Source organism: Acinonyx jubatus, chromosome B3, assembly GCF_027475565.1.
Source record: "Acinonyx jubatus isolate Ajub_Pintada_27869175 chromosome B3, VMU_Ajub_asm_v1.0, whole genome shotgun sequence".
Lineage (NCBI taxonomy): Eukaryota > Metazoa > Chordata > Mammalia > Carnivora > Felidae > Acinonyx > Acinonyx jubatus.
This window is the reverse complement of record NC_069386.1, coordinates 26,562,513-27,588,362: the sequence shown is the minus strand read 5'-3', so window position 1 is coordinate 27,588,362 and position 1,025,850 is coordinate 26,562,513. Positions and strand designations below refer to the sequence as shown.

The 1,025,850-nt window shown below is 38.9% G+C and overlaps 3 protein-coding genes, 1 non-coding gene and 2 pseudogenes across 17 annotated transcripts; 2 read left to right on the top strand and 4 right to left on the bottom strand.

Moving 5' to 3' along the window:
• Positions 1 to 3,452: 3,452 nt before the first annotated feature.
• On the bottom strand, positions 3,453 to 93,979 carry NIPA1 (NIPA magnesium transporter 1). Of its 5 annotated transcripts, XR_008299027.1 has the most exons (7): positions 93,750 to 93,979; positions 59,932 to 59,979; positions 58,862 to 58,952; positions 13,623 to 13,783; positions 5,511 to 10,793; positions 4,798 to 4,927; positions 3,453 to 3,637 (listed from the first exon to the last, which is right to left on the bottom strand). XR_008299027.1 is itself a non-coding variant. In XM_027067858.2 (5 exons), the coding sequence occupies exons 1-5, from the start codon at positions 93,910 to 93,912 to the stop codon at positions 10,282 to 10,284; spliced, it is 975 nt and encodes a 324-aa protein (XP_026923659.1). In that variant the 5' UTR covers positions 93,913 to 93,979; the 3' UTR covers positions 5,031 to 10,281. The 5 variants fall into 5 exon arrangements, 3 of the variants coding, with proteins under 3 accessions (XP_026923659.1, XP_014940511.1, XP_026923660.1); XR_008299028.1 differs by lacking the exon at positions 4,798 to 4,927 and having other exon boundaries at positions 3,459 to 3,637; XM_027067858.2 differs by lacking the exons at positions 3,453 to 3,637; positions 4,798 to 4,927 and having other exon boundaries at positions 5,031 to 10,793.
• Positions 93,980 to 121,944: 27,965 nt separating this feature from the next.
• On the top strand, positions 121,945 to 386,626 carry HERC2 (HECT and RLD domain containing E3 ubiquitin protein ligase 2). Of its 8 annotated transcripts, XM_053223672.1 has the most exons (94): positions 121,982 to 122,086; positions 122,280 to 122,319; positions 122,722 to 122,824; positions 134,407 to 134,521; positions 157,570 to 157,707; positions 180,605 to 180,824; positions 184,649 to 184,749; positions 185,262 to 185,418; positions 187,252 to 187,362; positions 188,137 to 188,308; positions 190,197 to 190,370; positions 191,945 to 192,133; positions 192,733 to 192,884; positions 194,899 to 195,056; positions 195,146 to 195,259; positions 201,752 to 202,003; positions 206,988 to 207,181; positions 212,966 to 213,166; positions 218,566 to 218,794; positions 218,891 to 219,015; positions 223,004 to 223,182; positions 228,951 to 229,135; positions 230,371 to 230,526; positions 231,197 to 231,382; positions 237,622 to 237,792; positions 238,182 to 238,285; positions 239,580 to 239,757; positions 241,889 to 242,103; positions 242,567 to 242,699; positions 242,799 to 242,926; positions 243,015 to 243,210; positions 245,675 to 245,808; positions 246,359 to 246,532; positions 246,611 to 246,747; positions 247,116 to 247,267; positions 248,213 to 248,404; positions 265,720 to 265,907; positions 267,001 to 267,193; positions 268,609 to 268,791; positions 270,964 to 271,145; positions 271,713 to 271,860; positions 271,939 to 272,135; positions 272,369 to 272,599; positions 273,464 to 273,602; positions 274,286 to 274,429; positions 277,473 to 277,615; positions 287,265 to 287,532; positions 287,679 to 287,815; positions 288,302 to 288,400; positions 290,012 to 290,180; positions 290,281 to 290,406; positions 294,154 to 294,262; positions 294,378 to 294,517; positions 302,866 to 303,056; positions 303,985 to 304,090; positions 304,180 to 304,271; positions 307,641 to 307,816; positions 315,791 to 315,902; positions 317,336 to 317,417; positions 317,524 to 317,667; positions 319,161 to 319,251; positions 319,550 to 319,727; positions 319,914 to 319,995; positions 320,079 to 320,250; positions 321,011 to 321,155; positions 321,857 to 322,082; positions 328,879 to 329,050; positions 329,920 to 330,109; positions 330,651 to 330,791; positions 335,098 to 335,289; positions 338,017 to 338,170; positions 350,251 to 350,358; positions 351,157 to 351,288; positions 351,727 to 351,885; positions 351,971 to 352,089; positions 352,908 to 353,033; positions 354,811 to 354,966; positions 355,365 to 355,480; positions 355,580 to 355,778; positions 359,658 to 359,872; positions 365,199 to 365,376; positions 365,993 to 366,154; positions 368,738 to 368,829; positions 369,034 to 369,173; positions 373,101 to 373,288; positions 373,797 to 373,994; positions 376,541 to 376,624; positions 380,763 to 380,904; positions 381,069 to 381,263; positions 382,154 to 382,266; positions 382,879 to 383,069; positions 383,993 to 384,098; positions 384,491 to 384,703; positions 385,804 to 386,626. In XM_053223672.1, exons 3-94 carry the CDS (start codon positions 122,753 to 122,755, stop codon positions 386,074 to 386,076), a joined length of 14,541 nt encoding a protein of 4,846 aa, XP_053079647.1. In that variant the 5' UTR covers positions 121,982 to 122,086; positions 122,280 to 122,319; positions 122,722 to 122,752; the 3' UTR covers positions 386,077 to 386,626. The 8 variants fall into 8 exon arrangements, 7 of the variants coding, with proteins under 7 accessions (XP_053079648.1, XP_053079651.1, XP_053079650.1 ...); XM_053223673.1 differs by lacking the exon at positions 122,280 to 122,319 and having other exon boundaries at positions 121,945 to 122,086; XM_053223676.1 differs by having other exon boundaries at positions 121,977 to 122,319; positions 239,607 to 239,757.
• A 9,366-nt stretch (positions 386,627 to 395,992) lies between these two features.
• OCA2 (OCA2 melanosomal transmembrane protein) lies at positions 395,993 to 888,342 on the top strand. Of its 3 annotated transcripts, none has more exons than XM_053223671.1 (24): positions 395,993 to 396,270; positions 425,462 to 425,753; positions 493,654 to 493,752; positions 496,738 to 496,926; positions 503,811 to 503,868; positions 505,903 to 505,975; positions 514,339 to 514,499; positions 516,664 to 516,746; positions 518,018 to 518,171; positions 563,435 to 563,506; positions 565,403 to 565,468; positions 567,865 to 567,921; positions 569,015 to 569,139; positions 572,321 to 572,459; positions 580,709 to 580,841; positions 597,668 to 597,815; positions 599,770 to 599,827; positions 602,355 to 602,463; positions 645,709 to 645,836; positions 689,327 to 689,386; positions 689,997 to 690,101; positions 716,399 to 716,492; positions 729,472 to 729,565; positions 748,783 to 751,386. In XM_053223671.1, the coding sequence occupies exons 2-24, from the start codon at positions 425,506 to 425,508 to the stop codon at positions 748,799 to 748,801; spliced, it is 2,472 nt and encodes an 823-aa protein (XP_053079646.1). In that variant the 5' UTR covers positions 395,993 to 396,270; positions 425,462 to 425,505; the 3' UTR covers positions 748,802 to 751,386. The 3 variants fall into 3 exon arrangements, with proteins under 3 accessions (XP_053079646.1, XP_026923662.1, XP_053079645.1); XM_027067861.2 differs by lacking the exon at positions 748,783 to 751,386 and adding an exon at positions 887,623 to 888,342 and having other exon boundaries at positions 395,996 to 396,270; XM_053223670.1 differs by lacking the exons at positions 395,993 to 396,270; positions 748,783 to 751,386 and adding exons at positions 424,399 to 424,945; positions 887,623 to 888,342.
• On the bottom strand, positions 501,408 to 502,368 carry LOC106989402 (high mobility group protein B1-like; annotated as a pseudogene).
• On the bottom strand, positions 546,889 to 549,582 carry LOC106967791 (aryl hydrocarbon receptor nuclear translocator-like; annotated as a pseudogene).
• On the bottom strand, positions 748,868 to 748,974 carry LOC113602147 (U6 spliceosomal RNA). The gene has a single exon (XR_003423509.1). It is a non-coding gene; the product is annotated as a U6 spliceosomal RNA (small nuclear RNA).
• Positions 888,343 to 1,025,850: the final 137,508 nt, after the last annotated feature.

Here is a 1,025,850-nt window from a genome sequence, read left to right as displayed (position 1 = left end):
GATGTATTTCTCATGAGATACATAGGCAACCCACTGTTAGACTATCCCGCCTTGGCTTTCTTAGAACCCACAATCATGGTTTTCTATAAAATGGACAAAGACAGAGGGCTCCTTTATAAGAGGAGGGGGCGGGATGGGGTGCGACTAGCCAGGTCGGGTTATAGGTGCCAAGGTCCTCTGGGTATGTTGTTCCTGTTTCTGAATAGATTAAAAAAAAACAAAACAACTAGTATTTGAAATGTTAATCATGTAGAATGGGATTTTTTCTTTAAGTTTATTTTGAAAGAGAGACCACGAGCTGTGGAGGGGTGGGAAGAGAGAGAGAGAGAGATCGATCGCAAGCAGGCTCTGCACTGTCAGTGCAGAGCCTGAGGTGGACTTGAACCCATGAACCATGGGATCAAGACCTGAGCTGAAATCAAGGGTCCCATGACCACCAAACTGACCCACCCAGGTGGAGGCGGGGGGGGGGGGGGGATGTTTTTTAAGTGAGTGCTTGTTGAACCAGAAAATGCCAAATATAATTTGCTCTTTTCAGACTAGTCTAATTGGACTACACAGCCCCTACACTCTGGTTTTGTTATAAGTGACTATGCAGCCACTAATTTAAAAGTTTTTAATCTTTTGTGAGCTTGGTAACCAGCTAATCGTGCCATTTTAGAACTGACTCAGAGGGCCTTTTTTGCTTATGTCTTTGGTCTCAGCCAAATTCTAGCTGGATTACATAGCCAAATAAGGAATTACATTACATATTGAAAGATGGTTGGCATGTTCGTCTCTGACGATGTGATAGATTGATGAAAAATGGCGGCAATTCTCTGCTTATAAATGTACCCAAACATTTTGCAGAGTGACTTTGCAGCTCCACCCCATCCCCTGATTCTGCCTTGGCCTTGGGACTGGGGATAGTTTTTGGCCAAGAAAATGTGGTGGTTCCCAGCCTAAATTTTGCTAAGAAACTGGACTAGCTTGCTGGAGAAGGAGACCATGTGGAACAGAGCAACTTGCAAAGCTACCCAGATGAACCATACTATGTCCAGACTCCAGAGACTGAGCCAACAGACTGATCCAATTGGTTGAATGCACTGTTGATCCACAGACCTATGAAAAAGACTAAATGATTGTTGCTTTAAGCCACCAATTTTGATGTGGATTGGTATGTAGCAATAACTAACAAATGCCAACAGATACCTATAGGAGGCAGATGATTATAATGAAAGTAGTGGTTTGCATGAATACTTAGAAATTATGTTAATTTAACTTAAGGAATTTGTTTGCAGGTCTTCTCTGCCAGTATTCTAATCATTCCAGCAAAGCCCTGCTTCATCTATTCAGCTTTCTCTCTTTGTTGTAGTCCACAGACTCCTCTCACATTTATCTGGTCCTCCCATCTGACACTTAACAGTCACATTATACAATGCATTGTTTCATAAGTGTACATAACATACCTTGCTAACATTATGCAGGCTTCTTAAATGCCCAGATCACTCTCTAGCACGTGATGTTGCATTTCTTTTTTTTTTTTTAATTTTTTTTTTAACATTTATTTATTTTTGAGACAGAGAGAGAGCATGAACAGGGGAGGGTCAGAGAAAGAGGGAGACACAGAATCCGAAACAGGCTCCAGGCTCTGAGCTGTCAGCACCGAGCCGGACGCGGGGCTCGAATCCACGGACCACAAGATCGTGACCTGAGTCGAAGTCGGAAGCTTAACCGACTGAGCCACCCAGGCGCCCCAGCATTTCTATATATAATGTGAATGCTCAAGCATTGATCATAAGACATTTTTAAATTTTTAAAAATCCACTTCCTTTTCAAACACTGCTGGTGGGATTATAAAATAGTGCAACTTCCTCGGAAAACAGTTTGGCAGTTCCTTAGAGAGTTAAACATATATCAACCATATGACCCAGATGTTCTATTCCTAGGTATTTATCCAAAAGAAATGAAAGCATATATCCACTAAAAGACTTGTAATTGAACATTCAATAGCAGCTTTATTTGTAATGGCCAAAAAAATGTAAACAACTCAAATGTCCAACAACAAAGCAACTGTGGATGAGCAACTGTGGTGTATCCATATAATAGAATACCACTGAACAATAAAAGGGAATGAACTACTGATACATGTTTTAACATGGCTAATTCTCAAAATAATTTTGGTAAGTGAAAGAAGCCAGACCAAAGGAGTATATAATAAACAATTGTAATATATAGCAACAAAGTGGGTGGTTGACTGGGAGTGGAGGGAACAAGAAAGGCAGAGAGGGATCATAGTGGGTGGGGCAAAAAGAAACTTTGGGGTGATGTATATGTTTGCTGTTTTGCTCATGGTGATGCGATCAATCTATAACATCATATCACATACATCAAAACCTACCAAATGTATATTTTATATATGTGCAGTTTACAGTATGTCAATTATACCTCAATAAAGCTGTAAAATTTTTTGTCAGTTATAGAAACAAGCTATATAAGCAAGACTTCTCTACTAAACAGTATTTTTGAAAATCATGTATTAGTAAATCAAATAGTTTTCTCATGTCTAAATTGTTCTTAAGTTGCTCTTCTGTGTTTTGGTTTTGTTACCACAGAGGCCAGCCAAGAGCCCAAGAACAGCATTTCAGGTGTACAATATAGTGATTCATCACTTGCATACAACACCGTGTGCTCATCTCAACAAGTGCATCACCTATTTAACCCTAATCCCCATCACTTATTTAAACCATCCCCCCACCCATCTCTCCTCTGGTATCTCTAGCATTTTAAAGGTATTATATAAATGTTTTCCAATTAATATTATTAAGTTTACTCAAGACCATAGACTTAAAAATGTAGTAGGGCATATTCTAAAAACATTTGTTGGAGGGAGAGAGGAGAGCTGTCTGGAAAAGATAGTAATAACTTGAAGTAAATTTAGGTAGAACACTAGGATGTTCATTAAAAGCCAGGAATTGGCTTTTAATAATTACCTCATTTGATGAAATGGGGAGTGGATATGGTAGGCAGAATAAAGCCCCCTTCCCCAAAGATTTCCACAGTTCTAACCCATAGAACCTGTTACTATGTTATGTTAGAGGCAAAAGGGACTTTACACCTGTGATTGAATTAAGGGTCTTGAGATGGGGAGATAATCCTGGATTGTCCAAGTGGGTACAAAATAATTACACGGGTTTTTGTAAGAAGGCAGGGGCGCCTGCAGGCTCAGTCAGTTAAGTGTCTGACTTGATTGCAGCTCAGGTCACGATCTCCTGGTTCATGGGATTAAGCCCTGCGTCAGGCTCCACACTAAGAGCATGGAGCCTGCTTGGGATTCTCTCTCCCCGCCCCCACCCCTCCCCGTTTCTCTGCCTCTCCCCCATGCGCACATGTTCTCCCTCTTAAAAAACAAAAAACAAAACAAAGGCATAAGTGTCAGAGACAGAGAATGAGATATGACAACGGAAGAAGGATCAGGGAGGTGCAACATTGCTAGCTTTAAAGTTGCAGAAAGGGGAATGAGCCAAAAAATGTGCAAGGCCTCTGGTGAAAAAGGCAGGGAACAGATTCTCACCTAGAGCCTCCAGGAAGAATATAATCCTGATAACACCTTGATTTTAGCCCAGTTAAATTCATGTTGGATTTCTGTCCTCCAGAACTGTAAGATAATAAATTTGTGTTGTTTTAAGCCAAAAAGTTTGTAGTAATTTGTTAGAGCAGCAATAAGCACACCAAATTAGGGTAAGGAGGACACTAAGATCCCCCTAACATCATCACCAAAAGTAAAAGGATTTCATTTTATAGACAGGCAACCACACTTTGACTTCTCCATCTTCCATCCCTTTATTTCAGTTATTTTATATGGATTTGTTGTGTTTGTTACTTGATTAGCATCCCTCCTACCCTGCTTGCCATGGTGCAATTCAAATCCCAACTTTCAAATTTCCTCAGCTGGAATCCTTCTTTTCTGAACTGCTAGTACAGATAGAAGTATCTTTGTTTTTGTTTCCTGACTGCCTTAGCTCTCAAACTCAAAAAAACTTTTTGAAACGACCATGTGAGGTTTGAAATATGGTGTACCAGGTGATAAACATTAAAACAAAGATGCCAACAATGCCATGAGTCATCAGAGAGGCACATGACTCAGGAACAGAGAAAATAGAGCATAAGCTCTTTGGAGGGCAGGGGGCATGCCTGATTTTATACAACCCTCAGAACTAGGTGCAGTACTACTAGCTACTACTGTGCTTGGCTAGAAGCTGAAACTTACAGTTCTATACTAGTAACGAACCAGGACAAGTTTTTGTAGAATTTGGCACTTACACGCTTCACAACCTCAAAAACCTGTGTGGAAAGGGGTATCCATAGAAACATTTGGTGGTTTTTAAAAATGTCTGTTCCTGATTTCTAAATATATATAGTTTGATCAAAATGTGAGTAATTAGGGGCACCTGGCTGGCTCAGTCAGTGGAGCATGTGATTCTTGATTTGGGGGTTGTAAGTTCAAGACCCACTTTGAGTGTAGAGATTGCTTACAAGTAATCTTTTTAAAAATGATTTTAAAAATCTTTTTAAAAATGTAATTAAATCCTTTTGGACAGAGCCTAAAAAATACATATTTTTTCTCAAATAAAATATTTTTCTGTTTAACAAAGTGACTTACAGGACACTAAAAAGATTAATAATAAGATTTCTGATGATACTTGTAGTTTTAAGATGTGTTATAATTCTCTAAAGTTTTATGTGCTTAAAATATAATAAAATGTTATGTTATATACTCCCCAAACATGTAAAAGATATTAATATATTAAAATATACCTGGTTTTCTTTAATTGTGTCAGAAGGTAATCACTAGATGGTAAATTCCTTCACACATCATGGTTTTGCTCCCTAAGATATTCACAGGCACATATTTTTTATATCATGATGGGAACTGGGCTATTTGTTTCTGTAAAGAAAATGGGAAACATTTAATAGAGGAATTAGGATGATATGGAACCTGGGACTACATGGGTGTTTCAAGTAGTGGGTAAAAAAAAAAGCAACAAATGTTCAGCTAGAAATAAGTTATTTTATTTTAAAACACATACAGATTAATAAATATTATTGGAAAACTTAATAAATAGCCTTTTTTATTTACATAAGGCAATTACAACATGCTATGACTATTTCTATAAAGCAAAAGATAAGCAAGTCTTAGCCATTGACAAATGTGTGTATGTATGCTAATTGGAAGCTCCCCTGATACATTTACAGGAAAAAACTTATGCAGTCAATCAACATTTTACATTTTTTATCTAGTCTTCTTCTGTTTCACGATTATATTCCATTTTACAAGAAAGTAATAGTTGTCATTTAAAAAGGCAACAACACTCAGGAATGCTACTGGAAAACAGTACCTTTAAATTATTCCAAAGTGCAAAAACACTGACATAGAGGTGGGGGGAGGGAATTAGTACATTCTGACAAAGAAAAGAAACTTTTCAACGTGACCTTTTGGCACTAGTGGTTTGGGAACTCCTGACATTTACCTGGTGTCAGGTAATTCATGGTCAGGGTTGAGCTGCTTGGAAGCAGGAAGTTCAGCATCATTCCTAACAAATTTAACACAACAGAATCAATCTGGTTCACAGGTCATTGAATCTTCTGCAGAACATAAACATATGCAGAATGTCAGAAAATCTTATCACATCATCAGAATGTGATCTTTCAGTGCAGCTTTTAAAAGTCCCTGTTTAACCTTCACGTTTTATAATAGAATATATAAAAGCCTTCCTTAAAAAAAAAAAAAGAAAAAAGAAAAATTAAAGCTTCATGGAATCGTGCAAACTTTACACCCAGCACTTCCTTTGCTTACTCAGTGCTTGAAGCTGCATGTCTAAAGCACAGTCCTGAGCATACAGGATGCCCAGTGCAAGCTGAGTTTCCACTTCACCACTCCAGAGCAATCCTACACATAACACTCTTGTCTGAGGCTACCAGCACACGCTAAAAGTGTGAGTGCTCTAAAACAGGTGATTTGGAGAACCATCTCACCCCTTTAGAGGTAGAGAAACTGAGGCACAGAAAGGTTAAGTGACTCACCTATAGTTGCACAATTCAAGGAAAAATAGAGAAAAGAACAAATAAATCTTTCTCCCTGGCTCATGCTCTGGGGTCCTAGACAATGCTTTTTATCACATTGGGTACATCTGAAATAGATTTATTTACATGATCATTGTTCTACTGAGTATCAACTTTTTACTACACAATAATTTTTGATGTAACATAAAGTTACATTTCTTAAAATATAATTCTCTTGTTGCATTTCACAGCATGTGAGAAATGTATATGAAAATAAACAAGTAGTGATACTGAGCCAAATTCTCATTCTCATTCCTATAATTCTTAATCTTTTCAAGTATATGATGGAGGTATAAGAATCTGGCCAGATGTGAAAAATCACCAATAAACTAAAGGACAGACCCTTAAAATTCATCACCAGTACAACTGTGAGGTGGAAGTGAGGAATACAGAAAATTGAGGTATTTTATATGATAAACTGTTTTATGGTGTGACTGGTGTGCAACTTGATCTTTTCTCTTTCCAACTCAAGTTAACAGGCTTCTAGCTATGACTATGAGTAAAACATATGAAAAACTAACATGGACATGTCCTTGGGAAGAAGGTCAATACTAAGTTGTTAATGTTACATTTTTGGTCCCTGAGAAGGCGGAACACCAAGATTCCATCTAATCCTGCTTGATGGGTGAACTACTTCCTTGGTTTCAAACACAGTGAGAAGGATAACTCCTTCAGACCACTGGAACCAATCAGACAGTCATGAACAGATCTAAATTGAAGCATTTTTCTCTTTCCAGTTTCCTACTCGGTCATAAGAGGTCTAAGTCAGGATCACGTAGGCATCAAAAAAGAGCAATGGCCATGGCTCTGTAGACAATTGGAGCACTTTCTCCACTATTCTAGATTAGTTGAGCAGCTTGGAAAAGAGAGGTACCATCTCCCAATAAGAACTATGCAGCCATCAATACCTTTGGTCTCCATGGACCAAAGTGCTTGTCTACACCTGGAAGACACTGCATATCAGTGCTTTACAAATGTCTAGGAACTAGCTTCTAGAAGTGAGCACAGTATTTACAAAGAGTGAAGCTGTCAAGGAAGAAGGAAGATGAGGGGTGACTGTACACGTTAATAGTGTTCTGACAGACATGAAACCCAAAGAAAAAGAACAAAGACCAACCTACTACAGCTGGAATGAACTTCTGGAAATAATATTGAGTATAACAAACTGACTTGAAAAGTAGGAATTGAAAGAATATTTCTTATTGCTGAACCAAGAGCAGCAAAGTGTATTTCACTAACAATCTAATGTGAAAATACTATAGTGACATCTGACTGAAGAACGAGTTATGAGCAGTTCTTATTCCATGTGTGGCAAGAAGCAGACCGCCCTTCCTCTCGAGGACCTTCTCTACAGAGATGGAATAGTCCCCTAGAAGAACAAAATGCCCAGGGTGGTCTCAGAATCCTTAATAGGCCCTACACTTGATCAATTAGCAAAACAGAAAGCAATCTTTTCAAATGCAAAGATTCAGATGAAAAAACAAAGCATTGTCCAAGTAGTAGAGGAGAGAAACAGCTTATTTAAGTATCCAGAGTAAATCTGCAAATTGTGATCAGAAATATAAGATTTTAGAGAGGCTTGAAAACAAGTAGGCGGTAGGTAAATTTCTTCTTAGTTTATCAGAGATAAAGCCCAAGAAATAGTATAATCATGAAAATGTTTCATATGTATTTACTTTTGGAGAGACCAATGAGACCCATTCCCATTCTAGCTCCTCCCAAACTCTCACTTTGAGGCCTTTTTTTTCTTTGCAATTCCAAATGAATTATGAAAACATGAATGTATAAAAAATACATATATATTATTAAATCAGAAGTTATATGCTCTATGTCAAACTTGAAAATTGGGCTCTTTAGACTGCTGGTCATGTCCATTTGAGGCTAGAGTCACACACTTGAAATACAATCCTAAGAACTTTGTCCCACTGGAAGGAAAGCTGTGCATCCCACCAAAATAATCTGCTAAACCTGGGAGAGTCCAACTGTTCCAGAACAAGTCATCCTTAAGAGGAGATCAGCTATTACTACTTTCAGATTTTGTTTTGCTATAAACAAAACAAAACAAAACAGGGATGATCATCCAGAAAATACCACTGCTGAGTATCCATGGTGTAACCATGAACTAAAATATAATGAGGAACACTAATAGATGAATTTAAACTAAGCTTCAACTGTAAGCTGTAACAAAATAAACAAGATAATTTCCTTAAGACACATGAACTTTCTCAGTATACTTTTGTTCACCACATGTATTCTTTTAATGTCTCAAACTCCTTATGTAGGAAACTATTATACTGACACTGCTACATGATATTTTCAGAAAGTTCAGTTCAATAAATTAAGGCTTGCATTCCTAAAAATACCTGATAATAAAAAAACCAAATCTTTAGGAGCTGATAAAAAAAAAAGTGAGGGACTTTTTGAGTATTTATTAACTGTCAGTTAATGTAAGATTAAAAATTTTTTAAACAATTTTGTTGCTGCTCTTAGTTCACTAATCACTGACAACTCATGCCATCATATGTACTTTTAATTCATAAAGGTGTTCTTCACTGTATGTTAAACTATCCTCATTTTATTTAGCCTCTTTTATTTAGCCTTTTATTTAGCCTCCCCACACTTTAGGGAACAATTTCTTTGGTATTTAGAAATGCTCTTTTTGCCTGAAAAAATATTTTTTTCCTTAGTGAGTAACTTTAATTGGGTATTATTAAATGTGATATTCTAGTTCACTAATTCTGCCTTACCCAATCCCATTTTCCAACTTGGCACAGTTCCCTATTAGATAAAACATTGCATATGAAGTACATGATATCTTGATGAAACAACTTGCATCACTTTGTGCTTTGCTCCCACTTACTATACATAGGAGGTTACTATAAACAGACAAATGATCTCTTTGATCCAAATATTGGCATATTTAGTGGCTATTTTGCATTTCAGAAGATTAATGAGAGGTTGGGTGAGGAATTGTAGGGTGCTCTGCCATCTCAAACAACAGGGAGATGGCTAAATTAATTGTTTTCATTTTAGTAGAAATTCTTTTGAAAACTTACTTTGTATGTTCCAATTTTCAGAAACTTGCCTGAGCTTGACTGTGTCTTTTAACCTGTTCCTGTATTATAGGGAACCTGATATATGTGCTATTGAACAGTTACTCTCTCATCTAACAACCTTATTATCAAGTTGAATAATTTATTTCTTTGGAATGGCCACAATGGTCACTGAAAGAGAATGTGGATATATTTGATACTGGGTCCCAGTTACATAGATTAAATACAAATAAAATACCTTATGCTACTTAAGTCAACTGTCTTTAATTGGACAATAAATACATGCTAAAAAGGTCAATTTGCTCTTATGTGTCTTTCACTGTGACTTTCTTCCAACAAATGAATATACTGTTATTTCTAACTGCTGTATACATTTATATTTTGAATAGTGAAATATTAAAGTATAATCAAAGAGTTATTCTAAGAGAACATACACATAGTAATAGTCAAATTAAGTGAAGAGTTCAAGTGATAAAGGCACTGAAATTGATTTGAGCTATTGAAAGTCATCCTATAAATGGAACTCTGCATCATGTCCACTCATTCTCTCTCTATGTTCAATTAAAATGTCTTGGAGTAGGAGGTGGGAGAGTCAGCTCATTAGCAGATTAAAAACAATTAAATGTATATACTTCTTATTTGGATGAGGTACCTGAATGTTATACATGCTTAATGCAAAATAACACAACTACAGACACATTTACTGTATAGTCAGACTGTAAGACAACAATTTTCCCCATTTCCAAAGTAATCTTCTAAGTAACAATATCTGCTCCCCTGCAAAGACTAACCGGAAAGAGCCCAACTTTATCTTCTATTAAATAATGTTAAAATATTGTTAAAGGAAATAGTATTCATGAAAGCTTCCAGGTTAATGGCAATGAACATGAGATTCCTCTCATCAGAGAGAGATGATGCCCAGACAACCATTTAGCAACTTTAGACTGCAGAGGGCTGGGCCCCTACTTGGATGCTGAGCGATGCTCCCTACTGTCCACCAGACCACCCATTAATATGCAAGCAACTTTAATACCAGTGATTAAGGTCTCTTCTACTTCACATCAAATTAGGACCAGAAACCACATCCATTTCCTATTCCTTGAGCCACCCACCCCCCTGTTGCATCCTAGTCTGTTTTCATATTAGATTTGTTCATCTCCCCAAGGTTGAAATTGAACTCTTTGAACACCTGTATAAGGACAATCCCAACAGAGACAGTAGTGAACCCACAGGCCATACCCAAGAAGTCCACCAGGCCCACATTGCTCCATTCCCGAAAGAGGATGGCCGAGGCTAACAGGACGAGGGTGGTGAATACGACGTAATAGATGGCCCCGAACACAGAGGAGTCGAAGCACTCAAGTGCCTTGTTGATGTACCTGAACTGGACAATGATGCTGCAACCAAGCACGGCGAGGAGCACCAGGCACAGGCAGAGTGCCCGTTGACTGGATGGGTTGTTGTGGAAGATGTCTTGGGCTGCCAGCCCGATGCCCTTGGTGGAAGGCACGGTGAAACTCCCCAGCAAAGAGCAGATACTAATGTAGACCATGATGTTGGTAGGCCCATGGGCTGGTGCAATCCAAAAGATGAGCAGTAGCAGCATAAGGAGCACGATACACAAATAGCCCACAAACACTGGAAAACAGACAATTTTCTTACTTTAGAGTCAATTCAACAAACCCTAGGCAGAATGTGGTCCTGTGTGTGTGGCCAGAGTGGGAGGGTTCTTCAGGAACATGTGAGAAAGCTGTGGGGTAGTTGTGGCTGTTGCAGTGATTTAAGGGCTACATATAGTGGGCCAAGGCCAGGGGCCCTGAGATGTGGAGACAGTACCACACAAAAATCTCATTCTTCTCACAACTTCTGAGGGTCTCCTTGGACTTGTAAGTGACAAATGTGCTTATAATTATCAGAGCCTAGAACCCAGTTATATATAAAACAAAGTAATTTTTGCATATATTTAATATGCACTTAATGAACTTCATTAAGAACTTCATCCCATTGCTGACAACAATATCCCCTGAATGTTTGAGTTAATAGCACGACACTCCACATGAGTCTTTATTTACAGTTCCCAGGCTCTCAGCAACTCCACAAGGCATAGGGTCTATTGGTATGTCTTCTATAGTTGTACCTGAGCATTCTATTTTATTATAAAATACTATCGGGCTATTTCTCCTTCATATTACATTTAAGGCTTTATTTGCTTTGAAGTTATGTGTACAAAAGGAGGTTGTAATTTCTAATTCAATCTGAGATTATAAAGGAGGTGTTAGAAGCTGGGCCTGACAGGGCTAGGAACAGCCTGGACATGCACTAGGCAGGCTGTGACTCTTCCTCAAATGTAAGAAGAAAAAAGAACTACGGAGCCCTGTTCTGAGGGAAGATTCAGGAAGATGACCTTAAAATTTCTTCTGAGGCAATTCTTTGACAAAAAAATTCATAATGTTTTTTTAACCTTTAGAAAAAAAATTTAAAAACTTAGAAGCCTCTTGGGGTGCCTAGGTGACCCAGTTGGTTAACCATTCAACTCTTAATTTCAGCTCAGGTCATAATCTCACAATTCGTGAGATCAAGCTCCACATTGGGCTCTGCACTGGCAGCATGGAGCTTGCTTGAGATTCTCTTTGTCCTGAGCATGTAAGCAAGTGAGCTCTCTCTCTCAAAATAAATAAACATTAAAAAAAAAACTTAGAAACCTCTTTAATTTATAAGTGGCTAGAATAGGGGCACTTGGGTGGCTCAGTCAGTTAAGCGTCTGATTTCAGTTCAGGTCATGATCTCGCAGTCCGTGGGTTCAAGCCCCACGACGGGTTCTGTGCTGACAGCTCAGAGCCTGGAACCTGTTTCAGACTCTGTGTCTCCCTCTCTCTGTTCCTCCCCTACTTGCACTCTGTCTCTCAAAAATAAAATAAACATTAAAAAAAATTTATAAGTGGCTAGAATAACATCATTTTATATTCCAGGTTAAAACACGTTATTCATGTTAAAAAGAAAAATCTTTTAGGGGCACCTGGGTGGCTCAGTCAGCTAAGTGTCCAACTCTTGATTTCAGCACAGGTCATCATCTCACAGTAGTGAGATTGAGCACTGCATCGGGATCTGTGCTGACAGTGCAGAGCCTGCCTGGGATTCTCTCTCTCCCCCTCTCTCTGCCCCTCCCTGCTTGAGCATGTGGCTCTTTCTCTCTCAAAATAAATAAATAAACTATAATTTAAAAAAAAATATTTTTGCTACCATCATATTTTCATACCAAATTATTATGGCAGTATTCAAATTAGATATGTTTTTTGTAAAAGTTAAGACCTGAATATACTGGTATCATCCACATTTATCAGAAAGTAAAAGGCCTTTGGATATACTTTTCTGAAAATTACATAAAGTAAATTCTTCAGGATATTCATATCCATTTTTCTGATTTTTTTCATGTTTTTGTACTTTCATTTCTCACAGTTTTGGAAATATTTTGGCTTTTACAGGAGGAAGTAAATATAACAATGCTAAATGTTTAGGGATAAAAAATTACAGGAAAATACAGTCTTGGTTAATTTCATTATGAATCCCTTTTGAAATTTTACAGATATTTCCACTGCAATGTCATTCACTGCCAATTAAAAGCTATAAAAGAGTGGTGAGGTATTTGTGGCTTAGAGATGTCTGTATTTGGGATATTGGTGTGGATGCAGTTTTGTGCTGGCACCTGTCTAAAATTGTTGGTAAGCAATATAAGATGGTCTGCTGGGAGTAATTTAGAAGAATCTATACTTTAGGCCAGTACAATTATGTAGACTGTTGTTTTTTATAGCATTTGTCATGTCAAAAACATGTAGAAAACTATACAGAGATCTCTATGGGAAATCCAAAGATAAATCAAATTGGGTCTCAGCTCTCAGTTTCACATTACAGGGAAGTGTAGAGGCTTGGGCACAACAGTGGTCCTGAGGGGAACATGGTCCAGAGCAGATCCCAGGAGGACTGACACAAAAGAGAAGAGACAGTAGGAATGCAGGAAAGGAGGTAGGGTGGGAGTACTGGGAGGTGGCAAGAGGTGACAGGAGGAGGCGTGTGGGGGGTGGTCATAGGAGGTAGGGGAATGGGAAGGCCATGGTAAGTGGGAGGTGGGTGCTCATGGGATTGAGGCCTGAGGGGATGAGGCCGCGTTGAGGGGGCCAGGTGATAAAGACACCCATGCGCAAGATCCCAGAGGTCTGGAAGAAAGAAGAAGCAGTACTGAACTCCAGGGAGCAGGGATGCAAGGTCCAGAACCACCAGACCTCTTCCCACTCCTGGGGTAGCAGGAGAGCAGGAGATGCTATAAAGTGTAGGGCACAGCAATGGCCACTCATATGCAAAGTCAAACACAGGGTCTGTGAAAACAGACCATAGGTAGGCCAACCCAAGCCCAGGCTTGGATCACACTGGAGACAGGCAAGCTCTCTGGCACCTTTGCTAGAAAGGAGTTACCTGGGTTAGTCAGCTTCTCTTCCAGCTCAGCCTGAGTGGTCACACTCTCAGATTTCGGGGAGTGGATAATCAGTACAACAGAACCTGCACAGCTTAGCAGACATCCCAACTTGCCCAAGATGTTGAGCTTTTCCTTCAGAAGATAAGAAGCTAAAATGGACCTTTGTTTAAAAAAAGAGAGAGAGAAATCGTTAAAATTTAATACTATCTGACCTGTTTCTACTAACTGTAGTTATTTTAGAAAAGCCATATTTTCTTGATAGCCATATTCATTTTTAACTTAGTTTTTAAGAGTAAAAAAGATTAGGAATTTATTGAAATTATTAAATACAAAGGATTTTCATACCAATACCATGCAGTCAATACATAGTTAATGACTCTTAACTCATACTGCTATACATTATTTCAGTAGATATGAAATAGATCAGAATAGAAAAATAAGTCATCATTCATAAAATGAGGTTTTATGGTTAAATAAAAATATTCTTTCCTTATTTCTTTATTTTTGTTTATTTATTTATTTTGAGAGCGAGAGAAAGAGTACGTGTAAAGGGGCAGAGAGAAAGGGAGAGAGAATCCTCGCTGACAGTGCAGAGCCTGATGTGGGACTCAATCACACAAACTGCAAGATCATGACCTGAACTGAAACCAAGAGTCAGATGCCTAACTGACTGAGCCACCCAGGTGCCCTGTTTCCTTATTTTTAAAAGCAAACAATCAAAGAAACTATGTTAAGTGGGAAAGTAGGATATGAAAACTGTTAAAATAATTATAAGTCATTCACGATCAAAACACGTCAGTTAAAATAAATTAAGAAAATGCACAAACAAGAAAAAAACCAAAATGCTAACAGTAATTACATTATGGTAGGAGTATGGGTGATTGGTTATTTTTCTCTTCTATAATACCTCAAATATTTAAAATGTGGTCACATTATTTTTTAATGCAAAAAAAAATCATCTTAAAACATCTATAATTTTTTTAAAAAGTTTTTGTTTTGTTTTGTTTTTTAATTAAATAGGCTCCACGTCCAACATGGGGTTTGAACTCATGACCCAGATACAAGAGTCACATGCTCTACCTACTGATTGATCCAGCCAGGCACCCCAAAATCTCTATAATCTTAAGGTTGGTAATATGTTTCCTTTTTTTTTTTTTTAATTTACATCCAAGTTAGTTAGCATATAGTACAATAATGATTTCAGGAGTAGAATCCAGTGATTCATCCCCTACATATAACACCCAGTGCTCATCCCAATAAGTGTCTTCCTTAATGCCCCTTGCCCATTTATCCCATCCCTATATTTCTCCATATTTAAGTCTCTTATGTTTTGTCTCCCTCCCTGTTTTTATACTATTTTTGCTTCCCTTCCCTTATGTTAATCTGTTTTGTATCTTAAATTCCACAGGAGTGAAGTCCTTTGATATCTGCCTTTCTCTGACTAATTTCGCTCAGCAGAATACCCTCTAGTTTCATCCACATTGCTGCAAATGGCAGGATTTCATTCTTTTTGGTTGCTGAGTAATACTCCATTGTGTATATATATACACACACACACCAAATCTTCTTTATTCACCGGTTGATGGACATTTGAACTCTTTCCATACTTTGGCTATTATTGATAGTGCTGCTATAAACATTGGGATGCATGTGCCCCTTTGAAACCGCGTACCTGTATCCCTTGGATAAATACCTAGTAGTGCAATTGCTCGGTTGTAGGATAGTTCTATTTTTAATTTTTTGAGGAACCTCCATACTGTTTTCCAGAAGGCTGCACCAGTTTGCATTCCCACCAGCAATGCAAAAGCATTCCTCTTTCTCTGCATCCTCGCCAGCATTTATTGTTGCCTGAGTTGTTAATTTTAGCCATTCTGACAGGTTTGAGGTGGTATCTCATTGTGGATTGGATTTGTATTTCTCTGATGTTGAGCATTTTTTCCATGTCTGTTAGCCATCTGGCTATAGATGGCTATCTTTATTTTTTTTTTCAATATATGAAATTTATTGTCAAGTTGGTTTCCATGCAACACCCAGTGCTCATCCCAAAAGGTGCCCTCCTCAATACCCATCACCCACCCTCCCCTCCCTCCCACCCACCATCAACCCTCGTTTGTTCTCAGTTTTCAAGAGTCTCTTATGCTTTGGCTCTCTCCCACTCTAACCTCTTTTTTTTTTTTTTTTCTTTTTCCTTCCCCTCCTGCATGGGTTTCTGTTAAGTTTCTCAGGATCCACATATGAGTGAAAACATATGGTATCTGTCTTTCTCTGCCTGACTTATTTCACTTAGCATAACACTCTCCAGTTCCATCCACGTTGCTACAAAAGGCCATATTTCATTCTTTCTCATTGCCATGTAGTACTCCATTGTGTATATAAACCACAATTTCTTTATCCATTCATCAGTTGATGGACATTTAGGCTCTTTCCACAATTTGGCTATTGTTGAGAGTGCTGCTATAAACATTGGGGTACAAGTGCCCTGAGGCATCAGTACTCCTGTATGCCTTGGGTAAATTCCTAGCAGTGCAATTGCTGGGTCATAGGGTAGGTCTATTTTTAATTTTCTGAGGAACCTCCACACTGCTTTCCAGAGCGGTTGCACCACTTTGCATTCCCACCAACAGTGCAAGAGGGTTCCTGTTTCTCCACATCCTCTCCAGCATCTATAGTCTCCTGATTTGTTCATTTTGGCCACTCTGACTGGCGTGAGGTGATATCTGAGTGTGGTTTTGATTTGTATTTCCCTGATTAGGAGCGACGTTGAGCATCTTTTCACGTGCCTGTTGGCCATCCGGATGTCTTCTTTAGAGAAGTGTCTATTCATGTTTTCTGCCCATTTCTTCACTGGGTTATTTGTTTTTCTGGTGTGGAGTTTGCTGAGCTCTTTATAGATTTTGGACACTAGTCCTTTGTCCGATATGTCATTTGCAAATATCTTTTCCCATTCCGTTGGTTGCCTTTTAGTTTTGTTGGTTGTTTCCTTTGCTGTGCAGAAGCTTTTTATCTTCATAAGGTCCCAGTAATTCATTTTTGCTTTTATTTCCCTTGCCTTTGGGGATGTGTCGAGTAAGAGATTGCTACGGCTGAGGTCAGAGAGGTCTTTTCCTGCTCTGTCCTCTAGGGTTTTGATGGTTTCTTGTCTCACATTCAGGTCCTTTATCCATTTTGAGGTTATTTTTGTGAATGGTGTGAGAAAGTGGTCTAGTTTCAACCCTCTGCATGTTGCTGTCCAGTTCTCCCAGTACCATTTGTTAAAGAGACTGTCTTTTTTCCATTGGATGTTCTTTCCTGCTTTGTCAAAGATGAGTTGGCCATACGTTTGTGGGTCTAATTCTGGGGTTTCTATTCTATTCCATTGGTCTATGTGTCTGTTTTTGTGCCAATACCATGCTGTCTTGATGATGACAGCTTTGTAGTAGAGGCTAAAGTCTGGGATTGTGATGCCTCCTGCTTTGGTCTTCTTCAAAATTACTTTGGCTATTTGGGATCTTTTGTGGTTCCATATGAATTTTAGGATTGCTTGTTCTAGTTTCGAGAAGAATGCTGGTGCAATTTTGATTGGGATTGCATTGAATGTGTAGATAGCTTTGGGTAGTATTGACATTTTGACAATATTTATTCTTCCAATCCATGAGCAGGGAATGTCTTTCCACTTCTTTATATCTTCTTCAATTACCTTCATAAGCTTTCTATAGTTTTCAGCATACAGATCTGTAACATCTTTGGTTAGATTTATTCCTAGGTATTTTATGCTTCTTGGTGCAATTGTGAATGGGATCAGTTTCTTTATTTGTCTTTCTGTTGCTTCATTATTAGTGTATATGAATGCAACTGATTTCTGTACATTGATTTTGTATCCTGCAACTTTGCTGAATTCATGATTCAGTTCTAGCAGACTTTTGGTGGAGTCTGTCGGATTTTCCATGTATAATAGCATGTCATCTGCAAAAAGCGAAAGCGTGACTTCATCTTTGCCAATTTTGATGCCTTTGATTTCCTTTTGTTGTCTGATTGCTGATGCTAGCACTTCCAACACTATATTAAACAACAGCGGTCAGAGTGGGCATCCCTGTCGTGTTCCTGATCTCAGGGAAAAAGCTCTCAGTTTTTCCCCATTGAGGATGATGTTAGCTGTGGGCTTTTCATAGATGGCTTTTATGATGTTTAAGTATGTTCCTTCTATCCTGACTTTCTCAAGGGTTTTTATTAAGAAAGGGTGCTGGATTTTGTCAAAGGCCTTTTCTGCATCGATTGACAGGATCATATGGTTCTTATCTTTTCTTTTATTAATATGATGTATCACGTTGATTGATTTGCGAATGTTGAACCAGCCCTGCATCCCAGGAATGAATCCCACTTGATCATGGTGAATAATTCTTTTTAAATGCTGTTGAATTCGATTTGATAGTATCTTATTGAGAATTTTTGCATCCATATTCATCAGGGATATTGGCCTGTAGTTCTCTTTTTTTACTGGGTCTCTGTTTGGTTTAGGAATCAAAGTAATACTGGCTTCATAGAATGAGTCTGGAAGTTTTCCTTCCCTTTCTATTTCTTGGAATAGCTTGAGAAGGATAGGTATTATCTCTGCTTTAAACGTCTGGTAGAACTCCCCTGGGAAGCCATCTGGTCCTGGACTCTTATTTGTTGGGAGATTTTTGATAACCAATTCAATTTCTTCGCTGGTTATGGGTCTGTTCAAGCTTTCTATTTCCTCCTGATTGAGTTTTGGAAGCGTGTGGGTGTTTAGGAATTTGTCCATTTCTTCCAGGTTGTCCAATTTGTTGGCATATAATTTTTCATAGTATTCCCTGATAATTGTTTGTATCTCTGAGGGATTGGTTGTAATAATCCCATTTTCATTCATGATTTTATCTATTTGGATCATCTCCCTTTTCTTTTTGAGAAGCCTGGCTAGAGGTTTGTCAATTTTGTTTATTTTTTCAAAAAACCAGCTCTTGGTTTCGTTGATCTGCTCTACAGTTTTTTTAGATTCTATATTGTTTATTTCTGCTCTGATCTTTATTATTTCTCTTCTTCTGCTGGGTTTGGGGTGTCTTTGCTGTTCTGCTTCTATTTCCTTTAGGTGTGCTGTTAGATTTTGTATTTGGGATTTTTCTTGTTTCTTGAGATAGGCCTGGATTGCAATGTATTTTCCTCTCAGGACTGCCTTCGCTGCATCCCAAAGCGTTTGGATTGCTGTATTTTCATTTTCGTTTGTGTCCATATATTTTTTAATTTCTTCTCTAATTGCCTGGTTGACCCACTCATTCTTTAGTAAGGTGTTCTTTAACCTCCATGCTTTTGGAGGTTTTCCAGACTTTTTCCTGTGGTTGATTTCAAGCTTCATAGCATTGTGGTCTGAAAGTATCCATGGTATAATTTCAATGCTTGTGAACTTATGAAGGGCTGTTTTGTGACCCAGTATATGATCTATCTTGGACAATGTTCCATGTGCACTCGAGAAGAAAGTATATTCTGTTGCTTTGGGATGCAGAGTTTTAAATATATCTGTCAAGTCCATCTGATCCAATGTATCATTCAGGGCCCTTGTTTCTTTATTGACCGTGTGTCTAGATGATCTATCCATTTCTGTTAGTGGAGTGTTAAAGTCCCCTGCAATTACCAATTGATTCTTATCAATAAGGTTGCTTATGTTTATGAGTAATTGTTTTATATATTTGGGGGCTCCGGTATTCGGTGCACAGACATTTATAATTGTTAGCTCTTCCTGATGGATAGACCTGTAATTATTATACAATGCCCTTCTTCATCTCTTGTTACAGCCTTTAATTTAAAGTCTAGTTTGTCTGATATAAGTATGGCTACTCCAGCTTTCTTTTGGCTTCCAGTAGCATGATAAATAGTTCTCCATCCCCTCGCTCTCAATCTAAAGGTGTCCTCAGATCTAAAATGAGTCTCTTGTAGACAGCAAATAGATGGGTCTTGTTTTTTTATCCATTCTGATACCCTATGTCTTTTGGTTGGCGCATTTAATCCATTTACATTCAGTGTTATTATAGAAAGATACGGGGTTAGAGTCATTGTGATGTCTGTATGTTTTATGCTTGTAGTGATGTCTCTGGTACTTTGTCTCACAGGATCCCCCTTAGGATCTCTTGTAGGGCTGGTTTAGTGGTGACGAATTCCTTCAGTTTTTGTTTGTTTGGGAAGACCTTTATCTCTCCTTCTATTCTAAATGACAGACTTGCTGGATAAAGGATTCTCGGCTGCATATTTTTTCTGTTTAGCACACTGAAGATATCGTGCCAATTCTTTCTGGCCTGCCAAGTTTCAAAAGAGAGATCAGTCACGAGTCTTATAGGTCTCCCTTTATATGTGAGGGTTCGTTTATCCCTTGCTGCTTTCAGAATTTTCTCTTTATCCTTGTATTGTGCCAGTTTCACTATGATATGTCGTGCAGAAGATCGATTCAAGTTACGTCTGAAGGGAGGTCTCTGTGCCTCTTGGATTTCAATGCCTTTTTCCTTCCCCAGTTCAGGGAAGTTCTCAGCTATTATTTCTTCAAGTACACCTTCAGCACGTTTCCCTCTCTTCCTCCTCTGCGATACCAATTATGCGTATATTATTTCTTTTTAGTGTATCACTTAGTTCTCTAATTTTCTCCTCATAGTCCTGGATTTTTTTTATCTCTCTTTTCCTCAGCTTCCTCTTTTTCCATAACTTTATCTTCTAGTTCACCTATTCTCTCCTCTGCCTCTTCAATCCGAGCCGTTGTGGTTTCCATTTTGTTTTGCATTTCGTTTAAAGCGTTTTTTAGCTCCTCGTGACTGTTCCTTATTCCCTTGATCTCTGTAGCAAGAGATTCTCTGCTGTCCTCTATACTGTTTTCAAGCCCAGCGATTAATTTTATGACTATTATTCTAAATTCACTTTCTGTTATATTATTTAAATCCTTTTTGATCAGTTCATTAGCTGTTGTTATTTCCTGGAGATTCTTCTGAGGGGAATTCTTCCGTTTGGTCATTTTGGATAGTCCCTGGCATGGTGAGGACCTGCAGGGCGCTTCCCCTGTGCTGTGGTGTATAACTGGAGTTGGTGGGCGGGGCCGCAGTCCGACCTGATGTCTGCCCCCAGCCCACCACTGGGGCCACAGTCAGACTGGTGTGTGCCTTCTCTTCCCCTCTCCTAGGGGCGGGATTCACTGTGGGGTGGCGTGGCCCGTCTAGGCTACTTGCACACTGCCAGGCTTGTCCTGCTGGGGATCTGGTGTATTAGCTGGGGTGGGTAGGCAAGGTGCCCGGGGGCAGGAGGGGCAGGCTTAGCTCGCTTCTCCCTAGGTGATCCACTTCGGGAGGGGCCCTGTGGCAGCGGGAGGGAGTCAGATCCGCTGCCGGAGGTTTGGCTCCACAGAAGCACAGAGTTGGGTGTTTGCGCGGAGCCAGCAAGTTCCCTGGCAGGAACTGGTTCCCTTTGGGATTTTGGCTGGGGGATGGGTGGGGGAGATGGCGCTGGCGAGCGCCTTTGTTCCCCACCAAACTGTGCTCTGTCGTCTGGGGGCTCAGCAGCTCTCCCTCCCTTTGTCCTCCAGCCTTCCCGCTTTCCGAGCAGAGCTGTTAACTTATGACTTCCCAGACGCTAAGTCACGCTTGCTGTCGGAACACAGTCCGTCCGGCCCCTCCGCTTTTGCCAGCCAGACTCGGGGCTCTGCTTGGCCGGCGGGCCGCCCCTCTGCCCCGGCTCCCTCCTGCCAGTCCATGGAGCGCGCACCACCTCGCCGCCCTTCCTACCCTCTTCTGTGGTCCTCTCGTCTGCGCTTGGCTCCAGAGACTCCGTTCTGCTAATCCTCTGGCGGTTTTCTGGGTTATTTAGGCAGGTATAGATGGAATCTAAGTGATCAGCAGGACGCGCGGTGAGCCCAGCGTCCTCCTACGCCGCCATCTTCTAGAATTATTTCTAGATGGCTATCTTTAGAAAAGTGTCTATTCACAGGGGCACCTGGGTGGTTCAGTCAGTTGAGTGTTGGACTTCGGCTCAGGTCATGATCTTGAGGTTCGTGAGTTGGAGCCCCGCATCGGGCTCTGCACTAACAGCTTGGGGCCTGGAGCCTGCTTCAGATTCTGTGTCTCCCTCTCTCTCTGCCCCTCCCCCACTCACACTCTGTCTCTCTCAAATATAAATAAATATTTTTTAAAAAGTGTCTATTCATGTCTTTTGCCCTTTTTTTCACTGGATTATGGTTTTTGGGTGTTGAGTTTGATCAGTTTTTTTAATAGATTTTGGATACTAGCCCTTTATTTGATATGTCATTTGCAAATATCTTCTCCCATTCAGTCGGTTGCCTTTTAGTTTTGCTGATTGTTTCCTTCGCTGTGCAGAAGCTTTATATCTTGATTAGGTACCAATAGTAGTTCATTTTTGCTTTTGTTTCCCTTGCCTCTGGAGACGTGTTCAGTAAGAAGTTGCTGTGGCCAAGATCAAAGAGGTTTTTGCCTGCTTTGTCCTGGAGGATTTTGATGGCTTCCTGTCTTAAGCTTAGGTCTTTCAACCGTTTTGATTTTATTTTTGTGTATGGTGTAAGAAAGTAGTCCAGATTCATTCTTCTGCATGTTGCTGTCCAGTTTTCCCAACACCATTTGCTGAAGAGACTGTCTTTTTTTCCATTGGATACTCTTTCCTGCTTTGTCAAAGATTAGTTGGCCACACACTTGTGGGTCCATTTCTGGGATCTCTATTCTGTTCCATTGATCTGAGTGTCTGTTCTTGTGCCAGTACGATACTGTCTTGATGATTACAGCTTTGTAGTACATCTTGAAGTCTGGAATTGTGATACCTCCAGCTTTGGTTTTCTTTTTCAAGATTGCTTTGGCTATTTGGGGCCTTTTCTGGTTCCATACAAAGTTTAGGATCATTTGTTCTAGCTCTGTGAAGAATGCTGGTATTACTTTGATACGAATTCACTGAATATGTAGATTGCCTTGGGTAGTATTGACATTTTAAGAATATTTGTTCTTCCAACCCATGAGCATTGGAATATTTTTCCATTTTCTTGTGTCTTCTTCAATTTCTTTCATAAGCTTTCTATAGTTTTCAGTGTATAGGTTTTTCCCTCTTTGATTAGGTTTATTCCTAGGTATTTTATGGGTTTTGTTGGATAATATATTTCTTATTTCTCTGTATAACATCAGTATACACTTTGAATTGGAAAACCAAGACTTTTAGTTATCATGGGACTGTAATTGTCACTTTGTTGTTGTCTATGCCAAATGCACTCAGAGAACATGAATATCCATGAGGAAGGCACACCAGACCCAGATATACTGGATTATTTCCTTTTTAATCCTTGTTTACAGATAAAAAAGCTGAGCCTCAGAAAGGATTATTACTGAACCCAAGGCCACAGAAAGCTAACAAGAGGTGAAATCATGGTGATGACATACACATAAAGCCAAAGCTCCAACTTTTTCCATATACCACTTTGTGTCTTTACCCCTACACAGCCTGGTCCTCAAGGAAACCTTGGCAATGTACTTGGGGAAATAAATAACATCACTAAAAGAACCAACAAATGATGTTAGAATACACAACTGGGTGTTAAATTGAGGGGCTCCTCATAGCTGCACACAGAAGTGGAAACCAGAGGACTGGGAAGCTCTCAGTGCAAGAGATGAGCCTGGGATGATAAGCAGGCTATGCCACAGTGCAAGGTGGCTGCCATGCATGAAAGCAGAGAGGCAGCTATGAGCCTGAACCACAAGGCCAACTCATCTCTTGGTCCACTGCAAAATACCAGAGTACAAATTAAATAGTACTGCAAAATAGTTTATTACTCAGTTTCCAAGATGAGGGGTCATAGCAACCACTATACAATACACTATGTGGAGCCACACAGGGAACCACCAGGGTTGGTCATGAGATGGGGGAAAGGAAGAACCTATTGTGGTTTCTGTGAGAAGGAATGGGGAGGAAGGGTAAGCCCAGGTTTAGAATTGGCTAATGCGATTAATTTCAAGACTCTGGGGCATGGGCGCTCTCCCTAGTTGTCTCATACCTGGCCCTGGGGAGATTAGGCTCTGGATTAGTTGGTTTACATTTGAAAAGAATGCCTCCCCCACCTAAGGGGTGATAAATGGGGGAGAAGGCCAAGGCAAGGTGACTTGGGCTTATTATTGGATTGTCCAGAACTAGGTGTGGTTAGCACATGCATGTAGGGCAGATGTTAAAACATCAAGTTTAGAGAAGTTAGAAACATAGTATAGTACTGTGTCATTTAAGGACACACGAAGAAAGGATTTGGGCAACTACTTACCTCTGAGTCTATCCCTCATTAAGAATTAGTCCTTGCCCTCCCCTCTGTGGCTAGGAATGAACAACCCCATGGTGGCTGCAATGGAGGCGGAGTATCTACCTAACAGGCCTCCCCAGCACGAAATCACCAACTATTCAATTCAAAACCTTTCTCTTATTGCTTTCCCTGGGCTGCAATCATTAGAGCCTATTGGCTTCTGAGCTGAGATTAGATGAAAGGCAATCACGAATCAACAAACTGTCTCATAGGCCCAACCCAGACTCCTATCTGCTTTTGTAATTAATGTCTTACTGTGCCGCAGTCATGTCCACGTGTTTTGTCTGGTCCATGGCTACCTTCCACTACAACACTAGAGTTGAGCAGTTGCAACAGAGCCCATACGGCCCACAAAGCGTAAGATATTTGCCATCTAGCCCTTGAGAGAAAACGTCTGCCACTCTCTAAGTTAAATGGTTAAATGGTCAGTGAAACTGATGGCATAGCTACCTGGAGAGCTGGTCTGAGATGTAGCTACAAGTTACATGTTGGCATCAGGGCCACAAAACAGAGAAGCAGTGTCTGCACTGGTGAGGGTGGGGGTGGGAAGGTGAAGTGGGGAACAGTGTGATAAAGAAAAGGCAAGAGAAAGAGGAAGAAAGAAACTTAATGCCAAGAGTCAATAAATTATCTCAATAAACATATAGCAATAGGAAACAAACAAAATGTGCTATTCACAATAGCTAAAACATGGAAGCAACCAAGTGTCCACTGATGGATGAAAGGATAGGCAAAATGTTGTCTATATCGGGGCACCTGGGTGGCTCAGTCGGGTAAGTGTCTGAACTTCAGCTCAGGTCATGATCTCATGGTTTGTGAGTTTGAGCCCCGCATTGGGCTCTGTGCTGACAGCTCAGAGCCTGGAGCCTGCTTCAGATTCTGTGTCTCCCTCTCTCTCTGCCCCTCCCCCACTCACACTCTGTCTGTCTGTTTCTCTCACAAGTAAATAAACATTAAAAATTTTTTAATAAAAAATAAAAAAAATAAAAATGGGCAAGATGGTAAATTTTATGTCTATTCTGCCACAATAAAAAAAAAATTTCTTTAAGTGTTCAGAGAGCAGGAGAGTGCTCATGTTCCCATGAGGGTGGCCATTCAGAGAAAATTTAGGTTATGAGAAGGAAACATATACCATGGGAAGAATCACTTACACACACATAAAAATGCTGTGGAATTAGGAGTATGAGTTTAGGAAAACTCAAGGATTTACTAGATTGACTAGATATTTTATTATTTATTATATTTACTATAATCTACCTATCTATATTATTAAAATAAAATCAAATGAACTTTTTAAGAGAGCAACTTATGACAAGTTTATTTGGCAAAGTAGATAAAAGTCAGACTTTTTTTTTTACTTGAGAGTGCATGTAAATATATTATTAGTGATATAGACAACAACCTTTTCATAGTATGTTCTCTTTTTACTTACCTACTGAAAAAAAAATTTTTAAGTTTGAGAGAGACAGAGATAGCACAAGTGGGAGAGGAGCAGAAAGAGAGGGAGACAGAGAATCTCAAGCAGGCTACATGCTGCCAGCACAGGGCCTGATGTGGGGCTTGAACTCATGAAACTGCAAGATCATGACTTGAGCCAAAATCCAGTCAGATGCCTAACCTACTAAGCCACCCAGGAGCCCCTACTTACTTATTTACTTGGGGCAAGAAATGAATCTATGTATCTATATGATTCAAATAGTATTTTCTAAAACAAATGTTGGAAGAAATTTATGCTGCATTTCTAAGACAGTGGTAGCTACAAACATTTTTCAAATGACAGCATTAATAAACACTTAGTGGATATGTTATTAGGAGGTTGCTAAAAAAAATGAAGGTTAACTTTTTCAAATGATTTGTCTTTCTTCTTCTAACAGTATCTTGTGTCATACTGAAATGAGTACCAAATTATTTGCCCCAATTTTATTATAAACAATGTTACAACATAAAAGGCAATTTAAAAACTTAAAAATGACAAAATCTCTCCATGCTGTCAAACACTTCTTTACTTTCTAACACTCTCCTCAGTTCTATCCATATCCACATATTTTTCCTTGAACTCACAATGGGCTCCATCATGCTGTTTGTTCCCCCTCATCCACTGCTTCTCTAGGAAATTTACTTGTGAAAATACTTAGGACAGTTTAGGGAACATGAAGCACAATAAATGTGGTTCTCTTTCATTTATAAAACCATTTACGTATGTTATAAAACTGAAATTGTCTTTGAATATTCAATATCATTTGACATTTATATTGGTACGTATACATATATCAAATATTTCCCCCTAATCATTTTCTAAGATTCTGTTCCTCAAAACTGGACTCTTGCTTAAAGATCAAAAACACTTGGATGACTCTGGATATCCACTGCCATTATGCCTTCTGAAAGTCTATATTAGTTTAAATTGGATAGACAGTTTGTCTATTTTCTTTCTTTTTCACAGTTTTACTGAGATACAATTAACATAATACAAAATTCACCCATTTAAAGTGTATATGTAAAGTGTATGGAATAGAATTACACATCAATCACCACAATCAATTTTAGAACAAACTTTAGTATGCCAAAAGCAACTCTTTAGGACTCCTTAGCCATAACTCACCACGCTCCCTCATGCATACATCCCTAAGCAACCACAAATCCACTTTTTGTTTATATATATTTCCCAATTCAGGACATTTCATATACATGAAATCACATAATGTATAAATGGCTTATTTCACCTAGAATAAAGCTTTCAAGGTTTATCTATCTTATAATGTATATAAGCAATTCATGTATTTTATAATAATATCCCATTGTATGAACACACCATCTATTATATATCCTTTAAATTTTTTTGAATGTTTACTTATTTTTGAGAGAGAGCGCACATGAGCAGGGGAGGGGCAGACAGGGAGATACAAAATTCGAAGCAGGGTGTAGACTCCAACCTGTCAGCACAGAGCCTGATGTGGGGCTCAAGTTCACAGACAGCGAGATCATGACCTGAGGTGAAGTTGGATGCTTAACCAACTGAGCCACCCAGGCACCCCTATTATATATCCTTTGTCACTTGATGGACATTTGAGTTGGTTCCACTTTTTGTCTGTAATGAATAATTCTACTATGGACATTTGCATACAAATATTTCTATAGACATATATTTCATTTCTCTTGGGAATTTACTTAGCTGTGGATTTGCTAGATCATATGGTAACTCTATGTTTAACTGTTTGAGGAATTGCCAGGCAATTTTCCTAAGTAGCTGCAACAGTTTGCATTCCCACCAGCATTGTAAAAGGTTTCCATTTACTACAAGTTCTAGCCAACACTTGTTAATATCCTTCTTTATGAATACAGCCTTCCTAGCAGAGGTAATATCTCATTATGGTTGATCTGCATTTCCCTGTTGGCTAATGATGTGTATTACTTAATAGGTTTATGAGCCATTTCTAGATCTTTGGAGAAAGGTACACTCAGATCTTCTGCCCATTTTTAATTTGAGTTATTTGTCTTTTTATCAATGACTTGTTATGTAGTCTAAATACGAGTTCCCTATTAGATATATAACTTCAAAACTTTTCTAATATTCTGTCAGTTGACTTTTCACTTTCTTTCTTTTCCAGCTTTATTTATATACAATTGACAACAGTATGTAAGTTTACAACATACAATGTGTTGATTCAATACACTTATACATTGCAAAATGATTGCCACCAGTGTTAGCTAATACCTCCATCATGTCACATAATTTCCACTTTTTTTTATCTGTATGTGTGAGAGCATCTAAGAACTCTTCTCTTAGTAACATTCAAGTATATAATACAGTATTAACTATAATGACCATGCTGTACACTGAATCCCAGAATTTTTCATTTTCTAACTAGAAGTTAGTATACTTTGACCAACACATCCCATTTCCCCCACATCCCACCTCTCATACCCACCAGTCTATTTTTTCTTTTTTTTTTTAAGTTAAAATCCAGTTAGTTAACATACAGTGTAATTCATGTGTACAGTGTACTGATTCCACACTTCCATACAACACCACTTGCTCATCACAACAAGTGCACTCCTTAATCCCCATCACCTATTTAATACATCCCCCTACCTACCTCCCCTCTGGTAACCATGTTTGTTCTCTACAGTTAAAAGCCTTTTTCTTGGTTTGCCTCTCTATCTCTTTTCCCCCCTGTTGCTCATTTGTTTTCTTTTTTTTAATGTTTATTTATTTTTGAGAGAGACAGAGACAATGTGAGTGGGTTAGGGGCAGAGAGAGAGGGAGACACAGAATCCAAAGCAGGCCCCAGGCTCTGAGCTGTCAGCACAGAGCCCTACGCAGGGCTCAAACTCACAAGCTGTGAGATCATGACCTGAGCCGAAGTTGGATGCTCAGCCGACTGAGCCACCCAGGCGCCCCTCATTTGTTTTGTTTCTTAAGTTCCATATATGAGTGAAAGTCATATGGTATTTGACTTTCTGTGATTTACTTATTTTGCTTGGCATAATAAGATTTGGCTGCTCCATCCACATCTTGCAAACGGCAAGATTTCATTCTTTTTATGGCTAAGTGGTACATATACCATTGTATACATATATACCACATCTTCTTCATCCATTGATCAGTCAATAGACACATGGGCTGTTTCCATAATTTGGCTATTGTAGATAATCTTGTTATAAACATTGGGGTGCATGCATCCCTCTGTATCCTTTGGGTAAATACCTAGTAGAGCAATTGCTGGATTATAGGCTAGTTCTATTTTCAACTTTCTGAGGAACCTCCATACTATTTTCCATAGTGGTTGCACCAGTTTGCATCCCCACCAATAGTGCACAAGTGTTCCTTTTTCTTCACAACTTCGCCATGTGTTATTTCTTGTGTTGTTAATTTTAGCCATTCTGACAGGTGTGAGGTCTCATTGTAGTTTTGATTTGTATTTCCCTGATGATGAATGATGTTGAGCATCTTTTTCACTAGTTGGCTGGCCAGCTGTATATCTTCTTTAAAAAAATGTCTATTCATGTCATCTGCCTATTTCTTAACTGGGTTATTTGTTTTTTGGGTGTTGAGTTTTATAAGTTGTTTATATATTTTGGATTCTAACCCTTTATCAGATATATAATTTGTAGATATCTTCTTTGATCCCATAGGTTGCCTTTTAGATTTGTGGATTGTTTCCTTCACTGTGCAGAAGCATTTTATTTTAATGAAGTCCCAATAGTTTATTTTTGGTTTTGTTTCCCTTGCCTCAGGAGACATATCTAGGAAGAAACTGCTACAGTTGATGGCAAACAGGTTACTACCTGTGTTTTCTTCTAGTATTTTTATGGTTTCATGTTTCACATTTAGGTCTTTATTCAGAATTCCATTTTGAATTTATTTGTGTATGGAATAAGAAAGTGGTTGAGTTTCATTCTTTTGCATCATGATGTCCAGTTTTCCCAACACTATTTCATTAAGAGACTGTCTTTTCCCCACTGGCTATTCTTTCCTGTTTTGCCAAAGATTTCCTGCTTTGTCAAAGACTAATTAACAACAATTAGTTGACTAGTTATGGGTCCTGGGTTCTCTATTCTGGGTATTCTATTCTGTTCTATTGATCTATGTGTCTGTTTTTGTGCCAGTAACATACTATTTTGGTTACTACAAGCTTTGTATTGTAATGTGAAGTCTGGAATTGTGATGTCTCCAGCTTTGCTTTTTCTTTTTCAAGATTTCTTTGGCTATTCAGGATCTCTTGTGGTTCCATACAAATTTCAGGATTGTCTGTTCTAGATCTGTGAAAAATGCTGGTGGTATTTTGATGGGGATTGCACTGAATGTGTAGATTGCTTTAAGTAGTATAGACATTTTAACACTATTCTTCTAGTGCATGAGCATGGAATGTTTTCCATTTCTTTGTGTCACCTTCAATTTCGTTCATCAGTGTTTCACAGTTTTCAGAGAACATGTCTTTCACCTCTTTGGTTAGATTTATTTGTAGGTATCTTATGGTTTTTGGTACAATTGTAAACGGGAATGATTCCTTAATTGCTTTTTCTACTCTTTCATTATAGTTGCACAGAAACACATGAGATTTCTGTATGTTGATTTTTTATTCTGCAACCTTACTGAATGTGTGTATTGGTTGTAGCAACTTTTTGATGGTGCTTCAAGTTTTCTATATACAGTACCATGTCATCTTCAAATAGTGCAAGTTTGACTTCTTCCTTGCTGATTTGGATGCCTTTTATTTGTTTTTGTTGACTGATGGCTGTGGCTCGGACTTCCAGTACTATATTAAATAACAGTGGTGAGAGCAGACATACCTGTCTTGTTCCACACAATAAAGGAAACCTCTCAGTTTTTCTCCATTGAAAATGATATTAACTGTTGGTTTTTCATAGATGGCCCTTATTATGCTGAGGTACATTCCCTTTACACCTACTTTATTGAAGGTTTTTCTCATAAATGGATGTTGTACTTTGTCAAATGATTTTTCTGCATCTATTGAGAGGATCATATGGTTCTTATTCTTTCTTTTATTAATGAGGTGTATCACATTGATTGATTTGCAAATATTGAACGAAACGTGCAGCCTAGTCATAAATCCCACTTAATCGTGTTCAGTGATTCTTTTAATGTATGGTTGGATTTGGTTTGCTAGTATTTTAAGCAGAAACTTTACAAACCTGTTCATTAGGAATACTAGCCTATAGTTATCTTTTTTAGTGGAATCTTTATCTGGTTTTGGTATCAGGGTAATGTTGGACTCATAGAATGAGTGTGGAAGTTTTCCTTCCATTTCTATGTTTTGAAATAGTTTGAGAAGAATAGGTATTAACTCTTTAAATGTTTGGTAGAATTCTCCTGTGAAGCCATCAGGCCCTGGAGTTCTGTTTGTTGGGAGTTTTCTGGTTACTGATTCAATTTCTTTGCTGGTTAGTAGTCTATTCAAGTTTTCTATTTCTTCCTGTTTCAGTTTTGGTAGTTTATGTGTTTCCAGGAATTTAACCATTTCTTTTAGTTTGTCCAATTTGTTGGCATATTAATTTTTTTCAATTTTTAAATTCCAGTTAGTTAACATAGAGTGCAATACTGATTTCAGTAGTAACACTGTGATTCATCACTTACAACACCCAGTACTCATCACAAGTGCCATTTTTAATACCCATCTCCCACCCAAATCCCTACATCAACACTCAGTTTGTTTTCTATTTTTAAGAAATAAAAATAAAACATCGTTTGTTCCCTCTCTATTTTTGCCCCTCCCATATGCTCATCTATTGTATTTCTTCAATTACACGAGTGAAATCATATATTTGTCTTTCTTTGGCTGACTTATTTCCCCTAGCAAAATACACTCTAGCTCCATCCACATCATTGTACATGTAAAGATTTCATTCTTTTTAATGGCTAAGTAATACAAAATTGTATGTGTGAGCATGTATGTTTGTGTGTGTGTGTGTGTATATGCATACATACATACATATATATATATATATATATATGTATGTATGTATGCATATATATACATAAACACCACTTCTTCTTTACCCATTCATCAGTCAAAGGACATTTGGGCTCTCTCCATAGTTTGGCTATGGTTGATAATGCTGTTATAAATATTGGGGTGCACGTGCCCCTTCAAATCTGTATTTTTGTATCCTCTGGGTATGTACCTAACAGTGCAATTGTGGGATCATAGAGTAGTTCTTATTTACTTTTCTGAGGAACCTCCATACAGTTCTCCAGAGTGGCTTCACCAGTTTGCATTCCAACCAACAGTGCAAAAGTATTCTCCTTTTTTCATATCCTAACCAACACCTGTTGTTTCTTGTGTTGTTAATTTTAGTGATTCTTTCAGGTATGAGGTGGTATCTCATTGTTGTTTTGATTTGTATTTCCCAGGTGATGAGTGATGTGGAGCATCTTTTCATGTGTCTGTTAGCCATCTGGATGTCTACTTTGGAAAAGTGTCTATTCATGTCTTTTGCCCATTTCTTAACTGAGTTGTTTCTTTTTGGGGTGTTGAGTTTGCTAAGTTTTTTATAGATTTTGTATACTAACCCTTTATCAGATCTGTCATTTGCAAATATCTTCTCCCATTCGGTAGGCTGCCTTCTAGTTTTGTTGATTGTTTCCTTCACTATGTAGAAGCTTGTTATCTTAATGAAGTCCCAAGAATTCATTTTTGCTTTTGTTTCCCTGGCCTCTGGTAATGTGTCTAGTAAGAAGTTGCTCTGGCCGAGGTCAAAGAGGATGCTGCCTGTGTTCTCCTCTAGGATTTTGGTGGCTTCTTGTCTCACATTTAGGTCTTTCATCCATTTTGAATTTATATTTGTGTATGGTGTAAGAAAGTGGTCCAGATTCATTCTTCTGCATATTGCTGTCCAGTTTTCCCAACACCATTTGTTGAAGAGACTGTCTTTTTTCCATTGGATATTCCTTCCTGCTTTGTTGAACAGTTGACCATGTAGTTGTGGGTCCATTTTGGGTTTTCTATTCTTTTCTTCTGATCGATATGTCTGTTTTTGTGCCAGTACCATGCTGTCTTGATGACTACAGCTTTGTAATACAGCTTGAAGTCTGGAATTGTGATGCCTCCAGCTTTGGTTTTGTTTTTCAGGATTGCTTTGCCTATTTGGGGTCTTCTGTGGTTCCATACAAATTTTAGGATTGTGTGCTCCAGCTCTGTGAAAAATGCTGGTAGTATTTTGATGGGGATTGTGTAGATTGTTTAGAGTAGTATAGACATTTTTTTTCAATATATGAAATTTATTGTCAAATTGGTTTCCATACAACACCCAGTGCTCATCCCAAAAGGTGCCCTCCTCAAGAGTAGTATAGACATTTTAAGAATGTTTGCTCTTCGGATTTTGATCATGGCCATTTCCAAAGCGTTTGAACTGGAATTCATTACCACCGGGTTGCACCACCCATGTGAACTTGCACATCCCTCTCAGGGAGACCTGGCCTCAGGAGATGACAGCATTCAGTCCTGGGAGGAGCCTGCAATTAGTCATCACTTGCAGTTGGTGCCGTCCCTAGGAACCCAGAACTGTAAAGAGCTAAACGAAACCTGCTGTCTGAATGGGTGAACCTGCATGCTGGGGTCCTTCTGTGCCTGCCCCCCTCCTTCTATGGCTGGAACTGTGAGCATGATTCACACTAAGAGAACTGTGAGTCTGGTGCCCCACGGCACCTGGCTGCCCAAGAGATGGTCCATGTATAAATGCTGGCACTGCCAGGTTTCACTGTTTTCTTCCAACATTTCTACTGAGGTGTGATGGCCATGTGACGGATGAGCACTTCCTGGTTTCCAGGACTCCAGAATTAACACTGTGTTCAGGCACCATTTTTTGCTAGCTGGCATCTGCCTTGCTATACAAGATACTATTAATGGACACTTGCATATGCAATATTTGCTATGCAAATTCTGTAACCTGTAAAGACTGTCACTCTAATGTCCTAACTGGAAGGTGACCATTTGCCTTGAAATAGTGGACAGATTTTCATCATGGTTCCTAACATTTTCTTCTTTTTTTTTTTTTAAATTTTTTTTTCAACGTTTATTTATTTTTGGGACAGAGAGAGACAGAGCATGAACGGGGGAGGGGCAGAGAGAGAGGGAGACACAGAATCGGAAACAGGCTCCAGGCTCTGAGCCATCAGCCCAGAGCCTGACGCGGGGCTCAAACTCACAGACCGCGAGATCGTGACCTGGCTGAAGTCGGACGCTTAACCGACTGCGCCACCCAGGCGCCCCTCTTCTTTTCTTTAAGTATGTGATAATTTATTTATTGTTTTTTTTTAATTTTAATTTTAATTTTAATTTACATCCAAATTAGTTAGCATATAGTGGAACAATGATTTCAGGAGTAGATTCCTTAATGCCCCTTACCCATTTAGCCCACCCCCCTCCCACAACCCCTCCAGTAACCCTCAGTTTGTTCTCCATATTTATGAGTCTCTTCTGTTTTGTCCCCCTCCCTGTTTTTATATTATTTTTGTTTCCCTTCCCTTATGTTCATCTGTTTTGTCTCTTAAAGTCCTCATATGAATGAAGTCATGATTTTTGTCTTTCTCTAATTTCACTTAGCATAATACCCTCCAGTTCCATCCACATAGTTGCAAATGGCAAGATTTCATTCTTTTTGATTACTAATACTCCATTGTATATATATATACCACATCTTCTTTATCCATTCATCCATCAATGGACATTTGGGTTCTTTCCATACTTTCACTATTGTTGGTAGTGCTGCTATAAACATGGAGGTGCATGTGTCCCTTTGAAACAGCACACCTGTATCCCTTGGATAAATGCCCAGTAGTGCAATTGCTGGGTCATAGGGTAGTTCTATTTTTTATTTTTTGAGGAACCTCTTTTCTGTTTTTCAGAGTGGCTACACCAGCTTGCATTCCCACCAACAATGCAAAAGATCCTCTTTCTCTGCATCCTTGCCAACATCTGTTGTTGCCTGAGTTGTTAATGTTAGCCATTCTGACAGGTGTAAGGTGATATCTCATTGTGGTTTTGATTTGTATTTCCCTGATGAGGAGTGATGTTGAACATTTTTTCATGTGTCGGTTGGCCATCTGGACGTCTTCTTTGGAGGAGTGTCTATTCATGTCTTTTGCCCATTTCTTCACTGGATTATTTGTTTTTGGGTATTGAGCTTGATAAGTTCTTTATAGATTTTGACTACTAACCCTTTATCTGATATGTCATTTGCAAATATCTTCTCCCATTCTTTCAGTTGCCTTTTAGTTTTGCTGACTGTTTCCTTTGCTGTGTGGTCCCTAACATTTTCTTAAAGTCCCAACTACTTTCCTCTGCCCTCTCCTCTCCAAAAAACTTGTTTAAAAAAAGCCAGCCATATTTACATTGTGGCCAAGTTCCAAGTGTTTCTTATTATTTCCCTTTAAACAATTGAATTCTATCTTCATATTATTAAAGACTACTCCTAATGTGGAACTGAGGCTAAAGCTTGGAGTAGAGTTGATCAAAATCAATAAAGACCTCATCTTTAGGGGCGTCTGGGTGGCTCAGTCGACTGAGCATGCAACTTCAGCTCAGGTCATCATCTCATAGTTCATGGGTTTGAGACCTGCATCAGGCTCTTTGCTGGATAGCTCAGAGCCCGGAGCCTGCTTCAGATTCTGTGTCTTCCTCTCTCTCTGTCCCTTCCTTGCTCATGCTCTGCCTCTCTGTCTCTCTCAAAAATAAACATTTTTTTAATTAAAAAAAAAAGAATGTAAAAAAGACCTCATTTTTAAAAGGAAAGGAAGCCTCCGTAAATGCTAGAGAAGACAAGGGCAGCCCTTTTTTCTCAAGTCTCCTTGGAAAAAAATTCTACCTAAATTTCCCCAACATGGGGCACCTGGGTAGTTCAGTCAGCTAGGCGTCCAACTTCGGCTCAGGTCATGATCTCAGGGCTTGTGAGTTCGAACCCCATGTCAGGTTCTGTGCTGACAGCTCAGAGCCTGGAGCCTGCTTCAGATTCTGTGTCACCCTTTCTCTCTGCCCCTCCCCCACCCACGTTCTCTCTCTCTCTCTCTCTCTCTCTCTCTCTCTCAAAAATAAACATTTAAAAATAATAAACTGCTTTCTCCATACAAGTATTTTAACTGTTGTAAAAAAGAAAATGTTCACAATATATGCATTTAGTTGTAAACCAGGTGATAAAACTATGTACTGTAAAACTCATTTTTAAAATACATTGTGTGTATGAGCATGCTCAGTAAAAATGGGAAATCTATGGACCAAAAAAAAAAAAAGTTTGCTCTTTCAATCCATGAACATGGAATGTTTTTCCATTTATTTGTGTCCTCCTTAACTTATTTCATAAGTTTTCTACAGTTTTCAGAGTATAGATCTTTTACCTCTTTTGTTAGGTTTATTCCTAGGTATCTAATTATTTTTGGTGTAATTGCAGATAGGATCGATTCCTTGATTTCTCTTTCTGCTGCCTTGTAATTAGTATACAGAAATGCAACCAATTTCTGTATGTTGACTTTATATATCATGAGACTTAGCTAAATTCATGCATTAGTGTTTGCAATTTTTTGGTAGAGTCTTTTTGGGTTTTTTACATAGAATATCATGTCACCTGCAAATAGTAAAACTTTGACTTCTTCCTTGCTGATTTGGATTCATTTCTTTTTATTGTCTGATTGCTGAGGGTAAGACTTCCAGTACTATGTTAAATAGTAATGGTGAGAGTAGACATCCTTGTCTTGTTCCTGACCATAGGGGAAAGGATCTCAGTTCTTCCTCATTGAGAATATTAGCTATGGGTCTTTCACACATGGCCTTTATAATATTGAGATATGTTCTATATATCCCTATTTGTCGAGGGTTTTTATCAAGAATGGATGCTGTGACATGGTGCCTGGGTGGCAAAGTTGACCATCTAACTGTTGGTTCAACTCAGATCATGGTCTCATGGTTGGTTTGTGGGATTAGGCCCCACATCAGATACTTCATGGACAGCCCCAAGCCTGCTTGAGATTCTCTCCCTCCCTCTTTCTCTGCCTCTCCCCACTCACACACACACACACTCTCTCAAATAAATACACATAAAAAAAAAGAATGGATGTTGTATTTTGTGAAATGCTTTCTTCTGCATCTACTGACTTGATCATATGGTTTTTATTCGTTTTATTAATGTGGTATATCATGTTGATTGATTTGAGAATATTGAACCAGCTCTGCAGCCCTGGAATAAATCCCACTTGATCATGATGAATAATTCTTTTAATGTACTAGTGGATTCAGTTTGCTAGTATCTTGTTGAGAATTTTTACATCCATGTTCTTCAGTGGGGTCTTTCTGGTTTTGAAATCAAGGTGATGATTATAGACTCATTATAGAATGAGTCTCGAAGTTTTCCTTCCATTCCTATTTTTGGAACATTTTGAGAAGAACAGGTAGTAACTCTCCGTTAAATGTCTGGTAGAATTCCCCCGGGAAGCCATCAAGTCCTGGGTTTTTGTTTCTTGGCAGATTAAAAAAAAATTTTTTTTTAATGTTTATTCATTTTTGAGAGAGAGAGACAGAGCATGAGCAGGGAAGGGGCAGATAGAAAGGGAGACACAGAATCTGAAGCAGACCCCAGGCTCTGAGTTGACAGCAGAGGGCCTTACGTGGGGCTGAAACTCATGAACCATAAGATCATGACCTGAGCCAAAGTCAGAAGCTTAACCAACTGAGTCACCAAGGCACCCCTCTTGGGAGATTTCTGATTAGTGTTTCAATTTCCTTGCTGGTTATGGGTGTTCCAATTTTCTATTTTTTCTTGTTTCAGTTTTGGGAGTTTGTATGTTTCTAGCAATTTATCCATTTATTCCAGGTTGTTGGCATATAATTTTTCATAATATTCTAATTGTTTGCAGTTCTGAGGTATTGGTTGTGATCTCTCCCTTTTTATTTGTGATTTTAATTTCTTGGGGTCCTATCTCTTTTCTTTTTGATAAGTCTGGCTAGAGGTTTGTCAATTTTATTAATTCATTTGAAGACCCAGATCTTACTTTCATTGATCTGTTCTGGTTTTATTTCTTGTTTCTACAGTGTTTATTTCTACTCTAGTCTTTATTATTACCCTTCTTCTGCTGCCTTTAGCCTTATTTTCTGTTCCTTTTCTAGCTCCTTTAAGTGTAAGGTTAAGTTGTGTATTTGAGACCTTTCTTTCTTCTTGAGGTAGGCCTGTATTGCAATATACTTCCCTCTTATGACCACCTTTGCTGCAATCCCAAAAGTTTTTGACTGTCATGATTTCATCTGCTTCCATGTAATTTTTTATTAGGTCTTTAATTTCCTGGTTAACCCATTCATTCATTAGTAGGATTTTCTTTAACTTCCATGTATTTGTGGTCTTTCTGAATTTTTTCTTGTGGGTGACTCCAAATTTCATAGCGTTGTGGTCTGCATATATGCACAGTATGATCTCAGTCCTTTTGTACTTGTGGGGGGTTGATTTTATCTTTTTTAAAAAGTAGGCTTCATGCCCAATGCAGGGCTTGAACCCACAACACTGAGATCAAGACCTGAGCTGAGATCAAGATTGGATGCTTAACTGAATAAACCACCCAGGATCCCCATGTGGAGGGTTGATTTATGAACCAGTATGTGATCTATTCTGGATATTGTTCCATGTGTACTCAGAGAATGTGTATTCTGCTGCTTAAGGATGGACTGTTCTGAATATATTTGTTGAGTCCATCTGGTCCAATGGATCATTGAAAGCCATTGTTTCCTTGCTGATTTTCTGCTTAGATGATCTGTCCATTGCCGTAAGTGGGATGTTAAAGTCCCTTACTATTATTGTGTCATCATCAGTGAATTTTTTGTTATTAATTGATTTATATATTTGGGTTCTTTCAAGTTGGGGGAATAAATATTTACAATTGTTAGGTGTTCTTGAAGGACAGACCCCCTTAATTATGATATAATGCCCTTCCTCGTCTCAAGTTGAGTCTTTGGTTTAAAATCTAGTTAAAATTGGGTATAAGTATGGCTACTCTGGCTTTCTTTTGCCATACATAAGCATGATAGATGGTGCTCCATCCCCTCCCTTTCAATCTGCAGGTGTTTTTATGTCTAAAATGAGTCGTCTAGGCTTCTGTGAAGATGGTGGCATAGGAGGACGCTGGGCTCACCGCGTCCTGCAGATCGCTTATATTCCACCCACACCTGCCTAAATAACCCAGAAAACCGCCAGAAGACTAGCAGAACGGATTCTCCAGAGCCAAGTGTAGACGAGAGGCCCACGGAAGAGGGTAGGAAGGGCAGAGAGGCGGTGAGTGCTACACGGACTGGTGGGAGGGAGCCGGGGCGGAGGGCAGCCCGCCGGCAAAGCAGAGCCCGAGTCTGGCTTACAAAAACGGAGGGGCCGGATGGAGTGCGTTCTGATAGCAAGTGGGACTTAACATCCGGAAGGTTATAAGTTAACAGATCGGCTCAGAGAACGGGAGGGCTGGAGGACAACAGGAGGGAGAGTTGTTGAGCCCCGGACAACAGAGCGCAGCTTGGCGAGGAACAAAGGTGCTGGCCAGCGCCATCTCCCTCGCCCATCCCCCAGCCAAAATACCAAAGGGAACCAGTTCCTGTCAGGGAACTTGCGTGCACCACGTAAACACCCAACGCTATGCTTCTGGGATCCATCCCTCTGGCAGGTCTGACTCTCTCCCGGTGCTGCAGGGCTCCTCCAGAAGCGGATTTTTGAAGGAAAAGCGAGCTGAGCCTACCCCTCCTGCCCCTGTGCACCTTGCCAATCCACCCCAGCTAATACGCCAGATTCCCAGCACCACCAGCCTGGCAGTGTGCAAGTAGCAAAGACGGGCCATGCCAACCCACAGGAATCCCGCCCCTTGAAGTGGGGAAGAGAAGGTACACACCAGTCTGACTGTGGCCCCAGCGGTGGGCTTGGGGCAGACATCAGGTCTGACTGTGGCCCCGCCCACCAATGCAAGTTATTCAAGACAGCACAGGGGAAGTGCCCCGCAGTTCCGCACCACTCCAAGGACTATCCAAAATAATGAAACAGAAGAATTCCCCTCAAAAGAATCTCCAGGAAATAATGACAGCTAACGAACTGATCAAAAAGGATTTAAACAATATAACAGAAAGTGAATTTAGAATAATAGTCATAAAATTAATCGCTGGGCTTGAAAACAGTATAGAGGACAGCAGAGAATCTCTTGCTACAGAGATCAAGGGACTAAGGAACAGCCAAGAGGAGCTAAAAAATGCTATAAATAAGCTGCAAAATAAAATGGAGACGACCACAGCTCGGATTGAAGAGGCAGAGGAGAGAATAGGTGAACTGGAAGATAAAATTATGGAAAAAGAGGAAGCTGAGGAAAAGAGAGATAAGAAAATCCAGGAGTATGAGGAGAAAATTAGAGAACTAAGTGATGCACTAAAGAGAAATAATCTATGCATAATTGGTATTCCAGAGGAGGAAGAGAGAGGGAAAGGTGCTGAAGGTGTACTTGAAGAAATAATAGCTGAGAACTTCCCTGAACTGGGGAAGGAAAAAGGCATTGACATCCAAGAGGCACAGAGAACTCCCTTCAGACGTAACTTGAATCAATCTTCTGCATGACATATCATAGTGAAACTGGCACAATACAAGGATAAAGAGAAAATTCTGAAAGCAGCTAGGGATAAACGTGCTCTAACATATAAAGGGAGACCAATAAGACTAGTGACGGATCTCTCTACTGAAACTTGGCAGGCCAGAAAGGAATGGGAGGAAATGTTCAATGTGATGAACAGAAAAAATATGCAGCCGAGAATCCTTTATCCAGCAAATCTGTCATTTAGAATAGAAGGAGAGATAAAGGACTTCCCAAACAAACAAAAACTGAAGGAATTCATCACCACTAAACCAGCTCTACAAGAGATCCTAAGGGGGATCCTGTGAGACAAAGTACCAGAGACATCACTACAAGCATGAAACCTACAGACATCACAATGACTATAAACCCATATCTTTCTATAATAACACTGAATATAAATGGACTAAATGCGCCAACCAAAAGACATAGGGTATCAGAATGGATAAAAAAACAAGACCCATCTATTTGCTGTCTACAAGAGACTCATTTTAGAACTGAGGACACTTTCAGACTGAAAGTGAGGGGATGGAGAACTATCTTTCACGCTACTGGAAGTCAAAAGAAAGCTGGAGTAGCCATACTTATATCAGACAAACTAGACTTTAAAGGCTGTAACAAGAGATGAAGAAGGGCATTATATAATAATTATAGGGTCTAGCCATCAAGAAGAACTAACAATTATAAATGTCTATGCACCGAATACCGGAGCCCCCAAATATATAAAACAATTTACTCACAAACATAAGCAACCTTATTGACAAGAATGTGGTAATTGCAGGGGACTTTAATGCCCCACTTACAACAATGGATAGATCATCTAGACCATGGTCAATAAAGAAACAAGGGCCCTGAATGATACTTTGGATCAGATGGACTTGACAGATATATTTAGAACTCTCCATCCCAAAGCAACAGAATATACTTTCTTCTCGAGTGCACATAGAACATTCTCCAAGATAGATCACATACTGGGTCACAAAACAGTCCTTCATAAGTATACAAGAATTGAGATCATACCATGCATACTTTCAGACCACAATGCTATGAAGCTTGAAATCAACCACAGGAAAAAGTCTGGAAAACCTCCAAAAGCATGGAGGTTAAAAAACAGCCTACTAAAGAATGAATGGATCAACCAGACAATTAGAAAAGAAATTTAAAACTATATGGAAACAAATCAAACTGAAAATACAACAGTCCAAACGCTTTGGGATGCAGCAAAGGCAGTCCTGAGAGGAAGATACATTGCAATCCAGGCCTATCTCAAGAAACAAGAAAAATCCCAAATACAAAATCTAACAGCACACCTAAAGGAAATAGAAGCAGAACAGCAAAGACACCCCAAACCCAGCAGAAGAAGAGAAATAATAAAGATCAGAGCAGAAATAAACAATACAGAATCTAAAAAAACTGTAGAGCAGATCAATGAAACCAAGAGTTGTTTTTTTGAAAAAATCAACAAAATTGAAGCCAGGCTTCTCACAAAGAAAAGGGAGATGACCCAAACAGATGAAATCATGAATGAAAATGGAATTATTACAACCAATCCTTCAGAAATACAAGCAATTATCAGGGAATACTATGAAAAATTATATGCCAACAAACTGGACAACCTGGAAGAAATGGACAAATTCCTAAACACCCACACACTTCCAAAACTCAAACAGGAGGAAATAGAAAACTTGAACAGACCCATACCCAGTGAAGAAATTGAATCAGTTATCAAAAATCTCCCAACAAATAAGAGTCCAGGACCAGATGGCTTCCCAGGGGAGTTCTACCAGACGTTTAAAGCAGAGATAATACCTATCCTTCTCAAGCTATTCCAAAAAATAGAAAGGGAAGGAAAACTTCCAGACTCATTCTATGAAGCCAGTATTACTTTGATTCCTAAACCAGACAGAGACCCAATAGAAAAAGAGAACTACAGGCCAATATCCCTGACGAATATGGATGCAAAAATTCTCAATAAGATACTAGCAAATTGAATTCAACAGCTTATAAAAATAATTTTTCACCATGATCAACTGGGATTCATTCCTGGGATGCAGGGCTGGATCAACATTCACAAATCAATCAACGTGATACATCACATTAATAAAAAAAGATAAGAACCATATGATCCTGTCAATCGATGCAGAAAAAGCATTTGACAAAATTCAGCATCTCTTCTTAATAAAAACCCTTGAGAAAGTCAGGATAGAAGGAACATACTTAAACATCATAAAAACCATGTATGAAAAGCTCACAGCTACTATCATCCTCAATGGGGAAAAACTGACAGCTTTCCCCCTGAGATCAGGAACACGAAAGGGATGTCCACTCTCACCGCTGCTGTTTCACATAGAGTTGGAAGTACTAGCATCAGCAATCAGACAACAAAAGGAAATCAAAGGCATCAAAATTGGCAAAGATGAAGTCAAGCTTTCACTTTTTGCAGATGACATGATATTATACATGGAAAATCCGACAGACTCCACCAACAGTCTGCTAGAACTGATACATGAATTCAGCAAAGTTGCAGGATACAAAATCAGTGTACAGAAGTCAGTTGCATTCTTATACACTAATAATGAAGCAACAGAAAGACAAATAAAAAAACTGATCCCATTCACAATTGCACCAAGAAGCATAAAATACCTAGATTTAAATCTAACCAAAGATGTAAAAGATCTGTGTGCTGAAAACTATAGAAAGCTTAAGAAGGAAATTGAAGAAGCTACAAAGAAATGGAAAAACATTCCGTGCTCATGGATTGGAAGAATAAATATTGTTAAAATGTCAATACTACCCAAATCTATCTACACATTCAATGCAATCCCAATCAAAATTGCACCAGCATTCTTCTCGAAGCTAGAACAAGCAATCCTAAAATTCATACGGAACCATAAAAGGCCCCAAATAGCCAAAGTAATTTCGAAGAAGACCAAAGTGGAGGCATCACAATCTCAGACTTAGGCCTCTACTACAAAGCTGTAATCATCAAGACAGCATGGTATTGGCACGAAAACAGACACATAGACCAATGGAATAGATAGCAAGCTGAGAACTAGACCCACAAAAGTATGGCCAACTAATCTTTGACAAAGCAGGAAAGAATATGCAATGGAAAAAAGACAGTCTCTTTAACAAATGGCGCTGGGAGAACTGGACAGCAACATGCAGAAGAATGAAACTAGACCACTTTCTTACACCATTCACAAAAATAAACTCAAAATGGATAAAGGACCTGAATGTGAGACAGGAAACTATCAAAACCCTAGAGAAGAAAGCAGGAAAAGATCTCTCTGACCTCAGCCACAGCAATTTCTTACTTGACACATCCCCAAAGGCAAGGGAATTAAAAGCAAAAATGAGGGTGCCTGGGTGGCTCAGTCGGTTGGGCGTCCGACTTCGGCTCAGGTCATGATCTCGCAGTCCGTGAGTTCAAGCCCCGCGTCAGGCTCTGTGCTGACAGCTCAGAGCCTGGAGCCTATTACAGATTCTGTGTCTCCCTCTCTCTCTGACCTTCCCCCATTCATGCTCTGTCTCTCTCTGTCTCAAAAATGAATAAACATTAAAAAAATTTTTTTTAAAAAGCAAAAATGAACTATTGGGGCCTCATGAAAATAAAAAGTGTCTGCACAGTAAAGGAAATAATCAACAAAACTAAAAGGCAACCAACGGAATGGGAAAAGATATTTGCAAATGACATATCAGACAAAGGGCTAGTATCCAAAATCTATAAAGAGCTCACCAAACTCCACACCAGAAAAACAAATAATCCAGTGAAGAAATGGGCAGAAAACATGAAGAGACACTTCTCTAAAGAAGACATCCAGATGGCCAACAGGCAGATGAAAAGATGCTCAGCATCACTCATCAGGGAAATACAAATCAAAACCACACTCAGATATCACCTCATGCCAGTCAGAGTGGCCAAAATGAACAAATCAGGAGACTATAGATGCTGGAGAGGATGTGGAGAAATGGGAACCCTCTTGCACTGTTGGTGGGAATGCAAAGTGGTGCATCCACTCTGGAAAACAGTGTGGAGGCTCCTCAAAAAATTAAAAATAGACCTACCCTATGACCCAGCAGTAGCACTGTTAGGAATTTACCCAAGGGATACAGGAATACTGATGCATAGGGGCACTTGTACCCCAATGTTTATAGCAGCACTCTCAACAATAGCCAAATTGTGGAAAAAGACTAAGTGTCCATCAACTGATGAATGGATAAAGAAATTGTGGTTTATATACACAATGGAGTACTACGTGGCAATGAGAAAGAATGAAATATGGCCCTTTGTAGCAACGTGGATGGAATTGGAGAGTGTGCTGCTAAGTGAAATAAGCCATACAGAGAAAGACAGCTACCATATGTTTTCACTCTTATGTGGATCCTGAGAAACTTAACAGAAACCTATGGGGGAGGGGAAGGAAAAAAAAAGAGGTTAGAGTGGGAGAGAGCCAAAGCATAAGAGACTCTTAAATAAAACTGAGAACAAACTGAGGGTTGATGGGGGTGGGAGGGCGGGGAGGGTAGGTGATGGGCATTGAAGAGGGCATCTTTTGGGATGAGCACTGGGTATTGAATGGAAACCAATTTGACAATAAATTTCATATATTAAAAAAAAATAAAATAAAATGTGTCTTCTATAGGCATCGTGTAGATGGGTCTTGTTTTTTTGTTTGTTTTGTTGTTTTAATCCATTCTGATACCCTATGTCTTTTTATTGGAGCATTTAGTCCATTTACATCCAGGATGATTACTGAAAGATAGAAGTTTTGCCATTGGGTTACCTGTAAAGTTGGTGTTTCTATTGATGTTCTCTGTTCCTTTCTAGTCTTTGTTGCTTTTGGTCTCCCCCTCTTGCCCCCCGCCCCACTCAAAGAGTCCCCTTTAAAATTTCTTCCCTGATTGGTTTAGTGGTCACAAACTCCTTTAGTTTTTACTTGTCTGGGAACTCTTTATCTCTCCTTCTATTCTCAATGACAGCCTTGCTGGATAAAGTATTCTTTTTTTTTTTTTAATTTTTTTAATGCTTTTATTTATTTTTGAGACAGAGACAGAGCATGAGCAGGGGAGGGGCAAAGAGAGGGGGAGACACAGAATCTGAAGCAGGGTCGACTCTGAACTGGCAGCACAGAGCCCGACGTGGGGCCCGAACTCACGGACCATGAGATCATGACCCGAGCTGAAGTCAGACGCTTAACTGACTGAGCCACCCAGGCGCCCCATAAAGTATTATTTTTTTTTAATCAAAAGGAATAACAAGCGAATTTATTATTTACTTATTACTGTATTTGTCGCTTGATAGATATCACGTAACCATTACTTTTATTAATATGTAATACTTAAATATAAATGGCACAAAAAATGAATAAAACATAAATGTGACTATACATATATTTCCAAAGTTTATATCCATTAAAGAACCTCAGAATTAATCAACAGATTAGTACTCTATTCCTGTTTTGATAGTTGAATATATTTTTCTTTTTAGTCTGCTATCTTAAGAGGCTGTTAAATTATAAAGTAGGTATCATCGTAAAGACAGTAATTTTGTGATCAAGAAAAAATATTTAAAGAATTTTGAGTGGGGGGCACCTGGGTGGCTCAGTTGATTGAGCCTCTGATTCTTGATTTCAGCTCAGGTCATGATCACATGGTTCATGATATACAGCCCTGCACTGGGGACTGCCTGTGATTCTCTCTCTTCCTCTCTGCTCCACCTTGCTCATGCTTGCTCGCTCTCTCTCTCTCTCTCTCAAAATAAATAAACAGGGAGGAGCTGTTGGATAAATAATTTTTATGTGTTGGAATGTTAAATCTTGATTTAAACCCTGCTTGTTCCATGTTCTCAATCCTTGCCGAGAACCACCTGAGCCATGCAGGAAGATCAGCAAGGCGCTGTGTGCTGGGAACACCATGCAACGCTGCAACCGAATTGAATCCAATGCAGCCGCCATTGCTGCCGCCCAAGGAGTTTCGTTTGGATAAAGTATTCTTGATTGCATATTTTTCCTTTTCAGCATGTTGAATATATCCTGCCACTCCTTCTTGGCCAGCCAAGTTTCTGTGGACATATCTGCTGTGAACCTGATCTGTCTTCCCTTGTAGGTTAAGGATTTTTTTTTTCTGTTGATGCTTTCAGGATTCTTTCCTTGATGTATTTTGTGAATTTGTCCATGATATACTTTGGCGATGGCCAGTTTTTGTTGAATTTAATGGGAGGTCTCTGCATTTCTTGGATTTTGATGTCTATGCTCTTCCCCAGATTAGGGAAGTTTTCAGCTGTAATTTGCTGACATAAACCTTCCGCCCCTTTTTTCTCTCTTCATCTTCTGAGAGACTCTTATGATACAAAAGTCACAGAGTTCCGTAAGTCTGTCTTCGTGATCCATTACCTTTGTTTCCATCTTCTTTTCAGAATCATTATTTTCCATAATTTTATCTTTTATATCACTAATTCCTTTCTCTGCTTCATGCGTCCTTGCTGTTATGCAATACATTTGGGTCTGCATCTTAGTTATAGCGTTTTTATTTTTGGCCTAAATTTAATCTCTTATCTCTGCAGTAAGGGATTCTCGAGTCTTCTATGATTTTTTAAATCCTACCTCAGATATCTTAATTATATCTGTATTAATTGAATCCCTGGCTGTCATTTCTTCATGTTGTTTCTTTTGGGGCAAATTCCTCTGTCTTGTCATTTTGGAGGAAAAAACATAATAATAAAATAAAATAAAAATTAGAAAAAAAAAGGATGCTAGATCCTAGGTGTGTTTTGGTCTGCTTGTTAAGAGAAGCTTGAGAGAAAAAAAGTAAATTTTTTTAAAAAAATCTGCCTTTTCTATATTCAAGAAAAAAAAAAAAAAAAAACGAAAACAAAAAGAAAAAACAAAAAGCCAGATCCGGTTTCCCCTAGAGCTGACACTTTGCAGCACTCTGTGATCAGCAGACTTAGTGCATGAGAGGGGGTTGTGTTGGTCTTCTGGGAGAGTGGCCTGCTGCTCTCATTCTGAGGTATATTTGCCCTAGTGGAGATGTGCCTGGAGGATCCGGGGCGGGGGGGGGGGGGTGAGCTTGGTGTAATGTGTCTGTTCTCTTCTTGGTGGTGCTGTTTAGTTCACTGAGGTTGATTAGTGGTAGTGGGCTATGGATAAAAATGGTTTCATCCCCTTCTCTAGTCTCTGAAGCAGAAAGTTCCAGCCCTCACAGACACACAAATGATCCCCTCTGCTCTGTCCCTGGTGTCCTTGACCAGGCTATCCGCTTGCCTAGGCGCGGCAATCTTGTGTTTTATACCTCAGGTGCAGCTGTGTTTCAAAACCTCACACTTCAGACAATGCACTGCTTGAACCCACTGCCTGATCCTGAGGGAGGTTCTTGACACACCGTGGCTGGTACCAGCTTTTTACAGAAAACAGAACTGTGCAGCAGAAGTGGCCTGAAGTTTATGGTAAACCACAAAACACAAGGGGCACTAGGGTATGCTGCCCTCAGCTGACACCTTTGTTCCTATACTGGTGAACAGGGCCACCCCACAAGGTCTTTTATGCATGAAGAGGCCCTATCACTGCTTCCAAATGCACTCCAAGCAGGGGAGCCACTTCTCCCCGTGCAATGAAGGGGATCCTCAGACCATGCTGCCTGCGCCTTGGGCTCTGCCCTGCTTCCTTACCAGAGTACCACCAGGCACTGAATTCCAAAGTTTCAGATTCTGTGCTGTTTATTTATTTTTAATTTTTTTTTAATTTTTAGAAAGAGAGAGCACACACACACAAGCCAGGGAGAGGAGCAGAGAGAGAGAGAAAGAATCTTAAGCAGGCTCCACTCTAAGTGCACAGCCAACTTGGGGCTTAATCCCACAACCCTGGGAATATGATCTGAGCCGAAATCAATGGTCAGATGCTCAACTGACTGAGCCACCCAGGTGTCCTTGCACTCTGCCATTTATAAAAACCTGGTGGTATGGAAACCCTCTTCTTTTTCCGTGTCAACAGTTTTGGGGAACAGTTTCATTTGCAATCCCCTGCACATTTTTATGCCCCCCCCCAACTTACCTCTCTGCAATCAGGGCTCCCTCCCCGCATCAGCAGAGCCTCTTTTCTCCCAAAAGTCAACTCTCTGCAGTTCCTACCTCCATGGGTTGTTTGTTCTGCTTGTAGATGAGAAGCTTTGTTTTCTAAGACTTTTGACTGATTTCTTGGATGTTCAGAATGATTTGATATTTATCTAGCTGTTTGCAGGAGGAAGCAAGCATAAGGCTGCCCTACTCCTCTGCCATCTTAACCAGCATATAGTTTTTCATAATATTCTCTTATGATTGTTTGTATTTCTGTGGTGTTGGTTGTTTCTCCTCTCCCATTTGTGATTTTCTTTATTTGGGTCCTTTCTCTTTACTCTTTGATGACTGGCTAGGGGCTTACCAATTGTAATTTTTTAAATTATTTTTTATTTAATTTATTTTTTAAATTTACATCCAAGTTAGATAGTATATAGTGCAACAATGATTTCAGGAGTAGATTCCTTAATGCCCCTTACCCATTTAGCCCATCCCCCCTCCCACACCGCCTCCAGTAACCCTCTGTTTGTTCTCCATATTTATGAATCTCTTATGTTTCATCCCAATCCCTGTTTTTATATTGTTTTTGTTTCCCTTCCCTTCCTTTCTGTTTTGTATCTTAAAGTCGTTATATGAGTGAAGTGATATTTGTCTTTCTCTAATTTCGCTTAGCATAATACCCTCTAGTTCCATCCACATAGTTGCAAATGGCAAGATTTCATTCATTTTTATTGCAAAGTAATACTCCATTGTATATATATACTACATCTTCTTTATCCATTCATCCATTGATGGACATTTGGGCTCTTTCCATACTTTGCCTATGTTGATAGTGCTGCTATAAAGGGGGTGCATGTGTCCCTTCAAAACAGCATACCTGTACCCCTTGGATAAATACCTAGCAGTGCAACTGCTAGGTCATAAGGTAGTTCTATTTTTAATTTTTTGAGGAACCTCCATAATGTTTTCTGGAGTGGCTGCACCAGCTTGCATTCCCACCAGCAGTGTAAAGAGATCCTCTTTCTCTGCATCCTTGCCAACATCTGTTGTTGTTGGGATTGTTAATGTTATCCATTCTGACAGGTGTGATGTGGTATCTCATTGTGGTTTTGATTTGTATTTCCCTGATGATGAGTGATGAGCATTTTTCATGTGTCAGTTAACCATCTGGATGTCTTCTTTGGAGAAGTGTCTATTCATGTCTTTTGCCCATTTCTTCACTGGATTGTTTGTTTTTTGGGTGTTGAGTTTTATAAATTCTTTATAGATCTTGGATACTAACCCTTTATCTGATATGTTGTTTGCAAATATCTTCTCCCATTCTGTCAGTTGCCCTTCAGTTTTGCTGATTGTTTCCTTCGCTGTGCAGAAGCTTTATATCTTGATAAGGTCCCTATAGTAGTTCATTTTTGCTTTTGTTTCCCTTGCTTCTGGAGACGTGTTGAGTAAGAAGTTGATGCGGCCAAGATCAAAGAGGTTTTTGCCTGCTTTCTCCTTGAGGATTTTGATGGCTTCCTGTCTTACGTTTCGGTCTTTCATCCATTTTGAGTTTATTTTTGTGTATGGTGTAAGAAAGTGGTTCAGGTTCATTCTTCTGGATGTCACTGACCCGTATTACCAGCACCACTTGCTGAACAGACTGTCTTTATTCCATCGGATATTCTTTCCTGCTTTGTCAAAGATTAGTTGGCCATACATCTGTGGGTCTATTTCTGGGTTCTCTATTCTGTTCCATTGATCTGAGCTTCTGTTTTTCTGCCAGTACCATACTGTCTTGATGATTACAGCTTTGTAATACAGCTTGAAGTCCAGGATTGTGATGCCTCCCGTTTTGGTTTCTTTTTCAAGATGGCTTTGGCTATTCAGGGTCTTTTCTGGTTCCATACAAATTTTAGGATTATTTGTTCTAGCTCTGTGAAGAATGCTGGTGTTATTTTGATAGGTATTGGATTGAATATGTAGATTGCTTTGGGTAGTATTGACATTTTAGCAATATTTGTTCTTCCTATCAAGGAGCATGGAATATTTTTCCATTTCTTTGTGTCTTCTTCAATGTCTTTCATAAGCTTTGTATAGTTTTCACTGGACAGATCTTTCACTTCTTTGGTTAGATTTATTCCTAGGTATTTTATGGTTTTGGTGTGTAATTTTTTCAAAGAAAAAGCTGGTTTCACTGATCTGTTCTGATCGGTTTTTTTTTTTTTTCAACATTTATTTATTTTTGGGACAGAGAGAGACAGAGCATGAACGGGGGAGGGGCAGAGAGAGAGAGGGAGACACAGAATCGGAAACAGGCTCCAGGCTCTGAGCCATCAGCCCAGAGCCTGACGCGGGGCTCGAACTCACGGACCGCGAGATCGTGACCTGGCTGAAGTCGGATGCTTAACCGACTGCGCTACCCAGGCGCCCCTCGTTTTTTAGTTTTTATATCATTTATTTCTGCTGTATCTTTATTATTTCCTTCCTTCTGATGGCTTTAGGCCTAATTTGTTGTTCTTTTTCTAGCTCCTTTAGGTGTAAGGTTAGGTTTTTTATTTGGGATTTTTTTTTTTTTTTTTTTTTTTTTTTTTTTGCTTCTTGAGGTTGGCCTGTATTGCTACCTACCTACCTCTTAGGACCACTTTTGCTGCATCCCAAAAGTTTTGCGCCATTGTGTTGTAACTTTCATTTGTTTCCATGTAGTACTGTTTTATTTCTTCCTTGATTTCCTGGTTGACCCATTGATTGTTTATCTACCTTCTGTTTCCATGAGTTCAGTTTTTTTTTAGATTCCACATATCAATGATATCTATAGTATTAGTCTTCCACTAACTTATTTCACTTAGCATAATGCCCTGAAGTACATTCATGGTTTTATAAATAGCAGAATTTTCTTATAGTGATTTTCCTTTTTCAATAATATATCACGTCTTTTTTTTATCCATTCATTCATTGATGGACATTTAGTTTGTTTGCTTACCTCACTATTGTGAACAATGCTGCAATGAACATGGCAGTGCAGACAGCTCTTTGAGATCTTGTTTTCATTTCCTTTGGATATATACCCAGCAGTGGGGCTGCTGCATCATGTGCTAGTTCTATTGCTAGTTTTTTGAGGAACCTCCACACTGTTTTCCATAGTGGCTATACCAATTGACATTACCGCCAATAAACCACCAGTGTTCCCTTTTTTTAATGCCCTTCCTAATACTTGTTACCTCGTAGTTTTTTGTTTGTTTGTTTGTTTTTGATAATAGTATTTCTAACAGGAGGGAGGGGATATCTTACTATTGATTTGATTTACATTTCCCTAGTGTTAGTTCTGTCAAGCACTTTCTTGTAACCGTTGGCCATTTGTACATATTCCTTGGAAAAATGTCTATTCATATTCTCTGCAAATTTTTAAATCATATTGTTTGTGTTTGCTATTGAGTTACAGTTCTTTATACTTTTTGGATATTAACCCCTTATTAGATACACGATTTGCAATATATATTCTCCCAATCTGTTGGCTGTCTTTTCATTTTGTTTCTTTTGCTGTGCAGAAGCTTTTTAGTTTCATGTAGTCCCACTTATTAATTTTTGCTTTTGTTGTGTTTTAGTTTGTATCCAAAAAATCATTGCTAAGACCAATGTCAAGGAGCTTCCCCCCTATGTTTACTTCTAGAAATTTTATGGTTTCAGGTCTTATGTTTAAGTCCTGAATATGTTTTAAATTTTGTGAGTGTTGTAAGAAAGCTGTCCAATTTCACACTTGTGCATGTGATTATCCTATTTTCTGAACACGATTAATGGAAGAAACTATCCTTTTCCCTCTCCACTTGGTTCCCTTGTCAATGTTAGTTGACCATATATGTAAGGGCTTATTTTGGGGCTCTCATTGCTGTTCAACTGGTCTGTGGAATGGCCAATACCATACTGTCATGATTACTATTTTCATGCCAATAACATACTGTTGTGATTACTAGCTTTATATTCTAGTTTGCAGTCTGAAAGTGTGATGCCTCCAAATTTTTCTTTCATTCTCAAGGTTGCTTTGGCTTTTGCAGACCTTTTTAGTTCCATATACATTTTAGGATTATATTTCTGTATCTGTGAAAAAAGCCATTAAAATTCTGATAAGGACTGCACTTAATCTATAGATGGTTTTGCATATTATCAACATTTAAACAATATTAATTATTCCAGCCCATGAATATGAGATTTCTTTCCATTTGTACGTGTCTTCAATTTCTTTCATCAAAATCTTGTAGTTTTCAGAGGGTTCAAGATGGTAACATAGAAAGACCCTGAACTCACATCCTTCCAGGGACACAGCAAATCTACACCTATATACAAAGCAATTCCTCCTGAAGAACTGAGGGTTGACTGAATAGCTTCTGCACTACAAAGGATAGAGGGACCACACAGCAACTGGCAAAAGAGACAGAGGCATGGTAAACATAGAAACCCCACCGCTGATGCTACAACTATAGTGGGAAGGAACAGCACTAGGGGACCTACCTGCATGCATATTCACCTGCCCTAGGACACAGAAAAAAAAGCTATGGCTTAAAGGGAAACTAGAATTGAAGTGAAATAAGCCTGTAGCACTTGCCAAGTAGTAGAGAAACTGCTGGAATTCTCTCCAGGTTCAGAGGTACTTGTCAGCACCACTGTTTATGTTCACCTTCCACCTTGAAACCACAGATCGGAGTAGGGTGCAGGTGCCTGAGCTGGCATGTCACCTCAATGAGCACCAGGCCTCTAGCTCACACCAACCCCAGCATATGCCCCAAGGCAGTCCCTAGAATGATGCCTATAAGGGCTCTGTCTCCACAAGGAGGCCCCCATACTGATTCCTGCTCAAGCTCCAGCCATCCCACTAACACCACCCCAGTATGGTGGACACTGGGACTCCCCTGAAGTGCTCCCACTACAACTCTAGCCATCTCACCAAGGCAGCACAGGTACAAAGCTCCCAGAAAACCCCCAGCATGCATCTACTTCAGCTCTAGGTAGCCCTGATGCGGAACCCCCTGGATCACCAACCATCAGCCACATCAACTCAAGCTGACCCACAAAGGCACACCCTGCATCAACACCCCAGGACAGCCAGGCCTGTGCCCACTTCTGCACTAACTGTCCTACATTGTATGTTAACTAACTTGAGGATAAATAAATTTAAAAAAATATAAACAAACAAATAAATAACGACCAGGAGACATACTGTTTCACCTAATTCATAGAAACAAACACAGAAAGCCAAACAAAATGAGGAGACATATAAATACGCTCCAAACAAAGGAATAAGAAAAACCTCATGAAAATAATTAAATGAAATGGAGATAAACAATCTACCTGATAAGGAATTCAAAGTGGTGGTCATGATGATGCTCAATGGACTTGAAAGAAAAATGGATGGGGGCACCTGGGTGGCTCAGTTGGTTAAGCGTCTGACTTCAGTTCAGGTCATGATCTCACAAGCAGTGGGTCTGGGCCCTGTGCATCAGGCTCTGTGCTAATAGCTCAGATTCTCCCTCTCTCTCTGCCCTCTCTTACTTGTACTCTGTCTCTCTTTCTCTCAAAAAAAAAAAGCGAAAAAAATTTTTTTAATAAAAATAAAAATGTATTCTTAAGTATTTGTTTGTTTTGGTACTATTTTATAACTGATTGTTTCCTTAATTTTCATTTTTGGCTTGCCCACTGCTACTATATACAGATACAATTAATTTTTTATATTGAGCATATATATAGCAACCTTGTTGAACTTGTTTATTAGTTCTAACAGTTTCTTAGCAGGTCCTTAGGATTTTCCATACATAAGATCATGTCCTCTGCTAACAGAGATAGTTTGACACCTTCCTTTCCAATCCAGGTGTCTTTTAATTCATTTTTGTTCATTCAATTTGCTTGCCCAGCTACAGTGGCTAGAACCTTTAGTACAATGCTGAATATAAGTGGCAAAAGTAGATGGCTTTTTCCTGATCTAAGGGGGAAATCATCCAGTCTTTAACCATTAAATATGATGTTAGCTGAGGGTGGGGGGTGAGGGAGGGGGATTCACAGAGGTCCTTCGCCAGGTTAGGAAGTTACCCTCTATTTCTAGCATATTGATTGTTTTCATCATGAAGGGGTACTGAATTTTATAAAAGGATTTTGCTATGTCTATTGACATGTATTTATTCTATTGATGAGGCGTATTAACTAATTTACACTGATGCTAAATCTATCTTGCATTCTTGAGATAAATCCCACTTGGTCATACTGTATAATCCTTTTTATATATTGCTGAATTTAAATTAGCTGGTGTTTTGTTGAGGATATCTGCATATACGTTAATAAGAGAATGGTTTACAGTTTTCTTTGGTTTTCTTACCAGGGTAATATTGCCTTATAGACTGAGTTGGGAAGGGTTCCCATCTCCCCTATTTTTGGGAAAAGTTTATAAAGAATTCTATTAATTCTTCTCTAAATGCTTGAAAGTACTCACCTCAAGTGAAACCACCACTACTTGAATTTTTGTTGGAAGTTTTTATATTACTAATTCAATCTCTTTACTTGTTGTAAGTCTATTCAGATTTTCTATTCTTAAAACATTTTCAGTAGTTTGAGTCTTTCTAGAAATGTGACCAATTCATCTAAGTTATCTAATTTGTTGACATACTGTTGTTTATTTGCTTACAATTTTTCTATTTCTGTAGAGCTGGTGGCAATATCCCTCTTTTGTTTCTGATTTTAGTAATTTCAGTCTTTGTCAATCTAGCTGAAGGGTTTTGTTGATCTTTTTAAAGAACAACCTTTGGGTTTTGCTGCTTTTCACTGTTGTATTTCTGTTCTCTATTTCATTTATTTCGGTGATTTTGCTTTCTGATTTCATTCTATTGCAATCAGAGAAAGTATTTTGTATGGTTTCAATACTTTCACATTTATTGATGATAATTTTTATTGCCTAGCATATGGTCTATGCCAGAAAATGTTCCATATATACTTGGGAAAATGTGAATTCTACTGTTGGGTGGAGTGTTCCCTCTGCCCTTCCCCCACTCACGCTCTCTCTCTCTCTCTCTCAAAAATAAACATTAAAATTTTTTTCAAAAAATCCCTTATATCATAGCTTTAATTACTGACATATTTAACTTAAATCTTTTTCCATTTTATTTTTTATTGTAGTAAGTTAAACTTTTCATTTTTATTACTTCAAACTTTAGACACTTCTTATCCTTTCAACATCTGAAAGATACTCTTTTTTTCAAGTTGTAAAAATAAAATCTTTCTTATCTATGGGCCATAAACCATGGAAATATAGCTAACTTTTTTTCCCCTCCTCTTTTACAGATTAAACCTCCATCACACATACTATGGGTTGTGCTAAAGTAAAGATGCAAACTTATTCAGTAAAAATCAGAGACAGAAAATGTCTACAGCTATATGTAATGGATTACTGGGTACATTAACTCATTGGATTTGCCACAGCTTTACACCGAACGCTGAACTCTGCACTACTGAGCAGGATGACATACTTCAATATATCACATAATTCACATGAGTCATGCACTCCAATAGTATCAACAAACCATTCAATGTTGTATTTGCCTCTATTTCCACACTTGATGGCTATCCAGCATATAATGCTTTATTCACTTATTTTGATGGTTCTATGATTTAAATTGATGTTCCTACAAATTGCTTACCAGTTTTCCCAATATAATTTAAAGGAAAAAAAAACCCTCTCTCTTTTAGACTAGAGACATGACTGTTAAATGCAGTTTCCAATACTAGACTAGATCCTGTGCTAGGAGGAAAAATGATGGCACAAATGAAAAACAATGGTATAAAAATAATGGTATAAATGGTAAAAATAAAGGTATAAAGAATAATAGTATAAAATAAGGGTATAAGGGGACAATTAACAAAATTGGAATATGGAAGGCAGATTACACACATGTATTACAATGTTAAATTTATTGAAATTGACCATTGTACTATAGTTATTAGAGAATATTTGTGGGGTGCCTGGGTGGCTCAGTCAGTTAAGGTTCTGACTCTTGGTTTTGGCTCAGGTCATGATCTCATGGTTTCGTGAGTTCAAGCCCCACATTGGGCTCCATGCTCCCAGTGTAGAGCCTGCTTGGGATTCTCTGTCTCCCTACCTGCCCCTCATCCACTCACGCTGTCTCTGTCTCTCTCAAAATAAATAAATAAAGTTACTTGTCATGTTAGGAAAGAATATTTGTCATGTTAAGAAATACAAACTGATGTGTTTAAAGATGAAGAATCATGATAGAATACATAGTATTCTAGCGGATCAAAAAGACCTCACAAAACAAACAAATAAAAAACCAAAGAAACACCACATTCATATAGAACAATGGTTCTCAACTAGGGATGATCTGCTTCCTCCCCAAGGACATTTGCAGTGTCTGGATATATTTGGCGGGGGGAGGGGTACTACTGGCATCTGATCAGTGGAGTCCACAATGCTACTAATAAGCGCCCTACAATGTACAAATCAGCCCTCACAACGAATGATCTGGTCTCAAATGCCAACAATATTGAGGTTGAGAAACCTTGATGCAGAGAAAGCAACTGGTAGAGCAAAAGGGATAAAATAGCAACAATAGCTGTGTCTAGGTGAGCGTTATGAGTATTGTTTTGATTATTCTTTTGTTTTAAAGTTTTTATTTAAATTCCAGTTAACATACAGTGTAGTATTAGTTTCAGGTGTACAATACAGTGTCTCAACCACTTACAGACTCCACCTGGTGCTCATCAAAAGGGCACACTTTAATCCCCATCACTTATTTAACCCATCACCTGTTTTGATTATTCTTTTTTTTTTTTCTTAAGTAGGCTCCACACCCAGCGTGGAGCCCAGCATGGAGCCCAGGGCAGGGCTTAGACTCACAACCCTGAGATAAAGACCTGAGCTTAGATCAAGAGTCAGACACTCAGCCAACCAGACACCCCCCTACCCTGAATTTTAATTATTCTTAATCTTGTAACTTTTATGTAATTTGGAAATTATTTCCAAATAAAAAGTGTTTTTAAACTTCTTTTATAATTTTTTTAATGTTTATTTATTTTGAGAGAGAGAGAGAGAGAGAGAGAGAGAGAACGCACGCATGTGAGTCGGGGAGGGGCACAGAGAGAGGGAGACAGAGAATCTGAAGCAGGCTCCAGGCTCTGAGCTGTCAGCACAGAGCCCGACACAGAGCTTGAACTCACAAGCTGTGAGATCATGACCTGAGCCCAAGTTGAACTCTTAACTGACTGAGAGCCCCAGGCACCCTAAACTTCTTTTAAAAGTACTATGTTGTTATGATTATCATACACTGAGTCATTACAGAGAAAAGTGGACCTATTTTGGGGCTCTGTATTCTATTTCTAGTCTATCTCCTGAATATTTGGAGAAGTGAACATTTCTGGTGAGGTGACTTAATAACTGCTAAAGTCCACAGAAACAGTTCTTTGGGTCTTAACTAAGCAAGGTATTTTAATATATGCATATTAAATGTGCAATGTGCAAAGATTCCAGGGTCAGATTATTTGCTTGATTTTTTTTTTTCAGGAGAACAAATCAGAGTGAGGTTGGGCTCTAGGAAGTTGGAGCAGTGATTCCCCAAAGTGAGCACCACTCATGCAATCCAAGCTCTTAAGGGCCATCCAGACACAAAGCAACATCAAGCCACATGCGATATTAGCCTTTTGGGATAAGAGCAACATCCTACAAACACATTTCCAAAGTTAACCTCTAGAAAACACGTTTGTGCTTTCAGCCTACAGAATTTTAAAGCCTAATTAACTTTAAAGTACAATTTAAATGTAATCATAAGACACCCTTCTCTGAGAGTCTGTCTGGAATGCAGCAGAATACCAATAAATAAATGAGTTAGAAACTTGGATTTTATTTCTCTTCTATTATATCTCTGTTTATTAATAACTTCTCCAAAGGTAAAACAGAATATAAATAGGTTCACAGGAGGATATGTATTAAGCTATTTAATAAATGTTTCATAAAATCATTTTTTTAGGTATGCCAAATGTAATAAAAAGACTCTACTTGTAATGCATGCTGGCTGGCAGCCTTCGAGCCCCCAGTCCTACCTTTTTCCCTTTGCCCCACATCTGGGCAACCTGATTAAGAAAGCCTGCTCATACCCTTAGACCTTTGGTGTCCTCAGTCCCTGGCACTGGCAGAAATTTCAAACCACACAAGCCCCACCTGAGTGTGGGAACCTCCGTCCCACTCACTTTCTAACAATAAAAACCCAAAGTCCCACCTCCCTCATATCCCTCTGGACCAAAGAGAAACCCTTCTCCCAGGTGTGGGGATCCATGTGCTATAGATTGTTATGAGTCATGAACTCTATTTTATACCCATTGGTGCCCATGTGTCATTTGTCCCAACTCCATAATTTTCCAGGGTGGAGTGGGAGAATTGTGCAGTGTCTGGTAGAGGATTCTAGCTACCCAGATAAAACAGTAACTGACTAGTTTTGCTTAATGATTTCTCAGAATCACTTGTCAAGGCAGCAGGAAGACTCTAGTCTCTAAGTCTTCCAGGGCAAAGACCAGAAGAATGATAGGATCATACTTATTGATGTCCACACATAAGTTAGGGTCTGAAATATACCAAAGCAAATTTCTATGAGAAAGGTTAATAATTCACAAAACAAAATTGAAAGGATAAAATTAAACCATACAGAGTAGAATACTGAAGTTACAATTAGTTACAATTTTGCTTTTACTATTATAGAGACAATTAAAATGGAAAGTTTTTTTTTTAAACTACATGTTAAAAACAAAAACACAGACTCCCAGCTCTCACCCAAACGGCACTCCAAGGGCACCCAGTGGAGTCACCAGGACTGTGGGGACCGCCGTGTAAGCCAGGAAGTTTCCAATCTGGCCAACAGCCACTGTCAAGAGAATCACAAGGATACCACTTGCAATTACAGCTCTCTTTCAGCAATGATCAGAGTTTAATTGGGCAAGGAGCTGTTCTGAAAGGGCTATTTCTTCTCTATTACTTGTAAGGAAGCAAATGTGGAGCATTATTGCATAATTAAGGGTCCTGAAGGCAGGGGAGAGCAGGCCCCAGAGTGTCACTGACCCAAACTGGAAGACTAGTTTCCTCTGTGGAATTTCCCAAACTAAATGGCAATGATTGACAGTAGGCGCAACAGAGTATATTTCCACTTTCCCCTTAACACATCCTTGTTTTACAACTAATCGCATAGAATTTCTTGAGCCCCTTCAATGGCCTGGGACTTAACTCCAGTATAGACCACTGGGCCACAGTGACACATTGCTGATATACCAGGTAGAAACACAACTGCCTGCATAGGACTGCATTCAGGGCTATACTAAGAGAGCTTAAAGATGAGCTCCTCAATAAAAGGAAATAATATCTGCTAGATAACATCTTGCCTGAAAGGCAATGTGTGACAAATAAACCTCATAATATTGTTGAATTTTATAGTATAATTTTTCTTTATATATTTAGGGTTCTGAACTCTAATCCTATTAATTTTTATATGATAGCACATAACCTCTGCATGCGACCTCTTTTATCAGTCTGATTGAAGAAACTCTCCTTTGTAAAACCAATTACGTTTGACAAAACAAGAAATTTCACCAAGTGCCAACAGCCTGACTACAGATGAGTAAGCAGGAGCTATTTTAATTTCTTTGGAACCAGGACAGTCTGACCTGGACTAAATTCAGGGCTTATTGCAGGAAATAGGACCCTCTACCTCCTCCCAACCGTGACTCCCACCCTGGTCCACAGTCCAAAGAATGCAGCCACACTCATTCCAACCTCTGCAGTCCTGCTAGAGGAATGACTGATCTTAAGAAAGAAAGCACATCAAACTGTTCACCACACTGGGTACTTACTTGCAATTGTGCCTGCCCACCACACAATGTCTGTTAAATAGGAAGTACCTATGAAAGAGTGAGATAAAAAGGTCAGAAAAGTACAAAGCAAGAGGTTTACAAACTATATACTTTAAAAAGGAACTTTTGCTTGAAAATAAAATTGAAAAGAATATTGAATGCCATACTGCTTAGTCACCATTTTAAGAATCTTTAAGTTAGTCTATAAATAGCAGCATGAAAAACCACTAAAAGTGGCAAATACAGGTATTTTTTTGCAATGAACACAAGCTGACCCAAACAAGTCAAGCCTTTATTAAAGAAACATTTTTGAGCTCATCATGTGACCCAGAGTCACAAATATTCTTTGGCATGAAGTTTTATGTTGAAGTCCAGTTCTCTCATGCATTTACTGTAAGCCATTTATATGATAATTTTATTAGTATAGGCTTCAATGACTTGGTGCTTAAACAGGTTAGTCAATTTTCAAAGTTTACCTTTCTCATATGGCTCTCTTTTCAACCATTTGGGCAGCAGACCTTTTCTCTCACTCAGTGATTTGACATTTTACACAGTTTCTTGTACTCTCTTAGGTTACCCTCATATACCCCATGTATAGTCAGACAGAACCATGAGCAGGTGCCCAGGCCTCTCCATCACATGGGTCCCTCCTTCCTGTATGAGGAACCTGCAGCAAGATGGTCTCCCAACCGTTGAGACACAGATTTGTCCCACTTCAGATATGTCAAAATGTTTGTCTGACAGGTTTCTTCACTTCAGGTTAAAGTACCTAATTCTAGAGTTTAGCCATTCTAATAGGTGTGAGATAATATCTTATTGTGGTTTTGATTTGCATTTCCCTGATGAGTGATGTTGAGCATCTTTCCATGTGTCTGTTGGCCACTTGTATGTCTTCTTAGGAAAAATGTCTATTCAGATCTTGTGTCCATTTTTCAACTATGTTGGGGTTTTTTTTGGTGTTGAGTTGTGTAAGTTCTATAAAGATAACTTATATCTTAATATTTTGGATATTAACCCTTATCAGATATATCATTTGCAAATATATTCTCTCATTCAGTAGTAAATGATGTTACAATAGGGATGTAATGGGACAGATGGTAGCTATACTTACAGTGAACACAGCATAATGTATAAACTTGTCAAATCACTAAGTTGCACATCTGAAACGAATGTAACATGTTACCAGCTATACTCATTTAAAAGTAACTCTGTAGTTACCTTTATAGGGAAATTACTTTTTAAAAAATAAAGTACCTAATTCTAACTGGACGTTCTAATTCTTAATAATTTAGTATAATGAACACAGGAAGTCAGCGATTCATGGAGGAACAGAATTACAGGTATTACAATATGTACTTGAAAACAGTGAAATGGGGCTAATAAGTAATGACAGAGTAGGAAGAATGGATGAGTTAAAATATCATCATTTGGCAACATCACAATAAAAACCAATTTAGCAAGAATCATTAATGGATACTAAAGCAAGTGGATAAAAGTTTGTTGAGGAATATAACATTGCCACATAGTCTCCCTTAATCACCTCCATCAGTTTTTCATTAATTATTAAGAGAAAAGCTTACCTTTACAGTACTCTATAGACCCTGACAGACATCACCTAACCAAGTGGCTCAAGTTATCATCAGCAATGGGACAAATCAATATTACATGCTTCCTGAGCAGATGCACTGAGAAGGATACAACATTATATCTGGTATTCCCGCCAAAGTGCATCACTTGAATTTAAATATGAGGAAACTGTGAAATAGACTATGAATTTGCTGGTTTGCACTCTAAAAAAGGCAAGGTCCTGGGGCACCTGGTTGGCTCAGTCAGTTAAGAGTCCGACTTCGGCTCAGGTCATGATCTCACAGTTAGTGAGTTCAAGCCCCACGTCGGGCTCTGTGCTGACAGCTCAGGCTGACAGCCTGCTTCAGATTCTGTGTCTCCCTCTTTCTTGCCTCTCCCCTGCTTGTGCTCTGTCTCTCTGTCTCTGTCTCTCTCAAAAAATAAATAAGCATTAAAAAAATGTTTTAAAAGACAAGGTTCTAAAGACAAAGAAAGGCTAAAGAACTGTTGCAGATAAAAGAAAACTAAGACATGGTAACTCAACACATAAGATGCTAAATGAAAAAAAAAACGTTGCTATAAAGGACAGTATTAGGGCAATTGGCAAAATCTAAATATGGACCGTTGTCAAGAAAAGACTTATAAAACCCATTTTCTTTCTACATGAGAATGTGACTCAAGGTTCACTTTCTGGTTCTAGGAAGCTGACAGCCATGTGGCCAGAGAATAACACTTAGAAATGACCTCTGATGGACAAATAGCACCTGACTGGAGGTCGGTGAACACCTGGTAGAGATCCTATTACTTGGACTCCTGAGTGCAATGCCTCTGGGAACAAGTATGTCTCCTGTGGGGCTTGGGAGCTCTGCCTCTGTGACTTTACCCTAGGGGGCACAAGGCTCATAAGGCAGGGCTGCTGTGGCATTGCCTACTGCAGCTCTGCCTCCAGGCCCCTGAGCCATGCTTTGCCTCTGCTGCCAACCTTCAGCAGGAGAGGGCACAGCACTAGCTATGGCTCCTGTCCTGTGTCCCTGAGTGTGTCTGAGGCAAATGTGGACCATACAGCTGAGCCCAAGAAAGCCCCTCCTAGTAAGCACTGTAGACTAGTTACCAGATATTAGTGCAAAATCCATGTTGAATTTCCTGAATGTGTTAATCACACTGTGTCTACTTAAAAGAATGCCCCAGTACCCCCCAAATACATGCTATATTTAAGAAAAAAATTGTTTTAGTTTTTATTTTAAGTAGGCTCCACGCCCGATGTGGGGCTTGACTCATGACAATCAAGAGTCACATGCTCTACCAACTAAGCCAGCCAGGCACCCCTGCATGCTGAATTTAAAGAATGAAAGTTCATGAAGTCCACTTCCAGAATGCTGGTGTGAGGAACCCTGTGGACCAGTTTCCCACTGAAACAACAACTGCCAAATAAAGTATTAAAATTGTTTTTCAAGTCTCTGAAATTGCCCTAAAAGCATATAGCAAATAAAGAAACACGTACTCAAGAAAAATCTACTAAATCACAGTGAGAACAGTGTAAGCCCTTAGCACATGAGCTAAGACCTATTTGTTCTCTCCCTCACTGCAATTCAGCTTCACAGAAGCTCCACTCCAGGCTGGTAACCAACCAAATGAGGTCCCCTCTCCCTTTAGCTCTCCATCACCAGGAAGAGCAGTTCTTCAGCATTTCTTATCCCCTTCAAGTTGAATAGGCTAAATATCTGATCAGTGTATCCAAGAGTTTAGGGACTTCTTTCCCCAACCCAGCCCCTACCCAGAGACTCTATCCCTGGTACAACAGACCCTGATCATCCTATCCTGTTTTAAACCTGAAGGTAGGGTGCAAGTCTCATGCTTAGAGAGGCAAGCAGAGATCAGAGGCTACCAACTACTCCCAATAACTAGTCTCAACAAATATACCTGCCTTAAATTAACTGGACAAGACTATGAAGCAACTAAAAGCTAGATGTGATACCCAATGAGGCAGACAAGAGAAAAATTAGGTAAAGAAACAGTCAAAGCCCAGCTAGTCATCTCAAGTAAAGGTGCACATACCCAAGACTATAACCTCTGAGGTGTGTGTCATTACAGGCTTCACAGGGGAAACAGACTTTACCAAAATACTCCACTAAACAAATTTAGGTCACTAAACAAATAAACAAGCAAACAATCCACCGAGATAAGGAGGTCAATCAAATTCCAGAGTTGCTATCATACATTACCTAAAATGTCCAGATATCAACACAATTCATGACAAAACAACAACAAAACAACCCAATTCAAAAATGGCCAAAAGACTTGAATAGACATTTCTCCAAAAAGATACACAAATGGCTAATAAGCACATGAACAGATGCTCAACATTGCTAAACATTAGGGAAACACAAATCAAACCCATATCACTTCACATCCACTAAAGTGACTACTATTCACAAAAACAAAACAAGTGTTGGTAAGGATGTGGATAAACTGGAAACCATGTGCACTGCTGGTGAAAATGGAAAATGGTGCAGCCACAGTGGAAAAGGGAATGGCAGTTCCTCAAGAGGTTACATATAGGATCACCATATGATCCAGCAATTCCCCTTCAGGGTATATACCCAAAAGAACTGAAAGTGGGGACTTAAACACATATTTATTTGTACATCGTGTTCATACCAGCATTATTCACAATAGACAAAAGGAGGAAACAAGTGTTCTACAGCAGATGAATGAACAAATGGACAGACAAAATACAATGGCCATGGTCCTTTCTGCTATACACGAAAAAGCAGCAAACGGTACAAGAAAGATTGTTATTCAACCTTAAAGAGGAATGAAATTCTGACACATGCTACAGCACAGATGAACCTGAGAGACAGTATGTTAAGTGAAACAGCAAGTCAAAAAATAACAAATATTTTATAAGTGAACTTAACATGAGGTACTGAGAGTAGTCACTTCCATAGAAACAGAATGTGATAGGCGCTGGGAGTGAGAACGGGGGGTTCCTGTTAAATGGGTACAGTGTTTCCGAAGGAGATTATGAAAAAGTTCTAGAGATGAATATTGGTGATGTCTAACACAACATGAATGCCTTTAACACAGCCAAACTATACAATTGAAAATGGTTAAAATAGTAAATTTTATGGCATGCATATTTTACAACAATAAAAAAATAACTGGAGCAACAGAGGCCTGAAAATGTTAAGCCCATGACTCCCTATCATCTTGAGATATAAACTAAGTCAAGAGCTTCCAGCATTATGAATCATAAACCAGAACGCCCATGGTAGGAGTGCCTGGAGCCTCCACAATATCTGCAGTCCATCCTACAATGACACTATTGCCATCTAGTGGTCCTTGAGCCCTAGACCTTTGGGGTCTCCTGTAACCTAGGTGCTATTCAACTTCAGGAGGAGATGCTGGGTCAAGTTACTCTCCAGGCAGTGCTTCTTGATGGGAAAACTGTTATTTCTGTCTTTTTTTTTGGTGTTCAAATGTACTAAGAAGATGGGTATAGGGACCATTCTACAGAGATTCTGTGCCTTTTTGCTCTTGATAGTTTGTCTTCATCTTTTTCCTTGCAGGTCTCTTAGGGGTTAAGTAGTATCAAGAGGAAGCAAGGCAAAGTTTTCCTGTTTATTCTGCATGCTGGGAATGAGGAACATTTTAGGTTCATGAATAACTTATTGTATATTTGTATTATAATTAAAGATAAAATATTCTTGCTCCATTTGTTACACATGAAACAGAAGCAAAGAACACAAGGTAAACTATAAGTAAGTGCTTGAATGATGTTGGTTTCTATTAGGTGTAAAAGTTCAAAGAAAAAAAATGCTGTGTGATGGCATGATCATGTAATAATAAAAATAAGAACCCCCGCTCCCTAAATACAAGACATGCAAAAAAGCCAGGAGAATGTGACCTACATTACATACACTATACAAACAGGGAAAATGCAGGCAACTAAAACCGCCTGTAAGAGGGCCTAATTTCAGACTTCACAAAAATCTCAAACCATCCATTAAAAATATGTTCAAGTCACTAACTGGAATTAAGATAAAAACTTAAAAAAATATCTTCAAATAAGTAAAGAAACCATGCTTAAAGAGTAAAGAAGGTATGTGTAAATACAACTTCTCATCAAATAGAGAGTATTAATGAAGAGATAGAAATGACTTAAAAAAAAAAAAAACCCAAACTGAAATTCTGGAATTAAAAAGTACAATACTGGAATGAAAAAAGAAATCAATAGCAAATTTGAATATTCTCGGCAAAAGAAAGATTTAGTGAATTTGAACATAGATTGATAAAGACTGTACATTCTGAAGGGGGGAAAAGCATAAAGAAAAATAAACAGAACCTTAGAAAAATGTGAAACAACATTAAGTACATCAACACAGTCATAATGTTACTACCAGAAGGAGAGAAGAGAGGAAGTAGAAGAAAAAACATTCAAGGAAAAAAAGGCTGAAATTTACGAAACATGATGAAAATTCAAGAAGCTCAACAAACTCCAAGAGTTCCACACACAAGTCACATTGGTAAAAATGCTCAAAGATGAAGAAAAATTTTAAGAGAAGCAATAGAAAAATGAATGATAATACGCAAGACAATCTCAGTAAATTAACAACTGATTTCTTAGCAAATTTTAATTACAATTTTTAAAAAATGTTTAATTACAAAACACAAATTTGTTTCCCTTTCTCACCTAAACTGATTTGAAAAGCTATGGGACATATGTGCACAGAACTGTTGTTGGATTTATAATACATAGAATTGTAATATATTTAACAATAACAGCATAAAGGATGTGGGTGTGATCAAAGTTTTACTGAGTAAGGACATGGTAACTTAATAACTTGAATGCCGTAAGAACAAATAAAGAGAACAAAGAATGGTAAATAAAAAGGTTAACATATCGATGGGGTGCCTTGGTGGCTCAGTTGGTTGAGTGTCTGACTCTTGATTTCAGCACAGGTCATGAGCTTGGAGCTTAAGATTCTCTCTCTGTCTCCCTCTTTCCCTCTCCCCCAGCGCTCTCTCTCTCTCTCTCTCTCTTTAATAATAAAAATAAAAATAATTAAAAAATTTTTTAAATGGTTAACATATTAAACTCTATAAATCTATATTTGCTTTTCTTTATTTTAGAAACTTCTTTAAGGACATAAAATTATATAAAGCTTGCATTACTTTAATTATGTATTGCAACAATATATTGTTGGGTTTGTAACATAAAAACAATAACACAAATAAAAGAAGCAGCAATATACAAGCAAGGCTTCTATATCTAATTAGAATTAAATTAGCATAAGTCTAAAGTACATTTCTTAAAAAAATTTTTTTCTAATGTTCGTTTATTTTTGAGAGAGAGAGACAAAGCATGAGCAGGAGGGGCAGAGAGAGAGGGAGACACAGAATCAGAAGCAGGCTCTTGGCTCTGAGCTGTCAGCACAGAGCCCAACTCAGGGCTGAAACTCACAAACCATGAGACCATAACCCGAGCCAAAGTCAGCCACTTAACTGACTGAGCCACCCAGGGGCCCCTAAAGTAGATTTTCTAAGTTAAGATGTATATGGTAAGTTTAGAGCAACCACTAAAAATATAATGCAAAAATACATTGACAGGGAAAATATCAGGAGGGTGAGATTCAAGTGGTAAAACAGGAGGATCCTGAGCTCCCCTCCTCCCATGCACACCAAAACTACAGCTACCTATAGAACAACTCTCTAGGAGAACTACCTTAAGACTAACAGAATAGTTATTCTGCAACTAAAAATATAATGAAAAAGCCATATAGAGATGGGTAAGAGGGGCAGAGAGTCTAGTAGGAACTCATGCCCCCAGAGTAACAAACCAAAAGCAGAGGGATATCACAAAATGGAGGTTATCTCTCGGGAGCAAGGGGATCAAGCCCCACATCCGGCATCCCTACCCTGAGGACCTGCACTGAGTAGATGAGCCCATATAAAATCTGACTTTGAAAATCAGCCCAGCTTAACTCGAGAAGAACCAAAGGGCTACAGGATATTAAGACTCCAATCTTAAAGAGCCAGAGCACTATACCACTCACTCCATGACTCAGCATAGAGCCAGAAGTTTGAAAAGTAATTGGACCATGCATGAAGGAGATTATTTGACTAATTTTAGGGTATCTGCTAGAGGGGCTGGGATCTATAAGAACTTTCTCCAGGAACAGAAGTGGTGGTACAATTTTTATTATTCTCCTTCTAACTAGCTGACCTGGTGCTGGTGGGTACCATTTCTGGTAACTTCCATGCACCTTGCTAGCACCACTCTCCCCACCCTGGGGACTCACCCCACCCAAGCAGGCACACTTCCCAAGTGGCTTCCACCTAACTCCCATCCCCACAGCACCTGGTGGGAAGCATCAGCTGAAACCACACCCTCCTCTAGGGACTCCCACAGGGCAGAAGGGAAGGAGGAGAATCCTTGCCCACCAGCACACTCACAACAGTAGTGGCCTGGTTTCACAGTCAACCACACCAGGGGCCAGTCAAGCCCACCAGTGTGCCCACAGCAGTCACGGCTCAGCCATGATAGGAGGACATATGAAACCCACAGAGGCGACATCCCTGGAGCATGTAGTTCTGATAACCAGGGGGGATGGTGCTTCTGGGCCCCAAAGGAGACCCTGTATATAAGGCCCCTCTTTCAGGAACAGAAGACATAGTTGATCTACTTAATGCAAAGAAATAAACACAGAGAGTTAGACAAAATGAGGAGACAGAGGAACATGGTCCAAATGAAAGAATAAGACAAAACCTCAAAAAAGAACTAAATGAAATGTAGATAAGCAAGCTACCTGACAAATGGTTCAAAATAATAGTCATAAAGATGCTCACCAAATTTGGGAGAAGAGTGAATGATCTCAGGGACAACTTCAACAAAAGAGAAAATATTAAAAAGTTCAATCAGAGCTAAAGAATACAATAACAAATAAAAGACATACTAAACAGAATCAACACCAGATTACATAATACAGAAGAACAAATCAGGAATCTGGAAGAGAGGGTAGAGGAATTCAGCCAAGCAGAACAGCAAAAAGGAAGGAAGGATGGATTTTAAAAGATACTTTAGGGAACCCCTGGGAAAGCATCAAACACACTAACAATTGCATTACAAAGGTCCAAGAAGAAGAAGAGAGAGAAAAAAAGGCAAAAAAGTTATTTGAATGAAAACATAGCTGAAAACATTCCTAATCTGGGAAAAGAAACAAACATCCAGGTCAAGGAAGTAAAGAGAGTCCCAAAAAAGATGAGCCCAAAGATGTTCATATAAAGACACATAATAATTAGAATATAAGAAATTAAAGACAAACTCTTAAAAGCAGCAAGGAAAAAGCAATTAGTTACATGCAAGGGAACCACTGTAAGTCTGTCAGCTGATTTTCAGCAGAAACATTGCAGACCATAAAGGAGTACAATGAAATATTCAAAGTGCTTAAAAAAAAAAAAAAAAAAAAAAAACTATTGAGAATACCCTACCTGGCAAGGTTATCATTCAGAATTGAGGGAGAAATACAGAGTTTTGGAATCAAAAGTTAAAGAAGTTCATTACCACTAAATCAGCCTTATAAGAAATGTTGAAGTAAATTCTTTAAGTGAGAAAGAAAAGGCCAAAACTAGAAGAAAATTATGAATGAAAAAATTTCACTAAGAAAAGGAAACATATAGTAAAAGTGGTAGATCAACCACTTATAAAGCTATTATCAAGGTTAAAAGTCAACATTAGTAAAATCAACTATGTCTAAAATAATTAGTAAGAGATCCACAAAATTTAAAAATGTAAAATATGACATCAAAAAATTAAAATGTGAAGGGGAAGTAAAAGTGTAGCATTTTTACATAGTGTTTGAACTTAAGTAACCATCAACTTAAAATAGACTGCTATATGTACAGAATGTTATATATGAACCTCAGAGTAACCTCAAACCATAAAACTATAATATACAAAAAATAAAAAGGAATCCAACAGTAACACTAGATAAAATCATTGATTCACAAAGAAAGAGAGCAAGAGAAAAAAAAAAAAGAACAGAGAACTACAAGAACAAACAGAAAACACTGAACAAAATGACAATGTGTACATGTCTACCAATAATTACTTGAAACATAATTGGATGAATGCTCCAGTCAAAAGACAATGGGTGGCTTAATGGATTAAAAAAACAAAAAACAAAAAAAACACCAAGATCCAACCATATGCTGCTTACAAGAGACTCACTTCAGACCAAAAGACATGTACATATTGAAAATGAAAGGATGGAAAACAATAACCCATGCAAATAGAAATAAAAAGAAAACTGGCATAGCAATACTTATATCAGACAAAATAGACTTTAAAATAGACTACAACAACAGACAAAGAAAGGTATTATATAATGATAAAGGGATAAATCCACAAGAAGATATAGGGATTTTAGGTATCTATGCACCCAATATAGGAGCATCTATGTATATAAAGCAAATATTAACAGATTTAAGAAAGAAATTTACAGTAATGTATTAAGAGTAAATGGTTTTAATACCCAACTTACATCAACAGATAGGTCATCCAGATAGACAGTGGACAAAGAAACAGTGGACATAAATGACACATTAGACCAGATGGACCACATGGACTTAACAGATGTACACAAAACCTTCCAACCAAAAACAGCAAAATACACATTCTTTTCAAGTGCACATGAACATTCTCCAGGATAGATCACATATTGAACCACAAAACAAGTCACAATAAATTCAAGAATACTGAAATCATATCAAGCATCTTTTGACAATTACAGTATGAAACTAGAAATCAACTGCAAGAAAAAAACTGAAAAAAAAAAACCCACAAACAAGTGGAGGCTAAAAACAGCATACTACTAAACAACTAAGGGGCCAATGTAAAAATCAAACAGGAAATTTAAAAATACCTTAAGACAGGTGCACCTGGGTGGCTCAGTTGGTTAAGCATCTGACTTTGGCTTAGGTCATGATCTCACAGTTTATGAGTTTGAGCCCTGCATTGGGCTCTCTGCTGTCAATGTGGAGCCCACTTCGGATCCTCTGTCCGCCCCCCCCTCTCTGAACGTCCCTTATTCATGATCTCTCCTTCTCAAAAATAAACATTAAAAAAATAAAAATAAAAATAAAATACCTTAAGACAAAACAAAAACAAACACAATACTCCAAAATCTATGGGATGCAGCAAAAGCAGTTTCTAAGAGAGATGTTTATGTCAATACAGGCTTACCTCAAGAAACAAGAACTATCTCAAACCACCTATCTTTACACATAAAGGAAGTGGAAAAAGAACAAAAAACCCCCAAATTAATAGAAGGAAGAAAATAGTAAAGATCAGAAACTAAAAGAAACAACAGAAAACATCAATGAAACCAAAAGCTGGTTCTTTGAAAAAATAAACAAAATTGATAAGCCCTTAGCCACACTCATCAAGAAAAAGAGAGTGACCCAAAATAAATAAAATCAAAAATAAAGAAGAGAACTTACAACTGATAGCACAGAAATACAAATGACTTCTATGAACAATTATATGTAAATAAATAGGACAACCTAGAAAAATGGATAAATTCATATAAGCACACAATCTTCCCAGGCTGAATCAGAAAAAAATAAAAATTTGAACAAATCTACTACTAGTAATGAAACTGAGTCAATAATTAAAAAAAAAAAATCCAAACTCTTTCTATGAAGCCAGAATTACCTTTGATTCCAAAACCAGACAAAGACCCCACTAAAAAGGATAATTACAGTCCAATATCCCTGATGAGCCCGGATGCAAAAATGCTCAAAGGATACTAGCAAATCAAACTCAACAATACATTAAAGAATTATTCACCATGATCAAATGTGACTTACTCCTGGGCTGCAGACTGATTCAACATTCACAAATCAATGTGATACACTATGTTAATAAAAGAAATAAAATAATAAGAACCATACAATCCTGTCAATCAATGTAGAAAAAGCATCTACAAAATACAGCATCCTTTCTTGATTAAAAACCCTCAAGAAAGGAGGGATAGAAGGAACATACCTCAAAATCATAAAGGCTATATATAAAAGACCCATAGCTAATGTCATCCTCAATGGGGAAAAGCTGAGAGCCTTTCCCCTACTGTCAGGAACAAGACAAGGATGCTGGTACTATTTAACATAGTACCGGAAGTCTTAGCCTCAGCAATTAGGTAACAAAAAGAAATAAAAGGCATCCAAATCAGCAAGGAGGAAGTCAAACTTACACTCTGCAGATAACATGACACTCTATATAGAAAACCAGAAAGATTTCACCAAAAAATTACTACAACTAATACATGAATTCATCTAAGACACAGAATATAAAATCAATGTACAGATATCAGTTGTATTCGTATACACCAATAATGAAGCAGCAGAAAGAGAAATCAAGGAATAGATCCTACCTGCAATTGCATCAAAAACAATTAGATACCTAGGAATAAACCAAACCAAAGAGGTAAAAGATCTGTACTCTGAAAATTATAGAAAACTTAAGAAAGAAATTGAAGAGGACACAAAGAAACAAAAACATTCCATGCTAATGGATTGGAAGACTGTTGTTATAATGTCTATACTACTCAAAGCAATCTACACATTTAGTGCAATCCCCATCAAAACACCACAAGCATTTTTCACAGAGCTAGAACAAACAATCCTAAAATTTGTACGGAACCACAAAAGACCCTGAATAGGCAAAACAATCCTGAAAAAGAAAAACAAAACTGGAGGCATCATAATTCCAGAATTCAGCTGTATTATAAAGCTGTAGTCAAAATAGTATGGTACTGGCACAAAAACAATAAATCAATGGAACAGCATAGAAAATCCAGAAACGGACCCACAAGTGTATGGCCAATTTATCTTTGACAGAGCAAGAAAGAATATCCAATGGAAAAAGTTTCTTCAACAAATGATGTTGGGAAAACTGGATAGCAACATGCAGAAGAATGAAACTGGACCACTTTCTTAAACCATATACAAAAATAAACTCAAAATGGATGAAAGACCTAAATGTGAGACAGGAAACCATCAAAATCCTAGAGGAGAACACAGGCAGCAACCTCTTCGACATCAGCCACAACAACTTCTTGCATATACATCATCAGAGGCAAGGGAAACAAAAGCAACAAAAAAAACTTTGGGACTTCATCAAAATTAAAAGCTTCTGCACACTGAATGAAAGAATCAACAAAACTAAAAGGTAGCTTAGGGAAGGGACCAGATATTTGCAAATGACATATCTGATAAAGGGTTACTATCCAAAATCTATGAAGTTAGCAAACTCAACACCCAAAAAACAAGTAATCCAGTTAAGAAATAAGCAGAAGATATGAATAGACACTTGTCCAAAGAAGACATCCAGATGGCTAACAGACACATGAAAAAATGCTCTACATCACTCATGATCAGGGAAATACAAATCAAAACCATGATGAGATACCACCTCACACCTGTCTGAATCCCTAAAATTAACAACAGAAAAAAAAAACAACAACAGGTGTTGGCAAAGATGTGGTAATGAAAACTGGTGCGCCACTCTGGAGAACAACATGAAGCCTCCTCAAAAAGTCCAAAATAGAACTACCCTACCATCTAGCAATTGTACTACAAGGTATTTACCTAAAGGATACAAAACTACAGATTTGAAGGAGGACATGCCCCCAATGTTTAAAGCAGCATTATTTTTTTTTAACATTTAATTATTTTTGAGACAGAGCATGAACGGGGGAGGGGCAGAGAGAGAGGGAGACACAGAATCAGAAGCAGGCTCCAGGCTCTGAGCCATCAGCCCAGAGCCCGACGCGGGGCTCGAACTCACGGACCGCGAGATCATGACCTGAGCGGAAGTCGGACGCTTAACCGACTAAGCCTCCCAGGCGCCCCTCAAAGCAGCATTATTAACAACGGCCAAGCTATGGATAGAGCCAAATGTCCATCGACTGATGAATAAAGAAGATGTGATATATTTATATAGGAATGTTACTCAGCCATCAAAAAGAATGAAAACTTGCCATTTGCAATGATGTGGATGGAATTAAGCAAAATCAGAGAAAGATAAATACCATATGATTTCATTCATATGTACAATTTAAGATACAAAACAGGGGCGCATGGGTGGCTCAGTCGGTTAAGCCTGCGACTTCAGCTCAGGTCACGATCTCACGGTCCGTGAGGTGAGTTCGAGCCCCGCGTCGGGCTCTGGGCTGATGGCTCAGAGCCTGGAGCCTGCTTCTGATTCTGTGTCTCCCTCTCTCTCTGCCCCTCCCCCGTTCATGCTCTGTCTCTCTCTGTCTCAAAAATAAATAAACGTTAAAAAAAAATTAAAAAAAAAAAGATACAAAACAGATGAACAGATGGAGGGGGGAGAAGAGAGAAGGAAACAAAGCACAAGAGACTCTTAATGATAGAGAACAAACTGAGGGTTGCTGGAGGGAGATGGCTGGGAGATGGGCTAGATGAATGATGGGTATTAAGGAGGGCACTTGTAGTGAGTACTGCGTGTTGTATGTAAGTGATGAATTGCTGAATTCTACTCCTGAAACCAATACTGTACTATATGTTAACTAAAATTTATATTAAAAAAAATTAAATAATAATAATAATAAATTCCCAACAAACAAAAGCCTAGGAATAGACACTTCACAGGTAAATTCTACCAAACATTTCATGAAGAGTTAATACCTATCCTTCCCCAACTACTCCAAAACAGGCCTCCTTGCTGAGCTGGCTGCCTCAGGTTCCTTCCTCTTTTTATAGCTATGAGCTCCCGGATGCCTGCATTCCATAACAGCTCTCAGCCTCTGTCATAAATAGAAATTTTTCTCTTATTCTAAAACCAGTTGGTTTCTTCACAGTTTCATCTTCAAACATCACTGTACCTAAAGATTTTAAAGTCACTCACCTTACATCAGGAGGAACTCATTCAAGCTTATGCCCACATTCTGTTTCCCAGCTGCTTCCCAGGACACTTCAAGTCCTCTGGGATCAGCAAGAACAGAGAGCCACAGAATTGTAGAACACTGAGGATTTTTTGTTTGTTTGGCTACGCTCACATGTCCTCTCCTCCACTCCTACGTATGGGCTGCAGTGATCCTAATAGTTAAGTTGTAGGGGTATTTGTCTCACATTGGAACCCCTGGGTGCTGAGAGTTGAATGACTGTTTATAACAGCAGAACTATAAAACAAAGAAATGTTGTGCGAATACAAAAAAGACTTGTCAGGATGATAACATCAATTGGCAGTGATGCTGTCCAACCATGGACTTGTAGCTTTTGAAATCTTCCATTAAGTTATGTAAGTGCATCAGAAATATCCTTAAATATGACTTTCTAACACAAAAATAGTCATCTAGTTTATTTAGCTTTTGGATTATACCATGGAAAAATGGCTTCCTTTCATGCATGCTCCTAGAGCAACAATAGAAGTTGCTGCAAACAGCAAAAATAGAGTGCATCACTATGTCCTTTACTAATTAATTAATGCTTCAACTTTAAAAAAATGTGCAATGGGGCGCCTGGGTGGCGCAGTCGGTTAAGCGTCCGACTTCAGCCAGGTCACGATCTCGCGGTCCGTGAGTTCGAGCCCCGCGTCGGGCTCTGGGCTGATGGCTCAGAGCCTGGAGCCTGTTTCCGATTCTGTGTCTCCCTCTCTCTCTGCCCCTCCCCCGTTCATGCTCTGTCTCTCTCTGTCCCAAAAATAAATGAAAAAGAGGAACAAAGTTGTAGGGCTTATACTATCTGATTGTAAATTTTACTATAAAACTACATAATCAAGACAGTGTGGCACTGGCATAAGGATAGACATATACAATGAAACACAACACAGTTCAGAAATAGAACCATACATGTACAGTCAAATCATGGGCTGAAGTGGCAGTATAATTCAATGAGGAAGTCACTTTAATAAATGGTGCTGCATCAACTAGATATCAGTAGGGAAAATATTGAACCTTGATTCATGCCTCAGCTATACCCAAAAGTTAACTCAATAGCTTACAGACCTAAAGGTAAAAGCTAAATCTACAAACTACTAGAAGAAAACACAGGACAAAGGCATCATGACCTGAGGAGAAATGAAGATTTCTTAGGCAGAAATCAAATAAAAAAGCACCAATCATATAGAACAAAAGAAGTTACAGAGGTTGGAAGATGGTGGCAGAGTAGGAGGACCATAAGTTCCCCTTGTCGCATGAATACAACTAGATAACTATCACATTATTCTAAATACCCCCATAAATTGACCTAAAGACTGGCAGAACAACTGCACAGCTAACAGTAGAGGAGAGGTCACATCAAAATAGTGCAGAGCTGTGGTTCGGGAGGGAAACAGGTTGTGGCCATTGTGATGGGAAGGGAGCTGTGGCTGCAGAGATGGATGAAAGACAGACTAGCACACAGGAGAATATGCAGGGAAAACAAATCCCTATAGCAATTGCCTTAGAAGGTGAGAGGGGTTGAATTTCATGAGTTCTGGCAATGAGCCAGACTTAAAGCCTAGACTTTTAAAGGTCAGTGGGCTAGGATGGGATAGAGACTGGAGGGTATCATGCTGCTCTTGGAACAGAGGCAGGCAACAACTCACAGACATACAATGTGGAAACAGCAATCTGAAGAGCGCCAGGGATACACAATGGGAAGGCTATTCATTCATTTCAGAGTGCACTCTAGAGAGACAGTGTTCACAGAAAACCCCTCCAAGAACAAAGGAACTGGATAGTGCCATTACCTTCCCCTATCTCTCAAAACCACAGGACCACCTGCAGGTGGCACTACTTAATTACACCAAACCCTACCCCATCCCACACACACTCGGGTGGAACTACTCCTCCAATTCATCCTTGCCTCCGTCCACATGCAGTAGGCCCCACCCCTAGAAGACCTGCTCACACTGTACTTCCCCAAGGGTTTTGCAGAGCCTGGATTCAGGTGGTGGTGGTGACAGGTCTCATTTCACAAAGGACCAGAGTACACCTAGTAAAAATATGTCACATTCAGGCTAGGAATCCAAAACTGCCCACAACAGACAAAGTGAGCCTTTGCAGACAACTGGCCTGAGGGATAAAGCAGCCCGGAGAAAACAGAAGAGCCCATGCAGCACACAGCGGAGATACACCTGGAAGTCCCAGGCCCTGGGCACTGAAGGATACTATACTGCAGTGCACTACGTGACCTATTCTTCATAAGGCCAATACCCTTAAGAACAGGAGACACAGCTGATGTTCCTGACACAGAGAAAGAGGCACAGACTTAGACAAAATGACAAGACAGAGAAATTTATTCCAAATGAAAGAGCAGGACAAGGTCATGGCCAGTGATCTAAGCAAAACAGATACAAGTAATATGCCTGATAGAGAATATAAAATAATGACCACAAGGATACTCATTGGACTTGAGAAAGGAATGGGAGACATGAGTGAGACCCTTAACACAGAAATAAGGAATAGTAGAGACAAAGGGTTCAATAAATAAAATGAGAAACAAGCTTGATGGAATGATCAGCACGCTGGAAGAAGCAGAGGAACAAATTAATGACCTAGAAGATAGAGTAATGGAAAGTCATTAAACTTAAGAAAAGAGAGATAAAGGAATTATGCATGATGAGAAAAGACTTAGGGAAATCAGTGACTCCATCAAATGTAACAACATTCATATTATCTGAATCCCAGAAGAAGAGAAAAGGGAGGAGGAAAATGTAATTGAAGAAAAAAATAGATGAAACCTTCCCTAATCTGGGGAGAGGAAACAGATATCCAGATCCAGGAGGCAGAGAGAAACCCCAACAAAATCAACAAAAGCAGAACCACACCAAGAAATACTGTAATTAAGTTGACAAAACATACTGAAAAATATAAAATTTTAAAGTGTAAAGTAAAAAAAAAGATAATAACTTACATGGGAAAACACATAAGGCTAGCAGGGGATTTTCAGCAGAAACTTTGCAAAGCAGAAGAGAGCAGCATGATACATTCAAAGTACTGAATACGAAAAGTCTGCAGCCAAGAATATTCTATCCAGCCAGGCTATCATTCACAGTAAGGAGAGACGTAGAGTTTCCCAGACAAACAAAAACTAAAGGAGCTTGTGACCACTAAGCCAACTCTACAAGAAATATTAAAGGGGGCACTTTGGAAAGGAGAGCCCAAAAGTGAGTATAGAGGTAGGAAACACAAATGCATTAAAAATGACTATTTCTATAAAAAATCAGTCAAGGAACTCACACACAAAAAAGTATATAAAATACAATAACACATAGCTAAAATGTGAGGAGAGAAGAGTAAAGAATGGGTTCAAACTTAAACGACAATCAACTTAATATGGTATATGTCATATATATATATACATATATGTATATATATATATATATGCCTCTTCATATATATATATGCCTCTCTCTGCCTCTCCCTGCCTCTCCCTTGCTTATGCTGTCTCTGTCTCTCTCAAAAAATAAGTAAATAAACTTAAAAAAAAAAGTGAAGGAATGGAGAATCATCTGTCATGCAAATGGATGTCAAAAGAAAGTGTGTGAAGCAATACCATTATCAGACAAAATAGACTTAAAAACAAAAAGTGTAACAAGAGACAAGAAAGGACACTATATAATAACAAAGAAGACAGCTGAGGAGAGAGTTAAGATGGTGGAGTAGGAGGGGGATCCTGGGCTTGCCTCGTCCCTCAAACACAGCTAGATTAACAACAAATCATTCTGAACACCTAGGAAATCGATCTGAGGGTGAAAAGAACAATATGCACAATTAGAGGGAGAGACTGTGGTAGGTACAAGGTGCAGAGACATAAATTAGGGGAGAGAAAAGCCGCCACAGAGGAAAGAGAGCCTTTTTGCAAAGAGATGAGAGAGAGACAAAGAGAGAGGGGGAGAGATAGCAATGTGTTGGGTTTGTGTAAGAAAAACACTTCCCCAAAACCACTGACTGGGGATCAGGAGGATGGATCACAAGTTTTTACAAGCAGCAGAGCTCAAATTCTGAGCTTTTAGAAGTCTACACCATTCAGCAGAGTCGAGATGGTGAGTGCAGTGGAGTTCCTGGGGAGAAGGAGGGCAGAGGCCTTGGAGCAAAGAGCATGGTGTAGGGAATCCCTGGGCTGCACTGGGAGAGAACATTCCCCTTCCTGGAGTACATTTGGAACAGGGTATACTGCCTCTCCAAGGACAAAAGACTGATGGTCGCCATTGAGTAACTGTTCAACAGCAAGGGACAGAAGCTCACACAGAGTAGATAACCTGGTTGCTGCTTTTCACTGTTTCACAATAAACTCTAAGCACGAGTGCAGCCATACAACTGCTTTGCTGGGACAAAACAGCACCAGATGCACCATGGCAAGTCTCTCCTCTGTGGGAGGGAAGCAGTTCCACACCCTGCAAGGGTCCTTTAAGATTTGGATTTCTGAATCCCAGTCACAGGCCAGAGACAAAATACAGGAGAACTGTGGCCCTAGGCATGCCAACAGCCTTGTCACAGACAGGGTGAGAGCAGGAATCTGACAGAAGCCAGGAACACAAGAGGGAAATTCTTCAATCTGTGAGAGATTCCTGTTAGTAGGTGCCAGGTCTCCACTCCGGAGACCAGAGAGCAGGGTGATGCCACTTTCTCACTACAAACCAGCATGGACAGACTTCAGTGAGCAACACAGCACCCACAGTGGAGGCTGGAGCCACTTACCCCAAACCCTTACTCTGCCACTCCACACCGCCCCCCCCCCCCCCCGCCATGCCCTGCAGATACATCTTTACTAGGGCAGGTGTGACTGTGACCCAGTGTAGTGGGCCTCTCCCCCAGGGGACCAACCATCACAGGCTACCTGCAGTCACAACTCTATTGATCACAGAGTGCTCCAAAATGTCAGCTTCAGATCAGGTGGAAATAGGACTAGGCTTTTTTTCCTCCCCGCTTTGGAAGTAGGCTTATAGTTGTTTGTTTTTTCATTTCCTTTTCTCTTTTTTTGGCCCAGGCTTTTTGTTTTTTCTGTTTCTTTGAAATCAGGCTTATGGGGTTGTTTGCTTTTTTTCTTTTTCTTTTCTCTTTTTCTCATTCAGACGTATTATTATTATTCAGGTTTATTTTAACAAACAAACAAAGCACACCTAATTAAAGGTCCAAACACTCCCCACTGCAAGCAAGGAGAAACTCTCCAGAGGACTGACCTGTGGGAAAGAGCAGCCAAAACACAACAGCAAAGTGCACACAGCATACACCAGAAACACTTCTGAAGTACCTGGCCCTGGACAGTGCATGACCTCTTCTTAATATAGCATTACTCTCAGGAGCAGGAAACATACAAGCTTTCATAATATGTAAAAGACAGAAACATAGCCAAAATGACAAGATGGAAGAATTCTCCCCAAAAGAAATACCAAGAAGAAGTCACAGCCAGGGATTTACTCAAAACTGATATAAGCAAGATATCTGAACAAGAATTTAGAACAATAGTCATAAGAATACCAGCTGGGTAGTGAAAACCAGAGAAACCCTTCCTGCACAGATCAAAGACTGAAAAACTAATTAGGCTGAAATTAAAAATGTTATAACTGAGACACAACTGGATACAGTCACAATAAGGATTGAAGAAGCAGAGGAGAGAGTAAATGACATAGAAGATAAAAATTAAAGGGGTACCTGGGTGGCTCAGTCAGGTAAGCATCCAACTATTGATTTCAGCTCAGGTCATAATCTCACAGTTTGTGCTTGAGCCCTGCATCAGGTTCAGTGCACAGTGTGGATGGAGCCTGCTTGGGATTTTCTGTCTCCCTCTCTCTTCCCCTCTCTGCTCATGCTCTCTCTCTTTCTCTCTCAAAAGTAAATGAGCATTAAAAAATGAATGAATGAATGAATGAATGAATAAATAGAAAATTATGGAAAATAATGAAGCTGAAAAGAAAAAAGAAGAAAACTATCAGATCATGAAGGTAGATTTAGGGAACTCAATGACAAAATAAAGTGCAATAATATCAGTATCTTAGGAGTTCCAAAAGAAGAAGAGCAGGAAAAAGGGACAGAAGGTTTATTTGAACAAATTATAGCTGAGAACTTCCCTAACCTGGGAAAGGAAACAGGCATTCAAGTCCAAGAGGTATTCAATGTGCTAAATGGGAAAAATATGCACCCAGGAATCCTTTATCCAGCAAGGCTGTCATTCAGAATAGGAGAGATAAAGAGTTGCCAAGATAAACAAAAAAGGAGTTCAGGAATACTAAACTAGCTCTGTAAGAAATATTAAAGGAGACCCTTCCAATGGGAAAGAGAAACCAAAAACAACAAACACTAGAAAAAAACAGAGACAATCTACAGGAACATTGACTTTACAGGTAATACAATAGCACTATATTCATATTTATCGATAATTATTCTGAATGTAAATGGACTAAATGCTCCAATAAAAAGATAATGGGCATCAGAATGGATTTTTAAAAAAGCTCCATCAATGTGCTTCTTACAAGAGACATATTTTAGACCCAAAGAAACCTCCAGATTGAAAGTGAGGGGATGGAGAATGATTAATCATGCTAACAGACATTAAAATAAAACTGGAACAGCCATACTTAGACAAACTAGATTTTAAAACAAAGAATGTAATGAGAGATGAAGGGTACTGCAAAATAAAAGGGTCTATCAAAAAAGATTTAACAATAAGTATTTATGCCCTCAACTTAGATAATCCAAATATATAAATCAATTAATCACAACCATAAAAAAACTCATTGATAATATAATAATAGTAGGGGGCTTTAACACCACACCTACAGCAATGGACAGACCATCTAAGCAAAAGATCAAGGAAACAATGGCTTTAAACGACATACTAAAGCAGATGGACTTAACAGATACATACAGAGCATTTCATCCTAAAGCAGCAGAATATACATTCTTTTTGAACAGATACACCACAGATATACCAGCAATTATAAGAGAATGTTACAAAAAACTATATGCCAACATATTGGACAACCTGGAAGAAATGGATAAACTGTGAGAAACATTATTAAACTACCAACTAAAACAGGAACAGAAAATTTGAGCAGACTGATAACCAGCAAAGAAACTGAATCAGTAATCAAAAAACTCTCAACAAACAAAAGTCCTAGACCAGAAAGCTTCACAGGCAAATTCTACCAAACATTGAAAGAAAAGTTAATACCAATTCTTCTCAAACTATTCCAAGAAAAAAAAAAAAAGGAAGGAAAACTTCCAAACTCATTCTATGAGTCCAGCATTACCCTAATACCAAATAAAGGCACCACTGAAAAAGAGACCAACATCCTGGATGTTCACATGATGCAAAAATCCCCAACAAAATTCTAGCAAACCAAATCCAACAACACATTAAAAGAATCCTTCAAAAAAAAAAAAAAAAAAAAAAAGAAAAGAAAAGAAAAAAAAGAATCCTTCAACACAATCAAGTGGGATTTATTCCTGGGCTGCAAAGGTGGTTCAATACTTGCAAATCAATCAATGTGATACATCACATTAATAAAAGAAAGGATAAGAACCATATGATCCTTTCAGAAGATGAGGAAAAGCATTTGACAAAGCATAACATCCATTCATGAGAAAAACTCTCAACAAAGTAGGTTTAGAGGGAACACATCTCAACATAATAAAGGCCATCTATGAAAAACCAACAGCTAATATCATCCTTAATGGGGAAAAATTGAGAGTTTTCCCTCTACGGTCAGAATAAGAGGGGATGTCCACTCTCACCACTATTATTTAACATAGTATTGGAAGTCCTAGCCATAGCAATAAGAGTAGGAAATAAAGAGATCCAAATTATCAAGGAAGAAGTGAAACTTGCACTATTTGAAGATGACATGATACTCTATATAGAAAACCTGAAAGACTCCACCAAAAAAATTGTTAGTAATGACACACAAATTCAGTAAAGTTGTGGGATACAAAATCAACATACAGAAATCTGTTGCATTTCTATACAGCAATAATGAAGTAGCAGAAAGAAAAATTAAGGAACAATCCCATTTACAACTGCACCAAAAACAGAAGATACCTAGGCATAAACCTAATGAAAGAGGTTACAGACTTGTATTCTGAAAACTATAAAATACTGATGAAAGAAATTAAAGACGACACAAAGAAATGGAAAGACATTCCATGCTCATGGATTAGAAGAAGAAATATTGTTAAAATGTCTATACTACCCAAAGCAATCTATACATTTCATGCAATCCCTATCAAAATATCACTAGCATTTTTCACAGAGCTGGAAGAAACAATCCTAAAATTTGTATGGAACCACAAAAGACCCCAAACAGCCAAAGCAATCTTGAAAAGGAAAAGCAAATTGAAAGGTATCACAATTCCAGATTTCAAGTTACATTACAAAGCTGTAATATAATCAAAACAGTATGGTACTGGCAGTAAGACAGACATATAGATCAAGAGAATATTATAGAAAACCCAGAAATGAACCCACAAATGTATGGTCGATCAGTCGTACTGGAAGTAAGATAGACACATAGGTCAAGAGAACAGAATAGAAAACCCAGAAATAAACCTACAAATATACGGTCACTTAATCTTAAAAAAATTTTTTTAAACGTTTATTCATTTTTGAGAGACAGAGAGAGACAGAGTGCAAACAGGGGTGGGGCAGAGAGAGAGGTAGACACAGAATCCAAAGCAGGCTCCAGGCTCTGAGATGTCAGCACAGAGCCCAACACGGGGCTCGAACTCACAAACTGTGAGATCATGACCTGAGCCAAAGTCAGAGGCTTACCTGAGCCACCCAGGTGCCCCTATGGTCAATTAATCTTAAAGCATGAAGGAATATCTAATGAAAAGACAGTCTTATCAACAAATGATGATGGGAAAACTGGACACTTCATGCAAAAGAATGAAACTAGACCATTTTCTTACACCATACACAAAAACAAATTCAAAATGTATTAAAGATCTAAATGTGAGACCTGAAACCATAAAAATCCTAGTAGAGAACATAAAAATCTGAGAAGAGAACCTTGGATTGAAGTATCCTCTTTGACATGGACCATCGTAACTTCTTTCTAGACATGTCTTCTGTGGAAAGGGAAGCAAAAGCAAAAATAAACTATTGGGACTACATCAAAATAAAGTTTCCACACAGCAAAGGAACCAATCAACAAAACTAAAAGGCAATCTATGGAATGAGAAAAGATATTTGCAAATGACATATCTGATAAAGGGTTATCCAAAATATATAAAGAACTTATAAAACTCTGGGCACCTGGCTGGCTCAGTCAGACCATGCGACTCTCGATTTTGGGGTTTTGGGTTTGAGCCCCATATTGGGTGTAGAGATTACTTAAAAATAAAATCTTTTTTTTCTTTTTTTTTTTTTTTAACGTTTATTCATTTTTGAGACAGAGAGAGACAGAGCATGAATGGGGGAAGGTCAGAGAGAGAGGGAGACACAGAATCCGAAACAGGCTCCAGGCTCTGAGCTGTCAGCACAGAGTCCGACGCGGGGCTTGAACTCATGGACCACGAGATCATGACCTGAGCCGAAGTCGGCCGCTTAACCGACTGAGCCACCCAGGCGCCCCAGAAATAAAATCTTTTTTAAAAAAGTACTTATAAAACTCAACACCCAGAAAGCAAACAATCCAATTTAAAAATTGGCAGAAGACATGAACAGACATTTCTCCAAAGACATACAGATTGCCAACAGACACATGAAAAGATGTTAATCATCATTTACCTACCATCAGGGAAATGCAAGTCAAATCCATAATAAGATATTACCTTACACCCATCGGATGGCTAAAATCAACAACACAAGAAACAACAGGGTTTGGTGAGGATGTGGAGAAAAAGGAACACTTGTGCACTATTGGTGACAATGCAAACAAGTGCAGCTACTGTAGAAAACAGTATGAAGGTTCCTCAAAAAGTCAGAACTGCTCTATGATCCAGCAATCACACTACCAGGTATTTACCCAAAGAATACAAAAACACTAATTCAAAGGGGTATATGCACCCCTATGTTTATAGCAGCACTATTTACAATAGCCAATATATGGAAAAAGCCCATGTGTCAATCAATAGATGAATGGATAAAGAAGATGTCATATATATATATACACATATACAATGGAGTCTTATTCAGCCATCAAAAGGAATGAAATCTTGCCATTTGCAACAACATGAATGGAGCAAAAGAGTATAATGCTAAGTGAAATAAGCCAGTCAGAGAAAGACAAATACCATATGATTTCACTCAGATGTGGAATTAAAGAAACAAAACAAACAAGCAAAGTGGAAAAAAAAGAGAAAGACAAAACAAGAAACAGACTCCTCTTAAAAAAAAATTTTGATGTTTGTTTTTAAGAGAGGCAGAGCACGAGCAGGGTAGGGGCAGAGAAAGAGGGAGACACAGAATCCAAAGCAGGCTCCAGGCTCTGAGCTGTCAGCACAGAGACCGACCCAGGGCTTGAACTCACGAACCATGAGATCAAGTCGGACGCACAACCAACTGAGCTATCCAGGTGCCCCAAGAAATAGACTCTTAATTATAGAGACCATACTGATGCTTATTGGAGAGGAGGCAGGTGGGGGATGGGTGAATAGTTGATGGGGATTGAAGAATCCACTTGTGATGAGTACCAAGTGATGTATGAAATTGTTGAATTACTGTATTGTACACCTGAAACTAATATAACAGTGTAGGTTCAGTTACTGAAATTAAAATTAAAACAGAACACACACACACACACAATTAAACTTCATCAAAACTAAAATTTTCTGTCCTTCCAAAGGCACCCTTAAGAAAATGAAAAGGCAAGCCACAGAGAAAGATTTGCAATTCCTTTATCTGACAAAGGACTTGTATCCAGAATATACGTACAAACTAACAATCAATAACAAAAAGACACAATCCAATAAAACATAGGCAAAGCTCTTTAAAAGACACCTCATTAAAAAACATATACAAATGGACAATAAACTCATTAAAAGAAACTACCATAAGGTATCAAGAAAAAGAGAATGAAAATCACAGGATACCACTGTACACTTACCAGAAAGGTTAAAATTTAAATATATGACAACACTAAATGTTGAAGATAATATGGAACACCTAAAACCCTCATATATTGCTAATGAGAATGTAAAATGGTACAATTAGAGTGGGAAAAATGTTTAGTAATGTCTTAAATTTACTTATATACCTACTATATGATCCAGCACTATTATTCCAAGGTATTTACACGAAAGAAATGAAAACATTATGTTTTAAAAAGAATTATATGAGACTTGTCATTGCACCTTTATTCAAACTGCAAAACTTTGGAAACAACCAAAATGTTCATCAACAAGAGAATGAATGAGCAAATTATGGTATATTCAAACAATGGAACACTATTCAGCAATATAATAAATGTACTATTGATAATAGCATAATGAATCTTCAACCATGCTGAGCCAAAAAAAAAAAAAATAGACGTAAGAAAGTACATACTATATAATTCCACTTACATGAAGTTCAAAAATAGGCAAAACTAATTCATTCTATGCAGATAGGTATCAGAAGATTGGGTACTCTGCTGTGGTGTGGGGAGCACAGAATATAAAAAAGACATGAGGGAACATTCTAGGGCTACAGCAATAATCAATTTCTTTACTAGGGTGTTAGATACACACGTATATTTATTTGTCAAATAACCCTAACCTAACCCTAACCCTAAACTCATCAAACTGTACCTTTAAGATTTGTGCAGCTTATTCTATGTAATTATACTCTAATGTTTTTAAAAAAGAAACAGTTTATAAGCAATACATAAACTTCTAGGTTAGCCCACACAATGGTGACCATAATGCCATAACTGCTATGGTAGTTTCTCAGTTTCTTCAGGAAATGACATTGTGTTTCAAGAGGAAAATGAATCTGGTATATATTAACACATTCTCCTTCCTCATCATACTACCCCAGAAAGCTCAATGCAATACTTGTATTCTATTTTCTTACTGTGTCCATCTATCAAGTATTTACTAGAATCATCATGTAAACAATCCTTAGTGAATACGAAGACTTAAAAAGTCTCCCAAAGGATGGTTTCTGCCCTGAAAGAGCATCCACTTCCTCCTTGCTGTAACTGCAGAGCTTTCTCTCCCATTTTTTTCCTCACAGAGATGGAGGCTGCCCCCAACCCACCCTGAGGGCAGAGAAGCCAAGGTGACTGATTCTTGCTTTCATGACAGGTAGATGCCAGATATTTATAGCTGTACTAGTGTGCTCTGTTTATGTGAACAGAACAATCTATGATAATGAGCTCTCAGTCATGACTAGTAGAATGCAACTATAGCAGAGAGAAGCCAAAATTGTGGAAAACAAATTTTGGGAATATATATTTATATTTCCTCTACATTTAAATATGAGCATGGAAATCGATATGATATTCCTAGAAATCTTTTTGGCTATATATATACGTATGTATAATACATACTTGTGTATGTATACAGTTTATAAAAACATCACTTTTAGGGGCACCTGGGTGACTCAGTCAGTTAAGTGACCAACTCTTGATTTTGGCTCAGGTCATGATCTCATACATCACCCAGTGCTCATCACAACAAGTGTACTCCTTAATCCCCATTACCTATTTAATGTGAAAAGTGATCTTTTCTAGTCCATCATGGTTAAAAAAGGTTTTTTTTTTAATGTTTACTTATTTATTTTGAGACCTCACACATACGTGCAAGCAGGGCAGGGGCAGAGGGAAAGGGAGAGAGAGAATCCCAAGCAGGGTTTGTGCTGTCAGCATGGAGCCAGATATGGGGCTCAATCTCATGAACTGTGAGATCATGGCCTGAGGCAAAATCAAGAGTAAGATGCTCAAATGACTGAGCCATCCAGGCACCCTCCCCCCAACTTTTTTTAAAGTTTATTTATTTTGAGAGAGAGAGAGAGCATGCGCAAGAGCAAGGAGGGGAGGAGCAGAGAGAGAGGGAGAGAAAAAGAATCCCAAGCAGGTTCTGCACAGTTAGCATGGAGCCCCATGCAGGGCTTGAACTCATGAACCGTGAGATCATGACCTGAGCTGAAATCAAGAGTCAGATGCTTAACTGACTGAGCCACTCATGCACCCCCAAAATTTTTTAAATGACTGTTTACTCATTACGGACTTAATTGGACTGAAAATATAAATAACATTTTATACTATACAAATATTTTTGAGGAAAAAATATATTCTGTTCAACAGCAATCCAATTAAGACCAAGGGTTATTTCACTTACATTGTATGAAAATGAGAATAAATTTTTATTTGCCTTAAAGTCTTTGGGTATTATTCACAGTTATAATAACACAGTATCAGATTACAAAGTAAATTTCACACTTAAGCCTTATCTGTAGGTAAATCTATCTTCCCTCTTACCTTCCCTACAGGGACCAGGGCAAAATAGATGATCTTCATAATGAGCATGAGCTGGGTTAAAATCCTGATACCAGCAGTTCCACATCAGGTGCATGCCTCAGGGGATCTATGCCCTTATGCATTCCCCTCCCACACTGAACCTGGGTTGGCCCTGAGTAAGCCAATAAAATGTGGCAGAAGTGGCACTGCAAAACTTCTGAGATCAGGCCACAAATATCCACACAGCTCCCACCATCATCCTTGGAAGATCTGGTCTAAGGGAAGCTACCCACCATGTAAGGGATCTGACTTACCCATGAGACCATGGAGTAAGGAAGCCCAAGGTAGCCACATGTGAAGAGACTATATGGAGAGATGGAGAAAGGGAGGGAAGGAGGAAAGCAGAAAAGGAGGGAGGAAAAGACAGAAGAGAGGGGGGCTCAGCAAACTGATAGATACATGAGTCTGGGACACCATGGGTTTTCTATTAGTAGCCTCCTTTATCTTCTCTTCTTATGGAAACAGTATCAGTTAAACCAGGTACAGGCTTCAGAGCTATTCTCACCATGTTCCTTATCAACAATGATCTCTCTTCAGGACTAGACAGAGATCAGATAGGTGTAGATGTTCAGATGTAGCAGTAACTCTGGCTTCATTTACTTAGTAGAGGCCACAGGTAAATGACGTGAGCTTTAAGTACCTTGAAGAAAGCTCTGAAGTCTTTTCATAAAATATAAGGTCCAGTTTTACCTTCCTCACTCAAGTTATACGTGGCCAGTTAGCATTACTGAGTATCCATCACATGCCTCCCAAGTGGACAGGAGCTGTGCCCTGCCTTGATAAGCCGAGATCCAGGGGAACAGACAAGTAAACAGGCCATCATCCCATGGGTTTCAGAGGCAGAAGGGGGTTGAGGACCAGCGCCAAGGAAATGCATGGGGGAGGAAACTGACCCCATCTGTCAGGGTCTGGAGGGTTCACAGAAACAGCAGAAACTAATCGCAGACCACTGCAGGGATGAAGACAATGTGTATCTGTCTTCTCTGTGGATGTGGAGGCACCTAAGTGTGCCTGGAGATGGCAGGAGAAGCAACGAGAAAGAACACATACATCCCACAGCCAGGGAATGCACGTGCTTCAGAAACAATGTACAGAAGGCTTGGGACAGCAGGCAGAATGCCTGAATCCCAGGTTCCATGCTCACAACACAACTCACTCACCTTTCCAGTGTCTTAACAGTATGACTACAGTTTTAGACTATACTCCTCAGGAAAGAGACTATGAAACCTGGAAAGGATTTTTATTATGGTAAAATAAACATAAAATTTATCATTTTAAACACTTTTAAGTGTACAATTCTATGACATTAAGTACATTCACATTGTTGTACACCTATTACCACCACTGATCTCCAGAACCTTTTTATCTTCTCAAACAAACACTGTACTCGTTAAACACTAACTCTCCATTCCCTGCTTCTTGCAGTCCCTGCAACCACCATCCTACTTTCCGTGTCTGTGAATTTGACGAAGTACCACATATGAGTGAAATTATACAGTGTTCATCTTTTTTTAACAGGCTTATTTCACTTAGCATACTGTTCTCAAGGTTCATCCATGTTGTAGCATGTGTTAGAATTACCATCATAAGAGGCTAAAAAGGCTAAATAACATTCCATTAAATGTATATACCACAATTTGCTTATGTGTTCATCTGTCAATGGATATTTGGATTGCTCCCACCTTTTGTTTATGCTATGTCCTTTTGTTCTTGCTATAAACATGGGTGTACAAATATTTGTTTGAGACCCTTCTTTCACTTCTTTTGGGTATATACCCAGAAGTGGAATTGATGGGTCATATGGTTAAGTCTGTGTTTAATTTTTTGAAGACTCGCCATACTGTTTTTCAAAGCAGGTGCATCATTTTACATTCCCATCAAAAATGCACAAGAGTTCCAATTTCTCCACACCTTCACCAATACCTGTTATTTTATGTCTTGTTTTTTGTTTCTTTTATTTTTATAATAGCCATCCTAATGTGTGTAAGGTGGTATCTCCTGGTTTTGAAGAAAGGGATTTTAAAAAGATCTGCTGGTTCATCCTGGTCTAGGGCGTTCTATATAAAGTAACTTACTATGCAATTTTCCAAAGCTTCCAGCAAATTCAACCACATGACTTTCCTGAGACTGTTTCCACAAAGCCTGTCCCAGGGCAGGATACCACCCCCAGGCTATCAACCTCCCTAGCCATCATTGCCTACGTGTGCCAGAATTCTGAAGTTGTAACTGGCTTTCCACAAATGCTTTCACACCCCACAATTACCTTGTTTTTCTCACTTAAATCTTTCTTTAACTGGACTCTGACACTAGACATACTATAAATGATCTGTGGCCCCTTGTGCCCCCTGCCCTCTTCTCATACAGAGTCCTTCAGAGGTGCCCCAGGAGTCAGGTAGTCCACCATGAGCTTGTGTTATGGAAAGTGCTCCTGGACTATCCGGTTACTCTGTTTATTGGGAAGGTCCCTTCAAGAGTGAGTGAAAGCCTGTAACAGAGGAAACTTGGCCCCAAAATCCCCAGTAGAAGGGCTGTGACCAAAACTTGCCTCTCCTGAAGCTAAAACTCAATGCTCTCATGTGGCACTTTGTTTAAAGTTGAAACTGCCCATTTCTTCACTGGATTGTTTTCTGGGTGTTGAGTTTGGTAAGTTCTTTATAGATTTTGGATAGACACTTCCAAAGACGACAACAGATGGCCAACAGACACGTGAAAAGATGCTCAACATCGCTCATCATCAGGGAAATACAAATCAAAACTACACTGAGATACCACCTCACATCAGTCTGAGTGGCTAAAATTAACAACTCAGGAAACAACATACGTTGGCAAGGATGTGGAGAAATGGGAACCCTCTTGCACTGTTGGTGGGAATGCAAATTGGTGCAGCCATTCTCGAAAACAGTGTGGAGGTTCCTCAAAAAATTAAAAATAGAATTACCCTACCACCCAGCAATAGCACTACTAGGAATTTATCCAAAGGATACAGGAGTGCTGATCCACAGGGGGATATGTACCCCAAAGTTTATAGCAGCGCTATCAACGATAGCCAAATTATGGGAAAAAACCCGAATGTCCATCAACAGATGAATGGATAAAGAAATTGTGGTTTATATATACAATGAAATACTACTTGGCAATGAGAAAGAATGAAATCTTGCCATTTGCAACAACGTGGATGGACTGGAGGGTATTAAGCTAAGTAAACTAAGTCAGTCAGAGAAAGACAGATATCATATGTTTTCACTCACATGGAATTTGAGAAACTTGACAGAAGACCATGGGGGAAGGAAAGGGGAAAAGTTGTTTCAAACAGAGAGGGAGGCAAACCATAAGAGACTCTTAAATAGAGAGAACTGAGGGTTGATGGAGGGGCGGGGGAGAGGGGAAAATGGGTGATGGGCATTGAGAAGGGCACTTGTTGGGATGAACACTGGGTGTTACATGTAAGCAATGAATCATGGGAATCTACTCCTGAAGCCAAGAGCACAGTGTATACACTGTATGTTAGCTAATTTGACAATAAATTATATTAAAAATAATAATAATAAAGTTGAAACTTTCACTGAGACAGTTTTTTACAGTGTAAGAAACTGACTGGTCTCCCTTAATGCAAGACCTTGACTTCCTAGTTCTTAGCTACCTCCTCTTTCCTCCTATCTCTCCCATATCAGTCATTTCATAATGGTCAACTCTACTGCTTGTTAGCAGAGGTGGGAAAAGATTTTAAGGAGAGTAGATTCTGAAACTGCATATCCTCATAATAAAAGTTTCAAGAATATCTGTTGAACAAATCAAAACTACATTTATCAAAACAAGACTATATGTCTGTCTTCCATCACGGTGAGCAACCCAGCTAACCTGAATCTGCAGCAATGGGTTGTAAGTGGGAAAGTATGAACTTAGCAAATAGCACATTTTCACTTTATTAATTTAAAGGCATAGTACATAGTTATAAATAACAGCATCAATTATGGGTGGGTTTTTTTCTGGTTGTGTTTTTTTTAATTTTCTTATTCACTAATATCCTCAAACACATAAGCTGAGCTAAAAAAACACATTTTAGTTTTACTCAATAATTGTTTGTTTTTATTAACTAAAGTCCGTATTCAGGTTTCCTTAGATTTTACCTAATATCATTATGTGTCCTTAGACGACTCCTGTCTGTGATAGTCTCTCAGACTTTACAACCTTGGCAGAGGACTGGTCATATATTTTGCAGGATATTCCTCAATGTTTGTGAGATGTTTTTCTTATGGTGAGACTGGGGTTGTAGGTTTTTGGAAGGACACTACAGAGGAGGAGTGCCCTTCTCATATATCTTATCAATGGGCACATGTGTTATGTTTAAGTTACAGTGAACACTTCACACACCCCTGAAACCTGTCAAATTGATAGGTGCTTCCAGAAAAATAGGCCAATGCCAGATGTGTCTTAGAGACATGTCTGCATCCCAAGGAAAGCATACTTGGTTTTATTCAGATTTTATGTAAAGTTCCGTGTTTTCACTTCTAAGTTGAATTCTTTAAACAAATATCCATGATTTTATATTTTCATTTGAGATTGCAGTCTTTCTGAAGGGATTTTTGGCTCTCCATCCAGGAAACTCTGAGAAAGTTTCACCTGTGTTCTGGAATCAGCACTATTAAATAAGTTTACTTATTCTCAAACCCTTGACCTGGTGGTCTCATTTTCCTGAGAACTCTTAATACTATTTTTGTGAAAATAACAGCTAACAACCCACAAGATTCTCTGTCCTCCTGAGAGCAGCATTTCTTGTGTCTCACAGCATGCTACATCTTGCATTCAGTAAATCGTCCCAGGGTTCTCTTAACACAGACGCTGTCAACGAACTGTGCTACATCTCTCACTTTCCACATTACTAAGGAGTGGGGTCTGGTGGCTTATCCACCAGGGGAATACTCAGTTGACCCATTTTTTGCTTTTTCAGAAAAATCTGCCTTCAGTTTTCTCCACACTGAAGATCACTTGTAGCCAGATGGCTCAAGTCTAAACCAGAGTATCTCAATCAAGGACCCCAGGAACAGAAGCTACAAAGAAGCACAGACCTCTTGCTTGACCCTGCGAGTGAGAGCCTTCTTGGCCCACCTGTTCCCCGCTCCACCCCCCGCGGCCCTGCCTAGTTCTTTCTTCTGCACTGGCGTGGTCACTGCAGGGGGTTAGGGGAGGCAAATTAGCGGGCCTTGCTCTCCCCTAGGCCGAGGCCACAGTCTAGGCGAGAGGTTGCTCCTTCTGGGCAAGCACTGCACTCCGACCACTTTGGGATACTATAAACCGGAAGGTTTCCCTAGCAGCGAATGGGTGCGGGTGACAGGGTCGCCTAGGCTCCAACCGGAGGGCAGGTTGGTAGGCTGCGCGGCTGCAGAGGGAGTGGGAGGGTCTGGGAAGGAAGAAAGAAGTCAGCTGGTGAAACCCTGTAAAATTGAACAAAGCCTCTCTAGACGCTAGGAAAAGAGAAAAAGGGTGGGGGAGACACAACTACCACGGCTCAGGGTGCATCGGTTGATTCTCGGACAGCTTCGGGAACTGCGAGAGGACAAGACGCGGCAGCGGCTGTTACGCTTCTAGGGCGCAGGGCCGCGGCAGTGCCTGCGCTTCAGGTGGGCGAGGAGACTCCCGCCCGAGCAGCTTGCCCTCCGAGGTGCTCCGCCTTGGCCCTAGGCCGGGTCTAAGCAGCGACCCAAACACCCCCAACTTGCGGCCGCTCCCCTGCTCATCTCCCGGCGGCTGCTCCCTCCATCCTCACCCCCTTAACCCAAAGCGCAGCTCTTGCGGCCCGCCCTACCTCGTCGCTTGGCGCGCACGATGCCCTTTTTTTGCAGCACGAACGTGGACCCATTCACCAGGCTCGACACGACGGCCACGCCCAGGCCAAGCGACACCGCGGCGGGGCTCGGGCTGCGCGCCCCCTCCCCGGCCGCCGCCGCTGCCGCCGCTGCAGTCCCCATTCCGCCCGCGCCCGCCCTCCGCGCCTGCGCCTGCGCGCCGCGCGCGCTGGGGCTGGAGGGGGTGGACCCGGGGATCTGCTGGGCCTGGACGGAGTGGAGGGTTGGGTTCGGACCGGGTGTGGGTGTGGGGAGAATTCCGAGTTCCGCGGAGGCGGGAAAGGGGAGGAGGAGAACTTGGTCTGCGTGAAGAGGTTGCAGTGGGGGACCCTGGGGCTCGTCCAGTGGGGGTGGAGCCCTGGTTCCGCGGAGCCGGGTGATGGAGTAGAGAGGAGGGGAGTGACAATGAGGAAGGAGAGTGAGGAGAGGTAAGAGGGGGCGGTGTGAAAGGGATAAAGTGGTAGATGGGTGGGTGGAGGTAGGGTTCCCAGATTTGGTAAATGAAAATACCGGAAGCCCACTTAAGTTTTTATTCGAGATAAATAATTTTTTAGTGTCCCATGCATTATTTGGGACCAGAAGGAGGTCGGCACGACACCGCCTTTGCTGGGATCACGATCCCAAAGCTTCTAGTCGGAGGCCGTCAGGGAATCTCAAGTGGGTCCTAAAACCTGGACGCCTCAGCTGTAGACACTCAAATGGGACTGCTGAATCGGGTGAAGTCAAGCTGCCTCCACAGTGGAGCAGGGAGCCTGTAACCATACTGTCTAATTTCCTAATTTATTTTCAATAAAATATATCAAAATTATGGAAAGCATGGAAAACAGGAAATAGTTATTTTGACATTCCACAATCCCAAAACACTATAGCCTAATTATTATTTATTTTCCCTTAGTATATACATTATTTTACGTATTTCCAGTTACAATATACAAAATATCCTTTTTATTTAAAGTTATAATCAGTTTCTTTGTTGCTACATAATTATGATTATTTTAATGACAGTATAATTTCCCATAAAGTTAATTACCATAGTTTGTCCAACCATTTAGCAGTTGTTGGTTGTATGGTAGTTTTGACTACCAGTTTTTTTCTATTATAAATGATGCTGTAATAAACATCTTCATAAATTTTGAAAATACTAGGTGAGAGTATAAAACCTATGCCGACAACATTACTAGTTTGTGGAGCAGTATGAAATAATATACTATTCTGAACGAAAACTTTAATACTGAATGAATCTAGCCCATTGTTTATTCTTTTGTATTGTGGTAACATACAGTTGACCCTTGAACAACAGGGGTTTGAACTGCTTGGGTCCACTCACACTTGGATTTTTTTTACAATATAGTACTGTGAATGTGTTTTTTCTTCTTTATGATTTTCTTGATGTTCTCTTTTCTGTAGCTTACTTTATTGTAAGACTACAGTATATAATACATATGTAAAACGTGTTTTAATCTACTCTTTATGTTATTGGTAAGGCTTAGGTCAACAGTAGGGTAGTAGTAGTAGTAGTTAAGTTTTTAGGGAATCGAAAGTTATTTGTGGATTTTTCTGTGCGGGGGGGGGGGGCGGTCAATGCCCCTAAACCCCAGATTGTTCAAGGGTCAGTTGTATATAACATAAAACTTGTCATTTTAACCATTTTTAAATGTACTATTGCTATTAATTATGTTGGCAATGTTGCAACCCTCTCTACTATTTATTTCTAAAAATTTTCCATCATCTGAAACAGAAACTCTGTAGCCATTAAGCAGTCATCCCCATTTCTTCTTCCCCCTACTTCCAATCTTCTAATCTACTTGCAGTCTCTATGAATTCACCTATTCTAGATATTTCATGTAAATGGAATTATATAATATCTGTCCTTCTGTGACTGGCTTATTTCACTTAGCTTGGTTTTCATTTGGTTTTAAGGTTCATCCATGTTGTAGCATGTATCAGAACTTGATTCCTTTTTATAGCTGAGTAATATTCCAGTGTGTGTGTGTGTGTGTGTGTGTGTGTATACACAACATTTATATATATATATATACACACAACATTTTATTTATCTGTTCATCTGTTGATGCACACTTGGGGTGTTTCTGCCTTTTGGCTTTTGTGAATAATGTTGCAATGATCACCACATGAAAGTATCTGTTTCAGTCCCTGATTTAAAAATGTTTTGGATACACTGTACCTAAGAATGGAATTGCTGAGTCATGGTAATTCTATGTTTAGTTTTTTGAAGAACTGCCAAACTTTTCCATAGTCTCTGCACCATTTTACATTCCCACCAGCAATACACAAGGATTCCAATTTCTCTACATTCTCACCAATACTTGTAATTTTCCAGTTGTCTTTTCTTTAATAGCCATTGTAGTAAGTGTGAAGTGGTTGCTTATTCTTTTTAAATATACTTGTGAACATCAGTGGTATTTCCTGAAATAAGCAATAAGTCCCATTATAACTCTTAGAGGCAAGTGAAAGCAGTAGCAGCAGCAGCAGCAGCAGCATTGCCAAAATAGTCATAATCATTTACTTCTCTAATAATGCCAGTATGTATATGTAAATATATAAATATGTACATAAACATATACATAAACACACACACACATGCCTTCAGTGCTTTTGGCAAAAAGAGTAATGCTCATTAAAAAAAAAATCAGTGAATTCAGTAAATGCCAGAGAATATAAAGCCTCACCCCAAATTCCATCACCCTAAAGTAACTATTATTACCATTAAGAACTCCACTACAAACTTTTTTCCAGATGAGTAAATGGGTAAAAGGATAGACATTTATCACATGGGAAGGCACATATGGTATTTTAATTCTAAGCTAAAACTATATTACATGGATTTAACATTTAAAAAGCTGAAATAAAAATGGAGTGACTACTGAAGCTGAGGTAAAATGCTATTCTACCACAAGAGATATTAGTTCCTAAAAGATGCTTCTAAAATTAAAGTCAGTGAAAAACATTAAGAGGTGGGAGTAACTATGTTTCATTTAACTCTTAACTTTTAGACAGTATAAATTGACTCCTTGCAATAACAAATGAGGAAATCAGCTCACTTTCCAAATCCTTGCAATTTTTTTTTGTATCTGCCAAGGCTTATAACATTTAGAAACTACCATGTATTCATAATTCTATACTTGTATAATCTTAAATATATATTTTACTGTGTTCATTATTCACATCACTCTTTTACCAATTTTCTATATTTCAGTTCACTAGAAAATTTTCAATGAACAGACACTGAAAATAAACCATAGGTGCTATAATCTTTAAGGTTTTTAAATGTTATGGAATGTTTACATGAACCACAAAATGGACAGATTTATTTATTTATTTATTAATGTTTATTTATTTTTGAGACAGAGAGAGACAGAGCATGAACAGGGGAGGGGCAGAGAGAGAGGGAGACACAGAATCTGAAACAGGCTCCAGGCTCTGAGCTGTCAGCACAGAGCCCGACGCCGGGCTTGAACTCACAGACCGCAAGATCATGACCTGAGCCGAAGTCGGCCGCTTAACCGACTGAGCCACCCAGGCGCCCCCAGAAATTTGCTTTTTAAAACGTTATAAGGTTGGGGTGCCTGGATGGCTCAGTTGGTTAAGCATCAAACTATTTTTTTTGTTTCTTTTTTTTTTTTTAATTTTTTTTTAACGTTTATTTATTTTTGAGACAGAGAGAGAAAGAGCATGAACAGGGGAGGGGCAGAGAGAGAGGGAGACACAGAATCTGAAACAGGCTCCAGGCTCTGAGCTGTCAGCACATAGCCCGATGCGGGGCTCGAACTCACGGACCGCGAGATCATGACCTGAGCCGATGTTGGCCGCTTAACCGACTGAGCCACCCAGGTGCCCCAAGCATCCAACTCTTGATTTCAGCTCAGGTCATGATCTCATGGGTCATGAGATTGACCCTTGTGTTGGGCTTTGCAGTGACACTGCGGAGCCTGCTTGGGATTCTTTCTCTCCCTCTATCTCTGCCCCTCCCTGGCTCAGGAGCACATGGTTTCTCTTTCTTGCTCTTTCAAAATAAATAAATAAGTAAACTTTAAAAAAATTAAAATAAAATTTCATAAGTAAATAAGATGAGTGTGTAAGCATATGTGTAAATGGATTTATCAAGCGACACCTGTTACCATCTCCAGGCAAGGAAAAGTCCTACTGCATGGAAGATAGCACAGTAGGGAATGGATACCTGCCACCAAGAGCAGCAGTCACAGGATTTCTACTCATTCCATGGTATACAAATGTCAGGGTCACCAAGAGAGATAAGACTCCCATAGGCACTGGATAGCACAAGCCTTTACTCTCACACAGAAGAGACAGAATAAGACCAGCTTCAGCAGTAGGTTTCAGTCTCTCGTGGTCAACAGGTCGCAGCCTGCAGCCAATGTGGGCAATGGCCTGCATGCACCCCTCTTTTGCTGCAAGCAAAGGACCCCATTCCCACCCCTCTGGGAATGGATATAGTAGTGGGGTTGGCTAAGGGCCATATGATGTGCCTGCTTAAGCAGAACAAAGGAGTACACAGAATCTGAAACAGGGAAAGAGATTGTCACTCAAGGTGATAAACCCAGAACAGGCTGCCAAGGCTCTTTACTTCTTGATAAAGAAGTATTCTGTGCCCTACACACATTCTCATGCAACCAGGTAGGGATCAGAAGACTGCACACAAGTGATTGCCTTTCCCACCAAGTTTAAAAAAGTAAAAACAGGGGCACCTGTGTGGCTCAGTCAGTTAAGTGTATGACTCTTGATTTCAGCGCAGGTCATGATCTCACGATTCGTGAGTTCAAACCCATGTGGAGCCTGCTTGGGAGTCTCTGCTTGGGTAATGTGTAACGTATATGAGGATTGCATGCTATTCTCTATGTGTTTGAAAACATTCTCTTTTTAAAGTTTATTTATTTATTTTAAGAGAGAGAGAGAGAGAGAGAGAGAGCGTGCGCATGCAAGCAAGGGAGGGGCAGTGAGAGAGGGAGAGAGAGAATCCCAAGCAGGCTCCATGCTGTCACTGCACAGCCCAACACAGGGCTTGATCCCACAAACCTGGAGATCATGACCTGAGCTGAAATCAAGAGTCAGATGCTTAACTGACTGAGCCACCCAGGTGCCCTGAAACCATTCTTAATAAAAGTATTTATGGTTTTTTTTTTTAACTCTGAAGACTGCCTGATTTTTAAAAAAATATATATTTTTATTTCTACACTTGAGAAGAGTTTAAATACAAACAAGTAATCAGGAAAGATTGAAAAATCTTTTTTTTACTTTATTATAAAATATTTCAAATATATATGGAAGTGTAGAGAACATTTTTAAAAATCCATGTACCCATCCCTCCAAATCTGTCTAATCATAATAGACAGATTATGCAAAGTCCTCTTTTATTATAATACAATAGCAAAGTCCTCTTTTATTCCATCTCTCTTACTTCTGCCCAGAATCTGCAGAATTATTCTCCTTGAAGCTCAATAACTCAATCAGGATATAACAGTACTGATCAATCTATACCATTTCTCCTAGTACATAGCATATTCTTTCTTTTGTAAATTGTTTTTCCTTCTTTCAGCAAATTTCTATCACTGTGTTTTTATTTTGTATCTTTTTTTTAAAGTTTATTTTGAGAGAGAGAAAGAGAGAGAGAGTGAACAGGGAAGGGAGAGAGAGGGAGAGAGAGAGAGAGAGAGAGAGAGAGAGAGAGAGAGAGAGAGAGAGAATCCCAAGCAGACTCTGTGCTGTCATCGCAGAGCCCAACATGGGGCTGGATCTCACGAACCAAAGCGATCATGACCTGAGCAGAGATCAAGAGTCAGACACTTAACCAACTGAGCTACCCAGGTTCTCACCACTGTGTTTTTAAACATCCCCAAGCTACCCCTCCCCATCTTACGTTCTATCAGGTGAGTTCTCTATTTTAAGGACACCAATTATTCTTATGTTGGATATTCTTTTATTATGTTATGTTTTTTTTTCTTCTGAATTATCTTGATATTTATCTTCTATGTCTATAACCACAATAGGATAATGGTGATATTCTATTTACTTCATTAGCTCTGAAATTTTGTTTTCTTCAAATCTGTTGTTTGTTATATAGTCCTTGAGTTCTTCTTTTACTTATTTTATGTTCTTATTAAGTATCTGTGTCAGGACTTCCCGGGACCACCCAGAAGGTAGATGATTCACTTAGGTAGACTCACAGGACTTAGCTTATAGTCATATGAATGACTATGATTACAATGAAAGGATGCAAAGAAAAATCAGCAAAGGGAAAAAGTCCATGCGATGAGGTCTGGAAGAAACAAGGAGCTTCCAAGAGTTCTCTTCAAAAGAAGTAACACACATGTGCTTAATTCCCCCAACAGGTTATGATGATATGTCTGAAACACTATCTACCAGGTAAACTTGCCTAGGAGTGCAGGGATTTTATCAATCCAAGAGTCTCTAAAGGAAAGCAGTTGTTCAGCATAAACCATATTGCTTGTACAAACAATGTAGGCACAGTGAGCCACTCTAATCAGTTAGGGAAATGGATAATAATTTAGTGGTAAGAGGACTCTCCAAATTCAGATTCCCAGATACCAGCCCAAGGCAAACTTTGAAAGCAGACCTAAAGGCAGTAGTCTCACATATCCTATGCTATCTTCAGAACAGCATCCTGGAGTAAAATTCTTATCATGGAGTTTACTCTAATTCCTTGGTAATGTTGTCTTCCAGACTGTTTTCTTCATCTATTTATGTATATCTATGTATCTATCTGCATGTCTTTCTTTTTCTTTTCTTGTCTTTTTTTTTCTTTTTTTTTTCATTTTTAAAAATTTTTTATTTTTTTCCATATATGAAATTTATTGTCAAATTGGTTTCCATACAACACCCAGTGCTCATCCCAAAAGGTGCCCTCCTCAATACCCATCACCCACCCTCCCCTCCCTCTCACCCCCCATCAACCCTCAGTTTGTTCTCAGTTTTTAAGAGTCTCTTATGCTTTGGCTCTCTTCCACTCTAACCTCTTTTTTTTTTTTCCTTCCCCTCCCCCATGGGTTTCTGTTAAGTTTCTCAGGATCCACATAAGAGTGAACATATGGTATCTGTCTTTCTCTGTTTGGCTTATTTCACTTAGCATCACACTCTCCAGTTCCATCCATGTTACTACAAAGGGCCATATTTCATTCTTTCTCATTGCAACGTAGTACTCCATTGTGTATATAAACCACAATTTCTTTATCCGTTCATCAGTTGATGGACATTTAGGCTCTTTCCCTAATTTGGCTATTGTTGAGAGTGCTGCTATAAACATTGAGGTACAAGTGCCCCGAGGCATCAGTACTCCTGTATGCCTTGGGTAAATTCCTAGCAGTGCTATTGCTGGGTCATAGGGTAGGTCTATTTTTAATTTTCTGAGGAACCTCCACACTGTTTTCCAGAGTGGCTGCACCACTTTGCATTCCCACCAACAGTGCAAGAGGGTTCCCATTTCTCCACATCCTTGCCAGCATCTATAGTCTCCTGATTTGTTCATTTTGGCCACTCTGACTGGTGTGAGGTGATATCTGAGTGTGGTTTTGATTTGTATTTCCCTGATGAGGAGCGACATTGAGCATCTTTTCATGTGCCTGTTGGCCATCTGGATGTCTTCTTTAGAGAAGTGTCTATTCATGTTTTCTGCCCATTTCTTCACTGGGTTGTTTGTTTTTCGGGTGTGGAGTTTGGTGAGCTCTTTATAGATTTTGGATACTAGCCCTTTGATATGTCATTTGCAAATATCTTTTCCCATTCCGTTGGATGCCTTTTAGTTTTGTTGGTTGTTTCCTTTGCTGTGCAGAAGCTTTTTATCTTCATAAGGTCCCAGTAATTCATTTTTGTTTTAATTCCCTTGCCTTTGGGGATGTGTCAAGTAAGAAATTGCTGTGGCTGAGGTCAGAGAGGTCTTTTCCTGCTTTCTTCTCTAGGGTTTTGATGGTTTCCTGTCTCACATTCAGGTCCTTTATCCATTTTGAGTTTATTTTTGTGAATGGTGTGAGAAAGTGGTCTAGTTTCAATCTTCTGCATGTTGCTGTCCAGTTCTCCCAGCACCATTTGTTAAAGAGACTGTCTTTTTCCATTGGATATTCTTTCCTGCTTTGTCAAAGATTAGTTGGCCATACGTTTGTGGGTCTAGTTCTGGGGTTTCTATTCTATTCCATTGGTCTATGTGTCTGTTTTTGTTTGTAGCTGGTTTCTTTCACTCAACAATATGTGAGATTCACCCATGTTGTTGAATGTTCCAGTACTTCATTCTTTGTGTGTGTGTGGGGGGGGGGGTGGTTAGTAGTATTCCGTTAGGTAAATATAACACAATTTATCCTTTCTCTTTTTGATAGACATTTAGGTTGTATCCAGTTGGAGACTATCATGAATAAAAATGGCTCTGAACATTCTTATACAAGTCTCTCTGTGGACATATGCACTCATTTCTTTTGTGTACATACCTAGGAGTGGAATTTCAGAAGGTAGGCATAAGTTAAGCCTTAACAGAAAACACCAAACAGTTTTCCAATGTGATTATACCATTCTATACTCCCATCAGAATTGTTTGACAGTTCAGGTACCACCACACCTTTCTGATACTCACATTTAATCTGTTAACTTTTAGCAGAGATAAAATAATGGAAAGACCCAAAGTAAATAGGCATGTTCCTAAGAACCCTCAGTAAAGCATTGTTCACCCAATTCTGGTACTTAAACTATGATGTGGCCAGACCTAAGAAAGAAGCCTGGCAGAACCCTCTGGGTGAAGTGCATGTCCCTTCGGTGAGCTATGTATCCCATATACTCAAGTCCCAGGAGGAAGAGAAGAGATAAAGAAGGTTCCTTCTGGGCATGCTAATCTCTTCTGGACTTTTTCACCCTTGGGTCTCTACAACAGAATGAGAGACAGAGAGCACAAGTGAGAGAGAGAGAGAGACAGAGAGAGAGCGAGCTCTGACAGTGTCAGAGAGTAGTGTCTCTTGCCTCACTCTCCATGAGAGGCCAGCCTCTTGGCTCCTCTTTCAGGAATTCTGAAATCCACAGTTCCTTGGTATGCTCATTTATTAAACATGGTTTATTGTTTTTCATTATGAAAAATTTAAATCCAAGTTAGTTAACATATAGTGTAATAATCATTTCAGGATTAGAATCTAGTGATTCATCACTTCCATGTAACACCCAGTGCTCATCCCAACAAGGGCCCTCCTTAATGCCCATCACCCATTTAGCCCATTCCCCTACCCAACACCCCACCAGGAACCCTCAGTTTGTTCTCTGTATTTAAGAGTCTCTTATGGGTTGTCTTCCTCTCTGTTTTTATCTTATTTTTGTTTCCCTTCCCTTATGTTCATCTGTTTTTTTCTTAAATTCCACAAATGACTGAAATTATATGATATTTGTCTTTCCCCGACTGACTTATTTCACTTAGCATAATACCCTCTAGTTCCATCCATGTTGTTGCAAACGGTAAGATTTCATTCTTTTTGATTGCAAGGTAATCCATTGTATATATATGGATGCCAAGTCCATTGTATATATATACCACCTCTTCTTTATCCATTCATCAGTTGATGGACATTTGGGCTCTTTCCATACTTTGGCTATTGTTGATAGTGCTGCTCTAAACAGTGGGGTGCATGTATCCCTTAGAATCAGCATTTTTTTATCCTTTGGATAAATACCTAGTAGTGCAATGCTGGGTCATAGGGTAGTTCTATCCTTAATTTTTAAAAGCTTATTTATTTATTTATTTATTTATTTATTTATTTATTTATTTATTTAGAGAACCAGTGGGGGAGGGACATAGAGAAGGGGGGGAAGAGAGGAGCCGGAGTAGGCTCTGTGCTTACAGCAGAGAGCCCAATGTGGGGCTTGAACCCATGAACCAAAAGATCACAACCTGAACTGAAGCTGGATGCTTAACTGACTGAGGTGCCCCTATTTTTAACTTTTCGAGGAACTATTAAACATGGTTTTTAAAAAAATTTTTTAATGTCTATTTATTTTTGAGAGAGAGAGAGAGAGAGAGAGAGCCAGCCAGGGAGGGGCAGAGAGAGAGGGAGACACAGAATCTGAAGCAGGCTCCAGGCTCTGAGTTGTCAGCGCAGAGACTGATATGGGACTTGAACCCATGGATGTGAGATCATGACCTGACCGGAAGTCGGACAGTTAACCGACTGAGCCACCCAGACGCCCCTATTAAACATGTTTTAAAGCAAAGTCTCCCAGCTCTGTTGGATGGGTCCTCATGAGGGGAGCGAGGGCCAACAAGGGGTCCTTTCCTAAAGGTCCTTTTCTTTTTTTTTTAATTTTAAATGTTTATTTATTTTTGAGAGACAGAGAAAGAGAGAGAAAGAGTGGGGGGAGGGGCAAAGAGAGATGGAGACACAGAATCTGAAGCAGGCTCCAGGCTGTCAGCACAGAGCCTGACGCGGGGCTTGAACTCAGGAACTGTAAGATCATGACTTGAGCCGAAGTCAGACATTCAAACAACTGAGCCACCCAAGTGCCCTGAAGGTCCTTTTTTGAAGGCAGCACTCTGGTTAGAGTCTTCGGACCTCCAGGTCTTGTAATTACGGTGAGACTCCCCAGAAAAAGCCTTCCAGGCATGTGGTAGAGCCAAATGGCTTTGAGAAGGCAGTATTTGTCCCCATCCTAAAGAACACTCATGCCCGTTTGATAGGAGGGCTTGGGGGTGTGCAACTCTGGGCTGAGTCAACTATCTATGAGCAGGACTCAATGGAGCAGAGGGAGACCCAGCAGGTCTGACCTTGAAAGAAATAAAGCCTTTCCAGGTGCAGGTCTAGTCAGTCTTGGGCACCTACTCTATAATTTCCAACCACACTCAGAAATACTGGCGCAGAAACCAACTAGTGAATAGATTTCTAGAGCTAAAAAGGGCCTTAGGAATATCTATTCTAAATCAACACATGCATTATGCATTTTATACAAACTGGAGGCTCCATAAATGTTAGCAACTGCCTGTTTGGAGGTCACGGCAAGCAGATTAGATTTTAAGTGCAATGTGAGTGATGGGGGATGGGCTTTAAGGTTTTAAGAACAGAAAGAAATATATTTTGAGTGAAATGGGTAAATTGAAAATGAGGTTTTAAGTTAGAACCATTTAAATTTTTTTTTAGAAAAATCTCTCACCACCAAAATTATCAGCATTTCTACAGAGGTAACTAAGTGAGAAGAAGAAAGAATTCTTAGTGGGGAATGAAATTTAAATGTCTTTGTGCATAGCTATCAGGGTTTTTTGTTTTGTTTTTATATTTTGTTTATTGTGAAATACAACACATTTGGAAAAGTACATAAAACAAATGCACAGTGGAACAACATGTTATAAAGTCAATTCCCAGGTAAACACAAACCAGTTCAAGACCTACCTCCATGGTTGGCAAAAGCCCACAAGAACCTGCCTGCTCCTGTCTCACAGGCACCTCCTCCCACACTAGTGGAACTACTCTTTTGCTTTCTTGCTTTTCTTTAGAGTTTTATATCCCAGGGGTAGTGAAAGCATTGGAAAACTACAGCCTACAAGCCAAATCTGGCACCCACTCTGTTTTCAAATAAAGTTTTGATGGAATATAATCATACCCATTACTTTATGTACTATACTGTTTACAACTACTTTCAGACTACAAGAGTAGAGTTGAGTAGTTGTTGCAGAGACCCAGATGGCCAGCTAAGTCTAAAATATTTCTTGACTCTCCAGAAAAAATTTGGTGCTTCCAGGTGTATTGTATGATTTACCAAACTTGTAGTTTGCTGCCCCCTGGTGTAGTGAAGGCGCTACCAATTTCCCACAGCTGTTGGGAGGATTGGCTGCACAACTGCCTACTTCTGGCAGTTCTGGGGAGGAAACCAGGCCAGAGTGTGTCTTGGTGCAACCCTCAGTCAACTGATGATATTATAAATGTAATTGTCTTTTAATTTCACTTTTGAATTCTTTACAACTAATTTATAGAAATGCAAATGGTTACCAATATTGGTCTTGTGTCCTGCAACCTCAGTGAACTTGTTTCTTACCTCTAATAAATTTTTAGTAGACTCCTTAAGGTTTTCTACATAAAGCTCATTTCATCTACAAAAAAGTTTTACTTCTTCCTTTTTCATCAAGTTGCCTTTCATTCCTTTTTCATGCCTAATTGCCCTACCTAGAACCTCATGTTGAATTTTTTGAACAGTTATAGCAAGAGCAGACATTCTTATCTTATTCTTGATCCTAGGTGGAAAGCTTTCAGTCTTCCAATTAACTCTGTGGTGAATTTTTTTGTAGATGCCATATGTCAGATTGAGGAAGTTCCCTTATATTTCTAACTTGTTGGGAGATTTAAAAAAATCATGAATGGGTGTTAGGTTTTATCAAATTCTTTTTCTGACTACTGAGATGATATGCATTTCCTTCTTTTCCTATTAATATGATTTTTACGTGGATTGAATATCATATGTTGAAACAACCTTGAATAGCTGGGATAAATCCCACTTGGTCACAATGTATAGTCCTTTTTGTATAGCTGCATTTGGTTTGCTGGTATTTTGCTGAGAATTTTTGCGTCTATATTGATAACAGATACTGGTTTATAGTTTTCTTATGATGTCTTTGTCTGGTTTTGGTATTAGAGTAATACTGAACTCATAGAATGAATTTGGAAATGTTCTCTTCTATTTTGTGAAAGAATTTGTGAAGAGTTGGTGTTAATTTTTCAAATATTTGGTAGCATTCACCAATGAAGCCATCTGGTTTGGATCTTATCTCTGTGGGAAGGTTTTTGAATATTGATCAATCTTCTTTACTTTTTATAGACTTATTCAGATTTTCTATTTCCTCTTGAGTCAATTTTGATATTTTTGTCTTTCTCGGAATTTCTCCATTCCATCTAGTTTATCTAATTTGTTGATAAGTAATTATTCATAGTATTCCCATATAATCCCTTTTATTTCTGTAAGGTTGGCAAATTAACATCCCCAGATATATTCCTGATTTTAGTAGGTTGAGTCCTATCTCTTCTTTTGTTGGTCTAACAAAAGGCTTGCCAATTTTGTTAATCCTTTCAAAGACCAAACTTTTAGTTTTGTGATTTTTTCTATTGATTTTTTATCCTCTATTTAACTTATTTCCACAATAATCTTTATTATTCATTCCTTCTGCTTGCTTTGGGTTTAGTTTAGTCTCCTTTAGTTTGTTCTTTTTCTAGTTTTTAAGTTGAAAGTTTACATTATTTGAGGTCTTTCTTCTTATTTATTTATTTATTTATTTATTTATTTTTTAATGTTTATTTTTGAGAGAGAGACAAAATTCAAGTGGGGAGGGGCAGAGAAAGAGGGAGAGCCACAGAATTTGAAGCAGGCTCCAGGCTCTGAGCTGTCAGCACAGAGCCCAATGTGTGGCTCGAACTCACGAACAGTGAGATCATGCTCTAAGCCAAAGTCAGGCGCTTAACTGACTGAGCCACCCAGGTGTCCCTCTTCTTTTTTAAATGTAGGCGTTCACAGCAGTAAATTTCCCTATAATCATTGCCTTTTCTGAGTGCCATAAATTTTGGTATTTTGTGTTTTCATTTTCATCTAAAATATTTTATAATTTTCCTTCTAATTTCTTCTTTGACTCGTTTATTTAGAGTGTGTTTTAAATTTCCACCTATTTTTGACTTACCAAATTTCCTTCTATTATTTTATAATTTCAATAGAATTGAAATTACTTTGTTTAATTTCAATCCTTCTCACTTTATTGGTGCTTGTTTAATGACCTAACATATGGTGTATCCAGAGGAATGTGTCATGTACACCACGGAAGAATATTTGTGTTGCTGTTGTTGTTGGATGGAATGTTCAATAGATGACTGTTAAGTCTATTTGTTTTTTTAAGTCTATTTGTTTATAGTGCTGTCAAGTCTCCTATTTCCTTGTTGATCTTCTGCCTAGTTGTTTTAACCATTATTTAAAGGGTGTATTGAAGTCTCCAACAATTATTTTGAATTGTCTATTTTTCCCTTCAATTCTGTTCATTTTTGCTTCATATATTTTAATGATCTGTTATTAGGTACATAATGTTTATAACTATGTTATATCTTTTTACCATATTGAACATTTTATTAGTATGTAAGTTTCTTTATCTCTTAGAAACTTTTTTAAAAAATATTTTTAATGTTTATTTATTTTGAGAGAGAGAGAGAGGGAGAGCACATGAGCAAAGGGGGGAGGGGCAGAAAGAGGGAGAGAGAATTTCAAGAAGACTCTGTGCTGTTAGCGCAGAGTCCAACGTGGGGCTTGAACCCATGAAACCGCGAGATTGTGACCTGAGCCAAGATGAAGAGTCAGATGCTTAACCAACTGAGCCACCCACACGCCCCAAGAAACTTTTTGATTTAGTTTATTTTGTCTGATATTGTACAGTCACTTCAGCTCTTTTTGGTTCCTATTTGCATGGTATATCTTTTTACTTTCAACCTATTTTTGTTTTTGAATCTAAAGTGGGTCTCTTACAGATAGTATATTGCTGGATCATGTGGGCTTTTTTCCCCCTTTTAAATCCATTCAGCCAGTGTTTAACTTTAAATTGAAGAGTTTAATTGGCTTATAGTTAGTGTAATTATTGATAAGGTAGGAGTTATGTCTTTGATTTTTCTATTTTTGACATGTCTTATGTCCTTTTTGTTATTATATTCCTCAATTATTGGCATTTTGTGTTAAATAAATATTTTCTAGTGTGCCATTATAATTTCCTTGTCATTTCTTTCACCATATAATTTTCAGTTAATTTTTAGTTGATTCTTGAGGGTCACAGTTAAGCTTGTGCTATTTCAACCCTCTAGATTTCAGTAAGGGCAATTACTCCCATGACATAAAGGCCTTGTTTCCTCTGTTGAATTTCAAGTTATAGGTTCTGAGTATAAACAAGTATTCCTAGGGTACCAAGTGTTGTCTCCTTTGCTTGTTATTTCTCTGGTGTCTGGGATCTGACTATTGGCAACTCTTCACTGGAAAATAAGGCCTTGTCAACTTTTTTTGTTAGATTCAATGTTTCCAAGGTTCTAAGGAAAAGCAATCTGTCATAGCAGCATGGCCTTGTTGCCTTTGCTTCTTGGATCAAAAATCTGTAGGTTCTGAATATGAGCAACAACAGTGTCTTAGTTTGTTTGGGTTGTTGTAACAAAAATTCTCTGCTTGTATAAACTGTATGGCTTATAGACAATGGAAATTTATTTCTCATAGTCTAGAAGCTAGAAGTTGAAGAACAAGGTACTGTCAGATTCAATGTCTGGTGAGGGCCCATTTCCTCATGGTTGGCTGCCTTTTCACTGTGTCCTCACATGGTGGAAGGGGCTAGGGAGCTCTTTGGGGTCTCTTTTATTAGAGTACTAATCCCATTCATGAGGGCTCCAACCTTACAGTCTAAGCAACTCCCAAAGGTCCCATGTCCCAATACCATCACATTTGGTAGTGGGAATACTTGGCTCATACTCAGAACCTGTAACTTGACTCAGCACACAGAGAAAACAGGGCCTTTATATTCTTGGAGTAATTGCTCTTACCAAAAACCTAGAGATTGAATTAATTTCAACATATGGATTTTGAGGGGACATCAACATTTAGTCTATACTTAACATGGATGGCTTCTTTTACTCTTTCACTCTTCTTGCAAATCTCTGCATCTAGGATCTAATTCTGGACATGTATTCTTTAGGCAAGAAAGCCTTATCTCCTCTTTGTGTTAGATTCAGAATTTCTAGGTTCTGAGGTTGGGCAACTATACCCAGGACATCCAGTCATTAAATCCTCTGTTTGGTAGAAAACAAATACAGTATTTATATTGTGATAATGGACAACTACTTCTTCTGGCCTTTTCCTCACTGCTTCCTCACTCAAAGATCCCCAGAACACGAATAAGTGGAACTACTCTTGGGGGCAATAGGCCTTACCCTCTTTACTTTTTATATCTCAGATCCCCAGGTTCCAAGCATGAGCAACAACTCCCACTACAATTAGGCGTTGTTCTCCCTTTGTTGGCTCATACATCTCTAGGTTCTGAATATGTGCACCTGGGGGCACCTGGGTGGCTCAGTTGGTTGAGCATCTGACTTTGGCTCAGGTCATGATCTCATGGTTCTTGGTTTGAGCCCTGCATCAGGCTCTGTGCTGACAGCTCAGAGCCTGGAGCCTGCTTCGGATTCTGTGTCTCCCTCTCTCTCTGCCCCTCCCCTGTTCACACTCTGTCTCTCTCTCAAAAATAAATAAACATTAAACAAAATTAAAAAAAATGAATATGTGCACCTGTTTCAAGAGTTCCAAAGCCATGTCTTCAGTTTGTTAGATCCCAAATTGGTAGGATTTGATTTATGGGTACTAATACTTCAGGGCACTAAGACCTCATTTCCTATAACTGTTAGATACAAGGGAGGCTAACTACTTTCAGGGCAACAAGGCTTTGTCCCTTCTGCTTGTTATACAACATTCTTTGTATTACAAGTATGTCCAACTTATTGTCTCCTCTGCTTGTTGGATCCCAGGTCTTGGTTCCAAATATGGGAAATGACTTCCAGGTCAGCAAGGCCACTGCTTGTTGGATCAAACACCTCTAGGTTTCCAAGCCTCTATTTCCTGGGCTTTAAAACTTGTTCCCACTGCTTGTTAGGTCCAAGATGTGTAGTGTAAGTGCCTGACAAATAACTTTCTTTTTTTAACTGTAAGTGCCTGACATTAAGATTTTGACTGCTGAGGCATCCATTTCAAAACATATTGCTAGCTGTGTGATATAGTACGAGCTACACAACTAGATCAAGAGCTAGGCTGCTCTATTCATGAAGTTCCCCCTTTTAAAAAGCTCATGGTGACCTAGATAACTGACTAAGTGACCCTGCTTTTCCTTTCCCATGCTTTAATTCCTGCTCTTTGTTTTAAATTCACCAGCAAAGAATGAACTTGTGAAACACTAGGCACCCTACCCTTGATCCCTGTAAAGTCAGAACCCCAGGTCTATGCATACTCTCACTCTCTCTCTCTCTCTACCTGTGAACTCACTATAAAGCCCTGGGCATGTAGTGTACCCTCTAGGACCTATGAATAATAACATAACTTTTTTTTTTTAACAAAGTTACCTGATTGTTGTTGCTGAAGCATGTTTTGCAATCACAATAAACACCACAAGGGTCTATCCAGCTACAACATTGGCTGCAGTTGGAGAAATGTCTGTGGGGGCTACCACAAGTAATATGGGCATGGGTGAGAGCCCCAAGTATTCCTAGCTGACAGTATTACTATACATAGGCTGAGACCAACACAAAACAAAATGTCTAGGATTCAAGTGTGAGTGCATACTTTCTAGGCACCTAGACCTTGTACTATATACTTGTTGGATCCAAAGTCTCTAGGTTCAAAGTATAGAGAACTATTCACAGGTTATCCAGGGCTGGGCTGACCTCCTGTCTTGTTGGTACCAAAATCTAGGTTCACAGTAGAGGTACAAACCCCAGTGTGCAAAGACCTGGTCTCTTCTGCTTGTTGGATCTTAGGCTTCTGGGTTACAAATATTGGCCATAATTTGACTCTAAGGCCTTGTGTGTTTTTGTTTAGCAAGACTTTAGGTTCCTAATGTGGGCTACTACTCTCAGCTTAACAAGGCCTATTCTGTTTTGCTTGTTGGATATCTAATGTCTAGGAACCAATTTGAGCAACAAGGCCTTGTGTCCTTTGCGTAGTATCCCAGGTCTCTATTCAAGTTTGAGAAAATACTCCCAGAAAACCAAGACCTGGTCAAATTTCTTTAGTAAAAATGAGCCTCTAGTTTCTGAGTATGAGCCACTAATCTCCAAACATTAAAACTTAAAAAAAATCTGCTTATTGGATGCAAAGTCTCCAGAGTTTGAGTAAGAGAAACCATGTCCAAGGCATGAAAGTGTGTTTTATTCTCCTTGCTGGATCTCAGGTCTCTAGGTTCTGGGTATAGGCAGTGACTTTGAGGACATCATGCCTATTCTCTTCAGTTTATTGGATCCCAGGTAACTACATCTTGAATCTGGACAACTACACTCAGGACATTAGGAACTCATCTCCTTTCTTGATGGATTCTGGATATTTATGTTCGGAGTATGGGCATATATTCTCAGGTTACCACATCTCCTCTGCTTGTTGGAATCCTGGTCTCTAAGTTCAGATTTTGAAGAACTATTCCCAGAGCACCAGAAAGGTGTTTCCTTTGCTATTTGTTTTCCAGGTCTCTAAGTCTTGAGTACATATACCTTCTAAGGCAGAGAACCTTGTCTCCTTGCTTGATGGTTCCTAGTTTTCCAGGAAGCGGCCAAGGAACTACTCCCAAGGCACAAAAGTCTTGTGTCCCCCACTTATTGAATTCTAGGTATCTATGTTTTGGGTTGGGGCAACTTCTTCCCAGGAAAAAGGTATCACATATTTTCCTTTTGGGACTCCAGGTCTCTAGATTCCAAAAATTGTTACATGCTTTCAGGGCACTAGATCGATTTTCCTCTGCTTGTTGGGTATCATGTCTTTAAATTCTAATTATGGGCAAATAATCTCCAGGCACAGAGGCATAGGTTACTTTGCTTGTTGGGGTCTAAGTCTCCAGGATCTTAGAATGAGCAATAACACCAAGGGCACCCATGACTTTGTCTTTTTTCCTTAATAGACTTTCAATCTCAGAGATCTGAGCATAAGCAACTGTTTCCAGGGCACAAAGCCCCTGGCTACTCTGCTTGAAGGAATTCAGGCCTCCAGGTTCAGATTATGAGCAATGATTCCCAGGGCACCAAAGACTGTATCCTCTATGTGTTCTCTAATTTCTTCTAAGAATGAGAACCTACTCCTAGGGTATCAAAGCCTTGTCTCGTCTCCTTGATGGATCTCACTTCTATGATTCAGAAAACTCTTGCAAGGGCATCAGGTGGTCTCCTTTTTTTGTCACATTGTGGATCTCTGAGCTGAGCATGGACAACAATTACCAGGGTACCAAGGTCTTGTGTCCGCCCCTTGTTGTGTTCCAGGTTTGTATATTTTCAATATTTCTTCCCCAAGCAAGAAAGTCTCATATATTCTGTTTCGTGGATTCAAGGTCTCTAGAATCTGAGAGTTGGTAAGTACACTTAGGGCACAAAGTTCTCTGCTTGTTAGATCTTAGGTTCTGATCATGGGAAAATATCCTGGCAGAGGTATAGACCCCTCTGACTTTTGGATTCCCAGTATATATTCTGGGGCTTGACCACTACTCTTAGGGCTCTGAATCATTGTCTCCACTGTTTGATTTTATGAGCTGAGTTTCCAAATATAGGCACCTATTTTCAGGGCACTGAGACCTTGTCTCCTCTGGTTGTTGGAAATCAGTCTGCAGGTTCTGAGTATGGTCTACTATCTCTAGGCACAAAGGCCATGTCTCCTATCTTGGTTGGATCTCAGGTTCCTGTTCCAAGTAGGGATAACGATTACCAGGTCATTAAAGCTGTCTACACTACTTGTCTGAATCTAGTTATTCAGCTTCAGATGATGAGAATCCCATGTGTTCCACATAGGGTTAACTACCCCCAGGGTGTCAAGGTCCTGTCTCTTCTGTTTGTTGCATCTTGGCCTCTGTGTTCTGGCAATGAGTCTCTACTCCATGGGCAACAAGGCCACGTTTCTTGGTAGATCTCAGACATCTAGGTGCTGAGTATGGCTGACTTCTTTAGGATTCACAGCCTTGTCTGCTTGTTGGGCTAGACTTAGGCTCCCAGCATAAGCAATTATTCTCTGTTGCAGGGAGTATGGCCGGAGTCGCAAAGATGAGTCTGCAAACAAAGTGCAGTTAAGTGAAGGTCCTCATACTCAAGTCAGAATAAGGCCCCAAAACCAGAATGAAGCTTCTTTTAATTAGGATAATTGCTAAAGACTATGTGCATAAAGTCAGCTAAGCAAGCGTCTTAATCTAATGGTTTAGCTTTTCAAGGTTGAATTTTGAATTAATTGGTTTCTATAACACTAGGAAGGGTCAGGTGTGAAGGAGGATCCAGCCCTGGACAATGTTAATGGCTCTAGGTGTTCCTGCTAGCTGCAGCCACGTTCAGCTTGTAAACATGTCCTAAGGCCTTGCACCTTCTCCAGCCCTTCCCTTTTGAAGTCTTTCCCTTTGATGCTTCTCTCCTGCATCTTCCACAATTCTCTGTGCTCCAAGTCTTGTCTCTCAGCTTTGGATTCCCAGGTGTCTAAATTTCAAATATGGGCAACTACTTTCATGTCATAAACACTTTGTCACTCTATCATTGCTTTAGCTCTCATTTCTAAATATTCTTGAGATTTCTCAACTTGGCTATATTAAAAATTTTTTTTAACGTTTATTTATTTTTGAGACAGAGAGAGACAGCATGAACGGGGGAGGGTCAGAGAGAGAGAGAGGGAGACACAGAATCTGAAACAGGCTCCAGGCTCTGAGCTGTCAGCACAGAGCCTGACGCGGGGCTCGAACTCACGAACCGCGAGATCATGACCTGAGCCGAAGTTGGGTGCTTAACCAACTGAGCCACCCAGGTGCCCCTCAACTTGGCTATATTTAAAATGTAATATCATTTCCATTATGTCTAGGTGTTTTTAATGGTAGGGTTTTTTTTTCCTCAGAAAATCTATTCCATCATATTTTCAGTAATCAATTTTGCTAGTTAACTAAAATAAATGTTTACACTCCAATTTTTGTTCTGAAGTTTTATTAATTTTTAAGAATATAATTTTATGTTTGTATGTTTAGAAAATTAGAAAATACAGACAAGCATAACTAAGGGAATAATAATATCATTTTCCACTGTGCAAAGTTTATCATTATTAATCCCTGAGAATTACATTTCCAGATCTTTTCCTATGCATGCACACACATATACAGATACTCTTTTGCTAAAATGTTTCCATCCTATACATTATTTTGCAATTTGTTTTTTCTGCATCAGTGATATCCACCTATTCAATGTCAGTATTTATTCACTTTATTTATTTATTTATTTATTTATTATATTTTAAAAAATGTTTTTTTTAATTTTGAGAGAGAGAGAGAGAGAGCGAGCACGAGATGGGGAGGGGCAGAGAGACAGGGAGACAGAGAATCCCAAGCAGCCTCTGAGCTCCCAGTGCATAGCCTGATGGGAGGCTCAAACTCAAGAACAGTGAGATATGACCTGAGCCCAAATCAAGAGTCAGAGGCCTAACCAACTGAGCCACCCAGGTGCCCCTCATATAATTTAAAATCCAGATTTTATTCAGATTTCTCCCATTGTCCTTCAAACAGCCTTGTCATACAAATTGTCAAAAATATCCCAAGCCAAGACTCTGCTTTTATATTTGGTCTCTTAAATTGCTTAACTAGCTCTTAATTCTCTTTTCATCTAACTGAGACCATTTCTTCACAGCATTGACTTGTAGATGAGACTAATTCAAATTATTTTCTTTTGATGTCTTTAGCAAGTTTCTCTATTTCCTGTGTTTCTGATAGCTCAAAGGTTATAAGATCCCAAAGATGTGGTTTAATGAAAACTTAAAAAAAAAACTATAATGTATCATAGTGATATTGTGCATTTAATATTGTGTCAGAAGACTCAAAATATCTAGTTGACCCTTCATAAGTGGTGCTAAGAGTGGCCACTGAATTAGGATGATGTCAGTAGTAATGCCCTGTTCCTCATTAACCATTCACAAAATGGTTTAGCAGGAGTTGCCTGAGTCAATGTAATTAGGATTTATAAAACACTGATTCCTTAAGTATGCCATTACTTCTACATTTATTACCTGGCTTATTCTGGGAAGTATATAATAAGAATAGATGGGGATATGCTGCAGGAGCAAACAACTCTTGAATCCTGATGACTAAAAAAAATGTTTGCTTCTTGGTCAAGCTATATGTCAAATATTGTTTAGTAGTGAGACCTCTGCTTTCACAATCACTGAGGGACTCAGGTTGATGGAGGCTCAAATTCAACACCTGCTCCCATTATTGTCATGACGAAGAGAATGCTAGAATGTCTCACATTAGCAACTTACTGCTCCAGGCTGGAAGTGACACACGTTACTTCTATCCATGATCCACTGGCACTACCTCACTTCAAGGAGAAATACAATCTTCTGATGTCCTTGGAAAAAGGCGGACTACTGCTGGCACTAACACTGGTTATTGAACACTTACTCTTTGCCTGCCACCTAGTGTCTCCAACTGGCTGTACATTCCAGGAGATAAGTAGTTATATCCCTACTCCATAGACAAAGAAAGTGAGGTTAAAGATTTCTACAAGGTCTAGAAAGTATCAAAGTCATAATTCAAATCTAGGTCTTTGTGACTCTACAGCTCATGGAGGGATCTTTTGGTGGGGTAGTGGGATGAAAGTATCTTCGTTTCTTTTGTCTTGGAGTTTGGGGTCTTCTTAGGCTCTGGTCGACCCTAAGGATAACTGGAGTTAGGGTGAGACCAAGGAAAATGATGATGAAGATGATGACAATGATGGTGATGATGATGATGGTGATGATGATTATGACATATATTGAGATGTTACCAGGCATTTATTAAGTGTGTTGCATCCAGAACTTCAATCTTCGAAGTAGCTCTATGAGGTAAATACTTTTATTATCTTCATTTTAGAATGAGGCTAAATAACTTGCCAAAACTCACATAGCTGGTAAGTAGCAGAAGTGAGACTTGACACAGGCAATCTGACTGTGAAGTTTTTCCTCTTGATGACTACAAACCTAATCAGTCAGGCCTGGTCTTGCCTTAGACTTTATTAAGAGAGATAAAGAAATTTTGACAGCTGTGTTATAAGTGCTTACCCAGTTCATACATTTTATTTGAAAATGTATCAATCCTATAGCTTCTGCAAAAGGACTGGGTCCAAGTAGGTATTTTTCACTACATGACTCACCTCCTAGCTCTGGTGACTGACACTAAGGATGGAGACTTTCCTCAAGAAAGAGGGACCCTCCATAGCCTGGCAATAGCCAAGGAGATTTTTTTCTCTTGGGAATCAGGAGTTGGGGCATGGAGTCAGGTAGATAGTGGTGGGACTTTGAGCCATGTACAAACAAATGAAAGCCAGACAGATTTCTGAGGAAATATCATTTTAAGTAGAGAGAATGGCAAGTGCAAAGGTTCTGAGACAGAAACATGTTAGGCATGTTGGAGAAGTAGCAAGAAGACCAATGTATTTGGAATGAAGTGGGTGAAGAGGGAAGCGGAAGTAACTAAGAACAGAGAAGGAGCCAGGAATAGATCAGGCAAAACCTGTAGTAATGGCCTTGGATATTATTTAACATATGATGAGAAGACATTAGAGAATTTTGGTCATGGAGAGAGATAATCTGAAACATATTTGAAAAGTATCATATTGGTTACTGGGTGAAGAATGGATGATAGAGCACAATAATGGAATCAGGGGGTGCAGTTAGAAGGCTCTTACATAGATGCAGGTGAGAGATGAAGGTGTTTTGGTTCACATTATTGTAGAGGTGATGGGAAGTGGTCTAATACAAGATAGAGCCATAGAGTTTGTTCTTGGATTGGATGCTGGATGTAAGACAAAGAAAGGAGTCAAGGATGATTGCGAAGGTTTTGGCCTGAGTAATTGGGTGCATGGTGATCTATTCATGGAGAGGAATAGAGTATGTGGAAGGGAGATCCTACATTCAGCTTTGGACATGTCAAATTTGAGGTACATATTATTCTTCCAAGTTGGATGTGAGACTATGGAATTTAGAACTGGAGATCTATATATTTTATGTCCTCAACTCTGAGATACACATTTTCTGTATATTATTATCTCTGAAACCAGGATACATCCCATTATCATTGGCTGTCAGACAAGTGGTATTTGTGATTTAGCTATGACATCTTCTTTTGACACCTGTTAGTAAGATCAAGAAAATAACGGCATCAATACATCTTTGATTTAATGAAAGATGTCAAACCTGGGGGTATTGGTGTATTGAAAGCCATGAGATTAGCTGACACTATTCAGGAAGTGTTGATAAAAAAGAGAGCTGAGGAATAAGCTTGGGTCATTCCATTATAGCAAAGTCAGGAAAATAAGGAGCCCGATGAGGGATTTCCAGTCACATAGAGGAAACTGGGAAAATGTGAAGAAAAGATATCAATTATGAAGTCATGAGCAAATGTGAACAAACTACTAGGAGCTTACATATGGTGAGGATTGATTACATGAGATTTAGCCAAGTGAATATCATTGGTAACCTCTGTAAGAATATTCTGGTGGAGTGGTAGGAACAAAGCCTGACTGTTGTGGTTTAAGTAAGAGTGAGGTGAAGTAGAAGTATAAACTAGGGACCATTTGAAAAGGAATTTTGCTATTAAAAAAAAACAACAGAAAAAGGAGATATATTCTGGAAGGATATGTGGAATTGAAAGGAAGGTCTTTATTTTTTGAGATGAGAGGAGGGCAACGGGGAGAGGGAGAGAATCTTAAGCAGGCTCCATACCCAATGTGAAGTCCAACATGGGGCTCTACCTCACGACTCTGAGATCATGACCTGAGCTGAAATCAAGAGTTGGATGCTTAACTGAGCCACCCAGGCACCCACAAAGGAAGGTCTTTAAAGCTAGGATCCCATGCATATTTATCAGTTGATAGGACAGATGCAGCAGTGAAGGAGACATTCAGTGAAGAGTGAAGGTGAGGTGAGGCAGCGACTAATACCTGAGTGGAGTCATTGATATGTGAGGGGGTGGACCAAGAGTACTAGTAGGGGGATTGTGTACCCACAAGATATGGAAGCTTTATCCACAGTAATAGAATGAAAAGGAAAAACTACATAGTTATGGTGAAAATTTTCATGATAAGAACAGTTTTCTCAGGGTGCTTCTGGCTTTAATAATATCTGCTTGTTAATTATTTCTAATTTTAATAAGTCTGGAGGTGGATGGACACAAGACTGGGTTAATCAATGGTGCATATATGATTTCCAGGACCTCCTTTTATCCTTCCACTCTGTTGTCCCCAGCTGGCTGGCTTTTCTTCCTTAGGCCTGTTGTATCCTTGGTACCAGATGGTTGTGTGGCACTAGGGAAAGGGAAAGGTCTGTAGAGTAGATATTCAATTGTGTGCCTCAGGAGTTCAGGCACATAGTAACTACATGAAGCAGATTCACCTAGCATTCAGGTTTGCCAGGCAAGTACAATGGAGAGAAAGAGGAATAGAAATTATGGACAAGCAATATCATGGACTGCAAAACTGAACTTGGCTAAAAAGAAAAGTGAGGATGTGAGTCAAGACTTCTAGAGGGGTTGAAGATTGTTTGCATAATTACTAGAGGAAATGAACTGGAAAGATAAGATGCAGTGATCAAAGAGTCAGAGGCTCACAACTGTGATCTTCTAAATGATTTCATGAATGGAACAGATCATGGTGGTGAGTAGCTCAGGAGAAGCAGGAAACAGGATGGTTAAAAGTAAGGCCATGAGGAAGTAGAGGCAGGAACACTGAGTGGGTGACTCCTGTGCTAGGAAAAGCCCTGACAATGGAGCCAGTGATAGCAGTGGTAAAAAGGTCATGAGTGGAGTGGTTTAAATCTTCAATGAACATGAAAAGTGATGGATAGTACCATGGATTGTTGCAATCAGGAGGGTGGTATAATCCGGTATCAAGTGTTTCAAAGAAGTTCAGTTTTGTCTTGTTTTTAAGTGAAGCAGGAGGAATAATGGTCTAAAAGTGTCAGGGATCTACTTCTTGCCCTAAGATGTATGAATGTGGAAGAATAAAAAGCCACTGTTTTCCACAAGGACTATAGGTTTTTCATTAGAACAGGACTATGATGAGAATATGCCTGCAAGTTCCACAGGGTTCAGGGGTAGGGGTGTGGGAATAGATGAGAAATAGGTACCTAAAGATAAGACTATGGAAAGAAATGAGATTAGGAATATACAAAGCTTTAAATTTACTCATCTTTTTTTTGGGTTGTCATCTGTGCTTTTGGTGCCATAATTAAGAAATCATTGCTAAATTCAATGTCATAAAACTTTCCCTCTATGTATTCTTCTAAGAGTTTTATACTTGTAGGTCTTACATTTAAGTTTGATTCATTTTGAGTCAATTTTTATATATGGTGTAAGGTAAGGGTCCAACTTCATTCTTTTGCATGTGGAAATCCAGTTTCCCCAGCACCGTTTATTGAAAAGACCAACCTTTCACCATCGAATCATCTTAGCACCCTTGTTAGAAATCAATTAACCAGATATGTGAGTGTTTATTTCTGGGTTCTGTGTTTTATTCAATTGATTTACGTGTCTATCCTTGTGGAAGTACCACGCTATTTTGTTTACTGTAGTTTTGTAGTAAGTTTTGTTATCAGGAAATATGAGTCCTCCAACTTTGTTCTTTTCAAGATTGTTTTGGTTTGTATATAGGTTTTCATAGGTGTTCATTAGCAGGTTGAGGAGTTCCCTTCTCTTCCTAGTTTGCTCAGAGTTTTTATGAGATGTTAATTTTTGTCAAAAGCATTTTCTGCATCTATTGGGATGATCTCATGATGAATTGCACTTAGCTCTGAATGTTAAACCAACCTTGAATTCATGGGATAAATCCCAGTTATGCTGTATTATCCTTTCTAATGTTGCTGGAATCCATTTACAAAAACCTTGGCTAAGAATTATTATACCTAATGTTCATGAAGGATTTTGGTTTTAAGTTTTCTTCCAATGTCTTTTTCTGGTTTTGTTATCAGGGTAATACTGTGGGTATCGAATGAAAATTTTTCCTCCTCTTCAATTTTTTGGGAGAGTTTATGTAGAACTGTTTCTACTTCTTTATTAAATATCTAGTAGAAGCATAATCTATCAATGAAACAATCGGGGCCTGGAGATTTCTATTTTGGAAGGTTTTAAAACTGTGAATTCAATGTTGAAAATAGGTATAGTCCTGTTCCGGTTATCTATTTTGTTTTGGCAGCGTATAACTTTCGTGGAATTAGTCCATTTCATATAAATTGTCAAACTTGTATGTATAGAATTTTCCTAGTATTTTCTTACTTTCATTTTTGAAGATTTTATTTTTAAGTAATCTCTACACTCAGCATGGGGCTCGAACTTACAACTCCAAGATCAAGAGTCACATGTTCTACTGACTGAGCCAACTAGGTACCCCTACCTTACTATCCTGTTGAAGTCTGTGGGGTCTTTACTGGTATCTTCTCTTGTATTCCTGATATTGGTAACCTGTATGTTTTCTCTCTCTTTCTCTCTCTCTCTCTCTCTTTATTGGCAGTCTTATAGATATTTATCTTTTATCTTTTCAAAGGAACAACTTTTAGTTTCAATTACTTTCTCTGTTGTTTTTCTATTTTCAATTTAATTTATTTCTACTCCTGTATTATTTCCTCCTTCCTCCTGTTTTGGATGTATATTGCTTTTCTTTTCCTAGTTTCTTGAAGTGTAAGTTTAGATCCTTGAGTTTAGACCTTTCTTCTTTTCTAAGAAAAGCAGCTAATGTTATAAATTTCACATTCATCACTGTTTTAGCTACATCCCACAAATTGTGACGTTATATTTTAATTTTTATTCAATTCAAACAGTTCTATTTCCCTTGAGATTTCTTCTTTGACCTGTGGATTACTTAGAAGTATATTGTTTAATTCCCAAGTGTTTGGAGATCTTCATGTTATCTGTCACCGACTTGTAGTTTAATTCTATTATGGTTAGAGAACATACTTTGTAGGAATTCAATTATTTAAAAAAAGTTTAAAGATATGTTTTTTGGCCACTGGTTCAGTGGTACTGATTCCCTTCTCCGATTCCCCTGCTCCTTGAATTCTGCCTAGGATTTTAGTTGCTTTCAGTGGGACAGCAGGAGGCTCTTACAGACTCAAGACAGCCTCCCGCGCTGTGTTCTCACCTGTACAGGTGCCCACGGCACACACCCTTGTAGCTCGGTGCAACCCAATCTCCGTAAGTCCTACCCCGCCCACAGGTGGTTCGTAACGCAGGGCTGAGCCGGGGACAGGAGTGTGTGCGTGCAGCGGAAATCCCGCCCCCCGGCGCTTGCGGTTGGCCCGGACCGCAAGGGGTGAACCCCTAGGAGGAAGATGAACAGGGTTGAAGGAAGCAGGAGAGATGGGAGGAAGGGCGAGTGGGCTCCTGTTTTCCATTGGCTGGGCCTGCCTCGTAGACTCTCTGTGATTGGCTGGGCGCGGGGGCGGTAGTCCCGTGTCGGCCCGCCCCTCCGGTCGAAAGAGGCATAGGGATCACCAGCGCCGGCGGAGCCAGCGGCTTCTTGGAGGCTGTGTCCGCACGCCGCCGAAGTGTGGCGGCAGGGCCTTAGCGCGTCAGGTCCTCGTCCCCTGGGGCGGCGCGGGCGGCGAGCCGCTGGGGCGGCGCGGGTCGGGACCCACGGCACGGTCGAGCTAGGGCGCGGCGGGCGTTGGCGCGGCTGCCGGACCTGGGCCTGCGCGGATCGCCCGCGGCGCGCGTCTTGGGCTGTCTTTCCATTTCAAAGTGATTATTCTTTTGGATTTTTCTGCAGACGTGACTTTTGATTAATTTGTTTCACGCACCACTTACTGGTACGGAATAAAGAGGCAGATGCATGCTACTGTCATTTGTCGTTGAAATGTGGGCTTCCTGTCTTTCCTGTGTTTACCTTTTGGATTTAAGGGAAGGGGATGACATTGTGATTTGGTCTCCTGTGACCGTCCATTCTCAATGTCTTGACGACGTAGTACAGAAACCAGGCGAATTCCGTGTGTGGCTTTTACCTATATTGGAAGTAGGCTTTTTCGTTCCTCCTCCTCCTTCCTGTCTCTCCATCTTTCTCTTCCTTTCTCTTCCTTTCCTTCCCCTCCCCCAACTGTTCTCTTCTCCCATCTTTCTGTGTTTTTTTTTCCCCCCGCATTAAAACTTGTGGGAGGGTCTTTGTACAATTCTGAAAAGCTTTAGGTGTTCCAACATTTTTATTTTACTTGCAGGACTAACAACTGGGAGGAAGCTGGAGGAAAGATGCCCTCTGATTCTTTCTGTTTGGCTGCCCAGACTCGACTTGACTCCAAATGGTTGAAAACAGATATACAGGTGGGGTTTCCACATGCCTTTTTCTTAGTGTGTTTCTGCCTCCATATTTAATTTTCTTTTTAAAGCTTTATATGGGACAAGTAAGAGGATGCAGATCAGATCTCGCCATGGTAGAGAAGCAGGTTTATTTCCTATAATTTAAAATGTACCTTTATTGTATCAGTTTTTATAGACTGTGGCTACATTTTAATTGAAGTTATGTGTAAGTGCAAGAAACTTGAGATCTGATTATGCAAACATTTTTCCTATTACTATTTTTAAGAGGTCTGTGTTATTAAGTATACCTTGGTGATATTTAGTGATAGTTTTTGAGATGTTCAGATAGGAGGCATGTAGTAATTTATTATGTCCTGCAGAGACTCACAGGACCCTGTGTTTGTGTTCCTGGAGAGACAAGAGTTCATTTGAGCTGTTTGTTTAGTATTTGTGACTGGTCGTATTAATAGGAAGTGCTCAGGTTTTCACATAAAGAATGTGTGGAAACAAAATGTTGGCCTTAGACTTTCTAATGTTTTGATTTAATAATGTAATTGCAAGCTTGTCCAGACATTGTCAAATAAATAATAGCAGTAATGTTTCTGTAGACTTTTTTTTTTTTTTTTGCCACAAGTTAGTTTTCTTTGTAAATGGTTTGTAAAAACTACTTTTGTTAACTCCATATCAACAGGAAAAAGAAGTGTCTGAAATATTTTGTAGTATATATGGGTTTTCTTTCTCTTTCCTGAGGTTAACTGTTTTAACTATTTATCAAGTAATCTACCTTTTTCAGTATGATCTTGTACAGTTTATCAAGAGTCATATATTCTGTAAGCACTTGATCATAGATACTTGAAGTATTATTGCCCTTCCTTTTTTTTTTTTTCTTTTAAAATTTTTATTTAAATTCTAGTTAGTTAACATACAGTGCAGCATAGGTTTCAGGAGTAGAATTCAGTGATTCATCACTTACATACAACATCCAGTGCACATCATAACAAATGTCTTCCTTAGTACCCATCACCCATCTAGCCCATCCCCCACCGACTCCCTCCCCTCAGTTCTCTATCTTTAACAGTGTTTAATGGTTTGTTTCTCTTTTTCTCTCTTTATTCCCCCTTCCCATATGTTCATCTGTTTTGTTTTTTAAACTCCACATGAGTGAAATCATATGGTATTTGTTTTTCTCTGACTTATTTTGCTTAACATAATAACACTCTACCTCGATCCACGTCACTGTGCAAGATTTCTTTCTTTATGATGGCTTAGTAATATTCCATTGTGTATTATGTATTTGTGTGTGTGTATATATACACACACACATATAACATAGATGTATACATACATATATATACACTACCACATTTTCTTTATCTATTCTGTATTCATCAGTCAGGGACATTAGGGTTGTCTCCATAATGTGACTATTGTTGATAATGCTGCTATAAACAGTGGATTGCATGTACCCCTTTGAATCTGTTTTTGTATACTTTGGGTAAATACCTATTAGTGCAAATGCTGGATTGTAGGATAGTTCTATTTTTAACATTTTGAGAAATCTCCATGCTATTTTCCAGAGTGGCTGCACCAGTTTGCATTCCCACCAACAGTTATTGCCCTTTCTTAATTTTTTTTTTTCTTAAGTGTTGAGTCTCAAGTCATGATCTCATGGTTTGTGGGATTGAGCCTTGTGTTGGGCTCTGTGCTGGCAGCACAGAGGCTGCTTGGGGTTCTTTCCCTCTCTCTCTTCCCTTTTCCCGCTCACATATGCACGTGCTCTCTTCTCTCTCAAGAATAAATAAATAAACATTAAAAAAAAAGTGTTGAGGCCTAGTAGGTATGAGAGCCAGGTGCTTAGAACTATGTTGTGGATTTTGGGATTGTTATTAATGGTATAATGTTAGATTAAAGCACAAAGAATTGGGTTATGAATTGGCATAGTAGTGACTCTTTTGGTTTGTTATTGTTTAAACGTTGCCTTTTATTTGGCAATTACTGTTCATTTTCTTTTGTTATTTTTTTAAAAAGTGGGGTTGTGGGAGGTAAGATGAGTAATTTCTTATTTCTGAAATCTTGAGATTCAGGGAAACTGATTTTAAGGCTTGTTTTTTAAATTACTGTTTTTGTATTTTGCAAAACTTGTTGAAGTAAAGAACTTTATCTCATGAAGTTTTTCTTTTCTTTTTAATCACTATTGAATAACTGCTTAATGTGAGTTTTAACATCTTGATCTAAAACCAGTTTAATGCTGAGTTTAGTGCCTATGATGATTCAGGCAGATATGCTTAAAAAGAAACACTGCTTATGCTTTAGAGTGCTTACTATTTTCCTTTTGATTTAATGTAACATACGGTGCTTGGCCCTTCATAGACATTTCAAATATTAGTCAAAGTCATCCAAACTTATCCCAGGAGTAAGTGAAGAGATCTATGTTTTGGAGAGTGCACCAGAGGGAAAATGTGTTTTAGGTATTGAAGCCACTTAATATCATGAAAAAGGTGATCATGGACCTTGGTTATATATAGTTTCTCAAGCATTGCTTATTATATGTGAGGAATAAATGTCGTTTTACACTAAGAAATGACTTAGACATAGTTTCACTCTTTGGAATCCTTCCTGCAGACACACATTGCAGATGCAAGCCTTGTACCGATAGGTTTTACCCTCTCTACCAACTGGAGTGGGAAGTGCCCCATTTCTTAGGTAGAGCTTTTGTATTGGGAACAAAATTGATAACTGGTTAATTAATATTATGTGGGGTAGAAACATGTTTCTTAACCATAGGATTTAGCAAATCTATTTTCTACAGCTATTTTTGTTTGAAATGTCCTTGAGGTTTTTAGCAACTTTAGAAAAGAAAAATTTTTAAAGGCTATGAAAACTTTTAATATGTGTATATTATGAAAAGCATGGACACTGATCCTAGACTTTCTTGTTAAATGTGTCAGGCCTAGGATGTTGCAACGAGCTGCCCCTAATGGAGTGACAATTGTATGGCAGGCGTATATCTGGCTTTTACATATATAATGCCTTTTGCGTTTTCTTTAAAATTTTTTTTTAATGTTTATTTATTTTTGAGAGAGAGACACACACAGAGTGTGAGCAGGGGAGGGGCAGAGAGAGAGGGAGACATAGAATGTGAAGCAGGCTCCAGGCTCTGAGCTGTCAGCACAGAGCCGGACATAGGCCCAAACTCACTAACCACGAGATCATGACCTGAGCCGAAGTCGGACACTTAACTGACTGAGCCACCAGGCACTCCTGCTTTTTATGTTTTTGATACTCTTCTTTTTTTTTCTTTTAGAATTAAAAAAATTTTTTTTTAACATTTTATTTATTTTTGAGAGACAGAGCCCAAGTAGGGGAGGGGCAGAGAGAGAGAGACACACACAAAATCTGAAGCAGGCTCCAGGCTCTAAGCTGTCAGTACAGAGCCTGATGCAGAGCTTGAACCCACAAACCACGAGATCATGACCTGAGCTGAAGTTGGATGCTTAACCAACTGAGCTAGCCAGGTGCCCCTTCAATACTCTTTTCTGATTGTTGTGTGGAGTACTTTGAATCGGCAGTTCTTCACAACTCTCTTGAAGAGTCAATGAAATACAGAGCTAAGAGATGTTATCTACATAATCACTACCGTTACCATTTTTTATATTTAAAGTAAAAGTCCTGTTTGATGTGATTGGTAGTTTCTGAGTGAACTGAAAAGTCAATTAAGCAAAGGAACTATAAAAAATAGTTTTTTTTAAAGGTATATACCTTAAAACCTTTTTATTCTTTTTTTTTTCTTAAATTTGATTCAAGAGATAGCAAAAGGGGGAGGGGTAGAGAAAGCAAGAGGGAGAGAGAGAATCTCAAGCAGGCTCTGCACTGTCAGTGCAGAGCCCTATGCAGGGCTCCATCCTGTGAACCCGGAGATGATGACCTGAGCTGATATCAAGAGTTGGATGCCTAACTGACTGAGACACCCAGGTGCTCCAAGAGCTTTTTATTCTTAAATCATATATGCACATTTATTTGCTAGTCTTGATGTAAGGCTAAGGGTATGTCTTTGAGCATGGTCCAAGAATGGTATTATCCTTTTCTTGCATAATCTGTACTCAGATTAATCTCCTTACAGTTTCTATTTTTGGGTTCTTTGAAGTAGAGCATGAAATTAGATATGTATGATGCAATTTTTTTTTAACTTTTTATTTTGAAGTAATTATAGACTCATAGGAAGTTGCAAAGAAAGTGGAGACATCACTGTATACTCTTCACCCAGACTCCCCCAGTGGTTACATCTTATATAACTATAGTACAGTATCAAAACCAGGAAATTGACATTGGTACAATGTGTATATAGTTCTTTGCCAATCATGTAATTATACCACAAAGATCTGCCTCTTGCTCCTGTATAGTCACACCCTCCTTACCCCACCATCTCTGACCCCTGGCAATCACTAGTCCATTTTCTATCTTTTTAATTTTGTCATTTTGAGAATGTCATATGGTAATGTGACCTTTTGAGATTGGTTTTGTTCATGGTGTAATGCCCTTGAGGTCCATCAAAGTTGTTGAGTATATTAATAACTAAACTCGAATCATTTGTCTCTTCTAATCATCAATTTAAAATGAGTAAAGATAAGTTAAATATTAAACATAAAATTATTACATGTATATACTGTCACTTTATGCTTGGAAATATCAGTACCTTAAAGAACATAAAAGTGATCATCTTGGTAAATTCTATTCTCAGGTTTTCCAGTTGACAGATGAGATGTAGAAATAAAAGAATTTTGTAAATACAGGTAACTTAATATTCATAATGGTATCTTTTGATTAATTTCTTGTCTGTAGGATAGGTAGCGTACCTCACTTTTTTTTATTGATGAATTTGGTTATTTGTCTTTTTCTCTGTATTTTGGATTAATTTTATCAGAGCTTTATACATATTGTTAGTCTTTTAAAAAAAAAAATAACTGTTCTTAGAAAAGACTAATAATGTTTATAAGGAGAATATAATGTTACCATCACACATTGACCACAAGACTTTTTTGCAGAAGAAGATTGAGTAACACATATGGCACCCTCTAAGAAAAGAAAATGTGAGCCAAGGATGTTATGTTCTAGTAAAACTGACTTTTCAGCTAAAAAAGGCACAACTTTATCAATGAACGAATATTGTTCCCATGAGCTCTTCCTGAGGAAGCTAGTAGAGAAGGATCTTTAGATGACTTAATGACTATAGACAGGCATGAAGACTCTTGGTTATGTGTGGAGCCTGGAATAAATGAGTTTTAAAAGGGAGAGAGCATATTATGTAATTGCTGTAAGCTTAGACATGGTACATTATAGTATAACTGTTCTGCCAGTATCTAATCTATTAATGATACGCATCGAAAATTTCACTTTAGGTGTTGTATTTCATCTGGGGTTCCATTCAGGTCCTTTTTATATCTTCCATTTCACTTGTCATCAGGTTCATATTTTCATATTTGTGAGCCTATGGACATATCTATATAATAATGCTTTTAACGTTCTTGTCTGCTAATTCTATTATCTCTATCACATCTAGCTTTATTTCTATTGATTGCTTCTGTTGTTTCCATTGATTGATTACTTTGATTATGGAGCATTTTGTATGCCAGGACATTATAAGTATTATGTTATTCTGTGCTGGCTTTTGTTTTATTTATTTTTTTTATTGAATGCTGGACATTATAAATATTGTATTATTCTGTGCTGAATTTTTTTTTTTTTTTTTTTTTTTAAGAGCATTAGTTTGTCTGGCATGCATGTAGGTTAGTTGGGATCAACTTAACTTTTTTAAAGCTTGATTCTCAGGTTTGTTCAGGCTGATGTAGCACAGCCTCTAGTCATGTGCTAATTTATCTGCCTTACTAAGGCAATACCCTCCTTAGGACTCTTCCTAATGCTCGGTGTGTTGGGTGTTTTTTTCATTCTGTTTGGTAGAAACATAGGCTTTTCCCAGACTGGAAATCATGGGAATTCTGCCCACTTCTTTCTAGAGCTTCTTTCCCTAGCCTTGATAATTTTTTCAACTATTGGTATTCAGCCCAAGACTCAAAGTGTCCCCTCTGCCCATCTCTAGGGATCATTCTCTGCAGCTCCCCCTTCACCTGTATTCTTGTCATTTTAACCTACTTATAGCTGAACTGTCTCCTCAATTCAGCAAGACCTCTGGGCTCTATTTGGATTCCCCTTTCCTGTGCTGCATCCTGGAAGCTGCTTCTAGGCAGTAAGCTTGGGCACTTGTAGGGCTTCATTTGTTGCCCTTCTCAGGGGTCATAGCCCTGGGCTGTTGTTGTCCAGTGTTTGAAAACAGCTGTTTGATGTATTTTGTCTGGTTTTGTAGTTGATTACAGCAGAGAGGTAATTCCTAAACAAGTTAATCCTTCAGCGGCAGAAGCAGCATAGGCCTTCCTAATCTGCTTTTAATCTCATTCAGAGTTCTTAATTATCGATAATGTATTTTTTTGATTCTAGAATTTCCATGTTTTTGTTTAAATGGATTTTATTGAGTGCAGTTATATTTAGTAAGGTACATCTATTTTAAATGTTTAGTTTCAAGTGTTTTGGCATTTTTTTCCCTTCCTTTATAGTTTCTTTGCGTCTTCCCTTCCCTCTGGGCTGGCACCCCAGCATACCCATGGGCTGCCCTTCTCCTGCAGTCTTGGATATAATGTCACCAATAGCATGTGGGTTATGGCTTCCCAACTGCCTACCATGGAGCCAGTGACACAGCCTACAAGGTGGTGGGAGAGCAGGATCTAGCTCCCCATGGACTGAACATTCATCTCTTGACAAGGAGAGATAAAGGAACTAGTATTTTAATTTATTTCTTTTTTCTTCCCTCCTTGGATTGTTGATGGTTTCTTTTTGCAAACCTAGTAGAAGAGCCCCACATGCCTAGTGAATGTGCCTAGTCAACAACCTGCTGTATCTGCTATTCACTGTGGAGTAGGGCCTTTTTCTGTAAAGGGCTAGATGGTAAATATTTCTGTGAGCCGTGTGTTCTTTGTAACAACTACTTACCTCTGCCATTGTCATGCCACACATAATATATAACAAGTATGTCTGGGTTCCATTAAAGCTTTATTGATACTGAAGTTTGTCATAATTTTCATGTGTCACAAAATATTTTCCTTGACTATTTTTCAGCCATTGAAAAATGTAAGAACCATTTTTGGTTTGTGGGCCATATGAAATCAGGTAGTGGGCCAGATTTGGCCTGTGGGTTAGGCCTTAGTTTGCTTACCCCTGTGGTAACGTGCTGTGTCTTATGCTTCATGTATTCCCTTGTCCCCCTTTCCCCTGCCTCTCACTGCCCTGGACTGACATTTGCCAAGTAAAGTGTCAGGACTTAATCTATTGCTCAGGCTCTCCTTTTTAGGACAGTCTGTGTCCATATTTCTGTCTTTTGCATCTGCTCTTGGTCTGTTTCTATTGTCTTGTATACATTTTTTTTCCCATTTTTCTGTCACATTATCTTGCCTTATCCATTATTATTTTTGTTTGAGTTCCAGATAACTGTGTATGAAAAACTATTGTGATGATTTGAGGCTCTGGCTCTGGGTGACAGTTTCCTCCTCTGGGGGGGAATCTATCAGTCCAGTTGCACTAGCAGTCCCAGGTCACTGCAGGGAAGTTGAGAACTGAGATGAATCAAAACTGGGCTTCTTCCCTAGGAATGCCATCTGCTCCCACTTCACCCCTGTTTCTCGTGTGTGTGGGCCTTCGAGGTTTTGCTCAGAGCAAGGTTTATTTACTAGGCCTTTACCCCATGAGGACCCTGGCTGCAGCCTGTCCCCCAGCAGCTCTGCTCAGCTCTTGGCTTAGTCCTGCTCACAGAATTGGCAAGTGCCTTTTGGGGAAGCAGACTTAGGTTCTTTGGGCTGTACTTCTCTCTTGGGTCTCAGGCCTCCTATTCCTGGCTGCCTGATGTCTTAAAACAGATGTACTTTATGTTTCTATGTGACCTTCCTTGGCTTACTTTTTAAGTGCATTCTCTCTCTGTCTCTCTCTCTGTCTGTCTCTCTTTTTTTTTTTTCTTGGTATCTCTAAGCTCTAAACACCAATGTTATTCAACTGGGACTGCATCCAAAGACATTGATGCAGTCACCTGGTGGGTAATCCCAGTGTGCAGTTGGGGTTGAGGATGTTGGTTACTCTCTCTCCTTGGGCGTTGGCATTTCCTCCAGGTCCTGATTCTATATCCCACTTGCTGATGACTCTCAAATTTGGATCTCTAGTCCTGAACACTCTGTTAACATCTGGATTTGTATTTGCAGTGTGTGTGTGTGTGTGTGTGTGTGTGTGTGTCTGTGTGTCTGTGAGTGTGCATATAAGTATATGCATGTGTGCATGGAGAGAGGATCTCGGTGTTCATGTTCATAGTTAGTGCAAATCTCAGTGGTTAACACTGAGTTAGTTCTCTCTTGTTCTGATTCTATCCCTGCCTTTTTTTCCATTTGTCTCATCTGTCTTATTTGATCTGAAATGTCTTAAGTACTTTACTTTCCTTGTCTTGGCTTAGGCTGTCATCCTTTTTTGGGGTGACTCTTGGCAAAAGGCTCCAAAGTTATTTTCTTTGTTTCTAGTTTCTTCTTCTGTCTCTATCCATTGCACTGATAGTGAGTTACGCCTTAAATGATGATCATTTATTCCCTGGACCACCTAAAGATGCCGTGTAACTGCTGGAGGCACACATGAGGCTGGTTAATCTGGCTCCTGTTTGCGTCCCAGGCTTATGTGGCTGTGTGGAAGCTGGACTGAACCCCGGCAGTGTTAGCTGCCCTCCTCTTACCTAAACGAGTAGATGGGCCAGGCTTTTCCCTTCCCTTATGAAAACAACAGGGGCGCTGAATGTTTGTGGCTCACTCTTTAAAAAGGAGTTTCCTTTTCTCCTTGCCAGTTGATACTTTTATCTTTTTTTCTTCTTTTAATTTTTGTAAATGTTTATTTATTTTTTTTGAGAGAGAGATACAGTGTGAGCAGGGGAGGAGCAGAGAGAGAGGGAGACACAGAATGTGAAGCAGCTCCAGGCTCTGGACTGTCAGCACAGAGCCTGATTCAGGGCTCGAACTCACCGCGAGATCATGACCTGAGTTGAAGTTGGAAGCTTAACCGACTAAGCCATCCAGGCGTCCCAAGAGTCATATATTTTCATTCTAAGTGTGTTTATGGCAGTTATCTTGTTAGTGAGGTGAACAAATAAAATATGAGGGCTGAAAGAAAGCTGTTGCTTCTATGAAAACTAAGTTGGATGCTGAATTGGTTTTCTCTTGCTGTATAACAAGTCACTGGCCACAAATTTAGCACCTTAAAACAACTCATGTTTATTCTCTCTCTGAGTTTCTGTGGGTTAGGAGTCTGGCCACAGCTTAGTTGGGCCCTCAGCTTTGGGTCTAATAGGCTGCATGAAATCAGGGTGTGGGCCATGGTGTGCTCTCATTGGTGTCCTCTTTGTCAGAATTTAGTCCGTTGCAGTTGGGGGACTGAGTCATGGGCTCCTAGATGCTGCCCATCTGCATGGCAGCTCATGGCAGTTTGCCTCTTCATGGCTGTAGAGAATGTCTCTTCTGGATGGCCCCACACTCCTCAGGGCTTACACCTGATCAAGTAGGGCCTCTAGGGTAATCTTCTTTTTTATTAACTAGAAATCAACAGTTGTGGGACTTTAATTATATGTGAGAAGTTCCTTCATGTTTGCCATAGATGGAAACAAAACCTGGTCACAGGTGTGATGCCCCATCTTATTCATGGGTACCCACCCAAACTCAGAGGGGATTACACAGGGTATGTATGTACTAGGGGAAGAGGATCTTGAGGGCTTAGACTTTTGCTTACCACACATGCTTTGGGTAAAAGTGAGATGCTGAAAATATTATTTGTACAGGTTAGGTAAAAGAGAACTCTAAAGGATTGGGGAAAAGGTCTTGAAAATCTGGAAGAATTCTAATCTGAGATTGCTCACAAAGTGCCCTTTAATTCTTGCTCCATTTAAAGAATTGGAGACTGGAAATAGTGGATGCTTCATGAGGGTGGTGCATGCTGGAATGATGACAAGGAATGAGTTAGTGGACTTGTAAAAAAAAAAAAAAAAAGGCCCTGGCTTTTCTTTAAAAGATGGCCAAACAGGGACGCCTGGGTGGCTCAGTCAGTTAAGCATCTGACTTCGGCTCAGGTCCTGATCTCACAGCTTGTGAATTGGAGCCCTGCATCAGTCTCTGTGCTGACAGCTTGGAGCTTGGGGCCTGCTTCAGAGTCTGTGTCTCCCTCTCTCTCTCTTTGCCCCTACCCTGCTCACACTGTCTCTCTCTTTCAAAAAATAAATAAACATTAAAAATAATAATAATAAAAAAAGATGGCCAAACAGATGTGTCTGTTTTAGTGTAAAGTGTCTTGTGTGTATGATATGAGGGCTTCTGTTTTCAATGGGTGCCTTCTCTGGGTGTCCACCCCTGTCCCTCATTGGCTGCTTGCTCTGGGAAGCCTTTTCTGACTCCTAAGTACTGACAAGTGAGAGTTATTTTTGTTTTTTTTTCTTTGAATATTACCATGGACTCATGTGTTTTTATTTACTTTTGCAGTCCACTGCAGTTATGTATTTTGATGCTCAAAATTGTTTTAAATTTGGTCAGTAGATTCCCCATAAGTCCTTAACCAGCTTTTTTGGTGCAAACACAAAATATTCCAGGCTCATCTTGTTGCCCTGACCCTTGAATTTTTCCTAAGAGCCCAGATTTTGTTCAGTGGGAAGTGAGATTTAAAAACTGATACGTGCGTTCTGGGAGTACTTATTGCTCTCAGAGTATCATTGATTCTAGGTCCTTTCCAAAACGAAGCACATATATTCAAATATAAATTCATATTGAGATTTCCAGTTCAGTTTGTTCTTAAAAATGTCCTTGATTTTATTTCTTTTATACTTAAAACATTCATATCTAGTAACACTAACATAACTGCTGTAAACATGTTTTATTATGTTAACACTGCTGTATCATACAATATATATGAGGTAGTTTTAAGATTTTAATTAAAGTCAATATTATGATTATTGATAAGACCAATGAGTAAAGTTTAAGATATTTTTTCCCTTAGAGTGTATTTGACTAATGATGTATAATTGAAAAGGCCCCTGAGATGCTTTTCTTTGTGATAAACGTAGGTTAATTTGCTTGTTACCAGTTGTAGATTTTGCCTTTTTATGTTGAATTTTAATTTTTGAAGATCAAAATCATTGCTCTGTTTTAGAAGTAAAAATATATAAAGTTTATTCAAAGTCTTTCATTCATCTCTACTGCCCATGTTCCTCTCCTTGTCTCCCTGTAGATAATTATTATTATTTGTTTCTGGTTTATCTTTCCAGAGTGCGTATGTATGTGTCTTTTTTCTTGTGTCTTATGCAAAAGTTAGCATGGTATGTATACTGTTATGCACTGTGCCTTTTTCACTTAACTATATTTTTTGGGATGATTTTTATTAAATGTTGATGATTGAATAAAAAAGAGGAAATGAAAATTTTTAAAAAATCATCTAATTCTTTAAGAATTGCATTGTGAGTATGATCATTCTGTAAGTTTATTATTTATCGTTACCAGCTTGCTTTCACACGAGATGGGCTCTGTGGCCTGTGGAATGAAATGGTTAAAGATGGAGAAATTGTATATACTGGGACAGAATTAAACCAGAATGGAGAGCTTCCTTCTAGAAAAGGTAAGGACCTTTCACTAGTAGTTTTCATTTTGTAAAGACCTTTATAAATTGTAGTTTATAGAAATTTTGGAATGTGCAATGGGAATATGAGTACCTGAACATAACTCTGAAATTTTGTTTTCTCTTTGGTGATTGTTGTCTAAATTACAGTTAATTATGAGCTACCTGGATTTCATTGTTCTTTGTAAATGAAGGTCTTTTCATTGCAAAGCTACCTTGCTCTGCTGTCCTTCCCCAGTTAATATTTCTTCTTTTAAGTTTTACAATATATCTTGCCTTGTCAAACTATAAATAGTAATTATTATAAGAGTGAGGAGATACAATTACTCCTGAAATTTTTCCTATCTGACTCTTCTATAGGAATATATAAAATACTTTTTGTAAGCCTTTGGCCTGTGGACTGGACTTGGCCCCTTATTTCATTGTATCTTGTATTTTTTGCAGAGAAATACCAGCAAACACTCTTGTTTAGGCCTGTTGTTATGAAAAGTAAACAAGACTCCGTCATTTAGTTGTTCTCGACCTTGGCTATGGCTCAGAAACTTTTGAGTCTTTAAAAAGAAATAGATGCCTGTACCCACCCCAGACCTGTAGAATCTCAAAAACCCACTTGAGATCTACTGCTGAAGTTGCTGAAGTTTTTTAGTCCCATTATTTGAAAGCCATCAAGGTGGATAAAAATATTACTTTGGAAAGTAGTTCTTACCCTCTTTGTAGAATGAATTGAGATAGTGTTGATTTGAAAATACACTGGAAAACATTGGTATATTTTTTTGGTTACAACAGCTAGAATTTTCTTTTTTTCCTGGCATTTCATTGTGAAAATTTCCATACACCCAGAACAACTGACATATCTACATAGTGAGCAGTTGCAAACCCCACAGATCCTACCACAAGTGTTTCTCTTCACTTGTTTATCTCAGGGGTCCGTGGATCTCCATTCTTCTGTCCATTGGTGCATCTTACCTGACTCCCTTACTTCATGCATATCATTTACTTGATTGAGTTCAGTTTAGCTTTATCTTTCAGTAAAATATATGCATAATGAAATGCATATGTTTTATTATTCCACAAGTTTTGACAAATGTAACTTGTGTAACCTAAACCTCTCTCAACATTACTTCCCACTTAGAAAATTCCCTTGTGCCCCTTCCTGGCCCCTCCCAGACCCCACTTTCTAGGTGCAGACATGGGTCTGATCTTTCTTTCTGGTGATTAGTTTTGCCTGTTCTAGAACTTCATGTAAATGGAATGATGTAGTAGTTTGTTCTTTTGTGTCTGTCCTCTTTCACTCTGTAATTTATTAATAGTTTCAGTGGTTCATTACGTTTAAAAAAAAGTTTCCCATCTCTTCTTCCCACCCCTCCAGTATTTGTTAATGAATTAAACAGTATTTCCCCCAATTTTTTTTTATGAAACACTCATTCTAAAAGATGCTCTGAGAAAAACTACTTACTTGGAAAAATTCAAAGTATATTTCTGATTATATTTGATGAATATGTTTTCTTCTTTTGAAAGTCATATGGTTAGAAAGCAAAGCATAATTTTTTTTTAATGTAGGTCCCAATTGAATAGTTTTTTGGGGGATCATTTTTTTGGTATTCAGTAAAAGTTTCTATTTTAGGTGTGGCCTGATGTGTGCTTTTTATTGTTAGAAAATACTTTTTTCACGGATAGGTTTATATCTATACCAAATTCCATTTAGAAGACTATGTATGGGGCACCTGGGTGGCTCAGTCGGTTGAGCGTCTGACTTCGGCTCAGGTCATGATCTCGCGGTCTGTGGGTTTGAGCCCCGCATCGGGCTCTGTGCTGGCAGCTCAGAGCCTGGAGCCTGCTTTCGATTCTGTGTCTCCCTCTCTCTCTACCCCTCCCCTGCTCATGCTCTGTCTCTTTCTCTGTCAAAAATAAATAAACATTAAAAAAATTGAAAAAAAAATAAAAGACTATGTATGTTGATGGTATTGTAGCTGATTATGAGGAAAATACAGATTAGAGTAGAAGTTCTTTAGATACACAGTATTCCTTGTTGTATTTTCAAAGATTACTTTCTTTGGGAAAGGATCAGTTTCTTTCTTCCACAAACAGCCATGCTAGGATAGGTTTTTATTGTTGTCAAGTTTGATTCTTTCATGACTTATTTCTGGGAAATAGTGGCTTCTAATAATTTCTATTTTCCCTGGAATAAACTTTATTACTTTCTTTTGCAATCAGATGTAGAACTTGCTAGTCCTACTGTTGAGGAAAGAAAGCTGCCTCCCATATAGTACAATTTTTTTGTTAATTTTTGGGGATATTCCCCCACAAAAGACAGGCTGGATTATGGTCTCATACTTTTTCAAGTGAATGTTTCTAATTAACACCCTATGTGGGGTTGTTTGTATTTATTATTTTGAGGGAAAGTAGAGGAGGGAATAGGATATTAAAACAAGAAAGTTAAGAGGCTACTAAAAGATATGTAAGCTTATTTTTTATATTTGCTTAGGGCTGGCCTTGTATGAAGAATTTAAGCATGAGCTCTTTAATTTATTGTAAACCTTTTTCGTCTATGCAGGTAGGAGAAATATTAACCAGTACTTTGCTTAGCTGCTATATTTTTTCTTGAAAGTATTTTCTCATTATTTCCTTTTATCTTCAACTTTACCAACAAACGGAAGCCACAGTTTGCACAAATAACAGGGGAAGAGCTGGAAATTGAAGCGAGGCCTCTTGAGAAAGTTTCGCTATTTCTTTTATACTACAGGTATTATTTATTGACACCAGGATCAACTTCTTGTAGTTCCATGGAGCTGATGAGTTCATGTTGTGTATAAGTGTGATAATTGTTTTGAGTGTGTGTATGTGGGTGTCTAGTCAGTACTCTTTATGTGTTTTTAAGAGCTCAGAGATTATTTACTTGAACCTGAATGTTTCCATTATATCCTATGCTGATTGGCAGCTTTCCTGCTGTTTTATAACTTTTCTTTGGAGTTGTAAAACATTAAATGTGGGCTTTCTCCCACAATAATTCATGATTATTTGGGCAAAAAAAGGGTGTGAGCAGTTCAGGGGTAGTGTTGGCTGAAGTTTGAGCAACAGTTATGGAGACCTGGTCTGGGTTTGAGGGATGGTGGTATGTGAGGTTATGTAGGAGAAGTGGGCACTGGCCTCCAGGTGGAGGACTGTGGAAAGCAGGACTGGCAGTGGATGTGCAGGGGCGACAGGGAGCAGTGAGCAGGAAGCAGCAGAAGTGTGTTGTGCCACACTGTAGTGAAATGTACTCTTTTAGGTGCCCTGCTGCATCTAAATACTGGGAAGTATGCTTGTTGATGCAGTGGACACATTCCCTGGGTGACATGTTTATACTTTGAAGTTTGAAAGCCACTGCACAGAGGGCCATGAATATTAGGAAAATTAAAGAAGACTCTGTCCTCCTGCGGTGGGAACTCAAAGAATTAAATCCTGATTCCCTAGCCCAAGGAGTCTCAACCTCTGTTGCTCATTAGAATAACCTGGAGGGCTTGGTTAGACACCCATGGCTGGCCCTTCCTCCAGAGTCTCGAATTTCTTAGAGTTGGGATGGGGCCTGGGAATTTGCATTGCTAACATGTTTCCAAAGTCCCAAGGATGATGCTTGCTTTTCAAAGAATATGTCATGTTTGCTTTTAAGGCACAGTCTATTGCTTTGGGAGTTAGAGACACAGAGGTAAGGAAAAGAACCTCCTCACGTGCTGCTTAGGAAATAAGAATATTAAAGAAAACCAACCATATTCCAAAGCAAATGACCACAATTAGATTTCCCTCATAAACTTACTCTGTTCTCCATAATTAGTTCTTGTTGCTTTGGATCTCGAGTCCTTTATGGAAAGCGTAACCCACCTCTGGGAGTCTGCCTGGTGTCTACTGGCAGGGGTGATGTCAGCTTCTGCTGGAGTCTGTTCCCTACAGGATTAGTAGTTCCACTGAGGCTCTGTGTTCTTGTTTATTGAAGAACCATTTCTGGCCTTCACCTTTGGAAGGAAGCAGATAAGACATAAAGCTCTGGTTAATTGATTATACTTAGCAACAGTATCAGAATGGACAGGAGTAAAATTCTTGGCGTGATGGGCTTCGTGGCTGTGTGTGAGGATTTGTTTGTTGTCCACCCTGGGGGTTAGAACATAGCAAGGGCAGCGAGGCATGGATGCATCTCTAGGGTCTCTCACTGTCCTGGGAACTACAGAGTGTTTGTTCATATAACATGCTACTTGTATGAAATTAGGCACCTTAATTTTCTCTTTTTGATTTGCTAGCTCTTCCCATATTGTGGGCCTAGAGCACAGGGAAACTCTAATGATAGTAGTGAGCTAATAAAGAAATAAGGAACATCCCAACTCTACTTAATTTTATGTTCGGCCTTTCTTTTGCTTGTGAGCATTTCATCATGAATTCTGTGATGTGGGAGCCCATGTTTGTTATTCTGGTCATCTGGAAAGTGCCAAAGACCATTGGGATGTAAAAACACCTTGACAATTTTTAGTTCAGAATTTTGAGTCTGATCCTGCGAAGATGGTATCAAACAGTTTCCACAGGAATCTGACCTGGGCTCTAGAGGGGAATGTCTATGCTCTGACTTTTCCCAGCTGGCATGGAGAAGTGGTTACAGAGAGGAAACCCAGTCTAGTAGTAAAGGGCTCACACTTTTGTTTCTTGATCAACTTGGTAAATTCTGACACATTTTTATAGATTTTGTAAACCAAGGCAGATAATATGTGAATTTGAATTCTATGTGGAAAAGTGCTACTTATTTAGTAGTAGAGATTTTTTTCTTTGGGACAACCAATACAAAACAGAGGGGTAGCAGAAAGCAAACATATGACGAAAATGTAATAGGGTGGTTCAAGAAGCTTCCAGGGAGGGTCCCTGAGATCAGGTGCCAAGGCCTTATGCCTTGTTCACATCCCCTCACCCTGCTATGCCTTCACATTTACATTCCTCACCCTGCCTGTATAACAACTCTATAATGGCTATGACCCGTGGGGACAAGCTCTGTTTTTTCACCATGGTATGTACCCCCACCACCAAGCAGAGTGCTGGCACACAGGAGGGATCCCATAAATAAGTAATCTGTGTTGTGAATTAGTGAGTACTTTCAGCTTCAGGCCAAAGAGGGGTGTACAAATTCCCCTAAGAAGGATGGGACACAGAAGATAAGTGACCTTTTATGTATCATTCAAGTGAATGCTTTGAGCTTTTTCACTCTGCTATCCATCCTTCTGAGTATTCTTCCTTAATTTTATTTCTCCATCTTTTAAAATCCAGTTATTGCTTTGATCATTTTTTTTACTGGAGAATGAAATTTTCCTGTTAAATGGACATAGGTATCTTTTTATTTATTCTGAACTCTTTAATTGTAAGGGTGCCATGTTACATGTATTACATTACTAATAATGAGCTAGACATAAGAGATAGTTGCACTGTATCTTTATAATGCAAAAGAATATTGGGGCACCTGGGTGGCTCAGTCAGTTGAGTGTCCGGCTTTGGCTTGGATCATGATCTCATGGTTTGTGCGTTCGAGCCCCTTGTCGGGCTCTGTGCTGACAGCTTAGAGCCTGGAGCCTGTTTCAGATTCTGTGTCTCCCTCTCTCTCTGCTCCTCCCCCGCTCGTGCTCTTGTCTCTCTCTCTCTCAAAAATAAATAAACATTAAAAATTTTTTTTAATAATGCAAAAGAATATCAAGGGAAATTTGAATGACCACTTCTGTGTTTGTGTTCTATTTATTTATTTATTTATTTATTTATTTATTTATTTATTTATTTTTAATTTACATCCAAGTTAGTTAGCATACAGTGCTGTAATGATTTCAGGAGTAGATTCCAGTGATTCATCCCCTGTGTATAACATCCAATGCTCATCCCAGCAAGTGTCTTCCTTAATGCCCCTTACCCATTTAGCCCATTCCCCCCACCCAGAGCCCCTCCATGTGTTTATGTTCTATTAGAAAGTTGTCACGTCTAATCTCTCTTAAAACTGTACTTCTTTGTAAGAAGAAAAAAATTTCAGTGTCATACAAATACATAATACAGTATCTTTTTTTAACTAGTATTTGATTAGTTGGGACCCTTAGTGTGATGGTTAAATTATGTATCAACCTTGCTGGGCCATGTTGCCCAGATGTTTGGTCAAATACTATTCTGGATATTTCTGTGAAAGTGTTTTTTGGATGAGATTCATATGTAAATTGATGGACTTTGAGTAAAGCAGATTACCCTATAATGTGGGTGGGCTTTATCCCAAGCAGTTGAAGAGCATGAATAGAAAAAAGACTGACCTTCAGCAAGAATGAATTCTGCCTCCACATTTCCTTTGGATACAAACTAACATAACTGGTTCCTGTGTCTCCAGTCTGCCAGCCTGCCCTGCAGATTTGGGGCTTGCACTTCTATAATTGTATGAGCCATTTCCTTAAAATAAATAGCTTCTGCCTCCCTCTTTCCCTTTCTCTCTCTCTCCTATACATTCTTTTGGTTCTCTTTCTGTGGAGAACCCTCACTAATGTGCTTAGTTACCCATTGTTTTCTCCTACAGTCAATCAGTCTGTCTGTCTATCTATCTATCTATAGTTTATTTTTTGAGAGAGAGAGAACGGGAGAGGGGCAGAGACAGACGGAGACAGAATCCCAAGCAGGCACCAGTCTGTCAGCGCAGAGACTGTTGTGGGGCTTGATCTCATGAACCATGAGATCTCATTACCTGTGTGGAAATCAAGAGTCGGATGCTTAACTGACTGAGCCACCCAGGCGCCCCTCCTGCAATCTATTTTTCAGAAGCAATTGATAGTGAACAAGATTTCTTAAAGTTAGTGATTAAGGTAAAAACAAAACCCAAGTGAACCTTCTCGGATGGTGAAATGCTGATTTTCCTGATGGTGGCCCAAGACTGTTACAGGTATACCCCTCCTGCTGTGTCCCCCACAGAAGTGCTTTCTGACTCTAGGCTGCTGCTGCCCCTGGGTGCCAAGCCTTCACACCTTGGCACTCATCCTTCTGTAGGTCCTGGATATAGCAACTTGAATGGAAATCACTTTGGATGGTTTGTAAAAACTTCCTCACTGTAACTGGACAGGAATGTCTTAAAGTCCTGAGGTCATCCAGTCCTAGTTCCACTTTCTTTTTTTTTTTTTTTTTTACTCTTTTAAAAAAATCTTTTTTTTTTTTTTTTTTTTTTGAGAGAGAGAGCACACACGTGAGCAGGGGAGGGGCAGAGAGAGAGGGAGACACAGAATCCACAGAAGTTCTGAGTGGTCAGCACATAGCTGACCCCACTGACCATGAGATCATGACCTGAGCCGAAGTCAGACGCTTAACCAACTGAGCCACCCAGGCACTCCCCTAATTCCATTTTCAGGGACCAGGTGGCAGAGGTCTCCCCCGTCAGTGGCCTCTAAGGTATATGGTCTTGGAAAGTCAGCTTCTCCAATTTCTCCTTCTTCCCAGCTTTCCATGATTTGTGATGTGTTTGGGCAGTTTGTGTTCTGTTTATTTTCTCTCTATAAACTTTTAACCCTGCATCCATAAAAAGGAGAGCAGACAAATACTGAAGGGAATGTGATGTTGTCTCTGAACTGGTCATGCTAATTCTTATTGTTTCAATTATTCTTCTCTGTTGTTTTCTTAACCTCTAGTGACTTCATTCTGCCTTTGCTGTTGTAAATGTTCTCATTTATGCCCCTGAGAATAAAACTTGAGGTATGCTTAGTGATACTTCTTGTCTGCTTCCTGGTGACTGTCAAAGCTTTTCATCCTGGACAAGAGATTATATGACCAGTATACCCAGTTTAAAATGATCATTTTGTATTCTTATTTGTAAAATTTGTAGAATGGTATAGGTCACACGTTGGCAAATTTTCTGTAAAGGGTCAGATAGTAAATATTTTAAGCCTTGTGGACCATAACTATGAGGTAAGTATGAGACCCTGCAGGTGTTGTACCAAAGCAGCCAAAGGCAAAACTAAGCAAATGGATGTGGCTATGTGCTAATAAAACTTTATTAACAGACCAAAATGTGAAGTTCATATAATGTTAATATCACAAAATATTATTATTCTTTTGATTATTTTTCAGTCATTTAAAAACATAAAATCATGGGGTGCCTAGGTGGCTTAGTCAGTTGAGTGTCTGACTCTTGGTTTTGGCTCAGATCATGATTCCAGGGTCATGGGATCGAGCCCTGTGTTACCCTGAGCATGGAGCCTGCTTGAGATTCTCTCTCTCTCTCTCTCTCTCTCTCTCTCTCTCACCTCTGGCCCTCTCCCCTACCCTCTTTCTTTCTCTAAAAACAAAAAGTAAAATCTTTTCTTAGCCTTTGGGTCAAACACAAATTGGACTTGGGCTAGAGTTGGCCCCTGGCTCTGTCAGTGGACCCCACAGTGGAAACCCAGGGCCTAGCAGTTAGAGCCAACACTGTGTTCTAGCCCCAGCTCTGTTTCCCTGGCTAGGACCTACTCTGGGAAGCACAGTTTCTACATATGTGAATGAGAGACAACAAGGCCTGTCTCCATGAAAGGTCGTTTGTAAAGCTTCAAAAGGATAATATTGTTTGGCTAGATGCCAAACTATGTAGTATACATTGGTTTATTTTCATTTTTCATTAGCTGTTCCCCCCCCCCCCTTAATATCCTGCTTTTTGGGGTATCATTTCTAAAATTAAATGTATCTTGTTTCTTAAGATACTACTTTGTTCTCATACTTCCCGTGTTATTAGGTTAAAATAAGGGGCTAAATAAATCACTTATTTAAATTAGTGTTTAGTTTCTCAGGTCAAGATAGAGGGTTATCTGCTGCAGATGCAAACTGTTTTCCCCCTATCCTTAATACATTTCCTCATGTCTTAACTGGCCCAAGGCCATGTCCTGCTCCAGCTTTCAGGACCTAGCTCATTGCCTGAAAATGCTTCTTCCAGACTCTCTTCCAGCTGTCTTCCCTGGTCCTTGATAAGTCACTCAGGACCTTGCCAAAGCCTGATTTGTATTGATTAGTTATGTATGTGATATATATTTTCTAGAAGTTTTTTAGGGCTATAGAAGGTATCTTTTACTTTTGTATAAAAGTGTTTACCATGGTACTTTGATGTGCTGGGTGGTAAATACATGTTTGTTGAACTTAATTGAAATTTTACTGTAATTTTAGGGAAAACCATTTAAACAATTTTTATTTTTAAAAGTACTATGGTGCAATTTATTCCTTTTAGATGTTCAGTTCAATAAGTTTTAAAGACATATATAGATTCATGTAACCATCATTGTGATTACGATTCAGAACAGTTTCATTGTCCTTAGAAAAACTCCCTTGTGTTGTTCCCTTGTGTCACACATTTCCCCAACCCCTAATCCCTGGCAACCACTCATCTGTTGTCCATCACTGTAGTTTTGCCTTTTTGAGAATTGTCATATAAATGGAATTATATGTAATATAACATTTTGAAATTGGCTTTATTTACTCACTAGTTATATCTTTAAGATTCATCCAAAGTGTGTGCCAATAGTTCTTTGTATTAGAGTAATATTCCATGGTTTGTGCCACGGTGTTTATTCATTTTGGTTGTTTTTATTATTTTTTTTTGGTAATTATAATCTGCTATGAACATTTCTGTACAAATTTTGCATGAATATAGTTTCCATTTCTCTAGGATAAATACCTAGAGATGTATGACTGTTGGGCTATATACTAAGTGTATGTTTCACTTCATGCAAAACTGCCAAATTTTTTTTCACAGTGGCTTTATTATTTTGCCTTCCCTCCAGCACTGTGTGTTAGTGCCTGTTGTTCTGTATCCTTGTCAGCACTTGGTATTACCAGAACTTTTAATTTTAACTATTCTTATAATTATGTAGTAGGAGCTCATCTTGGTTTTATTTTGCATTTCCTTAATGGCACGTAATGTTAAATACCCTTTCATGTCATCCTTACATCCTGTTTGATGAAGTTTCTGTTTATAATTTTTGTTAATTGGTTAATTAGGTTGTTTTCTTTTTGTTTAGTTTTGAGAATTTTTTTATGGTTTGTATTCTCATTACGGGTCCTTTCTCAGATACATGATTTGTAAATATTTTCTCTCAGTCTGTACCTTGGTTTTTTATTCTCTTAATAGTGTATTTTATAATTTTTTCTTTTATGGATTGTGCTTTTGATCTCATGTCTAAGAATTTTTTTGCCTGTTGTCTGGTAATGAAGATTTTCTCCTATGTTTTCTTCTAAGAGTTTTATAGTTTTTCATTGTATTATTAGACCATTAGTCCATTTTGAGTAAATTTTTGTATAAAGTACAAGGTTTGGGTTGAAGTTATTTTTTATTTTTGCACATGGACATCCAGTTTTTCTAATACTATTTTTTCCTATTGAATTGCTTTTGTACTTTGTAAAAAATGAATTGACTTAATTTGTATGTGATTATTCCTGGACTTTCCAGTCGTTGCATTGATATGTGTCTATCCCTTTGCTAATGCCGCACTGTTTGCTTACTGTGGCTTTATAGTATTAGAATTGGTTTTAAGACAGTGGCTAAGTACTGAGTATTAAAATTGACTCTTCCAACTTTATTGTTCCTTTTCATAATTGTTTTATTTATCCTAGTTTTTTTGCTTTATATGTAAATTTTAGAATCAGCTTCTCTAATACGTACAAAAAACTTGCTGGGCTTTTGATTGGTATTCTGTTAAATCTATAGATCAGTTTGGGGAGAATTAACGTCATTACTATATTTTGTCTTTCAATTCATGAACATAGTATATCTCCATTTATTTAGGTAGTGTTTTATTTCTTTCATCAGGATTGTGTACTTTTCTGCATACATTTCCTATACATATTTTGTTAGTTTGTACCTAAGTATTTACTTCTTCTGGAGCTATTGTAAATGTTTAAAATTTTTTTTGCTTTCCAACTGTATGTTGATATTATATAGTATGTCTTCTACATTATGTCTGTTATGTAGAAAATATGTAGATGATACTATATATTACATTTTTGCGTGTTGGCTTTGTCTCCTGTGACCTTGCTAAATTCACTAGGCAGTGCTTGTAGAATGTTTCTTGGGATTTTCATGAAGGCAGTCATGTTGTTTTTGAATAGGAACAGTTTTTTTTTTCCCAATATTTCTTGCCTTATTGCATTAACTAGGACTTCTAGTACAGTATCAAATACGGGTGAAGAGAGTGGATATCATTGCCTATACATCAATTGATAGTATCAAGTGATTCTTATTTCTATTGGGGGGTTACATTGATTGATTTACAAATATTGAACCAGCATTGTATTCCTGGGATAAACTCCTCTTGGTTTTGGTGTATTATTCTTTATATGTATTGCTGGATTCAGTTTACTAATATTCTATTGAGAATTTTACATCTATGTTCATGAGGGATATTCATTTATAGCTGTTATTTTTTGTATGATTGACCCTTGAACAACATGGGTTTGAACTGTGTGAGTCTGCTTCTATGCAGATAGTTTACAGCATTGTACTGTAAATGCATTTTCTCTTCCTTATCATTTTCCTAATATTTTTTTTTTCTGTAGCTTACTTTATTGTAAGGATGTAGTATATGATACATATAACATACAAAACATGTGTTAATTGACTATATTATCAGTAAAGCTTCTGGTCAACAGTAGGCTATCTACTAATAGAAGTTATTAGTAGATGATTTTTTTGAGGAGTCAAAAAGTTATATGCAAATTTTCAACTGGCAGGGAGTTGGCACCCCTGCCCCCTGTGTTGTTCAAGGGTCAACTGTACTTTTGTTTGTCCGGTTTTGGTAAATGAGCTGGGAAATGTTCCTCCTCCCATTTTCTGGAAGAGATTGTAGAATTGGTATAAATTTCTTCTGTAAATATTTAGTTGAATTCTCCGTCGAAACCTTCTAGGTCTTGACATTTCTAGTTTGGAAGGCTTTAAACTCTGAACTAAATTTCTTGAATAGTTATCACACTATTTAGCTTACCCAGTTCTTCTTGGGTGAATTTTGGTAGTTTGTGGTCTTTGAGGAACTGGTGTATATCCTCTAAGTTGTTGAATTTGTGTATTTAGAGTTGATGTAGTATTCCCTTATCCTTTTAATATCTGTACTGGCTCTAGAGATACCCTTCTTTCATTCCTGATACTTGTAATTACTGTCTTTTTCTGTTTTTCTTTTCTCAACAGTCTTGTGCATAGTTTATCAATTTTATTTATCTTTTCAACAAATCAACTCTTAGTTTCATTGATTTATTTTTCTGTTTTTCTTTTTTCAGTTTTATTGATTTCTGCTCTTCATTTTTCACCTCTTTCTGCTTGCCTTGGGTTTATTTTGCTTTTCTCTTTCTAGTTTCTTAAGGTGGAAGTTTAGATTGTTGACTTCAGACCTTGTTTTTTTTTTTTTTTTTTGTAAACATAAGCATTTAATATTATAAATTTCCCTGTAAGGACTGTTTTAACTGCACCCCACAAATTTCGATGTGTTTTCATTTGATTCAAAATATTTTTAAATTTCCCTGGAGACTATCTTAACCTGTGCATTACTTTGAAATGTGTTAATTTCCCAGTCTTTTGACATTGTCTTGTTATCTTTCTGTTAATTGATTTCTGATTTTATGCCATATAGACAGGCCATATATACTTAGTATCATTGATTTCAGCTCATTTAAATTTGTTAAGATTTGTTTTATGACCCAAGATGTGGTCTATCTTGGTGACTATTCAATGTATACTTTAAAAAGAATGACTTCTGCTGTAGTTGGTGATCAATGTGTAAAATGTTGATTTCGTACTTTTGGTTGAGGTCATGATCTTCAGTACTTTATTATTGCTGGTTTTCTTTCTACTAGTTCTATTACTGAGAGGGTAGTTTAGATATCTCTAATATAATTGTAAGTTGGTCCATTTTACCTTGCAGTTCTCATTTTGTGTTTTGATGGCTTATTGTTAACTTCATATGCATGTAAGATTGTTATGTTTTCTTGAAAATTTACCCCTTTATTATTATTGCTCTTCATCTCTGGTAATTTTCTTTGCTGTGGAATCTGTTTTGTCTCATATTAATAAAGTCATTTCACCTTTCTTTTGATTAGTGTTTCTTGGTATATATTTTTTCCACCCATTTGCTTTTTTTTTTAAGTTTATTTATTTATTTTGAGAGAGAGAGAGAGAGAGCGCGCAAGCATGCAAGCAGAGGAGGGGCAGAGAGAGAAGGAGAGAGAGAATCCCAAGCAGGCTCCATGCTGTCAGAACAGAGCCTGATGCAGGACTCGAACTCATGAACCACGAGATCATGATCCAAGTGGAAATCAAGAGATGGACGCTTAAGTGACTGAGCCATGCAGGCATCCCTCCACTCATTTACTTTTAGTTGCCTTGTATCATTACATATTAAATGAATTTTTAGAGATGGCATATAACTGAGTCATTTAAAAAAATCCATTCTGACACTTTGTCTTTTAATTTGCGTTTAGACTATTTATATGTAGTATAATTAATGATATGTTTTGGTTTAAGAATATCATTTTATTGTTTGTTTTTTTACTTGTTTTCTGCTTTTTTTTCCTGTTTACCTTACCTGCCTCTTTTAGGGTATTTGAACATTTTTTTAGTATTCCATTTCAGTTTATTTATTGTGATTTTTGAGTGTATTTGTTTATAGTTTTTTTAATGGTTGCTATAAGGGATTACAAAATGTGTACTTAAACATTTCGGTTTATTTAAATCAGTATTTTACCACTTTAATTGAATGTAGAAACTTTACCACCTATAGGTATCTTTACTCTTCTCCCTTTATGTTATAATTGTATTATTTATATATTACTTCCACATGCTTTGAAAATCTTATTAGACAATGTTGAAATTTTTGCTTTCAGTCTTCAAGTGAACGTAAAGAAACCTAAGAGAAGAATAATTTATTTACTGTTATATATATCACTGCTATTGCTCATTTTTTATTCCAGATGTTCCAAATTCCCCTCTACTATTGTTTCCTTTGTTCTTAAGATCTTTTTAGCAATTCTATTAAAATAGGTGCCGATGACAAATTCTCTTAGTTTTTCTTCATTTGAGAATGATAGATCTATTTGCTACATGTAGAATTCTAGTTAATAGTTGTTTTGTTTCAGCACTTTAACATGTAGAACCCTAATTTTAGTCCTTATACCATAATTGGCCTTTTGATGCCATGACATCAGTTTAAACCTTGGTGATGACTGAGACTTTTAGGGGGAAAAGTGCTTCCTAGGAAGTGAGTTGGTACTTGACCGGGAAGGAGAGGACCATATGGTGAGGTGGACATCAAAAACGTGAACTTTACAAGTATCCTTTGTTATGGAAATATAGTTCATCAAGTGACCCTTGTGGTATTGGTGTGGGGAGTATGTGCCCCCAGGGGGCGTTCATTTAAGGTTAATCATTACCTGTGGCAATGGTGACAAAAATTCCATTTGCCAATTGTGAGTAATTTAAATAGAAAATCTCTGAGGAGTCTATTGTGCTTCTCAAGTAAACTCGATGACTCCTCTTCTAGGGGAGGTGGAAGTGTCATTGAATGCTTTCCTAAAGAGCCCAGCATAGTGTATTCTGAGAAGTGGAATGAATTATTTGGTCAACTCCAGAGGGGTGTAAGGAGTAATGGTCCTTGTCCTTACAAGGATAAGACAAGTGAGGCCTCATATTGGGGCCTTAGTATACATAGGGATGTATCACCTTGATTTATATTTTCAAGTTTTCTTTCTTTTTTAATCTTTATTTTTGAGAGACAAGAGAGAGAGAGAGAGACGGAGTGCAAGCGGAGGAGGAAGAGAGAGGGAGACACAGAATCCGAAGCAGGCTCCAGGCTCTGAGCTGTCAGTACAGAGCCCAGTGCAGGGCTTGAACTCACTAACTTCGAGTTCATGACCTGAGCCAAAGTTGGACACTTAACTGACTGAGCCACCCAGGTGCCCCACCTTGATTTATAGTTTCGATGTCTGTGAGGCAAGAGATTCTTGGAGTTCTTTACCCCCAAAAGATCAACACTAAGGCTATGGCTCAAAGGTTTGTAAAAATGTGCATATGGGGCCATTTGTTGGTTAGAAAGTCCAGTGCTAAAACAGCTGTCAGAGGTTTTGCTAATTGTACTGGCCTTTGGGTCCCATCCTTTCTTAGGGACACCCTCACAAAGGGATGAAAGCAGCAGTATTCCATTGAGCTCCATCACATATGATGGTAGAGATGCTGTCCATAAAGTGTGTGAACTCCAAGTTCTGTTCATTCAGTTGATCTAAGGGGCTCCCCCAGTAGCCATGGAGAGGGGTGACTTTCAGCATTGTGGCATTAGAAAAGGGACTGAGAACAGGGGAGTCCACCCCCTTGTACAAGTGGGCAAAGGGGCCCAGGTTTGGTTCCATGTTATAGCTGTGTCAAGCTTGTAGGGAGGTTGCTTCCATGACCCAAAGCATAGTGGGGAGCTGAGTGTGGACGGTCATAGGCTCAGGTTCTTTGGGAGCCTCTGTTTCCAGGAAAACTCAGTATATGGCCAGCAGTTTCCACTCTGATGATGCATAGTGTAGGGCTGGTAAGAGCCCTTACATCTGAAGCCCCCGGGCAATATGTTGTCATTACAGGTGGTTTGGAGACTCCAGGGGGCTTGCAAGTAAGGAAGTAAGTTTAGGAAGTAAGTTCCTAAAGCCTCTTTAGTGAAAAAGTCTCTGAGGGTGTGAAAAGGAGTATTTGTTATTAATTTCCTAGGCCTGCTGTAACAGAATACTACAAATTAGGAAGCTTAAACAACAGAAACGTATTGTCTCACAGTTCTTCAGTCTACAAGTCTGAAATCAAGGTGTCAACTGGGTTGTATCCTTTTGAGGGCTAAGAGAGAAGGGTCTTCCAAGCCTCTCTCCTTGGCTTCTAGATGACATTGTCTCCCTGTGTTTTCACATTGTCTTTCTTCTGTGTATATCTGTGTTCTGTGTTCAAATTTCCTCTTTTTGTGAGGATACTAGTTATACTGGATTAGGGCCCACCCTAATGATTTCATCATTAAAACCTTTTTTTTAAATGTTCATTTGTTTATTTTGAGAGAGAGAGAGAGAGAGAGTGAGCAAGGAAGGGGCAGAGAGAGGGGGAGAGAGAGAATCCTAAAAGACTCTGCACTGCCAGTGCAGAGCCTGCTGTGGGGCTTGAACCCACAAACAGTGAGATCATGACCTCAGCCTAAATCAAGAGGCATACACACAGACAACTGAGCCACCCAGGTGCCCTCCTGATGGCTTCATCTTAACTTGGTCATCTGCAAAGACCATTTTTGCAAATAAGGTCACATTCATAGGTACTGGGGATTAGAACTAAAACATCTTTTTGGAGGACAAAGTTCATTGTATAACAGGTCCCATATTTGTTAAGCCAATTTATAATGGCTAAATACTTAATTTTAATTAATTATTCATTGTGTCAGAGCATCTAGGCCTACGATGGGATATTTTAGGGCAGTAGTTGCTATGACCAGGGGAAATTTAGGCAAGGCAATAGTTCTGATGGTTAAAATAAGGCATACCTGTTGTCCTATAGATTATATGTAGTAATTTTCCTAAGATTATAGGGGGTACTTTGTTTACATTTAGTGGGATCTCCAGGCATAAATGTAATCTGAGCCCCACTATTGATTAAAATCCCTGGAGGTTTGCCAATTGGTGCATTTTAGCAGATACTAAGTTAATTCAGAACCTGTAACATATATAAAAATTTTCAACAAGATACTAGCAAATAGAATTCAACAGTACATGAAAAGAATTATTTATTATGATCAAGTGGGATTTATTCCTGGGATGCAAGGCTGGTTATTTCTACACCACATTCCTAAAATAAAGGATAAGAACCATATGATCCTCTCAGTAGATGCAGAAAAAGCATTTGATGAAATACATTCTGGATAAAAACTCTCAACAAAGTAGGGATAGATAAAACAACCTCAACATCATAAAGGCCATATGTGAAAGACCCACAGCTAATATCATCCTCAGTAGGGAGAAAGTGAGAGCCTTTCCCCTACGGTCAGGAACAAGACAAGGATGCCCACTCTCACCTTTACTATTTAACATAGTATTGGAAGACCAAGCAATCAGACAACAAAAGGAAATAAAGGGCATACAGATCAGCAAGTAAGAAGTCAAACTTTCACTATTTGCGGACAACATGATACTCTATGTAGAAAACCTGAAAGACTCCACCAAACAATTGCTAGAGCTAATCCTTGAATTCAGCAAAGTTGTAGGATATAAAATCAACGTGCAGAAATCTGTTGCATTTCTGTACACCGATAATGAAGCAGTAGAAAAAGAAATTAAGGAATCAGTCCCATTTATAATTGCACCAAAACCAATAAGATACCTAGGAATAAACCTAACTAAAGAGGTAAAAGATCTGTGCTCTGAAAACTATAGAAGACTTAAGAAAGAATTGAAGAAGATGCAAAGAAATGGAAAAGCATTCCATGCTCATGGATTGGAAGAACAAACATTCTTAAAATATCCATACTACCCAAAACAGTCTGCGCATTTAATGCAGTCCCCATGAAAACACCACCAGCATTCTTCACAGAGCTAAAACAAACAACCCAAAAAAATTTGTGTGGAACCACAGAAGACTGGAATAGCCAAAGCAGTTCTGAAAAAGAAAAAACTGGCGGCATCATGATTCTGGATTTCAAGCTATATTATAAAGCTGTAGTCATCAAGACAGTATGGTACCAGCACAAACACAGACACATAGATCAGTGGAACAGAATAGAAAACCCAGAAATGGACCCACAACTATATTGGTCAACTCATCTTCGACAAAACAGGAAAGAATAGCCGATGGAAAAAAGACCGTCTCTTCAACAATGGGTGTTGGGAAAACTGGATGGCGAAATGCAGAAGAATGAACCTGGACCACTTTCTTACACCTTACACAAAAATAAACTCAAAAGGGATGAAAGGCCTAAATGTGAGACAGGAAATCATCAAAATCCTAGAGGAGAACACAGTCAGCAACCTCTTTGAGCTTGACCAGAGCAACTTCTTACTAGATATGTCACCAGAGTCAAGGGAAACAGAAGCAAACGTGAACTACTGGGACTTCATCAAGATAAAAAGCTTCTGCACAGTGAAGGAAATAATCAACAAAATTAAAAGGCAGCCTAACAGAATGTGAGAAGATATTTGCAAATGACATATCTGATAATGGGTTAGTACCCAAAATCTATAAAGAATTTTCCAAACTCAGCACCCAAAAAACAAACAACTTAGTTAAGAAATGGGCAGAAGAATGAATAGACACTTTTCCAAAGAAGACATCCTGATGGCTAACAGATGCGTGAAAAGATGCTCAACATCACTCATGTTCAGGGAAATACAAATCAAAACCATGATGAGATATAACCTCACATCTGTCAGAATGGCTAAAATTACCAACACAAGAAACAACAGGTGTTGGCAAGGATACAGAGAAAGGGGAGCCCTCTTGCATTGTTGGTGGGAATGCAAACTGGTGCAGCTACTTTGGAGAACAGTATGGAGGTTCTTCATGAAACTAAAAAATAGAACTGCCCTACAATCTAGCAATTGAATATTTGGTATTTACCCAAAGGATACAAAAATAAAGATTCGAAAGGGTACATGCATCCCAGTGTTTATAGCAGCATTATCAACAATAGCCAAACTGTGGAAAGAGCCCAAATGTACGTTGACTGATGAATGGATAGGGAAGATGGAGTGTGTTTCATCAAGAGAATGAAATCTTGCTATTTGAAACGATGTGGATGGAGCTAGAATGTATTATGCTAAGTGAAATAAGTTAATTAGAGAAAGACAAATACCATATGATTTCATTCATGTGGAATTTAAGAAACGAAACATGAACACATGGGAAGTGGTGGGAAAAAGAGAAGAGAGGGAAACAAACCACAGAGAATCTTAGCGATAGAAACAAACTTAGGGTTGTTGGAGGGAAGTGGGTGGGAGATGTGCTTGGTGGGTGATGGGTGTTAAAAGAGAGCCCTTGTTGTGATGAGCACTGGGTGTTGTATGTAAGTGATAAATCACTGAATTCTCCTGAAACCAATATTGCATTGTATGTTAACTAAAATTTAAATTAAAAACATGAAAAGTAGGTTTACATATTTTTAATAATTTTTTAAAAAGTTTTATTAGAGAGAGTGTGTGCGCACAAGCAGGGGAGGGGCAGAGAGAGAGGAGAGAGAGAATTCCAAGCAGACTTCATGCTGTCCGTGCAGAGACGGACATGGGGCTCGACCTCATATATTGTGAGATCATTGCCTGAGCTGAGATCAAGAGTCAGATGCTTAACTGACTGAGCCACACAGGCGCCCCTAAACATTTTTAAATTAATGGAATGATAATGTTCATTGTAAACAAGTTTAATCAACACAGCCGAGTATGAATAAAAAGAACCCTGTATTATAGAGTCATGAAAGCTCATTTATCTTTTTGTTGTATAAGTTCTTTCAGTAAACTTTGGGGTTCAAGTTGGGTCAAATTGTGGACCTTTGTTTCAATTTAATTTTTTTTTTCCTCCTAAGAGCTTTAAGTCAGTATTGTCAGGGCTAGGAGCCTCCCTCATGGCACTGGTTGCTTTATAGGATTTAAGGACCCTGGTGTACACTGGCCTTGAATTAACCCCTTTGCTGTGCCCACTGTTGCCGTGGATGTTTTCTCTACAGACTTGGGGATCAGGATCTTTGTTGTGACAGAGGCATGGACAATGGAGTGATGGGTGCAGTGGACCAGTACAGGGCCCACAACCCAGAGGGTAATGCTTTGAAACCATTCTCTGCTTTAACCTTGCCTTTTCTTTCTGTGCTAGCCTTTGATTCTCTGTCTTTGTCTCTCTTTCCTCCCCTTCTCCCTTCCCTCTCTCCCTCTCCAAATTTTCTCAGTATTCTGGCATTTTCTGTTTTGTGCAGTAACTCATAGTGATGATCTGCTGAGTTGTTACAGGAAAGATTTGGGGTTCTGGTGACCTGCCTCTTCCTCTACAGAATGCCAGTCAGTCTCCAGGAGGTTGGGGTCTAGATATCTAGTAAGGTTATTTGTGTCTAGTGAGGAGCAAATGGGATGACACATGCGAGCTGGGGCCAAGTCCTCCATGCAGATGCTGGTGTTCCTCTGTCATATAGCAGGTTGGAGGTGGGCTTCTGAGCTTTCACTGATGGCAGAACTGAAGGTTAGAGATGTTGACTGATCTTATGCCTAACTGCTTGTAAAAGATTGAATTTGGAGAATCAGGTTTTCATTCCAGGACACTTCTCTCACACTTGTGCAAAAACCCCAAAATTTTGCAAACCCCTGTTCTTAATTAAAAAACTCAGTAACAATTCTTTCATTATTTAGTTTTTAGCAAAAAGACAGTAACTTGTTAAAAACACAAGTGCCATAGTTATTTGGCCTCTCCTCTCACTTGTCTTACTTTAAAAAAAAAAGTTTTATTCTGTGTGACCTTAGTTTGTTACATTAAGAGAGGTTGTGGTATCTAAAACACTACCATTGTTACTTGAAAAACAAATAATCCAGTGAAGAAATGGGCAGAAGACATGAATAGACACTTTTCCAAAGAAGACATCCAGATGGCCAGAGACACATGAAAAGATGCTCAGTGTCACTCATCATCAGGGAAATACAAATCAAAACCACACTGAGATACCACCTCACACTGGTCAGAGTCGCTAAAATGAACAACTCAAGAAACAACAGATACTGGTGAGGATGTGGAGAAATGGGAACCTTCTTGCACTGTTTGTGGGAATGCAAACTGGTGCAGCCGCTCTGGAAAACAGTATGGAGGTTCCTCAAAAAATTAAAAATAGAACTACCCTACAACCCAGCAATAGCACTACTAGGAATTTATCAAAGGATACAGGAGTACTGATTCATAGGGGCACATGTACCCCAATGTTTATAGCAGTGCTTTCAACAATAGCCAAATTATGGAAAAAGCCTAAATGCCTATCAACTGATGAATGGATAAAGAAGATGTGGTTAGTATATACAATGGAATACTACTTGGCAATGAGAAAGAATGAAATCATGCCATTTGCAGCAGTGTGGATGGAACTGGAAGGTATTATGCTGAGTGAAATAAGTCAGTCAGAGAAAGACAGATATCATGTTTCACTCATGTGAATCTTAAGAAACTGAACAGAAGACCATGGGGGAAGGGAAGGGGAAAAAACAGTTACAGAGAGGGAGGGAGGCAAACCATAAGAGACTCTTAAATACAGAGAACAAACTGAGGTTTGATGACGGGGTGGAGGAGAGGGAAAGATGGCTGATGGGCATTGAGGAGGGCCCTTGTTGGGATGAGCACTGGGTGTTGTATGTAAGCGATGAGCCATGGGAATCTACCCCCCAAACCAAGAACACACTGTACATACTGTATGTTAGCCAATTTGACAATAAATTGTATTAAAAAAAAAACAAAAAAAATCTACCATGTTGTTTGGTCAGTTGCATTTACACTGAGTTAGTAAAATTATATCTTCTGTGCTAGTGATCCTTAATACTGGCTGAATATTAGAAATACTTAGCAACTTAAAAAAGGTAGTGCCCAGGTCCTGTCCCAGAGCAACTCAACCAGAATCTCAGGTGACAGAACTCAGGCATGGTATCAAAGATATGTGTGCGCATGTGTATAGAAGTGTGTATATGCATACCCCTCACCCAGTGCTTCTGAGGGCTGAGAACCTCATTCCAGGTCTTTTTCTATGACTTAAGCAAACATTAGTGCTTAATTTAGAGATGCTGTGTGATTTTATATTTGCAATGTATAAAAATGTACATATTTCAAAAAACATCTGTCTACCCTTTGGCCACCTGTGCCTCTAGCCCCACATTTCCACTGACACTTCATGTTACTTAATTATCCAACAGATCATTGAAGGCTTACTTCTTGGCATGCATTGTTCTAGGTACTTGGGATAACCAAGTACCAGATGAAGAGGGGGAAAAAATCCTGTCTTGGAGCTTATATTTTAGTTTACGAATGATTGCCAATTTGGTGAATGTAATGTATTATTTTATTGTTTTAGTTTATATTTTTATAAACATGAGTTTGAGTAACTCTTCATAGCATTAGTCGTTTGGGATTTCTCCTGTTTGATATCTGATAATTTTCTTACAGAATACGGGAGTTTCTTGAGTACTTGTCACTTGTTGGTTTTAGTTATTTTTAGATACTCCTGTTTGTAATATGATATCTCTTTCACAGATTTATATGTGTATTTCTAATTATGTAGAAAATAATTCATTTAGTATTGGCCTTCTAGGATAGGACATGTTTATACTTCAAGGTTTAGGTGAGCTATGTCTTTATTTGCTCTGTAAGGAGTTTCATGACATTTGTTCTTGACTGAAACCTAAATTGTCAGTGGTCTAAAGTCATGGTTTTCAACTTTTGGGTCCCAAAACTCCTGAATTATACTCTGTCAATGGTGGTGGTCCTGTGTAGCAGTGGTTCTTGGTGGAGTAGGGCAATACATAGAGTTAAAAATGATTTTTGAATCATGCTCCCATTACACATCCTCCCTTCTTTTGGACGCACTTGGGGGTCACTGGATAAAAGCAGTTCACATGAAATTCAATTAGGTGATATCAAAGCTAAGTTTCTGGGGGGCACCTGGCTGGCTCAGTGGGTAGAACACATGACTGTTGATCTTGGGGTCATGAGTTTGAGCCCCAAGTTGGGTGTTGAGATTATTTAAGGAAATTAAAAAAAAAAAAGACTAAGTTTCTTAGTTGTGAAATGTAGTAAGGAATTGATGGAATATTTTAGAAGACATGCTTCAAAGAAGAGTTTGAATGATATATTGATTTCTTTATTAAAAGGTTACTGGGCCATTCATTACTTCATAAATCACACTGTACCTTTTATGGTGATGATTCATATAATTTTCTTTTAATCCTCAAATTTTCAGCTAATGTTGAGTATTGTAATGAACTTTCCATTTTTGGGAGGGACATTTGCAAAGAGACTGACAAGTGGATGCTACATTTTGAAAAGGAATTTATAGATATTTTTTTGATTTTTAATTTTTTAGATGATGGAGTTGATACTCAAAGTGGAACAAAGAAAGAAGATCTGAATGACAAAGAGAAAAGAGATGAAGAAGAAACTCCTGCACCTGCATGTAGGGCCAGATCAATCCTAGAGAGCTGGGTATGGGGCAAACAACCAGGTATGTATTCTGAACTTCTGAGATTCTGGTACTTTGGAAAGTATCAGATGGACCAGATGGACATTTGTTTTTTGGTAGTGGAATTCTTTTTTTAAAATTTATTTTAGAGAGAGAGTGTGAGGGAGAGGAGCAGAGGGGAAGCGAGAGAGAATCTTAAGCTGGTTTAATGCTTAGCACACAGCCCAACGTGGGGCTTGAACCCATGACCCTGGGATCATGGCCTGAGTCGGAATCAAGAGTTGGATGCTAAGCCGACTGAGCCATCCAGATGTCACAGTTATGGAATTCTTTAAAAAATTTTTTTTAATGTTTCTTTATTTTTGAGAGAGAGAGAGACAGGGCGCAAGTGGGGAAGGGGAAGAAAGAGAGGGAGACACAGAATCTGAAGCAGGCTCCAGGCTCTGAGCTGTTAGCACAGAGCCCGATATGGGGCTTGAACTCATGGACTGCAAGATCATGACCTGAACCAAAGTCAGACACTTAACTGACTGAGCCACTCAGGCACCCCCAGTTATGGAACTCTTAAAAATTTAACTTAAAAATTTTTTTATATTATGGTAAATTCTACATAACATACAATTGACTGGTTCAACCACTTTTAAGTATACAATTCAGTGACATTAAACATATTCACAATGTTTTGTAATCATCACCACCATCCATTTACAGAACCTTTTCATATTCCCAAACTGAAGGAAACTTTATACTTATTAAATGGTAACTCATGTTTCTTCCCTACCCTCAGCCCCTGGAAACACAATTCTACTTTCTGTCTTTAGGATTTTGACTAGTTGGTTACCTTGTGTAAGTGGAATCATAAAGTATTTGTCCTTTTATGTCTGGCTTATTTCATTATTTAGCATAATGTCTTCAAGGTTCATCTATGTTGTAGTATGTGTGAGAATTTCCTTCCTTTTAAAGGTTGAATAATAGTCCATTATGTGTATAGATCACATTTTGTTTATCCTTTCATCCATGGATAGGCATGTATGTTGCTGTTATCTTTTAGCTGTTGTGAATAATGCTGCTATGAGTGTAAGTATACATAAGTTCTGCTTTCAGTTATTTGTGTATATACCCAGGAATGGAATTGCTGCATCATGTAGTAATTCTGTGTTTAATTTTTTGAGGACCTGGCAAACTTTTCCACAGTGGCTACACCATTTCATTTCCAGCAGCGTATGAGTGATCCTGTTTCTCTGTGTCCTCACCATCATTTGGTGTTGTCACTTTTTTTTTTATTATTAGGTGTGTGGTGTGGTATCTCATTATGGTTTTAACTTGCAGAATCCTGTGGCAGTTTACCATCTGTGTATCTTCTTCAGTAGAATACCTATTCATGTTAGATTTTTCTTTTTCTTTCTATCATGGTGTTTTTACACTTCTGTATATATTCCAGATACTAGTCCTTTGTCTTATATATGGTTTGCAAATAATTTCTCTCAGTTCATAGCTCATCTTTTCACCCTCTCAACAGTGTCTTTAGCGCAGCAAAAGTTTCAAAATTTTGATAAAGTTCAGTATAGATTTTGTTTTCTTTTTCTTCCTCCTCCTCCTCTTCCTTCTCTTCTTTGCCTAGACCTTGAGCCTGAAGATTTTCCTCTGTTTTTTCTCTAAAAGTTTTGTAGTTTTATGTTTTTCATGTATGCTCCTGTTTCATTTGAGTTAAATTTTGTGTGCAATGTGAGGTTTAAGTCAAGTGGTTTTTTTTTTTATTTTTTATTTTATTATTATTATTTTGCTTATAAATAATTGCTCCACCATTTTTTGAAAAAGGCTACCTTTTTTCCATTGAATTGGTTTTGCACGTTTGTCAAGAATTATTTGGGTATCCTTGTGTGGTCTATTTCTGGTTTCTCTATTCTGTTCTAATCCATATGTGTATCTCTCTGCCCACAGCATGCTCTTCATTACTATAACTAAGAGTAAGTTTTGAAATAAGATAGACTGGTTCTTCCCACTTTATTATTATTTTTTCATATTGTTCTAGCTGTTCTGGTTCCTTTGCCTTTCCTTACAAATTGTTAAATAACTTTTGGATAATTTAATATCCATGTGTTCATTGCTAGTGGATAATTTAATATCCATGTATTCATTGCTAGTATATAGAAATACAATTTATTTCTATATGTTTATCTTGTATCCTGCAACCTTATTACTCTAGGAGGCTTTCTTGAATTTTCTATGTAGACAATCAGTTTTATTTCTCCCTTTCCAATCTATGTGTTTTCTATTACATTTTTTTGCCTTATTGTTCTGGCTAGAACTTCTTTACTATGTTTTATAAAAGTGGTGAGAGCAGCCTTACTTTATTCCTGATCTTAAGGGGAAAACATTTAGTCTTTTCATTGTTAACTATAATGTTAGCATAAATTTTATAGATGCTTTTTATAAAGGTGAAGAAGTTCCTGTCTATTCCAGTTTCCTGAGAGTTTTTATTGTGAATGAGTGTCGAATTTTATCCAATGCTTTTTCTACATTGCTTGATTTGTCATGTGATTTTTTCCCCCCTTTAGTTTGTTAATATGAAGGATCTGATTTTTGACTATTGAACCAGCTTTGCATTCTTGGAATAAACACCACTTGGTGATGATGTTCTTTTTATTAATTCTAGAATTAAGTTAATTTTACTTACTAATATTTTGTTAAAGATTTTTGTGCCCAAATTCACGAGAACAATATTCTGTAATTTTTTTTTTTTGGTACTGTTTTGGGTTTTGATATCATGCTAATACTAGCTTCTTAAAATGTATTGGGAGTATTCCCTTTTCTGTATTACAGAAGAGATTGTTTAGAATCTGTCAATTATGTTTTAATATTTGGTAACATTCTTCAGTGAAGCAATCTGAATCTTGTGATTTCCTTTTTGAGATTCTTAAATTATGAATTCAGTTTTCTTAATAGTTGTATGGCAGTTTCTTTTTCTTTTTAAATATTTTTTTAATTTTTAATTTTAATTTAATTTAATTTAATTTTTTATTATTTTTTTAATGTTTATTTATTTTTGAGAGGCAGAGAGAGACAGAGTGTGTGTGGGGGAGGGGCAGAGAGAGAGGGAGACACAGAATCTGAAGCAGGCTCCAGGCTCTGAGCTGTCAGCACAGAACCCAATGTGGGGCCCGAACTCATGAACCGTGAGATCATGACCTGAGCCGAAGTCGGATGCTCAACTGACAGCCACCCAGGCGCCCCTAAAAAGTTTTTTTTTTTAATGTTTATTCATTTTTGAGAGAGAGAGAGAGAGAGTGAGCATGAGTTGGGGAGCAGCAGCAGGAGAGGGAGACACAGAATCCAAAGCAGGCTCCAGGCTCTGAGCTGTCAGCACAGAGCCCAATGTGGGGCTTGAACCCATGAACTGTGAGATCATGACCTGAGCCAAAGTCAAAGCAACTGACCCGCCCAGGTGCCCCAGTTGTATGGCAATTTAAATGATCTGTTTTGTATTTGCTGAGTTGGGGTAGTTTGTATTTTTTGAGGAATCTGCCCATTTTGTCTAAGTTGTCTAATTTATATGTGTAGAATTGTTCCCTAATAGCTCCTAATTATCTGTAGAGCCCATTTCTTTCTTTCTTTTTTTTAAGTTTATTTTGGGAGAGTAGGAGTGTGAATGGGGGAGGATCAGAGAAAGAGGGAGCGCGAGAGAGAATCTCAAGCAGGCTCCGTGCTGTCATTGTAGAGCCCGACATGGGGCTTGATCTCATGAACCCTGAGATAATGACCTGAGCCAAAATCAAGAGTTGGACGCTTAACTGACTGAGCCACCCAGGAGCCCTGAGCCAGTTTCTTTCTTGATAATTGTAATTCATGTCTGTTCTCTTTTTGTTTTTTGTCAGTCCTGTTTATGGGTGTGTCAGTTTTTGTGATCTTTTGAAAGAACCAGTTCTCTGTTTTATTGATTTTTCTCTACTGTTTTTTCCATTTTCAATCTTACTGTTTTTGCTCTTAGTTATTTCCATTTTTTTTGCTTACTTTTTGATTTATCTTGCTATTTTTTTCCTAAGTTGCTGAGATGGGAGCTTATATTTATTGATTTGAAAGTTTCCCACTTTTCAGATGATGTATTTAGTATTGTACATTTCTTTTTTTGTTTGTTTTTTAAAGTTTATTTATTTATTTTGAGAGAGAGTGAGCAAGCAAACACAAACAAGGAAGTGGTATAGAGAGAAGGGATAGAGAGAATCCCAAGCAGGCTCTGCAGTGTCAGTGCATAGCCTGATGCGGGGCTTGATCTCATGACCCATCAGATCATGACCTGAGCTGAAATCAAGAGTGGGACACTCAAGCAACTGAACCACCAGGCGCGCCAGTACTGTACATTTCTCTCATGACTGCTTTAACTCCCCCCATGCCCCCCATTTTGCTGTGTTCTATTTACAACTTAATTCAAGTCAGTGTATTTTTGATATCCCTTCCTCTTTGACCCATGGATTATTTAAGAGTGTGTTTTTTTGTTCCCAGGAGTATGGCGATTTTCCCATTATTTTTCTGTAACTGAATTTTTCGGTTTCTAGTTTGTTTCCATTGTTTTGGAGAACATACTCTGTGATTTCACTTCTTTTAAATTTGTTGAGGTTTGTTTTGTGGCTCAGGATATGACTGTTTTGATATTTGTTGTGAATGATTGTGTATTCTACTATTTGCTGGAGTGTTTGAAACATGTTGATTAGATTGTGTTGGTTGTTCCAATCCAAGATCCTGTGGGTAGATCCAGTGGTGTTGTTGCATTCTTTTGTGTCTTGTTGTGTCAGTTGTTGAGAGAAATGTTGAGGTCTTCAACTGTAAGGGTATGTAAATGTCCTTTTCTCTTTTCAGTTTTTTTTGTTGTTGTTGTTGTTCACATATTTTGTGGTTTGGTGCATACACATTTAGAATTATTATGTTTTAATGGTGGATTGACAATTATCTCATTAAAAAAATTTTTTTTTAAGATCTACCCTATGACCCAGCAATAGCACTGTTAGGAATTTACCCAAGGGATACAGGAGTACTGATGCATAGGGGCACTTGTACCCCAATGTTTATAGCAGCACTCTCAACAATACCCAAATTATGGAAAGAGCCTAAATGTCCACCAACTGATGAATGGATAAAGAAATTGTGGCAGTCAACAGCAATGAGAAAGAATGAAATATGGCCCTTTGTAGCAACGTGGATGGAACTGGAGAGTGTTATGCTAAGTGAAATAAGCCATACAGAGAAAGACAGATACCATATGTTTTCACTCTTATGTGGATACTGAGAAACTTAACAGAAACCCATGGGGGAGGGGAAGGAAAAAAAGAAAAAAAGAGGTTAGAGTGGGAGAGAGAGCCAAAGCATAAGAGACTCTTAAAAACTGAGAACAAACTGAGGGTTGATGGGGGGTGGGAGGGGGAGGAGGGTGGGTGATGGGTATTGAGGAGGGCACCTTTTGGGATGAGCACTGGGTGTTGTATGGAAACCAATTTGACAATAAATTTCATATATTGAAAAAAAAATTTTGTTTTTTAATCTTATTTTTGAGGGAGAGGGAGACAGAGTACAAGTGGGGAGGAACAGAGAGAGAGGGAGACGCAGAATCCAAAGCAGGCTCCAGGCTCTGAGCTGTCAGCACAGAGTCTGATTGGGGGCTTGAAGTCATGAACTGTGAGTTCATGACCTGAGCCTAAGTCAAACACTTTACTGACTGAGCCACCCAGGCACCTCTTCTCATTTTTTAATGTTGCTCTGTGTTTCTAGTAATTATCTTTGCTCTGACGTTTATTTGACACTAATATACCCGTTCTTGCTTTCTGTTTGCATGCTTTTTGTTTTTTCTGTCCATTTACTTTTGCCCATTTGAAGTTACTTTCTTGTATATGGCTTATAGGTGGGTTCTGTTATTTAGTCTACTCTGCCAATATCTGTCTTTTAATTGGTGTCTTCATTTAGACTGCATTGAATTTCATGTAATTATTGATAAATTGTTGCTTAAATTAAGACTTCTGTTTTACATTTTCTCTTTGCTCTGTTTTATTCATTTTTGTTTTGTTCATACTGCCTCTCTTGACCATTTTTAGAATTCCATTTTGATTTATCTATAGTGTTTTTGAGTTTATTTTTTTGTGTATCCTTTTTAGTAGTTTGTGTGGTTAATACATTATATATGTATAACTAAGGACAGTTTCCTGGTTGTGTCATTTAACCAGTTTGATTGATGTACAGAAACCTTCCGTTTATCCTTTTCTGTTTATATGATTGCCTTAAATATTTTGTTGCTTGTATTTATAACCACATTTGGTAATACTATAATTTTTGGGTGAAGGTTCAGACATGTTAGAAAAGTCAAGAGATGAAGAAAATACTATTGTATTTACCCATGTATTACTTACAGTGTTCTTCCTTCCTGAGTGCCAAGGTTTTCCTTTTATTGTTTCCATTCTGTTTAGAGAACTTCCGTTAGCCATTCTTTTAGTGTGGGTCTGCTGATGACATATATTCTTAGTTTTCCTTCATCTGAGAATGTTTTATTTTCCTTTCATTCCTGAAGGAGGTTTTTGTTGTATTTAGGATTCTGTGTTAATGATTCCTTTTTTTCCCCCCATCACTTTAAAAATATTTTGTTGCTTTCAGCTGGCCTCTGTGGTTTCTGATGAAAAATTGGCTGTTACACGAATTGTTATTCCACCATAGTTAAGGTGTTTTTCTTTGGCTGCTTTTACAATATTTTCTTTGCCTTTAGTTTAATTATGATGTGTCTTAGTGTGGATTTCTTTGGGTACATCCTGTTTGGAATTTGCTCACCTTCTTAGGTTTGTAGATATACATCTTGCTGATGTGGGAAGTTTTCAGCTTTACTTCTTAGAATACTTTTTCAATCCCACCCCCTTCTTTAACCACCCGAAGTTCAATGAGAAAAGTGTTAGATCTTTTATTATATTCCCATAGGTCCTGTGGCTGCTCATTTTTTTTTCTTTTTTTAAGATGAGGTATAATATGTATGAGATATATAATAAGTATGAGATATAATGATATATGTAATATGTTAGTTTCAGGTGTACAGTATCTTGATTTGGTATTTACATATATAAGAATGATCACCATAGTAGTCCAGTTACCATAGTCACCATATATAATTAAAAAATTTTCTGTCATGAGAACCTTTAAGACCCACTCTCCTAGCAACTTTCAAACATGCAGTACAGTATTAGCTATAGTCACTGTTGAACACTACACCCACATGACTTACTCATGTTATAACTGAAAATGTGTATCTTTAGATCCCCTTATCTGTTTTGCCTGCTCCCTCAACCACCCTACCCCAGTGACTCAAACAACCACTAATCTGTTCTCTGTATCCTTGAGCTTGGTTTTATTTGTTTGATTTTGTTTTGTTTTGTTTTTACATTCCACATACAAGTGAGATCATCTAGTATTTACCTTTTTATATCTGATTTATTTCACTTAGCATAATGCCTTCAAAATCCATCTTTTTACGTCTGACTTATTTCATTTAGCATAATACTTTCATCGTCCATCTATGTTGTTACAAATGGCAGTATTTCCTTTATGTCTGAATAATATTACAATGTGTATATACACCATATTTTCTTTACTCATCTATCCATCAGTGGACATTTAGTTTGTTCCTATTTCTTGGCTATTGTAAATAATGCTGAAAATGGGGGTACATATATCTTTTCAAATTAGTGTTTTTGTTTTCTTCACATGAATGCCAAGAAGTGGAATTACTGAATCATATGGTAATTCTGTTTTTGATTTTTTGGAGAAACCTCCTTACTGTTTTCCATAGTAGCTGCACCAATTTACATTCCCAAAAATAGTGTAAGAGTGTTGCCTTTTTTCTACATCTTAACCAGGACTCATTATTTCTTGTTTTTTTTTTTTTTTTTTATTCTAACCATTCTAATAGAGGTGAGGTTATATTGATTTATAGTTGTTATTTACATTTACTTGATAAATGTTGTTGAGTACCTTTTCATATAGCTGTTGTCCATCTGTATGTCTTCTTTGGAAAACTGTATATTCAAATCCTCTTCTCATTTTTAATTACATTTTTTTTTGCAATTGAGTTGTATGAGTTTTTTAAAATATATTTTGGATATTAACACCTTATCCCTTATCAGATACATCATTTGCAAATATTTTCACCCAGTTGGTAGGTTGCCTTTTCATTTTGTTGATAGTTTCCTTTGCTATGCAGAAGCTTTTTAGTTTGCTATAGTCCCATTTGATTATTTTTGCTTTTGGTGTCAGATTGAAAAAATCATTGCCAAGGTCTGTGTCAGGGAGCTTATCACAAATGTTGAATTCTAGGATTTTTATGGTTTCAGGTCTTACATTCAAGTTTTTTATCCATTTTGAGTTAATTTTTGTGTGTGGTGTAACATAGTGGTCCAGTTTCATTCTTTTGTGTATGCCTGTCCAGTTTACCCAACACCATTTATTGAAGAAACTGTCCTTTCTCCATTGAATATTCTTGGCTCCTTTGTTGTAAATTAATTGACCATATATGCATAGGTTTATTTCTGGGCTCCAATCTGTTCCATTGATCTGTGTGTCTGTTTTTATGTCGATACCATATTGTTTTGATTAGTATAACATAGTAATATAGTTTGAAATTAGGGAGTGTGGTGCCTCTGGCTTTGTTCTTTGTCTCAAGATTGCTTTGGCTATCTGGTCTTTTGTGGTTCCATACAACTATTAGGATCATTCTGTTTCTATGAAAAATGCCATTGAAATTTTGACAGGGATTTTAAATCTGTAGATTGCTTTAAGTACTATGGACATTTTAACGATATTAATTCTTCCAGTTCAGGAATATGTATTATCTTTCCATTTATTTGTGTCATCTTCAGTTTCTTTCATCTATATCTTCTATTTTTCAGTGTACAGGTCTTGGCCTCCTTTGTTAAAGTTATTCTTAGGTATTCTTCTTGATGCAGTTATAAGTGGGATTGTTTTCTTGATTTCTCTGATAGTTCATTATTTATAGAAATGCGTCAGATTTTTGTGTATTGAGTTTTGTATTTTACTGTACTAAATTTGCTTATTAGCTCTGACAGTTTTTTTTTTTTTTTTTTTTTTTTTTTTTGGTGGTCTTCAGAGTTTTCTCTGTAGAATACCATGTCATCTACAAATAGTGACAGTTTTATTTTTTCCTCTCCAATTTGGATGCCTGTATTTCTTTTTCTTGCCTGAATGCTCTAGCTAGGATTTCTTATACTATGTTGAATGAAGTGGCATCCTTGTCTTGTTCCTGATTTTTGAAGAAAAGCTTCCAGGTTTTCACTGTTAAGTCATTGTTAGCTGTAGGCTTGTCATACATGGCTTTTATTATCTTGAGTTACATTCTGTCTATACCTGCTTTGTTGAGAGCTTTTATCTTAACTGGATGGTGAATTTTTTCAAATGCTTTTTCTGTATCTATTGAGATTATCATATGATTTTTATTTTTCATTTTGTTAATGTATACACCACATTGATTGGTTTGTGGATGTTTATCATCCTTGCATCTCTGGGAATAAATCCCATATGTTCATGGTGTATGTATTGTCCTTTTAATGTATTTATGAATTCAGTGTGGTAATATTTTGTTACGGATTTTGGTGTGTATGTTCATTAGGGAAATTGGCCTGTAATTTTTTTTTTTCTTGTGATGTCCATATCTGGCCTTGGTATTAATAATTCTGGCCTTATAAAATGAGTTAGGAAGTGTTCTCTCCTCTTCAATTTTTTTGGAAGAGTTAAGAGAAGGGTTGGTGTTAATTCTTTTTTGAATGTTTGACAGAATTTACCAGTGAAGCCATCAGGTTCTGGACATTTTTTTGTTAGGAGGTTTTTGATTGTTGATTAAATTTTCTTACATAGTAGTAAGTACATAGTAGTTTCTTAATGAACTTTTGTATTTCTGTATTGTCAGCCTAACATCTCTTTCATTTCTGATTTTGAGTCCTCTCTTTTTTTCTTGGTGACTTTAGCTAAATGTTTGTCAATTTTGTTTAAATTATCAAAGAACCAGCTCTTGGTTTCATTGATGTTTTCTTTTGCTTTTTATTACTTATTTCATTATTTCATCTCTGATCTTTGTTTTTTCCTTCCTTCTATCAACTTTATCCCTCATTTGTTCTTCTTTTGGTAGTTCCTTGAGGTGTAAAATTAGATTGTTTACTTGAGATGTATCTTGTTTCTTGATGTAGGCGTTTATTGCCTATCTCTTTTAGAACTGCTTTTGCTGCATCCCATGAGTTTTGGTATGCTCTATTTTTATTTTCATTTGTCTCCAGGTATTTTTTGATTTCTCTTGATTTCTTGGTTGAAGCATTGGTTGCCAAGTAGTGTGCTGCTTAATCTCCACATATTTGTGAATTTTCCAATTTTCTTTTTGTAATTAATTGATTTCTAGTTTCATACCATTGTGGTTGGAAAAGATGCTTGATGTGATTTCAGTCTTCTTAAATTTATTAAGACTTTTCTTGTGGTTTAATATCCTGGAGAATTTCCACGTTGACTTGAGAAGACTATATATTCTGTTGTTTTGCCGTATATATTTGCTATGTCCATCTGGTCTAATGTGTAAATTAAGGTGATATTTCCTTACTGATTTTATGACTGGATAATCTATCCATTGATGAAAGGAGAATATCAAAGTCCCATGCTGGTTTATTGAGATTTGCTTTAAATATTTATATGGTCTTATGTTGGGTGCATAAATATTGTAAATGTTATATCCTCCTGTTGGATTGACTTTTTAAAAAAATGTTTATTTATTTATTTTGGTGGGGGAGGTCAGAGAGGGGGGAAAGAGAATCTGTGCTGAAGGTGTGGAGCCCAGCATGGGGCTCAGTCCCACCAACTGTGAGATCATGACCTGAGCTGAAATCAAGAGTCAGGTGCTCAACTGACTGAGCCACCCAGGTGCCCCTGCATTGGCTTTTTTAAATCATTATGTAATGCTTTTCTTTGGTTCTTATACAGTCTTTATTTTAAAGTCTGTTTTGTCTGATATAAGTGTATCTATGCCCACTCTGCTTTGGTTGTCATTTGCACAGAATATCTTTTTTAATCTCTTCACTTTCTCTTTGTGTCCTTATGTCTGAAGGTGAATCTCTTGTAGGAAGCATATAGTTAGATCTTGTTCTTTTATCCATTCAGCCACTCCATATCTTTTGATTGGAGAACTTTCTGTACTTATATGTAAACTGATTATTGGTAAGTATGTGCTTACTGCCATTTTGTTAATTGTTTTCTGGCTGATTTGTAGTTCCTCTGTTCTTTTGTTTTCTTTGTGGTTTGATGGCTTTCTTTATTGTTATGCTTAGATTTCTTTCTCATTATCTTTTGTGTACCTGCTGTAGGTTTTTGTATTATGGTTAGCATGAGGTTTGCATATTTATAAGTCTATTTTAAGTTGGTAACAGCATACGTTTGAAAACATTCTAAAGCTCAGACTTTTTACTCTCACCCCCATGCTTTATATTTTTATGTCATAATTTATATCTTTTTGTACTGTGTATCTCTTAATTATTGTAGTATATAATGTATTTTTACTAATTTTGTCTTTTAACCTTTATACCGTGTTTATAAGTGATTAATCTTCTACCATTACTATATATTTCTCTTTCCTGTGAGAGTTGTACTTTCATATATTTTCTTGTTACTAATTGGTTACCTTTCTTTTCAGCTTAAGGAAGTCCCTTTAACGTTTTTTGTAAGGGGTTAGTAGTGCTGAATTCCTTTAGCTTTTGCTTGTCTAGAAAATTATCTCTTTTTCAGTTCTGTATAACTTTGTTGGGTACAGTATTCTTGGTTGGAAGTTATTTTCTTTCAGCACTTTGAATATATCATGCCAGTCTTTTCTGGCCAGCAAAATTTCTGCTGGAATATCTTCTGAGGGTTCCTTCTATGCAACAAGTTGTTTTTTTCTTGCTGCTTTTAAGATTCTTTTTGTTTTTAATTTAGGCATTTTAATTTAGTTACAATGTGATTTTAGTGTGGGTTTCTTTGAGTTGTCTTATTTGGAACTCTCTGGGCTTCCTGGATCTTGATGTCTTTTCCTTTGTTAGATTAGGGAAATATTCGGATGTTATTTTTTCAAAGAAGTTTTCTGTCCCCTTCTCTTTCTCTTTCTTCTGGGACTCCTATATTGTCAATGTTAGTTTACTGGATGTTGTCCCAGAGGCCAACAGAGAAATTTAGTAGGAATGTGGCTGTTGGCTCCCAGGATCTGAAGCTGCCAGGCTGATGAAGGTAGTGGCCTCATGGCTAATAATCATCAGAGACAACATACACAGGATACTCCTGCTCTTGCCAACACTGGAAGCTTTACTGGTGTAGGGAATTTGCAGAAGGGAACTTAATTTACTGCTCAGCTTAAGGCAGTGTTATGTTTAGTTGGGAGATCAGAATCCTTTGAATTATTTTCATTCATGCAGTTGTCTTCTAGGTACTTAAAAAAAAGCTCCTTAATTGTGGAAAATTCAGACATACATAATATAATAGAGCAGTATAATGGAAATACCACTTACCTATCACACATTTTACTACAGTTAGTCTTTGAACAATGTGAGGATTGGAGCACTAATCCCCATCCAGTCAGAAATCTTCATATAGCTTTTGATTTCCCCAAAACTTCACTATTAATAGCCTATTGTGGACTGGAACTGGAAACATAAGCAGTCAATTAACGTGTATTTTTTTTATATGTATCATATACTGTATTTTTATGGTAAAGTAAGGTAGCGAAAAGAGAATGTTAGGAAAATCATAAGAAAAAGAAAAAAAACATTTATAGGACTGTAGTGTATTGATGCAGTAAGTTTACATGGTCTGTTTTCAAGATGAATTGTCAATAATATTTCGATATTGTCTTATATGATATGCACTGGATATACATATTATAAATGCTGGATAGTAAAAATGAAAAGATACTGTGAAAAAGAAATTCCTATTTATTTACAGGTATAATGATTCATGAATCCATAACAAAGAAGCAGCAATGTGATTGCTTTATGGTAGCCTAGTGTAATTGATACAATTGCTTCATGGTAGCCTCACCTATACGCTAATGAATGGATTGTTATAAGATTTTTATAGCATACTGTATTACAGTCATATTTGTAATGCAGTATTGGAAACATTGTTAAAAGTTTTTAGAAAACCATTTACCTGTGATGATAGGCTGATATACATTTTGTCCAGTTATGAGAGTGAGAGACAGAGGGGTGCATACTGTACAGTAATGTAATTCTTTGAAAGGAAAGTTATAAAACAGCAAGGAAACTAACACATTATTAATTTTATATTAAATATCACTTTATGCCTCTATAAGGGTAGGCTATCTACTTCCATATAAGTCTTGCACACGACGTTCTAAATGTTGAATACTAATGACGATGATGATGATGATGACAACATAAAAGTGTCTTTTACAGTTCTTGCTGTACAGTTATTAGATTTTCACACAACGGCACTCACATATACATCAGATAACTTTATTAACTTTATGGCATGATTATTCATTAATTGGAGGTGAATTATCATAAAGGTATTCATTATTGTCCTAATGTTGTGTAGGCTGAGGAGGAGGAAGAAGAGGAGGGGTTGGTCTGTCTGCCTCAGGGGTGGTGGAGGCAGAAGAATTGGAGGAGGTAGAAGGGGAGGCAGGAGAGGCAGGCACATTCAATGTAACTTTATGGGAATACATTGTAATTTCAGACTTTTTTGCCTTTTCATTTCTCTGAAAATGTTTCTGTATGTGCCAACCCTTCTTCTACTGTTTGCTTTAGTTTCATTGCCCATATCATAAAAGGGTCCACATTGTAAAAGAAGTCAAAACTGTTTTTGAATAATTGGAACCCTTCTGTGAAGTTGTGTAATGTCACTTTTTTTTCTGGCATTGCTTCTACATCTTCTTCATTGTCTTGCTTGCACTGATTGGGAATCACTTATCTTCATTACATTATCTTCTGTTAATTCCTCTGGTGTGGTGTCTGTTACCTCTTGAATTTCTCCAGGATCCATATCTTGAAACCCTTTACTCCTCACCCTTTTGCCTTATCCATAGCCTCTTTCTTGATTTCTTTGATTGTCTCTGTCATAAATCCCATGAAGTCATGCACAAAATCTGGACACAGTTTTCTCCAACAGGAGATTTGTTTCAGGCTTGATGGTGTTTATAGCTTTTTCTGTAACAGCAATGGCATCTTCAGTGGTGTAATCCTTCCAGACTTTCATGATGTCCTATCAGGATTCTCTTCCACAGTGTTAGTGATCCCTTCCACAGAGTACTGTGTGTAATGAGCCTTAAAGGTCCTTATGACTCCCTGATCTAGAGGCTGAATTAGAGACGTTGTGTTTGGAGGCAAGAACACCACTTTGATGACACCTTCAGTGTTAAACTCAAGGGGTTCTACATGGCCAGGGGCATTGTTCAATATCAAAAGAACTTTAGAGGGGAACAGGAAGATGATGGCGTAGGAAGATGTTGGGCTCACCTCGTCCTGCTGATCACTTAGAATCCACCCACATCTGCCTAAATAGCCAAGAAAACCACCAGAAGACTAGCAGAACGGACTCTACAGAGCCAAGCGTAGACAAGAGGCCCACGGAAGAGGGTAGGAAGGACAGAGAGGTGGTGGGAGCCGGGCAGTGGAGGGGCAGCCCGCCAGGCAAGGCAGAGTCCCCGAAGTCTGGCTTGCAAAAGCGGAGGGGCCAGACTCTCTGAGTTCTGGCAACCAGCGGGACTTAACATCTGGAATGTTAAAAGTCAACAGCTCTGCTCTCTGAGAGCTGGGAGGGTGAGAGGACGACGGGAGGGAGGGTTGTTGAGCCCTGGAAGGACAGAGCTCTGTGGGGGAAAAAAGGCGCTGGCACACGCCATTTCTCTCTCCCATCCCCCAGCCAAAATTCCAATGGGAACCCATTCCCGTCGCTGAACTTGCTGGCACTGCGCAAATGCCCAAAGCTGTGCTTCTGTGGATCCATCCCTCCAGTGGGCCTGCCTCCCTCCCAGTGCTGCAGGGCTCTTCCCTCAGGGGACCACCAAGGACAAAGCTAGCTAAGCCTGCCCCTCCTGCCTCTGTGCACCTTGCGGATCCACCCTGGCTAATATGCCCTTGGCCAGATCCCATCCAAGCAGCACCACAAGCCTGGCAGTATGCAAGCAGCCCAGACAGGGGCCACACCACTCCACAGTGAGTCCTGCCCCTGGGAGAAGGGAAGATAAGGTACATACCAGTCTGACTGTGGCCCCAGTGGTGGGCTGGGGGCAGACATCAGGTCTGACTGCGACCCTGCCCACCAACACACGTTTCTCCAGACAGCACAGGGGAAGTGCCCTGCAGTTTGGAGCTACCACTGGGACTACCCAAAATGATGAAATGGAATTCTCCTCAAAGGAAACTCCAGGAAGTAGTGACAGCTAACGAATTGATCAAACTGATTTAAGCAATATAACTGAACAAGAATTTAGAATAATGGTCATAAAATTACTTGCTGGGCTTGGAAAAAGCATAGAGGACAGCAGAGAATCTATTGCTACAGAGATCAAGGGACTAAGAAATAGTCATGAGGAACTAAAAAATGTTATAAATGAGGTGCAAAATAAAATGGAGGTGACCACAGCTCAGATTGAAGAGGCAGAGGAGAGAATAGGTGAATTAGAAGATAAAATTATGGAAAAAGAGGAAGCTGAGAAAAAGAGAGATAAAAAAAATCCAGGAGTATGAGGGCAGAATTAGAGAATCAAGTGATGCAGTCAAATAGAACAATATCTGTATCATAGGAATTCTAGAAGAAGAAGAGAGAGAGAAGGGGGCTGAAGGTGTACTTGAGCAAATCGTAGCTGAGAACTTCCCTGATATGGGGAAGGAAAAAGGCATTGAAATCCAAGAGGCACAGAGAACTCCCTTCAGACGTGATTTGAATCGATCTTCTGCACCACATATCATAGTGAAACTGGCAAAATACAAGGATAGAGAATTCTGAAAGCAGGTAGGGATAAACAGGCCCTAAGACAAAGGTAGACAGATAAGGGTAGTAGCAGACCTATCTACTGAAACTTGGCAGGCCAGAAAGGAATGGCAGGAAGTCTTCAATGTGAAGAACAGAAAAAAATATGCAGCCAGGAATCCTTTATCCAGCAAGTCTGTCATTCAGAATAGAAGGACAGATAAAGGTTTTCCCAAACAAACAAAAACTGAAGGAATTCATCACCACTAAACCAGCCCTACAAGAGATCCTAAGGGGGATTCTGTGAGTGAAATGTTGCAAAGACCACAAAGTACCAGAGACATCACTGCAAGCATGAAACCCACACACATCACAATGACTCTAAACCCGTATCTTTCAATAACAACACTGAATGTAAATGGACTAAATGCTCCAACCAAGAGACATAGGGTATCAGAATGGATAATGAAACAAGACCCATCTATTCTCTGTCTACAAGAGACTCATTTTAGACCTGAGGACACCTTCAGATTGAAAGTGAGGGGATGGGGAATTATCTATCATGCTACTGGAAGTCAAAAGAAAGCTGGAGTAGCCATACTTATATCAGACAAACTAGACTTTAAATTAAAGGCTGTAACAAGAGATGAAGAAGGGCATTATGTAATAATTACAGGGTCTATCCATCAGGAAGAACTAACGATTATAAATGTCTATGCGCCGAATACGGGAGCCCCCAAATATATAAAACAGTTAATCACAAACATAAGCAACCTTATTGATAAGAATGTGGTAATTGCAGGGGACTTTAATACCCCACTTACAGGAATGGAGAGATCATGTAGACACAGGATCAATAAAGAAACAAGGGCCCTGAATGATACATTGGATCAGATGGACTTGACAGATATATTTAGAACTCTGCATCCCAAAGCAACAGAATATACTTTCTTCTCGAGTGCGCATGGAACATTCTCCAAGATAGATCACATACTGACTGGGTCACAAAACAGCCCTTCATAAGTATAAAGGAAGTGAGATCATACCATGCACACTTTCAGACCACAGTGCTATGAAAGTTGAAATCAACCACAGGAAAAAGCCTGGAAAACCTCCAAAAGCATGGAGGTTAAAGAACACCCGACTAAAGAATGAATGGGTCAACCAGGCACTTAGAGAAGAAATTTTAAAATATATGGAAACAAATCAAAATGAAAATACAACAGTCCAAACGCTTTGGGATGCAGCAAAGGCAGTCCTGAGAGGAAGATACATTGCAATCCAGGCCTATCTCAAGAAACAAGAAAAATCCCAAATACAAAATCTAACAGCACACCTAAAGGAAATAGAAGCAGAACAGCAAAGACACCCCAAACCCAGCAGAAGAAGAGAAATAATAAAGATCAGAGCAGAAATAAACAATATAGAATCTAAAAAAAAACTGTAGAGCAGATCAATGAAACCACGAGTTGTTTTTTTGAAAACATAAACAAAATTGATAAACCTGTAGCCAGGCTTCTCACAAAGAAAAGGGACAGGACCCAAATAGATAAAGTCATGAATGCAAATGGAATTAGTACAACCAATCCCTCAGAAATACAAGCAATTATCAGGGAATACTATGAAAAATTATATGCCAACAAACTGGACAACCTGGAAGAAATGGACACATTCCTAAGCACCCACACACTTCCAAAACTCAAACAGGAAGAAATAGAAAACTTGAACAGACCCATAACCAGCGAAAAAATTGAATCAGTTATCAAAAACCTCCCAACAAATAAGAGCCCAGGACCAGATGGCTTCCCAGGGGAATTCTACCAAACATTTACAGCAGAGGTAATACCTATCCTTCTCAAGCTGTTCCAAAAAATAGAAAGGGAAGGAAAACTTCCAGACTCATTCTGTGAAGCCAGCATTACTTTGATTCCCAAACCAGACAGAGACCCAGCAAAAAAAGAGAACTACAGGCCAATATCCCTGATGAATATGGACACAAAAATTCTCAATCAGATACTAGCAAATCGAATTCAACAGCATATAAAAAGAATTATACACCATGATCAAGTGGGATTCATTCCTGGGCTGCAGGGCTGGTTCAACACTCACAAATCAATCAACGTGATACATCACATTAATAAAAGAAAAGATAAGAACCATACGATCCTGTCAATCGATGCAGAAAAAGCATTTGACCGAATTCAGCATCCTCATCCTTTCTTAATAAAAACCCTCGAGAAAGTCGGGATAGAAGGAACATACTTAAACATCATAAAAGCCATTTATGAAAAGCCCACAGCTAATATCATCCTCAATGGGGAAAAACTGACAGCTTTCCCCCTGAGACCAGGAACACGACAGGGATGTCCACTCTCACCGCTGCTGTTTCACATAGTGTTGGAAGTGCTAGCATCAGCAATCAGACAACAAAAGGAAACCAAAGGCATCAAAATTGGCAAAGATGAAGTCAAGCTTTCACTTTTTGCAGATGACATGATATTATACATGGAAAACCCGACAGACTCCACCAAAAGTCTCCTAGAACTGATACATGAATTCAGCAAAGTCACAGGATGCAAAATTAATGGACAGAAATCAGCTGCATTCTTATACACTAATAATGAAGCAACAGAAAGCCAAAGAAACTGACCCCATTCACAATTGCGCCAAGAATCATAAAATACCTAGGAATAAACCTAACCAAAGATGTAAAAGATCTGTGTGCTGAAAACTATAGAAAGCCTTATGAAGGAAATCGAAGAAGATACAAGGAAATGGAAAAACATTCCGTGCTCATGGATTGGAAGAATAAATATTGCTAAAATGTCAATACTACCCAAAGCTATCTACACATTCAATGCAATCCCAGTCAAAATTGCACCAGCATTCTTCTTGAAGCTAGAACAAGCAATCCTAAAATTTGTATGGAACCACAAAAGACCCCGAATAGCCAAAGTAATATTGAAGAAGACGACCACCAAAGCGGGAGGCATCACAATCCCAAACTTTAGCCTCTACTACAAAGCTGCAGTCATCAAGACAGCATGGTATTGGCACAAAAACAGACACACAGACCAATGGAATAGAATAGAGACTCCAGAATTGGATCCACAAAAGTGTGGCCAACTAATCTTTGACAAAGCAGGGAAGAACATCCAATCAAAAAAAGACAGTCTCTTTAACAAATGGTGCTGGGAGAACTGGACAGCAACATGCCGAAGAATGAAACCAGACCACTTTCTTACACCATTCTCAAAAATAAACTCAAAATAGATGAAGGACCTGAATGTGAGATAGGAAACCATCAAAACCCTAGAGGAGAAAGCAGGAAAATACCTCTCTGACCTCAGCCACGGCAATTTCTTACTTGACACATCTCCAAAGGCAAGGGAATTAAAAGCAAATATGAACTATTGGGACCTCATGAAGATAAAAAGCTTCTGCACTGCAAAGGAAACAATCAACAAAACTAAAAGGCAACTGACGGAATGGGAAAAGATATTTGCAAATGACATATCAGACAAAGGGCTAGTATCCAAAATCTGTAAAGAACTCACTAAACTCCACACCCAAAAAACAAATAATCCAGTGAAGAAATGGGCAGAAAACATGAAGAGACACTTTTCTGAAGAAGACATCCAGATGGCCAACAGGCACATGAAAAGATGCTCAATGTCACTCCTCATCAGGGAAATGCAAATCAAAACCACACTCAGATACCGCCTCACGCCAGTCAGAGTAGCTAAAAGGAACAAATCAGGAGACTATAGATGCTGGCGAGGATGTGGAGAAATAAGAACCCTCTTGCACTGTCGGTGGGACTGCAAACTGGTGCAGCCGCTCTGGAAAACAGTGTGGAGGTTCCTCAGAAAATTAAAAATAGATCTACCCTATGACCCAGGAACAGCGCTGCTAGGAATTTACCCACGGGATACAGGAGTGCTGATGCGTAGGGGCACTTGTATCCCAATGTTTATAGCAGCACTTTCTATAATAGCCAAATTATGGAAAGAGCCTAAATGTCCATCAACTGATGAATGGATAAAGAATTTGTGGTTTATATACACAATGGAATACCACTTGGCAATGAGAAAGAATGAAATCTGGCCTTTTGTAGCAACATGGATGGAACTGGAGAGTGTTATGCTAAGTGAAAAAAGTCATACAGAAAGACAGATACCGTATGTTTTCACTCTTTTGTGGATCCTGAGAAACTTAACAGAAGACTATGGGGGAAGGGAAGGAAAAAAAACAGAGAGGGAAGGAGGCAAACCATAAGACTCTTAAAAACTGAGAATAAACTGAGGGTTGATGGGGGGTGGGAGGGAGGGGAAAGTGGTATGGGCATTGAGGAGGGCACCTGTTGGGATGAGCACTGGGTGTTGTTTGGAAACCAATTTGACAATAAATTTCATATTTAAAAAAAAAAGAACTTTAAAGGGTAGTCCCTGTTTGATAAGGTACTTCCTGACATCAGGGACAAAGCATTGATGGAACCCATCCAGAAAAAGGGTTCTTGTCCAGCCCTTCTTGTTGGACAACCAGAAGACTGGCAGCTGGTGTTTATATTTGCGTTTCAAGACTTGGGTATTAGCAGTTTTATAGATAACGGCAGTCCTGATCATAAGCCTGACTGTATTTGTCTATCCCTGCCTGCCCTAAATCCTGGTGCTCAGTTCTCTTCCTTAGTAATAAATGCTGTTTGTGGTATTTTCTTTTTTTCCAGAATAGAGCACTTGCATCTGCATTAAAAACGTGTTCAGGCAGATTTTCTCTCTCCTCAGTGACACTCTGAATGGCATCTGGAAACTTGTATGCTTCCTCTTGGTTAGCAGAAGCTGCTTCTCCTGTTATCTTGACGTTTTTTAAGCTAAACTTCTTTCTAAAATTCCCAAGCTGTCATTTACTGGCATTAAATTCTCCAGATGTTGATCTTTACCTTCTTTTTGCTTTAAGTTGTCATATAATGACTTTGCTTTTTCTCAAATCACTTTAATGTCTCTATAGGTATGCCTTTCTATAGCAATCCTGCATCCATATAAAAGCTGCCTTTTTAGTACTAGATAAAAGGTATTTTGCATAAAGTGCAATGTTTTTGTGTTTGCTAGTAGTGTAGCTGCTGTGTCAGCTTTATGAATTTCCTTTTCTTTTTTTCACATTGGTTTTTATACTTGATTCATTTATCTTGAAATGGCAGGCAACCACAGCTGCAGTCTCAACCTATGGTCCATATCAAACAGTTCAACCTTTTCTAGTAATGTCATGACTTTTCTCTGCTTCTTGGGAGCACTTCCAGCATCATAAGTGGCACTATTTATGGGTCCCATGGTGTTATTCAAGGTTTACGGTATTGCACTAAACACAATGAAAGTATGCAAGAGAACTACTAGAGATCACTTTTTACTGCAGTATGCAATTTAGTAGAGAGATGAACTGCTCATGTGGAGATGATTAGCATCTTTTTGGCATTTTAAGTGGATATTCGGAACACTTGAGCTCACTGCAGTAGCAACAGGAGGTGGTTATGAAATTATTACAGTAGACATTACAGTAGGTCTGTACTATTGTTAATTTTATGCTGTTATGATTTAATACTGAATCTTTAGATTTGTTTACATTTCTTTTGACTGTGAATGGCACCATGTAGGGACTGTATTTTTGTGTGTAAGTGTTGATAAATTTTAACTTTATAATAGATTTGTGTGTATTTTATAGTAATAAATGATAAAATAAACTAGTAGCTACATACATTTTATGCATTCATGACAAACTTATATTTATTTTTTCATATTTGAAATTTGAATATTAATTGAGATTTTTCCTATTTGTGATTTGTCTGTAAGTTTTTAAAAAAATTGTTGCAAATCTCCATAAAATTTTCCAATATATTTATTGAAAAAAATGTGTGTATAAGTGGACCCGTGTAGTTTAAAACTGTGTTCTGTAAGGGTCAACTGTAATTACTTTATTTTTCCCTGAAATATTCCAATAAATATATTACCTTTCATGAGTCATATATGCTATGCAGTTTTCTTCCTTCCTTTCTTTTCCTTTCCTTTCCTTTCCTTTCCTTTCCTTTCCTTTCCTTTCCTTTCCTTTCCTTTCCTTTCCTTTCTTTTCTTTTTTTCTTTTCTTTGAGAGAGTGAGAGCATGAGTGGAGGAGGGAAGAAGAAGAGGGAGAGAGAGAATCTTAAGCAGGCTTCATGCCCAGTGCAGAGCCTCCTGCAGGGCTCAAGCTCATGATGGTGATATCATGACCTGAGCCGAAATGATGAGTTAGACACTGGGGCACCTGAGTGAGTCAGTCGGTTAAGCATCCTAGGTCATGATTTTACAGTTCGTGGGTTCAAGCCCCATGTGGGGCTCTGTGCTGACAGCTCAGAGCCTAGTGCCTGCTTCGGATTCTGTGTCTCCCTCTCTCTCTGCTCCTTCCCCATTCATGCTCTCTCTCTGTCTCTCAAAAATAAATAAAAGTTAAAAAAAAAATAAGAGTCAGATGGTTAACTGGCTGAGCCACCCAGGTGCCCCTATGCTGGGCAATTTTATTGAAACATGTATATTTTGAATTTGGTTATACAGCATGAATATAATGGATAGATTTTTTCTCTGTAGGAAATATGCTGTTAAGTACTGACTTTATAATTTTATGTTAAAAACTTTTATATAGTGTTTCAGAGAGGCAGCATACCATGGTGGCTAGGAATGGTCTGTCTCATATGCTGTAATCCTTTGGGTCACCTTGCACAAATTCTCTGTGCCTCAGTTTCCTCCTCCTTAAAATACATGTACAATACTACCTCTTGATGGTGACTGAGAGGTACTTAATAGGTGTAAGGTGCTTAAAACCATTTTGGCACATACTAAGTATTCAAGTGTTACATATTATTGTTACCATTCACTTTATCATCTTTATAACAAACTATGAGCAAGATATTGAGAGGCTGGGTATTTTCTTCTTGTTTTCTAGATGTGAATGAATTGAAGGAATGTCTTTCTGTGTTGGTTAAAGAGCAGCAAGCTCTGGCCATCCAGTCAGCCACTACCACCCTTTCAGCCCTGAGACTCAAGCAGAGGCTGGTCATCTTGGAACGATATTTCATTGCCTTGAATAGAACTGTTTTCCAAGAGAATGTCAAAGTTAAGTGGAAAAGCAGCAGTATTTCCTTGCCTCCTGTGGACAAAAAAAGGTAATAATATAATGAAGAAGGAATCCTGATACCAGCTACATATAAAATGCAGGCTGTTTGGTTGAGGAAGTTTAAGTACAAGTTTCAATATAGTCCCTTCCATTCTTGCTTTCCCTTTTTGTATGTTTCATATAATCTGGAGAATGGCTTTGCTAATTTGCTGAGAGTAACAGACTCTGCTTCTTATTCTGTGCCATTATTTAATTTATTTATTTAAAAAAATTTTTTTAATGTTTATTTGTTTTGAGAGAGAGAGAGACAGAGCATGAGCAGGGGAGGAGCAGAGAGAGAGGGAGATGCAGAATTTGAAACAGGCTCCAGGCTCTGGGCTGTCAGCACAGAGGCCAATGAGTGGCTTGAACTTGTGAACTGTGAGATCATGACCTGAACCAAAGTTGGGCATTTAACCAGCTGAGCCACCCAGGAGCCCCTGTGCCATTATTTTAAAATGCTTTTCTGTCAGTAACTGTGGAAGCCAGTGAAGGTGTAGATAAGCATATCTAGATTTTTGAAAATGGGGCCTGAACATTATATTGTTTTTGTTTTGTTTTATTTTGCTTTTGGATAGGGAATACTCAGATCATAATATTTAGTGCCTAGCTAGTTTAGATGCTTCAGTTTTTTCTTCCTAATGTGATTTTCTTATTCTTTAACTCTTCAAAATTTTTTTTAATGTTTATTTATTTTTGAGAGAGGGAAAGAGAGAGAGAGAGTGAGCACAAGCAGGGAGGGGGAGACCCAGAATCCGAAGCAGGCTCCAGGCTCTGAGCTGTCACCACAGAACCCGACGCAGGGCTCCAACTTGTGAAACACGAGATCATGACCTGAGCCAAAGTCGGTTGCTTAACTGACTGAACCACCCAGGTGCCCCATCTTATTCTTTTATTATAAGAGATGTTTCAGATGTATGATTTTTAATATACTGGTGTACATCAGATTGTTCTCAGATGTAACTAGAATGCTTAAGGCTTGTGTAGAGTTTTCTTTTCCCAAAATGTAGCTTTCTACCACACTTTTGTTCTCAGAAGCATCGACTAAAAGATTTCCAGATTTAACTCATATTTTATGTAGTAAAAAGAATTGGTTTTATTTGATTGTAATACTGATTTTTATTCCCTAGAGAGCACATGGAATGTACAGGGGCAGAAAGAAGCAGGGGGGAAACCTTATTTTGCTACCGGGAGACAAGAATTGCTAAATGTATCATGTTTCATGTATTTTTCCTTTTAAATCTAGTTCAAACCACATTACATGTCCTATATTTGATAGTAGTTTTAAGATAAATTAAACCAAGTGACAGAGGAGGATTCCTGCCCATGTGATGATAACCAGCAGCACAGTTCTTTGTTTCTTGGCTGGAGAGTGAGTGGTCTTTGTAGTGATCATTGATCAGGGAGGGGTTCTGCATATGGGGATGATAGATTCTAAGCCTTTTAAGTGTTCCTGTGTGTTTGTTGAATGAAAATGAATTCTCTAAGATGCAGAAGTGTCTTAGACCCCAACTGATTTTTCTTTGTGCTTTTTCCTTTGTGGTGACATAAGAGTTGGTGGGTTAATTGAAATCTGTCTTTCACTGAAGCAAGCAAATTCCTAAAATTAAAAAAAATACATATTTTGAGATAATTATGGGTTCACATGGAGTTGTAAGAAATAGTACAGATTCCTTATACCCTTCATCTACTTCCCCCCAGTGGTAGCCACTTGCAAAACTGCGGTATACTATCACAATGAGGATATTGACTTTGGTACAGTTTACTTCTCTTACTCATATTTCCTCAGTTTTACATGTTTTCAACTCAGTTTTTTACATGTTCTCAGTGCATGCATGTGTCCATTGTGTTTCCATACAATTTTATCACAGGTTTGGATTTCTCTTACTATTGCCACAGTTAGAGTACAGGACAAGGAGCCTTTTTATAGCCACATTCACCTCCTTTTCCCTCCCCTTTGCCTTATCCTCTTCAGCCACTAATGTGTTCTTCATGTCTATTATGTAACCTTGGCTTTTTTCAATCAGGGTTACCTCCTTGAGATTCTTTCAAGTAATTGTATGTATCATCATTGCATAGTAAAATTCTGTGACATGGATGTGCCTCATTTGGTTTAACCATCCAGTGAAGGACATAAGTTATTTACAGTTTTTGAGTTTTATGAATTAAAGCTGCTGTGAATATTTGTGGACAGGTTTTTGTGTGAACCTCAGTTTCATTTTTTTGGAATAAATGCCCTGGAGTCAATTGTTGGGTCTTATGTTTAGGTTTGTAGGTCATTGCTGAGCTCTTTCCAAAATAGCTGTGTAATTGTATAGTCTCATCAACTATTTATGAATGATTTAGTTTCTCCATAGCCTTGTCAGCGTTTGAATTTGTTGCTGCTTTGTTTTAGCCAGTCTGTTAGATGTGTCATGATATCTTCTAAATTTTTGTAGATTTCCTCATTTCTCAATTTACTGAATAGTGGTGGATTTCACCTTTTTTTGTGGAATTAGCAATGGGTTGGATTGTTGACTGGTGTGGATGGGAGTGGGTCTAAGCTATTTGCTTTTTTTTTCCTTGAGTATCTGTAAAATAGAGAGTGACTTATTGAAGATTTAGCAGTTTTTAAACTGTGCAGATTGAGGACCGTTGGGCACTTTCTCAGGGGCCATTATGATTACCTGAGGGGAGCCCCAGTTTCATGCTTTTCCTGGAGCAATTTTCTCCCAGAGGGAGAATAGACTTAGCATGTGTACTTCCCGTTTTAAAGACCACGTGTATTATTATACATATGTATCTTGTAATATTTATATTTCTCATTCAGAAATAAAGTTTAAATCTCCTTAATCCTGTCTCCTAGGCACCCAGTCCCCTCATTAGAGGCAGCCACTAATTACAGTTTCTTGTGTCTCCTCATGAGCTTCCATCATAGAGCTCAGGATTCACAGAATGTGCATACTAGCTGCCTCTCTGGGATCCACACGTTCTTCACTGCTAATTTTACTTGACATTGTATCTTGGGAAGGTCATTCCATGTCATTACCTATTTTTCATAGCATTTCCCCCTGATTGTGAAAGAATATTATAGTAAGTTTGAAAAATATAATACATAGTAGAAATATTCAGCCGTATAAAGTTGCATGATTGAGTTTAGATTGTACACTTTTTTTGTATTCTAGTTTTTTTTTTTTTAGAATATCATGGTATACTATTTGTATAACTTTAAAAAATATGCATATCTTGTTAAATTTACATACAGAAGTAGTAAAAAGCTTAAAAAAGACATGTGAGAATGATAAGCACTAAATTCAGGAGAGGATAAACTCAGCAAGATGAGGGTGAAAGAGAATAGGACAGGTACATGGAGTCTCTACTCCTGGTTAGCACATAGACCTAAAAGGGGCCAAAGCAAATACAGATTCCATAGCCCTAGGTGCAGTCCCGGGAATTTGTCATATTGTTCTCTCAACGCCCTCACCTGCCTTTTCTTTGCTACATGAGCTTTAATCTCTCCATTTATGTATTTATATGTTGATTTTCTGTTTACCATGTGTGTCTCCCTGACTAATAATATCAGCTCTCTGAGATTATTTTGTGAGAATTTCTGCAAGTCATTTAAAATTCTCTGTAAATGCCTTTTTTTTTCCTTCCTTAAAGAGAAAACTTCCTTTACAAAGGACATTTGGTAAAAGTTTTTAAATATGAAACTAAAAGTCACTTGTGATCCTGCTGTCTAAAGAAATTCAGTGATCACATTTTGGTACAAATCCTTCCATATTATTTATTTTATTTTAGTATTTGCACAGTCCTCTGACCAGTTATCACAACTCCCATGTGTGTTGTCCGCAGTTCCCGACCCACAGGCAAAGGAGTGGAAGGACTTGCGAGAGTCGGATCCCGAGCAGCTCTCTCCTTTGCCTTTGCCTTTTTACGCAGGGCGTGGCGATCAGGTATGTGGGCCCAGAGTGTCCGTTCGGTTTCCTCACCACATCAGGAGACTTGGGTTCTCTTCTCAGTTCTGCCACCACATGCCCTTGGGCTGATCCCATATAGTCTGTGTGCCTCATTTTTCTTGTTTGTAGAATGAGAGGCTTCAGTCTATTTGACTTTTCAGGTCTGTTCTTTAAAAAAAAAAAAAATAAGAAAAAGCGTGTATGTGTTTATATCGCAGGTAAACCACTGTTAGTACATCAGTGCTGATTTATTTTCTAGGAGAACAAGAAGTTAGAATTGCTCATGAGAGAGTCATAACATAAAGAACTGACTTTGGGGCACCTGTATTAAGTTTTAATCTCTTGAATTCTTGGAGTATCTCATTGAGAGGAAAGTGAGGGATTGAAAATGTGACAGTGGTATCTTCTCACACAGAGGGGTTGGAGGACCATCTGGGAGAGTGGGGAGGGCTTTACTTGTCAGTGCTGCCTGAGGAGTGGATGGCCTCCTCTGATGCATGTGTGCCCAGGTGAAGATGCGGATCTATGCAGCGAGCTATTGCAGGAGTCCCTGGATGCCCTGAGAGCCCTGCCTGAGGCCTCGCTCTTTGATGAGAGCACAGTGTCCTCTGTGTGGCTGGAGGTGGTAGAGAGAGCAGCCAAGTTCCTTAGATCCGTCGTGACAGGGTGAGTTCTTTCTTTTCACATCTTAACTCTGAATGGTTCTAACATGTTTCAGTCTTGTCTCACCTTCTCTTTAGAGCAGGTTTGTGTGTATGTCTCCAGCCTGCCCTCAGCTCTGTTATTCTGGATCTTGGTTTTCAGCTTTTCAAATGTTTGCTTTTGATATTCTGATTAGACCCTGGAAGCTATCATATTGAATCAGATGGAAAAATGAAAAATATTTTTGTAATGTATTTTTTTTCAGGTATTTATGATTTGGGTATCAGTCATTCATTAAGTGAGCATCTATTGGGTGCCTTTCACTGAGAATATGGATGCTACCATTCTGAGTGATGGGTGTTGTCTTAATAGGCAACATGGTACTAAACAGCTACTCAAGATCAAAATGTTTAAACCTCAATCTATTCTTTTTAGTGTAAAAAATTTTTGAATGTGAATCATTTTCTATAAGGAAAACCCTGAACTCTGGTCTTGGGTGTTATATATTTTTGTTAACTTTAAATTTTTAGGTTTTTAAAAAGAAAAAGTATATATACTTAATACGTAATTCAACGCCAAAGACATAATTAGAGGAGAAGTGAGTCTTTTCTCATTTGCTTTGTCAAAAGAGGTCACTGCTCTGCCCCTTCCAATGTGCAAGGACACCTGTGGTCTCTGTGCTAACAGACTGTGAGTTTGGCTCCCTAGAGAGCTGATATAGGCATTGTGACAAGGTTTTGGGCTGGGGGCCCTGAAAATAGGCTTTGAATTACAGTTGATCCTTGAACAATGTAGGGGGTAGAGGTGCCAGCCATTCACGCAGTTAAAAATCCACATACAACATTTTACTTCCCCAAACTAAACTAATAGCATGTTGACTAGAAGCCTGACCGATAACATGAACAGTGGATCAATGCATATTTTATGTTGTATGTATTATTTACTGTATTTTTATAATAATACCCTTTTCTTAAATTTTTTGGTATTTCTAAGCTACATGGTTCATCTGTGAGTTTTTTCAAATTGTTGCAAATCTCCAAAAAATTTTCCAGTATCTGTATTGAAAAAAAATCTGCATATAAGTGAATTTGTGCAGTTCAAACTCGTGTTGTTCAGGGTTCAACTGTAATTTCAAATATTCAGCTATAATGTTGATGTCAGAAAGCCCTCAGTTCTCCATCTTGGGTTCAGAAGAATTGTCATTTATTATTGGGGAAAGTTAAAATATTTATTTGATAAAAGATGAAAATAAGCATAGACATTTTGTCTAGAGTCTCAGGTGCTTTTAGAAGTTGATTTTTCTCCATTTTCATAGAGGGATGTTGATACTCTAATAGCCTTAGATTTCACTGAAAGTGGAAACATATCTAAACATGTTTCTACTCATGATTTGAATATTGATATAAATAATTTTATGCTGTGGAAACTGGAATATGTGTTTTCTAATGTAGTCATCTTTTGTATCAGAAGTCTTTTAATAAAAACATATCTTTTTAAGTTAATTGTATACTTTATTTTTTATTAAAATTTTTTTAATGTCTATTTATATTTAAGAGAGAGAGAGACTGCATGAGTGGGGGAGGGCAGAGGGAGACAGAGACAGAAGCTGAAGCAGGCTCCAGGCTCTGAGCTGTCAGCACAGAGCCTGATGCGGGGTTTGAACTCACAAGCCAGGAGATCATGACCTGAGCTGAAGTCAGATGCTTAACTCAGTCACCTTGTTAATTGTATACTTTAAAATCTCTGATTAAATTTGAGTAGTAAGTCTCAGAAACTTGATTCTAAATATTAAAAATATACATGCTGTCTTTAAGTTCTCATGTTACTTTGGTCTTGCATCCACTGCTGTCATTTCAGAGATGTTCATGGAACGCCTGGTACCAAAGGGCCAGGAAGCATCCCCCTGCAGGACCAGCACCTGGCCCTGGCCATTCTGTTAGAGCTGGCTGTGCAGAGAGGCACACTGAGGTAAGGGGTGCTGCCGGCTGGGAGCATTTCATGGAACACCTCTGTATCTGAACATCTGTTTCACTTTATGGCATTTCATTGAATCATTTGTGTTTATAAAAATGTGTGGTGTTCTATAATCAAAGAACCGTATCCCAGGACTTTCTCTTCTTTCAAGCCTGGGTACACTTAGGTTTTCTTCACTTCCCCCCCCTTTTTTTTTTTTTTAAAGTTTGTTTATTTATTTTTTTAGAGAGCAAGCAGGGGAAGAGTAGAGAGAGAGGGGGAGAGAGAATTTCAAGCAAGCTCTGCACCGTTAGTCCAGAGCCCGATGTAGTGCTCAAACCCATAAATTGTGAGATCGTGACCTGAGCCAAAAATCAAGAGTTGGCACCTTAACTGACTGAGCCACCCAGGTGCTCCTCTTCACTTCATGTTTTATGTTCAACTTTTGTAGTCTAAGACTTGTTCCTTTTTTTTTCTTTTTAATTTTCTTCAAATGATTTTTATTCCATTAGTTTAAGGTCCTAGAAATTCTCTTTAGAAAGTGCTGTTGGAACTTCTTAACTGGTTTTATATTTCTTATCCTCAGAAGGTGGATATGTTGTGCTAAAATCTTGGCATTGATTAAGTGATTTTACTGCCAAGAATTGTTTTCATGGCGTTATTTTAGTTTCCTTTTCAATCTAAAGTATTTTTTCTATTTTATTTAGCTGTCTGCTTTTATTTTTGACAGTCCATGGCAATAAAAGCTAATATGTTTTTACTAGATAATAAAGATATTTTCTCTTTCAGCCAAATGTTATCTGCCATCCTGTTGTTGCTTCAATTGTGGGACAGTGGGACGCAGGAAACTGACAATGAGCGGTCTGCCCAGGGTACCAGTGCTCCTCTTCTCCCTTTACTGCAAAGATTCCAGAGTATCATCTGCAGTAAAGATGCCCCTCATACAGAAGGTGACGCTCACGTAAGTACCATAAAAAACCGCTGCCTTTAAGTAGCTTTCTTAATTCAGTTATCCTAAAAGAGTTAGACTTTTATAAACAAAACCAGAGTGCATGTCTGTGGCAGTAGTTGTCTCTAGGGGAAAGTGTGTATTTGGTGATGACAATAGTGAGTCAGATGTAGGACAGGTGTGGGATATCATGGGGTGAGTTTCATTTGATGCGGTGGAATATCACTTGAGCATATGGCATCTGTGTGTGTGTGTGTTCTGGATTGTGTATACTTAGTAGGGAGAATGTATTTCTTGACATGTATCAACTTGTACTTTTAGAGAGATTCCTCTACTGCTTTTTGACCATGTAGTTTTCTTTCTGCTGGATTAGAGCCATTTAGCCCTTTGTGTTTGTGGGTTTATTATTACCTGTGTGTCCCCAGTAACCAGTCATGTTGTGCTTTGGCTGTGATGGAGAGTGAGTTTAAGATGCTGTGGAAGATATAAAGAAGGCATGCTCACTTCCATGAAAGAATTAGTAGAGGCATGAAAATGGGTAAAAATTCTGACAATATTTCAAGAACAAAGTGAGAGAGTCAAGCAGGTCCTTATGGGCACTTGCAGTAATAACATGGGGAGGCGGCACAAGTTGCTGAAGCTGAGCTGGTGTGGGATGGAGTGTGTGTTCGGTTCTGAGGATGTGCTCCACCGTGAGGTCGTGTAGTTGCCTAGTGGTTAATGTTTATTTGTTTTGACCTGCCTTGAGAAGTCTGGTAGTCCTTCTCTCCCATGTTACTCCATATACTGTTTATGGAGAAGACAGTTCAACGAGCACCAGCTGTACTGCAGCACAGAGCTAAGTCTGACATACCCACTTTTAAATACATATTACAAAAAGAGCATTGAAAATAGTGGCTTACTTTTTGGCCCTTTCTTTGTGCAGGGCACTGCATGGAGTGTGTCACCTAAGTCATCACTGTGTTTGTCCTAGGAAAACAAGGCTGGTAGCAGAGGAGGGCCTGTCTGGGTCCTGGGTCTGAACCCCTGGGACTGCTTCTTTTTAGAAATACAAGTTTGATCTTGTAGGTCTTTTTTGGGGGGGGAAGACAGCCATTCCATTATAAAGTTAATTTTCTATCACTTGGCAGTCTTTAATTGTAATAAGGCTTTCTGCCTTTAGAAGAATTAGATTTGGGGTGCTTGAGTGACTCAGTTGGTTAAGTGTCCTGACTCTTGATTTTCGCTCAGGTCATGATCTCACAGTTCATGGGATTGAGCCCTGTTTTGGGCTCTGCGCTGACAGCTGAGGCCTGCTTGGGATTCTCTCTCCACCCCCCCTCCCTCCCCCCCCCCCATTTTCTCCCCCTCACCCTCTCCCTCTGCCCTTCTTCCCCTCTCATTCTCTCTTTTTCTCAAAATAAATAAATAAACAATTTTTAAAAAAGAAGAATTAGATTTACTTAATGTTAATGTCCGAGTAACATTAGGTTTCCTTCAGAGTGGGTGGCATTAGGCTTTGGTTTTCAGTTTGTAAAGCCAGGTTGAGGTGTAGTGCTGTGTTCCTAGGAAGCTTCCTCTGCATTCTGAGGGCTATTGGCCGGGCCAGGGGGGTGGGGGGTGGGGGAGTGGGGTGGGGAGCCTGCAGGATGTCTGGACCATGTCATTGACCTGTGTAGAGTATGCACATGCGTGATGGATGTGCAAATGTGCAGGCACTGCTGTGTGCAGTTTTACAGCAGGTGTGTATATATGTAGATGTGTAGGGTCAGCGCATCAGCAGTACTTCTCATCTGATGGCTAAAAGGAGTAGATGATGCACAACTGTGAATACCAAAATATAAAGAGTTGTTAATGGCTAATTGTGTTACTTGAATTTTTTCCAGCATTTTGAAGATGCTTGTTTACTTTTCTTCTCTAGCTTTTGTCTGGTCCTCTGAGCCCTAACGAGAGTTTTCTGAGATACCTTACTCTTCCACAAGATAATGAGCTCGCCATTGACTTACAACAAACTGCAGTTGTTGTCATGGCCCATTTAGACCGCCTGGCTACTCCTTGTATGCCACCTCTGTGTAGCTCGCCAACATCTCATAAGGTACCTGCGCTAGCAGTGTTTATTCTTTGTATCTTTGTGTGTACTACAGTCATTAGCACCTGTAGGTTCTCATTCTGTGCCACTTTCTCTGGTATTGGGGGTGGAGCTGGCTTACAGCCTTTTTTTTTTTTGGAAGTAGGGTCCACGTCCAATGTGGATCTTTAACTCACAACCCTGGGATCAAGAGTTGGATGCTCCACTAACTGAGCCAGCCAGACACTCTGCTGGTGTACAAGTGTAAACATGTATACATTTTAAGGTATTGTCAGTGGTCAGAGTGAGTGGTGAGCAAGCTGAGGTGTACATGGGTTGAGGACCCAATTCAGTGTTGCAGGTTCCAGATTCAGGAGGTATAGCTCCAGAGAACTCTCCTTTATCCAAACAACCACATGCTGTCCTGCCTTCCTCAGGGAGATTCCAGCGTATTTTTTTGTACATTAGGAGCTCAGAACATGGGCTGTCTGTAATGCTGCTCAGAGCACTGATGACACTAATCTACATGTGTGTAGAGCCTGCCAGTGTGGGCCACCTGAGGACTTCACATTCACAGTTGCATCTGACCATCACAACACTACCCCACTGTATTGATGAGAAAACTGCCATTTGGAGTGGCAGTGAATTTTGGCAGGGTCACACAGAATAATCCTGGATTTGAATCCAGTTTCTTCTAACTTTTATTTTTAGCAGGATGTGTATTTATCTCATTTTATAGTCATTTGTTTTTTTCCAAATAATTATATTCACATGGTTCAAAAATCAAAATTAAATGCAGAGACAATGTTATTTCCCTGTCCCCCCACCCACCTGGTTTTGCACCTGCTACTTTTCATTTTTCTAGTCTCTTATATATCCTTCAGTATTCTCTGAAATGAATATATTAGTGGTAGCATGTTGTAGCTTATTTTTGTCACTACACAGTTTGTACAAAGGAGTTTATCAATAAACAAAGCCTCTCTCTTTATTTTAATGCAACTCAGTATTCCATGTATGGTTGTATCATGATTTTTTTGTTGGAATCTGTGTGGTCAGAAGTGTACTATTCCAGTAGTGCTGCAATGACCAACCTCGTACATTTGTTCTTGTTCGTGCAAATGCATGCACCAGTGGTGATGTACCTGATGTGGGTGGACACTAGCCGATTATCACAAAATTGTTCACACACAGCTTGATCCTTCTCATCCCCACCAACAGTTGGATACTTGTCTGCCAGCCTTGTGCTTAGGCTTTTAGGTTTCTGCCTGCTATGGTAAAAATGGTAACCTGATATGGTTTGAGCATTTGTTTAAGGTTTACTTGTATTACTTTTTTTTTTTTTTTTTTTACTTGTATTACTTTTTAATGGGCTCTGTTAAGATGAAGTGCTGTGGAAAAATATGCTTGATCTTACCTGTTAACTGAGGTAATATGGGATGTTTTGAGTTATTTTGATGTTTTGGATCATCTCCTTTCTTTACTTGCTTTGTTTTTATCCCACAGTATCTCAGTGTTACTCTTAGCATAAATTATTCTTTTTTTGACTAAGAAAGAAATTTTCTTGCCACTCTAAACAAAATGTTTACTTTGTTATCTTACAGGGATCATTGCAAGAGGTCATAGGATGGGGGTTAATAGGATGGAAATACTATGCCAATGTGATTGGTCCAATTCAGTGTGAAGGACTTGCCAATCTGGGAGTCACGCAAATTGCCTGTGCTGAGAAGCGCTTCCTGATCTTGTCAAGGAATGGCCGTGTGTACACGCAGGCCTACAACAGTGACACACTGGTGGGTGTTCTGGGCCCAGATTGCTTTCCTTGGTGGGTGGTTTTCTACTACAGGAGCTACAGAGGTGTCTAGTCTTTAAGTCATTTGATTTCTGAAGATTTGGAAACCTCTGTTCAGTGTATTTTATTAGTTTTATTTAATAATCTCAATCATAATTGTTGCCAAAATCTTGGGGCAGAATTTCTTAATTGTTAAGATCAGGAGCTCCTTATAGTAACACTTATTGCCCATTATGAATCCCATTTTTAAACTAACTTTCCATGTGTAAACTCAATTGACTTTGGGGGTGAGGCAGTATCAGATAATCTGAGGAAATTGGGCCTTGTCAGATAGTACATGTTCCTATTAAAGAAAGGTGCTTACATTGTTGAGTTTTCATTGTGTGGAGGTGGCCTAGTAATGTCACAGAGCTCTTGGAGGCTGCCCACTCTTCTGTTGGTAGTGGGCAGGGCATCTAGACAGTTGGCTGGCAGTCTCCATAGGCTCATGTTCTTTCAGTTCTAGGAGCGTTTGTTAAAATAAGATGCATGAGAAGAGTCATGCTGTTTTCATTGTCCTTGGACTGCTTACTAATTTTCTTCCTATTTTTACCCTTTTAGGCCCCACAGCTGGTCCAGGGTCTTGCCTCCAGAAACATTGTAAAGATTGCTGCCCATTCTGATGGTCACCACTACCTGGCTCTGGCAGCCACCGGAGAGGTGTACTCCTGGGGCTGTGGGGATGGAGGACGGTTGGGCCATGGGGACACTGTGTATGTATGGCCCATTCTTGTAATTGACTTGCTCTTGTTTTGAGTTACTGTATCCAAAATAGGGTGGAAAAGGAGTGTGAATGGGTGTTCCAGTTGCTCTGACATTTAGGGCTAGGGTGGAGAAAGCAATCAAGATGTGTCAGCCCCTGGGTGATGCTATGGGAGTTCTGCCCACAGCACAGAAGATGACATCAGTTGGCCTTCGTGTTCTTCTCTCTCAGATGGAATGCTTCCAGCTTTTGTTACTCCTGTTTTAACTATACATGGCACACCTCACACTGTGGAATTTTCTAAAGCAAATCCCACGCTACTTGTTTCTTCATTCACAAACACTTCAACATGTCTCTATCAGATAAGATCCTCCTTTCCTTGAGCCATTTCATTTTCATAGGTACAAAAATATTTCTTAATGTCCTATTTTGTAGAAGCTTTTGATTATTGTGAGAGACCAGGAATAAAACAAAATGATTGTTCTAAATGCATTGTTGTGAAAATGGAGAGTACCCATAGCTGCCACAGAGTGGTGGGAACACTTTTATATATTTTTGGTTTGAGTGGAGCCTAGTGGAGCAAAACTTGGGCATTTGATTAAAACTGAAGATGCACTTGAAGGGGGTCAGAGGCATGAACAGCACTGTTGAGAGGAGTCTGGCCTGTTCTCACTGCAATGGGATGGAGTTGGACATCCCTGGGTAGAATCCCAAGCCATGAAAAAAGCTGAGCAATGTGTATTGAGTGTTAGCATTCAGCAGAAATATTCCAAACTTGGCAGTATTGTCAGTATTCAGACAAGTGTGGTAAAACGATGGTGAGAAACAAAGGAATGATAACTACAGAATTTAGAATTGTTATTCTCGAACTGAAAGGGATGAGATGGGCAGGGCTCATAGGATTTGAAAGGATGGAGATACAGGGTGGAGGCATTAGTTTTTACTTCCAGTATGCTAGTTGTAATTTGTACTAAATTACAAAAAAAAAACTACCTTGTAATAAAATAATACTCAGTTGAGGTTAAGTGCTAGATGCTAGGAGTTGGAGAGAAACTTTGGGAGATTGAAACTTGAGCTGAACAGGAGGGAGAAATGGTATCAGAATAGGGTTGTTCAGCTCTCCCTGTGCCTGTATGTGCCCCTGCCTCTGTGTGTATTTATTTATTTTGCAGAATAGTGGGTCACAAAGTTAGTATACCATGTTTTTGGAGAGGCTAGAGTAGGTGTTAACAATCACAGTGAACATGTTATGGATTGAAAGCATAAGGTATTTTTCTAGTTTTGAAAGTGAAGAGCCAACTAGTAAGGCCTCTATCTGCTGAATTCTTACTGCCTCCTACTTTTCAGTTGTAAAATATAATTTGGAGTGTGATTAGTAAACCTTGCTCCTTCATTCCCTCCTCATTTATTTAACAAATGTGTAAATTTTAGCCATCTGTATGAGGTTTACAAATCCATCAATTTTAAGAGAACAGTTTAATGAATTTCAGCAAATGCACCATAACTGAGACACAAATTATTTCCATTGCCCCTGCTATTTTCTTTGGATCCTTTGCAGTCAACTCCTGCTCTCTACCTCCAGTTCCTGTCAACCACTGGTCTGCCCTCTGTCACTATATGGTATTTTGTTTCTGGCCCCTTCACTTAGCAGAGTTCCTAAGCTTCAGCCAAGTTGTTGGGCGTGTCAGTACTTGCTTTGTCCCTGTTGCTGAGTGATCTGTTTATGGATGGGCCACTGTTTTGGACCATTGTGAACAAAGCTGCTCTGGACTTGATTGTATGAGTCTTTAACACTGTTTTGATATTACTGCTGGATGTCATGCTTGGCATTGGGTACCCAATTAACACACAATCATGGAAATGTTACGTGTTTGAATTCTGTGTTCCTTAATTATTTCATAAGACAGCTGAAAGGCCAAACTGTCTTGGCACTCTGATAGTTTATTCTGATAGTTATTTTCTTTGCTAACACTAACAGGACATGCTTAGAAGGACATTCATATTTGTTCCCATTCTCTTCACAGGCCTTTGGAAGAGCCTAAGGTGATCTCTGCTTTCTCTGGAAAGCAGGCTGGGAAGCATGTGGTGCACATCGCATGTGGAAGCACATATAGTGCAGCCATCACTGCCGAGGGGGAGCTGTACACCTGGGGCCGAGGGAACTACGGCCGACTAGGCCATGGTACATTTGTTGTGAGCTGGCTCGAGCATGTGGTGGGAGGTTTTCTCTTTGGAGGGACTTACATTAATGATAGTCCTATCTGTTTGAAGGCTCCAGTGAAGACGAGGCCATCCCAGTGCTGGTAGCTGGGCTTAAAGGATTGAAGGTCATTGATGTGGCATGCGGGAGCGGGGACGCTCAAACCCTGGCCGTGACAGAGAATGGTATGCAGTACTCATGCTGCCCTGGGCAGGTTCTCAGGATGAGGAGTGCCGCTTTCCTAGAGGGAGTAAGCTTTGGAGTAGAGTGCACCTCATATGGTTGCCCCTTTGTCCATTTTTAAGTGGTATGCACCTCTGGGTCCTTTGCAGAGGTCCATAAGTTATAAGACTTTTAATTTCTGTTGCCCAGAACTGCTAATTAGCAGCTACATCCTGACTATTTGGGCATTTTATTTATTTATTTTTTTATTAAAAAAATTTTTTTTTTAATATGAAATTTATTGTCAAATTGGTTTCCAAACAACACCCAGTGCTCATCTCAACAGGTGCCCTCCTCAATGCCCATACCACTTTCCCCTCCCTCCCACCCCCCATCAACCCTCAGTTTATTCTCAGTTTTTAAGAGTCTTATGGTTTGCCTCCTTCCCTCTCTGTTTTTTTTCCTTCCCTTCCCCCATAGTCTTCTGTTAAGTTTCTCAGGATCCACAAAAGAGTGAAAACATACGGTATCTGTCTTTCTGTATGACTTTTTTCACTTAGCATAACACTCTCCAGTTCCATCCATGTTGCTACAAAAGGCCAGATTTCATTCTTTCTCATTGCCAAGTGGTATTCCATTGTGTATATAAACCACAAATTCTTTATCCATTCATCAGTTGATGGACATTTAGGCTCTTTCCATAATTTGGCTATTATAGAAAGTGCTGCTATAAACATTGGGATACAAGTGCCCCTACGCATCAGCACTCCTGTATCCCGTGGGTAAATTCCTAGCAGCGCTGTTCCTGGGTCATAGGGTAGATCTATTTTTAATTTTCTGAGGAACCTCCACACTGTTTTCCAGAGCGGCTGCACCAGTTTGCAGTCCCACCGACAGTGCAAGAGGGTTCTTATTTCTCCACATCCTCGCCAGCATCTATAGTCTCCTGATTTGTTCCTTTTAGCTACTCTGACTGGCGTGAGGCGGTATCTGAGTGTGGTTTTGATTTGCATTTCCCTGATGAGGAGTGACATTGAGCATCTTTTCATGTGCCTGTTGGCCATCTGGATGTCTTCTTCAGAAAAGTGTCTCTTCATGTTTTCTGCCCATTTCTTCACTGGATTATTTGTTTTTTGGGTGTGGAGTTTAGTGAGTTCTTTACAGATTTTGGATACTAGCCCTTTGTCTGATATGTCATTTGCAAATATCTTTTCCCATTCCGTCAGTTGCCTTTTAGTTTTGTTGATTGTTTCCTTTGCAGTGCAGAAGCTTTTTATCTTCATGAGGTCCCAATAGTTCATATTTGCTTTTAATTCCCTTGCCTTTGGAGATGTGTCAAGTAAGAAATTGCCGTGGCTGAGGTCAGAGAGGTATTTTCCTGCTTTCTCCTCTAGGGTTTTGATGGTTTCCTATCTCACATTCAGGTCCTTCATCTATTTTGAGTTTATTTTTGAGAATGGTGTAAGAAAGTGGTCTGGTTTCATTCTTCGGCATGTTGCTGTCCAGTTCTCCCAGCACCATTTGTTAAAGAGACTGTCTTTTTTTGATTGGATGTTCTTCCCTGCTTTGTCAAAGATTAGTTGGCCACACTTTTGTGGATCCAATTCTGGAGTCTCTATTCTATTCCATTGGTCTGTGTGTCTGTTTTTGTGCCAATACCATGCTGTCTTGATGACTGCAGCTTTGTAGTAGAGGCTAAAGTTTGGGATTGTGATGCCTCCCGCTTTGGTGGTCGTCTTCTTCAATATTACTTTGGCTATTCGGGGTCTTTTGTGGTTCCATACAAATTTTAGGATTGCTTGTTCTAGCTTCAAGAAGAATGCTGGTGCAATTTTGACTGGGATTGCATTGAATGTGTAGATAGCTTTGGGTAGTATTGACATTTTAGCAATATTTATTCTTCCAATCCATGAGCACGGAATGTTTTTCCATTTCCTTGTATCTTCTTCGATTTCCTTCATAAGGCTTTCTATAGTTTTCAGCACACAGATCTTTTACATCTTTGGTTAGGTTTATTCCTAGGTATTTTATGATTCTTGGCGCAATTGTGAATGGGGTCAGTTTCTTTGGCTTTCTGTTGCTTCATTATTAGTGTATAAGAATGCAGCTGATTTCTGTCCATTAATTTTGCATCCTGTGACTTTGCTGAATTCATGTATCAGTTCTAGGAGACTTTTGGTGGAGTCTGTCGGGTTTTCCATGTATAATATCATGTCATCTGCAAAAAGTGAAAGCTTGACTTCATCTTTGCCAATTTTGATGCCTTTGGTTTCCTTTTGTTGTCTGATTGCTGATGCTAGCACTTCCAACACTATGTGAAACAGCAGCGGTGAGAGTGGACATCCCTGTCGTGTTCCTGGTCTCAGGGGGAAAGCTGTCAGTTTTTCCCCATTGAGGATGATATTAGCTGTGGGCTTTTCATAAATGGCTTTTATGATGTTTAAGTATGTTCCTTCTATCCCGACTTTCTCGAGGGTTTTTATTAAGAAAGGATGAGGATGCTGAATTCGGTCAAATGCTTTTTCTGCATCGATTGACAGGATCGTATGGTTCTTATCTTTTCTTTTATTAATGTGATGTATCACGTTGATTGATTTGTGAGTGTTGAACCAGCCCTGCAGCCCAGGAATGAATCCCACTTGATCATGGTGTATAATTCTTTTTATATGCTGTTGAATTCGATTTGCTAGTATCTGATTGAGAATTTTTGTGTCCATATTCATCAGGGATATTGGCCTGTAGTTCTCTTTTTTTGCTGGGTCTCTGTCTGGTTTGGGAATCAAAGTAATGCTGGCTTCACAGAATGAGTCTGGAAGTTTTCCTTCCCTTTCTATTTTTTGGAACAGCTTGAGAAGGATAGGTATTACCTCTGCTGTAAATGTTTGGTAGAATTCCCCTGGGAAGCCATCTGGTCCTGGGCTCTTATTTGTTGGGAGGTTTTTGATAACTGATTCAATTTTTTCGCTGGTTATGGGTCTGTTCAAGTTTTCTATTTCTTCCTGTTTGAGTTTTGGAAGCGTGTGGGTGCTTAGGAATGTGTCCATTTCTTCCAGGTTGTCCAGTTTGTTGGCATATAATTTTTCATAGTATTCCCTGATAATTGCTTGTATTTCTGAGGGATTGGTTGTACTAATTCCATTTGCATTCATGACTTTATCTATTTGGGTCCTGTCCCTTTTCTTTGTGAGAAGCCTGGCTACAGGTTTATCAATTTTGTTTATGTTTTCAAAAAAACAACTCGTGGTTTCATTGATCTGCTCTACAGTTTTTTTTTAGATTCTATATTGTTTATTTCTGCTCTGATCTTTATTATTTCTCTTCTTCTGCTGGGTTTGGGGTGTCTTTGCTGTTCTGCTTCTATTTCCTTTAGGTGTGCTGTTAGATTTTGTATTTGGGATTTTTCTTGTTTCTTGAGATAGGCCTGGATTGCAATGTATCTTCCTCTCAGGACTGCCTTTGCTGCATCCCAAAGCGTTTGGACTGTTGTATTTTCATTTTGATTTGTTTCCATATATTTTAAAATTTCTTCTCTAAGTGCCTGGTTGACCCATTCATTCTTTAGTCGGGTGTTCTTTAACCTCCATGCTTTTGGAGGTTTTCCAGGCTTTTTCCTGTGGTTGATTTCAACTTTCATAGCACTGTGGTCTGAAAGTGTGCATGGTATGATCTCACTTCCTTTATACTTATGAAGGGCTGTTTTGTGACCCAGTCAGTATGTGATCTATCTTGGAGAATGTTCCATGCGCACTCGAGAAGAAAGTATATTCTGTTGCTTTGGGATGCAGAGTTCTAAATATATCTGTCAAGTCCATCTGATCCAATGTATCATTCAGGGCCCTTGTTTCTTTATTGATCCTGTGTCTACATGATCTCTCCATTCCTGTAAGTGGGGTATTAAAGTCCCCTGCAATTACCACATTCTTATCAATAAGGTTGCTTATGTTTGTGATTAACTGTTTTATATATTTGGGGGCTCCCGTATTCGGCGCATAGACATTTATAATCGTTAGTTCTTCCTGATGGATAGACCCTGTAATTATTACATAATGCCCTTCTTCATCTCTTGTTACAGCCTTTAATTTAAAGTCTAGTTTGTCTGATATAAGTATGGCTACTCCAGCTTTCTTTTGACTTCCAGTAGCATGATAGATAATTCCCCATCCCCTCACTTTCAATCTGAAGGTGTCCTCAGGTCTAAAATGAGTCTCTTGTAGACAGAGAATAGATGGGTCTTGTTTCATTATCCATTCTGATACCCTATGTCTCTTGGTTGGAGCATTTAGTCCATTTACATTCAGTGTTGTTATTGAAAGATACGGGTTTAGAGTCATTGTGATGTGTGTGGGTTTCATGCTTGCAGTGATGTCTCTGGTACTTTGTGGTCTTTGCAACATTTCACTCACAGAATCCCCCTTAGGATCTCTTGTAGGGCTGGTTTAGTGGTGATGAATTCCTTCAGTTTTTGTTTGTTTGGGAAAACCTTATTTATTTCTGAGAGACAGAGAAAGGCAGACCATGAGTAGAGGCGGGGGAGAGAGAGAGAAAGAGAGAGAGATACAGATTTTCAAGCAGGCTCCAGGCTCTGAGCTGTTAGCCCAGAGCCTGATGTGGCGCTCGAACTCACGAACTGGGAGAATGTGACCTAAGGTGAAGTCGTATGCTCAACTGGCTAAGGTACCCGGGCACCCCTGGGGATTTTATTTTTTTAATATAAAATGAGAGTTACAGTAGAATAATTGACATTATGAATTGTTTCTGGTTATTATGTTTCTTAATGTCTAGCTATCTTTGATTCCCTGTGGTGAATCCTGCTTTTGTCTGTGTGGATTCAGAATACGAAGCTACATTGTTGGCTTGTTTTTGATTTTACTTTTGTATTTGTCTTCATTAGTGAGACTGTACTCATTTTGCTTTTTTTGAGCATATATTTATTAGGTTTAACGGTTAGAATTAGATTGATATTTTAAACTGGTATTTGTTAATGTTGTGAGGGTCTGTCCTCAGAATCGTGGTGATCTGTCAAAATCAGCTGGGGAGCCTGTCTGCCCTCTCCTGCAGAAGTTGAATGGCAGATTGGGAATTGACTTACTTCTGGGAAGTAAAGGCATGTAGTATATGCACATTCTTTGATAATTGTGTATGGGTCTGCTGAGTTGAACATTGCTATGTTTCTTTCACTGACCACCTGCTAGTGTATCATATACAGTTTTAGATCAGGGATTGACTGTTTTTGCAAATAGACCGATATTGGAATGCCACCTTGCTTATGTATTATCTGTGGCTGCTTTCCTATGACAGGGGAACAGTTAGATAATTGTAACAGAGACCACATTGCCCACAAAGCCTAAAAATACTTACCTTCTGAGCTCTAACAAAAAGTTTGCTGGGGCGCCTAGGTTGTTCAGCTAGTTAAGCATTCGACTCTTGATTTTGGCTTAGGTCATGATTTCACGGTTTGTGGGATTGAGCCCTGCATCGAGCTCTGTGCTGGCAGTGTGGAGTCTGCTTGGGATTCTCTCTCTCCCTCTCTCTGCCCCTCCCCTGCTCTCTCTCTCAAAATAAATAAATAACATTAAAAAATATTTTTAAAAATTTGCTGATCTTTAGATTATTTAAAACAGAATGGAGGAGTGTCTGGGTGGCTCAGTCGGTTGATTGTCCGACTCTTGATTTTGGTTCAGGTCACAATCTCATGGTTGTGAAATTGAGCTCTGCACTGAGTGTGGAGCCTGCTTAAGATTCTGTGTCTCTCTCTCTCTCTGTGTCTCTCTTCCCCTCATCCTCTACTACCTCTCTTCCTGCTCGTGTGCTCTCTCTTTAAAAAAAAAAAGAAAAAAAAACTTAGTCACTTACGGAGCGATGTAATTTCTTCTTTTATATTTCTTCTCATTTCTTTTCTACAGTTTTCACCTGCACCTCATTTAGCAGGTTTCTTTTTTAATAATTCATATTTATTGACTTTTTGCAAATTATCAGAGTAAATATAAAACAAACACATTTTTGTAATTTATTGCTTTATATAATATTTAATTAGATTATACTCACAAACATTATTAGAAAGAAATGCTGTCCTGCAGTTGACTTGTGGTCAGCATGACAGGAACAGTGTGCAGGCAGACTTGAGAGAGAGTGGTCAGGGAACTACAGCTATGTTCAATGGGTCCAGTTATAGTATTTTATAGAGGCAGTGGGTCTTTTGTTCTGTTTTCACTACTTGGTTGAACTGAACCCAGTCATTGAGCACAAACTAGGAAGAGTCAGGACTTTATTATTCTTTTAGCTAAAAACAAAAACAAAAACCACACCCAGCTTTCCTTTTCCTATTGCTTCTATATCAACCTGAAGTATAAACTAGATTTCATTTGGTAAGCGGTCACCTGGTTATTGTTATTATAGTTAATATACTATATATATGTCTAGATTTATGTTATTGGTTATATTGAGTATTTTCAGCCACTTAGAAGTTGCATTAAGATGTACAGTTATTTTTACCTAAATATATTTGTATTTTTTAGGTCAGGTGTGGTCTTGGGGAGATGGTGACTATGGAAAATTGGGCAGAGGTGGTAGTGACGGCTGCAAAACACCAAAGCTTATTGAAAAGCTTCAAGACTTGGATGTTGTGAAAGTCCGATGTGGAAGTCAGTTTTCTATCGCTTTGACGAAAGATGGCCAGGTTTATTCATGGGGAAAAGGTGATAATCAGAGACTAGGGCATGGAACAGAGGAACATGTTCGTTATCCCAAACTCTTGGAAGGCTTGCAAGGTAAGTGCAAAATGAAAACTTTTAAAACCTTTTGAAGCTTTTTCTTTAGTAATCTTTTAAAGTTTGTAGGTCTTTCCTTTATTTACCTACTATTTCACGAATTAACTCATCATTAGAAGGCTTTTACCCACATTTTTATAGGTATAGATTATAAATGGAAAATGGTTTTGTTTCTATTTAAAAATGGTGTAGAATTATTCTTACCAGATTTATTTTGAAATTCGTTCAGTTTTACAAATACTGGTGCCAGTCATCTATTCATCACTATGTAAGCTGGCCTTAGTGAGATTAACTTCTGTTGGTGAGGTCACCTGTAGTTATACTGTAGACATTGCTAAGATGACGGGTGTATATAGTGCTGTGGGGGCACAGTGGGAGGAGATAGGATTGGTGTGCCTAGAGTGATCTCATTTGAAATTATCCTTGATAGGTGAATCCTGCTTATTTGGTTTCAAGGGCATCTAGCATGCATTCTAGATAGAATGGGAGCCCAGGCATGTAGGTGTGCTTTGCAGGTGCCTTCTGAAGTGTGGGAGAGGTTGGTGATAGGTTTATCAGGTGGGGCTTGTAGTGCTTTATCTAAGGGGTGAGCAGACTGTTTTCCTAAAGGAACTAGACCATAAGTATTTTAGCTTTGAGTACCAAACACTGTATGTCTCAACTACTCTTTTTCTGCTTTTGTACCCCAAAAGTAGCCATGGACAATATGTAAACAAATGGTCCTGGCTATGTTAACGGCTTTATTCATAGAAACAACCCTTGGCCTGTGTTTGGCATGAGGGATGAAGTTTGTTGGATCTCTGTGCTGGATCCTACTTTATGTTTTTGCTTTTTTGTCAAGGGAGTTTAAAGGGAGACTTTTACATAGGACTTGCTAGTTTCTTTCCTGATGACAAGGTTTTATGGTGTCTATTATTTTCTAAGTTTCTGAGATAAGTTGTAGGGTAATACAGTTGGTTTATATTATGGAGCTATGTTTAAATTTTGTTAGCCTTTCTTGTTTATATTTTTTTCATTTAGCTAAGGAAATATGCTTCCTCAGCAACATTTATTAGATACAGAGAGAGCTTATCATGAAAATATTTAAATAATTTTTGGTACATTTTGGTTGTTGTCAACTTATCATAGGCTCTTAGAATTGTTCTCCTTACTCTAGTAGAATTTTGCAGCTGAATTATTTTTTATGTTGACATTTCTGAAGACATTACTTGTGCTGGTCATGTTAGACTTACTATTAAGCAAAAATATAATACTTGGATAACACTGTTTAAATAGGAAAAATGTATTATTTGACTTTAGAAAAAAGAGATTTTTGTCTTAGAAAACTTCCTTAATGAAGAGGGTACTTTGATATTCATCAGGATAGCCCACAATGTGGGCTATAAAACACCCCTTAACATATTTAAAAGAAGGGAGATCAAACAATGTCTGCTGTCAGACTACAATATAATTAAACTAAAAATCAATAAAAGATAGCTGAAATATCCCCAAGTACATGGAGATAAACTTCCAGGGTGCCGGGGTTGCTAAGTCAGTTAAGCATCTGACTGGCTCAGGTCATGATCTCATGGTTTGTGGGCTCCAGCCCCACATTGGGCTGTCTGTTGTCAGCTCAGAGCCCATTTGGGATTCTCTGTCTTCCTCTCTCTCTCCTGCTTGTGCATACTCACACACTGTTTCTCTCAAAAATAGATAAACATTAAACAAATATTAAAAAATAAACACTAAACTTCCAAATAACACATGGTCAAACAAAAAACTCTCAAGAGAAATTTTAAAATATTTTGAACTAAATGAAAATGAAAACAACTTACCAAAATTTGTGGGATGCTGTGAAAGCAGTGCTTAGAAAGATATTTATAGCACTGAATTCATGTATTATAAAAGAAGAAAGATCTAAAGTTAGTAATCTTTGTGTTCAGGAAAGGAAACCATCAACAAAATGAAAAGGCAACCTACAGAATGGGGGAAATATTTGTAAATCATATATGGGATAAAGGATTAATATCCAAAATATATAAAGGACTCATACAATTCAATAGCAACAAAACAAAACAAAACCTGCTCCAAAACCAATTTGTTGAAAAATTGGGCAGAGGATCTGAGTAGACATTTTTCCAAAGGTGGCTTATAGATAGCCATCAGGTATATGAAAGAGTACTCAATGTCAGTAATCTTCAGGGTAAATGCAGATCAAAACCACAGTGAGATATCACCTCATACCTGTTTGAATGGCTATTATCAAAAAGATAAGAAATAACTAGTGTTGGTGAGGATGTGGAGGAAAAGAAACTCTTGTGCACTGTTGATGGGAATGTAAATTGGTACAGCCACTGTGGAAAACAGTAAGGAGGCTTTTCAAAAATTAAACAAACAAAAAAACCAACTACCATGTGATCCACCTGTTCCACTTCTGAGTATTTATCTGAAGGAAATAAATATGCTAACTCAAAAAGCTTTCTGCATCCTCCTGTTCATTGCAGCATTATTCATAGTAACTAAGATATGGAAACAACCTAAGTGTCCATTGATAGATGAGTGGATAAAGAAAATGCAGTATAATGGAATATTATTCAACCACAGAAAAGAAGGTAATTCTTCCATTTGTGTTAACATGGATGGACCTTGAGGGCATTATGCTAAGTAAATAGGTCAGACAGAGAAAGGCAAACACTGTATGATGAGAAATGAGAGAGAAGACATACTACAGATCCTTTGAACTTTATAAAGATGATAAAGGAATACTAAGAACAACTCTATGCCCCCATATTTTGTAATGTAGATGAAATGAACCAATTCTTTAAAAGACACAATTTGCCAAAACTCATACAAGAAGAAATAGACAAACTGAATCGGCCTATATCTATTAAATTGAGTCAATAATTGATAACTTTCAGAAAGCGTGAGGCCCAGATGGGTTTACTGGTGAATTCTACCAAACATTTAAGGAAGAAGGGAGAAATTACACCAATTCTCTATAATCTCTGTTTCAGAGGAGAGAAGCAAAGGGAATACTTATTAACTCATTCTGTGAGGCCAGCACCACCCTAATATCAAAGCCAGACAAAGACATTATAAAAAAATTACAGACCAACATCTCTCATGAATATAGATGCAAAAATCTTCAATGAAATATTAACAAATCAAATTCAACAATGTATAGAAAGAATTATATATCACCACTAAGTTGAGTTTATTCTGCATATGCAAGATTGGCTAATTCAGCATCCAAAAGTCAATGTAATCCATCAAATCAAGAGAGGGATAAGAAAAATCACATGATCATATCAATAGATGCAGAAAAAAACATTTGATAAAATTCAATGCCTATTCCTACTAAAAACTCTCAATAAACCAGGAATGAAGAGAACTTCCTTAACTTAATAAAGAATATCTATAAAAATCCTACAGCTAACATTATACTTAATGGTAAGAAACTTGAATCCTTCCCACTAAGATCAGGTACAAGGAAAAGATGTCTCATCTCACCATCATCTCTTTTCAGAACCATGCTGGAAGTTCTAGCTAATGCAGTAAGACAATGAAAGGATAGTAAAGGAATGCAGATTGAGAAGGAAGAAATAAAACTGTTCACAGATGACATAAAAGTCTATGTAGAATATCTGAAAGAATTAAAAAAGCTGGAAGTAATAAATGGTTATAGCAGAGTTGTAGGATACAAAGTTAATATACCAAAGTCTTGTTTTTTTATATGTCTACAATTAAGAAGTGGAATTTGAAATAAATACATAATATCATTCACATTAGTAGTAAGGAAATGAAATAAATAGGTATAACTCTGACAAAGTAAGCACAAGAGCCATATGAGGAAAACTATGTAACTGATGAATGAAATCAAAGGAGAACTAATAAATTGAGAGATATTCTTTGTTCATGGATAGGAAGACTGAATATTGTCAGTTCTTTCCGGCTTGATCTATAGATTTAATGCAATCTCCATCAAAATCTGAGCAAGTTATTGTATTGGTATTGACAGACTGATTCTAAGTTTTATGTGGAGAGGCAACAGATCTAGAATAGCTAACACCGTATTGAAGGACAAGAACAGGTTGGAGGACTGACACTATGCAGCTTCAAAACTCAATATAAAGCTACAGTAATCAGGACAGTATGACATTGATTACAGTATAGACAAATTGATCATTGAAATAAAGTAGAGAGCTCAGAAATAGACCCACATAAATATAGTTAATTGATCTTTGAGAAGGGAGCCAGGGCAATACAATGAAGCAAAGGTGAGTTTTTCAACAAATGGTGTTGGAAGAATTAAACATTCACATGCAAATAAAAGTGAATACTTGATAATAGGGGAGGCTATACATGGGGTGGAGAGTATATGGGAAATCTCTGCATTTTTCCTCAATTTTGCTGTGATCCTAACATGTTCTAAAAATAGAAAGGAAAAAAGATATACTTTGCATGATTATATCTTGGGACAGGAGAATATGATTTAATGATTAATTAAAAATACACTTATCTCTTTCTGAATGAAAAACTGAATATGGAGAAAAAAAATAACAGCTCTGGGGTGCCTGGGTGGCTCAGTCAGTTGAGTGTCCGACTGTGGCTCAGGTCAGGATCTCGCAGTTTGTGTGTTTGAGCCCTGTGTTGGGCTCTGTGCTGATAGCTCAGAGCCTAGAGCCTGCTTTGGATTCTGTGTCTCCCTCTCTCTGCCCCTCTGCCACTCAGGCCCTTTCTCTCTCAAAAATAAATAAACATTAAAAAAAAAAAAAGGTAACATCCTTTTCATACCTTAACATTGTTTAATTTTCAGGCTGCAGGTCTTAATAAATTATAGCTAGTAAACCATAACAAGGGTTTTAATAACATACATGAAGCAGATGAATTATGCATAGTATTAAAGCAATGAATTATCCTTTAGAAGTTGACATTAAATATCTTCTGACCTGAATGATCTACAACAGAAGTCAGGTGTGAAGCTGTGTTGTATCTTTCCTCTTAGGTAAGAAGGTAATTGATGTGGCTGCAGGCTCCACCCACTGCCTGGCTCTGACTGAGGACAGTGAGGTCCATAGCTGGGGCAGCAACGACCAGTGTCAGCACTTTGACACCTTGCGTGTGACCAAACCAGAACCTGCTGCACTTCCAGGACTGGATACCAAACACATAGTTGGAATTGCCTGTGGACCTGCTCAGGTACTGAGTAGATAGTTTGGTTAGATATTTTGTAGAATTTTGGTTGCCCATCCCTCATTGCTAGGATGTTGAAATACCATTGACTTGTGTGTGTTGTTCTTATATCCTGTAGTTGTACTAAACTCACTTATTAGTTCTAGGAGTTTTGTGTCAATTCCCTGGAGTTTTCTTCAGAAACATAGACACAGTTTTATTTCATCTTTTTTCTGTATTTCTTTCCCTTGCCTTATTGCACTGGCCAAGACTTCCAATATGATGTTGAAGAGTGGTAAGAGGGCACATCCTTATTCCTGTTTGTAGCGGGAAAGCATTTAGTCTTTCACTATTAGCTAGGATGTTAACTGTAGGATTTTTTTTTTAGTAGATGCCTTGTGTCAGATTAAGGAAGTTTCCTTTAACTCCTACTTTTTTGAGAGTTTTTTTTTCTTTAATACTGAATAGATGCTGAATTTTGTCAGATACATTTTTCTTCTCAAATGATATGATCATTTAGTTTTCCTTCTTTAGTCTGTTTATATGGTAGACTATGTTAATTGATTTTCAAATATTAAGCAAACCTTGCATTTCTGAGATAAACCCCACTTGGTTATGGTGTATTATTCTTTCTTATATATTGCTTTATTTGATTTGCTAATGTATTGTTGAGGATTTTTCTGCTGATGGTCATCAGAGATAATTGGTTTGTGGTTTTATACTGTGTGTCTTTTTATCAGGGTAAAACTGGTCTCATAAAAAGTGTTGGAAAGTGTTCCTTTCTCTTCTGTTTTCTAGAAGGGATTGTGTAGAGTTAGTGTTATTTCTTTTTTAAATTTTTTTTCTTTGGTGAATCCATCTGAGCCAGGAAATTTCTTTCTCAAAAGATTTTTATGTAAAAATTGTTTCTCTAATAGATACAGAACTATTCAGAGTGTTTCTTCTTGAGTAGGTTTAACTGATTTGTGGCACTCAAGGAGTTGTTCCATTTCATCTAAGATGTCTGAGTTTTGTGTGTAAAGATTTCCTTAGTATTCTTTTACTAACCTTTTGAAGTCTTTGGGGTCTGTAGTAATATATTCTCTTTCATTACAGATATTAGTAATTTGTGTGTGTGTGTGTGTGTGTGTGTGTGTTTCTTTGTCAGTTTTGCCTAGATATTTATCCATTTTATTGATCTTTTTAAAGAACTTTTAGTTTCAAAAAACTTCCCTTTGTTTTTTGCTTTCAGTTTCATTGGCTTCTTCTCTTTGTTATTTTTTTTCCCCTTCAGCTTGCTTTGGGTTCACACTTCTCTATTTTTAGTTTCTTCAAGAAAAAGCCTAGGTTAATTTTAGACCTTTCTTCTTTTGTAATATTTAAGCAGTTGATGCTGTAATTTCCCTCTAAGTAGTGCGAATTTGCACTCATACATTTTGATGTATTTTGTTTTTGTTCAGTTCAAAATACTCTCTAATTTCTTTTGAGAATTGCTCTGTGACCTATGTATTATTGTGTCATTTAATTTTAAAGTGTTTGGAGATTGTACTATTATCATTCTCTTACTGTTCCTAGTTTAATTTTATTGTGGTTAGGGAACAAACTATATGATTTCAATTCTTCTAGGTTTGTTAAGATTTGTGTCTCAGGATATGTTCTCTTAAGTGAATGTTGTGTGTGTGTGCTTAAAAAGGGTTATGTATTTTGTTTTACATGTATTTTGCTGTTGGGTGAAGTGTTCTATAAATGTCCATTAAATCCAGTTCATTGATGGTATTCAATTGTTGTATATCCTTGCTGATTTTCTGTCTGCTTCTATCTCTTTCTAGGAGGATAGTGTTGGTATTTCCAAGTATAATTATGGATTTCTCCATTTCTTTTGGCTCTATCAGTTTTATTTTTTTTTAATATCAGTGCTTTTGGTCATTAAAAAAATTGTGGTTGACTATACAGTGGCATTAAGTATATTCATGAGACTGTGTAACCATCATTGTTATCCATCTCCAGAACTTTGTCATCCTAAACAAAAATTCTGTACCCATTAAACATTAGTCTCCTTTTCTCTTCCCTTTGGCCCCTAGTAACTTCAAATTTACTTTCTGTTTCTGTGACTTTGCCTATTCAAGATACCTCATATAAGTATAATCATATAATATTTGACCTTTTGTGTCTGGCTTATTCCACTTAGCATAAGTTTTTTAATTTTTAATTAAAATTTTTTTAAGCATAAGGTTTTTAAGCTTGTTCCATGTTGGAGGATGTTTCAAGATTTTGTTCCTTTTAAAGGCTTAATAATATTCCATTATATATATATCCCACATTTTGTTCATTTATTTCTCCTTTTTTGTACCTTTGGCTATTGTGGTTGTGTTGCTCTGAGTGTCTGGGTCCACGCTTTCATTTTTTTGTTTTTGTTTGTTTGAGTATATATCTAGGAGTGGAATTGCTGGATCATATGGTAATTATGAGGAATTTGAGGAACTGTCAAACTGTTTTCCACAGCAGCTGCATGATTTTTACATTCCCACCAGATATGCACAAGGGTTTCAGTTTCTCCACTTTTTTTTTGGCCAACCCTGGTTATTTTCTGGTTTTCTTTCTTTGATTGTTTAAAGCCATCCTTGTGTGTATGAAGTGGTATCACACTGTGGTTTTGATTTGCACTTCCCTAATAGAAAAGATGTTGAACATTTTTTTATGTGTGTATTGACCATTTGTATATCTTCTTTGAGGAAATGTTGATTAAGTCCTTTGCCCCTTTTTGAATTTTTTCTTGAATTGTAGGAGTTCTTGATGTATTGTGGATATTAATCCCTTATCAGGTATATGATTTACAGCTATTTTTTTCCCCATTCTGTGCTTGTCTTTTCATTTTGTTGATAGTGTCCTTTGATGCACACAAGTTTTTAATTTTGAGTAAGTCTACTTTATCTATTTTTTCTTATGTTGCCTATGCTTTTGGTGTTACATATATCCAAGAAATCTGTTGTTATGTAGATTTCACCCAGTGTTTTCTTCTGAAAGTTTTATAGTTTTAGCTTTTATGTTTTGGTCTTTGATCCACTCTAAGTTAATTTTTGTATATGGTATAAGGTAATGATCCAATTTGATTGCTTTGCAGTTTTCCCAGCACCATTTGTAGAAAAGATTGTTCTTTCCCCATTGAATGGTGTTGGCACTTATCAAAACTCATTTTACTGTATAGGTAATGGCTTATTTTTTGGCTCTCCATTCTGTTTCATTGGTCTGTATGCCAGTATTTCATTGGTACTTTATGCCAGGACCATGCTGTTGTGATTACTGTAGCTTTGTAGTGTAGTAGGCTTTGAATTAGGAATTGTGAGTTTTCCAGTTTTGTTCTCTGTTTCAAGATTATTTTGTTTATTTGGGGTCACTTGAGATTCCATATACATTTTAGGATGGGTTTGTCAGTTCTTGTTTTATAGATTTTGAAGCTCTTTTTTTTTTCTTTTTTTTTAAGATATGTGCACATTTAGGTTTGCTTTGTCATCTTGATGAATTGGCCAAGGGCATTATACAGTATGCCCCCTTTATCCTTCCTTTTCTTTGCTCTGAAGTCTTTTTGTCTGATTTTAATGTAGGTGCTTCATTTTTCATTTATTTTGTAAAAATTTTATTAGGTTTATTTTGGGAGAGCACACATATGAATGGGGGGAAGGGCAGAGAGAGAGGGAGAGAGAGTATCTTATGCAGACTCCGCGCCTAGCACAGAGCCCAATGCGGGGCTTGATTCCATGAACTTTGAGTTCAGACTCAAGAGCCAAAATCAAGAGTCAGACTAAGTGTTAAGTACTGACTGAGCCACCCAGGGGCTCCTTGCTTTTTATTTAATAGTGTTTGCATACTGTAACTTTTCCATTCTTTTAATTGAAAAAAAATTAAAAATTGAAATAATTATTGTAGGAATTTGCCAATGTCATGGGTTTTGTTTATTGAGGTTATATAAGAAGTCAATATTCTAGTTCCTTTCCCTTGCCATATAAAATTTAGAATAGTCTTGTCTATGTCAGCAAAAACATCTTGCTTGGACTTTAATAGGAATTGTATTCAACCTGTCATCAATTTTTGGAGAATTGGCAGTTTTGCTATATTTAGTCTTCCAATCAATGAAAATGGTATGTCTAGATATTTATTTACATTTTCTTTGATTTCATTTATTAGCATTTTCAGTATATAAGTCTTTGACATGTTTTGTTAGATTTATATCTTTTACTTTTAACCCACATGTCTCATTATGTGTATAGTGAGTTTCTTGGGTACCGTGTATAGGTGCATTTAAAAAAAAAATGCTTGGGTCAACCTGACTTTTAATTGATATATTTAGATCATTTATGTTTACTCCAATTTTTGACGTACATAGATTTGAGTCTTCCATTTTCTTGTTGGCTTTTGTTTGTTCTATTATTCCTCTATTGTGCTTTTCCTGCCTTTTTTGGGAGTATATGAACATTTTTTAATATTCCACTTAACTTTATTTATTTTGAATTTGACTTTATTTCTTTATATAATTTCTTTTTAGTGGCTGCTGTAGGTTTTACCATAAACATACTTAATTCTTTGCAGGCTACTTTAGAATCAAAATGTAACCATTTTTAATTGGAATGTAGAAACCTGTTTAGTTTTCAAATGCTTAAGAGATTTTTCTAGTTATTTACATCTAGGTTACTCTTATTGGCTTCTAGTTTCTGTTGGTTTCTAAGAAGCTTAATTTGATTATGTTCAGAGGACATATTCTATGATTTCAATTCTTTTATATAGGTAAGCAATATTTTATGATTAAATATTTTAAATATGACTGTATTCTGTTGTGGTTTTCTAGTAAGTGTCAGTTTGATCTAGTTCATTGATGGTTTTATTAGTTTCTTTTAAAGTTTTACTTTTTTTAATATCTCTTTGTTCTATGTTATTAGGAGGATAATTTTGCTGTCTTCAACTATATTTTTGGATTTATCTATTTCTTTCATTTCTGCCAGTTTTTACTGCCGTGTGTTTTCTGGTTCTGTTGTTAGGTACATATCATTCAACATTGTTCTGTCTTCTTGTGAATTGACCCTTTTATCATTGTATAATGTCTCTGTTTAGCCCTGGTAATTTCCTGCCTCTGAAGTTTGCTTTGTTTGATATTAATATAACCATTTTCTATTCCTTTACTTAAACTTTTTTAATCTTTATATTTAAGGTAGATTTCTTGTTGATACCATATAGTTAGATTTTGGTTTTCATACCTCCTGACAATTTCTACTTTTTGTTAGTATGTTTAGACCATTTACATTTAATTTAATTATTTATAAGTTAGATTTATTTCTACCATTGTGAGGTTTTGTTTGCTCTCTTTTTTTATTCCTTTATATTTTCCTGACTTCTTTTAGGTTGTTTGAATAATTTTTAGTACTCCATTTTAACTTACTGAGTTGTCTCTTTGTGTAGTTTTTTAGTGGTTGCTTTAGAGATTAAATATACCTAATCTTTCATTATTTACTTACAGTTATTTGTAACTGTTCAAGTAGATTATGATCCTCACTGTTATCTATTAGTGTGCATTAATAATTTTGAGAGTGAAAAGATTATAAACGTTGTATCTTTTTATTTGTGGCACAATGAGATTGGGTCCTAAAATGAGAGAGAAGATTGGAAGCTGATAGTGTATAAGCTAGACAACCATGAAAGTACATTTGTATTGGGGACAATTAGAGGTATGAATAAGTAATAATTTAAGGCATCTTCATAATTCATAATGGTGAATCTTTTCTGTGAAACAGTCCAAGAACTGAATGTGTGAATTCATTTTGGGTTCTTTTGTTTCTTCAATAGAGTTTTGCTTGGTCGTCTTGTTCTGAGTGGTCCATTGGCCTCCGTGTCCCTTTTGTGGTAGATATCTGCTCAATGACTTTTGAGCAGCTGGACCTCCTACTACGGCAAGTGAGTGAGGGGATGGACGGCACTGCTGACTGGCCTCCACCTCAAGAGAAAGAATGTATGGCTGTGGCAACACTGAATCTTCTACGACTTCAGGTATTAATGATTTCCTTTCCTCTCCCTCCCTTTGTAAGTGTCTTAGGTATTTGTAATAATGTTTATGTACATTGAAGGGTATGCATTTTAGCCTGTTAATTGAACTGCTAATGAAAAATGTAAAGTATTTAAAGTGTTTAGATTATTTAGATTAGATTATTTAGGCTTAAAAAAATCAGTCTAGGGGCGCCTGGGTGGCTCAGTCGGTTAAGCGTCCGACTTCAGCTCAGGTCACGATCTCGTGGTCAGCGAGTTCAAGCCCCGCGTCGGGCTCTGGGCTGATGGCTCAGAGCCTGGAGCCTGCTTCTGATTCTGTGTCTCCCTCTCGCTCTGCCCCTTCCCCGTTCATGCTGTGTGTCTCTCTGTTTCAAAAATAAATAAACATTAGAAAAAAATTAAAAAAAAAATCAGTCTAGTTATATTTGTTCTGGAAGTCAGTCTTGGCATGCAGGGTGAGAGTATATATGGATTGTTTTATTTCTGTAATAATCAGCTTGTTTGCATTCATCATGGAATCAATCTTGAATTTACTGTTGTATGTGGAGAAACAACTGAGTGAGATAGTGGATAACTGAGAGACCAGTGGATGTGTTAGCCAGTCTCTCTGGAGTATGAAAGCTCAACTCTGTAAGCTTGTCTCCCTCCACTTTGTCACAGGGAAGGTTAAGGTGAAAGGTCAAAATATGAAAACCTACAAACATATTTTTCTTCCTTTTTTTTTTTTTCTTTTTTTTTGTTTGTTTGCTTCTTTGTTTCTTTTTTAAAGAAAAACTATAGCTGAAATCTTTGGTCATCATATTTCTCTTGGCAATAAAATCCTATGACTAAATGTCAAGAAAGTAGTTTTTCTCAACAAAATAATTTTTCCCTTTATAATACAAGGATTCTATGTAACCCATCATGTCCCCCTCTTCTTCTGTCCCCTTTTTGCCTTGGTTCTAAAAGGCACACAGCTTATGGTAAGTGATGAATCATGGGAATCTAGTCCCGAAGCCAAGAGTACACTGTATACACTGTATGTTAGCTAACTTGACAATAAATTATTAAAAAAAATAAAATAAAAAATAAAAAGCACACAGCTGAATTTAGTGTTTAGTTGCATTAATCAAATTAGCAGAAGTTTGGAGAGTACTTCTCTTTCCCAAAAATCTTCTAGAGGAGCTCATTTATTAGGGCCTCTGTGGTTCCCTTCCATGATTCCACCCAGTTGTTGCTTCCCATGGTTTGTAGCAATGTTGCTATTCTGGTCATTGCTATGGGGAAAGACCTCATGTTGTTTTAGGTTCAATTCCTTTTGGCCTACATTTACCTGGTGACATATGTTTTTCTGTTGCTTTATTCTGTTTTTTTAGGTCCTTATGTTTTAATTGCATCATTTTAAAAATTCACTTACAAAGCTTGATTCTTATTTTTTTTATTTTTAAAACTTTTTATTTTATTTTATTTTTTTTAACATTTGTTTATTTTTGAGACAGAGAGAGACAGAGCATGAACGGGGGAGGGTCAGAGAGAGGGAGACACAGAATCTGAAACAGGCTCCAGGTTCTGAGCTGTCAGCACAGAGCCCGATGCAGGGCTCGAACTCACGGACCGCAAGATCATGACCTGAGCCGAAGTCGGCTGCTTAACCGGCTGAGCCACCCAGGCGCCCCAAAGCTTGATTCTTAAAAAGAATCCAATTTGAGGATCTTTATTCATTAGGTGAATTTAATTTTTTTTATAGTTTTTGTGATTGCTAATGTATTTGAATTTAGGTCTTCTGATAAGTTTTATGTAAGTTTATTCTTCATTTTATTATTTCTCTCTTCTTTTAAATGTTTGTGTACTTTTGAGAGAGACAGAATGTGAGCAGGGGAGGGGACAGAGAGAGAGGGAGACACAGAATCCAAAGTAGGCTCTAGGCTCTGAGCTGCCAGCACAGAGCCCGATGTGGGGTTTGAACTCACAAGCCGCATGGTCATGACCTGAGCCAAAGTCAGACACTTAACTGAGCCACCCGGGCACCCCTATTATTTATCTCTTGATCAAGTTTCGAAAACAATTTTTTTAAGTTTATTTATTTATTTTGAGAGCAAGACCAAGAGGGGAAGAGGCAGAGAGAGAGGGAGAGAGAGAATTCCAAGCAGGCTCTTTGCTGTCAGTGTGGAGCCCCATACAGGGATTGAACCCATGAACTATGAGATCATGACCTGAGCTGAAACCAAGAGTTGGATGTTCAACTGACTGAGCCATCCAGGCACCCCTCCAAAACAGTTTTTTCTTTCATGATACCTTTAATTGTTCCTAAATTTTTAAATCTGATTTCTGGACATTAATCATGTCACAAAAAAATTAAATATTTGTTAATTCCACAAAATGTTAAGTAACTAGTCCTTCTCTTCCTGAAAAATATAGGGGCTATAGGATGAAAATTACCCTAAGCTCCCCGTTCCACCTTTTGTGTTTTAATTGTCAGGTAGTCTATTATTACATTGGATCCAATGCACACTTTTTTGTGTATGTGCCCCTAAAAGAAATGTGCCCCTAAAAGAAAAATGCTCCCAATTGTGATGTGTAAGATACATTTCTGATTTAAGACATGAAAAGAAATGCCTGTTAGGATTGGTGAAATAATTATTTTTATATTGTTACAAAAATAATAATCATTTTTCGCTTTTCTTTGAATTATTATAGTCATAACTGTCATTTTAATTTTTTTATTAAAATTCTTTTTAAGTTTATTTATTTTGAGAGAGACAGAAACAGCACAAAATGGGGGAGACTGCCAGCAGAGAGAGAGGGAGAGAGAGAATCCCAAGTAGCCTCCATGCTGTCAACACAGAGCATGATGTGGGGCTTGACCCCATGAAACTGTGAGATCATGACCTGAACTGAAATCAAGAATCAGGCACTTAACGGACTGCGCCACCCAGGCGCCCCATTATAATCGTCATTTTTAAAGAGACCATGCTTACTTTGATGTAGCCTTTTTTTCTTTTTTTTTTTAACCAATTTGTTTTGTCATTGTTGCTTATATCTTCTCCCTCCTGGGTACCTCCTTCAGTAAGTTTCTTCATCAAGGTCTGTGAGTTGTAAAGTCTGAAAACTGTTTGCTTGAATGTTTCTTAAGGTAGTTTAACAGGGCTTAGCTTTCGGTTACATGTTATTTTATCAACAGTTTGAAGATGTTTTGTCTTCCAATCTTTATTTTTGCTGATGAAAACTGTTTTATTGATGTAATTGTTTCTTTGTAGTTAAGGTGTCTTTCTTTTTGGTAGCCTTTCAGATGTTCTTTTGTTTTGTAATTTTAATACATTATGTCTAGGTGAGGATTTATTTTTGTATATATAACTTGAGGTTATGATTCTCATTCTCATGTTTTGTTAAGTTTTGAAAAATAGTCACCATTTACCATTGAAATTAACTCTTTTTTTTATCTACCTTTTTTTTAATCTACTTCTCAGTGTATGTTGAACTTCTCTTGTCTTCCTAAGTATCACAATGTCTTTGATATTTTAAAAATCTTTTTATCTTTTATGATGTTCATTTTCTGTCTTTTCCATTCTGCCTTCTGGTTTTTCATTCAGTGCTCTCTTTCAGTTCCCAAATCCTTTCTTTACGAATGTTCCATATTTTTGAATTGTCCATTATAAAATAAATACTTGTATGATCATTGCATTCCATGCATTAACTCATTAAATCAGTGTGCCACCCATCTGAGAGTTAGGACCTGTGATGTATATTGCATAAATGAGGACACAGAGAGAGGTTCAGGAATGTGGCCCAGATCAGGTACCCATGGCCTCAAGGTTTAGGGCTGGAACCTGGGCCCAGGCTTTTCACACTTCTGCCTTGAGGTTTTTATTCTTGTAGCTGTTTTTTTCATTTTTAGAATTTATATTTGGGTCTTTTTCAAAGCTTTCATTTTGTTCATTATATTCTTCTGGGTTCTGTTCCTTCCTTGATCTCTAAGAACATTTTCTTTTTTTATGGATTCATTCCGTTGTTTTATTGCTGCCTTGGGGTGTGAGTTTTGCCTTGGAAAGAACTTGGAAGAACTCTTATGAGCTCTGTTTTTTGATTCTACCTTGTGGTGACCTAGTATGGCTTGTCCTTTCTGACTGCAACACCGCTTTCAGGGGAGGGTTTGCTAGGGGTATCCCCTTGCCTTTGGCTATGATGATGTCCCCAGATGACAGTTTTGTATTTGTGTCTCTTAAGTGTCATGAGTTTCTCAGGCTCCAGATGAGTTTTGGTTTTCAGTTCTTGACTTGTGATATGTGTACCTAGATGGTTGGTGTAAACTTGATTTTACATCTGTTCACAGGACAGATTTTACATCTGTCAGGTCTCTGATTTATTGTGGGGTCTCTTTCTACCAAAAGCTTTTATGGACAGTGTTGTTTTCAGGCCCTGGCTGGCAATAGATTGGTGATCTTCAGTGGCTCCCAAACTTCTGCAGGAAGCTCAGGTTCAGTGGGCTGTCATGGGCAGCTGGGATCTCATGCCCCAAGGCCTTGATCTATTCTTAGAGTCCAGAACCTCTTGGCTCCTGCTGTGTGTATCTCTCTGAGTTCTGGTTTGGCCCTTGAGGAACTTCCTTGTATACTCTCAGCTTGGCTATATAATCTTTTTTTTTAAAACATTTTTTAAATGTTTATTTATTTTTGAGAGAGAGCATGAGAAGGGCAGAGAGAGAAGGGAACAGAGGATATAAAGCAGGCTCTGCATTGACAGCAGTGAGCCCAATGTGGGGCTTGAGCTCACAAGCTGCAATACCATGACCTGAGCTGAAGTCAGATGCTCAACTGACTGAGCCACCCAGGCACCCCTATATTTTTTTAACAGCTTTCGGGTTGTATTATATTCGCTATTTCTCTGTGTTTGGTGCAGATGACTGGTGGTGGGGTGGAGGTTGCTGTTTCCACTTGATTTTATTTCTTTTAATGTTTATTTATTTTTGAAAGAGAGAGAGAGATAGAACATAAGTGGGAGAGGGGCAGAGAGAGAGGGATACACAGAATCCGAAGCAGGCTCCAGACTGAGCTGTCAGCACAGAGCCCGATGTGGAGCTCGAACTCACAAATCGTGAGATCATGACCTGAGCCAGTCGAGTGTGTAACCGACTGAGCCACCCAGGTGCGCCTGTTTCCACATGATTTAACCTCTCCATTGGTCTTGACCTCTTCCATATATGTATTTATAGTGGGTTTAAAAAATTCCTCTTAAAAATACCTTACTGTGGACTCTCACCTAGTATGAGTAAAAGTTTTTATTCTAGTTAAAAAAATTCGTATAGCAGAGCTTTTTTCTTTATTATTTGAATAAAACTCAGTTTGAGGCATTATTTAATCTTTAACAAGATTTGAAATACACTTGTTTTTAGGACTTCTAAATTAAAATTCTTTTTCTCCTTTCAGTTGCATGCTGCCATTAGTCACCAGGTTGACCCAGAATTCCTTGGTTTAGGTCTGGGCAGCGTCCTCCTCAACAGCCTGAAACAGACTGTGGTGTCTCTGGCCAGCAGTGCAGGTGTGCTGAGCACCGTGCAGGCAGCTGCCCAGGCTGTGCTGCAGAGTGGGTGGTCCGTGCTTCTGCCCACTGCTGAGGAAAGAGCCCGGGCGCTCTCTGCTCTCCTGCCCTGTGCAGGTGGGTTTGGGGATGGGGTGGAGTGGTGGGTGCACAAGAGGGTGCCAAGGGGCATTGGCATTTACCTCACATTGTCAAAAACACTTTCCTTTCCAGTTTCAGGCAATGAAGTAAACATAAGTCCAGGTCGTCGATTCATGATTGATCTTCTGGTGGGCAGCTTGATGGCCGATGGAGGCTTAGAGTCGGCCTTAAATGCAGCCATTACTGCAGAAATCCAGGTATGGTTCTAGGAGTATGTATGTGAGCTGACAGAGGCAAGTTTTACCTGTCAGTGAGCTGAGATTGAAACACTGTACTCAGGTGAAGAAATAACAACATTTTGCAAGAATTATTGAAAAACTGAAACATAAAATGGTTAGTAACATCCAAATATTTTCTGTAATTAAAGCTTTTTTATCTAACTAGTTAAAAAAACTTGAGATATTAAGTATGATAAAATATACCCACTTTTATCTACTTCAATGAATATGACAGATACCCTGATCATATTATGAATCATTTCCATCACCCTAGAAAGTGTCATTGTGCCTCTTTGCACTCCAGGACTCCCATCCTCCCTCAGATTAAATTAATGTTGCCAGTTCTGATTGCCACATAAATGGAATCATATAGTATGTACTATTTTATGTCTGCTTTATTTTACATTGATAATTTTCAGACTCATCTGTTGTTTTTACCATTGAATATTTCATTGTATGATTATGGCACTGTTTGTTTATTCATTGTCCTGTTGATAGACATTTGATTAAAATTTTTGATTCTGTAAAGCTGCTTTGATCATGCTGTATACAAGTCCTTTAGTGAACATGTGTTTTTCTCTTGCGTAAATACTTGGAAGTAGAATTTGCTAGGTCTTTTGGTGACTGTGTTTTTACAGTTTCCCAAAGTGGCTGTGGCATTTAATTTGAACCAGCCAATATGAGTTCTAGTTCTAGCTCTTCTTGACCTCACCGACATGAGGCATGTCATTCTTCATAAATTTAGCTATTCTGGGTGAGGGAAGTGTGGTTTTAATTTGCATTTGTATGTACTTATTGGTCATTCATAGCTTCTTTTGTTGCTTTTATTGTTGCAATAGTTTTTTATCTAAAAACTAACACTGATAAAATTAGATGAAGTAAATACATTGAAAATATCTTTGAAAGCATACTTAAGAAGTACTTTGATTAAATTGAAAAAAAAAATAGGGGCGCCTGGGTGGCTCAGTCAGTTACGTGTCCGACTTCAGCTCAGGTCACGATCTCATGGTTCGTGAGTTCAAGTCCCGTGCCAGGCTCTGTGCTGACAGCTCAGAGCCTGGAGCCTGCTTCTAATTCTACTTCTCCCTCTCTCGCTGTCCCTCCACTGTTCACGCTTTGTCTCTCAAAAATAAATAAAAACATTAAAAAAAATTTAAATTGAAAAAAATAGAAGAAATCGTATAAATAACATTAGGAACAACTACAGTTCTTTGTATAGCTATTATTTTCCAGGTACTATGCTGTGTACTTTATTTTGATTTTCTCTTTTAACTTTGTCAACGGTGTTGAGTGGAAAAAGTGGTTTAAAATTCCATTTTATAGATGTGGACATATGTACCACAAAAGTGTAGTGATTTGCTTAGGTGTTAGGACTAGTGAGTGGTAGGTTTGCTGATTCCAAGCCTCTTCCTTTTCTTCCTCTTCCCCACACAGCTCTGTGTGACAGCTTACCTGATGGGAGCTGTGACAGAGAACAGACAGAGGAAGTCCACGAGTGGGCCAGATATGACCCAAGCAGTATTTTTAGAACCTATTAATTTAGTTAGCAAATGTTTATTCCTCACTTCCTGCTGGACAGAGGGAGGGACCTTTAAGGAGGTATTGGAGGCAGGGTATTGCAGAGGTAGAGAGGCTACAGAGATACATAGATTGTGATCTATATAATCATTAAGCCTAAAAAAAGGCCATTCATTTTAAAACAAAATTGTTATAAAGCTACAGAAAGACGTAAACAAAAACCTCATATTTAAGAATTATTAGTATGCCAATATTGTTAATATTTTTGCTTTATTGTCTGACTTTTGAGGATGCAAATGTTTACTAATGATGTGATTATGAGGCTAGGATTAATTTCAGTGGTGTGTTAATTTGCATCTTTTTTACTCATCAGGTTGCCATGTTTTCTGTTGTATATTTTACTGTCCATTTGTTCTGTTGTTTTGGAGAAGTCTGTCATATGAAAAGGGAATTCCTTCATATTCCTTTTTATTTTTTATAAATAATCTATTTACCATTTAGGTTTTAGATATTTTTACTACAATTATTAATTATATTCTTTTTAAAAATGTAATTTATTTTGATAGTGTGCATGAGTGGGGGAAAGGGCAGAGAGAGAGGAGAGAGAAAATCCCAAGCAGGCTCCAAGCTGTTAGTGCAGAACCCAGTGCTGGGCTTGATTCCATGAACTGTGAGATCATGACCTGAGCCAAAATCAGAAGTTGGATGGTTAACTGACTAAGCCACCCGGGCGCCTCTAAGTATATTCTTATGGATTATAAGTCATTGAATAGAGTATAAGAATGATTATTAGGAATGAGTTTTAGAATTGAAATTGTTCTGGGTTAAAAGGATGCACATTATTCATTTTTCTGATTTATGTTGCTCTCTTATCCTTAACAGTGGGTAGCCACTGAGGCTGAGTCTTCATCCCTATACCCCTCAAGGATTGGGATGGATTGTTGTTGGTGTTTAGACTGTTGTGGTTTTTGCCATTAGAAAATGCTCAGAAGGAAAGAAATTTTTTGCTTTTTCACCATAAATTTGGTTACTAGAACAATGCTTGGTATATAGTAAGTCCTCAGGAATATTGGTTGTGTTTGGCAAAGATATCTTCTATTTTTGTTTTTTGCCTTTTTGTTTCTTTTTTTTTAAATAATAGCTTTATTGAGATCTAATTCACATACTATAAAATTCACTCTTTTACAGTGTATAATTCAGTGCAACCATCATCACCAGTGATTTCAGAACCTTTTCATTACTTCAAAAAGAAACTCTGTGTCCCTTAACAGTCACACCCCCTATTCCCTACTTGTCTCAACCATTGACAACTGCTAATCTCCTTTCTGTCTCCTGAAGAATTTCTAGCCCTTATTGTCTCAACCGTTGACAATTGCTAATCTACTTTCTGTCTCCTGAAGAATTTCTAGCTCTGGACATTTCATATAAATGGATTTATACAATACGTGACCTTTTGTGTCTGGCTTTTCACTTAGCCTAGTGTTTTCAGAGTTTATTCATGTCATACTTAATTTTTTAAAATTGCTAAATAATATTCCATTGTATGGCAAAGCACATTTTGTTTATACATTCATCAGCCAATGGACATTTAGTTGTTTCTATTTTTAAGTTATGAATAATGCTGTTACGAACATTTGTGTATAGGTTTTTGTTTGGACAGGCTTTTTTTTTTCTTATGGGTGTATGCCTAGGAGTGGATTTGTTTTGTTTTATAGTATCTCTGTGTTTATGTTTTGAAGAATGGCCAGATTTTTTTCTTAAGTGGCTGTGCCACTTTATATTCCCAGTAGCAATGTATGAGGGTTCTGATTTCTCTACATCCTTGTCAATGCTTGCTACTGTCCAACTTTTCTTTTATAGCTATCCTAACAGATGTGAATTTCCCTGATGACTAATGATGTCTAACATCTTTTCATATGCTTATGAGCCACTTATATATCATCTTTGAAGATACTTCTATTCAAATCCTTTGCTTATTTTTAAGTTGGTTATTTATTTTTTAATTGTTGAGTTGTAAGAATTCTTTTTGTATTCTGAACACATGTTTCTTATCAGATACATGACTTGGGAATATATCCTCTTATTCTTGAGTTCTTGCTTCATATTTGCAAAATAGATAGACTGTGTGTGTATGGGGCAGATCACATTAAGTATTTCTTAGATCCAGTAGCAGGAGAAAAGATTTTAGGGACTTTACAGAAGGAACCTGGAGAACGTCAGCAATGGCAGCCTGGGTAATAGATTTATAGGACAAATAGTCTGTTTAGAAACTGAGCACCTGAGCAGTGGGGTTTCCGACAGTGGATGTGGGCCAGTGTCACCAGGTGGTTTTGTGAGTTAGTGCACAGAAGCTGGGACATCTAGGCTGTGAGATCAGGGCTCAGCTCAGGGTGCATTCACACTTGGTACTAAGATAACTAGTAACCAGTTTCTGTTTTATGAATTACAGGATATGGAAGCCAAAAAAGAAGCACAGAAGGAAAAAGAAATTGATGAACAGGAAGCCAGTGCCTCGACATTTCATAGAAGTAGGACTCCATTGGATAAAGATCTTATTAATACTGGGATCTATGAATCTTCTGGAAAACAGTGTTTGCCTCTGGTTCAGCTCATACAACAGCTTCTTAGGTAAATAGTATTAGATATATTTTAACAGCAGGATTATTGGTTTTCATAGTAAGATAGTGAGATCTACCTAGCACTAGGGTCTGAAAATGTTTTGGCTGTTGAGGTATACTCTGAAAATTATGTAGAATAGGTTTTGGGGTAAAGAGCAGACTCTTAAGTTTTTATTTTAATTCTAGTTAGTAAACACACAGTGTTATATTAGCTTTAGGTATACAATATAGTAATTGAACAGTTTCATGTATCACCCTGTGCTCATTTTAAGTGCACTCCTTAATTTCTGTTGCCTAGTTAAGCCATCCTCCCACCCCCCTCCCATCTGGTAATCATCAGTTTGTTCTCTGTAATTAAGAGTCTGTTTCTTTGGTTTGTCTGTCTTTTTCCCCCCTTTACTCATTTGTTTTATTTCTTAAATTCCACATATGAGTGACATCATATGGTATTTGTCTTTCTCTGCTGACTTCTCTTAAGTACTTAGTATTATACTTTCTAGCTCTATCCATGTCATTGCAAATGACATGGTTTCATTTTTTATGGATGAATCATATTTCATTGTGTATACACACCACATCTTCTTTATCCATTCATCTATTGAGGGACACTCGGGCAGCTTCCCTTTGAATGAGTGTTTTTGTATTTGGGTAATACCCAGTAGGATGATTCCCGCATCATAAGGTAGTTCTGTTTTTAACTTTGAGGAACCTCCACACTGTTTTAAGAGCAGACATTAAATATAGATGAGGGGAGAGTTTGGAGTGTGTGAGGTAGAACTGGAGATTCTAAAGATTTTCAAACAAGAGAAAATTGGAGTGTACGATAAACAGGAAAAGATTCTTAGCCTCATTAGTAAGCAGTAGATGCAAACGAAAATCATTGTGGTAGAACTTTTTTTTTTTAAATTGGTTGTATCATTGCCTCATTGCATATGTCATAGAATTATATGTATTACTAAGACAACTTTTATTTTTTTATCTTTTTAATTAATTATTTAATATAATTTATTGTCAAGTTAGCTAACATACAGTATGTACACTGTGCTCTTGGCTTCAGGAGTAGATTCCCATGATTCATAGCTTACATACAACACCCAATGCTCATCCCAACAAGTGCCTTCCTTAGTGCCCATCACCCATTTTCCCCTCTCCCCCCACCCCCAATCAACCCTCAGTTCTCTGTATTTAAGAGTCTCTTATGGTTTGCCTTCCTTTCTGTTTGAAACAATTTTTTTCCCCTTCCTTCTCCCATGGTCTTCTGTTAAGTTTCTCAAATTCCATGTGAGTGAAAACATATGATATCTGTCTTTCTCTGACTGATTTATTTCACTTAGCATAATACCCTTGCAGTTCCATCCACGTTGTTACAAATGGCAAGATTTCATTGTTTCTCATTGCCAAGTAGTATTCCATTATATATATAAACCACATCTTCCTTATCCATTCATCTGTTGATGGACATTTGGGCTCTACCCACAATTTGGCTATTGTTGATAGTGCTGCTATAAACGTTGGGGTACCTGTGTCCCTATGAATCAGCCCTCCTGTATCCTTTGGATAAATTCCTAGTAGTGCTATTTCTGGGTAGTAGGGTAATTCTGTTTTTAATTTTTTGAGGAACCTCCACACTGTTTTCCAGAGTGGCTGCACTAGTTTGCATTCTTACCAACAATTGCAAGAGGGTTCCCTTTTCTCTGCATCTGTTGTTTCCTGAGTTAATTTTAATCATTCTGACTGGTGTGAAGTGGTATCTTGATGTGGTTTTGATTTGTATTTCCCTGATGATGAGCGATGTTGAGCATCTTTTCATGTCTCTGTTGGTCATCTGGATGCCTAAGACAACTTTTAATTAAAATATTTTTTTTTAAATCTTTTTATTTATTTTTGAGACAGAGAGAGACAGAGCATGAGTGGGGGAGGGACAGAGAGAGAGGGAGACACAGAATCCAAAGCAGGCTCCAGACTCTGAGCTGTCAGTACAGAGCCTGACATGGGGCTCGAACTTGTCAACCACGAGATCATGACCTGAGCCGAAGTTGGATTCTCAACCGACTAAGCCGCCTAGGCGCCCTGACAACTGTTAATTTAAATGCTGAAGTAAATAAAAGAATGGTGAGCATTATTTCTGAAGGCCCTATCTGGAGGAGGTAAGAATCAGTCAGAGTCAGAATATAAACAGGAACCTTGGGCTGAAGTGATCAGACACTGTTCCTGAAAAATGTCAGCCAACATTTCATTGTCATTCAAAAAGACCAAAAAAGCAAGGTGATTTTTGAAAGGTATTTGTTAGACAATGGAAAACTCTTGGCTCTTCTATTTAACAAAATTCTTTCCTGTGTAAACTTGGCTCCTGTTTTGTTTCATTTTCTATACATAGAGAAAGTATTCTAGAGTGTTGGCTCAGGTAGTAGCCAAGTTCAGAGAACAGGGGGCTCTGCATGTGTGTCCAGAAGAGTGGTGGGTGGTGTGCTGCTGGTGTGGGGGCAGCCTGCTGTCCATACCTGAAGCACCAGAATTTACTGGACACATTGGGAACTTTTAAGAGGAAGTTTTAGAGCTAGTTCTTTAAATAGATTATAGTAAATGCTAATTAAAAAAATTTTCCTATTTTTTTTTTAATCTGATGATTGTTTCTTTTGATCAGTATCTCATACATTCTGATCTTTAGTACAACAGATTGAAAGTGAATTAACTCAGTGTAGTTGGTGGTAGTGGAAAGACGCTGGGATTTATTCCTAGAAGATTTCACTTGTGACTGCTTGTATAAAATTGGCAAGTGAAACTCTCCCCAGTGTGGTAACTGGAAGAGTAATAACAGGAGCAGTGTTTATAGAGTTAAGGATCAAATGAGAAAATGGATGCTGAGTGCTTTGTAATTAAAAAATGAAGTTCTATGCAGAAGTTTTAAAGCATAAAGCATGTATTTTCTGAAACAATATTGAGTTCTTGAATGCCCTACCCTTTGCTGAGGAGGCTGTGTCAGGACTCCTGGTGTTTGTCAGAGAGTGAGTGTGTGTTCCCTGATCTCGGCCTATGGTAGGTTGCCCGGCCTGTTTATTCCCTTGGTGTGGAGAGACTTGTCTGTTTTACCCATCAATGCCTGTTACTGTACAGTCTGGAAGTCTCTTGCCATGTTTGACTGATTAGCACTTGGAATGTGTCCAGTGTAGCTGAGACACTAAAGTTTTATTTTTTATTAATTAAAATTCAGTTATTTTAATTGAATTATTAATTATTTATTAAAATTCATATTTAAAACCTTGGACTTGATTCAGTTGTTAGAAAACTTTTAAGTGTGTTTTTGAGTTTAAGTTTTATGTTGAAATAGTATTTTCAATATATTGGGATACTTTATTAATACTGGCTTTACATTTCTTTTTTTCTTTATTAATGTGACTGGCAGAACATTAAACATTTTTTTAAGTTTATTTGTTTATTTTGACAGAGTGAAAAAGAGCACAATCAGGCAAGGGGCAGAGAGAGAGGGAGAGAGAGGATACCAAGCAGGCTCCTCACTGTCAGCATAGAGCCCAATGCGGGGCTCAGTCTCACAAACTGTGAGATCATGACCTGAGTCGAAATCAAGGGTTCAGTGCTTAACTGACTGAGCTAGCCAGGTGCCCCAGTGACTGGCAGAACATTTTAAATGACATATGTGGCTTCCTGGCATTATGTTACTATTGGACAGCACTTTTTAGACCATCTCATAGGTTGTCTTCTGAACCTTTGGTAACACGGGGGAGCTGTCTCCACAGCAGTTTTATAATAATTATATACCTGCTTAAAAAACACAAAAACTGAACCCTGGAAGTAAACAACACTTCACAAAAGTTTTAGAATATAGAGAAAGGAAAATGTATCAACACCTTTCTCACTAACAAAGTGCCTACGATCCAGACTCTTTTCATAAATGTGGAAAGTGTACTTCTCTCATGTAGAGAGAGACTTTGATATTTAATTTTCTTACCTTAAGTGTGATTGAAGGTAGCTCAATGTGTTGACTTAGCTGATACAGTTGTTGAAAAATAGTCTAAAGATGGAAGAGATTGTAGGGATGTTTTGTATACTTTATTCCTTGGAAAACAGGTTAAAGTAATTGCAGTTTGCCAAGAATAAGTTGTGAAACAGATTTCAGAGTAATGCTTTAGTCTTACACTGGCAAGAAGCCACAGAAAAATATTTATATAAAATCAAGAGCTATGAAGATTTTTTAATTAGTGAACTCTACCAGAATTATACATTTTGATTATGGTTCAGGATTTTTTATTAAGGAAATAAGTTAACATTTATATTAGTGTCCTTTGCTCCTTCTTGTATAGCATGAAACCCAGATTTTTTCTACTGTCAAGGCAGGGTATCAGGTAGTAGAATAGAAAGGTGAGGTTGACTAGAGGCAAGACCCTGTGAGCACCTACCTTCATTTTGTGTGGATGGAGTATCCCTGTGCAGTAGCCAAGGGCTTCTTGCTGTTCTTTCTTAGCAACTTTTGGATGTGTGTTGGAGTTGTGCTGGAACTCCTCAAATGTTTCCTGCTCCTCTTCTTCCTCACAGTGCTGTTAGTTCCAGGAATGAATCATGGGGGCAAGTGCAACTGACAGGTTTTCCACAAACCTACTGTCAACGTTAGAAATCAAAGGAGTGGAATAGAATTCCTGTCTGTGGCCTGGTGTTATGCAGAGTTCCCAGACTTACCTGCTCAGTGGCAATGCCAGGTGTTGGCTGGCTGGCCCTCATCCGCCCTGAGATGGAGCTACTTTGACAGCAGCCCAGAGCAAGGCTCTGTTTTAGCTCTTTTCTTCCCCTGATTTATTCCTCTGTTCTTAGTACGGGGATCAGGCCTTGTTTGACTGGTGGTGGGACTGTCCCTGGGTGGCAGGGTCTTATCTGGTAGTCTATGTCTCCTCTAATCTACGTTCACACTCATACTGAACTTAATTTCCTCAAACATAAACAGAACATACTCTCCTTTTGAAGCTTCAGGGGCTGACTCAGCATTGCAGAATCTAGTACCAGCAGCCGGGCACTCTATCACCTACAGTGTCCATTCCTCTTCATTCTCTTGTCTTGACTTGACTCCCTGCCCTTGTTCCTTTGCAAGTTTCTTGTGGAGCCAGAACATTTTACTACTGTTCTAATTTTACTTTTGGGACCCATGTTTTTTTTTTTTTTTTCTTTTTCACCCTATTAACTGATGGTTTGTGGCTCAAGTTAGATCCCACTGCTCCTTTCTTTGCTGCTGTATTGTTTGAGCACCTGTTACTCTGACCTGGTCTGTTTGCACCCGCTTTGGTCTTCCTTCCTGTGCTTTCTGAGCCCTGTGTGCCCCCTGCATTGCCCACCTAGGTACTTAACTTGAGTAGGTCTCAAGGCAGATTTGTGAGGCAGATGCAGAAAGGCGAGTAAATCTTGTATTTAAGAATAGTGTCACATCTATATTTGAAATACAGCTTTGGACAAAAATAACGATACAGTTGTTTTTTTCCCCAAAGGTCTGTTTTCTATCATTTTGGATCATTCCACACAGCTCTTTAGAGCACATTTGTAAAGCAAAGGGCATCATTATATCTTTTACAACTTCTGTGCTTCTTTTCTCAGTTTTGACTGAGGTTGTGTTTACTGCCGACACACCTGACTCATATTTGGGGAAGGAAGCCCGCTACAGGTCACCTGGATGCATGATTATATTTCTGAGTTTAGTTTTTGTCGTGCTTTCTTAATACTTTTTTTTTTTAATAGACATAGCTTGTTAAATTTTGCAATCTTCTTTCCTCTGCATAGAAACATTGCTTCTCAGACAGTAGCCAGATTGAAAGATGTTGCCCGTCGGATTTCATCATGTCTAGACTTCGAGCAACATAGTCGTGAAAGAACTGCTTCATTGGATTTGTTGCTGCGCTTTCAGCGCCTACTTATCAGTAAACTTTATCCAGGAGAAAGTATTGGTCAGACCTCAGATATATGTAGTAAGTTGCTTAAAATTAAAATGTCTTATGTGTATTTTGGGCTTTTTAATTTAGGCCTATTCTACACTCCCAGATGAGTAGTTCTTATATTATTAAATGTGCCAATTTGGGGGGACTTCATTTTGTATCCACTTTTTTTGGGGACAAATATTAGACTCATCAATATTTTTTGTTTCCTCGTCTTAATATTTAAGTTCTTTGGACATCAAAAATAGTTTCCTTTATGTTCAAGTTAGTCTTAACAGACAATTTATCAGACTTACTCTACGTGTCTGTTATGGAGTGTTGGATACTAACATAATGTGGGAACAAAGTAGTGACATAGCATTTGTTGATTGCACTGGAAAACCAGGTGGGGAGTAATGCAAGGAATGAATCATCATTGGAGGAAGGCTGGGTCTCAGTTATAGCACTGGTTTATTAGCCGCTAGACATGGGACTAAGTCTGAGATTTACCAGGGGGCTGTAGGTTGCTCACCTGCGGAGCTGGGATAACATCTGAGGGTGCCTATGAGGATTAAAATAGGATGATATTTAAGCACTTAGTTCTGTGCATGACATAGATTAGAGTACTTTCCACAAGCTCAAAAGGTGGCTCTGTGTAAATTGGCTTTCTCTGTCAAGGATGGAAACGTCTGCTGCTGTTAATATTTTTATAGATGTTATATTCTAAAATATCTTAGTTGCTGAAAACTGAAAAGATTTATATATATTCTAAAATATCTTAGTTGCTGAAAAAATTAGGCATTTGTAGATAGAAAATTTCAGGTTGAAATAGGTGAACTTATAGTTCGAAAGAGACCTCTCAAAGACAAAATCATGAGGACTGAAAAGCTATTAAGAGCCTTGTAGGAAGAAAAGTTAAAGATTTTAGGAGATTGAAAAATGCCTAACTTTGTTTATTGGAAGTAATTTGCAAGTGTTAAGACTTGAAATTTGATAACATTTGTGTGTATTAGGTGTAAGGTTTTAAAACTCTATAAATTATGACTTTAGTATTTACATTAAGAAAATTTTCTAGGTATTATATAGTGCAGTGTATGAAAATTTACATAACCAAATTCACTGTTTCTCAAATTCTGTGACATAAAAACAACCAGGGAATATGGGTTAATTTTCTCCTTTGAGAAAATTGTTATACATAAAAGATGTATAGATGAGTGTGGAATCAATGCGATTTATTTATGAAGTAAATTTTAATGGTAAAAATGAAATTTTCTAAATCTTTCTTCAAGGTCCTGAGCTTATGGGTGTTGGTTCCTTGCTGAAGAAGTACACAGCCCTTTTGTGCACACACATTGGAGATATACTGCCTGTGGCAGCCAGCATTGCTTCCACCAGCTGGCGGCACTTTGCAGAGGTGGCCTGCATTGTGGAAGGGGACTTCACTGGTACCTTTTTTATATCCTACCTTCAGACATTTATTTATTTTCAGAGATAGATAAGACTTAAAATTTATCACTTCCTGATAAACCTGCATGCCTTTGCCCCATACATTTTCTAGTCATGTTGGCTTTTCTCCTTTTCTTTTTTTACTTGCTTGACAATTCTGTTGGTGTAGGAGTTGTGTCACTGTAAATGTAATTAGTGATTTAGAGTCATACAGCCATTATTAACATTTCAATAATGAGGTCATTGGGAATTGTCTAATTTTATTTCAGCCCCATAAAAATTAGTTGCGCCTTTCAGGACCTTAATAATTTCCAGTATTTCTTAATATGTTTTCAAGTTAGTTCTGTGACACTAGAGCATTCTTATTAAGTGCTTTTTTACTGAAAGTAAACTTAGTTGTAAACACTTAAGTTTTCTGAATAAAAGACAAGTTCACAGAAGTGTTGAAACACAGTGGTTTTGAAAAGTATTCTTGTAACTCAGAGGGTTCTGTTTGATACCTTTGTTTGTCTCTTTCAAAATGAAAGATAAAATAATCCTGTAGAAATATGCTTTCCTTATTTTGTGATTTATCAGAATTTGAACATAGAACAAGCTTAGAAAGTAGTTTTATAGGATATATGGTTTTATTTAAATCTTAATGCTGTTTTTTTTTCTTTTAAAATTTAGGTGTTCTCCTTCCAGAACTAGTAGTTTCTGTAGTGCTTCTGCTCAGTAAAAATGCTGGTCTCATGCAGGAGGCTGGAGCTGTCCCTCTGCTGGGTGGCCTGTTAGAACACCTGGATCGGTTCAATCACCTTGCACCGGGAAAGGAAAGGGACGATAATGAAGAGTTAGCCTGGCCTGGCATCATGGGTATGACATCTTAACTTCTAGAACTTCTGCTGAGGAAAGTTTGTCCTGATCTAACCTATTCTTGCCTTTTTATCCGAAAGGATACTTCACAAAGAGAAACCAATATTTGCCATTTTCACTGATGGGAGTATAAGTGGAGAATCAAGATAATCCAAATCAGAAGAGATTTAGATTATATATAAGAAAGGATTTTTCTGTTAATTGTTGTTACTTTCTGAATTGGACTATTTTAGAAAGTTCTGTAGAACCCTTTCTTGGGTGTTGTCTCCAGAAGGTACTGTTGCGGCGATTAGATATAGTCCAGCTTTGGAGGCTGACATCAATATGGGATGACTTTTTAAACTCATTTCTAACTGATGTTACTAAGTTGTGGAATTCCGATATTTAGCTGAGCACTTCCCTATATGTACTGTCTATAGTGCTTACCAAATTGGGATGGAACTTGTCTTCTCAAAGTTTTCAGCTTTGACATTTTTTAAGTGTATGTTACCGTACTGTGTATGGTTCTGACTTCCTGGACTCATAGAATTAAATTGAAGTTGTGGTCATTTGTATTTTGTAGGAAAGCTCAGGCAAGCTGGGCTTTTTTCCCCTTCCATTGTAGACTGTCATCTTCTAACATAGGAGTTTCAAATAAGAAGTAACAACTATCCTGAAGAAAATAACAATAGGATATGGAGCATAGTTTTTAATTTTTTTATATCACTAGTATTTTTAGCACCATTCATTGTATTTATGAAGTTAAACGTTATTTTTGTCTCTATAGTTAGTATGGTTGAAGGCATTTAATCTGATTAAGCAGTTCAAACTTACTCATTTAAAATCTTTTTTTATTATGAAATATAGCACATACTCAAAAGTACAGAAAACAGCTCTGTGACTGATCATAGAGAAAATCATTTGGGGCGCCTGGCTGGCTCTGTTGGTTAAGCGTCCGACTTCGCCTCAGGTCATGATTTCACGGTCCGTGAGTTTGAACCCTGCGTCCGGCTCTGTGCTGACAGCTCAGAGCCTGGAGTCTTCTTCAGATACTGTGTCTCCCTCTCTCTCTGCCCCTCCACCACTCTCTCTCAAAAATAAATAAACATTAAAAAAATTAAAAAAAAAAAAAGAAAATAACATCCATCCAGATTAAGAAATGGAATGGTGGCAGGAACATCCTAAACACTGCTTCTTGTCTCCTGAAAGATACCTCTCTCTGGTCTTGTGTGGTTGCTGCTCCTCTACTTCTCTTTATCATTTTATCAGACAGGCTTGTGCTCCTTAATAGTTTGTTTAAATATTCTTATGTCTGTTTCTTTTTTTAAATTTTTTTTAAAATTTATTTTGAGAGAGAGCAAGAGTGAGGGGGGAGTAGAGAGAGAGGGAGACCAAGAATCCCGAGCCCCAAGGGGGGCTCAGTCTCATGAGTTGTGAGATCATGACCTGAGTCAAAACCAGGAGTTGTGTGCTTAACCAACTGTGCCACCCAGGTGCTCCTCTTATGTCTGTTTCTTGCTGGAATTAATTATGCCTATTTCTTGTTGGTTTGTAGGGTATGCTTTAGTACAGAATGCCAGGTTTCCATAGTGGTTTTGCTGATTTTCATCTCCGTAGAGTGTGAGAGTTCTCACCATTCCACCCCTGTGCCAAGAGGTCACGTGTCATTTTTTCCCTAGGCATTTTGTCCATAGGATCATTGTACCAGCACTCTTGGGTGAAAGGAGTGTCCTTGGTCACTCTTCAGGAGTACCACTTTTGTCAAAATCAGTTGACTGTCTCTGCCTGTGTCTGTTTCTCATCTTGCAGCTTCCCTTTGTGACTTCTGCACTTGTTAGCACCTTCTGGTGCATTGTTGAATACAAATGGTGATACTGGGCAGCCTTGTCTTGTTTAGGAGCAAAAGAAAAGCTTTCCAAATTTCACACATGAAATATGAGGTTTGTTAAGGGATTTCTTTGTAGAAACCTTTTTTAAAAAAATTTTTTTAAGTTTATTTATTTTTTGAGAGACAGAGAGAGACAGAACATGAGCGGGGGAGGGGCAGAGAGAGAGGGAGACACAGAATCGGAAACAGGCTCCAGGCTCTGACCTGGCAGCACAGAGCCCGACGTGGGGCTGGAACTCGTGAACCGTGAGATCATGACCTGAGCCAAAGTTGGACGCTTAACCGACTGAGCCACCCAGGCGCCCTCTTTGTGGAAGCCTTTACATATTAAGGAAGTTTCCTTCTATTCTGCTTTGCAATTAAGTTTTAATTAATCTCAGTGATCATATAATTTTTCTTTTTTCTATTAATGTGTTAATTATTGATTTTTCAAAAGTTAAATCAGCCTTCTGCATCTGGAATAAAACTATCTTGATCGTATTATATTGGTCATATTAATATGTGTTGCTGGTCTTGATGTGTTTTGCTTTTTTCCAACAATTTTGCATCTGTGCTTGTGAATTGTAGTTTTCTTTTAATGCCCTATAAGTTGCTGATTATCACCCCTCCACTAACAAAGAGGCTGTAATTTAGGAACATGACAGCTTCCCATGCAATCTCTGTTAATCTTCTTTTTACAGTCTGTCAGCTGAGAATATTAGCTTGTTGGTAGAAACTATCTGAGGGATCCAGTAGTACAAAAACATAACAAGACATTTAAAGTTTTAGTAAGACAGGCTGTGCTAGTCTCTTAGAGTTACTTAGAGAATGTTCTTTCCTCTTCTTTTTTTTTTCCTCCCCAGAAGGGTATGTATAAGATTGGTAGAATTTGCCAGATAATCATCTTGATCTGTAGTGTTGTGAACAGTTTTTTTTTTTTTTGTTTTGTTTTGTTTTGTTTTTTTTGGTTTTGGGGGTGGTAAGGTAGAGTGGAAACCCAACTTTTTTTTTTTTTAACTATGGTGAAGTATACATAACATAAAATTTTCATTTTAACCATATTTAAGTTTTCCATTCTGTGGCATTAAGTACATTCACGTTATTGTCCAACCAACACCACCATCCAGTTTCAAAACCTTTCATCTCTCCTGAATTGAAACTCTGTACCCATTAAACATTAACTCTCCATTCTCCACTCCCTCTCACCCTTGACAACCACCATTCAACTTTCTGTTTCTGTGAATTTGACTACTCGAGGTAGGTCATGTAAGTGGAAGCATACAGTATTTGTTCTTTGGTAATTGTCTTACTCTATTTAGCATATCTTCAGGGTTCATCCATGTTATAGCATGTGTCAGAATTTCCTTCCTTTTTAAGGCTGAATAATGTTTAATAATATTGCAAACAAAATGGTTTATCCAGTCATCTCTTGATATACACTTTGGTGGTTTCCACCTTTTGGCTGATGTGACTAACGCTGTCATGAACATGGGTGTGCAAATGTCTGTTTGAAGCCCTGCTTTCACTTCCTTTGGGTTAGAGGCTAAAAGTGGGATTGCTGAGTCATATGGTAATTCTGTGTTTAACTTCCCACCATAATGTTTTCCATAGTGGCTGTTCCATTTTACATTCCCATAGGCAGAGTACAAGGAAGGGTTCTATTTTTTCACATCCTTGCCAACACTTGTTTTTTTCTGTTTTATTGATAACAGCCATCCTAATGGGACAGAGTGGTATTATAATGTAGTTTTGATTTGGTTTTCCTTAATGGTTAGTGATAATGTATGTCTGTTCTTGTGCTTATTGGCCATTTGCATATCTTTGGAGAAGTGTCTATTCAAGTGTTTTTCCTATTTTTGAATCAGGTTTTGTTATTGTTGCTATTGTTGAATTGTAGGAATTTGTTATGTATTCTGGATGTATATGATTTAGTTATATTTTCTCCTTATGTGTGGATTGCCTTTTCATTTTGTTGGTAGTGTCCAGCGATGTTTAATTTTGATTAAGTTCAACTTAACCTAGTTTTTCTTTTGTTGCCTATGCTTTTGGTGTCCTGTTCAAGAAATCATTGCCAAATTATATGTCATGAAGGATTCCTCCTGTTCTTTTCTAAGAGTTTGATATTTTATAGTTTTAGCTCTTCAAATCTTTGATCTGTTTTAAGTTTTGTATATGGTGTATAAGGTAAGGGTCCAACTTGATTTGTTTGCGATTGGATATTCAGTTTTCCTAGCACCACTTGTGGAAAAGATTGTCCTTCCCCCATTGAATGGTTGTGACACTCTGTCCAAAACATTTGACCATATATATGAGGATTTATTTCTGAGTTCTGTATTCTATTCCATTGATCCAGTTGTCTGTCTTTATGCTGGTGCTACTCTGGTCTTTATTATTTCTTTTCTTCTTTCTTAGGGTTTAATCTGATATTTTTTTAGCTTTTAAAGAAATGATGTTTGTTCATTGTGAAAACACAGATAAAAGTAGGGGAGAATAGGATAATGAACCTGGATTTACAAGTATTCACATTTCAGCTTCTCTTCCACTTAACTTAGTGATTGAATGATTGAATCATTTTAAAGCAGGTCTCTTTAAGACATTTTGACACACATTACCTGTTAATGATTAGAACTTTTTTTGGTAATAAAACCTTAATATCATTATTCTGTCTAAGATTAATAGTGATTCCTTAATGTTACATGCAGTCTATGTTCCATTTTCCTGGATTATCTAAAAAGGTCTTTTTATTAGTGGTTATTTTGAATCAGCATCTAAATACGTTTTGCATGTTATAGTTGGTTGGTATGCTTCCAGTCTCTTTTTCATTTAACAGTGTATCTCTAGGCCCTCCTCTTTGTCTCTGTGGTCATACACTTTATTTGTCAAAGAAGCAGGGAATTTGTTCTGGAGAATTTCATATTTTCTGAATTTGGTTGATTGCCCTCTCTTTTAGTCTAATATCTCTGTTACACTTTCTCTAAACAGTTGGTTATATGTATAGGGGTGATGAGGCTCGGATGCAGATTTGGATTCAGTTTTTGATAGAGTGTGTCTGAGGTCATGCTGTGTGTTTCTTGTTTCATTGGCTCTGAGGCCTGTGATTCTGTGTGACACCCACCTTCAGTTCTGTTCAGATGGACCAGGGAGTTCATATACAGTCTGTCTTCTATAAAATCCCCTAGCAACCTTGCCTTCATTTGTTTGGGTAGTACAAAGTACAATTTGTACAGGTAAGGACATGATCCTAGCTTGACTCCCCTCTTCAATCACCTCCCTATATCATTTTTCAGTGATACTGAGTTAATGTCCTAGCACTTTGAAAGGTGACCAGTGAGGCATTCTTCCTTCATCTTCCCCTTCATTCCTCCCCTCCTCCTCTGTTTTTATTTTATTTATTTATTTTTTATTTACTTATTGTTTTTGAGAGAGAGTGAGCCTGGGAGGGGCAGAAGGGGATGGAGAGTGAGAATTTAAGCAGGCTTCATGCCCAAAACAGACCCTGACTCAGGGCTCAGTCTTCTGATTGTGAGATCATGAGCTGAGCCGAAATCAAGAGTTGGACACTTAACTGACTGAGCCACCTAGGTGCCCCTTTTTAAAATTTTTGACTATCGTGAACTCTTAGAATTTTATTGATTTAATGTTTATTAACTTATTTACTTTTTTGCTTTTTTTCCCCCTACTATATATATTTAAAGGTATAAATGCCCTTAAACACATATTTAGCTCTAGAAGTGTGGATCTATAGTATTTTCATTACCATTCATTGTATTTTTTCTATAGACATTTTTTTCTGGGAAGTCAAATATGAATTTTTATTTTATTTTTGTTACCTATTTGTAATTTAACTGCATTGTAGTCAGTGCATATGCTCTGTAACTTTATTTCTTTGAAATTTTTGGGATTTGCTTTATTGCCTTATACATAGATTTGCTATTCATGCTGCTCATGTGATATTGTTTTTGTTTTGTTTTATAATCATTGCATGTTCTTTGTGCATTTATTTATTTTTTAATGTTTTTATTTATTTTTGAGACAGAGAGAGACAGAGCATGAGCAGGGGAGGGGCAGAGAGAGAGGGAGACACAGAATCTGAAGCAGGCTGCAGGCTCTGTGCTGTCAGCTCAGAGCCCGACGCGGGGGTCGAACTCACAGACTGTGAGATCATGACCTGAGCTGAAGTCGGACGCTCAACCAACTGTGCCAGCCAGGCGCCCCAAATCATTGCATATTCTTAGTGAATTTTTGTTTGTGGTATTAGTTACAACGAGAGATATGTTAATCTCCTATTGTGATTATGGATTTGTCTATTTCCCTTTATAGTTTTTGCATGATTTGTTCTATTGCTTTATCTCTTGATCTATTGATTGATTGATTTTGGTTTCTGTATATGCAGAATCATTTTTTACAGGTCAGAACTGTAGAAATAATGAGGAGGTGACACAGATACGCAAAGCTGATTTGGAGAACCACAATAAAGATGGAGGCTTCTGGACTGTGATTGATGGGAAAGTATATGATATAAAGGACTTCCAGACACAGTCATTAACAGGAAATAGTATTCTTGGTAAGGCCTCACTTTCTACTTCATGGTGAAAAGTTACAGCATGTGCCATTTTGAGCAGAGTATTTGGCTTTTAAGCGATCAGTTGAGTATATTGCTCCACCCCCCATGTTTTAATCTACTGGTGACTTTGGTGTGCGGCCTATCAGCGAATTCAAACAGGTTTGAAGAATTCCTTATCATTTTGTATTTGTTTCAACACCTGTTGAAACTTGTTTCAAATCCTGAGTTGGCGCAGGCAGCTCTGGGAGGGGATGAAAGATCATTATTATACTTTGGTAACCCTCACACTGGAGTCACCTGCCTGATCTATTTCCTACTTGACATTTCTACTATTGGTGTGTAAGCAAATTGTATTGGAATAATGTTGCTTTTGTTTTTTTTTATTTTAGCTCAGTTTGCAGGGGAAGACCCAGTGGTAGCTTTGGAAGCTGCTTTGCAGTTTGAAGACACCCGGGAATCAATGCATGCCTTCTGTGTTGGCCAGTATCTGGAGGTGAGGCTGTGTGCGTGGGCATCATGGTGAACGTCAGGGGAGACCTCCTCTGTATATTTGTGATAGGTGGTTTTTACCTTGAAGTATTATTGATAATGGGGCCTTTCGGTGGAGGTGCGTGTCATTAAGTGATACATATGAAGATCCTTTAGAAGTTTTTTCATAAATGAATTTATTTACACTTATTCGTGTTAAGATTTATGAAGTATTGGTCTTGAAAAATTATTGTAAAAGTTGTTAATTTGTAACACATGTAGACATTTTTCCACACACAAAAAGGGGTTAACCTTTGGCCTTTACAGTTTTATTGTAAGCTTATGTAGAAATTTGAAGTGGCTTACTATCTTGAGATATATATTTTTGGGGGAAGAATTATCTAGTAGCATAATTCTTTAGAATAGAAGTATGTCCTACCTATGCATGAGCTTTGGAGTTTATATGTTGGGATTGGTTTTCCAGGTATAGATCCATAAGTAATAAAATTTATTAAATGCCACATAGGTAAGACTTAAAGCATTGCATAGGGAGAGATTGACTTTGCTTGTAAATTATCTAATAAGACTGGCAAAGTTTTTTTTCATTTGATCTCTTTTCTAACTGGTTTCTTTTTGTTAACATAAATTTATACCTCCACATATTGTGGTCCTAGTTCACTACTCACAGCAGTCCTTTCATATTTTTGGGTTTTTGGGGGTGTTATTTATGCATGTAACAATTCAGTATATTTTCTGAAGTATACAGTCAATCTGTAAACTTCTATTTGATTCTTTAAGGAATTATCTAGTTTACCTGTTGTTTTTTAAATTTTTTAAAAAGTTTAGTGTGTGTGTGTGTGTGTGTGTGTGTGTGTGTGTGTATGTGTGTGTGAGAGAGAGGAAGGGGGAGAGAGAGAGAGAGAGAAACAAGGGAGGAACAGAGAGAAAGGGAGAGAGAGGATCCCAAACAGGCTCTGCACTGTCTGTGCAGAGACCCAGGTAGGGCTCGAACTCACAAACCGCGAGATCTTGACCCAAGCCGAATCAAGAGTTGGACACCCAACTGATTGAGCTACCCAAGAGCCCTTCTAGTTTACCTGTTTATCTGAGCTTTGGTTTTACCACCAGTAGATCTGTGTGTTTACCGTTTGCTCTGTAGGGTGTGCCTACAGCACACAGCATGTATAGCAGCATAATAGGATGTAGGAAAAGGGTATCCAGAGCATCTGCTTCTCTTCCTCATGGAACTTTGTCTTGTTTAGGGACATAAGCTGTTGCTCTTTTGGTTTTTATGTTTTCAATTAACCCTGTTTTCTCAGACTGATGATGAAATTTATCTTTCCAAGCCTGACCAAGAAGTTGTTACCATACCAGATCTGGGAAGTCTCTCTTCACCTCTGATAGACACAGAAAGGAATCTGGGCCTACTTCTCGGATTACATGCTTCCTATTTAGCTATGAGCACACCACTGTCTCCGGTTGAGATCGAATGTGCCAGTAAGAAAAATTTGCTTTCTGCTAACAGATTAGAAGGTTATTTTAGCTGAGTCTTACGTGCTATTTAGAATAGGAGAAGAATCAACACAGTTGTTGGTGAGTAAAAATAAGGATCGTGGGACTATGACACTAAACCAACGAAATAGAAATAGTTGTGAATGGCTTTCATTTGCTCTCATGACCTGTGGCAGCAGAGGAAGCTAACAGGTGCATGGAAATATCAGTCCTATGCGTGCTCTCACTTTTGCTTCCTGTAACAGATGGGTTCAACTTGGCTGTCGTCTCCATGTGACATGGATTGGCTGTTCCTATTGGGGATAATATTCTTTTTGAGGATTGTGTTTTTACTAGACCCAAATACCTTTTGGGATTGCGACCTTTTTAATGACCTAAAGTAATAAAATTTCACTATATTCCATAAGATGGATTTAAAGTTTTGTTTACATATTCCTACATTTCTCTGTCTGCCAACCATCCAGCAAGCATTTACTGAGTAAATACTCAGTATGAGTTACCATGCTAGGTGCTCAATGCATTAAGTGTGCATTAGACACTTTTCTGCTTTTAGGTGCTTTTTGTGTGATGATGAGCCAGACATTATAATAGAGCAGTACACAGGGTAGAAGAGCATGAAATGGAGACATTTGTAATTTGTTCTGATGGGGAAGAAACCCCATCAGAGGTGAAGGAGTAAGGACATTGGAGTCCCAGAAAAGTGAGTGTGTGAATCTTCTGGGCAGAAATACAGGTGTGTGAGGAGCATTTGTTAAGAAAGGTAGGGCTTCCTGTTGCTTGTGTATGTGTACTGTCAGGAGAGAATGCTAGTGGGCAAGGATGGTCAATGTACTTGGTCAGCCCAGCCTTCTGGAACAAGCCTTTGGTGTGCATGCTGGGCATTTTGCTGCCTACAGAGCCTCTCAGGGGGATGGACTCATCCTTTCCCTCAAATATTTGTAGTATAGGGAAGATACATTTCTTCTAAATCAGCAAAGAGGGTGGGAAATGAGAAGAGTCAGAGTAGAATTGATCAGAAAGTACTATGGGCCCTGGTGGGTGGGGCCTAAGCCATCAGAAACCACCTTTAGAGCAGTATCTTTGAGAGTTCTAAATGTAGAGACCTAGGGAAGGTCATGATCATATTTGTGTTTTAGAATTAATGTAGCACTTAGGAGAATGCTCCTGGATCTTCTAAAATCTAAATTTTCAGTAAAAGAACATGGAGTACACCCAGATTTGATTGCTTGGGTTTTGGAGGACTATTTTGATAACAGAAGTCATTGAAAAAAATTTGTAGCAATGAACAAACTGATTCTTCATTTTTTTTGGTGAATCTCACTCCAGTTATCTTAGCAATTAGAATGAGCATCCACATTGGCACTGATGCATATTCTTGTGTGTCTAGCCATGCCTCACGCAGGTCTCCTTTGTGAGACACACATAGTCTACTGGGTCTCCAGTCTCCAAGGATCTGTCTCTTACTAAGGTCCCATGTTATATGATTAGTAGTCTCTTATTTTTATTATTAGATTAATGCTCTAGGGAAATATGTCCTGCCCTGAGCATGTTTTTTCTTTGTAGTCCCCTTCTCATGTGCTGCTTTCCTACCTGGATGCTCAGTGTTTTTATCTTTATCCAGATCTCCTCTCAGTTGTCACTTCCACAGAAAATCCTTTACCGACTCTTGCAGTAGTGGAGGTCTATACTCTTGTACCAACTGTAGTACTTTGTAGCATACAGTTATCCTAATTGAAATTGAGTGATTGCTTGTGTAAGTGTTGCCTCCATGCTGCTCTCCCTAGTAAAATGCAATGCCCCAGTGTTCCCACAGTATCAGTAGAATCAGTCAGCTCCATGTTTTACTGAGTATCTAGAAAAGTTGTACTGGAACTATTATACTGAGTTCTGATACCATGCTTAAGATGTAGTGAATAGCCAGAAGTGTTAACCTATTTTCATGCAGACATAGGAATTATAAGCCAGTCTATATAAATGTTAGATGTGACTCTTTAATATGAATGATGCTGAATTTTTCCTCTTAAATCAAATATTCACTTCTTATCTTTTATATCAATGTTTATTTCTGAATAGTACACTCAAGTTTCTCTTTAATGTTTGCATATGCACTTTCTAGAGTGGCTTCAGTCATCCATCTTCTCTGGAGGCCTACAGACCAGCCAGATCCACTATAGCTACAATGAGGAGAAAGACGAGGACCATTGTAGCTCTCCTGGAGGCACTCCTGCTAGCAAGTCCCGACTCTGCTCCCACAGACGGGCCTTAGGAGACCATTCCCAGGCATTCCTGCAAGCCATTGCTGACAATAACATACAGGATCACAATGTGAAGGTGAGCGAGGCCTTCCCACACTTAGTATCCTTGGTTTACCGTAAAACTTTGATATGTGAACACTTTCATGTTCTCTGATTTGCTTAGCACAGACTTTAGTTACATATTATTTGTAGGGCTGGTTTTGAGGTAAGAGGCTGGTTCAGTTCTTCTGGGTGCCTGACTCTTGACTTCAGGTCAGGTCATGATCTCGAGGTCATGAGATAGAGCCCTGTGTTAGGCTGTGCACTGGGCATGAAGCCCGCTTAAGGTTCTCTCTCTCCCTTTGCTTCCTCCCCTGTGTGCATGCGCGCTGTCTTTAAAAAAAAAAAAAAAAAAGAAAGGCTGATTCAATTCAATATGTCAGTGATGTTTTAGAAGCATTGCTGATTGCAAGTACATTAGAAATTGTGGCATGTAGTTTGGAATTTATGAGGGTGTGTTAGGTGGCTCTGAAGTTACCCTCCAGCTGTTTCTGTTACAGGACTTTCTGTGTCAAATAGAAAGGTACTGTAGGCAGTGCCATTTGACCACACCAATCACTTTTCCTCCTGAGCACCCTGTGGAAGAGGTTGGCCGCTTACTATTATGTTGCCTTTTAAAGCATGAAGATTTAGGTATGAATCTTGACATTTTAGCTATACTATACATTTTTCAACTGACATGCAATGTGCATTCATTCTTACACTGCCCCTTTTTAAAAATGTCTTTTACAGGTCACGTGGCATTATCTTTAGTTCACGCAGGAACCCTTGGTATTGAGCAAGTAAAGCACAGAACATTGCCTAAATCAGTAGTGGATGTTTGTAGAGTTGTTTACCAAGCAAAATGCTCACTCATTAAGGTAAATACATTTTTATTCTTTTTTTTTGTGCTTTGCAGATAGTTGGTAAAATATTTGTTAAGTTGTCTTTTCATATTTAACTTTGTAGACGCATCAAGAACAGGGTCGTTCTTACAAGGAAGTCTGCGCTCCAGTCATTGAACGTTTGAGATTCCTCTTTAATGAACTAAGACCTGCAGTTTGTAATGATCTCTCTATAATGTCCAAGTTTAAACTGTTAAGTTCTTTGCCCCGTTGGAGGAGGATAGTTCAGAAGATAATTCGAGAACGAAGGAAAAAGAGAGGTAAAAGATGGGAAGATGCTGTCAAAGTGTGTGCTTTTCCCCAGTATATTTGAGTCTGTGATTTGAGTGAAGCTGTTTGCTACTGCTTAGTACATGTGGATTTCCACAACTGCCATGATATTTGTTATGTGTATTTATGATTAAATAGACAAATCCTGCTTATTTTTCCTAGACATCAGATAATGATACAACTTTGCTATTGAGTATGTTATGATTTGGTAATTACTAAATTGATGCTGTACAAGGTAAATACTATAAACTTTATTAAATTGATGGGGAAGAGGAAGTGTTTTTTTTTTTTAATCACTTGTCCTGGTAAATGAGATATATGAGAATGTTTATTCTTTTAGTTAATCTTGCCATTATTGTAAGGAAATGTTTTCCTTTGGAAATATTGAGTATTCTGATACATGGAGAATTGTTATAAAAGGAACTAAAAGAATTACTAATATTTTCAGGAAGCAACTGTTTAGGGATGTGGAGAATTTTTATATTAAATGAGCAAAATTTGAGTACAAGTACATGAATTTGGAATTTGGTTAATTATGATTATAAAAATTTTTATATTAAATGAGAAAAATTTGAGTATAAGTACATGAATTTGGAATTTGGTTAATTATGATTATAAAAACGTTTTGCAGAAATTTCTGATTATATTCTTATGAATTATACCAATTTATTCACAGATAAGCTTATTAAACTATTATTTACTGAGTTTTTGATGGACATTATGAACAATGATGTCATAAAAGACTAACTTTGTGTTAGAAGCCATCCTGAATTGATTGTTCTTGAGAAAACTCTTAACCACAACAATTTGCCTGAATCCTAGAGATGCTCTGAATCAGGAAATCATGGTAGGAATGCTTCTGAGATCCCTTTAACCTAGGTAGTGAGGAAATTCATAGTAGAGGCACAGGCCTGGGAGACCACCATCTCAGCTTGAGGAACAATGATGCCCTCACCACCTGACCATCGCCTCCATGGATTCTGAGGCCATGTTGTCACCTCTTAAAGTTTCTTGTTGTGGGTTTAAATATTTAGTTGTGTAAGTTTGAAGCTGTTTTTGTTTTTATTTTAAGAAAATCAAATAACTTATAAATGATTATTACTGGTGCTGTGTTAGGCTTACCAAAAGCACCCTTAAATTTGATGATTCACTGGACTCAGAAGAGCTGTTATACTCACAGTTACAGTTTATTACTGTGAAAGGATACAGATTAAAATCAGCAAAAGGAAAGGCACATTGAAGGAAATCCAAAGAAAACTAGGCCTAAGCTTCCGGTTCCCTCCCAGTGGAGCTGCATAGGGCCGTGCTTAGTTCTCTCAGCAGTGATGTGTGACAGCATGTGTGAAGGGTTGTCAGCAAGGATGCTCACCTGAGCCTTGGCATCCAAGATTATTATTGTGGGTCAGTCACATAGACATATGGGGCCTGCATGGTTACTCTCAGTTATTTAGACTCTAGCTTCCACAGTAGAAACAGGTGATAACTGTAAGTCACATTCTTAGCATAAACTGTCTGTTCAAACTGGAAAACATGGCCTTAGACCTCAGGCATACAGAAACAATTTTCTCAGGCAGAACATGTCAAGGACTTGGATCTCAGTTCACAGGGGATGGCCAAGTGCTGAAAGGACAGTGTTTCTTGGGAATTTGCAGAGTTTGGGCAACCCAGACCTGCTGTGTTAGTGTTTACTGCTCATGTGTATTATTAATTATATTCCTTATTATATTACTTGCTGAGAAGAAATAAACTAAAAGTCTTGAAAGGGAGCAAAAATATGAAAGCAACACCACATATCATATTGAAAATTCAATAGAAATTTCCCAAATTAAAGAGACTAACATAGTAAAAGGTATCCAGTTAATTCAGTTCAGTTGCATAGTGGTGACAGATTCATTGCATTGGTCCAGAGTGGGCAAGCTGGGGACAAATGCAGCCTGCTGCTTGCTGTGTGTTGCCCATGAGCTAAGATTGGGTTTTGAATTTTAAAGTTACTTTTTAAAAAACCAAAAGAAGAATAATATGTTTGACACATGGAAATTATATGAAGTTTAAATTCAAGCATCTGTAAATAAAGTTAGCTGCTTTTCAGCTTGCAACAGCAGAATCCAGTATTTGCAATAGACTGACTGGCCTGCAAAGACTAAAATATTCACCATCTATCTGGCCCTTTAAGAAAAAGTTTGCTGACTACTGGGCTTCTCTTTCTGTATGACCATCATAGCACCTTCTCCATCTTTCTGTACATGATGTGGAGTAGCAGAGTGTTATTATTGAATGTCATGTGAAAATAATCATGATAGTTTTTACTTTTGTAGTTTGAGCATTTCAGTTGACAGTGGTATTTACATGTTTGAGTAAAATAGGTCCTTTACCTTCATGCATGTTTAATACTCCTTAATTTAAAATTGTATATAAATAAATGAATTTTATAATGAAAGATGTTTTTAATCATAGTTCCTAAGAAGCCAGAATCTACAGATGATGAAGAAAAAATTGGAAATGAAGAGAGTGATTTAGAAGAAGCTTGCATTTTGCCACATAGTCCTATAAATGTGGATAAAAGACCCATTACAATTAAATCACCTAAGGTGAAGTATTTTCTGTGATTCTGAGGCTGGCTGAATAGAAACACAGCACATAGCAAGGGAACCCATAAGTATTGTCACTTTGTCCTTGAGCGTCTATAAGATAGAGAGTGTAGTGGGTTATTATACATATGGGTGACCGCCCCAGTCATGCCTAACACACTTGATTTATGGTGTCCTGGTTAGATTGATAGCTGGAAAAGTGTTCCCTTTTACTTTTAGTAGTACATTATATCATTATTCATTTGCCATTCATTCACTGAATGTATACTTTGCTCTAGAAACTGTCCTGGTCACATAGGCTGTTGAAACCTATGATAATTTAACTTTGTATACCATGTTAGTCTGTTCCAAAGTATGTAAGTATAGAGATTATAAATTCATTTATAAACCTATTTATGGCATAGTTATTTTTGCCATAAATTAGTTACTTAATTTAAACTATTTTACCAATTTAAATGTACTTGCATTTATTTATAATTTATTTGAGTAACTGTTTCAGAGCCCATGTTAATAAGGTAAACTAATGGTGAAAATGGCTTTCCTTTGTCAGGATAAATGGCAACCACTGTTGAGTACCGTTACAGGTGTTCACAAATACAAGTGGTTGAAGCAGAATGTTCAGGGTCTCTATCCACAGTCTGCGCTCCTCAGTACAATTGCTGAATTTGCCCTTAAGGAAGAGCCAGTGGATGTGGAAAAAATGAGAAAGTGCCTACTAAAACAGGTAAAATTTGCTAAAAACATTCTTCTCTGCATGGGATAATATACACAACATTTAACTGTATGCATTCATATTTTGCAGTTGGAGAGAGCAGAAGTTCGTTTGGAAGGGATAGATACAATTTTAAAACTGGCAACCAAAAATTTCTTACTTCCATCTGTGCAGTATGCTATGTTCTGTGGATGGCAAAGACTTATTCCTGAGGGGATTGATATAGGGTAAAACTTTATTATAACATTTTTTCTTAATAAGGGAAATTCTGGCAACAAGACATTATTTTATTGAAATTAAAAGTCTGGCAATATTCTGATTTTTTTTTTAATGTTTATTTATTTTTGAGAGAGAGAGAGCGCAAGTGGGGTGGTGGGGGGTGGGGGGAGTGGGCAGAGAGAGAGAGAGAGAGAGAGACAGAATCTGAAGCAGGCTCCAGGCTCTGAGCTGTCAGCACAGAGCTCGACATGGGGCTTGAACTCATGGACTGTGAAATCATGACCTGAGCCAAAGTCGGACGCTCAACTGACTAAGCCACTCAGGCGCCCCCTTTCTGGCAATGTGCCAAGTAAAATTCTTTATCTTTGTTTGAAAGGGAACCTCTTACGGATTGCCTAAAGGATGTTGATTTGATCCCACCTTTTAATCGGATGCTGCTGGAAGTAACTTTTGGCAAGCTATATGCTTGGGCTGTTCAGAATATTCGAAATGTTTTGATAGATGCAAATGCAAAATTTAAAGAGCTTGGTGAGTTAAAAAAAAAAATCTGATGTTTAAAAGGCTGTATTAAGATTGCTGTTGAAGTATTGCCCATAATCATGTTAGCATTATCTTATAGTTTGGCTCTTAATTATATGTTGTGGAAACTTACAAATGCTAATTTTTTGCTCTTTGAGAAGACTTTAATAACTTTGTACATTAGAATGATAATCTTTTAAAAATTTTTTATTTTTATATTTATAGATATATAAATATATTTATATTTTATTTTTATTTTTTGAAAGTGTGCACACACGTTCCTATGTGTGGGGTCAGGGGCAGAGGGAGAGGGAGAGAGAGAATCTTAAGCAGGCTCCCATGCCTAGTGTGGAGCCCCAACTCAGGGCTTGATCTCATGACTGTGAGATCATGATCTGAGCTGAAATCAAGAGTTGGACACTTAACTGACTGTGCCACCCAGGTGCCCCTAGACTGATACTCTAAGCTGCTTTAAGGTTTCTCAAATTTTAAATGGAACTTTCAAAATTCAGCAGAAGACACAATTTTGTAGTGTCCTAATAGTAAGCTTTTACATTTTAACATTTTCATGTGTATCACTAACACCATATACCCTAAAGTGTATATCCTTTATTAATACTTAATTTATTGAATAGTTTGAGCACCTGCAGAGAAATGCTAGGATTGGTTTTGTGGAAGAGAAGTGAAATATGACTCTTGTATATGAAATAAAATGAGTAAGCCACCAGGGATATTTAGTGGAGCTGCATGTTAAGTTTTGCAGACAAATGGAAATAGGTATATGTGGATTGATGGTGGTAGGATTATTGCAAAGCAATGAACAGCTGCCTGATGTCCACACTCTTTGGAAACCCATTGAAAAACATAGTTTTTAAAAAATTGCTATTGTTTTCCTCATCTGTATGTTCTTATATCCACATGCAAGAAATTTATGTGGGTGCTAATGCCATTTAGGTATCCAGCCTGTCCCTCTACAAACCATTACCAATGAGAACCCGTCAGGACCAAGCCTGGGGACGACCCCACAAGCTCGCTTTCTCCTGGTGATGCTCAGCATGCTCACCCTGCAACATGGTGCAAACAACCTGAACCTCCTGCTGAACTCTGGCATGCTTGCCCTGACACAGACAGCACTTCGGCTGATTGGTAGGTTGACAGTAGTCATTTATGAAAATGCCAAGGTTTTTCCTTCATCTTTTCTTTCTCTTTATAAATTTTTTTTATTGTGGTAAAATGAAAATAACATAAAATGTATCATTTTTTTTACAATTATTTTATTTATTTTATTTTTTTTCAATATATGAAATTTATTGTCAAATTGGTTTCCATACAACACCCCGTGCTCATCCCAAAAGGTGCCCTCCTCAATACCCATCACCCACCCTCCCCTCCCTCCCACCCCCACCAACCCTCAGTTTGTTCTCAGTTTTTAAGAGTCTCTTATGCTTTGGCTCTCTCCCACTCTAACCTCTTTTTTTTTTTTTTTTCCTTCCCCTCCCCCATGGGTTGCTGTTAAGTTTCTCAGAATCCACCTAAGAGTGAAACCATATGGTATCTGTCTTTCTCTGTATGGCTTATTTCACTTAGCATAACATTCTCCAGTTCCATCCACGTTGCTACAAAGGGCCATATTTCATTCTTTCTCATGAGGGTACAAAAAAGTTATGTAACTAGATACTGGTAATGCTTGTACAACACTGTGGATATGCTTAATGCTAATCAATTATAAAATTGTTTAAAATGATACATTTTACTCCTGTATCCCTTGGTAGTAAAATGTATTATTTTAAACAACTTTATAATTGATTAGCATTAAGCATATCCACAGTGTTGTACAAGCATTACCAGTATCTAGTTACATAACTTTTTTGTACCCTCATGAGAAAGCCATACCCATTTAGTGGCAGCTCCTGATTTCCCACTCCCCCAGCTTTTGGCAACAACAAATCTGTTTTAAGCTCTGTAGATTTTCCTAATCTGAATATTTCATATAAATATAATTTTTATATTTCATATAATTTTTAGCCTTCTGTATATGGCTTATTTCACTTAGCATGTTTCAGTACTTCATCTCTTTTTATGGTTAAAATATATGAATATACTACATTTTATTTATCCTTTTATCCATGGTTGGACATTTGGCTTGTTTCTACTTTTTGGCCATTGTGAGTAATGCTGCTAGGAACATTTGTGTACAAGTTTTTGTTTGAACACCTGTTTCCATTTCTTCTGTTATATACCAAGGAGTGGAAGTGCAGGGTCATAAGGTTATCCTATGTTTAACATGCTAAGGAACCTCCAGTCTTTTCCCTAGCACTGCACCATTTTCCATTCCCCCTCAGCAATGGACTGGCTTCTAGTTTCTCCACATCTTCACCAACAGTAGTTTTTCTCTGGATGGATCAAGGCCATCCCAGTTGCTATGAAGTGGTATCTCATTGTGGTTTGATTTACATTTTGCTAATGTAAGGACATTGAGCATCGTTACACATGTTTGTTGGTCATTTGTATATCTTCTTGGAGAAATTTCTTTTTTTTTTTTTTTCTGGTGTGTCAGTTCTGCTTTAGTTTTTTTTTTTAATTAAAAAAATTTTTTTTAATGTTTATTTATTTTTTAGAGAGAGAGACAGAGTGTGAGCAGGGGAGGGTCTGAGCAGACTCCAGGCTCTGAACTGTTTTCACAGAGCCTGATGTGGGACTTGAACTCGCAAACTGCGAGATCATGACCTGAGCTGAAGTTAGATGCTTAACCAACTGAGCCACCCAGGCGCCCCCTTTTTTTTAATTAAAAAAAATTTTTTTTTGTATTTTAATTTCCATCCAAGTTAGTTGGCATATATTGCAATTATGGTTTCAGGAGTAGAATCCAGTGATTGATTCATCCCCTATGTATATAACACCCAGTGCTCATCCCAAGTGTCTTCCTTAATGCCCCTTATTTAGCCCATTCCCCCCACCCACAACCTCTCCAGCAACCCTCAGTTTGTTCTCTGTATTTAAGGGTCTCTTATGTTTTGTCCCTCTCCTTGTTTTTATATTATTTTTGCTTCCTTTCCCTTATGTTCATCTGTTTTGTATCTTAAATTCCACATATGAGTGAAGTCATATGATATTTGTCTTTCTCTGACTAATTTCACTTAGCATAATACATTCTAGGTCCATCCAAGTAGTTGCAAATAGCAATATTTCATTCTTTTTGATTGGTGAGTAATACTCCATTGTGTGTGTGTGTGTGTGTGTGTGTGTGTGTGTGTGTGTGTGTGTGTACATTTTGATACGTTGGCTATTGTCAATAGTGCTGCTATAAACATTGGGGTGCATGTGCCCCTTCAAAACAGCACGCCTGTATCCCTTGGATAAATACCTAGTAGTGCAATTGCTGGGTTGTAGGGTAGTCCTTTTGTGATTTTTTGAGGAACCTCCATACTGTTTTCCAGAGTGGCTGCACCAGTTTGCATTCCCACCAGCAGCGCGAAAGAGATCCTCTTTCTCTGCATCCTCACAAACATCTGTTCTGGCCTGAGTTGTTAATGTTAACCATTCTGACAGTTGTGAGGTGGTATCTCATAGTGGTTTTGATATGTATTTCCCTGATGATGAGTGATGTTGAGCATTTTTTCATGTGTCTATTAGCCATCTGGATGTCTTCTTTGGAGAAGTGTCTATTCATGTCTTTTGCCCATTTCTTCACTGGATTCTTTGTTTTTTTGTGTGTTGAGTTTGATAAGTTCCTTTATAGATTTTGGATACTAACCCTTTATTTGATATGTCATTTGCAGATATCTACTCCCATTCCGTTGATTGCCTTTTAGTTTTGTTGATTGTTTTCTTTGCCCTGCAGAAGATTTTTATCTTGATGAGGTCCCAATAGTTCATTTTTGCTTCTGTTTCCCTTGCCTCCGGAGATGTGTTAAGAAGTTGCTGTGGCCAAGATCAAAGAGGTTTTTGCCTGCTTTCTCCTCGAGGATTTTGATGGCTTTCTGTCTCACATTTAGGTCTTCCATCCATTTTGAGTTTGTTTTTGTGTATGATGTAAGAAAGCGGTCCAGGTTCATTTTTCTGCATGTCGCTATCCAGTTTTCCCAGCACCAGTTGCTGAAGAGACTGTCTTTATTCCATTGGATAGTCTTTCCTGCTTTGTCAAAGATTAGTTGGCCATACGTTTGTGGATCCATTTCTGGGTTCTTTATTCTGTTCCATTGATCTGAGTGTCTTTTTTTCTGTCACTACCATACTGTCTTGATGATTACAGCTTTATAGTACATCTTGAAGTCTGGGATTGTGAAACCTCCAGCTTTGGTTTTCTTTTTCAGGACCATGTTGGCTATTTGGGGCCTTTTTTGGTTCCATCCAAATTTTAGGATTGTTTGTTCTAGCTCTGTGAAGAATGCTGGTGTTATTTTGATAGGGACTGCATTGAATATGTTGATTGCTTTGCGTAGTATTGACATTTTAATATTTTTTCTTCCAATCCAGGAGCATGGAATATTTTTCCTTTTTTTGTGTGTCTTCTTCTATTTCTTTCATAAGCTTTCTATAGTTTTCAGTGTATAGATTTTTCACCTTTTTGTTTAGGTTTATTCCTAGGTATTTAATGTTTGGTGCAAATATAAATGGGATTGATTCCTTGATTTCTTTTTCTGTTGCTTCATTATTGGTGTATAGAAATGCAGCCAATTTCTGTGCATTGACTTTATATCCTATGGCTTTGCTGAACTCATGGATCAGTTCTAGTAGTTTTTTGGTGGAATCTTTTGGGTTTTCCATATAGAGTATCATGTTGTCTGTGAAGAGTGAAAGTCTGACTTCCTCCTTGCTGATTTGGATGCCTTTTATTCCTTTGTGTTGTCTGATTACTGAGGCTAGGACATCCACTACTATGTTGAATAACTGTGTTGAGAGTAGACATCCTTGTCATATTCCTGACCTTAGGGGAAAGGCTCTAAGTTTTTCCCCATTGAGGATATTAGTGGTGGGTCTTTCATATATGGCTTTTATGATCTTGAGGTGTGATCCTTCTATCCCTACTTTCTTGAGGGTTGTTACCAAGAAAACATGCTATATTTTGTCAAATGCTTTCTCTGCATCTATTGAGAGGATCACGTGGTTCTCGTCCTGTCTTTTATTGATGTAATGTATTACATTGATTATTTTGCAGATATTGAAGTAGTCCTGCATCCCAGGTATAAATCCCACTTTGTCGTGGTAAATAATTCTTTTAATGTATTGTTGGATCCAGTTGACTACAGGGAAATTGGTCTGTAGTTCTTCTTTTTAGTCAGGCTTTGGGTTTGGAATGGAAGCTTTCCTTACATTTCTACTTTTTGGAATAGCTTCAAAAGAATAGGTGTTAACTCTTCTTTAAACTTTTGGTAGAATTCCCCTGGAAAGCCATCCGGCTCTGGGCTCTTGTTTCTTGGGGATATTTTTGATTACTAATTTGATTTATTTACTGGTTATGGGTCTGTTCAAATTTTCTATTTATTCTTGTTTCAGTTTGGTAGTGTATATCTTTCTAGGAATTTGTCCAATTCTTCAGATTGCCCCGTTTATTGGCATATAATTGTTCATAATATTCTTTTATTATTGTTTGTATTTCTGCAGTGTTGGTTGTGATATCTCCTCTTTCATTCTTGATTTTATTTGGGTCCTTTCCTGTTTCTTTTTGATCAAACTGGCTAGGGGTGTATCAACTTTGTTAATTCTTTCAAAGAATCAGTTCCTGGTTTCATTGATTTGTTCTGTTTTGTTGTTGTTTTTTTTTTTTTCCAATAGCATTGATTTCTGCCCTCATCTTTATTATTTCCTGTCTTCTGCTGGTTTTGGGTTTTATCTGCTGTTCTTTTTCCAGATCTTTAAGGTATAAGGTACGTTGTGTATCTGATCTTTCTTCCTTCTTTAGAAGGTCTGGATTGCTATTTACTTCCCTCTTATGACTGTCTTTGCTGTGTTCCAGAGGTTTTGCGATGTGGTGTTACCATTTTCATCGACTTCCATGTACTTTTTAATTTCCTCTTTAACTTGTTGGTTAACCCGTTCATTCTTTAGCAGGATATTCTTTAGTCCAAGTATTTGTTGTCTTTCCAAATTTCTTCTTGTGGTTGATTTCAAGTTTCATGGTGTTGTGGTCTGAAAGTATGCATGGTATGATCTCAATTTTTTGTACTTGTTGAGGGCTGATTTGTGTCCTAGTATGTTATCTGTTCTGGAGATGTGCAGAGATCCATGGAGATCCATGTGCACTTGAGGAGAATGTGTATTCTACTGCTTTAGGATGAAATGTTCTGAATATATCTGTTAAGTCCATCTGGTCCAGTGTGTCATTTAAAGCCATTGTTTGCTGGTTGATTTTCTGTTTAGATGATCTGTCCATTGTTGTAAATGGGATATTGAAGTTCCCTACTATTATGGTATTATTGTCAATGAGTTTTTATGGTATTATTGTCAATGAGTTTCTGTATGTTTGTGATTAATTGATTTATATATTTGGGTGCTCTCACGTTTGGCGCATAAATGTTTACAGTTGTTAGGTCCTCTTTGTAGATAGAACACTTAATTATTATATGATGCCCTTCTTCATCTCTTGATACAGTCTTTATTTTAAAATCTAGTTTGTGTGATATAAGTATGGCTACTCTGGCTTTCTTTTGTTGACCATTAGCATGATAGATGGTTCTCTATCCCCTTATTTTCAATCTGAAGGTGTCTTTAGGTCTAAAATGGGTCTCTTGTAAACAGCATGTAGATGGATCTTGTTTTCTGATCCATTCTGTTACCCAGTGTCTTTTGATTGGAGCATTTAGTCCATTGACTAATATTTTCAGGAAGCAACTGTTTAGGGATATGGAGAAATTTTTATATTAAATGAGAAAAATTTGAGTACAAGTACATGAAATACTTTGGAATTTGGTTAATTGTGATTATAAACACGTTTTGCAGAAATTTCTGATTATATTCTTATGAATTATACCAATTTATTCACAGATAAGCTTATTAAACTATTATTTACTGAGTTTTTGGTGGACATTATGAACAATGATGTCATAAAAGACTAACTTTGTGTTAGAAGCCATCCTGAATTGATTGTTCTTGAGAAAACTCTTAACCACAACAATTTGCCTGAATCCTAGAGATGCTCTGAATCAGGAAATCATTGTAGGAATGCTTCTGAGATCCCCTAACCTAACCTAGGTAGTGAGGAAATTCATAGTAGAGACACAGGCTTAGGAGACCACCATCTCAGCTTGAGGAACAATGATGCCCTCACCACCTGGCCATCGCCTCCATGGATTCTGAGGCCATGTTGTTACCTCTTAAAGTTTCTTGTTGTGGGTTTATTTAGTTGTGTGATGTTTGAAGCTGTTTTTGTTCTTATTTTAAGAAAATCGAATAACTTATAAATGATTATTATTACTGGTGCTGTGTTAGGCTCGCTTATTTGCTGCTCTGCTTCATCCCTGCTTGCCGTCGTGGCAGCCATTTGAGATTGCATCTCAACTATAGCATCTTTAACTTTGCCCTGACTAGATTTTATATAGTTTACCTCTGCTGAAATGGATTCTATGCTTTTTTCAACCCCAGCTGGTATTCTTATTATTGTGATTCTAAATTCTGGTTTAGACATCCAGCTGGTGTCTGTGTTGATTAAGTCCCTGGCTGTCATTTCTTCCTGTCCGTTCTTTTGGGGTGAATTCCTTAGTTTCATCATTTTGGAGGAAGAAAAAGATTTAATAAAATAAAAAGTAAAAATTGAAAAAATTACCAACAACACAAAAAATCAAATAAAGGATGTTAGATGCTAAGTGCGTTTTGGTCTGGTTGTTGACAGAAGCATGACAGAATAGAGAAAAAAGGGAAAAAAATAGGAAAACGTTTGGAAATTAAAAAAAATACAATAAAATAGAATAAAATGAAAGGATGAAAGTAAATGGAATAAAAAAATTACAAAAAATTACAGTAGAAAAAAATTGAAAATCTTTTTTTTTCAATATATGAAATTTATTGTCAAATTGGTTTCCATACAACACCCAGTGCTCATCCCAAAAGGTGCCCTCCTCAATACCCATCACCCACCCTTCCCTCCCTCCCACCCCCCATCAACCCTCAGTTTGTTCTCAGTTTTTAAGAGTCTCTTATGCTTTGGCTCTCTTCCACTCTAATCTCTTTTTTTTTTTTTTTTTTTTCTTTTTCCTTCCCCTCCTCCATGGGTTTCTGTTAAGTTTCTCAGGATCCACATATGAGTGAAAACATATGGTATCTGTCTTTCTCTGCCTGACTTATTTCACTTAGCATAACACTCTCCAGTTCCATCCATGTTGCTACAAAGGGCCATATTTTGTTCTTTCTCATTGCCATGTAGTACTCCATTGTGTATATAAACCACAATTTCTTTATCCATTCATCAGTTGATGGACATTTAGGCTCTTTCCATAATTTGGCTATTGTTGAGAGTGCTGCTATAAACATTGGGGTACAAGTGCCCCTATGCATCAGTACTCCTGTATCCCTTGGGTAAATTCCTAGCAGTGCTATTGCTGGGTCATAGGGTAGGTCTATTTTTAATTTTCTGAGGAACCTCCACACTGTTTTCCAGAGTGGCTGCACCAATTTGCATTCCCACCAACAGTGCAAGAGGGTTCCTGTTTCTCCGCATCCTCTCCAGCATCTATAGTCTCCTGATTTGTTCATTTTAGCCACTCTGACTGGCGTGAGGTGATATCTGAGTGTGGTTTTGATTTGTATTTTCCTGATAAGGAGTGACGTTGAACATCTTTTCATGTGCCTGTTGGCCATCCGGATGTCTTCTTTAGAGAAGTGTCTATTCATGTTTTCTGCCCATTTCTTCACTGGGTTATTTGTTTTTTGGGTGTGGAGTTTGGTGAGCTCTTTATAGATTTTGGATACTAGTCCTTTGTCCGATATGTCATTTGCAAATATCTTTTCCCATTCCGTTGGTTGCCTTTTCGTTTTGTTGGTTGTTTCCTTTGCTGTGCAGAAGCTTTTTATCTTCATAAGGTCCCAGTAATTCATTTTTGCTTTTAATTCCCTTGCCTTTGGGGATGTGTCGAGTAAGAGATTGCTACAGCTGAGGTCAGAGAGGTCATTTCCTGCTTTCTCCTCTAGGGTTTTGATGGTTTCCTGTCTCACATTCAGGTCCTTTATCCATTTTGAGTTTATTTTTGTGAATGGTGTGAGAAAGTGGTCTATTTTCAACCTTCTGCATGTTGCTGTCCAGTTCTCCTAGCACCATTTGTTAAAGAGACTGTCTTTTTTTGATTGGATGTTCTTTCCTGCTTTGTCAAAGATTAGTTGGCCATACGTTTGTGGGTCTATTTCTGGGGTTTCTATTCTGTTCCACTGGTCTATGTGTCTGTTTTTGTGCCAATACCATGCTGTCTTGATAATTACAGCTTTGTAGTAGAGGCTAAAGTCTGGGCTTGTGATGCCTCCTGCTTTGGTCTTCTTCTTCAAAATTACTTTGGCTATTTGGGATCTTTTGTGGTTCCATATGAATTTTAGAATTGCTTGTTGTAGTTTCGAGAAGAATGCTGGTGCATTGATTTTGATTGGGATTGTATTGAATGTGTAGATAGCTTTGGGTAGTATTGACATTTTGACAATATTTATTCTTCCAATCCATGAGCAGGAAATGTCTTTCCACTTCTTTATATCTTCTTCAATTACCTTCATAAGCTTTGTATAGTTTTCAGCATACAGATCTTTTACATCTTTGGTTAGATGTATTCCTAGGTATTTTATGCTTCTTGGTGCAATTGTGAATGGGATCAGTTTCTTTATTTGTCTTTCTGTTGCTTCATTGTTAGTGTATAAGAATGCAACTGATTTCTGTACATTGATTTTGTATCCTGCAACTTTGCTGAATTCATATATCAGTTCTAGCAGACTTTTGGTGAGTCTATCGGATTTTCCATGTATAATATCATGTTATCTGCAAAAAGTGAAAGCTTGACTTCATCTTTGCCAATTTTAATGCCTTTGATTTCCTTTTGTTGTCTGATTGCTGATGCTAGAACTTCCAACACTATGTTAAACAACACTGGTGAGAGTGGGCATCCCTGTCGTGTTCCTGATCTCAGGGAAAAAGCTCTCATTTTTTCCCCATTGAGGATGATGTTAGCTATGGGCTTTTCATAGATGGCTTTTATGATGTTTAAGTATGTTCCTTCTATCCCGACTTTCTCAAGGGTTTTTATTAAGAAAGGGTGCTGGATTTTGTCAAAGGCCTTTTCTGCATCGATTGACAGGATCATATGGTTCTTCTCTTTTTTTTTGTTAATGTGATGTATCATGTTGATTGATTTGCGAATGTTGAACCAGCCCTGCATCCCAGGAATGAATCCCACTTGATCATGGTGAATAATTCTTTTTAAAATGTGTTGAATTCGATTTGCTAGTATCTTATTGTGGATTTTTGCATCCATATTCATCAGGGATATTGGCCTGTAGTTCTATTTTTTTACTGGGTCTCTGGTTTAGGAATCAAGGTAATACTGGCTTCATAGAATGAGTCTGGAAGTTTTCCTTTCCTTTCTATTTCTTGGAATAGCTTGAGAAGGATAGGTATTATCTCTGCTTTAAACGTCTGGTAGAACTCTCCTGGGAAGCCATCTGGTCCTGGACTCTTATTTGTTGGGAGATTTTTGATAACCAATTTAATTTCTTCGCTGGTTATGGGTCTGTTCAAGCTTTCTATTTCCTCCTGATTGAGTTTTGGAAGAGTGTGGGTGTTTAGGAATTTGTCCATTTCTTCCAGGTTGTCCAATTTGTTGGCATATAATTTTTCATAGTATTCCCTGATAATTGTTTGTATCTCTGAGGGATTGGTTGTAATAATTCCATTTTCATTCATGATTTTATCTACTTGGGTCATCTCCCTTTTCTTTTTGAGAAGCCTGGCTAGAGGTTTGTCAATTTTGTTTATTTTTTTAAAAAACCAACTCTTGGTTTCAAAAATCTTTTTTATAAAAACATAATTTCTGTTTTCACAAATAAGAAAAAAAAAATTGAATAGACGGACCAGCTAACAGAATGAAATATGAATGAAATTACATCCTGTTTCCTCTAGCAGTCAAGCTATGAAGCACTTTATAGTCCTTCAACTAAGCAGGCAGAGAGCCTTGTGGTGGTCATCTAGAGCTTGGCTGGCACAGTTGGACATGGTTTTGTGTAATGGCTCCATTCTCCACTGGATGGTGCTTCTTAGCTTACTGGGGTGGATCGTTGTGGTGCATGAACATGTGTATGCGCATGCGTATGATAGGTGAAAATGGTGTCACCCAGGTCCCCAGTCTCTAGTATCAGAACTCCGTGCTCTCATGTACCAGCAATCAATCACCCTTTCTTTGTCTCCGGCTTCCATCCACTCCCTGCTTTTATACTGTATGGGACCACGCTGTCAGTGTGCAAGGTTGCACCTCCCTGTTGAATTTCATTTCAGATGAGGCTGTGTTTCCAAATCCCTTCTGAGGGCCCTGTAGCTTTGACCTGCTCAGACCCTCTTGGGGAGGGTCTCACTGAGCAATGGCCAGTTGCCAGCCTGCCCTCAGGAATGTTCGCATGATGGTACTGTTGCAGATGCCTAGATACTGTGGCCTAGATATCTGTGGGTGCCAGCCAGCCCCAGAAAAAGTTGGTGTGATTGTGTAGCAGCAGTGTTTCAGGGATTATGGTAAATCACAATACATATCTGGTGCCAGGCTTCACAGCCCCCTAACATCATGTTCCAACACCAGCAAATATGGCTGTTCTGTGGGTTCCATTGGGACCTTTGCCTGTGGGGAGGCTGCATAGCCTCTACCAAATGTCCTCTCAGCAGGGGAGCTGCCTTTCCTTATGTGGCCAGAGGACCCCCTCAGACCTTGCTGTTTACTCCTGGGGATTCGCCCATCTCACCAGAGCTCTGCCACATATCGAGAGTTTCAACTCTGTATCTCCCTTTTATAGAGTCCTAATGGTATTTACAACCTTCCCCTTTCTCCTTCCTCCCTTTCTTGTTCAGTCCCTTATGGGTGTTCCCACTCTCTTTCTCTCAGTTACTTTCAGTTGGAGTGCTTTTCCCCTACTCTTCCCTCTGTCTCTGTCCTCTCTCTGCAAGCAAAAATAGCTCCCTACCCTCCGTGGCTTTTCTCTTTCCCAGTTCTCCTCTCCATGCTGCATCCCTGCTAAGTTCTGTGGCTTACGTTATGCAGATTGTTGTGTTGATCCTCATATCAGTTTTCTGGGTGTACAAAATGGTTTGGTGCTTATCTAGCTACATTTCCGGAAGGAGAGAAGCAGAAAACTTTCAGCTGCTCTGCCATCTTGGCCTCTCTTCTCTTTCTTGGAGAACTTGCTATTCAAAACTTTTGCCCAGTTTTAAATTGAGGTATTTGTCTTTGTATTGTTGAGTTGTAGGAGTCCTTTACATAGTCTGGATACTAGACCATTATCAGTTATATGATATGAAGATATTTCCTCCCACTCTGTGGGTTGTGTTTTACGCTGATGCACAGAAATTTTAAATTTTGGTGAAGTCCAATTTGTCTGTTTTTCTTTTGTTTCTTGTGCTTTTGATGTCACGTTCAATAAACCATTGCCAAATCCCAGTTAATGGGGATGGCTCACTGTGTTTTCTTTTTTTAAGTTTATAGTTTTAGTTTTTATAGTTAAGTCTTTAGTTCATTTGTAGGCAATTCTTACTACGGTGTGAGGTAAGAACTCCTTTTACTTCTTTTTGTTATCCAGTTGTCCTAGTACTGTTTGTTGAAAAGACTTCTTTTCCCAAGGTCTTGGCCCCCTTGTGAAATCATTTGACTATAGTTATTACAGTTTATTTCTAGACTCTCTATTTTGTTGGTCTGTATGTCTGTCATTATGTCAGTACCACATTGTTGTGAACACTAGCTTTGTGGTAAGTTCTGAAATAAAAAAGTAGTTTTCCAACTTTATTTTTCTTTCTCAAGATTATTTTAGCTATTTTGGGTCCTTAGCATTTCAGGAATTCAGGTCCATAGGAATTTCAGGCCTGGCTTTTCCATGTCTGGAAAAAAATAGCTATTGAGATTTTCTAGAGGTTGTATTGAATCTGTAGATTGTGTTAGGGAGTATTGGTATCTTAACAAATATTAAGTCTTTCTTTCCATGATCATGGGATGGCTTTATATTTATTTAGGTCTTCTTTCATTTCTTTGAACGGTATTTTATAGTTGTATTGTTACAGGGTATTGCTGAGCTCAGAGTGAGTTAGGATTTGTTGCATTCTATTCTATTTTTGGAGAGTTAGAGAATTGGTATTAAGTCTTCTTTAAAAGTTTGTTAGAATTCACCAGTTATGCCATCTGGCTCTGGGTTTTTCTTTGTTGAGAGGTTTTGATTACTGATTCAGTCTCTTTACTTATTCTAGGTCTACTCACATTTTCTATTTATTCTTAACTCAGTTCAGATCATTTGGGTGTTTCTAGGAATTTATCCATTTCGTCTAGGTTAGCTAATTTGTTGTTGTATAGTTGTTCATATACTCTCTTACCGTTCTTTTTATTTCTGTAGAATCAGTAGTAATGTCCTCACTTTCATTTCTGGTTTTAGTTATTTGCATCTTGTCTCTTTTTTCTTAATCTACCTAAATGTTTGTAATTTTTTTGATATTTTCCAAAAAACTGACTTTTATTGATTCTATTGTTTTTTAATTATCTCTAGTTTTTATTCTTTCTTTCTACTATGGGTATATTATTGTGTTCTTATTTTTCTAGTTCCTCCAGGTGTAGAGTTAAGTTACTGATTTGAGATTCTTCTTCATTTTTGTTAAGTTTATTTATTTTGAGAGAGAGAGTGTGTGTATGCAAGTAGGGGAGAGGCAGAGAGAGAGAGAGAGAGAGAGAGAATTCTAAGCAGGCTGTGCACTGTCAGCGCAGAGCCCAGCGTGGGGGTCAAACTCACGAACCATGAAATTATGACTGGAGCTGAAATCAAGAGTTGGACTTTTAACCCACTGAACCACCCAGGCACCCTCTTCTTTTTTCAATGTATGCCTTTGTAGATAACAATTTCCCCAATAGCACTGCTTTTTCTGCATCCTATAAGTTTTGGTATGTTGTGTTTTTGTTTTCATTCATCTCAAAGTATTTTTTTTTAATTTAAATTTTAGTTAATTAACATACAGTGCAATATTGGTTTCAAGAGTAGAATTCAGTGATCATTACTTATGTACAACACCTAGTGCTCATCACAAGTGCCCTCCTTAATACCCATCACCCGTCTAACCCATCTCTGACCCACCTCCCTCCATTAACTCTTAGTTTGTTCTCTATCATTAAGAGTCTCTTGTGGTTTGTTTCTCTCTTTCTTCTTTCCCTCCCTTCCCATATGTTCATCTGTTTTGTGTCTTAAATTCCACATATGAGTGAAATCATATGGTATTTGTTTCTCTCTCATAGACTTATTTTGCTTAGCGTAATATATTTTAGCTCCATCACATTGCTGCAAATGGCAAGATTTCATTCTTTTTGATGGCTGAGTAATATTTCAGTGTGTGTGTGTGTCTGTGTGTGTGTGTGTGTGTGTGAGAGAGAGAGAGAGAGAGAGAGAGAGAGAGTGAGAGAGAGAGAGAGTGTTTTTGTGTGTGTGTATACTACAGCTTCTTTATCCATTCATCAGTTGATGGACATTTGGGCTCTCTCCATAGTTTGGCTATTGTTGATAATGCTGTAAACATTGGGGTGCATGTACCCCTTCAAATCTGTATTTTTGTATTCTTTGGGTAAATAACGGTGCAGTTGCTGGATTAGTAGGGTACTTCTATTTTTAGCTTTTTGAGGAACCTCCATACTGTTCTCCAGAGTGGCTGCACAAGTTTACATTCCCACCAGTAGTGTAGGAGGGTTCCCTTTTCTCTGCATCCTTACCCACGCCTCTTGTTTAGCCATTCTGATAGGTGTGAAGTGGTATCTCATTGTTTTGATTTGTATTTCCCTGATGATGAGTAATGGTGAGCATTTTTTTCATGTGTTTGTTAGCCATCTGGATGTTTTTGGAAAAGTGTCTATTCACGTCTTCTGCCCATTTCTTAACTGGACTGTGTTTTGTGTGTTGAGTTTGATAAATTCTTTATAGATTTTGGGTACTAACAAAATTTCTCTCATGATTTTTTTTTACTTTGGGTGGTTAAGTGTTTGTGATTTAATTTCCATATACTTGTAGAATTTGTAGTATTCTTTTGTTATTTCCAGTTTCATTCTGTAGTTGTTGGAGAAGGTAATTGGTATGATTATAGTATATTTCAGTTTATTGAGACTTGTGGTCTAGTATACGGGCTATCCTGGAGAATGTTCCATGTACCCTTGAGAAGATTGTGTATCCTGCTTTTTTTCAGTTCTGTATATATGTGTGTCTATTAGATCTGATTGGTTTCTAATGTTTTTTGTGTGAACTTTGAAATACTGCAGCGTCAGTCTTCTAAGTCCAAGTGAAAAAGCAAGGCTTTCTTAAGCTCTTTGGTCTTCTCAATCTTTGTGTCCACATGACCCATTCAAAAATGTGCATCAGTCTAGAAAACAGTCAGCCTCTATGAGTCATGCATCTGATTTCGTAAGACCTCATGAGTAATTAAAAAATGCTTTTAAAAAGTCTCAAACTTGTATTTCCATCTAGAAATTGCCTCTCTTTTTATATCATCTCCCTTTTTTCCAGAGGATCCAAATAGGTAAAAGTCATAGCACAAATTATTAATTATGGGGGCCTTTGTTAGGAGTTTAAATTTCAACCTTCCTCCTGGCTACAGAAAGCAAGGGAATTGTGTCCCATGAATACATATCTGTATTTACCGCTTTCCTTGATCAGGATTATTTTTCTTTAATATAAGATATTATAAGCAGGGTACTTGGGTGGCTCAGTCAGTTGAATGTCCGACTTCAGCTCAGGTCATGATCTCATGGTTCATGGGTTCAAGCCCTGCAACAGGCTGTGTGCTGACAGCTCAGAGCCTGGAACCTGCTTCGGATTCTTTGTCTTCCTCTCTCTCTGCCCTTCTCCTGCTCATGCTCTATCTCTCCCTCTCCCTCAAAAATAAATAAAAACATTAAGAAAAAAATTATAAGCATGTAATACTTTATATTAACTTCATGTATGCATCAGATATCACAGCCACAAAATACAAAAGCACTTAAAAAAAGGTCCCCCTTTTTTTCTTATTGCAAATGTATTCAAATCCTTTGCAGTAAATTTGGCATTTATAGCATTAGCATTATATCTGCCAGGGGAGCTCCTAGCTAGAATGTAACAGATGCCCTTTTTGAGGTCTCACTGAGGCACCATTGAGCTGGGCTGAAGAAAAGAATATTTTTTTTCCTAGTAAAACTGGGGAAAAGCTTTACTTTATCTAAAGCTTTACTCCAGCCCTAAGAATTGAACAACCGTTTTTTTTAAAATCCCTTTTGGAGGAGAGAGGATCACAGACTATGTACATTTTTTACCCACCCAAGCCCACCTTTGGGAATGTTTGGGCACCTTTTCCTCCCACTTGGAGGAGAGAACAAAGACTGAAGGAGTTACCAGGACTGTACTTTCCCCCCACCTCAAGTTAGCCAACAAGATCAAAAGCAGCCAGGGGATCCAGCACGCTCATTCCTGGGGTTAAATTCACTATTTTAAAATCCATTTGTAAATTTTACTTCTTGTAGCTGATGGTTCAGCTTCTGTTTTTTTTTTTTTTTTTAATTTTTTTTTTTTAACGTTTATTTATTTTTGAGACAGAGAGAGACAGAGCATGAACGGGGGAGGGTCAGAGAGAGGGAGACACAGAATCCGAAACAGGCTCCGGGCTCTGAGCTGTCAGCACAGAGCCCGACGCGGGGCTCGAACTCACGGACTGCGAGATCATGACCTGAGCCGAAGTCGGCTGCTTAACCTACTGAGCCACCCAGGCGCCCCGCTTCTGTTTTATATTATGGATGATTTCATTGCCATCAAGGACCAAATATTCATCATACTCCACCCCTTCATTCTTCCTTTTACCAAATAATACTTACGCAATATTTCAGCTAGTCAAGGTTGTTCTAGAGATTCCTACTGCTGCCATCCCTGTGTCACACTCCCTAAGACCACGCCCAGATTCAGTGCTTTGTGAGAAGACCTTATCAGACTCCGGGTATAGTCACACTGAGGGCTAAGATTTACTACAGTGAAAGACTAGGAAGGAAAATCAGTGAAGGGTAGAGGCACATGGGAAAAGTCCGGGAGAAACTGACACGAGTCCTGTCTTAGTGGAGTCACACAGGATGAAGTTCATTCTCAGCAAAGAGTTGTTGATTGTACATGTGAAATGTTGTCTACCTGGGAAGCTCATGAGAGACTCAGCACCTAGGATTTGCACAGGGGCAGGTCATGTAGGCACCTCCTGGCATATACCCAAATTCTAGACCCCTAGAAGGAAGCAGGTTTAAGCAGAGACCACATTGTACAAATAGTTTAGGCACTGTGAGGCCTCTTATCAGGGAAGGGTGGGAGCCCTCCTGAGATCCAGGTTCCCAGAGGCCAGCTGAGGGCTACCTTGCAAGCCAGCCCTTTCTAAGGACAGTGGTATCAGGCCTGCTGTTCTTAGCTCTTTTCTGCATAGTATCATAATTAAAGTTTGTTAATTTCTCATTGTTAGACATTTAGGTGGTTATCCTTTGCTTTACTATTCTAATAAAACATGTGATGAGTATTTTTCTAACTTAATCATTTGCTTGTTTTGGAAGAGGGGGCGTAATTCCTAGAAGTAGAATAAATGTCTCTGTTGATCATTCTATATCTTTTATATCTTCTGATACTTTTCTTTAATTAAACATTTTTTTTAAAGTTTATTTATTTTGAGAGAGAGAGAGAGGGAGGGGCAGGGAAGGGCAGAGAGGGAGAAAGAGAGAATCCAAGCAGGCTCCACACTGTGGAGAGCCCCGATGTGGGGCTCGAACTCACGAACTATGAGACCATGACCTCAGCCAAAAACAGGAGTTGACTTCTTAACCAGCTGAACCACCCAGGTGCCCCTCTTCTGATATATATTTATATATTTGGTTCTCCTTTTATCTTTTTAAATTCTCATCAATAAATCTTTCATGGTACTTATTATATTGATAATACACTATACACTATAGATTCTTTAAAATTATTTTCATCAGTCCTTACTAATTTTTGAAAAAAGTGTATTAAGGGGTGCCTGGGTGGTTCAGTGGGTTAAGCACCTGACTTCAGCTCACGTCATGATCTCATGGTTCATGGGTTTGAGCCCTGCATCGGGCTCTATGTTGACAGCTCAGAGCCTGGAGCCTGCTTCAGTTTCTGTGTCTCCCTCTCTCTCTGCCCCTCCCCCATACTCTGTTTCTCTCTCTCAAAAATAAATAAACATTAAAAAAAATTAAAAAAGTGTATTAAGATTAGGATATTGTAACTACTTGTTGGCTCACCTGCTGTTTTTGATGCTCTGATAGGTCCTAGTTGTGATAATGTTGAAGAGGATATGAATGCTTCTGCCCGAGGAGCTTCTGCTACAGTTTTGGAAGAGACAAGAAAGGAAACGGCTCCTGTACAGCTGCCAGTTTCAGGGCCAGAACTGGCTGCCATGATGAAGATTGGAACCAGGGTCATGAGAGGTGTTGATTGGAAATGGGGTGATCAGGTACTCAGATTTGATTTTAAACACATTAGCCACACATTAGTCACCATCTTTACTTGCTTGCTCTTAGTGGGTGGAATTGGAATATATAACTATGTTAACTCAGGGCCTATGCAATTGACAGATGACGTAGTTGTGGATTCCTGGGCAGGTGAATAGAGTCAAAACAAGTAGAGAGTATCAGTGGCTGTAGGGGCACCTCAAGCAGGATCATGTATTTAAGGAGTCATGGCTGTTTTTAGAAAACTTACTGGCATGGACTCAGTTTGAGGGGGAGCCTAGAGTAGGAGCAGGAGTAAGCAGGAAAGAGTAGACTTCATCTTATTAATAGTGTTCTAAAAGCTGTGAGGCAGAAAAACCCAGGTGCTGAGAGGTGGTGGCCATGTGCACAATTAAGTGCCCCAACCTAGCAGTTTCAGGTGTGCCAGCTGGGTGGTGGCCACCTCTCTGTTTCTCCTTGTGGCATATCACTCCCAAGCTTCTGTGAGGTCTCACAAGGAGAGATTGTGGGGACTGGTGTCTGTGTTATTACCGTAGTCACTAGCTAAGGATAGTGCTCACCTTCCTACAGTGTGGTAGCATTCTTGGCACCTCTAGGTTTTCTCAACCTCACTGTTAAGCATGGGTCTTACCAGAATCATTTCAGAAGTGTCCTAAAACAGGTAGCAGCATCCTAAAAACAGCTTTCACTCATAGACATGAGAGACGGAGTCTCCACTCTAGGTTCCAGAGAGAAAACTGAAGAACAAGAGGAAAACAGGAGATGCTGGTGCTTGTTTCAGGTTTCTGGTATTTTGAAGCCCAATGGAGGGATTGAGCCAAGGAATAGGGCATCAGGACTAGGCTGGAAAGCCTCATCTCTAATTGGTTTAGGGAGGATGCTGATTGATGCAATTCTTTTCCTACTTACCTCTTTGGTAAAGGAGCATAAGCCAGTTATTTCCTGATGTTTGATTTAAGGTGATGATGTGAGCTGTGCATGGTGCAGGTGGGTTTGGAGCAGTCTGTGGGCACAGTGACACAGCAGTCCTTACAGGCTTTGTGTGACAGAACAGGCGTGGGCCCTCTTAACTGATCTTTGTTTTGGCTTCCTCAGGATGGACCTCCTCCTGGTCTTGGGCGTGTGATTGGTGAACTTGGAGAGGACGGATGGATCAGGGTCCAGTGGGACACAGGCAGCACCAACTCCTACAGGATGGGGAAAGAAGGGAAGTATGACCTCAAGTTGGCGGAGCTACCAGCCTCAACACAGCCCTCAGCAGAGGACTCGGACACAGAGGATGACTCTGGTGGGTGCCTTGGGGCTGTTTAGTCTGGGGCAGCTTGGCAAGCTGTGTGCTAATGCTAGCTGGCTGTCCTTTTCATCTGGAAGTGAGAACAGTGTATCAGAACTCACCTGCAGACAGTGCTCTGTAGTTTTGGACTTGCCCCTAAAGGTTCAGTTTAAATAAGCCCCAGGTAATTCTGATATAGGAGTTAAAAGCATGGCTCTGGTAACTGGCAGCCTAGCTGGATTTGACTCCCTTGCTCCCTTTGGGGACAGTCCAGTAAAGTTTGGCACTGTAGGACTTGCTTGCTATGTCTTTACCTCTAGTGGACCTTCTCATTTGGCTCTGAGTCTCCTGTGTGAGGTAGTGAGTCAGTGCCTGGTGGACTAGGAATAATGTGGAATTAGTCAGTACAGTATTACCTTAAGGAAACCACAAATAGAAATTTGGAGTGAACCTGGAAAGTTAAATCCTATCTAAGTAAATCCAAGGTTGTGGGAGGAGGACTTCATGACATTTTCCAATGTGTCCAAAAGACTTTGGGATGTATGAATGAAACTTCCCATGGCTGGTCTTGGTGAGACTGTCCAGGAGGCCTGGGCTGATTCCTGGGGCTCAGGTGCTAGCTGTATGCACTGCATGGTCAGGCTTTGGAAGTCACTTGTATGGTCAGGAGAGGAAACCTAAGAGGCTGAGCTCAGTAGAAGATGGGTGGTATGGAGAGTGGAAAAGGCTCTGCTCCATCCATGTCACTTGTGGGGGCCCACGCCCCCTCAGATGTAAACAGATGATGCCTTGTGGAGCTGTTGGGAGTAACATATGTGAAACTTGGAGTCGTGCTTAGTTGGTCAGGGCTGGTTTTGTTATCACTGTGTCTGAGCACACGATGTCTAGGCCACTTGTCCCTCCTCCCAGTTCTCTGTCTGGGGTCTTCACTCAGAGAAGTCAGAACCTGAGCAGAGCTGGCTAAGTGACAGAACTATAGCTTGGCTGTCATGTGCCCCCTTGTCAGAAAGTCAGTGGCTTTGACACATGAGCCTCTGCTTCCCCTCCATGGAGCAGGCACTTCTATCTTCATCCAGGGCATAGCTAGCTCATCAGCAAGCAGTTTTTGACATTTGATAAGTTGTCTTTCTAAAAGAATAAATCCTTGTAATTGTTTTAGTGCTTCTGAGCCATATGTGGAGATAGCTTTAAAAAATTAAACTGTAATTTGGAAGGCTTATTTTCTTTGAGGAAGGTGGGGACAGAGATGATTACGGTGTTTAGTGTATTTTGAATTCTTTTCTTGTAAAGAGCTACTTCCCTTTCCACAGTAAAAATTGTGGTATTAAATTCCTTAAAAAACTGTGTTATGAAATCCCTAAGTTACATGCAGGGATATTTTCCAGTTCTATTTGGGAATATAGCTTCTTATTTTGATACTTTTTTTCCAGAAGCTGAACAAATTGAAAGGAACATTCATCCCACTGCAATGATGCTTACCAGTACTGTTAATTTACTACAAACTCTTTGTCTCTCTGCTGGAGTCCATGCTGAAATCATGCAGAGTGAAGCCACCAAGACCCTGTGTGGACTGCTGCGAATGTTAGTGGAAAGTGGAACGACGGACAAGACATGTATGCAATGAATAGTTGTGGCCTACAGAGTACTGGGGCTATGAATGTGGTGTGTGTGTCAGTGAGTGTGAGCATGTGGGTGAGTGTGCATGTGTATTAGTGTCCTAGGGCCGCTGTAACAATTTACTGCAAACTTGGTTAGTTTGTTTGGGCTGCCACATCAAAGTACCATACACTTGGGTGGCCTAAATAATAGAAATTTTTTTCTCCGTGTTCTAGAGGCTAGAAGTTCAAGGTGTCAGCAGAGCTGGTTCTTTCTGAGGGCTGTGAGGGAAGGATCTGTTCTAGGCCTCTCCCCTACCTCCTGTAGTTTGCTGGCAATCTTTGACATTCTTTAGTTTGTAGATTACTGACCGCATATTTACCTGTGTGTGTTTGTCTCCAAATCTCACCTTTTTATAAGGTTACCAGTCATAATTGGATTAGGGACCCACCTTAACCTAGTTTAAGTTCTCCCAAACAAATTATATCTCCCCTGGACCCATTTCCAAATAAGGTCACATTCTAAGTTATTAGGGGTTAGGACTTCAACATACTGATTTTGGGAGGCAGGTAGGACACAGTTCACCCCATAATGGAGTTATGGAGACCACATTTTCCAACATCAAGGATTTTTGGAGACCAGAAGTCTAACATCAAGGTGTCAGCAGGGCTGTGTTCCCTGCAAAGACTTTAGAAGAGGATCCTTTCTGTCTCTTCCAGCTCTGGTACCTCCAGGGTATCTTAGCTTGAGGCCACAGCACTCCAGGCTCTGCCTCATTTTCACACAAAGGACTGCCCTGTGTCTCTTTATGTCCTTTTCTGCTTCTTTATAAGGACTTTCATTGGATTTAAGGTCCACTCTGATCCAATACAGTATTATATCAATCCTTACTTTAAGGAAGTACATCTGCAAAGAGTTTATTTTCAAATAAGGCCACATTCTGAGGTTTTGGTTGAACATGAATTTTGGGGGATACAGTTCAACCCACTGAAATGTTTGCATGAATTTGTGAATATGTCTAAGTGTGGAGAGAAGGAGTTGATGGAGTGGGAGGAGTGAGTGTGTGTGTATGTGTGAGAGTGCTTGTGAGTATGGGAGAGTTTGTCTCTGAGTGAGACTGAGTATGTGAGTGGCTACAGGTGTGAGTGTGAAGTGGGGAAGGGAATGTGTGTGAGTAGCTGGGTGTGTTTGTGAGTGTGTGTGGTAATTATGAGTGATTGTGTGTCAGTATATCAGTGACTATGAAAATGAGTATGTGGGATTGTGGTAGGGTGTGACTGTGAAAGTTGATGTGTGTGTGTGTCTGTGTGTGTGAGTGTGTGTGAGTGTAACTGAGTGCAGGCATGAACTTGTGTCTGATGGCGGTGCCTCTGGAAGCCTAGAGAGCAGGAGGGCTGGGCCCTCGCAGGCGGGCCTCTGACAGGAAAGAGTGGAAGCCCCTGGGTACCCATGAGTGGAGACCTGGAAGCCAGGAGGAGCAGACAGGGTCAGTTGCGTCCGTCAAATTGGATAAACCTCATGAAAGCCTCCTAGTCTTGTTCTATTACTGCAGACTTATTAAACTTGGATTGGAAATTTATGGTGCAGATTAAGTATAAACAAGATCATGGGAGATATTTATTATTATTATTTTTAAAGTGTATTTATTTTTGAGAGAGAGAGAGAGAGAGCACATGTGTGCGCACATGTGTGCGCGTGAGCCAGGGAGGGGCAGAGAGAGAATCCCAAGCAGGCTCCGTGCTGTCAGCAAAGAGCCCTTTGTGGGCTCAAACTCATGAATTGTGAAATCATGACCTGAGCTGAAATCAGGAGTCAAACACTTCATCCACTGAGCCACCCAAGTGCCCTGATGATATATAACACGTGAGGTTTTAAAATATACAAGATGCACTCTAATAACTGCTGTTTGAATTGTGAATCATTTTCTTACTGCCTATAAATAATAAGTACATGAAACTCCTTAATTGGTTTGAGCTACTCATGTACTTTGAAGGTTTTAAAAGTGTTGTAAAATGTTCCTTTAGTAGGGTTTTCTCTCACTCCTCTCATTTTGAATTAGTGAAATTGTAGTATATTTGTAAAGTAGGCTATTATCGAACATAACACAGTAAGTACATTAAAAGTGTAGATTGTGCTGAGTATTTATTTCTAGAAATTTGGTGCCAAGCTGGTTTGTTTCACTGTGGCAGCTTCCCCAAACAGGCTGGTCTGCCGGGAGCAGCACCGGAGCTGGTGCACGTTGGGCTTTGTGCGGAGCATTGCACTCACGCCACACATGTGTGCTGCCCTCAGCTCCCCACAGTGGATTGCCCTGCTCATGAAGGTTGTGGAGGGACATGCACCTTTCACTGCTGCCTCACTGCAGCGACAGGTAATTGTGCTGCTGGGCTGATGCTGTTCAGTGTGAATTTTGAAACTGTGCAATCCCCTTAAGAGGTGGCATCAAAATACCAATTCTCCCAGTCATTATAATTAGGTGCCTGTACTCAATGAGTGCAGAAAAGAACTGGAACTAACCCAAAGTAGATTTTTTAGTGCAAGGGGCTGAAGTCCTTGATTATTTTAAATTGATTTTAAGTTGCTAAACTGTAGTTGACTTGCTTTTCTTTGAAGTGATAAATCCCACCAGCTTCTCTTATCTGCTTCATAGGAGTTGTAGTATAATTGTCTTCAGAAGAATTAAGCTGAAAAGAATTATTTTTTAATTAAGTGAATATCTGCATCTGTAGTGTAGCTTTTTCCAACTCCTGATAATCTATATCATTAATCAACTTGGGTGTAATTATCTGGTTGTAAAATAATGGATATCTGAATTTTCACATGATTAATTGCATTAGAGGGACAAAAAAAAAGAAAATAAAAATCTGTTATCTCTTAACATAAAACCACAGATTATGGTTTTCTTTAATGTTTGCCGTTTTAAATTGCCTTTTGTCAGATCTTAGCTGTGCATTTACTGCAAGCAGTGCTTCCGTCATGGGACAAGATCGAAAGGGCAAGGGACATGAAATGCCTTGTGGAAAAGCTGTTTGGTTTCTTGGGCAGCTTGCTCACCACCTGTTCTTCAGATATCCCGTTCCTCAGAGGTGGGCCTCTCTCCTTACTTGTGTCCTGGTTCAGTGAGCAGGGCACCATGTAGCTCCTCTCTCACATGTCTCTTTCAGAATCTACTCTGAGGCGGCGGAGGGCACGCCCACAGGCCTCTCTGACTGCCACTCATAGCAGCACCTTGGCAGAAGAGGTGGTGGCACTGCTCCGCACACTCCACTCCCTGGGTCAGTGGAACGGCCTCATAAACAAGTACATCAACTCTCAGCTCCACTCTGTCACCCGCAGCTGCACAGGAAAGCCACCAGAGGGGGTGGGTGCCGCGTTTTCATATCTGTTAGTTTTTCTTTGTAGAATGTTGATTTCACTCTTAAATTATCTTTTGAAATGACATGTATTTTGTTTAAAGATATTTTAAACCATATTGTAGTGGAAATAACTATTGAAGAAACTAGTATAAAAATGAACTTGGCTTAGTTATAAATGTGTAAGAAACAGGCAGCACCCTTGGCTGTCTTCTTCAAACTAGCTGTCTGTCTGCATTAGGCCCTGTTAGAGGATTACTTTCCTGACTCCGAAAACCCAGAGGTGGGGGGCCTCATGGCAGTCCTAGCTGTGATCGGAGGCATCGATGGTCGCCTGCGCCTGGGGGGACAAGTCATGCATGATGAGTTTGGAGAAGGCACGGTGACTCGCATCACCCCAAAGGGCAGGATCACTGTACAGTTCTCAGACATGCGGATGTGTCGCGTTTGCCCATTGAATCAGCTCAAACCAGTAGGTGAACTTGTATTCAGTTACTTGGTAATAAGGCAGAGGAGTTTTATGCTGGAACTGAGTGCTAACATTAGTGCTAGAATGAACTTGATTCTTGTAGTTCATGCACGCTGTCTAGGAAACTATGCAACCTGAGGAAAGCCATATGTCTATCTTCCCTTGTTTGCTTTGTGTCTGTGATAAATAGGGCCTGGTCTCATGGTGTTACACAAATTACTAGTTCATGTCTTATTTTAGCCCCCAAAGACATAAAAGGGTGTTAGCAACATAGAAGGTACTGGTAATTATGTTTGTTAGTTTTAATTATCTTAAAATGTAAATTTATGAAATCTGACTTTTATTGAACAACTCAACTTTTAAAGAAACCTAAAAGTGATTCCTTAAAAAAATGACCTTTCTTCGTAAATGCTTATTTATTGTGTTGAGTGACATGATTTATGTAGCAGCTGCTGTCATCTTAAATCTGTGAATTAAGGATGTATAGGGAAAGAGAGTCATTTATATTATTTTGATGTAATCTAAGTATAACCTGACTATATTTCTATAAAATACTGTTTTTGATTTATAAATGAATACATGCATGTTGTAGAAAATTTGGAATGCATAGAAAATGCCTAAAGAGATAATCATCACCAGCCTGACATAATTATTATTGATAAGTTGTTAAAAAATTAATTTAGGTTATGTTTACTATACATATAAATCTCTATTTTATCTTTAATGGAATATTTTAAAATTATTTTCAGATATAAAAAGACGATATGTATATTTTAGAATTAAGATTCATGGTTTGATAATTTTTAGAACGTTTCATTTGCTCATTTCATTGGATGGACTTTGAAGGTTTCTATCTTCTTGCTTTAGCTCCCTGCTGTGGCATTCAGTGTCACCAACCTCCCCTTCACAGAGCCTATGCTATCTGTCTGGGCTCAATTGGTAAACCTTGCTGGAAGCAAACTGGAAAAACACAAAGTAAAGAAGTCACCTAAACCGGGTTTTGCAGGTCAGTACATGGTACTTCTTGGTGAAACAACTACAATCTTAACTGGTATTGCTTGGACAATGTCATTTTGTGAGAGCAAGTTCCTGTGACTGTCAAAGTCTTTGGGTTTCAATGGATTGACTATTTGTTGAGTTATAGTGGACATGAAAGCTTGAATGTCCTCAGTTGGCTGTCAGGCACCACTGCAGTCATTTGTTTAGATAAGACTCCAGGGAGTGCCATGATATTGTTGAGTTAGGGAACTGTATGTTGTGACTGTCAGACAAAATCATCCTGGAGGAGTGTTGGCAAGAAAAGGTGAAGATATTTTGTTTGTGACATAGATATCTGGTTGAAATTTTAGCAATATGGGAAACATTGATTATACTAATAATAACTGACATGGATCTAACTTTGTTAAACCATTTAATTCTCACCCTAATCCATCAAGGTAGCTGCGTGGGCAGCAGGAAAAGGGGAAGACCCAGGGGAGGTAGAGGATACTTATCCAGAAAGGCAAGTCCTTCATTATTGACAGTATTTGGCATGTCCAGCTAATTCCTACAGGGCAGGGCATTGGTTGTGCCACTTTACAGGCATGGCACTGTGGTGCAGGAGGCAGAGCACTTTCCCTAAGGCCACACAGCTGGTGAGGAGAAGAGCCCAAGCAAGGTGTGCCGTTCCTGAGTCCTTTTCTCCCACAGGACAAGTAGACCTGGAGCTCCTGAGGTGCCAGCAGTTAAAACTGTACATCCTGAAGGCGGGCCGTGCGCTGCTTTCACACCAGGACCAGCTTAGGCAGATCTTGTCTCAGCCGGCTGTTCAGGAGGTCACAGCTGCTCATACAGGTATCTTTTTAAGGAAGCTGTTATAGATATGTAAGGAATGCAGGTACTCCCATAAAAAACAGGCAAAAGACATGAGCAAGTAGTCCATAAAAAAGGAAATAGAGATGGTTTTTAAATGCATGAGAAAGATGTGTAACCTGGCCAGAAATTGATGAAGTGCAAATGACAGTGTCATAATCTTATAAGACAAAAGATCCATCGTTCCATCTTTTATGCCTACCCCCAGAAGACACCTTACCACTTGACACAAAAGCAATTCTCTCACCTCCATGGCCTTCCTTTTTCAAATACACTTATACTTCTCTAGTAGACTTATCATCCTGAATATCAGACCTTACCATACAGGTCCCTGCCACAGCTCTAAGTCAGTCTTAAGTTTCACCCTGGTATTCAAGGCATTCTATCACATTCAAGGATCTGATGGGAAGGGAGGGAAAACAGTAAAACAGTGGTGTCCTGCTTTGTTAAAGTGTGGCTCATGGACCAGTAGCACTGATGGCACGTAGGAGCATGTTAGACACGTAGATTCTCAGGCTACACCCCAGACCTAAGAAATCAGAGTTTGCATTTTAATAAGGCCGTAAGGTGGTTCATACATATCTAAAGTAGCACTGCTTTAACACATTGCTTGTGGGAATTTAAGTTGGTACAACCAACATTGAAGAAATGTTACACTTTAAAATACATGTGTATTAGGGGTGCTGGGGTGGCTCAGTCGGTTGAGTGTCTGACGTCGGCTCAGGTCATGATCTCGCGGTTCGTGAGTTCGAGCCCCGCGTTGGGCTCTGTGCTGACAGCTCAGAGCCTGGAGCCTGCTTCAGATTCTGTGTCTCCCTCTCTCTCTGCCCCTTCCCTGCTCATACTGTGTCTCTCAAAAATGAATAAACTTTAAAAAAAAATTTTAAATACGTGTGTACACACGCACACACATCTGTATCTGCATCTCTGTATCTAGCTCTGTATCTCTCCATTGACCTGGGAGTCATCTTGTGGGAATTTATCACACGAAAAGGCATGAAGATATGTGTTTACGGATGCCTATTATGGCTTCTTTGTTGGTATTGTTTTTAGGTTGAAAACTGGAGACACTTTTATGCCCATTATTAGGTGGTGTATCCATACACTGGAATACCAGCTGACTTTATTTTCTTTAGGCTTTTCTATATTTTTTCAATTTTCTGGAATAAGCTTATATTGCTTTGAATAGAAAAAAAAAGCTATAAAATATTTTTTGATTATCTACTCTTAACAAAGATGTGCTAAAGTATTATAGGGAACAAGATAGTCCTTGTTTATGACCCCAAACTCTCTGGGGTCAGAGTGAAAAGAGAAAATGAATGCAGATGGCTCTGTACAGGTTATGATGCCAGTGCACTGTGAAATGTGTAATTGTAGTTCCACAAGTGTCTTGGGGATACAGGTGGCTGAGGGCTGGGGAGGGCAGCTTCTGAGGGGTGTGGCAGACTTGAGGTGCAGCATGATGAAGAAGCTCTATTTTGGTGGAAGAGACAATAGGAGCACAGATGTATCAGTGAATATATAGGAGAATGTTGAAGTGCTTCACTTTGCAAGGAGCTCAGGATTTATTGATGAATGTGGGGCAAGAGCTGGAGAGGTCAGCTGAATTCATGCGATAGAATGCCTTGAATACCAGGGTGAAACATAAGACTGACTTAGAGCTGTGGCAGGGACCTGTATGGTAAGGACTGATATTCAGGATGATAAGTCTACTAGAGAGGTATAAGTGTATTTGAAAAAGGAAGGCCATGGAGGTGAGAGAATTGCTTTTGTGTCAAGTGATAAGGTGTTTTCTGGGGGAAGACATAAAAGATGGAAAGGTGGTTCTAGTAGATCATAACCTGGTGGTTTTGATAATAACCTCATGGGAAACCAGTGAAAAGTCAAAGATGGCTGATGTTTCAAGCTTGAGCTACCGGGAGGACAGGAGGGAGTACCTCTGATGAAGACTAGAAAGCCTAGTGTAGTGTGCAGTTTTTTGTTTCTTAATCTTAAGAGGGTATTGTGAATTTAATTTTAATGTGCTGAGTATAAGGTAAATCTAATGAAAGTGCAGATTTATTCTGTATTAGACAGTAGGGACCTTGGAAACTATCCATAATTATAGAAGATCAGGAAACCAGAGACCAGGGAATTGGACTGACTGCTCTCTGGTCACCCTGATGAGTAGCTCTGTAGGAACTGAGTCAGGGTTACTATCTCACAGTTGGGACAGAGTAGGGGCTTCAGATAGCTCTGTAGAGTAGGGCTTGACAAATTATCATGGTTACCTGTTTTTGTAAAGTTTATGGGAACACAGCCGCACCTACTTATTTACACGTCATCTTAGGCGGCTTTTACCCTTCAGTGGCAGAATTGAGTAGCTGTGACAGACCATGCAGCTGATAAGCTTGAACTGTTTACTCTCTGTCACTTCAAGAGAATGATTTTCCAACCCCTGGTCTAGAGAATTAGTTGAAGTTGTCACCAAACCAACCAGCGAACTCAAATGGTGAGTGGGCTCCAGGCAGTGGGACTCAGTGGGCCTGTGGCAAACAGGAAGTGCTAAATGCCTCACTCAAAGGTGCTCAGAGATTAAAACTGACAAAAAGATGTTACCCTGACCACACAACATATCTGGAATTGGTGTCAGTTTATGGTCTGAACAAGGGTTAGCAGGAAAAGCCAAGGCTAAAAATAAAAAGGGAGTGTTCATAGAAGAGGTTTCTGAAGCAATGAGTGTGCACCAAGAAAGAGAAGGTATAAGAACTGGACAAAAGGCAGAAATCTGGGAGGTAGCTTTTTTTTTTTTTTTTGGCTCTGAGGAGATAGATGAACCAATAAAGGACAGATGCCAAAAAGCAGGGAATGGAAAAATTTTTAGACTAATTTTTGATATCTGAGCCTTGAAGATTTTGATCGTCTAGTGCTTGAAGAGGTAGAGATCATACTCACTTTAACATGTTCAGTACAACATCTTTAATAGTAAAGGGATGTTAGGAGTTGAAAATGTGATGTCGTGCATATTTTTTTTTTTAATATTCAGATGATGGAGCAGCTGCATCCCCTGACCTTGGGGACATGTCTCCTGAAGGGCCACAGCCTCCAATGATCCTCTTGCAGCAGTTACTGGCCTCGGCCACCCAGCCATCTCCAGTGAAGGCCATATTTGACAAACAGGAGCTAGAGGTACGGTAGCAGCCTCTGCAATTTTAATCTGGTACACTAAATTTGGAACAGTTTTTTTCCTAGATGTGTATTTTCTTAAGGATATATTCTGAATTTTAAATAATATGCTAAAATAATTCTTATGACTAGTTAGGCTTTAACCATGTTTGTCATAGAGCATTATAATACTAGTTAGAGGGGGAATGAGTTGAAGTTTAACCTTATTTTGAATATATGTGAATTCTTTGAAAAAGTTAATGAGATTCAACATGGGTCAGATGCTCAAATATTCATGGCATGATCTTTTTCTAGGAAATAATTGTTATTGAAGGAGCCCATTAGACCTTGGAATATTGCACTGGCATGTTTTTTCCACTCACTGCAAAGGCTTTTTTGGGCATGCACTGTTGCTGCCAGGCTCTTGGTCCTTGCCCTGTCGCAGAGCACCTGTGCTGCACAGTGTAGCTTAGGGATCAGGCTGTGGGCATGTTCCCATAGAAAAGACAACATGTGATCAGGTCTAAAAGTGATGGGGACTTTCATGGCCTGCAACATGAGGGACTAGATGTTTCTAAAAATCCTTCTTTCTATGTAATATGTAAAAAACTTTGGATAAAATATCAAAGACAAAAACCAAACCTAGAGTACTCAAGTTGCCAGGCAGAATATACCCTAATAGAAATTCTTTGAGACCAGGACTGCAGGGAGTTGGATCCGAAGTGAGGAAGCAGCTGTATCAGGTTGATGGGAGGGCTGACAGTAGTCCAAGAGTGAGGTAGGAAGAAGTAGGTAGCAAGAAAGTAAGAACTGAGGTAGGAAGAAGGTGGGGTGCAAAGGGAGAAGGCAAGAAGTATTGAGCATGAGAATAGGGAGCAGTACAGTGCCTTCTTTGAACTGGCCTGAATGCCAACTACTTGCTAGGTCTAAAAACCGCTAAGATGAGGGTCAGGTTGAAGTGGCCATAGAACAGCAGGGTTTCTAGTCACTTCTAAAGATAAAAAGAGGGCATTGAAAGCAGTTGAAGAGCAAATTGGGCAGAATGCAACCTGGAATCACACTGGGAGGTACCCAGTGTTAAGAGGAAAGATGTGTAAGGAGACAAGGAAACTTAGAGTTATCCTTTAAGAATTGGGAAGGACTACCAAAGAGAGATCTTTCATTGTTTTATCTCCATTGATTTAGATGAAAATTCAACCATCATTGTTATTCTGTTTGAAGTGCCTTTTTGTCATAGACTCTGGGTCTAAAGTTCTTTCTTGTCTAGCAAGAAAGCAGGACTCAGGATTAAATTCGAGAGATGGTTAATGTCCAGGAAAAGACAAGAGCCCTGAATAAGGGTCCTTGCCCTGTTTTTATTAGGATCAGAAGGCTTACAAACATGGTGATGGATGTGCACAAAGAGACAATGAAATTATGAACATTAACTCATGGATGTAAGGGAAAGGGGGTCTTGAAGATATTAGGGGTTTGGGTTAATACAAAACAAAATCCTGGCTCTGGAGGCGGCCAAAGGTTGTTTACAGCAGGCATGAGGCACCAACTCTGTTTATCTTAGCTAGCCTAGGGGATTAGACTGATGGAGCAAGTAACCTCAAGGTTAACAAGGCACCTTTTCTTTTGCTAATCAGTTCTCCTCTGGGCAGCTTTACCTGCAGCCCGGTGGTCTGTAGCCCTATTTACTTGTTTACCTAATTTGGTCCTTCCTTCCTGTGAAAGCAGCTTTCTGCTATAATACTAAATAGGGGGGAACTTTTGCCCTGAATCTCTAGTCTTGTTTACCTCATATACCTTTGTATTGCGGGCCTTTGCACCCCCTCTCTATTCTGGGGGCCTTAGCCTCCCTTCTCTATCCTTATTCACCTAATCTTGTTTACCCAAACTTGGGTGTGAGCATCCTATGGCTTTGTAATTCTTTATGCTTGTTAACTCATTGGTGCAAGCCCAGGGAATTTCTAAGCTTTTTCCTCACAACTTTTTTCTCCCATTCTGGCTGCATTTAATATTTTGTGATTTGTTTGTTTTTTGTTTTGTTTTCTACAGTTTGACTAAGGCATGCCAATGTATGTATGTATTTTTTCTCCCCCATCCTCTTGGGATGTGCTCAAGTTACTTGCATCTCTGGCTTGATATCCCCCCCACCCCCCGCACCAAATTTGGAAACTTGTTAACTATATTTTCCTGTCCTGTTCTTTGCTAAGACTACCATTACACATCTTTGAGATTATTAATTTGTTTCTGTGTATTTTGTAGGTCTTTTTCTCTTCATTAATAAACTTGGCTAATTTTCTGGATCTGTTTTTAGGGTCAGGCTGTTCTGCTTTGTTGGGTCTAAATCTGCTGTAAGCCATCTAAGAGAGTCTTTATATTTTCAGATCTCACGTTTCCATTTGGTTCTTATTTTATAGCTCTATAGTTCTGACAGTTCTTATCTCTTCACTCTCTATTTCTTTACTGTATATGTATGTAAAACATATTCCTGATAGTTGTGTTAAATTTCTTTTTAACACGTGGGCCAGCTGTCAGTCTGCTACTATTGGCAGTTTTTTTTTCTCTTGATTATAATCAGTTATTGGTTCTGCTTCTTCACCTATATGTAGTTGTTAGTATATTCTGGATGTTTTAGTTCTTTTTTAAATGTTTACTTATTTTAGAGAGAGAGTGCATGCATGTGAGTGGGGGAGGGGCAGAGAAAGAAGGGGGGACAGAAGATTGAAGTTGGCTCCACATTGACAACAGAGAGCCTGATGTGGGGCTCAGACTCATGAACTGTGAGATCATGACATTAGCCGAAGTTGGCATCTTAACCAAATGAGCCACCCAGGCACCCTGTATGTTTTAGATATTACACTGTATCTGCTCAGTGTTCTGTCAACATCTTCTGGAGAACGTGAATTTTGTTCTCATAGGTGGTTTAGTACCTGGCAGTTCTCCCCAATCCTGTGGAGACTTGGTTCTAGACTTTTTATTTATTTATGTATTTTATTTATTTATTTTTAATACGAAATTTATTGTCCCATTGGTTTCCATAAAGCACCCAGTGCTCATCTCAACAGGTGCCCTCCTCAATGCCTATCACCCACGTTCCCCTCCCTCCCAACCTCCATCAACTCTCAGTTTATTCTCAGTTTTTAAGAGTCTCTTATGGTTTGGCTCCCTCCCTCTCTAACTTTTTTTTTCCCCTTCCCCTCCCCCATGGTCTTCTGTTAAGTTTCTCAGGATCCACATAAGAGTGAAAACATATGTTATCTGTCTTTCTCTGTATGGCTTATTTCACTTAGCATAACACTCTCCAGTTCCATCCACGTTGCTACAAATGGCCAGATTTCACTCTTTCTCATTGCCGAGTAGTACATTGTATATGTAAACCACAAATTCTGTATCCATTCATCGGTTGATGAACATTTAGGCTCTTTCCATAATTTGGCTATTATTGAAAGTGCTGCTATTAGATACTGCTGCTGTTGGGGTATTAGATAGTGCTGCTATTGGGGTACAGGTGCCCCAGTGTCTCAGCACTCCTGTATCCCTTGGATAAATTCCTAGCAGTGCTATTGCTGGGTCATAGGGTAGATCTATTTTTCATTTTATTAAAAGTTTATTTTATTTTATAAAATAAACCTCCACACTGTTTTCCAGAGCGGCTGCACCAGTTTGCCTTCCCACCAACAGTGCAAGAGGGTTCCCGTTTCTCCACATCCTCGCCAGCATCTATAGTCTCCTGATTTGTTCCTTTTAGCCACTCTGACTGGCATGAGGTGGTATCTGAGTGTGGTTTTGATTTGCATTTCCCTGATGAGGAGTGATGTTGAGCATCTTTCATGTATCAGTTGGCTATCTGGATGTCTTCTTCAGAAAAGTGTCTCTTCATGTCTTCTGCCCATTTCTTCACTGGATTATTTGTTTTTTGGTGTGGAGTTTGGTGAATTCTTTATAGATTTTGGATACTAGCCCTTTGTCTGATATGTCATTTGCAAATATCTTTTCCCATTCTGTCGGTTGCCTTTTAGTTTTGTTGATTGTTTCCTTTGCAGTGCAGAAGTTTTTATCTTCATGAGGTCCCAATAGTTCATATTTGCTTTTAATTCCCTTGCCTTTGGAGATGTGTCAAGTAAGGAATTGCTGTGGCTGAGGTCAGAGAGGTATTTTCCTGCTTTCTCCTCTAGGGTTTTGATGCTTTCCTGTCTCACATTCAGGTCCTTCATCTATTTTGAGTTTATTTTTGAGAATGGTGTAAGAAAGTGGTCTACTTTCATCCTTCTGCATGCTGCTGTCCAGTTCTCCCAGCACCATTTGTTAAAGAGACTGTCTTTTTTCAATTGGATGTTCTTTCCTGCTTTGTCAAAGATTAGTTGGCCATACTTTTGTGGGTCCAATTCTGGAGTCTCTATTCTATTCCATTGGTCTATGTGTCTGTTTTTGTGCCAATACCATGCTGTCTTGATGACTGCAGCTTTGTAGTAGAAAGTCTGGGATTGTGATGCCTCCTGCTTTGGTCTTCTTGAAAATTACTTTGGCTATTCGGGGTCTTTTGTGGTTCCATACAAATTTTAGGATTGCTTGTTCCAGCTTCAAGAAGAATGCTGGTGCAATTTTGATTGGGATTGCATTGAATGTGTAGATAGCTTTGGGTAGTATTGACATTTTAGCAATATTTATTCTTCCAATCCATGAGCACGGAATGTTTTTCCATTTCTTTGTATCTTCTTCAATTTCCTTCATAAGCTTTCTATAGTTGTCAGCATACAGATCTTTTACATCTTTGGTTAGGCTTATTTCTAGGTATTTTATGACTCTTGGTGCAATTGTGAATGGGGTCAGTTTCTTTATTTGTCTTTCTGTTGCTTCATTATTAGTGTATAAGAATGCAGCTGATTTCTGTACATTAATTTTGCATCCTGTGACTTTGCTGAATTCATGTATCAGTTCTAGTAGACTTTTGGTGGAGTCTATCGGATTTTCCATGTATAATATCATGTCATCTGCAAAAAGTGAAAGCTTGACTTCATCTTTGCCAATTTTGATGCCTTTGATTTCCTTTTGTTGTCTGATTGCTGATGCTAGGACTTCCAACACTGTGAAACGGCAGCGGTGAGAGTGGACATCCCTGTCGTGTTCCTGATCTCAGGGGGAAAGCTGTCAGTTTTTCCCCATTGAGGATGATATTAGCTGTGGGCTTTTCATAAAGTCTAGTTTGTCTGATATAAGTATGGCCACTCCAGCTTTCTTTTGACTTCCAGTAGCATGATAGATAATTCCCCATTCCCTCACTTTCAATCTGAAGGTGTCCTCAGGTCTAAAATGAGTCTCTTGTAGACAGAAAATAGATGGGTCTTGTTTCATTATCCATTCTGATACCCTATGTCTTTTGGTTGGCGCATTTAGTCCATTTACATTCAGTGTTATTATTGAAAGATACGGGTTTAGAGTCAATGTGATGTGTGTAGGTTTCATGCTTGCAGTGATGTCTCTGGTACTTTGCGGTCCTTGCAACATTTCACTCATAGAATCCCCCTTAGGATCTCTTGTAGGGCTGGTTTAGTGGTGATGAATTCCTTCAGTTTGTTTGTTTGGGAAAACCTTTATCTGTCCTTCTATTCTGAATGACAGACTTGCTGGATAAAGGATTCTTGGCTGCATATTTTTTCTGTTCATCACATTGAAGACTTCCTGCCATTCCTTTCTGGCCTGCCAAGTTTCAGTAGATAGGTCTGCTACTACCCTTATCTGTCTACCTTTGTCTTAGGGCCTGTTTATCCCTACCTGCTTTCAGAATTCTCTCTTTATCCTTGTATTTTGCCAGTTTCACTATGATATGTGGTGCAGAAGATCGATTCAAATCACGTCTGAAGGGAGTTCTCTGTGCCTCTTGGATTTCAATGCCTTTTTCCTTCCCCATATCAGGGAAGTTCTCAGCTACGATTTGCTCAAGTACACCTTCAGCCCCCTTCTCTCTCTCTTCTTCTTCTAGAATTCCTATGATACGGATATTGTTCTTTTTGATTGTATCACTTAGTTCTCTAATTCTGCCCTCATACTCCTGGATTTTTTTATCTCTTTTTCTCAGCTTCCTCTTTTTCCATAATTTTATCTTCTAATTTGCCTATTCTCTCCTCTGCCTCTTGAATCTGTGCTCTGGCCGCCTCTGTTTTATTTTGCATCTCATTTATAGCATGTTTTAGTTCCTCATGACTATTTCTTAGTCCCTTGATCTCTGTAGCAATAGATTCTCTGCTGTCCTCTATGGTTTTTTTTCAAGTCCAGTGAGTAATTTTATGACTATTATTCTAAATTTTTGTTCACTTATGTTGCTTAAATTCGTTTTGATCAATTCATTATTTGTCGCTACTTCCTGGAATTTCTTTTGAGGAAAATTCTTCTGTTTTGTCATTTTTGGTAGTTTTCTGTCCCTTATGTATTTTAAAGCTTGTGTGTTCTGCACCTGAGAGCACTGCTGTATTAAAGGAGGGTCATACACTGTCCAGGGCCTGGCCCTTCAGGAGGTGCTTTTTTGGAGATTGTTACTTGCTCTGTGTTGTTGTGACTTTGGTTATATTATTACTATGAGTAAATATTTACGAGTAAAAAAACCTTCCACCAGGTGTGCTTTGAATTTTTCCTTGGAGTAACCCTGTAAAGGAAAACAGACAAACTGGAGACAAAAACATGCAAACACACAAACAAATAAAAGCAAAAACCTAAAGTCTAAAAACAAAAAACCCCAAAACACCTACCACAAGTAAAGAAGAAGGTGAAAGCGGTGATGATGGAAGAGCACATACAAAGAGAGAAATGACTGGAGCTGGAGAGGGGGCCAGAGAAAAAATAAACATTGATAGGCAGAGAGACTAAAAGGCCTAATCCAGAGAGAGAGAAAGGAAATAAAGAAGACGGCAGAGAAAATTAATGAAGATAAAATTACCCAGACAGAGAAACTATATGGCTTGATTATTCCAGGGAGAGAGAAAGGAGTGTGAAGAAGGAGCTGTAGAACTTGTATCAAGACAATGGATTCAATATGTCTTTTTAGACAGACCAATAGCCAGAGTAACCAGCCTAGGGGAAGGAAGAGATAAGGAGGAGAAATGGGGCAGGGGGGGAGGATATATCTACATATCCAGAATTGACCTTTAGTTAATCCTGGCAATGCTGCCATCGCTTGTAGGTAGTAGTTATCTTCAGGGTCTGTGCCACTCCGGTGGATATGCAGTCACCCAGTGCAAGGGGGCATGGTTTGGCGTTTTTCTGGACCAACTTCCACTATGGACCTGGGAGTGATCTCTGAGGCGCCGCCTTGGTGGTGGCAGTGGTGGTGGTGGTGGTGGTGGGATGGAGGGGCGGGGGGCAGAGGGTGGGGTGGGGGGGGAATGGTGATTCCCCAGTCTCTTCTTCACGGAGCTGGAGCTAGACCTGGTGGACTCAGTTTGAGTCATCCTCACTGTGCCGTGGGCACAGATGGGGCGGGCCTTCTCTCTCTGCCAACTCCCCTGACCCTGCGCTTGGCTAGGATTCAAAGTCTCGCTCCGTGGTTCTGATGCTGGGGAAGCGCCTTTCAGTGCAGGATATGTGGTCCCGGCTGGCTTTGTCTGTGCCACAGCACTTCAGGGAGGATCTCCTTCTCCTACAGAGGAGCTCCTGGGGTGGCACACGAAGGCAGGCTTTGTTTTTTCCCACAGCACTCCAGGGGAACAGTGGGCTTACCCTCCTGTAGACTGAGCCCTCCACCCAGCCACCGTACCCGGAGGTGGCTGACACAGGCAGGTTCTGTGCTATTGCACAGCCCTCCAAGGAGGGAACCTCTTTCTCCAGCTGCAGACTGAGTCTCTGACCTACCACCGCACCCAGGCCTGGCTCCTCTCCTCCCCAGGTGTGCGAACAGGGAGCTGGCCCAGTCCAAAGAAAGCCCCCCAGTTAGAGATCAGATGCCTCTCAGTCTCATTCCAAGGTCTTTCTCTTGTCCAGATACAGTCCTGCACTTCCCTTGCCACTCTTTCTCTTCCCTTTGTCTCTCGCAGAAGGGAGTGTCTCCCCTCCATGCCCATGTGGCCTTTTTTATCTCTCCCAGTCCACCTTTTTTCCAGTTTTCCCATTTTCTTCCTAGTAGATTCAGTCTCTTTTCTTCCCAGGCTCTGGTGTTCAAAGTCTTTGGCTTCTACACTTCTTTGTTTGAGAGATGCAGGACGTATGGATTCCCCCTACTTCTCCACCATGTTGGCCACCCATCTGGTGGCTAATGGCCAACCACCAGTGGTGGTTGATTTTTGTTTTGCTCTTAGTCTTGGTTTCTGTATTTGAATTCTGCAGGATTTAGAATCATTTCCGAGGCTTCAGTGGAAACCTTTACAGCTTGACCAACTCCATCTAACTTGGTTGGACTGGGACCTCAGACTGTCTCCCTAATATTGCATAGGTATAGAATCCCTCTAGCCTTCCAGCAGTTCCTTTATGCTGGGTTCTTCAGAGTCTCACAAATGCTCAGTTTTGGAATCAGCCAAGAATTTGGGATAGTTTGTATGCACATTTTGTGATTTCTTCCTCACTTCTGACTGCTTTGGCAGGACTGAATTCCAGTTTCTGACTGCAGTCTAATAACACTGCCTGGTCAGCTTGCCTTCTGGCTTCCCTTGTGGTCAAGGGTTGTATCTGTTTCAGTTTTGATTGCTTTGGCTGTTCTCCAGAACCTTCAAACTGTTTTTAAAAATATTTTGTTCAGGGTTCATAGTTATTATCGGTAGAGGTTTAGCCCAGTTCACCCTAACTCCTCATTATCAGAACCAGAACTCTAAACTCAGTCTGGTTCTGAATTGTAAGCTTTTAGGATGAAGACCATCACTTGTGAGTTATTCACACTTCACAGCAAAACCCTAGGTTTTTGACACTACCTAGGCACTGGAAGGCTTAATGGAGTCCTCTTTATTTCTTCCACCCTGTTTCTTCTTATTCCTTCCTCAGATGCTCAGTTCAAAAACAATAGCAAGTCTTAGACCATATGAAAGTAATTGGAGATGAAGAACAGAGTGTTGCAAGTAGTTCAGTGAAAGGATTGTGTGTACTGGGAGTAGGGATTCCTAATGATAACCTCAATAATGCATATATTCGTTGATTGTAATTTATTTCCCAATATTTTTTATTTCCTTTATTTTTTTTATACCATATTTAACTTGCAGAGTGGTTCTTTTACCCTTGAATCACTGAGAGTTGATTTGATGGTACATGAGAGAATTCCATGTCGTCTCTGACTTGTTTTACAGAAGAAGAGAGCAGGAGACTGGACCCTGCCTCCTGGGGCATGGGGAGGGGGTGAGGGACTCCTTCTTTCTCATCTGTCCCCTCTCAGTCTGCATTTAACTTGCTCAACTTGTTTCCTACTCAGAGCGGCTATGAAGTTTTCTTTAATGGGCACTGATAACTGGCTAATTTCCTGGGCTCTGTGTGTGTTGCAGCAGGAGTTGTTTGACCATCACATCTTTCCTCTGCATTAAACTATGAAAGTTGTCTTTGTTGTTTGTTGTTAACATGTTTTATCCATTCATTTAAAAATAACACATGTAAATCTGAATTTTCTGTTCTTCTGTACTGCATTTCATAGTAGAAGTTTGTAATTTCCATTTTCATAGACTGCTTAAGTCTTTTGACTTTTCTAAACCTCCCAGCTTCACTCTCATTTGTCCAGGCTGCAGCACTGGCCGTATGTCAGTGTTTGGCTGTGGAGTCCACTCACCCGTCAAGCCCTGTGTTTGAAGACTGCAGCTCCAGTGAGGCCACAACACCTGTCCCTGTACAGCATGTTCGCCCTGTCAGAGCAAAGAAGCGCAAACAGTCACCTGCTCCTGCTCTGCCTATTGTGGTTCAACTCATGGAAATGGGATTTCCTAGAAGGAACATAGAGTTTGCACTGAAGTCACTCACTGGTGCCTCAGGGAATGCTGCTGGCTTGCCAGGTATTTTGTTTTCCTTGTGGGTGTTTCACTTAATTTGCCCACACATTTGTTTGTGGGTTTATCTTGAGATGCTAACATCAGATGCCTATGGGCAGGTGGGTGCTGTGGATCCTCACTCAGGGTGCACTGTGTGTACTTGCTTGTAGGTGTGGAGGCCTTGGTTGGGTGGCTGCTGGACCATGCTGATGTGCAGGTCACAGATCTTTCGGATGCAGACACAGGGTCTGAGGAGTGTTCAGATGAGGAGGTGGTGGAAGATATGGACGATGCAGCCTACGCTGTGGTTAGTGCCTCCTGTGTGGTTGCCCATCTGCCTGTGTCTACCTGTCCTGTGCTTTGGGTTTCCTGTATGCTGTTCCATGAGGTCTCTCTGCAGTTTTGCCAGGCACACAGTAAAGCTAAGTGCTAATTGTTTTTTTGTGCCTTAATTACTTGAGCTGTAAAACAGACCCTTGTTCAACATCTAATGGTATTGGGTAGCCAACACCCATTTTTGTGTCATATAAAAAGCATGTTTTATATGACACAGTGACTTCTGATTTCAGTAAATTGTTTCATGAGATTAATTTGGAAATGTCTCAGAAATTTTCTATACTTTTAGCTTTTGATATTCATTCTGTTTACCATATTGTGTCTTTTAGAATGAAGAATTTTATAGTGAAAATACATATAATATTTCATATTTTATTTTTTGATATTAAAGATTTCACATACTTCAAGTAGGCTTATCTGGCTCACAATTTTTAAAAAATGTATTTATCTTTTGTAGTCTACTGGTGCTGTTGTAACAGAGAGCCAGACGTACAAAAAACGAGCTGATTTCTTGAGTAATGATGATTATGCTGTCTATGTGAGAGAGAATATTCAGGTGAGTAAATGTCTTAGGCTGGAACCTTGTTCAGATTTTCAGTGAGCAGAGGCCTGGCGAAGGAGGGTACAGAACCCAGCAGGGAGGCTGTTGTGACTGGAGCAGAGGACAGAGGAAGAGAAGATGAGCAAGGGGTGCCAAAGCTAGAGAGCCATGGCACAAAGACCTGTGCTTCTCAATTATTCCCATTTTGGACATTTTAAAAAACCTATTTCTGCTTGTTTTCTTATATCATTCTTACTCCCATCTAATTTTTAAAATCTAGTTAGGCTTTTTATGTAGTCCTTTATGTATCTTAAATCTTTTCTTTAGTTGTTTTAATTCTTTTGTTCTAGTTAGTATACTTTAGAGAAAATCCCAGAAATCATCTCATTTAATCTGTAAATCTGTTAATATGCATTCCTAACACAAAAAAGATTTTGTTTTTGTTTTTGTTTTGTTTGGGTGAGCTCTACACCCAGCATGGGGCTTGAACTCACGACCCTGAGATAAAGAATTCCATGCTCTACTAACTGAGCCAGCCAGGTGTCCCGATAAAGGATTTGTTTATAACAACAACATTACTGTTACCTAACATTAGCTAAGAAAATAAGCAATAATTCTATAATATCATCTCATATCCAGTGCTTACTCAGATTTTCCCACTTTTCTCAGAAATTGCTTTTTGAAACAGTAACATTTTTGAATTTGGATACAAACAGGGTCATACACCTGACATTTGGATGATGTCTCTCTGAAGTGTCTTTTAACCTGGAACAGTTTTCCCCTCCCATTTTTTTTTCTCCTTTCCATGTCATTTATTTGTAGCTTCTTCCTCCCTCTTCTGCATCTCCTGTTAAATCAGAATAAGGCTGGTGGGGTCGGGGAGCTGTTGGACTCAGGCAGTGTCTTAGGCACGAATGCATCATCTGGACCAAAATGCAGTGTTGCTGGTTAGGTCTTGTTAGTCTATTCCATCTGCTAAGAAGTTCTCTATTGTTCACTTTTGCACTTTGATATCCATTTGTGTTACCACCTAGACTTTTTATGAGGGGTTGCATAATAGTGATTTTCTAACTGTGTCATGCCTTTCAAATTTATTAGCTGGAGTTTATTCTTTGAAGAATGCTTTTTAAATCAATTCTAGTTACTCTTTATAATATAGTTATATAGGAAAGTAAGAATAAGTGCTTGCTTTTTTTTTTGTTTTTAGTTTTTTGTTTTTGTTTTTGTTTTTGCTTTATCAATTTTCAGAATGGTGAATTGGTGCCATGGAACTTACACAGGTGACCAAAAGAACCTTTGCTTATTATCATTGTGATAAATTTATTGACTGATATGGATTTGATGTGTTTCAACCATTATTCCTATTGATTAAATTGTTCTTTTGAGTGAACACATTAATCTTTGAGCACTCCCTTGTTTTATGGCACAAGTTGATCCATGCTCATCTTGTGTATTTCCTGCTCCAGACATTGAGCCAGCAAGTTTTCTAAAGAGCCCTGGTTCCACTTAGTGTAAAATGATTTTGAGAGTACACTCAGTGCTAGAAGAAATCCTTTCTTAGATAATGCTACGTATAATTGTTCATCTATACATTGGACTGAATTTTTAATTTAATTTTAATCTTAGGTGGGAATGATGGTTAGATGCTGTCGAACATATGAAGAAGTGTGTGAAGGAGACGTGGGCAAAGTTATCAAATTGGATAGAGATGGATTACATGACCTTAATGTGCAGTGTGATTGGCAGCAGAAAGGAGGCACTTACTGGGTTAGGTATATTCATGTGGAACTTATAGGTGAGCACATTTTTAAGTGAGTTGTTACACTTTTTTCTTAATTAGTGACAGAGTTCCCAGGAATGAATACTAATTATAGTTCACTTATTGTAATTTCTAGGCTATCCTCCACCAAGTTCTCCTTCTCACATAAAGATTGGTGATAAAGTTCGTGTCAAAGCCTCAGTCACCACACCAAAATACAAGTGGGGATCTGTGACTCATCAAAGTGTGGGGGTTGTAAAAGGTAATATTATCCAGGCAACAAAATTCCAGATGTTAGCTTTTCATCAGCTAATATGATAAAGTCATTTTTTTTTTTCATTCAGGGGCAAGAAAAACAAGTATGAAGATAGCTTATAGTGTTTTTTTGCTTGTCAGTGTTCTCTAGACCAGGAACTCACATATAGTTGAACAGAGTCAGGTTTATTAACTCATTGCCACTTGTGAAGATGCATACCCCAGAAAATGGGGTGTCTCCATCGGTGGGTATAGCAAAGGATTAATGGGGTTTGTGTTGGATACTTTGGGAAAAGTTTAAAGGAGTAGGGTTATTCTAAGAATGGGTGTCTTAATAATTATTATCTATATGTCAGAAAGAATGGAGCTAGGATGAAGTTAATGATTGGCAAAGAAGCAGTTGTTCATATTAACCAGGATTGGAGGTTAGGGGAGGGTGTCTGGTTGTGTTTGTGGTTTGGGTTAGATTTGAACTTGATCAGACATGATTAAAGAGCAGTTTTGGTTTTGTCTTGATTCATCACAGTCACAGGGTAATCTTATTTGATGTTGGTGTTCTGTAAACTTGTTCTGTCATTCTGCCAAATGGCCTATATGTGAATGTTTGGCCAACCCCCTCAATTGGGGACTGTTTCTGTCTCTCTCTCTCTGCTATATAAAAATTTAGGACTAAATTTAAGAAAAGGAAAAGTGCAAATGATGGGATTTAGGAACTGGAAATAAAAAATTCTTTTCAGTTTATGTTTAAATGTGATATAGAGATTTCAAACTAATCAGTGTACTTTAAAAGGTATACTATGTCCATTTGAACAATTACATGAGAAGTAGTTAAAAATGCATGTGGTTTTATTTTATCTTTAAACTCTTCTAATGGCATAAAGAGATCCTGTTTTGTTTTGTTTGAACCTTCTATAATACTCACTGTCAAATACCTTAGATTAGAAATGGCCATAATGGTGGTACTTGTCTAGTGCATGGGAGTGTTAGAATGTTTCAGGTTACATGAGAACAAATGGTTTATTTAACATTTTACTTTAGTTTAACATTTTTCTTCAGTTAACAGGTTCTTAAAAGCTTTATGAATCAAAACAGATTTATTAACATAAGTTTTTATTATTACAGCATATTTGACATATGATGTTATATTAGTTTCAGGTGCACAACATAGTGATTCAACAATTCATTATATTATACAGTGCTCATCACAATGAATGTAGTTACCACCTATCACCATACAATGTTATCACAATATTACTGACTATATTCCCTATGTTTCATCTCTGTAACTTTTTTATTTTGTAAGTGGAGGTCTGTACTTCTATTTTAATTTAATTTATGTTTTAAATTTACATCCAAGTTAGTTAGCATGTAGTGCAGCAATGATTTCAGGAGTAGATTCTTTAATGCCCCTTACCCATTTAGCCCATCACCCCTCCCACAATCCTTCCAGTAACCCTCTGTTTGTTCTCCATATTTAAGAGTCTCTTATGTTTTTGTCCCCCTCCCTGTTTTTATATTTTGCTTCCCTTCCCTTGTGTTCATCTGTTCTGTGTCTTAAAGTCTTCATATGAGTGAAGTCATATGATATTTGTCTTTCTCTGACTAATTTTGCTTAGCATGATACCCTCTAGTTCCATCCACGTAGTTGCAGATGGCAAGATTTCATTCTTTTTGATTGTCAAGTAATGCTCCATTGTATATATATACCACATCTTATCCATCGTTGGTCATTTGGGCTCTTTCCATACTTTGGCTGTTGTGGATAGTGCTGCTATAAATATTGGGGTGCATGCGCCCCTTTGAAACAGCATACCTCTATCCCTTGGATAAATACCTAGTAGTGCAATTGCTGGGTTGTAAGGTGGTTCTATTTTTAATTTTTTGAGGAACCTCCGTACTGTTTCCCAGAGTGGCTGCACCAGTTTGCATTCCCACCAGCAGTGCAAAAGAGATCCTCCTTCTCCGCATCCTTGCCAACATCTGTTGTTGCCTGAGTTGTTAATGTTAGCCATTCTGACAGGTGTGAGGTGGTATCTCATTGTGGTTTTGATTTGTATTTCCCTGATGATGAGTGATGTTGAGCATTTTTTCATGTGTCATTTGGCCATCTGGATGTCTTTGGAGAAGTGTCTATTCATGCCTTTTGCCCATTTCTTCACTGGATTGTTTTCTGGGTGTTGAGTTTGGTAAGTTCTTTTATAGATTTTGGATACTAACCCTTTATCTGATACGTTGTTTGCAAATATCTTCTCCCATTGTCAGTTGCTTTTAGTTTTGCTGATTGTTTCCTTTGCTGTGCAGAAGCTTTTTATTTTGACTCATCAGAATAGTTCCCAATAGACTTCCAATAGTTCATTTTTGCTTTTGTTTCCCTTGTCTCCGGAGACTTGTTGAATAAGAAGTTGTTGCGGCCAAGGTTAGAGAGTTTTTTGCGTGCTTTCTCCTCGAGGATTTTGATGGCTTTCTGTCTTACGTTTAGGTCTTTCATCCATTTTGAGTTTATTTTTGTGTATGGTGTAGGAAAGTGGTCCAGGTTCATTCTTCTGCATGTTGCTGTCCAGTTTACCCAGCACCAGTTGCTGAAGAGACTGTCTGTCTTTTTTTCCTGCTTTGTCAAAGATTAGTTGGCCATACGTTTGTGGGTCCATTTCTGGGTTCTCTATTCTGTTCCACTGATCTGAGTGTCTGTTCTTGTGCCATGTACTTCTTTTTTAAAATTTATTATTATTTTTTAAAATTTTATTGAAATCCAAATTCTAACATAATAATGTAATAATGATTTTAATAGTAGAATTTAGTGATTCATCACTTACATATAGCACTCATTGCTCATGGCAACAAGTACCTTAATGCCCATCACCCATTTACTCCATCTTCCCCACCCAGTACCTCTCCAGCAACCCTCAGTTTGTTCTCTGTATTTAAGAGTCTCTTATGACTTGCCTCCTTTCTGTTTTTATCTTATTTTTGCTTCCCTTCCCTTATGTTCATCTGTTTTGTGTCTTAAATTCCACATATGAGTGAAATCATATAATTTTAATGTTTATTTTTGAGAGAGAGACAGAACGTGAGTGGGCAAGGAGCAGAGAGAGAGAGAGAGAGAGAGAGAGACAGACAGACAGACAGACAGAATCAGAAGCAGGCTCCATGCTCTGAGCTGTCAGCACAGAGCCTGATGAGGGGCTCTAACTCACAAACTGTGAGATCATGACCTGAGCCAAAGTTGGATGCTTAACTGGCTAAGTCACCCAGGTGCTCCTCATGATAAATTTTGAAAATAAGAACTTGGTTCAGAAGTTAATGTTTTGTAGCAGAGTGCTCTCACCCAAGGTCAAGAGATCTCTTAACATTATTATTAGTTTTATTTCCTAAGATACTAAATGGAGTTTTTGACTTGATGTAATTAAAAACAAAGTAACCATATGTGGAAAATTTCAAACGTATACAAGTAGAGAATATAGTGTAATGAGCCTCCGTGTGCCCATCACTTGGCTTCAACAGTTGTCAGCCCCTGGTCAAAGTTGTTTCATCCATGATCCCCGCCCTTGGTTATTTTAAAGCTAATCCCTTATGGACACCATGTGTTAGTTCGTCCATAAGTATCTTAGTATGTCTCTCTAAAAGAGAAATACTCTTGGTAAAACATAAATAACTATAATGTAATTATCACATGAGTAGTTAGGTATAGTTTTAATTTTAATTTTAGGTTTTTATTGGTGACTGAGATGTTTCAGCAATTTCTATTTTGTCCTAGCTTTCAGTGCAAATGGAAAAGATGTCATTGTCGACTTCCCTCAGCAGTCTCACTGGACCGGGCTGTTATCAGAAATGGAGTTGGTGCCTAGTGTTCATCCTGGGGTTACGTGAGTTAATTTTTATATCACTAGATTTGTTTTGGGGGAATGTTTTTCTTTGTAATTAAATTTAATAAACGGCCTTATATTTTTCTTATCAACTCAATGGTTTTTTAAAAAATAGGTGTGATGGCTGTCAGATGTTTCCTATCAATGGATCTAGATTCAAATGCAGAAACTGTGATGACTTTGATTTTTGTGAAACATGTTTTAAGACCAGAAAACACAACACCAGGCATACATTTGGCAGAATAAATGAACCAGGTATGATAGAATGGTTGTTTTTTTTTAATAAAATATTATTAATGAAATCATTGTGCACACATATGTATTTAGTTTACTCTTTAAAGGTCATGTTTATATGGTGAGCACTGCATAGTGTACACAGTAAAACAGGAAACATGATCTTACACACTTGGTAACTTGGTATCTTTTTTTTTCAAGCAGTGAGGCACTGTGAGAATTGAATAACAGGATTTCTTTGCTTGTATTTTCATAAAGAACATTAAAAAGATCTTAAGAAACTAAGAAGTGTTTTATTCGATGGGGTGTGGAATTGGATAGATGGAGAGTGAGACTTTTTATTTGTGTATCTTTTATTATAATTTTTTGTTGTGGCAGAATACAACATAAAATTTGCCATATTACTCACTTTGAAGTGTAACAGTTCAGAGAATGTTGTACAACTATCACCACTATTTATTTCCGAAACTTTTTCACTGCTCCAAAAAGAAACTCTGTACCATTAAGCAATAATTCTCCATTCTCCTCTCCCCCAGCCCCTGGCAACCTTTAATCTGCTTTCTGTCTCCATAAATTTGATAACCACATGTACCTCATATACGTGGAACCAAAATTTGCCTGTTTGTGTCTGGCTTATTTTACTTAGGATTATTTTTCCAAGGTTTATCCATGTTGTAGCATGTGGATACTTCTTTTTATAGCTGAATAATATGTCATTGTACGTACATACTACATGTTGTTTATACATTCATCCATTAATGAACATTTGGGTTGTTTCTGCCTTTCAGCTATTGTGAATAATGTTACTGTGAATATTGGTGTACAAATCTGTTTGAGTCCTTGTTTTTTAAATTGGTAGTGGAATTGCAGGGTCATATGGTAGTTCTTTAACTTTTTGAGAAAATGCCAAAATTGGCTGCACCATTTTATATTCCCACTAGTAATATATAAGGGTTCTAATTTCTCCATCTCCTTACCAACATTTGTTATTTATTATCATTATTTTTTTTAATTACAGCCATCTGATTTTAAGTTTCCCTAATGACAAATGACATTGAGCCTCTTTCCTTGTCATTTTGGCCATATCTTTTTTTGGAATATATCTATTTAAGTCCTTTGTGCATTAAAAAACATTTTTTTTTTAATTTTTATTTTTGAGAGAGAAAGACAGAGTGCAAATGGGAGATGAACAGAGAGGGAGACAGATTCCAAAGCAGGCTCTGAGTTGTCAGCACAGAGCCTGAGGCGGGACTCAAACTCATGAACTGCAAGATCATGACCTGAGCTGAAGTCGGATGCTTAACTGACTGAGCCACCAGACGCCCCTTTTTAATTTTTTTAATGTTTATTTATTTTTTGTGTTTTACCCCTTTTTAAACTTTTGATGTTGAGTTATAGAAATTCTTAAAATATTCTGCACATCAAACTCTAGGAGATAGGTGATTTGCAAATATTTCATCTCCTTCTTTGGGTTGTCTTTTCACTTTCTTGATAGGCTTCTATGATACATAAGTTTTTAATGTTAATGAAATCCATTTTATCTATTATTTCTTTAGTTGTCTGTATATTTGGTGTCATATTTGCTTTCGGTGTCAATAAATCCAAAGTCATGAATGAAGATTAATACCTATTTTTCTTTCTAATAGGTTATGTAGTTTTAGCTCTTAAACTTAGGTTTTGATCCATTTTGAGTTAATTTTTGTACATGGTATAGTGTAAGAGTTCAGTTTCATTCACTGCACATGTGTGCAGTCTAGTTTCCCGAAACTGTTGAAAAGACTATCTTTTCACCATTGAATGGTCTTGGTACCCTTTTTGAAAATCAATTGAACATAGATGTGAGAGTTTATTTTTGGGCTCCCAGTTCTGTTTTATTGTTTATTTGCTTATCCTTATGCCAGTAGCAAACCATACATTGTGATGATGGTAACTTTGTAGTAAGTTTTTGAAATTGGGAAGTGTGAATCCTCCAAAGTTGTTCTTTTTCAAGATTGTTTTGAATATTTGGTATCCCTTAAAATTCAATATGAATTTGGGGATGAATATTTCTGTTTTTATAAGCATTATTTGTATAGGAATTGCATTGAATTTCCTTATTGCTTTGGGCAGAATTGTCATTTTAATCATATTAAGTCTTCCAATCTATGAATGAGGGATATCTTTTCCATTTATTTACTAGACCTTCTTTCAGCAGTTTTTCTTTCAGCAATATTTTGTGATATTTCAGCTTATAAGTCTGTGCCTTCTTGATTAAATTTATTCCTAAGTATTTTTATGCCATATTAAATGGAATTCTTAGTTTCCTTTTTGGAATATTTTTTGTTAGTATATAGAAATATACACTACACTTTCAACACATTTTGTGTGTTGAGTTAGTATCCAGCATCTTTGCTGAATTTATTTATTGTCTCCTACAGTTTTTTTTTTTTTTTTTGGTGTTTTTTAAAAATTTTTTTCTACATGTAAGCATAGTATCTATGCACCAAGATCATTTTACTTCTTCCTTTCTGATTTGAATGCCTTATATTTCTTTTTCCTGCTTTAGCTAGTTCTTCCAGTACTAAGTTGAATGGAAGTGGCAAAGTTGGGCATCCTTTTCCTACTCCTGATCTTAGGGGGAAAGCTTTCAGTGTGTTAACATTGAGCATGTTAGCTGTGGGTTTTTCATAAATAGCCTTTATCATGTTGAGGAAATTGTTGTCTAATTCTAACTTTTTTTTTTTTAATTTATTTTTTTTCCAACGTTTATTTATTTTTGGGACAGAGAGAGACAGAGCATGAACAGGGGAGGGGCAGATAGATAGAGAGGGAGACACAGAATCGGAAACAGGCTCCAGGCTCTGAGCCATCAGCCCAGAGCCTGACGCGGGGCTCAAACTCCCGGACCGCGAGATCGTGACCTGGCTGAAGTCGGACGCTTAACCGACTGCGCCACCCAGGCGCCCCTAATTCTAACTTTTATTATTTTCTTATCTTTATGTAGATTGTAAAATGTAGAGTTATCTCCTTTTCAAGGCTAACTTAGAATACTTTCCTTTTTTTCTTATTCAGCCTGCCATAGGTTTTTCAATTTAATTATTCTCTCTCTCTCTCTGTCTCGCTTCTTTTTTTAAGTTTTTTCAGAGAGACAAATTTTGGCTTGGTTTGTTGTTTTTCATATCTTTTTCTTTCTTTTTCCTATGTAATTTGGATTTAGGTTGATTCCCCCCCACCCCCCCTCCATCTTGAGGTTAATGTTTATCTCATTTTCTTGCTCTGTCTTTTTTAATATATGAACTTAAAAATTTAAATTTATCTTTAAGCAAGGCTTAAGCTGTTTTCTGCAATACTGCTGTGTAGTAGTAGTATTTTTAAAATTCCATTTAGGATTATTTTTTTGTATTCATTGGTTGTTAAATTTTCAAACACATCAACATTTTTACTTGTTTCTGCATTGCATTCAGAGTGTGTATTCTGATTGATCTTTGACATTTTCTGAAACTTGCATGTGATCATATGACTTAGTATATGATTGGATTTTATAAATGTTTAATGTATGCCTAAAAGAATGTCTCCTGCAGTTCTGTGGTAAAGTTAGTGTTTGCTTGGTGTATCTTTTTTAGCCTTTTACCCTCAGTCTTTCTGTATTCTTATATTTTCAATATATTTCTTATAAGTTGTAAGTAGTTTTTTAAAATTCCAATATGATTATTTGGATCCTTTAGGTATTTACAAGGCAGTTTATGATGTATTTTTATTTAAAGTGATCAAATTCTCAGTGGTTTTTATTTGTCCCTCCTGTTCTCTGTTCCCCTTTCTGCATTACATCTGTGTTTGGTCTGATAATGTTTTTTATTATTTAACACCGAAGCCCCCACACCCTGCCCCCCCCCCTTAGTGGCTAAGAAGTTACATACATTTTAGTGTATATTTATATATTATATGGGTAGTGTGTATGTTATACACATTTTTAGTATAAGTCATTAAGATAGTAAAACATTCATCTTTGACTTATCAAAATCTAATTATTATTTAGTATTTTTACTCTCTTCTAAGCAATGCAAAGATCTTAGGTCCCTTTAACTTTATTTACTCTTATTTTGATTTAAATTATCATGTTTTATTGTGTTTTATAATTTTACACACATTTTCAACCATATAAGACATATTATTGGTATTGTATATAGCCATTATTTATTTAGATTTTTTCACATACTTAACATTAAAAAATTTTTTTTAAGTATTTATTTTGAGAAAGAGAGAGCACGCATGTGTGCGTGAGTAGGAGAGAGGCAAAGGGAGAGAGAGAATCCCAAGCAGTCTCCGCACTGCCAGCACAGAGCGCAACATGGAGCTGGATCACATGAACTGTAAGATCATGACCTGAGCAGAGATGAACAGCCAGACACCCAACTAACTGAGCCACCCAGGAACCCCTCTGTTCTTCTCTATATCTTGCCTTTTTATCTGTCATTATTCTTCCACCTGAGGAATAGCCCTTAATTTTCCTTAATGGGTCTCCTTCTGTAATGCTAATAAATTACTTTTTTGTGTTTCTGAAAATACCTTATTTCTCCTTCATTTTAGAAACATATTTTTTAAAGAATTTCCTTTAAAATACTATTCCTAAAAAAAAAAAAAATACTATTCCTTTGGGGCGCCTGGGTGGCTCAGTCGGTTAAGCCTCTGACTTTGGCTCAGGTCATGATCTCATGGTTTGTGAGTTCGAGCCCTGCCTCAGGCTCTGTGCTGACAGCTCAGAGCCTGGAGCCTGCTTCGTATTCTGTGTCTCCCTCTCTCTCTCTGCCCCTCCCATGCTCATTCTCTGTCTCTCTCTTTCTCTCTTTCTCAAAATAAATAAATATCAAAAAAATAAAAAATAATTAAAAAATGCTTTTCCTTTGTAATTTGGTTTATATTATTTCTTGAAGTCACTTCTATTAAAGCTGATCATCTTTGCATTTCCTCTTAGTCTGTTTTTGAGTTACTTTTTTGTTTTTATCTTGCACAAATTTTTAAAATTTTTTAAATTTTTTTAATTTTTTGAATTTATATCCAAGTTAGTTAGCATGTAGTGCAGCAATGATTTCAGGAGTAGATTCTTTAATGCCCCTTACCCATTTAGCCCATCACCCCTCCCACAGCCTCTCCAGTAACCCTCTGTTCTCCGTATTTAAGAGTTTCTTATGTTTTGTCCCCCTCCCTGTTTTTATATTATTTTGCTTCCCTTCCCTTGTGTTCATCTGTTCTGTGTCTTAAAGTCCTCATATGAGTGAAATCATATGATATTTGTCTTTCTCTGACTAATTTTGCTTAGCATGATACCCTCTAGTTCCATCCACGTAGTTGCAGATGGCAAGATTTCATTCTTTTTGATTGTCAAGTAATGCTCCATTGTATATATACCACATCTTATCCATCGTTGGTCATTTGGGCTCTTTCCATACTTTGGCTGTTGTGGATAGTGCTGCTATAAATATTGGGGTGCATGCGCCCCTTTGAAACAGCATACCTCTATCCCTTGGATAAATACCTAGTAGTGCAATTGCTGGGTTGTAAGGTGGTTCTATTTTTAATTTTTTGAGGAACCTCCGTACTGTTTCCCAGAGTGGCTGCACCAGTTTGCATTCCCACCAGCAGTGCAAAAGAGATCCTCCTTCTCCGCATCCTTGCCAACATCTGTTGTTGCCTGAGTTGTTAATGTTAGCCATTCTGACAGGTGTGAGGTGGTATCTCATTGTGGTTTTGATTTGTATTTCCCTGATGATGAGTGATGTTGAGCATTTTTTCATGTGTCATTTGGCCATCTGGATGTCTTTGGAGAAGTGTCTATTCATGCCTTTTGCCCATTTCTTCACTGGATTGTTTTCTGGGTGTTGAGTTTGGTAAGTTCTTTTATAGATTTTGGATACTAACCCTTTATCTGATACGTTGTTTGCAAATATCTTCTCCCATTGTCAGTTGCTTTTAGTTTTGCTGATTGTTTCCTTTGCTGTGCAGAAGCTTTTTATTTTGACTCATCAGAATAGTTCCCAATAGACTTCCAATAGTTCATTTTTGCTTTTGTTTCCCTTGTCTCCGGAGACTTGTTGAGTAAGAAGTTGTTGCGGCCAAAGTTAGAGAGTTTTTTGCGTGCTTTCTCCTCGAGGATTTTGATGGCTTTCTGTCTTACGTTTAGGTCTTTCATCCATTTTGAGTTTATTTTTGTGTATGGTGTAGGAAAGTGGTCCAGGTTCATTCTTCTGCATGTTGCTGTCCAGTTTACCCAGCACCAGTTGCTGAAGAGACTGTCTGTCTTTTTTTCCTGCTTTGTCAAAGATTAGTTGGCCATACGTTTGTGGGTCCATTTCTGGGTTCTCTATTCTGTTCCACTGATCTGAATGTCTGTTTTTGTGCCATTGCACATATTTTATATGCCCATAGAAATGTATTTCTTTTTATTTATATTCTTTGGGGTTAGCAGGATTCTTTATTTTTATTTTCTTTTTTTCCCCTTAGCTGTATTTAGGAAATAAATTGACATATAACATTGTGTAAGTTTAAGATGTACAGTGTGACGATTTGGTACATGTATATATTGCAAAATGATTACCACAGTGGGGTTAGTTGGTTAGTTGACAAATCCATCACTTCACATAATTACTTTTGTGTTTGTGTGGTGAGGGTAAGAACACTTAAGATCTTCCTCAGCAACTTTCAAAGCAGGGCTTTTTAAATCTCTAGCTTGATATCTTTTGCCAGTTCTAGAGATTTTTCAGTCAGTAATATCTTCAAATATTGTCTGTGTCCTATTGTCTCTTCTGTTTTTGGGATTCCTATTTCATCAGTGTCAGAGCTTCTTTCTATTCTCTTTCACCTGCTCTTTTATGTTTTCTAAGCTTTTGCTCCTCAGGACTTCTTTCTAGATATTGTTTAGTAATTCTCTTTTCACCTGAGTCTCGTGTGCTACTAAACCTATTCATTGAGTTCTTAATTTCAATTACTACATTTAATAATTTTTTTTAACGTTTATTTTTGAGAGTGAGAGCGTGTGTACTAGTGGGGGAGGGGCAGAAAGAGGGAGACAGAGGATCCCAAGCAGGCTTCTTGCTGTCAGTGCAGAGCCCAATGTGGGGCCTGAACTCACAAACTCATGAGATCATGACCTGAGCCAAAATCAAGAGTTGGCCACTCAACTGACTGAGCCACCCAGGTGCCCCTAACAACTTTAATTTTTCTGTTTTTTAATATAGTTTTCAATTCTCTGCTGAAATATTCAATGTTCTTATCTTTTCAGACATAAGTAAGTATGGTTATTTTAAAAACTGTCTTATAACTCCAATATCTAGAGACTCTGTGGGTCTGTTTTTATTGTCTGTTATTTCTGATAGTTTTTTTAGTCATGTCTTAGTCTAGTCTCCTCATATGCCATTATGTACTGGACATTATATTCAAAAAAAATGTTTCTTGAATCAGTTTGAGGCCCAAGATATTATCATTCTTCAGAGACTGAGGGGAAAGAGGGTTGGTCTTCCAGGTAATTGGGGTAAGTAACTATCTGAGTTCACCTCAGTCCAGTTTCAGCAACTGAGATGATTTCATGCTGAGCTTTAATAAAATAAACAGCACTGCACAGTTCACTCTTCCTCTTGGGATTTTTCCTGTTGAGATCCCAACCCAAAGTGTGGGTTTTTCTGTGGCTATCTTCTTCTCTCCTGGTGGGCTCTGGACTCCAGTTCTTGGTCCCCACCTCTCCCCTGCCCAAGGCTGTCCAAAGTAGTGTGGTTTTTTTGGAGGCTCTCCTTACTGACAATTATGATCAGGGACAAGTAGCTTCTGATCCATGGTGTTGCTCATCTGGACATCTCTTTTCATCTCAGCTTTTCTTAGATTCTGGTCCCATAATTCTTTACCATCTTGTTATTTCTGATACTTTTAAGATTTTTTCATCTTTAAATGTTTTATCTGCCTTTTCTAGTTGTCCTCAATGGGGGTGGGGGGCCTAGATGAATTTCCAGATGTGCCATTCATGGATGTAGAGACTCTTTACAGGTTTGGTTTTGCTTTGCATTTGTAACAGCAATTTTAATCAGAATGGCTTTTGTTAGAACTGTTGCTGAACTCCCTCCCTCCCCCAGCTTGTATGTATTCTTTCATCTGGAAATATGTCACTCTGTTGTTACTTGACAGTCAAGTAGAATAAGCCATAGCATTATATAAACTTCATTTCATAAATTGGTATAAAATACACTGACTAAGCTTTTGAAGCTATTTTAGGTATTCCGTCCTTTTAAGTTGAAAACTTACTATTTTCTTGAAGTAAGAACTTCTCACTGTGTAGTATTCTTTATTTCTTGGTTGTGAAGGTTCTTCCATACACATCTTAACACTGTTTGATCACCATTAAATAGGACAGTCTGCAATATTTTGTGGCCGTTCTGGAAAACAGCTGAAGCGTTGTCACAGCAGTCAGCCAGGAATGCTGCTGGACAGCTGGTCCCGGATGGTAAAGAGCCTAAATGTGTCATCCTCTGTGAACCAGGCTTCTCGTCTTATTGATGGCAGTGAGCCCTGCTGGCAGTCATCTGGCTCACAAGGAAAGGTAGTGTGCCATGTGGCACTTCTAGAAATGCTTTTATTTAGATGGCTTTACCATTTTAAACTTCAAAATGAACTTTGAAAAACCTGCTAAGTTACACTGTGTTGATACCTGCCAGTACTGATTTTATATTTTAGTTCAAAATTATTTTTAAAGCTATGAGTAATACACCATCCAATATGTATTATCAGATTTTTTTTTCTTTTACCATTTTTTATTTGTTTTTGAGAGACAGAGACTAAGCATGAGCAGGGAGGGGCAGAAAGAGGGAGACACAGAATCTGAAACAGGCTCCAGGCTGTCAGCACAGAGCCCGATGTAGGGCCGAAATACATGAACTATGAGATCATGACCTGAGTCAAAGTGAGATGCTTAACCGACTGAGCCACTCAGGTGCCCCTATTGTCAGAGATTTTAAGCAATATATGTACCATATTATCTAACTGACCAATTGATAGAAGAGGGTAATTGCTGTTGTTTTTGTTAACTCTCCCACATAAAATGTATGAGTTCAGATTCTGCTTCTGGTGAGCACTTTTTCTAATATATCTGAACAAATATGTGTTGCTCTTTGGAATGTTATCATGATTGCGCTCACGTGTGGGTGTACATCTTTTGAACTCATGGTCAGTCTTGGAGAAAAGGGTTTTTTTTTTTTTTTTCCTATCATGATTCTAGTATTTTTTATAGTCCACTCCTTGATGGGTATAAAGAGGCCACTGAAGATCAGGAGTCTCTAAACACATAGTTTCTGGGGTTCAGAGTGAGACTTTCTTGTAATGAACAATTAAGTAGTAGAGTAGAATAGTCCTCTCTCTCAGGTCATATCATATATTTAGAAAATCACATGTAGATTCAGTCTTCAGTGATACTATTTTAATAGCTAAAATATGGCTGAGTTTTACTAATTGAGAGTACATTTTTTTTAAAGCATTGGATTCGTTTGGAGATTTTCCCAGATGTTCTTGTTCATAGATTAAAAATGATAGTTGATCCTGCTGACAGTAGCTACATGCCTTCCCTGGTTGTGGTGTCAGGTAATTGAATTAGTTTACTCAAAGAATATCTTCTCTCATATGATAAAAACTCCTTTGTCTGATTCCTGTACTCTCTTTTTCCCCACTAGGTGGAAATTCCCTAAATAACCTAATTGAACTAAAGACAATCAACATTAATCCCACTGACACCACAGTGTCCCTTCTGAATGACTGCACAGAGGTATGATATCGTTTTTGATGGTTTGCAAAGGACAGTGGAGGTGACTTTTTTGATTGTCTCTAAACTAACATTGAGCCTGCTTTCCCCCCTGAATTAGATTAAACAGGTATATAATTTGAATTTGCTGCTTATCAGATCAGCTTGAAGAGGAAACAAAATAAATTTCATTCTCACTATCTTAAGTAAGAAGTGAGGGTAAAGCTCCTAGCAAAAGTTGTTACCGGGCACATCATACTGGTTTTTGTATCCAGCACAGGATTGTTTTTATTAAGTATCTATTAAGATGTGATGGTTTTTTTTCTACCTGCACATGTGACACCTAAATTGCTTTTTTGTTTTCATTCTTGTGGCATCAAGTATGGAACATGTCCTGAAATACTGAGCTATTGATTTGATTGGTTATAAAGTAATTTTTAAAATGAATACAATTTATTATAAATATTGAAAATGCTGTCAAGTTTCTTTTACATAGTCCCTCTATTACAGAGCAGTGAGACTGTCTCATATCTTTCAGTAAATCTTTTCACACAGGTGTCAATACAATTTTAATAAATTAAATATATTAAAAATAATACAAAATAAGATAGTTTTTAATACCACCTATATATTATTGTTTCATGAGGACTTATTTAATTGGTACAATGATAGTAGGTAAAGATATCAAATAATTGACATTTATTCATCTAAAATTTATAAGTGAGTTTAAAAAAATAAAAAAAAAGTGTTTTTAATGTTTATTTATTTTTGAGAGCGAGAAAGAGACAAAGTGAACAGGGGAGGGGCATAGAGGGAGGCACAGAATCTGAAGCAGACTCAAGGCTCCGATCTGCAGCACAGAATTTTTGAACTCACAAACCATGAGATCCTGACCTGAACCGAAGTTGGATACTTAACCCACTGAGCCATCCAGGTGCCCCATAAGTGAGTTTATTTTTAAATTATTAAATTCAGTTCAGCATTTATTATTACTATTATTGTCATTGGTCTACCCACATAAGAGCAGACAAGTTCAAGGTGGTCCTAGTGTGTTATTTAAAAGAAGCTGATACATAGCCATCGAGTTAATTTGTTCATGGGTGAAAAGTTGGTAACTTGTATCTAGTCTATGGGAATGTACCAGCTTCTTTTCCCAGGTCTAAGAGGTGATGATCCGGCCTTAATTTTCAAACTTCAATAAATAGAATTATGGGAAACCATTCATTCCTGAATGTCATTATTTTGGGATATACCAATTAATTAATTGATAATTAGTACCAGTGGTGGTAATAAATGAATAAAGTCATAAATTATTGAAAGGAAAGATAATACTGAATTTTTCTGAAAAAAGGTAATACCGAGTTTTAGTACATTTTACTGTTAACTCATTGCTAGATAACTGAAAGCAGCTTGTCTAATGTCTTAATTATACTTCTCAATATTGTTGTACTTTAAATCAAGTAGAGTTAATTAAATCAGTAACTAACAGATGATTCATAAAAGGTGTATTAATTGTAATACAATAAATTTTCAACTTAGAACAATTTATTACATAATATTTGGTAAGTATAGAGTAGTGTACATGACATGTGAGAAATATGAAGCATTGTGAGTAGTTGGAAAACTCATGACCCACTCTCTATTCCTCCAACCAGCTTAAGAACGAGAATATTATCATTCCTGGGAAGCCATTGGACATTCTAGCATTGCCTTTCCTATAAAAATGGCTTGTTGTGGTAATTTTCTAACATAACCAAAAATAAAAAGTATACTGATTCCCTCACAAACCTTTGACACGTCTTCAACAATTATCAACATTTTTGCCATTCATGTTTCACTGTCTCCTATATCTTCCCCCTTTTTTTAAATTCCTAGAGTGTTTAAAAGCAAGTCCTAGATATGACCTTATTCCATATTATGTACTTCAATATTAACCTCTAAAAAATAAACATAAAAAATTAAATTAAAAAAACGAATAAATAAGAAATATAAAAGGGATGCCTGGGTAGCTCAGTCAGTTATACGTCTAACTTTTGATTTTGGCTCAGGTGATGATCTCATGGTTGTGAGATCGAGCCCCAAGATCTACACCCAGCGTGGAGCCTGCTTAGGATTCTCTCTCTCCCTTTCTCACTCTGCCCTCTCTCTGCTCGCTTGCTCTCTTTCTCCCTCTCTGTAAATAAATAAACAAACCTCCAACAAGGACTTTAAAAACGTAATCACAATGCCATGATCACACCTAATAGTTATTCTTTAATATCATACAATATCCAGTCAGTGTTTACATTTTTTGGAGTTATCCCATAAATATCTTTTTGCAGTTGGTTTGTGTGCCTTTACTTTGCACTTCATTTAAGTCTTGATTCTCTTGGTTTTGTTTTGCCAAAGAAAGAAATTGGTTTTCATTTCCTGTAGAATTTTTCATTTTTTCATTTGTTTTTTTGCATTCCAGTGGTTTTGTTCCATCTGTGTTTCCTGAGACATCTTAGGTAGTAGATCTTGTGGTTTGATCAGGTCCATTTGGGGCAATAAGAAGTCAGTGGAAGTGTGTGTGCTTCATGCTGCCTCATCACTCTTTGTTCACAGGAAATATAGGCATAGAGGAATACTGTAGATGCCAGATACAGGATGTGGGGCACTCTGCACGACAAAGAACCAACTTTAACAAATGGATGTCAAAGGCATAACAGAGAGAGGTTGCATCCTGTTTGGATCCTGATTTGGACAAGCCAAGAATAGAAAAATGTTTATGAGATGATCAGAAATGTTGATTACTGGTAGCGTATTAGATGATAGAAAGAATTATTGTTTTAGGTATGACCATAGTAATGTGGATGCATTTTTTAAATGCCTGTACTTCAGTGACACACTGAAGTTTGAAACAACATGGTCCCTGGAATTTTCTTATGATAATCCATATATGAACAAAATTGCTCATAATGTTGATAACTTGGAACTAGGTGATAGGGTTGTGGGGCTTTTTGTGTGATTTTCTCTAATTTATATATATTCAAGTATTCTTTATTCTAAAAATTAAGAATGCTCTGAACTACCTGACGTTTAATCTCTTTCCAAATAATTCTTGGTTCTATAATGCTTTAAGACAGAAAAGCTTGTAGTCATTCAGTAAGGCTATTATACTGCTTCATTTTAGTAAGAAAATGAGTATGAGTCCCATGCCTTGGATATACATACGTGGTGATTAATGACTTTTTAAAACTGTACTCAAATGTAGCTGTATTAATATTGCCTAACTTGCTTGAAATTTCCAGAACTAAAGTGAAAGAGCTGTAACTTTCCACGCATTCCATGTCTCAAATGTGTTGCTGTCCAGTTTAAGTATCTCATGTATTTGAGTTTAAAAAGTCTGTAGCTTACCGTTTTTGTGTCTAGTATCACAGGTATATTGAAATTGCAATAAAGCAGTGCAGGAGCTCAGGAATTGATTGTAAAATTCATGGTCTCATCCTGCTGGGGCGGATCCGTGCAGAGGAGGAAGATTTAGCTGCAGTTCCTTTCTTAGCCTCTGATAATGAAGAGGAAGAAGATGAAAAAGGAAACAGTGGGAGGTGAGAGCCATTTGTTATTGGTGGTGCTCATTCCAAAATTCTCACCCTTAAAAGCAAATATTTAATTGGAGTGTATTTAATAATGAGAGTAATTTTATGCACTCAGGAATGTTTGGAAAGTTTTAGTTGTTTTAAAAAATTTTAACTTAATTTTTGAAAAATGTTTAATGTAGAAACACATTGGGGTGCCTGGGTGGCTCAGTTGGTTGAGCGTCTGACTTCAGCTCAGGTCATGATCTCATGGTTCGAGAGTTCGAGCCCCGCGTTGGGCTCTGTGCTGACAGCTCAGAGCCTGGAGCCTGCTTCAGATTCTGTGTCTCCCTCTCTCTGCCCCTCCCCCATGCACACACATGTGTGTACTCTCTGTCTCTCAAAACTAAATATTAAAAATATCATTAAAAAGAAGAAATAAAAATATTTAATTTTCTACCTGAAATATCACAATTAATATTTTGATATATATCCTTTTAGTTTTCTTTTTTATCTGTCCCTAATTGTGTTTTTCCAAGAGATGGTGTGATATGATATACATTTTATAAACTTTTTGCTAAATATTTTGTTAACTTTTAAAATATTGTGTAAAATATATATAATAAAATTTATCCTCAACTATTTTTATTGTTTTAGTAAAAAAAATTTTTAATGTTTATTTATTTTTGAGAGAGAGAGAGAGAGAGAGAGAGAGGAAGACAGACAGACAGAGAGACAGAGCATGAGAGGCAGAGGGGCAGAGAGAGAGGGAGACACAGAATCTGAAGCAGGCTCCAGGCTCTGAGCTGTCACCACAGAGCCCGATGTGGGGCTCGAACTCACAGAGTGCAAGATCATGACCTGAGCTGAAGTCAGAGGCTTAACTGACTGAGCCACCCAGGCGCCCCAGCCTCTTAACTGTTTTTATTTTTTGATCAAGTGGGATTCATTCCTGGGCTTCACGGCTGGTTCAACACTCGCAAATCAATCAACGTGATACATCACGTTAATAAAAGAAAAGATAAGAACCATATGATCCTGTCAATCGATGCAGAAAAAGCATTTGACAAAATTCAGCATCCTTTCTTAATAAAAACCCTCGAGGGGCGCCTGGGTGGCTCAGTCGGTTGAGCTTCCGACTGCGCTCAGGTCATGATCTCACAGTTCGTGGGTTCAAGCCCCGCGTCAGGCTCTGTGCTGACGGCTCAGAGCCTGGAGCTTGTTTCAGATTCTGTGTCTCCCTCTCTCTCTGACCCTCCCCCACTCATGCTCTGTCTCTCTCTGTCTCAAAAATAAATAAACATTAAAAAAAAAAAACCCTCGAGAAAGTCAGGATAGAAGGAACATACTTAAACATCATAAAAGCCATTTATGAAAAGCCCACAGCTAATATCATCCTCAGTGGGGAAAAACTGAGAGCTTTCTCCCTGAGATCAGGAACATGACAGGGATGTCCACTCTCACCACTGCTGTTTCACATAGTGTTGGAAGACCTAGCATCAGCAATCAGACAACAAAAGGAAATCAAAGGCATTAAAATTGGCAAAGATGAAGTCAAGCTTTCACTTTTTGCAGATGACATGACGTTATACATGGAAAACCCGATAGACTCCACCAAAAGTCTACTAGAACTGATATATCAATTTAGCAGTCTTAGGATACAAAATCAATGTACAGAAATCAGTTGCATTCTTACTAATAATAAAGCAACAGAAAGACAAATAAAGAAACTGATCCCATTCACAGTTGCACCAAGAATCATAAAATACCTAGAAATAAACCTAACCAAAGATGGAAAAGGTCTGTATGCTGAAAACTATAGAAAGCTTACGAAGGAAATTGAAGAAGATATAAAGAAATGGAAAAACATTCTGTGCTCATGGATTGGAAGAATAAATATTGCTGAAATGTCAATACTACCCAAAGCAATCTACACATTCAATGCAATCCCAATCAAAATTGCATCAGCATTCTTCTCGAAGCTGGAACAAGCAATCCTAAATTTGTATGGTACCACAAAAGGCCCCGAATAGCCAAAGTAATTTTCAAGAAGAAGACCAAAGCAGGAGGCATCACAATCCCAGACTTTAGCCTCTACTACAAAGCTGCAGTCATCAAGACAGCATGGTATTGGCACAAAAACAGACACACAGACCAATGGAATAGAATAGAGACTCCAGAATTGGACCCACAAAAGTATGGCCAACTAATCTTTGACAAAGCAGGAAAGAACATCCAATGGAAAAAAGACAGTCTCTTTAACAAATGGTGCTGGGAGAACTGGACAGCAACATGCCGAAGGATGAAAGTAGACCACTTTCTTACACCATTCACAAAAATAAACTCAAAATGGATGAAGGACCTAAATGTGAGACAGGAAAGCATCAAAACCCTAGAGGAGAAAGCAGGAAAAAACCACTCCAACCTCAGCCATAGCAATTTCTTACTCGACACATCTCCAAAGGCAAGGGAATTAAAAGCAAAAATGAACTATTGGGACCTCATGTAGATAAAAAGCTTCTGCACTACAAAGGAAACAATCAACAAAACTAAAAGGCAACTGACGGAATGGGAAAAGATATTTGCAAATGACATATCAGACAAAGGGCTAGTATCCAAAATCTGTAAAGAACTCACCAAACTCCACACCCGAAAAACAAGCAACCCTGTGAAGAAATGGGCAGAAAACATGAATAGACGCTTCTCTAAAGAAGACATCTGGATAGCCAACAGGCACATGAAAAGATGCTCAACGTCACTCCTTATCAGGGAAATACAAATCAAAACCACACTCATATACCGCCTCATGCCAGTCAGAGTGGCTAAAAGGAACAAATCAGGAGACTATAGATGCTGGCGAGGATGTGGGGAAATAACCCTCTTGCACTGTTGGTGGGAATGCAAACTCGTGCAGCCGCTCTGGAAAACAGTGTGGAGGTTCCTCAAAAGGTTAAAAATAGATCTACCCTATGACCCAGCAATAGCACTGCTAGGAATTTACGCAAGGGATACGGGAGTGCTGATGCCTCGGGGCACTTGTACCCCGATGTTTATAGCAGCACTTTCAACAGTAGCCAAATTATGGAAAGAGCCTAAATGTCCATCAACTAATGAATGGATAAAGAAATTGTGGTTTATATACACAAGGAATACTATTGGGCAATGAGAAAGAATGAAATCTGGCCATTTGTAGCAACGTGGATGGAACTGGAGAGTGTTATTCTAAGTGAAACAAGTCACACAGAGAAAGACAGATACCATATGTTTTCACTCTTATGTGGATCCTGAGAAACTTAACAGAAGACCATGGAGGAGGGGAAGGAAAAAAAAAGTTAGGGAGGGAACCAAACCGTAGGAGACTCTTAAAAACTGAGAATAAACTGAGGGTTGATGGGGGTGGGAGGGAGGGGAGGGTGGGTGATGAGTATTGAGGAGGGCACCTGTTGGGATGAGCACAGGGTGTTGTATAGAAACCAGTTTGACAATAGATTTCATATTAAAAAAAAACCTTTTTAAATGTATGTAGTTCCTTGGCATTAAGTACATTCATATTATTGTGTAATTATGGGCAGTATTTATCCCTCAAATATCCATACCATTAAATAGCCTTTTGTTAGGGCGCCTGGGTGGCTCAGTCGGTTAAGTGACCGCCTTCAGCTCAGGTCATGATCTCAAAGTCTGTGGGTTTGAGCCCCACATCGGGCTCTTGGTGACAACTTGAAGTCTAGAGCTGGCTTCAGATTCTGTGTCTCCCTCTGTCTCTGCCCCTCCCCTGCTCACACTCTGTCTCTCTCAAAAATAAAATCAAAACCAAAAAAAAATTAACAAAAAAATAGTGTTCTGTCATGTACTTTTATTGAGTGCAGTATTTCATCTTATGACAATGTTCTCATTTGCTTACTCAATTAGATATTTTGCATGAATATTATAGTGATGAATATTAGTGTACTCATTCACCATACCTCTATTGAATACCTGTTATTAGCTAAATCCTGTTTCTGTCCTGTGAATGCTGTGGTGAATATGCAAATTAAGACAAACACACACATTAGAATTCATCATCAGAGTGGCCTTACGGCTGTGGAAAGTACATGAAGGAGAAATGCATGGTGCTTTGAGAGTCAAACAAAAGACCGTTGATCTACAAAAGAGCATTGATCTGTCAGGAGAACAAGAAAAACTCTCTCCAAAGGCATACTTTCAGGAAAAGTCAGAGTTTTCAAAACAAAGTGGGCAGAAAAAGGTGTTTCGGGCAGGGGAATAACATATACCAAGGGTTAAGAAGGACATCTGCCAGGTTTCTGCACATTCACTTTTTTAATTCTTTTTTTCCCCTTACATTGATTGATTGATTGATTGATTGATTGACCTAGAGAGACAGAGCACAAGTTAAGGAGGGGCAGAGAGAGAAGGAGACACAGAATCTGAAGCAGGCTCCAAGCTCTTAGCTGTCAGCACAGAGCCCAATGCGGGGCTCGAACTCACAAACTGAGATCATGACCTGAGCTGAACTTGGACGCTTAACCGACTGAGCCACCCAGGTGCCCCAGAAAACAGTGCATTTTCAAGTGTTGTGTGTGGGTTATATTTAAATGGCTCTGTTTCTTAAGGCATAAGTAAGAAATTTTCATAAAATACAAAAATTCATACAAATAGTAAAACCAATATCTATCTTGTACAGAAAAAAATTTAAATATATATAAAAATCCAAGATGGCTTTTAGACTGAAATCTAACTACTTCTGAAATATATCTAGATTATAGGTTCTTTCTTTCTGTCTTTCTTTCTTTTTTAATTTTATTGTTTATTTTTTAAAATTTACATCCAAATTAGCATATAGTGAAACAATGATTTCAGGAGTAGATTCCTTAATGCCCCTTACCCATTTAGCCCATCCCCCCTCCCACAACCCCTCTAGTAACCTCAGTTCTCCATATTTATGAGTCTCTTCTGTTTTGTCCCCCTCCCTGTTTTTATGTTATTTTTGTTTCCCTTCCCTTATGTTCATCTGTTTTGTCTCTTAGTCCTTATATGAGTGAAGTCATATGATTTTTGTCTTTCTCTGACTGACTAATTTCACTTAGTATAATACCCTCCAGTTCCATCCACGTAGTTGCAGATGGCAAGATTTCATTGTTTTCGATTGCCAAGTAATACTCCATTGTATATATATACCACATTATCCATTCATCCATCGATGAACATTTGGACTCTTTCCATACTTTGGCTATTGTTGATAGTGCTGCTATAAACATGGGGGTACATGTGTCCCTTTGAAACAGCACACCTGTATCCCATGGATAAATTCCTAGTAGTGCAATTGCTGGGTTGTAGGGTAGTTCTATTTTTAGTTTTTTGAGGACCCTCCATACTGTTTTCCAGAGTGGCTGCAACTGCTTGCATTCCCATCGCTTTTTTAATTCTAAGATGTTTATGGAGGACTGGAGTGTGTAGGCAGATGTTTGAGCTCTGTTCACGTCCCAGTAGAAAACAACGTAGATAAATCACTTCCCTCAGATAAGTTGTATTTCCCTAGAGAAATTGCTAAAAGTACATTGCTAAATCAAATGATATACAAAGTCAGTTGATACGTGTTACTGTCGTCCTGCTAGTGTAACCTGTTCCTTGCGGATACTAGAAGGAGGCATGTACCCTAGTGCTGGCTGAGTTCTTCTGCACTGCCCTTTTCACTAAGTGTTTTTTAGTTTTTTAGACAATGTAAGCTGTCTTTCTTTTAGAAACAGAGGAGCTCTGCCTCTCACTGTTATTAAAACACATTCTCTTAGTTGTGAATGGGTGGCAACTGTGGTAATAAATCAGGTTATTCTGGGGTTCTGTGATCTTGGGTTTGGATTCTGTCATGTATTATTTTGGAACCTTTGCACTGAAACTGAAAAGAAAATAGTATATATGATACTACCTCATCTAGAATATATATCATATTGTATGTTATGGTTCAAACTGGTGGTATCTATATACGTTAATTAAGGAAGGAAAATTCCAGTTTCCTTGAATGAATCATTGAGATTTTTAAGAGGAAGATCTATAGATTTGCATATTCTTATTCAGTAGCTATGAAAATGAATTGGGCATATATGTAAATACATGTACTGTATATATGAGATAACCAAAAATGTTTGAGCTGTACTCATTGATGAAATTTTTACATAATTGAATACATTAACAAAATAATTCTAGGTATTTGAATGTAATGTTTTTTCCTGTCAGATCTTAATTAGCTAACGATTTCAGGGTGAATGAGTAGTCCAGACAGTCTCCCCTTGCCCACACTAACTACCCACTGACCTCCATTCCTGCTGGTTGATAATTACATGGTACCAGTTGTTTCATATCTTGCATATCACTCTTGGTGTCCCATACATATTTTTGACTAAAATGTGTTGTAAGTATGTCAAAGATACATGGTCCCTGATTTACAGTAGTTTGACTTGTAAGTTTTCAACTGTACGATAGTGCAAAAGTGATACACATTCAGTAGAAGCCATATTCGAATTTTGAATTTTGATCTTTTCCCAAGTTAGCAATATGTGGTACAATCCTCTCTTTTAATACTGGATGGCAGCAGCAAGCCTTAGCTCCCAGCCATGTGATCACAAGGGTAAATAACCAATATACTTATTATAGCCATTCTGTTCCTATACCATTCTGTTTTTCATTTTCAGTACAGTATTCAAGAAATTACATGAGATACTCAACACTTTATTATAAAATAGGCTTTGTCTATTTTGTCCAACTGTAGACTAAGTGTTCTCTGCATGTTCAAGGTAGGGTAGGCTAAGCTATGATTTTTGAATAGGTTAGGTGCAGTTTTAAAATGCATTCAACTTATGGTATTTTCTATTTATGATGAATTTATTGGGGTATAACACCATTGTAAGTGGAGGAAGATCTGTACTTACAATATACATTACTTGTTCTCTTTTGCCTGGTATCAGATGAAAGAATTTTCCTACATTTTTATTCCCAACCCATAATATTTTGATCCCTGAAAGTAAATATTCATTAGTATATAATGTATTAAAAAAATCTTACTTATCTGGAATCTAGTCTCGAGCCTTCACTTTTCCATCCTCACTTATAAAAATAGAACAAAAGCAAACAAAAAGGCAAACACCTTAAACACAGAAGAAGCAGTTCCTTAGTAGCTGGCATTACCTGACAACGAAGAAAATCTAACACTGTCCCATTTACTTGGTGGTCCTGAGTTCAAGAACTGGAGTACTTTATTGATTCAACTTCCAACCCATTGAGGGCAGGTCAGGAGATTTAATGAGCAAGGTGGTGGGAGCCAGTAGCCAGAGCTTTGCTTCAGGAGCCTTGGGGTACAGAGCAGGCCCCTCAGGAGAGCAAGGAGGTAGGGGATCTCTAGCCCAGCTGCCCTATGTGGAGGGCAGAGGGTGTGAAGGATAAAAATTACATTTTGCTTTGGGACATGTATCTGTGTTAGAGTACCTCAAAAGTCTTTTGGCTAAATCTATTTTATTACTTCTTTGAGGGGAAAAATGTTTATTGTTTAATAAACCAGTTGTTTATTTAGATTTACGGACATTGCCACAATGCCAGGCCCAGTGGTGATTCCTGAGGCCATTTAATCATTAAGTGTTCTCTGAATTTAACATCTGTAGTAGTTGTGTATTGAGGCATTGGGCGGGTATATCTGTGAGACAGTAAAACAGTTGTTTTGTTCAACTTGATGTGTAAGAAGAAAGAGAGCTTCATAGTGTGTCATAGAAAGGTCTCCGCCAAAAACAAGGCTAGAGTTAAATTACAGTATTGAAAGGTATTATGATGGCATCTAGAAATTTTGACCCTCTGGAATGCTAACTTGTGTATTTACTTGAGGTTTTGTTGTATTAAAACAAAACTTTTAAGAGTTTCTGATAATAACCAGCAAACTTTGCTTGCTTGAGGTTGCTTTCCTTTTTGTTTAAAAAATTTTTTTATATTAAATGACTTCTATTTCTGTCTTTTTTGTTTGGTTAGCCTTATTAGAAAGAAGGCTGCAGGGCTGGAATCAGCGGCTACAATAAGAACCAAAGTGTTTGTGTGGGGACTGAATGACAAGGACCAGCTGGGCGGCCTGAAGGGCTCTAAGGTATCCCTCTCTGCCTGAAGTTCCTCACCTGACACTCACCTGTCATCACCTGTCATTACATGATCGAGGAGGATCTTTGCTGGTGCCTTTGTCCCAGAGAGGCTCAAAAATAATCAGACCTCTTTGGAGGTTTTTATGATGGTTTACCTTCTATAAGTTGTTGTGTAAATTGGCTTTTCTAAAGAAGTTCTTGATATGAACTTGCAGACATTATCAGATTTAGTTTCTATTAAAGCCTCTGTCCTTAGAAAATAGTGCACTTCAGATGTAGTGGTATTATTGCTGTTTTATAAACTAGAAAATATACTTTTGGAAAGATTTGACAAACAGATGAAAATTATAGACTGTAATTATATTTTGCCTTCAGTACAATAAACATTTTCGCTAACCATGAACAAAGTAATGTGTAAAAAATGCCATAGTGGCATAAAGATGAGCAAGACGTCATTTAAAGACTAGGTACCACAAATGATGCATTTGAACTAGGGTTGACTTCAGCATCTGTTATGTTACTTAGTGTCTCTTACCCAAGGAGCCACAAAACAAATTACTCGAAATTTAGTGCCTGGAAATAGTTTCCCTTCCGATGAGTGTCTCTGCCTTTCAGTATTTTGTGAGACTTCACCCATCATAAGATCCCTTATTAACTTGCATTGTTGAGAAGCTGATAAAGTTAGAACTCATTTTAAATCTCCCCTTTCAAATACAACAAATTTTCATCTGTATTTGAACATCCTTGAATCAGTTTGTGTTTTAAAGCCCCAAGGCTCCATTTGGAGGTGGGCAGGGGGCAGTAAGCTCTGGGAGTCTCAGTTGTAATGGTGTGGGGCTGTATAGAGGATTTGTTGGAGTTTGCACGTGAAGCATAGATTTGGCATTCCATGGTTATGATGAAGATTCTTTCTGGTGCTGGAGTAGTGATTATCTGATAATTTTGGGGAATTATAAAGATAAAGTCTTTAAGAATTTTAAATTAAGTCATACCCATACCAATGGGAAATTGAAGCACATAATTTCTGAGAGATGTCAGAATCAATAAGAATGAGCAGGAAGTGACATGAAATAAAATGTTTACCAGATGCTGGGTTACATCTTTACATTATATATATTTTATTTTTCACCTTTTATTGTGGAGCTGTTCAGACATAGCAGGTAGAAAGAATAGGGACCTGAGCCCTCATGTTCCTGTCCAGCTTCAACCGTTAACAGTAGAGGGTCATGGTTTTTGTCTTTATTTATTTTACACCTCCACCCCTGTTTAAAGTAGATCTCAGCATATCATTTCATCTTTAGAATACTGTACTGAATCTCTTAGAGAAAAGAACATCTTTGGTTAATATAACCATCCAAATTACAAAGTTTACATGTAATTTTAAACGTGTAAATAAAATTGTTTTTTTCCTTCTTTTGCGTAACAACAAATCCTGTTCTAGATAAAAGTTCCTTCGTTCTCGGAGACACTGTCTGCTTTGAATGTAGTACAGGTGGCTGGTGGTTCTAAAAGTTTGTTTGCAGGTATGATTATTCTTACACTAAAAATTTTTTAAATTATGCTTAGCACTAAAAACATAGTTGTTATGTTGTGAAAAGTGAGTCCTATCTTCCTTCTTGTTCTTTGCAGTGACTGTGGAAGGGAAGGTATATGCCTGTGGAGAAGCCACAAATGGCCGGCTGGGGCTGGGCATCTCTAGTGGGACTGTGCCCATCCCTCGGCAGATTACAGCTCTTAGCAGTTACGTGGTCAAGAAGGTGGCCGTTCATTCAGGTACCAGGCCAGAGTTGGCACTTGTATGCAGATAAGCCTTTTGCTCATGCTCTGTAAATAACTATGGCCCTTAAATATTTTTCCTGAGGGCGTCCTTGCATTCCTTTTCAAGTTTTACTTAATTGTTAAGAATAAAAATTGGATAATATAAATTTCCAGGTGGTCTAGAATTTATTGTTGGTACACGAGGGTTTTTAGAGACCAGTAGTTGTAGGCATTCCAGGCGTGTGGGGACTAACCCTCCAAGGTATGCATCTTCAGTCTAGAAGCAGTGGTCACTGGTTCATGACATCTTTGAAATCATCATGTTCTGTGCTTAAATATAAGCTTGAATATCTTTGTGAGGAAAGAGCCTATAACTTTCCTCAGATTTTCAAAGTGTCTGTGAACCCTAGTGATAAGAAAGATCCTCTGAAAAAATCCCACTCCCTCAATTTAGAACCTTTACTGAGAATTATTCCAAAGCACTGTGTGAGGCCTCTGAGGAATGGAACTAAATTAGATACAAAACTCAGTTCATGCCTGCACTGAATAGGTTTGGGTTTAGCCCCATATAAAAGCAAGTCCAAACAGTAGTGGCATGAGCAGGATAGAATTTTACTTTTCTCCTCTGTAAAAGTCTGGGGCCGGGGTCCAGGGCCATTATGGTAGCTGAGTGCCCACGAGGAGCATAAGCACAGGCTCGCTCTTTCTGTCCATCCTTGATAGATGGCCATGCAGCTCTCCTAGGTGAGTACAGACAGGTGTTTCCTCCAGCCCACTCATTCCCTCTAAAGCAGTTTTCAGGAAGCCTTGCTCACTTCTGTCATGTCTCTGTCACCATCTTCTCTGGACAAGGGAGTCTGGGAAGTATACTTTTTAGCTGAGTGTATTGTTACTCTCCTTGCTGTGGGTTCTGTTGGTAAAGAATAGGGCAGAATGAATGTTGTGGGGGACTGGGATCTCAGGAGTTGGCAGGTACACAGGTGACAGAAAATGCCAGTAAAGATAGTGCTGTTCAATCATGGGGCAGAGTGGATGGACTGGGACAGTGGTCCACATTGGGGAAGAGCATGAGCATGAAGATTGAATACAGTGCCTTAATTGTAAATGATACTGTTTTTGCTTAAATAACTTCACTGTTGGTGTGCATTTTTCTAAAGCTTAATTGCCAGTACATTTGATAATTTGCCTAATCACAAATGTACTTATTTCTACTTTTTTTCCATCTGAATTTTGATCTTTTGTATATTTAACATAACAGGAACCCCATTATTAAATGGCACTGTTTTCTTCTTCATTGCAAGTAAAATTCTTTCTAGGATTTCAACTTTGTAGTTTAATAAAAGTTCACTTACTTTATGTATTTGTCACCCTGAAATGTTGATCCTATCTACTCATTTATTCAGCACATATTCATTGAGCACATACTCTATGCCAGGCAGAGTAAGTAATTACACTGTGAACTTTTTGTAATGCAACTTTGGCAGCCCATATCTGTGTGGATGTTGCAGGTGGCCGGCATGCTACGGCTTTAACGGTTGATGGGAAGGTGTTTTCCTGGGGTGAAGGTGACGATGGCAAACTTGGACACTTCAGCAGAATGTAAGAATATTTTCTTCATTACTTGCTAGTAAAAAACTGTTACTGATAATAATAGTGAACATCTTTTGGTAGTTATTTTGCAGAAAATTAAATAGGATAGGTCATTTTTGAAAATGGAACTTAAAATATCTATTTGTTAAAAATATCTGTGCATGTGATTTGGCCTCACATGATCTGTTTTAATGTTTGATAGTTGATCTACAGATGTTTGACTAAATGTGGATCAGTGTTGATGTCCTTTTTTCTTCTTTAAAAAGACTTGATCAATTATGGGGAATATTATTTTATCTTGCTTTAGGAACTGTGACAAGCCACGGCTTATAGAGGCCCTGAAAACCAAGCGTATCCGAGATATTGCCTGTGGCAGCTCGCACAGCGCAGCCCTCACATCCAGTGGGGAGCTGTACACCTGGGGCCTTGGAGAGTATGGCCGGTTGGGACATGGGGATAATACAACACAACTGAAGCCCAAAATGGTGATTATACACATTTTTGTTGCTTACAGAAAACTTACCATCTGCTGATTTCAAGAGAAGATAAGCTTCGAGTCTAGGAAAGTTCATAAAGACATGTGCATTATTGGCTTTCAGTCTGTGGAAAAAATTTCCCTTGTTTTTTCAGTGCCTGTGCTTGATTCTGTTTTTAAATTTGTAATTGAGTAGGTCAAAGTCCTTCTTGGTCACAGAGTAATCCAGGTTGCATGTGGAAGTAGAGATGCACAGACCCTGGCTCTGACTGATGAAGGTGAGCTGCTGCCAGACTCTATGTTTCTGGGTGGGTAGGAACATCATGAATGCTGGCCTGAAGTACATATTTTTTGAACCTAGGTTTGGTATTTTCCTGGGGTGATGGTGACTTTGGAAAATTGGGCCGAGGAGGAAGTGAAGGCTGTAACATTCCCCAGAACATTGAGAGACTGAATGGACAGGGTGTGTGCCAGATTGAGTGTGGAGCTCAGTTCTCCTTGGCTCTCACCAAGTCAGGAGTGGTATGGACTTGGTACGTAAACTTCCTGTCACCCATCAATGTGTCCGTGTCCATGTAGACAGTGGTGGGACCCTGTACCCCATGCCTACCCTGGAAGGATGGTTAACTCTTCATTTTCTTACTTATCCAGGCATCTTTGTTCTTTTATTTATTTTGACTTAGGATTAGTGACAATATTATAATAATAAATTTCTCATTGTAACTCGGTCATTTGGGAAAGAACAGTAGAGAATTTTTAGCCCAGCTTGTCTTTTCTGTTTAGATGAAGTTTATATAGAGGGTTTCTTCTTCCTTACCATGCCAGAAGCCTAGTGATCAAATGGACAGAAAGCAGATTTTTTATTTCTTTGATCCTGAAAAAGTTCACGTCTGTCTTGTGAAAGCTTATTTTATTAAATTTAAAAGGAGTAGGGCACCCAGCTGACCTTGTGACAGTGTGATGGGCCTTTGCTTGAGTGTTATGACTCAGCAGCAGCTTGAGGAAGAATTAGACCTGAGAGGACTTTTAAGAAGCATTTGAAATTGTCATGTGTTCAAACTCTTTATATAAAATCTACATCAGTAACTTAAGTGTTGTACAATATATGTTAAGGATCTTACTATAGAATTAGTGAATTAATTTGAATTAATGATATACTATTTTATAACATAATTTCAGAGACCCTAGGCACTTAGTCTGATGTTAACATGTTGGCTTTAATGGGTGTTTTCCTGTGGAACATTACCTGATGATAACCATATATTAAAATGCACACTGTTGACTTTCTTGCAGGGGGAAGGGGGATTACTTCAGGTTGGGCCATGGCTCTGATGTGCATGTGCGGAAGCCGCAGGTGGTGGAAGGGCTGAGAGGGAAGAAGATTGTGCATGTGGCCGTCGGGGCCCTGCACTGCCTAGCCGTCACAGACGCAGGGCAGGTAAGCTGAGGTGACAAGTCCTTGTATCAAAAGTGTAACTTACGATGAAATGATGAAGAACTAATGGGCTGTGCCCATTTTGTTCCTGTGTGTATCTGTCCAGTTGTAAGCATGGGCAGGGCACCCAGTAAAGAGTTATTGACTAACATGTATTACAAAGTAGTGGGTTTTCCTGCTCTAAAATCCACCTGTAAATGAGAAAAGATTATTGTCATGGAAGGTGCTCCTACTGCTAAGATGTTAGCAGTGTTTCACTTTAGAACTTGATAGCTGATGGAGAGATATACGTACATCATTTTAGAAATAAAGTCATTCATGACAAGTCTTACTCCTCCATGACAGGCTCATGAATATTATATTTTAAAAATTCATTTATGACAACAAATTAGCACACTGTTTTTAAAACAAAATGACTTAAAATTAATTATTCCTTCTAGTTCTGTAAAGCCAAGAAGTGAATTACTGGAAAAGTGAAAATATTGTTTTTGATCATTTTTCTTTGCAAAATAAAGGAAAAAAATAAGTATTGAACCTTATTGAAGAGGAGAATCTCCCTGCTTCCTAAAACAAAGCCAAATAGATGAATTCATTGGATTGATATTAAGTAGATACTTACTGATAGTCATTAGAAAGAATTTTGAAGTAATTTTAGAGAAAATGTTCGAAATGTTGAAAAATTCTGTTTTTGTTCCCTGTAACAGGTTTATGCTTGGGGGGATAATGACCATGGCCAACAGGGCAATGGTACGACCACGGTTAATAGAAAGCCCACACTTGTGCAAGGCTTAGAAGGCCAGAAGATCACACGAGTGGCTTGTGGGTCTTCACACAGTGTGGCATGGACTACTGTTGATGTGGCAACACCCTCTGTCCACGAGCCTGTTCTCTTTCAGACTGCAAGAGACCCTTTAGGTGCTTCATATTTAGGTAACACAGAATTGTTTTTAGTATGAGATCCTTCTGTATGGTACAGCAACATTCTAGATAGAATATTTAATAAGACCACCAGATTAGAGGTTGTAGCACTGTGTTAACTGCATTCTGAACCAAGATCACAAAATAATCACGGTTCTCTGATTTTTGCATGCTGGAATGAAAATTTTAAAAGGAAGTACTGATGCTGATTCTTACATTATGATCAGGTCCACTCTGACAGTGCTGTATAATAACTGCTTGACATATGTAAGCACTGTGCTGGGCTACTTGGTATTTTCAACAGCTCTATTCAGGTATAATCAACAAACTGTACATATTTAAAGTGTAATTGCTGTGAGCTTTGACATGTTTGTGCCTGTGAAAGCATCACTGAGTCAAGATAAGTGAACACAGATATATCTTTTGTGCCCCTTCTCAAGTTCCCTTCCTCCCACAACTCCTGACTTGTCTTCTGACACTATATATAGATTTGCATTTTTTAGAGTTTTATATAAATGGAATCGTACAGTATATACTTTTCAAATCTCACTTTTTTCACTCAGCATAATTATTTTGAGATTCTTCCATGTTGCATGTATCAGTAATTCTTTCCTTTTTATTGTTGAGTAATATTTCACTTATAGATATACTGTAATTAGTTATTTATCACCTGTGGTGATAATAATACCACCTCCATATTTTTGTCTACACTTGGTTTGGTCAGTCTTTATAATTTTAGCCTAGATTTGTGTAGATATGTAGTGGTATCTCATTGTGGTTTTACTTTGCATTTCACTGATGACTAATGATGTTAAGCATCATGTTTATTTACTATCCAAATATATGTTTTGTTGTAGTGTCTATTCCTATCTTTACTGTAGTTAAAACTAGGTTGTTTTCTTATGATTGAGTTTTGAATGTTCTTTATATATTCTGGATCCAAGTCTTTTGTCAGATACGTGACTCGCACATATTTTCTTGAAATATGGCTTATCTTCTCATTCTCTTCAGGTCAATTTTAAAGAGCAGAAATTATTAATTTTGATAAAATCTATTTGATCCAATTTTTTTTTAATGGTTCATACTCTGGGTGTTATATCTAAAAAAACCTTTGTGTACTCAAGGTCATAAGATTTATTTCCTGTGTTATGTAAGATCTTTAGTTGTAGATATTTAGGTCTATGCTTGATCTTGAGTTAAATTTTATATATTGTATGAGATGTGCATTGAAATTCTGTTTTGGAGGCACGTGTGTGAATACCCAGTTGTTTCAGTTGCATATATTGAAAAAACTATTCTTTCTCCGTTGAATTGTCTTTTGCACCTTTGTCAAAAATCATTTGTCTGTGTATGTGTGGATCTATTTCTGGATGCTCAGTTTTATTGACTTATTTTTGTGTTTTGATGCTAATACCACATTGTTTTGATTACTATAACTTTATAAAAGACCCACATTTGGGCTGTGGTAATTCTTTAGCTTTGTTCTTTCTCAGATGCTGTTTTGAGTATTAGAATCAGCTTGTCAGTTTTTATGAAATAGCCTTCTTGGAATTTTGATTGCATTGACTATGGATCAGTTCAGACATCTTCGTAATATTGAATCTTCCAATCCATGGATGTAGCATTTCTTTGCATTTTTTGAGGTCTTTAATTTTTCTCAGCAATATTTTATAGTTTTACTTTATAAGTCTTTGTCGTATTTATCCCGGAGTATTTTATGTTGTTCATACTGTTATAAGTGACATTTGAAAATTATTTTTGTTCCTTGTGTATTATCTAGAAATACTCAAGTTGGCACTTTCTAATATATAGAAATACAATTGATTTTTTTTAACGCAACTTTATCTTTCTTTGTTCTAATAGAAATGTATTTTTTTCTCGTCTGTCACTCATGAGGGGACATTCAGTCTCCAGCATCATCGGCTTTTATAATTATCTGAAATGTGGTCTTCTGGCTTCACCATTTATTAGCTGTATAAACTGGGGCAAGATCCTGAGCCTTCCTGTGTGCTGTTTCCTTTTCTGACATAGATGAAACTGGGGCTTGACTGTAGTCTTATCTTTTCCAATTTATATTAATCAGGGGTTCCATGTGGGTCTGTTTAACTTACAGCTCTTTTCATGTCACATTATGTTGTTACATTTTGACATTGCCCTTTCCCATCAGCACAGTACTCTGGAGAGTCATCCATGTTGTTGCATGTTTCAGTAATCCATTCCTTTTTATCACTGAGTACTCTTCTATGTTTTAACTATTCACACTCTGAAGGACATTTGGATTATTTCTAGTTTTAGGCTATTACAAATAAAACCTGCATGAATATTCACATACAGGTGTTTGAGTCTGTCTTCCATATCTGGGATAAACCCCCCCTTGGTTTTGCAGCTTTTTGGTTTTAAAAATTTTTCTCTGTTGTTTATCTGCTTTTAGCTGTCCTTATCTTCATTAGTTCTTTCTTTATGCTTGCTTTATGTTTATTTTTTGTCTAGTTTCTTGATCATCTCATGGATTTGAGACCTTTTATTTTTCCTAATGTAAACTTTTAATAGTATAAATTTTCCTTTCAGCACTGCTTTTTAGCTATAGCTCACAAATTTTGATATGTTGTTTTTTCTTATTCACTTTTATGTATTTTAAAAATTCCCTTTTAGACTTTGTTTTGACTTATGGGTTATTCTTTGTTAGATTCAGTTTGCTAAAAAAGTTTTTTAAGAACCTTTTCCTCTTTGTTCGTGGTAGATAGTGGTCTGTACTTCTCAAATAATGTCTCTGTCTGGTTTTGGTATCAGGGTCAGGGTAATGCTGACCTCATAGAATGAAGTGGTAAATGTTCCCTGCTTTTCATTTTCCTTTTAAATTTGTGAATAATTGGTACTCTTTCAATAGAATTCATTAGTGAAGCCATATGGGCCTAGTGTTTTCTTTGTGGGGTTTCTTTCTGTCTTTTAACCACAAATTTAATTCCTTTAAGGGATACAAAGGTTATCTCTTTCTTTTCTAGTAAGATTTATGTCTTTGATGGAAGTTGTCCTTTCATATAAGTTGTTGAATTTATTGGCAGTATTGGCTTATTTTCCTTTTAATATTTGTGGAATCTGTAGTAATGCCATTTCTTTCATTCCTTATATTGGTGACTGTATCTTCTCTTTCCAGTTTGTCTAGAGGTTTATCAATTTTACTAATTTTTTTCAAATAACAAATTTATAGTTTCCTTGATTTTTCTCTATTGTTTTTCTGTTTTCTGTTTTAGTGATGTGTGCTCTAATCTTGTTAATTTGTTTCTTTTTCTTTTGATTTAATTTGTTCTAATTTCTTATATTAGAAGCTTAGGTCATTGATTTAGGATCTTCCTGCTTTTCATATGGAGCCATTTACGTTTCTCTCCTTAATTATTTGACTTTGTAATCATTCTGTCAGTTATCCTTTTTATCCCTTTGCTTTGAAGTTTTTTGTTTTTAAAATCTAATTTGTCCCATATTAATATAGCCACTCCAGCTTTCTTTGATCAGTGCTGTATAGTATATAACCATGCTATTCCATGCACTGTGACATACTATATCTTTTTCATCCTTTTCCTTTTAACGTATTGTGTCTTTATATTAAAAGAAGTTTCCTTGGGGTGCTTGGGTGGCTCAGTCAGTTAAGCATCCAACTTTGGCTAAGGTCATGATCTCATGGTTCATGGGTTTGAGCCCCATGTTGGGCCCTGTACTGACAGCTTAGAGTCTGGAGCCTGCTTCAGATTCTTTGTCTCCCTCTCTGCCCCTCCCCCACTCATGCTCTGTTTCTCTCTCTCTCAAAATAAATAAACATTACAAAATATTTAAAAAAATAAAAGAAACTTCCCTTTAGGCAACATATAGTTGAATTTTGCTTTTTAAAATTTGTGCTGACAACCTCTAACTGGGGGTGTTTAGTCCAATTACATTTAATACGATTTAATGTATTTGTTTTAAATCTATCATCCTGTTTTTTTTAATCAGTCCTCACTGTTCATTGTTTTCTTTTTGCCTTCCATTAAATTATCTTTTATATTTTTTCTCCTTTGTTTCTAGGAGTGCTAACATACTATGCTATTTTACTGATTGTTTTAGAGTGTATATTATACACCTTTAACTTATTATAGTCTATCTTTAGATGTTACACCATTTCACATATAGTATATGAGTTATATAACAGTATATTCTATTGCTTCCCTCCCAGACTTTGTGCTTTTGTTGTCATATTTCTGTGTAGGTTGTAAACATCACAGCATCTAAAATGAATTTTCTTTATTAAAAAAAATCTTCTTATGTTTATTTTATTTTTAAGAGAGAGAGAGAGAGAGAGAGAGACAGACAGACAGACAGACAGACAAGAGCATGAGCAGAGGAGGGGCAGAGATAGAGGGAGACACAGAATCTGAAGCAGGCTCCAGGCTCCGAGCTGTCAGCACAGCTTGACAGTCAAGCAGGACTTGAACTCACTAACCACAAGATCATGACCTGAGCCAAAGTTGTACGCTTAACTGACTGAGCCACCCAGGTGGCCCTAAAATTAATTTACTTTAAACATTAGGTTATCAATTCAAATGTTTTAAATAATAAGAGAAGAATGCCTCTATATTTACTCATGTAGTTGCCATTTTCAGGGTTCTTCATCCCTTTGTGGAAAACCATGTTTCCATCTGGCATTATTTTCCTTCTACTTGAAGGACTTCCCTTTTTATGTTTTATGGTGTAGATGTGCTGGGGATTTTTCCTGTCAGCTCTTAATGTCTGAACTAGTCATTATTTTGCTTCATTTTTGCAATTTATTTTAGCTGGGTATAGAATTATAGGTTGACAGTTTTTTCTTTTAGTTTTTTAAAGAAGACCCAGTGTCTTCTAGCTTGCATTGTTTTCATTGGGAATTTGCTGTTATTCTTATCTTTGTTGTTCTGTACATAATGTGTCTTTCTTCTCACACAGTTTTGAGACTTTCTCTTTATCCCCCTGGTTTTGAGCAATTTGACTACAATGTGTCTTGGTACAGTTATCTTCATGGATCTTGTGCTTGTACTTCTTGGATTTTTGGGTTTATAATTTTCATCAAATCTGGAAATTTTTCAGATTTTTTTTCTTCAAAAAATTGTTTTTTCTGTACCTTTCTCTTTCTCCTCTTTTGGGAACTCTGGTTCTCTATGTATTACGTCTCTTGAAATTGTCCCATAGGTAATTGATGCTCTGTTCATTTTTTGCTTTCTTTTCTCCTCAGTTTCATTTTGCATAGCTTCCATTGCTATGTCTTCAAATTCACTAGTTTTCATTTTCTAATGTGCTGATTATGTCACCAAACTATTTTAATCTCAGACATTGTAGTTTCCTTTCTAGAAATTTGATTTGAGTGTTTTTATATCTTTCATATTTCCCTTTCCCCTTTTGAACATACATAATATAGGTATAATAAGAGTTTTAATTTCCATGTCTGCTGGTTCTGACATTTGTGTCAGTTCTGGGTTATTTAGATCCATTGATTTTTCTTAATATTTATGAATTGGGTAGTATTTTCCTGTCTTCCTGCCTACCTGGTAACTTTTAGTTAGATACTGTACATTGTGAACTTTACTTTGGATGTTGCTAGAGATTTTTGTATGTCTGTAAGTCTTCCTGAGCTTAGATACAGTTAGGTTACTCTGAAACATTTTGTTCCTTTTGGGTCTAGGTTTTGGATTTGTTTAGTGGCTTCAGACCTCTTATTAGTCTGGGGCTGGTTATTCTCCACCACTGAGACAAGATCCTTCTGAATACTCTACTTAGTGCCCAGTGAATCATGGGGTCTTCCTGTGTGGCTGACGGGAGCAAGTGCTATGCTTGTCCCTCTGTATTCTTCAAGATGGTGCACTGGGCCTCCAGTCCTTTCATGTAGTTCTTTCTTTGACTTTGGGAAGTTTCCTGTCATGTAGGCATGCATCACCTTTTGCTGCATCCTCAGCTAGGGTGAGTGAGGTTACCTGCACAACTCCAGAGCAATATCAGGGCAACTCTCTCCTCTCTGCTTCTGTTCTATGAACTCTGACTATATTGGCCTCCCTGACTCTGAGGTCTGCCCCCTTTACGCACATGGACCACTGTACTCCACCTGGTTCCCTTCCCTTGGCTGAGGCCTGTGAGCTCTTTGGGCAGTGAAGAGTCGGAACATGTGTCTAGTAAGACTATTTATTGGTGAACATCTTGTCTTCTCTCCATTGTTTTGTATTATTTTTTGTTTTGCATTTCAATGGTAAGTAAATACAGGCAGTTATTGTATTTTCATAGCACATATATATGTTATAAATGCATTTAGGGCGCCTGGGTGGCGCAGTCGGTTAAGCGTCCGACTTCAGCCAGGTCACGATCTCGCGGTCGGTGAGTTCGAGCCCCGCGTCGGGCTCTGGGCTGATGGCTCGGAGCCTGGAGCCTGTTTCCGATTCTGTGTCTCCCTCTCTCTCTGCCCCTCCCCCGTTCATGCTTTTTCTCTCTCTGTCCCAAAAATAAATAAAACGTTGAAAAAAAAATTTAAAAAAATAAATAAATAAATGCATTTAGCAAAAATCTGCATTTTTTTTTGCAGTTATAGCAAAGCTTTGATGAAAATGGCTTGTTTTTAGAAGTATAGATAAATAGGTTCTTTGTTGTTGTTTTTGTTTTTGTTTTTACTCTGGGAGACCATTAATGAACCTAATACCTGATCTATGAAATAGCAAAATGCAGATTACAGTGTGTTTTATAACTAAACTGAAAGGTCAAATAGGAATAGAGCAAACTCTGATCTTTAAAGTTGAACCCACACTTTATTTTCCTTTTTCAGGTGTGCCTTCAGATGCTGATTCTTCTGCTGCCAGTAATAAAATCAGTGGTGCAAATAATTCTAAGCCAAATCGCCCTTCTCTTGCCAAGATTCTTCTGTCATTGGATGGGAATCTGGCCAAACAGCAGGCCTTGTCTCATATACTTACAGCATTGCAAATCATGTATGCCAGGTAGGCTTGTTGGCTGACTTTTGAAATCCTGTAGTTATGTAAACTTTGAGTTTCTGTATTTTTGTTTGATCACATGTCTAGGAGACTGTTGTGGTGTTATCTTTAAATGCTGTGAGTTTTAGTTCATATACCCTTAGATAGTGAATGATGGTATCTTCGTGCTTTCTTTAATGGGGAATGAAATAGGAATCAGAAATCCAAACTTAAAAACATTTTGTTATTCTTTATGGTGAGTAAACTCTAAGCATTACTGTTTGAGGAATGATATTGATGTGTATTGATACGAATATGCAGTAATGTTTAAGACCACTGGTCATCTGCTTCACTCAAACACTTGATAAGGCAGAGTTTTGATAATACTATCTTTCCAACATTTTGCTGCTATTTTCTCAGTCTGAATAAGTTGCCCATCTGTCATGGTTATGGACTTGATGAGTAGAAATAAATTACATAGGAAAATTAATTTCAGACCGAAGTCCAACTCTGTCATTGAGAAGATGTTTAGTCTTTGCAACTTTGTGTGAAGCACCCTTGGTACACAGCTCTCAGTAAATAAAAAATTATCCTCAGCCTCTAACAATAAGCCTAGAAGATTTCTCAGGGAAATCCAGGGGTTTATTCTTGTCTGATTTTTATGTTTGATATTTTTTCACCTGTCATCACTGTGGTCATTCAGATAAATAAGATCTTAAGTAAACATTTTAGCTTTTAGTTGATGAATATTAGCTCATTAGTTTCCCAAAACTCCTTTATGTGTATTCTATAAAAATGAAGGCATCATTCAGTAAGGGCTTGTCCCTGCTCCTGACTCTTCTGTCCTGCAGTGGTAAAGGGCAGTTCACCACAGGCCTGGCTTTCTCTCCTGACAGAGATGCGGTGGTCGGGGCCCTCATGCCGGCTGGCATGATCGCCCCAGTGGAGTGTCCCTCATTCTCCTCCTCGGCACCTCCTTCTGATGTGTCTGCTATGGCCAGTCCTGTGAATGCAGAGGAATGTGTACTGGCTATTGATATTGAAGACAGACTGAGTCCAAATCCATGGCAAGAAAAGAGAGGAGAGGTAAAAATAAATAGAAAAGCAATAAAGCAACATTAGATCAAAAAGGAAATGGTAGCTACTTTGTATCTAGAGAAGTATAAGTCATTCTTCCACTAATTCAGAGTGCTTTTGTGCCTACTTCTGTGATTTTTGGCTTGGATTAGAAAATATTTTATTTAAAAGGATCTTTTTAGTGCTTAAGTAGAAATAGATTTATTCATTTAAAATGTTGCTAAATGCAAATCCATAGTCCTTTATCTGCAGTTCTGACACCTTAAAGCTATTTTGGGGAAAAACCCAACTTGAAGAGTTGTGAGCTCATTTTAATCTTCATGTGACCATTGTGAATATTAATAGGTTTTCATGGGAATATGAATGTGCTTGACTTTGCAGGGTTGCCCTGTACCCCACTGGAGCTGGTGGTGTATGCTCCTTGCTAACCTCTATAACATCTGTGACATTCCAGATGACCCAAGGGGTTTGAGATCAGGCTTTTTGAAATTGTGTGGGAAGTGTGCCATGTTGCTGAGTTTTTCCTTTCCTTGTATACTTTTTAAACTAGATGATCTCTTCTGAAGATGCCATGACCCCCTCTGCAGTGACCCCATCTGCTTCCTCAGCTTCTTCTAGACCATTTATCCCAGTGACGGATGACCCAGGAGCTGCCAGCATCATTGCAGAAACTATGACAAAAACCAAAGAGGTCAAAGGGATTTCTTCTTTAACATTTTATTTGGAAATAATCTTAAATGTACACAAAAGTTGGAGAAATAGTACATAGAAATACAACACATTATACTACCATATACCGTTCACCTAGGTTCTCCAGTTGTTGGCATTTCTGAACCATTGTGGGGGAGCTGTAGGGCACAATCCCCTTTCATCCTCAAGGCTTTAGTGTGTATTTCCTGAGTGTCAGGGCATTACATTGATCCAGGATTACTTTCTAATCCATAGACTTAATCAGGTCTTTGCTCATTGTTCCAATAGTGTCATTTATGGGTTTAGAACCCATCTCAGGGTTGTGTGTTGTCTCTTTAGTACTCAATATGGGACATTCTTTAGTCCTTCCTTTTGGCTGAAACACCATACGAAGGATGTAGAGTTCTTTTCATTGCACCCCTCTGGGGTATGTGCATTGTTGATTTGCTGCATTACTAGTGATACTAATTCTTATCACTTAAGAGTATCTGCCAGGTTTCTCTACCAGAAGTTAATAAGATTGTATTAGTAATTATTCATGAGGAGATACTTTGAGACTGTAAATACCTGTAAGTACCTTGTTCCTCATCATATTTTTACCCACTAGTTTCTAGTATCTGTTGATGATTCTAGCTGAATTCGTTATAACTGTGTTGTCACATGATGATTTTTCAGATTTCATCATTCCTTTTGGAATATAATTGTTGCTGTTCTTCTGTGAGAAGCTCCCTTCTCATCTTTGTCTGTCTGTCTATCTACGATGATATAAAGTAGGATGGGATCCTACTTAATGACATACATTACTATCCTCATTTGACACCCCAATTATCCTAGACTTGGCCCTTGGGAGACCTTTTTGGCTGGTTCATTTGTCCTGACATGTCCCCATAATTTTTGAGCACTTCCTTACTTTTTGGTACAACAGTGTGTTCTGGACTTATCTTTCATTTGCCCTGTCCCTGCTCTGGAATCACCCATTTCTCCAACGATCCCTGATTCCTTTTAGTAGATCATAGAATTTAGAAACAAGATCTGGAGACTTGGTAAGTTGACTGCTATCGGATGTTCTTGGTTTACACCTTCTCAGCAAACATGCACGCATCTGAGCATTTTTTTTTTCTCATTTAGCATCTTATCTTTATAATAAACACCATGAGGGGTACCTGGGTGGCTCAGTCAGTTAAGCGTTCCACTCTTGATTTCAGCTCAGGTCATGGTCTTGCAGTTCATGAGATCGATCCCCATGTCAGGCTCTGTGATTGCACCTTGGAGCCTGCTTAGGATTCTGTCTCTCCCTCTCTCTACCCCTCCCCCACTTGTGCATGTGCTTGTACACACACTCTCTCTCTCTCAAAATAAGTAAACGAGAAAACCCCCAGCAAAACCATGAGTAGTTCAAACCACTATTTCAACTTAGAATAAAAACCAAAAATCATTTTCAGTTTTCGTCCAACAACCACAGGATTTATCTTTGCTCTCTCCCTTTCTGTATTTAAAGTATATAATCCTTTTATTTGTTGCTGGATTGATTTGCTCTTTTGTTGAGAGTTTTTATAGCTGGTATTCATAAAGGATACTACTAATCTATAGTTTTCTTATGATGTCTGCCTGGTTTGTGTATTTGAGTAATACTGGCCTTAGTGGAATGAGTTGGGACAGTGTTCTTTTTTACTGTTTCTTTTTTAGAATAGTTTGAAGGGTTAGTGTTACTTCTTCTTTAACTATTTTGTAGAATTTTATGTGTCCCTTTAACCTGTTCTCATCATTTTTTGCGTGTTTCCTTGCTTTCTGGCACAACACACAGTTCTAGTCTCAACAAAATGATTTATCTTCCAGCCCAGAAATCAAATGTTTCTCTAGGAAGTCTTGGTTCTTTTCAGTGGAGAATGGCATTTAGAAGGCAAGATCTGGGCCTTCATGTCCTCATTTAAGTTGGGGTGTTGATGTTCTCAAGCATTCTTAGTGGACAGAGCTAGGGAATAAATGTGTATGTGTATGTATATACACACAATAGATATGTATTCTTATATTTATTTAACTATATACCTACATATCTTGAAAACCACTGGTTCACAACAGTACAATCAATTCTAATACCAACACAGGATTCATTCTTCTTTTCTCCCCCTCTGTATTTATAACTCTCTTCTCTGAAAGTGAGAAACCTGATTCCTATTATTGGCAGTTTATTTATTTCCTCTTAGGTAGCCAGCCTCCCATGTTGGCTGCCACACCTTGCCCCACATGGATACCCCCTTTTCTCCACACAGCTCCTGACACTGAAAACCAGAAGTCATCCCCAATGGATACCCGCTTTTCTCTGCACAGCTTCTGATACTCAAAACCAGTTTGACTTCTGCTCAACTGCTTGATTTGTGACCTCTCCCTCACCTCCCAAGCTGGCTTGCCAAAGCAGGGACCCATTCTGTCACACCAGCCACCCCCACATGTGGACACCCTCCCCACCCCCACTTAGGTGCTCCCTATGCTTGGCTATCTTACCCTGCTCACACTCTCTCCCTTCTTCTTTGGGGACAAACATGCGTTCTCTTTTTTTTTTTTTTTTTTAAGTTTTTACTTAAATTCCAGTTAGTTAACAGTGTAATATTAGTTTTAGGTATAAATGATAGTGCTCATCAAACAAGTGTACTCCTTAATCCCCATCACCTACTTAACATGCATTATTTTCAATTACATTTGGAACTCTTGATTTATTATTCTATTACTACCGGCAAAAATATGTCCTATGGAAATTATTCTTAACCATCTGTGGTAATAAAAAGATTGCCATTTATAAATTAGGTGGCTAGACTCAGCTTCTCATACTTCATGATCTCCTATGGTGAAGGTTTAATGCAGAAATTATCCTGAATTATATAAAGTTTTTGCTTTTAGGTAGAAGAGGGATTTCTTTCCTACCAGTTTATTTAAGAGACATAGGCACTAACCAGATTATACCCCTAAATTCCTATCATTTCAGTTTTGGTTTGAGTCATAAATAAATAAATAACATAAAATATAAATGTAAATAAATAATTTTCATATTAGTATTAGGTTAGTATTAATCACGTGTTAATATATTCCACTGAATGCTTTTGCTGCTCTTCAGTGAGTGAGATTCTATAATGGCATCATTTCTGATGAACTACACTTAACGATTCTCTGGGTCTCCATGCAGAGGTAGGAGCAGGGTCCATTTCTTTAAAGGGAGGAACTGTGTTCCTAGCACAGAGAAGTATGGTGTCCAGGGCCTAAGTCTGTGGAATTTGCACATTGGGTATGTCACATTTCCCTTAAGTTTCCTATGTGGGGCTTGTGCTTCCTTTATCTCGTTTCTTTTTCTGGAAAGGTTGGCACTAGTTTTGCTGAGATCCAGAAAGCAGAAGAGAAAAGGAGAGGCACATCTGGGATCTTGTTCTTCCCCTAATGATCCAGACTCTGCCTGGGGAACTAGAAGGTCCTATGTTGTCCCCCATTCAGCACAGGGTCTCAGTGATTCCCATTCCCTCTACGTTCAAAAGCTCTGGGATTTCCCACCTCTGATGGCTCCTTGTTCCTTTCTATAAGTCACACCCCACTACAACCCCCAAGAGGCTCTTAGGTGTTGGATAGCAGGCTGTGAGGCAGCAGTCCTGGATGGGACATCCTCACAAGGTCAGAGGCTGCCACAGGCAAATAAGGGGCTCATTTCACCTGCTACAGAGGAGGGAGAGGTAAATGATGACAGGTGTGGTATGTTCTAACTGACATACTGTGAATGAGAAGTAAGAGGAGAATATCTATTTTCATTTTCAAAGTACCCAAGGAACAAGAGATAATGGATACTGTGTTACATGCCAGCCAACAAGTCACTTTAAAGCGATTTAGAGATTCTAGGAAAGAGTTATGTAGAGAATGTAGGCAAAACATGTAAAAGTACAAATTTAGTTGATAGAAAATCCCCAAGCATATCTTATGAATCAGGGAGGGGTAAATTGTATATGTTGTGACTTCATTCCAGGCCGTCCACCTATGATTCGAATTTGGTCACAGTATAAATTGTCATTTATTTATAGTTTATGCATGCCTTTTCATAGATATTATCAGTATTTTGTAAAATAGTTAATTGGTCTTGAAAGCATAGTACATGGTGGTGGAAATTTTAGAGGTCTGTCCTTTCTTAACCTGGCATTTCATGCTCTTAAAGGCTAAAGGCCTCAGAAAGTCCCTTATTCATCAGTAGTAGTCATGTATTCTTTGAGTTTATGGGTAAACTGGTGACTATTTCATAATGTATCATTCCTCATTTTAATTGTTGGACTTTTTAGGATGTTGAAAGCCAAAATAAAGCAACAGGCCCAGAACCTCAGTCCTTGGATGAATTCACTAGTCTGCTCGTTGCGGATGACACTCGTGTCATGGTGGACTTGCTGAAGTTGTCCGTGTGCAGCCGGGCAGGGGACAAGGGCAGGGATGTGCTGTCAGCTGTGCTGTCTGGCATGGGTACTGCATACCCACAGGTGAGCCATGTGATGGGTGTCGTGGGCTCCTCTCTGAGGGATATGCTACTGTTGACATCACACCTTCTCTCGTGCTTGATTTTATTCTAGGAGATAGCAGTTCAGAAGGATTCCTTGTAAACAAGCCCTTTCTCTGTCCTGTGTGCTGTGGTTGTCCTCACTGTGCCTTCTGACATCATTTTGGTATTTTTTGCCATTTAGAAATTTCTGATTTTTATGAAGTTGGATCTGCCAGTTTTTTTCATTGATGGCTTCTGGATTTTGTATTATGCTGAAAAACTGCTTGCCTATGTGACATTATTTAAAGAAAATTTCCCAAGTTTCTTCCAATTATTTTTATGATTTCATTTATTATATTTACATTTTTGAGCCATCTGGGATTTATCTTGATATAAGGGATAATGTAGGGATCCAACTTTATTTTTTCCTAGATGGCAAACTTGTTGTCTGACAACCATTTATTGAATAATAATAAAAATCCATCCTTTTCCCAATGATTTGAAAAACATTTTAATCATATTTTAAATTCTTGTATATATTTGGGTCCATTTATGGACTCTTCTGTACATTAACCTATTATGCTTTAAAATAGTTTTAATATTTGGTAACATGGGGTCCATCAGGATTTTCTACTGTGGTGGCTAGCTGAGCCATCCGGTATAGTGGCTTCCAGTCACATGTACCTGTTGACCACTTGATGACTAGTGCACCTGAGGAACTGAAGTTTTCATTTTATTTAGCTTAAATTTAAATGTGTATAGCTACATGTGGCTAGTTTAGGGTATAACGTCAGCATCACTTTTTGGCTTCCTAACGACTCTTTTATTTATCAATGGTCTTCTGCCTTTTTAGAACTGGCCATATCAGGGAGTCTGATGCCATGAACTCTGTACAGAAATGTAACCTGTGTTTTTCTAGACCTTATATCACTGCCGCCCAAATGAGAAAATACTTAAGTGTGGTTGAGTGGTCTTGAAAACATAGTAAATGATTTGGTAGTTAGTAAATTAAATGGTTTGGGGCTTGTTATTTCTTAATGGTATTCAGGAAGAACAAGAGGTAGGTTTCCTACTTTCTAGTTTTTTAAGGCAAGGTACTTGGCACAATTCTGAGAGATTGAATCAAGATGAATTGCCACAAGCAAAAGCTTTTTGTTTTTTGTTTTTTTGTGTTTTTGTTTTTTTCACAAGTTTATTGCATTTGCGAGAGGAAAGGATATGAATGAGGACATGGATTTAAAGTAATAATGCCCAATATTTAGTACACACATATCTGCCAGGCCCAGTTGTAAGTGCATTCTCAGTATAGATGGTAGATGTTCTCTGTTTACAGATGAGGAAACTGAGGCTCTGAGACATTGTCCACTGGCTGTGGACACTCAGGTTGCTGGTGGGTGGGAGAAATGGGACTGGACCCTGAGTGCTCTGAGGGAAAAGCCACATCTGTGATGCCTGTGTCACCCTCTTCTTGTTGACCTCTCCTGGGGGAGTGATGGAATTTTCAGAGGAGGATTGTGAAGCCCAGAAAACTCCTGGTGGACTGTGTGGTAGGTGTTTGATGCTCCCAACATGTGTGTCCCAGTGATGCACACTAGGTTTAAGGGGAAACAGAAGCAAAGATAGGATTGTCTTCAGACTATCCTGGTCAGGGGCAAGATGCTGGTCCTGTGTCACCCCAACCTAATATTTGGGACTCTTAAAAGAGCGATGTCTGAATTTATAGTCCTGTTACCTAGATAGCAGTGATATTAGTTTGTCATTAACAAAACTATTTACTAAGCTAATCTATTTGTTATCTAAATGTGAGGAAAAATAGAGGAGAAAAATCATTTATTCCTGGAAAGTATGGAATACACAATAGTTTTTTTCTCTAAATTTCAAAAATTTTCAGGCTCTTACTGCTACAATAACATATTCTTATTTGTTTTTAAAAATAGAAATCAAAGAGTTTATAATCACCAGTATTTACCACTTCAATGGTGTGAATCAGTAAAATTTTAAAATGAAATAAGTATTGGGGAGCCTGGGTGGCTCACTTGGTTAAGCGTCTGACTCTTGATTTTGGCTCAGGTCACAATCTCATTATTCACAAGTTTGACAACTGCATCGGGCTCTGTGCTAACAGTGCAAGCCTGCTTGGGATTCTCTCTCCCACCCTCTCTCTCTGCCCCTCCCCTGTGTGTGTTTTCTCTCTCAAAATAAATAAACTTAAAAAAAATGACATAAGGACATTATGGATTGTTCAGAGAAGATGGCATTGGGGCTGACCCTTAATGTCCTGGGTCAAAGGAAATCCCACTTATGTTTGTGCTTGTAGCTGTTTGTTTCAGGTATTATGCTGCTGTTTGATCTGGGTGGCTTGATTGTTCCTATCTATTCCTGCCTCCTCCTGTTTGACCCCCAGTGACTTCTAGGATCTTGGTCATTTTTATCACCTTTCTGCTCCTGCCCTGGATATTTTTGTTCCTGAGGCAGATTTTTCCTCACTAGGAAGTAATCTTGTCTTGGTATAAAAAACTGTTGTGATCACACTTTCATTGGTTGGCACATATTGAGTGTCTTGTGTATGTGAGGCAGCTCCCAGCTACTTACAAGCTTCACAGCACCTCTGAGGTCTGTGCTATCTTGATTTTATAGATGAGGGAACCAAGCCCTTATTTAAACTAGATTTATCAAATTCTGAAGTCCTATCCTGGTGCCCTGATCGTGTCTCTGCTTCCTCCCCCAGGTGGCAGATATGTTGCTGGAGCTCTGTGTCACTGAGTTAGAGGATGTGGCCACAGACTCGCAGAGTGGTCGCTTGTCCTCTCAGCCTGTGGTGGTGGAGAGTAGCCATCCCTACACAGACGACACTTCCTCCAGTGGAACAGTGAAGATACCAGGTACTCAGCGCTGGCCTAGGGGGAGGAGGGGGGAGGAATCTCTGCCTATAGAATAGCTTCATTTCTATAATTGTATCAGAAGTACACCATTTTATAGAAAAGAAGCTACAGAATTGCTTTAGAATTATTTCCCAACTTTTTAAAAATACTTTTTTTCTCAAAATAAACATGATACAGAAAACCATGCAGAATGAATGTTTAGCTTAATGATTGTCAGGTGTGGTTGCCATAGTCGCCAAAACTCAGATCTAGAAGAAGTCCTGTGCCAGTTTCCAGAAACTCTTCTTGTGTCCCCACTAAAGTGATTGCTGCCCGCCCTTAGAGATAATGCTGACTTGTATTTCTGGGCAGTTTCTGTTACCCAGGTGTGTACCCTCTTCTAAGTCTCTTTCTAATTAATAGTTTCTATCTTTTAAGTTTCTTATTGTAACTTGAGTTCTTTCCTTGATTTTCTTTTTCCTTTTTTTCAACAATCTATGTGTTGAGGAACCTCAGCCTTTAACCCATTGGTCTTCCCTGCAGCCTGGATTTACATACTCCTGCTGCACTTCAGCCTATTCTTGATCCTTGTCTTTCTGCAAATTTCTCCTGATTCAGAGTTCCAAGTAGTTCAGACCTTTGGCAAGACCATTGGTGGTTGTGTCCCTGTGCCTGCTTGTCTTTCCTTATGTGATGTCAGCAGCTACTGATACTCAGAGCCTGAGGCCATTAATCCATTGGGGGTTGCAAAATGGTGCTATTCTAATTGCTCCATTCTTTTCCTGTTTATTAGCTGGAATACTTTATAAAGAGATATTTCCCCTCATCCTTTAGTTAGTTATCTAGGGGTGCCGTTTGCATAAGCAAGACAGGATTAAAAGCTTTCTTCTCTTTATATTTTTAAGAGGATGAATTGATTCCCTATCATTCTTTGAAGGTGACCAGAATTTTTTTTTCTTTTATGTTGTTATGAACTTATGGATTTAAACATATATGATGGGCTTTAATCCCTTGTGACTATTATTCTGTTGAAGCTCAAATTATCCCATCTCTAGATATCAGGAACCTCTTCAATTTGTTCCGGAAATGACATTGGTGATCCATTGATAACCTCCATGCAGTCTGGTATAACAAGATGCTTTGGGCTTGTCATGTAGTTTCTGCCCCCTACCTGGAATCTTCCTTGGTGTCTTTCAGTGGAGAAGGCATTTTAGATTACTGGGCTGTCATTGTTTCTAGACCTTTTCAATAGACAGAAGTAGGATGAATGGTTGGGCAGTCCCCTTTCTTTTGAGTTCATACTGATACATTGGATTCAAATTCAGAACTGCAAGGTTTCTATTAACCTCTAACATTACTTCTGTGTTTTCTTCTATACTGAAAATCTTGATTAGATAGGGGATGACAGAATTATAATATCTCAAAATTATTCATTTGCTTTATTTCACATTTCAGAAACAAGAGACTAAGGATTCAAATCTAATATAAGCAAACATGAATACAGTTCCTGAAATAGCAAAAAAAAATTTTGGCTTATTGTCTCTTCCTTCTCCCAACTTTATTAAAATGTGATTATACTGTATCTACCAGAGCATAATAACCATTACATACCGTACTTCTATTCAATCTTCATTTAGTTTTATTTTTACTCGGTTAATGCTCACTTCTAGTCCTTTGTCTCTCTCTCTTTTTTAAAAATATTTATTCATTTTGAGAGGGAGAGAGAGAGTGTGTAAGCAAGGGAGGGGCAGAGAGAGAGGGAGAGAGAGAATCCCAAGCAGGCTCTGTGCTGTCAGCTTAGAGCACGTCATGGGGCTAAATCTCATGAACCATGCCATGACCTGAGCTTAAATCAAGTCGGTCGCTCAACTGACTGAGCCATCCATGGGCCCTATCTCTTTTTTCATTATGATTGACTGAAGCTCACACTTTAGTCAATCCTTCAGTGGGCTCAGGATAGCAGCCCTGGGATTGGCTTGTCCATGACAGTTTGTGCTCAAACTTGAAAGTTAGGTTTTCTTGGTAGTAAATTTTTGGATCACCTATTCTTCCTCTGTGAAAGTGTGATGGTGGTAATCTGTTTTTCCACTTATGTATTGTGCTTTGTTTCAGTAATTTTACTAGAATATGTTTTCAAATGGTTATTATAGGCGGTATTCACAGATAGGTGGTATGTTCCTTTAAAATGCAGTTTCAGACCTGCAGTGCAGACCTGTTGTGTTACAGTTTGTACTGTTTGTAATCCCTTAGCCCTCTTTCATGGACCCATGATCATCATCGTGTATTAGATACCTTTTAGACTCCATGTTAACTATTGCCTCTCAAATACTTCCTACCTTTGTCTTTTTCTTCTTTTCCTCCTTCTGTTTGTTTTAAAGCATCATCTATTTGTGTTCATTTACTCTTATGCCCTTTCTAATTTAGTCTGTATTTAAATTTTTTTTTAATGTTTGTTTTTGAAAGAGACCAAGTGTGAGTTGGGAGGGTCACAGAGAGAGGGAGACACAGAATATGAAGCAGGCTCCAGGCTCTGAGCTGTCAGCGCAGAGTCCAATGAAGGACTTGAACTCATGAGCTGTGAAATCATGACCTGAGCTGAAGTTGGATGCTTAACTGACTGAGCCACCCAGGTGTCCCACTCCAGCTTGGTAATAAAACTTGAAGTCCGGAATTGTGATGCCTCCATTTTTGCCTTTCTTTTTCAAGGTTGCTTTGGCTATTCAAAGTCTTTTGTGGTTCCATATAAATTTTAGGATTGTTTGTTCTAGCTCTGTGAAAAATGCTATTGGTCTTTGGATAGGGATTGCATTAAACGTGTAGATTGCTTTGGGTAGTATAAATATTTTAACAATATTTGTTCTTCCAATTCATGAGCATGGAACATCTTTCCATTTCTTTGTGTCTTCAGTTTCTTTTGTCAGTGTTTTATAGTTTTCACAGTACAGGTCTTTCACCTTTTTGCTTAGGTTTATTCCTAGGTATCTTATTATTTTGGGTGCAATTGTAAATGGGATTTTTTTTTAAATTTCTCTTTCTTTTGCTTCATTATTAATGTATAGAAATGCAACAGATTTCTGCACATTAATTTTGTATCCTGTGATTTTACTGAACTTATTTATTAGTTCTAGTAGTTTTTTTGGTGGAGTCTTTAGAGTTTTCTATGTGAAATATCATGTCATCTGCAAATCAGAAAGTTTTGCTTTTTTTTCTTGCCCATTTGAATACCTTTTATGTCTTTTTGTTTTCTGAATGCTGTGGCTAGGACTTCCAGTACTATGTTGAATAAAAGTGGTGAAAGTGGACATTCTTGTCTTATTCCTGACTTTAGGGGAAAAGCTTTCAGTATTTCCTCATTGAGTATGATGTTCGATGTGGGTTTTTTGTATATGGTCTTAGTTATGCTGAGGTATGTTCCCTCTAAACCTACTTTTTTGAGAGCTTTTAGCATGGTTGGGTGTTATACTTTTTCAGGTGTTTTTTCTGAGTCTGTTGAAATGATCATATGGTGTATATATCATGTTGATGAATTTGTGAATGTGGAACCATGCTTGCATCCTCAGAATAAATCCCATTTTTTGTGGTGAATGGTTTTTTTAATGTAATGTTGAATTTGGTTTGCTAATTTTTTGCTAATTTGGTTTTGCTATTTTTTGAGGATTTTTGCATCTATGTTTATCAGAGATATTGACCTGTAGTTCTCTTTTTTTATGTGGTGTCTTTATCTGGTTTTGGTATCAGGGTGATACTGACACCATAGAATGAGCTTAGAAGTTTTCCTTCCTCTTCTGTTTTTTGGAATAGTTTGAGAAGAACAGGTATTAACTCTTTTTTAAATGTTTGGTAGAGTTCACCTGTGAAACTGTCTAGTCCTGGACTTATATTTGTTGGGAGTTTTTTGATTACTGATTCAGTCTCCTTGCTGGTAATTGGGCTATTCAAATTTTCTATTTCTTCCTGTTTCAGGTTTGGTGAGTAATATGTTTGTAGGAATTTATCCATTTTTTTCTAGGTTGTCTAATTTTTTGGCATATGGTTTTTAATAACATTCCCTTACAATTAAAAAAATTTTTTTTACTGTTTATTTATTTTTGAGACAGAGGGAGACAGAGCGTGAGTGGGGGAGGGGCAGAGAGAAAGGGAGACACAGAATCTGAAACAGGCTCCAGGCTCTGAGTTGTCAGCACAGAGCCTGATGCGGGGCTCCAACCCATGAACCCTGAGATCATGACCTGAGCTGAAGTTGGACGCTTAACTGACTGAGCCATCCAGGTGCCCCTCCCTTACAATTTTATATATTTTTGTGGTGTTGGTTGTTATTTCTCCTCTTTCATTTGTCACTTTTTTTTATTGGAGTTCCTTTTTTTTTTCTTTGATGAGTCTGGCTAGAGGTTTATCAATTTTGTTGATCTTTTCAAAGAACTAGCTCCTGGTTTTATTGATCTATTCTATTGTTTTTTTTAGTTTCTATATCATTTATTTCTGTTCCAATCTTTATTATTTTCTTTCTTCTGCTGGTTTTACATTTCATTTGTTGTTCTTTTTCTAGCTCTTTTAAATGTAAAGTTAGGTTGTTTATGTGAATTTTTCTTTTTTCTTCATGTAGGCCTGTATTGCTATAAACTTACCTCTTAGAACATTTTTGCTGCATTCCAAAAGTTTTGGACCATTTTGTTTGATTCCATGTACTTTTTCCCCCCAAAGTTTATTTACTCATTTTGAGAGAGAGAGTGAGCATGAGCAGGGAGGGGCAGAGAGAGAGGGAGACAGAGAGAGAGAGAGAGAGAGAGAGAGAGAGAGACCCAAGCAGGCTCCATGCTGTAAGCACAGAGTCAGATGTGGGGCTTGAACCCACAAACTGTGAGTTCATGACCTGAGCTGAAATCCAGAGTCAGATACTTAACCAGCTAAGCCACCCAGGCGCCCCTGATTCCATGTACTTTTTGATTTCTTCTTTGATTTCTTGGTTAACCCATTTGTTTTTCAGTAGCATGTTATTTACCCTCCGTGTATTTGTGGTTTTCCAGACTTTTCCTATAATTGATTTCTAGTTTCATAATGTTGTGATCAGAAAAGATGCATGGTATGGCTTTGATTTTCTTGAATTTGTCAAGGCTTGTTTTGTGGACTACTCCGTGATCTATTTTGGAGGATGTTCTGTGCCCTCCTGAAAAGAACATGTATTCTGCTGTTTTTGAATGGAATGTTCTGAATATGTGTGTTAAATTCATCTGGTCCAGTGTGTCATTCAAAGCCACTGTTTCCTTGTTGGTTTTCTGTTTGGATGATCTGTCCATCAGTGTAAGTGGAGTGTTAAAATCTCCTACTATTAGTATGTTACTTTCAATTAGTTTCTTTATGTTTGTTATTAACTATTTTATGTATTTCAGTATTCCTGTATTGAGTGCATAAATATTTACAGTTGTTATATCTTTTTGTTGGAGTGTCCTCTTTATTATTGTAATGTGCCTTTCTTGGTATGTTGTTACAGTCTTTGTTTTAAAATCTACTTTATCTGATATAAGTATTGCCACTTTGGCTTTCTTTTGACATCCATTTATATGATAAGTGTTTCTTCCCCCCCCCCCCAGTGTGCAGGTGTCTTTAGGTCTGAAATGAGTCTCTTGTAGGCAGCATATAGATAGGTCCTGTTTTTTTGTTTGTTTGTTTTGTTTTTTATCCATTCTGACACCTTGTGTCTTTTGATTGGAGCATTTAGTCCATTTACATTCAAAGTGATTATTGATAGATACCTATTTATTGCCATAAATTGATTGTTGTTTTGCAGTTGTTTCTGAGGTTTTTCTCTGATCCTTTTTTCTTTCTTTCATGGTTTGCTGGTTTTCATTAATGATATATTTGAATTTCTTTCTCTTTATTCTTTGCATATCTATTAGTAGGTTTTGATTTGTGGTTACCATTAGGTTTGTATATAACATCTGCATATAAGCAATCTATATTAAGTTGATGGTTGTGTAAGTTTGAACCCATTTTTTTCTCTTCTCTCCCCCAATGTTTTAGTATATGGTGTCATATTTTACATCTGTTTATATTGTGAATACCTTGACTGATTTTAGTTGTGTCATTTTGTTCCCCCAGTCTTTGGGCCTCTTTCTGAGTTGTTTGCTCTGATGTGAGTGTTACCTAGTTGTATCTGTGGGGTAAAGTGAATTTAGGGTTTTCCTATCTGCCTTCTTCCCCAGAAGTGCTTATAATTTCTACTTTTAAAATATATATATTACGAACTTAGCCATTTGTCTCTAATTCCAGGCCATTCTGGGTCCAACCACCTAGTCACATCCAGTTTATTATATGAGCACCATATATTAGTGGGCTGCTCATGTTCCCACTTCTACACCTAACCCTTGTGTCCTCCAGAATCATCTCCCTACAGGACATCCAGAGATGCTCTCTTAAAACCACCCTGTGAACCACCCCAGTCAGAACATGCTGGTCCTCTGCTTAAAACCCACCAGTATATCCCTATAACCTTAAAATAGGAGCTGAACTTCTCTAACCGTGGCCTATACAACTTTGTATGAACCCTGATCACCTCTTCAATGTATTCCTTTCTCCCTCGTTGTCTCTCCCTCCTGGCGCCTCCTCGTCATCTTTCCTAGTCCTGAAATATATTCCAGGCTCAGGATATTTGTCTCACTTCATATTTGCCATCTGCCTGAAATATTCTTCCCCTAGGCAATTAGTTACAGAGTTCTGACCATTCTCTTGTTCAGAGAATTTTTTCCTAACCATCATATGCAGAAACAGCCTTTCCCCAATCTCATTTCACACATGTCTTTCTTTATAGCAGTTTAAAGGGCATCATCTATTCCTTAATCTAGAGCAGAGACTGACTACAATCAGTGTTGTATACATAGGGGGAGAGTGGAAATCCTTTTCCTTGTTCCAGTAGGGTGAATATATTCAGTCTCTCAGCATTAAATTCATTAACTATAGATTTTTCATAAACGCCCTTATCAACTTGGGGAAGTTTCTATTCCTACTTAGTGGGGGGTAGTAGGTACATTTTATGAATGAGTGTTGGATTTGGCAAATGCTTTTTGTGTGTTTTGTTACTCGGTAATGCATATTGCAGAAATCAGTTTTTGGATATTAAACTCACTCTAATCTTAAACAAATCACAGTTGTTCATAATGTATAATCTTTATTATATGTTACAGGATTTGGTTTGCTAATATTTTGTTAAGAATTTTTGCATCTATTTTCATGAATAGTATTGCCCTATAGCTTTCTTTTAGGTTTGTATTTTAAAATTTATTCATTTATTCATATAGCTTTTCTTTCTTGTGATAGCTTTGTCTGGTTTTGGTGTCAGGATAATACTGGCCTTAATACATGTTCCTTCCTCCTCTTTTCTCTGAAAGAGTTTGTGTAGGATTGACATTCTTCCTGTTGGGAACGCAAGATACCTCTCTTCCTGTTGGGGTCTGCAACTGATGAAGAATGGTAGGGCATGAGAGCTCCCCATTCTAGCCTCCTGACTTCATTTGAAATGAGCTTTCCTTTATTCAGCTTCACACATAGGTTTACCAGTTTATTATAAAGGATATTATAAAGGGTGCAGATGAATAGCGAGATGAACAGGTACATAGGATGAGGTCAGGAAAAAACCTGATACAGGGGCTTCTGTTGCTATGAAACTGGGGTATATCATCCTCCCAGCTTGGTGTCTTATCAAATCTTGCTATTCAGGAGTTTTTATGTATCTTAATCTACAATACCCCCTCCACCTTACCTCCCCTTCCCAGAGATCTCTTGGTGGTAATAAAAGAGCCAGCTCTCTAATCATTTGGTCTTTCTGGTGACCAGCTCCATTCTGAGGTAATCTAGAGACCCCACCCTAAATTACCTCATTAGCATAAACTTAGGTGGGCTCAAAAAGGCTCCTTATGAATGACAAAAGACACTCCTAACAGAAAATTTCTAGGGTCTTAGGAGCTTTGTGCCAATGATGAGATACAAGATATGTATAGTAAAATACATATTTTATTATAACACAATAGTGATATTCCTTCTTTTTTTCCTGGTTTTGATCATTTGTATCTTCTACATTTCTGCCCCCCCAATCAGTCATCTTGAAAGTTTATTTTGTTGATCTTTTCAAAGAATAATTTCTGGTTTCATTGACTTGTTTCTTTCTTCAGTTGTTTTTCTGTTTTCTCTTTTACTGATTTCTATTCTGATCTTTATAATTTTCTTCCTTCTGCTTCAGGTACAATATGTTTTTGCTTTTTGTTTTTAGTTTTTTTAAGGTAGAACCATAGATTATTGAGACCTCTTTTCTAATAGAGTTTGAAGTGACAGATTTCCTTCTAAACACTGCTTTGGCTGTGCCACATAAATTATGATAATGCTGTGTTTTCAAGTTTTGTTCAGCCTAAATATTTCCTAATTTCTTTTTTGAGATCTCTTGTTTGAACCATGGATTATTTAGAAGTGCCGTTTAAGTATTGGAGGTTTCCCAAATTTCCTTCTTTTGTTGATTTCTGATTCAATTCCACTGTAGTTATACAATTATGGTTGTAGTTGTTCAGTCATACATTGAATGATTTCACATCTTTTAAATTTATTGAAACTTGTTTTATAGAATGTGGTCTATCATAGAGAATGTTTCATGTCTGTTAATAGGAATGTACTTTCTTCCTTTGTTGGGGGAGTGTTCTGTAATTATTATCTGTAAGGTTAAGATGATTGGTAGTCCTGTTGAAATGTGTAGTCTTACTGATTTTCTTTCATTCATTCTGTCAGTTCTGGAGACTTGGATATTGAAATCTTCAGCTATAATTGTGGACTTGTCTACTTCTTTCATTTCTATCAGCTTTCCATTCATATATTTTGGAGCTTTGTTGTTAGGTGTGCATACCTTTGTAATTGTTATTTATATCTGATGTTTGACTCTTTTTTCAGTGTGAAATGTCCCTTTTTGTTTCTATTAACATTTCTTGCCTTAAAGTCTGTTTTGTGTAATATTTGTATAGCGACTCCATTTCTTTTATGGTGATTGTTTCCATACTAGAGTTTTTTCCATCTTTTTACTTCGAACTTTTTTTTGTCTTTGAGCCTGGGTTTGTCTCTGGTTATGCGCCTTTTAGTTGCATCTTGCTTTTTTCATCCAGCAATCTCTGCTTTTTGATTGAGATGCTTAGGCCATTCATATCTAATGTAATTATGGCTTTGGTTGGATTTACATCCGGCATTTTGCTATATTTTCTCTAATGCCTGTGTCTTCTTTTGTTCTTCCTTTAGTGCTTTCTTTTGTGTTAAAATTTTTTCGTGTGTAACATTTTAATTCCTCTGTTGATTTTCAGCCACTTTTTTTAGTGTTTGCTCTAGGGTCTAAAATAAGCATTTGAATATATCACCATCCACTTCATGGTTAATATCTTAATTCTGGTAAAATGTAGCAACTTTGCTCCAGTGTAGTTCTATTTCCTTTTCTCTCCTTTTTGCTGTTATTGTCATATATGTTACATTTATATATGTTAGAAATCTGTGCCACATACTTGTAACTATATCTGTTATACATACATGTATATGGTATGATAATCATTGCATTATGTCAAGGATTAGCAAACTTCCGTGTGTCACAAAATATTATTTTGATTTTTTTTCTAACCATTTGAAAACACACAAATCATTCTTTGCTCACAGGCTATGCAAAAATGGGGGGTGAGACAAATATGGCCCATGGACTATAGTTTCCTAAGCTCTGCTCCATGTAATATTTTGTCTTTTAAAAGTATTAAGAAAAGGAAAGGGAAAAAAATACTTATGCTGTATCTTAACCCACATATTTCCCTTTTCCAGTGCTTTTTATTTCTTCCCATGGATTCGGGTTTCTGTTTGATATCATTGTATTTCAGCCTGGAATACTGTAAATGGTTTTTCTAAAGCATATCTGCTAGCAGTTCTCTCACTATGTGTTTATTTGGGAATGTTTTAATTTCGCCTTCACTTTTTGAAGGATAGTTTTGCTAGATATAGATTTCTTAGTTTAGAAATCTTAGAGTTTTTCCCTTTTATTATTTTAAACATGTCATCCCACTGGTTTCTGACGTCCATTGAAGGCAGCCATTAATGGTATTTTGTATCCCTAGATGTTTTGTGACTTTTTTTTTAATCTTGCTGCTTTCATGATTTTCTCTTTTTGTCTTTGGTTTTCAGTAGTTTCAGTATAATATGTCTAGGTGTGGATCTCTTTGTTTTATCCTACTTGGGATTTATTAATTTTGGGAACGGTAGATTAATGTTTTTTATCAAATAAGGAGGTTTGGGCTGTATTTTTTAATTACTCTTTCTGTGTCCTTTTTTTCTCTTCTGTTTTTTGGGGGGAAATTCCCAGATGCATATGTTTGTATTCCTTAATGTTGTCTCCTAGGTGTTTGAGACTTTCTCATTTTTCCTGTCTTTTTTCTCTTATTTTCCAGGAGTAAGAGAGAAATGATACAGTCTTCAATTTGACTCCCTTTTTTCTGCCATTTTGCCCATCTAATGAATTTTTCATTTGGGTCATTCTATTTTCCAACTCCAAAGTTTCCTTTTAGTACTTTTTTCATAGTTTCTCCCTCTTTATTGAGATTCTATATTTGTTAAGTCAGTCTTATCATTTGTTACCATGTTTTCTGTGTTACCTTATTTTCTCTGGTTTTCTTGGATTTTTCGAACATTTCAGTTGCTTTATTGTTTGCTAGATCTAGCATTTGGGCATCAGAGTTCATTTTTATTGACTGATTTTACTTTTGAGTATGGCTCACATTTTTCAGTGTTTTTGCTTGTCTCATAATTTTTTTGAAAAGCAAACATTTTAGGTAGTAGTATGTAGTATCATCTGGATTCTGATATTCTTTTTCAAGATTTGTATTGGTTGATGGGTTATTTTCATTGTGTTCTGTACTTGTTTTGTAACATGACTGTAATTCTCTCTGAAATCTGGTTCCCTCACAGCATGTGGCCTCTGATGTCCCGGTTTCATTCTTTTGTTCTCATTTTTGTTCTCTAGCCTGACTTCTAGGGTTTGTTCTGTATCCTCTTGGCTTATGCTCAAGCCTGTTGATCTCCCCTTCTGTTGGTGGATCTACATGCAGGTGGGAGCAGGGAGGGCATAGAACTCTGTTTTGGCAGTTTTCCTGTGTGTGCGCATCCCAGTTTGTCCAGGCCTCCATGATGCCCTCATTGGCCCTTCTGTGCTCTCTGAATTTTATGGTCTCCTTGTTAAATTTCTGGATAGTTCTCAGATTTAATACTTACCTCTTAGATTTGATACTCACTCGCCAAATCATGTTCTCAGGCCAGTGGAGATGGAGGCTTTCTTGTTGGTCTTTTTATTAGCAGTGCCCCTGGCATGCATTTTCTGCTCCCTGCTCTGCACCAGTCAGCTTCCCCTGGAGGCAGAGTCCCATCTTGGTAGAACTGTCCTCCAGCTTGGATGGAAACATACCCAGGCAAGAACATCATAGGTACTCCCATCTCTATCCAAGTTTGGCAGTTTTTTTCATGAATAAACACGTCTCAACTTGTTGTTTGCCTTTAATTTATTTGCAGAGCCCTGAGATCATCATCTTTTATAATTTTGAATGGTTTTATAGCTGCTTTGAAGGAGGGGATTTGTTAACCTCTTCCTTCCACCATAACCTAGGTCCTGCTCTTCATTAATTATTTTGTAAGCTAACTTTTCCCACAGAAGACTCTAGATCTAATACTAAATGTTGATGAATATGGTTTCATGTGGCATTTTAAATGTGTGTGGGGTGGGGGGATAATAAAGTTTGGTCTGGCAACTGAGGTTGCAGCCTGAAAATTTGCCCAGAAATGAGAGCACAAAATGAATTTGCCAAGCAGAAGTGTATTCTTGGGCTTTCCATCACAGGTGAAGTCTTCTGTGGGAGATAAAGTGGGGGGAAAGAGGCAGTCAATCTTAGATTCTTGTCTATGAGGTCAGTTCCTCCTGACTTTCTGCTTTTCATTAGCTGTTAAACATCATATTAGTCTCACTGTTTCTATGTGTCTGTTGCGGCTTATGGCCTTGTCTGTGGTATGTCATTTGGGAGTGATCACTGTGTGTTTTGTGCTCACTTGACCTCCAGGTGCAGAAGGACTCAGGGTGGAGTTTGACCGGCAGTGCTCTACAGAGAGGCGCCACGACCCTCTCACAGTCATGGATGGTGTCAACAGGATTGTCTCCGTGCGGTCAGGTGTGAAGGGAGGTTGAACAGGACACTATCTGCCCACCTTCATAGAACAGAACTAGTAACTTACTAAACAGAATGCTACTGCTTCATTCCTGTGTGAGACTAAAGGAAGGGATAGTAAGCTATTTTGCTGCAAAGTATAGAAGGTTTTGTCTGCCTGTTCACAGTACTTTGAGTAAGATAGTTATGAGAATGGTATCTGCACCTCACCAGTGAATTACTGGGTTCCTGGTAGGTCCTTGTCAGGACATTGGCCATCTTGGAGGCCCAGTTTCACCCAGATAGCTAGAGATGGTGCTGTAAGACATATGGGAGTACCAGGCTTGTGCAAACTAAAATTTGATGTATGAAAAAGCTTCCTAAAGGGACTTGGTTTATAATTGACTGCAGTAAGGGCTGGGCTCAGGTTTTGGTAAGATTGTATGCTCTGTGAGGAAATCTGGGGCTCTTTCTCCTGTTTCCTGGGTAACTGCCATCACATAAGACCTTCCCCAGGAAACTCTCTGTAGCCCTTGACCTGGGCTTGTGTGCTGCTGGCTCTGCAGTGTGGTAGCTATGTATCAGGGCAGTGCCCGCCTGTCTTCATTTTCCCTAGTACTTGATGTAATGTGTATGGAAGGGCAGTATGTATTAAGTATCATTCACTAGGAGTAGAGGGAACTCAGATTTTGGAGAACTTGGGTTGGAGGAGCCAGCTGTTCTTGAGACATAGTGTGAATGATTTTGCTTTGTTTTTAAAAAAGTTTGTGTTTATCACATGACATAGTGAACCCAACCCTGGGGCATAATTTTCCCCACTAGGCCGAGAATGGTCTGACTGGTCCAGTGAGCTACGCATCCCAGGGGATGAGTTGAAGTGGAAGTTCATCAGTGATGGGTCTGTGAATGGATGGGGCTGGCGCTTCACAGTCTATCCCATCATGCCAGCTGCAGGTAAGTAGGGGGCTTGCGATGTCCAAATCTTGATGACTCAAGCAAGGTGGACACATAAATTGTTTTCATTTAGTACATTGTACTCTGCCTTCTCCTGTTGTGTTGGGAGCCAGCACTGCCCAAGGCCCCACCACAGTGGTGATCATAACTGCCAAAGAGCAACCTTAGTAGCCCAGTTGTTGGGATGTTAGGACTCCATTACCTAATGGGAAAGGAGTTATTATTGTTGAATGAACTTCTTAAGCTGTTTGATTTTCAGATAAAATGTCTAATACAGTGCATAGTTGTGTGACATAGACAGTGGCGGTACCAGGGGCACCCTCTAAGCATGGCATCTGAGTAGATGAGGCCCACTCGTTGGTCAGATTTTACAGGTCTCCTTGTGGGGTAGCCCTTATCCTGTCCAACATGGAAACATTTACAATGCTCATTTCGCAGGCCCTAAAGACCTCCTTTCTGATCGCTGTGTCCTCTCCTGTCCGTCCATGGACTTGGTGACATGTCTGTTAGACTTCCGGCTCAATCTCACCTCAAACAGAAGCATTGTCCCTCGCCTTGCAGCATCACTGGCAGCCTGTGCACAGCTGAGTGCCTTAGGTAAATAGCACCTTTATTATCATGTCTGTTGTACTTGATGGGAAAAATGGTCAAGCTTCTGATATTTTCTGTCTGCTCATTTAAGCTGCCAGTCACAGAATGTGGGCCCTTCAGAGACTGAGGAAGCTGCTTACAACTGAATTTGGGCAATCAATTAACATAAACAGGCTACTTGGAGATAATGATGGAGAAGCAAGAGCTTTGGTACGGAACATTACTTCACAGTTTCTAGATGTTTGACTTTGGGAATAAAATGTTGCTTGAATAATTTAAGGGGCGTCTGGGTGGCTCAGTCAGTTGAGTGTCTGACTTTGGCTCAGCTCATGATCTCGCAGTCTGTGAGTTCGAGCCCCACATCAGGCCCTGTGCTGACAGCTCAGAGCCTGGAGCCTGCTTCAGATTCTGTATCTCCCTCTCTCTCTGCCCCTCCTCCACTCACACTCTATCTCTGTCTCTCAAAAATGAATAAATGTTAAAAAAAAAATTTAAAAAAATATTGCTTGAAAAATTTAAGTCACTGAGAAGAGTTGGGAAATTCTACATAACAATAAGCCTGCTTTTGTCCCATCCAGACTCCTTTATGTTACTCCATATACTGAGTGCAGGCTGGCCTGTGATTTTTGGAAACAAAGATGTGTCAATGGCTGTGAGCATAGGATTGTATCTGTTAGACTTTTCAACAAGTCTGGCTCACCACATCCCCTTATTTTGTTGGATGAGGTAGTTACTGTTAAAAGGATGCTTGATCCTAACGATCTTGGGAGTTGGGACTTTGTAGGCCAAAAAGGGCCTGGTTCCCTGCAAGTGGCTATATTGAAATCTAGACCAAGCATCCTGAGGTAAATTTTCAAGCTCTTCTTTTAAATTTTAGTGTTCATCAAACCTATTTGATAATATCAATACACATTTTTTTAGGGAGAATAATATCAATATAACAAAACTTTTGACTCACAGAAATAAAATTGTTACTTTCCCTACATTTTGGATTGCTTTACTAGGATATAATCTTGTTGTTTTCTTAGAGTTTTACAGGTAGTGCTCTTGCTGCTTTGGTAAAAGGCCTTCCGGAAGCTTTGCAAAGGCAATTTGAATATGAAGATCCTATTGTAAGAGGTGGCAAGCAACTGCTCCACAGCCCATTCTTTAAGGTAATGTTTGAGTTGTTTTAAAGTGATGAGACCCACAAAAGTATGGCCAACTAATCTTTGACAAAGTAGGAAAGAATATCCAATGGAAAAAATACAGTCTTTTTAACAAGTGGTGCTGGGAGAACTGGACAGCAACATGCAGAAGAATAAAACTAGACCACTTTCTTACACCATTCACAAAATAAACTCAACATGGATGAAGGACCTGAATGTGAGACAGGAAACCATCAAAACCCTAGAGAAGAAAGCAGGAAAAAACCTCTCTGACCTCAGCTACAGCAATTTCTTACTTGACATATCTCCAAAGGCAAGGAAATTAAAAGCAAAAATGAATTATTGGGACCTTATGAAGATAAAAAGCTTCTGCACTGCAAAGGAAACAATCAACAAAACTAAAAGGCAGCCGATGGAATGGGAAAAGACATTTGCAAATGACATATCAGACAAAGGTCTAGTATCCATAATCTATAAATAACTCACCAAACTCCACACCCGGAAAACAAATGATCCAGTGAAGAAATGGGCAGGAGACATGAGTAGACACTTTTCTAAAGAAGACATCCAGATGGCCAACAGGCACATGAAAAGATGCTCAACATCACTCCTCATCAAGGAAATACAAATCAAAACCACACTGAGATACCACCTCATGCCAGTCAGAGTGGCTAAAACAAACAAATCAGGAGACTATAGGTGTTGGTGGGAATGCAAACTGGTGTAGCCGCTCTGGAAAACAGTGTGGAGGTTCCTCAGAAAGTTAAAAATAGATCTACCCTATCAGCAATAGCACTGCTAGGAATTTACCCAAGGGATACAGGAGTGCTGATGCATAGGCACATGTGTACCCCAATGTTTATAGCAGCACTTTCAACAATAGCCAAATTATGGAAAGAGCCTAAATGTCCATCAACTAGTAAATGGATAAAGAAGTTGTGGTTTATATACACAGTGGAATACTACTTGGCAATGAGAAAGAATGAAATCTGGCCTTTTGTAGCAACATGGATGAAACTGGAGAGTGTTATGCTAAGTGAAATAAGTCATACAGAGAAAGATGCCATATGTTTTCACTCTTATGTGGATCCTGAGAAACTTAACAGAAGACCATGGGGGAGAGGAAGGGGGAAAAAGTTACAGAGAGGGAAGGAGGCAAACCATAAGAGGCTCTTAAAAACTGAGAATAAACTGAGGGTTGATGGGGGTGGGAGGGAGGGGAAAGCGGGTGATGGGCATTGAGAAGGGCACCTGTTGGGATTAGCACTGGGTGTTGTATGGAAACCAATTTGACAATAAATTTCATATTAAAAATAAATAAATAAAGTGATGAGAGAGCTGGTTGGCTAGGAGAGACACAGAGAGTGGTCGTGCGTAGTGCACCACATTTCAGGCCTCCTTGAGGACATGGGTAAGTATTGCTGAAGTTGAATATGAAAAATTTCCAGAAATGACTATGACCTAATAAGCCCTTAATACTTTAGCCAGGTATTATTAGTGTACTTTGAGATGCTTGACTTAGGCAGTAAGTGTTGTGGCAGTTGTCAGATCTGAGGTCTTGTGTATAAGGCGCATCACTAGGAGCTGGGTGGGAATAATCCACACCACTGGTAATGGTAAAACACTTGCAGACACATAGCAGTCAGCCTGGAATAAGGAGCTCCTGAATGAGAACTCACAGAAACCCTGTAATGGTGTCTGTCTTTAGCATGCAGTGTTGGTGAAATAGATTCTTAGCTGCATTTCTGAGCTTCCTTGTTTTGTTAATTTTTGGTTGCTACAGGTACTGGTAGCTCTTGCTTGTGACCTGGAGCTAGACACTCTCCCTTGCTGTGCTGAGACACACAAGTGGGCTTGGTTCCGAAGGTACTGCATGGCCTCCCGCGTTGCTGTGGCCCTGGACAAAAGAACACCCTTGCCACGTCTTTTTCTTGATGAGGTATAGCATGTTATTTTGGAATGTAAAAACATTTTCCTTATTCAGTCATGGTGTAAACAGATGCCAATATTATGAGACACAGCAACATTTCTCTTACAAAGGGATACCATAAAGAAAAAAATCACATAGGTGAAAATGAATAAATGCATACTGTGAATTTCAGTTAAAGTTTATTTTTAGTAAACTAAAGATATACTAGTACTGCCCAGACATTTCAATATCTTAGACTTGATTATAATTGTATTGATTTTGCTTATTAACTATAAAATCACAGTATTGATGTTGGCATTCCCTCAGATTCTGCAATCGGGATTACTCCTGTGTTGTTACCTTAATATTATGTGTTTCATTTTTGAGAGGTGAGTGTTTATTGATAATCTCATAATCATGTTGTCTAGGTGGCTAAGAAAATTCGTGAGTTAATGGCAGACAGTGAACACATGGATGTTCTCCACGAGAGCCACAACATTTTTAAAAGAGAGCAAGACGAACAACTTGTGCAGTGGATGAACAGGTTATTATATCAGAACCAAGAATAATGCTGTACACTGGGGAAAGGTGTTGTATGTGCAGTTCTTTCCCATGTTAATTGTTCACTTAATGTTTGTTGTAGGCGACCAGATGACTGGACTCTTTCTGCGGGTGGCAGTGGAACAATTTATGGATGGGGGCATAATCATAGGGGACAGCTTGGGGGCATCGAAGGTGCAAAAGTTAAAGTTCCCACTCCATGTGAAGCTCTTGCAACTCTCAGACCCGTGCAGTTAATTGGAGGAGAACAGACTCTGTTTGCAGTGACAGCTGATGGAAAGGTAAGGGTGCCTTTTCTGTGTCATACGTTAAAAACTAAGAGACAGCTATGGCTAGAGTGCGTTATTGGTCCATGGTATGTGTAAGGACTCTGTATTAAAACGTTATCTCAAGGTTAATAGTACTTATTGTTGGAAGCAGTTATCATTCTAAAATATTTCTGTATGATCTTTGATGTGTTCTATAACTTTACAGTGTTTTATTTTGAAATACAGCGTACGTAGAAAAGTGTACTGTTTGCATATCAATAATACATTAGAGTATTCCTTTTTTTTATTTGCTAGTGTAATGCTTTTTAAAAATTAATTGCTTCTAGTATGATGAAATGGTTAATACTTACATATTGTCTTTATGTTTGGTGACCTTATTCAACTATTTTCTTTCTTTTGTATATCTCAGAATTTCTTGTATCTTCTTTATAGAGTCATAATCTGTAAATCAGTTTTGTTCCTTTTCAGTTCACCACTCTTATTTTTTCCTTTTTGTGTGGAAGAAAGGAAGCTCATTGTATTGGGTTGTTTTGATATAATATTGAGCAGGGGTGGTAGTTGTGGGCTTGTTCTTGTCTTAATCCAGTTTGCAAAGTAAACACTGTGATTGAACATTTCACAAACTTACTGTGAGGTTTTGGTGGATGATCTTTATGAGATCTTTATGAGGAAATTTCCTTCTCTTTCTATATTAAAAAAAACTATTCCTATGGATGTTTTCTCCTTTAGTGGATTTATGTCGTGAATTGGATTAATTGGTTTTCTTATATTAAACCCACTTGCATTCTGTGGAGACACCCACCTTGGTCAGGATGTTTTATATTTTTTTAGTTTGTGTTTGTGAATATTTTCTTTGGGATTTTTGGGAGCCCCAAGATCTTAAAGTGCTATTATAATAATGTTTCTGTCTTATATATTCCTTGTCTGATTTTGGTACTCTATTATTATATATCTATTTAACTTACAACAATTAACTTAAAAATGCATGTTCATTATCTTGCAGTTTCTCTGGGTCAGGACTCTGGAAGGTGGCTTAGCTTGGTCCTCCCACCTAGGATCTCTCCCCAGGCTGCAGTTGCCTCAGGGCTATACTGAGCATTCAGTTCCTCATGAGTTGTTAGTTGAGGCTGCCCTCAGTTCTTTGCCACATCACACTGTAGCAGCTGGCTTCCTCAGAGCAAGCAAGGGAGGTGTAGCAAGACACAAGTTACAGTCTTGTGTGACCTAATCCAAAAGTGACAGTCCATCCTTGTTGCCATATTCTGTCCATTAGAATTGAGTCACTAGGTCTAGCCCATGTTCAAGGAGAAGGGATTACACAGGGTGTGAATTAGGGACTCTTGGGAACCACATCAGAGACTGCCTGCCAAGAATATCAAGATTGTGCTAGTCTCATAAAAAAGGGTTGAAGTGTTTTGTTTTGTTTTGTTTTGTTTCCTTTTTCTATTCTCTGGAGAATTCTATGTCTTTTATTGTTTCCTGGTTATTATGCATATGTAAAATCTGAAGTGAATTACTACTTCTGTCCTCCTCCCAAGTAATACAAACAGCTGATACTTTGTTATCCTGTGTTCTGGCACAAACCCATTAGGGAATGATAGGCATTATTATTTTTGTTGTTATTTTTCCAGATTTACCCAAATGTTGCACATGTCTTTGCTCACATTATTTCTTATGTCTCAGACCTTATATCTTTAAACAGTTTCTTCTACTTCATTTTGCTTCTACTTTATATTTTCATTTTTCTTTAGTGAGTCTTTTGTTGGTTTATCCTCAGATTGTTTTTGTTTATTTGAATATGTCTTTATTTTATCCTTTATCCTAAGTAAGAGCTGCAAACATTTTCTGTAAAGGTCGTGATAGTATTTTTGGCTCTATGGGTCATGTGGTCTCTGTTGGCAACTATGAAAACAAGCCTATGAATGATATGTAAATGAATGTGTCTGGCTATGTCCAATAAAGCTTTATTTACAAAAGTACATGGCGGGCCTGATTTGACTCATGGGCCATAATTTGCCAACCCCTGTTCTAGAGTATGAAATTTTAAGTTGACTGTTATTTTCAGTCAGCCTGTTAAACGTTTTATTCTTTTGGATTTTGGACTTCATTGTTGCTAATGAGATGTCAGCAGTCAGACTAACTTTTACCCAAATGGAGGTAATAAATCTTTTCTCTATGGCTGCTTTTAAGATATTTCTTTAGTGATCTGCATTTTGCTGTGATATATTTTTATTGCCCTTTTTTGTTTTACTTTGTTTTTGCCAGGTGGTAAGGGATGGGAGAGGGGGGCTTTCTGGCTCTTGAGAAGTGGTCTTTAAACAACTCTGGTAAATTCCTAGACTGTTTTTTTGCCTCAGATATTGCCTCTACCATATTCTCCGTGTGATCTCTGCCTGAAAATGTGTTCTGATTGTTGAGTGCTTTATATCTCTAACTCCTTCTTTATATCTCTATATATGAGTGCTTTATATCTCTAACTCCATGTTTCCTCTTCTCTTTGTGTTTCTATGTTATATGCTAAAGAATGTCTTCAGATTCATCTTCTAGTCTCTTGTTACCTATTTATAATCTGCTATTAAATGTATCTGGGTATTTAATTTCAATTATTGTTTTTTTAATCCCTGGAAGTTCTGCTTTGGGTAATTTTGTAATTCCTTATTCCTTAGGGATACTTTCAAGCTTTTATTTCTTTAAAGATAATATTGGACTGTTGTTCTGACTCCCTCATGGCATCTTTTTTCAACTGTGAGCTGACCCTTTTCCTTAGAAAATTTTATGTAGAAATTCTTTGAGGCTTAGTTGGAAATCACTCATCAAAAGAGAATTTATAACCCTGGGGTACTACAAATCTAAGTCATTGTAAATTAAATTCCCAAAGGAATTTAGACCATACATATTATAAATTTAGACTGAAACCAACCTAATGATCACCTTTCATGGTTGTGAATTCTCAGGAGAGCTTTTTCTCCATATAATTTAGTGCTGAGATTGAGAAAGGGAACTTGCTTTGTTGTTTTCTTTTTATTCCTCACAGTTGGCCCACTGGAGGATCATCTTTCTAAAAGGAGACTCCTTTTAAGCTTGGTACTTTACCCTCGACACCCTGTGTGCTGAAGATTCTCAAAACCTTCTCAGGGGACACTGGCTTTAGGGCCCTTTTATCAGTCTGAGTTCTTGGTTTCACTTTCTGTTTTAGTCCTTGAGGTTTTCCTTACTATTGTGTCATTGCAGCAATGCATTTGAAACAATATGAAACAATATTTAAATTTTTATAGGAGGGATGTTTGACATGCATTTGGAAAAGGCAGTCTGATTCTTTTTTAAATTAATGATAAACCTTGTGCCCTGAAATAATTACTCACTTAGAACGAAAGAAAAATAGTGTATTCTACTGTGTGACTTATATGCAGCCTTGCTGAAATACTACATCTATTTATAGTTTTTCTATGAGTGTTTCTATCAGTGTTACTGTCAGATATTTGCTTCCAGGGAAAAGATCTTCTTTTTAAAATACATTTTGTGAACTTGGGATTTTAAATAGTCATAACTATTTCATTTTTAGTGTTTGATAAAGCACGGAAAAGTCTTAAACATTCTGGTAACTTTTTTTTTTTTTTTTGAGAGAGAGCGAGCACACGTGTGTGAGCCAGGGAGGGGCAGAGGGAAAGGGAGAGAATCTTAAGCAGACTCCATGCTCAGTGCAGAGCCCAGTGCAGGGCTCAATCCCACGACCCTGACTGAGCCACCCAGATGCCCCCATTCCTGTGATTTTTAACTTTAAAATTCATTTCTCTGTGGTAAAAATATCTAGCACACTGATTGAGTTTGTTAATTATTAGAATATAGGGATATTTAGATAAAAATCTGATATTTATATTCTTCTCGTCTTAGCTGTATGCCACTGGATATGGTGCAGGCGGCAGACTAGGAATTGGAGGGACAGAGTCGGTATCTACCCCAACATTACTTGAATCTATTCAACACGTGTTTATTAAGAAAGTAGCTGTGAACTCAGGAGGAAAACACTGTCTTGCCCTCTCTTCAGAAGGAGAAGTTTACTCTTGGGGTGAGGCAGAAGATGGGAAGTTGGGGCATGGCAACAGAAGGTATTATGTGAAAACATTATTTTTGATGTTATGCTTTCCTTGTTTCTTTTATCTCTTGTATAACATATTGGCACTTTGTTTTTCAGGACAACATTTATAATAATCTACTCAAGTTAAATGTTAATGACTTATTTGGCAGAAATAAGTTCATGTTCCAATGTGTGGGCTTGCCTCCACTACCCTTCTATTTGAGGGGAAAATCAATTCTGAATTTTCGATTTTTAAGTACTAAGTACATTGAGTTTCTCTTAGTCCTTCTCCCCAAGTTTTCTTACTCCGATCCCGAGTAATTCACTGAATCAACAGTTGGCATTTTGATAACATGTGTGATACTAAAGCTGTAAATACAGAGGAAATGGAAGGAGTGAGGGTAAGGGGACACACAAATGACAATATTTTTTAAACAAAGTAACCAAACTTTCTAGTTTTTAAAAATTAATGGGAATTACCTGCCCAGTTGGAGTAACAAAGACCTTCATCTCTGAAATAACTTAAAGTACCAGACTAAATATATGAAACAGCTGCCCTAAAGACAATGGATAACAGGCAGTAAAGTTACATACAGTGATCTACAGAGGTGAATACTGACAGTCACATGTGTCAGTGGCCAAGGAACTCAGAGGCCAAGGAACAAACCACCCAAAAGGACTAGAAGGAATGGTCCACAGAGCTCACAGAGGGCAGACAATACAGCTTGCTTCCAAAACCTGATAATTCCCAGAACATTGGTTAGAGGACTAAGAATGATGTTGCACAAAAGTGGGTAAAAAAATTAAAGGTAGACTGTTGCTCTGATCCCATCAATAACGCTTAAAAGCAAAACCTGAAAGGATTAAATTGTTCACAAGGAACCATAAGCTCAGGAATATCTTTATCAATACAGACATATCAAGCGCTCAGCAAGATAAACGTCACAATGTTCTATATCCATTCAGATATTACCAGGCATGTGTCTCTTCAATAAATAGTATTGGGAAAATTGGATATTCAAATGCAAAAGAATGAAATTAGATCCCTGAATTATACCACTTACAAAAATTAACTCAAAATGGATTAAAAACCTAAATATAAGTTCTGAAACTATAAGAGTCCTCTAAGAAAACATAGGGAGAAAGCTCCTTGACCTTGGTCTTTGCAATGTTATTTTGGATATGACACTAAAAGCACCAGCACCAGAAGCAAAAATAAAGTGGGACTACATTAAACTAAAAAGCTTCTGTACAGCAAGTGAAACAATCAACAAAATAAAAGGCAGCCTATAGAATAACAGAAAATATTTGCAAACCATATAACTGGTAAGGGATTAATGTCGAAAATGTGTAAGGAACTTGTATAACTCAGTAGCAAATAATAAAAAAAAAAAAAACCCAATTAACGAATGGGCAAAGAACCTGAATAGACATTTTTTCCAGAGAAGACATACAGATGACCCACAGGTACATGAAAAGTTGCTTAGCATTACTGATTTTCAGGGAAATGCAAATCGAAGCCGTGAGATATTACCTTACACCTGTTAGAATGGCTTTTATTAAAAAGACAAGATATAAGTGCTGCTGAGGTTGTGGAGAAAAGGGAAACTTTATATACTGCATATAAATTATGCAGCCACTATAGGAAAACATAGAAAAAAGTAAAAAATAGAACTACCATGTGATCCAGCAGTCCCTCTTCTGGGTGTATATCTGATGAAAATGAAATAATTTTCTTGAAAGGATCTGTACTCCCATGTTCAGTGTGGCATTGTTCACAATAGCCAAGACATGGAAACAACCTAAATGTTCATCCACAGGTGAATGGGTGAAGAAGATGTGGGGTGGGGTGTGGTGGTGGTGGTGTGTGTGTTAGAATATTATTCAGCCATAGAAAAAGAAATCTTGGCATTTGTGACAATTTGCATTAACCTAGAGGACATTATGCTAAGTGAAATCAGTCAGAGAAAGACAAAACACTATGATTTCACTTATATTTGGAATCTAAAAAAACTGAACTCCTAGAATTAGAGTAGACTGGTCGTTTCCAGGGGCTGGGGATTGGGGAGTTGGGAGATGTCGACAAAGGGTACTAACTTCCAGTTATAAGATGAATAAATTCTGGGGACATAATGTACAGCATGGTGACTGTAGTTAACAATACTTTATTGTATCCTTGAAAGTTGCTCAGAGGGAGTAGATCTTTAGTGTTCACACCACACAAAAATTATTATGTGAGATGATGGCTGTGTTAACCTTATTGTGGTAATCATTTTGCAGTATATATGTATCAACTCATCATATTGTACACCTTAAATTTATACAATGTTATATGTCACTTATATCTCAAAGCTGTAAAAAATTTATCAGGCATGCAAAAGAGTAGGAAAATATAGCCCATATAAAGAGAAAAATCATTCAATTAAAACTGACCCAGAAATGACATAAGTAGTAGAATTACTAGATAAAAATATTAAAACAGTATTTTAACCACATGCCTATATCTTTAAGAAACTTGAGGGAAAACTTAAGCATGTTAGAGATTGAAAGGTATTTTAAATGCCCTAATCAAAGTCTGGGATGAAGAATACAGTGCATGTGTTTAATATAGATTAAACATAGTAGAGGAAAAGATCAGTGAGCTTGATGACGTAACAATAGAAACTGAAACAAATGAAACACACAAACATATAAAATGAATATCACATCAGTGAATTGTGGACAACAGCCTCAAGTGGCCTATTATATAAGTAAAGTCACCAAAGGAGAGGAGGATAGGGGATTTTGAGAAATGATGGCTGAAAAATGTCCAAATTAGATCTAGGAATAAAAGAGAACTTCTGTAACTTGATAAAGGGCATCTCTGTTAAATATAGAGCTAATAGTGACTTAATATGACATACTGAACTTCCCCTAACTATAGGAACCAAGACCAAGGACATCTGCTATCAAGATTCAGCATTGTACTTCAAGATTGTCAAGTGAAGTTCAGCAGTATAAAGATATAAAAGGCATTCAAAAGGGAAAGAGAATTAAAGCTGCTTCTTTACACGTAGTATAATTGCTTATATAGAAAATCTATGGTACCTACAAAAAAGCTACTAGAATCAATAAGTGAGGTTAGCAGGGTTGCAGGATAGATCAATAAATAAAAAGCAATTGTTTGTCTTTATACTATGCAAATGTAATCAGAAATTGAAATTTAAAAATACCATTTATATTACCGCCCCCCCCCCCCCCAAATTGAAATAGTAAGGGATAAATTTGACCAAAAAAAAAACCATGGATGACTTAGAGAAAACTATAAAATATTGCTAGGGAAGATTTTAGAAGACTTAAAAATCAATGAATGAGTATACTGTGTTCATGGATTAAAAGACTCAATATTGTTGATTTATTAGTTTTCCTCAAATTAACCTATAGATTCAACCCCTTCTCAAACAAAATTTCTGTAGAAATTGACAAGCTGATTGTAAAATTCATAGAGAAATACAGAGCACCTAGAATAATCAAAGCAACTTTGAAAATCAGGAGCAAAGTTGGAAGACGCTACCTTATTTCAAGCCTGATTTTAAAGCTACAGTAATCAAAACAGTGTAGTACTGTTGTAAAGAGAGAGAAATGTATTAGTGGAACAGAATGGAGTCTCAAAATGTACCACAAATACTGAGTAATGAGTGTGGAAAAATGAAGTTTGATTTCTGCCTTATAACTTCCAATGCACAATTTACAAAAGTGCAGTTTATTGGAGAACAGAGCTTTTTCAACAAATGGTCTTGAACAATTGGATAACCATATAGCAGGCAGTGAACTTTTTGACTTGCACTGTATCCAAAATTAACTCAAAATGAATCATAGTCATAAATGTGAAACCTAAGTCCAAAAGCTTACAGAAGAAAACATGATAGAAAACCTTTGTGACTTTAGGTCAGACAAGGAGTTTTAGAAAGAACTCCAAAAGCATGATCCAGTAAATAAAAATAGGATAAATTGGACTTCATAAAAATGTGAACTCCAGGTGTTTGAAAAGACATGCTACAGACTGTGAAAGCATTATTTGCAATCATACATCTGGCTTAGGTCTTACTTTCAAAATTATTATTAAGAGCTTTCAAAACTCAGTAAGAAGAAAACAAACTTATTGTCAGTGCTTGGCACATTGTAGGCTAGTTGACATTCATATGATAAAACTCTATAAATGAAATGTTGATTTATAGCAAGGGTGGATGAATTGTTTTGGTAAAGAGCCAGGTAGCCTACATATTTTAGTCTTTGTAATATATGCTTCTTTCCTTTTTTTTTTTTTTTTTAACAACCTTTAAAAATGTAAAATTCATTCTAGGCTCATTGGCTTTTCAAAAACAGGCCATGGGCCAGACTTGGCCCACATTTGGGCACTAGTCTCCTGGCCTCTGATTTAGCAAGTCTCCTGCTCAGTGGCATTAGGGCAACTGGTATAAAGGAAAACATTTAGGAAATTATAAAATTTTGAGTTCAGGTCTGAATGATTCTTCTTAATTAACAATTGATTTTATGACAATAACCAAAGTGTAGAAAGAGCCCAAATGTCCCAAATGGATAAAGAAGATGTGAGATATGTATGTGTGTATACACACACACACATACATACACATACTCCATTATATATATATATATATATATATATATATATATAGTAATGATAAGATATAATATAAGATATATATACATATGTATGTATGATACACATATATGATAAGGTATATATATATACATAAGATAGATATATATATATATACATAAGATAGATATATATATATATATAATGGAGTATTACTTGACAATCAAAAAGAATGAAATCTTGCCATTTGCAACAGCATAAGTGGGACTAGAGTCTATTATGGTAAGTGAAATTAGAGGAAGACATATCATATGACTTCACTCATGTGGAATTTAAGATACAAAACAGATGAACATGAGGGAAGGGAAACAAAAATAATATAAATACAGGGAGGGGGACAAAACATAAGCGACTCTTAAATATAGAGAGCAAACTGAGGGTTGCTGGAGGGGTTGTGGGTGGGAAGATGGGCTAAATGGGTAAGGGGCCTTAAGGAAGACACTTGTTGGGATGAACACTGGGTGTTACACATAGGGGATGAGTCACTGAAATCTATTCCTGAAATCATTGCACTATATGCTAACTAAGTTGGATGTAAATTTAAAAATAAAAAATAAACATAAAAAACAATTCATTTGAGAAGTGTACATTGAATATATACATTGAGTATATAACAAACCAAAAGCCTAGTATTTAATACTTTTAAAATATTTAAGAATAAAACTATTTCAGTTATATTTGGTGGCCTTTTTTGCAGTCCATGTGACCGCCCTCGCGTCATTGAGTCTCTGAGAGGAATTGAAGTGGTTGATGTTGCTGCCGGTGGAGCCCACAGTGCCTGTGTCACCGCAGCAGGGGACCTCTACACATGGGGCAAAGGCCGGTATGGCCGCCTGGGGCACAGCGACAGTGAGGACCAGTTAAAGCCAAAGCTGGTGAGAAGGCGCCTTGAGAAGGTGCTCAGAGGCCTGGGGTGTCTCCTCACACCCTCACTTTTGAAGGTGGTGGGGAGGCAGCTTCTCATTGTCATTATGCCATTTTGATTTTTAAAAGTCAAAAGTATTTCCTGTTATGGTTTCTTTTTAGTTTTAGAGTTGATGGTCTTAGCCTCATTATTTACAAGGAGGTTTATATTCCATGTGTCATTTAAACAGAATAGTATTTGAAATCTCCTTTTATTTTATTTATATTTTACACATATAAATATATATAAATAAATATTACCTGGCATCTAGCTAAATGCTTTGGCTTCTAGAAGGCCCACTGTATTTTGGGTGAGGCAGTGAATAAGACTTCCTGGTGTGGTAGGACTGGCTCACTAGAGACACTGATAACCTGCCTCCTGTCATTTAGATTGATTTGGTTCAAACTGATGAAGGTGTTTTTGGTCTTATCTTACATGATTATTAAAATTACACATTCTTTGTAAAGGCTTAAAACAGTACCGCCCCCACTCTCCCAACCCAAGAGCATCACAGTACTTTAAAGCCTTTCCTTAGGTAAACCTTCTTTCTGCTGTGATTGCATAACCTTGATTTCTTTTTTTTGAAGGTGGAAGCACTGCAGGGCCACCACGTGGTTGATGTTGCCTGTGGTAGTGGAGATGCCCAGACCCTCTGTCTCACTGATGATGACACTGTCTGGTCCTGGGGGGATGGGGACTACGGCAAGCTTGGCAGAGGAGGCAGTGATGGCTGTAAAGTACCCATGAAGGTATTTGTGTCTGCACAGTGGGAGAAAGGCACCTTTCCCAATGATCTGGGACTTGAGGGTTCCACGTCTTTGTGGAGCTCTTAGAGCCCGCCCCTCCCCACCCCAGGCCCTCCTAGGCTTACCACCCCATCCCCCTCTGCATGCTTCTTAGGAGTCTTTTAACCTCATCTTTACCTTCTTTGCAGAAAATATAATGGGTAGTTGAGTAAAAAGTGAAAGGCCCAAAGGTATTAAGATATATTAAGTGCTATTTGTGCTGTCTTGGGAAATTTATGTAAGTTAGCACAACCTGTGGTTTTATGTAGTATATAGACCTGTTTGAAGAAAGGGATAACAAATTGTTCATGGTCTTTTCAATTCACAGAGTTCTGTAGCTATGATTGTAATAGTGCTTGCTGAAAGGGTTGCAGCTGGCTTAGCCACAAGCTGTGTTAAATAGACATCCTGTGACACACTAAGAGAAGAGACTGTAGGCCTGGGTTGGGGGTCAGATTGCTTTTCTCCATGTGATCTGCATGACTCTGAGCAATTTCTTAACTTTGTGAGACTCTCTTGCCCTTGTGAATGGGTAGTTGGCAGAGATTAAGTTCATTGATGTGTTTAGATCATGTGCTGACTGCTGTGCTGCCTACAGTGCATGAACATGATGGAGCCATTTAGCTGAGGTGCTTTGCTGTGGATTTGGGAATGTGTGTGCTGTGAAAGAAAACTAGAAATTGTTCTCTGCTTGGTGTTTGGTCTTGTTGGGGATCTGGGACTGCCTGTGAGGAGTAGAGACCCTCACAGTGCACAGGCAGCTCTGTGGGGGAGGGGGGCAGCATTCTACTAGGGCCCCCTCAGATGGGACAAGAGCCTGGCCAAAACTGCATAGCTTTTCTTCCCAGAGCTGTGCAGCCCAGTATAGGAGCTGTTGGCCACACATGGCTATTTAAGTTTAAATGTAACTCAATTAAAATTCACTTCCTTGCTCATACTGGCCGCATTTCATGTGCTCAGTGTGAGCATGTGTCTGGTGACTTCTATATTGGGCAATGTGTACACAGAACATTTCCATTACTGCAGAGAGTGGTTTTGGCAGGCAGTGCTTAGAGCTAAAGCCTGGTGGAGATGTGCCTGGAGACATCCCTGCATGCTGGTGAGCATTGCTGGAGAACCAGAAGCTCAGTGCTTCCTCTTCATTCTTATCATTTCTTATTCCTTTTCTCTTGCAGGTATACAGTATTTTAACCACATTACAAGTTACTTAAGGTTTCCAAATTTATGAAAAAATTGTGTGTTGTAGAGTTTCTTATGCTTAGGAAAGCTTTAGACACAGGCTTTGCACCTTCAGGGATTAGGATGTTGAGCATTGGGGGAATGGAAGTTATTACTTGATATGATTGTGACAGAGGTGAGGGTGAGGAGAGAACGGAGAGAATTGTTTTTAATTAATTTAAATTTAAAATCAAATATGAGGGGCGCCTGAGTGGCTTGGTTGATTGAGCATCTGGTTTCAGTTCAGGACATGATCTCGCAGTTCTTGAGTTCAAGCCCCATGTCAGGCTCTGTGCTGACAGCTCAGAGCCTAGAGCCTGCTTTGGATTCTGTGTCTCCCTATCTCTTTCTGCCCCTCCCCTGCTCACACTCTGTCTCTCTCTGTCTCTGAAAAATGAATAAACGTTAAAAAAATCAGGGGCGCCTGGGTGGCTCAGTTGAACGAACATCTGACTCAGCCCAGGTCATGATCTCGCGGTTTGTGGGTCCAAGCCCCACTTCGGGCTCTGTGCTGACAGCTCAGAGCCTGGAGCCTGCTTGGGATTCTGTGCCTCCCTCCCTCTTTCTTTCCCTCCCCTGCTCACATTTGATCTCTCTCTGTCTCTCAAAAATAAACATTAAAAATTTTTTTTTTTAAAAATTAGATATGAGAACTTAAGTCTGAGAACAGTCACAGGTAACAAGGAGCATAGCTTGCTGAGTGAGAAAAAGTGATGACTAGGTTAGTGAGCCCCAGTGAAACTTCTGGGTGTTGGTTGTGAAGGGCCTGGACCCCCGATGTACACGGGTGGAAATGACTTCTCATACTAGCTTGACCAAGGTCATGTTTGATTTGATTAACCTGGATAGATGGATAAGTTCTAAAGGCCACAACCTGGTCCTCTTGGCCAGTCCTCCTCCCCCTTTTTGCTGATCCTCTCTTGGGGGCCTGTGGGGTCTGAGAGGGTTGGAGGGCAGAGGAGCATTGCAGGGCTTACTGGAGAATGGGGCTGCCACACCAGAAAGAGAAATAGAGTTGGGAGAATAGATTCTGGGGGAAAATGATCATAGAACTTCAACTGTGACATGTTCATTTTTAGTGACACATGCTGAGTGTCATTGTGCAGTAGCATGGGCTCGTGGTCTAGTGTCAGCAGGTGTGCCTTTAGAGTCAGGCATCCTCCTGAGAATACTTACTTGGTTAAGTGGAGTAGGACTTTAAGTTGTGTGAAATATTTGACCTGAGTAAGGATTTTCAGAGTTCTTTATTAGATTTAGTTCAGTCTCTGTGTGGTTGCAGCAGTCAGAAAAAACCTTGATTCAGTCTGATTGAACCTTTTTCCCTTCCAGATTGATTCTCTTACAGGCCTTGGAGTGGTTAAAGTAGAATGTGGATCCCAGTTTTCTGTTGCCCTTACCAAATCTGGCGCTGTTTATACATGGTATGCAAGATTCTGTTTGTTTAATCTCACAAAACCAGTTTGTTAATTTGAAGTTATATTAACTGACATCTCATAGACTGAGATGTAACTTCTATAGCAGGCTGTGATTTGTGTCCTGAAGTGTGGTGCTTATGCCAGGAGGGTGGGACGGGGTGGTAAACGACAGGGCCTTGCACTCATAATTCGATGTTTCATTTTGTGCAGGGGCAAAGGCGATTATCACAGGCTGGGCCATGGATCTGATGACCATGTTAGAAGACCTCGGCAGGTTCAGGGGTTGCAGGGGAAGAAAGTCATTGCCATTGCCACTGGCTCCCTGCATTGTGTGTGCTGCACTGAGGACGGTAAGTGGGGAGGCCCGGTGTTGCAGCACAGAGGCCTTTAAATCTAAGAAGTCTGGTCAAGGATAATATATGCATATATATTATCTGAGAATTTCTGTGGTGAGCAGGGCCTGGTGTTAACACTTCTGAATATGTTAAATTTCATGGCTGTGCAGAAAAGAGCAACCAGAGCATACCTGATACTGTTGTCCTTAGGAAGGGCTGCTTGCAAGGTGAGCCTCAGCTGGCCGCTGGGAAACGAATTTGGGGAGGGCTCTCTCCCTTCCCTAATTGATAAGAGGCCTTGCTTTGCCTAAAACTGCACAATGTGGTCTCTGCTGAAACCTGTTTCCTGGAACATGGGTATGTGCCAGGTGGAGGTGCCCATGTGACAGCCCTAGTGAAAACTAGGGGCTCTAATGAGCTTCCCTGGTAGAAGGCACCTTTGCATGTGTTGTCACAACTCTTTGCTAGAGGAATTAAACTTGTGCTGTGTAACTCCACTGGCATAGGGTCCTTGGAAGCTTGCATCTGGTTTTCTCTGGACTTCACCCATGTGCCTTTTCCCTTTGCTGATTTTATTTCATGTTCTTTCACTGTAATCATAGCTGAGTATGACTATATGCTGAGGCCTGGGCGTTCACCCAATGAATCAGCAAACCTGAAGGTGGTCTTGGGGACCCCAGTACAATGGCAAGAGGGACTTTATAGATAGAATTAAGGTTGATCATTAGCTGACTTTACAATATTGAAGTTATTCTAGATTATTTGATGGGCTAGTGTAATTACATAGACCCTTCACAACAGAAAAGGAGGCCAAAGAGTCAGTCAGATGTGACAGAGAAGAGGCAGGAGAGAGTTTTCAAAGTGTGAGAGAATCTTGATCCACCATTGTTGGCTTTGAAGATGGAGGAAAGGGACCAGGGAATATTGGTGGCCTTGGGAAGCTGGGATCAGCCATCAGCTGATAGCCCACAAGGAAACAAGACCTTGGTCTTCCCAAGAACTGAATTCTTCCAACAGTCTGCATAAACAAGGAAATGAGCTCTCCCCTAGAGCATCCGGAAAGGATGAGCCTGCTGATATCTAGACTTTAGCCTGGTCAGACTCCTGTTGGTCTTCTGACCTACAGAACTGAAAGAACTGTTTAAGCCAGTAAGTTGTGGTAATTTGTTATGGCAGTAATAGAAAACTAGTGTATCATCTTTCATTAAAAGAGCCATTTCCCCCCAGTTTTGTCTCCTTTTAAAGCCTTTGATAAATTATATGAACATGTGCCCTTTAATTGTTTCATTGATGGAAAAGTTTCCTATATGAATAAGCAATTGTTATGGCTTATCATGGGACTGGCATTATAGTTCTTAACCAAGAACTTACAATACATTTTTTATTTGCTTTAATTCTTTAAATTTTTGAAGCAAATCACACACTTAGAGAATAGTTGGAAGCGCAGTACAAAGAACTTTTTTTTTTTTTTTGATCCGTTTGAGAGGTGCTGCCCTGATGCTCCATCACCCTGAACATTTGAGTGTATATTTTACAAATAGGAACACTACTAAACAATCCCAACATGGCTGTTCATTTGGGAAATTCACACTGGTTATTACTCCACCTAATCTTCACTCCCATTCATGTTATAGCATAGGTTATACTTAGCTGTCATTTTAATGTCTCATCTTCTCTGAGACAATCCTCAGTTGTCCCTGAGTGTGATTCTTTGACACTTCTTCAGTCTTCCTGAGCTTTTTGGACTGTGACACATTTAAAGATTACAGGCTGTTTATTTTGTAGAACATCCCTCAATTTGAGTTTGTCAGATATCTCCTCAGTAGATTCAGGTTGCACATCTGTGATCTTAATTCAGTCTGTGTTCTTAATTCATTCTAAATTCATCAGGTGTCATATAGTTTCTCTTTGTCCCAGTGGTGTTAACTTGATTAAGGTGGTGGCTGCTAGGATTTTCCATTCTGAATATCTTTTGTAACTAGTAAGTATTTGGGAGGGTATTTGAAGCTTTTTAAATATCCCTTTTCTCATTGTATATTTTATTCTCATCAAATATTTGATATTTGTTTTTAATTTATATCTATGTGGGACTCATGGTTTCCTAATTTATTCATTGGATTGTACATAATCTGTTACTGTTAATAATTTTGATGCTGAAATTGGCCCTGTTAGGCTAGCTTTGTTTCCTTTTTTTTTTTTAATTTTTTTTTAACGTTTATTTATTTTTGAGACAGAGAGAGACAGAGCATGAACAGGGGAGGGGCAGAGGGAGAGGGAGAGGGAGACACAGAATCTGAAACAGGCTCCAGGCTCTGAGGTGTCAGCACAGAGCCTGAAGCGGGGCTTGAACTCGCAGACCGTGAGATCATGACCTGAGCCGAAGTCAGACGCTTAACCGACTGAGCCACCCAGGCGCCCCTTTATTTCCTGATGTGTGCCCATCATTCACTGGGTACTTCCTTGCTTTCTGGCACAATAAGACACCCTATCTTCTTGACCCTCCAAGGCCCAAGCCTAGCATTGACCATTTCCACAAGGAGTCTTGGTGTCTTTAGAGGACAATGGTGTTTAGAAGACAAGATCAGGTCGATAGATGTGCTCATTGCTCATTGCTCTCTCTGGCTCAAAAATAAATAAACATTAAAAAAAAGATTAAAATCCTTGATAGTCTACAACACACTAGAGAGGTTAATATGGTAACTAAAAGGAGAACAATGGCCAAGGATGTGATGTGCTCATTATATATATATATGTAAATAATATACAAATTTGCATCTATGTTTATTTTTGTATATATATATACAAATTCTACACATTCACACCAGGAGCCCAGATTCTAGTTCTATACCACAGGGTGATTCATTCTAGTTTTCTTTCCACACTTACAACTCCTTTCTCTTTTGGTGAGAAGTCTGGATTTCATTATCTCTAATATAGGGATCCACTCACTCTGCCTGAATGTGACCAGTGCCCCATCATTACCTTTGCTCTCTCCCCTTCATGGATCCTTACCTGACTCAGGCTGTGACTGCCCATTCTGGGCCACCCCCACACATGGGCCACTCTGCTTGGGCCAACTCCCCACACTGAGCGACCCCCTGTATGGAAGTTTTTGTCATGTATGGATTCTGATTCTCTGCATCCAGTTGTACCTCTGCAAAGAAGTCCTCCTCTCCTTACTTGTGCTGTAACACTGACCCAGTGGCTTTAGGACTGAATTGTCTAGGGTGGGAATGGGCCAGCAAGCACACTGCCGTTGATCATGTAGGCACTGCACTTTACAGAGTGCTGCTTATGGCTGCATGGCTCTCTTAGGAGTCTTTGTGGAATATGGCAAGGCTAATCTCTAGAAAACTAACCTCATTTCTATTTTAGTCACCAAGTGACCTTACCCTAGAATAGTTTTCTGGTGGTGTTTCATGGTTGGGATCTAGTATGGTACACTGAAAAATATGATTCTCATTATGATGAATCTCATGTTTGGGATATGAATAACTATAGGAAGAACTATGTGTTCCTTTAAAAACAGGTTGTGTTTTTTAAAAAAAAACTGATTTTTTTCTCTCCATTTAACATAAAAAATTAATTTGGGCAGTTAAGGATATTACCATCTGTTTTACTATTACTTGTTCTGATAAAGAACTGTTACAGTTATGTGCTTACTCCTGTGAACAAATGCTATTGTATTTTTAAGACCAGAGTCTTGTGCCTCTTACTAGAAAAGGCATGTTGGCCAGCAGGGGCTCTCAAGAGTTCTGAGAAGCGTGCTCCCTCTTTGGATGTTGCAATTAGAGACATCTAGGTCACACATGAAGTTGACATTCAGACAGTTGACCACCAGCACCATTTGAAGGGAGAGATGATTGTGATGGGAAGATGGTAGAGGTTGTGCATTCACTGGTCCTAGTATACAAGTTCTTGTTCTAAATCCACTTCATTTAGGTGAAGTTTATACGTGGGGCGACAATGATGAGGGACAACTGGGAGATGGAACCACAAATGCTATCCAGAGGCCTCGGTTGGTAGCTGCCCTTCAGGGTAAGAAGGTCAACCGGGTGGCCTGCGGCTCAGCACACACCCTTGCCTGGTCAACCAGCAAGCCTGCCAGTGCTGGGAAGCTGCCTGCCCAGGTTCGTACTGGTTGGGCTGGGTGGGCTAGGAGGTGTACAAGTAGTGACAGAGTTACTATCTGTATATTGAATTATGCATGTAAGTAAGCCACACTCACATTTCATTTTCCATTGTATATTTACACAGGTGTTCCACTGAAAATAATTCAGGTTAATATTCACATTAACCAACATTGTCCATATATCCATGTGTCACCTTCATTCTAAATCTTATAAACTGTACAAAACCATTCTGATAGTACAGGCTGCACACTTTCCTTAGTAAATGTATTTCTATAGACTAATTTTTAGCATTTTCCTTGGTTCACATTACTTGGCTCAAGCAGTCAAACTGGCCAGAATATTATTCTAAAACCAATGAAGTTTTTCACATCAGACTCAGAAGTCTCAGGGATTCCTTGTTTTTGAAAAGAAAAAAAAAAAATTTTTTTTCAGAATTCATCTACAAACTGTGACTTATCTGTGCATTTGCCACCTAAGTTGATTTAATGTAGTTTCAACATTTCAGGTTCCCATGGAATACAATCACTTGCAGGAAATCCCCATAATAGCACTGCGGAACCGACTGCTGCTTCTGCATCACATCTCAGAGCTCTTCTGCCCCTGTATCCCCATGTTCGACCTGGAGGGCTCTCTTGATGAAACTGGACATGGGCCTTCTGTGGGGTTTGACACTCTACGAGGAATTCTGATATCCCAGGGAAAGGTACTCTTGTAGCAATCTTTGCTATAGGCAAAACTGGTATTTTCAGTAAAATTTAATCCAACAAAAATTCCCAAACTGGGAGTAGACAGAATACAGTGTATTCCGCAGGGACTCATTGTTGAGTACCTGCTATATGCCAGGCTCTGTTCTGGGTGCTCAGAATATATCAGTGAAAAGCAGACAAAAATTTCTTCTCTTTTGGAGCTTACATTAAAAATTAATAGTGTGGTGCGTTATTTCCCTGTTGTAATCTCTGCTTCCTAACTCCCCCCTTTAAGGGGTGGGGTGGTTTGCAAAACTAAGTCTCGTTCTTGCCCATGTTCTCTGCTTACCTAGCCATGAGGCATTATTGCAAATCTCCACTGGCAGCAGGAAGGATAAATGAGATAATTTCTTCCCCAGGGATGTCCAGCAGAGGGTGCCAGATATTATACATCATTTAGATAGAAATTCAATATCAGGATATGTAGAGATTCCTAGTCAAAGGATAATTTAACAGGCTGTGAATAGAATCATGAAGGAGGGCATCTAAAAATCACTGGACATATTTTGACCCATTGACATTTGTAATAATTTGAGCTTTTTAGAAATAGGATGCCTGATTCAGGAGTTAAGAGTTTCCCATTACTGGACATCATCGTTTCTGGCAAGTAGGTTGGCAGGATGTTCTAAAAGAACCATTGTGTGGTAGGGGTAATATTTGTGTAGAAAAAAGCATAGAGGTCATATTGAGAACTCCTAATTTTGAAAAGCCTATGATTCTGAGACCTACTTTGTGACTTATTTTGTTATCAAAGATTATGGTCCCCCTTTTTTTTTTTTTTTTTTAATAATAAAATCTGGATTATTTGGAGTCCTATCCAAACAGATTTATTCTTTTTTAAGAATGGCTTTGTTTGTACTTAGCTGGAGGGGACTGGTCCACACATTTTATTTTCATGTGTGGCTTAGAGACAAGTGGACATTGATAAGGATTGTAGTAATGGTAAGATCTCTCTGATGATGGGGAAGAGGAAAAAGTTGTATGCAGTTAACATTGATAAGAAACTTAACTTCAACCATTTTTTAATAATAAAAAGTAGCAAATTGATCCCTTCTACCATTTTTTAAAAATCTATCAGAGTGGAGATGATAATAGGCAGCTAGGAAAAATCCTTTCCTCATAGGGAGACAACCAAGTGAGAGGCAGGATGGATCCCACATGGATTGCATGAGTGTTCTGCAGGCTGTGAGCACAGGGGCAGGACAGCAGGAGCACTGAAGGAGTCTGGCAGGCAACTTCAGTGGCAGAGAATGTGTAATCAGCCTCTGTTTTGGTCCTGGGTGAGAAAGGATACATCTGCTGGAAAATTTGGGAAATGGGTGTTGGTGGTGACCATGGAACATTATTACCAGTATGCAATTCAGAGCACAGAAGAGAGAGCATCATAGGAGACCCCTGCTGGATCAGGCCATTCAGAGAAGGGAAATGCATGTTCCTGTGGAGGAGGAGCTGTCCTTGGCTCTGGGCAGAGCAGTCAGGCGGGATGGAGGACAAAAGTAGCTGGTAGGTGTTGTACAAGGGTGCATGGTGATGGGTGCACCTATGCGAGCCCTTGTGTGGCGTAGGGTGCCCTGTGAAAGTCCCTTTGTGGTAATGGGTGGACCGCTGTGAGGTGTGATGGGTCTGTCTCTGTGGGCTGGTTGCCTCTATGACACCCTTACTTGACTTTCTCTACCTCTGAGGCCTCATCCTTGGGCTGCTTAGGGCTCTTGCCCTTCCTGCTTTCAGAGGTTGGAGTTCTGACCTGGGAGAGTGACCTGGATACTCTTGTAGGTACCTTGTGCTCCCCCAACCATGCTATCTCTGGACAACGGCAGAGTTATCCACTTGGCAGAGACCTGGGACTCCTATCGATCCTGTCTCGTTTGTGTCTCTTGAGTCTGCTTCCCTACCCCTGTCCTCACTGGTGCTACCTGTGCCCTGGTCCATATGAGTATGGCAGGCCTACCTGTACGTGGGTGTCATTGGGCCCCAGTATTCAGGTTTCTGTCAGTGTATGGTACCTATATGTTTCCTCCTTCACTGGTCTCCCATTCTCACCCCAACCCTGGATCAACATACAGGACTCCCTGGCCCTGCTGCTGGTTTGTGGTTTTGTCACAACAGTGACACTGAGGCATAGTGTTTAATGTCAGTCCTGCCGTGAGTGGACTTGTGGTCTGTCTGGGAGACCTTGGCTTTTCTAGTTAATCATCAGGGCCTGGCCTGAGTCCCAAGTCAGAGAAGATATGTGCCAGACTCTGGCCCTCCCCACTCTCTGCCCAGAGCATGGTGGGCTTCTCTTGCCTCCAGATAGGGGGCAGAGAGCACAGGTGGGCCTCTGCATAGGCTGTGCCTCTGGCACCACCTCACAATTTGAAAAAGAAGAGTTTGTAGTTACTGTTCTTAAGAAAATTTGACTTTTAGGAGAGAATATTTAAAACAAAACTATGACATGATTTATCTATGGATAATAATATTTCCTATGTCAGATTCTAAATTTTGTCTATCTGTCATATTTTAGGAGGCAGCTTTCCGTAAAGTAGTACAAGCAACTATGGTGCGAGATCGCCAGCATGGGCCTGTGGTAGAGTTGAACCGAATTCAGGTAACAAGTGGAAATTGTTCTGAGTCTGACACTTCTCAGATAAGATGGTTTTGTGGTTGGGAGTTGTGGCTCCACAGCCTGGGGGAACAGCAAACTTTCTCTTGTGCCCTTGCCTTAGAGAGCAAGGTATTACCTGTCTATGGTGTCCTGTGGTGCTGAGCCTTTTAGTTGGGAATGTAAATTGTTTTGTTTGTAACAGAAGTAAGAAAGATTTATTTCAGATAATCCAGAAGCATGCATACAGATAAGCAAAGAGGGAAAAGTAAAAATGACCCATATTTCCACCACATGGCGATAATTACTGCTGACAGTTGGAGGTGTGTTTGTATGTTTGTTATAACTGAAACTGGGTGCCTCTCTTTTGTAACTTGCTATTTTTTTCCCCCTGAAAACATTGTAAGCACCTCTCCTTGCAATACAGTGGGAGTGTGGGATTATTTTTGCTGACCAGCTACCCCATGTTCTCTTGGTTTTTCTGTGCAGGAGGCTAGAAAACCATGCCCACTTTTCTGGAATATAGCTGTGCTACTCGTCACAGCCCCAACTACAAGTGTATCTTCAGTTGCCCTCCTTGGGTTAGGTTCTGAGAAGGAGGTTAGGTCAGGGGCCCTCCATGCATCAAATTGTATGTAGGGACAGTTCCCATTCCCAACAGCCTCACACCCTTCCTGGCTCTGATAGCTTTCTTTGCCCACTTAATAGACCAGAATCACTAATACTGTTCTCTAGTAATGAATAAATGAAAAGTAGACCATCTCTGAATTAATATTGCTGCCAAGTATAGATAAGCTTACAATTTAAAAAATTAACTGGAAACCAGAGGAGCTCCAGTACTGATTATGGTATTGTGTGGTACTTGACATTTAACATGCAAATGAATTGGGCCCCACCTCTTGGAACAGAAACAGAGAGTTATGAAGAACAAATTCTTTGTTCCTTTATATTAACACATGATTTCTACCCTGGTGTTGGTTATATGACTAGACATTTCTCCAGAGTTGTACTTGGGGGCATTTTGAATTAAGACACAAACTCTTATCGTTTGTTGGAGAACACATGTGACCACACTGATGGATGTGGTCCCTTCACTGACGTCAGACTGTTTAATGCTAAGCTCTAGGTCAGTCAGCCTACTCTACAAACAAATGGGCTGTTTAATTAGGTTCATGAAAAAGGTTTTATTTCCGCACCTTGGAGGATCATTTTGGTTTGCTCTACATTATTAGGTCTTAAACACTAAAGTTCATAAGTGAGGAAAGTTCACCTAACAGATTGTTGGGCATTCCTAGATCGTATGCATGCCCTAGCCACATATAGGTGCCTGATCAGGGTCAGTGACCTGATACAGGTGGTTAAATCTGGGGCTTTTGGCATCATTGAACCTTGCTTACCTGGAACCCAAGTTAGGTGTGCCTTTTCTATCTTTCCCTTACCTCAGATTTTGCACTCATCATGCTCCTCTTTCCTTCTAGTCTTTATATTCTAGCACAATGCCTTGTGTTATGAAAATGTTCAGTACATGTTTGAAAAAAACAGAATGGATAAAGGGCAAATTAATATTAGCATTTTTAAAAGGCACATAAACAACTTTTAATGCAGCATGCCATGGCTACTCCAGTTATACCCAGTGGCCTTCTGGTACCAGAGCCAGATCTTTTTCAATTCAGAGTTCATACTTCCATCCTGAAGCTGGAAAGATCTTCCACAAAGATAGACATAGAATTGTTCTTCTGATCAAAAATAGAGTACAGGATGAGAGTGGGAGGTATTCCATGAATCCAAGTTGAACTCAAGATACCAGTTGATCCAGAAAGGTAGTATCAACCATCCTGTGGCCACAGTATGCTTCTGGCATCAGCCTCCTCCCATGGGGATGCCACTGTAGACATACTGTCTGTGCAAAGTGTTCTGGAGACACTAAAACCATAGGCGTGTTCCTGGAGGGTTTTCTTTGTTTGAATTTGATTTAGTTTTATAACAGAATCTGAAAATCAGCGTGCATAAAAATTTTTAATTTAAAATTTATTACAGAATTAATGCATACTCATTTCTGAAAATTTAGAAAATTCAGATTAAAGGCAGTTAAAATGACCTATATTTCTACTGTCCAGGAGTAGCCACTGGTACACAGGTGCATCCATGCAGAGTCATAGCTGTCTTATCATAGCCATTTCCTTCAGAGGAGCCAAAAGCATCAGCCTCTGTTAACTGGTATTATAAATGGAGGTGATGTGACCTTCACAATGGGAAGCTGGGTCTGTGGCTTGTTCCTTATGAACAGACACACCCCTCTTCTTTAATGCAGTTTCCATCAGGGATTTGGGTACCTTAAAGAACTGCTGTGAGGCTTAAATAAAATCACATCTGTGAACATAGAGCCAAATGTGTGGCACACAGAAAATTTCATTCCTTAGGAGTCTGTTATCATTAGTGTCATTATTTATAAGTCTTGTTTATAGTTATTTGTGTGTGAGAATTAGCTATTTATTTTTAAAAATTTTTTTAACGTTTGTTCATTTTTGAGAGATGGAGGGAGACAGAGCGTGAGTGGGGGAGGGGCAGAGAGAGAGGGAGACATAGAATCCGAAGCAGGCTCCAAGGCTCTGAGCTGTCAGCACAGAGCCGACATGGGGCTCAAACTCACAAACCGTGAGATCATGACCCGACCTGAAGTTGGACACCTAACCGACTGAGCCACCCAGGTGCTCCAAGAATTAGCTATTTAAACTCACCTTAGAACTCATTAAGAAGTTAAGAATTGTAAGAGTTTAGCTGGAGGAGGCAACAGAAAAGTGCATTCTCAAGATCATTTTTTCCTTAACTTTTCATTTTGCAATTATTTCAGACTGAGCTTCTCAGGTGATTCTGAAGCACAGCATAGCCAGCAAAGCTGTAGGGTTACTGAGTCCATACCAGGTGAGGGCCTTAAGGGCTCTTGGTCTGATCTGTTTGAAAATCTTAGATTAGGGGCACCTGGGTGGCTCAGTTGGTTAAGCATCCGACTTTGGCTCAGGTCATGATCTCATGGTTTGTGGGTTCTAGCCCTGCATCGGGCTCTGTGCTGACAGCTCAGAGCCTGGAGCCTGTTTCAGATTCTGTGTCTCCCTCTCTCTGTGCCCCTCCCCCACTCACGCTCTGTCTCCCTCTGTCTCAAAAATAAATAAACATTAAAAAAAATTAAAAAAAAAAGAAAATCTTAGATTAGGATGAGAAATAAAGATAGGAAAAGTGATTGGGGGAAATGCAGTGACCCAAGGGTTGGAGTAGGATATGTGCAGGTGAGTAAGGGAGGGGAGCAGGGTTCTGTTCTGGCTGAGATAGTGGCTCCAGGTTTGGGTTCATAGTGCTGATAGTCTGCTAAGGAGAGCTGCTTTTGGAGCTCCTGGCGTCTTATTCATGGAGGCCAAAGCAGAGCGGTAAAGTGGTTGGCCATAGTTAAGTTAATGAAATGTGTGGATGAATCAGATTGTAGTTACTAACCACACCAGGTGCCACCACTCTGTGTGAATGACCAATGAGGTTTGTGATTTCTTGAAGGAATGTTTACTTAGACACCACCAGTCCTGAGGGTGCTGGGCTGTGGCAATGTGCTGCAGGCATTTGGGTGACCAGAGGCCATGCCTCCCATGATTATAGCAGAGCTTCTATTGGCACAGCTGTCCAGCAGGCATCCTGTGCATGAGGCCTGAGCAGGTAAACATGTGGTGTCGAGTGAGAGGAAAGGAGTGTGAAACCAGTCTTTGAGGTCCTCAGAGGGTTTGTGTGCAGGAAGAGACATGAGGTCCCTCTTGGGGGGAGGAGGGAGAATCATAGAGAAATGAGGTATGGCTTAGTCTAGAAGCTCTTCCACCTTGTACAGATGTGTTTTGTGGATTTTGCTTTGTTTTGTTGGGTGATCACAGCAGCATCTGAGTGCTGGTGGCTGTGGACTCCATTCATGACAGCTCTTTAGGTCTGGCAGCAGAGTGCTAGCTGGACTTCTACTCTGGTGACCAAGGCAGAGGAAAAAAAAGGGTAACAGGAGGGGTAAGTGGCTATAGGGCTCATTATTGCCCAGGGCTGGTTGGCTGTGGAAGATAGAAGCTGTGTCCTTTCTGCTGCTGCAGCTGTTTCATATTTGTTTCTTTCTCCTCTGTAGGTCAAACGTTCAAGGAGTAAAGGTGGCCTAGCAGGCCCGGACGGGACCAAGTCTGTCTTTGGGCAGATGTGTGCTAAGATGAGCTCGTTTAGTCCTGACAGCCTCCTCCTCCCCCACCGTGTCTGGAAAGTCAAGTTTGTGGGTAAGAACTTGCGTGCACTGCAGACCTGTGGTCCTGAGGGTTGTCAGTCTGAACACAGGCATTAGTGCAATGGGCATTACAAGGAGAGCTGAGAAGCCCAGCTGGCTGCACCCTGTGGGGTTTGCTGGGGTGACTATGAATTACTGATTCTCTTTTCTTTCAAGGTGAATCTGTGGATGACTGTGGTGGTGGCTACAGTGAGTCCATAGCTGAGATCTGTGAAGAACTGCAGAATGGACTCACCCCCCTTCTGATTGTGACGCCCAATGGTAGAGATGAGTCAGGTGCCAACCGTGACTGCTACCTGTTCAGCCCGGCTGCTAGGGCGCCCGTGCACACCAACATGTTCCGCTTTCTGGGTGAGCCTACTCACACAGGCATCGTGTGACTGTGTGTGCCTTAGTTAGCTTAATGTCTACTGTGTCTTGGGAATCACAGATATTTTGAGTACTGTATTCGGTCTTAGCTTTTTTGATGTGTACTTGCAGGGACATGCAGAACCCAGCCATCATTTGCTGGGTGCTAAGGGGCAGAAAGTGTCTTTGGCACTCAGAAGATCTGAAATTTCATATTTCTGTAGTTTAAATGTATCTGAAACTTGGAATCAGATCTGAGGGGATTTTGGTGGTTGGCCAGTCCCTTCCTCCTGTTGCATTAAGTATTTGTGCTGAGTGCTCCTGTTGCTGCCTGTACTTCTCCAGCCATTGCACCTACCTTCCTTGAGAAACTCTAGCTTTTGTTTTGTCATCAAAGGAACGGGGATTGGCCTCTGTGTGGTTTATATCCGTTGGTGGAAAGAGGAGGAGAATTAGAAACTCTCCCATAGGAATAAAAGGAACAAAGGAAGTAATGAATTTAGAATAGGACAAAATGTTTTAAGGATGGACCTAACTTGGGGTGCCTGGGTAGCTCATTTGGTTGAGTGTCTAACTTTGGCTGAGGTCATGATCTCATGGTTCATGAGTTTGAGTCCCACATCGGGCTTGCTGCTGTCAGCACAGAGCCTGCTTCAGATCCTCTGTTCCCTTCTCTCTTTGCCTCTCTCTCTCTTTTTTTCTTTCTCAAAAATAAACAAACATTAAAAAAAAAAAAAAAAGGATGGACCTAAGTCTCCATGAATTTGGGTAGCACTGGTTTAGAAGGCAGTGAGGCCCCAGTGTAGAGCTAGTCTCTACTGTGTTGTTGATTGAACTAGCTGTTTCATCATTGATTTCAAGTATCTACTGTCACTTGTGCTTTGAATGAGCAGGTGTGTTACTAGGCATTGCTATCCGGACTGGGAGTCCCTTGAGCCTCAACCTGGCTGAGCCTGTTTGGAAGCAGCTGGCTGGGATGAGCCTTACCATTGCAGACCTCAGCGAGGTAACCACCAGGAAGGTGGGGATGGGGAAATATGATACTTTGTGTACCTGATACAGAGTACAGGGGGTGCCTCAGGCTGCAGACTACCTTCTGGTAGCAAAGAAGGTTTATGGATATGAGGCCAGTTTGCTGCCATAACTTGGTAGACCATCTGTTTTGTGGTGCTTTGCAACTTGAAATCTTGTCAGATAATAATGTTCACCATTTTTCCTGTGGAGGAGGGGAGCTTGTGAGTGGCCGGGTGGTGGCTCTGGCTTTCAGTGGGGGAGACATGACTGACCAACCACAGCCAGCATCCTCCCATTGGCCATTCTTCCCTTGGTACCATGACTGTAGGGTGAGCTTCATCTCCATCCAGTGGCTGTTGCTCTCTTAGCTGTTAATTTTAAGGACTTCCTTGAATTACAAGTTCTTTCCTCAGCTCCCTGGGTGAAGTACTTTTTCACTGCTGGTCTCTGTTATTTCCTGGCGTGTACAGTGCACCAACAGCTTGAGGTATGCCCAGTGCAGACTGAGGCCCCCTTGTGGCTGAGTGTCTCAGGTGTGAACTACAGTCAGAGGTGTAGGAAAGACCCAGACTTAACATGTCGGCTCCCTTTTTTCCCTTAAAAGGTTGATAAAGATTTTATCCCTGGGCTGATGTACATCCGTGACAATGAAGCCACCTCAGAGGAGTTTGAGGCCATGAGCCTGCCCTTCACTGTGCCAAGTGCAAGTGGTCAGGACATCCAGCTGAGCTCCAAGTACACACACATCACCCTGGACAACCGTGCAGAGTATGTTCGGCTGGCAATAAACTACAGGTGTGTGGTCATCTATCCTCCATTGTTTTGATTCAGTAAATAGCAAAAATAGAAAATAGTTTGCTTGGATGGCTGCATTTTTCAGAAATATCATACAGTAAAATGCTAATGGACTTGGTTCCAACTGCTGCTGATCTGTAGTCATCAAAACTTGTTTTGTAATCCGAGTCCGAGTACTCATTATTGCCTGAGATTCCTGGCTCTGACTAGAATACCAAGGTGGATAGAATTGCCCTGTTTTGGGAGCTGTCCGAACAGAGATCACAGGGCCTTTGGGTGCCCATCTGTGTGATCTGTCAACACTCCTGGGCAGGACTGTGCCTGGCCCCTGCCTGGCCATCACACCAGCATGGTTGCTGTGTGGCAGGTCCGCAACACCTGCCCTCCCCATATAGCTTTTGCCCATTGCTGCTTCCACCTGACATTACAAGTCCATACAGTGTGGTCCTTGGGGACCTCATTCTCCAGAAGCACCTGGCCAGGTGTTGTGGTGAGACTGCATATTGGGTGGACTTTAATTCCTGAATTCTGCTTGTGAGTGGTCCTGGCAACTGTGCTGTGCTGTCTCTCTGTGTTCATTTCTGCCTTGTGCCCTAACTCACCAGTCACGAGGGCCACAGTATCTGCTTCCAGAGGGTTCTTACTGTTGGTGCTCTGGAGCCTGGTTCTCTGATTATGCATATCTAATTCTGGCTCCTTCCTGGGTGTGCAATAAATATTAAGAATTGTGTCTTGGAAGCTGTAGGTAGTTTTTAAAATTATCTTCCAGTTTTTAAAATTATCTGCCAGTGTAGCTGCACTCAGAATGTGATGCCATTTCTATAAGATGCACACCTTGGTCATCTGTGTGGTAAGTCTTGGTATAAGCAGGACAAGATCTGTGTTACCAAAGATAGAAATGCAAAGTGATTTTTCTCTTTCAGACTCCATGAATTTGATGAGCAGGTGGCTGCTGTTCGGGAGGGAATGGCCCGAGTTGTGCCTGTCCCCCTTCTTTCTCTGTTCACTGGATATGAATTGGAGACAATGGTATGCCCCTAAGTGCTACTGCCCTGGAACTGCCTTTTGCATATTGAGCCACCAAATCAGTGCCACTAGTTAATGTCTTGATTAAATCTTGCCCATAATTTACATCGGAAGTAGCTCATGCCTGTTGAATGAAGTGAAAACATGTTCAGGAAGCTGGTGTTCCCTGCCTGCCTCTTTCCCTCCCTCGCAGCTATCACCCCACACCAGGGTGGAGCACAGAGTCAAGTGCACATCCATCTGAACACACAGGACCTATCCTCCCAGCCATCCACTCCAGCTCTCACACCCATCCTGCCCCAAACGAGCCTTGGTAGAAAGAAAGAATGATTGACTCTGTACTGAAGTGAAGAGTCAAAAGTGTCAACCATCCCTGACAGTGTGTCCTTCTGCAGGTGTGTGGCAGCCCAGATATACCTCTGCATCTTTTAAAGTCGGTGGCAACATACAAAGGGATCGAGCCTTCTGCATCCCTGATTCAGTGGTTCTGGGAGGTGATGGAGTCCTTCTCCAACACAGAGCGTTCCCTCTTCCTTCGCTTTGTGTGGGGCCGGACGAGACTGCCCAGGACCATCGCAGACTTCCGGGGCAGAGACTTTGTCATCCAGGTGCGGTTCCTCCACATCTTGTGGTGTCAGCTGTGGGGGCATGCTCCTTGCACACGATCGTACAGCAGATTAGAAATGGGACTCTCATGTTATATGGTTTTTCTTTCTTCCTGGGAACAATAATGAAAAGCACACCAAACTTCTTTGATTTGATCACTCAGAATTTTATGACTACAGGATTTAGGTCTCACTTTCTACTTCTGGAAAATTTATCTGGCCACCACAAGAAGATACTGCTATTATGTTAGCATATTTGAGATTTTGAGCACACATGTCATTTAAAGCATATGTCTGATTCTCTGGTTGAATTGGGTAAATTAAGTAATGTTGCTTACTGAGAAAAATAAGAGCACCATCAGACTGAGAGCAGGAGTTTTGCTTTGATTTCTAACTCGGTGATCTGATGGCCGGAAATAGGCTCCATTTATCTTCCAGGTCATGGGGACTCAGCTGCCCTCTCTCTCCCTCCTCCATCCTGAGGCACTGAGTATGACTTTCCAGGTAGCAATACATGGGAGTGGGGAGCTTCCTCAGAGGGCAGATTGGGGTGGAGGGTCCATTCTCTCTGCATGCTTGGAAGGATTTGGGGATGGGTTCCTTCCTGAGCATAGCCTGACTCCAGTCTCTGGCCAGGGTTGCAAAAATAGTTGGAGATCTTTGAGAACACATGTAGTTTTTCTCTCCTAAGGTGGGTAATTACTGGATTTCATCCACATGTCTTGCTGGCTTCATAATATCATATCTGTAGTAATTGAAAGGGGGCTAATGGTTCAAGGAGAATTCCCCATGTAAGTGGGTGCTGAGGACGTGCCTTCTGCCTGCCTTGTGCCAGGCCCTTTTTACAGCACTGATTTGTCAAAAGTAGTTGTCACAGTAACCAATTGCTATTTTTGACCATAAGTCCTAGGAATTATTGAGCTGTTCCTTTTAATTTCTAAAATTGACTATAGAGTATATGTTTTCTGATATTTTGTTACTCTTAGCCAAAAATGTTATGATTTTTGTGAGAGTCAAGAATCTAATGAACATAATAAAATACATTTGCAGTTTTATCTGTCCTTGCACACCATCTCTGATTATTTAACATTTTTCATCAATAGGTATTGGATAAATACAACCCTCCTGACCACTTCCTTCCTGAGTCCTACACCTGCTTCTTTTTGCTGAAGTTGCCTAGGTATTCCTGTAAGCAGGTGCTGGAGGAGAAGCTGAAATATGCCATCCACTTTTGCAAATCAATAGACACAGATGATTATGCTCGCATAGCCCTTACGGGAGAGCCGGCTGCCGATGACAGTAGTGACGACTCGGAGAACGAGGATGTGGATTCATTTGCTTCAGACTCTACACAGGATTATTTAACAGGACACTGAGATAGAGAAATGCCATTCATCGCAAGACACCACGAGACTGAGCAAGAAGGCAGAGCACTACAGTTTAGAGTGCTGGAGGTATAATGTATTTGATGAGAAATATTAGGTCTCTAAAATGCATGGGGGTGGGCAGGGAGACTGATCGCTGGTGATTGAACAATGAATGGAATAATGATTGAGAAATCAGCCCTTGCACGAGGGGCACTATGTGGACACTAACATTTATTTTTGAGACTTAAAAGGGTCTTCTCACCCATAATGCTGCATTACATGTAGGACTTCTGTGTTTACTACAGTGTGTAAATGTTATATAAATACTGAATTGCAGCATCCCAAAAATGAATAAAAAGCCTTTTTACTTGTGGGTGCAATAGACTGTGTTTTTTTCTTTTTTTTCTTTTTTTTTCTTTTCAAGTGTTGTGCGTTGTCTTGATTGTACATTGGAAATACTGTGTAATGATTAAATCGTATTATAAATACTTCAATTAATATTACCCTGAATTTGTTTATTAAAAGTTTTTTGAACATTAAATGATCAGTATTACTTGAATGCATCCAGAGATTATTTAAATCAAAACCAAAATAAAAAGGCCATTGGTCTCCCTCTTCTCCCCAGGTGCACATTTTAGCATATGCGGTATGTAACTTGAATTTAGGCCTTTCTGTGAGCAGTATCTATGATAGAAGGTATACTATATATAATGTTTGTGTCTTGTATATCCCTAAATTTTAATTCCCTATGAATAAAACATCTGTCACAAAATTATAAGCTGAACTTTCTTACCTGGTTAGACTAGCACTTGGTGGTGTGCTACAACCAAAAAGTAGTCTTTGATATAGCATTAGTTAAAGCCATTCCAATCTAGGTTAGACTTTTTTGCTTACAAAAACCAAAGTCACTCTGGTGATAAAGGAGGAATGGGTATTAGGAGAAAGGAAAGTTTCAAGAGGAGTGGCTGGCATTGGGAGCTGGGGACCAGGAGCCTTCAGGATCCATTCCCCTGTCCTGCACCCCACCTGTCCTGGTTCCCATTCCCATCTGCCTGGGGTCAGGGGTGTGTTTCTGGTCTAGCCAGCCATGGGGTACTATTTGAGGTGCTGGTCTAGGGTTGTGTGTATGGCAGGTTCCCTGCAAAGGGAAGGACAGAATAGGGTATGAAAGTTGGCCAACGGGTCTGGTGCACTAGAACTTGAGGTAAACTAGATGTAGGCAAAAGGAGGTATTGTATGTTGGGAGATGATTTCTTTATTCTGGGATACAACATTTTGCATTAGAAAATCCAAAGAGGAAGTTTTTCCAGGAATTTATCCATGATCAAATTGATGAATGCCCAGATTAGTCTTTTATTTTTAACTCAGCTCAAAATCTCCATAATCTGCAAGGTATTTTTTAAATCACCAACCCTTTTGTTGTCAGTCAGCTTTTGCTGCTTAACAAACTACCCCCAAAGTCAGTGGCATACAAGATGCAGCATTTATTTCTCTCATGCATCTGGGTTGGCTAGTCTTGGCTGAATGGCTCTAGACAACAGGTAAGGTAGGGCTCTGCTTCACAGATCTTTCTGACTGTCCAGGGCAAGAGAACAAGTGAAAACAGGTGAGGCCTATGCTCAGAACTGAACTTTCACCTCCACCCACATTCTGTGGGCCAAAGCCAACCAACTATGTGGCCAACCCCAAAACCAGTGGGCTGACAAATGTCTTTTGCCTGTAGAATAGCAGTTCTCAGAAAAGTCTTGTTTGAGGATCCCTTGGGTTCCCTTTCATGGTGTCCCAGAAGGTCTTCCCTTTTCCAGCTATATATCTGCATGAGGCCAAATTTTCTTTATATCCTTCAACCGAAACTATATTATAATATATGGATGGCAGAAGCAGAAATGGGATTCCAGGTATCTTCTTATAAGCCAGATAGTAAAACAGATTAACATGTTTAATACCATTCGTCCCACTAAATTTTGTAGTTTTGGAAAATAATTTTTCAGAATAGTATTCATGTTAATAAGTAGTGGGTTTTTTTTTTCAATATGTGAAATTTATTGTCAAATTGGTTTCTATACAACACCCAGTGCTCATCCCAAAAGGTGCCCTCCTCAATACCCATCACCCATCCTCCCCTCCCTCCCACCCTCCATCAACCCTCAGTTTGTTCTCAGTTTTTAAGAGTCTATTATGCTTTGGCTCTCTCCCACTCTAACCTCTTTTTTTTTTTTTTCCCTTCCCCTCCCCCATGGGTTTCTGTTAAGTTTCTCAGGATCCACATAAGAATTAAAACATATGGTATCTTTCTCTGTATGGCTTATTTCACTTAGCATAACACTCTCCAGTTCCGGGTTTGTTTTCTTTTAAAATGAATGAATATTTTAAAACTTTTTAGTTTTAATTTCCAACATGGTAACAATTGATAGATAGAACCTGGATAAAAATTAGTGAATGAAAAAGGGTTCTGAGTCAAACTGCTGCAGAGGAGGGAACTGCAAAGTCATGACCAGAAGTGTGGTCCAGAGATGTGCAAACAGATTGGGTAGCCATACCTTCTACCACACTGGCTTTGTCTTTGCTGGGTTTGCACTGTTCAGAAGCACTTGTTGAAGACCTACTTGTTATGAGCTCTTTTTCTTTAACTTAGGAAATAGTGGAGGATTATCTATTTCCTATTTTTGTACTATTCCACTAAAAAAAAAAAAATAGGGACTTTGATTTTTTTAGGAAGAGTTTCATTTTTGTCCAAGACAAATCTCTAAGACAGTTACAGATCCTCTTCAATTTAATCTCTTTCTCTTATTTATGAAGCCTAAAGTTATAGTTCATTTTTTTAATGATAAACACTAAATAAATAATTTTGTGAGAGAGAATGTGAGTGTGTGTGCACGTGCAAATGTTCAGGGGAGAGGCAGAGAGAGAGAATCCAGGCAGGCTGTGCACTGTCAGCACAGCGCCTGATGCAGGGCTCAAACCCATAGACCTTGAGATCAAGAGCCAGACACTCCACCAACTGAGCGACACAAGTGTCCCATAAAGTTATAGTTCATTTTGGCAGACTGAAATTAGTACAGCAGAACCTATGGAAGGATAAACTGTAGGAAAGACAGACCCATCCATGCTAGGAGTGAAAATCCTCAGTCACTGATAAAGACTACTTAATTTTATTGGCAGATTCCATCAACATTTTGAATTGTGGATTAATCCTTTCTGAGGCATAAAGTTGGTGTGATACATCATGTTTGTTTTTCTACCAATAAAAATGGTAATGGATGTGCATTTACAATGCATATGAAGCTACATCTGCTTAGATTTATAAAAACTTAATATGATGCCTGACACCAATGTTCACCCTTAGAATCCATGACAAATTCTTTTTGGTTTTCTAAGCATAGAGCATCTCCAGTATTGTTCCCCAGGGCCTGATAGCCTTCCCTTCCCTAGTGCTTGCTCAAGGGGCTGTCAGCCTCTTGTGCCTTTGTTTGAACTTACGTCCCCTCCACACAGCCACATGACCAGCTGCCTTGCTCTGCAGTTTTTCATTTGGTACACCCCATCTTTTAAAGCCCAAGTACAAGCTCCAGGAGCTGGGATCAGTTTCCTTTAGCATGTCCCAGCGCTGGGACCAGGCCTGAGTGAAGAGCAGTGCAGGGTGGTGTGGAGTGGGTAGCCTCTGCTCTGCCACTTGATCTATGACCTCAGAAGTGGCTGCTGGCTCTGTGTTGTTGCTGGACACTGGGCCCAAGTCTGACAGGTCCACTTCTGGAAGACACATCTTACCATCTATAAATGGCAGCCCTTGCACTAGTGGCTGTTTGAACGCTAGAGAACGTAGAGACAGTACCTGGCTGACAGGTGTTCAACAATGAACGCTAAGGAAGGTTATTAATTTTCACCAGCATAGAATACTACTGTCCAGCATCAGGGTGACCACTGGTTTCTGAGGTTGTTAGAAACATCTGGGTTGACTAGAAATCGGCATACCAGAGAGAGCTTCCTAAGTCCATGTACATGTGAATTGTTTTGACTTGCAAAACTAGCCAGATACTGTATTTTGGGAACAGTGGAAGAGAAGGGAGAAGTCTGAGGTATAGGTGACCTAGCCTGGTCTTTCATATGCTAGCTGTTCACATATGTACCAGGCACTGGGGTTGAGGCCTTCTCCAGGCTGGGTCTGATGGCTGGAGCAGCTAGGGGACATGGAGTGTGACACCCCTGGGGTTTCAGTCTGCTCTGTGTATTAGGGTCTTCTGATCCTTCCTATCTCTCAGTCTCAGTACAACTCAGGCTTTAGCACTGACAAAGCTGATTAATCACTCCTTTTTTGTAGGTAAATACTTTATAGCAAGTGTCTCTGATAGGGTATGTCTCTTGGAAATCCCAATGGGCTTAAGTAAGAAGGCCATGTATCGTGAATCTTGGGTGTGGATGGGCTGGGGATACAGCTCCTTTTGTGGGTCCATCTGCCCTGGGAGCCTAGGCCCTGTTCTGTCAGAGCTCAAGGGTGCCAGGCAGGCTGGCCAGGGCTTATGCCCAAGACTGCAGGAATAGGCCATGAGGGTTACCCACTCCTGCCCTGTACTAGCCCTAGGTCCTTCCAACCACAGGGCTGCCTACAGTAAACCTCTGCCTCTTTGTGAATCAAAAAGGGAGTCCATGACCATGGGACTTCTACCCCTTGAGGGGCGCATCTGAGACTAACGTGGCCATGGCAGTGTCCAGGGTTACCTGGTTACCCCACCACCCCACACTGGCTGGGCAATCTAACATTGCTCTCAGGAGGCACAGGTAATGTTCCTGTGGTACCACTCCGTCCTGGGTGCAGGCTGCATGAGGTGAGTCCCTGAGCTGTCTGCTTGAGTGCAGGGACATGCAGGGAGCACAGGAGATTTGAGAACTGGTTCTACCAACCCTGCTATACTGTGGGGTCTTTTGGCCTGTGGATAGGTGAGCTCTACTGTATGCAACACATGCCACATACTATAAATGCTGCCATCAGGCTGAGAGTAGTCCCTGGCCTCCTGCACTTGCTCTTGTTGGCATGTCATGGTGGTCACAGGCATTTGGTGTCTCTCTTGTCCTTACAAAATTCTTTTTGTGTCATTGCTGTTACCTCAGCCTCAGCTTTGCACCCTGTTGTGTATGTGCATGCCCAGTGGAGGCACCCGTGCCCAGGGCCCCTTACTATCACTCCTCCTTTAGTTGGCTTGGATGGAAAGAGGCCCTTAGAGGGAGGGACCATTATTTCTCAAAGCAGTAACATCCCAGTCTCACTGCAGGGTACAGAAAAACCTGTAGTTGACACATTGGTCCTAGTGAAGAGGGCACAAATGCAGGACTCTGGGCATTTCATTTCTGCCTCACCAGGGCTGGAGTAGGCTAGACCTACTGCTGGCAGTGAGTCTCAAGGACACCGTCCTCATGGGTGAGCAGGTGTGAGGAGCAGGCCCTTCTCTGCTGCAGGGAGCTCTACCTGGTGAGCCTCATCCCAGCCACTTTTCAAAGGTTTTTTTCCCCTGTATACAATGGGATCTGCACAATGAATTTTCCTCTAGATCATTACATTATAAAATAGACTTTTCTTAGAGCAATTTTATATTCACAGCAGAATTGAGCAGAAGGTGCAGAGATTTCCCATATACCCCTTATTCTCACACATGCATTGCCCCCACCAGAGTGGTACATTTGTTGCAACCAATGAATTTACCATTGCGGTATCACATAGAAAGATCTTTTGTGCTCTGTCTACTTACTTATCTCTCCCTCCCCCAAACCCCTGATCTTTTCATTGTCTCCATAGTTTTGCCTTTTCCAGAGTGGAATCTTTTTAGATTGGTGTCTTTCACTTAGCAATGAATTTAAGATTCCTTCATGTTTTTTCATGGCTTGATAGCTCCTTTCTTTTTAGTGCTGAATAATATTCCATTGTCTGAATGTACCAGGTTATTTATGCATTCATCCACTGAAGAACATCTTGGTTGCTTCTAAGTTTTGACAACTATGAATAAAGCTGCTGTAAATATCTGTGTGCAGGTTTCTGTGTAAATGTAAGTTTTGAACTCCCTTGGGTAAGTAGCAAGGAATGCAACTGCTGGATCATATGGTAAGAGTATGTTTAGTTTTGTAAGAAGCTGCCAAATTGCTTTCCAAAGTGGCTGTGCCATTTTGCATTCCCACCAGCAGTGAGAGTTCCGGTTGCTCTACAGCTCATTACATATTAAAATGCCTTTAAAGTGCAGACTTGAAGGGGTTCCTGAGTGGTTCGGTCAATTAGCTCTTGATTTTGGCTCAGGTCATGATCTCCTGGTTTATGAGATTAAGCCCCAATGCCAGGCTCTGAGCTGATAGTGTGGACCCTGCTTGGGATTGTCTCTCTCCCTCTCTCTTCCCCTCCCCCACTTATTCCCCCCCCCCCCCCCATGCCTCTAAGTAAAAGAATAAAGTACAGACTTGAATCCCAAGATTCCTCCCATTGCTTGCATCATGACTTCATTGTTTCCTTGCTACATCCTTGGCTAGGATGCAGTCTGTGGCAATTTAAACATGGCTCTAATGTTCTTTGACATTTTTCCCATCAAGAACTGGAGACTGTGTCCTTTTCCTTGAATCTGGCCTCATGACTGCTTTACCAATGGAGTATGATGGAAGTGACACTGGCCAGTCCAGGGTTCAAGGCTGAAGGAACTGGCAGCTTCCAATTCCCGTCCCTTAGGCCCCAGCCACCATGCTGTGAGCAAGTCTAAGAGTCAGGGCAGAAACCACATGGCAGGGCAGGCAGTTTCACAACAGAAGTGAGTGAGGGCACCTCCAGATGCTTCCATTCCCCAGTCTCAAGTTGCTTCCTGCCTTTGTGCCACCTTGACTGTACTGGAGCCCAGATGAACTATTTCCACTGTGCCTTTCTGAGTTCCAAGACCCATGGCATCTGGGAGCATGATAAATGGTTGCTATTTTTTACCACTAAACTTGGGGTGGTTTGTTACACAGCAGTAGATAAAGAGAACCCATGTGAGTCTGCATTTGATTTTTCTTCTTTCTCAGGTCACTCTCTGGGCTGGGCTAAGAGACAGAAAAGGAAATTGCCCTGGCTGTCTGCCCAGTGTCCCCTCTCTCCTACATCTTTTAGGAGTCAGTGCACAGGCTGGGAAAATTGAACTACCTGTGGGCAGCAGTGGAGAAACAGGATGTGTAGCCTATGCAGTCAGAGCAGGCAAAGGCTGGTGGCCAGAGAGGCCTGCACAGTGGGTGGTCACAGGGACCCCTGAGAGAAGGTGGGATTTCCAAAGGGGAGTTGCAGACAGGTTTCCATGTGAAGTGGGGCTGGAGGACTGGGATGGAGATCACTCTGAGTCACCCCTATCTGTTGAGGGTGAGAAGCCAGGGGCACTTCACTGGATCACCCACAAAGGCAGAAAATATGTACATCTGCACATCCATATAAAACTCACCACTACTTATATAATGTAAGCAAAGGGATTTTATTACAGGTATATCGGAATTTATACATTCAAGTACTGCATACTATTTTTTAAAATTTTTATTTATTTTTAAGAGAGAGAGAGAGCATGTACAAGCAGGGGAGGGGCAGAGAGAGATGGAGACATAATCTGAAGCAGGATCCAGGCTCTGAGCTGTCAGCACAGAGTCCAATGCGGGGCTCGAACTCACAACCCCTGAGATCATGACCTGAGCCAAAGTCGGACACTTAACTGACTGAGTCACCCAGGCGCCCCTCAAGTACTGTGTATACTTGAAAATAGCAAGTCAGATTTCAATGATACTGCTCTTTGCTAAGAATATTTAGAAAGTCCCTATTTTGGAATTTCCCTTGGTGAAATCTTCTTGCCCAGCTCAGGAATCACATCATTTCTGACATTGTCCCCAATCACTTCTGACTGAAGAAATCAGAACCTCTCCACGGTACAGCACTGGCACCATGAATTATGCTGCAGGTTTCCAGTAACATTATCTGCATCCAATCCTCATTCTTAACTGCCTGAAAGGAATGCTGAATTGGACCTGGCTTCAACAACCAAGAGGATGGGCTGGCAATAACTGAGGAGCCCAGAGATGGAAAGCTTGACTCCTGTTCCAGTGTGGAAACCTGTACTGTGGGGGCTTTGTTGCCATGTGGGATGGGACGTGTAGATGCCAATCTCTATCAGGGGTGGGATTTCCTCCATAATTTAGGCCACATGCACCCACTCCTGGAGCAGGGGTAGTTGATCCCACCACAGACATTAGGGGCTTATGATGAGGGAGTGAGAAGGAAGCATGCAGTCAGCCCTGCTCTCCAGGCTTAGAGTCAGTAGGTGGACATTAGTAACACAGGCACTAGGCACCATGTGTTTGGCCATGGTTGTCCTCCTAATGCTTCATGATCCTCCTTTGGACCTACCGGCCTGCACATCAAGGTTCCTCGGGTGTGCATACCATTCTGTAAGGGTGGGAGCAACCCAGAACCTTCCAACCATTCAGAGTGCCTGCACATTCATGCTCTGGGCTCTCCCCCCCCCCCCCCCCCTTGATACTTTCTATCCTGTATTGATGTTTCTTGAGGCATTGGAGGAGAATGTGCAGGCTCAGGGATGAGCATGGATGAGCCAGCATTTCTGCTGTGTTCACAGGCTCTGTAGTGCCCTGCCCCATGTGGATGGAGTCACCAGGCACAGCATATATGAACTGTGTCCACACCCAACGTGTGCAGTGATATGATCTGAAGTGTCTGAAATGCTGTACTGGACCTTACTGTAGAGAACTTGGTCTCTCTGGTGGTTGTGGCCAGCTTGGGGACTGCAGTGTGACAGTGCCCACCATGCTCTAGGAGACCCAGAGGCTCTTTGGATCCCTGGTGTCTGCTCCTGGGTAGTCTGACCACACTATGTCCTATGCAACATGCTTGTTATAAAGTCTGTGCCTCCCAAATACCTAGCATAGCCAGACTCCATGAAGAAACAATTCTCCCAGAGAGGTTTAAAGAGACATTTTCCAGAAAGAGAACTTTTGGGTTTTGCCTGTTACATGGTGGAGGACCCAAGAGCCTCTAACTTCCTGCCAATCCTTGGGCAGTGCTTGGGGTGGGGTGAAGTGGGGCTAAGATCCCACTCGGGCTGCCTCGCCCACTGCAGGCCTGGGTGTCTGTGTCTGTGTAGTTTATGTGTTTGTGTGTGGCTCTATGTGTCTTAAGTGTGTCTGTGCATGGGTGTTGGTGTGTGTAGTTATGCGGCTCTCTGTGTGTCTTTATATTTCTGTATTTCTGTGTGTGTCCCTGTTTCTGTGTGTGGTTAATGTGTGTATAGTGTATGCTTGTGATATGTGTGTCTCTGTGTGTGTGTCTTTGTAGTTTGTGTTCTGTATGTGCGTGTGTCTATATGTGTGCCTGTATTTCCTTGTGTGTTTGTGTCAGTATGTGGTTTATGTGTCTATGTGTGTGTAGTGTTTGTGTGGTGGGCTGGTGGCCATGTGTATACTTATCTGTATCTGTGTTTAGCTTTATGTGCCTGTGTGTTCTATTTGTATGTCTGATGCATCATGCATGAGTTTGTGTGTCTCTGTTTATGTTTCTTTGTGTGTGTGTTGTATGGGAGAAAGGGTGAGCCTTCTACAAATGTAACATTGACCACAGCCCAAGGCTTGAGGGGGAACAGGCAATGAGAAAATAAGAGGAATCTGGTCAGGTTTATCAGTTCTAGCTGAGAACTCTTAAAATGCAGGAGAAAAAAAAGGAAGCAAAATATGCACTCAGTTTATGTTTTTCCCAAATCTCGTTCACAGGAAAAAACCTGTTACAAGTACTTGGCTACCTCCTATAAACTAGACCCTGGGATAGGCACAGCAAGCAGACTGTCCGCTTTCAGAGAGGGTCCGGCCTTCTACATTTTCTGCATTTTTTCCCCCCTCCATTCCCGATGGGTCTTCCATAGCTCTTGGGGCGAGGGAGCCCTCTCCTCCTCTCCGGGGCAGGCTGCCCTGGGTCTGGGGGAGTCTTCCAGAGGTGCCGTCTGTGGGAGTGGCCAGACCGGAGGTGCGGAGGAGGGCTCGCCCCGCCCCCGCGGTGCCCACTTCCGCGTCCAGTCCCAGCAGAGTTAGCTCTCCACTCACCGTTCGGGAGGTATCAGTTTGTATCTTACAACTTCACTTTTGGAGAAAGATCAAGTCGTCAGGCCAGTGGGGAGAGAGGACGTGAGGAGCTAACCTGTCTGTTCTGGGAAGCAGGTAGGGTTTTAAAAAGCCTGTGTTGAGTCGTTGCTTTATGGAGGGGAAAATGAGTAGCTGGTGTGAGCACAGGGCGCTCATTACCACACCAGGCATTTTCTAGATTTAACGGGAGCCGCTCACTGAGAGGCAAGTTCCCAGGACAAACCGGGCCCCTCACCCCGGGGTGGCCCATGGGGATACTGAGGGGCGTTTGGACGTGTTCAGACAGCGAATGTTCTGCTTGAACTGCAGGGCGGCATCTGCTCCCACTGCTGGCTTCACACACGTGAGCGCTAGTCAGGCGTTTCTGTGGAATGCGCCGGCGGGGGGGGGGGGGGGGGGTGGGGGGTGGGGGAAAGCATTAAATCCCCCAGAGCCTCTTCTTTTCACTCTGACCACACACAGCGGAATAAATGGATTGGATGTCGCTAGCTCATTCCAAGGATATGGATAGTAAGTACAAGCTTCCCTGTGTGGATATTCTTGGGGTTACAGACCCAGGCCTGCCTGGGCCAGGTGCCTAGCCTTCCACCACACAGAACTGGCTGCTCCTGAAGTTCCGCAGGTGATCCTTTGAGCACTTCAGGGATGTGACAACTCCACAATATGCAGTGATTCTGAGGGAAAGCAAACAGGAGGCTGTTGTCAGTTGTGAGCAATTATCTCCTGAATACAAGGCAGTCCACTGTTACCTAAACCACCTAGGAAATAGAGTTCCTGAATTTGCTTATAGGGGTTGGCATGGAGTCTGCTGTCCAGGCACCTGGGGCAGTGCCTGCTATCCAGGTCCTTGGAGTAGGACTTGTGGGGGCTGGGAGCTTCACTGCTTCTGGTGATACCAACTTACATAATTGCTAATGAAGATTAAATCTCATTAAAAACAACAGAGGTGAAAGCTCTAGGTAAACCATGAAGGACTGAACAAAAACTGCTTGTTATTGCAATTTAGTTTACAAACATTTGAGTGCAGTTGTTCATATCAGATGTAAAGTGCAAGTGATTTAGGAACATAAGTTTTATTATACTGATGAAAAGCAAATACTGATACTGTTTTTATTCTTGAAAAAGGTCATGGCCCCTTTGAAGTTAGCTGAGGTCTGAGGAACATCAGGAATTACAGAGGAAAGAAAAGCCCTGTCTGGAGATTTAGCAGTACCCACACCTGGGACACCTGGGAAAGGTTTTAAGCCAGAGGACACATAGTCTGATGTGTATTTTGGAAAGATCACTGTGGTTGGGTGGTAGGTAGCTGAGTCTTGCCCACTGAGAGGTAGCTGCACAACCAGGGCAGTGGTAGGGGACATTTCATAGGTAAAAGGTCTGCAGGGTGAGGACAGTTCTCAGGCTCTGGGTTTGTGATTGGGTGCATCTAGAAGGATGCTGGACATCAGGGGAGACAAGAAGGCAGCTGCACACAGTGATCTAGGCTGCAGAGGGGAGCTTGGGAGCATTGCCTGTCCACTAGTGAGATCTAAGCCTTTTGGGAGAGGGAGAGGAGTAGGGCCTTTTAACTCTGGGGTTAGTTGGGGAATGGTGGGGATAGGGTGGGGAGGATTTGGCTTGCAATGGAAACATGAAAGGCCCGAAAAGGGGGAGGACAACCTAGAGGCTGGAGGCCCAGAAGAGGCGGCCTGTGTACACAGGAAGGGGAGAGCCTTTCGGGGAGTTTTCAATCTTTCCTATATATTGGAAAATAGGAGAAGAGACCCCACACACCAGGTGTCTCTGGTTAGCTCCTGGGGGCAGCCCTACCACTTCGCAGAAGCACTTTCCTGTGCTTGAAAGCAGTCTCCTCTCGGCTAGTTGCCCACACACGGGGCACTATCCTAGTGGCCCAGGCCCTGGTGAGGTGGGGCCCGACTTGGTGGCCTGTGAGGCCACTCACTCTGCGATGAGGTCGGTGCTCTGGCCGCGCCCCAACCTGCTGTGCCCTGTGCAGCAGGAGGCGCGCTCTGAGAGAGAAGGGAGCGAGGACTCGCCCCAGCACGGGTCTCTCTCTCTTTTTTTTTTTTTGACGGGCAAAGGACAGTTTCAAACTTGTTTGCAGGATGCGCGAAAAGTCAACAACACAGCGCCGCAGGAATAAGCGAAACAGCCTGGAGTGCAGGTAGAAGAGATGGATACTCCTTCGCCTGGGGGCTGGTGGCAAGGCCTGGCGTGAGAGGGTGTCCTGCCCAGGCAGGCAGGCAGGGGCAGGAGGCTGAGCACGGCGGCCCAGTTCCAGACTGCAGCGGGGATAGCGCCGCTCCTGGAGGCACTCAGAAGCGCGCCCACTAGTTACCTTCCCTGGGCACAGCACAGGGAGAGCATAAAAGCGATTACAAACTATCCTGTTGGGTTGAATGTTCTAGAAACTTCTACCCAAATTCACATGTTGCAAACCCCATCTGAAGAGATACAGGGTCAGACTCTTGTACCCTAGCCTGTTCTGCGGGTGGAGGCACAGCCCACTCTGCGCTACCCACCACAGACATATCTGCCTTTTCTCAGAGTGGACTGAGAAGTAGTCTGACCGGGGAGCTGGCCTGTACCAGCCTCCTCGCCCTAGGGGCTGTGCCTCTTTCCAGGCTTCATCAATTAGAAAGGTGCACTGGGCTCAAACTGCCGCAGCCACGTCCCCACAGACAGCCACGCCCCTGTGGATGCAGATCCTCCTACAGTCACACCTGGAGGCCTCAGCCAAGCAAATGCAAATACAGCATTTACCCTTCAGAGGCAGCCACACACCCCTGGAGACACAGCCATGTGGACAGCTCCACACTGACTTCAGAGCTTTGGGCCTCAGTAGTGCTTACCATGGAAAGGAACATTGGAAGATTCAAGTGTTTTTTTAGGACCTTGCACAAGAGGAGAAGATTAGCGGCCGAGCGGGTTATTTTCAATAACAAAGTTTTTACAGCAGCCAGTATACTTTTTTCTTTTTCTTTTTTCATTATTGTATTATGTCAAGTGATTAAAGAACTTGAAGAAAAGTGTTCTTAAAATTCACAAAGGTACTATATTCCAAATGATGTATATTTCTGCTACTGATTTACAAAACCAACATGAGGATCGTCCTTCAGTAATTTAATTAGTTTAATTGGCATGCCTGTGCAGGGGAAGGCACCAGATCCTCAGAACGGGAGGTGCACGGGGTGTCAAAAAGATAGTTGTTGGACTGGGGTGCACGGAGGGCAGGTTCCTGGGACCCCTGTTCTCCTGTTGCTTCCTGCCCCTCATGCTCTGTCAGGCCATTTGCACCAAACTTGAGCTGTGCTCCATAAATGCCAACAAACCCTGCCATGCCCACAAAAGCCCGGCCAAGTTCTGTTAAGAGCCATTGGGGGTGCCCTGGCCTGGCTCTAGCATCTGGGAACACAGCTCCACAGATCCCCACCTTTCTTACATCTCAATTGTCTGATCATCGTCTCAGGCCCAGCAACCAACAACAACTGCTGGACCAAGTTGAGAAAGGCCCAAAGGCAAAATTCTGTTCTCTCCTCAACATTGGCAGGTATTGGAACCTGTGTCCTATGCCCTGCCCCTGTGCACTGAGCCTTGGCCTCCAGCCACTCTTGACCCAGAGCTATCCTCCCAATGAGCCCCTCCACCACATCACAGGCACATCTGTGGGAGGAGCAGCAAGGCCAAATAGCACAACCTGAAGCAGGGTTGGTGAACTTCAGCTATGTCTCCAGGCAAGGCGTGGGCAGAATGTCAAGTCTGTGGCAGGACACACCAACAGGAGGAGGGCCTAGGTGGGCAGAGTCATTGTAGGACCTGGAGGGATGGGGAAGTACTGCTACAAGGCTGCTGGGGAAGGGAGCAGAGCCAGAGGGCAGACCCAGGAGCTGCAAGATCCAGGTGTGAAGATAGGAACATTCCATGGGGTTTGAAATGTCAGCCACAATATCTACTTTTTTACAGAAGTTGGTGGCAGTTTGGTCAATTTGGTATGAATCTTAGAAGGAAAGGCCTGGGCTCAGCCATGGTGGAGGGCTGTCTGGCAGAGGGCCATAGCCCCTCTGTTACCACTCAGACCTCACATAGTAGTTCTCCCACCCCAGCAGGAGCCTGCTGTGTCCTCTACCCCTGCTCAGGACACAGCTGCACCCAGGGGCTCAGGGGTGTAGCTCTTCCCCTATTGACTGCAGATGTCTATTGTAGTCTGAGCTTAGCTCAGTGCTCAGGGTTGGCCCTTCTCTGTGGAGTCTTAAGGGGTGAGTCCCAGACATCTCTCTGCATGTCAGGCATATGAGGAGAGGCTAGGCTGAAACTGTGGGTTCAAGAGAAGAGCAGCCACAGGCTAGGGTGCTGGAGAGGGTTTTTCCAGAGGTTAGTCCATGGGCTAGCATGTTGGGAGGGCCCCCTCAGAGGATGGGCTGTGGGTTAGGACAGTGGAGGTGGGCATTCCTAGAGGATGGATAGTGGAATTGGGGGTTGGGGTCCTCATAGGACAGATTGTGAGCTGGGGAGTTGGAAGGTGTTGGGAAATTGAGAGTGGGCCATGGGCTAAGGTGTTGGGGTCCCTCCCAGAGGACAGTCTGTAGGACTGGAATGCTCCAGCCATCTAAATGAAAATTAATGACCAGGTGCAAGCAGGAGGGTTTGGGATGTGTTTAGAAGACCAGGATGAGAAACGTAAGAGAAAGAGAGGGACCTCTGGGTGAGCAGAAGCCTTTGTGATCCCAGAAGGTATCCAGAAAGTGAGCTGAACAAGAGCAGAGGCACTGGGCAGTTGCTGAGCCAGGGTACAGAGGAAGTTGTGGGTGGGAGACTCAGCAGAGAGCTAGTTGGGTCAAGAGATAGACCTCTCTAGAGAATGGCCAGTGTTTAAAGATGAGACTAAGATCTCCTAGGGAGGGCAGGCCTCAGGTGAAGGCTGGGAATAGTGGAAAGAGCCAGCAAAGGAGAATGAGGAAGAGCAAGAGCCTCAGTTAACCCTGAGACTAAAAGGGAAGGCTGCTGAGAATCTGAGAAAGGGCCAGAGCTTGGATGTTATTGGAGGTGACCCTGACTAGATTGTTTTCCATCAGGTTGGGGGGACATGAGGTTGGTTGAAGTGGGTTCAGGAAAGAAAGGAGAAATGAATACAGTGGTCTTGAGAAGTTTGCTCTAAAGGACAGGAGAGAAATTGGGCAGTGGCTAGAAACCTCTGTGAAGACAGAGAGATTAAAGTTTTTATTTTGAGGTAATTATAGATTTACATGTACCTTTTATCCATTTTCATCCAATGGTAACATCTTGCAAAATTATGGTACAATATCACAACAAGAATATTCACATTGACACAGTCAAGATACAGATATTCCATTATTGTGAGGACTCCTCATGTAGCCCTTTTATAACCACACCCACATCCCTTTTGCCTGTATCACTTGCTTTACACATGGCAACCACTAATCTGTTCTCCATCTCTATAACTTTGTTATTTCAAGAATGCCAAACATACAGAATCATACAATGTATAACCTTTTGGGATTTGCTTTTGTTTTTTTTTTTTAACTCATTACTTTCACTCTGTAGTTTCATGCTAGTTGTTGTATATATCACTAGTTGTGCCTTTCTACTGATGAGTAGGATTCCATGGTATAGATGTACCACAATTTGGTTAACCACTCATCCGTGGACAGACATTTGGGTTGTTTCCAGTTTTGGATTATTATGGATAGAGCTGCTGTGAGCATTCATGTACAGGTTTTTGTGTGAATATATAAGTTTCATTTATCTGCTGGGATAAACGTCCAGGAGGGCAATCGCTAGGTTGTATGGTGATTTTTTAAGAAACTGTCAAACTGCTTTCTAGAGGGTCTGTGCAGTTTTATATTCCCACCAGAAGTGTATGAGGGGTCCAGTCTCTGCATCCTCTGCCAGCATTTGCTGTTGTCTCTATTTTGTTCATCTTAGCTATTCTCATAGGTGTGTAGTGATATATCATAGTTTTAGTTTGCATTTCCCTAATGGCTAATGATGTTGAACATTTTCTCATGTGCTCATTTACTATCTGTATATCCTCCTAAGTGAAGTGACTCTTAATATCTGCACTTACTTGATATTTTTTAATTTTTAATTTTCCTTTCTGTTGAGTTTTGAGAATTCTTTATTATTATTATTATTTAGAAATATTTTTTAAAAATACCAGTATAGTTAACATATAGTGTTATATTAGTTTCAGATGTATGATACAGTGATTCAACAATTCCATACATCACCCAGTGCTCATCGGGACAAGTGCACTTCTTAATCTCCATCACCTGTTTCACCCATCCCTCACGCCTCTCCCTTCTGGTAACCATCAGTTTGTTCTCAATAGTTAAGATTCTGTTTCTTGGTTTGTTTCTGTCCCTCATTTCCCCCCCTTTGTTCCCTTGTTTTGTTTCTTAAATTCTACATATGAGTGAAATCATAGTATTTGTCTTTCTCTGACTGACTTATTTCACTTAGCATATACTCTCTAGCTCCATCCATGTTGTTGCAAAGGGAAAATTTCATTCTTTTTAATGGTTGAATAACATTCTGTTGTATATATACTATTTTTTCTTTATCCATTCATCTATCCATTCATCACTTGGGCTATAATTTGTCTATTTTATTTATTTTTAATTTTTTTTTAATTTTTTTTAACGTTCATTTATTTTTGAGACAGAGAGAGACACAGCACGAACGGGGGAGGGGCAGAGAGAGAGGGAGACACAGAATCGGAAGCAGGCTCCAGGCTCTGAGCCATCAGCCCAGAGCCCAACGCGGGGCTCGAACTCGCGGACCACGAGATCGTGACCTGAGCCGAGGTCGGACGCCCAACTGACTGAGCCACCCAGGAGCCCCGTAATTTGTCTATTTTAAATAATACTGCTATAAACATCAGAGTTCATGTATTCCTTTGCATTAGTGTTTTTGTATTTGTTTTGTCAAATAACAAGTAATGTGATCCCTGGATCATAGGTTTATTGTATTTTTAACTTTTTGAGGAAACTCCATACTGTTTTCCAGAGTGGAGTTTTCAGTTTGCATTCCCACCAACATGCAAGAGGGTTCTCCTTTGTCCACAGCCTCACCAACTCTTGCTGTTTCTTATGTTATTGATTTTAACCATTATGACAGGTGTGAGGTGACATCTTATTTTAGTTTTGATTTGTGTTTCCATGATAGTGAGTGATGTTGAGCATCTTTTCATATGTCTGTTGGCTGTCTGTATGTCTTCTTTGGAGAAATTTCTGCTCATGTATTCTGCCTATTTTAAATTGGATAATTTGTTTTTGGGTGTTCAGTTTTATAAATTATTAATACACTTTGAATACTAACCCTTTATCATATGTCTTTTGCAAAGTTCCAATTCTGTAGATTGCCTTTTGGTTTTGTTGATTGTTTCCTTTGCTGTGCAGAGGCTTTTTATTTTGATATAGTTTATTTTCACTTTTATTTCCCTTGCCTCTGGAGACATATCTAGTAAGAAGTTGCTGTGGCCAAGGTCAAAGAGGTTGTTGCCTGTTTTCTTCTCTAGGATTTTATCTTATGTTTAGGTCTTTAATCCATTTTGAATTTATTTTTGTGTTTAGTTTTCTTTCCTCTTCTATATTTTGGAATAGTTTGAGAAGAATAAGTATTAACTGTTCTTTAAATGTTTAGTAGAGTTCACCTGTGAAGCTGTCTGGGTCTGGAATTTGTTGGGAGTTTTTTGATTACTGATTCAGTCTCCTTGCTGGTAATTGGTCTATTCAAATTTTCTATTTCTTCCTGTTTCAGGTTAGGTGGGTAATATGTTTGTAGGAATTTATCCATTTTTTCTAGATTGTCTAATTTTTTGGCATATGGTTTTTAATAACATTCCCTTACAGTTGTATTTCTGTGGTGTTGGTTTTTATTTCTCCTATTTCATTTGTAATTTTATTTATTTGTGTCCTTCTGTTTTTTGATGAGTCTGGCTAGAAGTTTATGAATTTTCTTTAGCTTTTGAAAGAACCATCTCCTGGTTTCATTTATTTGTTCAAAAAAATTTTTTTTAGTTTCTGTATCATTTATTTCTGCTCTAATCTTTATTATGTCCTTCTTTCTGCTGTTTTTGGGTTTAGCAAACAAGTTCTTTCTCTGGCTTCTTTAGGTATAAGCTTAGGTTGTTTATTTGAGATTATTCTTGCTTCTTGAGGTGCCCTGTATTACTATAAACTTCCCTTTTTAGAACTGCTTTTGCTGCATCCCAGAGGTTTTGGACTGTTGTGTTTTTATTTTTTTCTGTTTACTTTTTGATTTCTTCTTTGATTTCTTAGTTAACCCATGTTATTTAAATTCCATGTATTTGTCGTCTTTTCAGGTTTTTTCTTGTGGTTGACTTCTAGTTTCATAGCACTGTGGTCAGAAAAGGTGCATGGTATGACTTCAGTCTTCTTGTATTTGTTTAGGCCTGTTTTGTGGCCTAATATGTGATCTATTCTGGAGAATGTTTCATGTGCACTTGAAAAGAATGTATATTCCGCTGTTTTAGGATGGAATGTTCTGAATATATCTGTTAAACCCATCTTCTCCAGTGTGTCATTCAGAGCCATTGTTTCCTTGTTGATTTTATCTTCAGATGATCTGTTCATTGATGTAAGTACGGTGTTAAAGTCTCCTACTATTATTGTATTACTATCAATTAGTTCCTATATGTTTGTTATTAACTGTTTTATGTATTTGTTGTGTACATGTGGTCCTATGTATTTTATGTATTTGGGTGCACAAATATTTACAATTGTTATATCTTGGTGGATTGTCCCCTTTTATAATTATATGGTGTCCTTCTTTGTTTTTATAGTCTTTATTTTAAATATTTTGTCTGATGTAAGTATTGCTAATCTGGCTTTCTTTTGCTTTTGTTTTTGTTTTTAAATCTGGCTTTCTTTTTACATCTATTTGCATAATGAAAGTTTCTTCATCCCCTCACTTTTAATCTGCAGGTGTCTTTAGGTCTAAAATGATTCTTTTGTAGGCAGCATATAGATAAGTCTTGTATTTTTATCCATTCTGTCACTCTATGTCTTTTTTTTAAAGTTTATTTATTTATTTTGAGAGAGAGAGAGGTGGGGGAAGAGGGACCAAGAGAGGGAGAGAGGGAGAATCCCAAGCAGTCTGCACTGTCAGTGCAGAGCCCGATGTGGGGCTCAAACCCACGAACCATGAAATCATGATCTGAGCTGAAATCAACAGTCAGATGCTTAACCAACTAGCCACCCAGGCACCCCTGTCACCTTATGTCTTTTGATTAGAATGTTTAGTCCACTTACATTTAAAGTGATTATTCCTGGGGGCACCTGGGTGGCTCAGTCGGTTGAGCGTCCGACTTCGGCTCAGGTCATGATCTCATGGTTCATGGGTTCAAGCCCCATGTCGGGCTCTGTGCCAACAGCTCGGAACCTGGAGCCTGCTTCGGATTCTGTGTCTCCCTCTCTCTCTACTCCTCTCCTGCTTATGCTTTGTCTCTTTGTCTCTCAAAAATGAATAAATGTTAAAAAAGTTTAAAAAAAACTAAAAAAAATAAAGTGATTATTCCTGGATATGTATTTATTGCCATTTTCTTACTTGTTTTGTGCTTATTTGTGAAGTTTTTTTATGATCCTTTCTTGTTTCTTTTATGGTTTCCTGGTTTTCATTAATGATATATTTGAATTTCTTTTTCTTTATTCTTTGCATATCTATTAGTGTTTTTTGATTTATGATTATCATTAGGTTCATATATAAGATATTATGCATATGGCAGTCTATATTAAGTTGATTTCACTTAAGTTTGAACCCATTTCTTTACTCCTCTCCTTCTCATGTTTTAGGTATATGGTGTCATATTTTACCTCCTTTTATTTTGTGAGTTCCTTGACCAGTTTTTTAACAGAAATATTCATTTTTTGTTTTTTGTTTTTGTGTTTGCTACTTTCATATTGTTACTTTTGTTTTTCTCTTTCCACTCAAAGAGTCCCCTTTAATATTTCTTTCAGGGCCAGTTTAGTGGTCATGAACTCCTTTAGTTTTTGTTTGGGAAACTCTTCATCTCTGGTTCGATTGGCTGCATATTTTTCCCACTCAGCGTTTTGAGTATATCATGTCATTCCTTCTGGCTTGCAAAGTTTCTGCTGAAAAGTCCACTCATTGCCATATGGGGTATATAACTGTCTTCTTTTGTCTTGCTGCTTTTAAATATTTTTCTTTATCACTACATTTTGCCATTGCAAAATGTTTTTGTGGATCTGCTTTTGTTGATTTTGTTGGGGGTTCTCTGTGCCTTCTGGATGTGGATATCTGTTTCCTTCCCCAGATAAGGGAAACTTTCAGCTATTATTTCTTCAAATAAATTTCAATAATAAAAAATAATTTTCTGCCCCCTTTGTCTCTCATCTTCTTCTGGGACTCTTATAATATGAATGTTATGTTTGATACTGAGTTCAAACGGAGTCACTGAGTTCCCTAAGTCTATTGCCATTTGTTTTTCATTTGTTCAGCCTGATTACTTTCTATTACTCTGTCTTCTAGGTCATTAATTCATTTTTTTTGCTTCTTCTGATATGCCCCGATTCGAGAGACTCCCCGAAAACAAACCACCAGAGTCCAGAGTCAAAGCCAAGCGGCAAGGGTCGTTTATTGCAGGTTCGAACCCGGTCCTCCGCGCACTCGTTGCGGGTGACACTAAGAGGCCCCGAGCGAGGATCTTACAGCTTCTTTTATAGACAGGCACAAACAAGTTAGGGATTTTTCGCGGTTACAGAGCTGTTATTGGTTGACATTTAAATTTGAACACTCAGCAGACCTTGATTGATTCCTGCCTTTTTTTCAAACCACTCAGCAGAACTTGATTGGTTCCCGCCTTTAGGTCAGACCACAACCGGGCACACCCTGGCTGGTTTCGGGAATGGCAGAGGGGGGGTGGGGAGGCCTTTTCTTTGCAGCTGTGAGTACACCTGGTAATTTTTCTCTTAGTCTCTCACTTCCAGCCTGGTGTTCATTCCATCAAGCATGTCTCTCATTTTGTTTATTGAACTATTCATCTCTACTGTACTATTCCTTATCTCTGTGTTAAAGGTTTTACTGATGTCTTCCACTTTTTTCTCAAGGTCAACAAGTATCTTTATGATCAGTCCTTTAATTCTTTATGAGGCATATTACTTATATCTGTTTTGCTTAGATCTCTGACTATGGCCCTGTCATGTTCTTTCATTTTTTCAAATTCCTATGTTTTCTCATTTTGTTTAAGTCTCTGTGCCTGTTTCTCTTAGTTAGGAAAGTCATCTCTGTCTCTGTTCTTGAGGGTAATGGCCTTATGAAGAAGAGGTCATGTAATGCCCTTGCAGTATAGTGTCACCTGTTCCTAGGGCCTGTTGCTTCTGGGAGTATCTCCAATATGTGCTGCATGAACTCTGCTGTTGTTTCCTGGCCACTTTATCCTTTAGGCCAGTCATCTGCAGAGGCTCATTTTGCCTGTTATGGGCAGTGTTTTGTCCCTGGCCTGAATATGCTGAGTTTTAATTAGGCGTGTGCTGGTCTGCTTTTGAAATGAGACCTGTTGAGGGGCACCTGGGTGGCTCAGTCACTTAAGCATCTGACTTGGCTCAGGTCATGATCTCACGGTTTGTGGGTTTGAGCCCTGCATCGGGCTTTGTGCTGACAGCTCAGAGCCTGGAGCTTGCTTCAGATTCTGTGTCTCCCTCTCTCTCTGCCTCTCCCTTGCTTGTGCTCTCTCTCTGTCAAAAATAAATAAACATTAAAAAGAAAGAAAGAAAGAAAGAGAAAAGAAAAGAAAAGGAAAGAAAAGAAAAGAAATGAGACCCGTTGCCAGCACTGCTGAAACCAAGGCCCCACAAAACTCCCAGGCTGGGAAATGTGGTGTGGGCAGGGGTTTTGGTTGGTCTTCTAGGGGAGGAGGCTACTTCACTGGGACTGGGGTAAGCATGACTGGGAAGGGAGGTTCCACCATAGCCTGGGAGACAGGTACTGGTGAAGCAAGTTAGATAGCCTAGTGTCAGTGCTGCACTGGTTTCTGCAGGTAGCCCTGTGTTTATGCTGAGAGATGGGGAGGGGGGGGCGGAGAATGGCACCTGCTAGTTCCTTTGTTCCTAGAGGAATCTCTCGGTGAATGCTGCCTCTCTGGGATATGCTCTGAGATGAGCAAATGACCTCCCTTCTGTGGGCCCCAGGTGTTTTCAGATCGCTGTTTCCACACTGTAGGTCCACATGCTATTTCCCCTGCCCTCTCTCCAAGAGCAGCCTCAATGCTCTTCAGGCATTCCCTGAGCCAAAGCTTCTGACCTTTAAAACTCAAGGCTTTAAGCCCTGCTGGTTGGAAGAACTCACAAAATTTGGCTCCTCTTGCTTTCCAAGCCAGTTGCTTTGGCAATTTGTCTTCCTTGTGTGGACTCCCTTGTGCTTTAATCTGTCTTTGCCCTTCTCTGGGACCATGGCTCCCTCCCCACTGCAGCAACCATGATCCATTTCTCTCTCAAACTGTGTCTCTGCACTTCCCACCTTCTTTGATATGGCCTGTTCTCTACCTTTAGTTTTGGAGTGTAGTTATGGAGAAGTCAGGTTCATTTCTGAGGTATTTAGGATGATTTAATGGTTATCTAGTTGTATTCATGAGCTGAGCTGAGCCTAGGATCCTCCTACTCTGCCACTATCTTCTCTTCCCTGAGAGTTCTTTATGTATTCATATCCTTTCCTGGATATGTGATTGGCAAGTATTTTCTCCAAGTTTGTGGTTTGTCTTTTCATCCTCCTAACAGTCTTTCACAGAGAAAAAAATTATAATATTGGTTAAGTCCAATTTATCATTTTTTTTCTTTTTATGGATCGTGTTTTGGTGTCAAGTTTAAGGTTGGTTTTTTGTTTGTTTTGTTTTTGTTTTTGCCTAGCCCTATATCTAAAGATTTTCCCCTATGTTTATTTGTAAAACTTTTATAGTTTTACATTTTACATTTAAATGTGTGTTGCGTTTTTTAAAAATTTTTTAATGTTTATTTATTTTTGAGAGAGAGAGAGAGAGAGAGAGAATCTGAAGCAGGCTCTAGGCTCTGAGCTGTCAGCACAGAGCCCGATGCAGGGCTCAAACCCATGGACCGCGAAATCATGACCTGAGCTGAAGTTGGACACTTAACTGACTGAGCCACCCAGGCGCCCCAGTGTGTGTTGTGTTTTGAGTTAACTTTTATATAAGTTATGGGAAATAAACTAAAGGTTCTTTTTCTTTTGCCCATGGATATCCAGTTGCCCCAGCACAATTTGTTGAACAGGTTGTCTTTCTTATGTTAAATTGCCTTTGCACCTTTGTCAAAATCAACTGGGCATATTTTCATGGGTCTATTTCTAGGTCCTCTGTTCTGTTCTGTTGATCCATGTATGTATGTATGAGTCTGCTCACACCACACGCTCTTAGTTACTGTAACTAAGAGTAACAGTAACTGTATAGTGTAAGTCTTGCATTTTGATAGATTGGTTCCTCCCATTTTAATCTTTTTTTCCCCAAATTACATTAGGTATTCTAGATTATTTGCCTTCCCATATGATATTTTGAATTTTATATCTATAAAATATCTTTCTGGAATTTGATAGGAATTGCATTAAATCTGTATATACATTTGGAGAGAATTGACATGTTTACTATGTTGAGTCTTCCAATCCATAAACATAATTTATCTTTTAATTTATTTAGTTGTTTGATTCCTTTCATCAGTGTTTTATGGTTTCTAGCATATGAGTCAGTACATGTCTTTTTGGATGTACATCTAAATATTTAATTTTTTAGCAACTGTAAATTGTATTTTCAATTTTGGTGTCAACATGTTCATTGATAGTATATGGAAGTATAGATTTTTAAAATATTATCTTGTATCCTGTGACCTTGATGAACTCACTTAGTTCCATGAGGATATTTTTGTCGATTACTTGGAATTTTATTATGTAGAAAATCATATCATCTGCAAATTGGGGCAGTTTTATTTCTTCCTTTCTACTCTCTCTACCAACCCCCCTCCCCCCTTTTTTTTGCCCTATTGCACTGGCTAGATATTCTTGTACTATATTGAATAGCAGTGATAAGAGTGGAAATCCTTGCCTTGTTCTTGATCATAGCAGGAAATCTTCAAGTTTCTTTGTATTAAGTATGTTGTTAACTATAGGTTTTTTGTAGATATTCTTTATCAAGTTGAGGAAGTTCCCCACTATTCCAGTTTTCTTCAAATTTTTAGCATGAATGGGTATTGAATTTTGTCAAATTGATATGATTATAACAATTGATATGGTTTTTCTTCTTTTGCCTGTTAACATGGTAGATTATATTGATTGATGTTTTTATTAGCTTTATTGATATATAATTATCATATAATATGTCCATTTAAAAGGTACAATTCAATGATTTTCACTATATCCACTGAATTGGATGGTGATAGCCACAATCTATTTTGGGGCACTTTCACTAACCCAAAATAAAGCCCCATATGTATGGTCAGTCCTCATTTTCCTTGTATCTTTCACTCCTCTCCTAATGGCAACCACTAATCTACTTTCTGTCTCGGTAGGTTTGTCTATTCAGAAGACTTCATGTATAAATGGAATGAGGCAATATGTGCTCTTTTGTGACTGGCTTCTTTCACTTAACAGTGTTTTAAATGTTCATCCATGTCATAGTATGATCAGTATATTATTCATTTTCATTGTTGAATAGTATTCTATCATATGGATATACCACATTTTATTTATTCATTAATAATGGACATTTGGGTTGTTTTTACTTTTTGAGGGTTATGAATAATGCTCCTATAAACATGTACGTGTTTTTTTTGTGGGCATGTGCCCCATTTCTCTTGGTTATCTACCTAGAAGTAGAATTATTGATTCATATGGTAAGTGTATAGTTAACATTGATCAATTTGTGAATCCTTAACTAGTTTTGCATCTCTGGAATAAATTCTACTTGGTCATGGTGTATATTATATATTGTTGAATTTCCTTTGCTAATATTTAATTATTTTTGTGCCACATTCACTCCCTCCCTCCCTCCCTCTCTTCTCCCTCCCTCTCTCCCTCCTTCTTTCTCTTTTCTTTCTTTCTTTCTTTCTTTCTTTCTTTCTTTCTTTCTTTCTTTCTTTCTCTTTCTTTCTTTCTTTCTTTCTTTCTTTCTTTCTTTCTTTCTTTCTTTCTTTCTTTCTTTCTCCTTCCTTCCTTCCTCTTTCTTTCTTTGCTTCTTTCTTTTCTTTTCTTTCTCATACTGCCTCTGATTTTGGTATAAGGATAACACTAACCTCATAAAATTAATTGGGAAGTGTACCTCATCTTCTTGCCTCTGTCTGATTTTGGTATAAGGGCAACAGTAACTTCATAAAATTAATTGGGAACTCTTCCCTATTCCCAACCTCATCTTCTATTTTCTAGAAGAGATTGGGTAGAATTGGTGTTATTCTTCTTTGAATGTTTGTTAGAAGTTTGCAGTGAAATCATCTGGGCCTAGAGATTTGTATTTTGGGAATTCAAAAATTCAAAATCAATCTACTTAGTAGTTGTAGGATTATTCAAATTATCTATTTTATATTGGGTGAATTGTACTCATTTGTGCTTTTTGATAAATTGGTCCCTTTCATATAAGATGCCAAATTTATGTGTGCAGAGTTGTTCATAATGTTCCATTATTGTCCTTTTCATGTCTGTAATGTCTGTAGTGATGTTCCCCATTTAATTCCAGACATTGGTAATTTCTATTCTTTTTTTCTTTGTCAGTCATAGTAGAGGTGTTTGTCAATTCTATGGATGTTTAAATTTTTTTTAATGTTTATTTTTGAGAGAGAGAGAGAGAAAATGCACATGGGAGAGAGGCAGAGATAGAGGGAGACACAGAATCTGAAGCAGTCTTCAGGCTCTGAGCTGTCAGCACAGAGCCTGATGCAGGGCTTGAACTCACAGACTATGAGATCATGACCTGAGCTGACGTCGGATGCTTAACCAACTGAGCCACCCAGACACCCCTCTATTGATGTTTTAAAAGAACAGTTTCTTTGTTTCATTTATTTTCTCTGTTGTTTTTCTGTTTTCTAGTTCATTGATTTTTACTCTTATATTTATTATTTTCTTACTTCTGCTTTCTTTGGTTTATTTTGCTCTTCTTTTTCTAGGTTACTAAGATGAGAATTAGTTAATTTGATGAGAGTTTAGATTATTGATTTGAGACCTTTTCTTCTTTCCAGAATGAACATTTAATGCTGTAAACTTCCCTCTCATCACTGCTTAGCTTTATTCCACAGATTTTGAAATGTTATATTTTAATTTTGTTTAGTTCAGTACAATTTTGATTTCCCTTGAAACTTCCTCTTTGACTTCTGGGTTATTTAGAAGTGTGTTGTTTAATTTTCAGGTATGCAGATTTTCTGTTTGTCTTTCTGTTACTAATCTCTGATTTGATCATGGGTACAGAAGACACTGTGTGTTTTCAATTCTTTTAAATTTTCTGAGGTTTGGGTTGAGAGATCCAACATGGCAGAGAAGTAGGGGGATATGAATTTACCTCATCCCTCAAACACAGCAATGTGGAGGTCAAAGGACTCTGAATTCCAAGAGTCCAGGCTGCAGAGTGACAGAGATGTCTCCAGGGACCCACGGGGACAACCTGGCAGGCCATAGGTGCATGATTGTGAACTGGGAGAGATAAAATGGATGGCATAGGCACTGATGGGAGGGATTCCTCTTCTGCAGAGAGACAAAGGGAAGAGAAATAGAGGCTGTGGAAGGACAATATCTGGACAAGAGAAAAACAGACTGGGACAGAGAAAGAGCCAGTTGCTAACTGTGGGGCTTTCTCTGGACTGGGGCCAGCTGCCCCGTTTGTGCACCTGGGAAGGAGGGGGGCCAGCCCCTGGTTCAGTAACTAGTTCAGAGGTGCAGTCCACAGTGGGAGAAAGCAATACCCTCCCTGGAGTGCTGTAGGAAGAAGGTATGTAACTGTTCAAGGGACAAAGACTGCCTGCACCCACCAGCCAGAGGCCATACATTGATGGCATGGAGTGGCACTTCCCCGAAACTGGGGTGCACAGGGGGACCCTTTAAGACATGGGGGTTTAAATCCCAGCCAAGAGCCAGGGAGGCACAGGAGTTGGTGGAGTGGGACAAACTGCTTCATTTGCACCTGTGGCACTGTGAGGACGGCCTGAACAGAGTGGTCTGGGACACCCAGTCCATGGGTGTTGCCATTTTTCTCCCTATCACCAACAAGGTGGGGCTTCAGGGAACGGACAGTGGGCCCACAGTGGAGGCAGGACTGGTGCACACCAAACCATGCCCCTCCATGCCAGGTAACTGCATATCTACTGAAGCAGTATTGATACTGATGAACCAGACAGCCCCTCCTCCAGACCAGCACTGCCACCAGTTCCAAGGCACCCAGCAGTTTTGCAGTTTTTGATTTAATTCTTGGAAAATTCATAGTATATATATGTTTTTTTCTTCCTTTTATCCTTATTTCTTCCCTCTAGTCTGGTTATTCTGGTTGTTGGTTTGTTTAAGCAGACATATTTAATCTATTCTCTTTATACCTGTTCTATATCTCCTTATTTATTCCCCCCCCCCCCCCCGGATTAAGCCATATAGTTTATCTGCTTGGTCAATTTTCTTTTATTTCAACTCCCCCCCCCCCATTGGTTTGTTGTAGCTGGTATTTTTGGTTGTTTTGTTTTTTGTTTTTGTTTTTTGCTTGTTTGTTTTTTGTTTGTTTATTTGTTTTTTGTTGTTTTTTGTTTTGTTTGTTTTCTTTTCTAGGGCTACTTCAATGAACAAATCAAAGCACACCTGATGGAGGGTCCAAAACATCACTATGGGGAGGGAGATAAAGCAACCAAAGTCACAACAACAGAGAGCAAGGAACACACTCCAAAAAAGCACCTCCTGAAGGGCCAGGCCCTGGACAGTATATGACCCCTCTTTAATATAGTAGTGCTCACAGGTGCAGGACACATAACAAGCTTTTAAGACACATAAGGGACAGAAAACTAGCCAAAATGATGAAACAGAAGAATTCTCCTCAAAAGAAATTCCAGGAAGAAATGACAACTAAAGAATTGACGAAAACAGACATAAACAATATAGCTGAACAGTTATTTAGAATGATAGTCATAAAATTAATTACTGGGCTTGAAAAAAGGATAGAAGACAGCAGAGAATCTATTGCTGCAGAGATCAAGGAACTAAAAAATAGTTATGATGAATAAAAATGCTGTAAATGAGGTGTAAAATAAACTAGACATAGTGACAGTGAGGATTGAAGAGGCAGAGGAGAGAAAAAGTGAAGTAGAAAATAAAATTATGGAAAAAGATGATACTGAGAAAGCTGAGAGAGAGAAAAAAATTCTACACCACAAGGGGAGAATTAGATAACTAATTGATTCAATGAAACATAATATCTGTTATCATAGGAGTTCCAGAAGAAGAAAGAGAGAAAGGGGCGGAAAGTGTACTTGAACAAATCATAGCCAAGAACTTCCCCAGTTTAGGGAAGGAAACAGACATTGAAATCCAGGAGGCACAGAGAACTCCCTTCAGCAGTAACTTGAATTGATCTTCTGCATGACATATCATAGTGAAACTGGCAAAATAGAAAGATAAAGAGAGAATTCTGAAAGCAGCTAGGGACAAACAGGCCTTAACCTACAAGGGTAGACCCATAAAGGTAGTAGCAGACCTATCTACTGAAACTTGGCAGGCCAGAAGGGAGTGGCAGGAAATACTCAATGTGCTGAAGAGGAAAAATATGTAGCCAAAAATCCTTTATCAAGCAACACTGTCATTCAGAATAGAAGGAGAGATAAAGGTTTTCCCAGACAAACAAAAACTGAAGGAGTTCATCACCACTAAACCAGACCCTAAGAGGGGGCTCTGTGAGTGGAATGTTGCAAAGATCAAAAAGTACCAGAGACACCACTACAAGCATGAAACCAACAGGATAACTTAATGACTCTAAATACATATCTTTGAATAATAACACTGAATGTAAGTGGACTAAATGCTCCTATCAAAAGACATAGGTTATAAGAATGGATAAAAAAACAAGACCCATCTATTTGCTGTCTATGAGAGACCCATTTTAGACCTTTTGACCATTTTAGACCTTTAGACCTTTAGATAGAAAGTGAGGGGATGGAAAATCATCTATCATGATACTTGTAAGTCAAAAGAAAGCTAGAGTAGCCATACTTATATCAGAAAAACTAGATTTTAAACTAAAAGTTGTAACAAGAGATAAAGGGCATTATTTCATAATTATGGGTCTATTCATCAAGAAGAGCTAACAATTATAAATGTTTATGCACCCAATTCAGAGGAACCCCAATATATAAAACAATCACAAACCTAAGCAATCTTATTGGTAAGAATGTGGTAATTGCAGGGATTTTAATACTATACTTACAACAATGGACAGATCATCTAGGCAGAAAATCAATAAAGAAACAATGATCCTGAATGACACACTGAACCAGATGGACTTGACATATATTCAGAACTTTTCACCCTAAAGCAGCAGAATACACATTCTTCTCGAGTGCACATGGAATATTCTCCAAGATAGATCACATACTGGGTCACAAAACAGCCCTCAATAAAAATAAAAGAATTGTGATCATACCATGCACATTTTTAGATCACAATGCTATGAAACTTCAAATCAACAACAGGAAAAAGTGTGGAAAACCTCCACATGAATGGAGGTTAAAGAACATCCTACTAAGGAATGAACAGTCAACCAGGCAATTAAAGAAGAGATTCAACAAATATATGGAAAAAATGGAAATGAAAATACAACCGTCAAAAACCTTTGGGGTGGAGCAAAGGCAGTCCTAAGAGGAAAATACATTGCAATCCAGGCCTATCTGAAGAAATAAGAAAAATCCCAAATACAAAATTCTAACAGCACACTTAAAGGAACTAGGAGCAGAACAGCAAAGACACCCCAAGGCCAGCAGAAGAAGAGAAATAATAAAGAGCAGAAATAAACAATATAGAATCCAAAAAAACCATAGAACAGATCAATGAAACTAAGAGCTTGTTTTTTGAAAAAATAAACAAAATTGATAAACCCCTAGCCAGACTTCTCAAAAAGAAAAGAGAGAGAACACAAATAGATAAAATCATGAATGAAAATGGAGTTATCACAACCAATCCCTCAGAAATACAAACAGTTATCAGAGAATACTATGAAAAATTATATGTCAACAAACTGGACAATCTGGAAGAAATGGACAAATTCCTAGACACCCACACATTGCCGAAACTCAAATGGGAAGAAATAGAAAATTTGAACAGACCCATAACTAGTGAAGAGATTGAATAAGTTATCAACAATCTCCCAGCAAATAAGAGTCCTGGGCCAGATGGCTTCCCAAGGGAATTCTACCAGACATTTACAGCAAAGTTAATACTTATCCATCTGAAGATGTTCCAAAAAATTGAAATGGAAGGAAAGCTTTGGCTCATTCTATGAAGCCAGCATTACCTTGATTCCAAAAACAGACAGAGACCCCACAAAAAAGGAGAGTTACAGGCCACTATCCCTGATGAACATGGATGCAAAAGTTCTCAACAAGATACTTACAAATTGAATTCAACAGCATATAAGAAGAATTATCCACCATAATCAAATGGGATTCATTTCTGGGCTGCAGGGCTGGTTCAGTATTCACAAATCAATCAATGTGATACATCACATTGATAAAAGAAAGGATAAGTACAATATGATCCTGTCAATAGATGCAGAAAAAGAATTTGACAAAATACAGCACCCTTTCTTTTCAACTTCTTTTAACATTTATTTTTCAGAGACATAGAGTGTGAGTGGGGGAAGGGCAAAGAGAGAGGGAGACACAGAATCTGAAGCAGGCCCCAGGCTCTGAGCTGTCAGCACAGAGGCTGATGTGGGGCCCAAACCCACAAACCACGATATCATGACCTGAGCCGAAGTCAGACGCTTAACCGACTGAGCCACCGAGGTACCCCACAGCATCCTTTCTTAATAAAACCCTCAAGAAATTATGAATAGAAGGAACATACCTAAACATCATAAAAGCCCACAGCTAATATCATCCTCAATGGGGAAAAACTGAGAGCTTTCCCCCTGAGATCAGGAACATGACAGGGATGTCCACTCTCACAACTGTTGTTTAACATAGTGTTGGAAGTCCTAGCATCAGCAATTAGACAACAAAATGAAATAAAAGGCATCAAAATTGGCAAAGAAGATGTCAAACTTTCACTTTCCACAGACAACATGATACACTACATGGAAGGCCAAAAGACTACTAGAACTGATACATGAATTCAGCAAAGTCTCAGGGTACAATATCAATGTACAGAAATCGGTTGCATTTCTTTACACTAATAATGAAGCACCTGAAAGAGAAATCAAGGAACTGATCCCATTTACAATTGCACCAAGAACATAAAATACCTAGGAATAAATCTAACCAAAGATGTAAAAGATCTGTATGCTGAAAACTATAGAAAACTTATGAAGGAAATTGAAGAAGACAAAGAAACAGAAAAACATTCCATGCTCATGGATTGGAAGAATAAATATTGTTAAAATGTCAATACTACCCAAAGCTATCTACACATTCAATGCAATTCCAATAAAATTGCACAAGCATTCTTCTCAAAGCTAGAACAAACAATCCCCAAATTTATATGGAACCACAAAAGACCCTGAATAGCCAAAGTAATATTGAAAAAGAAAACTAAAGTGGGAGGCATCACAGTACCGGGCTTTAGCCTGTATTACAAAGGTGTAATCATCAAGACAGTATGATATTGGCACAAACACAGACGCATAGACCAATGAAATAGAATAGAGAACTCAGAGTTGGACCCACAGATGTATGGCCAACTAATCTTTGACAAAGCAGCAAAGAGTATCCAGTGGTAAAAAGACTGTTTAGCAATGGTGCTGGGTGAACTGGAGAGCAACATGCAGAAGAATTAAACTAGACCACTTTCTTATACCATACACAAAAATAAACTCAAAATGGATGAAAGACCTAAATGTGAGACAGGAAAACATCAAAACTCTAGAGGAGAAAACAGGCAACAACATATTTGACCTCAGCCGCAGCAATTCTTGCTTGACACATCTCCAAAGGCAAGGGAATTAAAAGCAAAAATGAACTATTGGGACTTCATGAAGATAAAAAGCTTCTGCACTACAAAGGAAACAATAAACAAAACTAAAAGGCAACTGATAGAATGGGAAAAGATATTTGCAAATGACATATTAGATAAAGGATTAGTATCCAAAATCTGTAAGGAATTTACCGAAGTCAACACCCAAAAACAATCCAGTGAAGAAATGGGCAGAAGACATGAATAGACACTTTTCCAAAGAAGACATCCAGATGGCCAACAGACACATGAAAAGATGCTCAATGTCACTTATCATCAGGGAAATACAAATCAAAACCACACTGAGATACCACCTCACACTGGTCAGAGTGGCTAAAATGAACAATTGCACTGTTGGCGGGAATGCAAACTGGTGCAGCCACTCTGAAAACAGTGTGGAGGTTCCTCAAAAAATTAAAAATAGAGCTACCCTATGACCCAGCAATAGAACTACTAGGAATTTATCCAAAGGATACAGGAGTGCTGATTCATAGGGGCACATGTACCCCAATGTTTACAGCAGCGCTATCAACAATAACCAAATTATGGAAAAAACCTAAATGTCCATCAACTGATGAATGGATAAAGAAGATGTGGTTAATATATACAATGGAATACTACTTGTCAATGAGAAAGAATGAAATCCTGCCATTTGCAGCCACGTGGATGGAATTGGAGGGTATTATGCTAAGTGAAATAAGTCAGAGAAAGACAGATATCATATGTGTTCACTCATATGTGGAACTCGAGAAACTTAACATAAGACCATGGGGGAAGGGAAGGGGAAAAACAAAGAGGGAGGGAGGCAAACCGTAAGAGACTCTTAAATACAGAGAACAAACTGCGTGTTGATGGTGGGGGGAGAGGGGAAAATGGCTGATGGGCATTGAGAAGGGCACTTGTTGGCATGAGCACTGGGTGTTGTATGTAAGCAATGAATCATGGGAATCTACCCCCAAAACCAAGAGCACACTGTACACACTGTATGTTATCCAATTTGGCAATAAATCATATTAAAAAAATAAATTTTCTGAGGTTTGTTTTATGGTCCAAGGTGTAGTATATCTTGGTATATGTTCTATGGGCACTTAAAAAGTATGTTCTGCTGTTGTTGGGTGGAGTATTCCATATGTGTCAATTAGATCCTATTGGTTGATGGTGTTATTCATTGCGTCTATATCCTTGCTGATTTTCTGTGTGGTTGTTCTATTAATTGCTGAGAGGGAAATGAAATTTCCAACTATAGAACTGTACATGTGTCTTTTTTCTTTCAGTTCCATTAGTTTTTTGCATCACATATTTTGCAGTTCTGTTGTTTGGTACATACATATTTAAGATTTCTGTGTCTTTTTAGTAAATTGACTCTTTTATTATTATATAATGTCTCTCTTTGTACCTAATAATTTTTCTGAAGTCTATCTTATATCAATACAGCCAGTTGTGCTTTCTTTGGATTAATGCTTGAATATCTTTTTCCATTCTTTCACATTTTAGCCTACTTATATTATTATTTTTGAAGTAATTTTTTTGTAGACTGTATATAGCTGAATCATGTTTTATAATCCACTCTACCAGTCTCTGTCTTTTAATTATATTTATACCATTTATATTCAATGGAAGTTTAATGTTAGGAATGTGGGTTAATTGTCTTATTTTGTAATTCCGTTTTGATTTATCTCCTGTATTTTTGAATATATCTCTTTTGTAGCTTTTTCAAGTCGTTTCTCTAGGTGTTAAATTATATATACAATACTTGTCATAGTGTTATCATTTTATCAGTTTGAGTTAAATTTAGAAAAACCTTACCCCTCTCTATATCCTTTTACTTCCTCCATTTGTGATAAATTTGTCTTAAATATTTCCTCTACATAGATTTATAACTACATCAAAGAGTGTTACAATTTTTGCTTCAAAATCAAACATAATTTAGAAGATCCAAGGGGAGAGGAAAATGTTATATTTACCCATTTCTTGTTTCCATTTTTTCTTTTTTACCTTTCTGATGCTCCAGAATTCCTTCCTTTAGCTGTCCTTTTATGTTTCAATAACTTCCCTTAGCCATTCTTTTAGGATAGTTCTTTTAGTTTTGTCCATCTAAGAAGGTCTGATTTCATCTTCATTTTGAAGGATATTTTCACTGGATAGAAGATTCTGGTTAATAGTTTTTATTTTTTCATTATTTGAAAAAATATTCCACTTCTGTCATTTGAATTGTTTTTACTGTCTAGGTATATTGTCATTTGCTAGTGGTTTCAAGATTTTTTCTTTGTCTTTCTTTAGTCTTCAGAAGTTTGTCTATTTTATGTCTTGATGTGGATTTCTTTGAATTTATCATTTTTTAATATCATTAAGTGTCTTGGATCTGTAAGGTTTATGTGTTTTGCCAAATTTGGGGAGTTTTCAGCCCTTATTTCTTTAAATGCTTTTTCATCTACACAGTCTTTCTCTTCTTCTGGGATTCTGATTACATGAATGTTAAATATCTTATTATTGTCCCACATGTTTCTGAGGTTCTGTTAATTTTTTAAAAACTATCAGATTGTATTTCTGTTGTTCTGTCTTCCAGTTCATCAGTTCTTTTCTCACCACCCCCCTCCATTTTGTTGTTAAGCTCATCTTTGAGTGTTAATTTTGCTATTGTTTTTTTTTTTCACTTCTATTTGGCTCTTCTTTTCTGAGACTGTTTCTATGTGGGATTTTCTCTTTTCCCCCCATTTGCTTCAAGTGTCTGTTATTGCTTGTTGAAGTGTTTTTACTTTGGCTGCTTTAAAAATTTCAGTCAGATAATTCTAACATCTTTTATTTAATTGTTTTCTTCTATTTTTTTCAAGTTGAGGTTTTCCTGGTTATCACTGTGACAGTTGATTTTTTTAATTGAAATCTTTTGAGTTTCATTGAAAATTTTGGGTATTATGAAACTCTGTATTCCTATTTAAAGTTTCTTTTAGCTGACTTCCTCTGACACCACACCAGCAGAAAGGCCTGGTACTGTGCCATTGCTTCCAGGTGGGGTTAGATGTTCAAGTTCTTCACTTGGCTTCAGTTTACATCTGGATGAGGAAGGATTCTCTATTTCTGGGTGAGGATGGGGCTCTGGCTCCCCACTGGGCCTCTGCTGATACCATCCTGGCTGGAAGGGGGTAAAACACCATATTACTTCTTATGTGGCTTCTAGTGACACCATTGGGGGTGCCCTCATTACTGCCAAGCAGTGGTTAAAGTCTTGACTTTCCTCTTGGCCTCCTCTGACATCTTAGCAAAGATGGGGAGGGGTTCTTTTTGTTGTAGGGAGGGGTGAAGTTTAGGTTCCCAGTGTGTGGTTTCTGCCTACACAGGGGTTGAGGGGTGTGTAGGGAGCAGGTGGGACTACCTAGCACCCAGTAGAGGTGAACATCCCAGATCCCCATAAGTCTTCTCTGACACCAATAGGGATGGGGGCCTGGGTCCTTTATTTCATCCTGGGGAGGGTGGAGGTTTAGACTCCCCACTTGGCCTTTGCTGTCTTGGGTGGATATGGGTTTGCAGTGTTTGGCTCCAGTTATTTTAGGCAAGCAGTTATTGCCTAAAAGTTTTCTGTCCTGCTAAGCTGCACCTTAACTACTCCTTTGGTTAGAAAAAGTAGGCTTTAGGGGAGCCTGGGTGGCTCAGTCCGTTGAGCGTCCAACTTTGGCTTCAGGTCATGATCTCGCAGTTCATGAGTTTGAGCCCCACGTCGGGCTCTGCTGACAGCTCAGAGCCTGGAGCCTGTTTCAGATTCTGTGTCTCTCTCTCTCTGCCCCTTTCCTGCTCATGCTGTGTCTCTCTCTCTCTGTCTCTTAAAAATTAATAAATGTTTAAAAAAAAAGCATGCTTTTCTTGGGACTTTTTTGGTCTGTGCTTGTTGGTCTTTCCAGGTTGCCAACTTCTTCAGCACCCTTTCTGGGATATATGAGGCAAAATAAAAATTCAGGGGCCTCACTGCTCTGTCATTTCTTGGGTCCCTAACCAGTTTTCTTTCTTCTCTCTACCTTTCAGAGTCTTCTTATGGTTGCTTTATACAAAATGTCAGGTTTTTCATTGTATTTATCAAGAGAAAGAGGGAAAAGTAGGTCTACTCTGTCTTTCTGGGAGCAGTAGTCCTGAGATGTATCTTTATAGTGTTGGCAGATATCACAGTATGTTTCCATGCTGGCCTGAATTCTTCATGAGAGGAGAATTGCAACAATACCACTGAGTAGGTGAGAGTGGGAGGGCTCCAGTGTACCCAGTAGGGTTGCAAACTGTTGTGTACTTGGGAGGCTGGACATTTTATTCTCATTCCTACTAGTTTTGTCAGTGTGCCAATTCTGGGACTTTTGCTATCGGAGACATTCATCACCTTCACTGTTCTCTGCTTTGAATCTCAGTGTCTGGCTCCTGCTTGGGCTCCCAGGTCAGCATCTTCCTGCTGAGTTTGGCCAATAGGAAGCTCTGCTGGGAGATTGAGGGATGGGGAGAGGTAAGCTGGTACTTCTTACCACTCCACTCTGCTTTGGGAGGCATCTCTTCTGGCACTCCACCTTCTTTCAGAAAGGCCCACCATGGTTTCTGCACTCACCTTCTTCCTCTGCTCCTCAGCTATGGTGGGGTGGAAATTTCCCCACTGTTGCTAATTGCTAGCCTTTGGTGAGTGTCACAGCATGTCCACCTCTTGTGTAACCAGTTTCCACGGTTAGGTCTTCAGCTTCTATTTCCTTCTTGGACCCTGGTTGATTCAGTCGGTGAAGGAAGGAAGAGGCAAAGGCAGCAACTGAGGTTGAAAAGGAGGGAGGGTGTATGGGATTTTAAGGAGGGAGATGGAGGAGAACAGGAATGAAAATTGCCCTGGGAGATGTGTTAAAATTGTTGGGCAGTTTTAGGACCCAGTGGGAACACTGCACAGAGAAGTCATGTAAAACTGTCAGGACCACAGAGGGTTCTCTATGGCTACATTCAGCTGCTTAGATGCTGGCACAGGGAAGGAAAGCCAATGTTGGGGGTTTTGCCATGGGTGGCAGACAGACCCCAGGGTAGCCCCCATGATCCCTACTGCCTCGTGGTCATGTCCTTGTGTGATTCCCTCCCCTGAGTTAAAGGTAGGCCTTGTGCCTGGCTTCCAACCAGTAGGATATGGCAAAGGCAGTTGATGGGATGTCGCTCCTGTTGTTGTGTTACATTATGTAAAATTTTGCCTTGCCAGTGGATTCACTCTGGAGACTCATGGTTGCTTGATGAAGTGAGCAGACATGTTGGAGAAGTCCACATGGCAAGGAACTGCAGGAACCTGTAGAAGGTGAGGGTGGCTTCTGAGAGCTTAGTGTGTGGTCTCTAGTCCACAGCTAGCAAGAAGCCAGAGCCCCAGTCCTGTAGGACCAGGAAGTGAATTCTGCCAACATTGAGTCATCTTGGAAGCAGATTTTTCCCTCGTTGAGCCTCTAGATAAGAAAAAAAGCCTGATGACACCTTGAGATCCTTAGAAAATGACCCAGCTAAGCCTGCCCCAACACCTGACCCACAGAAACCCTGAGCTTATAAACATGTGTTGTTTTAAGCTTACCAATTTTGTATTAATTTGTTATGCAGCAATAGAAAACTCACACATCAGGTGAGCTTGACAGAATGAGTTGGGGCAAGTAGGAGGAGAGGGTTTGCTGGGAAGAGGAATGGGGACAGGGGGTGTTTGGCTGATGAAGAAGCAGAGAAGCTCCCTGCCATTGAGGTGATCACATAACTGAGAGTCCAGGGGGTGGGAAGCATCATCTCTGTAGATGTTGAAACCAAAATATGACAAAGGTAAAACAAGACCACAAGCTATGATTCAGATCTTCAAAGAATGAAGAGATATGACCAGGAAGATATTAGTTGTTTCAGTAAGGGGTTGGTGGGGCATTCCAATGACATGTTCTAAAGCAGCTGGAATACTTTAGGGATGGGAGAAGATTGCAGTGGAGAGCAAGGAGGATACCTTTCCAAACTCTTGGTAGGGCTAACTACATAATTTCTGGAGCCCCATGCAAATGAAAATGTAGGGCTCCTTTTTCAAAAAACAGGAAAAGTGTGATGTTAAGAGTATTAAAATGTAAAGCTTTTTCCTTTCTTCCACACTCTTTTTCTTGACTTGTCACAGTATTTTAAAATGTCATTATTCTAAGGAAGGAAAAATTAAAAATCTAAATTATTAGCATGAATGTCATCCCTGATCTTTATTTTGAAGTATAATTTTAAATGCAAATATGAGAGCATTTAACTTGTAGGTGGAATCAGGAAAGTTGTACAGTTTGTATTTTGCAGTTCATACATGCATGTGGACTTTGTTCTTACTAGACAATGGAAGCATTGCACTAAACTAATGTAAATGTATTTACTTTACTTTTTGATACAGGCATATTCTACCAACACTCCACCTTCTTCTTACTGATGAGTGAGTCACAAGGAGTGGTGAATCCATTCATTGTACCCATTGAACCCATAGTCATGTACATTGCTTCTCAGTGTTGCAAATCCTGCTCAACCAAAGCTCACAACGAGTGTTGGGTTCAAAGCAACCATTGAAAGCAAACCATTCTGCTGCAAATCAAAGGTTATTGCTGGGGTTATGGGATGCTAGCAAATGTAAAAGAATAAAATTGTAATGGTTAGAAATATAATCCAAGAGTAGGACATCATAACCTTTTAATTTTACTTTCAATAAGCAGTTGTTTTCATTTTCATAGTAGGTATTATTTTCTCATTACAAAGGTATTAATTTGTTAGATGCAAAACCCATAAAACCATAGCATAGACAGGAACAAAGGAGAAAGCCCCCACCATCCAGAGGTACTCATGTTTCAGAGGCTGAGTCTTTTTGGCCTTCTGTTCTATGAAAATGCTATGTATATATTTATATCAAGAAAAATATCATAGTTTATCAATGTTTTTTCTGTATCCTTAATTTTCCCCCATATCAATCAATATCCTTATAGAGCATTTTAGTTGAATAGCATTTCATACTGTACACATATTACAACTTAACTAATGCTTCAGAGAGAGACTGCATGGATTCCATATGGATTCCCCAAAGTGCAAACAATATTTCCAGTTTGCTTTTCATCAACAGTGGTTTCTTTCTGGCTGACCTGGTGAGAAGAGTGACAACGGAACATGCATCTAGAGAACAAAGATGGTGGGCTGACCTCTGGTGTGCTGGAGATGGAGCTACATCAGTCATCTGCTCCTATGTGTGCTGGCCTGGGAAGGCCAGGGCTGGCGGTACCTGCCACCAGCAACCGCAGGCTACTGCAGGGAGTCAACAGGGTAGACCCCACATCCCCCTACTCCAGCAGGGCAACTGGGCAGAGCTGCTTGGCTTCTGTGGACCAGGATTTTGGTTCATTCCTCACAGAGCAGAGGTGAGTTTATAATAGTTTTATCTGGTAAATGTGGAAGTCACAAATATTGTGTTTTATGAGTGTAGTTCCCCTATTTTTTGTGGGAAATTTTCAGATATTATACAAGGAATGCAAGAATCTTTCTATCATTAGATCACTTTCCTGACCTGTTTCAAGTGAATGCTCTTTCTAAAATGTAGCTAACATAATTCCAAAAGATTATAAAAATAGAAAAGAATTTTTAGCATGAACTTGGAATTTATTATATTAAGGCGTTAAAAGTATTCCATGATTTTAAAAAGCACATGCTGTATCCTTATATGCTTATATATATGTATCTTGAAATATGCTTTATTCCTATAAATGTCAAGTGAATCATTTCAATATTGTTTTTCACGTTAGAAAAATCTTGATTTACATTAAAAAACTTTTGATAAACCCTTAAATATTTACCAAAGTAAAATAATAAATAGGTATAAAAGTGTGCTATAAGTGTCTATTCATACCCATGTAGGGACATACTGGTTACCCTGCAGATCTGGGTATCCTGGTTCCTACAGGCAAGAAGTCCTGCTTGGGGCAGTTGCTTAGCCAGAACCCATGCAGTACCAGTGGTCTAATGTTGAAAAAGGCAAAGATCACAGAAATACATACAAGTGTGGTATATAGCCCTGCCACTTGTCTGAGACTGCCTTCTCAGGTCCTAGCTCTGCATGGCATCTGCTTTGATGCTTGGGGGTTTGCTGTCATCAGCATCTTTGGCTCAAGCTGCTCCGCTGCTGTGTTCCTGTGAATATAGAACGTTGGCACAGTAGGTGTGTGGGGATGGGGAGAGGTACCTGCCCATGAGTGTGCCTCTCTGGAGCTGAGTAGGGGATTGTCGGTGCCTGGCCCACCTGAACCAGTAAAGGGCTGCAGGTATGGTGGGGCTGGGTCCACTTGTCAAGGCATGCGCACAGGACTACCTAGCGCATGGGAGAGCTTCCCACTGGGCTGGGGTGGGTGGGCAGCTCCCAGCTGTGAGGGCCAGCTTTATTTTGTAAAGGGCTAGAAGAGGCCATTTCCTGTTTGTGTCCCACACCTGGAACTGTGGGGGTGGGGCAGCTCCTTACCTGGGAGGCCCCAGAGAGATAAAATAAGTTGGCATGGCTCCAAGCCACACTCCACTACCCCAACTGTGCAGGCAGCTAGGAGCAGGCAAAGGAGAAGGGCCCCTCCACCACCACCCACTGCCTCAGGTTGGCTGAGGCTGGGTGTGAGGCTGGCTTTCTCACATCCTCGATTGACTGTATGTAGATTTACACCTGGATATAGGAGAGAGCTATGGGCTGCACCTGAGTCAGAGTAAAAGGACAAATCTATATACAACTATATCTCAGAGATTTTCTGATTAGGTTCCAGACCACCACAAGAAAGCAGATATCTCAATAAAGCAACTCAAATGAGTTTTTTGTATCACAGTGAAAATAAAAGTTATGACTACACTATACTGTAGTCTAATAAAGTGTGCAATAGTATTATGTCTACACAAACAATGTGTATATCTTAATTAACAAATACTTTATTGCTTAAAAATGGTAACCATCAAAGATGGCTGAGAAGTAGGGGAACCTGGATTTCCCTTGTCCCTCAAACACGGCTGTATTGAGGTCAGATCACTTGGAACACCCAGGAAATCAACCTGCGGAGTGGCAGAAGGATCTCTGCAGGTGGAGGGAGACATTGGAGGGATTGAGGTATGTGTATATGAATTGGGGGAGATAAAATGGCATAGGCAAGGTGGGGAGGGAACCCCTTTTGTGAACAGACAAAAGGGAGAGAAAGAGAGAGGGATTCAGTATCTACTTAGCATTAGAGGAAAACCTCTCCAGACCATGGACTGGGAAATGAGAAATATGGAGAGTGCTGGTTTCCATTTTGCAAACAGCCTTAGGAGCTGAAACTTAGAGGTATGAAAGTGCCCGACTTTCTCTGGACTGGAGCCGGCTGTGTATGCACGCCTGGCAGGAGAAGGAGCCAGCCCAGGGTGCTGTAGCAATCTCAGGTGCTCACTGGGAGAGAATAGTCCCTTTCTTCCAGTACTGTGGGAAGAGGATTTATTGCCTCCCCAGGACAAAAGACCCTTTGGTGGCAGCCAAAGGCCTTTTATCAGCAGGGCTGAGGGGCCCTACAGCTGGACAGGGTCCCCACAGTGCAGGACCGTTTAAGACATCAGGGTTTGAATCCCAGTCGAATGCCTAGAAGGCACAGGAGAACTGTGGAGCAGGGCAAGCTAACTGTGCTATTCTGTGATGGCTGCCTAAATAGCATGGTTTGAGACCCCCGGTTGGGAGAGAGTTTGGAGTGTTGGCCATTTTTCTCCCAAACACCAACATGGAGGGACTTCTGGGAAGCAGCACAGCAGTCCCCCAGTGGAGGCGGGCTTACACCAAACCCCGCTCCTCCATGCCTGGCAACTGCTTTTCTACTGGAGCTAGACTGACTGAGCCAATGCAGCCAACCTCTCCTCCAGGTCAGCATAGCCACTGGTCCAGGGCACAACCAGACAACTGTTCTTTGTTTTTGTCTGTTTGTCTCTCTGTCTGTTGGTTTGTCTGTTCTTCTATTCTCTCTACCTTCTTTTTTTTCTTTTGGAATCAGGCTCATAGTTTCTGATTTGTTTTTGGTCAATTCATATATATATATATATATATATATATATATATATATATATATAAAATTTTTTTCTGCTTTTTTTGCTGTTTAGTCAGACATTTTTACACCTTTCCAATATCTTCTTTTTCTTTATTTTATTTTCTCTCTCTCTGGATTAAGACTTATACTCTCTGTTTAGTCTTCTTTTCTCCCTTTCATTTTTCTCTTTGTGTGGGATCAGGCTCCCCCCCCTTTCCTTTTTTTATAGGGCTACTTCAATGAACAAATCAAAGCACAACTGGTTGAAGGTCCAAACACTCCACCACTACAAGAAAGGAGGAGCTTTGAAGAGGACTGACCAGTGGGATAGAGCAGCCAAAATGCCACAATAGAGTGTATGCAACACACCAAAAAATTCCTGAAGTGCCAGGCCCTGGAGAGTGTATGACCCCTACTTAATATAGTAGTACTTGCAGGTACGGGACATATAACAAGCTATTAAAACATGTAAAAGACAGAAACCTAGCCAAAATAATGAAACAGAAGAACTCTCCTCAAAAGAAAATTCAGGAAGAAATGACAGCCAGAGATTTGCTCAAAACAGATATAAACAATATATCTGACAACAATTTAGAATAACAGTCATAAGACTACTAGCTGGGCTTGAAAAAAGCACACAAGACACCAGAGAAAACCTTTCTGCAGACAACAAAGACCTAGGAACTAGTCAGGATAAATTTAAAAATGCTATAACTGAGATGCAAAACAAATGATACAGTGATTGCAAAGATGGAAGAAGTGGAGGAGAGAATAGGTTAAGTAGAAGATAAACTTACAGAAAAAAAATTAAGCTGAAAAAAAGAGGGAAAGGAAATTACTAGAACATGAGGGGAGACTAGGAGAATTAAGTGATTCCAAGAAACTAAAAAATATCCAAATCATAGGAGTCTCAGGAGAAGAAGAGTGAGAAAAAGGGGCAGAAGGTTTATTTGAGCAAAGTATAGCTGAGAACTTCCCTAATCTGGGGAAGGAAACAGGCATACAAATTCAAGAGGCACAGAGAACTCCCTTCAAACTAACAAACCAGGTTAACGCCATGACATATCATAGTGAAACTTACAAAATACAAAGATTTGAAGGAGAGTTCTGAAAACAGCTAGACACAAAAGGTTTTTTTGTGTACTTTATGTGTCTACTACAAGGGTAGACACATAATGTTAGTAGCAGACCTGTCCACTGAAACTTGGCAGGTCAGAAGGAAGTGGCTGGAAATATTCAATGTGCTGAATAGGAAAAATATTCAGCCAAGAATCCTTTATCCAGAAAGTCTGTCCAGAATAAAAGGAGAGATAAAGGCTTTTCCAGACAAACAAAAACTAAAGGAGTTCATGACCACTAAACCAGCCCTGCAGAAAATCCTCAGGAGGACTCTGAATGGGAAGTAGCAGCAAAGACTACAAAGGACTGGAGACATCACCACAATATGAAACTTACAGATAATACAATGGCAATAAATCCATATCTTTCAATCATCACTCTGAATGTAAGTGGACTAAATGTCCCAATAAAAAGACATAGAGTATCAGAATGGATTGAAAAAAAAAACAAAATCCATCTATATTCTGCCTACAAGAGACTCATTTGAGACCTAAGGACACCTGATTCCAGGTACAGTAGGATGGAGAGCATGAGGAGGGTGTGCTGAGGGCTCAGGAAGGTCAGTTGGGATGTACCAGCAGCTGCCAGAGGATTGGAGAAAACTTGGGGGACAAAAGGCCTCTGTGCAGCTCTCTCAACCCTTCTGTCCCCACATGGTAAGGATAGAGCCCAGAAATTTCTACCCTCCTCAACAGGGGGACAAACAGAAGGAAGTGTCTAGGGAGCTAGTCTGAGGACCTCTTCATCAGGGCAAAGGGCCAGACCTCAGGGATGCAGGGATGGTCCATAGGTTTAGGGTAAGGGAGGTGAGAGTAGGTGGAAGCCAGGAGACAACAGCCATAGATGAGGACAGGTCCCAGGGATGGTAGAGATGAGCACTCATGAGCCATAACTTCCCCTGTAGAGCTTCTAGGAGAGGGAACAACAGCAACTAGGAAACCTATAGGGGCAGCTCACAAAAGACCCAGGAGAATGGCTGTTGGCTAGTCCTCCTGTGGTGTGAGCCCTTAGGACAAGGATCAGCTTGGTGTAAGTATGGAGGGTGTAGTCCATCCTCACTTGTGCACTTAGGTGAGTTCCTCAAACAGCATGCTCTTCCTGGGCAGGGATGTGCTGGTGTTGTCTGATTGCCCCAGATGCATCTCTTTTTAAAGGTTATTCAAGGGCTTCATTACATTTTGCAATTCGTGTTTCATGAAAATAAGTATAAAATGAAGAGATGTGTTCATGTGGGTAATAAAACACAGAGGTCTTTCAAACCTAATATAGGTAAGGCAGGATGGAAATCACTGGATATGCAAACAAACAAACAAACAAAAAAAGCAAACCAACTCTTTACCTCAGAGAATTGAAAACTTATTAACTGTTATAGGTTTGTGAAGAGAATGAAATTAAAGAATGCTATGATAAGCTACAAATACATTGCTTAATATTGTGTTGAAAAAGTAATTTGGGATTTCATATTTTTTAACTCTCTGAGAACAGTCCTCTTGCAACCTGTTCATTTTCTGTTAATTCTGAATAGAAGGGAAGCAGGCAGATGTTTGTAGAGTGTTGCACCCCTTTTGTCCTTTGACTTCCAGCAAGTCTAGGGGCAGTTTCTCAAATCAGTTGTACCACCTGTGTACAAACTGGTTAGTAAGTGTTTTCTTAAAACTATTAAAATCTTTGTGAAACAAGGCAGGGTATAGATAATGTGACTATCATGTCTTTCATAACACCTTTTATTGTATCCTGTGGCTTTATAGAAAGCCATTTTCTGAAATGAAATCTCAAAATTGTTTTGGCTATTCTATGCTGTTAGCCTTTTCATATAATTCTATCATCAATATGTCAATTAAAACAAATTCTGCTGTCATGTTGATTGGAGCTTCACTGAACCCATATGAATTTCGGGGGGATTGATATTTTAATATTGAGTTTTCTGATCCAGGAACTTAGTATATCTCTCATTTATTTTGTTCTTATATAATTTATCTCAGTAATGTTTTATAGTTTTCAGTGAACAGGTCCTGGACATATTTTGCTAGATTTATCTATAAATAGCTCATTTTTGATATTTTTAAAATGGTGTTTTCAACATTAATTTACATTTGTTCATTGTAAATATATAAAACATAGTTCATTTTGTGCATTGATCTTATATCCTTCCTAAACTCACTTATTAATTCGAGTAATGTTTTTGTTTGCAAATTTTTGTTTGGATTTTATAAATAGATAATCGTGTCTGTGAATAAACACAGTTCTACAAATCAACATAAAAATCAATTGCCTTTGTATACATGAGTAATGAATAATCTGAAAATAAAATTAAAACATTTCCATTCACAAAAACTTTAAAAAGAATAAAATTCTTAGGATTATATTTAACAAAAGGAGTGTAAGACTCTTATAAATGAACATTGAATAATTTTGCTGAGAGAAATTAAAGGAGATTTAGATAAATGGAAAGACATTCAGTGTTCACTGTGATTGGAAACCAGTGTTGTTAAGATGTTAATTTTTCCTAGATCTATAGATTTAGCACAATCCCTAAAACAATCTCAGGAGTTTTTTTTGGGGGGGGGGGGAGGAGCAGAAATTATTGAGCTGATTCTAAAATTTACATGGAAAGGTAAAGAATCCAAAATAGGCAAAATGATCTTGAAAAAGAAAATGAATTCATGGGACTTTTTCTTCTAAATTTTGAAACTTGCTTCAGAAGAATAATATCAGTAAAATGGCAGAGTCGGAAGTTTCTACCTCTTGTTCCCCACATAGACGTGGAAAAATAAGCAGAAATGCTCAGAACAAACATTGTCAGAACTCTAGAAATCAGTAAAAAAATAATTAAAGCTACCAAGCAAATGCTGAACCAAGTAAAAGGCAATTTGAAAGTGGTAGGAAAGTTTTGTGGCATTTTTACTTGCCCTTGCCCTGCTCCTTCCCAATCATGGTTGGCAGTATTAGCCATGACAGACCAATTTTAAAACCTGACCCTTGGTTACAGACAGAGAAGAGCAGACCTTACTTGTAAATTATTGTGTGTGTCTCTTCTAACCTATTTGGGGGCCAGCTGAAGGAGACTCTCATCTCTCTTTTGCCTAACCTGGAGCAGATAGTAAAAGTGGTGGGTGTTGCTTGAAACACTGTAAGGGGATTTAACAAATTGCAGATATCAGGGACAGAAATTACTTGTTGAGATGTATCACAGAGTGCCTAAGCCCCAGGTGCAAAACTTGGGGAGATTCTTTGGAAAAGTAGGATAATAAACAATACCCATTTGTAGGGGCAATTTAGAAAGCTATATATGGTAAGGGCAAGATCCATGGCCAGAAAAGACTGGAGAAGACCCTCAACTTTCACCTCAAGCATAGCCCTTGTTCTGGTGGAAGACTAACTAAATGTTGATGGAATACCCCAGAACAGAGTCAATCTGTAAAGACTGAGAAAAGTGTTTGCGTTTTTTGTATGTGTATTTTTTTTCTTTCTTTTCCTTTTTCTTTTTTGGCTTGTTTTCTTAAATTCCTGGCATTCAAGGATATCTTTGTCAAAACATTAACTCAACATGAACTGAAGGAATACAGATGTTAGTGATCACACACAAGTAGAAATACAGTCTTTGGAAAAACTAATATAAAATTAAATGTAAAAATTTTTCTTTTTCAAAATTTATTTAAATTGTAGTTAATTAACATATAGTATAATATTGATTTCAGGAGTAGAATTTAGTGATTCATCACTTACACCCAGTGCTCATCATAACAAGTAGCCTCCTTAATTCCCATCCCCCATTTTGCCCATCCCCCATGCACCTCCTTCCATCAACCCTCAGTTCTCTATGTTGAGGATCTCTATGGTTTGCTTCACCGTCTCTTTTTTTTCACTTTCCTCTACATTCATCTGTTTTGTTTCTTAAATTCCACATATGAATGAAATTATAAGATATTTGGCTTTATCTGACTGGCTTATTTCACTTAGTAAAATACACTCTAGCTCCATTCACATCGTTGCAAATGGCAAGATTTTATTCTTTTTGATGGATGAGTAATATTCCATTTGTGTGTGTGTGTATACACACACACACATATACATACATATAAATGGATATGTATATATAGATATATGTGGATACAGATCTGTATCCATTCATCAGTTGATGGATATTTGGGCTCTGTCCATAGTTTGGCATTGTCGATAAGGCTGCTGTAAACATTGGGGTACATGTACCCCTTCAAGTCAGTATTCTGTATCCTTTGGGTAAATACCTAGTAGTGCAATTGCTCTATTTTTAACTTTTTGAGGAAACTCCATACTGTTTTCCAGAGTGGCTTCATCAATTTGCATTCTCACCAACAGTGAAAGTGTCCTTTCTCTGCAATCTTGCTGACATCTGTTGTTTCCTGAGTTATTAATTTTAGCCATTTTGACAGGTGTGAGGTGGTATCTCATTGTGTTTCTGATTTGTAATTCCCTGATGATGAGTGATGTTGAGCATCTTTTCATGTGTCTCTTAGCCATCTGTATGTCTTCTTTGGAAAAATATCTATCCATGTATTCTTCCCATTTCTTAACTGGATTATTTGTTTTTCAGGTGTTGAGTTTGATAAGTTCTTTATAGATTTTTGATACTAACCCTTTATCCAATATGCCACTTGCAAATATCTTCTCCCATTCTATAGGTTGCCTTTTAGTTGTGTTGATTGTTTCCTTTGCTATGCAGAAGATTATCTTCAGGTGCCTGGGTGGCTCAGTCAGTTAAGTGGCCAACCTCAGCTCAGGTCATGATCTCACAGTCTGTGAGTTTGAGCCCTTTCGGGCTCTGTGCTGACAGCTCGGAGCCTGCTTCGGATTCTGTGTCTCCCTTCTGCACCTCCCCCACTCACACTCTGTCCCTGTCTCTCTCTCAAAAATAAATAAACATTAAAAAATTAAAAAAAAAAGAAGATTATCTTGATGAGGTCTCAATAGTTCATGTTTGCTTTTGTTTCCCTTACCTCTGGCAACGTGTCTGGTAAGAAGTTGCTGTGGCCAAGGTCAAAGAAGTTGCTGCCTGTATTCTTCTCTAGGATTATGGTAGTCTTTGTCTCACATTTAGATGTTTCACCTTTTTGAACTTATTTTACTATGTGATGTAAGAAAGTGGTCCAGTTTCATTCTTCTGCATGTCGTTGTCCAGTTTTTCCCATATCATTTGTTGAAGAGACTGTCTTTTTTTTCCATTGGATATTCTATTTTACTTTGTTGAAAATTATTTGACCATATAGATGTGGATCCGTTTCTATATTTTCTGTACTGTTTCATTGATCTATGTGTCTGTTCTTGTGCCAGTACCATACTGTCTTGATGACTACAGCTTTGTAATATAGCTTGTAGCTTGGAATTCGTGATGCCTCCAGCTTTGCTTTTTCTTTTTCAGGATTGCTTTGGTTATTCAGGGTCTTTTGTGGTTCCATACAAATTTTAGGATTATTTATTCTAGCTCTGTGAAAAATGATGTTCATATTTTGATAGAAATTGCATTAAATGTGTAGATTCCTTTGAATAGTATAAACACTTTCACAATGTTTGTTCTTTTATTCTATGAGCATGGAATGTTTTCCCATTTCTTTGTATCTTCTTCAATTTCTTTCGTAAATGTTCTAAAGTTTTAAGAGTACAGATCTTTTACCTCTTTGGTTAAGTTTATTTCTAGGTGTCTTAAGATTTTTGGTATAATTGTAAATGGGATTTATTCCTTTTTCTGCTGCTTCATTACTGGTGTATAGAAATTCAACAGATTTGTGTGTGATTTTATATACTATGACTTTGCTGAATTCATGTGTCATTTCTAGCAATTTTTTGATGAAGTCTTTCAGGTTTTCTACATATAGTATCATGTTATCTGCAAATAGTGAGAGTTTGACTTCTTCCCTGTCAATATTATTGTCTTTGATTTCTTTTTGTTTTCTGATTGCTGAGGCTACGACCTCCAGTAGTATATTAAATAACAGTGTTGAGAGTTGACATCCTTGTGTTCTTACTGACCATAGAGGAACAGCTCACAGCTTTTCCCAATCGAGGATGAAATTCGCTGTGGGTCTTTTGTATATGGCCTTTAGGATGTTGAGGTATGTTCCCTCTGTCTCTACTTTCTTGAGGGTTTTTTTAAAAAAATCAAGAATGGATGCTGTATTTTTTCAAATGCTTTTTTTGCATCTATTGAGAGGATCATTTGGTTCTTATTCTTTATTAATGTGGTGTATCATGTTGATTAATTTGCAAATATTCAACCACTCTTGCAGCCCAGGAAAAATCCCCACTTGATTATGTTAATTCTTTTAATGTACTGTTGGGTTCAATTTACTAGTATCTTGCTGAGAATTTATGCATCCAGGTTCATCAGAGATATTTGTCTGTAATTCTCCTGTTTAGTGGGTCTTTGTCTAGTTTTGGAATCAAGGTAATGCTGGTCTTGTAGAAGGAGTTTTGACATTTTCTTTTAATTGTTATTTTTTTATTAAAAAAAATTTTAATGTTTACTTTTGAGAGAGAGAGAGAGAGGGTGAGCAGGGGAGGGACAGAGAGAGAGGGAGACACAGAATCCAAAGTAGGCTCCAAGTTCTGAGCTGTCAGCACAGAGCCTGGTGGAGGGCTCGAACCCACCAACTGTGAGATCATGACCTGAGCCGAAGTCTGATGCTCAACCGACTGAGCTTTCCAGGCGCCCTTTCAATTTCTATTTTTTGGAACAGTTTGAAAAGAGTAGGCATTAATTCTTCTTTAAACGTCTGGTAGAATTCCTTTGAGAAGTCATCTGGTCCTGGACTTTTGTTTGTTGGGAGATTTTTGATTACTGATTCAATTTCTTTGTTGGTTATGGGTCTATTCAGATTTTCTATTTCTTCCTATTTCAGTTCTGGTAGTTTGTGGGTTTCTAGGAATTTATTCTTTTCTTCCAGATTGCTCAATTTGTAAGCTTAAAATTTTTCATAATATTCTCTTATGAATGTTTGTATTTCTGTGGTATTGATTGTGATCTTTCCTCTTTATTCATGATTTTATCTATTTGGTCCTTTTTCTTTTGTTTTTGATAAGTCTGGCTAGGAATTTTCAAATTTAGTAATTCTTTCAAAGAACCAGCTCCTAGTTTTATTGATCTGTTTTACTGTTTTTTAAAAGAATATATCATTATTTCTGCTCTAGTCTTTATTATTTCCCTTCTTTTGCTGGCTTAGGCTTTATTTGCTGTTTCATTTCTATGTTAGGTGTAAAGTTAGGCTATGTATTTGAGACCTTTCTTCTTGTTATATACTTCCCTCTTATGACCATTTTTGCTGCATCCAAAAGTTTTGGACTGTCATGTTTTCATTTTCATTTGCTTCCATGTATTTTTAAAATTTATTCTTTAATTTCCTGGTTAACCCATTCATTCTTAAGTAGAATGAACCACCATTTATTCATGCTATTTCCAAATTTTTTCTTATGGTTAACTTCAAGTTCATAGTATTGTGATGTGAAAATATGTATAGTGTGAATTCAACCTTATTGTACTTGTTGAGGGCTGATTCGTGACCAAGTATGTGATCTATTTTGGGGGAGTGTTCCATGTGCACTCAGAAAGAATGTGTATTCTGCTGCTTTAGGATGAAATGTTCTGAATATATCTGTTAAGTCCATCTGGTCCAGTGTGTCATTCTAAGCCATTGTTTACTTGTTGATTTTCTGCTTAAATAATCTGTCAATTGCTATAAGTGAGGTATTAAAGTCTCCCAATATTATTGTTATCAATGAGTTTCTGTATGTTTTTGATTAATTGGTTTATATATTTGGGTGCTTCCAGTTGGGGGCATAAACATTTACAACTGTTAGATCTTCTTGATGGATAGACCCCTTAATTATGATATAGTGCCCTTCTTCATCTCTTGTTACAGTCTTTGGTTTAAAATCTAGTTTGTCTGATATAAATATGGGTACTCCAACTTTCTTTTGATGTCCATTAGCATGAGAGATGGTTGTCCAACCCCTCACTTTCAATCTGCCAGTGTCTTTAGGCCTAAAATGAGTCTCTTGTAGGCAGCATATATATGTGTCTTTTTTTTTTTTAAATCCATTCTGATACCCTATGTCTTTTGATTGGGGCATTTAGTCCATTTACACTTAGAATGATTATTGAAAGATATGAATTTAGTGCCATCATATTACCTATAAAGTCATTGTTTCTGGAGATTTTCTCTCTTCCTTTCTAGTCTTTGTTGCTTTGTGGTATATCCTGCCACTCCCTTCTGGCCTGCCAGGTTTCTGTGGACAGATCTGCTGATAACCTGATTTATCCTTCCTTGTAGATTAAGTGTTTATTTTCCCTTGCTGCTCTCAGGATTCTTATCTGTGTAATTTGCAAATTTTACTACAATACGTCTTGGTGCTAGCCTGCTTTTGTTGATTTTGATTGGAGTTCTCTGTACCTCCTGGATTTCCCCAGATTAGGGAAGGTTTTAGTTATAATTTGCTCAAACAAACATTCTTCCCCGTTTTGCCTCTCTTCTCCTGGGACTTTTAGATATGAAAGTTATTATGCTTTATGAGTCTTTGATTTCCTTAAGTCTACATTTGTGATCCAATATTTTTCTTTCCCTCTTCTTTTCAGCTTCATTCATTCCCATAATTTTATCCTCTCTATCACTGATTTGTTCCTCTGCTTTATCCATCCTTGTCATTGCACACAGTCAGTTTTGCATCTCCATTATAGCATTTTTAAATTGCAGACTGACTAGGTTTTAATTCTTTTATCTTTAAAGTAGGTGATTCTCCAGTGTCTTCTATGCTTTTCTCAGCCCAGTTAGTATCCTTATCATTGTTGTTTTTAAATTCTGGTTAAGGCATATTACTTATATCTGCTTTGATTAGATCCCTGGCCATGACCTCTTTTTGTTCTCTCTTTTGGGATGAATTCGTCTTGTTGTCATTTTGTCCAGGTCACTCTATTTTTTGTGTTTGTGTTAGGCAAGTCTGTTATATTTCCTCCTCCTGAGAGTAATGGCTATATTAAAAAGAGGTTTTATACCGTCCAGAGCTTGGAGCTATGCAAAGTGTTTCTGGTGTATGATATGTTCATTATATCATTGTGTTTTGGCTGCTCTTTCCTCAGGTCAGTCCCTTGCAGAGTTTCTCCTTACCTATAGTGGGGAGTGTTTGGACTTTGTCCAGAATGTGGTGAGTTTTAACTAGGTGTGCTCTGGTCTGCTTGTTAAAATAAGCCTGATCCGATTTTCATTATAACTGAAGCTTTGCAGCACTCTATAATCAGTAGACCTGGTGTGTGTGTGTGTGTGTGTGTGTGTGTGTGTGTGTGTGTATGTTTGTGTGTGTGTGTGTGTGTGTGTGTGTGGTTTGTGTTGGTCTTCTGGAGAAGGGACCTGCTGCTTCTCTGGCCCTCAGGTACACTTGCACTAATAAAGATATACCTGCAGAACACATGAGGGCAGGGCTTGTAAGTGACTCAAACCTAAACCGTGGGTCCTTTGCTACTTGCTGAAGTCTGTCCTTGGTAATGGGTGGGGTAAAAAATAGCATTGGGCCACTCTCTTCCCAGGAGGGGGATGTTCGCCCCCCACCCTCCTGCTGTTCAGGAAGCCCTCCAGATGAGCAATCTTCCCTCTCATGTCCCAGGCTTCTGTCAGGTCCCTGCCATCACCCAGTCTGTGTCTGTGCCATGTGCCTGCCTGACAGTGCAGTCGTCCTGTGTTTTACCTTAGGTGTACAGCTGGGTTTTAAAACTCCAAGTTTTAGGGACCAGGCTAAACATAGACCTGCACTGGTCTTCTGGGAAAGGGTCTCGCCATGCTCTGGATGCTGTCAGTTTGTCCCAGAAAGCAGCCATACGACTGCACAGTGGCTTGTAGTTTATGGTAAAGCACAGCAAAAAACCTGTGTCTGGGTTATCTGTCCTTAACAGGTTCCTCTGCTACTATAGTAATGAATGGGAGTGCTCAGTGGTTACTCTAGGCTCTTTTGTCCCCTGAGAGGTAGTGCTACCTCTCCCAAATGCACTCCCAAGAAGGGGAACTGTATCTCCCAGCATATCACAGGGAATCCCACAAGTACACTGTCCACTCATGGGCCTCTGTTTCCTTCTCCACCACTACACCTGCCAGGATGGACCCCTGTGATGGTGCACACTTTTTAAGCTTCAGACTTTGAGCTCCACTCTTTGTAAAAACTTGCAATAATCAGCCCCTCTCATTTTCTTAATGGTTTTGGGGAATGCAATTTTCTGCATGCTGCTTTCTCTCTCTCTCCCTCCTTCTCTCTCTCTCTTTCTCTCTTCCTTCTCCTCCTCCTCTCATAGTCGTCATCGTCATCGTCGTCCTTCTCCTCTTCCTCCTCCTTCTTTTTATTCTCTCTCTTTCTCTCTGATCAGGGCTTCTTCCACTTCACAGCACCTGTGATTTTTTTCCTCCAAATCACATCTCTGCAGCTCCTACCTTCCATGATGTGGCCAATTTTCTCCTTATAGCTGTGTGGTTTGTTCTTTCAGTTCTCTGATTGATTTCTTTGGTGTTCAGAAGGATTTGATATTAATATAACTGTGTTTTAAGGACAAGGCAATCATAAAGTTCCCCTACTACTCCACCATCTTAACTCCTCTCCCCTTATTTTGTCTGATATTAATATAGCCATCCTAGTTCTCTTTTGGTTACTGTTTTCATGGAATATTATTTTCTACCTTTTTATTTTCAACATACTTGTGTGTTTAGATCTAAAGTGAGTCGCTTGTATATAGCATATAGTTGGTTCTTGCTTTTTAATTTATTCTGTCAGACTCTGCCTTTTTTACAGATAAGGAAAGATATCTGCCAATTTGCTATTTGTTTTCTGTATATCTTATGTAATATTTTTGTCCCTTATTTTCTCCATTACTGCTTTTTCTGTGTTTAATTGATTTTTATATAGTGATACATTTTGATTTCCTTTTCATTTCCATTTTTTTGTAGATATTTTCTTTGTGGTTACATCAGAATTATGCCTAACATCCTCGAGTTATAACAATCTAATTTTAAAAATTGTATTTATTTTTTGAAAGAGAGAGTGCAAGTGATGGTGGGGCAGAGAGAGGGAGAGAGAATATCCCCATCAGGCTCCACACTGCCAGCACAGAGCCTGATGTAGAGTTCAAACCCACAAACTGTGAGATAATGACCTGATCCAAAATCAGGAATTGGACACTTAACAAACTGAGCCACCCAGGAACCCCTATAACAATTTAATTTGAAATGGTATTAAGTGCACTATTTTACTCATAACACTGCCGACACCAAATGAAAGATTTTTTTCTTCCTGACACCAATCAACTCTCTGATTCTCTGCAAACACCAACTGGGCGTCTAACAACTCAATTCAATTATGATACTATCTACCTGGAGTTAGTGTTAGATCCCACAAGTTAAGGGCTCAGTTCCACAAAACTGTCCCCACTTTAGATGCCAATTTTAAGTACTAGGTATCCTGCACTTCTATCTGATTGGCTATTAATTGTGGGTTCTCATGACCCCCTCCTTAGGCTTGATAATTTGCGAGAATGACTCCTAGAACTTAGGAACAGACTTTACTTATGCTTACTGGTTTACTGTAAAGGATGCAACTCAGGAAAGGCTGAGTGGAAGATATGGATGAAGCAAGATGTGGGGTTAGGGGTGGCATAGTGTTTCCATGCTCTCTCCACATGCACCAATTTCCCAGTATCTTGATGCATTTACCAACTCGGAAGTTCTCCCAATCTGTCTTTTAGAAATTTTTTTAAATTTTAGTTTTTTAATTTACATCTGGATTAGTTAGCATGTAGTGAACAATGATTTCAGGAGTAGATTGCTTAATGCCCCTTATCCATTTAGCCCATCTCCCCTCCCACAACCCCTCCAGTAACCCTCTGTCCTCTATATTTAAGAGTCTCTAATGTTTTGTCCCCCTCCTTTTTTTAATATTATTTTTGCTTCCCTTGATTTATGTTCATCTGTTCTGTGTCTTAAAGTCCTCATATGAGTGGAGTCATATGATATTTGTCTTTCTCTGGCTAATTTCACTTAGCAAAATACCCTCTAGTTCCATCCACGAAGTTGAAAATGGCAAGATTTCATTCTTTTTGATTGCCGAGTAATACTCCATTGTATATATATATACCACATCTTCTTTATCCATTCATCCATCAATGGACATTTTAGGCTCTTCCCATACTTTGGCTGTTGCTGATAGTGCTGCTATAAACATTGGGGTGCGTGTTTATGCTTACTTATTTTGAGAGAGAGAAAGAGTGTGAGCAGGGGAGGAGCCGAAATAGAGGGAGGCACAGAATCCAAAGCAGGTTCGAAGCTGTGAGTTGTCAGCACAAAGCCCAAAGTGGGGCTCAAACTTATGAACTGTGAGATCATGACCTGAGCTAAAATTGGATGTTCAACTGACTGAGCCAGCCAGGTGCTGAGGTTTCCCCTTTTTTAAAAAAATGTTTATTTACTTTTCAGAGAGAGAGAAACGCAACTGGGAGAGGGGTAGAGAGAGAGGGAGAGAATCCCAAGCAGGCTCCACGCTGTCAGCGCAGAGCCCAACACGGGTCTCGAACTCACCAACCGTGACATCATGACCTCAGCTGAAATCAAGAGTTGGTTACTTAACTGACTGAGCCACCCAGGGACTCTGAGAGCTTTCCAGTTAAGGTCAGGAACATGACAAGGATGTCCACTCTCACCACTTTTGTTCAACATAGTACCAGAAGTCCTAGCCTCAGCAATCAGACAACAAAAACAAATAAAAGGCATCTAAATCAACAAGGAAGAAGTCAAGTTTTCACTCTTTGCAGATGACATGATAGTCTACATGGAAAACCTGAAAGAGTCCAACAAAAAATTGCTAGAACTGATACATAAATTCAGCAAAGTTGCAGGATATAAAAATCAATGTACAGTAATCAGTTGCATTGCTATACACCAATAATGAAGCAGCAGAAAGAGATATCAAGGAATTGATCCTATTTATAATTGCACCAAACACCATAAGATACCCAGGAATAAATTAACAGAAGAGGTGAAATATCTATACACTGAAAACTATAGAAAGCTTATGACAGAAAGACAGAAGATACAAAGAAATATAAAAACATCCCAGGCTCACTGATTAAAAGAACAAATATTGTTAAAATGTCAATCATACCCAAAGCAATCTACATGTCCAATGCAATCCCTATCAAAATAACACTAGCATACTTCACAGAGCTAGAACAAAAAATCCTAAAATTTGTATGAAACCATAAAAGACCCCAAATAGCCAAAGTAGTGCTGAAACAGAAAACCAAAGGGGCACCTGGCTGGCTCAGTCAGTTAAGCGTTCGACTGCAGCTCAGGTCATGGTCACACAGTTTGTGGGTTCGAGCCCTGTGTCGGGCTCTGTGCTGACAGCTCAGAGCCTGGAGCCTGCTTTGGATTCTAAGTCTCCCTCTCTCTCTGCCCCTACCCCGCTCGCTCTCTGTCTCTCTCTCTCTGTCTCTCTCTCTCTCTCAAAAATAAATAAACATTAAAAAAGAAAAGAAAAGAAAAAGAAAACCAAAGCTGAAGGCATCACAATTCTGGACTTTAAGCTGTATTACATAGCTGTAATCGTCAAGACAGTATGGTACTCACACAAAAACAGACACGTAGATCAATGGAATAGACTAGAGAACCCAGAAAGGAACATACATGTGTATGGCCAGCCAATATTTGACAAAGCAGGAAAGCATATCCAATGGGAAAAAAAAGATAGTGTCTTCAGCAAATAGTGCTGGGAAAACTGGACAGCAACATGCAGAAGAATGAACCTGGATCACTTTCTTAGACCATATATAAAAATAAATTGAGGGGCGCCTAGGTGGCTCAGTTGGTTAAGCATCCGGCTTCGGCTCAGGTCACGATCTCACTGTCCGTGAGTGTGAGCCCCGCGTTGGGCTCTGTGCTGACTGCTCAAAGCCTGGAGCCTGTTTCAGATTCTGTGTCTCCCTCTCTCTCTGACCCTCCCCCATTCATGCTCTGTCTCTCTCTGTCTCAAAAATAAACATTAAAAAAATTTTTTTAAATAAAAATAAATTGAAAATGGATAAAAGACCTAAACGTGAGACAGGAAACCATCAAAATTCTATAGGAGAAAACAGGCAGAAACCTCTCTGACCTCAGCCACAGCAATTTCTGAAGTTCAATTCTGAAGACAAGGGAAATAAAAGCAACAATGAACTACTGGCACCTCATCAAGATAAAAAGCTTCTACACAGTGAAGGAAACAATCAACAAAACTAAAAGGCAACTGACAGAATAGTATAAGATATTTGCAATTGACATATCAGAAAAAGGGCTAGTGTCAAAAATCTATAAACAACGTACCAAACTCAACACCCAAAAAACAAATAAGCCAGTGAGGAAGTGGCAGAAGACATGAATAGACACTTTTCCAAAGAAGACATCCAGATGGCCAACAGACACATGAAAAGATGCTCAACATCACTCATCATCAGGGAAACATAAATCAAAACCACAATGAGATACCACTTACTCCTGTCAGAGTGGCTAAAATTAGCAACTCAGGAAACAAAAGATGCTGGCTGAAATGCAGAGAAAGGGGAACGCTCTTGCACTGTTGGTGGGAATGCAAACTGATGTAGCCATTCTGGAAAACAGTATGGAGGCTCCTCAAAAAATTAAAAATAGTACTACCCTACAACCCAGCCATTGCACTACTAGCTATTTATCCAAAGGATACAAAAATGCTTATTTTAAAGGGCACATGCACCCCAATATTTATAGCAGCTCTATCAACAATAGCCAAACTAGGGAAAGTGTCCAAATATCTATCGACTGATGAATGGATAAAGAAGAGGTGGTATATATTTATACAACGGAATACTATTTGGTGTTCAAAAAGAATGAAATCTTGCCACTTGCAACAACATGGATGTAACTAGAGTGTATTATGCTAAGTGAAATAAGTGAGTCAGGAAAAGGAAAATATCATATGATTTCACTCATATGTGGAATTTAAGAAATACAACAGATAAAAACATAGGGGGAGGGAAGGAAAATGAGATAAAAATAGAGAGGAAGGCAAACCATAATAAACTCTCAAATACAAAGAACAAACTGAGGGTTGTTGGAATGGAGGTGGTGGGGGGATGGGCTAAAAGAGTGATGGGAATTAAGGAGGGCACTTGTTGGGATGAGCACTTGGCGTTATATGTAAGCGATGAATCACTGGGTTCTACTCCTCAAACAAGTACTACCCTTTATTATTTAAATAAAAAATTAAATATATATCTATATATCTATATATATCTATAATTTTTACTTAGATTTATAGGAACAACTTTAGGATTTACTTGAACATAAAATCAATCATATTGATTGGTTCATATTGATTAAGGTTCAATTTGAATTACTTCCCATAAAGAAAAGAGTTTAAGTAGCTAGTGACCTAGTAGTGTAATTTTTGAAGTTTACAGTTCAGGTTTATAATTCAAAAAGATGGGCTTAGAGCAGTCAGGTGGTGATTGGGCCCAGTGAGGCATATGAAGTAGACATATCAGTAATAAGGCCAAATATGCATGCCTGTCCTTAGCCAGCTTGCTGTAGAAGCTGGTGATTGCTCAGTATACGTCCCCAAAAAAATCACAATAAAAAAGATTGGTGTCCATTTTTTTCCAGGGCTACCACAAAGGTAGTAAGCTAGAAGTGTCGGTCCTTAGGCTAAGTAATACTGCAGATGTAAAAGATGCAATCCTTTCTTTTAAAGCAGATGATTAGAATGGGAAGACCTCCTGTATGGAAAAATCACTGTAATAAACAAGTTTAAAAACTCTCAACCAAATAAGCAATAAAATCAGTATTGGAAAGATTATTTTCAATCAGAAAAAAGCCTGTGGGAGGAAATCAGACCAACATTCACTCCAATTAGTTGGAAAACCCAGAAAATTATTAACTTTGGATAGGCTTATGACAGGGCTGGTTATTGAAGAGATAAATCATTTCTATCGCACAAAAAAATCCCACAAAAGTATACTCATCCCAAAACAAACCAGATAGACTTATGTGTTTTCAAGGAAGATGATAGAATACTTTCCACATTAATGAAAGATATATGGGCCGTGAGCAAAAAGCTAGATTTTTCTATACTCATTCTATCCCAGACAGACAAATGAATGCATGAGTCCAAGGATGAAAAACATTCCGCACTGTTAATAGGAATACAGATGAGTTGAAAGTGCCTTAATATATTATTGTACGAAACCTAAGATCATTATTATTCTGATGGGGTACACAGCTCTCTGGAAGACCATTTTACACTTTTTTGTTAATATTTTTCATATCGTGTATGTGTGTATATACCACGTGCTCAGCAGTGATATCCCATTAAGAAACAGGAAGTCTAATTTTAAATAGAATATTTATTTTTAAATAAAATATTCAAGTGGACATGAAGCTGATGGCAGATTCAGTCTCTATCTCCTGTTCCTAGATAGACCCTGCTGGTGACACATTTGGGGGTATCTAAGCTCTTCTTAGAAACATGCCTGGATAGGGGAGATACTTTTCCTGGTGGTCTGGAGCAGACACATGAATTGGAGACACCACAGAAAATGACGGATGTTGTGAAATTTCTCTGTAAACCACAATTCTCTCCCCTGTATATGATATGCATTTGAATAAGTCCAGGCTTTGAGGGTTCTGTCAGTTAATGACAAAGGGTCCTGAAATCTCCAACTACGGTTTTGGGTTTGTCTATTTCTTCTTGTGTTCTATCACTTTTTTTCATTTTATTGTTTTTAATTTACATCCAAATTAGTTAGCATATAGTGAACAATGATTTCAGGAGTAGATTCCTTAATGCCCCTTACCCATTTAGCCCATCTCCCCTCCCACAACCCCTCCAGTAACCCTGTTTGTTCTCCATATTTAAGAGTCTCTTATGTTTTGTCCCCCTCCCTGTTTTTATATTATTTTTGTTTCCCTTCCCTTATGTTCATCTGTTTTGTCTCTTAAAGTCCTCATATGAGTGAAGTCATATGATTTTTGTCTTTCTCTGACTAATTTCGTTTAGCATAATACCCTTCAGTTCCATCCACGTAGTTGCAAATGGCAAGATTTCATTCTTTTTGATTGCCGAGTAATACTCCATTGTGTGTGTGTGTGTGTGTGTGTGTGTGTGTATCACATCTTCTTTATCCATTCATCCATCGATGGACATTTGAGCTCTTTCCATACTTTGGCTATTGTGATAGTGCTTCTATAAACATCGGGGTGCATGTGTCCCTTCAAAACAGCATACCTGTATCCCTTGGATAAATACCTAGTAGTGGAATTGCTGGGTCGTAGGGTAGTTCTATTTTTAATTTTTTGAGGAAACTCCATACTGTTTTCCAGAGTGGCTGCACCACTGTTGCATTCCCACCAACAATGCAAAGGAGATCCTCTTCTGCGCATCCTCGCCAACATCTGTTGTTGCCTGAGTTGTTAATGTTAGCCGTTCTGACACGTGTAAGGCGGTATGTCATTGTGGTTTTGATTTGTATTTCCCTGATGATGAGTGATGTAGAGCATCTTTTCATGTGTCGGTTAGCCATCTGGATGTCTTCTTTGGAGAAGTGTCTATTCATGTATTTTGCTGATTCTTCACTGGGTTCTCTGGTTTTTGGGTGTTGAGTTTGATAGGTTCTTTATAGATTTTGGATACTAACCCTTTATCTGATATGTCGTTTGCAAATATCTTCTCCCATTCTGTCAGTTGCTTTGTAGTTTTGCTGATTGTTTCCTTCGCTGTGCAGAAGATCTTTATTTTGATGAGGTCCCAGTAGTTCATTTTTGCTTTTGTTTTCCTTGCCTCCAGAGACGTGTTGAGTAAGAAGTTGCTGTGGCCAAGATCAAAGAGGTTTCTCTCTGCTTTCTTCTCGAGGATTTTGATGGCTTCCTGTCTTACATTGAGGTCTTTCATCCATTTTGAGTTTATTTTTGTGTCTGGTGTAAGAAAGTGGTCCAGGTTCATTCTTCTGCATGTCGCTGTCCAGTTTTCCCAGCACCACCTGCTGAAGAGACTGTTTTTATTCCATTGGATATTCTTTCCTTCTTTTTCAAAGATTAGTTGGTCATACGTTTGTGCGTCCATTTCTGGATTCTCTATTCTGTTCCATTGATCTGAGTGTCTGTTCTTGTGCCAGTGCCATACTGTCTTGATGATTACAGCTTTGTAGTATAGCTTGAAGTCCGGGATTGTGATGCCTCCTGCTTTGGTTTTCTTTTTCAAGATTGCTTTGGCTATTCTGGGTCTTTTCTGGTTCCATACAAATTTTAGGATTATTTGTTAGAACAAATAATCTGTGAAGAATGCTGGTGTCATATTGATAGAGATTGCATTGAATATGTAGATTGCTTTGGGAAGTATGGACATTTTGACAATAGTTGTTCTTCCTATCCAGGAGCATTTTCCATTTTTCCATTTTTTTTTTTTTTTTGCATCTTCTTCAATTTCTTTCATAAGCTTTCTATAGTTTTCAATGTATAGATTTTTCACCTCTTTGGTTAGATTTATTCCTAGGTATTTTATGGGTTTTGGTGCAATTGTAAATGGCATCGATTCCTTGATTTCTCTTTCTGTTGTTTCATTGTCGGTGAATAGGAATGCAACCGATTTCTGTGCATTGATTTTGTATCCTGCAACTTTGATGAATTCATGAATCAGTTCTAGCAGTTTTTGGGTGGAATCTTTTGGGTTTTCCATATAGAGTATCATGTCATCTGCGAAGAGTGAAAGTTTGACCTCCTCCTGGCCGATTTGGATGCCTTTTATTTCTTTGTGTTGTCTAATTGCAGAAGCTAAGACTTCCAGTACTATGTTGAATAACAGTGGCGAGAGTGGACATCCCTGTCTTGTTCCTGACCTTAGGGGGAAAACTCTCAGTTTTTCCCCACTGAGGATGATATTAGCGTTGGGTCGTTTTTATGTGGCTTTTATGATCTTGAGGTACGATCCTTCTATCCCTACTTTCTTGAGGGGTTTTAATCAAGAAAGGATGGTGTATTTTGTCAAATACTTTTTCTGCATCTATTGAGAGGATCATATGGCTCTTGTCCTTTCTTTTATTGATGTGATGAATCACCTTAATTGTTTTGTGGATATTGAACCAGCCCTGCATCCCAGGTATAAATCCCACTTGGTCGTGGTGAATAATTTTTTTAAGGTATTGTTGGATCCGGTTGGCTAATATGTTGTAGAGGATTTTTGCATGCATATTCATTGGGGGAAATTGGTCTATAATTCTCCTATTTAGTCGGGTCTCTGTCTGGTTTTAGATTCGGGGTAATGCTGGCTTCATAGAAAGAGTTTGGAAGTTTTCCTTCCATTTCTACTTTTTGGAACAGCTTCACGAGAATAGGTGTTAACTCTTCCTTAAATGTTTGGTAGAATTCCCCTGGAAAGCCACCTGGCTCTGGTCTCTTGTTTTTTGGCAGATTTTTGATTACTAATTCAATTTCTTTACTGGTTATGGGTCTGTTCAAATTTTCTATTTCTTCCTTGGTTTCAGTTTTGGTAGTGTATATGTTTCTGGAATTTGTCCATTTTTTTCCAGATTGCCCACTTTATTGGCATACAATTGCTTATAATGTTCTCTTATTGTTGTTTTTATTTCTTCTGTGTTGGTTGTGATCTCTCCTCTTTCATTCTTGATTTTATTTGTTTAGGTCCTTTCCTTTTTCTTTTTGATCAAACTGGCTAGTGGTTTATCAATTTTGTTATTCTTTCAAAGAACCAGCTTCTGGTTTCATTGATCTGTTCTACTGTTTGTTTTGTTTCGATAGCATTAATTTCTGCTCTAATCTTTATTATTTCCTGTCTTCTGCTGGTTTTGTGTTTTATTTGCTGTTCTTTTTCCAGCTCTTTAAGGCGTAAGGTTACGTTGTGTATCTGAGATCTTCCTTCCTTCTTTAGGAAGGCCTGGATTACTATATACTTTCCTCTTATGACCGCCTTTGCTGTGTCCCTGAGGGTTTGGGTTGTGGTGTTATCATTTTCATTGGCTTCCATGAACTTTTTAATTTCCTCTTTAACTTCTTGGTTAGCCCATTCATTCTTTAGTGGGGTGTTGTTTCATCCTCAAGTATTTGTTACTGTTTCAAATTTTTTCTTGTGTTTGGTTTTGAGTTTCATAGCCTTGTTGTCTGAAAATACGCATGGTATGATCTCAATCTTTTTGTATTTGTTGAGCGCTGATTTGTGTCCCGGTATTTGGTCTGTTCTGGAGAATGTTCCATGTGCACTGGAGAAGAATGTATATTCTGGTGCTTTGGGATGAAATATTCTGAATATATCTGTTACGTCCATCTGGTCCAAAGTGTCATTCAAAGCCATTGTTTCCTTGTTGATTTTTTGACTAGATGATCTGTCCATTGCTGTGAGTGGGGTGTTTGAAGTTCCCTACTATTATAGTATTACTATCAATGAGATTCTTTATGTTGTGATTAATTGATTTATACATTTGGGTGCTTTCACATTTGGCGCTTAAGTGTTTACAAATTGTTAGGTCTTCTTGGTGGATAGACCACTTAATTATGATATAATGCCCTTCTGCATCTCGTGATACAGTCTTTATTTTAAAGTCTAGACTTTGTGATGTAAGTATGGCTACTCTGGCTTTCTTTTGTTTACCATTAGCATGATAGATGGTTCTCCATCCCTGTACTTTCAATCTGAAGGTGTCTTTAGGTCTAAAGTGGGTATCTTGTAAATAGCATATAGATGGATCTTGTTTTCTTATCCATTCTGTTACCCTATGTCTTTTGATTGGAGCATTGAGTCTATTGATGTTTAGAGTGAGTACTGAAAGATACGAATTTATTGCCATTATGTTGCTTGTACAGTTGAAGTTTCTGGTGGTGTTCTCTGGTCCTTTCTAAGTTTTGTTGCTTTTGGTATTTATGTATGTGTGTATGTATGTATGTATGTATGTATGTATGTATGTATGTATTTTTTCATCTTTTCTCCTGTCAGAGAGTCCCCCTTAAAATTTCTTGCAGGGCTGGTTTAGTGGTCACACACTCCTTTAATTTTTGTTTGTCTGGGAAACTTTTTATCTCTCCTTCTATTTTGAATGACAGCCTTGTTGGATACAGAATTCTTGGCTGCATATTTTTCCACTTGAATGTATCCTGCCACTCCTTTCTGGCCTGCCAAGTTTCTGTGGATATGCCTGCTGCAAACCTAATCTGTCTTCCCTTGTAGGTTAAGGACTTTTTTTCCCTTGCTTCTGCCAAGATTCTCTCCTTGCCTGAGTATTTTGTGAATATGAGTATGATATGCCTTGTTGATGGTCGGTTTTTGTTGAATATAATGGGAGTCCTCTGTGCTTCCTGGATTTGGTGTCTGTGTCTTTACCCAGGTTAGGAAAGTTTTCTGGTATGATTTGCTCCTGTAACCCTTCTATCCCCAGTTCTCTCTACCTTTTCTGGGACACCTATGTTTCTGATGTTGTTCCTTTTTAATGGGTCACTGATTTCTCTAATTCTTAAATTGTTCTATTTTGCCTTAATCACCCTCTTTTTTTCTGCATTATTCTCCATAAGTTTGTCCTCTATATCACTGATTATCTGTTCTGCCTCATCTATCCTTGCTGCTGTGGCATCCATTCTATATTGCAGCTCAGTTACAGCATTTTTATGTCATCCTGACTAGCTTTTACTTCTTTTATGTCTGCAGAAAGGGATTTTAATCTATTTTGACTCCAACTAGCATTCTTATTATCGTGATTCTAAATTCTGGTTCAGACAACTTGCTTGTATCTGTGTTTGTTTGTTGAGTCCCTGACTGTCGTTTCTTTCTGTTCTTTATTTTAGGGTGAATTCCTTCATTTTGTCATTTTGAAGGGAGAAAAGGAATTAATGGGGTAAAAAAAATTTAAAAAAATAAAATGAAAAAATATTAAAATTAAAAAAATTACAAACAAACACACACAAAATTGAATAAATGATGCTAGATTCTAGGTGTGTTTTGGTCTGGGTGTTGAAAGGGGCTTGACAGATTAGTGAAAAAAGGTGAAAGAAAAAGAAGGAAATTAGTTGACAATTTGAAAAAATGAATACACTGATGTAGACTAAAGTGAAATTATGTAATTAAAATAGAATTTGAAAAAATTTACACAAAAGTGAAAAATATTGTAGAAAATATTAAAGAAAACATTAAAAAATTGAAAATAAAAATGATTTTTTTCTCTTTATTCAAGGAAAAGAAAAGAAACGAAAAAGAGAAAATAGAAAAAAGAAACAAAAAAAGAAAGAAATTGAATAGATGGACTAGCAAACAGACTGAAATACGATTAAAATTACTTCATTTTCCCCTAGAAGTCAAACTATGAATCTCTTTTATAGTCCATAAACTAAGCAGGTGAAGAGACTTGTGCTCCTGAAGAGTGAGGTTGGCCCAGTTAGTTGGGACTTAGTGTAATGGCTCTGTTCTCCACTAGATGGCACTGCTTATCTTACTGGGGTGGATTGTTGTGGTGCTTGTAGGTGCATATGTACATGCGTGGGAGCAGTGAAAATGGCGTCACCCAGATATTCAGTCTCTAGTATCTGTTCTCCCTGGTCAGCAATCGTGCACCTGTCCTTTATCTTCAGCTTCCATCCACTCCCTGCTTTTACACAGTCTGTGACCAAGTCCCAGATAGCACCTCTCTCCTGAGTTTTGTCTCAGATGCAGTTGTTTCTCCCGACCCCTTACTTCTAATGGACTGTGGCTTTGACTGGTTCTGCCCTTCTGCAGAAGAGTCTCACCGAGCAATGGCCAGGTGCTGGTCATCCCCAGGAACGTTTGTGGGACTGGGTTGCTGCTGATGCCCAGAGACTGTGACCAGTTGCCAGCCCGCCCCAGAAAAAGTTCATGAGATAGTGTAGCAGCAGCCTTTCAGTTATAATGGAAAATCACAGCACACATCTGGCACCAGGCTTCACCCTAATGACATTGTTCCAGCACCAGCAAATGTGGTTGTTCTCCCAGGTCCACTGGGGCCTTGCCTTTGGAGGACCCACACAGCCTCTATCAGGTGTCCTTCTAGGAGGGGAACCACCTCTCCCCATGTGGTCTGAAGAACCCGGACTCCACTCTGCTCCTGGGGATTTGCCCTTCTACCAGAGCACTGCCAGGTATTGAGCTGTGGAGTTTCAGACTCTGAGCTTCCCCTGTTCATAGTCTGAATGGTATTTAAACCCTCTCCTTTCTCCTTTCTCCCTTTTTAGTTCAGTCTTGTGGCTATTTCCACTTTTCCACTTTTTCTCCAGCTGCATTTTGTGGGAAGTGCTTTTCCCGTATTCCCCCCTCCCCATCTCTGTCCTCTCTCTGCATGCAAAAGTGGCTCCCTGCTCTCCATGGCTTCTCTTTCCCCCAGTTCACCTCTCTGTGCCACGTACCTGCTGATTTCTGTGGTTCAGGGTGTGCAGATTGTTGTGTTAATCTTCAGATCTGTTTTCTAGGTGTGCAGGATGGTTTAGTGTTGGTCTGGCTGTATTTCATGGACGTGAGACACACAAAAAACTTCATGCTGTTCTACCATCTTAGCTTCTCCCCCCCATTTTTTTTTAAATTTTTTTTTCAACGTTTTTTATTTATTTTTTGGGACAGAGAGAGACATAGCATGAATGGGGGAGGGGCAGAGAGAGAGGGAGACACAGAATCGGAAACAGGCTCCAGGCTCTGAGCCATCAGCCCAGAGCCTGACGCGGGGCTCGAACTCACGGACCGCGAGATCGTGACCTGGCTGAAGTCGGACGCTTAACCGACTGCGCCACCCAGGCGCCCCCCCCCCCAATTTTTTTTAAAACAGAGATTATGTTTTAAATGGCACCATTATGTAGGCACCATTGATTAAATCATTGACAGTTGGTGATTGAGTTCAATCTTCAGTCCTTCTCTTTCTTTCCACTGAGTTAGACTTCCTCTGAGTTAGGGATCAACTTGAGGTAAAGTTTAAGTTTTTCTCAGGAATTTTCCGGTCATTTGTCCGGCCTGGGTATGTGTGTGGCCTTTTAGATTCCCTTGTATTCATGGCTGCTTTTGAATGTCGTAATTTCTCAAAGATTCTTACCCCAGTTTCTTCTATGGCCTTAGATGATCTATTGTATATCTCCACCTATAATATCTTGCCCCAGATGTTTGTGGGTTTGTAGTCCACCTTGAAGGTTGTGTTAGCAGATGACTGCTGATTTTCCCACCTGCACTAAGTTATGTGAAACAGAGATAAGCACATTTCATCATATAGGAATCTTTCACGTATCCCCCAGACAGCTTAGGATAGAGATGCTCAATACATTTCAAATGAAGTCTTTTTTGCCTTTTCTACTTTAAAAGGTTGGGATGAACTGAGAACCAGACTTCCACCTGTTCAAGAGTCAGATAACTTCCACATCAGGGAGTGTGTGGGTCAAAGGCAAGTGAAATGCCTCCAAACTTTCCTACCCTTTTGAAGATGGCTTGTTAATGTTTGGGCTTTTGGTTGATTGCTGTAAACCTTTGACTGTTTTCCAGAGCTCCTACAAAGTTGGTTCAAAAAATTTCTGGTCCTTCCTTCCTTCTTTCCTCTCTCCTCCTCCTCCTCTTCTCCTTCCTTCCTTCCTTCCTTCCTTCCTTCCTTCCTTCCTTCCTTCCTTCCTTCCTTCCTTCCTTCCTTCCTTCCTTCAGTTTCTGTGAGGGAAAGAGGGCTTAGAACTTCCCAGGTTTCCATTTTCCTCTCTCCTTTATTTTGAAGAGTCATTTTACAGTCCGTGGAATTATTAGTTGAAGGGCTTTCTTTCTGAACATACTGTTGAGCCACCATATTGAAATTTTTATTTCACTTGTACTTTACAAGTGAAAAGTTTACAAGAACTTCTATTTGTTCTTTTTAATACTTTTTCTTTACTGATATTCTCTATTTTATGAGACACTAGTCTCATGCTTGCATATAGTTCTTTAAATATGGGTTCCTTTGGTTTTTTGAACATGTTTAAAATCACTGATTTAAAGTTTTTGTTTAGGAAGTCTAATGTCTGACCTTCTTCAGGGAGGGTGCCTATTAACCATGCTCCTTGTGTATGGGCCATACATGCCTTTGTATGTCTCATAAGTTTTTGTTGAAATTGGAAGTTTTAAATGATATAGAGTGGAAACTCTGGAAATCAGTTTCTTCCTAAGGTTCTTTCCTAAGGGAGAAATTCTTCCCCTTTCCTATGGTTTGTTGTTGCTGTTCTTTAGTGACTTTCCTGAGTGAATTTTGTTAAGTCTGTATTATTTACTGTGTGTTGCCATGGAATTATCTTAGCATAGTGATTTGATGACAAAGATTTTTTTAAATCTCATTTTATATATTTAGAGAGAGAGCAAGTGAGAGAGAGAGGCAGAGAGAGAGAGACAGAGAAAATCCCACAAGGTGTAGAGAGAGAGGGAGAGATGTTGGGAGAGACAGAGAGAGAGGGAGGGAGAGAGAGAGATTGAGAGAATGGAGCAGGGCTCATGCTCACCTGAAGCAGGACCTGAGCTCACCCAAAGCAAGTTGTGAACTCATGAAACGTGAGTTCATGACCTATGCCAAAGTTGGATGCTTAACCGACTGAGCCACCCAGGTGCTTAATAGAGATATTCTTAAATGTCTAGAACTCCTAAGTCTCCCTTTTTGCCAAGGGGCTATATGTGCATGTTGGGATAAACCTTTAACATTCAGTCAGGCACTCTGCCTTATTCTTCATTTCTTGCTTGTGCAGTCTCAAGGTCAGCCAGACATGACACATTAGGGCCTTCTCAGGTATTTCCTGGGCCTGTGCTTAGCCCTGGAAGCCCAGGTCCAGACTATGCACATGCATGTGGCTTCTGGATTCCCAAAATGTGTTGGAACTTTTCAAAATCCACAATACAACTAGCATATAAAAGAGCCAACTCTAGAACTCTGCCAAATTATCAATAACAAAAAAACAACCTACTGAATGAGAGAAGATATTTGCAAATGATATATCCATAAGGAGTTAATATCCAAAATATATAAAGAACTTATGAAACTCAACACCAAAAAACTGCAAACAACTCAATTAAAAAATGGGCAGAGGACCTGAGTAGACATTTTCCCAAAGAAGACGTACAGATCGCCAATAGACACATGCTCAACATCACTAATCATCAGGGAAATGCAAATCAAAACCACAATGAGATATCACCTGAAACCTGTCAGAATGGCTATCAAAAAGACACTAAATAGCAAGTGTTGGGTGTTGTAGACTCTGGGTCTAAACTTCTCTCTTGTGTAGCAAGAAAGCAGGATGCAGGATGAAAAACGAGAGATGGCTAATGTCCGGGAAAAGACAAGAACCCTGAATAAAGGTCCTTGCCCCATTTTTATTAGGATCAGAACACTTACAAACATGGTGATGGATGTGCACAAAGAGACAATGAATCTGTGAACATTAACTGTGGATGTGAGGGAAAGGGGGTCTTGAAGATATTCGGGATTAGGGGTTTGGGTTAATACAAAACAAAATCCGGGAACTGGGCAGTCGGGAGGAGGTTGTTTATTTCGGACATGAGGCAGCACCTCTGCTTATCTTAGCTAGCCTAGGGGATGAGACAGATAGGGGAAATAACCTCAGGGTTAATAAGGCATCTTTTCTTTTGTTAACCATCTCCACTCTGGCTGCTTTGCGAAGCGGTCTATAGTCCAATTCACCAATTTACCTAACTTGGCCCTTTTCTTCTGTCAAAGCAAACTTTTCTGCTATAGTAGTAAATTGGGGGCATTTTTGCCCTGCATGCCTAGTCTTGTTTACCTCATATACCTTTGTATTGGGAGCCTTTGTGCCCATTTCTATTTTGGGACTTTGCCCCTCCCTCTCTCTTCTGGGGGCTCTGCACCCCCCTTTCTATTTTGGTGTGTCTTTGAACCTCCCTATTCCTGGTGCCTTTTCACCTCCCTATTCTTGGGATGCCTTTGCATGCCCATATTCTTGGAGTGCCAATCTGGTTTACCCAAACTCAGGTGTGAGCATTCTATGGTTTTGTATTTCTTTATGTCTTGTTGACCCATTGGTGTAAGCCCGGGGGATTCCTAAGCCTATCCCCCACATTTGGGGAGGATGTGAGAGAAAGAAACCCTTGTACACTGTTGGTGGGAACAACTGTCAAAAACAGTATGGAGATTCCTCAGAAAATTAAAAATAGAAATACCATATGGTTCCATAATTCCACTACTGGGTATTTACTCAAAGAAAACAGAAATACTAATTGAAAAATATATATGTATCCCTATGTTTATTGCAACATTATTTGCAATAGCCAATATATGGAAGCAATCTAAATGTCCATTGATAGGTGAATGGATAAGGAAGATGTCTATATCTATCTATATCTATATCTATATCTATATCTATATATCTATATCATCTATATCTATGTCTATATCTCTATACACATCTATCTATATCTCTATATACATATCTCTGTCTATAGATATCTATATCTCTATACACATCTCTCTATATATACACATCCATATATACATATATATACATCCACAAGAAAGAATGTGTATACACACACACACACACACTCATATCCCTCCAAAAATTGAGATTATGTCATTTATGACAACATGGATGGACTTAGCTTATTATTTTGCTCACTTTAGGCTTATTTCTAGACTTTCACAAATTATTATTTTATTTTGAAATAATCTTATAGAAAAGTTACAGTGTATTTTGAGAAACTCCCATATACTCTTCATCTAAAAACTCCAGTCAAGTTTTCCATCTTTAGGAATAGTGACCTTCCTTTATAGCAAAGAACCCAATTCAGAAGCACATATTGCATTTTATTGTGATTTTTTTTTTTTTTATCTCCTTCAGTCTGGGACACTTTTTTGAATCTCCTCTTGACTTTCAGGATGTTGAACCTTTTGAAGATTAGGGTATAGTTATTTTATAAAAGGTTCCCTCATTTTCATTTTCCTGATATGTCCTTCTGATTGGATTCAGATTATGCATTTTTAGCAGCCACATCAGAGAAGCAATGCTGTGCCCTTTTCATTTCATCCTGTTAGGTGGTGCTTGATTTCATTTTGTCCCATTACTTTTGCTGTACACTTTGATCACTTAGTTAAGGTGATGTTCACTAGTCTTCCCCACTGTGAAGTTGCTCTTTTCTCTTCTGTAATTAATATTTTGTGGAAATGTCAATATCTCATTCCTCATCTGATTTTTTTTACTCAATAGTTTTAGTGTCTTTTGATGTTTCTTGTTTGAATTAACTTTACTATGGTGGTGCTGGATTATCTAAGTGCTCATTAGCATCTTCTTTGATGGCATCATTGGTGTTCTGCTCACTCACTGCATACCTGTGAGGATTTTGACACTGGAGTCTTTGTTTTCCTTTTTTCTCCATTAACAGTCATTCTCATAAGGCACTCTTCCATGAGCAATTCCAACTCTGAAGTTCCCTCAACCTCCTTGCACTTGATGACATTTCTCTACATTCAATGTCACTGGCTCACACTCATGACTGTCTTTGCCCATGTCTGCCCCAGAGCAGTTTTGTATCTTGCCCTTCTGGCTTTCTTATCCTTTATTCCCAACATTTCCTTGAGCTCATTAAGTTTCTCAGCCTTCTCTCATGCACACAATGCTTCTTCCTACTGGCCCCCAGGGTGTGTTTTTCTCCTCTTCCAGCATGTTTCCAGTGACTGTGTCACTTTGTCTCTCTTGGCACCTTGTGCCTTCTCACCCAGCTGTATCTAAGCTTTGGTTCTCCCACTCTGACTCTCAGGGTACTGAGTGCACTGGCAGAGAATGGCCATTACAAAGTCTGAATGGCCACTACAAAGTCCTTACCCTTGCAAGCTTCCACCTCACAGAGTTTCTAGGAGGAACCCTTTTTTCATGAGTTGATTCTGTACTCTCAATTTTATGGCCCATGGAAGCTATCCTACAACTTCCCCACTTTTTCCAGTCTTCCTCTCTTCTAGCAAATGGCCCTACCTCCTATTGCAGAGAGTGAATTTGGACCGCCACTCTTGAACACTCTCAACTCTGTGTCTCAGTTATGTGCACAAAAGTGTCTTCTGATTCTGTGGATGAAGCTGGTGAATCTTGTCATTTCTCTGACTCTATTGAGGGGTTGGACTCTGAAGAGTTGGGGTTATGCCTCCAACTCTGAGCTTATCAACCACAGCTCCCACCCTCCTCTCTGTGGCAGGGCTGCCCCATCACCCAGGGGCTATCTGGACTTGACCTGTCTTTTTTTGTGCTATCAATTACACATGTGGGGATCATGGTGTGAAGTACCCAGGGATGTCTGTGATGGCAACAAGCATAGCAAGATTGCTTCTCCCTGGCTGTGATTTGCTGAGTGGCTTTAGTGGAGGTTTGTGAGGGGAAATGCCATCAGTAGAGGATGGAAACCAGTGCTGGCCTTTAAGCTTGCTCCTGTCTCTACTCACAGAAATTAAGGCTGTGTAAATTTGGACAATTCAATTTTGTACTTTTCTGTTAACTTAAGGAGTCAAGTTAATGGTTTTAGCATCATTTCTAGTGTATAAGCAGGAAATGACTCCTGGGTCAGGAGGTCTTCCACTGAGAAATGTCACTTGGTTCCTGACCTGACCTATAAAAAAGGCTTCTGGACATGATCCCACCATCCCTGGAGCTGCCTGAATATTCTCCAAATGCAGATTGACTGTGTCTCTCTACTGCCCTAGTCCTATGTGGCCCTTGTCACCCTGGAAACAGTGTCCTCAGGGTTCCCTGGGGACCAGCCTTTCACCTCTGCTCTCCTGCACTCTGTGGGAACAGAAAGGAACCTGGGCTCAAATGGACCTTTCATGTAGCCTTTCACACATCCTCAGAGAGGTCAGTTTTTTCAACTTCTAAACAAGGAGGTGCATTTTGTACAGATATGTGATCTTCTAACATCCTGCCTGAGCCTGGACTCTATGTAAGGGCTGGTGAACTTGTTCATGCCCCTGGCCATCAACCCTCAGGACTCAGCTAGACCACACTAAGCAATAAGGGCAGGTGGAAAAGCCTGTTCCTCAGCTGTGATTCTAGGGGGACTGCAGAGGGTGGGCTTGCATATTGGGTGGACTCCTTTATCCTGGTCCTCACCTGGGTCCTGTTCAGCTTCCCAAGGGCATATTTTACTGGCCTCACAGGAGAGAGGAGCTATTGGCTCCTCACCTTCCTGACTGAGCACTCCCTAACACTTTTGGGTACTGGCAGGGGTGGGTTTAGAGAGCATGCCTGAAGCTCCTAAATATACAAGTTTGTTGCCTATTGCTGTACTATTTGTTGAATAGTAATTCAATTGTAAAAGGCTTTGAAGTCCCATTCACCCTTGGGATTTGTTGGAGGTCCCAAGGGGAAAAACACAGCCACCTAGGGCAGGGCATGAATAGAGAGATGCCAGCAGCATCTGATCTTACCCACCCCTCTAGGGACCAAGGCCATGGAAATTATGAGCCAGGGGTGAGACTCTGAGGATCGTGTGCCAGGAGGACCTTCTGGGGTAACTGGAGGGATACCTCTTTTCTTTTTTTAATCTTTGTTTATTTATTTTATGTATTATTACAGAGAGAGAGTGAGAAGGGGGAGGGGCAGAGAGGGAGAGAGAGAATCCCAAGAAGGCTCCATGTATCAGTGCAGGGCCCAATGTGGGGCTCAATCCCATGAACTATGAGATCATGACCTGAGCTCAAATCAAGAGTCTGATGCTTAACTGACTAAGCCACCCAGGTGCCCCTGGAGGGACGCTTCTGAATTATGGCAGAAAAGTTTCAGGGTGTGAGGCTGTGCAGAATGAGGAAGAGCTGTGCTGGGAACTCAGGTTTAAGGTAGGTCTGGGAGAGATGTGGACTTTCTGTAGATTGAGTGGCCATAGTTGGGAGCTGGGTGTGCAAGGCTGGAGATGCACCTGCTCACCAGGACCACCAGGGGGCATGCAGTCTCAAGTAAGGTCAGGGAGAATCCTGGGGTGGGAGAGCTAGGTCCCAATAGGTGACCTGCATGCCAAGCTTTGGCATCCCTCATTCTTGTTTTTAAGGTGTCCTCATCTTATATCTCTACCTTTATTATACTTGTTCCCATTTTTAAAAGTTTTTCCCTCTTTTTTCTTGTGTTAGTATGCTGCTTTGTGTCAGACTGTCTTGAGGCACTCACATGGCTCTATATTACTTGTGGCAGCCCCACAGACATTTTCCTGACTGCAGCTAGTATTGAGACTGGTCTTGAAAGACATACCTCTGCAACAATCTTCGGGGAACTTTGAAAAAGCAAGGTTTATTCCTTACAAATCCTGGAGGGTATGCTGCATGCCTGGAGCCAAAAAGCAAGGTTGTAGGTAGACAGAGAGGGAGGAAGTGTGGACCTGGGGCTCTGCCTTTGCTAGGGTCAAGGGTAGGGTGTTTAGGGTTATATGGATTCTCTCTTTATTGGTGAATTTAAAACACAAGAGCAGGAATAAAAGCAAGGAAGGGAGTACCCATAACAGAAGATTTATCACTGTAACCATTTTTAAGTGTGTAGTATTAAATGCATTCACATTGTTATACAGCCATGACCACTATCGTCTTTTTATCTTGTGAAACTGAAACTCTGTACCCACTAAACAACTCCCTTTCCCTTTACCCCTCAGTCACTGGCAACTACCATTCTATTTTCTATCTCTGTGAATTTAATAATATGTATTTGTCTTTTTGTGATTGGCTTATTTCACTTGGCATGATTTCTCAAGCTTCATCTATATTGTAGCATTGCAGAATTTCCTTCCTTTTTAAGGCCTGAATAATATTCAGTTTTAAATTTGCAATCTTATTATAGTTTTCAATAGCCTTGCAAGCCTCATTAAATCTTGTCTGGAACAAGACAAACCAATTAAAAAAGGTTGGCTTCAAAATTTCATGGTAAGGAGCAGTTTTTAAATTTCAACCTTTTAATTTTTTTTCTGTGTGCTTTTGACAGCAGTATTTGGATCACCAGGATTATTACTGTATATCCATAAGAGCAACCAAAATAAAATTGCAAGCACTGATCTTTAAAAAAAAGAGAGAGAAGTGGCATAGCTTTATTTAACCAGGGCAACCACTATGGGCCTTCTATGCAGGGAAAAGCCCTGCAGTTGGCCTTGTTTCACTGAACAAGTACTCAGTTTGCTCTCTAAGGGGTAACGTGAGTCCAGACCTAGAACAATGCAGAGGCATAAGTGTGCCAGACCTGGGGACAGCTTGTAGGGGTGGGGTTCTGGAGGCCAGTTTGCCTCTTGTGGGTACTTCCTGTGTCTTTGGAGAGCACTGCCTGAAGATGCAAAGGAAGCAACCCCATCCCAGCATCACTGCTCTTCTCTGTGTAAGAGACAAATAAAACAGAGTAAGCTCAGAAAACAGGTCATAAAGATTTTACCACAGAAGAAGGAAGTTTTTCAAAGGAAATACAAATGCAAAAGAGGTGAGGACAGCAGCTAGCCAGACTTGGCCCCTGGTTTCTAACCCATCCTGGTGGGCTGTGGTGGATGAGCTCTGGAGTTCTGCCTTTCATCAATGGAGAGACAGGGTAAACCTCTTAACAATGCAAGTTTGCGTTTGGCTTACAAATGGATACACATGTGAACCACATTTCCCCAATATCACTTTTTCACCATTGGGCAGACCCTCAAGCTTAGAGGATCAGGATTCCCCTGTTCTTCTGGCCCTTGTAAGTCCCCAGGAAAATGTCTGCTGGTCCAGTAAAGGGCATCAGGTGTGACTTTTGTGGGTCAGGCATTTTGCTGCAGCACCCCAGCTCTGGGTAGGGCCCCACATGATACCCCTTACCCCCGTCAACCCAGAATGAGGTACATTGCCTCTCCACGTATGGCAGATATTTATAGATTTGTGGCTCAAGGCCCACCCTGGAGATGCCAGCTAGATTCATCTGGGGAGGGGTCATTTTGTTGGACAATTTACTTTCCCCTCTGACTTTACTTCTGAGTTTCTTGAGAACAAATTCCACTACTCTCTTGGGATGATGGTTTTCTTTCTTACCTATGCTCTTATGGCAGTGGCCATTCATACCCTCTGTCTTGTTCTCAGATCATTTATACTCCAGGGAAGGTCTCCTCTCTCTCATAGCAGGGGCCATGTCTTATTCATCTCTGCCCCTCCACTCACTTGGCATAGTAAATGCTTGATAAATATTTGAATAGAAGAGATGTGTATATGTATTCCTGTGCCAGTTGTTTTGGGGGGTGGGGTGTACAGCAAGGCCACTGCCAGGCAGCGCAATGTACTCTGAAGTATTCTGAAAGTGCAGGAAGTGTTATCCATGGGGTCTTTGTATGTGCTGAGAGCACACTCAGTGATGATGATAGTTGGGCAGCAAGAGGGGCCCACTGGTATCTAGGATGTCTTGGGAGGGACAAGCTGCCAAGTGGGTCCTGACAAAGATGGGGCAAGCTTCTCAATGTGAGGACACCACAGAGAAGGGTTGTTGTTATGTTGAGGGCCAAGGCAGTGTAATAAGGCAATGTCTTTAAGTTCCATGGAGTTGAATTGTTGCCTTTAAGAGATGGTTTCCACAAGCATTGGATTGTATCGCCTGCAGGTGTTAGTGTGGATTAAAAATAATGAGAGCTATGAGCACTAAAGAATTGAGTAGTTTCAAAATGATTTCTTTTTCAAAGTATTGGTAAAATAAAAGGCTAAATACCTTCCCTGTTTGAAACTCTTATAAATCAGACTTTTTGTGTCCAAATCCTATCTTTTTGAAACATTTGTTCCATTGTACCATCAGTCATTCACTTTGTAACAGAGGAAGTGTGTTCAAAAAAGCAATAAAGGCACAAATCATGTATTTCCACAGGCTCTTCCATTATAGAAGTGCAGTGACCACCTTGTCTGAATTGATCACTTCTCATGAGAGAAGGGAGTCCAAGAGGACATTGGACTGGCCAAGCTCGCATGAGCACCTGTGGCATGCAGATAGCATGAGGCTACAGCACCCCCATCCTCTCCCCATGCCTGGCTCAGAGTGAGGCACTAGCCATCTTTGAATTTATTGTTGGTCCAGTACCCTAGTCTTCATACAGCAGCAAGCACCTTGTTGGTGTTCTGGGTATAATTTAGGAAACCCAGATTCGGGAGGTAAAATGCTAAATGGGATTTCAAGGGAGAGGAAGGACTGTGCAGGACTCAGTGCTCTGGGATAGTGCTTCTTGGTGGTGCTGGATTTCCCATGCCTTGCATTCTGTTTGTCTACTGTGAATACTCTCCAGGCACACACTGTGCTCCTGCTCCCAGCCTCTGAGGACTTGTTTCCAGACTTCTGACTATGAGTGGAGGAAGTCTTTGGAGGAACAATATCTCCATAATGCACACTTGGGAAACATATAGGAATATTCCTATTCAGGATACTACTCCAAATGAACTGTGTAGGAATGAACTTCCTGTGACTAGTCAAGACCTACACAAAAGGCAGACTGAAAGAGACTTTAGGAAGCTTTAGAAACTTCTGAACTTCTGCAGTTGGTGGTTCTCAGGAGAAGGACTGAGCAGTTAGGATGTCAATCATGCTGACATGAATGAAAAAATAAAAGCAATACTGAAAAAAGTCTCAACACAATCATTTTACAACCTGATAAAAACTTTTTATCCAGATAAAAATGTGAAAAAAATCCAAGTGCAAGGCAAGACATCTGGAAAAACATGTGAAGAGAAATACACAAAGAAAGAACGAACAAGGAGAAGTTGTGAAAATTAATTTGATAGACCTAATATTTCATGTGATTGGATAAAGTATGGATCGTTCATGTTATGAAAGTGGACACACATTTTTTATTAATATATATATTTCTAACGTTTATTCATTTTTGAGAGACAGAGACAGAGTATGAGTGGGGGAAGGGTAGAGAGAGAGGGAGACACAGAATCTGAAACAGACTCTAGGCTCTGAGCTGTTAGCACAGAGCCCAATGTGGGGCTTGAACCCACAAACTGTGAGACCATTCCCTGAGCTGAAGTTGAACGCTCAATTGACTGAGCCACCCAGGTGCCCTGAAAGTGGATACACATTTGAAGAGAAATAAAAAGTTATTCAGTCCTACGCCAAAATAAAATTCAGATTTAAGCGGAAAGAATAATAACATAAGTAATAGAAAAAGTATCTCTGAATAAATTTTTATGTAATTTTGTGTTGGGATGTCTGTAACTATGAAACTGAGTGTCTTGAGGGCTCCACATCTGGGCCTAGAGCCAGGGCAGACACTGATTGACTGTAGAGCCACCAGGTAGCAGAGCTTCATTGTCATAGTTCAGCATGACTGTGATCATGAGCCCTTCACTGCCTTGCTGGCCTCTTGGCCATGTGACCCTAATCTTAGCCTATATTTTAGTTAGATTGCGTTGCTATAGCAAAATTCCACAGGCTGGATGGCCTAAACATCAGATGTTTATTTCTTACAGTTCTGGAGGCTGGAAGTCTGAGATCATGGCCCTGTGCAGGCTGCTGACTGCCCCAACCTCCAGCAAGAAGGTCCTGGGGAGTTGGAGCTGTTTTTCCTTCTGGTATTTCACTCAAGGAGGAGGGGCTTGGACTGCCTTCACACCCTCAACTCCATCTAGGTGAAGTAGGGAGTGAGGTAGAACCAAGAACTGGGATAGGAGGGAGGTGTCCCCCACTACCATGGGACAGACAGCCATGCTGGGGCAGCCACACTTCCTCTGTCCTGTCCTCCATTTATTTTGAGCTTAGAGCAGACAGTCTACAGATTTCTGCAGAACCTGGGCATGTGACAGTCTGAGAGGTGCTGAGAAAGCAGAGAGTACCTTGAAGGGCTCTTTCAGTCTTGCATTCCTTATGGGGACAGTACTGGGTGATGCAGGCAGGCTGAACGTGAGTGGTTTGGTGGTCTGGTAGTGTCCTCTCTCCAGCTCCCACCTGAAGACCACTGTCCTGACTTTACTCAGAGTTTGTATTGGGTGTTGATGAGAGATGTTCTCATGATAGGATGCATGCTTTGTTTGTGATAGAAGCTATCCTCCTCTTAGGAAAATGTCATGGTGGATGACAATCCCATAAACCAGGGATTAGTTCACTTTCCACCAGGAATGACCCACATGTATAAGGCTGTGGAGGGACATGAGTTCAGGTAGAGTACAGGTCCCAGTGACAGATTGCCCACTAGTCAGGTGCCCCTGATGCTCTACCCACCCTCAGGCCATCCCAGCAGTCCTGGGATGAGAAGTGAGGCCCGTGGTATCTTTGAGGCACACTGGGAGTCTGTCATGGATCAGTAGCCATTTGGCCATTGACAGGATATGGGCAAGAATCTTCTCTGAGGGTCAGTGCATGTCCTTAGTTCTGTCATGAGAGTTCGGGTCAATCAAAATGGGTGCGGGAGGTGCTATAGGCATCAGAAAACACAGAGGGGCACATTCCCTTCTTGGCCACAGATATGCTGCTCAGCCCCCAGGGACCACGGTAGCCGCCTTTGGAGGGCCACCATATACACAGGGATGTCTGCATACATACACATGTATACACATATAGACACATTCACTTGCATGCATCCATATACAGATACATATTTATACATGTATACATATACATATCTACATGTTATACATGTAGATATATACACACATGCACACATTTATATATACACATACATTTACACATATACATGCATAATACACATTTACATACATATACTCACATATATACACATTTATATGCAGTATATAATGCACATTTACACATGTAAAATACATACACCTATATACATATTTACACACATACACACTCACACATGCATGTATATACACATTTATACATATATATGTATATATATACATATATGTGTGTATGTGTGTGTGTGTGTGTGTATATATATATATATATATATATATATATATATATATACATACAGTTATTTATATATATGCGCACATGAACAAGCTATTTCTACTAGCCTGGACCATTGGGAGGTTAGAAGAGGATAGACCAGGAATGGTCTGCTTGTCTGAGGGATCATTGAGAACAGACCTCAGTACCCTACAATCTGGGATCAAATCCAAGGCTGCTGTTTACACCATATCTCAGTCTCCCTCTCCTTATTTCAAGGTGGATGTAACAGTGGTGGTTACCATAAGCATTATGAGACACAAGCAAAGGGCTCAGGATGGGCCTGGCTGGTTGCAAGAGCTTTGAGTATGATCTTGTCCTGAGGGGGACCCCTCTTTCTTGGGGGGATCATCATGGGCTGCAGGTGATGTGTTTGGACTCTGGAGACCTCACTAACAAGAGCCCAGACTTATTTTGGGAGCTTGAAGGGAGGTAGCTATAACAGCCCTGAGCAGAGCAGCTCTGTCCAGCAGAGTGACTACCTCCTAGTCAGTGACTACCCCATATCCTGTCAATGGCCTCCATGAGAAATACCTGGAAATAGCTAGGGTATTTTGAGGGGTCTAATTTCTGGCACTTGGGCTGGGAGAGCATTGTGTTAGACTACTTGGGGATGAAAGAAGCTTGCCTTCCTCTAGGTCAGGCTGCTGAAGTACTGCCAGTACTTTCTTATATCTCTGACCTCCCACATCTCCCAAGGCATTCTCCTTCCCAGGATTGTGAAGGTGAGCTGGAAGCCATGGCAGGCTTTCCCTGGCTCACCCATGTGGGTACTGCCTGGTGACTTCCTTACAAGATGAGGACACTCCTTACCACGAGGATGAATGATACCAGTGATAATAGCAGGCATTCTGATAATGAAGCAGCTGTGGCTACAAGCCTCTCAAACCAACACTCCTTGGTGATTTTATGACATTAATATACTTTCATATGCATGTTAATTTAGGCTGTATTAGAATTACCTTTGGATATGATTTTTGAAAATGGAGTTCCATTTAAAATTTTCATTCCTACCTACATGTTAAAATTTGACTCTATATTGAAGACCAAACTTGAATTCTTTGTGTGAAGCTTCACCTAGCAACTCCTGTGGGCAGTCCTCTATCATACCTCTGTATGCTTTTTCACAATTTTTACTTTGTGTTATGCTTGTTTATGACTGAGTCTTACCTGCTTGCTTAGGGGATGGGTCAGCCAATTCACTTTCCATTTTCGCCCTTTCTAAAGCAGTGCTGGGTTAGTACTCCTATAGTTGGTATTCCTATAGTACTCCTCCTACAGAGGAGCTATAGTCTATTATGAAATACATAATTCCAAAAATTAACATTTCTCATATTGGAATTTTGTCTATGCTTATGAGCTTTCTTGATTTGAGGCATTAGACATCTGTGAAAAATGGAGAAATAGTATTATGGCATTTTATAGTATTATTATTTGCCTTACACATATTCATAGTTTATGAAGTATATACTCCATGATGGGGTGGAATTATTTTGGGGGTTTATGGTTTTATTTTCATGTTCTCCAATCAACTCTTACTGATTGCCATCTTTAACTGGCAAATTAAAATTTGGTCAATTAGCCCCAAGGCCAATAGTGCTCATAGTTAGACTGAAGTTGGGCACTGTGTGATTCCAAGTTTCAAAGGGTCATGAACAGCCTATCAGCAAAGGCCTAATTATTTTTCTATGTGAATGTACTGTAATTAGAACACAGCTGTGTGAGTTGTTAGTTTACAAGTGTCTAATGAGCTATTTCCTTCCCCAATCACATTAGTTGGGGAGTTAATTGGGTCCATCTGTTGTATAATCCACAGTATCTCTGATATCTGTGGTTTTATAAGCATGTAGCAAACTTAGGCTCTGGGTTCACAAGGAGGGTTTTGGTGCCTGAGTTCAAAGAAGAAATTTAGTGAAGTACAGGAAGGGTGACGCTGAGCTGGGCAGGAGACTGCTTTGTAGGAACTGTGCTGCAGGAAGCATAATCTCAGGGCTTGCAGTGAGGAGCAGAGTGTAAATGGGCAGGATCACTCATCATCTGGGCCAGCAATTGAGATCTGGTTGCTGAGAGCAGTACCCATGCCGGTGGGCTACTGGGCAGTGACCTGCATTAGGTTAGAGGTTTCTCTCCATCTCAACGAAGTAGAGAGGTAGTTACATATACAAAATTCTGGCTTTTCTTCACCAAGCGCATTCTGGAACATTCTGAAGAATGGCCTGCTAGAGGGTACATGATTGTGGGAAAGGTAATGTGGGTCACACCTGGGGACGTGTGCACCAGAGCTGACAGAAACCACACAATCCTCATATGAGCAGACCCTGCCTGCCCTCCACCATCACATGCTTAAAGAGCCCCAACTTGTCTGTCCATCCTTCAGAGGCTATTCTGGGGCTTGGCCTCCTGCCCCCTGGGAAGGTCCCGGAACACATTTGTTTCTGAGACCACCTTCATCAATTAAGAATAGGATAAGATCCATGTGCAGCCTTCTTCCTAGAGCCAAAAAAACAAATAAAAGGATGGGCAAATGATTTTGCAGATTTTTCAACCACATTTGATGCTTGCCTAGAAAGATTAGCATACTGAAAAGTGATTGTGCTGGCAGACAGGGAGCTAGGATATCTAAGCTGTTCTTCCTTTCCTCTGGTCGGTGCCACCATGGCTTTGTTTGTGAGATCTGCTTGGTCACCTCACATGCCTTCTGAGAAAACCCTGCACAGGACCACAGACCACACACTGTCCTGCCTCAAGTGGTGGATGCCTCCTGGGGACATTGACCCTTTTGGGAGAGGCCCTGGCTGATTGTGCCACCCCCACGTCAGGTCCTTTCCTCTGTGGGTATGAGCCTGGCAGAGCCCGGGTCACCATGCCATGTGTAGGGCTGCACCTGCACCAGCCTAGGCTCTGCAGGATTGACACCAATGAGGACCTGTCCTGTCTAGATGTGGTGGGATGTGGCAGAGATGGGGCTGGAGATGGGGGTGGAATAGGAGAGGGATGGTGCTGGATGGGACTAGACGAGGTCAGGATCAGGGCGAGCACCAGTTGCATTCCACCTCCAGCACTGCAGGAGAGGAGCTCTTACTTCCCAAGGGTCTGCTCCTGACCAAGATGTTTATTTACATTGCAGATATCTACAACATATCTGTGTGTTGAGTGTGGATCTTAGTTCTTAGCACATTGCTTTATTTTTCAGCCTCACCCCTTTTTAGCTACTCAGTTTTATGCGAGCTACTTAACCTCTTTGTCCTCTGCTTATCTATGAGATGGGTATAAAAATGCCAGCTTATATAAGTTATGACTTCTAAACTAGTTTTTGAAATTGCTTTCCTTGTGGTACAATATATAACATAAAAGTTGACATTTTAACCATCTTAAAGTATACAATTCAGTGGTACTAATTATATTCCTAATATTGTGAAACTATCATCAGTATCTAATTCTAAGACTTTTTTCATCACTCTACACAGGAGCTCTGTATCTGGTAAGGAGTAACTCTCCTTTCCCCCTTCCCAGCCTCCAGTAATTTCTAATCTACCTTCTGTCTCTAACAAATTTACCTAGTCTAGATATTTCATATTAGTGAAATCATGCAATATTTGTCCTTTTGTGTCTGGATTATTTACCCAGAATGTATGTATGTATGTATGCATCTATCTATCTATCTATCTATCTATCCACACACATATACATATATATGTGTATGTATACACACATACATATGTATATATATACACACATATACATATATACAAACACATATATATGTATGCTACATGTATATGCTATATATGCTACATCATATATATATGCTGCATATATATATATATATATATATATATATATATATTCATGTTGTAGCATGTATTAGAATTTCATTCCTTTTTATGGGTAATTAATATTCCATTGTATGAATATACTGAATATATGAATTTTGTTTATCCATTCATCTATTGATGGACACTTGGGTTCTTTCCACATTTTGGCTATTGTGAATAATGAACTGCTGCAATGAATGTTGACATACAAGTATCTGCTTACATCCCTGTTTTCAGTTATTTTGGATATCCCACCAGTGGAATTTGCTGGGTTATATGGTAACTCTATGTTTGACTTTTTGAAGACCCACCAAAATACTTTTCACAAATATTCCCACACTTTATAGTACCACTTGCAGTGTATTTGGGCTTCAATTTCTCCATTACCTCCCAGTGTTGGTTATTTTCTGTTCTTTTGATTCTAGCCATCCTAATGGGTGTGAAGTGATATCTCATAGTGATTTTGATTTGCATTTCTCTAATGATGTTGAGAATCTTTTCCTGTGCTTCTATCTTCTTTGGAGAAATGTCCATTCAAGTCCTTTGCCAATTTAAAAATTGGATTATCTTTTGTTGTTGAATTGTAGGAGTTCTTTATATATTCTGGGTATTAAACCCTTATCAGATATGTATGATTTCTAAACTATCCCATTTAATAGGTTGTCTTCTCACTTTCTTGGACAAAGTGATTTTCATTTTTTAGCTTATTTTTTTAAGGTGTATTGAGATATAGCTGACATAGAATTTAATTTTGATGAAGTCCAGTTATCTGTGTTTATTTTTTTCTGTTGCTCATGCCTTTTGTGTCATATCTCAGAATCCATTGCCAAATCCGAGGTCATACAGATTTGCTTCGATTTTTTCTAAGAATTTTATGGTTTTATGTTTTAAATAAATGATCAATTTTGAGTTAATTATTTTCTAAGATGTTAAGGATTCAACTTTATTCTTTTGCCAACTAGGGAATCTAGTTGTCCCAGCTCCATTTGTTGAAAAGACTGTTCATTCTCTACTCAGTAGTCTTGGCACTGTTGTCAGACGTCAACTGGCAATAAATGTATGGGTTTATTTCTGGACTCTTAATTTTGTCCCACTAGTTTATATGTCTATCCTTATGACAGTGTCACACTGTTCAGATTACTGTACCTTTGTAGCAAGTTTTGAAATCAGGAAATGTGAGTGATGAAACCTTGTTCTTTCTCAGGATGTTTTGATTACTTGGGGCCCCTTAAAGTCACATATGAATTTGAGAATTGGCTTTTACAATTTCCACAAAAATGACCAACAGAATTTTGATAGAGATTGCATTGAATATGTATATTGCTTTAGGTGGCATTGACATTTTAACATTATTAATTATTTCTATCCATGAACGTGGGATATCTTTCCATTTATTTAACTCTTCTTTAATCTCTTTCAGCAATGTTTTCTAGTTTTCAGCATACAGATATTGCAGCTTCTTGGTTAAATTTTGGCTAAATATTTTATTCTTTTGGATGATATTATAAATGGAATCATCTTAATTTGCTTTTCAAACTGTTCATTGCTGGTGTAGAGAAATATAACAGATTTTTATGTTGATATTGTATGTGCAATTTTCTTGATTCATTTTTTATAGTAGCTTTCTTGAAAAAATTTTTGGATTTTCTATATATAGGATCATGAGATCATGTTTGCAAATGGGGATAGTTGTACTTCCTCCTTTCCAGTTTGGATGCTTTTAATTCTTGCCTAATTGCTCTGACTAGAACTTCCAGTACAATGTTGAATAACAGTGGTGAAAGCGGACATTCTTTATTTGTTTCTGATATTAGCAGGAAAGCTTTCAGTCTTTCACTATTGAATATGATGTTAGCTGTGTGTTTTCCACAAGTTACCTTTATCATATTGAATAATTTATCTTCTATACCTAGTTTTCTGAGTGTTTTTCACCCTTCTTCCAGAGAACTTGGGCTTAAGATGAAAGATGACAGGAAGACATAACCACTGGGGGACAGTAGCCTAGATGTATTATTTCCTGCAGTCAGCTAAAGCTAAAAGGAGATGAAGTTGGAAAGATCCAAGGTTGATGCTGTGAACAGATGCTGATACCAGGCTGGAGAGTCTAAGATTCATCTTCTATGCCAGTGTTTCTCACAGTGTGGCACTATTTAAAAATTCCTTAGGTGTTGTAAACATATAGCTTCCTGAGCCATACACTTCTCTGAATCAGAATCTATAGGATAGTTTCCTGGGAAATTGTCTTGAAGCAGACTCCCAGATGATTTGATTGTATGCTTACATTGGAAACCACTGCTATAAGCCATGGAAGGAGAAAATGAAATGAGAATGGCAGGAGGAGGATGTTTTGGCAAACTTGGGAGGGGGAATCTAACACCCTTGGAATTGTTCCAGATCTACACACCTGTTAATTCCAGGACACCAAAGTTTAAAAAGAGGGTTACAAGAGGGAACTCTTGAGCAGATGGATTTTAGGATAACACGAATTCATTTTTAGGCATGTTGATTTGAAGTGTGAGCAGAGCTGTGCTGTAGCTCTCTCTCCTGGGTAGGGACACAGCCATGGCAGAGTCCCATCTATTGTGTCTGATGTATGGGAGATGCTAATACATGCTAGCTTCTCTCACCCCATGGAATTGATGGCTTTCCCTGGCCTTAATCATGTAAACTGTTAGTTAATCTCATCCTTACATCTGAAGCTTGCTATTGCCAGGTGCTGTGCTGGGAGTTGAGCTCATGATATAGTTTAAGGGGTAGATATATTAACAAGTAGCTGCAAAGTATGCAATAAATGACACAACAGAGGTGAGTGCAAGGTACAGCAAGGGCAGAGGGAGGGTGAGCTCCAACTCTCTTGGAGGAAAATGGATCCACCTAAAAGAACGAAGAGTACCAGGAATGCAAATGGCCTTAGTCAATATACACATTTCTTCTTATTGTCTTTCAAAGATAATTGATAATTAAAATAAAAATAATAAAAATGTAGTATGGGTTTTATAACATGCAAAATATGACAGTAATAGCACAAATGTTGGGAAGAGAGAAATAGATACACATTATTTTAAGTGTGCCATTGTGCACTATAGATGTATACAGTTACATACATGTATATGTATGTATATATGTATATATTACTATTGTATGTTATATAGGAACAAGTATAATATAATTTTAAGTTAGATTTTAAGCTAAAGATATATACTGTAAACCCCAAAGCAACAACTAAACTAACAAAGATTTGTAGCTGATAAGCCAGTCACAAAGGGGATAAAATAGAATCATGCAAAATACTCACTCACTGCAAGATAAGGCAGAAAAGGGGGAAAGAGGGAGTAAGGAACAGATAGACAAACAGAAAATAAGTAGCAAGTTGGTAGATGTAAACCTAAATAGATCAATAATCACGTTATATGTGAATGGACTGAATTAATACCTTATGTATAAAGGAATTCACTTTAAGCACAGATAGATGAAAAGTAAAAAGATTGAAAAAGACATACAATGCTAAAATGGACACAGGAAGAGTGGGGTGGATACATTAGTATCAGAACAAGTGGATTATAGAGCAAAGAATATTGTTAGGACTAAAATGGCCATGTCATAAAGGGGTCAGTTCATGAACTTAAGAAGATCTGAAAAATACATGAAGCAAAAAGTGATAGTAAAAGAGGAAATTAAAAAGTATATGGAAGCCAATGAAAATGATAACACCACAACCCAAACCCTCTGGGACACAGCAAAGGCGGTCATAAGAGGAAAGTATATAGTAATCCAGGCCTTCCTAAAGAAGGAAGGAAGATCTCAGATACACAACGTAACCTTACGCCTTAAAGAGCTGGAAAAAGAACAGCAAATAAAACACAAAACCAGCAGAAGACAGGAAATAATAAAGATTAGAGCAGAAATTAATGCTATCGAAACAAAACAAACAGTAGAACAGATCAATGAAACCAGAAGCTGGTTCTTTGAAAGAATAACAAAATTGATAAACCACTAGCCAGTTTGATCAAAAAGAAAAAGGAAAGGACCTAAACAAATAAAATCAAGAATGAAAGAGGAGAGATCACAACCAACACAGAAGAAATAAAAACAACAATAAGAGAACATTATAAGCAATTGTATGCCAATAAAGTGGGCAATCTGGAAAAAAATGGACAAATTCCAGAAACATATACACTACCAAAACTGAAACCAAGGAAGAAATAGAAAATTTGAACAGACCCATAACCAGTAAAGAAATTGAATTAGTAATCAAAAATCTGCCAAAAAACAAGAGACCAGAGCCAGGTGGCTTTCCAGGGGAATTCTACCAAACATTTAAGGAAGAGTTAACACCTATTCTCGTGAAGCTGTTCCAAAAAGTAGAAATGGAAGGAAAACTTCCAAACTCTTTCTATGAAGCCAGCATTACCCCGAATCTAAAACCAGACAGAGACCCGACTAAATAGGAGAATTATAGACCAATTTCCCCCAATGAATATGCATGCAAAAATCCTCTACAACATATTAGCCAACCGGATCCAACAATACCTTAAAAAAATTATTCACCACGACCAAGTGGGATTTATACCTGGGATGCAGGGCTGGTTCAATATCCACAAAACAATTAAGGTGATTCATCACATCAATAAAAGAAAGGACAAGAGCCATATGATCCTCTCAATAGATGCAGAAAAAGTATTTGACAAAATACACCATCCTTTCTTGATTAAAACCCCTCAAGAAAGTAGGGATAGAAGGATCGTACCTCAAGATCATAAAAGCCACATAAAAACGACCCAACGCTAATATCATCCTCAGTGGGGAAAAACTGAGAGTTTTCCCCCTAAGGTCAGGAACAAGACAGGGATGTCCACTCTCGCCACTGTTATTCAACATAGTACTGGAAGTCTTAGCTTCTGCAATTAGACAACACAAAGAAATAAAAGGCATCCAAATCGGCCAGGAGGAGGTCAAACTTTCACTCTTCGCAGATGACATGATACTCTATATGGAAAACCCAAAAGATTCCACCCAAAAACTGCTAGAACTGATTCATGAATTCATCAAAGTTGCAGGATACAAAATCAATGCACAGAAATCGGTTGCATTCCTATTCACCGACAATGAAACAACAGAAAGAGAAATCAAGGAATCGATGCCATTTACAATTGCACCAAAACCCATAAAATACCTAGGAATAAATCTAACCAAAGAGGTGAAAAATCTATACATTGAAAACTATAGAAAGCTTATGAAAGAAATTGAAGAAGATGCAAAAAAAAAAAAAAAATGGAAAAATGGAAAATGCTCCTGGATAGGAAGAACAACTATTGTCAAAATGTCCATACTTCCCAAAGCAATCTACATATTCAATGCAATCTCTATCAATATGACACCAGCATTCTTCACAGATTATTTGTTCTAACAAATAATCCTAAAATTTGTATGGAACCAGAAAAGACCCAGAATAGCCAAAGCAATCTTGAAAAAGAAAACCAAAGCAGGAGGCATCACAATCCCGGACTTCAAGCTATACTACAAAGCTGTAATCATCAAGACAGTATGGCACTGGCACAAGAACAGACACTCAGATCAATGGAACAGAATAGAGAATCCAGAAATGGACGCACAAACGTATGACCAACTAATCTTTGAAAAAGAAGGAAAGAATATCCAATGGAATAAAAACAGTCTCTTCAGCAGGTGGTGCTGGGAAAACTGGACAGCGACATGCAGAAGAATGAACCTGGACCACTTTCTTACACCAGACACAAAAATAAACTCAAAATGGATGAAAGACCTCAATGTAAGACAGGAAGCCATCAAAATCCTCGAGAAGAAAGCAGAGAGAAACCTCTTTGATCTTGGCCACAGCAACTTCTTACTCAACACGTCTCTGGAGGCAAGGAAAACAAAAGCAAAAATGAACTACTGGGACCTCATCAAAATAAAGATCTTCTGCACAGCGAAGGAAACAATCAGCAAAACTACAAAGCAACTGACAGAATGGGAGAAGATATTTGCAAACGACATATCAGATAAAGGGTTAGTATCCAAAATCTATAAAGAACCTATCAAACTCAACACCCAAAAACCAGAGAACCCAGTGAAGAATCAGCAAAATACATGAATAGACACTTCTCCAAAGAAGACATCCAGATGGCTAACCGACACATGAAAAGATGCTCTACATCACTCATCATCAGGGAAATACAAATCAAAACCACAATGACATACCGCCTTACACGTGTCAGAACGGCTAACATTAACAACTCAGGCAACAACAGATGTTGGCGAGGATGCGCAGAAGAGGATCTCCTTTGCATTGTTGGTGGGAATGCAACAGTGGTGCAGCCACTCTGGAAAACAGTATGGAGTTTCCTCAAAAAATTAAAAATAGAACTACCCTACGACCCAGCAATTCCACTACTAGGTATTTATCCAAGGGATACAGGTATGCTGTTTTGAAGGGACACATGCACCCCGATGTTTATAGAAGCACTATCACAATAGCCAAAGTATGGAAAGAGCTCAAATGTCCATCGATGGATGAATGGATAAAGAAGATGTGATACACACACACACACACACACACACAATGGAGTATTACTCGGCAATCAAAAAGAATGAAATCTTGCCATTTGCAACTACGTGGATGGAACTGAAGGGTATTATGCTAAACGAAATTAGTCAGAGAAAGACAAAAATCATATGACTTCACTCATATGAGGACTTTAAGAGACAAAACAGATGAACATAAGGGAAGGGAAACAAAAATAATATAAAAACAGGGAGGGGGACAAAACATAAGAGACTCTTAAATATGGAGAACAAACAGGGTTACTGGAGGGGTTGTGGGAGGGGAGATGGGCTAAATGGGTAAGGGGCATTAAGGAATCTACTCCTGAAATCATTGTTCACTATATGCTAACTAATTTGGATGTAAATTAAAAACAATAAAATGAAAAAAAGTGATAGAACACAAGAAGAAATAGACAAACCCAAAACCGTAGTTGGAGATTTCAGGACCCTTTGTCATTAACTGACAGAACCCTCAAAGCCTGGACTTATTCAAATGCATATCATATACAGGGGAGAGAATTGTGGTTTACAGAGAAATTTCACAACATCCGTCATTTTCTGTGGTGTCTCCAATTCATGTGTCTGCTCCAGACCACCAGGAAAAGTATCTCCCCTATCCAGGCATGTTTCTAAGAAGAGCTTAGATACCCCCAAATGTGTCACCAGCAGGGTCTATCTAGGAACAGGAGATAGAGACTGAATCTGCCATCAGCTTCATGTCCACTTGAATATTTTATTTAAAAATAAATATTCTATTTAAAATTAGACTTCCTGTTTCTTAATGGGATATCACTGCTGAGCACGTGGTATATACACACATACACGATATGAAAAATATTAACAAAAAAGTGTAAAATGGTCTTCCAGAGAGCTGTGTACCCCATCAGAATAATAATGATCTTAGGTTTCGTACAATAATATATTAAGGCACTTTCAACTCATCTGTATTCCTATTAACAGTGCGGAATGTTTTTCATCCTTGGACTCATGCATTCATTTGTCTGTCTGGGATAGAATGAGTATAGAAAAATCTAGCTTTTTGCTCACGGCCCATATATCTTTCATTAATGTGGAAAGTATTCTATCATCTTCCTTGAAAACACATAAGTCTATCTGGTTTGTTTTGGGATGAGTATACTTTTGTGGGATTTTTTTGTGCGATAGAAATGATTTATCTCTTCAATAACCAGCCCTGTCATAAGCCTATCCAAAGTTAATAATTTTCTGGGTTTTCCAACTAATTGGAGTGAATGTTGGTCTGATTTCCTCCCACAGGCTTTTTTCTGATTGAAAATAATCTTTCCAATACTGATTTTATTGCTTATTTGGTTGAGAGTTTTTAAACTTGTTTATTACAGTGATTTTTCCATACAGGAGGTCTTCCCATTCTAATCATCTGCTTTAAAAGAAAGGATTGCATCTTTTACATCTGCAGTATTACTTAGCCTAAGGACCGACACTTCTAGCTTACTACCTTTGTGGTAGCCCTGGAAAAAAATGGACACCAATCTTTTTTATTGTGATTTTTTTGGGGACGTATACTGAGCAATCACCAGCTTCTACAGCAAGCTGGCTAAGGACAGGCATGCATATTTGGCCTTATTACTGATATGTCTACTTCATATGCCTCACTGGGCCCAATCACCACCTGACTGCTCTAAGCCCATCTTTTTGAATTATAAACCTGAACTGTAAACTTCAAAAATTACACTACTAGGTCACTAGCTACTTAAACTCTTTTCTTTATGGGAAGTAATTCAAATTGAACCTTAATCAATATGAACCAATCAATATGATTGATTTTATGTTCAAGTAAATCCTAAAGTTGTTCCTATAAATCTAAGTAAAAATTATAGATATATATAGATATATAGATATATATTTAATTTTTTATTTAAATAATAAAGGGTAGTACTTGTTTGAGGAGTAGAACCCAGTGATTCATCGCTTACATATAACGCCAAGTGCTCATCCCAACAAGTGCCCTCCTTAATTCCCATCACTCTTTTAGCCCATCCCCCCACCACCTCCATTCCAACAACCCTCAGTTTGTTCTTTGTATTTGAGAGTTTATTATGGTTTGCCTTCCTCTCTATTTTTATCTCATTTTCCTTCCCTCCCCCTATGTTTTTATCTGTTGTATTTCTTAAATTCCACATATGAGTGAAATCATATGATATTTTCCTTTTCCTGACTCACTTATTTCACTTAGCATAATACACTCTAGTTACATCCATGTTGTTGCAAGTGGCAAGATTTCATTCTTTTTGAACACCAAATAGTATTCCGTTGTATAAATATATACCACCTCTTCTTTATCCATTCATCAGTCGATAGATATTTGGACACTTTCCCTAGTTTGGCTATTGTTGATAGAGCTGCTATAAATATTGGGGTGCATGTGCCCTTTAAAATAAGCATTTTTGTATCCTTTGGATAAATAGCTAGTAGTGCAATGGCTGGGTTGTAGGGTAGTACTATTTTTAATTTTTTGAGGAGCCTCCATACTGTTTTCCAGAATGGCTACATCAGTTTGCATTCCCACCAACAGTGCAAGAGCGTTCCCCTTTCTCTGCATTTCAGCCAGCATCTTTTGTTTCCTGAGTTGCTAATTTTAGCCACTCTGACAGGAGTAAGTGGTATCTCATTGTGGTTTTGATTTATGTTTCCCTGATGATGAGTGATGTTGAGCATCTTTTCATGTGTCTGTTGGCCATCTGGATGTCTTCTTTGGAAAAGTGTCTATTCATGTCTTCTGCCACTTCCTCACTGGCTTATTTGTTTTTTGGGTGTTGAGTTTGGTACGTTGTTTATAGATTTTTGACACTAGCCCTTTTTCTGATATGTCAATTGCAAATATCTTATACTATTCTGTCAGTTGCCTTTTAGTTTTGTTGATTGTTTCCTTCACTGTGTAGAAGCTTTTTATCTTGATGAGGTGCCAGTAGTTCATTGTTGCTTTTATTTCCCTTGTCTTCAGAATTGAACTTCAGAAATTGCTGTGGCTGAGGTCAGAGAGGTTTCTGCCTGTTTTCTCCTATAGAATTTTGATGGTTTCCTGTCTCACGTTTAGGTCTTTTATCCATTTTCAATTTATTTTTATTTAAAAAAATTTTTTTAATGTTTATTTTTGAGACAGAGAGAGACAGAGCATGAATGGGGGAGGGTCAGAGAGAGAGGGAGACACAGAATCTGAAACAGGCTCCAGGCTTTGAGCAGTCAGCACAGAGCCCAACGCGGGGCTCACACTCACGGACAGTGAGATCGTGACCTGAGCCGAAGCCGGATGCTTAACCAACTGAGCCACCTAGGCGCCCCTCAATTTATTTTTATATATGGTCTAAGAAAGTGATCCAGGTTCATTCTTCTGCATGTTGCTGTCCAGTTTTCCCAGCACTATTTGCTGAAGACACTATCTTTTTTTTCCCATTGGATATGCTTTCCTGCTTTGTCAAATATTGGCTGGCCATACACATGTATGTTCCTTTCTGGGTTCTCTAGTCTATTCCATTGATCTACGTGTCTGTTTTTGTGTGAGTACCATACTGTCTTGACGATTACAGCTATGTAATACAGCTTAAAGTCCAGAATTGTGATGCCTTCAGCTTTGGTTTTCTTTTTCTTTTCTTTTCTTTTTTAATGTTTATTTATTTTTGAGAGAGAGAGAGAGACAGAGAGAGAGAGACAGAGAGCGAGCGGGGTAGGGGCAGAGAGAGAGGGAGACTTAGAATCCAAAGCAGGCTCCAGGCTCTGAGCTGTCAGCACAGAGCCCGACACAGGGCTCGAACCCACAAACTGTGTGACCATGACCTGAGCTGCAGTCGAACGCTTAACTGACTGAGCCAGCCAGGTGCCCCTTTGGTTTTCTGTTTCAGCACTACTTTGGCTATTTGGGGTCTTTTATGGTTTCATACAAATTTTAGGATTTTTTGTTCTAGCTCTGTGAAGTATGCTAGTGTTATTTTGATAGGGATTGCATTGGACATGTAGATTGCTTTGGGTATGATTGACATTTTAACAATATTTGTTCTTTTAATCAGTGAGCCTGGGATGTTTTTATATTTCTTTGTATCTTCTGTCTTTCTGTCATAAGCTTTCTATAGTTTTCAGTGTATAGATATTTCACCTCTTCTGTTAATTTATTCCTGGGTATCTTATGGTGTTTGGTGCAATTATAAATAGGATCAATTCCTTGATATCTCTTTCTGCTGCTTCATTATTGGTGTATAGCAATGCAACTGATTACTGTACATTGATTTTTATATCCTGCAACTTTGCTGAATTTATGTATCAGTTCTAGCAATTTTTTGTTGGACTCTTTCAGGTTTTCCATGTAGACTATCATGTCATCTGCAAAGAGTGAAAACTTGACTTCTTCCTTGTTGATTTAGATGCCTTTTATTTGTTTTTGTTGTCTGATTGCTGAGGCTAGGACTTCTGGTACTATGTTGAACAAAAGTGGTGAGAGTGGACATCCTTGTCATGTTCCTGACCTTAACTGGAAAGCTCTCAGAGTCCCTGGGTGGCTCAGTCAGTTAAGTAACCAACTCTTGATTTCAGCTGAGGTCATGATGTCACGGTTGGTGAGTTCGAGACCCGTGTTGGGCTCTGCGCTGACAGCGTGGAGCCTGCTTGGGATTCTCTCCCTCTCTCTCTACCCCTCTCCCAGTTGCGTTTCTCTCTCTCTTTCTCTCTGAAAAGTAAATAAACATTTTTTTAAAAAAGGGGAAACCTCAGCACCTGGCTGGCTCAGTCAGTTGAACATCCAATTTTAGCTCAGGTCATGATCTCACAGTTCATAAGTTTGAGCCCCACTTTGGGCTTTGTGCTGACAACTCACAGCCTCGAACCTGCTTTGGATTCTGTGCCTCCCTCTATTTCGGCTCCTCCCCTGCTCACACTCTTTCTCTCTCTCAAAATAAGTAAGCATAAACAATTTAAAAAAATAGGGAAACCTCTCAGTTGTTCCCAATTGAGAATGATATCATGTAGGCCTTTCATATATGGCTTTTGTGATGTTAAGGCATGTTTCTTATATCCCTACTTTCTTGAGGGTGTTTATCAAGAAAGGATGCTGTATTTTATTAAATGCTTTTTCTGCATATATTGATAGGATCGTGTAGTTCTTATTCTTTCTTCTACTAATGTGGTGTATTACGTTGATTGATTTGTGAATATTAAGCTACTCCTAAACCAAGGTGTGAATCCCACTTGGTCATGGTGAATAATTCTTTTAATATACTGTTGAATTTGGTTTTCTAGTATCTTGTTGAGAATTTTTGCATCCATGTTCATCAAGCATATTGACCTATAATCTTCCTTTCAGTGGGGTCTTTTTCTGGTTTTTGAATCAAGGTAATTCTGGCTTCATATAATGAGTTTGGAAACTTTCCTTCCATTTCTATTTTTTGGAACAGTTTGAGAAGAATAGGCATTAACTTTTCTCTAAATGTTTGGTAGAATTCCCCTGGGAAGCCATCTGCCCAGGACTCTTATTTGTTGGGAGATTTTTGATAACTGATTCAATTTCTTTGCTATGGTTACGGACCTGTTCAATTCTTTTATTTTTTCCTGTTTGAGTTTTGGTAGTGTGTTTCTAGGAATTTGTCAATTTCTTCCAGATTGCCCAGTTTGTTGGCATATAAGTTTTCACAGTATCCTCTTTAATTGTTTGTATTTTGGTGTTGTTTGTTGTAATCTCTTTCATTTGTGATTTTGTCTCTTTGTGTCCTCTCTCTTTTTGAGAAATCTAGGTAGTGGTTTATCAATTTTGTTTATTCTTTCAAAAATCCAACTTTTAGTTTTATTGATCTGTTCTGCTGGGTTTTTTTGGTTTGTTTCTATATGCTTATTTCTGCTTGAATCTTTATTATTCCCTATGTATTCTGGCTCTGGGCTTTATTTGCTGCTACTTTTCTAGCTCCTTTAGGTGTAAGGTTAGGTTGTGTATTTGGGACCTGTCTTGCTTCTTTATATAGGCCTAAATTGCAAATGTGCTTTCCTCTTAGGGCTGCCTTTGCTGCATCCCAAAGTGTTTGGACTGTTCTGTTTTCATTTTCATTTGCTTCCATGTATTTTTAAATTTCTTCTTTAATTTCCTGGTTAACCCATTCATTTCTTAGTAGGGTGTTCTTTAATCTCCATGTATTTGAGGGCTTTCATTTGTCTTGTGGTTGATTTTGTTTCATAGTGTTGTGATATGAACATATGCATGGTATGATATCAATATGTTTGTACCTGTTGAGTGTTGATTTGTAACCCAGTATGTTATCTATTCTGGAGAATGTTCCATGTGCACTTGAGAAGAATGTGTATTCTGCTTTAGGATGAAGTGTTTTGAATATGTCTGTTAAATCCATCCAGCCCAGTGTGTCATTCAAAGCCATTGTTTCCTTACTGATTTTAAAGTCTCTTAGTATTATGGTATTATTATTGATGAGTTTGTATTTGTGATGAATTGGTTTATATATTTAGGTTCTTCAAGTTGGGGGCATAATATTTACAATTGTTAGCTTTTGTTGATGATAAACCCCTTAATTATGACATAATGCCCTTCTTCATCTCTTGCTACAGTCTTTATTTTAAAATCTAGCTTGTCTGGCATAAGTATGGCTATTCCGGCTTTCTTTTGATATCCATTAGCATGATAAGATGGGTCTCAATGTGCAGGTGTCCTTAAGTCTCAAATGAGTCTCTTGTGGGCAGAATATAGATGGGTCTTGGTTTTTTACCCATTCTGATACCCTGTGTCTTTTGATTGAAGCATTTAGTCCACTTACATTTAGTGCCACTGTGTTACATGTACAGTAAGTGTTTCTGGTGATGTTCTCTGGTCTTTTGTAGTCTTTGCTGCTTTGTCCCTCTTTTTCCTCCACTCAGAGATTCCCCCTTAATATTTCTTGCAGGGCTCATTTAGTGGTCATGAAGTCCTTTAGTTTTTGTTTGGCTGGAAAAGTCTCTCTCCTTCTCTTCTGAATTACATCCTTGCTAAATAAAGAATTCCTGGCTGCATATTTTTCCTGTTCAGCATATTGAATATTTTCTGTCACTCTCTTCTGTCCTGCCAATTTTAAGTGGACAGGTCTCCTACTACCCTTATGTGTTTACTCTTGTAGATTAAGGGCCTTTTGTCCCTACCTGCTTTCATAATTCTCGTTTAATCTTTGTATTTTGCAAGGTTCACTATGATATGTCATGGTGTTACCTGTTTCTGTTGATTTTGAAGGGAGTTCTCTGTGCCTCTTGGACTTGGATGCTTGTTTCCTTCCCAAAATTAGGGATGTTCTCAGCTATACTTTGTTCAAATAAACTTTTGGCCCTTTTTCTCACTCCTCTTCTTCTGGGACTCCTATGATACGGATATTGTTTTGTTTCATGGAATAACTTAGTCCTCCAAGTCTTCTCTTGTGCTCTAGTAATTTCCTTTCCCTCTTTTTTCAACTTCATTATTTTCCATAATTTTATCTTATATTTCACCTGTTCTCTCCTTGGCTTCTTTTTCTTTTTAAAAAAACTTAAAATGGTTTTATCTACTTTTGAGAGAGAGTGACAGCATTAGCAGGGGAGGGACAAAGAAAGCAGAGACACAGAATCTGAAGCAGCCTCTAGGCTCTGACCTGTCAGCACAGAGCCCCATGTGGAGCTTGAACTCATGAGCTGTGAGATCATGACTTGAGCCTAAGTGAGATGCTTAATTGCCTGAGCCTCCTGGGTGCCCCTTTCCTATGCTTCTTCAGTCCTTTCTGTCACTGTATACAGTTTATTTTGCATCTCAGCTATAGCATTTTTAATTTTTTAATTCATCCTGACTAGTTCGTAGGTCTTTGATCTCAGCAGCAAGAGTTTCTCTGGTGTCCTCTGCTTTTTCAAGCCCAACTAGTAGACTTATGACTGTTGTTCTAAATTCTTGTTCAGATTTGTTTATATCTATTTTGGGCAAGTTCCTGGCTATGATTTCTTCTTGATCTTTCTTTTGGGGAGAATTTGTATGTCTTGTCATTTGGGCTAAGTTTCTGTTTTTTTGTGTGTGTTTTAAAAGCTTGTTATGTTTCATGCACCTGAGAGTACTTCTATATTAAAAAGGGGTCATACACTGTCCACAGCCTGGCACTTTAGAAAGTGTTTCTGATGTATGCTGTTTATACTCTGTTGTTGCATTTTGGCTGCTATTTCTCACTGGTGAATCCTCTGCAGAGCTTTTCCTTCCTTGCAGTGGTGGAGTGTTTGGACCTTTAACCAGTGTGTTTACACTTGTTTATTGAAGTAACCCTAGAAAAAAGTGGTGGGGGGAAGCCTGATTACATAAAAAGGGAATAGGAAAGGGAACAGAAAAACAGAGAATCAAAAAACTATAAGGCTGATTCCAAAAAAAAAAAAAAAAAAGAAAGGAAAAAAAGGAAAAAAAGCAGAAGAAGGAAAATGAAAGGAATAAAAAAGCCTGATCTAAAAAAAAAAAGAGAAAAGGAAGTGATAAAAAACAAATAAGAAACTATGAGCCTGATTACAAAAGAAAAAAAGAAGAAGGAGGCAAAAGGGAAAAAAAGAATTCTGTTCGTGTCTGGGGGTTGCTGACTGTGCTCGTCCTCTGGAGGAGAGACTGGCTGCTTTGGCTCAGAGTCAATCTTGCCCCAGTAAATAAGCAGTTACCAGGCACAGAGGGGCAGGGCTTGTTGTAAGTGGGTCCTGCCTCCACTGGGGGCCACTGTGTTGTTCTCTGAAGTCCCAATGTGTTGGTGTTGGGGGGGGGGAAATGGCACCACCTCAGTCTCTCATTCCCAGTTGGTGATCTCAACTCCTGCTGTTCAGGAAGCCCTCACAGAATAGGGAGGGAAGTCAACTTGCCCTGCTCCATAACTCTCCTGTGTTTTTTCTTTAGTGCACATATGGGATTCAAAACCCAGAGTCTTAAAGTACTCAGCACCACATGTATCCATTCCCCTTCTTCAACATAGAGCCACTCCACCATGCTGATGAAAGGTCTTTGACTAGAACCTACAGGGTCTTTTGACCTTGGGGAGGCAATAAACCCTTTTCCAAAAGTACTCCAGGAAGGGGACTATTCTCTCCCAGTATACTCCGGAGATCTCTACACCACCCTATGCACTCTGAGGCCAGCTCTGTCCTCCTTAGGAGCACATGCCACAGCTCCACTCTGGAGAAAGTTGTGCACTTCCAAAACCTCAGTATTTGAGCTCCAAAAGATGTTTGCAAAAAAAAAAAAAAAAAAAAAAAAAAAAAAGAATGGGAATATTTAGTACTTCTCACTCCCCAGAGAGGTTTTCCTCTTGTGCTAACTCAATGCTGCACTACCTCAACCCCTCTCTCTTTCTCTCCCTTTTGTCTCTTCACAGAAAGTGTTTCCTCCTCTCCATGGTACCGCCATTTTTCTCTCCCTAATTCACATCCATGCACCTCTCACTTGCTAAGGTCTCTCCCTCCAACTGTGGAGATCCTTCTGCCATCCTGCAGATGGATTTCCTGGGTGTTCCAAGTAATCTGATCCTAATACAGCTGTGTTTGAGGGATGAGGGAAGCCCAGAGTTCCTCTACTTCTCCTCCATCTTAACTCCTCCCATCTCCAATACTATATTGATTAGAAGTAGCAAAACAGATATCCTCAAATTGTTCTTCATCTTAAAGGAAAAGCCATCAGTCTTTCACTATTTATGATGTTAGCTGTGAGTTTTTCATATGGCCTTTATTACGTTGCAGTTTCCTTTTATTCTTAATTGCTGAATATTTTTATCATGAAAGTGTGTTGAACTTTTTCATATACCTTTCTGCATCAATAGATGATTGGGTGTTTTTTTCCTTCAGTGTTAATGTGGTGTGTTTCATTGATTTCCATGTTTTGAACCATCTTTGAATTCCAGGGATAAATTCCACTTGATCATAGTGTAAAACTTCTTAATATGCTGAGCTGGGGCACCTGGGTAGCTCAGTTAGTTAAGTGTTTTGGCTCAGGTTTTGGCTCAGGTCATGATCTCGCGGTTCGTGAGATTGAGCCCTACATTCGGCTCTGCACTGTCAGTGCAGAATCTCTCTCTGCCCCTCCCCTGCATGCACATGCTCTTTGTCTCTCAAAATAAATAAATAAACAAAAAGTCTCTAAAACATAAGCTGATGAACTGACTTGCTAGTGTTTTGTTGAAGATTTTTTTTGCATCAGTACTTGTCAGGGATATTGGTCTATGGTTTTCTGCTCTTGTAGTATCTTTAGTGTTAAGGTAATACTGACCTCATTGAATGAGCATTCCCTCCTCTTCAGTTTTCTTAAAGAGTTTGAGAAGGATTAGTGTTAATTCTTTAAACATATGGTAGAGTGCATCAGCAAAGAAATCTGGTTCAGGCCTTTTTTGTTGTGAGGTTTTTGATTACTGATTCAATTTCTTTAATAGTTGTGGTCTATTCAGATTTTATTTTTCTTCATTTCTAGTGTTAGTAGGTTGTGTATAGCTAGGAATTTGCCCATTTTATCTGCATAATCCAATTTGTTAGCACACAGTCATTCTTGGTATACTCTTGTGATCCTTTTTATTTCTGTAAAATTGGTAGTAATGTTCCTGCTTTCAATTCTTATTTTAGTAATTTGAGTTTCTCTCCTTTTTCTTAGTCAATCTAGCTAAAGATGTGTAAACTTTATTGATCTTTGTAAAGAAACAACTTTTGGTTTAATTGCTTTTCTCTATTGTGTTTCTCATCTCTATTTTATTAGTCACCTCTCGAATCTTTGTTTTCTTACTCCTGTTAGCTTTTGGGTTTAGTTTTTCTTCTTTTCCTAGTTTGTTAAGGTGTAAAGTTAGGTTGTTGATTTGAGGTCTTTCTTTTGTTTAAATATAAACATTTACAGCTATAAATTTCCCTTTTAGTACTGCTTTTGGTTCATCCCATAAATTTCATATATTGTGTTTTCATTGTCATTTGTCTCAGGGCATTTGTCTCCAATTATATTAGTTTGCTAGGGCTACCATAACAAAATAGCACACATGGGATGCTTTAAACAACAGAAATTTATTTTCTCATAGTTCTGGAGGCTGTAAGTCCAAGATCAAGGTGCTGGCAGGGTTAGTTATCTCTGATGCCTTTCTCCTTGGCTTGCAGATGGCTGCCTTCCTACTACCTCTTCACACTGTTGTCCTTTAGTGCACATGCACCTTTGGTGTCTCTCTGTGTGTCAAATGTCCTCTTCTTATAAGGACACCAGTCAAACTGGATTAGGATCCACCCAAATGGCCTCATTTAACTAAATTGCCTACTAAAGATATCTCCAAAAATAATCATATTTTAAGGTATTGGGGGTTAGGGCTTCAACATATGAGTTTTTTTTTGTTTTTTTTGTTTTTTTTTATTGTGAAGGGGAGACACAATTCAGCTCACAGCAGAGATTTTCTAATTTATCTTCTGAATTCTTCTTTGAGCCATTGGTTGGTTGTTTTGTTTAATTTCCACATATTTGTGCATTTTTATTTTTCCTTTTTGTTATTAGTTTCTAGTGAATTCCATTGTGATTGGAAAAGATACTTTGTATGATCTCAATGTTTTAAATTTATTAAAACTTATTTTATGGCATAACATATCGTCTATCTCAGAGAATGTTCCACGTGCACTTGAGAAAAATGTGTAATTCTTCTGTTTTGGGTAGAGTGTTCTGTGTATGTATTTTAGGTTCAATTTGTTTATAGTGTTGTATAAGGCCTCCAGTACTATATGTATCTTTTATTTGATTTCTAACCATCATTAAGAGTGGGACATTGAAGTCTGTAACCATTATTGTAGAGATATCTATCCCTTCAATTATGTCAATGTTTTCCTCATATCTTTTGGAGCTTGATGTTTGGTGCATATTATTTGTAATTGTTATTGACAGCATATAGTTGAATCATATTTTTTGTTTTGTTTTTATCCCTCTGCCAGCCTATGCCTTTTGATTAATGAGTTTAATATGTTGATATTTAAGGATCACTCATACGAGAAGAATTACTTTTTGGCCTTTTGTTTTATGTTTTCTGTATGCATTATAGCTTTTTATGTCTTATTTCCCTCATTACTGCCTTCCTCTATTACTGCCTTACTTTGTGTTTAGTTGTTTTTTTTATAGTGACATGTTTTGATTCCATTCTCATGTTTTGGGTGTATATTTTAATAATATTTTCTTTCTGCTTACCATGACAACTAGATATGATGTTCTAAAATTGTAACAACCTAATCTTAATTGATACCAACTTAACTACATACAAAAACTCTACTTCTATATGGTTATGCCCCTGTTTGTTATTGATATCACAAATTACATTTTTATACATCGTGTACCTAGTAACATAGATTTATAATTATTTTTATGAATTTATTTTTTAAATCCTGCAGAAAATAACTAGTGGAGTGTTAGGCTGAAGAAGTGGGAAACTGCTCTCATGTTTCCTGCTTCTTCATTCACAGCTGATTACAAACATTGCTTTTGAGCAGCCTGGGCTATAGGCTCTCCTTTCTGCCGTTAATTAAACTTAGCAGCCTGGCCCTGTTTGGGCAGAACAATGATAGACTCTCTGAAGCTCTGACTATATTTAGGTGAGGAATTATTGAATCCTCCCAACCCTTCTGAAAAATGGCACATGAGTAGGTGGCAGCTTCCCTGCTCACTTTCCTTCCTCAGGTCTGCTTTTTGTCAATGAACACACTTGTCTGTTTTCTGTGTGATCACTTTCGTGGCAAACCCAGCTTTTCCCAGCCTGCTCATTTGCTTTTTCCCTTCTGGAAATGTTGTTTGGACCAGTGAATCCAGGATGAAAACAGGACAGAAACAAGAGTCAGAAAGAGAGGGAGAGATAGATGAAGGCAGTAGCAGAATTTTGTATTCCTTGTTACTGGCTCTGGGTTCCCTGTCAGGTAGAGCTAGCTTCTGTGCCTGCATTGATGATGCCTACATGATATAGGGCTTGTGAAAGACTGAGAGAAAACCTCTTCCTCTACCACTGATAACCAAACCATTACCTCTCCAGTGTGTCCTTTGTACTAATCATTGTCTCTTGTCTGGCCTTTAGAAGTGTGACTCTTCTCAGAAGTGTTAATATATCAGGCCTTCAATATTTTTAACATTCTTCAATACTTTTTTCTCAATAAAATGACATAAACACTGTAGGAATGCCAAATGTTTGGATCTATAAAGAACTAGGGTGTCTGGGCCTATGGAAACTATTATAGATGGGGGAGGGCTAGAATGTATTACCAACACTGTCCATCTTGTAGGTTGGCACAAATAGATCTTAACAATAATGCAGCAAGGTTTCTTGACAATGGTGGACCTGAATTAATTCTGGCTGTTTAAAATTTACTGCTTAAGGGTGTAAAATGTGGCTAATACCCAGGGCTTTGGGGACAGGGATTTGTTCCCTTCTATAACTGGAAGGCATAGTAAAGGGGGCAGGCTCTTTATGGACCATAGGCACCAAGACTCTTCTTGACCCAGTGACTCCACTTCTAGGAACTTTTGGAGGCACACACTAAAACATCTACTAGGACTCTCATAATGTTTGTTACTTATATTAGTAAGAAGTAGAAATTCCCTAAATTTCCAACATTTCCATCACGTTAAGCCTTGTGTGGTGATCCATGTAATAGAATATGATGCCAACATTTAAATCACATTACAGAAGAATATTTAATAACAGAAATGCTAGTGACATAGCTAAGTTAAACAATTAGAAGAGAGGACAAAGCAATTTATATATTTGAATATATGTCTGAACACATGCATATTTGAAGCTGACTTTAAAAATATTCATGTATATGTAGAAAAAAACTGAAAAGAAGTTTTTTATTTTTAATTTTTTAAAAGTTTTTATTTAAATTCCAGTACTGTTGGGGCGCCTGGGTAGCTCAGTCAGTTAAGTGTCTGACTCTTAATTTTGGCTCAGGTCATGATCTCATGGTTTGTGAGTTTGAGCCCCACATCAGGCTCTGCGCTGATGGTGTGGAGCCTGCTTGGGATTCTGTCTCCCTCTCTCTCTTTTCCTCCCCTGCTTGCTCTCGATCTCTCTCAAAATAAATAAAAACAAACTTAAAAAAATAAATTCCAGTATAGTTAACATACAGTGTAATATTAGTTTCAAGTATATGATAGTGATTCAACACTTCCACACATCATCTGGTGCTCCTTACAAAAGGTGCACTCCTTAATCCCCATAACCTAGTTCACCCACCCCCCCCCCACCTCTTGTAACCATCAGTTTGTTCTCTATAGTTAAGAGTCTTTAAATGTTCACAACTGGCATCTCTGAATTACAGAACTGTATACACTCATTTTATCTGTTATCCTCTTCTTTAGTTTCTAAGTTACTCAAATAAGTATTGGCCACTTAAATTTACAAGCATATATGAATTTTGCAAATTTATATCCACAGTTGTTGAGTCACTAGGGAAAATGGATACTGTTGAATTTTGTGAATTTTAAAAGCACCCTGGTTTAGATGTGAAGTCATAAAAATGTCAGTGAGATTTCTTTTATCAGAAGGAGAAAAGGTCAGGAATATTTCATCAATATTTCATCAATATTTTCTACCTTAATTAAGCCAAAATGACCCTGGAATTTGTGTTTCTTGGGGAATCCTGAATCTTTTTTATGTGCAGTTTGTGAGTTTTCTATCCTCCAGGACAGCAGGTCAGGGGTCCTTTGCAATAACAGGGTCTGAAGGCCTCTCTGTGCTTCCCCTCTTTGCAAAAAGAAATTTACTTGGAACAATGGAAAATAATGTGTCGACAGTGTGAAATTAAGTTTTAAATTTCTGAAATATACTGAAATATTTATGGGAAATTTACTAGTGAAACATTTTATTTTTGGCTCTTTAGAATCGTAACTCAATAATCAAAAGCCTAGAAACTACTCTCTGTATGTTTAACTACAATTATAAGATACTATGTGTACACAAAGTGCACTAGAAATGTTAAATAATGAAATCAGCCAGATGTGCCAACCAGAGAAAATACAAATATATTTCTGACTTTTCCCTACTTTGATTTTCTTCCTTCATGGCCACAAGGTGAATTCTCAGCATTGCACACTGTGGTTCTACTGTGAGCTGTGCTGACAGCCTGTGGGTAGTACTTTCCAAGGAGCAATAGCACATCACCCTTTTGAGCATTCTCTGCTCTTCAGAGGGTCAGTGGTGATTCTGAGCTCATTACTGATTTAATGCTTTAGAAAACTGTTTCATGGAGTCAAAAAGCCCTCCCATGCAAATAAGCCACAACTAATGGGATTTAAGTAATTCATTATTAAGTATTTAAGCACTTCCATTGAACTGGGTGCCACTTAAGGTACCAGATAAAACAAGATGGAAATGACATGGCAGCCATTCATAAGAGGCTAAGTGTAATAGAAATCATTGAATCAATAGCTAAGCCCCATGCTTTCCATTTATATGTCCTAATTTAGTGTGACTTATTTAGTGAGTTTTTTTTTCTTTTATCCGCATTATACATCTGAGAAAATGGAAGCTCAGAGTGGGTAAATAGTGTGAGTGAGGTCATTGTAATGGTCACCTCTCCCAGAAGTGCTATGTAACAAACCACCCCAGGGAGTAACAGAAAACACTGGATATTAGTTGACTCATTGAAGCATTTCTGTAAATGTACCTGAGGCCCTATTCTTTTACAGTTATGAGACATGAAAATTTTAAAAGCCCAACTAATAGTGTAACCCAGTTTGAATAGCTAAAGGGCACTAATTAAATCCCTCAAATGGAATTAATCTTTTATCTTGTTTATTTCCTTTGCTAGTTGGGGCATCTCTTCTATACCTTGTTCTCTGCCATGCTCTTCTCCCTGGCTGTTAAAGCTCCTGCAGACAGAGTCCTCAGTCATCTGTGTTTCCCATTAAAAGTGCTCAGGGCTGCCCAGAGGTGCCTTTCAGACAACACTTGGTGGCCCAAGACAGACTCCTTTCCTGACTTTGGCATGGAGTGGTGGGTATTGTTAGACACAGCTTGGGACCTTGGTCTTATTTATCCAAGAGACTGAGTCTTATTGTCTGTATCACAAGTGCATGCTTGAATGAGAGGGAGAAAGGGGGTGGAAATATTTTTCTTGGTTTTGTTTTGCATTTATGATCTGAAGTACTATTATTTCCCTGGGTGAGTGTTTCATGGCATCCGCAGCAGCTCTGTGTTTCCTTTAGGAAAGAAAATGCACTAGTGTGTAAAATGACATATTACCAACAGTTAGGAATGAAAATTATTTCTGCAGCTTGTGGGCTCTGTTGTGCCTGTGCAATTATTTCCATATCAAAAGCTCCTATTTGGATAAGTTTATGGTGGCTTTTCCTCTAGTATAGGCCAGAACAGTGGAAGGGGGTCTCACACAGTGTGAACCTTTGCTTTGCTTCATTTGTGGCTTGCATAACCCTGAGAGACCCCTCCCTGCCATTTTATCATTTCATTTTGACCCCATGGGCCCTGACTTCTGCTTCTTGGAATTTTATGGGAAGCCATTAAGATATTTAAAATGTGTGATCTTAGGAAGTAGAATTTTCTAAGTATAGAAAGGCCCATCAGACTCTGAATGGTTTTCTCCATGAAAAGCTCTGTATGGGATGGCAAAGGTGGCTGGAATCTACTGTTAATGCTAAAGTACGCCTAAAAGTATCAATCCCACAGCATCTGGTTTTCTATGTGAGTTTCTGCTTTGCATTTCCAACCTGGTTTATGCTGGGGAGAAGAGTTGTTTCTAATTGTGTCTCCTAAAACTCCTGCTTTTTACAATTCAGGTATAACTTCTGTATGATTACTGAATCACAGGCATGTTCTTGAAGGTAGCCCCCAATTACCATTGTCTTTGTGTTGGTGATGCCTTTTCCTTCACTATGTCTTTCAGGTCTCACTCTTCTTTACCTCAGTGCTCCAACTCCAGGTCAAAAGACCCCTGCTTTACAGAAAATACCCCTTTGCTGGGAAATTCCTCACAGGAGAAAGGGTGAGTTTCCCCCCACTCTCTTCTTCTAAAATTAAGAAATCTCTGAGCATTTCCCTTGTCACTTATGCTAGAAAATTTCTTCCTAAGGTATGAATTTTTGTCTGACATGTTGTTTGGTCTCTGCCAGGTCTTTGTCAATTCAATGTAGTAAATATTCATGATTCTAGTAGTTGTATTGTGTGGCTTATGAATTTCCAAATAACCATGAGCATAACCCTGTAATGATTAAATAATACATGTGCACATTCATGATGTACACAGCTCTCATGGGCCATCTTACCAGGCCAGGGCTGTCAACTGGGGGTGAAGAAGATACTGTCCAGAGATATGTCTTTTGTTGTCACAGCTGGGGAAGGGGTACTATTGACGTTTAAGGGTAAAGGCCAGGGATGCTGCTAAACATGCTACAATACACAGAACACTTCCCCACAACAAGAATTACCTGGCTCAAATGACAATAGCAATGAGGTTAAAAATGTATGATGTAAGAGAAAACTCTACTTCCTTCAAGTTTGAAGGTCCTACTGGGGACAAACCATGATGGTTCTGAAATCTCTGAGCAGAGCTGATCTGGAGGATAACTTACTCTGTCCCCTAGAATGAAGGGCCCTGGCCTAGGTATCCAAGCTCATCTCTTCTTCCTTTTGTGGGCAACTTTTGGAAGCCCAAACCACCTGCTCAGTATCCCATGATTCCCTATACATTACAAACTTAGTGGCATTGTCATGGGCCCTTCCTTTCCTGCCCTCTGACCCCATGCATTTGCATCAGCAGGCAGGCTGCTGTGTTACTTGCACTCATCTCCCTCCCAGACTCTGAGGAGCTGCCCACCCTCTCTCCAGCCTTATCTGCAGCCTGTCTGCATGGGGGTGGGGCTTCATATTTTACAGAGTAAATCAAAATTCTTTTGGGTACTTGTATGCCATGTGGATTCCTGGTCTCACTTGCCAAAGACTCACCCCATTTAGATAGGGTGTAGGAATGTAGATTTATCACCTCCAAGTTCAGAGACAATCTGGCATCCTCCAGAAGATTCCTGATGACAAGCTGTGTCTCTCTAAAAGGTTCCCACTGAGCCCTTTGATTAGAGGATCCTCCTCCCCTTCTGGCTCTCCAGGGCAGTCTCATTCAACTTCAAAGGGGCTCAAATGTCACCTCTTTTATGAAACATTTGTCCTCCCCATCTCCCCACCAACTCCCTCAAGGGTTAATGCCTCTTCTGAGCTCTCAATACCACATTTATGCCTATACTTCAGAATATGCCCATATGTTCCATGGTTATGCCTACCAGCCTGTGTCTTCATCTTACATCCCAGTGTCCAGCACAGTCCCTGAAACCAGGAAGATAACTTATTTTTTCTCCATTTCTCCTAATAAATAACTTTGAAAACAAACACTTCATACATTGATTCCCTTAATGTTTTCCTTTGAATTACTTGGCAAACCATTAACATTATTTTATAACCCATGTTTCATTGGAAAAGCATAATGTGCAGCATTTGTACTGGGCATATGGAGTGCAGAAACATGCTCTGGGATGCCAAGCTGTGCCTCATGTCACAAAACCACTTCAGGGGAGCAGAACATGAGTCAGGTTTTGTTTCCCTTTTTTTCAGGGGTTTGAAGGCAGGTATGTGCAGCTGATGGTACAAGGGTCAGAGCATGCTCTGCATCTGCACTGACCAGCATAGTTACCATGCATCAAGGTGTTATTCAAAGTCAAATTAATTAAAATTAAATAAAATAAAAAATTCAGTTCTTCAGTTACATACTTTCAGTGACCAATGAACATGTGTGACTACCTTACTGGATAGGGCAGAGAACACTCCTATCCACCATAGAAAGTTCTATTGTACAGCATTGCTCTAGAAATACTGACGTTAGCTGCCCTGTTGCCGCTTCTAAAAGAAGTTTCCTTAGTTCCAATTTTGGTTACAGTTGTATTTGTTTACCAGCTGGGGGTGGGGGGGTTGTGATATTATTCCTTACACATGAGTATTTCCTGGTCACAAACTGTATATTTTCAGTATTGATTAGTTTGTAGCACTGTCAGCATCATTTATTATTGTTACATATTGGTTTCACACAGCCTAATTTGCATCTTTGGGCTTCTCAGTATGAATAAGACTACTTTTTTTCTTGTTGTGAACCAGTTTGAAGGCAATTATGGGTATTCAGGAGAATCACAATGTCCTGTAGAGCTAGCTGGGCTTGAGAGCCATCATTTGTTTCTAAGTTCATGGCCTTTTATGGCAATATTGTGATCCAATGAGTATTCCAAGCAATATATGAAAACACTGGGCTTTGATGCAACCTCATTAGACTCAAGTACATCTGTACTGAGCAGGTTGTTCAGAAGCCCAAAGATTCAACTAAAAGTCAATGGATATGTCTACATGTAATTTTGAGAAAAGTTTGTGATTCCTCTTGAATCATCCTTCTAGATATAGGTTCCATCCTTGGGATCATCTAGTCCAACACTAATGTTCTCCACTCCTGCTCATGCTCATGTACAGGCTGGGTGGAAAAGCCAGGTAGATCATCTTCCCTATAGCTCTATTATAGAAAGATAACTATATAGAAGAGGAAAGGTTTACACCACTCACTCTGCAATAGGACAAGTATAACAACTAGGTATTGAGAATTGCAACATAATCAAAGAGAAAGCAATTACCAAAATGAGCTGGAGCTGGTCTGAGACAGAAATAGCTTTATTGTAAAGTTCCAAATTCAGAACAAACTGATGTTTCTTGAAAGTCCACAATTCATTTTGAAGACTTGAGTTACCCCACATGATTTTCCTTAAGATAAGTGTCCTGTGATGTCAAGAAAGACATATTTCTACTAGTTGGACAGCATTAAAATGTCTGTGGTCCTTTTAAAAACTAGAATTGATTCCACATTTCACACTCACCACTGAAATGAAATCTTTTTTTGGAGATGCTACTATTTCTGTGAAAATAACTACAAAGTCTTGCTTTCCAGGTCATGGGGCATGCCTATTTGCCATCCAGAGTTTATCACTGCTGAAGAATCTTGGGGGAACAGCTCAGCGGAGTGGGATGGAGGATCTCTGCTGAGCAAAGACTTGGCTGGTTCCTCTGGATCTGCCTCCCAAGAGAAAGGGGAGCTTCTGGACAGTGCTCACATCAGGTCCCGTCTTTTGAAACTGAGGTAGGGAGACTTTAAGTGCTAGCACTGGAACAGGGTGCTGGTTGTACAGAGCATCCCATTTGTCTGGGACTGAACTGTGGTGGGGGGGTGTCTCACCCTCACTACATCCTTCCCAAGTGGCAGAGTGAAGATGAGGAGGAAGGGTTTTCATATTTGGCTAGGCTGCACTTTTCCTGGAAGATTTTTAACCTTTTCTCCAGTTCCTGGAAGATATGTAAGGTGACACTGCTAATTGGCATGGATCTGTGAGGCTATAAGACGGCCCAATTACAAACCTAAATGACTAACATCCTACACTCCTTCCTGTTTGTGATTCAGGGGTCTTCATGACCTTGAGGTTTGCAGATGGAATCAGTTCACTTCAGCAGTCCTCATGGTGTTTTAGAAGCTGATATGATCCCTTGAAGTTAGTGATAAAGCATGTTATTAAAAAGGTTGGGTGCATCTTTCAGGAAACTGTGTTGTTGGGCTGGGTGTGAGTTGGGAGCCTGAGACTGCGCACATGTGAGGAAAGGGGTTGGTGGTAGTAGTGGTGGAAAGGCTGTGCTCATGCATGTGTAGGAGGTCTTAGGCATGCATATGTGTGGGAGGGCTGAGAGCATTGTAGAGGACTATGCAAGCTGGCCAACTATTGCTGGAGCACCTTTACTCTCCCTGCTTTGTTTTCTGGGCTTCCATAGGTACATTTATTTAAAGGAAAGTTCATGTTGAGACCAACATGTTTGAAAGTGGCATCTCCAGGGACAGAATAAGGCTTGGGGACCCTGGTAATCAGGTTCTCATTCCAGATATGTTCTGAGGTAGCTGAGGGACCAGCAGAGTCAGATACCTCTGTGCAACTGTCTCCTTTTCAACCTTGAGTCTCCCTCACTACAGCAGAAGCCTGTGTGGGCTTCTGCTAAGATGGTCTGTGGGAAACCTCACTGATAGGTGAGAAGACACTATGTAGATATCAGACACTAGTGTTATTATTTGTCTACATTAGGGGAACTGTCTTTTCTGAAGCTATTTGAAGGGCTGATTACAAGTGTACCTATCTGTATGCCCAAAGTACACTTGACTGTTCCCAGAGAGGCCCACTGTCAATTATTCTATTGATCTTCCTAGCAATCTTGAGAGATAGATGAAGAAAGGGGACTTCATGGAGGTTAAGGATTTTGCCCAGGGTCATGCAACTTGTAAGCTGAGGTGGGTATGCAGGGATGTTACCCCACATTCCCCATTTGTGCTTGACTATGGAGATATCATTTCCCAGCATGCTCCCCAGCCATGTATAGCTTTTTTCATGATGACTGGTCTCAGCTGTCTGCATAGATATGATAAATATTTGGCCATAGAATCTGCTATGAAATTATGTGAATAGTGTGAAAGTGTGTGAATAGGGATCTGGTCCCATGGGCTACCAGGACAGTAAGCCCTGACATCCTTCCTCAACTGGTTTGTTCACAGCTCCAGAGGATGCCAGGTTCTTCAACTGTCCTGTACCATGGAAAAATTAAACTTTACTTTCTGTAATTACTCTATATTCTAGGATTCATAGAATAGTTTCATTGAGCTTGCCACTGAACTAAAAATTTTAGTGCTATTCTTTTTAACAGGTTTAAAAGGTACCATGTATGATCATTAAAGAAACTTTGAAAACATATTTTGGTTTGTCAACTCTGCTGTATATGTCAGTTATGTAGAAAAATGTTTTTAGAATAATGCCTCTTTCTTTAAAAAACTATCATTTTGATTCACATTTATTACTATTTTTTAAATTTGAGTATAGTTGACATATAATATTTTATTTTTAGATATACAGAACAGTGTTTCAGCAACTGTCTATGTCATCCTACTCTCAACATAAGTGTAGCTACCATCTGTCACCATGCAACACTCTTAAAATACCATGGACTATATTCAGTACTATGCTGTACTTTTTTTATTCCTGTGTTTTGTTCATTCTATAACTGGAAGACTGTATTTCCTCCTCCCCTTCACCCCTTTTGCCCATCCCTCAACCTCCCTCCTCTCTGGAAACCATCTGTATTTATAGGTCTGAGTCTGCTTTTTGTTTATTCATTTGTTTTGTTTTTTAGATTTCATATGTGAGTAAAATCAAATGGTATTTGTCTTTCTCTTTTTGACTAATTTCACTTAGCATAATATCTTCTAGGTCCATCCATGTTGTCACTGATGGCAAGATCTTTTCCTTTTTTATGGCTAAGTAATATTCTATTCTATGTAAATATAAATATAAATACACATACACATGCACCACATATTTTATATCCTTTCATTTATTGAAGGACACTTGGGCTGCTTCCATATCTTGGCTATTGTAAATAATGCTACAATAAACATAAGGGTGCATATATATTTTTGAATTAATGTTTTTGTTTTCTTTGGGTAAACACCCAGCAGTGGAATTATTGGATCATATGGTATTTCTATTTTTAATTTTTTTGAGGAATCTCCATACTGTTTTCCACAATGGCTGCACTAATTTACATTTCCACCAATAGTGCATGAGGGTTCATTTTTCTCCACATCCTTATCAACACCTTTTTATTTCTTGTCTTTTTCATTTTTGCCATTCTGACAGGTATATAGTGATATCTTCTTCGATATCTTAAAGTGGTTTTGATTTGTAATTCCCTGATGATTAGTGATTTAGTGATACTGAGAACCTTTTCATGAATATGTTGGCCATCTGTATGTCTTCTTTGGAGAAATATCTATTTAGGTCCTCTGTCCATTTTTTTAGGATTTGTGTGTGTGTGTGTATGTGTATGTTTGTGTGTGTGTGTGTGCGTATGTGTGTGTGTTGAGTTATATAAGTTCTTCCTATATTTTGGATATTAACCTCTTATCAGATATATCATTTGCTAAGGTTTTTTCCCTTTCAGTATGTTGCTTTCTGTTTTGTTGGTGGTTTCCTTCACTGTGCAGAAGCTTTTTAGTTTGATGTAGTCCCAGTAGTTTATTTTTATTTTTTTTAGATTTTTTAAAAACCTCTGCAATTATTAGTTTATTAGTGTCATCCAGGACTCAGATATTCAGTATTCCTACTGAAATTACATAAACAAATGCAAATGGAAAGTATCCAAGTCAAAATTATATAACAAAACATCACTCCATCACAAAATTGTGTACAATTACAAGAATGCTATTTTAAAACACTGGCACTTTAAGAGAACTATAATCTCAAAAACGACAAAATTGCCAAATTGTTCCCTAAACTGCTAAGTAGATAAACATGACTCTAATGAATGAGTTTGGGTTTCGTAAAGAAAAATCAAATTCAAATCCAATAGCTCCTACTGAAATACAAAGTTTTAAATGTCTTCTTCCCTCAGGCTTCTTTGATTTATATAAAGGAGCAAACTACAATATAGGAAAATATACCAGATTTTAAGTGTGGTATACATTTTAGAAGTTGGTCCAATTAATTAAAAATACCTTTAATGGAGAGTCAGGTTTCCTAAGAAATCCATATTTAGATAAATAGGAGAAGACATTTACAGCCAGCACTTTTTTTTTTTCCAGAGCCTTTTCTGGGACTAATGTCAACAAAAAATTTAATATGGCAGTCTTGTATTTTAAGCTCACACTTTTGGGGATACATTCTCAGGTCTTCTTTAATGTGGGAACTGCAAATATAACTGCCATTACATGGTAATGGGTGTTAAAGAATGTAGAGTCCTCATGTAAAGATTAGAACATACTTTTCTCTTAGTCCTTCAAGGACAGACTTTCAAAATGTTTGATTCTACTAATCCCATGCTGTGAATAGACTGATTACTCTTCACTTTATATATGTGACTGGGCTATGTGAAATCTGTATCAACTGATCAAGACTGGAGTTTCAGTTATGGATGAAAACTATCTCAATTCAACTTTATTACCCTCATCATGAGTATGCAGGGTGTAGACAAAACTTTTTATCAGCTAACTATATGAAAAGATAAACACTGTAATAACCCATGTGATCCAAAATGGGCAAAAGCAAAAGACTAACTTCCCCTCAAGGAGAAAAATTTCAGACGTATGAAAAGGACAACAATACTAATTAAAAAATTGTATTTATTTAGAAGCATTCAGAATGTCAACAAAACAGCTGCAACTTTTTTTTTTTTGCAACTACAGAGTGGTTCAGTTAACAACAACTAAGCTGCATCAGAGACAACTGAAGATGAAAAAACTACCATTCCCATATATAACTAATTTGTGCTGTGCACAAACAAGAACCTGCTTTAAATTTCCATGCCAGGGGTGCCTGGGTGGCTTGGTCGGTTAAGCGTCCGACTTCAGCTCAGGTCATGATCTCACGGTCCGTGGGTTCGAGCCCCGCGTTGGGCTCTGTGCAGACAGCTCAGAGCCTGGAGCCTGTTTCAGATTCTGTGTCTCCCTCTCTCTCTGCTCCTCCCCTGTTCATGCTCTGTCTCTCTCTGTCTCAAAAATAAATAAACGTTAAAAAAAATAAAAAAAAATAAATTTCCATGCCAATTTACAACCCCCATACTGTACCAGACAAGGTTAGTGGCTATTGAAAATACCACCAGGACAGGGCTATCTAAAGACACATTAGGTAGTGTGTTAACTATACAAAAAAATACACTCTACAGATTAAAAAAAATCCTACACAGCCTTACATTTCAATTTTTTTCTTTAAAAGGAGTGAGTTGTATACAGGGGGGGTTAAATTCTTTATAGACAAGAAAGAAAAAACTGTGCTAGAACCAACTTATTCATCATCATTATCTTCTTCATCTTCATCTTCTTCATCTTCCTCCTCTTCCTCCTCCTCATCTTCCTCGTCCTCCTCCTCTTCCTTCTTTTTCTTGCTTTTTTCAGCCTTGATGACTCCCTTTTTTGCTGTATCAGGATTTCCTTTAGCTCAGTATGCAGCAATATCCTTTTCATATTTTTCCTTCAGCTTCGCAGCCTTCTTTTCATAAGGCTGCTTGTCATCTGCAGTGGTGTTAATTCCACATGTCTCCCAGTTTCTTTGCAACATCACCAATGGATAGGCCAGGATGTTCTCCTTTGATTTTTGGGTGTACTCAGAACAAAACAAGAAAAAGGCCGAAGGAGGCCTCTTGGGTGCATTGGGGTTCTTGAACTTCTTTCTTGTTTCCCCTTTAGGGGGGATTAAGTTTTCATTTCTTTTTCATAACGGGCCTTGTCCACCTTTGCCATGTCTTCAAACTTTCCTTTATCTTTAGCAGGCATGGTCTTCCACCTCTCTGAGCACTTCTTAGAAAATTCTGAGAAGTTGACTGAAACATCTGGGTGCTTCTTCTTGTGCTCCTCTCAGCAAGTTTGCACAAAGAATACATGTGATGACATTTTGCTTCTCGGCTCCTTAGGATCTCCTTTGCCCATGTTTAATTATTTTCCTCAGCAAGCCACAGAGTCACCCAGTGCCCATCTGGCTCTCACTTGCCCTGGCACTGTCTCTATCCCCAGTAGTTTATTTTTGTTTCTGTTTCACTTGCCTTAAGAGACACATCTAGAAAACTGTTGCTATTGCCAGTGTGAAAGAAATGACTGCCTATATTCTCTCCTAGGGTTTTAGTGTTTCAGGTTTCACGTTTAGATCTTTAATCCATTTTGAGCTTATTTTTGTATATAATGTCAGAGAGTAGTCCAGTTTCATTCTTTTCCATGTAGCTGTCCAGTTTTCCAGAACCATTTGTTGAAAAGACTGTATTTTCCTTATGGTATATTCTTGCTTAGTTGTCATAGATTAATTGACCATGTAAGTGTGGGTTTATTTCTGGAGGCTCCATTCTGTTCCATTGATCTGTTTTTGTGCCAGTACCATGCTGTTTTGATTACTATAGCTTTGTAGTATATCTTGAAATCTGGGATTGTGATATCTCCAGCTTTGATTTCCATTTAAAAAGGAGTTGTTGAATCAGATTTTGGAAGTGTGAAATGATTATTCATTAAATTAATTAAATCTAAGAGAATGCAAAACAAGACTTAGCCATTTTGAAAATATCAGAAAGGTATTGAAAAAGATGTTTCAACATGACTTTCTGCATTCTACAAACATGTGTCAAGCACAGACCATGTACCAGCGCCCTTCCACAAACAGAGACAGAGTACAAACACCCCAGAGCCTGCTCTTGAGGGCCGGCCAGTGGGAGAGCACACCTCAGGGCTGGGCAGTGATAGTGTCATTAGAAGATGAGATTCAATGGGCCTGGGGATGTGATATGAGCAGAGGTGGAACTCAAAGGACTCTAAAGGCTTGGGGAGACTCAGATTCACCTAGGCCCCGAGAACCACAGGTAAGAAAGATATAATAATGATGACTGGGTCAGGACACTGTCAGGAGACCTCAGAGGGGGCCAACAGCATGGCCTGATTGTTAAATTATAATTGTTAAATTATAAATTCTTAAAAGACTCTGTTGGTACAACCAGTAACAGCACTGCAATTTCTTTTTTGAATTGTTTGGTTACGTCTTAGTCAGTGTGTTTTTTGATCAAATCCACATTCCTACTTTCCAGAAAACTTAGGGGAATATAATTGATAAATACAAGCCTGATAGCCCAGATAAAGCTTGTGTCCAGGAAACTCAGCCTTTAAAAATGCTAGTGAAGATCCTCCAAATTTGAATTTTAGCATCTCCAGCAAGAAACATATGCAAATACTCAACGTTAACTTTGCCCTCCTCTGTAACTTTCACCAAGCTGCTTTTTATGATGCCATGCATTTACAGGTCAGCAGTGTTTTCCTTCATACCATGTTATGGAAAGAATTTCTAACATGTGCTTTGAGATTGATATTACCCAAAGCTTCATAAAGGTGTCTGAGGTTTGGCAGACTAGACAGATGCAAATAGGACTGCTGTTGGTGTGACTTGGGGCCTACTTTTTCTCTTACAGGTGCTGTATACGGTGGCTGAAAGTTGCAAGCCTGTTTGTCTTTGTGGTGGTGTGCTCTGTGAGTACCACAGAGCTCTGCTGATGGGTCAGCAGAGCCATGGGGTGCCATGGGCTGGGTAGCAAGGCACCTGAGATATGGCGCTCACACTTTCTTTGGAGGAGATGCTGAGGGCATGTGGGATGGTGGGCTGAGGTTGGTGAGGGAGGCAGACCCTTAGCAATGCTCAACTGCTGTGATCCACATGTGACACAACAGAAGACCTGGGGACTTGGCTTTGCTTTATAGAAGCAGTTAGCTTACTCCCTGGGTCTAACTTTCCACCTCAAAGTGGCTTGCCAATTCTGTTTTCAACCACATGCAATAAAACTATTTGTGTTGGGATATGTCCAGCATCATGGGTGGCCCCAAGAATGTTTAGTGTCCCTTTGAGATGGTGCTCTAGGCCTCCATCTAACTGGGCTGCCCTGTTTGGGAGGGAATGAAGCTCCCTGTTTGCCCTTTTCTTGGATGCTTCTCCAATTCCACTTGCCCATGCATTCTAAGGGGGGACTGCAGAGCCATGTTTCTGGAGGTGACCTGAGTATGCCCTCTGACAGGAAGAGTCAGGTGTCTTGCTGCATTTGTGTGGTTTATATCCTGATGTAGTCCTCGCTGGAATCACATTGCAGGTGCTCAAATTTTTTTGCCAAATGAGTGTAAGATTCTTTGTGCCCAGGTGTGCATCTCTGTATGTGTACACATGTGTGTGTACATGCCTGGCTGTGTGTGCACATGTGGGTGTGAGGTCCTCTGTGTCTGGCTGTGTGTTTGTGTGTCTGAATGCCTGTGTGGGACATGTGGGTCATTTGTGGTCTGTGATCATTTTAAGATTGTATCTGTGCTTGGGGTCTTAATTCTGGGGGTGTATCAATTTTCAGCATTGACATAAGATAGTTTGTGTGCACCATTGCTGAAGACCCCAGTGGGTGGTTGGTGCATGCTGCTGTGATAGCATGTGAGATTGTGAGCAAGGATGGGGTGTGTGAATGGTGTTTTCATGACTGTGCAATGTAGATTCCAGGATGTGTGTGGCCATGGCTCTTCTATGTAGGCAGCCTGTGGTTATGGCTCATGCTGAACGCTATATGACTGGAAACTTCACATGACCAAATGTGGCTGTGAATACTTATTTTTCATTATCTGTATCTGTGGACATGAATATTGGGACTCTGTGTATGTGTGCAAGATTGTGCATGAGAAGAGTCTCCTCTTCTAAGTGTGACATATAGAGAGCAATGTTGCATCTTGAGCAGCAAGGGTGGTGCATGAAGTCAATACTGGCTGAATTGAATTGAATACCTGCAACCCTTTAAAAACCCATAGGGAGGGGAGCAGTGGCCCAGAGAAAGGAAGTCTATGCATGAAATAAGAAACAATTACATTGAACTCTGAAAACTTCATGAGTTTACTTTTTTGGCTACCAGTTTATCTCTTTACTTCCTATTCACATAAATGTGTGGTTCTGAAGCTCCAGCTGTTTAACAAGGCTGGTCGTGGGGTGGGGACTGGGATTTTCAAGGAGAAGGAAGGGTGGGCCAATTCCCCCACTGATTTCTGGAGGTATGACCTGAGCATGTTGTTTAGTCTTAAGCCTTCTTCTGGGAGATAAAGTTTTGGTGATTTGAGGAATTTGTTTTGAACTTCTTATAACAATCATCTTATGATCACTTCAATGTACTTTCTGATCAGGTATAAGCTGCTCTGCGAATTCCACAAAACATACTTTAACCATCACGTGGGTTGTGTTCCCTTTCCTCCAGTATGGGAAAACCACGTTTACCTACCTCTGATGATTTAATTTTGTGGCTGGGTGGTTAATCCTTAAAATCAACAAATATCAATAGTTAAGATCCATTATAGTGGAGAATAATATAGTGAATCAGAATTTTATATTTTAATATCTAAGAAAAACTATTTAGAGTGAGCTGGTGAATATTGGATACATCAGTCAACACCATTATCATACCCATATTTTCAAATTTTATCAAAATTATTTAAATCCTATTGTTTTTCTGCTATAAATCTATCATTAAATGTTTCTGATTGTTACAGATTTTATTCAGCCTGTATCCAGATCAAGGAAAGTTCTGGCAGTTGTTGGCTGTGTCACCCCTGCAAAGCTACTGTATCCAGTCTGTAGACTGCAAAGGATAGTTGTCCATGGTTGAGATTCACAGAGACACCAGAGAACTATTACAACTGTTACTGAAGGTCACAGCATAGGTGATCACTGTTCCTCTCATGAGTATTGTGTTCCTCTAGGACATTAAAAAAATTTCTTTTAAAGTTCACTTATTTATTTTTGAGAGAGAGCACACATAAACTGGGGAGAGGCAAAGAGAGAGGGAGAGGGAGAATCAGAAGCAGGCTCTGTGCACTGTCAGCATGGAGCCTGATGTGGGGCTCGATCTCATGAACCATGAGACCATGACCGGAGCCGAAATCAAGAGTCTGCTGCTTAACTGACCGAGCCACTCAGGCACCCCTTACTGCAGGACATGTGATGAAACATGAGGCCAGAACAGAAGACAAGAGAAGCACTAGTGAGACTGTGATGGATAGCTGGTGGTGAGGTTCCTCCTGGGGTGATGATGATAGCCAACTGGCACATTCCAGTTAGGGCCTGGCTCCCCTGGGCTCTTGGATACTCTGATTTGTACCCCTACCCATTTCCTTTTGCATTTCAGCTTAGGTGGTTTCTAATGACCTATATTTTTCTTTTCTTTTTTCTTTTCTTTTCTTTTCTTTTCTTTTCTTTCCTTTTCTCTTCTTTTCTTTTCTCTTCTTTTCTTTCTTTTATTTTTTATTTTTTTAGAGAGAGTGTGTGAGCAGGGGAGGGGCGGAGGAAGAGAGATAATCTTAAGCAAGCTCCACACTCAGCATGGAGCCCCATGCAGGGCTCGATCTCATGACTGTGAGATCATGATCTGAGCTGAAATCAGGAGTCAGACTCTCAACTGACTGAGCCATACAGGTGCCCCTCTACTGGCCTTTCTTTAAATTCATTGGTTCTTTTCTTTGGCTGTGTCATCTGGGCTTGATGACTGCTTGGCTTCTTCAAATCAAGTTCTCTCGTGTCTTTTTGTAGGCCTCATAGTTTGTCAATAAAAGCCAGATGTGTTGTATAGGATAATAGATATTAAGTGTGTTAGTCAACTTGGACTGCCCTAACAAAATACCACAGCCTGGGGGTAACAGACCTTTATCATTCACAGTTCTGGAGGCTGGACGTCCAAAGTCAAGGTGCTGACCAATTTGATTTCTGGTGAGGGCTCTCTTTCTGGCTGGCAGATGGCTGCCTTCCTCCTATGTCCTACAGGGCCTTTCCTCAGTGTGTGTGTGTGTGTGTGTGTGTGTGTGTGTGTGTGTGTGTGTATGTGCACGTGTATGTGGAGAGAAAGAGCATTCTCTGGTGGCTGTTCTTATAAGGACACAATCCTTTCATATCAGGGCCCCACTGTATGACTTCATTGAACCTCAGTTGCTTCCTTAGAGGCCCCATCTCTAGACATAGCCACACTGGGGGTCAAGGCTTCAACATATGAATTTGGCAGGGGGACATAGCATTCAATCCATAACACTGTGGGCTTTAGCTGGGGTTCTGTGTAAATCTAGTCAGAGTTCGGCTATGTTGCAGTGTGTGGTTGCCATGGTAACCTCTAATATCCCAGACACTTGGAATTGCTTGGCTTCTCTCCAGCTGTCTGCTAGGCTGTGCACTGTTCCTACTCCTCTGCGAGGGGTAGAGTTACTTTCCCCTCTTTCCTGCCACTACTGGCTCCTGGGGTTACATTGTGCCCTTAGGCTACCAGATTTGATGTGCTTCCCCAGGAAATTAAGGTTTCTCCACCAGTCTTCTCAATCTCTCCATATCTTCCCTGTGAGCACCTGCTAGGGTCCCTGGAGCAAAACCGTACAAGAAGATGCTAACACCCCTATTTTGTGGCTCCCAGGGCCTCCCAAGTCTCACGCTAGCCCACACTTGACCTTGAGCTGTTTAAAATTTTTCTGATTTAATCTTGCCTGCTTCTGTATGTGGTGGTAGCACCTGTCTCAGGGAAGCAATGCTTGGCCCTGTTCCTCCCCGCATTCACCTGCCTTACTCTAGATTTCAAGTTAGGTGTTGTGATGCAGCCTCATTCTTGATAGAATAAGTCATTAACTTAACATTTGTTCCCTGTTTTCTGGTTGTGAGAGTGGGATTGGTGTGTTTCTAGCTCTTTATGTATCCCAAATGAAACTGGAAGTCCAAAGCCCACACCCTCTCTTAGAATGGACATTGGAATTAGGATATTGAAGCATGAAATCCCCTAAAGTTCCCAGTCCTGCTTAGAGCAGTAGGGTTAGTGGTAGGTCCTGAGGAAGGGACATCTTGGAAAGCAAACAAAGGAGGAGAAGAGGGCAAGGAGGAGAAAGGAGTGGGGAGGAAGAGGAAGCAGGTGGAGGAGGAGAGTGGTGGAGGAGGAGGGAGAAGAGGAGGCAGATGTGTCCCTTTCAAGTATTTATGATAATTACCTTTTATTTTCTGATTATTACCTTTTAAAAGGAATTAAATCATGCATAGAGCTACATGAAGATTTTTTTCTCTAGTATCTTCAATTGATAAGCTGGGTGCACTGAAATTTTAGGAAATTGGATAATTTTCCTTGCAGTCACCAAAAGCTATCACATATTATTGTTTCTTCTAGTTCTTCTGGGGAGTTCCCCAGAATATCCTCTCACTCAGCTGAGCCACTCTTCACCCACAGGGTATCAGCAACATTCCAGAAAGACCTAGCACTTAAGGCCTTCAGGTGGGCTCATGAGATGGCTCTGGTGAGCAGTGCATGGTGCATCCCTGCCCTTTAATAAATGAGAGCACTCATCTGTACCTGCTCTCAGGACAGGGTAGCTCTGTTTTCCATCTAAGGGCTTGCTAAAGTCTTGATGTTTGCTTCACCACTTTAAAAATGTGTCTGAGTTTTAGGTAAAGATGTATATCCCTGTGAGAGAATTGGAAAGCTCTGTGATTTTTATGAGCTTTGTTTTTCATTCATATGTCTTACCTCTATATCATCTCCATTAAACAAAACTAAGATATCCTTCTGCTTTCCTTAGCTCCTCCTGGAGCCTTCTCAAAGAAAGGTGTGGAGGCCTGGCTTCATGATGTCCCTATAAGATAGATGCTGCCTTCCCTTCATGGGACTTCACTGTAGGTGATCATAACCTGCTGCCCAGGCTGACCCAAGAGCTTGGAGTGAAGGGCTGGATACTGTCCAGAAACAGTCTTCAGTGAGAACCAGATAGGGAGAGGGAAATATTTTGGAGAATCTGTGTTATTACTGTACTGTGGCAACTCCTGTATGAACCTTAGCAGTTAGTAGAAATCATAAGTAAGCATAAGTAAGGATATAACAGGATAAAATCAGATAATAACAAATAAGAGTCCTCTATTCATCCCACCAAGAAATGTACCTTGTCACTTTTATTCTACAGCATTGTGCACAGTCTTCCTTCCAAAGCAGCCCAAGTACACTAGGCCTTTCCTGGGACTTGAATGAGCCTAGGCCCATCCTGGTGGCTGGCAGGCAAAAATGGTTTCTCCTGGCAGCAAGGGAAACTGGGGAGGTCTCTCTTCTGTTCTCTGAGCAGCGTGTATATTTGGGTGAAGACAGAAAAGAAGTGGAAGGGATAGAGAGAGCTGTGTGAGATGGTAGGGATGCTGCAGAGTGGCTCTTATATGTTTAGTGACATTTGTGAAGGATGGCAAGTCAGACTTTATTCAGAAACCTAGTGATAGTTGTAGAGACCACTGCAGTGTGGGAGAGGGATTGAACTTGAAAACTGGGACTTTAAAACTAAGGAACAGGGTGGGGGGCAGTGGATGAAAAACTACCAAGAGGAAGCATCAGGGGTGAGAGGAGACTCTGGCCAAGCTGACCTCACTGGATTCTTGCTGTAGGCTGGCCAGAGTGATCAGACATCAATTAAGGATGGTGGGGCATGAGGAACCTGATCAGATATTGAGTGTGATCAGATATGGGGAATGCAGATTCTGACTAAATTAACCTACCAGGATTCTTGCTAAAACTGGACAATGCAGAGATAAACACAGAACCCCCAAAGTCACGGCTTAGTCTTAGAGAAGAGAGTTCAAAGGTGCATGACTAAAGTTTGGTCAAAAAGAGACTCACTCTGTCAATCATTAACCCTAATTAAGGCTGATTTAAGCTTCTTGTGGGTTCCTCAGAAAACATAATAAATTTCCCATATGTTTCTGGAAGCTCACAGACCTTCTTCAAGGACCCTAGGCTGAGAACTTCCTGAGGGGGGTTGTGAAAGGAGAGATCAGAAGTCATAGGTCTCCCTCAAATGTTCCCAGAGAGCCAACTGCTGATGGTATCTACAAAAGGTGGGGGCAGACTGGGGAAAAGCTAGCTTGTGCACCAGAGTTTGGACCTTTGAAGGTGATTCTCAGCAAAGGGGTGTTATTGTGCAGGTCTGAGGCAGGCAGTGATTCTGGCCTGATTTTGATAGTCAGTAGTGGTGTCCTCATTGTTGTTTTCATTAGTGAAGAACCCCATTGTTCTTCCTTGTTGACTTCTGGCCAGACCCCTGGATGGACCGAGCTGAGTAAGAGGCCTGGATGACAGACACTAGGGGTGTGTGTTTTAGTGGGAAGTGATCTTGGAGAAAGCTCCCGTATGCATTAACTGGAGAATAACAAAGCTACCTTTTCTCCTATGAGGTTTTCTTTGTAACAATCGGGCTTTGTCACCTCAGTAATTGTAGGGGTTATTTTAGAAGCTTTGTGAAACAGGAAATGACTGCGATTGCAGGCACCTGAGGTTCTTTTTCCCTGAGTTGTTCTCTGTGCTTATTATGGGGGAGACATGTTCAAGGCTCCCAGGTCATTAGGTGAATAATGGTCAGCAAGCCAGGTTAAATATAAGCAGCTTAATTAGGCTTGTTCACTGGCCTTCCTCCTTTTCTTCTCTCCCTCCTCCCTTCTATTATTTTTCTTTGTTTCTTGACATATGGTCCATTTTCCATCACACCCTTCAGAGTAGATCTGGGCTCCCAAAGTACATAAAGGAAACACTATACACATTAAAGGATTTTGTCCCCTCCTGTTCTTCCTCTCTTACACCCTAAGCTCCTTATACTACCTCATAATTATGTTCTCCAATATGATAACCACTAGCCACTAGCCACTAGTGGCTCTTTAAATTTAAATTTATGTTAATGGAGTAAATAACATTAAAGTTTCACTACCTCATTCACACCAGCCATATTTCAAATGCATAATAGTCAATTGTGATTTGTGGCTACCATATCAGGCAGCATAGATATAAAACATTCCTGTCACCACATAGAATTTGATTGGTCAGTACCAGTCTAGAAATTAAGGGCAATCATTCATCCATTTGGTCCCAAACACTGGAGAAAATACATTGGCACTAGATAGATTTATTTTTATTGAATTGATCAATCTTAAAAGTTTCGTACTTTATCAAATGACATTGCTCCCATTTTTATCATGAAGATGGGTCCAAAGGGTCCCCACTTTCTTTCCTCAGTTCAACTAAGCAAGAGTTGTGTCAAAGAAAAATTGCATAAGTTAAACAGTAAGGAAGACTTTATTTAAGACTATTGTCAATGGTGGGGGGGGGTGGCGGGGAGATTGAACTCAACTCCAAATACAACAGGGGAAGCTAGGAATCTACAGTAGGATGAGGGTGAGGATGGAAAATTACCAAGGGGAACTTGGTTGTGTATGAGGAGAGAAGGGATTCTCAATAAACTGGGCTCACCAGGCCAAAGTTGAGGACTAATCAAGAAGAGGGCTCAGAGGAGCCCGACTCAAGTTTGGTCAAGGAGGAAGTCCTGGCCAGTGTTAATGAGCCTGGCATTTGATAGGCACTGTAGCAAACTTAAGGGTAAATCCAAGGGAACTCTACAGTTTAGGCAGAAATGAAGGCCTCTCTTCAGGCTATTGTGGATTTGTTCCATGTCCAGCAGCCAGCACATTGCCTATTGTTCAGAAGTGTTTTATGTGTCTTTCTCCCCACCATACATACACCTCTAGGACAGTTGCCCACACTTGGACAACCAGTGCAGAGTCAATGGTCACACTCAGAGGACAACAGGAAGATGCTTAACCAGGAACTCAGTGGAGGGAGGTCTAGGGGGCTCACAGAGTAGGAAGAAGGTTCATGGAAGACATGTCAAGTTAGGTCATGAAAAATGGCTTTGATTTGGGTAATGGGAAAGGCAGGAGACTTCTTTGATGCAGTCAGAGGAAGGATGCAATTTCTCTCTGACTTCTCTATTGCCCGCCCCCAGCAGGGACTCTGGTCTATGTTTGGAGGACTTCAAGGATGATGCTGTAAACAAATATTTATTGGTAAAATAAGTATTTTGGGGGGCGTCTAATGTGGTGAGAACTAAATTAGTCTCCAGAGAAGTAGAGAAATGAATAAGATGCAGATACTTTTCTTGAGGAGCGAGACCAGTTGGGAAGAAAAATCTTAAACAAACTGCAATATGGCATGAGTCAAATCTACAGAGGATCCACTGGAGTCGTAGATGACAAGCAAAGATTTTAAGAGAGGAGTGGAGAGCTTGAGTGAAATCTCAAAAGATGGCAGAAGTTCTTCATACTTGGAGAAGGCATTTGAAGCAAAGGCAGGGTACTATGTGTTAGGAGAATGGCAGATAGTTCAATATGTCTGCAAGTCAAGGATCAAAGCTGCCTGCAGGGATGAGGCTTGATTAGAGGCTCCTGTTTTCTGTGATCTGGAAGTCACAGATGATGCCAGAGCATCTCAGTGGGCTTTGAATCCTAAGTACATGGTGGGCATGTAGAAAGACAGAGGAAAGGAAGGGTGGAAGTAAATGTGGTCCTGTGTCTATGTGGTTTTGTGTGCGCTCCATGTGATTAGTTAATCACAGGGTGATTTGTTATATGGTTGTCTCCTCAAGAGGTCATGAGATGCCCTTTAACCCCCAGGTTTTTATTCATTTATTTCTTGGTATGCAATAGATGCTCCACAAACATTCCTTAAATCTGAGGGAGAAGCCACTGCTTTTCCAATGTTAGCCTCTAGGTGGTGCTGTTCCATCTCCTGGGTTTCTGCAAGGTCTCTAGAAGCCTTTCTGAACTAAAATATTTCTCCCCACCCTGTATCTTGTGTTTGATCAGGGGAAAGACGAGGACAGGAGTAATTTTGGCGTGGCAGAAGCAGCAGTGTCTCTTTGGGCCTTTTGTTGGTACATTCTGCCTCATGTGTGACTTGTTTCCATTTGTCCTTGATGGAACCCAAGTAGCAGCATAGGTATGTGGAGAGGCTTTCCAGCCAATTGCTGGGGACAGCTGCACATTCTGGGCTGTCTTATAGACAGTGCTGATAAAGCGCTTTCTTTACCAGGATGTGTTTGTATAATAATTTTTTTAAACTAGTATATTTTGCTGGAGGAAATGGATAATGAAAAAGGATTAACCATTCACTGGCACTCAACACTCAATGCAAATCCTGTATACACTGTGGCAACAGTGAAGTTCTACCTTTTCCCTAAGTCTCTTCCATAAACCACCTGTTTCTTTTAGGGTTTCTGAATCTTCCTACAACTAGTGAGCTGCTGCTAAGACTTTTGAGGCCTTATACAAAACATAGATTATTTTGAGATTCATTTTTCCACCTACAACAATTTTCTCTTCTGGATGAAAATGACTGGGCCAGCCTTTTTGTAAAATCCATGTCATATCCCCCAGGACCTTGCAGCAGAGGCAAGAGTTGGCCCAGAACAGAGAGGGAAGGGCTGGGTCGCACAGACCCCTATGTTTGTGCAACACCCAAATGCAGGATGTAAGTGCTAAGGGGCGAGCCTGCAGTGGGGAGTAAGTATCATGGGAATTATATTTTGTGTGGGGAAAAAGCCTCTTTTCCTGATAATTCTTCCCTGATCAAGACCCCTTAACACACTTTGAGGGAATTTCTCTCCTCTCACTTATTTAGCTGACTCCAGAATTCTTATTTTAAGTTCTCTTTGTGATTTCTCATTGTACAAATAGGGACCTGGCACCTGAGGATTTGGGCATGGATGTTGATCTGTGTATCTGTTCAGTCATGCAGCCATCCTGTCTACTAGCTCACCATGGGTCCAGGAACTTGGGCAGGAGTTTTATGCTGGCTGCAAAAGCAGAAGCAGAGATAAGGGTAGAATGGGGAGACACCACCACTTAGAGGTTAAACCAGAGGACCTGAAACATAACACAATCAGAAATGCAATTTCTGCAGGGCAAAACACAATGTAAAGCCAATGTGTATGTCAGGAGTGAGGTGCTGAGGAGATAAGGAGTGGTCAATGGCTGCAGTACAGTTGGAGGAAACATCCTGGATATGCATTTCTGTGTGCACCTTCTGAGGAGGGTACTCACTGAGTGGGTGGTGGGGGCACTTTAGGCCTCTCTTCCATGCTTTGTGGTTCACCTTGACTTTGCCCCAGCTTCAAACCTCACCAGCCATGTGGACTCCACACTGCTCCAGGTGGACCTGGAAGGGGCCCTGGTGGCCAGTGGCCCAAGTCATACTGGAAGAGAAGAACATGTTGTGGTGGAGGTGACCCAGGCCGATGTTCCAGGCTCCAGGCGGCGGCGGCCACAGCAGGTTACACTTATACTTTACTTAAAAGGAATTGAAAAAACTCACTTCATCTCTTCATAAATTGATTTCCTTTTGAGTGGATTTGATGGGAAGCCATAAGGTAATGACACCATTCTTTTTTTTGTAATTTTATTTTTTATTTTTTAAAATTTACATCCAAATTAGTTGGCATATAGTGAAACAATGATTTCAGGAGTAGATTCCTTAATGCCCCTTACCCATTTAGCCCATCCCCCCTCCCACAACCCCTCCAGTAACCCTCAGTTTGTTCTCCATACTTAATGAGCCTCTTCTGTTTTGTCCCCCTCCCTGTTTTTATATTATTTTTGTTTCCCTTCCCTTATGTTCATCTGTTTTGTTTCTTAAAGTCCTCATATGAGTGAAGTCATATGATTTTTGTCTTTCTCTGACTAATTTCACTTAGCATAATAGTCTCCAGTTCCATCCACATAGTTGCAAATGGCAAGATTTCATTCTTTTTGATGACACCATTCTTAGGCAAGCCCTGTCTTTTGCTTTGTCTTTGCAATTATTTTTTCTCCTTTTGTCTAAGATAATTATAAAACTCTTGCAATTTCAGTAAAATCAGGCTTGTGAGTTTTTTATTCAGATGATTTTATTGGACAATTCAGGGAAATATATATTTGAACGTAGTTTTCTGTTGTTAAATCACAATTAAACTTGGGCCTTACCTCATGGTATAGAAGATACACCACAGTTCCTTTGGGTTTGTGGACACTTAACCAAGTAGTTAAGACTTGCATAATTTCCTAAACCTTCTGCTTCTAAAGCAATAGGCTCTTGTACTTAGTGTCTCCTAGACCATCTTTAGCTCCCATACTTTGAAGGCAAGGAAGGTCAGCAGTGGTGTTGTCACCATGGCCCAGAGCCCAGACAAGGCCTGGCCCCTCTCTGGGCATCCTGACCTATATCCCAAGTCCTGATAACTCCCTGGGATTATTATGGTGACTTGTGTATGAAGTTCATGGGTTTTTCCTATTATAATCCAGAGAAGGAAACCCTGCTGTTGCACAATGCTGTGTCATCCAAAACAGAGTGTCTGATGGGTTACTGCACCCTCTTATTTTCCTGCCATGCAGAGCAGGGTCCACAGAGCAAAGGCATCATTATTAATTAAGCTGCAGTTTCATGGGTGATGGTCTATGCAGCACCAGTGTTCTAAAAGTGTTGCCTTGGTCATGGTCTTAGGACGTACACTTGGCTTCCTTGTGTGCAATGCACAGCCTGATGGCAGCAGCTTCTCAGTAAAGACAAGGTGGGCACACATCTGTCTGCTCTGTCTGTGAGTCTTGTGTGGAAGAAGATGTGACCCTTTGCAGCCTGCTGACATAACTGCCTGCCCATGGGGCTGTACTGAGCTTCTCTGCTCCAGTGCCAGCACAAAAATCCAGCTCAGAAACATGAGGAACACAAAAGTCCTTTACTACTAGGCTTTTTCTGATATACTCTTTCCAAATATTGAAGTGTTTTAAGAGAACATATGAACTCTCATTCATGCTTTGACTAATTTCAGAGTTCCTATTTTCATTTACTTCATGATTTTTGGGCAGCAAGACTCCCGTCCTCCCATTGAAGTTTCCCTGGCCCCTCAGCTGCCCCAGCCAGCCCTCACTCTCTGCTCATATCTGGCTCCCCTCAGCTGGTTCCTCCACTACCCTGCTTGGGACAGGAAGATGTGGGGTGGATTTGCCCACAGCAAAGGAGCTTCATCCTTGGATCCTGCCTCTCATGTGCTTCTGTGACATGGGTGTGGAGACTTGTCTCTAGTTTGCAAGCAGGAAGCAGTTGTAAGTAAGCATTTTCATGAGTTGCCTCAGAGGGCTCAGAAGATTCCAAGTCTCCCATAAAGTGCAGTGATTTATTTTGCTCATAATAAATCATTTTGACATCTATACCTTTGTATCTTTTATACTAATTCTATGTGTGTACTTTTGTATTCTTTTTTCTTAAAGCCCTTCATAATGTAGAAATTTCCAGTTCCATACAACTTGGATATGCTCTAGTGTCAGGGATTTGGGAGTTGTGTAAAAAGTCCTTGCTGTTCCTCTTTTTCTCCTTATTATAAACAAACATGTACACTGAATAACACTGAATCCCAGGTGATGGTTCAAAGCCTTACTGTGATATTACATTTCAACTTTTACAGGTCACTCAGAATTGGACTGTATTTTTAAATCCGAGAAGAAGTGAGCGCTTGGTGGTGAGCAGGACCTTTGAGATACTGAGCAGGTGGGTCTCAGGTGATCAAAGATCTTGAGGGAAGGTCTTCTGAGACATGCTCACTTAAAAAGTTTGACCTGTGAGACTCAAATTTTTGGCACGAATAGCCAGATCAATTATATGACTTGGATGGGATGCTCTAACTGGGGAGACTGTGAACATGAGGGATGTAGGAGGGCATCATAACCACAAGTGTCAGGAAATGAGGATTGATTTCAGGGTCCATTTTGAAGCAAATGGTATTTTATAGTTGATTTTATAGTCATTAATATTATGAAGCTCTACAATGGAGAATTCCAGGAAATTTTCGGATTCTTTCTCTTTTTCTTTAATGCCACTCCATATTATGTCTGTAGGAGTTTGCTAGTCCTGTCATAACAAATACCACAGACTGCTTAAATTAAAAAGTAGAAATTTATTTCCTCAAGGGTTCAGCAGAGTTTGTCTTTTCAGAGGCCCCTCTCCTTGGTTTGACAATGCCTTCTACTTCCTGTGTTTTCACATGGTCTTTTCTGTGTTTGTGTCTGTCCCTATCCCTTCTTATAAGGATACCAGTCATACTGGATTAGGGACCACACTAGTGACCTTATTTTAACTTAATTACTCCTATAGAGACTCCGTCTCCAAATATAGTCATATTATGAAGTATTGAGGGTTAGGGTGTCAACATCTATATTTTGGGAGGACACAGTTTGGCTCACAACAGTTGTTGACCAAACTTATAGAAAAATGCTTTAGTTTCACCATGCCACATACTGTTAATTATTTGGATGCTTATTATTCCAGGTACTTTCCCCCATCATCTGTGACAACCCATCTATATATTCTCAGGTTACATGTGGCCCTTTTCCAAATCACTGTCATGTGAGAATGGTTGGCTTTGCTATTTGTTAGCAGGTAAAGCAGTCAATGTGTGATGAAGAGAAAGAGAATTTTAATTTTAAATGGCTAGAACCAATGTGAAAGTTCCTGCTCCTTGTTAATTGTTGGGGTGGCACCTGCCATGAAGCAGATACTGCCAGGTGGAGGCTGAGGGATCTACATTAGATGGATCTGACCACAGGGAGGCTGTGTCTGCATCTCACACTACTCATATATACCCTCAGAGCTCCTTGTCTGCCAGGTCAGTAATTGGGCTAAATCACTCTGAGATTAATTTGGGCTCTCATTATGGCCATAGATAACTTGTGTTGGGAAGGACACCAAGGAAACAAGCACTAATTGTTGACATAGGGTCTGGTTTCCTTTACTAATGGTAATATCTTTGCTTCATTCTACAGAGATACTGTTTCTATCAGCATTCGAGCCTCTGTCCAGCAGACCCAGGCTGTTCCTCTTCTGATGGCTCATCAGTATCTCCGTGCAAGCATAGAAGCACAAGTGATCATTGCTGTGGTCATCCTTGCTGGGGTCTACATGCTGATTATATTTGAGGTAACTTTCATGTCAGCTCTCAGATTTATTTGGGCTCACAAGTAAGTGTCTTTCAACGTGTGGATGTTTTGGATGGGCTAAGTTCTCCTTCTTTTTTTAAGTTTCTTTATTTATTTTGAGAGAGAGCATGAGCAGGGGTGGGGCAGAGTGAGAGGGAGAGAGAGAATCCCAAGCAGACTCTGTGCTGTTAGCATAGAGAGGGCCTGACATGGGGCTCGATCTCACAAACAATTAGATCATGACCTGAGCTGAAATCTAGGGTCAGATGCTTAACTCACTGATCTACCAGGTGCCCCTCAGTTCTGCTGTTTCTTTTTTTTAAGTTTATTTATTTATTTTGAGAGAGAGAGAGAGAGAGAGCGCACAAGGGGCAGAGAGAGAGAGGGAGAGAGAGAATCCCAAATGGGCTCCACACTGACAGTGTGGAGCCCAACTTGGGGCTTGAACTCACAAACCACGAGATCATGACCTGAGCTGAAATCAAGAGACACTTAACCGACTGCATCACCCAGGTGCCCGTCACTCAGTTCTGCTTCCTAATCAAACTGCCATGGCATCTTTCCTAAAAAGGAAGATTCCACCATTCTATGTAGAAAATTGATCTGTACTGGAATATTTGCTGAATGTTGGCAACTGACACATGCACGATGAGCTGCATCAGGTACCAGCAAAAATTTACCTGAGAAAACTGAATATGTGCATGATTTTCTTACTCTCATTCTGCTGCTCACTTGAAATGTGACCCTGAAGGGGCAAATGTGGAAACTCTCTGAGATGTACATTAGACTGTCCCCTATTTGTTTCATAGGAATATGAATGTTATAGAGACTTGAGAGACCTTGGGCTATATGGGGGGGGGGGGGAAGGAATATTATCTGTTATGCTTATCAATTCAGTGTATGAGCCTTTTTACAAATGATCTTATGTCTTATAAATTATGTGTTTTTGGGGAGCTAAGCGTGGCCCTACCTTTAATAGCATGAAGCAAAGTGCAGACACTGCCTGGGTGGGCTGGTACATTGTTAATTTAATTGTGAAACCAGACTTACTGCAACACATTGATGAGAATCTTGGCTCCAGTAGGTTGAGCCTGGAAGGTCAGTAGAGAATGTACTTCTAAAGAAGCATTTCTTCTTTAGTGTAGGATAGGTATGAGAAATACCTTGGAGTTGTCAAGAAAATGGCCTGCAGGAGAAATGGCCAGGAAAGTTCCAGAAGTTTGCCTGTGGTTGTCTAGTGTGCCTGGTGAGGAATGTTGGCTCCAGTAAGTTGAGCCCAAATTGTCCAACAAGGTCCACTCATTAGTTGTTATATCTCTTATGTCTTCTTTATTCCAGAGTAGCTCTATTCTCTCCATTATTTTTCTCTTCTTTTTTTTAAACCAATATCATCATGTTTCAGGGTTCCCTGGGTCACCTAAACACTGTGATTTTTCTAGAAGGGCTCACAGACTCACAGGCAGCTCTGCCCTGTCTGGGCTGTGGTTTATTATCATGACCAGCAGTGGCAGAAGCCTCATCAGGAAGTCTGGATGAGTCCAGAAGCAGGGTTCTGAAAGGTCTCCTTTCCCAGAAGGGGCCACATAGAACATGCTCCTTCCTTCAGCAGTGGCATTTATGCCCAGGGCAGCCTGCTTGACTCAGAGCTCCAGGGTATTGATGAAGGCTTGTCATGTAGGCTCCCTGAGCCCACCAAAGTCCTAGCCTCCCAGAAAGAAAGCAGGTGTTAACCATAAATCACATTTTATAAAAATAATTTAGACATGCTAGTACAGCAGAATGCAATGTTCTAAGCCTATATAACAACATTATCACTTTCTATCATAAGGAATATTCCAAAAGCCAAGTAACCAGATTCCAGCCAAGGGCCAACCCTAGAGCAGGCTCTTCTAAAGGCTCTTCTAATGATGGCAACCTTAGGCCTTCCAGGTTAGCTCTTTACTGTACCACCATCTAGTTCAAAAATATTTTTCTGTGGTTCTGTAGAACATCTTGCATCCTGGATTGGGCTAATGGACCCCTCATGGGATTCTTATTCTATTCCTTTTATTTCCTATGGACTACAATTTATATCTGAAGCCTTCAGGTTTTATTTTGGGGCCCTTTTGCTTCACAGGTGTTCTAGGAGTTTGACTTGCACCAAGGAGAAGTGTAATGTCTAGATGTCCCCCTTGCAGGGATGCTGAGATTGCTTAGTGAGTTTAGGTGGTGGCAGCCTGGCCCAGTGTTTATCAAGTTCCCTGTGACCTTTGCTCCTAATAGTTTTAATATTCACCAGGGACCATTAGCATTTGCAATGAATTTTCTAATTCTGTCATTCTATCTGCATTTATAAATGACACATTCTGTACTGAAGAACTTTCTCCCACCCAATTTCATTAACGTGAAACACACTTAATGCCAGAAACACAAGATAAATTATTTTTCCTTAATTATCAATTTTCATAATAATGATTTATTGCCTTAGCAACTTCCAGTGGTGTCCACTGAATTTATTTTTTGTCTGTCTCCCATTTACTGAGTATCATTTTGAACTTATGGGTTTAATAAATTCAATGTACTTTAATCAGTTACAGTCATTAGTAATTAAAAAATACAGTTTAATGCCAATTTATTTTTGAGAAGACTTCTTTTTATTCTAGAATTTGACTTTTTTTGTGTATAATTGTACAACCTTTCAAAATTACATAATTATAAATATTTGTTAATCTTTCATTAATTAATGGCTGTCATTAATAGCCATTCAGAAAATGCTTTTCCCTCCCTCCCAACAGCCATATTGAAGTAATAAAAGTCCTGTAAAGAGGCCAATTCAACATGGCTTTTACCCTGGCAGAAACAAAAAGTGAGGAGGTTAGAAGAAACTAGATATATTAGTTCAATGAAAGGCTCATTAAGGGCACCCTTTATAAGTCAGTCAGGTGAACTGCTGCCCCTCAGTATAAGGCCTCACTCCTCTCCTGCTCCATATTATAATATACCAGCCACATTATCTATCAAAAACCTTTTTTGTTATTGTTTTGAAATAATTAAAGATTCACAGGGCATTGCAAAGAAATGTACAGGGAAGTCCAATCTATACTTCCCCAGCCTCCCTCAATATTAATGTGTTATATGACTATGGTTTAATAATATCAAGACCAAGAAATTGACATTGGTACAACCCATAGAGCTTATTCAGATTCAGTGGTTATAGAAGTGGCAGAGAAGTATGGAGACTCTGAGCTTGTCTTGCCCCTGAAATGCAGCTAGATCAGCATCAAAGCACTTTGAACACCTAAGAAACTGACCTGAGGATTAATGAAAAAATCTGCATAATTTGAGCCACAGAATTTGGCAGGTATATGGTATGGAGAGGTGAATTGGGGGAGAGAAAAGCTGCAGAACCATGGAGGGTAGGGAGCTGTTTTCACAAAGAAAGGACAGAAAGAGAAAGAGAAAAGGGATGATTGCAGCACATTGGGATTGTGCAAGAAAAGCACTCACCCCTGAAAGTACCTGGAAAGGAAGAGAGAGAGAGAGAAAGAATTAAAACACTTGCAGGGGACTGGACAAGAAATCTGTTCCCCAAAACCCCAACATTTGAGAGAACAGAGAGGTTTTCAATACCACCAGGATTCTATAAACAATGGAGTGCAGAGTCTGAAGTTCTGGAGCTCAGTGCCTGGGAGTGCTCTGGTGAGGAAGTAGGGTGAATCCCTAGGATCAGGCAGTGTGGTCTGAGGGGTCTGTGTGCCACATGGTGAGAAGCTGTTCTCCTGCTTGGAGTGCAATTTGGTAGAGGACATACAGCCTCCCTGTGGGCAAAAGTCCTCATGGACTCTGGAGAGCAGCCACGTTTGCTGATATTGAGACAAAGATGCCAGAGTGTGGTAAAATCCTGGCACCAGCTGTGTGTTGTTTTTCCATAAACTCTGAGCCTCTCCTGCTGCATGATCACTGGAATGTTTTCTGGAACAAGCTGGCAACCAGCCATTGCTCTGTGAGACCCACCCCCAGAGAATTAGTGTGGGTCTCTGAAGTGTGGAGTTTTGAAACAGCCTCATCTGAGACAAAACTCTGGAGGGAGGCACTACCTGGCAGGTGGACAGCTTAGACATGGACAAGGTAGAGGCAGGGAGTGGATGGAGACCTGAGACAAGGGAGGGGTGCTTGATCATAGGTCAGGGAAGTGCAAAGTTCCTGTGCCAAAGACTAGGGAGCTGGGTGAAGCCATTTTCACCTCTGGCACATACAGGGATCCACCCCAGTAAGCTAATCAGTGCCACCAAGTGGAGAATGGAGCCATTACACCAAGCCCCACACACCTGCACCCTCCAGGCACATCCCCCAGAAGATCAAAACAAATCCTTCCCACCTGCTTAGTCTACAGACTAGTATGCTTCAAAGTTTCAGTTCGAGGGGAAACTGGTTGTAACTTCAGTCAGGTTTCCTTCTGCTTGCTGGTTCATTTATTTGTTCGTTTTCTTTACTTCTGTTTTTGCTTAAATTGTTTTCATTTTTTTCTTTCTTTTCTTTTTATTTCTTGGATACAGAAAGAGCAAATTCTTTTTTTATTGTTTTTTTGTTTTGTAAATTAAAAATATTCTATTTTCTTTATTTTATTTTACTCTATTTTATTATTTAAAATTAAAAAAATTAAACTTTTCCCCTTCCTCTTTTTTCTCTATTCTGTCAAGCTTTTTTCAACAAGCAGGTTGAAACACACCTAAGATCTATCTTTCTTTACTTGAATCTTTTTTTGTCTTTGATTTTTTAATTTTAATTTTTTATTTTACTGTTTTTCTTTATCCAAAATGACAAGACAGAGAAATTCACCCCAAAAGAAAGAACGGAAATAAATAATGGATTTAATCAACACAGATGTGAGTAAAATGTCTGAATTAGAATTTAAAACCAAAATTTTAAGAATCCTAGCTAGGGTTGAAAAAGCATAGAAGACACCAGAGAATCCCTTTCTGTGGAGACAAAAGAACTAAAATTTACTTAGGCCAAAATTAAAAATGCTGTATCCAAGATGCAATCTCAAATGGATGCCATGACAGCTAGGATGAATGAAGCAGAGCAGAAAATCAGTAATATAGGGGATAAAAGTATGGAAAATAATGAAGCAGAAAAAAAAGAGGGAAATAAAGGCAAAGGTCATGATACAAGACTTAGAGAACTCAGTGACTTATTAAAGATGAATAACATTTGAATCATAGAAGTCCCAGAAAATAGAGAGAGGGAAAGGAGCAGAAGATTTATGTGAACAAATTATAGCTGAAAACTTTCCTAATCTGGGAAGGACACAGACATCAAAATCCAATAAGCACAGAGAACTCCCATTAGGTTCAACAAAAACTGACCATCACCAAGGTATATCATAGTCAAATTCACAAAATACACAGACAAAGAATTATGAAAAGAGGAAGGGAAAAACTGTCCTTAACCTAAAGGGGAAGACAGGTCAGGTTCACAGCAGATCTTTCCACAGAAACTTGGCAGGCCAGAAAGGAGTGTCAGGATATTTTCAACATGCTGGATTGGAAAAGTATGCAGCCAAGAATTCCTTATCCAGCAAAGCTATGATTCAAAATAGAAGCGGGGATAAAGAGTTTCCAGATAAACAAAAACTAAAGGAGCTTGTAACCACTAAACCAGCCCTGAAGGAAATTTTAAGGGGGAACTCTTTGACTGGAGAAAAACAAAACAAAACAGAACAAAACAAAACAAAACAAGGCAAGACAAAACAAGACCAAAAGCAACGAAGACTAGAAAGGATCAGAGAGCAACACCCAGAAACACCACCAACTCTACAGGCCACACTATGGCACTAAATTCATATCTTTCAATAATCACTCTAAATGTAAATGGACTAAATGCTCCAATGAAAAGACATAGGGTGTCAGATGGATAAAAAAATAAGACACATCCATATGCTGCCTACAAGAGACTCATTCTAGACCTAAAGACACCTGAAGATTGAAAGGAGGGCATGGAGTACAATCTTATCATGCTAATGGATGTCAAGGGAAAGCCAAAGTAGCCATACTTATATCAGACAAGCTAGATTTTAAAACAAAGACTGTAACAAGAGATGAAGGGCATTCTATCATAATTAAGGGATATACCAAGAAGATCAAACAATTGTAAATATTTATGCCCCCAACTTGAAAGAACCCAAATATATAAATCAATTAATCACAAACATAAAGAAATTCATTGATAATAATAACATAATGGTAGGAGACTTTAACACTCCACTTACAACAATGGACAGATTATCTAAGCAGAAAATCAACAAGGAAGCAATGGCTTTGAATGACACACTGGATTGGATGGACCTAACAGATATATTCAGAACATTTCACCCTAAAGCTGCGGAATGCAAATTCCTCTCGGGTGCCTATGGAACATTCTCAAAAACAGATCACGTACTGGGTCACAAATCAGCTCTCAACAAGTACAAAAAGATCAAGATTATACCATGCATATTTTCAGATCACAATGCTATAAAACTTGAAATCAACCATAAGAAAAGATTTGGAAATACAATGAATACTTGGATATTAAAGAGCATCCTACTAAAGAATGAATGGGTTAACCGAGAAATTAAACAGGAAATTAAAAAGTACATGGAAGCCAATGAAAATGACAACACGACAGTCCAAAACCTCTGGGATGCAGCAAGAGTGGTCATAAGAGGGAAGTATATATAAATCCAGGCCTTCCTAAAGAAGGAAGAAATGTCTCAAATATGCATACTAACCTTACACCTAAAGGATCTGGAAAAAGAACAGCAAATACAACCCCAAACCAGCAGAAGAAGGAAAATAATAAAGATTGGAAGGGAAATCAATGATATCAAAATAAAAAAGCAGTAGAACACATCAACGAAAGTAGGAGCTGGCTTTTTAAAAAAATGTTTATTTTTGAGAGAGAGAAGGAGACAAAGCATGAGCTAGGGAGGGGCAGAGAGAGAGAGAGACACAGAATCTGAAGCAGGCTCCAGGCTCTGAGCTGTCAGCGCAAAGCCTGATGCGGGGCTCAAACCCACAAACCTTGAGATCATGACATGAGCCGAATTTATTTTTTTTAATTTTTTTTTAACGTTTATTTATTTTTGAGACAGAGAGAGACAGAGCATGAATGGGGGAGGGTCAGAGAGAAAGAGGGAGACACAGAATCTGAAACAGGCTCCAGGCTCTGAGCAGTCAGCACAGAGCAAGATGCGGGGCTCGAACTCATGGACCGTGAGATCGTGACCTGAGCCGAAGTCGGACGCCCAACTGACTGAGCCACCCAGGTGCCCCAACATGAGCCGAATTTAGAGGCGTAACTGGCTGAGCCACCCAGGTGCCCCAGGAGCTGGCTTGTTGAAAGAATTAAAAAAATTGATAAGCCACTAGTCAGATTGATCAAAAAGAAGAAAGAAAAGACACAAAATCACAAATGAAAGAGGAGAGATACCAACTTCTGTGTGCAGAAATACACACAATAATAAGAGAATATTTTGAGCAATTATATGCCAACAAATTGTGCTATCTGGAAGAAATGGACAAATTTCTAGAAACAGATTTAAGTGGTTATACATACACTTTGTGTGTGTGTGTGTGTGTGTGTGTGTGTGTTTGCATGTGTGACTGTATACAATTATATATATAGCTTTGTGTAAGTACAACTGCAATAAGGATACTTAAACTGTACCATCACCACAAGCTCCCTGTGATAGCTCTGTATAGCCACACCCATCTCCTTCTTCATCATCTCTTAGGCCTGGTAACTACTAATTTGGTCTCCCTCTCTGTAATTAAGTTATTTCACCAATGCTTTGTAGTGTAATAATGTAGAGTGTGTCCTTTTGAGATTGGCTTTTTTTTCAGTCAGCATGATTTCCTTGAGGTTCATCCAAAGTGTCGCATAATCACTACTTTATTTCTTTTTTATTACTGAATAACATTCTGTGATATGGATGGAATAGTGTGTTTAAGCATTTATCCTCTGAAAGGCTAAAATGACTTTTTTCATCATTGGACTACATAAATAAAGATGCTATGAATACTTAAAAATATTTTTAAAAAATTAATGATGTTTTATGTTGTTTTATATGTACTTTATTCTAGACATAAGGACTTTGTTGGTTGTGTAGTTTGCAAATGTTTTCTCTTAGTTCAGTTTATGTTTTCTTTCATAGGTTGTGCTGTTGGTGTCAAGTTAAAGAACCTACACCTAGATCCCAAAGATCTTTTCCTATGTTTTTTCCTGAACTTTATGTCGTCTTACTTTTACATTTGAGTCTATGATCCATTTTGTGTTCGCCTTTGTTTAAAGTGTGAAGTTTAGGGAGAGACTAACTTTTTAATCTATGGAGCATTATTTAAACTTATGGACCTCCAGCACCATTTATTGAAAAGCCTAACCCATTCGAATTGCTTTTGATCATTTGTTAAAAATTAATTGGACATATTGTGTGGATATATTTCTTAGTTCTCTATTGTGTTTCATTGATCTATGTGTGTATTCTTCCACCAGTACCATGATATCTTACGTACTTCAGATATATCATAAATCCTGACACTGAGATGAGTGATTCATTCCACTTTTATTTTTCAGAACTTTACTGTCCATTCTATGGTCTTTGTCTTTCCATATCTATTTTAGAAAGACCTTCCAGTCCATGAATATTATATGCCTCTTCATTTATTTAGGTATTTGATTTATTTCATAATTTTTAATCACAAAGATTGTGTACATATTTTGGTAAATTTATACCTAAGTGTTTCCTCTATTTTGGGGCAATTGTTATGGTATTGTGTTTTTATTTTAGTTTCCATTTTTTCATTGTCAGTATATACAAGTGCATTTGATTTTTGTATGTTGATCTTGTAACCTGTTACTTTATTGTTAATAATAACACTAACAATATTTTTACTTATTAGTTCTTGGAAGTTTTTTTGTAGATTCTCTGGGATTTTCTATATATATAATCATACCATTTGCAATAAGAACACTATTATTTATTTATTTTTTCAAGTCTATATGCCTTTAATTTTCATGCTTTATTGCAGTGGTGAAAACAAGAGTGGTGACAGTGGATATCCTTATCTGTTTCTGATCTTAAAGGGAAAGCATTCTGTCTTTCACCATTAAGTATGATGTTATGTTTAGATATTGTAGATGCTGTTTAAAAGATTGAGTACATTCTTTTCTTTTCTTGGGATACTGAGAGTTTTTACCATAATTGGGTATGGAATTTTTGCAGTGTCCTTTTGTGTCAGTTGATTTCCTTCATTAGCTGTTTGATATGGAAGAGTACACTGATTTATTCTAGAATTTTGGACCAGCCTTGCATATCTCGAACAAATCTTTCTTTTCTAATGTATATGTTGGTGTAACTTTTTTTTGTATCACTTTTGCTCTTAGCACTTCTTTTTTTAAAATCTGAATATCTTACAACTTGTTTTAATTTTTTTAGTTTTTTTTAATATTGAGTTATTTTTCTTTTTTCATTAAATTCTATTTTTCATTTTTTAAAATTTGCATCCAAATTAGTTAGCATATAGTGCAACAATGATTTCAGGAGTAGATTCCTTAGTGCCCCTTACCCATTTAGCACCTCCCCCCCTCCCACAACCCCTCCAGTAGCCCTCAGTTTGTTGTCCATATTTATGAGTCTCTTCTGTTTTGTCCCACTCCCTGTTTTTATATTATTTTTGTTTCTCTTCCCTTATGTTCATCTGTTTTGTTTCTTAAAGTCCTATATGAGTGAAGTCATATGATTTTTGTCTTTCTCTGACTGACTAATTTTACTTAGCATAATAGCCTCCAGTTCCATCCATGTAGTTGCAAATGGCAAGATTTCATTCTTTTTGATTGGTGAGTAATACTCCATTGTGTGTGTGTGTGTACACACACCACATTTTCCTTATCCATTCATCCATCGATGGACATTTGGGCTCTTTCCATACTTTGGCTATTGTTGATAGTGCTGCTATAAACATGGGGATGAATGTGTCCCTTCAAAACAGCATACCTGTGTCCCTTGGGCAAATGCCTAGTATTGCAATTGCTGGGTTATAGGGTAGCTCTATTTTTAATTTTTTGAGGAACCTCCATACTGTTTTCCAGAGTGGCTGTACCAGCTTGCATTCCCACCAGCAATGCAAAAGAGATCCTCTTTCTCTGCATTCTTGCCAACATCTGTTGTTGCCCGAGTGGTTAACGTTAGCCATTCTGACAGGTGTCAGGTGGTATCTCATTGTGGTTTTGATTTGTATTTCCCTGATGAGGAGTGATGTTGAACATTTTTTCAGGTGTCGGTTGGCCATCTGGATGTCTTCTTTGGAGAAGTGTCTATTCATGTCTTTTGCCCATTTCTTCACAGGGTTCTTTGTTTTTTGGGGGTTGAATTTGATAAGTTCTTTATAGATTTTGGATACTAACCCTTTATCTGATATGTCGTTTGCAAATATCTTTTCCCATTCCCTTGGTTGCTTTTTCATTTTGCTGATTGTTTCCTTTGCTGTGCAGAAGCTTTTAATTTTGATGAGGTCCCAGTAGTTCATTTTTGCTTTTGTTTTCCTTGCCTCCAGAGACGTGTTGAGTAAGAAGTTGCTGTGGCCAAGATCAAAGAGGTTTCTGCCTGCTTTCTTCTCGAGGATTTTGATGGCTTCCTGTCTTACATTGAGGTCTTTCATCCATTTTGAGTTTATTTTTGTGTCTGGTGTAAGAAAGTGGTCCAGGTTCATTCTTCTGCATGTCGCTGTCCAGTTTTCCCAGCACCACCTGCTGAAGAGACTGTTTTTATTCCATTGGATATTCTTTCCTTCTTTTTCAAAGATTAGTTGGTCATACGTTTGTGGGTCCATTTCTGGGTTCTCTATTCTGTTCCATTGATCTGAGTGTCTGTTCTTGTGCCAGTGCCATACTGTCTTGATGATTACAGCTTTGTAGTATAGCTTGAAGTCCGGGATTGTGATGCCTCCTGCTTTGGTTTTCTTTTTCAAGATTGCTTTGGCTATTCTGGGTCTTTTCTGGTTCCATACAAATTTTAGGATTATTTGTTCTAGCTCTTTGAAGAATGCTAGATGTTATTTTGATAGGGGTTAATAATAGTGCTGGTGTTATTTTGATAGGGGTTGCTTTGAGTATGTAGATTGCTTTGGGTAGTATCGACATTTTAACAATATTTCTTCTTCCTATCCAGGAGCATGGAATCTTTTTCTATTTTTTTGTGTCTTATTCAATATCTTTCATAAGCTTTCTATAGTTTTCAATGTACAGATTTTTCACCTCTTTTGTTAGATTTATTCCTAAGTATTTTATGGTTTTTTGTACAACTGTAGATGAGATCGATTCCTTGATTTATCTTTTTGTCACTTCATTGTTGGTGTATAGGAATGCAACCGATTTTGTGCATTGATTTTATATCTTGCAACTTTGCTAAATTCATGAATCAATTCTAGCAGTTTTTTTGTGGAATCTTTTGGGTTTTCCATATAGAGTATCATGACATCTGCAAAGAGTGAAAGTCTGACCTCCTCCTGGCTGATTTGGATGCCTTTTATTTCTTTGTGTTGTCTGATTGCAGAGGCTAAGACTTCCAATACTATGTTGAATAACAGTGGCAAGATGGACATCCCTGTCTTGTTCCTGACCTTAGGGGGAAAGGTCTCAGTTTTTCCCCACTGAGGATGATATTAGTGTTGGGTCACTCATATATGGCTCTTATTATCTTGAGGTATTATCCTTCTATCCCTACTTTCTTGAGGGTTTTTATCAAGAAGGGATGGTGCATTTTGTCAAATGTTTTCTCTGTGTCTGTTGAGAGGATCATATGGTTCTTGTCCTTTCTTTTATTGATGTGATTAATCACATTAATTGTTTTGTGGATATTGATCCAGCCCTGCATCCCAGGTATAAATCTCACTTGGTCGTGGTAAATAATTTTTTTTAATGTATTGTTGGATCCATTTGGCTAATATCTTGTGGAGGGTTTTTGCATGCATGTTCATCAGGGAAATTTGTCTATAGTTCTCCTTTTTAGTGGGGTCTCTGTCTGGTTTTGGAGTCAAGGTAATGCTGGCTTCATAGAAAGACTTTGGAAATTTTCCTTCCGTTTCTATTTTCTGGAACAGCTTCAGGAGAATAGGTGCTAACTCTTCCTTAAATGTTTGGTACAATTCCCCTGGAAAGCCATCTGGCAATGAACTCTTGTTTTTTGAGAGATTTTTGATTACTAATTCGATTTCCTTAGTGGTTATGGGTCTGTTCAAATTTTCTATTTCTTCCTGTTTCAGTTTTGGTAGGAATTTGTCCATTTCTTCCAGATTGCCCATTTTATTGGCATATAGTTGCTCATAATATTTTCCTATTATTGTTTTTATTTCTGCTGTGTTGGTTGTGATCTCTCCTCTTTCATCTTGCTTTTATTTGTTTAGGTCCTTTCCTTTTTCTTTTTGATCAAACTGGCTAGTGGTTTATCAATTTTGTTAATTCTTTCATAGAACCAGCTTCTGGTTTCATTGATTTGTTCTACTGGGTTTTTTTTTTTTTTTGGTTTTGATAGCATTAGTTTCTGCTCTAATCTTTATTATTTCCTGTATTCTGCTGGTTTTGTGTTTTATTTGCTGTTCTTTTTCCAGCTCTTTAAGGCATAGGTTATGTTGTGTATCTGAGATCTTTCTTCCTTCTTTAGGAAGGCCTGGATTGCTATATACTTTCCTCTTGTGACTGCCTTTGCTGTATCCTAGAGGTTTTGGGTTGTGGTGTTATCATTTTCATTGGCTTCCATGAACTTTTTAATTTCCTCTTTTACTTCTTGGTTAGCCCATTCATTTTTTTGTAGGATGTTGTTTCATCTCCAAATATTTGTTACCATTCCAAATTTTTTCTTGTGGTTGGTTTCAAGTTTCATAGCATTGTGGTCTGAACATATGCACGGTATGATCTCGATCTTTTTGTACTTGCTGAGGGCTGATTTGTGTCCCAGTGTGTGATATTTCTGGAGAACATTCCATGTGCACTGGAGAAGAATGTATATTCTGGTGCTTTAGGATGAAATGTTCTGAATATATCTGTTAAGTTCATCTGGTCCAGTGTGTCATTCAAAGCCATTGTTTCCTTGTTGATTTTTTGACTAGATGATCTGTCCATTGCTGTGAGTGGTGTGTTGAAGTCTCCTACTATTATGGTGTTACTGTCAATGAGTTTCTTTATGTTTGTGATAATTTATTTATATATTTGGGTATTCCCACATTTGGCACATAAATGTTTACAATTGTTAGGTCTTCTTGGTGGATAGACCCCTTGATTATGATATAATGCCCTTCTGCATCTCTTGATACAGTCTCTATTTTAAAGTCTAGATTTTCTGATATATATGGCTACTCTGGCTTTCTTTTGTTGACCGTTAGCATGATAGATGGTTCTCCATCCCTGTACTTTCAATCTGAAGGTGTATTTAGGTCTAAAGTGGGTCTCCTGTAAACAGCATATAGATGGATCTTGTTTTCTTATCCATTCTGTTACCCTATGTCTTTTGATTGGAGCATTGAGTCTATTGATGTTTAGAGCAAGTACTGAAAGATACGAATTTGTTGCCATTATGTTGCTTGTACAGTTGGAGTTTCTGATGGTGTTCTCTGGTCCTTTCTAAATTTTGTTGCTTTTGGTATGTATGTATGTATGTATGTATGTATGTATGTATGTATGTATGTATTTTTTCATCTTTTCTCCCCTCAGAGAATCCCCTTAAAATTTCTTGCAGGGTTGGTTTAGTGGTCCTAAACTCCTTTAATTTTTGTTTTGTCTGGGAAACTTTTTATCTCTCCTTCTATTTTGAATGACAGCCTTGCTGGATAAAGAATTCTTGGCTGCATATTTTTCTGATTCAGCACATTGAATGTATCCTGCCACTCCTTTCTGGCCTGCCAAGTTTCTGTGGATAGGTCTGTTGCAAACCTGATTTGTGTTCCCTTGTAGGTTAGGGACTTTTTTTCCCCCTTGCTGCTTTCATGATTCTCTCCTTGCCTGAGTATTTTGTGAATTAGAGTATGACCTGCCTTGTTGATGGTCAGTTTTTGTTGAATCTAATGGGGTTCCTCTGTGCTTCCTGGATTTTGATGTCTGTGTCTTTACCCAGGTTAGGAAAGTTTTCTGCTTGATTTGCTCACATAACCCTTCTACCCTTATTTCTGTCTCTTCCTCTTCTGGGATCCCTATGATTCTGATGTTGTTCCTTTTTAATGAGTTGCTGATTTCTCTAAGTCTTAAATTGTGCTCTTTTGTCTTAATCTCCCTCTTTTTTTCTGCTTCATTTTTCTCTATAAGTTTGTCCTCTATATTGCTGATTCTGTGTTCTGTCTCATCCATCCTTGCTGCTGCAGCATTCATCTGTGATTGCAGCTCAGGTATAGCATTTTTAATTTTATTATGACTAGTTTTTACTTCTTTTATCTCTTCAGAAAGGGATTCTAATCTCTTGTTGACTCCAGCTAGTATTCTTATTATCGTGATTCTAAATCCTGGTTCAGACATCTTGGTTGTATCTGTGTTGATTAAGTCACTGGCCGTCATTTCTTTATGCTTTCTTTTGGGGTGAAGTCCTTCGTTTTGTCATTTTGAAGGGAGAAAAGGAATTAATGAGGTAGAAAAATTAAGATTAAAGATAATTAAAATTAAAAAAATATTAAAATTAAAAATACACAGACACAAAATCGAATAAATGATGCTAGATCCTAGGTGTGTTTTGGTCTGGGCGTTGAAAGTGGTTTGACAGATTAGAGAAAAAAAAGGGGGGGTAAAAAGGAAATCATTTGAGAATTTGAAAAAATGCATACACTGAAGTAGACTAAAATAAAATGTTGGAAGTAAATTAGAATTTGAGAACATTTACAGAAAAGTAAAAAATATAGTAAAAAATTAAAGAAAAATATTTTTAATAAAATTGAAAATAAAAATGAATTTTTTTCTGTTTCTGTATTCAAGAAAAAGAAGTAAAAAAGAGGAAAAAAAATTGAATAGATGGACATGCTAACAGATTGAAATATGACTGAAATTACTTCATTTTCTCCTAGAAGTCAGACTATGAAGTGCTTTATAGCCCATAAACTAATTAGGTGGTGAGACCTGTGTTCTTGAAAGGGAGGTTGGCCCAGTTGGGCGGGGCTCAGTATAACAGCTCCATTCTCCACTAGATGGCGCTGCTTACATACTAGGGTGGAGAGTTGTGGCGCTTGTAGGTTGGTATGCGCATGTGTGGGAGCGGTGAAAATGGCATCACCCAGCTACCCAGTGTCTAGTATCCTTCTCCCTGATCAGCAATCACACACCCATCATCTCTCTTCAGCTTTCGTCCATGCTACAGTTTTTCACTGTCTGTGACCAGGCCCCAGTCAGTACCTCTCTCCTGAGTTTTGTCTCAGATGTGGCTGTTTTCCCTGGCCCCTTACTTCTGAAGGACTGTGGCTTTAACCCATTCTGCCCCTCTGCAGAAGGGTCTCACAGAGCAATGGCCGAATGATCAATGGCTGAATGTCGGCTGTACCCAGGAATGCTTGCTGGACCATGCTGCTTTTGGTACCCCAAGACTGCAGCCAGGTGTCAGCCCACCCCAGAAAACGTTTGTGAGATAGTGTAGCAGCAGAGTTTCAGGGATTATGGAAAATCACAACACACATCTGGCACCAGGCTTCAAATTTAATGACCTTGTTCCAGCACCAGCAAATGTGGCCATTTTCTGGGGTCTGCTGGGACCAGGTGGCTTCAGCAGTCTCTACCAAATGTCCTTCCAGCAGTGGAACCACTTTTCCCTGTGTGGCCCAAGAACCTCCCGGACTCCACTCTTTTCTTGGGGATTCACCCTTCCTACCAGAGCACCTCCAGGTATTGAGTTGTGGAGTTTCAGACTTTGCACTCTCCTTGTTTATAGTCTTAATGGAATTTAAACCCTCTCCTTTCTCCTTTCTCCTCTCTCCCTTTTTAGTTTAGTCCCTGTGGCTGTTTCTAATTTTCCACTTTCTCTCCAGTTGCTTTTGGGGAGGGTGCTTTCCCATATTCTTGCCACCCCCCATCTCTGTCTTCTCTCTACCCGCAAAAGCACCTCCCTTCCCATGGCTTCTTGCTCCCCAAGTTCACCTCTCCACACCATGTACCTGCTGAATTCTGTGGTTCAGGTTGTGCAGATTGTTGTGTTAATACTCCAATCAGTTTTCTAGGTGTGCAGTGATTTAGTATTGGTTTGGCTACATTTCATGGACTTGAGACACACAAAAAACTTCCATGCTCTTCCGCCATCTTGGCTCCTCCTTCTCCCTCTTAGCACTTCTTTAGCTGCATCCTACATTCTGATAAGTTGTATTTTCAATTTCATCTAGTTCTATCTTTTTTTTTAATATATGAAATTTATTGTCAAATTGGTTTCCATACAACACCCAGTGCTCATCCCAAAAGGTGCCCTCCTCAATACCCATCACACACCCTCCCCTCCCTCCAACCCCCCATCAACCCTCAGTTTGTTCTCAGTTTTTAACAGTCTCTTATGCTTTGGCTCTCTCCCACTCTAACCTCTTTTTTTTTTCCTTCCCCTCCCCCATGGGTTTCTGTTAAGTTTCTCAGGATCCACATAAGAGTGAAACCATAGGGTATCTGTCTTTCTCTGTATGGCTTATTTCACTTAGCATCACACTCTCCAGTTCCATCCACGTTGCTACAAAAGGCCATATTTCATTCTTTCTCATTGCCACGTAGTATTCCATTGTGTATATAAACCACAATTTTTTATCCATTCATCAGTTGATGGACATTTAGGCTCTTTCCATAATTTGGCTATTGTTGAGAGTGCTGCTAAAAACATTGGGATACAAGTGCCCCTATGCATCAGTACTCCTGTATCCCTTGGATAAATTCCTAGCAGTGCTATTGCTGGGTCATAGGGTAGGTCTATTTTTAATTTTCTGAGGAACCTCCACACTGCTTTCCAGAGCAGCTGCACCAAGTTGCATTCCCACCAACAGTGCAAGAGGGTTCCCGTTTCTCCACATCCTCTCCAGCATCTATAGTCTCCTGATTTGTTCATTTTGGCCACTCTGACTGGCGTGAGGTGATATCTGGGTGTGGTTTTGATTTGTATTTCCCTGATAAGGAGGGATGCTGAACATCTTTTCATGTGCCTGTTGGCCATCCAGATGTCTTCTTTAGAGAAGTGCCTATTCATGTTTTCTGCCCATTTCTTCACTGGGTTATTTGTTTTTCAGGTGTGGAGTTTGGTGAGCTCTTTATAGATTTTGGATACTAGCCCTTTGTCCGATATGTCATTTGCAAATATCTTTTCCCATTCTGTTGGTTGCCTTTTAGTTTTGTTGGTTGTTTCCTTTGCTGTGCAGAAGCTTTTTATCTTCATAAGGTCCCAGTAATTCACTTTTGCTTTTAATTCCCTTGCCTTTGGGGATGTGTCGAGTAAGAGATTGCTACCGCTGAGGTCAGAGAGGTCATTTCCTGCTTTCTCCTCTAGGGTTTTGATGGTTTCCTGTCTCACATTCAGGTCCTTTATCCATTTTGAGTTTATTTTTGTGAATGGTGTGAGAAAGTGGTCTAGTTTCAACCTTCTGCATGTTGCTGTCCAGTTCTCCCAGCACCATTTGTTAAAGAGACCGTCTTTTTTCTATTGGATGTTCTTTCCTGCTTTGTCAAAGATTAGTTGGCCATACGTTTGTGGGTCTAGTTCTGGGGTTTCTATTCTATTCCATTGGTCTATGTGTCTGTTTTTGTGCCAATACTATGCTGTCTTGATGATGACAGCTTTGTAGTAGAGGCTAAAGTCTGGGATTGTGATGCCTCCTGCTTTGGTCTTCTTCTTCAAAATTACTTTGGCTATTTGGGGCCTTTTGTGGTTCCATAAGAATTTTAGGATTGCTTGTTCTAGTTTCGAGAAGAATGCTGGTGCAATTTTGATTGGGATTGCATTGAATGTGTAGATAGCTTTGGGTAGTATTGACATTTTGACAATATTTATTCTTCCAATCCATGAGCAGGGAATGTCTTTCCATTTCTTTAAATCTTCTTCAATTACCTTCGTAAGTTTTCTATAGTTTTCAGCATATAGATCTTTTACATCTTTGGTTAGATGTATTCCTAGGTATTTTATGCTTCTTGGTGCAATTGTGAATGGGATCAGTTTCTTTATTTGTCTTTCTGTTGCTTCATTGTTAGTGTATAAGAATGCAACTGATTTCTGTACATTGATTTTGTATCCTGCAACTTTGCTGAATTCATGTATCAGTTCTAGCAGACTTTTGGTGGAGTCTATCGGATTTTCCATGTATAATATCATGTCATCTGCAAAAAGTGAAAGCTTGACTTCATCTTTGCCAATTTTGAGGCCTTTGATTTCCTTTTGTTGTCTGATTGCTGATGCTAGATCTTCCAACACTATGTTAAACAACAGCGGTGAGAGTGGGCATCCCTGTCGTGTTCCTGATCTCAGGGAAAAAGCTCTCAGTTTTTCCCCATTGAGGATGATGTTAGCTGTGGGCTTTTCATAAATGGTTTTATGATGTTTAAGTATGTTCCTTCTATCCCGACTTTCTCAAGGGTTTTTATTAAGAAAGGGTGCTGAATTTTGTCAAAGGCCTTTTCTGCATCGATTGACAGGATCATATGGTTCTTCTCTTTTTTTTTGTTAATGTGATGTATCACATTGATTGATTTGCGAATGTTGAACCAGCCCTGCATCCCAGGAATGAATCCCACTTGATCATGGTGAATAATTCTTTTTATATGCCATTGAATTCGATTTGCTAGTATCTTATTGAGGATTTTTGCATCCATATTCATCAGGGATATTGGCCTGTAGTTCTCTTTTTTTACTGGGTCTCTGTCTGGTTTAGGAATCAAGGTAATACTGGCTTCATGGAATGAGTCTGGAAGTTTTCCTTCCCCTTCTATTTCTTGGAATAGCTTGAGAAGGATAGGTATTATCTCTGCTTTAAACGTCTGGTAGAACTCCCCTGGGAAGCCATCTGGTCCTGGACTCTTATTTGTTGGGAGATTTTTGATAACCGATTCAATTTCTTCACTGGTTATGGGTCTGTTCAAGCTTTCTATTTCCTCCTGATTGAGTTTTGGAAGAGTGTGGGTGTTTAGGAATTTGTCCATTTCTTCCAGGTTGTCCAATTTGTTGGCATAAAATTTTTCATAGTATTCCCTGAGAATTGTTTGTATCTCTGAGGGATTGGTTGTAATAATTCCATTTTCATTCATGAATTTATCTATTTGGGTCATCTCCCTTTTCTTTTTGAGAAGCCTGGCTAGAGGTTTGTCAATTTTGTTTATTTTTTCAAAAAACCAACTCTTGGTTTCGTTGATCTGCTCTACAGTTTTTTTAGATTCTATATTGTTTATTTCTGCTCTGATCTTTATTATTTCTCTTCTTCTGCTGGGTTTGGGGTGTCTTTGCTGTTCTGCTTCTATTTCCTTTAGGTGTGCTGTTAGATTTTGTATTTGGGATTTTTCTTGTTTCTTGAGATAGGCCTGGATTGCAATGTATTTTCCTCTCAGGACTGCCTTCGCTGCATTCCAAAGCGTTTGGATTGCTGTATTTTCATTTTCGTTTGTGTCCATATATTTTTTAATTTCTTCTCTAAGTGCCTGGTTGACCCACTCATTCGTTAGTAGGGTGTTCTTTAACGTCCATGCTTTAGGAGGTTTTCCAGACTTTTTCCTGTGGTTGATTTCAAGCTTCATAGCATTGTGGTCTGAAAGTATGCATGGTATAATTTCAATTCTTGTAAACTTATGAAGGGCTGTTTTGTGACCCAGTATATGATCTATCTTGGAGAATGTTCCATGTGCACTCGAGAAGAAAGTATATTCTGTTGCTTTGGGATGCAGAGTTCTAAATATATCTGTCAAGTCCATCTGATCCAATGTATCATTCAGGGTCCTTGTTTCTTTATTGACCGTGTGTCTAGATGATCTATCCATTTCTGTAAGTGAGGTGTTAAAGTCCCCTGCAATTACCACATTCTTATCAATAAGGTTGCTTATGTTTATGAGTAATTGTTTTATATATTTGGGGGCTCCGGTATTCGGTGCATAGACATTTATAATTGTTAGCTCTTCCTGATGGATAGACCCTATAATTATTATATAATGCCCTTCTTCATCTCTTGTTACAGCCTTTAATTTAAAGTCTAGTTTGTCTGATATAAGTATGGCTACTCCAGCTTTTTTTTGGCTCCAGTAGCATGATAAATAGTTCTCCATCCCCTCACTCTCAATCTAAAGGTGTCCTCAGATCTAAAATGAGTCTCTTGTAGACAGCAAATAGATGGGTCTTGTTTTTTTATCCATTCTGATACCCTATGTCTTTTGGTTGGCGCATTTAATCCATTTACATTCAGTGTTATTATAGAAAAATATGGGTTTAGAGTCATTGTGATGTCTGTATGTTTTATGCTTGTAGTGATGTCTCTGGTACTTTGTCTCACAGGGTCCCCTTTAGGATCTCTTGTAGGGCTGGTTTAGTGGTGACAAATTCCTTCAGTTTTTGTTTGGGAAGATCTTTATCTCTCCTTCTATTCTAAATGACAGACTTGCTGGATAAAGGATTCTCAGCTGCATATTTTTTCTGTTTAGCACACTGAAGATCTCGTGCCAATTCTTTCTGGCCTGCCAAGTTTGAAAAGAGATCAGTCACAAGTCTTATAGGTCTCCCTTTATATGTGAGGGCACGTTTATCCCTTGCTGCTTTCAGAATTTTCTCTTTATCCTTGTATTTTGCCAGTTTCACTATGATATGTCGTGCAGAAGATCAATTCAAGTTACGTGTGAAGGGAGTTCTCTGTGCCTCTTGGATTTCAATGCCTTTTTCCTTCCCCAGTTCAGGGAAGTTCTCAGCTATAATTTCTTCAAGTATACCTTCAGCACCTTTCCCTCTCTCTTCCTCCTCTGGGATACCAAGTATGCGTATATTATTTCTTTTTAGTGTATCACTTAGTTCTCTAATTTTCCCCTCATACTCCTGAATTTTTTTTATCTCTCTTTCTCTCAGCTTCCTCTTTTTCCATAACTTTATCTTCTAGTTCACCTATTCTCTCCTCTGCCTCTTCAATCCGAGCTGTCGTCATTTCCATTTTGTTTTGCATTTCGTTTAAAGCGCTTTTCAGCTCCTCGTGACTGGTCCTTAGTCCCTTGATCTCTGTAGCAAGAGATTCTCTGCTGTCCTCTATACTGTTTTCAAGCCCAGCGATTAATTTTATGACTATTATTCTAAATTCACTTTCTGTTATATTATTTAAATCCTTTTTGATCAGTTCATTAGCTGTTGTTATTCCTGGAGATTCTTCTGAGGGGAATTCTTAAGCTTGGTCATTTTGGATAGTCCCTGGAGTGGTGAGGACCTCCAGGGCGCTTCCCCTGTGCTGTGGTGTATAACTGGAGTTGGTGGGCGGGGCCGCAGTCCGACCTGATGTCTGCCCCCAGCCCACCACTGGGGCCACAGTCAGACTGGTGTGTGCCTTCTCTTCCCCTCTCCTAGGGGCGGGATTCACTGTGGGGTGGCGTGGCCCGTCTGGGCTACTTGCACACAGACAGGCTTGTGATGCTGGGGATCTGGCTTATTAGCTGGGGTGGGTAGGCAAGGTGCCCGGGGGCAGGAGGGGCAGGCTTACCTCACTTCTCCTTAGATGATCCACTTCAGGAGAGGCCCTGTGGCAGTGGGAGGGAGTCAGATCAGCTGTTGGGTGTTTGCGCAGAGCGAGCAAGTTCCCTGGCAGGAACTGGTTCCCTTTGGGATTTTGGCTGGGGGATGGGCGGGGGAGATGGTGCTGGCGAGCGCCTTTGTTCCCCACCAAACTGAGCTCTGTCGTCCGGGGTCTCAGCAGCTCTCCCTCCCTTTGTCCTCCCGGCTTCCTGCTTTCCGAGCAGAGCTGTTAACTTATGACCTCCCAGAGGCTAAGTCGCGCTTGCTGTCAGAACATAGTCTGTCAGGCCCCTCCGCTTTTGCCAGCCAGACTCGGGGGGCTCTGCTTGGCCGGCGGGCCCCTCCACCCCGGCTCCCTCCCGCCAGTCCGTGGAGCGCGCACCGCCTCGCCGTCCTTCCTACCCTCTTCCGTGGGCCTCTCGTCTGCGCTTGGCTCCGGAGACTCCGTTCTGCTAATCCTCTGGTGGTTTTCTGGGTTATTTAGGCAGGTGTAGGTGGAATCTAAGTGATCAGCAGGATGCGCGGTGAGCCCAGTGTCCTCCTACGCCACCATCTTCCCTCTCTCCTCGCCAAAATAATTTCATTGAAATGAGGATTATTTTCAGTTCCCCATATAGGGCGATCTGGAGAGGAGAGCTTGATCCAGCGAGACCAGATAGAATGTTCTAACAAAACCTCCAGAGTAATTAACAGGCGTTATCTACCCAAGGAATGGAACAAATAGGAAGTTCAGGTTCTAAGGAGCTGCCTTGTTTGTGCCAGTGGCCCCACGCTAGCTCTTTATTAATTGCACCACCTGGGTTGCTGATAGCGAACTGAGCTTTGGAGCATTTCAGGCCTGGCATGGAATGCAGTTTTTACACAAGTGTCTTGTGGTTCAGAAATCCGATTTCACAGCTTATCTTCCGTTAGATGAAAGTGTTTACAGTGTGTCTGGAGCTGGAGTAAGTTCCTGCGTGTGCCCAAGAGCAGGGGCCTCCTCTCTCTTCTCATTAATTTGCTGATGCCTAACTGCACTGATGCAGGGGTGAGATACCGGGGAGAGCGCTAGTTCTATCTTTTAAATCTTACTTTGAAACTCCCTCTTTGACCCATAGATTAGTTAAAAGTATGCTCTTTAATTTCCGATTTTCAGAGATTTTCCTGTTGTTTTCTGTTACTGAATTATAGTTTGATTTACTTAAGGTCAGAGAACTTATTCTGTATGACTTCGGTTCTTTAATATTTGTTGAAAAATTTTTTATGCCCTAGGTTTATGGTCCATTTTGTTGAATATTCCATGGGCTTAATGTAATATGATTTTCCCACTGTTTTATAATACTAATGCTACTTGCAAATAGAAATTGTTTATACTTAGGCCAAGCAATAACTTGTGAAACTGAAATACTGCTGTTTTTTTGTGTTTGTAATTTGATATAGAAGGTGGAGGATGTTGCAGAAGTTTTAGGAAAATAGTATGCTTGACCTTGTGTTTCTGAAACTCCTGTGCTTCCAGAATCCCCTGGGAGCATTCCCACATTATGAGGGGGAGATCTGGATGCATACTTAGACCTGTGGGCTTTCTAAAAGCAGAGTCAACATTGTGGCATTCCTAGGATCTACTGTAGGAGTCCACTCTAGGGGTAGAATTTGCCTTAGGTGAGGACTGAGATGTTATTTAAGTCTGGGGTAGAGCTGTTTTCCCAGAACCTTAGGGGTCTGATGGGTCCTGCTGTTGCCATCTGCACCCCTCCTCACTAAGAGAGAGTGGGTCTTGGGGTGACCTGCAGATCTTCTCATCTGCCCTCCCTCTCTGCTGCTGCCAGCTACTCTCCTTATGCATTATGCCCTCCTTGACCCCTCTTGGCCTGCTCTACTGTAGCTGTGTCATACTTTGCACTTTCTATTGTGCCATCTAGTTCATTCATTATGTGAGTTGTGTGTTATCTGCAATTTTGTTCTGTACTGATTCCTGGTGCCTCATACAGAACTTGGCACAGAGTAAGTGCTCAATAAATATTTATGAAACAAGAATGTTCCCAGAGTGTCTTTAGATATTTGACCAGGTACTGAGGTCCTACTCTGCATCTAGTCTAACCTGGCTCTTGGGAGTGGGAGCATCATCCACCTCTGACCCATGAATGAATGACTGTCTGGCAATGAAGCATCAGGTAGGGTTCCCTTTGGCCTTTTAATAACTTCATGAGATGAAATAATTTCAGGAAGTTCTCTAGGTTATTTAAACTTCTTGTCCTATAGATAATCCTGTTTGGCACTTTCTTAACTGAAGATTTGGGGTTGTATTTCTCATCCTTGTAAAGTAGTTCTTGGTAAAGCTCCAAAGAACAAAATTGGATCAATCTTTCTAATTCTTGAACTTTGCATATTTAATAGGGTTTCTGGAGATTTCCCAATGCAGCATTCTAAAAATTCCATTATCACAGTGAAGGCTTCTGTGCCCTTATACTATATGAAATCATATTGAAACAGTGTGACAGGGTCTTAATGACAAATATTTCACAATATAAAGGAAATAATACTTTTCCCCTATGTGCCCCCCATTTAATATCTGGAATTATGTTTTAGGAAGAATTGCTGCCACGGGTTTCTTTCTGTTGGAAACAAGGAGGTTTTTCTTTCCTTTTCACTCACTTTATCTAATTGAAGCAAAATGATGTAGCCTTTGTGTGAGATCATGTGTCATTGCCCTGGGTCCTTTAATTTAGAAGCTCATAAAGCATTTGGTTTAAAAATTAACTGTGAAATGAAATTCAAAATAGATGACTAGAGAACACCTCTAGTCTTCCAGGGGGCCTCTACTTTAATCTCCAGAAATGGGAGGTGCATTTGGAGAGAGGTGAGATGCTATATTTCACAATGCAATGTACATACCCCAGTGCCATTTTCCAGTGGAAGCCTCCAAGTCAAGCCTTCCTAATTTTTGTTATTGTATTTTGCAAGGCTGAAATTTAAATTATAGCTGTGGCTAATGGCTCTGCCCCCTAATTCATTTCCCTTTGTCTGCAAGTCTTTTCTTATTGCTGAGATGTTACTATTGTGATTCACAGAACATATTGCAGACTTTGTCTAGCAGGCTCCATTACCTTGTTCCAGAGATGCCTTTCTTTTTCTTCTTTGAAGTCAGAGACTTCAGAACTGCAAGAGAGCTGGTGGATTATGTAATACAATTCCTTTACTTAACAGAAAAATATGCTGAATTTCAAATACACTTTTGTAATTGAAAGAGTTGGATGGGGCATGAACCTTCTAACTATACTTGGCCATGCTGTCTACATTTCTTCTGATAAGATCACAACTTGATATTTCAAGGGTTTTCAAAGCAATTCATTAGAAAAATATCCGGTATTTTGTAGATTTGTCTTGAAGGAAGTGTCCCAGCACTCCTGAAGGTTGTTACCCATGCCCTTGACTGTTCCTGGACATGCAGTCTGTGAACTGAATTATCTGTTTTGAAGCTAGATCAAGTTAAGCGGTATGCGTGTGTGGGCGGGGGGTGGGGAGGATGATAGTGCATAAAGAAGGGCCACAGTGGGACCTGAGAGCTTTAACTTCAAAGAAAATAGTGATGCTATTGATACCTAGCAGAGCTAATGTGTGAAAAGGCAAGCACAGCTCTGAAAATTCTGTGTTAATAGAACCTCCACCATAATCTCATGAAATGGGCTTTATTATTATACCCACTTTATAGGTGAGTAAATTGAAGCTCAGGGAAGTTAAATTGCTTGCTAAAAGTCCCTGAACTGGTAAAGGTGAAGTAAGGGCTCAACCCTTGCTTCTACCTAGGCTGCATCACTTGTCAAGGAGCAGGGAAATGTCTGAAGCCAGAATTGCAAAAGCTAGACAAAGAGTGAACAAATGTCTGTTATGGCATACCATGGTCCAGCTTTGTGTTTGCAAATGTTATATTATTTAATTCCAAAAACGTGGTAGTCCAGAACCTGTGAATATATGACCTTATAAGGCAGAAGAAATTTGAAGATGTGATTAAGTTAAGGGCCTTGGGAGAGTATATTGGATTATCCAGGTGGGCCCAATTCCTTGAAAGTGGAGAACCTTTCCCAGCTGTGGGTAGGAGACATAATTATGGAATAAGGGTCATAGAAGGGTGATGTGATTACTTTTTATCCACTGTTGATAGCTTTGAGAATTGAAAAGATGGGCATTGGTTCTGGAATATGGATAGCCTCTAGAAACTGGAAGAGCTGAGGAGATGGATTCTTCCTAGAGCCCTCAGAAGGAATGCTGTCCTGCTGACTGTATGTTGGGTTTCTGACTTATCAAAGTATAAGTCTGTGCTTTTTTAAGCCACCTACTTTGTGATAGCAGCCCTAGGTAACTAACATAGGAGGTTCCCATGAGGGAGGTGTTACATTCCTGTTTTATAGCTGGAGAAACCATGCAGAAGACAACTTGATACAGATCTCAGCTGTGGTAAGTGGGAAAGGCAGGACTGAACTCATCTTCTTCCATGACCACCTACGTCCTCTTAGGAGGGAGAGTGGAAGTATCAAAGGTTGCCACATGGTTGCTGAGCTTCATTACATAACTGAGAATCGGGGCCTCAGCTTAGCTGCCTCATCTCAAACATGTGGGTGGTGCAAGGAGCTGATTGCCCTTGTGTATACGCAAGAAGAAATCAGAAGTTGATAGGTGGGGGCTTGCCTTTTCTCCCAGTTTTATGATTAATCAAAAGACCTGGCTGCTATGAGCTGGAGGCATCAATTGGGAGGACATTTGGGGCAAGTGTGTGTGTGTGAGTCAGAGTGTGAGGAGGGTGTAGAATGTGTGTGTGTGCAAGTGTGAGATGGTTGATGCTGCATGAGTGTGCAAGATTATAGATGTGTGTGAGTGTAAAACTCAGTGGATGTGTGAGTGCAAGATTGTGTGTGTCTGTGTGTGCTTGTTAGTGTGAGTGTGATTGTGTGTGTGCATGTGCATGAATATGAAACTGAATATGTGTTGAATGTATGCATAAGATAGATCCCAGTGCTACTTTGTCTTCATGTCACTGGATTACCTCTGGCACCACAATTGGGCTGCTCTGAGGCAGGGGTGGAGAGTCTGACCTATTGCCCACACCTGGCAGTTTGGAGAATTGATTCCCTGGAGGCCTGGGTGCCCTCAGGATTAGAAGCAGACAAGTCCTGACCACAGGGGAGTGTCCACACCCAAATCCTGGCCTGAGCTTCAGTTTGCATGTCTCCCCACATGATCTCCTTTAGGAGATGGGGCTCAGGCTCAGGGTGCAGGAGGCACTGCCATGCCCCCTCAGCAAGGGCACATCACACTGAGGACAGGGATAGGCTTATATCCTTTCCTTTACCACTTGAGACCTCCCAGGGTGTGGACCTGATCTAGCACTGGGGATGGATGGGAACCACAAGGGGCAGGTGGCATCAGGGCACATCTACTGGGGACAGGGAGAGTGATGGGAGCAGTGGGATATTTCTTTCTCCCATCTGTTTTGCTTCTATGGTCTAGCTTGGGCAAGTCTCTTGATAGTACAGTGCAGTTTCATTGTTCTTGAAAGTTATTTTATTTGCTGACAATGTGTTATTTTTTTTTTACAAATGGAAAACAAATATTTTGTTTTAAAATCTTTGCTACATGTCATTATTTTTGTCACTGTAAAGCTCAGCACAGATGCCAGCAGTACAGAAATGGCCAACAAGAAAAAAAAATAAAACCCTGAAGGAAAATCAGAAACAAAACCCCCAGAGCCTCGTCTCCCTCCCCTCTCCTTCCCCAAAAGCCCTATAATAACTGTACAATATTATAGTCCTGATCACATTTAAAAACAATTATTAAAAACAAGGATTCCATTGGAAGCTCAACTTTTTGGATTCTTGAACTGTGATATAAATATATATGTATATGGTATGTGTGCACATAGAATTAAAAAAAAATCTCCTTTTCACCTCCACTACCTGGCACCAGACTGGAGACAAAAGGGAGAGAAACCCAGTAATGATGTTCTCTCAGCCTCTCTAAGGCCATCTATGCCCCTCAGTCTCCTATGGCTATGTTTAATATGTCTTCTCCTTATTAATTCAGTCTTGCACTTAAGATACTGGCCTGAGCCAATTAAAAAAAATGGCTGCTACACATGACTGTTACCTGAGAAATGTACAGAGAGAGAGTAATAACCTGTATCTGCATTTATATGGCTATAGTTAACTCTGTGACCCTGTTAGAATGGGAGTCCAGGCCCCATCTATCACATGGATTCATACCCTTGTATCATAAAGCAAAATCCAATCTTAAGATTGGAGGGAGCAAAGAGGAAGAACTATAGGTCCAAAACAGACCCAAGTCTCAGTTTCTAGTCAGACTGAACTGGGAACGGGATGAAGGAGGCTACTTTGCAAGACTTGGTTTAAACTCCAGCAGTGAAGATTTCCCTGGGACTGCTAATCCAAGAAGTTGAGTTTCCATGCAGAAATAACCTCTACAGAACACACATCATCTGTGATTCTCACAGAAAAATGCAGCAAGTATGGCCAAGTATGGGGTTTTAAAAGGGGGTTATCTTCACACCCCAAACATCTGTAATGTTTGCAGATATTCTCTATAAGGTGAGAGCACCAAAAGCAGGAATGACCCAGCTTTACTACTAAATATGTTCGATGAGAGACAACCATATCAAAAGACTTTATATATCTGCTTAGAGTCGCATATTGGCTGGGGATAGATGTAAGTGCAGCAAAGATGTTTGTTTAAATACTCTTTGGCTGCAATACTAAGTGGAAAATACATAGAAGATTTAACTCCTTAGGACTCTTTGAAAATTACATGGGAAAACAAAGATAAAATCTGAGACAAATTCTGCATAACTCCCTAATAGGGAGAAAAAGATATAGAAACACACATGTGCATGCACGTACACACACACACACACACTCTTCTCCCTCTCTCACTTCCTCACTCACTAGGCAGCAGAAAGAGCCTATGCTCACTTCCTAAAGCCATACAGGTATATGTAACCTACCATGTTTCATGATCTTCAAATAGGAGGACATTTCTCCTCTCCCAACCTTATTCACAATTTCTTTCCCAAAACAAGCCACAGTATCCAAGGCAAATAGTGGATGAATGGATGTTAGTTTCTCTAACCTGCCTATTGACCCTAGCAAAAATCATTTCTGCAGAAATCTCTGGTCAGGAGGTGTAAGGAAAGGCATTCTTAACTTCACCCAGCCTTAGTTTTTCAAAGATCCCCAAAGCCTTCATGATTCACCCCATTTCTTCTCAGAGGCAGGAGGGCAAGGAAAGGCCAGAAGGGGAAGGGGTACACATTAGGGGTGAGGGAAATGATGGGAGAGGGACTTTTATTTTCTTTACAGAAACATTTGCTTTTTAAAAACAAACAGTGACTTTCCTCCCCCACCCCTTATCCTCACCCCAATAGTTCTATTCTGAAAAGGAGGGAAACATAGTCAGGTCAGGAAATTCTTCGTTGTTGTAGCTGTTGCTTTGGTCTCCCAGCATGGACAGCATCTCCTGGAAGACCTCAGGCGGGCCAGGTTGCCATGCTGATAGCTGTTGCTCTTTAGAACTTGAGAGATGATGAGGCTGCTGGCCCTGTTCCTGTGGCCAGACTTACACCCTCTGCTGTCTGTGTCTGGAATTGTCCTGTAGTCTGTCCAGTCTCAGGAGCAAAGTTGGATCCATGATTGGTGAGACTAGGGGAGGCAGCAGCACCAGGTGACGCAGTTGAAGCACCAGGGAGGGACATGGGGCTGAAGGAGGACAGAGTCTGAAAGCTTCCCATACCAAACTGGGAAGAAAGAGTCTTGGCTGTAGCCTGAGTAGCCACCTGCTGGGCAGAGAAGTCTGGGCAGGTGCTAGGGTCCAAGTTGGGGTTCCTTGGGGTGAGTTGGAGTGGTGGGAAATCTGGGCCAACATCTGCCCTGCAGAAGCTGATGGCTGGACGATGGTTACAGGAGAGGCCAGACCACTATTTCTGAAATTCTCTGCCGGCTGGGGGTGGGGGTAGGAGGGAATGTGTTGTCCTGTGAGAATAGCTGTTGGATGGCAGGGACAGTGCTGGAGGAGATGCCTTTACTCTGATCTGCACTGATGTTGGAGTAGATTTCTGAAAATCTTGGATCTCTATCCTTGGCAAACAGACCATCTGACTTCTCAAGGGGCTTACTGTGTTTTGGCCCTGTGGTTGTTACAGGCTGAACAGAAACCTGGGAATGATTGTAGCCAGCCAGTCCATCGCTTCCTGATACCACATCCAATTCTGTTTGCTGTTGATGCTTCCTGGATGCCAACTGCCCTGAGCCCATCTCTAAGGGTAAATTAGCCATGGGACCTACCTGTGGTCTCTGGATTGTGTTGGACAGTGTAGGCCTTGGATGATGGCTGGAGTTCTTCACATTGGTGTTGGTACAGATGATGTACTCAATTTCATCTGAGTAAGTGTTCTGCAAAGTAAAGGAGCTGGTTCTCATCCAGAGCCATTCCCGGTTCTTAGACCAGAACCGGAACATGACAGACAGCACTTGGCCTTTTAACTTCACCACTTGTTACAAGCTGTCTCTTAGAAGCTGTTGGTCTTCAGGATGAGAGAATTATACAATATTCTTTCCTAAGAGTTCCTGTGGTTGGTAGCCAACAGTAGCCACACAGCGGTGTTCCACAAAAGTGAATATCCCCTCAATGTTGTGCCGTGAGATGAACTCTGTCGGTTGACAAATGTTACTCATGTCTGTACAGTTGGGAGAACTGGTTACCTGTAGTCTGCCAATGGCCACTAGGCAAAATTTGCTCCCCTGGCCAGCCTCTGGATCATCATCTGGGAGGGAGACACCTGCTGGGGGCCAGGCCTTGATATAGCCTGTGCAGTGGACCACCACAAAATGAGGTTCCCCATTCTTCACAGAGCCAAGTCCATTCCTGCATCTGTTCCTCACAAAGCTCAGTCTATTCATGGAGACTGGGTCCACAGAGCTATTGCTGCACCTTCTACGGCAAATAAATGATCTCCTTGAGCCCATACACATCTTCATGGAAGACTGTTGGCCTTCCTTTTTCACTGTTCCAGTCTTCAGGTCTGGAAGGATACGCCCTGTCAGGTCATTTTCTGAAGTGGAAAGCTGATTATGAAGTTTGTCCACATCATCTGGATGCACCTGATCATAGGGTGTGCTACCAAACCATTTAGACTGGTTCAAAACAGGGGTCACTGAGTCAGAGATGTAAACTACCCGACCTATCTCACATGAGACAATAAACAGAAAGCCATCCGCTGCCTCCAAGATCAAAGGTTTGAGTTCCTGATCAGTGAGGAACGAAGGCTTGTAGGTGCCATCAGTGGATGTATTCCCAGTTCCTCACAAGGAATTCATGTGAGAGACTGCCATGGGTAAGATGGTTAGCTTGTCTGGTTTTTGAGCCAGGGCACTACAGGTGGGCACCATGTCTGACAGTTCTGTGATGTAGGCTGTCATCTTGTTCCGTTGCCCCTGTTCAATTTCACTGTGATTTTTCCTGGTGAGTCTCTCTTTATCTGCAGAGCTCTGCTCATCATCCAACCTGGCAAGTCACTCCTTATCATTAGACATCTGATCATCATCACACCTCAAAAATTTACCTTCTCCATCATCATCAAAATCCAACCCTGGTCACCACTTAATAGCCCTGTGGACAATGGCTCCTCCACCTTGAATCCCAGCCCCAGGGTTTCCTGAGGCAATGGCTGGACCCAGTGATGGTACATCTGATGTCATTTCTGGGTAGCTCAGTTGGTTAAGCATCCGACTCTTGATCTCAGCTCAGGTCTTGATCTCACAGCTGTGAGTTCAAGCCCCACGTTGGGCTCTGCACTGGTTGTGAAGTTGGGGTTAGCAGCAGCCGCTGCCTTGGCCGCAGATGCCACTACCTATGCACCGCCCCCCCAGTGGGAGGAGCCACCACCACCGAACTGGGGGAAGGGGGAGGGGAGAGCCACTCCCCAAACGCGGTACCCTACAGCCACCACCGCTACCACGGAATCCAAGATTGACAATGTGTTATTTAAAAGATTCTCTTTTGGTATTCTACAGAACCCTTCCCTCTTTTCCTCATTTCTTCCTTTCTCCTTCCTTCCTGTCTGCCTGCCTGCCTGCCACTTTTAGAGCACTGGAGGTCTGGAATGCACAGATTTCTAAAAATTTCTAAATTGACATATAACATCGTGTAAATTTAAAGGGTACAACATCTTGACTTGTACATTTGTATATTGCAGTATGATTACCACTGTAGTTTAACCAACATTTCTATCACAGTTACATAATTATCAATTCTTTTATGTGGTGAGAATAATTAAATCTCGTCTCTTAGCAACTTTGAAGTTTATGATACAGTACTGTTGACTATAATCACTATGCTGTACATTAATTAGATCTCCAGAACTTGCCCTCTGGTTGCAAGTTTGTACCCTCAAACATCTCCCCAATTGCCCGCCCCCCACCTCCCCCCATCCCTGGTAACCACCATTTTGCTCTGTTTCTATGTTTGGCTATTTTAGATTCTACATATAGGTAAGTTCATACAGTAATTTGCCTTTCTCCATCTGACTTATTTCATTAGCATAATGCCCTCAAGGTCCATCCTATTGTCACAAATAGCAGGATTTCCTTTTTCTCACAGCTGGATAATATTCCATTACACACACACACACACACACACACACACACACACACCATATCTTCTTTATCCATTGATGGACAATTAGGTTGTTTCAATATTTTGGCTATTGTGAATAATGCTACAATGAACATGGGGGTGTGAATATCTTTTTGAGTCCTGTTTTTATTTCATTTGGAAGTAAAGGAAACAGACATACCTAATGTGGTATTTTCATCCTGTGGTGAAAATAATTTCCATTTGATGATATGTGACCATAGAGCAGTCATTTTGGAAGAATGTTAAAAGGAAGTTGTGGGAAACTTCAAACAACATGTTTTTCTAAACTCTATTTCAATTTTTAGGATATAGTCACATGAAAAAATAGTGTTTGGTAACATCCTAATTCCCTAAATGGATCTGTGGAATTGTAGCCACCTATTGTGATTCTCCAAAGCCAGAAGAGTTAACAACTGGCATATTTCTTTTACTGTGGTAGCTAAGCTTCTGTAGTTTCTTAGCAGAAATGTTTGTAGTATGCAATAGGAATTTGTACCTTATGAACTTAGCCCTGAAAATTCAGTGACACAATTATTCTTATTTTCCTTTTTGAGGGGAAACCTAATCTGTCCTCCTAGGCAACAGAGGATCAATTGGTGACTGGATATGTTTTGTATGATTGAGGACTGCTGCAGATGACACCTTTAAGCTCCAGGATCTATAATTTTGTGTAACATAAGTCATGCCAGAAAATTAACTCAGTATTATGTGGGTAATACCTAGAAAGAAAATATATGATTTGTTCATATGCATTCTCCTTAGGTCACACAGTACATGAGGGGCCTTTCAAAGGGAATATATCATATAAAAACCAGTAATGGTAAAATATCAGCAAGAACAAACAGCCAGGACTGACAAAATACACATAAGGGCAAAAAAAAAAAAGTGGGCATTGGAGGCAGGGTACTAGGGCACAGTAGATTGCTTCCATCTGCTCACATGCTATCTTCCAAAGCAGAGTGAGGGCCTGGGGTCGGGTGATGTTTGGGAGCATATAACACAATCCACCCCAGTCCATCCACTGGTCACAATGGTTGCCTCTGCACCCAAATATACAACCTCCCTACAAGATGCACTAAAGCTGTCACCCTATTCAGCCTCCTGGTCCAATCTGGGAGCTACAACCTTTGAGTAGGAATTCTCTGCCTCTCATTCACACTATGAACCAGTGTAAGATGGGGATGCCATACAACCCACTTCTCACCCTGGGAGGGCACTGTGAGGAAGCACACAGGCTTACAGGGAACCTACACAGGTGGCATCAACTAATAGCCTCCCATTCCAGCATCCACCTCACACCTCAAGCCCGCATGTTCCGGCATCTACCTCTTACCTCACAACCCCCTGTTCCAGGATCCACCTCACATCTGCCAGTCCCTGTTCTAGCATTCACATCTCACCACACAGCGTCCCATACCAGTATTCCCTCTCACCTCATAGCCCTCTGTTCCAGCTTCCATTTCTCACCTCACAGCTCCATGTTCCAGCTTCTACCTCTCACCTGACCAGCCCCTGTTCTAGCATCTGTTTCTCGCCTCACAGCCCAGTGTTCCAGCATCCACCTCTCACCTCACAGCCCTGTGTTCCAGTTTCCACTCCTCACCTCACAGCCCCATGTTCCAGCATCCACCTCTCACCTAACAGCCTTTGTTCCAGCATTCACCTCTCACCTCCCAGGCCTCTATATTCCAACATTCACCTCTAACCTTACAGCCTCATGTTCCAGAATCTTCATCTCACCTCACAGTCCCATGTCCAGAATTCATTTCTCCCCTCACAGCTTCTATGTTTTAGTATCTGCCTCACCCCTGTGTCCAAACCTTCAAGCTCATTAGGTACATTTTTGGCTTCTTGTTTGACAGAGGTGACCCTCTTATTAAATATTTTCTATCGTATCAGTTGAGTTGCGATTTTCCCTCACCTTGTATATTAGTATTTTTTATGGACTACTGACCAGTCTATAAAGCCTTGCTACCTATTTTAGGTTTTAGGTTTTTGTATCTGGAGTGTTATACTTTGGGGCCAATTTCCAAATTAGTCAGCATTTTCTATGTCCACAGCCATCCAAACATCCCAGTGACTTAACCTGTTGCTTTCTGCTCTGCTGGGATCTGATGACAGGACTGTTGCCTGCACAGAAACCTCTGAAGCTCTGCTCAGATTGGCATTTGTTATTCTGTTCTGAATAATAGTAATTCTAGATAGGCATACTTTTGGTTTCATGGAGGAAAACCTTATTAATAATAAGGGAAAGCAAATATACGGAATTAAACAATTATGGTAAACATAAAGAGGGAGAGAAGTACAGAGAAGAGCAAAGAGGGCTCATACATCAAATTGGGTACTCACAACATCCAACCTTCTGTCTGGGGAAGCCCCTCAAAGAACAGCCCAGGTGGAGTCTTGATTGAGGGTGCTGGGTGGAGCATCCTCCCCTCAGGTGAGACTTCCAACTAACTATTCCCGCCAAGGCAATATATATACTACCCATGTGTTGTTTATGGATGGTCATTAAGTTTGCCTTAGTGCATACCCAAGCGAGCTGGGGCTAGGACACTTTTCTCTGTTTCTCTTATCATATCTCACAATCTTTGGAGTCTATACATCTGCATATTTCTCTTCCCTCCCTGATCCATTCCAGGGGGTCAGCCTGGTCTGGCTCAAGGAGGTGATGCATGTTAATCCCTCTTGGCATCAGGAACAGAAGGGCCAGTTCTGATCCTAAGGCAAGATATGGAGTACAAACCAACTAAGCCCTCCATGATTGTGTATGTGTGGCTCTGGGCAGAAATGCATGACAAATCACACAAACAACTTCTATACGGAACACATGCCTGCTTGTGTGGCCTCAGTGGACTAGCAGGACTAGACATTGGCTCCCAGATAACCTGCAGCCACTCCCAGGGTACATGTTCTTTTGCCTGTTCTTTCTGGTTGCCTCTTGAGAGGGAAAGCCCAGTAGCAATTAGGTTTTGGAAACATTGCAGAAAGGTATATGTGTATGTATGTTTAACCAGCATTTTCCATGCCTATTGTATCACAGGGTTTTATGTTGAGCTAGGATTATCAACACATCAAGGAACTCAGGATCTTTGGAACACACTTAACATTCCATCCGTTTTCCATGTCATGTGAGACTCAGTAGAGAAATGGCTGAAAGTGCTGCTAGTGAGAAGGGAGCCCGGTGGTGGCATGTAGGGTGAGAGGTTGTGGCTTTGGTGCCAAGTGCCTAAGGATCATTCAAGCCCAATGTAGTCAGTCTGAGGATAGGGTTAGGCTGAAGGCAGAGAACACTGATTCAAAGTGAGGATAATGTTTAGATTCCAAGGCACTGGTTCTAATGAAAACCTGGGTCATTTGATAGTGTTCACTTTCTGTGTGTGTCTCTCTCTATTCTTTGCTCCCTCTCTCTTATCTTTTTCTTCTCATTCTTCTTCCTCTTTTCTTCCTTCTTGCACTAGTGTAAGGCTACATTGTCATAATAGCAGAATATGTAGTATTTTTTTTATGTAACAAAATAACTGAATATAATTGATTTAAGCCCTTAACTATATCATAAGGAATGCAATTAAAGTAGAACTTTATCATCACCCATGCAATCTACTTCATAAGACATTGAAAGCGGTTACCCACATTAACAGAGGTTCTGTGATTGGCATGACACCTGTCAAGGTGGTTGGAACCTACATTGCCCAGAATAGTTTATAAACATTTTGAAACAACTTTGCCTGTATTATTTGTAAAAATAATAGTTAAAAAGGCATTGCATCGGGGCGCCTGGGTGGTGCAGTCGGTTAAGCGTCCGACTTCAGCCAGGTCACGATCTCACGGTCCGGGAGTTCGAGCCCCGCGTCAGGCTCTGGGCTGATGGCTCAGAGCCTGGAGCCTGTTTCCGATTCTGTGTCTCCCTCTCTCTCTGCCCCTCCCCCATTCATGCTCTGTCTCTCTCTGTCCCAAAAATAAATAAACGTTGAAAAAAAATTAAAAAAAAAAGGCATTGCATCACATAAAAGTGATCTCTGTGAGCACTGTTGAGAAAACTTGCATTTCAATGTGGATTTTGAGCTTAATTTTAGATTTCTTTAGTATATCACACATAACAGACAAAATATAGAGATATATTCTTGCTTGTGAGAGCTGTTTCTAAGTGATTTGCAATCTCTGAGCAGAATGCATTTAGGTGCAGACTTCATGAAATTATGTACAGTGCTTTAATTTATTATCTTTCATGAAGATTTCAGTGATTTTAAAGTCAAGTGCATTAAAAACCATTTTGACCAATTAGAAAAATGTTCTATGTATTGCTTTTCCCAAAACTAGAAAAAAAACAAGACAAATGAAACCTGCCTTGGAATGGTAGTGAGAAGGAAAAGAACTTTGCATCTTGGCAACCTGCCTCATTATATTAAACAAGAGTCAGGGAAATTAACATACACCCAAATAGGCTGCTTAGAACTTACTTAAGGCTCCATGCTGTTTTGAAGTTTGTTGATCTGCAACATTTTCCTTTAATTCGTTCTTGCTGTTCTTTACTCTTTCTCATACACACACATACAAAGCAAAAAAAAAAAAAAGTTGTACATTTTTTGGGCAAGTAGTTTGTTTTAAATGAAAAATGATGAGATTAAACCCAGACCCCTCCTGAGCATGACCCAATTGCCTGGCCCTGACTGCTGGCACATCCTCTCCTTTCTTTCTGCCTCTGACACTGCAAAAGGGGTTGCCTTTTGGCCCTGGATGCCTATTCAGGCCTGAATCTTCCTCTTTCTCTGGGTGTCTTGTGTCCTGACTGTGTCATACCTTCAGGCCTCTCTGTCCCAGGACCTCAATCACTCTGTTTACTAAATACTCATTTCTTGTTTACAGGGACTGGGCATACCAGTCTATGTATTTACTGAGTCCTCAATGCCAGGAGCAGTGACCAGTGAATGCACTGTTGTTGCTGTGCTATTTTTCAATTAAAATGAGCATCGTGTGAATGCTCCTTATATTTTGATGGCATTAATTTCAACGTTCCAGATTTAGGAAGATATTGCCATGGAATTCTGGAATGAGAAGGGTCTTTGGGGTCATCAGATTTGACCCCAAATATTCTTATTCTTTCTTTCTTTATTTTTTTACTGTAAGTGCTATGCTGAATAGGATCCTAAGTTCTATCCTCGATTTAAATTTTGCAATGACTTGGAGGAGAGAAGCAATGACTTTTTTAAATTAAAGTTTTAATTTTGACATAACTACATATTCACATATAGTTGAAACAAAGAAATACAGTGATTTCCTGCACTCTTTATCCACTTTCTCTCAAGGGTAATGTTTTGCAAATTGTGGGGGTGGGAAAAATTTCCCTTCTTCCCACCTATGTGCTTTGTCTGGTCTGGGAACCCTAAAGTTTCCCAGAGCCAATTCCAAAATGGTCTCCCCCTAGCATCAGGCAATTCTCAGATACCAGCAGGGTGTCTGAGAACTTAACTCAATTTATGACAGTATCTACTCAGTGCTAGCACATCAGATTCCACAGGTTAAGTGTTCCATGCCCAACCCCAACTTCAGAAACCAGTCATAAGCCCCTGGCTTCTGACCAACTTGCAACAAATTAGAGATTCCAAAAACCTCCTCCTTAGGTTTGATTAACTTGCTAGAGTGGCTCACAGAATTCAGCAAAACACTTATTTTTATTAGCTTATTAAAGAATGTGAAGAGATACATTGGGCAAGGTACCCAACAAAAGAGTTTCTGTTCTTATGGAGCATGGGGCCCAGCTTGGTGGCATGTGGAAGTGTTTTGGTTCCCCAAGCATGGAAGATCTCTGAAAACAAGGACCAAAAAGCTATCATTTTGTGTTTTTATTGAGGCTTCATTACATAGTCATGATTAAATAAGTCATTGGCCATTGGCCGATTCAGCCCCTCTCTAGAGCTTGGGGAGTGGGGCTAACAGTTTTAATTCTCTAATCACATGGTTTGTCCTCCTGGCAACCAGCCACTGCCCTTGGATGGGGTCCAAAAGTCAACTTCATTAATGACACGACACCCATTTCATTCCTCCCTTCCTCCCTCCCTCCCTCCCTCCCTCCCTCCCTCCCTTCCTTCCTTCCTTCCTTCCTTCCTTCCTTCCTTCCTTCCTTCCTTCCTTCCTTCCTTCCTTTTTCCTTCCTTCCCATTTAAATTTTTTGTTTAAATTCCAGTTAGTTAACATACAGAGTAATATTATTTTCAGGTGTACAATATAGTGATTCAACACTTCCATACAACACCTGGTGCTCATCACAACAAATGCACTCCTTTTTTATTTTAAGTTTTTATTTAAATTCTGGTTACTTAACATACAGTGTAATATTAGTTTCAGGTGTACAATTTAGTGATTCAGCTCATCCATTGAACACCTGGTGCTCATCAACATAAGTGCACTCCTTAATCCATTTGACTTTCATAGGTCTGAAATGTTTTTAAGAACTGTAGATGAAGACTAGATATAGCTGGGAAATAAATGTTGGTCATCTGAGTGACAAAAGATATTTTTTTAATTAGTCATTATATCACTATGTCATTGTGTCAGTTGGTTTGATAATTAAGTTGACAGAAGATAGATTAATAGGAGAAAACAAACTAATTTTGTACATGTAGGAGCCCCATAAAAACATGAGACTCAAAGATATGGCCAAAGAAGGCAGCTTTTATACCTTTTAGACAAGAAAATAATAATTTTGTGAAGAATTGACAAGACAAAGGGATTTGTCTACTACTTGGATAGTAAATTAGTGAAGTAACAAGTCTTGTTTATATAGCCTTTTCAGCCCTAAATTCCTGATGAGGATGGCTTCTATCCTAATACAGGAAAAGTACCTTTCATATATGAGATTTATTTTTTCTTTTAAGGGGATCAACAAAAGGTTCAGAGTATCTTTCTTGCAACAGCTGTTTATTAAGTAACTTTGATTCAAAATAATCAATATGCCAAAATGGCATATTTTGGGTCTGACATATTTGGCTCCTCTTTACAAAACTGTAGTAGAATATCACAACCAGGACATTAACATTGCCACATTGAGGATACAGAACATTTCCATCCCCACAAGGATGCCTTATGTTTTCCTTTTGTACCCACACCCAATTCCTTCCATTTCTTATAACCCCCTTCTTACTGACAATTACTAATCTTCCCACCATTTCTATAATTTTATCATTTTAAGAATGTCCAAATTGAGTCATACATTGAGTGACATTTTAGAATGGGTACTCAGTGTAATTCTGTTGGAGGTTCATCCAGGTTGTTGCATGTATCAGTGGTTTATACCTTTTCATTGCTGAGTAGGATTCCATAATGTAGATGTTCCATGGTTTGTTTAACCACTCAACTCTTTAAGGACATCTGGGTTATTTCCAGTTTGGGGCAGTTACAAATAAAGCTGTGATGATTATTCATGTACTGATTTTGTGTGAACACAGGTTCTCATTTCTCTGGAATAAAATGCCCAGGATGGAATTGGTGGGTAGTAGGGTAGTTGCACGTTTAGGTTTTTGGACCATTTTACATTCCCACCAGCAATGTGTGAATGAGCCAGTCTCTGCATCTTCACTAGTATTTGGTGTTGTTCCTACTTTTTATTTTAGCCATTCTCCTAGGTGTGCTGGGAAGTCTCATTGTTTCTAGCCCTAAAGCCCCTTCAGGACTCTGTGGGAGAAACATCTGCCTGCCCTTTTTTCTCCCTCCAACTTGTTCTGAGGTACAGACCCATGGCTTTGTTTCGTTCCCCCACAGGTGGATTATGAACTCTGTGAGGGGCACTGCTGGCTTTAGTTTCCTGGCCATTCCCTGAGCACAGTTGTCTGTCACTGCCTTGACATTGTGCCTTGACTGTTACATGAATAGGAAACGCTTGCTCACATTTTGGAGGCACTGGCCTCCTCAAGGGGTCATGTGAGGGGATGGGGTGGTTTTTACTTCAAGAGTCCCTGGTGGGTGGGCAGAGGGGCTCTCTGCCATGTCCTGGGCCCTGAGTATCCATCTGTGCTGAGGGAAGAAGGGCCTGCCATGTCCCATGACTGGGTCCAAAGCCTGAGGTTCCAGGTGATCTATCCTTCAAAATCAGGGTGAAGATATTCATACCTACTGTGCTTTGCTGGGCATACCAGGTGCACTGGAGCCCACATTGCAAAGTGGTGTCAAGTAGCACTGGCCTGCCCTTTGAAATATTTCTGTCATGCAGGCTCTTGCACTCTGGGCCTAGAATGGGAGGGGCAGCCCTGATGATCTCTGAAATGTCTTCTGGGCTATTCTTCTACTGTGTTGGACAGTAGGTTTTGGCTTTTGTTTAGATGGCTGACTAATCTCCCCACTGTCTTGATGAATAACTCCTAGCTTCCCATTGTGATGTCAGATCCAAACTGATGTCTTTATGAAATTTGGCCATATGCTTTGTGTATTCTCTTGAAGCTTTCTCATTTCTTTTAGTTTGGATAGGCTGAGAATCCCACATTTTAAAGTTTGGCTTCCTTTTTAATTAACTGTTCCATCTTTAAGTCACTTCTCACTTCTCTCATTTTACTCAAAGCTGCTCCTGCAACCCTTTGCTTAGAAGACTCATCAACCAGTTAGCCAATTTCATCCCTTACAGGTTCTACCTCTCACAACTAGGATACAAACACAATTCAACTAAGTCCTTGGCCAGTTTATAACAAGAATTTCCTTTTCTTCATTTTCCAATAACATGTTCCTCATTCTGTCTGAGACTTTCTCAGAATGGCCTTTACCATCAATAGTTCCACCAACATTTTATTCTCAACTACTTAGGTATTCTCTCTGAAGACTGAGACTTCTCTTCAGATGACTCTCCTACTTCTGAGCCCTTGCCAGAATTGTTTTTAATGGTCTATTCACAGCAATTAAGGCTTTTCCTAGTGTGCCTCTTCAGAGTCTTTCACTCTCCACCCATTACCTAGTTCCAAAGCTGCTTCCATATTTTTAGGTATTATAGCAGCATCCTCACTTCTCAGTTTCTTAGGGCTGCTATAACAAAATGCAACAAACTGGGTGGCTTATAAATGATAGGCATTTATTTCACAGATTTGGAGGCTGGAAGTGCAAGTGCCAGCCTGATCAGATGAGGGCCCTCTTTTAGGTTTCAGACTTCTCATTGTATCATCATGTGATGGAAGGGTCAAGAGATCTCTCTGTATCCTCTTTTATAAAGGCACTAATCCCATTCTGAGGATTCCACCCTCGTGACCTCATGACCTCCCAAAAGCCCACCCTCTAATACTATCACTTCAGGTATATGAATTTTGGGAGGACACAAGCATTTAGACCATAGCAGCAACCATTAGCATGGTACAATTTTATTTTTTTAATTTAATTTTTTATTTTTAAAATTTACATCCAAATTAGTTAGCATATAGTGCAACAGTGATTTCAGGAGTAGATTCCTTAGTGCCCCTTCCCCATTTAGCCCATCCCTCTTCCCACAACCCCTCCAGTAACCCTGTTTTTTGTCCATATTTATGAGTCTCTTCTGTTTTGTCCCACTCCCTGTTTTTATATTATTTTTATTTCCCTTCCCTTATTTTCATCTCTTTTGTCTCTTAAAGTCCTCATATGAGTGAAGTCATATGATTTTTGTCTTTCTCTGACTAATTTCACTTAGCATAATAGCCTCCAGTTCCATCCACGTAGTTGCAAATGGCAAGATTTCATTCTGATTGCTGAGTAATACTCAGTTGTATACATATACCACATTTTCTTTATCCAGTCATCCATCGATGGACATTTGGCCTCTTTCCATACTTTGGCTATTGTTGAGAGTGCTGCTATAAACACGGGGGTGCATGTGTCCCTTCAAAACAGCATACCTGTATCCCTTGGATAAATGCCTAGTAGTGCAATTGCTGGGTCGTAGTGTAGCTCTATTTTTCATTTTTTGAGGAACCTCTGTACTGTTTCCAGAGTGGCTGCACCAGCTTGCATTCCCACCAGCAATGCAAAAGATATCCTCTTTCTCTGCATCCTTGCCAACATCTGTTGTTGCCTGAGTTGTTAATGTTAGCCATTCTGACAGGTGTCAGGTGGTATCTCATTGTGGTTTTGATTTGTATTTCCCTGATGAGAAGTGGTGTTGAGCATTTTTTCATGTGTCGGTTGGCCATCTGGATGTCTTCTTTGGAGAAGTGTCTATTCATGTCTTTTGCCCATTTCTTCACAGGGTTCTTTGTTTTTTTGGGTGTTGAATTTGATAAGTTGTTTATAGATTTTGGATACTAACCCTTTATCTGATATGTCGTTTGCAAATATCTTTTCCCATTCCCTTGGTTGCTTTTTCATTTTGCTGATTGTTTCCTTTGCTGTGCAGAAGCTTTTAATTTTGATGAGGTCCCAGTAGTTCATTTTTGCTTTTGTTTCCCTTGCCTCCAGAGACGTGTTGAGTAAGAAGTTGTTGCGGCCAAGATCAAAGAGGTTTTTGCCTGCTTTCTCCTCAAGGGTTTTGATGGCTTCCTGTCTTACACTGAGATCTTTCATCCATTTTCCATGGTATAAGAAACTGGTCCAGGTTCATTCTTCTGCATGTCACTGTCCAGTTTTCCCAGCACCACTTGCTGAAAAGACTGTCTTTATTCCATTGGATATTCTTTCCTGCTTTGTCAAAGATCAGTTGGCCATACATTTGTGGGTCCCTTTCTGGGTTCTCTATTCTGTTCCATTGATCTGAGTGTCTGTTCTTGTGCCAGTACCATACTGTCTTGATGATTAGAGCTTTGTAGTGTAGCTTGAATTCTGGGATTGTGATGCCTCCTGCTTTGATTTTCTTTTTCAAGATTGCTTTGGTTATTTGGGGTCTTTTCTGGTTCCATACAAATTTTAGGATTATTTGTTCTAGTCTGTGAAGAATGCTGGTGTTATTTTGATAGGGATTGCATTGAATATGTAGATTGCTTTGGGTAGTATCAACATTTTAGCAATATTTTTTCTTCGTATCCAGGAGAAGTGAAAAATCTATACGCTGAAAACCTAGAAAGCTTATGAAAGAAACTGAAGAAGACACACAAAAATGGAAAAAGCATGATACAATTTTAGAATATTAATTTATCCCATAAAGATCCCATTTGGAGTCAGTCCTTATTGTTACCTCCAGTCACAGGCAACCCTGATCTTTCTGTATCTCTAAATTAACCTTTTCTGGACAGTTCATATAAATGGAATGACACAATGTAGTCTTTTGTGTTTCACTTTTTCACTTTGCATAATGCATTTTGGGTTCATTCATAATATAGCACGTATCATTAGCTCCATGTTGTAGCATATACTACATTTTGTTTATCCACTCATCATGGATAGACATTTGTAATGTTTCCAGTTTTTTGCCTATTTTGAATAATGTTGCTATGAACATTTATGCTTTATGTGAAGCGTTAAAAAGATAAACTGAGGTATAGTACATTTTTAAGAGTTTATTTGACCAAAAATCAGTTAGAATTGGGCAGTGCCAAACTGGAAGTGGTTTGAAGTGCTCTATCAACAGGAGCTATGGGAAAGACTTTTACAGAGAAAAGGGGGAAAGCAAAGTAAAAAAATGATTTGATTGGCTATAGCTGAAGTATCTGCCTTATTTGGGAAGCCTAGTTAGCTGTTTATGATCAGTTGTTCTTAGATTTTGATTTCTTTTTTTTTTCAATGTTTATTTACTTAGAGAGAGAGAGGCATGGGGTGGGGTGGGGCAGAGAAAGAGAGAGAGAATTCCAAGCAGGCTCTGTGCTGACATGGCAGAGTCCAGCAACACAGGGCTCAATCTCATAAACTGTGAGATCATGATCTGAGCAGAAATCAAGAGTCAGATGCTAATCAAATGAGCCACCAGATGCCCTATAGATTTTGATCTTTTAGTCTTTAGGCATTTATTATAGGTTTAGATTTTGGTTTGCTTATGTAGGCTGCTAAGGCATTAGAACTACTTCTGTATTTAATGGCCTCATTTAATTAATTTAATAGGACATATATTTTCATTTCTCTTAGGTAGATTCCTAAGAAAGAATTTCTGGTCATATGGTAATTTATTATTTAACTTTTTAAGAAACTTCCAAACTTTTTCATGAGGGCTGCACCATTTTATATTCCCACCAGCAATATTTTATTTTATATTTTTTATTGCTTGTTTATTTTTGAGAGAGAGGGAGACAGAACATGAGCGGGGAAGGGGCAGAGAGAGAGGAAGACAGAATCTAAAGCAGGCTCCAGGATCTGAGCTGTCAGTACGGAGCTGGACGTGGGGCTCGAACCCACAGACTGCAAGATCATGACCCGAGCTGAAGTTGGATGCTTAACTGACTGTGCCACCCAGGCACCCCTCCGACCATCAGTGTTTGAGGGTTCCAATTTCTCTGCATCCTTGCCTTTCTATGAAGATATTTTGTCTCAGAAATTCCATGTCCATTTGAATTATAATTAAATAGAAAACATGCTTTCATGATTCAGTGGTAACACTGAAATCTCAATTAGATTAAGCATTTGGCTATGTACCTTTGGTTTAATAACAGTGTCATTAATTGGGAAGAATTGATATATGTTGTAGAACTCATGGTCTACTTTCCTCAGGATTATATGGTCAATAATTAATGACAATTTACTGCAGGCTTCCTTATAGAATATACGTTAGCCTTCTGCTTCTATTCCTGGGTCATCTAATTATTCAGGAAATGAAATTAGCTTTCATTAGAAGGCAGACTGGTGGTGTTTGTGTGTGTATTTGGGGTTTCCAGATTCTGAAATAAAAGGACCCATGATTTATATGTATTTTTAATAGATATGGTATAAAATGGCATATAGAAATAAATTGATGGATGCTAATAGCAATATAGGCTTTTTGTACATTTTAAAACCCTGTGGACTGGAATGCAATAATTTCCTATGTCCCTTTACAGATTGTTCACAGAACACTGGCAGCCATGTTGGGTTCCCTTGCAGCATTAGCAGCGCTGGCTGTGATTGGAGACGTAAGTTGTAACATTTTGAGTCAATGGCTTACCACTGTATAGAATATAAGATTCAAAGATAGTCCAACAATTAGGCATTAGCTAGTGATTTTCATTCTTTTATATGCTATTTCCACATTTCTCCCTCAGGAACCATGCTGGAGGCATGAACCAACAAACCTTATCAACATTGATGACTGTTTTTCATTTGACTTTCACACACATTTCTTATTTTGCATTTTAGCTGAGGAAAGGCTCATCGCTATGCAGTTGCTCAGGGCTGTGTAGCTGAGTGGTTAGATTTGGCTCTGGGTGCTGTCAGCCCTTGGGAACTAGAGGGGGCCATCCTGCCTGGAGCAGAGAGGTGAGAAATGGTGAGGTTGGAGTTCTGTCTTGCAGACATCAGGAGGTCCCTGGAGATGCATATTTGGGGGTGATGGCACCACATCAGGGTCTGCATGTGGCCTGTCTGGCAGGAACATAGGAGTGAATGTAGAGAAGCAAAAGCAAGAGAGCCCAAGTGTCCACTGGAGATAGAGGCCTGCCATTGTTGAAGGAACAGTGCTGGAACTGAAGAAGGTGGCAGCACACAGAGCTGGATTTGAAAACAACTCCATATTTTTGTATCCTTTGGGTAAATACCTAGTAGTGCAATTGCTGGGTTATAGGGTAGTTAGTTCTATTTTTAACTTTTTGAGGAACCTCCATACTGTTTTACAGAGTGGCTGCACCAGTTTGCATTCCCAGCAACAGCAAAATAAATGTCAGATAAAGACAAATGCCATATAATTTCATTCATATGTGGAATTTAAGAAACAAAACAGATGAACATATGGGGGAAGTGGAAAAAAAGGGGGGGGACAAACCATTAGAGACTCTTAACAATAGAGAATAAACTGAGAGTTGATGGAACCAGGTAGGTGGGGGTAGTTGAGCGATGGGCATTAAGGAGGGCACCTTTTGGGATGGGCACTGAGGGTTGTATGTAAGTGATGAGTCACTGGGTTCTGCTCCTGAAACTAATGCTACACTGTATGTTAACTAACTCGAATTTAAATAGAAATTTGAAAAGAAAAAAATAAATCTATAGAATTTAAAGGATTTTTTCTTCAAAGTACTACTAAAGGCCATTTAGTTAGCCAAAGAATAATAACTGGTTTAAAAAACTATGTGGGGCTATGTTGTTATTCATTCATTCATTCACTCATTCATTCATTCATTTTGGCTAGAGTTGGTATAAAAAAATACTAACCCTAAGGGTAAAATGTCCCAGAATGCTAAAACTTATACATAAACCACTGTTATTTTTATTAACTGTTAAGGAGTAATATAGTAGTAGCTATTTTGTTTTAGAAAACATTAATGCGGCACACATCTTGTGCTGCGGGTAGCTCCTTGGGCCACCATGCAGTCCTTTCCCAACAACGAGACTCTCAAAGTGCCCTCACTTCATACTCTGTGCTCCCAATTCCCCATGACCCCAGCCTTCCCTACTCTGCAGGGTTGTTAGAAGATGAAGTGAGAGTGGATGAACAACTGGTGAGTAGGACAAGTGTATCTTTCAGTTATTGCCATCCTGGCCTCATGCTCCAATACCAAGGAAGGCATTGGGAACTTCACTGATCTCAAGGGTCAGTCCTGCATTTCAGGCTGCAGTTCTGGAGTTGGAGTTGCCAGGGACAGGGTTTAGGAAATTTGCTTTTCTTGTTACTAAATGTATAAGCTTGACATTATAATGTCTTGGGTCACGAGTCGTTTTCATTGATGTTATACTCTAATTTTAAAAGCAAGTGGATAGTATGATTTTTGACTGTGGTCAAATGAGTGGGCTTGCTATAAAGAGTGGCACATTTTTTACAGCTATCACCAGAAGGATGATGCCTCAAACTAATTGGGAAATTTGTACTTTGATTGCAGAGACCCAGCCTGACCCATGTGGTGGAGTGGATTGATTTTGAGACCTTGGCCCTGCTATTTGGCATGGTAATTACAATCCTCTCAGTAGGACAGGGCTCCAAGCCTGCTGTAATCTGGGGCCTTCTCTTTTGCTGCCACTGCTGATAATACTTCATTATATTAAAGACATTGTACTGCTTGACAATTAGGGCTTGATTAAGAAGTGTTAGCGCAGGCCTAGCCAATTTCTCCTGTGGAGGAATGAAATGATTGGTGCTCTGGTTAGTTAGCTGGAGAATTGCAGTCTTAGTCCTGTCTGATAGTTAAATAATATTGTCGTTTAGATAACTTAGTAACATTTTTGAGTTGCTTCCCTTAAAATATACAATGGATTATCCCAAATAAGTGAACCATATAAGTTTTGGTGATTGGAAAAACACCTGTAATTAAATACATGGAAAATGAAAGAAATTGAACCTAAGTAATAGTTTGTGTGTCATAAACCAATTTAACTAGAATAAGTGACATTTGATAAGATCCTGAATATCAGTAGGAATGCCTCACATGTTCTTGAATAGACCCTACAATGGCTAAGTGGTCTGAAGGAGGGTTTCCCCTTTCTGGACAAAAGATCCACTCTGTGTAAAGCAGATTATTATGTATCTTAATTTTCCTGGCTAATATTTTATCCCCTCTGGTAGTCATAAGAGAGGGCCATGCTACTCTAGGCTTCAATGTGACCCAAACTAGCTGCTTCCTCTCTGAGTGCAGTGTAAGGAGACAGGTCAGTGCTCTGAACTTAGCCTTTATATAGAAATTCATATTCTTGTTGGTCTTGAAAAGTATGTAGTAGAGTCTGGGCATTTGGAAGGAAGAAGGAAGACATACCAGATGTCTCATAAAAGAGGTTAAAAAAAACTTAAATGAATGATATATTAGTTTGCTGGCTCTGCCATAATAAAGTACTACAGACTGGTGCCTTCAACAACAGAAATTTATTTTCTCATACTTCTGCAGGCCAGATTTCTGAGACCAAGTCAGCAGTGCTTGTTCCTTTTGGGGCCTCTCTGCTTGACTTGTGGATGATCATCTTCTCCCTGTATCTTCACATGATCTTCCCTCTGTGTGTGTCTGTGTGCTTATCTCCTCTTCTTATAAGGATACCAGTCATATTAGATTAGGGCCTCACTTTAACTTATCCTGAGGTACTGGGGTTAGGATTTCAACATAGGAATTTGTGGAGGAAAGTGGCACAATTGAGCCCATAACACATGGTTTAATTTTTTTTTCTCAGTTGAAACCATTCATCAAGCTCCTATGATTCTGGAACTTTGGAGGTGCAAAGATAGTTTATGTATCCAGGCTCCTGCCTTTTCCTTTTTATTTCATGGCAGTTAGCCACCCCATGGGGCCACTTAACCCTGGTCCCTGAATTTAAGTCTCTTTTGGGTAGTTTTGGCAGCAAATGTGTGGATCAGCTTCCCCACAATGATGGAAGACCACATAGGACCTACCCATTCAGTTCATGTGAAGCTTCTATTGGTGAGTGAAACACCACATTCTACAGACAGTAACAGGTGGCCATTTGGATTAGGATGAACATCGATGGTCATTATAGACAAGGTAGATATTTGTATTGAGTCTAAACTGACTTTTGGAAATTTTTGTTTTGTGCTGAATATTTGAAAGATAATATTGGGCCTACTGTTTTCTAAGTACTTTAATTTACATAATTCTATTGAATTTTCACAACAGCCTTAACAAGGAATAAAACATTCAGAGGTGAAGTGAGGAAACTAAAGTACAGAGGATTGAATAATTTTTTTGCATAAGGTTAAACTACTTCTAAATGGAAGGATTAGTACTTGAACCTGTAGCTTTTCTCTCTAAATTCAACAAATGGTATATTGCCATCATAGGAGGTGGAATAAAGAATCTTCCAGAATCTTCTCTGGGTTCTGTGAACCCAGAGAATAATCATTTCAATGTAACTGATCTTATTTGTGTCTCTTGGTCAAATTGGTGATGAAAATCTGTCCCATTATTTTAGGAAACAAAATTTAACTCAGTTTAAAAATCTTAAAATATTTAATTGTTGCTTGTGTGGACATTTAGGTGCAGAAGGCCACATTCCGGCTCATTTCCCTTCCTGCTTCTAGCTTTGTGTCTGTGAGCAAGTCATCTCCCATCTCTGCCCTGTGGTTTCCTCATCTATAAAACAGAGAGTAATGGTAACACCTGATGACTTTTGTGAAGATTAGGTGGAATGATAATTTACCTGGACAAAAATAGAGGTGCAAGCCTTATAGCAAGAGGCTCTATTCAAGAAGTTACTAAGTGGACTACACTCAGCAAAAAAGCATGAAGCTTGATGAAGTGGTAGCTTTCATGCAGAGGCCTTGTAACTGATCACTCTGATGTCCTTTCAGGATGTTACACTTCTAAAAGATTCCTCTTGTCTCCTTTTTCTGTTTGCCCCACAGATGATCTTAGTAGCCATATTTTCAGAAACTGGATTTTTTGATTATTGTGCTGTAAAGGTAAGTTTGATGTGGGATTTAATATTTATGTATTAATATTTATGTATTAATTCACTGTTATTTACCATTACATATTCAGTCAATAAAGCTACCACTTAAAGCAAATATTTTAAAATTCCATCTTCCTTTACAAAATTATGGGTGTAAGGCTGGGTACAATTGCTGTCCTAAGTTAGGTGGCTCTGAGAAACACTTTGATCTTCTCAATAAACTGAAGGAGATCAAGGAAAAGAGTATTTGGGTTGAATGTTTGTGTAGCATTAGTTAAATTGGCAAGTTGAGAGCTTCATATCAAAAATTGTTTTGCATTTTAGAGCATCTAAATATTTCAAGTCATCAGCTTCTGATTACTTTACTTTGTGTTGAAATAATTTCAGTGATGACTTTCTAATTATTGAACATATAAACATTCACTTTTATAACTGAAATCCTGGGAAATCCGCCAGCAAGTTCTGACGGCCAGACTCTGCACTGGTGCTATGACTCAGGGTTGGTGAGAGGAGATATTACCATATTTTGCTAATGCAAAGGCTAGTGTTGTGCTTGATTTTCTTTTTTGAACTGGAAAGTTCTTCTAAAAGACTATTTACTCATCAAAGCCCTTTGCTTTGTCATTCTCTGAATGACAGAATTTTTGCCGTCTTTGTGTGCCATCTTGCATCTTCAAATATCTGGTCTCTTCCTCTCAATGTCTTGGTACTGAAAATCTTTAAGATCTAAGTCCCTTAGATAACCAACAATCAGCAGGCTTGAGGGTCATAGCCCAGGCTGTCTAACCAAAAGGAGATTGTAAGATACTGGATAATGTTAAAGGGATAGAGGGCAATCACCTTGTGACCAGTGAACCATCAAAGGGCACTGTGAAGAAGGAGAATCAGAGGGAAGGAGGGTAAATCATGGTGGATTCAGAATGTCCAGGTACAGGTCATCACTTCCTCATCTTAGCAAATTTAGGAACTCATTGGTCTAAGTTTTAACCCACCATGTAGTGGCTATTTGGATCACTGGCTCTTATAATCTGTAATGAAAAGTCACATCTATTCTTCAACCCCACTGATCCTGGCTTGTTCCTTTCTGTGTGTGTACATTTCAGACATACCAGCTCTCTAGGGGAAGAGTGTGGGCCATGATCATCATGTTGTGTCTCATTGCCGCTGTCCTGTCTGCCTTCCTAGACAATGTCACCACATTGCTGCTTTTTACTCCTGTGACGATAAGGTATGTAGAGTGGCCCTGTATGGTGGTGTGTTCTGGTTGCTCAATCTAGTCCCCATGTTCCCTTTGCTGGTATGCCCTGGTCCAGCTCGTGCATCCTCCAGGACTGTGGTGCTCAGTGCTCATGGCTATGGCTATGGCTTTTCCTTGTGGCCATGGCTATGGCAGGAGCAGTGGCGGCCATAGAAATATACATGGAAGTCACCAGACGTAGGCTTTGCTGTCCAGGGGTGTGGGGCAGATGGGTTCCAGGAGTTCTTATCCATTGAGATGGTCACAGGTGAAGCAGAGCAGTGTGGAAGCTCCTGCCAGATGGTCAGAGATATGTATCCAGGTGCTGGGGAAGTTGGAGCAGCCATCTTGCTCTCCTCAGGCTTGGAGGGTTATGGGACCTGGCCTGACAAGGCTCTGCAGGGTAGCTTTGGGAAAGAGAAATTCAATTTGATTCCATTTCGTTTCTTTAAATTAGACATTTCATTAATTAGATATTTATTGAACATCAGAGGCCATTTGTCTTGAATCTCTTGAAGCTTGAGCTTCAGGCCTGGTCATTATGCAGGCCACTTGTAAGGCCATGGAACTATACTTTTATCTAGACTTTATGTTATTTACTTTGAAGATGGTTCCCCAGCATATCATGGCCCTTCTGTGCTTGGACCCACCATGTCCTGGTACTTGGTCGTAGGGAAACACATACTCCCTGAGTGTTCATGGGAGCAAGGTAGGTAGTGAAGGGTGCCAGACAAGTCACCTCAGCTCCACTGATCTGGGTGGTAGCATCAAAAGGACTAACCTAAGCTAGTGTTTTAAGGATTCTGTTAGATAGGAGACCCTCTTAGACATGAGGCATGAGACACAGCAAGTTCAAGTGTGTTCTGGTTGCTTAATCTAGTACCCATGTTCCCTTTGCTGGTGTGACCAAAAGGGGGCTACTTCCAAGGCTCAGGAGTAAATCTAGGTGATGCCTTTGGAATTTGAAGAATGGTGTCTCTCAGAGGTGGAGCGAATTGGAGTGGGGGATAAGGGGAGGAGAAATAAGGGTGGAGAAGAGCAGAGAACAGGCAGCATCCCCACAAGTGCAGTCTGCAGTGTTGAGAGTTGGTTGTTGAGAGTTGGTCTCTTGCCCAAGCTCCTGCAAGCTTGGCTGCATTGTCATGCCCCACATGCAGACAGGGATTTAGCCTTCCTGTGCAGGGGTGTGTGGCACTTCCTAGTATGTGGGGTTCTCCTGAGGGCAAATGAAGGCTGGAACAAATGTGGCTCAAGGGTGCTGTAAACTGTAACATGCACTACTAATGGCAGACACCAAACTCTGCCTTTAGGATATCTCAAGAGCAAGAGGCAGGGCACCTTCACCCCCCTCAACCAAGGTGACTCTGCTGCTGTCACTGGTTTAAAATCCATACTATCACCTATGCACCAGGTCCCAGAATATCATTGTGCTCTCTGATGACAGTTCCAATGAGAGCAGGCTTCCATGGGGTACCCATATTCCTGGCATTCCTAGACAGTCTAGAAAGATGAGGGTTTTCTCAGCCTTGCTGGGATTTGTTTATATCCTCAGTACTACAGAAACCAGCTTTGTAATTTTCTGTGAGTAGCAATTCTTAGTCTAAAAGTTACAGCTTTCAAGATTTAAGTGTTAGTGTATTCATATTCACTATATGTATTACCATATTCTTCATGATTTTATAAGCTTAATCATGTTCTTCTGCCTTTGTCTGGAGGAGCATAGTCTTCACCGTTAAACAGCTTGGTCCATTTAGATAGGATGCCATCTCTGTGCTTGCTCTGCCATTGTTGATTAACGTACACTAATTATTTTCTTGCTTGAGGCAGATCCTGGAAACTTCCTCAGCTGAGCACTACTGCTGCTGCTGATTGGGGTCTAATCCTGTTTTTGGATTCATTCTTGGATTCATTCATTCATTCATTCATCCCCAGACACCATTCCCTCTTCAGTTTCCACATGGCTCTGTAGGCTGATCCCCTTCAGATGTACTGTTAGTTTCTCTCTGACCTGGGAGATGAAGGGAAGGACCCTTGAGTGCAGCAGCCTAGTAACCCAAGGCCCGGTTTCTATATGGAAGTAGACAGTATGGATTGGCAGGCGTGGTGGGACATGATGTGTTTCCCAAACCTTCTTTAGAGCAACATCTTTCTTTCTTTCTTTCTTTCTTTCTTTCTTTCTTTCTTTCTTTCTTTCTTTCTTTCTTTCTTTCCTTCCTTCCTTCCTTCCTTCCTTCCTTCCTTCCTTCCTTCCTTCCTTCCTTTCTCTCTTTCTTTCTCTCTCTCTAATTTTTTTGAGAGAGAGAGCATGTGTGAGAGAGCACACAAGTGAGGGAGGGGCAGAGGGAGAGAGAGGGACAGAATCTCAAGTGGGCTCCACACTCAGTGGAGCAGGGCTCCATCTCGTGACTGTGAGAGATCATGACCTGAGCCAAAATCAAGAGTCAGAGGCTTAACTGACTGAGCCACCCAGGAATCCCAACATTTTTCAACTTTGGGCTCGTTGTATCCACATTGGGAGCCTGTAGACTTCTGCTGCCCAGGCCCACTCCCAGGGATTAGTCTGTCATGGGCCGGGCAGCAGGACTTTCAAAGGTTCCCAGACAAATCTTATGTGCAGTCAAGATAGGGAACCACAGCTGTAGAGTGTGTGCTCCTTCTCTAAGGAAGAAGTCTATGGATAGTATTTAGAAGGGAGGGGCAAGAAGATAGCATCTGAGAAAGGGAAGGTGGGTAATGAATTACATTGGTAGGCTTGGTGTGAGCTACTGAGTTGTGGTGCTGTCTGCTCTGCCCCACCCCTGACTCAGAAGGGTCTGGTGGCCAGCAGACTAGTGTCAGGGCCTGCACACAAGGGACTGTGCTCCCTCCAGATCTGTGGGGGGTTGATGAGGGTACATTTTCACACTGATGTGAAACCAGCCACAGGTGGGTGGTTGGTTGAATTTCAAAGAAATGCAATTCTGAGGGTCAACTGTAGCTCTGTAAACATTGTCTTTGTTCATCCTCCAGCATTGCACTTCTTATAGGTGTGTGTGTGAGTGTGTGTGTGTGTGTGTGTGTGTGTGTGTGTGTGTGTGTGATGTGCCTCCCTTATACAAACAAGTGCATTAAAAATATTTAGATTGTACAATTGAAGAGCATGGCTACTTTTATTTTCCTCCATTTGTGACAGATTGTGTGAGGTGCTCAACCTTGATCCAAGACAAGTCCTGATTGCAGAAGTGATCTTCACAAATATTGGAGGAGCTGCCACTGCCATTGGGGACCCACCAAACGTCATTATTGTTTCCAACCAGGAGTTGAGGAAGATGGTATGTACAGTGTAATAGGGTTGCTTTCAATAAATATAGGTCCGAACTTACCTGCCCATTTGGCATTCTACCCAATGTGGAAGACTTTATTAGAAATTAAGCTCTTCTATGTCACTTCTTCATATTAAGTGTTATTGGTTATCTTGAGAGGGAAGATTAGGTGACTGATCCTCCAGTGTAGAGTGAAGTGGTTTGAATTGATTCATTTCCATTCTGATAAATTATTAAGAAAAGGATGGATAACATGATGTACTTAGGTGTAGGAGATGATGTTTGCATTATATTAATGGGAACTGAGGTTTCTTCCAACTAATGTTAAAAATAAAATAATCTGTCCCTCACATTTTCAATTGTGGTGGATGAATTCACTGATGAAGAACTTAAACATTTTTTAAAGGGTCATAAAATGAAGGTCTTTAGGAATTTTTGGAAAGCTCTTATAAATATTAACATATAATTTCTTTGTATGCTAAAGTAAAAAAGTATTAGAGAGTGAAAACAGTATTTTATACATCTTAAAGAGTTTGAAATTATATAGGTTCATTTATCATTCTTTGGTCATTAGAATTTTCTCAGTAGCTCTTCTGTGAAGTGTCAGCAAAAATGTTTCCAAATTGGTATCATTTATTTTAGATGATATGTTTATGTGTGTGTCTATGAAGTGTGCCAGTATATTTGTGTGTGTTTGTGCTGTCTTCTATAAAAATATTTAAGCCTTTGAGCATAGTTCTAAGGTATTGAGATCCAGGGTATGACTTAGGTGTTTTGTCTAAACTTTAATGCTCCCTAGTTACCCTGGGAAACCAACTGGCAACACTTCACCAGGCTTCCTGTGTGAACTGAGCAGTATGCCCAGTATCATGTTATCCCAGAACACATCAGAAGGTGGCAGAGCCTTGTGATCTGTTCTAGGGGCACCTATCACCCAAGATAGGCATCATACACCTTGAAGAGAAGTATTTTTAATTTTTTAAAAACATTTATTCATTTTTGAGAGAGACAGAGCATGAGTGGGGGAAGGGCAAAGAGAGAGGGAGACACAGAATCTGAAGCAGGCTCCAGGCTCTGAGCTGTCAGCATACACCCTGATGCAGGCCTTGAACTCATGGACCATGAGATCAAGCCCTGAGCTGAAATTGATCACTCAACCACCCAGGTGCCCCTGAACAGAACTATTTTTAGAGAAAGATACTGTTTTATTTTTATTTTGCAGTAATACATTTATTATAGAAAATGTATATCATACACACAAGTTTTAAAAATTGTCATAATCTCACCATTCAGAGATAAATCCTCTTAATGATTTGGTGCATCTAGTTTCCCAGAATGTTTGTATGTAGATACACATGGATGAAAAAAGATACACAGCTTCTGCTCTGCCAAGATAGAGTAACAGGGATTTACCCTGAAGCTTGAGATATCCAAAAAGAAAATTAATGAAAATTCAAAAAACAAAACCCCAAGCAAAGCAAAACCAGATAATGGTAATAAGATACAGGGCATCAGACAAAAAAATTACAGTGTTTTTTGAGAATTGGGAAGCAAATGAGGTGAACCCTATCATTGACCCAGTTCACTGCCTTGAGAGAGTTTCCAGGATTCAGTACAGAGAGGGAAAAACCCATGTGGAGCTCATCAGACTGCCCGAGTTCAGAAGACAGAACTGAGAGTCTGGAGAGACCAAGGTTAAGATGTCTTTTTTGGTGAATTCTCCAAATACTTAAGGAAGAGATAATGCTATAATACCAATTCTACATAAAGCTTCACAGTAAATTAAAGAGGAGAGAATACTTTCCAACTCATTCTACGAGACCCTGACACCTAAAGTGGACAAAACCAATATAAGAAAAGTATTAACAAATGTTTTATGAACATAGATTTTTGATTTTTAATTTTTAAACATAATTTTTTAAAAATTATCATATCCAATTTAATAATATGTAAAATGGATAATATATCATAACCAAGTAGAATTTATCCTAGGACTGGAAGATTGGTATGATATTTGAAAAACCAATCAGTGTAATTTACTAACAAACTAAATGATAAAGTTCATATAAAAACTAAAATAATAACAAACTAATAAAGTTCATCTATTGAGATGCAGAAAAATATTTGGCAAAATCCAATATCCATTACTGCTTAAAAATCTCTCAATAAACTAGAAAATAAGAGAACTTCATAAGTCCAATAAAGAGCATTTCTGAAAACACTACAGATAGCATAATACTTAGATGTGAATGCCTCTTCCTTAGATCAGAAACACGACAAAGATGTCCATTCTCACCACTTCAATGTAACATTTTAGTGGGGGCTCTAGCTGATACAATAAGATAAGAAAAGAAATACAAACCATCCATATCAGAAAGGAAGAATTGAAAGTCTTTACTTACAGATGACACGACTGTCCATGTAGACAGTCTGAAAGAAGCTGTAAAAAAGCTTCTAGAAATAATAAATTTGACAAGTGTGCAATAAAAGAACAATATAGAAAAATAGTGGTTTTCTATATTCTAGCAGTATACAATTGGAAATTAGCATTGATATATAAAATACTTTAGGGTAAATCTGACCAAACATATGCAACACCTTTATACTGAAAACTATAAAATATTATAGAGTAATTAAAGATCTAATTAAATGGAAAGAGATACTTTGTTGATGGATCAGAAGACCCAATATTGTTAACATATCAATTCTTCCCAGATTGATCTACAGATTTATACAATCCCTATCAAAACCATAGCAGGTTTGTTGTTTTTGTAGAAATTGACAGATTGATTCTAAAATTTATTTGGAAACTCAAGTGTCCAGAATGTCCAAAAATAACTCTTAATGGGAAGAACAAATTGGGAGGGCTAGTGCTACCTAATTCCAAGATTTATTATAAAGCTACAATAGTCAAGACAGTGTGGTATTAGCATCACTAAAAGTAAATAGGTAAATGGGACAAAGTAGAGTCTGGATATAGACCTCCACATAGATGAACAAATGATTTTTAACAAACAAAGGTGGAAAGCCAGTTCAGTGGGGAAAGAATTGTTTTGTTTTTTTTTCACAAATGGTTCTGGAACAAATTGGACATTCATATGCAGGAAAAATGAACATCAATCCACACTTCCCAGTTTACCTAAAAACTAACTCATAAGTGGATCACAGACATAAATGTAAAAGCTAAAGCCTTAAAAGTTCAAATAGAAAATAGGTATAGAAATAGTTCAAGTAAGAGCATGGCTATTCCATTTCATTAGATTGTTTTTAGAACTTGGCTTTCAGTTTCTTTTATTTGTCTCTCCTTTTTTCTTCTTCTTATGACAACATATTAATGAATTAATGCAACAGCTTAGCTGTCCCTGGTGAGCATCACATTAGTATTAATGTAAAATCCTGAGCATGATGTCTTTCTTGGCACAAACTGAGTTAACTCTGCATCATTTTAAGCCTTCCTTTAGAGTCCTAAATCTGAATGCTCTGAACTAAACAGTAGAATGTGACCCTAGATGGGCTCTGAGTCCTGGGCCTCTACCAAGTCATATAGAAGGCTGAAGGGACAGTCTGTTATACTAGTTCCACATTCCTCCATGACATGCTGTCATGCTGTTATAAATATCCAGAGTTTAAATATGACAGTAAGTGAGAAATGTCAGGTTTTCATAAAAATTCACAGAGGGCCGTGGAGGTGAGCACCCTCTCTGCATTGAGGCTGAGCCTAGGCTTCTCACACAGCTTTGTGCCCAAGTGACATCCTTTGGGGAAATGGCTTTAGGGCTATCCTTGTTTTATGGAAGATGGAGTTCCTTGTCTTCTACTTAATGACTTTCCTTGAATTTTTGGGTTAAACTGTCTATCATAGGAAAGGTATCTAATGAATGTTCTCTTGTAGATAACCAAGTGTGGTTTTAATTTATTTTATAGTAGCTCAGAGATAAGAGAATACTTATTTGTATAGAGACACAAATGAACTTATTGCTCCAGGGATAGTGTCTTCAGCAGAGATTAATTTATTAAACCTCATTATCAATGATAGCACAGCCACACATTTGTGTGCACATTTATTCTGCATTATTTGGTTGTTTATGAACTGAACTAGGAAGAAAAAAGATTATAAAATAAAAATTAATTTTGAAATTAATTTTTAAAATATTAATGAAGAAAGTTAATACTCCATATGTAATTCAGAGGAGTTATAAAAAACAGTACTGGACTTTGGAACAGTAAAAGAAGTCACATAAGAAAATTCTTCCACATTCCCTGAGGATTAGGAAGAAGTTACAGGGAGTTATGAAGAAAGTTCTTCCAACATACCCTTCTACACCCTGTTCACTCCTCCCAGATCTCTTAGGATGGTTCTTTGTTTGTGGGATTTCCAGTACTGAACAGGGAAGACTTCCAGGGTCCTTCTACACTGTAGTAGGACTTTCAATAATGCTTTGTTCCTTCATCTCCCAGTGGACTAACAGGGATGTAATCCTTTGCTGGTTACATTTACTCCTTTATGCTTGTTCTAGGGAGACTTATCAGTGTTGAACACAACTGTTTAACTATCTTTTAAATAACAGTTGAAAAATCTGTTTAGGGGAGCCATGTCCCCTGTGCTTCTGAATGACATCTCATAGGTCAGAGGAAGGCTTTCTCCATGGTGTCCCAGAGAAGTGTACACTGGGACATTCCTCAGGGCTTTCACACCATGCAGTATGCATGCTGGGGTGTTCTTTTGCTGCTCTTCCACCACCATTTTCTTCCAGTCCATCAGCTGAAAACTTTGATGCTGTCACTCTCTGCTGTTTCCTGCTCTGCCTTTCCTATCACTTCCTCTTAGTTTCCTTTGTGGGTTTTCTGATTCCACATGGCTCTCCAATATCTGTGGGCCTTGGAGTTCTGATTTTTTTTAATTTTTTTTTTTTTTTACAATCTTTCCTCTTGGGTCAACATTCTGTAGTAGACCTCATGCCCTCTATGGTCTGCTTTGACTTCTGTGTGTTGGGATGACCCATTTCTATGCCTTTTCCAGAGGTTTCTACCTTCCTCAGATCCATGTATATCATGACCTCTGCTCCACATACTCCATGTATCCTCATATTAAGGATGTACCACACCAGATCCCTCCTGTCATCACACCCACTCTATAGAGCTGGGGTCTTCTATTTATTGAGTATACAGATATGATTCAATCTTAAAATTACACCATGATATTTATGAAAACATACAGCAAATTCAGCTAAGCCATTCTCCAACCCAATTGACTGTTTTGACTTTGTTCCAGAGTTAGCCTGAAAGCATGACCCCTAGAAAATGATATTGGTGGGCCAAGAGTTACTCTGCCAGATGATACATATAGCCCCTTTGAATATATATATAGTTTATGAGGCCGTGGATGTTCTAATATGATTCTGAGGGGGATCCTTTTTTCATAGTTTTATATGCCTCAAATTTTGACCACTTCCACTGTCAAATGAGGACTTTGTGGAAAATTAATAAGAACATAGCTAAGTGGATCCCAAACCAAAACAGTACAAAACAAGACTAAAGGGGACAAAATAAAACCAGCACCTTGCAAGACAGGGCTGCATTTAAGCATTGTATTGATGGAAGTGTAATAGTGGGTGGTTTTGTTACTGAGAACATTAAGGAGAAGAGTGTAGGAAATTACAGAGGCACGTAAAGCAGCAGGTAGACCCAGATACACGCACCTAATAAGCTTAGTGAAAATATTTGCATCCCGTGATATATTTCATCTGCCTGTATTATTCTTAAATTTTTCAGCTGCGATTTTCCCACTCTGCATTGTTCTTACTTGATAAATCCACCCATTACAACTCTGGTAGCAACCAAATACTTCCACTCAAAGTTGTATTGTTTTGTTGTGAAGGCCTCCTAGGACACCCTTAGTCTTTTTCTTTATTTAATCCACCCCTCACTTTTTTTTCAGTTTCCCCATAGTTTCTAACAGGACAAAAAATTTATAGTTAATATGTTAAAAAAAGGACCCAGAATTACTCAGGATACAAATACCTCGGCCTTAGTAGTCACCTTCCTTCAAAAAATATTAATTATATTCTATGACTGTGTTGGTATAAAGACAAATATATTCATATATTATTTTAGGCCATTTTCTTTGACTCAAAAGTTCTTTTGCTTTTTTCCCAGTTTTTATTTAAATTCCAGTTTGCTAACATACAGTGTAATATTAGTTTCAGGAGTAGAATTTAGTGATTCATCACTTAGAAACAACACCCAGTGCTCATCACAATGAGTGCCCTCATCAATACCCATCGTCCATTTAACCCATCTCCCTGCCCACCTCCCCTCCAGCAACCCTTTTTGCTTTTAATTTTAGAAGACACTAAAAGATTTTGAGGTGTCCCTGAAAGTTTTGTGGACTTTTTTAAACTAGATGTTTGGGGCATGAGTTCTATAGATGAACACCAAGTCCAAGGTAATATCCTTATTGAAGAACTACCAGAAAAGTGGTGAAATCTTATATGGCCATTAAAAACATTCTTTGAGTCCCACCTCTTTGTAGGTTTCTTGCTGTCTATATATGAATGAATTCATACAGCTCCGTCTATCGTTCATAATGCTGTTTTCCCGGGTAACCACTGAACGTGCAGATAACTAACTGTAAGAGATTAAGAACTTCAGATTATTGTACAACTGTCAAGCCTAAACTCTGACACAACCTTATCGATAATGGCTTCTAGTTATAATATATCTTTAGTAAATTTAGAAGTGGTTTTAGATCTTTTCTAGAAGTGAAAAGGACAAATAAATTTTAATAAGCAACAATATAGTAAATATTTCTCCTCCTAATACAGACCTTTTGAAGGTGGTCTTTCTGACCCCTGTCTTGGGCACTGTCTCTCAAGGTCCTCACTTACATTCTCTGGGACTTGCCCCTCTAGCCCCCTGAGTGTACCCCCCACCCCGAGGTGGAGAGACTTGCCCACATTCTGTGTGAGCACATATATCTGCCACACTACTGTGGTCCTTCCTGCCCTGGAGTAGCTCCCCATACCTGCGCTTTGTCACTGGGCTTCTAACCTCCTTTGTGGCACCAGTGGTCCATAGACACTGCAGATAAAACCTAGAGTTCTCACCAGTGAGAAGTTGGTTCTCATGGACAACTTCATGGGGACAACAACTTTATCTGTCATGCTGGGGGCTCAGGGATCACCTTCACCATACCGTTGAGGTATAAGCACTGAGTAAAAGAAAGACAAAACCAGCCAATGATGCTGCTGACTTGTTCCTTGACAGATTAACCAAGTGGAGATTTTATCCCCAAAGAGAGAGATCCTCAGCAGCTGACCATGGCAGATAGTTCTGCAGACAGGCAAAGGAAGTGTGAAGAGATGGAGAAGTTCTTTCCTGGACCCCTTGCGGACAGTAGGGACACTCTGAACCACCTCAGTCCTGATGGCCACTGGTCTCCCTGTAGAGGGCTGTGCTCTCCAGCCAAGGATGCTCTTTCACATAAATAGCAGGGATTTAAATGAAATATTAAAAAAAAACCAAGTTTATCTTGAAATGGGCAAATATTGCCACATAGTTTTATGTTTTGCCCCTGTCAGTCTTTATTTGTCCTGGGAGAATGTGTCAGTCCTGTGTGGTGAAGGTAGACCCAGTTAAGATTAAGAGTGTCTGTGATAGAAAGACAGATACCATATGGTTTCACTCTTATGTGGATCCTGAGAAACTTAACAGGAACCCATGGGGGAGGGGAAGGAAAAAAAAAAAAGAGGTTAGAGTGGGAGAGAGCCAAAGCATAAGAGACTGTTAAAAACTGAGAACAAACTGAGGGTTGATGGGGGGTGGGAGGGAGGAGAGGGTGGGTGATGGGTATTGAGGAGGGCACCTTTTGGGATGAGCACTGGGTGTTGTATGGAAACCAATTTGACAATAAATTTCATATATAAAAAAAAAGAGAGTCTGTGATAGCCTGTTTTTGTTTTCTCCTAAGGTTGATTGTTTTTCGGGTTTGAATTGGTTTATCAGTATGAAAGAAACAAACCTTAAGCATTTTCAATATTGTAAAGAAGAGTACCTGTTCTTCCTTGGGTGTTGTGCTGGACTTTGTGGCCTTTGTGCTAACATCCACCATACTGATGTGCCTACCCCTGCTGGGTCTCAGTGTTATGCCCTCCCTGGATCCCTCATGTGGGGGGTGATCCCTGAAGAGGGAGCTGTGCTATCTGTTATTTCAGGGGAAAGTCCTATCTGTCATTTCATTTCCTCTTTTCTATTTCTAGGGCCTGGACTTCGCAGGATTTACTGCACACATGTTCGTTGGGATTTGCCTCATTCTACTGTTCTCCTTTCCACTCCTCAGACTCCTTTTCTGGAACAAAAAGCTTTATAACAGGGAGCCCAGTGAGATTGTTGGTGAGTATGAACACCTCCTCATACAGCCTTAGAGTTTACTATTATAATATTATCTTTTTCCAGAAGAAATTGCCACAGAAAGGCAGGAGTTTTCTTACATACTGAGATATGTTCCCATCTGCCTCCTGGTATGCACTGTGCTTTCAGGAGCTTTAAATCTATGGACCTCTTTAGTTTTCTGTAGAGTGAAATGTGGGAAGCAATGGCTTCTGTTTCTAGTTTGCATGCCATGACATCATTAGACCACGTGTATACAATATAAGTAGCATAGTATAGAGACTTTAGTGTTCAAATATGTCATACTTTGTGATTAAATGTGATTACAGGGGCGCCTGGGTGGCTCAGTCGGTTAAGCGTCCGACTTCAGCTCAGGTCATGATCTCGCGGTCCGTGAGTTCGAGCCCCGCATCGGGCTCTGGGCTGATGGCTCAGAGCCTGGAGCCTGCTTCCGATTCTGTGTCTCCCTCTCTCTCTGCCCCTCCCCCGTTCATGCTCTGTCTCTCTCTGCCTCAAAAATAAATAAACGTTAAAAAAATGTGATTACAAAAGTGACAACATAATCCAACACAGAGGACGATGTATCATGTCAGTCAAGAATGTATCGGCGAGGCACCAGGCAGCAGGAAGAGGGCTCATGACCATCTTATGGCTTTGCATTTTTCTCACCTAAAATTTTGGTAAATGTTTTATTGACAACATTACTGATGAGGATATGTTAGAAGCAAGAGATTATTTGGGAAATAGCCATCCTCTCCTCAGCCAGAACAATATAGGACATTGTGCAGGTTGCCTGGGTAGCAGAGCACATCTCGGTGACAGGAGTACATTAACAAAGGTGCATTTCTTTCTCTGTAGTTGCAGATGGTGTGGTGTCCTCACAGAGCTCATAGATTGTATATTTACCTCTCTCATCCTGTTATTACTCTGTCCTTGTGTTGTACAGGACTTCAGGTTTTATCTTTAGTAAGATAACAAAATACCATTTTTGTATGAATAGGTAAGGATCCATAGGTTTTGTTACCAGCCCTCCTGCTCATCAGATATGACTGTACTTGGCAGATTTGCCTTTCTTTCATTCATGACTTTTGTATTCAGAATTTGACAATTTTTGTTCTAGTTTGGAAAACATTATCTTATATACCCTCTCAAGAGTCATCCATATAAAACAAGCTTGTTCTTAGTAAAATGTAGTCATCCACCTCTTCCAGAGAAATGGAATGATACACAGAAATGTCTATTTTAGGAAATGCTTATTGACCAAATGCACAAAACATTGGGGTGTCCTTGTGGAGGTAGAAATGGTACTTTATTTTTTTTTAATTTTTATTTATTTTTATTTTTTATTTTTATTTTTTTATATGAAATTTATTGTCAAATTGGTTTCCATACAACACCCAGTGCTCATCCCAAAAGGTGCCCTCCTCAATACCCATCACCCACCCTCCCTTCCCTCCAGCCCCCCATCAACCCTCAGTTTGCTCTCAGTTTTTAACAGTCTCTTATGCTTTGGATCTCTCCCACCCTAACCTCTTTTTTTTTTTTTCCTTCCCCTCCCCCATGGGTTCCTGTTAAGTTTCTCAGGATCCACATAAGAGTGAAACCATAGGGTATCTGTCTTTCTCTGTATGGCTTATTTCACTTAGCATCACACTCTCCAGTTCCATCCACGTTGCTACAGAGGGCCATATTTCATTTTTTCTCATTGCCATGTAGTATTCCATTGTGTATATAAACCACAATTTCTTTATCCATTCATCAGTGGATGGACATTTTAGGCTCTTTCCATAATTTGGCTATTGTTGAGAGTGCTGCTATAAACATTGGGGTACAAGTGCCCCTATGCATCAGTACTCCTGTATCCCTTGGATAAATTCCTAGCACTGCTATTGCTGGGTCATAGGGTAGGTCTATTTTTAATTTTCTGAGGAACCTCTACACTGCTTTCCAGAGCGGCTGCACCAATTTGCATTCCCACCAACAGTGCAAGAGGGTTCCCGTTTCTCCACATCCTCTCCAGCATCTATAGTCTCCTGATTTGTTCATCTTGGCCACTCTGACTGGCGTGAGGTGATATCTGGGTGTGGTTTTGATTTGTATTTCCCTGATAAGGAGCGATGCTGAACATCTTTTCATGTGCCTGTTGGCCATCTGGATGTCTTCTTTAGAGAAGTGTCTATTCATGTTTTCTGCCCATTTCTTCACTGGGTTATTTGTTTTTCGGGTGTGGAGTTTGGTGAGCTCTTTATAGATTTTGGATACTAGCCCTTTGTCCGATATGTCATTTGCAAATATCTTTTCCCATTCCGTTGGTTGCCTTTTAGTTTTGTTGGTTGTTTCCTTTGTTGTGCAGAAGCTTTTATCTTCATAAGGTCCCAGTAATTCACTTTTGCTTTTAATTCCCTTGCCTTTGGGGATGTGTCGAGTAAGAGATTGTTACGGCTGAGGTCAGAGAGGTCTTTTCCTGCTTTCTCCTCTAAGGTTTTGATGGTTTCCTGTCTCACATTCAGGTCCTTTATCCATTTTGAGGTTATTTTTGTGAATAGTATGAGAAAGTGGTCTAGTTTCAACCTTCTGCATGTTGCTGTCCAGTTCTCCCAGCACCATTTGTTAAAGAGACCGTCTTTTTTCCATTGGATGTTCTTTCCTGCTTTGTCAAAGATGAGTTGGCCATACGTTTGTGGGTCTAGTTCTGGGGTTTCTATTCTATTCCATTGGTCTATGTGTCTGTTTTTGTGCCAATACCATGCTGTCTTGATGATGACAGCTTTGTAGTAGAGGTTAAAGTCTGGGATTGTGATGCCTCCTGCTTTGGTCTTCTTCTTCAAAATTACTTTGGCTATTTGGGGCCTTTTGTGGTTCCATATGAATTTTAGGATTGCTTGTTCTAGTTTCGAGAAGAATGCTGGTGCAATTTTGATTGGGATTGCATTGAATGTGTAGATAGCTTTGGGTAGTATTGACATTTTGACAATATTTATTCTTCCAATCCATGAGCAGGGAATGTCTTTCCATTTCTTTAAATCTTCTTCAATTACCTTCGTAAGTTTTCTATAGTTTTCAGCATATAGATCTTTTACATCTTTGGTTAGATGTATTCCTAGGTATTTTATGCTTCTTGGTGCAATTGTGAATGGGATCAGTTTCTTTATTTGTCTTTCTGTTGCTTCATTGTTAGTGTATAAGAATGCAACTGATTTCTGTACATTGATTTTTTTATCCTGCAACTTTGCTGAATTCATGTATCAGTTCTAGCAGACTTTTGGTGGAGTCTATCGGATTTTCCATGTATAATATCATGTCATCTGCAAAAAGTGAAAGCTTGACTTCATCTTTGCCAATTTTGATGCCTTTGATTTCCTTTTGTTGTCTAATTGCTGATGCTAGAACCTCCAGCACTATGTTAAACAACAGCGGTGAGAGTGGGCATCCCTGTCGTGTTCCTGATCTCAGGGAAAAAGCTCTCAGTTTTTCCCCATTGAGGATGATGTTAGCTGTGGGCTTTTCATAAATGGCTTTTATGATCTTTAAGTATGTTCCTTCTATCCCGACTTTCTCAAGGGTTTTTATTAAGAAAGGGTGCTGAATTTTGTCAAAGGCCTTTTCTGCATCGATTGACAGGATCATATGGTTCTTTTCTTTTTTGTTGTTAATGTGATGTATCACGTTGATTGATTTGGGAATGTTGAACCAGCCCTGCATCCCAGGAATGAATCCCACTTGATCATGGTGAATAATTCTTTTTATATGCCGTTGAATTCGATTTGCTAGTAACTTATTGAGAATTTTTGCATCCTAGAAATGGTACTTTAAACATGACCAAGCAGTAAGAAATTCTGGGTGGACCCTCCGCCTAACCCCAACTGAAGATGATGTAAGTGCAGGACAAGTGGGAACATTTCCTGTGCTTCAGATGCTCATGGGGCACTAGGATTGGCATAGGCCCCACCCAACAGGACCTGAACTATAGGGGGTGGGCCTAGGATGGGGGACTGGAGATAAGGGGGGTGCAAACACAGGTGTTGGGGGCTAAATAGAACTGTCCTTTTTATGTAATCCTTTTTTTTAAATTTTATTTTTATTTTTAAAAATTTGCATCCAAATTAGCGTATAATGCAACGATTTCAGGAGTAGATTCCTTAGTGCCCCTTACCCATTTACCTTACCCATTTAGCCCGTCCTGCCTCCTACAACCCCTCCAGTAACCCTCAGTTTGTTCTCTATATTTAAGAGTCTCTTCTGTTTTGTCCCCTCCCTGTTTTTATATTATTTTTGTTTCCCTTCTTGTTAATATTTTGTATAGAATTTTTGTGTCTGTGTACATTACGGAAATTGATGTACAGTTTACTTTCTTGTAATGTCTTTTTTTTTTTTTTGCTGTACTCATAGGATGAGTACAGAAGTATACACTCCTCTTCAACTTTTTTGGAGGAGATGATATAGAATTGCTAACACTGTTCCCTTAAATGTTTGGTAGGGTATTTACAGGCCTGGATTTGTGTGTGTTGGGGGTTTAGCTAAACATTCAAATTCCTGATTAGATACAAAGCTGGCTATTACAGTTATCTATTTAGTGATTTATCACTTACATATAACAACCAGGGCTCATCACAACAAGTACCCTCCTTAATACCTATCACCCATTAAGCCCATTGCCCAACCACCTCCCTCCATTAACTCTCAGTTTGTTCTCTATAGTTAAGAGTCTCTTATGGTTTGCTTCCCTCTTTCTTCCTTTCTTTTTTCCCTTCCCATATGTTCATCTGTTTTGTTTCTTAAATTCCACATATCAGTGAAATCATATGGTATTTGTCTTTCTGACTGACTTATTTTGTTTAGCATAATACATTTGCAAATGACAAGATTTCATATGTATATATATATATATACACATAGTATATAGTATATACACATGTATATATGTAGTATATAGTATATACATGTATATATACATGTATAATATATACATACATATAATATACACATAATATTATATATAATATTTCATTCTTTTTGATGGATGAATAATATTCTATTGGTATATATACACATATATAATATTACATATATACTTAATATATATAATATATAAATATATAAAATATTACATATATAATCATTCTTTTTGATGGCTGAGTAATATTCTATTGTGTATATATACACATATATAATATTACACATTTATAATATATACGCATATACAATACACATATATAATATTCTATTGTGTATACACAATATATATACCACATCTTTAAAAAAATTTTTTTTAATGTTTATTTATATTTGAGAGAGATAGAGAAAGACAGAGCATGAGCAGGGGAGGGGAAGAGAGAGATAGAGACAGAATCCAAAGCAGGGTCCAGGCTCTGAGCTGTCAACACAGAGCCCAATGTGGGGCTTGAACTCACAAGATGTGAGATCATGATCTAAGCCAAAGTCAGATGCTCAACTGACTGAGCCACCCAGGTGCCCCTATGTATAACACATCTTTATCCATTTATCCATTGATGGGTATTTAGGCTCTTTCCATACTTTGGCTCTTGTTGATAATGCTGCTATAAACATCAGGGTGCATGTATTCCTTCGAATCATATTTTAGTATCCTTTGGGTAAATACCTAGTAGTTTAATTGCTGAGTGGTAGGGCAGTTCTATTTTTAACTTTTTGAAGAATGTCCATAGTGTTTTCTAGAACGGCTGCACCAGTTTGCATTCCCCACCGACAATGTAAGAGGGTTCCCCTTGCTCTGCATCCTTGCTAACATCTGTTATTTCCTGTGATGTTAATTTTAGCCATTCATACAGGTGTGAGGTGGTATCTCATCATGGTTTTGATTTGTATTTCCCTGATGATGAGTGATGCTGAGCATCTTTTCATGTGTCTCTTAGTCATCTGGATGTCTTTGGAAAAATACCTGTTCATGTCTTTGACCCATTTATTAACTGAATTGTTTATTTTTTGGGGTGTTGAATTTGATAAGTTCTTTATAGATTTTGCATACAAACCCTTTATCAGATATGTCATTTGCAATTATCTTCTCTCATTCCATAGGTTGTTTTAGTTGTGTTGATTGTTTCCTTTGCTGTGAAGAAGGTTATCTTAGTGAAGTCCCAATAGCTCTAAAAAAATTTGTAATGTTTATTTATTTTTGAGACTGAGAGACAGATTGTGAGCAGGTAAAGGGCAGAGACAGGGAGACACAGAATCTGAAACAGGCTCCAGGCTGAGCTGTCAGCACAGAGCCCAATGCAGGGCTCAAACTCACAAACCATGAGATCATGACCTGAGCAGAAGTTAACTGACTGAGCCACCCAGGTGTCCCCAAATAGTTCATTTTTTATTTTGTTTTTCATGCCTCTGGAGATTGATCTAGTAAGAAGTTGCTCTGGCTGAGGTCAAAGACATTGCTGCATGTTTTCTCCTGTAGGAGTGTGATGGTTCCCTATCTCACATTTAGGTGTTTCATCCATTTTGAATTTATTTTTGTGTATGGTGTAAGAAAGTGATTCAGGTTCATATTCTGCATGTTTCTGTCCAGTTTTCCTGACACCGTTTGTTGAAGAGACTGTTTTTCCATTGGATGCTCCTTCCTGCTTTGTCGAAGATGAATTGACCATATAGTTGTGGGTCCATTTCTGGGCTTTCTATTCTGTTCCATTTTTTTTTTTAAGGATTGTTTTTTTTTTAGAGATTATTTTGGCCATTCAGAGTCATTGTGGTTCCTTACAAATTTTAGGATTGTTTATTCTAGCTCTTTGAAAAACTGGTAGTATTTGGATAACGATTGCATTGGCTATGTAGATTGCTTTGGGTAATATAGACATTTTAACAATATTTGTTTTTCCAATCCATGAGCCTGGAATGTTTTTCCATTTCTTATGTCCTCTTCAATTTCTTTCATAGGCGTTCTATATTTTTCGAGTATAGATCTTTTACCTCTTTGGTTAGATTTATTCCTAGGTTTTTTTTTTTTTTTTGAGTGTGAGAGTGAATGAAGAGCAGAGGGAGAGGAAGAGAGAATCCTAAGCAGGCTCCATGTCTAGCACAGAGCCTGATGTGGGACTCAATCTCATTCCCATGAGATCATGACCTGAGCCAAAATCAAGTGTTGGATGCTTAACTGATTGAGCCACCCAGGCGCCACATTCCTAGGTATCTTATGGGTTTTGGTGCAATTGTAAATGGGGTAAATTCTTTTATTTCTCTTTCTACTGATTCATTGATGTATAGAAATGCAACAGATTTCTTTACATTGATTTTATATCCTGTGACCCTCCAGCATTTGTGTATCACCGTTTTTTGGTAGAGTCTTTTAGGTTTCCTGTGTAGAGTATTATATCAACTGCAAATAGTGAAAGTTTGAGTTCTTCCTTGCTAATTTGGATGCCTTTTATTTATTTTTGTTGTCTGATTGCTAAGGCTAGAACTTCCAGTACTGTGTTGAATAACAGTGGTGAGCGTGGACATCCCTGTCTTGTTCCTAATGGTAGAGGAAAAGCTCTCAGTTTTTCCCCATTAAGGATGATATTAATTGCAGGTCTTCGGTATATAGCTTTTATGATGTTAAGGTATGTTCCCTCTATCCTTACCATGTTGAGGTTTTTTTTTTTTTCAAGAATGGATGCTGTATTTTGTCAAATGCTTTTTTTGCATCTACTGAGAGGATCATATGGTTCTTATCCTTTTCTGTATTAATGTGGTGCATCACATTGATTAATTTACAAATATTAAACCATCCCTGAAGTCCAGGAATAAATCCCAGTAGGTCATGGTGAATAATTATTTTAATATACTGTTGGATTTGATTTGCTAGAATCTTGTTGAGAATTTTTTCATATGTGTTTATCAGGCATACTGGTCTGTAAATCTCGTTTTTAGTGGGGTCCTTGATTTTGGAGTCAAGGTAATTCTGGCCTTGTAGAATGGGTTTGGAAGTTTTCCCTCAATTTCTATTTTTGGAACAGTTTGAGAAGAATAGGTATAAACTCTTCTTTAAATGTCTGGTAGAATTCCCCTTGGAAGCTCTCTGGCCCTGGACTTTTGTTTGTTGGGAGATTTTTGATTACTGTTTCAATTACTTTGCTGGTTATGAGTCTGTTCAAATTTTCTATTTTTTTCTGTTTTATTTTTAGTAGTTTTTATGTTTCTAGAAATTTGTTCATTTCTTCCAGATTGCCCAGTTTGTAGGCATATATTTTTTTATAGTATTCTCTTATAATTGTTTGTATTTCTGTAGTGTTGGTTGTGATCTCTTCTCTCATTTGTGATTTTATCTATTTGGGTCCTCTCTCTTTCTTTTGGTAAGTATGGCTAGGAGTTTATCAATTTATCAATTTTGTTGATTCTTTCAAAGAACCAGCTCTTAGTTTTGTTGATTTGTTCTACTGTTTTTTTTGTTTGTTTCTATATTGTTTATTTCTGCTTTAATCTTTATTATCTCCCTTCTTATGTTGACTTTAGACTTTATTTGCTGTTCCTTTTCTATCTCCTTTAGGTGTAAGGTTAGGTTGTGTATTTGAGACTTTTTTTTGCTTCTTGAGGTTTGCTACATCCCAAAGGTTTTGGACTGCTGTGTTTTCATTTTCATTGGCTTCCATATATTTTTTTGCTTGCTCTTTAATTTCTTGGTTAACCCATTCATTTTTGGTAGAATGTTCTTTACCTTCCATGTATTTGAGGGCTTTCCAAATTTTTTCTTGTGGTTGATTTAAAGTTTTATAGTGTTGTGGTCAGAAAAGATGCTTGCTACATTCTCAGTGTTTTTGTATTTGTTAAGGGCTGATTTGTGATCAAGTATGTAATATATTCTGGAGAAAGTTCCATGTGCACTCGAGAAAGATGTGTATTCTGCTGCTTTAGGATGAAGTGTTCTGAATATATCTATGAAGTCCATCTAGTACAGTGTGTCATTCAAAGCTATTATTTCCTTGTTTATTTTCTGCTTAGATGATCTGTCCATTGCTATAAGTGGGGTGTTAAGTTCCCTACTATTATGTTATTATCAATGAATTTCTTTATGTTTGTTATTAACTGAATATATATTTGAGTGCTTTCAAATTGGGGGCATAAATATTTACAATTGTTAGATCTGCTTGATGGATGGACCCCTTAATTAGATATAATGCCCTCGCTGATCTGTGGTTACAGTCTTTATTTCAAAATCTAGATTGTCTGGGGGTGCCGGGGTGGCTCAGTCAATTTGGTGGTTGACTTTGGCTTAGGTCATGATCTCACAGCTCATGGATTCGAGCCCCGTGTTGGGCTCTGTGCTGACAGCTCAGAGCCTGGAGCCTACTTCAGATTCTGTGTCTCCCTCTCTCTCTGCCCCTCCCCCAATCACACTCTGTTTCTCTCTCTCAAAAATTAATAAACATTAACAAAAATTTTTTTATCTAGATTGTCTGATATAAGTATAGCTACTCTGGCTTTCTTTTAATGTCTATTAGCATGATAGATGATTCTCTATCCCCTCACTTTCAATCTGCAGGTGTCTTTAGGTCTAGAATGAGTCTCCTGTAAGCAGCATATACATGTGTCTTATTTTTTTAACCCATTCTGATACACTATTTGTTTTTATTGGAACATTTAGTGCATTTACATTCACAGTAATATTGATAGAGAAGAATTTGGTGCCATTGTATTGCCTGTAAGATTGGTGTTTCTGGTGATTTTCTCTGTTCCTTTCTAGTCTTTGTTGCTTTTGGTCTTTCTTTCCCACTCAAAGAGTCCACTTTAATATTTTTTGCAGAGCGGGTTTGGTGGTCACAAACTCATTTAGTTTTTTGTTTGTCTGGGGAAATTTGATCTTTCCTTCTATTCTGAATGACAGCCTTGCTGGATAAAGTATTTCTGGCTGCATATTTTTCCCATTCAGCATGTTGAATATATCCTGCCACTCTCTTCTGGCCTGCCAGGTTTCTGTGGACAGATCTACTGCTAACCTGAATTTTCTTTCCTTGTAGGTGAGGGGTTTCTTTTTCCTTGCTGCTTTCCGGATTCTTTTCTTGTCTCTGTATTTTGCAAATTGTCCTATGATATATTTTGGCTTTGGCTGGCTTTTGTTTAATTTGATAGGAGTTCTCTGTGCCTCCAGGATTTAGATATCTAAGTCCTTCCCCAGATTAGGGAAGTTTTTGGCTATAAATTACTCAAGTAAACCTTCTGCCTCTTTTCTCTTTTTCTTCTGGGACTCCTATGATACGAATGTTATTATGCTTTCTAGAGTCACTGAGTTCTCTAAGTCTACATTCATGATCCAATACCTTTCTTTCCTTTTTTTTTTCAGCTTCATTATTTTTCATATTTTTCTCTTCTATATCACTATTTCATTCTTTTGAATCATCCTTCCTTGTCATTATAGTCAGTTGGTTTTGCATTTCAGTTATAGCATTTTTAAAAATTTTAGCCTGAGTACTTTTTAGATCTTTTATCTCTGTAATAAAGGATTGTTTACTGTCTTCTATGCTTTTCTCAGGCCTAGCTAGTATCTTTGTGATTGTTGTTTTAAATTCTGGTTCAGGCATATTACTGATATCTGTTTTGATTAGATCCTTGGCTGTGACCTGTTCTTGTTCTTTCTTTTGCAGTGAATTCCTCTCTCTTGTCAGTTTCTCTAGGTCACTGTGTGTGTGTGTGTGTGTGTGTGTGTGTGTGTGTGTATGTTAGGAAAGCCTGTTATATTTTCTGCTCCTGAGAGTAATAGCTATTTTAAAAAGAGGTCTTATACCGTCCAAGGCCTGGTGCTTCAAGAAGTGTTTCAGAGTTTGCACTCTGCTGTTATGTTTAGGATGCTTTTCCCCTCCAGTCAGTTCTCTGAAGAGTTTCTTCTTGCTTGCAGCTTGTGGGGGGGTGGAGGGGTCTAGGCATGTTTGACTTTGTTAGGTGTGTGGTGTTTTAACTAGGTGTGCTTTTGTCTGCTTGTCAAAATAAACCTGATCCTATTTCCACTAGAGCTGAAACTTTGCAGCATTCTACAATCAGTAGACTTGGTGTGTGTGAGGGTTTTGTGTCAGTCTTCTAGGTGAAGGGCCTGCTGTGCTGGTTCACAGGCTGACTTGCCCTAGTAAAGATGCACCTGCAGGGTGTAGTGGGTTGGGGCTTGGTGTAAGCAGCTCCAGCCTCCACTGGGGGTACTGTGTTGCTCACTGAAGTCTGTTAGTGCTGACAGATTGGGGAAAATGGCTTTGCCCCACACTTTCATCCTGGAGCAGGGAATCTGCTCCCACTGTTCTAGAAGCCCTCACAGAAGAGCGAGCAGTCTCCCTTTTTGTGTCCTTGGCTTCCATTAGAGCCCTGCCTTCACCTTGTCTGTGCCCAAGCTGTCTGCCTGCCAGATGGCACAGTACTCCTGTGTTTTATCTCAGGCATGTGGCTGTTTTTCAAAAGTCCAAATTTTAGGGAACTGGTGCAGCATGGATCCATGCTGATCCTCTGGGGGAGGGTCTTGCCATGCTGCAGCTGGTTCTGGCTTGTCCCAGAAAAGCAGTTGCAGGATCGCACAGAGGCTCAGAATTTATGATAAAGTGCAGCAAAAAACAAGGCACCAAGGCTTGCTGCCCTCAGCAGATGTCTCTGTTCCTATGCTAATGAATGAGGCAGCATGTTGGCACCCTCCAACTCTTTTGTCCCCTGAGAGGCTGTGCCACCTCTCCCAAATGCACTCCAAGAAGGGGAATTGTCTTTCCTAGTGTGACCCAGGGGATCCTCAGACCCCACTGTCTGCTCCTAGGCCTCTGCCTTCCTTTCCAACAGGAGAACTGCTATGCCTGCCAGGCTCCATCTGGCAGTGGCATGGACTTCTAAAACTTCACACTTTGAGCTCTGCTGCTTGTAAAAACTTGTGATAATCAGCTGTTCCAGTTTTCCCAGGCAGTGGTTTTGGGGAAGTGTTTCTGTTGTGAAGTCCCCTGTGTGCTGCTTTCTCTCTGTTTATCTGCCTCTATTCTGTCTCCAAGATCAAGGCTCCCTCCCCTTCAGAGCACCCATGATTCTTTTCTCCCCAGAATCATGTCTCTGCACCTACCACCTTCCACAATGTGGTTTCTTTTCTCACTCTAGTTCTACAGTTTGTTCTCTCAGGATTCAGATTGATTTCTTGGGTGTTTGGAATGATTTGATATCTGTCTAGCTTTTTGAGGATAAGGCAAGCATAGGGTCCCCCTATTGAGCCACAATCTTAAATCCTCTCCTATCTCTGCTTTTCTCTGATGGGTCTGGTTAGAGTTTTATTAATTTTATTGATCTCAGGAACTAGGTTCTGATTATATAGATTTTTCTCTAAATCTTTCTCTTTTAATGATTTATACTCTGATATTTATTATCTTCTTACTCTGAGATTATTTACTCTTCTTTTTCTAGTTTCTTAAAGTAGAGGTTGAAGTTATTAATTTTATATATATCTTCTTTTCTAATATAGGTGTTCAGTGCTCAAATTTCCTTCCAGGTACTACTTTAGTGACCTCCTACCAATTTTTGTATGTTTTGTTTCATTTCCATCCAGTTCAAATTACTTTCTAATTTCCCTTTTGATTTATTTGATCCTTGGGTATTTTAGAAGTGCTTATTTACCACATATTTGGAGAATTTCCAATTACCTAATTTAATTTAAGAGTGACCAGAGAATATACTTGGTAAAACTTGAATCTTTTTAAATTATTAAGATGGTTTTATGGCTAGAATGTCTAGCCTTGTAGATATTCTGTATGTACCAGAAATGAGTATGTATTCTGCTGCTGTTGGGTGAAATTTTGTCAATATGGTCAATTAGGTCAAGTAGGCTGATAAAATTATTCAAGTCTTCTATATTCTTGCTGATTTTATTTTTTAAAATATTTTAAACCTTTATTTATTTTTGAGAGAGAGAGAGAGAGAGAGAGAGACAGAGACAGAGTGTGAGTGGGGTAGGAACAGAGAGAGAGGGAGACACAGAATCCGAAGCAGGCTCCAGACTCTGAGCTGTCAGCACAGAGCCCGACCTGGGACTCAAACTCATGAACCGTGAGATCATGAATGGAGCCAAAGTCAGACACTTAACCAAGTGAGCCACCCAGGTGCCCCTATTCTTGCTGATTTTCTATCCATTTATTCAATAAATTACTGAGAGATGAAAATAGAAATCTCTAATTATGATTGTGGATTTGTCTATTTCTCTTTACAGTTATGATTTTTGCTTTATATATTTCAAAATTCTGTTATTAGGGTACATAACATTTGGGATTATTTCCTCTTGAAGATTTAGCACCTTTATCGTTATAAAGTGACCTTCTATATCTATATTCATATTCTTGCTCTGACATCTATTTTGTTGTTAATGTAGCAATTCTAGATTTCTCTTGGCTGGTTGTAGGGTAGTATATCTTTTCCATTCTTTTATCTCTATATTTAAAGTGAATTTCTTGGAAGTGGCTAACAGTTGGGTCTTGATTTTTTTATCCAATTCCTGATAATCTCTCTTTTAATTGGTACGTTTAGATTATATTTAACATGATTAATAATATGATTAAAGTGTATCATCATGTTATTTTTTATTTGTGCCTTCTCTTCTTTATCCTTTCCCCTTCATTTTATGCTTTATTTTGAATTGATTGAATATTTAAAAATATTTCATTTTATCTTTTCTTTTTGCTGTTACATTTTTTGGCTATAGTTGTGTTTTGTGAATTTAGTGATAGTTATACTACTAGCTTCAAGTGATACTGCTTAACATAAACTATAAGAAACTATAAGAAAATTATAGTAGTATAATTCCATTTCTCAACTCCTGGCCTTGGCATCTTCCCCTGAAACTCACCACTTGGAGCTGGATGACCCTCCTCTAGGCATTCTGGCAGTCCCCAGATCCTGTGAGAGAGCACATCCCACATGGTAATGTCTTCACCTTTTTGTACCATGTATATGGTAACCCCAAGTAATGCTATAAGAGGTTGGTTGAAAAGCTCAGGAAGATAGGGACAGGAGGTAATCAGAGAGGTGGAGATTAGACATCTGATGATATCTCCTGGTCAGGGGCCAGCGTGGAAAAGGTAAGAGCTTATATAGCGGGTCAGAGCTCACAAAAGCACTTGCCATTTGAGGATCTAGAGTCTTTCCTGTAGACCTTTGGCTTTATTCTGCAAGCCATGGTAAACCAATTTGAAAGAAGGAATCTATCTGTCTGTCTGCATATCTGCTACCCTATCTTTCTAGATAGATCAGCCTAGATAGATTTATCTTCCTAGAAGATAGGTAAATATAAAGATAGATAAAGTGTCTTCTTTCTATATATCTATCTATATAACTGTATCTGTCTATATATACCTATCTATAAAATAGATAGAATAAGCAGGGTTTTATGACTAACTGTGGGTGGATTGGTAGGAAGTGACTCCAGTTAGAGGTTACTGAGGAGGAATCAGAGTCAGTAAGTGTGAGGAGATGAGGTCTGGACAAACTGATGACCTGAGACAGGAACGAGTGGACCCTGTAAGAACTATACCAGTATATCCTTAACTGTTTTTGTGGCCCAGTACTGCCCTAGTTCATGTTTACTTATGACATATCTTATATCTCTTTCTAACTTGTTGGAGACCAATCCTGTAACTTATTAATTTTTATCCTTTAGCATCTAGCATGGTATCTGACATGCTCAATAATGTCAGTGTAGAAATAGTGAAGAATGACATTGATAAGACCAAAATGACATTTCAGGCTCACCTGAAAGATGAATGATGTCATATAAAAACTAAGAAAGTGAGAGGAGAGAGAGTTTTGTGGAGGGAAGATGGAATGTTTACCTGTGAACCTGACAGCACAAGATGCAGAGGGCAATTTCAAGTAGCCCATTGAAACCATAGTCTTAGAGCTTAGCAGAGAAGAGAGGGTGTGGAGATGGCAGAAGAGGTGTGGAGGAAGCCTGAGAACTGAGGAGCAAATGCACTTGGGTTCTGGGTATAGGCAGTGAGCTTCCTTTCCCTGGGCAAAATCTCTCAACTAAATTCCCTGATAAGTGATGATGTATTTCATTCCAAAATGATGAAAACAAAAGTACACTACCTAAGGATTCATGCATGGGGGTTATCTGGGGAGAATAGCTCCTCCTGTTTGATTTGATACATTAGAAGGCAGCTAGGCTCTAGGTGTACACAAAGGGGCTGAGGCTGCGTCTAGAAAGGACACCTGCAGAAAGGAGCCCTGGGGACCTGGAAGGCCAGTTCCACGGATGCAGCAGTGACTCCCAGGCTCTGCTTCTCCACACATCGATGGGGAGAGACCTCCCAGCCTTCATTGCATGGACTAGCCTCAGAGACTAGCCATGCTCTTGTTTAGCTCTTTAAAGTTGATCCACTTGGGAAAGTGACCATCACCTATGCCTTGAAAGACAGGCTGGAAAGTCTCTGTACTTTATGGATGGGCTTTGAATGATATCTTCTGTGTAATGTGGTTCACACCATTGGATGAAACACCTTCACTGAAGCCTCTGCATAACCTCATCTCTCCTTTCCTGTCCCTGTGTGATATTTTTGTGCTCAGTCATTCAGAAGTCTAGTTTATTTGATTTTCTCCTCCTCCTCCTGTTCCTCCTTTTAATGTTATCATAACCTCATAGGTTGTTTAATGAGATGTGAGGCTCTCTGAAAGGAAATTACAGATATGTTTCTCTGAAGAAGATTTTGAATTATACCCAAGTTTATTTATTTTTTATTTTTGCAAACTACAAAGTGTCAATATGAACTGAATGAAAACACATTACACAGCTTAGTTCCAAAGAGTTGTCATCTTTGTAAGGCCAGGTCTTTAGAGAAAAGCGTGTGTTAACTGAAATAGTTTTAGTGCCCCTATTCTCTCCCACTTCTCTTTTCTGAATCTTGATGCAATTTGCAATAGCTCTGCCACATAGTAGGTAATCAACTCTTGTGTACTGAATAGAGGGGGCTTAAACAGTGGTGTTTTCCTAGTCACTAAACCACAAGTACGTGCTACTTCTCAGTATTTAGATAATGGGCCTGCCTTGCCTCTGCTCTGAGCTAGTTGTCAAGTGCTCTAGTCCTGCTTCAAAGGGTTCTGTCTTTTTCATCTTGAATTCTTGTGATATGAGGTATAGTACATTACACATAAGAGGTGATTGATGAAAATACTGTTATTCCTTATATTTTTTGGTGGATATTTGGAGAAATTTCTGTAGCACCTTTAACTGTAAAATAGAGGTTAAGTATAAATTTTCATAAAAGATTTTGATATTTTAGGAGCCAATGAATTGACAATTCATTTCTCTTTTCTATACCAGAAGATGTCTGAAATGATGAGTAAAATTTGCCTCATTCTATTAATTTGAGCATTACATAAGTTTGTCTAAGTTTCTCTCACCTGTGTTCTTTCACAGATGCAAGCTCAGCTTGGAGGCCTGGTCAGGAGGCAGGGCATTCACTACCTCCTGCTCTTATCAGATGCCTTCCTGCTGAGAACTACACTTGTATCTTCCATGTTCACTAGATCTACTTCAATGATTAGGCAGTGTCTGGATTTTGGCTGAAAGATCCAAACTCCTGGCTGTAAGAAATAATTCCCTGGGAGGGGAAAAGTATGTTGGGTGATAGCATTGATATGTATATTCAAGAATTATTTCTCACCAAAATCACATTACTTTGCATCCATGGCAATTTTTTAATGTGGGCTTTGTCTCCTGGTTCTATTACAATAACACGAATGCTAAGTCACTGCTTTGGTTTGGTTCTTGGTTATTTGTGTATCATCAGGTATATGTTTCATAGTCTTGGAAGGTTGTGAGGAGTAGGTGCCTGCTGATGTCTGAGGTGGTGGGACACTCAAGCCTTGGCTTTTCTTTCCTGCAGAACTGAAGCACGAGATCCACGTCTGGCGCCTGACTGCGCAGCGCATCAGCCCGGCCAGCCGAGAGGAAACAGCAGTTCGGGGCCTGCTCCTGGGGAAGGTGCAGGCACTGGAGCACCTGCTGGCCCGAAGGCTGCATACCTTTCACAGGTACCAAGCCAGGACCCTGCTTGGGCTACTCTTGGTTTATAGCAGTGGTTCTCAATTTTACCAGTTGTGCTCAATGGTTGAATTATATCAATAACCTATTTACTACCACCCCCCACCCATGGTGTCTAAATGTCATACAATGTACAAGTCAAGTAAGTTAAAATGATGCTTCTTCAGAGTACTTCATGGTACTACAAAATAGTAACACTATCTTCATGCCAATGAAGCTGTGTAAGTCTCTTGTGGCACATTATTTTGTCTAGCCTCACTTAGATCTCTGGAATATGTTCTGGTACCAGCCCCAGTTTAAGGATGAGATAACTGAGGCTCAGAGAATTTGAGCAACTTGTCCAGGGTTCTACAGCTAGGAAAGAGTGACACTGGGGATTGAATCCACACTCAAGCACTGCCTGTCACACCTTCACACATAACACTTGTTCTATAACAAGAATCAAAAACAATTAATATAACAAAGAAATTAACAAAATACTCTCCCAGTAGTTGATTTTCAGGGACCTCAAAGTACTTAAGTCCTACTCAATTCATTTCCTGTCATTTGCTTTTAATCAAAGCTGATATGTAAAAATGAAGGGATGAATTTTTCCTCCAACTCTAATGAGGTGCTGAGTTCCAATCTGTCTTCAATTTGGGAGAGCTGATAGAAGAACCAGGAGCATATCTACCCTTCAGGGACATTGAATCATTACTGCCACAGAGCTGGGAGCTGGGCTAGAATGAGGGGTCTGTCAAGGCAAGGAAATGCAAATCCCTGTGAATGTAGTGTGAATGATCTTACATGTTGCAGTTTGCTGAAAGCAGCCCTGTATTCCTGGGCTGATGACAGGAGCTGGGTGTGGTGACTGTGCTGACCCTTGAGGGTCATCCAGTATGGTCTTGAAGACTGTTATTTTAGTGGGGGCAGGGGGAAGGCTACAGGGAATGTGTGGAATCTTACTCTCTCCAGCAAAGTGCTGTCTCAGCTCCATCCTAGCCTAGGACCAACCTCCACCAGGTGGTGCTTGGGAAGCAGGACCTCATGTCCTGAGGCTCCAGGAGGGCCCTGAATTGCAGGCTGGGGACCAACTTCCACCACAGGCATAGATCTTAAAAGGAGAAACTTTGTAAATGAAAGATGCTGGCTCTGCAGATCTTGTTTGTATGTATTATTTTAAAAAAATTGTCTTCAGGATTTGCCTGCGTCTGCTGTGACTTCCTTTAGGGTCTGTTCTGGCTGTGTAGTCAGCCTCTTTTGATACTTGTGGCATATAAGTGCTCATAAAACTAAATTCTCCACAGTATAGCTCTTTTTCCTGGTTAGTAGGGAAGAAAATAAAGCAGAAATTGTGGACTGTTAGGAAAGGTTAAAAGGGAAAGGCATGTTGGAACAAATGAGGGTGACTGAATCAGATCAGACGTTCCCATGACCAGAGGAGAGAGAAGCACACATAAGTTCTTTAAAATTGATTTCCATTGATAAAAATCACCACTAAAGCAAGTGGAATTTCTTTAATGTTTTTTCCTTTAATAAGTTTGGTTGTCAATATAAAATAACTTCATTTTGAAAAAAAGTATAGGAAAATAGAAAGTAAGAAGAGAAAAACAAAAGTATCTTACTGTCATCCTCCTCGTTCACATTTTGGTCAGTATTCTTCTGACATTCCTTGTGCTCATGCTCACACATACACATGCTTGCGCACTTGCTTCCTTAACATTCCATTCATTTCCTGTATTACTTTTCTTCAGAAATATAGAAATATATTTTCCAATCCATAAACCCAAGTTCACTGGTCACCTTCAATGACTCGGTGTGCCCAGTATGTGGCCAAATCAGGCATCACTTAGTGCCTGGTATCTAGGCCAAAGGTCCATGCTAAACATGCGCTGACTGCTGCCTTGCTGATCTCACTGCTCAGTAGCTCAAGGAAAATAATGAGACTGCCTTTTTCTCTTTTAGACAAATCTCACAGGAAGATAAAAATTGGGAGACCAATATCCAGGAACTCCAGAAAAAGGTACTGTGGTTTATTCTCTCAGGGATTTCTGAATCACCTCTTGCTTCACAAAAGTTAAGACTGAAAATAATTTCTCTTTTTATTCCTATAGTTGTACACAAGACATGAGTTATTTCTAGGAATAAATGGGAAAAATCATTTTCCAGGCATGATAGGCCTATTTTGTCCTGAAATGGAAAAGTTAAAAATTTTAAATACCCTTTGAGATAGAGTGGCCCTTTCTATGGTTAATGCAGCTGCAGAGAAAGTTGGCTGGGTGCCTGAGGTTCTTGCAGCTCTTCCTGATCCTAAAAGGCAGGTCTTATGGTTCCCATTGTGTGGATGAGGAGATTGAGGCAGAAACAGATGAGGCATGCAGTGTGAGATGGAACAGCTTTAGGGACAAAGATGGAGTGTGTGGTGTACATTCTCTCATATGGCTCTGACTTCTGGTGGGCTGTAGCTTTTGAGTTCTGTTGCTAATTTTCCTGCTTTAACAGACCTTTTTTTTTAGCCTATCTGAGAACACAGTGCCCCTCTCCTAGCTGAGAGAACTCTGCTCCAGATCTGCTGGGAGACATTTATACCTTTGTGAAATTTCAAATCCAGGTAGTTTCTTTCCTAGGGAGAGATTGATTACCCACTTTCTTATTATGATAGGAACATTTTGTCCCTTTATAAAGAAATTTAGGTATGGTGGTCCTGATGGGTAATGTGTCCTTTGGGTCTCTCTTCCCAATCTCTGCACCACTGAGATGGTTGGGGTTAGGAAAGGAGGGTGTGGCTATGACACTTTTCTGGGCCCCAGGTTTATGCAGATCCTGCTTGCTTTGCTAGACCATGTAGTGCTGCCTGTGAATTAGGGAAAAGATTGTGTATCTCTCTGTGTACGAGGTGGATGAGGATTGAAGAGAGGTGGAAGGGAAAAACAAGGAGCTTGTATTAAATGAAAGAGTTCTTACTGTGATAGCTCCAGAAAGGCAAAAGGAGAAAATTTGACAGACACTAAAAATAACAGATAGGAATACATTTTGGATCATTTCCGCTTACACCAGCAAAGTGATGCTGGAATGTTCTTTGATCTTCCTGCTCCCTCCATTCCCAATCCTAGAACTGCCCATGGTGATACCTACGTTCTATGATTAACATGGCTGCATGGAGGCTTTATAGTGCCTCCCCTTACAACAAGTGAGGGGCCATGCCCTTTTCCTCCTAATTCACCATCATAGACTCATCTAGCCAAACTGGCCTTCTTTGGAAGTGGGAAGGAGAAGATGAGTAGGGGCCAGTTGAGCCACAAGCTTTGGCAGTGGGTGGGGAAGGAAGAGATAATCAGGAGGTGGCCCACATGATTCGTGAGCAGGGGGCTAGGGACTGCAGACAGAGCCAGTGTAACATGTAAGAATATGCTTGCAGTTTTTATGACAGCAGCTTTAACTGTATGAGTAGAGAAATCCAGAGAGAAAATCTATACCTATACACACATCTATCTCCGTATCTCTATACCTATACCTGTACCATCTTTCTGTACTTCTATCTCTATCCATATGTATACCCATAAATATCTGTCACTGTCTCTCCCTTTCTATCCATATATACACATCCATGTCTATATCTATCTAATTCTAGATATACATAGACAGATGTGCTGGCAGGACCATACTTAGGAAAGGACATGGCATAGTTGTCAGTTCACATGGTAGAGCATGATTCACATAGGGGCCTGTATGGGTAGGGCATGATGACCCAGGGCTCATCTGTGCCAGTTTTCCTGGATCTCTCTCCTTTCCCCAACTCCACACAGCTGTGGCTTTTGGGGCACAGCACCCTCTGGGGACCTCACCCCATCTTACTCTGTGACTCAGGCCCACTTAAAGGAGGTATAGTACTTTCATTAACCATTTAAGGTTAATGAAGGTACTATAGAGTTTTCTGGCACCTCCCGTCACCCCTGAGTGACTCCACAGGCTACCAATGATGTCATCTTGATGGCTATGAGACTGCCAAGTGTCTTCCAGAGTCCCTGTGAACATGAAAGGATATAGTAGGAGCCTTCAGCAGGAGTCATATACTGCATGAATATGTTAACCTCGGTGCCACCATGAACAGGGATTTGTGTAATAGGAGGAAAGTTGAATTAAAAGGATGTGAGCATGTAGCACCTGTGGAAATGTGTGGCCAGGTCCTTGGAAGTTACATGTTGTTTCCCCAGTGGTTTTGCCAACATCTAACCTAATTCTTGTGGTGTATCTGGGAGCACTTTCTGCATCATATTGATAAGCTATTTAGTCAGGTGTTTTATAAAAGGATTGTTCTATGCTTTAACTTTATTGTGTTTATTTTTTAATAAAGGTTTTGAATGCTGTAATTCCAAATCTGTAGTTTTCTTTATAATGCATCACCTTATCATCTTCTTTGAAGTTCAAGATGTTGTATTTTTCATCTTAAGGAGAAAGTTGTAGTGATTCAAGTCATGTAGGATGATGGACACATTGCAGGAAACAGAAGATTGTACCTAGTAAATGAGTTGTGTTGTTCTCTCTTACAGCACAGGATATCAGACAGGATTCTGCTCACCAAATGCCTGATGGTGTTGGGATTTGTTATCTTCATGTTCTTTCTCAATTCATTTGTTCCTGGTGTTCATCTTGATCTTGGTGAGTCTAATTTTTTGTTACCTTTTGTCTATAGGCTTTGCAATTGCTATCACAGTCTGGAAGGGAAGATTTCAAAGCTTGTTCCCAGACATTGGTCATGAGGGTGAGATGGAGCGTGGCCATCTTTGATAGCAAAAAGGAAACCTTTATCCACTACCTTTCCTTTTGTTTTCTGGAAGAAAGGGAGAGGGAGAGAGAGAGAGAGAGAGAGAGAGAGAGAGAGAGATTCCTCTTCAGCCCCTAGTGTCTTAGTGCATGGGTCCTTGGCCCCTCCAGGGTTTAACATTAGAAGAAATATGGAGTAGATATTATCATCTTTCTCATACTTGATAACCAGATCTTTAAACTGTTGCTTGAGAAGCACTTCAGAAGAGATGGGAGGTCACATCAACAAGGTCAGAGTCCTACAGTTTGTGCAACTTGACATGAGGATTAGATGAGCACCGAAAGGGCCAGAGGAGTGCAAAAGGTCTATACAACCCCCTGTTCCCTATGGTGCCTCCGTTTTCCCCACACAGCAGAACCTGTTCTCCCACCCTTTCCCATATGTTTCTTGCTTTCACAGTGCTGTGGCTCTCCCTTTCCATTTCTCAAGCCCTGTGTCAAGGTTGTAGGGCCTGTTCCCACTTGAGATATGACTGTCTTGAAAATTGAGCTCACCAGATATCTTGTTAACTCTGGCATCTTTCCACTCTTCATCAGTATTTTCCACATTCCTTAGGTTTTTTTTTTTTTTTTTTTTTTTACTGATTTAACAGTTCTCTCTATTGGTGCTATTACTTAAAACAAAACAAAACAAAACAAAACAAAACAAAACCCAAACCACTTCCAAAATGTACTTCATGGTAGGGAACTTTAGAAGAAGGTGGCGTAGGAGGACACTGGGCTCACCTTGTCCTGCTGATCACTTAGATTCCACCCACACCTGCCTAAATAACCCAGAACACTGCCAGAAGACTAGCAGAATGGACCCTCTGGAGCCAAGCATAGACAAGAGGCCCACGGAAGAGGGTAGGAAGGGTAGAGAGGTGGTGTGCGCTACATGGACTGACAAGAGGGAGCTGGGGTGGTGGAGGGGCAGCCCACCCGGCAAGGTGGAATCCCCAAGTCTGGCTTGCAAAAGTGGAGGGTCTGGACTGCGTGAATTCTGACAGCCAGAGGGACTTAAATCTGGAATGTTATAAGTCAACAGCTCTGCTTGGAGAGTGGGAGGGCAAGAGGACACCGGGAGGGAGAGGTGTTGAACCCTGGAAGACAGAGCTCAGCTCAACGGGGAACAAAGGTGTGAGCCAGTGCCATCTCCCTCTCCCATCCCCCAGCCAAAAACCCAAAGGGAACCTGTTCACCGAATGGGCATGGGTCGGCCTCTCTCCTGGTGCTGCAGGGTCCCTCCCGCAGGGAACCACCAAAGGCAAAGCGAGCTGATCCTGCCCCTCCCACCCCTGTGCACCTTGTGGATCCACCCCAGCTAATATGCCAGATCCCATCAAAGCAACACCATAAGCCTGGCAGTGTGCAAGAGGCCCAGACAGGGGCCACACCACTCCACAGTGAGTCCTGCCCCTAAGAGAGGGGAAGTTAAGGTACACACCAGTCTGAATGTGGCCCAGCAGTGGGCTGGGGACAGACATCAGGTGTGACTATGGCCCCGCCGACCAACACAAGTTACTCCAGACAGCACAGGGGAAGTGCCCTGCAGTTTTGTGCCACACCAGGGACTATCCACAATGATGAAATGGAAGAATTCTCCTCAAAAGAAACTCCAGGAAGTAGTGACAGCTAATGAATGGATCAAAAACGATTTAAGCGATATAACGGAACAAGAATTTAGAATAATAGTCATAATATTAATCGCTGGGCTTAAAAAGGGTATAGAGGACGGCAGAGAATCTCTTGCTACAGAGATCAAGGGACTAAGAAATAGTGTCATAAAAAATAATATAAATGAGGTGCAAAATAAAATGGAGGTGACCACAGCTCAGATTGAAGAGGCAGAGGAGAAAATAAGTGAATTAGAAGATAAAATTATGGAAAAAGAGGAAGCTGAGAAAAAGAGATAAAAAAATCCAGGAGTATAAGGGGGAGAATTAGGGAACCAAGTGGTGCAATCAAATGCAACAATATCCATATAATAGGAATTCCAGAAGAGGAAGAGAGAGAGAAAGGGGCTGAAGGTGTACTTGAACAAATCATGTCTGAGAACTCTCCAGATCTGGGGAAGGAAAAAGGCATTGAAATCCAAGAGGCACAGAGAACTCCCTTCAGACATAACCTGAAATGATCTTCTGCATGTCATATCATAGGGAAACTGGCAAAATACAAGGATAAAGAGAAAATTCTGAAAGCAGCTAAGGATAAACATGTTCTAAAATATAAAGGGAGACTGAAAAGACTAGTGGCAGACCTATCTACTGAAACTTGGCAGGCCAGAAAGGAATGGCAGGAAATCTTCAATGTGATGAACAGGAAAAATATGAAGCCGAGAATCCTTTATGCAGCAAGTCTGTCATTTAGAATAGAAGGAGAGATAAAGGTCTTCCCAAACAAACAACAATGGAAGGAATTCATCACCACTAAACCAGCCCTACAAGACATCCTAGGGGGGATTCTGTGAGTGAAATGTTGCAAGGACCACAATGTACCACAGGCATCACTACAAGCATGAAATCTACAGCTATCACAATGACTCTAAACCCATAACTTTCTATAATAACACTGAATGTAAATGGACTAAATGCTCCAATCAAAACACATAGGGTATCAGAATGGATAAAAAACAAGACCCATCTATTTGCTGTCTACAAGAGACTCATTTTAGACCTGAAGACACCTTCAGATTGAAAGTGGAGAACTATCTATCATGCTACTGGAAGTCAAAAGAAATCTGGAGTAGCCATACTTATATCAGACAAACTAGACTTTAAATTAAAGGCTTTAACAAGGGATGAAGAAGGGCATTATATAATAATTACAAGGTCTATTCATTAAGAAGAGCTAACAATTATAAATGTCTATGTGCCAAATACGGGAGCCCCCAAATATATAAAACAATTAATCACAAACATAAGCAAACTTATTGATAAGAATGTGGTAATTGCAGGGGACTTTAATACTCCACTTACAGTAATGGATAGATCATTTAGTCACAGGATCAATAAAGAAACAAGGGCCCTGAATGATACATTGGATCAGATAGACTTGACAGATATATTTAGAACTCTGCATCCCAAAGCAACAGAATATACTTTCTTCTCAAGTGCACGTGGAACATTCTCCAAGAAAGATCACATACTGACTGGGTCATAAAACAGCCCTTCATAAGTATAAAAGAATTGAGATCATACCATGCACACTTTCAGACCACAATGCTATGAAGCTTGAAATCAACCGCAGGAAAAAGTCTGGAAAACCTCCAAAAGCATGGAGGTTAAAGAACACCCTACTAAAGAATGAATGGCTCAACCAGGCAATCAGAGAAGAAATTTAAAAAAAATATGGAAACAAATGAAAATGAAAATACAACAATCCAAATGCTTTGGGATGCAGCAATAGCAGTCCTAAGAGGAATATACATTGCAATCCAGGCCTATCTCAAGAAACAAGAAAAATCCCAAATACAAACTCTAAGAGCACACCTAAAGGAAATAGAAGCAGAACAGCAAAGACAGCCTAACCCAACAAAAGAAGAGAATAATAAAGATCAGCGCAGAAATAAACAATATAGAATCTAAAAAAAAGGTAGAGCAGTTTTTTTTTTCTTAAATAAACAAAATTGATAAACCTCTAGCCAGGCTTCTCAAAAAGAAAAGGGAGAGGACCCAAATAGATAAAATCATGAATGAAAGTGGAATTGTTACAACCAATCCCTCAGAAAGACAAGCAATTATCAAGGAATACAAGGAAAAATTATATGCCAACACACTGGACAACCTGGAAGAAATGGACAAATTCCTAAACACCCACACACGTCCAAAACTCAATCAGGAGGAAATAGAAAGCTTGAACAGACCAATAACCAGCAAAGAAATTGAATCAGTTGTCAAAAATCTCCCAACAAATAAGAATCCAGGACCAAATGGCTTCCCTGGGGAATTCTACCAGACATTTAAAGCAGAGATAATACCTATCCTTCTCAAGCTATTCCAAAAAAATAGAAAGGGAAGCAAAACTTCCAGACTCATTCTATGAAGCCAGAGTTATTGTGATTCCTAAACCAGACAGAGACCCAGTAAAAAAAGAGAACTACAGGCCAATGTCCTTGATGAATATGGATGCAAAAATTCTCAATAAGATACTAGCAAATCGAATTCAACAGCTTATAAAAAGAATTATTCACCATGATCAAGTGGGATTCATTCCTGGGATGCAGGGCTGGTTCAGCATTCACAAGTCAATCAACGTGATAATTCACATTAATAAAAGAAAAGATAAGAACCATATGATCCTGTCAATCGATGCAGAAAAAGCATTTGACAAAATTCAGCATCCTTTCTTAATAAAAACCCTTGAGAAAGTTGGGATAGAAGGAACATGCTTAAACATCATAAAGCCATTTATGAAAAGCCCACAGCTAACATCATCCTCAATGGGGAAAAACTGAGAGCTTTTTCCCTGAGATCAGGAACACGACAGGGATGTCCACTCTCACCGCTGCTGTTTCGCATAGTGTTGGAAGTGCTAGCATCAGCAGTCAGACAACAAAAGGAAATCAAAGGCCTCAAAATTGGCAAAGATGAAGTCAAGCTTTCACTTTTTGCAGATGACATGATATTATACATGGAAAATCCGATAGACTCCACCAAAAGTCTGCTAGAACTGATACATGAATTCAGCAAAGTTGCAGGATACAAAATCAAAGTACAGAAATCAGTTGCATTTTTATACACTAATAATGAAGCAACAGAAAGGCAAATAAAGAAACTGATCCCATTCACAATTGCACCAAGAAGCATAAAATACCTCGGAATAAATCTAACCAAAGATGTAAAGGATCTGTATGCTGAAAACTACAGAAAGCTTATGAAGGAAATTGAAGAAGGTATAAAGAAATGGAAAAACATTCTGTGCTCATGGATTGGAAGAATAAATATTGTTAAAATGTCAATATTACCCGAAGCTATCTACACGTTCAATGCAATCCCAATCAAAATTGCACCAGCATTCTTCTCAAAGCTAGAACAAGCAATCCTAAAATTTGTATGGAACCAGAAAAGACCCCGAATAGCCAAAGTAATTTTGAAGAAGACCAAAGTGGGAGGCATCACAATTCCAGACTTTATCCTCTACTACAAAGCTGCAGTCATCAAGATATCATGGTATTGGCACAAAAACAGACACATAGACCAATGGAATAGAATAGAAACCCAAGAATTGGACCCACAAAAGTATGGCCAATTAATCTTTGACAAAGCAGGAAAGAACATCCAATGGAAAAGAAGACAGTCTCTAACAAATAGTACTGGCAGAACTGGACAGCAACATGCCAAAGGATGAAACTAGACTACTTTCTTACACCATTCACAAAAATAAACTCAAAATGGGTAAAGGACTTGAATGTGAGACAGGAAACCATCAAAACCCTAGAGGAGAAAGCAGGAAAAGACCTCTCTGACCTCAGCAGTAGGAATTTCTTACTTGACACATCCCCAAAGGCAAGGGAATTAAAAGCAAAAATGAACTATTGGGACCTCATGAAGATAAAAATCTTCTGCACTGCAAATGAAACAATCAAGAAAGCTAAAAGGCGACCAATGGAATGGGAAAAGATATTTGCAAATGACATATCAGACAAAGGGCTAGTATCCAAAATCTATAAAGAACTCACCAAATCCACACCTGAGAAACAAATAATCCAGTGAAGAAATGGGCAGGAAACATGAAGAGACACTTCTCTAATGAAAACAGGCACATGAAAAAATGCTCAATGTCACTCCTCATAAGGGAAATGCAAATCAAAACCACACTCAGATACCACCTCATGCCAGTCAGAGTGGCTAAAATGAACAAATCAGGAGACTATAGATGCTGGCGAGGATGTGGAGAAACGGGAACCCTCTTGCACTGTTGGTGGGAATGCAAATTGGTGCAGCCGCTCTGGAAAACAGTGTGGAGGTTCCTCAAAAAATTAAAAATAGATCTACCCTATGACCCAGCAGTAGCACTGCTAGGAATTTACCCAAGGGATACAGGCATGCTGAAGCATAGGGGCACTTGTACCCCAATGTTTATAGTAGCACTTTCAATAATAGCCAAATTATGGAAAGAGCCTAAATGTCTATCAACTGATGAATGGATAAAGAATTTGTGGTTTATATACACAATGGAATACTACTTGGCAATGAGAAAGAATGAAATCTGACCTTTTGTAGCAACGTGGATGGAACTGGAGAGTGTTATGCTAAGTGAAATAAGTCATAGAAAGACAGATACATATGTTTTCACTTTTATGTGGATCCTGAGAAACTTACCAGAAGACCATGGGGGAGGGGATGAAAAAAAAAAAGAAAGGTTAAGGAGGGAGGGAGCCAAAGAGACTCTTAAAAACTGAGGACAAACTGAGGGTTGATGGGGTGTGGGAGGGAGGGGGGTGATGGGTATTGAGGAGGGCACCTGTTGGGATGAATACTGGGTGTTATATGGAAACCAATTTGACAATAAATTTCATATTTAAAAAACCAAAAAGCAAAATGTACTTCAAATGAATTATAGATTTATGGGAAAGATAAATTTGAAGTCCTATCAAGGAATGTGTTCTTTAACCAAAACCTTTATTTATGGATTTCCTTCAAAGTAAGCTCTGTTAAGATATTTTAAATATCTTTTCATAAAAATTTTATTTACTGCAACATTTGAAGAAGATAGCTTCTGTAGAAAGTAAAGCCTCTAACTTTGTAAATTAGTTGGATAATGTGAGCAAGCTTCAGTTATTCACACCATGGCATTGCTCCTTTGGTTCTAGGCTACCACTAGAAATCTTTAGATTATAACTTAATTTCCCTTTTCTGTCATGTGTAGAAAGACACATTGCTAGAGTCTTACACATAGAACATGATGTACATGCTTTTGACCGGATGTTCAACTTTATATCATGTGTTTACAGCCTCTGAGAATTTATTTCCTTAAATAATTTCAAAACCAATTTGCCAGGCAGCCTGGGCTAAGTTCCAAGTTGGCAAGTGTTCTTTGTCCACACCTGAGAGTCAATCCACATAGAATCCTAATGTAATAATGAAGAATGCCAAAACTATACTTTTAAAAATGTCATGAATTTTAATTGTATTTGGTGTATTACATTTAGAAATTATTGTTGTAATGTAGTTATTTTGAATTATACTGCATACATAATATAATTTTAACATTAAGAGATGGTCATCACTGGCAATTAAGCAAATACAATAATACTGGTGTTTGTGGGCAGAGGAGTTCCATTAAATAATTCTTGGGTGTTTGTTTTTTTTAATTTTTTTTAATTCTTTGGTGTTTATAGAATATTTTTTTCTAATTTTACTTGGGATCATACTTTAAAAGAACACAGCATGCATTTGAAAGACTAAAAAATATATGGGAGTTTGCATACAATTTTGTTAGCATTTGGTAGTGATCACTGTATAAATAACAATATTTTTAAAATTTAAAGTCACATCTTTAAATGTATGGACTTTTAAAAATCTTGATTACCATGAAACCTTTTAGCCTGAGAAGTCCATACTTTTTACTAAGATGTCACATCTCTTTTTGTGTGGTTGTTGTATCTATGATTGAGGGGCTTCTTTTTTGCTTTTAAGTCTTGTGTTTTGTTAGGATTGAACAAATGATTTTATCTGGGGATCCTCGAATACATAACTCCTATATTTGCATTCATCATGATAGAAGACTTAGGTTGACTAGGAGAAAATTTCGATTAGCGTATATTTTAAATGGAGTACAGTATCCTTAGAATTACAGTAATTCCCCTCATGGGAACAGGAGCAAAATTGATACATGACCTTCCCAGGGCTTCAGCCAGTAGAGATGGGACCATTTATTTTTAGTGAATTACTGTTTTGAATGTGATGTGCTGTGTAAGTTGAGTATAAAATATTATGTCATATAACATGAAGTGATGTCATATCACACAATGTGCATCATGAAAAACAACATCATATAAAACAGCGTGATGTCATTTGATAAAGTGGTGTCATATATCACTGTGTACAATGTGACATCACATAATTAAAGTGTAGTATCATATATCAGATCATGCCATGTAATAAAACAGCATCATATAACATATTCCTTCATTTAAACATCATATCCTAAACACAACATTGACTCTCATTTTATTTTTTATTTTAATTTTAATTTTTTTAAAAGTTTTTATTTAATTATTTTGAGATAGAAAGAGAGAGAGAAGTGGGGGGGCACAGAGAGAGAGAGAGAGAGAGGTGGAGAGAGAATCCCAAGCTGGTTCTGTCAGCACATAGCCCAGTGCGGGGCTTGATCTCATGGAACCATTGAGACCATGACCTAAGCTGAAATCAAGTTGGATGCTTAAGCAACTGAGCCATCCACGTGCCCCTCATTTTATTTTTTAAGTTATCACAAAGAAAGACTGTTTTTTCCTTTTGATACGAAGTTTTATGAATTTTAACAAAGATGCATATTTATGTAACCACCACTACAATTGGAATACAGAACAGTTTCATCACCCAAAAATACTTCAAAGTTACCCTTTTGTAGTCACCACCTGTCTTAATCCCAGCAACTCCTGATCTGTTTCCTATCACTATAGTTTTGTCTTTTGGAGAATGTCATACGTATGTAGTCAGAGTATATGCAACCTTTGAGATTTGCTTCTCTCACACAGCATAAAGCCTTTCAAATTGATCCAAGTTGCTGTGTGTACAGTAGTTCATTCTTTTTGTTGCTGACTAGTCTTCCATGGTATGGATATAGTTTGTTTATCCATTCACCCATTGAAGGACATTTGGATTATTTCCAGTTTTTGGTGATTGTAGTGATTGTGAGTAGACTACTCCAAATATTCATGTACATGACCTTGTGTCCACTTAAGTTTTCACTTCTCTTGGGTAAATTACCTAAGTGTGGGACTGCTGGGTCATATGGTGAATGTATATTCAGCTTTAAAAGAAACTGCTGCACCATTTTCTAGATTGGCTATAGCACTTTGTGCTCTCACAGCAGTACATGGGATTTCCAACTTTTCCACATCCTCTAGTGTTTGACATGGTTATACTCCCTCCCCTGGAGTTCCACAATGCCTTGTAGAAGCCTTAGATCTAGAACTCACATGTTATTCTAATCATTTGTTTGTGTCTCTGGCCCCAGGTTATCCTCTTTGGCCAAGCTAGACTCAAGGGCGTGGTCCATGTCTGCTAAATTTTTCTCTCCTCAGTGCCTTGTATAAATGCCTGACACATTAATGGATATAAGATATAGGATTACATAATGTACGAACAAACTTCTTATTGATTAGTATAGATTCCAACTTAATTATTTTAAAAATTTAAATGTGGCTGACTTAACTTGGATTCTGTAAAGAGCAAAGCCTAGAGCAAAGGCTTGTGTGTGAGATTTTCACTGGGGACTATGATTCCTGGGAAGAGAAGTGAAGGATAGGGAAACAGAGTAATGTCAGGCAAATGTGAAAAACACTACACTGTGGAAACATGGAAGCAGAGTTGTGAAGAGAGTGAGCCCAAACAAGGCTGCATCATCATCTGTCTACCAATGTGGGCCACTGGTTGCTGTATCTCGGGATTGTCTGAGGAGAAGTATGAAATATGTCTCAGGTCTGTCTGTGGGGTTGTGTGGGAGAGTGGGGGCATTTACCTATTGGGTCCCATAACCCATTGGTCCAGGTTCCTCCCCATTGAATGCCATCTTGCAAATGTTTACAGCTGGTACATGCACAAAGGTCAAGCAACAGAAAAGTGACCATTGAGAAGTAGGTGCATGGGTTCAAAACAGACTAAATCAGGGTGCATCTGTATGAGGGCACATCCACATAGAGCTGGCTACTGCCACAGGCTTCAAGTGAGAGACAGGAGAGCCTTGAGTATCCCAAGGGTGCAAGAAGTGCTACAATAATGAAGAAAGAAAAGGTACCTGTCCTTTTATGTGCATCTGGCAAATAGATAGTTCCCCTAAGTGCAAGGATCTTTATCTCACAATATATGCTAGAATTAACTCTAGTCTGCTCATTTGTTACACACAGGTCTACAGTCCCTACAGGAAATTCTTGGTACAAGATATGTTTCAAAATTCTGATATCTTTGTATGTTACAAATATAATTCAGTGCACATACTGAATTATATATAATGTAACACCCCCAAGAGATTCGGGGCCAGTACCTTGTCAACTAAGAATTGGTATTTCTGGAGTGAAACATGAATATTTATACAAGGTGGGATAAATTAAGACCACACATTGCCTCATTTCAGTTCAACTCAGAGTTTATTAAATTTTGGCATAAAACTTACAATAAAAATTTTTGCTCTTCTGAACTTTAGGACTTCATAATTGTGGTAATTGATGAGGAAACTATAAGAGTCAGTGAGCCAGCTTCAAAATGTTGTCTTTGGACTTACAATTTATAACTTCATTAGCAGTTTTCTAGGTCTCCTTTGATGATTAGTTCAGGATGTCTCCCTAAGCTCTCTCACAATATGTTTGATTAGGTTTCAGTTCTGGAAATTTTTCTATAATTATTTCCCTGATTATGATTTTGAAATTGCCAGTGTTCTCACTGACCCTTGGTGTCCTATTGTTGAGCAATTTTATTGTCTTTGTTTAAGTATTTTTAGCTACCAATAAAGCAACCTACTTGTTCAGTCTTAACCAAAATAAAGGATTATTAGAATCATACTGGGTTCACTGGCAGACTGCAGGGGATGATGGGTCCTGGGCAGGGGGCAGACTCAGGAAAAAGAAAGACATCCTGACAAAGGGCATGTTCCTGTTTTCCACACACCCTTCATTCTCTACTCACAGCCTCATGCTTCTCCATACAACATTTTCTCATCTTTTTTTCTGTTCACAGCAGAATAGAGATGATCTGATTTATAGAATCTCACTTACAGAAACACAGAGAGAAAAGGCTATTTTGATTTCCAGATTCCCTGATGAAGAGTTTGATTGGCCCAGGTTCACTTAGCTTCCTTTTCTAACCTAGAGATTATGACCAAGAGGACAGGGGCCACATGGTTTATACTGGAGTGGCTGGAGGTATAGTGCTTAGAGGAAGGATGGAGTCATTGTGAACTGGACAGACATCTCCAAAACTTCCTAATATGTTTCCCAGGTACTCTGATTTCTAGGAAGTAATTCATTTCAATTATATCATTCATGTATTAATTAAGTCATGCATTATGGCATTTGTACAACAAATGCAGGTAGTGGTTTAGGGGCTGGGTATAAGGTGGTGAACATAAATACTAAGTCACTGCTCTCATTGGTCTCTCATTCTGGAGGGGAGATGGGTCTATACTGATTTACATGAGGTGGAATGAGGACTCCACAGCTAATTTAGACACAGATCTTTAGAGCTCTTATAGTCTGATGCAAAGGCAGGCAAGTTTACAAAGTTATAAAGCCAAATATGCTCACTTCCATAATCAAGGTACAGATGAACTGCTATCAATGTCAAAATGAAAGAGAGCTAGAAGTAGGAGGGGGTAAGGAAATGGAAGAAAAGGAGGAGGAAGAGGAGGAACAGGAGGAAGAAGAGGAAGAGGTAGAAGAGATCACATCCAATTGAAAAGGCAGGGGAAATGCCTCTTGGAGGAGGCAGCATTTGCCACGGACTTTGACAAAAGAGTATGATCCCAAAGGTTGGGGATGAGATTAAAAATTTCATCCAGATGGAACAAGTTGAGCAAATACAAGGAAGAAAGTGACCCTTGTAGAAATTCCAATCAAAAGCGGTAACAGTTGCCCCGCGGTGACCCATAGTATATGCCTGACAACTGGATGATTGCGTCGCAAGAAATAGTTCAGCAGCACCTTCATGTTGAGCAGGTGGTTAAGAAATGTCATTGTTCTAAGTGAGCTCAGAAACTCAGCAGCCCATAGGATGGATCTGTTCTTTTTATGGCTGAGAGGATTTGACCAGGTTGTCTACTAGCCGACATGTTATCAAACCATAAACTTAGACTGGTAATGTGAAATTTTACATTATAACAAGGATACCAGTGTATTAGTTTAGTGTCCCCTGTTGAGGGGACAGTATATCTGGGTCTTGGGGTTAGTCAAAAGATTTGAGTGTTTCGTGGCATCATGCTGTGATGCCTGTGAGTGACATATGAGGAATTGAGCCTTTAAGTAAGTCACATGGTTACCTTGTCAGTGAGGGCTGAGATAATCTAATTTTGAGGGTCTTCTCAGGACTCTGCTGCCTCAAAGAAAGGCTTTTTCTTCCTATGGCTTCAAAGTAGACCTAAGTGAATTGTGGCACTCATCTGGGTTGGAAGGATGGTTTGGGCTCAGACACAGTAAGGTGGGAGAAGGGGGAAAACAAATGGAGAAGACAGTGAGGAAAGCTCCAGTGGCTGAGAAATTTAGGAAACCTGATCCATCACTATGAGTGGAAATTGTTACATGCATTTTGTGTCAACCTGATAATAAAAACATTTAAGTCCCTACATAGATCCTTCCTAGTTTTTATCAAGTATTCATCTTAAATGAAAGTAATTATCAATGTGATAATTTGGAATGATGATAAATAGAACAAATAAGTCTTAGCTTTTAAAAATCAGAGTAAAGTACCTATTTTCCTTATTAATCTCAACATGGGTAAAATTACTACATTCTCCATTACACTGAAGAAATGAAATCATGAGAGAGAGAGAGAGAGGGAGAGAGAGAGAGAGAGGAAGAGGAGGAGGAAAAAGAAGGAGGTAAGAAGAGGGAGAGAGAGAGAATGGTTTAGATTTTTTAAATTAAGATATGGAAATCACTACCATAAATTTCATCTTTGTGTATAATTCAGTGTTTTTTAATATATTCACAAAGTTGTACAACCACTGCCACTATCAAATTCCAGGACATTTTCCTTACCCTCAGATAACCTCACACCGATTAGCAGTCACCATTTCTCCTCACATTGCACCCTACACCTCCCTCCAATCCCTGGCAACTGATAATCCTACTTTCTGACTGTATGGACTTGCCTATTCTGGACATCTTGTATAAATGGAATTATTCAACGTGTGGTCTTTTGTGTCTTAGCATAATGATTTAAAGATTCATCCATGTGGCAGCATGTTTTAATACTTCATTACATTTTATATATGGCTGAATAATACTCCATTTTCTAAGCTGTACCATAATTTATCTGTTAATTGACTGATGGACATTTTGTTTTTTCCAATTTTTGGTTGTATGAATAATGATCCTATGAACATTTGTGTATGAGTTTTTGTGTGGACATATGTTTTAAGTTCTCTTGGATGTATACCTAAGAATGGTATACACTACACTTTACCTATTTTTTAAACTGGCTTATTTGTCTTGTTGAACTATAAAGTTCTTCATATAGTCCAGATACTAGTCTCTCATCAGATATGTGATTAGTAAACATTTTCTTGTATTCTGTGGATTTTCTTTTTGCTTTTCTTGATGGTGTCCTTTGAAACACAAAAGGTTTTTGTTGTGATGAAGTCCAATTTATCTGTTTGTTTCTTTTTTTCCTTGTGCTTTTAGGGTTATATCTAACAAACCATTGCCTAATCCAAGGTCATGAAGATATGTACCTCTGCTTTCTTTTAGTGTTTTATAATTTTATTTCTTCCAGTTAGGAAGATCCATTATTTTTATATATGTTATGAGGAGTGGTCTTTTCTATATAGGAAGTGGTTTAATTACTAATACAATCTTTCTTTTGTTTTTTTTTTTTTTTAAAAAAACCTTTTCCCTCAGTTTTATTGAGAAATAATTGGCACATTGCTGTATAAGTTTAGGGCATACAGCATGATGGTTTGACTTACATGTATTGTGAAAAGATTACCACAGTAGGTTCAGCTAATATTTATTTTCTCTTATAGATACAATAAAAACAAAAGAAAGAAGAAAAGTTTAATAAAGGAAGAAAAATTTCCTCCTTGTGATGAGAACTCTTAGAATTTAGTCTCCTAACAATTTTTGTGTATATCATACAGCAGTGTTAGCTATAGCCTTCATATTGTGTATTATATCCCTAGGATTTTTTTTTATCTTATAATGAAAAATTCAACTCTTTAGTCAAATAGATATATTCAGATTTTTATTTCTTCAGTCAGTTTCAGTAGTTTGTGTCTTTTTAGGAATTTGACAGTTTTAGGTTATCTAATTAAGATTTTTTTCAAAGGATTACAAGCATATCTTATAGATATTGTAAGTTCAGTTCCAAATCACTGCAATAAATCAAATATCATAATAAAGCAAGTCAAATGCATTGTTTGGTTTCCCAGTGCATGGAAAATTATGTTTACACTATGCTGTAGTCTATTAAGTGTGCAATAGCATTATGTCTAAAAAAAAGTATACATACTTTCATTTAAAAATGTTACTAAAAAATGCCACCATCATTTGAGCTTTTAGCAGGTCACAATCATTGATCTCAGATTACTATAACAAATATAATAAACATTAATGTAAAACTTGAAATATTGTGAGAATTACCAAGGTGTGACACAGAGACCTGAAGTGAGAAAATACTGTTGGAAAAATGGTGCTGATAGTCTTGCTCGATGCAGGGTTTCCACAAACCTTCAATTTGTAAAAAATGCAGTATCAAAGAAATTCAATCAAGTAAAATGCAATAAAATGAGGTTTACCTATATGTTATAATCTTTTTAAATTCAGTAAAGTCAGTAGTAATGTCCCTACTTTTCTTGGTCAGTTTAGCTAAAGGTTTATCAATTTTATTGCTCTTTTTTGAGAATCAACTTTTGGTTGTTTTTTTCTATTATTTTTTCTGTTATTTGTTTCATTATATCCATTCTCATCTTTATTATTTCCTTTCCTCTGCTTGCTTTAGGTTTAGTTTGCTGCTTTTTTTTTTCTTACCATGAAAAATTAGATTATCCACCTGAGATCTTTCCTTTTTTTGAATGAAGGTGTTTACAACTGTAAATTTCCCTGTTAGTACTACTTTCCTGCATTCCAAATTTATTGTTATGTGTTTTCATTTCCATTCATCTCAAGTATTGTCTAATTTCATTATGATTTCTTCTTTGACCCATTGGTTTAAAGAGTGTGTTGTTCACTCAGGGAAGACTAATCCCCATAACATTTGGTTTAAAAACCAGAGAGGCTGATTTCTGTGAATTTATAAAACCAGTGGTACTTGGAGCCTGGAGCTTTACAAGTCTGCTGAGTCAGCACTGAGTGAGCCTTGGGTGAGTGATAGCTGGATTGCTGCCCTTAAAGAGACTGCAACTTGTGTGGAGAGGCAGCATAAAAATAGCAGTTCACACAATGATGGGAGCAAACAGGAGGTAGATCTTGTCATACTAATTTTGGAGCATGTTTAGGGGCTTCTCTGAAAATGAGGGAACTAGCAGGTGCCATTTTCCTCCCCTACCCCCCTAGCATAAGCACAGAGTTGCCTGTGAAAGGCAGGGCTGTACAGACCCTTGCTACCTAACCCATTAGCCATGTACCATGTGCCCAAGTTCACCTGAGGACTGGCCCATTCCAGGCCTGCTAGCTTTGGCTCTGGGTCAGAGCAAGTTTTGTTAAAGCTGCACATGCTTTCTGATCAGACGCTCAGTGCACAGCTGCTGCAGGGCACTGTGCAGTCCACCACTGTCCCTACACTGCACCTAGCTGTGTGCCTCCGACCACCTTGCATATCACACTCAGGCATGTACTCCCAGCCACCATTTCATGCTATGCCAAGGCTACCTTGCCTGTAGCACCCAGCTGAGTGCCCCCAGCAACCACAGCACACCGTGCTCAGCCACATATGTGTGGTACACCCAGCAGCCAGGTGCATGGCTGCCCCTGCCCAGCCACCATACTATGTCCAACCACATACCCCAGCCACCTTCACATGCTAGGTCCGGCTGTGCCAGTCTCCAGCAGCCCTGTCATGCATACCTTAGCTGTCATAGTGCTTTGAGGGATATAGCATAGGACTAGTGGACTAGTGAGAATTTTGCTAATACTGCTGCCCCCTTAGAGCTGGCCTGCCTGGGTCCCACTAACACCACAGAGAGCAAGCACAGCCCACAACAATCAGAGAGTCAGTGCAGATGACTGCACTGAAAGGAAAAATGACTCTAGACACAATAGCAGGAGGTAAGCAACACGCATAGGATACTTTCCTGAAGTGCCAGGTTCTGGTGAACAGGGGACACCGCGCTGCAGGGGCTCCAGGATGTCTTCTTTATAAAGTTACTGTTTTCAAGAGCAGAAGAGACACAGCTGACCTTAACACAGAGGCAGACAAAATGAGGATATAGAGTTTATCTGAAATAAAAGAACAGGACAAGGCCATGGCCACAGATCTAAGTAACATGCATGATAGAGAACTTAAAGCAATTATAATAAAGATACTCCTTGGGTGTGAGAAAAAAATGGAAGACAGCAGTCAGACCCTTAACACAGAGATAAGGAATAACATAGCAGAGAGAAATGGCATAATAAACAAAATGAGAAACACACTTGATGGAATGGAATGGCCAGCTGGAAGAAGCAGAGGAAAGATTTAATGACCAAGAAGACTACAGTAATGGAAAGAAGTCAGTGGAACAGAAGAGAGAGATAAGAATTATGCAAAAGGAGAATAGAAGGAGAATTAAGTGACTCCCTCAAATGTAATGACATTTGTATTATAGGAGTCCCAGAAGAAGAGGAGACAGAAAATGGGGCAGAAAATGTATTTGAAGAAATAATAGTTGACAACCCCCCCCCATTGGGGGAAGGAAACAGATACCCAGATGCAGGAGGCAAAGAGAACCCCCAACAAAATTTAAAAAAGCAGATCCACACCAAGACATATTGTAATTAAATTGGCAAAATATAATGACAAAGAAAAAAATCTTAAAAGCAGCAGGACAAAAGAAGTCATTAACATACAGGTGAAAACTGATAACACTAGCAGGAGATTTCAGAGAGACTCTTCAGATACAATCACAAAACAAGTAATAAAATGGCACTAAGTATGTATCTATCAATAATTACTTTGAATGTAAATGGACTAAATGTTCCAATCAAAAGACACAGGGTGACAAAATGGATGAAAAAGACCAACAAGATCCATCTATATGCTGCCTACAAGAGACCATTTTAGACCCAAAGACACCCGCAGCTTGAAAGTGAGAGGATAGAGAAACATTTATCATGCAAATGGATGTGAAAAGAAAGCCAGAGTAGCAATACTAATATCAGACAGAGTAGATTTTAAAACAAAAGCTGTAACAGAGACAAAGGAGGACACTATATAATAATAAAAGGTAAAATCCAAGAAGAAGATATAACAATTTTAAATATTTATGCCTCCAACTTGGGAGTACCCAAATATACAGAAACAATTAATAACAAATATAAAGGAACTTACTGATAGTAATACAATAATAGTAAGGACCTAACACCCTACTTATATCAATGGACAGATCATCCAAGCAGAAAATTAACCAGAAAACGATGGCTTTGAATGACACACTGGAGTAGATGGATTTAACAGATATTTTCAGAACATTCCATCCTAAAAAAGTAGAGTATATATTATTTTCAAGTGCACATGAAACATTCTCCAGAATATATCACATATTAGCCCAAGAAACAAACCTTAACAAATTCACAATACCATGCATCTTTTCTGACCACAACACTATGAAACTTGAAGTCAACCACAAGAAAATTATCTGGAAAAACCACAAATACCTAGAGGTTAAATACCATACTACTAAAGAATTAATGAGTGAACCAGTAAATCAAAGAAAAAAAAAGTACATGGAAACAAATGAAAATGAAAACAGAACAGTCCAAAACCTCTGGGATACAGCAAAAGTGGTTCTAAGAGGGAAATTTACAGCAATACTGGTATACACCAATAAGTAAGAAAAATATCAAACAATCTAACCTTGCACCTAAGACAGCCAGAAGAAGAACAACAAACAAAACCTAAATTCAGTAGATAGAAGGAAATTAGATTAGAGCAGAAATAAATGATATAGAAAGTAAAAAGACAATAGAACAGATCAATACAACCAGGATCTGGTTCTTCAAAAATATCAAATAAAATGATAAACCTCTAGCCAGACTTACCAAGAAAAAAAATAGAAAGGACTCAAATAAATAAGATCACAAATGAGAGAGAAAAACTATCAACACCACAGAAATACAATCATAAGAGAATATTATGAAAAGCAATATGTCAACAAATTAGCCTTGAAGAAATGTATAAATTCCTAAAACATATAAACTACCACAGCTGAAACAGGAAGAAATAGAAAATTTGAACAGACCAATAACCAGCAAGGAAATTGAGTCAGTAATCAAAAACTCCCAATAAATGAAAGTCCAGGGTCAGATGGTTTTACATGTGAGTTCTACCACACATTTAAAGAAGTTAATACTTATTCTTCTTAAACTATTCCAAAAAATAGAAAAGGAAGGAAAAATTTCAAATTCTTTCTATGAGGCCAGCATTAACCTGGTACCAAAACTAGATAAAGACACCACTAAAAATGAGAAATACATGCCAATATCCCTGATGAACATAGATGCAAAAAAACTCTCAGCAAAATTCTAGCAAATCAAATTTAATAATATATTTTAAAAAATCATTCACCATGATCAAGTGGAATTTATTCCTGAGTTGCAAGTGTGGTTGAATATTTGCAAATCAATCATTGTGATACATCACCTCGATATGAGAAAGGAAAGGAACCATATGATAATTTCAATAGACACAGAGAAAGCATTTGACAAAGTACAACATCCATTGATTATAAAAACCCTCAACAAAGTAGGGTTAGAAGGAACATACCTCAACATAATAAAGGCCATATATGAAACATCCACAGTTAGCATAGTCCTTCATGGGGAAAAACTGAGATCTTCTCCTCTGTGATCAGGAACAAGAAAAGTTGTCTACTCTCACCACTTTTACTCAACATAGTATTACGAGTCCTGACTACAGCAATCAGACAACAGAAAGAAATAAAAGGTATGCAAATCAATAAGGAAAAGTAAAACTTTCACTATGTGCAGATGACATCATACTGTTTATAGAAAACCCAAAAGACTCCACCAAAAAATGCTAGACCTGACAAATTCAGTAAAGTTGCAGGATACAAAATCAATATACAGAAGTCTATTGTATTTACATATGCTAATAATTAAACAACAGAAAGAGAAATTAAGAAAATTATCCCATTTACAATTGCACCAAAAATAAGATAACTAGGAATAAACCTGACCAAAGAGGTGAAAGACCTGTACTCTGAAAAGTATAAAACACTGATGAAAGGAACAGAAAGATGTTTTGTGCACATGGATTGGAAGAACAAATGTTGTTACAATTTCTATACTACCCAAAGAAATATATAGATTTAATGTAATCCATATCAAAATACCACCAGCATTTTTTACAGAGCTAGAACAAAGAATCCTAAAATTTGTGAGGAATCACAAAAGACCTACAATAGCCAAAGCAATCTTGAAAAAGAAAAGCAAAGCTGGAGATATCACAGATCTAGACTTAAAGTTATATTGTATAGCTGTACTGATTAAAACACTATGGTACTGGCACAAAAATAGAGCATAGATCAATAGAACATAGCAGAGAACTTAGAAATAAAGCCACAGTTATATGGCTAATTAATCTTTGAGAAGGCACAGAAGAATATCCAATGGGAGAAAGACAATCTATTCAACAAATGATGTTGGGAAAACTGGATAGCAACATGCAAAAAAATGAAACTGTACCACTTTATTACACCATACACAAAAATAAATTCACAATGGATTAAAGACCTAAATGTGAGACCAGAAACCATAAAAATCCTAGAAAAGAACACAGACAGTAACTTCTTTGACATTAGTTTTAGCAACTTCTTACTAGATATGTCTCCTGAGGCAAGGGAAACAAAAGGAATAGTAAAGTATTCAGGTTATCTCAAAATAAGAAGCCTCTGCATATCAAAGGAAACAATAAACAAATCTAAAAAGCAACCTATGGAATTGGAGAAGATATTTGCAAATGACATACTTCATAAAGGATTAGTATCCAATGCATGTGAAGAACTTATAAAATTCAATATGCCAAAAACAAATAATCCAGTTAAAAAATGGGCAGAGGACATGAACAGGCACTTATCCAAAGAAGACATACAGATGGCCAACAGACACATGAAAAGATGTGCATTATCACTAATCATCAGGGAAATGCAAATCAAAACCACAATGATATATCACCTCACACATGTCAGAATGGCTAAAATAAACAGCACAAGAAACAACAGGTGTTGGTGAGGACATGGGGAAAAAGGAACCTTCTTGCACTCTTGGTGGGAACGCAAAGTGGTACAGCTACTCTGGAAATCAGTATGGAGTTTCCTCAGGAAGTTAAAAATAGAACTACCGTATAATCCAGAAATTGAACTACTGAATATTTACCCAAACAATACAAGAACACTAATTCATAGGGATACATTCACCTCCATGTTTATAAGCAGCATTATATACAATAGGCAGGATATGGAAGCAGCCCAGTGTCCATTGATTGATGAATGTATAAAGAAGTGGCATATGATACACATGCGCACGTGCACACCCACACTCCCTCCCCCCACACAGATACATACAATGGTATATCATTCAGCCATAAAACAGAATGAAATCTTGCCTTTTGCAACAACATTGGCTGTAGGTAGAGAGTATAGTGCTAAGTGAAATAAGTCAGAGAAAGACAATTATATGATTTCACTCATAAATTGAATTTAAGAAAGAAAACAAATGGGAGAGAGAGAGAGAGAGAGAGAGAGAGAGAGAGAGAGAGAGAGGTAAATCAAGGAACAGACTCTTAATTATATAGAACAAACTGATGGTTAATGGAGGGGAAGTGGGTGGGGATGGGCTAAATGGGTGATGGAGATTAAGGAGTGAGTTTGTAGTGATGAGCACAGGGTGATGGAATGATGTATAGAAGTGTTGAATTACTATATTGCACACCTGAAACTAATATAACACTGTATGTTAACTAACTGGAATTAAAATAAAAACTTATGGGTGCCTAGGTGGCTCAGTTTGTTGAGCATCTGACTCTTGATTTTGGCTCAGGTCATGATCCCAGGGTCGTGGGATTGAGCCCTGTGTCAGGCTCTGCACTGGGTGTGGAGCCTGCTTAAGATTCTCTCTCTCTCCCTCCCTTTGTGCATCTCCTCAGTTATTTCCCTCTCTCTCTAAAAAGTAATAATAAAAACTTAGAAAAACAAAAAGAAAAAAAAAATCTCTGGGCCAGGCAGAAATCTGAGTTAGCTTTTGTACAAGAGTCCGCTTTCTCCCCAGGTCACTTGCTTCCTGAATACTGCTCATATTCCTTTCCAATAAAAAAATAAAGATTGTCTTGTTCAATTTCCACATATATGTGTTATTTCCCCAATTTTTTTTAGTTATTGAGTTTTAATTGTGGTCAGAGACCATACTTAGCATGATTTCCTTTTGCATTTATTATTTTACATATAAAATCCTTTTACATTTATTTAGACTTGTTTTATGGACTAATATGTGATCTACTCTAAGGAGTTTTCCATAATCATCTAAGAAAAATGTGTATTCTGTTGTTCAGTGGAGCATTCTGTAGATGTCTATTAGGTCTAGTTGTTTCACAGTGTTGTTCAAGTCTTCTGTTTCTTTGTTGATCTTCTCTCTGGCTTATCCATTATTGAAAAGGGGGTACTAAACTCTCAAACTATTTTGGTGAATTGTCTAGTGTTCCTTTCAATTCTGTCAGTTTCACTTCATGTATTTGTGCCTCTCTTGTTAGGTGCATATATATTTATAATTGTTAGGTCTCCTTGGGAAAAAATGACCTTTTAATCATTATAACAGTTTTTTGTGTTAAAATCTGTTTTTAGTGGTACTAATAGCCACTCCAGCTTTATTTGATTTTGATAGGTCTAGGTGTGGATTTCTTTGAATTTATTCTATACGATTTCGTTGAACTTTTTAGATGTTTTCATTACATTTGGGACATTTTTCTCCTGTATTTTTCAAATACTCTTTTTGCTTCCTTCCCATTTTCTTCTCCTTGGGGACCCCCTTTATGTGTATGTTGGTACACTTTATGGTATCCTGCAGATTTCCGAGGCTCTATTTATTTATTTTTTCATTTTTCTTTTTTCTCTTTTTCTTTCTGTTACTGAGACCAGATAATCTCAAATGACCTATTTTGAAGTTTGTTCATTCTTCTTCCAGCTCAAATATGCTGTTAAGTCCCTGTAATACATTTAAAGATTTTAGTTATTGTACTTTTAAAATATAAGATTTTGATTATTTCTTCTTTGTGTATCTCTTTCTTTTAAAAATTATTTATTTGGTGAGATGATGTTCTCATACTTTAGTTCATTGAACATATTTTAAATAACTGATTTAAAGGCTTTGTCAGGTAAGTCCAATGTCTGGGCTCTCTCAAAGACACTTTCCTTCTTTCTTTCTTTCCTTCTTTCTTTCTTAATTTAAATCTAAGTTAGTTAACATATAGTGTAACAATGACTTCAGTAATAACACCCAGTGCTCATCCCATCAAGTGCCCTTCTTAATGCTCATCACCTATTTAGTCCATCCCCTGACCCAACACCCCACCCCCAACCCTCAATTTGTTCTCTGTATTTAAGAGTCTTATGGTTTGTCTCCCTTACTATTTTTATCTTACTTTTGCTTCCCTTCCCCTGTGTTCATCTCTTTTGTTTCCTAAATTCCACATATGAGTGAAATCATATAATATTTATCTTTCTCTTACTGACTTATTTTTTATTTTGCTTAATATACTACACTCTAGTTTCATCCACATTGTTGCGAATGGCAAGATTTCATTCTTTTTGATCGCTGAGTAATATTTTAGTGTGTGTGTGTGTGTGTGTGTGTGTGTGTGTGTGTGTGCGCGTATCGCATCTTTTTTATCCATTCATCAGACGATGGACATTTGGGCTCTTTCCATACTTGGACTATTGTCTATAGTGCTGCTATAAACATTGGGGTGCATGTGCCCCTTCAAATCAGCATTTTTTGTATCCTTTGGATAAGTAGCTAGCAGTACAATTGCTGGGTTGTAGGGTAGTTCTATTTTTAATTTTTTTGAGGAACCTCCATACTGTTTTCCAGAGGTGCTGCACCAGTTTGCATTTCCACCAGCAGTGCAAAAGGTTTCTCTTTCTTCACATCCTCACCAATGTCTCTTGTTTCCTGAGTTGTTAGTGTTAGCCATTCTGACAGGTGTGAGGTGGTATCTCATTGTGGTTTTGATTTGTATTTCATCTCAAGGATAGTTTCTTTTTTTTATTAAAATTAAAAAAATTTTTTTTTCAACGTTTATTTATTTTTGGGACAGAGAGAGACAGAGCATGAACGGGGGAGGGGCAGAGAGAGAGGGAGACACAGAATCGGAAACAGGCTCCAGGCTCTGAGCCATCAGCCCAGAGCCTGAGGCGGGGCTCGAACTCACGGACCGTGAGATCGTGACCTGGCTGAAGTCTGACGCCTAACCGACTGCGCCACCCAGGCGCCCCTATTAAAATTTTTTAAATGTTTATTTTTGAAAGAGAGACAGAGCTTGAGGGGCAGAGAGACAGGGGAGGGGCAGAGAGAGAGGGAGACACAGAATCTGAAGCATGATCCAGGTTCTGAGCTATCAGCACAGAGCCTGATGCAGTGCTTGAACTCAGGAACTACGAGATCATGACCTGAACCCAAGTTGGATACTTAACCAACTGAGCCACCCAGGCACCCCTCAAGGACAGTTTCTATTGACTACCTCTTTTCCCCTGTGTATAAGCCATATTATCTTGTTTCTTTGTATGTGTTGTTAACTCTCTTTTCTGTTTCCTTTGTAGTTGTTGAAAAGTGGACATTTCAAATAACATGATATGGCAGCTCTGGATATCAGATTTTCCCTTCTCAGCATTTGTTGTTGTTGCTGTTTGTTTAGTAAATTTCCTGAACTACTTCTGTAAAGTCTGTATTTTTTGTCAAGTGTGACCACTGAAGTCTGTGCCTGGTAGTAGGAAGGTAATGATTGGATAGAGACTTCCTTATATGCTTTAAACCAATCATTCCCCTGCATTTTCCAAGAGGCTCTGTGTGTTTGGGCATGCATTCAATGTTCCAACATGCAATTTAAAACTTTTCCAATGCCTTCACTTCCTGCTTCTATGAGGCCTTAGGGCCACCCAGAAGTGAGAGATTAGGTTCTTCTCATGTCTTTCTTGGGCACATACACAATCCTATGAATGCAGCTAGATTTCCAGGAACATATGAGAGCTTTTCAAAATCTCTTACAGGAATCTTATACTCCAGCTTTTCTTTTAAGATTTTTTGGTCAGCTTCAAAGCCTCAATTGTTATTGCTGCCACAAACAGCTGATATGTTAAATAGTTGCCACTGATTATGTTTATCCTAACCCTGGGGGGAAAAAACTGTAACCAGTGAGTGTGCTTCTAGGTCATGTAGTCCTGAAAGTGATCTTTCAGGTCCTACCTTAAAGGAGTGGGAGTTTTCAAGGAACTTCTAGACAGGTCAAATAGTGACAGTTCTCTGGGATGTGGCTTTTGGGAAACTCAAATCCTATTCTTTCTCTTCAGTGGCTGCTAGGATGCTGGTTTTCATTGTGATTATGGGGAAGTTGGTTTTTATTTTATTTATTTATTTGTTTCTTTATTTTTAATTTATTTTTTAAAATTTACATTCAAGTTAGTTATCATATAGTGCAACAATGATTTCAGGAGTGGGTTCCTTAATGCCCCTTACCCATTTAGCCCATCTCCTCTCCCACAGCCCCTCCAGTAACCCTCTGTTTGTTCTCCATATATAAGAGTCTCTTATGTTTTGTCCCCCTCCTTGATTTTATATTATTTTTGCTTTCCTTCCCTTATGTTCATCTGTTTTGTCTCTTAAAGTCCTCATATGAGTGAAGTTATATGATATTTGTCTTTCTCGGACTAAATTTTTAAAAAATTCTTTGATGTTTTTATTTTTGAGAGAGAGAAGAGAAACAGAGTACAAGCAGGGGAGGGGCAGAGAGAGAGAGGGAGACACAGAATCCGAAGCAGCCTTCAGGCTCCGTGCTGTCAGCACAGAGCCTGATGTGACACTTGAACCCACGAACCGTGAGATCATGACCTGAGCTGAAGTTGGACGCTTAACTGGCTGAGCCACCCAGGCGCCCCTTCTCTGACTAATTTTGCTTAGCCTAATGCCCTCTAGTTCCAACCACATAGTTGCAAATGGCAAGATTTCATTCTTTTTGATTGCCGAGTAATACTCCATTGTATAAATATGCTACATTTTCTTTATCCATTCATCCATCGATGGACATTTGGGCTCTTTCCATACTTTGGCTATTGTTGATAGTGCTGCTATAAACATGGGGGTGCATGTGTCCCTCGAAACAGCATACCTGTATCCCTTGGAAAAATACCTAGTAGTGCAATTGCTGGGTCATAGGGTAGTTCTATTTTTAATTTTTTGAGGAAACTCCATACTGTTTTCTAGAGTGGCTGCACCAGTTTGCATTCCCACCAGCAGCGCAAAAGAGATCCTCTTTCTCTGTATCCTCGCCAACATCTATTGTTTCCTGAGTTATTAGTGTTAGCCATTCTGACAGGTGTAAGGTGGTATCTCATTGTGGTTTTGATTTGTATTTGCCTGATGATGAGTGATGTTAAGCATTTTTCATGTGTTGGTTGGCCATCAGGATGTTTTCTTTGGAGAAGTGTCTATTCATGTCTTTTTCCCATTTCTTCACTGGATTCTTTGTTTTTTGGATGTTGAGTGTGATAAGATCTTTATAGATTTTGGATACTAACCCTTTATCTGATATGTCATTTGCAAATATCTTTTCCAATTCCATTGGTACTTTTAGTTTTGTTGATTGTTTCTTTGCTGTGCAGAAGCATTTTATTTTGATGAGGTCCCAATAGTTCATTTTTGCTTTTGTTTCCCTTGCCTCCAGAGACTTGTTGAGTAAGAAGTTGCTGCGGCCAAGATCAAAGAGATTTTGCCTGTTTTCTCCTCGAGAATTTTGATGGCTTTCTGTCTTACATTTAGGTCTTTCATCCATTTTGAGTTTATTTTTGTGGATGGTGTAAGAAATTGTCTAGGTTCAGTCTTCTGCATGTCGCTGTCAAGTTTTCCCAGCACCACTTGCAGAAGAGACTGTCTTTATTCTATGGGATATTTTTTCCTGCTTTGTCAAAGATTAGTGGCCATATGTTTGTGGGTCCATTACTGGGTTCTCTATTCTGTTCCATTGATCTGAGTGTCTGTTCTTGTGCCAGTACCATACTGTCTTGATGATTACAGCTTGAAGTGTGGGATTTTGATGCCCCCTGCTTTGGTTTTATTTTTCAAGTTCAGGGTCTTTTCTGGTTCCATACAAATTTTAGGATTATTTGTTCTAGCTCTGTGAGGAATGCTAGTGTTATTTTATAGGGATTGCATTGAATATGCAGATTGCTTTGGGTAGTATCAACATTTTAACAGTATTTGTTCTCAATCCAGGAGCATGAAATATTTTCCCATTTTTTGTTTCCTCTTCAATCTCCTTCAGGAGTTTTCTGTAGTTTTCAGTGTATAGATTTTTCACCTCTTTGGTTAGATTTATTCCTAGGTATTTTATAGTTTTTGGTGCAATTGTAAATAGGATCGATTCCTTGATTTCTCTTTATGTCACTTCATTGTTGGTGTATAGGAATGCAACCGATTTCTGTGCATTGATTTTATATCCTGCAACTTTGCTGAATTCATGAATCAGTTCTCACACTATCTTGGTGGAATCTTTTGGGTTTTCCATTTAGAGTATCATGTCATCTGTGAAGAGTGAAAGTTTGACTTCCTCCTGGCCAATTTGAATGCCTTTTATTTCTTTGTGTTTTCTAATTGCAGAGGCTGAGACTTCCAATACTATGTTGAATAACAGTGGCGAGAGTAGACACCCCTGTCTTGTTCCTGACCTTAGGGGGAAAACTCTCAGTTTTTTCCCATTGAGGATGATATTAGCGTTGGGTCATTCATATATGGCTTTTATGATATTGAGTATGATCCTTCTATCCCTACCTTCTTGAGGGTTTTTATCAAGAAAGGATGCTGTATTTTCTCAAATGCTTTCTCTGCAATTATTGAGAGGGTCATGTGGTTCATGTCCTTTCTTTTATAGATGTGATGAAACACATTGATTGTTTTGTGTATATTGAACCAGCCCTGCATCCCAGGTATAGATCCCACTTGGTCGTGGTGAATAATTTTTTTAAGGTATTGTTTGATCCTGTTGGCTAATATCTTGTGGAGGATTTTTGCATCCATGTTCATCATGGAAATTGGTCTGTAGTTCTCCTTCTTAGTGGGGTCTCTGTCTGGTTTTGGAATCAAGGTAAGCTGGCTTCATTTCTATTTTTTGGAACAACTTCAGGAGAATAGGTGTTAACTCTTCCTTAAATGTTTAGTAGAATTCCCCTGGAAAGCCATCTGGCCCTGGACTCTTGTTTTTTGGGAGATTATTGATTACTAATTCGATTCCTTTATTGGTTATGGGTCTGTTGAAATTTTCTTTTTCTTCTGTTTCAGTTTTGGTAGTGTGTATATTTCTAGGAATTTGTCCATTTCTTCCAGATTGCCCATTTTATTGGCATATAGTTGTTCATAACATATTTTATTTCTGCTGTGTTGGTTGTGATCTCTCTTCCTTCATTCTTGATTTTATTTATTTGGGTCCTTTCCTTTTTCTTTTGGTGAAACTGGCTAGTGGTTTATCAATTTTGTTAATTCTTTCATAGAACCAGCTTCTGGTTTCATTGATCTGTTCTACTGGTTTTTTGTTTGTTTGTTTGTTTGGTTTTGATAGCATTAATTTCTGCTCTAATCTTTATTATTTCCTGTCTTCTGCTGGTTTGGGGTTTTATTTGCTGTTCTTTTTCCAGCAGCTCTTTAAGGTGTAAGGTTAGGTTGTGTACCTGAGATTTTTCTTCCTTCTTTAGGAAGGGCTGGATTGCTATATACTTCCCTTTTATGACCACCTTTGCTGTATCCCAGAAGTTTTGGGTTGTGGTATATCATTTTCACTGGCTTCCATAATCTTGTAGTTTCCTGTTTAACTTCTTGGTTGGTCCATTTATTCTTTAGTAGGATGTTCTTCAGTCTCCAAGTATTTGTTACCTTTCCAAATTTTTTCTTGTGGTTGGTTTCAAGTTTCATAGCGTTGTGGTCTGAACATATATGCACCGTATGATTTCGATCTTATTGTACTTGCTGAGGGCTGATTTGTCTCCCAGTATGTGGTCTATTCTAGGGAATGTTCCATGTGCACTGGAGAAGAATGTATATTATGCTGCTTTAGGATGAAATGTTCTGAATATATCTTAAGTCCATCTGGTCCAGTGTGTCATTGAAAGCCATTGTTTCCTTGTTGATTTTTTGATTAGATGATCTGTCCATTCCTGTGAGTGGGGTGTTGAAGTCTCCTAGTATTATGGTATTACTATCAATGAGTTTCTTTTTGTTTGTGATTAATTGATTTATATACTTGGGTATTCCCACATTTGGCACATAAATGTTTATAATTATTAGGTCTTCTTGGTGGATAGACCCCTTGATTATGATATAATGCCCTTCTGCATCTCTTGATACAGTCTTTATTTTAAAGTCTAGTCTTTCTGATATAAGTATGGCTACTCCGGCTTTCTTTGGTTGACCATTAGTATGATAGATGGTTCTCCATCCCCGTACTTTCAATCTGAAGGTGTCTCTAGGTCTAAAGTGGGTCTCTTGTAAATAGCATATAGATGGATCTTGTTTTCTTATCCATTCTGTTACCTTATGTCTTTTGATTGGAGCATTGAGTCTATTGATGTTTAGAGTGAGTACTGGAAGATACTAATTTATTGCCATTATGTTGCTTGTACAGTTGGAGTTTCTAATGGTGTTCTCTGGTCCTTTCTAAGTTTTGTTGCTTTTGGTATTTATTTATTTATGTTTGTATGTATGTATGTATGTAGTTTTTTCATCTTTCTTCCCTCAGAGAGTCCCCCTTAAAATTTCTTGCAGGGTTGGTTTAGTGGTCCCCAAATCCTTTAATTTTTGTTTGTCTGGGAAACTTTTTATATCCTTCTATTTTGAACGACAGCCTTGCTGGATAAAGAGTTCTTGGCTGCATATTTTTCTGATTCAGCACATTGAATGTATCCTGCCACTCCTTTCTGGCCTGCCAAGTTCCTGTGGATAGGTCTGTTGCAAACCTGATTTGTGTTCCCTTGTAGGTTAGGGACTTTTTTTTCCCTTGCTGCTTTTATGATTCTCTCCTTGCCTGAGTATTTTGTGAATTTGAGTATGATGTGCCTTGTTATGGTCAATTTTTTTTTAATCTAATGGGGTTCCTCTGTACTTCCTGGATTTTGATGTCTGTATCTTTCCCCAGGTTAGGAAAGTTTTCTGCTATGATTTGCTCACATAACCTTTCTACCCCTATTTCTCTCTCTACCTCTTCTGGGACCCCTATGATTCTAATGTTCCTTTTTTTTTTAAATTTTTTTTTTCAACATTTATTTTTATTTTTGGGACAGAGAGAGACAGAGCATGAACGGCGGAGGGGCAGAGAGAGAGGGAGACACAGAATCGGAAACAGGCTCCAGGCTCTGAGCCATCAGCCCAGAGCCCGACGCGGGGCTCAAACTCACCGACTGTGAGATCTTGACCTGGCTGAAGTCGGATGCTTAACCGACTGTGCCACCCAGGCGCCCCTCTAATGTTCCTTTTTAATGAGTTACTCATTTCTCTAATTCATAAATCATGCTCTTTTGTCTTAATCTCCCTCTTTTTTTTCTGCTTCATTATTCTCCATATATTTGTCTTCTATATCGCTGACTCTGTTCTGCTTCATCCATCCTTGCCACCGTGGCACCCATTCAAGATTGCAGCTCAGTTATAGCATTTTTTATTTCATCCTGACTAGTTTTTACCTCTTTTATGTCCACAGAAAGCGATTCTAATCTATTTTAGACTCCAGCTATTCTTATTATAGTGATTCTAAATTCTGGTTCAGACATTTTGCTTGTGTCTGTGTTGGTTACTTCCCTGGCTGTCATTTCTTCCTAATCTTTTTCTTGGGGTGAATTCCTTCTTTTCATCATTTTAAGGGAGAAAAAGAATTAATGAGGTAGAAAAAATAAAATAAAAAAATTAAAATTGAAAAAATATTAAAATTAAAAAATTAAAAACAAAAACACACACAAAAAAATCAAATAAATAATGCTATATCCTAGGTGTGCTTTGGTCTGGGTTTTGAAAGTGGTTTGATAGATTAGAGAAAAAAGGGGAAAAATTAAAAAAAGGAAATAATTTGAAAATTTGCAAGATGAATAGACTGAAGTGGACTAAAATGAAGTGATGGAAGTAAAATAGAATTTGAAAAAATTTACACAACAGTAAAAAATTTAGTAGAAAAAAATTAAAATATATTTAATAAAAATTGAAAATAAAAATGAATTTTTTCTCTTTCTGTTTTGAAGAAAAAGAAAAGAAATGAAAAAGAGAAAGGAAAAAAAGGAAAGAAAGAAAATTGCATTGTTAGACTGGCTAAAGACTGAAATACAACTGAAATTACTTTGTTTTCCCCTAGAAGTCAAACTATGAAGAGCTTTATAGTCCATAAACTAAGCAGGCAGTAAGGCTTGTGTTCCTGAAAAGTGAGGTTGACCCATTTGGGTGGGGCTTAGTGTAATAGCTCCATTATCCACTAGATGGTGCTGTTAGCCTACTGGGGTGGATTGTTGTGGCACTGGTAGGTTTGTATGCACATGTGCAGGCATGGTGAAAATGGCGTCACCCAGCTTCCCAGTCTCTAGTATTGGAACTCTGTTCTCCCTGGTCAGTAATCATGCACCTGTCATTCATCTTAGGCTTCTGCCCACTCCCCACTTCCACACTGTCCATGACCAAGCCCCAGGAAGCACCTTCCTCCCAAGTTTTGTCTCAGATGTGGCTACCTTCCCCAGCCCCCCACTTCTGAGGGACTGTGGCTTCTACCCGCTCTTTCCCTTTGTGAAGGGTCTCACCAAGCAATTGGTGGGTGCTGGCCACACCAGGGACTCTTGCAGGACCATGTTGCTGGTGATGCCCAGAGACTGCAGCCAGGTGCCAGCCCTTCCCAGAAAAAGTTCATGAGTCAGTGTAGCAGCAATGCCTCAGGGATTATGTAAAATCACAACACACATCTGGCACCAGGCTTCACCCTTAACGACCTTGTTCCAGCACCAGCAAATGTGGCCATTCTCTCAGGGCCATTCTCTCTGGGTCTGCTGGGCCCAGGTGGTCTCACAGCCTCCACCAAATGTCCTTCCAGCAGTGGAACCGCTTCTCCCTGTGTGGCCCAAGAACCTCCTAGACCCCACTCTGGTCCTGGGGATTCACTCTTCCCACCAGAGCACCACCAGGTATCGAACTGCAGAATTTCAGAGTCTGTGCTCCCCTGTTTACAGTCTTAATGGAATTTAAACCCTCTCCTTTCTCCTTTCTCCTTTCTCCCTTTTTAGTTCAGTCCCTGTGGCTGTTTCCAATTTTCCACTTTCTCTCCAGCTGCTTTTGGGGAGGGGTACTTTCCCCATTTTCCCTGCTCTCCCACCGTCTCCATCCTCTCTCCTCATGCAAAAGAGGCTTCCTGCCATCCGCATCTTCTCTTTCCCCAATTTCACCTCTCCAGTCCACGTACATGCTGAATTCTGTGGTTCAGGTTGTGCAGATTGTTGTGTTAATCCTCAGATCAGTTTTCTAAGTGTGAAGGATGCTCTAATGTTGGTCTTGCTGTATTTCATGGACTGAAGACACACAAAAAACTTCCATACTGTTCCACCATCTTGGCTCCTCCCTCGCAGCTCAGCTTCTTAAAGAGAATATAGGAAGCACGAAAGGTTGATAACCTCTATTACCTTAAAAATAGAAACTTCCATTTCTTTTGAGAAATTAGTGAGAAAGATATCATAGAGTGAAAAAATATGTGCAAAAATATTTTCCATTACATTTGGAAATTATATGTAGAATATATAAAGAATACCTATAAACTTGTAAGAGAATGACAGGACACTCAATGGAAAAATGGGGAAGAATCCTGAACAGACAAGAGGATATATTGAAATGATTGAAATTACCAAAAGCATATGAAAAGGTGCTTTTTCTCACAAGTCATCAGTAAAATATGATTTTAAACCACAAAAAGATACCATTATATATACACACATAAGTGGCTAAAATTTTAAAGATTGACATTAGCAAGTGTTGAGAGAATGTAGAGCAACAAGAAATGTCATATATTGCTGATAAGATTGTAAATTTGTACAGAGTTTGGCAGCATCTACTAAAGTTTGTTCTTTAAAGTTTGTTGCCCATAAAGTTTGTTCTTAGTTATATTACCGACAGAAATGGGTACATATGCACACCAAAAAACATATGAAAACGCTCATAACACCATTATTTATGATAGCCTCAAGCTAGATGCAATTCACATATCTGTCAATCCTAGAATAGATAAATAAATTGTGGGATAATCATACAGGGTAATACTATTAAAAATAGAAATAAATCTGAGGTGCCTTGGGTAGCTCAGTTAGCTAAGCAACCAACTCTTGATTTTGGCTCAGGTCATGATATCAAGGTTGGTGAGATCAAGCCTTTCATCAGGCACTGATAGTGTGGAGCCTGCTTAGGATTTTCTCTGTCCTCCTCTTTCTTCCCCTCCTCTGCTCACTTGCACGTGCTCAGTCTTTCTGTATCAAAATAAATAAACATTAAAAAAAGAAATAAAAATAAATATATTACTGCAATTGTAACCACATGGCTGAAACTCACAGACATGTTTAGCAAAAGAAAAGTTTTATAGAAAAGAATACATACTATATGATTCTATGTATAAAAAATTCAGGAACAGGCAAATCTAGTCTATGGTGTTAGGAGTCAGGGAGTGAAAGAGAGAGTGTAGGAATAGAGGAAATCTAAATGGGCTTTGGAATATTGATAATGTTCTGTTTCTTGCCCTGGGAGGTTACATGCATGTATTTCTTTTGTAATTGAGCTACATTTTTTATTTAAAATCAATATATTTTTTCTGCATGTATGCTATAGTTCAATTAAAATGTTTATAAAATGGTTTAATAGATGCATTCACTGTATCAGTCAGGGTCCTGCCAGAAAATAGATGGTCTACTCCAACTTGTTAATTTGGAGGATTTAGTAATGCGGGTATTTACCAAGGTGTGGGCAAGGTGGAAGGATCCACAAAGGGTAGTGTGGTGTCCTAGAGCTAGTGTGTGTGTGTGTGTGTGTGTGTGTGTGTGTGTGTGTGTGTGTGAGAGAGAGAGAGAGAGGAAAAGAGAGACAAATAGAGACAGAGAGACAGGCACAGAGAGAGAGGGGAAAAGAGAGACAAACAGAGACAGAGAGATAGACAGAGAGGCACAGAGAGAGAGAGAGAGACAAAGAGAGAGAGATGGGGGATGTGGGAAGAAAGTGAAAGAGAGAGAGAAAGGAAGAGACGATGGAGATTCCTAGTAACTAGAAAGATGTGATGACAAGGCCACCTTGAGAACAGCTGTGAGACCTTTAGTGGAAAGACCCTGTAGGGAGGGATCCAAAGTAATGAATATGTGGAATCCTCTCTCACCCCAATGCTATCTCCTATGGGGCTCTCCTTTGGCAAAGGCCAGCTAGAATCCTGGACATGAGAAAATTTTTATGTGGTCCACACAAGTCAGCTTCTGGGGCAGAGAGTTGGTTGGGACGGTGGACCATGGATAGGAAAGAGCAGCTCAGCAAGGTTTCCTGGATCTACTTTCACCTGTCAATATTGGTGGAAACTTTGTTTGAATCAAAATGCTTAGAACTAGAATCACTTATATTTCAATCACCTTTATTCTTCCCAACTTCAGCTCTTTTAAACTATTGACTTGATGCAATCATGGTATTTCCTAAGCCTGATTAGAAATCACATGGAAGCTTTCAGGTGTTGAAAATAAGTCATTAGCTTCACTTTGAGCTTTGATTTCACAGCCACAGAAAGAACCTTGGGTTGTTTACAGCCACTTCCCTGGATTGAGTAGGGAGAGGGCAGATCTGGAGCCAGATCACCCTGGCTTTAAACATAGCTCCAATACTTGATGCCTGTGGTTACCTGCTGTGCCTAAGTACCCCTAACCCCTGAGATTGTTGTGAGGACTGAATCACTTAATATGGACAGAGATCTTAGAAACAAGGCCTGGTACACAATTGAGTGTGATGTGAAAAAACAGTTTAGGCTGATTGCTAAGCAGCTCAGGAAAATGTAGGTTGATGAAAAATGGTCTTGCTTTTGCTTGATTTTGAAGGGAAGCTAGAAAGAAGAGAAGTTTTCTCATGAGAGGAAACCTGTGCAGGCTATATATTAGTTTCAGGTAGTGAGCTACCCTCTCCTTTTGGTCCCAGGCAGTTGCCCTATGCATAGTTAATAGAACTTAACCTCTTGGTGACTCAGCTTCCTATAACTTTGTAATCCAACTCATCCCATGCTGCTTGTCCCACCTTCTCACCCAACTGTTAACTATGAGCTCCCCAGGAGAAGGCATTGGGTTTTCACCCTGGAGACTCAGGACAGGATCAGTAGTAGGTCTAAAACTACTCCACAGACAACCACAGTGTTTCTTTGAACCCAAAAGGCCTTGATTATTTATGATAAATCTCTTGTGGCCTATTTTAGGTAGTTCATGGCCAATAAACATGAGATACCTCACCAAAGCAGGACAGGCAGAGTGGCTTTTACTGTATCCAGTACACAGAGTCCTTTTGTGAGGTTTCCTGGTTTGAAGGGCGGTTATGAGGCATATAACTGTTGAGATATTCTCTAGAGATGCATCCTGTGTGGCTTAAGACATATAGGTTAGTTCATGTTAACTATAAGTAATAGATTTATCAGAACAGTATTGCTTTTGATCAGAGGCTCCTGAAAAATGTTCAGAGCAAGGAACATAGACAATATGTTTTTTTATTTTATATTCTTTATGTTTCTTTCTTTCTTTCTTTCTTTCTTTCTTTCTTTCTTTCTTTCTTTCTTCCTTCCTTCCTTCTTTCTCTTTCTTTCTTTCTTTCTTTCTTTCTTTCTTTCTTTCTTTCTTTCTCTTTCTTTCTTTCTTTCTTTCTTTCTTTCTTTCTTTCTTTCATATAAAATTTATTGTCAAATTAGCTAACATACAGTGTATACAGTGTGCTTTTGGTTTGGGGGGTAGATTCCTGTAATTCATCGCTTACATACAACACACAGTGCTCATCCCAACAAGTGCCATCCTCAATGCCCATCACCCATTCGTCCCCACACCCATCAACCCTCAGTTTGTTCTTTGTATTTAAGAGTCTCATATGGTTTACATCCCTCTCTGTTTGAAACTATTTTTTCCCCTTCCCTTTCCCCATGGTCTTCTGTTAAGTTTCTCAAGTTCCACATATAAGTGAAAACATATGATATCTGTCTTTCTCTGACTGACTTATTTCACTAAACACCCTCCAGTTCCATCCACATTACTGCAAATGTCAGGATTTCATTATTTCTCATTGCCAAGTAGTGTTCCATTGTATATATAAATCACATCTTCTTTATCCATTCATCAGTTGATGGACATTTGGGCTCTTTCCATAATTGGGCTATTGTTGAAAGTTCTGCTGTAAACATTGGGATATATGTGGCCCTAGGAATCAGCACTTCTGTATGGACAATATGTTCTTTATAAAAGATTGCAAGGTTTCAGATAGAACAAAATTGAGTTACATTTCTGAGTACATGAAACAAGCCACCTTTTGGGGAGAGGTTTAATAAGTGGAATTACAAGGCTTATTTATAAGTAGTGAAAGCATTCCATCTAAAGACTGAGCACATGAGATGAATCCAACTAGGTAGAATGGAAAGCAGTTCTCACGGAATGGGGATTGAATCCTGGTTTTGTCCCCAGCAGGCTGAAGAAAACCCATTAATCTTTGGGAGCCTGAGCTTTTTGTTTTAGTTTTTGTTTTTCCCACAGGCTAGTTTGCTGTGAGGTGACCAGCACATGCCTATGTCAAGGACGCTTGCTTAATGAGTGGTGGAAACCTTGTTCTACTTTCCTTTGAATCTTTCTGACCAGGGCCTTAGGAATTGGAGGGAAAAGTCCCATTAGTTCTTTGTTCTGCTTTGAAACTTGGCTCTGTTGGGGGATTTGAATGAGAAAGTACAGAGCCCCTCATCAGAGATTTCATTTTAAGGAATGGTAAAGCACTTGGTGAGAGATTAATGCTTATTCATGGAAGGTGTTGGATAGAAGCTCCATAAGATAAATAGAGCTTAGGTAATTTTGCTTTTTAGTCTTATCCATCTTCAGTCAACTGAATTTTTAATTTTTAGAAGAGTCTCAATGTCACATTGTTAGTATTTGTAATAGAATGTAAAGCCTGAAATTGTGATGTTCTCATCTCTGGCTTTTTCTTCCAGCACATTATAAAAGAACCCACCACTTCATCACTTATCGCTTGCTGGCTATCACTGAGGAGCCAATGCTGAGTGAGAACAGAATGGAATGTTTCTAATAGTGACCCAGGGAAACCTGTTAGGAGGTGCCACTTTAACTCCTCAGTAAAGTAACCAGGCATTACCAAGCAGATATGCTTGTGAACAGGCAGTTTGATTAGTGCTGCTGGCTCCGCAGACAATATGATTAAAATTAAGGGAGAAATTGAGGCTTTGCTGGGACAAGTGAGATCTCATTCAATTAGAGGTTATTTCAGGGAATTTTTATGACACAGCAAGGCTCTGTGAATATAGAACCTGTTCTGAAGTTGGATTGATGAGTGCTATGACAGGAGTTTGGGCTGGAGGAAAATTCAAGCCTCTACAAATTGTTAAGTGAAAATAGAACTATGTAGAGAGTCCTAGTTGAGCTTCCATCTTCTTTCCTGACTGAAGTTACTGTTAGGATCAGGAACAATAACTTGTATTTTTACTGACTCAGATATTCTTACTGCCATATGGCAGAGCAAGCAATGCGATGCCATTTCTGGTTGTAGAAAAACGTTATCCAGGGAAAGTGCAACTGATGAAAATTTTTTTACGGGAATTTAAAGAAATCTTATCTTTAAGAGAGCAATCAAAGAATCAGCCATCATAAATGATGGAACAGGTAAACAATAATTGTCTTTAGAACTGTGGTAGGTGCTCATTGAGGGTAGCTGGAGGGGGTGTAGTGGTGGGATGGGTTAAATGGGTGTTGAGTATTAAGGAGGACACTTGTGATGTGCATTGGGTGTTATATGTAAGTGATGGACCACTAAATTCTCCTCCTGAAACAAATTACAAAACTGGGAAAATTAAAAAAATTTTTTTTAATTTTAAAAACCAATAAATTCTTTAAAAAAAGAACTGTGGTAGGTGCTATGAAGAATTCAGAGAAAGGTAACGAAATCTAGTCAGGCAAAGATAGCTATACACATGGAAAAATTAGGCCACTCCAGCTCCTTCACTTAAAAAACTTCAGTGATTTCCCTCTGTCTACAAATGAGGTTCCAATACCTCTGCATCCTATATAAGGCCTTCTGGTCTACTTCATGAATGCTAAATTACAATGCATTTCCCAATGTATCTTTCTTCTGTTATTTTTATTGTGTTAAAATATATCACATAAAATTTGTCACTTTATACATTTTAAAGTGCATAATTCAGTGATATTAATTACATTCACTGTGTTGTATAACCATTACCACAATTATTTCTAAAACCTTTCATCACCCTAATAGAATTAAATTAAACACTAATTCCTCATTCTCTTCCCCTGTATCCTCAGCCCCTGGTAACCTATGATCTACCTTCCATCTCTATGAATTTAGGTAAATTCCAAATTTAGGTAAATTACTTATTCTAGATATTGCATATAAGTGGAATCATATAATATTTGTCCTTTTGTGTCTGGCTTATTTCAATGAGAATAATGTTTTCATGATTCATCCACATCATAGCATGTATCAGAACTTCATTTCTTTTTGTGACTCAATAATATTACATTTTCTGTATATATACCACATTTTGCTTACCCATTCATCTGTTTATAGATACTTGGGTTGTTTCTACTTTTTTGCTGTTGTGAATAATGTTACAGTGGTACAAAGGTATCTGTTTGACTTCCTAATTTCAGTTCTTTTGGGTATATGCCTGGGAGTGGAATTGCTGGGTCATATGGTAGTTCTATGTTTAGCTTTTTGAGGAACCACTAATTTGTTTTCCACAGCAGTTATATCATTTTTTTCCCACCAACAATGTATGAGAGTCTCGATTTTCCACATCTTCTCCAACGCTTGTTATTTTCTGTTTTTCACCCCTAATTATAGTTGGGTTTTCTGTTTTGTTCTATCAATCTATGTGCCTGTTTTTGTGTCAGTACCATACTGTTTTGATCACTACAGCTTTGTAATATAACTTGATGTCCAGAATTGTGATACCTCCAGTTTTGATTTTCTTTTTCAAGATTGCTTCAGCTATTTGGGATCTTTTGCATTTCATACAAATTTTAGGATTGTTTGTTCTAGCTCTGTAAAAAATGCTGGTGGTATTTTGATAGGGATTGCATTAAATGTGTAGATTGCTTTAGGTAGTATAGGCATTTAAAAAATATTTGTTCTTCCAATCCAAGAGCATGAAATTTTTTAATTTCTTTGTGTCATCTTTAATTTCGTTTTTCAGTGTTTTATACTTTTCAGAGTACAGGTCTTTCACCTCTTATTTAAGTTTATTCCTAGGTATCTATGTTTTTGGTGCAGTTGTAAATGGGATTGATTCTCGATTTCGCTTTCTGATGCTTTCATAATTGGTGTATAGAAATGGAAGAGATTTCTATACATTTATTTGTATACTGCAACTTTACTGAATTCACGTAGCAGTTCTAGAAATATTTTGGTGGAGTCTTTTGGGTTTTCTGTATAGAATATCATATCCACAAATAGTGAAAGTTTGACTTCTTCCTTGATAATTTGGATGCCTTTTATTTCTTTTTATTTTCTGATTGCTATGGCTAGGACTTCCACTACTATGTTAAATGTGAGAGTAGACATCCCTGTCATTTTCTTCACTGTAGAGGTAAAGCTCTCAGTTTTTCCCCATTGAAGATATTAGCTGTGGATTTTTCACATATGACCTTTATTATGTTGAGGGATGTTCCCTCTAACCCTACTTTGTTGAGGGTTTTTATTATGAATGGATGTTGTACTTTGCTAAATGCTTTTTCTGCATCTGTTGAGAGGATCATATGGTTCTTATACTTTCTTTTATTAATATGATGTATCACATTGATTGATTTGTGAATGTTGAATCACTCTTGCAGCCCAGGAATAAATCTCACTTGATTGTAGTGAATGGTTCTTTTAATGTGCTGTTGGATTTGATTTGCTAGTATTTTGTTGAGAATTTTCGCATCCATGTTCCTCAGGGATATTGGTCTATAGTTCTCTTTTTTAGTGGAGTCTTCATCTGGTTTTGGAATCAGGGTAATGATGAACCCATAGAATGAGTGGAAAATTTCCTTCCATTTATATTTTTTGAAATAGTTTGAGAATAATAGGTATTAAGTCTTCTTTAACTGTTTGGTAGAATAGGACATCCCTATGAAGCAATCTGGTCCTGGACATTTGTTTGTTGGGAGGTTTTTGATTACTGATTCAATTTATTTCCTGGTTATTGGTCTGTTTAAGTTTTCTATTTATTCTTGTTTTAGTTTTGATAGTTCACATGTTTCTAGAAATTAATCCATTTCTTCCAGGTTGTCCAATTTGTTGCCATATATTTTTTCATGATATTCTTTTATAGTTATTTGTATTTCTGTGGTGTTGGTTGTTATTTATCCTCTCCTATTTGTGATTTTATTCATTTGGATCCTTTCTATTTTTTTCTTTTGATAAGTCTTGCTAGTGATTTGTCTTAACTTTTTCCAGAGAACCAGCTCCTGGTTTCATTGATCTGTTCTATTATCTTTTTTGTTTCTATATCATTTATTTCTGTTCTAATTTTTATTATTTGCCTTCTTCTGCTGGCTTTAGGCTTTGTTTGTTGTTGTTTTTCTAGTTCCTTTAGGTATAATGTAAGTTGTTTATTTGAGATTTTTCTCGATTCTTGATACAGGCCTGTATTGCTATATACTTATCTCTTATGATCTCTTTTGCTGCATCCAAGTGGTTTTGGACCATAGTGTTTTCATTTTAATTTGTTTCCAGGCATATTTTTATTTCTTCTTTAATTTTCTTGTTGACCAATTCATTCGTTAGTAGCATTTTGTTTAACCTCCATGTATTTGTAGTCTTTCCAAATTTTTTCTTGTGGTTGGTTTTAAGTTTCACAGCATCGTGGTCAGAAAATATGCATGATATGGCATCAGTATTTTTGTACTTATTGAGGCCTGATGTGTGACCTAGTATATGGTATATTTTGGAGAACGTCCCATGTCCCATGTGCACTTGAAAAGAATGTGTATCCTGCTGCTTTAGGATGAAATGTCCTGGATATATCTGTTAAGTCTGTCTGGTCCAGTATGTCATTCATAGCCATTGTTTCCTTGTTGATTTTCTGCCTAGATAATCTGTCCATTTATATAGGTAAGGTTTTAAAATTCCTTACTATTATTGTATTACTTTTAATAACTTCCTTTATGTTTGTTATTAGTTTTATATATTTGTTTTCTATAAAGTTGGGGGCACAAATATTTTTAATTGTTAGACCTTCTTATTGGATAGTTCCTTTTATTATAGTGCCCTTCTTCCTCTCATGTTACAGTCTTTGGTTTAAAATCTAGTTTGTTTGAAATAGGTATTGTTACTTTCGCTGTCTTTTGACATCCATTGGCATGACAAATATTTCTCCATCTCCTCACTTTCAGTCCAGAAGATTTTCCTGGATTATGTAGATGGGCCTAGTGTAATCACATGGGCCCTTAAAAGTAGGAGTGAAGACAGAAGAGTCATTTTGAAGTTTGAGAGGGACTTTACCTACCATTGCTGGCTTTGATGATAGATGAAGTTGGGGGGGGCGCGGTCATGAGCCAGGAAGTTTGAATGGCCTCTAGAAGCTAAGAACAACTCTTGGATGACAACAGCAAGGAAATTGGGACCTCAGTTTTTTTTTTTAATTTTTAGTTTTTTATAATTTTTTTGCATGTATTTATTTTTTGAGAGACATAGAGAGACAGCACAAGTTGGGGAGGGGCAGACAGAGAAGGAGACACAGAATCTGAAGCAGGCTCCAGGCTCTGAGCTGTCAGCACAGAGCCCGATGCAGGGCTTGAACTCAAGAGCTGTGAGATCATGAACTGAGCCAAAGTTGGACACTTAAACCACTGCACCACCCAGATGCTCCAGGGCCTCAGTCTCAAGGCTGTAAGGGATTGAATGTTGGCAACTTGAAAGAATAAAAAAACAGATTCTCTGTTAGAGCCTCCAGAAAGGAATTCAGCCCTGCCAACACCTTGATTTTGTCTTGATGAGGCTCTAGTGAGAAAAGTAGCTGAGCCCACTATACTTCTGATATATGAACACTGTGATATTAGAAGTAGGTTTTATTTTAAGCCACTACACTTATGGCAGTTTGTTATGGCAGGTATAGAAAACTTGTACTCTTTTTATGTCTACAGAATTTATAGACATGTCATTGTCCTTATTCTTGATATTGGCAAATTTTGTCTTCTCATGTTTTATCTTATTCAGATTGGCTAAGGTTTATCAGTCTTCTTGATTTTCTCTAAGAGCCAACTTTTTGTGGCATTGATTTTCTCTAATATTTTTCTATTTTCTATTTCAATTATTCCTGCTCCAGTCCTTATTCTTAATTTTCTTCTACTTATTTTGGGTTTTATTTGCTCTACTCATTAAAATATGTGCAGACTATTTTAACATAAACTTCACAAAAGAAGATCTATGGATGGCAAATAGCTACATGAGAAAAAAGTTCATCATTAGTCATTAGAGAAATGCAACTTGAAGCTAAAATAAATATCCTTCATACTCATTGGAATGTCTAAAATTAAAAAAGGCTGACCCAGTGTTGAAAATGTGAAGGAAATGGAATTCTCATATACTGTTGGTGGTGTAAAATGTTACAGCCATTTTGGAAAACAGTTTCATAGTTTCGTGAAACACAAACATCCTATAATATTAATCTATCATGTGATCAACTAGTCCATTCCTAGGTATTTTCCCAAGGGAACTGAAAACATATGTACATACAGATAATTGTATATGGAAGTTAATAGCACATTCATTTGTAATAGTCAAATAATGGGAGCAATCCAAACATCCCATCAACAGTGAATAGATATGTACACTGTGGCATGGCCATGCTATAGCATACTACTAAATAATACAAAATAATGCGCTATTGAGCCACACACCAACCCTGAAGAATCTTAAAATAGTTCTGCTGAAATGGAAGCAATCAGACAAAAGAATGTATGCTGTATGATTACATTTATAGAAAATATAGAAAATGTAAACTAATCTATATTGAAAGAAAAGATGTATTCCTGGGCATAGAGTAGGGTAACAGGGGGAGATAGAGGGGATACAAGAACGTGGACATTAGTAAAATGCTAGGGATAGTGAATATGTTCATTATCTTGATTATTGGTTTTATGGGTACATATATTAGCCAAAATATAAATTGTACATTTTATTTATTTTTTTTAAATTTTTTTTAACGTTTATTTATTTTTGGGACAGAGAGAGACAGAGCATGAATGGGGGAGTAGCAGAGAGAGAGGAAGACACAGAATCAGAAGCAGGCTCCAGGCTCTGAGCCATCAGCCCAGAGGCTGACACGGGGCTCGAACTCACGGACCGCGAGATCGTGACCTGAGCCGAAGTCGGACGACTAACTGACTGAGCCACCCAGGCGCCCCTAAATTGTACATTTTAAATATGTTTAGTTTGCAGAATATAAATTTTCTTCATTAAAGAAAATGATCAGAAGATAAAATCTTAGTGTGTTAGCATTTGAATTACATCTATGTTGATATGTCCACTTATTTGTTTTCCAGGGTGGATTGCTATTATGGGTGCCATCTGGTTGCTAATTTTAGCTGATATCCATGATTTTGAGATAATTCTACACCGAGTGGAATGGGCAACTCTTCTGTTCTTTGCAGCACTTTTTGTTCTAATGGAGGTAAGACTTTAGAATTCTTGCAAAGTAATCCTTTATCTGACTTTTATGTTTCATACTTTATTGTGCGAATGAAAAAAGCCTAAGTCTATAGTCTTTCCACTTATTTAACATGGGGGAAATGATGGAAGTTATAAATAGACTATTTTAAGTTAAACCAGGTTTTATTTCAGCCACCTAAATATTTTCTGATAAATTGTTTATTTGGTTGTTGTTTTTAAAAATTATCTTTGTGATTTATAAACTTGCTCTAATTTCATTTTCCATAAAGTAGAATTTGCTCTAAGTTGTGTTTACAGCTGAGTGACTTGTTACAGATAATTGACAGGGTGATATTATCTTGATGATCTATTTCATTTTGTGTAATGTTTAACTAAATATTCTATGTTATCATGGAAAACACTACATAAAAAGAGTGAATATTATTTTGGTAATAGTTGTTATGAAATGTATTCAAAAAATTATTCACATTATTATTCAATCTTGAGACTTGATTTATGAACTTGTGTCCTCCTCAAATACAAGGTTTGCTGAAATAGAAAAATACTACTCCCTAAAGGATATCTCAAGCACACCAAATATCTCACATTAATTAACTTACTGATGGTAGACCCATTTGGTTTTAATTATTCTGTGTAATAAAACTTTGATACTCCCCCCACCATTTGTCTTTAAGACAGGGCCTTTGAAGTTTTGTAATCTACATCTTTGCTCCTAATGGGTTGTGTAGATGTAATCAAGTGACTCAGTCCCTCCAAGTCTGTGGGGGGTTGTGAATTATATTCTAAATCTTCAGTTTCACACTCAAAACATTCAGCTTTTTTTTTCAGGGTGTTCTTTCCACACTGAACACATAGAATATGGAGGGGAAAATTCTGGTTACTGTTTTCATGATTGGACTTTGAAAGTCTCTGCCTCAATTACATGTTTACTCCAGGTATAAATTGCTATCTCATCTGGGTTTTGGGCATATTTTTCCATATTTTATACTTCACTTTGTTGATGTAGTAAACAATGGAATTTTAAAAACAACTTTATTGGGGTATAATTTACATATCATAATATTCACATGGTAAGTTTACAATTTAATTATTTTTTAATAAGTTTAGAACATTTCCATCATCCAAAAAAGATCCCACATGTCCATTTACGATTAATTCTAGCTCTTGACTCCAGATTTAGGCAATCACTATTTTTTTCTGTCTATTGATTTGCCTTTCCTATACATTTCATCCAAAAGAATCATATAAAGGAAAAATCATAGTTTTTTCTGTCTGCTTTCTTTAATTAGAATAATGATAATAATGTTTGTTCATCCATGTCTTTGTATGTATTTTAGCTCATTTGTTTTATTGCTGAATAGCATTCTACTTTGTGGATACCATTTGATGAATATTTGTATTCTTTCCAATTTTGAACATTATGAATATTACTATCATAAACATTTGTGTAAATTTGTGTGTAAACTTCATGTGGAATATATTTTCATGTCTTTGAGATATATGCTAGGTTTTATCATAAGTTTAGCTTCTTAAGAAACTGTAAAAATGCTTTTCACAGTGACTGTACCATTTTACATTCTCACTGGCAGTGTAATAGTATTCCAGTTCTCTACAATCTCACTATCACACTTTGCCTTTCTTTTTTTTTAAATATATGAAATTTATTGTCAAATTGGTTTCCATACAACACCCAGTGTTCATCCCAAAAGATGCCCTCTTCAGTGCCCATCACCTACCCTTCCCTCCCTCCCACCACCCCATCAACCCTCAGTTTGTTCTCAGTTTTTAAGAGTCTCTTATGCTTTGGCTCTATCCTCATTTTTTTTTTCCTTCCCCTCCCCCGTGGGTTTCTGTTAAGTTTCTCAGGATCCACATAAGAGTGAAAACATATGGTATCTTTTTTTCTCTGTATGAATTATTTCACTTAGCATCACACTCTCCAGTTCCATCCACATTGCTACAAAGGGCCATATTTCATTCTTTCTCATTGCCACGTAGTACTCCATTGTGTATATAAACCACAATTTCTTTATCCATTCATCAGTTGATGGACATTTAGTCTTTTTCCACAATTTGGCTATTGTTAAGAGTGCTGCTATAAACATTGGGGTACAAGTGCCCCTATGCATCAGTATTCCTGTATCCCTTGGGTAAATTCCTAGCAGTGCTACTGCTGGGTCATAGGGTAGGTCTATTTTTAATTTTTTGAGGAACCTCCACACTGTTTTCCAGAGCGGCTGCACCACTTTGCATTCCCACCAACAGTGCAAGAGGGTTCCCGTTTCTCCACATCCTCTCCAGCATCTATAGTCTCCTGATTTGTTCATTTTGGCCACTCTGACTGGCGTGAGGTGATATCTGAGTGTGGTTTTGATTTGTATTTCCCTGATGAGGAGCGACGTTGAGCATCTTTTCATGTGCCTGTTGGCCATCTGGATGTCTTCTTTAGAGAAGTGTCTATTCATGTTTTCTGCCCATTTCTTCACTGGATTATTTGTTTTTTGGGTGTGGAGTTTGGTGAGCTCTTTATAGATTTTGGATACTAGCCCTTTGTCCGATATGTCATTTGTAAATATCTTTTTCCATTCCGTTGGTTGCCTTTTAGTTTTGTTGATTGTTTCCTTTGCTGTGCAGAAGCTTTTTTATCTTCATGAGGTCCCAATAGTTCATTTTTGCTTTTAATTCCCTTGCCTTTGGGGATGTGTCAAGTAAGAAATGGCTGTGGTTGAGGTCAGAGAGGTCTTTTCCTGCTTTCTCCTCTAGTGTTTTGATGGTTTCCTGTCTCACATTAAGGTCCTTTACCCATTTTGAGTTTATTTTTGTGAATGGTGTGAGAAAGTGGTCTAGTTTCAACCTTCTGCATGTTGCTGTCCAGTTCTCCCAGCACCATTTGTTAAAGAGACTGTCTTTTTTCCATTGGATATTCTTTCCTGCTTCGTCAAAGATTAGTTGGCCATACTTTTGTGGGTCCAATTCTGGGGTTTCTATTCCATTCCATTGGTCTATGTGTCTGTTGTTGTGCCAATACCACGTTTTCTTGATGACTGCAGCTTTGTAGTAGAGGCTACAGTCTAGGATTGTGATGCTTCCTGCTTTGGTCTTCTTCAAAATTACTTTCGCTATTCGGGGCGTTTTGTGGTTCCATATGAATTTTAGGATTGCTTGTTCTAGCTTCAAGAAGAATGCTGGTGCAATTTTGATTGGGATTGAATTGTATGTGTAGATAGCTTTGGGTAGTATTGACATCTTAACAATATTTATTCTTCCAATCCATTAGCATGGGATGTTTTTTCATTTCTTTATGTCTTCTTCAATTTCCTTCATAAGCTTTCTATAGTTTTCAGCATACAGATCTTTTACATCTTTGGTTAGGTTTATTCCGAGTTATTTTATGATTCTTGGTGCAATTGTAAATGGGATAAGTTTCTTTATTTGTCTTTCTGTTGCTTCATTATTAGTGTAGACGAATGCAAATGATTTCTGTACATTGATTTTGTATCCTGTGACTGCTGAATTTATGTATCAGTTCTAGCACACTTTTGGTGGAGTCTGTCCGGTTTTCCATGTATAATATCATGTCATCTGCAAAAAGTGAAAGCTTGACTTCATCATTGCGAATTTTGATGCCTTTGATTTCCTTTTGTTGTCTGATTGCTGATGCTATCACTTCCAACACTATGTTAAACAACAGCGATGAGAGTGGACATCCCTGTCGTGTTCCTGATCTCAGGGGGAAAGCTGTCAGTTTTTCCCCATTGAGGATGATATTAGCTGTGGGCTTTTCATAAATGCTTTTATGATGTTTAAGTATGTTCCTTCTATCCCAACTTTATCAAGCGTTTTTATTAAGAAAGGATGCTAAATTTTGTCAAATACTTTTTCTGCATTGATTGACAGGATCATATGGTTCTTATCTTTTCTTTTATTAATGTGATCTATCATGTTGATTGATTTGCAAACGTTGAACCAGCCCTGCATCCCAGGAATGAATCCCACTTGATCATGGTGAATAATTCTTTTTATAAGCTGTTGAATTCAATTTGCTAGTATCTTATTGAGAATTTTTGCATCCATATTCATCAGGGATATTGGCCTGTTGTTCTCTTTTTTTACTGGGTCTCTGTCTGGTTTAGGAATCAGAGTAATGCTGGCTTCATAGAATGAGTCTGGAAGTTTTCCTTCCCTTTCTATTTTTTGGAATAGCTTGAGAAGGATAGGTGTCATCTCTGCTTTCAATGTCTGGTAGAATTCCCCAGGGAAGCCATCTGGTCCTGGACTGTTATTTGTTGGGAGATTTTTGATAACTGATGCAATTTCTTCACTGGTTATGGGTCTGTTCAAGCTTTCTATTTCCTCCTGATTGAGTTTTGGACGTGTGTGGGTGTTTAGGAATTTGTCCATTTCTTCCAGGTTGTCCAGTGTGTTGGCATATATTTTTTCATATATTCCCTGATAACTGCTTGTATTTCTGAGGGATTGTTTGTAATAATTCCATTTTCATTCATGATTTTATCTATTTTGGTCCTCTCCCTTTTCTTTGTAAGAAGCCTGGCTAGAGGTTTATCAATTTTGTTTATTTTTTCAAAAAAACAACTCTTGGTTTCATTGATCTGCTCTACAGTTTTTTTTAGATTCTATATTGTTTATTTCTGCTCTGATCTTTATTATTTCTCTTCTTCTGCTGGGTTTAGGGTGTTTTTGCTGCTCTGCTTCTATTTCCTTTAGGTGTGCTGTTAACATTTTGTATTTGGGATTTTTCTTGTTTCTTGAGATAGGCTGGATTGCAATGTATTTTCCTCTCAGTACTGCCTTTGTTGCATCCCAAAGCATCTGGATTGTTGTATTTTCATTTTCGTTTGTTTCCATATGTTTTAATTTCTTCTCTAATTGCCTGGTTGCTTCATTCGTTCATTCATTAGTAGGGTGTTCTTTAACCTCCATGCTTTTGGATGTTTTCCAGACTTTTTCCTGTGGTTGATTTCAAGCTTTATAGCATTGTGGTCTGAAAGTATGCATGGTATGATCTCAATTCTTTTATACTTATGAAGGGCTGTTTTGTGACCCAGTCAGTATGTGATCTATCTTGGAGAATGTTCCATTTGCACTCGACAAGAACATATATTCTGTTGCTTTGGGATGCAGAGTTCTAACTATATCTGTCAAGTCCATCTGATCCAATGTATCATTCAGGGCCCTTGTTTCTTTATTGACCATGTGTCTAGATGATCTATCCATTGTAGTAAGTGGGGTGTTAAAGTCCCCTGCAATTACCACATTCTTGTCAATAAGGTTGCTTATGTTTCTGAGTAATTGTTTTATATATTTGGGGCCTCCCGTATTCGGCGCATAGACATTTATAATTGTTAGTTCTTGATGGAGAGACCCTGTAATTATTATATAATGCTCTTCTTTATCTCTTGTTACATCCTTTAATTTAAAGTCTAGTTTGTCTGATATAAGTATGGCTACTTCAGCTCTCTTTTGGCTTCCAGTAGCATGATAAATAATTCTCCATCCCCTCACTTTCAACCTGAAGGTGTCCTCAGGTCTAAAATGAGTCTCTTGTAGAGGGCAAATAGATGGGTCTTGTTTCATTATCCATTCTGATACCGTATGTCTTTTGGTTGGAGCATTTAGTCCATTTACCTTCAGTGTTATTATAGAAAGATATGGGTTTAGAGTCATTGTGATGTCTGTAGGTTTCATGCTTGTAGCGATGTCTCTGGTACTTTGTCTCACGGATCCCCCTTAGGATCTCTTGTAGGGCTGGTTTATTGGTCATGAATTCCTTCAGGTTTTGTTTGTTTGGGAAGACCTTTATCTCTCCTTCTATTCTAAATGACAGACTTGCTGGATAAAGGATTCTCAGCTGCATATTTTTTTCTGTTCATCACATTGAAGATTTCCTGCCATTCCTTTCTGGCCTGCCAAGTTTCAGTAGAGAGATCCGTCACGAGTCCTATGGGTCTCCCTTTATATATTAGAGCATGTTTATCCCTAGCTGCTTTCAGAATTTTCTCTTTATCCTTGTATTGTGCCAGTTTCACTATGATATGTCATGCAGAAGATCAATTCAAGTTGTGTCTGAAGGGAGTTCTCTGTGCCTCTTGGATTTCAATTCCTTTTTCCTTCTCAGATCTGGGAAGTTCTCAGCTATGATTTCTTCAAGTACACCTTCAACAACTTTCCCTCTCTCTTCCTCCTCTGGAATACCAATTATGCATAGATTATTTTTCTTTAGTGCATCACTTAGTTCTCTAATTTTCCCCTCATACTCCTGGATTTTTTTATCTCTCTTTTTCTCAGCTTCTTCCTTTCCATAATTTTATCTTCTAGTTCACCTATTCTCTCCTCTGCCTTTTCAATTCGAGCTGTGGTCGTCTCCATTTTATTTTGCAGCTCATTAATAGCATTTTTTAGCTCCTCCTGGCTGTTCCTTAGTCCCTTGATCTCTGTAGCAAGGGATTCTCTGCTGTCCTTTATACTGTTTTCAAGCCCAGCGATTAATTTTATGACTATTACTCTAAATTCACTTTCTGTTATATTGTTTAAATCATTTTTGATCAGTTGATTAGCTGTTGCTATTTCCTGGACGTTTTTCTGAGGGGAATTCTTCTGTTTTGTCATTTTGGATAGTCCTTGGAGTGGTGTGGGACTGCAGGGCACTTCTCCTGTGCTGTCTTGAATAACTTGCGTTGGTGGGCGGGGCCACAGTCAGACCTGATGTCTGCCCCCAGCCCACCGCTGGGTCTACAGTCAGACTGGTGTGTACCTTCTCTTCCCCTCTCCTAGGGGTGGGATTCACTATGGGGTGGCATGGCCCTTCTGGGCTACTTGCACACTTCCAGGCTTGTGGTGCTGGGGTTCTGGCATATTAGCTGGGGTGGATTGGCAAGTTGCACAGGGGTGGGAGGGACAGACTCAGCTCGCTTTTCTTTTGGATACCTGCTTCGGGAGGGGCCCTGCAGCACCGGGAGTGAGTCAGACCCGCTGGAGGGATGGATCCGCAACAGCACAGTGTTGGGTATTTGCAAGGTACAAGTAAGTTCCCTGACAGGAGCTGGTTCCCTTTTGGATTTTGGCTGGGGGGTGGGCGAGAGAGATGGTGCTGGCGAGCACCTTTGTTCCCTGCCAAGCTGCGCTCTGTTGTCTGGGGCTTAACAACTCTCCCTCCCGTTGTCCTCCAGCCCTCCTGTTCCCCGAGCAGAGCTGTTAACTTATAACCTTCCAGATATTAAGTCCCGCTTGCTGTCAGAACACACTCCATCTGGCCCCTCCGCTTTTGCAAGCCAGACTCTGGGCCTCTGCTTTGTCGGCAGACTGCCCTTCTGCCCTGGCTCCCTCACGCCAGTCCGTGTAGTGCACACCGCCTCTCCACCCTTCCTACCCTCTTCCGTGGGCCTCTTGTCTATGCTCGGCTTTGGAGAATCTGTTCTGCTAGTCTTATGGCCATTTTCTGGCTTATTTAGGCAGGTGTGGGTGGAATCTAAGTGATCAGCAGGACACGCGGTGAGCCCAGCGTCCTTCTATGCCGCCATCTTCCCAGAAGTCCCTGCCTTTCTTTTTGATTATAGACATTCTAGTAGGTGTGAAGTGGTACCTCATTGTGATATTCAACATCATGTTATTAGCGATTTGTATATGTTCATGGATTTCTATTCAACTCTTTTCACTTGGGATTTTTTTGTTGTTGAGTCATCATTGTCATGAGTCATAATTGTCCTTTGTATATTCTGTATATTAATCTTTCATCAAATATGGTTTGATTCTGAATGTACATTGCCATTATATAGAAATACAATTAATTTTTCATGTTGATATATCCTGTGACCTTGCTGAGCTCATTTATTAGTCTAGTAGTTATTTTTGGATTCCTTAGAATTTTCTTTCATGTCATTTGTGAATAAAGACATTTAAATTTCTTCCATTTCTGATCTGAATGCCTCTAACTAGCTCATTTTCTCTCCCTCCCTCCTTTCCCCATTTTTTTCTTCTCTTTTCTTTCCTCTTGTCTTGTTGGCTAGAACTTCCAGTTCAGTTGAATAGAAATAGTGAACATTGACCTCCATACCTTGTTCCTGAGCTTAGGGGAAACACATTCAGTTTTTCACTATTATGTGCAATGTTTGTTGTAGGTTGTTTTTTTTTTAATAGAATCTTTTTATCAGGTTGAGAAAGTTCCAATATATCTCAAGTTTCTTGTGAATTTTTATCAGAAATATATATTGGATTTTGAAAAATGTTTTTCTGTATCTACTGAGATGACCATGTGATTTTTATTCTTGGGTCCGTTAATTTGAATCTATTAATATGGTATACTACATTAATGGATTTTCAGATGCTAAATCTACTCTGAATTCCTAGAATAAATCTCACTTGGTCATGGTGTATAATAAATTGTTGAGTTCAGATTGTATGATAAATATTGGTCTTTAATAATAATAATAATAATAATAATAGGATTGTAATTGTAAAGGATTGGCTTTAATATTCAGTTGAGGTTTTCAGTGAGCCACCTGGGTCTGGAATTTAATTTGTGGGAAATTTTTGTGTTTGTTTTACTAATTCAGTTTCTTTGGTCATTCAGATGTTCTCTTTCTTCTTTCATAAATTTTAGTAATTTTTGTCTTTTATAAATTTGTCTATTTCATTTAATTTGTTTATTTCTGGCATAAGTTTATAATATTTCCTTATAATACTTTTTGTTTCTGTAATGGCATTAGTGATGACCCGCTTTCATTTCTGATTTTGGTGATTTATCTCTCTCTTTTTCTTGATCAATATAGGTAAATTTGCACAATTTTGTTGATCTTTTTAAAAGAAGAACAAATTTTAACTTCATTGAATCAGTCCATAGTTTTTGTTTTGTATTTCATTGATTTCTAACCTTCATTATTTTATTTCTTATACTTGCTCTTGACTTAGTGTTCTCTTTTCCCTCCTACGTTTTTAAGGAGGAGCCTTTGGTTATTGACTTGAAGTCTTTCTTAAAACTATACATTTTCCCAAGCACCACTCCTCTGAATTCCTTAAATTACATGTATTTATTTCATTTTCATTTAGTGCAAAATATTTTCTAATTTTCCTTGTAATTTCTTTTTTGAATCATAGATTATTTAGAAGTATGTTTTTTAAGTTCCAAATATTTGAGGATTGCCCATATTTCCTTCGTTTTTTATCTTTAATTTAATTAAGTTTTGCTTTCCATCATTTCAGTCCTCTTAATTTTATTGTTTGGTCTCAATAAAATTTTATTGTTTGGTCTCAATAAAATTTGGTCTTTCCTGGAGAATATTCCACTTGTGCTTGAAAAGTTTGTGTTCTTTCCTGTTGTTTGGTGGAGTGTACTATAAATGCCAGCTATGTCTTCCTTGTGAACAAATTTAAGTCTACATATCACAGATATTCTGTGTAGTGGTTCTGTCAATTTTTGAGAATTAGATATGGAAGTCTTCACTATTTTTGAATTGTGTACTTTTTCTTTCAAATGTGTTCATTTTGCTTTGTATTTTGAAAATCTGTTGTTAGGCACATATGTTCTATAATTATATCATCCAAACTAATTGAGGTTTTGTCATTATTATGTGTGCTTCATTTTCTTTAGTAATATTTTTGTGCTAGATTCTGTTTTGACTGATATTGATATAGCCACTTTAGCCCTCTTTTGTTTACTGTTTAAATGGACTTTCACTTAAAGAAAATAAAGTTTGATGATTTTTCTTTTGATGGAAATGTTTAATCCATTCACATGTAATAAAATTATTTTACACTTGAGTTTATGTCTTCCATTTTGCTATTTGTTTTTGCTGTCATGTTTATTTTTTATTCTCTCTTCTGCTTTGCTGCTTTCTTTTGGTAAATAAATATTTTCTTCTGTACCATTTACATTCTTTTCTTTGTTTCTTTCTTTACACCGAATTTTTGAATTTTCTTTTTAAAGATTATATTTATTTTGAGAGAGGATGTGAGTAAGGGAAGGGCAGAGAGAGAGGGAGAGAGAGAATCCCAAGCAGACTCCACACTGTCACCACAGAGCCCAACATGGGGTTTGAACTCATGAACTGTGAAATAATGACCTGAACCATACCAAGAGTAAGATGTTTAACCTACTGAACCACCCAGGTGTCCCTTGAATTATTTTCTTATTGGTTACAGTAGGAGTTAAACTATGGATCTTAATTTATTACAGTCTACTTTGGATAAATAGTAACTTACTTCTAGTAAAATATAGAAATCTTCCTCTAATATGGCTCCAATTTCTCCTCCCTTCTTTATGTTTTTATTCTTGCATATATTTATAAGTATGTTATATGCCTAACATAGTTTTATTATTATTATTTTATGCAATGCATTTTAAATAAAATGAAGAAAATAAAAATATATTCATAGTCATATATATATATATGTCATTTATATATATATATATAAGACCTTTTTCAATAGCTCTTTATTCCTTTGCATGGATTTAAGTTGCCTTTTGGTGTAAGCCCAAAGAAATTCCTTTAATGTATCTCGTAAAGCAGGTCAGCTGGCAGTGTATTCTCTTGATCTTTGTATGTGAATGCCTGTACTTTGCCTTCATTTTCAAAGAATGGTTTTGCTGGATCAATATATGATTCTTGGTTTCTAGTTGTTTTTTTCTTTCAACACTTCAAGTCTGTCATCCTACTGCCCTCTGGTCTCCATTAATTCTTATGGGAAGTCAGCTGTCAATCATACTGTTTTTCTTCTACACATATTGATTCATATTTCTATTGAAGCTTTTGAGATTTTGTCTTTGACTTTCAGTAGTTTGATGTGATGCATCTAGGTGTGGATCTCCTGGTGCTTATTGTACTTATGAGTTTTTTGGTTTTTTTGGCTTTTCAGGTCTGTAGATTATTTAAAAAAATCAATTTTGATTATTTGAATAGTTTGACTACTATTCCTTCAATTACATTATTATTCCTCCTTTTTCCTCTTTAAGTTGTATTATTTTCTTCTCTTTCTGGGACTCCTATAATAGTCATGTTTGTTTGCTTAATGGTATCCTAAAGTTCTTCATTTTTTCACATTTCCTCATTATTTTTTTTCCTGTTCTATAAAGCAATAATTTCTATTGATAAATTTAAGTATTCATTGAGTCTTTTTATGTCATCTCAAATTTGTTGAGTCCTCTGGTCAATTTTTCATTTCACTCATGATTTTCAATTCCAGAATTTCCATTGTATTCTCTTAAAAATAACTTTTATCTTTTTATGATTCTCTACTTAAGGCATTATTGTCATAATTTTAAACATGATTTCCTTTAGCTCTCTGAACATATTTCAAATTTGTTTTAAAGTCTTTTCTGAATCCAACACATGTGCCCCCTCTTACAATTTGTATTGACTATTTTCCCCCATAAAGTATGGATTATACTTTCCTGTCTTTGTTGTTGGAAAATGAAAAATTTAGATAATATATTTTAGCAACTCTGGATACTAATTAATTTCCCCGGAAGGTTGTTGCTAATTCTGTTTATATTAAGCCACTATAAATATTCTTCCTTGTATTTAGAAACAATTTTTATCTTAAAGTCAATTTTGTCTGATATTAGCATAGTATATCAGCATTTTTTATTATTGTTTGTATGGAATATCTTTTTCAATCCTTTTAATTTCACTGTATTTGGATCTTAGAATCTAAGTTGAATTGCTTGTATATAGCATATAGTTGGAACATATTTTTAATAAAAATTCATTCGGCCCAAATCCACCTTTTAATTGTTGTGTTTATTCCATTCATATTTAGTGTAAATATTGAGAAGTTAGTATTTATGTATAGTTTTTAAATTTTACATTACTTTTTATATGTCTCTTTTTGTCTGTTTTCCTGATCTTGTTAAGGCGTTTGTTGATACCACATATAGCTGTTAGGCTTCACTAATTCTCAAATAATTGCTCTATTATTTTTGACAATTCCTGTGTCATAAATTCCTGACAATTCCTGAGTTAGAATAATCCAGTTACATTTACTTCCCTTTGAAGAGGTAGTTTTGAGAATGTTTTTTTGTGTTTCTTGTTTGTTTTTTTCTGACTGTAATAGGCTTCTTCTTAACTGTCTCTTTCTCTAGTTCCCTCTGGTGAACTAGGTGGCCTAGTTAGTTTTGTTACTCTCATGGAGTTTTCAGCCTCCTCTTAATTGCTTACCATCATGTCTTTATTGTTTTTGAGAGAACTCTGAAGCTTGAACTTCACTACACTGTTTTATTTTTTACTTATTTATTTTTAATATGAAATTTATAGTCAAATTGGTTTCCATATAACACCCAGTGCTCATCCCAACAGGTGCACTTTTCAATGCCCATCAGCCAATTTCCCCTCCCTCCCACCCCCCATCAGCCCTCAGTTTATTCTTAGTTTTTAAGAGTCTCTTATGGTTTGGCTCCCTCCCTCTTTTTTTTACCCCTTTCCCTCCCCCATGGTCTTCTGGTAAGTTTCTCAGGATCCACATAAGAGTGAAAACATATGGTATCTGTTGTTCTCTGTATGACCTATTTCACTTAGCATAACACTCTCCAGTCCCATCCATGTTGCTACAAAAGGCCAGATTTCATTCTTTTTCATTGCCAAATAGTATTCCATTGTGTATATAAACCCCAATTTCTTTATCCATTCGTCAGTTGGTAGACATTTAGGCTCTTTCTGTAATTTGGCTATTGTTGAAAGTGCTGCTATAGACATTGGAGTACAAGTGTCCTTATGCATCAGCACTCCTATATCCCTTGGGTAAATTCCTAGCAGTGCTATTGCTGGGCCATAGGGTAGGTCTATTTTTAATTTTTGAGGAACCTCCACACTGTTTCCCAGAGTGGCTGCACCAGTTTGCATTCCCACCAACAGTGCAAGAGGGTTCCCTTTTCTCTACATCCTCTCCAGCATCTATAGTCTCCTGATTTGTTCATTTTGGCCACTCTGACTGTCACGAGATGATATCTCATTGTGGTTTTGATTTGTATTTCCCTGATGAGGAGCGACGTTGAGCATCTTTTCATGTGCCTGTTGGTCATATGGGTATCTTCTTTAGAGAAGTGTCTATTCGTGTTTTCTGCCCATTTCTTCACTGAATTATTTGTTTTTTGGGTGTGGAGTTTGGTGAGCTCTTTATAGATTTTGGATAGTAGCCCTTTGTCTGATATGTCATTTGCAAATATCTTTTCCCATTCCATTGGTTGCCTTTTAGTTTTGTTGATTGTTTCCTTTGCTGTGGAGAAGCTTTTTATCTTCATGAGGTCCCAGTAGTTCATTTTTGCTTTTAATTCCCTTGCCTTTGGGGATGTGTCAAGTAAGAAATTGCTACAGCTGAGGTCAGAGAGGTTTTTTTTCCTGCTTTCTCCTCTAGTGTTTTGATAGTTTCCTGTCTCACATTAAGGTCCTTTACCCATTTTGAGTTTATTTTTGTGAATGGTGTAAGAAAGTGGTCTAGTTTCATTCTTCTGCATGTTGCTGTCTAGTTCTGCCAGTACCCTTTGTTAAAGAGACTTTTTTCCTTTGGGTATTCTTTCTTGCTTTGTCAAAGATTAGTTGGCCATATTTTTGCGGGTCTAATTCTGGGGTTTTTGTTCTATTCCATTGGTGTATGTGTCTGTTTTTGTGCCAATACCATGTTGTCTTGATGACTGCAGCTTTGTAGTAGAGGCTACAGTCTGGGATTGTGATGCCTCCTGCTTTGGTCTTCTTCTTCAAAATTACTTTGGCTATTTGGGGTCTTTGGTAGTTCCATACAAATTTTAGGATTGCTTGTTCTAGCTTTGAGAAGAATGCTGGTGCAACTTTGATTGGGATTTCATTGAATGTGTAGATAGCTTTGGGTAGTATTGACATTTTAGCAATATTTATTCTTCCAATCCATGAGCACGGAATGTTTTTCCACTTCTTTGTAGCTTCTTCAATTTCCTTCATAAGCCTTCTATAGTTTTCAGCCTACAGATCTTTTACATCTTTGGTTAGGTTTATTCCTAGGTATTTTATGCTTCTTGGTGCAGTTGCGAATGGGATCAGTTTCTTTATTTGTCTTTCTGTTGCTTCATTATTAGTGTGGAAGAATGCAAATGATTTCTGTACATTGATTTTGTATCTTGCGACTTTGCTGAATTCATATATCACTTCTAGCACACTTTTGGTGAAGTCTGTCTGGTTTTCCATGTATAATATCATGTCATCTACAAAAAGCGAAAGCTTGACTTCATCATTGCGAAATTGATGGCTTTGATTTCCTTTTGTTGTCTGATTGCTGATGCTAGAACTTCCAACACTATGTTAAACAACAGCGGTGAGAGTGGACATCCCTGTCATGTTCTTGATCTCAGGGGGAAGGCTCTCAATTTTTCCCCATTGAGGATGATGTTAGCTGTGGGATTTCCATAAATGGCTGTTATGATGTTTAAGTATGTTCCTTCTATCCTGACTTTCTCAAGGGTTTTTATTAAGAAAAGATGCTATATTTTGTCAAATGCTTTTTCTGCATCGATTGACAGGATCATATGGTTCCTATCTTTTCTTTTATTAATGTGAATTATCACGTTGATTGATTTGTGAATGTTGAACCAGCCCTGCATCCCAGGAATGAATCCCACTTGATCATGGTGAATAATTCTTTTTATAAGCTGTTGAATTCGATTTGCTAGTATCTTGTTGAGAATTTTTGCATCCATGTTCATCAGGGATATTGGCCTGTAGTTGTCTTCTTTTACTGGGTCTCTGTCTGGTGTAGGAATCAAAGTAATACTGGCTTCATAGAATGAGTCTGGAGGTTTTCCTTCCCTTTCTATTTTTTGGAACAGCTTGAGACGGGTAGGTATTATCTCTGCTTTAAATGTCTGGGAGAACTCACCTGGGAGGGAGGCCATCTGGTCCTGGACTGTTATTTGTTGAGAGATTTTTGATAACTGATTCAATTTCTTCGCTGGTTATGGGTTTGTTGAAGCTTTCTATTTCCTCCTGATTGAGTTTCGGAAGTGTGTGGGTGTTTAGGAATTTGTCCATTTCTTCCAGGTTGTCCAGTTTGTTGACATATGATTTTTCATTGTATTCCCTGATAATTGCTTGTATTTTTGAGGGATCAGTTGTAATAATTCCATTTTCATTCATGATTTTATCTATTTGGGTCCTCTGCCTTTTCTTTGTGAGAAGCCTGGCTAGAGGTTTATCAATTTTGTTTATTTAAAAAAAAAACAACTCTTGGTTTCATTGATCTGTTCTAAAGTTTTTTTTAGATTCTACATTGTTTATTTCTGCTTTGATCTTTATTTTTTCTCTTCTTCTCCTGGGTTTGGGGTGTCTTTGCTCTTCAGCTTCTATTTCCTTTAGGTGTGTGCTGTTAACATTTTGTATTTGGGATTTCTCTTATTTCTTGAGATAGGCCTGGATTGCAATGTATGATTCCTCTCAGTACTGCCTTTGCTGGATCCCAAAGCATTTGGATTGTTGTATTTTCATTTTCATTTGTTTCCTTATATTTTTTAAATTTCTTCTCTAATTGCCTGGTTGCTTCATTCGTTCATTCTTTAGTAGGGTGTTCTTTAACCTCCATGCTTTTGGAGGTTTTCCAGACTTTTTCCTGTTGTTGATTTCAAGTTTCATAGCATTGTGTTCTGAAAATGTGCATGGTATGATCTCAAGTCTTTTATACCTATTAATGGATGTTTTGTGACCCAGTATGTTATCTATCTTGGGGGATGTTCCATGTCCACTAGAGAAGAAAGTATATTCTATTCTTTTGGGATGCAGAGTTCTAAATATATCTGTCAAGTCCATCTGATCCAATGTATCATTCAGGCCCCTTGTTTCTTGAGTTATCCTGTGTCTCGATGATCTATCCATTGTTGTAAGTGGAATATTAAAGTCCCTGTGATTACAACATTCTTATCAATAAGGTTGCTTATGTTTGTGAATAATTGTTTTATGTATTTGGGGGCTTCCGTATTCAGTGCATAGACATTTATATTTGTTAGCTATTCCTGATGGGTAGATCCTGTTAATTTTATATAATATCCTTCTTCATCTCTTGTTATAGCCTTTAATTTAAATTCTAGTTTGTCTGATTCAAGTATGGCTACTCCAGCTTTCTTTTGACATCCAGTAGCATCATAGATAGTTCTCCATCCCCTCACTTTCAATCTGAAGGTGTCCTCATGTTTAAAATTGAGTCTCTTGTAGGAAGAAAATAGATGAATCTTGTTTTTTTATACATTCTGATACCCTATGTCTTTTGGTTGGAGCATTTAGTCCACTTACATTTGGTGTTATTCTTGAAAGATGTGGGTTTAGAGTCATTGTGATGTCTGCAGGTTTCATGCTTGTAGTGATGTCTCTGGTACTTTGTGGTCCTTGCAACATTTCATTCACAGAGTCCCCCTGAGGATCGCTTGTAGGGCTGGTTTAGTGGTGATGAATTCCTTCAGTTTTTGTTTGTTTGGGAAAACCTTTATCTCTCCTATTCTGAATGACAGACTTGGTGGATACAGGATTCTTGGCTGCATATTTTTTCTGTCATCACATTGAATATATCCTGCCATTCCTTTCTGGCCTGCCAAGTTTCAGTAGATAGGTCGGCTACTACCTTTATATGCCTACGTTTGTAAATTAGAGCCTGTTTATCTCTAGCTGCTTTCATAATTCTCTCTTTATCTTTGTTTTTTGCCAGTTTCACTATGATATGTCATGCAGAAGATCAATTCAAGTTACGTCTGAGGGGAGTTGTCTGTGCCTCTTGGATTCAATGCCTACTTTCCTTCCCCAAATGAGGAAAGTTCTCAGCTATGATTTGTTCAAGTACACCTTCAGCCCCTTTCTCTCTGTCCTCTTCTTCTGGAATTCCTGTGATGGGGATATTGTTCCATTCGATTGCATCACTTAGTTCCCTATTTCTCCCCCCATACTCCTGGATTTTTTTTTTATCTCTCTTTTTCTCAGTTTCCTCTTTTTCCATAATTTTATCTTCTAATTCACCTATTCTCTCCTCTGCCTCTTCAATCTCTGCTATGGCTGCCTCCATTTTATTTTGCATCTCATTTATAATATTTTTTAGTTCCTCATTACTATTTTTTAGTCCCTTGAGCTCTGTAGCAATAGATTATCTGCTGTCCTCTATGCTCTTTTCAAGCCCAACGATTAATTTTATGAGTATTATTCTCAATTTTTGTTCCATTATATTGCTGAAATTGGTTTTGATCAATTCATTAGCTGTCACTACGTCCTGGAGTTTCTTTTGAGGAGAATGTTTCTATTTAGTCATTTTGGCTAGTCCCTGTGCTAGCTCCAAACTGCAGGGCACTTCCCCCTGTGTTGTCCAGAGAAACTTGTATTGGTGGTGGGGCCACAGTCAGACCCAATGTCTGCCCCCAGCCCACCGCTGGGGCCACAGTCAGAATGGTGTGTACCTTATTTTTTCTTCTCCCCCACAGCAGGACTCACTGTGGATTGTTGTGACTTCTGTCTGAGCTACTTGCACAATGCCAGGTTTGTGGTGCTGCTATGATGTGATCTGGCCAAGGGCATATTAGCAGCAGTGGATCCACAAGGTGCACAGGGAAGCGCCCTGCAGCACTGGGAGGGAGGGAGGCCAGTCAGAGGGATGGATCCAAAGAAGTACAGTATTGGGTGTTTGGGCGGTGCAAGCAAGGTCGGTGCCTGGAACTGGGTCCCTTTGGAATTTTGGCTGGCGGATGGGAGAGGGAAATGGCGCTTGCCAGTGCCTTTGTTCCCCCACCAAACTTTGTCCTTCTGGGGCTCAACAACTCTCCCTCCTGGCATCCTCTCACCCTCCCAACTCTCTGAGAGCAGAGCTGTTGACTTTTAACATTCCAGGTATTAATTCCCGCTGGCTGTAAGAAGTCACAGAATCTGGCCCCTCTGCTTTTGCAAGCCAGACTGAGTGTGCTCTGCCTTGCAGGGCGGGCTGCCCCTCCACCGCCCTGGCTCCCTCAGACCAGTCCGTGTAGCATGCACATCCTCTCTGCCCTTCCTACCCTCTTCCAAGGGCGTCTTGTCTATGCTTTGCTCCGGAGAGTCCATTCTGCTAGTCTTCCAGCAGTTTTCTGTGTTATTTAGGCAGATGTGGGTGGAACCTAAGCCATCAGCAGGTTGAGGTGAGCCCAGCATCCTCCTATGTTGCCATCTTCCTTTTCTAATCCCCCATAACACTCTGTTTTAAATAAAATAAAATTATTTGGGTAGAATTTCAGAACTCTTTTCTTATGACCTGACTATCCTCCTGCCCAAGATGTCTGAGTCACTGATGAATACCTAAGGGCAGGGAGTGGCCTGTTTCTCTTGAACTGATTCTTCTGCTTTATGATCAGGGCACTGAGTGGGGGTGGTAGTCTCAGGTCTTCTAGGCTTGCCTTTCTGGTTTGTAACTTATACCCTGCACAGGGTCCATGAGGAGAGTCATGGTTCCAGTATGCTTCTTTTGATGCACATTATGTAGTACTTCAGTACTCTGTTTGGTGTGTTGGTGCAGGAAGAGATCTAATTTCTTATCCAAACTCTTCTGTTATTAGGCTTTGCAACATGGAGATAGGAGGAAGGAATGCTGGTAGCTTGCTTCTCCTAGGGAGATATGGTTGTTTTTCGCTGTGAGTTAGGGAGAGAGAGCAATATCTTCTTGAACATACCCAGAGTATCCATTATGCTGAGTCCAGGGTGGGGAATGCGTTATATTTGATGTGCTACTGGTTCTTGTTATTCTCATGAAGATTTTCTTGAATAAATATGTCTTCACTGGTTGCATGCCTTTAGGACAATTTCCAGAGACTTTCATTAAAAATTTTTTATACCACTTTTTGTTGTTCTCTTGGGAAGTAGGCCTGCAGAGCTCCTTATCTGGTCATCCCCAAATTAAACTTCCCCACATTCCTTTTTACTTGTTTCTTTGTTTGTTTTTTAGTTAGTTGGTAGTTTATTTATTTGTTTGTTTATTTATTTATTTATTTATTTATTGTGCTTCTGAGGTCAATAATTGGTGATTTCCAAAGTTAGTAATAATTCTCAAAACAACACGAATACATTAGCAGCTGAGTTTCCCTTGACTGGTATTTCAATGTTTATTTATCTCACTCTAACACAAGAGAATGGTCTACAGCAAAGTAAAACCAATTAGCATGGTCTTTAAAATTGACCTGGAATGTTTCACAAATGCAATGATGTTTCAAGTATTTTTTTTTCTGTGTGTATATTTATGTACATTAGCTGGGTAATATGTCCTAGTGTTTATTTTATTTTCTTATTACTTCTTAGGGGCCACAGTAATAATTATAACCTAAGGCACTCTTAAGTTGGTAAAATCCTCAGCATACATTCTAGGAATTGATGGGGGCTGTAGAACCACCCCTCTCCTGGCCTACGTCTTGTGCTGCATCTATTGGGACCATGCCTGGGTTTTCTTACTACCTGATGTCTTTCATCTATTCATGTAATTGTGGGTGTCAGTGAAATAATGGTTCTTTGAAAAGAGCTATATGATATTTATCTTCTTGGATATTTTGGACTGTATACTCCTTTCATTTTTTTCTTATGTATTTTTTATAGCTTACTCGATTCCTTCTAATTGCCTCTTGTTTTTCTCTGGACAAATAGGGGAACAAAACTGATATATTGTTAATTACCCTGATACTGGGGAAGGCAATTATATCCATTTCTTCTCATTATATTCATTCTGCAGCATTATCCTAGTGAGAAAAATCAAATATTTTTTGCATGTGAGCACTGCATTGGAAAAATTTGTCTAGTAGTTTTTGGGATCTGTATCCCAATCATTCAAATTCATGAGACATTGATTATATAATAATCTTAATAAGTCAGAATATAATTTTATAAAGTTTACTTCCATGATTAAAAAAAAATTCTGGCAACTATGGGGATATAATATGTTTTCACTTAGAAAAAACAAATAGAGAATTAATTTGTGCATGAAATTAATGTCAACAAAACCATCCCAGAAAGTTTGGTGCTTTCTAATAAAGAGAATTCTGAAATAAATATTGGTTTAGGCATTAATGCAACAGAGAATTTTGGTTCAGAATCCAACAGGAAGGGTTTTGACTATAGCCAAGGGATGCATCCTTGCCTTAGCAGTCTACCTCCATATTTTCACTTGAGTCCTCAGCAGATATATTTACCATAATTACTTATATCTTCCTGACACCATTTCATTGATCTTGAAAGTCAGCAGGGGACTGAGATTTTTATTACTGCATTTTAAAATAGTTTTTTCATTTATTTTGAGAGAGAGAGAGTGTGTGTGAGCATGATAAGAGCAGAGAGAGAGAGACAGAGAGAGAGACAGAGAGAGAGAGAGAGAGAGACTCTCAAGCAGGCTCTGCACTGTCAGTGCAGAGCCCAATGCAGAGCTCTATCTCATGAACTGTGAGATTATGGCCTGAGCTGAAATTAAGAGTTGGGTGCTTAACTGACTGAGACACTCAGATCCACCTTAATTGCATTTCAAATTTTGTTCAAATCACTGTAAAAATTGTGATTTTTTTTTCAGTAAGTTCAGTGATTTTTCAACTTGAGTCATCTAAAGTGTGGGGAGTTTAGGATCAACCAAATCTCCAAGTATAACCTTAACAGCGCTAGTTCATATGCACCTCTTTCCCAGCACAGTGCTGAGCAGCAGGTTAATGCTTATTCTGGTAGGACCTGGACCCTGAAGGGACAATCAATTTGTCAAGATCATCTGACCATTTTCTTTTTTGAAATAGGGAAAATACTGTTAGGAGTCAGTATAATAAGAGCCAGATGCTATCCTGTCTGTGTTGTCTCATCCCCAGTTACCCTTTCCTTTAAAAACAATAATTTATTGTCAAATTGGCTTCCATACAACACCCAGTGCTCATCCCAACAAATGCCCTCCTCAAAGCCCATAACCCATTTTCCCCTCTCCCCTACCCCCCATAAACCCTCAGTTTTTTTCTTAATATTTAAGAGTTTCTTATGGTTTGCCTCCCTCCCTCTCTGCTTATAACTTATTTTCCCCTTCTCTTCCACCATGGTCTTTTGTTAAGTTTCTCAAGATCCACATATGAGTGAAAACTCAGTTACTCTTTCCATTTTTCTCCTATTCATTCTTACTCAACAGGGCTTCACTTTGTTCCTCCTCTCAAGGATCAGTCTAAACAACTTTATTAGACTAAACCAGAACCTCAATGCAGCTACACCTCATCTCTGGAGTGTTGGGGAAGTGTATGGATTAGAATCTTTCTCTCATGTCATGAAAGACAGGGCCATAGGGCTACAGAGCCATGAAAGCACACCAGTGGGTGTACTAAGGGAGGTCTATGTACCAAACTCAAGACTAGGGGTGACTCTTACAATTCAGATTGCTAGTTTTAAGACATTAGCATAATATTTAAGAGAGATTTTAACATCAGAGAGATCCATGGTCAGATCGTAGCTTGCTGCTTCCTCATTATGAAATTTTAGGCAAGGTACTCAATACCTCTTAGTCTCAATTTCTTTATATTTAGAATTGGTTTATTAATATTAATCTTGGAATGTTGCTTATGAAAAGCCAATAAGCAGGGAGCCAGGGTGGCTCAGTCAGTTGAGTATCCGACTTTGGCTCAGTTTATGATCTCACAGTTTGTGAGTTCTAGCCCCATGTCGGGCTCTGGGCTGACAGCTCAGAGCCTGGAGCCTTCTTTGGATTCTGTGTCTCCCTCTCTGCCTCTCCCCTGTTTGTGCTCTGTCTCTCTCAAAAATAAATAAACATTAAAAAATAATAAGAACCAATAAGCTCATATATTTAAAATACTGAATATCCATTTCATCTCATAGTTAATACTCGTAAATTGCTTTCTCCTATGATTTTTTTTACTTGGCATTTATTTAAGTTTTTATTTCAATTCTGGTTAGTTAACATGCAGTGTTATATTAGTTTCAGGTATACAATATAGTGATTCAACACTTTTATACATTTCCTTGTGCTCATCAGGACAAATGCATGCCTTAATCCCCATCACCTATTTCACCCATCCCCGTACCCACCTCCCCTCTGGTAACCATCACTTTCTCTAAAATGAAGAGTCTGTTTCTTGCTTTGTCTCTCTTTTTCTTATGTTTTTCTTTTTGCTTGTTTGTTTTGTTTCTTAAATTACACATATGAATGATACCATATGGTATTTGTCTTTCTCTGACAGACTTCTTTTACTTAGCATTATACTCATAGTTCCATCCATGTCATTGAGTTTTGAGTTTGATAAGTACTTTATAGATTTTTGATACTAATCCTTTATCTTATTTGTCATTTGCAAATATCTTCTTCCACTCTGTAGGTTGCCTTTTAGTTTTGTTGATTGTTTCCTTCACTGTACAGAAGCTTTTAATCTAGATGAAGTCCTAGTAGTTCATGTTTGCTTTCATTTTCCTTGCCCTCAGTGATGTGTCTAGTAAGAAGTTGCTCCAGTTGAGGTCAAAGATGTTACTGCCTGTTTTCTCTGGAAGGATTTCCTGTCTCATATTTAGGTCTTTCATCCATCTTGAATTTATTTTTGTTCATGGTGTAAGAAAGTGGTCCAGGTTCATTCTTCTACATGTTGCAGTCCACTTTTCTCAACACCACTTGCTGAAGAGACTATCTTTTTTCCATTGGATATTCTTTCCTCCTTTGTTGATGATGAGTTGACTGTATTTTTCTAGGTCAATTTATGGGTTTTTTATTCAGTCCCATTGATTTATGTGCCTGTTTTTGTGCCAGTACCATACTGTCTTGACTAGAGCTTTGTAATATAACTTGAAATCCAGAATCGTGACACCTTCAGTTTTGTGTTTTTTTTTTTTTTTCTTTTTCAGGATTGCTTTGGCTATTCAGAGTCTTTGGTGGTTCCATACAAATTTTAGGATTGTTTGGTATGGGTCTGAAAAGAATACTGGTGGTGTTTTGAAAGGGAATGTGTAGATTGCTTTGTGTAGTATAGACATTTGAACAATGTTTGTTCTTCCAATCCATGAACATGGAATGCTGTTTCATTTCTTTGTGTCATCTTTAATTTCTTTCACAAGTATTCTATAGTTTTCAGAGTACAGATATTTTACCTCCTTCGTTAGGTTTATTCCTAGGTATCATATTATTTTTGTTGCAACTGTAAGTGGGATTGATTTCTTTCTTTTTCTGCTGCTCTATTATTGGTGTATAGAAATGCAACAGATTTCTGCATGTTGATTTTATATCCCATGACTTTGATGAAGTTATGTATTAGTTCTAGTGATATTTTAGTGGAGTCTTTTGGGTTTTCTACATAATGTATCATATCATCTGCAAATAGTGAAAGTTTGAGTTCTTCCTTGCCCATTTGTATACACTTTCTTTTTTCTGATTGCTGAAGCTAAGACTTCCAGTACTGTGTTAAATAGTAATGGTGAGACTGGGCATCCTTGTCTTGTTCCTGACCTTAGTGGAAAGGCTCTCAGTTTTTTCCCATTGAGGATAATATTAGCTGTGGGTTTTTTTATATTTGGCCATTATGATTGAATTATGTTCCATCTATTGCTATTTTTTTGAGGGTGTTTATCAACAATGGATGCTGTATTTTGTCAAATTCTTTTTCTGCATCTACTGACAAGATTGTATAATTCTTATGCTTTCTTTTATTAATGTGGTGTATCACGTTGATTGATTTGTGAATATTGAATGACCCTTGCAACCCAGGAATACATCTCTCTTGATTGTGGTGAGCGATTTTTGTAATGTATTGTTGGATTCTGTTGGTTAGTATTTTATTGAGAATTCTTACGTCTATGTTTATCAGGGATTTGGCCTGTAGTTTCTCTTTTTTAGTGGTGTCTTTATCTGATTTTTGCATCAGGGTAATGCCGGCCTCATTGAATGAATTTGAAAATTTCCTTACCTTTTCTATTTCTTGGAATAGTTTGAGAAGAATAGGTATAATGTCTTGTTTAAATGTTTGTAGAATTCCCTAGTAAAGCCATTTGGTCCTGGACTTTTGTTTGTTGGGTGATTATTTATATAACTGATTCACATTCTTTTCAGGTTATCAACTTATTCCATTTTTCTATTTCTTGCTGCTTTGTTTTTGGTAGTTTATATGTTTCTAGAAATTGATCCTTTTCTTCCAGGTTGTACAATTTGTTGGTATATAGATTTTCACAGTATTCTCCTGTAATTGTATTTCTGTGGTGTTGGTTGTTATTTCTGCTCTCTCTTTTGTGATTTTATTTATTTTATTTTTTTAAGCTTATTTATTTTTGACAGAGAGAGACAGAGAGAGAGAGACAGAGCATGAGTGGGGGAGGGGCAGAGAGAGGGAGACACAGAATTTGAAGCAGACTCTAGGCTCTGAGCTGTCAGCACAGAGCCCGATGCGGGGCTTGAACTCACGGACCACGAGATCATGACCTGAGCTGAAGTTGGATGCTCAATCGACTGAGTCACCCAGGCACCCCTGTGATTTTATTTAAGTAGTCTCTTTCTCTTTTCTTTTTGATATGTCTGCCTAGATGCTTATCAATGTTATTAATTTTTCAAAGTACCAGCTCCTGGTTTCCTCGATCTGTTCTGTTGTTTTTTAGTTTCTATATTATTTATTTCTGTTGTCATCTTCATTATTTCCTTCCTTCTTCTGGCTTTATGCTTTATTCATTGTGGTGTTTTATCTCCTTTGGCTCCTAAGGTTAGGTTTTATATGTAAGATTTTTCTTTCTTTTTGAGGTAGGCCTGTATTGCTATATATTTCCCTCTAAGGAGTGCTTTTGCTGCATTCCAAAGGTTTTGAACCTTTGTGTTTTCATTTTCACGTTTTTAGGTATTTTTAAAAATTTCTTTAATTTCCTGATTGACCCATTTATTGCTTAGTAGCATGTTATTTAACCTCCCTGTATTTGTACTGTTTCCAATTTTTTTTTCTTGTGGTTTACTTCTAGTTTCATAATGTTTTGTTTAGAAATGATGCACGGTATGACTTCCATCTTTTTGTCTTTTTTTGAGGCCTGATTTGTGACCTAATATGTGATCTATTTTGGAGAATGTTCCATGTGCACTTGAAAAGAATATGTATTCTGCTGTTTTAGGATGGAGTGTTTGGAATATATTTGTTAAATCTATCTGGTCCAGTATGTCGTTCAAAGTCATTATTTCCTTGTTTAGTTTCTGTTTAGGCTATCTGTTTATTGATGTAAGTGGAATGTTAAGGTACTCTGCTATTATTGAATAAATATAAATTAATTCCTTTTTGTTTTTACTTATTGTTTTATATATTTGGGTTCCTTCATGTTGGGTGCATAAATATTTTTGGGATTGTTATATCTTCTTTTGGATTATCCCATTTATGAATATATAGTGCCCTTCTTTGTCTTTTTTTTTTCCTCTTTTTACAGTCTTTAGTTGAAAATCTAGTTAGTCCAATATTTGTATTGCTGCTCTGGCTTACTTTTGATGTCCATTTGCATGAAAAATATTTCTCCATCTCCTCACTTTCAATCTGCAGGTGTCTTTAGGTCTAAAATGTGTCTCTTTTAGGCAGCATATTGATAAGTCTTATTTTTTTGTCCATTTTGACACCCTATATATTTTTTATTGGAGCGCTTAGACCATTTATATTCAAAGTGATTATTGATATATATGTATTTAAAATTTTTTTAACGTTTTATTTATTTTTGAGACAGGGAGAGACAGAGCATGAACGGGGGAGGGTCAGAGAGAGAGGGAGACACAGAATCTGAAACAGGCTCCAGGTTCTGAGCAGTCAGCACAGAGCCCGATGCGGGGCTCGAACTCACAGACAGTGAGATCGTGACCTGAGCCGAAGTCGGACGCTCAACCTACTGAGCCACCCAGGCGCCCCAATATATATGTATTTATTGCCATTTCATTACTTGTTTTGTCATCGTTTCTGGAGGTTTTCTCTGTTACTTTCTTTTCTTTGTCACTTTTGGTGTCTTCTTTCCACTGAAAGTATTCCCTTTAATATTTATTGCAGGGCTGATTCAGTGGTCACAAAATCCTTTAGTTTTTGTTTGGCTGGAAAACTCTCTCCTTGTATTCTGAATGATAGCCTTACTAGGCAGAGTATTCCTTGGTGTAAAATTTTCCCATTAAGAACATGGAATATATAATGCCACATGGATTGCCAAATTTCTCTTGAGAAATCTCCAAGTAGCATTATGGTTTTCCCTTGTAATTTAAGGACTTCTTTTGTCTTGCTGCTTTTCCGATTTTTTTCTTTATCACTATATTTTGAAAATTTAATTACAATGTGTCTTAGTGTTGGCTTGCTTTTATTAATTTTTTTGGGTGTTTTCTGTGCCTTCTGGATCTGAATGTCTGTTTTGTTTCCCAGATGAGGGAAATTTTTAGCTATGATTTCCTCAAATAAATTTTCTGCTCCCTTTTCTCTCTTTGTCTCTGGGACTCCTACAGTATGAATATTATTAGGTTTCATGGCATCATTGAGTTCCCTAAGTCTATTCTCATGTTGCATAATCTTTGTTCTCTCTTTTGTTAAGCTTCATTAATCTCCATTACTTTGTCTTCCTGGTTAATTATTAATTCCTCTGCTTCTTGCAGTCTGATGTTCATTGCATCAAGCCTGTTTCCAATCTCATTTATTGCCCTCTCCATCTCTGATTTATTCTTTTTAAACTATTTATATCTGTGGTAAGGGTCTCACTGATGTCTTCTATTATTTTCTGGAGCTTGTCCTTGTCCCCAGTGATATCCACAACAGAGTCCTCTGAAATCACCATCTAGGTCTTAGATGAATTCCAGACTCTGCATTGTGAAGTTTTTCCATATTTCAAGGACATCTGAAGTATCTCTTTTGGGAAGCCTTCCCAAACTTTTAAGTTCCAATATAGTGAAGTATCCCTCCTCTCTGATCCCAAGGCTCCAGGCACATAGCAGTGCTCCATTTCTGACTTCCTGGTATCTCCCTGAAAGATCACACCTGCCTGGTGGGCAGAGCCTTTGCCTCACCTGCCTGTTCTCCATCAGTGGGCCCTGTGCTTGGTATCCTGGGGTTCCAGTGGGTGGATATTGACTTATGGGAACATGTACAATGACCTTGACACCTGCTGTTACCTGATGTGGCTGTAGGAGGAAGGTATCCCCCACAAAGACTCAGAATCTCAGGAAAATTAGGGCCTATGAAAAGTTAAGAAATAGCAGAACTAAAACCAATAATCACCAAAGTAGTAATTAGTAGAAATTTATTGTGCATTTGGGCAGCATCCAGTCCTGAGGGAGAGGGCTTTCTCTTCTCTGGTCATCCAAGGTGGTTGCCTCCCATTTTAGGGCCCCTCCTAGGTTCAGGGGATATGTCTCACTTATGTTGGTTAAGCACATTTAAAGCACTGGGTATTGGGTGTGGTGTCAGCTTGGGCTTATATCATTCTTGGAACATAAATCATTGTCTAGGCTATAATCTTTGCAATAGGTAGAAGAAGAGACCGACTATGCATATTTACCTATGGCTACTCATGTAACTTCTGCTGCCTTCAAGAAACAAGAATAAAGGATGCTGGGATGAAATCGTAAGGTAGTAATGATAATGCCCTTAGAAAAAGTTACTTAAATTAAATACACTTACAAAGAAGCAGTGATGTTTCAGGGACTAGGGAATTATTGCATTTGTTGAGTAGACTCAGTTGGTAATAAATGTCAGAAACTCTTGGGAAGTCTAATGGATGGATGCTAACTCCAGGTACAATTGGATCAAGGGATCAAAAGATATTTCCAGGATTGTGGCATTGTCCTTCCCCCCAATGCCGGGACTCTGCTCAGCTTTATTTCCAAGCACGTTCTTCCCAGGATGGTCTGGAGAAGCCCAGCCCATAGTTTAATATCTCAGAAAGAGACACCTGCTCCCAGTATGTGATCCACCTCCTAGGCCTTTGATGTTCTATTCACTGGGAAAGAGGCTGTCTGTGATAGGTGGTGGGAGGAGGTAGCCGTAGGTACACAGTTTATAGGGAGCAAGGACGGCTGACTTCCAAAGGGAGGAACTGACTTTTTTTTTGAAAATGAATGTGTATAAGTGTGTGTGTCAGCTTGGCCTGGCAAAAAACATTCAACCTAGAAACATTCTGATTTGATGTCTCAGTGCCTGCTCAGTGTGTCCACCACACTGCTGTGTTAAGACCTTACCCACAGGATCCTGGCTTTTCCTACTGACAGGATGCCCTTCCTGTACTTCAGCTTAAGGTCACTTCTCCAGGTCCTTCCTCAATCACCAAATTCATAGTCTACTTTCTTGATGGCTCTTTATACCAGTTATTGTTTGTGTGAGGTCTGACTCCACAGGGATGGATGGTAAATGCCAGGAGTGTGCCCATGTGCCCTTGGAGCCCAGACACGGTACGTGCTTAGGGATGTTTGAGGAGTGAAAGATTTACTCTAAGCTTGGTGGTTTCTTCTGTTCACAGATTTTTCTTAGATATTTTTGATGTCACTGAGGCAAACTAAGAACTAGATTTCTTAAACTCAGCAATTTATACTTCAATTTAGGGAAAAGAAATGCATTAAAAAAGTAAATTTAGGGGCGCCTGGGTGGCGCAGTCGGTTAAGCGTCCGACTTCAGCCAGGTCACGATCTTGCAGTCCGTGAGTTCGAGCCCTGCGTCGGGCTCTGGGCTGATGGCTCAGAGCCTGGAGCCTGTTTCCGATTCTGTGTCTCCCTCTCTCTCTGCCCCTCCCCCGTTCATACTCTGTCTCTCTCTGTCCCAAAAATAAAAAAACGTTGAAAAAAAAAAAGTAAATTTAGGGGCGCCTGGGTGGCTCAGTCGGTTGAGGGTCCGACTTCGGCTCAGGTCATGATCTCGCGGTCCGTGAGTTCGAGCCCTGCGTCGGGCTCTGTGCTGACAGGTCAGAGCCTGGAGCCTGTTTCAGATTCTGTGTCTCCCTCTCTCTCTGACCCTCTTCCATCCATGCTCTGCCTCTCTATGTCTCAACAAATAAAATAAACGTTAAAAAAATTTAAAAAAAAGTAAATTTAGTCAATTTATAATTATGGCCTCAATAAGCTCCATTTAAGTGTAATATACCAAGTATGCTAATTTGTTACATAAATCAAGTCATAGATACATTTTAATGTTCCTAGAGTTATGAAATCATCTAAGCTTCATAAAAAGAAGGCATTTGATCTATTTTGATTTTCCTTGGAAGTCCCTATTTGTCAAAGAATAGTAAAAGAGTTTTTATTTCATGATTTCAAAGTTTGTCAATGTTATATAGCTGGAAGAACTCAGAGGGGTTCTCATGCCTACCAAATTTGTGCATCTGTGTTGCCAGGACTCTACTGGGTCTCACAGATCATAGAATTTCCATTGCAGGGAATATGAGAGCTTAATTGAATCTTTTCATTTTATGAATAAAATTTAGATACCAGACACATCAAATAGCACTTCCTGGGACCCCTCCAGGCACAGTGGCTCTCCGTGGGCAGCTCCAGACAGATTCCTGCCCCTCCTATACCCCTCAGTCATTGGGCAGCACTCACTGTAAGTCTTGTGTCCTCAGTCCCATGAGGCTGCCAGTGCCACCCCAAGGTAGAAGGTTTGAGTGGACTAAACAGCCACATTCTGCTACTGCACTGGGTTTTATATCCAGGATTTGTATGTTCATTTGAGAGTAACCTGTACCACCATCTGCAGCTTCTCTTAGGGGACTGTTTACAGAGCACAACTTTTCTGGTCCCAAGGCAGCTTAACTTAGCAAGTCCCCAGTTCCCTTTGGGTGAGGGAAACATGTCCTAGTATTCTATTCCTCCCACTGCTCCAAATCTGAAGTATTGTCTAGTCTGGTGGTTGCGGTGCTGACTTTGGTCTAAATGCAGTGTCCAAGCTGTCCCACACTTGGCTGAGCTCTAGGTGAGTGTTCCTTCCACCTCCCTGCTTTCTGTGGGCACTCCTCTTCTTCTCTTGGCCAAATGCTAGATTGGTATTCCTCTGTATAAACAAGGTGCCAAGGCAGTAGACTTTCTTTGCAGCATTGAGTGGGGCCCAAATGGTTTCTCCTTAGTCTCCCTCTCCTTTCAATGGTGCAGCCAGTAGAGGGACTTGTCATCACCCCAGAATGTAAACTTGGAGTTGAGTTCTAGTGAGCCTGCAAGAGGACCTTATCTTCAAAGGTCCAAATCCTACAAGGCAGTGGTTATTGATTTTTGCTGTTAGCAAGACATATGTGTGTCATAGACCCAATCCATTATAGCTGAGTTTCTTTGCCAAATAAATGATTGGATTTTTAAAATTTAATTACTTAGCCTTATATTGCTTTCCTTTCTCCTATAATAATTTCTGTATGCTATCAACCATGGGTTTGCAGAAGGAATTAAGTGTACTAAAATTTGGTTTTAGACATTGTTGACAGTTAAGTAACATAGATTGTAAATGTGTGCTCTAATTATGATTTTCTTTTGCATCTTGTTAAATTATGAGATACTTATGTGGACAGTGAACTATTTTACATTACTTTAAGATTATTGCCATTAAAATGATTTCAAAATGAAAAATGCAACTTTTAAAACCTCCTGAGAAGATTACTTAATGTTGGATATATAGGTTTACTTGTTCATTTTTAAAAAATTATTTATTAACTTTCAGTTGTACATGTTGTTCTCACAGTAGCATGTATGTGGCCTGTTGAAATCCCAGCCAAGCAAGATAAAACTTTCCCTATTTCCTCATCTACCTGCTGTGTTTGATTCTCTTTGGGAATCATCTTTGCTAGGGCCTTAACTTCTATACATAGAACAAAAAAATATGATTATGAAAATGCTTTCCTTAAGTGTTTAAAACACTCAGTAGCTTTTTTAACTCAAATTTCATAATTTTAACTTTATCAAAAAGGGTACTGCTCAAACTTATTAAAATTAGAAAATTTAGATAAAAAGAAAAAATACCTACGCCTTAAGCACCATTGAGAACCATCAGTATTTTACTATATAGCCTATTTTATCTATGTTTAGTTTTAAAACAAAATTAGAATCATTTAAAAATAAATTGAGAATCATTAAAAAAATTTTTTTTTACATTTATTTATTTTTGAGAAACAGAGTGAGACAAAGTATGAGTGGGGGAGGGGCAGAGAGAGGAGACACAGAATCCAAAGCACGCTTCAGGCTCTGAGCAAGTGGTCAGCACAGAGCCTGATGCGGGACTCGAACCCACCAACTGTGAGATCATGACCTGAGCCAAATTCAGACGCTCAACAGACTGAGCCACCCAGGCACTCCTAAATTTAGAATCATTTTATGCATAACTTAAAAAGTCCCATATTACAATTATACATATTCTTTAATAACCTTCTTCTAAACTCTTTACAAGGTAAATGTATTGCTATATCATTTAAAGAATATACAATGTTACAATGTATGACTATACTATACTCAGATTCCCCGTTAAGTTGGTATTTTGATTATTTCTACTTTTTTTTTCCCGCCTGAAACAGCTCTGTAAAGAGCATTTTTGAGGACTGGGTGACTCTTTGACTCCCCTTACTAGGTAGGGTCTCAGCAAGAAACTATGTACTTGAAGGTCAAGGGTTTGGGAAAAGAACAGGTGTGTTGAAGTTCTGCACTGGATAAGAAAAAAAGTCATGACTGTATGGCCCAAAGGGGGAAGGGGAGAGCTGGGAGCTGCAGCTCTGGAGAGGACTGCTGAACCCTGGATTATAGCAGATTGCAGTGGGCCAGGAAGAGCCAGGAGATTAAATACCCTCACCCTGTTCCTCCCACCTGTCAAATTCTGCCAGTGTGTTCCATTAGCCAGACCCACACAACACCAGAAGATAGGAGAGATTGACTGAGTACAGCTTCTAGGAGCACAGAGCCACACAGCTTCCAGGAGCACAGAGCCAAGGAAAAGGCTGAAAGCAGGATGGGGGCAAATGTGGGCTGTCACAGTTCAATCCTCCACTTCTGCCTGTTATTTTTATCCTACTCCAGGAGAAAATCACCCAACCCCAATACAAGAGTTGCATAATAGCCCATCATCTGTGTAGTATGGGGTGTAATGTTGATTCAATTATACCCGAAACCTAATTTTTAGCTACTCTAGTGCTCTTCATATATGGCAATGGAGAATAAAGGGCAGGAGTGGAAGAAGAAGCAGTGAAATACCATAACACATATCTGCTTCAGTCCCAGCTTCTATAGCTGACATGAAGTCTGGATTGTTAATCAACTTCCTTTTCTAACATCTTTGCCTTACCCTGCCACCATTTCAGCTACGTGGATTTTATTCATTGTTGGAGGTGACCCAAACCTTCATTCCAATAGGATCTGAGTCCTTGGTGGTCATGTCTTCACTGGAGTGCCTGGGTGTCCATGGATTAGGATTGACAGAATGCAAGGAAGCATGTAGGTGAATGCCCCATTTCTGGACGGTTCTCCTCTGGACAGTTCTCTATGAAGGAAAAGAAACCCAGCTCCCTCTGATAATTGGGATTGGTCATCCTGGATAGTAGAGGGACTACTCTTGTCTGCTTAATGCTTATAGAATATGAGGAGCCCAAAAGGTCATGGGACACTCTCCACTTCCAACATAACAGCACCTTCATTATGCTCCCTTTTAGTTACATTGGCTAAGCTCAATATTATAGAGACAATGAATTCATTGACTAGGTTATGGAGTATGATAGCAAGAGGGTCCCTCCCATCTCTACCCTTTGGTTCTTGCACTCATGCTTTCTAGTGGGTATGCAGGATATAGGGACATATGTATTGTTCATTTGTTTAAAGCATATACTGCATGATGTAGGATGTCACCCCAACTTTGCAGAGTTTGGGGTTGCAGAGGGTAGTGCAGCTAAACCTTGAGTAGACGACCAGTGTACCTGAGTAATGGATTCTGGTATAACACTCTTCATTTGCTGTAATAGCAGTTACTTATCAAAGGAACTGGGTGAGAAACCAACGTTGGAGAGAAAATTCTGTAGTCAATAAATAATGGGGCTGGTTGAAGCCTTGTAGGAAGGGAGGGGAAATTTTTATCTGTATTGATTTTCAAGCTAATCACAAGCTAAACAGCAGTGATTGATTCTCTTGCAGTTGTGGACACCAGAAGTCTGAACTCAGTGTCAGCAAGAGTTTTCAGAGGAAGTATAAACTCAGGGTTTTACTTCTAGAGGCTTCAGAGGAAAATCATATGATTTTTCTTAACTTATTAATACGATTACATTTTAGATTTTAGATATATTTTCAAATTTTAAACCAGTCTTGCATACTTGGAAGAAATCCTACTCAGTTATGGTGTATAATTTTTCACACATTTGTAAATTCAGTTTGGTAACATTTTGTTGAGGATTTTTGTGTCTAAGTTTATGACATACATTGATATGTAGTTTTATTTTTTATACTATCTTTGTCTCATTTGGGCTTCATAAAATGAGTTGGGAAGGATTTCCTCTTTTTTTTTTAATGTTTATTTACTTTTGAGAGAGAGAGAGACAGAGCACCAGTGGGGGAAAGGCAGAGAGGGAGGGAGACACAGAATCTGAAGCTGGATCCAGGCTCTGAGCTGTCAGCACAGAGCCCAATGCGGAGCTTAAACTCATGAACCATTAGCTCATGACCTGAGCTGAAATCTAATGTTTAATCGACTGAGCCCAGCTGCCCCAAGGCTCTCTTCTTATTTTATTTTCTGGAAAAGCTTGTATAGAATTGGTGCTAAGTCTTCCTTAAGAAGACTTATGGTGTGGTGGAATTCTCCAGTGAAGCCATCTGAGCTTGGAGATTTTTTTTTTGAGATTTCAAATTATGAAGTTGACTTTTTTAAAGGTTAAAGAGATATTAAGATTATATATTGTATCTAAGTTAAGTTTTGATATTTTGTGTTTCATGAGGAATTGGTTCATTTCTTCTTTGTTATTGAATTTGTGGACGTAAAGTTGTTGATAGTATTCTTTTACTATTTTTTAAATGGGTGTAATATCTGTAGCAAAACTCTATATTTATCTCCTGATATGGGTGATTTGTATATATTTATTTGTATATTTGTCAGTCTTGTTTTAAGTTTGTCAATTTTATTGATTTTTTCCTGAAGAAAGACTTCCCCTTCCTACTATTGTTTTTCTCTGTTGTGTTCCTATTAAATATTATTGATTTTTGCTCTGATCTTTATTATTTCCTCCTTTCTGCTTCAATTGCCTGTCTTTTGCTCCTTTTTGCTAGTTTTTCTGAAGTAGGAATTTAGATTATTTATTTTAAAGTTTTCCTCCTTTCCAATGTTAACATTTAGTGCTATAAGATTTCCTCTCAGTTCTACTTTAACAGTATCCTATGTATTTTCATATGTGGTGTTTTTATTACCATTTGTCTCTATGTATTTTAAACTTTATTTTGAGGCTTCTTGATTGACCCATGAATTATTTAGAAGTGTGTTCTTTAGTCTTCATATGTTTTAGAGATTTTTCTATTGTCTTTCTGTTACTGATTTCTATTTTATTCCATCATGATGGTTAGAGAACATACTCTGAATAATTTCCATTCTCTTACATTTGTTGAAATTTGTTTTATGACCTAGAATATAGTCTCATGGCAAATCTTCTATGAGAACTTGAAAAAAAAAAGACGTCTTATATTATTGGGTGGAATGTTCTATATATATGAATAAAATCTTTTTGGTCCAGTGTTGTTCAGTTTTTCTATACCTTCAATGGTTTTTATATCTAATAGTTCTATAATATGCAGAGAGGGGGTTGTTGAATTCCCAACTATACACATGGACTTGTCTATTTTTTTTTCTTTTAGCTCTACCAGTTTTTTTTTGTTGTTGTTGTTGCTGTTTTATTGTTATCTGTGTACACATTTAGGATGGTCATGTCTTTCCAGTGCAGTGATACATTTATCATTATTTAATGAACTTCTTGGTCTCTACTAGTTTTCTTTGTTCTTAAGTCTAGTTGCTATTAATATAATTACTTAAATTTTTGTGTGAGATATATCTTTTCCTGTCATTCTTTAAATCTTCCCATCTTATTTACTTAGAAATGAGTTTCTTGCAAGTAGTATGTTTTTGGGTTATTTTTAAAATCTATTTAAATCAAGACTTAAAACTGCCACTTAGATTATTTATTTTCTGTTTCTAGTTTTTGTGTTTCTCTTTCTTTGACTTCCTTAAACTGTTTTGGGTTATATCTTGATTTATTTATAGTATACTTGAGTATATCTCTTTGTATAGTTTTTGTAGTGGTTGTTCTGAGGATTTCAATATACATTTGTGACTTATTGGAATTTGCTGGTATTATCATTTACCGTTTTGAATAAAGTGTGAAAACCTCATTTCCATTGAGATTCCTTTAACCTACTGCATGTGTTTAAATATCATTATCTTGAGTATCAGATAATATTATAATTTTTGTTTTAATTATAAAATGTGATTTATAAAACTCATGAGGAAAAGTGTAGTCTATTGTATGCGCATATATTTCTACTCTTTATGTTGCTCTCTTTCTTTCCTGATACTGCAGAGTAATTTTTTAAATAATTTGCTTTGTGTTTGAAAAGCTTCTTTTAGGCAGTATTTAAGGGTAGGTCTAGTAAATTCTTTTAGTTTTTCTGATTTGAAAGTGTCACTATTTCCTTTTCATTCCTGAAGGATAGTTTCACTGGATATAGAATGTATAATTGACAGTTATTTTCTTTAATCCCTTGAAAATTTTATACCATTAAAATTGATGTTCCCTTATAGGTAATATATAGAATTGTCTGGGTGTTTTCAGTATTTTTTTGTCTTTAGTTTTTAGAAGTTTATGATGTGTCTTGGTGTGGATCTCTTTGCCAAATTTGGGGAAATTTCAGCCTTATTTCATAAAGTACCTTTTCCACTCTATGCTCATTCTCTCCTTGCACTCCAATGACATGAATATTAGAACTCCCTGAATCTTTCCTCTGTCATCTCCACTTTATCTTGAGCCCATACTAAGAATTTTTAAAAATATTTATGTTACTGTATTTTTTTTTTAGTTTTATAATTTCCATTTGGTCCCTTAAAAAAACCCCTCTATTTCTTCATTCTGGTTTTCTATTAAAAAGAAATCAAAAGAGTTTGTAATTGATTATTGGGACATTATATACTGACTGCTTTAAAATCCTTTTTAGATAATCCAACATCTGATTTATCTCCATGTTGGTATCAACTGATTGTCCTTTGCATTCAAGCTATGTTTATTTGTTTGTTTCTGATACGACAGCTAAATTTTGGGTATCTTGGGTATTGTATCCATTATCTTAGGGTACTCTGAGTCAACCCTAAATCTTTTATTTCGGCAGGCAGTCATCCTGTTTTAAGTTTAGCCCTCAGGTTCTGGCCTGTGGTCTATGGTTCCAATGACAGTTTAATTTTCAGAAACCTTGTAGTGCTACTTTGATCTATTTATTTGGTGCAGTGGGGTTCCCCCTCGTCCCTGCTGGTGTTGCCTGAGAGGGTGGAAGGGATTTGCCCAGGTTGGGCTGCCTGGGTTTCTCTTTGTTGGGGAAGAGGAATCTCAGGCCTAGAGGAATGAAGAGGCCTCCCAAGTGGGTGTTCATTATAATGGGATCCCCCTTCCTGTGGGAGCCTCAGAACATTTCTTGAGCCATGCAGTGTGATAGGATACTTCTACCAGTGTCCCATAGCTATCCTAGATATTTATTAGCAGGGAAGAGGGTCTCAGGCCTGGTATCAAAGTGGACTGAGATCCCCGGTCTGTGTTGTAGTGGCATCTTTCTGCAGGATCTGCATGCCTACCAGGTATTTCTCAGCAGGGGAGGAACAACTTCCCTGGCCACCTTTGTTGGCAGGCTCTATTGATCTTCCTTGCCAGGGGAACCATAATCACCTGGTATTGTCAGAGGGATCCCGTTCCACCCAGGGGAGGAACAAGCCCACTTGACTCCCTTTTCTTGCTATGTTGAGGGGGGAGGGTCAAAGAATGTTGGTTCTGGGAGATGGATGATACCCTGGTGCTGATTGTTCTTCCTGTCATGTCCTGATACCCTAGTGCTGATCATTCTTCCTGTCCTGAAAGCAAAGCAGTTTGCTTTCCTATTACCACCTGTAAGAATTCTCCTTTGGTTGTCTCTTGATTTATTTCCATGACTTATAGTTGTGCTTAATAGAGATGAGCAGTTAGAAAAAAGTAGATGACCAGGTAGAAAGAATATCATTCTGTTTGGCATGGAAGTCTCCTGAAATTGCTCATTTATTTATTTTTAATCTCTGTCATTTTGTTTTTAGTCGGTTTCCAGTAAAGAACATACATTTGGATCTAATTTTAAACTACTCACTGTTATGTCCTGTATTTGATATTTGTTATATTTCCTTGGTATTTCCTTTTCCCTTCTATTGATGAAGTATATTGTTAAAATTTCTTTGTATCTATTTTACCAAGTGTTTTGAAGCTATAGACAATATTTGTATTCTCTTAGTTATTGGCTTAAACATTAAAAAGAAATAATTAAACCTATGTTTATAATCATAAGAATAAAACAAGAAGTGGATGTTTTAGGGATTTGAGAGACATTAAGTAGGTTTATTGACTTCTCAGGTGGTAGGTTTTAGTTTGAGAATCTTGAAGGAGACACTGTTTCCACTTTTGCCCTGTGGTATTGAAAAGTTAGCCTTCAAATGCTTCTTGGATCTTTCTGGGAACACTTTTGAGCAGGATATACCCTTCTGTACTGCTGCAAACACTATTCATTTTCTTAGAATGTTTGTCAAAAACAATAATATTTGGTGTTTTCATAGCGGTGTTTTGTCCTGGTTGCACTTGGAATATAATCCGGAGCCTCACCACAGCTTATTAAACATGAATGGTCAGGCTGTAGCTGCCACTTACACATTATTTTCCATTATACATTCACTTGTTCACTGAACCCAGACCCAATCGCCTTTTTGTTAGGTGAATGTGTATTTGTACTCGTCACTTCTACCTGGGTGCTCCTCCTAAACAGGCTGCTAGCTGCCTAACAGTGCTTGGCACATATCAAGCACTCAATAAATATTTGTCAAACCAATAATGGAATGAATGAGACTAGGCAATGTGGAATATTGCTTTATGAGGATTTTGCATTTATAAAATACTTATGTTTATAAATCAAACCACATGTCTGTAGATATAACAGTCATTCACAGTAATTGTCACAGGTGCTATGCTATGTGGAGTGGTTCTCAGATGGATTCATCTAAGAAAGCTTCTTGTGAGACTATTTTTATTGGAATCTTAAAATGAGAAGAAAGAGAAAATATTTGCTATTTTTAGGCCATATTAGAAAGCTTTGGTGATTTCCTGGTTCCTAAGCAATGAGTTATCCTTGCAAGCACATTTATGCTTTGTGTCTGTTTCCTTCTTTGGATGTACAGGATGTTTGGAAAGTCTTCGCATGCATCTACATTTAATTGTGTCTTTGTCAATGGGACATCTTTAGCTATGCCAAGACTCTGTCACTGAAAATAATAATAGTGCTAATAATAAGTGGGAAAAAAGCTCTAATTTGTAGGTTTAATGTAATAATTTTATGTTAATAGTTAATAGCTCATGCCAAGTTCCAAATCAGTCTTCACTGCAAGGCATTCCAAGTTCTCCTTGGCTATCCATCATTTTCTTGTATATAAGCTACTTTATGAAATAAATTACCTTTATTTATAAACCCTGAAGTTTATAACATAAAAGTCATACGTTCCTTAAAAACAGAGAAGGAGGAAAACCATAAGAGACTCTTAAATACAGAGAACAAAGTAGGAGTTTCTGGAGGGGAGGTGGGTGGGGGGATGGGCTAAATGGATGATGGGCATTAAGGAGGGCACTTGTTGGGATGAGCACTGGGTGTTATATGTAAGTGATAAATCACTGGATCCTTCTCCTGAAACCAATACTACACTGTATATCAACTAGCTTGAATTTAAATAAATAAATTTAGAATAAAAAAAATCATATGTTCCTTATATTCTCAACTGCCTTAAGAAATGTTAAGATCAAATGAGAAGTAATAATGTGAATGAGTAAAAGAATTTTCATTCACTGGAAAAATTAATTTTGAGGGGTGCTGGCAGAGAGCACAGTTGCTTACACCTAAGGGGCAGAGAGTGACTACCAATATATTCAGATTACAAGTTCAAAAATACCAATGGCTGGGGCACCTGGGTGGCTCAGTGGGTTAAGCGTCCAACTTCAGCTCGGGTCACGATCTCGTGGTCCGTGAGTTCGAGCCCCGCGTCAGGCTCTGGGCTGATGGCTCAGAGCCTGGAGCCTGCTTCCGATTCTGTGTCTCCCTCTCTCTCTGCCCCTCCCCCATTCATGCTCTGTCTCTCTCTGTCCCCAAAATAAATAAACATTAAAGAAAAAAAATTAAAAAAAAAACAACAAAAATACCAATGGCTCATTCTTCTTGCCTTGGGGAAAAATACAAATATAGAAACCACCCCCTTAAAAAATAAAACTAAGCAAATGAAAACACAAGAAAACACAACACTATTACTACCTAAAACACTCAATAAAATTTTTTTATTTAATCTTATTCCTTTAATTTAGTGTTTTTCAATAATTGTTCAAGTCTCTTTTAATATGTCTCTTCCATGGAATATAAAAATAAGATTAGTTTTTAAATTATAAATGCCTTTTATGGATCTTTAATTCCAGTGTGAGGGAACAACATAAGAAGTTTGTTTATTTATTTATTTACTTTTAAATGTTTATTTATTTTGTGAGAGAGAGCACATATGAGCAGGTAAGGGGAAGAGTGGAGAAAGAGAGAACGAGCAGGAGAAGGGCAGAGAAAGGGGGAGAGAGAATTCTAAGCAGGCTCCATGCTAACGGCATGGGCCTTATGTAGGGCTTGATCTCACAAACCATGAGATCATGACCTAAGCTGAAATCAAGAGTCAGATGCTTAACTGACTAAGCCACCCAGGCTCCCCAGAAGAAGTTTATTTTTAGATAATGAGAGTGGTCACCTAGCCTTACTGCTAGGCACCTGAACAGGAGGGTCATTTAAGTGGTGCTTTCTCTTATAGCTGAGTCTATAAAGAAGTGCTGTCTTATAAATAAAATTGTTAGTGAGTTCACTTGGAGAATACATACATAATTCTGGGGAAAGTGGACATACAGGCATTTTCATTTTTGGATATTTGTAGCAAAAAGGATTTATAATGAGCTCTTTCTCGGTTTCAGTAATCTGTTTCTAACCTAGCTATGACATTCTCTAAAAATAGTGCTGTAATTTAAGTTCAGTTAAAATAATTCCCATTTAATGTATTCCAAATGTTTGTGAAAGTAGCTGAATGTGTCAGCTGTGAAACATATCAGAACTTTCAAATATATTTTACAGGTTTCCAAATTTAGGGTGTTTGTTTTTCTTTTTTTTTGATGAGGTTAGATTTTGATGGAGATGATTTTAAAATAAGATGAGATATCATGAAAAGGGAAAACCAGCAGGGAAAGGTAGATCAGAGGGCATCTGAGAAAAGGACTCCAAAGAGCACATGGTTTTCTATTTGACCTCTTGAATATTGACAGACTTGTGCTTCCACCTTGGTACAATTGATGGTCATGGGACTATCAAACATTTCCTTTCAAATTCTGGCAGGATTCAGGTTGATTTGCATCCTTATCACTTTATTCAGAGTTGCTGTGTGACTCATGCTGTCCTTCCTAGCTCAGCAGCGGGCTCCAGGGTGGACACAGGGTCTAGCTATGCCCCTGCCCAGGTCCCAGGGTATAATGGGTATGTAGATCAATTGGAGAGGATTTGGCAGAGGAGAAATAGCACATTTAATCTATTTTTAAATCTAAAAGTTAGCTGAAGGAAGAGTATTTTAACTGAGTTACATAATAAGAAAGAATATTGTATCCTAGTTCTTTGGGGGTACAAACCTATTAAAGGTTATTCCTCTCTCTGATTACAACTGAAACTCTGGAAAAAATATAAAAACCAAGTACTGATGGACTCTGAACAATAAACAAAACCAGGTGAATTGTGGAAGGGAGTTAATACTTGGAAAAGTGACCCCCTTGGGGTGATTTTCCTATTTTTCTGCCTCCTAGATTTCCCTCCAGGACAGGAAGGCCTTAGTCATGGCATGGCATGGTGGCATAAATTCCTAGCCATAGTATCCTCATCTTTCCACCCAGAGGAGCCAGGGAAAGTAGTACCTGTGGGCTGGGAACGAGGGAATCTCAGAAGAGAGAGTCAGGGAATTCCACACCCCAATTCCATGCATGAACATGTACAGTTCTGAACAATGCATGCGTGATACAGACCCAAACCAGCCTAGTGTAGGCCTAGAGGACTATCTGAGATTACAACCATTCGTACAAGTCTCTAACTCTTCAATGACATATATGCTGGACAGGCACAAATCAACATAGCAAGGTTTAAAGAACTCAGCTGAAACTTGAACCATCTCCATGAGTCTCCAAGTGCTGAACTCTGCATATGTGAGAGAGACCAAAATTATCATGGAAAATATGAATTTGAACCACTACCCCTGGAAGGTGAGACAGAAATTGTGTTCTGAACCTAACTTCTAACAGAAAAGAAAAAAGGCAAGAAAGAAAAGGACGGTGTCCAGAAGATTATAGCAGGACCCAGAATCTGTATATCTTATCTTTGACAATATCCAGGAGATGATGCTAAAAGACTCAAAATACAAAGAATGAGGAAAATGCAGTAAATTCTCAGGGAAAAAGGCAATAAATAGATTTTAATCCAGACATGATCCAGATGTTGAAATGACCAAAGAATTTGAAGTAGCTATTACAACATGCTTAATGAGGTAAAGAAAAATGAATTTGAAATGAATGAAAAGATAGGAATCATTAGGAGAGTAACAGAAATTATAAAATAGAAGCAAATACAAAGGTCAGAATTTAAAAATATAATACTTCATTAAAAAAACGTTTTGGGTTCAGTAAAAGAATGAATACGACCAAAGAAAAGGTCAGTGAATTGAAAATAGAAAACTATATATTATCCAGTCTGAAGGGCTTGGTAGAGTTAAGTATTACATATTTATTTAATTTGCCATTTATAAAGTTCTTATTAGATATTTGTATTTTGACTTTCTTTTTTCAATTAAGAGATCAGTTACTTTGAACTGAGTTATTAGATATAATGTTTAAGTATTTTGAAGATTTCCCTTTATGTTGTCTTACACTCTATACCATGGACCTTGATATTTGGGATAATTATATGACACTAAATATATAAATAGATAGTTGTTTATAGGCACACATCAAGGTGGGCATATAATACTGTGTATGTGTATGTATGTATGTGTGTATGTATGTATACACACATAAATAACCATCTGTATTTGATATCTAGCAAGAAGTTTTACTCTGGTTTAGACCTCTGACTTTTCCTTTAGTTAGTAGTATAGAATGAAATAAAGGATGTGACTACATTTAACTGTGTTTTTCAAATTAAAAAATGTTTTATTTATGGATTATTATAAATCAGTGATTCTTATCAGGGGGTGATTTTGTGACAACACTGGCACTGCATGGAGACAGTTTTGGTTGTCATATTGGGGAGTGGAAGCCAGGGATGGTAAACATTCCACAATGCACAGTACAGCCCTACGACAAGGAATTATTTGGTGCCTAATGTCAACAATGCTGACTAGATTTATGAACAGATTTATCTAAATAGATTTATCCTTATGATTTAGTTGATTTAATAGCACACTTATCTTAAAATTGTGATTGAAAACCCAACATTTGGGTTCCACAACTTTAAAAGGAAGGCTAACAAACAACTATGGATGGGGAAGTTGTAAACTTGCGTTTAAACATGGTCAAGCTGATGTTTTCAATATTCATAGTCATTCAGCATGGTGACATCACAGTGAAAAAGCCACATTTGAGAAGTGCAAGGCAGCTGTGTCACACCCACATCTCGTTCCTTACAAGTGCTTCCTGTCTGGGATCCATTGTGGTCAGCAGAACATCCCTTCCCTGGCTGTGGTGAAGGCAACAGCCTGAGCAGAACGCCTCCTGAGCTTACATCTCCTTCGTCTAATCTTTCCTGCTTGGACTCAATTTTCTCAATCTGTCTAGTACTGAGAAAATAGTTACATGCTTCAGTTAAATATATCTATTCTTCCTTTCTTTGACAGTTATACAAACCATGCATTTTCTTTGATTCTTCTGTGATGTTGAACTTCAAAAAGAAATTTGAAATGTAACTTACTTGAGAGACCTTCTATATGAGCAGCATTTCATTATGTACAATTGAACAGTGCTCCTATACACTGATACTAAAAAGATACCATTCCATTCAAATTTAAATTTAATGTGGACAGTAACACAAATCAATGAAAATTCCTGCCTGTGGTATGGTGCATTCTCAGTGAATCATCATTGCGCATATCTGATAGTAAATTATTTATAGACTGTGTATTTGAGTATAATCCTTTATAAGAAATGAGAGCTAGGACCTGCCTTATGTTCACTTGTTTTCATTTTAAAGGCATATTTTAAAAATTTGCATATATTCTTAGTTTTAAACTGATTTTCATCATATATCCATTTCTTCTAGGCACTGGCACATCTCCACTTAATAGAATATGTTGGAGAACAGACTGCTTTGCTAATAAAGGTACATTAAATATTACAATAGAATGTGTCCCAGCCTCTGTTACTTTGATTTTGTAAAAAAATCTGGTAAGAATAGGTCACAGACTATGTAAAAAGTATAGCAGAGAATCCTTTTTGTCCTGTGCAGCCTAGAGATGAAGGGAGACTTTCTCCAAAGAATGTATAATTATAGAGGCCTGCAATTTTGCTATGAGCCTTTAGTTAAAATCTGTCTAAGAAGAACAATTGAGACACCAGTCTTAGTAAGTGAATAAAAATGCACAGCTCCAGTCCTCTTCCAGGAGCTCAGGTCAGTATAACTAATATATGCTGCCACTGAGAATGGAGCCACCCTGCTCCCTTCCCTAGGTACTGGTTGGCTTGGGTGTGGCTGGGAATCATTCTCCTTAGTTTCTTGTAGACCCAGCAGAGGCTCCTGATAATAGCAAGGAAAGCCCATGCTGGTCCTGTTTGCACACCTGGGTCTGCCTTTGTCTTCTGTGTGAGAGGAAGGGCTGGCAGCCTTGTGGTCTCTTCTGAGTCTCATATGTCCTACCATCAGATCCTCAGTGTGTGTGATTTATCAATGGCAACTGTGATACATAGCACTGCTATTATCTGCTTCCTTCCAGATGGTCCCAGAGGATCGGCGCCTCACAACTGCCATCATCCTGGTGGTCTGGGTCTCAGCCATTGCATCATCCTTGATTGACAACATCCCATTTACCGCTACAATGGTGAGTTGCACTGCTCTTCCATGTGATGTGGACCCAACTTGCCTGGACACAATCTGGGCTCACCTTTCCTTCAAGAAGAAGCAGAGAATGAACGATGTCTGTTTGCTGCACTCGTAGCTATGGAGGAAAGATGTGGCAAAGCTTAGGGCCAGCTGGGCCAGAGATACTGAGTCCACGCTACAAGCTGGAATCCGTGGGCCTGCAGCTGCAGTGGGAAGTGCATCATTAACTAGTTGTTTCAGGGTTAGCCCAACTGAGAGCTGCCACACTTCATGGAAAAGACAGTCTATTTATTTGTTCTTTGAAAGAAAATTGTAAGACACCAAAGATAGACTGGTTGAAGGCAATCATCCTTTATTCCTTGTGAATGCAGACACTGGCCAGTGTGGCTTCTGGTGCTTGGCTTGGGCAGAATTTTGAGTTCTCTATGTGGCCCTGACTGCAGCTGAGATTGGGATACACATTAAAGGTCTTTTACAAGGCTGATGAGCCCTGTTCTTGCTGTGTTTTCTGACATCACTGATTGGTATATGGCAGAGCTGTGAATCCCTGGTATGACAAAGTAAAGGAAGGAATGGGGGCTTGCATACAAGAAACTGGGGTCCTGTCACAATTACCAGAAGTCCCAGGTGTGAACACTCCTCATGGTTGGACTCTGGACAGGGTAATTTTCTCTGTTCTTGTGACCTTGAGGGCCCACCCATCCCCCTTCCAACAGCCTTTGCAAGGGGGCTCCCATTACATTCCACCACCTTATATCACACTGGGAAATACTTGAGACCCAAGGAAGTAGAGCAGAGAGCCTGTCAGTGAGGAGAAAGGTGATGCTTCTCTCTCTCACAAGACCTTAGGCTGACCTGGCACTCTATGTCCCTCACTCATTGCCTGCAGGAATCAGTGTCTGCAGGTTGACTCTCTAGTTACATAGCTATATTATTCTTCCATGGTCTGGGTTTGGTAATTCTGAGCTAATGCTATGACTGTTATTATTTTTTCATGAAGTCCTGAGTTAGAGAAGTTGTACAGATGTTGAATGCCCTAGTTTGGGACACAGCAAAGCCCATCTCTTCCTGAGTGGTGTCTTCTCTCCAGAATGTGTCTCACAGTGTCCAAAGTTGAAAGAACTAAATCATAGATGGGCTTATCTCTCTAATTTGGCTGGACAAGGCTTCAGTTAAAATTCCAGCATGTGCACAGCTGGGTTTTAGAAGAGCACCCCAGAACTTTTTTGGGATTAGATTTGCTCTTTAAAATTTTCCTTATTCCTTGGGCTCTCCCCTTGATTTTGACTTTTGCTTATCTTTAATGGGAACACTATTTTTTAATGTTTACTTTTTGAGAGAGAGAGAGAGACAGAGAGAGAGACAGAGAGAGAGAGAGAGATCCAAAGTAGGCTCTGTGCTGCCAGGTTCTGTGCTGTTCAAGATGTGGGGCTTGAACTCACGAACCATGAGATCATGACCTGAGCTAAAGTCGCATGCTTAACTGACTGAGCCACCCTGGCACCTCTTTAATGGTAACACTATTAAAAAATATTTAACATTGGGGTACCTGGGTGGCTCAGTCAGTTAAGTGCCAGACTTGGTGCAGGTCATGATCTCACAGTTTGTGGGTTCAAGCCCTGTGTCAGGCTCTGTGCTAACAGCTCAGAGCCTGGAGCCTGCTTCAGATTCTGTGTCTCCCTCTCTCTCTCTCTCTCTGCCCCTCCCCTGCTCATCCTCTGTCTCTCTTTCTCTTTCTCAAAAATAAATAAACATTAAAAAAATTTAAAAAATTAACATTAAATTAATTCAATTTAATATTGACATTCCAGCTTTGTTTAGTGCAATCAGAACAGGCAAGGAGCCTCTGAAACAGGAAGCTTGAAGCCCCCTCTCTCCTCTTATCCAACGTGCCATTGTTAATTACTCAGTTGCTTGGGGCATAACAGGGTCCAAAGGGCTGAGGCTGTGGGAGGTCCTAGGGGTCTCTATCAACTGGTTTGGAAATATTTCCTTTTTGTTTTGTCTTTAATTTTTATTTTTTAATTGAAGTATAATTAATATACAGCCATATTAATTATATTAGTTTATACAGTGTTTATACCAGTTTCTACAATATAATGATTCAACAACATTGCTCAGTGCTCATCACTTTAAGTGTTTTTTTAAATGTTCATTTATATTTGAGAGAAGGGGCTGGAGGGGCAGAGAGAAACTAAGACAGAATCTGAAACAGACTCCAGGCTCTGAGCTGTCAGCACAAAACTCAAAGCGGGACTCAAACATGAGCAGTGAGATCATGACCTGAGCCTAAGTCAGACGTTTAACCAACTGAACCACTCAGGTTCCCCTAAGTGTTTGTTTTTTAAATTTGAATATAAATTTAAATTTGAATTTTTAAAGTTGACAATGTTACATTAGTTTCATATGTACAACATAGCGATTTGACAAGTTTACACATTATACTGTATTCACAAGTGTAACTACCATTTGTCCTGATACATCACTATTATTATATCATTGACTATTCTTTATGGTATGCCTTTTATTCCCATGATTTATTCATGCCATAACTGAAAGCCAGGATCTCCCTTTCCCTTCTACCTGTTTTGCCCAAATACCTACCCCAGTCTCCTCGGGCAACCATCAGTTTGTTCTCTGTATTTATGTGTCTGGTTCTGCTTTTTGTTTGTTTATTCATTTGTTGTTGTTTTTTAGATTCCACTTTTGAGTGAAATCATATTGGGGCACCTGGGTGGTTCAGTTGGTTGGGCGTCGACTTTGGCTCAGGTCATGATGTCACAGTTCTGAGTTTGAGCCCTGCGTTGGGCTCTGTGCTGACAGCTCAGAGTCTGGAGCCTGCTTTGGGTTCTGTGTCTTCCTCTCTATCTGCTCTTCCCCCATTCTCTCTCTGTCTCTCTCTCTCTCTCTCTGTCTCTCTGTCTCTGTCTGTCTCTCTCTCTTAAAACTAAATAAACATAAAAAAAATAAAAAAAAGAAAAAAGAAATCATATGGTATGTGTCTTCCTGTCTTTTTTTTTATTAAAAAAATTTTTTTAATGTTTATTTATTTTTGAGACAGAGAGAGACAGAGCATGAATGAGGGACAGTCAGAGAGAGAGGGAGACACAGAATCTGAAGCAGGCTCTAGGCTCTGAGCTATCAGCACAGAGCCCGACGCAGGCCTTGAAATCATGGACTGTGAGATCATGACCTGAGCTGAAGTCAGTCGCTTAACTGACTGAGCCACCCAGGCGCCCCTGTTTTCCTGTCTTAAAAAATATTTCCATTCAGGGTAATCCTATTAACATCCGCCCGCCCATCTCACCTTCCTTCAGCTTCCTGTCTGCAATTAACAAGGAGCTGTGGGAGCACACATGAGCCCAGACCTGCTTTTGTGGGCAGCTTTCTTAGGTGTCCCCAGTAAATGTACTTGCAATACATTGCTAATGACTGAGAATTCCCTGACAGACTTTCTCCATTTAAACCTTATCTTTTCAGCCTCATTTGCTTGAACAGGAAGAATTCTCAGGCAATTTGCAAGTTAAAATGTGATTATTCTTGTCTTGGATGTTGAATTCAAAGAATGGTAATTTATGCACATGATTTTGTGTGTTTTCTCTGACTTCTTGGATACTCATCATTATCTGTATTATCTTGCAGCCTTGGTGTGGTAGTCAGTTTTTCAAGGCTGGCTTGTTCTCATGTATCTTCTTCTTCTAGGTCTTTGTAGTCTTCTCCTTGCCACTTGCCCTGCAGGAGGTGCTTGGGCAGAGGACAGACTGCTGTAACCCCTGACAAAGAAAAATGCTCTTTCAGGGTGGTAGAAGTCAGAAGCATTTCACATTTGCTTTTCTGTCTACATGATCTCATTTTTGTTTTCATTCATCCTTTTCCTTTTCCAGGATCAAAATAATGTGGAGGGTTGAACCTGGTCTAGCAGATTGCAGTTAGGTTTAATAACATGAGCATTTGTAGGAATTAACAGTTAAGGTTCTAGAGAAGGTGAGTCTGGGCTTGAATCCCAGATCCATCATTGTGCAAGCTGAGAAAGCATTAGATCAGAGAAAATAGAAATGACAGCAGCAAAGAGATGCTGTTTCCCCCATTAGGTTGGGAGAGCTCCTGCAGTTTGATCACTCTGGTACTGGCAGGCTGTCAGGTTGCAAGTCAGCCCCTTGGGGACAGTGCACAACCTCTTTGGGAGGCCCCCGCCCCCCTCTGGTGGCCGAGAGTGTGGCCTCAGAAGGGCGCTGCAAGCGCCCAGGCTGAGGGTCTGTCACCTTCCATAGGTGTGAGGACTAGCCACTTTGCCAGATTCTAGCTCTGTGGCACTCCACAAAAAACAAGTAGCACATTTGGGGGACCAACAGCCTCAGACAAGATTCATCACAGCATGTCCGAGAGACATAAGAAAATAAACAATAAGTTGTAAGTACAATTCAGGAGATTTTAAGCATTGAATAAAAAGTACTTTCTGAAACTAAAACCCATAACTTAAAAAAATACTGAATAATGAATTGAAAAAAAAGTCAGCGTTAGGCCTGAGTTAGTGGGTTTGAAACCAAATGAAAGAGCTAACTAAAAGTACAGAGCAAAAGTACAAAAGAACAGAATCATGAAAAAAGGTAAGAGATTTGGGTGAGACCCAGGAACCCTAGAATGATAATGATAGGAGTTCCAAGAAGAAGAAAAAAGATGCATTGCATTGACAATATGCAGCCCCTCCATCTCAGGTGGGGTCTGGGTGTCAGCAGCCTTGGAGCTTGTACAAATGTATGCATTGGCTACCCAGACCTGCCAAGTCAGAACCTGTACCTGGACTAGGTGATGGGTGACTGCCTGCACATATGCATTGGAGATGCGCTGGTCTGGGCCAGCGCCCCATCTGCAGTACTTCCCTACCACTACAAATATGCCTGCCAGTGAAGAACTACAATCCCACCCTCTCCATTCTCAGGATCCCCTGTGAAGATGCAAGCTAACCCTAGTATTTGCCTGAGGCACTCATTAAATCCCACATAAAAGGAAAGAGTGGGCAATTCCTCAGAGGCTGGAGCACTCCCCTGTGTATAAGAGACGGGGACAAGTCTCTAGATTAAGTGTCCAAACTTAAATGTCTCACCTGGAGACATTTGGTAGATATCAGCAGCAAAATGACAACCATCAAGAGTGCTAGCTGGGGGTAAGTGCACGTTGACCCCAGTAGTGGTGGGTTTAAGGAAGGCAGGTGGTAGGTACAGGGAGGTTAGATGTGGTAGAGTAGAGGGAGAGCAGGTGTTCTGAGCCCAGGGAGAGCAGGGTGGTGGGTGTAGGAAGTGCAGGAATTGTGGATTTAGAGAGAGGGCAGGTGTGTTGGGCCAGAGATAGGGAAATACCTGTACAGCTGTGATGCATCTTCCCCCTGCAGGGAAGTAGGCATGGTGTGTGCACTTATCTGATTTTTCCAAACAACAACAATAACAACAACAATAACAACAAAAACCAGGTATCACTATTTTTCTATGAAAAATTTTCAGCTCTCAAATGTTGACAATAAATTCAAATTTCAAAACTGACCCTGCTGGCATCTTCTATTTACATTCCCTTTCACAGAACAGAACATCCTTTTGATGCTCATTGTCTGATAATGCTACAGGGTCATCTTAGGACAGCTATCCACCTGAAAGTGCTGTATCTGCCCCTTTGGCCTTGCCTCATGCCCAGGGCAGCCCTTGCCCTAAGAACCACTGCTGCTTCCTGTTGTTGCCTACATGGGCCATCTCAGCCCTCTTCTGAGTATCTTCTTCCATGTGTCTCTTTCGTTGCTATAAGGAATAGCCAAGCCAGCCTCCCTTTAATTGTTAATTCTCCTGCACTCAGAAACCATCCTTTCTAGGGTCGTGGATCAGATGCCCATTGTAGGGGTTAGAGGCCAGGCAGCAAAGTATGTGTCCTCCTGCTAAGATATTTGAAAAGGAGTTTTATATGTATTTTTAGGTAAATTGATATTACAGTATTTAATTCTAAATGTATGATTTAAAGGAATGATGGAATGCTTTTAAGAATGTTAACATATGCTAGCAATTACATTCTTAGGAACTATTTTAATTTAGGATGAGCAATTTTACATATTAACTTAAATGTATGAACCAGTCACATTTTTTTTCAGAATTCTTGGGACCATAGCTGAGGTGACCAGCCCAGGGGTGGACACTCAGCTGGTCCTCTTGTACAGTGCTGTATGCTGAGCTGATACAAGTAACGTTTCATGGGATGAGGTGACATCTGTGGTATGATGACCCTGTAACAATATCAAGAAGAGAAGTTGTTTTGTACAGACCCAAAGCCAAACTAGTGATGTTAGGGGAACACAGAGGGTCCGGGATTGGTATGCCGGCAGTGTGTGGCCCTGGCAAGTATCTCCATGGGCCCTGAGGTAGGCAGCAATTCATCTTCACCTGTCTTCCTCCTTTGTTGGGGATTTCTTGGGGCTCAATTGGGATCAGTGCAAACAGAGCGTTTCCCAACACTTGCATGATTTTCAACATCCTCAGGGCTATGATCCAGGAGCCACCCTCCTTAGTCTCTTCCCATGGGCGCTAGGACATCCATTTCTTAGGGCTGAGGAAGCAGCTCACTTTGATGATGTATGAAAGATCTGGAAATTGAGTCCCTTAATACTACCCATCTGTTTTAGCTCCTTTAAAATCTTCGTGTACCCCCAAAGAGAAATGTAACCCAGCCCTGGACCTTGCCCTAGAGTTTATTGTTGCTGATAACTTTATGACCCAAGTCAATAGCCCTTCCTGATGACCCACACTGCTTTACATTCTCCCTTTCCTCCTTAAACACCTACCTTTCATAACTATTATTATGATTATCTTTGTGTATTAATCCTCAGCTCCCTTGCCACTATTAGGCTTCAAAGTCTTCCTTTGGCAAGCAACACCCACCGCCAGGTTAATCCTGCCCCCTGCCTCCCCATCCACATGCACAGACAATGAAACAGAGCAGCAAGGATTGCTGACTTGTCTCCCAGCCACAGCCCTTCCATCATGGACCCTCAGTGCTGCCTTCCACACAGCTTCGTCCTGGGCCTCATCTTCCCATGATTCTTGATGACTCCTGCACACCTCTCATCTCTCTTTGAGCCTCAAGCACCCTTTCTTTCCTTTCTCACAGTTGATGACCTAGCTTTCCTTTTGTGATGAGATATAAGCAGTGATGTGAGAGCTTTCATGAACAATGACCACTGTGGCTGCCTAGTGCATCCTACCTTTCTTCCAGTTGTATGGGGGACATTCCCACTCAGTGGAGGCCAGTCCCTCCACCTGGTGCCCAGCCAAAGTTCTCTCCTGCATAATTTATTTTTCACTTTCCCCTACATAGTTCTTATCAGGATCTAACATGCTGCTATCTCTCCTCTCATGAAGACCCTCAGTGAGCCACATATCTCCGTGGCTCCCTTCCCTTTTCTCTGCTTCCTTTAAAAGCCAAACTCTTTGAAAGCAAGGTCTTTCCTTGCCATACTCATCTTGCTGTAGCCCCTCTTCATTTTTCTCTTGACTCCACTGCAAGAAATCATGGTATCCACCCTTGTGAGAATCCAGTGATGTTCCTGGTTCTCTTCTAACCTGGACTGTCAGCAGCACATGATAGAGGTAACCTCTCTCCTACTTGGGTTCTTTCCCTGTTTGACTCCTCAAAATTCTCCTCATATCCATGCAGCCACTCTTCCTTGGTCTCATTCTGCAGGCCCTCTTCATCTTCCAGCCCCCAAACACTGGAAGATGTTCTGGCCACTTCACTCTCTAGACTCTTTGCTAGTGGTATCATCCAAGCTCATGTTCTAAATTCCACCTGCATCCACCTGCTCCTGGCCTTCTCCCATATCCAGTTGCCCTGCTCACCTCTCCACTGAGATAAATAGGTATCTCAAACTTAACATGTCCCAAAAGAAACTTTGATTACATCCTTCCCCAATCTTTCTCAATTCCATAAAAATTTCATATGCTCAGAGTCCCAAATTTTAGAACCAGCTTGATCCATTGCTTCTTCTTATACCCCACAGCCAGATGACCTTCAGAGCTTCTAAATACAGCCAGTTTCCATAATCTTTACCATTGCCCCCAAATCCTAGCCAACATTTCCCACCTGTACATTGCAGTTACCTCCAAATTGTTCTGTTTCCACTCTTGCTCAGACCCAAACATCCATTCTCCACTGAGTATCCCCACTTTGCTCAGCACAACTCAGAGTCTTGCAGTGCCTGCATGCATGCCTTACCCACTTGGACACCATTATTTCCTTTTTTTTTGATTTAACTCTATTTTTTATTTTTTTTTTTGAAATTTACATCCAAATTAGTATATAGTGAAGCAATGATTTCAGTAGATTCCTTAATGCCCCTTACCCATTTAGCCCATACCCCCTCCCACAACCCCTCCAGTAACCCTCAGTTTGTTCTCCATATTTAAGAATCTCTTCTGTTTTTCCCCCTCCCCGTTTTTATATTATTTTTGTTTCCCTTCCCTTATGTTCATATGTTTTGTCTCTTAAAGTCCTCATAACAGTGAAGTCATATGATTTTTGTCTTTCTCTGACTGACTTCTTTCACTTAGCATAAAAATACCCTCCAGTTCCATCCATGTAGTTGCAAATGGCAAGATTTCACTCTTTTTGATTGCTGAGTAACACTCCGTTGGGTATATATACCACATCTTCTTTATCCATTCATCCATCGATGGACATTTGGGCTCTTTCCATACTTTGGCTACTGTTGATAGTGCTGCTATAAACATGGGATGCATGTGTCCCTTTGAAACAGCACTCCTGTATCCCGTGGATAAATGCCTAGTAGTGCAATTGCTGGGTCGTAGTGTAGCTCTATTTTTCATTTTTTGAGGAACCTCCATACTGTTTTCCAGAGTGGCTGCACCAGCTTGCATTCCCACCAACAATGCAAAAGAGATCCTCTTTCTCTGAATCCTCGCCAACATCTGTTGTTGCCCGAGTTGTAAATGTTAGCCATTCTGACAGGTGTTAGGTGGTATCTCATTGTGGTTTTGATTTGTATTTCCCTGATGAGGAGTGATGTTGAACATTTTTTCATGTGTCGGTTGGCCATCTGGATGTCTTCTTTGGAGAAGTGTCTATTCATGTATTTTGCCCATTTCTTCACTGGATTATTTGTTTTTTGGGTGTTGAGTTTCATAAGGTCTTTGTAGATTTTGGATACTAACCCTTTATCTGATATGTCATTTGCAAATATCTTTTCCCATTCCCTTGGTTGCCTTTTAGTTTTGCTGATTATTTCCTTCATTGTGCAGAAGCTTTTTATTTTGATGAGGTCCCAGTAGTTCATTTTTGCTTTTGTTTCCCTTGCCTCCGGAGACATGTTGAGTAAGAAGTTGCTGTGGCCAAGATCAAAGAGGTTTTTGCATGCTTTCTCCTCGAGGATTTTGTTGGCTTCCTGTCTCACATTAGGGTCTTTCATCCACTTTGAGTTTATTTTTGTGTATGGTGTAAGAAAGTGGTCCAGGTTCATTCTTCTGCATGTCGTTGTCCAGTTTTCCCAGCACCACTTGCAGAAGAGACTGTCTTTATTCCATTGGATAGTCTTTCCTGCTTTGTCAAAGATTAGTTGCCCATACGTTTGTGGGTCCATTTCTGGGTTTTCTATTCTGTTCCATTGATCTGAGTGTCTGTTCTTGTGCCAGTACCATACTGTCTTGATGATTACAGCTTTGTAGTATATAGCTTGAATTCTGGGATTGTGATGCCTCCAGCTTTGGTTTTCTTTTTTCAAGATTGCTTTGGCTATTCAGGGTCTTTTCTGGTTCCTTAGAAATTTTAGGATTATTTGTTCTAGCTCTGTGAAGAATGCTGGTGTTACTTTGATAGGGATCGTGTTAAATATGTAGATTGCTTTGGGTAGTATCAACATTTTAACAATATTTATTCTTCCTATCCAGGAGCATGGAATCTTTTTCCATTTTTTCGTGTCTTCTTCAATTTATTTCATAAGCTTTCTATAGCTTTCAGTGTATAGATTTTTCACCTCTTTGGTTAGATTTATTCCTAGGTATTTTATGATTTTTGGTGCAATTGTAAATGGGATCGATTCCTTGATTTCTCTTTCTGTCACTTCATCATTGATGTATAGGGATGCAACTGATTTCTGTGCATTGATTTTATATCCTGAAACTTTGCTGAATTCATGAATCAGTTCTAGCAGTTTTTTGGTGGAATCTTTTGGGTTTTCCATATAGAGTATCATGTCATCAGCAAAGAGTGAAAGTTTGACCTCCTTCTGGCTGATTTGGATGCCTTTTATTTCTCTGTGTTGTCTGATTGTAGAGGCTAAGACTTCCAATACTATGTTGAATAATCGTGGCAAGAGTAGACATCACTGTCTTGTTCCTGACCTTAGAAAAACTGACAGCTTTCCCCCATTGAGGATGATATTAGCTTTGGGTTGCTCGTATATGGCTTGTATGATCTTGAGGTATGATCCTTCTATCCCTACTTTCTTGAGGGTTTTTATCAAGAAAAGATGCTGTAGCTTCTCAAATGCTTTTTTGCATCTATTGAGAGGATCATATGGTTCTTGTCCTTCCTTTTATTGATGTGATGAATCACATTAATTGTTTTGTGGATATTGAACCAACCCTGCCTCCCAGGTATAAATCCCACTTGGTCATGGTGAATAATTTTTTTAATGTATTGTTGGATCCGGTTGGCTAATATCTTGTGCAGGATTTTTGCATCCATGTTCATCAGGGAAATTTGTCTATAGTTCTCCTTTTTAGTGGGGTCTCTCTCTGGTTTTGGAATCAGGGTAATGCTGGATTCATAGAAAGAGTTTGGAAGTTTTCCTTCCATTTCTATTTTTTGGAACAGCTTCAAGAGAATAGGTGTTAACTCTTCCTTAAATGTTTGGTAGAATTCCTCTGGAAAGCCATCTGGCTCTGGACTCTTGTTTTTTGGCAGCTTTTTGATTACTAATTCGATTTCCTTACTTGTTTTGGGTCTGCTCAAATTTTGTATTTCTTCCCGTTTCAGTTTTGATAGAGTATATGTTTCTAGGAATTTGTTCATTTCTTCCAGATTGCCCATTTTGTTGGCATATATGATCATAATATTCTCTTATTATTGTTTTTATTTCTGTTGTGTTGGTTGTGATTTCTCCTCTTTCATTCTTGATTTTACTTATTTGGGTCCTTTCCTTTTTCTTCTTGATCAAACTGGCTAGTGGGTTATCAACAATTGTTAATTCTTTCAAAGAACCAGCTTCTGTTTTCATTGATCTGTTCTACTGTTTTTTGGTTTCGATAGCATTAATTTCTGCTCTAATCTTTATTATTTCCTGTCTTCTTCTGGTTTGGGGTTTTATTTGCTGTTCTTTTTCCAGCTCTTTAAGGCGTAAGTTTAGGTTATGTGTCTGAGATCTTTCTTCCTTCTTTAGGAAGGCCTGGATTGCTATACCCTTTCCTCTTATGACCGCCTTTGCTGCATCCCAGAGGTTTTGAGTTGTGGTGCTATCATTTTCATTGACTTCCATACACTTTTTAATTTCTTCTTTAACTGCTTGGTTAGCCCATTCATTCTTAGTAGGATGTTCTTCAGTCTCCATATATTTGTTACCTTTCCAAATATTTTCTTGTGGTTGATTTCGAGTTTCATAGCATTGTGGTCTGAAAATATGCACGGTATGATCTCAATCTTTTTGTACTTACTTAAGGCTGATTTGTGGACACCATCACTTCTAATTTCACTTTCTATCACTCTTTCTTTGCCCACTTAGCTCCAATCACACTGGCCTCCTTCGCTTTCCTTGGACACATCAAGCAAGCTTCTGCTTCTGAGTCTTTCTACTTTCTATTCCTTCTGCCAGAGACTCTTCACACAGATCATTAGGAGCTTTGTCTTGCTTCCTCACTTATATTCTTACAATATTACCTTCTCCGTAATAAATTGATTGCCAGCCATCTCCTTTTTACTTATTTTTTTTCCCATAGCACTTAATACCTAACATTGTGTTATGTTACTTGTTTTGAACTGGTTAGTTGTTTAGTGTTTAATTTTAAATAAATGTACATGTTCATATAGCTTAAAGTTTTAAGTCAGTCTAGAATTCTTATTTAAAAACAGCACTTTTATATAACCTTAATTTCCTCTTTTTCTCATGGAAAACCTTTTTCATCATTTGATGCTTTCTAATTTTATTTTTTGTCTTCTGAGTGGTACTGTCTGTGTTTCTGCTCCTTCTCTGGCTGTGTCCTCTTTTGCCTGAGTTCTAGCGTGTATTTGTTTCCTGTTTGGAGAGGCAATGGCTTCCTTAAATTGACACATTTGGTGCCGGATTTCATAAGGGATATCGGTCTATAGTTTTCTTGTAGCGTTTTTACCTGGTTTTAGTAATGCTGACTTCATAGAATAAGTAAGTATTGCATTCTCTTCAGGTTTGGGGATAGTTTGAGAAGGACTGGTGTTAATTTTTCTTTAAAAGTTTTTAATTTAAATCATAAAGCATTTATTAAATGTTTCACATGTTTTGTAAAACTCACCAGTTTGGAAGTGTTCCCTCCTCTTTAATATTTTGGAAGGCTTTGAGAAGGATTGACATTAATCATTCTTGACATTTTTGGTAGAATTCGCCAGTGAAGCTATCTGGTATTGGGTTTTTATTTTTTGGAAGATTTTTCATTACTGATTCTATTTCCATACTAGTTATGGTTCTATTCAAGTTTTCTATTTCTTTGTGATTCAGTCTTGGTAGCTTGCATGTTTCTAGGAATTTGTCCATATCTTCTCAGTTGCCTAATGTGTTGTAATATAACTGTTTGTAGTAGTCTCTTATGATCCTGTGTACTTCTGTGGTATCAGTTGTAATGTTTCCTTTTTTGTTCCTGAGTCTTCTTTTTCTCTTAGTCTAGCTAGATTTAATTTTATTTACCTTTTCAAAAAACTAGCTCTTAGTTTCATTGATGTATTCTATTGTTTTTCTAGTCTATTTCATTTATTTCTGCTCTAATCTTTTGTTATTCCCTCCCTTCTGCTAACTTTGGGCTTAGTTTGTTCTTTTAGTTCCTTGATTTGTAATGTTAGATTACTTATTTAAACTTATTTTTTCCTAATGTGGGCATTTATTGCTGTAAATTTCCCTCTTGGAACTGCTTTTTCTATCTCATACATTTTAGTGTGCTATGTTTCCATTTGTGTCAAGATGCTTATTTCCCTTTTGATTTCTTCTTTGACTTATTGGTTCTTCAGGAGCATGTAGTTTCATTCCACATATTTGTGAATTTTTCAGCTTTTCTTTTGTTAATTGTTTTTAGTTTTATACTACTGTGACTGGAAAAGATGCTTGATATGATATCAATCTTCTTAATTTGTTAAGACTTGTTTTGTGACTTAATGTATGACCTACCTAGAGAACATTCGATTAGTGTTTGAGAAAAATGTGCATTTTGCTATTGAATGGAATGTTCTGTATATGTCTGTTAGGCACATTTGTTCTAAATTATAGTTCAGATCCAATATTTCCTTTTTGATGCTCTGTCTGAATGATCTTTCCATTTTTGAAAGTGGGGTCGTGAAGTCCACTGTTAATACTATATTGTTGTCTAATTCTACCTTCACACCTGTTAATACTTGCTTAATATATTTATGTACTCTGATGTAGGGTGCACATATATTTACAATTGTTATAATCTCTTGTTGAATCAACTCCTTTAGCATTATATAACGACCTTCGTGTGTCTTTACAGTTTTGATTTAAGGTATATTTTGTCTGATACAACTATAACTACCCCTGTTCTCTTTGGTTTGCATTTGTATGGAGTATATTTTTCCATCACTTTGTTTTGATGTATGTCCTTGATGTTGAAGTGAGTCTCTTGTGGCAGCATATAGTTGGTCTTTTTTTTTTAATCCATTTAGCCACTGTGGGTCTTTTGATTGGGGAATTTAATCCATTTACATTTAAAGTAATTATTGATAGGGGTGCCTAGGTAGCTCAGTTGGTTGAGCATCTGATTGTTGACTTTGGCTTAGGTCATGATTTCATGGTTTGTGACTTTGAGTCCCATGTCAGCCTCCATGCTGAAGGTATAGAGCCTGCTTAAGATTCTCTCTCTCCTCTCTCTGCCTCTCCCTCAAAAATAAATAAATAAAATTTAAAAAATAAAGTAATTATTGAAATTGAATGACTTACTTTTGCCATCTTGTTAATTGTTTTCTCATTATTTTGTAGTTCCTTTTTCTCTCCCTTGTTGTCTGACTTTGTAAATTGATGGTTTTCTATAGTGTTCCACCTTCATTCTCTTCTCTTTATCATATGTATATCTACTATGATATCTGCTATATGGTTTTTGTATTGTGGTTACCCTAAGGCTTTCATAAACATCTTATAGTCACAATAATCTATTTTAAGCTCATAACAACTTAGCTGCAATTGCATATAAAAAGTCTATGCTTTGCTCTTTCTTTCTTTCTTTCTTTCTTTCTTTCTTTCTTTCTCTCTTTCTTTCGAAAGGGCACAAGTGAGTGAGGGGCAGAGAGAGAGAGAGAGAGAGAGAGAGAGAGAGAGAGAAGTGGGGCTCATCCTAGGCAGGGCTCATGTTTTACTAGAAGCGGGGTTTGTTTTCACCTAAAGCAGGTCTTGAGCTAACCCAAGGCAGGGCTCATGCTCACCTGATGTGGGACTCAAGCTCATGAACAGTGAGATCATGGACCAGAGCCAAAGTCAGATGCTTAATGACTGAGCCACCCAGGTAGACCCTATTTTATGTTTTTGATGTCACAGTATACATCTTTTAATCTTGTGTATCCATTAACAGATTGTTGTAGGTATATTTATTTTTAGTACTTTATCTTTTAACCTTTATACTAGAGTTCAGTGTTTCACATTCCACCATTATAGTATTAGAGTATTCTGAATTTGACTGTATACTTACATTTACCAGTCAGTTTTATACTTTAATTTGTATTTGTGTTATTAATAAGTATGTATGTTTTCATTTTAGCTTGAAGAACTTTGTTTAGCATTTCTCACAAGGCAAGTCTAATGGTGATGAATGTCCTTAGCATCTGTTTGTCTAGGGAAGTCTTTATTTTTCCTTAATTTCTGAAGGACTGCTTTGCTGGGTAAAATATTCTTGGTTGGCAGTCTTCTTCCTTCAACACTTTGAATATTCTCTTGTGGACTACAAGGTTTCTGCTGAGAAATCCACTCACCGCCTTATGGGTGTTCCTTTGTATGAGAGGAATTATTTTCTCTTGCTCATTTTACAATTCTTTGTCTTAATTTTAGGTACTTTAATAATACTGTGTCTAGAGAAGAGTTTTTTGTTTCTTTGGTAGAGTCATGTTTTCCTGATTCTTCATGATCCCTCTAGTCTTGAATAAATAGTCACCTCTTCCAGATTTAATGGACTGACTTATGTAAGGAAAGACCTTTACCTTTAGATGAGGGCATGCTGGAGTGTGTTGTGACCTAGGTATAGTGGTTGAGGGTATGGAGTGTTGGGAAAATGTGACAGCTCTGTTCTGGGGTATATGGTAATGTTAGCTCAGCCTGCTGAGGTCCACAGCGTTGACACTGTGTGGTCCTTGGTGACTGTCATGGGTGGTCCACAGAGGCTACAAAGGCTGTTGTGATCCCCAGGAGTGCTTCCAGGTTCTGTGGTTAGGGGCCAGAGTTAGCAGAAGTGGTGGTCAGAGCTGATGATGAGCACATAATTCATTGCAGGGGGAAGCTGCAAGTGCCTTGTGGTGGCAAGGGCCATTTGCAAATATACACATAGTTGTGGGGGCCAAGAGAAGCATCAAGGGGTAGGGCCAACCGAGGTTACACTGCAGCTGCAGAGGCTCTGGTTGTCTGTGTGTACTACCATAGCTACTTGTTCTTGCCACAGGTGCATGATGGGAGGCTAGTTTTAGGAGATAGGCTAGGGGCATGCAGGTGTACAGCTGGAAGAGCTACCTGCAGGTGAGCCCAGTGGTGCAGACCACTGACAAGAGATAAGGCCAAATGTAGGCCTACAAGTTAGTATGGGGGCATTGGCTACTGGTATGCACTCCTGTGACTACAGGATCTTGCCATGTGTGTGCATGTGGCAGTAGAAGTCAGTGACACATATCAGGCCAGCAATACGTGAGTAGACAGCTGGAGGGGCTAGCCCTGAGCATATGCACAGGGGTGGGAGTCAGCTGTAGGGGTCTAGGCTTGTGTCTTGCACTTGCACAGTTGCAGCAGCCTGGGCTGGCTACTGATGCAGGTCCTGGGCTATGGGTGGGGCTAGCAGAGGAAGTGAGGAGGGATTCAGGTGGCTGGTGTCAGGGAACACAAACACCTGTGGGGAACACAAATACCTGTGGTAAATCTTCAGGGGTCTGCGACAACCATTCTGGCCATTAGTGTCTTCAGGGGTCAAAGCTACCAGAGTCCTCTGCAGATCAGGTCACTATGAACTGCAGTCTGCCTTTCTGTGTAGCCCATACTGGTGGGTCCTGCTTTTCTTCCTTGTTCATAGCCATCTCTGTATGTCTCAGGTTTGCCAGGTTTCTGGGTGGGGTGAAATTCAAGTGGGTACTTTGTGTGGTGCCCTGAAAGGCTGGGTAAGTATGTTGCTTAATACACTTTCTTTCCTGGTGTGGGGACCTCATTCTAGCTAAGAAGTTACCTCTTGGAACTGAGCAGTGCTGGCTTGGCCAATGGATGACACAGGTAAAATTAAACGTTTTCCTTATCTTTCGTGTGGTTTTCTCAGGTTTTCTCAGGTTCCACTAACATTTATTAAGTGGACCATAGTCTTATCTCAGAGCTGCTTTTGTTTGTGGATTGCTGTCTAATTGTTCATCTTTGAAAGGATACAGAGGCTGGGTCTTATAGTCCACCATCTTGGCAATGTGACTTTGATTATCTCTTATGAGATGAATTGTTCCTCTCTTGATGCTTTAAGTATTTTCTTTTTGTCTTTTGGATTTGATCATTTGACTATAAGCTGTCTTAGTGTAGGTCTCCTTGAGTTATCCTGCTTGTAGTTCATGGAGTTCCTTGGACATGTATATTCATGTATTTCCTCAGATTTGGAAAGTTTTTGGGCAGTATTTCTTCAAATATTTTCTCTGCCTCTTTTTTTCTATCTTCTTCTGGGGCTCCTATAATACATATATTGCTATGTTTGATGGTTCTTACAGTTTCACAGGCTCTCTTAATTTTTTTTCATTCACTTTTCCTTCTTCTCCTCAGACTTGATAATTTTGAACATCTTACCTTCAAGTTTGCTGACCCTTTCTTCTGCATGCTCAAATATGCTGTGAGTTCTTATGAGTTTTTATTTCAGTTATGGTAGTTTTCAGCTCCAGAATGTCTACTTCATTCCATTTATAATTTCATTTTTTAATAACTTTTATTTATTGATATTCTTATTTTATTTATGCAACATTTTCTTGATTTCTTTTTGTCCTTTGTCTATGATTTCCTTTTGTTCATTGAACACATTTAAGACAGGTGATTTAACATCTTTGACCAATAATTCTAATGTCTGGGTTTCTATCATTATTTTTAATTTCTTCAGCTATGAATGGGCCGTATTTTCCTATTTATTTGTATGTTTTATAAGTTTTTTTGTTAAGAACTGGGAGTTTTGAGTATTATGTTGTAATAGCCCAGGAGATTTAATTCCCCCACTCCTCAGGGATTATTAAATGTCACTTATTGAGAAACTAGAACCATTAATTTCTGACTTTTCCAATATTTTTTTGCACAGTGTGCATTTCTTATTGTGTGTGGCCATTGATGTTTCTCTTCTATTATCTCTATGGTAAACCACTATTTTGAAAAACATTTTCTTAAGTGTTTTGCTCCCAAAAGTGTGGGGGAAACAAGTAGTTTCATTAAATCTGGAAACTGCCTCATCCCTCAGGGATTAAAGCAGTGGCCAGCCTCTGTGTTAACCCCTTAGTGATCAAACACAGTGATCAGTAATCAACACACACACCCAATTTTTTGGAGGACAGGATCCACCTTGTCCACCTTGCCAGCAGGAATTTGCACTATAAAGGTAGATTGCTACCTCCATTGTTATCTGCCACAGGGATGGGAGAATGGAGAATAGTAACCAGTATAAAAAAGGCCAAAATTAATCAACCTCTTTATTAATCTCTTCCTTGGCTCCTGAAAGTGTTTTTCCACACTCCATATTTCCAAAATAGTTACAAGAATACTTCAGGGACATTTGTGGGTCTGATTCCAGACCACACAATAAAACAAATATTGCAATACAGTGTATCAAATGCTTTTTTGGTTTTTCAGTGAATATAAAAGTTATATTTACACTATACTGTAGTCTATTAATTGTGCAATAACATTATATCTAGAAAATAATGCACATATCTTAAGTTAAAAATTCTTTGTTGCTGATAATAATGCTAACCAGAATCTGAGCTTTCATCAAGTTATAATCTTGCTGCTGGAGGAAATTACCTCCATGTTGATGGCTGCTGACTGTTCAGGGTGGTAGTTGCTGAAGATTGGGGGTTGTTGTGGCAATTTCTTAAAACAAGAAAACAATGAAGCTTGCCACATCAATTGACTCTTTTCATGAATAATTTCTCTGTAGCATGTGATGTTCTTTGATAACATTTTACCCACACTAGAACTTCTTTCAAAATTTGAGTCAGTCCTCTCAAACCCTACTGCTGTTTTAACAACTAAGTTTATGTAATATTCTACGTCCTTTGTTATCATTTCAACAGTCTTCACAACCTTTTCACCAGGAGTAGATTCCATATCGGGAAACCATTTTCTTTGCTCATCTATAAGAAGCAACTCCTCATCAGTTAAATTTTTATCATGAGATTGCAACAATTCAGTCACATCTTCAGGTTCCACTTCCAGTTCTCTTGATATTTCCACTACATCTGCAGTTACTTCCTCCTCTGATGTCTTGAACCTCTCAAAGTCATCCATGAGGGTTGGAATCAACTTCTTCCAAACTCCTGTTCATGTTAATATTTTGACCTCTTCCCACAAAACATGAATGTTCTCATTGGCATCTAGAATGGCGAATCCTTTCCATAATGTTTTCAATTGACTTTGCCCAGAGCCATCAGAGTGATCACTATCTATGGAAGTTATAGTCTTAGAAAACCGTTTCTCTTAAATAGTAAGACTTGAAAGTTAAAATTATTTCTTGACCCATGGGCTGCAGAATGGATGTTAGTTAGTAGGCATAAAAACAATAATCTCATTGTAAATCTCCATCAGAGCTTTTGTGTGACCAGGTACATTATCAATGAGCAATAATATTTTGAAAAAAATCTTTTTTTTCCCCTAGCAGTAGGTCTTAACAGTGGGCTTAAAATATTCACTAAACCATTTTGAAAACAAATGCAGGGGCGCCTGGGTGGCTTGGTCGGTTAAGCGTCTGACTTCGGCTCAGGTTATGATCTCATGGTCCATGAGTTCGAGCCCCGCGTTGGGCTCTGTGCTGACAGCTCAGAGCCTGGAGCCTGTTTCGGATTCTGCGTCTCCCTCTCTCTCCTCCCCTCCCCTGTTCATGCTCTGTCTCTCTCTGTCTCAGAAAGAAAGAAAGAAAGAAAAAAAAAAGAAAGAAAGAAAAAAAGAAAGAAAACAAATGCACTGTCAGCAAGACTGCAATTCCATTTATAAAGAACAGGCAGATTAGATTTAGCATAATTCTGAAGGGCCCTAGGATTTTTCAAATAGTAAATGAACATTGGCTTCAACTTAAAGTTACCAGCTGTATTAGACCCTAGCAGGAGAGTCAGCCTCTTTGAAACTTCGAAGCTAGGCATTGACTTCTCCTCTCTAGCTAGGAAACTGCTAGATGGCATCTTCTTCCAATAGAAGGCTGTTTTCTCTACACTGAAAATGTATTATTTAGTATATTAGTCACCTTCATTAATTATCTGAGCTAGATCTCCTGGATAACCTGTTGTGGCTTCTATATCAGCACATACTGTTTCACCTTGTACTTTCATGTTATGAAGACAGCTTCCTTACCTTAAGCCACATGAACCAACCTCTGCTAGCTTCAAACTTTTTTTCTGCAACTTCTTCACCTCTTTCAGCCTTCATAGAATTGAAGAGAGTCAGGGCCTTGCTTTGGATTAGACTTTATCTTAAGGGAATGTTGTTACTGGTTTGATCTATCCAGATGATTCAAACTTTCTCCATATCACCAATAAGGCTGTTTCACTTTCTTATCATTTTTGTGTTCACTGGAGTAGCACTTTTAATTTTATTCAAAAATTTTTCCTTTTCATTCATAGCTTGGCTGTTCAGTGCAAGAAGCCTAGATTTTAGCCTATGTTGGCTTTTGCCATACCTTCCTCACTAAGCTTATAATTTCTAGCTTTTTGTTTAAAGTGAAAGATGTGAAATTCTTCCTTTCACTTTAACACTTAGAGACCACTGTGGTGTTATTATATGAACTAATTTCAATATTGTTATGTCTCAAATAATAGGAAGGCCTGAGGAAAGGGAGAGAGATGGGGGAATAGCTGGTCAGTGGAGCAATCAGAACACACACAACATTTATCAATTAATTGTACTATCTTATATAGGCGTGATTTGTGGTGTCTCAAAGAAATTACAATAGTAACATCAAAGATCACTGATCAAAGATTACCATAACAATAATAATAATAATGAAAAAGTTTGAAATATTGTAAAAATTACCAAAATGTAATACAGAGACCCAAAGTGAACAAATGCTGTTGGATAAATGGCATGCCAATTGACTTGCTCCATTCAGGGTTGCCATAGACCTTAAATTTGTAAAAACTGCAATATCTATGAAGCACCATAAAACGAAGTGCAATAAAGAAGGTATGTATGATTGAATTGCATTTCTCCAAAAGATAGGTTAAAGTCCTTATCCCAGGTTCCTGAAATTGTGAATTTATTTGGACATAGGGTCTGTATACAGATCTTAAGTTAAAATTAGTTCATTAGGATGAGCCCTAATCCAATATGACTTGTGTTATAATAAAAGTGGGAATGTGGACATAGAAGCAGATATGCAAAGAAGGAAGAACATGTAAAGATACACAAAGCAAAGTTAGCGATGTCACTGGAGTGAGGCACCTATGAGCAAGAATTGCTGGCAATTACCAGAAACTAGATGAAGCAGCAAAGGATGGTCCCCTAGAGTTGTCAGGGAAAGCATGGCCTACTAACATGATTTCAGACTTCTAGTTTTCACCACTTTGAGACAATGTATTTCTGTTCTTTCAAGCTACTTGTTTATGATAGCCCTAGAAACTGTATGCAGTTACTTCAGATAGTTGCCAACTGTTCAGTAATTATTTAGGTGGAAGGATGGATTTCTGGAGCTACCTACTCTGCTATCTTCTATGACATCCTTATTTATTATTAAAATTGTTCTCTCTCTCTGCTTACTCTCATGTAAACTCGATGAGGGCAGGGAACTTTGTCTCTTATATTAACTGCTATGTGGACGTAGCATTAATAGAGTGCTGCAGCCACAGGTCATTTGTGAATAATTATTAAATGTTTTCAGACACAAATGGCATAACCAGTATGGAAATCGAATTAGTAATCAAAAAGCTGCCAAAAAACAAGAGTCCAGAGCCAGATGGCTTTCCAGAGGAATTCTACCAAACATTTAAGGAAGAGTTAACACCTATTCTCTTGAAGCTGTTCCAAAAAATAGAAATGGAAGGAAAACTTCCAAACTCTTTCTATGAATCCAGCATTACCCTGATTCCAAAACCAGAGAGAGACCCCACTAAAAAGGAGAACTATAGACAAATTTCCCTGATGAACATGGATGCAAAAATCCTGCACAAGATATTAGCCAACCGGATCCAACAATACATTAAAAAAATTATTCACCATGACCAAGTGGGATTTATACCTGGGAGGCAGGGTTGGTTCAATATCCACAAAACAATTAATGTGATTCATCACATCAATAAAAGGAAGGACAAGAACCATATGATCCTCTCAATAGATGCAAAAAAGCATTTGAGAAGCTACAGCATCTTTTCTTGATAAAAACCCTCAAGAAAGTAGGGATAGAAGGATCATACCTCAAGATCATACAAGCCATATACGAGCAACCCAAAGCTAATATCATCCTCAATGGGGGAAAGCTGTCAGTTTTTCTAAGGTCAGGAACAAGACAGTGATGTCTACTCTTGCCACGATTATTCAACATAGTATTGGAAGTCTTAGCCTCTACAATCAGACAACACAGAGAAATAAAAGGCATCCAAATCAGCCAGAAGGAGGTCAAACTTTCACTCTTTGCTGATGACATGATACTCTATATGGAAAACCCAAAAGATTCCACCAAAAAACTGCTAGAACTGATTCATGAATTCAGCAAAGTTTCAGGATATAAAATCAATGCACAGAAATCAGTTGCATCCCTATACATCAATGATGAAGTGACAGAAAGAGAAATCAAGGAATCGATCCCATTTACAATTGCACCAAAAATCATAAAATACCTAGGAATAAATCTAACCAAAGAGGTGAAAAATCTATACACTGAAAGCTATAGAAAGCTTATGAAATAAATTGAAGAAGACACGAAAAAATGGAAAAAGATTCCATGCTCCTGGATAGGAAGAATAAATATTGTTAAAATGTTGATACTACCCAAAGCAATCTACATATTTAACACGATCCCTATCAAAGTAACACCAGCATTCTTCACAGAGCTAGAACAAATAATCCTAAAATTTCTAAGGAACCAGAAAAGACCCTGAATAGCCAAAGCAATCTTGAAAAAAGAAAACCAAAGCTGGAGGCATCACAATCCCAGAATTCAAGCTATATACTACAAAGCTGTAATCATCAAGACAGTATGGTACTGGCACAAGAACAGACACTCAGATCAATGGAACAGAATAGAAAACCCAGAAATGGACCCACAAACGTATGGGCAACTAATCTTTGACAAAGCAGGAAAGACTATCCAATGGAATAAAGACAGTCTCTTCTGCAAGTGGTGCTGGGAAAACTGGACAACGACATGCAGAAGAATGAACCTGGACCACTTTCTTACACCATACACAAAAATAAACTCAAAGTGGATGAAAGACCCTAATGTGAGACAGGAAGCCAACAAAATCCTCGAGGAGAAAGCATGCAAAAACCTCTTTGATCTTGGCCACAGCAACTTCTTACTCAACATGTCTCCGGAGGCAAGGGAAACAAAAGCAAAAATGAACTACTGGGACCTCATCAAAATAAAAAGCTTCTGCACAATGAAGGAAATAATCAGCAAAACTAAAAGGCAACCAAGGGAATGGGAAAAGATATTTGCAAATGACATATCAGATAAAGGGTTAGTATCCAAAATCTACAAAGACCTTATGAAACTCAACACCCAAAAAACAAATAATCCAGTGAAGAAATGGGCAAAATACATGAATAGACACTTCTCCAAAGAAGACATCCAGATGGCCAACCGACACATGAAAAAATGTTCAACATCACTCCTCATCAGGGAAATACAAATCAAAACCACAATGAGATACCACCTAACACCTGTCAGAATGGCTAACATTTACAACTCGGGCAACAACAGATGTTGGCGAGGATTCAGAGAAAGAGGATCTCTTTTGCATTGTTGGTGGGAATGCAAGCTGGTGCAGCCACTCTGGAAAACAGTATGGAGGTTCCTCAAAAAATGAAAAATAGAGCTACACTACGACCCAGCAATTGCACTACTAGGCATTTATCCACGGGATACAGGAGTGCTGTTTCAAAGGGACACATGCATCCCATGTTTATAGCAGCACTATCAACAGTAGCCAAAGTATGGAAAGAGCCCAAATGTCCATCGATGGATGAATGGATAAAGAAGATGTGGTATATATACCCAACGGAGTGTTACTCAGCAATCAAAAAGAGTGAAATCTTGCCATTTGCAACTACATGGATGGAACTGGAGGGTATTTTTATGCTAAGTGAAAGAAGTCAGTCAGAGAAAGACAAAAATCATATGACTTCACTGTTATGAGGACTTTAAGAGACAAAACATATGAACATAAGGGAAGGGAAACAAAAATAATATAAAAACGGGGAGGGGGAAAAACAGAAGAGATTCTTAAATATGGAGAACAAACTGAGGGTTACTGGAGGGGTTGTGGGAGGGGGTATGGGCTAAATGGGTAAGAGGCATTAAGGAATCTACTCCTGAAATCATTGTTTCACTATTTGCTAACTAATTTGGATGTAAGTTTTAAAAAATAAAGAATAAAATTTAAATGTTTAAAAAAAGGCAGAAATGAATATGGAAAAGAGAATATGGTCCCAACCTGGTGGAGGAAGAAGATGTGTGTTATATGTGATGATGGGAGTAAGCTATGGGCATAATGTGTCATAAAAAAATCAGTCACTTTAGGAAAGTAAGGGAAAGTTCCAGAGGAGAGATGCCCAAGTGCTGTGAGAAGCTGCCCTTTGCTTGCTCCTCCAAAGAACCAAAACTTCAAGTTAGAGACTGCATCTATAACATTTGGGTTCATTATGAGACAACAAAATCAAAGAGTGAAACATGCTGTGAAGACTGCTCAGGGGCCCCCTGTGTCAGGAGTTTCTGTTTTTGCATCAGATAGATTTCCCAGGATGTTACTCATTTCTCTTCCAGTAAATATTTGGGGCTACTGAAAATGAAAAAGTGAGCTTTTCAAAATGCCCTTTGTGATCCAACAAACAGTAAGTGCTATTTCTCAGACCTTACAAGGCAAATCTGGAGAGCTATATGCAGGGCTGGCAGAACAAGATGTGCAGTAGGAGTGTATGCAGTAGTCTAGCAGAGAGGAGTGTATATAGTAGGTGAATAGGTCTGCAGGTTGACTACAGCCTTCTGGTCAGTGCTCTGCTGGGGCTCATGGGGCCCCCTAAATGTGTCTTCCTCTGGCGAGTACATAGATCAGTAGCACTTCCTAATGAATGCTCTTCTCATGGCTGTACACGAAGCTCTGGAGAGGCTTGCAGTAATGTGAGATGCTTCTTTCTAGACCACTTACCTATCTTTGGTAAAGCAAGCCATGGGCCAAGCCCAGTGTCAGTTGGGGTGGGGAAGTAGATCCATCTGCCCCCTAGGGGCCACTGCAGAAGCATACACATGAAGTCCCACTGCAGGGATAGACAGGGGAGTGATCCACTCTTCCTAGATAAACAATGAGGCATTACTTTTTATGATATCAGGTGACCTGTTATCTACCAGAGCATGGTTCTGCCGTCCCCTGATTCTCTACTGCAATGAAATCACATGTCACTTATATGTCTCCACATTGGTTTCAACTTTCTGCTTGTGACTTTGGGAAATGCTTTTTGAATGGTTTACCAATGGAACCCTCCTCCTCCAGCTCTTTAAAGACATTTACACAAGGCAACTGCTCTGAGGCAACAGGTCCAAGGGTCCCTCCGTAACATCTCGTGGGCTGCCTTTAGATGCCTAGCAGTGACATCATAGACATTACCCCTAAGTGAACTGGAAGCAGTCCTCATGGCTACATTCCACTTCACCCCCTACTCCCAGTTCCTTCTCCTACATTAGCAACAAGAGCCACAAGGGGGCATGCTGTTGGGACACAAATTCGTTACAGAAACTTTAGAACTACTACATGTTTCTTTGATTACAATAATGTGAAATTTATCTTTGTCAAAATGTGCATGATTGACTAGAGAATTCTACTTTCTGATTGTTGATTATGATAACTGTTATCATATAATTAACATAGACAGGATTGGGAATACTGCCCAGAGGGCACTGGTGTGAAGTGGTTTAGCACAACTTTACCAGTTTGGAATCAGAGAACTGTGTTCAGGTTCCAGTTTGGCCACTTATAAGATATGGGTCTCTCCATGCCTTGATTTCCTCATCTATCAATTGAAGGAATAACAAATACACCAGAAGGATGTTTGAGGATTAAATAAAATTATATGTGCATGGGGTTACTATAGGACTTGGTCCACTGCAGGGCTAAGAAATGCTAGTTAGATGGTTATAGTTATGGTCCCAGCCACTGTAGGAGGTTCTATAGGATGGTACCCCATTTAAGATCCACAACAGTAGTCAGGGTAGCTGAGGAAAAAGAGGACCAGTTAGCTGGTCATATAGGTGTAAACAAAAACATACCAGTGGGCTCAAACTCAAGGTTTTGTGGATTCTGAAGTTTACTTTGGTTTCCTTTTGAACATCCGATGCTTCTTATAGTTTGTGAAAAAAAATGGTTTGGATCTTGCAAGTCAATCACACTATGGGAAGCTTTTCTGGGCTTCCATGGATATGATTTTAGTGTTCTTTTCCTCTACAGATTCCTGTACTCCTGAACCTCAGCCAAGACCCCGAGGTCAGCCTGCCTGCACCACCACTCATGTATGCCCTGGCCCTTGGCGCCTGCCTGGGAGGTAAGGGGGTACTGATGCATGGAGGGAAGGAGTTGCTAATGCTGTAGTGAGCGTGAAGTGATGGTTAGTACATGCCAAATTGAAAGTATATTAAGGAGAGTCTGGATGATTTACAGAGTGGAAACCCATCTTCAGCTTTGAGCCAATTCTAGAACTGTTTTGTTTCTCTACAAGGCCTGTCACTTCCTTCCTACTCTCTGCAGAACTTCTGACATTCCTACTTGGCAACCTGAGGACAATCATTATTGACATCTCAAAGTAAATGTGCTCCCATGCTGCATCCACACTGTACCCACACAGATGTGGTTTATATTTAGAAACATTTTGAATCAGAAGTCATCTTCAGTTGCAGTCTTATTCCCTCTGTAAGGGGTTAGGGAAGAAGTGATGAGTGGGTAAGCAAAGAACTAGAGACTCTAACCTAAGAGTAAGAAGAAAGATTAAAGATTTTTCTTTTTTGGAAATGGGTATTTTCCTTTGGAGAAATTGAAAGGTGAATTAGAGAAAGTGTCAGTAGAGACTGACCTCTGATAAGCAAACAGAAGGGCTTTGATAATCTTTTGAGGGAGCTGTATTAGAGTCCTTCTCGTATTCAGGAGGCCTAATCACCTTTGGGAACAAAAGAGGATGTTGAAGAATCTTATATAAACACACAAGATACATTTTAACTTTTTATTCTCTTATCCAAGCATGCTTAGATAATCCAGTGTGCTTTGTTCTTTGATTGATCTGTGACTATTAAATCAATAACTTTCAATTTATTTTATCTCTTTGTTTACAAAGGGGGATTAATGTTATTCAATGAAGTGCTGTGATTTCTGGAGACAGCCAATTCACCTAATTCAGCAGCTGAGATCTCAAGTTCTTATGAGACTACACACCTGTTAAAATGCCCCCATTTAAGCATTAACCCCAGGAAAAGCAATAATTGTGTTCACAGCTACATTTAACATCAGTGATAGAAACAGAACCAGAGTAACCTGGAAATGTGTCCTTTCTGTGGGAATTTGTTCATGAAACCTTCCTGAGCCTCTGCTATAACCTGACACTGTGCTCTTGACTGGGGAGATGGTCACCTAAGCTAACACCTTAAACAGATATGTCTTCTAATGGCAGCATGCATAGAGTGCTGAGGGAGCATCAGAGAGAGAGAGTGAGAGAGAGAGAGAGAGAGAGAGAGAGAGAGAGAGAGAGAGAGAGGAGAGAGAGAGAGAGAGAGAGAGAGAGAGACAGACAGACAGACAGACTAGAGAGAAAGTCAGAAAAGGTTCTCCAGAGAAGAAAGTTTTGAGCTAGGTCTCAAGCAGTGAGAAGCCTCTAGGTAGTGCTGATTCCCCAGAACGTGTAGAAGGAATGTGGATGGGATTATCAAGGACAGAATTTAACATGGACCATTTATATGGCTATTAACCTAAAATATCAATAAACATTTGTTGACTGAGCTCCCTCTTAAAGCAGGAACACAGCTGTAATGAATCATAAATATATTAAGCCTTGGAATCTTTGTACCCTAGTAGCTCTAGTCATTGAATGATACTTGTTCCTTGATTGCAGATACCCAGTTGTACTGAGTGTTAACTCTACACTTACTCTGTCAGGGACCCTCTCTCATTGACTCAGGGTTTGGAATTACTTTTTTGAAAAATGTGGAAAAATGTATACGGCATACAATTGACATTTTTTACCATTTTTAAGGATGTGTAATGTTATCAGCTATTAGAGAAATGTAAATTAAAACTATAATAAGATATCATCACATACCTATAAGAATGGCTAAAATAAAAAATAGTAACAACACCAAATATTGACAAGTATGTGGGGAAACTTTAACACTTATACATTATCATTGGGGCTATATAATGGTACCATCTCTCTGGAGAATAGTTTGGCAATGTCTTAAAAAAACTAAACCTTGAAACTATCATAAAACCCAGCAATTGCACTCCTGGACATTTATTCTAGAGAAATGAAAATTTATATTCACCCAAAACCTACATATAAATGTAGGAAGCTACATTTATAGCTTGGAAGTTATGGAAGTTTATGGAAGCTTTGTTTGTGATACCTAAAAAGTAGAAACAAACCAGATGTACTTCAATAAACTGTGTTACATCCCTACCATGGAATGCTACTCAACAATAAAAAGAAATGAAATATTGACATACATGGCAACCTTGATGAATCCTCAGGGAATTATGTAGAGTGAAAATAGTAAATATCAAAGGTTACAGACTCCATGTTTCCATTTATATGATATTCTTGAAATTATAAAGTTATAGAATGAAGAATCCAAAGTTATAGATTAGTGGTGGTGAGGAGTTAAGTACAGGGCAAGGTGGAAGGAAGTGGGTATGGCTATAAAAGGGTAACAGGAGAGATCATTGTATTGATGAAAATTTTCTGTATATTGAGTATCAATGTCAGTATTCTGATTGTGACATAGTACTATGGTTTTGAATTCTATTACATTGAGGAAAACTGGTAAATGGTACATGGGATCTCTTTATATTATTCCTTACAACTTCATATGAAGGTAAAATTACCTCAAAATAAAACCTCAATTACAAGAATAAAAAAAGGGAAAAGCCAGAGGAAAAATTGATTAAATCCATAATTACTAAGCAAAATAAACATAGGTAGGCTGACAGAAATAAAATCAAACAAATAGCCCAGATTCTAGAGGCAAAAGTCAAAGAATAAATTACAGAAGAAAAATAATACACATAAAAGTTCATTATGGGAAATCCCATATTTAACTTCTAGAAAAATCTCAGGAAGCACAGAATGAAATGAAAGAAGGAATTTATCCAAGAAATAATAGAAGCAAATTTTCCAGAGTAAAAGCATTACATGAGTGTATACATACAAATGCCATCTTTGTGAAATTTTAGAACTCAAAGAGGCTTAGAAACTTGCCCAATGTCATACAACTAAATAAATCTAAGAACTTGGAATCCACAGTAGTGACACCTAGGACCTCTTTCTCTCTACCACATGGAACCCATGCCATACATGGAATACCATCAAAAGTCTGTTAGCATCTTATTAAATTGCTGCAACAACCATTGGCATCTGAATAGTATCCTCACATTCTTAACCTTATGTGAACCCCAACTATCCTATGAGATGCCCAGGAAAACCGGTGACTGTCCTCATTTTATTCACATGTCTCCCCAGTAATGTGAGTCAGAGACAGCCAGATGGATTCTTGCTCTGTGTCAAAGACATTTGAGTCAAGGAGACATGAGGGAGTTATTCTGTGGGTATAGAGGGGATCCTGGTAATGATTTCCCTGATCCTGAGAACAAACCTTAGGCCAGAGACTGGTCCTACTTCTTTCTCTGGATACTGTCCCCTGTCATGTGGTAATGAGATACCTGGAGTCATTTCCAGCCTGAGTGTGGGGCCAAGACAGTGTTGATGAGTGGCAGAGCACACAGGTGGAGATAACTGGACAATGCAACTGAGCTCTGAAACAAACAATGAGTCCTGACTTGCTCCACTTTTGACTCCCTGTCATAACACCTATATTACCAACACCTTCCTGTTTTGCATCTTCCTTTCCTTACAACCCAAACCATTTTAATCAATATAACAGAGCTGGTCAGTGACTACTCATGGTTATACAGCTTAGCAGATTTGGATTTTGATGGAGGTCTTCAGAACCAAATCTAGCATTCTTTCCACTATGCCCGCTGATATACTCTATTTCCAATGTTTGTGCAGGACCTATGGTCTGGCTGACCCAACACTGCTCCCACTCTCTTCTCTGTTGTGTCCCTCTACTGTAATAGTTGCTCTGGTAGCTCATCTACTCTGCTTGTCTCATTTTGATGACCAATAAGACATGAGGGAAACCTGTTTTGGAGCCTGTTGACATAGATTTGCCCTTCTGATAAAAATGTGTTGGTATCAGTTCCTCTTCATGCTTCCAACCTTAGATATAACAACCATAAAACCATCTGTGATGGGAGGGAGAGGCCAAGAGAATTATGAAGACCTGCCTCTGACATTACTTAAGAGACACTGAACTGATTCTCCAGACCTCTGCCCCAAGCCTTCTTTTTACAAGGGAGGAGATTATTTCCCTTTGTATGTAAACCAGTGTTAGCTAGGTTTTCTGTTACCCATAGTTGAAAGCATTCTTAAAAGAAATTTAATAAATTAATGCACCACCTTCCAGTTTACAAGGCATTAAGGAGGCTGAATGCAAAGGGATGACTGAAAGGCAGGTCTGGGGGAATGAGGCCAGGGTGTGAAGACATATCCCAGTGCAAAAAGGGCTTTTGGGGAATAGCAATCCCCATTGTGCCATCCGTGCTACATTCCTAAAAAGGTGGATAGGAGTGAAATGTACAAAAGCTGAGCAACTGCTATACATGAGAGAAATCAGCCCAGCCGTTGCTCATTTCTCTGTCTCATCTTCCCTCTAAGGAAAGAGTTTGAATCATGGGGCTCTTCACTTTACCTCTCTGTCCCCACCCAGCCCTCCTCTTCCTGCCCAAGTTGTCATGCAGCCAGAAGACCAAGCTGCTGTCCTTTCCCTTCCCTTCCATTCCCCGAATCTGGAATTGTTCAGGAACAAATTTACCTACTGAGCCAGTGCACCTTGGCAACATGAGGGACTTTCATTTTTTTGGCAAGTGGCACATTGCAGTTGAGGAATTCATACCAACTCCAGTATGATGAGTTGCTATTGATCTAGGGAATGCCATCTTAACTGGAAAAAGGGGGTATTTTTTCAATTATGAATCCCTAACAGGAGAGAAGAAAAGTATTGCTTTTTAGTTTTGGAGCTCACACAGGTTGCTGAATGTGCCCCTGGATCACGTGTTTAAGCTCCATAAAATCCAGAAGCAGAGGTCTCCATGTTAAGTCCTGGAGTAGCAGTGTTTGGGAATGGCAGGGCAGGTACCGTCCAGGCACTGAGGTGTGTGCCCTGCAATGGAGACTGGTAGGCAGGGTCTTCTGAGGATCATGGGCTTCCCTGTGGGGACAACCTTGGTAGACATGGAAACATTTGCAGGACAGGATGGCTTGCCAGGGTGTGGAATCTCATTGGTGGGTCTCCTCACCCAGAGCAGGAGCCAGCTGGCTGTCAGGATGATGGGATATGTCAGTGTGACACACCAAGAGGAGGCTGTCTAAAGCCATAATTGATGTGGAATTTGTATTTCACCACCTGCTCAAGACCTTCAGATGCTTTGCATGACTTTCTACAGAAAGGCCTCGGGTATATGTCATGCAGACTGAATCTTGCCTTCTCTGATCCTTCTCTGGAGTCAAAACAGCTGGTTCTAGTCCTGGGCTTTTCACTTGTCAGCCCCGACATTTCAGCATGTTGCTTTTCTGTGCCTGTTTCTTCATGGGGACACTGGGAACCTCAGAGATCATGATGAAGATGAGACTCCAAGCCTTTAGAATGCTTTTGATCCTGAGTAGACACTGAGAAGATATCTGGTCTTGTCCCTCTCAAATACTTCTCCAGTACAACTCACCCCACATCCAGGTCTTGTTGAAGCTGGTTCTTCCTTCTCATTCTCCTTGCTGCCTCCTAAATCTCCTCTTCTTTAGGGCAGCACTACTATCTGGCCACGGCCTGGTGGACTTGGCCCTCTGAACATTTCTCTCGGCCTCTGTGATCTCATGCCTGCTATGCATCTCCTACGTGGTATGTCTGTCCTGTCTCCCCAAGAACATGTACTCCCCGAGCCCCAAGAGGGTATGAGCTGATTTTTCCACAGAGAGTGGCCTACTGGGATGGAAGGGAGAGCTGTCTAGGATTGGGAAATTAGCAAGAAGCTAATGGAAATCAGGGAGAGGAGTAGAGACAGATGTCAGAATTGACATGGAAATAGACTCTGTTCTAGCAGATGTCTGAAACACAAGAGGTCTTCAGAGTGGTCCTGGAATCCTGGAATCACCTGAATGAGCTTTCTATCACTACTGTAACACACAGAAAAACTTAGGGGATTTATTATCTCATATTTCTTATCTTCCAGGTAAGGGTGGCTCAGATGGATCTCTGCTTAGAGTCTCATGAAGCCAAGATTAAGGTGTCTGCAGGCTGTGCTCCCTTCTGGTAGCTCTGGGATGGGTCTGCTTCTGAGCTCACTCAGATTGTTGCCAGGATCCAGTTCCTTGAAGCTCTAAGACTGAGTCCCCATCCCTTGCTGGTTGTAAGCTGGGCTGCCCTTAGCTCCAGAAGGCCTCTTCATTCTGGAACTTGGGCCCAAATCTCAGAGTTAGCAACAATGTGTGGAATCCTGCTCATGGTGGGAATACCTCCCTCCCCTTTCAGATCTTTCCTGGGATCCTTCTGACCCCACTGTGATCTCTCTGACTCTCCCCACCCCATTTATTCTACCACCCCCACCCCTCCTCGGGTTCTCTCTGAGCCACTGGAATATCTCTGACTCTCCCTTTGAGGCTTCTTTTCTGCTTTCAGCTGGAGAAAATTTTCTGTTTTTAAGGGTTCATGTGATTCAATGGGTCCACCTAGAGAATCTAGGGTCCTGGATAGTCACCCTTTCTTAGGGTCCATAATCTGAATTACTTCTGCAAAGTCACCTTTGCCATACAGGGTAACATGATGACATAACCACAGGTCCTGAGGATTAAGGCATGGGCTTCTTTGCAGTGGGTGTGGGGAGCATTGATCTGCCTCCCACACCACCTGGATCAAGCCAGTATCACCCGTAGTGTTAGTGTGGCATGTCCCCAAACCAGGCTCCCTGCTTCCTCTGTCACCACCCTAAGTCTGTTCTGTGCACAGCAGACTGGTGTCAGTCTGTCATGCCCTTCTCTGTCATGTGCAGAGCCACCACTGCCCTTCCTGTTACTCTTGGTAGTGCCATATACTCTGAATGCACTGAGAAACCAGTGGACTGTCACAAAAATGGGATATCAGAAACACAGTGACCACAAGCAGAGTCGGGCTAATCTCAAGGAGGCCTTGCCATCACAAGGCTTGAGCTTGGTGGTTTCAGGGTGCTGGGGAGACCCTGAAGGATTTTATTGTGTTCTTAAGATACAAAGTCTTCATCTTTTGAGCAAGCATATAAATGGATGTCAAAGGTTTTCACTGAAAAAAAAAAAACCGTCTAAGTTGTCTATAAAGGAAAAACAGAGAGAGTGAGATGAAGCTTGAGCTTGCCTTCACTAGCCTTTGCACAAGCAGTCTAGGCTGCATGTTTGACAGGTGGTTTTGTTGCCTGTATGCGTGTTTCAATGAGAGGATAGGACTGCAAGGAAGGAGGGAGGAGGAATGTGCATTCAGCTGAATGTCATTTGCACTGACACCTCATCTGCAAGTGCCTCTTGTGGAGAATGAGCCCCAGGCTGTGCGCCTCCTCTAGTGGAAAAATCCAGAAGGCCACATTGCTCTGAGGTTATTTATTCTTACTTCTTTCCATACTCAGCACTCTGGAAGATGCAGAGATTATATGTTACTGGATTCTCAGAAAAGAGAGCACTTAGGGGCTCAACTTTTGCAGCCAAGACTCAACCCTTGGTTCTCCTTCTCCTGCTCTGCTGTTACTTATGTTGTCAAGTCTCAGAGAGTCTGCTCCCTTGTGTCAACAGGCAGTAGGCAGTTCCAGATTTGTGTCTCAAATTTCACTAGTCCTTAGGAAACACAGCCTTTTCCTTGGTGGTTTATGCACAAATGTTAGAACTGAACAAAACTGGCTGAGCCTGGGTAATGTGCCTATTCTTGAGCCCTGACCTCTGAGATTAGGGGTTAAAAGATGCTGATCAATTTCATCAAACAAATTCACTCTTCCCTGAATCAGTAGTGATGAAGGGGGGCTCGTCTTGGACCACATCCTTCTCCATGACCTAACCAGTATGTATGCATGTGTAGGTTATGACTCCACACAGATCTTGTACACCATCAGAAAGGCTCACCCAGAGAGGCATTTAATTATCCCACTTGTTTGCATCCATCCTTCCATCAACAGACAGTCAGGGTTTTCTGTTGGGTGTCTGGGCCTGGAATGCTAAGGAAGGTGGTTCTTTTTTTTCTTTTTCTTTCTTTCTTTTTTTTTTTTGTCTCTTGATCTCTATTTGATTTATTTAATTAATTAATTAATTAATTTCAATATATGAAATTTATTGTCAAATTGGTTTCCATACAACACCCAGTGCTCATCCCAAAAGGTGCCCTCCTCAATACCCATCACCCACCCTCCCCTCCCTCCCACCCCCACCAACCCTCAGTTTGTTCTCAGTTTTTAAGAGTCTCTTATGCTTTGGCTCTCTCCCACTCTAACCTCTTTTTTTTTTCTTCCCCTCCCCCATGAGTTTCTGTTAAGTTTCTCAGGATCCACATAAGAGTGAAAACATATGGTATCTGTCTTTCTCTGTATGGCTTATTTCACTTAGCATCACACTCTCCAGTTCCATCCACGTTGCTACAAAGGGCCATATTTCATTCTTTCTCATTTCCATGTAGTACTCCATTGTGTATATAAACCACAATTTCTTTATCCATTCATCAGTTGATGGACATTTAGGCTCTTTCCATAATTTGGCTATTGTTGAGAGTGCTGCTATAAACATTGGGGTACAAGTGCCCCTATGCATCAGTACTCCTGTATCCTTTGGGTAAATTCCTAGCAGTGCTACTACTGGGTCATAGGTTAGGTCTATTTTTAGTTTTTTGAGGAACCTCCACACTGTTTTCCAGAGTGGCTGCACCAATTTGCATTCCCACCAACAGTGCAAGAGGGTTCCCATTTCTCCACATCCTCTCCAGCATCTATAGTCTCCTGATTTGTTCATTTTGGCCACTCTGACTGGCGTGAGGTGATATCTGAGTGTGGTTTTGATTTGTATTTCCCTGATGAGGAGCGATGTTGAGCATCTTTTCATGTGCCTGATGGCCATCCGGATGTCTTCTTTAGAGAAGTGTCTATTCATGTTTTCTGCCCATTTCTTCACTGGGTTATTTGTTTTTCGGGTGTGGAGTTTGGTGAGCTCTTTATAGATTTTGGATACTAGCCCTTTGTCCGATATGTCATTTGCAAATATCTTTTCCCATTCCGTTGGTTGCCTTTAGTTTTGTTGATTGTTTCCTTTGCTGTGGAGAAGCTTTTTTTATCTTCATGAGGTCCCAGTAGTTCATTTTTGCTTTTAATTCCCTTGCCTTTGGGGATGTGTCAAGTAAGAAATTGCTACGATTGAGGTCAGAGAGGTCTTTTCCTGCTTTCTCCTCTAGGGTTTTGATGGTTTCCTGTCTCACATTTAGGTCCTTTATCCATTTTGAGTTTATTTTTGTGAATGGTGTGAGAAAGTGGTCTAGTTTCCACCTTCTGAATGTTGCTGTCCAGTTCTCCCAGCACCATTTGTTAAAGAGACTGTCTTTTTTCCATTGGATGTTCTTTCCTGCTTTGTCAAAGATGAGTTGGCCATAAGTTTGTGGGTCTAGTTCTGGGGTTTCTATTCTATTCCATTGGTCTATGTGTTTGTTTTTGTGCCAATACCATGCTGTCTTGATGATTACGGCTTTGTAGTAGAGGCTGAAGTCTGGGATTGTGATGCTTCTTGCTTTGGTCTTCTTCAAAATTACTTTGGCTATCCGGGGCCTTTTGTGGTTCCATATGAATTTTAGGATTGCTTGTTCTAGCTTCAAGAAGAATGCTGGTGCAATTTTGATTGGGATTGCATTGAATGTGTAGATTGCTTTGGGTAGTATTGACATTTTAACAATATTTATTCTTCCAATCCATGAGCAGGGAATGTCTTTCCACTTCTTTATATCTTCTTCAATTACCTTCATAAGCTTTCTATAGTTTTCAGCATACAGATCTGTAACATCTTTGGTTAGATTTATTCCTAGGGATTTTATGCTTCTTGGTGCAATTGTGAATGGGATCAGTTTCTTTATTTGTCTTTCTGTTGCTTCATTATTAGTGTATATGAATGCAACTGATTTCTGTACATTGATTTTGTATCCTGCAACTTTGCTGAATTCATGTATCAGTTCTAGCAGACTTTTGGTGGAGTCTATCGGATTTTCCATGTATAATATCATGTCATCTGCAAAAAGTGAAAGCTTGACTTCATCTTTGCCAATTTTGATGCCTTTGATTTCCTTTTGTTGTCTGATTGCTGATGCTAGCACTTCCAACACTATGTGAAACAGCAGCGGTGAGAGTGGACATCCCTGTCGTGTTCCTGATCTCAGGGAAAAAGCTCTCAGTTTTTCCCCATTGAGGATGATGTTAGCTGTGGGCTTTTCATAAATGGCTTTTATGATGTTTAAGTATGTTCCGTCTATCCCGACTTTCTCAAGGGTTTTTATTAAGAAAGGATGCTGAATTTTGTCAAATGCTTTTTCTGCATCTATTGACAGGATCATATGGTTCTTATCTTTTCTTTTATTAATGTGAATTATCACGTTGATTGATTTGTGAATGTTGAACCAGCCCTGCATCCCAGGAATGAATCCCACTTGATCATGGTGAATAATTCATTTTATAAGCTGTTGAATTCGATTTGCTAGTATCTTATTGAGAATTTTTGCATCCATATTCATCAAGGACATCGGCCTGTAGTTCTCTTTTTTTACTGGGTCTCTGTCTGGTTTAGGAATCACAGTAACTCTGGCTTCATAGAATGAGTCTGGAAGTTTTGCTTCCCTTTCTATTTTTTGGAATAGCTTGAGAAGGATAGGTATTATCTCCGCTTTCAATGTCTAGTAGAATTCCCCAGGGAAGCCATTTGGTCCTGGACCCTTATTTGTTGGGAGATTTTTGACAACTGATTCAATTTCTTCGCTGGTTATTGGTCTGTTCAAGCTTTCTATTTCCTCCTGATTGAGTTTTGGACGTGTGTGGGTGTTTAGGAATTTGTCCATTTCTTCCAGGTTGTCCAGTGTGTTGGCATATAATTTTTCCTTGTATTCCCTGATAATTGCTTGTCTTTCTGAGGGATTGGTTGTAACAATTCCATTTTCATTCATGATTTTATCTATTTGGGTCCTCTGCCTTTTCTTTTTGAGAAGCATGGGTCGAGGTTTATCAATTTTGTTTATTTAAAAAAAAAACAACTCTCGGTTTCATTGATCTGCTCTACCTTTTTTTTTTAGATTCTATATTGTTTATTTCTGCACTGATCTTTATTATTTCTCTTCTTCTGCTGGGTTTAGGCTGTCTTTGCTGTTCTGCTTCTATTTCTGTTAGGTGTGCTGTTAGATTTTGTATTTGGGATTTTTCTTGTTTTTTGAGATATGCCTGGATTACAATGTATTTTCCTCTCAGGACTGCCTTTGCTGCATCCCAAAGTGTTTCGATTGTTGTATTTTCATTTTTGTTTGTTTCCTTATATTTTTAAATTTCTTCTCTAATTGCCTGATTGACCCATTCATTCTTTAGTAGGGTGTTCTTTAACCTCCATGCTTTTGGAGGTTTTCCAGACTTTTTCCTGTGGTTGATTTCAAGTTTCATAGCATTGTGTTCTGAAAGTGTGCATGGTATGATCTCAAGTCTTTTATACCTATTAATGGATGTTTTGTGACCCAGTATGTGATCTATTTTGGAGAATGTTCCATGTGTACTCAAGAAGAAAGTATATTCTTTTGCTTTGGGATGCAGAGTTCTAAATATATCTGTCAAGTGCATCTGGTCCAATGTATCATTCAGGGCCCTTGTTTCTTTATTGACTATGTGTCTAGATGATCTATCCATTTCTGTAAGTGGAGTGTAAATTCCCCTGCAATAACCACATTCTTATCAGTAAGGTTGCTTATGTTTGTGATTAATTGTTTTATATATTTGGGGGCTCCCGTATTCAGCACATAGACATTTATAATTGTTAGCTCTTCCTGATGGATAGACCCTGTAATTATTATATAATGCCCTTCTTCATCTCTTGTTACAGACTTTAATTTAAAGTCTAGTTTGTCTGATATAAGTATGGCTACTCCAGCTTTCTTTTGACTTCGAGTAGCATGATAGTTCTCCATCCCCTCACTTTCAATCTGAAGGTGTCCTCAGGTCTAAAATGAGTCTCTTGTAGACAGCAAATAGATGTGTCTTGTTTTTTATCTATTCTGTTACCCTATGTCTTTTGGTTGGAGCATTTAGTCCATTTACCTTCAATGTTATTATTGAAAGATATGGGTTTCGAGTCATTGTGATGTCTGTAGGTTTCATGCTTGTAGCGATGTCTCTGGTACTTTGTCTCACAGGATCCCCCTTAAGATCTCTTGTAGGGCTGGTTTAGTGGTGATGAATTCCTTCAGTTTTTGTTTGTTTGGGAAGATCTTTATCTCTCCTTCTATTCTGAATGACAGACTTGCTGGATAAAGGATTCTCAGCTGCATATTTTTTCTGTTCGTCACGTTGAAGATTTCCTGCCATTCCTTTCTGGCCTGCCAAGTTTCAGTAGAGAGATCCATCATGAGTCTTATAGGTCCCCCTTTATATGTAGAGCACGTTTATCCCTAGCTGCTTTCAGAATTTTCTCTTTATCCTTGTATTTTGCCAGTTTCACTATGATATGTTGTGCAGAATTTTGATTCAAGTTATGTCTGAAGGGAGTTGTCTGTGCCTCTTGGATTTAGGAGGGTGGTTCTTATCTGAGATCCCATTCTACTGCTCTGAAGACACCTGTTCTCTCCTAGAGTTGTTAGCCTGTCTTACATTTTCCTTTAAAATGTAACTAAATGCCTCCACGTCCCACAGTGATTTGCCAATTCTCCTTAACATTTCCTCTTTTCTATCACATAGAACTGTCATAGTCCTATCTGTAAATGAATTTCAGTATTTATAAGCAGTAAACTTATTTTCTGGTTGTCAGTGTTTTGTTTGTTTTCTGCAGATATTTGCAAAGCAATCACTTTGATAGTACCTGTAAAGTAATCATCAAATCAAAAGCCTGTGAGATGATCTGAATATTGCAGAACAAAAGGCAATAGAAACCTACTACTAAGATAAACTGAAATTTTATTTTACTTTAAAAATTTTGATTCCAGGTAATGGGACACTGATTGGAGCATCGTCAAATGTAGTTTGTGCAGGAATTGCTGAGCAGCATGGATATGGATTCTCTTTCATGGAATTTTTCAGGTACTTTAAAGCTCATTTTAAATTTCTGTTTATTTGATCCTGAAGCTCACTTAATTAAAAAAAATAGCAATATGTACTGTTAAGCACTAGGATAAACATGTTTTTAGCAATTAGAGAGATGTTAGTGTTAGGTGAGCTTAGCTAAAAGAAAACACACATTAAAAATTTATTGCTGAGATTAGCTTCATAACCCAGAGCATGATTCAGGTATTCTGAATAAGATTGACTCTAGGGGTCAGTAAATGGTTGTGGGATTCCTGGGTATTTTATGTTGTTCTCTTGAAAATTCCAACTGGGAATTGTGCATTGACTATCAATGATGGGCTGCATAATGAGAATCTGTAGACCTCCTACCAGATTGCCCAGTGAAAAATCTTGTACTTGAAAGGACCCAGGAATATTGCAGACAGAGGCAGCCTGGCAACATGCATTCATGTGTGGACACCTATCAGGAGGGCAGTACAGAGATGAAGCCCTGGGTGAGGAAAAACAGCCAATGCTTGCTCCTACAAAGGAAAAGCTGCTCCAAAGGAGCAGGGCCCATGCTGGAGTCCTAACTCCCTGCGTGCCTGTTTTCATATGGCATCACTGCACTTTGAAAGTAGGTGAATGGGCAGAATTGCCATTGGCAGCTCCAAAAAATGGTGCTGCTAAAATGAACTGACATTTGGTGTTGAACAAGATTTCTGTTGACGTTCTTGGATTGTAAGCTCACAGCTCATGTATGCACAGTGAAGGTTCTCAGAACCAGCCCTGCTTAAGATTTGAAACAGTAGCTCTGCGAGTGATCTGAAGCCTATGGAGACTGTGACCTTGGGCTTCTGCAGGGCACTACTTGGCTGGGCTGGGCCTGGGATAAAACTCCACTGTCATACCTTGGTAAGAACCAACATCAATTTCTGTGCATAATGCTGACTTTTGGCAGACTTATACTGGCCATTTCTGTTTGAGTGACTAGTAATTCTTGACAGTTTTACTCAGACACTAAAATTAGTTAATCAAAACTCCTGGAAGACTTGGGCATGGGATGGAGGGACGAGGCTGGACAATGAGCTGTGGGGATACCGAACGTGCTCTACTCTCAGGAGGACTCTGGAACATTGTTGCCCCCACTACTAAGAGATGGGATCAGAAACTTATCACTTGACCACCATCTTCTTGTTAGAGTTCATCTTCCTCTGCTAAGCATAAAAGAAATAATCCTATCACTTAAACAAGGCTGTCATTCAAATGTCCCTGGTCTCCTTTGTGAGCCAGGCGTGTGATACCCTGGCCCTCTACCTGCTGACCACCATGGCTGGACTCAATATAGGGACTCTCATGGCCATTTAACAACACTGGTTGGTCTCACAAGTAGGCTTGAGAGGGCTGGTATTAATATCATAAAAGATTAAAGGATTTTTAGCGCAACAGTACACCCTGGTCTGATATTTTCTCCAGTGTAACTTTGAAATAATAATAAGGACATCTGCTTGACTAAAAGGTTGGTGTGCAGCCACTCAGATCATGCATAGAGCCCAGGGTTTAGCTCCAGCAGGTGATGTATTGCATACTGAACTTTCCAATATGTGCCCCTTGTGTGCAGAGTTACAGTGGTGAAAGCTAGGATAATATTTAGTAGCTTGGGAGCCTCATAAAGACAGGGGCAAGACTGTCAGTTTCTCTTCCAAAACCTCTTTAGCTAGTGGCCTTAACAATGGCATCCACCTTCTTAGATGGAGAAAAAATATCTCTCTGGTTAGTAATGTTCAAGAGCCACATCTTATTTCTGTCTGGTTCCACCTCTGATCATTCTTCTTGTCAAGTCCTTGCTGCTCAGAAATCAGAGCAGTTTTCTCATAAATGGTCATCTAATTGTTCAGCCCATATTTGCATAAAATTCTTGGTTTGAAGTTACAAATGTATTAAATGGACTTTTATCTACCTAATTTCAAAATTTCTTTCACCAAAGGTGGCTACCTATGATACACAGTGCAAAATGTTGACTTCCCACTTTATTAAAAAAATTACTATTTTGGGGGGGGGGTGCCTAGGTGGCTCAGGCAGTTAAGCATCCGACTTTGGCTCAGCTCATGATCTTGAGGTTTGTGAGTTTGAGCCCTACGTCGGGCTCTGTGCTGACAGCTCTGAGCCTGGAGCCTGCTTCAGATTCTATGTCTCCCTCTCTCTCTGTCCCTCCCCACTTGTGCCCTGTCTCTCTCTATCAAAATAAATAAATATAAATTTTTCTTAATAAAAAATCCCATTTTTAATGACTATATGAATATATATCCAAAGGGAAATGTAAAGGTAAAGGAATAAAATATAAAAGTAACTCATAATTTTGCTACCCAGAAATAACCACTAATCAAAATTTCGTGTTTTCTTCCATTTTCTCTTCCTCTCTTGATACATAGATATTTGTTTAAAAAAATTTTAATCTCATTGTGTCTTACCTTTCATTTTTCAACATATATTGGAACATCTTATCAGGTCATTAGTTATTCTTTCAAAATAGGATATGTTTATACCTACAACATGTGGATATATCACTATTTTACTTTTGTTGGGCATATAAGTTGCTTCCTATTCTTTGTTATCATAATTAATGCTGTGTTGAATATCTTCACAGATAAAAATTTGTTTCATTATTGCTAGTTGAAAATAAACTTCCTGACATACAATTGCTGGCTAAGTGAATGGTTTTTTAATTAAGTTTTTCTGTTTAATTCCATTATAGTTAACATATACTGTTATATTCGTTTGAGATATACAATATAGTGATTCAACACTTCCTTACATCACTCTCTGCTCATCATGACAAGTGCACTCATTAACCCTCATCACCTATTTCACCCCTCCCCTCCCCCACCTTCCCTCTTAAACCATTAGTTAGTTCTCTATAGTTTCTTGATTTGTCTCTTTTTACCCCCTTTGTTCATTTATTTCTTAAATTCCACATATGAGTGAAATCAAATGTATTTGTCGTTCTCTGACTGACTTATTTTGCTAAGAATTATACTTCCTAGATCCATCCATGTTGTTGAAAATAGCAAGATTTCATTCTTTTTTTATGGCTGAATAATACTTCATTGTATATATATAACACATACTGTTTATCCATTCACCTATCCATGGACATTTGGGCTGCTTCCATACTATGGCTATTGTAAATAGTGCTGCAATAAACATTGGGGTGCATATATCCTTTTGAATTAGTGTTCTCATATTATTTGGGTAAATACTCCGTAGTATCATTACCAGATCGTATGCTAGTTCTATTTTTAAATTTTTTGAGGAAACTGCATACTGACTTTCACAGTGACTACACCAATTTTCATTCCCATCAACAGCGCACAAAGGTTCCCTATTCTCCACATCCTCATAAACACTTGTTTCTTGTGGTTATTTTTTCTTATATTTTTAAATTTTAGCTATTCTGATAAGTGTGAGGTGATATCTCATTGTGGTTTTGATTTGCATTTCCCTGATAATGTTGAGCATCTTTTCATGTGTCTGTTGGCCACCTGTATGTTTTCTTTGGAAAAATGTCCATTTATGTCTTCTGCCCATTTTTTAATTGGATTGTTAATTTTTGGAGTATTGAGTTTACAAGTTATTTATATATTTTGGATACTAATGCTTCACTGGATAAGTCATTTGCCACTCAGTAGGTTGTCTTTTAGTTTTGTTGATTGTTTCCTTTGCTGTGTAGAAACTTTATTTTGATGTAGTCTCAATAGTTCGCTTTTGCTTCCCTTGCCTTAGGAGACATATGTAGAAATAAGTTCTTATGGCCAATGTCAGCGAGATTACTGCCTGTGCTCTCTTGTAGGATTTTTATTTTCAGTTCTCACATCTATGACTAAACACATTTTGAGTTTATTTTTGTGTATGGTATAAAAAAGTGGCTCAGTTTCATTCTTTTTCATGTAGCTGTCCAGTTTTCTCAACAACAATTGTTCAAGAGACTGTCTTTTCCCCATTGCATATTCTTGCCTCCTTTGTTGAAGGAGCTTTATAGTATTGACTTTATATTATATTTCATTGATTTTTGTATCTATTTTTTGCTGTTACCATACTGTTTTTGATACTACAGCTTTGTAATACAACTTGAAATTTGAAATTGTGTTACTTCCAGCTTTGTTTGTTTGTTTGTTTTCAAGATTGCTTTGACTGTTCAGGGTCTTTTGTGGTTCCATTTAAATTTTTTGGTTTGTTCTAGTGTTTTTTGGTTTATTCTAGTGCTGTGAAAACTTTTGGTGTTTTGATAGGGGTTGCATTAAATCTGTAGATTGCTTTGGGTAGTATGGACATTTTAGCAATACACGTTCTTTCAATCCATGAGCATGGAATATCTTTCCAATTGTTTGTGTCCTCTTCAATTTCTTTCATCAGTGTTTTATAGTGTTCAGAGTACAGGTCTTTCACCTCTTGGTTAAGTTCATTCCTTGGTATTTTTATTTTTTTGGTGCAATTATAAATGGGATTATTTCTTTAATTTCTCTTTCTGCAGCCTATTAATGTATAGAAATGCAACAGATTTCTATACATCGATTTTTTTATCCTGTAACTTCACTGTATTTATCAATCCTAGCAGTTTTTTTGGTACAGTCTATATGGTTTTCTATTTAGAGTATTGTATCATTTGTAAATAGTGAAAGTTTTACTTCTTTCCTACCAATTTGAATGATTTCTATTACTTTTTCTTGTCTGAGTGATGTGACTAGGACTTCCAGTAATAAGTTAAATAAAAGTGGTAAGAGTGGGCATCCTTGTCTTGTTCCTGACCTTAGGAGGAAAGCTCTCAGTTTTTCCCCCATTGAAGATGATGTTCACCTTGGGTTTTCTATGTATGGCCTTATTATGTTGAGGTATGTTCCCTCTAAACCTACTTTGTTGAGGATTTTTTCCATGAATGGATGTTGTACTTTGTCAAATGCTTTTTCTGCATCTATTGAAAGGACCATATGGTTCTTATCCTTTCTTTTATTAATGTGGTTTATCACATTGATTGATATGAGAATATTGAACCACCCTGGCAACCCAGGAAGAATTCCCACTTAATTGTCGTGAATGATTTTTTTTTCATGTATTGTTGGATTCAGTTTCCTAATATTTTGTTGAGGATTTTTTGCATTTATGTTCATCAGAGAAATTAGCCCATAGTTCTCTTTCTTCCTAGTGTCTTTATCTGCTTTTGGTATCAGGGGAATGCTGGCTTCATAGAAGGAATTTTGAAGTTTTCCTTCCTCTTCTATTTTTTTTTGGAATAGCTTGAGAAGAATAGGTATTAACTTCTTTAAATGTTTGATAGAATTCATCTTGAAGATCTCTGGTTCTGGACTTCTGTTTCTTGGGAGTTTTTTGATTGCTGACTTAATTTCATTGCTGGTGATTGGTCTGTTCAAAATTTCTATTTCTTCCTGATTTAGTTTTGGGAGGTCATATGTTTGTAGGAATTTATCCATTTCTTCTAGGCTGTCCATTTTGTTGGTGTATAATTTTTCATAATATTCTCTTACAGCCCTTTGTATTTCTGTAGTGTTGGTTGTTATTTCTCTTCTTTCATTTCTGATTTTGTTTATTTGAGCCCTCTCTCTCTCTCTCTCTCATTCCCTCCCTCCCCTCCTTCTCTCTTTTATGAGCCTGACTTATCAATTTTGTTGATCTTTTTCATGACCAGCTCCTGATTTCATTGATCTGTTCTATTGTATTTTTAGTTTTTATTTATTTCTACTATAATCTTTATTATAGTTTCCTTCTTTCTACTGTTTTGGGATTTTTTTTCTAGCTCCTTTAGGTGTAATGTTAGGTTGCTTGAGATTTTCTTGCTTCTTGAGGTAACCCCGTATGACTATAAACCACCATCACAGAACCCTCTTAGAATCCCCTACTTTTGCTGCATGCCACAGATTTTGGACAGTTGTATTTTCATTTTTATTTGTCTCAATGTATTTTTTAAATTTACTCTTTGCTTCTTCTTTGACCCATTCATTGTTTAGTAGCATGTTATTTAACCTCAATGTATATGTGCTCTTTTCATATATTTTCTTGTGGTTTATTTGTAGTCTCAAAGCATTGTGATCAGAGAAGATGCATGGTATGACTTTGATCATTTTGAATTTGTTGAGACTTGTTTTGTGGCCCAATATATGTTATCTATTCTGGATAATGTTCAATGTGCACTTGAAAAGAATGTGTATTCTTCTGTTTTAGGATGGAATGTTCTGAACATATCTGTTAAATCCATCTGGCTCAATGTGTCTTTCAAAGTTACCATTTCCTTGTTGACTTTCTGTGTGGATGATTTATCCATTGATGTAAGTGAGGTGTTAAAGTTCCATACTTTTACTGTATAACTATCAATTACTTCCTTTATATTTGTTATTGACTACTTTATGTATTTGGGTACTTTCATTTTGGGCGCCTAAATATTTAGAATTGTTGTATCTTCTTGTTAGATTGTATTCTTTATTATTATGTAGTGTCCTTCTTTATCTCTTGTTACAGTCTTTGTTTTAAAGTCTAATTTTGCCTAATATAAATGTTGGTACTCTGACTTTCCTTTGTTTTCCATTTTCATGATAAATGTTTCTCCACCCCCTTACTTTCAATCTGCAGGTATCTTTAGGTCTGAAATGAGTCTCTTGTAGGCATATAGATGGGTCTTGCTTTTTTTATTTTTTCTATCACCCTATGTCTTTGATTGGAGCATTTAGTCCATTTACATTCAAGGTAATTATTGATAGATATGTACTTATTGCAATTTTGTTACTTGTTTTATTGCTGTTTTTGTAGTTCTTCTCTGTTCCTTTCTTTCCGTATCCTCTTCTCTCACAATAAGTTGGCTTTCTTTAGTGATATACTTGGATTCCCCTGTATTTATGTTTGGCATATCTATTACTGGTTTTTGATTTGTGGTTACTATTAGGTTTGTATATAATATCTTCTGCATATAGCAGTCCATATTAAGTTGATGGTTGCTTAAGTTTGAAGCCATTCTTTATTCATCACCCTGGCACATTTTAGGTATATGGTGTCACATTTTGTGAGTCCTTTCACTGCTTTATACAGATATACTTATTTTCCTGCTTTGATGCTTTCTACTTTTGTTACTCTTACTTATGGTCTTTCCTTTCAACTCAAATAGTCCCTTTTAAAATTTCTTGTAGGGCCGGTTTAGTGGTCATGAACTCCTTTAACTTTTGTTTGCCTGGGCAACTCTTTATCCTCCATCTACTAGGAATGATAGCCTTGCTGGACAGAATATTATTTATGGCAGATTTTTTCCTTTCAGTATTTGAATATATCATGCCACTTCCTTCTGGCCTGCAAACTTTCTGCTGAGAAATCTGCTGACTGCCTTGTGGGGTTTCCCTTGTAGTGATCTGTTCTCTTTGCTCCTGCTGCTTTTAAAATTGTCTCTTTATCAATACTTTTTGCCATTTTACCTACTATATGTCTTGGTGTGGACTTCCTTGGGTTGATTTTGTTGAGGGCTCTCTGTGCCTCCTGGATCTGCCTTTCTGTTTCCTTCCCCAGATTCAGGAAGTTTTTGGTGAATATTTCTTCCAATAAATTGTCTTCTCTCTTGTATTTTTCTTATCCTCTGGGATCCCTGCAATAAAAATGTTATTATTCCTGATGGTGTAGCTGAGTTCTTTAAGTCTATTCTCATTTTGCACAACTTTTTTCCCTTTCACCTGCTCAGCTTGATTGCTTTCCATTCTCTTTCCTTCAGGTCACTGATTTGTTATTCTGCTTCATTTAATCTGCTATTTATTACATCTAGTATATTTTTAATTTCATTCATTATGTTCTTCATGTCTGGTTCCTTTTTATCTCTTTGTTAAGGTCTCAATGGTGTCTTCCATGCTTTCCAAGTCCTGTGTGTATATCTTTATGATCAATATTTTAATTTCTCTATCACGCATATTACTTATTTCCATGTCTCTTAGGTCTTTTGCAGTGATTTTGTTGTGTTATTTCATTTAAGACATATTCCTTTGTCTCCTCATTATGTCTCTTTGAGTCTTTTTCTCTGTGTTAGGAAAGTCAGCTATGTCTCCTGCTCTTGAAAGTGCTGTCCTTATGAAGAAGAGGTCCTGTAGTGCCCTGCAGTGCAATGTCCCCTGTTTCCTGGAACGTGGTGCTTCAGGGATATCTCCTATGTGTGTTGTGTGCATCCTTCTGTTGTGACTGAGCTGCTTTTTCCTTCAGTCTTGTTGTCTGCAGTTACTCTTTTTGCCTGTTGTGGGCAGTGTTTGGTTCCTGTGGTGTTAATGAGCCAGTCTGGGGTCACCTTGGGCTTAAGTTGAGTCAGCCCACGTGTTCACCAGAGATGTAGTAGCACCAAACTGCTTGGTGCCTTTCCTATGTTGTCCCAAGAAGTTTTTGTTGGTGGGCAGAGCCTGGATTAAGACCAGCTGTCTGCCCCCACCACACTGCTGGGGCTGCAGTCTGACTTATGTGTGTTTATCTTTCCCTTTCCCTGGGGCAGACATTACTTTGGAGTCATTCTGGCCACTGTTGGGGCTGCTTGCACAGTGCTAGGTTTGTGGCACTTCTTTGGATGGGCTCCAGGCAAGAGTTTATTAGAGGGGGGGAAGATCCACACATGTGTTGTGTGCCGTGTTAGCAAGGTTTACCTGCTGGTCCTCTGTGAGAGGAGAACTGCTACCGCTGCTGCCACTGGGACCAAAGCCTACCAGTTTGGAGGGGGTAGGTCACATGTGCAGGGGCAGAGCATGCAGTTTTAGCAAGGTTTGCCTGATCCCCTTGGGGAGGGGACCCACAGTGCCAGGATTGAGGCTGGAGGGGGCAGATTTGCTAGAGCATGGGGAGGGGGGTGTAAGCAAATTAGTTAGTGAATGTTTGTGCTACACTGGTTCCCACAGGTGGCCTGTGTTTATGCTGAAGGGGTAGGGAAATGGCATTTTTCTCCTGGAGGAGTTTCTCCTAATGGTCTCTGATTCTCCAGGATAAGTTATGAAATGAGTAAATAACTCTCCCTCCCATATGCCCCAGGTGTTTTTAAAACTGCTGCTTCAGTGCTGTATCTCTGTGGGCTCTTTGTTGTACTATCTGTTTAATGGCAGGGACTTAATTTCTTAATGCCATCTAGACTCTTCCAGAGCCCAGCTTGCTGATTTTTAAAATTCCAGATTTTTAGTCCCATGGGTTGTAAGAACTCATGAAACTCAGTCCCTCTTTTTTTCAAAGCCAAATGTTATGGGGATTCATCTTCCCCATGCAGGTTTCCCAGTGTGATAGTCTGCGTCTCTCCCTTGTCCGCACCCAGGGCATCCTCCCTCTGGTGAAAGGCCTGCAGTCCATTTGGCTTCCCACCACATCTCTGCCCTTCCAATCCTGTTCAGTGTGGCCTTTTCTATATATTTTGTTGTAGGGTTTGTTCTGCCAGTCTTTGGGCGGTTTTCTGACCGGTGTGAGAGATATCTAGTTATATCCATGGGAGGAGGTGAGGTTAGCATCTTTCTACTCCATCTTCTTTTCAGCCTTTCCTAAATTTTTCATTCTTAATGGCAGATGAAATAAGTGTTTTACAGTCTTTGATTTGATGAAATATAGTACAATTTTTCAGTCTAAGTATTTTTATTTTTACTCCAGTGGAGAAAAGGAAATGTGGCTGGAAGGAAAAGCACTAGGTGGGCAGTCAGGAACTCCTCCTCCCAGCTTTGCTTCTGTACTGACCAGCTCAGTAAGTTGGCCATGTCACTTTTTACTGGAATTTCCCCTTCTCTTCTGGGAAAACAGGATGAAAGATAAGTCTGGGATCTCAGTGCTTGCAGCAACCCCTCAGGTTGCTGCCTCAGTTAGCGGATGGCACTTGTTGCCAGGACTCACCAATGTATGGAATCTGGGCTGCAAGTACAGCATGTGAGGAGCTGAGGCCTGAGTGCCTTTAATTTATCTTTGAAATTTAATATTTTTACAGAGATATGCCCTGGAGTTGATTGTTGTGTCAATTTTTCTCAGGTATTTAATGTGCCCTTCTAGTAGACTTGTCTTGTAGTCTTGTCTAGTACAAGTCTTGTAGACTTGTAGACTCAAGTTTTTTTTCCTTTCCTTTTCATTTTTTTTAGCTTCAGAAAGGTTTCTTGGATCATTTTTAACTGTTAATATACATTGTTTCATGAGTCTGTTCATTTTGGATCTTCTTGGCTTGTCTTCTATTTCAATCACTTTCCCTTGGACTGATGTTATTAACTTAATTTATTTTTACCCCCTTGTTTACTTTCTTCTTTCTTCAATGTCTCTTACTAATTTTTCATTTGACTATATTTTTCTATATATTCTAAATTATATCCCTTATAATTATAATATAATAATAATATATGACTATATATTTTAAATTATATTCCTTGTAATTTAATCTTTGTTTCTGATATGATTTGGTCTTTTGATTTATCATTTTATTTCTTCATGCTTTGTCTATTTATGTTTTTAGCATTTGGGTTTGTGGTTTAAGGTGTTCTTTTTGTTGCTGTTCTTTTTTCTTCATATTTCCATGTGCTTATTCAAGATATATAGTTCCGTATAGAATCTAATGCAGTTTTATTTTCTAGTTCATATTTAGCCTTTTAGAGAAATCTTTATCAGTTTCAGTATTTAGATTCTCATGTTCTGTTGTTTTCTTATGAAAGCCTTGCATAGGTGAAATCTGCTTTTATCCACGTGCTTTCATGGATGGGTTTGGCCTTTGGGGTCAAAGGAATTTGAAGATTCCTAGTCTAGAGCACCCTCTGTGGTCAGTGCCATGGACTGCAGTTTTTTAAAGATGATTTTATTTTATTTATTTTTTGTAGGTGAGGGAATGTCTATCAATTTTTGGTTCTTTTTGTCTTATAAGATTATTTTCTCCTCTTGCTGCCTTTCCCTTCTCATCCCAAACTCCAATGAGCATTCCTGCCTTCCTTTCTGCTTTCTTCTCTCCCAGAAAGGATATGTGTCAAGGCTGCTGCCTGTTATTCTGTGCATGTTTGCATCCTTTCTCCGTTGTCTCTGCTCTGATTGAGCAGGATTATTTTTCAGCATTTTAACACTTAGCTTGGACTTACTTTTTATAGCTGTTGTTATTCACTCATCCTTATAAACTTAATTCCCTTTTTTCTTTTTCATGAAGTTTTCTGATTCCTTTAGCAATTTGTAAAGACCTGGGGCAGGGGCTTGAGAGACAGTTATGCTGGGAATTGGTGTTTATTTCTTTGCTGACAAGTAATGTAAAGTTTATGGTGCTCTCTGTCTTCTAGTTAGTTATGTTGAAAGTGTGGTATCTACGTGGTTTTATTTGTACTTCTTACTGATCTGTAGAGTTTATTGTGAGCTGTGTGGAGAGCTTTGGATTTTGGTGGCTGTCATCACCTTGGCCACCAGAAGTCCTGCCCTCCTTCTGAAGTAATAGTGGTATTACTCATTTATCCCTTGTGATCTTTTGTGATGACTGTAGGGATACAATAGAATTTTATCTTGTTCTCTTTGGAGTGGATTATTTTTTAAATGAAGATTATTCTCATGTTGAATTCTCTCACTGAACAGGAAAACAGTTTTCATGGTATTCTCCTCCATGGGACACACCCCTTTTATGAAGGGGGTACCCTTCATAAAGCATACTTTATAGGGCATTCCTTCATTTGACACATGGGTCACATAGGGCTATTTGACACATGGGTCAAATAAAAGTTGTTTCATCAATTAATGATGCAGATTTTTACCATTTCTTTAAATTTAGAGACAAAACAAGATGAATTTTATTGTGTAAATTAACCTCCACATAGTTTTTATCATTTGCTCTTTTGTTTCCTTTTGAGATTTATTGGAACACAGCTAACTCTTGTGAGGCTTTAAAAAAATGAACAAGTTGGTAAATTAAAATTTTTTTAACGTTTATTTATTTTTGAGACAGAGAGAGACAGAGCATAATGGGGGAGGGTCAGAAAGAGGGAGACACAGAATCTGAAACAGGCTCCAGGCTCTGAGCTGTCAGCACAGAGCCTGACGCGGGACTCGAACTCATGGAACGCAAGATCATGACCTGAGCCGAAGTCGTCCGCTTAACCGACTGAGCCACCCAGGCGCCCCAACAAGTTGGTAAATTAAATTAAAGAGAAAAAATACCCAGAAAATAAACTATTTAGAAACTAGTATTCTAAAAGCAACATTTGAAAATGTCTTGCCTTTGTTCAGTATGACTCAGAAAGATCACAAACATTGATTAACATTAAATTAAGATAAAGTTCTTTGGCCACTAGATTTTATGAAGTGTTCATTCTAGATCTTTTTTGAAGGATATACTGGTGGACACTTATATTTTCTCAAATGTCAAAACTGATCTAACATAATATATTTTTTTAGGTTCATCTCTAAGTTAATTGTGCTGCTATAAACTCATTGAAACAGAAGTCAAATCATTTCTTTCCTTGTGAGAGTTAAAATCATGAACATCAGATCAATATTTTCTGAATATAAATTACAAGTTAGTCTCATCCATACACTAAGTTTGTTAAGAAAGAAAGGGTTATTTTCATGTAACTGTTTCCTAGTTAGAGCAGAAGCGGTCTTCAGATTTCCCTGAGGAGACAGGCCTGTTTTGTGTCTGAAGGAATACTCAAACCCACCCACCCCTCATTCTCCTGCCCTTATTCAAACATAAGGAACACCTTTTGTTGGTTTGCACTGAGACATAAAATCTTCAGCCTTAGAGTTAAACCAGTTGTGTAGATTAGCATATTCTTGAACACTTCTAAGCAGTAATCCTGAGTATCGCTACTATAAGGGGGAAGGAGTTGGGCAGGCTTAGAGCACTGGAGAGCTATTTGAGACTTTTGAAGGTAAAAGAGTTCCAAAAAGGCCAAGAGAGCCATAATAGCCCAAGATACCCAGCCAGAGGATGCCATGAGAGGTAATGCAAAGAATGTTCTACTAAGTATTTATTGATTTTGTTTTCCATTTTAATGGAAACAATTACCCTGTTTTGATTTGGAGTAATCCCCCTTTCCTCACTAATGCACTTTCCAGGAAGGTATGTCCCAGAATGGGGGGAGGGACCCAAGGCAATTAAGGAGCAATTGAAGGATGGCACATAACTCAAAGGAAAGATGGCACAGTTTTTGACCAGCACCAAAAACTGTTGAGTTGTTGGAGACGTAAAGTTCCTTCCACTAGACAAGGGTAATATAGAAAGCCTGAAGATGTTGTATGACATTACTAAGAAGCCTGAATCTGGGCTCTAAACCTAGAGGAACCAGAGTCCGGGAAAGGATCTTGATATCCTTGTTATCTCTATCCCTGTTATTGTGGCTGCATAACAAGTTACACCAAAATGTAGTGGCTTCAAGAAGCAGCAATAATTATTTTGCTCTTTAATTGTACTATCTTTGCAGGACTTGAAAGAACCAGTTTGTTTCTGTTCCACTCAGAATCATGAAGGGCTACTCAAAGGCTGGAGACTAGAATCATGTGAGGCTTGCTTACTTACTTGCCTTATGGCTGGGCTGTGGAGATTCAAAGACTTAGAGGTTGAATTGACTGAGGCATCCTAGGCATCTGTCTGTAACTCTATGTCAGGCTCTCCCAAATTCAGAGGAAGGAACCTCCAAATAGAAGAGTAGCCATGTCACATGGTAAGAAGAGCATGAGGGATAGACCATATTGGTGCATCCAAATTTGGAAAATACAAGGTGCCAGGTCATTTTATCTACCCCCAGACTTGTAGCTCACATCATCTCATAACTCGCCTTCTGCTTAACCATTCTGTATTGGACTTTATGTCACTTGTAACTATAAGAGTCCTTAGTTATACAGAGACCCAAAGAAATGTCACCATTTTATGATCTTTTTCAAGAACTCATACTGATGTAGTTGTCTTAATCAGGTGAGTGATTTGATCAAAATTGGTCCTTATTTTCTGTGTTCCATTATATCCAGAAGGCCCAAGTTTTTATTGAAGATGGTTTTCAAGAGCCAGGCATTTCTTCATTTGAACTTCCTAGATTTTGTGACAATGTGTTGTCCACTTTGGCTTATTGCATGGGTCACACTCTGGAACTCATGGCCAAGTTATATAGGAGATGGTATTTGTCACAACAATGTACTGTGAAATACTTTGTCTCTCCTGTGGCTGTACTCCTTGTCAGCAGCCACTGGTTGCTATGGAAGACAGGTAGAGAAGCTGTTTCAGCAAAATTCTGCCATCACCAGGAAATGTTTATTGTCCTCACATCAATCAATTCTCCACTCTCTGACACCATCTGTGTATCTATAATTCAATTCAATTCTGACTATCTAGAGTTAGCACATACTTGCAGGTTTAAGGGCTCAATCCACAAGGCTGCCCCACTTCAGATGCCAGTTGCAAGTATCAGGTCCCCAGGCTACACACACTTCTACAAAGTTGGAAGTTTCCATAACCCCCCTTTTCAGGTTTAATAATTTGCTACAAAAGCTCACAGAACTCAAGAAAGCACTTTAATTATATTGCCAGTTTATTTTAAAGTGTACAAATGAATAGCCAAATGAAGAGGTACATAGGGAAAACTCTTGAAGAGTTCCCCAGTACAGGTGCTTCTCTTCCTGTGGAGTTGGGGTATGTCATCCTCCTAGTATGTAGATGTGTTTACCAACCCAGTAATTCCCAGAACCCTGTTGTTTAGGGGGTTTTATAGGAGTTTTATTATGTGGACATGATTGTGGCCATTGGTGATTGACTCAGTATCCAGCCCCTCTCCTCTCCCTGAAGGCTGGAGAGTGGGGCTGAAATTTCCAAGTTTCTAATCAAGGCTTAGTCTTTCTGGTGACTGGTTCCCATCCTGAAACTATCCAGATGCCTACCATAATATGCCTCATTAGAACCAAGACACTCTTATCACCTTTATCCGTCATGGAATTCCAAGATATTTAGGAGCTGTATGACAGGAACTGGGGACAGACACCTAATATCTTTCTAAGTGTTCACCATTAGGAAAAGGGCATGGAATGTGCCTGCTGTGTGTGATGGTACATCAACTAGGTGTTCACAGAGGACAACGCAGCTTTGTATAGAGACCATCCACCAAAGCAGGGATGAAATGTGTGCTGAGAAAGCCATTCACTATCAGTATTTCTTTATATGCTAATATTTTATTCTCTAAAATATAAAATTGAAAGATAATATCATGGAGTTGTCTAATGGGAAATTTCCCTATGTCTTTGCATTGATCAAGTTTCCTACAACTGGAAAATTCAGTGGGACCATTTGTAGCCTAAGTGATCGTATTTATTTATTTATTTATTTATTTATTTATTTATAAATAATTTTTTAATATGAAATTTATTGTCAAATTGTTTTCCATACAACACCCAGTGCTCATACCAAAAGGTGCCCTCCTCTATACCCATCACCCACCCTCCCCTCCCTCCCCCCCATCAACCCTCAGTTTGTTCTCAGTTTTTTTAAAATTTTTTTTAACGTTTATTTATTTTTGAGACAGAGAGAGACAGAGCATGAACGGGGAGGGTCAGAGAGAGGGAGACACAGAATCCGAAACAGGCTCCAGGCTGTCAGCACAGAGCCCGACATGGGGCTCAAACTCACGGACCGCGAGATCGTGACCTGAGCCGAAGTCAGCAGCTCAACCGACTGAGCCACCCAGGCACCCCTGTTCTCAGTTTTTAAGAGTCTCTTATGCTTTGGCTCTCTCCCTCTCTTACCTTTCTTTTTTCTTCCCCTCCTCCATGGATCTAAGTTTCTCAGGATCCACATAAGAGTGAAAACATATGGTATCTGTCTTTCTCTGTATGACTTATTTCACTTAGCATAACACTCTCCAGTTCCATCCACGTTGCTACAAAAGGCCATATTTCATTCTTTCTCATTGCTAAGTGATTGTTTTTATGCAAATTGTTTTCAATGTATTATTGACTGAATGGCAGAGAATTCTTAATTCCAACCATTATGGAATTCAGAAATAATGAGCAAATTAAGATAATTTAAAATGACTAAAAAAGGCATAAGAGACTTAATAGACTTAAAAGGATGAAGAAGTAAATGCCTTTGTAGAGTAGAAAATGGTGAGGTGGAGGTCAGATTAGTCCCAAGACAGCTTTAGTCATATTCTACAGTCTCCACAAACAAAAAGCACATCTGGTAACTTCCTGGAAACAACAATGGAATGCAGTTCAGTGCTTATGGATGGCAGAAATGCTGTCTATTCCTCATGTATCCTTTCATGGCAGACAGCATGTTTATTGGCTTTTAAAAAATATATATTCAAGTTAGTTAACATACAATGTAGTCTTGGCTTACATATGACACCCAGTGCTCATCCCAAAAAGTGCCCTCCTTAATGCCCATTTCCCATATAACCCATCCCCTCAAGCAACCCTCAGTTTATTCTCTGTATTTAAGAATCTCTTATGGTTTGCCTCCCTCTCTGTTTTTATCTTATTTTTCCTTTCCTTCCCCTATGTTTATCTGTTGAGTTACTAAAATTCCACATATGAGTGAAATTATATGATATCTATCTTTCTCTGACTGACTTATTTAGCTTAGCATAATACCATGTAGTTCCATCAATGTTTCAAATGGCAAGATTTCATTCTTCTAAATTGCTAGGTAGTATTCCATTATATATATATATATATATATATATATATATATATATATATACACACACATACATATCACATCTTCTTTATCCATTCATCAGTTGATGGACATTTGGATTCTTTCCATAATTTGGCTATTGTTAAATTTTTGAAGAAAAGGGAGCTTGGTCTAAACTTTCCCCCTTGGAATATGCTATTTTGAAAAGTAATGAAATGAAAACTTTTTAAAAAAATATTTATTTATTTTGGAAGGACAGAGAGAGAGAGAGAGACAAGCATCAGAAGGGGAGGGGCAGAGAGAGGGAGATATGGAATCTGAAGCAGGTTCCAGGCCCCCAGCTGTCAGCACAGAGCCTGATGAGGGGCTTGAACTCACGAACCATGAGTTCATGACCTGAGCCGAAGTTGGACGCTCAACCGACGGAGCCACCGAGGTGCCCCTGAAATAAAAACTTTTAATTATGAATTTAGATATTTACATTAACAAAGATTCACATTCTTTACTTATAAAATGATACATTTATGAACAACTAAATTTAATGAATTTTAATTATATATTTATATTTAACGAATGTTTAATGAATATTCATTGTGTAAATAACATTCATTTATGTTCATCTGTTCTGTCAACACATATTTGTCACTATCAAAAAGTAAGCTCAAGTAGTGCATAGGTAAACCAGACAGACAATGGTCCTGCTGAGCTTGGAGTCTGGCCAGGTGAAGAGCAATACACACACAAGTAAGCATATACTACATGAATTATCCACGATGTGAACAAATGCTACTATGCTAAAAATATTAATTTTCTGAGATAGGAAATAGTCCCAAGGAGGCAAATTGTGTATAGTCTCTCAGGAAACAAAGCAACTACTATCACTTTGGTGCAGGAGGCTTTGGGGGAGTCCTGAAAGAGGCTGCATACTTCACCTCATAAACTCAATGGAGAGAGACTGGGTTTATTTCAGGTGTGATGGGAACACACAGAAGGGCTTTAAGCAGGAAAACAATGTGATGTTATTTTTATTTTGAAAAGACCACTTTCACTGCAGTGTAGTGAGCAGATTGGAGGAGTCAAGAGTAGCAGCAGAGAGACCAGTTAGAGGCTGAGGTCTGAGGCAAGGGATTCACCTTGGGAAGAGAAGGTGAGGAAAACGAGCTACAGTTTGGAGATGGAATCAGCAGGGCTTAATGATGGAGAGAAGGCATGTAACTTGGGCAGCGTGGGGGGTGGGGGGAGGAGTTGCAATAACCTGGGGAGCAGACATTTGACATTAGCCCTGGATGATATAGGAAAAGGAGAAGAAAGAATACAGGATGCACTCTTAGTCAGGATTCTTGGTTGTGGGTAACAGAAGCCTGTATCAAATTAGCCTGAGCAAGAGGGAGAATGGAACAGCAATCTACCAACTCTGGATGGGCAGTGTCTTGAGCTTCAGAGACAATAGGAGCCAGACCTTGCTCTCCCCATCTTTCACCACTGCCTCATTCAGTGTGGGGCTCTTAGGGAATGGCCACCCACAGCTGCAGAGATGAACTGAAATAGGCTCCCTCTAGCATCCTTTTAAAAATTCCCAGCGAAGGGCTCTAAATGGTCTAAATTAGGTTAGGTGCCACTCTTGCACCGGGGCTTTGACACTTAGTCCCAGCTGTTTTAGTGTGTATCCAGGCCTCTTGTCGAGGCCAGTCACCAGGTGATACATTCACCATGGGGGAACAGGTATGCCTCCCAGAAAAGGGGGGTGGATGCTGTTTGGAGAGTCAAAACAATAGGCATCCACCATGTGTGTGTGGCGGGTGAGGAGGACACTGGAGAAGTCCCTGTCTGCCTCTCAGCATCAAACTCCCCAGGCACTGACACTGCTGATGCTTTTACTCTCAACATTCCCTCAAAGAATCTTACAGAAACACAGCTCTCAATTGGTGTTTCCTGACCTTACCAAAAGGGCAAACCCTCCACTTTGAGCCAGCCCACTTCCCTGAGCGCTCTACCATAAACAAGCTTTCTTTTCCCATGGAGACACAATGCTACCCTTTGATATAATAAGTTCCAATCTTTATTTGGATCCACTGCCAGTTTGGTGATCTGACAGACAGTCCTAGAGCTATATATATATATATATATATATATTTATATATTTATATTATATTATATATTAAATATATTTTATATATTTTATATAATTATATATATTTATATATATTTATATATATATAAATCATTATAAAGCTGCCCATACAGTATGATATTTAAAATAGTATAGTATAATGATTTAAAAGTGCAAAAAATAATTTAACAATATTGTGAGACAACTTACTACTTTGAAAATAATTGTTCATTCTGAATCACTTACTTTTCAAAGTAACTTCTGTTATTTATATTAAAATTGAGATTCTGACTAAAAATGGCATTATACTAATAGAACATCCTTACTTTTAGAAATTTGATTTATTTCTGTTTATTCACCTCTCGTTTTAATAAGATATTCTATCTTGCTTTAATAAGGTTTTAGTCTCTCTTCATATATAGATTTTGGACCTTTTCGACTTTTTCCTAGATGTTTTATTCTTTTGTTTAGCTGTTGTAAATTCAGTTGTTTTAATTTATCTCTTTCTTTACTCTTGATTCACAGCCTTGGAAAAACTGATTGATGGCTTTTTGTTTATCTTGAATTCGGCTGATATTTTTGATTCTCTCATGTTATTTATTTATTTATATAAAATATGGAACACTTCATGAATCTGCATGTCATCATTGCACAGTGGCCATGCTAATCTTCTCTATAGCATTACAATTTTAGTATATGTACTGCTGAAGCAAGTATGATTCTCTCATGTTTTTTAAAAATTAAATTTTCTTGTATTTTCTTAGGAACATAATTATATCACCTGTAAATAGAATTTTCCTTTCTTCCTCAGAATTTATACCTTTTTAAAAAGAACATTCTGTTCATATTTTATGTATCAGAATCTCCAAAACAGTGTGCCAAATAGTAGTTACTGCAAATATTCTTATTTTCCTGCTTTTAATGGTAATTGTGCATGTTACTGTTAAATATACTGCTGGTTTTTGCTAGTTTGTAAGTAGTTTTTAGTTATATTGTACTTTTTTGTCAATTATCACTGCATTTCATTATATACTTTTTGTGCATCTGTTGATATAATTATATGATTTTTCCCCCATTAATTCATTATGTAATGAATCGTATTTCAGATTTTCTAATATCGAGTAATTCTTATATTTTTAGAATAAGTCTTATTTGGTATATTCCCTTTCCTTTTGAATGATTTTTATCAGAATTTTTAGATCTATGTTCATAGGTAAATATGGTCACAACTTTTCTTTTTTACTATATTAGGTTTTTACAGTTATTCTAGTTTCATCAAATGAAGCAAGGAGATTTTTACAAATGAAATGGTAAATCCATTTGGATCTGATGTCTTACATTTGGCTAGGAAATAACTTTAAATTCTTTACTGTCTTTAAATTTATGGTCATATCTTCCTTATCTGTGGAGATACACACCTCATATAATTTTAAAATAGTCTGACATTATACATATATATGTATATGTATGTATGTATGTATGTATATATGTATGTATATGTATTCTTTCTTTAATGAAACTTCTTAGAAGTTTGTATTTTTTTTTTAAGTTTATTTTGAGAGAGAGAGTGAATGAACACGAGTAGAATAGGGGCAGAGAGAGATGGAGAGAGAATTCCAAGCAGGCTCTGTGCTGTCAGTGCAGAGCCTGACAGGGGGCTCAAACCCATGAACCATGAGACAATGACCTGACCTGATCAAACCCATGAACCTGAGATCATGACCTGAGTCCTACCAAGAGTAGGACACTTAACTGAGCCACCCAGGCATCCCAGAAGTTTATATTTGTATTTGAGGTTTCAGAAAATAGATTTTTGCCTTTTACCCTTTACATAATTTGTTTTTGTACTACATTATTTTCATTTTTTAATCTTAATCCACCCCTCTTTTGTAAACAATATTTATTGTGCTCTTTTATTATCTTATAGTGTTCAGTATTTTATTTTCAGCCCGTTAAAGGTAAAAAGTAATACAAATATTTTTATATTTCACCTTTTGTACCTTTTCAGTGTACCATGAAGTGTATTAAATGTTTTTCATTTTATCACTTTCTATACTATTTACCATTCATTTTTATTTTTTTTAATTTAGGGGTTATTTAGAATATTTCTTAATTTTATGTAAGTTATTTTAATCAATTTTATTGCTGTTTCCTTTTTTTATATTGCATAGGTAATATTCAAATGGTTAAATAAATTAGAAAAAGTAGTACATTGAGAAGTCTTGTTCTTAGCCTATCACCATTTATTTCACTTTCTCTCCACCTCCTCATGTCTACTTTTATTACTTTCTTGTCCTTTTTCCAGTCTACTTTTCTGCAGACAGAGGAAACTCTTAAATGTATATCCTTATTTCACCCCACTTTCTTATATGTAAGTTAGCATATTATATGTGCTGCTCTGCATCTTGCTTTTTTCCTCCATACTGTATATCCTAAGACCTCTCCATAGAGAATTTCCTCATTCTTTTTTGTATGTTCATTTTTAAGAGCTATATGTTAATGCATTGTCTGGATAGAATATAGTTTATTTAAATAATTTTTATTGATGTGTGCTTAAGTCATTTCCAAACTTGTGCTCTTTAGAAGGTAAAAAGGAGAAAGCCTTGTAATGAGTAACTCTGTACATATATCAACTCCTAGATGTGGAATTTCAGGATTAAAGGGTAATACATTTATAATTTAATAAATATTGTTAAATTGTTCTGCATAACAGTTTATAGTTGCTTTCTAACTAGCAATTTATGAGAATGCTTTTCTATTAAAATTAGTGAAGTAGAATACCTTTTTACGAGTTAAGGTACAGCTTCATTTCTTTTGAACTCTTCATATTTTTCTACATTTTTTGTGGCAGTATTAGACTTCTTAAATTGAGTTCATTCATTCATTCATTCATTCATGAGTTTTAAAGGCTCTTTATAAATTACAAAGATGAATCTTTTGTGATTTGAGTTAAAAATACTTTTCCTAGTTTTCTTTTGCCTTTTGCCTGCCATCACCACCTCCTCTTTTTAAATTTGTCATGCAAAGTCATTTACGTTTCTTTATTCTGTTAAATTCATGAGTCTTTTTGTGTTTTATTATATATATATATATTTTTTTTTTTTGAGAGAGAGAGAGAACATGAGCAAAGTCAGGGGGAGGAGTAGAGGGAGGGAGAATCTTAACCAGGTTCCATGCTCAGCATTGATGTGATGCTGAGGGCTGATGTGGGGCTTGATCCCACAACCCTGGGATCATGACCTGAGCCAAAATCAAGAGTCAGACACTCAAGTGACTGAGCCACCTAGGCACCTCTTTTGTTTTAAATCATAATTTAAAAGGCCTGTCTACTCTAATGTTATAAAGCAATTTTCCCTTAGTTTCCTTCAAGATGTTTGTGATTGCATTTTATATATTTAAGTTATTGATCTATTTGGAATGTATTCTTGTATATGGTGTGAGAAATGGATCTAACTCATCTTTTGCAAGGTGGGTACCCAGGTCTCCCCAAATTCTTTACTAAAATGTTGATCTTCACCTCACTGATTTAATGTACCACCTTTATGATGAAAAAAACTCCTGTGGGGTTTGGGGTATATTGTGGACATCCAACTGTGTTTTATGAGTTTAGTGTGGCATTACCACAAGGTTTACTTTGTTGAGACTTTATAGAATGTTTTACTATATGGCAGGGCAAATACCCCTTTATACTTTTCCGTTTCAATGTTTTTTCTGGCTATTCTTATTTGTCTTTTCAGATGAGTTATAGAATTGCTCCTTTAGATTAATTAAAAAAAAACCTTGAAGCACCTAGGTGGCTCAGTTGGTTAAGCATCTGACTCTTGATTCTGGCTCAGGTCATGATCTCTTGGTTGTGAGTTCAAGCCTGGAATCAAGTTCCACACTGAACATGGAGCCTACTTAAGATTCTCCCTCCCTCTTCCTCTACCTCTTCCCTACTTGCACTGCAGGCACTTTTCTCTGTCAGTAAACAAATAAACAAATAAATAAATAAATGAATGAATAAATAAATATAAGTAAAATAAAAACAATTATTAATTTGATTAGGATTATAATAATGCTTGAATTAACTTTCAGATAATTGACATCTTTTTAATATCAAGTTCTTCTTTTAAAAGAACATTTTGTTGTTCAATTATAATTTATATTTAAAATTTTTCCACATCTGATTTACACAGTCATGATGTTTATTCCATAGTATATTTGCTCATCTAATATCAATTGTAAGTGGAATTGTATTTTCCATTATATCTTCTGATTGCAGTTTTCATATTTTACAGCTATTGATTTTTTATTATTAATATTATATGCTAATATTTTATTAAATTATAAAATATTAGGAGCACATATCACCATTAAGTGATAATTTCACCTATTATTTCCAGTTTTTATATTTTGCTTTTTTTCTTCCCTCTAATTGCATCAGTTTATAGCTCAAGTACAAGGTTAAAATAGCAATGATGTTAGTGGATATCTTTATCATTTGGTCATAGTATATTTTTTAATGTGATCTGGATTCAGTCTGCTAATATTTTATGTGGGAATTTTATATGGACATTAATAACTGAGTTAACATGTAGTCTTTTTAAAAAAATTGTTTGTTTGTTTAAGTACGCTACACACCCAATGTGGGTCTTGAACTCAAAACCCTAAGATCAAGAGTCAGAAGCTTTCCCAACTAAGCCAGCCGGGTACCCCAACATGTAGTATTTATTGTATACTCTGTCAGATTTTGGAGTCAATCTTGTATTTCATAATATTGAGAGTTTTCTTTCTTTAGTTATTCTCTGGGACAATTTAAATTACATTGGGCTTATCGGTTTTTCAAAGATTTGGTACAATTTTCCCTATGAAATTATTTGGACCTGAGACTTCTATTTTGGGGGAGAAGGTATCTGTTTTATAGTTTATTTTCTCATATCTTCTTTGGAAATTAGTCTCTTAGACTTTCAATCTCTTCCTTAGTTCTGTTAAATTATATTTCCATCCATGTTTTCAAATGTAGTTGTACCTAGTTGTGCAAATTAGTTTCATATGATTAAAAAAAGTTCTGATTCTCTACTATCCAACTCAGAGATAGCCTTTTGGGCCATATGAGAAGTATGTAAGCATAGCCACCCCAAAATGGTGTATATTTCCTTCAAATCCACATGCCCTATATCGAATGTTGTGCTGCCTTCTTAAAATGAAGGGAAGTAAAGTATAGTCACTGGTACTGTTCATGCTGACTGCCCCACCCACAAAAGCTTTATTTCCTGCACATGTATAAGATTTATTGACAAATATCTATTTGTTATGCTTATGTCTTTTGTTTTTTGTTTTTGAGAGAGAGAGAGAGAGAGAGAGAGAGAGAGAGAGAGAGACAGAGAGAGAGAGCAAGCAGGGGAGGGACAGAGAGAGTGGAGACACAGAATCTGAAGGAGGCTCCAGGATCTGAGCCCAGCTTGTCAGCACAGAGCTGGTTCAGATACTCACACTGCTTTTGGGAACTATCTATCTTCTACACAAGTCAACATGGAAAGCTGAGTGGGGATGTGATAAGCAAGTGTTTTTAGTGCCTATTATCTATAGATCAGGGATGCTAATGGAAGATGCTACCATTGAAGTTGGCTCCCTGCTTTCAATAGGGATGATGCTGAGGATATAGGTACAGGTACAAAGGCAAAGTTGGCCATATCTGTAGTTCACATATTCCATCTGCCCCTGGACACTCCATGTTGCTGCTGCTGTTAATGCTGTGACCAGCCCCTTGAACAGGTCTTCTTTGGCCTAGGCCATGTACTCTGTTTTAGCTGCAACGGAGTTTGGGAAGTGAGCATCTGGTACTCCAAGTTCCATGTGAGAAGCGGTAACCCGGTACTCAGATATGTCCTCTAATTCCTTGCATTCCAAAAAATATCTTTCATTTGTCCTGATATATGTATTTATTTATCTAATAAATTTATTTATCTAATGACCCCTTTGTTCCATATCTGTCTTACTCTTCCTTCACTTTAAGTCAGTGGGAGTTGCCTGTTTACATGCCACCTTGATTGTTCTCCCTAGATTGCTGCCTCCCCAGATGTAAGCTGCTCTTTCTCTTGGGCATTGCCGAGCTCTGTGTTTCATTAGTAATCCTGTCAGTAGGACAGATTTGTCTTCAGAATAACACTCAGAAAGGGGACCAGTAGTCCTTCTCTAATTTCTCTATCTTAGAGGATCTTCTAGCACCCTCAATGGATGGCAGAACCCCAGCAATTGGGTTTCTTTGCTATTACCCAATGCTACAGAGAACGCTAAAGCATGTCTCCTTCCTAAAGTATGCAACCTCAGAGAGAACTTTCCAAGCACTCCCAACTTCTCCTGCCTATGATGAGTTTATTCTAAGCAACCATCTTTCCAGACATGGAATAGCAGTTTGTTCCAGATAAATCATTGCCTTATTTTCTACTATCTTGGTGGATATTTTTGATAACATGGGGTTTGTGATGTTACATTCAGCTTCAAAGCACTGTGATTTTTCCAACCTGTGATTATTTGGGCCATACAAGTTTCCAGCTATACTTGGCAGTACTTCTAGAACTTACTAGGAATAGCTGAATGTTTTATGCAGAAATTTCCTTCCTCTATAAATTCCTCCCTCTGGCTCTGAGATGGTCTGTGAAGCTTGAAGTAAAAAAAGTGAGAAATGCATAGGGTGCAAAGTCCTGCCCCTAGGTGAGCCTGCTTTTGGAGAGGCCAGGCCAAAATGGCTGTGTGAAGGTACCTCAGGACCAGTGAAGAGAAACCATTGGGTACGTTGGTATGGAAGTCCCCAACAGAGACAGCTAGCTGAGGGTGTGGCCCTTCACAGGAGGATGGACTTCAGCGCTTGGACTGTGGAGAAAGGTCATGAAGGGAGTAGGAGTGGACATAGAGTGAGATAGGGGATGGGTGCAGAAGTGACCCTGATGTTAGTCCAGGTTTGGAATTTATCATTGGCTATAACCTCACTTTATCTACATGCAACTTAAGTTTCTACCCATTGCTTGCACAGAGCAGTATGAAAGTCATAAGAAAAAAAATCAAGTTCAAGTCACAAGTCCAGCAAAGTCTATTTTACAGTTAAACGATTGGCAATAAATCCTTAGTGCCCTGTGCACTAAGATAAGACCATCTTATCTAGCAACCAACCACACTTTCAAGTGTTTTTGTTTCTCTATATAAAAAAGATTGGGGGCACCTGGGTGGCTTAGTTGGTTAAGCTTCCGACTTTGGCTCAGGTCATGATCTCACGGCTTGTGGGTCCGAGCCCCGCGTCTGGCTGTGTGCTGACAGCTCAGAGCCTGGAGCCTACTCCTGATTCTGTGTCCCCCCTCTCTCTTCTCCTTCAACACTCATGCTCTGTCTCTCAAAAATAAAAAAAAGAAAATAAAAAGATTGTGAAAAGTCTATCAGTGTGTAAAAGGCAAAAAAGTGAATGAATGGACAACAAATTTCAGAAATCTGAATTTACATTTTTAAAAAGATTATTTACTTTTCTCTTGATTAAAACAAAATGATTATACATATTTTAAGTATCTCTATATCTCTTCCACAGTTTTTAAGTATTTTGTGAGTTTTCTACAAAATTTAAAATAAACTATTCTCCCTTTTCAGAATTTAAATGGTTTTGTTTCTACCTTCCAATCAGCTGTGTATTATGAACAAATTTACAGCATCTTAATGGTTTCCTTTGTGTTTTTCTCAATTTATTTTTTTTCTTAAATCATAAGGAATAAACTAAGTATTAAGTAGTACAACTACTACCCAGGTCGGATTTGACTGGTGTACTAATCACAGTCCCCAGCTCTGTCAGCATTCTTTGGAAGGTGGTATCCTTCTGAATTTCCATTTTTCTCTAGTAAACTCACATTTGCCTGAGTATTAGGATCTTCCTTCCAAAATGTAGCTCAATAACAACTGTTGAGAATTAATTACAAGATCTCTTGTGATTTAATTTTCTTTTTTTAAAATTTAAATCATACTTTGATTTTCTAGTTCTTGGCTGGTCAGCTCCTTCAGCATTGTGCTATTTCTTCATTGCTGGCTACTTTAAATTTTTAGGTTTGTGTAATTGTCAGATGTGCTGGGCTTATTGTCTTATTATATTTTTCCACGTCCAAAGAGATGGAGCTGAGTCTAATATACTGATAAACATTTGTGAGAGGCCCCTTACTATGCTGTGCTGGTTGGGTTAGGTATGATTGTCCAACCACATGCAGCAGGCCTCTCTCCTAAAGGACATGGAAATCTTGTCAGGGAAGCTCATGCATACAGGGCTTCCTACTGAGAATCATACTGAATTCTCTAAGATGTTAACAGAAGGGTGACAAAGTGAGTGTTTGTGTTGAAATGAGATTTGGACTCATGTGGGTAAACAAAGCAAATTCTTACTGCAAAATGTCTCAGCTCTTAATATGCTAATATGTCTTGTGAGTCTTTAAGGGGACACTAAACTATGCAGAATGTCCCAAGGTGTTAGGCCACTTATATCTCAGGATACATCTTGACAGAGTTGTCTTCCACCAGCTTGGAAACTGTCCAAGCCAACCCCACTTGCAAGGTGACATCATTTAACTGGTGAGGGGGGATTTGGGCCTGAGTTCCTTTCCTGGGAATGTGATGTTGGGCCTGAGTCTGAGAGCCACAGAAGAGGCATGAATGCAGGAGCTTGTCATGCATGTATTCTCATGTGCTGAGAAAGGAAGAATGAAATGTGCAGAGAGAGGCTGAGAGGAGAGGCAGAGGGAGCACCCAATGGTATTCAGGCCCATGTTTCAGGCTGCACTGAGTGTCAGATGCATCCTGACCTATGGGATGCCCTACTACCCTCTTAACTACCCCACTTCATGCTTAGACTGAGGCACAGTCTAATTATCTGAGGCACAGTCTAATAGCTGAGAGCCTTGTCCCTGGGCTTGAACTCTTATCCTACTATTTACTACTCTGTGTGAATGATGAGGTTCCTTGACTTATCTGTGCTATAGTTCCTCATTTGCAAAATGAGACTATGATCTACTCCTGTCTCAGCATGCTATTGCAAGCATGGAATATAATCACTCTTTAGTTTAGGTAAGAGCACTCAGAAAACTACCTGGTCCTATGACATACCTTATGGAACCAGAATGCTTTTTTGGGGAGACACTTTCTACTTTCTTCCAGAGAAACTGTGACTCACCAGTTGAGAAGCAGTATAAAGGGCAGGTAACTGCTTGACATCTATGGTGGACATTGGCACAAATTCTTACAGGCCTATATAAAAAAAATATTCTCCAGATGATTAGTTTTGCAGATTATGTGTCCATTCTCTGTCCCAACTGGCTTCCTCTACAATAATCTTAGCTCTCCTACCTAGTTGTTGTCTAGGATTGAGAGGCAGAAAATAATTTTATTTCCTTAGATATATTATAATTTATTTATTTTATTTTTTTATGAATATAATTTATTGTCAAAAGGCTTACATCCAACACCCAATCCTCGTCCCAACAAGTGCCCTCCTCAGTGCTCATCACCCATTTTCCCTCTCCCTCACTCCCCCATGCACCCTTAGTTTTTTCTCTGTATTTAATAGTCTCTTGTGGTTTGCCTCCTTCCCTCTCTGTAACTATTTTTTCCCCTTCCCTTCCCCCATGGTCTACTGTTCAGTTTCTCAAGATACACATATGAGTGAAAACATATGATATATGTCCTTCTCTGACTGACTTATTTCACTCAGCATAATACCTCCCAATTCCATCCACATGGGTGCAAATGGCATGATTTTATTCTCTCTCATTGCCAAGTAGTATTCCATTGTGTATATAAACCACATCTTCTTTATCCATTCATCAGTTGATGGACAGTTAGGCTGTTTCCATAATTTAGCTATTGTTGAAAGCACTGTTATAAACATTGGGGTACACATGCCCCTATGCATCGGCACTCCTGTATCACTTGGGTAAATTCCTAGTATTGCTATTGCTGAGCCATAGGCTGGCTCTATTTTTAATTTAAATTTTTTTTTTACCGTTTATTATTTTGAGAGAGAGAAAGCAGGGAAAGGGCAGAAAGAGAGAGGGACACAGAATCAGAAGCAGGCTCCAGGTTCTGAGTTATCAAGACAGAGCCCGATGCAGGGCTCAAACTCACAGACCACGAGATCATGACCTGAGCTGTAGTAGGCTACCCAACCAACTGACCCACCCAGGCACCCCTCTATTTTTTATTTTTTGGGGAACTTCCACACTGTTTTCCAGAAGGGCTTCACCAGTTTGCATTCCCACGAATAGTGCAAGAGGGTTTCCGTTTCTCCACATCCTCACCAGCATCTGTTGTTCCTGAGTTGTTCATTTTAGTCACTCTGACTGGTGTGAGGTGGTATCTCAGTATGGCTTTGATTTGTATTTCCCTGATGATGAGTGATGCTGAGCATGTTTTCATTTGTCTGTTGGCCATCTCATGTCTTCTTCGGAAAAGTGTCTACTCATGTATTCTGCCCATTTCTTCACTGGGTTATTTGTTTCTGGGTGTGGAGTTTGGTGAGCTCTTTATAGATTTTGGATACTAGCTTTTTATCTGAGATGTCATTTGCAAGTATCTTCTCCCATTCTGTCAGTTGCCTTTTAGTTTTGTTGATTGTTTCCTTTGCAGTGCAGAAGCTTTTTATCTTCATGGGGTCCTAATAGTTCATTTTTGCTTTTAATTCCCTTGCCTTTGGAGATGTATTGAGCAAGAAATTGCTGTGGCTGAGGTCAAAGAAGTTGTTGCCTGCTTTCTTCTCTCGGATTTTGATGGTTTCCTGTCTCACATTTAGGTCTTTCACCCATTTTGAGTTTATTTTTGTGTATGGTATGAGAAAGTGGTCTAGTTTCATTCTCTGCATGTTGCTATCCAGTTCTCCCAGCACCATTTGCTAAAGAGACTGTCTTTTTTCCATTGTATGCTCTTTCCTGCTTTGTCAAATATTAGTTGGCCAGCTATTTGTGGGTCCAATTCTGGGGTCGCTATTCTATTCCATTGATCTGTTTTTGTGCCAATACCATGTTGTCTTGATGATTACAGCTTTGTAGTAGAGGCTAACGCCTTGGATTGTGATGCCTCCCGCTTTGGTTTTCTCCTTCAATATTACTTTGGCTCTTGGGGGTCTTTTGTGGTTCCATACAATTTTTAGAATTGTTCTAGCGTTGAGAAGAATGCTGGTGCAATTTTGATTGGGACTGGATATAATGTGTAGATTGCTTTGGGTAGTATTGACATTTTAGCAATTTTTATTCTTCCAATCCATGAGCATGGAATGTTTTTCCATTTCTTTGTATGTTTTTCAATTTTCTTCATAAGCTTTCTATAGTTTTGAGCATACAGATCTTTTACATCTTTGGCTAGGTTTATTCCAAGGTATTTTATGGTTCCTGGTGCAATTGTAAATGGGATCAGTTTCTTTATTTCTCTTTCTGTTGATTCATTATTGATGCAAAAAAATGCAACCAATTTTTGTACATTGATTTTGTACCCAGCAAATTTACTGAATTCATGTATCAGTCCTAGAGTCTTTTGGGTTCTCCATGTAGAGTATCATGTCGTCTGTAAAAAGTGAAAGTTTGACTTCTTCTTTGCCAATTTTGATGCCTTTGATTTTATTTTGTTGTCTGATTGCTGAGACTATGACTTCCAACAGTATGTTAAACAGCAGTGGTCAAAGTGGACATCCCTCATGTTCGTGATCTCAGGAGGAAAGCTCTCAGTTTTTCCCCATTGAGGAAGATATTAGCTGTGGGCTTTTCATAAGTGGCTTTTGTGATGTTTAAGTATGTTCCCTCTATCCTGACTGTCTTGAGGGTTTTTATTAAGAAAGGATATTGTATTTCGTCAAATGTTTTTTCTATATCTATTGACAGGATCATATGGTTCTTATCCTTTATTTTATTAATGTGATGTATCACACTGATTAATTTGTGAATATTGAACCAGCCCTGAAGCCTAGGAATGAACCCCACCTGATCATGGTGAATAATTCCTTTTATATGCTGTTAAATTCTATTTACTAGTATCTTGTTGAGAATTTCTGCATCTATGTTCATCAGGGATAGTGGCCTGTAATTCTCATTTTTTTTGTGGGGTTTCTGTCTGTCTTAGGAATCAGGGTAATCTTGGCTTCATAGAATGACTATGGAAGTTTTCCTTCCATTTCTATTTTTTGGAACAGCTTGAAAAGGATAGGTATTAACTCTGCTTTAAATGTCTTGTAGAATTTCCTTGGGAAACCATATGGCCCAGTACTCTTACTTGTTGGGAGATTTTTGATAACTGATTCAATTTTTCACTAGCTATGGGTCTGTTCAAAATTTCTATTTCTTCTTGTTTGAGTTTTGGCAGTGTCTGAGTGTTTAGGAATTTGTCCATTTCTTCCAGGTTGTCCTGTTTTTTGACATAAAATTTTTCACAGTATTCTCTTATAATTGCTTGTATTTCTGAGGGATTTGTTGTGATAAATCCATTTTCATTTGTGATTTTATCTATTTGGGTCTTCTTTTTGAGAAGTCTGGCTAGGGTTTATCAATTTTATTTTTTCAAAAAACCAACTCTTAATTTCATTGATCTTTTCTACGTTTTTTAAAATTCTATATTGTTTATTTCTGCTCTGATCTTTTTTCTCTTCTTCTGCTGGCCTTGGGGTTTCTTTGTTGCTCTGCTTCTAGTTCCTTTATGTGTGCTGTTAGATTTTGTATTTGGGATTTTTCTTGTTTCTTGAGATAGGCCAGGATTGCAATGTATTTTCCTCTTAGGACTGCCTTTGCTGCATTCCAAAGGTTTTGGACTGTTGTGTTTTCATTTTCATTTGTTTCCATATAAGTTTTAATTTCTTCTTTAATTGACTGGTTAACCTATTCATTCTTTAGTAGGATATTCTTTAACCTCCATGCTTTTGGAGATTTTCTACACTTTTTCCTATGTTTGATTTCAAGTTTCATAACATTGTGTTCTGAACGTTTGCATGGTATGATCTGAATTATTTTGTATTTATTGAGGACTGTTTTCTGATCCAATATATGATCTATCTTGGAGAATGTTCTATGTGCATTTGAGAAGAATTTCTATTCTGCTGCTTTTGGATGAAAAGTTCTAAATATATCTGTCAAGTCCATCTGTTCCAGTGTATCATTCAGGGCCATTGTTTCTTTACTGATTCTGTGTTTCTTTACTGATGATCTGTCCATTGCCATAAGTGGAATATTAACGTTCCCTGCAATTACCACATTCTTACCAATAAGATTGCTTAGGTTTGTGATTAATTGTTTTACATATTTAGGTGCTCTCTAATTCGGTGTATAAATATTTATAATTGTTAGCTCTTCATTATGGATAGGCCCCATAATTATGATATAATGCCCTTCATTTCTTCTTAACAGCCTTTAGTTTAAAATCTAGTTTTTCTGGGGGTGCCTGGGTGGCTCAGTCAGTTAAGCATCTGACTTCGGCTCAGGTTATGATCTCATGGTTCACAAGTTCAAGTCCCATATTTGGATCTGTGCTGACAGCTCAGAGCCTGGAGCCTGCTTTGGATTCTGTGACTCTTTTTCTCTCTGCCCCTCCCCAGCTCATGCTCTGTGTATCTCTATCAAAAATGAATAAACATTAAAAAAATCTAGTTTTTCTGATACAAGTATGGCTACTCCAGCTTTCTTTTGACTTCCAGTAGCATGATAGATGGTTCTCCATCCCCTCACTTTCAATCTGAAGGTCTCAGGTTTAAAATGGGTCTCTTGTACACAGCAAATAGATGGGTCTTGTTTTTTTTTATCCACTCAGATGGCTTATATCTTTTGATTGGAGCATTTAGTCCATTTACATTCAGTGTTATTATTGAAAGATATGGGTTTATAGTCATTGTGTTATCTGTAGGTTTCATGCTTGCAGTGATGTCTCTGGTCCTTTGTGGTTTTGCAATACTCACAGGGTCCCCCTTTGTGATACTCACACAGCCCTGTAGGGCTGGTTTAGTGGTGATGAATTCCTTCATTTTTTGTTTGTTTGGGAAAACCTTTATCTCTCCTTCTATTCTGAATGACAGGCTTGTTGGATAAAGGATTCTTGGCTGCATATTTTTCCTATTCATCACATTGAAAATTTCCTGCCACTCCTTTCTGGCCTGCCAAGTTTCAGTAGATAGGTCTGCTACTATCCTTATGTGTCTATCTTGTGGGTTAAGTCCTGTTTATCCTTAGCTGCTTTCAGAATTCTCTTTATCTTCGTATTTTGCCAGTTTCACTGTGATATGTCATCCAGAAGATCAATTCAAGTTATGTCTGAAGGGAGTTCTCTGTGCCTCCTGGATTTCAATGTCTGATTCCTTCTCAGATTGGGGAAGTTCTCAGCTATGATTTGTTCAAATACACCTTCTGCCCCTTTATCTCTTCTTCTTCTGGAACTTCTCTGATACACTGAATGAATCACTTAGTTTCTAATTCTCCCCTCATGGTACGGAACTTTTTTAATCTTTTTTTTCTCAGCTTCTTCTTTTTTCATAATTTTATCTTCTATTTTACCTATTCTCTCCTCTGCCTCTTCAATTCTGGCTGTCATCGCCTCTAGTGTACTTTGTACCTCATTTACAGCATTTTTAAATTCATCATGACTATTTTTCATTCCTTGATGTCTGTAGCAATAGATTCTCTGCTGTTGTCTATGCTTTTTTCAAGTCCAGCAATTAATCTTATAACTATTATCCTAAATTCTTGTTCAGTTATATTATTTATATCTGTTTTTAGCAACTCTTTAGTTGTAATTTCTTCCTGAATATCTTTTGTGGGGAATTCTTCTGTTTTGTCATTTTGGCTAGTTTTCTGTCCCTTATGTGTTTTGAAGTTGTTGTTTGTCCTGCACCTGTGAATACTACTATATTAAAGAAGGTTCATATACTGTCCAGGGCCTGGCTCTTCAGGAGGTGTTTTTTGGAGAATGTTACTTGCTCTCTGTTGTTTTGACTTTGGTTACCTTATCTACCTACATGTGGTGATTTTTGAGCCCTCCACTAGGTGTGTTTTCATTTGTTGGTTGAAGTAGCCCTGGAAAAGAAAACAAACAAACAAGCAAACAAATAACAAACAGAAAACAAAGACACTCAAACACACACACACACATACACACACAAACACAAAAACAAAAAAAATAAACCCAGAAACACCAGCTACAAGTAAACAACAGGTGGAGATGGTGCTGATGAAAGAGGCCTTATCCCATTCAAAGAGGGAAATGACAGGGGCAGGGAGAAAGACAGAATAAAATTTGATCAGAACAACTATGGGCTTAATCCAGAGAGAGAAAGAAAGGAAAATAAAATAGGAGGCAGGGAAAATGAAAAAGAAAATAATGTTTTCCAGACAGAGACATTGTATGGCTTAATCCAGAGAGAGAGAATGGAGAATAAAGAAGGAGGTGTGGAATATGTATCAAGAGAATGGATTAAATATGTCTGCTTAAACAAACCAACAACCAGAGTAACAAGACTAAAGGAGGGAAGAGATAAGGAGAAAAGGAAGGAAGAATATATCTATATAAAAAAACTGTCCAAACTGTCCTGAGAATTAAATCAGGCAATGCAATGGTGCTGGTCTGGAGGAGGGGCCATCTGGTTCATCAGCGTCAATCCCACTCCAGTAGATAGCCAATTACCAGGAGCGGAGGGGTGTGGTTTGGTGTAGGTGGGTACCGCCTCGACTGTGGGTCCCACTGTCCATTTGCTGAAGTCCCCCCCCTTGTTGGTGATGGGGAGAAAAATGGGCAACACCTCAGTCTCTCCTCCACCGATCAGCTGTCCCAAACCACTTTGTTCGAGCCATACTCACTGTGCTGTAGATGCAAACAAGGTGGTTTGTCCCACTCTACTGACTCCTGTGCCCTGGCACTTGGCTGGGATTCAAACTCCTGCTCCGTGTGCCCCAGTACTGGGGAAGTGCCACTCCATGTTGCCAGATATGCTGTCCCAGGCTGGCAGGTGCAGGCGGGATTTGTCCTATCCCACAGCACTCAAGGGAGGGGATCAATCACTTTCTTGTACTGCATACTGCACCCCTGACCTAGCCACCAAACCCGTGGCTGGCTCCCCTCCTCCCCAGGTGCACAATCTGCGCAGCCATCCCTGGTCTGGAGAAAGTCCCTCAGTTAGAGATTGGATCTTTCTCCCTGCTGGTCTGTGTTTTTTTTTCTTTTCCAGATACAGTCCTATGCTTCCCCAGCCTCTCCTTTTCTTCCCTTTATTTCTCCACAGAAGGAGATCCCTCCCCTCCATTCATTTTGTCTCTCCCAGTTTGCAGTCATGAACCTATGGCCCATCAGTTTGTCCTGGTGGGTCTCTGGAAGCATGACTGTCTCTTTTCCTTCTGGACTCTTGGAGTTCAAAGTCCTTTAGCTTCAACACTGCTTTGTTTGTGAGATGAGGGAACTTCAGATCCCCTTATTTCTCTGCCATGTTGGCCCCTCCAGATATAATAGAATTTAGAAGGCAAATCTATTATACACATTCAGTTGTCACATTGTATGGCTAGAGTATAAATGGGTTCTCATATTCTGCTGTCCTGGCCAGGGCCATCTCCGTAAAGTGCCTTGGCAGCCACCCTCCTCTGCCTGAATTCCCTTGGGCCCTCTGGGCTCTGTCACTGCAGCCTGTGCCCACAGAAGCCTGTGGCCCACTCCACCTCAGGTGCCCATACACTCATCTGCCTGTCTGCGTAGAGTTCCCTCCCCATCCACTGCTACATCTTGGCTTCTTCCCTGCCTCCTCACTGCTACTCAGCCTTGAAGCAGGTGCAGGCTCATATTCCCCAAGAAGCCCCTGGGGCTGACAACTGTTGTCTCTTACAGCACAGAGTAGAAGTAGCCTGTCCCATGAAGGAGGAAACCCTTCAACATGGAAACTGAATTTACATTTGCCTCCTAACATGTGTTCTCAGGCAAGAGTAGACACACAATGGCCTGGGACTCAGGCAAGTATGGGGAAGGAAGAAGATGCCCACAGCTGGTGCTGTGGGGGCTGCCCTCTTCAGTGCTGGTCAGGTGGGCAGGGATGTTAGCCTTCTTCAAGGAATCAAGTCACCAAGCAGTCATTTCTTAATTAGGAGAATCATCTAGAGTCAGTTTTCAATTTTGTCTAATGTAATGATGATTATGTCATGTAATGACAATGTAATGATTGCTGATTGTTTAAGACACAGATTATATCTTAATTAAAATTCTTAAATTCTTTTTTAAAATTATTTTTAATGTTTGTTCAGTTTTGAGAGACAGAGAGAGAGTGTTAGCAGGGGAGGGACAGAGAGAGAGGGAGACACAGAATCTGAAGCAGGCTCCAGGCTCCGAGCTGTCAGAACAGAGCCCAACACAGGGCTTGAACCCATGAACCGTGAGATCACGACCTGAGCCGAAGTCGGATGTCCAACCGACTGAGCCACCCAGGTGCCCCCCAAATTCTTAAATTCTTAATTTGTCCCCAAAAGGGCCACTCATGAGTATAGAGAATAATTGTTATCTTCACTTTTTGTGCATGTCACTTGTGATTAATGCCACATGTAGGTGAGATGACCAGATATACTTTTGATAGTCCACTGAGGTCCCACCTCAACAGAGAGGCTATGAGAATTACCCTCTTGCAAAACTCAATTATGGCACAGACCTTGACTCATATGTGAAGTGGTCTTTAGAAAAATTGTGTAGCTTTTTTAGGTGAGTGTGCTACATGCAGAAAAGAGCTAATAGAACAAAACCTATTGCTGTCCTTAGAAAGGCCTGGTTGCAAGGTTTCCATCACCTGGCCTCTAGGAATCTGGGTTTTGGGAGGGCTCTCATAATTCCCTGACAAGAGGCCTTGCTGTTGCTCCCTGAACTGTTTGAGCAATGTGGTCTCTGCTGACACCTGCTTCCTTCCAGGGTTCTGAAACTTGGATGCATGTCAGGTGGAGGTGCCTAAGTGACTCCCTCAGTGAAAACTCTGGGTGCTAAGTCTCTAGTGAGCTTCCCTGGTAGACAGCACTTCACTTATATTGTCACAACTCTTTGCAGGGGGAATTAAGTGTGCTCTGTGGGACTCGACTGAAAGAGGACTCTTGGAAGCGTGCTGATTTTGTTTTTCCATAATAAATAGTAGCCCCGAGTATGACTATATGCTGAGTCCTCCTAGTGAATCATTGAACATAAAAGTGGTCTGGGGGACCTCTGACACATAACTACTTGAGACAGCTTGGGTCTCAAATATTTGAGTTAGTAACAATACTTTCAGAGATTACCTCTGATTGGTGTGTGTGTGTGTGTGTGTGTGTGTGTGTGTGTATTTGCTTTTTTATTGTGGTAAAAAATATATATATGTCATAAAATTTACCATCTTAAGCATTTTTAAGTGTGAGCTGAGTGACATTAAGTGACATTAAGTGTATTTATATTGTTGTGCAAACATTACTACCATCATTTCCATTTTTATGATGTCAAACTAAAACTGTATCTGTTAAACAATGACTCCTCTTTCTCACCTATCCTCTATCCCTGGCAACCATCATTCTACTTTCTGTCTCTTTGAATTGGACCCTTCTAGGTACCTCATTTGAGTGCATTCATACGGTATTTGTTCTTTTGTGTCTGGCTTCTTTCACTTAGCATAATGTCCTCAAGGTTCAGTCACACTGTTGCATGTATCAGAATTACCATTCTTTTTAAGGCTGAATAATACTCCATTGTGTGAATATTTAATGTTTTGTTTATCTATTCAGTCATCAATGGACATTTGGGTGGCTTCTACTTTTTGGCTATTGTGGACAATGCTTCTGTGAACGTGGGTGTACATATGTGTGACCTAGTCTCTGCTTTACCTTCTTTTGGGTATATATCCAGAAATAGAATTATTGTATCATATGGTAATTCTATGTTTAATTTTTTGGGAAATTGCCATACTATTTTCCACAGTGGCCACACCATTTTACATTCCTACCAGCAATGTACAAGGGTTTTAATGTCTCCACATCCTCGCCAACACTTGTTATTTACTGTGTTTTTGATAATAGCCATCCTAAAAGGTGTGAAGTTGTAGCTCATCATGTTTGTGTTATTTTTTATGAGATTTGGATGTACAGATAATTATAGAGGAGAAATTATTTGGTCCATTCAATCTAACACTTTTGCTTCAAAAATTAAAGTATTTCAAGTGGAAAGTCAGACAATAGCTTACTTTACATACAAAGAGAGAGTTGACTAGGTATTTGACACTTCATTGTTATAATATTTAGACCTGAAATTGCCAACCAACAAATAACTGATCTTTTAACAATCTAGATTTTATACTGAAATTTTATTTATTCAAGAAAAACTAAGGTTTTGACAATTTAATTTTACATAAGTGTGTATCATTCTATTTAAATTATTTCCTCATTTTACATCAGCATATTTTTATGTGCTAACCTAAACTCAATGTCATGATAATAATTTTCTTTTATTTTGTGCATCACATTGAAGACTGCATACTTTACAGCATCTTAAGGATAAAAACAAAAGTACAAACACATTTTTAAAAGTGGTTTCAAGATTATTTTGATACTGGAGCAGCCAGATTACCATTTGAGTTTATGGGTTTAAGAAATGTGCCTGGGTTCCTATTTATAGTGTAAAGCTATTGATGAGTTTCATTATCCCATTTAATTCAAATTCATATACACTTCAGGCTGTCTAATATTGCAGTGTGAATCATTTTGTTGCCTCAAAATGCTTTTTTAAATGAGCATCTTGATTAGGAAATAAGTCAACATTACATTTTATTTTCATTGTAACAATAGAACTAATTAAAAGTTTCAAAGATAACTAGCAGTATTATGAACTAATATAGAATTTAGGGATGATTTGTGTATAGGTGGAGAAAAAGTGCTAACTCTATAATTGAATAAAGGTTTTTTCAGTTCATTCATTTTTTAATTGAATAATTTATTAATCATTTAAAAATTAACTGTGGTTATAATAGAGATGTTATCCACAAAATGCTAAGATAATTGACTAAAAAGTGAAAAAATTCTAGTTAATTTTTTTTTTATCTTTAGCTATATGGTTAGATTTTCCCTGGGTTGACTCATTGTTCAGCAGTAGGTAAACATGGACTTAATTAATTTTTATCTCTGATAGATTTATTATTTTGAGGAAAAATAAGTAATTCATTATAATAGCAAATAAATTCATCAATATCATCAGTATATGACTAATTCAATTAGATCTACAGCCAGTCTTCCTGCCTCCCTTCCTCCTTGTTTCTGCTCTCTCTCTCTTCCCTCTCTCCTTCCTTTTTTTATTAACATATAAGTAAAACAATGCTTGAGCAATACTAGTAGATATCAAGAACTATTATAAGCTCTAATAAAGAGAACAGTGTGGTATCGATGCAAAGACAGAAAAACAGTTCAGTGGCATTAAGTGGAAAAGAATAGAGAGCCTGGGAAGAAACCCAACTTGATTATCATTCTTTGATTTACCACAAAGTTTATATGGCAGTTTAGTAATGAAATGACTTTATTTACAATAGATGGTGCTTTGTCAATTGATTATCCATATGGAAAGTAAATGTACCTTGACTCCTAGCCACATTATACACAAAAATCATTTCCATATGTATTTCAGATCTAAATGTGAAAGGCACAATGTAAATCTTTTAAAGGGAAACATTCAAAAAATATTAGTGAACTTACAATAGTACATTTAATAAACAGGACCCAAAAGACACTAACCATAAAAGAAAAAAGAAGAGAAATCAAACTCTATTGAAGACCTTTTGATCATCAAAATTTACTATTAAGAAAGTGAAATGAAAAGCAACCTAAAAAGTGGGAGTACATATTTACATCCAAGAAAGAATTTGTATTAAGAATATATAAAGAGCTCCTAAAACTCAATCATAATCTCCATACACATAGTCCAATAGAAAAATTGGCAAAACATTTGAGTGACATTTCACTGGAAGAAGATATCCAGTAGCCAATAATCATATTAAATGATTCTGAAACTCATTAGTCATACAGGAAATTCAAATACAAACCATACTGCCATATTATCACATACTCATCTAAATGACTAAATTGAAAAAGACAAAAAGTAGCAAATGTTGGTGAAGATATGAAGCAACTGGAATTCATGTACAGTCACTGCTAGTGGAAATGTAGATTGCTGCCATTACTTTGGGAGCACCTTGATAGTATCCACTAAAGGTGAGCATTTGCATACCCTATGAATTCTCAGTCCCACTCCTAGGTATATTCCTAACAGAAACACAACTTTATTTCCATTTAAAAACATACTAGAATGGTAATACTAGCAGTACAAATTAGGTATATAATGTGTAACAATATTGAAGAATCTCAGAAACATGATTTTGAGTGAAAGAAGTCAGACACGAAAGAGTGTATGTCATTTCAGTTACATAAAGTACAAATAATAGAAAAATTAATTTGTGCTGTTAGAAAATAGAATAGTGATTCCTCTTGGGGAGTGAGATAACTAGAGGAAATTATTAAGAGACTTTGGGTGCTAGTAATGTCATATTTTATGACAGTGCATGCTCAGTTTGTAATAATCCCATTTATATATATGTATACTTACTTTTGCATTTATACTCTATTGATGGACCATGGTCTGGTCACGTATTTTTAACTAAAGTTTTATTGGAACACAGAGATGCTCATTCAGTGATATATTGTCTATGGCTACTTTCACACTATAGTGGAGAGTTAAGTTGCCAGATCCACAGTACTTCAAAATATGCAAATAGGTTTTGTTAAGATACAGACAAGGAAATACTGGGCTGCAAATATGTGTGTGTGTGTGGGGGGGGGCTACTTGTATGCATGTGTTTGTAAACCTGTGTAAATGTGCATGAGAGTGTGCATGTCTGCTTATGTGTGTGTATAGTGTGCATGAGAATACATAGACAAATGTGTATGTATGCATGTGAGTTTATATATGTGCATTTGTAAATGTGCTTTTATGGTATTTGTGTGTGTACATGTGTGGGTGAGTGCATGTATGTATGTGAGCCTGTGTGCATTTCTTCACATGTGTGTACACATGCACAAACATCACACATACCTGTGGCCCACATGTATGCATGCACATGTATAGATATGTAGGTGTGCATGCATGTATGTATACACATGCATGAACTGCATTGTGATTTGATGTGCACACATGTACAACTGTGTGTGAGTGTGTGCATAAGTGTTCTTGCATGTATCCATCCATGTGTTTGCCTGAACATATGCTCATGTGTATGTGTGTGTATTCATGTCCATTTATGTGCCTGTGTTTACATGTGAGAGAGAGAATGTGTGTAGTTCCAATTGAATATTGTCAGTTAAATTTCTCTCTTGCCTTGTGCAACTATCTTGAATTAATGTTTCAGGGACAGTAGCAGCATTACTAGAAAATGAACTAATTAGTCTTGCTTACCTTTGTTAAAATAAATAGCAATCTCAAGAATGTACATAAATTCTCCAAAAAAAAAAAAACACACACACACACACACAAAACCCCCCAAAACAAGTAAATATAAACCACTGCTTCTCCCATGTTGTTGTGAGTTTTGGATGGCATAGAATTTGAAAGGAATTTTGCATTTAAAAAAATTATGGAGTATCAAAGACAAATCATTTGAGACATTGTTTTGAGATTATTGTTTTCTTTCTGGCAGAAGGAGAGAGTCTGCATTTACCTATAAGTCAGCTTGTATTTCTCTCTTTTGCTGTCTGACCCAGCAATCCAGGACAAAATATCCATACAACTTTGATTACTTATGTTAGAGTGTCTTGAAATGTTTTAGTAGATAGTTAATCCCAAAGGCATGTTGCTACTTAAAGTCTGTAACAATGAAGAATAACCAGAATACTGAGAAATTATTCTTCTGTGTATAGTTTATATATCCAATCTATTTACTTTTTCAGTTAATGGACCTTACTTGAGGCCATTTTTGAATAAAAAGGAAAATGAGTTAAAAAATTACAGTCCACATTTTATTTACATATCCTTATTTTTTCCCTAGTGTCTTTTTCTGTTCCAGGATCCCATCCAGGAGACCACAATACTTGCAATCAGCATATCTCTTAAGTCTCTTTGTGGCTCTGCTAGATTTTGAGTTTCCTTGTTTTCAGTGCCCATGGCACTTTCGATGTATGTTGGTCAGATATTTTGCAGGATAAAACTGAAACTTGGATTCATCTGACATTATTCTCATGCCTATACAGGGATTATGGGTTTTGTGGAGAAAGACCACAGCTTTAAAGTGTTATTTTCATCACCTCGTGTCAAGGATATGCACTATCAACATGACTTACAACCATTGATGTTAACTTGATCCCTGGGCTGAAGTAGTTAATGATTGTCAAGTTTCTCCACTGCAAAGTTCCTCCCCCATCCCCATACTGTCCTCTTTGGAAGAAAGTTATTGTATACAGACCACACTTACAGGGTGTGGAGTTACAGTACAAATTAAGAACAGGGTGGAGTATCTATAGAACATATTCTGAATTCTTCTACATAGATTTATTTATTCACTCTGAATTATTCACTTATTCAGTCACTTTATTCTTATACGTATGGACTCATGGATATTTATTTTATACTTTGATGATGCAATATTACTTTATTTTTTACTCAGGTTATTCCAGCTTTGGCCACTGGGAGCTCTTTCTGTTAGCTCCTGTGTCCCACTGACATATCCCAACATTGTGTTTTATTGTGTGTGTCTTTGAGCTCTTCCTCATTTTCTAGCATTACAATATGCCACAGGGTCATCTTGTATATCCTGCTCCAGTCCTAGTATCAGCCATTTCTTCAATGAGCCCTGATTTTATTTTATTTTATTTTATTTTATTTTATTTTATTTTATTATTTTTTATTTTGATTTTTTTAAGTTTATTTATTCTGAGAAAAAGAGAGAAAGCAAAGGTGGGGGAGGGTCAGAGAGAAGTAGAGACAGAATCCCAAGCAGGATCTGCAATATCAGTGCAGAGCCAGATGCGGGGCTTGAACTCATGAACCATGAGACCATGACATGAGCCGAGATCAAGAGTCGGCTTAACAGACTGTACCACCCAGGGGCACCTATTTTGATTTTTTTAAATTGGAGAATGGTATTAAAAAATGAGATCTGAGCCTTCAGTGGTTTCACTGATACTGGGATGTCATTGATTCTAGATCCTCTCAGCAGATAGAACATGGAAATATAGGCATGTATACTAATCTATATATATATATACACACACACACACGCACAGGTCTATAACTATTTCTAATGCAACCATCTGTTTCTTTTTATTTATTTTGAGAGAGAGCAAGAGAGAGAGAGAGAGAGAGAGTGTGTGTGTGTGTGTGTGTGTGTGCACATGTGCACATGCAAGCAGGGGAGGGGCAGAGAGAGAGAGAGAGAGAGAATCCTGAGCAGGCTCCGAACTGTCAACATGGACCTCAACACAGAGCTCAGTCTCATGAATTGCGAGATCATGACTTGATCATATCAAGACTCAAACGCTTAACCAAATGAACCACTCAGGTGCCTTTACAACCGTCTGTTTCTGTATTAAGCTAAACAGGAGTTCACATTGATGTCTCCAACTCTAATTCATTAACGTATGGCTAACTCTAGCCCTACTGCTTGCTTATCTGTAACCTCTCACTCCACCATGAGCCTTAACTCTCACCATCTGTCATCTAGCTACTTAATGTTTCAATTCCAGGACACATGTATGGCAATATCAGACTTCTTCGCCTGTATCCCCATGGGCAACAGCTTTATCTACTAGAGTCCAGTGCTTTTGTATAATTCCTTTTCCCTTTAGTTTTATAAACTACACTCATTTCTAGTTATTTAGATCAGCAACCTTCCACCTGCCAGTGTGGCTGTTTCATACATTTATAGTGCGATTAGATTATTTTGTCACAGTCTAGGATCCCCTGACATCGTAAATGATTTTTTGGAAATTTACATCCATCAAGGTTCACTTTTTGTGCCATTTTACCATATAAAAAAAATCCCTGTGCTTCTCTATTTAGTTTATCCTTCCCTCCCCCACAATCCTAGGCAGTCACTGATCTTTATACTATTTCTATACCTTTGCCTTTTTGGAATGTCATATAAATGTAATCATATAGTTTGTAGCCTTTTAAGACAGACTGTTTTCCCCCAACTTAACAGTATGCACTTAAGATATATGCATGTCTTTTCTTAGCTTGATAGCTAATTGGATAGCTTGTTTCACTGCCTCACTTTATCTCACTGGTTGGATATACAGGGTTTGTTCATCCATTCACCCACTGAAGGGCATTTAATTGGCTTCCAGTTATTGGAAATTATGAATAAATTATGAATAATCTGCTATAAATGTGCAGATTTATATTATGCAGCTTTTTTTGTGGGCATGAGTTTTCAAATCAGTTGAGTAAAGACTTAGGAGCATGATTGCTGAGTTGTATCATGAAACTACATTTAGCTTTGTAAAAATTTGCAAAACTGTCTTCCACAGTGGTTGTACAATTTTGTGAAACTTGATTTAAAATATGCTTAACTTTTGTCATTTATAGGGTGGGAATCTATGTTTTGTCATCACCTGAGATCAAGGCATAAGGAATAAGTTGTTTAGACTAAAAGATGAGATTTTAGAATTAAAGAGAATCATGATCCAATAATTAGCTTATCCTTCTTGGCTATGAATCTTGGTTATGTCAGTAACATTAATGTTATAAATGGGACATTTGCTATAATTTACCTAAGACCTCCATGTTAGGTAGAATGATCAACTTAAAGGATCACAGTCTTATACATTAATTTTCATATACAGACAGGAATATTAATGTTAATGTTATATTTTGAACTTTTCCACGAAATGTTAAAAACCTTTCTGAAATAAATGGCCTAAATGTGAAAAGATTTTAAAAATATTTTTTCTCAATTATATTATTTAGCTTGGGCTGCTATAACAAAATACCATAGAGTAGCTGGCTTAAACAACAAAATTTGTGTTTCACAGTTCTAGAGGCTGGGAAGTTCAAGACCAAGGTACCAGTTAATTCAGTTCCTGGTGAGGGCTCTCTTACCGTGAGGGCTCTCTTACCAGGAGGGCTTACAGATGGCCTCCTTTTTGCTGTGTCCTCACATGGAAGAGAGACAGAGTGTCTGGTGTCTCTCTTCTTTCAAGGAACCAGCCCTGTTGGATTAGAGCCCCACCCTTATAACCTCATTTAATCTGATTGATCCTTATCTGGTAGTCTGTACCAAAGACAGTCCATTCTGCTTATAAGACATTCAGAAATGCAAGTGACCAGTGAAGAGCTGCCTCACACCAGCTTTCTCCCTGGTCTTCAGCAGACTTACATTCAGTTACATGAATGTAACCTCTAAAGCAACCTTTTGTTATGTCAGACTTAAACATCTGCTTATGTCACTGCCATGTTCAGAAGTATCCAAGGTTCTCTGGGTTTTCTTAGTTTGTTGAGAATGACAACTCTTTTATGGCATTAATCACATTTTACCTTCTTTTACATGACTTTTCCCTTGTTATATTGTAAACTTCTTGGGGGAGGAGACCATATTTAAAAAATATTTTAATGTGTAGTATAGTAGGTGTCTCATTAAATATTGAATTGATGTTTTTAGTCTTCCTTAAGAAATTAGATGTATACTTTTTAGGTTTTAGAAATGTGACTTCTGAATCATATTTCCTAATATGTCATTTTATTGGTAGGTTCCTAGGAATTATCAGAGTTAAAATATCAATTATTCATATGTATACATACATATATGTATCTTATATCAAGGATGTAAAAGTTCAGTGCCCTACTTACAAAGATCTCCCAAATTCACATATAGACCCTTCTTTCTTGACGCTTACACCTTAGATGAGTGTCATATACACAAGCAAAGAAAATTAAAAATATAGACAGGTTAACATAGGTTTGAAATTAATCATCAGGGGACTGAGACACTAAGTGGAAGCTCTGTGGCCTGAACTCACAGGTTTGACTTTGGGATGGGCTTGGAAGATAACTATGGTTACATAATAGTGAAAAAAGGGAAAGGCTTTCTAAGTGAGAGCCTCACCTGAGAAGAGACTGGGGGCAGAAGGTCTGAACTCTGCTGGGTGATGGATACACTCTGTTGATTACTGTTGTGGCAGCTTGGTACAGACTACCTTTACAAGGTACTGTTGGTACAACAACTAGCCTTGAAATACAGAGTGTTCTCCATTTGGAGAAAAAGGCAGGGATACTCACTGTCCCCTATAATAGATTTGAGTTCCCTATGCTCTGAATACCTCTTCTGACATGGCTCAGTGCATGTGCAAGTGTTGCCTGACCCTTTTGAGTTGCCCAGTGGAAACTGAAGCTCTGGGATCTGGCTGTAGACAGGCTAATGCTCAGACTGCTTGCTGAGCCATGAGTAGCAAGTCCTTTGTATCTAACCCCAGAGTCTTGTGCCTGTGTTTTCTGACAGCCTCCATGAAGGGTGGGTAGGCATGCTTTGATGTCATTCAGAGGTTACCATCAGCAGATTTTGCAAAGAGAAGCCTCCTGTTTCTACAGTTTATGTCCAAGAAGGAAACAGATGGCACCTCAAGTGGGGAATTTGAGGAGAATTTATTACAAGAAATATTTACAAGGAAGAATTCAGAGCTTGAAGGCATCACTGTTCTTTAACCAAGCAGAAGGGGAGGAATAAATTTAGGGGACTTGGAGAAAAAGGCAGAGTAGAGCTGGCCAATGGTGCTTTTCCTTGCCAAACTTTCCAACGTGGCTGGGACCTCACTCCCAGTGTACATACTATGCAAACATGAGTGTATATGGACACATAAACACATACGTGTTTGCATATACATGTGTGTATATGTACATTTTGCATATATATTCCTTTCAAAAGATTAAAAATGATAGCATTCTGTACACACTATTCTTCAGCATCTTATTTGTTCATTTTTTTTAACTTCACAAGAAAACTTAAAGGACAGTCCCCATTAGAATTCTATAACTCTTCTGCTCTTAAATGTTGTTTTGTATTCTATTATGTGATAACTCATTCTTTACTTTGCCTGCTGTGTGTTGGTGGACATGTTTTTCCAGATTTTGGTAGCCTGTTATAGATGCCTTTGGGACATGTACATATCTCTAGAATGCAGTCTTATGAGTTGAAGTGCTGGGTAAGCACTCTCAGTTATTAATAATTTGCTGGGTGTTGCCAAATTGCTCTCTCAATAAGTTATACTAATTTACCTCATCCCACAAGTATGGGGATGCTTTTACTGTAAACGTTTACCAATTCTGTACGCTTTTTATCTTTGCCAATTTAATGTATAAAAAATGGTATCTCCTTGCTTAACCTAATCTCTTAAGTTAAGCACTGCTTTGGGGAAGTTTATTTCCTGTTGTACATGTATTGTCTGAGCACAGACATCATGAAGACTTTTCTGTGAGCTGTGTCCCTTGTTCCTGATGCATGCCAGGAGAGTCCTGCTGTAGATGAGTCTCCTAGCTACAGTGCTCACAGATTTCACTATGGGCTGAGGCATTTGAGCAAGTTGAAAGAGTTTTCCCCCATTCATTTAGTTAAAATTATCTACTCAAATATTTCAGTATTTTTTCTGTGATATTTTACTTGGATTGCTGGCTGGAGGTCAGTCTTTCCTATCTCTCCCTGCCATGTCAGTGATCAGAAGGCACAAGAAAAGCCCTGCTCCAGGTGGGCATCTTGGACACTTCCTTTGATGGCCACAACCCTTTCCTTATTTATCCGTGGGACAAATCCACACTTTTTAAAAAGCTTATTTATTTTGAGAGAGAGAGAGAGAGAGAGAGAGAGAGAGAGAGAGAAAGAGAGAGAGAGAGAGAGAGAGAGAGAGAGCGCGCGCATGCGTGAGAGTAGGGGAGGGGTAGAAAGAGAAGAGAGAATATCCCAAGCTGGCTCAGTGCTGCAGGGCTTGATCCCAAGAGCCCTGATATCATGACCTGAACCAAAATCCAGAGTCAGCTGCTTAACTGACTGAGCCACACAGCTGCTTCCACATTTTTGTTTTAATACGAACACATCTGTACTTAATATAATAACACAATGATCCTAAAGATGGATTGAACCAAACTTAACTAATGTTTTAAAAGTATTAATATCTGTTTTAGTGTTTCAGCTTTTCCTTGTCCTATTGGCAATGGATAATTGTCAACATTTTACTAATTGTGTTACTATACTAAATATGTCAAATATTCGACATCAGCTTCTTCTGTCTTTTGTCAATAGGTATTATTATATGTCTTAGACATTTCTTAATCATTCTTTATTGCCATACATTTATATATTATATTCTGCAGTCTTATTCACTGTTTTTCATGTTTATTTAATATCCCATTCTTCTCCACTGATAAGATCTTTCTTACGTCCTTTTTGCTTTAAAATTTTTTTTTGTCTTTTCCAAGTAAACTGATTTTCTCCTATGTTCATCTTTTATCTATAGATTTTAAAAGATGCAAATACTGTTGTTTCCTCACCTCTGGTTTAAGAGGTTTCTTCATCATTTTTTATCAGGGCTTTCTGAAGATGCCCAGGATTTGTTATTTCCAGACTTTTGAGCATGAAATATGTGTGAAAAGTCTCTTTCTTCTACATCATGAAGTTCAGTGTACTATTATGCACCACTATAATTGCAAATCTTACTGATCTGATAGTTAGATCCTCCTAGTGGAAAAGCTTTGAATGAAAATGAAATGGTTCCCTTTAATGAGCTCAACTATCTTGCATATCTGATGATTTCTGTTATTTTATTTCCATACTTACAGTATAGATTTGTTGGGACCTGGAAGACTAAGGACATTTTCTCCCATTTCTATGTCACTTGAGCCTGACTGAAGCACTCTCTCTCCTTTGTTTGTGCATGTAAGTGTTTGTGTAGAGGCTATGGGAAGGCAGGTAAAGGAAGCCAATGGGAGTGGGTTGACCCCTGCTGAACATTGAAGGTGCAATGAGGGATCAGGGGAGGAGAGAGGCCCTTTCCATTTGGCTGGGACCCTGGAAAGGTGCTGGCCCCACACTTCTTGCGGGGGAGAGCTGGGCAGACTCTGTCCTCTGCTATCACATTCCTGATGCAATGCCAGTCCCTTCTCTTTGTTCCCACGTTCTGAGAAACATTTGTGTTCTCAGCAGTCCCCCCTGCTGGCCCCTCAGAGCCTATTTGTTCATATACATGTTATGTTTGGGGCCAGACCACTGGCTTGGAGGATCCTGACTGGGACTGGGTAGGGAGCCTCTGAGCATCTGTAGTGGGCATGTGAGAAAAAGGTGTTTTGGAGAGAAGTAGTTTTATGATAAGAAGCAGTTGAAGAAGGGCCGGGGTGACTACGAGGCATGTATTAATGAGGGTCTTAGCAAAGTAAATGCAGACAGGGATGGCCTTGCGTGTTTTACCTCTAGTTAACTAGATAATTACAGTTATAAAGTCACAGCAGGAGAGACAGATTATTTTTCTTTTTCATTTCAAGGCAATAAACATTATTAGTATTTTAATTTTTTCTTATCTCTATCTTCTGCCTATGGATATGTTACTATACATTTTTTAATTTTATTTTTTAATATAATTTATGTCAAATAGGGTAACATACAATGTGTGAAGTGTGCTCTTAGTTTTTGGGGTAGAATCCCATGGTTCATCCCTTACATACACACCCTGTGCTCATCCCAACAAGTACTCTCCTCAACGCCCATCAGCCATTTTCCCCTCTCCCCCACCCCTCCATCAACCCTCAGATTGTTCTCTGTATTTAAGAGTCTCTTATGATTTTCCTCCCTTCTCTCTGTTTGTAACTATTTTTTCCCCTTCCCTTCCCCCATGGTCTTCTGTTCAGTTTCTCAAGATCCACATATGAGTGAAAACATATGCTATCTGTCTTTCTCTGACTGGCTTATTTCACTCAGCATAATACCTTCCAGTTCCATCCATGTTGCTGAAAAAGGCAGGTTTTCATTCTTTCTCATTGCCAGTAGTATTCCATTGTATATATAAATCGATCTTCTTCACCCATTCATCAGTTGGTGAATATTTAGGCTCTTTCCATAATTTGGCTATTGTTGAAAGTGCTGCGATAAACATTGGGGTACATGTGCTCCTATGAATCAGCGTTGCTGTATCCTTTGGACAAATTCCTGGTAGTGCTATTGCTGTGTCGTAGGGTAGCTATGTTTTTAATTTTTTGAGGAACTTCCACACTGTTTTCCAGAGGGGCTACACCAGCTTGCATTCCCACCAACAATGCAAGAGTGTTCCCTTCTCTCCACATCTTCTCCAGCATCTGTTGTTTCCTGAGTTGTTCATTTTAGCCACTCTGACCAGTGTGACGTAGGATCTCAGTGTGGTTTTGATTTGTATTTCCCTGATGAGGAGTGACGTTGAGCATCTTTTCATGTGTCTGTTGCCCATCTGGATGTCTTCTTTGGAAAAGTGTCTATTCATGTCTTCTGCCCATTTCTTCACTGGATTATTTGTTTTTTTCTGGTATGGAGTTTGGTGAGTTCTTTGTAGATTTTGGATACTAGCCCTTTATCTGAGATATCATTTGCAAATATCTCCTCCCATTCTGTTGGTTGCCTTTTAGTTTTGTTGATTGTTTCCTTTTCAGTGCAGAAGCTTTTTATCTTCATGAGGTCCTAATAGTTCATTTTTGCTTTTAAGTCCCTTGCCTTTGGAGATGTGCCAAGTAAGAAATTGCTGTGGCTGAGGTCAAAGAGGTTTTTTCCTGCTTTCTCCTCTAGGGTTTTGATGGTTTCCTGTCTCACATTCAGGCCTTTCATCCATTTTGAGTTTATTTTTGTGTATGGGGTAAGAAAGTGGTCTAGTTTCAACCTTCTGCATGTTGCTGTCCAGTTCTCCCAGCACAATTTGCTAAAGAGACTGTCTTTTTTCCATTGGATGCTCTTTCCTGCTTTGTCAAAGATTAGTTGGCCATACATTTGTGGGTCAAATTCTGGGGTTGCTATTCTGTTCTATTGGTCTATGTGTGTGTGTTTGTGCCAATACCATACTGTCTTAATGATGACAGCTTTGTAGTAGAGGTTAAACTCTGAGATTGTGATGCCTCCTGCTTTGGTTTTCTTTTTCAATATTACTTTGGCTATTTGGGGTCTTTTGTGGTTCCATACACATTTTAGGATTGTTTGTTCCAGCTTTGAGAAGAATGCTGGTGCAATTTTGATTGGGATTGCATTTAATGTGTAGATTGCTCTGGATAGTATTGTCATTTTAACAATATTTATTCTTCTAACGAGCATGGAATGTTTTTCCATTTCTTTGTGTCTCCTTCAATTTTGTTCATAAGCTTTCTATAGTTTTCATCATAGCGGTCTTTTACATCTTTGGTTAGGTTTATTCCTAGGTATTTTATGCTTCTTGGTGCAATTGTGAATGGGATTAGTTTCTTTTTATTTCTCTTTCCGTTCCTTCATTATTGGTGTATAAAAATGCAACTGATTTCAGTACATTGATTTTGTGCCCTGCAACTTTGCTGAATTCATGTATCAGTCCTAGGAGCCTTTTGGTGGAGTCTTTTGGGTTTTCCATGTTGAGTATTGTGTCATCTGTGAAAAGTGAAAGTTTGACTTCTTCTTTGCCATTTTTGGTGACTTTATTTTGTTTTGTTGTTTACTTGCTGATGCTAAGACTTCCAACAGTATGTTAAAAGCAGTGGTGAGAATGGACATCCCTGTCGTGTTCCTGATCTTGGGGGGAAAGCTCTCAGTTTTTCTCCATTGAGGAAGATATTAGCTATGGGCTTTTCATAAATGGCTCTTATGATGTTTAGGTATGTTCCTTTGATCCCAACTTTCTTGAGGGTTTTTAATAAGAAAGTATGTTGTATTTTGTCAAATGCTTTTTCTGCATCTATTGACAGGATCATATGGTCCTTATCCTTTCTGTTATTAATGTGAAGTATCACATTGATTGATTCGTGAATATTGCAGCCCAGGAATGAATCCACTTGATCATGATGAATAGTTCTTTGTAAAGGCTGTTGAATTCTATTTGCTGGTATTTTGTTGACAATTTTTGTTTCCATGTTCATCAGGGATATTGGCCTGTAATTCTCCTTTTTTTGTAGGGTCTTGGTCTGGTTTGGGAATCAAGGTAATGCTGGCTTCATAGAATGAGTATGGAAGTTTTCCTTCCATTTCTATTTTTTGGAACAGCTTAAAAAGGATAGGTATTAACTCTGCTTTAGATGTCTGGTAGAATTTCCTTCGGAATCCATCTGGCCCAGTACTCTTATTTGTTGAGAGATTTTTGATAACTGATTCAATTTTTCACTAGCTATGGGTCTGTTTAAATTTTTGATTTCTTTCTGTTGGAATTTTGATAGTGTGTGGGTGTCTAGGAGTTTGTTCATTTCTTCCAGTTATCATTTTTTTTGACAAATAATTTTTCACAGTGTTCTCTGATAATTGCTTGTATTTCTTAGGGATTGGTTGTAATAAATCTATTTTCATTTGTGATTTTATCTATTTGGGTCCTCTCTCTTTTCTTTGAGAAGTCTGGCTAGGGGTTTATCAACTTTTTAAAAATTTTTTCAAAAACAACTCTTAGTTTCATTGATCTTTTGTACTTTTTTTTTTTGAATTCTGTTTTGTTTCTTTCTGCTCTGATCTTTATTATTTCTCTTCTTCTGCTGGCCTTGGGGTTTCTTTGTTGTTCTGCTTCTAGTTCCTTTACGTGTGCTGTTAGATTTTGTATTTGGGATTTTTCTTGTTTCTTGAGATAGGCCTGGATTGCAGTGTATTTTCCTCTTAGGACTGCCTTTGCTGCATCCCAAAGGGTTTGGACTGTTGTGTTTTCATTTTCATTTGTTTACATATAATTTTTAATTTCTTCTTTAATTGCCTGGTGGACCTATTCATACTTTAGTAGGATATTCTTTAACCTCCATGCTTTTGGAGGTTTTCCAGACTTTTTCCTGTGGTTGATTTCAAGTTTCATAGCATTGTGTTTGAACGTTTGCATGGTATGATCTGAATTATTTTGTATTTATTGAGGACTGTTTTGTGACCCAATATATGATCTATCTTGGAGAATGTTCCATGTGCACTTGAGAAGAATTTCTATTCTGCTGCTTTTGGATGAAAAGTTCTAAATATATCTGTCACGTCTATCTGGTCCAGTGTATCATTCAGGACCATTGTTTGTTTGGTTTTTTGCTTATTATTATTTATTATTTATTGATTGGTTTTCTGTCTGTATGATCTGTCCATTGTTGTAAGTGGAGTATTAAAGTTCCTTGCAATTGCCATATTCTTACCAACAAGATTGCTTAGGTTTGTCATTGTTTTATATATTTGGGTTCTGTCAAATTGGGTGCATAAACATTTATAATTGTTAGCTCTTCTTGATGGATAGACCCTGTAGTTATGATATAAAGCCCTTCTTCATTTCTTGTTAACAGCCTTTAGTTTAAAATCTAGTTTTTCTGATATAAGTATGGCTATTGCAGCTTTCTTTTGATGTCCAGTAGCATGATAGATTGTTTTCCATCCCCTCACTTTCAATCTGAAAGTGTCCTCAGGTTTGAAATGGGTGTCTTGTACACAGCCAATAGATGGGTCTTGTTTTTTTATCCATTCAGGTACCCTATGTGTTTTGACTGGAGCATTTAGTCCATTTACATTCAGTGTTATTATTTAAAAATATAGGTTTAGAATCATTGTGTTATCTGTAGGTTTCATGGTTGTAGTGATGTCTCTTGTCCTGTGTGGTCTTTGCAATAGTCACAGTTCCCCCCACCCCCCCACCTTAGGATCTCTTGTAGGGCTAGTTTAGTGGTGATGAATTCCTTCAGTTTTTGTTTGTTTGGGAAAACCTTTATCTCTCCTTATATTCTGAATGACAGGCTTGTTGGATAAAGAATTCTTGGCTGCATATTTTTCCTATTCATCACATTGAAAATTTCCTGCCACTCCTTCTGGCCTGCCAAGTTTCAGCAGATATGTCTGCTTCTACCCTTATGTGTGTACCTTTGTAGATTAAGGCCTGTTTATCCCTAACTGCTTTCAGAATTCTCTTTATCCTTGTAGTTTGCCAGTTTCACTATGATATGTCATGCAGAAGATGGATTCATGTTACATCTGAAGGGTGTTCTCCTGGATTTCAATTTCTGTTTCCTTCTCAGATTGGGGAATTCTCAGCTATGATTTTTTTCAAGTACACCTTTTGTCCCCTGCCCTCCCTTCTTCCTCTGGAACTCCTTTGATATGGATATTATTCCGTTTCATTGAATCACTTAGTTCTCTAATTCTCCTGTCATGGTCCAGAAATTTTTTATCTTTCCTTTTCTCAGCTTCATCTTTTCCCATAATTTTATCTTATATTTCACTTATTCTTCCCTTTGCCTTTTCAATCCTCACTGTCACCACCCACCTCTAGTGTATTTTGCACCTCATTTACAGCATTTTAAAAATTCATCATGACCATTTTTTTTAGTTCTTGATCTCTGCAGCATAGAGTCTCTGCTCTCTTCTATGTTTTTTTCAAGCCCAGTGATTAATCTTATGACTCTTATTTTAAATTCTCTTTCAGTTTTATTGTTTAGATCTGATCAATTCTTTAGCTGTCATTTCTTCCTAGAATTTGTTTTTTGGAGAATTCTTCTGTTCCATCATTTTGGCTAGTTTTCTGTTCCTTATGTGCTTGTTATGTGCTGTTCCTTATGTGCTTGTTATGTGTCCTTCACCTGGGAGCACTACTTTATTAAAGTGGGATCATACACTGTCCAGGGCCTGGATCTTCAGGAGGTGTTTTTTGGAGAGTGTTACTTGCTCTTTGTTGTTTTGACTGTTGCTTTAGCTCCCTACTCATAGTTATGTTTTGGATACTTCACCAGGTGTGCTTAGTTTTGTTTGCTGAAGTAGCCCTGGAAAAGAAAACAAACAAACAAACAAACAAAAACAGAAAAAAAACCCACCAGCTGCAGCAAACAATGGAATGGTATCATTTTTGATGGAAAGGCTTTATCTCTTGCAATGAGAGATATGATATAGGGCAGGGAAAAAGAAAAGAAAAGAAAATTGACCAGGCATAGAAACTCTATGCCTTAATCCAAAGAGCCAGAGGGGGGAAAATAAAGAAGGAGATATAGAACAGGTATAAAGAGAATAGATTAAATATGTATTCTTAAACAAACTAACAACCAGAATAACCAGGCTAGAGGAGAAAAGAAATGAGAAAATTAAGAGAAAAAAAATATATAATAAGAATTGTCTAAGATTTAAATCAGAAAATGAAAATCCACTGGGTGCCTTGGAACTTGTGGCAGTGCTGGTCTGGGGGAGGCACTGTCTGGTTTATCAGCCTCAATACTGCTCCAGTAGATATGCAGTTACCAGGTGCAGAGGGATATGGTTTGGTGTAGGTGGGTCTGGGATCCGCAGTGGACCCACTGTCAGTTCCCTGAGGCCCCATCTTGGTGATGGGGAGAAAAATGGTGACACCCCAGTCTCTCCTCCATGGACCAGTGTCCCAAACCACTCTGTTCAGGCTGCCCTCACAGTGCCATGGGCATGAACGAGGTGGCTTGTCCCACTCTGCTGACTCTCACGCCTCCCTGGCTCTTGGCTGGGATTTATACCCCAATGTAGGAGAGACATATTCTATCATGGGGATGATGTATACCTAGAGAATTCTTTACATCACACATTTCTTCCTTCTTCTAAGCAAGAGAGGGTTTATGCTTTTGTTGCTATTGGAATTGGATCTTTTTTGGGGTTCTTTAGAAAGAGAAACCAACCTGACAGTTTTATATCCTGACCTAGGAAATGAATAGTTACTTCACTAAAATGGCACTGCCATGGGAAAAAATGCAATTTATCATACAGTTGTCTTTAATTGTTTTTTTAATGAAAGAGTTTTTAAAAAGTTTTATTCTTCTTCCTATCATTACCAAAGCCTGTCATGAACTTCTTTCCAGCCGAAAGTGCCACCACTCTGTCACATTATATGGTGATAAGTTTGAGACTGATGAGGGGAAAATAGGGCATATTCCTACCTTCACATTACATAATAGCTGGAATTCTCCTCTCTTTGCTGGGAACTCAACAGGGGAAAATATTTTCTCTCAAGAAATTTTCTTTTGGAAAACCCTTATAATTTTATAATTGAATAGTAACTGAATACTTAAAGTCTACATTATATTATTGTACATGTGGTTGGTAAAATGAATTTGGGTGTTTCTATGGGCAGAAGGTTGTAATGGATTTTGATAAATGAAGACTTTAATCCAAGAATTCACATGATTTATGGTGGGTCTTCACTCCAATAACTATCTCATGGTTGAGTCATCAACTTCATTATACATACAATATCAGTTAATAAAAATGTTCAACTTTTTGTGAAAATTATTTTTGGAATTATTTATGGAATGACAAAATCCAACTTTGAGATCATTTTTTAAAAATGTTTGTTTCCCTGATGAGGAGTGACGTTGAGCATCTTTTCATGTCCCTGTTGGCCATCTGGATGTCTTCTTTAGAGAAGTGTCTATTCATGTTTTCTGCCCATTTCCTCACTGGATTATCTGTTGGAATGCAAATTGGTGCAGCCACTCTGGAAAACAGTGTGGAGGTTCCTCAAAAAATGAAAAATAGACCTACCCTATGACCCAGCAATAACACTGCTAGGAATTTACCCAAGGGATATAGGAGTACTGATGCATAGGGGCGCTTGTACCCCAATGTTTATAGCAGCACTCTCAACAATAGCCAAATTATGGAAAGAGCCTAAATGTCCATCAACTGATGAATGGATAAAGAAATTGTGGTTTATATACACAATGGAGTACTACATGACAATGAGAAAGAATGAAATATGGCCCTTTGTACCAACATGGATGGAACTGGAGAGTGTGATGCTAAGTGAAATAAGCCATACAGAGAAAGACAGATACCATATGGTTTCACTTTTATGTGAATCCTGAGAAACTTAACAGAAACCCATGGGGGAGGGGAAGGAAAAAAAAAAAAGAGAGGTTAGAGTGGAAGAGAGCCAAAGCATAAGAGACTCTTAAAAACTGAGAACAAACTGAGGGTTGATGGGGGGTGGGAGGGAGGGGAGAGTGGGTGATGGGTATTGAGGAGGGCACCTTTTGGGATGAGCACTGGGTGTTGTATGGAAATCAATTTGACAATAAACTTCATATATTGAAAAAAATTAAAAAAATGTTTGTTTATTTTTGAGAGAGACAGAGACAGAGAATGAAAAATGTCTCTCTGTTTCTGAGAGAGACAGAAGAGAGATAGAGAGAGACACAAAGAACCTGAAGGAGGCTCTAGGCTTCAAGCTGTCAGCACAGAGCTTGAACTCACAAACCATGAGATCATGACCTGAGCCAAAGTCTGACGCTTAACGGACTGAACCACTCAGGTGACCCAAGATCATTTTTATAAAGTGGTTTGAAGTAAAAATGAAGCAATCCTTGACCTGTTTAATCATTGTCGAACCCTTTGGCCACAAGGTCAGTACAGCAGCAAGGGGATTACATCTGCTGAGGCCTCCTGCACCTGGTGTGGGGCTTGGCATTTGGTGCCCTTTCTTATTTGGTCACTATGTCTGTCACCTAAATGGCCAGGTCTTATTAGCTTCATTTTATAGGTGAGGTAACCAACATGGTTCTTGTGACTTGGTCATAATGACAAAGCTACATCATCCTCTTGCTCAAGTGACATGGGTGCTGTCCACCCCAGACACAAAGTCATATTTCCCTATATCCAGAGAAAAGATGAGCTTTCATCACAGTAAACACTAACAACACTAAGCCATTTTATTCTCTTGATTGACTTACAAATTAAAAAAATCAATATATCTGAGTTTCCTAAGCTCCAAAAATTGATAACTGTTTGAACTATAATAGTTCTATTGGAATGGGGAGCAACAAGGAGACGGGGGAAAATGTCATTCTTCTCAAAGTGAGTGAAACACTTCAGAACAGTGAGATTCAGCATTATCCAAAATAGAAGTTATAAGAAATTGAAGAAATATAAGAAATTGGAGGATATGAGTAAAGGCCTGCATGGGCAAGAGTAGGTTCATGTTGAGGCAGAAAGAGAGCAAAGAGGATGGAGCTGTGAGGTTGGGGATCCCAGAGGAGGTTGGAGAAAGCAAATGGCATGGAAGACACCTGATTTTTCCCTCAGAGGTTACAGTGAGAACTAGTTGGACAGACAAGAGCACTGAGGTGAAGGGGATCCATTCAGTCCAGGAGAGTGAAGATCTAGAAGATACTGAGGCAGGAGCAGGATATCCATTATCCTAGGACATGACAGATGCATAGGACATTCTGGGTTTGGAATAACACTCCATGTGAATTTCTCACCTATGACTTCCCACCAATCCCACCTCCAGTTTTCTCTCTGACTCCAGACCCAGTTTTCTAAGGCCCATCCTCCTTGATGCCCTGTTTACCAGAATACACACCTTATCCCCTCTCCTCCCTTCAGGCACGTCCTCCTCCTTTCTGTCAATCTGGTATATTTTCCTAAATATTCAGGCCAGAAACCTGAGTCATATAATGTCAGTGCTGTACTGAAATGTACATATCATTCTCCAACCCTCCCTCAGAAATGCATTGTTTCCCAGTTTCTTGTGTCTTCCAACTCCTAAGAATGTCCACTTGGTGTTTAGTTTTACAGTTGGACAATCCTTATTCATGAGTAAGTGTATTCTGCCTATGGTGGTCTTCTCCCCCTCTCTCTACCCCATTAGTCCTAGCACAATATTCTCAGCCCAAAGATAAGGTGGTTTTAACTTCTTCCCCTGATCAGTGTCTTGGTCAGTTCAGACTACTATAACAAAGTACCATAGACTGGGTGGCTTATGAACAACAGACATTTATTTCTCATGGTTCTGGAGGCTGGAAGTCTGAGATTAGGGTGCCAACATGGTCAGGTTCTCTTTCAAGTCTCAGCCTACTGACTTCTCAATGTGTTCTCACATGGTGGAGAGAGAGCAAGAGAATACTCTGGGGTCTCCTTTATAAGGGCACTAATCTCATCCATTAAGTCCCCTACCTTTGTGACATAATCACATCCCAAATACCTTCACATTGGCGGTTATGACTTAATGTATGAATTTGGGGAGACACAAACAATTAGCTGATAGCATATAACCAGTTCTCACAGAGCTTTCCCTTCTCCACCTAAAATCCTTTGGTGATAGTCACATCCTTGCCCATTCTATCTGAGCCAGTGTGAGTTCTTCCATTTCTTCTATAAAGTGTGGGCTTTCCAGAACAGAAAGAAACCATTTTCTCCCTTGTTTTATACTATATCCCTCTATTTGTCAAGCCTGATTCTGCATTAACCCCCGTGTGGAGTGAGGAGAAAGGAATATCTACTGGAGCAAAAGACTGGGTGATTGAATTCCATTCCCTTTGCCTTGTGTGGACTGTTTTCACAGTGTCTTCACAGCAGAGAGCAGACAGGCATGAAACAATTACCTAAGTGAGTTAAGAAAAACAATTGCTTTTGCTTTCTTATTACCTCCATCATCAGAGGAGCCTCCTTCATCTCATCCCCAGATAGCTCACACTTCCCTTTATTGGGAAGACAAGGTCTAAATCTACTCTTTTGACTGAAGGGGTACTATGGATTGGAGACTTTCATTGAAATCAGTGGCAGGGCTGTGGATTTATTGCTTGGTCTTTCTCATTTTCCTGAAAAAAATAGACTTTAACAATAATCTTCTCTCATATAAAAAAATAAATTCTCAGGAAAGAAAATCACTCATGGCCTCCAACTTACTGAAGTACTCTAGAGCAGAGTTTTTCAAATGTTCCTTTAAAATGGTTAAAGCTGGGTGCTAGGACATGAAGCAAGTTTCTCTTTGTACTGGGAAGTATTTGCTGTCCACAGGAGGCTGGTCTGTGAGTTCCCTGAGGGAAGGGCTCTGTTTTCTTATTCCTCACTGCATGTGCATTGACAGCATTTATCACTGCATGAATTCATATGTATGCCTGCACATATATGTACAAGTATGTGCATAGTCATCTACCTTTCCAAGTAGTGACAAGTGACATTGAGAAAAATAAGTTACAAAATGAGGTGCTTGGAAGTACAAGGTGAAGGTTGAGGTGGGGCTTCTTTTGAGGAATTGGTCAGCAAAGACTCTCTGAGATGTGCTTTGCTCTGAGAGACATAAGGGTAAGTCATGAGACAGTGGGGAGTAAGAACTTGGTGAAGGAGCCCTCAGTGGGAAAACCCTGAATCATAGATGGCTGGGGGTCACCTCAGGCAAGACATAGCCTTAAAGACCCTGTCAGGAACTTAGATGTCATTTCTGTGTTACATGAAACCATCAGAAGGGTGTAGGCAGGGTGTGGTATGATTAGATTTTCATTTGCTAGTATCAGTTTGGCTGCTGCAGATGACAGAGTGGCAGCCAGAGCCAGTTAGGGTGATTCCAGTTGTCTAGAGGGGTGCTGGTGGTTTGGACTGGGGAAGGCATGGGCTGGGCGTGACGTGGGACATACATTCCTGGTAGAGCTGAGGGGATTTGTATATGTGTCAGATGTGGGGTTTGAGGCCTGGATGAGTATCAGGGATGATTTTCAGGTATAGCTGGGGCCATTCTGGACGAGGGCAGGAACATAGATGGAAGTACAGTGTGAAGAGGCTGGTGAAACAGACAGGCTTGGTGACACACACCTTGTTTGCTACCTACCAGCTTTTATTAAGCTTGCCAGAAGTCTGCTCCAAAGTATGGGCCACCACTGGAGTGAAAACTTTTTTTTTTTTTGTAGCAAAAACCTTATTTCCTATGGGAAAGAGATAAGGAAAGTTGGCAAGAATCTGGCCTCTTAACCACCCCCAGACTTTCCAAACTGCTAGGGTAAATCCTGTCCTGACCCTTCTCCAACAGGGTATGGCCCAAGGAGGTGGATCCATTCACATTTGACTCCCTGATTTCTCTTCAAACTTGGCCTACTTGCCTCAGAGTACTTTATCCTTCTGGGTGGGAAAACCAGGTTTTATGACTTGTGCACACTTTACACATCTGTGAATCATTATATAAGTGTCATGTTCTTTCAATCTCCTAAGTTTTGGAAACTTCAAACAAGGCACAAACTGAAACCAAAGTCTTTTGTCTGTTAGAAATTGTAGCCTTTTTTTGGTGGAAGTCTAGGATTTTATAAAACTTCAATTTGGAGACAAAAACTGGAAATGAGCCCTTTACTCTCAGTTCTCAGCTGTATCATCCCCACCCCAAGGAGGGCCAACAGGAGATCAGGATGTCAAAAAGCCTGCTACCTATGTGAGCAGTCAGAACACCACCATGCCACTTTAGCCAGGCAGCACATAAAACTGGGCATCTTATTAAGCGTGTTTCTTTTTTTTTATTTAACCATTTTCTCACTGTCTCAGAAAACTTCCATTGTAATTTCCCTTTGAGGATGAGGCTCTGCCATTCAGCCTAAGATGCAGGCATGGAGAGATGATGCTAGAGGCTCTGGAACCCCTCTGACTTCCTGGTCCTCTGGGACCTCCATCTCACTTGCCTCTGGTGAACCATTGCATCTGGCCACCCAAAAATGTCTTTGGGCTGCTTCTCTGTTGCTCTCTGCTGGGTCATCTGTGCACTCCTGTGGTTTCTGTTCCATCTGGATGTTGGAGACAGGAATCCCCTCTAACCAGATAGTCACCAGGCAACTTCCTACTTATTCCACACCTCCACATGGATGACCTGGGCTCTGCTCCCAGTCTGGTCCAGAGCATCTGCTGAGCAGCCCACTCCAGCCCAGTTCTGCCATTCAGAGGAAGATCCCCGGACCTTGGTGTCATCCTTCTTTCTCTCCTTTCTCATGTGCAGTCAATGGCCAAATCCTGGGCAGGGCAGCTCCCTGGACATGCTGCCAGTGTCATCCACATCTCAGATCTCCCAGGGCTCTGATCAAGGTTCAGTGCTCTGCTCTTAGCTATCTTGAAATTCTTAGTAATTTTTGAACCAGGGGCCCTGTATTTTCACTTTGTACTGGGCTCCCACATGGTGTAGCCAACTGCCTACTGGTTCTGTCTGTGAAGTATCTAGAACGTCCATCCACTTCTCTCATGTCTTCTTTATAGCTTCTCTGTTTTTACCTTACTGGTGGAAGTAATTGCTAGTCTATTCTTGCTTCCCTCTACTCACTGTATACACAATATTTTCAAAATGACTTTGCATTGCATTAAGTGTCATGTCTAAGTAGGTAACCTGTCCTAGCCCTGTGTGGACACAGCCACTCCTCATGTACCTGTGCCCTGGTGCTGATACTTCCCAGGTGGAGCTCCTGCCCTCACCTTTCTCAGGCATCTCCTCAGCCCAGGCCCACCCTCCCCACTCTAAAATATCTGCTCTGCTAACTCTTCTCAATCTAGACCACACTCCTAACGTAGGGCTTCCTGACAGGTGCTTCTTCACTGCATTGATGGCAGGTACAGTTAAATAACTAATTGTGCAGAGAGTTGTTTAATGTCTGTGTGTCTTGCTAGAATACAAACTCAGTGAATTTTTGGGTCATAATTATGGTGGGAGAGAGCCTAACACAGGGCTTTATATCCCCTGGATGCTAAGTAAATATTGATGGATGGAAGGAAGGAAGGAAGGAAGGAAGGAAGGAAGGAAGGACGGAGAGGAAAGAGTGACTCGCTTGAGAAACTACTAGCTCTACATTGATGATTGGGGTGTTGGGCTCCAGGACGCTGGTGATTCCAAGGCCACTGGTGATTTTGTTGTCTTTCTCAGCCAAGGGAAGGAGGAGTGCAGCCCCAGGGCCCCCATTTCTGGCCTCCTCCCTGGCATCTTCCCCAGGCATCTTCCCATCTTCCCTGGGCTTCAGTTTACTCACCTGCTAAAGAAGAGGTTGAACCAGATGGTTTTTGAAGTCCTTTGTGGTGCTAGAATTTTATAATTCTATTTTTGTCAAGCCCCTCAGGAAATAAAACTGCAGTGTAAATAATAAAAATAAAAAAGAACATTCTATTTGAAAGTGCTGTAGGCAATTCCTTTTTTATATTCCCAAGAAATGATGCTATTTCCATCCACATGAAATTTGGCCATTCTGGCTTTCTGTTTCACAAAGTCAAACTGGGTAACTTTTTTCCTTTAAGTTTCAAGAAGACAATTTAAGTACAAGGAGTCTGATATGGTTAATTTTTCATTCCTTGTGTGTAAATGTTGCTTAAGTGTAGTTTGGGGCTAAAATTCACAATCAGTGAGAAAAATATCAATGTTCAATTTTCTAAACTCTTTATGGTAGACAAAGATAGAGGGTGACAATTTACCATTCTTTGAACAATTTCTGGGTGAAAATTGTATCTGTGAGTTTGTTAGTGAATTTTTTTAAAGACTGAATAAGAAAAACTTTTTTGTTGTTATTTTTAACATTTTGCTATATTCTGCTATAGTCTTTTTTTACTTTTTAAAAATATCTTTATTGAGGTATGATTAATATACAATAAACTGCAAATGTTTATAGTATAAAACATAAGTTTTGACATATATATATATATATATATATATATATATATATATATATATATATATACCTGTGAAACTTCCCATAATCCAGTATAGTTAATATACTCATCATACTGCTCCCAGACACTTCTTCTTGCCCCGCCTCCTCCCGTACCCAATGAACTGCTAATATGTGTTCTGTCACTAAAGATTAGTTTGCACTTTCTAGTTTTATTTTATTTTTAAAGTTTACTTATTTATTTTGAGAGAGAGAGAGACAGAGAGAACAAGTGGAGGGGGGCAGAGAGAGAGGAAGAGAGAGAATCCCAAGCAGGCTCTGCACTGTCATCACAGAGCCTGATGCAGGGCTTGAACTTATGAACCATGAGATCATGACCTGAACCAAAAACAAGAATCAGATGCTTAAGCGACTGAGCCACCCAGGCTTCCCTGCACTTTCTAGTTTTATATAAATGGAATTATCCAGTGTGTATTATTAGCTTGTCTTGTTTCTTACACCAAGCACATTTTTTTTTTTTGAGATTCACATACGTTGTGTGGATCAATGCTTCATTCCCTTTAATTGTTGAGTAGTATCCCATTGTAAGGGTTTTCCACAGTTTGTTTTTTCATTTCTTGAACATCTGGGTTATTTCCTGTATATGGCTATTACAAATAAAGCTGCTAAGAATATTCAGATACAAGTTTTTGTATGGACTTACGTGTCTTTTGGGTAAATACCTAAGAGTGGAATGATTGGAACATATGGTAGGTATGTTTTTGAGATGTTAAGTAATCACCACACTGTTTCCCAAAATGATTTTATCATTTTGAGTTCCCACCAGCAGTGTATGAGAATTCCCACTTTTCCACATACCAACATGCATTATTTCCTATCTTCTTTATTACTGTCATTCAGTGGGTATAACTGCTTGTGTGTGTGTGTGTGTGTGTGTGTGTGTGTGTGTGTGTGTGTGTCTTTAATTGCAATAAAGTACACATAACATAAAATTTACCAGTTTAACCATTTTTAAGTGTACAGTTCAGTGGTATTAAGTACATTCACATTTTTTTTCAACCATCACTCTCATCCATCTTCTGAACTCCTTTCATCTTGCAAAACTGAAACTCTGTACTCCTTAAACACCAACTCCCCTTTCCCCTCTCCCAACCTCAGGCAACTACCACTCTACTTTCTATCTCTATTGATTCGACTACTCTAGGTACCTCATAAAAGTGGAATCATATAACATTTGTCATTTTGTGATTGTCATTTTATGACAATGATATAAAATGTCCTCAAGGTTAATCTGTATTGTAGCATGTGTCATAATTTCCTTCCTTTTTAACGTTGAATGATATTCCATTGTATTTATTTATTTATTTAAAATATTTTTAATTTTATTTTTTATTTTTTAAAAATTTACATCCAAATTAGTTAGCATATAGTGCAACAATGATTTCAGGGGTAGACTCCTTAATGCCCCTTACCCATTTATCCCATTCCCCTCTCCCACAACCCCTCTAGTAACCCTCAGTTTGTTCTTCATATTTATGAATCTCTTCTGTTTTGTCCCCCCCCGTTTTTATATTATTTTTGTTTCCCTTCCCTTATATTCATCTGTTTTGTCTCTTAAAGTCCTGAGTGAAGTCATATGATTTTTGTTTTTCTCTGACTAATTTCACTTAGCATAATACCCTCCAGTTCCATCCACGTAGTTGCAAATGGCAAGATTTCATTCTTTTTCACTGCTGAGTAATACTCCATTATATATATATATATATATATATATATATATATATATATATATATACACCACATCTTCTTTATCCATTCATCCATCGATGGACATTTGGGCTCTTTCCATACTTTGGCTATTGTTGAGTGCTGCTATAAACATGGGGGGTGCATGTGTCCCTTCAAAACAGCACACCTGTATCCCGTGGATAAATACCTAGTAGTGCAGTTGCTGGGTCATAGGGCAGTTCTATTTTTAGTTTTTTGAGGAACCTTCCTATTGTTTTCCAGAGTGGCTGCACCAGCTTGCATTCCCACCAACAATGCAAAATAGATCCTCTTTCTCCAAATCTTTGCCAACGTCTGTTGTTGCCTGAGTTGTTAATATTAGCCATTCTGACAGGTGTCAGGTGGTATCTCATTGTGGTTTTGATTTGTATTTCCCTGATAATGAGTGACGTTGAGCCTTTTTTCATGTGTCGGTTGGCCATCTGGATGTCTTCTTTGGAGAAGTGTCTATTCATGTCTTTTGCCCCTTTCTTCACTGGATTATTTGTTTTTTGGGTGTTGAATTTGATAAGTTCTTTATAGATTTTGGATACTAACCCTTTATCTGATATGTCATTTGCAAATATCTTCTCCCATTCTGTCAGTTGCCTTTTAGTTCCATTGTATTTATATATTACATTTTGCTTATCCACTCATCCATCAATGGACACTATGGGTTGTTTCCAATTTTGGCTATTGTGAGTGATGCTATTATGAACATGGGTATACAAATATCTGTTCTAGTCTCTACTTTCAGTTCTTTTGGATATATACCCAGAAGTGGAATTGCTGGATTATAAATTCTCATTATGGTTTTAACTTGCACCATTCTATTGACTGATCGTGTTGGACATCTTTTCATGTGCCTATTTTCCATTTGCATTTCCTCTTTGAAACTTGTCTGTTCAAATATTTAGCAAATTTTTGTGTGTGCTTTTTTTCTTAATATTACTGAATTTTCAGAGCTCTTTATATAGTCTAGACACAAGTTCTTTATGAGATATACACTTTGCAAATATTTCTCCCACTTGTGCCTTGTCTGTTCATTCTAAGAGTGCCTTTTGAAGAGGAGAGGTTTCAAATTTTGAGGTTTTAAATTTTAATTAACTATATATTATGGATTATGCTCTTGGTATTGTATCTAAGAAGTCTTTACTTAATTAGGGTCACAAAGATTGTCTCCTGTGTTTTCTTTTATACATTTAACAGCTTTATGTTTTACATTTATGTCTTTGACCCATTTTGAGTTAATTTTTGAGTATGCTGTGAGGTATGGATCCAAGTTTATTCATTTATGTTTGTTTTGCATATGGATATGCAATTATTCCAGTAGCATTTGTTGAAAAAGCATCCTTTCCCACTGCATTTCCTTTGTGATTTTTTCAAAATTCAGTTGTGCATATATTTGAGAGTTTATGTCTGAACTCTGATTTGTCTGTCTTTACACCAGTGCCCTATTGTCTTGATTACTATAGATTCATCATGAGTATTGAAAGCAGGTAGTGTTATATCTCCATCTTTGTTGTTATTTTTCAGCATTATTTTGACTATTCTACATTATTTGAATTTCCATATGAATTTTAGAATCAGTTTGTCAACTTCTACAAAAAGCCTGAGACATTTATTTTGATTGCTTTGAATCAGTAGAATGGTTTTGAGAGAATTGACTTCTTAACACTATTAGTTCTTCCAACCTTGACCAAAGTATATCTTTCCATTTATTTAGTCCCTTTTATTGCTTTCAGAAATATTGTATAGATTTCAGTGTACAAGTGTTTTGTATCTTTTTTCAGGTTTATTGCTAAGTATTTCATTTTTTTAATGTTTATTTTTGAGAGAGAGAGAGAGAGAGACCGTGGGAGAGGGTCAGAGAGAGAGGGAGACACAGAATCTGAAGCAGGCTCCAGGCTCTGAGCTGTCAGCACAGAGCCCAATGTGGAGCTCGAACTTATGAACCATGAGATCATGACCTGAGCTGAAGTCTGAGCCACCCAGGTGCCCTGTAAGTATTTCATATTTTTGATGTTATTATAAATGTTTCTTTAAATTTTAATTCCTGTTTATTACTATTATATAGAAATATAGTAGAGTTAAGTATATTGGACTCAGATCCTACAGCCTTGCTAAACGTATTTATCAGTTCTAGTAGCCTTTTTGTAGATTCCATCAAATTTATTATGTAGATAATCATGTAGTCTGCAAATAAACACAATTTTAGTTCCTTTTTTTCCCAATCTGTACTCCTTCCCCCCCCCCTTTTTTTTGTTGGCTGATTACATTGACTATAATTTCCAGTAAAATGCTGAAGAGCTGTTGTGGGAGAGGATATCTTGTATTGTTCCTGATATTAACAGGGAATCACTTAGAATTTTATCAAGTATGATGTTGGCTGTGTGTGTGCGTGTGTGCGTGTGTGTGTGTGTGTGTGTGTGTGTGTGTGTGTGTGTGTTTAGAAGCTGTTTGTCAGTTTGAGGAATTTACCTTCTACTTTGGTTTGCTGAGAGGTTTTATTAAGAAGGGATGTTGAATTTTTCAAATGCTTCTTCTGTGTCGATTAAGATGATTAAATACATATTTTAAGTTTGTTAATATAGTGAATTATACTGGTTGGTTTTCAAAAGTTAAACTGTTCTTACATTCCTGGATAAATTCCACTTGGTCATGATGTATTTTCCTTGAATATATTTTTAGATTAGATTTTCAAAATTGTTAAGAAATTTTATATCTCTGTTTATAAAGTATATTGTTTGTGGCTTTCTTTTAATGTTTTTGTCTGGTTTTTGTATCTGGGTAATTCTGGTCTCATTGTATAAGTAGGGAAGTATTGCCTTTTATTCAATTTTTTGAAACAGTTTGTGTAAAATTACTATGATTTCATTCTTATATGTTTGATATAACTTACCAATAAAGCCATCTGGGTCTGGGATTTTCCTTATGGGAATAATTTTTACTGTGATTTCAATTTCTTTAATAGAACCAGAGCTATTTGTTTTACCTTTTTCTTCTTGAGTGAATTTTCATAATTTTTATCTTCAAGGAATTTGTTCATTTTGTCTATTGTCATATTGATTTACATAAAATAGTTTATATTATTTTCTTATTATCCTTTTAATACCTGTAGAATCTGTAGTGTTGTCACTCTGTCCTTCAAGACAGTGATAATTTCTGTCTTCTCTCTTTTTTTCCTGATTAGTTTTGGCTAGGAGTTTAACAATTTTATTGATATTTTGAAAGAAATTGCTTTTGATTTTACTGATTACTGTTTTTTCCATCTTCTAGTTCACTAATTTGTGTCTTAATCTTTATTGTTTTTTCTTCTGCCAAGTTTGTCTTACTTTTTTTTATATTTTTCTAGTTTCTTTATTTCTTCCTTCCTTCCTTTTTCTTTCTTTCCTTTTTTTTTTTAGAGAGAGAAAGAGCACAGCAGCAGGGGAGAGGTGCAGAGGGAGAGAGAGAGAAAGAGAGAGAGAGAATTTTAAGCAGACTCCATGCTCATTGTGGAGCCTCATGTGGGGCTTGATCCCATGACCTGAGCTGAAACCAAGAGTTGGATGCTAAACTGTCTGAGCCAGGTGCCCCTTCCTAGTTTCTTAATGTAGAAGCTGTAGTCATTGATTTGAAACTTTTCTAATTTAAGTGTTTTAGTGCTATAAATTTCCTTAGGACTGCTTTAATGTCCTACACATTCTGATATATTGTGTTTTTGTTTTCATTCAGTTCAGAGTACAGTATTTTCTATTTTTATTTCTTCTTTACTACACAAGTTATTTAGTTATTAACTATTTAGTCATCTTCTAAGGATTTTTCGGTCATTGATATCTAATTTAATTTCATGTGGTCAGATAAATATACTTTGTATCCCCTTATATGGATCTGTGAGGTCTCATGTGCTCTGGCCCCTCCTGTCTGACCACATATTGTACCATTCTCCCCTTTCTCAATCAAGTCTTTTTACTGTGTTTTGAACATTCTAAGCCCATGGCTGCCCCAGGTCTTTGTACCATTACCTTTCTCTGGGACTTTTGTCCACCATTCAGGCACATGACTGACTCCTCAGTTTTTTTCAGTTTTGTGCTCAATGTCACCTTAGCAGAGAGGGCATTTACCACTCAAAACCACAATGGGAGCTCCCACACCTTCTCTGCCCTGTTTTTATCCATAACACTTAACACCTCATGGAGTGCATATGTATTTGTCTGTTGTCTCTCTCCCCCAACCAGAGTAAAAGGCCACAGAGAACAGGGTCCTGAAGTGCTTGCTGTTAGGTGCCCAGGGCTGGCACAGTACTTGCTTGCAGTGGGTGTTTAATATGTATTGAGTGAAGGAGTGAATGCTGTCCACTAAGCCCCAAGGGCTGCTCCAGATTTTGGCTAAGTCTGGTCCTTCTCTGTAAATGCACAAGCTGTTGTCACCTCTTTACTTTACCCATAGAGTTTCTCTGACAACTGAAAAAAAAATGGCTTCCACTTTGTAGAATAATGAGAAATAGTCATGTTTTTTAAAGCTGCTTACTAAGAACTCTCTTGTTCAATGAAAAACATTGTTTGGTTTTCTTAAGATCCAATTGTTATGCAGATTTGACAATGTATGCAGCTGGTCTTTCTCTTTATCTAAAAGCCCATCTGGGTTCTTCTCAAGAAAACCATATTCTAAATGGAATTCTTTAAAGTTGCAGCCCCCTCCCCTTTTTTTTCAAATCAAGCTGTTACACAGCTACACTGTGACTCAGTACTTACTGGCCTAACTTTGTTAAATGCTTTGTAAATCCAAAGGTTTATAAATTTTAAAGAAGAGTACAAAATCCTGTAACCATCATGTTATTTTAAATGTTGGAATTGACATCCAGACCCAAATGTACTATTTGTGTAGTGATTAATGAAGTGTCATTTTAAATGTGCCTTTTTGTGTGTTTATTTTGATGCCAAAAGATTTTTTTCTTTGAATCAGTAAGACAGGGTCAGAAGGACTTCTATAACTTGAAAAGAGATTACAGTCTTTCCTCCCTCACTGAGGACATCTCAAACTTCTGAATTTTCTTCTCAGAATCATAACCTCCTGCAACATGAAGGTTCTTGTAAGTTATCATTATACAGAAAATTTTGAAATAAAAGGCCAAACTGAGAATAAACTCATATTACATTAAAAAACAAAAACAGCATTCCTGTATTCTTTGGATAAATTTCTAGTAGTGCTATTGCTGGGTCATAGGGTAACTCAATCTTTAATTTTTCGAGGAACCTACCTCCACACTGTTTTCCAGAGTGGCTGCGCCAGTTTGCATTCTTACCAACAATGCCAAATATGTAGAAGTTGAGAAACTTAACAGAAAACCATAGGGAAAGGGAGAGAAAAATATAGATTTATAGTTACAGAGAGGGAGGGAAACCATAAGAGACTTTTAAATACAGAGAGAAAACTGAGTGTGAAAGGGAGTTGGCGGCAGGAATGCGGGGAAAATGGAAGATGGGCATTGAAGAGAGCACTTGTTGGGATGAACACTGGGTGTTGTATGTAATGATGAATCATGGGAATCTAATACCAAAGCCAAGAACACACCGTATACACTGTATGTTAGCTAACTTGAAAATAAATTATATAAAAAAATAAAAAAATAATAAAAATTAAGAACGAAAACGAAAACCAAAACCAAAAACACCTCTTGTACTGTCAAACTTTGTTGTATAATTGGGGAGAAGACATCACCCAAAATTGGGTGTTTGTTGTTTCACACAGGTCTTGGCATCAGGATGAAGCTCATCCAAGTCCCTTGTCAGCCTGTTGTGACTACTGGCCACAGCTTGGCCTTTCATCTTCCTCCAAGTCCTCTTCTCAGCCTCACCTCCCATCTCAAAACTCTGTATCTTTTTCCTTAACCCAATTGGTCATTAATTTAAACCAAAACATTTTATTTTTGTTTTTTAATGTTGCTCTAGCAATGGTGGGAGGTCTGTAGTCCTATCCTCCAACACTATATGCTGCCAGGTCTGCACACACCATGTGGGCTAACATGCCCTCCTGTCCTGCAGTAGGCTGCCATCCTCAGGGAAACTCACAGGCAGGTAGCTCACCTGGCTGGCCTCTCTGCAGAGTGCCATTGCAGTCAGGCCTGGACCAGAGAGTCAGTAAGGACCGTAGGGTAGCCAGTTTGGGAACCATGTCTGTCCACTGAGGGCCCCTGAGTCGACATCTGGGCCACTCCTAGGAGTGCCCTTGTTTTCTAATCATTCCTCAGTCTGTCACTGCTGTCCCTCCATTGCATTCTTCAACTGCTTTTTACCAGTTCTGTGTAGTGAGGCTGGTTACCTCTTATTCTGAAAATCATTTTTTTCCACTGAAGATTAATCTTATTCTAAATATTATTACCCACTCACAAATTAAACATAACAAATGAAACTTATACCATTTCATTTTTGTTTTAGAAACTTAAACCAAAGCTTAATCATTCAGAGTATTTATATTATACTCCTTCCAAAGGGTGAGAATATTCTTAATAAATGTGAATGGTTTCTCTGCCTGGTTTGAATTTCTTAATGAACATAACACTCATGCACTAGAATAGAACCTAGGTGCCCAGCTAGGAGACAGGATGATTTCAGGGGAATCTTGAGAGTTCTAATGTCCAAATTCCATGGCTATGAATTGCTATTGACCCATGTGAACTGACTAAAGGCTGAAATTCCATCTTTAGAGTCATCCCTTTATATCAAGGCTGTTCTACATCATGGTAGTGTGAAGAGATAAAAAGAAGAGGCATACGGTGTTTGGCACACAGCTGGGTCTCAGTAAATATTTGTTGAATGATTTAAGAGAAATAATAATATAGCTAATAATTATTAAGTGTGAAATGGATTTTCCCCATTACTCCTCCTTGTTAAAGTGGGAGAATTATTCCCATCCCCTGGAGGAAAACACCCCAAGAGGATAAGCTGTGTGGTCCAGGCCTTGGGCTCTGACCAGTGGGGCCACTGGGCCCAGCACTCTGGCCCTAAGACTTGAAATTATATAGGCCATGCAGAAACAGAGAGAGATGGGAAACATTCACTGAGAAACAGAAGCCTGGGGATGCAGGCCTGCCTTGCCTGGCCTTTGATTCCTGAGGAATTTTTTATACAGTTTGGTACTACTAGTTGCTTCCAAAATGGGACTAGGAAATGTTTCCAATAGTTGAAAAGAATGCTCTTGATGATGATGCTTTTCACATGAATGCTTTGAGCCTTATTAAAAATATTGGGGGACACTGACACTCATGAGGACCTGCTCCACCTGGCACTATGTTAAGTGCCCAGCATGTGCTATTTCCATAAATTCCCAGGCATCACGATGGCCCATTGTCCTATGAGGGTGCTGGTGCTCACAGTGGATGGGAACTTGCTCAAGGCCTTTCAGAGGCAAGTGGTAGGGCTGGGTTCTTCACAGATTTCTCTGCCCCAAGTCCAAGCTCTTTTTTTCCATACTCTGCCTCTTCCCGTAGACATTTTGGAAGCACATGTCTTAGTGGAAAATAATCAGCATGGATGTTCAGGACTTGGTGGTGTTCCAATAAGTATGACAACAAATGTTGCCCATTCCTCAACCCAGAGAACAGATGTGTGCATCAGAAGAGCTCATGATCCTGTGGAACTATTGATAGCACAGAGCATCTTTGTCCTATCTGTCAGTGTATAATCAGGCTAAGGTTAGTGTACAAGCAGTAAAGACTAAAGAACTCAAGATACTGGAGAAGGTACAAAAAACATTGCTTTAGGGCAAGTATCAATTTTTTTTTCTTAAATAGGAAAATTCAAGTGAATGGAAGTACATTCTACAGTTACAAGTTTTACAAGTGAAACATTTCCAAAGGCTATAACCTTGTCATTCGTGAGGTTCCTCTTCTAATACAGTGTTGTGTATGGAGATGCTGCTGCCAAGACCAGCTATGAGAGAATGCAGCTTTGGAGCCTTGTGGAGAGTCCAACAGTGAGATAGTGCTTCCAGGTGGAGTTCTGCCTCCAGTGACCACCTGCTCTCAGATCTGGGAGACATGACCAGTTTCAAAGTTTTAAAGATCTTGAAGGCCATGAGGGAAGCAGAGAGTTGTTGAAGAGATGGGACTGGTCTGGAGTGTAGCATTAGCTGAGATACAGCAATAATGAGAGATAAGGAGCCAACTAGCTTGTGAAGAATTAATGATGTGGGCAAGGAAGGGGGAAAAAGAAAGTGTTCAAGGAGACTCCTGAGTGTGGCTTGAGAAACTGGGTCAGCAGCAATATCATTCATTGAGACAGGAGAGCGCTAATGCTATATGGATGACTTCAAATTCTTCGAAAATTCAGCCAAAAATAAAGACACAAGAATTTATCCAAAACACTGTTGTTAAAGGCCAGTCAGTCCATTCTGAACAATGCCAACATCTCTGTAAATTACATAAAATACCATGTCAGATAATGGCTTGGTGCTATGTGGAGTACAGCAGTCTGAGGTGATAGAAATGTGCTTAATTTAAACAAATTTTAACCAAAATGAAGGTTTTTCTAGGCACCAGATATCCAATAGGCAGTGACATTATCTTGCATTAGGTTAAAGTGAAGTCACCCACAGAATAAAATGAAATGAAGTACCTCAATGATTAAAAAGCTAGAAATCAACTCCCTGTGAAATATTTCCCATCTGCTCCCCAATGCCATAGAAATGGTCTGGTCTGCTCTCTTTCTCAATATGATATATGAACTGCATGAAAAAGTTGTTTTCAAGCTATATAATCTGAAAAGAACTAGCAATTAAAAGGACAAAACTACTAAAGTAGATATTATCTTTGTGCTGAGGACAAAAAATGCATGTATGTTTTCATTGATCTTCCAAAATATGGCCTTTTATATGGAACTTCAAGGCAAAATTGGCATTTAAGAAGGATGTAGGCATTTCAACAAGAATGGCCTTAAGAGCATATTATTTATAAATGCATTTTCTACACCATCACTTGGAGGATATATATTTAAATGTGTGCCTGTGTATACTTTCCTTTTAAGTTCTTGGCTCTATAGCACACTTCCTTTTATGTAACAGTCAGGGTGATAATGGTAATGGATGCACTGTTCAGCATTTGCACACATTTATTTACGGGAAATTTTTAAAGTCATGGTTCCTTAGGTTTAAGACTAACAGGAGTATTAATGTCAAGGGTGTTCATCGCTATACTCCTGCTGTTTATTGATATATCTCCAACTCATTTGAAGGTGTTGTCTGAACAGAATGTGTGTAAAAGTTCACCTCTAAATTTTCAGCTCCAGAACTCACTGTTCCTGCAATATTTACATATAGTTTCCTCCAACCTGAGTGTGGTTTCCTCACACACCTCTTGGGCAAATGAACTGTGTTGCCTTCCACATGGTGGAGCAGAGGGTTCTAATCTGACACTTACATGTCTGACGTGTGCAAACACCAGCAGACAGAACTACCCAAATCTTTTAAACTCCTGTTTATGGAATTTTCTGGAGGAACACAGAAGCTTGGATACCCTGGCCCTAATGTGTGTGCAAGAGCTGGCTTGCAAGAGCTGATTGCCAAATTTTCAGGATTTTTGCCACCCAGTTGTTAAACGTAGTTGTTATTACAAATTCAGTTATGTAAACTTACAATTAAGTATATTAAAACAAAAGTAATAAATATTCAAAATGCATCTCTTCCTAATTAGTTTGCTACATTTTTCCATTATGTATGCCCTTGAGGTTATTTACATTTGTTTTATCTGTGTGGTAGAAATGTTATATAACAGTGTGCTGCAGTGATCACTCACTGGCTCCATGTTTAATGGTGTCACATTTTTCTGCTTGAAATTAGTCATGGTGGGAGTATTAACACCATTTATTTTTACCAGCACACTTAGTATATAAGGAGAAATTTTTCTCCCTTGAAAATCTTGGTGTATAAATTCTTATGCACTAAAAATCATGCTTTGTCATTTTAGAATGCAGTACTATCTTACTTCTAATATAATTTCTAATATTATAAACATCTACCATTTTTTCAGTTCCTACTTTTCTCCAGGCTTCGTATCAGGTACTGATATGCATCAATCTCATCTTTTACCTAAGTTGGAATGGAAACCTGGATCCCTTCATTTAGATATTAAATCTCCCTACCACACATTTACTTGCTGTAAAAATCCTTTGTAGAACTTTCATTCTTTCAGGCTTAACCTTCAATCTGTATGTTAAAATTTTTAATGTTTATTTATTTTTGAGAGAGAGAGAGAGAGAGAGACAGGGCATGAGTGGGTGATGGGCAGAGAGGGAGGGAGACACAGAACCCAAAGCAGGCTCCAGGCTCTGACCTGGCAGCACAGAGTCCAACATGGGGCTCGAACTCACAAACTGAACCCTTAGATTGTGACCTGAGCTGAAGTCGGACACTTAACTGACTGAGCCACCCAGATGCACCCCCAATCTGTATGTTAAGATGCAAAAAAGCTGGGGTTCCTGGGTGGCTCAGTTGGTTGAGTCTCCCACTTTGGCTCAGGTTATGATTTCACGGCTTCAAGTTGTAGCCCCACATCGGGCTTGCTGTTGTCAGCACAAAGCCTGCTTCAGATCCTGTCCCCCTCTTGCTCTGCCCCTCCCTCACTATGCTCTCTCTCTCAAAAATAAATAAAACATTAAGAACTTATAAAGATGCAACAAAGCTAAATGTCTGGAAATCGTGGTGGCCTCATGACTCTTGCTGCACCTCCTTTGATGTTGCAGTCACACGGTGCTGTGCTCCTCCAGGGGGCAGTGGAAACTTTAGAAAACAGCTTAGAAATGAGCAGCAGGACAGACGATGCAGCCTTTTGCAGTGAGGGTTGAGGGAAAGCTGACCTTAACAAACCTTTGTGTGCGTTGAAGTCGGCATGGAACCCACCATCTCCAGGACAGGGTGGGTAAAGCTACTAAATCAATACTTCAGACAAAGAATTGCCCATATTCTGTCCATATTTTTGGTATTTAAACATGGCAGCAGTAGCCTCATTCTTGAATCGGCATGGAATTCTAAATTGTTTTCTTAACCTACAAAAGATAAGGTGCTCTCAATGTACCTGGATCATGAAGAATGCCTGTTTAGAGTAAAACTGCTCTACAAAAAGCCACATGTGATTCCCTCTCAACACAAAATGGGTACTTGGGACTGGGTGGGGTGTAACTACAGTACTTTCTGTGGATCCTATGTAATGTGGCAGTGGCTGTTAGGCTATTCGGTGTGGGATTCAGATGTCCCAATGTAGCAGGCCTAGAGGATCCAGAGTGTGGGCCAATGCTGGCCAGCAGAAACTGGTTTGTGAGCAAGAGTGTTTTCCTGGGAGCTGATGGTGGTGTCAGCCAGCACCTGCTGACACTCGCATGCAGTGATGGAAGGTATTGTCCATTTATCTCCACTTTCATTAATACTAAAAGAAAAATGTAGCCTGTCTGTTAAGCTGATGTACACAAACATCAAATCTAAAGTGGCAGTGTGTGTTTTGGGTCGAGCTATCTAGTTGTCAGCATAGTAAGGGGTTTCCAGACACCACTAGACATAGTCTCTAAATCAGCTGCTCTCCAAAGTGGATGGTTTTCCATAAGAAGAATGTAGTTTGGAGACCATGATATCCAATATAAAATAAGTCAGTTTGTATGTCATAAGATTGGAGCCTGGGTGGCTCAGTTGGTTAAGCGTCCGACTTCTGCTCAGGTCATGATCTCACAGTTCATGGATTTGAGCCCTGTGTAGGTCTCTGTGCTGACAGCTCAGAGCCTGGAGCCTACTTCAAATTCTGTGTCTCCCTCTCTCTCTGCCTCTCCCCCACTCATACTCTGTGTCTCTCTCAAAAATAAATAAAAACATTAAAAAAAGATTGGAGGTAACAGAAGTTTAAGCTTCTGTAGGAATTTAAGGTAGTAAAGAAGGAGTAGGGCAGGATGGATGTGCCCCAGAGAGAATTAGCTGGCACCCCCACAGCACCCTCAGCCTCTGTTCTAGGGTCCTATGATTTGGTAATTGCCCAGGAGCTATGTTGAGGCAGGCTGTCATCACAGCAGTGGCTCCTGCCCACCCATGATGCCTGTGGTCCACCGTGGGACTCAGGATGGCACCTGGCCATGCCTCCAAAAGGTGATCAGGCAACTGGCTTCTCTCTGGTTTTCAGAAGGGTCTTAATGCAGGGTTGCTGTGTAAAGGGGTGTATGAGTTCTTTGAGCTTTCAGCACATGTAGCTGTTTTTCCTCTTCCTAGATTCAGGTTCTTTGAAGATCTGACCTAATAAGGATCTTTCTTCCCTGGGGAGGAATTTCTCTAGGAAACTGTCAGAGTCCTGACCCCCAGTAACCTTTCCTTTATTTGGCTCTTGATGAATCCTCCAGATCCACCTGATATGCTTGCATCTGACTAACCTCCAGCCTTTATGGCCACTTCTGAATTATTTTACTAGGAACTCTCCACCCCACCAAACCAGTGAAAGCAAATGGACACAGAAGGTGTGTAGGAGCCCCAGACTGAGGGTGCCTCTTCAGCTCACTCACCCATGGCCTTGCCAGCTCTGCTAGAAAACCAAATTCCATTACAAGTACTAAGCACACACTGGGTGATACTTTCACCTGGCTCCTTTCTATTTACGACAGATGTGTGTTTGGGGACAAACTCATTATTTGGGGATAGATGTGTGTTGTGCAATATTATATGTATTTCTGGGAGTTTAAGCCAAGTCTTTCTGTTGCTTTTTCTGAGGCTATAATTTTAATAATACAATCCACTGAGTTCAGAAGCATAGCCCTGCCATGGATCATGACCCTAACTAGGCTTTTCCTTGAGACGTTTTATCTCAATTGGATATCCACTGCTACATAAAGGATGGAGCAGAAAAGGAAAGGTAGATTGGACAAGGAGACCAGCAGTGAGGCTTCTTCTGTGGCTCATTGAAATGTCATAATGCCTGGTCCACTTCTGTGCATGATAAACATTAGTTGACTGAAATATATTCCTCCTTTACATTTCCTGTGAGTCTCTCCTATACTTCAACCCCTCAGAAGGTGTGGCTGTATATTGTGCTTACTTATCAACATCTGGCTCTGTGCCTCTATAATGAACATTGAGAGCATGGTGAGTAGATTAAGAACTAAGCATGTATACTTTCACCCTCAGCTAATGAGAAGATGAGAAGATGACACAGTACAACCCCAGGGCTTATGTGGGTCATCCTCTCTCCCTGTCACATGGAATTATAGCACAGCAACAGGGAAAGGGGACATAGTGGTCTCAAGAAACTTTCAGATTAGAAAGTTTACTCCACATCATCGTGGAACATTTGTAGGTGTTTGCTCCTTTGGGGAAAATATGTAGATACAGAGGTACTCCTAACTTTCTCCTTTCTGTGTTGTCTAAAATAAACCTGTGTTATTCCTCATACTCTGCTCAAAGTCTCTTTCTGAGGCCATCTCCTGATTGACCGTCTATATCTTCCCTGTTGAATTTACCTACTCTTGGATTTTCATGTCTTTTCTTTCCTTCAGTGCAGATATCTTCTTTTCTTTGTATTCAAATTTATTTGCAAACTTTAACTTGCGATGTAGCAAGCATCAGAAAATGTTGTTCGGTTTCTGTTTTATCAGCATGGTTATCTGATAGCAACACTTAGAGAGTTTATTCCCAGGCAGTCTCCATGTTAATGACCCATTTCCTATATAGAGAAGTGAAGAACTTTATAGTGGGCCAGTTTTCTCTAAGATGTGAAGATATTTGCACTGAAGTCATCTTGGCAAGATGAAGAGAACCCTGATATCAGGGCCTCTGAGCTCAGTCTCCAGCTTCAGCAGTCACCACATGCTCTTTTCTCTTCTGCAACATGGTGGACATGTTGTTTACCACAAAATGTTGTGCAGGTTGTAGTAGAACCATTCCAAAAGCAGAACACAAGAGTACAATTATAGTATTGCTTTTGAAGGCTTTTAAAATGAAATTATTCCTAAAAAGAAGGCTGTCTCAGGAGTCAAAGATTTCAGTGAAAAAATCACAAATTAAGTAATTTGAACTCTGTTCCAAGTATTTAGCAATCCCAAAATATTGAATAATGAAAACGTCATTTAACTATAGATACAGAATACAGTGAGAATTGCAGATTCAGTAATGCAAACTTGGTGACTATTCTACATTTCACCAGTGATATCGGATAATATGCTCCTGATCTATCCCCCAGGCTAGGCAGACATAGATGAAGCAGAGGCCTCACAGTTACCTTCTTGAAGCTTTGCCTTAAGAGGTTGGGACTGCTACAAAGTTCTGCTGAAATAAGAACCCTACTCCCACCCACCTCTAATAGCACATCCTCTAGGTCCTGAATGAGCTCTGCCAAGGATGGTAGAATCTTTACTTTAGAATGTAAATTTTTCATATTTCTTAGAGAACCTTATCAATATTGAAATTCATAAGAATAAAACCTACAAAAGTGAAAACAAATGTCAAAGATATAGCATTCAGAGACCCTAACAAAATACATATTCTAAGAAATTGATGAAAATTACAGAGAATCCATTTTCTACAAATTTTACATAGAGATTAAAAATTTTAATTTATATTTCAATATACATGTAGTAAAATTCAGTCTTGTGGTGTAGAGTTCCACGAATTTTTAGGAATATATTGTCAGATATCTAGCACCACAATCAAGAAACAGATCCATTCTATCACCAGGAAAAAAAATTCCTTTATGCTGATCCTTTATAAATAACCCCTTCCCCCACCACTAACCCCTGACAACTTCTGATTTAGTCTCCATCCTGAAGTTTTGCCTTTACCAGAATGTCATATAAGTAGAATAATGGGGAAGACTAAGCATGAATGAGAGCAAGAGGTATTTTGGAAATCTCTGTACCTTGTTAAGCCTTTGACTCTGCTTCATTCATTTACCAAAATGCACTTGAGTTTCATCTATGTTGCATGTATCAATAGTTTGTTCCTTTGTATTTCTGTGGATAATTCCATTGATGGGTGATCAGCAGGTTGTTTATTCACCACTTGAAAGTCATTTTTCCTTTTTTAAATTTTGGATGAAGAGGAATAAAACTGTACTGAACACTCATGTACATGTTTTTATGTGAACTAAATTTTCTACAGGCATGTCTGGGAACAGGTTGCATGTAACTTGAGGGTCTAGTAACAAGGACTCCATATCTCAATTCATTAAAAAAAATGAGAGTAATTAGGGTATAATTTCATACAGTAAATTTCACTCTTTCTGGGTGTGTATTTCAATGGGTTTGGACAATATATACAGTCATGTAACCACCATCTCAACTGAGACAGAATATTTCTCCCAGAAGTTTCTGTGTACTGCTTTATGTTTAATTCCTTCTCCTCACTCCTGGTAAGAACTCATCTGATTTCTGTCCCTGTAGTGTTTTAGTTTATTTTGGGGTTTTTGGGTTTTTTGTTTGTTTGTTTGGCTTTGGGTTTTTTGTCTGTTTGTCTAGTTTAGAGGCTTTAAAAATTTTTATTTTAAATATTTTATTTATGTACTAATTGTTTTTTATATTTATTTTCAAGTTAGTTAACACACAGTGAAGTTTTGGCTTCAGAAGTAGAACCCATTAATTCATCCCTTACACATGACACCCAGTACTCATCCTGAAAAGTGCCCTCCTTGATGCCCGTCACCTATTTAATCCATCCCCCTACCCACCCCCACTCCAGCAACCCTCAGTTTGTTCTCTGTATTTAAGAGTCTCTTATGGTTTGCCTTCCTCTCTGTTTTTATCTTATTTTTTCTTCCCTTCCCTCATGATCTTCTGTTAGTTTCTCAAATTCCACATATGATTGAAATCATATGATACATGTTTTTCTCTGACTGACTTATTTTGCTTAGCATATACCCTCCAGTTTCATCCACATTGTTGCAAAATGCCAAGATTTCCTTTTTCATTGCCAAGTAGTATTCGTGTGTGTGTGTGTGTGTGTGTGTGTGTACACACACACATATACATACCACATCTTCTTTTTTTTTCAATATATGAAATTTATTGTCAAATTGGTTTCCATACAACACCCAGTGCTCATCCCAAAAGGTGCCCTCCTCAATACCCATCACCCACCCTCCCCTCCCTCCAACCCCCCATCAACCCTCAGTTTGTTCTCAGTTTTTACGAGTCTCTTATGCTTTGGCTCTCTCCCACTCTAAACTTTTTTTTTCCTTCCTCTCCCCCATGGGTTTCTGTTAAGTTTCTCAGGATCCACATAAGAGTGAAACCATATGGTATCTGTCTTTCTCTGTATAGCTTATTTCACTTAGCATCACACTCTCCAGTTCCATCCACGTTGCTACAGAGGGCCATATTTCGTTCTTTCTCATTGCCTTGTAGTACTCCATTGTGTATATAAACCACAATTTCTTTATCCATTCATCAGTTGATGGACATTTAGGCTCTTTCCATAATTTCGCTATTGTTGAGAGTGCTGCTATAAACATTGCGGTACAAGTGCCCCTATGCATCACTACTCCTGTATCCCTTGGGTAAATTCCTAGCAGTGCTACTGCTGGGTCATAGGGTAGGTCTATTTTTAATTTTCTGAGGAACCTCCACACTGCTTTCCAGAGTGGCTGCACCAATTTGCATTCCCACCAACAGTGCAAGAGGGTTCCCATTTCTCCACATCCTCTCCAGCATCTATAGTCTCCTGATATTTCATTTTGGCCACTCTGACTGGTGTGAGGTGATATCTGAGTGTGGTTTTGATTTGTATTTCCCTGATAAGGAGCGACATTGAGCATCTTTTCATGTGCCTGTTGGCCATCCGGATGTCTTCTTTAGAGAAGTGCCTATTCATGTTTTCTGCCCATTTCTTCTCTGGGTTATTTGTTTTTCGGGTGTGGAGTTTGGTGAGCTCTTTATAGATTTTGGATACTAGCCCTTTGTCCGATATGTCATTTGCAAATATCTTTTCCCATTCTGTTGGTTGCCTTTTCATTTTGTTGGTTGTTTCCTTTGCTGTGCAGAAGTTATTATCTTGATGAGGTCCCAATAGTTCATTTTTGCTTTTAATTCCCTTGTCTTTGGGGATGCATCGAGTAAGGGATTGCTACGGCTGAGGTCAGAGAGGTCTTTTTCCTGCTTTCTCCTCTAGGGTTTTGATGGTTTCCTGTCTCACATTCAGGTCCTTTACCCATTTTGAGTTTATTTTTGTGAATGGTGTAAGAAAGTTGTCTAGTTTCAACCTTCTGCATGTTGCTGTCCAGTTCTCCCAGCACCATTTGTTAAAGAGACTGTCTTTTTTCCATTAGATGTTCTTATCTGCTTTGTCAAAGATGAGTTGGCCATAAGTTTGTGGGTCTAGTTCTGGGGTTTCTATTCTATTCCATTGGTCTATGTGTCTGTTTTTGTGCCAATACCATGCTGTCTTGATGATGACAGCTTTGCAGTAGAGGCTAAAGTCTGGGATTGTGATGCCTCCTGCTTTGGTCTTCTTCTTCCAAATTACTTTGGCTATTCGGGGCCTTTTGTGGTTCCATATGAATTTTAGGATTGCTTGTTCTAGTTTCGAGAAGAATGCTGGTGCAATTTTGATTGGGATTGCATTGAATGTGTAGATAGCTTTGGGTAGTATTGACATTTTGACAATATTTATTCTTCCAATCCATGAGCAGGGAATGTCTTTCCATTTCTTTATATCTTCTTCAATTACCTTCATAAGCTTTCTATAGTTTTCAGCATACAGATCTTGTACATCTTTGGTTAGATTTATTCCTAGGTATTTTATGCTTCTTGGTGCAATTGTGAATGGGATCAGTTTCTTTATTTGTCTTTCTGTTGCTTCATTGTTAGTGTATAAGAATGCAACTGATTTCTGTACATTGATTTTGTATCCTGCAACTTTGCTGAATTCATGTATCAGTTCTAGCAGACTTTTGGTGGAGTCTATCGGATTTTCCATGTATAATATCATGTCATCTGCAAAAAGTGAAAGCTTGACTTCATCTTTGCCAATTTTGAGGCCTTTGATTTCCTTTTGTTGTCTGATTGCTGATGCTAGATCTTCCAACACTATGTTAAACAACAGCGGTGAGAGTGGGCATCCCTGTTGTGTTCCTGATCTCAGGGAAAAAGCTCTCAGTTTTTCCCCATTGAGGATGATGTTAGCTGTGGGCTTTTCATAAATGGCTTCTATGATGTTTAAGTATGTTCCTTCTATCCCGACTTTCTCAAGGGTTTTTATTAAGAAAGGGTGCTGAATTTTGTCAAAGGCCTTTTCTGCGTCCATTGACAGGATCATATGGTTCTTTTCTTTTATTAATGTGATGTATCACGTTGATTGATTTGCGAATGTTGAACCAGCCCTGCATCCCAGGAATGAATCCCACTTGGTCATGGTGAATAATTCTTTTTATATGCTGTTGAATTCGATTTGCTGGTATCTTGTTGAGAATTTTTGCATCCATATTCATCAGGGATATTGGCCTGTAGTTCTCTTTTTTTACTGGGTCTCTGTCTGGTTTAGGAATCAAAGTAATACTGGCTTCATAGAATGAGTCTGGAAGTTTTCCTTCCCTTTCTATTTCTTGGAATAGATTGAGAAGGATAGGTATTATTTCTGCTTTAAACATCTGGTAGAACTCCCCTGGGAAGCCATCTGGTCCTGGACTCTTCTTTGTTGGGAGATTTTTGATAACTGATTCAATTTCTTCGCTGGTTATGGGTCTGTTCAAGCTTTCTATTTCCTCCTGATTGAGTTTTGGAAGAGTGTGGGTGTTTAGGAATTTGTCCATTTCTTCCACGATGTCCAATATGTTGGCATATAATTTTTCATAGTATTCCCTGATAATTGTTTGTATCTCTGAGGGATTGGTTGTAATAATTCCATTTTCATTCATGATTTTATCTATTTGGGTCATCTCCCTTTTCTTTTTGAGAAACCTGGCTAGAGGTTTGTCAATTTTGTTTATTTTTTCAGAAAACCAACTCTTGGTTTCATTGAACTGCTCTACAGTTTTTTTAGATTCTATATTGTTTATTTCTGCTCTGATCTTTATTATTTCTCTTCTTCTGCTGGGTTTAGGCTGCCTTTGATGTTCTGCTTCTATTTCCTTTAGGTGTGCTCTTAGAGTTTGTATTTGGGATTTTTCTTGTTTCTTGAGATAGGCCTGGATTGCGATGTATTTTCCTCTCAGGACTGCCTTCGCTGCATCCCAAAGCATTTGGATTGTTGTATTTTCATTTTCGTTTGTTTCCATATATTTTTTTATTTCTTCTCTAATTGCCTGGTTGACCCACTCATTCTTTAGTAGGGTGTTCTTTAACCTCCATGCTTTTGGAGGTTTTCCAGACTTTTTCCTGTGGTTGATTTCAAGCTTCATAGCATTGTGGTCTGAAAGTATGCATGGTATAATTTCAATTCTTGTTTACTTATGAAGGGCTGTTTTGTGACCCAGTATATGATGTATCTTGGAGAATGTTCCATGTGTACTCGAGAAGAAAGTATATTCTGTTGCTTTGGGGTGCAGAGTTCTAAATATATATGTCAAGTCCATCTGATCCAATGTATCATTCAGGGCCTTTGTTTCTTTATTGACCGTGTGTCTAGATGTTCTATCCATTTCTGTAAGTGGAGTGTTAAAATCCCCTGCAATTACCACATTCTTATCAATAAGGTTGTTTATGTTTATGAGTAATTGTTTTATATATTTGGGGGCTCCCGTATTCAGCGCATAGACATTTATAACTGTTAGCTCTTCCTGATGGATAGACCCTGTAATTATTATATAATGCCCTTCTTCATCTCTTGTTACAGACTTTAATTTAAAGTCTTGTTTGTCTGATATAAGTATGGCTACTCCAGCTGTCTTTTGGCTTTCAGTAGCATGATAAATAGTTCTCCATCCCCTCAACCTCAAACTAAAGGTGTCCTCAGGTCTAAAATGAGTCTCTTGTAGACAGCAAATAGATGGGTCTTGTTTTTTTATCCATTCTGATACCCTATGTCTTTTGGTTGGTGCATTTAGTCCATTTACATTTAGTGTTATTATAGAAAGATACGGATTTCGAGTCATTGTGATGTCTGTATGTTTTATGCTTGAGCGATGTCTCTGGTACTTTGTCTCACAGGATCCACCTTAGGATCTCTTGTAGGGCTGGTTTAGTGTTGATGAATTCCTTCAGTTTTTGTTTGTTTGGGAAGACCTTTATCTCTCCTTCTATTCTAAATGACAGACTTGCTGGATAAAGGATTCTTGGCTGCATATTTTTCCTGTTCATCACATTGAAGATCTCCTGCCATGCCTTTCTGGCCTGCCAAGTTTCAAAAGAGAGCTCAGTCACGAGTCTTATAGGTCTCCCTTTATATGTTAGGGCATTTTTATCCCTTGCTGCTTTCAGGATTTTCTCTTTATCCTTGTATTTTGCCAGTTTCACTATGATATGTCGTGCAGAAGATCGATTCAAGTTACGTCTGAAGGGAGTTCTCTGTGCCTCTTGGATTTCAATGCCTTTTTCCTTCCCCATTTTAGGGAAGTTCTCAGCTATTATTTCTTCAAGTATACCTTCAGCACCTTTCCGTCTCTCTTCCTCCTCTGGGATACCAAGTATGCGTATATTATTTCTTTTTAGTGTATCACTTAGTTCTCTAATTTTCCCTTCATACTCCTGGATTTTTTTATCTGTCTTTTTCTCAGCTTCCTCTTTTTCCATAGTTTTATCTTCTAGTTCACCTATTCTCTCCTCTGCCTCTTCAATCCGAGCTGTCGTCGTTTCCATTTTATTTTGCATGTCGTTTAAAGCATTTTTCAGCTCCTCCTGACTGTTCCTTAGTCCCTTGATCTCTGTAGCAAGAGATTCTCTGCTGTCCTCTATACTGTTTTCAAGCCCAGTGATTAATTTTATGACTATTATTCTAAATTCACTTTCTGTTATATTATTTAAATCCTTTTTGATCAGTTCATTAGCTGTTGTTATTTCCTGGAGAGATTCTTTTGAGGGGAATTCTTCCGTTTGGTCATTTTGGATAGTCCCTGGAGTGGTGCGGACCTGCAGGGCACTTCCCCTGTGCTGTGGTGTATAACTGGAGTGGTGGGTGGGGCCGCAGTCAGACCTGATGTCTGCCCCCAGCCCACCACTGGGGCCACCGTCAGACTGGTGTGTGCCTTATCTTCCCCTCTCCTAGGGGCGGGATTCACTGTGGGGTGGTGTGGCCCGTCTGGGGTACTTGCACACTGCCAGGCTTGTGGTGCTGGGGATCTGGCGTATTAGCTAGGGAAGGTAAGCAAGGTGCACGGGGGCAGGAGGGGCAGGCTTAGCTCGCTTCTCCTTAGGTGATCCACTTCAGGAGGGGCTCCTCTTCAGTGGGCCTCTCATCTGCGCTTGGCTCCAGAGACTCCATTCTGCTAGTCTTCTGGAGTTTTTCTGGGTTATTTAGGCAGGTGTAGGTGGAATCTAAGTGATCAGCAGGATGCGCAGTGCGCCCAGCGTCCTCCTATGCCACCATCTTCCCAAAATCCCCCACATCTTCTTAATCCATTCATCAGTTGATGGACATTTGGGCTGTTTACATAATTTGGCTATTGTTTATAGTGCTGCTATAAACATTGGGATGCATGTGACCTTTTGAGTCAACATTTTTGTATCCTTTGGATAAATTCCTAGTAATGCAATTGCTGGATGGTAGGGTAATTCGATTTTTAACTTTTTGAAGACACTCCATACTGTTTTCCAGAGTGACTGCTCCAGTTTGCATTCCCAACAATGCAAAAGGGTTCCCCTTACTCCACATCCTTGCCAACATCTGTTGTTTCCTGAGTTGACATGGGTGAGGCGGTATCTCATTGTGATTTTGATCTGTATTTCCCTGATGAGTGATGTTGAGCATCTTTCATGTGTCTGTTGGCCATCTGGATGTCTTCTTTGGAAAAGTATCTATTCATTTCTTCTGCCCATATCTTCACTGGATTATGTTTTTTTGGGTGTTGAGGTTGATAAGTTCTTTATAGATTTTGGAGACTCTTTATCCGAGGTGTCATTTGCAAATATATTCTTATTCGATTAGTTGCCTTTTAGTTTTGTTGATTGTTTCCTTTCCTGTGCAGAAGCTTTTTATCTTGACGAGGTCCCAATATTTAATTTTTTCTTTTATTTCCCTTGCCTCTGGAGACATGTCAAGTAAGAAGTTGCTGCAGCCTAGGTCAAAGAGGTTGCTGCCTGTTTTCTCCTGTAGGATTATGATGGTTTCCTGTCTCATATTTAGGTCTCTCATCCATTTTCAATTTGTTTTTGTGTATAGTGTAATAAAGTGGTCCAGATTCATTCTTCTGCATGTTGCTGTCCAATTCTCCCAACACCATTTGCTCAAGAAATTGTCTTTTTTCCATTGAATACTGTTTCCCACTTTGTTGAAGATAAGTTGGTCATATGTTTGTGGATGTATTTCTGGGTTCTCTATTCCACTGCTCTATGTTTCTGTTTTTGTGCCAATACATACTGTCTTGGTGATTACCACTTTATAATACAGATTAACGTTTGGGATTGTGATGTCTCCCACTTTGGTTTTCTTTTTCATTGCTTTGGTTATTTGGGGTCGTTCATGGTTCCATACAAGTTTTAGGATTGTTTGTTCTAGCTCTGTGAAGACACCGGAGTTATTATTTTTTTAATGGTTATTTATTTTTGATAGACAGAGAGAAACAGAGCATGAGTGGGAGAGGGGCAGAGAGAGAGGGAGACACAGAATCCAAAGCAGGTTCCAGGCTCTGAACTGTCAGCACAGAGCCCGACATGGGGCTCGAACGCACAGACTGAAAGATCATGACTTGAGCTGAAGTTGGATGCTCAACCGACTGAGCCACCCAGATGCCCTTGTAGTTATTTTGGTAGGGACTGCGTTGAATGTGTAGATTGCTTTGGGTAGTATAGACATTTTAACAATATTTGTTCTTCCAATCCATGACCATGGAATGTTTCTCCATTTCTTTGTGTCTTCAGTTTCTTTCATAAGCTTTCTGTAGTTTTCAGCATAAAGATCATTTACCTCTTTGGTTAGGTTTATTCCTAGGTATTTTATGGTTTTTGGTGCAGTTGTAAATGGGATCAATTCCTTGATATCTCTTTCTGTTGTTTCATTATTAGTGTATGGAAATTCAACCACTTTCTGTACATTGATTTTACATCTTGTGACTTTGTTGAATTCATGTATCATTTCTAACAGGTTGTTGTTGTTGTTGTTGTTGTTGTTGTTGTTTTTGACTGTTTTAGGTTCACATCGAAACTGAGAGGAAAGTGTAGAGATTTCTTACCTGTCCCCACTCAGGTGTAACCTCCTCCATTATCGACATCCCCCATTAGAGTGGTATATTTGTTATAACAGATGAACCTACATTGACACATCATTATCAATTAATGTGTCACCCAAAGTCCCTAGTCTACCTTAAGGGTCACTCTTGATATTGTACATTGTGTGAGTTTAGACAAAGTTTTATGATACATATCCATCATTATAGTATCATACATAGTATCTTCACTGCCCTAAATATCCTCTGACCTTTGTCCCATCCCAATCCCTGGCAACTATTGATCTTTTTACTGCCATCTTGGTTTTTCCCTTCCCAGAATGTGCTGTAGTTGGAATCACTCAGTATGCAGCCTTTTCAGTTTGGCTTTTTTTCACTTAGTAATATGCATTTGACTTTCTCTGAGTCTTTTCATGGCTTGATAGCTCATTTCTTTTTAACACTGAGTAATATTGCATTGTCTGGATGTACCACAGTTTGTTTATCCATTCACCTACTGAGAGACATCTTCCAAGTTTTGGCAAGTATGAATAAAGCTGCTATAAGCATTCATGTGCACATTTTTCTGTGGATGTAAGTTTTCAGTTGCTTTGGGTAAATACCAAGGAGTACAATGGCTAGATCATATGGTAACAGTATGTTTGGCTTTTTAAGAAGTGAAATAAGTCAGTCAGAAAAAGACAGATATCATATGTTTTCACTTATATGTGGAACTTGAGAAACTTAACAGAAAACCATAGGGGAAGGGAAGGAAAAATAAGTTAGAAACACAGAAGGAGGTCAAACTATAAGATACTCTTAAATACAGAGAACAAACTAAGGGTTGATGGGAGTAGGGGATAGGGTGGGGGAAATGGGAGATCGGCATTGAGGAGGACACTTTTTGGGATGAGCACTAGGTTTTGTATGTAAGTGATGAATTAGGGGAAACTACTCCCAAAGCCAAGACTACACTGCATACACTGTATATTAGCTAACTTGACAATAGTTTATTTTTTTAATATAAAGAAAGGAATTGTTAAACTTTCAATGTAGCTGCACCATTTTGCATTGTCACCAGCAATGAGTGAGAGTTTCTGTTGCTCCACACCCTCACCAGCATTTGGTATCATCAGTGTTTTGGATTTTAGTATAACAGATGTGTAGAGGTATGTCAGTTTTGTTTTAATTTGCATTTGCCTGATGACATATGATGTGGAGCATCTTTTTATATATTTATTTGCTATCTATATATATTCTTTAGTGAGATTACCCCTATACTTTCACTTTTTTCAGAATCTCATAAAAATGGAATGTAGATCCTTCACTTAACATAATCCTTTTGAGATTCAATCATGTTCTTGCACTTATCAGTAGTTAATGTCTGTTTACTGCTGAGGAGTATTCTATTATATGGATATATCACAGTTTGCCCAGGGGTCTTTGTGTGGATGTATGTTTTTATTTCTCTTGGAAAAATACTTACTAATAGAATTGCATGGCCATGTGATTTGTGTATGTTTAAGTTTATGGAGTTGCTGTATCATTTTGAATTTCACCATTAATGTGAGAGTTGCAGTTAAATTTTATTTTTAGCCATTCTAACATGTGTGTAGTGGTAGGTGATTTTAATTTACATTTCACTAATGACTAATGATTTTGAACATGTTTCTATCTGTTTATGTCCTTTGGTGAAGTATCAAGATATTTTTGCCTTTTAAAAATTGGATTATTTTCTTCTTCTTAGGTTTTAAGAGGTTTTTATATTCTTAAGGTTCAAGTTCTTTGTCACACATGTGATTTGCAAAATTTTCTTGTGTTTCCATTTTTGTAATAGTATGTTTCTCAGACAAAAGTTTTAAATTCTGATGAAGTCCAACTGATGAATTTATTCTTTTGTGGGTCATGCTTTTTGTGTTCTATCTAAGAAATCTCTGTTTTAGCACAAGGTCACAGGTTTTTTCTCTTAGATTTCCTTCAATAAGTTATACATTTTACCTTTAGGTCTATGATCCATTTTGAGCTTATTTTTGTGTGTGGTATGAGGAATAACTAAATAATTATTTTTGTTAACATATAGAGCATCACTTATTGGAAAGACCATTATTTTTTGCTTCTTTGGCACTTACTGCTGAGTAAGCTACTTTGGCACTTTTGTCAAAAATCAAATGAAAAGGCAGACTATCTATACACTTAATAAGTGATCCAGGGAATATGATAGCCAGAGTAGGCTTTGATAAGCTCCTATGTATATTTTGAGGAATCTTCATACTGTTTAACATAGTAGATGCACTGTTCATTTTACATTCCCACCTACAGTGCACAAAGGTTCTAATTTCCTCACATTCTTGCCAACACTTATTATTTTGCTGTTATTTATTTTTTGATAGCCATCATCCTAACTGGTGTGAGGTGATTATCTCATTGTGAGTTTGATTTGCATTTCTGTGATTATTAGTGATGCTAGGCATCTTTTCATATGCTTGTTGGCCATTTGTATATTTCTTTGGAAAATTGTCTTTTAGGTCATTGAAAATATTTTGTATTCTGTAGGTTCCTTTTTCACTCTCTGGATTGTTTTCTTGTTTGTTTATTTGTTTTTAGTTTTTATTTTTATTTTATTTTTTTGCCATACAGAGCTCTTTAAATTTGATGTAGTCCATTTGTCCAGTTTTGCTTTTGTTGCTTGTGCTTTTGGTGTCAAGAAGTCATTGCAAAACCCAATGTCATGAAGATTTTGCCCTGCTTTTTCTAGAAGTTATTTGAGTTAGTTTTTGTATATGTGTGAAAGAAGGGTCCAAATTCATTCTTTTGCATATAGATATCTAGTTTTCCAAGTACCATTTGTTGAAGAAACTACATCAAAATAAAAAGCTTCTGCATAGTGAAGGAAGTAATCAACAAAACAAAAAGCCAATTTACTGAATGAGAGATATTTGCAAATGAATGATGTATCTGATTAGGGGTTAATATAAAAAATATATAAAGAACTATTAAATTCAATACCAAAAAACCCCCCAAATAATTTGATTAAAAATGTCTCAGCATATTTTCTTATTTTCCCTGTGATTTCTTCTTTAACCTGTTGGTTGTTCAGAGTATGCTGTTTAATTTTCACATACTTGTGAATTATCTAGTTTTCTTTTTGCTGTTGATGTCTAATTTCATTCTACTGTAATCACAAAAAAAATCTTTGGTATAATACTCTGTCGTCTTAAATTTTTTAAGACTTGTGTTGTGCCTTAACATGTGATCTCCCTTGGAGAATGTTCCATGTGCAATTGAGAATGATGTGTATCCTGCTATTGTTGGGCAAAGTGTTTATATGTCTGTTTGGTACAATTGGTCTGTAGTGTTGTTCAAGTCCTCTGTTTCCTTATTACTCTTCTGTCTGGTTGATCTATTATTGAAAGTGCTATATTGAAATATCCTACTATTATTATGTTACTTTTTATTTCTCCCTTTAATTCTGTCAATGTTTGCTTCATATATTAGGGTGCTCTGCTGTTAAGTGCATATATATTTATAATTGTTCTATCTCTGGTTAGTTGATCTTTTAGCATTATATACTGTTCTTATTTGTCTGTTTTAACAGTTTTCAAGCATAAAATTATTTTTCAAGTCAAAGTGAAATAAAAGTTCACCATTTTAAGTGTACAATTCAGTAACTTTAAGTATATTCATGATGTTGCACAGGTACCACCTCTATCTAATTCCAAAATATTTCCATCATCCCCAAATAAAAATTCATTCCCATTAAGCATTTGCTCCCCATTTGCTGGTTGTCCAAACCCCTGGCAACCACTAATTTGCATTCTATCTCTATAGACTTACCTATTCTAGATATTTCCTATGAACAGGGTCATATAATATATGATCTTTTGTGTCTGGCTTCTTTCACTTATCATAATGTGTTTAAGGTGCATCCACATTGTAGCATGTATCAGTACTTCGTTTCTTTTTTTATGGCAGAATGATATTCCATTTTATGTATATATACAATTTATTTATCTATTCATCTATGTATGGGCACTTGGGTTGCTTCTATCTTTTTGCTATTATGAATACTGCTGCTGTAAATATTGGTGTACAAATACCTGTTCAAGTCCATGCTTTCAAGTCCTTTGAGTACATATTCAGACGTAGAATTGCTGGATCATTTGGTAGTCCTATATTTAGTTTTTGAGGAACGGCCATTTTTTTTTCTATAGTGACTGTACATTATTACATTTCCTCTAGTAGTGTACAAGTGTTCCAATTTTTCTACATCCTCTCCAATACTTCTTCCTTTTTAAAATGTAAGACAATTGTATATGATGAGTGTAAAGTGGTATCTCGTTTTGATTTTCACTTCCCTAATGATTAGTGATATTGAGTAGTTTCTTTTCATGTGCTCATTGGCCATTTGTATATCTTCTTGGACCAAGTGTTCACTCAAGTCCTTTGCCCATATTTTAGGAGGGGTATTTATCTTTTTCTTGTTGAGCTATAGGGATATTTATATATTTTGGTTATTAACCTCTTATTAGATATATGATTTACAAATATTTTTCCATTTCCACACGTTGTCTTTTCACTTTATTCATTATGTCATTTGATGCACATTTTATATTTTGATTAAGTCATATATATATATATATATATATATATTCTATTTCTATTTTAATCATTTTGCCTGTGCTTTTGGTATGATATCCAAGAAATTATTGCCAAGTCCAATGTATTCCCAATATTTTCTTCTAATAGGCTTATATTATTAGTTCTTATGTTTAGGTCTTTGATCCATTTTCAGTTAATTTTAGCATATGGTGCAAAGGTATAACCTTATTCTTTTGCATGTGAATATCCAGTTTTCTCAAAACCATGTTATTAAAAGATTTTCCTTTTCTCACTCAATGGTCTTGGCACTTTTACTGAAATCATTTGTATATTTGAGGGTTTATTTCTGGATTCTGTTTCTTTGTATATCTTATGATCTGAAAATTGAAAATTGAGCATTGAAAAGACAACCACCTCTTCCAGTCTTTGTTGACTAGCTCCATGCAGGGAAAGACCTTTACTAATCAGCCTGATTTGAAGGCTTACTGTCTTCTAAGGCCTTTGCTGGGCATGCATCTACCCTGGGTCTGCATACGCTTTTGGAAAATTCCCCACCCCCACCCCCCACCAAATTCTACTTACAAATGTTTTAATTCCCTAAGAGTGTCACTCCTGTTTTTTCTTGCATCCTTAGCTGTTCAATTGTATTTCTCTATCAGTGATCTCTTAACCTATGTCTTTAGATTCTGTAGTCCCCTGTGGCTTTCAGGAGCTAAGCAGCTATTTCCTGCAGTTTTCAGAAGCCTGAGGCCCAAGCTGTGCCATTCTTAACTGTTTGAATTTCAAGGCAGGTGTTACAGAGACTGATCCCACAGGCAGCTGCCAGAAATGTTGGAACATTGCAAGTTTGGTCCTCTCTACTCTCTCAGGTTCATGGAAGTGATCTGGGGATCAGTTCATGGCTTCTGCCAAAATGTATGACACCAGGGAGGGTGTGGGGCAAGTGTGAGTAAAAACGCCCTGAAATTACTGTTTTGAATGTCGCTTTTTCTTGATTGGTGGGTTGCTTTATTGCTGTAGATCTTTGACTGATTTCCAAAACTCCTATAAGTTATTTTGATTAGCTTCTAGTTTATTTAGTGTTTCTAAATATTTAGGGGGAACAAGGGCCAGGAGCTTCCTAGTCCACCATTTTGTTCTGCTCCACTCTTTTAAAAAAAATTTTTTTTTTTCAACATTTATTTATTTTTGGGACAGAGAGAGACAGAGCATGAACGGGGGAGGGGCAGAGAGAGAGGGAGACACAGAATCGGAAACAGGCTCCAGGCTCTGAGCCATCAGCCCAGAGCCTGACGCGGGGCTCGAACTCCCGGACCGCGAGATCGTGACCTGGCTGAAGTCGGACGCTTAACCGACTGCGCCACCCAGGCTCCCCTCCACTCTTTTTTTTAATGGTGGAATGGCATTCTGTTATGTAGGTATACCATTCATGTATTGTTGGACATTGGGCTGTTTCTACTTTTTGCTACTGTGAATAGTGCTGCTGTGATCATGTTTAAACATACATGGGATTGTTTGAATACCTGTTTTTAATTCTCTTGTGTATAAACCTAGTTGAAGAATTTCTGGGTCTCCCTTATTTTTGAAGTATTTTTTTTTCTGGGTATAGAATTTTATGTTTACATGTTTTTCTTTCCAGCACTCTAACGATGCCTCCCCATCATCTTCTAGCTTGCAGAGTCTGGCAAGACTTCTGCCATAATTTGTTTGTTTGTTTTCTCTTTCTGTATAAAATATGGTTATTTTCTCTGGCTACCTTAAACAATTTCTCCTTTGGTTTTCAGTAATTTGAATATGATATATCTAAGGTTTGATTTTGGTTAATTTGTTTTTTAGCATTTATAAAGCATGGTGTTTTGTTTTGTTTGTTTGTTTCTTGCTTTTAGATTTATGGTTTGATATCATTAGTTTGAGAATATCCTTGGAAACTAATTTTTTCTGCCCATTTTTTTTTCTTTTCCTACTTCTAGGATTCTAGTTATACACATTAGATGAATTGATATTGTTAATTCTTGGATGCCTTGTTATTTTTTTTTCTCTTCTTTTTTCTCTTCATGTTTCAGTTTGGATAATTTTTATTGATCTGTCTTCAGATTCACTAATTACTTTCTGAAATTGTCAAGTCTGCTCGTGAAGCAGCATTTCATTTTTGTTAACATGTTTTTTTCATTTCTAGCATTTGCATTGGATTCTTTCTCATAATTTCCATCTCTCTGCTAAAATTACCCATTGATTTTGTATGTTATTCACATTTTCCATTAGGCTGTTGAACATATTAATGTCAGTTATTTAAAATTTCTAATCTGAAATTGTCATGCCTGAGTCTGGCTTCATTAATTGTATTACCTCTTGAGAGTGTGTTGGCTTTATTCTAGCTTATTCATATGTCTCAAATTTTTTGTTGAAAGGTGGATGACAGAAAATAAGGCAAATATTAATTTATGCCTGGAAATGAATGCACCTTTCCTTCTGTTAGGCCTTTCATGTGGATATTTGATTCACTCTAGTCAGGAGTTGACTTGGTGTGTGTCTTGCTGTTGCTTGATCACTTTCAGTGTCCCATACATAATCTTCAATCCTCTAGTGTTATCTTGCGTTTAAGGAGGGAAAATATTTGTCAAAAGGTTTTTCTCAATGTCTTCTCCATCCTCATTTTTAAGTCTTTCCTTTGTGTTGAAGTACAGACAGTGTCTCTCCAGGCTCTTAAAATATAATACTATTATTTGTAGCTCAGCACTTGTTCACCTGGTAGAGGTGTGGTGGGGGTTTTCTTTGTTATTTGCATTAAGTTTTTTTTTCTCAAGTAGGCACTGTGTCCCTAGGTCTTGACTGTGTGGTCTTTTAGATTCATGCCCCTCCCAAGCTGTGCTTCAATCTATTCACTGTTCTTGACTAACATTCTGGGCTTATGGCTTTGTGTCTTGTTTGTTTCCCCTGGCTGAAATGGGTTTTTCTCAGTGCTCTGGGGTATGGTATTTGTTGCCTTTCACCCAGAAATTCTAGGCTTTGGTACATAAGGGGAACATGGAGAAAGATTCAAGCCTGGTGTCATTTCTTCCAGAAGCATGTGCTGACACATCCACCAGGTCAGGACCACAAGGGATGCTTTCTCAGGACCTGGCCAGTCTTTTCTGTGAGCACTCAATGAGGTCCGTGGTGAAGAAGCTGCAGATGAGTATAGAGACTTTTTTTTAATCTGAAGTCCCTAAGAATTCTATATTCTCTTGTTATTTCACATTCTTATTTTGCCATTTTTTAAAAAAAAGATGTTGGTTAAGCTGTTTGTAATAGTGGCTGGCCTGTGTCTACAAGTAATCACACTCAATTTCTCCTTACAGGTACCTGCCTTTCCTTAGATTTCAGGTTAGTTGCTCCATTAACTCAGCTCTATGGTGGTTTTAAGAAGATTTTGATTTTCAGTTTGTCTGGATCTCTTTTGCTACAAGATTGGGAATGATGCTCTTTTTGCTTTTTTCTAATTGAAGTCTTGCATGGAATTAACTTACCAGGATGGGAGTCACTTTGATATATTCATTAAATCAAAGTATGAAGTGTGGGGAAAAAAATTAAAAAACTGACCAAATCCTGTCTTTATAACATTCCAGTAATTCACCTTCACATGTATTTTCCAGAATGACTTTGGCTTTTATGCTTGGGTCCCATGTTCACACTGTGCTTCTCACCTGGGATGCTCACCCAGATCATCCCTGAGTTCCAGTAACAGTTCATCATTAAGGTCCAGTTTGAACACCTTCTTAATAAAATATTCATAGGTCATCATAGCAGGGTGTGTAATCTAACTGGTCCCATTTAAGACGTGATTAGCTGTGTCTCATACTACCTAGAACACTGTGTACATTTTCCTGCATTCCTATAAATCTAGTCCAGAGCCCAGCATAATAAAACTCTGAAAAGTTATTTAATGAATGAGGCTTAGTCAGAACCAGTTAAGAATAATTTCACATATGGGGGTACCTGGATGGCTCAGTCAGTTGAGTGTCTGACTCTTGATTTCAGCTCGAGGTCATGATCTAATGGTTTGTGAGATTGAGCCCCATGTCAGGCTCTGCACTAATAGTGCAGAGCCTGCTTGGAATTCTCTTTCTCTGTCCCTCCCCCACTTGCATACATGTGCACATGCTCTTTACCTCTCAAAATAAATAAATACACTTAAAAAAAGAATAATTTCACACATTAACTTGTGTTATAGTAGTTTTCTATGGATCTGTATTCTTTACAAATTTATGACATACTGAAGACAAAATTGGTCTTATTTGCTTTACAATCCCTATGGGGATAGTAGGCTTTCAATTTATATTATTAAATAAACAATAATAGCTTTCAAAGATGGGCACTCAGTGGCACTCTCAGGGGAAACAGGGAGAAAAGGGCATGATGAAGTGAGGAGAGAAGAAAGATGCACAGTTAAGTGCCATGAATACTACCAGGCTCAACCATTTTTGAGTCCCCATTCTAAGTCATGATGCTTTAGCACAGCATCTGCAAATCAGTTTGTGAGAGATTTTCTTTACACATTGTATGGAATGGCTAGCTACCAATACAACAATCAAAATATGTGTGAAGAATTGGTTATTCTTGGAGGAGGGGCCAAGATGGCAGAACAGCATGGAAGATTTTTTTGCCTCTCTATTCCCTGAAATGCAGTTAGAACAACACCAAACACCAAGTCTTTCACACCTAGAAAATTGATTTGAGGATTAACACAACAATCTGCACAACTTGAACCATATAAATTGATAGGTATGTGGTATGGAAAGGTGAACTGGAGGCAATAGAAGACACAGAGGGTAGGGAGCTGTTTTTGCTTGCAGAGAAGATGGAGATAGGTTGGAGGGTACAGGAAAAGCACCCGCCCCTTGAAAGCAGCTAGAGATGGAAAAAGACACAAGGGACAGAACAAAAAAGGGAGAAAGGAGAAAGGAGAGGCTTTAAATTCTATTAAGACTCTATAAACAGAGTGAATGCAGAGTTTGAAACTCCCCAGCTCAGTACCTGATGGAGCTCTGGTGGGAAGGGTGAATCCCCAGCAGCAGACAGCAAAGTCCTCAGGATCCTTGGGCGACATCAGGTCCTCTGCTAAGAGGACATTTGATAGAGGCTGTGAAGCCTCCCCACAGGCAAAGTTCCCAGTGGATCCCAGAGAACAGCCACATTTGCTGGTGTTGGAACAAGGACTTTAAGGGTGAAGCCTGGGGCCAGATGTGTGGTGTGATATATCATAATCCCTGAAATGCTGCTGCTGCACGATTTGGCAAACTTTTTCTGAGGTGGGCTGGCACCTGGCTGCAGTCTCTGGCCATCTTCAGCAGTATGGTCATGTGAACATTCCTGGGGGCAGCCAAGAACCTGACCATTGCTTGGGGAGACACTCCCCCAGAGAGTCCGAGCAGGTCAAAGCCACAGGGACCTCAGAAGTGAGGGGTTTGGAATAACAACCCCATCTGAGATGAAACTCAGAAGGGAGGTACCACCTGGCAGGCTGACAGCTTGGTCTCAGACAGCGTAGAAGCGAGGAGTGGACAGAAGCTGGAGACTAGGAGGGGTGCTTGATTCTGGTCAGGAAGAGCACAGGGTTTTGATACTAGAGACCAGGTAGCTTGGTGACACCATTTTCACCCCTCCTGTGCATACACATCCTTGCCTACACTCACCACAATGGTCCACCCCAGTAAACTAAGCAGCACCATCTAGAGGAGAACAGAGCCATTACACCAAGCCCCGCCCAACTGGGCCAATCGCACTCTAGAGGAACACCACATGACTCTCTGCCTGCTTAGTTTATGGACTACAAAATGCTTCATAGCTTGATTCCTAGAGGAAACTGGATGTAATTTCAATCATATTTCATTCTGTTCACTGGTCCATCTATCAAGTTCTTGTTTTTCTTTTCTTATTCTTGAATACAGAAAGAGAAAAAAATTATTTTTATTTTCCTTTAGGTTTTTCTACTATATTTTTAACTCTTTTGTAAATTTGAAAAATTCTATTTTACTTTCATCATTTCATTTTTATTTTGTTGTATTCAGTTTTTAAATTTTCAAAAATTTTTTTCCTTTTTTTTTTTCTTTTCTTTTCTTTCCCTTTTTCTCTATTGTATGAAGCTTCTTTCAACAACCAGACCAAAACACACCTAGGATCTAGCATCCTTTATTTGATTTTTTGTGTTATTTTTAAGTTTAATTTTTAAAATTTTGTTAGTTTTCTTCCTTCAAAATGACAAAATGAAGGAGTTCACCCAAAAAGAAAGAACAAGAAGAAATGACAGCCAGGTACAGAACAGATACAAGCAAGATGACTGAAACAGAATTTAGAATCAAAAAGAATACTAGCTGGGATTGAAAAAAGCATAGAATCCCTTTATCTGGAGATAAAAGAAGTAAAATCTAGTCAGGACAAAATGAAAGATGTTGTAACTCAAATGCAATCTCAAATGGATGCCACAGTGGCAAGGGTGGATGAAGCAGAGAAGTGAATCAGAGACATAAAGGACAAACTTATGGAGAACAATGAAGCAGAAAAAAATAGGGAAACTAAGGCAAAGAGCACAATATAAGAATTAAGGAACTTAGTGACTCATTAAAAAGGAATAACATCCAAACAATAGGGGTTCCAGAAGATGAAGAGAAAAAGGGGCAGAAGGCTTATGTGAGCAAGTCATAATGGAAAACTTTCCAAACCTGGAGAAAGACACAGATATCAAAATCCAGGAAGCACAGAGGATTCCCATTAGACTAAACAAAAACCAACCATCACAAGGATTCCCATAGTCAAATTCACAAAATACTCAGGCAAGGAAAGAATCATGAAAACAGCAAGGGAAAAAAGTCTTTAACCTACAAGGGAAGGCAGATAGGGTTCACAGCAGTCCTATCCACAGAAACTCATCAGGCAATAAGGGAGTGGCAGGATATATTCTCTGTGCTGACTCATAAAAAATATGCAGCCAAGAATTCTTTATGCAGCAAGGCTGTCATTCAAAATAGAATGAGAGATAAAAACTTTCCTAGACAAAAACTAAAGGAGATTGTGACCACTAAACTGGCCCTGCAAGAAATTTTAAGGGGGACTCCCTAAGGGGAGAAAAGACAGGAAAAAAAGCAAACAAAAATACCAAAATTAACAAAGACTAGAAAGCACCAGAGAACACAACCAGAAACTGCCAACTCTATAGACAACATGACAATAAATTCATCTTTCAGTACTCGCTCTAAATGTCAATGGACTAAACACTCCAATCAAAAGACATAGGGTAACAGAATGGATAAGAAAACAAGATCCATTTATATGCTGTTTACAAGAGACCCATTTTATTTTTTTATTTAAAAAAATTTTTATTAATATGAAATTTATTGTCAAATTGGTTTCCATACAACACCTAGTGCTCAGCCCAACAGGTGCCCTCTTCAGTGACCATCACCCATCCACCCCTCCCTCCAACCCCCCATCAACCCTCAGTTTATTCTCAGATTTTAAGAGTCTCTTATGGTTTGGCTCCCTCCCTCTCCAACATTTTTTTTTCCTTTCCCTCCCTCATGGTCTTCTGTTTTCTCAGGATCCACATGAGAGTGAAACATATGGTATCTGTCTTTCTCTGTATGACTTATTTCACTTAGCATAACACTCTCCAGTTCCATCCACGTGGCTACAAAAGGCCATATTTCATTCTTTCTGATTGCCAACTAGTATTCCAATTGTGCCGATTGTGTATATAAACCACAATTTCTTTATCCATTCATCAGTTGATGGACATTTAGGCTCTTTCCATAATTTAGCTATTGTTGAAAGTGCTACTATAGACATTGGGGTACAAGTGCCCCTGTGCATCAGCACTCCTGTATACCTTGGGTGAATTTCTAGCAGTGCTATTGCTGGGTGATAGGGTAGATTTATTTTTAACTTTTTGAGGAACCTCCACACTGTTTTCCAGAGCGGCTGAACCAGTTTGCATTCCCACCAATGGTGCAAGAGGGTTCCCATTTCTCCACATCCTCTCCAGCATCTATAGTCTCCTGGTTTGTTCATTTCAGCCATTCTGATTGGCGTAAGGTAATATCTCAGTGTGGTTTTGATTTGTGTTTCCCTGATGAGGAGTTACATTGAGCATCTTTTCATGTGCCTGTTGGCCATCTGGATGTCTTCTTTAGAGAAGTGTCTATTCATGTATTCTGTGAATTTCTTCACTAGATTATTTGTTCTTTGGGTGTGGAGTTTCGTGAGTTCTTTATAGATTTTGGATACTAGCCCTTAATGCAATATGTCATTTGTAAATATCTTTTCCCATTCCGTTGGTTGCCTTTTAGTTTTGTTGATTGTTTCCTTTGCTGTGTAGAAGCTTTTTATCTTCGTGAGGACCAAATAGCTCATTTTTGCTTTTAATTCCCTTGCCTTTGGAGATGTGTCAAGTAAGAAATTGCTTCGGCTGAGGAAGAGACTCATTTTAGACCTAAAGACACCTTCAGATTGAAAGTAATGAGATGGAGAACAATCTTTCATGCTAACGGTAGCCAAAGGAAAGCAGGAGTAGGCATACTTATAACAGACAATCTAGATTATAAAGCAAAGACTGTAATAAGAGATGAAGAAGCACATTATACCCTAATTAAGAGGTCTATCCACCAAGAAGATGTAACAATTGTAAACATTTATGCTCCAAGCATGATAGCACCAAAATATATATCAGTTAATCACAAACATACAGAAACTCATTGATAATATTACCATAATAGTAGGGGACTTCAACACCCCACTTAGAGCAATAGACAGATCATTGAAACAGAAAACCAACAAGGAAACAATGGCTCTGAATGACACACTGGGCCAGATGGACTTAACCGATATATTCAGAACATTTCATCCTAAAGCAGCAGAATACACATACTTCTCAAGTGCACATGGAACATTCTCCAGAATAGATCACTTACTGGGCCACAAATCAACCCTCAACAAGTACAAAAGTATGAAATCATACCATGCATATTTTCAGACCATAATGCTATGAAACTTGAAATCAACCACAACAAAAAATTTGGAAAGACAACACATACTTGGAGATTAAATAACATCCTTCTAAAGAATTAATGGGATAACCAAGGAGTTAAAGAGGAAATTAAAAAGTATATGGAAGCCAAAGAAAATGATAACATCACAGCCCAAAACCTCTGGGATGCAGCAAAGGCTGTCATAAGAAGGAAGTATGTAGCAATCCAGGCCTTCCTAAAGAAGGAAGAAAGGTCTCAGATACACAATCTAAACTTACACCTTAAAGAGCTGGAAAAAGAACAGCAAATAAAACCTAAACCAGCAGAATATGGGTAGTAATAAAGTTAGAGCAGAAATCAATACTATCAAAACCAAAACAAACAATTAAACAAACAAAAAAAACCAGTAGAACAGATCAATAAAACAAGGAGCTGGTTCTTTGAAAGAATTAACAAAATTGATAAACCCCTAGCCAGTTTGATGAAAGACAGAAAGGAAAGGACCCAAATAAATAAATCAAGAATAAAAGATGGAAGATCACAACCAACACAACAGAAATACAAATAATAATAAGAGAATATTATGACCAATTAAATGCCAATAAATTGGGCAATCCAGAAGAAATTGACAAATTCCTAGACAAATATAAACTACCAAAACTGAAACAAGAAGAAATAGAAAATTTGAACAGACCCACAATCAGTAAAGAAGTAGTAATCAAAAAATCTCCCAAAAATCTCCCAAAAAAAGACTAGGGCCAGATGGCTTTCCAGCAGAATTCTACCAAACATTTAAAGAATTAACACCTATTTCTTTGAAATTGTTCCAAAAAAAAGAGAAATGGAATGAAAACTTCCAAACTCGTTAGATGAAGCCAGCATTACCTTGATTCCAAAACCAAAGACCCCACTAAAAAGGAGAACTATAGACCAATTTCCATGATGAACATGGATGCAAAAATCCTCAACAATGTACTAGCCAAACAGATTCAACAATACTTTAAAAGAACTATTCACCACGGCCAAGTGGGACTTATGCTTGGGATGCAGGGCTGCTTCAATATCTGCAAAAAAATCAATGTGATACATCACATCAGTAAAAGACAGGACAAGAACCACATGATCCTCTCAACAGATGCAGAGAAAGCATTTGACAAAATACAGCATTCTTTTTTGATAAAAACCCTCAAGAAAGTAGGGATAGAAGGATCATACCTCAAGATCATAAAAGCCATATATGAAAGATCCACTACTAATATCATCCTCAGTTGGGAAAAACTGAGAGCTTTACCCCTAAGGTCAGGAACAAGACGGGGATGTCCTTTCTCGCCACTGTTATTCAACATAGTATTGGAAGTCATCACCTCAGCAATCAGACAACACAAAGGAATAAAAGGCATCCACATCCTCAAGGAGGAAGTCAAACTTTCACTCTATGCAGATAACACAATACTATATATGGAAAACCCAAAAGATTCCACCAAAACACCGCTATAACTGATTCATGAATTCAGCAAAATCGCAGGATATAAAATCAATGCACAAAGATCTGTTGCATTCCTATACACCAATAGTGAATCAACAAAAAGAGAAATCAAGGAATCAATCCCATTTATAATTACACCAAAAAGCATAAAATACCTAGGAATAAACCTAACCAAAGAGTTGAAAATCTATACACTGAAAGTATAGAAAGCTTATGAAAGAAACTGAAGAAGAATGACAAGAAAAAGAAAATCATTCCATGCTCCTGGATTGGAAGAACAAATATTATTAAAATATCGATACTACCCAAAGCTATCTACATATTCAATGCAATCCCTCTCAAAATAACACCAGCATTCTTCACAGAGCTAGAAAACAATCCTAAAATTTGTATGGAACCAGAAAGACCCTGAATAGGCAAAGCAACCCTGAAAACGAAAAACAAAGCTGGAAACATCACAATCTGAGACTTAAAGAAGGATTATAAAGCTGTAATCATCAAGACAGTATGGTACTGGCACAAAAACAGACACTCAGATCAATGGAACAGAATAGACAACCCAGAAATGGAGCCACAAACATACGGCCAACTATTCTTTGACAGTTCAGGAAAGACTAATGGAATAAAGACAGTCTCTTCAGCAAATGGTATTGGGAACACTGGACAGTGACACGCAGAAAAATGAAACTGGACCGTTTTCTTACACCATACACAAAAATAAATTCAAAATGGATGAAAGACCTAAATGTAGGACAGGAAGCCATAAAAATTCTACAAACTAAGCAGGTAAAAAGTTCTTTAACCTTGGCTGCAGCAAGTTCTTACTCAACACATCTCTGGAGGCAAGGGAAACAAAAGCAAAAATGAACTATTGGGACCTCATCAAAATAAAAAGCTTCTGCAAAGGAAAAAATCGGCAAAACTAAAAGGCAACCAATGGAATGGGAGAAGATATTTGCAAATGACATATCAGATAAAGGGTTAGTATCCCAAATCTATAAAGAACTTATCAAACTCAACACTCAAAAAACAAATAATCCAGTGAAGAAGTGGGCAAAAGACATGAAGAGACAATTTTCCAAAGAAGACATCCAGATGGCTAACAGATACACGAAAAAATGGTCAACATCACTCATCGTCAGGGAAATAGAAATTAAAACCACAATGAGATACCACCTCACACCAGTCAGAATGGCTAAAATTAACAACTCAGGCAAGAACAGATATGGGCAAGGATGCAGAGAAAGAGGATCTCTTTTGCACTACTGGTGGGAATGCAAACTGGTGCAGCCACTCTGGAAAAGAGTGTGGAGGTACCTGAAAAATTAAAAATAGAGCTACCCTACGACCCAGCAATTGCACTACTAGGCATTTATCCAAGAGATACAGGTATGCTGTTTTGAAGGGACACATGCACCCCCATGTTTATAGCAATGCTATTGACAATAGCCAAAATATGGAAAGAGCCCAAATGTCCATTGTCAGATGAATGAGTAAAGAAGTGATACACACACACACACACACACACACACACACACACACTGGAGTATTACTTGGCAATCAAAAAGAATGAAACTGCCATTTGCAACTACATGGATAGAACTAGAGGTATTATGCTAAGCAAAATTAGTCAGAGAAAGACAAATATCATATGATTTCACTCATATGTGGAATTTAAGATACAAAACGAATGAACATAAGAAAGGGAAGCAAAAATAATATAAAAACAAGGAGGTGGACAAAACATAAGAGACTTAAATACAGAGAACTAACAGGGTCACTGGAGTTGTTGTGGGAGGGGGGATGTGTTAAATGGGTAAGGGGCATTAAGGAAGACACTTGGGATGAACACTGGGTATTATACATATGAGATGAATCACTGGAATCTACTCCTGAAATCATTATTGCACTATATGCTAACTTGGATGTAAATTAAAAAAAAATAATTTATTATTCTTAGAAATGTCAGCTTTTATGTATGGGTATATTTTTTGTGGTTTTCAATTTTGCTAACAAAACACAAAAGTTGTAGTGTGTCGCTGATAACTAAATTTGTGATTGCTTTTCAACTTGCATTAGAAAATACCCATAGTTATGTTCTATTGGATACTTCCCACATCTTTTTCTTCTTTAGCCAACTATATTTTGTTACAAAGTATGTAATAAGGAAGATCAAACTATCTTTTTTTCTTCTATTTCATCTCATTGTAATTGCCTCATCAGTGCCAGGCAAAGACTTTCCAATTGTGGCCCTAACTCACGCTCCTGTGAGGAAAGTGTGCCCGAACACAGCTATCTGCCAGGGAGTGGTATTTTTGCCTGCAGTCTGTGGAAGGTGGCTCATCCTTGCAGATGAAGTGGCATTTCCTAATTAGATCATAATTCTTAACAAACCCTGAAGACAAGGGTTATATGACCATAAAATGGGTTACTTGGAAGGCTGAGGAAAAAGGAATAGTAAACTTTGTATTTTTGACCTGTTGGAAATAATTCAGCTTTAATTAAAATATAAATTTTCTTTCATTAGTCTTGGACATTATATATATGAAAATTTTATAGAGCTATCTTGATATTAAAAAGGAGAGGAGAGAGACAGAAATACTGAGCAAGAGAAAGAATGGGTTCAATTCTCAATTCTTTGTCAAAATATAATGTAAGTCATAATAGAACAGAGACTTTTTTTCCTGTAGTATATCTCTAGCACAGAGAATAGTGTTTGGCACATTAGGTAAATGCTCAAAGACATATATTATAAGAATAGACTACAGCAAATCCCTTTACTACTCAGGCTTTGGTAGGTTTTTTCATGTGTAAAATGAAGTTTTAGACAAAATTACCTCCGAAGTTATTTTTTAATTTAGTAATTTTAGAAATTTATTATAATTTTGATATAAATAAGTTATTTTTAAGGTTTTACAAATTGTCTTAATCTCTGATATGATATATAAGAAGTATGAAGCAGTTATTAAAGATGATAGGCTACACGAAATAAATGAATGGACTTAAGGATCACTGTTTAAATCTCTTGAGTTTTGAAGATCTCAGGAAGCAAGTATTAAGTAATGGCAAAATGAAAGAAAAAAGATATTATAGGAGTGCTTGGGTGGCTCAGTTGGTAGAGCATCTGACTCTTTTTCTTGGGGTTGTGAGTTTGAGTCCCACGTTGGGTGTTGGGCCTACTTAAAAAATATTGTAAACTTAGAGTGACAAAATAGTAGTAAAGAAAGCTCTCTGTGGTGGATGCTCTACATAGGTAGTTTGGGGACAGTTTATTTTAAATATCTGAGGTAGGAGGCACACTGAAAACTAGCCCTCATCCACAGAATGAGAATGGTCAAGGATTTAAAATATTTTCATCTGAGAATGAGTTGAATGGTAAATGCTGGAAAAGAGAATATGAAAGGGGCTTGGTAGATGCTGAGAGAAATATTTCCGTATTGCTACAAGGAATAGAAATGGGACCTCTGAGTACGAGTGAGATTTTTGACTCAATGAAAGGGAAGAATTTTATCAGAGCTCAGGATGGAATGCTTTATGAGGCAGCTAACACTAGAATCCTGTAAATGTTCAATTTGAGATTAGAGCATTGACAAAATGATGGTTATGTGTATGATGGCCACAATCTGGTATTTTTTGAGTGAAATTTATGAGAGGAGACACTCACCTTAAAATGGTGTAGAGAAAGTACTTTGATACAATGTCAGAATAATTCTAAATTATTATTTTTAAATTTATTATTATTTTTTAAATATAATTTATTGTAAAATTGGTTTCCATACAATACCCAGTGCTTATCCCAACAGGTGCCCTCCTCAATGCTCATCACCCTCTTTCCCCTCTCCCCCAACACCATCAACCCTCAGTTTGTTCTCAGTATTTAAGAGACTCTTATGGTTTTCCTCCCTCCCTCTCTGTAATTTTTTTCCCCTTCCCCTCCCCCATGGTCTTCTGTTAAGTTTCTCAGGCTCCACATATGATTGAAAACATATGTGTCTTTCTATGGCCTGACTTATTTCACTTAGTATAATACTCTCCAGTTCCATCCATGTTGCTGCAAATGGCCAGATTTCATTCTTTCTCATTGCCAAGTAGTATTCCATTGTATATATAAACCACATCTTTATCTATTCGTCAGTTGATGGACATTTAAGTTATTTCCATAATTTGGCTATTGTTGAAAGTGCTGCTATAAACATTGGAGTACATGTGCCCCTATGCATCAGCACTCCTGTATCCCTTAGGTAAATTCCTAGCAGTGTTATTTCTGGGTCATAGGGTAGTTATATTTTTAACTTTTTGAGGAACCTCCACGCTATTATCCAGAGTGGCTGCCCAGTTTACATTCCCACCAACAGTGTAAGAGTGTTCCCTTTTCTCCACATCCTCGCCAGCATCTGTTGTTTTTTAAGTTGTTCATTTTAGCCACTCTGACCGGTGTGAGTGGTACCTCAGTGTGGTTTTGATTTGTGTTTCCTTGATGAGGAGTGACTTTGAGCATCTTTTCATGTGTCTGTTGGCCATCTGGATGTCTTCTTTAGAGAAGTGTCTATTCATGTCTCTGCCCATTTCTTCACTGGATTATTTGTTTTTATCTGGTGTGGAGTTTGGTGAGTACTTTATAGACTTTGGATACTAGCCCTTTATGTGAGATGTCATTTGCAAATATCTTCTCCCATTCCATAGGTTGCCTTCTAGTTTATTGTTTCCTTTGCAGTGCAGAAGATTTTTATCTTGATGAGGTCCCAATAGTTCTTTTTGCTTTCAATTCCCTTGCCTTAGGAGATGTTTCGCATAAGAAATTGCTGCAGCTGAGGTCAAAGTGGTTTTTTCCTGCTGTCTCCTTTAGGATTTTGATGGTTTCCTTCTCACATTCAGGTCCTTAATCCATTTTGAGTTTATTTTTGTGTATGGTGTAAGAAAGTGGTCTAGTTTCATTCTTCTGCATGTTGCTATCCAGTTCTCCCAGCACTATTTGCTAAAGAGACTTTTTTCAATTGGATGCTCTTTCCTGCTTTGTCAAAGATTAGTTGGCTATACTTTTGTGGGTCCAACTCTGGAGTCTCTATTCTATTCCATTGGTCTATGTGTCTGTTTTTGTGTCAATACCATACTGTATTCATGATTACAGCTTTGTAGTAGAGGCTACTGGGAATTGTGATGCCTCCCTCTTTAGTCTTCTTCTTCAATATTACTTTGGCTATTCGAGATCTTTTGTGGTTCCATACAAATTTTAGGATTGCTTGTTCTAGCTTCAAGAAGAATGCTGGTGAAATTTTGAATGGGATTGCATTGAATGTGTAGATTGCTTTGGGTAGTATTGACATTTTAACAATATTTATTCTTCCAATCCGTGAGCATGGAATGCTTTTCCATTTCTTTGTATCTTCTTCAGTTTCCTTCATAAGCTTTCTATAGTTTTCAGCATACAGATCTTTTACATCTTTGGTTAGGTTTATTCCTAGGTATTTTATGCTTCTTGGTGCAATTGTGAATGGGATCGGTTTCTTTATTTCTATTTATGTTGTTTAATTATTGCAACCATTTTCTGTACATTAATTTTGTACCCTACGACTTTGCTGAATTCATGTATCAGTCTAGCAGACTTTTTGTGGAGTCTTTTGGGTTTTCCATGTAGAGTATTGTGAAGTCTGTGAAAAATGAAAGTTTGACTTCATCTTTGCCAATTTTTATGTCTTTTATTTCCTTTTGTTGTCTTATTGATGATGCTAGGACTTCCAACACTATGTTAAACAAAGTGGTGAGAATGGACATCTCTGTGGTGTTCTTGATCTCAGAGGGAAAGCTCTGAGTTTTTCCCCACTGAGGATGATATTAGCTGTGGGCTTTTCATAAATGGCTTTTATGATGTTTAAGTATGTTCCTTATATCCCAACTTTCCTGAGGGTTTTTGTTAAGAAAGAATCTTGTGTTTCATCAAATGCTTTTTCTACATCGATTGACAGGATCATATGGTTCTTATCTTTTCTTTTATTAATGTGATGTATCACATTGATTGATATGTGAATATTGAACCAGCCCTGCATCCCAGAAATGAATCCCACTTGATCATGTTGAATAATTCTTTTTATATGCTATTGAATTCTATTTGCTGGTATCTTGTTGAGAATTTTTGCATCCATATTCATCAGGGACATTGGCTTGTAGTTCTCTTTTTTTTTGCTAGGTCTCTATGGTTTGGAAATCAAGGTAATGCTGGCTTCATAGAATGAGTCCAGTAGTTTTCCTTCCCTTTCTATTTTTTGGAATAGCTTGAACAGGATAGGAATTAACTCTGCTTTAAATGGCTAGTACATTTCCTCAGGGAAGCCATATGGTTCAGGACTCTTATTTCTTGGGAGATTTTTGATAACTGATTCAATTTCTTCACTTCATGTGTCTGTTCAAAGTTTCTATTCTTCCTGTTTGAGTTTCGGTAGTGTGTGGGTGTTTAGGAATTTGTCCATTTCTTCCAGGTTTTCCAGTTTGCTGGCATATAATTTTTCATAGTATTCCCTGATAATTGCTTGTATTTCTAAAGGGATCGGTTGTAATAAACCCATTTTCATTTGTGATTTTATCTATTTGGGTCGTGCCACTTTTCTTTTTGAGAAGCCTGGCTACAGGTTTGTCAATTTTGTTTATCTTTTCAAAAACCAACTCTTGGTTTTATTGATATGCTCTACTATTTTTTTGATTCTATATTGTTTATTTCTGCTCTGATCTTTATTATTTCTCTTCTGCTGGCTTTGGGGAGTCTTTGTTGTTAAGCTTCTAGTTCGTTTAGGTGTGCTGTTAGATTTTACATTTGGAATTTTTCTTGTTTCTTGAGATAAGCCTGAATTGCAATGTATTTTCCTCTTAGGACTGCCTTTGTTGCATCTCAAAGGGTTTGGATTGTTGTATTTGCATTTTCATTTGTTTCCGTATATTTTTAAATTTCTCCCCTAATTACTGGTTGACCCATTCATTCTTTAGTAGGATGTGCTTTACCTCCATGCTTTTGGAGGTTTTCCAGTACCTTTCCTGTGGTTGACTTCAAGGTTCATAGCATTGTGATCTGAAAATATGCATGGTATGATCTCAATTCTTTTATATTTATTTAGGGCTGTTTTGTGACCCAGTATGTGATCTATCTTGGAGAAAGTTCCATGTACACTTGAGAAGAAAGTATATTCTGATGCTTTGGGATGCAGAGTTCTAAATATATCTGTCAAGTCCATCTGGTCCAATGTATCCTTCATGGCCATTGTTTCTTTACTGATTCTCTGTCTAGATGATCTATCCATTGTAAGTGGAGTATTAAAGTCCCCTGCAATTACCACATTCTTATCAATAAGGTTGTTTACGTTTGTGATTAATTGTTTTATATATTTGGGTGCTTCCAAATTCTGTGCATAGACATTTATAATTGTTAGCTCTTCCTGATGGATGGACTCTGTAATTATGATATAATGCCCTTCTTCATCTCTTGTTACAACCTTTAATTTAAAATCTATTTTGTCTGATATAAGTATGGCTACTCCAGCTTTCCCTTCACTTCCAGTAGCATGATAGATAGTTCTCCATCCCCTCACTTTCAATTTGAAGGTGTCCTCAGATCTAAAATGAGTCTCCTGTAGACAGAAAATAGATAGGTCTTGTTTTTTTTTTTGTCCATTCTGATACCCTATGTCTTTTGATTGGAGCATTTAGTCCACTTACATTTAGTGTTATTATTGAAAGATATGGGTTTAGAGTAATTGTGATATCTGTAGGTTTCATGCTTGTAGTGATGTCTCTGGTACTTTGTGGACCTTACAACATTTCATTCACAGAGTCCCGCTTAGGATGTCTTGTAGGGCTGGTTTAGTGGTGATGAATTCCTTCAGTTTTTGTTTGTTTGGGAAAACCTGTGTCTCTCTTTCTATTTTGAACGACAGGCTTTCTGGATAAAGGATTCTTGGCTGCATATTTTTCCTGTTCATCACATTGACAATTTCCTGCCATTCCTTTCTGGCCTGCCAAGTTTCTGTAGAGAGGTCTGCTACTGCCCTTATTTGTCTACCTTTGTATGTTAAGGCCCATTTATCCCTAGCTGCTTTCAGAATTCTCTCTTTATCCTTGTATTTTGCCAGTTTCACTATGATATGTTGTGCAGAAGATTGATTCAAGTTACATCTATAGGGAGTTCTCTGACTCTTGGATTTCAATGCCTGTTTCCTTCCCCAGATCAGGGAAGTTCTCAGCTATGATTTGTTCAATTACACCTTCATCCCCTTTCTCTCTCTCTTCTTCTTCTGGAATTCCTATGATACAGTTATTGTTCCATTTGATTGAATCACTTAGTTCTCTAATTCTCCCTTCCTGATCCTGGATTTTTTTAATCTCTTTTTCTCAGCTTCTTCTTTTTCCATAATTTTACCTTCTAATTCACCTATTCTCCCCTCTTCCTCTTCAGTCTGCACTGTGGCCACCTCCATTTTATTTTACACCTCATTTATAGCATTTTTTAATTCATCATGACTATGTTTTAGTCCCTTGATCCCTGTAGCAGTAGATTCTCTGCTGTCCTCTATGCTTTTTTCAAGCCCAGCAATTAATTTTATGACTATTATTCTAAATTCTTGTTTAGTTATATTGCTTAAATCTGTTTTGATGAATTATTTAGCTGTCACTTCTTTCTGGAATTTCTTTTGTGGAGAATTCTTCAGTTTCATAATTTTGGTAAGTGTTCTGTCCCTTATGAATTTTAAAAGCTTGTTGTGTGCTCTCCACCTGTGAGCACTGTTATATTAAAGTGTGGTCATACACTGTCCAGGGCCTGGCTCTTCAGGAGGTGTTTTTGTTGAAATTGTTACCTGTTTTCTGTTGTTGTGACTTTAATTATTTTGTTTCCCTACTATTTTATTTCCCTAATTATTTTATTTCCCTGTTATTTAATTAATTAATTTTATTTCCATAGTGATGTTTTGGATGCTCCACCAGGTGTGACTTGATTTGTTCCTTGAATTAGCCATGGAAAGGAAAAGAAACAGATAGACAAACAGGAAAGAAAAACACACAAGCAAATAAAACAAACAAACAAATAAACAAAAACACAAATCTAAAAAGAATCCAAAAGCAAAAAACCAGAAACACAGGGTATAAGTAAAGAACAGTGTGGAGGCGGTGCTGATGGAAAAGCACATATACAGAGAGAAATAACAGACGAAAGGAAAAAGAAAAAAGAAACACTGACTAGGCAGAGAGACAAAAAGGGTTAATCCAGAGAGAGAGAAAAGAAAACCAGGAAAGGGGTGGGAAAAAAGGAACGAATATAAAGTTACCCAGACAGAGAAAGGAATGTAAAGAAACACCAATGCTGTGGCGCTTGTCTGTAGGAGCTATCTGGTTCCACAGGGTCTGTCTAGCTCCAGTAGATACACAGTTATCTGGTGTGGAGGGGCATGGATTGGTGTAGGCTGGTCCCGCCTCCACTGTGGGCCCCTCGGACAGAGTCCTGAAGCCCCACCTTAGTGATGGGTGGGGGGAATCGGGATCCCCCCAGTCTCTTCTCCACAAACCTGGTGGACTCCGTTTGAGTTGTCCTCACTGTGCCGTGTGTACAGATGGGGTGGTCCTTCTCACTCCACCAACTTCCCTGACCCTACACTTGGCTAAGATTCAATGTCCCACTCTGTGTGCTCTGGCACCGGGAAGCACCTCTCTGTGCGACCGGATATGTGGTCCTGGCTGGGTTTGTCTGTGTCACAGTACTTCAGGGAGGACTGCCTTTTCCTGCTGCAGACTGTGCCTCTGGCCTCGTCAGGGTGGCGGTCGCAGGCAGGCTTTGTCCTTTCCCACAGCACTCCAGGAAGGGGACTGCTTTCTCCTATGGTGGACTGTGCCCCTGATCTACCACCGAACCCAAGTCTGGCTTCCCTCCTCCCCAGATGCTCAAACAGGGAGCCAGCCCCAGTCCAAAGGAAGCCCTACAGTTAGAGATGGGATCCCTCTCAGTCCCAGTCTGAGGTTTTTCTCCCCAGCCACTCTTTCTCTTCCCTTTGTCTCTCTGCAGAAGGGGGTCCCTCCTCTATGTGCCTATGTGGCCCATTTTATTTCCCCCAGTTCGCAATCACCCACCTATTATCTCTCAATTTGTCCCATTTTCTTCCTGTTAGATTCAGTCTCTTTTCCTCCCAGACTCTTGGAGTTCAAAGTTCTTTGGCTTCAGCACTTCTTTGAGAGACACGGGAAGTATGGATCTCCCTACTTCTCTGCAATGTTGCCCCCCCAACAGAATAATTCTAGATTAGACTAGAGCCTAAGTACTTTTCCTCATACTTTTGTATGAAGACATATATATGAACCATGGCATCTTAGTCTTTCATTGTTTTGTACCTGAAGTAGCTAAAATAGATTTTTGTTCTTGATAGTTACCTAATTCTTAGTACTACAACTTTGTTTCTCCCCATTTCTCTTTAAAGGATATCCCACAGAACACTGCTCATTTGAATTAACTCAAGAAAGAGGGTTTCCAGGTAAAATCATTTTGGAAACACTGCATAATACATTAAACCCTTGGAGAATGACAGTGCACATTGGAATATCAAATTCCAAGGAACCCTGTAGTTAATTACTTCAGTAACCTGTGTTATTTTTTATCCAGAATTTCTCTAATGTATTTGACCCTGGAATTTCATTTTGAATAACATTTGGAGACACGCCAATGAACCCATGTTGGAAGCAGGGTAGTCAGGCATGGTACCTCTCTCTGAGGGTCTTGGAGCTGCTGCACAGGGACCTTTTACAGGCTGCATAGGTAGCATGTGCTATTCTGATGTGTAACAGAGTTCCCTTGCAGGAAACCAGAGCCCACTATCCAGAACAGGATGCTTAGGCAGCTAACTGTGGCTTGGAGACAAGGGGCATAACAGTGGCAGCCTCTGGGGGAAGCTCACCATCCAGAACAGACTGGCTTGTGCTTGGGCACCAGGAAGTGGGGAGGGGGATGGAAGAAAGGATTGCAGAGGCCACAGTTCACCTTCTCCTGTTTTTCAGGGAATAGAGAGCCTGGTCATTGTGATATAGGACTTCCTTGAATGCAATTGGAGTAGAGAAGACAGTCAGAAACATTTTTAAGTCCTTTTAAGATAAGGACTCTGCTTTCAGCCATGGTCTCTCTAATTCTACCTTAATGCTTTCTGAATCACTTATGACACTTTAAGTATTGAAGGAAACTTCCAAAGCTTTAGGGTATAACAGTTCTAGTTGATTTATTTTTTTAATTAAAAAAATTGTTTTTATGTTTTTATTTTATTTTTGAGAGAGAGAGACAGGGTGCGAGTGGGGAAGAGGCAGAGAGAGAGGGAAACACAGAATCCAAAGCGGGCTCCAGGCCCTGAGCTTTTGTCACAGAGCCTGACACAGGGTTCAGACTTATGGACAGTGAGAACATGACCTGAGCCAAAGTTGGATGCTTAACCAACTGAGCCACCTAGGCACCCTAGTTCTAGTTGATTTCTGTCTCTGCTTTCTTTCTATCTCTGTAATCTATTTGAGCCTCAGTCTTTTTCTTTTTTCTCTATCAAGTAAGCATGATACTATCCAACAATATCCAGGTTTTCATAAAAATTAAAGAAGCATAAAAAGCTCATAAAACATTGCTTGGGATATAATACTTAAGTGAAATTCTTGCATGTTTTCTTTCCTTTCTCTTCCTGCAAGGAGCTGAATTTAGAGCTTTCTATTAACATAGAAACTCTTGAATCCCCTTTTGCTGCACTCTGAGTTCAGTCTCTGTGACCAGCCTTTCCCAGGTGGGGGCAGGCTCTCCCTCTGGACTTGCTTTAGCTTTCGTCTTCCCCAGTGTTTACTTGCTGCTTGCTGTGTGAGAGTGTCTTGGTGAGAACCCTGGGAAATTTCCAGCAGGTTTTCTCCTTTTGTGTCACACCATGACTTCTGATGTGAGATCTTTTTTTCTACATGGTATACAATTTTAAAAATATATAAGCAGAACATTGTAATTCTGAAAATAGATATGCTAGGGCTCTCCTTTTGTGCAGAGTGCTGTAAGAAAGGTGCACATGGTGACTGATTTAATATGAAATCAGCCCAAATCCTCACAGGATGCCTCTTGAAAAACAAAGCCTCTCACATGGGTCTTTCTTCCTTTTTTCCCCCAATTCTTTTTATGGTTGCATTCTTCTGGTGCATATGTGTTAGTTCAGAATGCAGAAAAATTTGTACTACCTGGCAAGATCTCTACTGAACACAGTGTTGTAAAGCTATAAAGAAAAGCCATTTGGATTTTAAAATGCCTAATTGACTTTAGGGGTTTCAGTTTCAGCAAAAGGTTGATGTTAAAAACTGACATTAACTGATGACATTATGTATCTCCAATGCCTCTATAATCTTGGTATGCTTGAATTTTTTTAAAACTGAAATCTGAATTCCTAAAATGGGGTCAACTTAATAAAGATTAATTATGCTTAAAGTTTTTCCTTACCTGATATTCTACTTTGAAATTCCACTTAAAAACATTTATTTTATTGAGTTATAATTGACATATAACATTATATTAGTTTCAGTTTTACAACATAATGATATGAGACTTGTATATGTGGTGAAATGGTCACCACAATAAGTCTACTTAACATCTGTTACCACACATAGTTACAAATTCTTGTGATAAGAACTTTTAAGATTATTCTATTAACAACATTCAAACACACAACATAGTATTTTAACTATAGCCACCATACTTTACATTATATCTCATGACTCAATTTGTTTTATAACTGGAAGTTTGTATCTTTTGACCTGTTCAACTCATTTTACCCACCCCCACTCCTGGCTCTGGCAAACAGCAATCTGTTCTCTGTATCTGTGAATTTTTTTTAAGATTCCACATATAAGTGAGACCATAGTTTGATCATATGATCAAAGATCATATTTACCTTTTTGTCTGACATTTCACTTAGTGTAATGCCCTCAAGTTCTACTCATGTCACAATTGGTAAGATATTATTTTTTTTTTAATGGCTAAGTAGTATTCTGTTGTGAAGGCACACACACACACACACACACACACACACACACACACACACACTTTCTTTATCCATTCATCCATGGATGGACACTTGGTTTTTTTGTATCTTGGCTATTGAAATAAAGCTGCAATGAACATAGAGGTACATAAATCTCAAGTTAATGTCTTCATTTACTTTGGATAAACACCCAAAAGTGAAATTGTTGAATTGTATAGTAGTTATATTTATAATTTTTTTAGGAACCTTCAAAATCTTTTCCATAGTGGCTGCACCAACTTACATTCCCACCAACAGTGTATAAGAGTTCCCTTTTCTCCACATCCTCTCCAACACTAGTTATCTCTTGTCTTTTTGATAATAGCCATTCTGATAGGTATGAGGTGATATCTTATTGTGGTTTTGATTTGTATTTCCCTAATAATTAATGATGTTAACACCCACAACCTTTTCCTGTATCTGTTGGCCATCTGTATGTCTTCGTTGAGAAAGTATCTGTTCAGATCCTCTGCCTTTTAAAATGGATTTATTTGCTTTTAGTTGTGTAAGTTTTTAATGTATTTTTGATATTAATCTCATCAGATATATTATTTGCAAATATTTTCTCACATTTGGTAGGTTGCCTTTTCATTTTGTTCATGGTTTCCTTTGCTGTGCAGAAGCTTCTTAGGTTGATATAGTCTCACTTGTTCATTTTTGCTTTTGTTGTCAAATTCACAAAGACACCCAAGGCCACTGTCAAGGAGATTATTGTCTGTTTTCTTCTAGAAGTTTTGTGGTTCATATGTTCAAGTCTTTAATTCATTTATAGTTATTTTTTGTGCATGGTGTAAGAATGTAGTCCAGGTTTGTTCTTTTGCATTTGGCTGTCCAGTTTTCCAATACCATTTTTTGAAGAGACTTTCCTTTCCCCATTGTATATTCTTGGTTCCTTGGTTGTAAACTAATTGGCCACATATACATGGGTTTATTTCTGGGCTCTCTATTCTGTTTCATTGCCCTCTGTGTCTGTTTTTATGCCAATACTGTTTTGATTACTATCACTTTGTAATATAATTTGACCAGGAAGTGTGATCAATGCAGTTTTATTCTTCTTTATCAAAATTGCTTTTGAATATTTGGGGTCTTTTGTGGTTGCATACAAATCTGAGGATTGTTAGTTCTATTTCTGTGAAATATGCCATTGAAATTTTGATAGGGATTGCATTGAATCTGTAGATTGCTTTCGTAGTATGGTATTTTAATAATACTAATTCTTCTAATCCATGAGCACAGACTATCTTCCCTTTTATTTGTGTCTTTCTCAGTTTCTTTCACCAATGTCTTATAGTTTTCAGTGTACAAGTCATTCCTTTCCTTGGTTAAATTTACTCCTAGGTTTTTATTTCTTTGATGCAAATGTGAATGAGGCATGTATTGAATCATTTTCTTCTAGTCATTTTTCTAGACATTTTTATTTCTCTTTCTGTTTGTTTTTAGTGAATAGAAATGCAATCGGTTTTTATCTATTGACTTTGTATCCTGCAAATTTACTGAATTAATTTATTCTAACAGATTGCTTGTATTTTTGGTGGAATCTTTGGAGTTTTATGTATATAATATTATGTAATCTGCAAATAGTGACAGTTTTACTTCTTCCTTCCCAATTTGGGTGCCTTTTATTTCTACTTGCTTAATGGCTCTGGCTAGGACTTTCAGAACCATATTGAATAAAAGGAGAGAGAAAGGACATCTTTGTCTTGTTTCTGATCTTAGAGAAAAACTTTTCAGTTTTTCACCATTAAGTATGGTATCTGTGGGTCTGTCATATATGGCATTCATTATGTTGAAGTATGTTCCCTCTATACCCACTTGCTTGAGAATTTTTTTTATTATAAATGTAGTTAAATTTGAGCAAATGCTTTTTCTCCATCTATTGAGATGATCGTATGATTTTTATCCTTGTTAATATGATATAGCACTAATGTGCTAATGGATGTTGAGCCATTCTTGCATCTGTGGACTAAATCCCACTTGATCATGGTGTATGATCCTTTTAATGTATTTTTAAATTCAGTTTGCTAATATTTTGTTGAAGAACTTTACATCTATATTCATCAGAAATTTTAGCCTATAATTTTCTTTTCTTTGGTGTCCTTGTCTGGCTTTGGTATCAGGGTAATGCTAGCCTTGTAAAATGAGTTAGAAGTGTTTCTTTTCTTTTCTTTTCTTTCTTTCTTTCTTTCTTTCTTTCTTTCTTTCTTTCTTTCTTTCTTTATCAAGTTTGAGAAGGATTGGTATTAACTCTTCTTTAAATGGTAGCACTCTCCAGTGAAGCCATCTGATCTTTTGTTTTTTGGGAGTTTTGATTACTGTTTCAATCTTCTTACTCATTACTGGTCTGTTCTGATTTTATATTTCTTCATGATTGAGTCTTCCTAGGTTATATGTTTCTGAAAATTTATCCATTTCTTCTAAGTTGTCTAGTTTGTTGACATATAATTGTTCTTCCTAGTCTCTGATGAGCCTCTGTATTTCTGTATTATCAGTTATTATGTGTCCTCTTTCATTTCTGGTTTTATTTATTTGAGTCTTCTCTCTTTTTTATTAGTGAGTCTACCTAAAGCTTTGTCGATTTCTTTTATCTTTAAAAAACCAGCTTTTAGTTTCATTGTTTTTTTTTTCTATTTTTTTTTTCTGGTCTCTATTTCATTTATTGCTGTTATGATCTTTGTTATTTCCTTCCTCCTGCTAACTCTGAGTTTAATTTCTCTTTCTCCTTCTCCTACTCCTCCTCCCCCTCCTTCTTCTCCTCCCCTTCCTCCCCTCCCTCCCTGCTCTCCTTCTTCTTCTCCTCTTCCCTTTCCTCCTCCTCCTTCTCCCCTCCTTCCTCTCCTCCTTCTCCCTATCCTTCCCATCCTCCTTCTCCTCCTCCTTCTTCTCCTCCTCCCCTCCTCTCCTCTTCCCCTCTTTCTCCTCTTCCTCTTCCCACTCCTTCTTCTCCTCTTCCCTATCCTCCTCCTCCCCCTCCCTCTCTTCCTTCTCCTCCTCATTCTTCTCATCCTTCTCCTTCTTCTTCTCCTCTTCCTCCTCCTCCCTCTCCTTCTTTCTCTCCTTCTTCTCCTCCTCCTCCTCCCTCTCCTTCTTATTCTCCTCCTCCCTCTCCCTCTTTCTCCTCCTCTTTCTCCTCCTTCTATTCCCTCTTGTCCTTCTCCTTCTTCTTCTGTAAGCTTGACTTACTCCCAGTGTGGAGCTTGAACTCACAGTGTGGAGCTTGAACTCACAACCCTGAGATCAGAAGTTGTATGCTCTATGGAATGAGTTAGCCAGATGCCCCTTCTTTTTCTAGTATCTTGAGGTGTAAAGTTAGATTGTTTATTTGAAATCTTTCTTTTTCTTAATGTATGGCAATTATTACTATGAAACTCCCTCTTAGAATTGCTTTTGTTGTATCCCATAAGTTTTGGTATATTCTATTTACATTTCCATTGGTCTTAAGGTTTTTTTAAATTTCTCTTTTGATTTCTTCTTTGACCCATTGGTTGTTTCATAGGATGTTGTTTAATCTCCATGTATTTGTGATTTTTCTAGCTTTATTTTGTAACTGATTTCTAGTTTCACATCATTGTAGTCAGAAGAGATGTTTGATGTGGTTTCAGTCTTCTTAAAGTCATTAAGATTTGTTTTGTGGAATAATATGTGATCTATCCCACAGAATGTTCCATGTGTGCTTTAGAAGAATGTATATTCTGTTGCATTTGAATGGAATATTCTGTATATCTCTTAAGTCAATCTTAAGGTGTAACATGTCCTTTAAGGCCAGTGTTTCCTTGTTAATTTTCTGTCTGGGTAATCTATCCATTGATGAAAGTGGGACATTCAAGTCCCCTACTGTTATTTTATTATGGTCTATTCCTCCCTTTAAGTCATTTAATATTTGCTTTATATGCTTAGGTGCTTCTGTGTTGGGTCCTCTGACTGACTAATTTCGCTTAGCATAATACTCTCTAGTTCCATCCACATAGTTGCAAATGGCAAGATTTCATTCTTTTTTTGATTGTTGAGAAATACTACATTGTATATATATACCACATCTTGTTAGATTGATACCTTTATCATTATATAATTCCCTTCTTTGTATCTTATTATATTCTTTGTCTTAAAGTCTACTTTGTTATGATATGAGCATAGCTACTCCAGCTTTCTTGTGGTTTTCATTTGCACCAAACATCTTTTTCCATCTCTCCACTTTCATTTTATGTGTGTTCTTACATCTGAGGTGAGTCTCTTATAGGCAGAATATATATAGGTCTTATTTTTTGGTCCATTCAGCTACTCTGCCTTTTGATTGGAGCATTTAGTTCATTTACATATTTTAATGTTTATTTATTTATTTTGAGAGAGAGAGAGAGAGAGTGAGCAGGGGAGGGGCAGAGAGAGAGAGAAAGAGGGAGACAGAGAATTTCAAGCAGGTTCTGCACTATTAGTGCAGAGCCTGACGTGGGGCTTGAACTCATGAACTACAAGATCATGACCTGAACTGAAATCAAGAATCAGATGCTTAACCAACTGTGTCACCCAGGCACTGCTAGTTTATTTAGATTTAAAATAATTATTATTTTAACATTATTTAATAATATATCAATATTATTATTGATAGAGATATACTTATTGCCAATTTCTACTTGATTTCTGGTTGTTTTGTAATTCCTTTCTTCCTTTCTTTTTCTATTGCTGTTTTATTTTGTGATTTGATTATTTTCCTTAGTGATATGTTTAGGTTCCTTTCTCTTTATCTTTTGTATATCTGCTATAGCTTTTTTTTTCTTTTTTCTTTTTTTGCTTTGTAGCCACCATGAAGCTTACATAAAACAACCTATATTTGCAACAGTCTATTTTAAGTTGGTAACAACTTAAGTTCAAATGCATTCTAAAGCTCTACACTTTTAGTCCACCCAGCCATGCTTTATGTTTTGGATGTCACAATTTACATCTTTTTAAAATGTACATCCATTAAGAGACTATTGTAGCTACAATTATTTTTACTACTTTGTCTTCTAATCTTCATACTAGCTTTATAAGTGATTACCCCACCACCTTTACCTTATATTATTCTGAATTTTACTATATACTTACCTTTACCAGTGAGATTTATACTTTTCTGTTTTCCTGATACAGATTAATAGCATTTCATTATAGCTTTCATTACAGCATAAAGAAGTCACATTTCCTTATGGCTGGCCCAGTGATGAACTTCTTTAGCTTGTGTTTACCTGGGAAATGTTATCTCCTTCAATTATGAAAGGCAGCTTTGCTGGGTTGAGTATTCTTCATTGGAAGTTTCTTTCTTTTAGCGTTTTTGTGACACTGCCTTCTGGCCTGCAAAGTTTCTGCTGAAAAATATGCTTATAGTCTTATGGTGGTTTTATTGTATGGAACAAGTTGTTTTTCCTTTGATGCTTTTAAGATTGTGTCCTTGTCTTTAACTTTTGACACTTTATAATGTTTCTTGGTGTGGTTCTCTTTGGGTTCATCTTATCTGGTACTTTCTGGACTTTCTGGATCTTCATGTCTGTTTCCTTCCCCAGGCAAGTAAGTTTCAGCCATTATTTCTTCAAATAAGTTTTATGCCTTCTCTCCTCTTTCTGGGTGCCTTATAATGTTAATGGTGGTCTGCATGATGTTTTCTCATAAGTTTCTTAAGCTATCTTGATTTTTTTTTTCATTCTTTTTTCCTTACCATTCTGATTGGGTGAGTTCCACTGCCCTGTTTTAAGGTTTACTGATCCTTTCTTCTGCTCCATCTAGTCTGCTGTTGGACCTTCTACTTTATTGTTCAGTGCAGTTGGTTTATTCTTCAGCTTTACTTCTATTTAATACTCTCTTATATTTTCTATCTCTTTATTGAAATTCTCATCTTGTTCATCCATTCTTCTCTCAAGCTCAGTCAGCATCTTTATGATTCATTATTTTGAACACTTTATCAGGTTAATTTACCTCCATTTCAGTAAGCTTGAAAAGTCAATTTTTATAAGCCTCAAAATCATATGGAATGTGTTTTATCATAGGTTTGTTAAAAAGAGCTTCTCTGCATTCCTTATTCTGGATTCTTCATCTCTGAGAAAGGGCAACAAAGATCACTGTGTGTTTTCCAGTTAGTACTGGTTACCTCTTTCCATGCTTAAGAATAACCCCTGCTAACACTTTGATTCTGGTGCTCCAGCTCTTCTGTGCATTTATCATATATGAAGTGTTTTCAGGGTGTTAAGTAGGACTATTCTTACTTCTCTAAATTCTCCCTTGATCCTAGAACTTAGCTAAGTCAGGAACAAGGACCCCACTTTTTGAAGGGGGTACTATAGCTATCTGCATAGGACTTACCATGTCAAGGACAACACCAGCAACAACCTTGGCCAGTCAGGCATGTGGAAGAAAGGCTGGGCACACACCCATGATAGGTAGTCCATGAATGAGGCTCCCTTGGAAGAGAGGTGAAAGGCTGGCATGGTAGGGACAAGGGCCCTCCTGGGGTTTGCACACCCTCCTCCCTGACACACATGCATATGGACCTGCTCCCTGCTGCTACTAGTATAGACCCCATTGAGATATCTTTTGAGAAAACTTCACCTGTGTCCTCCAAGATTTGGAGGAACTCAGAGACTGGGGCATTTGTTTTGTCTAGAAAAGTCTAGTATGCTTCCTGAGCTATGCAGCATGATAGTGGATTAAATAAACAGGTTTTAAAACAGTTGAGGTGGCCTGCATCCCTGAGTTTGCTTGCAACAATTGTCTCAGAGCAAGTGGGTGCCAGTGTAGCCCTTAGCTTGGAGCTGTGTGCTGGGGACTCTGCCCTCAGCAGATAGAGGTGGTGCAGAGCTTACTCTCAGTGCAGGTTTGATAAGACATCTTTGGAGGTCAACTTGGGGGAATATCTCCTTCCCCAAGGAACTATAGGAGTGAGAATCTCAGTTGCTCTCACGTAACCTGCACATGTCTCTCAGGTGATAAATGTCCATCAGCCTGCTCCTGGACCCACCCTGCTCTGGGGAGAGAGTAGCCCACACAAGATGGTAAGGACTAGTCATATAAAGGCACAGTGATGATTACTTTGGAATGCATAATTGGAGAAGACATAGGCTATATAGTTTCCTTAATTCAATAAGTCCTATGTTGCCTTTGAGGGTTAGGAATCAGAGGAAAATTTATTAATATTGTCATTTAGCACAGTGCAGAAAAGTCTCAATAACTATCACAGGGAGGGTGTAATGGAGGGAGAAGAAAGGAGAGTGAGAAGATAGAAGGGAGGGAACGGAGGAGCAATGTGTAGATTGGGCTACAAGAAAAGGGCAGATGATGAAAACACTATTAAAACTTCAATGCAATTGCCTAAATAAGCAGAAATATGGGCCAAAACCATAGTTATAGAAGATAAAGTTTTTAAATGGAAAATGATATAAAATATTTATAGAAATAGAAATTTAGGATTTCAGGGGCACCTGGGTGGCTCAATCGGTTAAGCACCCAACTTCAGCTCAGGTCATGATCTCATGGTGGATGAGTTCAAGCCCTGTCTTGGGCTCTGTGCTGGCAGCCCAGATCCTGGAACCTGCTTCAGATTCTGTGTCTCCCTCTCTCTCTGCCTCTCCCCCACTCGTGCTCTGTCTCTCCCTGTCTCAAAATATAAATAAACAGTAAACAATTTTTAAAAAATTAAGATTTCATAATAGATTACAAAGGCTAGGGAGAAAATATAACTTCAAAAGTTAAAATTAAATACTGGAAAAAGAGTCATGCCCAAGCAGAAAACAAGGAGATATCCCTGGTTCAAGATAAGCCTGAGGGCTTTGGTGCTAGACATTGTTACAGACTGACGTAACACCCATTGTTATTTTCTGCCGCTGGCCACTGGCTCATATATTGAAGCTTTAACCTTAGAACGTGACTATATTTGGATATAAGATCTTTAAAGTGGCAATGAAGTTAACATTAGGTCATTAAAGTGGACCATAATCTACTATGAATTGCATCCTTCTAAAAAGAGGAGATTAGAATACAGAACATACACAGAGATGGCTATGTGAGGACACAGGGAGAAGAAGGCAAGGAGGGAGAAGAAACCAATTTTGTCAACACCTTGACTTCCAGCCTCTAGAACTGTGAGAGGATAATTTTCTGGTGTTTATGCTATCCAGTTTGGTACTATGTTTTGGAAGCCCTAGCAAATTAATATAGACATACTGACTTCAAAGGACCATCCAGAGGTGATGCCAGAGAGTGTGTGGATGGAGCCTATCACTGTGGGCCATAATGGAATCCACCTTCATGAAGTAGATTAAAACTGTATGAGAAACAATATAAGTTTCTAAGGGATGAAGAACAGAAAAAAAAGAAAGTTTAAAGGTAGCTATTGAAAAAATCTATTATAATAAATTTAAATTTATTATTAATATATTATATATAGTTTAGTATTTTAATAGATGATGACATATATTTTAGTGGAGAAATAAATGACATAGAGAAGTCATCCAAGAACTGGGGCAACTAGGACAGCAGAGCCCCTGAAATTATAAGAAAGGAGAGAATGTAATAAAAGGAGAGCTTCAACAAAGGAACTGTGGAAGGTGAAGAAGAGAAAAGGTCCTGACTGTGAGACTTTCAGGCCACTTTCAAGCTGACATATTGCATATGTGGAAGGAATTAACCCTGCCTGTGGTGAACAAAAGAGCAAGTGCAGGTCAGCTTCCATGTTAGCATAAGGTCAAGGTATTGATTCCTGGATACAGAAATTGATACCATTAAGAATACCTTGACCTTATTAATTATAAAGCTCAGTTCCTTATTAATAAATGCAAAGGAAAAACAAACATATAGAAGTGGTATAGAAAGATCCTGAACTTACTTTCTCCCATAGACACAACAAACCTCCAACTACATTTGGAAGAATTCCCTCTGAAGGGCACCTAGAAACAACAAGGGACAGCAGTGAAGTATGTAGAAGAGGCAGAAATCTGGTCTTACTAAGGAGCACTCCATGGTCAGGAAAGATCTCAAAAGTATGAATTTCTTTCCCAAGGAGCAAGATATGAGCTACACATCAGGCACCCCATCCCTTAGATCCTGCATAGGAGAGATGAGTCCCCCAAATACCTGTCTTTGAAAACCAACAGAGAGTACATCCAGAAAAACTACAGAGCTGTGGGGAAAGGAAAACCCAGCCTTAAATGGCTCACATGCAAACACACTTGACCTAGAAACCAGCATAAAGACACCAGATGGAAATGTGCATAGACCATAGGTGAAGGGGACCTACTTATTGGAGCACCTGCCAGAGAGGCAGGAAGCAGCTTGGCCTCACCCCAGGGACTATGACACTGACAGCAGACACTTTTTCCTAATGTGTTCTGCTATGCTGATCTCAGCACTAGAGGGATCCATATTGGAGTCATGCCTATAGACTGCTCATGTCAAGAGACAGAACCCGTGGGAGCCCCACACAACACTGTACCTCAGTAGGGCCTCATAGCTTACAGGAAGATAAATCCACCCACCAACATGCCCACTACATGTGCTTCTGAGCCTTACAACCAACTGTGCCAGGGACCAGCCCTGCCCACTAGTATACCTGCAACAGTCATGGACTATCATTCATATTATAGGGATCCAAGATAGAGAAGAGAGAGTGAAAGGGACAGAAAAACTTATTTGAAGAAATAATAGCTGAAAACTTACCTAACCTGGGGAAGGAAAGAGTCAGCCATATCAAGGAAGCACAGAGTCACGAACAAGATGTACCCAAAGAAATCCAAACACATTATAATTAAAATTGCAAAAATTAAACATAAAGAAAGAATGTTAAAAGCAGCAAGAGAAAAACAATTAGTTACATATAAAGGAACCACCTTAAGACGGTGAGCTAATTTTTCAGTAAAAGTTTTACAGGCAAAAAGGGAATGACATGATATTTTCTAAGTGCTGAAAGGAAAAAAAAAACTTACAAGCAGGAATACTCTACCCATTCAGAGTTGTAGGGGAGATAAAGAGTTTCCCAGATAATCAAAAATGAAAGGAGTTCACCACCACTAACCTAGATTTACAAGAAATATTGAGGGGATTTCTTTAAGCAGAAAAACAAAGGGCATAAATAGAAATAAGAAAATGTATGATTTTGTGCTGTAGTGTTAAAGGCAAACATATACTAGAGGTAGTGAATTAAACAATTATACAACTAGGGTCATCTGGATGGCTCAGTTGGCTAAGTTGGTTTTAGTTCAGGTCATGATCTCATGGTTCATGAGTTCAAGCCTCACGTCAGGCTCTGCACTGACAGTGTGGAACCTGCTTGGGATTCTCTTTCTCCCTCTCCCTCCTTCTCCCCCACTTTTTCTCTCTCTCTCTCAAAATAAACAAATACACTTTTAAAAACACTTATAAAACTAGTATTTTGTTAAAAGAAAAAAGTAGTAAAATCAACTACATCTATGATAATTGATTAAGGAATACACAAATTAAAAAAAATGTAAAATATGACATAAAAACAAAATGTGGGGGGAAGTAAAACTATGGTACTTTTAGAATTCATTTGAACTTAAATAATCACCAACTAAAAATATACTGCCAAATACATAAGTTATTATATATGAAGCTCATAACCACAAAGCTAACACGTATAATAGATACCCAAAATATAAACAGAAAAGAATACAAACTTAACACTAAAGAAAGTCATCATATCATAGGGAAGAGAGAGAGAAAGAAGAATGGAGCATAGAAGAAAGCCACAAAAGCCACCAGAAAACAATTAACAAAATGGCAAAAAGTGCGTAACTATCAATAATTATTTTAAATGTAAGTGGACTAAACTCTCCAACCAAAATACATAGGATTTCTGAATGGATTAAAAAAAAAAGACCCATATATATGCCACCTACAAAAGACTCACTTCAGAAATAAGACAAACACAGTCTGAAAGTGAAGGGATAGAAACAGATATTCCATGCAAGTATAAATGAAAAGAAAGCTGAGGTAGCAATACTTATATCAGACAAAGTAGACTTTAAAACAAAGGCTGCAACAGGAGACAAAGAAGGGCATTACATAATGATAAGTGGTTCAATCCAACTAGAAGATAGAACACTTGTAAATAATTATGCACCCAAAATAGGATCAAACTTAAAATATAAAGCAAATATTAATAGACACAAAAGGAGAATTTGATAGGGATATAATACTAATAGGGGCCTTTAGTACTCCATTTACATAAATGGATAAATCATCAAAACAGAAAACTAATAAGAAATCAGTTGCTTTGAATGACATATTAGATGGGTCCGATGGAGTTAATACATATATAGAGAACATTCCATCCAAAAAATAGCAGAATACAAGTTCTTTGCAAGTGCACATGGAACATTTTCCAGGATGTATCAAGTGTTAGGCCACAACACAAGTATCGATAAATTTAAGAAAAATAAAATAATATTATTAAGCAACTTTTCTATGAAACTAGAAATCAATTATAAGAAGAAAAGTGAAAAAACACAAACAGGTAGACTATAGCGACATGCTACTAAAGAACCAATGGGTCAATGAAGAAATAAAAGTGGAACTCAAATAATACCTAGAGACAAATGAAAATGAAAACACAATATTCCAAAGTCTCAGGGATGCAGTAAAAGCAGTTCTATGAGGGAAATTTATAATGATATGTCTACATCAAGACATAAGAAAAACACCAAATAAATAATCTAACTTTCCACCTATAGGAACTAGAAAAAGAACAAAGAAAGCCCCAAATTAGTAGAAGACAGGAAATAATAAAGATCAGAGCAGAAATAAATGAAATAGAGAATTAAAAACCAGTAGAAAAGATCAATGAAACTAAGAGCTGGTTCTTTGAAAAGAACCATTTTCTTTGAAAAATGATAAACCTTTATTTAGCTGGACTCATCAAGAAAAGAGAGACCAAAGTGGTAAATTCAGAAATAAAAGAGAAGTTACAATTTCTACCACCTAAATACAAGAGATTATAAGAGACTACTATGAAATAGAATACATCAACAAATTGCACAACCTAGAAGACATAGACAGATTCCTAGAAACATATAGCCTTCCTGTGATTTCTTTGAATCATAAAGAAATAGAAAATCTGAAAAGATTACTTGTAATGAAATTTAATCAATAATAAAACTCTCAACAAAAGTCTAGGATCAGTTGGCTTCACAGGCAAATTATACCAAACATTTAAAGAGTTCATACATCCTTTTCCAATGATTTCAAAAAATTGGAAGGGAAGGAATTCTTCTAGACTCATTCTATGAGATAAAAATTACCCTGATACCTAAACCAGACAAAGACGCTACCAAAAAAAAAATTACTGACCAATATCCCTGATGAAATCCTCAACAAAATGTGAGATTAAAAGAATCATTCACAATGGTCAAGTGGAATTTATTCTAAGGATGCAAAGATGGTTCAGTATCCACAAATCAACATGACACACCATAGTAACAAAATGAGGGATAAACAAAATGAAGGATAAAAATCATATAATCATCTCAATAGATGCAGAAAAAGCATGTGACCAAATTCAACATACATTTATAATAAAAACTATCAACCAAGTGGTTGTATAGGGAATGTATCTCAACATAATAAAGGCCATATATGACAAACTGACAGCTAACATGTTGAATGGAGAAGGGCTTAAAACTTTTCCTCTAAGATCACAAACATGATAAGGATGCCCACTCTTCAGCATCTTTATTCAACATCACGGTGGAAGTTCTTGCCACAGTAACTAGGCAAGGAAAGTAAAGGCATACAACTTGGTAAGGAAGAAGTAAAACTGTTACTATTTGAAGATAACATGATGTTATGTGTAAAAAATCCTACAGTTTCTACCAAAGAAGTTTTAGAACTAGAAAATAAATCAATAAATTTGTAGGATACAAAATCAATACACAGAAATCTGTTGTATTTCTATATACTAATAATGCACTGTCAGAAAGAGAAATTAAGAGACCAACTCCATTAATAATTGCATCAAAAAATAAAATATCTTGGAATAAAATTAACCAAGTAGGTAAGATACCTGTACTTTGAAAAGTATAAGACATTGATGAAAGAAATTGAACATGACACAAATAAATGGAAAGATATACTGTGGTCATGGCTTAGAAGAACTAATATTGTTAAAAATGTCCGTCCTACCCAAAGAGATCTATAGATTCAGTAGATCTATCAAAATACCAATGGCTTTTCTCACAATATTAGATAAAATAACCCCCTAGACAAGGTAATTGTGGAGGAGGGAGCGATTGGAGGTGGGGGAGTTGGCTTGGCATGCACTCCACACCTTGGGAATATTATTGCATGTGGAATGGCTGCTTTTTGAAGAAAAAGATATTTTGGATATTTCCCATGCTGCACATGTCACAGATCTATTGCATTCTTTTTTTTTTAAATTTATTTATTTATATTCAAGTTAGTTAACATACCGTGTAGTATTGGTTTCAGGAGTAGAACCCAGCGATTCATCATTTACATATAACTGTATTCTTTTTAATGGCTGAAACAGTATTCTGTAGTATGAAGACATCATACTTTAACCAGTCTAAGAATCCATGGACATTTAGGATGCTTCCAGTATCTTGTGTACTTTTTTAAAAAAGACTATTGCCCAGAAGAAAAGATATATGGCTTTCACAAGCCAACGATGTACCAAAGTAGAGAGAGGACTGCAGTATTTGCAGAGCTAAGTCCTCTAGTTCTTCATTCACTGACAGTAAATGCTATGAAAAGGACTTCCAGCATTGTTTTGGGTTACATGAGCCTCCTTCAGGACACATCTGTAATGCCTTTGTCTTGCTTGTGAAAAGATGGAAGAAATTGCCAGCAGGATCAAAACAAACAAAAACAAACAAACAAACAAACCTGGAATCCTAGTAGATGCAAGGGCAGGACCCAATCTAAACACCACATTGAAACCAAAGAAAGTGAAAACTCTATCTGGAAAAGGATAAAAAGCACCCAGGTCAGTAAACCACAGAGGGAATTTAAACGTTACAATTCTGATGCTCACAGTACCACCTCAAGTGCCTTCCCAGCTCACTCTCCTTGTTATAGTAACCAGTCAGGTGATAGCTCAGATACAGAGATGGCCTCTGGCTTTAACAGATGCCAGTTTTTTTTTTCCTTTTTAGACCTCACATACTGGAAAAGACAGAAAATATGTTGTCGGGTTATCCATAAAGGCCGTTTTGGGCAAGTCCTCATTGACACACATCTATTCGAGTCTTGCTGCAGCAATAAGAAAGCAGGTCCTGATAAGCTGGAGGAGCAGAGGCCAGAGCCTTTGCCCATCTCCATTCAGGAGTGGTTATTGGGGTTTAGGTATAAGGGGAACAAAAAAGGATTTAAATTTTGGAAAGAAAAGAAAGCAACAAAACCCTCTTCTTTTTAACTTGGATAACTGCTATTCTGCCAAAAGACAATTTCTAGAATAGTTTTGGATGGGTTGTTATTTGTCCTCCAGTTCCACAAAATCTGAAGCCAGTGTCTAGCTTACTAAAAGAAAAAAAAAAGTGTACATAATATTTAAGATGCCGAGTATTTCATAGGAAAGATTAATGTTTCTGTAAAGTGCTATTTAAGTCTTTTTTTTTAATCCCCTTCTAATGAATGAAACAAGGGGAATATCAAGGGACAGAGATGGGATTTGTTGTATGATAAATGTATGTAGTTTTAGTCTTTCTATATTGAGAAGCAGTGGTTGGGGCATTTTAAGATGGCTGGCTATACTTGTTTTCCTTCATGACAATAAATTTGTCATAAATCAGTAACATGGACTTGCCCCTAGAGGTAGTTGTTAATAATTTTGAAATAACAAGGTCTTACCAAGGTTCTGATGATTCAAACCTGTACTACTGAATATTAAGCAGAACAGACTAAGCTCTCCAGTGCAAATACCTTGAAGAAGTAATTTCTAAATATACAGAGAGGTAACTTTACTATATATGTTGCATCCTGTGTCACCACCCTCCATATTGATATTTGATAAAGATTTTAATCCATATTGAAACTTCTAAAGAAGAATCAAAGCTCCTCTGGGGAAATTTCAAGTTTTAGGATGAGCAATCCTAAATGAATACTACCAAAGCATTACCACATGGTACAGATCACATTCTATTAAAAATGTTAAATTATCTGAAAAAATTTGCAAATTGTCAGGCTGGCACACAGAAAAATGTTAATGTTTCTTGGGGTACATTTCTTAGAAGGCTTGCCTAGTATGTAAATAATTGACTTTCGTTTGTGCTACATGACTTCATTGAAAATCTGCATGATTCAGTTTTAGTTCTGGATTAGTTCAGTTGACCTTTGTGAAGGTTTTATCTGTGTAGAATGGTTGTTTGACTTGTTTTAACCTATTAGGGTTTGGGGTATTTTTCACTCTATATTAAAGTAAAATTCTACTGAAAGAAAAAAAAGAAAAAAAGCCCTAAAATTTGAATGGAACCACAAAAGACCCCAAATATCCAAAGCAATTTTGAGAAAGAACGAAGCTGAAGGTATCACACTCCTGGATTTCAAACTATAATACAAAGCTATAGTACTCAAAATGGTGTTGTACTGGCACAAAAACAGACACATAGATATATGGAACAGAATAGATAGCCCAGAAATAAAACAACATTTATATGGTCAGTTAACGTAAAACAAAGAAGGCAAAAATATACAATGGGGGAAAGACAGTGTTTTCAATAAATTGTGCATGGAAAACTGGACAACTACATACAAAATAATGAAACCCTTTCTTATACCATTTACTAAAAAAAACTTCAAAATTAATTAAAGACTTAAATGTAAGACCTGAAGCCACAAAACTTCTAGAAGAAAACATAGTAAGATTTTGGACATCAATCTCAGCAATATTTTTTGGATTTGTCTTCTCAACCAAGGAAAAATAAATAAATAAATATGACTAAACCAAACTAAAAGCTTTTGCACAGTGAAGGAAACCATCAACAAAATGAAAAGTCAATCTAGGGAATGTGAGAAGATATTCACAAATGATTTATCCAATAAGGTGTTAACATCCAAAATATGTAAAGAATTCATACAACTCAACATAAAACAATCTGATTAAAAAAATTGGCTGAGGACCTGAAAACACATTTTTTCAGTGAAGACATAAAGATGGCTAACAGACAAATGAAAAGATGCTTAACATCACTAATTATCAGGGAAATGCAAATCAAAACCAAAGTGAGATATCAATTCACACCTGTCAGGATGGTATCAAAAAAGCAAGAAACAGTGTCAGTGAGGATGTGCACTGTTGGTGGGAATGTAATTTGTTGCAGCTACTGTCGCAAAGTATGAAGTATGTTTCAGTCACTGGGGAAAAGTATGAAGTTTCCTCCAAAAATTATGAATAGAACTACCATATAATCTAGCAATTCCACTTCTGGCTATTTATCTGAACTCAATGAAAACATTAATTCAAAAAGACCTATGCATGCTTATATTCATCACAGCATTATTTAAAATAGTCAAGATATGGAAGCAGCCTAAATGTCTGTTGATAGATGAATGGATAAAGAAGATGTGAGATATGATTATTATATTATTTATATATTATTATATATCATATCAATATTATATTAAATATTCTATATATAAAATATTCCATGGAGTATTACTCAACCATTAAAAAGAATGAAATATTGCCATTTGCACCAACATGGATGGATCTAGAGGTCATTATGTTAAGTGAAGTAAGTCAGACAAAGACAAAAACTATATTATTTCACTTATATGTGGAATATAAAAAGAAAACAAAGCACAAACAGACTCATGGATATAGAGAACAAATGGATGGTTGCCAGAGCGGAGGGGCATGGGGGGATGAATAAACTAGGTGAAGTGAATTAAGATGTATAATCTCCTACTTATAAAATAAATTAAGACACTAGAATATAATGTATAGCTTTGGGAATTATAGCAACTTTGTATAGTGAACAGATGGTAACTAGACTTATTGTGGTGACCATTGTGTAATGTATATGAATATCAAATCACAACCTACAATGTTTATTGAAAACAAGCTCTTGGGGGACTTTGCTTAGATAAATGTGATTAAATTAAAAAGTAAGGAAACGGTAGCAACAATCAAAACATAATTGAAGAAAATATACCTGGATATTAAAACACACACACACACACACACACACACACACACACACACACACAGAAACTGATTTTGGAATGTACATCAAAATATGCTCACGATGTCTCAGATAAAATTAACTATGACACAGCCTGTCAGTAATTTTAATAACCAGGATAAAGAAAGATAACACTTTGGAGCACCTGCGTGGCTCAATCAGTTAAGCATCTGACTCTTGATTTTGGCTCAGGTCATGATCTTATGATTGAGCCCTGTGTAGGGCTTTGTGAACAGCATGGAGCCTGCTTAAAATTTTCTCTCTGTCTCTCCCTCTGACCTTCCCCAACACGCACACACACGTTCTCTCTCTCTCTGTCTCTCTCTCTCTCAGAAAAAAAAGAAAGATAGTATTTCTACAAGAACACAAGAAACTTATGCACAAAAATAGAAACAAAATTAAGAGACCTCCAACTCCTATTACTAAATGCCCAATAACAAAGTTTGGATATGAAATGGCTATGATCCAAGGGTTTTAATCTCAAGTCCAATCAAGTTCCATCTATCCACTGAAGTTACAGAAACCTTTCTGTGTCTCTGTTCCTAACCATCTGTGTGATCTTGGGTAGTTACTTAACCTCTCTGTGCCTTAGTCTTGTTATCTTTACAAGTAGAGAATAGTACTACCTACCTCAGTATTTTGTGAGAATTAGCTGAGCTAATGCATATAAATATTGATGCCTGATATGTTATCACTCATGGATATCATCTGCTGTTATAATTGTCAGATTGTCCTCCTCCTTTTCATCATCATCAGTGTATTAGGTGAGTCACAATTCAGGAACAACACCACTGCTAACATTTCCTGAAAGTGATTATTGAAATATGTATTCCATAAAGAAGCACTTAAGTTATGCAATTTGTGGTAAGAAAGTGATTAACAATAAATATTAAGATAAATTAAACACACACTTAGAGAAATAAGATAATTAATGTTTATAAATACACTATTAAATCAAACTGAATTACATAACTAAAATGTATCTAAACAGAAAATATACATTATAAGTAGTAAGAATTTAAGAAATATAACTTTAATATATAATCCCATATTGAATTAATGAAGACAACAGAATGTGTTGAGGTGTTATTGAAAGATTTTAAAACTTTCTATTTTCTTTGTCTTGCATAGGAGGGTCAAAGGATAGTGGTTAATTTATCTTTTTTATTTAAGGTATATGGACTTATCTTTATATTATTAAACACTTAAAAGTAATTATGAGTGGAATTTAATTTTTAATTTTTTTTAAAGTTTATTTTGAGAGAGAGAGAGGGAGAGAGAATGAGTGGTGGAGGGGCAGAAAGAGAGGGAGAGAGAGAGAATCTTGAGCAGGCTCCAGACAACATGGAACCCCAGGCAGGGCTTGATCTCACCACGAAATGTGAGATCATGACTGGAGCTGAAATCAAGAGTCAGCTTAACTGACTGAGCCACCCAGGCACCCTGGAATTTAATTTTTAAATCAGTATATTGCTAAAGACAAATCAACAAAATTTATATAGAGAACAGTATAATAAAAAAAGAAAGGAAACACAAATTTAAAAACATGAAACATAAACCAACATTATATAAAGAAAGCCAAATATAGCATTAAAAGTGAAGAATCAAGGGGTGCCTAGGTGGCTCTGTTAAGCATCTGACTCTTGATCAGGTCATGATCTCATGGTTGTGATATTGAGCCCCATGTGCTCTCCACTGAGCATGGGGCCTACTTAAGATTATCTGTCTCCCTCTGTCCCTCCACTCACTCATGCATTCTCTCTCTCTCTCTCTCTCTCTCTCTCTCAAAAAAAGTGAAGAATCAAAAATAGAGAATAAAATCATATTGTAGCTGGCTTCTGCTTTAAAAACAGAGATCAGGGTAATATAGAAAAGATAAAAATAAAGCTGAATAAAGGAAGTCTGGCTAATACAATTGAAAAGATAATAAAGATAGAAACATGTGTAACGTAAAATATACAAGTCTTGTTTAAAATTTCAGTGGGATAGAGTCATATAATAGGTTTTACCTGCCAAAAATTATAGCATCAAAATGTACAAAATAACTTCAGTCAGAAATAAAAGAAGAAATTAACATAAAATTCATTGGTAATGTAAGACTTTCAGGTGATACTATCCATTTCTAAGAAATGAAATATTAGGTATATGGTTCTCTTTATTTTATACGGAAAATATGCTTCCTTTTCAAGTGTCCATAAAACAGCTACAAAAATTTATTGTATTTTAAGCCATGAAAACAACCTCAAAGATTTAATAACTGAATGCTTACAAACCATAGTCTCTGACCACAATGAAATATTTGCATTGCATTGTAAATTAAAAATAAGAGGAAAAACGTGATCCAATTACAAAAGATAAATCAAAAGAAGTAATATAATAATAATAATAATAATAATAATATTGATAAAGAGTAATTGTATTAATAGAATTTTTGGTAGTAGTAACAAAACATTGATAATTTTTTTAAATATGAAATTTATTGTCAAATTGGTTTCCATAACACCCAGTATTCATCCCAACAGATGCCCTCCTCAATACCCATCACCCACCCTCCCCTCCCTCCCACCCCCATAAACCCTCAGTTTGTTATCAGTTTTTAAAAGTCTCTTATGTTTTGGCTCCCTCCCTCTCTAACATCTTTTTTTTTCTTCCCCTCCCCGGTGGTCTTCTGTTAAGTTTCTCAGGATCCACAGAAGAGTGAAAACATATGGTATCCGTCTTTATCTGTATGAATTATTTCACTTAGCATAACATTCTCCAGTTCCATCCACATTGCAACAAAAGGTCATATTTCATTCTTTCTCATTGCCAACTAGAATTCCATTGTGTATATAAACCACAACTTTATCCATTCATCAGTTGATGGACATTTAGGCTCTTTCCATAATTTGCCTATTGTTGAAAGTGCTGCTATAAACATTGCGGTACAAGTGCCCCTATGCATCAGCACGCCTGTATTCCTTGGGTAAATTCTTAGCAGTGTTATTGCTGGGTCATAGGGTAGGTCTATTTTTCATTTTTTGAGGAACCTCCACACTGTTTTCCAGAGTGGCTGCACCAGTTTGCATTCCCACCAACAATGCAAGAGGGTTCCCATTTCTCCACATCCTCGACAGCATCTTTAGTCTCCTTATTTGTTCATTTTAGCCATTCTGACTGGTGTGAGGTGGTATCTGAGTGTGGTTTTGATTTGTATTTCCCTGATAAGGAGCGACGTTGAGCATCTTCTCATGTGCCTGTTGGCCATCCGGATGTCTTCTTTAGAGAAATGTCTCTTCATGTTTTCTGCCCATTTCTTCACTGGATTATTTGTTTTTATCCGGTGTGGAGTTTGGTGAGCTCTTTATAGATTTTGGATACTAGCCCTTTGTCCGATATGTCATTTGCAAATATCTTTTCCCATTCCGTTGGTTGCCTTTTAGTTTTGTTGATTGTTTCCTTTGCAGTGCAGAAGCTTGTTATCTTCATGAGGTCCCAATAGTTCATTTTTGCTTTTAATTCCTTTGCCTTTGGGGATGTGTCAAGTAAGAAGCTGCTGCGGCTGAGGTCAGAGAGGTTTTTTCCTGCTTTCTCCTCTAGGGTTTTGATGGTTTCCTGTCTCACATTCAGGTCCTTTACCCATTTTGAGTTTATTTTTGTGAATGGTGTAAGAAAGTTGTCTATTTTCATTCTTCTGCATGTTGCAGTCCAGTTCTCCCAGCACAATTTGTTAAAGAGACTGTCTTTTTTCCACTGGATGTTCTTTCCTGCTTTGTCAAGGATTAGTTGGCCATACGTTTGTGGGTCTAATTCTGGGGTTTCTATTCTATTCCATTGGTCTTTGTGTCTGTTTTTGTGCCAATACCATGCTGTCTTGATGATTACAGTTTTGTAGTAGAGGCTAAAGTCTGGGATTCTGATGCCTCCTAATTTGGTCTTCTTATTCAAAATTACTTTGGCTATTCAGGGTCTTTTGTGGTTCCATACAAATTTTAGGATTGCATGTTCTAGCTTTGAGAAGAATGCTGGTGCAATTTTGATTGGGATTGCATTGAATGTGTAGAAAGCTTCGGGTAGTATTGACATTTTAACAATATTTATTCTTCCAATCCATGAGCACAGAATGTGTTTCCATTTCTTTGTAGCTTCTTAAATTTCCTTCATAATCTTTCTATAGTTTTCAGCATACAGATCTTTTACATCTTTGGTTAGGTTTATTCCGAGGTATTTTATACTTCTTAGTGCAATTGTGAATGGGATCAGTTTCTTTATTTGTCTTTCTGTTGCTTCATTATTGGTTTATAAAAATGCAACCAATTTCTGTACATGGATTCTGTACACTGTGACTTTGCTGAATTCATGTATCAGTTCTAGCAGACTTTTGGTGGAGTCTATCAGGTTTCCATGTATATGTCATGTCATCTGCAAAAAGTGAAAGCTTGACTTCATCATTGCCAATTTTGATGCCTTTGATTTCCTTTTGTTGTTTAATTGCTGATGCTAATACTTTCAACACTATGTTAAACAACAGCAGTGAGAGTGGACATTCCTGTCGTGTTCCTGATCTCAGGGAAAAAGCTCTCAGTTTTTCCCCATTGAGGATGATGTTAGCTGTGGGCTTTTCATAAATGGCTTTTATGATGTTGAAGTATATTCCTTCTATCCCGACTTTCTCGAGGGTTTTTATTAAGAAAGGATGCTGAATTTTGTCAAATGCTTTTTCTGCATCGATTGACAGGATCATATAGTTCTTTTCTTTTCTTTTATCAATGTGATGTATCATGTTGATTGATTTGGGAATGTTGAATCAGCCCTGCATCCCAGGAATGAATCCCATTTGATCATGGTGAATAATTCTTTTTATATGCTGTTGAATTCGATTTGCTAGTATCTTGTTGAGAATTTTTGCATCCATACTCATCAGGGATATTGGCCTGTAGTTCTCTTTTTTTGCTGGATATCTGTCTGGTTTAGGAATCAAAGTAATGCTGGCCTCATAGAATGAGTCTGGAAATTTTCCTTCCCTATCTATATTTTGTAGTAGCTTGAGAAGGATAGGTATTATCTCTGCTTTAAATGTCTGGTAGAACTCCGCTGGGAAGCTGTCTGGTCCTGCACTCTTATTTGTTGGAGATTTTTGATAAGTGATTCAATTTATTTGCTGGTTATGGGTCTGTTCAAGTTTTCTATTTCTTCCTGTTTGAGTTTTGGAAGTGTGTGGGTGCTTAGGAATGTGTCCATTTCTTCCAGGTTGTCCAGTTTGTTGGCATATAATTTTTCATAGTATTCCCTGATAATTGCTTGTATTTCTGAGGGATTGGTTGTAATAATTCCATTTTCATTCATGATTTTATCTATTTGGGTCATCTCCCTTTTCTTTTTGAGAAGCCTAGCTAGAAGTTTATCAATTTTGTTTATTTTTTTCAAAAAAAACAACTATTGGTTTCATTGATCTACTCTACAGTTTTTTAGATTCTATATTGTTTATTTCTGCTCCTATCTTTATTATTTTTCTTCTTCTGCTTGGTTTGGGGTATCTTTGCTGTTCTGCTTCTATTTCCTTAAGGTGTGCTATTAGATCTTGTATTTGGGATTTTTCTTGTTTCTTGAGATAGGCTGGATTGCAATGTATTTTCCTCTCAGGACTGCCTTCCCTGCATTCCAAACCATTTGGATTGTTGTATTTTCATTTTCATTTGTTTGCATATATTTTTTAATTTCTTCCCTAATTGCCTGGTTGACCCATTCATTCTTTATTAGGCTGTTCTTTAACTTCCATGGTTTCGGAGGTTTTCCAGGCTTTTCCTGTGGTTAATTTCAAGCTTCATAGCCTTGTGATCTGAAAATATGCATGGTATGATCTCAATTCTTTTATATTTATGAAGGGCTGTTTTGTGACCCAATATGTGATCTATTTTGGAGAATATTCCATGTGTACTCGAGAAGAAGGTATATTCTATTGCTTTGGGATGCAGAGTTCTAAATATATCTGTCAAGTCCTTCTGATCCAATGTATCATTCAGGGCCCTTGTTTCCTGATTGAGCCTGTGTCTAGATGACCTATCCATTGTTGTAAGTGGAGTATTAAAGTCTCCTGCAATTACCACATTCTTATCAATAAGGTTGCTTATGTTTATGAGTAATTGTTTTATATATTTGGCGGCTCCCGCATTCGGCGCATAGACATTTATAAGTGTTAGCTATTCCTGATGATGGGCCCTGTAATTATGATATAATTCCCTTCTTCATCTCTTGTTACAGCCTTTAATTTAAAGTCTTGTTTGTCTGATATAAGTATGGCTACTCCAGCTTTCTTTTGACTTCCAGTAGCATGATAGATAGTTCTCCACTTTCAATCTGAAGGTGTCTTTAGGTCTAAAATGAGTCTCTTGTAGACAGCAATTAGATGGGTCTTGTTTTTTAATCCATTCTGATACCCTATGTCTTTTTGTTGGAGCGTTTAGTTCATTTACATTCAGTGTTATTATTGAAAGATATGGGTTTAGAGTCATTGTGATGTCTGTAGGTTTCATGCTTGTAGTGATGTCTCTGGTACTTTGTGGTTCTTGAAACATTTCACTGAACGAATCCCCCTTAGGATGTCTCGTAGGGCTGGTTTAGTGGTGACCAACTCCTTCAGTTTTTGTTTGTTTGGGAAGACCTTCATCTCCCCTTCTATTCTAAATGACAGACTTGCTGGATAAAGGATTCTCAGCTGCATATTTTTCCTGTTCATCACATTGAAGATTTCCTGCCATTCCTTTCTGGCCTGCCAAGTTTCAGTAGATAGATCTGTCACTAGCCTTATCGGTGTCCCTTTATATGTTAGAGCACGTTTATCCCTAGCTGCTTTCAGAATTTTCTCTTTATCCTTGCATTTTGCCAGTTTCACTATGATACGTCGTGCAGAAGATCATTTCAAGTTACGTCTGAAAGGAGTTTTCTGTGCCTCTTGGATTTCAATGCATTTTTCTTTCCCCAGATCAGGGAAGTTCTCAGCTACGATTTGTTCAAACATACCTTCAGCCCCTTTCTCTCTCTCTTACTCCTCTGGAATCCCTATTATATGGATATTGTTCCATTTCATTCCATCACTTAGTTCTCTAATTCTCCCCTCATACTCCTGGATTTTTTTATCTCTCTTTTTCTCAGCTTCCTGTTTTTCCATAATTTTATCTTCTAATTCACTTATTCTCTCCTCTGCCTCTTCAATCCGAGCTGTGGTCACCTCTATTTTATTTTGCATCTCATTTATAGCATTTTTTAGCTCCTCCTGTTTCTTAGTCCCTTGATCTCTGTAGCAATAGATGCTCTGCTGTCCTCTATATTTTTTCAAGCCCAGTGATTAATTTTATGACTATTATTTTAAATTCATGTTCTATTATATTGCTTAAGTCATTTTTGATCAATTTGTTAGCTGTTGCTACTTCCTGGAGTTTCTTTTGAGGAGAATTCTTCCATTTCGTCATTTTGGATAGTCCCTGGAGTGGCGCAGAACTGCAGGGCACTTCCCCTGTGCTGTCTGGAATAACTTGTGTTGGTGGGCGGGGTGGCAGTCAGACCTGATGTCTGCCCCCAGCCCACTGCTGGGGCCACAGTCAGACTGGTGTGTACCTTATCTTCCCTTCTCCCAGGTTCAGGACTCACTGTGGAGTGGCATGGCCCCTGTCTGGGCTACTTGCACACTGCCATGTTTGTGGTGCTGCTTCTATGGGATCTGGCATATTAGCCAGGGTCTATCTGCAAGGTGCACAGGGGCAGGAGGGGCAGGCTTAGCTCACTTTGCCATTGTCAGTGGTCCCCTGTGGGAGGGGTCCTGCAGCACCAGGAACGAGGTAGGCAGACCCTTCAGAGGGATGGATCCACAGAAGCACAGCGTTGGGTGTTTGCGTGGTGCAAGCAAGTTCGGTGACAGAAACTGGTTCCCTTTGGGATTTCGGCTGGGTGATGGGTGAGAGAGTTGGTGCAGTCCAGTGCCTTTGTTCCTCGGTGAGCTGAACTTTGTCTTCCAGGGTTCAACACTTTTCCCTCCCGTTGTCCTCTTGCTCTCCCGCTCTCCAAGCAGAGCTGTTGACTTATAACATTCCAGATGTTAAGTCCCACTGGCTGTCAGAACTCACACAGTCTGGCCCCTCTGGTTTTGCAATCCAGACTTTGGGGGTTCTGCCTTGCTGGGCAGGCTGCCCCTCTGCCGGCCGGCTCCCTCCCGCCAGTCCATGTAGTGCACACTGCCTCTCTGCCCTTCCTACCCTCTTCTGTGGGCATCTTATCTATGCTTGGCTCCAGAAAGCCTGTTCTGCTAGTCTTCTGGTGTTTTTTTGGTTATTTAGGCAGGTGTGGGTGGAATCTAAGTGATCAGCAGGATGCGGTGAGCCCAGCGTCCTCCTATGCTGCCATTTTCCCAAAGAAGACCTCAAAACATTGATAATTAATATACAGTATTTCAAGAGCATTTTCAAGAGCATAAAGTACTATACCTTGGTCATTGCTTTATTTACTATATTTTAAATTTCTTTGCAGAAAATATTATTTGATAGGAAGATTAGCCTAAGGGAGGTGGGTATTTGTTGAGGTATGCAGCAAATTCAAGTCACACTACCAGATTTTGCTTGGGCCCTGCTTTCTATGACTTACCAGCAGCTGATTTGGCTCCAAAGAAGAAGGTAACATCGTAAAGTTCAAGGCAGGCCTTGGGGACGTACATGGGAGTCAAATCTAGCCTTGGTTATTTTAATTAATTTCAATTGAGGAAAAGTAATACACAAATGAAATAAAACAGGAAAGAAGGAGGAAGAAAACAAGCAACAGAAACCAAACTTACTGAATTAGAAGACGAAAAATGGAATAAGAGAAGATAATTGCAAGTGACATATCTGATAAAGGGTTAGTCACCAAAATATATAAAGAACTTACAAAACTCAAAACCCAAAAAACAAATAATCCAGTTTGAAAATTGGCAGAAGGGGGGCACCTGGGTGGCTCAGTCAGTTAAGCTTCCGACTTCAGTTCAGGTCATATCATAGTTCATGAGTTTGAGCCCCATGTCGAGATTTGTGCTGACAGCTTGGAACCTGGAGCCTGCTTCAGATTCTGTCTCCCTCTCTCTCTGCTTCTTCCACATTCATTCTCTCTCTCTCTCTCTTTCTCTCTCAAAAATAAATAAACATTAAAAAAACTCTTTATTAAAAACATGTTCAGAAAACATGAACAGACATTTTTCCAAATAAGACATACAGATGGACAAAAGACACATGAAAAAAAGCTCAACATCACTCATAATCAGGGAAGTACAAATTAAAATTACAATGAGATATCACCTTACACTTGTCAGAATGGCTAAAATTAACAATACTGTAAACAACAGGTGTTGGTGAGAATGTGGAGAAAGGGGAACACTTGTGCACTGTTGGTGGGAATGCAAACTGGTGTAGCCACTCTAGAAAACAATATAGAGTTTCCTCAAAAAATTAAAAATTTAACTATCCTACCATCCAGCAATTGCACTACTAGGTACTTACCCAAAGAATTAAAAAAAAACTGATTTAAAGAACACATGCACCCCAATATTTATAGCAGCATTATCAACAATAGTCAAGTTATGGAAAGAGTCCAAATGTCCACTGACTAATGAATGGGTAAAGAAGAAGTGGTATATATACACAATGGAAAATATTCAGCTATCAAAAAGAATAAATACTTGCCATATGCAACAACATGGTTGAAGCTATAGAGTATTATACTAAGTGAAATAAGTTAGAGAAAGATAAATACCACGATTTCACCCATATACAGAATTTAAGAAACAAAACAATCATAGGGGAGAGAAAGAGAGAGAGGCAAACCAAAAAACAGACTCTTAACTATAGAGAACAAACTGATGGCTATCAGAGTGGATTTGGGTAGGGGGATGGGTTAAATAGGTTAAATAGGTGATGGGTTAAATAGGTTAAATAGGTGATGGGTTAAATAGGATTAAGGAGTACATTTGTGATGAGCACCGGGTATTTTATGTAAGAGTTGAATCACTAAAATCTATACCTGGAATTAATATTTCACTGTATATCAACTAACTGGAATTTAAATAGAAACAAACAAAACCAAACACACACACACACACACATGCAAGCAAGACTATAAATGGTAGAATTCATAAGTCAAGAGGTGATTTTTTTGTAAAAAAAATTTTTTTGTAAACACTCCACAATGTGAATTCTGATGGGGGTGGGGGGGCACTCAATCTCATGACTGTGAGATCATGACCTGAGCCAAATCAAGAGTTGGACACTTAACTGTCAAAGCCACCCAGGCACCCCAACATTTTTCATATTATAGATAAAACTTTGTCATCAACAAAGAAAAAGAATAAAAGTAAAAATTATGTGTTAAAAAGGGAATAAAAAGGGCACTTGGGTGGCTCAGCTGGTTGAGTGTCCTTCAGCTTAGGTCATGATTTCACAGTTTGTGAGTTCGAGCCCTGTGCCAGGCTCTGTGCTGACAGCTTGGAGCCTGGAGCCTGCTTTGGATTCTGTGCCTCCCTCTCTCTCTGCCCACCCCTCACTAGTAATATGTCTCTCCCTCAAAAATAAATAAAAACGTTAAAAAATAAATACAAAGGGAATATTTGCCTACAGAGGCAAATATTAAAGTTACATTAGAATATTACATGAAAAAGAATTTTTCTAAAATAAATGTTTTTCTGGAAAAATATAAATAATCAAAGTTATTTTAAGAATCAGTGGAACCAAATAGATGCTCTCTTTGAAATTTTCATGCCCATTCTCCTCTTCTTTGCCTGTTAAATTCCTATTTTCTGTTGAACACGAAACTCAAAAGTCATTTTTCTTACAAACCTCCTCTGCTCTGCTCAGCCCCTCATGCCCCCCCCACCCCAGTTGGGCACCACCAATGAAAGAGCTGCTTGCTTTTGGTGCTTGCCTTCAGAATCCTGAGTAGGGGCCTCTAGATAGTAGTAACTATATTGTTTTACAAATTTGATCTTCTGTTTTTCCCTTTCACTGTGGGCTACTTGTAGGCAAGGAGTGCCTGTTATTTCTCTTTATATCGCCCACATATTAGACAACAAAGAGTTCAATATAAATGATATTAAGTAATTTAAGAGAGGATCAATTAATTGTAATAAAGGAAGAATTTCAGGGTGTATAGGCCAGAAGATGCCAGTAAAAAGGAGGCATTAAAGATATGGGAGAATAAGGCACTTGGTAGAGAAACTTCTTAGAGGAGAGCCAGAGAGATGTAGTCCAGAGTTTGAGTCCAACACTCAAAAGAGGGAAAAAAGAAAGGTAAAGATAAAGGCTTCTGGGCGGAGATGAGGAATGTTGCTGCCATTTCACCTAGATAAATGTGACATTCTTTAAAAAGTCAGAAGGGATGCATGCACCCCTGTTTATTGTAACATCATTTACATTTGATACATTATGGAAGCAGCCCAAGTGTCCATCAATAGATAAATGGATAAAGATATAATATATAAATTATATATATATATATATATATATATATATATATATATAATAGAATATTATTTAGCCATAAAAAAGAATGAAATCTTGCCTTTTGCAATGACATGGATGGACTAGAGAGTATAATCCTAAGTGAAATAAGCCAGTCAGAGAAAGACAAATACCATATGATTTCACTCATGTGGAATTTGAGAAACAGAAAAAATGAACAAAGGGAAAAAATGAGAGAGAGAGAGAGAGAGAGAGAGAGAGAGAGAGATACAAATGAAAAACCAGACTCTTAACCATGTAGAGAATAAGCTGATGGTTACACACAGGGGAGATATTTGAAATAGGTGAAGGGGATTAAGAGTACACTTGTCTTGAAGAATACTCAGTAATATCAACACAACTAAAAGGCAACCGATGGAATGGGGAAAGATATTTTCAAATGACATATCAGACAAAGGGCTAGTATCCAAAATCTATAAAGAGCTCACCAAACTCCACACCCGGAAAACAAATAATCCAGTGAATAAATGGGCAGAAAACATGAATAGACCCTTCTCTAAAGAAGACATCCGGATGGCCAACAGGCACATGAAAAGATACTCAACGTTGCTCCTCATCAGGGAAATACAAATCAAAACCACACTCAGATACCACCTCACACCAGTCAGAATGGCTAAGATGAACAAATCAAGAGACTATAGATGCTGGCGAGGTTGTGGAGAAATGGGAACCCTCTTGCATTGTTGGTGGGAATGCAAACTGGTGCAGCCACTCTGGAAAACAGTGTGGAGGTTCCTCAGAAAATTAAAAATAGATCTACCCTATGACCCAGAAATAGCACTGCTAGGAATTTACCCAAAGGATACAGGCGTGCTGATGCATAGGGGCACTTGTACCCCAATGTTTATAGCAGCACTTTCAACAATAGCCAAATTATGGGAAGAGCCTAAATGTCCATCAACTGATGAATGGATAAAGAAATTGTGGTTTATATACACAATGGAGTACTACATGGCAATGAGAAAGAATGAAATATGGCCTTTTGTAGCAACATGGATGGAACTGGAGAATGTTATGCTAAGTGAAATAATTCATACAGAGAAAGACAGATACCATATGTTTTCACTCTTATGTGGATCATGAGAAACTTAACAGAAGGAGGGGAAGGAAAAAAAGAGAGGGAGGGAGCCAAATCATAAGAGACTCTTAAAAGCTGAGAATAAACTGAGGGTTGATGGGGGTGGTGGGGAGAGTGGGTGATGGACATTGAGGAGGGCACCTCTTGGGATGAACACTGGGTGTTGTATGGAAACCAATTTGACAATAAATTTCATATTAAAAAAATACTGAGTAATATATGGGATTGTTGAATTACTATATTGTATGCCTAAAACTAATATAACACTATATGTTAAGTATACTGAAATTAATAAAAATCAGAAAGAAGGTTACATTCTAAATATGGGACAAGGAGCCAGGAAACTTAACATAGGTGTTGGACAGAGCATAATAGAGTGTCTTCACATGGTTCCAGGTGTCTGGGAGGTTGTCTGACTTTCTATTTATGTTCAGTGGAGATTCTCAGCTGGTAAAGCGACTTCCCAACATGGAAGTGAGAGGCTGGCTGACTGCAGATCTCATGGTGGTAGTGATGAGAGTTCTAACTCCACAGATGGCCAAATAGTACTGATGCTGGTCAAGAGACAGAAGAAGATGGCAGAGGTGGGCACAAAGTATGCAACAAAAATGCCTTTACTCAGGAGGAGAAAGGCCAAGACATAATTTTCTCAAATTCTTTCTCTTTTGCTTGCTATAAAGATGGTAGATACATGTCATAAGCTTGAACGCATGAAAAAGAAACCACCCCAAAAAATCTATTCTGATGGAGGAAAAAACCAAATTATTAGAATTTCCATCCTTGGATGCCTTTTCCTTCCCAAGCTTTGCCCCTTCACTTTAATGCTTTGTTCCTTGCCATGATTCCTATAATGTTCCTCTGTCATCCTTTCTAGTCTTTAGCCATGTGAACTGTACTGCTGGCAGATAGTCACCAATGCAATGTGATGGGGAGGACTCTGAAGACACCAGGAGACCTCCTCCTTCCTTGGATGTGCCTTCTTTCTTCTGTAGCTCTCCCTCCAGATCATCACTTTCTACCCCTCCATGAACTCCTCTCTCTCTGGGAAATACAATGATGGGTCTTTATTTATAAGATGCAGGAAGCTCCTTCAGCCTTCATGAAGAGAATTAGCTAGTTGTCACCTGGAGAGATCCAGGAGATGAGGCATGCAGCTGTTCAAATTTAAAATGAGGGCTGAGGATGAGAAAGAAATTCCTGTCCTGGGGTCTTGAGTGAGCTGAAGACAGGTTAGGGGGCTGAAGAGAATGGCTCTCAAGGTACCCATGGTCTACAGAAAGTGGAGCCAGCTGTGTACCCACGTGATAAGCTCCCACGGTTCTGTAGAAACAGAAGCCATTCTGCTGAGAAACATTCATTACCTTTGTAGAAGGGAAACAGAAAAATGTCTTTTGATTAAGATCTATAGTCATGGTGTGTTATAAAGCCTTTTGGAAAGGAAAAATAAAAAGGAAGAATGGTTTCAGTCTAAAAGCCAAGTAGGAGACTTCATTAGCAAACATTTCCTTTTGAAAACTAGGTCTCTCTTCAGTGTGTGGAGCTTTGCTCTCAGTGCATTGCCTGACCTCCATTGGAAATTGCATAGTTCTGGGGCAGCTTGTTTCCCAGAAATCTGGAAGTTTTGGCTCCTTGGAGTACTGTGTGTCATCACAGTTGCGTTTTTAACCTAAAACTGAATACATCAAATGCAGCGTTTGTCTGGGCCTCCATCTGACATTTTGCATCTTGATTTGTGCTTTTTTTTTTTTTTTGCAACCTAACAAATTATTTTATTTTATTTTATTTTATTTTATTATTTTATTTTATTTTATTTTATTTTATTTTATTTTATTTCTTATTAGAAACTATGCACTCCAGAGGACAGTGGAATGTTTTTTTTTCAATATATGACATTTATTGTCAAATTGGTTTCCATACAACACCCAGTGCTCATCTCAAAAGGTACCCTCCTCAATACCCATCACCCACCCTTCCCTCCCTCCCACCCCCCCATCAACCCTCAGTTTGTTCTCAGTTTTTAAGAGTCTCTTATGCTTTGGCTCTCTCCCACTCTAACCTCTTTTTTTTTCCTTCCCCTCCCCCATGGGTTTCTGTTAAGTTTCTCAGGATCCACATAAGAGTGAAAACATATGGTATCTGTCTTTCTCTGTATGGCTTATTTCACTTAGCATCACACTCTCCAGTTTCATCCACGTTGCTACAAAGGGTCATATTTCATTCTTTCTCATTGCCAACTAGTATTCCATTGTGTATATAAACCACAATTTCTTTATCCATTCATCAGTTGATGGGCATTTAGGCTCTTTCCATAATTTGGCTATTGTTGAGAGTGCTGCTATAAACATTGGGGTACAAGTGCCCCTATGCATCAGTACTCCTGTATCCCTTGGGTAAATTCCTAACAGTGCTATTGCTGGGTCATAAAGTAGGTCTATTTTTAATTTTTTGAGGAACCTCCACACTGTTTTCCAGTGTCTGCACCAGTTTGCATTCCCACCAACAATGCAAGAGGGTTCCCGATTCTCCACATTGTCTCCAGCATCTATAGTCTCCAGATTGTTCATTTTGGCCACTCTGACTGGCGTGAGGTGATATCTGAGTGTGGTTTTGATTTGTATTTCCCTGATAAGGAGCGACGTTGAGCATCTTTTCATGTGCCTGTTGGCCATCCGGATGTCTTCTTTAGAGAAATGTCTATTCATGTTTTCTGCCCATTTATTCACTGGATTATTTGTTTTCCGGGTGTGGAGTTTGGTGAGCTCTTTATAGATTTTGGATACTAGCCCTTTGTCCGATATGCCATTTGCAAATATCTTTTCCCATTCCGTTGGTTGCCTTTTCGTTTTGTTGGTTGTTTCCTTTGCTGTGCGGAAGCTTTTTATCTTCATAAGGTCCCAGTAATTCATTTTTGCTTTTAATTCCCTTGCCTTTGGGGAAGTGTCGAGTAAGATGCTACGGCTGAGGTCAGAGAGGTCTTTTCCTGCTTTCTCCTCTAGGGTTTTGATGGTTTCCTGTCTCACATTCAGGTCCTTTATCCATTTTGAGTTTATTTTTGTGAATGGTGTGAGAAAGTGGTCTAGTTTCAACCTTCTGCATGTTGCTGTCCAGTTCTCCCAGCACCATTTGTTAAAGAGACTGTCTTTTTTCCATTGGATGTTCTTTCCTGCTTTGTCAAAGATGAGTTGGCCATACTTTTGTGGGTCTAGTTCTTGGGTTTCTATTCTATTCCATTAGTCTATGTGTTTGTTTTTGTGCCAATACCATGCTGTAGTGATGATTACAGCTTTGTAGTAGACGCTAAAGCCTGGGATTGTGATGCCTCCTGCTTTGGTCTTCTTCTTCAAAATTACTTTGGCTATTCGGGGCCTTTTGTGGTTCCATATGAATTTTAGGATTGCTTGTTCTAGTTTCAAGAAGAATGCTGGTGCAATTTTGATTGGGAATGCATTGAATGTGTAGATAGCTTTGGGTAGTATTGACATTTTGACAATATTTATTCTTCCAATCCATGAGCAGGGAATGTCTTTCCATTTCTTTATATCTTCTTCAATTACCTTCATAAGCTTTCTATAGTTTTCAGCATACAGATCCTTTACATCTTTGGTTAGATTTATTCCTAGGTATTTTATGCTTCTTGGTGCAATTGTGAATGGGATCAGTTTCTTTATTTGTCTTTCTGTTGCTTCATTATTAGTGTATAAGAATGCAAATGATTTCTGTACATTGATTTTGTATCCTGCAACTTTGCTGAATTCATGTATCAGTTCTAGCAGACTTTTGGTGGAGTCTATCGGATTTTCCATGTATAATATCATATCATCTGCAAAAAACGAAAGCTTGACTTCATCTTTGCCAATTTTGATGCCTTTGATTTCCTTTTGTTGTCTGATTGCTGATGCTAGAATTTCCAACACTATGTTAAACAACAGCGGTGAGCGTGGGCATCCCTGTCGTGTTCCTGATCTCAGGGAAAAAGCTCTCAGTTTTTCCCCATCGAGGATGATGTTAGCTGTGGGCTTTTCATAAATGGCTTTTATGATGTTGAAGTATATTCCTTCTATCCCGACTTTCTCGAGGGTTTTTATTAAGAAAGGATGCTGAATTTTGTCAAATGCTTTTTCTGCATCGATTGACAGGATCATATAGTTCTTTTCTTTTCTTTTATCAATGTGATGTATCATGTCGATTGATTTGGGAATGGTGAACCAGCCCTGCATCCCAGGAATGAATCCCACTTGATCATGATGAATAATTCTTTTTAAATGCTGTTGAATTCGATTTGCTAGTATCTTGTTGAGAATTTTTGCATCCATACTCATCAGGGATATTGGCCTGTAGTTCTCTTTTTTTACTGGGTCTCTGTCTGGTTTAGGAATCAAAGTAATACTGGCTTCATAGAATGAGTCTGGAAGTTTTCCTTCCCTTTCTATTTCTTGGAATAGCTTGAGAAGGATAGGTATTATCTCCACTTTAAATGTCTGGTAGAACTCCCATGGGAAGCCATTTGGTCCTGGACTCTTCTTTGTTGGGAGATTTTTGATAACTGATTCAATTTCTTCGCTGGTTATGGGTCTGTTCAAGCTTTCTATTTCCTCCTGATTGAGTTTTGGAAGAGTGTGGGTGTTTAGGAATTTGTTCATTTCTTCCACGATGTCCAATATGTTGGCATATAATTTTTCATAGTATTCCCTGATAATTGTTTGTATCTCTGAGGGATTGGTTGTAATAATTCCATTTTCATTCATGATTTTATCTATTTGGGTCATCTCCGTTTTCTTTTTGAGAAGCCTGGCTAGAGATTTGTCAATTTTGTTTATTTTTTCAAAAAACCAACTCTTGGTTTCATTAATCTGCTCTACAGTTTTTTTAGATTCTATATTGTTTATTTCTGCGCTGATCTTTATTATTTCTCTTCTTCTGCTGGGTTTAGGCTGCCTTTGCTGTTCTGCTTCTATTTCCTTTAGGTGTGCTCTTAGAGTTTGTATTTGGGATTTTTCTTGTTTCTTGAGATAGGCCTGGATTGCGATGTATTTTCCTCTCAGGACTGCCTTCGCTGCATCCCTAAGCGTTTGGATTGTTGTATTTTCATTTTCGTTTGTTTTCATATATTTTTTAATTTCTTCTCTAATTGCCTGGTTGAGCCATTCATTCTTTAGTAGGGTGTTTTTAACCTCCATGCTTTTGGAGGTTTTCCAGACTTTTTCCTGTGGTTGATTTCAAGCTTCATAACATTGTGGTCTGAAAGTATGCATGGTATAATTTCAATTCTTGTATACTTATGAAGGGCTGTTTTGTGACCCAGTATACGATCTATCTTGGAGAATGTTCCATGTGCACTTGAGAAGAAAGTATATTCTGTTGCTTTGGGATGCAGAGTTCCAAATATGTCTGTCAAGTCCATCTGATCCAATGTATCATTCAGGGCCCTTGTTTCTTTATTGACCATGTGTCTAGATGATCTATCCATTTCTGTAAGTGGAGTGTTAAAGTTCCCTGCAATTACCACATTCTTATCAATAAGGTTGCTTATGTTTATGAGTAATTGTTTTATATATTTAGGGCTTCTGGTATTCGGTGCATAGACATTTATAATTGTTAGCTTTTCCTGATGGATAGACCCTGTAATTATTATATAATACCTTCTTCATCTCTTGTTACAGACTTTAATTTAAAGTCTAGTTTTTCTGATATAAGTATGGCAACTCCAGCTGTCTTTTGGCTTCCAGTAGCATGATAAATAATTCTCCATCCCCTCACTCGCAATCTAAAGGTGTCCTCAGGTCTAAAATGAGTCTCTTGTAGACAGCAAATAGATGGGTCTTGTTTTTTTATCCATTCTGATACCCTATGTCTTTTGGTTGGCGCATTTAATCCATTTACATTCAGTGTTATTATAGAAAGATCCGGGTTTAGAGTCATTGTGATGTCTATATGTTTTATGCTTGTAGCGATGTCTCTGGTACTTTGTCTCACAGGATCCCCCTTAGGATCTCTTGTAGGGCTGGTTTAGTGGTGACAAATTGCTTCAGTTTTTGTTTGTTTGGGAAGACCTTTATCTCTCCTTCTATTCTAAATGACAGACTTGCTGGATAAAGGATTCTTGGCTGCATATTTTTTCTGTTCATCACATTGAAGATCTCGTGCCAATACTTTCTGGCTTGCCAAATTTGAAAAGAGAGATCGGTCACGAGTCTTATAGGTCTCCCTTTATATGTTAGGGCACGTTTATCCCTTGCTGCTTTCAGGATTTTCTCTTTATCCTTGTATGTTCCCAGTTTCACTATGATATGTCGTGCAGAAGATCAAGTTACGTCTGAAGGGAGTTCTCTGTGCCTCTTGGATTTCAATGCCTTTTTCCTTCCCCATTTTAGGGAAGTTCTCAGCTATTATTTCTTCAAGTATACCTTCAGCACCTTTCCGTCTCTCTTCCTCCTCTGGGATACCAAGTATGCGTATATTATTTCTTCTTAGTGTATCACTTAGTTCTCTAATTTTCCTTTCATACTCCTGGATTTTTTTATCTCTCTTTTTCTCAGCTTCCTCTTTTTCCATAGTTTTATCTTCTAGTTCACCTATTCTCTCCTCTGCCTCTTCAATCTGAGCCATGGTCGTTTCCATTTTATTTTGCATGTCGTTTAAAGCGTTTTTCAGCTCCTCCTCACTGTTCCTTAGTCCCTTGATCTCTGTAGCAAGAGATTCTCTGCTGTCCTCTATACTGTTTTCAAGACCAGCGATTAATTTTATGACTATTATTCTAAATTCACTTTCTGTTATATTATTTAAATCCTTTTTGATCAGTTTATTAGCTGTTGTTATTTCCTGGTGATTCTTTTGAGGGGAATTCTTCCGTTTGGTCATTTTGGGTAGTCCCTGGAGTAGTGCGGACCTGCAGGGCACTTCCCCTGTGCTGTGGTGTATAACTGGAGCTGGTGGGCGGGGCCGCAGTCAGACCTGATGTCTGCCCCCAGCCCACCACTGGGGCCACAGTCAGAATGGTGTGTGCCTTCTCTGCACTGTGGGGTGGCATGGCCCGTCTGGGGTACTTGCACACTGCCAGGCTTGTGGTGCTGGGGATCTGGCATATTAGCTGGGGTGGGTAGGCAAGGTGCACAGGGGCAGGAGGGGCAGGCTTAGCTCACTTCTCCTTAGGTGATACACTTCAGGAGGGGCCCTGTGGCAGTGGAAGTGAGTCAGACCCACTCCCGGAGGGGTGGTTCCGCAGAAGCACAGCGTTGGGTGTTTGTGAGGAGCAAGCAAGTTCCCTGGCGGGAACTGGTTCCCTTTGGGATTTTGGCTGGGGGATGGGTGAGGGAGATGGCACTGGCTAGCACCTTTGTTCCCCGCCTAACTGAGCTCTGTCGTCCCGGGGCTCAGCAATTCTCCCTCCCTTTGTCCTCCAGCCTTCCCGCTTTCTGAGCAGAGCTGTTAACTTATGACCTCCCAGATGCTAAGTCATGCTTGCTGTTGGAACACACTCCATCTGGCTCCTCCACTTTTGCAAGGCAGACTCGGGGGCTCTGCTTGGCCGGCAGGCTGCCCCTCCACCCCGGCTCCCTCCCGCCAGTCCGTGCAGGGCACACAGCCTCTCCGCCCTTCTTACCCTCTTCCGTGGGCCTCTCGTCTGCGCTTGGCTCTGGAGACTCCATTCTGCTAGTCTTCTGGTGGTTTTCTGGGTTATTTAGGCAGGTGTAGGTGGAATCTAAGTGATCAGCAGGACGCGCGGTGAGCCCAGCGTCCTCCTACGCTGCCATCTTCTCCCGAAACCCCTGGATTTGTGCTTTGACATTCAAGTGTTTTTGTCTTCTGTAACAGAATGTGATGTTTGGAGCCAGAATGGATTGAAAATAATCTCAGAGGGAAATGAAAACATAATGTGATGCTATGTTTTGAACAAATATGCTTTTCCTAAGCCTTTTGGTGAAGGTACTGCTTTTCTGAGAGGCTTGGGGAGGAAGACAGATGTATCTTCTGGGAAGTGGAACTGCTCTTGGTAAATGTGGAGCATAAATGTGTATACTCAGAGAATGGCTGGCAGTGACAGGACGTCATTAGTGCCCTCACTTCAAATAAATCTCCTTTCAGTGGACTCTTGCCTGGACAGGGAGTGAAGCATTAAAACACCAACCAAACTAACGGTACTCCCACCAGAAAAAGCAGCAGGGACTCACCCCAAGAAGGAAGATGCCAACTTTAGCAGTTTCAACAGAGCTGTGCCATCCTTGTCTTTACCCATCAGATACTCAGGTGTGTAGCTACTGCTGTCAGTGCCATCAAATGCCAATGAATAGCTTCATCATTTGTCTTGACTCTAACATTAAAGAATTCTTTGTCTGTATGTGTGACTTCCAAAATGTAGAAGAAAACGCCACCCTGATGAGCTTGCTAGCCTGGTGGAGATGTACACAGATGGTTGCAGAGCCCCTGCCAGTCTGTCTCAACCTCCTTTTTTTCTGCAAATGCTTCACTCTTGCATATCCTCTGTAAAAGCTCCATGTAGAGCCAGAATCCCCTGCATCTACTCAAGGTCATAAACCTGCCTTTTCAAATGTTTTCATCCAGATATTGTGAGCCACCTAGAGCTGCATTGGACCACACAACCCCTAGTCAGTTTGGCACAATTAAGCCTTGAAATGTGGCAAGTCAAATTAAGGTGTTCTGTGAATGGAAAACCCACACTGGATTTCAAAGATTTAGTATAAAAATTAATGTAAACTATTCAATTTTATGTTGATATATGTTAAAATAATATTTTGGGTATGTTGGCTTCAATAATATATTATTAAATTTAATTTCACTTTTTTTTTTTTTACTTTTTTTTAAAATACGTGGTACTAGAAATTTGAAATTACATAGTGGCTCACAGTATATTTCTATTGGCTTGTGGTCTGGGATTACCTTGCATTTTGAGTGAGCTGACAAGAAGATGACAAGTTTCTTCGCCTTCCCAGGACTTAATGTCTTTTTCTATGATAAGGAGTGTCAAACATTTTTTTTTGTAAGGGTCAGATATAAATCTTTCAGGCTTCATGGGCCACATGGTCTCTGTTGCAACTACTCAACAGTACTTTGATGTGGCAGCCTCAGCTACCCTAGATGGTAGAACATCCATTTTATGATAAGTAAATGAATGGGAGAGAATGTGTTACAATAAAACTTTATTTACAAGAACAGTCAGTGGGCCAGTATTGGCCTGGGGGCTGTAGTTTCTTGTTTCTTGATCTATAAAAAATACTGATTTTCCTAGGTCAATTCTCTTTGGACTGTAAAAGCACATTTTTCATTCATAGAATCCTTACTGTATACACATTGATGGGTTCAAGGATCTTATGGTACATGCAAATATCTTTGTATTATTTTTTGTTGGCATGTTATAATCCAACTAGCAGATGATGAAGCTTGAATCTAAAATATTAGAACTGAAATCTGATATAATTCCCTTCTCTTTTTTTTGTCTCTCCCTCCCTGCCTCCTCTCTTTACCTCCCTCCCTTCCCCCTTTCCCTTTTTACCCCTCTCTTTCTGTCTCTATCTCTGTCTGTTTCTGCTTTTGTTTCTGTCTCTCTCTTCCCACTGGTTAGGCTGGAGTTTGTATGTTGTGGTGTTAGGAGACTGTAGGTGGTATTAGGATAGGCTTAGGTTGATCCATTCTCCCGAGGCTCAGTGAATATTAAAAGGTCTCCCTTGTAGTCCTGGACATCTTGTCTGAGATTCACTGTCATGTTAAATGAACACTAAGGGGTCTCTTGTCAGTCTTTGCTCTGGTGGCTCATTATGTGACCAGATGCTTGTCTAAGGGATTTATAGGGGTGAACGCATAATCCTCATAACAACCTTAGTAAGTAGGTATTATTATTACTTCCATTTTAAAGATGAAGAAATTCAGTCATGGAGATGTTTAATACTTTCCCAGGATCATGCAGCTGGATAAGAACAGAACCCTTAACTAATGTGTTGTGGTGGGAATGCATGTGGATTTTGAAGCCAGAAAAATATGCCAAAACATCATCTGCATCTTAGTGGTGGCATACTTTGTCAAATTCCTTAATATATTTAAGCTTCAGTTTCTTCTATGAAATAGGGATAATATGTATGACCTGCCTTATTGTGTTTGGGAAATTTCAACATCTGCATTCTCAACATCAGGCCCTTAGCATATACTAGATGTGAATAAGTCACTTATTTCTGAGTTGTATGTTGTCATTGTATGGTTTACCTGTACCCACAGGGAAGCAGAATGTATAGTGATTGAAAGCATGCACTCTAGAGTTAGACTGAGGGGGTTTGAATGTCTGTCCACACCAAAGGAGATTAGCCAAGTAACCTGGATAAGTCTGCTTCCTTTTCCGAATCCCATCGGCACAGTGGATGTGATGATATCAATCTCAGAAGGTGATATGAGCAGTTGATGAGGTCAACTTTATGAGGATTTCCACAGTGTCTAGACACTAAATGAACAATTTTTTTTGATGGTGTCTGAATGCTTGCATCAGTCCCTAGATGATACTCCTTCTCAGGATTGTTGCCATCTCTGAGACACCAGTAACCATCTACGATGTTGAGAGCACAGCAGAACCATCTACAAGGAAATTCCTTTGGGCTTGGACTCCCCAAGAGTAAGGTCTTCTTTTTGGGGACTCCATCCTTTGGGAAAGCATACTTGCTTCTGAAACACAGTCAGGTGTCCTATCACCCAGGTTGAAGTATTCAGCATCTTACTTGACACTGACTCAATTCCATACAATCTGTCACAGTGTAAGGAAAGGTTTTGCATTTGTGTGAACGCTTGTGATGATGTCTGTGACAACTGGAGTTGAACAGACACTATTCCTGGGTGCATTTTTCCAGAATTCAATTATTAGGACTGACCTATTGCTAACATACTCAGCTATTAAAAAAAAAAAACAACAAAGTTTACTAATCTCAAATTTAGGTTATTTTACTGAAATCTGTTGTTTCAGTTTTCCATTTTGTAAAAGAAATGTGCCTAGAATAGAACCTACCACCTTACTGAAATGTCTAATTCTGGTCTAGAATTTAAGGAGCTATTTCACTTGTGGTTGTAGTTTCTGTGTTTAAATTACAGCTTCATACAAAGAGCCTTACTGTGACTCTTTCTGAGTAGCCACTCCCCATGCCCACAGCCAGGGGAAGGAAGAATGTTATAATCATTATCATTATAACACACTAGGCTCTTCCCAGTGAATTTTTAAGCCTTTTGGGACAAAAACTTTAGTCTTTGCAGTGACTTCCCTCAATGGCAATGCAGCACGAAGTAATGGCTTCAAAGCATGAATTCCAAATGTGAAATGGGAATCAATTGTGATTTGTTAGCTGGGATAGGAATTTGTGGGAACACAAGTACATCGTAGGAAGAATATAATGAGGGAAACTTTCATCTTCTCATGACTTCTTTTGTATTTGTGCATACCTATACCTCCTTCACTTCACTGAATACAGAAGAAATTCCATTCTTTCCTCTTCCCTTCCTAGAGACAAGAGATTATTTTCTAATCCTACCTCTAAAGCTCTCTTCACTATTAAGTGTTAGGAACTTCAGGGGTCTATAGGAATATGACATTTCTAGGAAATCAGTTTTCTCAGAAGGACAATTGGAAGATGATGCAGAGACTTAAAAAATGGTCCAGTTATATGACACTGACAGTTGTTAAGTGTCATTATCAAGACCAACACTCTAATGTTGTAGATGATTAAATTGAGGCTTTAAAATGTCAATTAAAATTTGTAAAAATTGTAAGCATTTCTCAATAAAATGTCATAATTGGGAGATATCTAATGTAAGCATGCATCCATATCATCTAGGTTAAAACCAACTTTTCAATTTCTAGAAATAAGAAGCAATTGACTTTGTGGATACACAAACCTCCTAAGTCATGACAAATATAATGATGTAATGACATATGTAATAATTAATTTAGAACTCACATTACTTGCCAGACACCAGACACCACAATCCACTTCTCTTCATGTTTCAGGTTGGGCTTCCCAATGATGGTTGTCTCCTGCACAGTTGGGATGTGTTACCTCCTTGTTGCTCATGTCGTGATGGGATGGAATTAACAGATATACATCGTTTGAAGACTAAGGGAAACTTGATCCATCACCAACATCAGTAGAAAACTGCCCCAAGACCACTCTTGGGAGAAGAAAAGGTGCTCATCATGGGGGTGCTCTGGAGTGGAAACCTTTGGCATCCACACTCATTCAGGTGAATGCTAGAAAATCATGGGAAATACAAGATAACTTACTAAAGATTCCACTACAAGAAAATATGTATATTTCAAAACAAGTCTTGCTATGCTCTGTAAGAAAAGACACAAATGCAATATTCGACCCCAAGTGGCTTGTACTGTTTAACTTTCAGTTTCCTGAGGTCATCAAGAGTTTTTTTATGTAATCATTTTCCATGTTAAAATAGTCTGCATCTCTGTACTCTTTCTGGGAAAACGAAAACAGTTTGTAAGGAAACATTTTATGTATTAAAAAAATAAACTGTAACTTGACAAAAGGTTTAGAATTAATTAGTCTCCTAGCTTTCTAGCAGTTTACATAATATAAAATTATATTTTATCCATTTATGTTTTTCTCTGGAGTTTTTAAGTCATCAATTACAAGTGTAGAAATTTGACTTGTAAGATGGTCATAAGTGCTTTTAAAATAATATTTTACAATTTAACAGCCTAGAATAATAAGTTTGAGTTGAAGGTGAATAAGTTGAGTGAATAAGTTGAGTTTTGAAGGTGGTTCAAGATATTTCCATTGATTATAACAAAACTGTGGTTAATACACCCAGCTGTGCACACTCCACAGGACACCAGTGGTTCAGTCAATGTTTATTAAATGCTGGAATGCTTTTGTGTGTGTGTGTGTGTGTGTGTGTGTGTGTGTGTGTGTGGAGTGTTACATGTGAGACAAGGCTAGTGATAACAAAGAGCAAGAGAGGGCAGCATGCTTCAACTGAGGTCTCATATGCTCTGCTTAGGCAATACCATGGCTAAACCCCAGACAACTGATCTCTCCTTCAGTTTTTGTCTACTGCATCTGATTGCTTGGGATGAAGATGTTTACTGGGGATTCTCAGAAGTGGTAGTTGTATGAAGTGTCTGATTTCAAAAGGCTTAAGATCCCCAGGGCACTAAGTACTGGAAAGTAGGAGACCTTTATAGTTGCATTTCTGTCCCTGGCATCCTCAGAATGAATGTACCCTTTCTACAGTTTGGAATCTACAATTTTTAAATGGCAACCTGTGTCCTCCATGAGAGAGTTTCTCAGAATATGCCCTTTGGATTCATAAGCCATCTTTGAATTCTTTGACAGCAAAGGTGACATGAAGCCCCAGTTTGTTTTAAAATCTGATCTTTGTCACAGAAAATGCTGTGTGGCACCTGCCTAAGTGCTCCAGAGGAGCTTCCACTCCTGACTTTCCAGGGAAAGAGACCTGACAGCTCTTCTAGCTCTTGGTCCCTTTCCACATTGCCTTACTGACACCTAGATGGCCCCAAATTCTTTCATCAAAAGTCACTGTCTTCTCTTCTCCTGCATATTTCCATGCCTGGTGGTGGTGGTGGTGACTTCCTTGAGCCCAGCTGCTGCTTCTAACTCCTGGCTCTTCTCTGCTCCTTCAGCATCTACTCCCCCATGATGCCACAGCATCCATCTCTCCACCTCCCACCTCTCCTCATTGATGCCACCCTCAGTCCTCAGTCACTCCTTCTCATTCTTAAATACCTTTGTCTCCTGACTCATTTCTTCCTCTTCACCTTACTCCCTCACCTTCTCAGAATTCCTTATTGGGCATTCAAGCTTCATTACATCTGAACTTGGTCCCTGGTAACTGCCTCTTGAATTATTTATCTCACATATCTCTCCCTGACACTTCTTGTCACCTGCTCCAGATCACCACCCAAACATATCCCCCCATTGATGCTTTCAGTGCATCAGCCTCTCCCCCTTTCTAACTTCCCACATCAGTTCCCTCCTAGCTCAGTTTTCTACTTCTGCTCTTAAATTAAAAACTGCTCTTAAATAAACTGTCACTCCTCTGCCTTTTCTGGCCCTGTGTCTAATAGTGCTGAGGTAATTAATCAGTTAAGATGACTGGTTTTACCTAAAATAGAGATCACAAGCATCAAATGGGCACTCAATGTTTCCTGGTTCATTTCTTGTATTTCCCTAGTACAGCAGTCAGAGTCCTGGCTGGAAACACATGGGTGCTCAAATTGGGTAACTCAGAGGGAATTTAACCAGTATGGCACGTTCCTTCAGACTAGTTGGAAGGTGAGGGAAGGAAATAGCAGAACCCAGAAATGCAGGGAGCTGGATGGCAAGGGATCCCTAACAGAAGCTGTGATCTTCTGTAGATGATTCCAGCCAACAAGAGTCACTTGCAGGCTGTGGGAATTACCTTGATTTCACTCCCATTCTTCTCTGTAATTTTCAATGTCCTTCCCATTGGCTAAAGCCAGCAAAAGCCAGAGGAGGAGAGGAACTGTTGATGTTGTTTACATAGGTCAGCTCCTGTGGACAGAGTAGGACAAGTAGCATGGAAAGTATGTTTGGGGGAGCAGATGGAAGGTACACTACTCCATTCACCATTTTTGCTCTTTAGCAGATGAGAAGTTCACATCTGCAATGAAGGAGACATTGAAAGTTCTATCAGCTCTCCTGTCATCAGGAGACAATGCAAGTTTGTCCATACTCTGTCCTGATACTGTCTCCAGAATTAATAGGTGGATAATCCAAAGCTTATTAAACTCTGTTTCACCATGATAGGAAAAGACAACATTGAAGAGACAAACTGTATCTTCACTATAAATGTTGAACCACACAGATGTTATCCTTGTAGAAGTTGTTCTGATACCTCATGCATGAACCCTTCAGTGTCACCAGGACTATGAGGAAATGCTTTTATAGTCTGAATTCACCATGAAAATCAAGATGAAAATCTCTTTGCTCCCTGTCACATATGAGGATTCTGAACTTGCATTAATAGCTGTGTATTACCTTTGATAGATACCTCACCCCAGATATATTCCCAAGGCCACATGCAGGCATGAGTGGAGGAAGTGGTGGCAAAGCAGCAGACATAGCTACTATAGGAATCTGAGCAACTTTCTTCTGCAATTTATGCGTGCCTTCCAGACACGCTTGGGCCCAGTTTCCTAACTGCCACATAACGGAAGACCAACTTTGTGGATCAGTTGGTCAGATGACACTTTGTTTATGATGCACAGCTCAACGTTCCTGGTCACACTGCTTCCCACCATCAGGTCCTCAATCTTTACTAGGGCCCAGTGGCAGCCAGAAGTTGCCTTTGGTGGAGATGAGTAGTCAGAAAAGCAAGGCATGGACTTTATCCAAATCTTTAGCGTCTACACTGTGATTCTCCCATTGAGGTTTGCCAATACCTCCCCTCCATGTGCTGTGGCATTGCCGAAGGCCCATGTTGCAGGGAAGCTTGCACAACATGGCCTTATGGAGGGGCTTTTGCTTTCTTTTGTCCTCCTCAAACCACGCAGCCTCATGAGGGTTATAGCAGCTCCTCCAATCTATTATATGTTGCCTATAACATCAAAAGAAGGCCAAGAATTGTGTTTTGTAATTTGTATGAATGTGATTAATGTAACAATTTGTCTCTCACTTTGCAGGGTAATTTTAAATGATAAGTTGGTGCTAATCTCTGCCAATTCTATCAGGATGTTGTATTTCTTTCATTTTGCTATCTTGGTGTGGAATGGGGAAACTTTAAAACATAATAAGGAACAAACTTGGAGATTCTGATAGTTATTTGACACATCCATCGCAGGACTCATTTTAGAGCTGGGAAAATAGCCACTATACCACAGGTTCAACTACTGTATGGACTTAGCTCAAGAATGCGTCCACCACTGGACCTCCATAGGCCTCTACCTCTTCCATAGGTGAATCAGAGGGCATTTTGACTGACAATTGCAGAAAATTAACACCTAAAGATGGAGATATAAGTTATTTCTTTTCACCAATGCATAAATCCCCTGATAAATGGCAACAAATGGCTTGTGCTGTTCCCCTGCATTCCTCTGAGGTAAGTGTGAGGGGAGAGCCCTAAACACATTCTTGCCTGTATTGCAATGTTCTTTGTTAAAGAGACGTAGTCTCCCTTCAAGGAACACGCTCAGGTCTGGGAAGTGGTTGAGGTTGTTAATCCTTCTTAATGATCCTTGAGTTAAGGATTTTTTCCACTTTTATGTGGGAAGATGCTCATATAATTAATTACCATGTAATTTGATGTATGATCAATTTGCTCTTTAGTATAGGTCTCTGAAGCTTACCTTAAACTGTGCCTACCTTTGACTGTAACAATGAAGCACTACCCTGGTTTCTCCTGTCTTGGGATCCCATTATTCCCCCTGGGAAAAGAAGACTCAATTCTATTATTGTGACCCCTACTATCATCAACAGTTTTCAGAGAACAGCTATCCCAGGGGTTTTGAAGGACACTGATGCCCTCCTCCACACCCTGCTCTTGTTATGCTTCTCATGGTATGGGTATGTCATGCACCATCACTCTGAGCCTTAGGACTCATTTTTCTATATGCCAAGGATTAACCAGTTGTGCATAGAATTAACACCTCTTCCAAGCTCAAGCCAACACATGAAATCTCAAATTTCAGGTGAGTGCACTGGCTGAAGAATTTGGCCTGTTCAAGCCTTATATTTTATCCTCCCTGGTGTGATATCAGTAGACTTATATCCCTTACATGCTCCCTAAACAGAGTGGTGGAGTTCTATTTCACATTTTCAATTGACAAGATAGTTTGTTTTGAAGTGGACTTTCTACTTCTCTATCCAAAATGGAAGCTATTGGGGATGCGTCTTGAGACAAATTCACATCAGCTTGGGAGGCAACTGACCGAGGTGAAATGGTTGTTAAGAAAGACTGCTCCCCTGTTTATTACTGAGGGGGAGCTCAGGAGGGTCTTGGGGGTTCAAAGTTCTCAGTCACATCTTAGTCTGATCACAGGCCCACAGCCTGTGCTTTCAGGATCCTGTTCTTTTTCCTTACCAATCCTTATAATCAAGGCAAGGGCCAAGGCCTCAGCCAGATCTGCTGGACTACTTCCACCTGCCTTCACAGCTTTCTTATCATCTACTCATGTTCTCATCTGGATAAATACAGCTTTCAATTCCTGTCCCTATCTTCTGTTTGTGGTCTCCAGGACTGTCGGAAAAAGCCAAAGGACCCACACACCTTGGTGATTAAGCACCACAGCCACTTGGGGGTCCAATGTCTTATCTTCCCTGTAAGCTTCAGTGATAGTGATGCTGTTGCAGCCATGAATAGCCTCGGTTAAATTCTTCCCTGGAATAAGAGTTATTCCTGCCTTTCTCAGAGATATGAGAAAAATAATTCCAATTCTTATTTTGGGAGGTTATTTCCTGGGGCTACTCAGATTATGAATTAGGTAGCAGAGGGCACAATTAAATAGCAAAATATGAGAATAACTTGATAAAGGGACTATTTACAAAGTATGGTGCATTAAGAAACAACAAAGGTGAATGAAGTGCCTGGGGTTGGTGACAAAGACACAGCATTATCACCCTTAAAGCTATGTGAAGATGACTTTCCAAGAGGACCTATGACCATTGGCCAAGAGCTGCAGCCTTCCCACCAGTGCCTGCAGGAGGGAGTCAGGAAAAGAAATAGTGATCTCAATCTCCCCATCTTACAGATCCTGCCAGTGATTCCCATTGTCCGAACCCAGTGAGAATTGCAGGGTGTGGAAAACCATTCACCCCCATGTGGGCCAACCTCCAGGATGGGACAGGGTGGAAAAAGGAGGGCTACATCTATGGGTAAGAGGGTGGAGATGCAGCTCAGGAAGACGTTCACCTGCTTTGGGATGATCTCATGCTTCTTCTCATCTAAGCCCTCACACTTCATATGCCCCCATCCCCAATTTTACTTCGTTGAGAATAGAGAAGCCCCAGAGAAGAAAATTGCATCTGGACTCAAATGTTGTCTTATAAGAATAGTGCCTCTGACCTTGTGAAAAGCCAATCCCTCCATGTTTGCTCTGAATCTCGTGGCCCTCATTTTTCACAGGAACTTCACTCTTTCCAATGAGAAACTCTACTCTGCATCATCTACCAAATCATTCCCACCCAGATACAAACATGATTTTGTGGGGGTGCCTCAGTGGCTCAGTCAGTCAAGTATCCAATTCTTGATTTCAGCTCAGATCATGATCTCACAGTTCATGTGTTTGAGCTCTATTTCAGGCCCCGTGCTGACAGCGCCAGGCCTGCTTGGAGTTCTCTCTTCCCCTCTCTCTGCTCGTCCCCCACTCTCTCTCTCTGTCTCCTCTCAAAATAAATTAAAAAAACACATGATTTTATGGACTTTATTCATTGGATCACCCATTCATTTACTCATTCATTCATTTAAAGTACAGGAATACCCTGCTTTTTGAAAGTTCTCATTAGGCACTTCACATTTACAAAAGACCTACATTAACATCTGTGTTCAGTACTTAAAGGAAATCTGAAGAGGATTTTTGCTTTTACAAAAAGGTGAAAAGCAAGAATAATATTCAGCGTTGGTTTTGCAGGGAGCATTAGAGAGGCAGCACAAGGCCTGAGCAATGAGGGTGGCCCTGGCAAGCTCCTTCCCCAAGAACTATACTCAGAATCAAGCCACCATAGCTTTGAAGTGTTAGCATCTATGCTTTATCTCAATTTATTTTGTGCAACCATTGGCAAGATGTGTCCTAAGGTACCAGAAAACCATGAGAGAGGTTATTTTTAGGTCTTCTCAAAACATTTTTGGGACATCTGAATGGCTCAGTTGGTTAAGCATCTGACTCTTGATTTCAGCTCAGGTCATGATCCTACTGGTTCATGAGATTAACTCCTACGTCAAGCTCTTCACTCTGCCCCTCCCACTCCCCATATCTTTCACTCAAAAAGTAAAACAAACTTAAAAAAAGCATTTTCCATATAAATCAAAGGTAAATTGCTTCCTCACTTTATGACATTTTGGCTTGTGGAAGGTTTCATAGGAACATTCTGCTTTTGGATGGCAAGCAAAACTTGTATTTACTTAATTTTTTTTATGGTTTGGACAACTTCTCCAGATGCTAGAGATGAAAGAGCAAATAAATAAATAAATAAATATAACCAACCTCATGGAATTTGCATCTAATCCCATTTTAAAAATCATCTTAGGGCGGCTGAGCAGCTCGGTTAAGTGTCCAACTTCAGCTTGGGTCATGATCTCACACTCCATGAGTTCAAGCCCTGAGTCAGGCTCTATGTGGACAGCTCAGAGCCTGATGCCTGCCTCAGATTCTGTGTCTCTCTCTGTGTCCCTCGCCTGCTCATGCTCTGTCTCTCTCTGTCTCAAAAATAAATAAAACATTTAAAAATAAAAAAAAAATCATCTTCCTCCAACTACCACCCCATTTCTAAAACTTTTTGAAACAATTTTTGACCGTACCATTTATACTTTCTTTTCTCCAGTTTACTCTCTTTTTACTATAAAATAATTCAAGCACACAAAAAATATAATGAATATCTGTGTATGCACTAACCAACTGACTTGAAAAAAAATACCAGATATCACCCAAGACTGCTCTCTGTCCCTCTCCCAATAACACTCTCTTTCCCCTTTCACTAGAGGTAAGACATAGATCTGATGCTCTTCTGCAACCTCATATAATCAAATTCTCTCCTATCATTACTCCCCAGCAGGGGTCCTGAGTCACATGTCATTGTCACCACTGTGCTTTAGTTGAGCTGGTGTATGGAGTAGATTAAATAAATACGTCAGGCAGTGACAAGTTCTGGGAAGAAAAATGCAGCTAGCAATTTTTGGTAGACTGTTGGGGATGCGGCATCTGAGCAGAGCATAAAGTGAGACCAGCTGTAGAAGGGTCTGGGAAAGAGGGAGCACAGTAAAGTGCTCAGGATGTGAGACCCCCAAGGCAGGGACATGCTGGGTGTTATTGTAACAGCAGAGGGAGCTAAGGGATGAGGAACCAAGGCTCTGGCCTTGCAGAACAGTGGGCCAAGGGGAAGACTTTAGATATTTGTTCATTATTAAAAAAAAAGGTAGATGGATAAATGGGGAATGTTTTAAGGAGGGGGTCACATCTTAGCTGCCCTAGAAACATGCTGCTGTCTCCATTTATGCATCAAAGACACGAGCCAGGACAATAAAGAGATTGATTTTATTTAGATTATTGCAATGGAGAGAATGACCCAAATCCAAAAATCAGTGTCTTAAAGGATGGTTTGCTGTTTTTACTGGAGAGTCAATAAGCTGCAGATGTGGTGATTTGCAGTTGGGGTTGCTTTTCTTTGTAGTCAGTGTCAAAAGTAGTAATTAGTAAAATGTTACTGTGCACACACCAAAAAGACAGTTTTCAAACATGAAACAAACTAAAACATGAACGGAGGCTCAGAGGTATATACTGTTATAGAACTGCTTGTATAGTGAGCAGGCTGTGACCGTCTATTCTTCACAATGCTTGGTTATTATACTAGAATTTTGTTAAATGATAGAGATTTGATTACTGGTTAACTCATACAATATCGGGAAGCTGTTTAAGTTTTGCTTATGATTTCCAGAGACACACATAAGAAATAACTCAGATCAAGTTAGTCTTACAAAAAAAAAAAAGCTAAATTAAGCTTTATTTGTATGATTGAATTGGTTTTGTCTTCTCAGGAATTTTGTCTTCTCTGGTTTATGTTTGTTTTTTAACATTAGCTACTTTCAGAGAACAAACAGTTCTCAGCCAATCATTCACAAGAAACAATTTCTTTGCTAATCAATCATGAAATGAAGAACAGGAAGTTGGAGGATTAGTGTTTGGCCTTGGCAGCTGCAATTACATAACTGCTGGCCCCCTCATCATATTTCAATATAGCAACATTCAAGTAACTGAGACTAACTGAATACAAAATATAAATCTTTCCCTGCATTGTGTAACAGGAAGCTTAGCTAACAAGCCCCAGTAAGGGTCTCCACTCCATGAAGGACAGTGAAGAGCATAACACTGCTCACCACTAGCAATGGTGGGGCCACCGCAAGCCTCAGCTCACTGCATCATCTATGGGGTGGAGTCACCAGGGAGAACTCAACACATAAGGTGCTGCTGATTCAAATGATGCCTCACTCGGAGAATAGATTTGGAAAGATCAGTGTCTGCAGTGTGAGCTGGTCTCCCATGCCAGTGGGTCTCTCCAGATAACTGATGCAGAGTGATGGGTTGCAAGCTCCCCTCTCCTGCTGCAAAGACCTCATTCCCTTCTGAAGGGAGTAGATATACCAGTGGGCTGACCAGGTGCCATGTGATATATACACTTAAGCAAAACAAGGAAGTCCATTAAGATCTTCACCCATACTGCTATGGGGCTAGAGTCATTAAGGAGAACTCGGCACACACAGAGCTGGTTGGAATAATGTCTTACAGAAGGAAAACAGACTTGGCAAGATCAGCATTCATTTTAGAACAGGGAAGATTCTTCCTAATTAAGGAAAGAGAATCTGGGGTTAGCAACAACTTGGCACCTGGCCTCCATACGAGGGAAATATTCTGGGCCCCAGAAACAGAGGGAAGCAATGTCTCTCCTCCAAGGGAAGGGACACTGCTTCCCCAACAGGCATCTTAAAAGACTAAAAAGAGTGGGCAAACTCACAGAACTCATGAGAAGTAAATCCTTTTTGTCTGTCCCTCTCTCTGTCACTGGCACTGGTCTGGCTCTTGGGCTGTCTTCCTCCACGCCTACCAAATTCCTTCCCATTCACCTTCAGTCTTTCTGGATTCATCTTCTGCCCCCCTGCCAGTCTTCATTTTCGGTGTAAAATACCCATACTCCTGCTTTGCTGTCTTTAAATTCTGCAGTTCTTTTTCACACCTTGTTTTAACTGATTTATCAATTTATTAAAAGACCACTTTCTCCTTCCCTGGTGGTTCCTCTCTCAGCAATGCAAACAGGGTGGGTGGAGACAGGACTAGATCTAATCACTGTCTTTAGTAATTTTTGCATCTCACTGTTTACATCTGCCTTTTTCCAGCACTAAGGGAGACTAAAATAAGGCAGAGATGTTGCTAGGTGAACAGGCTTGGCCAGCTTCGGGGAGACTGTCCTTTCACTGACCTTCAATCTCTTTCTCACACTCTTTAATGGATGGAAATGTGGTAGAAAATCAATGAAAACTTTCATGGGCAAAATGGATTTTAGAGGAAGCATTTGTGAAAAAGGAAGCAGCTGGTAAAAGATCAAAAGCAGAGACACCACTAGCGTGAAGGTGGTAAGACAGTATACTCAGAAGGCTAGATGAAGAAAAAAGCTGAAAGGTCTAGAAGTGGAGCAGGGGCTGCTGGTGTGGGCACTGAGTCCTGAGAGCAAAGGGAAGTCAGCCTCCTTTCCCTGCTTTGGTCAGTGGATTAATTTACCAGACGCCAGCAGGACATAATCCATGCCTGAATAACAAGTGTTTTTGATGTTTTATTTATTTATTTATTTATTTATTTATTTATTTATTTTTGAGAGAGAAAGGGAGGGAGAGAGAGAGAGAGCAGGCAGAGGAGGGAACAGAGGGAGAGAAGGAATCCCAAGCAGGCTCTGCATTTTCAGCACAGAGCCCTTCATAGGGCCCAGTCTCAGGAATCATGAGTTTATGACGTAAGCTGAAACTGAGTTGGATGCTTAACTAACTGAACCACCCAGGTGCCCCAAAGGGTTTTTGATTGGAATCTACTTGCTTATGGTGATGGGACTTCTGGCCTTCACCCTGCAGACAGCAAGCTTTTAGTTGCTCAACTTACCAACTCATGGCTCACTGGACCCCTATAGTGCTTGTAGACCTGACATAAGCAGACATCTGTGACATGCTCAGACTTGTATCCGGGGTGTCTGGACCCATTGCTGCTCTGGAATAAGTTTCATGAAAAGACAAAAGAGAGAAAATGCTGAAACTCCTATCTGGGCTGTCAGGAGTCTCTCTGCTCTGGGGTTCAGAAACACGGAGTAAGGACAATTGAGAAGCATGCTATTTCTTTGGGTATAGCTGATGTTCCTCAGGGCAGCAAGAAGTCAACTGGAATAGAGCTTGTCCCTTCCCTTTTCTTGGGAGCACAGCAGAATGTCAGTTCCTCTGCTTAGTCCCTGAGCCAAGGAGCAGCTCCTTCCCTTGTCACAAGCCCTCCCAAACTGGGCACCTGTGTCCTTTCGATTGCCTCTTGTTAGCCATGAGTAGTGCCAAGGCACTCCCTTCACAGGCATGCAGCAGAAACTGAACTGAGGGAGTAAAATGACTTTTTTAGAATGTCTTCCTTGATGACATGTTACACTGTGAGTGAACAAGCTTTCCAATTAAGTGTCTAATCTAATACAGAAGAAAGAGGGGGCAACCAGTGCCTGCCTCCAGGAACTCTCATGAAACATTACATATTTCACTGTTATCTTCACAACTCAGCCTCTCCCTGAGGCCACCACCATGTGCTCACAGGCTCTATAACCTCAACAGACTCCTCAGAAGGCTTTGTGGCCAGACCTCAATAAAAATGTGGATTTATTAATCCATCACTGTAGAATCTATTATATGTAGAAGGAGAGTCTTAGATGTCTGAAAGAATTCTTTCAGTGACAAACCAGCTTCCAGCTGTGATCTCTGCTCTGAATTCCGAAGTCAGTCCTCTCCCCATTTTTGCTCAGCTTCCTTTTGCAGAGGCAGGAAACCTTAAAGCTAATGTGGCCCAGTTCTGCATCACCCATGTAAATCTTATTGGCCTCAGCCATCTCAACTGCACTTCCTTCCTTCTCTCAGGGTCCAGAACTCTTGGAGTGGGAGGGAACCAGCTCTTGTTTCCATCCCACACATCCCCTAATCCCACCCCCCATCCCTCCACCTACCACAGGGCTGATCTAGTCTGACTTTGGGACAAAAGTTTTGGAAACTGACCATTCCCCAGACATGTTCTTTGCTTCACAGCTTCCTGGCTGCTTTGCACATTTTTTAGCATTGTGCTTTAGAACAGTTACAAATACCATTTATGTAGCAATCTGCAGCCAGAAAGGTGGGCACCTTCCATTTTTCATCTGTTTTTGCTAAGCCCTGCTCACACCTGTCCTCTACTATCTTGAGCTACACTAGAAGACAGGAAATGGATTCTATTTGTGCATCTTCTCCCAAACCTGGCGTAGTGCTTTTCATCTAGTGAGGGTACGTGCTGGTCAAATGAAACATCACCCACCTGCAAGCAAAGGCATAGCTTCAACAGCCCAGATAAATCTTCAATTGTATTGAAAGCATCATTTTTTTGGCAAAAGAAATCATCAAGAGGAAGCTTAAATCATTGCTGAAATGTTCTGTCTCTTGGAAAAGTCAGTTTGGTTTAGAAACTGGTGCTGTGGCTCTGAGCTGTAACATGTATCATGTAACAATAATGAAAAATATGCTATTCAGAACAATTCATATAAGACATTTGAATAAAAGTAATTTGTCATAATTCATAGTGATGATGTTAAACTTCTCTTGAGTCTGTGCTCTTAGAAGCACAAGTTAAGAAACCCCATTCCCTTTGTGTTACCAGAAGTGACTTACTGCAAAAACAAAACAAAATAAAAACAACAGCAAAACCTCTGCTCCCTGTGACTTAGGTAAAACACAGATGCTTTCCTTTGGTTATCTAGAATAAAGCCAGACACTTCAAATTCTTCCTTGCTTCATAAATGCTGAACTGGTTGTCCCCACTCACCAATCTGGACAAAATCCCTTTTCCCCAGACCCCTCAAATTGGGCCTACCCATGAGGATTGCAACACAGAACCCTCCTTAATACTTGCTTGGGAACATTTCCTGCTAAACTGTAGGATAATGCACTCTCTCCCTGCCCTCTCTGTTTTTGTAGACTTGTTCACCTGTCTCTATAACAGAAAGTCTCTTTCTGCCTGACCTTTGAGAGACTTGCAGATCTGACAGTTACAGTGTTCCTGTTATTGCACTAGCCTCTTCTTTCTATAGAAAGGTCATTTCACCCTGATTGCAACAATCCTTTAAAGTCTCTTCTTACCTAGTTGTGGCTTTGCTTTTTTATGGGACAAGAGAAATCATATATGTTGTGTGTAAGATTCTCCATTTCAAAGGGACAACTGATGAGTAATTATATTGCCTATAATCCAAAATGGAGAATTTTTGTCTTGGTGAGGGTGAGAGGCCTTAGAAATAAATAAGGTACGGATAAAGGCTGTGCTGTAAATAATGCATGGCTGGAAACTTTCACTTCCCACTCCTAGCCTGTCCTGGGAATGCCCTTTGGTCTTCAGTGGCCTGTTTCCTCCATTGCTGAAGTCATGTGGCTTTGTGAACTACAGGAGATCCCCATAGGTTCTCTGCCCTGAGATTCCTAGTGGGACTGAATGAAGAGAAACAACCATTTTCAGGAGGCTGGAGACCCATGGAATGGAGGCAAGAGCTTGCTTCTGATGTGCTGACTGCAGAGGCTTCTTCAGTCTGGTGTCAAAGCACAATGTTGAGGTCAGAGAGCAAAAGGTGCACTTGGCCTGGAAGGAAGATGGATAACTGAGGTCTTGCACCAACATCTACTCTGCCAAGCTTGGCTATACTCAGGAGGAAGGCTTGAGTTTCTTCAGGTAGGATCTGAATTAATCTGTTGATTCCACTCATCTTGATTAAATGTTTGGTAAGCACCTGTTACCCTGTTCTCTCCATAGGCTGTGGGATTAGAAAATGACCATGTATGGCTCAATTTTGCATCTCCTGCCCGCAGTGAAAGACCTAGTCCATAGTTGTTAAATATGTTTTTGTTGACTCAGTTATATTAAATTACCCTCCACCTCTCCTCCTCTCTCCTGGTGGAGAAGGTAGCAAGATGGCAGTGTGGCTAATGCCATGTGAGAGGAGAGGTGGAGAAGTGGGTCCAGGGGTACTTGGATGTTCTTTATCTTCCTGCTAGTGGCGATGATGAGGAAGGTGACTGCTGTTTGTAGCCTGGAAGAGTGGGCATGGGGACTGGAATCCGGTGGGGAGGTGGAGCTGGAACTCCTTATTCTTTCCTGTCTTGTACTCCAAAACACTCCCAGTTAACCCTGCTGGAAATAGGCATGAATCACACTCAAACACAGGGCTGGACACAGAGTTCAGTAAACTCCACCCTTACTGTTTTTTTTTTTTATTCTAAATAACACGCTGAACAAATGTGTACACAGCAAACTGGGTGGTGTGAATCATGTTCACAAAAGAAGGTCTGAATAGAAATGCTATGAACAGAACAGTTCTTGAGATAGGCAAGTAGAAAATGGTATCCAATTCACTGTTATTACTCAGTCACAAAAATAATGAGCATACAATTAAGCATATAGCTTAAAAATTAGCATTCTAAGGAATACTACATGAAATACAAATCTCCCCTGTAATTTAGCTTTCCTGAATCATGTCCTTCACAGATAATGATTTCTGGGCAGTTGCCAACTCTCTGGGAGAGGCACCTTCCTTAGTAAAAGAACACCCTCACTGCATAGAGAGAGATGGAAAGGTGTGGGATATACACACAAGGAAGTTTCCAATTGAGAGATGTGAGCTGTATGTGTTTAGAAAACATTAATGTTATTATTAATGAGTATAATGATTAGTATGCAGTCATCCCATCACTGCTTCTCCAAGGAACAAATTGAACCTGGAAATAGTATGTCCACCCTACCCATCTCCTATGTAGGCAGGATGAATTTGTATCAGAGGGTAATACTGCAGAGTGTTGAGAGTTGAATGGATAATGAGAGAGTTCTATTTTAGTCTTTCCCATAAGTAGCAGTGCAGGTGGGCACGTTTCTTTAAGGAATTACCTTCCTACATCTATTTCTGGGACTTCCTATGTCTCATCTTTTATGGCCATGGCATCTAAAACTGAAGAGAATACTGGTAGTTTATGTTGACAGGGAAAGCTGGAAGTGGCTCCTGGAAAACACCAGGGATCCCATTCTACTCCATTTCCTCCACTGATTCAACCACAGACATGCCCTTTAGTCACTGTGTCTCAGTGTTTGACCCATAGAACAGAGCTATTGAAAAAGATGCTTCCTAACTTTTCTTCCAGATCCTATCACAATTACATGTGTAACCTTGGCTACTTTGTATTTTAAAATAAGCATTTGTATGGACATGTAATGCACATATATCATAAATCATAATACACAGCTTAAAGAATTTTCACAAAAATCTCATACCCAGAAGCCCAGTCCCCTCCATGCCCTCAGGAAGCCACTGACTTTCAACACCATAGATTAGTTTTGCTGCTTTTAAACTTTTCTTAAGTGGAAGCAAATTGTGTAATTTTTGTGAGTCTTTCTATCTTATTTCACTTAACATTACGTTTGTGTGATCCACCTATGGTATTGTAAGTAGAAGAATTTGCTCATTTTGTTCCTGTGAGTATTGCATTGTGTGAACATACCACAGTTTATATATACATTCTATTGTTGATGGAAGGGCATTTGGACTGTTTCCCATTTCTAGATGTTAGTAATAATTATGCTAGAAACATTTTTGCATATTTTTTTATTTTGGTGTACATATACACATATGTCTAACTGATACATACCTAGTGATGAAATTTCTCAGTCCTAGGGGTGAGCATATAATCAACATTATTAGTTTTCCTAAGTGATTATGTTCCTTTACACTCCCATCAGTGAAGATCAAGTTCCCCTTGCTCCTATCCTTAGCAGTATGTGATATTATTAGGGTTTTGTCATTAGACATTCTGATGGGTGTGAATTGGTACTTTTCTGTGGTTGTAATTTGCATTTTTCTGATGAGTAATGATGAACACATTCTCCTTTTGTCCCCTTTCTTATGCTTTCTGTCTCTTTTTAATATTTTAAGTTTTTGAGTTTATTTATTTTGAGAGAGAGAGAGAGCACATGCATGTGTGTGAATGGGGTAGGGGCAGAGAGAGAGGGACAGAATCCGGAGCAGGCTCCATGCTATCAGTGCAGAGCCCAATGAGGGGCTTAATCTAATGAACCATGAGATCATGATTTGAGTTGAAACCAAGAGTCAGATGCTTAGCCAACGCTCCCCAGGTGCCCCTGCTTTCTTTTTGTATGGGAGTTCCTTATATATTCTGGATTGCAGTACTATGTTGGATATATGGATTGAAACTATCTTGTCCCCTCTGTGACTGCCTTATTACTTTTATTAATGGTATATTTAAACATAACACATGTTTCTATGTAGTCCATTTGACAACTCATTTTCTTTATGGTCAGCAGTGTCTTTTGTCTTTTACAAAACAATTTTTGCCAACCTTCAAACCATATTTTCTCATAGTATCTGCTAGAAATTTTATTGTTTTACCTTTCCAGTTTTGCTCTACAAGTCATCTAAGAATGATTTTTTATCTATGGCCTGAATAGGACTTAGACATGTTTTTCTGCCTGGGTATTCAGTTGACAAAGCACTCTTAATTGCAAAAGTCTTCATTTTTCTGGACTGTTCTGTACCATTCATATATTTTGCTACACTTTAACAAAAAAAAATTATTAGAAGGAGAAAGAAAGACTGTGAGTGGGGGGAGAGGGCCAGAGGGACGGAAAGAGAGAGAAAGAGAGAGAATCCCAAGCAGTCTGTGCTCCTCTCAGAGAGCAACACAGGGCTTGATCCCATGACCCTGGGATCATGACCTGAGCTGAAATTCAGAGTCAGATGTTCAACCGACTGAGTCAACCAAGCTCCCTAATATACTTTGCTATCCTTGAACTAATGTTCTCTGTTTTAACAAGTTTTGATGTGTCAAAGTAAAATATTCTTGCGCTAAAGTATAAGTATTCTAACTTAGTCCCTTTCTCAAGATTATCTTGGCTATTTGCCTTCTTCATTTTCATGTAAATTTTATACATTGCTCATTAATTTCCACAAAAATACCTGCTGTGATTTTGATTGGGATTGTATTAAGTACTCAGATAAATTTGAGAAGAATCAAACTCATGAGCATTACATATTTAGGTTTTTTAAAGTTTCTCTGAGGCATGATTTTGAAGTATTTTTGTGGAAAGATCTTTTCTTTCACTACATTTTTTTCCTAAAAATGTGTTTTCCTTTGAGGTTACTGTCAATGACATCTGTTTAAAATTTTGTTTTCTATTAAACTATTACTGGCATAAAGAGAAGTAATTGCTTTCTGTATGTTGTCCCTCTACCTAGCAACCTTGCTTAAGTCAATTAATAATTCCAATGATGTATCTGAATAAAGTCCTATATTTTCTTTCTTTCCAATAATTATTGTTTTATTCTATTTCTTGCCTGGTCAGGCACTATTTGTTGCACTGGTTAGGAGCAGGCATCCTTATCTTATTCTCAAATTCAGAGAAAAAGCTTTCAGTATTTCACTGTTACATATAAAGTTGCCTGTGAATTTTTCTACCTTTATCAGATAAGGAAATTCCCTCTGGGAAGGATTTTAAAGCAGGTGGGAACTCATTCATTGCTTGTTTTCTTGGATCATTATTCCTTTATTCCTACCAAACTTCCTTAAAAATATAACAATGGGATTTGCTAATTGTAAGATAATCAGGGGGTTTTAGGGGATGTTAAGTAAGAGGTTCCTACCTAAGAATGCTTTCAGCAGGCTAGAATGGGCCTTGGCAGACCCTCAGCTGCAAATGTTATCTTCATACCTCTACAAGACCCTGAACTCTTCCTGGTTTCTTGGCCTCTCAGCAACTCCCTTTGCTCTATGCCAGCCTTTCAAGTGTCTCTGTAGAATCTACAAATAACTTGAAAAACATGCCAGGAAATCTGGGTCTTACCTCTCTACACCTCCCCCTTCTCTTGGAATGTAGGCAGCCTGAATTCTTGCTGGTTCTCAACAAAAATATTTTGTCCAACTGTTGGGAAAATGAATAAAGTTTTACACCATAAGATGGCCAATGGAACTAAAACAAGCGCTGGTCTCTAGCTTAGAGATCCCTTTTCTGGGTTCTTCTTGCCTTGTTTGCCATGCACGCGAAAGCCCGCCACAGATATGGAAACTGACAACTATAAATTACCCTTCCCCCTGTAATGTCCCAATTTCGAATCTGAGAGACCACCAAGGAGCCAATACTGATACAAAAGCACAAGGGTTTATTTGGAAGCTCGAGCTTGGGCCCAAGTATACCCGAAGCAGTGGAGCAGGGACTTGGACCCCTAGGTTAAGAGGCATAGCAGTTTTATAGGGGCCAGTGGCCAATGGGATTGTAACACACACAGAAAGTTGCATAGTCATGTCAGTCCACATGCAGGTGGCCAATTGAATTACAATTTACCTTATAGTAACTGTTTGAACTAGCCTATCACTCTGGTCAGAATTGGCGCACAGTTTGGCGGGCAAAAGGCGGGGTTTAAGAATTGGCATGCAAGTTTGGCGGGCAAAAGTCGGGGTTTACATTCTTTGGCGGTTAGGGGTTCCGCATTCCTATATGAGCGGGTTTCCAGTAAGGGTGTGCTCAGCGGTTTGACTAGGGTGGGGGAGTGTCTTAAGCAATAAGTAGGTCATGTGGGGGTTATACGTGAGATGGTGGGTGTAGCACAAAATGGAGTTAGTCTTGCTCTGCTTGTCCAGGGGTAGGGGATTTTTGTTAAATTCCTTGGGTCCCACACCCCCTTCATTCAGGGCTCAGATCTTTGGGGAAATGGTCTCCTCTGAGCCTGCCAGTGTTAAAGAAATCTCCGATCCACCAAGATCTCTGAGTGCTGCTTGGTTTTTCTTCCAGCATTCCAGCCTGGTTCCAAAACATATTTGGTTCCCTGACTGGGAAACCCTGTAATAGGTCAACTTATAAGATATCAGAAAGCATATTGTATATAAGTTCGGCTTAAACTCATTTTTAATGAATAGTTGAGATAAAAGGCTTATGTAGTTCCCTATTAGGGTTATCAGTAATTGCTAACTGCCCTATCTCACTTCTGTGACCTCGCCTGCTTACTAAATAGATAACTTAGGATGCAAAATGCTCCCCACCCCCTCTACCAAGACCTTGCAAGACCAATATGTAAAAAGTCACGTACTCACTGCCCTATAGCATCTCAGGTGTCTATGATTGGTCATTTTAAACCCTCTTAGGACAAAGACCTTTAAAATTTATAGCTTCCCACCAAAACTAACGTCTGGCTATCGTTGTCTACCATGAAATGCTGCACATTGTAATTGGTTAACCAAATAATGATGTATTCTGACTTGCTAAAATCCATATAAGCCCACTGCTGCCTTTGTTTGGGGCCATTCTCTGCACTTTTCTCCTTAAGATCAGGAGATCAGGTTTGGCCCAGCCGTGAATAAAATCTTGCCTCACTTCTATTCAGCGTCTGGTGATTTTTTTCGATATCACCCTGTTTCAACCCAACTGCACTGGCTCATTGTCACCACCGGTTTGGAAGAATGGAAAGGTGGTGATGGAACGAGGAATCTCAAGGAAGAAGGTGCCCCCTGCCTGAATTTCAGCAGTCTCCCACTGGGAGACTCAGGCCAGCCCTGCTCCACTGTTCCCACAAGACTTGAGGAGACTTGGCAGGTGAGGACCTGGACCCAATGTCAGAACCAGTAAGGCTGGGGCCCAATCTAGTCAGGCCCACTCACAAGAGTGGAAGGGGGACCTGATCACTCTCCAGAAACCTCAGAGGTCTCACAGGTAGGAATTCTGTGAGAGGGAATGTAATAACCTCTGGTGTGTACGTGAATGTGAATGTGTGACTTGGTTTTGCTTGCCTGCCAAGTTCGATTCTGTGGCTCCATGGGCGGGTACCCGTAAGGTCCCCAAAAGCCCATGGAGTCTGATTGGGCCCATCTGTGGTTCTGTGATGAATGACATACAGTCTATGGCGGCATCGGAATAGTTTTCAATTGTAAGTCACAAAGCTGAGACTGTTATGGCTAAGCATCACCTAAGTTCTTTCAGGACACGGCCAGATGGGCATCTGACTGGTCTCCTCATTAGAGGGGGCATGCCTATCCTTCTGTTTTTGCGACTCCACCTCACTGGAAGATTATGGGGTCGGGACAGAGCAAAGAAGGAGTTTTTGGGAGATTATTGAATTAAGATAACCTCTGGCATTTTAAGAACCCCATGTGAGTTAGAATGGCCCACTTTTGGTGTAGGAGGCCCTCTGAGAGAACCTTGGATGTCCCAATGGTCCACTGCATCTGGCATGTTATCTCCAGAGACCCAGGTCACCCTGATCAATTTCCATTCATCAACTCCTGTCTTGAAACTGCCCGAAATCCTCCACCGTGGGTGCAATTCATCTACAGCAAGCAGAGTCAGGCAAAGATTTTAGCCACCTTATCTGGAGACTCACCCAGGGAACCAAAGAAGCAGCCCACTGTTTCCCTAGTGTTTGCAGGAGACCTGTAAGAAGATCCCATCTTTCTGCCACCTTATGACTCACCAGTCTCCCTCCCCCCTGCCCCTGAGCTTGAAACTCCTCCCTGTCTGTCTCTCCTCTGCCCTGGAAGTGCCACCCCAACTCTCCTCCCCTCCCAGACCCAGAAAACCCTCCCCCACAAGGACCAGCAGCCAGATTGCACCCTCAGCCAGGCACAGGCACTCTCCAGATGTTGGCCCACATCCGCTGGTACCAAAAGGCTCTTCTCCAGGGGATCAGAGCAGGGGTTGGAAAGCCCATGAATATGCCCAGCAGCAAAGGGGATTCCTCCGAGGATTGTTATGAGAGGCTATGCGAGGCTTACACCCTGTTTGCTCCAGAGGGACAAGAGAACCATGACAAAAGGTTGGGGAAGGTCTAGTTGCCAAAAGGGGGGAGGCCCAGAACCTCCTTAGCAAGGGGTCAATGAGCCTACTGCAAGGAGAAAGGACATTAAAATAATAAATGTCCCAACCAGGGAAAGTCCCAGAAATCCAGCCGATATCAGAAGGGACCTTGAGAAGGGGACCTTATTGCTCTGGCAGAGATAAAATCAGACTGAAGGGGACACTGACTCTGTCCCTGTTCCTTTGCCTAATAGATGTGAGGGATTCTCCCTCATTTCCCAGGTTAACAGCTATAATTGGAGCCAACTGTTGTTAGTCCACCTTGATATGGGGACTTTAAGGAATGTTCCCAAGCAGTTGCTGAAACTACATTTGTTTTGGGGAAATTCCCAGTCTTCTCTGTCCTGATGTGCACTCCATATTTCCACTTTGATGGAAAAAACATGGTGTCTTCTCTGAGTTAAGGTTTTGAATTAGGTTTTCCTTCTCTGCCTTCTACTGGCACCTTGCCTCTTCTGCCTTCCCCATCCCCCTGCTGTTTCTGCACCAACTTGGATGTGATCTACATAACTGGTTCCAATACACTCCTCAGTGCCTCAGGCACTATTGGCTCCCCCTCCCATCCTCAATTCAAGGAGTAAAGTGCACCCCCTTGGACATCTAGGTCTTTTCCAAATAGAATGAATTGCTAAAGCTTTGATTACTGAACACAGGTTTGTGTTTTTAACTTCTTATTGCAGAGAAATTAAGGCTATTTGGACGTATTGGAAAACGTGTTTTGTACGTAATTGGTTCATGAATTTACCATCTAAAAAAAATTCTGGTGTAATCACCTCTCAATTGGTTACTAAGTCCTTACTTGGAAACTAAGGTTTCCTAAGAGTTAAAATTTTGCTAAGTGTACTTAAGACTGATGGAAATAAGGAAAGAAACCCTGTATGTAGGAAAGTAGAAGGTATGTAAGAAAGGCATAAGGAATGGAAATACATTTTTGTTGAGGGTAGAATAAAGTAATTTTGTCTTAAATGAGACTGTACTATTTGGAGAGAAATGGCTTTGGGACAAAGCTTGAAAGCAAAAGAAAGTTGTAGAAGGTTCATAAGGGAAATCTTTGGAAAGGAATTTTATGTGTGCTCAGGATGGACTAAGGTTGAGATGAATGGAATTTTAAAAGTACACTGGTATAAGGTTGAAATTCTGCTTTTCTCTCTGCTCAAATGACAAAATTTTCTTGGACTGTTGATCTGCTCTTGATAAGACAATGCAAAAGTTTGTCTTCCAGGAAAACCAATCTTTATCAGGTCTTTGATTACTTAGTTAAAACTTCTGAATGTTAAAGGAACTAGGTTTTGGTAACAACTATATAATGCTATACATTCACCTTTAGAATCTTTTATTGCCACCTTGATTGAATAAATAAAGTTTTAAGATTTGTAATGATCTGTAATCTTATTTAGGATGTACTTATAACTTCCTAAGGTTTTAACAAACCTCACAGGATTTAAATGGTAAATGAAGTCTTTTTGACTAATTAGGCCCTTTTATTTGGGATGCTAAGTTACTCGGAAAAGCACTGTCATATAATGGTAAACGTTAGGTTGCATTACACAGGTAAATGCTGTAATCGCCCAAATACGTATGAAATTCCTAAAGTTTTAATGTTTTGGTATAAGGTCATCACTTAATATTCTAATTACTTGAAGTGTTATGTGTCACAAAAATAACCGAATTTCTTTGTCAACTGCATCATAATGAACTCTCATCAGATCTTTAACGATGTCTATTTCTGAGATTTTGTCATTTATAATTGTTCTTATTCTCTCACAAAACGTGTTTCTTCAAGGAGATTTATAAAAAGGACTTTGGGGACAAATACAGGTATGCAACATCTTTTTTTTTAATTCTTTTTTTAACATTTATTTATTTTTGAGAGACAGAGACAGAGCATGAGCAGGGGAGGAGGAGAGAGAGAGAGAGGGAGACACAGAATCTGAAGCAGGTCCCAGACTCTGAGCTGTTTGTTAGCACAGAGCCCGATGCGGGGCTCGAACTCATGAACTGCGAGACCATGATCTGAGCTGAAGTCAGATGCTCAACCGACTGAGCCACCCAGGCGCCCCTACAGCATCTTTAAGATTAATACTAAAATGGGTAAGAATTTCCAGAACTAAAAAGTTGCATTCAAATTGAACAAGAATTAAGAACATGGGATTAAATGAACTGAGGAAGATTATAGTTCTGTGATTCCTGTTGAAAATATATCTGGTTCTCTAATGTTTTCTCTTCCAGATTAAGGAAATTTCTCTTAAGATATCTATGATATACAGAAATGTCATAAAGTATTCATTTGTAAACTGAAGCATTTATCTTTTCTCTCTACATAACTCCTCTGAAATTCAAAAATTCTCAGTGAGTATTATTTCTTTAATGGCAATTACAATTGTTTGCACAAGTTCAATAAGAATCTGTTCACTTGTAACAGGTCACCATTGGAAATACTGGTTATTTTACCAGTATTTGGAATGTCATATTTGAGAGTGACATGCATAGACTCAGATATGACCAGACAGCTTTAAGGAACTGAGGTTGGCTTTATGAAACATGGAGCCATAAAGCCCCTTGGAAATGTTGGCCTGATACCTTGCTTACAGAGTTCCCAGCAGCCTCACCAAGTGAGTAAAGAAGGTCATGTTCTGGCAGGTGCAGGAACCTCAGGATATCTTGAGGACCTCATGAAGAGGAATTCACCCAATTCTACAGGTATTGCAGGCCTGTCTGATGGCAAGGATTTGGCTTGGCTTCTGGCCTGGAGAGGCGACTAAAAGTTCAATCTGGAGATTCCTTATAAAAGGTTCCAGCAAAGCAAACTTTAAAAGAGCCTCATGATCAATCGCTGTTCTTGCTGAGCTTGTGTAAATAATTAGGCCAGGTTTGTTAAGACTGGACTTGTTCTACAAATGCATTGGTCTCAATTTGGCTATCTCCGGAAAGGGGGGTTTTTAGAGAGAAAAACTATGTTTCAACAATGCACTGTTATGGATGTGAAATTCTAGTTATGATTATCTTTAAATGTTTGTTGTTTGCCTAAACTAGACAACTTGAGGTAAACTTCAGAAAAATTGTCACAGTATTTCATGTATAGACAATCTGTGCTTGTTATTCTGTGGGGATAATAAGACCCCATGGGCATATGATTATTTAAACAACTGGAAAACAGGATGGATCTCTATGCAAACCATATCTTTCCTAAACCTGATTGGACAATTACCAGAAACCCACCCCTTTCAAAGACTTGGAGGTGGACTTTACAGATATACAACCAAATAGAGGATTCGGTTTCAGGTATCACTGGGTCCATCACTGCAGAGTTCAGAAGGCCAACTCAGAGGAACCCTCAACCTGGTGAAGTGATCCAGATCCAGTCAACCCACTTAAATTGAACCTCAAAAAGACACGGGCCCCTGAGATCTTCACCCCTGCTCCAGCCACAACCTGGAAGCTGGCTGGCCTGTGTGCGGCAGAAGCTTGAAGAATCAATGTGTGGACTGAGCCCAGGGGTTTGGATGCAACTCTGCCAGCCCTTGCCCCTTACTGGTATCATAGCCCTCATCTTGTTTCTTGCTGTTGGGCTGAGACTGCACCAACAAACTGGACATGGAACAGATGGCAGACTCCCTGGTAACCTTACAAAGCCAAATAAACTCCCTGGCAGCAGTGTCCCTCCAAAATAGGTAAGCCCTCAACCTCCTCACTTCAGAAAAAGGAGGGACTTGGATCTTTCTGGGGGAGGAATGTTGCTATTTTGTGAACCAACCAGGAATAGTCAGGACTAAGGTTAAGGAACTCAAGGAAATAATTCAACGTGGACAACAGGAAAATATCAATGGAGAGGATGGGATCTCACAGACTGGGCTTCCTGGCTCCCTGCCCTGGCAGGACCCTTCCTTTCCATAATTTTACTTGTGACCATCAGCCCCTATTTACTAAATACCCTGGTACATTTTATTGAAAACACTGTTGCTCAGCAAACTGCAGCACGTATCTTAGCCCTCTGAGGTTACCAAACCCTAGAACAAAAAGGGATGCCTAAGAAAAGATTTTTTTAAAAGGCATCAAAGGGGGGAATGTTGGGAAAATGAATAAAGTTTTACACCATAAGATGGCCAACGGGACTAAAAGAGGCTCTGGTCTCTAGCTTAGAGACCCTTCTTCCAGGTTCTTCTTGCTCTGTTTGCCACACACGCGAAAACCTGCCACAGATATGGAAGCTGACAACTATAAATTACCCTTCCCCCTTCATTCGGGGCTCAGATCTTTGGAGAAACAGTCTCCTCTGAGCCTGCTGGTGTTAAGTAAATCTCCAATCCACCAAGATCTCTGAGTGTTGCTTGGTTTTTCTGCCAGTATTCCAGCCTGGCTCTGTAAAACAACTATTAGATTATTTTGCAGGAGAGAATTCATCAGAAACAACTGAATCTGATAACTGCCATAAACAGAAGTAAGTTCTGGAAATGCAAATTTTAGCATATGTTATACATAATTTCAAAATAGTAATTTTAATGTTTTATACATATTATAACGTGAAAATTTATCATTTTAGTAGTATACTTTAATGTAAGATTTGAACAATATTGTATACTATATTGTTTTAAGTTTAAAAATGTAAAAAAAATGTGATGATTTAAAATGGAGATATTTAGTTTACGGACAGCTCTCATTATTTTTTAAAATTTTTTTTAGTGTTTTATTTATTCTTGAGAGAGAGACAGAGACAGCACATGAGTGGGGGAGGGGCAGAGAGAGAAGGTGACATAAAATCCAAAGCAGGCTCCAGGCTCCAAGCTGTCAACACAGGCTCAAACCCACAAACCTTGGGATCATGACCTAAGCCAGCATGTGATGTTCAACCAATTGAGCCACCTAGGTGTCCCTGGTTAGCTCTCATTATTAATTAATTACAAATCATTCACTAAACTTTGCTGAATACCTACTATGTGACAGACACTTTTTGGTGCTTGGTGAGACATCAGAACAAAGATTTCTGCCCTAGAGGGGCTTATATTCCATCGGAAGCAGACACAAGCAATTAACATACTATGTCAGCCTATAGGAAGGGTTAGGGAGGACTTGGGAGTGCCCAGCTGTGTAGATTCTACTGAAATACTAAACCATGTAGACTGGTCAGGACCATTAGGAAGGAAGGCAACATTGGAAAGAGGATTTGAGCCAGGCTGACTGAGGGGACAGGTTAGTGGGCTGCCAGTCTGAAGTTCTGATTTTTAGAAGGGCTCAGGTTGGAGCAGGAAAGACATAGGTCAGAGGTGGACAGAAATGTGGACCATGGGGACCAGTGACATGTGGAGCTACTGCACTATTGAAGGAATAATGGGATCTTACATTTTCAAAGAAAAAAATATTTCATCTGAAAGAAAATATGAAGAATTAAAAAAAAAAACCCAAACCTCTAAATTAGACTATATTCTCTATCTTTTGAATGTCTAGATCAATCAAAAACTTTTCAGGTATTCTGTTTATGTTTTAACCAAATCAAATCGGTTCAAAATAATGCAGTCATTCATCAGAGATGAGCACTAATGGATCCTGGGGTCATGAGTGTTCCTAATGCTGAGAATGTTTTTTGTTTTTTTTGTTTTTTTTTTGTCCATGTGTTGTTTTTTTGTACTTAGTTGTAATTATCCTTTGCCCCAGTTTTCTGTAATGGGCAAAGAAGACTGTATATTGTCAATTTGAAAACATATGTAAATGGCAATCAAATTTGTTTCTTCCTGTTGGGTAAAACCAAAGCAATAAATGACAATTTTCTCATACCATAATTTCGTAAACTGTTATCTCCAAAAGTTATGAATGAGCTTCTAGTTTACTGAAACATCTGAAAGAGGACATAGTTAGAAAAGGAAGAAATCCCTGTTCTTGTCGTGCGAGGGAGGAGGGACTGTAGCCCAGGCACCCAACCATCCATGCATGAATACAGTGTTTCTGTTCGTTCTTTCCCCAGTTTATGAAGAGACAGATCCTCTTCATGCACAATGGAATTCACTCTCCTCAGCTTCCAGTTTGTGTGGTTGTTTTCAAGTCTACATTTTGGAGGAAGCTAATTCAGAAATGAATATTTCATACAATGGATTGGTATTTAAAATAAGACCATCTCTGGTCAGTAAGCCTGTTCTTATTAGCTTGTCCCTCTCACTGTATTTACAGGACAACTGTCACAACGATATCTTGTCAGACACCAAACTGTGCATGTGAGAGCCCAGGGTTCCTGTCTCAAAGTTGAGCCCAAAGTGATTAAACCTCTTGGCAGCACTGAAATGGATTACACAATTTCACAGGTGGAATAAACAGATGACAGAAAACAAGAAACCACACTGGGAATCCTGTTATGTTAAACAGTGTTAACATATGTGCCATTTTTGAATCTGCTCTCAGAAATCTATCTTTTTAAAGGAGAACTTTTCTTTCTCTCCCCTGAGCACATAGCACCTACTACCTTCCTCCTGCCCTGTTACCCAGACTGACCATGGCATCAGAGACTCTGAGAATCTATGAAGGGGTGAGGATTACAAGTATAATGTTTATTCAACTTCTTCATGCTTCATTAAATCAAAGAAAGATGTTGTTTAGCGTTTATATCTATGAATAGCTTAACATTAACATTACAATGTATTCATTTCCTTTGAGGTTTTTTTTTCTTTTTTTACATGCAGGCTAAGGCCAAATCCCACATATGAGGAATCTCTACATCTGCCACGAATAAAATACCGTCTACATTTTCTTCTCAAAAAGAGACATGTAATTTGAAAGTTATATACATATCGCAGCTAAAATAGCTATTCCTGCATAATAATATATAACACACAATTTTCTCCCCACTCAGAATTAATAGATACTATAAATTCAGAGACCCACTATATTTTTATGACAAAGTATATGAGGTTTATAAGACTACTTTTGAAGACATTGCATACAAAGCCATCAGTGCTTTTTGAGTTTTAAGATAGATTTTATAATCGAATGCAAAATCTATTGTAAGTGCTATATGCACATGCAAAGTGTGTGAAATTACCTGAGAGCCAGTGTAATAACAGTCTTGTGGCAGTGTCAAGTTATAGGAGCTAGGAGTGCCCTTCTACTTACCAAGTAGATATACTTAGAATGACTTTGCCTGGAAGTAGTAGAAAATTTACATCAAATTAAAAAATAAGGAAATTCATTAACTCATATTAGGGAAAATGCTGATAAAAAGTGGGCTTTGGAGTCAGTTGACCCAAAAACATCCTGAGACCCACTCAATTCTCCATTCCATGCCTCTGTTTTCTGCTGTGTGTTTGGTGGGTTTGGGGTGTTTTTCTTGCCCATCAGTTCTGTTCCCAAAGCCCCGATGCCACCTAATTTTAGAAATGTACTTTCATTGAATATAAATCACAAAACACTAAAGCACCACACTCTTAAGTTTATAGCTTGGTGAATTTTTACATTTGCCGATGTGGTAGGCACAATACTTCCCCCTACCAAGATGTCTATACCCTAATGCCAATAATGTAAGTCTTTAAAAGCAGAGGCCCTGGATAACTTTCCTTGCCTGTAGGCAGAGATGCAGATGGCAGTGAGGAGGAGTTGATACTCCAAGTACTGGCTCTGAGATGGAAAGCTCTGTGTGTAAGGAACTAAATTGTTCCAGTTCAAGTGCACACACACACACACACAAAACACACACGCAAAAAAAAAAAAACCAAAAAAAGCCCCACAAAAACAGGTCTTCCTTCAGGGTCTCTGCAAAGAAATAAGGCCCTCTAACACCTTGATTTTAGTTTGGTGAGACTAGTATGAGACTTCTGATCTGCAGAGCAAAAAGATAAGGAATTTGTGTTGTTTTAAGCCAGTAATTGTGTGATAATACATTATGGTGGCAACAGAAAACTAATACATATTTTTAGACCCAGGGGGTGTTATAACAAATGGCTAAAAATGTGGAAAGGGGTTTGAAATTGGAAAGTAGGTAGAGACTGAAAGAATTTTGAGATGATAAAGCTTTGATTACCTTGAACAGACTATTAGTAAAGAAAAATGGATGTTAATGACATTGCCACAGAGAAATCAGGAGGAAGTAAAGTATATGGTAGAGCAACCTGTATGCAGCTTAGAGAATATCTAAGTTTGTGAAGAGAATGTTGTTAGAAATATGAGCATTATAGACACTGATGATGAAGATTTAGAAGAACAGAAATGTGTTATTGGATACTGGACGAAAAGGGATATAGTGGTAGAAAACTTAGCATGTCTTGTGGTTGTGTGAAAAAGAGAACTTGTGACTACAGTCCAGTTTTTTGTTGTTTATAGCATAAAGCAAAAGAAAATAGATAAACTAAAGGAAAAATTTCAAACAAAAGGGAACCAGGACTTGATGGTTTGAGAAATCCTCAATCTATCCAGGTTTTAAAAGACACTAAAATTAAGAGATTTACTGCCAAAACAAACAAACAAACAACAAAAAAACATACTCTAGAGAAAAGGCTGAATGGAAGGCCTTACAAACTTTGGTGAATATCTTAGGAAGATCAAAATTTCAGAGTATTCAGTCATACAGAAGGCTCTTTGAAGAGACTGTGATTCACAGATGCCCTCAATCAAACCAGAAAGCATCTAAAAAGCTTAAAGACATTGTCTCTCAACCATCTAAGCAAAGGAAAAGTGGAGATGGAATTATCTACGAGGGATATGTGATCAAGCCTCTTATTTAATGGTGTGAATCCGTATGCCATACATGTGTGACCCACAAGATTCTTGAGAATTTTGTATCAGCAGAAACAGTACTAGCTTGTACTAAAAAGTATAGAAAGAATTTTTAAAAAGAAGATTGTTGGACTCTTAAAATTCTACTGGAAGGCAAAAGGCTGATAACTACTAGCTGTACACATTTGCTGTATTTCATGAAAAAGGTAGGATAATTCAGAGAGTCACATAGCTGAGAGCCACCTAGTACCATGTTTTGACCTTCAGACCTAATGGAGTTTACTTGTCTTGATTTCAAATTGCTTGGGACCAGTGACTCCTTTTATCCCTGAAAAGGAATGTCTGTAATTATTACCTGATGCCTGTTGCCCCAGTGTATTTTGGGAACAGAAAACGTGTTCTTTTGGTTTCAAAGCTCCACAGATGGAGGGGAATTTTGCTCCAGGACAGATTGCACTCAGAGCCTCTCTAATACATGATTTAGGTGGTAATATTTTGAACTTTGAAGTTGATAAGATTTGTATTATAAACTTTGAGTTGATGCTATTATGGGTTGAAACTTTCGGGGACTGTGGGATGGAGTAAATGTATTTTGCATGTGTGATGAACATAAATTTTGAGGGGCCAGAGGGCAGACTGTGGCAGGCAGAATAATGCCCCCTCTCAGAGAGGTCCATATCATAATCTCTGGAACCTGTGAATATGTCATACAGCAAAAGGGAAATTACACATGTGATTAAGCTAAGGATCTTGAGTTGAGGGTATTATCCTGGATTATTCAAGTAAGCCCCATCCTTAAGGATGTCTGTCTTCATTTGATTCTTTGATGCAATCTAGTATTCACTGACCCTTAACTCTAGCTACTTATTTTCTTCTTTCGCTTATTAGCAGACCTCCAAAAGATTCATCTCTCTTCCATGGTGCCTCTCTTTCCCCAACAAGTGGTTTCTTTCCAGGACTGCCACCTCTGAACCCCTCAAGATCCTCCTATATGACACCTGAGAAGTCAGTTATTTGATCAAGCAGGTCTAAGACTTGATACCTTTCACACTTAAAGAGGTACCTCTCTATCTTCCTGTGATGTCTCATTGATGTGATCTGGGTTCTGCTCCTACTAGAAGGCCACACTGACTTCTCCCCTGTATCACTCCATCTCTGTTCCAATCTGCATCCAGGTCTCTAAGACTTTGCTAACCAGAGAGGTGCAGCTGAGCACAGCAACATGCCACATTTCCCATCTACTTCCCCTAGAATGAGAAGCTTGGTTGCACATGGTGGACCTTCAAACATATTCCTGCGCATTTTTTCCTGATGATTGGAAACAACCTAACAGGCATCACATGCTTTCCAGCTTACAAATATCTGTGTCTTTGTCACCTGCCTCTAGATTGTTGAGCCAATGCCACATAGATTTGCTTCTGTTGTATGTTTTCCTTTGTCACGTAACTTTCTAGAAGCAGATGACCTAGGCTGGGTTCCAGACTCCTTCTAGCAAACTGTCACTCCTCTTCAGTTTTTGCTCCCATCTGCATCATCCAGGATGGAGGTGCACAGGGAAGAATATGTATGCTCTTTCCCTAGGGGGATAGAAGCAACACCTGTCGCTCCTCCTCCCATCCCATTGTCTGAACAAATCACATGTCCACTTCTGGCCACTGTGAAGTGGAGAAGCTGGAGAATGTTCTCTTATTCTTTTTTTTTTTAATTAAAATTTTAAATTTTAATTCCAGTACAGTTAACATTCAGTGCTATATTAGTTTCAGGTGTACAATATAGTGATTCAACAATTCTATACATTACTCAGTGCTTATCATAAGTGTACTCTTTAATCTTTTTTACCTATTTAACCCATCCCCCCACCTACTTCCACTCTTGTAACCATCAGTTTGTTCTCAATGGTTAGGAGTCTGTTTCTTGGTTTGTTTCTTCTTTATTCTTTTCATTCTGAGTATTCAAAGCTTAGCTAAACAGTGTAGTTCTGTTACTCTGGAACAGTTCTTCAAACATGGCCTAATCTGTCCTGGTGCCTCCTTTTTTTTTTTGTTTTTTTTGTTTGTTTGTTTTTTGTTTTTTTGGTATTGGACATGAGTTAGTTTTTACATTTTTAAACAATTGTTAAAAAAAATAAAGTAGAACATGTGACAAAGTCAGTATACTGCCCACAAAACCTAAAATACTTCCTACCTGGCCCTTTATATAAAAAACGTGCTGAAACCAGTTCTATAAGAAGAAGGGAGTAGGGGTGCCTGGGTGGCTCAGCTGGTTGAGTGTCTGACTTCATCTCAGGTCATGATCTTACAATTGACAAGTTGGAGCCCCACGTGGGGCTCTGTGCTAACAGCTCAGAGCCGGGGGCCTGCTTGGGATTCTGTGTCTCCCTCTCTCTCTGCCCATCCCCCACTCACGCTGTCTCTCTCTGTCTCAAAACTAAGAAAAAAAATTAAAAAAATTAAAAAAGAAGAGGGGAGTGGATCATGTGGATGCATGTCCCTGTGAATGCATTCAGTAGAAAGTCTCACTGATTTTCTTTCCTGACCTTCTCTTTCCAGTGAAGTAGGGTGAAACGCTGATATTCTCCCATCCAAATGCAAACCGTGCCCATCCTCTCCTACCTCCCAACACCTAAGAGAAGACCCTGGGGACAAAAACTCCAAGTATCCAGGAGGGAGAGGCAGCTCTCTCTTCCTAGGTGTAAAGGGCCTTTTAAAGAGGCACCAAAAAGCTTCCTGAATTGCCTTACTTTACTTGACTTTATTCTCTTATTTTACTTCTTTTTGAATAGCCCAGGTCTTGGTCTCACTGGTAAGGGGTAATGCATATGCTCCAGGTGACATGTGTGATCCTGGCTATGTCCTGTGGTGATGACATGGACTGGTATTCAGTGTGTCATCAAATACATAGTGGACAGCCACTGGCAGAAGGTTCACCTTCTTTATTCTTACATGTGTATGGCACTTCTTTATCTTTATTTCCAGTTGTTTGCTGAACAATTAGTTTTAGTTCTTAGCATTTGAACTATTCTCCTTTTATCAAACCTTGATGTTGTGGGTTCACTCTCAACTCTATATTTGCTTAAAGCAAGAGTAACAATCATACCTACTTGTCTCAAAGGAACATGCTAATGTGTGTGTGTGTGTGTGTATGTGTGTGTGTATAACACACACACACATACACACACACGTATATAAAACACAACAGACAAATATTTGGATTTGAGCAATATTTCACTAGTAATTCCTGAGTAATATTGAGATCATTATTGAATATGAGATTGAGTATAATACTGAATTGCTGATTGACTTGAGTTCAGTTTTTTCATATGTATACTGGGAATAAAATGCCTTTCTCACAGAGCTTTGGGGATCAAGTGTATAATATCTCTAAAACAAAACAGAAACAGTAAAGAATTTCCCCTTCTTCTTAGTCATTAGTAAGACTAAGCATCAAAGAAGTCAGGATCCCAGTGGCTAACTCAGATGTCCTGGAGCTCAGGATAGCCAGCAAGAGACAATGGATTATAGAAATATGCACAGTACCATTAATGTCCTCTACAGGCCTATTATGGGATGACTGCATCTCCTCAAAAAAGATATGTTGTATTTTTTAACATCTAATACCTCAGAATGTAATCTTTTGGAAACAAGGTCTTTACAGAGGTGACCAAGTTAAAATGAGGTCATTAGGGTGGGCCTTAATCCAATGTGGCTTTATAAAAAGGGAAAATTTGGACATAGAGACAGCCACACAATGAGGGGAGACAACATGAAGATACAGAGACAATGCCATCTTTAGCTAAGAATGTCTGGGAACACCAGAAGCCAGGGAAGAGGCCTGTAACAGACCTTTCTCTCACAGACCCTAGAAGAAACCAACCCTGGCAACAGCTTGACTTTGGACTTTTAGCCTCCAGAACTGTGAGGCAATAAACTTCTGTTGTTTAAGGCATCCAGTCTATGGTACTTTGTTACAGCATCACTAGAGACAAATGCATGTACATTTAAAACATTATCCTTTAGAGGCTGAGAATAGCTCTGAGAATGCCTTCAGATATCTCTTCCTGTGGGTTTCACCTGAGAGATCCCCACAGAGCTTTTTGAGCCACCTAGTTTATGGTACTTTGTTACTGCAGCTCCAGGAAACCATATGGACAGACAGGAGAATTTTGTGGAAAGTTTGAAGCTGTGTGCCACATATACTTCTAAATATATGATTTCCCATAATACACCTCTGAAATGTCCCTTGCAGACCAAGTGACTCACATTCTGATTTTTAGCAGGCACCTCTGGAGAGTCCTCTACATCTTAAATGTTGAGAAGCTTGGAACAAGGATTTGGTAAATGTGACAAGGGCAGGGAAGTCTGATGGGTTTGGGTTGATGAGTTTAGTGGATGGGAATATGATATGCAAGGATGGCTAAGGTGGGCAGGAAAATGTGAATGAGCCTTCAAAACCATCCAGGAGGTCAGCTGGCTCCCCCTGGTCTTCCTCAGGCCCTACATTTGACCTGTTCCAGTTCTGTTTTTCACACTGATTTCTCATCCCTATATATACTCTCTGTGGGCTCCCTCTGTCTCTGGGCCAGATGTGTCCTGGCCTCCCTTGTACTTTGGGCATATTTAATGTCTATGAGAATATGGCTTATAGGATGTTTATTATGATTTCTAGAAAGAGAAACCATGGACTCACACAGCTGTATTTAACATAGGCATATTTGGATGCACATTCATTCACTTATTAGCCATTCATTAAAAAATATTTCACTCCTACTATGAGCCAGATATTATTCTAAACAAGGGAACATGGAGAAAACCATGTAGAAAACAAAATCCCTGATCTTTTTTTTTTAAATCATGGGGGTGGTGGATAGATAATTAGAAAAGCAGATATAGGTATAAAATTTTAGATGCTGAAAAGAGGTAAGAAGAAATACAAAATAGGTTAAGGAGGCAAGAGAGAATGGTGGAAGGGTGGGAAAGTAGCCCTTAGGGTTCTGTGGATTTCTCATGAATATTAAGATAAATCTGGGCAGCCATTAGACTGCAGCCAGAACACTTAATGGGAGTGTCCACAGCTGCCTTGCATTCAGGAAAGACAAACAGACACATGCTGCCAGCTGTGCAAATGGGAAAGGGCTTGTGGGAATCTGTACTCACAGCCCTGAAAATGTTTCATCTCTGCCTGAGCAATCCAATTTGAGGAATTTATTTTGAACAAATGCCCACAAACATTTGGAAAGATTGGTGTGCTAGAGTTTTCACATTCACATTACCTACCATTGAAAAATAGATACATGACTCCAGAGCTCAACTATAGAGATTGGTGCCGCAGGTACAGAACAACATCCTCTTGACAACACACATTTTTGGGTCCCTGCTGCACTTCAGAAACTATTACACTTACAGAATTAAACATTGTACATTCGTGCTGACAAGTATATTTAATAACTCAGGTTATTAACTTGGAAACTCCATACAGTATTAACTTGAAAAAGTTGGTGAAATTATTTTAGCACAGATATTTTAATATATACAAATGTATCTAAATTAATATTAGGAAAAGTACTAGTTGCACTGACACAAGCTTGCTAACAAAGGTCATACCTTGGAATTTTAAAATAGATGTTTAAATGGTAGATATTCTTTCTTGTCTCTACAATTTTTTTTATTTCCCAAAATTTCTGTAAAGAACACACATTATTTTTTGATCAGAAAAAAATATTCTATGGGTTTAAACATGACAGAAAACTAATGTGCTGAGCATATTACCCATAGAGACACACATTTTACAAATAAAATTGTCACTTCCAATTACAGATTTGTGTAGAAGACAAAAGAGCATCCACATTGGACTTGAGTCATTTTTGTTTGATTTAATGCAATTTGAATTGATAGTTAGTGAAGGTGATAAATGTCCTTTGGGAATACTGATTAAATTTTAATTTCTGCCAAGTTTTCACAGAGAATTGGATTATTTGAAGGTAGTACAGAAATAATATTTCACTTTCATTCAAATTAAGTGGAGCCGTTACTTATAAAAATATATTTCTCCTAATGAAATAACTCTATTTTAGTGTTACTCATTAACATAATATGGTTCATATTTTTTTGTCTGGAATTTTCCATAGTGTCACATGTAATGTGTCAGACTGAAATTGCACATCATATATTCTTTAATAAATGGATTTGAAATCAGATAATTCTTTAAACAAGCTAAACTAAATTAAGCTCAAGACAAAACACTCTTCAAAGTTCCCAGAATCAACTAACAGAAAATTTAGACAGAGGCGCCTGACTGGCTCAGTGGGTTAAATGTCCAACTTCGGCTCAGGTCATGACCTCATGGGTTCGTGGGTTCAAACCCATGAACAGGTCAGAGCCAGGAGCCTGCTTCGGATTCATTGTCTCCCTCTCTCTCTCTGCTCTTTCCCTGATTGCACTCTTTCTCTCTCAAAAGTAAATAAATATTAAAAATGTTTTCATGGTTTTTTTTTTATTGTTTATTTTTGAGACAGAGAGAGAACATGAGCAAGGGAGGGGCAGAGAGAGAGAGAGGGAGACACAGAATCCAAAGCAGACTCCAGGCTCTGAGCTGTCAGCACAGAGCCCAATGCGGGGCTCAAACTCATGGACTGTGAGATCATGACCTGAGCCAAAGTCGGATGCCCAACCAACCAAGCCACACAGGTGCCCCTTAAAAATTTGTTTAAGTAAAAAAAAGAAAATATAGACAAATACATGCTACTCGGGTACAACTTTCCAGTTAGAAGATGAATAAGTTCTGGGAGTCTAATGTACAACATTGCCAGTATAGTTAACAAAACTCTATTGTATACTTGAAAGTTGCTAAAAGAGTAGTAAATGTTTCACCACAAAAAAGAAGTGATAATTAAATTATGTGACAGGATGGAAGCATTAACTATGTGTATCAAATCAACAGATGGATACACCTTAAAGTGACACAATGTTATATGTCAATTATATCTCAATAAAGCTGAGAAAAAAAGATATTAAAAGCAAACCAGGGGAGCTGGATGACTTAATCAGTTGGATGTCCGACTTCTGTTCAGGTCGTGATCTCACAGTTTGTGGGTTTGAGCCCTGCATTGGGCTCTGTGCTGACAGCTCATAGCCTGGAGCCTGCCTCGGATTTTGTGTCTCCTTCTTTGCCCCTGCCCCGCTCGTGCTCTCTCTCTCTCTCCCTCTCTCTCCCTCTCTCTCTCTCTCTCAAAAATAAATAAACATGAAAAAAAAGATTTAAAACCAAACAAGAACCGGGAAGTTAACTGTGATGTTACAACTGTGCATTGAGTAGTTCCATTGGCTGAGGATAACATGAAACTGAACTGTCATTCCTCCCTTCTCATTGCTGCACCTAAGTCCTGATCCAGGAGCTTCTCCATGCTTAGAGATTCAGCTTCAGGATTCAGATGATGGCTATCTTTGGGAAGTAAATACATCATGTGGCAATTTCCCCCTCAGAGATGCTGTGATTAACAGGGTGCACATATTGTTTTTACAAACTTATTGAGGTATTTGTATTGTACAATGAACTGCATATAAAGATGTGGTATATGTATATACCATTAAATATTACTGAGTCATTAAAAAAGATGAGATTTTACCATTTGCAACACATGGATGGACCTTGACAGTATTATGCTTAAGTGAAATAAGTCAGAGGGAGAAAGACAAATACCATATGATTTCACTTACACACAGAACCCCAGAAAACAAAACACATAAACAAACAAAAATCAGAAGCAGACCCATAAACACAGAAGACAAACTGATGGTTGCCAGAGGGGAATAGGATGGGGGGTGGAAAAAATGGGTGAAGAAGAATGGGAGGTACAGACTTCCAGTTATGGAATGAGTAAGTCATAGGATTGAAAGGTGCAGTATAAGGAATATAGTCAAGGGTATTCTAATAGTGTGGTGACAGACAGTAGCTATACTTGTGGTCACGGCATAATTTATAGACTTGTCAATAATATGTTTTACGCTTGAAACTAATGTAACATTGTGTGTCAACTATAATTCAAAAAAAAAAAATAGAAAAGAGCTTGTTCAACCTGATAAATATCCTCATGAAAACCCACAGCTAACATCATGTTTATTACTCAAAGACTGAAAGCTTTGCCACTAAAATCAATAACATGATAAGGATGTCTGCTTTTGCCACTTATATTCCACACTGTGTTGGAAGTGCTAGCCAGAGCATCCATAATGGAAAGGAATAAGTAAAACTATCTCTTTGCAGCTGAGATAATCTTACATAGAGAACATACTAACAGATCCGCAAAAAGCTGTTACATCTAATATGTTATATATAATAAATTTGGCAAAAGTGTAGAACACAACTAGGTGTATGCTAGACATGCTAGAAATGAACAATCTGAAAAAGAAATTAAGAAAACAACTTCATTTACAATAGTATCCAAAATAATACAATATCTAGGAATAAATTTAATCAGAAAGATGAAAATGTTATATACTGAAAGTGCCAAACATTGCTGAAAAAAGAAGACTTAAATAAATGGAAAGACATGGTGTTTAAGTATTGGAAGACCTAATATTTTTAAGATAGTGATTAAAATTTCAATAGATCTTTTTTCAGAAATGGTAGGTCTAATCTTCATATGAAATTTCAAGACACTCAGAATAACCAAAACAATCTTGAAAAAGTAGAACAAGGGGTAGAAGGAAAGATGACAGTTTAGGAGGATGCTGGGCTCACCTCGTCCTGCTGATCTCTTAGATTCCACCCATATAGGCCTAAATAACCCAGAAAACCACCAGAAGACTAGCAGAACTGATTCTCCAGAGCCAAGCCTAGACAAGAGGCCCACGGAAGAGGGTGAAGGGCAGAGAGGAAGTGCGTGCTACACGGACTGGCAGGAGGGAGCTGGGTGGTGGAGGGGCAGCCCACCCAGCAAGGCAGAATCCCCAAAGTCTGGCTTGCAAAAACGAGGGGCTGGACTCCATGAGTTCTGACAGCCAGTGGGACTTAACATCTGGTATGTTAAAAGTCAACAGCTCTGCTCTCAGAGAACGGGGAGGGCAAGAGAACACCAGGAGGGAGAGTTGTTGAGCCCCAGAAAGGCAGAGTTTGGCGGGGGAACAAAGGCACTGGCAAGCACCATTTCCGTCTCCCATCCCCCAGGCGAAGTTCCAAAGGGAACCAGTCCCCATCACCAATCTTGCTTACACCCTGCAAATGCCCAACTATATGCTTCTTTGGATCCATCCCTCCATGGACCTGCCTCCCTCCTGATGCTGCAGGGCCCCTCCTGCAGGGGACCACCAAGGACAAAGCTAATTAAGCCTGCCCCTCCCGCCCCTGTGCACCTTGTGGATCCACCCCTCTAAAACATCCTTGGCCAGATACCATGGAAGCAGCACCACAAGCCTGGCAGTTTGAAAGCAGACCAGACAGGGGCCACACCACTCCACAGTGAGTCCTGCTCCTAGGAGAGGGGAAGATAAGGTACACACCAGTCTGATTTGGGCCCCAGTAATGGGCTGGGGGCAGACATTGGGTCTGACTGCAGTCCCGCCCACCACAGCAAGTTTCTCCAGACAACACAGGGGAAGTGCCATGCAATTTGGAGCTATGCAGGGATTAGCCAAAATGATGAAATGGAGAATTCTCCTCAAAAGAAACTCCGGGAAGTAACGACAGCTAACAAATTGATCAAAACTAATTTAAGCAATATAAAGGAACAAGAATTTAGAAATAGTCATAAAATTAATCACTGGGCTTGAAAAAAGCACAGAGGACAGCAGAGAATCTATTGCTACAGAGATCAAGGGACTAAAACATAGTCATGAAGAATTAAAAAATGCTATAAATAAGGTGTAAAATAAAAAGGAGGTGGTCATAGCATGTAATGAAGAGGCAGAGGAGAGACTAACTGAATTAGAAGATAAAATTATGGAAAAAAAGGAAGCTGAGAAAAACAGACATAAAAAAATCTAGGAGTATGAGGGGAGAATTAGAGAACAAAGTGATGCAATCAAACAGAACAATATCCATATCATAGGAATTCTAGAAGAAGAAGAGAGAGAGAAAGGGGATGAAGGTGTACTTGAACAAATCATAGCTGAGAACTTCCCTGATCTGGGGAAGGAAACAGGCATTGAAATCCAAGAGTCAGAGAACTCCCTATAGATGTAACTTGAATCAATCTTCTGCACAACATATCATAGTGAAACTGGCAAAATACAAGAATAAAGAGAGAATTCTGAAAGCAGCTAGGGATAAATGGGTCTTAACATACAAAGGTAGACAAATAAGGGTAGTAGCAAACCTCTCTACTGAAACTTGGCAGGCCAGAAAGGAATGGCAGGAAATCTTCAACGTAATGAACAGAAAAAAATATGCAGCCAGGAATCCTTTACCAAACAAGTCTGTCATTCAGAAAAGGAGAGAGAAAGGTTTTCCTAAACAAACAAAAACTGAAGGAATTCATCACCACTAAACCAGCCCTACAAGAGGCCCTAAGGGGGACTCTGTGAGTGAAATGTTGCAAGGACCACAAAGTACCAGAGACACTACTACAAGCATGAAACCTACAGATATCACAATGACTCTAAACCCATATCTCTCAGTAATAACACTGAATGTAAATGGACTAAATGCTCCAACCAAAGATATAGAGTATCAGAATGGATAAAAAAAAAACAAGACCCATCTATTTGCTGTCTACAAGAGACTCATTTTAGACCTGAAGACACATTCAAATTGAAAGTGAGGGGATGGAGAACTATCTATCATGCTACTGAAAGTCAAAAGAAAGCTGGAGAAGTCATACTTATATCAGACAAAGTAGATTTTAAATTAAAGGCTGTAACAAGAGATTAAGAAGGGCATTATAAAATAATTACAGGGTATATTCATCAGGAAGAGCTAACAGTTATAAATGTCTATGCGCCAAATACAGGAGCCCCTAATCATATAAAACAATTGATCACAAACATAAGCAACCTTATTTATAAGAATGTTGTAATCGCAGGGGACTTTAATTCTCCACTTACAACAATGGATAGATCATCTAGACACAAATCTGTAAAGAAACAAAGGCCCTGAATGATACATTGGATCAGATGGACTTGACAGATATATTTAGAACTCTGCATCCCGAAGCAACAGAATATACTTTCTTCTCGAGCACACATGGAACATTCTCCATGATAGATCACATTCTGACTGGGTCACAAAACAGCCCTTAATAAGTATAACATAATTGAGATCATACCATGCACACTTTCAGACCACAGTGCTATGAAACTTGAAATCAACCACAGGAAAAAGTCTGGAAAACCTCCAAAAGCATGGAGGTTAAAGAACACCCTACTAAAGAATGAGTGGGTCAACCAGGCAATTAGAGAAGAAATTAAAAAATATATGGAAACAAATGAAAATGAAAATATAACAATCCAAATGGTTTGGGATGCAGGGAAGGCAGTCCTGAGAGGAAAATACATTGCAATCCAGGCCTATCTCAAGAAACAAGAAAAATCCCAAATACAAAATCTAACAGCACACCTAAAAGAAATAAAAACAGACAGCCTAAACCCAGCAGAAGAAGAGAAATAAAAAATATCAGAGCAGAAATAAACAATATAGAATCTAAAAAACTGGTAGAGCAGATCAATGAAACCAAGAGTTGGTTTTTTGAAAAAATAAACAAAATTGATAAACTTCTAGCCAGGCTTCTCAAAAAGAAAAGGGAGATGACCCAAATAGATAAAATCATGAATGAAAATGGAATTATTACAAGCAACCCCTCAGAAATACAAGCAATTATCAGGAAATACTATGAAAAATTATATGCCAACAAACTGGACCACCTGAGAGAAATGGACACATTCCTAAGCAACCACACACTTCCAAACTCAAACAGGAAGAAATAGAAAACTTGAACAGACCCATAACCAGTGAGGAAATTGAATCAGTTATCAAAAATCTCCAACAAATAAGAGTCCAGAACGAGAAGGCTTCCCAGGGGAATTCTACCAGACATTTAAAGCAGAGTTAATACCTATCCTTCTCAAGCTGTTCCAAAAAAAATTGAAAGGGAAGGAAAACTTCCAGACTCATTCTATGAAGCCAGCATTACTTTGATTCCCAAACCAGACAGAGACCCAGCAAAAAAAGAGAACTACAGGCCAATATCCCTGATGAATATGGATGCAAAAATTCTCAACAAGATACTTGCAAATCAAATTCAATAGCATATACAAAGAATTATTCACCATGATCTAGTGGGATTCATTCCTGGGCTGCAGGGCTGGTTCAACATTTGCAAATTAATCAATGTGATACATCATAGTAATAAAAGAAAAGATAAGAACCATATGATCCTGTCAATTGATGCAGAAAAAGCATTTGACAAAACTCAACATCGTTTCTTAATAAAAACCCTCAAGAATGTCCGGATAGAAGGGACATACTTAAACCTCATAAAAGCCATTTATGAAAAGTCCACAGCTAATATCATCCTTAATGGGGAAAAACTGAGAGCTTTTTCCTGGAGATCAGGAGCACGACAGGGATGTCCACTCTCACTGTTGTTGTTTAGCATAGTGTCAGAAGTGCTAGCATCAGCAAACAACAAAAGGAAATGAAAGGCATCAAAATTGGCAAAGATGAAGTTATGCTTTCAATTTTTGCAGATGACATGATGTTATACATGGAAAACCCAACAGACTCCACCAAAAGTGTGCTAGAACTGATACATGAATTCAGCAAAGTCGCAGGATACAAAATCAATGTACAGAAATCAGTTGCATTGTTATACACTAATAATGAAGCAACAGAAAGACAAATAAAGAGACTGATCCCATTCGCAATTGCACCAAGAATCGTAACATTCCTAGAAATAAACCTAACCAAAGAGTAAAAGATCTGTATGCTGAAAACTATAGACAGCTTATGAAGGAAATTGAAGAAGATACAAAGAAATGGAAAAATATCCCATGTTCATGGATTGGAAGAATAAATGTTGTTAAAACGTCCATACTACCCAAAGCAATCTACACATTCAATGCAATCCCAATCAAAATTGCACCAGCATTCTTCTCGAAACTAGAACAAGCGATCCTAAAATTTGTATGGAACCACAAAAGACCCCGAATAGCCAAAGTAATGTTGAAGAAGAAGACCAAAGCAGGAGGCATCACAATCCCAGACTTTAGCCTCTACTTACAAAGCCTCTAATTACAAAACTGTAATTATCAAGACAGCATGGTATTGGCACAAAAACAGACACATAGACCAATGGAATAGAATAGAGACTCCCGAGTTGGACCCACAAAAGTATGGCCAACTAATCTTTGACAAAGGAGGAATGAATATCCAATGGAAAAAAGACAGTCTCTTTAACAAATGGTGCTGGGAGAACTGGACAGCAACATGCAGAAGGATGAAACTAGACCACTTGCTTACAGCATTCACAAAAATAAACTCAAAATGGATAAAGGAACTGAATGTGAGACAGGAAACCATCAAAACCCTAGAGGAGAAAGCAGGAAAAAAAAACGCTCTGACCTCAGCTGCAGTAATTTCTTACTTGACACATCTCCCAAGGCAAGGGAATTAAAAGCAAAAATGAACTACTGGGACCTCATGAAGATAAAAAGCTTCTGCACTGCAAAGGAAACAACCAACAAAACTGAAAGGCTACCAATGGAATGGGAAAAGATATTTGCAAATGACATATCAGATAAAGGGCTAGTATCCAAAATCTATAAAGAGCTCACCAAACTCCATACCCAAAACACAAATAATGCAGTGAAGAAATGGGAAGAAGACATGAATAGACACTTCTCTAAAGAAGACATCTAGATGTCCAGCAGGCACATGAAAAGATGCTCAACGTCACTCCTCATCAGGGAAATACAAATCAAAACCACACTGAGATATCACCTCACGCCAGTCAGAGTGGATAAATGAACAAATCAAGCGACTATAGATGCTGGGGAAGATGTGGAGAAACAGGAACCTTCTTGCACTGTTGGTGGGGATGCAGACTGGTGCAGCCACTCTGGAAAACAGTGTGGAGGTTCCTCAAGAAATTAAAAATAGATCTCCCCTATGACCCAGAAATAGCACTGCTAGGAATTTACCTAAGGTATACAGGAGTGCTGATGCATAGGGGCACTTTTACCCCAATGTCTGTAGCAGCACTTTCAACAATAGCCAAATTATGGAAAGAGCCTAAATGTCCATCAACTGATGAATGGATAAAGAAATTGTGGTTTATATACACAATGGAATACTAGTTGGCAATAAGAAAGAATGAAATATGGCCTTTTGTAGCAACGTGGATGGAACTGAAGAGTGTTATGCTAAGTGAAATAAGTCATACAGAGAAAGACAGATACCATATGTTTTCACTCTTATGTGGATCCTGAGATACTTAACAGAAGACCATTGGGGAGTGGAAGGGAAGAAAAGAGTTACAGAGAGAGAGGGAGGCAAACCATGAAAGACTCTTAAAAACAGAATAAACTGAGGGTTGATGTGGGGTGGGATGGAGGGGAAAGTGGGTGATGGGCATTGAGGAGGGCACCTGTTAGGATGAGCACTGGGTGTTATATGGAAACCAATCTGACAATAAATTTCATATTAAAAAAAAGAAAAAGTAGAACATAGTAGAAGGGCTCAATTTTTCTGAATTCAGTGTTTATTACAAACCCACAGTTATCAAAGACTGTGTTAAGTGCGTAGGATAGATAATATAGACCAATGGAATAGAACTAAGAATCAAAAATAAATCAATATCTATAGTTATTGATTTTTAACAAGTATGAAGACCATTCAAAAATGGTGCTGGAAAATCTGGATATCTACACACCTCACAGTTACCAGCACATGTGTAGTAAAATCTAATGCTTGGAAGTCCCTGTTCCCTTGCTCCCAAGGCAGCCCCAAACCCAGTCACTCCCACCTGAACTCTGGTCTCCTCTTTTTCTCCTTTCCACTCTTAAAATCCCATTCTACATATTGAGCAACCTTCTCAGTTAACCCAGCCCTTAGGCTCTGTTTGCCCCTTCATAGCATCATTTTGTGTGTGGTTGTGTTGGCTTGTGCAAGCCTCTTCTCCAGGGATGATGTGAGATTCATGAGGTCAGAAGCATTTTTTCTTGTTCATTTTGTGTCTACAGGGTGTGGAGAATCTCCTGATCCACAGAAGTACTTTGTAAGTCCTTTTGAAGGGGGGGGAGTTGTGCTAAGGGATCCAAAAGGGAAAGACTCCTAAGTAGGTCTGATCTAGGATGGGGGTAAAGGAGTGTCTCAGAGTTGACTAGCTTTATTTCTTTCCACCATGGAGTGTATATTAACATCTCCTTAAGCCTTTGTGTCCTTATTAACAAAATGGGGATCCATTAAATCATTTAGAAAAAAAAATGTATTCAGAGATTATCCATGCCAGATATGATCCTAAATTCTGAGGCTCTTGTGAGGAGCATATAGTCAGTGGTCCTGCTTTCATGGACTTTTGCGTCACTGGGAAGTAAACCTGGGAAATGACATGCATATGTGCTGGGCATGTGCTGTCACCAGGACAGGCATGCTGAGGAGTAGAGCATACAAGGGGAAGGAAGTGACAGAGGGCGTTTCAGCCCAGAAGGTGTGTGAGGAAGTGAAAGAGAGCATCTACAAGAAGACATGGGGTCAGCTGTCCGGCCTGGGGGAACAACATCCAGACACTTCCAATAGGCAAGAACTGATGCCAGAGGGCCAGGAAGGGAAGACATGCCTGCTTCATAAATCTGAATAACATCGTTCCTGTGGGAAGGAGTGAGATAGTGAGGAAGTTGGACCAGAGGTAGCTTGTAAAACAGAACTGACAGGACCAGTTAAGAGTATGGAAGTGGGCAGAGAAGTGTTGAGGAGCACTGAGAAATGCCTTACTTAGCCTTTGGGTGGGTGGTGGTGCCATTCACCAAATCAGGAACTATGAGATGTGGAGTGTCAGGGGGTGACTGTGAGTCCAACAGAGTATCAAGAATGTTTGTCATGATATGGGAAGTCTGCATGTCTGCTGGGGCTTAAATGAAGATAGGTGGTGGGGAGCCAAAATGCTCCCCAGAAGTGAGAGGCATTCTTCCTCAAAGAAGAGACCTGTCTTTCTTCCCTAATGCAGTGGCCATGTATTAGAACCAAACTTCTTGTCTCCCTCACACTGGGTGACATTGGTCACCATTTTCTGAACAGGCAGCATGCAAAACGATTGAGAACAGACGTGTGTGTGTGTGTGTGTGTGTGTGTGTGTGTGTGAATAGGCCTACCTCTTGATGATTTCATAATTGATTTTCTTTCAGCAAATATCTACACTAAGTCACTGCCTGCATTTGCAGACGAAGTTACCAGGGCCCAGAGATGCTAATGACCTTCCCAGGAACATGGGACTCGGCAGTTGGGGGCCCTAACTCTGATCCATATGCCTGAGTACACAGCATGCCAGGCTCACCTGCTGCTACACAGCAGCTAGGCTTGTCCCTCAAGGGACTTTCTTCCCATCCTCCATCTTTGTCTTCTATCTAGCACTATTGCTGAATGTTTTGTTTTGTATCTGTTAAATATGGGTCAATAGATGCCAAATGTCTATATTTAATAAAATTCGGTACAAAACTGTGAAGCTTCCAGATCCATAGGGGTGACATTTTGATGAAATGATAGGAGAGAGAGGTGTTTGGCGATCTCCTTTAAGAGATGCAGCTTCTGATGCCACCAAAGCAAAAACTGCACCAAAGTTGAACAGTATAATGATTTTATCGCTGCTCTTGCCTGAGAAGAGAAACTGAACTCAAGTTTGCTGAAACAAAAGTGGGGGGTGGAGTTTGCAGTGCTGGGGTGAGTGGATAGTGCTAGAAGATGTTATGGGGATCATGACCAATGCAGTGTTGAGCACATTGACGGCTGTATTGGTCAGCCTATAATACATTTTGTAACAGAGTAGTTGCAGCTGGTCCAATCTGCCCACAGGGTCAGGCTGGCTGAGTTTGAGGAGGGGCTCTGGAGGGCTGTGAAGGGGGAAAGTGTAGCTCACCAGGCTTCTGGTTATGCTGAGGAGCCAGAGTTAGCTGGTGTAGAAGCAGAGCCCAGGCAACAATGCAGCTGGGCACCCTTTAGTTTTGTGCTGCCCCTCTGATACTCCTAGGAACCTTACATCCCTGTATCCCAGGGCCTACCCAGAGCCTCCTTTTACCTAGGGATAAGCTGGAATAGAATGCTCAAGCCCTGACCTGGGCATCAGGCAGCAGAAGAGGTTTCTCTGCTCTTTGGGACCTCAGGGAGAATGTCCGTGCCCTGCCAAGAAACATTAAAATCTCAGACACATAATCTTACATTGCCGTGTAGGATAAATGAGGCTCAAGGAGGAAGACAAAGCATGGTCGCATTTCCCTCAGCCTTAACCCTCCCTCCCTGGCAGCAAGCCAGGTAACTAGACAATCACTCACACCCATTTAGATAGGTTCCCAGCAGCTCTTAGCATCTCTCTGGCCATCTACTGAAACCAGCTAATCAGAGGTGGTCAGCAGGATGAACAGAGACCATTGCAACTAACTCACCACTTGGAGGACAGCATCTCTGGATGACCTCATGAAGTATCTGGGAACAGGTTCATGATCAAGATGCTCTGGGAACACGGTTTGTTAGGATTTGTTCAATTAGTAATTGAGTTCCATGTTTCAAAAATGTATATTTAGGTATACTATTGAACTGCCAGAAATATACTTTGTAAAATGTTTCAATGCACGTCAGTATTTTTTAATAGTTCAGGGAACGAAGAAAGATAAAATCAGGTCACAGCTATCTAGAGCACAAGTGAAAGGAAAGTAATTCAAATAAAGATGACACTGAGCTTATTTAATAATAATAATAATAAATGAGGTTTATCAATATTACAAATGGCATTCATAAGTATGTTCTCCTCTAAAGACTATGTCAACATGGGTAAATCCTCAGAGAGCACCTTCTGCTTGATTCCATTTATGTAAAGTATAAAAAAGAGGCAAAGTGGCCAAGGCCATTCAAGTCAGGACAGTGACAGACAGCACCTGTGAGCCTGCATGGAGCTGTCAGTGTTGACCTTGCACTTTCTATAAGTGTGTTCTGCTTAACAGCGAAGCTATATACAGCCATCTGGCCCTGCAGCATGAGTTTCTGGAGAGGTGAAAGCAGAGGGGAGCTGGGTGTCTTTGAGAAGTTAGGATCATAGTCCCTGTAGTTTGTGAGTGCCTGACAGCATCAGTTATCATGTGATCTCAGGCTCCTCTCTCTTGGCCACACTGAAATGCAGGATACTTACCTTAGATTTGACAGGAAAAAGCAAATATGACACAAGAAATGCCACATGGGGGCGACACTACAGGGTGGGAGTTTTGGCTGTTCTTTCCAAGTTTAATGTTGCACAAATGAAACCGTTACATGTGGAAGAGCAACAACCCGTATTGTGTCCAACTGAGGGTAATCAGGGACAAAAGAATTTCTGCCAAGTTTAGAGCAGACTGAGAAATCTTGCTTTCCAAATTTAGGAGTAAATGAAAATTTTCCAGGCTTCAGTGTGTTGAACTCTGAAAAGAAATACATTTTTCTTCTTCATATTTTTTTTATTGTGCTAAATTATGCATACCATAATATACATACCATAAAACAATTTTTTTTGGTATACATAACAAAATATACATCATTTTAACTTGACTGGGACAGGGGGTTTCCTGATATTTGGTCAAACATTATTCTGGGTGTGTCTGTGCAGGTGTCTCTGGATGAGAATAACATTTGAACTAGTGGGCTGAGTAAAGCAGACAGCACTTCCCAGTGTAGGTGGGCCTCATCCAATCAGTTGATGGTCTGGAAAGAACAAAAAGACTGAGTAAGACAGAAGTCCTGTCTGACTATGATGAGCTAAGACATTGTTCTTTTCCTGCCTTTGGACTTGAGCGGGGCCATTGTTTTTTTTGCCTTGAGCCTGCCATCTTTCAGGCTAAAGCTTATGCTATAAGTTCTCCTGGGTCTCCAGCTTGCTGACTCAGCCTTGCAGATCTTGGAAATTGTCACCGTCCATAGTCACACTGACCAATTCCTAATAAATCTTTTTCTATCTCTATAGTCATCCTATTGGTCTTGTCTCTCTGGAGAACCCTGAAAGATATGGCATCTTAACCATTTTTAGGTATACAGTTTCTATGGCCTGAAGTACATTCATATTATCACACAACAATCCATCCATCTCTACAACTGAAATTCTGAAGAAATGCACTTTCTACAGCTGTGCTTTGTTATTTACAAGCAATATCCCCCTAATGATCTGAGCAATAAAGCAGAAGATACTTAAAGATAAGACTCTATGCAGTTCAGTAGAAAGCACTCATTCCTTGGTTTGTTCATTCTTTTGCTCAGGTACCATGAATAGTTACATAAGTATTCACATAGGTAGAGTAAACTCCAAGATTGTTTTGAATAGTTGAAGCAAATCTTTTCAATTAACAAATAGCCCATATGTGTGTTTTAAGTTAAAACATATTCTGAGTTGAATTATCAAAGTTGACACATTGATCAAAGTTTCCAGATAGTCACTTGTACTTCCACTTAACTAGTGCAGGGGAGTTTTCAGGAAGAAAAAAAAAACTACCACAAACTTCACTAACATTAGACATAATTTTAATTTTAAAATTTTATCCAAGAAAAATAATTTAGAAAAAGAATAAGAGTATTCATTACATGATTCTCATGAAAACCATCACAGGTACCTCATGAACTTCAGCAGGTGGCTAGGGGGATATGCGGTGGGCAGTCTTCACAAATTAGTTGTCACTCTGTATTTAAAACAATTCTGCTCTTTCAGAATTGCCAGTGCTGGCTGGAAGGTTTCTCAATTCTTCAACAATGAACAGAGCTAAACCATTCAGGCTGGCCAGCTGAAGGCTGTGTTGCCATGGGAGCAGCCAACACCAACAGCCACATGCTCCTCTGTGGAACCCCTCCCTATTCCAGAATAATAAAGCAGAAGGCAGCTTTCTTTGTTGCTGGCAGCCAACATTTCTGTCCTCCCTGTACCAGCTGTAAGGAGTGAGGGTTTCTCACGGAGCATTTGGCAAGGAAGACATCGATCACAGAGAAAGTGGTTAGAGTTAGCATCTTCTAACCTTAATGATTCTCTGAAGGAATGTGTGAGATCTCATGTCAGACAGGGTGGAGCTTCCTGGTTAAGCCTTATGAACGGCCAGGACTTGGGAATTCCCAGAGGTTGGTGTACTTCCCCTGCCTAGTAAGATGCTGGATCATCCACCAGAGCCCTCCTAGGCCTACCTAGAACTAGATGGTGAAAGAGCCGCCCCAGAAGGAAGCAAAAAGGTGACAGAGACACAGAGATGCCTCAGGACTTCCTGGGCCTGTTGGAAGTGGGAGGAAGTGTGTGTTTCTGAAACATTTGCTTTAGGCCTGAGAGATTCCATATGCTTGACTCTGTGTGGCTAACGGGTTGTAATGAAACAATCATAGACTGAGCACATTTCCTACTCCTCAGCTGTATGCATACTTTCTGCCCATGTCTTCCTTCTTTAAGTTTTTCCCAAACACTCTGAAGTGGGCACAGTAGTGTCTCCCCCATCATATGGAGGCGCCCAAATATGGGGTGACTTGAATGGTGGAAGCTGGTGCTTTGGGTGGTGAAAGAATTCACCTGAAACAGAACAAAGGAGATGGAAGTTTATTGAATGCACCTCAAGGGAGCTGTGGGCAGTACAGCAGAAGAGAGGCTATCTGCTACTAGGTAGTGGGTAGGGCTGTATTTGAAAGCAGATGGTGAAGAGGTATGGGGACATATGGAATTTCCCCTTTTTTTGTAACTGTGCCTGGTGGTAAGTAGTTAACCATTGGTTCTAAGTAGCTAACAATTGGTTAGCTGAGGCCTATGAATATTTTGAAGTGGGGGGACATATGGACTTGTCTGTATTCAGCCTGTCTGCGGGCCCTTTTGCCTTGCTCTATTCCATTGCTCAAGCCTGTTGCCTAATGGTACCCTCTATGGACATAGTTGGTGTCATTCTACAAAGGAGGAAATGGAGGCTCAGAGAAACCAGAATCAGCAGGCAGCAAAACCAGCATTTTAATCGCACACTCCTGCTCTGAATTTGTCTTCAGCATCTCACATTCTCTTCTTGGCCTTCCAGTCTAATTAAGAAATAGCCCTGCTGCATGTTTTAGGCTGTTGCACCCTCCCAACTCCCTGCACCCTGGCTGGATCCACTCCTCCACACTAGCCAGGCTCCCTGCTCTCCCTGGGAGAGCTTCCACCAGAATGTTCTCTGACAGAGGTCAGCCTTATCACCTCCCACTCTCTGGTCCAACTAGGACATCATTATACATGCTTGCATCTGGGCTCTTAATGAGGTAATGCTTTTACTCCAGGGTTAGGTGGAATGAAGTCTTGCTTCCAGGAAAAGACTGAAAATCCTTAAGAGAAGGGGTCACATCTTATGTTTATTTTGCATACCCAAGTCTGAGTGGGTACCATGGACACAGACAGGCCTTGAGCAGAAACAATCCATTTTCCACTTGGCCTTAGAATGTAGCATAAATGCCTGTGGCCACAACCAGAAGTAGACAAGGGCAGTGTGGAGTTTCCTCCCCTGTCCTGGGCCCAAAACAGCTGCCAGATGGAGCCCAGAGACCCACACGAGCCTCAGCACAGGGGGTAGTGAGAGCACCTTCTCTAGAGAGTAAAGATCAAATGGGCAAGATGCAAAAGTCTTTTGCAAAAGTCTTAGTAGAAAAATATAAATAATAATTCGATGAATAAATATTTAAATCCACTCCAAATAGGAAAGAAGAAAGTGTTTCTCTTATCAGCATGGTGTAGTGCCTGACACACAGTAAATACTCAATAAATGTCAGCCCCATTTATTATTTCTCCCAAATGAATCATGCTGGAATACTTCAGGTGAGGGGGATATGTAGGGAAGTAAGGAAGGACCAAAGAAACAACAGATGAGTGAAAAAAGAAGAAAGAAAATAATTTCCCTTTAGAGTCAAGGGAAGGTTTGGGGTATGTGTCAATGTTAAAAAAGCCAAAATCCAAATGTGAGAAAGCCAATTTTGGGATTGTCCCAAGTTCAAGTGGAAAGAATAAGGCTTGGATGAGTTTAGGCTCTAGAGCTATGTGATGTTAATTAAGTCACTCAACCTCTGTGGGCTTTTTATTTTTGTCCTTTGACAAGGATAATGATATCTTCCCTGTATGTCTCACAGAACAAGTCTGAAATGCCTTTTGAAAAATCTTATGAAATTGGCAGAGATTACAAATAATTATAATATTCTCCATTGTTGGGACAGCAGATAATTGCATGTTTTTTTTTTTTTTTTGACAACTTGGCAAAATATATTGAGTGCATTAAAATATGCATATCTTTTGATCCAGCAAACCACTTCTGAGAATTTTTTCCAGGAAACAATTAAACAGAAATCAAGGAATTTTAGCAAAGATGCCCACTTTGTTGACAGTAGGGAAAATCTGGAAATAACTCACACATCTAACAGAAATGGAATGACATGTATGCAATAAACCAGTAGGCAACTCTTAAGATGAGTGGTTATTGAAAAGAAAAATTCTTAACAGAATTGTAAAAAAAGAGTTCAAATAACATAGAGTATAATTTAATATTTTAATACAAATTATGGAGGGATACACCCAGAATATTAAGTTATTTCTCTAGTCATTGGAATATGTGATCCTACAGATCTTTCTTTTTTTTTTTTTTTTTGCAATGAACCCATATTTTAATTTGGGTAGAAACACATGCAGAAATGTCTCATTAATGTTTATTAATATAAATATTAAGTTATTATAGTAAACATCCCACCAGGCATAGGAATTCTCTCTCTGCTATTCTAGACAGACAACCATTTCTAAGCATCTTTTTGATCCTTTTTGGATCTCTTCCAATGACAGCAGTGCACATTATCACAAGCAGCAACTATCCTCAGCATCCTGCTCCCCATAGGTGACACCTTCTTCCAGTGTCCTAGTGTTCAGAGCCTGTCCTTCCATTTATTTCCTTGGTGTTGCTCCCCTCTAGGGCTTGGCTTTCCACCAAGCTCCAGGCAGCTGGGGCAGGGAGCTCTCACAGCTTCCCAGCTTCTACCTCTCCTGTCTGTGCCTCAACATCTAATGCTGCTGCTGAGTTTTATTCTTGAGACATGTCTGTGCAGCCATGTTGACATAAGTGATCATCAAGCCATGGCAATCTCAGCCAGGACATCCCCTGTTTCAGGGAGGGCCCATAGTCACATCCTATTTCCCCTGGTTCCAAAGCCTGTGCACACACAGGCCATGGTCTGTGCACACACAGTGGTTTTGTGCCATGGTCCCTACGATCCCTCCACTGTCTTGTATCTCTCATCTTTTGTCATGTCTTATTTCTCCTGGATCCTTATTCTCTGTACATCACAGTCACCCCACCCAGCTCTAGCAATGTTTCTGTCCTTCCACCAGCAATAACATTAAAAACTCAACTGTCTACATCTGGTGACTCTGATCCACTGTAATGTGGTTTCATTCACTAGTGTCACACTGGATCCAGTCTTGTGAGGACCTAAGTAAAGGACATATTTCAATAGCTGTTCTAGAATGAACAGAGAGGCCCTGTCAACCATATGTAGGTCCCATGGGAGATAATAGCCCTCTCTGAGAGCTCATGGCAACTTGAGAATGCTGACAGTGCCAGGAAGTCCTGTCTGAAAGAAACCTACTGAATTCTGTTTGATTCTGCATTGTCCAACTGGCCTTGCCCACAGAGCACTTTCAGCTCTGGGGACACACATTGCAGTTGCCATCAGGTGGATGTGACTGCCCTCGGAACCTAGCCTGCAAGATGAAGTTTTGGCTATACCTTGACTTATGCTGCAAACGTCTGAAATATTACTGCTGGGGTTGGCCAACGAGGTCCCCTCCTCTTCTCAAGACCAGATTCAAGCCTTCAAGGGGCCCCTTGCTTAGATCTCAGTGACCAAGAATAGTGATATCCTTGGCGGTGACCCATCTGCTGTTCCCATTTGCCAAGTGGAATGCACAGAGAACCAGTGACTCCTTTTTGAATTCAAGCTCCCAGAGCAGCACCTGACTCTGAGTAGTTACTTGACCAATACTGAGTGAACAGTGAGAAAGAAAAATGAAACAAAATGTATCATTAAACAGTCTGGAAAAAAAAGCCAAGGGAGCAAAAGATGGCTTCTGATTCTGCATCTACCCCTCTCTTCATGAAGACCTACCCAGATATCTACCTGGTTCACTTTCTGGCCCTTACAGAACAGAATACAAAGAAATCATCCTTGGGATGAAGTGTGCGTATGTGTCCTGTCCGTACTTCCCTCTGTGATTGACCTGCCTGCTTTCATCTTACAGAGAAAGCCTGTATTTCTCATGTGACATCAAATGTTAATTTTCTCCAGGGCCATCCAGGCAGAACAGAGTCCTGCTTGCCACGCATGGCTTTTCAGAACCGTCCAAACACAGGGGCCGGGCTATGTGCACCACCTTCTGAATTGCAGTTTATGGAAAGGTGGGCTTGATTCTAATGGAGTTTGGGGGTGTCATACAAATGGCCAAATGTGAGGCTTTTTAACAGTCTAGCAAATGCAGCTGTGTTCTCAGCCTACATAGTACAGGTCTTGAAAACACCAGGAAAAATCATGCAGTCATTGCAATATCAAAGGGGCCAAAAAATCAAAACAGTTTTCTCTGTTTCTTTTGCAAGGGGAATTTTGAGAGGATTTTCTTGCAAATGGTGCAGATGTTCTGCCCCCAGAAGATATCAGCTGCCCAAAGTACCTGGTGGCCTGATGCCAAGGCATCACTTTGGCAACCAATGCATCCCCAGGTCCTCCAGTATCTGTCAGATGTGTTCCTCTGAGGGCACCATGAGCTTGCTCTAGCTTAGCCTCCCCAGAGCCTGTTCTTTTTGTCTGAGGCATTTTCTCTTATTATAATTCCCTTTTTTTCTTTCTCTCAGACACTTTTTAAGCCCCTACCAAGTACCAAGCATAGTTATAAGTTACTGGTACACAGCTATGAACAAGAGGAAATGCTGTCTTCATGGGACTTGTGTTCTACTACAGGAGGAGGCCTTTAATAAAAGAGATTATGAAGGACTCTTGTTATGGGAGAAAACAGCAAGGGGAAGGGCTTGACAAGTCTACATTTCCATGTGATTTATGGTTTTCAAAGAACTCTCACTTACTTTGCAGTGCTTCCTAGTACTGCATTCTTTATTTTTCTGATATGGAGGTTGCTCTTCTAGGTGCAGGCATCACCCCTCCTCAAGGCCAAGCGCTGCATGCCTGCATTGCATTAAATGTTCATGCCCCTGTGGCACCTGTGGCCCTTCTAACACCTGGAACTGCTCATAACTCCTTGCCTTGTGCCCCTGTGACCCCACACCCTGCTCATCCCTGGAGCTGCTGAACTTGAGTGCCTGGCCCTGGTCAACAACCCACATTGGTTGCTGGGGTTGAAGGCAGGACTGTCACAGCATTTCAAAAGCACGGTAGGCTCAGTCTTTGCTCAGATGGACTTGAAGGTAAGTGAGAGGCCCCTTAGAGCAGTTGGGGAGATGCATGAATTGACTTTTACTGGTCACAGAGGCAACACCCACTACTACTGAATGGGAAAGGCATGGGATCACAGACCAGGTGTTCCTACCCAGGCTTGATATCTGAGAAGATACCTCATCTCTTTTTAGAGCCCAGTGAGTCTGTAGTTGGATGAACAAGGGTGGGTAAAAGGATTAGGGCAGCCTTCAAAAGTACCCTCTCTTCTCTGGAGGCTGGCATCCAAAGATGTGGCTCTGGCTTTCCTCTCTCCCTTCTTAAGACTGCTATTTCTCCTCTCTTTGTAACATTTATGGGCAGCGTTCTTTTTGCAAAAGCCTACTAAAAAATGCATTTAATACTGTGAGAAAATAAGCGTCTTTAATGGCAAACCAAAAGCCTAATTCTTACAGACTGTGAAAATCCTTTTGTGTGTCATGTTGAGTAAGGCATCTTGGGTCTTCTTCTATGTCTGCAGGGGGAAATACCCTCAGAGAAGATTGTTCTTATTTTATAGAACATGCAGGTGTGCCATCCTGAGTGTGCACCTGCCCAGGGTGTGTGCATGTAGTGTATATGTAGGAGGTATATGTGTATTTGTGGTTTGTGGTGTGGTGTGGTGTTTCAAGTTACAGGGATCAGGGAAACCAAGTGAGAGACATTTTGACATTTTCAAATGGCAGCAGTGACTTACCAGGTCTCTTTCAACATTTAGAGAGATTAAAAAAAGAAAAACTGTACTCTGAAGGCAGTTGTTGGGCAGAAAGATTTCCATTTGAACAGATTGGTTTTGAAACATTTCATTTTGCTCTCCTATCAAATCCTTGTAACATTTTAAGTTAATGTCTATTATTTTACTTTCTTTTTCTTTACAGGATTAGAAGACGGCATATTCTTCAACAATAGCTATTTCAAAGCCAACCAAATATGTAGGCAGCTGCAAAGCAAGAGAAGGTGAAGAAAAATAAAATGTGTGGTTTGAAATGGCTGATAAAAGTTGGAATTAATCAAAATAGCAAAGCAAATAAGAAATTATAGTAATTGAAATCTTTACTGTTTAACAAAGAATAATCTCAGGTTTCCATTAAAATAAATGGCATTTCTCCCATAGACTCAGCAAGTATATCCTTGTTTTCTGAGTTCAGAGAAGCCTGTAATTCTCCTCATTTCTGCTGGCTGCTCTTGAACCTCCCCACTCCCTTTCAGCTCTGGGCCATCTGTGACACTGGGCTGGCCTCAGCTGCATTAGCTGTCCAGTGGATCTATGCAGGTGGATTCTGCTGAAAGCTTTCAATCTTTTTAATCATTTAATTTTGTTTGAGTACTCTGTTTCAGTATCAGCCCTTTCCTTTTTCTTTTTTCCCTGTCATTTGAATTAACTAATAAGGAAAAGTGCATGCAAACATGCAAACACACAGATGCTGCTGCAGAGTCACGGTGAAGCTGCTTACATGGGTTGCTGGCCCGCAGGCAGTATTGCTCTTTTAGAGCTTGGAGTATTTACCAGCTGTGGACAAAAGTAAACACTTGTTTTACAGAAGGCAGCTTAGGGCAGGGATCAGCACACTTCATATGAAGGGACGGAAAGTAAATATTTTAGGCTCTGAAGGTTGTTAGTGTCTCCATCATGACTACCCAATTCTGCTTTGTGGAAGCATCATGGATGTAAGTGTATGTTTGTGGCTGTGTTGCAAAAAAACTTTGCTTGCCACTGGAATTTGAATTTCATATATCATGAAATACTTACTATTTCTCTTTTGATATTTATTCAACCACTGGAAAGTGTGAAAATCATCCTTTGAGGGGCATGCTAACAGACAGCGGGTTAGATTTGGCTCTGGGTAGCAGTTTGCTGGCACAGGTCACAGATGCTGGGACTGCCATGTCCACAAGCCCTGTTCTCCATGTAGTCCTGGATCCTTCCTGCATTGGGCACTTTCTTTCCAGTTTCAGGCTTATAGTAGGTCTCAGTTGGTGTTCAGTGAATCAAAGTGTGTATAACCCTATGCTTCTCCTGGTTTTGTCTTTCCCAGGCAGGAGTGATTTACTGCCATCAAACTGCCTTCTCTTGTTCTTATTTTATCCAGACCTTTGCCTGAAAGCATACTGTCAGGCTTGCAGACTGATAGGTGGCATTACTGTATACCAGATAGACATCTCATTTAGTGACAATTTCTCCTGCCTGAGTCAGCTGTAGAACCCAAGTTACACCTGTCCAGGTAACATTTTTATTTTAACAGAAGTTGTCTGACCTTCAAGTTAGAGCCAGTGGCCAGACTAATTAAGGGACACTTTGTGATAGCCTCCCTTACAAAACTAAGCTTTGGCTTATGGACAGGTATGCTTTATTAGCTATTAAACCTGGTTCAGTGCTCCTCTACCAACTGGCTGACAGCAAATAAAAACCAGGTGCTAATTATAGACCATCTCCACTTGTATAGTCAAGAAACGGTACATTCTTATCCTTAATCATGAGAGTGTGGATTCACAGTAGCTATTTGGCAAAAGAATGAAATAATTCAAACCTGTTTCCAGGGCCATTGGAGATAACCAAACCCATGGCAGATGGCTCTTGTGTCTCATATGTGGCATGTTCCCCAATGCCATGACACCCCATCCTTCCATGTGGGTGTGATTCTGTCTATGAGATATGCTGGAATAGCACTCAGCTCCATGCCTTTCAAAACTCTTTCACCAGATGATCCCTTGTGACAGGGTGTGGCCAAGGTCAATTGTAGGCATTTGTTTTATTTTATAACTCCATGTTCATTTCTGAGTCTGGCTACTATTTATGAGTTGTTGTATTCCCAATCGTTATCAATGATTTTCTTTATATACAGCTCAATTCCTCCTAGGGAGGGAATAGTTTTGGCTTAGGAAAATACCATAGTAATGCCTGAGATGCAGGTAAGATACATAAGCATGGTAGTGACAGAGGAAGGCAAAAAAAAAAAAAAAAAAAAAAGGAAGGATTTTAAAAAATTGATTTATTCTAAGAGGTTAGAGTGGGAGAGAGCCAAAGCATAAGAGACTCTTAAAAACTAAGAACAAACTGAGGGTTGATGGGGGTGGGAGAGAGGGGAGGGTGGGTGATGGGTATTGAGGAGGGCACCTTTTGGGAGGAGCACTGGGTGTTGTATGGAAACCAATTTGACAATAAATTTCATATATTGAAAAATAAAAAAAATAAAAAATTGATTTACTCTAAAATAAAGCAGAAGTTGGAGACAGTGGAAGGGAGGGAGGAAGAGAAAGAAGAGGGAGAAAAATAGTTGAAATTGCAATTCATGTATGAGAGTCAGTATACCCAGTATGTAATTTTAGGTAGATTACTGTTAATTTTTCTACATCTCCCCAGATCTTTTATAAAATGTAAAAACCTGCTACAAACATCAAGGCTTTGGGGGCTTTATTTTCCTTTACAATAGAGAAGGAAAGTGAAGTCAATCCAAATCAAAGACAAGAACAGTGTTCCACATCTGGATGACACTGAAAAGAAGACACTCTGCTGTGGCTAATCCAGCAGGAGGAGGCAGAGGAAGCCTGCAAGCTGGGTGTGCATGTGGCATTTAATGCAAGGGAACAAAGAGGTGCAGAGTCTTAAGTGTTTGCAGAGGACCATAGCAGAGCTGGGACTCATCCCTAGATGTGTAGGGGGCACAGATGGACCAAGGCAGCAGGAGTGGAGCAGGAAGCCCACCACCTCTCTCCCATCCTGAAATTACTAAGACATTTTCCAGGGTATATTTCCAGAGCTCTTCTGCCACGAGCTTTCCTGGCACCATCACATGGGAAACACCATTCTGTCCTTCCCTGTGGTGAATCAGGCTGGGATGTCTAAAACTGCCCACCCAAAAGCAAGCAGAGTTGCTGTTGGCTGGTCTCTGGACTGGGCACTGCTGCTTCTTGTCTCCCCTACCTCCTTCTTGTCAGGACCCATTCTCCATGCTGCCATTTGGCAGCTGGGCCACGGTAAACCCAGGACTAGTGGAGGAACAGCTGTTTCTGTAGGATACTGGGGATGGGCATGGAGCCAGCAGCCTGGGATGGGGCCAGCCTTCCCCAGTGCTGTAAAAATTCTTGTAGCTGTTACTTTAATATTCAGCTTTTGAGGTCAGCTAGGTTTTATGGAATCTCCTGGATAAGGAGAATTCAGCTTGGCTAGAGAAAGAGATACAGGGTCGCATATGAAAAACCATTTTCAATGATTTGAAGGTGCATAACATGGATGAAAAAGGCATCTGCTATTCAAAATCCACGGATAGGACAGAGCAAATAAATCCAAGGGCAAGAAGAGCAAATTTCTGGCTGACTGGAAAAGTAACTTAGCACTAAAGGACAGTCTAAGGAAGGATCCTTAAGAACAGTAAGGAACTTAACAGTGAGGAAGAAAAAAAAAAAAGGAACAGTAAGGAAGAACATTTGTCACAACAAGATAACTGAGGAAAAGTATTGTAGAGTTGAGAGCACTCTGCAAGCACAGAGCTGTCAGTATCACTGGGCTCTCCTTGGGGGCAGATGACTAGAATAGAAGACAGCAGGAAAGTCTAGACCTCAACACAGAGGCAGGCACATACAGTGATGCTCCATGGTGGCCGGTCCGTCTCCATTCCCGTCTCTGACTCAATTCCTTCAGATTAAAAATGTTTTCAAGTATCGTAAAATAGTAACAAGTAAATGTACACTTCTGAAAAAATATGTATCTTCTTTGGACAGCTTAAAGTGAGGGTAGGCAGTTGCAGTTAACACTTTCTGGTAGGTTATAGGAAGATGAATCATATCATGTCTCCCTTTTTTATATCAGTGAAATAAATATAACATAAAATTTACCATCCTAACAAGTTTTAAGTGTATAGTTCAGTGGTAAGTACTTTTACATTGTTGTGCAACCATTACCACCATCCGTCTCCAGAACTTTCTCATCTTCCTAAACTGGAACTCTGTGCCCATTAAACATTAACTCCTCATTCACCCCTCCCCAGTTCCAGGCAACCTCCATTTTACTTTCTATCTTTATGAACATATGGACTCAGGGCACCTCAGTGACATGAAACACACAGTATTTGTTCTTTTGTTACTGGCTTAGCATAGTGTCCTCAAGATCGTTCAAAGTTGTACCATGTGTCAGAATTTACTTCCTTTTTAATGCTGAATAATACTTCATCGTGTGTGTATAACAGATTTCGTTTGTCCATTCATCCTTTGCTGGACATTTGGGTTACTTCTACCTTTTGGTTATTGTGAACAGTGCCTCTAAGAACACAGGTGTGCAAATATCTCTTTGAGTTCTTGCTTTCAATTATTTGGCGGCATAAACCCAGAAGTAGAATTGCTGGATCATGTGTTAATTCTGTATTTAATTTTGGGGGGAGCTCCCATTCTATTTTCCACAGTGACTGCACCACTTTACATTCCCAGCAACACTGAATAAAAGTTCTAAATTCTCCACATCCTTGCCAACACTTGTTAATTTCTATTTGTTTTGTTTTGTTTTGGTTTTGGTTTTATAGTAACCACCTCAATGGGTGTGAGGTAATATCTTACTGTGGTTTTGCTTTGCATTTCCCAATGACTAGTGATGTTGAGCATCTTTCCATATATTTGCTCACTGGAAGGTCTTCTCTGTAGAAATGTTTATTCAATCCTTTACCCATTTTTGAATCAGGTTGGTTGTTTTCTTGTTTAGTTGTAAGGATTCTCTGCATATTAGTTTTGTATATATTAGTAGTTCTGGATATTAACCCCTTATCAGATACATGATTTGCAAATATTTTCTATGCAAAACCAGAAGAAAATTTTGAAAGAGAAAAGACCTTAATATTGAAAAATGAGCTGTTTTTCTAGTTGGGAAATAGATAAATAAAATAGTATAAGAACAAAGGTGGAAGATTATTAGGATACTTTTTGAATCTTAGATTGTGGGCTCCTGGAGGATAAGCTTTTGTCATTATTACCTAAAAGGATGCCTGGAATTTAAGGGCACCCATATATGCCTTGTCTACTTCACATTCTTTTGTGGACGTAAGTATGAATCAGTTAACTTAATACCACTTAGCAAACAGTTGGGTTGGGTTTTTCTAATGTGGAAACTTTGAATCTCACTTGCCACCAGTAATTGGTTATGGCAAATATAAACATGTAAAGGTTTTCACATGGGAATGAATTTGCTTATGTCTTAAGTGTTAATATTAATGCCACTATGTGTCAGACCCTGGTAAAGGGCTCAGGGTTGTAAGCACAATTAGTGACCCTGCCTCATGGAATTCACGGCCTGGAGGAGGAGATAGATGAGAAATTATGACCATAATGAATGTTATAGAAACATGGCATATCTGTGAGACCTCCTTGCTGAGATAGTAGAGACCCCTCTGGATAGATTAAGAAGAAAATAAACATGTTAAAGGATGTTAGGAGAACCAGGCTGAGAGGCCACAGGCTGGGGACAATGGCCAATGTGGCCACAGAGAGCTGCAGTGGGCATAGTCTACAGCTGCTAACTTTGAAGCTCCAAGAAATATGGAAGGGGGTGATTCATCACCATAGAAAAGAGATAAAAGGGTCAGGTGGCAGGGAAATATGCTGCATAAAGGCATGAGTATGTGAAGGGAAAGAATCACATGTGACAGGCCCTGTGTCTGGAGAGGACAGAGAAACACAGTAGCTTCCAGGAGTGTTCAAGAGTGGCTGGAATGCCAAAGGCAAGGCTGAGTGTGAGCAGGACCAACTGCTCAGCTTTCCTCCCAGACTCTTAGGATTTTAGTCTCTATTTCAAGAGTTATGTGAGCTGATAATATTTTAAGAAGGGGATGGAGGTGTGTGAAAGGTGTTTTGATTATTTTTTCATTTTGAGAAATCCCTCTGGAAGCATTGTGTGGAATCTACTCTAAGGATAGGATACAGAAAGGTCTGAGGGCAGCCTTGAGAGGGGGGCTGTTTTGTTTCATGGCTACAGGAATGGTTTCATGCTACAGGAATGGCTGGCTCTGAACAGTGTCTGTAGGGTAATAGAAATACTGTGGAATGCTCAGAGGTCAAGGGAGAAGAGAGTAAAGGCATGGGCGAGGTGACAGACTGTGGGGTCCACAGGGTACATGAGAATGGAGGGGACAAGGTGGCTAGGGAGAGGGAAGTGCCAAGGATTGCCTGGATTTCTGAGTTGTAGAACAGGAGGGATGCATTCTCAGAAGTGGGGGGAGGCATATATACTATATTTCAACAAGCCACTTGCCTGTAGGGAAGAGACTCAAACTCTAAAGGAAGTTAGTATATAAAACCAGACAATTATGTTTAACTCAGTGGATTTTAATATTTTTGGTCAAGGATATCTAACAGTAAACTGTTCTTAAACATGAATCCTTACTACATATATAAGATCTATGAATTATCAACATGTGCTACTGTGTTGGTGAGCTCAAACACATGAGCATGGAAGTCCCAGTGTTTTCTTCCTAGTTCCTGCTGGGTGGATGGGATCCACACAGCCCACTTTGGAGAATGCTGCCCTAATGGTGTGCTGCACAACGCTATGTGATCAGAATAGATGAGAGGAGAGAGGTTTGCATGGCATGTCCTGAAGAGGAAGCAGTTGGAATGCATCTCTACAATTCCTGGGCCAACTAGGAAAGGAAGGATGGAGACAAATGGTCAGTAATGGCCACTGAGCAGAATGTGGGTATGTAGGCAAGGCTGAGGACCACTCTCCAAGCCTGATGGAAATATTGTAGGGGGGGGGTGGGCAAGTAACCAAGACAGGCTACTGGTTGCTCCTTACTTTCTTCCCATTGAAACAACATGCTTTTGTTTGGCATGTCAGGCTTGTGCAACCTGCTTTTATTTGAGAGCTCTATGGCTAAACCCTGTGCAGCACCTATTACTCTAGCCCTTGCAGCTGCCCTGGGGTCGCCACCAGCCTCTCCAAGCTTTTGGAATCATTGAATCTTGTCAGCTGTGTGGGGAAGGTATATATATTTATCAGTCTGGTTTTACTAATTCTGAGCTCCAAGTCTTTGGCATGATCATCCAGCCATGGGTAGGAGAGTCTGACACAAGCCTAAGGCTAGCTCTGGTGCTTGTTCAGGGAGACCAGGACTCAGATGACAGGCCTGGATATCCCTGGGCAGGTGCCATCCATTTAGGGGCAGAACTTGTTACCACCCTATGTCCTGGAAACACATCTTGGAAGTATTAACCTTAAGAATAAAATAGGTTTTATTTATTTATTTATTTATTTATTTATTTATTTATTACCAGCGAAGATGGGCTTATTCATGAATAATGGAATTACAATTCAAGACAAGCAAGCTATGGCAAAACCATAGGCAAGTCCTACAAAATGAGGAGAGGAGTTATTTTATGGAGAAGAAGGAAGTCAAAAGGGGTTGTTCTGAACAAAAATTAATGGAGAAAAGCAAGGGTTCACGGTTATGAGGGTTTCTTATTGGCTGAGTTGCAGGAGTTGTCAGTTTCTTATAGGAGATACAATGTATAGCTTGCCCTGTGGCACCTGTAATTTATGACCTCTCTTCCTATGGGGATCTGTAATAGATAATTCTTTTTTTTTTAAATATGAAATTTATTGTCAAATTGGTTTCTATACAACACCCAGTGCTCATCCCAACAGGTGCCCTCCTCAATGCCCATCACCCACTTTCCCCTCCCTCCCACCCTCCCCCCATCCTCCCCCCCCATCAACCCTCAGATTGTTCTCAGTTTATAAGAGTATTTTAGGGTTTGTCTCCCTCCGTCTCTAACTTTTTTTTTCCTTCCCCTCCGGTGGTCTTCTGTTAAGTTTTTCAGGATCCACATAAGAGTGAAAACATTTGGTATCTGTCTTTCTCTGTATGACTTATTTCATTTAGCACAACACTCCCCAGTTCCATCCACGCTGCTGCAAAAGGCCATATTTCATTCTTTCTCATTGCCAAGTAGTATTCCATTATATATATAAACCACTATTTCTTTATCCATTCATCACTTGATGGACATTTAGGCTCTTTCCATAATTAGACTATTGTTGAAAGTGCTGCTATAAACATTGGCATAAAAGTGTCCCTATGCATCAGCACTCTTGTATCACTTGGGTAAATCCTAGCAGTGCTATTTCTGGGTCATAGGTAGATCTATTTTTAATTTTTTGAGGAATCTCCACACTGTTTTCCAGAGTGGCTTCACTAGACCACTTTCTTACACCATTGACAAAAATAAAGTCAAAATGGATAAAGAACCTGAATGTGAGACAGGAAACCATCAAAACCCTAAAGGCGAAAGCAGGGAAAAACCCTCTCTGACCTCAGCTGCAGCAATTTCTTACTTGACACATCTCCAGAGGCAAGGGAATTAAAAGCAAAAATGAACTATTCGGATCTCATGAAGATAAAAAGCTTCTGCACTGCAAAGGAAACAATCAATAAAACTAAAAGACAACCAATGGAATGGGAAAAGATATTTGCAAATGACATATTAGACAAAGGGCTAGTACCCAAAATCTAAAATGAACTCATCAAACTCCACACCCGAAAAACAAATAATCCCAGTGAAGAAATGGGCAGAACACATGAATAGACCCTTCTCAAAAGAAGACATCCAGATGTCCAACAGGCACATGAAAAGATGCTCAACGTCGCTCCTCATCAGGGAAATACAAATCAAAACCACACTCAGATACCACCTCACACCAGTCAGGGTGGCTAAAATGAACAAATCTGGACACTATAGATGCTGGATAGGATGTGGAGAAATGGGAACCCTCTTGCACTGTTGGTGGGAATGCAAACCGGTGTAATAGATAATTCTTATTGTAATTGAGGTTCAGTGGTATAACTTCCTACTTCCAGCTTACGACTTCTAACATCTAGGGTCCACTTCAGTGAGGTTTCCCTTTATTAAATTTCACAGAAGATATCCTGGCTCTGCTTCTAAGTAACTACTTTGCACCTCACACTTTGTAACCATCTAAGTTAAGACTAGCTTCTAAAAGTACTTTGGAATTGCATATGGGAGCCCCCATAAGCCTTGGAGAGTAGAGTCACTGCTGTGTGTCAGGCTGGGGGAAGGGGTCCCTTCAGAAAAGCACAAGAAATTAAGAGCCCTATGGCCTCATTCCATTTTCCCACCCTTCACTCTGCTGAAGATTTTTTTGTTTTTTCATAGAAAGCTGGTAGGTAATGTCTGTCTAGTTTGCTGGCTAGGTCCTTTCAAATTGCAATTTCAGATTTGGTCTTCACTTATCTTTCCATTGAAATTCCCATTGCTATTCTCAGACATTTATAGAGTCCACTTCTCAGCCTCGAGGAAAAGAACAACATCAACTTTACTTTCTGATCCTCGTATTCAGCTAAAACTGAATGCCACTAATGGCAGATTATGTGAAAATACGGTGAAAGATGAGGATATGGTTAATGCAGTCTGAGAAATAAACCTCTGGTGTGAATTACTCCACTTGGAAACTTCTGCAGTGTCAACACCAACAGGAGCCCAGGAAACAGGTAAGATTTGTGTCTATTCAACATTCTAATTACATTCTATAAATGTTGCTCTTTCCCTTTGCTCTCTCTGCAAACATAAATATCTGTAGTTCCTGTTTCTCTTTCCAGTCTACAGAATATTATTTTTTCCCTTTCAAATGAATGTGCAGTTTTTAAAACCTGAGCGGCTCTAGTTTCAGGATCAGACATAAGTGCAAAATAATTAAAAACATATTTGGTAGAAGTGTGCTGTCAAAAGTCTAGGTGGAGTTGACGTGCGTGGACCAAATTTTGTCTCTTGATAACAGGATCAAACCTCATGGATGGGATTTAGTGAGAGAGAGAGAGAGAGAGAGAGAGAGAGACGGAGAGAGATTCAGTGTATAACTGTTACTGCAGTGTGCCATTGTTTATTACATCACATGCAACAAAATCTAGTGTGTATGAGGCCTGTGGCCTGGCCAGGATATGGACACCAGCAGGCCACAAGGTGGGGATGGGAGTAGGTAGTAGTGTTGGTTTCAGAGCTCCTGCCAAGAGCAAAACTACATTTCTGGAACAGTGTGAAAAGGGGGAGAACTGAGACAAGTGGGCACTAATGAAAAGATAGGCTGGCATAAGGTGCAAGTGAGGGCTTTACAAATGCATCTTAAGCCAGGGGTGGTTCTGGGAGCTTCTTACAGGGCTGGTGCCTATGCTATAGCATTACAGCAGGCAGGTGGGAAACACAGCTTTTATTCTGAGCCTGATTTTCTTGCAAGAAACTTGGCTTCTGTGCATATTCAGCATTTACATTACATTATTACATTACATTACATATTACATTACCTTACATTACATTACATTTAGAGTAAAAACTGAGTATACAAAAGAATGTTCCCAGAAAGGTCCAGCACTGAGAATTTCTTCTCTTTTTCTATGGGTCTACCTCCTGTTTCTCAGAACAGATGTTAAGGCATCAAAATGAACAATATTGCATTATTTGGGGGTGGTTTGCACATTTCTAATCTGCCTAGTTTCTGTGTCTGTCCCTTCTTTCTAAAGCCTCCCTCTCACCCACACAAACAAGCTGGTATGTAAGTAAACTCCTGCTACCTTGAAATTTGCAAAGCAGAGAAATCAGTTTACAAAAGAAAGGCCACACAGCATGTGGTCTATCTTGATTCTTCCTATTCTTCCAGTATTTATGTTGTGTGAAGTCACCTGTAACAATGTTTTAGTGAATGCTGAACCATTGCTTCTAGGAGAGATACAGTTAGCCTCTGGTCACTTGTTTGTCAACTAATATAGAACCTTATTTGATGGAATTCTTGTTTAAAGACACCTTATTTAATTCATTTACGTTAAACCCTTGGCTAAAGCACTGTAACTCTTGCCTGAATATGATACTTATCCGACACATGTATTTTCTCCATAAGGCTCTTCACAGCCACTGGCTTTCAGGATGGCAGGAAGCTAGGCATGAGCAACAGGAGGATGGACCTTAGGCATCCTCATGGAGAGCCGCATCCGAGACCACCCAGGGACCACCCCATTCCACCCCTCTAGCAGGGTGTCTTTGGTTCCATTGTCCAGGCAGAGGAAGAGTTAAGTGTGTTGTGCTTGTGGCACTTGTCCAGAGCAAGCTGCTTGTCCTTATTTGACTATGTCTCCAGAATAGAAATAATGTTGCTGATTCCTACCCTGTGCAGGTATCTTGAATACATTTTGGGAAACGACATGGTGGTTGGCCAATTATTATATAATTCAGGCCTGTCACTCAAATGTTGTGACCCTAGGACAAACCAAAAAAAAAAAAGTTGATTTTCAGCCCACACCCCAGAGTTTTCAGGCTTTTGTCTCTCTTGACTGTCCCATTCCTCCTGTGGAGTGTATTTTAATAAAACTTTGCTCTGCTTTACTTTCATATTGCTGTCCTGTAATTCTTTACTGTGGCAGCCAAGAGAACTGAGGCTTCTTTCCTTTTCCATCTGGTAATAGCAATACCAGACCACACTTCAACACAATGCTTGAGGGTCATTCTAACTAACAAAATTGCTAACAAAAAGTACAAATAGTCAAGAAACAGGATACTAAATAGATCGTAAAAAGAACACTTGTTTATAGCATGAAAGCTGAAGCTAAAAGGCAGAGTGTTGCCTTGTTTTACCCCAGTTAGGAATGCATGCATTAGGATTCAAATCCTTTGCCATACTCTGAATAACTGGAAAGCATAGGGAGTATTGATTTGGGGTTACAAATAAATGTTAGTAAGCAGGTGAATTTACAAGTAAGAAATCTACAAATAATAAGGATCGACTCTATTATGTTAATTACTTACAACTGATAGCCCTAAAGAGTTCTAAGAAAATAAATTCTCTAGGTGACATATTTAACTTGGAGCCATATTTTGCTATGAATGGGAGTAGGGTGGAAGGAGGGGGGCTATTTTCATCTTTTTTTCACATAACCAAATTCCATTGGAATCCCCATAAATTGAATAGTTTTATTTTAATTCTCATAATATCTGATGTTTCAGTCCTGAAATTCCTTTGAGGTTAAGGAAGGACAGATTAGTGTTAACCTTAAAAATAAAATAGTTAGTTACTTTACCAGCAAAAATGGGTTTATTCAAGACTAACATAGAATTGGAATTTCAGACAACAAAATTATAAGCAAGGCCTACAAACAAGGGAATAATATTTTATGGAGAAGAAGGAATGGAAAGGATTGTTTTGAAGGAAAGACCATTGGAGAAAAGCAAGGGTTTGGGTGGATGACAGTTTCTCATTGGCTGAGTTGCTGGGGTGGTGGATTTCTTGTGGGAAAGGCAATGTGTAGCTTTCCCAGTTGGAGCCTGTAAACCAATGATTCTTTCCTGTGGGAGTTCTTTCAGTAGGTTCTGTAATTGACATAGACTGTTAAGTTCCCCTCTCTTGCTTCCCAATTCCATCTTACTGAGATTTCCATTTATCTATCTATTTATCTATTTATTTATTTATTTATTTTAATGTTTATTCACCTTTGAGAGACAGAGAACAAGTGGGGGGAGGGGCAAAGAGAGAAGGAGACACAGAATCTAAAGCAGGCTCCAGGCTCTGAGCTGTCAGCCCAGAGCCCCATGCAGGCCTGGAACCCACAAACCATGAGATCATAACTTGAGCTGAAGTCTGATGCTTAACCAACTGAGCCACCCAGGTGCCCCTGAAATTTCCTTTTATTAATTTTCATCCTGTGAAACTTTTATTTTCACTTTGAAACTTGTTGATTAAACAGATGGAAAGGCTGTATGAAACACATACCAGGAGAAAGCATAGCTCTTGAGCACAGGGCTCTGGCGCTGACTGCCAGTACTGCTAAGTAGTATACCTCAGTGAGCTCTGCATCTTCCCTGTGCCTCAGCTTATTCACTTGTGAATGGAAAATAATAGTACTGCTAGATACCAGTGAGTCTGGACTTAGATAAAGAGAGATTTTATCCTTATTTTAGGAGAAGGAGTGATTGCAATAGGAGGAATGCTTTGGCCATGAGATCTGCAGGCATCTCAAATGTCAAGCACTGCCTTACTTACCTTGCAGGGTTAGTGGGAGGCAGAAAGGAATCCTCAGTGTGGCCAACAGCACAAATGGTGCTGAAACATGTGGGCTTTGTGTTATGCCCAGAATTCGTGATCCCCAAAGACCACCAGAGAGCCGAGTCCGATGCAAAAGCAAAAGAGCCTTTATTTGAGCTAGCTCGAGCTCAATCCCCTACCTGCACCGACGCAGCGGTGAGATACCGGGGAGAGCGAGCGAGTTTCAAAAGCACAAAGGTTTTATGGGGGTCTAGGGGCAGCCAATTGGCTGGGGAAGGGTCGTGGCCTCGGCCGATTGGCTGGGGAAGGGTCAGAGTACTGTTACGCAGGTCGCTGGGTGTGTTTTGATCAGGAAGTTTGAACAGGTGAGCAGGAAGTTACTCAAGGGGAGGAGGCGCGGTCTGAGGTTTCTGCGATTTTCCCGGAAAAGGGGTCATGTCCGGGACATAGTCACTCAAGGTGGAGAACACAGAACAAGATGGAGTTGGCCAGCGTAGGCCCGCCCTTTCACTTTGGAGTCTGAAAAGTCTGCTACTTAGTGCAGAGTAAGCCTTCCCTGAGCCTCAGCTTCCTCATCCATAACATGGAGGTACTGATTCCTGAATGGACCTCTGGGACCTCTGGGGAAATGCTGGGATATCATAAAAGCTCATTAGCAATAGTCTGAAAAAGAAACTTTCTGAATGGACTCTGCTGGACAAGCACTGCTATGAGAATATTACCAAATTCATTGCAATTTGCTGGCTCCTATGTCCTCATCCTTTTTCATGAACCCTGCTGTGGTGGGCGGCCTTGTGTGCGGGAAACAGGTAACAGGTAGCAGTTTAGTGCTGATAATTGCAAATAATTTTTATTATTAAAGTTCATTTAAAGGATTCATCATGTCCATTAAAAAATATCTTTGGCTGAAATTGAAGGAGAAATTGCTTTCTTCTAAGAGCATTTCATTTTGAGAGATAATGGCCTGAATGCGTAGAATTTAACATCATTCTCCAAGAACAGACCATGAAAATGCTGTGTGCAGAGGAGATCTGATTCTATTTGACTTATACTAGGCTGAGTTCTTAGCCTTGTACTTAGAAAACTTGAATTTTGAATTAAAAAAGAAAAGGCCTTTTATCCATTCATTTCTACAAAAGTATTAGTGTAATCTGTTCTATTCCTGTAGGGTAAGGATTAGCTTGTAGGCCCAATTATCATTAATTCCTACCACTTCAACAGATATTTGTTGAGTGCCTGTTTTGTGGCCAAAGCTTCTTACCTGCCTTTTTCCATCTGGTTCTGTGTTTGGCACTGAATAGTTTACATTTGACAGCTTCATTGTATGAGAGGCCTGGTGGCTCCTTAGAGAACTGAGGCTTCTAGGCCTCACATAATACCATCTGCCAACCATGTTCCTTGTTCTCTCAGAAGACTACTCTTAGCTTGCATAAATCAGTGTGTGTGTGTGTGTGTGTGTGGCAGTCTGCCTTCTCTTCTGAATCACTGAGACAAACAAGATACACTTTTAAGAACATTTGTCTCGGAAAATAGATATGGGTATAACCCTGCAGGTTCTGTGAGTCCTTTGGATTTTGGTGATCAAATGACCTGAAAGGCAGGTGGAGTTTCAGCAACTTGCTGTTTGGGCCTTTGATCTGCAGCTGGAGCTGCTGCTCTTTCTCTGATTACACATGGATGGACTAGCTCAGTTGCTGTTCTGTTGGTTTAAGGGCCAGCTTGCTCTGTTAGTTTCCTTTTATAAACAATTAGAGAGTAAGAGAAGAAAGACTTTCTCAGTCAAAAGGTTAATTATATTCCAGGTAGTAGGACAGAAGACTTGTCTTTGGGGATCCTGGCTTTCTTTCTGTGTCTTTCCTTCTGCTTCTACTTCTCACTCTTTCCTTTTCTTCTCTCAGCACAAGTGCACCTTCTGGAGGCCCTGCCTACCCAGGAGAAACACAATCTAAATAGGAAAACCCAGAGCACTCTACAGGTGCCAGTGCTGCAGAAGTCACAGCATTACTTCTTCCGTGTGTCTTACGCCTCAAGATCTCAGGCTTATCATCTGCACAATTGGAAAAATATTAATAATCATCCCTTAAAGTTGTTGTAATTAGTTAATGAGATAATGCCTGAAAGGGCTTAGCATATATTATGTGGTCATTTAATTTTAGCGTATAGTAAGTGGTCATTAAATATTAATTGCCCTTGGGTGCCTGTGTGGCTCAGTCGGTTAAGCGTCCGACTTCGGCTCAGGTCGTGATTTCACTGTTTGTGGGTTCGAGCCCCACATCGGTCTCTGTGCTGACAGCTCAGAGCCTGGAGCCTATTTCAGATTCTGTGTCTACCTCTCTCTATGCCCCTCCCCCACTCATGCTCTGTCTCCGTCTCAAAAAATAAATAAACATTAAAAAATTTTTTAAAAATATTAATTGCTCAAATTATTATCAGCATTATCAAATAAATTAATACATCCCAGGGATATTTAATTATAAAAATAGACCACTATGCAGACATGGCTGGTTAAAGTCTGTTGGAAATGCAGGCATGATGGTGCCTTAGATCAAATTTGATTTAGAGCAGTTGGTCATTATCCCAAATGTCCCTCCTGTCAATACTCCATGTGGCTTTGGGGAGCCCTGGGTGTGGTCTCAGAGAGAGGGAAATCAAAAGACAGATTGTGGAGAATATAACTTGCAGGTCGATTTTTTATTCAAATTAAATGTGTAGCCAAATCATCTGGGAGGTTGTTTTTAGAAATAGAAAGACACAGATCTCTGGTCACAGCCCCCGTCACAGGCAGAGGCAGACCTGGGGCCCCAGCAATTGATCTTAGTGCTGGAACTATGTGGTTGGTGCCTGTCCATGCCATATAAAAAGATGTGCTTTGGGGGAAGCTGCCCTGAACTGCAATGAAAAATATTTCCTGTCTGTAGCCATGTAAACTCCGCAATGCTGTGAAGGTCCAACTGACTTCCTCCTCATGGTAGAAGAGGCCACTTTACCTCCAATTATACAATCCTGTCAATATTCCGATCCTTAAATGTTTATCTGTTCTTGGCTCTCCTTCATTGTAACTGGCTGTTACATCTTACTATTTCCCTCATTAATAATGAGTTAAATAAAGTCTTTAATGTATTTATTTTATAAATCATGATTTTGGTCTTAGTGTGAAAATCATTTTTAAACAATGCCCTAGTGGCCCAGCTCAGGGTGTTAGCACTCCTTGTATACTTGTTGGAACATATCTGTTTGAATCTGCCCTTTTAGTGATTAATAAATAATTCAGGATTAAAATCCCATTATTTGTCAACTCTATACTGATTCTGAGTCATTAGTGCTTTAACATCCAGTATCTCAGCAACTGTTATATTCTGGGTACACATCTAAATGCACAGAGAGGAGGAATAAGGGGTGAGGACTTGAGAAAATAGCCATTACTCAAACTGCTAAATTAAATCCAGGTTCACAAATACTAGACTCTGTTTGACTGGACTAGCATTCAGTTCTGAAACATATATTGATTTTTATAAGATTGAGGAAAAATGTTTGGCTGAGTTTTAATGAGTCTTCTTTTCTTGGCAGACCACAGGGAAGCAGGGGGATGGTTTCCCAGGACCGCCAGCCAGGCCAGGCTGGATGGTGATGAAGCTTGCAAGGCCCAGTCTTCTCCGTTTCCTGGCCAAGATGCCCCTAGACTTGGGTCTCCCCAGTGAGGAAGATCCTAGTTTCACAGGGGCTGCCTCCATTCTAGTTAGTGGCAGGCAGCTCCTGAGAAAGGCCTGGGTTTTGGAACCCAAGCCTTTGACCAAGTCTTCTACCTTGAAGGTTGCTACTCTCCTTCTTATGGTAGGGTGCTGTCCCTCCCTCATGCAGGCAATGTCAGGAGCACATAGTATACCCAGTGCCTGCTACTAGCATGCTATGAATGTGTCTTAGCCAAAGGGAAACAAGTGGGGCTTCCAAACTCTGTTCTCAACCCAAGGTAGGTTACTCTTTGTAGGGAGATAAGGCCCATGCTGGGCCTTTAAGCAATAGAAGTCAGGTAGATCAAACTGCTTTGAGCATGTGTTTTCAAAGAAGTTGGATGGAAGAGTAGAAACCTCTGAGGCCTGGAGAAATTTGGTTGATTGCCCAATGATGAGATATCCACTTGCTGGTTTAGGACCTTATTCAAAGATCACATTTGGAAGAGCTCTCATCAGTGCATAGAACATAGGGGGATACTAAAAAGGAAGTGAACAAATCAGGCTAAAGTAAAATGAAGGAAGACAAGCAAGAGGACTCCGGAGAAATCTTGCAATGCCCATCACACTTCCAGGGCTATTTAAGTGGGTTGTAGTCGTGGGATGCAAGCTGCTTAACTTTCTGGTTTCCCAGTTCGCAGAGCCCATAAAGCCAAAGCAGGGTGATAAGATCATCAGGCATGTGGTTAGACAATGCTGAGCTGCAGAGATTCATCTCAGACCTTCTCCATCTAGGTGCAAGATGAGCTGCATTAGAGCAGGGGAGGTGGGAGTCATGGCAGGGGGTGGGGGAGAGCAGAATGCCCTTGAGTCATGAGCAGTTCTCAGAGCCCAGGTGTGATTACCTTAATAGGTGTTTTCATACTTGTTCTTTGGGCTGCCCCTTAAACACAAAGGACTTGTGAGAGTTCCAGGTCTCATAGGGTTAAAAGTGCCTGAAATGATGAGAAGAGCCACAGTGGTGAGAAGAGGCAGTTCAGGAATTTCAGGAAACTGTGAGAAAGACAACTCAAGCCACACAGAGCCAATAAGTGTACTTGATATATGCCTTGAATTCCAGAAGAATAGAGAACTACTCCTTTATTGTGTGGGGACATTAGATGATAGGAATAATCCTGTCTGGCTTTCCTGTTCTCAGGGAGCATGCTTAGCCTTGGTAATGAGGGCCCTGGAACAGCTGGGATTCCACCCTCAGCCTCCATGTCTTGCTAGATCTCGGAACCCTGGAAGAAGGACAATGGAGGTGGCTGTGTTGGCATGCGGCGGTGCCTTCCTGTGTCCTGACTACTGAGAACATAGACTGATTCTTCATGCTCACTTCTGCTGGGAATGTAATGAGTGAGCTCTGTGAGGGCTACTCCTTCAGTTAACAGTTTATGAGTATGCAGAATCACAGAATTTCTGTTCTGGAAGCTCCTCAGCAAACAGAATTCCATCCTTGTCATTCTGTGGATGAGGCTGGAGTGGGTAGTTACCTCCTTAGCTGTTGGGTAACTGCTCTGTGTGTTTGCTGCAAGCCTACCTGTTCAGAACCACACAGCTTCATTCTAGTTAGTAGTCGTGTCCACAAGAGTGTAGCAGAGATGAGGTCTGAGTAAGGACCAGAGGAACAGTGTGTTACCTTTCTAAATGTGAGCAGCTTCTCTAAATGTTTTGAGACTTGATACTCTATTGCATCTTTATAACGTATGCAGAGAAGGGGTATATAATACAGAGATAAATATTATACTTTAGCAAATAACTGCTAAAATAACAATTACTTCTGAGTATATATTATTGCCAAGAACAAGTACAGGAACATTACATTTATTATATCTTATCCTTACACAAAACCAAAAGGTGAGTAAAATTTTCCTGATTTTTATCCCATTGTATCACAGATACCTACATAGTGAATATGCCATGAAGTATAATAAGCAATATGACAGAACTAACATCAAATACATTGTTCATTTCATTTCAGCAAATGTAAATGGACTTAACTAAGTTTTTACCAAAAAAATAAGATTTCCAGTTTGGCTAATGAAATAAAATTCTAATCTAAGTGTTTATATGAGACAGAAAGAGAGATTGAAAGTTTAAAAATAAAAGGATTGCCGGGGAGCCTTGGTGGCTCAGTCGATTGTCTGACTCTTGATCTCAGCTCATGTCACGATCCTGGGGTTGTGGGATCAAGCCCTACCTAAGATTCTCTCTCTCCCTCTGGCACTCTCCCACTCATGCATGCTCTCTCTCTCAAAAATAGGTGGATGGATAGATAGATAGATAATAAAAAATAAAATGATTGCCAAAGACATACTGGGACAAATGGAAACAAAAATTCAGGGAAAGTGCCTTGGAATGTCCCAGCCCACACAGGCTGGTCTTGCTAACACTTCAGGGATCTCTGTGTTTCCCTGTGGTTCTGTATGACTCTTCTTCACATCTCTTTAGCTTGTGCAATGAGCAATTAAATATGTATTTAACACAGCATTTCTATCTAAGATGATTTCTGAAGCTCCTGGGATGTGGCCGACTGTATGCGCTTCGGAGCTGCCAAAGCATATGTGTCAGTTATTTCTAAGGGACAGAATAGGAACAGAGAATTAAGTGTGAACATCCTCCAAAACAATGGAAAAGGCCACATTGTCAACAAGGTATGAGCATGTGAGTGTGTGTATGCATGCATGTGTGTATGTAGGTGGACATGGGTGTGTATATGTGTCTGAGCACATGCATGGTGTACATGTGTAGGTGTATATGTGTGGGTACATGTTTGCACCCACACATAGGATCCAGTGTTAGCACTCAGGTCCTAAGGAAATTTTGGAGCATAGCCCCAGGGGAAATTAGAAATTGTCCTTGCAGAGGTAGGTCTTGCTCCTGGATGACTGAAACAGTAGGCATGCAGAAGAGTTGGCCAGGTTTCCCTTTTCTTGTCTTTCCTTCCCACTCATATCCAGCAAAGGTTTTTGAAGGCAGTGCTCTGGGGATCCCATGAGCCGTGCAAACACTTGGCATTTGTAACTGCCATTAAGTAATACACTCGGGGGACCCTTTGTTAGAGATTCAGAAACTGCAAACAACCTTGCTTTCCTAGGAGTGAAGCAGTAACTGTGCATCATTCTCTACTTTATCCAATGGTAATAAAGTTCATCTTCTTCATCCTAAGAGCTTTGCCATTCTGATCATTTCTGGATCTCTTGGTGATTAAACTTGGAGCACAAACCTATCTAAAGCCAATTCATGCTTTGTCTCTGTTTTCCAAAAGGATAAGGCCAATTTGTGGAAACAGATTTCTATTCATTTGTCCAGACAATTACTTTTCATATTTGATCTGTTCTATAACATAACCCTTCTTAAATTTCTGGGTTTTAGAATCCTTTGTATCCACATCATGTTCCTATGGGTGTGCCAAGGATCTCAGTGGGGACTGGCTCTTTGGTGAAACCTGCATAGGACAATCCTCAGGGCATCACAAGCAGTGTGAGAAGAAAAAATGTCACGTGGAAGGAAGGAGGTGTGGGCTCTATAGGCCCCAGTGGCACAAAAGCACTGTGAACTTGCCATGACATACCCATGTTCAAGCCTCTACAGCATCCCACCTGCAAAATCTCAGGACAACAGTGAGTCCCTTGGCTCAGCCATGGCCCAGGCAGGGGCTATGCTACCTGCCCAAGAAGGACAAGTCAAGGAAAGGCATGAAGAGGGGACCACAGTCCATCTGGGCAGCAAGCCATTCTCAAATTGAGGCTGACTTAGGGCATGTGGAGTGAGCAGTTCACACACTGTCAGGGAGAGAAGGGAGCTTGCTTCACCTGTGAGCATGCCTGGCTGTGCCCAGGACTGCACTCATCCACCAGAGCTTTGAGGCTTCCCGAAGTGTTCCCTTCTCTGTGAAGGGAAAAAGGATCAGTGTGACTCTGCAGTTAAAACTTCAAAGCTTAAATGTATATTTAGACTACAGGTTGTCAATATTTTCTTAAGGGGCCAGATAGCAAATATTTTATCCATTAAGACTCTACTGACAGTACTTACTCTGCAGTTGTTCCCGGGAAGCAGCATAGATAATACATACACAAATGGGAGCTGTGTGCCAATAAAGCTCCATTTACAAAACAAGATGTCAACCTGTGAGCCATATTTTGCTGATCTCTGTTTAGGTCTATAGATTTGGAAAGTGTGCTAGTTGGCAAAATTGCCACTCCAAGTGAGGGCAGCTAGATATGATCTCTCAAGCAGGGAGAAGGCAAGGAATTCAGACTCTTGTGCAGTAGAGTTCTTCTGCTGCCCCTGGAGATGGAGTTGCATGTGCTTACTTGTGTTTAGGGTCTAGAAGCAGCATTCATGCAGAAAGTTCAACAGTGGAAATGGACACAGGTCTCTACAGACAGCCATACATCACTAAGAGAAGGAAGCTCATGGTAGGGAGGTGGATGGCCCTTCCCATTGAGGCCGAGGCCTCCCAATACCCAGAAGGAGGGAAAGGTGAAATATCTGGAATTTTACTAAATTGAAGACTGCAAATTTACCAAGCTTCTATCTAGCCTTGGGGGTGGCTGATCCCTATCATTATTATTTGCAATAAGATGGACTAGCAGATTGAGATGGAAGGTAGCTTTAATTATAGGGATGTGGTTCAAGTCCCATTTTTGCAAATGGGTATACTTCTGGGAAAATCACATGAGCTACTATGCCTGCCACACAGTCAGGAAAAGTTTAATAATGGTGGGGGGAAGGCTAATTTTGAGCTGTGTCCATGGCTTCCAGAGAGATACCTTACCATTATGTGTGCCATCGTGTAGGAAGCAAGTCTCTTCTAAGACACGGTCTGAGGAGACTTCTGGTGATGTCAGGACAGCTGTCCCTGACGTAGTGCAGGACTGCCAGTCTGGCTGTGTGTCTGTGTGTGTGTGTGTGTGTGTGTGTGTGCACCTGTGCACATGAACATGTTTCTATTCTTTTCTGTATTTGTGTTGTGTTGTGTTCCATAGCTTCTAAGATGAGCCTTCTACTTCTGTTTTATGCACCCCACATCCAACTTTCCTTCTCAAGGTGAAAGATACTTATCTGTAATTAAGGTTACCTGGATGAGAAACTGAATATACATTTGGACAATGGCCAGGCCATGTATGCCAATAGAACTCTGTACAACCACCACAGCAATCTGCCCAGAAAGCCAAAGCTCTGATTCCTCTGTGAGAATCAGCAAAGAGTGGTCAGGACTTGACCAGCTTCCCTGAGTTTTGCCTCCTGGTTGCAAATCAGGACCAGCTGGGAAAAGCTGAACCAATCACATAGGATGTCCCAATTCTAGCTAGCCAACCTCAAGGCTCCTATGCCAACAGCCTCCCATCAGGACACCCCTCCTCCCCCCCCCCTTTTTTTTTTACTATAGGCCTTCTCTCTCCTCTGTCTGCCTTTGAGTCTCAGCCAAGAGCAAATGGCAGTGGCTGACTTCCTTTGCTCTAGCAAGCACTGAATAAATAGCCTCTGCTTGTTCTCATTTGGGTTGCCTTTGTTTATTGCCACATAGAGAATCTCTGACTCCTAGTCTTGCCACTAGAGGAATACACAGGAGTTGAGGGGTTGAAAAGGAACTATTACTTTCCCTTTTTACTGCTCTCTCATGCTTTTGAAAAAAGCAGTTTTTCTTTTTTTTTGAAAATTGGTGTCAGGGGATTTGGCTACCAAAAATTGTAGAAAATGGTTTGTTTAATAAATAAATAGTTCCAGGGTGCCTGGGTAGTTCAGTTGGTTAAGCAGTGAACTCTTGATTTTGACTCATGGTTCCTGAGTTTGACCCCTGCATTGGGCTCTGCACTGATGGCATGGAGCCTGCTTGTGATTCTCTTTCTCCCTCTCTCCTGCCCCTCCCCTCCTCATGCTCTCTCTCTCAAAATAAATAAATAAAATTTAAAATAATGTAGTTCCATCCACTGGTTATACAACTTTTTATAATTGTGGTGCAACATAGAGCAAGTTTTTGATCTCCATCTATATTTTTTTATCCATTTATTAGAACTTTATTGTTTTTGTTTCTGATTATCATTAGCCAAATATGTACAATGATGTGTTCAACAGTGAGAAAATGAAATACCCTATTGCCAACACTGATGACTGCCTGGTACAGTTGGGTAACAGTAGAGAGAAGTGGCTGAGATTCTACTTGGCTGCAGAAGGAGACATACTTGGACCAGAGTCCTGGCCTCAAAGCTCACTGGATGTGTGATCCTGTGTCCTGATCTATAAGTGGGCTTATCAAGTGTGTCTACCTTATGTGGTCTTTGTGAAAATTAATTGAAAATACAGTTGATAATGCATTAAAAAACACCTAACCCATGTTGTGATATTGTGATTTATAACAAGAAATACATATTTGGTCTTTGTCCTCATTTCTAGTCCAGATGTCCTAAAACTGTTGGAATTCCTAAGTGATGAGCATGATAAATGTGTCTTGATATTCATAACAAACCCTTTTCAACCTCACCTGACTTTATGTTAATGAAGTGATTTTTGGAAAGCCCCTAGATAACCACAGAATTGGGGCTGGCTGCTGGGGAAATGAACCATGTGATTAAAGTGGTGGAATTTTCATCTCAACCCTCCTCTAGGTGGAGGAGAGGGGGGCTGGCAGTTGAGTCAACCACCAATGAATGATTTAATGTCTGTGTAATGAAGTCTTCATAAATCCCAATAAGGATGGGGTTTGGAAAAATGCCACATTGGTGAACCAGAACTCTTCCATGTGCTCAGCCCCAAATTCATGGAAATAGAAGCTCCTATGCTCACCCTACATGCAGACTTCACCTTATGTATATCATGACTATTCATTTGTATCCTTTAATATCCTTCATAGTAAATGGGTGATCCTACTGAGTAAAATGTTTCTCTGAGTTCTGTGAGATGCTCTAGCAAATTAATCAATCCCAAGGAAGGGGATGTGGGAACTTCTGATTTATAGCCAGTTAGAAGAACAGGTGATAACCTGGATTTGTGATTGGTGCCTGAAGTGGGGACAGTCTTGGGGACTGAGTTCTTAACCTGCAGGATCTGATACTGTCTTTAGGTAGACGGTGTCAGAATTGACTCGAATCTGTGGGACACCTTGCCAGTGTCTTGGACACCTGAGTTAATTGATTGGTGGTGTTAGAAAAACACACAATGGACATATCAATATGAAATATTACATGCTGCTCATATTATTATCACTGCTACATTGTAAGCAAGTAATTAATGAGAAACAAGTGATGTCTGCATGGGTGATTTGCCCATGTTACTATGAAATGATGATCTTTGTCTTCTTGTTTTAATTTTCTGTAAGTTGTAATTTGGGGATTTTTAAAAATGGTCTCAGAACCAATAACATCAAGATGTTTTATAATTTGCTGAAAACTGAAAATACTCCACACATATTTGACAGTAATTATTAGCCTTTGGAATGTTTGGGGATTATGGGGGTAATGATATAAGGCTGGGACTTGAGCAGGTCCTCCAAGATCCCTCTGCCCCTGGATTCTAAGGTGTAGATGTATCTTAGAGGGCAAGGAGTATGAGATGGCTGTCTGCAAAGTGTTGGCATTTAGTGGGGTCACTTATCTATGTCCATGAGAGCCAAGAAAGTCTGGAAGACACTAGAGATCTTTGCATCTTCTGCCTCCCTAATAATTTGTGTATATTGGTAATGAACATTCTTGGAAGGTTAATGGAAGAAAACTAATTAGAACTTCCTACAGCCCCATAGCTCCCAATTGTTTTGTTGGGGACACTTGCTGGTTTGGAACAAGCCCCCAACACAGTCTGCAATTTGAGCCTTTCAAGTGACCCTCAATACTGATATGGATGTTGACTGTTTGGCTGAAGTGCTGGTTGTCAGGTTTCACCACAGCAAAGTTAATCTTCCTTACTTCATTTCTGTCCTGCTGACTTTGCAAAGGAGGTGCTCCGTGTAGCCCAGACTGAAGGGGTGGGAATTTATGTTCCACATGCTTGAAGGTGGAGTGTCTACATAAATTATTAGAAATTTTTCTGCAAAGGAGATTTGTCTTTTCTCCCTTATATTTATTTATTTACTTAATCCTTTATATCATTATGGCTCACGAGTTATTATTTAAATCTGGGTTATAATCCAACACTATTTTCTTGCTCACATGGTTCCAGCTTTGCCCATTGGGAGCTCTTTCAGTTGGCTGCTGTGTTATGTGTCCTTTTAGCATACACCATCATGTTTTTGTTTTTGTTATTTTTTTTAACACTTTCTTACTTTCTGGCACTACTAGATATTCCTCATGCTAGAACCAGCCATTTCTCCACAGAGTCCTTGTTCCTTTTATTGTAGAATGGCATTAGTAATCAAGATCTGGGTGCTAGGTATGCTCATTAGTCCTGGAATGTGGTTGATTCTAGGCCATGTCAGCTGACAGAATAAGGAAATATATGTATGTATAATAGCCTGTATATACACACATATTTATAAATAATTCTATAGTCCTATCAATCATATCTACATTAAGCTAAACACAAGTTTATACTGATGTCTACAACTCCAGTCCGTGAATACATGGATCATTGCAGCCCTCCTTCCTTTGCTTATTGGCAAATTGCCATCCCAACAGTGAGACTCCTAGCTCCCACTGTCTGCCATCCATTCATCATTCAACTCTGGTATACATGTGTTGTAGAATCAGAACTGTTAATTGTACTCTCCTGGGATACAACAGCACTTATATGCAGTTCCTTTTGCCTTTAGTCTAAAAGATGTTATACATTTTCAGAGTTATTTAGGTCAGCACCTTTCTCTCATCCTTTCAGGGAGATTGTTTCATACATTTGTAACACAGTTCAACTGTTTTGCAAATCATACATTTCATCCTGGGATTCCAAAACCTCCTAAATTATTTTCTTTTTACATTTGTACAATTAACATCCATTCTTTGTGACTTAAAGCTTGTAGCATTTTGACAAATGCATTGTATCATGTATCCACCATAACAGTATCATACAGAATAGTTTTACTGCCCTAAAAATCCCACCTGCTTCACCTATTCAATTTCCCACCTCAAACTCCTGACAAAGCCTGACCTTTTTATAGTCTCTATAAAGCTGCTATAAGCATTCATGTGAATGTTTTATGTGCGCATAAGTTTTCAGGTCAGTTGGGTAAATACTTAGGAGAGTGATTGATGAATTTTATGGTAAATCTATGTGTAGCTTTGTATGAAACTGCATAATCGTGTGGCTGTTCTATTTTGCATCCTCTTCAGCAATTGGTATTGCCAGTTTTGTGGATTTTGGTCATCCTAATAGGGTGCAGTGGTTTCTCATTGTTTTATTTTGAAATCTTCTAATGTCAGTGTTGAGCATATTTCATAAGGTTATTTGCCATTTGTATATCTTCTTCAATGAAGTGGTTTTTCAGATCTTTTGTCTATTTTTTAAGTGGGTTGTTTTCTTGTTACTGACTTCAAAGAGTTTTTTTGTATATTTTGGAAATAAACCAGATATTTTTTTTGCAAGTATTTTCTACCTGTCTGTGGCTTGTTCTTTCATTTTTTAAAAAAAGTCTTTTGAATAATAAAAGATTTAATTTTAATTAAGTCCAACTTATAATTTTTCTTTCATTGATCATGCTTTCCACGTTGTATTTAAAAACTTTTTTAATGTTTATTTATTTTTGAGAGAGAGAGAGAGAGAGAGCGCACACGCGCATGAGTGGGAGAGGGGCAGAGAGAGAGGGAGACACAGAATCTGAAGCAGGCTACAGGCTCTGAGCTGTTAGTATAGACCCCGATGTGGTGCTCAAACCTAAAACTTCAAGATCATGACCTGAGCCAAAGTCAGACACTTAACTGACTGCGCCACCAAGGCTCCCCTTTGTGTTGTATTTAACATCCCTTGACCAAGCCCAAGATTTCCTAGACTTTCTGCTGTTTTTTTTTTTCCCCAGAAGTTACAGTTTCAACATTTTACATTTAGGTCTGTGATTCATTTCAAGGTAAGTACTGCTCTTTTCTATACTCTTGTCTCCATTTGTTTTTGTCTGACTCTCCTGGAGACAGCACCATGCCATGTTTCTGAAACTGTCTCATGGGCTCCATGTCTTAGAGATGTGAATATCTGCTAAATGGAAATGAAATTTCCATCATCAAACAAATCTGCAATGTTAGACTTATCAATATTAAACACTTTTTTTTTTTTTTTTTTTTTTTGCTGTGAAATGCATGAGATTCTTCAATATGCTCACGGGCATTAGGAATCTCCAAACCATCGATATAGTTAGTGGCCAGTGTTCCCAAACTTTTGGACTCCAAGAACAATGATCATAAATCTATTTCCCCAGAAGAGTCCTGTTGCCTGGGCATAGTTATTAGCATCTCTTTTTACTCTCAGAAGTGTCTTGGTTGGGTGATTCACTATACAGTAAGTCTAAACATTGAATCTCTTTTTCATGGAATACTTCTTCAATATCTCATAGGTCAGTTTGAGAAAACAGTTCTAATTTATTAGAATATATTTCCTTTTTGTTACATTTCTTCTTCTTCTCAGTTGAAGGAATCTGGATCTTCCCTTGACAGTGCCATTTTTTAAAGATACTTTTTCCTAAAATTGTTACTTTTCCCTCATCACCCTCAGCTCAAATACAAGAAGCAGGCTGGTACACCCATTTCCACCTGCTTCCAGATAATTAGCCCTCTATTTCCTTCCAATAAACTCCTTTATTTTGACTTTTTTGGTTATCCCTCTCATCATTCGTCACCAATTTTTATTATATTTCTTGCCAATCCATAATGACATTTCAGAATGTCTTCAGCATTCCATAACCCTCTATCCACTCTCAATCATGTCTATCTAACTCCTTCAGTGATGTCATGCACAGGAGCCTCAGCACTCCCGTTGATAATTCTCAAGTCCGACCTCATCATTTTGAATTTGTACTTCTATTCTTCCCTTGGATCATTATCCAAAGGCAACTGTCAGATGTAGACCTCTCTTTTAGCCCACCCTTCAATCAAATCTGATCTCATGACACCAGCTTGGCTGATACTACCCAAGACCCTCTGTAGAATGCACCCTACTGCTGCTCACAGGAGAAAGAAAAATCACAAAACCAGGCTGATTTGTTCAATGCTTGATTGGGTTACAACCATTATTACATTATTACAGCCATTTGATTGAGTTACCTGTTGCCTGCCTTCATCTATTGAGGCACTATTACACATGATGAACATTGCCATCTTGTGGCAGGTACATTCTGTTTTTCCAATTGTAATAAACACTGTTCCTTGTAAATTCTAAATATTAGATACCCAAATTTACAAATGGAAAAACATCCGTTAAATGAGGACCACTTTTACTATATAGTTTAAACATATATGCTTTTAAATAAATGAACAAAATCACAACATTTGACATTCAAGTTCTTTAATTATTTCTTGCTTTTCTGAATAGACCTGCTAATTGCTAGAAGTCACAATTTATTTTTCTAAAACCTTATTTTCTCTTAGATGTTCCTGGATAAACTCAACTGTCTCCTTCCCAAAAAAGAACAACTTAAAATAATTCTCAGTCCTCTTTAGTTTTCTATTATCCTTTATTATGGATAAAGAGGCTTATATTATATTTCCAGTGAACCACCTACCTTTCCTAGGCTTAGAGGTTTAGAGGCTTAGAATATTGACCAAACTCTTAAAACAAAATTAAATAGGATAAATATTATTATATCATTTAATGCTATAAGTATTCACTTAATGTATGCTTTCACATAAGATATTTTTCTTACTGCCTAACATGATTTTATATTAAATATTGCATATTGAGGAAAATATTGTTGAATTAGACTAATTCACAAAACCCTGACCAGATGAATACTGAATGACAACTCAGATTCTGTAAGAGTTTTCCTGTTAGTCTGCAAAGAGCAGACTGAAGACACCTAAGAATAGGATGTAAGTGCCAACAGCAGGTTTCCTCATTCCTTAGCCACAACTCACTCAGAGCATGATGTCAAGCAGTCTGTGAATAACACAAGTTGCTCACCAACTTTCAGGGGATGTGGATGGAAGAGGGGCTTTTCAGAGCTAAGAGGCTTCTGTTTCAGGAAAAAAGTCTATCCCTTGTTTCACCACAATCATGTGCCTCTATGTTCTGTTCTTTCCTGTGTCCCAAACTTTGGCAGCCTGACAAATATGAAGACATGGCAGAAAATTAGAGAAGTGGTTGGAATCAGCCATCTATCTCTGGATTAAAAATGAAATCCAGATGATGAGAATTTGATGAAAATCTATAGAACTCAGGGGCTTTCTCAGCAGCCACTTCGTTTTTCCTGAAAGTTTTTATCAAGTGGTGATTCTGCTCTCTAGAGATGTCAGCCTATATGACCAGCATCAATCAATGATTTGGTGGAGACATAATAGCTAATGAAGTAGTGTTCTGAAACATAAAGGAGCCATTCAAAACTAAGAAGACAGAAATGAGAATCATTTGCTCAAATGACAGGGTTTGTGAGTGTCCCGAGCCCTGAATACATGTTTAATGGGCTATATACAGAGAATTGTCACTGATATGTCTTTCTTCCCTTTGACACAATGTCTTGTCCATATTTCCACTTTTGTTACAAGCATTTTTTCATTACAGTCATACCTCATTTTATTGCTCTTCCTTTTATTGCACTTTGCAGATACTGTGTTTTCACAAAGTGAAGATTTGTGGCAACCTTGGGTTGAGCAAGTCTATTGGCACCATTTTCCCAAAAGCATTTGCTCACTTTGTGTCTCTGTCATATTTTGGTAATTCTCCCAATATTTCAAATTTTTCCATGATCATTATATTTGTTATTGTGATTAGTGATCAGTGATTACAACTTGTTGAGAACTCAGATGATAGTTTACATTTTTTCAGTAATAACATTTTAAAATTAAGGTATGTACATTTTTTAGACATAATGTTATTGCATGCTTAATAGACTACAGTATAGTATAAACATAACTTTTATATGCAATGGGAAACCAAAACATTCATTTAACTCAGTTTATTGCAATATCCACTTCATTTTTTTATTTTTATTTTTTAATGTTTACTTTTTGAGAGAGAGAGAGAGAGAGAGTAGGGTAAGGGCAGAGAGAGAGGGAGACACAGAATCTAAGGCAGGTTCCAGGTTCCAAGCTCTTGGCACAGAGCCCAACACGGGGTTCAAACTCATGGACTCATGACCTGAGCCAAAGTTAGACGCTTAACTAACTGAGCCACCCAGGCACCCCACAATATCTACTTTATTGCAGTGGTTTGGAATCTAATCTGCAGTACCTCTGAGGTATGTCTGTAATTTACAGTTGGTAAAATGGAATTTTAAAAACTATAAGCCTGTGAAAATTCATTTCATGATAAGATAGTATCTTGGTGGAAATTCTCATTCTGGAGGCTGTCAATCAAGAGTATGACCTTCTTATACTATTTCATACCTGTGTGTTCAAGTCTGCATGTGTCTCTGTGCCTTAATTAGAGGACAGTGTAGAACTGCTTGTATAACTCTCATCTTTGGGGATCAAGATTTTCTCATTGTCAAAACAGTAGCTTCAGGGAAACCACATCCCACTTGAGTAAAATGAAAATTGGTGAGGGCTTCAGCATATTTCTTAAAACTTTTATATCAATTTATTTACAGATTTTATCTTATCTTAAAGCACATTTCAGTTAATAAATGTATTTACACAGGTATACATCTGAATTCATCATAGTTATTTTACAGACCATACAGATCATACCCTAGGTCTTCTGTGCAAAGTTGCATTGAATATGATCATTGTTTGAAAATGCCCTCATGGTCAGGGTATTTACACATGCGCAGTTGATGGGTTTGTTTTTTCATGTCTGCACAATACACACACGGAGGCTGAGTGTCCACCACATGTCTTACATGAGCCTCCCACCCAGATGTGTGGTTGGTTGGAATGAAAACCCTGATAAAGATAATAGTTAAGTTCCTTAGTTTACTTGATGAAAGATTGAGGTGAGGTCTGTGAATGGTCATGGTGCAAGTCACTGGGTCCAGTGTTCATTGTAGATGAGTTAGATGTTTTCTATGGCTTACTCTGTGAACATTTACCTTACTTTGTGAACATTTATCCGCACCCCCCCCCCTTTTGAATTTTGCACTTCAATGTACTAGGTCTTACCCTGTCTCAGGTGCTGCAGAGTGGGATGTAGTAGAAACTGTTTTGGGGAGTCTGTCATGCACCTCCCTCTTTTGGTGAAATTCCATTTTCTTTGATTATGCTGGGGCTGTCCTTTGCAGAGCCATGCTTTCACCCAGGTCAATCCAGAGTGCCCCATTCCTCTCACCATAAGATTGGTTCAGGTGAGCAGAGTCTTAACAAGGTTTTCAAATTGGAAATTGAGAAAAGGGGCTTTGTCCTTTATATCATCTTAAATTGGAGACCACACTGCCTATAGAAAAAAAATGCAGCTAAGAAGCTCAATAGAAACAAGGAGAGACAAGAGACACTGTATTCTGATTGCTTTGGGGTCTATTGTTTTTTAAGGAAATCTGCTTTATTAGAATCACTGGCTGCAAATTCTCTACAAACTATTCCCATTAGCTTTGCTAATCTTGGCCTCATCAATTAGGTCATAAGCTTATAGGACTTTAATGAGATATTGTTTAATCATTTTACATATATTTATCTATTTCATATTTATATGTGTATATTACTATATATACACACAAACATGCATATATACATGTATTTTATAAAATCTAACCATCCTTCTTCATGTATCTAACAATTTATTGTACTTGTGGTGTGCTAGAAACTATGCTAGACCTCTGATGAAGGAAATACCCAGCATCCCTGACTTTATAGTCCAGAGAGGAACACATGTCCTAAGAGGGACACAACCAAATTCCATAGCCCAAATGCAAATTGTGTTTAATTCTTATTATTTATTTACCTCAAAAGAAATATTGTCATAGATAAAAAATAAATAACTATGATTAGAAAGTCAAAGTGGCCATAATATGGGTCTTTCTTGGTGCTGCTGAACTGGAGTAAATACATAGCTGTAGTAATAACTTTGGGCTATATTGTCTTTATTTCAATGTATCTTATTTATTCCTTGTTGCATGTTATGTGTGTGTGCAAGCAAACATGAAATTTCAATGAATACTGACAATTATATGTTAAGATTTAACTGATGCTTAAGTTACCATACTATTCAGGGAAAAGATGCTAGTATAAAAGTTCAAGTCAGGTAAAATTCTAATCCAAATGATTTAATCTAATAAATATGTGCTTGCTATCCTCATTTTAATAAACATCTATTTGTTTTATTTTTCAGATAGAAAAATTCATAATATCTTATCAATTGTTTCTCATGTATACAATACGGGGACAAAAAAATGTGACTCGGATCTCACAGTTATACAAATTGTCCTATATTATTTACTTTTATTCTTCATTAGCTTTAGCCTGCTACTGATTATCTTTTCTTTGACTTATTCTGAATGTGCAAATCTGATTTACAGAAATAAATGTTCACATTTAATTCACTTACTCAATAACTTAATTTGTTTGAATGCATGTTTATTGCGTATCTACAGTGTATTAGATGCTGTGCCTACTGCTGTTGTCACAGTTCATAAAGAAACAACCATGTTTCCACCATTGCAGAAGATAACCAGCAATCCAGTGAAGAAATGGGCAAAAGACATGAATAGACACTTCTCTAAAGAAGACATCCAGATGGCCAACCAACACATGAAAAAATGCTCAACATCATTCATCATCAGGGAAATACAAATCAAAACCACAATGAAATACCACCTTACACCTGTCAGAATGGCTAACATTAACAACTCAGGCAACAACAGATGTTGGCAAGGATGCAGAGAAAGAGTATCTCTTTTGCATTGTTGGTGGGAATGCAAGCTGGTGCAGCCACTCTGGAAAATAGTATGGTGGTTCCTCAAAAAAATTAAAAGTAGAACTTCCCTATGACACAGCAATTGCACTATTAGGTATTTATCCAAGTGATACAGGTGTGCTGTTTTGAAGGGGCACATGCACCCCAATGTTTTTTATAGGAGCACTATCAACAATAGCCAAAGTATGGAAAGAGCCCAAATGTCTATTGATGGATGAATGAATAAAGATGTGGCATATATATACAATGGAGTATTACTCAGCAATCAAAAAGAATGAAATCTTGCCATTTGCAACTACATGGATGGAACTAGAGGGTATCATGCTAAGCAAAATTAGTCAGTCAGAGAAAGACAAATATCATATGACTTCACTCATGTGAGGACCTTAAGGTATAAAACAGATGAACATAAGGGAAGAGAAGCAAAAATAATATAAAAATAGAGAGGGGGACAAAACATAAGAAACTCTTAATAATAGAGAACAAACAGAGGGTTGCTGGATGGGGTTGTGGGAGGGGAGATGGGCTAAATGGGTAAGGGGCATTATGGGATCTACTCCTGAAATCATTGTTGTACTATATGCTAAGTAACTTGGATGTAAATTAAAAAATAAATAAATTATTTTAAAAAAGAAAAGAAAAATGACAAATGAGTTAAGTGTCATAAATGAAGTGTGATTTCCTGTCAGAACAAACTGATAGTAGACATCACTAGAAAAAAGAGTACATGAAGCATCTCAGAGAATGAAAGGCTTGAGAAAACACTTGAACAATGAGTAAAAGGTAACTAGCTGAAGATTTGGGAAAACGTATGGTCTTAGAATAAATCTTTGTGCTGAAGCTCAGCAGTGGAGAGGGGGTAAAAGGCATATAGAATGTCCTAAACATAGAGCAAAGGAAAGAGTGGGAGAGATAAAGCCATGACCTTTGTGTGGAGCCATGTTAAAGATATTAGATTTATCCTAAGAGCAAAATGGAAGGAAAATATACATGATGTGATCAACATTTGAGGACAGCTTCTTGGTCATGAGTTTTTATAAATAGCAGAACTCAAGGACTAAAGTTTTAGAAGTCCACGTTGTGGCTGGAGTTGGCCTGGTGGGCATGCAGTGCTCTTGTGGAGAAGGAGAGTAAGGCCCAGGAGTGGACAGAGCAATCTGAGAATCTCCTGGAATGCACTGGGAGAGATGTTTCCCCCTTCTTGGCATGCAGCTGGAAGAGGTGGCATTGCCACTCAGGGGCCAAAAGAGCTGATGGGTGCCATTGCACTCACCCACATTTTAACCATAGGGGCAGAGACACCTGCTGAGAATGGGTAACCTGGACTTGGGCTTTTTATTGGGCTTTACTATAAATTCCAAGCTCTTGTGTGTTGTTGTGACTGCCCTCTGAGACAAACCAGTGCCTGCCCCAGTGTGGCTAGATCCTCCCCAAAGGACCAGTGTGGATTTATGCTACACTGGCTACCTAAAGTTTGGAGATTTGAAACTCAGCCAGTGTGTCTGAGATAAAACAATGGTGCATTGAGCTGCTGGATGAGCAGAAGACCTGGACATAAACAGGGTGAAGGCAGGGATCTGAGGGATGCCTGGGACACATGAGAGGTGACTGTTCACTTTTCTGTGAGGGCTTCTTGGACAATAGTGGGCTCAAATTCCCCTCTCTAAGGATGGAGAAGGTTAGGGCCATTTTTCTCCTCTGCCCATCAGCACACACTGACTTCAGGGAGCAGCACAGTGCCAACAGTGGAGGCCTGGCCACTTATACCCAGCCTTGCCCCACTGAGCTCTGCAGGTGTTTCTTTACTAGGACAAGTGTTCCTAAGAGCCAGAGCAGCTGGCCTCTTCCTCAGAAGACCAGAACAACTTCCCACCCCACTCCACCCACACACACTGACTATAGAGTGCTGCAAAGATTCAGCTCTGGTGGAAATTGTATCAGGACTCATTTAACAAGTAGAACAGAGCACACCTAGTTAAAACCTGCCACACTCTGGGAAAGGTCCAAAAACTCCCCAATGCAAGCAAGGAGAAACTTCAGAGGACTGACCTGAGGGAAAGAGCAGCCAAAACACAGCAGCAGAGTGCATACAGCATACACCAGATAACTTCCTGAAGCACCAAGCCTTGGACAATATATGACCTTACGTTAATAAAGCTATTGCTCTCAGGAACAGGAAACAAAAGGATTTCCTAACACACAGAAGAAGACAGAGACTTAGAAAAAAAAAAAGCCAAAATGAATGAGTTCATTCCAAAAGAAAGAACAAGAAGAGGTCATGGCCAGAGATCTAATCAAAAGAGATAAAAGTACTATGCCTGATCCATAATTTAAAACAACAATCATAAGGATACTGGCTGGGCTTGAGAAAAGCATAGAAGACACCAAGGATTCTCTTACCACAGAGATAAAAGACCTGAAAACTAGTCAGGCTGGGTAAAAAATGTTGTAACTGATATTAGAAACCATCGATTGTAATGACTACAAGGATGGAAGAAGCAGATGAATGAATAAGTGATATAGAAGATAAAATTGTGGAAAATATTTAAGCTGAAAAGCAGAGGGAAAGAAAAATATTGGATCATGAATGTAGACTTAGGGAACTCAGTAACTCCATAAAGCATAATAACATTTGTATCATAGGAGTCCCAGAAGAAGAAGAGAAGGGAAAAAAGGCAGATTTATTTGATCAAATTATAGCTGAAAATTATATCTAACATATATACCTGTGTGTATATATATATATATATATATATATATATACACATATTTATACTATACCTAAAAACTTCCCTAATCTGGGGAAGGAAAGAGAAATCCAAGCCCAGGAGGAACAGAGAACTTCCATTAAGATAAACAAAAGCAGGCCAACACCAAGACATATCATAGTAAAATTTGCAAAATACCAAGGTAAGAACAAAAATCCTAAAAGCAGCAAGGGAAAAGAAATCCCTTTCATAGGATTAGCAGCACACCACTCCACAGAAATTTGGCAGGCCAGATGGGAGGGGTATGATGTATTCAATGTGTTGACTGGGGAAAATATGTAGCCAAGAATATTATATTTAGCAATGGTCATTCAAAATAGAAGGAGAGATAAAGAGTTTCCCAGGCAAACAAAAACTAAACTAAACGAATCAGCCCTGCAAGAATTATTAAAGGGAAACATTTGAGTGGGAAAGAACGAAGGCTAGAAAGGAACAAGAAAAATCTTCAGAAACAATGACTTAACAGGTAATACAATGGTGCTATATTCATATCTGTCAATAATCACTCTGAATATACATGGACTAAATGCCAATCAAAAGACATAGAACATCAGAATGTATTAAAAACCCCAAGATCCTTCTATGTGCTACCTATAATACTCATTTTAGACATGAAGATACCTGTAGATTGAAAGTGAGGGGATGGAGAACCATCTATCCCACTAATAGACACCAAAAGAAAGCGAAAATAGCCATACTTTGCTTTAAATATACTTATGTTTAAAACATCCAGTGTATTAAAAAAACACTGTAACAAAAGATGAAGAAGGGCACTATATCATAATAAAGGGGATTATATAACAAGTTCTAACAATTATAAATATTTATTCCCCAACTTGAAGACACTCAAATATATAAATCAATAATAACATATTATAACATTTTATATAAATTTTTTTTCAACGTTTATTTATTTTTGGGACAGAGAGAGACAGAGCATGAACGGGGGAGGGGCAGAGAGAGAGGGAGACACAGAATGGGAAACAGGCTCCAGGCTCTGAGCCATCAGCCCAGAGCCTGACACGGGGCTCGAACTCACGGACCGCAAGATCGTGACCTGGCTGAAGTCGGATGCTCAACCGACTGCGCCACCCAGGCGTCCCATGACATTTTATATAAATATATAAATACAAATAAATAAATATATAAATATATAAATCAATAATAACAAACATAATGAAACTCATTGATAATAATACATAGTAGAGGGACATAACATACAACAATGAAAAGATCATCTAAGCAGAAAAGCAACAAGAAAACAATGGTTTTGAATGACACACTGGACCAAATGGACTTAACATATATTCAGAACATTTCATCCTAAAGTGGCATAATATACATTCTTTTCAAGTGCAAATGGGACATTCTCCAAAATAAATCACATACTGTGTCACAAAGCAGGCCTCAATAAATGCAAGAATATTGAAATCATATCATGAATATTTTCAGACTGCAACGCTATGAAACTCAAAAATTTTGGGAAGACCACAAATGCATGGAGATTAAAGAACATCCTATTAAAGAATAAATGGGTTGGGAGGAGTTCAGATGGCAGAGAAGTAGGGGGACCCTGGGTTTTCCTCATCCCTCAAACACAGCTCTGTTGAGGTCAGATCACTTGGAACACCCAAGAAATCAGTCTGCAGAGTGGCAGAAGGATCTCTACAGTTGGAGGGAAATAGCTTGGCAGATGTGAGGTGAGTGGATATGAATTGGGAGAGAGAACATCCTGGAGCTGTGAAGGCAAGGGAACATTTTGTGTGGAGAAACAAAGGGAGAGAAAGAGTGAGGGGTTGAGAAAGTGTGGCCTCAAGTTAGCACCAGAGGAAAACCTCCCGAGACCACAGACTGTGGAGTGAGAAATACTGAGTATCCCAGGTCTTCTTTGCAAACAACTTTTGGAGCTCAAACCCAGAGGTTTTGGAAGTTCATGGCTTTCTATGGAAAGGAGCCAGGGTGCACGCTCCTGGGGAGGAGGGAGCTAGTCCTGGAGTGCACCGTGTGGTGTGGTAATTTCTGGGGTGCACTGGAGAGAACAGTCTCCTAACTGGAGTACTTTTGGAGGAAGGTTTATTGCCTCTCCAAGACCAGCCAAAGGCCTTTCATCATCAAGCTGAAGGCTGTACTCTGAAGTAAGGGAGTATCTGCACCATGTCAATCCTTTAAGACTTTGAATCCCAGCTGTCTGTCAAAGAAAAAACACGAGAGTTTTGTTACAGGGTGAGCTGGCTTCCCTCGCTAATTCATGAAGGATTCCTGAACAGCGGGGGTTGAGATCCCTGGGCCAAGGATGAAAGATTGGGATGGCACCATCCCCCCCCACCCCCATGAACTAGTGGGACTTCAAAGAGCAACACAGTGGCCCCAGTGGAGTAAGACCCACTTACACCAAACCCTGCCCCTCTGTTCCAGGAAATCCTTATTTACTGGGGCAAGACTGACACTAAGCCAATGCAGCCAGTGTATCCTCCAGACCAGCACAGCCACCAGTTCCCAGGCACCAACAGAAAACTCTGATTTTTCTACCTTTTTACCTCCTTCATTTTTTCTTTTGGAATCAGGCGCATAGTTACTGATTTGTTTTTTATCATTTCCTTTTATCTTCCTTTTTTGTTTTTATCAGGCTTTTTTATTCTTTTCTTTTTCCTTCTTTTATTTTTCTTCTTCTTTTTTCTTTCTTTTTTCCCCCTTTTACCTTGGAGTCAGCCTTATAGTTTTTTGATTCTCTGTTTGATTTTTGTTTCCTGTCCCGGTTCCTCTTTCTCTTCTTAGGGGATCAGGCTTCCCCTCATGTTTTCCAGGGTTACTTCAACAAACAAATCAAAGCACACCTAGTTAAAGGTTCAAACATTTCACCAATGCAAGCAAGGAGGAGCTATGCAGGGGACTGACCAGTGGGAAAGAGCAGCAAAAACACAACAGAATGTACACAGCATACACCAGAAACATTTCCTGGAGTGCCAGGCCCTGGACAGTGTAATATAATTTAATTTTTAATATAGCAGTACTCTCAGGTGCAGAAAACACAAGTTTTTAAAACATGAAAATGACAGAAACTTAGCCAAATGATAAGATAGAAGAATTCTATCCAAAAGAAATCACAGCCAAGGACTTGCTCGAAACAGATATAAACAGCATATCTGAATAATAATTTAGAACAACAGTCATAAAACTACTAGCTGGGCTTGAAAAAGCATAGAAGACACCAGAGAAACCCTAGCTGCAGAGATCAAAGACCTAAGAACTAGTCAGGATGATTTAAAAATGCTATAGCTAAGATGCAATACAAACTAGATACAATGACAGTAAGGATTGAAGAAGCAGAGGAGAAAAGTGGAATAGAAGATAAATTTATGGAAAATAATGAAGCTGTAAAAAAGAGGAAAAGGAAGTTACCAGATCATGAGGGGGGACTTAGAGAAATACGCGATTCCCTGAAATGAAACAATATCTATATTGTAGGAGTCCCAGAAGAAGTAGAGCAATAAAAAGGGCCAAAAGGTTTTTTTGACCAAATTATAGCTGAAAATGTTCCCAATCTGGGAAAGGAAACAGGCATCCAAATCCAAAAGGCACAGAGAACTCCCTTCAAAATAAAAAAAAAATAAACAAAATAAACAAAAAACAGGTCAACACCACAACATATCATAGTGAAACCTGCAAAATACAAGTATAATGAGAGAATTCTGAAAGCAGCTAGGGACAAAAGGTCCTTAACCTACGAGGATAGACACATAAGGTTAGTGGCAGAGCTATCCATTGAAACTTAGCAGACCAGAATGGAGTGGCAGGAAGTATTCAATATGCTGAATAGGAAAAAATTTGCAGCTAAGAATCCTTTACACAGCAAGATTATCATTCAGAATAGAAAGAGAGATAAAGTCTTTCCAAGACAAACAAAAATTAAGGAGTTTGTGACCCATAAACACAGCCCTGCAAGAAACTCTAAGGGGGACTAAGTGAAGGGGGAAAAAAAAACAGCAGCAAAGATCACAAAGGACAAGAGAACATGGCCAGAAACACCAAATCTACAGATATCACAATGACACTAAATTCATATCTTTCAACAATCACTCTGAATGTAGGTGGACTAAATGCTCCACTCAAAAGACATGGGGTATCAGAACTGATAAAAAACAAGATGCATCTATATGCTGCCTACAAGAGACTCATTTTAGACCTTAGGACACCTGCAGATTGAAAGTGAGGGGATGGAGAACAATCTATCATGCTAATGGATGTCAAAATTAAGCTGGAGTAGCCATACTTATATCAGACAAACTAGATTTTAATTTTTATTTTTTGAGTATATTTATTTATTTTGAGAGAGAGAGAGAGCGAGCAAGAGAGAGACATAGAGAGGGAGACAGAGAATCCCAAGCAGACTCTGCACTGTAAGCACAGGGCCTGATGTCAGGCTCGATCTCATGAACTGCAAGATCATGAGCTGAGCCAAAATCAAGCTTCAGATGCTTAACCAACTTAGCCACCCATGTGCCCCAAGACAAACTAGATTTTAAAAGAAAGACTATAATAAAAGACAAAGAAGGGCATTATATCATAATTAAGGGGTGTATCCATCAAGAAGACCTAACAATTGTAAATATTTATGCCCTCCATGTGAGAACACCAAAATATATTAATCAATTAATCAAAACATAAACAAACTAATTGATAATCATACCATAATAGTAGGTGACTTTAATACCCCACTTACAGAAATAGATCACTTAAGCAGGAAATCAATAAGGAAACAATGGCTTTGACTGACATACTGGACCAAATGGACTTAACAGATATATTCAAAACATTCTGTCCTTACACATTCTTCTCCAGTGCACGTGGAACATTCTCCAGACTAGATCACATATTGGGTCACAAACCAACTGTCAACAGGTACAGACTGAGATAATTCCATGCATATTTTTGGATTACAATGCATGAAACTTGGAATCAACTTGGAATCCCAAAAAACTTGGGAAGTTCTCAAGTACATGGAGGTTAAAAAACATCCCACTAAAGAATGAATGGGTCAACCAGGAAATCAAAGAGGAAATAACAAATACATGAAAGCCAATGAAAATGAAAACACAGCAGTCCAAACCCTTTGGGATGCAGCAAAGGCATGCCAAAGAGCAAAGTACATTGCAATTAAGACCTATCTAAAGAAACAAGAAATGTCCTAGAAATACACCTGATCTTGCACCTAAATGGGCTAGAAAATAAGCAGCAAATAAAACCCAAAGCCAGAAGAAGGTAAATAATAAAGATTAGAGCAGAAATGAACAATATAGAAATAACAAACAAACAAAAAACCCGGTAGAATAGATTAATAAAACCAAAAGCTGTTTTTTTGAAAGAATAAACAAAATTGATAACCCCCTAGCCAGACATACATAAAATAATAGAGAGGATCTAAATAGATAAAATCATGAGTGAAAGAGAAGAGATCACAACCAACACCACAGAAATACAATTATCAGAGGATACTATGAAAAATTAGATGCCAACAAACTAGACAATCTGGATGAAATGGAAAAATTCCTAGAAACTCACATACTACCAAAAATGAACTATGTATATACTACCCAAAGCAATCTACACATTGAATAAAATCCCTATAAATATACCACAAGCATTTTTCACCGAGCTAGAGAAAACAATCCTAATATTTGTATGGAACCACAAAAGACCTTGAATAGACAAAGAAATCCTGAAAAAGGAAAGAAAATCTGGAGGCATCACAGTTTTGGATTTCAAGGCATATTACAAAGCTGTGGTTATCAAGACAGTATGGTACTGACACAAAAGCAGACACATAGATCAATGGAACAGAATAGAAAACTCAGAAATGAACCCACAGCTATATGGCCAACTAATCTTTCATAAAATAATAAAAGAATATGCAATGAAGAAAAGACAATCTCTTCAACAAATGGTGTTGGGAAAACTGGACGGCAACATGCAGAAGAATGAAACTGGACCACCTTCTTACACCATGCACAAAAATAAACTTAAAATGGATGAAAGACTAAATGTGAGAAAGGAAACCATTAAAATCCAAGAGAAAAATACAAACACCAACCTCTCTGACCTCAGCCATAGCAACTTCTTACTAGACACATCTCCAGAGCTAAGGGAAAGAAAAGCAAAAAGAACTATGGAGCTTCTGCATAGTGAAGGAAATAATCAACAAAAATAAAAGGCAACAACAGATGGTAGAGGATATTTGCTAATGACATATCTGATAAAGGGTTAGTATCCAAAATCTATAAAGAACTTATTGTAATCAACACCCCCAAAACAAATAATTATTACAAAATGAGCAGAAGACACGGATAGACATTTTTCCCAAGAAGACATCCATCTGACTAACAAACACATGAAAAGATGATCAACATCATTCATTAACAGGAAAATGCAAATCAAGACTACATGTCAGAATGACTAAAATTAACACAGGAAAACTATAGATGTTGGTGAGGATGTGAAGAAATGGGAACCCTATTCCACTGTTGGTGGGAACGCAAACTGGTGCAGCCACTCTGGAAAACAGAATGGATGTTCATCAAAAAGTTAAAAATAGAACTACCCTATGACCCAGCAAGTGCATTAATAGATATTTACCCAAAGGATACAAAAATACTGATTTAAAAGGATACATGCACCCAATGTTTATAGCAGCACTATTAACAATAGCCAAATTATGGAAAGAGACCCAATTCCATTGTTCCATTGACTGATGAATGGATAAAGAAGATGTGGCATATATATAATATATAATATATATATCTCACAAGTTCCCTCCTAATAATATATATAATATATAATATATTAATATTAATATTAATTGATATTAATATATTATATTATTATACATAATATATTATATTATAATGTAATAATATATATAATAATGTTTATGTAATAACATATTATATATACTATATTATTATATAGTATATATAATATGTTATTAAGAGGGCTCTTGTTGTGATGAGCACTGGGTGTTATATGTAAATGATGAATTACTAATTCTACTCCTGAAACGAATATTATACTGTATGTCCACTAATTAGAATTTAAATAAAAACTTGAAACATAAAAAATAAATTAAAAATTAAAGATGAATTAATGCCAATTCTTCTCCAATTCTTCCAAAAAATAAAGGGGAGGGAACACTTCCAAATTCATTTTATGATTCTAGCATCATCCTGATACCAAATCAAAAAAAAAAAAGGACGCTACCAGAAAAGAAAACTACTGACCAATGTCCCTGATGAATGTAGACAAAAAATTTCTCATTAAAATACCAGCAAGCTTAATTCATCAGCACATTAAAAGCATCATTCACCATGAACAAATGAGATTTATGCCTAGGATGCAAGGACGTTTCAACATACACAAATCAATCAACATACACAAAGAAAAAATTATGTAATAATATCAAAAATCATTTGACAAAATTCAACATCTGTTCATGATAAAAATTTTTAACAAGTTAGATGTATAAGGAATGTACCCTAACATAATAAAGACCATATATGATACTCAATGTTGAAAGCTTTCCTTTAATATCAGGAACAAGACAACGATGCTCACTGTAACCACTCCTATTTATCAAAGTACTAGAAGCCCTTGCCAGATCAAACAGAAAAGAAAAATTAAAAGGCATCAGAATGAGAGGAAGAAGCAAAATTGTCTCTATTTGCAGATGATATGATTTTTTTATATAGAAAACACTAAAGACTATAAAAAAACTGTGAAATCTAATCAATAAATTCAGTAAGCTGCAGGAAAAAAATGAACATACCAAAATCAGTAACATTTTTATACACTAATAATGAATTATCTGGAAAAAAATAAAGGAAACAATCCCATTTATAATAACATCAAAAACAATAAAATACTTAAGAATAAAGTATTCTTAAGTGAAAGATCTTCAAGGAAGTGAAAGATCTCTACCTTGAAAACTACAAGATATTAATGAAAGTAATAGAAGACGCAAATAAATCAGAAGCAATCCTATGTTCATGGATCATAAGAATTAATAGTGTTCAAATGCCCCTACTTCCAAAATCCTATCAAGATTTCAATGGCATTTTTTTTACAAAAATTAAAAAAAAACAACTAAAACTTATATAGAACCATAAAATGTGCCAATAGCCAAAATAATCTGAAGAGCGAAGCAGGAGGTATCACACTTCCTGATTTCGATCTATACAGTATGATACTGTCAAAAAAGAAAAAGAAAACTAGACAAATAGGTCTAGAACAAAATCAACAGGTCAGAAATAAACACAAGCATATACATCAATTAATATTTGACAAGACAGCCAATAATACTTAATGGAGAAAAGAGAGTCTCCTGAATAAATGGTGCTGAAACAAGCGGATATTCACATGTAAAAAAGTCAAACTAGACCCTTATTTATGCCATCATAAAAATTAACTCATAGTGGATTAAAGACTTAAATGAAAGACCTGAAAACACGAAATTCCAGAAGAAAACATAGAAAAATCTCCTTGATATGAGTCTTGGCAATAATTTTCAGATATGACACCTAAAGCACAAGCAACAAAATAACGAATATACAAGTGGGACTACATGAAACTAAAAACTTTTACACAGAAAAATAGATCAACAAAGTGAAAAGACAGCCTAAAAATGGGAAAAAATTATAACTGTATATCTGATAAGGGGTTAATATCCAAAGTATATAGATAACTCATACAACTCAAAAGCAATAATAATAATACTGATTCAATTAAAATGAGCAAAGAGCTTGAATAGACATTTCTCCAAAGAAGGTATATAGAAGATCAACAGACACATGGAAAAATTTTCAACATCATTGATCATTAGCGACATGAAAATCAAAACCAAAATGAATTATCACCTCACACCTGTTAGAATGATCATAATCAAAAAGACAAGAGCAAGTTTTGGTGAGGATGTGGAGCAAAGGAAAACTTTATGCACTGTTGGTGGGATTGTCAACTGGTGCAGTCATTATGGAAAACAGTATGGGGTCCTTCAAAACATTAAAAATACAACTACCATACTAGCAACAATTATACTTCTGAGAATATGTTAAAGTTAATGAAAACACTAACTTGAAAAGATAAATGCACCCCTATACTCATTACAGCATAATTTACAAAAGGATATCCTGCCATTTGCAACAACATGGATGAGCCTTGTGGGAATTATGCTGAGTGATATAAGTCAGAGAAAAAAGACAAATACAGTATGATCTCACTTACATATGGAATCTTAAAAAACAAGCAAACACCAAACTCACGTAAAAAGGGATCCGATTTATGGTTACCAGAGGGGGAGTGAGAGGAAGGAGAATGGGAAGAAGGTAGTCAAGGTACAGAATTCTAGTTACATTATAAATAAATACTAGGATGTAATTTACAACATGATGACTGTGATATGTCATATATAACTGCTATATGATATGTAGGAAAGTTGTGGGAAAATTATTTTTTATTATTTTTTTATGTTTTTTATTTATTTTTGAGACAGAGAGAGACAGAGCATGAGCAGGGGAGGGGCAGAGACAGAGGTAGACACAGAATCTGAAGCAGGCTCCAGGCTCTGAGCTGTCAGCACAGACTCAAGGACTGTGAGATCATGACCTGAGCTGAAGTCGGACGCTTAACCGACTGAGCCACCCAGGCGCCCCCAAGTATTTTTTATGTTTTAATTCCATCTATATGAGATGATGGATGCGAACTAAACTTATAGTGGTAATCACTTCACAATATGTGTAAGTCTAACCATTATGCTGTATACCTTACACTTATACAGAGATGTAATGCCAATTATGTCTCAATAAAGGTGGTGGAAAAGGAAGGAATGAGATAAATGCAAGTGTAAAAAAAGTGTAACCAAAATACCTAATGAAAAATTACAGACTTTTGGAAAGCTCTTTTCATTTATGTTAAAAGTGTTGAAATGAGGAGTTAAGGGAAATGGCCAAAGTTGTCATTATATGAAGACTAAGGAAGGCACGCTTTGAAGGAGATTTTCAGGAGCGCGTAGGTGGCTCAGTCGGTAAAGCGTCCGACTTCAGCTTAGATCATGATCTGGCGGTTTGTGAGTTTGAGCCCCATGTTGGGCTCTGTGCTAAATGCTCAGAGCCTGGAGCCTGCTTCAGATTCTGTGTCTCCCTCTCTCTCTCTGTGTCTGTCTCTCAATAATAAATAAATGTTAAAAAAAATTAAAAAGAAAGAAAGGGATTTTCAGCACAGCAAAGGAAATTGAACATATTTAGAAATTACAAAAACTAAAAATTCCAGAAAGCCAATTAAATATTTTTTTGCAATTTTTTCTCACATTAACATATTTACTATTTAGATTTTGAAAGAATATTCTTTATATATCAGTTTTTATTATCTATTAAGATGATGATTGACATAATTGGTACATTATATAGCTCTGAAGTTCAATGGTTTGGGGTACCTAAATATATGTACATAGTTCATCATACAATCTGATATCTGTGAAAATATTACATTTTAGCTATTACTAATATGTATCATTTACCTTTATTTAAAATATTATCAATTAACTGTCTCTATTTTTTTATTATGAAATATATTATTAATTCTTAATTATGGTGAAATACATATAACATAAAATTTACCATTTCAACCATTTTAAAGTCTACAGTACTGTGGCAGTAAGTATATTCACAATGTTGTGCAGCCATCATCTACAAAGCTTTTACCCTTGCAGAACTGAAAATCCATACCCATCAAACAACTTCTCATTCTTCCTTCTTCTGAGCTCTTAGCAATCACTATTCTACTTTCTGTCTCCAGGTATATTATGTAAGTGGAATTCTACAGTATTTATCTTTTTCTGACTGACTATTCACTTAAAATAATGTCCTCAAGTATCATTCATGTTGTAGCATGTCTCAGAATTTCCTTCCTTTTTAAGACTGACTACTATTTCATTATATAAAAAAATCTATTCATCCATTGATGGACACTTGGGTTGTTTCCACATTATTGCTATTGTGAATAATGCTGCTGTGAACACGGGCATACTATGAACTCTTCATGTCTGTGCTTTCAATTCTTTTGGGTTTATACCTAGAAGTGAAATTGCTGGATTATATGCTCACTCACTGTTTAATTTTGTTAGAAGTCACTATAATGTTTTCTATAGTGGTTGCTCTATTTTACATTCCCACCAGAAACATGCACATATTCCAACTTCTCCACACCGCTATCAGCACTTGTTATTTTCTGTTTTTTTTTTATAGTAGTCACCCTAATGAGTGTGAGGTAGTAGTTCATTGTAGTTTTGTAAAATGCATTGTTTTACATCTTAGACACCAAATACTCTTAGAAATACTAAAGAAGACAATTTGATAAGTCATTGCATCATAAGCTACTTTCTCAATAAATAGCTTAAATTATTTTTTTTTGAGTCAGGACTTAATTCCTATTGTTAATTAAATTATTATTAAAACTCCAGGAGTTATGTCCAGTGTCCTTGGCCTAGGGAACTCAGACAGCAGTGGGTTTCAGGGTAAGGATAAGGTTAATGAAAAGTCCACTTCACAAAAAGGTCACATAAGTGCAAGATCCACCTTGTTCTTTTTTTGTTTTTAACATTAAAACCCAGTGACATACTGATCTTTCACTGCAATCTTGGAAAAGACTATAATATAATTAATCTAAAAATTCAACTAAATGAGCTTGTACATCCATAAATTTTCAGTTAACTAGAATGTTTCAAATAGAGGTGCTTCCTAATCCTGAATTCAGGGTGTTCATGTTATAGTAACCAGATTAGTAAAAATGACATCTGCTCAAAATGTGGCATATGTAATTCTGAAGATTCCTAAGTTCAAGATTTAGTAAAATTGCTTTATTGTCTATTTTTCAAACTCAGGTTTTTATACAGACTGTCTTGAATTACTGACTAGTTTGCCAATAATTACTTGAGCTCTATGGATTATCATGTCCATATTCAGGAAATTAACAACAAAAAAAGGCAGAATATTTGAAAGGGAAAACCAACCAGTAGTATTTATCTCTTATTCTGTGTGCTGTTTTTGGTTCATGATCTCAAAAAATAAAAGCACCAAAAACAAACAGAGAGATGCTGTAGCTGACACATTCTGTTTTCTTGAAATATCAATCAAAAATGTCATGTTGATTACTGGGAAGACAATATCTGTTCCGAGTCTACAGGTTCTTATCAACTTCTCAGCTGTTACTCTCCCTTCAGGGTGAGTCCTGAGTTATCCCACCCTCCCAAACAGTAATGCCTGCTCAGTAGGCAGGGTGGGTAGCTACAGATTAAGACCCCTTGGTATTTATTATAGCTTATTTTTCTGTAAAATATCTAGTTTTCATAATAGTATGAGTATTCAATATTATAAAGCAATGTATATTATCAAGGTGATACTAGAGCTTGTTTATTCTCTTTATTTTAGAAAGTGGAAGAAATAATAAGACCAATAAATAAAATGTTATTTTCCTCAGAGAAATGAAAATTGGGTGTGAACTTCTCTGGCTTTCAGAGTCACCACAATCTTTGGGCATCCTGATAAAAGCCAAGCCACACTGTAATAGAAATCTGAGACTAAGATTTGAATTTTACTGTAGTCTGAAATACCAGAAATTCACATTCACTTCACCATCAGTAAAACTGGAACATTAACAGCATTGAAAGGGGGATTAGTGAGGATACATTGAATTAGTAGAGACTTTCCCCCATTGGGGGCTCAGCAGTTTCCCTCCATATTCACTGAAAAAAGACGTCTTGAGGCAGGAGTCTTACCCCAGGGATTTTTTGCCTTCCAGGTATCTTCCTTTTCTCTCCCTTCATTGTGCCCAGCCATCCTGGACCCCTCTTTTCCTGAGACCTCCTTTTGTATGCACATGCTTCTTGATTATCATCGCATGGTGGTCCCCCAAGAACAGTGTGCATGCCCCGACTCATGTATATGACTCTAAATTTCAGCGATGGCTTGGAACCATCCACCCACTGTGCACTTGTGTCTGTTCCTCAGTCACAATGAGTGCTGAATCTTCCTGGGACACTATCTGTCACTTCTCTCCCCAGATGTTGCCTCAGGAAAGGTGGCAACTATGTTCTAAGGCACCTTACACAAAGCTGGACACTGAGGGAATGGTACGTACTTTTTCATTGGATTAATACATGTGTGTAGCTTTGTAAGAGTTAAAGGAGAAGAGGAAATCAATATGACAAAGTGCTCCTTTTTTTGTCTCAAAGACCTATTTCTAATACCCAAGAAATTCATCCAGTTGTGTTCTAACGTTTCTATTAAGGACAACTTTTTAAAGACTGCTAATCTGAATAAATAGGTTAGAATAAATATATGCATATTTTAGTGAACCAATATTAAAGGTAAGAAGTCCTGGATTCTGGCTGCAGGTCTCCCACATATATGTTCGTGGTTGTAAATAAGTCAAGAAGCCTTCCTGAGCTTGTGTCTGTAATTGAAGCAAGAAGATGTGGCCTTGGAGAGTGGTTTTGCTTCTTCAAAAAGATGAACAGTGCAGTGCTTTGAAGTCTAAAGTGTTATAGATAAATATAAGAAATTATTAAGGCCATAAGTCATCTCCATGCCTCCTGCTGGGAAAATGTGCTGTAAAGAGGAAAGTTTGCTGTGCAGGTTGTCCTCATTCTGTGAGGGAAGGTACATATCAGCCATGCAGGCAGGGAAGCAACAGCTTTGCTCATGGCAAAGGAGAGGGAAAAGCCACAAAGAAGGAGCTATTTTGTTAAGATCTTCTGTTTTCAATGAATCATCAGGGGGAGCCAGGTCCACGTTGCTGAGCAAACAGTGATACTGTTTTATGAAAAGCATATCTGCAACGTCTGTGATTTGCCTCACAGTACAACCTTAAAATAGGTATTTGAGTTTTTTTCCCATTTTATTTGTACATAAAGGACGGAGTTCTAAATTAGAAAAGGCTCATATTCTCTTAGTGGGATTGCTTGGGGAAAATACACACCAAGCAATACAATGTTTCAAAGGAGTCTAGGTGAATGGGCCACAAGCACTCTCACAATGGGGGAACCTTTCAGGTACAAACAAACTAAGGGGGATGCAAAACACTAACAAGAAGAAGGAAAAATTCAATATACTGTGTTGTGAAAGCAGCCTCATACATCAGCATATTCCTTGAGGTGCCAAGAATGTTTAGAAATATTTGTAAGCAAATAATACATTGTTGACCCATATTCCAATAAACACATTTGATCAATTTGTGATTGAATTTTTTCTGAGTTTTGTTCTCAACCCTTGTAATCATGTTTAAATGTATTTGGAACTTTTAAGGAGATAAGACAGAAATGGCTAGAGAGACAATTCCAGTCTAGTTTCTGCTAAGCATCCAAGTGTATCACAAGAGCCTGATTCCTGCTTTCAGCATTGTACAGTACTCAGCATGGCCCAGAACACCCCAGAGTTTGGTCATTGTCCCACTTTAATCCTTAAAGTTGGAAGCCATTTCTCTCTTTTCAGTACCTGCCCCCCCCCAGTGGAATTACATTTTTGTGCAACCAACTACTGATCTAGAGGTTAAAAGGAAAAGAAAAGAAAAGCTTTTGAAATCAGTGAAGGTATAAAAATAACTCCTGCAGGGAGATACTTGCAGGCCATAATACATCTTGAACACAGAAAATTAATCCTGCCAGCTCCAGCTGGGAGCTCAACTGGCTTCTGTGCACAGAAACCACCCATCTTCAAAGATCAAATTCAGATTGCTTGTATTCATTATGCAAATTCATATTGTGGCTTTGGCCTTGATTTAAAAAGAAGGGAAGGTCCCTAATTAAAGCAAAAGTCTTAGTAGGAAGGTAAAGCCAATTGAATTTATATATGTGCAAAGGGTAAATGAAATCCCCATTTCTGTCTCTGTCTTTAAGAACAAAACTTTCCAGATTTCAAGAAATATTAAAAATGACATTAAAAGTCCCATTCATATTTGGGACAAATTACAATTATGAGCCTCAAACTGAGACTATCTATAATGCTCCCAGCACGGAGCTGCCTTTTCTCTTGATATCCCCTTTCTCCATTAGTGACACACCATCATTGTCTCACCAACACCTGAACCTCAACACTCATGCATCTTTGATTCCACATTTTATCATTTCTCTAAAAGTCAGCAGTTGCCTAAAACCTGTTCTCCTTTAAATTATGAAGAAAATGTTGAAAAGTTCTGCAAATACTGTTTAGCTTCCTCATGGTGCAATGTGAACTTGAGAGGCTTATAGCCAAGGTTATTAAGAGCTCAAGTGAGTCATTGAAGTGGATTTGATGTTGAAAACACAAGTTGGATCAAAATGAAGATTCAGGTTTTCCTTTGCAGGATATGACAAAAAAAGAGAAAAATATTTTTAAAAGGCCAAAATGCCAGCCAGAAAGAGTTGGGGGTATAGCACTGGGGTTACTCCAAGTTCAAAGACAGTGAAGGAGGAGCAGAACACAAAGTTACCTCAGGCTAACAGAGTTTGGGGTTTCACGAAGGAGGAGCAAAGTTATTGCTTGCCCATGGCAGGTGCTGTGCATCAGGAGAGGGAGGGTAGAATCTTGAGAAGTGGCCTCACCCCAGGGAGAAGGATGCCTGCTCAAAGAGGATGACTGCTAGTGCATCAAACCTAGTAGGAGGACCCCCATGCCCCCACTACCTGCTTGGTGTTGAGAGACAGATCCTTCACAAATCATTATGAAACTTCAAAATAAGACAAAAAATGTAAAAGAATGCATCACCTCAACAATTTGAGAAAAGCATGCCATGAGAGAGGGTCCCCTAGCAAAGAAAGCACAAGAAGTAACTCCTAAGGGAACAGAGGTCAGTCTCAGCAGAAGTAAAGTCCTATTTTCCTCACAGATGAGAGGGCAGAGAGGCTTGTGCCAGCTTTTAGATTATCGCCCCTCTGCTTCATGTTCCCTCTCCTTCCTGCCATGTGGGTTGCAGACTTTAAGCATTGTCCTCTGTAGTGAGCTCACTGGGGTCAAGCTTGGGGAAGAAGGCACTAGAGCACCTGGCAGGAGGAAAGGGCTTCTGTCTTGGTTCCAGTGTGCTGCTGCTTTTGTTCCTGCTGCACCTTTGCAAGGGGCACCGTGCTCCCGCCTTCTGTGCTCAGAATATCCTTCAGCCCGTCACAGCCAGGGCTCCAGCCAGTGATCATGTCACTGCAGCCCTACTAAGGTGCCACTTTGCCTGCAGGAAGCAGATTCCCCAGGCCTGGACCTCTGTGCACCTGCCCCTCAGCCTGGATGGCCTGTACCCTGATGATTTTTTTCCATGGCCCTCCTGGCATTCTCTTCTACTCTGTTCACTTAATTTTTGTCACTATTGTTCACTTTAAAAATTCTGACATTTCATTCTTTTTATAGCTGGAAGTTCCATGCTCAAATCTGAATATTTATAAGTTATTTCAATATTGTAATCATGGTCATTTTAAAGCCCATGTCTGGTAATTCCATTCTCTGAATCCCTGAGGTATTCTGCTTTCTGTTGACTTTCAGAATTGTTGACATATTTTGTATATGCCTAATTATATTTATTTATTGTTTCTTTACTTGTAAATTTTCATCTGGTTGTAATTTTAGACACAAATATTGCAATTAGAGTAGAAAAACTTCTATATATACACCACACCGACTTTCCACTTTGTCCCATTTTTCATTATTCTCCCTTTCACTCTCACTGTGTATGTGTGTGTATAGGAATATGTATGGAGTAATTTTTATCTTAGGTACTTCATAATACTCTTGCCTAAACCTTAGAATCCCCGTTTTCTCTTATTCAATTAACTTAATTAACAGATTCAGTCCTCATTGACAAACTGATCACTCTTACAGAAACTTTATGTCAGAGCACTAAATAAATGTGTTAATATGTGTCTACACAGCTATAATAAAAATGTCCAAGAATTGAATGATGGAAAGCATCTTCCAGAATAAATAACTGAGAGTGTGTCTTCATCAATGTCTACATTCAGCGGTAGGACTGAGTAAGTCAGAAAAGCTTGTTCACTGATTTTTTAAAAATGTTATTTGTGCCTGAATTATAGTTGTGTCTATGTTGATTAATTGAAGAGCCAAAGCTAGGTAATTCTGTTTACTTATGTTCATTGTAATGTGTTTATTGTGATCAATTAATTTTTGATATTGATTTAGACAGAGTGTCCAGTGTTGGTGCTGGAGAGTTGTATGATCATGAACAAAGAGGAACACCCCCTAACAAGGTACTAATTACAGAGGATGGGCATTTTCCAAATGTTTTTTGACACGTTTTGAGTGAGAGAACAAATATATTTTCAATTTGAATTCATCCTTGTTTTCTTTCTTATAACCAAGAAAATATTGAAAATTTGAAATGTAACTTTTTTCCTGAGGCGGTATCTTCCCCTGTAGTTTGGCACTGGTCCTCACAGAAGTTGGCTCAGTGTGTCCTTTTATTTTCCCCCACATGTTGCTCCAATGGAGACTTCCAAGATGAATTGTTAACGCTTAAGAACAATGTGCAAATATCTGCATCAGTATTGTCTATATCAAAGTCAAGGAGAAAGTGTTTAAGCTATGCAAATGAAATCTCTTCATTCCAAAGATATACAGCAAGCTACTGTATGAAAGCAAGAAATGTATCATTTATTTTTTAACTTGAAAAAGAGGATGATGAATTGATAAAGAAATTGTGGTTTATATACACAATGGAGTACTACGTGGCAATGAGAAAGAATGAAATACGGCCCTTTGTAGCAACGTGGATGGAACTGGAGAGTGTGATGCTAAGTGAAATAAGCCATACAGAGAAAGACAGATACCATATGTTTTCACTCTTATGTGGATCCTGAGAAACTAACAGAAACCCATGGGGGAGGGGAAGGAAAAAAAAAAGAGGTTAGAGTGGAAGAGAGCCAAAGCATAAGAGACTCTTAAAAACTGAGAACAAACTGAGGGTTGATGGGGGGTGGGAGGGAGGGGAGGGTGGGTGATGGGTATTGAGGAGGGCACCTTTTCGGATGAGCACTGGATATTGTATGGAAACCAATCTGACAATAAACGTCATATATTGAAAAAAAAACAAACAAAAAAAACCCAATAGAACAAGAAAACAAAGAGAGGATGATTTTTTTTCTTAAAACAGCTTTTTCGAGAGGGGGAGGTAAGATGGCGGCGTAGGAGGACGCTGGGCTCACCGCGCGTCCTGCTGATCACTTAGATTCCAGCTACACCTGCCTAAATAACCCAGAAAACCACCAGAAGACTAGCAGAACGGAGTCTCTGGAGCCAAGCGCAGACGAGAGGCCCACGAAAGAGGGTAGGAAGGGCGGAGGGGTGGTGCACGCTGCACGGACTGGCGGGAGGGAGCTGGGGCGGAGGGGCAGCCTGCCGGCCAAGCAGAGCCCCCAAGTCTAGCTGGCAAAAGCGGAGGGGTCGAACAGAGTGTGTTCCAACAGCAAGTGTGACTTAGCATCTGAGAGGTCATAAGTTAACAGCTCTGCTCAGAAAGCGGGAAGGCTGGAGGACAAAGGGAGGGAGAGCTGCTGAACCCTCCGACGACAGAGCTCAGTTTGGTGGGGAACAAAGGCGCTAGCCAGCACCATCTCCCTCGCCCATCCCCCAGCCAAAATCCCAAAGGGAACCAGTTCCTGCCAGGGAACTTGCTCCGCGCAAACACCCAACTCTGTGCTTCCGCGGAGCTAAACCTCCCGCAGCGGGTCTGACTCCCTCCCACTGCCACAGGGCCCTTCCTGAAGTGGATCACCTAAGGAGAATTGAGCTAAGCCTGCCCCTCCTGCCCCCGTGCACATTGCCTACCCACCCGAGCTAATACACCAGATCCCCAGCACCACAAGCCTGGCAGTGTGCAAGTACCCCAGACAGGCCACGCCACCCCACAGTGAATCCTGCCCCTAGGAGAGGGGAAGAGAAGGCACACACCAGTCTGACTATGGCCCCAGCTGTGGGGTGGGGGCAGACATCAGGTCTGACTGCGGCTCCGCCCACCAACTCCAGTTATACACCACAGCACAGGGGAAGTACCCTGCAGGTCTGCACCACTCCAGGGACTAACCAAAATGACAAAACGGAAGAATTCCGCTCAAAAGAACCTCCAGGAAATAACAACAGCTAATGAACTGATCAAAAAAGATTTAAATAATATAACAGAAAGTGAATTTAGGATAATAGTCATAAAATTAATCGCTGGGCTTGAAAACAGTATAGAGGACAGCAGAGAATCTATTGCTACACAGATCAAGGGACTAAGGAATAGTCAGGAGGAGCTGAAAAATGCTTTAAATGAAATGCAAAACAAAATGGAAATGACGACAGCTTGGATTGAAGAGGCAGAGGAGAGAGTAGGTGAACTAGAAGATAAAGTTGTGGAAAAAGAGGAAGCTGAGAGAAAGAGAGATAAAAAAATCCAGGAGTATGAGGGGAAAATTAGAGAACTAAGTGATACACTAAAAAGAAATAATATACACATACTTGGTATCCCAGAGGAGGAAGAGAGACGGAAAGGTGCTGAAGGTGTACTTGAAGAAATAATAGCTGAGAACTTCCCTGAACTGGGGAAGGAAAAATGCATTGAAATCCAAGAGACACAGAGAACTCCCTTCAAACATAACTTGAATCAATCTTCTGCATGACATATCATAGAGTGAAACTGGCAAAATACAAGGATAAAGAGAAAATCCTGAAAGCAGCAAGGGATAAACGTGCCCTAACATATAAAGGGAGACCTATAAGACTCGTGACTGATCTCTCTTTTGAAATTTGGCAGGCCAGAAAGGATTGGCACGAGATCTTCAATGTGCTGAACAGAAAAAATATGCAGCCAAGAATCCTTTATCCAGCAAGTCTGTCATTTAGAATAGAAGGAGAGATAAAGGTTCCCAAACAAACAAAAACTGAAGGAATTCATCACCACGAAACCAGCCCTACAAGAGATCTTAATGGGGATCCTGTGAGACAAAGTACCAGAGACATCACTACAAGCATAAATCATACAGACATCACAATGACTTTAAACCCGGATCTTTCTATAATAACACTGCATGTAAATGGATTAAATGCGCCAACCAAAAGACATAGGGTATCAGAATGGATAAAAAAACAAGACCCATCTATTTGCCGTCTACAAGAGACTCATTTTAGATCTGAGGACACCTTTAGATTGAGAGTGAGGGGATGGAGAACTATTCATCATGCTACTGGAAGTCAAAAGAAAGCTGGAGGAGCCATACTTATATCAGAAAAACTAGACTTTAAATTAAAGTCTGTAACAAGAGATGAAGAAGGGCATTATATAATAATTACAGGGTCTATCCATCAGGAAGAGCTAACAATTATAAATGTCTATGCACCAAATACCGGAGCCCCTAAATATATAAAACAATTACTCATAAACATAAGCAACCTTACTCATAAGAATGTGGTAATTGCAGGGACTTTAACACTCCACTTACAGAAATGGACAGATCATCTAGACACATGGTCAATAAAGAAACAAGGGCCCTGAATGATACATTGGATCAGATGGACTTGACAGACATATTTAAAACTCTTCATCCCAAAGCAACAGAATATACTTTCTTCTCAAGTGCACATGGAACATTCTCCAAGATAGATCATATACTGGGTCACAAAACATCCCTTCATAAGTATACAAGAATTGAAATTATACCATGCATACTTTCAGACCACAATGCTATGAAGCTTGAAATCAACCACAGGAAAAAGTCTGGAAAACCTCCAAAAGCATGGAGGTTAAAGAACACCCTACTAAAGAATGAGTGGGTCAACCAGGCAATTAGAGAAGAAATTTAAAAATATATGGAAACAAACAAAAATGAAAATACAACAATCCAAACGCTTAGGGATGCAGCGAAGGCAGTCCTGAGAGGAAAATACATTGCAATCCAGGCCTATCTCAAGAAACAAGAAAATCCCAAATACAAAATCTAACAGCACACCTAAAGGTAATAGAAGCAGAACAGCAAAGGCAGCCTAAACCCAGCAGAAGAAGAGAAATAATAGAGATCAGAGCAGGAATAAACAATATAGAATCTAAAAAAACTGTAGAGCAGATCAATGAAACCAAGAGTTGGTTTTTTGAAAAAATAAACAAAATTGACAAACCTCTAGCCAGGTTTCTCAAAAAGAAAAGGGAGATGACCCAAGTAGATAAAATCATGAATGAAAATGGAATTGTTACAACCAATCCCTCAGAGATACAAACAATTATCAGGGAATACTATGAAAAATTATATACCAACAAACTGGAGAACCTGGAAGAAATGGACAAATTCCTGAACACGCACACTCTACCAAAACTCAATCAGGAGGAAATAGAAAGCTTGAACAGACCCATAACCAGCAAAGAAATTGAATCGGTTATCAAAAATCTCCCAACAAATAAGAGTCCAGGACCAGATGGCTTCCCAGGGGAGTTCTACCAGACGTTTAAAGCAGAGATAATACCTATCCTTCTCAATCTATTCCAAGAAATAGAAAGGAAAGGAAAACTTCCAGACTCATTCTATGAAGCCAGCATTACTTTGATTCCTAAACCAGACAGAGACCCAGTAAAAAAAGAGAACTACAGGCCAATATCCCTGATGAATATGGATGCAAAAATCCTCAATAAGATACTAGCAAATCGAATTCAACAGCATATAAAAAGAATGATTCACCATGATCAAGTGGGATTCATTCCTGGGATGCAGGGCTGGTTCAACATTCGCAAATCAATCAACGTGATACATCACATTAATAAAAGAAAAGATAAGAACCATATGATCCTGTCAATCAGTGCAGAAAAGGCCTTTGACAAAATTCAGCACCCTTTCTTAATAAAAACCCTTGAGAAAGTCGAGATAGAAGGAACATCCTTAAACATCATAGAAGCCATTTTTAAAAAGCCCACAGCTAACATCATCTTCAACGGGGAAAAACTGAGAGCTATTTCCCTGAGATCAGGAACACGACAGGGATGTCCACTCTCACCGCTGTTGTTTCACATAGTGTTGGAAGTTCTAGAATCAGCAATCATACAACAAAAGGAAATCAAAGGCATCAAAATTGGCAAAGATGAAGTCAAGCTTTCGTTTTTTGCAGATGACATGATATTATACATGGAAAATCCGATAGACTCCACCAAAAGTCTGCTAGAACTGATACATGAATTCAGCAAAGTTGCAGGATACAAAATCAATGTACAGAAATCAGTTGCATTCTTATACACTAACAATGAAGCAACAGAAAGACAAATAAAGAAACTGATCCCATTCACAATTGCACCAAGAAGCATAAAATACCTAGGAATACATCTAACCAAAGATGTAAAAGATCTATATGCTGAAAACTATAGAAAACTTACGAAGGTAATTGAAGAAGATTTAAAGAAATGGAAAGACATTCCCTGCTCATGGATTGGAAGAATAAATATTGTCAAAATGTCAGTACTACCCAAAGCTATCTATACATTCAATGCAATCCCAATCAGAATTGCACCAGGATTCTTCTCGAAACTAGAACAAGCAATCCTAAAATTCATATGGAACCACAAAAGGCCCCGAATAGCCAAGGTAATATTGAAGAAGAAGACCAAAGCAGGAGGCATCAGAATCCCAGACTTTAGCCTCTACTACAAAGCTGTCATCATCAAGACAGCATGGTATTGGCACAAAAACAGACACATAGACCAATGGAATAGAATAGAAACCCCAGAACTAGACCCACAAACGTATGGCCAACTCATCTTTGACAAAGCAGGAAAGAACATCCAATGGAAAAAAGACGGTCTCTAACAAATGGTGCTGGGAGAACTGGACAGCAACATGCAGAAGGTTGAAACTAGACCACTTTCTCACACCATAAACAAAAAAAAACTCAAAATGGATAAAGGACCTGAATGTGAGACAGAAAACCATCAAAACCCTAGAGGAGAAAGCAGGAAAAGACCTCTCTGACCTCAGCCGTAGCAATCTCTTACTCGACACTTCCCCAAAGGCAAGGGAATTAAAAGCAAAAATGAATTACTGGGACCTTATGAAGATAAAAAGCTTCTGCACAGCAAAGGAAAAAAACCAACAAAACGAAAAGGCAAACAACGGAATGGGAAAAAATATTTGCAAATGACATATCAGACAAAGGGCTAGTATCCAAAATCTATAAAGAGCTCATCAAACTCCACACCCGAAAAACAAATAACCCAGTGAAGAAATGGGCAGAAAACATGAATAGACACTTCTCTAAAGAAGACATCCAGATGGCCAACAGGCACATGAAAAGATGCTCAATGTCGCTCCTTATCAGGGAAATACAAATCAAAACCACACTCAGATATCACCTCACGCCAGTCAGAGTGGCCAAAATGAACAAATCAGGAGACTATAGATGCTGGAGAGGATGTGGAGAAACGGGAACCCTCTTGCACTGTTGGTGGGAATGCAAATTGGTGCAGCCACTCTGGAAAGCAGTGTGGAGGTACCTCAGAATATTAAAAATAGACCTACTGTATGACCCAGCAATAGCACTGCTAGGAATTTACCCAAGGGATACAGGAGTCCTGATGCATAGGAGCACTTGTACCCCAATGTTTATAGCAGCACTCTCAACAATAACGAAATTATGGAAAGAGCCTAAATGTCCATCAACTGATGAATGGATAAAGAAATTGTGGTTTATATACACAATGGAGTACTACATGGCAATGAGAAAGAACGAAATATGGCCCTTTGTAGCCACGTGGATGGAACTCGAGAGTGTGATGCTAAGTGAAATAAGCTATACAGAGAAAGACAGATACCATATGTTTTTACTCTTATGTGGATCCTGAGAAACTTAACAGGAACCCATGGGGGAAGGGAAGGAAAAAAAAAAAAGAGGTTAGAGTGGGAGAGAGCCAAAGCATAAGAGACTCTTAAAAACTGAGAACAAACTGAGGGTTGATGGGGGGTGGGAGGGAGGGGAGGGTGGGTGATGGATATTGAGGAGGGCACCTTTTGGGATGAGCACTGGGTGTTGTATGGAAACAAATTTGACAATAAATTTCTTATATTGAAAAAAACAGCTTTTTTCAAAAACGTATAGACAATTGATGAAGAAATAAAACTTAACTTCAAAGAATTAGATTTTTAAAGTTAAGTTTAATCAAAGAAAGGAATTTTTAAGTTAAGCTACAATTAAAAGATACTTTAACAGCATCGTTTTGAATTATATTGCAATCTAAATTATCTATGCACTCTCTATAGACCTTTTAGCTGTCTTTCCTCTGTCCATCTTTTGTCTGTCTCTTCTCTGTCACTATAGCTTCCCTTCCTCAGACTTCCTCTTCCTTCTTTTCTTCCTCTAACTTTAATTTGTCACTTAAAATAGCCTATGCCTCATGGTAGCAAGGGTGTGTGTGTGTGTGTGTGTGTGTGTGTGTGTGTGTGTGTTTGTGTGTAGGTAGGTTGCATGATAGAAGGGGAAGACTAAACAAAGATAAGAAATAATTAAAATGTAAGTGCATTGATAATTTGATTATGAAAAGTAAAATTAAAAGTCTTATATGGTGTTATTAAATTTACTTATTTATGTGTTTCATGCTTTAAACTAGGTTTATATCCATGCTTGTGTAAATTTCCCTCAACTACCTATCATTTATTTCAAGATTATTTTGTTAAGCTACTCTTGAAAGAACTTAACTTGTATGTCATCAAAGGAAAAAATTATTTTCTTAGGCACAAGAAATTAATTGATATATAATTAATTAATATATTAATATCAATATTATAATAGAGCGTCATTTTAAATAAATACACTTGAATCAACATCACACAATATTTTGATGTTAAATGACATTAAATCATCGCAAAAATTATGTGGTGACATGGGAATGCCATAAGTATTTAGATTTCAGCAGGACACAGAACTAAATATATAAAGATCTTATGATTGCAATTAAAATTAGCAATGTTTTATAAAAATAAAATATGCAAGGTGTTAAGAACATAAATTAATATATAAAATAAAAACAAGTTGGCTTAAAAACAAATAAGATTGACTTTAAAAAAAACCAAAAAACCTTTGTAAATTGTTATTTTCTCTACCAAGACAAAGATTTTGTCTAAATCCTCACTCCAATGGGAGTCCTGAAACAGGGCAGCACAGCACTAAAGATAATCAAATGGAAGGACATGTAGGTAGATATGGAACTCATAAATAGTTTTTACTGTTTTAATAAAGTAAATTCAATAAATTAAAATTTTGCATACATCACCAAATCATCATCTTTAGATTACTCACTGTGCACTGAGGAAGTGGAAAGTTATTTAATATCATCATTGTGATGTAAAACAGGAAGTCGATCTGTTGCCAATAAAAGTCACACTAATTTAATATATAATGTTGAGTATGTTGCCTGGCAATATGAAAATGAATGATAATTAAACACAAAATTAAGCAGCACCACGTAAAATTCAGGTTTAGAGAGAGGAAAAATACATTTGATAATGCTGAAAGAAACCAAGAAATCTATAGCTTGGGAAAAATAAAATCTAAACCTCCTGTGAAATTTAAAATTTAAAATTCAATTCCTAAACTCTGAAACAATATTTATTCTGTGTGCAATCCATTCTAGGTGCAATGACCTCATATTCTATTCTATTTCGTTATAAAAGCTCTTAGTTCAGAAGCCATAAAATAAAAAAAATTCTATTTTAAAACTCAAAAACTACTGTAGTCAGAAAATAATTGAGGTGTTTGGGTGGCTCAGTCAGTTAAATGTCTGACTTCAGCTCAGGTTATGATCTTGCAGTTTGTGGGTTTGAGCCCTGCGTTGGGCTCTGCTGACAGCTCAGAGCCTGGAGTCTGATTCGGATTCCGTGTCTCCCTCTCTCTCTGTCCCTCTGTCTCTCAAAATACAGGAATCTATTCCCAAAACCAAAAGCACACTTTACACACTGCATGTTAGCCAATTTGACAATAAATTATATAAAAATAAGTAAATAAATAAACATTTAAAAATGGAAAAAAAAGAAAATAAGATATTCACCTTAAAAATTAACATACCAAGAAAAAATATTTGCAATTTAGCTCACAAAGTGTTTACATCGCTAATATACAAAGATCCCCTAGAAAGCAATAAGATGACTAAGAATTCAATAGACAACTCATCAAAGGATAGATAAAGACATACAAATGATGCTTAAATATATATCTATCTATCAATACATCAAAACTATATCAAAATACTATTTTCATCAATAGACTTAAAAATCCTGCTATGTGCCTTACACAGAAGCAAGCATTCTCTTGCATTACTTACAAGGAAAAATATCTATTAAAAATTAACATGATTGTATATACTTTGACTCCCAAATCCTACTTTTTTACCCCCAAAACCTTACATCTGAAAACTTATCAGATGTGCATTTGGATATTTATAAAGCTATAAATACAAAATTATGCATTACAGCATTGTTTGTCAAAGCAAATGACTATTGACAACCCAAATGTCCATCAATAGTGGACTGGTTAAATCAATTTTAGAACAATCATAAAATGAAGTGCCATACTTTAGAAAGAAAATGAAGCTCTTCTGATATTAAAAAAATGAGAAGGTGTCTTAGAAGTAACTATTAAGGAAAACTAGAGCAAAGTGTATAGTAAGTGACCCTTTGTTTTTTAAAAAAAGGAAATGAAACAGTATTTATATTTGCTTAGAAAAGTAAGGAGAAATGGATGAATAATGTATCAGTGGTTACCTGTGGAAAGAGATAGAGAAACAAGTTGAGTAAGTATTTTCTATCAACTTTTAAACTATGTATTGCCTACTGAAAATTTTGATAAAAATACAAAATGAGAAGAAAAGATGACTAGTATTGACTGAAGTCAATAAATTGAGTGCCATAGAATTTTATATCCATACTGGAAATGAGCTTTCAATTTGCCTTCAAGTTACCTGGCAGTCAAAAATAAGACAATCCAAATAAATTACAGGATTCACACTTGACAGAACTATTTCTAGTTTAGAGGCAAGAGAAAATCACCTCCAATAGTTAGGCATAGAGAGGAGATAATATAGTGAAGAGTTCAGTCCCTATGGCAACATTTTTACAGCAGGCGTAGGGCTCTTTCTCATCAAATCATCTTGGGGTATATTCAGCAAAATAGTTGTTTGATCAGAATTATATGGAATAGCTACATGGTACTCCTATTGTCTAGTCTAACCTAAGGATAGCTTTTGGCTGGTTAGAGGAATGAATGTTATACCCACCTTTCAGGCAATAGTCTATGAATTTTTTTTTTTCATAGTCCAGGATTTGAAAATTACTACTCACAGCAGGTTCATGATAATACTCTGACATGACATACTTGAGTTTAAAAGTCTGTGTTGTTGTTATTCTGTTGTGAAAACCAAGACCACTCGTATGGAGTATGGATGCCTTGGAGGGACTCATCCTGACTTGGATGATTATGTTCTTGAAGACCTCTCAAGTATGTCCATGTTACCTAGCAAGAAATTCTTGCAAATAGTCTCATTGTTATGGATTGTCTCCATGACTGGTTCCACTTGCCATATTGAAGGCTCCATGATCAAATCCCTATAACTACATACATTCTTTACCCTATTTGGCCAGTTTGAGTAATTTATTTTTAAATAAAAAGGAAGCTTGTCATTTGATACTGGACCAAGAATGAACCAACACTGAGCTTAAAACTTTTTTTGAGCTGAAGTTTTTAGGATTAAAATTTTAATAGTTGAAAAAATGAGTGTATCATATTGGAAAAAATTCTTAACTATGTTACAGAAAACACACAGAAATAATAATATGCAATATTCCAGTGGTATTCAGTCTTCATTTATGTAATTTATGTAATGCTTAATATTGATGTTTGCTCTACTCTTTAGATAAGTTGTAAAATTTTGTTAGTTTCTGGTTATATCATACTTTCTCTTTTATTTAATGCATAGGGATTTTTTTGAGTTTATTTATTTTGAAAGACAGTGAGTCAGGGAGGGGCAGAGAAAGAACAAGTGAGAGAATGCCAAGCATGATCTGCAACATCAGCAGCAAGGAGCCTGAAATGGGGCTTAAACTCATGAACCATGAGATCATGACCTGAGCTGAAATCAAGAATCAGACACTTAACTGACTGAGCCACCTAGGCATCCTACATAGGAATTTTGATCATGTTGTTTACTTTAATTGATACTATTTCTGATTCATACATTTTATTCTTTATATCAAAAACAAGCAGCAGATTTATGCATGTGCACATATCTGCCAAAGAAATATTATGCCTTTTACAACATTATTCACTTCCTAAATATTTTTTTTATTTGTGCTACATATTTATTACATTATTAGAAGTACCAAGTATTGAGAAATATTTGCAAACTACTCCCTATTCTGGTTAATTACTTAGTATTACCATTTTGTTTCCTATTATGATTCTCACTCCGTCCCATCTGGGGCTATGAACTCTTCCTCATTTATTTATTCATTCATTCATTCATTCATTCATTCATTCACTGGATATTTATACGCCTGAGATACTGTTGAAAAGTGCAGAGGATTCAGTGATGAAACAAATGATCTACTTACCTTTAGGGACTTTGATATTCTGAGAAGGCACAACATAAAAAGTCAATAAATAAGTATAGGGAACTAGTATGGACTACAGGAAACCAAATAAAACAAAGTAAGAAATAAAGTTTAATGGGAGGTTACTTGAAGCTGTTTTAGATTAGTGGTCACAGAAGACCTCTTTACAGCAGTGATGTTTAAGTAGGGAACTGAAAGAAATACTAGCAGGTCATGAAAAGTTTTGAGAAGAAAGCATTCCAGATAAAGAGAATAGCAAGTGCCAAAGAGCTGATAAAGGAAGGAGGTTGGTGTGTTTTAGGAATAGCAAGTCAGTCAGTGTAGATGGAAGAGTGTTTAACTATCCCAAAGTTTAAATTTGTACAACCTCAATTAAAACATTATTCTGGATGTTCCATGGAGAACATGGAGTGTAGGGGGCTAGAGGTAAAATAAGAAGACCATTTAGAAGGCCATTATAGTAATATAGGTAATACCCAATGGGGGATACACTAGAGTAATAGCAGGAAGAGTGGTAAAAAAAAATTCTGATTCAGAGGTACAGTTGACCCTTGAATGGTACATGGTTAAGGTGCCAACACCTTTGCAGTCAAAAATCCACATATAACTTTTGACTCCCCAAAACTTAACTACTAATAGCCTACTGTTGACGAGAAGCCTTATGGATAACATAAATATATGATTAACACATATTTTATATGTTATATACATTATATACTGTCTTATTATAATAAAATATGCCAGAAAATATAAAATATTATTAAAAAATCAAAAGTAAGAGAAAATACATTTATGAAAATGTACTTATCAAGAAAAGAGGGGCACCTGGATGGCTCAGTCGGTTCAACTCACTTTCAGCTCAAGTCATGATATCATGGTTCATGAGATGGAGCCCTACATCAGGCTCTGTGCTGACAGCATGGAGCCGGCTTGGGATTCTCTATCTCCCTCTCTCTCTGCCCCTCCCTCACTCACACATTCAAAATAAATAAACTTTTAAAAAAAGATAAAATGATCATTTTTTTCTTCCTGTAATTTTCTTAAAATACTGAAACTAATAAATAACATCATTAAATAGGAGCATAATAAATGTTGAAGTAAAGATTATAAGAAAATACCACAAGGAACAGAAAAGAGGGAAGATAAATGGGCTTAAATTGTTTTATGGATACTAACTGGTGAAATGTGAGGAGTAAAGTGGGACTTAAGTGGGAAGTGGAAGATGAAGATTGAACTCTGTTGGGATAAAGTCAGAAAGGAAGAAATCACAAAGTCCCAGGTGCAAAATGACATATAGCACAATATTGACTCTAATTGTACACTTTGATAAATTAAAGATAAAAATTATTAGCCATACATGAATCACTACGGGGAAAAAGTATATGGATGTATAGCTAAGAAACCAAAAAATGAAGAAAAATAAAAGCTTGATTAACTAAAGGGAAAGTACAAAAAAAAAGTGGTAGAGGTACAAAAAAAGAGAAGGGTAGATAAAAAACAATGGCAAGACAGTAGTTTCAAACAAAACTATATCAATAATTACATTAAATGAGAATGGAATGAAAAACTAATTAGAAGGTAGGAGTTGCCATACTGGAAAAAAGAGCAAGATCCAATGACAGAATCTACAACAAATTTCACTTATTAAGAATGCAAAGAAGTTGATAAGAATAGAAAATATGTACCACATATATAGAAAGCATAGGAAAGCTTGTGTAGCTCGTTATATTAATATCAGGTAGAAGAGTTTAAGACAAAATTATTTCTAACAAATAAAAAAATTGATGTTTTCTAATGATAAAAGATCTATTTCACAAGAAAATCATAAGAATTCTAAATACATATTCACCAAAACAACAAAACTTCAAAAGTCATGAACTCAACTAAAGGGAGAGACAAGGCAAAATCCACAATTATAGATGGATATTTAAATGTCCCTTTCTTAGTTATTGATAGAACAAGTTATTGAAAAAGCAATAAATATATAGAAGACTGGTATAACACTAACTCACCTGACCTAATTTACATTAATTGAACAGTACAAACCAACCACTGCAAAACACACATTCTTTTCAAGTGTATAGGGAGTGTTAACCAAAAAAGAACATCTGGAATATAAAATACAAACATACCTTGTTTTATTGTGCTTCACAATAAAATTTTTTTTAACAAATTGGAGGTTTGTGGCAACCCTGCATCGAACAAGTCTATTAGCGCCATTTTCCCAACAGCATTTGCTTATTTCCTGTCTCTGTGTCATATTTTGGTAATTCTCACCATTCCAAACTTTTCATTATTATTATATTTGTTATTGTGATTGGCAATCAGTGATAAGAACTTGCTGAAAGCTCAAATGGCTATCAGTTTTTAGGAATGAAATATTTTTAATTAAGGTATATACATTATTTTTTTAGACATAATGTATTGCACACTTAACAGACTATACTATAGTGTAAACATAACTTTTTTTTTTTTTTGGGACAGAGAGAGACAGAGCATGAACGGGGGAGGGGCAGAGAGAGAGGGAGACACAGAATCGGAAACAGGCTCCAGGCTCTGAGCCATCAGCCCAGAGCCTGACGCGGGGCTCAAACTCACGGACCGTGAGATCGTGACCTGGCTGAAGTCGGACGCTTAACCGACTGGGCCACCAGGCGCCCCTAAAGATAACTTTTATATGCATTGGGAAACTAAAAAGCTCATTTGACTTGCTTTATTGTGATATTTACTTTATTGCAGTGATGGAACTGACCCTGCAGTGCTGAAAGCACAACACAGAACCTGATGTGGGATTTGACCCCAGAAACCAGAAAATCATGGCCTAAGCTGAAATCAAGAGCTGGGCACTTAACCAACTGAACAATCCAGGCAACCCCCAAAATGATCATTAAAAAAAAATATTTTAAATACTCTTCATTTCTTCTTATAGATCCAAGTTTTCCTGTTCTCTGAAAAACCCTTATTGGCATTTTTTTTGTTCTGAAGATTTGCAGATTATGAATTTATCTCCTCCATTTATCTGAAAATACATTTATTTTCTTCTTGTTTCTTAGGGATACTTTAAGTAGGTATAAAATTCTGAGTTGATGATTATTTTTCTTTAAGTCCTTTAAGAAGTCATTCTATTGTCTTCTGGATTCTATTTTTTTCAGTTTTAGCAGCTATTATATGCAACATTCCTCCCCCAACATAATGCGTGTCTTTTCTCTGGTGATTTCAAGATTATCTCCTTTCTTCCTCTTTCTTCTCTCTCTCCCTCTCTTTCTTTGATACTTTCTTTTTTGGAATTTGACTATGATGTATCTAGGTGTGATTTCTTGTGTTTACATCCTGCTAGGGAGCCAATAATCTTCTTGGATGTGTAGGTCAAATTTTAAAAATCAAATTTGGAAAAGGGTCAGCCATTATTTTGTCAAATACAATTTTCAAATCCATATTCAGTCTGTTTTCATTTTAGGATTCTGTTTACACATATGCTTTCCTGCTTCTGTTACCCTAAATGTCCTTATGAGCTGCTCATTTTTTTTCAACCTGTTTTCCTTTAGAATGCAAAGTTTCAATTTATCTTTTAAATTTACTGACCCTTTCCTTTGCTATCCTCAACATATGTTCAAGCTTATCCAGTGGATATTTTTTTAAATTTCAAGTATTGTCTTTTCTTAGTTGTAGAAGTTTCATTTGGTTATTTTCCAGAATTCCTGTTTATTTTTGAGATTCCCTATTTGTTAATTCACTAAGTATTTAATTGTTATTAAAAGAGTAATTAATATTTAATTAAAAATAATATTCATATAGCTACTTTAAAGTCTTTGCTAAATCCAACACCTGGGCCATCTCATGGACAGATTCTACTGACTGCCTCTTTTTTTTTTTTTTTTTCTTGACAATGGACCACATTTTTCCCATGTGTTACATTTCTGGTAATTTTCAGTTGTATCTGGGAATTTTGAAAGATATATCATAGAGAGTTTAATTTTTAAATTCCCTCAAGAACTTAATTGTTAATTTAGAAGGCAGTTAATTATTGGGTGTTTCCTTTGAAATTTTGTTGGCTTTGCTTTATGCTGTGTTAGGGCAAACCTATGGAAAGACCAAGATATTTCCAAATCGTCCTTTCTTGGTGGGCTTATCCTCCAAATTGTCTCCCTTGTGGGTCTTGTCACTACTTGGTTCTACATGTGATTTTGTGGCTCCAATATCTTCCTACACTAGTAAATTTATGGTATTACTCCTTTCTTTCAATACCAGAGTAACTGATCTCTGGAAGTTTTAGGATATTTTGTGTGGCCCAGCTCTCAGTCAAAGACATGGTAGATCCCCACACAGATTGTCCTCACCACACACATAGAGTAATTGCTCACTGCTGTGCTTGGCATTTGCCCTGAATTTTGATCTGCACATCCTTCACTCAATATTACAATCATGCTATAACCAGATTTCAGTTTTTGAATGAGGTTCAGGAAGCTGCAGGCAGGGAACCATGGCAATCATGGGCTCACATCTACAGTGCACTTTCACGTATTTTTTTTCTAGTTTTATGGTTGTTTTCAGTAGAGCAAATCTACTACAAGTTACTCATTATGTATGGAGTGGAAACCTTGGTAATTATCCCTAGAAATATTACTTTTTTGCTCCATGCTCTCTTTCATCTCTTTGTAGACTAGCAAGTACATATATGTTAGAAATTTACACCATGACTTTTTTCTCATATTTATTTCCTCTTCTTTGTCTCCTTTTTTATTTCAACCTAGATGATACATGCTGTGTTCTCTTTTGGTTCACCAACTATCTCTTCAGTTTTGTCTGGTTTACTGTTAAGTCTTGATAAAATTCTTAATTATGTTATTTTTCCAGTTCTGGAATACCCATTTCATTATTTTTCACTAATTTCTATTCTGGTTTTTAAAAGTCTCAATTTTGTTCTCTTTTTTAAAAATATATTTACTAGAGCTGTTTTAAAATCTGGTTTAATACAAAAACTTTAATATCTGGATTGCATGTAGACTTGTTTATTTTGTCTATTTTCCTCTTGGCCTTATTTATTGCTGTGCCTGGTTATTTTTCATTCATTTTTTTTAGTTTCCTCAAATCTAAGATATAACCTTTGGAGAGTCAACAAGGTTTCCTCTTTCCCAACAAGCTCTGAAATCCAACTCTGTGTGCCTAGCACAGGAGAGCTGCTAAACAAGTCTTTTCTCCTTAAGAATCTCCTTTTCCTTTCACTTCTCTCTTCAGAGGATTGTTTTTGGAGTCCAATCTCTTTAATAATCTCTGTCTTACCACTGACTGTTCTAGGTTATTATTTTTCCTGGACAAGGTACCCCTTTAATTGGTAGATAAATGTTTTATTTCTCTTGAATTATGCCATTAAGTATTTGTTCTGCTTAATCTTTCATTTTCACCTAGAGTGACACCAATTATGAATATTTAATATTAAATCTGTCATACTTATTATTTTTGAATCTTTTAAAATTCTTTATTCATTTACACTTCATTAACTTGCTTTTTTCACTTTTAATCTCTTACTCTTTCTTTAAACTTGTTTTAATGTTTATTTTTGAGAGAGAGACAGAGCATGAGTGGGGGAGGAGGAGAGAGAGAGGGAGACACAGAATCCAAAGCAGGCTCCAGGCTCTGAGCTGTCAGTACAGACCCCAACATGGGGTCAAACCCATGAATCCCTGAACCATGATAGTATAACCTGAGCCAAAGTCCGATGTCCAACTGACTAAGCCACCAGGTGCCTGTCTTACACTTTCTTTAAAGGGACAGATAATCAATATTTTTTATATTATTTTTAAATGTTTATTCTGTTTTGTGGGAGGAGAGGAAGAAGGAATGGGGGACAGGACCTTAAGTGAGCTCCACGCTGACCCTGATGTGAGGCTTGAACTCATGAACCATGAGATCAGGACGCAAGCTGAAGTCCAATGCTCAACTGACTGAGCCACAGAGCTGCTCCCAGATAATCAGTATTTTAGGCTTTGTAGGCACATTTGGTCTCTGTCACAAATTCTGTTTTGCTTTTGTTTTGTTTTTGTCAACTATTTGAAACCATTCATTTCCTGTGGTCCATACATGCTGGCCATGCTCTGTTTTCAGCAGTCTCTGTCTCTCTCTCTCTCTTTTTTTGCAATTGCCAGTTTCATTTTCCTTCATAGGGTAAATTTGGTTTCTTTCTTAAACTTCTTTAATGAGCTTTGCCAAGTTATATTTCATATGCTCCTATTTTTTTCCTGCCATTCCCTGAAAGGGAAATTTTTTATATTTAGAGGTCTTGTTTTTAAGTTTATTTATCCATTTAGAGAGAGAGGGAAAAAGAGAGAGAGATAAAGCAAGAGAGAGAGAGAGAGAGAGAGAGAGAGAGAGATCACACATGTCCAAGTGGGGAAGGGGTAGAGAGGGAGAGAATTCCAAGCAGGCTCCATGCCGACAGCAAGGAGCTGGACTCAGGGCTCCATCCCACAAACCGTGGCATCATGACTTGAGCTGAAATCAAGAGTTGGACACTTAGCCAACAGAACCACCCAGCACCTGAAATTTAGAGGTCATTTAAAATAATTTTTATCAGCTTTATTGAAAACATTTCCTGGCAAGGTTTATCAGCTGCCATTCTTTTCTTCCCTTTATTTTTCTTGTAGATTCTCTGTGTATAGATTTTTTTCTGGGTCTTCTTTTCTTGGCTAAATTTGATGAAGGTACATGCTTCTAGGCTATTTCTAAGGTACAACATGTAGGGGAGGAAACAAGATCATGTTCCAGTCTAGCAATTTACAGTCTTTCTTTCTTTCTTTCTTTCTTTCTTTCTTTCTTTCTTTCTTCTTTCTTTCTTTCTGTGAGTTTGTATAATCTTTATTTCCTCCAAGCTATATAGAAATTGGCAGCTATAATACCGATCAGAATAGAGTCTCTCTTCTTCACTTCTACTGGAAAGCCATGCTATAGACAAGGCTTTCTCTGTGTTTCATTATTTAACTTCTCTTCTGCTTTTTGGAATGAAACTAGGACCAATAGAGGTTTTTTTTCTGGCAGCCTCTGCTCCCATCCCAGCTGGGCACACATGGACTTGATTGTTTGACCCTCATTATTGAGGCAAACACCAAGTAAACATTCCCCCACTGCTTCCCTCCACACATGCTTATGTCTGACTGCCTTTGCTTCTGGTGGCCGTCTGTCACATTTTGTGGTTTGCAGTCCCTTCATTGAAGTTATATTTTCTCATTATGTTTCTTGTTCTCTTTATTGCTTTTGAGGAATTTCCCCAGAAAAATAAAGAAAAACTTCTTTATGCTGCCATCTTCAATCTGGAACACCCCTTAAACATCTACCCTAATTCATTTTATTATTTTCTGCAGGTGGTCCTATCTTTCTGATTCCTAAGATTATGAATTCTCCTCCTAATAACCTCTATTCTACCTCTTTCATGGTTCATTTTCTTGAGGGATCTGTGGCTAACCCATTTTGGGTGGGTCAACAGCTGTTTGTCTTGAGTTTGTGCAAATTTTATTACAGTTTTGATTGATTTTTCCAGAACTCTAGAGGACTAACTGGTTACATCACAGTTTTAGGCCAATTTTTCACTTTGCAATTCCTGTGCTACATGAATACTATAAATCTGGGCTGAATATGCCTTGTAGGTTTAGCATTAAATTTTTTGCTGATAATTTCCCCCCAAGCCATTGGAAGATGGAGTACTTCCTTTGGTGTTTTATTCTATTAGCAGATGGAATTTCTAATTTCCTTTGAGGTTTCTGGGTATAAAATGTCTGATTTGGGGCTATTTGGCTTGCACTACTATGGAAAGTAGGAGAATGGGAAAGTTGTTTCTCATACAGAACTACAATATTTTTTTTTAAATCTACAATTAAATTTTCTTTCTGGTTATTCTTTCTCTTCCACCTCCCTTGGGTAATAATATGTTCATTATTTGTGTCTACTGGACTATCATTCCAGACTCAGCTCCCCAGAACTCTTATTGCTAATTGGTCATGATAAAATATATTGCAGGTTTAATTTTGCCACTGCTAAAGAAGAAAAATGACAAATAAATCTACACTAGTCAAAGTAAAGACTACTTAGTCTTTACTAAGGAGCTACTTTTTGTAATTATGGTGTCTTAAAACATTTTATAGGTATATGCGAGTTAGTCAGAAACTAGACCAATTGTGTTTCAGTTGATTTAGAATTGTGTGAACACCAATTCATACATAATCACATGGCTATCATGGTGGAAATACCCTTTCCCTCCACTGCATCTTTATTGCAGTTTATGCATACAACCTGGAAAAAATTAGAACTTTCTTTATGGACAGGGAAAAAACAAAGAAAGGCACAGGAACACATAAATATAGGTTAAAATATTTATGGACCTCAGATAATGACTAAGTGACTTACAGCATTAAAATAATTCTTCTATTAAGCCAAGGTCCATTTTTTGTTAGTTTAGTGATGACTTCTGCATATCTTTTGTAACACTTTAAAAATTCACTAGTGAATTGTGCTATGAAGAAATTTCTCCAATGGTGCTATGTAGATAATTGCCTCTATGTTTACATTAGAGCCTTTTAAGTAATTCAGTAGCTGTTAATACTCAAAAGTAGGTAATTTTGAGGGACAAAGACCTGGTAAATACACTTACACATCTACTATATCTCTTTTTCTCTTGCCTCACTTCTACTAGCATGAAGAGTATTTTCCTATATTTTTGCATCAGAAGGAGTAGTAAAAAAGTACTTTATTTACTGTGTCACTGCTTACACATTTTCACCGAGAATTTGGGGGACATGGGGTGGGGTTTAACTGTTTCCAATGATCTTCACTGTCTCTTTTCTCTTTGATCTGGGTAATCAGTAAGTGGCAGCAGATATGGCCTAATTGTGTCATCCAATAACATTCCCATTCTGGTGCTTGAAAACACTTGACGAAATTTCTGGAGCAAAAAGATGGAGACATGTAAGGCCTTCACAGTGGGTTATTATTATTTTTTTTTTATGCATAGAGGAAAATAATCACATACTGTGTGTCACTACTCTTTTCCTTTCAAAAACAGCTGGCTAACGTGAAACTTGATTGAAGGTATAAACCAGGGAATGGGAATCTTGAATAGGTATTTTAAATTATTTTAAGTAATCTCCACGGACTTATTTAAAATGGCTACCAAAGCAACCTAGATGAAAGGAGAGACACAGCACAACAAAAAACAGAGATTTTTGTTAACAGAAAAATCTTGAAATGAACCACTTTGAAACAGAATCATTTTCTTTGATGATTATCATGTGTCCTTGGTTACCAGATTTTTTGTTTTGCTTAATCAGGTTATTTCCCTAGGCAGTTTGCTTTAGAGACAGAAATGTTATTCAATCAAGGTATATTTTCTGAAGGCCTGGAATTTTATTCTTGCCTTGAATCATTTGGGAAGTTTTAAGAGGCTTAGAATTTTTGTTAGAAGGCGTAAATCTTTAATTAGAGTTTCCCAAAGAAACTAGAGGTATGCTGTCTCTATTATTGCGCTGGTTGTACTGTGTTTCACTAGATCCTTAGGTATCTGTTTTCCTACAGAGTTGTTATTTGAGGGAAGAAACTTTGTCAGAAGTTACTTGTTATCTCTTCATCTACTTAATAATTATTATAAAACAAAGTACATTTTCAAAAAAAATTAACAAAATAACAAATGAGTGAATGTCAAAATATTGCATGTAAATGAAAGAACAATCATCTCTCTTGCAAAACATGATGGCAAATCTTTCCTAGTGATTGTCTCCTAGTGATTTTTGCAACAGTGCAAAGGAGAAAATTTAACGTGTCTCTGGTTCTTTACACTATAGTAAAGAATGCTTAGATTTTCAGTACTGATATTATGTGTATTGCTGTTTGTTTCTTCTTTTACTATTTTAAGAAAAAGGCTTTGGATTAAAAAAAATCTATAAAATGAAGCACAGTTTGATTGCCACTGGGGTTGCACCAGGGGTTTAGAAAGAGATGTTGTCAAACCTATGTGGGTCTGCTTCTTGGTGAGTTACAAACATAAATAGACTACGCCAGAAGGAGTTGCCTCACAAAGTCATCTTTATTTGCAGCAGATAATTAGATCATAAGAAATAATTTCCAAAGCCATGGCTCCCTGAACAGGGGTAAGCAGGCTCCTTTTATTAAGGATTGGGATGAATATTCTAAGGCAAGGCCTCATCATATCATGTAAGAGGCAGGCATAAAATTGCACATGTGCACTGAGAAAACATGCTTATAAACAAATATTGTATGTTATGCTAATGAAGGTTATTCCATGCCCAGGGTAGGTATTTTAACATTATAATAAAGCTGAGTTAACTATTATGCACTTTATGATTCATCCTGGAGGTTGTACTCAAAAGCTTTCTTTTCCTGTTCCAGCAATACCTTAGTTAAGAGATAACATTAATAGGTAGAAGCTTCCATGAATTTGCTGAGTTCAGAGGATTTCACCAGTGACAGAGACACCATGTCTGAAGCTGAAGTTCAGTAGTTAAGTGTGCTGAATATCAGTTCCGCAATATCAGAATGAGTTCATGTTACTCTGAGGGAGATAACTGGGAATTCTGAGAGGAAACTCATGCTCTGGTTTGTTTATTGAGTGATATTTAAACTAAGTATGGGCAACAAGGCTATTGTCCCTCAAAGAAAAGTGACCAACTATATTAGTTGTCAGTCTCTCTAAATTAATTTCACTGATATAGTACCTACTTGTTCACAACTATAAAACACTTTATAAAAGAAAATGTATGCTTCCAACCTTTAAGGTGTAAAAAGAAAAATTCCAATAAAATCCTTAGAATATGGTAACCAGGACACAGATGGCCACCTTCTCTCCCTTGCTTCTCCCTGTTGGGGGACTCAACAAATCACCATTGCACCTCTTTGGGAGCTTGGAATTGGGAGTTTATATCAAAATGTTTGCTTAAATTCACCAGAGGGTGAATGAAACATGAAACAAAACATGAAATATGAAATAAAACATGAAACAAAGAATGAAAAGCAGAGGGGTGCTCTGTCCTGGAGGTTAGGTGGCATGGGCCCTGAGAAACCCTGCAGATGTCTCAGTTCCCAGGGCCACAGCTGTGCATGCATGGTGTCCTCCATGGTTGTCCTGGAGGGGCATTTCAGAGTGGAGCTAGGGATGTCATGAGGTTACTTTTCTATTTCACAATAAAAACATTAATTAAAAAAATGAAGAATTATGTCATTTTAGGCTCCTTGTATAATGTGTATCTGTGATATTACAAAGAGTTCCTTGCAGATGCCCTTTATATCTTTAAAGAAAAGGTGAAGATTTCTGATAATCAACAATTAAATAGTTGTTATGGAAATATAAAATATATCTTTTAAAATTGGGAATAAATGTTTGAAATTTTATTTCCAAAATTTTTTAAGATATGAAAATGGTCTGGGATAGGTGCCCCTCCTCTGGGCTTCCATAAAACCATATATGTCCATTGCTGTGTTTACTACACTGTCTAATAATTATTTTTTAAATATAGTTTTTTGTTTCAGAAGAGTTTTACAGAAAAATTGCAATGTTAATCCATATAGTAGTTCTCTCATACCCTACACCTAGTTACTTTTATTACATCTTACATTAGTTTAATATATTTGTCACAAATAATGAACCAATATTGATATTTTATTATTTATTGAAGTCCATACTTTATATGGCTCTCGTTAGTTTTTATCTAGTGTTCTTTTCCTTTCCTAAGATTTCATCCAGGATAACACATTATGTTTATTGACCATGTCTTTTTGGGCTCTGCTAGACTGTGAAGGTTTCCTAGACCTTCCTTATTTTGAAGATTTTGACAGTTTTGAGGAGTATTAGTCAAAGATTTTATATAATATTTCTCAATTTAGTTTGTCTGATTTCTTTTTCAGGATTAAAATGGGGTTATGGGTTTTCGGGAGGAAGACACAAAGGTAAAATGCCATTCTCATAACATCATATCAAAACAGTGATAACACACTATCAACATGATTTACCACTGATGATGTTGACTTTGATTACCTGGCTGAGAGAGTGTTGGTCAAGTTTCTCCATTGTGAAGTTACTCCCTCGCACCCCATGATCTGTCTCCTTGAGGACAGAGTATCTTTATAAATTATTTGGAATTCTGCACAAGAGATTTGTCTGTTCTCCCTCAGTGATTTATTTATTTAATAATTAATTTGTATTAGGGGTGCCTGGGTGGCTCAGTTAGTTAAATGTCTGACTCTTGATTTAGGCTAAGGTTATGATCTCATGGTTCGTGATTTTGAGCCTGCACTGACAGTGCAGAGCCTGCTTGGGATTCCCTCTCTCTCTCCCTCTCTCTGCCCCTCTCCAGCTCCCTCTCTCTTTCTCACAATAAATAAATAAACTAAAAAAAATAATTAGTTTATATCAGTATTAATGAATATCTTACTGTACTTTAATTGGTGATCTAACATCACATTATTTTTTGGTTGCTGTAATTGTTCTTTGTTTAGTCTCCATTGAGAGGTCATTCGGGTTGGCTTTGGTGTTCTCTCTTTTTTTAAATATATATTTTTAATGTTTATTCATTTTTTATTAATAATTTATTTATTTTTTAATTTACATCCAAGTTACTTAGCGTATGGTGCAACAATGATTTCAGGAGTAGATTCCTTACTTCCCCTTACCCATTTAGCACCCCCCCCCCCCACAACCGCTCCAGCAACCCTCTGTTTGTTCTCTACATTTAAGAGTCTCTTATGTTTTGTCTCCCTCCCTGTTTTTTTTAAATTTCTTTTTATGTTTTATTTATTTTTGAGAGACAGAGACAGAGACAGAAACAGCATGAGTAGGGGAGGGACAGAGAGAGGGAGACACAGAATACAAAGCAGCCTCCAGGCTCCGAGCTAGCTGTCAGCACAGAATCTGACACGGGGCTCAAACCCACAAACCGCGAGACCATGACATGAGCTGAAGTTGGACGCTCAACCGACTGAGACACCCAGCAGCCCTCCCTCCCTATTTTTATTATTTTTTGTTTCCCTTCCATATGTTTATCTGTTTTGTATCTTAAGTCCTCATGTGAGTGAAGTCATATGATATTTGTTTTTCTATGAGTGACTAATTTCACTTAACATAATACCCTCTAGGTCCATCCACATAGTTGCGAATGGCAAGATTTCATTCTTTTTGATTTCCAAGTAATACTCCATTGCATATATATACCACATTTTCTTTATCCATTCATCTGTTGATGAACATTTGGGCTCCTTCCATAATTTAGCTATTGTCAATAGTGCTGCTATAAACATTGGGGTGCATGTGCCCCTTTTAAACAGCATACCTATATCACTTAGATAAATACCTCATAGTGCAATTGCTGGGTCATGGGATAGTTCTATTCTTAGTTTGTTGAGGAACCTCCATACTGTTTTCCAGAGTGACTGCACCACTTTGCATTCCCACCAGCAGTGCAAAAGAGATCCTCTTTCTCTGCATCCTCACCAACATCTGTTGTTGCCTGAGTTGTCAATGTTAGCCATTCTGACAGGCGTGAGGTGGTATTTCATTGTGGTTTTGATTTGAATTTCCCTTATGATGAGTGAGGTTGAGCACTATTTCATGAGCCATTGGCTGGCCATCTGGATGTCTTCCTTGGAGAAGTGACTATTCACATCTTTGCCCATTTCTTCATTCAACTATTTGTTTTTTGGGTGTTCAGTTTGATAAGTTCTCTATAGATTTTGGATACTAACCCCTTATCTGATATTTCTTTGCAAATCTCTTCCCATTCCATCAATTGACTTTTAGTTTTGATGATTGTTTCCTTCACTGTGCAGAAGCTTTTTATTTTGATGAGGTCCCAATAGTTCATTTTTGCTTTGGTTTCCCTTGCCTCTGGAGACGGGTTGAGTAAGAAGTTGCTGCGGGCAAGATGAGAGGTTTTTGCCTGCTTTCTCCTCAAGGATTTTTGATGGCTTCTTGTCTTACATTTAGGCCTTTTATCCACTTTGAGTTTATTTTTGTGTATGGTGTAAGAAAGTGGTCCAGGTTCATTCTTCTGCATGTCGCTGACTAGTTTTCCCAGCACCATTTGCTGAAGAGACTGTCTTTATTCCATTGGATATTCTTTCCTGCTTTGTCAAAGATTAGCTGGCCATATGTTTGTGGGTCCATTTCTGGGTTCTCTATTCTGTTCATTGATCTGAGTGTCTGTTCTTGTGCCAGTACCATACTTTCTTGATGGTTACATCTTTGTAGTATAGCTTGAAGTCTGGGATTGTGATGCCTCCAGCTTTGGTTTTCTTTTTCAAGATTGCTTTGGCTACTAGGGGTCTTTTCTGGTTTCATACAAATTTTAGGACTGTTTGTTCTAGCTCTGTGAAGAATGCTGGTGTTATTTTGATAGCTATTGTATTGAATATGTAGATTGCTTTGGGTAGTATCGACGTTTTAACAATATTTGTTCTTCCTATCCAGGAGCATGGAATATTTTTCTCCATTTTTTTGTGTCTTCTTCAATTTCTTTTATAAGCATTCTATAGTTTTCCGTGTATAGATTTTTCACCTCTTTGGTTAGATTTATTCATAGGTATTTTATGGTTTTTTTTTTGTGCAACTGTAAATGGGTCTATTCCTTGATTTCTCTTTCTGTCACTTCATTATTGGTGTATAGGAATGCGACCGATTTCTGTGCATTGGTTTTATATCCTGAGACTGGTGAATTCATGGATAAGTTCTAGTAGTTTCTTGGTGGAATCTTTTGGGTTTTCCATATATAGTATCGTGTCATCTGCATAGAGTGAAAGTTTGACCTCCTCCTGGCCAATTTGGATGCCTTTTATTTCTTAGTATTGATTGATTGCTGAGGCTAAGGCTTCCAATACTATGTTGCATAACAGTGGCAAGACTGGACGTACTTGTCATGTTCCTGAACTTGGGAGAGCTCTCAGTTTTTCCCCATTGAGGATGGTATTAACAGTGGGTCTTTCATATATGGCTTTTATAATCTTAAGGCATGATCCTTCTATCCCTACTTTCTTGAGGGTTTTTATCAAGAAAGGATGCTGTATTTTGTCAGATGCTTTCTCTGAATCTATAGAGAGGATCATGTGGTTCTTGTTCTCTCTTTTATTGATGTGATGTATCATATGGATTTTTTTTGTGGATTTTGAATCAGCCCTGCATACCAGGTATAAATCCCACTTGGTCGTGGTGAATAATTCTTTTAATGTATTTTTGGATCCGGTTGGCTAATACCTTGTTGAGGATTTTTGCATCCATGTTCATCAGGGAAATCTGTCTGTAGTTCTTTTTAACGGGGTCTTTGTCTGGTTTTGGAATCAAGGTAATGCTGGCTTCATAGAGTTGGAAGTTTTCCTTCCACTTCTATTTTTTGGAACAACTTCAAGAGAATAGGTGTTAACTCTTCCTTAAATGTTTGGTAGAATTCCCTTGGAAAGCCATCTGGCCCTGGACTCTTGTTTTTTGAGAGATTTTTGATTGCTAATTCAATTTCTTTACTGGTTATGGATCTGTTCAAATTTTCTATTTCTCCCTGTTTTAATTTGGTATTTTATATGTTTCTAGAAATTTGTCCATTTATTCTAGATTTCCCATTTTATTTTAGCATAATTGCTCATTATATTCTCTTATTATTGTTTGTATTTTTGCTGTGTTGGTTGTGATATCTTCTCTTTCATTCTTGATTTTATTTATTTGGGAATTTCCTTTTTCTTTTAGATCAAACTATCTAGGAGTTTATAAATTTTGTTAATTCTTTCAAAGAACCAGCTTCTGGTTTCATTGATCTGTTCTACTCTTTTTGGGGGGGGGTTTGTTTGTTCGTTTTGATAGCATTGATTTCTGCTCTAATCTTTATTTCCTGTCTTCTGTTGCTTTTGGATTTTATTTGTTGTTCTTTTTCTGGCTCTTTAAGGTGTAAGTTGAGTTTGTATATCTGAGAGATTTCTTCCTTCTTTAAGAAGGCCTGGGTTGCTATATACTTCCCTCTTATGACCACCTTTGGTGGGTCCCAGAGGGTTTGGGCTGTGGGGATATGGTATTATCATTATCATTGGCTTCTATGTACTTTTTAATTTCCTCTTTAACTCCTTGGTTAGCCCATTCATTCATTTTTTAATGTAATTTATTGTCAAATTGGCTTCCATAGAACACCCAGTGCTCATTCATTCTTTAATAGGATGGTCTTTAATCTCTAAGTATTTATTATCTTTCCAAATTTTTTCTTGTGGTTTATTTTTTAAAAATTTTATTTTATTTTTTATTTTTTTTTAATTTACATCTAAATTAGTTAGCATATAGTGCAACTATGATTTCAGGAGTAGATTCCTTAATTCCCCTTACCCATTTAGCCTATCCCCCCTCCCACAACCCCTCCAGTAACCCTCAGTTTGTTCTCCATATTTATGAGTCTCTTCTGTTTTGTCCCCCTCTCTGTTTTTCTATTATTTTTGTTTCCCTTCCCTTATGTTCATCTGTTTTGTCTCTCAAAGTCCTCATGTGATGGGGCGCCTGGGTGGCTCAGTCGGTTAAGCGTCCGACTTTAGCTCAGGTCACGATCTCATGGTCCGTGAGTTCGAGCCCCGCATCGGGCTCTGTGCTGATGGCTCAGATCATGGAGCCTGCTTCTGATTCTGTGTCTCCCTCTGTCTCTGCCCCTCCCCCATGCATGCTCTGTCTCTCTCTGTCTCAAAAATAAATGAACGTTAAAAAAATTTTAAAAAAGTCCTCATGTGAGTGAAGTCGTATGATTTTTGTTTTTCTCTGCCTGACTAATTTCACTTAGCATAATACCCTCCAGTTCCATGCATGTAGTTGCAAATGGCAAGACTTCACTCTTTTTGATTGCCGAGTAGTACTCCATTGTATACATATACCACATCTTCTTTATCCATTCACCCATCAATGGACATTTGGGCTCTTTCCATACTTTGGCTATTGTTGATAGTGCTGCTATAAATATTAGGGTGCATGTGTCCCTTCAAAACAGCACACCTGTATCCTTTGGATAAATGCCCAGTAGTGCAATTGCTGGGTTGTAGGGTAGATCTATTTTTAGTTTTTTGAGGAACCTCCATACTGTTTTCCAGAGTGGCAGTACCAGCTTGCATTGCCACCAACAATGCAAAAGAGATCCTCTTTCTCTGCCTCCTCGCCAACATCTGTTGTTGCCTGAGTCGTTAATGTTAGCCATTCTGACAGGTGTGAGGTGGTATCTCATTGTGGTTTTGATTTGTATTTCCCTGATGATGAGTGATGTTGAGCATTTATTCTTGTGTCAGTTGGCCATCTGGATATCTTCCTTAGAGAAGTGTCTATGTCTTTCACCTATTTCTTCATTGGATTATTTGATTTAGGGTGTTGAGTGTGACAAGTTCTTTATAGATTTTGGATACTAACCCTTTATCTGATATGTCATTTGCAAATATCTTTTCTCATTCTGTCAGTTGTCTTTTAGTTTTGATGATTGTTTCCTTCACTGTACAGAAGCTTTTTATTTTGATGAGGTCCCAGTAGTTCATTTTTGCTTTTGTTTACCTTGTCTCCGGAGACGTGTTGAGTAAGAAGTTGCTGCAGGCAAGATCAGAGAGGTTTTGGCCTGCTTTTTCCTCAAGGATTTTGATGGCTTCTTGTCTTAGATTGAGGTCTTTCATCCACTTTCAGTTTATTTTTGTGTCTGGTGTAAGAAAGTGGTCCAGGTTGATTCTTCTGCATGTCGCTGTCCAGTTTTCCCAGCACCACTTGCTGAAGAGACTGTCTTTATTCCATTGGATATTCTTTCCTGCTTTGTCAAATGTTAGTTGGCAATACATTTGTAGGTCCATTTCTGGGTTCTCTATTCTGTTCCATTGATCTAAGGGTCTGTTCTTGTGCCAGTACCATATTGTCTTGATGATTACAGCTTTGTAGTATAGCTTGAAGTCCAGGATTGTGATGCCTCCTGCTTTGGTTTTCTTTTTCAAGATTGCTTTGGCTATTCGGGGTCTTTTCTGGTTCCATACAAATTTTAGGTTTGTTTGTTCTAGCCATGTGAAGAACGCTGGTGTTATTTTGATAGG

Excerpts from the sequence above, each read along its gene's own strand:
- HERC2 (XM_053223673.1), top strand. The coding sequence starts at position 122,753 with ATGCCCTCTGATTCTTTCTGTTTGGCTGCCCAGACTCGACTTGACTCC. Across the intron at positions 192,134-192,732 it reads CCTACAACAGTGACACACTG|GCCCCACAGCTGGTCCAGGG; the intron begins GTGGGTGTTCTG and ends TTACCCTTTTAG. Across the intron at positions 319,728-319,913 it reads CACAACTGAAGCCCAAAATG|GTCAAAGTCCTTCTTGGTCA; the intron begins GTGATTATACAC and ends GTAATTGAGTAG.
- OCA2 (XM_027067861.2), top strand. The coding sequence starts at position 425,506 with ATGCATCTAGAGAACAAAGATGGTGGGCTGACCTCTGGTGTGCTGGAG. Across the intron at positions 569,140-572,320 it reads TTTACTCCTGTGACGATAAG|ATTGTGTGAGGTGCTCAACC; the intron begins GTATGTAGAGTG and ends CATTTGTGACAG. Across the intron at positions 599,828-602,354 it reads TCCAGGAACTCCAGAAAAAG|CACAGGATATCAGACAGGAT; the intron begins GTACTGTGGTTT and ends TCTCTCTTACAG.
- NIPA1 (XM_027067858.2), bottom strand. The coding sequence starts at position 93,912 with ATGGGGACTGCAGCGGCGGCAGCGGCGGCGGCCGGGGAGGGGGCGCGC. Across the intron at positions 59,980-93,749 it reads CGTGCGCGCCAAGCGACGAG|GTACTTCCTATTTAACAGAC; the intron begins GTAGGGCGGGCC and ends ACTCTTTCATAG. Across the intron at positions 58,953-59,931 it reads GTGGGCAGGCACAATTGCAA|TGGCTGTTGGCCAGATTGGA; the intron begins GTAAGTACCCAG and ends TTCTCTTGACAG.